Here is an 856,505-nt window from a genome sequence, read left to right on the forward strand (position 1 = left end):
CCCTCAAATGTTGCATAGTAAGGAACTTGTTCCTGTTACACGGTAACAAGGCGAGTGGTTCACCGGGCTCGACAAATGGCCCGATAATATCTGGTCTGCAGCCAGCCGTCGATAGAGCGGCAGCATGAGGGGCTCCTTGTTCTCAAGATCGCACGATGGGAATTCGAGTGTGCGAAGCACGCATATATATGTAGAGACGTCGAGGATACCGCTGAAGGTAAGACTGCTTCTATCTGCTCCGCGATCTCATGATACTTGCGAAAGACCATTCTACCTTGCCAAAATGCTGTCTTCCCAGGTGATACTTGCTCAAGTGCTTCTAACCATAGCCTCCGCCACACCACTCGCACTGCTCGCCGAACGCCAATCGCAGCAGGTGAACATTCAATTCTCCGTCTCAGAAGCACAATTTCGATCTTTCGAAAATGCAAATACCTTACGTTCCTACGTCCGGTCAAGAGGATTCAACTACGACTTGAACTACGGCCAGCTCTCTCAAGGAGTAGCAAGTGTTGACCGATATTTCTCTCAACGGGCAGCGCAGACGACAAGCGGAACCGACGACAATGGCTTTCCTACCTCTGGTGGCGAACCTCAAACGAACACCGATTCCACAACTTTGCAAGGCGGCCCAAGCTACACGAATAATACTATGAGTGCTGCAGCGAACTTGGTCGAGGTCATTAGTTTCAGTGACGGAAACGCCGCCACGTAAGATATCACAGAAGTAGACAACACCCAAAAACGCATTTAATGCTGACCTATGCATCTTAGAGCTGGTGGCGCCATCCAGAGAAGAAAGACCAGCTCATCGACAGCTTCATCCGGTCGATCCAACAGCACAGCCACAGTATCCGACTCACCAGTCTCAATTGACGTATCCTCAACCGTAGCGGGCGCCTCCGACCAACGCAGCGTGAGAGGAAACCCTCAGGACGCACTCACCGCAGGAAACTGCGCTGCAGGAGCAACAGGTGCATCAGCAACATCCAGCATCACCACAACCCTCACCATCCCAGTCAATGTCACTACGCCCGCTCAAAGCGTCAACAACGTCGCTCGCAGTTTCTGCGAAGCAGGTGTAAGTGCGCGCCGAGCTGGAACACCATTCGGATCCGGCACGAGTATTGGTTCCACTCAAGCAGCGTTAACAAACGGAGGTGTCGCGGCCGTGGTGAGCTGTAACGGTCGTCAGAGCAGAGGAACACCAAACGTAGTTTTCAACGTGCAGGTTCAAGGAAGCTATACATCTGCTCAAGGATTCAGAGGGACGTTCGTGGGAAGTAGAACTGCGAGCGTTAGCGCCAGCTGTTAGAGAGAACGATTATAGAAACCGAGCAGAAATCCTAGCCCGAGGTTCCTCAAGTCACGAGGGCGGGAGGTAGAGATCAGTACAAGAAGAAAACTCACCGGCAACTGAATCACACGCCTCAAGAAGCGTGCTTCATCATCCTCGAGACTGCATGCAGTCTGCACACTATGCATGCGTGCAGTCTGTTAAGTCAGACAACCCGCGACAAGAGATATGCAAAAACACGCGACCCGTCCCCGCCATCAAACAGATCATCCCCAATCCGAATCTCATCGGCACACCGAGTCATTCGCACTTTCCTCACACGGCCAGCAGAAACACCTTTCAACACTCAAATCATGCCGTGTGCCGCACTTCCGCTCTTCCCTTCGCCTCCGACTCCGACTCCACCTCCACCTCCGCCAAGGAGAAGAGCGCTCGCTGACACAATAAACTTTCCATCCGCATATAAACTTTCTCCTTGCCATGCGAGCTCGAACCCAAAGATAGCATCTCACAGCATTCGCGAAACATGCAGGGTCAACTTCCATGTCGAAGAAATCAGCCACATTATATACCAGGTATCCCTGACCCCGCGAAATCGGCTCAGTTCTGGACAAATTCAATAATTGGCAGGACAGGGCAAGAGCGAAGGGCAAAGAGCTGGGGTAAGATGTCAGATTCTCGGCTCTCGCCAAGTTGAGAATAAAATTGCAGGAAACATTGGCTCCAAGATATTATGCTTGGGAAAGATGACGATGACAGTGAGCCCAGACTCGCATCAAGCGACGTCTGTGAGGGAACAATTAGTTGTAGATACATCATCAACAGCAGAAAAGACTGACAAGAAAGGTAACGTAAGACTGGTAACTGATGAGATAAAATATGCACAAGATGATCTCTCTCTCACTCTACACACACTCTTGACACACGAAACGCACTTCACACAGTGCCATCGTTCAGCATCTCTTCTCTTTTCCACGCGGACACAAAAAGGAGCCAATTCCCACTAATTCTCTCTTGAACACAGGGGAAAATCTTCTTCTTCTTCGCCATGTCTGTAGATTTTTTCCACCTTTCCAGGCACTGTGCAGTCCAGGGAGTTGAAATGAGCGTGTGCCACAGAAAACTACTCTTTGGTAGTTGACATGCGCACAACAACTCGCAACAACTCGATCCAACCCTTCTGTCATCAAATAATTACCAGCGTCTTTCCAGTTCTCGAAACGCAATGCAGAGAGTACGGTTTATCAACAAATACGAAACTTCTTCATGCGGCTGGGCATTAGGTCTTAAAACTTAGACATCTAGTATTGCTTCGCGTATGCTGTCGCGGTGGGTTGCTGTGGTGCTGCTGTTGACTCCGTGCAAGGGCAGTACGTCACGTACTGCGTCGTGTAAACCGTGGTCGTGACTTCCTCCTCCTCAGGCGGCGATGGGTAGCTAGGAGGGTTCTGAGATGGTGGTGCAGTCGTCGCTGGCACTGGCGAATCCTCAGTCTTGCCTGGGTACGACGGCGCAGAAGAGGCGGATCCATAGCCGTGTGGAGCGTTGCTGTTGCCGTTACCACTGCCGCCTCCGATGATACCTCCGATGATACCACCAATGTTGTCACCGATGTCGCCGACAGCATCACTGAGAGCATCGCCAACACCGCCGAGCAGTCCCTCCACGGCCTCGGTAATACCACCAACCTTGTCCTTGGTAACATCGACTTGAGGCAAGAGGTTCGACCAGCTTGGCAGCTCACCATCAAGGATAGGAGAAAGGAGACCAGACAGGAAAGAGGCCTTGTAGCCGTTGAGAGACTCAGGGTTGACACGCTCGCCATCGTAGACGATGATCCAGTTGAGGTTCTTCTTCATGTACGGGAGGACAACATCCTCGCTCAAGGCAGAGATCTTGCCGGACATGTACAGCTTTTGCAAGTAGCGGGTGATCGGAACGGAGCCAGCGGAGACAACCTCGTGGGCCATATCGCCACCTGCAAGAACACCGATTTGACCGATGCAGTTCTTCTCGCCGAGCCACTCGCTTGTGTCGTTGGTGCCTGGCTGTCCATCGAAGACATAGACAGTGTACGAGCCATTGAGAGCGTAGCGAGGGGTCTCGATGTTGCATTGGTATTGGTAGACGCTGCCGTTTGGTGCAATGAAGGCGGGGTTCAATGGAGCACCGGTGCCGGTTGGGGCTGGGTAGCCGGCGGTCTTGGTACCATTCCATGCGCCAGTGACAGTTGGGTAAGGACCGCTACTAGCGCCTCCAGTGGGCTTGTTCCATGGCAGACCGATGGAGATGCTGATAGGACCAATTCCAATGCCAATGCCAGAGCCAGAGCCAGAGCCACCAGTCTGAGAGCTTGCAGGGCTGGAGGAGCTGGAAGACGAACCACCGTAACCTTGTGGTGCCTCAAGACCACGTCCTCCGTTACCGCCTTCGGTGTTGCTGCCGTTCACAGGCTCGGCACGAGCAGAGAGAGCGGAGGCGGTCAGAGATGGGCTGGAGCCGTAAAGCTGGTTGATGTAGTTGACGATCGTGTTACGCTGTCCGTCACCAACGATGAATTCAGGGTAGGTGTAGGCGAATGTAGCGGCGAAGTCGCGAACGTCGTTGGTGGTCCAGTACTGATCGGCGGCCTTGCGGAACGGCATCAAAGGAGAGTTGGCGTCTTGGTTCGAGCCCTGAGCAATGGTCCAAGTGGAGTGAGGAGCGACCTGGCTGGCTCCGTAGGTGCTCGGGTTGGCGGTCTGCCACAGAGTGAACAAACGGTCGACGTTGCAGTGGTGCAGAAAGAAAATTGGGTCGAAAGCAGCAAGTGGCAAGAAGGTCATGTGGCCACCAGACACACCGTTCGAGCCAGGACCTCCTACGTTGGTGTGGATGGTGTTGTGGATACCCTCCAGACTGTTGGCGCAGCGCTGGTCTCCAGAAGCGTCGGTGGCGAAACCAAGGTAGCTCTTGCACTGTGTCAAGAGCTGGTAGACCTGATCCTGCAGGTTGCCGTTGAGGTTGGAGAAAGCGTCAACGGCCTGTTGCTCTTGGCTGTGCGCGTCCTGGTTGTTTGAGTTGGGCCAGCGGAAAGTGTCTGGCCAGTCGACGAAAACAGAAAACTCCATGTCGGAGGAATCGGTGAAGTGATAGCTGTAGAGAGGGTTGTCGACGGTCTCTTGGCCATTGGGGCCCTCGATAGTCACCTGTTGGCCACTGATGAAAGGCGGCAGAGCGGTCGAGCCTTGGTCTGGGTTGGCTGCCCAATCCCAGAATGGAGCACGCAGTGCCTGTGCGGCGGCCTTCATGCGGTCTCCGAAAGCGCCATCGAAAGAGTTGGCAATCTCGAGGGCGTGCTTGATCAGCTCTTGCTCGAAAAGGGCCATGTACGCTCGGTGCCATGCGGGGAAGTGGACAGAGTCATGTGTGCAGTAGCCATCTGCGCCATCGCAGTCGTCACATTTCTGCACACCATCCCAGTCAATGCGAGGGACACCGTGAATCTTGGAGATGCCCCAGTAGCCGGTCCAGTCGTCCTTCGGGGCCTCTTTCCACTGGGCCATGGTGCGAATGTAAAGCGACCACATGTCGGGTCTGTTGTTGGCGAGTTCGTTGATCTCTAGTCGTACGTGCACACGGCCGTCTCCGAGCCCGCGGGCGCCCGTGGTGATGACCTGGCCCGCCTGGCGCTTGTCGAGCGGGGCGGCGAGGTCATAATTGTTGTTGTTGAGTTCATTGCCTGAAGCTGGCTTGGACACGGCGACGTTGACCAACGCCGCCGCGGTAAGGAGCGAGGAAAAGTGCATGTTCAAGCGAACACGCTTTCAGCAAGAAGAGGTAAGGAAAGAGTGTGGAAAGTGCTCAAACATGCGCAGTCGGCATGGGACGACGAAGGGGAAGAGGGATGTCAGAAGAAGCGAGAGTCGGCGGCCGGGGCCAGCAGGTGTATGCGAGGTGCGCGGTGTGGGCGTGGAGTGCGAGGTCGAGCGGACGGGCACGAGTGAGCAGGAGACGGGAGATTGAGATGTGCTTGTCCCGGGCGCGTGCTGGGGCCTGCCCGCCGCCGTCATCAATCAAACCGCACCGCGAGTGGCCGTTGCGCGCAAGTGCCGAACTTCCGTGCGAAACCACGTCGTTTCAGTGCTGCTGCGCCCTGGCCCACCGCGTCCCTGACACCGACGCACCTGGAAATGAAGCAACTCGCTAGCCGCACGTGACGGAGGCTCAAGTCGCGACGAGTTCCACCACTGCGCTCCTCACTGGTCGGCTGCGGCGCTGATCGTCAGGTACGCGTACGCCAAACGCGACGGGAAGCGCCCAAGGTTCGCCTGGTGCGACGCCGCCCGCTCCTCTAAAAGCAGCCCTCTCGCCGTGTCGTGTCGCTGTTCGCACTCGCGCTCCAGCAGTTTCAGCCGCAGGCGTGCAGCGACACGGCGAGTGGTGGCTGTCGCAGAAATGAAGCCACCAGCGCTCGTCGTGTCGCTGCACATGGCGCTCGCGAGACTGCGCAGTGTATCTATCCTCTACTGTACGACCGTACTGTACGAGAGAGGGCAGCCCGCGCCGGTGGAGACTGGCTTCGTGACATCCTGGCCCAGCAAACGTGCCCGGTTTCGTCCTTCACACGCGGTCGCCGGCCCACACGGCATCTGTTCGTATCGTTCTTCAATCACTCCCTATCCTCGCGACGCTACTCCTTCTATTGCTGCTCTCCTCGTGTGTTCGTCGACAAGCCGTCACTTGCCATGCTCGGGCTATGTTGCCGGAGGATCACACCCACGCGTCGTCCCTATGCAGTATCTCCTCCACTTCAACTTTCGGTACGTTCCGAGCCTTTCACGAGCTTTTCAGGAGAAATACACTTCGATGGAGTGGAGGTGTGGCCCCAAAAATGACGATGGCAACCTCGCATTCGTCAGCTTCTTCAATAGTGTCATGAATGATCACGCCGAGTCGTCAATTCTTGCTGGCCATGGGCGAAACGTCCCAACGGCATCGTGCTGCTCCTCCACTTCTACGAGCGCGCCGGGACCACCAAATGTTTGCTGCTGACAAATCGTGCCGTCTGCCGGACAGATGCAGCTGAGCCCTGACCAGCGACCGCATTGATAGCACAGCAGACACGTCGCGCCACCTATCACACCATGGCGGTGGCGGTCTTCATATCGTTCTGCAGCTCAATGATGATCTTGGCGTCGTTCGCTCACTGTCCGAGAATAGAGTTCATTCGACTAGGGCTGTTCTGTTCGGCCACCTCTGCCGATGTTTTCAATGGATCTGTAGCACATGCGATGCACAGCAGAGGTATCTGGCCGTTTCGCCTTCTGGAAGAGGTCCGTTCCTAGGAGGTATGCGATGATGGTCATGTAAAGCGCAATCGCGACACGTCTCTGGTTCCTTGCTCATTGAGGGCATGGCGGTCTGGGAAATTATTGTCGTACATGTCGACGCTCGATCTCGAGGAAAGAAAAGCCGTACACGCGTGTCTGCCCACATGGTGCTGACGACGACAGGTTCGCAGAATCGTGGACAAGCACTGAAAATAAGAAGCGAATACGGAATAAATTGAACTTTCGATTCTGAAGCTTTTGGGGCGCACGCCAGGCGTATGCGCCTTCCTTGGCAGGAATGTGCCTGCCAACGTAAAATCAACGACATCTGTTCTTGTCTACGGTATGCGCAACCACCCTAAAAGAAAGCCTTGTGTTTGGAGGCGCGAGTCCAGAATGTTGGAGGGTGCATATGCGCTTCTGGCAGGCTCACCAATGTGATACTGCAAAGCGTCGGATCGCCGTCCCTCGTAACTGCCTGGCGCTACACAACTCTCGGACACGACTGCCGTCCATCCCTTAGCACCTGCCGTATCGTCGCAAAGGCTTCGTTGCCGCAACATCCGCATGTTCATTGCCTCAAATGCTACATGATACGGGACATTGTCCTTGTCCTTGTATCGGATGTCAGTCCTGCCTCAGGCATCCCAAGCGGAGGCTGCCGTATGCGAAGACCGAGAGAACTGCGAGCACTCAGGTGAAGCGACGCAAAATATTGTTAAAAGGCGAGACTGTTGAGTTGTGCGGCTCGCTCACCTGGATGAGATGTGTTGAGGCGTCGGGCGTGTCATTCAGAAGCTGACTCCACAGGCGATACCAACCACGGACCAAAGTCCTTCATTGTGAAACCTGAAGAACCGAGAATTACTATATCGGTACACATCTGGACCAAGCCGATTTGGGCATCATATACATGAAACATTCGGGACATGGGCCACGCGATTGGTTCAAGTACGAGACGACACTTTGGGTCTGACCATCAGCGCTCAGAAAGCAATAATGTTTCTTTAATGTGATATGGCTGCGCGCAGCGGCGCAGGCTGAATGCCTTGTCGCGATGCACAGGCACCCAGTATGCATTTTCATTGGACTGTAGGAGGATGTACGCAGATACGGCCACCATCGCACACTCGCTGCGCCGATGCACTCGCCAATCTGGCGCGATCACCTTGAGCATTCGTCTTGGTCTCTTCACTCGTCCGAACACTGCGTGAAGTGCAGCGAAAGGGCCCGAAATATACGAGCTTCATCATGACGACAGAATTTAACTTCATGGCATGGAAGACACGCGGCGGGGAGTTGTGCTAACGGCGGCCGAACCAAATATCAGCAAATTTCGCGACTCGATCAGGAAGCGTACAACGGTTCATGACGCAGCTCCACGCGAGCCTGTTTGACGTGGAGCTGTGCTTCATAACGTTGGCAACGGAAACGAGACCAACCTCCTTGTCGTCCTTGACGAAGAACCAGACTTTGAAGCCGGTGATGTTGATGACGATGGCCACGTAAGGTGGCTTGCACCGTTGTCGGCAACATGATCATTAAGCTTTGAGGCCCAATGCTGGAGAAGAATAATGAAGCAGTAGAATACTCGTCGAAAGCAGAGACAGTCTTATCCTGGATGATGTCGCAGATGGTCACAAGGCCAACCTCAACAACCCCGACACCAGCGCGGAATTCAAGGAGCACTCCAGACAGGTACTCAAGAGTTTAAGTGGCGGAGAACACCGTTGTCCGCAGACGTGGCAAGGACCAAGGTAAAACCCCAAACAACGTGTGAGTTTCTTTTCTGTACTGCCCGAAATTCCAGCTTCAGACCGCTGGGGCCTCCAGCCACATCTCCATAGCCCCTCGACGACAACACACCCTCAGCAAACTCCCGCCCTGATATGGAGCCCAGATATGAAGCCCGCGGCCTGACTTTAGAACCAAGCGTGGCATGTAATTAGGAGAGCATGTTTCTTAGCAATCAATCATCCTAAGACAGCCCCTGCTCTGCCCGATGGACAGTCGCCGATGACTTCGTGCAAAGCTACAGGAGTGACGGCGACGAAATGATGCTCATAGAAGATGACAGGACAATGCACTGCGGTAAAGTTGAATTCATAAGGAAGTGAAAGTGAGTGAACGGCTCCACGTCGCCCCGCAGCAAACGTGCAGTCGCACAGGCTGGTACCTTCCTTGAATGTAGAAGCCCGTGCGTAACCATCGCCGCCATCAGCAAGACCTCTGCAGAGCCCCCAACTCGACCTGCGCAGCAACAACAACATCGACTTTAGCAGCAGCGGTCCATAACTACTACAACTGCCTGTGCCGCAGGGTGGCGACAGCACAGAATATCTCCGTTGCCTTTCTGTCGACAGGTCTCCAGTCGCGCGGACGAGTGAGGGCACTAACGAAGCCTCAACACACCACACCTCTTGTGACTCGCCTCACGGCGGCATGGCGTTCGAAGATGAGGTTCAGCAGGCCACAAATACCATTGAAGAACTCGCACGCACACAGCTGCGGAGTCAATTCCCGTACCTGAAGATTGAAGCTCTCGAGGAGTTATTAGCCGAAACTGCGAATGTTATCGTTTCGAGACTTGTCGAACAGTGAGCAGACTACCCGTGCGAGCGCTTTTCCCTCATTCTGACATTGATTTAGGAAGAAGGAAACCTGCGCCGCCCGGTCTCGCACAAGCTTCATGTCGTTGTCGGCAGAACTACGCAACATAATCTACGAGATGGCGCTCAAAGTCGAGGGGACAGTCAACGTGTCCCACCAGGACGTCGTTTGCCAGCACACGACACTGCTCCTAGCGAATCGACAAGTCTATGAGGAAGCACGCCCTATCTGGTACGGTATTAACATTTTCAAGTGCCGAATTGGTGACCCAGTGTTTTGGCGGCGTGCACAAGATCCCGAGACGGACTTTGACTCTCCAAGATCTGTCCGCAAGTGGCTGGAGAATCTCAGATCTGGTGCAGCTATGGTCAAGTCAATCACGATGCGCACTTGGGGGTCGGATACAATAGGGTCAGCTTTGTCGAAAATCCTGAGCTTTGGCGGTCGAGGTCTTGACTTCAATGGTTTGACTGTGCATCAAGGGGTGCTTAAGTCTTGTGGTTTGCTTGATAGAGGTGTCTCGCCCAAGATCTTTACATTCTTGATCCGCGACGGCCTGGAAGCAGGAGAGGATCTGTACGAAGCTGCAGGCGTGAGCGGGGAGGATCTTCTGACTGAAGAGCTGATCAAGCGGTTGAGATACAAGTAAGGGGAAAGTTCGTCACGAATTCGTTGGAGGGTGTGATGGGACCGCAAGGCTCGCGGCAAGCCCAATCATTGAATGTATCGAGAGCAGAATCAGGCTGGCATCTGCTCGCACGACGCAAGACTGGGCTGCGCTGCATCAAGTGAAGTGGATAAGTGGGTCAAAGCGGACATCGAGCAAACGCTTACTATTCCGAAGCGCCTGCCTGATTTGAAAGCAAACATCGACTCGCATGTTTTCCCTTCCGACTCATACAACGTATTTAGCCTTTCCTACTCGAGGTTGCGCTCTCTCGCGCAGACAGTAACAAGCCCTTCGATCGCAGCTGCAGACTCACCACCCCCTCCTCTACCTACCGCACGACAAGATGCCCTTCCACGATGAGGTTGACGAGCTTACATCGAGCATCCGCGAAGCGAACGCGCTCCAAGTGCGTACTCAGTTCCCCTATATGGGAACGGCTACTCTCGAGAAGCTTCTTGACGATTCTGTTGGTCGCCTGAAGCTCGGTATACTGCAACAGTACGACCTCGACAAGACATACTTGAACGGCTGTACTGACTTCGAATGACAGGGAATCGGAGGTGCGAGTCAAGCAATCACGCTCGAGCTTCATGTCCTTATCTGCAGAGCTGCGCAACATGATCTACGAGATGGCCCTATGTTCCAAAGATGGAGTCCATATTCGCTGGGATCGGACTCACATGACTGGCCGACACCCTTACGTATCGCTGGTATCCGTAAATCGGCAGATTCGTGAAGAAAGTCTCACGATCTGGTACGGCATGAATACATTCAAACACACCATCAGCTGGTTACCAGGAGAAAATGCAAACTCTCGAACGTGTCTTTCGCGCTTCGGCAGGCCGGAAAACCTGAGCGCGTGGCTCAAGGAAGTCGGAGCCAATGTGGCGCTGATCAAGACGATCGAGCTAACGTTGAGCCGCGGCCGCAGTTCAACCTGGTTGACAACACTGCTTAGAGCAAGCGACGACGGCCTTCTTGGTGCCGGCTTGACCGTGCACCAGACAGTACTGCACTTGTTTGGACTGTTAGATGCGGGTCTAGCAGCTGAAGTCTTCCAGATGAAGGTCGACGTTCGGGACGACTTTGGAGAACCCGAGACACTGGCAGACTTCTACGAAGTTGCAGGCATAGACGGTCAGGAGCTTTTCACGCGTGAGCTTCTGGATCGACTGGAGTGATATGAGAAGTGCGAATCACCACGGGTACCTTGGAGGGTCAACACGGCGGTACAGGTAATCTCAATCGCATGCTATGAGTTCATGAGACCATAAACGCTGACAATATCGTAGAAGACCGGGGACTCCCACAAAAGAACGCAACCTATGCAAAGTAGCTCTCCCGATGCTAGATCGGGGACGTATCGCACGAGCAAGTGCTGATTTCGTAGACCACTTGGGATCAAACGTGCAGAGCACTTTTAAGGGGTCGCGAAGGATCAAGAGCTTCAGCTCTCCTATACGCCTGTGCCCACAGCGGACGCACTTTGGGAGCAGCGGTGCCATGGATGACCCTCAATAGAGGTCACATGGAAACGATAGCTGTCCACTACACATGCCAGGTGACTGGAGATCGGACAAGGCGTGGTATATGTGCGTCGAGCCGTTGTCAGTCTCACCTCAATAGCTACGCACAATACCATGTTTTCAACACGTTTCACGGATCGCGCATTGACTCATCCTGCCTCTCACACCTGGCTCAGTTCCCACCGAAAGACTCCAAGCCCATTTTCGTTAGGCCGTCAGGCGTATCTCTGCACCTCTTGATGTGATGTAGAACTCACTCGACACAGGATTTGCAGTATGGTATCAGAAGCAATATACAATGTACGAGCTATGATAAGGCTCTGAACTGCCATACAAGATTGAAGAATGAGAAGATGGAAGCCATGCATGGGAAGAAAGATCTCGAACCCCATCAAGTTTAGGCATGCATTGTATCATAGTGTAAGTAGTAGCCAGCGAAGCCGCTTTAGCAAGCAGGCGCCGTCACGCATTGCAGAACTAACCTGAGTCAAGCAGCACTTGCTTCAGATTTCTCCCTATATCAGTTCGCCCTCTTCATCCTCATCAGGCCACTCATCTTCTTCGTCTTCCATTGCCTTGGCAGCCTCCTCTGCCTGCCTCTGCACCTCCGCCAGTCCACTGACTTCTTCCACGAAGCCCCGTTCATTCATTGCCCGCTTGACAAAAGCCCATCCGTCTCGCTCGTAAGCTCCTAGAATTTTGGGCGAACAGGCAGAACAGCAATCGTAGGCCTTGCCCTTGATCTGCAGCGTTTGCCAAGTCGACATGTACCCGCGAAGCTGGTGTGGAACTGTGCCGAGAGGATGTGAGTCCGGTGATTTGGGGTCCGTGGGAGGTGCTGATGCGATAGCTGTTGATGTGGGAGGCTGTGATGCCGGTGCAAAGCCTTTCAGTCTATGTTGTGTCAGCGAGACAAGAAGTTCGACTGCAAGTGCTGATGCGATCGGAGCTGCTCCAGGTCTCGTCACTGTACATTGCTGGTCGAGGGTCGCAGACTTCTGGCTATCCGCCGGTGCCACCACGTCAGAGCAGAAGTAGCAGCTGAGCTCATCTGTCTGGGTGGCAACAGCACTCGTGCCATTTGACGGTATGCCTGCAGCAGTCTTGAGTGGATCCGGATCGTCGGCAGCCTGTATTGTGACTGTGCTCTCGTCTCCACCTTCTGTTGAGGGTCGCTCCCGCATACCATGTCGCATGACCATATACGAGTCGAATCCGAGTGCTGCGTTGATGACAATCTTGCCTGCTGTCTTGCCCATGACGGTCGGTAACCATCTGGACTCGCGCGAGTCCATCAACAAAAAGATGGCATCGTGAGCATCGATTAGCTTCTTAAGCTGCTCGTACTGTCTCTCAATCTTGGTCTCATCGCCGATAATCGGATGCCCTGCCATGGGAACACTCAGCACCACGCCTTCCGCGTCGATGCCAGGATAAATCTCGTGCAACATGTCGGCGGCCCTCTGAGCTTTGTAAACTCCGCCACCTTGGCAATCTTTAAAGTCGTAGAGCGGCTGTCGCACAGGGTTCGAGTAGCTGACGCGACCGTTGTCGATGAAGGTAATCTTTCGCACGCCCCAGCCCATCAGGTTTCGTGCCACATACGCTCCCAAGGTTCCTGCCCCGAGCAGCAGACATCTGGTGCTCTTGATCGTGTCCAGATCGATAGACGGCGCTATCCGCCACTTGATGAGTTTGAGGTTGAGATCCACGGCTTGATCCGCAAGTCGTGAAGGGTCAAGATATGCCGCCAAGTCCACTGTTCGTGAAGCGACCTTGTTCTGCTCAGCACGTTCCCATCCTGTGACCTTGGGGAATTTGAGGGCTTTCTCCGGTGGAGGCCGTATTGGCAGCTCCTTCGAGTCCGCTTTCCGTTCGACTGGCTCCTCCACGATTAGTTCGCCAAATTGATCGACTTGACCGGGCAGTAGTGCGGACGAGCCACTCATCTCCGTCAACTTCTTGAGCTGGTCCTCAGCAGCAAAGTCGTAAACTGGCTCTGAGGTTTGCAAAGTCATGATTAATGATGTTGGCTTGTCTCGTCTCGCATGCGTGTCTCTGTAGCTCAAGATCTGGACTTTGTCGAGATGCCATCTCTGGCGCACCAAGACTAACAGATTTCGCAGCATCCACCCTGGGTTTGCTGGGAAGGTTGAAGGGTCCGCGAAGCAAACATAACAATCCTCTGGTCGAGCGTTCTTGAAGAATCCCGTCTCATAGCTGCTGAGCGGGCCAACCCACCACAAGAAGCCTAGCTCACTCAGACTGGAAGATCGTGTACTCTTCTTTCTCTTCGAGCATAGATTCCCGTCCTCTTCCTCTTCCTCCACCTCACCCCACCCTCTCTTCCACTCTTCCTCGAGCACTGCCTTTCGTAATCGCTTTGCCAGGAAGAAGCCGTGTTGTCTGGCATCCACGCTATACCTCCACGTCTGCACTGCATCCACAAGTAATGTGGTTTCTTTCGATTCGAGCTTCGTCATGGCAGCGTCTGGATTGTTGTTTGGCGCGACCATGCGCCATTGTGGGTCTGAGTGAAGGGCAGGATATGCGAAATGGTAGGTGAACTTGTACTTCTTGAGATCGGCGAAGCAGAGAGCTGTGAAGGAGCACAACAGCGATGGGCACTCGTAAATAGTTCCGTCTCGAATGGCGTCCCAGATCATCCGCCCAGCTCGCTCGATGTGTGCAGCCTTGTCGACCTCTCGGAACTCCTCCACAGTATTGAAGTTCTTTATCAGGCCCTCGGCGCGGTAAAGTCCGTTGGGTGTTCTGAGGCCCATCAGCATGTAACCCTGCTCTCCTTGTGTCTACTCCCACCACCTACTCATCATTTGTAAGCGCCGAGCCGTGTATCTGCATCCTCGTACTTCGCTCAGGCGCATCCGAGTGCTTGATCTCGTACAGGCCGAGCACCTTACGCGCGGAGGAGTCAAGTTTGTCATGGTTGATCTTCAGGGAGGCGAGGGCTGAGTAGAAAGCGAGTTCGACGTCGGTCGTCCATGGCGCATACTGCAGCGGTTGTAGCATGCTGGCGGTGGTCGTGAGGGGTCGTTCGGAGGATGTTGATGGTATTCGGTTCACGGAGGAAGGTCGTCGCTGGGTCAGTAATCAAGGAGGAAAGTCATCAGAGACGTATCACGCGATGGAGAGTGTCGAGATGCCGGTCACGAGACAGTGCCTGCTAATGAAGCCGGAGCTGTCGAGTGCTCCTGCCGCGTGAGCTGCTTCCCTGTGCCGTCGTTCCTGCAGAAGCGGGGCAGGCCCAGGCTAAGGAAGGCTCGAGTGATGAGTTGACTCGTGCATCCGAGTGTTGAACCCTGATGGAATGAGATCCGGCGACAAGAGACAGTGAACAAAGACAGCCTCCCACCTGATCTCGCAATTGTGAAGCTGTACAGCTGCTTGTCGAGCTCGTGAGCTGGTTCATCGCCGGACGTCACGAAGCCGATCCGTCTGCCCTGCAGCTTCCCGCTCTCCGCGTCGCGTCTCACAAAGACGCGCTAGTAAACTCAAAATCGACGTGCCATCTTCTGCTCCTGGAGATGTCAAGATGAACAAAGAAATCACAAAACATCCCAAGTCATATGTCGCGAGAGACCATTGCTGTGATAGCACTACATAGCTGACAATGCTCATCGGAATTTGCGGAGGTATACTTCACCTACACAGCACACAACGTTTACCGCCAGCTCACACTTATGCTTCAGGTATATGCTCAGGCAAGAATTCCGTTCTCGACTATCTTGTGCAACGTCACAACTTCCAAGTCCTCACACTGTCCCGAAGTACTACGACACCAAGTGTAGAAAAGTCTGCTTCAGAAGCACACGTCCCATCGAACCACCTCCATCCCGGCACAACTTTTACCAAAATCGAGGACCTTCTCGACTATGCCACAAAATACTGGCAAGAGAATTTCGTCACGACTTCAATACACGATGAGTCAGTCCTTGATGTCTTGACAAGGCGCCCGTTCTTCATTCTTGTCCACGTAGACGCACCAATTTCAACGCGCTGGGCACGTTTCACCAACAAATGCATCCAAGCGAGCTTGACTCCTCCGACGCTCGAACAATTCGTCATCCGCAACGATGCACATCTCTACGACACATCGACAAACCTCGCAACAGTAGCAAGCAGAGCCCAGATAAAACTCCTAAACTCAACTCCGTCATTACCAAAACTCTGGGCATCACTCGATGCCCTCAACCTCACAGACCCGAGCAGAATCCGTCCAGCATGGGACCACTACTTCATGACACTTGCATCTCTCGCCGCCCGAAGATCAAATTGCATGCGGCGACAAGTTGGCTGTGTCTTAGTCCGAAACAAACGAATCCTTGCCACAGGCTACAATGGCACGCCGAGGAACATCAAGAACTGTGCAGAAGGTGGGTGTCCCAGGTGTAACGGTACTGGAGCTACCGGACTGTCTGGAGGTGCAGATCTGAGTACTTGTCTCTGCATTCATGCAGAGGAGAACGCTTTGCTCGAGGCTGGGCGGGAACGTGTGGGCGATGGAGGAGTGTTATATTGCAATACATGCCCTTGCTTGACATGTACAATCAAGATCGTGCAGGTGGGCATCACGGAGGTCGTCTACAGTCAGAGCTACTACATGGACGCCGAAGCGGCCAAGATCTTTCAGGAGGCTGGCGTGAAGTTGAGGCAATTCAGTCCGCCGAAGGAGGGTTTGGTGGACTTGGATCGGCAGTGGGAGGACTTGGTAAAGACTGGCAGATCACCGAGACGGACAGGGAGGTTGGGCAATGTGGAAAGTTGGACGCATGGAGTATTCACTGTGGAAGATGGAGGGGAGGCTGCGGCTCCGAAAACGAATGGCGTAGCGCATGCACAACATGACTGATCGCATATAGGTCTATGGAACAATCGAAAACATTCCAAGACCTGCACGTGAGCCGCAAACCAGGATATTGAGTCCCACTGTTTCGCACAATATTGCGGCCCGCATGCCCGCCTGCCATTGCCCGGGGGCAAAGCATCGGGATCGGTATCGCTCGTCAGGCATTGGTCTCCGTGGCTGACCGCACACAACGGTACGCCTTACTCGCGCACGAACGCTTCTCCGAGGACATGTCTCTTCGCGGAAGAGACTTACCAAGCTCTACCAACGAAGGCGTCAGTATCAAGAAGAGACGAACTGTGCCATGTCTCGCGATGCCAGCTGTTATCGAAAAGACAATATAGCCAAACTTCGAAGGGGAGGCAATCTCGACGAGTCATTGAGTGCCAGAGGTAGCAAAACATCATCCACTACGTTGCCCTTCATCGAGAAATTACGGCTTGGAACAGAAACTCGCAAGTCCCCACCTCGCTTTGTCAGAACGACTACGACCTAACACAAAATCATAAGAGAATTGTCAGCTCTGGGACAAAACAATCGTTCTCGGCTTGCGTGAAAGACGCAAATTGGCATGATAACAGCCTATGCTAAGCTGTTTATCGGCAACCGTCATCCATCAATGCGTCAAACACTGACTTATTTGGCAAGCTGGCGATTTACTGACTTGACCACTTAGCCAGAGAAACGATCGTTAGGAGATCAGGGTTGAACACAACATATAAAGGTTATATTTATGTCCCTAAGAATGAAAAGAAGAACGGAACAATCAAGCAGGAATGGTGTTAGAAAGCAAAAAGCGATCGAGCCCCTGCGAAATGATTGCCGAGAGGTTGTCTGGCACCGAGAGCCTCTAATCTGGTCTTGAGTCATACATCCATTGCTCGGAGACATCAAATACCTGCCTTTTTCACAAGCTGGCGAATTACTGACTTGACCATCTAGCCAGGGAACGATCGTTGAAAGAGGTAGGAATGGATATTGTATATAAGCATTCAATGTCCAAACAGTCAGGCAGCAAAAGAAGTGAAGCATAGCAAGAACAAAAAAACGACCAGCCTCCAGCTAGACAGACCACGGGAGTCAAGACCATGTACAACGAAGCCACTGCAGTTGTCGAAGGTACGACACCATTAGGTCGGAGCATCAAACGCTAGCCTTGAAACCAGCGATTTACCGACTTGACCACCTAGCCAGAAACTGATTGTTAAGAAAACATGGTCCAAGATCGATTGTAAACACTGAGCGGCCATCTCGAGACCGCAAAAGAAGAACGCGAAAGTGGTTGACATGCAGCAAAAAACAAACCGTTTCCCAGTCAGGATAGCACACATCATTGGACTGTTCTGGAACCGTGGTCTATTTAAGACTCGAGGCAGCCAAGAAAGTTATACTGCAGCGTCAAACGCAAGCTTCTTCAATAAGCCGGCAATTTACTGACTTGACTATTCTGCCAGGTGAACGATCGTTAAAGAAGAAGCATTACAGCTCATACATAAAGATCTCCCAACGCCGTTCACATGCCACAAAGAGCCCATGAGTTGAGGTCAAACGAAAAATGTTGAAGTGAAGCAAAAGAAGTAAAAAACAACCGTTCCCCAGGGAGGAGAAAGGCCAAGTATGGGTGCACAATACGAGCTCGCAATGGACTTGTAGTTTGTGAAACCAAGTCTGCCAGAGCGTCAGACACCGGTACTCTTCGAAGTGAGACTGGTGATTTACTGACTTGGCCATCTAGCCAGGGAACGATCGTTGATCAACCGGCACACAGTTCGTATGTGAAGGTCACCTACTACCAGTCAGTAAGTAGCCTGAACAGCTGAGAAGACAAAACGGCCTGAAGTTACGCAAAAGTAAGCAAAAACAATCGTCCCCCAACAAGAGACTAATGGCCGCGCTCCACAAATTCAAACCCGCAACAGGCTTGAGACTTGCGAACCCAGTGAGCCATATGATCAAACACTAGCTAACCAGCGATTTACTGACTTCACCATCTAGCCGGAGGAACGATCGTTGAAAGGCCGGCGCGTTAGTAGGTATATGAAGATCTGCAGCCATGCCAAATAAAGCTATATGTAAAAGGTCCGACAGATGGGAAAAAGTCGAAGCGAGGCAAAAGGTGGCAAAAAACAACCGCTCCTAGACTGGAGAGTAGCCTTGGTAATCTCAGTGTCCAGCTCCTATGCGCTCGAGATGTGTAGACAAACAAGCTGAAGCGTCAAACACCAGGCAGCCTGGCGGTTTACTGACTTGACCATCTAGCCAGAGGAACGATCGTTGGAGCAGCATGGCTGGGAATGGCATATGAACGTTGATCTATCGCCTGTGAGACGGACTTGATCGCTCAGTTCGCGAGAAGAGAGGCGAAAAAAGAGATAGGAGCATTGTTGTGCACATCATCAATTGATTCCAACGGCGAGATGCCGTGTTCGTATTCGTACCTTGCTTTCCATCCCATCTTCTCTGATTCCACCCTAGCAGCATACCAAGGGTATATCCATCCCAGCGTTTGCTTCTGTCTTCATTCCCTCCCAAGAGCCGTTCATGACTTCGGGTTGCATTTCACAACTGCAAGCCTCTCCCGCCCTTTCCTTCCCCAAGCACGCCTTGACTTCCCTGCCTGACGTGCGCTTTACTCCCCGCAAACAGGCTTTTCCAGATGAAAGCCTCACTCAGCAGCAATTCCACATCCTTCTCTGTCCAGTCTTTCGTAGGCAAAGACTGTAGAAACATCATGATCTCCTGGAAATCCATTTGTTGTAGACGATCCGACCATTTGACCAGAAACGCTGCGCAGACGTATAAGTGGAACGCTGAGAAGCCTTGATCTTCGGCCTAAGCAGAAAAGAAAGTTTAGTCAGTAGTTGTTGGATGAGAAGGGAGGAAGGGAAGCTCTTACAAGATATGTATCCCACATCCGAATAGTATTCCTCACGGAAATTTCCCGCATGAGGAGGCAATTCATCCATCGAAAGGAGAATTGAATGAACTCCACTCCTTCATTCTCCATGTGTTTCGCTAACCCGCCATCGATGCGCGCTGTCAAATCTCGTAGTTGCGCGACTTGTCTTTGAATTCCAGGTTGGGCGTGAATATAATTATCTTGAATCCCATCAAGAAGTTTGGTCAGACACCAGAATGAATCAGCCTCGACTGCGTCCAGCACAGCTTTCGGTAATTGGCCAGGATCCATTCCCGAGTCGACTTCGGGATCTGTGATGTACTGTCCCAAAAAGACCTGCCAGAACGGCGTCACAAGATCGTTGATGCCTTGCACGTAACCGGATGCGGGATGTCGAATGGCCCATACATACAATATTCGTTCCAGTGATCGCTGTGTGGCCTCGTAGCTGTACAACTCTAAATGTGGATTCGTTCGAGGGACGTCGATACTGATCTGATGCCAGATGGCTTCATCAAGACCTCGCCCGCCCACCCGAGGAGATTTAGGTGAAGTAGGCATGTCTGCCGACCTGTCACCCCGCTCGAAAGCTTGCCTCACTCCATCGAGGTACTCTTTCCGCTTTCGTTCCAGTGTGGCGACACGACGCTCGGAGCTTGTGGGAAGATAGCCTAGCAGCAGCTGCCAGGTCATGGCTCGCACTTCAGGAGGTAGACCTGACCAGGCAGAGTCTCGCAATTCAGCCAGATTGACCGAGGATGCTTGCAGTATTCGCTTGAACTTGTTTATTCGCGTGATTCGTGCGGAGTGTGCCTCGGCCTCTTTTGCTGCCGCATTCGGCGGTAATGAAGGATGCGATATCAGGTGGAGTGAGTTGGCAGGATCTCGGAGGATTTCCTTGTATTGTGGTCGCAAGATCTTCTGTCCCTCCGTGCTCTTCTTTAATGACGGGTAGGCTGGTATCTGAGTGCGCATCTCTGCCATGTCGCCATTGTCCATTGCCCATGATGCGGAAGACAGCGAAGTCGCGCCCCCATTCCCAGTCAGTGCCCCGCCGAACTGCTTGCTGCTACTGCTGCTGCCTTTGCCTAGCCCTCCCCCTGGATCCTTGGCCTTCGCTTTTGATAATCGCTTGTTCTTCCTTCGCATAGACGCTATGCTGGGCAGGCCGAACTCATCTTCATCGTCCTCCTCCAGACCGAATGCGTCGCCATCGTCGTCATCGTCGTAGGCATTGCTCGACTCGGCCAGGAAGGAGGAGTATTTGGGTCGCGTTGGCGGTGATCGCGTGTTTCCAGGCGAGGGCGTGTTCTTACTGTTGCGGGGATCGGTGGGCGGTGTTCGTGGTCGATCGTTGCCAGAGAGGGATCTACCTACATGCATGAGCGCATTGTCGCGAGAAGTGGCTCGATGCAGCGTACAGTTGATTGAAGTTCAGGATATCGGCATGGCTGTAGGACGCTCCAATGACCTTGCGCGTTGTCGGCTCGGGCGTGTCCGCGTTTGGGGTGGTAGAGGGGTTATTCGCATTGTGGCTGCTGCTGCTGCGATTGCTGGTGGCCGACGTGGATCGCCAGAAGGGAGACGTAGTGCTGCTCCACATCAGTTACGATGTAGTCAGAGTGACTGAACAGACGCCAACTCACTCGGTGCGGTCTATGAAGGCCCAAATGTCCATGTCAGCGGCCGGTCTGGTAATAACGTGGGTGGCTGCGAGCGTTGGTCGGCGGGTGGATGAGGGCGCGACACGAACCGACCTGGACCATCTCCTGCTGCGACGCCGTTAGATTTGTCGGAATTGGAAGAGAGGAGTTGGTCAGAAGGGACACACCTGGTGGGAGGGCTTTCTGAAGTTCATGTTCATTGTGACAGCAGACAGCGACTAGCAGAAGACGTCGGCTTGAAATCGAGATGATCTTCCCAATGCAGCCAACATCTGCTTCCCCATCTCGTGACGCATTAGCGTGCAGGTGCTGCGTCCTCAGGCACCGCTCACCCGCCGCTGACACAAACTGCAGCTTCCGCTTTCTGCACCACCACCACTCCACCCACCGCACCCACCTCGTCCACTCTCTTTCATCGACACCACCCGCATTCCTCCTCGCATCTGCGACATCCTCTACCGCGCATCCTCACTCCGACCCGCCGCGACCATGGCCGAGCCGGGCATGGACGACGAGGATCTCTTCGCTGATCTGTGAGCCCGCCCGCCGACCTTCCACCTCCCGCGCGCGACACTGACTGCTATTAGCTACGACGGCGACGACACCGCAAACGACGCGCCCGCTGCGCCCACCAAGACCGAACCCGCACCACAAGCTGCTGCTGATGCCGATGCTGCGGCTGCGGCTGCCGCTGATGATTTCCTCAACCAACAGGCCGCAGCGCCGACAGTCGAGTCACACCAGGGCAACGGCGCCAGCGGTCATCAAGAGCAGCAGCCTTCGTACGATCAGAACATGGGCAATCAACATACCGAGTACAGAGATCCGACTCCGGACAATAGGCCCCTGATCGGAACCAAGGAGGATGGGTAAGTATATCTCCTTTCTTTCATCTGCCTTCTTCTGCGCGGCGTGAGCAGCGGTGAGCTTCATCTACTCAACACTGGTATCTCTGAGGCCTACGGCACGTGATTATTGAAATCGAGTGCGATGCGAGAAAGATGTCAAGCGTAACACAGTTGAGAGACAAAGCGCAACGTCATGCGACGAATCTCAGTCGCTTCCACTTGAGAACGGCAAATCGGCTCGTCCTCAAGAAGAGAGGCGACGAAGACTGCAAAGTTCAACTGGTGTTCTGTCAACTGGTGACGCACATGCACCGTGCATCATGTCCTCATCAGCCAAACATCAAATATTCCGGAAACACATTACCTGGAAAAACCATCGCGTCGACGACTGAACAATCTTATAATGGAGGGGTCGGATTCTGGGATGGACAAGGATGATTTCAGCCTCGCAGATATTGAGTCGCGTCAGATACTTGGTGCACATTGTTGCGTATCTTGGCAGACGAGGAAGCCGATATATACTGGATCATGATCACACTACCATACTACAGCCTTGATCGTGATTGCTCGAAGGGAGGAAAGAGGGGCCGAATCAGGATCGCAAGTACACAACACAGAACAGCGATGATAGCTTCAAGCCAATAACCTCGCCTCAAGCGACAAATAGCAGATCATGCAGACAGACAGGCAGTCATCATCATCATCGTCAGAGAGGAGATAGCCGATGTAGCTATGCAGCCGCGCCAATCTCTGCCACGCCTAGACGTGCGCACATGGCCGGCCTTGATAGCATGCGTTCAGCTTGAGAAATCGAAGACGCGCAAGAGCGAGAAGATATACTACTGCTGCATACCTCAATCGCCATCGTCGATGATGAAAAGGGAATTCTTTTCCTTTGGACAAAGTTCATGGTCGTCGGCTACCCCACATGGCTGGCTGGCATGCTGGCATGAGATGGCTTCCCGCACGCTCGTATCGTGCCTCCGCGGCACGTGCGACAGCCACAACCTCAATGCAATACACGCCGCTCTCGTCTTACGATGACATGACGGCCTGGTCTGCCGTCAGCAATGCAACGCACTCTGGTCCTGTCGCCCTACGTCCCTGAGAGATGCGGAAATCTTTGCTTGGCAAAATCTGTGGCGACTTGTTCCGGAGATCAACTGGGCATAGATGGTGTTGGGGGCCGGACGAACGCACTAACGCCAGCTCACGCTCACGCCGCGCTGTACTTTACCATTATATTCACGCTCAGATAGCTAACAATATGCCTGTAGAAAAATGTTCATCGGAGGCCTTAACTGGGAGACGACTGATCGTAAGCATCAATCCACGTCATGTGTCCAATCTACACAGCGTTTTAACAAATCATCACAGAGTCTCTTAAAGACTACTTTTCTCAATTTGGAGAAGTCGTGGAATGCACTGTCATGCGTGACGGCGCAACAGGCCGCTCTCGAGGTTTCGGTTTCCTCACCTTCAAGGACCCCAAGACGGTCAACACAGTCATGGTCAAAGAACATTCCCTCGACGGCAAACTTGTAAGATTATGCAACGATGTTCCCCTTTTTGCAACGACTTGTCGTGTCAAGCGCAAGACGAAAAGAAGTAAAAGAAAGAAGCCTAACACAACTTGTACATTACAGATCGATCCCAAGCGTGCTATCCCTCGCGACGAACAGGAACGTACGGCAAAGATCTTCGTTGGCGGTGTCTCACAGGATGCGACAGAGCAGGATTTCGAAGCCTTTTTCCAGAAGTTTGGTCGTGTGCTCGATGCCACGCTCATGATGGACAAGGATACCGGACGACCACGTGGTTTCGGATTTGTGACGTTCGACAACGAAATGGCTGTTGAGCGCACCCTCGAGGGTCCACTGGCCATCCTTGGTAAGCCCATCGAGGTTAAGCGCGCTCAGCCGCGTGGCAAGATGGGCGAAGAAGAAGGCTCTGGCGGCCGCGGCGGTTTCGGTGGGCGTGGAGGACGTGGCGGTGGCGGCTTTGGCGGCGCTGGTCGTGGAGGAGGCGACGGTGGATTCGGGGACAACAACCAGATGGCCGGAGGTCCAGCTCAATCCGATGGAAACGCGAACCAGATGACGCCTGCCATGATGGCACAATACTGGCAACGCATGCAGCAGTATTTTGCTCAGATGCAAGCTATGCAGCAAGGAGGTGGCATGAACCCCATGATGGGCGGCATGAACCCGATGATGATGCAGCAAATGCAAGCTATGCGTGCTGCTCAGCAAGGTGGCGGACAGATGAATCCGGCCATGATGCAGCAAATGGCTGCCATGCAGGGTGGTGGCGGCGGCGGCGGCTTTCCCAACTCACAGTCTCCCATGAACGGCGGTATGGGACGCGGCGGACCAGGCAGTGCCGGAGGAAACGGTAACGGCAACAACAACGGCGGTGGTCAGCAAGGTCAACAAGGTGGCTTCACCGCTCAAGATCAACTCATGTTCGAACAACAGAAATATGAACGCCAAACCATGGCCCGCATGCAAGGACAGAACTTCGGAGGCCAGAACACCTGGGATGGAATGTACGACGACGTCCCACCTCCGGACAACATGATGGGTCCCGGTGGCCACAACAACCGCGGCAACTTTGGCGGACGCGGAGGTCGCGGCGGAGGTCGTCAAGGTTCTGCTCAGCCTCCCAACGCTCCAGCCGGAGCTCCCACAGGTCCTAAGAACCCCGGAAAGCCCGGCGGAAACTACCGCGGCGGTGGTCGCGGAGGCCGCGGTGGAGGCTTTCATCCATATGCGCGAGGCGGGGCCTAGGAGGTTCCGATTTCTTTCGAGGAGGATGCGAGTGGGCGTAGAAAGCCTGCGATCACTACTCACGCTGCTGTCACTACTGACCGAGTCTTGCCTGGGTTGGTTTTCAGACCCAAGACGAACTTTGCCACGGGAGTGAATGCTATGCAGCAGCAGCAGAAGAAGATTGGGGTGTTGAAGGGTGGGGGCGGTATCTCCAAGCCCTATCGGCGCACTAAGAAATTCGATCTGGACAGACAGAAGAAAGGCGCTATGGAGGAGATGGTGGGGCTGGACTATGATGATGCGGATTCGGTCATGGAGGAATAGGGTCTTCGATTGCCCTATCACCTCTGCGAAATTGGTCAGGCGTTGCGGCTGCGGCGACTCGATCTGATCTGATCACCTGCAACAAATCCGCGGCTCTTTCTTCATCAATGCTTGATGGAAAGATGACTGGAGCAAGGTCCCGAAAAAGAAAAGAAAACTGGCGTTTCTTACTTCACATGGCATGACTCGGCTGGGGCGCTGGGTATATGATCAGCATCTGGTATGGTGTTCTTTCTGGCTGTTTCTGATACGTTAGCTGGCATGAAGGGATGCATGGACGGAACTCTGTCTTGCGTCCTCGGCTTGCGAAAGGGGATCACTGGCACTTGCTTTGCAGATCATAGGTAGAGCTTATGATGATCAGTGGTCGAAAATTAGAAAAAGTCTCATTTCACTCTCTCGGCTTTCGCCTTGTGCTGTCGAGCTTGGAGGGTCCTACTACTCTATGCGATTCTCTCAAAACGTGCGATGAAGTTGCCATGATGAACCCATTGATGTGTAGGCTCCCTGTACTACTCTTTCGGCAATGCGACTGATGTAGCAGAATTCAATCGCCTCCCTCGCTCCCATCCCCAATCCAATCTCATCTGCTTCAATTCCATCAATACCACAAGCCACTGCTCTCCAATCTCTCAAACGGATCCTCTCTCACGCAACCTCAAAAACATGCTCGCAACAAAATCCAAATCTCCCAACTTAAATCCACCCTTCCCTTCCCACTCCTCCTTGGGTCGTGCTGCAACCTGATTCATCGCCACGCTAATCTGTTGCCTGACCGGACCACGTGGCCAATTCAACCAGTCGTACTCGTAGCCCTCAAGCATCACCGCTGAAACTTCCACTTCATACAGACCTCCGATGCCATTTTTGACCCACTTCAGATACAGCACGCCCAATGTCCGGAAAGCAGTTCCGATCTCCATTTCAACTTTTGGGAGTTCCAGACCTACTCTGCCCGAGTCCAAAACCTCAAGCCGCATACGCACGTTGGGCGAAAGGATGAGTCTCCCGCAGTCGCTAAGACGTGGTTCGTCGTCGAAGAACTTCTTCTTAGAAGCATCGTAGTTGGACCAGACTTTGACGTTGAAGGTGTTGAGTTTGATGTACAGATCTAGCAGCTCGTCTTTGACGTCGGGGAAGTTTTTGGAGATGGGGGGGTAGCGGAGGGAGGAGAGAGGGATGGGTTGGTCCTCGAATAGATCTTGAGCAAAGGAGGATTGGTTCTTGAGACCGAAGGGCCGGAAGGCGAGTTCTGGTATTGGCTGTGCGATTGCTTCTAGCATTTCTTTCTCAGTGCCGTTGGGGCCGAACGGGTCGACGTATTTGAGTGCTGCTTGGGCGTTGGCGATGTATTCTTCATCGGAATCCGTGGCGGGTGGTGCTGAGGTGGCTGCGGGAGGGGTTGTTTCTTCGTCATTAGTGGTTTCCATGGGCATGTCTTCGGAGATCTGGTATCTGCGTTAGATGAGAACTCGAAAGACGCACGGGATGAAATACGAACATTTGACTCTTGGGGCTTGCCTGGCGAAGGAGGCGGCGGTGTCTGTTCGCTGAAATACGTGTAAAGACCGGCGAGGTTGTTGGCAATCTTGCGTGAGGCGCCGATGACATTGTCATTATCCCCATCGAGGGTGACAGTGCTGCCGCGCGAGAAGGAAGGCGATGTTAGCGGCGATATCGACTGCCGCTTCGCTGGTCTGTCGCCAGTCGCCATATCTGCAAACGGTCGCTTCAACTCCACCTTGGAAGGAGTGTTGTTGAGATCCATCTTTGTCGGAGGCGAGTGCGATGTTCGAGTCTAAGTGCCAGTGACAGCTGAAGGCTGATCAGCACAATTTTGGACCCGCTTGAAGTGAATTGCTGCTGAGGTGAATGGCAATAAGATGGATTAGGCAGCTCTGTGTCACACCAGTCACTGTCACTTCGACTCGACCCCATGCTCACACGCGGGGCAAATGTCTGCGCTCCGTCGCACAGGTACCATTACGCATCTTTCCATTCATCGCACTCAGCAGGCCCAATCTCCATATCTCCTCCTCGCCGCCCGAGTTCTGTCCATCTCCTCTCCAGGTCCACGCTCGTCTGCGCGCACATGATGAAGAGAGGAACGAGCCATGAATGCATTTGTCGTGATGAGGCATGACTGCCCTTTTCCGGTCCATAGGCCGGCCAGCAGGATCGGTATCAGAGAAAGAAATTCGCCGTTGTCATGTGGAGGAAGGATGGGGAGAGGGAAATGAGGAACGAGAAAGACAAATACAGAAATGAGGCATTCAGGCATCCGTGCATCCGAGCGACAAACATCTCCCTCTCCTAACCTCGTGATGGATCTGCCCACAACCTTGCGATCGCCCCTCCCTCGACAAGTCTATCAATTCCTGCCGCGATTCCATCGAACGGTATTTCCTCATTCGTGGTCTTGAACTTTCCTGCCGCGATCAGATCCATACATGCCTGAATTTCATCCGGCGAAGCGCCGGTCGTGCCCTTCAAGACAACATTCCTCAACACAAACTCAAATGTGTTCAGCGTGCACTCTTTGCTGCCGAGCCCCACTAACACGATAGTGCCTCCTTGTTCTGTGGACATCACAGCGTCGGACGTCGTTATTCCTGCACCTGCAAAGTCAAGTATCACATCAAACCTCTTTCCCGGAAGGCCAGCGAAGGACTTGGCGCATCGTCTCACTCCAAAGCTCAAAGCTGCGGCGAATCTCTTAGGATCCAAATCGATCGCTTGGACCTCTGCGCCGATGACACTCGCTGCAAGCTGCGCTGCACACAAGCCAAGCCCACCGAGGCCGACAATGGCGACTTTGTCCTGAGATTTGACCTGCCCCGCGGTGAAGACTGCGTGATAAGCTGTGCCCACAGCATCAGTTGCCACAGCTGCATCGGCGAAACTGAGACCTGGGGGAATGCGTAGCGCTTTGTGCTCCTCAAGAATGACATACTCCCCGAAACCGCCATCATAACCAAGGCCTGGCATGCTTGCCGCATCATGAAGCTTGAAAGGACGTTTTGCAGCGATAACAGCGACGACTACATCACCTGCTGTGAGCGTTGTCACACCGGAGCCCGTTTTTGTTACAACACCAGCGAGTTCGTGGCCAAGAGTAATGGGGCGCTTGAACATAAATGTCGTGTCGAGGCCCGATATGACGTTGTAGTCTGTGTGGCAGAGCCCGGCGGCTTTGACCTGGACGAGAACGTGGTTAGGTCCTGGCTCCGGGATCGGAACCGTCTTCAGTTCAAGACCATGCGAAGGATCTGTGAACTGCCACGCCTTCATTGTTGTTGCAGACATGTTTACGGACTAGGTGGCTTGTTGCTAAAGGCTTGCGATACCAACGGCTCTGCATGGCCATCATGCTTGAAAAGCGCATCTTTATGGATTTACCATTTACACGTCCGCAGTTTGTTCGTCAGGATTCCGGAGCGGAGCATACTGAAATTATGGTGATCAGCCGAGGCGGGTTGCTGCGTTGCACTGTAGGTCTATGATCACGTTGCGCTCACTAATCATGCGAAAACGCCAAGCTCCACATTCAGCCAACTTTGTCGGCGTCCTCGCAGATTTCACTCAATTTACTCTATGGTCGATGGCGCTCCGGAGCGGAGGAACTGAACATAGAGGTGCTCGTGATTTATAATCTCGGAGAAGAGGTTGTTCTGTTCAGAAAGCTGAGTGATTACCAGGAAGTTCCGAAAAGCCGGCGAAGATACAACGCAGCGATGGATGCTATAAAGACAAAACGTTTATGCTTGGACTGAGGCTCATAGACCCAGACGCTCTTGTTTCCTCAAACGAATCACCACAGGTCTACGCCATGTCGACCTACCAGACCGTTCCGACACAGTACACGACTGTCGATGGCATCAAAGTTGCCTATCGACGCCTCGGAAAAGGAGATGGCGTTCCTCTGGTGTACATCAATCACCTCAGAGGTTCCATGGACACAATCGATCCACTCTTTGTCAAATCGATTGCCAAGAATCGCGAGATCATCGTCTACGACAGCTTCGGCATTGGACACAGCGAAGGCACCGTCCCTAATTCAATCGAAGGAATGGCCGACATCGCTGTCAAGTTCTTGAAAGCTATTAACGTGAGCCTGGTTGACCTGATAGGCTTCTCCATGGGCGGAGGGATCGCTCAATATATTGCCTGAACCCATCCTAATCTCGTCCGCAAACTCGTACTCGCGGGAACCCAATCATCGATCGGAGAAGGTGTGGCCCTACCACCAAAAGAAGTCCTCGAAGGTGCAGGCGATAACGAAGCACCACCAAGTCTGGAACAAATGTTATTCCTCTTCTACTACCCCACCGAAACGAGCAAAACGCTTGGCGAGGCGTGGTGGAAGAGAGTTCATGAACGACAGCTCCCCGACGAGCCACGAAAGGACTACTTACTTGGTGCTGGAGTACGGAACCAGTTGGCTGCTATTTTCACTTTCACGGTGAATGAAAGTAATTTCGATCGTTTGAAGGATATCACAGCGCCGACCTTGGTCACGAATGGGCATACGGATGTTATGTCTCCTACGGTGAACAGTTATGTGCTTTATCAGAATATTCCGAATGCGAGTCTTGTGCTGTTCCCTGATTCGGGACATGGGCATCTATTTCAGGAGCCGGAGTTGTATGCGCAACATTTGGAGATTTTCTTGAGGAGGTGATGAGAGGTGTTGATAGGATAAGACGGGCTTAGAGGGCGTAGAGACGAGGCTCGGTCAAGTGTGCAAAGGGCGTAGGAGTGTAGTACCAACCATACCGTCACAGTCTCAATGACATGTTTAATATCTATTCTTCCTAGGGACACCAACTGCTTGTATACTAACAGATCCTGGCAAGTCTGTTGCCACAAAAAGAACATAATTTCCCTCCACACCACCAGGCCGTCGCATAAGTCTAGATGTAATCGTAGCTGTCAACAGCTCGCAAACAAAGTGCATAGCAGAAGGCGTGAACAACAAGCTCGCGAGAGGAGTTGACTCCAATGCAAATCAGCGACGAATGTATACAGTATCAACCCAAAGACATCTTACTGACAGGAGCAATCACATGCATCGATCAGAATAGTAACACATCCAGTATTTGTCGTGTCTGTTTCCATCTCAGCCCAACGGGTTATCGCTTGGTCTGACAAGCCATCACATTTTTCAATCAATGTGTCGTGAAATTTCATTGGGATAATTTGAACGCTTCAATTCAACAAAAACCTCCGTGGAGGCTGCTCTCGCTAGTTAGTCTTCGGATCGGCTGGGAATTTTTGGCAAACTGAACCTGCAGGGGGGCGAATCCTGCCAACTTTTGGCGACATTGGCAATCACTGTTCTGAACGGCACATGATCACCCGCCCGCTGAGGCATCGCTTCGACGCAAGAGCTGATCCTTACTCCAAGTCGCCTCCTGCAACATATAGCAAAACAGATCTTGAAGCCAATGACGGGATGTCATTGCAAGAGCCCATCATGTTTTGCTGGTTGCTCTACTTGTTCCATACTCGGAATCAAGTTCTATCTGTAAACCGAACTTGTAGACCAGGTGACAGAACCTGGTATGTAAACACATCCCGAATTTTCATGTTCGGCGTGACCAACTCCATATCGAAATTGCGGAAAAGGTAAGTGATGGCGAGTGTGACTTCAGCATGAGCGACACTACAATTTGATCAGTAAACGAGCTGAAAAAGAAAGACGGAGGTTACATACTTGATCCCAATACATTGCCTGGACCCCTTACTGAACGTGGCGAGCCCAGAGTCCAAAGTCTTCGCCTGCTCTCCAAGCCATCGTTCAGGCTTGAATTCCTTCGCGTCGGGGCCCCAGAGCTCCTCGGAGAAATTCATAGTATAGACTGACATGCCGACAACCGTGCCTGGAGGAACGACCTTGCCATCGACCATGAATGGCTGACTGCGTTCCGGAACCACCCTTGGAAGCATTCCTGGGACAGCCATAGCAAAGCGTAAGGACTCTTTCACTACAGCGAAGAGATATGCATTCTTCTCAAGCTCAATGAATGAAGGGAGCTTGTGAAGATCGGGCATAGCCTCATCGGCCGCAGCGACCACCTTCTGCTTCAGATGTGCATTGGAGAGCACAGCGTTCAAGCAGACGGTCAATGTGAAGGCAGTCGTGTCAGAGCCAGCAACAAGGATATCTATGCTCTCTGTGACTTGTTGGTCAATTGGAACGCCCATCAAGCGATCGAATATGATTGGGTGCGGCGATGATTGCTTTTCCTCATCGTTGCGTCGAATGAACCGGGCGTGTGAATCCTTGGCGTATCTTTGCAGCCTGGCTAATTCTCCTAGACCAGTGTCCAACTTTCCAAGCACGTCCAGCGGTACCAGACTGGAGGCGAACTTTTGTAGTGGGTTGTAATACATGCCGTAGATCGCGGCGCCGGCAACATCGAACGCTTGCAGGAACGCAGCCTCGAACGAATCCTTGGATTCCCCAATGAGACCTAGTGAACTGCCGAATGCCAATTGCGATATGATGTCCACCGTCATTGATCTTGACCCATTAGTTTCCTTGTGCAGCTAGTGATGGATTAACAGCCTCACCTTATCATGTTGTTCACTTCAATCGGACCATTTTCACTGATCCTTCGAACTTTTGTCCCAACTTGATGTAACTTCTCAGCCATTACCGGTTGGAATTGCTCCACGCCGGTGCGCGAGAACAATGGATTCAACGTCTTTCGTCGCTCTTTGTGTAATAATACATCGGTCTCCACGAACAACGTGTGTGGGGTGTTGAAACATTCGTAAAAGTAGTCATGCTTGGGGAAAGGGTTGGTCTGGCTGTATATCGTCTTGTAAAGCTTCACGTCGCTGATATGCAGTTCATTGGGGCCGATCCGAAGGGCTTGACTGTCTGCATAATCGAATCAGGGCCAGTGAAGGTAGCAAAAGACCTTGCAGAGTAGACCGACCGTATCGCTTGTGCAGTCGCTCGTACTCTTGTTCTGGAGCACCGGCCAGCACCACGCTCCCTTGCCAGCTTCGAGAGATGGCCGCATACTTGGGACCAGGGAAGCGCGCCAGTGGATGCACCAGCAATCGATACAAAGCGCGAAGCGTCAAGAAAACGCTGAAAAGTCCAGCGACGATCACAATGCGGTGAAGCGCAGAGTCCATGTTGGAGTCGTTCGATCCAACATCGTTCCTAAGGTCCAAGACGTTGGACTTGAACTAGAGACCGCGATATCCAGAGCCGCTCCGCTACAGTAGGAAAGATGTTTCGGTCGAATTACAAAACCCGAGTACGAAGGCACTTTGTGCTGCGTGCCCGGGTCGGAGCTTCAAAGTTGCGGTTGCACGAATACATCCAATGAATGTCTACGGATTAGCCAACCGAATTGTGACCGCTGTGGTCACTCTTCCGGAAAGAATGCTATCTCCGGAAACATGTGGGGGGAGCACTTACGGTCACAGTGCGCGGCAGTAACACTGCTACTTGCCATGCTCCATCACGCCCTGATACTTCCGAAAGCCGTGAGGACATGGTATCGCACGAGAATGGGTCTTGGTGTTTCACTGTAAGTCAGGCAGCAAGTTCATAATTTTGTCGACTGTCTCCTGTCGGAAGGTCTTAGGACAACGTCGAATTCTCGGAAGCAACAATGTGGTAGGTCCGACGATCTGCAGAGCCCGAGCTGTCGCGTCACGTCACACTGTTCTTCAATGGATTGGATCGGCTGCGGATGGTGCAGCTTGAACTGGGGACATGTTGCTAATCAAGCGCGCGTGTGCGGATGAATGTGGACAAGGCTTGGCTATTGGATGTCTTGGCAAGCTTACTGCAGTCTATGGTTCCCGCAAGAGCCTTGACCAGTGATAATTCTTGGAATGCCGAGTAATCTTAGGACAAGCTCTGCGGTGTTACAAAGGCCCCTGTCGGTTATTCGATCAAAATTGGTCTTGAGGTCTACCGTACACGACCTTCCGTGTCCCCAATTTGTCCCTGTCTCCTTCTCGGCCCGACTTGGCTTCCATTCACGTGCTGAATAGTCAATGTTGGTCAAATTTTGATGTGGCTCTTGGTGATCGGCTTGACGCGTCGGAAAAAGGGTGTCGGTGGATAAGGAAAGTAGGAAGATGGTTTTGGGGTGGAAGGTGGCGTGCGACTACCATATATATCGGCAGAGGTTAAAGCAGAAGTGACATGTCCGGAGCCGGCAACCCTTGTTCCGAAAGGGCAGATTTGTCCACCTCGTTTGTGCTCAGCGCCGACACATCATACAACGCCTCAGACTCACCCATCATCGAGGCAGGGCAGAAGTTTCTCTGGGACCGTGTCGCTACCGTCAGCGCAGTGTGGAGACCGATACTGGCAATAACACTGCAGGAGAAGTCGCTCAGCTGTACGTCCACATCCTGAGCGGCCTTGTGGAGCAGCTCCGCGAGTTGGAGAACTCCAAAGCAGAGATTTGTCGGAGTGAAATGTCATCGAGCAGACGTGGAGATTGCTAAACTAACAAACGGCAAATAAATCAAAGTAATCATCAGCCGTAACTCGAAGATTCGGACACCACCCAAGAGCTTGGCCCATGATGGCGCGGATGCCAAACGACTTTGCTGGAGAGTCCAGCAGCGTACAGGCTGCTCCAAGATGGCGGACCGACGAATCACTATCATTTACAACTCGCCGCCACACTCGACGTCTTCTTGACAGTCAAAGCACCCACGAACCCTTTGGCACGGGTGAACGTCCCCTTGATCTTGATAGTGTATACCACCTTGGACTTCTGCTGTGGCGCGGATATCCCATTGCAACTGACCACCGCCTTGACACCTCCTTCCGGCAAATAGTCCGGTGCTCCCTGCACCCGGCTCGTGCTCCTTCCCTCATAAAACGGCACGCGTCTATTCCGAGAGCTCACACCCGCCATGCAGGTCGAACAGCCGTCGTAACCAAAGGTTTTGTTGGCAGATGGGTTGTTGATCGGCCAGACCAATGTGGTCGAGAAAGTACTCGTGGCCTTTGCTCCAGTAGCCCCGGCAACACAATTGGCTAACAGTAACAGATCGTCAGGTCTCTGACCTGTGATACTGTACGAGCCATCTTCACCCCCGATACCTGAGCAGTCACGACAACCACAGGTCCAGTAGTGGGTTTGACAAATTCTTGATAATTGGCATCACAGTCAGCAGTTGTACTCCCGCCGAAACCGGGCGCCAAAATGGAGCCAAACACTTCTGCAGCGGCTTGTCGTCTAGGATCAGGATCAGTTCTGCCCGGTCCGAGATTGTTGCAGGCAGCTCCTCTGCGGAAGCGGGGTCCGTAGAGGACGCCGGCGGCACTAAGTGGGAATATGTCAGTACTATTGCACTGCCGCTCGGTGCCACTGGCTAAAATGCCACTCACAATGCAGCAAGACCATTGGCAAAGCCTCCCGCAGAAAGACTTGAATCATCAGCACCGTTAGGCCCAGCAGCTCCTGCCGCCGTGTGTTCGGAGTAAATTGATTCATCATCAGGGTTGTTGTTCACTGGACTCGTGCTTGGGACCTTGCCCTCTCCGGGGCCGCCTGAGAACGTCGCGCCTAGACGAGCCGCGGCGTCGGGACCTTCACTCAAGAATCGATCAATGACGAAGAGACCTTGGGCAAGTTGTTTGATGTCCAAATTGTTGTAGCTCTGGCCGCGATTCGATCCAGACTGGGTCTCCTTCCGGAGGTAATTGCTCAAGAAATTTCCATTGCTGAGAGCCGAGAAGATAGAGCCCGGGACAGAGAATTGCAAATTGATTGGTACGGCGGTATGTCGCTCTGCGAGCACGCTCCCTTCGACGGCTCGAATGGCCAGCAGAGAAGTGAGGATATGGATCGAGCAGAGCATGGTTGCCGATTTCGAATAGAGACGAGGGAAACATACTGGAACGTCTATTGAGGGCTCAGGCCAGCTTTCAGCAGGTGCTCTTCACGCCGCCGCCGCCCTCGTTGAATGTCGACACGACGGCATCGCCGTTGGCCGTAGGCAAACGGTCTAGACATCGCCAAGTGCCAAATGTTCTGCAATGCGGAAGCTTGTTGCATTGCCAGCTAATCGGGTAGGTGTGACAATCCGCATATTGTACAGCAGCGAAAACGTGGCTGGCTGACTACGCAAGTCGCGACCTCGACGGGTGCTGGTCAACCGAACTGTATGACAAATCGATTCGAAAGAGGAGTCGATGCTAGCCAAAGCTGGAAGGTCATTGGAGATTTTCTCCAGCTTGAACGAGTTTCCGTGATAGTGGCTTGAACAGCTGATGTTATTGAGCGCCACGTGATCTGCGCTGGCTCCACCGACCTTACACCTCTCAAGCCAAACCAGTTCCTCACACTGATCATCTAAATCATTAAAAGCGCCCGACAGGAATTCATACTGCGTCGCCACCTCTCCATTCGCCAAAAGCAGAGCCTTGTCACTTCCACCAAGCAACTAGCAACAAGCAGCCGCGACAAGATCTGAACCGGAGACAGGTACACTGAAACGAAGTTGTACAGTTTCCTGGGATACAGGCTTCGTCCTCGAGACCTGGAAAGCGTGAAGATGTTGAGGGATGTAGAAGCTAGATCATGTCCTTCGATCCATGCCGCTCTATATCCGTCCGACAGATTGTATTGACAGAATCAGTCAGACATGCTGTGAAGGACCCGGTCTGGCCAAGGGACACGCAAAATTCCCATCTCCTTAGTCTCGATGGGCAGTCGAGGAACAACGGTGGTCGCAGCAGGCGGGTGAGCTCCGCAAGAAGAGAACCACTGTAGACCTCAGCATATATGTATCATATGTTCGAGCAGTCCGCTTTCGCATGGCTGCGTCTCACATTTTTGATGTTGATCTTTCGACCCCTTTTTTCATCACAGGTCTTGGTTCCCCTCGTCGGCTGCTGGCACGCGTCGCGCGCTGGTTTGATGCGGATACGAGGAAGTCGATGTGGTATTCAAAGAGGTCGCCGCAGAGCTTTCTTCCGCGCTTTCCTGCTCTGGCAAGTCAGAAGTGCCAGCTGGAGACAGCGGACCATGGTCGAGCCGAACGAATCCTCAATTGTCTTTCTGATATTGGTTGAAAGTCGCCAAGAGTTCGGGATGCACCTGATTGTCTGGAGTTTTGGAAGGTCGACGACAGCTCGTCTCGTGGTAGGTATTGTCCGCGCATGTGCTGCAACGCAAAGCAGCTCGCGAGGCCGGAGATGACCTCCTCGTTCGTGAACGAATAAAGCTACGGAGTCATGTTGCATTGAAACGCTGCAGAGACTGTTGTCACAGAGGTAGTAAGGACTGTCCCGCGGAGTAGCGTGTTGACAGCAGGTACGGCTGGTCGGAAGCGGTTACTGAACTCCGGAGAGGCAATGCCTTTTCTGCACACCAGAGCAATGCGAGAAACTTCGCTGCAGTATATTGTGGACCCAGCTTCAGAGCGAATGTCTTGCGATCACTGGCCTGGAGCTCTCATCGATCGGTCGCCGACTTGCCCATCGGCTGTCCGCCAGACCTGGCCCAAGCCAATGCAAACCGCGATTGAGCCCTTGCTTATGACACGCGCATGTAGACGCGATTCCGCAGTCCTCACGCCTGTTCATCTTGCTGCCCACTTCAGGGAGGCTCCCGGGTCTCTATATGATCCTGCATCTTGCCGTGTTCCCTGCTTTTCTTCCTTCGATCCTCCTTGTCGCGTGCTCGTTACTATCGCAGCGCGGTTCGGCGTTCGCAGTGTCGCAGGTGCAGTTCGAGGATGGTGTTCCGGCATATGAGCCTGTAGAGCTCTTTCAACATGTCTGCTTGCCGAGCGGATCGCAAGGCGACACTGCTGGCGGCGTGGTGTCGCAGGTGGACGATTCCAAATCAGATCGCGTACTCGAACGCGTCTTGACCAGTGCCGATGCGCCGGCGGTGATGCGGATGGCGATTCTGAAGGCGCATCGGCGGCTGCGGAAGGGGATTCCATCTCTTCTCCAGGCCCACGCTCTGTAGCGCGCACATGATGAAAAGAAATCTCAACAATACTGTTGATGGTAGGTTGCCAAAAATTCCCAGCCGATCCGAAGACCAACTGGAGCAGTCAGTTGATAGTTTTCAACTAGCAAAAACGCAATCTCGGACGAATCCTCACTGATATGCGTAATGCCCTTGCACTCGGATGAAGAAGAAAAGAAGGAGGAAGCGGAGGTTGGACAACCTTTTTGTGCTGCGGATTCGTTAGCGCCGGCAGTGGCCGCATTAGCTAAGCAGAGTTCTGACTCATCACATGGCTGCCTGGCGAAGTGACGGGCTCGCCATCAATATGGCTGTCAAATATTGAACGGAACACGCTCGTCGCGAAACATCCGACGCGAACTTCACATGCGCGAACCAGCGCAGCAACCAGTCTCGTTCCGTTGCCTGCAATCTGTCCAGCGCACACTGTCGCGCATACCATCAAGATGCAGAACCCGTAAGTGCGACCGAGATCATCTAACGTATGCCTGCTAACAGCATCCAGCTCACAAGGAGTCGCTCCTCAACTGGCGCAACATGTCCACCTCATCTCCTCGCACCGATTCCCATACATCGCAACGTTAGGCGTCGAACAGGCCTATCGCTACCTTCTCGATGCGCCCACGATCGTCAAGCAGCTCGCGCCCATGTCATGGCATTACGTGACCCCACCGCAAGACGGCACCGTTTGGCTCGAATGGATACCGCAAGAGAAACTGGATCACCCATACCCTTCAGATGGCTACGTGTGGGGAGATGTCGAACATTCTTATCGTCATGACTTCAACGGATACACGCTCGAACTGCGCGTCCAGACAGTAGGCTATCGGCCCGGTCACGATAATATGGCGACGCACGCTCGAACACGCTACCACTTCATCGCGAAGAGCCCGACTGTCGCCGCTGCAAACCCCGATCCGAGTCTCTGGATTGTACACTATCACTCTGCCGACCACAATCAGATCATGCCAGCGAGTCAGGTTCCAGTCAGCCAGCACACTCAAACAATTGTCACACAGAGAAGATGGCTCGAAGGTCAAGGGAGACTAGAGAGAAGAGAGTTCATGCTACACGACCGCGAACACTGGCCCACACTGCACCTCCCAGGCCAAGCACAAATGATGCAAAATGCGCACCCACAACAACAAAGACCATACCCCGCGTACCCACAACAAGGCCCTCCTGCCAAGAAGCCACGCGTAGCAGGACCTCCCGGCCTGCCTGTGGCCGGCAGCTCGAGCGAAGCAGCAGGCATCCCCGATATGACCATTGAAGCCGAAGAAGACACCTCTCTTGGCGACTTCTTCGACCACCTCACGCAACGCGACATCAGCCTTGCACGCTACATGCAACACCACCGCTGGATGGAGGAAGTATTCTCCTCACCCTACGCTACCAGCCAAATCGTCCCACCAGATCTCGGCCTCGGCTTGATGGGCGAATTGAAAGGGCTAACAGATGGCATTCTTGCTCCGCCGAATGTCGACGTCCGAGCAGACAGTGACCCAACGACCAAGCCCCCGAAACCGAAAGAAGCAGATGCGTTCACGAATCTGACAAAAGAGCAACTTGAAGAGTTTAACCAGCGAGTCGCGAAGCATTTGGAAGAAGGACAGAAAGAAATCGAGAAGATGAAAGCTGACCACGCGGCAGCAATGGCAGAATGGAAGAAGAAGAGAGCACCGATGTTGAAGTTTCAACAGCAGCAACAAGGGGCAGCTACAGCTTCTGCGCAATGATGAAGATCGATGATGCGGCGAGAGAGGAACAGATTCTCGTCATTCTTGTGAGACTATTAGCGTGGGCGTTTACTTTTGCTCAAAAACAATGGAAAAATGAAATGACACTTTTGCCCCTTACCTACAGTTTGTCGAAAGCACCAGAGCCGTCGTGTCAATTCGACCAATTTGCAAGGCGATAGATACGAAACAAACCTTCAATTCGATGACGATTCACGAGCGTCGCCTCCTTACAAAGTACGAAGTAAAGCTCTGCTTTAATCTGGCTGGCATGAGCGTCGTGCGGGAGTAAGATAAACTGAACCGAGAATCTTCCTCACTTCGATCTTTTTTGCCAAGAGGATGCACTGAACCATTAAGATCCGCATAGCCCCTCTCACGATGACCGGAGGGGAGGAGACTGCGAAGGGGCGAGCACGGCAGAACTTCTGACATGACCTCAGGACGCCGCGACTTGCACGTTCTGCGGCAGGAAAGACCAAATATCGATCAGCAGAACCTCGGGACCAGTGCCTGACGTTTCCTTTGATGACTGGCAAGGCATGAATCATGAGGACAACCATGTCGCTGGAACTCAGAGTCAGCCCTACACGCCTGCCTCCGTACAATAACCTTCTGGAGACTGGACCCCGAAGCTGGAGGTTTGGTCATAGTTGATTAATTGCGTCGAAGCTGATTGGTAAAATAGGTCGGGGTTAGCTATGAGGAGTCGGGCATGGTAGTAGAGATCATCAAGGGAGAGGACTCCGCAACCCAGCGAGCCAAGAGATATCTGAATCGACCTTCGGTTCGAGATGCTAGAAAGAGGCAGTTCGCTCAGGGCAGGTCCTAGATGATGACGATCTTTGCGGAGAGAAGTGCGTAATCGTAAGTCTGACGTCTTGGTGTCTGGCATCCATCGCTGCTACAGCCTGCTACTGTTGCTGTTGTTGCTGTTGTTGGTTGTTGTCGGAAGAGGGCAGACAATGTGGGGTGCGACATGGGATCCCTATTTGTCGATGAGTGATCCACGAAGTTCGAGAACGGAAAATGCGGTCTCTAGGTTGGGCTGGGGTGGTTCTTGGTGTCAGCGATGCTGGTCGACCGGATGACGAGTGTAGATCGCCCGTGATGCATCGGACAGCAACGCGATTGCGCTCATTGTCGGGAGACCCTCCGATGTCATACTGCATCCATGCTATTACGTCGAATGAGAGCATGGTAGTGGTAAGAAAGTGTAGGAAGGGCTTCTCCAGAAGTTCGCGCCTCGCGTGAGACCAGTGCGGATTCCAATGAGGGATTGCATGTCTCGGGGGCTCCGGTTGCTACTACAATGTGGAGCGGAGGTCATTGGTCCAAGGGCATATCATTCGACATGATTTGTGGCTCCTTATCGCATGACAACGACCCGAAGTGAGGTGCAGCGTAAGTCTCTCGCGCAAATGACTGTGTACGGCTGGCGTAGTGTGGCCGACTAGGCTAAAGCTGTTGCTATCAGCAAAAATACCTCGCGCTGTGGTACTTCGCTAGGGATGATCTCTGGCCCAGAAGTCGTGACAAACGGCGCTCGCGTCTAGTACCAGTCGAGCCAGTTCAAGTTTGACGTCAAAGCCCGATTTGTGAGACTTGCCCTTGCGCAGGCTCTTGCGTCAGAATAGTCCTTGTCAGTCATGCTGTTGGAGGGCATGCCTTGCCATCGAGAAAGCTCTAGCGTCTAGCGCACGTGTCGATTCAGGCTGGGCGCCGTTTAAGGTGCCGCACATGGATGCGGACACGTCGTTGTGAGGACTTGATCAGTTCGCTGCGGTGATGACGAGAACTGCTGCAGGTTGTGCTCCATTACCTGTCAGCTCGTCAGGCTCGATGACGAGAATTGCATTGCGTGGGACACAGTAGCACCAGAATCAGCTCTTGACCTGCGTGGGTTGCTGCCAGCTCATACTCTGTATCGTATTAATCGGACGGCGGACTTGTCCGGACGCATCGTGCTCTGGAGTTGTCAGTGTCTGTGATCAGCAATTCTCCTTGTTGAGCAGCAGCAGCGTCTGGCCACCGCCTGACGTGCTACTGCCCCATTCTTCTGTGCGAGGATGAGGTGTGGTGCTATACAGTCACCAATGTCTTCATCAGGGCGCAGTCTGCAGCAGGCCGTGTGGGCGCGCGTTACACCCGCGCAGCAAGGAGAGCGCGGCCGTGGGGTGACGACGTCGGTCGCTGCTCTCAACCGGCGGAAGCACGTCTTTTATCCGAAACTGCACAATGGGTCAAATGCGATACATTATCGCGGCGATGCGGTTGAGCGAAGACGGTGTGACAGGGAGGCAGGAAGCAGCAGACTCCTCCACTGCTGGCGGATGTGCTGTCACAGCCCGGCGCGGAGCCCGAGAGTGGGGCACTGCCGACATCGTTCTTGCCAGATCGCCAGCAGCGCAGCCTCAACGAGCAGCTGCTCGATAACAACGTGGTTTTGATTGTTCCGACGATCTCTGGGACGTGACCCGGCAGCGCAACCTTGGCAGCTGAGGCGCTGCCATGATGCATCCCATCATAGTGGCTCTGGATCGCTTTGAGACAAGGCGTTGCGTCAAGTACCCGATGGCCTGGACGCGAACCCAAAGGGCATTGTCTTTGGTCGTACAACGATTTCGATCTGAGCTGTCGGTGTACCGTTCTTGTCTCGTGCCCACCCTATGCCATGCAAGATTCGCTGGAGCCGGATAGCATAGCACCAAGCACCTCATGAACCGGAATTGGGGTGGGTGGTATGTCGTCTGCCGGTGACTACTTCCGCAGCAATGCCGGTCTGCCTGGTCGAGTCAGAAGCACAGCGGTAAGCTGACGAGCAAAGCTGCACAAAATTGGCGTGCTAGTTCCATTGAGTCCAAGCAAGCACGACATATCGGCCCAGCTTTCTCGCGAAAGTGCGGTCAGTCTGTGTCGTTGTTCTTATTGTTTGGATCGCCTTTGATGCCGTGGCTCCGCACGGCACTGCAGACGAACCCGGGACTAGCCAGCGTTTCGATGCCGGCGGGAACCATTTCGCTCTTGTGTGCAAATCCCTTCCTTCACTGAACTTCGAGACCAGCACGAATCGTGCGGACTCAGAAAGGCCAGTGCCGCGAATCACGGTAGAAGAACGGCAACTCAGTGAATCCTTGTGCTCGGCAACGTGACGGCGCGCCTGGACATGCGGATTTGTGCATGGGCAGCCCTGCATTTGCATCTGCTGCCAGAGAGACCAGACCCCCTGCCTTTCACGGCTCGTCCACAGCAGCTTTGTGACTGCTAGTTCATCACAATGCAGAGATCGAAAATTGTGTATTGTGCAGCAGCTCTGCGATGGCTGAGTCGGTCGGTGAAACAGAGAGACGTGCCCCACGCCCACGCCGCCCCCATCGGTATTCTGCAATGCTTGGACTGGACTGGCGAGAGCCGAGCGCTGGTTCAAGGGGACCACGCTACGGGATGTGCTCCATACTGGTTGTCCGTGGGTTGAGAACAATGTCTCGGATGGCTTCCTATTCCACACGGTCGAGCCACTTCTCTGAGCGTAGGCATCGTGGCGATCCCATTTCGCCCGTCTGCCTCGGTACACTGCGCCATGCGTCCGCACACATTTGAAGCGACGCCATGGCGGAGGTGTGCGACGCGGTCTGCGGACGTGACAAGTCGCCTGCTGTGCGTGTGGTATGCATCCACGTCGCGCGAGGTGGTTGTCGGCGTGGTGAGGCACGACCTCTCGTCCTCGCGCTTAGCTGCTAAGGTTCATCGGACCGGATAACAGCTACCTCTTAGCTGGGAGAGCTACTGGGCACTAGGCAGGGTTTTGGTGCTTGTGATGAACAAGAGCAGAGCTCAACGAGAAATCGATCGTGGGCGGAAGTGATGCGTCTGCTCTCGATGGCCGCCGTGCGCGACAGAAAAGGGCAGCAGGTCGCGTCGAGCAGTCGAGCGATGAATGCAATGCAATCCATACGGACGCATGCAATCCATACGGACGCATGCACGCAGGCTGCAGCATGCACGCACGCTGGATGCAGACGCGCAGGCGTTTGAGATGGCTCGACTGCCGGCGCACGCTGCTCGCTTGTGGGGAAGACGGCGGCGCCACGAAAAGTTGTAGCGGAGCCTGCGAGCACGGCTGCGTCCAACAGCGGCGACGAGAAGACCCCATACACCAGATGCCACGGGCCATGGGTGCATGGCGCTGGCGGGACTGCTGCTTTAGAACGAAGCCCAGGCGGGCAGCTCTCTCAAAAATGTGAACACGGCTTCTGATCCCCGCCGGCATGCTCTTAGTCGTAACTCTGAATGCTAATTGTCTTGGAACTGCCCGCGACCCTTCTGCTGCGTGCGAGCGACTCTTTTCCTCCAACCCTCTCTGCAATCGTCGTCCTCCTTCCCACTCTGCACCAGATCACCGTCGCTCCAGACTGTGAGCCCGCCCCGCCCCTCCTCGCCAGCACGCGGGATCCTCGTCGTGTCGTGCCGCCCAGCGCCAGACCACGTTCACCACACGTGCTCGGGGGCATCGAAAATCGTTCCGGAAACAGAGCCCCCCTCCAGGATCCAATCCCAGCCTGTTACACCTCCACCTGCCGCCCTTCTTCCCTCTCCTCATCACGCCTACAGACCTCCCGGGCCCCCCAAGTTCTGCTGGCAGACTTTGACTTTGCAACCACCCAATTGCTCGCTGTCCGCCGTGCTAGCTAGAGCTGCTGGCGTACCAACATCCCACCTGCGCGCACTAGTCGCCCATCTGTCTTCCGGCCGCCGATCAACACCTTCTCCGCCGCTCCAGGAGAGGCATTGTGTGCGCAGCGCGCCCACAGAAGTCCTGTCCCCTCACCTCCTTCCGGACCCTAGCTGATCTCATCATTGTGCCCACACCGCGCCTGCCCGGCCGAGCCTGAGCAACACCATCGACATCGGCCTTTCTCCGCGACCTTCGGACTGCCAGCCCCCGATTCTCCCACCTTTACGGCGTCTTCTCGCTGCACCCTCCAGCTTCTGTCCCGGTCGGCGTCAAAAGACGTCAGCTGCAGCACCTCCCATCCCTACCGTCGCCATCCTTCGCGGCCTTCGTGCGGCCATTCGACTTCGCCAAGCACCTGCCATTGGACCACGGGCGAGCCCGTACCCGCCAGACACAGTAGCACTGCGGCCGGCGCGTGTGCAATTGGTTGCCGCCACGCTATCGCATGAGGGCAACGTGCCACGAGGCACGCAGCACAACGTCAACAGGAGTCGCCTGACGAGCGCGCGACGGAAGTACAGCCTTTATATCTCATCTTCGGGCACAGCTCGCACACGGGCGATAGAACGCCAACAGCCGCCATCATGTCGCACGGCAAAATGACGCTGTACAAGCTGGTGGTGCTTGGAGACGGAGGAGTGGGAAAGACCGCCTTGACGATTCAGGTGCGTGAGACGCATATCGCGTTGGTGTTGACATCCAAACTCCGCTGACCACGTCTTCCAGTTATGTTTGAACCACTTCGTAGAGACATACGACCCCACCATCGAAGATTCGTACCGCAAACAAGTGGGCATCGATGGACAATCCTGCATGCTAGAAGTGCTGGACACAGCAGGCCAAGAAGAATATACAGCATTGCGAGATCAGTGGATAAGAGATGGAGAAGGCTTCATCCTGGTCTACAGCATATCTTCGCGCTCCTCCTTCACGAGGATACAGAAATTCCACCACCAGATCCAACGAGTCAAGGAATCGACATCTGCAGGCTCGCCGACCTACCCTGGGTCGCCGCTTTCTCAAACCATGAGCTCATACGGGCCCGCTCCTATCATGCTGGTGGGCAACAAGTGTGATCGGGTGACCGAGCGGGAAGTGTCGACACAAGAAGGCCAAGCACTTGCTAAGCAGCTGGGCTGCGAGTTTGTCGAAGCATCCGCAAAGAACTGCGTCAATGTGGAAAAGGCATTCTACGACGTGGTCCGTCAACTACGAAGACAGAGAGCAGCAGCACCAGCGCGAAACAGCAAAGCCTCCCAGCACTCAGATCCAGGACTACGAGCAGCCCGGACGAACGGGAGCGAATACTACGCAGATCGAGGCGACAAGAAGCGATACCGAAGAGAGCGTGCCAAAGATCGAGGGGGCAGCAAATGTGTCATATTGTGATCGACTGAGATGTTGGATTCTACGCGAGAAATTGCTTGCCCGCCACGCTGCATTTGACGACGCGGCCAAGTCGAGGTTTTCTGTTGAGGATCTGCCATCCAGTCGCTACCATTGCGGCGAACCGACGGTATTCGAAGCGAGTTGCAAAATTCTGCACGCAACCCGAGACCTCGGCCATGGTGTGGCGGCGGCTTTATGATCCTACACGTGTGAGGCCACGATGTCGGGCAGCAGCGCACAACACCATTCATGTGTCGGCGAATGGGATTTCCAGCATCCAGCACATTACAAGTGATTGGCAGCGCAATCGTCTCCCTCTGTGTACTCCACCACCGTCGGTTACACACCGCAAAGGATGCGCGAAAGTCTGGATGCCGCGAATGTCGCACTTGGCAAGGAGCATACCCCGTGCGATGTGCCAGGGGTCCGGCATCCTTGGTTATCGGCTGAGTGGGCCACGTTCGCGGTCATGGAACCGACTCCGAGACCGCGCACCCACACGAGGCAAATGAGCAAGCGGCAGTTCTGCAGGATGAACCGGGATCTACAAACATTGCACCAATTCTTATTCCCGGGTGGGGTTATGTTCTGATGTGATCTATGGTCGGAATGTAGAAAGCGTGGGCAAGAGATAGAATTTAGGGTGGCGGCTTATCTTGAGCAATCCAGACGAGGCCAAGGAAGAAAGGCAGAAACGGAAAGACAAAAATCTAGGAACGTGTGTGGTGTTGCTTTTTCTTGGGAGAACAACATATTTTTGGTAGGAACAGACAGTGAGATAGGATACCCATGTACGCGCCACAAAACCCCAGAGGAAGGAACAAAAAAGGAAATTACTCAAAACACGTTCGACTTCTGACGATGCTATTCGCTTGCATAGGCGATACTTTTTCTTGTCTACTTTCTCGCGACGGACATGTCCGAGCGATGGCGCAAACGAAGTTTGCTGGGTGATGTTGGCAGAATCGCTGACTAAGTGATTAGCCAGACGAACCCTCTTGTAGAACACGGCTATCCAATTTATCCGGGCGAAACGATGCGATGTGTCAACGATTCTACGGAGAAGCGAGAAATGGAAAGCTCGTCTTGCATCATCCATTTTATCCTGTTCTGTTATTTCGGGGCCGACTGTCCAGCTTAGATCAGGTTGGTTGGTGGTCATCGTCAGAACTACATCATATGGTTAAAGGGCTCTCAAGACGAAGAAGGTTAGAATCGGGATCCGAATATGTTCCTATTTACCACTCGCTTCTGGTCCGAAGTCTTTCTGCTGGTGATGATGTCTGCTATCTTGGAAAAACAGTCGTTCGAAAAAGAGAGGGCGCTGCAGGAGAAAAGCTTTTGTGCTGTGCCTTCTCATGTGAAAGTTAGTATTCCCACTTGGGAAGGTGTTAGAACACCTAATTTTTGTTGGTGAATGAGTGGGCGGAATGTTCATTCGATAAGATCAAGAGAGTTTGGGAGGAGGTGGAATCTCGGTTCGAACAGGTGAGGTGCCGCTGGAGAAGGTCGACATGTGATCTAATGCTGGTCGTGGACAGGGAGTTGTTGCGACGAAGTTATCGGGTTGCTCTATCAGGTTGCATCTGTTCCATGCCTTTGGAATATGCCATGTAGTCTGCCCTTGGGGCCTTTTTATACTCGGACTCTTTGGGGTAGTTATGCCACACTTGCAGGTCTTTCTGGTCGCCACGTGGATGGTCGAGCTCGAGAGCTATGTGCTCGCTAAAGTTCGCGCTCTGCGATTTTACAAATCTGGAGGTCGCGATCCCGAGCATGTCCAGGGCGTTGCGTTCTAGTCGAGAGCTTTGTCGCGCTCATGACTGCGTGTTAGATGCCTGAACGACATCGTTCACAAGTAAAGCCGTTCGGAGGAAGGATGTCGGTCTTAGACAAATCTCTAGGGCATGATGTGGTCCCGGATCAAGCTGATGAGCAGTGAACTATCTCCCTTGGTAGAGAGAGAGCGCTGCTGATCGTGCTTTCGCCCAGAGGAATGCCCTGGATGACAGTCTTGCACTTCGTCAGGCTCATGAGCTGGGCCCTGCTCCAATTCTCGGAGAAGGATAAGGCTGTCCGCTTGCCGTGCACTTCTGACGGATATCGGGCACTTCATCGCGGAACCAGCATGTTTGTTCGGCTGCGGAAAGGCATGAAGCCGTGAACTGGTCTGTCGGGCAATGCTCGATAGCACACGTTTCGTCGTATGGCAATGTGCAGTCAGTAAGGAGTGGCAGTGTGCATCAATGCTCGGCTTGGCAGGTGCGTGGCACCCTTGCCGGAACGCTCGACCGTGCTTCCATTGTTTCCACTTTTACAGACCTCACCCATCAATCTCGAGGCAACTCGCCGCCTGAAACTCACCAGCTTTTGTAGTACAGAGCTGTCCTAGCCTGGAAGACGCCTCTCTTGTGCTCATGCTCGACCAGAGAGCAGGCGGCGCAGCAGCGTGACGCGGACAAATCATGCCACCTCGAACGGCCGCGTACGCGTCTACGGCGTGTCAGCATCGAGGAAAGGTCTCGTACACGTCTCCGGGTTGCCAGAGCAAGACTCTGCAGGACCTGATCTAGCCGGTTTGGAGCTCTATTATGCAGGTCGTTGCCACAGCCGCTGCGGTCATCAGAGCTGGTCGCCATGCCGAGGAGCCGCACAACAGAGTTTGTCGACGAGCAAACAGAACGACATGCCACTTTCATTGACGATAGCTGTACACACTTGACTCAAGATCTTGACCTATTGTGTTGGAGACCTTCTGTGGACTCGAGACTTGGTGTGAACACTGGCGCCGCACGCGACAATGGCTCTCACAACCCTACTCGCCACCGCGAGTGTCCTGCTGAGCTATGCTGGCCATGCGACAGCTCAGGATGTTGATACTATCGTGATCAAGGGCTCGAAATTCTTCTACAGCGGAAACGGTACCCAATTGTGCGTGACTAACCCCGGCTTGTGTTGGCGAATCCGGCTGACCATGTCCCAGCTATATCAAAGGCATTGCTTATCAGCAAGACTTTGTCGCAGGCCGCGGCGATGCTACAACAACAAACTACAATGATCCGCTCGCGGATGCCGATGGCTGTCGACGAGATATCCCGTACCTACAGCAGCTCTACACCAACACGATCCGCGTGTACGCTATTGATCCCGCACAAGACCACGACGAATGCATGGCACTCTTGGCCAATGCCGGAATCTATGTTGTCGCCGATCTTGGTGCTCCCTCCGAGTCCATCGAGTCCAATAATCCCGCTTGGAATACAGACATTTTCGCGAGATACACTAGCGTGGTCGACGTGATGGCGAAGTATTCCAATACTCTTGGATTCTTCGCCGGAAACGAAGTGGTTAATCAGCCAAATCAGACCATAGCCGCACCTTTCGTCAAGGCTGCAGTCCGAGACACCAAGGCATATATCAGGTCGAAGAACTATCGCGCGATTGGCGTGGGCTATGCGACCACCGACAACGTGGACATTCGAGAGCCACTCGCCAATTACATGGACTGTGGCAATCCCGATGATGGCGTGGACTTCTGGGGTTATAATGTGTACAGCTGGTGCGGAGACTCTTCGTTCGAGAACTCGGGATACGAGGCCAGGACTCAGGAGTTTGAGAGTTACAATGTTCCCGTTTTCTTTGCCGAGGTGAGAGGCGCCTCAGCCCACATGATGTTCAAAGCTGACAATTTCTAGTACGGATGCAACACAGTGCAGCCACGAACTTTCGGAGACACTCCCGTGCTCTATGGACCACAGATGGACTCTGTGTGGTCCGGAGGCATAGTTTACTTGTATTTCCAAGAAGCAAACGACTACGTAAGCTTTGTTGAAGGCTGACTGGATCATTTCTGCGAACTAACACCTTTCCCAGGGCCTTGTCTCAGTCGACGGCGACTCTGTCTCCACGCTGGATGACTTCAACAACCTCCGTTCTCAGATCGCGACAGTCTCGCCAAGCGGCGTCAACTCGAACGATTATAACCCCACCAACTCAGCTCAGGCCTGCCCAACTCAGGACGCCAGCTTCAGCGCCGTGCCAACAGTCTTGCCTCCTAGTCCGGACACAAGCGTCTGCGAATGCATGTACAACTCACTTTCATGCGTAGCCTCCGACGAGGCCGACAACTCCACCTACGCCGAGCTCTTCGACTACGTTTGCGGCATGGGCGGTGATCTCTGCAACGGCATCGCAGCCAACAGCACGACAGGCACTTATGGCGAATTTGGAATGTGCAGTCCCCAGCAGCAATTGGGCTATGTGCTGAATCAGTACTACAGCAGTCGTGACTCGGCGTCTACGGCTTGCGATTTCTCGGGATCTGCCACTCTCCAGCAGGCTACGAGCGCGACTGGAAGCTGTGCTGCTGCTTTATCTTCTGCAAGCTCTGCTGCTGGTAATGGCGGCGGCGGCGCATCTACGAGCGAGGGTGCAGCTGCTGGTGGTCATGCTGTGAGTGGTACTGTGGAGTACATCACGATGGCCGTTTTGGTGCAAGTTGCGCTCATCTCGGGCATTGGGATGATTGTGCTTTGAAGAAATGAGAGCAGATTTTCCAGATGGAAGAGCGGTTGGTGAAGGCATAATGGCGATGACGAGGAGCAGCCAACCTCCTCGAGAGATGATGATTGATGATATGCTGAATGACAGTCATTTTTGATAGGAACTGTTTAGATATAATGTATCATCGAGCCAGCAGGCCGCCCAGTCGCTCGCAGACATGTACGTTTGGTGGTTGCTCGTTGCTGACTCGTTCTTTCGCAGATCTCGCTTCGACAGACAGATTCTTTCGAGTATACCTTACAGTGGAGAAGCAGGAGGTGCCAGGAGCGTGCGCAATCCGAATTACTCTGGCGAACTATGCGGAGCCAAAGTCCTACTTTCTGTATTGCTTTCTGCTGATAGGCTGGGTCACAAGGAAGCCAACCTCACCCAATCATGTCAGCTACAAGATGAAAATAGTAAAGCGGATCTCACATTGTATCGAGAGAGCCAGCCAACAGCTTGACAGATTCAGTACTCGCTATCGAGAGCCGGAAGTATCTCCTTGTTAGCGATCGTGTCGGCGGCAGGACAGAGCAAGCAATGGCAGCAGAAAGCATGGCATGGAGCTCGCTACTTTTGTGGCTTGCAGTTGCAGCCATCCGCATCATGCTCCGCAGAACAACAATGCTGCTGCTGCATGGATGTGAGGCATCGGCCGACGGCAGGCACCGGCCACGTTGTTCGATTTCTGTGGGCTCGGCCTGTGGCATCTCTGCGAAAGGCATGTTGAGCTGTTGATCTGCTGGGAAGAGCAGCTCGTCCGACAGCGCCTTTCGTGCAAGCGAGACGCGCACAGCCAATGACACTCACGTGCACGCCGTTAGCGAGGCACATATCGAGTCTTGGCTTTAAAGATGACGTTCGTCGACTGCGATCCCTGATCATGATTCGGGAGGCTCCTCCTCATGTCGCTGTGCGGTGCGCGACGTGGAGCACGAAGGCAAGTAATGGGATCCATCTCTCTTCGGTATTCGCTCTCATTGTAACAACAACCACAATCGCATTGCTCTCACACCCGTCCCGTCCGCTGAGCTGCGGTACCAGCTTTCCAGGCACACAGCACACCGACCTGCAGCAGCAGCTGTTCGCCACACACGCGCCATCTCGCTTCTCACATATATCCCCCGGGTCAATATTTGCGGAGCAGTTTGCGCCGACGCATCGAGTGCGCTGGAGATCCGCAACGCGACACTGTCCTGGACGAACTGCTGGACATTTGTTGGTTTATGAACAACTCTTGAACCTCTGAAACCACTGGCGGCTCCTGCTTCCTCCGCCGAGGATAAGCTTCTCGTATTATTACTTGCAGCAGTGGGTGTGCTCCACCAAAATTAGCGCACGCCAGACTGGGGAATGGGACCTTCACCAAGGACTTCTGTTTTTCGTGAGCACCTGGATTTCGAACCTGCTTCATCACTGAATACCGGCAAGAAACGCTCACGGCCTACGCCGAGCGTGCGCTTCCGGAGCAAGGACGACGTGCGAGTCGTGGAGCAGTACGACGATGCTGTTTCCGAAATAGGTCGCGAGTCTCACCACAACACGGAACCGCGTAACGACAAGCAGGCACAACCTTTCTCGACACCGACCATTTCTCCAGCGCACATTCAGTCACCACTACCGGTGCGAAACACCTCTAGCATGTATCGCTTGGGCGTGTTTACCTTCTTGCTCGTCGCAGTCGTTCCGCTGCTGCAGAGCACCTCATTCTTTGGCCACGCCGCTGTCCTCCAGCCTGTCAGTGGCAGTGTATTGCCGGCGCGAAGCGAGCTTCAGACTCTTCAACGCAGAGCGGATAGCCCAACCAATGTCTGCTTCAGATGGGCTCAACAATCCGCGCTCGTCAATGGAACGCTGTATACGTATGGTGGCCAAGCAACGACAGAGCCCGGACAGGACAGCGATGCATGGAATAACTACTTCTTGTCATTGGACTTGACGAAGACATGGCAAATAGCGACTCCAGCATTGACTGGACGTGCACAACCCTCCGGACCTCCAAACGTCTCTCTGGGATACCTGTGGAGCTCTCGAGAAAGTCTTTTCTTGTATGGTGGCCAATACTCATGGAAACCACCCGTGGCGCCAACAGCATACTCAACCTGGGAATATGTCATTGCCGATGACGAATGGGTTGAGCACAACCAGCCTGTAACATCTTCAGGTCCAAGTGCGCCGAGTAATGATGATCCAGTACAGCGTGCTGCTGAAGGAGCGGGAGCAAATGTGCCTTCTCTTGGACGTGGATTCTACTTCGGCGGGCATCTGGACTCCTACACGACAGAGGGGTGGAGCAACGCTGTCCCTCGTGTCTACTTGCAGTCGCTTCTCGAGTTCACGTTCCCGGGAGCGACCAACAACCAAGTCGAGTCGTTGTCAAACGACCGTGCGGCGGGCTCAGATGGGGTCTACCGCAATGTCACGGAGGGCGGTCAACAGGCCCAGGTTGGCTTCACGCAGCGCGCTGATGGCCTGCTCATCTACGTGCCAGGCTTCGGTGAACAGGGAATCTTGCTTGCCATTGCAGGTGGAATCAACGACACCTTCACCCAAATGAACAACATCGACGTCTACGACATTGCGACCAGCTCGTGGTATATTCAATCGACATCTGGTCCGACCCCTGAGATTCGTGTCAACCCATGTGCGGTCATTGCTGCCGCACCGGATGGCACTTCGTACAACATCTACATGTTCGGAGGGCAGAATCTTATTCCATTCGGCAACCAAACCCAATTTAACGACATGTGGATCTTGACTTTACCGTCTTTCACCTGGATAAGAGTCGACACCGACGATCAGAGCGTGCCTCCTGGACGATCCGGACACACGTGCAACATCTGGGATGCACAAATGGTGATGGTAGGAGGATACACAGGAGATGGAACTTTGACTTGTGAAACGCCAGGCATTTACGTCTTCGACTTGAGTGCGCTACAATGGGTCAACCAATTCACTGCATTGTCAGCTGGGGTCGATGACGATTCGCGCACAGCTCAGAAGTCAGACGGCAGTGATTCGACTGGCTCTAACAATCCGTAAGTAAGTCCTGTGTTGCAAATTTGCATTGTACTGACATTGGCAGATTCAATCAACAGCCAGCACAGAAGTATAGCGCTGAATCTCCTGGTGGCCTCGAGGGCTCGTATGGATACAAAGTGCCCCAAGCTGTCATCGACGTCGTGGGTGGAAACGAGGATGGCGGCGCCACCGTGACAACACCTGTGAACACCGCCACCGCCGGTCCTCTCGCAACAGGAAGGCCGATTACTTACACGAATGCCGACGGCAGTACCTCAACTTCGAGTCCAGATTCCAGAGGTGGCTCCAACGGCGGCGGCAGTTCTGGACCCAATATTGGTGCTATCGTAGCAGGCGTTATTGCTGGCGTATTCTTCATCATTGCCTGCTACCTCGCTTTCTGTGCCTATGTGTACAGAAAACAGCTACAACTCTACAAACGCCACGTGGAAATGAGTCAAGCTGCTGCGCGAGGTGAGAAGACGCCAACGATTCCAGGACTGATTGGCACCAATGCCGATTATTCGACTGGGAAAAACACCCCATCAGATCCAAGCCGCTTTGGAGGCTCTGTCGCCAAATGGAACACCAACAGCGAAGCCGGACGAGTCAGCGGGAGTGGGCATAGTCGCAACGAAAGCGGTTCTAGTAGTCGTGGCGGGACAGGCGTCACTGCGGCTGGCTATAATGCTGTTAGGAGGAATAGCGATGCCAGTGATGGCGAAGAAGATTTGCTGGCAGGGCAGGAGCCTACGTTTGTGGGTGTCATGCTGAATCCGAGAAGGAGCTTGAGGGTTATCAATCGTGATTAGAGCGACAGGTCTACGACTTTGCCAGGTGTATTTGGAGCACAGGACAAGCGATTGTTTGTACAGATTATGTTGATGACAAGAAACGGCAACAGAGACAGATCGGTTAACAGCATCGAGCGTAGCATGGTAATGGATAATTCTGTATTATTGGGTCGACGACTCGTGTACCTGCTGCATTCTCGGCCTCATGCTACATCTCCTGTTCTGAGAACCTTGTGGTCGTGGCTGCCTTCAAGCTGGACGTGCGTGACCTTGGCATCTGGCAGCTTTGCGGAGGGAGGCTGCCGTCGGTTCTTCACGGGAACACACTTCTCTGCTCACAACACAACATACAATTGGACCACAGGATGCCTCTTTTGGAAGAACTGCACAGCTGAACAACAGGACTCTGACATCACGGGAGGAGTTGTTCGGACTTGCCGGACCACGCTGCGGCAGATCGGCTGGAAGCTTGAACGCCTCCGAAATTCAATTTTCGGCCACTTTCTGGCGCCCAACATCCCAATCGAGGGTCCGCCAATCGCTTTCAGATATCCCACTGACGGGACTCGAGCTTTCGTACCCCGATGGAGTGTCAGCTCGTGCTCCCTCAGAGCGGACTGCGGCTCCCGGACGAGCAGTGTTACACAGGTTCCAATAGCGGTCTTTCAGCATTTCAAATTGGGGCAATGCGGCTAACCTATCAGATATGTTGGAACGACGTATAGAAGCAACAGCACTAACGGCTTTTGCTTAATGCATTGCAGATCGGCAGAGATGGGCATAGAGCGTGAACCATAAAGATCAGCGAAGATTCCTTCGTTACTGCGGCTACCTTCGTTATCATCCACCTTGTTCTCTGTCAGTCGCAAGGATGAGCTTCAAAACTTTTGCTGCGTTCTTTCTTACGGCTCAGCTGGTTGCTGGCGGCCCAGTGTATAGTCGTGATGCGGAGGTCCTTGAGCAGAGGCAGGCGCCGCCGAATCACAATGATTTCAGCTGCCGGAGCGCCACGCATCCGAATCCTGTAAGTGGTTGGCAAAGTGGTTTCCTGTCGAATAGCTTGGGCTGACAAGTCAAATAGGTGATCATTATGCATGGTCTGGGCGCGACCTACTATGAGGACCTCAACTATCTCGAATCATACTTGAAAACTCAGGACTTCTGCACATTTTCCATCACTTACGGGGACTACCCAGGCTTTCCATTTGTGGGTGGACTGGAGTACATCAACAAATCTTCCGTGGAGCTCGCAGACTTTGTTCGAGAAGTGCAGACGAAGACTGGTGCCGCTAAAGTCGACTTCGTAGGCCACTCCGAAGGCGCCTTCCAGTCCTTGTATGTGCCGAAGTTCACAGGCGTCGCCAACATTGTGCAAAGAGTGGTCGCGATCGCACCTCCAACTCACGGAACCACCTTCGGAAACCTATACACCTTGAGCTACATTGGAGGCAACCTTACCAAGGGACTTGTCGATACTGTGCTTGCAAAGTTTGGCTGCAGAGCGTGCACTGATCTTGTGACTGATGGAGGCGCGGTTCAACGGCTTACGAATGGACCAATTGCTCAGCCTGGAATCAAATACACAATCTTGACGTCGAGGTACGATGAGTTGGTTACACCTGTGGAGACTGCATTTGTCAATGAGCCTGGAGTTGAGAATCTTTTCATTCAAGACTATTGCCCTAACGATCCAGTTGGGCACATTGGCGAAGCATACGACCGAAATGTGTGGGCGATTGTCCAGAATCGCCTCAGCGACAACCCGGCCGGTCCAACTGTCTGCGTGAAAGGCTCTCCCGGAAAATAGGTCGTCAATCGCTATATGTAGCTGGAATTGACCTATATGTCTATTGGCAACTCAAGGTGCAGCCTGTTTTGCAATCTCGCAACTTTCGGAACTTTCTCAGCTTTGCGCAACACCGTGCACGTTGCTCTTTGCATATTCGGCAATTCCTGTCGGTCTGTTCCATCCTTGTCAGTTCACTCGGAAGGGCCTCCCTTGGGAGCCGTACGGATGCCGTTGTCAGCGTAACTCGCCAACAGTTGTCACGGTTCGCCGAGGGATCCGTGATCAAAGCAAGACCGCATTTCCATGCGCTGTCACACTCTTAAATCCGCATCTTCTAATCAAGAGTTCGTAAACGATACAAATATCATGAAACCGATTCAACTCCCCACGATCTCCATGTCTCGGGTTTAAGAGTAGGGCTGGAGATGTATCACATGCTCCGTAAGCTGGCCCAAACGCGAAGTGTGCACCCAGGTCCGTTTCGAACAGATTATTTCTGTCTTTTTGGTCACACTGCATGCATGGCCGTTTGCCCTTCGGGCACCGCTGCCACAAGCAGAGATGCCCTGCAAATATTCGATCGATGATGGGATGTCAAGTCCGCGAGTCAGCACGTGCAGCATTTCAGCGCCATTGCGTCGTTGGATCATCCAGACCAGGACCCTGAGGCTCGAACATGCACCTGCATTACGTGCATAGAACAACCACACAACCACATTGCACTACTTCCTCTGCCTCTCCCTGCACACCTTTCCGCTTACCCCACGAGAACCTGAGACAATATGGGAGACATTGGAGTTTCGACAGGCAGTCCGACGACTTTGGACATTACTGCACCTCCGCCGGACGAATTATGCATGACATTTACTGCTGCAGCTTCAGCTAGCAATAGCTCCAAGAGCTTCGTAACACAAACGAAAGGACCAGATCTTCTTGCTCTGCCACTTTCAGCGGGTATTACAGTCTCAGGCGAACTGGTAGACGACCCCAGTACAATCACAGCTCCATTCCTGCCCGGCGATATCATCCTCGCATGTCTAATCCCACCAAAACCATGCCTCCTCTCCGCTCACGAAGGCTCGTTACGCCTACGAATACCAACAATTTCCGCTCTCGAATTACCAGGTAGCATGCTCCCCGAAACCGGTTGCGCCTACCTCACAGCCCTCATGACCGGCGCCGCAATCCTCAAAGAACAACTCCACATCCCCATCATCCGAACGCCTACAGCTTCACCTACGCCCGCAGAAGACGGCGGAGTAGAAAGCTACAATAACAAACGAATACTCATCGCAGGCGGCGAAACAGATCTCGGAGCTGCTTTTGTGCAACTTTTACATCGCGCTCTACCGGATGCGAAGATTTACATTACTTGCACAGAAACCGATTCTACTGCTCTATTATCTCAACGTTTGTTCCATATGAAAGGTCTCGGAGCTTCGAATTCTGCGGATGGTGATGCGAGGGATCTTACGGATCGGCTTTCACCGAGTTTTGATATTATTATCAACGCCGTGAAAGACCAGGAGATGCGAAAAGATGTTATGGAGCTTTTGGATGGGATGCAGAGATTTGTCGATTGTGGGACGTTGGATGTAGAGAAGGCTGTTGGGAACTTTTTGGAAGAGGAGCCGGATTGTGTTACTTCGCTGCATGAGATGTTGATGCAGGCTGCTGGGGTGTTTGAGATGGAGGGAGAGGAAGTTGTCGAGGGGGAGGTAGAAGCGAGAGATGTGGTTGTTGAAGAGGAGAAAAAGCTGGGGCTGGAGAGAGAGGATTCAGGGAAGGTTGTGGATTGAACTACTGGATATGTCAACATCTTTTGGCGTTTACGAGGTGGAATCGGTCATTGGCGTTTGAGCGGTTTGGTAACGATATGCTAATGGTTCCGATGATGATGAAGGAATGGACGGCTCGACAGCACGATACCCATAGCAATGAAATGACATGAAATATGGCAAATTGTTGAGGCTTTTCCCTTTGCAAATTATGTTCATGCCAGCTTGTCTTGATCACGCGAATCGCCCAGCAGGCTTTTCTCAACCCAGCGTAGTCGTCCTGATAGCCTTCGTATCAGAACGATTCCCTAAAAACCAGATACCCCCAATTCCACGCACAACACCCGTACTACAATTACTCTCTCGGCAGCCCTTACTCCAACCCACATCAACTAAATATCAAACAGCCTTCTCCTCAACCACATGTCCATACTGGTCCTCCATCGCCGCCAAAATTGCCCGATCTTTCGCCAGAATCGCCTCTTGAGCCGCGATTTTCTCTCTCAACATCATTAAGAGTGTCTTTTCTTTCTGTTTGATGTACACATTCTCTGCGGCTTTTTCTCTTCTTGTCCAGGAATCGCCTGCTGCTTCGCCGCCAGAGCGGACGCCGCCTGTGTCGCCGTCGCGGTAGAAGGGGCGCGAGGTGGTGAGTGGTCTGAGAATCGATGGTTTGATGGCTTTGTGAAGTATTGGGCGTTGGCGTGTGTGGGACAGGATGGCTCTTGTCAGAGACATGTTGTTGGGGTGCAAGTGGTTGTTATGTCAGTGGTATGTTGGATTCTTCTGATACGTTCTAGGAAGAGATCGCGGGCGACGCTGAGTGTGCGATGACTGAGAAAGGTGGTCTGCCTCTACCTACCGGCATGCTGAGCAACGAGGTCTTGCATTGGAGCGGTGTTGTCGTGCAACGGAACCCCTCACGTCTTGGATCCTGGAGCTGTTTACGTACTGGGTAGAGCTTCGAAGCTCACAGCGACCCCGGTACAGGTACGGGAAGTACATGCAAGGCTCTTCCACAAACCATGTGCATGGCTGTGTGTAGGTAAAAGTGCCTGGAGGACACCAGGACGCTTGCTTGTAATAAGGAAAGAGGCAACCATTTGTTGCTGTCAAATGCGTGCTCGCATAAACAATTCTTCTGTCTTACAGTAGGTGTAGTCTGCCGTTATCGTTCGTGATTCTCTCGTTCAGGTCAACTTTGTTGTAGATCCAGCCACCTCGGCCGTCGCCCAGTTCAGCTTCGAGACAGTTTCCATTGTCGGTCAGTCGTATATGCCTAGCACTGCCCGCAAAGTTTCCGCCTCTGGCCCAGTGCATCTTGCCATTGGTATTGGTGAATACGTCGTTGAGATCAATGGCGGTGCGCTGAAAATGACCGCGCACGTCAGCGGACTCTGCTACTAATGTTGACCGACTCTCGAGATACACATTCCGAGAGCTGGCATGGAAGTTTCCTGCTGGAGCGGACATACCCTTCTTCTTTTTCTTCCTGTCTTTGCTGGAGTCGGAGTCCGATGAGCTAGAAGAGCTCGAGCTGCTCGAGCTTCCACGTCGAGAATGATGTGGTTTGTGCTCCTTGTGCTTCTTGTCCTTCTTGCCTTTCTTCTTGTACGCATCTTCGAGCATGGATCCGGCGACTGCACCACCAATGGTTCCAAGAACGCCATGATTCATTTTGTGGCCACCGTAAGCGCCAGCAGCGCCTCCGGCTAATGCTCCCATAAGGCCACGATCTTGCTCACTTGCTCCAGGTGGGTAGGGGCCGGATTGGCTGTAGTGTCCAGATGCGTTAGGCTGGGCATAAGGCTGGTCAAATTGGGATCGGAAATTGTCGACCTGGCCGCTAGGCTGCTGCATGTGATGCGGAGGGTATTGCTGCTGTTGTCCGTACGGAGGAGGATAGTCCTGTGGTGGCGGTGGACCTCCGTACTGGTGGTTATACTGTCCGGGCGCAGGAGTGTAGCCTGACGCCGGACCAGACTGGTAGTTCTGATGTGGTGGCTGCTCTTGTGGTCTGTCGTGCGAATATTGCTGGTATGGCTGATCATTTCTGCCATAATACGATTGCGCGGAGCCTTGGTTGTCACCGTATCCTTGATTACTACCTGGGCCTGGGTATTGCTGATACTGTTGATTATATCCTTGGCCTTCTCCAGGGGGATAGCCGCCATATTCTTGTTGCTGCTGTCCATAAGCTGGCTGTGGAGGGTATCCGCCGTAGGGACTATTGCCTTGCGGCCCGTCGTAGGTATTTCTCGTCATGGTAAGTAAGATGCTGTGACACTTCAGTGCTCTGCGTCAACGTCAGAAAAGCTCAATCAAATGTTACAGATCCGAGGATGTCGTCTGAGCAAAGAGGAGGATGAGGTGGCATGATGGACTAAGTACTAGTTTGAGCTCGTTAGCGACAGCTGAGTAGCTGGAGCACAGCCTCAGCGGGCTGAACTCAACAGGTGAGGCAGCAGCAATCGCGGATAGAAAGTGCCGCCGAGTTCATTCACAGCGAATGAAGCTCCATGCTTCAGCTGTGTTCTCTGCGCACAGCGTATCGATGTTCTTGCGCCACGCATTCTGACAACAGAGCTGGTGAGATGACGATGACGGACGGCGGTGATGCGACGAGGCGAGTGGAGAGAAAAGTGGCACAGCATCCCGGCACGGATCAACCACAATGCCGAGAATGTGAGCAGCGACGAACCCCCTCCTACTCCAACTGCCTGCTTCTACCAGTATGACAACGTGCTCAGCTTGGACGCCTGCAGTGCCTATCGAGCCTGCCAGATGCTTCTCACTCTGAAACTGTTCACTGCTCTGAGGTAGCCAACGCTACAGCGCCAGGAACGAAAGCTTTCGCCCCGATCAAGGTCACGGATCAAGGAGTGCATCGAGGCATTGATGTATCAGAACAAAGCATTTACAGGAGGTTTAGCAAGACTACCAGTAGATCCACTGGGATGAGTCAAATCCTCGCATCAGATTGTGTCTCCGTCGGGGCACTGACGCTGATGATTTCCAGCAGCAGCGAGCATTGGTAGTACGAGCAGGCACGGTCACTCTCCCAGATCACACTCGAGAGACTTCTGTGGCGATTAAATGCCATCGGTCCAGTCTCAGGTTGCGTCCGCTACGATTTGATTATACTAGCACGTAATACCGGCTGCCAGCTCCACTTCAGAACTGCAACAGGCAAAAAATGTTTGGGGGGGGGGGGGGGGGGGGGGGGGGGGGGGGGGGGGGGGGGAACCACTGGAAGTCGTGAGAGGCCAAACGAAGGTCAGGTTAAGGGATCGTGCCCTTACCAGGCTTCAAGACTCTAGTGACAACCCACAATGGCCAATATCAAGTTCCGCACGAAAATGAGCACCTCCTAGTAGCATGCATCGACGATTGGTAAGAGAATGAGGCACTCTGAATGGTGTGTTGCCGAACGTATACAACTTCCAGAGGTTGCCGGCAGAAGGTACGCGTAGTTTTGTCTCAGACAGCTTGCTATGGCAGCACTGCCTCTCTTTGCCAAGCTAAGAGCAGAGAACTCCTGGGTTTTGCAGAGATAAGGCTGGGTGCGTGCGATTATTTGTCTTGGAGACGGTCCAATGCCAGACGCCTCCCTAAATTCTCATGAGCTAAGAAATTTCTTGCTCTGCAGAGGAAGCTGTATTTCTGGCAAATTTCAGTAGATTCTCAGTGCTCAACAGAACATATACGAGATCTGATATCGTGAAGAGTCGTGAAAAGCAGATCCCGCGCCGAGAGCTTCGCATCGAAACATTTGAACTTGATTAGCAGAAGCTCCATCAGTCCACTGCGTCTGCAAGTCGCTGCTCCTCGCACAGCAAGTGCCCAAAGCTGCACAAGTCGACCGCGACTGCAATTCAACTTACCATCATCCTCCTACGAGCCTTCAATTACTTTCTTCCATAATCAATTCCTTCAACATCTCCGATCACGATCGCAGCAAACGCCCTCGCGCCCACCTTCCTCCCCAAAAACGCCCCTCCACCGCCACCTTCCCCTCCTGTTCGGCACATTACTCAAGGTACCCCAGAATTCCAATCAAAACTCCCGTCCAAGCTCCCCAAGCCGCAATAAACTATCGAACACAAAAAGAACCGCCAGAGAGGAAACGCCGTACGGGTCCCAACTCGGCCGCGTCTACCAGTGCCGCTCGCGTAGACTTTTAAGACATTTGTCGACGGCGGTGCTAGTAGTAGCAAGCCACAGAACACGGCGTGTTAATGGGGCGTCGCTGCGCCGAGACATGACAACGTGGCGCGCACGTGCAATCTAGAACGCGGGACGCCACGTGAAGCTAGATTCGGGAGAACCGAATTTGGGTAATACAAACACTGCTGTTTGCGGGATTTCGTGATTTGAGATTTGTTTCTGGTCTGGAAGGTGTTATTTGAGACTAGATACAGGAGGTCTTGAGACATTGTCTGTGGCTCTGTTGATGTCTGCGTGGTAGCGACTGGCAGCGTATTCATGAAATGGAGTGGATGAGACATGCCGAGTACGATGCCAGTTCTCGGGACCTGTTGACGAGATAGTTCACGTTCCATCCATCGGCTCATCGAATTTCAATACTCCACAAAGCCTTCCATGACCTTGACAGCCGAACCGCCAAGTTCGACGTGCTCGATAGCTTTCAAATCCTCGGTCAGTGTTACGGTGACCTCGATGTCAGATTTCCTACCCATTTCCACTCCTTGCGTGATACTGAAGTGCGTGACTTTGCTGCTGGCTCTCTTTAGTGCAGCATAGCAAGCAAAGCCACAGCCCGCTGAACCTGTTGCAGGGTCTTCGAATAGACCTTCGATCATACGAGACTGCACTGTGATCTTCTCGATTCCATCAGATGATTTGGCAGGAGACGATGTGTAGACGTAGTAGTACGACCCAGAGAAACCAACGTTCCAGTCATCATCCAGCTTTGGAGTAGGCTTGAAAGATGTGCTGACTGCAGCAAGTGCTTTCAGATCAGGCAATTCGACTGCAACGAAGTTCATTCCCTTGACAGGACTGACGATCGCAATGTTCTGCTGCGAGAGCTTCACGGCCGTCTTCAGCGCAGGTTGCAGAGCATGTACCTCTTCCACTGTGAAAGGGTACTGCACATGCTCATGGAAATTGTGAGCGATGCCTGCTGTAGCCACACCTGTAGACGGATTGTACGTGAGTTCCATAGGTCCGGCGTTCGCCAATAATCGCCCTTTGCGCGAGACAGAAGATGAGTCGGCGGACAGGTTGCCCAGAGCGTAGACTGCGGCGCCGATTGTAGGATGACCTAATGTGGGGATTCTCCGATCAGCATGGGAGGTGTTACTAGTTCTAGAGGAGGCGGTGATCTGGTAGGGATGCACGTGCGATAGATGAAAGTCTCGTCGCGTCGCGTGGTAGATTTGTCGCACGTGAAAGAACGTACCGGCGAAAGGAATCTCGGCGTAAGTCAAGAAAATACGGACTCTCCATTCGGGCAGGCCATCTGCACCTGTCTTCGCATCGTGAATGATGATCGTTTCGCTCAGATTGAATTCCCTGTCAACGCATTAGACTCATCAAGTCATTGCGCTGTGAAAGCACGTCTTCACAACTCGTGGGGGAAGGCAAGTTGGTCCGTCACAGTCAATGAACCCCCACGTGCGTCTCCTCAAGTCGTGATGATCCTGGCTCGCCCCATTCTCTGAGCACCAGCAGGCACCGAACATGCCCGCAACGGCACAAAGTAGACATCAACTCGTTGGTGATAGAGAAGGAGGTAGTGAAGTCAAGCGCCACATATAGATCTTCTCCTCTTCGAGCTTGCGCGCAAAGAATCACGCCAGCTTCCAGAACGAGACTTTGCCATGCATAGTGTACACAGTACGTACCTCGCGATCTTTTGCATGACCTCTGTCGAGACCTCAACACCCTCCGGCACCTTCACCACAGCCAGCGGATTTCCCGCATATCTCTCCTTCGTGAAAACGTCCAAGGTCACGAATTCCAGCCGCGGCATCGTTGCAATTCTTCTCGTCGTCAGAGCAAAGCTGTCAAAAGCCGTATCGAGACTGACAAGCTATATCCAAAACTAGCAAGTAATATCAGATCAACACTAGAATTGTGATGACGACTCGCATGCGAGCTTCCCCGACAAGCGATAGACGTGATGAGTGGCTCCTTCTTCTTCGGGGGCGCGGCTGTGATGATTATGCGCGAGAGTCGTGACGGAACGTCCTTCCTTTGCAGCAAGACACTGCAGAACTTCAGATTGAGTTTCGCGTGGAGAGCTGGAAGAACCACACTGTCGGGTCGCTGACAAGCGCAGGGTAGATGTATGCCGAGTCAGCTGATGGGCGAAGGATGCGGGTTGGGGAATACGAAGGAGCGCTTGGTATTTTGCTTGTGAGATGGTGTTGTTGGTGGAGGCGGAGTGAAGGAAGTACTTTGAATTGATGTCTTGCCGATTGAATTTGGTCGGGAAGGAAGAAGAGGTGAAGGTGTTGGGAACTAACTTAGATGACTGTAAGCGGCAGAGATGGAGTCAGAGACGCGAGAAAGGCGCGCGCCCTGCATGCGACATTCTCATTCGAAGCTCGTCGCGTGTGCAGCACCGCGCGTGTTGCAAACGATATCAGTCCAAAGGCAAGCCTCCAGTCACCCGCTCATAGCAGATGAGCTGATGGCATGCTCCATTGCTGGTGCTGGCGCTGCTGCTGTTGGTGGTGTGTGGTGGTATTGCAGGTCAGAAAGAAGAGCAGGAACAGCCAAGGCTTTGACCTGCCAAAAGCCGAAGAACTCCCGACTCAGTTGACAGCAGCGACAGCTGACCACCTCACCTCACCTCGCTTCGAGGTATTGTGATCAGAAAGAAGGTTATGTTTCGTCAGCAGTAAATAAAGCAAAGAGATGAACCATCACTCTGTCTTCCAATTCCCCAAAATCCGCTTCATTCCCCCATCCGACCCTCCGGTCCTTGGTACAGTGGTACCTTTCCGCACAACTCAGATCACCGTACCATGCAATCCACAAATGCATCTCCCACTCTTCCCGCGAACAGGGGACCATCCATCCGGGTTCGCGGGACAACAAAACGATTCAAATCGCCAACTCTTACTGTACTACTAATTGAATCAAAATCAGCAATCGTAGCAGAGTGGTATAGGCAAGACATAGATTTTGTGCAGCCTTTAACGGTGTCTGACATTATCTGTCCGGCAAATAATCAACTTGTCAACTTGGAGAAGATTAGCCGCGAACGTTGAGTATTGACTGTTGTGGTGTGTAGGTCATGATGATTGATGACGATGCCATTGAAAGAGAGTTTATTGTGAACAGGAAGAGGAGAGCTTGTGGTAGTTCAATGCTTCGATTTGCAAAATCGTGATAAGCTACGTATCAGAAGACGTTGACGTTGACGATGCCTCGTCAATCGACCAACTACCAAAATTCTCAAGTGTCCATCTCATGGATCATATTTTCTGCTTTCCTCGCGTCAAGTGTTCATGAGCGCTCCAACTGTTTCCCAATGCTGGATCATCATCCTGTGATCAATCGGTAAACCTTTTTTCCGTTTTCCCGCTTTTGCCTGTTCTTTTTGGTCCGCGAGGACACTTCTTCTGCCGTTGCAGTTCTTCTTCTTAATTTTGAAATCCGGTCTCTTTGAGACCAATGCTCCACCCAACCCCAAACAAAAGGAAGGGTCTCAACTCCAAGCAGTACCACTGCTCCGTATGCTATGCGTTGAACTTTGCGGAAAAGGAAATCCAGAGCTGACCGGCTCTGTGTAATGCATGCTCATCGTGTTATCGTTACAGTGTCGTCAAAGGAAAAATGGGTCGAACAATACAAGGTGGCGAGCCATGTAGAAGTGAAGGTGAGAGCGTGCCGTTATATTTCATTGCCTCCAAGCTTGCCGGTCTTGCCTTGGGCCATTCGAGCTTCAATCAATGCTCGTTCCCGGCGCATGGCGTCGACGTCGAAGGCGGGAGTCTCTGAAAGTTGGCGGCTGCCAAGGCCAGATGTCTTGCGCTCACTGAGTGCGCCCAGGCTGCGCATCTTTCTCAGAAGAGGCCTGTCTTGTGCAGGAGCGGCGGCGGGTATCTCGTAATCCGCGATCATCTCGGTCGCCTCGGTCCTGCTGCGGCCAATGGATTTGAGTCCGCGCGCCAGTCGCTCCATGCCGGTTCCTCGTCGGTTGCCGCCCGAAGGTGTCTTCGGTCGTACAGAGTGTGAGGGTGAGGGAGGAGTTGCATTCGAGTCTCGTCCCGTGATACTTGACTCCGCGACGGAAGTAGCGCCGATACTTGTGGTCGAGTCGAGTCGTCTGCGCAGGTTTTCCGTGCTCGCAGCACTGCCGAAGCTGACGCCAGAGTCGGCCTTCTTACGGCCACGTTGCTCAGTTTCGGGGATGCTGTCGAAGCTCGCGCTGGAATCTGCTTTCCTAACGTGCTTTGTTGGAGTGCGGGGCACGTTAGAGGCGACCTTGACGCCAACATGGATGCACTCGTTGATCATGCTGTTGGCTACCTGAAGGTACACGCTGAGGTTGCGGACAACAGCTTCCCAGCCGTTGTTGTCGTGAGTTGCTTTGCCTTGTTGCATCAGGTTGGTGAGGATGCGAGGGCCGCTCTTCTCAACGGCTTGCACATATTTGAAGAAACCATCTCGTTGGGACTTGACTACAGCAGGCGTCAAGAGCGTCGTTGGTTGTGCTTGCTCGGTAATGCCAGCTGGGGGGTAGAGGGTGTTCAGCATCGCCACACAGTTGTGCTTGTGGAAGGGTTGCAGCGACAGTTCATTGATCAAGATCCATCGACGAAGGCCAATCCAGACTTGCGTGTAAAGGGTGTCAATCTTCTTCTCCTTGTCCTCGAGAGATCTGACCCACTGTAGGTTGCGGGGCGAGATCGATGCCACGTCTCGGTCCAGTGCATCGCGGTCAATGCCAAGACGACTCATTGCAGAAGCGGCTTCTCGCCGTCTGCGGGTTTCCAGGTCCTTGAGGTAGTCGAGTCCAGTGAGCGCCTGCGGGAAATCCACATGGGGAAGCTGAGGAGTAAAACACCTCTGGACGAAGGCAGTGATGAAAGAGGGAGGCAGCGTTTGCTGCTGGTTGCTCAGCTGTGATAGCTGCGACATGAGGCTTTCAGTGAGCGACGCGGTTGACTGAGTATCTGGCGTGAAGGATCCTTGTGAGAGGTTTGGCGACGTGCCATTGCTGGTCGGGGTGCTTGGGCTTGCCGCGTTCTTGGGCGCGCAGTTCAAGCTGTCTAGAGGTGGGTAGAGCATGTAAGTGTGTGTCATGAGATACAGCTGGAGACGAGTCCACTTACACATTGTCTTCAGAGGAATCTCATAGCTGCCCGGATATGTGAGGATGTGATCCAGGATGAGTTGATATGACGAGCCATTGGAGGAGACGGAAGAGCCCGAAGAGCGATTGGGTGTCGACATGGCGGGCAGAAAAGCACGGTCTTACGTCGTCGGCATAAGCAATAGCAGCGGCGACAATGAGTGCGGGCGAGATGAGAAGTCGAGGCTTGGGTTGCGAATGGCAAGTGAGTGGCGGGATAATGAAGGTGATGGCGGCTGTTTGTGTTGTCGGCGTCGTCGTTGTTGTGGTGAGCGACGGATCTCAATTTCCAGGGCCCAAGGTGTGCAAGGAACTGGTGTGGTTCGCGCGGACGGGGAAGTGAAGATGTTTTGAGGGGCTCTGGCTCTGGTCGGGTCGCGCAAATCTGGAGTTGAGGCGCGGGTCGTGTTTTTCTCGGCGCTGGCGTGCAAGCTGCCGGCGGATGGAAGAATCGTGCAGACGCGACAAAAGCACGAAAACAGCTGCAGGACTTGCGTGTGGGAGGGTTGAAGCAATATGACAGGATACAGTGAATTGAGCAACAAGATGCTGCCGAGGACGTGGGCACAAGATAACAGCGCCGTCGCCGTCTCCTCTTTTTTGCTCGTCGCTCCTCTTCACGAGCCTTCAACGGCCCTGGCTTTTGCGGCGTTGTTGTGGATGCGGAACCTCAAGCCGGGCGCGCGTAGCCGCGACCGCGGGTCCAACGCTACTGGGTCTAGTTTAGCGCAGAAAGGCCAAACTTAAACGCGTGAGCCGGCCGCCGCCTTCCAAGTTCCCACAGTCCCTCCTAGCGCGGACGCCCAATGCTAGCACCGGACACTGAGCTCGCGTGCTCTAGACGATCTGCGTACGAGGACAGGATAAGGCGAAGGCCGTCAAGAGCAGTGATGATGGACAGCAGCGACGAACGGCGAGCATCCCGCGATGAACACCCCCATCCGCTCCATCATACCCCCCTCCAACAGCGACCAAACCCGGCGAGCGGAATTGCGCATACCTGCAGCCCTTCTGCGCCATCTTGACACGCTTGACGTCTGTCCCGATCCAGCGCGTTCCAGGAGGGAGGTTCACGCGCGCCGACCGCGGGCCTGGTCTATGGGCTCGAGCTACGACGCCAGTCTCACTTCGTCCGCGATCGCCCCTCGGGACCTGCTGCTAGTACCATCTGGGCGGCGACGGCACAAACAGGAGACATCCAGAAAGAGCCCATGCGGTGCTTCTTCTACAGCTTCACCATCAGCGCCGATTGCCTGCAGCCAGGCAGCCAAGCGAACAGAGGCAGCCCACGCTAAACATCTAGCTGTGGCCTTGACGAAACGGGCCTCAGGCTAGGTCGTTCATCACACAACAGTGGACCGCGTTTGTGCTCGAGCTATGTTCCTGACCCTCCCGGAGTTCCCCACCATCATCGTAAACTCGTTTGTAGGCCCTCCCCGCTGAAACAGCACTGCAGGGCCAGAGCGGAACGGAGCGCGGCAAAGAGGCTCGCTATTGCGAATACAGCCTTTGCGTCCCAACGGGCAGGCGAGAGCAAGATGTGCTCTCGACCATGGTCCTCGATTATGACAATTCTCGCATCTGCAACGCCCATGCTGCGTTCTGCAATGCGATCTGCGGTAGCTGGACGCTGGAATCCGTGAGGCGGAAGCCCTTCCTATGCATTTACTCCTACTACCGTACAGCATCCGTGAACACTTATACTGCAGCACCCTGCATCCGCAATGCAGAAGAAGGCCGGGTCCTGGGAGGCTGCAGATCTTTTCTAGGAAGGCATCGACTTTCCCAGCTCGACCAATGCACTTTGACAGAATCTTACTTTTCGGGCTGACAGTTGGGCCATTTTCACGATTCCAGCAATGCTGTTGGCTGCTTGTTGAGTGACAGTTTTCGTGACAACGAATCACAGGATATCTGCAAAGACGGCAGCTAATGTCGTTCTAATGTTGTTGACCTGCATACTGACGGAGCCACAGGAGCCGTGGTGGGGCAGGAATGTCCAAAAGAAGGAACAAACGAGGCACATGAACGAACAATTCTGTTGTCTTATTGATGACACGTCACAAGAAAGGCTATCAACTATGCCGTTCGGCTCTTCACGAATGCAACATGGACTCCAGCCGCAGGTGCAAGCACGATATCCGTCTTTAGCCCCGGGTGCTCGCTCATTCGGCTCTCGACTTTTTCAAAGGATTGCAGTATTCTCACCACGGTATATGCCAGTTCCGTCAGAGCGAACTGCTGGCCGATACTTCAAAAAATGTTAGCAACGACACATGTCTCACATATGGGCAAGCTGCTACTTACCATATACGTGGGCCGCCGTTGAACGGAATATACGACCAAGATTTTGGAGTCCAGTTGTCCCTTTCGAAACGTTAGCAATGACACAGGTCTCACACACAGGCAAGCTGTTGCTTACCATCGTTCTGGCACGAATTTCATATGATCCGGGAAGCCACTTGATGCGGGAGGATAGATATCTGCGCGGCGCTGCATGATCAATGTGGAATAGCCGATGGGGGTGTCCTTTGTAATGCCAATTGGCTCTGTGCCGTCTGGCCCGCCACCTCGAGGTAAGGTACAGTCCTGGAGTGCCACCCGAACGTTGTATGGCACAACGGGGTACAGGCGCAGCGTTTCGTTGATGACATGATTGAGATAACGCATTGACTTGAGATCCTCGTATGTGGGCACTTTGTGTTCGCCGACACGACCGACGATCTCCTCACGCAGCTTCGCTACGATCTTCGGCTGCTGAGACAGCTCGTAAAAGAGCCATGAAAGGGTAACGGCCGTGGTGTCACGACCAGCGAGTAGGACTGCTACCAGCTGATCTCGCAACACTTGCCTGTCTCGGGTGTATGCAGCAATGGCGTGCAGGAAAGTATAGCCTTCGTCGGATTTGGTCTTCTTTTCGAGCTCCTCCTGTGGCAGTGCGAGTGCTTGGTCGATATACCGATCGGTGAATTTATTGAGGATCCTGAGGCCTTCGTGGAACTTCTTCTTCGGAATAAGACCTCGAATCGGGCCAGCTCTACAAGGTCAAACGATCAGCCACAATATCTTGCACTATGGCTTGCCAGAATCTGAGACTTACCTGGCAATCATGGCCTGGACATTCTGGACATCGTTGAAGGCTTGAGCGAATTCGGTCTCTCCATTGTCTAGACTTTCAACTGAGGCACCAAACAGGAAATCCGTTGCAGCGTCCAGCGTGTAACGGAAAACCAGATCGTCTACTCGTACTGTCGCGCCATCGGAGCTTCCAGCCAGCATGGGCAGCAACTTCTGAACATGGTGCTCAAACTTGTGGAGATCAGAAACTCGGTCCTTGATGAATTGTGGGCGCAGCAATTGTCTGGAATTGTGCCAGAGGTCACCATCCGTGGTGAAGATGCCTGGTCGAGATTGTCAGCCTGATAACCCTGGTTCAACAAAGGCAAGTACGATCGACAGGGTGTTTCCAGGTCCCTTCCCATTGCAAATGCGAACTGAGGAGCGCCATCTGCAAAGCATATTACCGCGAACTTGGAAGCGAACAGTTGGAGATGGCTACCGGCGGGCTGCAATCCGGATGGCATGCTCCCTGCAGCCGGATCTCATGGTACCTTCGCCACTTTTCCCTCGATCCAATCTTGCAGCGTGCAGCTCAACCGTTGCTGAAACTGATCAAGCCACGACCGGTATCGTCTTCCCCGGGTATGCCACAAAGCTTGCCCCCCAGGATTCCTGCGATGCTACCTTGTCCTTGTGGCGCAGATATAGCCGTTTTGCAGAACCTCGTCGTCGCTGTCCAAGACAAGGCATGGCAAAGTACGAAAGCAGAACGGGGAAGAGAACACTTACTCAGTCCCAAAAAGTCACGCCATTCCTTGCGAAATTGTTGGCCCTTACTTTCACTTGTCAGCTGGGATCACGAGGACGCCTGAGACAAGATCTTCGCCACGCTGGTCGAAGATGCATTCTCGCGACCACACTCACCCATAGTCCGCAAATTGTGTCGCCAAGATCGCCTTGACATTCTCTTCATCAGCCGTGAACACGATTCTTCCTCCCAGCGTCACCGACTCCACGGTGTATGGATAGGTCTTATCCTCCGTCCTCTTGAAGAATTTCAACCAAAACTCGTGATTGCGGTGCTTGCTGAAATAATACAGAGCTTGCGCGATCATGCCCAAGTTCATCGGAGTATGCGTGCGAATGGTAACAGCATGTTTACCCAATCGGCGGATGCGTCGCTCTTCGTCGAAGTGTGTAATGCATTTTGTCAACCATGTGCCGAGCACGGCGAACGTGAGGACGTTGCAGATAACTGGCGAGCCGTGGTGCGCGGGGAGGACGACGTAGGTGGTGTAGGCGATGCCGGCGCAGATGAGGGTGAGCCAGAAGAGGCGGTCGTACAGGTAGTAGACGAGGAACATGGTTGCTTCTTTGCGGTGGTCGCCGCGTCTTCGGCTGAACTGGACTGACTGGACAGTGACAATGGCGAAAGAAGAACGAGGAAGAACTTGACGAAGCGCTTCCCTTTGTCACATATACGGACACACCACGCAAGGTCAAGAAGAAGAACCAAGACGTCCCTCGCTTTCGCAGCAGCGTCTCTTATTATTACGCGTAGAAAGCAGCGTCACAAGCCCTCGTCTAGGTCTTGTCTTGTACATCGGTTGCGTGCCTGGCCACTTTTACCTTTTTTCCCCACTTGCACGTGAATGACACCCTCTATCGGCTGAACAATTGGTCCGGAAGGAATGCGAAGCAACCAATCATTTTGCTGGCATGTCAAATTTGACTTCGTGTACGAGATTCCCCACACTGTGCGACACCATGTTTGTGCAATCGGGACATCCTGACGCCGACGGCTTTGTCTCTGTATAAGGAATTGGATACTGTAGGGCTGTGTTTGGTTGTATACGACTGCGAGGGTTTTCACATGCACAACGTCCACTGGCTGGAGGGCACTTTGAAGGAAATGCGAGAACGAAGACGACGATGTTTAATTCTTGCCGCTGCCCCGCCGAATTTTTGCTGTTGATTAAACGCAGTCGACTCGAGTTCTCAGAGTCAGTCAGTTGGTGTGAGCATGCAACACAACATGAATCGATTTCATTCATGCAAGGTTGGGATTTGCCAAGGATGGTCCAGAATGAGATGAGGGCAGACGACCAGGTCGTGGTATTTTCGTCATACTGTACTTGCAGATTCACTACCATATTGCTCAACGATTGCTCCGCGACCGATCCAGTATTTCACGATGAGAACTCATCATCGCCACCGCAGCATACATTAGACACAAACACAAGGTCTGAGACCAAGCGCGGGGTAACAGGAAATCCTCACATCTACAAAATCTGACGAACCTAACTTCTATTTACGCATCAGAGACATGATCTTCACAAGCTGTATGCGATGTTAGCAGGGGTATCCTGGAGACCCACCGGTCTTATAGGGCACTTCACTACACTTCGCAGCCGCATTCGAGTATCTTTGCAACCTCCCATGAAGAGCAAGCATATTCAACAGCAGAGCACGTTTCGGATCCTTTGGCTTCCTTCTCCGACAGACTTCCGTGGCCTAGGAGGGATTATTGTTTGTTTCTTGTTAAGAAACTACTTCGATTCTGTGCGGTATTCGCATGTGTGGCTTCATCGAGAATGCTAGACATCGCTGCAAGTATAGTGATCATTCATGCCGAAAGCAGCATATAAAGCCGTGACAAGAGGCGACTTCTCGACTAGCGTGAGGCCTTTGCCATACGTTCACTGGCCGTTAGTCCAGAAGACACACAGGGCGACCCGTATTGCCTTGCGTTGAAGGCAGGCCGGAGGCAAGCCGATGCGGGATATGCCATGGCTGACAAGCTGAATTTGTCCTCAGAAGCATTGTCCCAGCTCTTCTTCTCGTCTGGCCACATACGGTTCTTCCGGTAGAGAGACACATGCATGATGAGCATGTTGCGTCTGGTGTCTGCCTCGCTCTGGAAGGTCTCTGCGTCTCACTTTACGACTGTAGGGCTGCGCTCGGTTCAAGGAATTATGTCAGCCAACATTTGCTTTTTGTGAAATGTGTATTGTTTCTTTAGAAAAATCGCGGAATGCCCTATCCTCGCCCACAGTACCCGTCGAAGGTAGTGGCAGGAAACCATGAAGGAAGACCACTACACCCAAGTCTGTCTTGAATTGCGGCATCGAATTGTTCGCGATATGACCTCGCACTGATTAGCAGGTCGTGAAAGTCGAAATCTGAGGCATATATCACATGCCAAGTATGCATCAAAAAGATATTCACAGATCAATATCCACAGGAACTAGCAAAGCACTAGCAACACTTCACCCTCCATCTCTCTTCATCTTCCCTGCCTCTTCTGAGCCCCCATCCGCTGCCGATGTCCCAGCCGTAGAAGGCAAATCTGTCCTATAATCCTCCAAATCCACGCAAAATGGTTGCTCTCTACAACAAGCATAAATGCAAACTTTCGATGACCCGGGTCCTCCACAGTCCGAGTTGCTAGAGCAGTCTTCGTAGACTTCAGGGCAGCCGGGGCCTGCAGACATGCAGTAGCCCGCTGTCGGGTCGTCTGTGTCTGGATGGCAGAAACAGGCTCCGGAAATTGGTGACTCCAGGCAATAGCTTGAGCTCGCACAGCGAGCGGGATTGGCGCAGTTTCGCTTTGGTTGACAGGTCAGAGTTCTTGGGTTGCAAGTTGAGGTCGAAGAGCATGATGTGGTGACGTAGGCTGTTTCGATGACGGGTTGTTCAGATGTGGTGGAGACTATGCATGCGCAGACAGTGTTGGCGATTCTGTGGGAGCGCCGAAGCTGTTGTAGTGCTGCAGTGGGTCCGGTCTCGTGGTCAATTTGTGTGTTGTCTTCTTCTTGCCTTGCTTTGATCTTCGCAGGCGGAGCAGTGGTGGGGTCCGGTCGGCATTGTGTGATCGTAGTCGTGATTGTTGCGTGGAGTTGTTGAGGTGGCACCAAGTTCGAGCAATAGGTTTGCGCTGGCGCATAGTTCTCCAGTAGAGCTACAAACTGGCCTACTTGCCCATATCGGCACTCGCTGTCATTAGCTGCGGCTGAGGTGGAGAGCAGCACCAGTGCCAGCGCCGTCGCGGCGCGCATCTCGCATGAAGAGTCGTGGCGGGTGAGCGAATCCAGTCGCGAGCCTCGCTGAGGCGTTTGCTCCAGGCAATGTCGTCTTCTCTAGAGTCTCAGACCCATGCGAGAATGAAGTGAGGTGCCTCCGGCAGCCTCTGTGAAGTGATTGCCCGCACTTGGCAGAGCGACCAAAGAGGAGTATAGTGTTGGTGGCTGCAGCTCCAAATCCAGAACAAGTACCACGTTCCTGGACTCAATAGTCCATCGTTCTTCTGCAAAGTACCCTGTCTCTCCCCTTCCTGGAAATGAATTCAGCTCCTGGCTGTAGTTGTCGCTACCTTCGTCCAAAGATGACCGGTGTCAACAGCGATGACGAAACGTCTGTGGAAAGAGCAAGGCTGAAGAGAAAACGCCATTGTTCGTAGTGTGCCCTTAGTGCCAGCTCGGCGCCCGTAACCTCGCTCTCACCACGCAAAAGCAGCCGAAGCGCAACGAAGATCTCCCAAGAAGGTTGAAGTGGGCTGTGTCGCGCCGAAGCAAGCTGACGAGGAGGGGCCGTTCTGGGCTGCGTCGCAACCTCACCAAATCCGATGAGACCTGCCCGTTTCTTCTGCTGAGAGTGCTGAGAATGCTGACAATTCGCGGCTGGGAAGAGCAACTTTAGGTTCAAAGTGCACCAATTGAGAACGTGCCGACGGCCCTTGCAGCTGCGGGTGCGGCCACGCGGTTTGCAGTCAATGAAAAGTCTACTGACCAAGTAGGAAAGTGGAGCGTTCGCATATGCTCGAAAGTGGTCTCGATGGATCAATGTTCACAAGCGAAGTATTGGATGGAATGTATAGAAGTCGGAATGGTGAAGTCGCCTGTATTCCTGCCTGAGGCTTCAAAACAGCTAAACATGTCCACGAAGAACCACGCGCCGTCTGAACTTCTCTCTTAGACAAATTCAACTTCGTCCCACTTTGCCCTTTGTGATTCGAGTCAACTTCTTGAAATTCTTCTTCATTGGGACGTCTTGATCACTCGCTGCCGGAGTGATTTCTGACAAAGTCACAACGACCTCAAGGTCAGAGACTTCTCCGGCAGGCACTGGTTCGCCATCGAGCTGTCTCCTCTGTCAACAAAAAGCAAAATAGGCGCACACCATGCGTGTCCACTTACTGTCGCTACCCTCCACTGCAGACTCTCCTCGAGATAACGCACAACATTGTCTTCTTCGAGCGAAAATAAATCACCCGAGCTAACCTTTTGGACAAGAATGTTCGTTAGCGGAATAGTCCCTCCTGTGACAAGTGATTTCCGCGCGACATCTCCGTTTGCTCGCAAGCTGCCAAACGTAGCATGAGTACCAGCCAGATTCGGTGACGTCGGCCAGCTGCCTGGATCAGAATCGTCGAAAGCGCCAACGAAGACATGAATGGCGTAGGAGCCATTGAGGGCGTGCTTATCTGAGAGCAAACTTGCCGCATAATGTCGTTGGCGGCCATCCACGAGAAAGCCCGCAGTCCCTCTCATTTTCCTGGCTGTCACAGGTGTGTCTCGCACGCCGATAAGGCCACCACCATTGTAGCCGCTGCCGTAGAGCCTGTTTACTGCAGCCCTCGCGTTTGCTTGATCGCCCTTTGAAGTCTCTGGGTAGGTATAGCCAAAGGTTCTGGTATCCTTGACAGTGTTTGAAGTCCATTTTGTGCCGTTTGTGTCCTTCGAGAAAGGCTCTAGTGCTATTTAGATACTAGTTAGCATCCATGATCGAGGGGAGAATAGCATTCATTTCTTACGAGAATCTGCATCCTGAATTGAACCCTTTACGATCGTGTATGTCGAAGATAGAGCAGCCATCGGCTCTACATAGCTGTTCGGATGTAAGATTTGCCAGATAGCGAAGAGACGGTCGAGATTGACATGATGCAGCCAAAAGATAGGGTCGTAAGCAGAGTAGTCCAGGTAAGTCATGTGTCCCTGCTGCCCGGTAATGGCATGAATGGTATCGTGCAGAGCTTCGATAGAATCGATATTCTGCTCCCTGCCGTACCACGCCTCGTTGGAAAATTGGGTAAAATTATCGTAGAAGGTCAGCAGGTTGTACACTCGGTTCGCAAACGAGGCAAGTTGGTTGTCAAGCATAGGCCCGATGAGGTTGTTCTGGCTTCTGGCCCTGCTAGTCCAGGCTGTCGGATATCGCTTGGTATCATTCCATGAGGCAAACTGTACACAATTGTCAGTCTGTGTTGTGGGTCGTTGTGATATTGCTGCTTACAGGATCGAACTCCATGTCTTTGTACGATACAGGATGAAATTTGTAAGAATACAGCGGATTGTCGATTGTGGTAGTTCCTTCGGACTTGACGACCGACACACGAGGCTGCTGAACAATGTCCGGATACACACTGCCGTTTGGCGATGCCACTGCCCAGTCCCAATAAGGTAACCGAACCTATAGCAAATAAGTGAGCCTGGTTTCCAAGATATTAGTAGTGTGCGATACCTGCGTTGCAGCCCGCGCATAGCGTTGACGAAGTGGTCCTGCTGGAAATTCTTCAGCACATGCTGTCATGTGATTGAAGAGCAGCTGCTCAAACAGAGCAAGATATGGACGATGCCAAGGCAGTAAGAGGTTGGAGACATGGACGCAATAGCCATTGTCTTCAGTGCCATTCGCTGGAGGCACATTGTCCCACATTCCATAAGGACGGCCGTGAATTGCTGCAGGGTTGTCAGCTAAGCAGGATCGATAAGTGTTCTCACCAATGTTCGAACGAACCGCACATCTGGTAATAAGAAAGCTTGTCATCTTGCGGTGTGACGTGGAATCTTGCAAGTCCAAGCAAAAAGATGTTGAACAGATCAGGACGCTGTTGCAGTTGCCGAATCTCGAGCCTTGGTGGCGTCCCAGCGTTCTGCACTCCAGTGATAGGGTAATGAGCCGAGCCAATGTCTTGTCTCTTTGGCAATGCTGACGGCGTTCTCGGAGTCAGCTCTTTGATCTCATGATTGTAAAGTGATGTCGCTCGAGTCAGGCATATAAGCCATAGGAGGCACAATTGTGGATTTGTGCGCATGCCGAACAGGTTGAATGATCGAATGTGGACTGTCTTTGGAATCGGCAGCCGTTCTTGGGAGACGGTCTGTTTGCAGGGCTGTAGTGTAGGAAAGGACTAGCAGGTATGAGAAGATGTGCAGAATTCCAGACGATTAACAGTGCAGACGCCCTTCATCAATTCGGTGCTGGAGATGCTCGGATCGAGAGTCTCGGACGCCACTTTCCAAGCAAGGAGAAGAACAGGTGCAGTCGAAGAGACGAATGTGCTGCGCTAATGCTGTTGACTCAATGATGTATGAGCTTGGAAACACCTCATGAGATGCGTGGGCTTCACAGCCAGTGCACAGTGGAACGCAAAGGCAACCGGAAGTCGAGCTGTGTTGTACCTCATGGCCTGCTGTAGCTCTCGCTCCGCAGACCACATGTGTCGCCATCGTGCGCGAGCGTGCCTGGCAGGTCGCACCTGTGCCTGAGTTGAGGCACTATTCCTCGTTATTCAGCAGCATGTCTCTGGAGTGCTGCGCGCAGTGCGTGGAAGAGTTCGTTGCTTTCGGAGACGCGCATGGAGTCGTTGTTTGCTCGCCCAAGCTGTCGGGTCCGCGTGATCATGTCTCGCGAACTCCGACTCCACTTCTGATCGAAATCTACTCGCCCTTGCGTTCTGTGAACTCCATCTCTTCGATGACTTCTCTGAGCGTGTTGTATGGCAAGTCGCATGGTTTCGTACCACATCCCCGACATGGTGCCGGATGCCGCTGCAATCACAGTACGATCTTCTGCTCGCGGGATTCGCGCATTCCACAGAAGCTTGAGTGCAACATATTCTGCCACCTCCTCCACCTTCGAAAGGGCTGCTGCAAAGGCACGAAATGTAGCTGCTTCGCGGTCCAGGAGTCAATTTTACAGAATGACAATTCACCACGAACCTGCTGCCGAACATCTGGCGAGTAACTTTGAAAGACCGGCTTCAACGAACAGTAGCTCGCCTCGCGTGCCATATGCGTCGAGAGATCCTCTTGTGTTTCGCGTTCCAATGCCTCGACGAATGGATACGGTGGCCGGAGCCGCATTTTAAGGCCGCATATTTGCACGAAGGCGATACTGGGGCAAATTCCATGATCCAATGCCACCAAAACCTACCAAAATTAAGTCATATGCTCACCTCCTCGTGGGTGTGTCTTCTCGCAGCCTGCAAAAGCTTGACCTGAGTCAGCACACTTGTGGCGAGGCGTAGCAGATGAGATACATCTCAACGAGACGGAATGTTGCAGCACTGCAGCCGAGTTTTGCCGGAGGCCTCGAGTCCTACGTTCCAACCCAGTCCGGCGAACCACGTAGGCACTCGCCTATTCCAAGTTGACGGCGGCCGGCCACAACGGATGTGTTTCAATGTGCTGGATCCTGAGAGCCATCCGCAAAGTCTTCCTGTATACATCGTGATGCCGCTGCAGTGTCTGTGATGTCCTCGCGGAGTTCCATAATAAGGAATTCTCGCTCGGGTTCTGGCGTCTTGTTGATGAGCAAGATTCGCCCAGGATGCCGATTGCTCCAGACCTCAGATTCGCGCAGCAAGCCGCAAGGTAGCTTTCGGCAGGGCCTCGTGGAAATCGCTTTGCAGAAAAGTTAAGCAAAGTCAAGTCGTCCTTGTCAGCAAACGATCGAGTAATGCTTACTCGATGAAAACAAAATTAACGTCGGCCGCATTGAGGTCGAGAACACGGAGGACGTCACCACCGCTCCGGCAGCAGCTATTGTGCACGCTCACCTCTTTCCATTGTTGTAGCTGTAAGCATGCCTCTTTCTCACGACAACATGGACATTTTGACAGCAGTTCAACAACATTGAAATCGACCCAGAAGATCGGGAAACCGAATCTGTTGCGCATAATATCTGGCGTGGAGATGGGTCGGAGATGACCGTGAAGAAGAAGTTGGCCGCGGCCAACCCAGCCAAGGACCTGCAGCCAGGGCTAGCGCCCTTCAACTTCAACCACATCCGCCTTATCATGTCCCATTCCTAAATGCGGATTGGCCTTATCTCCCGCCCGCGACGGCACCCAACACACAATGGCCGTCGTCTACAAGCACTAGCGCCCTATTCTGCAGTTTCCATCGAGTAATAATACGCTTTCCGCCTGTCCTCGACCACTCTCGTATACTACCAAACCCGCGGCTATTGTCGTCTGCGCCTGTCCGGAGAGTGCGCTTTGTTTCCATGCCGAATCGGACTCAGACCGCCCTACAATGCGCCACTCACATGCAAGAGCAGATACCCCGTCTAGGGGAATCCCTCATGGACTCTTATCTGCTGCAGTGTGCACCCCTCTCCCGATTCTCACTTGCATAGGTTGGTCGACTCGTCTACTCTTGCGTTTCCTACAAGCACTACACACCTTTCCTACTGTGCCTGCAACGCCATCATTGCTATCCAGAAGCCAGAGCATTATTTCATTGTTTCTGAAGCAGACCGGCACTTCCAGAACTCTTTGATCGATTACAGCAGACACAGCCAAGATGGCCCCTCATGCAACTGGACATGATACACCGCTCGAAGTATCCTCAATAGAAGGGTCGCCAATCTTGTCAGGCATTACAGATGCATCTGGAATCAGTGTCATTGCTTCGAACCGAGCAGTGATTGAAGGCCGCCTCTCGCCAGCCACAATCGTGATATCGGCCTCCACAGGCAAGATCGTGACCATATACGATCAAGTCCTCCCAGTTTCAGACTTTCCACCTGGGACACCCTACACCGACCACAGCCCACATGTACTCCTACCTGGTCTCGTAGACGCACATGTGCATCTCAATGAGCCCGGTCGAACAGAATGGGAAGGCTTCTGGACTGGCACTCGTGCAGCAGCATTTGGTGGTGTCACAACAGTCGTTGATATGCCACTCAACGCAATCCCACCCACAACCACGATGGAGGGCCTGAAAGAGAAGGTGGCTGCTGCTCAAGGGAAATGTTGGGTCGATGTTGGATTCTATGGCGGGGTAATACCTGGCAATGCCCACGAGCTGAAGCCGCTTGTCAAAGCTGGTGTGCGGGGCTTCAAAGGCTTTTTGATCGACAGTGGTGTCGAAGAATTTCCTGCAGTGTCTTCTCTCGACATTCGTAAGGTCTTTGAAGAGCTGGCAGACGAGCCGACGACAGTCATGTTCCACGCCGAGATGATACCTCCTGTGACAGAGTCTGTGGGAGACGATGTGCAAACATCATTGCCTCCTCTCCAGCCCTCAGGCCCTCTGGACAAATATCAAACTTTCCTGGACTCGCGGCCTTCGTCATTCGAGGTGTGCGCGATCCTGGAGATCCTCGATCTGGCACACCTTGCACCCAATCTGCCTTTACATATCGTACACCTTTCAGCTGCCGAGGCCATACCCATGCTTCGTGCCGCCGTAGCACGTGGAGTCAAAATCACAGCCGAGACGTGTTTCCATTATCTGAGCTTGGCAGCCGAGAAGATTCCAGATGGCGACACCAGACACAAATGCTGCCCTCCCATCAGATCAGAGTCGAACCAGGACAGTCTGTGGGCCGAGATGCTCAACGAGGAGAGTATCATCAAGACTGTGGTATCAGACCACTCGCCTTGCACACCGGATTTGAAACTCCTGCCATCTCACGTACCAGGCTCGCAGCCCAAGGCTGCCAAAGGCTGCTGCACATCCAAAACTGCAGAAGGCGACTTCTTCGAAGCCTGGGGCGGAATCAGCTCGGTCGGTCTTGGTCTCAGCATCCTATGGACAGAGGCTATGCGTAGAAACATGGACGTGAACGAGACCCTTCTCAACATCGTAACCTGGTGCTGCTCAAACACCGCAAAACAAGTCGGTCTCGAATGTCGCAAAGGCCAGCTCAAAGTAGGAATGGACGCAGATATTTGCGTTTTCGATGATGCGAGCACATTTGAAGTCGAGCCGAATACAATGCTTTTCCGGAATAAATGCTCGCCTTATGAGGGCAGGACGTTGAAGGGATTCGCGGCAGCGACGTATCTGCGAGGTCGAAAGATCCATACACGAGAAGCTGGATTCGCAAAAGCGTCGAAACCGGCTGGAGAACTATTACTAGAACCGCGGTCGCATTAGACGTCGATTGCGTGCTGTTTCTGCGTGAGCATTAGCGTAGCATTGGTAAATGCACATTTGAATTTCCATCTTCTTCGACATCCAACCCTCTCCTCGCACTCCACCTCTTTTACACATCCTGTTTTACCCAAACACAGAGTGTGTCCACATCTGCGACACAAGAACGCATGCAAATGACTCACGCACGACCCTGATGTTAGTCTATCAAATCTTGGTTCACACTCAAGATGTCAAGTCGGCCAAATCGCAAATCGTCAAAATTTCGATTGCCCCAGAAATATATCGAGATGTTATCGAGATAACCGGGTCTCATTGGCGAAGTTGCAGATATGCGTTCCAACAGCCGTTAGCAGCCGCAGGCATTGAGCGAATCGGCACACACGCATCCTCGAGTATGTGAGCAAAGGAGCGATGCGATCGGGACCGGACGCGTTCTGAACCACGATTTTGGAGCATTCGGTCTTGGATTGCTTGCGCAAATTGTTTCGTCGGGAGAAGAGAGAAGGAAATGTGGGAGATGGTTTTTGTGGTTCTGGGACGTTGTTGCTTTTTTGGGGGTGCCCTGCGTTTTTGCAGGCCTGCTTTGGACCCCTCTTGGTTTGCGGTGGTTGGTCGTGACTGGGGATGAAGGTGGGGCCATGTCGGTCGGCGTCCGCCGCAATGGACTGCTATTCTTCCGCTACATTGATGGGTGCTATAACGTTATCCCGCCAACGGGCTAGCCTATTCAGGACGAGCCGACCGACCTGTGCAGTCACTGCAATGTATGGCTTCGTCCCTACACGTGGATGACAACCGTAGCGGAGATTCTCTATTGAGGCTATTGTATGTGTAAGCAGGTCCCCATCCACGTCAGTCGCATGGCAAGTCTCAATTGGGATGTCCGCTCCCTACACAGCGCCATATGACATCTGTAAGCATCGATGAACAGGTCGTTATATATATGGCGTCGCTGGGAACGATGTGCTGCTCATCAGAACAATTTGAGCATCCTTGACTTGTAGACATCAAACGATCAAAGACAACATCAGCAACCAGAAAACAGAAACCAGGAACCGGGATCCGAAAACCAGAATCGAAAACCAGAATCCGAAAACCAGAATCCGAAAACCAGAATCCAAACATCAACAATCATGAGCATCGCATCAGCAAACCCATATTACTATCGCACCGAAGACAAGTCCCGAGCAATGGCATCATCAACAACCACAACCAAGCCCAAATCTGAGAGTGGAGCCAGCCCTTTGACTCCAAGCGATTGCCCTAAAGAGAGAGTAAACAGCACCACGAGCTCCACAAGCACAAGCACAAGCTCAACCACTTCACTGCTGAAGTCCCGCGGGAGCGAGTCCATGCACAAATGGGATGCGCGCGCGCAGAAGTTCCTGGAGAAAGTCGGACTTGCGCCCGCGAACCGACCTCAGCGTATGTCCCCGGCATATGAGAGACCAGGGCAGATTTCGCTTGGGTATTGAAGACAGACATGGGGGAATTTTGAGGTCTGATGAGCTTAGGAGCTAGCAGATCATGGTACATCGGATAGGCACGAGGATAATACAGAGGATGGTTTGGCGTGGGTCGGAGTTTGGTGGGTGTTGGGTATCGTTGCTGATGCGTTCTGCAAGAACATGGTATAGAGCGGGAGTGGAGCAAGATCAGGGAGTCCAGTCCCGGGTTGTCTTTGTTGTTTGGGAGATGCGATGACGAAGTGAGGTTGTATAGCAAGCCAGCTAGAGCAAGTATGTAGATAGAGGACCCTGAACTCAGTTGTACTGTAGCTATTGTATAGTACTCTCAGGATCCAGGTTGTGCATCCTTCGCCAGGGATCGTGCCTGTATATTGTTGAAGTAGCTGTCGAATGCAACCAGAATTGCGTATCGTTATACTGTATGTAGGTCGAAGATACGTACCTTTTCCCTTGTCCAGGCCAAAGTTTCACGCGATAGCGTCATGACGCCAGACAGTCGACAAAACATGAAAGTCGGTGCAGGGCAGAATGGAGGGATACCTCAATAGCATCGTGGTTGTTGATGGGACGACCTTGCCGAGCTAGAGACCCTGAATATGTGATGAGTGCGTTGTACAATCAGCTGTGCTGGTTAGCTTATTCACTGACGTTGTTCTCTCGGAGCGCATGCCGACAATATCACTTGAGACCCTCACAAGACCTTGACCCGATTGAGTCGGGCGTCTTCATCGTTGAGCGGGCGCTCTTCCTGTGCCTATGTTTATGAGTCATGATATGCTGACACTTCTTCATGCAACACGCAATTTTAGATTTCGGTTGCTCAGGTCGGCAAGCAACTCATATGTTCATCCACGGCCCATGGTGAAGAAGAGAGATTGTCGAGCTCGCCCCCACAGCGACTCCAGCGCGAGGTTCCCCAACCACAAGAAGCTTTGTTGGGGTAGTTACCAACAATACGTTACACGTACGTGGGAAGTGCATTGTGATTGATCGCTGTAGTCTTCCAGTAGCGGGACACCAACATCTTGGCTGTGGTCCATCTGACCTACCATTTTATTGATGTGCGGAACCCCACCCACATTCCCAAGAGAATGTGGCCACTGCGGGGAGGCTAATGCTTTGCACAAACACCTGCTGTCGTTGAGTCCTGGACGGCTTTTGTGCACGTGCAAATTAGTAAGCGGCGATCGTTGTCTGCAGGTCGTTGGCGAAGACATCCGGTGATCGCCATATGCCAGTCAGCCAGGTCCCTTAGCAGCCGAGGACCCTCTTACGAAAGTTGTCTGCTTGCAAGACTCATCATCAGTCTCTTCATGCAAGTTGGGATCCTGGCATCAGACAAGGATGCTGCTGATTGGCACGAGTGGATCGACAAGTGCATTATGATATGACATTTGCTCATCATCAGTCGAATCACTCCTTCAGTCGAAGCCGTTCTGATTTTCGACGTGTTGCAGATGCTGTATAGGAACGTGGCAGTTTTCGAAGCCTTCAGCATTGTCCAATCGGCGCCGAGGAGAAGTTCATCGCGAAGCGAGTCATTCCAGTCGGAGCCGCATTTTAGCGCCCACGAGCAAGTTGGTTGGCATTCGAGATGATCATAACCTGCACAGCGCTCGTATCAACGTTTTGCGACATCGGCAAAACTTTCCAGACTGTCTAGCAGGGTCGGTCCCCATCAAGCGATATCGTGGAGGTGACAGCGGCGTTTCTGTCCAATTTCGTCGTCCTTGGACCCAACGAAGCAACGGAAAGGGTAGGTTACACCTTGATCCAAGAGCCTTGATCAGGTTGCGAAGGGGATCGGTCGATGGCGTCTGGAATTTTAACCCGAGAGAGGCTGCAATGCCTGATGTCGTGGTGCGGTTCCCATTGCCCTCGGAGATTCTCTTCTGCTCGTCAGCGTCGGCCGCGAGAGCTCTGGCAGCATTGGAAGCAAATCGTATCCTGAGTATAGATCGCGCTTGAAGAAACGGTGTCAAGTTGCAATCGTGGTCGATGCGCAGGCTGCAGTCGAATTATGTCTTTTGTCGTGGGCATGCGGTTTCGCCGTGTGCGGCAGCAGCGTATTGCGGAGCGCGGCCGTGCAGTGTGCGAGGTGCTGCGATGGCAAAATCTCGGAATTCCGAGACTTGGCTGTGATGACATGGGATCCCGTAGAAGCTTTGCAGCGATCTTGGACTTCACTCTTCCACTCACGCTCTGTGCTGTGGAGTCAAGCGACACATTTTGCGTAGTGCGCGGGCGCTTCAGCTAGTCCATCAAATCACATCAATTCCACTCAATGTGGTGCTGTTTGCGAGGAGCCTGGGTGTGGTATCAGTCCCTATAGGGGCTATGCTGCAGTGCTGGGCAGCCGAAGGCCGAGTACGAATGGCGGCATCGTCTCCACGAGGACCAGTCGTAGTGGTAGGTGGCGAGTCCCCGTCATGCTTGACCGCCTACGCCATCAAGGTGTGTTCGGATCGCGCTAGCAATCGCTGGAAGTTGACGTCGATGTCTCATCCCATTCTGGCTGAACACAGGCCTAAACAAGAGGCCTGCATTCAAGCAGTTGGGCAGGGAAGGATGCACATTGGGGCACTTCCAACTCAGCAGCGTTCCAGCATCTACTCTTCCTGTGTTGATGAGACCGCGAGTGGCATTGGACGGCGACTGATGGCAGAGTTATTGCGATTTCCCTGTTCAGGGGCTATTGGAGGCTCCGGTCTATCACCTCGATGACGTAGGTTGTTCTAGTTCGCTTGCAACACGCCTGTCACCTGCCGCTGCTCTTCCTCTTAGTTCGCGATCCGCGCATGTGTGCTGACATCCACAGTGGTCGTCGTCGTGGAGTGAATGCGAACCGAGGATGGTCGCAGCCAGATGGATGGTGGCGATCGTCGTTGCCCTTGCCAAGGCATATTCGATGGTAAGGCTTGCATAGCCTGGAGCGACGTGTGCCGTTCTGAATGATGACGAAGCGGTGGCCTGATGCAACTCATGACTTATACACCTGGTTGGTGATTGACGTCCAGCCGTTAGTGCCCGCGATGAGTGAGGTTGGACCAGTGGATCAGTCAACGCCACAAGCTGTTTTTCGGACGCACCCCGCATGTCCCCGCCGGCGGCTGTTCCCCTTAGCTTGACGCCAAGAGCGGAAGCAAAAGGGAGGCGCGTAGATGGTTGTCATTGATTTGGACACCAAGACCAGTGGTGACATGGTGCTCATGGCACAGTCATTTGATATATGTACTTTTGCAAAAGGGTTGAAGTAGAAGCCAAAAGTCGCATCGTTACGGATGCGACGTGCACATATGCACAACAGTCTCGTAGACTCCGGCTCTTCGGCCGAATGGCGCTCTGACGCCTTGCACTCTCAGCGGTGAACGAGGCTCTCGCTGTGTGCCCAAATTGTAGCACCTCCAGCTTACTGCGCTGTGTTGGCTCTGCTGCGCCCTCGTATACGTCCCTCACAGTGCAAAGCTCCGAGCTTGCAAGTGCTCTTCAAGCCCGCCCAGAGCTCAACGGGTCTGGAAAGATTCGGTATCCAGCTGGCTTCAAGGCGAGAGCGGTCTCGGTCCATCCAGTGCATTTTCGCCTCCATGCGATACCGGCTGTCGAATTCGCGTCAACAATAGCCCCGTGCGCTCGATTTCCAACACGTTGGTGCTATCATCGCAAGCCCTCCAGATATGTGTGGCCTCTGTGCCTATTAAACATTATTCTAAGATGTCGGAGAGCTGATCCCGCACATGGACCGGCCATGGCTATCTGCAGACACGTCGATCAACGAACCACTGCCACGCCGAGAAGAGGTCGCCTGGCGGTCGAGTATGGTTTTTCGTGGTGCCGGATCAGGTGATAGAGCGTGTGAACAAGCCTATCTGCTCCCGATATTGTCTGTTCGCGTTTCAAATGCCGAGTTGGGAGTTTGGCGCCTTGTGGTGCTCGGTTCAAAAGCTCCGCGTCGTGTTCATGGCCAACAAGGCCGTGGGCATGCCCGCATGCTCAATCGAATGGAAGTCATCATGTCGTGGAGGGGTATGGTGCGAGATCGAGCGAATGACACAACGCAGAAGCCCAGACTATTGGTCGCGAACGGGATCCCAATATGGTCGCGAAGGGGCGAGAGGTTCTTGAGCTGTTGTCAGGGTCAGTCTGCATCTATGTCCTGCTAAGGAGAAGCTTGCCTGCTTGTGTGCTGCTCGCCGCTGTCGAGCTCGCGCTGCCTTTGCGAGAGCTACTGCTATCCGGTGGAGACAGTAAGTCGGACGAGTGCTCATCGTCCTCATCTCCGGAGGCAGGTTCGTTCATTTGGCGTTGCTGTTTGTTCCTGTAATCCCGATAGCGGAAAACATGCCACAGCATCCATCTGATGATCCAGTTGTCGGGAGCGTGCGGATCTGCGGTGTCATGTCCAAATTGATACACCGCACGGGTTTGGGGTTGAGCGTCATGGTAAATTCTCAATACTTCTCGCTGCCATGCGCTTTCATGAATCTGGGCAGTGCTCGTTGCCTGGCCTTCAAGCAATCGCTTGCGCCCCTCAGCGGCTTCCATCTGCGCGAGAGTCAGCCGAAAGGATGCATGCCATGCCATCAAAGCATGCCTTCATAAGATTGTACACTCGCCGGTGCGTGCCATTGGTAGGGTCGAGACCAAGACGCGCAAAGAATCGTGCTTTCGACTCTGACTGAGCTAATGCCTGGAAGAATGTTCAGAAGATGCAAGAGATGAGACCTCGCTGATCCACCTTACTGGCACTTGCGGAGCCATCGCATTGCCCGGGCCGTCTTTGTAATCACGCGATCCACTTGGCGTATAGGTTGTACGAACGATCCGAGGATCAGTCTTGCAGCTAATGTGAAAGTCAGCGACCTTCTGACTCAACCGAATGTAGTAGTCCAGCACTTTGCCACGGCTTTTTCAACGCTATCCCAACATCGGTAGTAGGCTTGTCCCGTGGACTCGGGCATGTTCCTTTGCACTTGCCGACACGACACGGTGGTTTCACGAGTTTTAAAGACGCATTACGAAGCCCAGCAGGCTTAGCTGGTAATTGGTCGACAGCACGGCGGTCGATGACGAAAGACCACCATCCCGTGTCAACGGAGACACAGTAACTGCTGGATATGGACCACAATTCATTTCTGGACAAAGGAGCTAGCAATGCCACAGATGACAGGGCCCTCACCGCAATGATCGTTGACCTCCACGTGGGTGACGTTTGGACAAAGCAGGAGACGACTTGAATTGCGCTGTGTGGCATGGGCCGCAACTCTGTCGGCATTGCCTGGGCTCTGTGACAGGATTGTAGCCCACAGACAATTTGCCTGTGTGGTGACTGGCGAGGATGATGGCACCGCGGACTCCGCCAGTACCCGTCCGCTCGCAAAGCTGCGAGGAGGGATACCCTCGTCTGCATATGCTTATTGTGCAAGCGCTGCCCACTGCTGGTAGGCGATCTTCACGAGTAAGCGCGCGCCCATTCGTGGCCGCGGCCACTTCAACCACGACTCATAGACTCAGTATGGCCGTCGGGTTGATGCCAAGTCGTCTGAATACATTGCTGGCATTGTCATTGTCCAGCAAACTCGTGGCAATAGCCTCTTTGCCGGCATCCTAGACATTTACACTCGCAGACTCTCTGCAAGCCTGGTGCCAGCAACAAATGAGCAGCTCCTGTAGCTTGCACTACGGTGTCGTCCATTCGCGAAGGCCCTGCTGCACTTGTGTCGTCATACGATGGATTGCCTCCTGTTTGCCTGGATGCGGTAAACGGTGCGAGCAGGGAGGATCTCACTGAACAGACTTGCATAGAGCGTATTGTCGGCTCACACGATTAGTCCTGATACTGCTTGCCGGTCCACAGGATCGGAAAGGGACAGTGCTGTGTAACGGTGAACGCTGAACCGCAAATGCCGATGCTAGGAAAAGAGTTTGATATACCGACCCCTCCGCATTTTGGTAGAGTCGTTGTGAGTGGTCGGTAGATGTTCGGCTGCCAAGGTACCTGGTTTACGGCAGCGATTGGATCTCCGGTTTTTGCCAATGCTCCCCTGGAGTCAGTGGCGTCGATATCGAGCTCCCTACACTTGGTCAGCGTGGTGTCTGTTGATCGGCCAATGCTTTCTTCACGATGCTACCGAAAGTGAGGTGCATGTCAGCGGGTCGACCAGGGGCGGGATGTTTCCGTCCTCAAGTTCAAACGTCCCAAGCGACAAGTGGTGAGGCCATGCGGTGTGCGTTACGAGGGCCTGGCAGAGATGAAGCCAGCGTACACAGCAATGTGTCCGGGCGAGGTGCGCAAGGGAGAAAAGAAGAACGCCGTAACCTAAGGTGTAGTAGCGAGCGGCAGCATGCGAGATCGAGCACTATCTGCTCTCACTGACGCATCACATCATGGCTAATGGACTGTCTGCAGAGTCCGTGCCGGCAGCAGCACTGGCTGTATCTGACTTTTGATGACGAAACAGGCTACCGGGGTTGAACACTGATGCCGCTTCCCACGCTGGACCAGGATACAGAATAAGCGTTCGAGACCAGAGAAGGGATCATGGGCCGCATTCGCGCAGGGATCAAGTGGTTATGATATCGCTTGCTCCAGAATCTTGGGCATCGCTGGTGACTTCAGCTCAAGACAGGTCGGGCAGCCCTTGCTGATGGCTGGAGCTCCGCGTGTTGTGGTCGCGCGGTTCCTGGGCAATGACGTTCGTCTTCAGGATTCATAGTTTTGGACCAGCGCATGCTTGCGGGAATATCAAGTCCTCACCTGCCAAAAATGCTGACGTCGCTGAGCCAGCCATGAAAAGTTATGTCCGAGTGAGAGTCGTGAACCAACCTGGCTTACAGCCCAACAACCACGACCAGAGTGTGCGGTGCTATGGATCCACTCGCTCGGTAGGGTCGCTCCAGATCCGGGAAAATGGCATGAATGCAATAAGATACAGTAGGGAGCTACCACGTCCCCGGGTCGTCAAAATTGCTCCACTTCTGGCTGATACCTGTGAGAGCCTGCCTGCCTCAGCGTTAAATACGAGCGTCGGCAGAGACTCCGAATACTCACTCCACGAGACACGGATCTCGACTCATTCTCTGCGGCCCAGGTGTTTGGTCGAAGTAGTGCGTAGCTTATTCACGCAAGGAATCCTCGTCCAACAAAATCTGATAAGCGCTTCATCCGTCAATCGGCGCTGTCGCTAACTTGGTCGCAAGGTTTCAGCTGAAACACCTGCAGAAATGGTGCTTGGCGGTCAACGACCTTGACTTGATGATGCTCGTCGATTCCCACCCTCTAAGCCGTCGGCTTTGTCACTCGCATCAACACACTTCCGAAAGAGACGTTGCCTGATATTCTCGCAGGTTCCATTTGGGAATTCAGTGAGTCCTGTATCCTGCAACATTTTCAAGAAAAATCCATACTCGCCTCAGGACTTCACGAGACGCGGGCTGCCTTCTTGTTACACAAGATGTCCCTGCTCGAATAGAGGCTCGCGCGAAGCTTGTATTCGTTCTTGGAGGTAATTCCAAGATAAGTATAAGCATCACATTTGTAATAGATGGGCTTCCCTTCGGCTGAGCAAAGACCGACATCTACCAGCGCCTTTAGCACTCGCTCGACGTCATCTCGGTCGGAGAAATCGTAGGTGTAGACGCAGATTAAGGTATCTGAGTTCCCAGGATTCAGCACGGCGGATTTGGAGGTCGGACCAAGCCTGCCCTCTACTGTCGCAGTAGCGACAGTACACCAATACTGCTCCAGGTTTGCGACACCGGGAAACAACATCCATTTGCCGTATGTGACGCCTGTCCCGATTGCTAGAGCACGCAGATCTCGCTCTAAATGGCTCGAGTTTGGCGGCCGTACTTCCAGTTCGGACTTCCGCTTGAATGCTTCCAGAAGAGCAGAGCCGCGTTGCTGCAAGGAGATAAGATCGGGACTTTTGTCGTCACGGACCTGAGAGATCGGCAGAGTTGGGCTACCGACCCATAGCCAGCCATCGTCTGTTGTAGTGAGAGGATTGACGGGCGGTTTCCTGACAAGGAAGGCATCGACGGACTCGTCACGCTGCCATGCGTTCTCACGTCCCAGCCAGCGATCGGACACCAGAATCCGATCAGGCGTACTCGCTGCGACGACCCCCGTCTCTTGAGAAATAGCCTTGGTCCGTTTCGAGGTGACAGCACGCATCGGGAGCTGGCAGGCAATATTCAGGCTGCGCTGCTTCTGTTCTTCGCATTCTGCCTGGATATCGGTATCGCCTACCTGCATCAGCTGTTCTGTGCCCTCCTTACCCTGCTTGCCACCATACCATAGAAGCTGCTGTCGTCGGAGATCCAGCCTTCGCCGTCGACCAGGTCTTCGGATCCCATTGTTGAAATGGCTCTATCGGCAGCGGCGCACCATGACCTTCTTTTGATCACATCAGGTTTGACTATGCCTCGTCTTGCAGTGTTAGTCCGCAACAGATGGATGAAGGTCTCGGTCTCTGTTTGCTCTTGCCAACCTGAACCTGATCGAAGCTTAGTCAGCTGGCCTCGGCTATCGGCCCGGCACTTCGGGCCGATTGGAGTGCTCAGCGGTAGCCTTGGCACCTGTTCCTGTCCCCAAAGTCAACCAACTTCCTGACATGCAAATGGCCAACAATCAGCTAAGGAGCACATTTCCAAGTGAACGGAAAAGAGAGCCATGTTCCAAAATGCACAATATCACATGCAATTTTCGCGCCACCTGACTGGATCCTTCGAACACCAGGTGGCGGATTGCTGGAGGTTTTCCGCAGCACCATCTACTCAAGTATCTGCCAAAGAACTTCCAACGACAAGTGATTGCAGGTCGACGGTTCGAGTCTTTCATCACCCTTTCGTCTGGGACAGCTGAGCCTAGGACTTCTGATAGGGCTAGAGATGACTCGCTGTTCAGGCGACCAGAGAAACCTTCAAGGCCCCAACTGATGGTCACTGACCGCCGGAGTAACGCAGAGTATCCTAGCCCACTGGTTCGTGATGGAGGTGTCAGCGTGGTAAAAGCACGAACTCAACTACCGGCAACACTCACGTAACGAGTGGCTATTCACCTTCCAAGATCAGGGATTCCATTTTTACCGCATTTGTTGGGCTGCGCAGCAGTTTCCTTGGAAAGCCAGGAGCGGAGCCCTCTTTGACTGAGGAATGATCTCGCCTTGCACACCTTCTCAATCCTACACAGTCATGCCATCTTCCAGGTACCGAGCGCCAGAATGTCATGCCAAAGCATCAGCTGTATTGTTGTGGTACCTGTGTAGCTCTTCGTGGTTCTGCTATTATCAGCTTCCAAGGAACCACAGCTCATCTCGATATAATTGGAGCTATGCATCTCAGCCTCACTAGACGTCGCACTCGCATATGCAGTGGACGTATTGTGGCGTTCCGTGGCGTTGAGTCCACTCGATTAAAGTCTGGCAAGAAACGCGGCAAACCCCATCCCACTAGACTAAGACTTGTCAGCGGGCTCCGGATGTTTGACGAGTGGCAGGACTGAGACGAATACAACAAAGACTTTTCGTACTGCAACCTCGTGCTCAATTCTGCCAAGAAATCTGGCGCAGCCTTTCATGGCATGAAGCCTGCAGGCTAGACTCCAGAATGGGTTGCGATATGCGTGCGCCTCACAGCCTTGCACAGCTCTACTGACACATCATTGGCGGAGCAAGGCATCGGCATGTCCTGCGCGGCGCAGCAACAACTACAAAGGATGCGTCGCTGCCGCTCCTCTTTTCGAGTCTTGTCGCGAACCCATCTCATCATAACTGAGCAGATAGACGAGTGGCACATTGGTGCTACTTTGCTCAGGTTGCCGATTCATGATACCAATCTAGCGATATCGTCGAACGGGCCCAAATGTCGTCCAAGCCTGCAATCGTACATCGCCCTGGGTATTCGAGGCTATGGACGGAGGATGGCAACGACAGACGCGCGCCAAATTGCTCTGAAGAATTACATATCCAACATGCTACAGATTTCGAAACTGCTGCCGCCGTGCCTGTCGCTACCATTATTGCAACTCCACTAAGCCAAACGCCCACGAAGGTGCCGATCTCGTCATCTGGAGACTTGTCCGACGCGTCGCACCACTGCAAGACTTCTGAGAGTATCAAACGTAAAACCCTAAACTCCCCGATCGCCATCGTCATAATCCTCCTCGCCGCATTCTCGACAGCCTTCTCTGCGATATTCCTGGTTGTTGGTCTACATGGCCCCAGCTATGGGAAATACATTGGAAAACATGGTGGGCTCAGTCCTTCAAAAGCCGCTTTCCTGACGACATTGGACGCCAAGCTAGTCGAGTTATCCTTTGCAACTATTTCTGTTGCATTCGTGGGGCAGGTGCTGGCTCGTCGGGCTGTGGAGCAGCAGAAGAAAACCGGAGCCGGCATCACTCTCGCTGAGATGAACATGCGGACATGGATCATGCAGCCTGGGACATTGTTGACTCAATGGCAGAGCACTCGATATGCTAGCCTATCCATGTTGGGCTTTGTGTCAGTTATAGCTGCTACCATGACGCTGCTTTACACGTCTGCAGCTACCGCACTGGTGCAACCGCAGCCGGTAATGCTCTGGACGCCTAAACAACTTCAGACCCTGGTCAGGACACAGTCGATCAACCCCGACTATCTTGCAGACGGCTGCAAGACCCCAATACGGCCCATATACGACAAAGAATTCAATGATTCGAAGCCCGATCTTTCCAAAGGAACATGCTTACAAGTGAATCTTGGGTCGGGCGCCTTGTACGATCTAGGAAAGTTCCTCGGCACATGGACAGATATAGTGGCGAGGTCCAGATCTGGCATCGTAAGCCCAGAAAATCGGCCTGCGGGCACCACATTACTCTATGATAATACGACCATCCAACCCGCATGGATCGAAATAGCGCCTGTGACACAGTCAGCATTCTCGGATTACAGGATCAACAATGCCACTATGGCTTTGCCCCATCCGGGAATCATACAGGCCGCTCAAGGTCCAGTGAACAATTTGCCGCCACACAGCGGTCCAGATGTGCAGCTCGAGATACGAGCCTCTTTACGCAGTCCAGTTTTGAATGTGATCTGCGTCACAATGAACACGACACAGGCACGACCGTTCGTATACAGCATGTGGGACGGTCGAAACAGAACTTCATGCAACGAGACGGACTGGTCATCCAGCGGACCTGGTGGGACATGGCCACGATGCTCAAGTTACCCAAATAACCTTAACCGTTACCTCAATGGAACGGAGTTTGATGACATCTTCCGCTGGGGTGAAAAGTACGGTGTACTTAGATACCCTCCCATATTTCCTATACTTCCCAAGGACTACAATACGATCCTCAACGATTCGGTAGGCTTTTTCGGTTGGGGCTCGACCTCTATATACATGTTGGGTAAGGGCGACCCTACCGATTCTAGGAACCGATCGACGAATGTAAACATGGAGGACACGAACTACGCTCTCTGTGGTATATCTGCTGCCATCACGCCCTTCTGCTCCACCCGCTACAACGTCACGGCAGGCGGCGCGAAATTGCAAGTAGTATGCGACGATGATGATCCTTATCAATACATCAAGAGTGCACGAAGTGCGCCTAGCGGCAATTCGACACTGTCGAAGGACTTCGTCAATATTGCCGGTGAATGGGCCAGAAGTGAGTATGCTGTTGGCCTTGTAAGTCCCTCGACTGTGAGAACTGACGTTGGATGGCAGGTACCACACTCAACGCTGGGCTACTACATGGTAACGCCAGTGTCGGTCGTCTACTCACACAATTGATCGTCACGTCAGAGCATCTGGCCTCGAACTTGCCTTGTGAGTCACGGCATTGATGTTGAGATGATGCGACCTGACAGAACCTAGCCACGGCAGAGTCACTCGCGGTCTTAGGTGCTAACCTGCTGATCCAAAGCTCGATGGATTCTCCAGCAACTATGTTCTGGAATTACACTGACACGCAAATCGACGGCTCGTACCAGTATTTTAACGCTTCAGTCCGAATGCAGCAGTATAAGAGTGGCGGTACTCAACCCTACGAAGAAGCATTTACTATTGTGTTGATCGTCGTATTTGCCATGAGCGTTCTCATCCTGGCATACTTCCTATTCCACCGCTACTGGTACACCGATTCCAGCGAACCCACGCACCTCTTCACGCTCGCATTACAGTCACCAGCGAGTGACAAGATTGCAGGCAGCTGTGCCACTGGACCGATTGGAGAGCAGTACAACATCAGGTGGCAAGTTGATACTGACGATGGACATTACTACGTTACTCCTCAGGATGAATCAATCTCAGGTCACGGCAGCGACATGAAGAAGAGGCGTGGTTGGAAAGAGGATGTCGAGCTTTTGCTGCGCAAGTAGTGTTGCATAATAAAGCCAAGCTACATGTCTCCCTCCAAAGTCTTGCTGGCCGGTTCGGTTGCGCATTGCCTTGCGTATTCGTCATGCGTGCTCGCCAACAAGACACATGAAGATGACATCGTAATAATATCTGTGAGAGTGGTGCAGAGTGTTGATGGAATTTCTTGCGGGTTCTGCTTTGCTGATTTTCGAAAGTGACTGCACTGCTCTGAGGAGGCTTACGTGTTATATATGCGAGGTCGACCCTCGTCGACTTTGACCCGTACAATGCATACTTCTGCAGAGGGGAGGTCAATTTCGACTGCCCATATGACTCCTTCCACCTAGCTATTGCCTCATAGGCTTAGCGAGTCCAGTCCACGTTTGCCAGCCGTCGCTCAGAATCAGTATGTTGGTCTTCGTGGAAAGTCAGCTTGAGCACGCGATCTTTGCGTCGTATAGACTGACGAATCTTTCTCTTTAGTGTCCTGAGGCACAAAATATATCAATCTGACAGTCCCCTTGAAGAGGAGACGGCCCAGTCTGCACCCAGGTCTGACATTTTCCACATATGGCGTCGTTGGTAGAGCCGGCGATGCTTGACTTGGTATCGATTGGACTAGCCATAGCTGAAGCGGCGAAGAGAGCCAAGAAGATGGAGAGAAACATCATGAAAGATCTGGGTTGGTGGTGAGGATGTCGATGGTATCGCTTCCTGTGAATCTTGCTCTGATGTTTATCAGAGACGGCTGCGCTGAGCTGAGCAGCTTGGGGGATTATATATGGACAGTCGACTCCGCAACGTCGACTCCGCATCAAGCTGACGTGTGCACCGCGGACTTTGGCTGACGAGAATATAGAAACCCAACGAAACCTATGGGGCCTTTTGCCCCATTCGTGAAGTGGACACGAAGCAGACCTTGTGGCCAATACGGGCGCAGAGATCAGCAGCAAACGATTGTCAAGCCAATGCAGCGCTGCTGGCTCGAACTTTCACACTGGTGACAATGCGGACTTCCCACCGTGGTCACCGCTATGGGTGAATACTGTATGATAGGTCCATGCCTTGTTGGAAGGACACAACCGCAGCATCGCTCGGTCATCCGTAATGAGGAATGTCTACCGGCAGAACCACAGGGGAAGCACGTTGGTTCAAAGGCCTTCAATGCGGGCACTACATTCGTTAGCAGAATCTTACCGACGGAGTGCATCGGCCTCCTGGATGAAATGAACTAAAATTATCACGAGGCCTCCTGGACGATGGATTCATCAACGCTTGATATGTTGCAGAATAAGCAATCAGCGATTGAAGGCCCTGTCATATCGCCAGGGGCCATGGCCACAAGGACAAAGGCTGGAGGATCTATAAGCACGTGCAGCGGCGCATTGTGAATCGCATGTTGAGTGACTATAGCCCGACCCTCGAAGCCCCACCTGTGCTTAAGGGCCTCTCTACCTCAGCCTGGACACGATGAGAGGATTCGTGCTACTCCGACACACGTGCTTCTCACGTGTGTGGTAAAGGGGTCTACTGGCCTTGTTTCCGCATTGGAACGTTCGCCGACTCTGTATTGACCTTCATAAAATACAGTTAGTCGAGGAACGCATAGTGCAGTCGGGGCAGGCAGCAGGCAGGGTGGCCAGATTGCATCCAAACCACCAACAGTCGAACGATACATCGGACAGGCGCAGCATGGCTTTGCCAAAGATCAATCTCACGAGAGCTCAAGCAGAGCTGCTGCTCTAGAGAAATTACCACTGCCTGCTGTCGGATGCTCTTCGGCAATCTCCCCTAAGCAGATTTGTGACCGTCCCTGCTGGTGAAAAGTAACAAGGCGCACAGTTCGATCGCATAGCAGTGTATTGGTCCAGATGTGAGGGTCGTGCTGACTGGCCTGAGGGTCTTCAATGTTGCTCCAGCACTTGCTACAACAAGTAGGTATATGCTTCGCGTAGTCAACAAATCCGTAGTCAGCGCATCCATGCTCCCAAGGGCCGCCTCGATCAGCGGAAAGCATATTTTCGTTCCGGCCAAATCTTGTGAAAATCAACTCACGTTCCAGACCTTCATGCATGTTGGCACATGGCATTACCACAACTATCCGCATGAAGATACCACTCATATGCGTGCAGGAGGAATTGAGCACCACGGATGCGAAATACGTCTTGCTCCGACTGCGTGTAAGATGAGCGCTGGTCCAGGTCTGGTGTTTGGCCAGCTTGAATATCGCCTTGCGGTGAAGTATCCGGGACATCATTCTTCTCGCACACAGAAGCGGGTATGGTCACTCCACTCTCCTCTGTTGCCAGTACTCTCGCGTCTCAAAGCGCCGCTCATCGTCCCGAAATGTGAGGTCGTGGTATAGTCTGGGCTTGTGCGATCTGCCTATCGATGTCACGGCGTGAGTTCACATGCTGACCCTCGTACGTCGCCGTCGTTCTTTCGTGAGTCCGGCATTCAGACCGAGGGCATTGCATACACGCAGGCTCGTTGTTTCTCGTCCGTTCCAGTCGCGGTCACGGTGAAGTGGTGGGAAAGCACGGGCCACCCGAGCACGCGAACGCGATACGACACGGACGCGTGCCTCCTCCCCTCATCTGCCATCTGTCGAAGACACTACTGTTAACAACAACAATACCCTCACGACGCCTGTACCAATCCGATTGAACCATGCCTCACGCCGTGTCGCCAGGGAACGAGCAGCCAGACAGCCAGGAAGATGTCCAGCTTCCCGACGCTCCTGTTGAAGCAGGCGCAGAGAACACCAATGACGGCGACGTGGACATGACCGACGATGCACCCAAAACCTCAACAGCATCGAACGGCCTTGAGAATATGTTCGACGACGACGATGATGACGATGACGAATTCTCTTCGAGTGCGACGAGACCAGACGCCAGCTCACAGCCACAACTCCCACCACAATCAGCTCCCAAATCGAAGTTCGCAGAGCCCGAAACGCTGAAACAATACTACTCACGATTATGCCCTTTCCGACCTCTTTTCCAATGGCTCAATCATGCCGCCACACCACAGCCTGATTTCCAGAACCGAGAGTTCTCGTTTTGGCTGCCAGAGAACAGAGTCATCCGATATCTCTCCTTCCCATCTGCAGATCTGCTGCGGAAACAATGTGTGCAAATGGCGCCGGAGCGGTTCGAAATTGGACCTCAATACAACATCAACCCTAAGGACCGCAAGTCTCTGAAAACTGCCTCGAAATTCAAACCCGTCATGAAAGAGCTAGTGTTCGATATCGATATGACAGATTACGATCCGATCCGTACATGCTGTACAGGCGCAAAAATCTGTCACAAGTGCTGGAGATTCATAGTCATGGCAATCAAAGTCATAGATACTGCTTTGCGGGAGGACTTTGGGTTCCAGCATATCATGTGGGTCTACTCTGGCCGAAGAGGAGCTCACGCGTGGGTGAGCGACAAGCGTGCACGGGAAATGGATGACAGCAAGCGCAAAGCCGTGGCTGGCTACCTGGAGGTTCTCAAAGGCAACGAAAACTCCAAGAGAACGCTGAGGCGGCGGCCACTGCATCCGCACGTGGAGCGGAGTTTGGATCTGCTCACGCCTTACTTCAAGGAGGACATTCTCGCAGAACAAGATCCTTGGCAGGAGGAGGAGCGAATAGCGAAGCTATTGAGCTTGATCCCGGACGAGAAGCTTACCACGGCACTGAAGAAGAAGTGGGACTCCTCTGCCGATCGGTCTTCATCGCAGAAGTGGTCAGACATCGATGCATTGGCTGAAGCCGGAAGCCTGAGCACATTGTCGACGAAGCAGCTTGTTGAGGCAAAGCAGGACATCAGGATCGAATATACTTATCCCCGTCTCGATGCTGAAGTGTCGAAGAAGCTCAACCACTTGCTCAAATCGCCTTTCGTCATCCATCCTGGGACAGGCCGAGTTTGCGTGCCTATCGATATGCGTCGCGTGGAAGAATTTGACCCCTTTAAGGTTCCACTTGTGACAGATCTGCTCGACGAGATTGACCAATGGGACAGAAACCAGGGCGCAAGCATGACGGAGGAGCAGAGAGCGAACGTGCAAGACTGGCAGAAGACAAGCCTGAAGCCCTACGTGGAATACTTCAGAGGGCATGTGGCGAGCTTACTCAAGGAGGAAAGTAAAGGGAAACGGGAACGCGAAGATGACAGTATGGAATTTTGATCAACCTGATGCATTATACAGCGTGTGTACAATTCAGCGCGGCTTCGCACCTGCACTTGCCTGTTCATGATGCTACTGCTCTTCACACGGCCTAGAATACCCACTACTCATTACTCGAATGCCAGCATTGCACATCTTCACATCTTCAACATGCGAGACCTTCTCGACCATTATGTAGCCTCCGGGCGCTGCCCATATACAAAGTACGCCCACTGGTATCCAAAGATCCTATCGCGAAACGCAGCCCGCAACCTTGCGCAAAAAACTTCGATCTCTTGGGCCGTGAACCCCATATGGTTCGTGAACCGTCTAGAGCAGAAATCCGCAATTCCCAAATCCAGGCGGAGCTGATTCCATTGTCCAACTTCTCTCTGATGCTCATCCTTCGACCAACCCCCGATTAGCCACGGCATCCGATACTCCGTCACATTCACAAACCCTGCTTCTTCCATCCACCCTTTCATCTCCGCGCCAATATCAAACCTCATCCCAGCCGCATTTCCGGCGGCGCACATCATCTCACCCCATTGCAGGAACGGATGGTCCGGCTCCAATTTGACGGCATCTGAGGTGAAGAACAACGACGGCTCATGTTGCTCCAACCAGCCTCCCGGTTTGAGAGCGGAGAAAGCTTGTTTGTAGACGCTTGGCCAGTCGGGCGCTGAACCTAGGAGCTCGCGAGCATGGATGAGGTCGTATTTGTTCTGGTCGAGCCAGTCTACGTTATAGTCGTCGATTTCGAAGAAGCAGTTTGGTGGGACCCAGGTTGGTTGGATGGGGCTGAGATCGATGCCGGTGACTTCGGCTTCGGGGAGGCTTTCGGCTACTTCTATGCACCAAATTCCAGTTCCTGTGCCGATGTCGAGGATTTGTTGGGGATCTTTGACTGGGCTGAGGTAGTGGCGACCTTTCAGCGCCAGAGTCCAGAGATGGTGGCTCAGGTCTTGCTGGTCTTGGGCTTTGTCGTCGTTGGGGCCCCAGTGCTCTGTGGAGCCGTATGAATGGTATGTTCTTCCATTTTCTTCACGATACCTTGCAATGGACGAGAGCAGTGAAGTTGTGTCGGTGGCGGTTGTCGAAGCTGCGTAGCCCGAGTCGGCGTCGCTGGGATCCAATCTCGGCAGAAACGACGATGCCGGCTCGTCGGCCACTTCGGCGGGCACCGAAGCGGCTACATCTTCTTCAGCTGCTTGCTGCACTTGTCTTTCTTCCATCGTGGGCCACGGGAGTCAACAATGACAATGTCATGCCGTCCAGTGGCATTCCAAGAAGATGTTTCAAAAGATCAGCATTGTCCCTTCGGCGCGCATTTCCCAGATCTCAGACGCCACAAGCGAATCAGCATCCATCCCGCCCTGCTTTTCCACCTCTGCGAATCATGGAATGCAGCGAGTCAGTCAGCGGGTGGATGAGCTCCTAGCTGCCGTCAACCTCTTCGACTGCAGGAGGAGTTGCAGACACTGCTGTGAGCTTGCAGCACTGCCTTCACGATCCGCTGCGCCAGTGGATCGCGGGCTGCAGACTGCAGCGGCGCGTCTGCAAGGCGTGTCCGCGATTACCTGATACGATTGCAAGACATGGAAAGAACCACGAAGGCAACAACACTCTGGTCTGCCAATTTAAAGTACAAAGTACAACACGGGGAAACGAACAACTCATCCACTCCCCTACACCACTCTCTACTACTCACATCTTTGTAGTGATGGGATACAGTATTTGGTGTTCGCGCGAAGATGAATGCTGAGTCCCTTGGGCCGAATGCACATGCAGCCCGGACATCAGCTTGATGCCCGAGCCCACATTATGCGTCAGTGAAGAATTCTTGCTCCATGCAGGTGTGTGTCGACAGCTGTCGTCCTAGCAGCAAGAACACAAGATAGCCAGAGAGACTCACTGGTTATTGGCCTTGCGGTGACCAACAATGCCCGAAGATCTCCGCGGGCTATCCTCAAAGCATGGTTCTCTTGATTTCTCATCAATACTTTAGAGACAGGCACAGCCCAGAAAACTTTCGACCTGGATTTTCTGAATACGCTCGAATACGACTTTAGAAGATTTGGGAGATGGTGTGCGCTACCACTCCGCTGGTAGTCACTATGCCCGGTAGCATTCCACTCCCTCGAGAGTCGGTGAGGATATCGCGTTGCAATGGGTGCCTGAGGCCCAATGTCCCTCCAATTCTTTTGCTATCCAGTTCTACCTCCAGATTGCGTCATGCCATGATAATCGAGCAATTGTCGGGCCACAAGCATGCGCATCTCGAAAAATACTCAGAAATGAGATTCTGATCGCTGTACAGGAGTGCCTCCGAGCTCAAATGGTGGTGAGATGCATTCAATCACTGACAACCAGACGAATCGATCCCGCTACCAGCGTGGTCCGGAGCAGTAGATGGGATCTGGCGAGAGGGGATCATCTCACTCAGCGTTTCACGATGCGCCCACTCCATCTCGGCCCTCCGATGGCCACTATGGGCGTCCTTCGAAGAAGCTGCGCGAGTACCCAATGATCACTGCCATATCATCACTTCAGGAGGCCTCAGAAAGTGCGTATTGGGGTAGGCCTCAGCCAACCCATCTCCGGCGCGAGACGGTATGGAATGACGACGATCGGCCAATGCTCGTACCCATCACTTCTACAGACTGACGTACTGTGGATCGAGCACGGTCTGCAGTGGGCAACGATATGCGCTCGTCGATAGCTACGGAACACGAGCAATACATCTATTCTGGAATAAGGAAGAAACTATGTTGGCAAAAACCTTCGATATCCCAGCACGTCAAGCAGCCGAGTACAACTTCGAAGTGCCTGCCTGCAGTCCGTCGAGCTCAGCATCGGCACTCGGTCGCAGCCACTTCTCCTGACATTGTATCTTCTTTCAGTGCTATGATCGTTCTGCATCTCTCGCTGCGAACAAAGTGGCTGAGGTCAGCATGTTGACGACTGGACCACACAATGCTTCCATGCGGATTCACTGATATCTATGCTGCGGTCTTGCGAGCCCAGCTTGCTTTCGACATCTATTTAGCATATCATTCTCGGCAATTTATATTGGATATGTCTTTGACTTTGGCAGAATGTCGCTGGTAGTGGGGCACACGGCACACCACTGTACCTATGTGAGCCAATAGCCTGCGCGCCCGCTTGGACTAGCACACTACGTCTCTCGAGTGCAGAAGAAGCAAGATAACAAGAAGCTTTCATTCGCGGAACAGGCTCTCCCGAAGGATCCATGGCGGCCGGCTACAGCTGCATTTCTGCGAGACGTAGCCACCCTCTATGCAGCTGTTCGTGACGGTCCCCGAAGCCGACAGCCAGTTCTACTGCACTTCACGCCACAACCAAAACTTGGTACACAGCTGAAGTGGTTTGGATTACGAATGAGGATTGAGCGGTACAGAGCATCTGACTAGAACGACAGTACTGGAGAAGACTCCGTTTCGATAACGCTACCATTCAAAGGAACAGCACAATGGGTGGCGACGAGCCAGTCGGCTCCAAACCCACAGTGCTGGTCATCGGCGCCGGTATGTCGTGCAGGTGTTCGGTTGCGTGCACAGTCACATCTGATAACCATGCTCCTCAGGATCGGCAGGGCTCTTGACCGCTCATGCTCTCCAGATGGTGGGTCGTACAGAGCACCAGAAGAGGCAAGCATGACAGCCAACTAACGACTGTCTGCTAGAAAGGTGCCAATGTAACGGTGTTTGAACAAGACGACTCTCTTGATGCCAGACCTCGAGACTGGAATTTTGGCATCTACTGGGCTCAAGTCCCACTCCAAGAATGTCTTCCAGAACATCTCGCCAAACAAGTAGAAAATGCCCAAGTCGACGACTACCGCGCCGGCGAAGACGAAGTAATGTCCATCTACAACGGCAAAACAGGTGAACTCCTCCGCGAACTTCCAGCTCCCTACAACATCCGGCTCGCACGCAAACGCTTCCTCCGCCTCATATCCCAAGACCTCAACATCCAATGGAACAAAAAGCTCACGCAAATCTCCTCCGACAACAAACACACCGCAACAGCAACCTTCTCCGATGGCACCACAGCCTCCGGAAACCTCCTCATCGGCGCCGAAGGCGCCCATTCCCTCGTCCGCGAATACCTCCTCAACTCCCCCTCCCGCGCAGCCCTCCAACCCTCTCCCCTCGTCGCAAGCGTCACAATGGCCAAACTCCCCTCCCCCGCCGCTGAAAAATTTAAATCCCTCTCCCGCCGTCAATGCATAAATTTCCATCCCTCAGGCTACTTCAACTGGATCGGGATCCACGACGCTTACGGCGATTCTCAACCAGGAGATTGGACTTTCATGATGATCATGTCTTGGATTCCATCCGACTCAAATTACGACGTAAAAGAATTAAAATCTAGTGAGGATATCTTGCAGGATTTGAAATCTCGCGCGGAAGAATTCAGCGAGGATTTCAAATTTTTGTGGAAGAGTATTCCCGAGGGGACGAGATGTTGGCATAATCGGTTGAGTTCTTGGAGTCCGGAGAAGTGGGATAATAGAAATGGGACTGTGACGCTTGTGGGGGATTCGGCGCATCCGATGACTTTTCGTAAGTCTGTTTCTCTTCTCTGCCGTTGAACTGAGTATTGCATCATGTGGGAGAGTTCATTGTGCTAATTCGTGATGCCCTTCATCATTAGATCGCGGCCAAGGTCTCAACAACGCTATTCTCGATGTCGGATTGTTGGCGCAACAAATTGGTGAGAAAGGTTTCACGGCCGAGGCCATTGAGGCTTATGAGCAGGAGATGATTCCTCGGGCGCAAGAGGCTGTGAAGACGAGTAATGAGAATAGTGAGGGGACACATGATTGGGAGAAATTGATGCAAAGTCCTCTGATGAAGATGGGGCTGAAGCAAAAGTGAAAGGTGATGTTAGTGGAACTGCGAATGTGTTCGCTGCTGATTGTGATTTGCTTGTGAGGTTGATGTCATGTTGTAGCATCTGATTGATGAATGATACCAATGAAGTTTGTTTGTGTCTTGTGCATGCCCATTCCGAAATTGGCGATCGCACTTGTGAATGTGGGAAAAAACATAGAAGACAAACATCTCAGACGAAGTTCGACTCTGTTGTATCGTCCGCTCTGGCCACGCACGATAGCGATCTGCTGTGCCGCTTCTGATGAGCTCGACTTAATGCACTCCACGAGAAGTGCAATCCCTATCTTTGGACCCGATAAACCCACAAGCTGGCGGGCTCCACTTGGATTCCCACTTTGGCGACCCGACGAAGGCCGACAATCGATCGAAAACGGAACGCCTCACGATAACTCCTCGCTAAATCGAAACCCAAAGGAAGGCCCAGTATGCGAAAATGGAAGAGTGAAGCATGGAGCTTAGGAGCATTCGTCCGGCTTGTCTGCAGTACCACCAGTATCTAGGACCAGATCAGGTGTGGGTAGACTGACTCTTCGACGACGTTGGCGTTCTGCAAGAATAAGGATGTCAGCAATTAGACGTTGATTCGAGGAGCGATGCTAAATTGCAAGACTTGAGAGATAGAGACAGCAGACAAGGAAGACTTACTCAGCTCCAATTCGGCATCCATCAATCTCGATTGGATCCATAATCTCATCTTCTGATCATTCCTCACTTGCTCGCAATTCAGCATTTCGGTCAAATTGGCCTTGATCGCAAGCGGGTCCTGATCCATTGTGGAAGAGCAACACGAATATTGAAGCTTAAAATCAGGAACTTCGTCTTCGGGTATGGCTTCAGGAATGTGCGATTGCGATGAGACTTTTCGTGGACGTGGAAGTGGTGTCGAAAGTGTTGATGATCCTCGCGCAGATGCTTCAAGCGTCGGTGATGCGCTGGCGGAGCTGGACGCCGATGATGACATGGTTCCTCTGGCTGCTGCAGACGGCGAGAGGGAAGGTGATGTCGGAGGCGTCGTAGAAGATGAAGACGAGGAAGCCGTGGATAATCTTCTTCTTCGCCGTGTCGGACTTGTTCGCATATCTCGTCCAGTGGAAGGAAGTATGAGGTCTTGTTGCAACATAGGAATCTAATAATTTCGCAGCGAAATGGTGTCAGAGTTCGGTTGCTGATAGGCAAAAAGTTGAGCTACTGCAATGTCGCCTCCTCGGATCACACGCAAGCGTCGAGCAACTAGCGTTCGGAATATCGCGTGGCTTTGACTATTGCTGTGGCTTGCGATAATGATGTAGAACTTGTTTGGGAATGTTCGCTCACCTTTTGAGAAGGACTTCTCGTGGCCGGCATAAGTATGATTGGAGGCTCCATGACGTGCGCTCCGTTTCAAAGGACCCGATACGCGTTTCTCTGGCGCACGGGCTTCTGCGTTGAATACAATGTGGAGCTCTCTGCTTCTCGATTCTTGAAATTTGGTGGACCTCGATGATGGCTGATTCACGCCAAACCACACAGCACAACGGCGGCGGGCGCTGCGTGCAGTCGTGTGTCAGTCGAGTCTCGATGGTGGGTGGATGTCTCGCATTGGTGAGGGGAAAGAAGGGAGGAAATGGCGATGTCGTTGCTTCTGTTGTTGCCGCAAACGTCGATGCCCAAATGCCTGCTGCGATTCAATAATTCTGTCGTCACGCCCACTACCTCGGAATTCGCGAAGCGACATTGGCGAGCGAACATCAAGCATCTTTATTTCCTGAAGCATTCGTCAAGAATTGCACAATTGACCAGTGTTCCAGAATCCCTGTGTCGAACGCTAACTTCGACTCTCCGGGTGATGATGCTGCCGCGAACGAGCCGTACCACGGCGCAACATTCGACGCAGCCAATCTCGATTATATTGCTGGACCCTTGAACTGCTGACGTCCGAACAAAGCGCACCTCCCAGTATCGTACGCAAGGAGAGAATTATCGCAAGACAATTCGTTCTCGACGCGCTCGAATCCGACTTCTGATGGCGCGGCCTGTGGACCAAGTGATCTCGGCCGCGCCCCGGCAAATGTGACATGGCCGGAGCGCCCCCATCACCTTTCATGCTCCCCACGTGGATGCTAGGTACTTTGACTCCAAATGCATCTCTGCTTCGAGAAGGTCAAAACCGGAAGCTTGCGACCTGGCGCTGCGCCAGAGGAAAGTGTATCCGTTTTGGGGCCATCTCGACGAACGCGTGAGGCACAGAAGCAAAGTCCAGCTCACCGAGATCACAATGCGGCCGCATCGGCATATCCAGATTGCAGCTTGAGCTGTGCACGACTGCTCATATATCCGGGACAGCTGAGCACCATGCCACCCGGAGCGACTTCCCACGCGCGAGAACCTGCTCATCCGAAGAAGTGCGTGCCAGTCAATGTATCAATCTGGATGCACCGCCTTATCGAGAGCCAGCGCTGAGCTCTGCAGTCCTGTGACTCCCGATAGCACGCAAGTCTCGCGCATATGGCATGACGACTGCTGCAGAAGACATACAACATAGTCAGTGGTTCTCGATGGCGTTACTCCTTATCCCACGCGTTTCGACGTCAATGCAGAACATCAGACTTCATCATCACCAGAGCAAAATCTCTCATCGGTTTCGCTCGTCCTTTGGGAAACCAGACCCTAACCAGACCCTTACCAACCACTCATCTCATCAATGCTCGAGCGCCAGCGTAGCAGTCCTAGCCATCTCATCATCTTTCCTAAACATTCCCAACAACTGACGTCCTTCCCAGAATCTACAGGACTTATCATCAGCGTAGATCTTTCCCCAAACATGATTTCAATAAGAAAGAAAACCACAACTCACCCCTTCCCATAACTAACCAACACCTCCTCCCCCTTCAAAATCCCCCTCCTCCTCTTCGCATTCCCAACTTTCCCCGCACTCAACACAAAAATCCCCACTCGTCTCTCCCACCTCACCCCATCCGCTCTCTTCTCCGACGGAACCTGTACATAACAATCTCTAAACTCTGCATTCGGCCTCTCCGCTACACCGCGATAATCGTTCGCGCAGCGGGACTCGTTTGCCATAGTCGAGGCATCAACACTCAGCCCAATCTCTCGATCTAGACTGAGATCATAATCGGAATGAGGATCTGTATCGGACAGACTATTCGTGTGTACCAGTCCGAGGTAGAGGAGGATGAAAGAATCTGGTGGGAGGTCTGAGGCTGCGAAGAGACCGCGTTGGCCACAGGCTGGGTGGGTGGGAGATGTGATTGTGGTGATTTGGATGTGTGGTGTTATGGGGTGGATGAGGTTTGATTGGACTTTGGTCCATGGGTCGGAACTGTTGTCGGAGGGCGCTCGCGAGAGTTTGGGTTGAAGTTCAAGAGCTGCGGGGGTGTAGGCGTGATCGGTGAGGAATTTGATATCTTGAGGCCAGTTCTCTGGTATTGTATCTTCGGTGCTTGTGGTTGTGGTTTTTGAAAGTAGGTCTTGCTTGATGGTATTGTTGGGCTTGGCGGATGGTTTGAATTTTGGTTTGCCGCCCATGGTGATAAGAGCTCGTCTTTCGTTGCTTGGTCAGTATGGTTATTTGTGATGTTCTCTTCGAGTGAGCTGATCAATTTTCCACGATTGTCATTGTGTTGGTGGAAAGCTGCAAGGCAAGTGCTGCAACAGACACGCACAAGAGGAGTAAGAAGCGGGGGCGTTGTCAGGCATCAGCCAGCAGCTTTCAGGCAGAGGTGAGCTCGAACATGTTGAACGATAACATGCTGCTACGCACGACTGCTTCACCATTCTTTCAATTTGTGCATTTAACGAGTCTCGGTGTTGGCTGTTTACCTTGAAAGTGACTAGCTCGTCATTCTGTCGCAGTCGACTATTCTGCCGATCCGCCAAGCCAGACACGACTGCCCAATGCAGCTACAACAGACAAGACATGACAAACGTGAGGAGAGCGCAATCTACAGCGAGTCGGTTTGTGCCTCAATTCCCAATAATGCGCCGCCGAGGTAACTGATTGAGATCAGATCAACACGATCAGGAACGAGGGAGACGTGTTCGTGGGATGCGAAATCTTCGATGCGTGTGATGAAGATCATCACTCTTTTCGATCCCGATCTCTGCCTCAATTCTTCGTTTCCTGCAACTTCAGCAATAACAACATCTCGCTTTGAGAAATTGACACGTTCAACGGGCTTGTGAGTGTTATGTTGTCTTGTGTTCGCTTGTGACGTACATGGAAAGCAATGGTTCGGCACGTTCTTGCCTTCTAGTCGCAACATCAACCACGAAGGGGACGATGTCTTCTGCGTTTTTAGAAGCGGTCTGGCACGCGCGGGTGCTATTTGTTCACTTTTATGCGGCAGTCACAATCGTCGCACTGAAAGCTCAGAATGAGCCTCGAGTGGAGTGCGATGTTCTAGACTCCAAGGCCACACGCTGCGCGTCCGGTTCGCGTCTGCAAGCTTCATTGTTGGGTAAAAAGTTGGTTCCTCTTACGCCTCACCTGGACATCCCAGTCAGCTTGCGTACGCTGCCCTAGACAATATTGGATGATGGTGTACAGGCCTTTCTGCGCGAAGTGAGTCACATATGGAGGTTTTGTTACTGTGCTTGTGCTTGTGCGATTTGCAAGCCAGTTGCGCCGTCCTCGTTGATCGAGGTCATAGTCATTGTGCACGTTGAATCCGCACGAGGCATCGGTACCTGCTGCCGTCAACAACGATGACCCGGCCAGCAACGGAATTCGGGAACCAATTTTTTTCTCCGATTCAGTTCCTTGTTGAGCTGTCAAAAAATGTGTTTGCAGCTTCAACCTGGTTGTGATCGCCAGCGCTGAGCAAGAGATGGTCTTCGCTTCTAGGTGACAGGTCCGTATACAGCTTCACCTGGACTTGACTCACCGAAACCAACGAAGCACGTCGCACAAAGCGGCAATGGCGATATTTCTCTTTAACGTCGAGACCTCGTCGCCTTCGCATGTTGAGTCACGGAGTGAAGTGATGGGGCAGCACTGAGGTCGGAGCTGGCCTTGACATAGCTGCAGGCTGACGCGGGCGCAGAGTATTGATGTTTACTCGACTCGAGATTGTTGTTGTTTTGCAGAGCTTTCAATGTTTACGTCTAGCCGTCGGACGTAAGGAAGTCATGCGATGCGATGCAGAGCAGCACTCCATCGAGATGCGCATCGGTTCTCTGCTCCAGCATGCCTCTTTCGCATCGTGTGACCATTTTGCAAGGGCACGATAAGCTGACGTCTAAGTTTTTCAAGCTCTTTCACCAGCTGTGCTGTGTTGCAGGCGCATGTTGTCGCTCGAAAGTACATGTAGCTGCCTGCTGCTGCCATGTTGGCCAAGGGATGTACGCGACGCATCGAAGTTGTACCGTTGTGGTCTGATGAAGCCGGTCTTCTACCTTCATGTGCGATTGAACCTAGAGAAGCTGTAGCAGCGTAGCTATAGCTATGGCGTGAGGATGTGCGGATGCACAGCAGGCAGTCAGCCGTGCAGCAATGCTCGGGGTACACACGCGACTTGCGTTCATTGTTTACTGTTTACGCGCCGCTTCGTATAGTCCGCGATGTGATGCAATGGCAATATGAGCAGGATCTGGGGCCGACCATGACGCTTGGTGTATGGCTTCGCCCATGCGACTCCAGATCAGATGATGTATGATGATGCCGTAGTCAGCCTCGCTGCAGGATCCTTTTCGCGATGTTCTCCCGAATCGCAGCGACAAGCGCGTGACAATCTGGCAATGGAAGCGATAGAAATGCCGCATCAACATTCCAGGATATGCGAGCGCATGACTTGGTGATGAACGGATTGATTCGGGCTGTCGTATGGCAACATGCAAAGCGGTCTGAGGAACGTCGCAGAGGTCGTTGTCGGTTCTACTGCTCCCAGTTGGGGTTGGGCGGATTAAGCTCTGGACACACGAGCAGCATGTTCCAGATTGTTTGCTTCACACAGCAACCGCCTGTGCAAGGTCTCCAAGGAGCGCATAGATACCCGCTGACCAGGCTGATCTGTTGGCAACTCCGGTGAGGGTAGCTCGCGTGCTAGAGTTGCTGCGCGAAGGGGTCTATATAGGCACGTCAGACATGCGAAATGAAGATGGGGGTGTCGGTGGTGTGCACACGCCCGCGGAGGGCTGAAAGTGCGAAGCCGTCGCAGAGTCAACACGTGCCATCGAGCAACAGCCGTGAAGCGAAGAGGATCCCGTCACGTACACAACGCGTATTCCGGCGTCACACAGAGCGACGACCAGACCAGCCCCGGCCAGCGTTGTCCACAGGGCTGTGCGCTCACTCTGCTCGCCCTGCCGCAGCCAGGATGGCATGATATCAGGGTTTGCGTCTTCCGCGTTATGGGCACGGATAGTGCGACGCCATCAGCATCAGGCTGGTCTGAAGTTGTCGTCGTCTGATAACCGTTCCTGGCGCAGCGCGGCTAGTCAGCGTCCCACAGCCAGCCAGCAGTCGTGCAGTCAGCGCCAGAGCACGGTACCCCTCTCGCAGCTCGGCATGGCCGTGATGAAGTGGGCGTCTCATGGCAACTGGCTGGCTCTAGCCCTGGGCCGCCCAACAAACGTGGGCGCGGGCGAGACTGGGGACCAGTTCGCAGCACGAGCTACCAAGATCTGCTCACGGCGACAGGTTGTTGTGCCTGTCTTCACGATGCTCTTCGGCGTTCGTCACAGCATAACATTGGCAGCGTGCCGTATATAGACCCACTGCGGGCGAGTGTCATCGTGAATGACGTACGGCATCGCGATGGCAGCAGGTGTTGCGGATCGAGAGTGCCGGCCTTGATCGGAGCAGGCGAAGCTTTCCACGCGACAGCAGCAAGCGGGCAGGCATTTCAAACGACCAGCAACGCCCATGCGCGTTCGGGCAGCGTCTGCGAACTGCAACTGGAAGGACGGCTAGCGATGGGGCGGACTCGCCCGCGTAGCGGCTCCATTGGGAGCGTGAGGACGGCATTGGCAACATCGTGAGCGATTCGACGCGGAGATTGGCTGCGTTTGGCTGTTGAGCGAGCGCAACGAGTGAGACCCTATGACGCCAGGCGGCTCGATATCTTGGGAGGAGGGCTCGCGTCGAAGCGTCGATTAGCATTCGTCGTTGTCGAGCGCCGGCGGCTGCACAGGATCGTAGGAACAGCGCAGCTGAAGAAGGCAGTGCACGGACGGGCGTTGAGCGTTAGTCGAACGGCATCAACAATGGGCGATAGTGTAGCGTAGCAGTCTATAGCAGCAGCAGGCAAGGCGTGCGTGTGTCGGCGCGGTGCATGGCGGGCGGCGTGCCTTGCGGGCAGCTCTCGCAGCTCGTTACCAGCCTGTCCCCAGCAGTTGGCCAGGTGAGCTGGCTGCGGTGAAACGGAGCGCAGCAAGAGGCATTCCTCGCCGACGCACGGCTTGGCAGTGAGAGGCTCTGCCCGGGGCCGTGGAGGCAGCTGCATCGACGATGTCGAACCAAGATTCTGCAGCGTACGGCCATGAATATCAAAAAGCAGCGAGCGTTGGCAGCTCTGCATGCCCTGCTGTTCGTCGATCTGGGATGCTGCAATACATCGCTGCCATCGCTCTCATTCGATCGCGCAAGCGCTCGCGCAGTCGCCTTATTCATTCTGGTTAACCGGAAGCGGGTAATACGCTTTGGCACCAGTCCTGTGCTGGGTGGTGAGCGCAGCGCGCACAGGCCCGAGGGCTGCATGTCGTGTGGGGCGAGTGCTGCTTGCCAGTCTATCGGCTGTCGTGAGTAGCAACGCGCTGCTGAAAGCCTTCTTCTTCTTCCCACCACCTGCCCGCCCAAGCCACACGCTCTTGATTCTCTCGTTTCGACAGAGCAGAGCAGCAGCAGCAGCAAGCAGGTCGGGCAGGTGCATTGCAGTCTTCCCCCGAGCAGGACTAGCCGTGCCGTGCCTATATCTCTACTCGGCGGCACGCACGCGGGAAAGGCTGCTCCCCCCAGGACGGTCGTAGGACCTCACCCTCCTCCACTACCACCACGAGACGCCTCTCTCCGCGAGCACTGTACCACGCCGGGCATGCAGACGGCCTGATCAGCGTCGACACACTCCCTCGCACCCGGCACCGACACTCTTTCCACCCGACTCGACCACTTGGCTCCGGCAGTCGCCCGATCATTCCAACATCACATACCCAGACCCATTGGAATAGCAGCAGCACTGGCAGCAGCCATTGACTTGGTCTACATCGCTCCTCCAGCCCGATAGCCAACATCCACCACGTATCCATCCTCCCACCAGCTGTGAGCTCCCGCCGAGCTACACACCACATCCACCAGACACAATTACACCACTCTCGACCGGCATACCACCACTATCTCACCACCCAGCATGGAATTCTCATCGCCTCTGGCGGCAATGCGTCCGATACCGGTTCCTACTTGGGGCGGTCGAAAAGATGTCCCCAACGGCCGTCCCACGTACCGTGGGTACCAGACGTTGGGCCCGAACAACAACTTCGACTTCAACAACATGAGCATGTACCACGAGAAGCCTCGTCGGGGCGACTACTTCACGTTGAAGCCCGTGCGTGGGTCATCTCCCACCGCGAGTCTGACTGCCGATCTAGACGCCAACTTCCACATCGATAAGAGGTAACCTGCACATTCCTCGCATACCGCGTGGTTGTCCCGCTGACAATGGCAAATCCAGTCCCCAGGCGCCCACCCCGCGACGCTCATTGTTCACGCAAGACCTCTTCAAGCCACAGCAGAATGCGTTGGGTCAGTGCCGACATGCAAATTCCTTGGGTCCGAGCGTTGGAACTCTGCTAACGAGGCAAGAACGAACAGACACTCCACCAATCGAAGTCGAACCTGCGCGAACTCCGCCCATCGTCCCCTCGTCATCGCCATACTACGAGTCCATGGACATCTCGCCCCTGCCACACAAGGCGCCATGCACTTTCCATCTGACCTTGCCGTCGCCAACGCCTGAAGCCACGCCCAGTCCAGATCTAGACCTGTCGCCAGACCTGTTGTCGCCCGATCAATTGCCTGCCCCCGCCGTACTTGAACGAACCATTGACCCAGCATCGCTCGAGGCGCCAGAGTAAGTCTACTGCAAAGCATGCCATATTCATTGAGATCGTCCTCGCTCACGTGCCTCGCCAGGCGTCGAAGACCCGCTAGTCGTCCAGGCCTGAGCCGAACCAAAGGTCTCTCCACAGGCCACATTCCTCAGCGCCCCACCACCGCTGAGACACAGCTACCACCCTTCCGCTTCGGCAATGTCGCCACCGCTGGCTTGTCATGCTCGTCGACGCCCTCGCTGCTAGAAAGCTTCACCGAATCACCCGTCGACGATCCGCGGCCGTCCGGCTTGGGCTCAATGCTGCCACCATCGCGAAGGACTTCTATCAGCAACGCGAATCGCTGCAATGGGTCACCGTCTGGCAGTCATGTTCGCAAGTCTTTGGCCGGACGGCCTGCGTTCGTACGACCACAGAGAAAGCTCATCCGGAGATCTCTCAGCATGTTTCAGCATCCCGACGATATCATGAAGGAGGAGCAAGAGACGTTTGACCCATCATCGAGTTTGTCTTCTGTCATGGATATTGAGCAGGAGCCTACTCACAAGCTGCCCTATTTTGTGCCCGATGACGAACCCGAAGGCCTGCCCAGGATCACCCAGGAAACGATGCTTGATGTTCTCGCCCAAAAGCATTCTGACAAATATGAACGCGTTCTCATTGTCGACTGTCGATTCGAATACGAATATGAAGGCGGACACATCGAGAGTGCTGTCAACTTCAACGACAAACAACACTTGGCCAGCGAGCTCTTCAGCCCGAATGTGCCCAGTGGTAATACCCTGCTCATCTTCCACTGTGAGTATTCTGTGCACCGTGCACCTCTCACCGCGAAGTTTATCCGAGGCCACGACCGGACTGTCAACGCCGCCAACTATCCCCACCTCACGTATCCAGAGATGTATATCCTAGATGGCGGCTACAGCAAATTCTTCGCAGAGAATCCCTCCAAATGCTTCCCACAAAACTATGTGGAAATGAACGATCATCGTCATGAAATGGCATGTGAACGTGGCATGGCAAAGGTCAAGCAACAACCACGCCAGAAGCTGTTTCGCAACCAGACCTTTGCCTTCGGCACGACATCTGATGACATGGACGACTCCCCGACCGCCCTTGGTCGTACATTAGGTCCTCGATCACAAAGCACCTTTGCAGTCGGCGCCGACATTGCAGAGGGCATTGGCATGTCGTATCAACGACGCATGGCCTCCTACTGATATACGAATACCCCTCCTGGCCTTGGTGCATTGCATAGCATGGCGTTCTAGGAGCGACTTCCCTTTCGCCTCGATTTTGCGAGGCATTTCTGCGGCGTTCAAGCGAGCCATTCCAGTGGCGATTTCCTTTCAGGTGCAACGTCGGCGGCGACCGACCCTCGGATTTCCTTTCTGGACGATCAACTTTTCATTGCGTTCCCTTCCTTTATGTCTTTTTACGATGAAGACCACGGCACATCAGTACAGTGACCGTCGGCAAAGTGCAACGATACCCAGCATCCCCACAATCCTCTCGGCCTTTTTCCACCCACAGGCGAACCTCTCTTAGCAACAACGAATTCCTCCTCAGCAGCCCGGAACAGAACGTCCTCCGGAGCTTCCACGCTACTTTTGACAGAGCGCAAATTTGTCACCTTCCCGATTTTACTCACCAACAACATTGAGCGGCATTGACACGCCATTCCACCGCCATTCATCAGCGCGGGACAATATCATGACCTTGTTCCGGCCCTGGCTTTACCGGCACGATTGCATCGCCGGTCCACAGCTTCGACTTTCGAATTGTACACCCAGAATAAAACAGCATCCATGAACACTTGGTAGCCAGGAGTTTCAGACTCACAACCAAACCCCCAGCTTCACCAATGAAACGAGCTTGCAGGATTGTACAGACTAGGAAAGAGAAGAGCGCGCAAGGCGCAATTGAACCCCAGCTTTGTACCACGATTTGGAACTCTGGCGCCCCAGATGACCTCGCTTTATGCAGGCAGCGCCAGGCCCAACTTTTGTACTACTACTGTTGTACTACGAAACCTTTGCCTGGTACCATGAAGATTTACCTGGGGTCAGAAAGCAGAACCAGGAAGCAGAAGAAGAGGCTGATGACATTGAATAACAACAGTGTCTCTCGTTCTCTGCCGTAATGTCTCAATGAAACGAATCATATTCAAAACAACTCTTTCCAGTGTTTTTGTTTTTCCTGATCAGAACATTCCCCCCATCTTCGGCGTTCGTGGTCATGCTCCACTGCCACGCGGTCCCGAACCATGTTCTCTCAATGCCTCCTTTGCGGACTGTGTTCCGACCGCGTCGTGCCGATTGTGTGATGCGGTGATGTCGCACTGCATGCAGCTGACCCACTCTTCGTACACGCGAGCACAAGTGGAGTGGGCGGGTGCTGCTGCCCCACTGTGACCGACTTTTTTTCCCTTCGACCTTGCAGTAGCAGAATTTTTTACCTTGTTCGTTCATCAACAAAGACGTGTCACTTTCCTATTTTGGTGCTTTACGAGATCCGGGAAGTCGGTTTTCTTTGGTGGATTGGTGGGGATCGTTTTGAGTGTCATGCAGGATGCAGGATGTATATGCAAGAGGTACGTATGCCGATGGTGATTGGGTGGGGACTGGTATAGTAGAGAGGGGTATTGTTGTTGTATCGTGCATGTGGTGAGTTGTTGTTTCTGTTTCTGATCCCTTCCTTACTTTTGTACTATGGCTGCAGTGCGATGCATGGGCGTCGTGTGCTCATGCTAGGTGGGAGCGGTGTAGCACATTTGTATTCTGAGGTGCATGAGCTGCAAGGTGATTGTGGCTGTAGCTTCTTGTGTGATGAGCGTGTATCAGGATTGAAAGTGTGTGTTTCTTTTCTGTTGCTTGGGAGATGGATCGCCTCTCAATTTTGAAAATCTAGTTTATGCTGCTACTGTACAATGAGTGGATGCGGGGTAGGTGCACGCCTACCCGCAAATGATCGAAACGATATGCCAAACCGCCGAAAAATGCAAAGGACTCCAGACAATGCGCTGCTCGTTTTACCCTTTGGCTGGCGGAGGTTGCTTAAATTCCGCAAGTGTATTTGCCCTCGCAATTGTAGTTGTCCCATAGACAGTAGATTTCTAAGAAAAGGGGAGAAGGTAAGTAAGTGTCTCAAAAAGGGTGACCAGACCGGAGGGGTGCATAGCACTCCCTTCCCTCAGTTCACTTACGATGTTTGATTCCGTCCTCGTTGTAGTACTCGAAATAATTCTTTTGCTCTAAAGGCAGTTTTGCTAGAGAACACAACACTGTCAGTCTGCGAAGGCGGGCCTGGTGAAGACAAAGAGACTCGATCTGATAGACTTACGATAACCCGGAGTCTTAGGGAAAGCGACCGACCCGCCAATTTGCTTTGCAAATGGTCCTTGATAGTAGTGCATGTATACATCGACGTCCCCGGTCTTTGAACGGAGGTATGGAAGAGCCTCGCGATTGTTCTCCTGGTTGATTCTGGATTTGTGGTCATTGATTGTGAGGGCCGGTTTGTCATCGTCCCAAGCCGTGTAGCTGGTGTACTTGTTATTAGGGTTGCTTTGGTCGCGCGACTGGTCGATGCGGACGCGAGTGCAAGCTTGAGTACAGCCGGCCAGGAGGGCGCCAGCGGCCCACATCTGTGGAATCTTCATCTTCTTGGTTGGAGTTTTGTTGTTCTGGAAAACTTGTTGACGATATTGCTTTTGCATGGAAGAATGGGTGATGCGATGGGATGGGAAGCTGGTGGTGAATGATGTTTTCGATTAGAGAAAACTCTCTTCGCTTTATACCTTTAGCATCAAGCAGGCCCTTCTCTGCTCTGCTGAGCAGTTGTTCTAGCCATGCCGACTCCTATCCTGTTGTGCATGTCAGCAACCTCGATTAGGTCGCTCCAGCCTCAGCTGTGTTCGGTGGACCGCACATTCTCAGGCATGCGGCTACAAAAGAGGGTCGTTTCGCTTGGCGTCATCTCGTATTGTTCATCTCTGCTGGTGGTGCTCTCACGAAGGATACAGATATGGACATTGTATCAGTCCGTCTTACTTGTCATGGTAGAGCAGAGTGCTGATTCGACTCTTGCGGAATCTAAGCACTGCGTGGATTTCATAGCTCTGTAGGGCTTCACAATCCTCCAGGCTTGGCACCGACGCCGTATAGTGATAGCCCCTGCGGTTCTGTTCAGCTGTTTGGCTTGATCGTTATTTTGAGTTGAACACGAGGCCGTGCTTCGAGCCTACGACAGCAGTCGACCAAGTACGGAGCCGAGACAGTGAGGCCTCCACGCAAGCACGCCTTTCCAGTGCATCGACTTGACGGATTGCGACCAGCGGACTCCAGCACTGCAACCAAGAGCAGCATAGCGTCAGCCTGCATTGCTAGTTCGTAAGGAGAGCAGGATGTGCTCCAGGAATCCATATGTTCTGTCGCCGTGGTCTAGCGTGAACGAACAATTGCCTAGACAGCGTTGTGATCACCACGGAACACCACACCGCGAAACATTACATTGCGAAACAGACCATCACTCCGCCACGCGACAAACGCTGATCAGAGGCGGAGACTGTGGCCTGAGCACCTTGACGCGGGGACTGATTCTAAATGGCTTCATGACCTTCGTTCACGAGTCGTGTCTGCAGATGTCGGAGAACTATGCGTATGCATAGTCATGTAGTCTCGTGGCAGCGTGCAGGTGTGGCGTCTTGCATGTTGCTCTGAAGACTCATGCTGTTTTTGTTTTGCGATTCTTGGGCAAAACGTTGTTTGCATGAGTTGTACCGCCGAGAGACAACAGGACGAATATAGAGGCGCTCTATAAGAGAGCCTCGATGTAGATCAGCATCGGATGACGTCGCGACACGACTAGTCGAGTCGTAAGTAATACTTCTGTCCGTTTTCTGCATACTCCCTCCAATGGCAGTCGAGAGCTGAGCATTGTTATTCGTTCTGCGATTGGTATGCTGTGTTAATGCAGTTTTGGGTACCGCACCTAAGACCTTACCTACTGCCAGATGGTGGAAGCTCAAAGAACCTCTGTTGCTTACAGCTGCGTTAAAGGATAGCCCGTTCGCTAACGATGCACACATCTCGATGTGAGCACGAGCTGATATGCATGTACAACAAGAACTTGTTGAGAAGACGATCTGCAGGCCACTTAGGAGTGGTCGTTATTGCTGTTTCACAGATCTCCGAAACTTGTCGCGCTGCTGGGAATTACCGGTTCTGCTGAGAGGCTTCGGAACGTTTGCCAGACCGTTCGCCAAACAACGTGTCGCGCGTAACACTTGATAGCGCAAACGTGAACTGCGCATCTCGCGACGACCAGTGACGCACTTTGGGTTCGTCGGTACTTCCAAGACTATTCGGTGCTTTCCATAGGCGACGTCCCATTCCAGCTCGCCCGTGGCATATATTTCAATGGAGTGAATCGAATGCCACTCTCGCATTCAAAGTCGGAGTTTGACAGTTCCGTGCGATGGACGTAACAGATTCTATACGATGGCCAAGGCGACCGGTGCTGCTGCACGCGACAACATTGATGCAGCTGACGCTTCGGTGGTTCGAACCCATGCTCAACGTATTCAAGCTCATGGTGACATGTCGACCGCCGCAACAATAGCCGTGCCTTCTTTGAACATGCTAGATGCTCGGAAAACTTGTGCGATGTTATGGAGTCCAGCATGTTTTTGAAAAGGACGTAGACTCGATCGTTGAGATTATGTTGCCGCAAAGGTCCATTCCCATTAGCTGGCACGTACTGAGAAAATACGATCCGTCCAAACTTCCAAGACTGTCCCGAAAGCTAGGATTATGTTGCGGAGTCGAGCGTCCATCCATGTGGTACAATGGGTTTGCTGTCACTGCCGGTAAGTATCGTAAATCATGGTCGGAGGAAGATCGATTCGGATGCCCATCAGCTAGCGAACTAAATCCTCCTTCACTCCGAGATAGTGCTCGTTCGCAGTTGTGGCGTCGTTCCAAATTAACGTGGTTCCTGGACTAAGTGATCATCATGGAAGAGTCTGGGATCCTGATGATACTCGATTGGGTCCGCTTGACAGCTTTTCTCTCACGGCAATGTACAGCAGTGTCGAATACATTGGCCTTCTAGGTCTTTCCCTGGGTATCCAGTCATCTTATACTCCTTGATGGGGAGGACCGAAACCGCCGAGGAGCTGACGCCGGCGTTCCAAGGACCAGGCGCGGCCAGGGCTCCATCGCAGCGTCAGGACAACTCTCGAGCCATCAAGATTCTTTTCAGCATCAGAGACGCTGGAAGGAGATATTCGCAACTGTCGGGCATAGATGCTGTCGTGTCTTGTACGGAGGTGAATTCTCGAAGAAGAGCCCGAGAGCCCTACTTGGAGACAGAAGACAGCCGCCGGCTCGGGCCGCTCGGTCATTCATCATCCAATACGCAAGCTTCTCCAGGAGAAGGAACGTCGACCGATCTCGTACAGTACCCACTCCCTATCACTTTCCATTGTGACATCCTTGACACCAAACTTCCAAAGAGCGTCAAACACCAAAGGGCCGCATCCGCTATGGCCGGTAAGCACTATTTGGCTTATCGCTGTAGAAGAAGATACCCAGAGGAGACCCGATATTAAGCACAAAGAACGAACCCGCACAAGACCAATGATGGCGGCCGACCACCCTGTCCGGCACCACGCAAGCACATGGACCCTCGTTGACGCTAAGACTATCGTGACTACGCATCGTGGATGGCCCGACGTCTCGCAATGCGCATACCTGCTTCCATGAAGACGAATTTGCAACGCGTTCAAGTCGAGCAACGACAGAAGGGTAAGCCACTTGACACTAGCACTTCTTTCCTATGTCTGCTCTTCATTTCTTCCATATGTCTGTTTAGCATTCCAGCAGCCGTTGTTTACGGCTGCTTTTTTCGATCATCTAGCATGAATCGGCCATATTCTATTTTCTTGGCTGCGGCAGTCCTCTCTGTTCTGCTTACCATTTTCTTCTTTACTTCTGAATCACATTTTCTTTGGAGAGAACATGTGCCGTCTTGGAAAGGCAATCCATCTCGTATCAACATCAATACCAGCAAAAACAGGCCCGTCGAGTCATTGAAAGATGTCGTCGAGCCTCCGATCACGACGACGACAACAACGCTGCATGCTCCACCTGCAACCACCCTAACTGGCACTCCAACCCACGAAACGGGAATCAAGGAAACTGTCACAGACCAGGCACCGAATCCTATCAATGCTATTGCAGATCAAACACTCACAGCATCCGACAATTTGGCAGACCAGGCACCGGAACTTGACAGCACCAATACAGATCAACCATCAAAGTCCAATGAGGTTGCCGAAGAGCAAATACCCCAAGCCGCTCTCGTCATAGCAACGGTGCGCAAAACGAACAACTCCTGGCTCGACAAAGAACTGAACGGCCTACTTGGACCCGGCGGGCGCTTCATGCCTTACATATACCTCAACGATGACCCAACCGCACCCCTCCACACGCCCAAAAACCGAGGCCACGAAGCCATGGTCTATCTCAGCTACATCATCGACAACTACGATTCTCTGCTGCCCATCAACATCTTCATTCACGGCCATCGCACAGCCTGGCACAACAATCTTATGCTAGGCTACAGCACTTCCCAAATGCTCCAACGTCTCCAATTCGACAAAGTTCAAAAGGACGGATATTTTAATCTCCGCTGCCATTTCAATCCAGGCTGTCCAGAACATCTATACCCTTTCACGGACGAATACAACGCAGACAAAGCCGAAGAACTTCTGATCAGGGACGCATGGCAAGAAGTCTTCGAAGTGCCCGAGTGGCAAGTCCCGAGAGTGCTTGCGCAGCCTTGCTGTGCGCAGTTCGCCGTAACAGCTGAACGGATTCGATTCGTGCCTCGAGAAAAGTATGTCCATTTCAGAGATTGGCTCACGTATACGCCGATGTCGGATTACATGACTGGGAGAGTTTTCGAATATTTCTGGCAATACATTTTCGACGGCTCACCCGTGTGGTGTCCCGATCCGAGGGTATGCTACTGTGAGGGTTATGGAGTCTGTTACGAAGATCCGCAAGATTATGATGAGTGGATGCATTTGAATCACAAATGGGGAAGGCTGGAGAAGAGGTTGAATAACTGGAAGAAGAAGCTAAGAGAGGGGCAACTGGAGAAGAGGGAGATCGAGGGAGGATATTTTGTGGAAGAAGCGGAAGCCGCTGGGAAGTTTTCTTTTGGCAGAATGGGGAGACGAGAGCTGGAGGAACAAGCTGAGCAGTGGATTCGGTCAGGATCCGATGGAGTTGCGAGGAGAAAAGCGAGAAGAGATGCGGCTCCTGTGGTACCTGCTGATCAGGGAGAATGGCTACTGCAAGAGATGGATAAAATCGAGGATGAACTCGGGAGACGAATACAGCAGGCTCTGGAGTGTGGAGCGAAACCAGCTTGCAAAGCTGCGGCTTTGAAGGCTACGGAGTGGCTGATAAACCCGCTCTCAGAAGATCCTGGCAGAGCGCAGAAGAGGAAGCGATCAATATAAACGTGACAGAAGAAATGAAAGGAAAAAAAAAAGAAAGGAAAAAAAAAAAGAAAGTAAAAGATTAAATGGCTCCCATCCGCCCCTCTGAGAACATCTCTAACAGATCACGGCGATACCCAGCTCCCGCATATCGACACGCTACGCCTTACTCTCCTTCCCCTCCCCCATCAAACTCTTACTAACAAACCCCTTCCCTCCATACGCCCCCCTCGTACTCTCCCCCACAATAACCTCTTTTAATAACTTCAACCCCTCCTCCGCAAACCTCACCATATTCCCCACCCGATCCCCTCCCAACCCCGTCTCCACCTCCCTCGTAAACGTCCCCCTCTCACAATCCACCGCAAGAGCCACATACCCGGGCGTCCGATTCCTCGTCTCACCCCCCGTAGGCCCCGCCGTCCCACTCTCACTTAACGTATAAGTACTCTCCAAATCTTTCCGCACATGTTGCGCGAGTCCCGAAACGATATCGGTTGTGGGGCCGCGGTAATCTTTTATTGTTTCTTGAGTCCAGCCTGCGTAGGCGATTCGCGAGGGGAGGGTGTAGAGGGTTAGACCGCCTTTGTAGAATTTTGAGGCGCCCGGGTAGGAGAGGAGGGAGGAGGAGAGGAGGCCTCCGGCGGCGGTTTCGGCGATGGAGATGCTTTCTTTACGGGTTGTGAGGAGGTGGGCGATTTCTTCGACGAGGGGTTTGAGAGATGGTGGGGGGAAAGTTGGTGGGGTGGAGTCGATGCCGGAGGTGGAGGTGGACATCTTGAGAGTTTCGCTTCGAAGTGATTTGTTTGGTAATTGGAGTGGCCGATGGGGTGGTCTTGTTGGCGTTGAGATTGTGGGAGGTGCTGCAGAATGATGTTGTCGAGGTTGAAGACTTGTTGTAGCTGCTTTGTGCAGGAAGTAGCAAGGTGGAAGTGAGATCTTGCTCGAAACGGGAGCTAAGTGAAGTCGAATTACACTCGTGGTTGACAACATGTAGTCCAGGACTCTACGCTATATCGGTTCGTTAGAAATGCACATAGCTCCCAGATGTTGCTGACATTAGCATTGACGTCGAAGCGGGGAGCTCATGACGTGCATTGAACGACGCCGAAGTCGGAGACTCAACAGAGAGAAGTACATTCACATGCAGGAAGAAGCAGTTCTGAGGTTTTCGCCTGTTCATTCTGCAACACTGAGGATAGTGAGATGAGGCCATGGCTGCTATGCTGATGCCGTGTATGAATTTCAAAGCACGTCGAAGGACGCCCCATGTCATCGATTATATCTTACATCCTTCAGCATTCTCCCTCGTGCTTGCACCTCATTACACATAGGCGTTTCACCATTCACCTCACTGCGCGCTCTCCATAAGCTCGCACACGGCATGAAAGACTGCTCTCGCGCGCTCGTCCTTCTGTAAGGCCTCATTTGGTCCCGGACGTCCACCGTTCCGTCTGCCCAGTCGATCCGAATGCCACCGAATCTTTTCCTTCTTCAAAATGTCCACTAGTTGCTGCAGCTGCGACGGCGTAGCTTGCGACTTGTCAAACCCAACTTCGACACGCCCAGAAGCTGGGTTCTCTGTGTACCTTGGGGAAAGCCCCACCACGCCGAGATAGAACGCCTGTGCATTAGCTTGCATAACGGTCTCTTCTGACCACGAAGCAACATGAGTGCTAATGTTGGGGGCCCACAGCGAGTCTCGTGCTGCTAAACCTCCTGCATGCAAACCACGAGCGGGATAGGGAACGCTCGGGCTGGATGGTGGGAGGGCTTTCCAACGCTCGTCGTAAATTGAGAACAATCTCTTTGCTTCTTCCGAGGTGAGAACTGTAGCTGGTGGCTTCGGCGCAGCGACAGGAGTCTGCCGTGGCGGTGGAGCAAATGAAGTACGATATGACGGGTGTGGTTGCTGGAAAGATGCTCGCGGGCCTCCTGGATTGAACGTCGCCCGCTTGCGTCGTGTATCGGTACCGGCTGGAAATGTATCACTAGGCATTGCGAAGAAGTGCATGTGTGCATCGTCCATGGCAAATCTGTCTGCTCCGAAAAAGTGGTGGAAGGGGTCGAAATGTATCCCAGTGTGTACGCCATGCAGATCCTCAAACGCTTGAAATATAGGATCCGGATGTGATGGATGATCGGGAAATCTTGTGAACTCGTCGACGGGAACGAAGCGATCTCGCATGTTATAACTCGACCGAGAATACCTTGGTCTTGACCGGGACCGCTCTTGAGAAGGCTGCCGGGGTGGCATCTGTGGAGGAGGTGGAGGCGGCATTTCAGCACGCGCTCGGGAACTTGGTCGACGTGGAAGGTGCGGTCGTTCGTTACGCACTTGGCGGGCTTTTGCTTCATTGAGATTGCTTGTCGCTGTTGCTAGTGTAGATTCGTGCTGTTTGAGCTCATCCACGATACGCTGCAAGTAGTTCGAGTTGATATTGCCTTGCCTCGAAGCCTGTGCCAGTTTCTGCTTACAAGCACGAACGTTGCGGCGTTCCAGCTCGACGGCATTCTCCAATGCCTCCACCATGTTGTTGCCTGCTGTACTGTATCGTTTGGAGCGAGGCCGTGATCTGCTGTGTATATATTCTGGTTCGGACTCCGTTTCGGATGCTGTATCGTCCTGGTAGTCTACTTCAATGAACTCTGGCGCTGGCTCACGAGGCGCATCTCGAGCCTGTTCTCTTTGTGTCGTCCATGCTGCTGGCGGCGGTCCAGTCTGTGCGAAGCGCGTGCTTGCCTTCCGTGACGGTATCCTTGCGTTTTCATCTTCTGAAGATCGTTCACGACTGCTTAAGCTACGCTGCCGCCGAATTTGGTTCGCATCGACAAGCCTGTCCTTTAATCGTGAAAATATAGATTTTGGTCGAGCTTTCCGGTTTGCAGCGAAATTGTGTTCTTCGTAAGCCAGGTCAGGGTCATAGGATTCGGCTGGAGGATCGACTTGTACTCGTCTCTGTGCTCCTTGGCCCAGACCACTCTCTCCAATGACGGTGTGCTGTGGACGCATTGTGAAAGCGTCTTCGAGTAGACCGAAAGCGTTCCCAAGAAGTCCAAATGGCGCAGGTCTCGTAGCAGACTCTCGATTTGATGTCATAAAAGGTTCGAAAGTGAAGGGTCCGTTCGCTGTTCCAGAAAAAGCCCCAAAGCTGAAACCTGGAGTTGAGTAGGTGGTGGAATCGACCGTATAATGAACGCCATTTGATGTCCAGGATCGAGTCGTGCGGTGCGGGTGGTTTAATGAGACTGGAGGTCGTCCTCGCGGAGCCTCAGCTGCGTCATGGCCCAGGTGCGCTGCCATGGCGGTTGTGTGTCGGTATGCACAGCGGAGATCCGGTCGAACCAAGATCGTCCAATTTTGTAGAGATTGTTGTTCTGCGCGGCTGGACGATGATCGTGACGTTGGGTTCTGCTTTGGTGTTTCGAAAGAGCCTTGACCCTGTCACTTTCCAGCGGTGGACGAAACGAAACTTGGATTTACAGGCATTTAGCCAGTCAACGAAGGCTGGCTTCAATGCACGTTTGCGATGGCTGCTGTTGCGCTGCGTGCAATCGCCAGGATGCCAGGTGAGCTTTCAGGCAGAAGTGAAGCAATGTAGTGGGTGTGGTAGATTCTAGCTGACCGAGATGTCTTTCGATACCCAGCCTCGTTTTGAAGCAAAGCAGCGATTGGCTGTGCACCGGATGGGGAGTTGTGTTTGCCTGCGGCCCAATCAAGGTTCCAGCTTCCCAGTCTGCAGAGTCAGGCGCATTTGGTGGCCAGTCGGTGCAACGTGCTCGTCAATTGCTGGTGCTCTCGGGATGGAGCTCGATGTGATGAGAACACAGGAAGTCAGGAAGTGAGGAAGAGTGTCATTCGAGGACAGCCATTGTTTCGTTAGCAGCGCGTCACGAGATCTGACGTGGAAACTGAAGTGGAAGGTTCGCTTTCGACGAAAGTGGGGCCATCCATGTTCGAGGAAGGAGCCACAGCTTGCGTCAGCCCGAGTCCAATGCATCAGGGCAATGCTGCAATGCAGCAGCACCCGTTTTCGTGCGTGTGTTGCGTCTATATGTACAAGTCTATCGCTCGCTCTCATCCCCCGACTTCTGGCCTGGCCGGAGTGGCGCGAGACGCACCGTTGGTGCTTCACCGACATGCTCAAGTCCTGTCGCGTCGCGAGAGAAGTTCTTGACTACCTCATGTGCGCTCCGCAAGCAATCGTTCACTCCCACGCCTGACATCCAGTTACCGGCCACCCGTAACCGACCCTTGTACTGGCGCCAGATATTGTTGTGGGCGTCTTTGAGTCGCTGTTCGTGACCGACCGTGTACTGCGGAATGCAGTCCTTCTGGAAGTTGACCTGCGAGGCCTCTGGTTCCTCCTTGATGCCGAGATGGCGTTCGAGTACCGAACGCGCAAGAGCTACGCCTTCCTCCTCGCTTGGAAATGCGGGCCAGTCATCCCACCAGTGCCCGCCGAGCATCACAGTGAGCTTGGTCCCTCTGGCCTCGACGTGATCCTGCATATTTGGAGGTTCCGGCATATTGTACCAAGAAAAATCGTTCACATTGATAATCTGGCCAGCCTCACGCGCAGCTCGCAGCTGATCGACCGACAGATCGTTCCAGTTCTTTACATCGACATCGCGAGGCGACGGAGAGTACGCAGTGTCGAATACGACGCCCAATGCACGCTCCGGATTTTGCTCGAAAGGCGTGGAGCGCGGTATTAAGTAGCCAAAGCCAGGCTCATGCAGGTCTGGCGAACGGAAGTAAAGGTTGACAGTCATCACGTTCACACTGGGGATGTGTCCGATCAGACTAGTGCCAGCTACTTTGTTCAAGTGGTCCGGCGAAAGCGCAGAGATGACATGGCTATGCTGTCGCGACTCTTGTGACCCTTGCGCGGTAACCTCTATGCCTGTGTTGCCATCCGACTGCTTCACGGCCTGCACAGCGGTGCCTGTTTTGAACTCCACGTGTCCGGATTCGAACAATTTCGAGTGCAGCCTGTCCGAAAGCATACCCAGACCGTCCTTGAATGTAAATACCGAATTGTCCTTCAATGTGCTTTTGAGTAGCGGGTCCCATGAGAAAGCTTTCATGTCCTGCAGGAAATCGGCCTCTCTCTTCGTCATCTCAATGCCTTCGGTTCTGGATTTAAGCATGGCGAGAAAGACACTGCCGTGGACAGCTTCTGCTCGCCATTGATTAGGGAACAAGCTCTTCGCCGACAATTTGTAGACATCGCCCGCATAAATGCCATGGATTACAGCACTCAGAATGTTGTCCACCATCGTCTTGCTGAATCGGCGCGAGAAGAAGTCGCCAATGCTTTCATCTTGCACGCTGGGATCTCTGCCATCTTTGAAAAACTCTCTGAACCCACTCAACACTGCGGTCTCGAAGACAGGTTCTCTGATCAGATTCCACAGGTTGTCCGCCAGCCCAAAGGAAGGGTGGGGCATGCGCACGATGTGGTCGGGATAGTAGAGGAAACGGCTACGCGCGGCGGGCGAGGTGTTTTGCGTGAAGATGGCGTCTTTGGTCAAGTCCAGCTCTTGCATCTACTACCCATCAGCTCCATCGACGTGCATTGGAGCTCGAAACTGTCATACCAATCTCGCCGCGAGTACGCCATTCGACTGTGGGCGCAATGTGCGAGGTCCAGCCTCAAAGAGAATGTTGCCATCCTTGACTGGCACTCGCTTCGATTCCAGCCATCCCCCAACCCGTTCTTTGGCTTCGTACAGCGTTACTTTGGCATTGGGGAATTGACGAGTCAGGAAGTAGGCGCTGGCCAGACCGGTGATGCCACCACCGAGGATTGCAACATCATGGGAGTGAGTGGGAGCTGAAGCTTCCGCGCTGTAACCTCGCGTTCCAAGCTGCAGGAGAGAGAGGCATGCTGGGCTAGGAGCGATGGCTCGCGCACGCCACGCTGAGGATGCTAGCGTAGGTGCACATGAGAGACGGGAACGGAGCATCGCCGCATCGCAGACACGCTGGCGAGAATGGAGAGGAGAGGAGAGGAGATGTGGTTGTGCTGCTCTCAAGGACGAAATTCATGACGAGCACTTGCTGGCCCCGGCGGATGGGTTGCTCCAGGGCCGAGGAGCCACAGCGGCGGGTCGGCTTGTTTGGGCGAGACCACGGCAGCGCACAGGCGGTGCACCGAGACATCAGCACGAGCCCAGGATGGATTGGGCGAGGCAGGATTCACATGGGCAGGCGGCGCTCGACTGCGGAACCGTGTCGAAGGCCAGATTGGTAATGGGCAGTGTGCCGTGGCCAGAGGTGGACCACGATCGCGCCGTGCTTACTACAGCAGTGACGAGCGAACGGGCGCGGCAGTGCAGCCGATGCCCGCCTTTTGTGGCAGCAGGCACAGGCGTGCACGGCGGACGTGGGCGTGTGAGGGACGGTGTGCGTGGGCTGCACCTGGCCATCCTTCAGCGCATCCTTCTGGCGACCTGCGCGGTGACAGCCGAGTCTGGTGGCCAGCCAGGCCGATCTGTGACGACGCTGCACTGCTCCGTTGCGGCTGAGAAATGTACGGTACGGTATCGCAGACATGTCGTCGTCGCCCGTCGCCCGTGGACGTGATGGAAGCCAGCAGAGCGAAACAGACTTCGACCCAGCACCAGGTCTGAGCTGTCATCCTCGTCCAACGTCCTCACCACGCCTTGCCTTGCACGCCCTGGCACCCTCCCTTCATTTGACTTTGGCGCGACACCTCGTCCGCAGTCTTCTTCTCCTCAACTCCCTACCCACCGTCGATGACCACCGCGCCGTTGTCGTAGAGTGCTTCTCTGTTCAGCCCCGCCAGCACCACTTCCTGACCGCACCGACCACCAACATATGAGAGCTCCCGAGCTGCGTGGCGCTGCGAGGCTTCGCTGAGTCGACCGCCCGTACTGCAAATCCGAGCCGTGGCCTGCCGCATCTGCGCCCTCCCGCGACACCTCAATGCGCTCGCCGCAGGGCATGTCCACCATGACCGTGCCCGCCGAGTCGAACGTCCGAGATAAAGAGGGGGACCATGCCTGGTACACAGGCGTGGACTTGCAATGGCGCTCACCCCCGCCAACGCATGTCAACGGGAACGGGATGAACAGCGGAAACGGAAGCGTCGGGACCAACGGCAGTGTTAGTTATGGAATGAGCGGTACCAATGGTGCACACGGCAGTCGCAAGAGAGCGTGGGAGGAAGTCGCCACGCCGGTGCACGAGACTGCCCAAAACGTGAACTGGAGCAATGGATTTGAATTCCAGCGTCCCGGCCCTCCTTTCGACGCTACAACGAACTACTCCTCGCAAAATGGAGCGTCAAGTACGACGCTGGACAACGCCGAAGACGATGTGGAGGAGATCCCGCGGACGAAGATGCAGACCGGCTGCATACCTTGCTTGTAGGTAGACGACAAGCACGTGGTGGTGAGAATTGCTGTCTAACATTGAACAGAATTAAAGGCATCAAATGCGACCCCAGCAATCCAGACTGCAGGAGCACCGCAATATCAGACGATTGGGCTATCAACGCTGGCACCCGGACGGGAGAAGACGAGGACGGCGTTTTCTATCCCGACTCGCTGACACTATTCCGACCAGATACCAAATGGCGGCGAAGCTGGCGCGAGCGACATTGCCTCAATTTCTTTGTCAATTTCAGCGCCCCCCAAATGGCTGGCTTCTTCGACTCGGCCTTCTGGCAGCGAATGGTGATTCAAACCTCATATCACGAACCTGCCATCAGGCATGCCATTACTGCCATTGGAGCCTTGCACGAATGCATCATGCAGCGCGCATTCGCTGATGACAAGCAAAAGGCGAAAGCCATGGAATTCGCCCTCAACCAATGCAACAAGGCCATTGCCTGCTTAACTGCGGAGGAAGGTTACGAACAGGACCCTAACAGACGACGTATTCCCAGTTCACGCCTCGCCTTGACCACATGCGTCCTATTCACTTGCTTCGAGGCTATGCAAGGTCGATGCGATAGTGCTGTCAATCATGCTTTACAAGGAAGGCGCCTCATGCAGTCAACGGGTCGAGCGGCAATCACGAGCATGTCTCCAGCTGAAGAGGACGACATCGAGCAGATGCGCCCGCTCGTGGAACGACTAGAAGTTCAAGCCACCGCACTCCTCGACAAGGGACGAAGGCCAGAAATCGACACATCTGGACAAACACCTCCTCTCCCGCCTATCGACTACATCTTCAGCTTGGAACATGCCCATAACACACTGCACACTGCACTGAATAGTGTCATGCGTTTCATGCAGGGCTTCCACCCTACAGCGCCGCGTGACCACATCGCAGTGACCATGGCTGAGAAATATCTCCGCTATGCGCCATGGTTCTCACAGTGGGAGCAGGCCTTTACCGCATTCTTATCGGACCAGCGCGATTACATGTCCAACATGGATCTCAAGCGTGCGATGGTGCTCAAAGCCAATCACCTCGTGGGCACCATGTTGGCATCAGTCGATCAATCCGCAGGCCCTGTCGCGTATGACGCATACGAAGCAGAATTCCGAGCGATCGTGGACCTGGCACGAGAAGTGTTGGCGTCTTTCTCATGCCCACCACTTCCGACACTATCAGGGCCGAACTCGGGCACGCCTTATTTGTCATTCTCCCTCTGGGTCACGGATCCGTTATGGATGGCCATTTCGCGTTGTCGCAATCCTACAATCCGTCAATCTGCTTTTACGTTGCTCTCACGCAATCCGCGTCAAGAAGGTATCTGGCATGCTGGACCGCAGTTGCCGAATTCGAGTCAGTATATGAGAAGAGTTGAGACTGGCTCATCAGGCAGACCAGCGGAATCTGTAAGAGGTCCCGATCCTCCATCAAACGGAGGAGACCGGCTAAAGATTGTCAGACACGAGCGGGATCAAGATGACCCTACGATTTCCCCAAATGACAACCGAAGTGGATCTGAATGGGTCAAGTTGCGCAATCAGGTTGATGAATGGACGGAAGGTGAGTGATTGTGTCAAAGTACGAAGTACGAAGGTGTATGACAACGCTGACCCGCCATCAGAAAGCAATCAACTCGTTCAAAGTGAATGGCTCGCTCGAGGGGTATGCTGATCTGTTCCGAACTGTATCACACTGGCGAACGTGACAGCTAACAGGCGCAGGGTAACAATCGCCCAACTGTGAGGTACGAAACGCACTGCAGAGGCAGGTGTTGCATTCCGACCCTCGAGGAAATCAGACCTGATAGACAGGACCCCGGTGATCTCCTCGTGATTGCTGAAGGTTTGTGCTACCGCGCCGCGCGAAATCGCTCGATTGCTGACCCTTGCAGACCCGCCAGCAAAGAGCGGCACAGCCTGGACAGTTGCGAGCTCGCAGCACTCAGCGTCTCCGTCAACAGGCACACAGCACGCGGAAAGTGGCAGCTGTATGTGCTCTCCCGCGTGCGCATGTCGCTCGTAACGAATGCGATACGCGGAAGCTGTGCAAGTGTTTGCGTGGACCAGTCCAACTTCGTGATCCAGTCGCACAGCAGACAAAACGTTGGTCCGCTTATCGCGACCGCTACTGCGACATGGTGACCTGCAAGCAAACCACTTCATTACCTCGACAAATGAGAGAAGAGGATATCAGGTCAGTATGGATCCATTATCCGGCATAGATGCCATGTTCAACGCCATGAACATGAACACGCCACCTTTCAGCTCGGCCACCTTCAGTAACCTGCCCTCGCGTCGAGCTTGGACGCGCCGACGTCCGCATCAGGGCAGAAGCTCTTACGAAACACTTCCACAGTGGGACGCTACTTTTCCGGACGCTATGCGTGATTACCACTACTTCGGGTCGGAACCATTTCTTGAGAACTCAAGAATCAAGGAGCTGGACGATTTCGAAAGCGGAGCAGTACCTCCGCCAACTGACTATACTCAGCCACGTACTCGCCTTTCTTCACCCTACCACCAGCAGACCACTCCTAGCTTGCGGGCTGCACGTAGCTTGACGTTTGCAGAAGCTGCACGCTGCATGCACGCCGCACTGGTATGTGCGAATCAGGAATGCCGCAGCATCGAGACGTCTTTCAATGCGCAGACTCGCCAAATCCAAGCGTGGCTGCCTGCTGCATACGTAAATTCGCTTTGGACCATCCGATTGAGCTGGACTGGTCGTACCGAACACAACTCTCCCGCCTCCGCAGCAACTTCCGAATTGGGCTCTAACGAGCTGGCTACGTACTTCGGGATTGTTCAGCGCTTCAACACTGCTTTGGCAGGTATCAGAACGTGTACGCCACCAGACAGGACTGGCGTTGGCAGAGGCACGTCTCTGCCTAACAGTTCCGGCAGACTTCCACTCGGGTGGGAGGTTCTTGGCAGTACGATGCGAAAATTACAGATTTCACTGGAAGCGATTGAAGAACTGTTTGTCCTGGTCAAGACTCAGCGTGACAGAATGCCACTTCTGTTACACGAAATCGGATCTGCGCAGCATCTGCTTGAGAGCGTGAGAGAAGTTTGGGAGACGGAGAAGAAGGCTGGAAAGAGGCCGGAAGGAATGGCGAGTTCTTCTTCCGCCGCTTCTTCGTCTTCGTCTTCGCAATTTTCACGACAGAGGGGGAATGAGTGGTCTGGCTTCAGTTCTGTGGGAAGTGACACCTTTGATGACATGGGAATTGAAATTTGAAGAGCTCAAACTACTTTTCAATATTGCCATGAAACTCGATATCGCTGGGGGTCTTCCCAGTATGGCTGGCTGGTTTGCTATGAGGTGGATGACAAGGTATTGAGACCTTCCCAATCTGTGTTTTCAGAAGAGATTAGCTTTGAAAAATCAAGAGCACTCAGATAGGATAGAAACGCAGCTCAATCAAAAAAACCGACTTCAATCAACAACCTTCGTACTAAACGAGAAAGAAATTCTGGGGAAAAAGAAAAAAGATTGATAACTTACCAAATTTCGTCCTCTCTTCCACCCTCTTACTAATCTCCACCTCATCCCCCTTCCTGATCACATTCCCCTCACTTTCCCCATCATTCAAAAAACTATACCGTCCGAAAATCGGACTATACTTCACGCCCGGATCAATTCTTCGATCTTTTTGTAATTTCTTCAACAATTCTCCTGCTTCGTTTGTTGCCGGTTCGCCGGTCGCATAATCAATATTGATGCTTTTGCAGCGGCCGCAGTTGTGGATGCAGTCGATTCTGGTCGGCTTGGCGGTGGCTTCGGAGGATGTGGAAGATTTGATGGTGATTTGACCCCAGTAGTCTTCATCCCAGGGGGCACTGGCGCCGGAGACGATGATGTTGGGGCGGAATTTTATTATGTCGAGTGAGGAGGGGTCGGTGGTTGATGGGAAGCGGGAATGGATGTCTTCCATTGATTTGGAGGAGGTTATGAGGTAGGGTGCTACGTCGGTGAAGGTGAGGAGTTGGGGGTCGGAGGTTGATGTTCCGGTTAAGAGATTGGTGGCCGTGGAGGTTATGGAGGAGAGCCAGCCGGAGGCGTTGTTGTTGGAGGAGCTGGAGTTGTTGTTGGGTTTGCGTTGGATGTTGTGGCTTGAGGACATGAGGACTGGACGGTATTGGGGGCCGAGGTAGGTGAGGATTACTTCGAAGCCGTAGCAGGAGGAGAGCCAGTCGTTGTATTGTTGTTGCATTTTGTAGGCTTTTGTTGGGGAGCCGTGGAGGTTTACGTCTACGACTTCTAGGTCGTCTGTGTGGGGTGAGAGAGGGAGGTCTAGGGATTTCTCTTCTTCGTTGGGAGGCTTGTAGGTGATAGTGAGGACTCCAGCTTCGGTGTCGATGCTAGGGAAGAATAGCACGCTCTTTGGGTAATATGCCACGGCCATGTTCTTGTATGTCGGTTTGCCGTCCTCGCCTTTTCGGACGTGCAGCATCATGAATCGCCTGTCGTGGTGGAAGCCATGTTTGGTCACTTGCGCCTCTTCGAGCTCGACCGCCCGAAGTGCCTTGACAGGATAAATGTATATTCCTTCAATCTTCATAGCGGCGGCGCTTCGGGTTGTTCGCTGGTCTGTTGTGTGCCAATGCCTGATGTCTCAGCTAGTGCATGTGCTAGGCCTAGATTTCGGCTGGTCGATGTTCGAACTTCGATGTACGGAGCCAGGTATCGTAGCGACCCTAGATAGTTTCTGACTGCGCCTTGCCCTTTGGTGCGAAATAGTCGAATGCACGACGATGGTGTCAATATCATGTGTCGTCAGACTGGACGACCGGACCTTTACCCCTCCATTGATTATCGGCTTACCAAAGAGCGGCACCGGACCGGTCGAAGGCATGGCTGCGGGGTCCCCTCAGGCACGCAATGCCATGAAACTGTGGAACTTCCAGAACAGTGCAGTTCGAATCAGAAAACGAACCGAGCAAGCCGAGGACATGGAGCAGGGTGACTCTGAGTTCACTATAATTCCCTGCTGACACTCTGTCTGTCTTGGTCAGCTTCTTTATTTTCATGCCATGTCCCTGAACAAAGTTCATCAACCCTCAGGCATGATTCCGTCCAAACATGTGATTGTGGACGTCCTGTGGACATCTTCAGGGCTATCAACTTGAATGTACAGAGCTTCAAAGAGAACCGCTTCGATAGCATTGAAAATACGTTTCCATGGCGCTTTCACCGGCTACTACTGATGCCGAAATGTCAATCACCTCCGAGTGATGTACTGCTTCAACGCACTGCTCGTCGCATCCAAAGCAAGCACAAAAGCTCTCGCCACAACTTGCGCGCCAGCAGGGGACGTGTGCAGAGCATCATTGGGGTAGTATGAGTTCACGGTGTCTGATCCCGCTTTGCGATAGAGCTCCGCAACGTAGATCTGATGGTCGACGAAAGTGGCCCCAACAGCAGCTGCTGCGTCTTTAGCATAACCAACGAAGCGGCTGGGAGTGTAGGCATAATTGCCACCTTCCCAGACGTTCCTGGTCGTTGGGCTGGCGATGATCACAATGGCACCTTTGCTTTGGAAAACTTTCGCCGCGTTGACAAGGTAGGTGTAGTAGGTCTGGACGGTTTCCTGGACGCCGCTACATTTTGTGTCAGTATCGGAGTGTGTAGGAAGATTGACCGATGTGTAGCTATGCGACTTACTTGTAAGTGGTCTGGCAAGTAGTGCTGTAATCGTTGTTGACAACACCGCAGACTGATCGTCCGTTGTCGGTACTCAGACCTCCACCATCATTGTGTCCAAACTCAATGACGACGAAATCGCCCTTGGCAACATTGTTGGCCATGGCCGTAAATCGTCCTTCGCGGGTGAAACTTCTGGTGGAACGTCCACCGATGGCATTGTTGACGACCTCCAGACTCACGCGATCTTTCAAGTAAGTTCCCCATCCTTGAGTTCCGTCAGCGCCAGCTATTGTCGCCGTTGTGGAATCTCCGGCCAGATATATCTTGGCGGCGAGAGCGCTGGTGGCTGCCAGGAGGCATGAACACAGCTTGCGTGGATGCATGTTGGTGGTCTTGCAGTTCCGTATAGTATCTTGAGATGTAGTGTCCGGTGTTGGAATCTTTCCGTCCTTGGGGTCCTGCGATGTTATAGTAGTCGCCTTGAGCAAGCCGGCGTTCAAGTCAACTGCCGCGGTTCGCGGAATTCTGGATGAACGTTAGATGCAAGTCATGGCGCTTGTCTCAGAACTATAGCTTATGCGGAAGAATTTCGTCCGTTCGCACTGAAATATGCTATCGACACAATATGCAAAGACCGAGTGCGACATCGTTTGCAGTCTTCCCTCTCGGGTAAGATGAGTCCGAAGCCAGGCGAGATGGTCGTCAAGCGTCTCGGCGCTAGCTTGAAACGTTTGAAGACACAGCCAAGACGGAATGATATATGGTGATTGCCGTGTTAGTGCTGCGCCGAGGAGCTATACGGGCGACCTTCTTGCATGGGCTGGCTCAGTATGCGAGAGGGCTGCTTGCATATGACTTTTAGGTATGGCTCTTACAAGCCCAAAGCCACGCAAGAGCGTCCCATAGTGAGGTGCTACGGGTACGATGGACCTGCAGTAGCGATCGTGCTTCATGTTGATGCGCTTCGCTTCCTTATCTGATCATGTGAATAATATGGACTTTCCTTGCCCGGCTGCCGCGTGGCTCGAAACCACCAAACCCATCTGAAGTGCGTCTCTGCAGCTTCCTGGATGCAGAGGCCATCTTCGCGAGGCAGAGTTACGGGCAGAGCAATCTGTGCCTGTGGAGCGTATTTGAAGATCATAGTCTGATCACCAACTTCGTGTATCCTGCCTTACCTCTCCACAACGCTTCACTCGAATGGTCGCCAGACATGTCTGGGGTGTCCATATCTGTGCAGTCGGCTTCGACCTAAGCATTCTCTTCATTGTCACGTTCGAGGTCGTAATATCTTCGCTAGCCGTTCCATCATCTCGTTCTGATGTGCTCGATTGCCAGCGGGCCTTGACAGATCTCGGAGCAGAGCAGAGGGCGATAAGTCGAGGTGGGACGCGTAGCAGCTGTCGACCGCGACGTTGCCTGCCATGGCAATATCTTCCCGTGCTGTGCGGCCTCGCAGGCCTGGCAAGGTGGTAGCTGTGGTCATGTCGCGTGTTTTGGGTGTGTGTAGACGCGTCGAAGTGGAGATGAAGGATGGCAGTTGCGATGTCGGCCAAGACTGAGAGACTTTAGGGACTTCATTTGACGTTAATTACTGTAGAAGCTACCACTTCTGCCGACTTGTCTCACATTACTTATATTTTGACAGTACGCACGAATTCTCGCTCACTGAACCGATAGTTTCAACCGATACGAGGTTACCACGATCTTCAACAGAGGACGGAACAAGAATGCACAAACCTGAAAGCCGAAACCCCGAAACCTGCGAAACATACCCGGCATACATATAAATGTCAAGAACATGACTGCGGCAACTGCGAGAAACCTGTTGACGCTCTGCGCCGGGCATTCAAATAGGTGTTTGTGTACCAGATCCTCGTCAAGACCTGCACTCTTCACTATCTATCGAAACTCAAGCAACTCCTTCCCTCATTCTCGCAAGACCTCAACTATGACACTTCAATCATTTCCCGCCAGCTTCGTTCGTGGCGGCACCTCCAACGGACTGGTCTTGAATCTAAAGGATCTTCCATCTTCAGATCCCACAAAATGGCAGCCGATTTTGTCCTCGGCCATGGGCTCTCCAGACTCGACAGGACGTCAACTCAACGGCGTTGGCTCCGGCGTGTCATCAACCAGCAAAGTCTGCATAGTTTCCGAGTCCGCTCGTGAAGACTGCGATGTGGACTTCACATTCGTCCAGGTCGGGATAAAAGACGGAAAGCTGGATCTTGCCGGCAACTGTGGCAACATGTCATCGATCGTTGGACCTTGGGCTCTGAACGAGGGTCTTCTCCGGACAGCCCTCCAGACGAGGAAAGATGAGAATGGTAATGAGGAAAATTTTGTGAATGTGAGAATCTTCAACACGAACACGAATAAAGTCATTCATGCCGAGTGCCCTGTGTTGGAAGATGGAACGTACAACCCATTTGGCGACTATGCAATTGATGGCGTGCCTGGGACGGGATCAAGAATCACTTTGAAATTTATCGACCCAGCTGGAGCCAAGACTGGAAAAGCTTTACCTACTGGGAACCCAATCGATACAATCCAACTCTCTGATGGAACAGAAGTAAGGGCCAGTCTGGTAGATGTGGCAAATCCTGGTGTATTCGTCCTTGCTTCAGATCTAGGCTTGCCAGGAGATATCGAACCGACGACTTTGGAAGCACACCAGAGCATTTTGACCCGTCTCGAAGAGATCAGACAAACAGGAGCGAAGATGATGGATATGGATCCTGAAGCGCAGACTGTGCCGAAGATCGTCCTCATCAGCAAGCCGGAGGCAGAAGCAGTCAGCTCGGGAATCCACATAGTCTGCCGTGCGCTGTCTATGCAGCAACCTCACAAGGCAGTGCCACTGACTCTGGCGCTCAATCTCGGGGCTGCTTGTCGTATGCCTGGGACTCTGCCGGCACTGACAGCAGTGAACGCTGAGGGCCGTGAGTCGCTAACAATCGCACATGCGAGCGGCAAACTTGAGGTGGGGAGCGTGTTTGAAGATGGTCAAATTGAGAGCGCACTGCTGCATCGTACAGCCAGAGTTCTGATGAAAGGGGATGTCTTCTATTCAGCACAATCCTGAGCAACTCATAAGAAGAAATCTCGATCTACTCAAGGGTGTAATATTCCGGCTGATCTCGGTGCGGAATTCAGTGAACAGTATGCCTCAGTATGCTACAGCTCGAACTCGTCACTGAACAGCGACGACGTTGTAATTGGTGCTCATTGAAAGCTTCCAGCTATCTTAGGCATTGTGGTCAATTATGCTTCAAATGGAAGCGACCGCACAGGGAAGGCCTGCTTGTACAAGGTTGACGTGGAGAGCAATTCCGGATGCCGGTTGTCCCGATGGTCTCAAGCACGCGCCTCTCAACACCGGCCTACATATGTTGTGAAAGAAGCCAATCCTTTGGAGACGGATTCATGTCGTCTCCAACGACGTCAGCATTGAAATCTCCTTGGGCCATCCATCGACCACGAAGAGCGTCTCGCAGGCTTACGCTGGGCCTTGGGCTCTGTGCCATCGCCATGGCATACAAATTCTTGCCCTTCCTTCTGGCTATATTCGACCACACTCAAGCGACCCGATATGGCAACAATCATGTCAGCGTCAGAAAGGATGAGCCACAAGTAGAGGCGAACTTTCCGGATCCTGGGGTAAAGCTGTTTTCACCAGCCTTTTTAGACGAACATAGCGTCCAATCTGGGTTCAAGAATGGCACTACGGGACCTACGAGCGATGAAACATTGACAGATTTCTTGTCACTGCTAGACGAAAGGAATGACTGGTTTCACTGGCAACCAGCCGAATATCTTTCGGAAGAAGGGAGATCAATCGACTTCGTCTATGTCTCTCAAGATCCCCAACCCCATACTTCGACCGACAGAGCTCGAATCTGGATCCAGGGTGGCGTGCACGGGGACGAGCCCGCCGGAGATCAAGCTGTGCTTGCACTGCTGGGTGAATTGGACTCGAACAAAACGTGGACTACCTCTATTTTGGAGAAAGTAGACCTACTACTTCTACCAAGATACAACCCAGACGGCGAGGCGTATTTCCAACGACTGCTGGCTTCGAACTTCGATCCAAATCGCGACCACATCAAACTTGCAAGGCAACAAACTCGAGATATCAAGAAGACTTTCAGCAAATTCGACCCACACGTCGCTGTGGACCTTCACGAGTATTCTGCGAGACTGCAGTTACTTTCCCATGGAGAAGTCTATGTCCCACAAGCAGATGCAAGATTCAGCGCGGCGAAGAATCTTAACATCCATCCCGACATAAGCGCCTTGTCTGAGAAGCTCTACGCGCCAGCTATAGCGTCGAATCTTGAAGCTAATGGCCTGAGATGGGAGCCGTATGCTGCAATAGGGCCTGGTCGGAAACCCAACGAAACGATATCATTTGTGGAGGCTGAAAGCGATGCAAAGATTGGGCGTAATGCGATGGGACTGATTCAGGTAAGTAATAACCTAGGAAGTGCACCTTCCCGGACACATTAACCGACTGGCTCCGTGCTTGCTGCAGGCAGTTTCATTCCTCTGCGAAACACGAGGAATCGGTATCGCTGACCAGGAGTTCGCGCGGCGCACCTACAGCGGACTGAGTATGCTGGAGAGCATCGTGCAGACCACAGCAGACCACGCCTCTGAAGTCCTAGAAACGATCACGAAGAGCGTCGAAGACTTCGTCCAAAGCAAGGAGCACATCGTGCTCACAGACCATGCAGTGAAAACACAAAACAACTGGACCTTCATAGAGCTCGATAGCGGAGATTTGGCTGAAGTCCTGATTGACTTTTCCTCAACTACACCTACACGAGCGAACCTCACAAGGCCGAGACCCGAAGCGTATCTCATTCCTCGAACATGGGCTGAACTTGCTGAGAAGCTGCGGGTATCCGGACTCGAAGTTGAGACGCTGCCGGACGCGTTTCACGGGACTGTTGAGGCTCTGACGATAGAGACGTCGAAGTTCGTGGAGCCAGTGTCGTACTATGAGGGTGCAATTCCAGTCAGAGTGACAACAAATTCCACTATGAGGGAAATTTCGCTTCCGAAGGGGAGCTTTCGAATTAGCACGAGGCAGAAGAATGCTGCCCTTGCGTTTGCTGCTCTGGAGCCAGAGGTCATTGATTCGTACGTCAGTGTCAACATCATACCGCTTGAAGAAGGAGACGAATATCCCATATTCAGAGTGCTGTGATCTAGAGAATCAATGCGCGAGGAAGTCCAGCGGCTCATCTGAGATGTGCTCTACTCAGCCAACTCCAATACATCGCACAGACTGAAGATCTTGCTCCAAAAAAGCAAGCAAAACCTTCGCTGTTGATAGTCACCATTGTTGGCTGGGGTAAAAGGCTCCTATGAGAAGTATGTCTCGGCATGCGGCAATTCGAAATCGTCGCTGAGTGGTATTGGCTTGCCGGAGTTGCCTTTTTTCACTGGCTTCACTGGGAGCAAGGGTTTCCGATCCGCGTCGTTCTCGCCAGAGGTGCCGAGAGCTCGATTCGTAGGCTTTGCGTCCTGGCTGGTTGGTAGAGGCGCCGCGGCTGGCTGCAGTTCTTCAGCCGGACTCCCAAGGAGAGGTGGCTTCACTCTGAAAGCCGCGGCAACGTCTTTGAGCTGCAGCATATAGAGACCCTGGTACTCCGGGTCCGATACCAGCTGTTCGAGAAACGAGCGGCCCGATTCGAAAACGTGCTCCACATGTTTGCTGTATTCGGAGCTTTTTCCACCTCCGACGTGTGTGGTGATGCGCACTGGGCGGCCATCTCGTACCTTAAGGAGGCTCAAGGTCAGCGTCATATTGATGTGATCCAGCGCAACGCAGTAAGGACAGGTCACCGTGGCTACCTCTGAATGCAACTACCTCTGTGTGCAAGCGCCTAACCGGATTGGTTCTCGATCAATGGAAAGCTTTTGTTTTTGGCTTAGCGACCTGCGCTTGCATTAAGAGGTAGGTGCATTCAGAGGTTGCCACGGTTAGAGATGCCCTCACGTTGCCCAAATGTATTGTGCGGGAACGATGAGAGACGTCATAACTTACCGAAAGCATTGCAAAACGATCGCTTCCAGTGCGATCTCGCTTTTCGACGGCACTCATCATACAGAAGTCGACGTTTTTGAGCCTGATCATCCTTGGAGAGCGTGTGGCGAGTAAACCAGTCACAACGGAACTCAGATCGAGATTGCCGAGACGCCTATAGCGAGTGTCTTTCTCGGAGATGTACTCAGCTCTCGTTCCATGAGAAGAGCAGAATGATATGCCCAGAAATGTCGATTTGACCTCTGCCACGAAAGTGTTGATAGCGAACCAGACTGGAAGTGACTCTTGTCGCAGCTGATTTGATGCTCTGGCAAGTGCTGGCGTTACAAAGTTGCGAAGGCGCTGGACGAAAGGTTCTCGAAGTGCATATTCGTAAACGCAAAGGCGCACCTCGGGAGGAAGGTCCAGAAAGGGAAAGGTTTTTGCAGCTGGCACTGTCCTCAACTCCTCACATCGAGTCGGAAACACTCTCTCGGGCGCTCGAAACCTTCGCTCCAGTCTGCGTAGTTCTTGGAATGTCGCCGTCCTGTGTCGTATTGACACACGTCAGCTCAGTGTCGGCAAGGCGGATCTTGCGGAGTCGAATCCGCCATTATGCATTTTAGCTGAATGATCAGCAAAAGAAGCAGACTTACGCTGCATCATCGTCCATCGAACTTCTGGCCCCAGCTTTCAGATAGGCTTCTGTGTGATATCCGCTTGTGTACTCGGCTTTCGTCCTCTTAAACCATTGTACCCGGTCTGGTGGCGAAGTTGTGAGGACAGGAGCAAGAACAACTGGCGCAATTGCCGATCCGGTTGCACAACACTTGCATGACTTGCATGGGATGGCCTGCGAGCAGAGAACCATGGCCGATCGGTGCGTTGTGATGTGCCGTGATGTAGTGGCGGAAGTGGAGGCGTTTGAAGTGAGACAGCGAGAGGTCCACGCGCAGAGTGGGGCCTTCCCCAACCTATACAACTGACTTGGACACGAGCCAGGTGCGCCAACACGTGACGCGCCTCCAAAGTGCAACCTTCCTCACTTCAGCGGCGCAATTTCTTTCGGACATCGATCGTACTTTCACTCACAAGACCACAAGACAGCATTTGGCAGCTGAGATGTACTCGTGCCAGAAAAATTTACAGAGTGCAGCGGTGCCTAGTAATCTCGTTCGCAACGCATAGCTCGCGGATAGCACTGCACGATCAGCTGGTCTATGACCAAACGTCTTCTGCCGGTATCGCATACTTCTTCCATTGAGACGACCGCACATAACCCAGATCAAACCCCAATCTTTCTAATATCCCTTCCATCACGCATCCGACTGCATTTTCTTCGTCCTCACGCCACTTCAATCGGCCCCATTCTTCGTCAGATTGATCGTCCTCCCTGAATTCACACACCGCGAAGTCAAGCATAACAACCCTCCGCTCGTGGCCGTCAGGAACTTGTTCATTGACCACAAAGTTCGAAGGCCGTACATCGCTGTTCAGGAACCCCAGGCTTGAATAAGCGCGCACGTTTTGTACAGCTTGCTCCACGATGCGCTGCCAGCTTTGCCGAGGAATGACGTCCGTCATAGTTGAGAGCGTTGGGCCAGGGATGTATTCGAGCGAAATCCCGGGAATACTTAGGAGGTCGCTGTCCTGCTCGAGGGGCTCGCCCAAATTGCTCTGTTCCAGAGGCAGAGAGACTGCAGAGTATAGTCTTGGTATCTGCTTGCCTTGAAGTGTTTTCATGACGTCGTAGGCTTTGGTCTCGTCGGAAAACAGGTCGGAGCACTTGTCATGGAGGTAGGCTTCGTTTTCTGCTGTGGACCAACCTTCTTCGGGTTCTTCGAAGTCGATGCTATCATCGTTCAATTTTCGAACGAACTCGGCTGCTTCTCCATTCTTGATTATGTCGATGTATGCCTCTTCTGTGGCCGCGGTCCAGGGTTCAATTTTCGACTCTTTACGGAGCTGACTTGCAAAGCGGCGGTCGTAAAGCTTTAATATCGCTTTCGCAGGTTCGATGGGCGAGTCTGTGATGCCCAAGTCGCTGGCATTGATCTCGACCGTAGCTACGCAGGATAGCGTGAAAGGTTCGTATAGCTGTATGATCTTAGCCTGGAGGGTGCGAGGAGCGTTGTCAAGGGAGTTGGTGTGCAGACTGAGGATGTCGCCGACGGCATACGACTTTCTGTTGATCTGAAGTCAGAACACAGCTTGCCTTACCATTGCAACTCACTTACTGATGCGTATCGGTAGCCATTGTGGGCGGGAGAAAGGTTCGTGTGCGCTGGCAACAAAGATGGCGTCGCGTTGCGACCGGACCTGCAGACAGTTTGGCACGACGTTCAGCTGATCGCGACTGCCATTTGTAATTGTAGGCATCCAGTGCTGCTGACATGACTCATCTGGTATCTTTTCCCTAGCAGGTGCCGGTTCCAGGCACGCAAAAAGAATGGAAGCAGCCTTCGAGCACCACACCGTACCACGGACGAGCAAAAGGCAAAACGAACAACACTGGGGATTCCCACGTGGTCACCCACCGTAGTACTAATCCAGCGATTACGTGCTTATATATGGCAGAGCGGACGGGATGCCTAGCTTTCACGTATCTGTGGTCGTTCGTGCTGGACATCAATCTTTTTGGGTCCATGTACCTTACCTACTGCCCGCTGCAGGTTCACACAGCGGGCGGGTGCCTCGGCCGCCCTTGTCCAAGCTCCTGGTGGTCGGTTTGCCGTCACTGCGGACGTGCATCGACAGAGGCCTCGCTGCAGCAGTATCGAAGTATTGGTTGAGCATGAGCTTGAACCGGAGCAGGATCACAAGTTTGCCGGCAAGTGATCAAGCTCTGACCTCACCCGGGCTTCGAAGTGAGCGGGTGTGTAGACTCACTCTTGGCGAGGCAGCTCAACTCCATGCTTGAGGAACCACTCCAGCCGCCAGTCTTCCAGATCGGCCAGTGATTGCACGCTGGAGGGTTCTGGAGAAGCGATGAGACTGGCAGACGGCCCTGAATCTCGAACAGCTACCAGACTTGCTTTCTTGCCCGGTTCTAAATAGAGATTGGGCGAAGTGCAATTGCAGATTAGAATCTCCAGTACCATCGAGGTAACTCATGTCGTTCAGATCGGGCAGTACTGTAATCGAGCAATTGAAGCCCGCCGGAATGCAGAACAGAGACTCAGACTTTAGTCTCCACATTCTTCATCAGAAATGTTCGGCTTTCTGCGCTCCTAGTATCTCCGTTGTGTCGAGCGTGCCCGGGAATTTCTGTCTCGATCAGCGTTGCAGGCGCGAAATCGAGGTCGCGTGGAGAATTAGCAAAGTGTGGACGTTCCAAAGTCCCCGATTTGCTGTTTCAAAGTAGGCGAGGCCGGAGTCCATCATATTTCAGCGCTACCTGATTGAAGCACACGCAACGCGGGACCGACCAAATGCTGACTGCCGGTAATGAGTGTCTGCATCCCTCTGCCATCCTGATTGCCCAGTACCTTTGCGCGTTCCATTGCTTTCTGAATGAAGGGCTCGTCCCAGATTTGTGTATCTGGCAGAATCTTGGTCCATACTTCGTGAAACAGGCCAGAATCCTCGGTGGTCGTCCTGCTCGTTGGCTCCTGTGACTCGGCATAGGTGCTGAATATCACATGGCTGATAGACGCACTCGAATCTCTCAGCGCGATCGCGAGGTTCTCCAGTAGTGCGGCCGTATCACGAAGCTCATTGATGTGGCTGAATATCAGGATGCGTACAGGGTCGGCGTCACTCTGCTGCATCCTCTGACCGGCGTCCGCGAACCACTGTGCTGCGATGGCCACACTCATGTCGTTATGCGCAGAGTCCAGAAACCATGTGCTGTCAGCATCACGAACGATCTGGAAGCGACCAGGCCACGCAAATTGCTCAATGCCAGCGGCAATGTCATTGGCAGTCAACCCTACCTCTGATCGGCCAGAGCCCAAACTTTTTTCTAGAAATTGTTCGGATATTGCAACCGCCAAAGATGCATTCTTTCTTCGAACAGAAGGCTCCAGCTTGAGCGAGTCTCTCGGTAAGCGAACATCGTCAATGCCCACGAATGTGATCTGCTGACCTTTTGCGGCAGCCCTTTCATCCAGAATCGCGGCAGGCTGGGGATCCTGCATGGTCGACAGAGCCACCGCTCCGGTCTTGTAGATTCCAGACTTGTGCCAGGCAATGTTCTCAATAGTAGGGCCCAGCATATCAATGTGGTCCATTCCGAGTGTCGTGACAGCTGTCACTAAAGGGCTCTTGATAACATTTGTAGCATCGTATTCGCCGCCGTTATGAGTCTCGAGAATGGTGACATCAACCTTTTCCCGAATGAAGACGTGAAAAGCGAGTAACGCCCAGAGTTGAAGCAATCGTGGCCCTCGATCGATGGGCAACTTTTGTGGATCGTACTCTGTCGCAAGTTGAGGGAGCAAGTCGTACACCTCGAAGAAGTATTTGGCAAGGACTGCTGGTGCTAGTGGCTCGGAGTTGATGCGTATCCGCTCCTCAGGTTTCATCAAATGTGGAGAGGTGTAAAGACCAGTTTTCTTTGGAAAGCCTGTGCGAGTGCCGTGCGATCGGAGAATGCATTCGGCAAATGCACACGTACTTCCTTTGCCTTTCGTGCCAGCCACATGGATGATGTTCAAGGAATTGATATTTTCGTCCTGTTCCACGAAGTATGAGCTGACAATTTCTGGGGCCGGCATCAGATCGGACATACACTGTGGCCAAGCATTCGCAGCCATTCAGACATGCCTACAATGCTCGGAGTTCCTCTGAGGTCGGGCGTGTCCTGCGGTTTTCCGATCACTGTTGCAATTGTCGTGTTGGAGGCTTGCGGTCTTGCATGTCTTTTGCGACTGGAAATGACTCTCAAAGCATCCTATACCGCTCTGTGAGCACAAAATTTTGTCCTGTGAGCGAATAAGCGTACTTCGTATGTTCGCTCCACGGCTTGATCAGAGCAATGGGGAGGAGCGGATCTCGCCATGGCCTCAGATGGCCCAGATCTACCGTTTGCAGATTTACTCAGCAGTCTGCGCCCCCTCACAGCGCTTCGTGATTGTTGAACGGCTCCGATGCAGCACGTCCTGTGGAATTGGAAGAGAGAGGCCGTCGCGAAGGCGCAGGATCGTGTCTTTGCACGACTTCGGACTACAGAGATGGCATTTGTAGCAGTCTTCCGACTCGCCATCAACAGGCTTCTCAGGGGTCGGAGCGATCCTGTGCGGAGCGGTTGGCAGGGATGGATGGAAACATTCACGATGTTGAGCTGGCAGCCACGTCCTCCGGGTACGAGGTGTTCTTGGCATCGGCTAGCTCGGATACAACCAGGACGAGCAATGCCTTGAGCATGACTGTAACGAGCGGGGAGTCACCGTGGATACCTATGAATGCAACGACCTCTGAGTGCAACCGCCTAACTAGATTGGCTCTCGATCCATGATAAGCTTTGAAGGTTGGCTTAGCGACCTGCGTTTGCACTCAGAGGTAGTTGCATTCAGAGACAGCCACGGTTATGCGAAGCAGCGACATCACACATGAAGTAGACGAACCGAGCTATCTCTCATGGTTGAGCTGAATCTTGAGTGAGTTTGTTCAACAATCAACCAACGATCCTCGGCCAGAACTATCTCCATCTCATACCCTTCGACTTCGGCAGCCACTTTTGCGACCGCGTTGTGACTACTACTTGACCGGTCATCGAGCAGGCAGGCAGGCATCTCGGGCATGGGTGGTGCCTCGTGATAGAGCTCTGTGCCTGTAACTCTGCCGGACGAGAGGTGGCCCCTCTGAAGATGGGAGTGAAGCTTAATGCAGATGTCCACGAGTTCATATTCTGACTCGGTCATGCTGATATACTCGCGAAAGGCGTTCTCGGCAGTGTTTGCAGTGAGGTCTCTACCTCATTTGTAGTGTTCATACCATACCAGTCTCCTTGGAACACACGAATCTGCAATTCTTGGGTTCTTCATTCAGCACGATTCCTCTTCCCTTTGGCCAACCCCGAACTCCAAAACTCCATCGCTATGACTTCAAGGCCCGCAGATGCCCGCAAATATCCCCTCACAATCCTTGTCGTAACCTCTCGCCCAACTTTTGCTTGCCGAATTGATATATCTTGAGCAACCCCTCTTCTGAAAGATCGATTCCTTGCATGTTTGGAATATCCTGGACCGGCGGTCTGCTGACTCGGCTGGCAATGATGACAGGATCGGTCTCGAGGATGATACCGTCATCTACGATCTCGTCGATCGCAAGGGAAGCAAGGTCATAGTTTTCGATCAACGTGCGCTTGTCGACAGAGTTCCTGCACAGATGTGTTACTATCTGCTGCCCAAAGACTTCCTACCAGTACTTACTTCAACAGAATGTTCAAGCTGTCCCGCAATGCCAGCACCACATTGTACAGCATGATCTCGTTCTCATCGCTGCCTCCCACAACGTACAGCATTACATCTGCCTCATTCTTGAATACCACCACTCGGTTGTCGTAGAGGATGACATCGCTAGTCTGCTTCGCCGTCTTCTCCAGCAATCCTTTCTCGAATGCTTTTTGATCTTTGAGTGTCTGATAAGGTTGCGCGCCGGGGTAGTTGTTGCCCTGAGCGTTGGAGGGGATATGCGGTGGGCTGTAGTATTTCGCCAGGATGCGGGACGAGTCGTCAGTCGAGAGCACGAGGATAGCGTTGACGCTGAACAGCGACATATTGGGCGACATCTTGGCGAGTTCAGTTTGCTGTCGGAATGGAAAATATGGTCGTCTGTATCGTGAGGCAGAATGCGGTGCTCGTCGGCATTGAACAGCTGGTGGTTGAAGTCGCAATATTTGCCTCAGGCCAACAAACGCGCTCCCAGAAAGTCTCACCTCCGCGGTGCTCAGACGCGACTGCATCCGTCTAAATGCTTTCATTCCAGCTCCGAAGGGGACAACTTGAGCTGCAAATCCATCGACATTGGCTGAGAACCTTTCAATTGACCCATGGCGAGCAAAGGCTGAGGCACTTCAGCGCTGTCCATCGGAATGGACGAGAAGAAAAACCTCGCTGGAGTCCCATAGCCCAGGCGAGGTTAAGAGCAGAGACAGAGAATAGAAGAGAGCGTGCGCAACAAAGACGGAATGCAGCTGAGACAGACCCAAATCTTTCCGATGCGCAGCAGCGCAAACGAGAAAGATGGGAGGGGAGGAGATCAAGCCCAGTGCAGACGGTTGAGTTGAAGGCGTTGGCTGTACGGCAAGATCTCCTGGACGCTGTCCAGGCAAACAATATATCTGCCGTGTTTCGCCTCTACAACGAACTGCCGGAGAAGAGGCCGTTGATTCAGGGCGATTTCAAATCCATTGCACTATGCACGCTTCGTGCCTGGAGGGCCGAAGCCCAGAGACCGATGGATGAGCAAAGTACGGATAAGAAGCAAGAAATGGTGTCGTTCGCCGAAACACTGGCCAAAGATATTCGGCAGGGCAATATCGTGCCCTCACGTTCGGCACATTCGTATCTGCTTTTGCTCTTCCTGGAGTCAGGCCACATACAATCTGGCGTGAAATTCTGGACTTGGTTGGAGACCCAGGACGATCAGCACAATGGCTATGAGACTTATACTATGGCGATCAAATTGCTCGGTAGCCATGGGCTTCCGCTACAAGAACTCGAATCTTTGTACAGTAGAGCTCTTGCTCGCTATCCAGGCACCTTCAATGCATATCATTTGTCGCCAAACGCTATACTTCCAGATCGTGAAGCGACCATGGATCTCAGGCTTCCTCTTGACCTGCTCCAAGAAATCACTACCCAGCGTCTTTTACGCGGCGATTCTCGCCAGGCATACCTTGCTCTAGACACCGCCTTTCGAGTGTATCCAACTCATGTGAGTCCACGTTTTATCAAGCCTTTCCTGGAAGAGCGACCGAATTCCGAAGCATATACAGTTTTCGCTATGGCATGTCGAGCGGGTGTGATTCTGCCATTTGCCTATGTACGGCTCCTGGTCTCGAGGCTACGAACGATGACAGCCGAAAACACGTCTATCCGAGATCGCATTGCCATACTACGCGCAATGCTGGCGACCGTGTACCTTCACGTCGGAGTTACTGGCAAAGCGCTCCCGAATATCCTGAGTGAGCTCATCATCGCCACGACCCTCTTGTTTCGGCTGCCGGGCATCGACAAGATGGAAGGAGTTGAGCGCAAGAAGCTGGTGGACGTGGTGCTTCTGTCGATCCGTGGAATGATGGAGACATTCGCTCGCTTCGGTGCATTGCCATCAACAGCGGCTTTCAATTCTATTATAGTCAATATTGCCGGCCACGGCCAGTCCACTGAGACGTTGAAGATTGTCCTCGACGACTTTCAAACGTTGAAGTTGGAACGAACTGACGTGACACGGCGGTCTTTGCTTTCCGTTGCAGGCCTCTGGGATAACAAGGACTTGGTAGAGGAGTTCTGGACGCAAATCGTTGAGGCAAGACAATTGAAAGGTGAAGCACCAGACCCGACTGATTTCTTCGTCCTCAGCAAAGCAGTCAAAACAACTGGGCAATTCTCCTTCGCTGAGCTACAATTCAACAAGCTAAAGGCGCTCATTCCACATTATCAGCACAGTTCTATCGAGTATGCTATCGCGAAAGCACAGGAGCCTGAAGATGTTCACGACACTTCGAGTGGTGCGAACGTCAATTTCGAGGAATTGCACGATGGTCTTCAGAAGCTGGCCGCCGATATTGCTGTGCTTGAAGCTGTATCGAGAGATGGTTCTGTAGTGCAGGATTACAGCGGCAAGAGACTTCCATTGAAACTCCTGCCCGCCGAAGGCGCACTAGATACCACTGAAGACGTCATGCGGAAAGTCTACGATGCGATGACCACCGAGCAGTCGACACCTAGCTCCGAGTCTAGAGATGTGGTCGAGAAAGATCCAGAGAACGCATCTCGACCGGCACCAAGAGTCGATCGCAGCATCACTAACCTCACACTGGGCGACCTTCGCTACGAAACATGGAAAGACATCAACTATCTCCTCCAACTGGCTGAGGAACATGACGAGCATTTCAATGAGGCTGTGGATCGGTCCATCGCCAACAGCGAAAGGCCGCCGAACAGAGAGATGGGGTTCACGAAGGAAGAATTGGAGGACATGCACGGCTTTGGACTCAGTGAAACACAGCAGGAGAAGAGAGGTGCGGACAGTCGAGTCGGTTTGATAGAGTACAGGAAGGAAGTAATGAGGTTGAGAGGAATAGCGGCGGCTCCGTGACGGAGTAGGGAGAGGGCTCAATCGCGGCAGCTGGTGGGGAGGTATTGACCGACAAGAGGTGGGTGCCACGACCTCTGCTGGTTGCTGAGCCATATTGTACTGAGAGACTGCTGACTGTAGGGACTCCGCTCCATTTTCGTCCTTACATGGCGCACACGTGAGATGTGAAGTTAGGGCAACCAGGCACCTACAGCTCGGAAATGTACATCACGATCGACTTCGAGACTTACAAGGCCACTGAACTGGACGCGAGCTTGGGAGATGCCTGTTCCCCTCTGCATATCTTGGTCCGTTGTGGTGCTGTGAGTGAACTGCAAAGTGAGTCTGATGGCAGCACGACTCCACCCTTCACTTGCTGCGCCAAGACTTGTTTGTCACATGGCTTCCAGTTCTAGCGTGCTGCCAGACTTCTTTAATTCCGCCAACAACTCGAGTCTTACTCTCGCGCAACACTCGTTGGTTGGCTAGTCTCTTTGCTTTACACTCTTTGGTCGCACCATTTCTTGTTCGCCCGCAATATGGCTTCGCCCGACAGACCTACCGGAAGCACGCTCAAGCGGTAGGCGCGGACTCGAATTAATTAGTCTTGATGTTGCTAACAGACCTCAAAGTATCTATCAGTCCGGCGAATGGTCGGACCTCACAATCTCCACCGCTACCAGAGACTTCCACGTACACAAGGCCATCGTCTGTCCGGCCTGTCCATTTTTCGAGGCAGCGTGCACTCGAGACTTCAGGGAGGCCCGAACTGGGGTAGTGACTCTTCCAGAGAGTGCAGAGGCAGTCGAAGGAATCTTGAAATTCATCTACGGCCTACCCCTCGGAGAGGTGACTGTCGAACATGCTACTTCCGAAAATATCAACCACTTGCGCCAGTTGGTCGACATGCATGTGGCTGCAGATAAGGTTCGTGTCAATTCTCGAGGCTAGCAGGAGAGGCAGCACAGCTCATACTGACGCTGATTAGTACGATTTGCCAGGACTGTGGAGGCTCACAAAACGATCCATCATTACATACATAGTCAGTACGACGAGGGTTGATAAGTTGGTGGACCAGGGGCAATACACATACCAGCAGGATTGCGGAACAGTCGACCAATCGATCATGAGATACCAAATCTGTGCTGTAGCTAAAAGTCTTCCCGCTATTCGTCAAGAAGATCATGTATGGCAGAAGCTCGTGGCCAATGCCGAATTCTTGGCCGCTGCCATAGACCAAGCTTTAGAGTGGGGAAAACCGGATGCTGGACGGGACGCATTGCATGAACGCGTGGCGATGGAAGAGGAAGAGCAGTTTGCTGACATTATGCGACTTTGGACCGAACTTCACCCAAAATAGACATTGATCAAGGAGCGGCAGCCCGTGGGGACTGCTTAGCGTCTTGCTCTTGGTCTACGAAGTTGGGCACATCGTCGGGACCGCAACAATGGTAGAATAATATTTGAAGAGGTATGAGAAGATGCACGAAAGAAGTACGAGACGTCCGCAGAGCAGGTGGTTGCGTTTGGTTTACCAAGGGCAAGTCACGACAGCGAGACACATGCAGATGCATGCTGCTTGCTTCAGCATTATATTTGCTATCACAAGCAGCTTCCTCCTCGAGCCTGCGGATTGATTGGACTCTGTGAATAAATTGATGGAATTCTCGAAGTATCTCAGTGTTCGTAGTTTGACCTGCGACGAAGCCTCAGTATCCTTGACCCCATACATGTGGAACACACTTTAACCGCCAACAGGCACAGCTAACATTTTGCTTCCGCACATACGACAGCATCACTCTCAGAATAAGGACAGAACGAAGCCCCCAAATGCCCAACTCTACTGTCGAGAACTCGAACTGATCTGGAGGAGGAAGCGATGTTCCCAACTCTCACACTCTCTCAAACGCGCTCCACGCGCCCACCATCATCTCTGCTGCCATGTGCCCAACCGCCGCACGCTCCAATCTTCATCGAAACCTAGAATTAAGCTCCGCAACAAGAATCCAGGCACAAACGCCGCCAACGTCTCAGATCTTCATGCAACATCATGGGAATATCCCAGTCCGAACACTACTTGACAACTGTGTTGCTGCGCAATGACAACATCACAAAAACCATCACCATGCAGTATGTGACGACAAAAGCCTCGCTGAAAGCAAACAGAAAGAAAATCTAGCAAGCAATTTCAACAGACTCTCTCAAGAGCCAAAAATCTTCACATTCATTCAAAGGTCATCTCTACCGAGAGTCTATCAAGTCTTCTTCCTTCCTCAGTTCATTGATATCCATCTCTGTATCATCTGTAGTAAGCTGTAGTAGCCGTAGTATATTCCCACCAAGCCCATGGCCCCAAAAAGCAAGATGAATAAAATTCACAGGGTATCGTCGCGCATCGCTTCCATACGTCGTTCAGAAACAGTAAGGCGCGCAAAATGATGACTTCCAAAAGTCATATTCAACAACAATGAAAAAACAATTCGCCCCAGTCTTCCGGAACGCCAATCCCTCTCTTCTATCGTGTCCACATAGAAAATTCCTCTTTGCCTTCGTCGTACATGACTTCGCTGTACGAACTGTCATCTTGCCTGGCGGACGAGGGTAGAGCCACGGAGGCGGAAGTGTCATCTGTTTGGTTTCCGCCAGGTAAGGTGCCGTCTTCGACATCCTCTTCCGGGTTCCCGAGCGCCAGTTTGCTGCCTCCGAGCCAATGTCGGACATCGCATTTGCCGCGCCGTTGACAGACTCTACTCCGTCCGAGGTTCTTGAATTTGGGTCCGGTGGGGCCGTTGACATAATGGTATTGGCCTGCGAAGCGGTATTGTCGAGGATCGGAGAGTTCGTAATATTTATCGCCCCAGTGGCCGGCGTAGTGCAGCCAGCTAACAGGTGATGTGGGGTTTAATGTCGATGCGCGCATAGTCCTATTCTTCGGATCGTAGGTGTAAGCTTGGAAGTTCTTGGCAGGATCCCATAGTGGCCCTCGGTCAGTCTCGTCGTGCAAAAGTCCGAAAGGGATGATATATGGATGGAGTCCAGGTGTGCCGTACATGGCGTGGGAGCCGATGGCGCTGTAGACGACAGGTCGCTTGGCCATGCGTCCGGCAGTCTCGTTACTCCAGCTGCCAATCATGGTACCTGAACCGTCATGACTTGGGATGTACTTCTCCATCGCTTTCCACGTGAACGCTTGACCAAAGTTATGCTCGGACAAGAATACTTCAATGGGCTTGCCATTCCTGAAGCGAACACATGTGTGCTCCCAGTCGCCAACATGGTTGCCGAAGCGGATGTTCAACACTGTCTGCCCGAGGTTGAACGAGTAGAAGAAGAACCAGAATGCATCAACGATTCCATTTTCTTTAGGCACAACAATGAGAATGGCCGGCGCTGAACTCTTGCCACCAGGCTGTGGTTTGTGCTTGTCGCCGTTCAAGTCCAGTGTGCTGCTGCGTTTACGCAGATCCACATGCGGACCTCGTGGTGGATTGTACGGGTCGTAGCAGTCTCCGGCAAGTGGGTCGCAAGGATCTCCGCAATATTCTTCAGAATTGCCACACCATCCGTAGATGGAGCAGCACCTACCCGCACGGCTGCCTTTGCAGGTGAAACCACTGCTCCCTCCACATCGTCCATCGGGACTCGACGACAGGCCGGTGGGAAGTTCTTCCGCAGATGGTGATGTTGCCGATGATTTGTAAGCGTCATCCAGCGCTTGCTGTTTAAGTGACTCCAGGTCATAATCTTTGAGATCGTCAAGATCTGGTGGAGCATCATCCCGAGGTGGTTCGTCGTCCAAGGGCACGGGCAACCTGGGGATATTCTTCGCGCCTACCAGCCATTCGGGCCTCTCCTCCGGGTTATCATTACTTTGCAGATACATGTACCTGCTATGCTCTCCACTCTCGTAGTCATTAAGTTCGTTGAGGTTCGTGAGGTTGCGTTCCTCCAGTACACCTTCCACTTTGGTGTAGTTTAAATATGTCGTTGTGTGCGTCAAATGCTCGCCAATATCGCAGGGCCAGAACTGCTCGCCCGAAAAGAGATGCACATAGGGTGCATGGTCGAGAACATACTGTGGTATCTCACGCCGTAATCTTTCCTCTTTCGACCACGAGTCGGGATTCTCGTCGCCCGACGTCCACCATTGCGACGGGTCATCGTGCGGTGGAGGGAGTGCGTCGCGGATATTTGACGACGTCCAGGCACTCTGCTTGAGCAGATGCATAGTGCCGCAGAGACCTATCCAGCGACAGGCCTGCCGGTCGAGCCAGCTCTTGCCTGTCTTGACCCATTGTGCGCTCTCGATCAGGTCGACGTCGCTGTTGGTCTTGTCGATCTGCACGCCGAGCAGACAGAAGAGGAGATAGATGAGGGCGACAGCGATGAACCAGCCAAAGCATCTTCGCCCCGATGGCCGCTTCACGGGCATGGTGGGATGTGCGGGTGAGGAAAAGAGAAGTGCTTTATCGCAACCGCGGTATCGGGTCTTATCGAATCATAGATAGTCGGCTGTGGCGGGGTATGGCGCAATGCCCTCAGGAACGGCCTCGTCTTTGTCGGCGAGAGTGGTGCGATGGATGCACAGGAGATGGGATGCGGTGGAAGGCTGCAGAGGAGACAATGGGCGGGCCAGGGTGGTGTGTGGTGTGTCGGTGTGAAGAGATCGGATGGCGTCTGCGATGGGAGGTGCAGGTGATGATACGACGGCCGCTGGGTGGGCAGACGGAAGCCGGGAGCGATCGTTCAGTCAAGCGCCGAAAGTGCGCCTGGGACCAGCAAGCGGAAGAAATGCAAGGCGATGGGGAATTTGGACAAAAGAAGAGTAGCAGACGCAGTAGCGGTGGTTGGTGTCGCTAGGAGCGTCGCGGAAGGAATTAAGAAAGCAGAAGCACTGGTGGTGAGCCTCGTGACGTCGAGTTGCCGGCGTGCGCGCTGTGCTGTCGTACGTTCCGGAGCTCAACCAGGATCCGCCCGCCGTGAGAAGTTATGCTCAGCGTTGTGGTTCTGCCTTGGTCAGCGACAACGCTGCACTATCACCGTTGCCGACCCACTTCTGACTGCTTGGGCGCCGGGGATGTGCTGCACGAGGCGACGTTGCACAGCAGCGATGCGGAAAGAGGGTTTTGTTGCAGTGTCAGTTCATTGTTGCGCGGTTATGTACTCTGCTGTAGCTTTGTCCGCCACAAACTGTATGCCAGATGGGCAGATGCTGCGATGCCGGCCATCGCCAATCGACACCGCTGCCGACGCCAACACGCAATGGATTGGAGCATGGCGGATCCTCGTGACAGCGATGGCGATGCAGGTGTCAGCCCGACCGCCCGCCGAGAAGCAATGGAAACTTTGCACCACCGGCCGTTCCCGTCCTCAGATGCAGATCCCGCCCTGCACCTCAGGCCCAATCACCGCTGCCGTATTTGCCATGCCGCGAGATCCATCAACAATAATAACGCGGCCTCAGTAACAGCAGCGTCTCGATCGGGTGTCGCGGATGCTAAATGCTTCACGACCTCAGCGGTGCCAAGAGTGCAGCATTCGGCGACGCGTGGTAGCGAGTGAGGTCTTGCAACCCTCGCACGTTCCGGTCACTCATCCACCCCAATCCCTCGCACATGGGCCAGCCTCAGCATCAGGCGGACACCGCACAGGTGCCTGCCATCCAGTATGAGGAAGACACAAGCGAGTGGGAATACGAGTATGATACCACCGAAACCGAGGAGCTATATTTCACCTTAGACTTGACCACACATGTGCCCGATGCTCTAGCGCGCAAGTACGACTCAGCTGCTCAGAATCACGGGATATCCAAATCTGGACAGAGCAATGGAGACGCACAGAATGATAACGTCGAAGAAGGGGATGGCAGCTCGAAGCAGCGTGCTGTGAACTCGAGACCACAAAGTAAACTCCAGATTCTTGACCTGCAGACACGGAATCCTCTTGTCAAGTTTGACGATGGAGTCTACAGTTGCTACTGGAGCACCGACCTGGGAACGCAGTTTCACATCGCTCAAGCGGGCGCGACAACACAACCACGTCGCGCGGGCACCGTTCTGGATGTGATTGGACTGTCACAAACCAGGCTCATTGGCAAACCTGTCACACTGACACAAAAAAACTTCAACGCGAATGGCAGGGCACAGAGCACTGTGCCCGAGAGTGATGCAGCCGATGCGCAAAGCAACGATGGCGATGGTCAGCAAGAAGATGCACCGGTGCCATTATCGAACGATCCTTCGCAGCCCTTGGTTATCCCACGAGAGCTTTGCAAGAATGCTACAGCCGAAGCTCAAGCATCATTCCTTGAGCGCCTATCTCAAATCAAGCTGAAGCGAGGAGAAACCGATCGAGTGCCAATGTACAGCATCCGAATCCATCCTGATCCGAAGAACAAGGATGAACTTAGGAAACGTGCTTTCGACGAAGAAGCCGCTCGGAAGAAAGACGAGGAAGATGCCACTGCAGAACGTCCTCGCAAACGGAGGAAGCGATTGACAGCCGCAGAGCGAGGTATTGTCCCGGATCCCGCGCACCTGGCAGCTGGCAGACAAAGCAGAGAGCAGATTGGCGCTCGTGTCGGATTCGGGGGCTCAGCTCCGGGCTCGCTGGCAACGACAAGGAGTCGTCGGAAAACCAAAGAGCCTTCCACAAAAGAGACTTCACTTGGAGCGGATGAGGAAACTATCATGGATGACGATGCAGAGGGAGCGGGCGCAGCACAGACAGTGGAGGAGTCCAATCCCGATGCTCAGACGGAAGAAAATCCGAGCTGAAAAAATCACGACATTGATTCTAACGAAGATGCAAGGAATGACATATCTTGCAAGAACATGGCTGCAGGAACACTGCATACACCAGGTCTACGTCCATGTGGACGTCAAGAATTCTTGGACAACGACTGGAGCTGTACAAGCAACACCCCTGTGTGGGCAGTCCGTCCCAGACCGCTGGGGCCTCCTTCTGCCTACTATGACTTCATCATCAACTACAAGCAAGCCACAAAATCACTCTCCAGTGTCTCCAACAGGCCCGGAGCAGTCGGGTTGTAGCCTAGCTTCTTCGCTGCGCGATCCGCCTTCGATCGCGAGTTCGCAGCGAACATGTAAGTTCCGAGATGTGGAAGGCCCCAATCACTCAGCATGCCATCGATTCGTTCGAGCGGCACTTGCTTCGGCTCAGGAGTGTCCAGGACACCATGCCTGTGCAAGATCTTTCCAGCTTCTCTGGCAAAATCGAGCGAGTTATGCTCCTGCGAAGCGGCAAAGTAGTAGCCCTAGTGCACAGGTTAGTCAGAGCGACCTTCTCTAGTCTAGCGCAACACGCAAAATCACACTGAAATAAGCCACAATCCAATAACGAGAGGACCACTGCAAGCTCACCTCAACGCCCCAATCTGCCTGTCCTCCGCCCGCGACAGCCTCCTCGACAAGCCTCAAATAGACCTTCGCCAAGTCATCAATGTGCACCCAACTCCTCGAGTTCTGCCCCTCTCCGCCATAGAACGCCGCACCAATCTTCTTCGCCTCCTTCAAGTATGCCGGCACAAGATAACTCTCTATTCTTCCGGTTCCGTGTCCTTTACCATAAATATCTGGTGGACACACAATCGCAATCTTCAGCTTCTCGCCGTGCGCTCTGGCAGTATCTTGGAGGAATTTGTCCGTATGCTGATGCAGTTCTCCTTCAGTACGAGAGGTAATGCCATCAATGTCGGAGATGTCAGACCATACTTGAGGATTCAAGCTTCCTGGCTTTCCGTCTGGGGAGCGCCAGTCGGCTATTATCCCCGTTCCGCTGAGATGGATGAGGAATTTGGGATCCCTCTCTGGCACCTGAGAATCTTTGAGAAGGCCAGAGCCAAGGGCTTGAAGACTTGCTAAATGATCGCTGCTTCCGCTATGGACAACGATGTCGGCGTCTTCTGCGGCGGCTCGCAGGATCTCCGTGTCATCGTAGGAACCTTTGATAACTTCGACGTTGGGATACCTCGATTTGAAGTCCGAAGGTGGAGCACTGCGCAGGATGGCAGTGTAAGCGTATTCTGGATGGGTTTTGTACAAAGTGTCCAGGACTGTACCGCCTACGTAGCCTGTTGTTCCTGTGAGGAGGACTTTGGGTGGGGCTGAGCACATGATTGAGGATGGTGGAGGAGCTGTTGTTGGATGATGAAGGGTTGATTTGAGGAGTTGAAGGAGAACGTTTCAGGACCAGCTTGTCGAGTATTGCTCTGCAACTCCTTTGGTAAGCAGCATGTTCGAGGGCCATGAAAGCAGTATGATTGTTAATCAGTCTGCAGGGTGTTCGAGAAGTGACGTTCTAGTGTATTTCCTCTTGCAGCATGTGGGGAGAGCTGTGGTGTGCGAGACGACTTCGACAACTCGACTTGTGCATATCTATCTGCATACTTGTCTTGCTATTCTTCTCGGTTTGTATTGATCACATTGAAAAACTCCAAACCCAGTGATTGTCGCGCTGATCGAAATACATGGGATCGTGCTCTGCTTTGCATGCGAAATGGTCCGCCAGAGCTAGTACCCAGCGACACTGGAGAAGCATTCCATCAGCCACCATTACCACGAACACCACTACCATCGGCAAAGCGAACGAGTCACAGAGACATACTTTCAAGTGAACCGATTCAAGATCGAATGAGGGTCATCAACTGAAAGGGTCATCGCATGCGCGTGTCAAACGCGTCGCGAACTAGGCAATGGTGACATCACCGCAGAGACGCGTTCAGTGGAAGGCGTTTACTTCATCATCATCATCACTACCATTGAGTATTGAAAGTCTCTCTTCCTTTTCTCTCATCGATCAATAACTCTTCTATCAATTCAGATTCGTCGCATTCATCATCGCAAATTCTATTGACGTTCAGCTTCGACATCACAGCATCGCATTCATCAAACATGGCTGACACACGCTCTAAGAATGGCAGCAGTCCACAGGCGAGCAATGGCACCAAGCGCAAAGCAGATGAGCAGACTAGTCCTACTCAGTCGAAGCGACCATCGAAGGACCAGAAAACCATCGACGAAAGCTTCAAGCCTGCTGACGATGGCGATGAGGGATTCGATGAGGAGATGAAGGATAGCGAGTCGAAGCCAGAGCAGAATGGCAAGTCGGAGGCCCAAGAGCAGGATGCGATTGAGGAGGTCAATGCTGGTGAGGATGTTGAAGAGCCGAAACAGAAGGAGAACGAGAAGAGCAATGAGAAGAATGCGCTTGATGAGGTCAAGGCAGATGAGAAGGACGAGGGAAAGACGAGCAAGGTGAGACGAGGATTACAAGATACGAGCATTGAACGCTGACAATTTTGCTAGGACGAGAGCCATGAGAATGGTACTGCCAACGGCGATGCAGAGGTCAAGGAGAAGGCAATCGAAGAGGACAAGGAGCGTGAACAAGCACAACCCTCAAACATCCTCGAGAAGGGTATAATATACTTCTTCGCACGAGGGCGAGTGGGTGTCGAGGATCCGGACAGTGTCCAGGATCTCGCTCGCAGCCATTTCGTCTTGCGACCTCTGCCAGCTGGTGCGAAGATTACCGACGGAGCTATTCAGGTATGTGTGCACCAGTGAGTCTTGCATTGATATCAACCGGGTCTGATGCATCGTAGGACGTTGGAAACAACCGCCTCGTCGCATTGCCGAAGAAGGTTTTTCCGAAGAGCGGCAAAGACCGCTTCATGGCATTCATCGAGAAGGAAAAAGCATCGATGGATACTTTGAAGGAGGAGTTCTTCTCTGGGTCATCATACAGCACAAAGACAGTGGGCACACGCCACACACCGGAAGTCACACCAATTGGCGAGGGAGTATATGCGATCACGACCACTGGCGGCGGGCAGGGTACGACTCATCTGGCATACATGCTCACCATCCCGAATGAGGTGGGCGAGGTGCAGAAGGACATGGGTATTGCTGAAAAGGGCAGCTTCGTGATGAGCTTGAAGAACCCAGAGTCTTCGGCACCGTCCTACGCTCTCCCCAACAACGCCGAATTCCCGAAGGAGTTCATTGAGGAGTTTGGGGGTCGTGGCTGGATGCCAGTCCAGCCGAAGCATCTTGACTATGTCAACGCGGCGTTCTTGCTAATTGGCGAGAATTTCGAGAGCAGGTGAGCAGATTCTTTCTTGGAAGAGGACGCAACAGATGACTAATTGAAGCAGCAACAACCTTGAGCCCGCGCCCAAAGACGAGAAGGACGACGAGAAGGAGACTCCCGCAGAGGAGCTCGAGAAGCTTGAGGAGGAAGACGAGCATCGCGTCGAGAACCTTCGTGGTGATGACACTGTTTTCGCTGACCTGGGCATCTCTTCTAAGGAGTATCCCAAGGTACTTACCACCTGGTAAGTGGCGGCACGCCCGCAGACGAGAGACAACAAATCTGTACAGTACTCCATCAGCAGCATGGATGAGACGCGCGAGAGGCCAACAGGACGAATTAAGACAACCAGTTGAGCGCAGCATGTTGCTACCTTTCGCTTTCACGGTTATGTATTCTATACGATTCACTATATCTAAGCGGGTTGAATGTCCGAAACGCACTGGACATTCAGTCAGCTACTATCAGAGGCAGCATGTCAACCAGCTTTGAGTCTGGTTCACCTGCAGTACTTACACAGAAGATCGAAGGATCATCGCGAGGAGCGGGCACACAAAATTCCTGACTGGTCGGTCTTCCTGCTGGATCTGGACACTTTTATTTGTGTTAGTATCGGGGCGGGGTGATCGAAGGGGGTTTAGGAGACACGCAAGCTTACAACAATGCATACTGGCTTATCTGAATGTGCGGCTGCACACATGGGGCAGTCTCGCACGATGGTGCAGCTCTGCTGAGCCGACACGGAGCTGATCAACAGAAAGCTGGCAGCAATGAGAGATAGAAGGAGCTGCATTGTCGTAGATGTAGTCGATGGTTGCGGAGTGCGAGGGTGAGAGAAGAGGAGATTTCGAAAGGAAATACTGTACTCCTTTGGTTGGATATATATTCAACCATCACTAATCCTACATCGCTTTGAGTACTAGTTAAGGAATACTATATCGCTTGAGTACTAGTTGAAGAAAATGCCGAAGATGTATCCAAGCTGACTATCTCCTATGGTATCCGGACAAGCCCGGACACGAGGTTATCTACGCTGTCTACGCCTGGTGGGAGACGACAATACAACTGTCGCCGTGAAAGCGGTACACGCAGTATGGAGGTTCGTCGCTGTCTCCTTCTCAGACTGCACCTTAGCTATAGAGGACGAAGTACTAGTAGCGGCAGCAACAGACGAGACAACAAGTTTGTATCGTACTTGGACCTTATTAGGAGCATAGATAAGTAAAAGGCGCGAGGGACCAACAGGACGAATAAGGAGACCAGTTCAGCCCGGCATGGATCTAGTTAGACGAGAAGTTGGCCTCTAAGTTCTGTCTGTAGCTATACCCCACGAGACCATGTATCAATAGAAAAAGTCACATAAAGATAGCGATTTTCTGCACGACGGTCTTCATCCTGCATCAGTGCACCACCACTCAGCGCCATCTGCTCAGGGTGAGGTGTCAAATAGGCCGCCAAGTCTCGACCGTAACTGGACCTGTAGCCGCTCAACATGAAACGCAGTCGCACTGTTCCTGCGCCTCGCACGAGGTTTCACGACGGTGGCTTGAGATGAAAGGATGGCCTTTTGCGCTCCCGACACCAATCAGCGGCGAGAGCAGGGGCTGATGGGGCCTGTTTCTGCTTGTTGTTCGCCGAATGGAGTCGTGGACCCGCACTGGCGCTCGAGACCCCGCCAAACCAGTGGAATGGCCACACATACACCCTGGGCCCGGCGCTATAACGAGCGCAGAGCTTGGGTACACATACGCACACGTCCTGGTCTTGTTTGTCTTGCGGGCCACTCTCTTGATATTGTATCGTCTTGGAATCCTTCAGCCTCGTCCTCAGCAGAGAATCGGCGCGAAGCTGCTTTTGCCCTACCCTTACGTTGGCGTGAGACTTGACTCGTACCGCTTGGAACTCTACGTCACGCTCAACGGCGCCTAAAAGAGAGGAGTCCTGTTCTGGTGAGTGGTGATCTGGTCATATAACCCTGGGAGCAGTACTTCGCGCCTTGTTCTGCAGGGACAAGCACCAGTTTTTGCGCGGGTTCCATCATCTGCTGAGCTTATTGTTGGCACTTCGCTAACAGCATTACCCACTTCAGCTTCAGCTCTTCGGTTACAGACTACACCGCTTGGACGACGGAATAGCTTGTCATAAGCTCGACTACAGTTGGAGAAGGGAGCATACGAATACAGCGAGGATAGGACAGCTGCAAGAGGTGAGTGAGAGGGATAACGGTGGCGGCATCGCGAAGACGAGGAGCAAGTCTGCGCTCCGCGCTCTGCGTGTACCGCACGTGGAAGAGGCGGTGGCTGCATTCCAGGCAGCGCTGGCGTTGCATTGTCTTTGTCTTTGTGGGCTCATTGATCGATTCCGGAAATGGGGCTGACGCTGTGTTACGCAAAAAGCAGGAACCAAACGCTTCGACTTCGCACCGCCTCACTCACCGATCGACAGCTGCCGTCAACACAAGGCCCACGACTGGACTTTCCGGTCATCGAGCAGCTATTTCCCTCTCTTCAAAGCCGACCGCGCGATAAGACCGCGGCGGAGCAACAACGACCGGCGACATGTCTCGCCAACAACAGCAGCCAGGCGGATCCCGCAAGATCTCCTTCAACGTGTCGGAGCAATATGACATTCAAGATGTGGTTGGAGAGGGCGCATACGGAGTCGTTTGTTCGGCACTGCACAAGCCGTCAGGACAAAAGGTGGCCATCAAGAAGATCACGCCCTTCGATCACTCCATGTTCTGTCTCAGAACGTTGCGAGAGATGAAGCTTCTGCGATACTTCAACCACGAGAACATCATTTCAATTCTGGACATTCAGAAGCCGCGCAACTATGAGAGCTTCTCCGAAGTCTACCTCATCCAGGAGCTCATGGAGACCGACATGCACAGAGTCATCCGCACGCAGGAGCTGTCCGACGACCACTGCCAGTACTTCATCTACCAGACCCTCCGCGCATTGAAAGCAATGCACTCAGCCAATGTCCTCCATCGCGATCTCAAGCCCTCAAACCTTCTGCTCAATGCAAACTGCGATCTGAAGGTCTGCGATTTCGGTCTCGCGCGTTCAGCTGCCAGCACAGAAGACAATCAGGGTTTCATGACGGAATACGTGGCCACGAGATGGTACCGTGCACCAGAAATCATGCTTACCTTCAAAGAATACACCAAAGCCATCGATGTGTGGTCAGTCGGCTGTATCTTGGCAGAGATGCTGAGCGGCAAGCCGTTGTTCCCGGGCAAGGATTACCACCACCAATTGACCTTGATCCTGGATGTGCTTGGAACGCCTACCATGGAGGACTACTACGGCATCAAGTCGAGGAGAGCACGCGAGTACATTCGCAGCTTGCCATTCAAGAAGAAGATCCCGTGGAAGGCCATGTTCCCAAAGACTTCGGACCTGGCACTCGACCTGCTTGAGAAGCTGCTCGCTTTCAACCCGGCGAAGCGTATCACTGTGGAGGAGGCGCTGAAGCACCCATACCTCGAGCCATATCACGACCCAGAAGACGAGCCTACGGCAGACCCCATTCCCGAGGAGTTTTTCGATTTCGACAAGAACAAGGACAATCTATCCAAGGAGCAGCTGAAGCGTAAGCATTCCCTCCCCGTTCCTCCGTGAAACGAATACTAACGAGTACCGACCAGGTCTGATTTACGAGGAGATCATGCGGTAACGTCTCATCTAACCCAAAAATATATCTTACGAATTATCTTTTATCAATCTCTTATTTCTATTTATCTTCCCCCATCTCCATGCAGAAATCTACAAAGTAATATGTCTCCGACCTTGCCCTATCGCCGTTACTAATCCTTTGCGTGCAGTGACCATCTCATCCCATCTCCTCAGAAATTCACTCGCGACCGGTCAGACAGCACATTGACTCCTTCGACTCCTGCTCTCACGACCTCTTCTCCTCCGAACAACTCACCTGGGCGACTTCAGCCTTCTCTGTACGATGGCAATAACGGCGACATTCCGATTGGTATCGAAGATCGATTGTGGAGGGGGAGGAGGTGCTTTACGATCTGAGAATACGCGGACATGGCAGATGGTGAAACGGCGAGAGTGGGTTCTACTGATGAGGAAGAAGAAGAGGAGATCGGTTGTGCGGCTTGGACGCCTTGGTATGAGACGTTAAGACGCTGGCTGGTTTGACCTTTCTTTCCTTTTTGGAAGTGGTGATCGCTATCTGAGTATTTCTGCTGTGTCCGCGGTTGGATGTTCGAATTGGGTGTGTGCTGGGTATGCTTTTGAGATGGCGCATTGTATTGCATCGCGCGGAGTTCTCTCTTCGTCTTCGTGCGGTTTTATTCAGCTGGGGGTTTTATCAGGGATTAGGGACGTGGGTGCGCATCAGGCTGACCCAGTGATGAAATGATCAAAACACGGCTGCCACGAAGAAGACATTTCACAAGAGCAAAAATGAAAAAAGAACGGACAGATTTCGTATGTTGGTTCGTACGAAAATGGAGAACAGTAGAGGACTTGTCTCTCTTGAAATTCCGATTATTGTTTGCACTCGCTATCATCATCTTTCTTCTTCTACTTTGGACGCTGTAACTGTGCACTGTTCTCATACCGATACAATCTCTAGGGTCTCTACCGTTCATTGGAAAGATCAGTCGCTAATGGTGTGAAGACCTTTCACCTCGCGCACACGCTGTGTCTGTTCATTATCATTCATCTCTGAACGAGATATTTTCTCTTCTCTCATGCATGCTTCTAGCAGGCACGATAAGTCAGTTATACATTACAAACCCTGCCAGAATACCATTCCCATCACTGCCCAGAAGAGCAGTGTCATATCGGGTATCGAAGCGAACACTGTTCCTGCACCCTCTACAGACCCATCCGCACTTCCATTCACCGGAGCATCATCCCCAACACCAAACGGCAAGCCTTGATATCCGAAGGTCAAATTTTGAGGAATTGAGTTGTTATAACAGTCTCCGCTAGCCAGATCGATCCCCTTCAAATCATCCGCATTAACGAAGAACATATACTTGTTCTGATCAATGTCTTTGAAGCCATCGGTATTATATGGAAAGTGATCAGAATCGTCTGTCGCGGAAGTATTCCTGAGGAAAATGCATTGCAATTGCTCCGGATGCTCTTTCGCCATTTCGGGGTAGGCTTTCATGACATCCGAATTCGAAGTATCAGCCACAAGAACAAACTTCCTCTGCGGGAAGGTTTCAAAAATGCGTTCGAGGAGGAATTTTCGGATTTGGAGGGTTGCGGAAACGTCGCTGAAATTGAGGGGACGGGTGTCGAAGGAGCCGGCGGGGTAGGTGGCGTAGATGAATTCTTCGTAGTTGCGGGTGACTTGTTCGGGGAGCGTGGTGAGGTAGTGGAAGTGGGCGTTGGGAAGGGCTTGCGACCAGTTGGCGTAGATTTCTGGCATGTTTTCCCAGGCGACGAAGGGACGGGCGAAGGAGTTGAGAAGGCCTTCTTTGGGGTCGTAGATTTTTGTTACGCGGAGGATGTCATCAATGTCGGAGATGATGGTGATGCCTTGGTTGGGGACGAGGTAGGCTGTTGCGTTGCCATTGGTGGTATTGCTCACCCAGGTATTGAGCTTCTGAATTGACTCGGTTTCGTTTCCGCGCTGGAGGCCTTCGCTGTTGATGGGGAGGAACACGTCGAAGTCGCCTTGTGCTGTGGTGTTGTATGGGAGAGTGATGTTTTGTGGTACTCCAACACCGCCATGGTCGCCATCGAAGGGTTCGATGGTGATGGGTGAGACTTCCACATCTCCTTGCTGGACCACGAAGATGGCTGCGGTCACATTGCGTGCCTGGTCTGCCTGGTTTTGTGGGAGCTCCTCTACGCTGGTGTCAATGAGGAAGATGTTGGCCAAGTCATTGAGCTTCTCTTGCGAAGTGTTGGGCTGTTTGTAGATATTCCCGTGGAAACGAACATTCCACCCCTGATCGGTATAGTTGGCATATGGCGGGATATTCAATGCCTGCGTCGGCAGAGCTGCTAGCTGAGAGTCATCCAACCCCAGTGAGCTGACCACAGAGTCTCCTGTCGGAAAGTCTTGGAAGAAGTTTGGTATCCCGCTAGCCACATATGAGGGGATATCCGATCCCAATCTGCTCAGCACTCCATCGACGTCTGACTTGACACTGTCGATGATATCCCTGCGGTCCTTGTATGTTTTTGTTGGATCCCAATGCACTGGAGTTCCTGGCGTAGGCGCCGGGGCGCGGGCCACAACATCATTTCTCGGGGTTGGTGCTGGCGACGCGTCGATGAGCGCTGGCAGAGCTGCCAGTACAAGAAGCCTCCACATGGCAACGAGATGTGACTTTCTGTCTTGGGTGCTCGAGGCCGGAGGTGCTGCAGGTCAGGCAAATGACAGGAGGGAGTGTAGACAAGAAGTGAAGAAAGGAAAGCGCGCTTCGGCAATCTGCACTGGCGCAGCAGCGGCTCGCGTGCGTGATGAGCTGGCGCGCTGCCGATGATGTGAAACTGGGAACAGACTTTGGTTCAAACCAGGATGTTGTTGATTGACATCATTGGGAACGCCTTTTGCGGGTCAAGCGAGGCCGACAAATGCATGTGAATGGTCTCCGCATTGCTTCTACTCACGGAATCCCGCGATACGTCTTGTATCTGTGCCATCGACGGCAGAGCTGACGACGGTGGTGTTCGGGAGTGGGAGCAGGGAGCAAGGAAGGCGTTCCTGCTTGCTGTTGACACCACCGCTCCGCCACGACTCGTCAACAAGTCTCGCGCAAGGTAGTCGCCAACTGTGAAGACGGATTGGATGATTCGAAACGGTGATATGAAATGCAAATGTGACCAGCACAAGAATGGACGTCAGACTGCCAATAATTTGCCAATGCCACCAGCGATGCTTGTCTGACTGCGGAGGTCCGCGCCTTGTCCATCTCAGCTTCGCATTTCTCGCATCTCCCCACTAGTTACCACGCACGCCCATCACTGCCATATGAGCAACATGCAGCCACTGCGATCGGCACGTCGCCATCAATACCGGTTGGCGAGCATCTTCGTGTGAACAAAAGCCATATTCGGGGGTTTTGGTCCCTGCGCCGTCTAAGCTGCTCTGCTGCTGGCACGACGCCGCCACATTCTTGGTTCGCAGCGCCGTAGAGATGGCACCGCTCACACTTTGCGCCGTCGTTCAAGACCACCTGCGCATAGTGCGCGGAGCCTAATAAGAATCTTTGGCCTCGTCATCTTCTGCTCTGCTAGGAACAAACCTATAGCTTGCATTCATCGCAGTCATGACTGACAACAACAGCTCCGACCTCCAGTTTGTCGTTGTTGAACGACCCTCCGACACCAAGCACGCCGGATACCGGCGGAAGGTCCGGTCTCATGTCACCAAGACCCAGCATCGACGCGCAAGAGAGGCCAGCAGCGCGAAAGCCTTGTTCCGTTTCGTACAAGGCAACGATGGCCGAAAGTCGAAGGAGAAGCTGAACAAGGGCAAGAGGAAGGAGGTCGAAGACCATGAGACTGAGAAGCTATCGCCGCAAGACGCTGCTAGGCAAGAACTCACACGAAGAGCAGTGGCAGAAACTGTGCACACCAGTGGACCGGGTGCTCTGTTCTCCACAGGAGCCATGTACCTGCGAACAATAGCCTTGGATGATGCGGACAATGATGTCGGAATGGTGCTCAGCAGCCTTCACTGCAATGTAACAGCAGTCTGGGTGTGTTTCACGCAGTAATGAATTTCTGGAGACCTATCAGCTGACCATGTCCTCCTAGACTCTCTACGAAAGCTACATGACATCGCAAACGGGATCGTTCCTAGGAGACAACCCAGGGATGCGTGACACAGACCATGCTGCTTGCTTACTATCATTCCTGTGGCAAGACTCCACCCTGCTCAACGTGGCGATGCTCTCCGGTACGCGCAGACTCCTGGACTCGCGAGGGCATGCCCTACACCCGAATGAACTCTACCATCTCACGCACCTTCGCGGCCGCATCATACACCGCCTCAACACAGCCATAGCTGACCCCGTACGTCGTAATTCGGACCAGATGATTTGTGCCGTCCTGCTCCTCGCCCTATATGAGCTTCGTTACACATCAGCTGATGCTTATAAAGCACATATGATGGGGCTTGTCCAAATTATCAATCTGCGAGGCGGCATCAATGAAGTGGTCTCATATGTTGCCAGTATGGTCGTCTGGTTGGACCGGGCTTGCAGCAGGATGATTGGCGTCGAGCCGTATGCCAATAAGATGCGCGACCGTGCCACGCCAGACATTCCTCGGCTCAGTGAGGTGACTTGAGAACGAGTCCTGGGCGCGAATCCGAAAGCATGGCAAGCAGGATATGTCTCGACCTTGCAGCTATACTCGCACAATGGACAACATTCAGCAGGCATCTTCCTAGCAATCTGGTAACGATGCATGTGCGTCGCATGGCGGCATGATCGAGCGACCGCATGCAATAAAAACCGCATGGCACCACAGATGAAGCGGGATGGAGTCCGAAGACTCATTCATAAATGGGAAGTCAACTCCTACGGCCCTCTTCTCAGATCCGTATTCCTGACTCAGCCTATCTTCCATACTTCGAAGGAATCGTCTTCATCTGCTCCTGCGGCGAGCCCTCCAGCCCGAATAAATCATAAATCCACTTCAGGATCACAAAAAAGCTCTCCGGTTCTCCCATATGTTTCCTCCCATCGATGAACCTCGCTTCCTTAGGAGCCCCATGCTGCAACGCCAAATAATAATCATCAATCGGGAAAATCTCATCATTCACACCATTGACGAGTAAAAGTCTCGCACAAACTGGTTTATCAAGCGTTCCATCTTTAAGCAACGAGAATTTCTTCATGGCTTCTTGCTTGAATTTCTCCAAATCATCGCCATAACCGAACTTATACGCCAATGTCGTCGCCAAATCAAAGGGATATTCGAGATGATTGACGTGGGAAAGCCACTCGGGGGAAAACATGTAATGGCAGCCTCCGCCGTGTGCTACGACGCCTTGGAGACGATCGTGGTGCGTGTGAGCGAGACGGATACCGTAGTAGCCGCCTGTGCTGAAGGACCAGAGGGCTTTACGAGTTTGATCGATTTCGGATTGAGATTCGATCCAGTCGAAGAGAGAGGACCATTCGCGGTCTGGAGACGTGGGGTCGCTGGGGTCGGCGGGGGAGTCTCCTGTTCCGGGGATTTCGAGAATCAGGGTTGCGATATTTTTGTGGGAGAAGCCTTCGATCCAGACGGCGAGTTCGGTGCGGTAGCCGTCGAGGCCTGTGAGGATTATGACGAGGGGGACAGGGGATTGGGCACTGCTTCCTGGTGGGAGGTGGTAGTAGAAGGTGATCTCTTTGCCTTCAGTGGCGAGGCCCTGGGTGTGAGGGATGGAGATCTCTTGGGTTGGGCGGTCGCGAAGAGCGAGGCCTTTCTTCGCGGCTTTCTTGCCTTCTTGCCAGGCGTGGCGTTGTTTTTCGGATCGTGGGGCTGGGAAGCGGGAGATTCGATAGACTGCTGATGCACGCCTGGAGATTGTTAGCATTTATGTCTCTGAAGTGGACGGTCTAGATGGAGTTACTCACATGAAATACTCCGACGCTTTGGCCTTGTCGCCATTCTTCTCAGCCTCTTCAGCGATATTCAAGAGCTCTTCGGCTTTGGGAAAGAATGCTTCTGCATACTTATCCCAATCATAAGGTTCCTTTTGACCTTCGGCGATCAGTCGCTCAGCAATTGGCTCGAAATCTTGATGAGCATTGAACATGAACCTGCAACGTATCAGTCCATTTTGCTGCGCTCATCACTCAACAAACGACTCACGGGTACACTCCCATCTTCGAAACCGGCTCCCACTTGGTCTTCCATAATTGCTCGAAACTTTCGTGATGCACGGCAGGCGTTTTGAGGGCGTCCTGAATGAAGAACTTGCCTCCTGCAGCGGCCATGACGGAAAACCGTACGCAAAGAGCGACTTGCACTGTTGCGAGAAAGCAAAGGGAAGTCCATCTCTCCAACAATCACCAGCTGTCCTCGCTGCCGAACTCCAATGTCGCACATCATGTCGTCGTGAAGACGGTTCGGAAGTGGAGTGCCGAAGCCCTTTGAAGCAATTTGATTGAACAAATTCAAGCGGGCAATGAAGATCGGCGGCATCCGGATCCGACGCAAAGACATCCGGACCTGCCTCTTTTGAGTTGCTATTTCCGTAACACAACCACAGGTCCTCCAAACCATCGTTATTGCCTGCCAAAAGACGCAGAATGGCAGCGAAAACCACCGCTGCCGCCGTATTCGAAGGCCTGAAAGGCTCATGGCGGCTCCGCAGATCGCTGAACAGCCAATTGGCAGGCTTCCCCTCAGGCATCTTCGAAGGCATAGCAAAATTCACACCACGCACTCCCACTGCCCACTCTGCTGCAGGCGAACTAGTATACTCAGAACAGGGAGAACTCAAAACCGATAATGGATTCACCTTGAAAGCCAACCGCAAATATGTCTACAGGTACGACGCCGACGAAGACAAAATTTCCGCGTGGTTCATCAAAGAAGACACCAAAGCCCAAGATGGCGCAGAAGAAGTTGACTACCTATTTCATGATCTCGAAATCGATGCCGAAGGCAATGGTGTTGCGGGTCGTGGCGAGCATCTGTGCGAACTTGATATGTATTGGGCGTACTATGAGTTTCGACTACCGAAAGTTGCTGAGGTGGGAGGTGATGAGAAGATGAATGTTTTTGGGGTGAGGTATAAGGTGAAGGGACCGCAGAAAGATTATACGAGTGATACGGCGTATACGAGGACGTTTTCTGGTGATGTTGCGGTGTTGTGAAGGATGGGTCGATGGCAAACAAGCCGGCTTGGGTTTTCGCATTCACGGAGAGATGGTATGCAATGGTGTCGCGCATTGGCACTCTTCACGACAGCAAGCTCCTACGACTTTCTTAATGAGCTCTGGACGGCGGAGCCTCCTTTTGAGTCCACACTGCAAACCCATCTGAGACGCCATGACTTCGAAACTTGAATCTACACTTCTTGAGGACGACAGGGACGATGGTAGCATCCGACGGACGCTCTTCGCGCATTTGAGTGAGGGAAACTCGTTGCCCAATCTGCGACTTTCATCGCATTTACTGCAAGGCCTTGTGGACCAGAGGAAGAGTCATCTATTCCGCCGGCTTCATGTTCATCTCCCACTGAGACGTCAGGGCAGCAGTCCCGAACTGGCTGCATTGAAGAGAATAGCTCCATTCTGTACCGCCCTGATGTTCATAATAACTCCCCGTCACACCCCGTCGGCCGACCCAACTAGGCAAGCAAAGGACGCATTTGAGTCTGGTCTCGATCCGCGCACCGAGCAGAAGCTTCGACACATCCTAAGTCATATTCAGCATGTTCGAGAAGTAAATATCCGCATCCATGGTGACTCCGATTGGCCTGGCCCCACACCGACCGATGACATTCTCGTCACTCTCCGCCTGGCACTGCAGCGCGCCAGTTTGCCAAAGTTACGTTCCCTGCGGGTGGACACATTGCATGCTGCTGGAGTGATGTACATGCGATGGGCCGGCTTTGGTGCTTTTACTTCACCGTTCGCTCCACGTCAAACTTCCTCACCACCGACGCAGATCTGGACGAGTTTAGCTGAACTTGACCTTCGCATACGCAATCCAGTAGCCAGCCGAAAGCTTAGCGACAACCAGATGATGATGTTCCTGCAAGTGCTGGAGGACTACCTTCGAAGCTTCCATCGGACTCTGCGCTGTCTGCGGTTCGTGTGGCTCGATGTCACAGGTCCCAGCCCACTGATCTTCGGTGATTTGCTCGAGAGGAAACATCTGATCTGGCAAAATCTTCGGGAATTCTCCTACGGGAATATAAATGGAGCCAATCATAGCCTAGAGGTTCTGTCTGTCCGCATGCCCCAAGTCAGAAGCGTCAAGGTACTGCGTACATCGAGCACGCCCTCGACTGACATATGGGATACGGTTCAATTACCGAAAGGCAAGAAGCCTCTGCAAGAGTACCCGCTGAGTGCTGAGAAACACCCAAAGGACTATGAGACCGAGATTTCCTTGATGCCAGCACCATTGGCCGTGGTAAATCGCAATAATACTGTACATCCTGCTTTGAGGTCTCGTCGGGCAAGCATTATCTCGACAATCAGCACTGTGTTCGACGCACCTGATATTGATCAAGCTATCAGAGATATTCGAGATACCACGGATCCTACGCCAGCTACCGGACTGTCGGAGCGTAAACTTGTACCCAAATTCCGTATGCCTGTTGCAAGCAGTGTCTATTCGTGCGATGAGGATGGAAACTACATTCCCGTCAGACAGAAGTGGAACAGGAATAGCCAATTGGTCAATGCAGCCGAACGAGGAAAGACGGCGCTGTTGGACTCTGGACGCCGTCTTTCGAAAAGTTTAACTATGGCGAATCTTCATGATCTTTCTCATTCAGAGGCCCCTCTTAGGGATGAGCATGATGCTTCAGGTGGCGACAAGCGTGAAGCACAGGTTGTCGAACAGGGCAAATCTATAGGTCATGAACCGCCAACGGTCCCACCTGCAACTTCAAAGCCGAGGAAGGCGCACATTGAGATTGGCAAGATGCCAGCTTACCGTGCTGCGCAGGACCAGCGCTTGAAAGAGCTCCAAGAGATTCAATTGGCTCAACCCGCACGGATTCGGCAATGGGCGAAAGACATCAAGAGTGGACGACCACCAAGCTTTGTCACGATGAGAAGTGTCAACACGGTCAGCACGACAGGCAGTAGGCCTTTCACGAAATTCATTGAACACCTACGAGAGACTGGTAGACCTTCGCGACGCTGAAGTGGCCGAGTTCGCACCGGGCTATACCGGCGTCGGACCGTTACTATTCAATCACAGATACATCGAAAGCGTAGCATCGTATCGATCAGCTTCCACATTGCATTCCTCTTGAAATGCTTCCACCGCTTCCTTCCAGGCCTTCTCCCATTCCGGAAGCTCACTGCCCGAGCCTTCATGACCTTCTGCTGCCTTGGTCTCGCTCATTCTACCTGAGGCATCACCAATGACCACCTCGCAATCAACGTCCATCTCAGCTGCAATTGCTGAATACTCTCTTCCGACATCATCACCCTCGACCTCTTCTCCGGCCTCGCCCTGCACGAAACATGTCTCAATCGGATCCGTCTCCGTCCCAACGTCCCGTCTCAAAGGCACCCATCCATCATCCTCCGCGCCCTCCATGGTATCGTCGACAACAACTGGAGAACACGAACGCATCACTCTCTTCCTCGGCTTAGCCAATATGCCTCTTCCACGCCCATTGACCCTCTTCGCGACCACACCCGGATTCTTGGCAGCGACTTCCTCGATGAGTCTTCTTGCTTCCTCTTCCCGCTTCATTCTCCGCTCGAGCTTTCTCTGTCGTCTGCGTTCAAAATCACGTTGCTGTTCGATGCGAGCTTCACGGCGAGCTTCGGACGCAACACGGCGGAACATTTCTTCTTCGGTTTCGCGGGGCATGGCTTGCGGCTGTGATGGTTCGAGACTTTTCATTGCAGGTCTTTGAAGAGGTGAAAAAAGTGAGAAATTCGTGCGAAAGGCTGGCATCTATTGTTGGGAACGGGAAGAATTGGGAACATGGCATTTCCGCTACGTGCAGTTTGCTGCTGTCTAGGACGTTTGTTTGCAAAAGTTTTACTTCTATGTTTGTTTGTCCATTCGTTTGCTGGGTCCAAATAAGAGCAGCGATGAACAGACGGATACCTCGGGCAGAATTACTTTGTCTGTTGTTTGCGCCGGTTAAGGGAAGTCGATTGAAAAAGAAAGGAAAAGGAAAATACTTGCTTGACACCAGCCGGCATTCGAACTCCTGACCTGCGCGAACTTCGCGTCAAAACAGCAAAACGACAAGTCGACGATCCTGTTTATGGGGATCTGCCGGAACTAAAGTCGGTGATGAGTCGCCAACTTGTCTGAGTAAGCATAATTGCTAGCAACATATGAATGCCAACGACAATGCCGACTGAACGCACGCGGGCAGAGAAGCCGTTAGAGACTGCAGTCACGTCAGTTATGCCTCGAGTTCAAAGGCACGAAGTCGAAACAAAAAGCAAGAACGAACGAATGTACTACGCACCAACCGACGTCGATTCGAACACCTGACCTAGGCGCGACCTGCGGATTCTCACGCTGAAAATGACAAAACAAAAACAAATCGACCGCGCTCTATACATGTGGTCTGCCGAATTTCTCGACGCTTCGCAAGCCGATTTGTTGACGAAGCATGTTTGCTTGGACTATATAAATGCCAATCAATGCCGCACAGACTTTTCCACCTTCGCGTAGGAGTTTGCTTTCTGAACAATGCCGCTGCGACATGGTCGTGGTTCAGCAACATTGGAGATCTATCTTGTTGGGTTCGATGCATGGCTGAATCGTATTGGGACTTTATTCTCGGCGAGAAAGGAAAACAAGGTAAAATTTGACCAGATGATACGGGTGTTCTTTCTGCTTACAGGACTTTAACTCATGAACATAATGAAAATGAATCTTGCTGACATGTCTGTAGTTCTGCTGTACGCTTCATTTGCCGATTTTAGTCCCCAATCAATGCAGCACTTCTCCTCGATCTCCTTCTCCTAGTCAATGTACCCTTCTCTCTTCTCAACCCCCTTGTCTCCAATCTGATCTAGAAAATCGCCATAGCAGCCATTCCAACAATCATTCCACCCGCAGCAACAACTGGGAACGAAGTCGCAGCAGCGCCTGCGTGCGAAGAAGAGGATGAGTGGCTGGAAGATTTCGCTGCGGCGGCAGTCCCGGTCGATGTGCTGTGGTGAGATGAAGACGACGCGTCTTTGATGCTTGTATGCTCGCTTGTCTTGGTCTCCGTCTTGGTGGCAGTATCGGTCTTAGTGGCGGTGTCGGTCTTGGTCATGTCTGATGAGGAAGTGCTATCGGCTGCGATGGCGAAGGCTGCGAAAGCCAGGGTGAAGACTGGAGTGAAACGCATTTTTGTGGAGTGTGTTGGTGGGTTTGGTTGGTTGGTTTATGAGATGATTTTGTGGTGGCTCGTGACTGATGAAGTCGACTCGAGTGAAAGACTTTGATTGTAATGAACGGTACTGATCTCTTGCAGGCTTGATTGTATTCCCTCGATCAGAAAGGCGCTTGAGCGACTTCTTATTCTTGCTCTTGCTCCTCGTACAAGCCAGCCACGAAGCACAAAACGGAGGTGCCACTCTCCCTGCATACGCTACACAAAATGAAGCCGCGCGTACAGCTCATTTGAGGGATATACCACAAGACAGCCTTTCGTACTGCCCACAAGTCAGGCGTCTCCAATCGTTGGACTCAGTATTAAGCTCAAGCAGCAGCACCAAGCTTTCGACCAAGCTCCTGGAGATGAGCGCTGGTACAGCTGGGCATTATACCGAGAACAGCTTAGCTTGTTGCCAATTGTATCACAATGCGAGGTTGCAAGCGCCGGAAGGAGGGACAGAGACGCGTGTACTCGAGACAAGAAGGTTCAGCCGCAAAGGCGCTGAGCCACAACGACGCATGCGGTTCTAGATCTTGTCTATCATGTCGTGAGTCCAGGTGAAGAGCGATTGATTTTTGCCATTCTTGCTGCCTCTCTTCTGGGAATGATGTTGGGAGGGTAAGTCGTACATAGCGGAGTTGCGTGTTACCCTCATCACTGAACAGCACAAGCAATCAACTGAGGCTGTGTTCTTACTACGTTGTGAGCCAATCTGAATGTAGTGGAAAGGAAGGATGACGAATACGAGTGTCAAAAGGTTTCGATCCTGAACCATTGAAATGAACGAGACGGCATGGGACTTTCAGGAAAAGGCTCTTGCATTCTTAACTTTCCTAGCCGCCCGCCTCTTCATCAACTGTCCAGACGCGACTGAGAGGTACGCTGATCAAGTGATGAGAACCGAGTCGTGGCGTTGACAGGATGGCTGTGCAACGCGTAGCTTCTGAACCAGTCGTATCGTGAGCATGTGAGCAGGTTTTAGCTTCTTACCCTGGCAGTCTGGCGCCGGCGGAAGCGTAGTACGAGCATTCTGCTCTCACACGATCACCAGCTCAATTGACCGGCCCCTCAACGTATAGCTCATTTCAGTCCACGAATAGAAAGGAACCCAAGTCGCCGAAGAAGAAAAAATCAACTTCCTCCCGAAGGCAAGCCCCAACACGTGTCTTTCCCCTCCTTGCCTCCCAACAATCTCTCAGCAAAGTCCATATCTTCCTTCGAAGGCGGTTTCCTCACGCTCGACTCCTGCACCTCGGCCTTCGCTCCAGCCTCAAAAGCAATCTTCTGCAAAGTCGCGGCCAAGCTTCGGAGCGTCATGTCGAAGTCTCCACTCGATTGTTCGACGTAGTCCACAATAGTTGGAGTGATGCTAGCCACGATTTCGATATCCGAGGCAGATTGATCAGCCGTGAGGCGGCAGGGACGGATGCTTCGTGGCAGCGCACTCTGTGGCGGAGCTGCGAGAAGGCTGAACGGTGCAGGCGTGGTAGTAGCTAGGGTGAGGACCTCCTTCGTTGTGGGATCCAGTTGTTTGGGAGATGTTTGATCTGGGGACACATGAGCGCGAGGCAGATGTGATTGCTTAGCTGGCTTGGTCGTGGAAGGTGTTGTGCATTGCAAGTCATCAGGAGGCAGCTCTGCAGTGAAACCCTTGTAGGTATCCTGCTCTGGTCTGCTCTTGTTGCTATCGCGCGCGAGTTCGCCGCCTTGGTCCTTGCCTGAAGGTGCCATATCGTGTTTGTGAGATGTAGCTGTAGTTGGGAGGTTCCGGAGTCGACTTTCCCCAGCTTATGAATGTCGCTGCGATGCTGTCATGGTGGTCTCAGGGCGTTGTGGAATGTCTCAATTTCCACTGGAGACATGCTGGAAGTATGGCGTTGTCAGTAGAACACATGTCTCGTGCATTTGCACTTCGGCAAGACTGGATGAGGGAAGACCTTTCGTGACTCTGGTAGCTGTTATATGTACATGACTCGTCGCTTCTTGATGCCTATCGTTCTATGTCTCCGGCCTGTAGCGCGTTAGTTGTGTGCAAGCTTAGCTTCTACAACACAGCACTCACCTGTTCATTCCATCTACTGCTTGCCGGAACCCTTCACAATGTCATCGGCCTCCTTCCTGTCCTTTGCCAATTGTGCCTCGGAGTCGGCAATCTTCTTCTTCAAGGCCTCCAACTTCTCCCTCTCGGCCTTCTTGATGAAGGCAGCCTCGTTGGCCTCTTCACGCTTGGTGAAGGAATCGCTCGCTGCTGCACCGCCGGAGCGAGTGGCGCCAGTGTCACCTCCGGCCATTCTGCGAGCTGCGACGGAGAAGCTGCGAGAAGTGACTGGGGTCTTTGGAAGAGCGCGGATGATGCGGATGGCGGACATGCTGCGAGCTACGTCAGCTCGCGGGTGGTGGGTTTGAGGGTGTTCGATGGCCTACTTGGGTGGAAGGTGTGATGGGAGAGGTGTTGTGAGTGATGGAGTGTGTTTCGGAGTCGCGAGATGAGTGAAGTGTTGTTGTTTTGTGAGTGTTCCAATGTGATGGTCAGCTCGACGACGTGAGAGCTCTCGCCAGGATCACCAGGCGAGTGCCAAGACCACGTCACTGTCGCTGCTCACGCCGGGATTGGGAACGTCATGGTCGGGGCAGAGCGACGACCGCTCAACCACCGAAGCCAGGCCGCTGGAGCATCATCACCACGCGAGCGGTAAGAAGATTTTGATGTTTCCTTTCTGTTCACATCTCTCTCCCATACATCAAACTCTTCCTGATTGATCCATTGCCCAGCGGTAAGTGATCAGCATTTTCTTGGCCATGCCAATGGCGCTCGTTGTGCCTGCAATCGGCGAGAGCAGCCGATGTTCTGGAGGGGTCTCTGGCCTGGTCTTCGGTGCCATAGCGGGGCATATGCATCAACAAAAATAATCCTCATGCACATACAACAAGTCAGCAGAAATAGCACTCCTATCCTTTGCTGAATCTCCTCCGATACCTCCTCCCTGTCACATACACCTTCTCTGTTGCACCTGCTTGGTCATTGCTTAGAAGCAGGAGCAGGAGCTGCACATCGACGTGGACCGCTACTGACGGAAGCTTGTCCAGCCAGCACCACAACCGCGTGAGCGACCAGATCTACGCACTTCTTCGGCCCCTCTGCTCTCGTACACTATCCGGGAGCTACTTCACGTCCGCCGTATCTATACACACCTACACACTGCCTTGGAGCACACCATCACCCATCGATCGTTGAGAAATCAGTCAATATGGTTGGCTTAGGTCCGAGACGGCAGCCCAGCCGTAGGGGCTCCATGGCAGATATGCCCAAGGACATGTTGGCCGAGATCAAGCGTCTGGAGGAGATCTTCACTGTCGACACCGCCAAGCTCAAGGCCATCACCGACCACTTCGTCAGTGAGCTCGAGAAGGGTCTGTCAAAAGAGGGTGGCAGCATTCCAATGAACCCAACATGGGTCATGGGCTTCCCTACTGGCCACGAGACCGGCACTTTCCTTGCTCTCGACATGGGAGGCACCAACCTGCGTGTTTGCGAGATCAACCTGCCAGAAGAGAAGGGAGAGTTCGACATCATCCAGTCCAAGTACCGCATGCCAGAAGAGCTCAAGACCGGCAACGCAGACGAGCTTTGGGGATACATTGCAGACTGTTTGCAGCAGTTCATCGAATACCACCACGAAGGTGAGAAGCTGGATAAGATTCCTCTTGGTTTCACCTTCTCCTACCCAGCGACGCAAGACTACATCGATCACGGTGTGCTGCAGCGATGGACCAAGGGCTTTGACATTGACGGTGTCGAGGGCAAGGATGTTGTCCCACCCTTCGAGAAGGCCTTGGAAGAGCGTGGAGTGCCCATCAAGCTCACTGCGCTCATCAACGACACCACCGGTACTCTGATTGCTAGTGCCTACACAGACACCGAGATGAGAATTGGCTGCATTTTCGGAACTGGCTGCAATGCTGCATACATGGAGCACGCCGGCGAGATTCCTAAGCTCGAGCACATGAAGCTGGATCCAAAGCAAGAGATTGCTATCAACTGCGAATGGGGTGCTTTCGACAACGAACACAAGATTCTTCCCAGGACGCAATACGACGTTATTATCGACAAAGACTCTCCACGTCCTGGTCAGCAGGCCTTTGAGAAGATGATCGCTGGTCTCTACCTCGGTGAGCTCTTCCGTCTTGTGCTGGTCGACCTTCACGAGCAGCCACACGTCCAGCTTTTCCAAGGCCAGGACATCTCTTCTCTCAAGAAGCCTTACTCGCTTGACGCCTCCTTCCTGTCCGACATTGAGAATGATCCATACGAGAACTTGCAGGAGACATATGATATCTTCTACGACAAGATGAAGATCAACTGTCAAAAGCCAGAGCTGGAATTGATAAGACGACTTGCTGAGCTGATTGGTACGAGATCTGCCAGACTTAGTGCGTGCGGTGTTGCAGCCATCAGCAAGAAGAAGGGCTACAAGGAATGCCACGTTGGAGCAGATGGTTCAGTGTTTAACAAGTACCCACACTTCAAGGTCAGCATCAGAACATTCCAAAAGATGAATCTTACTGACTATCCAACAGGCAAGAGGCGCACAAGCTCTCAAGGAGATCCTCGACTGGGACAAGGGCCGCAATGGCAAGTCTCTTGGAAAGGGCCATGACCCCATTGAGATCCTCCCAGCCGAAGATGGATCTGGTGTCGGCGCAGCATTGATCGCCGCTTTGACCTTGAAGCGTGTACAAGAAGGCAACCACGCCGGTATCCGCGATCCAAAGAGCATGTTGGCCGGCACTGCCGCTTCAAGCTCCAAGACGAACCAGGTATAGAATGCCGCGAAGCGTACAGAGCGAGAACGGAAGGCCGTCGAGGATCCGTTGCACAAGTTCCGGCAGGTCGATCACACTAATACCTGGATCAGAACCTGAAAGGGAAGAACTCCCAGGGTCCGAGACGATGTTCGCGCTATGACTTGTATATGCTGTGCAGGAGAAACCTAGGATGCAGTCATTGGGTCATCTGCCCTATGTTGATAGATATCATGAACAATTGCCACGCAGGCACAAACCTGAAAATCTACGTATCTCCATTGTTTTTCGTTTCGTTCGACCTGAACCAAGTCCGGAGTCAGCCTGTTGTTGCTCTTTCCTTCGCCATGGCATGTGCCTGCTGTCCCACCACTTTCTTCCGCGCGACCCACTTTCCGACCTCGCCTCTTGCCATTCACATTCACTTCAACTCCATCCACCAACGCACCGAAGGAACAAAGTAGCCATTTCGAGCCACCTTCAAGGAACAGCAAGCCATGGACGATCAAGAAGACTTCACCATCGACCCGGCCATCGCCGCGGCAATGGGTTTTGCTGGTTTCGGAACACAAAATAAACAAAAGCGGAAATTTAACTCTGATGGCGATGCGGATGGTTTTGTCGATCCTGGAGTCCATGCGAGGAAAACTGGAGCGAATAATGTTCCTGTGCGCGCGCGGAGTGAGCAGAAGGTTGCGACGGGGAACGACCAATCTACGTTTGCGGCAATGGGGCAGGAGGTGAAGACAGGAATTGAAAGCGCTGCTGCTTCTTCTTCTTCGAATGGGTTCGATGCGGGAGGATTGTATGATCCTAAGACGCAAGAGAGCCCGAGTTTGGAGGCGCTGAGGAGAGGCGTGAAGAATGTTAGGGGGGATTTTGTGTATTTTTCAAAGGGGTTTTTGGAGGATCCTTGGAGTGGGTTGAGGGAGCTGAAGTGAGTGGGATGAGATGAAATCGAATGGCTGGTAGGAGGTTCGGAATATGGGAAGACTGAAAGGCTCGATATGGCGTGATCTGGTGGTCATGGTACGCGGTACCGAAGTGCAGGACACCAACTCTACGTGGATGCGCTTCTCGCTGAAAGCTTCCCATTACTATCTGAGAGGCAACCCGGAGATATTTCGCGACTAGTTGGCTTCACTCGACGACGACGACTGGAAGCTTCAGCGTGTATACGACGACTCGTTCCGAATCGCAATTGATTGAGCATAAGCAACTATGTCGGAAGCGGCTCGCGGCATTGCATCGAGTCTACAGAGACACGACCCATGCATCAATACCTATAACACAGCCTCTCATTCTGCGTCGTCATGAAGTCACTCACCTTCACATCCCCACCCAAACCTCTTACACTCAGAACGTCACTCAACTCCGCTCTCGGAGACGATCCCTCCGCGCCACCATCTTCCTGCATCTTATTCCCTCCAAACTCAATATTCCTCTTCTTCGGATCCTTCTGCTGCCACAACCACCACAACCGATCAATCTGCGCATGATGCAAGAAGAAAATCGGATCATTCGGCGACGTCGCTGGACCAAGATCCCCTCCAACAGCAGAATGAATCGCCCCATGAGGTCCAGACTCCAACGTCCTCCGATACGAATCATAATCCTTCGAATTCTGAATCTCATTCACAACATCCGGCTTGTAAGCAGAAGCCAACATATCCCCAATCTGCTCTGTCCCGTCGTTGAAATTTCGAGTCAGACAATGTTCCTCTAAGCCAGGGCCAAAATACGAGACTTTGAGATTGTGGAATGGGCCGTCTGTGATGCAATTTCGCGTGAAACCGTCGCTGAGGGTGACGGGTTTGAGAGGATTCCCGTTGCCGCCTAGACCGGTTTTCGAGGACCAAATTGGGGATTGGGAGACGTTGTGGGGGCTGTCGAGGGTCCAGTCCCAGTAGGGTACGAGACCTTCGTAGGAGCATTGTTGTCGGAGGGCGGTTTCGTAGAGGGAGAGGAAGTAGCGATGCCAGGGGAGGAAGGAGGCGACGAAGTGGACTGTAGTTAGATGGTGGTGTTAGTGGTGATGATTTCGTAAGAAAGAGCGTGGACAGACTGAACCTTCTTTGTCAACTTGTTGGTGTACGTAGGGGAAATCATCGTAATAGAGATGTACTCAATCCAATGCGAGAGGGTTTTGTTTTCAAGCAGAGGACTGCGTCGGTGTAGGCTTTTCGTTCTTTGGCGTTGAGTTGTCGCCATTCTTTTCGTAATTCGGGAGATGTACATTTTTGAGGGTATGCTTGTGGTGCAATTGAGGAGGACGGCGTTGTTGTTTGTGGTAGAGCGTGGACACTGCTGGCGAGGAGACCAGGTAGTAGAATTGATGTGAAGAGCATGGTCACGGTTTTGTCGAACTGGGTGACAGTCGTACGGGAAGGGTGTAAACAGTCACTGCCTACCACGATGGATCGATGCTTCTACGTTTCTCTGCTACAAATATATATATAAGCTACTTTGCTCGTATTTTCGATCTGACCGAACGTCTGGCAAAGACCATGTTTGTCTGTAAATCTAAATATGGACCTATTAGCGTTCCATTCGTGGACAGGCTAAATGGATTTGTCGTAGCTCTCCGCCTACACAACGCGTCTGGAGGGTCTCGATATGCTTGGCATTCGTGTTCAATCACTGCAGTATGTTTGTCACCTCATCGACGCGTGGAAAATTGCCCTTCGAGCTCTCTTCAATACCTAAGGTATGACTTCTCGTTGTCATATGGAGTACCGACTCAGAGCGGCGATGAGATCCATTGCTTGCTGACAGGATCCAAGAGCTCCTTCGAAGCCTTCTCCCATTCCGCCTTCACAATCGCTGCTCGTTGTGGCGACCTTGGTGTGATCGTTGCAGGATACTCTTCAGGCATGCACACGAAGCCTTGCGTCAGCTTGTCTGGATTGGGTAGAATAGGCTTGCCATTCTTGTCCTTTGCCGGCGTTATATCGAATGCCCAGAGAATGCGCGACATTCCCAAATATAAACTTCGCTCCGCAACGTGCATACCTGGACAAATGCGGCGACCTGCACCAAACGTGAACATGTCTCTCTTCGTTCCGTCTGGGTTGGAGGCGGAGTCATAGAGTCCGAGAGTGTCGTCCTTGTAGCGGTTTGGATCGAATTGTCGCGGGTTCGGTGCTCTATTTGGATCCATGTTGATCGACCAGACATTGTTCATGACGCCGGCCCCTGCGGGAATGACGAATCCTTTGTACGTGTCTTCTTGAGTCGCAGCGTGTGGAACAGCGCCTAGGATGGTGGTGGGGCACCATCTCAAAGTCTCTTTCATTAGCATGCGAATATACGGGAGAGCAGGCTGGTCCTCCATCGTGGGTAGTCGTGAATCTCCGCAGACAGCGTCGATCTGTTGTTGTGCGTAGCGTTGAACATCCGGGTGGAGCAGCATAGCTTGCACGAAGGCATACAAAGTATTCGAGGTCGTATCAGAACCGGCTTCGAGGAGCGTGCCGGAGATATAAGCCGCCTGAGCGTCCGAGAATCCGTCCTTTTTCTGTGCTTCCGCCATACCGACGCCTTGAGCGAAAGTCAGTCTCAGATATGTGACCTCAACGAATAGCTTACTTACAGAAACAGTGATTGATTGTGCCTTCCTTGATCTCTTTCTTCGCGCGCAGCCAATGTTTCAAATAAAGCTCTCGTTCAACTTTGTGAAGGTCTTTTGCTTTCTTCTGCAGTGGAAGAATGAAGTCTGGCAGCTTTCGAATGATCGGGAATGCATCGAGCAGAGCTGCCACACCTGTCATATTGATATCTGGACAAGGTTAGCAAACGTGCACAGAAGAATAGGTGATCAGTACCTGCGAATTCCGAAAAGCCCTCGAACAGCTGTTGAATATCGGGATCATTGAACGTCGGCGTACGCCAGCCAAATACCATCGATGTTGTTAACGCATTTGAGTACCGACGAATATGCTGGAGGAAGTCGTTGGGAGATTCCAGAAGATCGTTCAGCATCTGCTTATTCTCCAGTGTCTGGTAGGGCACGAAGTCTCCAGCGACAGTTGCGTTGAGTAAGTGGTGGAACATTTTCCTCATGCTTCGCCATTTGGGAGAATAGCCCATCATGAGTACGCGCAAATCGTCCGAACACAGCGTTTGACCAATGTAAAGCTCTGGTCTGTCGGAATAGTTCGAGCTTCGCTTGTCCATCAAGTCCTTGATAGCAACGTCGCTTGAAAGCACGATCAAAGTCTGGGTGCCCAGCATCAAGCTGTAGATGTCGCCGTATTCTTCTGCCCATTTCTGGAATTGTAGGTGTGCATCTTTGGTCGGCATCTGGGTATGTGTTAGCTCGATTGTGCGGCAGTGGACGGAGAGCTTACCTGATGAATATTCCCTATAATTGGCAATGTAGGTGGTCCAGGTGGGTAGTCCTTGGGCCTCTTGCCGATAGAGAGCAACCGATACAGGCCGTAGACCAGTAGGCCTATCAGGCCAGCAGTAAACACTGATGATCGTTCCATGATGAATCGGGGGGATTCAAATTGCATCGTGCAAGTGGGCCGTGTGCTCTGCCTTTATAGACATGGCGATGACTGCCGCTTTCTAAGCCGTACCAAGACAGCGCTGCCATTTGCACCGTTCAGTCTGTTGGCATGTTCACGACCTGATGATCTTCTTCTCAGTCGGCCGCTATTGACCAATGAACTTTCGTGTGCGATCGACCAGTGACCAATAGCAACGCTCCAATTCCATGTTACGGTTTTGCGTTGCGGTGAGGGGGTGGGCGTTTTAGCGGAGGCCGATGTGGGAGAGAACCAATGTACCAAAGTACCGCCAAGACTTCCTCAGAGCATGACCTTCTGGAACTCTGCGATGAGACTGTTGACTTGTCGCATATCAGTATCATAATTCTCGAGGAGCTCGTCCTTGGGCTCGATCTTGACTTCAGGATCTTCGCGGGACTTGTCGATCACATCTTGTTCCGTCCGGTCGAGTCGTTGGACGAGCATGCTTGCTAGCATCCAGTACTCGGGTGCAAAACGTGAGAATCCCTCACGCTGCCAAAGTCTCGTTATGTCCAGAGTCAGCAATGCGACATCATGAGATCTCATGACCGCGTCGGCTTTGATATGCCTCTGCCACAAAAGATGCCAGTTCGCCAGGGCATTGTAGATCGGACCGAGCTGCAACTGGGGACTGAATGATTGCTGGGCCTGGAAGATCATGGAATGGATTGCTGCGAGTTCTAGTCAGTTGTGAAATCATTGTTACACAGCTAGCCTTACCCGAGGTAGCAACGAACAGATTGAGGGAACCAAGATGTCCGAAGCTGGCCAACTCGCCGTCCGTGATCGTTCCGTTGCAAATCATCTCACATGCTGACGAGAGCAAATGAGGCTCCTGGTGGCCGATCATGACCTGTTGCAAACAAATCTCGCTATTTGAGGCCTGGAAGCATGCATCGTTGCGGGCAAAGCTCATCTTCATTTCTTTTATGGCCATCCGAGGCGGCACATTGTTGAAGATCACGAAAGCTGTGTCGAGTAGAAAAATCCACAGAATGACTCGGATCAGTTCTTCTCGTAATATGAAATCTTGCCAGTCGAAAGTCGCAGCAGAGTAAATCTCGTGCCTTGCGTGTCCAACCCCGACGTCTCGTGCAACCTATCCGTGATTAGTGCCAGAACTCATCAGCGCAGTTGAGAGGACTCACGGCAACGACTGTGCTGTAACGAAACCGTCGAATGCGACCCTTGCTGGAAGTGCTGCCTTCCCAATTCTGGTACAACATAACGATATAGGCAGCCTGCAGAGACTGAATCTTGGCTTTGCTTGGGAACAATCTGCGGTCTTCCTCAGTACAGAATTGGTCGTCACAAAATACCGCTTCCTCCACACAATTGAAAAACTGTTTGGCTGCAAGACGGTCAGCCTCGCTGGAGGACACTGAAGCTCCGATCGTGACCATCGCCGCTATGAGTACAGGCTTGGCAATACTGGTCTCGAAGGTTGGTCGATGAAGAAGAGGCACATTTGGTGACCAAATAGCCCAATATAGCTCAAGGAAGAAATAGATGTTGGAGGCAGAAAAGAACTGTCGGCAATCATGCTCGGTGGCTTGGTCCCAGGAGATGTTGACAGCACTGTTCCGAGGCTTCACCTGGCATACTTCTGCTATCAGTAGCGAAATTTGGTCTGACACTTGTTGCAACTTCATCACGTCGGTTGCATCTATGAATGGCAGTTGACCTCGGACGTGGTCTTCAAGCAGCAAGCGCTCTTCTTCAGTACAACAGTCGAAGGAAGCCACAAGTCCTTGATCCCGTGTGAACCTTTCAAGGAAGTGTAGCGTAACTGGGATCCTTCCCTCCTCGGTGCCAACTGCCGAGCCGCCAAAGCTGAATATCCGATCAAGGATGTCTCCATCGCTTAATGATGAGTCGTCGTGCCACGGGATCCAAAACGATGTATCATGGCTAGTGTGTGTTTGTGCCTCTCCCTGGATGGCCTGTTCCAGTTGGCTGTAGGTACAAATAGCACCTCTCGTCACACATCCGCGACAAGGACGGGCGGCATCGCAAGCCCGCTTGCGTCGAGTGCACTGATCGCATGCTTTCTTGGTCAATGCAACCCTCTTCCTCGGACCGACACATGTCTGCTGATGGCGCTTGAGGACATCGGAGCGCTGAAAGGTGGCCTGACAGAGTGGGCAGCTGTACTGTTTGGCAGTACTGTGACTCTGCAAGTGGCGTTTCAGATGCTCGGGTCTTTTGTATGTTTTGTGGCACTGCGAGCAGCTATGCGATCCTTCTGGGAGTGTCTTGTCCTCAGTGTCGTCCATGTCGTCAATACTGACGGCATCGCTGGATGTTAGGTCCTTGGAAACTACCATCACGGCACAGGACAACTAGATCCAATGATGAAGGTCTCCAGAGCGGGGTCTGGCGCCGTACCTGCATCTGGACCAGGGAAGATCATCAACATTTTGACCACGCACCAAAGCTCTCCGTCTCTTCTGTCACATTTGACTGCTACGCGCATCCGGTGAACTGCACAACTGGCAAGTGAACCCAGCTTCACATCGAGTCCAGGATGACTACGCGCTGTCGGCCAAGAACGGGATTTTGAGTGGAACTAGCTCGAAGCGAAACGCAGGCAGAGGGCAACATAATCGAGTCCCTTCGGCCCCGACGTTGATGGCTAGATGGAAAGCGCATGTCGCAGATGGATTGTTGGTTGGTTATGAGGATGGGGAGATGAGATGGCAACCGTCTGTCGTCGCTCGGAGCATTCCGGGCCGATGACCTGAACACACGAAGACGCGTCGCGTCTTTGCAACAACCTCAGCAACAACACCAATACAGTACTTACAACGGCACAACGAGCCTCTTCCCTGATATCTGACCCTGCCGCATACGATCCAATGCCGCGTTGATCCCTTCGAGCCCGCCTGGCGCGCTTTCGACCACCGGCAGACTCAACACGCTGTGCTCCAAAGCCTGCTCGAGCCATGCCGTCAAGGACAGCCCGACATCTCGTACCTCATGAAATAACTTGACTGGGACACTGTGGTACACTATGCCGGGTATTCGCTCCTTGGGCAGAGCTGCCAAGCCGACGATGTGAGACTTCTTCTCGCCGTTAACCTGCAAGCTCTTCGCCAGAGCCTCTGCGGTTGGCTTGCCCACGGTATCCACGCCGAATCGGAGTTGGCCCTTGGTCAAATTGCGTATTATATCGCTCGCTCGGGCGGCATTGTGGCTATCAACCAGCACGAAGTCCTTGGACTCCATCATTCGGGCGCCGTGCTTGGCCACATCCACGACCAGGATCACTTTCAGTCCAGCCAAATGAGCGAGTTGCGACAAAATCAGAGCGCTTGTGGAAGAGCCACCCCATATGACTAAGCACTCTCCTGGTACAGGCCGCTCAAACTCAGGCATGCTTAGACACTCTGATACTGTGTCTGAAGGCAGGTCTCCCAAGGCGGTTCTGCGGACAATTTGCCGGATATCTGGGCCTTTCGACCCTTTCGCTTCAGCGATATCTGGAAGCTTTAATCCAAGGCAGACTCCGAGCGCGAGAGACGCAGCCACGAAGGCGACCCCCAGGGCTGAACCATGTGTGACTGGAATATGCTCCGGTAGTCGGCATACTGTGTGGTCACTTGCGATGGCGTATTCTTGGTACGCAGCTTTGCGAACATCGCGATAGTCGGTCGACCCGCATATAACCTTGAAGCAATCAGTGACTGGGCCAAACCCGACTTGGGTCTAACTTGACTTACAGTATCGCCCTCCCGGATGTGGCTATGTCTGGGTGCCTTGACAACGATTCCGGCGAAGTCTCGTCCAGCGATGTAAGGCAAGCTGGGAATGCCGAATCCATAATCGACGGACTTCCAATCAATCGGGTTTAGCCCGACTGAAACGATTTGTATCAGCAGCTCGTTCCCATTCTGGATTTCCGGCACAGTGTGTTGCCTCGTCAGCACATAAGGCGTTTTTACATCATGTAAGATGAGCGCTTTTTGTTGTTGCGGGATCCTAGCGGGCTCAAGCAGCTCACACTTGGAGATGATGTTTGCAAGTTTCCTGTCATCCAGCACATTCACCCGAGAAATCGGAGTGGCGGTTCCCCAGTCGATGTCCTCGCCAAGATCCAGATCATTCTCGTGATACTCGAATGACATGGGGTCGGCGGGCCTGACTGTCGCGATGCTCATTTTTGGATGCCGTAAAGTGTTTCTCTTTGATTCTGCTCCAAATTTTGTTGTACACTGACGTTAGGTCCTTCGGGAGGAAGATGCGGCGAGAACGCAGTATGGACTGCCTATCGATTGTGACAAATCACGATCAGGCTCTCTGGAAAGTGGTCCTGATCTCACTTGGGTCTTACACATGCACCACCTGCACAATCTTTCCAGTGGATGCTCTCCACTCTCACCAGCATTATTGCGTGGTCAACATCGCTGTCTCCGTTTGTTGGAGGTGCCCACGAGAACGCCGAAGATTATCCGAGCCAATGTTGCCTTTCGACCTAGGATTGCGCCATATCACGAGCACTCCAGCTTACCACAAGCGTTCGGAAAGCCACTTTCGTTGCTTGGGCGTTTCGATCACGACAAATGGCTTCATTGGGTAGGCGGATCACTCGTATCTCTTTCGTTGACTACAAGTGAAGGTTCATCGCTTCGGCTGATCGGCAAAAGCTTGGACGCTTCAGGCATTGCGAGTCAATATGGATGCTTTGATCGAAACAACACTTCGATATACTCAAGCTGTCAAGGGAACGGTACCTCGCACCTTGGCGCAAGATAGCAAAATGGGTTCCGTCGAAACAGCTTTGTCACCGGAAGGAGTTGCTGGCGATACAAAACTTGCCACCTCAACCATTGTTGAGTTGAAGACCGTGAGCGAACAAGAAGCGTCTGATTTGAAGAGCGATTGGACGTATCCGTGGCCTACAGATTTCAAGATTTCCGAGCACCCAGTCGATGAAGTCCGCAAGCTCAAAGTTGCTGTCGTCGGAGCTGGCTTGGCAGGCATCACTGCCGGAGCTCTGTTGCCAGCTAAAGTACCTGGCATTGATCTGACAATCCTGGAGAAGAATACCGACGTTGGTGGAACCTGGTTTGAAAACGTCTATCCAGGAGTCAGGTGTGATATACCAGCCCACGTGTACCAAAGCACTTTTACGCCGAACACCCAGTGGACGGAGGAATATGCTCAAGGCAAAGAAATCCTCGCATACTGGCAATCAGTTGCCCGCAAGCACAAAGTATATGACTACGTTCGGTTCAAGACAAAAGTCGTTGGGGCATATTGGGATGAACAGCGCGCTCAGTGGAAAATCGACAGTGTCAACGTCGAAACCGGCAGTTCAGTCTCAGAACACTACGACTTTTTCATAACTGCGATTGGTCACTTCAACGACTGGAAGCTTCCATCGTATCCCGGTATCGAGAGTTACAAAGGCCACTTGAGACACAGCTCGAATTGGGATGTGAACTTCGATCCGAAAGGAAAGAGAATCGCAACTATTGGCAATGGAGCTTCTGGTATTCAAGTCACGACAGAACTGCAGAAGCTTGCTGACCACGTTGTTCACTACGCACGGAACCGCACTTGGATCGCGGGTAGCTTCAATCCCGCTGTCAAGGACCGACAAAACACGCCCATGTATTTTTTAGAAGAGCAACTCGAGGATTTCAAGGACCCAGAACAATATTTGAAGTACAGGAAGAGTCTCGAGGACAAGTTTTTCAGAGGCTTCGATAGCCAGCTCGTCGACTCCGACACCTCCAAGAACTTACGTCAGAACTTTATTGAGGCGATGCGCGCTCGCACAAAAGATAAGCCAGAGCTGCTGGACAATCTGGTTCCCGACTTCCCTCCTAATTGCAGACGTTTGACGCCAGGTCCAGGATATCTTGAGGCGCTATGTGCTCCGAACTTGGAGTTCGTGCAAACACCTATCGAGCGGTGCGTCAATTCTCTCCTGCCATCTAAACTGAGGCACAGCTAATGATCAGCAGTTTCGTAGAGGATGGCATTGTGACCACTGACGGTGTCCATCGCCAAGTCGATGCCGTAATCTGCTCGACCGGGGCAAACGTCCATTACGCACCGCCCTTTCCCATCGTATCCGGCGATGCCGACCTGTCTCGAGATTGGCGTGCTGGTGGCAAGTTCGGCTGGCCGAGGTCGTACCTTGGAATGGCCACTGATGGCTTTCCAAACCTAGCCTATATTCTTGGTGCGTGGCACAATTCCATGACTGGTATACATTGGGTAGGCTGACCACCGTGCTATAGGACCAAACCCGGCTGGCCCTAGTGGGACCGTTCCGCACGCAGGTATGAGATCATGCTTTGCTCGCTGATGATCGAGCCTTCGTCTGTTTTGCGATTCGCTCGATCTGGCTCAAGGTAGTGCGAACGGTGAATAGTCGCGTACTGACATGTGGACAGCCGAGAACCAGATCACATACATTGCCAAGGTCTTGAGGAAGATCTCCTCTCAAGGCATACGAACTATGGCTCCGTCGAAGGCAGCGACGGACGACTTCGTTGCATACGCTGATGCCTTCTTTCCTCGCACAAACATGGCGTTGAAATGCAGTTCTTGGAGTAATGGAGGTCGTCCCGGTGCGCGTATTCATGGACATTGGTGGGTCCACCGTCACTTTTCCGATCATCGGTGCTCCGCTGACGGATTACTCCAGGCCCGGTTCCGGCGCGCACGCTACATACATCCGGCGGGAACCCCGGTGGGAAGACTTCGAGTATACTTACGTTCGGCCTGAGAACCGCTTCGCGTACTTTGGCAACGGCCAGACTGCGAAGGAACAGGATCCCGGGAGCGACATGACTCCTTATCTGAAGCTCGAACAAGCCAATGATCTGCGCAATCTGCATGAGTCCTGGTGGGATTTGTGAAGACATTTGCGAAGCCATTTCTTGTCAAGACTGTGCGGCTTTAACGGGTGTGAAACTGAAGTTGCAATAAGGTGCGACACTGGAAGGGGTATCCTGGATTTACAAGATTCTGGGTTGCTCGTTCTCACACAGACACGGTAACCAGAGAATATTCGAGTTCCAGCGGGCTGATGAATGTCTGGCCGGAGCATGAGGCACTGGGCTAGAACGAATCGCCACCTCGCTAAATCCACCACGTAAATCGCATAAAGGTGTTGCACACCCGCTATCACAACGAATCATTTCTTCGAAGACACCACACCAGGCAAGAAGCAACACTATTGGGAAGCGCAGTCGTACAGAGCAGTGGAGCGCAGCTATGGTGGCGTCGATTTATGCAGCCCCCATGTCACCCCGGCTCTTCCTTGGCATGCACCGTTGGCGTCTTGAAGTGGTTCAACGACTAGACATTTTTTACGTGTCGTTTGCTAATCTTACCATTGTTCAGTCACACGAGCAAAGAAGCCCCGGCAATCAGATTCCACCAATGTTATATCGACATTTGGCAAGCGACATGCTTTTTTCGCGTCAATGTAATGCACTTCGACACTGACGCAACGCAAAACCGAACAGCACTCGCCGCGGACAGTCTAGCTTTGGAAAGCCACACAGGACTACGAACGTACGCCAGCAGAATCGTTGCAAGAACCACGTGGAAAGAAAAGCCTCAATTCGGGAAAAGCCAAGAGTGAAATGCGCGTAGCCTTTTCACCAGTCCGCCGGTGGCTGCTAGAGTGGATCTGAATTGGTCGGCTGGTCGTCAAGGTTGCACGCTGCTTTACCACGTGCTGATAGCGTCTTGCTCTACAACGATCTCGCAAAGCAATATTGCAAACTAAATTTGGCAGGCAACCTCACCACACCCGACACCCGCTTCAACCTGCTGTTAGCAAACACTATAACATCCCAAGCCGAGCTATTGCGACGCCGCTCAAACTATGACAACACTCTCACAATAGCCTCTATGGAGGGACGGCAGCACACCAGACCACCAGACGATCTACGACTCGAAGTGCAGAGTACCATGCTACATGAACCACACCCAACCTGATCTTCGGGTCTGACCTGCTATGCACCTGCATCCCTCAAAACGCCAGCTCTGCCCGACAGTATGGACGCGAGATCCTTGACTGGGACCGCGTCAAAGTCCTATTCGTCAACAGGCGACCAAGCCACTCCATGAACTGCCTCGCCCTAGGCTTGCAGCCCCAACGTCACATCACAGTAGACCGCAGGCTACTGCTCTCATCTGCACACCGAAAGACCGGCATCCGAGCGGCGGTACGAGGCAAGTGACAGGACGTACATGCAGGAAGACATCGACAATCTCACTAGATGCCAACATCGCGGACTCGCATCTAGGCACTTCTATCTCGCCCTTGGCCGCAGATCTAGACGCCTCACCTACTTGGAGGGCTTGAAGTGAATTCTACTCGTCCGATTTGTACGTTACATGCGACTGCATTAGCAACAAATCCCAAGATCGACCTCGATGGCATTGCGTGGCAGGCCATGCAGCCTTCATGGAGCGTCGCACACATGTGCGCGCAGCCCACGAGCCAGTATTCACATGGCGTATGCAATTATATGTACTGGCTTGCATGTGCTCCGGCATCTGCTTGCTTCACTTCACCCTCTGCCTAACCTATACCCCAACTGTCATCGACTTTATTCCACTGCAGTTTCTTCCCATTACCTTCACTCTTAGACCACAAACCGTAGTCCTTATAGACCACGCTGGACAACCGAGAAGGCTAGACACCATCCACCATGAAGATCCTTTTCCTCTGCACGGCGCACAACTCCTTGTCGCAAAGGCTGTACCTGGTCTTGACACGTTCTCACGATGTGACGATCGAGTATGCGTTATCAGAGGAGGCGATGATCTCCGCTGCAGGACTCAGTGGACCTGATCTCATCATCTGTCCCTTCTTGACGACGCTGGTTCCCAAAGTATGTGACATGGACGACAACCTGATCTGCTACTAACATGCTTTCAGCAAATATACGAGCAATACATGACTCTGATTATAGTAAGCTGCACTCACCTCCTTCCAAAGAACCACGGTCGGCTAACGACAGGAAAGCATCCCGGTCCGCCTGGCGATGTCGGTCCAAGTGCACTGGACTGGGTCCTCCTGGGTGATGACGGATCTGTCGACGACTCCAGCGCTTTACTCAAGAAGCTTGATCAGGAAGATGTCAGTCCTGGTCGATCGCATTGGGGCCTAACGGTTCTCCAAGCTATTGAAGAGTTCGACGCAGGACCCGTGTGGGCATTCGAACAATTCAACATCGACATCGATCAGCCAGGATTGACCAAGTCCGAGCTGTATCGTGGCCTGATAACACAGTCCGCCATCACTGCAACGCTGGCTGCTATCAGTCGAATTCAAGCTGCGGCGAACTTAGTCGGAGCTGACGATGGCCTTGTCACTGGAAGCATTAGCCCGCTGCTTCGTGCCAGTGTCACATTTGGTATCGTATCGGTCACTGATGCGCTGCCCTTCCAAGGAGGCAAGCTTCACCACCGACCGCTGCTCAAGGCCGCCCAACGAGATTTCGATATCGCCAAGCACAACTCTCAACAGATCTCCCGCCGCATCCGATGCGGAGACTCACAGCCTGGAGTGCTGAGCAATGTCTTCGGCCAAAACCTCTACGTCTACGGCGGCATGATCGATGACAATGCCGAGTCCCGTACTCCAATCAAGCTGTCTGGACTAATCACTCCCATAATCGGTTTTCGCAACGAAGCAGTTTGTCTCTCCACTTGTGATGGCAAAGGCATTTGGATCACTCATGTTCGACGCATGAAAACGAAGGTGGATAAAGCGTTGTGGCCCAAGGTTCCGGCCATCTTTGGTCTTCTGCAGCTCGGGCTTATAGCGACTGAGGATGTCTTGTCATACACCTGGGCCCCGCCAGCGGACTGGCGTTTGTCGATAACGAAGACATTCCAAGAGGTGTAAGCAAACCTGTCCTATCAATCGAGTGAATTGGAGCACGAAACTGACTTGAACTTACAGGTGGGTCGACTTCGAGGTCGATGAAGATCTCCGAAGGACAGCATATGTCTACTTCAATTTCTACAATGGAGCCATGTCAACAGCCCAGTGCTCCCACCTTATTGAAGCTCTCGACTACATCCTGTCTCAAGCGTCGGCCACCGTCCCTATCACAGCAGTGGTCATGATGGGCGGATCTTATTTCTCGAATGGCATCGCTCTCAACGTCATCGAAGCTGCCACTGATCCAGCCCTCGAGTCCTGGCAAAACATCAACCGTATCGATGATGTTGTCTACTATCTTCTGCACGAGTTCCCAGCTCGGGGAATCGTCACTGTTGCCGCTGTGCGCGGTAATGCAGCCGCAGGGGGTGTAGCGCTAGCGACAGCGTGCGACATTGTCGTCGCTGGGCAAAGTGTCGTACTCAACCCTGCCTACCGCGGTGTCGGTCTGTTTGGTAGCGAATATCATACGCTATCATACTTCGGCCGGTGCGGCCAAGTCAACGCAAAGAAGATCCTCACTTCCATGACACCACTCAGTCCACTACAAGCACAGTCCATCGGACTGGTCGACTACGTCTTCCCAGGCAGTGGCGCTGTTCTCGACGACTACATCCGGAGCCACATCGCCTACCTTCTGCGACCAGGCATCATCAAGCGCGGACACTGGAAGAACAATGTCGACCTCTCGCCCGCATCGCTCGCTCAAGCTCGTGCCCACGAACTCGGCGAAATGAGTCTCGACTTCTGGTCCTCGCGATCAGCTCGATACCACGCCCGCCGCTTCGCCTTCGTCCGCAAACTCAAACCCACTCACACTCCACTACGCTTCGCCAAACATCGTCGCGCTCTAGATGAGAGTCGTCGTGATGAAGAAGAAACCGAGAATTTCGACAGCGTAGAGTACTACCGCAAACTAGCAGAGGAGAAACTCGTTGCTAGTCTTCGACAGGCTTTGACTATCGAAGTCGGGCATGCTCTGGCTCAACGGGAAGCACAACCTGTGCGACATGACTCTGTCGTCTCTTCGATCCCTGGAATCGAAATCATCGAGAGTGAGAAGGAGCGGAAGAAGATGGAACCGATCTTCTCGTGCTATTATAAAGCTCCATCTGAACAGCTTACTCCACCCGAGAGCCCGCTGAGTCCGGGACAGATTGTTGATAAAGTGACTTCTGCATTCTAGATTGATTGGACTGACGGAAGAAGAGTGATGTATGTGCTTGAATTTGGAGTTGGAGTTGGAGTCAAGATACCCACTTTTCATAACAATCGTTTAATTGATAAACTTAGCGAGTATAAGCATGAGCATATCTATGATTTCAAATTCCTATACTTCAAAGCCGGATGCCCTTCACGTACTCGTGCTCCCTTCCCATCTTGCAGATAATTCTCTCGCATTGAAGATCCAGCGTAAGATTCTTGTAAGACTCCTCGCTTTTTCAGCTCTGGCCATAGATACTTGATAATATCATCGAATGTATGAGGCGTAGTGGCGTAGCTGATATTGAAACCATCGACACCTGCTTGCTCGATCCAGTGCTCCATGATATCAGCAACAGTCTTCGCGCTTCCAATTGCTCGAGGGTGAGCGCCGGATATAGCTAGATGTTGAAGGACATGCTTTTTCGTCCACTTGACATTTTCGAGACCGGGTACGGTGGCAGTCCAAGCGCTGATCATGGATTGAATGCCGGGAGGGCCTTTGAAGGAGAAGTCTTCGTCGTCTGAGAATTGAGAGAGATCTGTGCCTGACCAGCCACCGAAGAGGGCAGCTGTGCCTTCTAGATCGGCATATCGTAGCAAGTCTTGGAATTTCGCTTCTGCTTTTGCGTCGGTCTCGTCTACGACGATGAAGATTCCAGCGATGAATTTAATGCTGTCCGCAGATCGTCCTTTCTCGATGAGAAGTTCTTTGACGGAATCGACGATGGCTCTGGTCTTTTCGGGAATCATGCCGGGAAGGAACATGGCTTCAGCGTGAGTGGCCGCGAAGTTCTTGCCGGCTTTACTGGCTCCAGCTTGAAGGAGAAATGGCGTCCGCTGTGGTGATGGATGTACGAGACTAGGTCCCCGACACCTGAAGTGCTCGCCAGCATGGTTGATCGGATGTACTTTGTCCGGATTCGCGTAGACTCCAGTCTTCTTGTTGGCTTCCACTGCATCGTCTTCCCAGCTGCCTTCGAGAAGCTTGTAAACGACTTCCATGTATTCTGAAGCCACGTCGTATCGATTGTCATGCTGAGTCATTTGATCCAAGCCATATGACTTCGCAGCACTTTCCAGGTAGCTTGTGACCTGTTTTCCAAATCAGTATCTCTCAAAACATAGAGTGATGCGGTATACTGCTTACGATATTCCATCCCACACGACCGTTCGTAGCATGATCCAGCGTAGCATACCGTCTCGCCAACTGATAAGGATGCTCATAACTCGTGCTCGCCGTAATCCCAAACGACAAATTCTTCGTCGCATATGCCATTGCTGACACAAGTAAAGAAACATCCGGATGCGGCACTTGCGCAGCAGCTTTCAACGCCGGGCCATTACTGCTCTGATAAACATCGTAAATCCCCAAGACATCAGCAAAGAATATCCCATGGAACTTGGCCGCATCGAGCTTCTTCGCGAGTTCGACCCAGTGTTCCAGAGTCTGTGGTTCTTGATCAGGATGTCTCCATAAGCCTAGACAGAGAGAGACAATGTAAGTGAATATGCAAGCAACATATTCCCAAATTTGGCAAATGACTGGGGTACATCTTTACTTACCAGGAGCCAGATGACCCGGCGCAGCCATCGCGAAAGCATTCATGACCCAGGGTTTCGGTCTTTGGCTGGATGCACTCTGCACAGTAGCCGCCGCTGCGATCTTCGACGCATTGTTCTCGACTTCTTCGCCATTGTCTGTCGCATTGCTTGAATTATATCCAGAATCAGCGGCAGAAGAGATCAAGTCTCGACGTCCATAGTATTTGCGCAGCTGATAATCCGTCAACAGCTCGTCCATTGTGTCAATTCTGCTGTTAGCCAGTGCGATAGTGCTTGCATCAGCTCGTCCGTAGCTACTACGTCTCGTCACCAGCGGGTTCTCTCGTTCATCAGCGTTTGAGTGAATGATGTGCTTTTCGGATTTCCCACTCAAGACGCGGTCCAAGCGCATCCGTCGGCCTGTCGCTTCTGCTGATCGAATATCTCTGGGCGCCGTTGGCCGACGGCCTCTGTCTGCCCATGGAGTCGGTGCATGGATGGAGATTCAGCTTGTGTTCGAACCAAGTGGGGCATTTCGAGCACGTCTTCCGACCCTGTCGTTATGCGATCCTCACCAGTTTACAGCCAACACTTGCAACCTCGAACAAGAAACGCGGAAACACATCTCAACCAAGTAATTCAAGCCCTAGGTCTACGCGCGCCATCGGCTCTCGTGGAAACCACATGGCACATGCGTCAAAATTTGATAGCTTTGCACCAGAAGACAGGGCACTGGGCTTCGGCAATGTTAGATATGACAGAGCAGCAGCCTATAATATTCTTGTCACAACGCCACTCGACTTCTGATGGCATTCTTCTGGTGATGGCGTGCGCGAAAGAATCTGCTCCATTGCATATGCGTGAGCACTAGTCTGGCGATCTCATATCAATAAACGCGAAGCTTGGTCTCAGACAGGATTCTGGACTTTGTGTGACTTCAACCCTTCCACTTTCAAGCCTTCGCTGCAGCTTAGATATTGCTTCTGTCTTATCATTCGCTATGGCAGACGACAAGAAAGCGACTTATTCGCACGCGACAAGTGAAGCGCCATCGGAGAATAGCCAGCCAGAGACAAAGCGACCTGTAAAGTGGTACCGGTCGACACTTTACAATGCAATCATTCTGGGTATTTGCAACTTCTGCGCCCCGGGAATCTGGGGCGCGATGAACTCGCTAGGAGGAGGTGGACAGCAAGATCCATGGCTTGTTAATGCCGCCAACGCGCTCACTTTTTGCCTCATGGTGGTAACTTGTGCGCTGAGCGGTGTCTTCGTCAAGTACCTTGGCATTCGATGGACCTTGATTCTAGGCGCGGCCGGATACTGTCCCTATGCAGCAGGACTCTATTGCAACAACAGATTCGGGAGCGAATGGTTCGTGCTCTTCGGTGCCGCTACCTGTGGCCTGGGTGCTGGTCTCTTCTGGATGGCTGAGGCTGCGATCGCTCTATCCTATCCGGAACCTTACAACCAGGGCAAGCTCTTGGGCATCTGGCTGAGCTTCCGAGTTGGAGGACAAATCCTCGGCGGTGCCGTCAACCTTGGACTGAACGCCGATCGCAACGAGGCGGGCTCTGTCTCATACTCTGTCTTCCAGGTCTTCATTGCATTGCAAGCCGTTGCACCATTCGCTGGTCTCCTTTTGACCGCGCCATCGAAAGTCGAGCGTACGGATGGGCAGACAGTTTCGTGCTCGATCTCCAGGGACGAGAGTTCGTGGAAGGAATTCGTCTCCACGGCCAAGTTGTTCGCCGGCAAGAGGTTCCTTTTGATAGTGCCTCTCATCTCTCAGGCGGTCTTTGCTGAAGCAGTCTTCTTCACCTACCAAGGCCTTTGGTTCTCTGTGCGATCTCGTGCGCTAGGTTCCTTCTTGAGCGGTATTGTTGCAATCATTGCTGGCAACCTTCTCGGTCTTTACCTGGACAACGAGAAACTGCTGATCAGACTACGGGCTCGCGGATCATTCGCAGTTATCATGACTCTGCAGGGCGCGTGGTGGATTTGGGGCACAATCCTCGTGACTGACTATCATCGAACACAGCCGACATTCGATTGGGTCGATGCCGGATTTGGGCGAGGATTTGCGTGGTTCCTATTCATGGTCATGGGATTTCAGCTGAACTACATGTACCTGTACTTCGTGATCGGACAGCTCGCCAAGAGCGATGCTGAGATCATTCGCTACTCCGGTCTGCTGCGAGGAACAGAAAGTGCAGCACAAGCAGTCTCCTACGGGCTGATCTCTGTGGGCACCATGGGCCAGTTCGGATGTGTATATCTGAACTTTGCACTCTGGGCAATCTCTATCGTGCCTGCGTGGTTCGTGATCAAAGAGATCGGCGTGAATATTGGTCGAAAGCGGGATGACAAACCAGAGAGCAGCCAGCCGTAGATGCATAGATAAGCAAGACCAATATCTGATTCAGCGCAACGCGTCCTCGGTGTTGTCACGCAAAAGCAGGTTCGTGACCAGGTCATCATGCTCCATCAGTACCTCGCGAAGACATGATTGCTGTAAGAGCAAGCTGATATGTCTTGCTTCGTAATCGTGCGATCCATTAGTCTTCCAACTGAGACCACAGCCCTAAGTGCGGATCTGTCGCAGCCTCGTTCCACCCGCCATCGTACACGCAGGTCGTCGTTGGCAAAGGCTCACCATAAAGATATGGAGGAAAGTAAGAGGACCAGGTCTCGAAATGTAGCTCGAAGTTGATGCCCATCTTCATCATGCCTCGCGCAGCAGCCTCGATTTGACCTTTCATTGCGGTCGTCAACTCCTGAATGTGTCCAATGATGCGCAATGTTGTGAGTGATGGCGGCACGGAACTCGATGGGGCTCGAATAAATGGGATCGTGGCAAGTGGCGCATCGGCTGAGCTGTCCATATAGGGTGGCCAAAACATTTGATCAATTTGATATGTCAAGACCTTGAGGTTTGGTGGTGCACGAGAAGACAACACAGCTCGCTCGAAGTTGGGGCATCTGCCGTGCAGTGTGACATTCTCCAAGAGATGGAAACCGGCAAAGCCAGCATCAACGGCGGAGCGTTTGGGCATCTTTCGTCGCCAGCCGTTGAAGAGCTCAGGTGTCACGTAGACGAGCGTTTTCAGACTATGGCTCTGCTGACTGATGGCTTCGAGAGTTGCTGCAGGGTCATTGTTGAAAAGGTTGTTCGCAGCGGGATCGATGATGTCTTCGAAGTGATGGCAGTTGTGACAATTCTCTCCTATCACATGTTAGCGTTGTCTTGCAACTCAGAGATCATTTACCGACCCAGATGTAGTGTTTCGAGCCCTCTTGGCAGCGACAAAAGTACTCGTAGGCCTTGATGCGTGATGTTCGATTCTTCTAATGTCATATGTTTTAGAGAAACGAAGGATGCGGCCTGAATGTGCTCCGCGAGGTGGTCTCCAATGTTGACACACGAAAGCGTCAGACTGTTGAGTAAAGGTAGCTGTAAAATGCAAAGAGTGTTCTGATCGAGTGTCCAGTAAGGTGATTCGGCCCCGTTGAGATGCAACATCACTACAGAAACAACGTGGTTAGTGCCAATTCTGTCCTGATATGCTTACCACGATTTGAGATCTCAAGTGTTCGAACTGGGGAACTGAGAGGGTCGTGACGCTCGATTAGGCTTACGGTGTTGCAGCTTCTGGAGTGGCTTCGAGTCGGCATCCGATATTGCTGCTTGAAATGGGCGCAGTAAGGCAGATGTCATCTGCTCGTATGGCTCCTCATCTTCGAACTCGCCATTGTTGACCTGCGGCATTTCAAGCATCAAGCGCTTTAGATTGATCGTAGTCTCTAGAAGTCTGGCCAAGCCTTCAAACCACGTCGCCGACCGACAGTCGCAGGGGATGTCGAGTTCGTGTATGGCCTTGGCCCGTGCGGGCTGATGTTCGACGGAGCGCAACAGGTCGCGCGTGCGGTCGCCATCTCGGATCAGCGCGTAGCGGTACAGCACGGGCTCGGTGAGCTGCTGCACTCTCTTGCACGTTCTGCTGAGTTTCCGCAGTGTCTTGCGGCTGTCGACGTGCTCAATCACGTTCGCAATCAGCTCGTTGGGCAGGTCGAGAAGTGGGAACTGAAATGCGGTATTCATGGCGGCGATCTTCCCCGAGGCCTTGAGTATCATCAACTTGAGTCGCATACTTTTTCGTGTCGACCAAAGATGCTGGAGAATTAGTGGTAGTCGCTGCCTGGGAAGCGCACATGCACGGTGGATTGGCCGCGGTGGCGGTTGCCGCAAAGCCGATGCCATAAGTCGAAGCTACATGGAATTTTGTCACCATTTCCCCAAATCTCCTACTGCAACTACACCTTCTGCTTCTACATCGTGTTCCTGCGCAAATTGAGTCCTGTCATTACAGTACACCTTCGGCGGTCAGGAACATGCTCGCTCTTACTGCATGAATAGGCACTACGCGACTCCGCTGGCGATGGGCCGCCAAAGCTACACTGAGCCAACTTCTAAACAGACTTGTAATGCTCCACGACATGGCGAGCGTACAAGACCGTAACAAAATCATAGTCGACTGTTTGACAGGAGCAGCAACGAAGCAGTGATCAATACAGATGACCCCGATCCGGGCTCTGAGAACCAATGAGCACATGCCGGAGAAGTGCAAAGAAACTTGTGCTTAGGATGCAGGTCACTGATTTCTACGGGAGTGAATTCTTGCACATTCACTTGTGCATGTGAACATGTGCTCGCTTGGTGCTTAAAACTCTTTGCACTTTCATTACATCTATACTACTGACCTCTCCTTCCAAGATCGACTTGAGCAGATCCACCGGCCCATTGCATCGCACCTCAGACCTATGCCCATTCAGGAACCACTCCATGGCGCCTTCCTCCGAATACATCACGATCAAGCTTCCCGAGTTATTCGTCGGCTTCCTCGCCGACGAGCCTGTCCTACATCCTCGGTTGGAGGAAATATGCCGAGAGAGCGATGAGGCCGTGTGTAGAGCATGCAAATACGATTCCCGGGTCTGCAAGATAGTGCAGCGTGGTGACTTCTGTCGCTTCGTAGCCATTGCAGCTCCTCACGCCTATGAGTCTCAGTTCCGAACCTACTGCGACTGGGTGAATTAGGTGTTCCCATACGACGACCTGTTCGACAATGGCTACCTGAGAGCTGATCTCGACAATGCGAAGGCCAAGATGGTCGCACTTTTCGCAGGCACAAATGACAGTATTGCCCACAGAGCACAGCACGACGTGTGCGATCTCGTCGAGTTTCACAATGACATCTGGAGACGACTACAGGCTACCGCACCTTCTGGCGTACAGAAGCGTTTCTTGAAGACTCTGCGAGACTTCTGCAACGCCGTGCTAGACCAAGTCGGCAACTGTAGCACAGATCGAATTCCGACCATCGAGGAAATCTTAGCCACCAGAAGACAATCTGCAGGAGTCGCGCCGCTCTTTCCATTGTTCGAATTCGCCAACTTACTTCATCTTCCGGACACTTTCTTTGAGGCCTCAGCAACCATCGAGATGCAGAACGCGGCCATGGACGCCGCACTTCTGTAAGTCGCCGGTCCATTGTGTTCCTAGCAACCTCTGCTTACATTACTACAGACAAAACGACATGCTCTCATACCAAAAAGAAGAGGTAAATTCAGTAACAAAAATTCGCGTTGGTTCCACTGACATACTTGAACCAGTCTGAAGGCGTACCGCACAACGTCGTCGCGGTGAGTCGCATGCGAGGCATGTCGGCACAGGCAGCGTTCGACTACGTTGGCCAAATGCTCGAGGAGCGTCTGGAACTCATGGCGAGCTGCATCGATCGATTGCCGGAGTACGACGACGCCAGAATCACCAGAGAAATCAGTTGCTACGTTGAAGGGGTCAAGAACACGATCAAAGCCAATCTCTACTGGAGCTTTACCAGTAAGCGATACTTCGGCGAGGGCCAAGAGTTGGTGAAGAAGACACGACAGCTGAAAGTCATGCGCCACCCACCCTTCATGAGTCCGCAGATGATGTCGGAGGAGGCATCTGGTATGCGACGAGCATAATAAGGATGGTGGATGGGCGACAAAGTGGCTGACAGTATCATGTGCCACATCATCCTCATCCTCCACCGGTCAGTACCGCGCCACTTCAGATGGCTTCAAAATCATGAGATTACTTCAAGTTGACACAAAGTGGGTTCCTTCTTGATCTCATGATAGTGCTCAAGAGATAGCTTGGCGTGCGACAAAGACAAAGTCAAGTATGGAAGCGATCAAGTATTCTATACCCGAGGTTGTACTCCAGCTAAACCTGCATGTATCCCGTTTCGACTCGTCCCCACGGTATCACCGAACAAGTCGTTGCGAATAGAACAATCCAGCAATGAGGACAAATCCCACACGACTCGAAGGCCCTCATTCATAGCCCTTGACTTGACGATGATTCACTAATCCCAATCAGCCTCTAGTATTCCAACAGCAATTCAAAACCGCAACAACAACAACAGAGAAAAACATGCATATGGTCGTACATACCCTGCAAATATTTTCCTCGGAGTAGATTGTAACAGTTCTGCTGAAAGGGTCGTGGAGATCATAAGGGCCATGGAAAACCGGCACATTATCACACCACAAATATCTCCTAGTCATATCCTCTTGAATACATTCCGTCGGTTGGCCGCCTATAGCTGTACAATCGCCCTTTAGAATATTTGCTAGGGATAACGTGCAGCCGGGGTCGATATGCGTGTCGGTGTAGATTTGGCCGCAGAAGGCGTGGGTGAGTGGGGGGATTCCGGAAAGGGCGAGGAGGTGCCACAGGGAGAAGGATTGCATTCTTGGAACTGGGGTTGGAGGTCGGTGGAGAGGTTGAGGAAGTGGTTATGGTAGTATGTCTGTTTGACGGCGATTGCTGGCTTGTGACGAGATTCGAGATAGGTGTTGATGGCAGCGCGCTGTAGCGGTGGGTGAATCGATCGCTCTCATAGAAATGTCGTTCTGGAATTGGGCTTTCTAGGAGAATGTTTACTAGAAGAGTAATTTGAAACTCACAACTCAATTATATGAAATGCATCTAGTCTAGTTTCTGCTATATAGATCGCCGTCAAGGAATCTCTTCTCCTAGACGCGCTGACTACAGTTAAGATGACTTGGATACGAATGAATTGAAGCGCGAATGGAGCCGGCAACGGCTTGATAGAAGGACGCGAACTCCCTGTCGAATGTCATCGCGTCCAGGTCGCATGGAAATGCTCAAAGACCGTCTTCACCACAAGACACAAAGCTCGGTCCGTATACCTATATGAAATCTATTCTATACATCCTAATGAATGTTGCGCAATGATTCTATCCAGCAACGCTCACACACTAAAAACCACAAACGAAAATCCTAGACCTTCGAGAGTCTCTCCCTCCTCTCCACAACCGTCGCTCCTCTCACCCCAGCATCAGACCCAATCGTCCCCAATGTATTCTTCCAGTAACAATCATTTCCTCTATACGCCACGCTCTTACACGTACTCTCCATCGCACAAGCATTCAAACAATCCTCAAACGTCCTCGCCTCCCACCTTCCCGCCGACCCTCCAGCGCGATCCATACCACACTGAATCTCAAATTTCGCGGTCCCATTGTATGAGTTCCACATGGTGCTGTTGTCTGTCGGACATTCCAGCGGTAGACGATACATTTGTAATGCCGCCGCACCTCCGCACCAGGTTGTGCTATTACCGGGACAGGTCATGTCGCATTTTGTTTGGTTCAAAGGAGTGGAATCGAATGTTTTGCCGTGGAAGCATTCGTCGGCGTACTCGAGGCCGAACCAGGTTGAATTTTGCTTTTTGGCTTCGGCGGCGCAGACGGGAATGGTCATGTTGGAGGTCAGGAACATTTCGGACAGGGCTCGGCCTTGCGATTTTTCGCTGAAGCAGCCTTGGGCTATGTAACCGTTTGAGGAGGGGACGACGATCGGAGAAGAGGGTGCAGAGGAGTCGAGATTGGGAAGGGAGTAGAGTGTTAGACCATCTGGACCGCCGCAGATTTGGGAACTGTCTCCGGCGCATTTCATGTTGCAGCGATTGTCTGTTGCTGGACGGGAGTCGGTGTGGAGGTTTCGACCGCAGAAGCATTCGTTGGCATATTCGGTGGCGAAGTATTGATAGCCTTGACAGGTCTTTTGACAAAGTTCGTTGGTCATGTTTGCGTTTGTAGTTGTGCCCTGCTTCAGAGCACGTCCGCCAACTTCGGTGTAGCAGCCCATGTATTTGTAGTCTTCAATTGTGGTTGGGGCCGCGGGAGGCATAGACGAGGAAGTGCTACGTCTGCTAGTGAGCGAAGATGTAGTTGACCGCGCTGTGGTCGTCACCAACCTTGTCGTCGTTGTTCCTGAAGATGCACTCGTCGAAGATGGCCGCGTCGTTGTCGTCGAGGAGGAAGTGCTACGACTGGTGGTAAGCGAAGATGTAGCTGGTCGCGATGTGGTTGTCACCAACCTTGCTGTTGTTGTCATGCTCGCTGTTGTCTGAAATGAACTCAAAGATGTAGTCGTGCTGCTGCTGCTGCTCCTAGGCGTAGAAGTCGTAGAGGTCGTAGAAGTCGTTGTCGACGACTGTGTGCTGATGAATCTCGCTCCAGCGACTCCATTGTAGACAGGTTGGTTGATCTTGTTCTTCATGTAACAAGCCGCACCGGACAGTGCAATATTGATGCAACCAGGGCTTGCGGCACAAGCGTCAATACAAGCAGTAAGGTTATTCGCACCTACGCTGCCCATGTCTCCGCCCATATAGTCAATTCCACATTCCACGAGGAACGCACGGCCGTTCGATATGTACATTGTGCTGTTGTTCTCTGGACATGCTACAGCAGTAGCAGTCGGAAGTGAAGATGTCGTTGTTGAAGAAGTCGTGCTCCTCAACGTGGTCGAGCTCGGTGTGGCAGTCGATGAGCTAAGTGTACCACTAGTCGATGAGCTCAGTGTACCGGTCGTCGAGCTCAGTGTACCGGTTGACGAGCTCGATTTACCAATCGACGAGCTCGTTGTACTGGTCGCAGTTCGGCTACTTGTGCTACTGCTGCTTCGCGATGTCGTCGTTGTTGTTCTGCTCCCGGGGCAATCCTGAACTGGTGGAAGTAGTCTCGCGCCCAAGACTCCAGCATTCTGTACTGGAGGACCGAGTGCAGACTTCAGGTAGCATGCCACGCCAGACAAGCTAACATCTACACACTTTGCATTCCTCGAGCAAGCATCAACGCATTCTGCGAAGGAGTTCACTTGAGTTGATGCCAAATCGCCTCCGGTATGGTCAATGCCGCATTCGATGACAAAATTTTGTCCGAATGATGCTACCGTCGTACCATTTGAGTCAGGACATTTGATCCCGGTCGGCGCAGGAGTGTTCGGTATAGTTGTTGGGGTGCAAGTCGGGGTCGTAGATGTCGTGGACATCGTGGACGTTGAAGACAAGGTACCACCAAGTCGATACACCTGCATGCGGCTTCCGGCTCCGCAATACTGACTGTTGTCACCTTTGCAGGACATGTTGCAGTCCGTGTCGCTGGTAAGCGACGCTGATGCAGCAATGGTGCTGCCACAGAAGCACTCTTCGCTCCATTGCACGCCGAACAACGTGGACCCCTCGCAAAATTTCCTGCACGAGTCTACGGTCAACGTCTTGGAGTTTGTCATCTTCTGATCGAAGGTCTTGCCAGTGGTCTCCCTATAGCAGCCTGCGTACGTGTATTCACCAGACCTCTGCGGAATAGTCAAGGGTGTGGTAGTAGTGTTGCCGTCGAACTTCTGCTTGTCAGCAAAAAGGGACAGCATGCTCTTATCATGGAAGACCCCATCTCCACCACATGTCTGGTTCCCTGCTCCTGAACAGCGAAAGTTGCAATCATCGTTGCCATCCTTCGTGAGCGGGAGTGCGTTTCCACACCAGCATTCTTCTCTGTACGACGTGCCAGCAAATTTCCAGTCCCCTGCTGCGCAAAGCTCCATGCACTGTCCATTGGTATTTTGGGCGCCGCCATAAGGCATCGTCGCAAGTTGCCTATTTGGGTTCAAGTCGCGGAAGCAACCTACATATCCGAACTGTGAAGTTCCATTGGCGAGTTTCGGACCTAGCTGCTGCGATACGGCAGTGCAGTCGAAGTGCAGCTCAAATTTACCGCCATCAGTGTTCGTGTTGAAAGTCCATTTGGCAGATCCCTTGAAATTTGGAACGTTCACCTGCGACTCCGGGACAGCACAGAAGAGAGTGGCGTTCCTGCTCTGACCTGCTGGGATATTTGTGCCCTCGGCCAGATCAATGTTATTCGCCGCACCCACAATGCCTGGGACACCAAAGGGTGGCTTGGATATTGTCAAACCCAATGGAGAAGCTGTGTCTGAGCCGTTGTTGGTAATGCGAAGGACCAAGTTACGGGTCGTGCCTTGGAGCACTTCGCCAAAAGAAAAGTTCTGACCAGGTGTGTACGGCATCCATGTCGAGTTGGTTGGAGACTGAAACTCCACGACTGCCACAGGCGCACTGCCAGCAGTGCCAAAGACATCCAGAATTTTGTCTCCACCATCGGAGAATGCTTTGATGTAAACAGCATGATTGCCGGCCTGGGTAGCGTTGTACGTGATGCCCACTACTACCTGCCCGTTCGCTGCAATAGTTGTCGGAACGTTGCTGAAAGTGAAAGGCCCGACTTGTGCTTTGCCATCACGTGTGACATTTGGTGAGATCCAGGGACCGCTCTCAGATTTGATCGAATAGCTTACGTTCTTGAAGGTCAGCAAACTGTCGCCGTTATTCCGAAAGAAGGCCGAGTTGGAACTTGGTCCGGATCCTACCATGCTGGTAAAGCTGACTGTTCCAGGCGATATAGCTAGCAGTGGTGTTGCTGACGTTGCATTTCCACGAAGCGTGATCGGCGTGCTGGTGGAGAAGCCAGCAACAGCATTGCTCGTGTTCGCGAGTACATCGCTGGACAGAAGTCCAACTGTCTTGGGCGCAAAAAACGCATTGAAAGAGAATGTATCGCCAGTATTGAGTGAGAGCGGCGTAGTTGGCAGGCCATCGATACGGAAATTTGGGTTGCCAGAGATGCTCAATTGACTCAAGCTTGTCTTGATATTCGCTTTGCAGGAAACTTTCAGCGCAGTTGAAGTGTTCCCAATCGGCGTTCGCGGAAAGTCATATGGCGAAGAGCAATTTAATGGCAAGGTCACTGGTGAGCCATATGCATGGAGCACACCGTTTGTGGTAGGGATATAGGCGATCCCATCTCCAAAGGACATTTTGGCGAACTTCGTGACATCGGGAAAATTGAAGGCTTTGATCAACTTGAGATCGCCTCCTTCAGCAGGCGGCATGGCCTCGTAGATCCGCAAGTTTTGCCCTTCTCGATCGGTCGTCCACAGCAGCCCTGATCCTTCACGTCCGTCAAGCGTAGTGACGGTACCGTGTCCTGTCCCAAGAATGCCTGCGTTGTTCTCCGGGGTGGCAGAAACGTGCGTGAATACACCCCGCCCTGCTGAATTGCAGCTGAACTTGAAGACTTTGGTCTGGTAACCTGTAATCGTCACGTAGACATAGCCACCGCCGAGAGGCAATACGCCGGCACCCGCGAATACCGAGTTCTCGTTCTGAGTGACCTGAATAGCATCATCTAGTCGATCCGGGCCCATTTGATAGCCACCAAGATTATCGAGATTCAACCAATAAGATTTTCCAGACTTTCCTGTCACCATCCCGATCCTGCGGTCGTTTGGACAAGAGAAAGTGTCTTGCGGCAATAGCTGGAATGGGGTAGTACCCAGATCCTTGTCGGCGCCATCTAGCTGCACCTTCTCCCAGGGCATGAAGAAGTCGACTGGTTTCAACGAGCCATCATCGCCCACACGAAGATTGACGACAGCTTCCTCGAGCGCAGACGGAGGATTCCGCCCTTGCACGGGTCTACCGTTCTCGGGGAGCTGTCCGGCATAGCCATTTCCAGTTGAGAAGTACATGCTTCCAGCTCCATCATAGGCGAGCCCGCCACCACTCATCCAGACACCTCCACCTTCGACTGTAATCGGTTCCGGCCCGCCCTGTGTCGCAAACGCTTCCACAACTTTGCCTGTGGTCCGGTGGAAGCCAATCACAGCTCCCGTGAAGTTGTACTGCACACAGTGTGAAGCCCAACCGGTGTAGATATAATCTCCAACTTGAAGAAGACCTGGACGTTGATGGGTATCTCCACCCAAGAACATACGGCGCTCGTTGTTACGAAAGATGGTGCCATCGATCAGTGTGGGAAACCCTGTAGCTTCAGATAGATCCGCTGTATTGATCGCATGAAAATAATATCGCCCATTGCGTCGTCCAGGTCGATTGGTTGGGCTGAAGTTGCCATCTTGAAATTGATCTGCATATGTTTTGGCAGTGAAATACCACAAGCCGGTATCGGGATCAATGACACCAGTGCCAGTAACTCCGATAGTGGGATTAATGTCTACGCAGCCATCTAGCTCTGCGGTCAGGAAGGGCACATGGAGATTGCGTCGAGCAACGATTTCTCCGGTCTTCGCGTTCAACTTGTAGATGTTGTTCTGGGTCGTGGCGATGAAGACATATTGCGTGGAACCAATCGTGTATACCAGAGGAGAAGCGAAGATCTGTTCTCGTCCTAATCCATTGAAGTTGCCCGGCAGACTCGCAGTCCAGATGCGACCAAAGTCGGCACTGCCGACTATGGCCGGGTCCTGATTGACGATCAGTATTGGCACCCCAAAACTCGGACTGAACTTCGCACCATGTTGTGATTCGTCTCATAGCCCGTCCTCGAATTACCACCTCCCCAAGTAATTGTATCGGTCTTTCCCAAAGCGTGTACTGACGAAGAGAAGAGAAGCTGTAAGGCTGCCAGCCATATGAGCAGAAACGAGGCCATGCTGTTGGTCTCGGACAACAGCACGATACAGCAGGTCTTGCGTTGCCTGGAATTGTTATGGCAGGTATCACCTTTCAGACATGCTGAAGATGTGCGCTGCAAACTGCGAAATTCTGGTCAAAAGAGCGGAAGAATTTTATTCAAGGAAAGCTGCTGCAAGTCGCTGGTATTCTGCACTTCGCATCACATCACAATGTACGAGCAGAACTTGGACTGTGGCTGCTGCAGCATCCCTATCGCCGGGAGCACCGAAAGTCTCGATGGCCACTGACAGTACTGAAAGGCGCTCCGAGGGCTCTAGGCCGCATCTTGACTGGAGCCATAGCCATAGCGACATGTTTTTTCGCCGAAAAGGGCATAAATCCTTTGCCACGAGGCAGTGTTGAAACGCCTTGCTCGAAACAAGTTCAATCGTACATGTGCTTGTCCTATTCTGGTAGAGGTCTCATCTTGTTTGGGGCGAATGCCTAGAAGAGGCGCTCTGGCCTGAAGCATAAGCCCGACCGAGCGCGATCGAGCAAAGTTATCTCAGCCGTGCCAAGAAGGCACCAGGTCATCGCAGGCGCTGCAATATCGTCGTGGAGACGCAGGCAGTCGCCCGGTTGGTACTAGATGCTCGAATTGATCGCAGAAATTGATAGGTGGTATAGTTTCAATGTTCCTGTCGTGCATGCGGCTCGAATCAGCCAGTATCTAATGTCCATTTCGAGCGGTGTCGTTCAGGATGAGATTAAAAGCCGCCACTGAATCATGGGCGACCGCCATCTGCCGTCGGTCGTCGGCACCTCTGAAAGTCAAATCAGCTCCGACCACCAATCGAAAGGGGTTCCAAGAGTCCAGATTCTGCTAGCAAGATCGAATAGCGACCAGTGCATCGGATCCCGCTCCTGCTGCACGAAATGATCGACCATCATGCCGACTTACGCAGAATACCGGGAACCTCACTCCGTAATCTGCTGCCTACCATGACTTCTCCAATTGCACGGCCTGCACGATAGGCAAGGCTCATGGACCTGATAGAAGTCAAGCTTCGAGCTGCATGGACAGAGCCTTTGCTAACGAATGCAAAAATATTGGAACTTAGACAAGCCGTCCAGCTTACTTGGCGAAACCTGCCAGAAGCCAACGCACCTTCTTCTCAGCAGCTAGCACGTGGCAGCAAATTTTCAGGCACGATCGTGCAGAATCTCGATGCAGTGCGCAAGACTGCTCTTCTAGTGAAGGCATAATCAGCCATAGTCGTATCGCTCCCACGACTCTGACAAGCAGCCAAATGGATTGTCGTGTCATTGCAGAGCCACTTGCAGGCCGTACTCGTAATCATCTTCTTAGCACAGTCTGGGTCCCAGATTTCGACCACGTCTCGAAAACCTGTGGAGGACCATATACAGCAGCAGCCGTTTTGCCAGCTACGCATATGGGCTGCAATTCCGTCAGGCTTTGCCCAAAAAACGTCTGTTCCTCGGCGACGGATATTTCGCAATCGTGTGCAGAGCGAGATAGGACCTAGCGTGGCAGGCGGAAATCGCCCTCCCAATATGGCCAGCGCCGCTCATCAATCAACATCCTCCGCGCCACTTTCATCGCTCTCCTTCTTCGCCTTCGCCTTCTTCCCAAAATTCAGCTTACTCTGCTTCTTACCATCCTTCTCTTTCTTCCTCTCCGCCTGATCCATTATCCTCTTTCTTTCTGGCTCGCCCTGCCTCTGCAGCTTTTGATCCATTTGCAGGAACTCATCGCTTTCTACGTCCATCCCAACAAGGTTCTCCAGCATCTTGATCTCTCGCGCCCAGATCGCTTTGTCTTCTTTTTCTTTTCCCTTCTCGTCTTTCACGAGGTTGCCATTCTCGTCGCGCACTTCAATGGGTGTTTCCAATACGAGCGGCAGGCCTACGAAACGCTCATCGTTGACTAAGTTGTGGAACGCTCGTAGGCCAAGGAAACCAGTTCCGATGTTTGCGTGTAGATCACGATGAGAGTCAAAAGGCGCTTTGCTGTCGTTAATATGCATCGCTCGAAGATACTTGAAGCCGACGATCTCGTCGAAATCCTCAAATGTCTTTTTGAAAGCTTCGGGGGTCCTTAGATCGTAGCCACCAGCAAATGCATGGCAAGTGTCTATGCAGACTCCAATGCGATCCTTGTTCTCAACTTTGGCAATGATGTCTCTCAGATCCTCGAAAGTGCTCCCAATCACGTTTCCGCCCGCAGCCATATTCTCGAGCAAAGTAATGACAGTGGAGGTCTCGGCATGAGCGCGGTTGATGTTCTTCGCCAGCTGCGCAATGGCTTTCGGACGATCGTTGCACTGGTTGTTACCTGGATGGATGTTGTACAATGTGATCCCCAGCTTTTCGCATCGTTTGAGGTCGTCCAGATACGATTCGTAGGCTTGGTCGATTCGTGCTTTCTCTGTATGTGCAAGGTTGACCAGATAGGAGCCATGAGGCACGACGTGTTTACCTTGATCATACTTGTGCTCTTTACAATTCGCGTGAAAGGAGTCGCGATGCTCATCAATCAGGTCCGGATTCACCCATTTTCGCTGAGACTTCAAGAAAAGGGCGAACGCATTGGCTCCAATATGTACACTGTTCAGGATCGAATTGTGGACGCCTATCTACTTTTAGCATATATGATACCTTGAAGTTGGCAGACTGACCTCCTGAAGCGCTGACGTGGGCCCCAATGAACAGCTTGTGTCCAATGGTTCTGGCACTCAGAGGATTGGCGACCATCTCTGCCTCCTTGTCCGCTTTGCTCTGCCTCTTCTTCTTGACAGTCTTAGTGTCGCCGTTCTCTTCGGTCTCCTCTTTCACCTGCACCTCTTTCTTGACGGCAGCCCTGCCTTTTGCTTTCGCTTTGGGTGTCTTCTCGGCGCCTGCAGCAACGTCGTCGTTGTCGTCGTCCTCTGCCTCAGCTTCCACTTTGACCTTGGTCTTTCTTGCGCGCACGAGCTTCTTCGGGCTTTTCTCAACAATCTCCTGCTCAGTGTCCTCGACCTTCGTCTTCACCTTGCGTTTCTTGCTAGGCGTCAGGCCATTTACGGCGCCATTGGATTCCTCAGGCTTCGTGTCAAGCAACCCGTCAGGCGGCGGTGTTAGGTCTGAGTCTTTTCTCTCTAGCTGCTTGACCGCCTTGCGTTTTGGCATTGTGCGCTGCCAGTACGTAAGAGCGTGGCAAGGTGAAAGGAGAAACTTGGGATGACGCGTAGAAGTCGCGGTCGCGCTCAACGCCAAGACGTTTCGTTTCTCCAGCGCGTATGACTCGACATCACGCTATGAGCACAATGGCAGCTCACATAAATGTTCTCTCGCTCGTATGATATGAGGTTTCTGAATATAAGCACAGGATCAGTATACATCAATGACCATGGATGAAGACTTCCTCACCCAACCTCCAATCCAAACAATATGGACCGAACGACTGCAACTCAAGACAATCACGATGGCTGATCTAGACGATGTCATGTCCTTTATTGTGCTACCAGATGTGATGAAGTGGACGTGAGTGATATGTATTGATCCGCAGCAGCTATATACTAAAACCTGTTCAGCTCCGTAGGCGCCGTTACCACCAAAACCCAAGGCCACAAGTGGCTCTCTGCACGAGCCCTTGGCCCAGAAGCCTACAACTTCTCAGTCCGTGAGCGTGACCTCTCGTCTTCAGATCCAGAAGCAGTGCATCCCCGTGTCATCGGCCTTTTTGGATCATTCCACTGGCCTTCTTGCGGCTACATGCTCCATCCCAATTTCTTCGGGAAAGGCTATGCGACTGAAGGCATGAAAGCATTCATCCCGGCGTATTTTGATCGAGTACCTCCTGCTTCAGAAGGCGGGACGGGTCATGATTTGATCGATGCATATGCTGATACGGAGAATCGGGCCAGCATGAAGGTGCTGGAGAAGTTGGGATTCACGAAGTGCGAGACACTGTTTAATGAGTTCGAAGGGCCAATGGGCGTGAGGGATTCAGTCGTGTACAGGATGGCGAGGCCAGGAAAGACGCTCGATCAATTAGGATTTGGGAAGTCGCAAGCAGAAGACGACGGGCCGCCAGAGCCGCCTGTGCAATGAAGCTTATCTTTTCATGTCAATGGAGTGCGAGATCTAGACGTCGTCCTCAAATCTCCTAACCATCAACCCAGTCTTGCCCAACTCCTCTTTTACTTGTTTGACAGTCCACTCATTCCTGTGGAACATCCCTGCACCAAGCGCGGCATCTACATTCGTCTTCTCGAAGACTTCTTGAAAGTGTGCTGCATTTCCGGCGCCGGAGCTAGCAATCACCGGAATCTTGATCGCGGCCTTGACGCTCCTGATCAGCTCGAGATCAAAGCCGGAGTTCGTCCCATCCTTGTCGATACAATTGAGCAAGATCTCTCCTGCTCCCATGGCTTCAACTGCGGTCACCAGTTGGATCACATCAAAGTCTCGCGTTTCCCGTCCACCCTTGATTGTGCACGCGTACCAGCAGTGTTTCTCTCCATTGGGACCCGGGAAAGATGTCTCTATTGTATTGTGAGTCGTGGTGCTGGGATCGGCCACATAGACTCGCTTAGGGTCGACAGATACCACTACTGCCTGAGCGCCGTATGCTTCACTGATTGTTTCGATCGCAGTCTTGCCAGATAGCTGCTTGTTATTGGCATAGTATTCTTCTGCCGCCGTTACTGCATCAGAGCCAATGGAGACCTTGTCGGCTCCGCTTTTGAAGTATATTGTCGCAACTTCCAGTGCTGGTGCGACGCGGCCAGTTTCAGGATCTGTCGTATCTCGAATGCCACCTCCTATAGTGAGTGGCACGAACACTGTTGCCGATGTCTGACGCAAGACTTCCAGCATGGGCAAGTCCTTCAGAGGTGTGTCACGGAACGATGTAATGTTGAGGAAAGTGACTTCGTCAGCGCCTTGCTCATAGTACTGCTGTGCTTTCTCGACTGGCTTGCCGAGGTTCCGTACGGCATTATCGCCAGACTTTTCTCGTACATCGTATTGGTCGCCCTTCGTCACGACAAGATCGCCCTGATCGTTACTGCGGACATCGAGACAGGCAATGATTCGTCTGGTCAGTCCTTCCTTCGTAGAGTGCGGCTCTTTAGGTAGTGGGGCAGATTTTTCGCCTTCCAGAAAGGCTTTGAGGACGCGCAGCCCAGCAGCACCGCTCTTCTCGGGGTGAAACTGCGTAGCCAGAACATTGTCTCTTGCGATGGCACCCACGAACTCTTCGTCACCATAGCGAGCCTTGGCAACAGTCCATCCATCCTTCTCGAATTGGCCTTCCCGATAAGGCACAGCATATGAGTGCACATAGTAGTACTTGCTGTCTGGACTCATGCCGTAAATGCTCTGGTCGCTGGCAGAAGTGTTGGCAGAGTTCCATCCAATTTGAGGAACGCTCTTGTCGTGATCCTTGAATCTTTCAAGTCGTCCATTGATTACACCAAGACCAGAGACTTTCTCATTCTCGGCGGATCCTTTGAATAAGGCTTGAAGACCAACGCATATGCCCATGAACGGTTTGCCAGATTGAACGTGTTGACGAACAGGATCGACAAATCCAGCATTGGAGAACTGTGTCAGGCAATGACCAAAGTGTCCAACTCCTGGAAGTATCAATTTCTACATCAACCAAATACCTGTCAGCCATCAGCTTATGCAATGATCGGCAACTCGTCCGCTACACACCTCTGCCTTTTCGATGTCCTTCGGTTCTTTGATCCATTCGACCTGCCAGCCGAGCTTCTCGATGGCGTTGACCAGCGACCGGACATTACCGGCCGCATAGTCAAGCATATGCACGACAGGCATTCTGTGTGATTATTGCTGGCGTCTGCACACAATGTCGTGTCGGTTGTGACGGGTTCTGAATTTTGGTAAAGTAGTGACGAGTGACTCAGGCAACAAGGTTTCTCGGCGCGCGGTTCCACTTTCCGCCGATCCTTCGCTGGAGCCTCGAAATCTCAACTTCGACCGTGAACTTGATTCATTGCGACGACGTCCACAGCTCGCCACAACACTGTCGCAAACATGGTGCGCAAGCTGAAACATCATGAGCAGAAGCTCCTCCGCAAAGTTGACTTCATCAACTACAAATCCGACGACAATCACCGCCAGGCCGAGATCATCAGACGATACTCGATCAGCCAGCCTTCAGACTACTCCAGCTACAATCGTCTCTGCGGCAAACTGCGACATCTTGCCCACCGAATCTCTCTTCTTCCGCCAGAATCACCTTTTCGACGGAAACAGGAAGACTTGCTGCTTGAAAAGCTACACGATATGGGGCTGCTAGGTGTGGGGGGAGGTGGTACAGGCAAGCTCTCGGACGTGGAGCGCAAGATCACAGTGTCTGCACTTTGCCGGAGACGACTAGGCGTGGTCATGACGAGACTGCGGATGGTGAGCGGCGGCCAGCGGACAATTCTTGAGAGATGGTACTGATCCCCAATTCAGGCAGAGACAGTAAGCGCAGCCAACAAGTTCATCGAGCAAGGACACGTGAGTCGGCCAATCTACAGTTATGCGACGACAAGATCGTGCTAACAGGACTTACAGGTGAGAGTGGGAACAGAAGTCATCACTGATTCTGCATTTCTTGTCACGAGGTATTCAGCAACCCCGAACGCCATGAAAGAGAGCACGTGCTAATATTCATCAGAAACATGGAAGACTTCGTGACCTGGGTCGACTCATCAAAGATCAAGCGGAACATCATGAAGTACCGGGACAAACTTGACGACTTCGATCTCCTCTGAGCGACGGCAGCAGCAACCTGTCACGTGCACTAAAGATGATCCGAGGGACACGGCATTGCTCGACCAAGCTCATCTGGCTGCCCAGAGGTGTAGGCCAGCCCTGACTAGACTTGGACTGGACGCCTGCCTACTGTGCCGCGACTTTGCAGATTCAGCATTGGCAGGATGGAGGTGGTCTGTGCGCTTTGCTCATGCAAGCTCACATATATGGGGTCCTGTGCACACCCCACCATTCCTCGTCCTTTCTCCTACCTCTCCTCCTGGCTCGCTGTATTACGACGTTTCATGGACAGTTTGGTTCCGGCTTTCGTCTTCCTTTGAAGCAGTGTTAGCCACCACAGGACGAAGGACATCTGTATCTCCTGTTTACTACTCGGAGATTTGCTGGCCATGAGGAGGCACTACACCTTATCATCGCAACATCAGCAGTGCTCTCAGAGATTGGATGAAAACTTGAAGGCCAAGCTGCCACCAGGTGGTTCCATGCCGACTAAGGTGCACACGCCACCGCCGCCACCGCTCTACAAGACACAGTTTCTATCAGATCCAATCATGACTGTCCCGTCGTACAAGCATCGTCGACGTGGAGACTGCGAATCGCTGTCCTTCTTTCAGGACCTCGATGAACTGAGTAGCATGAAGTACGTGTCGCGAGACGCATCGGGTGATGACATGCTCGAAGTAAGTGCGCATTGTTGCCCCTCCTTGGCTGCGCCTCTCACGGGTACTTGCAGCGTGCGTTGCTGCAGATGCGCAAAGACCAAACGGCCTTCTTAGCTGCCGACGAAATTCGGAACGCACAGCAATCAGCATCCTCAAGACAACAATCTTGTCGTCGCAAGCCTTCACACAAGCCTTCACAAAAGAAAGTGCCGTCACGTGACACAGTCAGACCAAGCTTGGCGGCGACACATCCAGCACTTTACACTCGCATTCCATCTCAGAAGAATTCTCGAGCAGATCAAAGCGCGTTTGATCCGGGCATGATGCAGCGCACTCACGCCGGCGCCGGCGCTGCTCACGGCAAACCTGTCCAGCCGGCCACTCGACAAGACAGTGCTCGAGCAACCACTTGCGAATCAGCCGATCTTCACGGCCCACGCATCGGGAACACACCAGAGCACTCCGTTAGAGTCGTTACCCAGACCGTAAATTTCGCCGTCTCCATGAGAAGCCCTTCTGCCGACACGGCGCACTTGCCGCTCATCAACTTCCAGGATCCGAGTCTGTCGAACCCGCAGCCCAGACATCTACGCTGTGACTTTGAGTCCGAGTTTGCGGGCCTGGTCAGTCCCGTCCTTCTGACAGCTCTGCCATTCGGATCTGTCATCGAGACGGCGAACTTATACCCTGATGAGAAGTGCGAGAAGTGCCAGATGTACGCAAAGGGTGACAGAACTAAGTGCCCAGATCACATTGGCGATGCTGGTACGCAGGGATTCACACCTTGGGCGAGCTTGCACGAGGACTGATGCTTCGTTGACGTTGTCATACTTTGGCGTTGATCAATCGACTCTGTACTGCCATGCTATTGATTACAAAACGCTCATGAGCCTACACCCACTTCAAGTCTGCCTGGCATTTGCATATGAGTTTGTTTAGTGAACGATCAGACCCGCTTGAATCGGAGACATCTTGAGGTGCTGCGCACAATATAAGTGCCACTCAGCTACCCTATGCGACATCAAGCTACAAAGTGCACGCAATCGAGTGTTATAAGCGCGGCAGGTGCGGCTCCAAGGGGGTAGGCTGCTCTGAAGATTGCGGTCGCAACTTGCAGTGACATGTTAATCATTGCGCCAGTGCTCCGGTCCAGTATAGACATAGCTGCCACGTCTTCACAGCAGCTGCAATCAAACGACTGCTACTCGATCACGGAACCTCCACAAACCATCAAGATACCTACCATTCCATATTTCCATATTTCGATACATAGCCGCACCAGCTCGAGCCCGAGTCTGCGTCGATTCACAAGTGCTTCAACGTGTTTGCTCACGAGCCCACGCAAAGACAACAGCAGCCGTTTGTCAATGCAACCGTCTTCACCAAAGTGTCGAGTGCGATTAGGTTTACTAGATAAGGCATCACATTCTGACCTCAGGGCTAACCCATCATTACAACATTTTCAGTTGCTCGACCGCTCGTCTATCAACATGTTCTATTTCTCCAAGTCTCGGGCAACAAGCCCTCTCCGCCAGTCGTCGCCCAAACATACCAAAGCTGATGTCGAATGGATTATGGTCGACGAAGACACTCCTTCCGAACAGCAGAATGGCGTCCAGCCAGGCAAAAGTGTCGAAACTTCGAAACACCATCATTCGTCGACAGACGATCAGAAGTCCAACGCCAAAACAAAAGAACCCGCTTCAACAAGTGCATCTAGTCAACGCCAGACCAAACAGCTCAAGAGCGGCGGTGCCGAGACTTCATCAGAACAGACCGATCTGGCCACCATCCTATCAAGTCTTTCCAGTCAGCGCTCTGAGATCTCAACAATGCAAACATCTCTTCTGGAAGCCCAGGCACAGATTCAAGAAGAGCGTGATCTCTTCCAAGCACAATACTACGCTCTCCGTAATCAACAAGAAGAACGCGATGCCAGGCAGGCAGAAGAGAAGAAGCAAGAATGGAAGGATGATTTGGAGACTTTGCGCCTCGAGATGACAGTAAGAGCCATGAGTGAGGAGGAAAGAGTGGAGAAATTGATGTTGCAGATGGAGACCGTGGTGAAGAAAGTCGATGACATGCAGAGCTCAGGAGAAAAGAAAGTTAAGGAGAGCGAGAAAACATTGGAAATGTTGGGAAACTCGATTGAGCAACTTGCGATGGGGATGCAGCACCTTGGAGAGACTGTATCGAAAATCCAAGCGATGTATGCCGAGAAATTTGAGGCGGCAGAGAAAGATCGGAAAGACTTGCAAGCTCAATTTCTGCGTTTGGAGAAAGATGTCAAAGCTATTCGGCAAGATAAAAGCCTTGCCACTCAAAACCAGCTCAACATCGATACTCCATCGCATACCAACTTCCAGCAACCGCTCAACCCCTCCGCAGAGCCCTACCTAGGACCCAGACCCTTCCCCAAAGGACCAACCTCCTCCACCTCCTCACCATCAGCCTCAAACCCTCCACGTCGCCGCCATCACCGAACGTCGCATCCGGACCACACATTCAACGCAAACATTCGCCCTCGAGGCAGACTCGATTGTGAGTGGTTCTTCCATCACCTTGATCCATGGTAGAACGCGACTTGCTTACCAACAGTACGCTTGAAGCTCAAGATCAGCTAACAGGGACCAATAGTAGCTGACCAGTTCTCGCAGATGGGTTTGGGACGATAGCGGTTGCTGCTAGTACAGTAGGGGTTGTGATTGGGGGCGTGGTGTATTGGCAGGTGTGGTGGCGTGGGGAGAATTGAGAAATTGGCAGTCTTGCTTTCTTTGGGTATGTTTTGATTTTGTATTCTTGGGTCGTGCTAGTCGTACACAGATTGTGCTGTTGAAATGCATTGTACATGAATTTTGGCTATCCTTCTTGTTCCAATTTTGTGTTCTTTCTTTCGATCAAACTTTGACAGGTCGTGGACGACTCTCCGGTGAGATTTTGATCTTGCCATCGCTTGTTCGGGCGCCTTGGCCTGTCGAGATGGGTGCTCTGACTGGTGCTGGGCGAGAGGAAGCTGTCGGTGCAGGTGCTCTTACAGGCCCGCTGTTGGCTGGCGCAGCTTTGACAGGCTGTGGGCGGCTGACTGGCGAGATCTTGACCTTACCATCAGGTGTTCGCTCGCTTTGTGCGGTAGATATAGCTGGTCGTGGGGCCGTCTTCGCGCCGGGCGCACTAGATCTATTGGGAGCGGTTTGGGCTGGCGATGTTCTAGTCGTCGCTGTCGGAGGGACCGGTTTTTTCGTTGGAAGAACGCGGTTCGTGGCGGTCGGTGGTTTCGAAGGAGGTTTAGCAGCAGGAAGTGCCTTTGATGTACTCGGCACGTTTTCCTTCACACCTCCAATGGCAGAGCTCGCAGCTTTCGTTGTCCCATTCGCGGTCCTCTTGACAGCAGTGCTCGGCTGTACAGCCGTCTTCTTCGCACCCGCTCCTCCCGCACTGACTGGTCCATCAGCTGCCATGGAATTCCTGACAGAGTCGCCATAGCCATTGATGTAGTTGCCAACGCCGGAAACAGCGCCTGAAATATCTAAAGTCAGATATCAGTAGCCAGAACTCGCGATAGGGAAACGGACCATTCGCACTCTGCCCCACCGAACGGCCGGAGTTCTCAATCAAAGTCCCTACGCCGCCGACAGCGTTGCCGGCCAAATTTCCTCCAGCTTGTATACCGGTTGCTGCATAGCCAGCAAGCTTATCAGTGACCCAGTTCTTTGCCCATTCCATGATCTCGAAGCGTTAAGTTTAAGCAGTTCAGAATAATCTCTAGCAATGAATTGATGTGGTAGAGACATTCGAAGTGCACAACATTTGACCAGCAATGACCTACCTTTGCCACAGCGATTACCGGGTTTCGTGATCCATGAACCGACGTGCGGTTATCCTTCGATCACGGGTGCCATAGTGTAACATCAAGTCAGGTTTCACGCGACGACTTGCATTGAGATGACGTATTTCTTGTGGTCGTTTGTGGGAATGCTTGTGGAACGCACCGCCACATCTCGATCATCATGATCCTTGCGAATGCACACGGCGAATCCTTCAAGTTCATTGCCACCGGTTGCATACGAATGGCATGCGACTCTTCAGCATGCGTGACTCCGTGCTTTTGAGTTTGATGGTCGCTTTTGCCAAGGTGAAGCTGAACCTCAGCTTGCAATACCTCCTACTGGCAACTTTGGCGCCGAATCGCCGGCAATAGAAATACATACTTGATCAATTTACCTTGCGTCAGAGTCCCAATAGCTACGTGGCTACAGCTTTGCCGTTCACATACTTCTGCGTACCGATAGGTTTGTGCTTCTTCGATGCTGCTTGCTTTCTCATCGCCGCAGCAATGGCGGCATTTGATGTGGACGGACGTCTCTCGACGACTTTCGGGGCTCCCTGGACTGAGGCCGCCTTCTTAGGGGCTGACGCATTCGTTACTGGGAGCTTTGCCAGAGCAGCAGTCGCGGAAGCTGCCTTTGTCGGGCCTCCAGGTTTCGTCGCGGCAACAGGCGCTTTGCTAGTACCGTTCGGGGTCTTGGTCGCAGTCTTGGGAAGAGCGGCAGCAGCTTGCCCTGGCAAAGCAGCTCCTTTGGATTTCGCTCGCTGTGCAGCCATATTCTTCAGCTGATTGCCAGCAGCGTGCACAGCCATAGTTGTAACGGGTCGGGTGATAGCACTCTGCATGTTTACCAGTGGCATGTCTTTTCTCAGCGCCTCGTTGGGTGTGCTATTCTGCTGTGCTGTCGTTGCTATTGTCTTCTTTTGCGTGTCTGATAAGGCGCTGTTTGCCACAGGTGCTTTGCCAGCTTTCTTTGCGATTTCTGGAGAACCAGACTGCTTTAGCGTCTGTGTCATTTCTGCTTGGGTCTTTGGCGGTGATTTCAGCAATCTGTCAAGCACGGCATTTGGCAGTGGGTTGTTTTTGTTGGCAGCAAGCAGCGCCTTTCGAATCGCCTCCTGCTGCGCTGGTCCTTTTGGAGCTTTGCCAATGCTCAGCAAGTTGAATTGTTGTGACTGTGCCACTTTTCTCATCATCTCATCGAAGTTGAGGGGATCGGTCATATCTATGCTCGACATGGCACCGGCAGCAGTTGTGATAGGACCGAATATGCTCAAAAATTCGTCCCAGCCTCCGCCCTTCACCGAGGTTGAGATTGACTTCGCTGGATTTGGTTTCCGCTTGCCTTCGACTGCGAGCATAGCCTTTGCCGGATCTTCAGCTGGAAAGTTGCCGAACTTGTAGAAGTAGTCAAGCATGTAATCTTTCTCGCGCCATCGATTGACAAGCCATCTCGAGAAAGCCTCGTCGTCCTGGTACGGTATATCGGCAATCTTGAACCGGCGAAAGTACATGTTGACTGACTTTGGTGGCCGACCCTCAAACAGCGACGATTTCAGCGTGTATATGTCCTGTCCATACATGCCTTTTGGAACGCCTTCGTAGGCTATTGTGCAATCGTACAACCAGTTCGTTGAACTACGAAGTTCTTGCAAGCAGAATTGAAGTCCAGTAGATCGAGGCAAGAGCTGATGTTTCATGTCCGGTACTCCAGTCTTTTCTGCCCACTTTGCTGACTTTTGTCGCGTTACATCCGACAGGTTCGTGCCTTCCGGAAAGATGAGTAGCCACATTGGGTCCTTGGGATTCTTGAGGTGGTCGAGATGCTGCTTGAACTTGTATCGATCCTGTTCCCACTTTCGACTCAAGAAGATGAAGTTGTAGAATTGCATGCCCCAGCCGATGATAGGGACATGCTTGAGACTTTCCTTCAAGATGATGTATATGCGGCCATGCATTTTATTCGTGTACGCTATCCACCACAAGTACAGCCAGTCGGTGTACAACTGATGATTGCCCATGAGAATGAGTCTATGCGGGAAGTTGCATTTCAGCGTCCCATCGTCCATCTGAAAGAGCTGCCCTTTCATGCTCGCATCTCCACTGACTCTCACCACAGTAGGAGCCCACCATTGTGTGATGGTTGTCATCAGCACGGCGAAAGACTCTTTCGTCCACGCCATGTAAGCTTCGTAGAATTTGGCATCGATCAACTTGAGCGGTGCACCAATGAATTGAGATGCAGATATGGCCATGACGCCAGACATGAAAGTTGAGGCTGCTGAGAAGGCACGCTCTGCCTGGCCCATACTGCCATGGCGTATTGGATTTGGGTTGGCATCTCCAGATCGCAGACTGAGGCCAGCCTGGGTGACCTCTTTCGTCTTATTCGATGCCATGGTGAGGTGTAGTCTGGCTCAGTCCATTTTCGTGAAGCTCTTGAACAAGTCGTATTGCCGCACAGCGCCGGTCACTGCTACGCGCCACAGATGTCCTAAGCGATGCAGTCGCCATGCTGTGCAACAACCATGCAGAACCACAGCTTCTAGCCACAAGGGACGACCATTTGCAGTGTGCTGCGCTGCCATCCCTGTTTCATGCACCGGTTTTCCTTTGGAGAGCTGCTCCGCTCTGACGTACACTTCCAGTGGCGTTTATGGAGCAATAATCCTGGCATGCCAGCCGCGCCTTGAAGCAGTGGCTAGATGGGCGACACAGATCGTATTGACTCTCCTGCTGCATCATTGTTGCGATAGTCGCGTGCCTGGAATCGTTCGTCAACTTCGGATATCTTCAAAGGTCTAGATCAAGCAGTTAGCGGCTCCAGACTCGATTGTCAGTAGTACCATCATCGACAAAATGGCGACCCAAGTGCAGACGACCACCAAGACACAGCTCAACGGCGCGCCTCGAAAACCCGCCGCCCCTCGTGCTGCGCCAGTGAAGAAGAGCACAACGGCCACAGCAGCCAAGAGAGCGCCGCCCAGCAGCGCCCACAAGCCCGCAGCTCATACGCAGAACAAGGCAGCATCTGTAGCGGGCGAGAATCCAGCGAGCGGGGGAGGCGTGACTTCAGCATACGCCATCATGGCCAGCAGGATCGCAAACCGTGTCGCAGAGATGGCCGAGAGCATCACGTTTGTCGAGAGGTGAGTTGCAAGTCAAAGTGTAGAAGGCACAGTGGCGCCTGCTCAATAGAGTTCCAACTAATATTTGAACCAGACCTAAACCTTCCGAAGCAGACCCGGAACCCGTCGAGCAGGAGAAGAGGAGGCCACGGAAGCTGGAGATGAGACTCAACAACAGCGCCGCCGACTCTGTGGCCTTCTCAGCCCCCTTCCTCGACAACACACTGCAGAAGATGCTGCAGCTGCAGAACAGAATGCTCAAGACTACGGCGGATCTGTCGAAGAGCGAGGGCGTTGACGAGAAGATGGTGAAAGAGCACGCGGCGCAGAGTGCGGAGTTGAGCCGGATTATTGCGCTGATATGTGCTGAGAAGGCAAGACAAGGCGCGTAGACGCTGGAGAAGCAAAAAGAAAAGGATCACGAGGGCGCACGGAGTTGGGATGTAGACATACTCGCAGCAACGACAAACATTTACAGCTTAATTGGGCACAGCAGGCCGGACACGTAGGATATGAACGACACAGCATTTTCGATGTCAGAACTATCACGCCGCGAGCACTGCGAAGCCTTTATTGCGCAGAGCATTAGATCCTGTCTCGGGTCGAGGTTGACACGGGATGTACAGCATCAGAATACTCACCTCCGCAGTTGCTCAAGATTGGCTCAGTCTTCCTTCTATCGCACATTTTGCACTTTCCGCCGAAACAATGCAAGTTTCTTTGCAATTCCCATGTCACTGACCATCACAGGAGATGGCCAGTCAGCTGTGGGTGCTATCCTCCCCTTTGAGAGAAAGCACAGAAGCTTGGCAACGAACAAGGTCCTGCCTGATACACACCAGCACAAGAACAAGGCAGTTCGCTGCGCGGAGTACAGAAAATCTCATCAAAGTCTAAATTCGCGCTCAAATGGACGTACCCGTGGCCTCTGGCAGTTCAGTCTTCCCTGCACCTTAGCAGACAAACAACAATGTCAAGATCAAGACTATACAAGCGGTACTATGCAGGAAGGCCACTGCACCTCTTCTCCGTTCCACTATGGCAGTTCAGACATGCATCGATCCAAGCCGGGCATACAAGGAACAGCTTCTTCGCATTGGTAGAAGATCGACATACGCCGGGGGCAGTTCACAATTGGCGACTTTATGCTTCTGCTGTGGTAGCATCGTTTGCTGCGCTCGTTGTTGGATATGATTCGGCGTTCATTGGTGAGTATACTCGCTCAATAATCTTCTTACCTTACTTGATCTACGGGATAACACATGTAAATTCCAGGGACATCATTCGCGACGCCATCATTCACGCGAGAATTCGACTTTGACAAAATGACAGAATCACATCTGGCTTTCGTCGAAGAGAACATCGTCACAGCCTTTCAAGTCGGAGCGATGGTAGGGTCGCTCGCAGCCTATCCAGCAGCTCATTATCTCGGCCGTAGATTGAGCTTAGTCTGGTTTTCCATCCTCCTCATGCTGGGCTCTGGACTCACGCTTGGGGCAAATCATGCTCGAGGCTTGACCCTCATTTTCGCGGGACGCACGTTCACTGGGATTGGGGCCGGAGCATGCTCCATGGTCACTCCGATTTACCTTTCAGAGATTTCTCCTCCAGCTATTCGAGGTCGGATCTGTGGAATGTTTGAATTATTCTGGCAGATTGGCAGTGTTGCTGGATTCTGGTACGCTTCACTAAAACTTCGTCTGCAAGCAAGAGCTAACCGTTGTGCTTGCGAAGGATCAACTACGCAGTGTCTCAGACGCTGCAGCCCTCTCACAAGCAATGGCTGGTACCATTCGGAGTGCAACTCATCCCAGCAGTCCTTCTCTTCCTCGGCGCATTTTTCTGGCTAGAAGAGTCACCACGATGGCTTTTCAGCAAGACAGGATGCAGAGAACATGCGATCAGGAACCTCGAAGGGTTCCGACAGCTCCCTGTGGATGATTCATATATGCTGGAGGAGGTTGCCATGATAGAGTACGCAATTATTCGCGAGGGCCTCGCTGAGAGTTTCTGGCATCCCTTCAGAGCAGTCGCCATGCACAAATCGCTGCAGTGGAGATTGCTGCTTGGGGCGCTTCTTTTTATGCTGCAACATGGAACTGGCGCGAACGCCATTGCTTACTACTCGCCCAAGTTGTTCCAGGCTATTGGTATTACAGGATCCGAGAATGCATTGTTGGCGACAGGCACCTTTGGCATTGTCAAAGTGATCGCTGCCCTCCTTTGGATGGCTTTCCTGGTTGATCGTCTTGGTCGACGGCTGCTGTTACTGCTCGGTGCAGCTGGCTGCAGCATATCAATGTGGATCATCGGTGTCCACATCTTCACGCAGAAACACTCTTCAGCTGACAGTACAACCGGGGCCCACAACACTGGAAGCATCATGGCCATCTGCTTCTTCTACATCTGGACTGTCCTCTTCTCGTTATCATGGAGCGGTACACCCTGGATCATCAACTCCGAAATCTTCAGCATGAACACCCGTCCACTCGGCCAAACCAATGCAGCCTTCCAGTATTGGTTCTGGAGCTTCTTGTTGTCCCGTTTCACACCAAACATGTTTTCACATATGGGTAAAAGCGGATATGGTGTCTTTTTCTTCTTTGCGTCTGTCATGCTAATCAGCATCGGATTCGCCTGGCTTGTCATTCCTGAGACAAAGTCGGTTCCACTCGAGTCGATGGACAGACTGTTCGAGCTGAAGCCGCCGAAAGATGCAAACGATATGTTTTATCTCGAGAATGCAGTTCTGGGGCAGTCGGAGGTGCAGGAAGTTGAGATTGTTGAGACCATTGTGGAATGTGTAGGGAAGGAAACTATAGGAGAGGCTATGTGAGGTGTGTAACTGATGGCAAGAATTCTGAGCAGAAAACTGTCAGTTTGTCACTTTTCCACTTTGCATAATTTTTCGTCGGGATACTCTGCTGCTGTCAAATCTGCCTGAAATTCACAGAGCCACGGAAAGATCTCAAAGAACGTCTTCGACGGCCCGTATGTGGTGCTGCTGGTTGAACATAAAGTGGGGATCGTCTGAGTCCCTCGAAGGATTCCATGGAGTCCAGAAGAACAATAGCAAGCCCAGACGGTGAACATTCCTAGCCGCATCCGTGTATTCGCATTTCAAGAATTGATCGTCATATTGTTTACCAAATTTTACCCCTGCATGCCACACAGCTATCCAGTGCTCAGCACTGCCACTCTCGATAGCTCAGCTGGAAGAGCGCAAGACTGTAATGGACAACAACCTGTCATCTTGAGGCCCGCGGTTCGATCCCGCGTCGGGAGACAATATTCTTTTGCTTTTGCTGTTCTTTTTGTGCTTGGTGATTTGTGTTGGTCGTTCGGGGTGGTTCGAAGGTGAGGTGGTGAGGTGAAACTTTTCCCCTCACTTTTTTGGCTTTGGCGGTATGCTTTTTGGTTTCCCCCATCACAACAGCTGCTCAGCATTCCACTCATGTTCTTCTTGTGCGGATGAAGTGTCTCATGCCTGCAAGTGACATGTTGTGTGCAGAGGAGTTCGTCTTTTTGGTGTCATGGGCCAAAATCTCAGAATGCCTGGCGGCGGCGAAAGCATCCGTTTGAACGATGTGTTGTCGCATATGCATTCTGACTATATTATCCAATGAATTGAACGCGTTTCTTGAGATCGAAGTGCGACAATCACACACGCCGTTATCATCGTTCTCATAACAAGGCCATAAGTCTAAACTGATATTTGTCCTCGACTTATGGCATACTGGGAACTGACTCGTCCGCAGTTTCGTACAGGCGCTGTTCAATCTAAGACCAGGACATCGGACATACGATCGAGATCAAATGACAGAATCATTTTCTGAATAAAACTACTGGGTGCTGCTGACAAGCTAATCCTTCCCAGCACCCTCCGTATCCTCAATCTTGAAGATATACTTCACAGCACTCGCAGTTCCATCTTTGAGTTGCTCAAGTGCCTTCTGAACACCTCCCAAACCACCAGGAATGACCTCTTGCGGCTGAGCCTTAATCCAACCCTCTTCAAGTCCTCTTGTGATCAACCTCGAATACACGAAACCCAAATCCTTCAAGCTGCTGTGGACGTCACCGACGCTTGTCGTGCTCTGTTTCACAGTGTCCGGAATCTCAGGATATTCCTTACCAGGCAACACCAAGGTGATCTTTCCATGTGGCTCGAGCACCTTGCAAATGTTCTGGTAGCTGTTCTTCTCCGACACCGCATCATAGGCGTACTCCAGCTTCGCTCCCTTCAACGCATCTTTGATACCTTGCGATACAGCCTCGTCACCTTTGCGGTAGTCGATGATTGTATCACCCTTCGAGCGATCGATCAACTTTTCTACGTGCTCTTGCGCTCGACCAGCTACCACGATCAATGGGTGAATGTTGGCTTTCTGGGCGAACTGGAGGACGTAGGAGCCAACTGCAGAAGAGCCTCCGTAGACGACGAGTGGAATGGGCTGGGTCGCGGGAGCGGTAGGTTGTGGGAGATTGAGTCTGTCGTTGGCGAACAATCCAACAGCTGCGGTCAAAGCTGCGAGAGGAATGGCAGCGCCCTCTGTTTCCGCAAGTCAGCTGGTAATGCAACAGACATATGTATCCTGCCATACCTTCAAAGCTGGTCTTCTCTGGCAAGAAAAATGTGGTATGGTCCCAGCTCATTCCGTACTCTGCATAGCTGCCGCCGGGTTGTAGCATCTGGTGGAATGCGGCCACTCTGTCACCTTTTCGGAATTCTGTCACTCCTTCTCCTACTTCGTGTACAATGCCACTAATGTCATCTCCCTGGTTCATCGCCGGGACATCTTTGAGCCATTCTGGCACCTTCCTGATCGGAGGATTAGTAAAGAAGCATATCGTATAGCGGAGGACTTTCAACCTACCAGTCCTTAGGATTGCTACCACTGTAGATGATCTTCGTCACAACTTGGTGTGGCCCCGGCTTTGGAATTGGCGAGTCCTTGATCTCGACCTTTGGGCCTGCGTGGATAATTGCTTCCTTCATCTTCAACAATATTTCGTTTAATGCTGTGTTGTTAGAAGATAGTCCCGAAGCAGCTAATATGAGGAGTAGAATGAGAACGCTGACAAATGTACTTATCCTTTGCCCACTTCATAGATTCTGACAGAAGCTCCTCGAGTCGAAGATGCAAGCACTAGACAGAGCTGCTATGATGCTATGCAGGCCCACATCTACGCGTTTCGTCTTGCCTCGGGAATCGGACGGCCGACAAATCACGATCTGTACTGTGAAATTGTGCGGCAGCGTGAACAGGAGGCTCTGTTGAATGGGCGACGTTGATGTCGTGATGTCGCGCATGCCGGCATGTTGACCTCGCTACAGCGGATGATGGTTGACCGTGTTCGCAGAGTCGCACTTCTGATCATGGTCACCGTGCTTTTTGGCAGGAAACGGGGGGAAGGTTCGCCCCGTCTCACGTTCCGCTCACGTGGTGAATCCGAGCTTGGACGGAGAGCGTGGCTTCAGACTTGAACTCTCTCCTCAATCTGGACCTATACTAGACGGACGATTCGCGAGACTAACTGAAAGAAGATGCTGAAGAGTCGGTCATGAGATTAGGAGGCGTATGCGACCAAACCTTCGCGGCGACGACGAAGACACCAGAAAGGCAACATGGATTCCCGGTCGCTGTCCTGCAAGAGCAACCAAGCAGTCTACACCAGCACCCATGCCTGGAGAGCTCTGCACACATGCACAGTATGAAGACTCGGAGCGTCACCTAGCTCACCATCTACCTATGTCACGAGTCAGCTTGTGAAAGTCCATCGAGCATCTAGAAATGCGCCAACGTGCCGTGTGCCAAACTTCGGCCTGATTGCCTAGCGCTCGTGAAGGCTGAAGGCGAGACTCTCTCAAGACGCAAGTACACATTGCCTGCTTGCGGTGCAGACAACAAGAACACCAATCTTACATGCTATCTGCTTCGATTGTGTCTTGCGCTTCAATGTAGGCTATTGGGCACTCCTTCGCGTGCAGGGACTGTCATCAGGACATTCAGGAACATGCAGTAGCAACCGAGTCAATCCCAAGGCGGCATGTCTCTGGAGAACAAGCACGGAACTCTCTCGATCAGCTGAGCTCTGTGGCTTGATACTAATGAACAGGAAGCGAATGTGGCTGGCTGACGAGACAGGACGCGTGGTGGTATACATATTTCGGTTCCACTGACTCCCTGCAGATTTCACTGGGCCTTTCGCAGTACACCGTCCATCCCCAGAACTGAACCTTAGGCAACATGCTGTGGTCACAAGTCACTATTGTGGGACTTCTGTCCTCGACGACCTTTGCGGCCGTCCAGCCGAAGCAGCTCGCAAAGCGTGGTGATTGTCGGGCCCAGGTATTGAAGATAGGTGGTCAAGAGTTCACCATTCAGTGCGACGCAGACCGAGCCGGTGGGTTTCCTCGCAGGAACTTGTCGCACTGCAGCTTTACATACTGATAGCAACGCTAGGAAACAACATTGGTTCTCCTTTGCGAATCAGTGCCCCAGAGTGTGGCAAAGCTTGTGCCAACGACAAGTCTTGTGTCACCGCTCAGTACTCTAATGGTTACTGCTATAAGAAGAAATCGCAGAACCAACTGAGCGTAGTCAAGGGCACCACTACCTACGACAAAGGCAAAGGCTGTACCTCTAATCTCAAGGTCGGCGGCTGCAACGTAAAGTGCAACACCGATAGCCCAGGCAACAATCTCGACAATGGACAATACGTCGGCAGCTATGCCGCCTGCGCTGCTCTCTGTGCTGCGAACTCCAAATGTGCCACTGCGCAGTACAAGACCACGAACGGCTATTGTTATCAGAAGAGTAAGATCAATGGGCGCGGCTTCAGCCCGTGTGACTACACCATCAGTCTTGTCTGTCCGAACAACGGATACCCCGGGAGGTCGAGCTCAAGCACTACGTCAACGACGACAACTTCAAGCAGCACGACTACCACGACCTCCACAGGGAGTATCCACGAACGTTCGTTTTGATAGTCTTTAACCAGATACAGACCACCTCAACCACAACAACCACAACCGCCACTCCTCCTACTACTACCACGACAACAACCACAACTGTATGTGCATCAGACCATTCTTAAGCAAACACTGGCTTCTTACTAACTTGTTCTACACCTCGAGCACTACCACTTCCGCTCCACCTCCAGCAGAAACTTGCTCACGTGGAAACAGTCAAGGCCAGCCCTGTAATCCGCGAGAGGACAATGTGGGCCCAACAGGAGACTGTGGACGGGCTTGCGAGCTCAACAGCAATTTTGGCCAGGGGTGCACTAGTTCGTATGTCAACGGCAACGGCCAATGTATCCTCGTGATCAAATGCTGCAGGGGTTAGTGATGTGCCGGACAGGTATGAGAAGCCCATGAAAGCGAGCGAGAGGCACTAATACTGCTGGAAGACACAACAACGACAACTACAACGACAACGACGACAACTGTGAGCACATAAATTCAATCGTAACCAGAAAAATTGCTTAATACTGACTACTTCTAGACAACAACCACCACCACTATTGCTCCACCTCCGGTGGAAACTTGTGCTCTCGAAGGCGCCGCAGATCAAGGCACGCCTTGCCGTCCACGAGAGGAGAACGTTGGTTTGTTTGGAAATTGCGCAAGCAAATGCGAAACGGAGTCTCAGTTTGGTTACGGGTGTACAAGTTCGTACGTGGCTGCCAATGGCGATTGCATTCTCCGGATCAGGTGCTGTACATACTAAACAATACGCGGTCGAACATATTGAATTTCGCTCGTGATGGAATACTGTATTGGTTGTAGTAGGCAGTGCATCATTGCTATTAAAGTCAACCCTCCTAGAGACTAGTTACTATGCCGATGATCGAATTTCATGTTCGCATTCAGGTCCTATATGGCGATGTCGAGCTGTGTGTCTCAGGTTTTCCTCAACGGATGTGCTCGATGATTGCGTTACACGTAGGATGTGCTTTTAGTCATGTTGTGCCGCTCACACCGAAAGAAGCGCACCGTTGGTGGAGCTCTTTCCAAAGAAGCGCAATTCATCTATGCTAGATTTGCCTTAAGCACAAGCACGTGCTTGGCGGCTTGTTTATCGACATGTGCATTTGCATATGTAGTACTTCGATCCGTCTCGAAAGTGGGACTGATATGTGGACACTGCCTCCACCAAGCATTCTCACACGTGGAATGCCTGCTACAGTAGCTGCTAGTACTGTGGTGCCTCCCAGGGAGTGGAGAGGAAAGATTCGTGGTTGATATGTTGAGGGCTGATAGATCTGCTGAGCACATTATTATTTTCAAAGAGCGTGCACTTTGCCACTCGCATCGTTATCTCTGAGATGAAGTGTGGGACAGCAGCAATCGACCGCGGACTTCACACTGCATCCGTCGCGATCAATCGCTTGGCGCTCGGTTTTACGAGTTCAAAGGATGGAAGGAATAGCGGTCGTGGATTGCAGTCTTGGCCCTCCCGAATCATGCCTTTGTATCACGCTCCTTCGCGCCTTTGCAAAACCAACACAGGTGAAGTCCAAGGTACTCCATCGCAGAAGCACGAAAGAGGAAGGTGATAAAAAGTCGTGGCGTGAGGAAGAGAGTGCCCACAATGCTTGACTCTACGCTATGAGCGCACTGGCGCAAAGCGTGGCGCGACTCTTCCTTGCCAGTTCCGCAGCCAAGTGTTTCTTCGAACTCTTCTTGCATGTGACCAAGAGTGCCTCTTTCTCAAGCAAGGCTGCGCATCTTGTTCGAGGACTAAGAAGTAGGAGCAAGACTTGCCAAAGACTGCGCTTGAAGATAGCCTTGGAGATAGCTCTGGGGTTTGGTGTCTGAGATAAGATCCATCGCTCGTAAATGGAAACTCTCTGATACGTAAGGGAATGGCATTGCTGGCTAGCCAAGACCGACAGTGCCTGTTGATACTTCCTCTGTGCCGCATAGGATTTGCTGCAAGTCTCGGCAGGGTGTAGGAGATCGCCGCGGCGCCACAGTTGCGCTGTTCTGTGCTGCTGCAGTGTGTTGTGTTCTGGTTGAGGTGTTACTGGACGAACACGTTGTCATTTGAGACCATGCCAGAACAACCAGCGTTCTCAACAGGCTGGGGGCTGGACACTGAAACCATGTTGATTCCATTCCCCTGCCTTCCAAGAGCCAATTGGGGGAAGTATTCGCGATAAACACGAGAGACATTGAACAGACGATCGCGGGTAAGTTGTCGGTACCTCGGAGAGTGGTCTTGCTGCCAAGCCTGCGAACCGGCTTCGAGAAGGAGAAGGATTTCCCATCGCGACTTCACCTTCAACCACGATCCTCCCACGACTCCTGAACCTCGATGGCATGCAGATAACGCGCTCTTGAGCCGCGCTCATGCGTGCCTGATTACCCCGGACCGTTCGTCGAAGCCCGTTGCGAAGCGCAGAATCCGAGTCGCTATCTCTCATACTTTCGGACTTGCATAGAGCCAAGGGCCTAGGGGCTAGGCAAAGACTGGGCGGGCGGTTCTCAATGAGCTTGTGGTGCTATCGAAAAACATCTCCTTCCCTTGTTGGCGTGAGCGCCGTCTTGGCCCTGTTCGTGCAAGGTGGCAATCGATACTACGGTAGCATGCAGGAGATCCTGTGCCCGTAGCAGAGATTCTCTGGCCGCCCCGAAATGGAGCTGCACACCATGGGCCCAATGAGGTCTGATGCGATAAGGTCGCGTGCCACGCGCGTGCTGGAAGTGTCCATGAATTGCTATCCTGGGCGCTGATCGCTGAAGTGTAGCCGAGCAAGTGGGTGTTGGTGTGGAGCTATATGAATGTCGTGAGCGCGCGCCTGCAGCACGTCTTTGGTGATTTTTTTCCTACACACTCTAGCTTCGGTGGTTTGCCAACGACAAAAGCCTGTGTGGCGCCGAGGCTGATATAACAGGGATACAATTTCGACTTCCTGTACCTCCTCCGGTGAGGACATCAGCAACCATGAGTGCCCCTCTGGATCAGGACATGCATGTGATGGCACAGGCTCGCCAGCCTAGTGTCGTCTCGGCGACTCAGAAGGAAGCTCTGTACGGCATGAAGGAGTACGATTCGCACTCGGCGTCCGATGACGACCGCGTTACTCCAGATGGCGAGGAGCCCACGATGGCGGAGATGAAGACGCTGCGCCGTGTCAGTGGCAGCATTCCGTGGACGGCATGGACAGTGACATTCGTGGAATTCTGCGAGTAGGTCTTTTGGGCGACTTTCCTGGAAATGCATTTACTAACTTTCAATTAGGCGTTTCTCGTACTATGGTACCACGGCAGTCTTCGTCAACTTCATTCAACAGCCACGTCCGTTCGGCTCGCGAACCGGAGCTGTCGTTGAGAGCCCGCTCTGCTACAATGCGCCAGGCTGGAGTGTCGATGCATGCAAGCAAGCTGGTGGACTTGGACAAGATCAGCGTGCTGCGACTGGTTTGACGACCTTCAACCAGTTCTGGGCCTACTTTATGCCTCTCGTTGGTGGCTACATTGCCGATACCTATCTCGGACGCTACATGACCATCCAGTGGTCCATCCTCGCTGCAATCATCGGACACACCATTCTCATCGTCTCCTCGATCCCAACTGTCATGGACAACCCAAGTGGAGCTCTCGGTTGTTTTGCAATCGGTCTGGTGATCATGGGAATTGGAACAGGAGGTTTCAAGTCCAACATCTCGCCTCTCTTGGCTGAGCAGATTCCACAGACCCGACCAATCGTCAAGACCATCGAAAAGACTGGAGAACGCGTTGTTGTTGACCCCCAGGTCACTTACTCCCGCGTCTTCCTGTACTTCTACATGATGATCAACGCTGGATCCCTCGTTGGTGGTATTGGAATGGTCTACGCTGAGAAATACGTCGGATTCTGGCTTTCCTACGCACTGCCAACCTTCATGTTCTTCTTCGCCCCGATCGTTCTGATCTTCTGCAAGAAACACTATGTTCTGAGCCCACCTACCGAGTCTGTGCTGTCCAAGGCTTTCAAGGCTCTACGTCTCGCTAGCAAGGGCTGCTGGTCTGCCAACCCAGCTCAGACCTACCGCAACTTCCAAAAGGACGATTTCTGGGAGAAGATCAAGCCCAGCAAGCTCGGAGACAGCGCACCAGCTTTCCTTCAGGGTGTCGACGACGTCTGGATTGACCAAGTCGCTCGTGGTTTCAACGCCTGCAAGGTCTTCTTCTGGTTGCCACTCTATTGGCTCGCCTACAACCAAATGGTGAATAACCTGACCTCTCAATCCGCAACTCTCCAGCTCAACGGCGTTCCAAACGATTTGATCAACAACCTGAACCCATTGACTCTGGTCATCTTCATCCCAATCATCGACAACTTCGTCTACCCAGCTCTCCGCAAGGCAAACATCCGCTTCACCCCGCTCAAGCGTATCACATGGGGTTTCTTCGTGGCCTCCGCCGCCATGGTCAGCTCCGCCGTGCTCCAGTACTACATCTACAAGCTCTCGCCTTGCCCAGATAGCGAAGTCAACAGCAGCGCCGACTGCAAAGCCCCCATCAACGTCTGGGTCCAGGCAGTACCATACTGCTTGATCGCCTTCTCCGAAGTCTTCGCCTCCATCACCGGTCTCGAGTACGCCTTCAGCAAAGCCCCCGAGAACATGCGAGGTCTCGTCATGGGTGTCAATCTCCTGCAAAACGCTTTCTCCGCTGCTCTTGGTCAGGCTTTGGTCGGTTTGGCGGAAGATCCTCTGCTTATCTGGAACTACACTGTCGTCGCTATCCTTGCTTTTATCGGTGGTGTGGGTTTCTGGTTCACATGGCGTGATCTGGACAAGAAGGAGGATGAGCTCAACATGATCACTTCGACCAAGTACAAGGGTCGCGGTCAGACTGTAGAGGCTGAGAATGCTGTTGAGCAGCAGACCGATCAGAAGATCTAGATGATCTTCTTGTTTGCAAGGACGTGAAAAGTTGATACCCTATCGTTGATAATGAGTTACGTAGTCATGTCGAAAGAACAGCCTTACGATCTCAACATACATGTATTCATCCCATCTGAGTTCCCAGCCCTGCATGAATTGATATCACCTCGTATGATCCCCCCTCTCCTCCCACGCAATCTCCTCAAACGGCACAACCCTCTTAACCCTCACCTCACAAATTTCCGCAACCCTCAACGCCAAATCCTGCGTCCATTGCGCCTGCTCCCTCGTCCCTCCCTGTCTCACAATCCCTCTAACATGCCACATTGCCTGCTCCGCATTATTCGAACAAAACATCGTAGCAGAATTCAACATACAAGTTTCCGCAAAAGAGAAAATTGTATCTTCGGCTACGATCCAGGCGAGGTTTAAGGAGACAAGGAAATGTAAATCGGGATGGAATTTGAGGTTGAAGGCTTGATTGGCGGAGCTTGAGGAAGGGGAGCCCCAGAGTTGGGTGAAGAAGGTTTGGCCGAGTTCGTGGCGGTGGGGAGGGATGAGGGGGGTGGAGGGTGAGGTGAGGTCTCCATTTATGGATTCATGCCTAGAGGATTCATCTTTTGTAAGATTTATCTTCTGTTTGTGGCTACGCTTTGGGAGTATCAAAGCTAGAGGAGCAGAAACGCACCTCGGACCATAGTGATCGATTTCCTCGTCTTTCAAGTCTTTGAAGAGTGGGAAGAGGGCTTGGAGCATTTTCGGGGAGCCGTACATGGGACCAGTCTTGAGGATTGCTTCTTTCATGCGGCGTTGGACGAGTTTCTGTTTTTCTAGTGGGAGGTCTTTGCAGACGTGGCGGTAGAGTTTGACGACTTGGTGGCCTTCGGATGCGGCGGCGAGGCTGGCGGCCTAGGGAATTCTGCTGCGTTAGTCTCGAAGTAATAGCATGAGAAACATTGCAATGTGCTTGTTAAAGAACGACTTGCATATCAGCTCACCACAACGTTGGCCGCCATTGATTGTGTGACATCTTCTACGCCTTCACGCTTTTGGAATTCCGTCAAGAGATCAATCACTTCTTGACTCGCCATGACTGAGTCTCAACAGATAATTCAGATGTATGAGTGGAAGATGGTGCATATTGGATGTGCGAAGCTGAGGTCTCGCTTCCCGAGGATCGGTGAGAGGCTTGCAGATGCAGATGTGATGTCGTCGGGCATTGCCAGGATCATGGACAACAGAATGTAGATCCGTGCAGAAGCGATACCACCTACCGCGATCGTGTCGGAGCTTCGAACGAAACGTGAGCTTCCCAGCTCTAGATGTACCTTTAGCTTGTTATAGAAACTGGCGCATCGGGTATCAGTAAGCCTCTCTCGGCAGAGGAATTCGTAAGTAATCAACTCATTCTCATCACCTCCATCATACTTCCTTCTTCGGTCCTAAGCATCATCAACAATGGATTGGTCTCATTCCTTGAGAATCTTCTCGTCAGGCGCACGACCTCATCATACAACTCCTCCATCGCGACTGCTTCATCCTCTCGCTCCTCTCTCACCTTGTCCAAATTCTTCCACAACCGATCTATCACCTCAAACAATCTCGGCCACAGCATCGACTTCCTCCCACACATAAGAAAATACAGCTGATCCGGTAAATCACGATCGTAATCCTCTCTCATCTTCTGCAGAATCGCCACTTCATCAGGCATTCCGTATATTGAAATCGAGCTCTCCAGCTTCTCGAATTGATTCCAGATCTCATTCATCGCCACGTCACGAAAGACCACTTTCAGACCTTCGAGCACAATCGATGTTCCGCGCAACTCGAATTGTCCCATGCCGGTACAAACCAACTCGCGATGCAACCGCAACGTTTCGAGCTTCGCGTTTCTGCGCATCACATCTTTGACGTACCCAAATTCGCCAACATGATTGTGATAATCGATGACCACGGACTTCAGCTTCGGGAAAGCATATCCCGAGGTCAGAACTTGCAGGAAGCCTGTTGCGGTAGGCTGACAGACTTCACAGCATCCGGCGAGGAACATGTTGTTCCCGCCCGAGTACGAGGAGCATTTGATAGATTGAGAAAAGTTCTTGACTAACAGATTTTGAATCTGATCTTTCCGATGGAGAGGGGTTTGGAGGTCTTCGGAATCGGTGTGTTGGCAGAAGTCATTGCGAGAGCAGAGGATGGTATTGCAGCTGTAGAACACGGGCAGAGCTTCGGAGTAGATCTGAGAGCTGGTGCGGAGGATGGAGGTATTGGGACTTCCGGCTACGATTTGGCGGAGTTTGAGGGGGCGAGAGAAGGTGAGGATGTGGGAGTAGATGAGAGAGCGGAGTTCGCCTGGGAGGCGCGTGAGGAAGAAGCATTCGTGGTTGCCGTCCGTAGTCATTTTGATTGCAATGCTGGAAGGAAGTGTCAATGTTTCGCACGACGACGAGATGCACGAGCGACAGAGTTCTGACTTCTGGTCGAGCTCGGGTGGTGGAAGCTGCAGGGCGTTATCGGCGACGAGGTGCATGCGGATGCCCACGCGAGCCCGTCGCCGAGACACGCTGATGGGGGATTTGTCTCATCTCAACGCCCGAGCCTCCATCCTCACGTCCATTGTTTGTGTGTTTTGAGCGTTGGCGCCATGTTCGTGTTGTTGTTGTCGCCGTCTGTGCCCGTTGCCGCCCACGATTGGGCAAAGGCGGGGCGCGACGCGATTCATTGATCACGCCTCATGGCCTCGCCTCACACCCACCACCGCAAACTGCAGGAGGAATCGACACGTCGGACCTTGCAGTAGCGCGGCCGACATGCTGCACTGCGCTGGAATGACAGCACTCTAGTCCGACAGTGACAGCTCAGGCAATCCCTCGAACAACACCACCGCCTCCTCGTCCTCCTCAGCACACCGCTCCGCGGGCAGGAGAGGGACAGCATGGCCTTCCTCTTTGGCCGCAATCGCCAGCGGTCGGCGCTGGACATGGTCAAGACCGTCAAGGACCTGCTCCAGAAGCTGCCCAAGGAAGATGGACAACAACAGCAGCAACAGACAACAAAAGTACAGCCTTCCCCTCGACCACAACAAACATACCCCTCCGACTAACAAGCCATATGCAGCTGGAGGAGGACATCGCCCGAAACCTTGCCCAAATGAAAGTCACTCTCCAAGGCACCCCCGAACTCGAAACCTCACCCGACCAAATTTACCAACTCGTCATGGCCACCCTCTCCGAACAACTCCTCCCCATCCTCGTCTCCTCGATCCCACGCCTCCCCTTCGAAGCTCGCAAAGACACCCAAACCATCATCTCCAACATCTTCCGCTTCCGCCAACCCGGCAATATACCCTCACCAAACAACAACTCTGAACCTGACGCCCTCCGCGAAGTAATCCGCAAACAACCCGAGATAATAATCGCCCTCTGCAACGGCTACTCCCGCCGCGAAAGCGCCAGCGCCTGCGGCGGAATCCTCAAAGAAGCATTAAAACACGACGCCGTAGCAGCCGTGATCCTCTACGACGAACCCCGCTCCGACGGCACAGTCCTCGACATCTACTCCGACGTCGACGTCTCGCACCCGGCAAGCGGAAAAGGCACATTTTGGAAATTCTTCACATGGATCGATCAATCCAGCTTCGAAGTCTCCGCCGACGCATTCGATTGTTTTCGATTGATTTTGACAAAACACAAGAGTCTCGTGGCACAGTACATTAATACGAATTTCGACATGTTCTTTTCGCGGTATAACGAAACGTTGATCAAGAGCGAGAGTTATGTGACAAAGAGACAGAGTATCAAATTGTTGGGCGAGGTGTTGTTAGATCGGAGTTTCTACGAATGCATGTGTCGATATGTGGAGAGCGGGGAGAACTTGAAGCTCATAATGTGGCAGCTCAAGGATGACAGGAGGATGGTGCAGTATGAAGCCTTTCACGTTTTCAAGGTGAGTTCAAAACCCCTCGGCACCCGCTGCTGCATTATGTTTGGATTATACTGATCAATGGTGATCCGTAGATCTTCGCAGCAAACCCTCACAAATCACCAGAGGTCCAAAAATTCCTCATCATGAATAAATCGAAACTTCTGAAATTCTTACCGAAATTCTTGGAAGATCGCACAGATGACGATCAGTTCAATGATGAAAAGGCGTGGTTGATCAAGAGTATCAGTAATTTGCCAGACACGACTGCAGGGATACGGAGTCCAAATACTGGAAGCGGGAACGGAACGCCGACGAGCACGACGAGTCCTTCGCACGGCGGAGGGGCACAAGGTGTGAGATCGTGAGGGAATTCGAAAGTCCCCATTCTTGAGAGCGATAGTGGATAGAGCAGAGTGAGGTGGGACGACGGCGTTGACTGGTTTGATTCTGGATGTTGCTTTTGAGGAACAGCCAAAAGAGCGCACAATTGCTTTGGCCGAAGACCTGGAATGTTAAGCAGCGAGGCTCGTTGCATGAGATATGTTTGAATGGCATGAATTGATGTGGCGTTTGTTTGATGTGGCAGTCTAAATGGTCTCTCTTCCGCGACGGGGAGGGAAAGGCTGAGATGTAGCATTCGTGCAGCGCGCGGATCTCTTTGAGACCATGCAAAGGAAGGGTAAATGCATTTGGAGCTCTTGCAAGACGAAAGAGGAAAATGAGAACGTATGCAATGACCTACATCTTGTGTTCAGAAATTCATCCGTGTCTCTGGGAAATTTGGCCAGTACAGGCAGGTGAGCGCAGCATCGCTGGCCGCGAAGATGGGAATTGATGGCCGTGGTATCAGCCTGATTAGGTCGAAAGTGCAGAACAGTACGCAGGCAGCCGCTTAGAACGTCGAGGACCGCGGTATCATTGTTGCTGCATCTCACCTCTTTGAGCCAACTCGTACATGCAAGCTCCTCGTGCTACCTGCGCCTGTCCTCGTTCGCCTACGTAGGTAGCTTCGGCACTCTTGTTTCGCCTAGTGCTGGAGCACCTATTGCATTTCGGAGCCGAAGCAGCTATGCGCGTACGCTGACCACACTTCCGCCAGTATCGATTTAATGTTCTGGTTGTAAGTTGCTGTCTTCCGGCCTATCTGATCATTGACCAGAAAGTGGTAAGCCTCTGGTGGTCTTGTGCTACTCGTGGATGGAAGGAGCAAGGCGAGAAGACCGGCGCGAGAGAACGATTGGAGCTTATTGTTCCTGTTTGATGCTGCCGAGCAAGGTCGTGAATGCACCACGAGCAGGAGCTATTGTGTGACAGCTGTAGTGTCCAGTGCTGCAGCATAGATTGCTTCGCAGGTCGCTCCGGAGGGGCATGATCCTCGAGGAGGATTTGAAGTGTTCGCATGCGATTCGTGCCGCGGCTAGTCACGTCAGTGTGAGATTGCTTCGTGTCAGGCGCTTGAGTGGAAGAAGAAGGCCCTTGAACTGGATGGGTGCTGGGAGGAGTAGCTAATATGAACTCGGACAAGAACCTTGAACTACTCTGAGTCAGCAATAATTCGATACGACTTGCGAGAAATCTCCCGACGTCATCGTGAGAGGTCATTGCTATACACGCTTTGCTTCGCATAGGCATTCATGCACCACGACGAGCGTATCTCGGAGTGTCTACCGCCTTTTAGCGCTGTCAGTCGCTTGGCCACTTCGTGTCACACGGCAGTCACTGGGCAAAAGCACGAGCAAAAGTCTCTCATGGCGATATGTTGGGTGAGCATGCTGGATTCGTGCTGCAGTGAAACCATGTCTTGGCTTGTGCAGAACCCACATGCCTCGGGAGATATCGTCGACCCTTGCCAGACGGGGCGTTGAGTAGCTGGGGCTCTGCCAATGGATACGATTGTCTGTTGATTGCTTGCAGAGTCGGTGGAGGTGCGCTGGCAGATGCGCTCGCGTGCAGCAGGTACCGCATCACTAGGAGGTACGGAGCAGGTCGTGTTCTGCTGGGCTGAAGCAGGTGCGACAGACACGAGCATATAACGGATCTCTTGTGACACGCTGCGTGATGCTCCCTCTTGTCGGCGACGGCGTCCGGACTTCGAGATGTGAGGCCCAAGAGACAGGTTTTGCAATCGGCACATTCGCCAGCAGGTTCGGCAGTGTGCGGTGTGCAGCCATCACAGGCAGGCGGGAGGGTGTGACATGCGCCGACAATGGCAGGGCGAGCAGGTCGGGAGGGCGTGTTCAGCACCGAGATCCATCGATGTCCAAGTACTTGTGTACATGAGAGCGGCTCCTCCGGCGTGCAATCTGCACCAACCTGGCACATGAAAGTGTCGTCTGTTCGAGGCTTGGCTTCACATGCGATAGTGGATACGGTTGAGAGGTCCGCCCCTGGTGATGCATGATGCGGGTTGTGGTCGGAGCGTCTCATTGGGAGAAGTGCAAGAGCAACGGCGATGCATTATCTCTCGCCCCAATCAGACGGGCGGATGGAGGGCGTGCCACGGGGAGAGGATCGAGATGAAGGCAGACCACGGAACAGCTGGGCCAGCTCTATCGTGAGTGTCGCGGAACAGGTTTGCTGTGTGATATGAAGCTTCGAGACGCGTCCCAGGCGTGCGCCCCAGGTCGAAGCATGGACGGCGTGCCGAGAAGCGAACGCGCGCTGACTGGCTCGCTTGCCGGTTGTTGGGAGGGCAGGTACGTCAGGGCACATTTCCGCCATGGCGAACGACTTTCACATGCAAAACCGCGTGTGGCTGCTCGCTGAAGAAACCGCGCTGGGCGATGGATAGCCAGCAGGTTGCTGGAAGACACCGTGTGAGTCGTCAAGTACCCGCTTTGCGCCTGCTTGCTCAACGCCTTCCTCCTGCCTCCATATCTCTGCGCCCGTCTGCACATTCCTCACACCCTCTCCCATCCCCAACTCCCAGCACGCCGCAGTTGAACCTATCCGACGTCCAGTCAGCCCACCGATAGCAGCCACGAGCTCCCATTAGCTTGTCCGGTATGTCGCACATGAAGCTGATAGCATTGCATCGCAACCCACAAGCGGCCCAATGACTGACGGAGCTCGCAGCGACCAAGAACTGCCCTCTTCAGGTTTCAGAAAAAAAGGTAAGAGCCAACTCGTCTCATCCTGCTCTTTCTCCACAAACCTTCCCCTCCAAAGGTTCAGGATCGCAACAACGACAGACTTTGTGACATTTGCACTACATTCCAACACCCCTCGACCCCGCGCCGACTCCACGCCTGGCATTGCATTGCATCTCCTCGCGCCGCTGTTCTGACCAACACGCCGCAGCTTCTCATCATGCCTCACGCAACCGAGACCCTCACCAACGGCGACAAGCCACAGTCCAAGTTCCTGTCCCACATCACCTCCTACCCAGCCGTGCACGACGGCATCGAGACCTACAAGACCAACCCGTACGGCAAGAAGTCAATCGAGATTGCTGATGGTGTCTACACTCGCTTCGGCAAGCCAGTCGAGCCATACCTGCAGAGACCAGCAGGATACGCAGCTCCTTACCTTCAGAAGGCTGATGAGCTGGCCGACTCTGGCCTCACACAAGTCGAGACTCGCTTTCCCATCGTGAAGGAGGACACCGACAAGGTCGTTGAAGCTGCCAAGAGTTCCATCCTCGCTCCTGTCGTCTACTTGTACGGCACATGGCAGGGTGAGTACAGTGGAAGTGGAGAAGCCGTTGCCAGTCGCTGACGAGACCATCAGACGAGTACACCAAGACTGCTCGACACAACGACCGCGGTGCTGGTCTTACCACTCTCATCCTGGCACTCGTCAGCACCAACCTCAAGATTGCTTCCGACGTCTTCCAGGTCATCGCCGACACATTAGGCCCAAAGTGAGATTGTCACGGACGTTGTTTGTGAGCAAAATACGTACTGACTGAGTCAATCAGGTACGAAGAGAGCAAGAAGAAGTCTGCCGACTACGTCAACAATGCCCAGGACCATCTTAACAACTTGAAGAACAACGCCTCCGGCAAGTTCAACGACGCTCAAAAATATGGCCAGGACAAGTACAACGAGGCTCAAAAGTACGGCCAGGAGAAGTACGATGAGGCTCAAAAGTACGGCAATGAGAAGAAGGACCAAGCCAAGCAGACCAAGGACGAGGCAAAGGACCAGGCAAAGCAGACCAAGGACGAGGCCAAGAAGCAGGCGAACAAGTAGACGCCACCCTCCCTCCTCCAGAACTGCCGACTTACGGGCTGTAATGTCTTTTGTTTTGCGTTGATGGCTGATGCGGTGTTCATCATATGTACAGGACGAATCCGCGGCCCACTCGGATCCGCATCAAGCCAAAGAATGGAACGAGGAGCAAGCAGCAGAATGCAGGATTAGTAGAAGCTCCTCATGTTGGCGCGGGTTTAGACGAAATATGGTGGGGACCTCGTCCTTAGAACGGGAGCGAGAGCATGCGATTCTTGTCTGTTGCGAGCATGTTTTTCCAGCTGTCCGTTCTCGGTGCTACTGTTGTTGTCGATGATATGAAAGAAGCGATACCACATGTATTTATGCATAGACTTTATTACCTTAGCGAGGAACGCTCAGATTGCACTTGCATTGCCATGGTCGATACTGTTACTTTCATATTGCTCCGCTGCTTGCCTGTCCCACTACTCATAAGCCTTCAATCCTGCTGGCTGACTTTGCTTTGATATGCGACCTCACTTCGCATGACGCTGGGCACAATCGAGAACCATTGTCACTGGATCTTTGAATCGCTAGAATCTCTGGAAGTTTAAGGAAATGTGTCTTGGTATACCAAAAATACAGAGAGAAATACTCGTCTCACTTCCCCAAAAAAGACCGCTGGACTCCGCTGCGAGCGTTTTCGTATCTTCTCGCGCCTGTGTATGGTATGCAGCAGCTGTCGCAATTGCTGGAAACAAGTCTATCAGTGGCTCTGCTCTCCTCTTCCAGCTGCCCGATCTTTCGGTGATGGTAAAAGCTGAACCCGCGATCTCATCCCACGAAAATGCTCCTCGTATCGCCCACTGTCTGTCATGCTCCGTTGTATGCGCCTCTTCCTTGATAACCTTCATTATTGCCCTTGCTTGCAGCTGTATGAAATTGTCTCTAGAACTTCTTCTCTTCTCTTTTCTGCCGCTCTCATCTCATCCCATCTTTCATGACCCGTTCGTCTTGCCGGCCCAGCCCTTAGCAAAGCGATCTGATGCGGCGCCCGCGAGCGTGCCTGGGTTGTATTCGGCTGGGACGTAGCCGCTTTGGGAGATTCCGCCGAGGAGGACGAAGATGGTGATGAGGACGAGGCCGAAGACGATGAGTTTGCGGAGGGCGGGGTGGCGGGCTCCGTAGTCGGCCCAGGCGCGTTGGGCGCCGCCGAAGTGTTCCTGAAGAATGGTGTTAGATGGGGATTTGGGGAGGGTAAGGGTTGGGGCAGATTGGACATACCTTGAGCTTGTCTGAGCCGAGCTTGTAGTAGACGAGACCTCCGAGGGCGATGGAGTAGCCGAAGGCTTGGAGGCCGGAGACTGGGTCGTGGAAGATCATCATGGAGGCTACGACGAGGAGGATATCCTTGAGGACACCGGAGAGGGTCATGACGAGGGATGAGGTCTTGCCGATCTGGAAATCTGGTTAGTAGGCTGTCTGACTTCTGCTTGAAAAGCGCACATACCAGGAACACGACAGAGACGTTCAAGAGGAACGCGATCATGGCATTGATGATCAATGTCAGGTATCCGACTTTCTCCACATCTGCCAGAGTCATCTTTGGCACCTCAATGAAGAGCGCAGTGAGACCGTTCATGATGGCGCAAGCTGGGGCGAAGTAGTAGAGTGAGACCAATGGGTCCATCTTGAACTCGGCGCTGCTCAGCAGACGCTGTACCATGACGAGACGAGTGGCTTCGAAGACGATTCCTCCGACCTGGTAGAGGAAACCGGTCATGTTGAATTGGATCTCGCCGTACGAGGCAATAACGACACCAATGACGATGAAGGAGACATTGCCGAGCGTCTTGAAGTTGACTGGAGCAACTCCGAAGATCCAAGATGCGATAAGGACAGCGACTGGAGTCGTGGCCTGGAAAATGTCAGCTCACTCTGCCATCCCTCCCGTGCAATTCCGCCCTGTCTCACCTTGAGCATCTGAATAAAGGACACGGAGAGGTACAAGTATGTCAAGTTACCGCAAATCAGCGACAGCGAGAACATCAGTCCAATGGGCACAATGGCACGAAGATAGATCTTGCCCGTCATGGGCACCTTCTTCCGCGAGTCCAGGACTGAGGTGCATCGGGCCAGTATTTGGGTCATGAAGGTCGCAAAGGCCAAATGCCATGTTGTGAGCACAATGGGATACCGGAACCCAGCGGTATCGAGGATCCATTTGTTGAAGATGATGACGCTGGATGAGAGCGAAATCCAGGTTGCGATGTAGACTGCTGGGTGCAGACTGGCCTTGGGCGGCTGGCTCTTCTCTGCGTCGGGGTTGACTGTGGGCAGCACCTCTGCAGGGCGCTCCTGCTCGCCTGATTGCCGTTCTTTCTCAGCCATTGTGTATGTACGTGTGTGTGGGGTGTGCGGGTGGTGGTAGGCGCGGTGGTGGTGTCGCGAAGGATGGACAAAAATGTGGTCCCTGGGGAGAGGTGTTCGCGCGCGTTGAATCTAGTTAGTTCCGGGGGCGCGATCGTCTAGTTATCGATTGGGAGATTTTCCCGACAATGCCGTAGCGGAGGTCGTGAGCGGGCAGGGAAAGATCACAGCACAACTGCAAAAGTGCAATTGAAAGACGCAGTAAGAAAAGAAGAAAGGGAGTGGCAGAAGAGGACGTGTCGTTGGTGTGGTATGCAGTTGCGGCTGCACGAACGTGTAGATTTTTGGGGAAACGACCCAAAAAACGTCGCAGGCCGCGCAAAGCAACAGGGTTCATGTGTACAACTAGTTAGCCTCTGGCCTATCCCTTGTCCTCTCACCCAATAGCCTTAGTCGCTAGCTCCGCTCGGCTACTGAGTGGTGATGGCGACAACGCGCGTATGTTGAGAATGATCGCCCCCAAAAGAAGCTGTCGCAAGAAACTACTGAGCGTGCTTGTTATTGCGATGCTGCAGCATGTCTGTGATCGTTTCTGCTGCAACTACGCGTCCGGAATGCTGACAATAGTCTCACGGATATGTGCACAGTAGGTGTACCACGGCTTCCGTCCTGCAAATGGGAGTTCGTTTGAACACTCAGCAATTTTCCGTCCCATCTCAGCTGAGCAGTTGACGCCACAGGGCTGGGCAGGGCGCACGTGTGGACGAGGAGGACGCTGGCTTGCGAGTTGCTGTGCTGCCCCTGAGCCAGCGCCGCACATCGCTACTGCGAACAACGATTGATGACCGGGCAATCCAATCACTCGGCCGGTGCGTCATCGGGCCATGTCGCCCATAATTTCTCCTGGTTTGCCCGTGGGTGATCGTGTGTGCTGCTGGCCCTATCGTGTCAAGGGCAGGCCGACGTCGACGACTTGCCGCTTGTATCAGAATTGCTCGAGTCGCACCAGTCCGCTTCCGGGCCTCCGTTTCACACCACGGACCCACACGACCCTTGCTCGCTTTGGAGAAAAGTCAAGCTATGGCCTCAGCTAAATATCGGCCTTGGTGGCGGTGTGGTGGGATGTTTATTGGAGTCGACGACGACATTTTGTCTACTCCTTCTCCTTTCCTGCCGCTTTTACATACACCTTCTGTCGTCGACATTCGCCTGCGCACTCTCGCACGTCGAATTCCTTCAGCAGATTCCCACCGCAAACATGGCGCAGACTCACAAGAGGCAGATTAGCAAGGCGAATGGCAAGGAGATGTGAGTGTCTGAATCGCGTGCTCAACAAAAAGTCTTGTTTGCACTGCACTGCACGCATGCTGCTGCTGTACGTGAGAGACATTGGAACTGACAACGCATTCGCAGCGACATCGATGTCCTCGTTATCGGCGCTGGTCCAACGGGTCTCGGTGCCGCAAAGCGCCTGCAACAGATTGTGAGTGAGCCGGAGGTGATTGCAGCGCGCCATTGAAGCTGACACAATACAGGACGGCCCCTCGTGGTTGATTGTTGACAGCAACGAGACTGCTGGCGGTCTTGCCTCCACAGATGTCACCCCAGAGGGCTTCGTACGTTTCCCCTCCATCTCCCTCCGAACCACCCACTGACGGACTTAGCTCTACGATGTCGGCGGCCACGTCATCTTCTCTCACTACAAGTACTTCGACGACTGCATCAACGAGGCGCTGCCAAAAGAGGAGGACTGGTACACTCACCAGCGTATCTCATATGTCCGCTACAAGGGCGTGTGGGTGGCATACCCATTCCAGAACAACCTGTCTGCTCTTCCCAAGGAGGACCAGGTGAAGGCCATGGAGGGCCTGATCGACGCCACAGTCGAGTCAAGAGTCGCACGCGATAAGCCAAAGAACTTCGATGAGTGGATTCTGAGGACAATGGGTTCGGGCATTGCGGACATCTTCATGAGACCATACAACTACAAGGTGTGGGCTGTGCCCACGACAGACGTGAGTGACGGAACACTGCCCTGGGGCAGCGCAAGAGATCGTACAACAATGACTGACATGTGGACAGATGCAATGCTCGTGGCTCGGTGAGCGTGTCGCTGCACCAAACCTCAAGCTGATCACCACCAACGTGATCCTCAACAAGACCGCAGGAAACTGGGGTCCAAACGCCACATTCCGCTTCCCAGCACACGGAGGCACTGGCAACATCTGGATCAAGGTTGCTGACACCATTCCCAAGGAGAAGAAGCTCTTCGGCAAGCACGGCGAGGTCCAGCTCGTGGATGCTGAGAACAAGAGAGTGCTGCTCGGCGATGGCACAACTGTCAACTACCAGAAGCTCGTTTCCACCATGTCTGTCGACTACCTCGCTCAGGCCATGAAGAATGAGGAGCTCGTGAACTTGAGCAAGGGCCTGTTCTACTCCAGCACCCACGTTATCGGTGTTGGTGTTCGTGGAACTCGTCCAGAGCGCATTGGTGACAAGTGCTGGCTCTACTTCCCAGAGGACAACTGCCCATTCTACCGCGCCACCATCTTCTCCAACTACTCGCCTAACAACCAGCCAGAGGCCTCGAAGAAGCTGCCAACCCTGCAGCTCGGAGATGGCAGCAAGCCAAGCGACACATCCGCCAGGGAGGGTCCATACTGGAGCATCATGTTGGAGGTCTCCGAGTCCAGCAAGAAGCCGGTGAACCAGGAGACCATGCTCGCAGACTGCATTCAGGGTCTTGTCAACACTGAGATGCTTAAGCCAGACGACGAGATCGTCTCCACATACCACCGCCGCTTCGACCACGGTTACCCAACCCCATCCCTCGAGCGTGAGGGTGTCCTCACTCAGCTCCTCCCCAAGCTCGAGAAGCTCGACATCTGGTCTCGCGGACGCTTCGGCAGCTGGAGATACGAAGTCGGCAACCAGGACCACTCTTTCATGCTCGGTGTCGAGGCCGTTGACAATATCGTCAACGGCGCTGTCGAGCTTACCCTCAACTACCCAGATTTCGTCAACACTCGCCAGAACACCGAGAGACGGTTGGTCGATGGCGCACAGGGACTCAAGGCCAAGAACGCACAGCAGAACATTGTCAGCTCAAGGTAGATGGATTACTAGAAGCTGGGAGATGTGGAAGAGCACGGCGTTACAATATTGCATTGTAGGTGCATGTCATTTGGTTTCGACATGAGACGGGCATGATATAGAGGGCAACGCTGCTGTTGCTGCAGGATAAAGCATGATTGAGATACCATACAGCCGAAGCAGAGGCGAGGAATAGATGCGAATTGCACATGTCCAGTTGGGATTGTGTCCCACAAAAATATTCCAACTTTCGTGCAATTCAGGAATGGTGAGTCTAGCTCTCTCGTCGAGCGAACGCTGACTCTCAGGTGCTGCTTCCATGTAAAGCTCTCTAACATGGGTAGCTTTTGACTTGCGGCCACAAAGGTACCAAAAGGACACCACCTTCACTTCTTGGCATGGCTGTACTCGACGAGACAGACGCTATGCACACAAGCCTTGCCATGGACTGAGAGACGACATGCAACTTGGCGAATACCCCCGATGTGCTCATCGTGCAGAGAATGGAGGTGCAAAGTGAAGTCAAAGGACGTTGGCTTAACTTCCTCCAGCTCCCCTTGCAATCGGTATGCTGGAAAGTTTATTTTTGCGTCCTTACCTTTGCGATGACTGTGACGGGCAGGAGCTTTAGATTGGAGGTGCAGATGTGAGGACGCAAAATTCACGGTGCGTGGTATAAGACTCACGTCTAACCTCACACATCTACGACACAACACAAGACCAGACGATCGCAAGCACAGTACACAACATGGCGCGCCAAAAACCAGCCTCTCGTGCCGACAAGCCTCCGTCCATGGTGTGGACCTACCCAATGCAAGTCACGCTCCATCTGCTCAGCACGGAGTTCAATTTGGCTGGTCAAAATCGAGCCGATGCATTCAACACGGTCTTTGCGAAAGAGCTGGCAGCCAGTGGCGTGGTTGGTGGAGCTCGACCGCATGTCCTCTACGCGCAATACTACATGCGCACCAAGCCGGACAAAGCCAAATGCTGGTTGACCATATGCGCAGAGCCTACGACGCAAGAGGAATTTGATCAGAGAGAGGGCCTCAGGGGAAGGATTCGTCAAGCTATGCAGAATGGAAGTCAAGCTGTTCAGAAGGGAGGTCAACCTAAAGTCAGCAAGGCGACTCCTCGTATGGTCCGCGTTGCCTCGTCTGCGCCTGTCCATGAAGAGACCAGCGTCGAGGTGACCTTTAGACAACTCCCGTTGACACCTCCTTCAAAAGTTGCTCGACCTGCTCCTGTTCAGCGCGACGCTCCGTCGGTTGCATCTCCTCCGCAGAAGAAGCGCCGCGTGCTGCCAGAACAAGAAGCTCATCAGCTCGCTACTCCTGTCACGCCTGCTGTTCAACAGCCAGAATTTGCAGTCTCGCGTGCAAGAAGCAAGACAACGAGCGCCCTAGTCCCGGTGATCAATCGATCGGAAACATTGCAGCAAGCACTGCTACCGTCACCAACGACTGTGTCCCGCAAATTCCGAAAGCAAAGCGCTATTTCGAAGCCGCGGACTCCGACCAAGAAATTTGAGTATTGGAGGAACGATGGGTCCAAGCCTCGTATGTCAGAGAGAAGACTTGAAGGTCTTCAACAACAAGTGGTTCCTATTCCACGAGATGCCGCGCATCCTCCGGCAACAGGCCTTCTGTTCAGGTAAAGCACTTCCGCCCGACCCTGTGACAAGTCGCAATTCTAACACTCTCCAGATACTGGGTCGAATCCGACCAGCCCACCCACAACTCCGAGGAGGGCTTTATCGCACGCAAATATTTCCAGTCCAATGTGGTCCATTTCAGACCCCCAAAGAGCAGTGATGTCGATCTCACTGATGTGTTCAATCAGTAAGCCTTGTCCGAGCAAGTGTACTAAGGCCTGTACCTAACGCGGAACAGCATGGATAGAAAGCTTAAAGACACGCCTTTCGTGTCCACTTGTAATCGCTTAGTCTGGAGTCTCAGACTCGCCCTCTCTGAGATGCGGAAAGGCGTTAGGAACGGCCGGATCACTCTCATCGACCCGAGCAAGCTGGATAAGAGAGCCGTGTTCTGGGCACGGTAAGTAGTTCCACGGTTGACGTGTGAAGCATTTAGCTAATAGCATCCGCAGACCTTTCCACGATGAATTGACGCAGAAGATGGCTCCCTGGAGCAACGGTGCCCAGAGGTATTGCGGCACGTATGAGTTCCTGGTCTGGGGCGCCATCCACAAGGAGGCCATCGTCCATACAATCAAGGTCAAAGATCTCCTCCGCCTGTCAAAGACCTCGCCAGCTATCGACCACGTTCTGAGGGCTGACATACTGAGCGAAAAATCGGCCTTGTTCAGAAAGGAGAGCGATTTCATCAGGCAAAAGGTACCACTCAACACCTTCTCAGTGAAGGCCATTGCCGAGATTGCAAGATTTTTGGGCTTGGACCGCACTTCACCCCTCGACCACATATCTCATATCGTTGCCGATATCGTCCAAGGATGGCATTTACAAGTCGTGCCGCGCGATCAACAGGAATGGCGCGCCCTCGCGACCCTGTTCGCACGCAATTATCTCAGCACTCCGGCAGGCCTGGTACAGGAGCAGACAGTACGCATGGCCTTTCTTGATGGCGTCCGATTCGGCCAGGGCCAGTTCAACGCTCGGCATAAGCCAGAGACTGTCGCCGCCATGACCAAGCGCGCAAAAATGGTTGGCCTGGAGTGTCCGGCAAGGATCATCACCGACGAGCTTGATGCTATCAAAGTGATGGCATGGAGCCAAGAGCAACGTGTTGGCAAGCTCTTGAAAAGCCGAAAGGAGCAACTCATGCTCGAAGAAGGCTTCGTTGAGTCCAGCGAAGAGGAAGAAGATCAGGAGGAGGAAGATGATCCAATGATGCTTGACGATGAGCCACCAACTGCAGGACCTTCGCGGCCACGACTAGCACCGCCGCAACCCAATTGGAGCTGGACCCGTCAAATGATCAGACAGGACGAGGACGATGCCCATTCCGATCTTGGCGGCGCCTTCGAGTTTGATGCCGCTGGTCGCGTTGTTTAGAGGCACTTTCCGCTTCTGACTATTCATTCGAGAGTTCTGTTCAACTGACATTGCTATGCTGGCGGCAAAGAAACTTTTGTCTGCAAATTACTGTCTCGTTGCAGCTGAGACTTTTGCACGATGACGGAGTTCTATGGGTTTCCCTCGTTGCCAGCTTCGAGTGCTCGACGAGGTGCTGGAAAAAGGATAGAAGAATTGTTAGCACATTGTTTCAGCATTACATAGCCCAGGAGATCAGAATCTTGGGCTGCAAAAGTTTGTATCGATCATCGTAATAGCTTCCCCAAAACCACCACCGCAATGCTTTCACGCCGTGCTGCAACTTGTATGTCGAAATCCTCTCGATCTCAAAAGTCAATCTCACCATCAAAGCCTGTTCGCCAAAATCAACCATGACCTCTGATCAGCTCACTCAATTCTCCCAAGTACCTCACAACAACACAAAATCACCCACCTCTACCCCCCTCCTCAATCCTCATCTGCGCCGCCTGCCTCTCAATCAAATCCTCGCTCCCCAACATAGCCTTCGTCGGATCCTCTCCACTTCCATACAACGCCCCCTCCGCAGAATTCGGCCCATAATCCATAGGCGGAAAAGTCGGCTGATATGGAATCCCATCCTTCAAATATAAGATCAACCTATAAGCCGTGTTGCCGTTCAGATAGTATCGGTGAAGGCGTTTCGATCTGATGAAGCCGAGTTTTTCGTAGATTTTTAGGGAGGGGAGGTTGTGGGTTTCGGTTTCGAGGGCGATCTTGGACTTGTTAGATTGGCGAAGCTGGAGAATTGGATGAGGGAGGGAAGAGGTGACTGACTTCATCTGCATTCTCTTCAATCATAGCTTCGCATGCCATGCGAACGAGTTTACTTGCTATGCCTTTTCCGCGTTGGTCTTCTCGCGTGGCGAGCATTGCGATGTAGCCGCGGAGAGGTCCTCCGCGGTGGGGTTCGAGTTTGCAGACGATGACTCCGATGAGTTCATCTTGGGGATTAAGTGCCTGGAAAATTCATCAGAAAAGGGTTCCTTCTTCTGTTGTTCAGAGATGGTTATACTAAGAAGCATAACTTCCCCCATTGGTAGAGAAAGTAGCGGTAGACGTAAATACTATAAGGCTCGGAAAGGTCTTTGGAGATAAGCTGTTTGATGGCGGGAAGCCATGGTGATTCTTTCTCGGAGCCGTAGCAGATGTAGCGAATTTCGTCAGCAGAATCTGAGTCTGAGGTCGTCTTCTTCTTGCTGCTGGTTGCTTCGGTCTTGGCAGTATCGGCCTCGGACTCGGCGGAGTTGTTCATTAGATTGAGTTTTCGGTCGGGATGGTCTTGAAGCGGGCATCGGATGTGAGTCTCGGCCGCTTGTGTGACATGTGAAGAGTGTTGAGAGAAGCCAAGATCCACGATATGAGATTCGATTGTCTGGCATGTGAAAGTCTTCAACGGCTGCTTGCATGTGAAGGTGAACGGACAATCCCGGTTGCCTACTGAGGCGGGCATGTGACGTACTTGTTTGAATAAAGTTTGGCTGACAGGCACAAAGTTGTCGCGTGGGCCAACTTTCGCTCTTTGTTCCTCTTCCGCCAGATTCCGCCAGACGCTGCCATGTCTGAATCGTGGACGTCTCTGCGGAGACGCATCTTTGGCGGCAGCGGAAGCAGCGACAGCACACCTGCAGAGTCGCGAGACTCAAGTCCGGCCCCAGCACCTCACGAAGCTTTGAAACGACCCGGCGCGTATCGTGTGCTGACGAACGAGAAATTCGATGAGTTGAAGAAGGCCGTGAAGAGCAGCAAGGGTAAGAAGAGGAGGAACGCGTGGGTATTTGGCCTTGGACTGCTGGGAGGGCTGTCGGCAGCGGGTTTCTTTGCGAGCAAAGATGGCGCCCTGGATCAGTTGGTGTCGATGGCTGGGCTAGAGGATATGAACTTGGACAGCTTAATGGATGTATTGCCTACAGGGCTCATACGGGATGTGCAGGACATTCAGGTAAGCCATTTCTGCCACAAGTCGAGACCCGGAGCTGATCAGTTGACAAAGGTAATTTTATATAGTCTCGAGAGAAACAAGCTATTGATTACGACTCCTTCGCAATCGGTCTCCACGCTCGCAATGAGGGCATTCGTGCGAAATATCCCGTGATTATGGTTCCTGGTGTGATATCGACAGGTTTGGAAAGCTGGGGTACAGAAGACTCGTCAAGACAATACTTCAGAAAGAGACTATGGGGCTCGTGGAGTATGATGAGAGCGCTGATACTGGACAAGGCAAGTTGGAAGAGGCACGTTATGCTGGACAAGAAGACTGGTCTTGATCCGCCCGGCATCAAGCTAAGAGCGGCGCAAGGCTTCGATGCGGCCGACTTCTTCATTACAGGATACTGGATATGGAACAAGATCCTTGAGAATCTGGCGACGATTGGATATGACCCTACGAATGCTTTCACGGCTGCGTACGACTGGCGCATGAGCTATCTCAATTATGAGATTCGAGATCAGTACTTTACACGCCTGAAGAATCACATTGAGATCGCAAAGCACGTGTCCGGCAAGAAGGCTGTTATGCTGTCTCATTCGATGGGCTCGCAGGTACTGTTCTACTTCTTCCGCTGGGTAGAGGCAGAGGGATACGGCAACGGAGGACCATCATGGGTCAACGACCATATTGAGTCGTGGATCAACATCTCTGGCTGCATGCTTGGTGCCCTCAAGGATGTACCAGCCGTGCTAAGTGGCGAAATGAGAGACACTGTTCAGCTGAATGCCTTTGCAGTCTATGGCCTCGAGAAGTTCCTGTCGCGAATAGAACGCGCCGAGATCTTCCGCGCCATGCCTGGTATCTCCTCTATGCTTCCTATCGGCGGGACAGCAGTCTGGGGAGACGAAAACGGCGCGCCAGATGATGCTTGGAACCAGACTACCACTTATGGAAAGTTCTTGAACTTCAGAGAGATTAACAATACTTTGACCCCAGGGAACATGTCTGTCCCAGGAGCCATCGACTACCTCTTCAAGAATACTGAAAAGTGGTATGTAGACCAGATTAAGAGCAGCTACAGTCGTGGTGTTGCACACACCAAGGATGAAGTCGAAGCCAACATGGACACGCCAGCCAAATGGATGAACCCGCTTGAGATTCGCCTTCCCATCGCGCCGGACATGAAGATCTTCTGTTTCTATGGTATCGGCAAGCCGACCGAAAGAGCTTACTACTACCGCGAAGAGCAAGATGCTAACAATGATACTGCTGTCATGATCGGTAAGGTTGAAATTTCTCCTGCACACATCCACATGCTTACGACTAACTCTCATGCCCGCAGACTCTACAGTCACCACCCCAGATGGCCTGGTTGACCACGGCGTCGTAATGGGTGAAGGCGACGGAACAGTAAACATCCTCAGCACAGGCTACATGTGCAACAAAGGCTGGAAAATCAAACGCTACAACCCCGCCAACATCCCTGTCGTCGCATACGAAATGCCTCACGAACCCGATCGTTTCAATCCTCGCGGTGGACCCAACACCGCAGATCACGTCGATATTTTGGGCAGAAGCTCGTTGAACGATTTGATACTGCGAGTTGCTGGAGGAAAAGGACATTTTATTCAGGATAATATTGTGAGTAATATTCTGGAGTATGCGGAGAAGGTGAAGATTGGTCCGGATTATGAGGGTGAGGAGAGAGTTGGCGATGCGAAGCCGCTCAAGAAGGGGGAGGCGGATGCTGTGAGTTTGCATCCGGAGGATGAAATTCCGCCTGGTGGGGAAGAAGAGAAGGATGGCGATGAGAAGAAGGGTGGAGAGGAGACGAATACCCGTGAAGAGGCCAGTAAGCAGAGTATTGATGATGATGATAAGAAAGGTGGTGCGGGGACGAACACGGATGGTGAGGCGAGCGGGATGGAGAAGACGGGAGAGAAAACTACGGAGACGACGGAGGAAGATGCGAAGGGGAAAGGTGGCAGCGCAGAGAAGGACGAGCTGTAGGACAGCGTGTTCTTTGTCGGCGCTGTGCTTGATGGCGTGGTCGCGGGCGTGAGAGAGTTGTGAGACATGATACCACTTTTACAGATATACCCAGAATGCACATACATTGTCTCGCATTTGCTCGCATTGCTCCAATGGCATATTCAAGGATAGAACAACGGAAGTAGACAGTAGTGAATGCTAAGCAAATTTTGGTTGGAACCAGCACCATGTTACACCATACCTCTATTCTGCGTAATCTGCTCTTTCGCAACCAGCACAGGACTCTCGTCGTCAATTCGTAGCACACTTTCCTGCTCGATATCCGTCTGCACATGGATATGCCCATCACTCACCTGCCGCTCCTCCGAACTCGACTTGTTCAAGCGCGGCCCCAGCTCAATATCTTCTGAGCTCTCCAGTAGCATATCCTGCCGGCCTGTCCAGGACCTCTTTGCTTTATGGGTTTTGAAACTGGCGCTTTGGCTCGTAACATGCGTGTAACAGCGACTCTTCGACCGCGAATGTGTACTTTCGGGCGTCCAGCCGTCTGACGTGTTTGGTGCGTCGGGTTTGACGAATGAAGGGCCAGAACTGGAGTGCGTGCCGTATTTCGATGCGCCTTTGAGCCATGTAGGGAAGAGACAGCGGAGGGTCGGGAGGCATGAGCAGATGATGCCGGTATTCATCTCAATAGATGACCAGATGCATGCCATAGCATTCTCGTAAGTGATATCTTTGGACGACATCAAGTGGTACAGAGATGGCAGTCGTAAGATAGACACAATAACGACCAGTCCTCCGATCGCAAAGACTCCGACCAGGGCCCACTTCTGGCGCCGAGGCAATTGAAGCTTGTTGAGGAATGGCAATGGCAGTACAGTGATCAAGATGTCGGTGATCATGTTGAGTGACGTACTCGCAAGTGAAAGTGCCAGTCTGTCTTGACATGTTTTGTGCTTGATAGAGTGGTCCCAGAATGCTGCCGGCGGAGTGCAGGTGAGTATAGCTGATATGATTCTCCATATCGCATAGCATGAGACAATTGCCATGAGTGTGTATGTGGCGATGCGGATACCCCTTTGCGGAAACATGCGAAGGTACTGGAACATGATCGAAAACTTGGTGCAGAATAGCGAGCAGTTGTATACGATGATCATCAGCCAGTACTGCAGTCCGCATTGTCAGTGCTATGGTCGGGCTGTCTTTGGGCATCACTGACCGCTCTGAGGTTCAACATGGCCTCGTGAGGTCCTAGTGTCCATTCGTGGCTGCCGAGGCCGGTCTTCACCTACTTCCCAAGTCAGGTCCGTATTCTTCGCTGAGAGCTGTGTCGAATTGGTTTATGAGAGGGGTAAAGCATTACCTGTGCGATCATAGTCGCTGTCGTAGCCCACGCAAAGGACTTTTCCGAGTCAGCGACGCTGCTTGGGCACGTTCGAACAATAACGACTGCTCACCACTGATCCAAATATGCAGGCATCGTCTCGGCCAGCAGTTCTCGAGACGATAAATCGAGCGTAAAGGCGGAGAACTACCGCGACCGTGGCCAGAGATGTCATGACCACGGTCCAGGCCACAATCGCGGGTTTGCTTGCACTTCCATACAGCATCGTCTCAGTCGTGTGCCGCGACCAGCTATGCGTCTATGCGATCACCGGTGTCGAGCATATGTTTCCGGCCTCATGCTGCACATCAATGCAGGTGGTTGGGAGGTGATGTCGGGCGGAGACATTGTCCGCCGCCATCATCCGGTAAGCTGTTCTCCAGGAAGGCCGCTGCAGTATTCTCCATGACCTTGTCTCCTTTGTCGGCACAAGCATCCTGAGCCAGCTTTTTTAAGTATCTGAGCTTAATTTCGTCGCATAGTATCGAGAGCGTGCTTGCCTATGATCCTGGGCATACTGGATTCTCGACCATATAATGACCGCGCAGTATCGCAGAACAGCCTGTGCCCGGGGTCGGATTCACACAGCGTCGTTCGAGAAGGCAATCTCCATGTGGAACTCTCGTGCAAGTCTGCGACGGGCAACAAGCCTTGCTCAAGCGGGAGGAAGCTCTGCTGGGATCACTGAACTTTATGGAGGTCCGACGTCTCCGCAGTTTCGAGTGGTTATCTAGCGGGTAACCAACGCATCCAGACGATCGGATGCGGACGTTCGTGAGATCCAGGCCAAAGTCAACATGTCTCTTCCATTGATGGAGTGTCAACGCATCCGAGGATATGTCCACTCGACTGTCGATCCGATCAAGACCTCTCAATCTCGCCCTGCTCCCGAGGACTCAGTAATCCAGACGATGAGCGCCAAGGGTGGAATTCTGTAATCGGGCCTGAGGTGATCAGGAAGAACTTCGTGCCTTTCTGTGAAGAAGGAGCCATACGCGCTAGCGACACGCCAAGAGAATTAGTCTCGCTTGGGGAGCGGTGCCTTGTCTTCAACACGCGTTCATCGCCTCTATTTCTACAAAACGATGCATCGGCAGGGCAGGATGCAGACGACACACGCAGCCATTCTTGAGGGTTACCGCAGCCTCGCCTCCAATTCCCGCACAGCTTCGTCGCGTGCTTTGCCGTTGTCAAAGTCCAGGATGAAATCCCACCGCTGTGGCAATCTGCCCTTGAGACCGGCATGATCCATTGTGTATTCCGGATCGTTTCCCGTGAATATCAGACCCGTCTCCCGACTGGAGTCAACAATCTTCTGTGTGCGGGGCCGGCGTGCTTCATCGTACACCTGCAGTGCTACTGATGCCTGCTTCGGCGTGGTTATCCGACCCAACAGCGACGAGAGCACGAGAGCGTCTTCCATGGACATGCCGCCTCCCGACGACTGCCACGGAGTAGTTGCATGTGCTGCATCACCCATCACGGCTATCGGACCATCCGCGTATGTTCGTGCATGGGCGTGTTCCCACGTGCACCAGCACTGCACTGTTTTCTGGTCACCAATCACCTGTTGCAAAGTTAGCATGGTTTCGACCAACATCAGAAGGCCAACTAACAGCTGATAGGGCATTCCGTAGATGGGACGGCCAGCCCTCGAAATAGCCCTTGAACTCTTGAGCGTCTACTTCCTTCATCCAGGCATCGCCGGTGTCGATCTTCACTGTCGCAATGAACTGGATCAGTTCGCCTTCATTGAGCACATTGTGCATCATAAAGGTCCCCTTGCCAACCCAACCCCACTCCCGAGGGTCTTTGGTGTCCACGTAGTCAGCGCCAAGGATAGGTTTCAATTTCTCGTACGGCTGCAGCGTGGGTATTGCCATCATGTCGGCAGACACAGGCACTGCTGCTGGATCAGACTCGCCGAGAACAATCTTCCTGACAAAGCTGTGAATGCCATCTGCACCGATGAGGATGTCGGTCTCATGTGTGGAGCCATCTCCAAAATGCAGCACGAGAGGTCCATCGCCGCTACGATCGACTGTCTTCAGCTTCTTGGATGCATGCATTCGTTCGCTCGGAACGCTTGCCAGGAGTTCTTTCAGCAATGCAGCGCGATGCACGATACTGGTCAATCTCTTGCCTTCTTTCCTCGCATCGATTTCGTCGATCATCGTTCCTGCCCCAGGTCCCAGCGCCAGCATCAATCTGGCGCCATAATGCGGCACAGAACCTGCCCGTTCGAGTGCTTCTCTTGCCGAAGGGCCGATGAGTTCTAACGCTTGGAAGGCATTGCGGGTCATGCCAACAGCCATTCCAGCTTCACGAAACTCGGTGGCAGACTCGAATATGTGGACGTCAAGATGGTCGTGTTTGATCAGAGCGTGCATCAGCGTGGCGCCTGCCATGCCTCCACCTGAGATGGCAATCCGGACTTTAGACTGAGCCATGTTTGCAAAGGTGGTGTTGGTTGCAAGCTGAGAATGCTGACGGACGTCTCACATCCACGAGAGTTTGTGCACCGAACGAGAACGAGTGTTGGCAGGTGAGGACAATTCTCACTTCACATGTCGCGATAACTGATTTGGTGTGGAAGACGTGCCAACGGCCGCGCAAGTCACGTCACACGCGGACCTGCAGAGCAGCTTCCTCCTCAGCTCGGTGCCTGGTCAGATCAGCAGCGACAATGCCACCATGCACCCGCAGCGGCGCACGGGCAGCTGCGAGCAGAGTGTGATCCACGTGCTCGGTTCACAAATCGCGCAGTGCAGTGTGTCCGGCCGGAACAATGAAGACCTGAAAGCAGCTGACATTGATCGACATTACCGAACGAGGGTCCAATTGCCCCACCAAGCCACCACTTCGACCCTCAATACAACCTGCTCTATCCTTGCGAGCGTGGGTCGCACACCTATCCTACAGATGAGGGCATGGATGGAACACTCATAGCGTGAAGAAAAGATCACTCCTTGTAGAAGGCATCTGCATCTGTGGAAGATCAGAATCGCATTCATCGGGACATGCCCTACTAACTCACCGAATTCAGTCGTGCCATCCCGAGCCGTGACTACAATACCAGCGAGTGCGTCGTCGTCTCGCCTGCCCTTGTACCAGGCATCTGCGTCTGCGGGATATCAGAATCGCGCTCAATCAGTCATGTTTTATGCACTCACCAAATTCAGTCGTGCCATCCCGCGCTTCGAGTGCTGCATCGTTTCGCCTGTCCTTGTAGAAGGCATCCGCGTCTGGGAAAGTCAGTATCGAACTCACCAACATGTGCATCTACACTCACCGAATTCAGTTGTACCGTCTCGAGCTGAGACTATGCCAGCGAGCGCATCATCTTCCCTTCTATTCACTGCTATTGACCGAGCTTGTCTGTTCCTGTGTGCAATATCGAAGCTGGACTTGACAGCCTCATCTCGACTTGAGACAGCATTCGGCGACGACGCTTGACCTTCTGCAACTCAACTCGTTAGTGCAAAGCGCGCATGGAACTGATTTGACAACCAGGCTTACGAGGCTCAATGATTACAGGTGCGGCAAATGCCAATGCAATGTATGCCAAGGCGACGATGAACGACTTCATGGCTACTAGCTTCGGTGGATTTGTTCTGGTTGATGGTGCAAGAAGTCGACGACTCATGGAAAGGGAAAGATCAAGATATGAAAACACGCCGAGACCACACATCTATACCGCCACGAATGCTTGCTACGAAACCTTGCTCAAAGTTGCATCGATTGTGACACAACAGCAGCAAGCTCGCGGACCCGTTGCCTGACAAGGCAACTGACGCGTATCTAATAAAGGGTCGAGCAACTGGCGTACGTGAGTCCGTAGTAGGGTATGAGCCGGCCTCAAACTCGCATCACATGCTTTAGTTGCTTCGTTGGCCGGAAAAGAGAGGCAACTATCGGGACTCACGGATTGAGACGCGGAGCACTGGGGAGCCGTCTCAGAATTCGTGAAGCCAGTGTGGTTGATCACTGCATGTGTATCAGCGAGCCATGAACAGCTGCCAATTCCGGTGTAGCACTTGCACACGAGGTGGTGCACAAAGAATCATCGAATGACCCGATCACCGAAAACCCCACATGCTGATGATCATTCACTGCAGATCATTCCTGCAACGCGCTAGACCCGGGCAGTTTCATGCCAAGCGAGTATGTCTATCACAGCACTAAAGCTATTCGCTCTGCGAGAGCTGAAGACGTACCCTGCACGGCACACAAATCCTTCCAATTGCTTTGCATGTACGAACAAGCTCATGTGGCTGACAGCAGGATTACGCCAGCGGAATGCACCTGCAGCGTGGCGTGAAGGTAGCTGATCCATCATGGCTGGAGGCCTGACGTGAAGCTGTGACATTCTGCAGGCCCGCGAGACATTTCCTGACATGCGTCGATACTGACCAGAGCAGTCGCTTCAGCACCAGCACCAGCACTGAACATGGAACGCGAAGAAGAGCGGCCGTTTCTAGAGCAGAAGCTGGAAGACAGCGAGTGGCAGCAATATGTTCAACGGCGAAACTACAGACAACCTCCACGAATGTGGCTATGGCTATCTACAATCCTCAACATCGTCTTGTTCGCCGTATCTCTTTTTCTAGTATTCTTGCTAGCCTTCAAGCAGCAAGACACGACGATCCCTGAGCCATACTGTAAGCAATGACCAGAAAACCGATTCGTCCAAAATCAATCCTAAATCAATACAGCACCAGCCAATGAAGCCATTTCATACGAATATCGAAACATGACCGGGAACGAGAAAATCATGGTTGGCGACCCCACGCCCGCCTGGGAAGAAGCCATGCACAATCTCCTCGAAGGAACTCTCATTCGCGTCTCCCAAGAAGAACTCGATATCCTTGGCGAAGACTCCGTACCTCTCAAAGACGGAGGTTTCGCAGCCGGATTAGGCGTGGCGCATAACATCCACTGCGTGAAGAGGATCAAGCAATTCATGTACTTTGATTACTTCTATCCTGATGTCGAAGTTGGGAGCGGGCATTATAAGTATTTGCAACATCATGCCGGTAAGACCTGAATTTCGAATGACTAGAACATTATTTTCGAGCTGACATTGGATTTTGTTCCAGATCATTGCCTTAATTTCCTTCGTCAGAGTGTGATGTGCCATATGGATACTTCGTTATACACGCTCGTTTGGACGCCAGGAGAAGATGGCAAGGATGTGATTAAGCATAGGGCACCTGGGGAACAGAAATGTGTGAGTTGGGATAAGATGCAGGAGTGGATGCAAGCGAGGAGTACCAGTACGACTGTGTTGGTTCATAACTCGGAACACTAGTCTCGAATGCCATGAGCCAATTACTGAACCATCGATTCTTATGCCCAAGAGAAGTTGACTAGATTTGGAGACCTGTCTGCTACGGACCGAAACTCCCCTCCTCAGCTTCATCCAGTACGTGGTCTTGCAACGGCGCGGGTATTGCTTTCTTATCCACCCACTCCTTGAATGGCTCCCACTTGATACACTTCCTTTCATGATGACTGTAGCCTTTGAGCCCATGTGGAGCTTGCGAGTCGAAGTGCACTGTATGGACAGTCAAATCTGGTTGACACATCAACGCCGACCGAATGACTTCAATGCAATGATCGTAGTGCTCGGCCGTCAGCCGTCCATCATCGATCACATCTTGATACGATTCTTTGTGTGTCCATTGATATAGTCGTTTCTGCGATTGATTACCATTAGTCGCTCGTCTGCCATTGAGATTCCTCTGTCGTTCTACTCACCAGACAGTGTAATTGATGGAATACTGCATAGTATCCTACGTAACCTCCTGTGCCTTTCACTGCTACTGATGACTTGTTCATCTTCTTCATTTCGGCCGGAGGCATATCGAGCATGGCTGGTCTTAGAAGATCTGACCAGGCTTCATCGAGCTCGGGGCGTGGTAGGCCGACGAATGGGCCTTTGGGTTCGACGTTTGGGATGCGGATTTCATGCTCTATGACATTGCGAGCAGGAGCTGTAGGAGAGTCTGGTTTAGTTTTCTGTCGAATCGGTCGTCCAATTGTACTCACAATAAATTTCTTGGACATCATCTGGTCGTTTCGAGATTCCTTTTGACGAGCTTGTCGAGTATGTGTGGTTTGCTGACATGTTGAATACCATGAAGCCAACATTGGCGGCGAGAAATGCCGCATGAAGAACGAAGAGGAGGTAGTGGATTCTTGTCCATGATGGTTTCTTCTTGATCGTTTCATTGCTGGGTAAGGTACCATCTTCGGTCGTTCTCAGGAAAGGCTTCTCTTCGTCATATTCATTGAACGCCATGGCGGTGCCTGCCAAAACGAAGTCCGTCTCTCTTGCTAGAACGTGAGCAGCCCAACGCGTTTGTTGCAGTCACTCTCGACATTCTTTCTCACGACCAGCTCACACTCGTTCGAGGATGTCGCACGCGAACGGGCACCCGATCCTACTAGCTCGCACAGAGTCCAGCTGCGCACACGAGCTGAATGCCGTGGGGGCCGTCTGACAGTCCCTCCGCATGACGCACGCCAACTTGTACAACCTTGTGGTATATTGCAGCCGGCAGACCTCTTCTTACCTGTGATCCTTCGGGCATTGCTCCACCTTCATTCCTCCAGTGACAACCAAGCCTGGCTCCTTCCAAGGACCCCTCAAGCCACCAAGGATCCGAAGATCTACGCTATGCAAAGCTAAGCACAAGTATGCATATTTCTCGACTACCGAAACGAATCACAGCCTGTGTCACTCGCACATGTGGCGTGTACTCTGTGTGTATAACCGTAGATCTCTTTCTGCTTTACCCGCCTGCTTATCGGGCAATAACCCGAGGCGCCTTTCATATCGGAAAGTTGGAAATGCGGGACGTTTCTGCGCAGATCTTTTCCACTTTGTCTGCTCTACCAAAGGTGATCGTCAGCTTCGGTCGCCGGGCCTGCGAATCTGTACCATTGGTCGCAGATCATAAGAATAGTACGGTTACGCTGCGAATACGTACCACAAACTATTGCTGCACAGAAGGTAGTATTTCGACTAGCGATGCTTTCGAGTGGATGGTTTACTCAGCTTTCCGCCGCATGTAGTACCTTGGTTTTTTGCCACGCAATGCTCATGTGCTGTTCGCGTGCCGGAGAGCTCAAACCAGATGCGTGTGCCGGGTTTGTGCTCCTGCGAGTGTTGTTAGTCTGGTCACAGTATTATCATCAGCCGTAGCTGCTGCGCGTATTTGCGCTCGTGTCCACCCTCAGGCAGACGAATCCTCAGCTCTTGAGGAACCCAACAATTTACCAACAGGGTTCGGTATTCCAAGTCGTTGCTGATGAGCTGTCTCTCATTTGATCAACATGGGAAGTTATCATTATGTTAATTTCGCCTCGGTCACGGCTATTGGCATCATCTTTCCCGTGCTTGGTCTCATCGCTCTTGGGATACGAATCTATGGGCGAGTCAAGTATACGAGATCGTTAGACATTGATGATGTTCTCATCGTCCCAGCTGCGGTGAGTCAAGCGCAAAGAGGGCTCCATTCTCAGTCAACGAAGCTGATCGCAGTGTCAAGATCCTTATGGTCGCCGCAGGAGTGGGCATGGTCATCGCTGCGCAGATGGGATTCGTCGGAGGCCATGCGCCATACAGGACATTCGAAGAACTCATGTTCGGGAAGCCAGAGCGTCAGCTTATGCTCGAAAAGGTTGGTCGGACTCGTGCGTTTCTGTGTTGAATTTCATCGCTCATTCGCCTTGCACAGCTCGAATACGCATACTGGATTGGCCATGTCCTCGTCATCGGCTTCACCAAGTTGACCTTCCTCTTCTTTTCCCGAAGAATATTCCGAGGACGTGGAGCTCAAACGAAATTTGACTACGTGAACTGGCTCATGATTGGAGTAGTGACAGTGTGGATGGTGGCATATGTATTCCTGGAAATTTTCAGTATGTCTTGCTCCATTCTCCAGGCTTCTTGTTGCTTACAATTCTAGTGTGTGGCTTGAACTTCTGGGCTGCCTGGGACACAGTCTACGCGCTGAGGACCTACTGCATGGATACCTTTGCGTTGTTGACATCCTGCGCGATCACGAACTGGGTCATCGACTTGGCGATCTTCGCCATTCCTCTTGTTATGGTGAGCATTCTTCGCGCTCGCAGGATCAATACCATCGTGCTGACCATGAAACAGATCAACAGCCTGCAAATGACAGCAAGACGGAAGGTCCAGGCCTCACTTGTCTTTGCCCTCGGTCTCTTGTAAGTAGTCCCAGAGTTGTGCTGGCTCGGAGCTAATGTGTACAAAGTACGGTAATCGCTGGATTGCTGCGCATGATCATCGTCTGTCAAGTCGTCGAAAATGGCCTCATGAGCCCAACGATAACTCTGCTCGGCACAACCTTCGAAACCACCGACAATGAAGGTACAATATCCCTCATACTGTTCTGGACGTACGTCGAAATCGGAGTTGGTTTCCTCGTGGTATGCCTGGTCGCATGCGGGAGGGTGTTCGACGAAGCGTCCGCACCGGTTCTTCGAAAGCTCAAATCGATGGTATCAGCGGCGACCAGCGTGGCGTCAAGGGCGTCGAGCAGGTCCTCGTTGTTTTCAGAAAATTCTAAAGACGAGAAGGATGATCACAGAATTAGTGTTTCGACAAAGGTTGAAGTGGTGTCAAAGGATGAAGAGAAAGGTATGCCAGCAGTCCCTGAATGGTTGCAAGCTAGCCGGAGAGGGACATTAGACCTAGATTAGCAGTATGTCGGTCTGAAAGGAATTGTCTGTGCTTGCATGGTGTCTTCAAAGTCACCGATACCTCTACAGACTCACCGCAAACGCCCGCGCTATGCATTTTCCGCTCATTTGTCCAGATGCAATGTTGTACACACTTTCAAGCCGCTCACCAGCCTCTTCTTGCGCTTCTCGCCTCGTGACCCTTCTCCTTCTTCCTGCTCTTCTTGCTTTCATACTTTCTCTGCTTACTCTTCTGCCATCGTTCTGGCTCGGTGACGGCTTCGATTCTTCTCTTCTGTCTCCGCTCCTCCCTTCTGAGTTTCGCTTCGCTACGAGTGACGGCCAACGCAGCCAAGAACTTCTCCTGACCAAGCTTCTGTTGGATCAAATTCAGAAGCTCTGCAGCGTTGTCCTGCAACTTTTGGTGCCGGTCGCCCGGGGCTTTGGGCACAGTCGGGTCCGTGAGTGCATAAAGTGGGCGAAGAATGGGCTGAAGACTCGTGCCAGGGATGCTACCCAAGTGCTTGATAGTCTTTGCGAGGGTATCCAGGGCAGCTGTGCGAGAGACAATGGAGAATTTATCAGCCATCAGCATTGACGACAGCCGGCGGAGCAGATGAGCGATTGCCAGCTCGGAGACGCGTTCATCCTCATCCTGCTCTTCATCATCTTCAGAGGCTTCGGAACTCAGTACGGCCTGATCGTTCCATGGCATCTCGTTGGCCGCGAAGAAACGACCAAGATCGGCAAGATTGCGCACAATGTGGGCTGTGAGACTGTCCTCAGTGCTGAGAGCTACAGCGCGTAGCGCTCGCAAAGAGACAAGACAAAGGCGTCGCATGTCCTCTGCGCCGAGCTCGAGACCTCCAGAGCCTCTCAAAGGCAGACCAGCAAGGCCTGTTGCAGTTTTGGAGCTGGTGCTTGCAAAGTCCGCGAAATAGTCCCCTTGGAGCGAAGCAACCATTGTCTGCACTCGTGCATCGTCAGTGGCCGGGAGCTTATGAACGGCTTGCCATACGTCTTCAGAAGACTCTGCGAGTCCAACTTCAGGAAAGCGCTGGACTAGGACAGCAAGGACCTGCAACGCATCATGGACCACTTGCGGTTGAGAGAACTCTCCATCCTGCTCCGTGAGGATGTCCTCCACTTTACTACGCAACCCGGCAAGCTGCTTCTGCGATAGCTGACGGTTCTGGAGTAGGATTCTCCAGCACTGCAATGATCCGGCCTTGAGCAGTGGCTTATCTTTCCTCAGCCACGTCTCCATGGTGCTGAGCAGTTGCGCCATCAATTTATCATCTTCTGCTCGTTCGAAGATCTTGGCAATGAGCAGCTCGGCCGAATCACGACACTTGGCATCAGGATCAGCAATTAGCAACGGCACCAGAGTCAAGAAAATCTCGAGTGCTCGATCTTGTATCACATCGTCGCCGACCTTGTCCAGCATTGAGTACAAGAATGTCATCACGCTTTGTCGTCCTGCAGCATGTTTGTACTTCAGGTTCGTGACGAGGAAGGACGTCTGCTTCTCCCATCGATCTTTGCCTTGTGGGAAGTCCATGACGAAAGTGAAATATGCACTTCTCGCGCTGTCTCTAATCGACTGATCCGGGTTGGTAACCATAGCCTTGCCCACCTCATCCATGACTTCGTAGACTTCTGCAATAACAATCTTTCGTCCAAGGATTGCCCGTAAGAATTTGTAGATGACGCCCTGACGATCTGGCTCATCGACATCGTTCTTGACACGCTTCAGTAGCAGCGCGATATCCTTTTCTTTGATCTGCACGGAGCGTCTCTCGCGTAACACGGACGTGATGAGCTCAAGCGCTGCTTGAGAAGCATCAGTAGTACTGCTGGAAGCGCTTTTGATCATCGCAACGGCCTCTTTGACATAGACAGGTGCATCCTCCTCCAGCTGCTTGATGGGAACGCGCATGATGGTTGACAAAAACCGGACTGCGGCAAGCTTGACTTCTTCTTGGCCTTGTATCAGAGCATCTCCTGCCATAGGTAAAAATTCTGCCATGTTTGCAGGTGTTTGCAAGTCTTCATGGCGCCGGACTACCTTTCTGAGCAGACTGAGCGCAAATGCGATGAGCTTGTACCTGTAGGACGCAGTACCGCCTTTAGGGCCAAGTTTCTTCTTCTCCGGTTCTGGCTGGATCTCATAACGCTTGCGGCGCTCATCAATCGCGGGTTTCGATGTCTGAGCATTCTCTCCAGCATAGACCTGGCTAACTATCTCCCAGCAAAACTTGAGCATGTCTCGGCTGTCAGCCTCAGGGTTCTGGTCCAGTCCTTTGCGAAGCCGTAGGAGTAGATCATCGATCTTCTTGACCGATTTGTTGTCCAGCATTTCAGAGAGCATGCTATGGAGCGGTCGTACCAGAGCTCCTAATTGACGTACTGGGGTCACTCGCGAGAGAAGTTCCATCGTGTCGTAGCTTTTGCTACTCTTGACTTCCTTCATTCCACTCTTGTACTCCTCGGCATCCTTTTCTTGGCCAGTAACGCCAAAGATATCATCCATGATCACGTCCATGAGATGTGGTAGACATTCATCGAGATCACCCGGCTTAAAACTGTCGAGACTGCCGACTAGCAGAGAGTGCACAGTAAAGGACAAGACGTGCAATTGATAGCCGCGTTTCAAGGATCCCTTGAGCTCCTTCAGGATAAAGCTGAAATAAGTAGGCCCGACGAACTCCAGTATCTGTGCAAGGGCCTTTCTCGTTTGGTCACGAGCTTCTTGGCTTCTACTGCGTAGAACGTGGCAAATGTCCGTAAGCACTCCAGGCAGTCGCGAGGCAAATTCCTCTTGCGGCAAAGATGACATGAGCTTGACAATCGTCACGGCTATAGAAATGCGTCGGTCGACAGTAGACTCATCTTTCTGCTGCAGGTATGCCAGCAGGGGAGTGAGCTGCTCTCTGATGATAGCTTCGCTGATTGGTCTTTGATCTTGAGGCAGGGCGATGATGCCCTCGACCATCTCACGAAGAAGCTGGAGGACTCGCTTCTCGATAGTCTCGTGATCATCTTTCTCCTTGTTCTTGAGATAGCCGATGTACCGCTGGAATGTGGAACGGAAACTGTTTTTATTGAGGGCTTTGCCAAGCGCACCAATGGCTTTCCTGGTCTGATTAGCAAGATTGAGTCCAGCCTCTCCCTCAGCCGCGTCGAAGACGAAATGTTCTAGGAGTGGCAGAAGTATGCGAAAGGCACTATTCGAACCCACATTTGCGGCCTCGCTTTCAAGCACTTGCACTGCAGCCATCCTGCGCCGGAGTTGAATATGTAGCACGTTGAGAAAGAAAGACGTCTCCTCATCCTCGTGCCCCCGGAGGCGTAAACCACTGATCTTCTGCCATTCCGGAAATGTTCCAATGATGTGATTCAGGACCTGGCAGTACTCGGCCCGTACCAGCTCGGACTTCTCATGCATACCACGCTCGATGCCGGCGAGCACGGCATGTTCGAGCAGCGACATCCATCGCTGCTGATCGGCGTGCTTTGATGCAGCAGACACGAACAGCTGGAGGCCATACGAAGCATCAGTGCGGTTCACGCGGTCTTCCGGATCGCGGATGTAGAAGAGCAAGTTGTGTACCAGTGGTAACCATTGCTCAATGGTGAAATCTGAGCTGGAGGACTTCACCTTGTTGAAAGCGCTGTCGCGCCGCTGGAAATCCGGTTCATCCAGTCGTGTTCCCCGGGCATTCATGTCTTCGCAAACATGAGCGATGTCACTCAGTGATGGGTCATCACGTACAAGTGCAGCGAGGACCTTAGAAAGTAGCACTCGGCTCTCTGCATGGGACAGACGGGAATACAGTACGCAAACCGCATCGTACAAATCATCTCTGCTCTCTACACCGAAGTTCTCGATGAGAGGCAAGATCGTCCGCAGCAGACCAGACTTGGTTGGAGGAGAAACCTCCCTGTTGGGTTTCTTGAGAAGTTCCGTGCATGTCCTGGTAACGTGCGCAGCTTCAGACTCTGATTGAATCCGCCCAGCAAGCTGTGAGAAAGAGTGCACACAGGCATCTAGAGCATCCTTGGACGGCTGCTGCTCAATGACTGCTCCGATGGCTTTGACGAAGCTTGACACATGAGGCTGCAGAATTGTTGGCTCGATGTCAATCGTAACAAGGTTGTCCAAGACTTGCTGGAGCACAAATAATTGTACTTCTTTCTTTGTGTGCTTGCCTTGAAGTAGGTCTGCCACCTGCGCCAATATCGCGTGTCCAGGTCCAATGAACAAGGAAGCAGTATCATTGCGTTCGCTCCAGGCAGAGAAGAGACGTAAGGTACCTGACACGGATTGCGCAGTTTCGATTGCAAACGAGCTCAAGCGAGGCAAGATCAGCTTTTCAGTGACTATGAGACCATATTGTTGTGTGTCAAAAGCTGTCATCGTGGCAAAAATCTTGACCAGACACTGTATGCCAGTCTGTCGAATGGAGCGGGCCAAGGCCGGATCGGAGCCGTTCTCTTGTTCCAGCTTGTGCGCTGCACTGATGGTACATGCAAGGATGACTCGCGCGAGCTTTGGCGCGAATGTCTCGAGACCATCACCAAGCGTTCGCAGCATGTCGTCCAACATGTTGACCAGACCAAGTTGCTGACGTAGCGACGTCCTGGGCATCGGGATCTCATCAGTGCTCTTCTCAAATTCTTCACCAGCGAGGGGCTTGCACGCAATGTCGAGAAATGCTCCCAATGTATCTTCGCCAAATCTTGACAAAGCAACAAATATCGCCTTGCGGCGGCCGGATTGGCCTTCCTTACCGCCTGCTACCGCGCGGCCGTACAACAAGCGCAGAAGAACTGGCATTAGAGTTGCATGATCTTCCGGACGGATGCCGTCCTCGCCTTCCCCAGATTCAGCTGCATCGTGCAAAAAGACCGACAGCTCTTCACGGAACCGGTTTTCGTCAAGAAGATTATTGAGGTGTTCTTGATATCGGGTGAGCGACTTGTCTTTCCAAGCGAGCACAGCTTTGAGCGCGGACTTCTGAATCTCAAGATCACCGTTTCCACATAGCGCCAGTAGTGCGCTAAACACGGCTTCCGCCTTGTACAGCACTCTCGGGTTGTTGAATTGAGCAAAGATTCCCAGCAAGGCCTTCTGGTCCTTCCGCGCCCAACGATCCGAGCCCGATGCTTCATCGTCGCCTTCCTGCACCGATCCTGCCCATCTTAGCAGAGTGGGAACAAGCAAACGCGAACGTTTCTCTGCGATCTGTGGAATCTTGCTCAAGACCCGCAGTGCTTGAGATCGCGCACTTTGCGAGATCAATGGCATTTTTCGCGTGTCTAAGCTTAGTTGTTCTTCGGGGGAAGGCAGACCGCTGTATGGGACCTCGAAAACTTGCTTAGAAATTGCTTGCATCTTGGCGAAATTTGGGCATTCGAAGCTCGAAAAGACTTTGAAGCCGTCAGTGTCGACGTCCATCAGCTGAGGTGTCTGTGGCAGCGGCTCGTCATCCGATTTTCCATCGATCCATTTCTGAGCTAGGCTTATGACAACTTCTTCTCCGACCTTGTTCTGACTGATAGCGGCAAGCGCTTCGCTAGCGTCCTCCCACGCCTGGGAAAGATTCAAGTGGAGCAAGCCGAAGAGGAAGGTTGGGATGGCTCTTTGCATGACGTCGCCGCTGGACAAGGTGGTGTATTGTGGTGGAATGCGTCGAATGTTCATGGACATTGACCTGGCGGCTTCTAGGGAGATGGGTATCGACTCCACGAGGATCGCAGTCGCAAGGATCGTTGGCTCTTCCAATCCTCGCAACCTGTACAGTTCTTGGAGGATGTCCAGAACATCCTGCCTGATTGAGTGCGACGCCGAACACAGAGAAGACACAAGCACATCTTCAAGTACGCGAATATGCTCGCCCTGAACGTCCGTCGGCTTGTACTCCTTGATGAAGGTCAGCAGATTGGTCCAGAAGGCTGGCAGAGGTGCCATTTCCGGACTTCTTTGGCAAAGTGCCGGCCATGAGCCAGAGAGAAATGTCGTTGCAGGTCTCATGACAAGCAATTGGCGCAGGACGGAGCCGTATATGAGCGATTTTGTCTCAAGTGGAGTGGCATCTTCGGCATGAAGTACTGCTTCTACCAAGTTCAGTGATGCCTCGCGGAAGCTATCAACAGTGCTGTCGTCGATCGCAAGATGCGGCAATGCACGAAGTAGCAAATTCGAATGCGCAAGAGCTTGAGTGCTATCAGCTTGGACGCTGTTGATTTCTGCGATACAGGCCAGCATATGTTGTATGGCAGTTCTCGAGCATTTCAGCTTCAGATCCGGCCTCGTTCCACCTACGCGAACGACCAGTGAGAGAAGGTGGGGGTCGTTGAGTTCAGCTCGCTCAGCAACAAAATTTCGCAGATATGGTAGCAAAATCTCGTTGAAACGATCCGCGCCAAGTCTGTGCACCATATCGCAGAATTGTGCGAAATAAGGAGCCCAGGTGCCGTTGCGGAAAATGTCTAGCGTCTTGACCATCTTCTGGACAGCTCCGATGGGCGCCGACTGCAGTACCAGGGCGTATAGACTGAGTACAGCGTGTGCGAGCTTTGCGTCTTGTTCCTGTAGCCTCTGAGCTGCGGTGGCAAGGTCCTCAGTGACTTGCACAACAGTTTTCCATTCTGTGATACGAGAGCCTTTGCGTACGGACACGGCTGTGGAAAGCAGGGAAGTGCAGAATTGGATGCTAGTGGCACTAGCTGCACCTACGCTCTGTTGTATGTGCAAGACAATCGTGTCTAAGACAGGCTTGAAACCCTCCTGGTTGCTGAAGTGGATAAAGTCGGTTAGCAACCCACAAACGATGCGCTCGGCACTGGCCGATTCATCCTGCATGATCCTCTCAGCCGTCGGGAAAGTTGTCTGCAGTATAGCGGCACCGCCGTTGGCGAGCCCTTGCTGAACGCCTCGAATCGATTCACTAAGCACAGCCATGACACCTTGCTGATGGAGATCCGCGGTAGTCTCCGTGGTCGTCTGAGCACAGTCGTTCAGTATGCGTTCTACGACGGTAGTCAGGGGCTTGGAATCCCGTTCATAGACAATGGCTGCTTTTCGCACCAGGAACGCGAACGCTTCAGCGGCGTATCGGACGATGAATGGCTTCTGTTTCTCTTTGCCCATATAAGGAGCCAGCAGGTCATACAAAGGTCGGAGGTCCGGCACGAGCAATCGCGAGAGATGCTTGAACAACCATGCCAAACAGTCAAAACCGGCGTTTATCACTGCCAGGTCTTCGTGCTTTGCGGCGACAGCCAGGACGGAAGCCACGGCGCGTTGGAAGTGCTTCTCGAAGCGGGTGTCCAGATCTCGGGCCAAGTTCCATAGCAAATTGAACAGCGGGTCCATAGCCAGCGCATCGCCTCTTCCAATGTATTCCATCAGCAAGTCCACAATCTTGTTCTCGTTGTGCAGGACCACGGGCAGGTTGTCGCATAGCGGGGCGGCATCTTTGGCGAATGCGCTGAAGGTTGTCGACAGATTTGTATCCCTCCATTCTGACAGAGCCTCCCCAAAGTATGTGTGCGAAGTCTCTACCTCCTTCTCTTCCTGCTCAACATGTCGCCTCCGTCGAATCGGGTCGATCTTGAGCGTTGCGATGCGCTCGTTGAAGGACTGGAAGCGGTAATTTTTGGTGTGTGCCGTCGTTCGTTTCGTGTCCTTCTTCGGCTTGACGACCTTACTGGCCTTGACGCCTCGTCCTCTAGCCATGGACGACATGCTGTCTACATGTCGCTGTCTTGCAGACGGTCGCCAAAAAAGTTCAAAAGTTCTCGAGAGCTTCCAGCGGACTTCTTAAACTAGCCGAAAGCTTATCTTGCATCGCGCTTTCCCCCTTTGGGAGCAGCATGAAAAGACATCGCGAGCGGAGAGGAAGTCGCGTAACACATGTGCATCACCGAGAGAAGCCACCCGCCTCCAATAGCCAGACCTTTTGTGCATTCCAAAGGGCTCATGGGCAGGAATCGCATATGTTCGTCGATGCTCAATTGAGATCAGCCGTCGTCACATGAGTGCTTCCAGCTTCCTCTCACAAGCTCATCACTGAATTCACCTCACGCGTCGGCAACTGACGACAATCGCACGTCGAGCATAAAACATGGCTTCTAAGATGTAAGTTCCATGCCACATCCACAGCAAGACTTCCTATGGCTGCCAATATGGACGTTGACATGGTGATTTCCGCCAATTCAGCCTTCGACCAGGGCCTCGATGTGCCTATCGACATGGACGACCACATGGGCCTCCATGTCGGACTCAGCGATGCCACTGCTAACACCATACGCAGTGCCATAATCGGCGATGTCAACGGGAAGTTCTCTACTGTCTTCGGACAGAAACTCGCCACCATGCAGAAGAAGCAGAACTTCGCCTTTGCGATTGTCGCCGGCAATCTTTTTGCAGAGCCCGATACGATCACTGAGGAGGAGAAAGTAGAGCAAGAAAAGCTTCTCGCCGGCCAGATTGAGATTCCTGTCACGACATATTTCACGATCAGCACGCGCGCACTCCCATCGCCAGTCCTTGAGAGACTACGAAACAACAATGGCGAGCTTTGCCCGAATCTCAGTGTTCTTGCCCGTAAATCTCTCTTCAAGACGTCAGAAGCATTTAAGATCGTCACTCTGGGTGGCAACTACGCCGATGTGTTGCCCGACGACGCCGACGAGTACACTGCCAAGTATACTGACAAGGACATCGGCGAAGCTGCTGCGTTCGGCGAGGTGGACATCCTGATCACCAGCGACTGGCCTGCAGAAATCAGGATCGGGTCTAAGAATCAGTACGAAGGACGCTCACCGCCCGGAATCCGAGGCTTGGGCGACTTGGTCAGCGCACTAAAGCCTCGATATCACTTCTCCACTTCGCAGCGATTCTTCGAGCGCGAGCCCTTCTTCCATAATGCGGAGCCTCCACGACCGATCACTCGCTTCGTTAGTGTTGCACCGTTTGGTACTGTCAAGTCAAGCGGCGCGGGTGCCGAGAAATGGATCGCTGCATACAATCTGGAGCCATCAGCGCCTGCTCCGCAGGTCCCACCTGAGGGAACCACGGCGACTCCTTTTGTGCAGACGAGAAAGCGCAAATCTATTGATGCAAATGGTGGAGCTCAGAATGGGTTCCGCTTCGCCAGCGGCGGAGGACGCTCATACAACGACTGGGATGGAGATCAGGGCCGACCGTACAAGCGCGGCAAGCGGCAACATCAGCGCAACCAGCGACAAGAACCACAGGAATGCTACTTCTGTCTTGGCAAGAACAACGCCGAAGTGCACATGATTACTTCGATCGGAGACAATGCGTACATGACCATCGCCAAAGGCCCTCTGGCAACCCGGCAGACCTTTCCAAAGCTTGGCATTCCTTGCCACATGCTGATAATTCCGGTGGAACACGCGCCAACCATCCAGGCGCTGAACGAAGAAACTCGTGAAGCGACACACAAAGAGATGAGTCGGTACCGCGATGCCCTTCACAACATGATTTCGAGTAAATCTACCTCTGGTGCAGACGGAGAAGCCGAACTCGGTGCAGTGACCTGGGAGATCAGCAGAGGCGGCGGTGTGCATTTGCACTGGCAATTCCTCCCTGTACCCGTCGCGATGGTCAAAGACGGCCGTATAGAGGCTGCATTCGATGTGGAGGCCGAAAACCAGCACTATCCGAGATTCGCCAAGACAGATGGAGAGAAAGCCGCTGCACAGGAGGGTCACTACTTCAAAGCTATGATCTGGTCGGAAGGAAGCGAGAAGGAAATAGTGTTGCCTCTCGACGAGACTTTCCGATTCGATCTACAGTTTGGGAGAAGAGTACTCGGGAAATTGATGGGCCTTGAGGAGCGAAGCCACTGGCGCGATGTGGCACAGAGCCAAGCAGAGGAGGATGCGGACGCTTCCGCTTTCAAAGAGGCTTTCAAGCAATACGACTTCACGTTGACGGACGATGACTGAATCGAGGCATGCTGAAAATGGAGCGCCTGGCACGACGAATTGCGATCTGCATGAGTGTAAATTCGAGTTCCAGAGGCCCTCCCATGCATCGCGACATTTGGATTCGGGCAAGTGCATCAGACATCCAAGGCTGGCGGGATGTGCAACAAAAGCTGCACAGTGAGCACCGGAAAGCATGGTCCCACCTCGAGTCTGCTGGAAGTTTGGAATAGATCTGCAGTCAATCTATTCGCAGACATCGATTTGATCTGGTCAATGTTCATACTATTCCTGCTTCTTCAGTTCCAGATTTGGATTCTTTGCAATTGCTCCGACCTCTGCTGGGAGCAATGCACCCTTTGGTGGAGTACTCTTGGCCTTAAAGTCATCGCATATGCTCTCCATCGTCACCCATTCGATACCCTCGTGCTTGTTTATTCTCTCGATGATTCTACTCAAAGCATTAGAGACTGTTAACAGCATGACAACTTGTGTTTTCTCACCTTTCAAGCATAAGCAATCCATGAGGATGTCCGCACACATCAGGATGCACAGTCACAGGGAACACAAACTCATCGTACTCGCGATAGAAATAGTCAAACTGATCCATCCACAGCTCTTCGACATCGCGCGGGTTGACCCAGCCATGACTATTCGGTGCCTTTTTGATGAACATCATCGGAGGCAGATCGTCCAGATACCAAGAAGCAGGGATTTCGACAAGTCCTGTCATCGGTCCACCTTCGAGAGGCTATGTCACACAATTCAGATCAGCTACACCGCTTTCCGCACCAGGCTTCAAAGCTCTTACCTTCATCCAATGCTCCGGATGTTTCTTGAAATCAATCGGAGTCCACTTATCTCCAGTCCGCAACCAATAGCATTGACAATCGTGGTGACTGAAACTGTGATCATACTCCAGCCCATACTTCAACATCAATTCCGCTCCTTCTTGACTACTCTCCCACCAGGGCGCCACAATGCCTCTCGGCGGCTTACCCTGGAACTCTGTAATCAGTTTGTAACACTTATCCATCACAGCTGTCTGCTGCTCGAGTGTCATGGCAATGGGATTCTCGTGACTGTAGCCATGCAGACCGATTTCATGGCCAGCATCTGCAATCATGCGGCATTCTTCCGGGAAAGTCTCAAGACTGTGGCCCGGAATGAACCAAGTTGTGGTGATGTTGTATTTCTCGAAGAGCTTGAGGAGACGTCGTACGCCGATGGTGCCGGCGAAGAGACCGCGAGATATGTCGGAGGTTGAGTCTTCGCCGCCATAGCTACCAAGCCAACCGGCGACAGCGTCGATGTCAACGCTGATGCAGCATTGTACTCCTAGAGATTGTGAGTGTTGTTGATGAAGAGTTGACAAGGTAATTTTGAGATATACTCTTGTTGCCCATGTTTATTGCACTTGCTTACGAGCTTTCTCTTTTCTTCAATCGCTGCTGCACTGCTATCCAGTTACCTTGATGGAGAGCAAGAGGCCACATGTCAGTATATAAGCAATTCCATCCCGCTTGGGCCTACGCCCACTCATTTCTTCTCCTCGCGTTGGCGAAGGCATTGGTAGTGGGGCTGTTGCCCGTGGGCCGGCGGCCAACATCCCAAGCAAGCTCTGTGTCTTGATGACGTCGCAGATGACCTACAAACCCATGCAGCCATGCTTTGTTCGAACTCTTATCGCAGCCAATACGAGACGGCTGTGCTACAGCTTTCGGCTGCTAGGACGTGAGGAAGGTGAGTGTACAAGGTCATGAGCAGGTGGAAAGAGGGGAAGCCTGTGCTCGTGTGTCACCATTCGGGATCGCATTTCGCGCCTCGACGCCGAGATACATCCTCACTCAAGGCAGCCGCCACCACGCGCTAGAGAATATAGTGCAATCCGCCATCATCAAGATAAATACTGGAGGTGTCAAACGATGGAAATATGCCTGAATCATCACCCAAGTCTTTCACTTCTCTCTGGCCATCAACACCACCAAGACCATTCCAAACACTTTCACCAAAAATTCCAACAATAACCGCCACCCAAAAAGTCCTAACAACCTACGAACTCCTCGAACCCATCCTCCTCCACCTCCCCTTCAACCAGCTTCTCACCAGCCAACGCGTCTCCAAAACCTGGCACACCCTCATAACCCGCTCTATCCACATCCAAGAAAAACTATTCCTCTTCTCTCCCCACAAACCCATAAAACCCATCAAACCCATCCACCGCGAAAGCCTCCACGGCGCCTACAGAGTCCTCTATCGCGCCAAAAACTTCCAACTATGTCCCGCCACCCCAGCAGCCGAACCTCGACCCCAAGCATTTACATATGGCATGTACAACCACCCAGTCCCACCGCTTCCGAGACAATACAGGAAAGCCAGCGTTTTAGCGAGATGGAACCTTACGGATTCTGGAGATATATTGCATTTTTCGATAGGGATGGGAGGACTTCTTGATCCGAACTTCCCGCCAGAAGAAGAAATTGCATCCTGGAAGAATATGCATATTGCATCGCCGCCTTTGGAGGCTGTGGATTTGGATTTCTTACCTGATGTGCCAGAGTATAGTTATACTTTGACGATTTGGAATCCGAAAGGCGTGACGTTAGGAGAACTGTATGAATGGACGTTCAAGTTGGGAAGATTGTTTGAGAAGTCGGGTGGTTTTAGGCTGACTGAGAGGATCACAGTGGCGAGTTTCTGGGTTTATGCATCTGAGTGAAGCTGTGACAAGGAAAGAGAAGGAACGTTACTGGAACATTTTCGCCGTGCTGGAGCACGCATTGATCTCTCACAGGAACGAGTTGTTAGCTGCTGCGGGTATCACTCATCGCAAGGGCATCGAAAGTCGCGAATAGGAACATCGATTGCATTACTGTTGTTCTCGACGTATTGATGCTCAAGGAAATGCTTGGCGGCAATGGTAAAGTGAAGCGGGCGAATAGAATGTTGAGCGTTTTGGCCAACTCGTTTTACTGCAATACCACCTTGCAGCCACGTTATGCTCCGCGATTTCTCCCACTCAGCTCTCAGTGAGGAAGCTGGACCGCAGGTCTTCCTCGTCCTGATGACCTCAGGACTAACCACGAGCTTTCCACTGCGCTCACTTCTCCCGAGGTCTTACAGACAAGTTCATACTCATCGCAGTGACGCCCACGCTCATCTGTGGAAGAGCGAAGAACCACGTCGTGACAGACTAGCATCGGCCGCATTGGCAGTCGTTCGTTGGTCAGATACATCTAACGAAGTGGCCTCGTAAGTCCGAGGTCCGATGGTAGAAGGATACGCGTCGGGCTCCAGAGTGAAGCGTCGAATTGGATTGGGGTTCCTTTGATTCTCTTTTTCCATGCGGTAGGCGTTATCACGCTGACGTTGGAGCTCATTGTTCGAGCGAGTGGCAGCATCGAGCTTTTCTTGCAGCTCTCTGTTCAACAGCTGAGCGTGAACGAGTTCATTCTGTGTATCTCTGCAACGCCCCTTCGCATCTTCAACCTGCTCAGATCGGCCGTCGAGGCGGCCTTGCAATCGACCGATTCGCTCTGCGAACTCTAGGCGGACGGCGGCCTCGACGCCGTTTGCTGCTTTCAGTTGTGTTTCGAGCGACGTAATCCGCGAACGGTAGTGCTCGATAACAGTCTCTTGAGCCGTGTTGAGTCGCAGTGACGCCTGGCCCTCGACGAGCACAGAACCGGTGCACTTCTGTTTGAGCACATCTTCTGCGATCAAGAGCTCGTTCTCGCGCTGGGCTAAGGCGTTCTCCCGGGTTCTTACTCGTGACTCTCGTCTGGCAAGTGCAACCCCCTCACGAGCGAGAAGCGCGGCGATGGTGGCCTTGTCTTTGTGGACCCTGTGGGCGACATACATGACTTCGGCTGTGCGGCGCCTCCTCTTCACGATCTGGAGGAGACGGCTTTGCGTAGGTGCAGGCCGAGAATGAGTGCGGCGCTCGTCTTTCGTGGGTGGCGAAGGCCAGCTCGCAAACGCGTCGGTTGTTGCGTTACCAATTTCCTGGCCATGAACTCGGCTCTCACGTGTGTGCGATGTAGCCGGCAGAAGTTTTGACCCAGTAGTCGTGTTGTGGAAGCCATTCGTACGCCGCTGGAACGGCGGCGGCGGCGGCGGCAGCGACGGCAGCAATGGTCTCGACATTCTGAAGTCGCTGTTGACATGCGAATGTGATGAGGTTGGAGCAGTCTGGAAGGGAGGTGGAATATGGACTTTGTTCGGCACGCACCTTCCACGTCCACCGTTGCACGCGACGTGACTTCCATGCAGCTCGCAGGCTGACCAAGCTGCAATGCTCCGCCATCACTTTTTTGACGTACTTCCGCTCTTCTGCGCTTCACTTCACTTCGGTCGAAGAAGCCCATGGCTGTCGGAAACACGCATCGGCCTCCTTCAGCGCTCTCATATAGGATGCACCCGACTACTCTTCATCTCTCCCGGCTCATTGAACAACTCCTCAATCGGATTCTTGTTCAAAGCCTCATACCACTGCAAAAAGCTCCCAATAAAATAACACGCAGAACCCCACATAGTCGCAAGATCACCTATGAATCAAAAGTCAGCAAACATTCCACCCCCAAAATCCGCCTCACTCAATCGCCTGTTCAACTCACTTTGATACTCCGCCCAATGCGCCTCCTCCCCACTCGCAAGCGCTTTAATCCCAAAACAAGCAATCAACTCAAACCCCACCGACCCAGCCGTCGACCAAACTCCAATCCACCAGCCCAAAATCCCCGGCTCAGGTTTCCACCACTTCTCCTGCGTCTCCAACATAAACATCAAACTCGCAATCAAAAAGCACAAAGCAGCCACGACCTGCGGGATCCAAAATGCAGCCAACTCCTGCCAAGGTTTCAAAGATGTCAGAATTCCGGGTAAAATGACCACGGCCGTGACACCATATAGCGTGACACCGAAAAGTTGAATTGCACAAGCCAAGTATCCGATCTCGTAGACGTGATGTGATCGAAGGGCTTTCCATGTCGGCCACCACCGCCAGGTTGAGTACCATACACTGCCTTGAAGACTTTCATCGCCACCGAGATCCACGCCTCCGCGTCGAGGAGCAGGAGATTTGCCTTGAGGGTAGATCGACCCGGGTCGACGAAGACAGTCTTCTTTCGTCTTCCATCCTGCCTCAGGATCAACGTCACCATCTGCGTCTGGCATCTTCGTGTCCGGGTTTCGATGCGGACGTCGAGGCTTCACGTGTCCGAAAAAGTCTTTGACTTTCTCGTCTAATAGCTTCTTGGAATCTTCCTCGTGCCCGTCTAGTAATCTCCTCATCGCTGCTCCATGAAATGACCCGTCGTTCACCGCTTCGAGATAGGCCGCCACAGCTCCAACTTGGTAAAACAGAGCTCCGATGAAGAAGCACAAGGGACCACCCAGCTTGTCCGCAGATGCAGTCTCAAACCCTACGCCAAAAGCCACAGGACCCCAGGCGAGCGCGCCGTCTGCAACGAAGAGCGCAGAGCCGATGGTATAGGACGCGCCACTCCAGAAAGACATATCCCAGTAGGGGAAAGTGGTGGCCATGCGATAGAGGTTATGTGCGATGTCGGTGATCTTCGAGCTCATGCGAGGAGTGTAGCGCAATGGCAGAAAGGACCCGTTTCCATCGTCCTCGACTGGTAATCGAGGGACGGCAATAGAATTCCTGCCCTTGCGATTATCTCTGGCGCGCCAGAGCAGAGACGTTTCTTCTTGTGGCGTAGCAGAATCCGAGTCATCCTGGTACCGCACTTTCATGCGGATCGTGGTGGGATTAAGGAAGCGAGAGACGCCATGTGCGTGGACGCTGTCGAAGTGCAGCTTGTGTCCGAATGTTCTGACTTTGTCGACCACGCCGGCTTGAACATCATCGACAGCGGTCTTGAATTTGTCAAGATGAGGGTGTTCACCGCTGATCGAGGTGGTACTTTGTGCGCGTTTACTGGATTTACGGGTTGAACGGCTTGTGCTTCTGCCGCCAGATTTGTCGGCCGTGACTGAAGGTGAGGTCGCGTAGTCCAGCCGACTGGTGCGAGGTGCTTCGGCAGTCTGAGCTTGTGATTGCTGCTCCAATTCGTCCTTCACGAACGGGTCGGGGTTGTCAAAGTTTTCCATAGTTTGACATATCTCAGCAAGATCTGAAACGTGCAATGAGTTCTGTAAGCAGCAACAAGATTGACGCGCAAGCTTTGCTCAAGCTCGACACGGCTTGGAGGGCAGAGCTTGAGTTGTGCTTTTGGCGCAATAGTCGAAGGATCACAGGATGAGACTCCGAGAAGGACTGTGGTGATGACATGCTGAATAACAAGGTTCACGATAAATGGCGGATGACCAGAAAAGAGAGCGGTGCAATTGGAGCGCAGTGCGACTTCTCAGATCTGCTCCACTCACGATGAGCCAGAGAGTGCCAGAGACCTGGTATCCTTGTTTGTTGAGCATGACTTGTATGCAGCGACGACGGAGTGGCTTGCCGTTGGCATTTCGACGATCGTGATCTGCGTGCAGCTTCTGCGAAACCGACGCAACGACCGACTTTCACGTAAGTACTTTCGCTGAGTGGGATTATCAGATGTCTGTGAGGCCCCAGTCGTGCACTCACAAATCATCAATGGAATTCGAATGGAGGAAATTACTGTATTAATTTCCGTCTGTAGCGATGGTACGAGGATAGTCCTGGATATGTTCGTTGGCGGGGTGACCGCCGGTGCATTGGAGGGGACATCGTTGCCACTCCGAGCACATTGTGCTATTGATCTGGACGAAATTCTCCTCGTGCGGGCGAAGCAAAGGACCGTCGTATTGCATGATTGTCAACATGTGCTGCTAAGGATCGCTACGATGCATGCGAAGTCTTCAGGATATCTGTGGTGGTCGTTCCTTGCCTGCGGCAGTCAGCTACACGTGTTCGGCAGCTTCCAGTCGTCTTTCTCGTTGAAGCATTGCATACGCCGTGGAGTGGATTTTTGCAGTCATGTAGGAATGGGCATGTTCGTGGTGCCCGACAAGCAGAGACAGGCACAGCAGACTGACGAATGCCGGCCATTGATAGCCGCTGACTCGAGCACAGATGCGCAATGTGCGATTTGATAGCACAATTTTTCTCCTGTCAGACGTTCTTAACATGCATATAGCGTTCTTAATATTGATTGTCGTGTGTCTTTGTGGAAGAGATGAGACGGAGTCTTGCATCAAAGCTGCTGGAAGAATACCTTGCCCTTCTTCACAAGTCAGCAGTCAGCCCAGACTGAAAGCATCAGGCAACAGAGCTGACTTGTGCCTCATCAACACAGACAAAGATGCAGGAACAGGCACATGTGAAGAAAGGGCATCCACGGAGTTGCGGGACCAACCATTCCGCAGGTGGTGATTAGAAAAGTGGAGACCGGTTCCGGCCAGGAATATTGAGCTGGGGTGGAATATATTGACCAAGGAACCATGGAGACTGCCCTGGTGCTGGACTTCCACTTCCAGTCATGTCACGGGCTGAAGGAACCCATCACCCATCACGCCCGCTTGAGTTGAGGACATGCTCAGCGGTATCGGTACTCTCGCCTGCTCGTATCTTTGATGAGAGTGTGATTGACCTCTGGCCGGCTGGTCTTGGCGATCGGTTTTCGAAGTCATGTCGGATGTCGGAGGGCGAGACACATCGTACGGCCACGCCGCAAGCCACAGACGGTGCTGCGTCACCAGCGGATGATAGTTGAGATGACTCTGCAAACCGTGTCTGCCACGGCGCACCAGAGAGTGAAGTAAGGTGACACAAGCTTTGGGGGCAAGGAGATCCGCTGAACAAAGTTCTCGCCCACTTTCCACGTTGTGAGGGAGCTTAGCGACGCCATCTCATTTCCCGAACTCATGCCACGCGTTGCAAAGTTTCCTCATGCGGCAACAACGCCTGGCGAGGATTCTGGATATGCTTGCCGATCTTCAGCCCGAGGCGTGATCGCAGACACTTTGGCGTTCAACGTCGCGTGGACATGCTGAGGATGCGCGGCAAGCTTTGTGGCGCGCAGTTTCCCAACGCCGGTGGTAGCAGTGGTGTGGGCATGGCGGACAGTGCAGGTGGTGGATGCTGCTGTCGGCCATGGAACAGAGCGGCGGTGCGGTGAGAAAATATTGATTTCCAGCGTTGCGCGAGCAAGAGCAAGGTCTAGACACTGCAAACAGGACGTCGGACAGGGCCATACACCAGCAAGCCTGGACGCCACTTCCGCGCATGCTGCAAGGGCAGCCGCTGCACCACTTCCGCTGGGATTGGCAGGCACTCGCAGTGATTGGATCCATTCGCCTCTGACAACGTCCCTTCCTGGTCTCATTTGTGTTGCAGCGCGGCGGCAGGTACTTGATCGATTTCCTCCCCTCTTCCCTTCCCTTCCTCATCGCATCCATCACCCACTCTCGTTTCTACGCAGGCAAACACACTCCGGTCTCGACCGCATTCACTCGCTACCACCCGCGCAAGAAACCAACAAGAATCACCATTTCCATCAAGATGCAGTTCGCTATCGCAGCTCTCGGCCTCGCTGCCGTCGTCTCGGCCTCGTACGCTCCATCGTACGGCCCTCCCAAGAACGCCACCACCACCCACGGCCCAAGCTACACCACCGAGGTCGTGACCAGCTACGAGACCTTCTGCCCATCGGCCACGTCGATCGAGCACAACGGCGTCACCTACACCGTCACCGAGGCCACCACCTTGACCATCACCAACTGCCCATGCACCGTGACCAAGCCCGTCTACACGTCAGTCGTCACTGCCTGCAGCACATGGTAAAACAGCACCCGTGCCGCGGTATTTAGCGATTTCATTTTCGATCGTACTGACTTCTCCCGCAGTGCTCCTCCTCCAGCTGAGACTCCAAAGACTCCAGAGACTCCAAACAGCCCAGTGCAGCCACCAGTGCAGCCACCGGCTCCTCACTACCCATCCAACAACACTACTCCAGCTCCTCCATCTTACCAGCCACCAGCTGGAACTGCTCCTGGTGCTTACGTTCCTCCAGCTAGCACCAGCCCAATTGCTCCAGCTTACACCGGTGCCGCTTCCAAGGCCTCGTTCGGTGTTGCCGGTATCATGGCCGCTGCTGGTCTCATTGCCGCTCTCTAAACGCATCTCTCGAACGTGAGATGGTGCGCACGGAGCTGAGAGGCAGTGATGTATAAACGGCAGTCACGATAGAGCGGCATCGACATTGGCTGGAAAATCCCCCCCTTGCAGCTGGTCATGACGATCCGCATGACAATCGACAAGCGCATTTTGAATTACCATTGTATTCGACACATGCACATTTTGTCAATTTAATGAAACGCCGGACACGGCGGCTACGTTGGGTGTTTTTATCGACTTCTGATGGCGGTGGCGTTTCTGGAGGCGTAGCATGGCCCTCCACCAATTGACCTCGACGACGAGAAAGATATGCTACGACGGAAAGAACCTGTACTTAATGCCGTCACTAGAAGACGAGTTTTAACCCACCTTTCACTTCTCTCTCACTTTCTTGTCTCCTGTCGCGTCACATGGACCACGCTGACCAATAGTCGTCGACCTTGTGCTATCACAGTACCACGCCTTGCATCGCTTGCGACAGCCACATGACTCGGTGCTACCTACCACGTCTCAGCCACGCGAGGTCGAGCACATGTACCACCATCAACGAATCGTAAGCAGCATGCGAGAACTCGAGCCAGAGAATCCATCTTCCACACTAATGAACCTGTTGGAAAACACCACATCAAGCGCCACAGGACCAGTTTCGCACTCGTTGCCGGTCTTGACACCAGGTCTGGCCTTTGATCGCGGTGCCCGAGCTTCTCCTCAAGGCCCCCAATGGAGTACGTTCGGAAATTCAAAACACAACTTTGTGCTGTACAGCCACTAATATAGCTCCTACTCCTCGCATTCAAAGACGCTTTTCAATGCCGCGGAGATACCAAACCACGTTAAGTCATCGATACTGCCTCGAGACCGAATCTCCTGCATCACTATGTAAAATCGTTGCACTTCGGCTGGCCCATATTCTGCCCACGATCCAGTTTCTATAATACGCTGTCAGCATAAGTCCGCCTTGGCTCAGTTGTAAATGATGAATTCACTCACCAGACGATTCATCATCATTCAAACGCCTGCGATTCTTGAAGGTCAAGAGGACAACAGCGATATCGAGATAGTTGAAGCCTTCGAAGCAGGTTGCCGCCACCTGCATCGCCGAACTAATCTCATCCCGTGTAGTCTTATTACTGGCCGCCCAGTCCGAGCGAAGATCTTGTACTCGCTTGGTCCATTTCTCACTTCCGGTTTGGTCTTTGAACTCCGGGTATAAATCATACAAGCCACTAAAAAGCAGATTCGCAAGAGAAATCGCGCAGGAGCGATTCCTGATATCCACCATTCCTTGGGAGAGGTATTCGCCATTGTCGTAGCCTTTGGCTCTCAAAGTCATGAGACTCCATTCCCAGGAAGTAGCGGGAACGTCGTCGCCCAATTTCTTCAACAGCCATTTATCACTCGCAAATTGTCCTCGCGGGAATTCAGTTGTATCGACGGCATAGATCATGACTTGATCGAGGGGCCGTCTGCCTTTCCGAGCTCTCCAAAGAGCATATTGGACCACAAAGAGTAAAGAAGAACTCCACGACGATAAGTTATCAGTGATGTCTTGATCATCAAAACATTGTTTCCTGAGATGATTATGCAGCCGCTGAGCCGCTGTGCTTCTTGTTCGCGGCGAGAGAAGATCTATTTTGCTGAGGCCAGGGCTGACAATGCTTGCAGCAGATGCAATGAAGTCTACATTGTTTTGTCCCGAACTGCTGTCGTCGGCCGTGCGAAATAAATATTTGGGAGGCTCTGGCATTTCGCCACAGCCATCATGTTCGTCCAAAGGCCAGAATAGCGTCGGCCCATTCTGATAGCGGTAGGGGTGATCTTGCCAGAACCGGACCGCAGTAGCAGATGATGAAACAGCGCTGGCAACTTCTTCTAGTCTCCTGTGGAGATAACTCAACCTCGCTGTATCCTGGGCAATGTCGTTTTCATACCACGCGAGGGAGGCTTGCAGTACTCGCACACTGTGCACAAAGTCCATGCAGGCTTTCAGTACTCGTTGGTTCAACTTCTGGAGCTCTGCTTTGCTGACGTCGTGGTCTACCATGCTCAACGTTTGGAAAGAATCAAAGACATCGTCAGCGTCAGGCTCGGGGCTATGTTGCACCATCGTAGACGATGCAGGCGAGGCCTCGGACTGCTGAGATCGGATCAAGTCTTGTTCAGAAATCGAATGAGAGGCTGTTTTTCTGTTTTCTAACAGCAAACTAGGTTTCGATGCAGGAGAGGACATTATTTCACAACGAGAAGAAGAATTGCTGGCGACTGATGACGATGGTGCAAGTTCCCCACTATCGGCAGGGACATGGCACAGCTACCAGGGCTATTCGCTTACTCTGCCGCTCTTGATTTGTCGAATCTTGACCGGTTCCAGGTCAATAAGACAGCATTGGAGATGAGGGTGAATGCTGTGTCCATGCAGTGGCCAACGAAAACCCGTCAATGCTGTTGCACAAACTGTTCTTCATGGGATAATGGAACGATCGAACATGTGCCGCTCTTCGTGGCACTCAATAGGGCTTGTTTCGTGGTAATGATCGTAGCATATGGGTGTTGTTCGTACAAGTCGCTGAAGCCAGCATCTCTAGTCAAGTGGTGGTAGCATCAGTTGCGTAAAGAACAGATACAGCTCCAACATGTTTCTGTACATTCCTTACCCAGACCATCATACAAAAGCACGCCAAATGCTCCACCCAAAATCGTGCTTTGCATCGAAAGCCCCAGGCGTCGCTCTCCTCCCGCTCCTAACAGAATCTCACTTCCCGCCCTTCACGTCCCCATACAGAAAGATGGGTTGCTTATTACTAAAGTTCTTCACATCTTCCATAATTCCCGCAGCTTCCGGCCCCGTGAAAGCATCACTGAGCTTGTCTTTGCTTGTCCAGAACGTTTCTGAACCGAATGCATAGGGCGGTTTGGAGCCATCGGGTCCAGGAGCAAATTCTCGGACGTTCCATCCTGTTACTCCGTACTTGGCCCATTCCTCTGCAATTCTCGGCATGTGCTTCTGAACGTAGTATTCGATGTCGTATTGAGCATCCTCGTCATTGGGGAAGAGGACGCTGATGATGAAGGACATCGTGCTGTTGTCGGCCTTTGAGAGTTTGAATGGTGTGATTAATGTGGTGGTATTGTCCGGATTGGATGCGAGGTCGGCGTATATTAATCGCAGAGGCTCTGGATATATACGTCTTGTGTACGTGCTTCTACTTCTTCATCGCTGCTCGCATAGATTCCGAAGACTTGTTGTGCATTTGTAAGCACTAAGCAGGGTGAGCTCCGGGACTTACGACGACGTGAGCCGTTGTGAGTTGTCCAAAACATCGAGATTCATCATCCAGTCTGCTAAAGCTTGCATTCGAGTAATTCCACATATACAAGTCCGGAGTTCTCTATCTCCAGCTGTCAGCTTTGTAATGACTCTTGCAGTCATGCCACCTCGTTCAGCTTCACCGCAGAAGCTCAAATTGGATGTGCCTTCCAAGCAGCGACATAGAGAAGCCTAAATACGTACCCAGCGCACACATCGCTCCCTCCAACCCTTCACTACCCTCAGTCGACCACAGTCTCTCACGATGCCTCGTCCTAAGCTGCTTGTTGTTCTCTCCTCGCAGGACAACGTACCAGCAACGGGCAACCTAACGGGCTGGTATCTACCAGAATTCGACCGTCGCAGTTGGCTATCACCGGTCAGCGCATCTAAAGTGAAAGTTCGCCCGTATTTAGCAGCATCCGATTGACGACTACGGCAGCAGATGTGGTGTCACGGGCCAGCGCACCCGGTCGATTCAAGCAACTTGGCTGCGAGCTTAGGATGCTTCTTCTTGATACCCTGGCAAATCGTCGACTCTATACGATCCAGCAATGGTGATGGATCGCCTGCCATTCGCGGTCTCGGCCTTGGCCGTCAGCGAGGGCCACGTCGCACGTCGCTCATCAAGTCGCTCGAACGAGTGGGCTGACGCCCATGACCAACCTAGACATCTTGCACTGTGGTACTGTATGTCGCCCACATGGTGGCATTGGCAGTATCCGACGTCTCACCAAAGCTCGTAACGATGACCAGCAAGTATAGTGTGGCCTGCAGCGGTGTAGTCTCGAGTGTGGAGGCCGCCCGATGTGCTGGGGAAGTTACAACTTGGAAGTTGCAGGCGCTCGCAATTCAGCTGCGGAATGAGATAGTTCTAGATGCCTGAGGCATACTGTCCAGGTTTGTGCGATCCAGCCACTCACACTTGTCCATGTCTTGGCTTTCTGCTTAGCTCCTGAGCTGAACATACCATTTCCCAATACTTCGCCGAGGCAAGCCGCGCGACCAGAACAAGATTCACCACCCCGCAAACTACAAGTTATAGCAGCATGCCAAGCAGCAATGGCGGAGAGCCGTCAGCAACGCTATAGAATCCTGCTTGCCGTGTTCCTGAGCGTCCCGAACCCTCTTCCGGACTTCTCTGCGCCAGAGCTCGCTAATAGCTGTCTATAGGTGGTAGTGATCACACTTCAGTTGCCACAAACAGTTAGAGCCTTGTTCAGATCGACATCACTTCAGCTTCTTCTAGGTTCAAGTGACATCTCATCACACGCTTGAAGCATACCGGCTCTCACAGCTCCAAGCTCAAGCTTCCGCATGGTCGACATGCATTATTGACAGAAAGCATGAATATTAGCTGTTTTCTTGGCTCGAGTACCGATGCAGTATACAATGCGCACTCTTCTTGTCTCGCAGGCATTCAGCTTCACGGAGAAGGTGCGATCGAACAATGATGCAGCATCTGCTCAAGGGTCTTCTCCTATGCCTGGCCAGAGAGCGGAGTAGATATGCCACCTTCGCCATGTGTGAGCAATTGGCAATCTTTGTGCCCCAGGCACACGACTGAGCGGTGCCTGTACAGCGAGGGAACACGACTGTGGCGTGCTAGATTGTACACTGGTTAGAAGAGTGCCTGATGTGCGATCGTACGAACAATTGTTCCCAAGCGTACCAACAGCAAACCAAGCATGGTCCGAAGTATATTGAAGCTGCTCTTCATCCTGCGGTGCTGAATACCGTAGCAATTGCGCCATATTGTGATATGGCAGTGATCTACACTTCCTTGATCAAGGTTCACTGAGAGTTCATGCCTGTCCCCCCTCCAACATCACCTCTACAAGCTCGAATCGCTCCCATTTCCCTCACCTCCAGGGCCCCGCTAGACTGACAAGAGAAGGATTTGCATACCATATGGTCACGAGGATTGCACATTTCCCGAGACAATGGATCGACAGCATAGTCCAAGCAACTTTTCTCAATGCCAACGCCACGCTGACCCACGTTCTGCCTCGGAATACTACCTTGTAGGCCTTCGCGTTGACAATCGTCCAGTAGACATCGAAATACTGGATGCGAAGCCTCGGTTTGAAGATCAGGAGAATGTATCCGCCGCGGAGATGGGATGGACTTTGGAGAAGTGTCTATGGAAGCAGATGCCAGTAGAATAGTAACAGTGGAGGCGGTCGAGGAATATAAGAAGAGCCCTCTTCTCCTCCAAACGAACGAGCATCAATCAGCTTCACCAAACGCTTCCAGACCAACACACAAGGCTTCCATCACTTCTCACAAAAGGCCCACAAGCTTCATTTCCAACCTTCAAAATGTTCTCTGTCAAGAACCTCCTCTTCCTCATCACCACCGCCTCGGCCCTCGTCGTTACCAAACGCGACGCAGCCCAAATCCGCTCCGACCTCCAACTCATCAACACCGACACCAACGCCCTCAAATCGGCCGCAGACCGCTACAGCGGCGGCCTCTTCGGCGCCATCCCCGTACAAAACGCCGCCGACAAGCTCGAAGACGACATCAACACCGCCACCGACAACGCCAATGCGTCGGCTCCAGTCTCTGACTCCGAAGCCGCTGATATCATCAGCTACATCAACAACACTCTCCAGCCATCTGTTGATGCTGCTTTGACCAGCATTGAGAACAAGCGCAGCCAGTTCACTTCTGCTGGTTTGAAGGGAAGTGTTCAGGATACTTTGGCTACTTTGAGGAAGGACACAAATGAGTATGGTCAGGCTTTGCTTGCTAAGGCTCCGGCTTCGCAGCAGGCCTCTGGTAACGCGGCTTTGACCAGGATTGATAACGATTTTGCGGCTACTCAGGCTTTCTATGCTTAGATTTGTAAATTGATCTAACGAGAAATGATGACGAAAATGGGAGCTCCGAGAATGCTGGGATGAGCATGGAGATGAAGTCGATTCGAGGCGGCATGGGTCAAAAATAAATGGACACTCGGGCTAGAATCCAGAACAGGAAACAGTAACGCAAAAGTAGCAATCAATTTGAAATGAATTGGTCTCGTACCACATGTTGCTTAGAATCGTGAATTTCCTCAGCGCTCGCAGCTACAACTTTGTTTCATTTGCCTCGCCGTGCTTTGGCCGAGAAGCAGATCCCACATCCGTCTCGGTGCGGTGAGAGTCATTAAGAACGACCGCGACATCCATGTCCACTTCTGTGACCTCAACTTCCAAGGCGATCTCTCCGCCTTCTGGGACTTCGTGAGACGCCACAGAATGACCATCAATGTATACGTTCCATGTGCCGCCTGCCAGGTTTTTGAAGACCGGAGCGATCTTATGCTTGTGGCCATCCCAGCTCTTGACAGTCAATAGTGCGAACCTTTCGACTTCATCATAAATTGCACGAACAAAATCGGCACCTTGCCCGAAATGAAGTCCATCGATACAAGGTCTCTGCTGCAACGTCTGAGTAGTCCAGGGCTCATCCCACATAATCTTCTGGCCATTGGGAACGTTCAGTCTTGCGTATCCAATTGCAGCATTGCCAGTGAAAGGATCCATATGAGACCATCTTGAATCATCACCAAATTGTTCATCGCGGCGTGGATAGTACAAGCCTCCCTTTTCCCACGTTGGATGTAAGTGCTGATCAGCAAAATTGAGCAACTGGTGCAATTCTGGTCGCCCGAGCTCGGACAACCATTGAGCAACGTAGCCGAGTGTTGGCGCCGTGTAGGGGATCGGTGACGCCGGAGCAGCTTTAGCTCTTTCTTTGGCATCTTTCAAAGTATTCTTGTCCGGTGGCACCTGTTCTTCAGTCACCATTGTCCTGAACGCATCTGCGACTGCTGTTGGATTCAACTGAAGCTCGTTGTCGAAATTTGTGATGTAGCCCAAAGCTTGCGCTTCATAGAGGCCTTCCACGAATTCTGGTCTCCAGGCATGCATGAAAGCATTTGCCCATGCTGTGAATGCCAGGCCACGTGCTGGCACTGTGGTGTCTTGTTTCTCGAGCCAAGCATCGGGATACAAAGATCCAGCTCCTACCATACCCTTCTGCTCCCACGCTGCCAAGTATTTGGGAAGAAGCTCCTCAGTCACACGTGTGCCATGACGAACATCGTTGTAACGCATAGCGATGATGGGGAATTGATTGCACACGACGAAGACCATGTTCGGCTCACAGCATACCCCCACATATCGGTTACGCTCCATTTCCCGCAGAATGGCTTGTTGCAAACTTGTGGTGTCGTAGCTGAAGCGCTCCGGGCCCAGACCGAAGAACAGAGGATTCCAGTCAAACACCAAGGATTCTGGTTTCTCGTATTCGTCGTCATCGAAGAGCATCGCATACATACTGATCATAAGCAGTAGGTGTCCCGAGTACCTGAACTGCTGTCAGCTAGAAGACACATCACCACCTTGTATTGACATACATGATGTTTTCTCGCACGACAGGGTCAGCCCATGGTTTGCGGAGCTCTTTGAGGTCCGGATCCGTGACAGTCCCACCAAGACTTGTATTGAACCAGTAGCCCCAAACCGCACGATTCAGCATCTTATGAATCAATTGTCGAAAGAGGGCTTTGTACGGACTTCGCAGTATCGGCTGGTGATGGAAATGGGCCGCTCCTGCAGCATATGCCATTGTCGCAATCTGGAATCGGTATGCATCAAGAAACTCCTGCAAGGGTTCTTGACTGCCCATGTGGTTCCAGTCTCCATCGAGCTGCGATGCGAGGTTATGGAAATGCCGTATGTGCCCAAGTTGCTCCCGATTGAGCTTCGGGTATTTGGTGAGATCGAGCTTCAACATGGTCATGATCAGTCTTACTCCTAGTCACAGGGATATGCTCATGTGTAAGAACGACACAGAGAGGTAGGACCTTATATGATGAGATCGCTAGCTTCGTTCCCTCGCGGACGTAGTGTCCTTCCGGCCATGAGGAACTTCAAACCCGGCCGGAGAACCGGACTTTCATGAAGCAGGGCTCCGGTGATGCAGCCATACTTCAGAAGCCTCCCCAGAAGAGTGTTGAAGAAGAGCCCGTCGCGGCAGACCCTGGAGAGAAGTGACCAGGGGAGCGTAAGATGCCGTGCCAAGACCAGGGCTTTGTGGTACGCGTCCGAGTTATATGCTCTTCATTCGTGAACATGCTGGAGTGGCCGCCTACTTCGTGCAGGCTAAGGCATCTCACGGCAATTCCAGTGCCGTCGCCGGTTCTCGAACGTGCATGAGGCGCTCCTTGATGCCCGCTGTACGTACTATCGTGACTTACGGACTTCCGGGAAGACGACAACTCGTTCCGCTGCAGGTGACACAATCTGATTCGGAATCAGTGATGGACTCTGACTCCCGATGGGCGCCGGAAAGTCTGCAATGCTCGGCATACGGGCGTGTGTGTGATGATGGAGGATGCTGGACTCTAGACGCGTGAAGTCAGACAGCAACGCTCTGATGTCTTGGCACTCAAAGCTTCGCCACCTCTCCTTCTCCTTCCTCGGCCTTTCGTACTTGATCATCAATCATGCTGCCACTTCTTTCTTTGAATCAACAGATCGCATGATGCAGTGGACCTCTGTAAAGAGAGCACTGATAGTGCAGGCCACAGTTGGCCCACAGCGTCCGAAAGTCGTCTTGCGGAGCATCGACGACCAGGTTTTTCTGCGAAGAACAAAGGGGCAGAAGCGACCTTGACAGTGGGGAAGTCAAAGAGATTTGTTTTTGGAGCCACAGAACGACTTCTACTGCACGCATTTTCTACATTGCTTGTCTCTGTTGCCATTCGGTGACGTGCACAAGACGCTCACTGCTTCGGAAAGCCTCGACTGAGTGCCACCAGTGTCAGACGAGCAGTAACAGATCCCGAACGAACAAAGAATGACCTGGCTGCACATTTGACCAACCAGCCACAACGCGGTCCCTCTACGAAGCTCACGACTCTCGGCTCAGGCGTTGAGGTTGAAAGCCAAGACGTATATTCAACCTACACAAAATGCATCAAATGTAGGCGTTGAAGAGTCCTTAACCATGTCGCTGATGGCTGGCTTGTAGTGAACAGAAATGCGCACTTCGTCATCAAAGATATGCTGTCTCGGCAAATGCTCTTTCGAAACGACTGACGACCTTGTGAATCGATCGAACTGGGACATCGATCTGAAGGAAGATATCCTGCACTACTTCCACGACTCCAGTTTCTCCAATTGCCCCGCCAGAGATGCATTGCGGCGGATGCCTCGATGGCAGCTGGGAATTACGCTACGATCAAAGACAATGTTATTGTTCAACGGCATCGACACAAAGAATGTGGGCCTGAAGCACAAAGCTCTTGATGGCTAGGCAAAGTGAACAATGGCATGTAACGTGTCGAGCATTCACTTCTCGTCTTCGTTGCCAGATACAAATACTTCTCTACCCTTTGCACATTCAGCTCGCCAGACAAATCTTCGACTTCAATCTCCCAGCTCACTCATCTCGGCCAAACACACCATCCTCGTCTCAAGATGGACAACATCCCTATCACGAACACACCGCCAAACACTCCGATGTCAGACTCGGGACCCACCCTCTTCGAGTGCGTTGTTTGCACCGACGAATGCCAATGGCCATCAACTCTCGAGATCTTCGGGCACTGCATGTGCAAAGAATGTTTCGACAGGGGCATGAAGCCTCAATTCGAAAACCATCTCAAGAACGAGTTTTGCGCACCCAAGTGGGAAGGCGATCTGATCAATCTCGATTCCGTCAAAGCTAACTTTACACCAGAATTTATTCGAGAGTACAAACTGAAGATGGACGAATATGCTGTGTTCCCCAACCGCCGAATCTACTGCGCTGGTCGCAATGGTGAGCACTGTGGAGCTTTCATCGGATCGAAAGATGAGATGCCTGCAGCTGCGGCATGCCTAAAGTGCGGCGCACTGACTTGTGCTGAATGCAGTTCGAGCCTCAATCCACGTGCTTTATACAAGCATCACTGCCAAGAGCAGAAGGAGAATACATCGGCCATGGATGGTCTGCAGAGGGGCAAAGATTTCCAAACCTGCCCAGAATGCGCTACACCATGTGAACTGATGGATGGCTGCAACCATATGACATGCGAATTGACAGCATGCGGTTGCGAATTCTGCTTCATCTGCGGCGAACACGCCATGGAAGGTCAAGGGCATTGGGACGTCGGCAAGCCATGTCCGAAGTACAATCACCCGGACGATGGCAATGCAATGTTCGAGCCCCCTGGGCTAGCTGGGATACCGCTGGGCGGTGACCCCAATGAGTGGCCCGTTCACCCTGACGATGGCAATGCAATGTTCATGCCTCCTGCGATACAGTGGGACCGCTGGCCCAATCACCCTGATGGGCTACCGGCCGATCCCTTCCTTGACTGGCCTGAGACTCAAGACATTCAGCAAGCTGATGCCGACATGGACATTCTGATGACCGAAGTCACCCGCGACGAGAACGATCGACGCGTGTTGAACGACCCTGGGCAGCCAGAAGCGATCCTGCGACGTGTTGATCGCCAGAAGTTGGACGAGATCCAATCTGCTGTACTCAGCGTTCTTCAAGTCACAGCACACCAGGGGCAGGTGCAACCTTGGATGCCCATGCTTGTGGACTTCATCTCAATTCTGTCGCCTCTGCTCCAGATATACACTCTGCAGAGCTCACCAGAAGAGGTGCGACAAGCGTGGACAAGATACCGGCAGGCTATAGCAGCTGACCTAGACCGCACCGTCACGATTAGGAATATTCCTGAAGTAATGCGCCGCTTTCCAGATCTTTTGCCCATCATCAACAGATGGCAGCTCACAGATTCCGGCGCAGAAGGATGGCAAGAGCAGTTCCGACTCCAACTGATTGAGAAGCAGCGGGTTCAAGCTATCCAACAGGAAGTCGACGGGCTACTCTTCGCAATGCAGAATCGTTGAACAACTCTCTGACGCTTTCCTAGGATACAGAATGAAGCCGTAGCTAACAACATGACAGCGCATCCTGCTCGGAATTTTGTCTCTTGGTCGTAAGTAATGCAGTCTAAACAACATCAAATATCAGAAACACACTGCACCTCAATCTCAAACAACGTCTCTTTACTCCACAAACTATCCACTCCCAACAAAGAATCCGGCGGCGGAAGAGCGTTCTCTCCCTCTGTACTCCTCCACCACTTCAGAAAGATTTCATCTTTCGCTTTAATCTCCTCTTCACTCCGACTCGTCAATTTCACAACATAGCTACCAAAAATCAGTGCTTCGCACAAACGAAAGTAGAACAAATTCACACTCACGGTCTAATCATAACAATATCCCCCTTCTTCGCGCCCGTAGCAGCGAGTAATTTGTCGACTTTCTCCAATGCGAGCTGGATTTGCTCTGCGAAAGATAATTTTGCATTTGCGGTTTGGTCTTTGCCTGTTCCGGTCTGGCCAGCGAAGGAGATGAGGCGTTTGGTGGAGGAGATTGGGACTATGCTGACTTGGGAGTAGGTTTCTGCTAAGGAGGGGTTGTCTGGTGGGTTGGAGATTTGGACTTGAGAGGTCATTATGGCGAAGTTTTCTTCGGGACAGGGTTTCTTTCTTCTTGTTCTGTGTTTGTTGGATAATCAGAGGGGTGGGCGATTGTCTGGAAAGTAGGAATAATGGATTGCTCGATCTCTGTTGAGAGGTGAGGGGACGTCCATTTGTAACAAGAGGCAGACCAATGACGTCCTCAGCGAGGGTCGCTCTCTTGGCGGCCGTCACGACACATCTGTTTTACTCTTCCAAGGAGCGGTTCAGCAAACATTGGTCAGCAGGAATATATCACCGTATGCTAGAATATGACGACTAGTTGTGAAGAGACTGGGACTTTTCGTAACTGTCGTATGAATGCTAGTCAAACAAAAACTATGGTGTTCTTCCGCCCACATATGGCGTCTGGTCTCGCACAATATATACCTCTCCAATCAATACTGACAGCCCCACAACCATCGTTGCAGCGATGATAGGTAGATTGACTCTCGCAAAATCCAGACTCCGGACGCGAATGTGCTTCCTCGCCAAGATGTCTCGCCACAGGAGCCCTGCAAGCGAAGCAGAGAAGGCAGTCGAGAACGCGCCATAATTCACGCCAATCGCCATGCTGTATACAGTAGCCCAGAAAGTCCGCTGAGTGATGATCGTGCCATTGTTCCGGTGTATTTGTACCCAAGCCTGGACAACGCGACAAAGTAGGATCGTAGTGCCGATGTTCGTTCCGGCGAAGTTGGACATGACCACGGAGAGGAAGCCCATGCCGCCGATAGCGCCGACTGTGCCTGTCTTGTTGACCCAATGGTCCCAGCCGTGTGCAAAGACGGGCACCCATCTAAGGGAACGGTTAGTGGACATTCGTATTTCTTGCTGTTGACTGGTTTCGCTCACCCTTTCGTCACAAGTGCTTGCACTAACACGAACATGCAGAATGCAAATGGAACGAGTTTCCAAGGTAGGTGTGTTGCAACTGTTGTCGCAGTCGGAAATGTGACCTGGCACCAATGGTACGCTCCGACGGCGAGAGACTGAAGACTAGCAGGGCCAGGTTGGTTTTCGATAGAGTCCGGGAATGTTGCCGCAATCTCCTCCTTCTCTGCAACTTTTTCCTGGGGCGTGCTCGTTGCACTTGCTGTTTGGCTGTCAGAAGTCTTCTTGCCTTCCATGATCTCATCTGGGGACTTCGTGAGGCTCAAAGGCTCTCCGCTCACATCGAGTGGCGTCTGGATTCCAGCGGCCGGGGACGCGGTTGCTCTCTGCATCTTGGCGAGTTCGATTTGCTCCTTGCCCTCGCGTGCCAATTTGCGAGTATCATGTCTATTGAGCCAGCCAAATGTCAAGTCCCAGCAAAACATGATGAACGCAGCAGGGAGCGTGATCCAGAATATTGGGTGCTCATGGCCGCTCTGACTTGATGCGTTGAGAGCTAAGATGGTGACCAGAGTCGCTGCCATGATGACCGCGCCGAACCAAGCTCCACCTTTGTCCAGGAATGGATTCATGATTTCTTCGAGCGATAATTGCTGTGCATGCTCACTGTCGTCGTTCTCTTCATCCTCTGTAGTCCCACGCGCGTTCGGAATGTTAGGGTTGACTGGCGGCTTGTGCTTGACCTCCTCAGGTAGCTGGTGGAGCTCAATCTTTGACGGAATCAATGCCTCGTATGGAAATACGATGTATAGCAGAAATGGTAGCAATAGAATCGCCGTTGCTATCACCGGAACTACGACGTTCGCGGTGTAGTGCAAAAATTTGATTTCGAACGCCCCTGCTAGAACCAGATTCGTGGGATTCGAGGACACCAGAACTGCTGACCCGATATTTGCCACGGCGAATTGCATGTGTATCCATGCTCGAGGATGCTTGATATTGCTTGAGACCCTGCAAAAATATGCCAAGAAGCTCGTTCCACTCAGAACAATCGGGTCGTTTCCAACAAAGCATGTGAGCAGAAAGAAAAACGAGTAGAGGTAGACGAACAGTCGACGGCCGTGCTCTCCGCCAAGTTGAAGGACTTTGAACGCCAGCCAGCGGATGAGGCCTGATGCATCGATGGAGATAGCGATATAGGCCAGCGTGAGGAAGAATACCATAATATCGATGGGATTGATGTTCTCCGCTCCGACAGTTCCATCCTATCGAGAACGTCAGTGAGACTCGAACGCGCGATACGCCAGAATTCAAGCACTGTATCTGGCAGGGCTACAGATCATGGCGCGTTGGCATTCTCTGTCTCGAGGGAGGAGTTTGCTTACATGAACTTCCTGTCGTCCAATAGCCAGAATCGCGAGAAGGAAGAGGTCGGCTATCAGAGGCGCCGTGACCATACCCATATGGAATTGGAGTCGGACCCAACGCGATGTGTCGGCGTCATCGTAGGGATGGCGGTCGCTTTTCGAAAGGATGCGGAGAGTCTTCAACGCACGAATTGTCGCATTGTACAATGATCTTGGCACGTATATTGGTACGTAGAATGGGAAGAGCACAATGATATCTATGGCCTTGTCAGATTCAAGTTTGATGAACAACCTCTGCATATTCCCTCGGAGTGACTGTGCGCGTACACTTGCAAGATCGGGTACTGATCGCTCAGTACTCTGACCAAGTCTTGGGAGCAAATTGCAGAAAAGTGCTGAATTATCAAGGGTTACCCGAACGTAGCACTTACTTGTAACAATGAACACGATCAGTGTGACAATAGATCGCCAGTTCCTAATCTCGCTCGTGTCGAGGTTTGTGGTGTCACTTGTGGCCATGGTGGCACATTCAGCTCCTCAGCTTGTCAGCCAGCACTGCGCAGGGTCGGGTTTCGAAGGTGGCCGCCTTGATGTCCAGGCATTTCGCAGAGAAGTGCTGTGTATATCCTCCTCTCGGGTCGAGTTTTGACGATGTGAGTGAAGAAAGTCAGAATGCTCCGCCTCCTGCTGCTGCACGCGCTCCGCTGCTTTGGGATGGACAGCGCCAAGCCGAGGCCAGCGCGACTCGTTCCGAAGCTTCCAAAATCCTTCGAGAAGCTTTGACGACAGAGAGCACAAAGACGGTGGCGCAGTGCAGCTCCCGCTCCACGCTTGACCGGTCGCTGAGCCGACACCAATGGCCGATCGGCGCCGTAATCCAGCTCGCCGCACATGACCAGCGGAAGACACCCGGCAAACCTCCTCGCCAGGCCGCACTGCAACGCTTACCTAGGCAAGTGCTCGTGTGAGCAGTGAAGAGGCTCCACCGGGGCACTTGGCCTGCAGCAGAAACATGGAGTAAGGCCATTGCCTACCACTCTTTGCCATCTGCCCAGGCATTCTTGACTCGTCCACCTCCCGACTTCTTCTCTCCCACCGAACATCGTCCTCTTCCACCCCATACTATGTCCTTAGCTGTCCCAGTCAGCGTCCTTGTCCCTACCGCCCCCTCAGCCATCCCGCATCTCGAGCCTCCATAGGCAGGCCGATCATCTCCGTCACTGGAAGACTTGCGGCGAAGCACGCCAGATATGCCGGCGTTGGAATCTACTTCAACGTTCAGCGAATTGCCGGCCAACACATCATCACCACAACTCGCAGCAGGCGCGGGGATTGATGTGATCTGCGCATGGCCAGTGTCTGGACAGTACGGTCCAGGCTCTCGGGTTCTGTAAGTATACAAAGCCACAGATGTGATATCTGCTAACACCTCCAGGTACTACGTCTTGGTAGCGGCATGCATCTTCGCCCGCAAGGTGGAATGGCTGAGGAATGCTTGTTTGGCCGCAGCATTGCTGTTTCCCGTTGTGGCTGCCATTCACGCCATTGTCCTCGTCTCGGAACACATCGATGAAGCTGTGGACATGGATGTGTATGGCGCATTCCAATTCTGCGCTATAGGTGCGCTGGTTGGTCCAGTCACAGTCAGAATATCGGGGACCTACAATAACGAAGCAGGAAGGAATAGCATCTTCGTATGGGCAATGCTCATCCTTGCCGGACTGTTGAGCTTGACTGTCGAATTCTACCGGATCAATGGCTTTCGATGCCTGGAGGACGATGCCGGAAACCCATTGTCATCCAATCCAAACCTCTTCCCCTACGAGAAAGCTTCTTGTGGCGTCATCTGCAACGAGGACCAAGGCCCGTTCTCTCCTTTGCGTGGAGGCAGTGCAAAAAACATCTACCTCATACCTGCCCCCACGAAACTGAACTTCAATGCCGCAACATTGCTCTCCGCAGCATGTTGCCTTCCGGCAATCCTTCTTTGCGTCTCAACGTGGCTCAACATCCTCGAGATTAATTACAAGAGAATTTTCGGAGACGCAGAGCCGCTGGGTGAGGTACGTGGACACTTCATAGTGAAGTTGATTCGCAGGTACGCGATAACGGTGATATTCGGCGGCGCAGTCCTAACGATCCTGGTTCTTGGCGAGCGCAACCTTTTTAGCAAGGAAGTTGATTACCAGACGGAACCTCTGGCCAACGTAGGACAGTGGGCCCCAATCGCAGGTACAGGTCTTGCGGTTCTTGGATCAGTATACGTCCTTCTCGCAGAAGCAATGACCCGCGAACGCGAACGACGAGAAATGGAAGACTTCAATCCTGGGTCAGGAGCACCCGAGGATAAGGGAGTTCTGCATCAGATTGCCAAAGTCCTAATCAGTTTCAGCGACCATATCAGTCACCCCAAGCGGCATCGTTTCGACACATCGGACTTCAGAAGAGGCAGTGCCATGAACTTTCCCGAGATTCCAGGCGAATCTTTGCGAAACCGCGAGCTGTCGCGAACGAGATCTACTTACAACGAGTACGCGCACTCCTCCCGAGGCTCCAGTGAAAGCGTCCGATCCGGTATATCTCGACTCAGCAGAGCACGTTCAAACACAATGAGCAATTCAAAAGATGGGCTTGAACGTACATCGACAGAAATGGAACAAGTCGCAGGGGCACCCGATCCCCTCGCAAGGAAAAGAACACGTCGAGACACATTAGAAGTCCCGACTTCGCCTATGTTCCGCAATTCCAGGGAGAACAGCCTTCCAGTGGCGCCCCGCGTGGATTCAGAACAGCCGGCTCCGCCTAGCAGTCCTGCGGCACCAGCTATCGTCGTTTCTTCGGATACTATTTCAGATGAAGATACCGCGAAAAGATGATACAACGACATATCATTCATCATTACTTTTCAACTACGTCGTAGATGCTATAGAGCACTCTCGGGTGCGTGGGCCTCATTAGGTCATCATATTCCTGCCAGGAACGTCACCCGTTCCATTTTGGATCACTCCACAGTCGGGAAGCTGAACGGTCAGCCACGTGGGATCGACTTTGGGTTGCTGAGATTGTGCGAGATGGATGGCATCGGGCACCGTCGCACGGAGCGTCGTGCTCGGAGCCAATGTAGCGCCATTCCGAAGCAATTGCAAGAGAGCACTTCCTTCTCCGAGGAAGGCGGGACATCTCCGCTCTTGAACGTGGCCAAGAGGTATGGCAGCGCCGTAAAGGGCCGTCTGAGACTCGCGACCACATATTTCTTCAGAATAAACCCCCGGGGGAAGGCGAGGTCACCGTTAGCACCAGCGGGCGGAGCGAAGGAGCGGCGTTGTATCACCGCATCGGCCGGGAGGAATGACGAGGCGCAGTCTCATCCAGGAAAATCCAAAGTCTTTCCTCTTGAATCCACGGACGCCTTGCCTCTACTCGTGGTCGACTCTATCGAGAAGCCTCCCAAGCTGTGCGACTTTCTCGACTGTACGGATCCAGCTCTATGCCTCTTCCATCCAGAATACCATCTCTTCGTCTTGGGCCTCTCCGAGATCGCATCCGGTTGTGCGCCTAGGATTAAGAGTGTTCTGACTGGAGTTGTCGACATCGAAGTGGCTTGGATCGTCGTCACGGGCGTCAGTAATAAAGCAGTCGCTACCAGTGTCGAAGCCGACATAACATCCATGGTGTTTTCTGGGTCTGTTTGCATTCGATCTGCGGACAATCAATTTGTCAGCCGCATTCGACATTCGATAACGGACACCTCGATCGACTTACGTTTAAGCGGATCGCGACAAATCGGCGTCGTACAAGAACAAGTCGGTGGCCACTCGTCCGGTCGTGCCAGGGGCTGGGTAGCTTCATATGGCGTCGCCAATTGATGAGTTCGTGAGCGACGCATCGCGTGTTTATCCGTTGCTCGATTTGGTCGACGGGTATGAAGCTACCAATTGCTCGAGGCGTCGTCCAGATGATTAACGTGAGCGTTTACCCAAAATAGAGAACGTCGTGCGAGGGTATAGAGAGGTGATCCAGAATAGAGATGACCTAGAACCAGACAATCGGCGACCAGTCATCAAAGAATTAATACAACCAGTTTCAAAAATCTCAATCATCAAAAGTATTTCCAGAATGGCGGGTGCGAGCATGGCTAGAACTACTTATTAACAAACCTCCTGGCTTTCTGCTGCCTGCCTGCCTGCCTGGTTGTACGAAAATAGATCTTATCACAAATCGATGCAGTCGACGAATGTTCTCCACGAGTTGAAGTTTGAAACAAGATTGAAGCTCATTTCACACTTGCCGTACCCATGCGTGGCCATGATGGCGTTTGTGTTTCGCAATTGTCGCGCAACGGTCTGTGGTAATAATAGGTCCTGTGCACTTTTGACTTTTACAACGTTCTGGGAGCGATGAGTCGTCTGTGCTGTGGTTGAAGGGTCATTTCAGTGAGACTTGGCGATTGTGAAGGGCCGGCATAGGATTTGGAATTTGTTGTTCTGACCTCTTCTGCGATCAAATCGTGTTGATGATGTTGACAATGATGGGATGTGCACTGTGGCGATGACAGTTGCGTTTGAGTATGGCGGCAGGACGCAATAGGCACTTCCGCTTCAGATCGGCGAAATGTGACGTTTTGGGAAGGTGAAGCCGCTCTCAGCGCGGCCGCGTCGTGGTCCTCAATGCCACTTGGCGACTGACGTTGGATGCGGTGAAAATCGAACATACACGCGTCTCTTCTTCTCTTTTCTTTGACTCTACTGAGAAACGAAACTGCGAACGATATCAACGTGCAGGAACGAAGCACAGCGAAGCAACGAACCGGACAGAAAGCCAACGCCCGTGCAGTAGTTCTATTCTATTCTCCGGCACCGTTACTTCCCAACAGACTCTTGAAACAAGAAGAAAGAATAAGAGCTTGAATCGTGCTTCTAGCGCACTATTCACGACCAACGGCTTTTACTGTTTAGAGAAGCAACTCCCAAAAGCAGAGGACAGACCGACGCGTGGAACCAGTAAGGCAAAATCATGGCAAGTCAGCAGAAAGACGAAACGCAAATCGCCCTAGCGAAGAAATTGAATCATGTTCCCTGGTGTGAGCAATACGAGCGAATGATTTCTGGAATGCTGTGAGTCTTCTTCCCACGTTCTCAACGCTATCGACTCCATCTGTCCCAGCGCCTCAATTCACACAACCCGTTCGCTTCCTAACAAATTTGTCTCAGCTACGATTCTTTCACACCCGAACTCTCCAAAGCAAGACACAAAGTTCGCAAATTCTGCCACAACTACAACACGACTTTCCCCTCAGGTGATGATGACACCCCCGAAACTCTGGCCAAGAACCGCTATGAAGGTCTTCATTCCGTGCTCGGTCGTGTAGGCAAAGGAGCATATCTGGAACCTCCTTTCTATCTCGACTATGGCTGCAATACGGTCATCGGAGATCGATTCTATTCGGGGTTCAATTTCACGATCCTTGACTGTGGTTTAGTCACAATTGGTGACCGAGTGATGATTGGACCGAATGTTTCGATTTTTGCCGCTACGCACGAGACAGAAGTGCAGAGTCGGCGAGACGATGTTGAGTATGCGAAGCCGGTGGTCATTGGCAGTGACTGTTGGATTGGCGGACATGTGGTGATTCTGCCTGGTGTGACGATTGGCGAAGGTTGCACTATCGCAGCTTCCTCGGTTGTGTCGAAAGATATTCCGCCTTGGAGTGTGGCGATGGGCTCGCCAGCTAAGGTCGTGAAGAAGGTGACGCCATTGGATCCGATCAATTCAGAGACGCCACGAGCTTGATGAGACCGTTGTGCCAGTTTAGGGAGACCCTCATAGGGTAACAAGCTCAAAATAGTGGCCATTTCGGCCAGTAGATTCACTGAACGCTCAGTGTAGCAGAGCGACCTTTCAGTTGCAGCTCCAAGCTAGATAGATACGAGACGTAGATCAACGAAAGCCCGGCCATCCGTGGAAGAATGTAAAGCATTGCTCAGCAGAGCGTGAGGCTACCATGATCAAGCATCGTGCTCCTCCCTAAGTCTGCTGGTGGATGGGGCAGGTACAGGTGCAATCCCGTCGTGTCTCGGTGCTATTGCCGCTGCCATGTTCTCACGATGCTGATTTAGTGCGTCGCTAGCAGCTTGAGACGTTCGAGATATAGCTGCTTGTGCTTCGTGCTGTTGTCGAGCAATTGAGTCGCTGGCGGCGTTTGAAGTGTCTGTGACAGCACCCCGAGCTGCGTCACGTTGCGCCGAGAGTGCATCGGAAGCATACTGCTGTTGTTGAGCAATGGTCCCGCGAGCTGCGTCACGTTGGGCCGAGAGAGCATCGGTAGCGTATTGCTGCTGTTGGGCAACAGTGGCTCGAGCGGCATCCGTGGAGCTGGCAATCGCACTGCCGATATGCTGTTGCTTGTCGACTGCGACATCTGTCGCCTTTGTCTCAAGCTCCTTCCCAAGGTGTGCGATCTCTTTCACAGCGTGCTCCACCTGAGCTGCAATGCCTTGTTTCTTCTCCGCAACCATATTTCTGCCATCTGATTCAATCTCTTTCTCCATCTGACCAAGATCGTGGATCTTGTTCTCGAGCATCTCTTTAATGCCGCGAGCCTTGCCAAACAACCCTTGAGCTTGGTCGTGTGCCTTGTTCATTGCAGAATTTGCTTCCGCTTGCTTCTCATCAAATGCGTCAAGGTACTGCTTTTCCATGGACTGCATGCTTGCCACTGCAGCAGGTCGCTGGAGTTGTGATGCCGCAAACGCACTTTGAGTGCCCTTCGATGCCGGATTGCCAACGAATCGTTCGGGAGTATTGTTGGCGATATCGGCTCGGACGTTGTCGTACATCTCTCTGACCGTCTCCACCTCGGCGAGAACATGCTGGTGACCAAGCAGCCCAAAGCTGAAATCTCTCTCACGCTGTTCGATGTACTCTCTCACTTTCGCCCACTCATGTTGGTAATACTTCAATCGATTGGGCAGCCCAGAGCCTTTAAGGTATGTGAGGAATCCTGCAATGACGGTATTAATGGCTCCAAAGACCGTGACCTGCAATCACGAATTAGACAGACAGCTGAGCAAGAGGTCCGCTTTACTCACTGCAGCCCTACTCCCGTCAGCAGCTCCTAACGCAGTCAAGGCTGCTGCAACGACCAATTGCAAGCCCAAGCAAACATTGATCAGACGACTTTGCGACTTGTATTGTCTTTTTGATTTGATCTCCGCATCGCAGACAGTGCTATATATGCCGAGATTGGGCGAGGGGCGGTGTTCTATGGAGAGCTGTGGCCGTCTGTTCGCCAGGAAGCCATGGGGCGGGCTGAAAGACTTATCCTGGTGGACTGTTGTAACGCGTCAGTATTTGAGCGCCATCAGGCCGCTTACATATATTATCCACATACTACCAACCAGCAGCCTGTAGTTTTCAAGTGCAGTTCTCTCGTTAGGATTATTCAGACTGGGATCTGGGCGCCAGTGATTGCCATTGCCATGCTGGTCTTCAGGATGGCCTGGCTGCTGTCCATTTGGAGCATTGGGCTGTCTGAACTCCGACCACGCGTGTCGAGCTCGACGCACAAAAACCAGAGTAGCGTCCATGGAGTGTCGGGCCTTCTCTGTCGATCGGCAATGCTATACTGTACACGCTGACACTGGTGGTGGAGAGAACACAGCTCGCGTGCATGGGCTTCATGGCTTCATGTAAGTGATGAGCAGCATAGTTCATCGGCTAGCACATGAACTCTAGAATCAGCTCGCGCGCACCGGCGGCTCGCGTACGGCGTAGGACCGGCTCGCTGATGAGCATCACGGCCATTTGCTTGAGCTCCTATTGGCATCTGGAGGGAGCTCGATGCTGCTTTGGGCGTCATGTGGTCTTGATTGCGGAACTGGCGTTGAAGAAGGTGCAGGTGGCTTGCGCCAAACACGGTGGGAGGCTCTGGCGGGGGACGTGCTGGCTCGGACTCGCCGATGGCGATTGGTGGCTCTCTCTCCGCCGGACCAGCTCATATCACGACGACAGACGTGCATCAGCCAGAAACGGCAAGCGCAGTAGAGAATTCAGCGCTGATCGGCCATCGAATGGCGGATGCGTGAGAAACGTCACAGCGGTCGCCTGTGTCGTGCAGATCAGCAGTGTTGACAACAGTCACAGCTGCACGAGCTGGAGAGCGGACATTGTGAGACGGAGGGACGCTGGCTTGCGCCTTCGCTGCAGCTACGAGGGTCGTGGTGCAAGAGGCTTGATTCCAGAACCACGTGGCAGAAAGCTTCAGGTGAAACAAAGACTCGGCTCGAGCAAATGACAATGTCTTTGAAGGTGGTGAAGATGAAAGTGCGTGGAGCAATCAACGTGAGACTGGGTTGTGTCGGCCTGAGGCAGCATCCAGGCAACAGCCACAAGTGGCGTTCGCGCTTTCATGACGCGGGGTCATGTTTGCGCTGGAAAACAAGACGTGACGAGCTCCAGTCCGCTTTCACTACTCGTCACTCCTACTTCAACGACCGACCGTCTCGTGATGCTGCTGCTGCTACTCGCATGACGACATGTTCGCTATTAAGTCGCTGACGGGCTACTTGTTTGGAAAAGGCGACAAGGAAAACGTAGCGGACATCAGCCAGGGACAGCTCTTCATCGTCCGCCCGCGATCGCCCAAGGGATATTCGGAGCTCATCTTCAGAGACGCCGCCGCCTACATTCGCAGAACCGGCCAGGAATTCCACTATCAACTCGTCATCCAACGCGCATACGAAGAGGGCGAGGAAGATTTGCTGGAAGAAGAAGGCGGGGAAGACGGCGCCGTTGCAACGCTCGATAACAAGGACGAGAAGATCTTCCTGCTTGACGAGCACATTCACTTCCGCACAGACCTCAAGGACAACGGTGAGATCGTTCTTGCCTGGCGAGACCTTTCTGGAGACGAGGGCGACTTGTTCGAATTTGTCTGCGACGAGAGCGTCCGCCCCGAGACTGTGACTGCGTTCGGTATTGTTGCAGCCCAGTGCCAATTCGAGCGCAAGTACCGCCGTGGTCACCAGTACGCCACCGAAGGTGATCTCAAGGAGTTTGCATTCGACGACGAGCCTGAAGTTCCGACTGCGAGTCCCAGAGCAAGCCCACTCGGTGGCTCGCAAATACTCTCGCCCAGCACACAAGCACTGAACGAGCTGCGCGACGCCACGCCGAGCAAGACGCCCACGAAAGCTATCATGGCTCGCGAATCGACGAAGAAGCCTGCAACGCCAGCCAAAGCTGTGCAGCAAACGCCGACCAAAGCACCTGCCCCACGATCCGTGCCCACTGCGACCGAGACACTGGCAAATGAAGAGGCGGAGCTGCACTTGTTCGATTTTGCTTCAGGCACCTTCAGGCTGCAGGACGAGGGCGTCCAAGCTATTGTCACTGAGACTGGCAACTGGACATACTGGCTGCAGATCACTGGTGACAAGCAGCAATGGCTAGGGCAAGAGGTCACGCCAGACATCAACCCAGTCTTCAACTTTGAGTACTTGAGCTTCATCTTCAACCACTACGCAGAAGATGGCTCGGCATACTCGTGGCTACTCAAGTTCAAGGATCGAGAGACCGAGGAGAAATTTCAGGAGGGCTTGATGCAAGCACTTTGGGAACATCTGAACCAGGCAAAGTGGGGCAAGGTAGTCAAGGATGCCGAGCACGACTACGTTTTGGACGCATTCAACGACCTGGTCATCGAGGATCCAGCCGATGACGCCAGAGAGCGCGAAGCTGCGGAGGAAGATGACGAGGAGGATGAGTTTGAGGATGCTCAAGATGGCACGTCGGAGCCCGACTTCGACTCCGATGAGGACGAGGACGAACCTGTGAACGTGGACAAGGACGGAAATGTCAACAGCCAACTTGCCGTGGGAGCCAACGTGGACCGATCTTTCGTGGTGCGAGGCAACAAGATCGGAGTGTTCAAGCACACTGAGGACAACAAGCTTGAATTCAATACCTCGATCAATAACGTTGCCAATCTCAAGGGCAAGAAATTCGCGCCATCGAAGGTCATGCTTCACGCGCAGGATCGCAACATGGTCCTGCAAAACCCAGACGACCCCAACAGTGTCTACAGAATGGATCTCGAAGTCGGCAAAGTAGTGGATGAGTGGAAGGTCTCCGACGACATCCCGATCAATATCTTCGCGCCCGAGAGTAAATTTGCTCAAACCACAGGCGAGCAGACATTCCTTGGTCTGTCCAAGAACGCACTCTACCGAGTTGACCCTCGACTGAGCGGTAATAAGCTGGTGGATTCGGAGCTAAAGCAGTACGTGAGCAAGAACGACTTTTCCGCTGCAGCGACCACCGAGCAAGGCTACATTGCCGTGGCCTCGAACAAGGGAGATATTCGCCTGTTCGACCGGTTGGGCATCAACGCGAAGACTGCGCTGCCGGCGCTCGGTGACCCTGTCATTGGCATCGATACGAGCGCCGACGGCAGATGGGTGCTCGCAACAACACGAACCTATCTGCTCCTCATCGACGCGGAGCAAAAAGAAGGCAGCAAATATGCTGGCAAACTCGGCTTCGAGAAACCATTTTCCAAGGATCACAAGCCGCAACCACGACGTCTTGGACTCACTCCTCAGCACATTGCGCAGTTCCAGCACGAGACTGGTGCCGCGCTTTCTTTCACTCCAGCTCGCTTCAATACTGGAGAAGGCAAGGAAGAGACTACGATCATCACGGCAACTGGTCCTTTCATCGTCACTTGGTCCATGAAAAAGGTGCTCGCCGGCAGAAAGGACCCTTACCACATCAAGCGCTACGCGGAAGAGGTCAAGGCCGATAACTTCCGCTTCAACAGCGACAAGAACATTGTCGTCGCGCTTCCCAACGAAGTCGACATGGTTCGTCGCGCAGCTCTGCAGAGACCGACGCGCGAGAGTATCATGGCTACGCCGAAGAGACCAAAGGGACGAGGCAGCTACCTCAGTAGGAATGAGATTGTCAACTCACCTTACTGATCTGGCTGGAGACTGAAGCTTGCGTTGTGCCGGCGAGCACTTTTCCCGATTCTGATATACCCTTCCAGCGACCTGTTTCCTCGCTGGACCATTCAGCTTCCAGAGGCACTTCTGTAGCCCTGTGCTGCGAGGCTGGCTGTTCGATTCTAGATAGCTCGTTTTGCTTTCACGGCCGCGTGCGTGATGTAGATTCGCTTCGTAACGAGGAGAAGAATTGACGAAGAATGACAAAATTACGTAGATATTGTTATCAATATGAGAACTTTGAGTTCCATGGAAACAGTCTCACTTTGACATGCACTGCTCCCGTGCCTGAACCGGTTCTCTCGAGCAGTTCGGCCGTCCGTGGCGTTCGTCTCATGATGCGCTGCGTTGTGCTGTCGTCAAGATGAACCATTTCATGATGCGCCAGGCTATTGTTTCGGATACACGAGGGGTCCCTTGCTTGAGGCGGAGTGAAGGAACGAGGATCAGTGGGGTGTGGGTGTCGTTTGATGAAACGCAAGATCTGGGATGATCGACATGCCACGATATAATATGCGAACGTGAACGAATCTGGTCTGGTGAGCGAAGGATGTGGAATTTTGGAGTGGAAGCAATGCAATGCGAAGTCATGTGCTGCATTTTTGGACGTATCTAAGCGAGCGTGGAGGTTGATGCCGGATTTGTACTTTTGTGTTTTCAATCTGTTGCTTTCATCGGCATCATATCATGTCAATAATCGTCCACCAAGGCCGTTCCACATCAGTGGCAGAGCATTCGAGGAAATCCTCAGTGCTTGCCATTGATCCTGTTGAATGACTTGTCGGCACGCTCCTCCCTCCTGACATCAAACACCTTCAGAGCTTCTTCAGCGGCTTTGACACCACTCAAAGCCATCGCACCGAAAGTAGGACCCATACGGTTGGCGCCATCTACCTCACTCAACTCCATGCCGCCAATGATGAGACCTGGTACGATCTCACGAGTACCCTTGACGATGGCGTCTTCAGCGGAATTCATATCCAAGCCACGCATTCCGCCCAACGCGGGGAGGTTCTCGTGTTTCATCGAAACGAGGCGCTTCGCGGAGAAAGCACCAAACGGTCCGTCGTGGCCAGTAGTGGAGATGATGACAGGGGCGTTGATGGTGTTTGGGTCCATGCATGATTGGTCGTCGTGGTGCATGCTGACGAGGGTCCAATTGGTGACGACACCTGCGATGTGGAGTTGACCATCTTCTCCCTTGCGAGTGATCAAGTCCTCGACTGTGGTGGCGTTGAAGAGTTTGACGTTGTTGAATTGTAAGACCTTGCTGAGGACTGTGCTGGTGAAGAGGGCAGCGTGTTTGACTACAACGTAGTTTTCTCCTTCTTCTTCGTAAGGGACTCCAACTTCACGAAGAAAGGCATCGGCGGGCTTGCGCATCACCATTGCGCTGAAGAGCTGTCCGCCAAGCCAGGCTCCACCTCCGGGAGCGACACCAGCTTCGATAATGGCGATCTTGAGATCTGGTCGGGCTTTGGCGAGACAGTAGGCTGCCGAAAGTCCGCACGAGCCAGCACCGACAATCACGATATCGGACTCGGCATAGTGGTCCAAGTCCGCGAAGTAGCGACGCGTCATGGCGCGAGAGACCTGCGATTCGCGGATGGGGGCGAAGGTGAAGTTGGACCAGTTGTCTTCAGCCATGGACTCCAAGGACGTGACCTTGTTGGTAGTTGGAATGGCGGCTCCATGTGGAAGGGTGGCAAGCTTGCTTGGGTAGCCGTCCACGACGGGAGCGTGCTGCTCTTCAAAGCTCATTGCTGGTGGGGCCATCTTGCTGGGTGCAGGTGGCGGGGGTGGTAGTTCACTACTGAAGTCAGTCTCGCTCCTCCACTCGAAAGGGGAGTCGCGATGAAAGCATGATTCTTTCGCTGGTATTATCCAGATAATCAAGTTCTGCCGTATAATCTCAGACTGTGAGCGTCATGTGCCAGGTCCTCTCCACGGTCGCAAGCACAAGCAGTTGTGTTCACGTCGCGGTTGGAGGACTTGGTCGCAGTTTGCTACACAGACACCGGCTCAAGCTTTCTATCGTATCGAACGACGGTACCTTGATCATTCTGGATCTTGTGTTGCGAAGAATTGCCCTCATGGCGGCTTTGATGGCAGGTTGGCCATACCGGTGATGGTTTGGCGTCTGTGATGTTAGTCAGCTGTTGCATTATTCTACACATCATGCAAGAATACTTTGTGGTGTGATTCGGTCACGGCACAATTTTCACAATGTGGTTGTAGAAGCTATGGAGCAGCGGAAAAAATGATCGTGCTCATATAGCACCCCGCACAAGGCGGGAGAGCTAGGGGAAGCTCAACGGGCTGTACCTGCCGTGAACGCAACGACGGTGTCACCCAGCCCACAGAACGACTGCAAACACGGCTGGATTAGTCCAATGCTCTTGCGCTGCTGCTTCCGCTCCTGCTGCCACTACTGCTGCCACTCCTGTGCAATTTCTGCTGTTGGCGATGGCGCCTCGGAGCGACCTCCACGTGACGCACTCCGGACATGGCATGCTGCTATACGACATCGGATCTCATTCCTGCCCTCAGAGCTGTAACCATGACGGGTTCATTTGCTCGGCACCAATATCCGACGATAAGCTCATGGGCATTGCTTTCGGATGATTCGCACAGCGCAAGGCTCGAGAATTGCACACCGCAGAGGAGATTGATCAGGAATATCCACTCTTGTTCGGGTCTTGGCTGCTGGTCTGCTGTCTAGACATCTGGTATCGAAGGGATGAGCAAGGGTGTTGATTCCAAGGTTCATACTTCGTGGAGGTCATCCGGATGGAGAATTGCAACTTTATCGCTGGCGCGATGCTGATTGCGATGTCGGCTGCCACATTGGCCCATCTCCGGCTCTCCAGCTGCTGATACCGACGGTCGGTGTTGGGATATCAGTCAGCGGTCACTGCTGCTGTTGCTGCTGTTGAGGGTTTGGTGCATGGCTCTCGAACGTGCTCAGTCAGATCACGCCAGCCACGAGAGAGTCTGCGACAAGCAAATCAGGGTTCCGTCGCGAGCGGTGGCTGCTCGCAGAGCCGGGCGCTCGTTAAGGGCACAGATAATGGCAGCGGATGCATGCTATTTTGGTTCCATGCCGGTCGGACGCCAAGGCAGCAAGGAATGTGCATCTGCTGTCCCGCGCTTTCATCTCAGACATATCGTGGTTGCCAGACGTGCGCCGATGTGCAGTGCGTGACAGCGATACACGGCCGCCGCCGCCTCGTCCCCAGCGGTGGGCATCATTGCGCATGGTTGGTGCGATGCGCGGTGGAGATGAAGTCATTCGCGATGCGGTCCTGCTGTCCCTCGCGGAGGCGCCGTATCGCGCAAGGTCAGCACTCCTCAGCAACGCCCGCTCCGGCTGATGGCAGAGGCGCCGCAGCAGCAGCAGCAGCAGCGTGGGCAGCCTCGTGCAGGAATCAATAGATCCAACGGGGCCCGATTGAGCAAGGCCATGCACCTGGCAGGCGCCTCTACCGTGGACCAAGCATTTGTGTCCATCGGACTTTTGCAGGATGGACGGCCTACCCGTGCCTAAGTGCGGCTCCTCGGCACTGCTGCAATCTGCATGCAACCAGGACCCATGCGACAGGCACTCGACCTCATCATCATCGTGCGAGCGAGCCTCTGTGTGCTGCTGCTTGCTGGCTTGTCCGCCGCCGCTCGAGCTGAGACTGCGCGAGGTCAGACCCAGCCGGCTGTCTGGCGGGCGTAGCAGCTGGCTGGTGCGGGCTGGCTGTCCACAATCGTCGGTGCACTGGTCATCCGTCATACATACTACCACCCTGCCCTCCAACCTCGACCCGATGCTGCTACTACTGACTCTCACATGTCCAGCCTTGTAACTGACCTTCATGCCACCCGACTCTCTCTCTCTGTACATGACTTGAGACACTCGCCCTGTTGCTGCCACAGCACCCACGATAACAATGCAGAGCACTACTACCGCCACGACCCAGTACCTACAAGTGCCCAAGTTCCTGGCAACCAAGAAGGCTCGCTCGAGGTCGAGATCAAGAGGTCCGATGGAAGTGCAAAGTCAAGTCTCGTCGCCAACGCAGGTCATCGTCTCTCCACAGAAGCTTAGCTTCCGATCTTCGTCCCCTCCTAAACCGTTTCGTCCGGAGCCATACCGAAGGCCATCTTCAAGTAGTGTATACTCCAACAAGATGGCAATTGATTCAACGCCATACTTGCTAAGCAATCCACCTTCTCCGACCACATCCGAACGAAGAGACTCCCTAATGAGTGATGCCACTGGTACGAATTACGACGATCTGAACGAAGGACTATACTTCCGAGAGCCCACTCCCACACCACCGCCCGAGCTCCCTCTTCGACAGAAGCTAATTGGAGCCTGGAAGCTCGAATCATATATTGCATACCCAACGCCAAATTCATCTAACCAAAGACCAACATATCCTATGACGAAGAACGTCACCGGCTTCATCATGTACACACCGGATGGGTACATGGCAGCACAGATGCTCATACCCGGTCAACAAAGCTTCAAGCGAGGAGAAGGAGAAGAGCCACAGTGGGCAGAGGCAGGCAAGCGGTGTTTTGCCTACTGTGGTCCGTATTACATCACGAATGAAGGTCGAGGTCGCGAAGAGGTCCTGCGTCACACCTTCCAATGTTGTAGCTTACCAGGTTGGATCGGAGACATTCAAATCCGAACCCATCGCTTCGAGGAAGACGGACAGGTCCTCGTCCTCGGCAGCGAGGAGCCTACAGAAGTCAAGGTGAGCGAGACTATCACTCTCCATTCCACTATGCACATTGCTAACTCTCCGTAGGGTGATAAACGTATCCCTGTCCTCAAATGGCGGCGAGCAGCCAACAATGAAAATGGTACCCCGCCGCCGCCGATGCCACAGATCAAGGTTAGCGGACCTGGTGAGCCGTGAAGGAATTATCACAAAATCAGAGGTAACCTTCAAGCACACACAGACTCAAGCTCCGATCGGCTATCGAGTTGAGCGACACCACTAGTAGTGTCTCCTCACACGTCCGACATACGCGCAAAGTCCTATCTGGCATTGCTTTTTGTCTTTGAGCAACCTTTTTTCCACAAACGGCATAGCAAGCGGCGGGAGTTATCTGACTTTCAAGGAGTCCTTTTTGGCGTTTTGGGCTGTGAGATTGGGAAATACCACGATCTTCGCCAACAAAGCACAATGAAGCGTTACAAGCAAAGCACAGAAACCATCAGAACGTTGTTGTATTGTGGGCAAATCCTGGCTGAGCCGGAAGTGTTGCAGCCTCACGACAATGACTCGCGCGAATTGACTAGTTATCTCTGTTCTCTAGGATACTGTCTAAAGTTAATGAATCAATCAAAAGGCCAAGGGACCGACAAGATTAGAATCATCTTCTGCCCTTCAACACAACTTTTCCTACTGCGGTTCTTTCAACGTCTCCCCATCAATCTGCCACAAACACAATAACTTGTCATAGAAGCTCGTGCTGACGATCGTTGTCGTCTGCAGCGGGTTCTCAACATCGCTTCTGGGTTGCACATCGCTTCCATAATTCATAGACTTGTGCTCTTCGAACCGGGCTATCACAGAGAAAGTCCAGTCATCGTCTTCGTCTTTTCTGCTGCTACGCTGCAGCCTGACTATGCGAGTGCCGGCGTGCATGCAGCTACAGAGTAGGACAAAATGGGAACTGGATCGCCCCAAATCAATGTCAGATTGCGTCATATGCATGAAAGATGTGCGAGAATAGCGAAGGAGTCATTTAGGGGACTGAAGAGCAAGAAAAGCTTAGCTGCTGGCCTCACGGCCAGGAGCTTTCAGGATGAGTAGGGCAGTTTACGCGACGGGGATTGATCTCCTTCCCGAATTACTTTTTCAGGGCAGTCAATTCGGGAGGATTTTGGGTGGTGGTAGTGATGATGATGATGCTGATGATGATGCGAGTGGGAAGCGAGGCGAGGCGAAGCGAAGCGAAGAATCCGTACCTTGTTGTCTGGTTCTGATCCTGATGATCCTGTAAGGCTGACATAGGTGGTGTCAATGTGTGTTGGCCTGATGCATGATCGGCATCGGCTGTGCTGGTGCTGCTGCTGTGGATGCCGCCGCCGCTTTCGATGTGGCTCGGCTGTGCTACATGCGAAGATGGAGGTGTGAGGAGTTTCAGTCGCCAAACTCCTCCTCCGAGGTTGAGTTCTGCGAGGACTTTTCGTCTGCCGACTGCGGGGAGAGATAGCAGGCGGATGTGGTCATCGTAGCTGCCGGTTACGACTAATGTATCGGATAGAGGAAGGATTGCAGTGACTCCCGCTTGATGGAGTTTGCGGTCTTGCCATTGCATTGCATACTCTTGCTCTTCGGCGGGATCACTTTGCGCAGAAGCGATATCCTGCGAGCACAGCAGCATCATGTCATCGCCACCAGATAGCACCTTTGCATCATTCTCTGGCGTGAAGTTCATGATCCAGGCTTCGAGCTCGTGCTCGTGCACATCGTGCATAGAGAGCACAGCATTCGGGTCCCAGCAGGCCACAACAGCAGCATCTGCATGCTCGTCTCTGCTCTCACTCATGCACAGCACAACCCGCCCATCGGATAGAGTCAATCCGAGAACATTCGGCCGGACGGGATGCCACGTGAGTGACAGCACCAGAGTCGTGTCATCGGTAACTTGCTTCACACATGATAAGACGAGCTCAGTCTGACTCTGCTGTTGTGCTGCGGTATCAGAAGCGGTAGGACGAGTCTTGAGGCGATAGAATGCAAGTAACCCTGTGGATCCTGCGACAGCGAGTAGAGGATCGTTGCTACCGACCAGTTTGTCGGGATGTGGTGCCCACTGCAAGTCGAGAATCGCAAAGTCCGTGGCCAAGCTAAACACCTCGGTGCTGTCCAGAAGCAGAATATCAACAGGGGTTCGAGGTGTCATAGTCCTCCTCGTTCGGGTCGGATGGAGTCATGACGGAAGCTTCAATTATTCTTACCTACATGTTTTTATCGTGAGAGATCTCGTACAGGATCAGGCTGCCTGTGCGCTTCTGCGGTATGGCTGTTGCTGCATTCTCTGCCGAGCTTGGGTTTGAGTTTGTGGTGGGTAGAGCACTTTCAGAATTCTCTTGTGACGAGTCTCGATCCTCGTTCCGATGTAGGAAGTAGGTGCCTACCGCGAAAATATCTGGTCTTGCCGGGCAGAACTGGATGCAGCTTGGCGGCAGGTCCAGCGTCAAGGATCGAATAGAACTCAACAGCGCCATCAGCGTGGGTCGTTGATGGCACCAATTTGCGACACGGGTCGACAAGATGTCATGCACAGTTTGTCATCGTGAGCAATAGGAAGAAGATTTGATTCACATGTGAGGTCGTGACGCTAAAACTCGTGCCGTGCGGATCGCCGAACTCTAAGCGACGGAATATCCATAATCATTTATCCAGACGCTCATCCAAACAAGACAATTCTCCATCCTCCTTGCAATCTCGATGACTTGGTGCGTCCTTGGTTGGAAATCGCAGTGCCGGCCATATCCTATCGCGCTTTCGTCGTACAATATGCGGCGACACACAAGTGCTGCTGGTGATCGGCCCACAAGCATCAGAATGTCACAACATTCATATGCATCTAGCATGTGTTGCCGCCGTTGCTGACCACTCCTGCTCCATCTGCGCGACCTTTGATTTCGTCAAAAATTTGCAAAAACGCTCCCGGCTCCTCGGCTCCTTGCACTTCATACTGTCCGTTGATTGTGAAGTTGGGCACTCCGCTGATGAATCCTGACTGTGCCTTTGCAACTTCCTTGTCGACCTCATGACCACCCTTATCGGATTCTAGCCAGTCTCGGACCTCCTGTTCTGGTAGTCCGGCCTTCACACCCCGCGCGATTAAGACTTCTCGATCGCTTATGTCCTCTTCGTTCTCGAAATAACAGTTGAACAGTTGCTCGACCACTTTTGTTTGCTGCTCTTGCCCCTTGGTCAGACCAAAATGGATTAAGCGATGACTGTCGCGAGTATTTCCGGTCTTGCCGCCGAACTTGAAGTCAATAGAGACTGCCTTGCCCAACCTTGCAAGATGGCCTTGCATCATCTTCGTCCTTTCGGCGCCGAACCGCTTCTCGTAGAATGCCTGCTTCTCCACGTGTTTCGCCGCGTCAGGGTTGAGGTAGAACGGGTGCCATGTCGTGGAGAAGGTATCGTTCGGGTTCGACTGCTTGTGCTGCTTGATCGCGAGGTCCAGTCGATTCTTGCCGACATAGCACCTGCACGCTGTCAGACTACGCACGTTACGTTAAAGTTCCTCGGTCGGACCAACTTACCACGGACATACGGTGTCGCTCACGATGTCGATGTTGTAGTTCGTCATCCTGCGGACTGTCGCTCGAAAAGCCACGTTGGGTGTTCAGGTAAGTGGTAGCACTATCAACCTGCTATGAATACCGATTTTGGCTCGAAAAGGAAAGGAAATTCGTACGAATACTTAACTCCTGTTCTTACGACACTGTCCTGTATAACTAGTTCGCCTTCGCGGCTCACGGCCGCAAGCTCTTTGTATGATTAGAAATCAGCTTTTTTGCCTCCGAGGCGCCGTAGTACCGACAAGAAGGTAATCCACTTGTGCAACTTCTTGATGGGTAATGCTGGACGGAGCAAAGCCTTTACACATGGGCCGAGTCACGAATGTTCTATGTCGAATGTTGTGAAAGCAAGTCCGAGAGTTGCTGGAGCGCCACGCGATGGGGAAGTGAAGATGGCTTGGCGCGCGTAACTTCCGCGCTGCTTCGCCTGCAACACCCATCCATGCACAAAGATTATGATCACCAACAAGAACATGACTACACGCACTTTCGAAAAACCCGTCCCGTAGTGTGGGACCGTGTGAATTCATCGCAAGCTCTGCAGTTCGCAACCGTCGTGAAGATCACGCAAAATGGCGGACCCCGGCTCGGACGCGCCACCTGAAGTGCTCTTCAAATCGAACAAGCGAAGAAAAGTAATCAGGAAACGACACACTGCGGACACAGAGGATTTACCCGAAGCAAGCCCTGAAGGATACGAGCCCAGCGACATGGACTTCACGAGTCAGATACCTGCAGTCAGGCGTCCTATTGCGCGAAAACATGGGATTGCATTCTCGAACTCTGCTGGCGTACAGCCCGCGGAGAACGTGTCAGCCGCGGAGACTGCACTGGTGCCCGTGAAGACAGACGAGAGTGTTTCAGCGTCGATTGATCGTTTCACGAAGCCCACAGGAAAGACGGAGGTCGTGGAGGACAAGCACCTGTATGAGATCTCTCCTTCTACTCCTGATGCTTTGAAGAGTCAGTGCTAACAGTGCAGGACGGCATATATAGATTCCAAGCTGGCTGAGTTGCGTTCCTCAACGGCGCCAGTACCAACAACACAAGAGGACGTCGGTGATAATGCACAGCAAGATCATCGTGATCCAGACGCGAGCGAATCTCAAGACACTGCCAGGAATACATCGGTAGACGATGGGCCACGTAATCGACAACCTCGTCTCAACACTCGAAGAGCAACCAATCGACCGCCTCGTCGTGTTCGACAGAAAGATCCGAGCGAGCTTGCTCGCGAAGCCATGATCGAGCAAATCCTAGGCGAAAGCCAAGTACCCATGTATGATCAGACTTCATCTACGCCAGGTCCGTCTGCAGAAGACGACGGCATCGACCGTGATGAAGCTGTAGCAGAAGCATTCAAAGCGGAATTTCTGGCCAGTTTGCAGGAACGGAAGAGAAGAAGAACCGCGGTAGAGAAATCTTCCGCTTCCGGTAAGGGTGCAGCTTCGGTGCCCAGTGGACCGAAATTGGGTGGTAGTCGAAGTCAAAGGGAGAAGATGCGACAGCTGGAGGAGGCAAAGGGCGCAAGTGGTGGTCCTGCTAAAAGGTAGAGCAGCGTGCTTGATTAGTATCGAATTCGTAGAACTATCTTGGCTAGATGGGCTTCAGCGCGTTCGGAGGCTGCTGTTAGCATGCAAATATGGCACAGTTCGGACTCTGAAGTCACATCTCTCAGGTGCCTATCGTGGTGAACGTTGTGTCTCGTGCAAGGACTGGAAAACCACAAATGCACGCCTTCACTGAGCTCCTGAAGTGCTGCAGCTGACATACTCCACGCTTCCGTTAGGGCAACGGACCGTACCCCAGGAGTGAGCAGCCAGGCGATGCTGGACGACCAGCGGCCAGCACACCGACGCACCGCCACAGCCAACTGCAGCTATCTCAGGGTGCTCCGAGACACCATGGCACGCGGAGTGAGCGTTTTCTTGCAATGAGGTTGGCCTTGTCTTCACGATGACACGGCAGAACTGCGCGACCTGACAGACTTCTCGGTTAGCCAGGCTAGAAGTTAAGGTCAAGCAGAAGCGAGGATGCTGTTCGACCAAAATTGCGGATGTAGCGATGGAAAAGCGACACCCGCTAGTTGCCGCTGTCGCGTGAGCCAATAGCAGAGCTAACGCCAAGCCTGGCTAAAATCCACACGCACCTGCCTCGACTTCAAGTTCAGAACTTCGTGTTTGAACGACAGCACCCAGCGACATCACACAACACCGCCGCCATGCCTACCCGTCTCACCAAGACCCGCAAGCAGTACGTTCGCACTCCCACCGTCTACATCGCCATCGACGCGCAACCGGCGGACCTTCAATGGCGATGTGGAAATGGATCAAGACATCCTGTACTGACAATTCTTCCTCTACAGCCGCGGTCACGTCTCTGCCGGTCACGGTCGTGTCGGCAAGCACCGAAAGCACCCAGGTGGTCGTGGTCTTGCTGGTGGTCAGCACCACCACCGTACCAACATGGATAAATACCATCCTGGGTAAGAGAATCCCGCGATTATGAAATTTGCGCGCCCGCTAATTTTGTCCTCAGTTACTTCGGTAAGGTTGGTATGCGATACTTCCACAAGCTCCAGAACCAGTTCTGGAAGCCTGTGATCAACCTCGACAAGGTGAGAATTGCAACCAAATGCCGCAGAGCGGAACGGCATGCTGACGATATACGTACAGCTCTGGTCGCTCGTCCCACAAGAGCAGCGCGAGAAGGCTCTTGCTGGCGGCAAGTCCGACACTGCCCCAGTCCTCGACCTCCTCCCTCTCGGCTACAGCAAGGTCCTCGGAAAGGGTCGCATCCCAGAGGTCCCACTCATCGTCCGCGCTCGTTACTTCTCCAAGGACGCCGAGCGCAAGATCAAGGAGGCTGGTGGTGTTGTCCAGCTCGTCGCATAAGCGTTTCACGATCAACGCTAGAAAAAGCATGGATGATGGGATGACTTGTTCTGCATGAGAAGCTGGGAAGAGAAAAACCTGGCGTTCAGGAAAGATGCCTGCACTGGAGCGGCAATGTGATACCCACACCTTCAGCGTGGTCGGCTGAGAGATGTTTCTGCGTACAGTCAAACATAGACAAATGCAATTCATCTCTGAACAAACCTTCTGACGTCCTCGTTCGAGGATGAGCTGTATCTTGCACTCCCCCCTCAGTGCTTCACTCTGTCAAAGGGCGGCGATGCGTGGCGTTCTGGCACATTCTGCCGCGAGTCGCTCTCATCATCCACCCGGCGCACATTTCCGTGACATCCACTGCCTGCTTTGGGGCCTGTGCAGTGCTCAATGTCGACTAAATCATGCAGACGTTCATTTGCTAACCCATGCAGCTCCCTCACAGTTATAGGGCTGTCTCACCTGGGACACCTCGGCTGGCGAACCGATATCGTTGCCATCATCAGCTTACTTGCTCCAACGCAAGTGAATGGGGATGGTGCGAGATCGCGTTGGCCACAGGCGAGAGCCGGCCGTCACGCAAGCAAAGCCATCGCGACTTCCCGCTCCCAAACTTGGTCGGCGCATCAAGCAGGAATTGGTCGTTGCCATAAGAGCCATGAGGAAGCACCGACCTCGACTGTGCGAGACGACCTGCTTGACTTGACTGCAACAATTCTCCGCTAGGATCTGAATAGCTCCGCCTCCCTCACATCCTGATCCTCAAGATCCTCGAAACATGCTATTTCTCTTACTCCCGAGCCCTCTTTTTCCAATAGGTCTAGCGCTCCTTGTCGCAGCCATCCTATACGAAAGAGAGAAGAAGCGCAAAGCAGCAATGGGAGCTGGGCGGTCACACCTGGTACCCGAGCCTCCATACACAGGACCTGTCTATCAACCTGAGCGAACCTACGACATCACCTGCACGGACTATCAAGGTCTAGCCGGCGCCTACGACATTCGACAAAATGGTGCGCTTCGCTATCATTCAAAGTTGACAAGGGCCAAACATCGAATCGACGTAATTACCGTACATCGCGTGTCGAACGACGGCCGAATTGAGGAAGTCCTGGCTGCCTGCCGAAGTGGAGGGCACTTCTCCGACAGATTTGGTTTGAAGCAAGGCGACCCTTTTGTGCCTGGCACTACGGTCATCAAGAAAGGCAGGGAAATTCCTGAAGTATGCGACAAGAAATACTGGCCGAGGATCAAGCCATTTGGGAAATATGGTACAACGGATGAAAGCTACGCATTTGAGGTTGGAGCCAGAAAGTTTCGTTGGCAACGGTATGGTTTTCATAAATGCAGATGGGCCTTCGATGACATGCTGCTGACACTTTGCGACCAGGACCGAAGCTCGCTACTTCATAGGCCATGCCGACAGGGTGTGGGCTCACTGGCTACTACTCGACATGACAGAGCCGAGCCGTCGAGTATCTGCAGCGTACATACACAGCTTGGACAACGACAGCGCCGGGCATGTGCGTGTGGCACAAATGAAGCTCTACAACAACATCGATCCTCTCGCTGAGGCCATGGCACTGGCTGTCATTATAGGCCTTGAGATTCGTCGCGGACCTCTGCGATCCTCCCCAGCAAAGTCGTCATGTAAGTCATGCTTTACTGCTGCTGAAACACAGCGTATGCTGACCGCGCAAACTCAGCTGGTAGCGGCGGCGGAGGAGGTGATTTCGTGGGCGGATTCTCAGGCGGAGACGCAGGCGGGGCCGGAGGCGGCGATGGGGGCTGCGGAGGCGGTGATGGAGGGTGCGGAGGGGGAGCGGGAGGATGCGGAGGCGGGCGTGAGTGCTCACTCGACTTCGAACGATGCAACACAGCTGACCTGCATTTACAGCTTGAAATCATGGCCTACTCAGAGTCTTGCTTTTTCGGTGCTCAGCTCCGGATCCAGTTCAGTCGTGCACAGAATGCACGTATCCCGCAGCGCCGGCAATCTCGACTCGTGGTTCACCTTCTGGTAGTCTTCACTCGCCAGCATATCGGTAAAATGGCGGATACCTAAATCGACAAGTCAGCCTTCTACACCAAGCACAGCATCATAGACCAATTCAGAGATACTTACTCGGATAATGTGCCAAAGCAATCTCATCCCATCCATACCTATCCTCACCATGCGTCTTCTGATCCGGCACAACTTTCCCCACAATCTTCGCATTCCCACCTCTCTTCTTCCCGATACTCTCCCCAAACGCCTTTCCATACTTCAAATAACTCTCATGCGCTTCCCGTCCTGGCTTGAACGACAACAAATTCATCATGCTCACAGCACCATTCTGTCCCAATTCAAATGACTGACTCCAAGACAACACATCATCATTCAACTCCAACCCTTGACTCGAATTCGCCATTTTGGGCTTCGATAGCGAGCCTGTGAGTTCGGGTACATCGCCTTGCTGAGGATGAAGTAATTTGTCGTTCTTCTGAGGGAAATCTTTCAGGATTGCGGATGGGACGCCGGCTGTAATGCTCCAGTGTTGGTTGACCCAGTCATCGCCGAGGTATGTGTCTGGAATCTGTGAGGAAGCGGGTAGTATGATGAGTAGATCCCAGTGTGTATTGAGAAGATGCGTGGAGAGCTTTTCGGGCTTGATGATCCAGCGGACGACTTTGGATGTGACGAGTGGTTTGAGAGAGTATGATTTGAGAGCGCGGAGGTATTGAGGGATTGTGGCGTTGGGTGCCAATGCGATGAGGTGGAGGGTTGTGAGTGGCATGTTTGAAGAAGTGCTCGATTCCGGTGCTGGAGGAATTGAGAATGATTTGGTTTGAAGGAAAAGTGTCTTACACTTTACAAAGACGTACTCTAGTTGTTATTGCGAGCCGTGATGAGGAGGCACTTGTCAAGGTGACGTTGTTGATCTCTCATCAGCTTCTTCCGCTTGGCCTCGGCAAAACAGTGACAAGACCCCTGCAAGTCGCGTCCTTCTTCACGACTTCATGTTCAGCTTTGGAAATAAACTCTTTCATGGTATCAATTGAGACGTCGCGCCAACCGCTGAATCCAGTCTCATAAGCAGGTAAATCACAGAAAGATAAGCTCACGTTGACGACGCCCAGCAGATATCATCATCATCGCGTCTCAAGCCTTTCCACCTCACGTCCAGCTTCCACGTCTGATCGGTGTTCCTCTGCCACGTCCTCTGCCACCACCCCTTCCGCGTCTCGATGGCTCCCGATCTTGTCGTGGCATTCTGTCACCTCGCCCAGAGTATCCAGCCCGTCGAATGTCCGCTGCACGCTGTGCCTCAAGTTCATCATGCGCTTGACGCAGCTGCTCTGCTCTAGCAACTCTCACATCATCCTCAACGCCAGCGAGACCCGTATCTGCAGAACCGGCACGACTGGCATAGACCTGCGGCTCATATGCGTCCATCTCGATATGACCCTCTGGAGATCTCCCTTCTTCGAGTCCCTCCTCTTCGCATGTCTCTAGAGGAGACCCAATGACCGACAGGGACGATGGTCTACGACTACGCACCGGATTCGGGGGTCTCGTTCTTTGCCCTTGTCCGTTGACAAGACCGGCCCGCACCAAGGCTGGATTGTGACCTGGGCGCAAGCTATTGGCGTGGCTGAGCACAGGACGGCCCAAGACCTCTCTGCCCGGTATGGCCATATCCGGTGTTATTGCCGGTCGTTTGCCAAAGCCACCGGTGCTCATTCTTCGAGAACGTTTGGCTACTTCACTCGGCTTTGCTAGCCGACCAAGCTTGAAGGGTGCTAGGAGTCGCTCAATTACACTCTTCGTCCTTGACCTAAGTCCAACAGGGTCTGTTCGCTGCCTTTTGACGCGGTCCATCGGCGCATGGGACGACGACGTTCCGTCGAGACTGGGAGTAAACCACGGTATTGGCGTGGTATTTTGGTGCTGATCGAATGCAGTTCTGACCGCATCACTGATCAAGGTCCGGATGTCTTCTGCACTTGCAGAGGTGCCGATTCTCCGCGAAGACCTTCTATTCACGCTTGGTGCTGTCTCCGCAATGCTCGCAGTCTCCTCAGGCGCTGGCGTTGGCATTTGGACTCTAGGTGGGTTAAAAGCCTGCTCCACTTGATTCTCCCACCAATCTACACCATGCCATTCCATCTCATATTCTTCAGATCGAGCATCCGTATTTATGTTCGCAGGACCCTCCAGCTGTGGGCCGGTTGCATCGTGAGAATTCTGGTCTGCGCTCGCGGCGCCTTCGACGTCTCCACCAGAGTCCTGGCGCAGCCTGTCAATGCTGCTGACGCCATTCACTGGCCCCCGATCACCACCCGAGGCTCCCTCCATAGTCAAGTCGAAGTCTTCGCCAACATTCTCGATTCTCGGCCCCAGCAAGGACGACCGTGGAGTATTCAGATCGCCATTGAGCAGCTCGCGAGGCGATGCCTGCAAATCGGCGTTAAACCCAGGAATTTGTCCTCTGCCCTTCGCAGAAGAAGCTATTGTCCCATGTTGCGACAAGCGCTGCCATATAGGAGTTTGCGACTCTGTTGGGCGACGCACAGTAGAGTTCGGAAATCTTTCTGTGACGTTGTCCGCAGGCGCACGGCGACGAGGACCAGGAGAAGGAGGATCGCTTGACTCTCCCGGCCGCCTGGTCGTGATCAGTGGCTGGACAAAGTTGCGCGTGATGGTCTCCCTCTTTGGTGCGAAAGGATCCGGTCGCGCTAGCCTAGGGAAGGTGGACTCCCTCGCTTTTGGACGATTCGCGCTCCCCCGTGACTCGGGATGCACTCGACTGCCAGCAGCAACTCCTGACTGCTGGAGGTTGTCGTATAGCGGACCTGGTGGCAGCTGAGCATCCCCTGTTGATGTGGTATAACCATTCACTTTGTGCGAGTCGCTTGCGACTGATGCGCTCTGCAGACCGTTTGTCGCACGTTGCGCGGAGCGGTCTGCAGCGCCATTGCGTCCCGTCGGTATTTGCCTGCTCTCGCGAGCCATGCTCGCGGAGAGATCACGTCTCGTTGTCGCAGTGTAAGTATCGATGTAATGCTCAAATGAATATACTAATGATGCAATAGCCGTAAAGCAGCAGAAAGAGCAAGATGTGTCGCCAGGGTGGAAGCACACATTTATGGGTGGAGCATCCCATAGTGATTGTCTGGCCGCACCGTACCATAGAGCTATGGGAAAATCGCGAATTCGATTGAGCTGGTTGGTCCTGCACGGGAAGCATCGCAATCTACCTGCGGCACTCATTCTTGATCAAGTACACCGCGCAGCGAGTGCGCACGGATGAGATGGCAACAATTTTCATGATATCAACTACTTACGAGGTGTGAGGCGATGCCAGATCGCACCTGCATTCAATGCGTCTTCTCAACAGTCAGGCCGTGCAGCACAAAACGTTTGACCGCTTACGCCCTCTTGTTACTCTGACATGTGGTCAACCCGGTGACTGAGCACTCCGGCTTTACCGGAAGCTCTGTATTCTTGGGCTTGAACTTGCTATTCGGCCCACCGCGTTTTTGACTCACATACTGTTTTGTCGAGTCTTGCCTGCATCACACGAGCTATCTGCCCAGCGCGCTTTGATGTCGTCGGCAAAGAATGTACGAGGCTCAGAACCGCGAACTGCGCGCATGCGTATGCCGCTGAGGTTGCGAAAAGTCTCGGGGAATTCCACGGTCGTCAGTTGGCAGTTGCGGTAGCTCTCGCACGCTGGCAGAGTGAAGTTCTTGGAGTATGTCGGCACGTCGTCCTTGACCGTGCTGTTCCATGTATAGCCTGTGACTTCCATGGTGCAAGGCGCAGTCTGGCTGTCACAACCCAAAGCAGCACTGTGAGCGTCGAAAAAGAAGGCTGGGTTGCCTTCGTGATACGGCCCATCAGCGATCTCCCCAGGCTCTAAATCGTTCGAGATTGGTGGAGCAGGTCCCGCTTTCAGGCCGGTGCCATTCGCGAGAAAAACGGCGACATTCGGTGGACTGGCTGGGGCGAAGGGCTCGATCGGTGGAGGTGCATAGACATAGCCGCCACTGAAAAGCATGTGCTTGTATGGCCTAAGGCTGAGTGGAGGTTGTTGTGTGATGTCAGAAGTGCCGTTGCCACTGTTTGGTGAGCTCGTGGCGTTCCACGACGTCGTCTGGCGTTTGATCAGTCGAGCACTACCAGGACGGAACATCGGCAAGTCGTCGAAGTTCATCGTGAAGTTGCCTTGCTCGCCACAAGTCGAAGCAGGACTGATAGCTGACGAGGTTATCGTGCCGGTAGCGCTAGCGTTGAGCGAGCGCTGCGACGACGTGCTTGCAAATGTGCTGGTGGTAAAGCTAGTGCTGCTGGAGACACTCGATGGTGTTGCCATTCCGCTGCTGGAAGTTCCAGTAGAGGAGCCAGGAGCAGTCGTCACTGCATCAGATTGGGTGGCCGAGGGGACTGCTGTCGTCGTCCACGTGGACGCTGTAGCAGTAGCAGTAGCAGCGGAAATACGGACGGTAGAGAAAGATCCGCGATTGGCAGCGGAATCCGTTGAAGAGAGCGTGCTACCCGAGATGGGCGTAGCAGTAGAAGACAGGCTGGAGGCCACCGAAGCGGGCCCGGTGCTTGTCAATCCTTGGACAGCGGGCGTTGTAGCCGAAATGCCAAGTCCCGTCGATGTAGACGATGCTGGATTTGTAGCTGTGCTCCCAGACGATATGAGTACAGAGAAGAATCCAAGAGTAGACATCACAGTGCTGCTCGGTGAAGTGCTGTTAGCCTTCGTGATGGAAGTCGTACTTGCTGAAGCAGCAGATGTGGAGGCTGGCTGGCCTGTATTCTCGCCCGTAGCAGCGGTTGTGGACATTGCGGAGGAGCTGTGCGCTGTGTACGCAAGTAGAGTGGTGGAAGCTGATCGAGATGCGGCTCCGATAGTCTGATGAAATTCATCTGAGGCTGAGCTGGTGGCGCGATTCGTCCCAGTGTTGCCAGAGATAGACGTGGCCGCGGTAGTACCATGGGTCACCGTCATACTCATGGCGGTGGCTCGAGAAGCGGAAGAGCTCGATAGTCCCGACATTGTCGGGAATGCAATGCTTGTGCTGTACGAGACAGCGGAGGTGCCCAAGGTGTAGGTCATGGTAATCGGTTGCTGATCACCGCTCATCGTAGATGCGGAGCCGTTGACTGCAGGCGAGATGGTCTGCAAGATCACCTCGCCAAGGGTGGCAGTCACTAACTGGGTGCTGGTCGACGTTGTGATATCGTCATGACCAAAGTAGACCACGCGTGTGAACTTGGTGAAGCGCGGCGGCGGTGTGCTAGCGACTTCCGTTGTTGAAGCAGCGGTCTGCGTGCTGGAGGTATTCCAGCCGACGCTGTTGATGCCAGTAAAGCCAGTGCGAGAAGACGGTGGTGGAGAGACCCTCGACAACGAGCGGGTGATATAGTTGGTGCTGGTCAACGTGGTGGTCAATGCCGAGCTCAAGACACTAAAGGCCGTAGAGCTGTAGGCTGGTGGTGTGAAGGTTGTGAGTAGCTTGGTTCGAGAATCTTCGCTGGCAGCAGAGATCTGTGGTGGACTGGCCGACGCCAAAGGCACTGGGACGACAGTCACGAAAGAAGTGGCTATGTTGAGGGAAGCGCCACTGGAAGGAGATGCCCCGCTCTGCCACACTGTACTGCCGCCGACGACCTGGAAGGTGTACGAAGCGGCTTTAGAAGATAGACTCGAGGCTGCTGTCGAGCCTTGAGCTGCTTGGATCGTGGTAAACACGGTAGCAGTGACGGTGATCGCTCCCGAACGTAATCCTGGTGGAGTTGAGGGGCTCTCCTCCACAGTGATGGTTGTGGTGCGAGACACGATAGTCGTGATAGTCGAGACGGTGGTGTAAGATGTCGACGAAGAAGAGCTGGAAACGATGGCGGCACCTTCAACTGATTTCGCTGGAGGGTATGCGGTGGCGGTAATGGTTTCCGTGTAAGGGATGAAGACTGTCGAAGTGCTGGCAGAGCATTCGGCAGACACCCTAGTCGCATTGAGTAAGCTATCAAGCACAAACCAGAGAGAACCAAAACAAAGCGTGAAGCAGATGAGGGTCACGATCATCGGCTCTATTCCGCGGTGTGCAAATCGTTTCCACCAGTAGGTCGATGTGATCCATTGTACTGTGAGAGCGAATGTTCCGTGGACAGCTTGCGCCCAAGTCCCGGCCCTCGCAGCCAGTTTTTGCGTCGCCGTCTGCACGTATTGCACACTTTGCTCCGGGAACTGCTCCAGGACCGAATCCTTGCGGCCATGAATGTCGTACAGAGGGTCTTGCAGGTTGATTGCCGGCCACGTCTGTAGTGACACGGTTTGTGATGTCTCGCTAGACTTGGCTGCGCTCTTCCGCTTGTTCTGCGCTCTCTTCCCTCTGGCCATATTGAAAGGAGGCGAACATATGCTGTTCAAGATGCTTGGGGAGGGTGTGCTCGTGTAACGAAAATTCGAGATGCTGTCCATGCTGGAGACGGAGACGGGTGCGGTGTCTGACCGAGTGCCCTGGGTGATTCGAGAGGACCAGGAGATCCAGACGTGAGGCAAGAGGAGGCGGGAGTCGAGTGCAGGGCAACAAGAGATGTACTTACCCAGCAGTGCTGTTCGCAACGATTGTCGCGTTCCAGTTCCTGCCTTCAGCGACCGCAAATGCGGCCGCAAGGAGGGCGACGAGCTTTGGCTTCATGGCGAGGAAGTGCCTCCGGTCTGAATGAGTGACTGCGGTGAGTGGCGATGAACGAGTGCGGTCCGCGAAAGAGACAGTAAAGAGCGTGAGGTGGTGGTAAGGAGAGAAGCAAAGATGGACGTGTTGTTGTTGACGCGGTCGCGACAGTGCGGTAGGTGCAGTGCAGTCGCGTCCAGCTTCACCTGCAGCTAGTGCAAACGTCTTGACTTGTCGAGGCAGGAACGGGTTGTGGCAACGGCATCACGACTGAGGCATCTATATACCTGTCAACTTGATGTGGACCTACATGTCTTCTCCAGTGTGCTGCCATCTCAGCGCCTCACAAGTCCTAGCATGTGCAATGCCTAGCGCGACTTCATATTTCACATGGTATCGCCGGACCCATCTTCGGTGCCACGGTGCGCACATGAAGGGCAACACGTCGCCGGCACAGAGCGAAGTCGCACGTCGCGAAGAAGATGAGTAGCTCGGGCTCATTCGCAATCTGCTGCATCGTTGTACGGGATGTGCGTATGCAGTCGAGGAGTGCTTGGTTGTGCTGACGCCAAGGCACTGGTTGTTCTTGAACACTTCCATCAGGCTGAAGCAGATCAGCATCTCGAGAGGGCCATGTCGCCCGCCCAGCATGGTCGAACTCGTTTCCCGGTCGTCACGTTGTGACACGTCGATGCTGCTGCTGTGAGACCTGGAGCCAGGGGCTTCGTGCGCAATCGTTCTGTCACTCCAGGCGCGCACCAAAGAGTCGTCCACGCGTCAGCAATGCCGAACAGAACTCATCAAAGTCACCGGATACCCCATTGATCACCTTCCGATGTCCATGCCGCCTTTTACAATATGCAAGTGTATGGAGAAGATGTCTTTCCATCAGTCAGCTTATCCTCATCATTATCGCCCTGCCTTATCCCATCAAGGTCACATGGCACCTGACCATGCGCATCCTGCCTCTTTCCAGTATCTCCTCCATCCCACGCGGGCCTTCTGTGCGAGAGGGAGTACCTGAGACATTTGTCCGATGATAGCCCTGTGAGCTTCGAGAGCTCGTCAGGTGGCTATGACAGCACTACATCTCACCGCATCCGATGTGTATTAGTAGGGCCAGCTGCCGTCGCTGCCTCTGCTCGATGTCGTCCAGGCTTTCACGCGTCGAGACTGGGAGTTGAGAGCATCCGAAACACTGAAGGGTCAGTCCTCAGCCGCCTTGAAGCGACGCCGAGATTAGCAAATCTACGCTGGCGGTCACGCAAAGGGTCTGTCCGCCGAGTCAGAGCGGGCTGTCAATTGATTCTGAGGCGCGATAGGCATGCTATAATATCATGATGCATGCAGCTGCCACGTTCCCCCTCTAATCAGTAGCAGAGGGCGCGTGTACAAATACGAATTCTCCGGTCCTCTTTGCATCGCCGAGCACAAGACTTTGAATTGTCTCGCGAACTGGTCAACGGTCGACGCGGAAGATTGGGACTGAGGCCGGCCGGCGCCAGCCACGCCACACCACACCCCGCATGCGCATGTGAAGCACGAGTCAAATCGGCTTTCAAAATGAGCAGCTTCGCACCACACCTCCAACCCACCTCGCGCACGCCTGCCCCCACGAGCACGACCTCGAATCGTCGCCCGCAGCCTCGAACGCGCCGTTCGATCGACGTCATCGCCAGTCCGAGCCAACGCGCCAGGATGCAGGCGGAGCGAAATGGCTTACCGATAGGGAATGGCGGCGGACAGCGCGGTTTCGGTATGCCTCAGCGCATGGCCGCCAGTCCGCCCAAGAACAAGAGTATGTCGAGATGGAATACACAGTCGGCGCTGGATATTGGCTAACCGGCCAGCAGATACTCAGCATGTTCCGTGCAAGTTCTATCTGCAAGGACAGTGCCAAGCGGGGCCGATGTGCCCATTCTCACACGACATCGAGTCCACCACGAGACCAGCGCCCTGCAAGTATTTCGCGAAAGGTGGTTGTAAATTTGGGAGGAAATGCATGCTGTTACACGTCACACCAGACGGCACGATCGTCAACCAGCGATATCCTCCTCCTCAGTATCTCGCCGGCCCCGCGCAGCCACCGCCCGCCGCGTACGGCCCTCCACCGCCTGGACTTTTGTCGCTTCAAGCACAAGGGCTCGAGCAACGATCACAAGGGGAGATTCCGCCCGAATTCGAACACTATCGTTACGGTCCGCAGAATGGCTTCGATATGCAGCATCCTGACGTGACTTACACATCGGCATCACCGAAATTTGGCTCGCCGCCTGCGAATGAGCACTTCGCTACTTCGCCGAAGCAGAAGGGCTTGTCTGTGCTGGACGCGCCTCTGCCTAATAGCTTCGACAGCAACGGTATCTCATGGGCAGCCATCCATGGACCTTCCGGCGCATTAGCTGCCTCGGTGCCCTCTCGCTTCGGCGTAGACTCACCACCGTCTTCGCTGCCTCGAAAGTCACAGCTGGGTAATCTGGCGTTGCGGGAATTACAAAACTCAGCATATGGAGGCATGGACAATGTGATCGCAAGCATGGGTTCGTCGCCTCCCAGCGGTCCGGATGAACCGCTGTCATTCGCAAAGAGGCCGCTGCACTCGACTCGTCTACGTGCATCCAGAGGAGGCATGGTTGCAACGAGCTACGGAGGGTTCGCACCTCCACCGTTTGATGATTGGGAAGGAGATGATGATGGGCATTCCGACAGAGAGGAGGAGTTGTTGCCATCCAGTCTACACGATCTCATTCCAGAGGATCGACAACGCAGAGTCTCGCGCAATGTGGAAGATTCGTCCGGGTTACGGCGCACTCCTTCCGGACATGGCACTTCCTCGGACAGCAAAGTGGGCAGCCCACACTCCTCGAGTCCCTCGCGATACAACAGCGTCTTCGCTCGTGCAGCGATGCAAAACGGCCTGGGTCACGTTGGATCGCCGCTCCGAGATTCCTCTATTCCAACGTCTCATCCCATTGGTGTCGGCGCGAATGGCGAGCTGAGTCCAAGCATCAGTAGTCCAGGACGACATGCGCAAGCGAGCATGAGTATGCTTACCCAAGGATTGGCCAGAACCAAGCTCGAGGCTGCAAGATCAGCATCCAACGCCGCTCAAGCACAGGCTCCAACGCCGTCCAGGACTTTGTCAAATGGGTCGACCTCTGCCCGGGCCAGCATGGATCGCAACCTCAGCAGCAATAGTATCAGCCAGCGAATCGATGAAGAGCAAGAACTGTTCGACATGGATATCGGCTCCGAAGCCAAGACGAGCAGCTCGAATGCGAACTTCGGGGCTATCGGCGGCGGAAGGACGACGAAGTAGTACTACTCGCCCACCCGCATGCAATTTCTGCCATATCTAATCGGCGCTGACTGCAGTGTTCGCACTGCTCGAGAGACGGCGCTGGAACAATTCGATCCTCTCTGGCACGGAAGATATTGTACCAATTGCATTTCACGTGCAACTGCGTACATCAGAGGTTGAGCTGCGTAACGAACGTGCGTTGCGTTTTGTATGATTTGGAGCTATGTTTCGAACTTCGACTGAGGTCAATCTGACCAATCGTTATCGCACAGAATCTGGAAGCTGGAGATGCAACTGCTCCCATTTTACTGGTGCTAATTGCGCTGCGACTGGCATTGTCTGCGCCAACGACTGGACGAAGACGATGCACGAAGGTCAGAGACATTGGGTTTGCAACACTTCAGTTCTGACTTCGCTTGGGATGAAATCAGTCGGCGATGCGCCGGAAAAAGGCGAAAAGAAAAGGAGTGCAAAAAATACTTGGGGAAATGATGAGTAAAATTCAGCGAAGGCGCTGGCGGTTTCTACAACGACGCTCGGAAAAGAGCTTACATTTGCTTTCGGGAGAGAGGGCATTGGAGAGATACATTGGCGTTCTTGTCTCTTATGGTCTTTTGGTTTACGTTTATTCGGAAAGGGCGGGGCTGCATATACGCCGACCTCGAGGTTCGGCAGGTTTGGGAAGCGGGGAGTACTTCGAAATTTTTGCGATGATCCGTAGCATTATTGTGTGAATGACCTTTGATGTAATGCGAATCTTGGTATGCTCTATCATCTTGATTCTTTCTGGCCGTGCTTTGCAGTGGGCTTCGGAAGCCACGCACGGAAATGTTCACACTGCTTGTCCTTTGGCGTAAGTGATGCGCTGATCGAGGTCATAGCTTAACGGACGAGGTCGGTCGCTCGTTCACAGACAGAACTCGGCGCCAGGTTCCTCAGCCTATATAGCCTTGAAGTTCGAAAAGATGTCAAGGCGCCGCCGCGGTGCTGCCTGCCATGAGAGCCAAACCCGCGTGGAGGACACAACCCGCCAGCCATATAAGCCTCTCCTGAAACTCGACACATGACTTCTTCGGCACAGGTATGTTACGTAGTGGCCGAAACGATCGGCAGCTTCATGTTGTACAATGGACAAGGGCGTGCGGTTCGTTGTGTCGCACAGATAGAGTAGTCGATGGAGCAAAGCGCCTACAAGCGAGATGAAACTCGGGCTTCATGCGCGTGTTTCTCGGCATAGATGGCGTAGAATGTGGTCTGGGACTTCTTGGAGGCCAGGATGTTACCAGGTCTGCAGTTCCACGGCATGCCGACAAAGACATTCATCACCTAGATAAGACAATTCGAATGACCACCTCACTGCAGGATCCTTGGCCGTGGAGCACCTCCTCCTTGGGAAGGTGGCACGGCTATGCAGTGAGTGCGTGCGTGCATGCGTTGCGTTGCGTGTGCAGACGGAAGATCTCCTGATCTGATGATATCAAGAGGAAACGGCCACCCATTGTGTTTGCCGACCGTTGCTGCCATCCGTTGAACTGAAAGAACCCAATCGCTCAACTTACTTCACGTCAGAAACGCGAAACAAGACCACATCGAAATCAGACACAACACCACACTACCACCATGGACTACGAAACCGCAGACGGCTCCCAGTTCTCCCTCCGCGAAATCTGGACACCATCAGAAGAGCCAGAAGAAAACGAAGAAGAGGAATCCGAAGAAGATACCACCAGCAACACCAGCAGCAGCAGCACACCCACCTTCGAATGCACCCTAATAACCGCCTTCGTCGACGGCCGCGCCTACGCCGGAAAATCCCCCCAACGAATCTCACAGATGGACGACGTCGACGTAATCCAATACCTCGAACCCGTCCCGGACACGAACATCTTCCCCCTCATGCCCCCAGACTTCACTCGCGCTCCAGCCTTCTCCATGTCAGACCACTACCTCAAAGCGCCCCAATTCACCTACTCCGACACCCGTCCAGGTACAACTTTCGTCGCCGACCAACTCCGCTCCGAAGCCGCGATCCTGGAACTTTTATCAAAACATCCCCATCCCAGTATTGTAGAATACTACGGCTGTGTTTTACAAGAAAACTCACAACGTATAACGCATCTATGCCTCAAACGGTGTTATTGCAATTTGGCAGAATATGCTTCTGTCGGCCTCTCGGATGACGAAAAGGATTCTCTACTGGAGCAGATCCAATCAGGACTCAAACATTTGCATTCACTAGGATTGGCGCATAATGATATCAATCCGGGAAATGTCTGCGTCGATGCGAGCGGGAATGCCAAAATTGTGGACTTCGATTCTTGTGCACCTTTTGGAAAGAGGTTGGGGAAAGGGGTCGGGTGTGTGAGGGATGCGAATGGAAGGCCTGTGTCGGATAAAAAGAATGATTACGAGGGGTTTAAGGATGTGGTCGAGTTTTTGAGGAAAGAGAGGAAGAGGGTTTCGGCTTGCTATCCGCAAGATTGAGGTCTACTGCACCAGCGGCATTCGACACGAATGCTTCGCTACACGATTCATCGCAGGATGTTGGCGTGCCATGGACTACAAATGTTGAAGAAACATCGCTAGCTCTGAATGAGCGCTCGATATGCTCAACTACACCTTGCCTCATTAGTACGACTGGAATATTGGAACTCCGACCCGGGCTTACCAGTTTGCTGCGTGTCGACGTTCTATTCGAGGCACCTCTATGAGCTTGATGCATCGCATTATGGCTGCAAAGATCGCTTCGGATTGAAAAGACTCGTTGCGATTCCGGGGATGGGGGAGAGAAGAGTGTGCGTAGTGATGATGTAGTAGTATGGTTTGTACGATTTGATGATCGGCCAAGTCTAAGGCATGGCCATGATCTCTTGTAATGGATAAGACGACTGCACGCTGTCTTCAGATCAACCGTATGTATATGCGTGTAGATGGTGCGTGATATCGCCTGGAATTCCTGAAGAGCTCGCCTGACTCCTCTTCCGACAACACTCAATCCCAAGTGTTCCCCGCTGACGCTCTCGTTCATGATCCGCTCGTTTCGTCACCGCGGTGCTTCGACCCTCGTCCATCTGACACGCTGTAGCGCACTCTATGCACTAATCCCTGACGTGCCACCTTTGATCGCCAAAACCTTTTCCCCAAACGCTGTGCTCCATGAATTCCATCACGTCCTCTATATTTACATGATTCTAGCTCCCAGCACTTGGAAAGCCTAAGCAATGTGCCTCTCGCTTGCGCAAAGATATTCTTGTTGTTGTGAAGATGATATAAGTCTCACCAAAGCGATGTGATTCTGTCAGCCCTGCCATTTGATACTGCAACCACTCATGCTCTTCCTAAACTTTTCGATTCGGCCTTGTATCCAGCCGCAGTTCCAGTGTTGCTCTTCTCGCTCGTCACTCTTTCCGAAGCGGATGTCGCGACCCAGGTGACATCGACCAGGCGCCCACATCCACTGGATACATTCGCCATCTCCCTCGCGGATGCACGCTTCAGCGCACAACTCTTCTGACTCAACTGCTCTCTGCTGAAAGTCTTTGAGCTTGTAGAAGTCTGTGTCATCTTTCTCTGCGAGATGTGCGGCTACGAACTTCTTGTCTTTGGACAGATTGTTCCACGAAGTTCGGTTTACGGAGACGTGCTGTGCGACGAAATGGTCGAAGATGTTGCCGTGCAGGTACTCATGCTGCCAACCGTGCTCTTCGGCCCAGTCGAGCTGAAACTGCCAATACTGGTCGACTTCGATAGGGGTGACGTGATGCCATGTTATGGCAGGTGTACACCAGTGGTGATGTGTGAAGTCGATCGTGCTTATCGTCTCGCCCTGAATGAGCGGCCATGCGGGTGTGAGCGGGATCTCAACCGCGAGGAATGCTCTCGCCAGAATCTCGTCACCACAACAAGCCACCGCAGTCTCCCGTTCCCACGATTCGTCATATCGCTCTTTTCCTGCATTCTGGCGTGCTGCTGCGATCGTGTCGGCCGCTTTCCTAGAAACGACGACACCACTTCCTCCATGCGCAAACGTTGTGTCCCCAATGACATTCTGCGCGCCCAGATAGTATGGCTTCTTGGGATCCATCTTTTGCAGCCAGAGCAGCAAGTTCAGCCACGACAAGCTCGTGTCCGCCTCAATCATGACGAACCAGTCGATCTTGTCATCGGCAGTCTCAAAGACTTGATGAAACATGGGCAGAAACTTCCACTTGTCCAGATTCCACCCATTCCCGCCTTGTAATTTGCTCATATCCTGGCCCTCCCGCTGCCATTTCTCGATCGCCCTGTACAGCTTGAAGTCCTCATGCTCTTCCCGGATCTTCTGGCTGACTGGAGCAATTGCATCGTGGATTTGTACATCGGCGAAGGTCTGGTTTAGATCGGAGAAGATCATAAAATTGGGCACGCACTTGAAAGTGGTGACGAAGTGGGTTGGCAGCTTCTGATACAGCTCGGTAGCTCCAGTTTTGAGTATTACCATGACTCTATCGGCGCCGGGCAAAGACTTGCAGTCCACATCTGCATTGCTCGCCGGCGGCAGTGGGGGAGGCGGGCTCGTATCGATCTCGATGAGCGGCTTGCCATCTTCTTGTGGAGCAAGAGGTGCCGGCTGCTTGTAGGCGGTCGTGTATTCGCGGGCCGTGGGCAACCATGTATCCCGGAAGAGGATGACGGCGACCAGCAGGATGGAGATGATGGCGATTCGAGGCAGGGTGAAGCTGCGGGCAGCCGGCCAGAGGGAAGCGACGCTCATGATGGCCTATTACCGTGCAATGCTCGAGTGCAGAGAGTAGCAGGCGTCGCGGGTCATTGAAGCGGACGACGGTGCACTTGGTAGGTCGCGGGTAGCAAGCAGGTGCATACAAGCAGTGTCATGGGCATGCAATGAAGAGGAGAGCGCGTAAAGTCAGTCCAGCATCAGCTGCACGAGGAGTGTTTGGCAGATACGAGCAGATGCGTCGTCATCAGCGGACCGAAGACATGGCGTGAGTTGGAACCGTTGCTCGCCTGTCCGTGATCATGCAGGAGCACGTCTGCACGTTGCTGTCCAGCTCCTCTCCCTCGTCGCCAGCTCCGCGCGTACGAAGCGCCGGAGGTTTTGCATGTGATAGAGCGATCTGCACGGAGCTCTGAATCGAGTGCAACGGCCTTCAGCTGCTTGTGTCGAGGCTTGGCCGAGCCAAGTTCGAACGAAGTCCGCTCCCACGTGCTGTGTCACCAGCACAAATACGACCTCTTCTTGGTGAGCAGGAACTACGGCCAGTGCTCCCATCAAGTCCACGCTGTACTCAGCCCTATCGCCCTCAACCTTCACATTGATTCCTGATCTCGACTGAGCATGCTATTGCCGTCCAGGAACCAGTTACCGTCTTACTCAACCAGACATGGTTTGGGCGGATCGGATCGGTGCGCCTCCTTGCGCCATTGTCAGGGACGACTCTGCTCAAACTCAATGTGGTCGACATCGGTCTCGTGATGAGCGCAGCGTGATACTGATCAACCCGTCTGACTTGCGATGGATGCTTCGACATAGGCTCGCGAGCCTGCGACATGGCCTGCGATGCTCAAACCGCTCACCACTCCGGCATGGCGCATCTGCGTGATCTTCAGTGTCATTGCTGCCGGTCTCCTGGTTTTCGCCTCCATAGCTCGCCTGTCCGGACCATTCCTGGGCTTACCGAGCGGGCTTCCTACCTTCTACAGTGCACCTGAAGAGCATTACCTCTCATCTTTGGCACTGGACAAAGTGTTACAGGATGCCTCGCCCATCTTCGGACACGCCTCGAGCCTATTATTACCCAACACCGTGGAACCGGCGACAGCCACGTGGATGAAAGCGTACCACGATGAGACGAGAATTGTGCACCTAAACTTGCCCGGAGCACATGATGCTGCCACTTGGAATTACAGCCGTGCTACACAAAAGGCGCTGAAATATGTCAACGACCTTGCACATATCTCGGCTGTGGACCCGGCCAATTACAAATGCCAGTCTAGGTCGCTTTCACAAATGCTCAACGCTGGAATCCGTGTGTTTGACCTTCGGTACGCATTCGATGTGACGAGGACGACAATGGTCTTTTGGCATGGCAATGCTCTGCAGTCCGAAACTGCAACCGTGGAAGACGTGATGTACGCCTTCTATGCTTGGCTGGATCTCCATCCCAGTGAGGCTCTATTTCTATCCTTTCAGCATGAAGGTGGAGGCGACGACATGCAGACACAACTGTCTCTGTATGAAACTCTAAGCTCTCCCGCCGCGAAGAGATATATCGTGCAAGCAAAGGGAGAGCTGGGCACTCTTGCGAAAGCCAGAGGCAAGATCACTCTCCTCAAACGCTTCGATCTTGACCTCATTCAGAAGCAGTACGAGAGTGCTCTTCCAGGATTGCACTTCTCACCCAAGAAATGGACTGTCAACGGCGCGGACATTGAGCTCGTGTACAACGAGACTACAGAGGAAACGGCATACATCCAGGACTATTTCTATCCGATGGCTGAAGTTGGCTCGCCAGCCACGACTACCATCAGCATGAAGATGAATGCTACAGAGGCTCACCTTCAACGAGCAGCCTCAGACTACCATCCTGACAGTTTGTTCTGGGGCTTTGCATCGAGCACGAACACGGGTAACAAGCCTCCTGACACTCCTGAAATCCAGGCCCTCGGCAATGGCACTCTAACGCCGGATGGAGGGGTAAACCAACAGCTAATTCCTATTCTCAACAGCATGAAGGGCAGGAGGCTGGGCATCATGATGTTCGACTTCTTCGAGGAGCCGGAAGACCTCGTTTCACTGTACCTGAATCTACTGAGCCCAGAAGAGGCGTTGAACTATGGGGCGTGAGCTGCGAAGCTGTTTAGAATATAGATATAAACCAGCAGATGTTCACTATCCACTTTTCACGTGCATTTAATCCCCCTGCATTATTGATACGCAGCCCTGTTCAACGGCCATTGACCAGTGGCTTGGCGCATGTGGCATGTGAAAGTGGATCCTTGCGGCTTTGAGCACGTCGCGACACACGACACGCGACTTCTTTTACCTCTACCAACAACGTCGCCAGCATGTTTTCACAATTCCAGGCCAGCTATCAGCGCATAGACGCTAGCTTACAGAAGCTCACCGACTCCATCGCGGCCTACAACCCCTCCCTCGCCGCGGCAGATGAGCTTGTTGCGGCAGAAGAAGCTGTGAAGCAGAACTTGGACGACTGTAGGCTCGCACTACAGCATGAATACCATCAAGATACTGAATCGTGAGCGCAGTGGTCAGACATCAGCAGAATTACCTCCGAATCCAGGAGCTCCGTGCGACGACCGAGTCGCTCGACGAGACGATCAAAACCACGCTCCGCCTGCTCGCTGAAGCGCGCAAAGACATCGCCTCAATTCCCGCAATCGACACGAGACCGAAAGACCGGAAACCACAGATCGACATTCACGAACTCCTCACATACGCGAAATACATTGCGCCGACTACCGTACCACCCACATACCGCAAACCGCTCAAAGATGACGCGCAAGCGCAGTCGAAGTCTACGGACCCCAACTCTATAACGGCAGCCGAGACAACAGGCGACAATAATGCTCAAATCTCCAACGGCCTCTCCACACCTCAAGCCGAAGACCAAGGCCCCGCCTTCACCAAAGCCGAAGGCAACGTCGGCCACAAGTCATTGCAAGAGCAGGATCTGGCATGGCTGAACCCGGACCTCGACGCGGACTTCCAGCCTTGGCCGAACCAATATGTCATGAACAGAGGAGCACTGGCAGATGTTCAAAAGATGGTAGAGCGGGGAGAAGATCCGAAGATGAAGTTGAGTAAAGAGGAGCAGGAGATTGAGGATCAGAGACGGGCGAAGGAGGAGGAAGAAGCAAAGGCGCGAAAGGCGGAGGAGGAGAGGAGGGCGAAAGAGATGTTTGGCGGACATGTGCAGAGGAGAGGAACGGTCGTCGAGGGCTTCAACCCGGATGATCTGTAGAGGCCATCAGGTCCGGCCTGGCATGCGCGTGAAGTACTTTGCATATTTGAGAGGACTGCGTCGGACTTTGGCTGATGATCTGGAAACTATCAAGACGCCTGCGCTGACAGCCTTGCATAAGTCACATCAATACACACAGCGGAAACATCTCTGTGGCAAGGGCAAGCAACAAGTTGCTATTCATGAACATCCTATGCCTGCGATCTGCACACATACCAATTCGGGAGCTCGCATTCGCGATGTGCTAAAGCTGCAGATTCATACCGCATACAGCACAGCTGAGCTACCGCCACACCCGCCCTCAAGGCCACGCCAAGGCAGGGCTGAGCGACTAGCAACCTCCAACCATCCGAGAGTACTGCTCTTGTCCTTCATGTGTCAAAGTAGTGCCACATTATGGATCCGCTGTCCATCGCAGTTGCTGTGTCAAGTCTCGCCATCGCGACTGCCCGCGTGAGCAATTCAATCCACGACATAGCAGGCAAAGCCAATCGAGCGAACACTACATTGACCGCAATATCTGCAGAATGCGCCATCATCTCGTCGACGCTCGGCCAGGTCGAACACCTTGTGAAAGCGGATCCGACGGCATTCTCGAGCAAACTAACAGATGCAGCACATAACGATGCTGGCGTGCCCTCTCTAGGAGACAATTTGCGCAATGCGCTGGAGAGCTGCGATGTTACCATCGTGGCTCTGTCCGATACAGTGGGCAGGTGCGCCTCGAAGACCGGGCGTACTCTGCTAGGGAAAGCAAAATTTCTGTGGAATGAAGCAGAGCTCACAGAAAGGCTGCAAACGCTGCGAGGATTGAATCAAGCACTCACTGGGCTGCTATCGGCCACACAGGCGTATGCGGCCTCTTCACCATTATGAGAATATTGCTGACAACGTGTCCCAGAGACTCTTTGACCAACGTACGGCGCATCCTGAGTGACAACACGGCTGCCCTCGAGACTATGGTGAGAAGATCTCGTACATACCGCAAGAAGTACGTTCCGAGCATTCTCAGTGGCGCTGAAGTTACTCTGTTTGAGTTCGACGATCAAGTCGTGGATAGCCCAGCTTATCGGAGAGCCTTTAATTCTTTTCAGGCGTCGACGGGATCTCGTACTCTTGTCAACGATAACGAGACACGCCGGGAGGATGCCTCCTTCGTTGTGGTAGACCACCATAAACCTGAGAAGAAAATAGAACCTCAGAGTCCATCTTCTGTGCCCTCTTCACTGCCGATCCGAGAAGTTGCCACACCACAGGCTGCGCCGGATCTTTCGAATCCGGATCAGAAAGCACTAAGTGAGAAGCTGTTCGCTGCTGTGCGCGATGTCAAGGTCGACCAGGTCAAGTCGTTCTGCTCACAAGGAGCTGATCTATCCGCGCGAAATGCCCAGGGCTTGCAACCACTACATCTGGCTGCAAACAACGGCAGTCTAGAGGTGGTCAAAGTGCTAGTGTCGTATGGTGCAAACATAGAGGCTACCACGAACGACAATGATGGGATGGTACCACTACATCTCGCATGCAGAGAGCAGAAGACTCCAGTCGCGCTGTACCTTATTCGAACTGCTGGAGCGAATATACATGTGCAAGACAAGCATGGGAACTGGCCGCTGAATCGGGCCGCTATCAAGGGCGATTTGCAGGTCATCAAAGCACTTCTGACAGCTGGAGCTGACCTCGAGTGTGTTGGGTATCTCGGCTGGCATCCACTGCACCATGCGGCTGGGAACTTGCATGTGATAGCGACACAGCTACTGCTGAGCAAAGGAGCCGATATAGCAGCGGAAGCAGAGAACGGAGACAGCCCGTTGCACGTTGCGGCAGAGTTCAACGCTGCTGCTGTTGCCGATCTGCTGATTTCTCGAGGCGCGGAACTGGATGCCATCAATCACGCTGGCGATCAACCTCTTCACAAAGCTGTATTCAAAGGCATGACGGTCACTATCGATCTGCTGCTCAACAAAGGCGCAGATATCGAGGCTTTCGAGAGCAAAGGTGGGACCGCACTACATGTCGCCGCTGAACAAGGCACTACTGCGGCGGCAGAGTTATTATTGGCTCGAGGTGCTCGTCTAGACGCCATAAACAAGTCAAGCAACCAGCCTCTGAACGTAGCGGTGGCCTTCGGCCACTTTGCGATCGCGCAAGCCATGATAGAGAAGGGCGCCGACATAGAAGCCAGAGGAGCCGGCGGCTGGAGTGCGATACATCAGGCAGCCCGCAACAACAGACCTGAAATACTGAAGTACATAATCTCCAAAGGCGCCGTCCTGGACCCTCGCGCGGACGAGGGCGACAGGCCCATCCATCTCTCACTCCGCTGGCATCACTTACCATGCGTGAAAATCCTCGTCGAAGCCGGAGCAGACATTGAAGCGAAAGGCCAATACAACCAAGCACCACTCCACATCGCCGCCGAGATCTCCAACACCTTGACAGTCGAATACCTGGTCAGCAAAGGAGCAAGCGTCACATCCTACATGGACAACGACCAACCTCTCCACCGCTCCGCACGAGTCGACAAAGCCGAAAACGCCCGCATCCTCATCCGCGCCGGTGCGAATCCCACCGCAGTAAACAAAGTCGACGTCCAACCTATGCATCTCGCCGCAGGCCTCGGCCACATTAACGTCGTCAAACTCCTCCTCGAATACGGCGTCCCCATCGACATCGAAGACGTCCCCGTCCCTTCCACCTCCGATTCTCCTCAACCGCCTCTCGTCCGCTGCGCAGGAAACGGTCATCCGAAATGCTTGGAATTCATGTTATCGCAAAAATGTAATATTGAACTTGCTTCAGCGAATGGTGATACGGCGTTGATTGTTGCGTGCTGGAATGTGAAGGTTGAATGTGTGAAACTTATGTTGAAGGCGGGGGCGAATGTGAATTCGAAGAGTGATAATGGGTATTCGCCGATGCATTGTGCGGTTAAGAAGGGGAGTGTGGAGATTGCGAGGTTGTTGTTGGAGACGGGGAGGTGCGATTTGGGGTTGAGAAATGCGGATGGGAAGACGGCGGCGGAGTATGCGGATGTGGAAGGGAAGGGGGAGATTGGGGAGTTGTTGAAGGGGTGGAAGGGGAGTGAGAACGGGGCTGGGTTGATTGACTTGTGATTGGAGGTGTGAAAGGTGAAGACTTCACTTCTCACGTTGAAGTGATTGAACTTTCTGGAACGAGCGGAATGTGGCTTGGCTTCTGAAACACGGATAAGTGACGGCAAGCAGCAAACACAACAAGCTGATGGCTTAAAACAGTCACTGCGGCTTTCCCTTGTCCGCTCTTTAAGATCTTTGTACGAACACCCTCAATATGGCAGCAGACAAGACAGGACTGAGCACGATGATGGAAAGGTAAGCACTTTTGACGCGCTTCATTCATCGACTACCCTCATTGACCACATCTAGCCTCTTCGACAACGGCGAATTTGCCGACCTCATCGTGCGTGCCGGAGACACTGAGTTCAAAGTGCACAGGAGTATCGTCTGCACCGCATCGTCTTGGTTCAGGGCTGCTTGCACCAGGGATTTCCAAGAATCCAAGACGAGGATGATCTTCCTACAAGAGAGCGCTGCGGTGGTGAAAAGCCTTCTCCTCTTCCTGTATGGCTTGCAACACAGAATTCGAGAGCAGCTGGTGGGAAGCTTCGGAGAGCGCATCAAGCTCGCTGTCTGCATCCACATGGCTGGCGATAAAGTAGGAAGCCCTTTGTTTTTACAAATGAATGAGAATGTGACTAACTGCTCATCATAGTACGTGTGTCCAGCACTCTCAGCGTACATGGCTGAAGAGCTCAGATTCCAGCTTCGGTTCACCGGTGATGTGAACGAACAAGAACTTGTTGACGTCGCAGCATGGGCGTATTCGCAGACTGAGGGCCAAATCACAGACCAAATCTATCAGTCCCTCACCAGAGCAACGACGCAACGCTTGCATTCGCTGGTTGCTAAAGATGAATCGTGGCAGCGCATAGTCTCCTGCGAAGCGTACGTGAGCGACGTCATGCGATGCGTCGCTACAAGTCGAGGCTTTTTCCAGCTGAGCGACATTGTGAGGAAGACTCTCTAAGCGAGCGTTGCGTTGCTTCACGGCGATAGCAGTAGCATCAGCAATACGTGCTGGCATTGGCGAAGCTGCTATAGCAGCTTGTATCACGCTGTCAAGAGACAGCGTTGCTACAGCCCGACAATGCTAGCTCTTGTTTGAGTTGGAACAGGACCAATACGAAGCATCGATGAAAGCTTGCAAGTTTGTTCAGAAATCCAAAAATTGACTTCATTGCGTCGCACATCGTCCATGCCACTCACTGTTTGTAGCCCGAGTTGTTCGATATATCTCGAGAACACGTCAGTGTACGGACCTTTCTTCTAGAAGCTGGTGTAAGCCTTCGTGGTCTCGACTAAGCATTGCTGTAGAGGAACAGACGTACTGAATCGAGTCTTGGAACAGCACCAGCGAACTCGAAAGTTGACAAGGAGGGGTCTCTGAGAGTATCACCGTGCTCGATTATCCGGGTTGCGGTGATTAGGAGCAGGCCGAAATCTTGGCAATGGAAGGGGTATTTTGTTGAAGAGCGCCTTGCAATTTGACCTTCTCTAGAGTCATTGGATCTCGTTCGACTATACCAGCGCCATGGCGATTAGCCCTCTCTACGCCTTATTGCATTTCGCCCTACTCCACTTTCTTCCCCAAATCCAAAAAGCCCTGCCGATACGTCATAAGACCGTCTCCCGAACGCTCGTAATACTCAACCTGCACCGGCTCCCTCCACGTCGGTTCGCTCTTGGGCCACAGCGTCTTGTAGTAGTCTTTTGTGAATTGTTCCTTTTCGAACCATTCGCGGTCCTTGGACCAAACTTCGATGAAGCGGAACGTTCCGGGGTCATTGGGATCTTCAAAGAGGTCGAAGAAAAGTTGTTCGGGCTCTGCGGCGGTCGCGGCCCATACCTAGAGAAGGGTTTAGTGTTGACATGAAGGAGAGAAATTTTAGACGAAGAGATCGTACTGGTCTGTGAGCTGCTTTCCATTCTTCGATTCTGTCGGGTTTGATCTTCATTGTTATGAAGAGGGTCAGTTGTTTTCCTGAGCCTGAGGAGGACATGTTTTCTGGCTTTCCGAAATCTCGACATGCGGGACAATTTCGAGACTTGATGTCGTGATTCAGAGAGGACTTAGAGGAGAAAAACCTGGACCTAAGCTGCTTTTGCTTCCACTGCTTCACTGACGGCGTCTAGCAAGCTATCGACCTCGCAGGCCGAAGTCTATCGACATTTCGGGCTTGGTACGTGTAAGCTCGGTCCGAGCACTGAGGAAGGTGAAAAGCAGTGCTTTGCACCATCTTTCTGATTATCTCCGACGCTGCGGGATACCATGAATTTGCTCTGTGTTCACACAGGAAGTCATCTGAGGATGTATGTTGATGAGGAGAAGTGATGGAAGTGATGTGGGCGAGACAGAACGGGAAATGCCACTGAGCGGCGACAAAAACGGAAATGCCGACTCCCATCATCTTCGTTTCCACGAGTCGAACTTTCCTCTGCCGAAAACACGACAACACCTCCTCATCCGCTGAAATATGCTACTGATGACACTGGAATAAACAGCTTTGGGGTCCGGAACGGCATGTCGCTCACAAGAACATCCACGCGAAGCTCTTACGTTGGTTGCTTGGGAAGCAGTTTCTGGCAGAAATACCCACTTGCCCAGGACTGCAGCCATGAATCAAGAACTGATTTTGTAGCCTACAAACTTTGGCCTGCGTGGCCTGCGAGCACCAGTCTCGAAGCTTCCTGAGTGACCATCAGTGGCATATCGGCCGGCAGCTTAGCTGCCAATTGAGCCCGGTCGCCGCCAGTATCTCTGCTCCACGAGACAGAGGTCTGGGACGCTGAACGGAACAGCACTCAGGATTCATGGCACATAGCCCACATGGCTTGCAACAATATGCGATTTTTCATGATGCAAGGTCAGTACATCAGACCTCCCTGCGCAGTCCTGGACGTCATGCAGTCAAGAGAAGCATTTTTTGAGTCATGGCTCGCAAGCTACACTCTAGTTGCGACATTTCTCAGTTGCCTGCTGAAACACGTTGATGACACTCTCATCATTCCTCACTGATACTGCGGACTCCATGCGCACAATACTCTTCTTGTCACTCATCAAGCGAGGCCTGCGGAGGATGAAAGGCTTCGAGCTCATGAACATGCAGCGGCTCTTCTCAGTCCCGATCTAGGCATAAGTCATGTCTTGACACTTCGATATCAAACTCAAGTAGTGCATGTCTACTCGAAGGGATGTGAAAGGCTTGTTCAGCGTGCCCAAATGTGCGCTGCGCTGGTCATCAACGATCTACGCATTGTGTCTCATCTTCGCACCGTCGCACAGTGATCTCGATGTTCAACAACAGCAGCGAGATCAGATAGCGCAATGATCCTTGTCCAGGCACCCTAGTCGAAAGTAAAACACGACAACACATTATGCGGCATTAACCTTTTGGAGCTGCCGGACTCGGGCCCAAGACCGGCCGATAGCTTGAGGTACCCACGGCAATTGGCCACTTCAACAATAGATGATAGGCTAGTCACTTCGCTTTGCAACCCCGAGGTTCGAGAAGCATATGCCATCGCTTGGAGATGTGAGGAGTAACTAGCTTGATAGTTTGCATACAAAACTCTTCTGTATTCTGATACCCTAGTACGACACAGTCATCCCTGCCTCAGTGCCTCGTAAGCATCAACATTCTTGATTCTAAGCAGAGGCGCTTTCTCACGACTTCCTACGATACAAGTGTCATAAGGTATTCAAAATGGGCAGTATTGAAAGGCCAGCAGGACAGCCAGAGTACGATGTGCTCGTCATTGGTTGTGGTTTGAGCGGCATCTATACCCTGTATCGAATGCAGCAGCTGGGGTTAAAAGTTAAAGCTTTGGACGAAGCCACGGGCGAAGGTGGTACATGGCACTGGTGAGTGTAGGAGCAGTATCTCCTCGTACATAACTGACTTTCGTTCAGGAACCGCTACCCGGGTTGTCGTTTTGACTCAGAGAGCGTCAGCTATGGCTTCTCATTTTCAAAAGAAGTACTGGACGAGTGGAACTGGACAGAGACCTTTGCACCTCAGCCAGAGACACTGAAATATGCACAGTACTTAACGGAGAAGTTTGACCTCCGACAATACATGCAATTCAGCACCAAAGTGCTGTCTGCTCACTGGCAGCAAGATAGTCGAACATGGCTCTTGACAGATAGCCACGGCCTGACATACACCTCTCGCTTCCTCATCACAGCAATGGGTATCGTCAGCGCTCCAACACTACCACTAATCCCAGGCGTCGACCAATTCAAAGGCCCAGCCTTCCATCCCTCCCGCTGGCCAGCAGACGGAAACCAACAACTAGTAGGAAAACGCGTCGGAATCATCGGAACAGGCGCAACAGGAATTCAGATCATCCAAACAATTGTAAAACCCGACTTCGACCTCAAATCCCTCACGGTCTTCCAGCGTACACCAAATTGGTCCGCTCCCCTCCGCAACGAACCCATCTCCCCCGAAGAAATGGCAGAATACAGAAGAAAATACCCCGAGATCTTCGAACGCTGCTCGAATTCCTGGTCCGGCTTTATCCACATGTCTGACACCCGCAAAACTCTCGAAGTCCCCGAAGAAGAACGGCACGCCATTTGGGAAGACTTGTACTCCAAACCCGGCTTTGGAAAATGGCTAGGGAACTTCGCTGATATCAATTTTGATCGTGAAGCCAATGCGGCTTATAGTGCTTGGATCGCCGACAAAATCCGCCAACGAGTAAACGATCCTAAAATTGCAGAGAAATTAATTCCGAAGAACCATGGATTGGGTACGAGACGTTTGCCGCTTGAGACGAATTATTTCGAAGCGTACAACGATCCACGAGTAAGACTGGTTGATATTGCGAATGAGGAGCCGATTGAAAAGATTACGGAGACAGGAATTCAATTGAAGACTGGAGAGCATATTGAAGTTGATGTTTTGATTTATGCTACAGGGTTTGATGCTGTGACAGGACCGTTCACGAGTATGGATATCCGAGGAGTTGATGGATTGAGGATTCAAGATGCTTGGGAGAATGGAGTGAGGACTTATCTTGGGTTGTTCATCAAAGGATTTCCGAATATGAATACTGTTCTGGGACCTCATCAGGCTTTTGGGAATATTCCGAGGTCGATTGAATTTGCTGTGAATTGGGTCGGGGATTTTATCCAGTTTTGTTTTGAGAAGGGGGTTACGTATGCGGAGGCGAAGGAGGAGAAGGTGCAGGAGTGGACGGAGCATGTGCATGAGTGCTCGAAGGGAAGTTTGGTGCTGGAGGTCGATTCTTGGATGAGTGGTGTTAATCGGAATGTTCCTGGGAAGACTAAGAGGACGATTGTGAGATATGCTGGGTCCGGACCAGGTTATAGACAGAGGTGTACGGAGGTCAAGGACCGAGGGTACACTGATCTGAACTTAGAATAGACGGGCATGATAGAGTATGCGGAAGAAGGGACGGCACGCACGACATGAAATTTGTTTGTGCACTGCACAGCACGTGATGGTTATCTGTTGTCTTCGTACTTTCTCATCATGATTCGGGTCTCAGTCCAGCGGCCTCGATGTATTCGCGTATCCTCGAGCCGCTTCCTTTGCATTCTGATTGGCCTTTTCGCTCGTGTTTGGGTCGTCAATGGTAGCCTTCGAACCACCAGCCTTACACCTTGGACGTCGTTCGCCATGGCCGTTTGTCATCGTCATGCCCGTTGCCTGGAAATCCAGGAGGACTCAGAGTTCTGGCTGACGGTGAGCCCACTGGAGAACAGCGGAACTACTGAAGCTGTGGGTCTGCGTCAGCTCACTTATTTACTTCATTCGATGCAGCGCGACCCCAGCTCCCGCCGTGCAAGCAAAGACTGTTTCATACCTGCTCTCGATGTGCCGCAAAGATGCAACTTGAGGTTGAGAATGACCTTTCCCTCAGCCCACTGCCGACTATGAGGCACATCTTAGTAGTAATTCTTGTTCCTTAGAATTTTGCTCCAAAGCTCATCTGTGAGCAGCTCATTGCCGTCTACGTCTGCAGCCTGGTACAAGTCCTGGGCTGAATCATACATTGATTCGCCTCGGTACGCCATTGTGAAAACCTTGGGGTCCATATCTCCATCAAGTAAGTCCGCGGACTTGAGCACTGCGTGATGCAGAGTCAGGCCGGTAAACTCAAGATCAGAGAAGGTCAGTAGGTCCCAGAGGTTCTTAGCTGGATTCTGGTCGGGAAGGTCCACTTCGAGTGAGATGGACGTGATCCAAGCTGCATTGGTTCCGATGCTCCTGAGCCACTTGCTGACATCTTGTGGTGCAGGGCTCCTGTCTTCGGGTTCCATCTGCGAATGCGGCCAGTAATACGGATCACCAATATCGAACTTGAAAATGTTGACGGCGTACCAGATTGAGATTGCTTCCTCGTAAACTTGTCGACTCACGAAGAGCAGTCCCGTATGCTGACGGATGACGATCTTTCGGGAGACATCGATGCCATCCTCGACCTTCAAAGCTATCTCGTAAATTGTATTGCGCAGCTCTGCAGACAGCGAGAAAAAGCTTGTGCGGGACTGAACTGCACGCATTTCCTGCTCCCTAAACATTCTATTAGCAACATAGAAGGACTTGTTTGTGCAAAATATTCTCTTACTTTTGTTCAAGCCCCGATATGAGCTGTTTCGTGGTCTTCGTTAACAACTCCTCAATGCCCTCGGTCTTCATATACGGAAACTGCGACCTAAGCTGCATGTGTGCGAAATCCTTGATGGCTTTGGTGGAGTCTTTGACCTCATTTGCGAACGACATATCGCCGTGCGGCGATTGTTGAGATGATTGTTGAGGTTTTGGCAATGCTCTTGGGCGTGCGCGGGCGATTTTTGCTCGTGTCGCGAAGGTGTTGGAAGTGTCTATGTGTTGACTGATGTTGTCGCGGAGTTCGCAAACGAGCTTGTGCGTTGAAGTACCTCCTAGGTAAGGCACTACTTGCTTGACTGCACGTTCACTGCGGGGCCGCTTCGGCCCTTCATTCACTTCAGTTCACTTCTTGAGGTTACGCCGCACGTGTTTCTGCTCCTGCACACCAATACATCTTTTCTATAGGTACCTTACGAATGCCGGGCTTGTGACAACCTTGTCGCCACTCCACTCCCGGGCAACGAAATACACAGCTCTTTCCTCTCCCGCATTGCCCTCGAACTCAACTTCACCGCTCACTTCAAGTGGCAGCTGCAGATCTGGCACAAGCTCAGCAGAGACGAAGAGCTCAGCTCCTCCTTTGATTTCAATACGCTTGCAACCAGGATGAAGAAGCTTTTCTACGTCGGCGTTCATGCTGAAAGTTGGCTGTGGCTTATGGAGATTGCCAGCAAGCGCATCGCCGACTTTGACATATCCGCCGATACTACCAGAGACTGTGACCGAGCTCGGCAGATTTCCCGCGAAGGACATGTGCACTCCGTCGGTGTCACCGCTGGTTCGGCTGGCGAAAAGGACTGACTGCGATCCATCCTGTTTGATCTCGTCTTCAGGATTGTAGCTCAGGCCACCGAATGCAGTCGTCCCATTGATCGTCACATCATCGCTGAGATCTATTCGTCCGTCCCAGACAGCTTCGCGATAGCGATCGTAAAGCCTCGCGCCTCCCCACGAGACCCGCAGTATGGTGCAATCCTTGCCTGACTCCTGCCACATGTCACGCTTCCAGACCCGACCCGTCGCGTCAAACGCTTCGATGGAAGAGAAGCCTTCGATACCGAAGAACTCGTAGTGCAAATTTACCTTCCCAGAAGCCTCAATCTCATCTCCCTGGACCTGTCCCCCATCCGTAGTCACAAGTCCCACCAACCGCGGCCCCGTAGTAGCAAACGTGTGCCTCGCACGCAGAGCGTCCGCAATCGACTGTCGGTCCAACGAAGAGGCCAGAATACCCGTCAAACCACCTTTGGTACCAAACACCGCAGTACCAGGTACACCTCCACCACACCTCCCTCGATGCTCATCCGAATTGGCGCAAACTCCTAGCTTCCAGCCTCTCCGCACAGCGTCCTGTAACAACCATTCGAAATGTCCCCAAGCGCTTCCGATTTCCACAAGGCGCTCCAGTTTCGGATGATGCCAGGCTAGATTGCAGCGCCGACCTCCCACATGAGGGATCAAGAGGTGGTCTTCGCTGTCAGCAGCATATGTTGCGTAGACCTCGTCGAGTGGCCAAGCTCCAGGAACAAGGTCCACGGGTCCGTCTTCAGACCATTCGAACGAACGTGCTACGTTACCATGCTTGTCGAATGGGAACTGTGGTGGATGGGTATCGGGATCCGCGAGGAAGACGACGTTATGATCGCCGCCAGCAGCTGAGTTGCCGCACCATTCTGTACCAGGGAAGAGCACGAATGAGCCGGGCTTGTTAAGTGTTTTGATCAATGACAATGTCGATTCCCATCTCTGCTTGGTAATTTGGAAGTCGTTGGCGGTATAGCCAAGAACGTCGAGGCCAGCGATATCTCGGCCATATGTGAAGTTGTAGGTCGAATCTTCTGTGCCTACTGTGTCGTCCGAGTGGACGTGGAGATCGCCAAAGAGGATCCTCGGTACGCCCAGCGCCTGTGAAGCAGTTATGGGAGTTGTGCTTCTCAGCAGCACTTCTCCGTTACTTCCCCGTGCTTCCGCTTCAATAGTATACCGTCCATCACGAGGCAGCGTGAGATCCTCAAACACAACATTGCTCCATCCAGAATCCGGCACCTTCGAACTTCGCCTCAACACCACCTCATCCCCTTCCCTCACAACCAACCCAAACACCAACCCCTCCACATCCCTCACCACATTCCCCCAAACATCCTCCACATGCACAAACACCTTAAACCCCACCCCCGGCCTCACCAACCTCGAACTCCCCACACTCAACTTCTCCATCTCCCCCGCCCCAATCTCCCACTCAAGATCCGGCCGAATAGGCGCAAACCTCGAAGTCCCCACAGGATCAATATAAAATCTCCACCTAAACTTCCTCTCAACAAAAGTCTGAACTCGAGTCCCTTTTCCTCCATAGCGTCTATCGCCTAAGCGAATGAGGATTTTATCTCCGGGGTTGAGATAACCGTCGACGATGTCGATTATGATGGCTTTTTGGAATGGGCGTTCGTGGCCTTTTTGGTCGAAGCGGATGTTGAGGGATTGGACTGTTGCTGGAGTTTGGTTGGGGTGGAGGTCGCGCGGGATGTATTCTGCTGAGATGTAGTTTGGTTTTGTGCGGTCGGAAGTTTGGAAGAGGGCCCAGTCCTATTGATATTTAGTTTTAGATACTTCCCGGATGTCTGAAGGCTCTTTTAGTTCGAGGAGATGACGGGTGATCAAACTTACAGAGTAGAATTTGAAAGTCGCTTTGATCCATGCACCATCTGCTAAGCCAGCAGCCCCGACTTCATATGTTAGTAGGATTTCTGTCCATTGCCCTGCAATTAGTTTCGTGACGTTGCTTTTGACAGTTCCGAGGAATGGTAGCGTCTTGGTATAGTCATAGAGTCCTTCTGGGGCATGGTATGGACCTATAATGTCGGCGCGCTCGAAGGCGGATAGTTGCTTCATGATAATTTCTTTTACTTTTTCGCTGTTCTTGGAAGATGTTGAACTTGAGCTTGCTGAGATCCATACTGATAACGTCTTCTCGTCGTAACCTCGGCGATATGCGTTCGAGCTATCACGCCATCGTGGTTCGTAAGGCGAACAGTGTATGCTCTAATGTGATGTGGAGACATCGCGTGGCATGGGAATGTTGCTGTCCCTTGTTAACAAGCAAACCGAGAAGGATGAACATGAGCAATTCTTCTGCTTGACTCGATCATAGCAGTACTCTGTTATCAGTATTGCTTTGGCATATCCCCAGCCGACAGGTATTGGTCCCATGCTGGCACGGAGACATGTATGCCTCACAGCTACCATCTCTCTTGAAAACACAATTGAGACCTTGAACTGCGCGATCACTCGCGCAGCCATGAAGGTGTACGTGCTCGTTCATATCAGCTACTGTCATAGAATATGCTATTCATCAAGTCATGCGCTCATAAGGAACAACCCTCCAGCAAGCGGTTATTGCAGCGCCGCGTGATCCTGTGCACCAATACGTGCATCCTCCAAGCTGTCTTGTCCCCAAGTTGTCGAAGGACTTGGTCTCCGACTGTCATCGTCTGCGATACTTGAATTTGGCGACGTCTCGGGCGAGACAATATAGAGGTTGTCATATCCTCCCAAGATCAAGCGACTCCAATATGCCATCGCAGGTATTTTGATTGATGCAAGATTTGAATCGTAGTTCGGTGTGTTGCGGTATTCGACCTGCTCGTTCGGTAGGAAGAGATCGTGGCGCTTCACTTCGACGTATGATGATAATCGAGGAATCTCCTTCTTTGTGACGCGGAAGTTTTCATCTTCTGGAGGGATGTGTTAGAATGTGAAGGGCTGCTCAGCTCCAATCAAGTGTTGTTCGATCGCTACTTACTGTCTAACCAAGCACACAAGTCCTTTTGCGACGAGGTCTGCAATCCGCCGCGATACTTGTACAGCAAGATCGGACTCGTATCTTCCTCGTCCAAGTCGTATCGGGAGGCAGTAGTCGAAGTGCTGCTATGCGTTGAATCTGTCAATCCTGTCGCGTTTCTCGTTGCGCCGGTGTCTATTTGCGTCGCCATGATGGTGTGCGTGACCTGTTTACTGGCGGCCTCCAGGCACGAGTTGAGAGAGTGAGTCACGAAAGAAGACCCGAGCGCTACGAGGTTAGGAGAGTCTTTGTGTTGTTTGCTGGACGTCTTGTGGCCAACAGACCGACTGCCTGAGACAGATTGCGAAAGTGGTGGTAGAATGGAGAAGACGGGCGTGCGCCTCTTGCGCTATGTAGCGACTCGCTTTTCGGCGTCAGGCGAAGAGTCAGGCAAGCAGCAAGGCACTGCCGGTGTGCGTTGGTGATCGAGACTGGCCGGACGTCGCTGCCGTGTGCACCTGATGTGTCGTGTTCGGGGAGGAACGCGCCTTCGTCATTTGGACTTGGCAACTGCACAGGCCACTCCGTGAATGCTGCGCCACACACCTTCCGATCGCTTCTCACACATGATTTTGTGCGACACCATCACCTCTTCTGATTGCACCCCATGGCCTACTGTCCGAAGTACCCAAGTACTGTTACGACGATGCGATCCGCGCCTCTGACCGTGGTCGGCGGTCAGGCCTGAGTCACCGGCATTGCTAAGAATGCTCACATCTTTGTGCTCGGAGGATCAGGAGGATCAGGCACAGCCCGCCTGCCGCCTTCTGATTGCACCGAGAGTGCACTGTGAAACGGGCATCCGCTCGCTTGGGAGAATCGCATTCGCTTTGGGCGAAATCACTGCTTCGCCGAATCGCCATGCTGCAGATGCGGGTTACTGTACTGCATGCAGCAGCCCTTTCTGCCTGAGCCACACCCGCTATACCGGGCGGAGAATAGAACGAATCCTACGGCGCGGGTCGTGGAAGATCTCCCATGGAGCCGTCACGAGGCTGAAGGTGAGTAGTGTGCCTGTGGGGACCTCTGTCCTCGCTCGCGCATGTTTGCTCGACTTGTCCTCTGTAGGAAAGTCTCAATAAATCGCTCGTGTCTTGCATAGCGTCCTAGCGTAGCATTTGCAATCCCAGACTGCTACGACTTCACTCACACCCACAGTGCAGAAGGCAGATCACAAGACCAGAAGACTCAAGAAGGGCGGCCTTATTTGAAAGAAGCACCCGGCACCTCCTACATTCCGAGACCTCGACTTTCATGTGACTTTCCCATCGGACCTGTGTGCCAGACTACTGCGCGTCACTTTCGACACGATCATTCTCTCAGCTAACATATTCAAAACCCACCGCGATCCCAAGTAGCACAGCCCACCGCCCTTCGCTCGACCACCGGATCCCAGCGATACACATACACCTAGAAAGAGCCAGGCAGCCATCGCTTAGTCAATTCAATACCAGCTTCGCGTCAGCTTTCCCAGCCCATTGGAATAGTAGCGCAGCTGTCAACAGAGGTCCATTGCCCATAGTGGCGTCGACAAAGTGGATGCGATACCGTTGAAGCCGTGGGATTTCCTGCGGTCTACGCCCGCTATGGATCACAGTACATCATCACTGTCGGTGGCGGCTGCAGGTGGAAATGGCTCGCAAACGAGAGGCTCATCGCGAGCACCGAGTGTCCCGAGGAGAGAAGAGACGGGAGACTCAGAAAAGGCAGGGAGGGTATGGGCACGAGGCGTTGGAGATCCATGGGACCCCTGTATATTAACGTGCGATGGGGGTGGCATACGCGGATACAGCAGCTTGCTCATCCTTAAGGCACTGATGGTAAGTGGCCATCTCCCCACAAGTGCCCAAGCGCATCCGCACGTCAAGCGGACAACAGGTCACCTGAGAGCGATGCTGACGATACCTGCAGCACGAGATCTGGGTATGGGAACAGTACTACGATGGACACTCGACAGTAAAGATACGGACAGACAGCCCAACAGAAATGCGCACCGACAGCCCGACATCCTTTCGCGAAATGAACGACATCGAACAAGCGCAGTCGGGAGCCGCACGAGGACGACGTGGCTCGCACAATCAGTCAAGCAAAGACTCTTATCAAACCGCACAATCCCACGGCGTCGACGTCGATCTTCCCGAGAGCAAAATTGCGCCACAGAGAGCTGCTACAGCAATAGCCGAAGACGAGCTCACCAGTGATCTGTCGGCAAAGAAAGCCATTTCAGAGGAAGAGCTTCTTCCATGTCACTACTTCGATTTCATGTACGGAACATCGACGGGTGGCCTGATCGCGACTATCCTCGGGCGACTACGCATGTCAGTAACCGAAGCCCTCGAGCTGTATCGCAAAGTTGGCAACGACCTTTTCGGCACGAAACGCAGCTCGATACCCCTGAGGACCAAATACCACCACGAGCCGCTTGAGCAGGCAGTGAGAGATATCGTGAGTAGTCGTTGCCACGAGCACGAGAATTGTGACGGGAATGACCTTCATCCTTTGGAGTTAAATTCAGTCGATGCTATGGGCAAGCCTGTCCCATTTGATGTTGATAAGCCTCGTGTCTGCCAATCATGCTGCCTAGCGGCCACCCACAACGAGAACATCAATGAAGCCTACCTCCTGCGATCGTACCCTCAATTCTACGGAGAGTCCACACCGAATTGGATCACTAGATACAACGAAGGAGCGGATGCGATACCTATCTGGCAAGTGACTCGCGCCACATCCGCCGCACCATTCTACTTCCAAATGGTCAAAGCCATAGTAGACGACATTGGCGTCGAGCGTGAAGTCCACTTCAAAGACGGTGGCATCCGAGAGAACAACCCTAGCGCAGCAGCTTTAAGCGAATTCCACGCCTTGTACGAAGGTAAAGCCAAGCAGCCAGCACTCATGCTCAGCGTCGGTACAGGACGACCAAACCAGGCACGAGACGGCTTCGCAACAAACTGGCCTTCTTGGTTCGGCCGCATGAAAGTCGTCAACGATTTCATGGAGAAGCGAGCGGTCTTACAGAATCTTCTGATCAAGTACACGGAAGGTGAACGCCAACACCAGCATATGCGCGAGTACGCACAAGGCGAACACACTTGGTACAAGCGCTTGAATGTCTCGCACGGTCTGGAGAATATGCCGCTGGACTCTTGGGATCGAGGGCTGTGGACGGATCCCAAGACCGGAGAAGAGCGCACTGTGCCAGGCGGAGCAAGCTTGACGATGATGGAAGAGGTGACGGAGGAGTATCTGAGCCGGCCATATGATAAGAACATCGACACGTATGCGCCGCCGAGTACGATGTTGAGACAGGCTGCGCAGAAGTTGGTTTTGCAGCGTCGTGCGCGAGAGGAACTTGGTGGACCCAGGTGGGATACTTTCGTGGGTAAAGGACTCCATGGACGCAAGGTAGAAGCGACTCGTGTCAATGGGCATGCGGGCTGAGAGATGACTCTGGAGAACCGTCGACCCCCCAGCCGAGCGAAATGCAGACTGGTGCTGCGATAGCTCTGGCTCTCTCCTCGAGACCGATTGCGAGGATGCAGCCTCAAAACTAAGAGGCCTGCGGTGTCTGCGCGAAGAAGACGCTTCGAATCCTCAGTGCCGAGAGAGGTCACGGAGTACCAAGCAAGACACAGAGAGTCGGAGGCCAACCACGTGCTCATACTGGGCCAGACTCCAACTGATGAGCTTGGGGATGAGATACAGACTACAGCGCGACCTGAACGCGAGCTTCAGGGCTAATACGACAAGAGCAGGCTGTTCACAAAGAAAGATGTAATGGGTATGAGGACATACTGTCAACACAGGCGGCCTGCATGTAAATATATCGATGTCTAGCTCATATGAGGACGCTGTGAACACAAGCTTCAGTATTCGTTGTCGGTCTTCACAACGACTGGAACGTCAGCAATGCTAATGTCGAATCTCGTGCTTGAGTGTGCCGTGGCAGAGATCCGGCTGTAAGCGCTCCACTTCCATCACATGCCTAGCCGTCCATGAAAGGTGCCGGAGACCGGTTCGAGCTCTTTGTAGCTCTCTGCCAAGCGTACGTCAGGGAGCGGGAGCGCATGTGAAAAGCACAAACTCGCAGAGCTGAGCTGCTGTGTCCAAGCTCACTTTGCCCATGTGAGCCGGTCATTTGGATGGAAGTGGAGTATAGGTCTCGCATCAAATAGCAATAACAGTCGGACGAGATTCGGAAGCACGGCGAAACGGGCTTTGTCGCAATCCAGGAACGTGTGAACCTTGTTGACCTCGGCACAAAGTTGAGCTCCCAAGCAAATGCACGCTATCCGGCTAGCAACAGCGACGTGTGCCTAGCTACGGACCAAGTAGAAATATCTTGAGTGCGCGTTCTGCCTCCTCTTTGATAAGCGAGTGTGTAGGTTCAGATCCTGCTCAGCGTTCCCGTCGTCCCATTGTCCCTCCAGCCTCTTCCTCAGCAGCAGAACATCCTAAGCACCGAAGACGACCGAACAGCAGCATCCCGATACCGGACACTTCGCTGGCGTAGCCCAGTATGACTTCTTCCACGGCAGACAATGTCAAGGAGTCTGCAAAGGACAAGGCGGCTGAGTTGAAGCAAAGGATCCCGTCCGCCGATCAGATCAAAGACACGGCACAACAGACTCTCCAAGATGCCAAACAGGCAGTTCCCACATCGAAGGAAGAGCTCAAGGAAATAGCAGAGGAGACAGGGAAACGTGCATACCAGAGCTTGCGAGACCTGATAGCAGGAGGAGTAGGAGGAGTCTGTGCAGTCGTTGTCGGGCATCCTTTCGATCTGGTCAAGGTGCGATTACAGACAGCTGAGAAGGGCGTCTACAATGGAGCAATGGACGTGGTGCGGAAGACAATTGCACGAGAAGGTCCCGTGCGAGGGCTCTACGCCGGTGTCTCTGCACCGCTCGTAGGTGTAACACCCATGTGTAAGTTGTTCTCACCTTCAACCATCCCACACGACAACTGAAAGCACATATCCTAACTTCTCCTCCCCACCACAGTCGCCGTAAACTTCTGGGCCTACGGCGTAGGAAAACAACTCGTCGACCGCTTCTCCACAGTCGAAAATGGCCAATACTCCGTCGGCCAAGTCTGCGCCGCAGGTTTCTTCTCCGCCATCCCCATGACAGCCATCACCGCGCCCTTCGAACGCGTAAAAATCATCCTCCAAATCCAAGGCCAAAAAGAGCTCAAACCAGGCGAGAAACCGCGCTACAGCGGCGGCGGAGACGTCGTCAGACAATTATACAAAGAAGGTGGAATCCGCTCTGTTTACCGCGGTAGCGTCATGACTCTCGCTCGTGATGGACCGGGTTCGGCGGCATATTTCGCGACGTATGAGATTTTGAAGAAGAATTTGACGCCTAAGGATCCGGTTACGGGGAAGCCCGGGCAGATGAGTTTGACGGCTATTATGGCTGCTGGTGGAGCTGCTGGCGTGGCTATGTGGACGGCTGTGTTTCCTGTTGATACGATCAAGTCGAAATTGCAGAGTGCGGATAAGGCGCAGACGATTACGGCGTGCGTGAAGGAGATTTATGGGAAAGGTGGTGTGAAGGCTTTCTTCCCTGGGTTGGGTCCTGCGATGGCGAGAGCGGTGCCTGCGAATGCGGCGACGTTTTTGGGTGTGGAATTGGCACATGCAGCCATGAATAAGGTCTTCTAGGGAAGAGACGCACGATGCGGGAGAAGGCGTGGTTGGCATAAGAATGGGTCTGGGAGGATGGCTTGCGTTTGCTACGCGTGGCTCGACGCCTCTTCTTCACGCGAGATGGCAATGGATCGAAGGAAATCTTCCTGTGTGACACAGCGTCAACGTGGCCGAGGCGACTGTCCGCCGTTCCGGTCGGCAAGCAAGCGTCTCCGGGGAACGGCATTTGTCCTCATCTGCAGCTATGCGCAACATGCGATAGATCAATGCCAGGGACGAAAGATGAATCATAGACTCTGGCGTCGACATGGCTCGACACGTGATAGAGAAGAAATGAATGCACGAGATGAAGTGGAAATTATTCATTCCTCGACGTCTGAACTATTTCTTTTTTGTTTCATTGCACTCAGTCATGTCATCGTTTCGCTGCCGCGTACTGTCGCCCACTTCCGCTTCTGTTACCGTTGTCCTTGCTGATCTCATCACCGTCATTATTAACATCCATCCTGACCACTATTGACTCCGTCCGAGACTGCCTGTCTCGCATCATCTGCCCTTGTCTGCTCATACGCTCGTTCGCATAGCATTCAAACTCATCCGGCGTCGTGACAACAGGCGAAGGCGACCGAGATCTCATCACCGCATCGTAGCGCATCGCATCATCTGTCCCGGGCCTTCTTGACACTCTCCGCTCATACGCACTCTCATCCAGTATCACAGGCGGAGGATACTGAACGCCATGTACACCCGACTCCAGCGGTCTCAACTCTTGATACACCCTTCCATTATGATCCTCCGTCAAAGCCTGAGAATTCTTATGAAAAGACTCTCCCGTCCCAGTAGCATAATGCGAAACTCCGCTCCCAAAAGACCTCTTCAACGTATCGCGAACGTATCTTCGGAAGAAAGCTCGGAGCGAGGGTGCACAAGCGCACATGATAGCCAATTGACATTCGACAATCGACCATGCGAAGAAAGTGTGTCCGACCCAGGTTGAGTCCATTGTTGTTCGGATTTTCCAGAGGTAATATGTCCGAGCGACTCCCGCTCCAGTAGCGACTAATCCGAGTGCGAAGGTCAAGTTCAAAACGATCTTTTGGCGGAAGGAGATGGCGAGGTTGTAGTGGTTGAGTAGTAAGCAGGGGACAGCGACTGCGATGAGATCGCTGATGACGCTGAGGACGCCGGCCCAGACGGCAACTTTTGTAGTTGCGATGCAGGTATATTCTTTCTTGTAGGTAGGGCTGAAAGCATTCCATATCGCGTCTGTTGGTCGGCATGCTAAGATGTAGGCGAGTAAAACGCCAACGCCATAGCAGCAGGTGAAAATGAAAGCGGCTCGAAGTGTCCAGACCCATCGGCGGTTGAGCGTCTCTTTTATCATGCGGCGGTGGAATAGGAGGATCGAGAGTTTGGTGCAGACGGTTGCTGCTACGAAGAGGACTTGAGCTATCCAGCCGGTCTGAATTCTGGTCAGCCTTGAGCATCATAGTCACGGCGTTGTTCAGTGACATACCAAAGCTGCAGGGACCGCCCAATCGATTTTGTTATCCCAAGCATGTCTATCGAGGCCATATTCTGTTGTGAGTATCCAAGTCGCCACAGTCATGCCGATGGCGAATAACTAGTGGCGGGTCAGAAAGATCTGTTGTATCTTGACCATCTCGCATACTCACGTATCCGAGGAAGACGAGCACATCGTCAAGACCAAATGTTCCAGCCAACTTTCTTGCCCTTAGGTAGAACCTCCCCGATAGCATGATCGTCACTGCTATTTGCCATACTAGCAGAAAAGCTGGCATCCATGTTCGCCGCACAGGATTGATCTAGAGTGTCAGAACAATGGTCAGCGTCTGTTTTGGAACAGTGTGGAGGGTCATATTACTTACATAGTTAGGAGTAGGCCATTTGGAAATCTCTTCGAGGTCGATGTCTTTGAAGCCGCCACCTGAGAGAGACATTTCGGCAACCATATGGAGGAACAATCGAGCTCACGGAAAGTAGGAGCAAGTCCAAATGCCAGACGAAGACGCCGATCGAATACCTTGCTCAAGAATCAAGCCACATTAGTTCAACAAGTAAAGCAATAGTGATATAAGACCTGCTCAGCGCGAAAGGCAAGAACTCGTGCCACAAAGCAGCAGACGACGCACACAAATATACCCTTCCGCAATCGAATGCGTGTCATCGAATTCCAGAACCATCACTCAAGCAATCTACAAAGATCCTGAACACCGGCGTCCTGCATCATGTAGAAGACGCAGCGGGCCTGCGTGGGATTTCGACAAGCTCACTCTACCAGATCTGCCACAACGTGCAGCAAAGAACCATGTGAGCGGAGACGGTGAAGATCTACACACCCATGTGGCGAGTCGGCGCGCTGGCTGCGCCCGTCAACGTGCTCCAGTGTGGCGGGTATAATGTGCAGCGTGCAGAAGGGGGATTGCGGAAGTTTGGAGCTAAAGATCGATCTGGCCGTGCAGGGAAATCGCTCTTTTCTTCACGGAGCACAAAATCTCGTGAGCGGTGGAGGTTGACAGGGGTGCGTTCTACATGCTGGCGCGGGAATCTTCAGCTCCACTGCGTTAAGGCTTCTGACTGGTAATATTCGCATTGAGTCCGCGCGTGCTTCGAGCACTGGTTCGTCTTCGATCTTCGAGTCGTTGTCGTGTACCGTCAGGTGTTCTGTTTGATGAGTGGTATCGTAATTTGTCCCGGACGCAAGACGCCTGATCAAGCGAAGCCAGATCACGCCACAGATTCCAATTCGTCGAATGGACTCGTCAGCACAGAAACGATCAGTTCACGTCTGGGGTACCGATGCTTCGGCACTGGGTCGATTGCATCTACCACATCGGGTGGGAGTGGAAGTAGTGCGCTGCATGCATGATGCTGTCAAGAGTAACGGTGTTCAGGTGTCAAGGGAAGATGCCGGTTCGCGGGACGGCATGCTTTACTGGTCGTACACATATTGCTTGCTTCGCCAGTGGCTTGTTCCCATCTCAGCGGCATCACGGATTTCGAGACCAAGGAGTCGGAGACGACTACATGCGGTCTGTCGGCTGCTGCATGCTCGGGTTGCCGTGCTGTCCGATGTTCTCTGATAGACGTGAAAGGGAATGCTGAAGGCCGGCCTCAGCTCACTCTCCTCAACAACAAGTCATAGCTTTCAATCTTCGCTTAGGTGCGTTAGCCTCCGGATCTGCGGACGAGGTCCTCTATGTTGGAGGAGTGTCCGCCGCGCCAGAAATCAACCACGCACGGAGTTGCTCGAAGGCTTCCGAGGTCCAGCTCTTCAACTCTAATCAGCGTACGCAATGCATCTGAAATGATTTGCGACGACCCTCGAAGGCGCTCTGAGGCGGATCACCGGAAAGTGGAGTCGCGCTTCATCCTAGCCAGACCGATCGTGCTTTTGCAAGGATAAAGGCCAGGGTCGTCACGCCAGCAGCAACGATTGTGCAGACAGCTGCAGTGGTAACATCCTGCGCTACAGTCAGCTCTCCCGACACTCAGAGTACAAATTAGCCGTAGGCACACAAGATCGTGATAATCATACGGACAGGTCAATCGCACATCGCGCCGGTGGCATGTTCGAAGTTGAACTACGGATATGTATACAGCAATACCGTACAATGTTCGCGTTAGTAAGGCTCCCCAGACTACGACCAGCGATAGGCGAAAAAATGGCCGTCTTAGCGTGATGAACCCACGCGCATTCATGATCCAGCGCGAGGTCGGCAATGTTCGTGATGGATCGCAAAAGTACATTATGCTTCAGTGTGCTTTGCTTCGACGCTTCTCCGCCTTCACTCTGTCCCTCTTACCGTAGCCGATCGACTTGCGCTTGCTGCTGCCGCCACTGGATTTGAGCTTGTCCATGAAAGCTGAGGGGGCCATGTTGGGGCTGCCTTTCAAGCTTTCTGCGTCGCTTGTGACGAACCCAGTGTCCTCGAACTGGGTATCAGGCACCTGCTGCGTGACTTCTGAAGGATCTTCGTCTTCCTCCGAGGCACTGTGTCCAGCCTCCTGGGCCCGATGATCATCCTTGACATCGTCGTCGCTTTCATGAGTATCGTCCTCGTCATCCAGAACCTCAGCAGGTATGCGTGCAACATCCTCCATGTCGTCTTCACTTTCCGATTCAGTAACATAGTCTCTTGATTTGCCGTTGTTCTTCCGAGGTCCTTGCCCAAACCTCTCCTTGCGAGACTTCCTGATAGTATCAATCTCCTCTTTCGTCTTACCGATCAATTCCGTCCTAAAGGTACGGGTGATGGCGTCGAGATTTCCTGCATTGTGTTTTTCAACCCATCTCGCCAGCACCAAGGCTTTGGCAGGTATAGTGTCCACTTTCTCGAGCCTCCGCTTGATTTTTGCGCTGTTGGTTGGCCAGTTTGCGATTGCATGCTCAAGAGCCACCCTACGCAAAGGACTCGCGTATGAGAATAGACTGAATCGGCTGTGCATATTCTTAGAGGACACGATGGACCAGACCACGTTCTTCTCGTCACGGAAGTGCTGATGGGGATTATCAAAAGAAGAATGGATCTCGACGAATACATCGTAGTAGTCGCCAATTTCAAATTCTTTGAGCGCACGCTTGGCTTGAGCAACTTTGGAGGGATTGTCGTCGTCGCGGGCTCGTTGTGTAGTGCTCCATGAGACATCGTTGTTCTTGGCCTTTGCCTGTGAAGCCCGCAACTTGAGATACTTTTCACGACACCGCTTCGTGGTGCGCTTGCCTTCGAGCTTATCGGAAACCACTTTCCAATTGATCAAAGCCTCCAGACGTTCGCGATCTCGGAGAAGCGCACGATCGTCTCGCTGCTCATTCTTGATCACGTCGATGCATTCTTCAACGGCGGCCAGAAGTTGCTCTTCTTCCTCGATCGTCCACGGACCCAAGACTTTGTGTGCAAATTCGAAATGGTTCCTCCAGCGATCTTTGCAGTCCTGCGCAGTTCTGCCCACAAGGTCACTGATGGCTGTCCACTTGAGTGGGTACCTCGCATAAGCGGACCGAAGTGCCTCGTCGTCCTCTGGAGTCCAAGGACCGCGCTGTTGTCCGTGATAACGACGCTGGCAAAACTTGCGAACGGACTCCACTGAGCGATCAGAGAAGGCGGCGAACATGTCAGTCTTGAAGCAGCCGCAAGTCTTCCAGTTCTGCACCTGCGCCATGAGCTGAGCTTCGCTGAGTCCTTCCTTCTGCATGGCGCTTTCGAAGATTTTGTCTGCGAGCTCCTTCTCTTCCTGAGTAAAGGGGCCGCTCATTGTCACTCGGCGTTTGGGTTTGGCCGGCTTTTCGGGTCCGTCGTCATTGGACTTGCGCTTCTTGGGTTTCGATCCTGACGCCATAACCTCATGCTCACGTCGTCGCTTGTTTTTGCTACGCGTTGCTTCTTGTGCCGCGGCGCTGCTGACGGTGCCCATCGAATCGGAGTCTTCAGTCGCGACCTCGTTTGGTGGCACCTCGAAGTCTGCTTCCCCAGAATTTCGCTTCCGCTTCCGAGAAATCTTGGCGTCAGGCACAGACTGCTCGAGTTCCTCAGGCGGAACAGGAGGTTCTTGACTTTGACCGGCGAGCCATTCATCGACATTCGACGTTTGCGTTGCAGTGTTGAGAAGATGGGCGCCTTGATCAGATGTTGGAGGCGTGGGGATCACGGCAGGGACGGCTAGTGCAGGATTGACGCGTACGCGTGGTGGTCTTGCCACTTTCCGCTGTTTCCTCACGACCGGATCTGGAGATTTCGCTGCGGTGGACGTGTCGACGACGGCAGAAGGTGGTTCTTTGGCACTGATTGCTGCTTTTTTGCCCTTGCTCCTTGTTGTCTTCCGAGGCTTGTCGACCGCATCGGGGGCTGTCGCGTCGTAGTCGGCCTGCGCTCCAGCTTCGGTGTCCTTTGCGGCATCAGCGTGCATCACTTCCGCCTGCACCTCGTCCGCCTTCTGCCCGAGTGCTGCTTTGTTGACCTCTATTTCTTCAGCCTCAGGATCACCATCCTCTGTTCCCGCGACATCCTCTTGAGCCGCGTCCACAACACTGTGAGCTTCCACATCGTCGTCGTCCTCTTGAAGCGACACAGAGTCTTCGGGCTGGTCGTGATCGTCTTCTTGGGTCTCCGGTCGATCTTGCTCTTCGTCTTCGGCTTGAATCTCCATAGGGTCTTCAGAATGCTCCTGTTGGCCCAGTGATTCCTTGCCCGAATCCGGCGATTGTGCAGTTGGGACAGTCACAGACACATGCTCAACGCCTTGGGGCGCTGCACTGTTGGCAGCCCTTTGTTCTGCCATCATGCGTAGCTCTAGATCACGCTGGGCAATTGACTCGTGTAAGAAGTGCTTAGTGCTCTTCATGCCTTCTTTCTTGGCCTTGGCCTCTCTTTTCTCTGATTTCGTGTGTTTTGCGATTGGAAACTTCTCCCCACGGGCAGCGTACACAACAGACGTCTCGCCTTCCTCGTTGATGACATACTTTGCCAGTCCCTTGTAGAGCTCACGTTCCAGGCTGCATTCGACAATGTATTCGCGTAATGCATTCCGAGCTGCTCTGCGCTTGTTCTCGCGCGTCTCCCATTCGCCTTGTGGATTCGCAATGGGCTCCTCGGTCTCCAGGTCATCGGCAGTGAGCTTGCGCTGCCGCATATACTCTGTTACTTGGTCCTCGGTAGGCTCGGGCCAGGCTTGTTCTTCGCCTGCGTCGTCGTCCATACTGTCGTCTTCCAGTCCTTCTTCACTTTCCTCAGCCTGCTCGATTTCTGTTCCCGGCGTGCCTTGGTCGTCCTCTATTTCTTCGGAGGAAGCCTTCATCTCACTGACAATTGAACGACCCTGGACAGGGTCTGCAGTGGTAGATGGCACTGTGGAACCCGATGAAGCAGGTCCCTCAGCCTGATCTGGGGCTGCACCTCTCTCTTCCGCTTCACTGATCTGGCCTACAGCCAACTGCACCTGATCCGCGTCTTTCGATCTGCTTTGTGCCGCTTCCACTTCAGCAACAGCCTCGTCGATCTTGGAAAACCAATCGCTTCCCTGATTGTTATTCTGCAGCTCTGCTAGCACGCTCTTCCCAGTTGCGCTCAGAGCATCTGGGCCATTCTGTGAATGCTTGTGTTTGTCAGGAGATTGTAGCTGACTCTGCGCCCTCGACAACTGCCCTTGCAACTCTTCGACGTGATTGAGCAGCGCCTGCGCCTGCGTGGCTTCCAATATCTCACTCGAAGGAATGACGACTTGCGGCGGTGGCGGTACTGGCGAATGATACGGTGTAGGACTTCGGCGCGCGGTTGTGCGCGGTTTGTTTTGGCGAAGTGGACTGAAGCGCCGATCTGCCTTCACTTGTCCAGAGCGTGCTGGCGCGGCGTCTTCCTCGCTTCTCGCTGCTTTTGGGAGAGCCTTGCGTTTCTTCTGCTGCGGCTGCACCTCCTCGTCGCTACCTTCCACCGATGGTACCACTTTGACAACGCGAGGGCTTAGAAGGCGACGCTGCGAGCTTTGGCTGACCCGCTTCTTGGGAACTTTCGCTGGGGCTGAGGATGTAGGTTGGGATGACGGAATGGTTTGCGACAGAGGCGGCGCGTCTGCAGTGTTCGGTCGCGGCACATTGATGGGGCTCCAATGTATCGTCGTGGTGTGGTCGTGGTCGGATAGGGTTTCCATCACGTTGCTCTCGTTCGGCTGCCCGCGTGCTGCTTCTCGATCAACGTCGCTGAGTTCTGGCGTGGGCGTTCTTGCGATCACGATTTGTTGTGATTGTTGCGTGATCTGGCTGGAGGACTGGCCCATGGTGAAGCTCCTGCCTCGACAACATGTCGGTGAGAGTTCTACATCCTCCTTCACGCTGCTTGCTGCCCATGTTCATCATTCAACTTTAAAGCTGCGGGACATTGGAATCCCTGCACACGCTGCACGAAAGCACACTAGCGCGCTTTCGGCGTTCGGCTGATCGCTTATTACGCGCGCCCCAGCCGTGCTGGGTCAGCCTAACATCAGCAGATACAACTTCCTGCGCGCATTCAACTACCTACTTCCAAGCGAAGAACACGCGAAAACAGCGGCTGGCCGCCTGTACGGACCGATAGAACGCCAACTGTACCAGCAAGAACCACTGCGAACACCTATCTAGCGCGCATTCCGGAGACCATATCCTTGGAACTGGCCACTACCTCCCAGGACTTCAGGTCCTGCCTGCTCTGCCCAATATGACCACAGTCGAACAAGCCCAAATGTTCCATCGAGACCACCCCGATGAATACGGACCTGCGCCTGGCGAGACGGCGGAAGAGCACGCTGCTCACAAATACTTTGAACCCATCCGGCACTGGGGACTGGGCCGAAAACAAGAATCCGTCCTCTTCTATTGCTTCACAATACCTTCCTGGTGTTTCTGCATAGCATCCGCTGTGCTGGGCAGTTACCGAAGGACCGAAGCGAAATCCTTCATTGCCTGTGCGACAATCTGGCTTGTGCTGTGGGGAACCGCGTGGTTGCAAACGGCGACGCTCATGGTGCAGAGGGCAAGTTGGACCAGAGATGAGGCCAATCTGAAAGACAGGAAGCAGTATCTGTACCTCGCAGTGAGACTTCAGCGTCTGATGATCGTAAGTGATTTCGCGTCTTCTTTCACTTCGCTGGTATTGACAATTTTCAGGTGACAGCGACAATCTGTCTTCCGACTTTTATCCAGGCATATGTGCGACGTGACAGCTTCAAAGACACGCCGTATTGGCTGGTCTTCTTGCTGTTCTTCATCTTCAACACGGTCGGCTGCGTCATGAACGCGTACAACAACATCACCTGGGAGTGTGATCGCTTGCACTACGAAGAAGGAGAGCCGCCAATGCGATACACGGCACTGGCGATCCTCGGCATCCCGTCATGAGATTCATGAGACTGTTCACGATCTGGTTTCTAGCAGAACAGTATAGAGAAAATGTATAGATGGGTAAATGCGGGACTATGCGATGTGCAGAGAATTTTGCTTCGCTACAGGCGAAAGAGTGAGAAATTGAGCAGACAATGAAATTGACCACGGTCGTTGTCCCCGGCCACTAATCACCGAAAGATTGTACGCTGTAAGTGGCATTGAGGTTGGGTTAGCGATCAATGGTAGCATTTAGAGCGATGCAATACTAAAGAACATTTACTAGTGCTGACACGGCGGCTACGCATGTACAGTATCTACCTTTGGGACAGGAGTGGTATGGCAACCGATAAATAAATCGAACGAGCACGAGCACACGTCCAGACGCCGAACGAGCAGCGATTGTTGAACTCACAGCTGCGTAAACCAAACGTCCTTGAAAGGATCTTGCCTGCCGTCTCACGCCTTTATGAGTCGAGAAGTGGCTCAATTGACCATGAACAACGAAACTTCAAAGGTACGTCCCAAAGGCGCTTAGCGAGTACGAGCTCATGTACCGATGTCTCAGCAGCAATTTATCCGAAGCACCACCAAAACACTCGACAATCTACTTGTACCACACGGCATGAACATTAGGTTGCCTCACAATAAAAATGAATCTTCCGTCATAGAGATGGCAATATATGCAAACTTGGCAGCTCAAGCATTTGGCGACACGCTCAAGCATGCTAAGGTATATTAGATGTTCTTCGCCTACTCCCCACCGCCTTCGCACCGCACCTACATTCGTTACACAAACCTTACTTCACTCATTCATCATGTCTTCCCTTAAGGTCTTGCTTGCTCTCGCCTCAACAACATCTGCCACTATCCTCTGGGACGGCCGTCTCAACAACTACACAGACGCCTCATTTCTAGAGTCCTGGTCCTGGTCCAACCAAGTCGGACCCTATCAATACTACATCCACGGTTCCGAAAATGTCTCCGACTACATCACTCTCTGCCCAAACGCCAAAAACCCAGCAGACACATCTTCAGAACAAGGAATCATAATCTCCATCGATGAAACCTCAAGCTGGAACGGCCAGAATATGATGCGAACCGAACTCATCCCATCAACCAAAGCCCCCATCAATAAGGGCAAAGTCTTCTACCACTTCTCTATTACTCACTCCGAAACGAACCCTCCAACCAAAAACGAAGAACACCAACTTTGTTTCTTCGAGAGCCATTTTACTGAACTCAAGTACGGAGAGAACAACGGCTCAGTAAACCTTCTCCGCTGGCTCGTTGATGGACAGACTCAGTGGAATGCAACCCTTGAGGCAGGCGTTTGGCACAATGTTGCTTATGGAATCGACTTCGATGCCAAGACTGTTGCATTCTATCACTCTACGGGAGAAGGGGCGTTGGAGCTGATCAAGGGCCCTGTTGCGGCGAATACGTTCTCTGATGGAGCGGATTGGCATTTGGGTGTTTTGAGGTTGCCTGGAGCTGATGGACCGAGTCTTGCGAGGGAGAGCTGGCATTTCTCGGGGGTGTATATCGAGGATGGGGAGTTGACGACGACGTTTGGAGCAGCGATCTAGATCTGTGAGAGTTGAAATTTATGGCTGAGGCAATCCTGTTCATGTATAGATACTTTGCGAGCTTGAGTTGAGTAGCTCAATTTGGACAGGAAAGTGCTCCTGTATCTACTCATTTGGACCTACACCTGCCCTCGAGCAGTGTTGATATGTTCGATACGTTTCGGAAACGTTTTAGAAACATTTGACAACGTTCAACGACTAGCGTCGCTTGACTATGATTGGTCAGTTCAATCTCGTCTTGATCTATGTCGACTGATCCTCAAGCAGCGCAACAATGTTCAGAACGTTTCTCATACGTTTCGGAAACGTTTGGCAATGTACATCAACTAGCGCCGCTTCATTTTGATTGGATAGATCGAATTGCTGCCTTTCATTCACACCACTCTGTTCATCGAGCACTTGCAGAAATGTCCAAAACGTTTGGGATACGTATGAGAAATGTTCAGCAACGTACATCCACTAGCGCCGCTTTATTGTGATTGGTCATAACACGCTGCCATACTACCAGTCTTGCCGCGTGCGGTGCACGCTTGGGCAGCACTGTTTAAACATCAAGCTTCTCCTCACGACGGCGTCTCGATCCCTTGGATTCGAACCAGCGTTCCCTTGTCTCTTTCGGCATTAAAAGATCGCCCACCTCTCCCCCTCGCTTCCATTCCCAGGCCCTCAAGAAGCCCTGCCCCTTGTAATCCTCAAGCTTTTGATAGAAGGTCGCGCCATAGAGAGTCTTGAGCAGAAAACATCTCTCATCCATCGTTCTTGCCAGGCGGACCCTAGCAAGCGCTAGTTCACTCGGTGGCAAATTTTCATCATCGCCTTCAAAGCCCCATACCATCTCGAACTCGGCCACCCACAACCCCCCAGTGCTGGGCCAGCCTACACATATCCAACGACTTTCCCTTTCTGTCGGCGGAGATAAGCCTTCTCCATTCTCACGTTTCCCAAGCCCGTTCTCAACCGCAAATTTGACTTGACCCACATATCTGTAGCGTTCCTCGCTGTCATACCACTTTGCTCCAAGAAGCAGGAGTTGTTGGCAGAACTCGTCCTCCCTCGTTTGATTTGTATCGCGCCTGAGAGGCGGATCCAGTGCATTCATGTCCAAGAATTCGAAATCAACGACAGTAGCGTCGTCAAGAGCAATCACTCCTCCTCGAGATGGCCAGCCGCGAATGCCGATAAACTCATCTCCAATCGAGGTACGGGTCCAGGGTTCGTATGGAGGTGTTGGGCCAGAAATGACGGGTGGCCGGCGTTCTTCCACTCCTGCAGTGATTTCGGTTGTTGATCGAGGAACTGGGTTGCTACTCCACGAGGAGGACACCATGTCGAATGCCTTATTGATGAGTTCCATGATGGTCAAGTAAGTAGCTTAGCGAGATGAGATATAATAGAGCTGGGTGCACACAGCAGCATACTTGACCTCAAAGGGCGTAATGATCCGAGCTTGCACTTTGCTGACAGATTTTGGAGCGGTAGGCGCGCGCTTACACTTTTAGCACTGGCAGCATAATCGATCATAGAGGTCTCCTAGTGTACACCTGTAGGAGGTAGCCGCGGCCGTATTGGACCTGGCGCCAAGTTTTCTTGGCAAAAGTACGAGACGTCATCTTCCCTTTCCAACATGAAGGTGACCATCGGGCTACCCATTTCATTGCAGGATGGCCTACGCACGCCTCAAATTGTCACTTTGCATCGTTGCATCCGCCCCACGAGTTCCAGCAGCGGATATCACGCTGCAAATACGATGTCGCCACTTTCCCAGGTCACAATTATAGCTCACGCGGCACAGTCAAGCGCCCGCAGTGGCACAGAGGATGTACCTCGCCGCGGCAAAGCATGAGGCTCAGAAATAAAACGCAGGCAAATATGACGGAAGTTATGGCGGTTGCAGAAAAGCCAACAAGGACAGCTTTCCATAAATCCGCACTGTGACTGGACTGTGCTGCGTTGGCCCAGTGCAAAATAGGGCTGATTGTACGTAGAGTCGATGATCTCCGAGACTAAAGGCCAATAGATCATACATATGTTGGATTTGCTCAAGTGAAAGCCAACACGCGGCTATGCATAAAGGAGTGTTACAGGACCATTTCTGCGTCCGATGCAGCGACGTGAGAAGCGGCAACCTGACCAAAGAAGGAGCATATAAAGCACTGGGTATATGGTATCATGCTCTACTTCTCACAGTCCTATCAGACCGAATGCTCAAGTATCGCTCCTGACTCTACGATATTCGACCATGACCCTCTTGCATATTTTCATTTGCATCTCGTACAACATCCTCGTCATATCAGCAACTCCGATAACGGCTGGCTCCTGGCAGCTACACCAGCACTCAGAACTTTACGCTGGCTCACGTCGGGCCGAAGGATCCTCGGCATCGTCTGGGAGCCAGCTTCATCCATTAGACTACGCGCCAGACTTCAGCAAAGACCCCTTCCCGCCGTACCCACCGGTACATCAGCTAGATGGCAGTAATTATACGGCGGATAACTGGCGAAATACCAGGTTATTCGGGTTCCGAGGCTGTGGGGAAGATGAACAGTTCGCCATCATCGAGGCGTGGGACGACTTCTACACTCTTGCACAACAAAAGGGATTGTACCAGAACACAGACTGGAACTCACAAGCAGCCCGGGAGATTTGGGGACACTCTAGCGCCACACCCATATCTGACGAGATCAAGAATCAAATCCAGCACATATATCAATCAGCGCAACAAATGTACGATGGCTGGTTTTGGCCTCCAGATTACCCTAGACCTGGATTTGGCTGGCAGTACCTATGGATTAGAGTCGCATGCTCCCCAGCAGGGGACGACGCAGGGATATGTCGTGACAAGCCGAAACCACCCCAGGATTGTATCGGCGGGGAACCTCCGGCGGAAGACGAAGGGGGTGAAATGGAAGCGTATACTGATAACTCAGATTCTGGGGACTGGCCCACAATTATCTTTTGCAATCAATTCTTCACCTACAAATCGCTTGAGGAGGTGAAGACCCAGATAAAGCAAGGGAGCTTGAATCCCCAAGATCTAGAAGCCTATCAAAACCGGGTCCGAGTTATGTTCCATGAGGTGACTCACATGGACTATTTCATGGGTTCGCCAAAGAAGGTTCCATTCGTGGATGATCTGAGAATCGACTTGCGGTACAAAGGTTTCAAGAAAGAAGATAAGAACATTCCATGCTACGGGCCACAGTATACCAAGACTTTGGCCAACTATGATCGTGGCAAGCCTGGCTTCTTTACTCAACGGAACGCAGACTCTTATGCTTGGTTTGCCATGGCCAAGTGGGCCGAGCAAGAATTTGGCAGGTAAGGTCTCCTCTGCTTGGAATTTGTCCCTGCTGCTGACACCATCCAAAAGCTACCCCACTCAACCTGTCGTGACTGCCGCGCCCTTACGAGCGCCGAAACCCAGTAGAGGCAAAAAACTACAGGATGTCTCAGACGCCACCGATGTCACAGCTTCTGTCACCGGTGATCAACCCGAGAAGCCAAAGTTTCCCATTCCGAGCTGCCCAGGTGTCATCCGACCTGAGACCACGTCCATCGATATAGCAAGGACTGGAAATGCGACATGCAGCAATAAGGACGTCATTAGTGGCATACCGTTCAATGTGTTTTCGAGCACAGACACCAATGTCTACGGTCAATTCTGCTTCAGGGCGAATCTGAAATCGCCAGTATCCTGGACAGTCGACGCTCATGGGTCTCAAAAGCTAACGCAACACGCTCTTGAGAAGCGCACTCCACCACCGAACCCTAGAGCATATGAACCGTACAGCTTCGATCTTGAATGGCATCCCGAATCCAACGTGGACGGCTGCAGACAAACAATCGCAAGTTGCCTCCACGCCTTCGCAGCGCTGGCAGACTCTCCGTGCGGTCATCAAGGCGGACAGCAGAATGTCATGACTTCCAAAGGAGAATTTTTGATACCGCAGTGCGGCAAGTACTCTTATACCATTCGAGGCAAGGATGAGGTCTCAGCGCTTCCACCGAAGCCACCATCCTCAGCTCCACCAGCAGTCCCTTCTGTAGGTGCGCAGCAATGCCACGCAGCTTTCAGTGGACATGGGAATATTGACGGCGCAAGCCAAGCAGCTTTCGCCGAGGAGGCTTGTGCCAAAGCTAAGGGACGAACGATCAGATCTGGAGATCCGGAATCAAACATCCATCACAACCCTGTAGAGTTCCCAGAGTACATCTACGACGTTTACTGGACCGAGGGTTGCAAAAGCGATGATGGTAACGGCATGGATGCGGGAGGTTCAGGCGATCAAAGCTGTGCATCATTACTGACCAACAATTACAAAAACTGTAAGTCTCTCCCCACCTGGACGCTGATGGCGACCGACGGCTAAAATAGATGTGTGCAGGCAACAATGGAGGTGTCGGAGGCAAGATACAGATTGGTTGTCTCACTTATGACTTCAACGTCAAAAGATAGAATGTCTTCGAATAAGCCACGGATACGGAGAAAGGATTTGTCGCTGTCTCATAGATGTGTTTTGCAGTTGTCCTGTATGATTTCTTCAATGACGTTGCATCGAGTACAGTTGCAAGTCCCATGCCGTCCAGAACTCCGCCGAACAACAGCCTCTCGTCGCACGTAGTCTAGTCTGCCATTTCCACATCCTCCTCCACCTCCTCCACAGCACCATTAACCTGCATCTCTTCATCTTCGTCATCGCTCTCCCTCTCAGTATTCCTGACTGGCATGAAAACATCACAACCACCCGTCCCCATACGATTGATATTGCCCACCACAATCTTCGCGCTCGGGCCCTCAAGATCATCTTCATCGCCATTCATAACAGCCTCCTTCAAGAAACCCAATGTAGTCTCGAAACTCATCTTCATGAAAGGACTGACATTGGTCCTGTAGCCCATTCGCGAGAAAGCTTGATAGCCACCACCTCGGGTCATGTAATCTGCGATCAACATCAGATGTCGCGGATCGACACTGATACCGTGACCACCGAAAACGCCCTGCAGTTCCCGGACGATCGCTGCACGTCCAGCTTCCACTCCGTAGTTCTCAAAGATGTCGAAACAAGAGTTTGTGTAGATGTAATGAGGGTTCAAGATGTGCTGGTAGTCCCACATGGCTCGGACATTGACACCACTTGTGAGAACCACTGGCGGCTCCGCCTCGCTGCCGGGTTTCTTGTCGGAAGATTCATCCACAGCAGCGTTCTTGATGCCCTTGACGCTCTGAATGGGAGCTTCGTGCAAGCCTTGTTCCACAAGCGCAAGCATAAGAATCTTGGCTGTGGATGAGTCGTATTCAAGGGTGAAGGTGCAGAAGGAGCCGTTCTTGTCATCGAAGTTGAAATGAGTGATGTCTGAGGTCAGCTCGTTGCTCTTGATTCGTGCTTCGCGAGCTGCCGCCGTGACCTTTCGTGACCGTTTGGCGTTACTCTTCGCGTCATCCTCGGAATCTGGAGATGACGACCTTGAAGACCGGTAGCCTTCATCGTCATCTTGATCCTCGGGCTCTGGAGATGCGTTGCGATTCCTGATGGCAGCTTCCTCATCATCTTCTTGGTCGTCGTAGCCGCCTTGCTGCTTGTTGCTCTTAGCCTTGTCGCGCGTAGCGTCATCGTCGCCTTCGCCGTCTGAATCGTCGTCTCCGCCTTGGCGATCGGCCTGTGGCTGCGCGCGTTCCTGTTCGATAGGACCGGCAGATTCTCCTACCTCAGCAGCCATGGCCTTTTCGACCGCCTTGATGGAACTCAGGTCACCAGCTTTCTTCAGCTCTTTCCTGACCTTGGCTTGCAGCCATTCCAGAAGATGCCGTTCGATAGTGTGAACGACATCGCCAATCGTGATGGCATATTCCTTTTTGTACTCCTCGCTGGGGAAGAAGTCGAGTCGGATCTCGTACTTCTTGGCTTCACTGTACGCAACTCCTGTGCCGATCGCTTCCGACACGGTAACCTTGTCGATAATTTCGGCCAACGTGAGCTTGGAAATACCCTTTGCAAACTTCTTTGCCTCTTCCAGTGAAGTGCCATTGCCCATTCGCAAAGTCATTTGCGGTGTCGAGATCTTCGTCGCTGCGGTCATGACGATTTCTCGTAGACGCGGAATACCAAGTGTGACGTTCTTGGCGGAGTGCCCAGCCAAATGGAAAGTGTTCAATGTCATTTGCGTCGATGGCTCACCAACAGACTGCCCCGCAACAACGCCGACAGCTTCTCCAGCTTCCACGACGGATTTCATGTAGCGAACGTCGAGGATGTGCTGGAAGTTCTTCTTGGAAACGGTGCCCTCGATGTTCTTCTTCTTATCTTTTATGAGGCGCATCTCATTCTTGTCTACCCACTCCCGTGAGTCGGCGAGAATCTTCTCACTGACACTGCCAATGTGTCTTGCAGGTGGATATAGAGCCAATGCGGGATCGGACGCTCCAAGATCTCCGGTCTTGCGGAATTTCTTCTCGGCTGCCTTGTTGGCGTCTTTGGCGTCATCGCTGACCAGAGTGCCGAAAGCTTCTCCCATGTTCATGGAATGGAAGAGAGACAGGTAGTTCTCGGCCGTGAACTTGAAGTCGTTCATGTATTTCGCCTTACCAATGTCGAGGCCATCCTCTCCGTACAGGAATTGAACAACGCTACCATCTTCGGTATTGCGAACAGAGCTATCGTATTCGACGCGTAGTCCCTCCATACCTTTGATCAGACATCGCTGCAAGTATCCGGAACGAGAGGTCTTGACTGCTGTATCAATCAGACCTTCTCGACCAGCCATAGCGTGGAAGAAGTATTCTTGAGGCCGAATACCAGTCAAGAAGCGATCGACAATGTAGCCTCCCGCGCGTACACTCGTCTCGAAGGGCTTGAAGCACGGCAGAGTCTTGCCGCTAACCATGACAGGCACACGGCGACCTTCGAGGACTTGCTGACCTAGGTTGCAGGAAATGAGATTGGCGTTGACCTTGGATCCTTTAGCGCCAGAAGTGGTCATGGTCTGCATTTGATTTTTCGGGAAGGGTTTCGCAAGACCATCAGGCATGCATGCTTTGGACACTTCACCACTGAGCTTCGCGGTCTCACCGTTCATGAGCGAATCGAGAGTGTGAAGCTTTGCATCGTCGCGCGTAACATCTTCAAGTCGTCTGCGCAGCTCCTTATCGTCGCTCTTCGGCTTCTGCGCATCCAACGTGACATATTTGGAAGCCACAGCAAGACCTACAGTCTCAGCGTCAGCCAGCGCCTTGCGTCGATTGACTTCTCCATTCCTGGTGAAGATGACATCCTCAACACCGCAAGAGAACGCCCGCATGTGCTCTAGCTTCGTCAGTAGCCGTCCGAGGACACTGAGCAATCGTCCGGCGATCGTGTGGCCATAGGCCTCGTATACAGCATTGACGAAACCACCGGATGATGGACCGATTTGCTTCTTATCCAGGATACCTTGGATCAGCTCGCCATCTTTGAAGGTCACATCCGCTTCACCTTTACCGCCTGGTCCCCACATACTCTCATTAGTTGTACTCTTGCTGTTAAGCGTCAAGCCTTGAGCACCGTGGGGCGTGAGGTTCTTCAAAACGGTACTGATGACTTGTTTTCCAGTCCAGAGTGGCTTAGGCTTGATGATCGCCGGAGGCAGTGTCTCCATTCTCCCATTGACGCAATGCCCGTTTTCAGGCCGCAGCGCTGCATACAGCAAGTTCATATAGTCGCCTCTTTCGAAGAACATGTCTCGACTACAGAGCCAAACAGACATGGAAATGTGATCTTGAATCAAACCTCGTAGTGGGTTGCCGGCAGTCGCTGAGATGTACTGGTGATCCGTGTCTGCTATCGACAATGCTTCCGCTCGCGCGAGCTCATTTTGTGGGAAGTGCATGTTCATCTCATCTCCGTCAAAATCGGCATTGTAGGTGTTGCAATTGGCATAGTGCATTCGCAAAGTCTTTTCTCCGGGCAGGACTCTTGCTCTATGACACATCATGGACGGTTTGTGCAATGTGGGTTGACGATTCATGATGACAATATCGCCGTTGTTCAAATGCCTATGCACTTTTTTCGGCCGTATTCCCTGGATGTTGACAGAGCTTGATGGGGCCAGCAGAGAGTTTGCCAGTGCTGTTCGTTCTTCGGCGTTCTTTCGTTCCAGTTTTACGACTGACCCATTCTCGCTCTCGATCGCCACAGCGCCAGGCCAGATGTGAGGTCCATTCCGTACCGCCAGCTGAAGCTCTTCAATGTTGTATTGTGTCACAGGCTCAGGATATGTGAGTTTCACGGCAAAAACCGGAGGTACGCCAATCTCGTTCGTTTCGATGTTTGGGTCGGGAGAGATGACAGTACGCGCAGCGAAGTTGACACGCTTGCCCATCATATACTTTCGGAACATACCCTCCTTCTTTTCAAGCTTCTGCTTGACACCGTCCGGGACTTGTGTTGCTGCTCGACCTGACACAGGAGCAAGGTTCTTATCGACCAAACTGTTGACGCACTCTTGCAATGCTATCCACCGTGTTTCGAGGTCCAGGTATGTGCGTTCGCGGTATCTTGGCTCTGCTGGTTTGTGCCCTGTCAGCTCCCTCTGCACTTCTGAGATCTGATCGCACTCGGTCAAAATGTCTCGATAATGTCTGTTCTCGTTGGCCTCGGCGATGGAGTTGCTGTCAGTCTTCGCCTCTGGTCTGTATTGGTTCGGTGGAACAAGAATGGCCTTCACGAAGAACATATCGGCCGAGAGAGGGCCATCCTTTCTCCGATCACGTCCATACACCAGGCTCAGCACCTCGCCATCGCAGTCAAAGAGCTGCTGGATGTGCGCGTGCACTCGCTGCGGATTCAAATACTCCTGCTCAGCGCCTTTCGATTTCTTGTTGGCGGGAGTTTCCATGGCATCGTCCATCACAACACCACCCACAATCTCTGGCTCGCCTTCCGACTCGTCCGTATTCACGTCGTCACCATCCTCTTCAGAGGAGTTGTCCATATCTGCCACGCCTTCATCTTCGTCTCGCTTTCGCTTCCGATTTTGCTCCAGCCGCAATTTCCGCCGAAGCTCTACCATTGGATCTTTTGCTTTGAGACCAGCCTGCACCATAGCGATCGCATCTTTCTCACTGAGAGGTGCCTTGAATATCTTGACGGCACGGTCTTTGCGGTACTTGTGCCCAATACCACCACAGCTTCCACACTTTTTGCTCTTGGTGATTTCGTTCATGAACTCTGCAATGATCACTCTCCGCTCCTGGTTGACCGCCTCGCTCTTCTGCTCGGAAATTCGGCCCTCCTTCCTCGCCTGTTTGAGTGTCCTGTTGGTCCATTGCTCTAGCTGCGCTTGGATGGCCTTGGTATCAGAGTCTCCATCCGACGCATCGTCGTCTGAAGCCACATTCGCTTCCAACGGACTCTTAGCAACCTGGTGCTCGATCTCGTCCAGTTGCTTCAGCTCCCTTAACAAGCCGTGTCTGACCAGACGCAGCTTGCAAATGTATCTGGTGATCTGAATGCGCTTCATGCGCAGTTTCCCGCAGTACGTGCATGAGGCTCGCAGCAGCTTCAGAACCTGGTCGATAAAAGTCGGATGGTAGCACGGTACGGGCAATTCGATGTGTCCCGGGTGCCCAGGACACTGCGGACTCTTCAAACCACACGTCGCGCAAGCATTATCGCCAAAGGGACCCAGCTCTGGGGTATACAGGCCGCCAGGAATGGGATTCAGCAGCGTGTCGAAGGTGGTGGTCGAGGTAATGCGGCGACACGACAGCGCGCGAATGTCGTCAGCCGACAAGTAGCCAAAAGACACGGCGCGCAGCTGCGACGATACGGGCTGCGAGGGATTCATCGCGCCTGTCCGACGCTCTCATCTAGACGTCGGTGGATCAGTGGATTGCAATAGCTTCCTCGAACTTTTTTCCTAGAGCTGCATCACCGGCGTCGGATCAATGTTTCACCGAAGTCTGCATGCCCTCCTCCACACGACCATCGCGACTTCTCCTCCGCGCTCCACAACTTTCACAGACGACTCACTCGGTCCTTCCACCACTCGTATCATGACGGGCAAGCGACCACACGAGACCAACGGCGAGGGCAGCGATGTCAAGCGACAACGTGCGGGCGATGGATCGCCTCTGCCCGTCCGGCAATTGGACGGCGAGAGCGACCTGGAGCGCAGGAAGAGAGAAACCGCGGAGAAGATCGCTGCGATGAAAGCAAGAATTGCTGCCAACAAGCCAAATGGAGGCGCGAGTGCACCTCCAGCACCGGCACCAGCGGCGGCACCTCCTGCTTCAGCGGACGATCAGGCAGCGAAAAAGGCAGAGGTCGCTGCAAAAATTGCTGCCATGAAAGCGAAGATGGCAGCAAAGAAACCTACACCTGTGAATGGTGCTGCTGCTCCACCTCCGCCAGCACAGAAGGAGCCCAAAGAATCTGCACCCTGGATGCAAGAAGCAAGGCGCCGCGCAGAGGGAATTGCTGCATCCAGGCGAGCCGCTCCTGTCATACCCACCCCTCCACCCAGGAACGAAGGACGAGGTGCAACAGGTGGTCTGGGAGTAGGAATACACCCCTCGTTACTAGGAGATACTGGTGGTGATAGAGGCAAGCCCGGACAGCAGGGACCCAAATTCAGCACTACCAAGGGCAATCGTCAACCAGAAAAGCCTAAAATCAACCCATATCTCGATGCGCAGCCCGATGAAGAAGAGGGCGTGGAGGACTCGACTTTTGCGCCAACCGCACGCAAATACGCCGAGCGTAAGAGCAGACAGATTCAGTTCAGCGAGAAGGGCAAGTATATGGCCCAGGCGAATGCGTTCCGTCAGCAAGCCAAGCTGGAGGAGATGAAGCGGAGAATTGCTGCAGAGACGCGGAAGACGCAAATAGAGGAGGCATCCGATAAAGCATACCTCGTGCCTGAGCCGCCCGAAGTGGAGTGGTGGGATGAAGGTCTTCTGCCTGAAGGCCAAAACAGCTATGAAAACTGGGAGCAAGAAGGACGGAACAAAATCGAAGTTGAGGACAGTATTATCACAGCTCTGATCCAGCGACCGGTCTTACTCGCCGCGCCACAGGACAAGTTCGCGCCCGCGCCCAAACCCCTCATGCTTACCACGAAAGAGCAGAAGAAATTGCGGAGGCAGCGAAGAATGGCGGACATGAAGGAAGAACAGGCTAAGATTCGTCTCGGTTTGGTTGAGCCACCTCCACCAAAAGTCAAAAAGTCAAACATGATGCGCGTTCTGGGAGAACAGGCTGTGAAGGATCCTACTGCAGTCGAAGCTCGTGTGAACCGTGAAATTGCTCAAAGAGCTCACGACCACGAGGTTGCAAACGAAGAGCGCAAGCTGACCCCGCAACAACGTGCGGAGAAGTTGAAGCAACAGCAAGCTGGAGATGAAGCAAAGGGCATCAAGATTGCTGTCTTTCGCGTGGATGACCTCAGCTCCGGGAAACATCGATATCAGCTTGACATCAACGCAAAACAAAATGGCATTACTGGCATGGTCATTCTGAATCCCACGCTTAACCTGGTCATTGTGGAAGGTGGCGTGCACAGCATAAAGAACTACAAGAAGCTCGTCTTGAACCGCATTAAATGGACCGAGAACACCGCACCTCCCCCGGATAGTGCGCCAACCACGTTCACTGGAGCCACTGATGGCTCTGTCGCAAATGTGACAGACGGCACACGGGGCAAAGGCAGCAAAGCTGCTGATTGGTGTAACCCGCTGGACGAAGACGGCAACCTTAAGGATCTTAGCTCAAACGTATGCGAGCTCATCTGGGAGGGAGAAGAAGCGACTAGAAGCTTCAAGCGCTGGGGCAGTAGAGCTTGCGAGACTGACGGCGAGGCCAAAGATGTCTTGACGAAGACCAAAATGGAGAACATGTGGACACTGGCAAGGAGCAAACAAGGTCAAAAGCCGGCCTGGTAAGCAGTATGCAGAGACGAGCCCATGAGGTGCGTAGTGCACGTCCTCAAAGACGAAGCACCAAATGAACTGATGCGGCACAAATGCACATGCGCTGGGATGAGATGATGTGCAGTTCGAAGTTAAGTCTCACCATACATACCCTGATCGTTCGACCTCTGCTAAACCGCATCGCCATATGTACAGATCGTGCAAACTAGGTCCGACGTCTGTTCATAGCGTTAGTGAACCTTGTAGTGCTATGGAAGCAGACATCTCACCTTTCACGTTGTTGTCCTTCTAGTTCTAGTCCTTCATCTTACGCTTGTGACATATCATGGCACCACCGTCGCCGCCCAAAGAGTCTAACATGTCAACTCATCCACTTGGAAGCTGAGTGTCAACCACAGCCAGAAGTTTGCAACATTCCGAACATGGCGAGCATGGGTATCGCTAGTCACGAGCTACTTTCCCAAGCTGGAAGCTCCGCGATGACGGCAGTTCAGAAAAGGTGGAGCAACGCCAAAACTTGCATTAGGTGCATATATATACCCCCGGCATTCACACAACAAAATCCAGAACAGCCCTGTCCTCGTCCCTCAAAAACTTCAACAGTGGACTTCAGGAGACAACAAGACCCAAGGCAACAATGTCAGCCACAAAATCCAAATGGCCCAAAGGAGCCAAAGCCGCCATCGTCGTCACTCTCGACAATATGGGCGAAGCAGCCGACCTAGACCGAAACCTCTGGCCTCAAGATCAACCCATCGGAAATCACTATTCCGTCAAACAAGTCCTACCGCAACTCCTCTCAATCTTGAAGAAGCACGATGTGAAAATCACCTACTTTGTCGAATCCTGGAACTTCACAGTCTACCCCTCCGCTATCTCCGACCAACTCGCCTCCGCCGGCCACGAAATCGGTTGGCACGCATGGCGTCACGAAGCATGGAGTAGACTCACCGACCCCGAAGCCGAGCGCGCAAACATTGCGCGAAGTTTCGGAGATGAGGGGTTGAAAGGTTTTATGCAGAAAGGCGGACCCGGAGAGGAGATCAAAGATATCTATAAAGGTTTTCGACCTCCGGGGGGGATTGTGCATGGAGAAAGGACGCTGAAGTTGTTGAGAGAGTATGGGTTGCGGTATATTAGTCCTGCGGGACATCATGCTGCGAGGGTGGGGATTGAAGGAGGGAAAGATAGCATTGTGGTGTTGCCGTTTCGGTGGAGTACAGTTGATGCGTATTATTATATGGAGACGTTTGCGAAGTTGAGGACTCTCAAGGGGGTTCTTCCGGAGGAAGTGCAGAGCGCGGAGGTTTTGAAGGAGTGGTATATTCGACAGGTTGATGAGGCGATTGAGGAGGGAGGGTATTTGTCGTTTTTGTTTCATCCGTTTTTGACGAATGCGGAGGATCTAGTGAGGGTTTTTGAGGAGGTGGTGGAGTATTTGGTGAAGAAGAGAGATGCTGGAGAGATTTGGTTGGCGAGGTGTTGTGAGGTTGCGGACTGGATTGCGGGGCATCCGGATGTTGTTGGTGAGGATCCCGTGTTGGATGAGACGACGTGGAGGTAGTTTGAGCAAATGGTATCAAGCGTTCGGGCCGTGAACGATTTGTGATCTTGTTCCATCGATATGTCTGCCTTTGAGGATTATCCGTGAGGCCGTTCATCTTGCATACAACTGCCGAAATCGCGGATGCCCCACAATTCCGTGATGCCCCTCAGCTTACCCTGCGAACTTTCCAGGATGCACGCCCGCACTCGTGCGAGGACGCGGGTGTAGGAATTGATATGGTCATCATCAATGGCATTGCAGTCGTAGTAAGCAAACAAATTCATTTGTCCTGCATCTGTCCATCACCTACCCGAATCTAGAGAGGATAGAAGCTGCATCCCATCACCGAACTTGCCAAAATGAGCGATAATCCAGACTTCAACGCCACTCGCAATGCCGCCCAAAACGGAGACAAGAAGGCACCAGCCAGCTCAAGATTACGGCCAATCCCCAAAGAAATACCTCCGATGAAAGACCTCACAACAGACAATATCACAGAAAATGTCGTAGCCCTCAACAACCTCTGCTCAGACCCTCGAACCAGATTCATCTTCGAACGCCTCGTCCACCACCTCCACGACTTCGCCCGCGAGACCCAACTTACCTCCGAAGAATGGATGAAAGGGATCCAATTCCTCACAGCAGTCGGACAAATCAGCGACGACCTTCGAGCAGAAATGATCCTCCTCTCTGACACCCTCGGCCTGAGTCTCCTCATCGACGCCATCGACCACCCACGCATAGGAACCGCCACCGAAGGCACCGTCCTCGGACCCTTCCACACAGCCGACGCACCTGTAACATCAAACGGCTACACCCTCCACTCAGACCCAGACGCCGAACGCCTCTTCGTTCTCTGCACAGTAAAGAACACCAAAGGGGAGCCAATTCCCGATGTAAAATGTGACGTCTGGGAAGGCGACGCATACGGTTTCTACGATGTGCAAAACCCTAATCGAGACCACCCAGATGGTCGCGCAGTTCTACGATCCGACGAGAAAGGAATCTTCTACTTCGTCGCCGTCGTACCAGTTCCATATCCAATTCCGAACGACGGACCAGTAGGGAAAATGCTCGATCTGCTGAATCGACATCCTAATCGTCCCGGACATGTACATTTTATGCTCGAGGCTCCGGGGTACGATAAGTTGGTGACGGCGCTGTACCCGAGAGGGGATCCATATGAGACGAGTGATCCGGTGTTTGGAGTAAAAGATTCATTGATTGTGGATTTGGGGATTGTGGATAAGCAGATTGCGGAGCAATATGATGTGAAAGAGGGAACTAGATTGTTGAAGTACGATTTTGTTTTGGCGTCTGATGCGGAGGCTGATGCTTTGAGGAAGCAGAAGAGAGAAGAGGCGGCGAAGAAGTTGGGTTTGGATTTGGAGAGGCTCAGTTTGGGGTGAAAAGATGAAGGTATCTGTGACGAGGCTGTGGTCGTGCTGTGCTTCGTTAGCACGATCCAAGAAACTTAATGGAAGAGGCAAATAATTTGCGTTGACTCTTTTTCAATCTCGTGTTCCGTTTCCTGTATACATTGATATCGTACATGAGCTTGCATGTGTGACAATTGGGTATCTCGACGCACTCGCTGATCCCGTTAGCTCCGGGCTATCGCTATCCTTCTTCCTAACAGAGTAAAAACAATGTAATGATCGTGTCTTCTTGTGGGTGCCTCTACTACTCTTTCAACGCAACCTCCATCCGCGGCTTGCCGCTTGCAGTCCATCATGGCCAGGTCTCGTCCGAGGATCCCTGAGTAGATTTGTACTGTGCCGACTGAGGGGTCAAAGACTGCTGTCCGTCTTCCTTCGAAGTAATACATTCGATTAGCGAAACCTCAAATAGTGAATGTCTTCATAGCATCCAGATCCGTCCTGTTTGCAATTTGTTGATGGTCAGGCCATAGCGCTTGCGAACTCAGCATTATTCTCTATTTGCTGAACCCGCCAGCTGTAGAAAACTCCTCGGTCATTCTTAGTGCTGTTGACGTGTGGATACGGCCGTGATCCGCGTAGTAATGTGCTGGTGCGCTTCCAAGTGAAGTCGTTCCTTTAAGCGAAGAGCCTCGTTGATCTTCGTCCTTTTCCATTGGCCGGGACATAATCGTTTCCGAAGCTGTTGGCAGAAGTTGAGCTTGATCCAGTGTTCTGGTTGTACACGTATTCGCCATCCACGTATTGCGCGTTGGCGTAAAATGTGGTGCGTTTTTCTCTCTTGGTATAGCGTTGCTCGAGGCGTCGGAGCTCCATCTTTGCTCTGATCTTGTCGATGAGACCCATGGTGGAGAAGATTCGACTTGTAGATATAATTGCAATGACTTTAGAAGACCTAGAGCAAGAACGAGAAACCTGAAGGTCCTGGCGAGGGAAATTCGAGAAGCTCAAACTGCACTATAGAATGCTGACACGAGGTGACACGCCCAACGCGCGTGCAGTAGAGCGTGGCAGAGAGTAAGATCGTCCGGGATCGCGAATCGTGTCGTGTGCCACCACTCTTTGACTGGTGTGCTGAGTTTATGCTCGTGCGATGGAAGCGCAGAGCACTGAGCAGCTAATATGTCCAAGCACTTCGCTGCGATTCCGTGGGATCGTCGTGTCGAACGACTTCTCGTGTGTGTAAGCGAAGAAGGTTTGCGAAACCGATGGTCCTCGCTTCTGGTTGACTTCGTCTGAAGAGCTCCGGTTACCAGAGGATGTGAGTTTTGTCGCTGTGTAGACGGCGCTGTGGGATATCAATGAGGGGCAGAAAGGGAACGTGGTCAGCGAAGGTGGTGGAAGCGTAGTCGCGGCGCAGCTGCTGCTCGGGCAAGGTGAAGGGTAGTAATAAGGTAGAGCATCGGGATCGTGGTGCTGGTCCACTGGCGTCGCTCCAATGCCCACCCCGGTAAACTTTGATACCGCCTAATCTCGAGGCCCGTGTTTGGTGGTTTTTGCACCTCAAATGCCGTCGCAGCAGTTTCAGACGTGATGGATTAATACGCGCAGGTATGAGAGCTGCCGCAGATATGCCATTGCAGACGTCATGACAGCAGGGAAGCACTGGGGAACGCGCTCCAAAATCATCATTGTTGCTGGAGAAATTCCGCGTGTTGACATTCGGTTGGGGTCTTTGTCAGGAGATGAGCCGACGCGAGGTCGCGCAAGCCGCGCCGTCTCGCGTGGCAGCTGCAGACTAGCGCCTGGACCGTTCGCAACCGTATGAAGTTCGTGTCCGTTGGCACTCCACAACCCTTTGCTATAAGCGATGAGAATGCTGAGAACGACCAGCGCCGTCTTCAGCACGACAACAGCTCAGTCCCTGCAGCGTCGTGGATCGCCCTGTGTCTGCGATGCAGTCACGAAGTCACCATGCAGGAAACCGCCAGCCTAAACGGCCCCAAGGGGTCCCGTAAGGCCAGGAAGTCATGTCCACGAGGTCACGACAAGGCGACAATTTCGTCAACGGACGTGGGGATCGGAGGCTTCTCTCATCTCTCCGCCCTCGAGGGTCCAGCTTGAAGAGCGTGTTGCACGCCCTCAGTCTCAGGTCTTGAGATCATGGTCTGGCTCGCGAGCAAGTTGCGCAATCTGCACTCTTTCCTGGGCAAAGGCTTGGACGCCCGGCACTCGTCTGCAAGACTTCCACAGACCAGAAGATCGCTTTGAGGATGACGGAGTGGCACAGCAAAGGCTTGCCTCAGGTTCAACGTACTCCACGAGCAGGTTAGTCGGTTGTTGTTAGTCGAGTCTGTTTCGCAATCTGTTTTCGATCGCGCCTGGGACTCTGGTGGCAACTGGTGTGGCAATAGCAGCGCAACAAGGTCGTTGCAACATAGTTCCGTGAAGGCATTTACTTGATGAACATCTGCAAGCCAGTCTCGCGCGGACTATGGCTGAGGGAGGAACGAGATGTCACAAGAGAAGGCACTTCTGATTCTTGGGTGTCGAGTACGCTCCACGTTCTGCTGCAGAGTGTGCCTTTTGGAAGACTTGTACAAACCTGAAGGCTACGTGCAAGTCCAAAACTCCCGCAGTATGACGCTAGACATTGTCTTGCGCATTAGATTTGGTCGTATGCCTAGACCTCGCAGCAAGAAGAACTTGTCCACAGCAAATAGCCCTGCACACACCTGTTATCTCTCTCTCTTCTTGTAGCACGGATAGACCAAGCCCACATTGGAGAAAACGTTCGTGCCGGTTTTCGTGTATATACAGTATTTGTAACACTTTGCGACATAGAAAACTGCATACGGCATCGCTCTGGGCCTTCACTTCTGCCCGCGCTCATGACTGCTCTCGACCCCATTCCGCATCCGCCGGCTCCTCCTATCTGTATGGAGCATCAGCCCTCGCCACCGCAGCCAACTCCGGCTCCCACTTGTCTCCGTTTGAAAGCAACTTCTCCTTGTTGTACAACAGCTCCTCCCTCGTCTCCGTGGCATATTCCGCATTCGGGCTCTCCACAATCGCATCCACAGGGCAAGATTCTTGGCAGAAGCCGCAGTAGATACACTTGGTCATGTCAATGTCATAGCGCGTCGTCCTCCTGCTGCCGTCTTCACGTTCTTCGGCCTCGATGGTGATTGCTTGAGCGGGGCAGATGGCTTCGCATAGTTTGCAGGCGATACATCGCTCTTCACCAGTCGGGTATCGTCTCAGCGCGTGTTCGCCACGGAAGCGAGGGGAGATCGGGCCCTTCTCGAAAGGGTAGTATATCGTGTATCTGTGAGACGATAATGAGTATTTGACTCTTGATTCCTTGTTCCGTTGCACCCATTGGCAGTGAAGGACTTACGGAGGTCGGAAGTACTGCTCAAGCAATACGTACATTCCTCTCGCCATCTCGGTGAGGAGGAAGTACTTGCCCGCCGAGTCCCATATGCTCTCCTTGTTCTCGTTCCATTTCCTTGGTGTAGGTATCCTGAAACCTGCCGGTGGCGGTCCTTCCACTGGTCTTTGCCTCGCTGCTCCGGTCGAGAATGCCGCCGAGCGCGCGACGGTGGCGTTGAGGAGGAAGGTGGTGGGCCGCGAGCGCGCCAGCGCGGTCAGGGCTCGCGGCGACGACATTGTGGGTGGGTGATGGCGGCGTGGTCGTGCTGTTTGTCGGTCGTACAGTCGGAAGTTTGGAGCTCTTGTCTGCCCTCAGTGGCCAGTGGCCAATGGGCAGTGACGATTTGATAATGCACTGACGAGGAAGGAGCAAGCGGGATCACGTGCAAGGAGCTTTTGAAGGCACTTCAACTTCCAGCCTCACACAACGCCAACCTCATCACACCCGCTTGGACGAGCATCAGCTCATTAACAAGCAGCGACAACTACGAAAATGGTTCGTACCTTGTCGTGTATGTGCTCGTCAGCGAGACCACTCCGCTTCGCCGCACCTGAGACTACACCGTGAACAGCAACCTCGCTGCATGTACATCTGGCAGCCCCAGTTAATGCTGCACCGTACCTGGGCATTGCCGTTCCGGGCTGGTCACTGCTGCCACACGTTGCGACTGATCAAGTGAGTACGCACCAAGGGCACAGCATGTGCTGCTCATGCGTTGAGCAACGATGAGAGGTTACTTGGGCGCGGTATCCCCGTCTCAGACACAAGCACTACGCTTTGAGGACATCTCAGTACTCGCCGTCCCATGCAGTGCCTCCATACCAAGAGTTGTCTCAGGAAGATCTGGCTGAGCACAGTCTTTGTGGCCCGGATGCAGGGTGTCAACCCACGGCTTCCCGCAGATCTCAATACCGCTCGGTGACACCGCAACGCTCCGCCATGGCCTTCGTGACCCTCTGAATTGCTGCAGACCTCGACATATATACAATACTGTGCTCCCGATCGTACATCGGGCTACGACCCTCGAAAATCACTACAATCGACGATCTATAGTAGAAAGTCTCAATGTCTCTGTCAAGGATCTTGACCACGATCGTGCTGGCCATGGCAGCAAAAGCTGCGCCACAAGCAGAGCCCTCTGAGGAGGCGAGAGATGTAAGTTGTCTTCTCACTGAAGTGCCTCAAGCATCGACTGACCCATACCCTCCAGCCTGACCTGACGATGTCCCGATGCAGCGATTACTGCTCCGGCACCAAAGGATCCAGCGAGCGCTCTCTCTTCGTCTGCGGCGACCGCCGTCTCGGACCTGTCACAATCCCCACAGGTCTCCCACTCTCCGGAATCGCCGGCTCAGACAGCACCTACCACCGCTTCGGCGGCCTCTGTCCAGGCGAATTCCTCGCACGCTGGACCGACCCTTCAGGCTCCTACGTCTATCCCGCCTTCGACGGCTACCAACTCACAGCAATGGGCGAACCAGCCATGTCAGACTTCACTCTCCCCGTCGGAACCTTCCTAGATCGTTTCGGGAGCGAGTATGGCAAATACATGAGTCCTGCTGGCACGCCTTATGCTCAAAGATCTCTGCCGCCGACGAATCTGGCAGCGGATCCTGGTGCCGAGTATCCATACAACTATCACGTGTACATAGTTAGCCGCAGCTTGTCAGTCCAAGGCGGGCCAATTGCGACGTGGTTCGAGCAGCAAGGGCTGGGCGTGCAATTTTTGATGCCGAGTACTGTGATGGAATTGGTCGACCAAGGATTTCTGAGCAGGGTCAATTTGACCGCTGATCCGAACTGGAAGAAGAAATGAAGATTTGCCGTAGCTAGTGGTGTGTTGAGACAACAAGAAAGAGGCAGTTATGTGGAGAATTTGCTGGCACGTGAGAAACATGTGTCAAAACATCAACTATTTCGTATCAGGGGCGAGAGAACCAACCAATAAAAAGCTACTTTGTTGTCTGTGGAACAACAGCTGTCTGAGCTCCTTCTCAACGAAACTCGATCGGCCCTTGAAACGTCTGCCGTTGAAAGAAGTAGTAGTAGATAGCCCCCAGCATCGTCCAGCCGCCAAGCACAAGAGAAGCATAATTCATATTCTGCGCGTTGACTGGTTGCACGCTGGGAAACATGCTGAACAACATGGCAACGGATCCCCATAGCAAGGCGATAATGTTGACAGTCGAGCCTGGAGAGCGTTAGCCAAGGAGTCAAGACCGAGACATCAACGAGAACGTTTTCTTACCCCAACGACCGAGACTGAAGTATCCTGACGGATGCGACGTCTCGGCTCTGCGGCCATATACCAGCATGAATGCAATGGGAAGCACATATGACAAATACATGCCGAGGACCGCCATGGAGATCACGGCATTGAAGGCTGTGGTGTTGCCGATGTATACCAGTCCAAGAAGGAATTGGAGAATTGTAAGAAGAATGCACATTCTTACTGGAAGCCCACTTCTCCTGTCTAGGTGGGCAAAGAATGGTGAAAAGGGAAAGGCTCTGTCTCTGGCGAATGCCCATGCCGTCCGGCTCGTGGATGTAAGGCCAGAAGAATTTGCTGCCAGGGCGATGAAGGCGTGAATCAGCGTCAGGAACGTCGCTCCCACATGGCTCGAGGTGATGTTGTAGTAGAGCTGGACAAAGGGAAAGCCGGTGGGTGATGTGAGAAGTTCTGACAGGTCTCCTAGGCAGAAGAGGATAATGATGCAGTAGACCAGACCCATAATGCCGTTCACTACGATAGAGCCTAGCATTGCGATGGGGACGTATTTCGAGGGATGCGGGAGTTCTTCGGAAAGATGTGCAGCGGCATCGTATCTGTAAGTGATCAGAGTGTGCGGTATACATCGAGATCAAGGCGACTTACCCGAGAAAAGGATAGATGGTCGAGAGAAGACCGACAAGCCAGCTCACACCATCACTGCTCCAGCCACTGGTGTTGGAGAAGTCAGTGAAGACATACGAGGCGTCATGCATGTCCTTTGTCATCAATCCCATGACAATAACGACGACAACGAAGCCAGACAGATGCAGGACACCTGCTGCGTTGTTGCTGTGTGCCAGAAATCTTTCTCCATACACATTGACCACCAGTGAGTATGCCAACACAAGCCAATAGAACATGACTCCGTGCCATCGCTGAGGTGTGTAGCTTGGGTTGTTGAGTATGAGCAGCGCTTGGAAGAGCAGACCTGCTGAGAGCGCGGCCGAGGCTGTGAGAGCGAGCTGTCCTCCAATATTGATCCATCCGGTAAGCCACGATGAGAGCGGTCGAATTTTAGATGGTGCTAGCAAGGCCACCCACACGTATTGAGCGCCAGCCTGGTCGACGTCAGCAATCAGCTTCAGGTCAAGAAAAGATTTAACACACTGTTGGGTACATCGAAGCCATCTCAGCCATGGATGCTGCAAGAGCGAGCGTTCCGAGAAACGAGATTATGCTGGCGGCGGACACATCAGCACAGGCATCCTGCTGTGGGACACTTGCTATGCCATCGAATGCTCACTAGTTGTAGAAGAGGCACGGAGGTCCGCCATTGTTCAACGCGGAGGCCACGACTGTCGCAAGGGCTTCCCATGTTGCCATGAGGCACACCAGCAATGCGCCCAACGACCAGACATTGAAACCCTCTTGCAGGTGTTCCACCTCTCCGGTCTTGACGATGGACTCGATACGCTCCAGAGGTATCTCATTATCTTTCGCGATGTCTGCGCTCTTTCGAGTTGGATATTCCGAAGACATTGTTGTGCAAGATTCAAGTCTTGGTATTTTGCTTGCAGTCGAACGAACTGCTGAGGCAAGCTGCCTTTTCATACATTGTATCTGGACATCTGGGCCTCTGGTATCTAGACCTTTGATGAACGCCTCGCCAGGGATTCGTCAGTATCTTGTGGGGTAGTGACACTAGTTGCGAAGCCATAGGAGGATGATATCGCGGAATTCAGCGCTCGAGGAACTTGGGCCGCTGTACCTTTGTACAATAGGCTAGACTTGATTTCGGGGTGCCTCAGGCTTCCATTTCTCAGCTTGAGGGCTGCACGCGAGCTGTGGGCAGCGCGGCTGCGGCTTGAGCTTGGGCAATAGGGCAGACGCAGTGGGCGTATTTTAGATGCAAGTGGTCCATGCCGCCAGATATAAAGGCACTGATGTTGCCCAGCGTCCGACTTTCTTGCGCCTTGGCGGCGCAGTGAACTGCCATCGGGCCTTGTCATCTTCGCAATAGGGTCTTCCAGGCAAGCAGAAGCTGAAAAGTGCCTCTCATTGATATGCCGGAAGCAGGATCCACTGCCGCCCGAGGTGTATAGTGATCGCTCCATGGGCAAGGCATATGGCTGATGCTGATGGTCGGGGTTGATCGCCAACCAGCAGCTGGTAATCCTCACCCCATACTTGACTTGCTTCGATCCGAATGCCGTATTGCATTGCTAGTCATGGTCATGCCAGCTTGAACTCCGAGGACAAGCATTGTGTTGCGGGCGGCAGTCTGGTGATGATTGTTGTACTTGCTAGAAGTGTGCCCTACGTGACCCACAGCACCTCGTAAACCTACAATTCCAGCATGTCTTTGAGGTAGTGTTTCTTAACTATTACTATATGGATTGTTATAATTCAAACTGTATTGTAATCGCTATATATTAAGCTTGCTAAACTAAAGGTTTAGTACTATCTTCCTACTTAGTTATCGTATTCTTAATAGTTTAGCTAGATTAGCTTATATACTTACTACTAGCTTTATAAGCTCTATAAATATAGGCTATAGAGGTAGTGCCTTTAACTCTACTTATTTTAATCGCTTTAGAGCTTTAATTAATTAATTAAAGTATTACTAGAGCTATCTATTAGCTACTTTATTTTCTTTAATACGTTATACTTCTACCTTTACTTTAGTAGCTTATTCTTGCTTAGTTATATACTAATTAAGCCTTTCTAACTTCCGCTATTCCTTTATAATTAATTCCTATATATTAGCTAGTTTCTTAGCTTATTTCTAAGCCTCCTTCTTAGCTTATTCTACTTCTTTATTTAGCTATTATTAAGCTATAAAGTCCTTAGCTTCCTTTATTTTCTAAGAGCTATATATTATAGTACTACCTATATTTAGTTTATACTAGTTATTAATTAGGCTCTTACTTTTAGTTTTATATTTCTTCTTATTAGTAATAGCCTACTTTAAGCTATTATTTTTAGCTTTAAGTACCTAGTTCTAAGCTTATATAGTAAATAGCTTATTATAGAAGCTTTAGAGTTATTTATAATACTTAAAATTAAATACTTTAGAAAGTATCTATCTAAATATACTACGTATAAAGTAGAGACTTAATTCTAAGTAAGTTAAAGTATAGCTTAAAGCCTTTAAGCTAGTAGTAACTAGCTTTAATTCTAGCTACTATATACTAAGTATTACTAATAGATCTAGTAGATAAATACTAGTTTTACTAAAGAAGCTAAGGATATTCTTTATAGTAAAAGCCTAAGTAAATATAAACTAAAATAACTTAAGGAAGTCCTACTTTCTTACTATAGATAGCTCTTAGTACTCTATATTAAGCTTATTAAGCTCCTAGCTATATCTAATAGATAAGAGCCTAAATAATAATATATCTAGTAGCTATAGATAGTAGGTACTATATAGTAGAAATACTATAATTAGAATCTTTTTTTCTAAAGTAAAGTTAATAAACTTTATAGCCTACGAAGTTCTATTATATATCTCTACGTAGTCGTAGGTAGAAATAAATAGCTTCGGCTATACTAGCAAAGTATAGGGCGGCTAGATACCTATAGAAGTAAAAAGAAGGTAATAAAAAAAAAAGTCTAGAATTTCGACTTAGAGAGATTAGAGAGCTTCTAAGAATATAAAGACGACGCTAGCGCGATATAACTACTATAAGATTCTAATACTCGACTATAGGATAGCTCTTCTAGATAGTAAATACTACTATAGGTCTAGAGGCTAGAGTAGTAACCTAGGCTCTAAATAGGCTAAAAAGAAGGAACTAAATATACCTAAAAGAAGACTTTAATAAGAAAGAGTAAGAATAGCTAAAATAGAAGAAAGGAATAGTAGTACCTCTATAGATACTAGGATAATTAGCTACTAGGAGCCTTTTATCTAAATAGAAGACTCTAAAGTAGACTAGTCTCTCTACTTTAGAGCTCTTTAGAAACTTTAAGTCTAAAGGTAGAGTATCTAATATAAGCTATCTAACTCTATACTATACTTAGAGCTACCTATAAAGATATCTACTATTCTAGATATTCTATAAAAATATAAGAGTAGAATATAGTAATATATTAAGCGCCTCTAGACTTCCTATCTAGAGATATTAAGAATAATTCTTACCTTTTTCGTTTATATATATTCTATATACTTTTATCCTACGCTAAGTATAAGTAGTACTAGCCGTTATACTTTAACGCCTAATAAGCTACGCCTCTCGAGCTATATACCTCTAGCTCTTATAACTATCTCCTCTTTCTAATAGAGCTACTTTAGCTCGTAGAGGAGACTATATATTTCCGTCGTCTTAGTATAGTATCTAGTACGTTCGTACTACTTCTTACGTATATAAATATTAAGTCGAGCCTTAGTTTATAGCTAGTTACTATATAGTAACTCTCCGTAGTAATAGGCTTATTAATAGTACGTACTGTCGGCGCTTACGCTATAAGGCGCTAGTATACTATAAATTCGTCGTATACTCTTCGCGTGTTTTCTCTATTAACTATCTATATTTAGTAAGCTCTTCGTATCCGACTTATACTATATACTTAACTATCTAGTACTACTCTCGTACGCGACCTATAAGTAATATACCTCTAAGGAGAGCTACTACCGCTCCCGCTACTCTAGCTACTAACTATCTCTCTTATATAGTAGACGACCTACTAAAGATAGAGAATAACGACTACTAGTATTACCTTCTATACCTCGTAGACTATAAGTCGCGTAGTTCGTATATATATCGTATACTTCGAGTCTACTAACTCCTTATACCTAGCCGTCGAGCTACGCTATAATAGCGATATAAAGCTCGGCTAGTAGCTAAACTATATTCGCTATAGTAAGTCTAACTATAAGTATATCTATATTACTAATCTAGACTTTATAAAGCAGGCGTAGCGCGCGCGCTACTACCGCCGCATACTATATATAAGTAGGCGCTCTATATAGTACTAGTAGCTCTGCTGCTATCTTAATAACGTAGGCGAGGCTATCGCCTATACTCTTAAGCGCTTATAGAGTAACTCGGGTAAGTCCGCCGGCTTCTTCTCTATACTAAAGAAGACTAGCGAGGTACTAGCTACTAGTATACTCTCCGCTAACGAGCTCGTAGCGACGAGTATAGGCCTTACTATCTAGCGCAGTATATTCGAGCTAGAGTACGAAGTATATCTTATATCCTACTAGTCGCTTACTCCTCTTATATAGTACTAATTCGTATAATAGAAGCTCCGCCTACTTAGTACTTCTAGCGAAGCTCTAAACCTTACTATTGCCTCTATCTACTCCGGCTAGTCTACTTAGGACGAGAGAGAGCTCTCTAAGCTCGAGAAGGATAATAAGAAGGAGAGTAAGAAGAAGAGTAATAAGGCTATAGACGTAGGTAGCGAGTAGCCTATAGGCTTCGCGCTCTTCCTCTACTAGACTCTTATAGTACTCTCGCGTCTTGCCGGCCCTAGGCTATATACTTCTATTACGCGTAGTATACGCTATACCTATAGATACTATAAATAAATATCTTCTCTTCTTTTATAATATCTTAGTTTTCTAAGTTCTTATATCTTAGTAGTTCTTATATCTTAGCGATACTTAGCGTTTAGAATTCTTAGAATTTTCTGCTATTCTACTAACTACTAGTATTATTAGAAAGTATAGTCTAGTTAGATATTCTAAGAGATACTTTAGGGATTAGAGTTAGGTAATATAGGTTATATAATACTAGGTTATATAACCTAGCTAATACCTATCTTAGGAGTAAGATATAACCTATAACTAACTAATATAATTAACTCGGTTAGTTCCTACTTATTATCTCTACTTCTACTATATTATATCTATCCGACGAGTGCCTACGAGAATATAATCTAATAGGTTATAAGCTCGAGTTTATAGAGAGGCTCTAAGTAGAAAGAGTTAGCCTTCTTATCCTTAAAGTAATACGTATTACCTCTTATAGGACCTATAGTATTAACTAGATAGAGAAGTAGGAAAAGAGTATAAGAGAGACTAGAGGTATATTCTATCTATACTACCTTAAAGCTTTAGAAGATCCTAGTTATAAGCTAGAAGTCTCTAAAGAGTAAGTAAGATAGAGAAAAGCCTAGTAAAGTATACTCTACTTTAAAAGAAAAGTATACTAAAGAAGTATAAAAAGGAAAGGATTAGCTTTAGACTATAGTACCTAAGTAGATAAGACTAGGTATAAGTACTAAGTACTACTAATACTTTAGAACTAGCTAGTAGTACTCTTCTAAGAAGGTAGATCTTTTAGAGGTTCTCTACCTAAGAACCTAACTAACTCCTATAAAAGAGAAGAGTCCTTAAATATCTTAGCTAAGAGAGAAGAGTCTTAGTAACTAGGGAAGGTAGAAATCTAGAAGCTTCTAATTAGATTAAAAGAGCTTATATTTCTAGAGTTTAGATTTGTTTATTTAATTTTATAGAAATAGATTTAATAAGTAAATTAGATAGGAGGAGAATACTAATCCTAATAAAGGAGAACTAGAGACTATAGTTTAAGCTATAGGAGAATATACTTAGAGGAAAAGAAATCTTCTAGATAATCTTAGACTTAAAGGGATTATTAGTACCTACTCTAGCTAAATCTAAAGTATCTAAAGCTTTATTAAGTAAAGAGAAAAGTACTATATTTTTAGAGTTTAGCCTAAAATAGTAGAAGGATAATATAAAGGCAATCTATATCCTAATAGAAAGTCTTTATATAGATAACTAAAATAAGGTAATAGATAAGATAAAAGTATATAATATCTAGATAAAGCTATATAGGAAATATAGCAAAGTCTAATAGGTATATATAATAGCTATTATCTAAGAATTTATAACCTTTAAAATAGAACTAGAGGATATAATTAGGAAATTATAGGTCTATCTTAGTAATCTTAGAAGGAGAATTATAGAGATTAACTAGAGAGAGTTATACTATAAAACTCCTAATATAAGGATTAAGTATCTACTCTTTATACTCCTAGCTAAGTATAAGAGTATAAGGCAGACTATCTAAGCTTAGAAGGACTTAGACTCTAAAGAAATCCTCTAACTTCTTAAAGTAGAGGAGTTAATATAGTATAGATACTAGTTATAAGAAATAGCAATATTTGCTAAAAGAAGAGAGATTTAAAGTATAAAGCTAAAATACTATCTCTATAAGGAAGAGCATTTTAGAAATATTACTAAGTATCTATACTTTAATAAAGCTAAGAGAACTATTAACTTAAAATAGGCTAGTAGAATAGAGAAGAGAAGAATACTACCTAGAGAGAGTATATTTAGGAGGAGATCTTTACTAAATAAAGAAGTATTAAAAGAAATAGTAAAGAAACTTAACTTAAAAGTCTAATCTCTTAAGAAGAGATAAACTTTAAGGAAGTTTTCTAAGAAAGTATATACTACCTAAGAAGATATAGAGCCTTCTATAGTATCTAAAGTATCTTAATCTCTATTAGAGGATAATAATATTAATAAAGCTATATACTTAACTATAGAAGCAAAAGGCAAGTATATACTATTAAGATAGCTACTTAACTCCTATACTTTATTATATATAACTAACTAAGAATTACTTTTTAGAGAACTAAAACCTCTTTAGAGGAAAAAGTAGATTAAGGTTAGAGGTAGCTATCTAATAGCTATATATATAGGAAATATAGTAATAGGTAGGAAAAGAGGAAAATAGATTATTCTTAAGAATATTCTCTTTATACCTAGTCTAGGAGTAAATCTTGTTTCTTAGAACTAATTTAGCTAGTAGTATAGTATTTAACTACTAAAATTTATACTTATTTTATTATCTAGGAAACTAGTTATCTAGATAAAACTATTAGGAGGAGTACTATTTATTAAGAAGATTAATAATATATTATAGGAGCTTATAATATTATACTTTTATAAGGGTAGAATATAGCAATATATTAAGCGCCTCTAGACTCTCCGTCTAGAGATATTAAGAATAATTCTTGCTTCGTTAGTTTTTATACGTTCTGCGTACTTTTATCCTACGCTAAGTATAAGCGGTACTAGCCGTTATACCTTAACGCCTAACAAGCTACGCCTCTCGAGCTATATACCTCTAGCTCTTATAACTATCTCCTCTCTCTAATAGAGCTACCTTAGCTCGTAGAGGAGACTATATATTTCCGTCGTCTTAGTATAGTATCTAGTACGTTCGTACTGCTTCTTACGTACGTAAATATTAAGTCGAGCCTTAGTTTATAGCTAGTTGCTATATAGCAACCCTCCGTAGCAATAAGCTTATTAATAGTACGTACTATCGGCGCTTGCGCTATAAGGCGCCGGCGTACTATAAATTCGTCGTATACCCTTCGCGTATTTTCTCTATTAACTATCTATATTTAGTAAGCTTTCTATATCCGACTCGTACTATATACTTAACTATCTAGTACTACTCTCGTACGCGACCCGCAAGCAATATGCCTCTAAGAAGAGCTACCGCCGCTCTCGCTACTCCGGCCGCTAACTATCTCCCTCGTACGGTAGAAGACCTACCGAAGGTAGAGGACGATAACTACTAGCGCTGCCTCCTATACCTCGTAGACCGTAAGTCGCGCGGTTCGTATACGTATCGTATACTTCGAGTCTACTAACTTCTTATACCTAGCCGTCGAGCCGCGCTATAATAGCGATATAAAGCTCGGCTAGTAGCTAAACTATATTCGCTATAGTAGGTCTAACTATAAGTATATCTATATTACCTATCCCGACCTTATAAAGTAGGCGTAGCGCGCGCGCTACTACCGCTGCCTACTACGTACGAGCACGCGCGCCGTACGCCTCTAGTAGCTCTGCCGACGCCTCGATAACGTAGGCGAGGCTATCGCCGCTATTCTTAAGCGCCTATAGAGCAACTCGGGCAAGTCCGCCGGCATCTTCTCTACGCTAAAGAAGGCTAGCGAGGCGCTAGCTACTAGTATACCCTCCGCTAACGAGCTCGCGGCGACGAGTATAGGCCTCGCTATCTAGCGCGGTATATTCGAGCTAGAGTACGAGGTATGTCTTATGTCCTACTAGTCGCTTGCTTATACTATACGGTACTAATTCGTATAATAGAAGCTCTACCTACTTAGCGCCTCTAGCGAGGCTCTAGACCTTACTATCGCCTCTACCTACCCCGGCTAGTCTACTTAGGACGAAGGAGAGCTCTCTAAGCTCGAGGCGGATAATAAGAAGGAGAGTAAGAAGGAGGATAATAATATAGACTTAGGCGTAGGCGGCGAGTAGCCTACGGGCCTCGCGCTCTTCTTCTACTAGGCCCTCGTAGTACTTTTACGTCTCGCCGGCCCTAGGCTATATACTTCTATTACGTATAGTATACGCTATACCTATAGGTACTATAAATAAATACTTTCTCTTCTTTCGTAACGTCTTAGTTTCCTAAATTCTCGTATTTTAGCAGTTCTCGTATTTTAGCGATACTTAGCGTTTAGAATTCTTAGAATTTTCCGCTATTCTACTAACTACTAGTATTACTATTTCTTCCGCGGTTTCGCTTTACGTATAGGCTACTTAGTTTCGCGTTGCACCTCGAATATATTAAGTGCCTTATAATCCCCGATATATTCTACCGGCTTCTAAGTATCGTATTCCTCCGGCTACTCGCACTATCGAACTAGGTACTTCCTTATATCTTTCTCTATATAGCTTTCTAGTATCCTCTCGACCTCCTATTCGCCTTACTCGTCTACGAGTAGTAGGCTAGTATCCTGCGTATCGCCGCCTTGCTAGAGTTCTAAGAGGGATATATAGAAGATATTATAAATCCGTAAGCCGGTTAGTAGAGCTAGGCGGTACGCCTGCTTTCCGACTACGTTAATAACCTTAAATAGTCTAGCGAATTTGTCCGCTAGCTTCTTCGATAGTACCTTTAACCGGAGGTTCTTTATAGATAATAGGACTAAGTCGCTAACCTTAAATTCTATCGGCTAGTACTTCTAATTAAAGTACTTAGCCTAAGATTCGCTTACTTATTACTAGCGCTTAGTTAGCTCTTCGTAGTTCCGCTTTAACCTCTCTATAGTATTCTTCGCTACTAGTACCTCTCCTCGAAGAAGCGCGTCCTAAGCTTCGCCTACGTCCCTCTTACGCGTTTCTATAAAAAGGTCTAGATTAAACTCGTATACTACTCGAAATAGCGATATCTTAAGCGTAGTATTCGCGCTATTATTATACGCGAATTCCGCTAACGATAGGATAGACGCCTAGTCGTCCTATCGCTCGCTATAATAGATACGTAGGTACTACTTAAGCGTCTAGTTTACGCGCTCGGTTTAACCGTTAGTCTACGAGTAGAATATAGTACTTAGCCTACGTTTAATATACGTCTCGTAGCAGAAGTCTAACTAGAACTAGCTAGTAAAGACTAAGCCTCTATCGCTTACGATACTAGCTAGTACGCTACGTAGTTATATTACCTCGTTAAGTAGGATATCTATAAGCTCTACGCTAGTATAGCGCTTTGTCGTTCGGACGAAAGTTACTATCTTTAAGTAACGATCTACGATTATAAGGATTGCGTCGAAGATACGGCCGTTCTACTTACTAAGTAGAAGATCCGTAATAAAGTCTATAGATAAATCCTTCTAAGGACGGTTAGGTAGTAGGAGTATAGCTATCTCGCTATAGGGGCGATAGCGCCTCGCCTTTGCCTTCTAATAGCTGCTATACTACTCGACGTACTACTTTACGTCGTTACTAACCTCCGGCTACTAGTACTTCCGCTTAACTAACTCTACCGTCTTATCCTTACTAAAATAGCCCGCTAGGATATCGTCGTAGTATATACGGATTACCTGCGTCCGTAATACTAGGTCGTTCGGTAGGTATAGAGCCTCTTCCTAGTATATATAGCCGTCCTTAACGGTATATTTCTCGCTTACTACGCCTTCGCGTTCGGCCTACTCGTATAGTGCTTTTGCTTTCGGATCGAGCTATACTAATATAGCGGTATACCTAATAATTATATCCGAGACGTTAGTATACGGCTGCTCTTATATAGTAATAGCGCTAGCGACTCGTAAGGGTAGAGCAAAGCTAAACGGACGAACCGAACGGTTAGCCGCCGCCGTAATATACCTACTATTAGGCAGCGCTACCCCGCTGCTCTTAGCCGCTGCCGTAACTACCTTTAGAGTGTCTAACTAAGCCTAGTAAGTAGCTTTTATATAGGTAATAACTAGGCCGCTTATAGGTATAGTACTCTATACCTAGAGTTTCTACTATAGTAATAGTAGGAGGTTACTTATCTCCTTCGCCTCTCGTACGTAGTCGCTACGTCTAGATAGTATATCGGCTAGGTTAAGCTTACTAGCTCGATAGCTAATAGTAAAATTAAAGGAGGCGAGGAATATCGCCTACTTTACTTGTCTACCCGTTAGCTACTTAACGCCTATAAATCCCTTAAGGTTAGCGTAATTAATAAGTACCTTAACCTTATACGTAGCGCCTTCGAGGTATAGTCGCTATACCTTAAATACCTTAACTACTACGAGTAGTTCCTTATCGTAAACCTCGTAGTTATATTTAGCGTTAGTTATCTTCTATAAGAAGAAGGTAATTAGATACTATTCCGCTTCGAATAGTTAGCTTAGGATACCGGCTACTACGAAGTCGGAAGCGTCGGTTTCGACTCGTAAGCGTAGCGTAGAGTTAAAGTATCTTAGTAGCGGTATAGTCTAAAATCGATTCTTTAGCTTACAGAACGCCTACTCCTTAGCTACTTCCTACTTAATTAGCCCTAGCTTCTTTCTATCCTTTATACTCTTTAATAGCGCTATTAAAGGTACTATAACTCTCGAATATCCGAAGATAAATCGACGGTAGAAGTTCGCGAATCTAAGGAAGGATTAAACTTCTATTAGCGTAGTTAGAGTTAGCTACGAAGCGATTGCGGCTACTCTACTTAGGTCTATCGCTACGCTACTAGTAGTTACTACGAATCTAAGGAAGTCGACCTTTTTCTAGAAGAACTTATACTTAGAACGCTATACGTAGAGTCTAAACTTACGGAGCCTCTTAAGTATAGCGTATACGTCTCGCACGTGTTCCTTACGTATTCTACTATAGATTAGGATATTGTCTAGGTATACTATATAGCTTATATCGACTAGCTCTACTAGCGTACGGTTAATATATACTTAGAACGTCGCTAGTACGTTTGTTAAGCCGAAGGGTATTACCTTATACTAGAAATAGCCGTAGCGCGTACGGAATATAGTCTTCTAGCGGTTACTTAGCTTAATCCGAATACGGTAGTACGTATCGGCTAAGTCTAAGGACGTAAACTATACGGCTCCTATAAGCCTATCTAGCGTCTTACTAATTAGAGGTAGTAGATACCGGTTCTTAATAGTAATCTCGTTTAGCCTACGGTAGTCGATATATAACCGTAGCTTGCTATTCTTCTTTAGTACGAATAGGATAGGCGCACCCGCCTCGCTATCGGAACGCTCGATCTAATTATACTCGAGTTCTGTCTTTAGGTACTCCTTAAGCTCGTCTAATTCTCGCCCCGACTAGTAATATAGTAGACGGAATAGTAGTATAGTTCTAGGCCGTAGGTTAATCGTATACTCTGCGCTATTAACTAGCTTACTTCTTATTTCCTCTATCGGATTAAGAATATCGTTAAAACGATAGAACTCCTTAGAGATAGGCTTAACCTTATCGCCTATCTTACTTAGGCTTACCGCAAACACTACTAGTGCCTTCTAAAGATCCTTAAAGAACTTATAGGCTTCTCGGACTTCGAACTTACTAAAACGATCGTTACTATATAGCTATTTATCTATAGCGCTACTAGCTAGTACGCGCTAAGTACGTCGCTATAGATAGCCTAAGATTACGTTAGGAGTTAGTATATTATATATATAGAAGATACTACCTATAGATCGCTCCTTACTACTAGAGTCTACGATCCGTATATATATATAGTGCGTACTATAATAGTGCCCTAATTTACCTATAAAGGTAGTAACTAGTAGTAGGGCCGTATTCGGCCTTATTAGTAGGTTATACTATAGCATAAAGGCCCTTAATATTATATTAATATCTATAGTATCGTCGAGAAGGAAAGCGGCCGGCTTACTACCTAACTACGTTTCGACTTCTCCTTCTATACGCGTCGCTAGTATACTCTAAACCGGTAGAGGGTTATCGCTATCTAGTTTAGCGCCGGTAACTCGCGCGTTGTCTCCGGCGCCTTAGCTTTTTTCGCTCTAAACCGCTCCTTTGCTATAGTTACTCTACGAATAGCCGGCTTATTACCGTCTTTCCTAGAGTTCGAGCAGTTAGGACTAATATAGCTAACCTCGTTATATACGAAGTACGTAGGTTGCTAACTCTTGCCCTTGCCTTTGCCTCTACGTTTACCCTTCGGCTTACTACTATAAGTGTCGCGTTAGCCGCTAGTCGAACTAGAGGCTCTTTTATAAGGAGCGTCGCTATCGGTACGCTTGCGCTTAGCCTACTTATTCTCGGTATTACTACGATACGGCTTACGAGGCATAGCTTTCTTAGCTTACTCGAGGTACCTTACTAGGGCGATAAGGTCGGTACGCTTATTAGGGACGATATAGTTCTTAATAATATCCTTACGTAGCGATAGCTTTAGTTTTGCGAGGAACTAGCGTACTAGCTACGCCTTAGTATAATTACCTAACTAAGACTCTAGGTTACTAAGGTCTATTACGAACTATCGTACGCTCTAGCTCTTACTCTAGCGTATGTTCTCGTATTCTATAGTTATAAGAAGTATATAGTTCGCTTAATCTCCGACGATATCGTATAGGAATTAATAGAACCGAGACTAGGTATATCCTATAGGTAGAACGCCTAGGTGTTTATTATACTATACCTCTTGCGCTTCGCCTACGAGGTATATAATACTCGTAATTACCTTCTAGTAATCTATCGGAAACCTCTTTAGTATAGCTATAAAGTTTACCTCGAGAGTATAGATAAATTCGCGTACCTCCTTTATAGTCTTACTCTTGAAGGGCTTAGGCGTACGTAGCTTAATAGACTCGTATAAGCTATACTCGTCGCTTTCGGAACGTACGCCGCTCGTATAACTTGCGGACGCGTCTCCTTGCTAAAGTATTAGCTGTCCGAGGTCTAGCGCTATCGCGCTTAGCTATACTAGTAATTTAATTATCTATACCTCTCTTAGTAAGCGTTCGTTCTTAGCTTTAAGAGTACAGATCTCTAGCTATTCGCGTAACGTATTATTTTTAGCTTAGAGGCGCCTACGTATTATATACGCGTTACTAGCGTCGTCGGTATTATCTATATCCTCGTCCTATTCCTCTTTAGCTTATACTATTCCGGATTCTAATATCTCTTCGATATAGCCTAATAGCTATCTATCGTTCGGTACGTCGTCGTCGCGATTAGTTCGCTAGGTAGATACGTTTCGCGTAAGTATAGTAGGCCTTAATAGATCGCTACTCTCGATAAGGTAGAAGAATTATAATTATAAGAGTAGAATATAGCAATATATTAAGCGCCTCTAGACTCCCTATCTAGAGATATTAAGAATAATTCTTACCTCGTTAGTTTTTATACGTTCTGCGTACTTTTATCCTACGCTAAGTATAAGTAGTACTAGCCGTTATACCTTAACGTCTAATAAGCTACGCCTCTCGAGCTATATACCTCTAGCTCTTATAACTTTAATTAAAAATAAGAGAATAAAGCCTATACCTTTAAAGCCTAAGAAAAGACCTAAGAATAGTAGGAGCTTTAGTATAGAAGACTTATATATTTTAGAAAGAGTCTTTTTAGAAACCTATATAAAGTATCTAACTTAAAAGCTTAGATTCCTATTCTAAAGGAATACTAACCTTATAGAGTATATTCCTTAGTAAAGATAAAGAAATATAGTATAATAGCGAAATCCTAGAGCTTTGTTTCGTTACCTCTCGGCTAAAAAGGCATAATATCCGAGCTTAGTAAGCACGGACAGCTCTAGGTTATAAATCTTTAGTATATTACTACGTAACCTAGGCATTACGTAACTACCTACGTAACTCCGCTCTTATAACTATCCCCTTCTCTCGGAAGGCGACGCCTCGGCGCTAAGCTCGGATTACGTACTTAGAGGCCGTAGTATATTATATAACTAAGAGTACTTACTAAGTTATATTAACTCTAAAGCGATAGGTAAGGGACTATAGAAGTATATAGGTTATACGCGTACGAAACCTAGTTACGTAATACGAGCACGTAATAAGGCAAATCTATAAACGTCGCCTAGTACTAAGGTATTTAGCCTTAGTACGTATACCGACGTAATTTTAACTCCGCTTTTTAGCTCTAAGCGAGGATCGAACTAAAGACCTCGGATATACCGAGCTACCGACTTCGGCCGAACCTATATTAGAACCGTTAAGCTCGGATATTCTTATAATAGCGAAATCCTAGAGCTTTGTTTCGTTGCCTCTCGGCTAAAAAGGCATAATGTCCGAGCTTAGTAAGTACGGACAGCTCTAGGTTATAAATCTTTAGCATGTTACTACGTGACCTAGGCATCACGTGACCACCCACGTGACCCCGCTCTTATATATAGAAAGAAAGAAACTAAGAGGAAACTCTAAAGGTTATCTCTAGTTTCTATTAATATCTATAGTCCTTTATCTATTTTAAGATTAGAATATAAATAGTAGCTTAAGATTATTAATAACTTCTTAAGAAAGAAATAGACTTTCCTAATAAAGTCTAGAGAAGATATACTAAGTATCTTTAAAGACTAGAAGGTAAAAGCTAAGCTATAATTAGGAAACTCTCTCTAGATTATAAGAAGTAATAGAGTAAGAGAGCTTCTTACTATACTAAAGTAGTAGGAGAAGGAATATAGAATTTCCTTCTATATAACTAAAGTATATAACTCTATCTAGAATAGAGTAGTTAAGAGGTTAATCTAAACCTCTAAAGACTATATAAGAGTAATACTAGAAGATGCCTATATACCTATTAAATTCTAGCTAGAAGCCTTAGTAGCCTATATAGTTATTAGAAATTCTCTTCCTAATAGCCTAGAAATTAATAGATTTAAAGTATTACCTAAGGAAGCCTTTTTAGGCATTTAACTCTTAGTATTATACTTTAGAGTTTAGAGTTATAAAATAGTAGTCTATATAGATCCTAAGTCCTAGCTAGTAGAAATAAGATTAGATAAACTAATAAATAGAAGCAAAGATACTATATTTATTAGGTATATTCCTAATACTACTAAAATATAGCTCTTCTAGGAGCCTAATATAAGGGCTATTAAAGCCTATAATACTACTACTTAGTTTAAGTATAAGAAAGGAGGAGATATAGAGCTAAATATTCCTAAGCTTAATTAAGTAAGTAGTATATCTATTAGAAACCTAGTTAGTAGACCTCTAAAGAAGCTAATAGTAGTTATACCTTCTATAGCTACTATACCTATAGCTATAGTAACTAAACCTATAAGTCCTAGCTAAATACTCTTTATATAGTTACTACCTCTACTAAAGGATAAAGAGAAGTACTAGAGAATAGAGAATCTAGAAGAAGAAAACTCTAGGGAACTATAACTCTAGTAGAAGAAAAGTAGAACTACTAAACTACCTAAGCTAAGCTAGGAAGTTAATAAATAAGCTAGTCCTAGTACTAGTAGGAGACTATATTCTAAAGCAAAAGGATTAAATATTATATAGTAGGACCTATAAGGAAATAGAAATTAGGAGGGGAACTAAGACTAAACTTATAGCTAAAAGAGAAGGAGATCTATTTTAGATAAAGGACTAGGCCTAGAGCTAAAAGCTTATAGTATAGTAATAAAATAAGTACTTTAGAAGAAATAGAGAGAATATAGATAGAAGAAGGAGCCTAGTACTAAGTATTATAAAGCATTCCTAAGCTAAGTCTAAAGCTAAGAATAGGAGTAGATTTAGGAAGCTCTATTAGAGGTTTAGGAGTATATATTTATAGCAATTACTCCTTAAGTCTCTATATAGAGATAAGAGGTACCTATTCTAAAGTTCTATAAAGAGGCAATTTAGGATCCTAAATAGAGATATATATAGAAGGATATAGTCTAAAAGGAACTAACTATATTAAGAAGCAATAATACCTAAGTAAAGGTTATTCTATCTAAAGGAGCAAACCTTATTATATCTAAGTAGGTATTTAATATAAAGAGATTAATTAGTAGAGCTATTAAGAAGTTTAAAGTAAGACTAGTTATAAAAGGTTTCTCTTAGAAGTTTAGAGTTAATTTCTAAGAGACCTTTATACTAATAGTTAGATATAATACCTTAAAGGTATTTATAGCTATAGTTTATAAGAAGAATCTAGAACTCTACTAAGTAGATATAAATAATATATTTACTAAGAGCAAACTTTAAGAAGAAATCTTTATAATTCTACTACTAGGAGTTAAGATTCTACTTAATATAGTCCTATAAATCCTAAGAAGCTTATATAGACTAAAGCAAGTAGCAAGAGACTAGAATAAACTCTATATCTTAAAGTTAAAACAGATTAGGTTTATATAATTAGAAGTAGACCTATACCTTCTTATCTACTAGGAAAGGAATATTCTAATTCTAACCTATATAGATAATATTCTAATTATAGTACTAAAGCTAGAAGATATACTTTAGTTTAAGGAATAGCTAGGCAAGGTATTTAAGATTAAAGATCTTAGAGAACTAGAGAAAATCCTTAGAATAAAGGTAATAAGAGATAGATAAGCTAGAACTTTAAAGCTTAATTAAGAATACTTTATCTAGAAGAACCTTATAAAGCTAGAAATAACTAAGGAGATAGCTAACCTAACTCTTTTACTAATAGATAGTTATAATAGCCTAAGACTAATAGGCTTATATAATAAGAGAGAGAACAAAATAGAGTACTAAAGCTAAACTAGTACCTAGATATAGCCTATAGTTATAATAAGACTAGATATTGCTTTCTCTCTTAGAAAGTTAAGCTTATATATCTTAGACCTAACTAAAAGGTATATATAAGCTCTAAAGAAACTAGTAAGATACCTAAAGTTATCCTAAGACTTAGAACTAATATTTAGAAGAAATAGAGGAAGTCTAATAGAATATTTAGACTCTAACTATATAATAGATAAAGTAAATAGAGTCTTAATTCTTAGAAGTATTTTCTTTCTTTATAGAGCTCTAGTTTCTTAGATAAGTAGGAAGCAAAAGTCTATTATAATATTAATAATAGAAGCTAAGTATATAGCTATAAATATATATATAAAGTAATCTTAGTTCCTAGTAGTACTCTTAAGAGAGATAGACTATATAGAGTTAGTAGAAGAATACCTATTCTAACTAACTATAAAAGTATATCCTAATATAGTAAGAGAACTAAAGCTAGTATAAATTATAGGAGACAATTAGGCAGCTTTAACTCTTATTAAGGATATATATACCTATAAGAGATCTAAATATATTAATATTATATATAACTATATTAGATATCTCTAGTAGTAGAGGAAGGTTATAATAGAATATATTCTAATAAAAAAGATAGTTGCTAATAGCCTAACTAAACTAAAGAATAGGCTATAGTTTTAGGAGTTTATAAGACAACTCTAGCTTATATAGAAAAAGGCAAAAGATTTATACTCTAACTATAGATTAAACTCTAGACCTTAGGATAATTAATAAAAGATATACTCTATAGTATTAAAGATATTATAGAACGTATAAAACTAAGCCTAGGAGTTATACTATAGGAGAAGTAGCTTGCTATATATAATAAGTAATTAGGATCTAGGAATCTATATATAGTCTAAAAGGGAAAAGCCTAGAGGAGAAATAAAAGGTATATACTCTAGTAATAACGTTACTATAGGATATACGATACTAGGCTAAGGAGTTAAACTAAGATAGATTAGGTATATAGCTCTAACTATATAACTATAGCACCTAATAACTTATTATAATTTAGAGATAGATATAAATATAGGAATATAGGCAGAAGACTATCTAGCCTAAGTAGGAGTATTAGAAAGTATAGTCTAGTTAGATATTCTAAGAGACACTTTAGGGATTAGAGTTAGGTAATATAGGTTATATAATACTAGGTTATATAACCTAGCTAATACCTATCTTAGGAGTAAGATGCAACCTATAACTAACTAATATAATTAACTCGGTTAGTTCCTACTTATTATCTCTACTTCTACTATATTATACCTATCCGACGAGTACCTACGAGAATATAATCTAATAAGTATTACTATTTCTTCTATAGTTTCGCTTTATATATAGGCGGCTTAGTTTCGCGTTACGCCTCGAATACGTTAAGTACCTTATAATCTCCGATATATTCTATTAGCTTCTAGGTATTATATTCCTCTAGCTACTCGCGCTATCGAACTAGGTACTTCTTTACGCCTTTCTCTATATAGCTTTCTAGTATCCTTTCGACTTCCTATTCGCTTTACTTATCTATAAGTAGTAGGCTAGTATCCTATATATTGCCGCTTTACTAGAGTTCTAAAAGAGATATATAGAAGATATTATAAATCTACGAGCCGGTTAGTAGAGCTAGGCAGTACGCCTACTTCCCGACTATATTAATAACTTTAAATAGTCTAGCGAATTTGTCTACTAGCTTCTTCGATAGTACTTTTAACTAGAGGTTCTTTATAGATAATAGGACTAAGTCGCTAACTTTAAATTCTATCGGCTAGTACTTCTAATTAAAGTACTTAGCCTAAGATTCGCTTACTTATTACTAGCGCTTAGTTAGCTCTTCGTAGTTCCGCTTTAATCTCTCTATAGTATCCTTCGCTATTAGTATCTCTTCTCGAAGAAGCGTATCCTAAGCTTCGCTTACGTCTCTTTTATACGTTTCTATAGAAAGGTCTAGGTTAAACCTATATACTACTCGAAATAGCGATATTTTAAGTATAGTATTCGCGCTATTATTATATACGAATTCTGCTAACGATAGGATAGACGCCTAGTCGTCTTATCGCTCGCTATAATAGATACGTAGGTATTACTTAAGCGTCTAGTTTATACGCTTAGTTTAACTATTAGTCTATAGATAGAATATAGTACTTAGCCTACGTTTTATATACGTCTCGTAGTAGAAGTCTAACTAGAACTAGCTAGTAAAGACTAAGCCTCTATCGCTTATAATACTAGCTAGTACGCTACGTAGTCGTATTATCTCGTTAATTATAATATCTATAAGCTCTACGCTAGTATAGTACTTTATCGTTCGGACGAAAGTTACTATCTTCGAGTAATAATCTACGATTATAAGGATCGCGTCGAAGATATAGCCGTTCTACTTACTAGGTAGAAGATCTATAATAAAGTCTATAAATAAATCCTTTTAAGGATAGTTAGATAGCGAGAGCGTAGCTATCTCGCTATAGAGATAATAGCGCCTTACTTTCGCCTTCTAATAGCTACTATACTACTCGACGTACTACTTTATATCGTTACTAACCTCCGGCTACTAGTACTTCCGCTTAACTAACTCTACTATCTTATCCTTACTAAAATAGCTCGCTAGGATATCGTCGTAGTATATACGGATTATCTACGTCTATAATACTAGGTCGTTCGGTAGGTATAGAGCCTCTTCCCGGTATATATAGCTATCCTTAATAGTATATTTCTCGCTCGCTATACCTTTACGTTCGGCCTACTCGTATAGTACTTTTGCTTTCGGATCGAGCTATACTAATATAGCGGTATACCTAATAATTATATCCGAGACGTTAGCGTACGGCTACTTTTACGTAGTAATAGCGCTAGCGACTTATAAGAGTAGAGTAAAGCTAAACGGACGAACCGAATAGTTAACCGCTACTATAATATATCTACTATTAAGTAGCGCTACCTCTCTGCTCTTAACTACTACTATAACTACCTTTAGAGTATCTAACTAAGCCTAGTAAGTAGCTTTTATATAGGTAATAACTAGGCCGCTTATAGATATAGTACTCTATACCTAGAGTTTCTACTATAGTAATAATAGGAAGTTGCTTATCTCCTTCGCCTTTTATATATAGTCGCTACGTCTAGATAGCGTATTAGCTAGGTTAAGCTTACTAGCTCGATAGCTAATAGAAAAATTAAAGAGAGCGAGGAATATCGCCTACTTTGCTTATCTACCTATTAACTACTTAACGCCTATAAATTCCTTAAAGTTAGCGTAATTAATAAGTACCTTAACTTTATATATAGCGCTTTCGAGATATAGTCGCTATACCTTAAATACCTTAACTACTACGAGTAGTTCCTTATTATAAACTTCGTAGTTATATTTAGCGTTAATTATCTTCTATAAGAAGAAGGTAATTAGATACTATTCCGCTTCGAATAGTTAGCTTAGAATACTAGCTACTACGAAGTCGGAAGCGTCGGTTTCGACTCGTAGACATAGTATAGAGTTAAAGTACCTTAGTAGTAGTATAGTCTAAAATCGATTTTTTAGCTTATAGAACGCCTACTCCTTAGCTACTTCCTACTTAATTAGCTCTAGCTTCTTTCTATCCTTTATACCCTTTAATAGCGCTATTAAAGATACTATAACTCTCGAATATCCGAAGATAAATCGATAGTAGAAGTTCGCGAATCTAAAGAAGAATTAAACTTCTATTAGTATAGTTAGAGTTAGCTACGAGGCGATTACGGCTACCCTACTTAGGTCTATCGTAACGCTACTAGTAGTTACTACGAATCTAAGGAAGTCGACCTTTTTCTAGAAGAACTTATACTTAGAACGCTATACGTAGAGTCTAAACTTATAGAGCCTTTTAAGTATAGCGTATATGTCTCGTATATATTCCTCGCGTATCCTACTATAGATTAGGATATCGTCTAGGTATACTATATAGCTTATATCGACTAGCTCTACTAGTATATAGTTAATATATACTTAGAACGTCGCTAGTACGTTCGTTAAGCCGAAGAGTATTACTTTATACTAGAAATAGCCGTAGCGCGTACGAAACGTAGTCTTCTAGTAGTTACTTAGCTTAATCCGAATATAGTAGTACGTATTAGCTAAGTTTAAGGACGTAAACTATACGGCTCCTATAAGCCTATCTAGTATCTTACTAATTAGAGGTAGTAGATACTAGTTCTTAATAGTAATCTCGTTTAGCCTATAGTAGTCGATATATAACTATAGCTTGCTATTCTTCTTTAGTACGAATAGAATAGGCGTACCTACCTCGCTATCGGAACGCTCGATCTAATCGTACTCGAGTCCTATCTTTAAGTACTCCTTAAGCTCGTCTAATTCTCGCTCCGACTAGTAATATAGTAGACGGAATAGTAGTATAGTTCTAGGCTATAGGTTAATCGTATACTCTATACTATTAACTAGCTTGCTTCTTATTTCCTCTATCGGATTAAGAATATTATTAAAACGATAGAACTCCTTAGAGATAGGCTTAACCTTATCGCCTATTTTGCTTAGGCTTACTATAAATACTACTAGTACCTTCTAAAGATCCTTAAAGAACTTATAGGCTTCTCGGACTTCGAACTTACTAAAACGATCGTTACTATATAGCTATTTATCTATAGCGCTACTAGCTAGTACGCGCTAAGTACGTCGCTATAGATAGCCTAAGATTACGTTAGGAGTTAGTATATTATATATATAGAAGATACTACCTATAGATCGCTCCTTACTACTAGAGTTTATAATCCGTATACGTATATAGTACGTACTATAATAGTACTCTAATTTACCTATAAAGGTAGTAACTAGCGGTAGGGCTATATTCGGCCTTATTAGTAGATTATACTATAGTATAAAGGCTCTTAATATTATATTAATATCTATAGTATCGTCGAGAAGGAAAGTAGCCGGCTTGCTACCTAACTATATTTCGACTTCTCTTTCTACGCGCGTCGCTAGTATACTCTAAACCGGTAGAGAGTTATCGCTATCTAGTTTAGCGCTAGTAACTCGCGCGTTATCTCTAGTACCTTAGCTTTTTTCGCTCTCTACTCCTTTACTATAGTTACTCTACGAATAGCTAGCTTACTACTATCTTTCTTAGAGTTCGAGTAGTTAGGACTAATATAGCTAACCTCGTTATATACGAAGTATATAGGTTACTAGCTCTTACTCTTACCTTTACCTCTACGTTTACCCTTCGGCTTACTACTATAGATATCGCGTTAGCCGCTAGTCGAACCGGAGGCCCCTTTATAAAGAGTATCGCTATTAGTACGCTTACGCTTAGCCTACTTATTCTTAGTATTACTATAATATAGCTTACGAGATATAGCCTTCTTAGCTTACTCGAGGCGCCTCGCTAGAGCAATAAAGTTAGTACGCTTATTAGAGATAGTATAGTTCTTAATAATATCCTTACGTAGTAATAGCTTTAGTTTTATAAGGAACTAGCGTACTAGCTATGCCTTAGTATAGTTACCTAACTAAGACTTTAGGTTACTAAGGTCTATTACGAACTATCGTACGCTCTAGCTCTTACTCTAGTATATATTCTTATATTCTATAGTTACGAGAAGTATATAGTTCGCTTAATCTCCGACGATATTATATAGGAATTAATAGAACCGAGACTAGGTATATCCTATAGGTAGAACGCCTAGGTATTTATTATACTATATCTCTTATACTTCGCCTATAAGGTATATAATACCTATAATTACTTTCTAGTAATCTGTCGGGAACCTCTTTAGTATAGCTATAAAGTTTATCTCGAGAGTATAGATAAATTCGTATATCTCCTTTATAGTCTTACTTTTAAAGAGTTTAGGTATATATAGCTTAATAGACTCGTATAAGCTATACTTGTCGCTTTCGGAACGTACGCTACTCGTATAACTTATAGACGCGCTACTTTACTAAAGTATTAGCTATCTAAGGCCTAGCGCTATTACGCTTAGCTATACTAGTAATTTAATTATCTATACCTCTCTTAGTAAGCGTTCGTTCTTAGCTTTAAGAGTATAGATCTCTAGCTATTTGCGTAACGTATTATTTTTAGCTTAGAGGCGCCTACGTATTATATATACGTTACTAGCGTCGTCGGTATTATTTATATCCTCGTCCTATTCCTTTTTAGCTTATACTATTCCGGATTCTAATATCTCTTCGATATAGTCTAATAGCTATCTATCGTTTAGTATATTATTATCGCAATTAGTCTACTAGGCGGATACGTTTCGCGTAAGTATAATAGGCCTTAATAGATCGCTACTCTTAATAAGATAGAAGAATTATAATTATAAGAGTAGAATATAGTAATATATTAAGTGCCTCTAAACTCTCTATCTAGAGATATTAAGAATAATTCTTACCTTCTTCGTTTATATATATTCTACGTACTTTTATCCTATACTAAGTATAAGCGGCACTAGCCGTTATACCTTAACGCCTAATAAGCTACGCCTCTTAAGCTATATACCTCTAGCTCTTATAAAAAACTAGAATTTCTCTAGATATAGATTATATAACTAAGTACTAAGGAAAGTTAAAATCTAAGTAGGATTTATATAGAGAGATACCTACTCTAGGAACTAGTAAGAAAGAGTTAGATATAGGATTAATATAGATACTAGCGTAGGGACTAAAACTATATATATAGGCTTAAGTCTCTAAGCTAGCTAGTAGATAAAAGGATCGAGCTCTTAAGTACTAATAATATAAGAAATAACTAAGGAGAACTACTATAAGAGATCTAAACTATTAAGATAATATAAATTATCCTAAGGAGAACTAGAAACTATAGAAGTAGTAGGCTATATAGAGCTTACTATAAAATATAAAGATATAAGGAAGTTTTTCTACTAGAGTACTAGTATAAAGGCTTTTCTACTTACGAAAAATATAGAGCGTACTACTTACTCTAGTTAAAAGAGGTAGACTAGCGTATAAGAATTATCTATCTATCTAATAAACTTTATAGTTATATAAGAGCTATAGCTATCTAGAATTAAAAGCTTCTACTTTAGCTATATCTTAGCCTTTATATATCTATTAAATACGTCTCTAAGCTATATAAAACTAAAGTTATTATTAGTCTATCTAGTCTTAAAGGTTTACTAGTAAACCTTATAGATCTTAGAGTTAAAATTCTATACCTAGCTATCTTAAATATTACTTTCTTAAGCCTTATAAATTATTATTAGAAGTAGCTATAAACTATTAGCGTAGATACTAGCTAAGATAGTAATCTATTTATAGTTACTAGAGTAAATATTTCTAAGTACTTTCTTTATTTCTAAAGTATATTTTATATAAATATACTTTATTTTATTTATAAAGCTAATTATAAACTCTTTCTTATTTATATTATATATATTCTTAGGCTTAATCTTATATTAAGTAACTTTAGCCTTTAGAAGCTTAAAGTACTAATTAAATAACTACTTAGAATTAGCTTTAAAGTATAAATACTCGATTAGTATAAAATACTTAGAAGTAATCTAATTAGACTACCTTTTTACGAATCTTAGTATCTAGTTATTTCTAGGCCTATAACTACTAATCTTATATATAAAATTAAGAACTATTAATAGAGTTAGAAGTATTCTATAGTAGATATATCTATTAATATATATAATAAGAGATAACTTTTAAGAGTAGTTAAGAATACGTTATGATTTAGCTTTATTTACTCTACTACTAGTCTTACTATTCTAGCGGTTACTAAGAGTACTATAGTCTACTTTAAACTTCCTTAAGGCCGTAGAAATATTCGGCTTATCTTATTTACTAAGCTAGTCTAGTACCTATAGTATAGTATCTATAATAGTAGTATAATTAATAATTGAATATGTTGAGAAACGCTGAAACTGTAGGTTTACGCGGGGTTGTGGGTCACGTGGGGCACACTTCTATTGCTGGCCTTGGCTGTGCATCGGAAACGGAAGGCGCTAGACCTTCTCGGGCATCTGCAGCCGACGAACGACGACGGCAGCCGCGGAATCTGGGCGTACCTCTGACATTCCGTGCTATCTAGCGGACTCCTCACCAATACGGCCATGATTCACGAATCAGCTTGTGTCGCATCCCGAACGCTGAGTATATGTAGCTGTACCAACATCAGTGGCTTTCAGCTTCCGTAAGTCGTCTCTTTACATTCTCTCTACCATGGCTCCTCATCCCCTGCAACAACTCTCTTTCACTGAGGCCCAGCTGGCCAAAGACCTCCTACTTGCATCTCATGGCAAGAACGAGGTCTTGTTGGTTCGCGAGATTTTCCTTCACGAGCCCAAGAAGGTGGAGCTGCAGGAGTATCTCGAGCTTGAACATTCTGGCCAGCTCACATCTACATCCCCACGTCCAGCACGCGAGGCCTTCGTGCAATACGATGTGCTTGGCTCCGACAAGCAGCCATACCACAACGAAGCCGTGATCAATCTCGATACACAAACTCGGACGAGTCACGAAGTCATTGGCAAAGATCTACATGCACCAGTGAAATTGTAAGTGCCGCCTTTCGATCGACGACTTGGGTGAAGGCTAATGGTGACGAAGTTCCGAATTCAATGCGCTGGTCGATGCCGTCAAAGAGTCCAAAGAATTCCAGAATGCTATCGGCGAGTTTGAAATCCCAGAAGGATTTGAAATCGTTGTTGAACCATGGCCATACGGTGGACCCGATCTCGAGGAAGAGAACCGCAGATACTTCCAGGGTTTAATCTTCGCACAAGACACAAGGAACAAGAATCCAGACAGCAACTTCTACGCATGGCCACTCCCTCTGATTCCAGTCATGGACGCGGAGACGAAGAAAGTGGTTCGAATCGACAGACTAGCCACCGGCGGTAAAGGCGACGGTCTTACTGGTAAGACGCACAGCAAGAAGATCCTTGACCACTGCACAACTGCCGAATACGTTCCCGAATTGCTTCCAAATGGCACGCGCAAGGATGTGAAGCCTTTGAACGTGCAGCAGCCAGAGGGTCCATCCTTTACTGTCACTGACGAGTCTCTTGTTGAGTGGCAAAAGTGGAGATTCCGAGTGAGCTTCAATCCGCGTGAGGGTGCAGTCATCCACGATGTCTGGTACGATGGCAGAAGCATGTTCTACCGGCTCTCAGTCAGTGAGATGACAGTGCCCTACGCTGATGCTCGACCGCCATTCCAACGTAAGCAAGCTTTTGACTTCGGCGATGGAGGTGCAGGAAACTGCGCAAATAATTTGGCCCTGGGATGCGACTGTCTTGGAGTGATCAAGTACTTTGACTCCGTATTGCTCACTGGCGACAGCGAGGTCACAAATAGCCCCAATGTCGTGTGTTTGCACGAACAAGATAATGGTATCGGATGGAAGCACACGAACTGGAGAACAGGGCGTGCAGTCGTCACTCGGCGACGCGAGCTGGTTGTTCAGTTCATCATTACATTGGCCAACTACGAATACATATTCGCATACAAGTTCGACCAATCAGGCGGCATCGACATCGAGACTCGCGCAACGGGTATCGTGAGCTGCGTCAACATCGACCCTGGCAAGGTGTCCGACTACGGCAACGTTGTGGCGCCAGGCGTGCTAGCACAAAACCACCAACACATTTTTGCTTTCCGCATTGATCCCGCCATTGATGGGCACAGCAACACGGTCGTTCAAGAAGAATCACTACCAGTCCCTATGAACCCAGAAACCAACCCACGAGGCAATTACTATCAAGTCGTGAAGACTCCGATCACAAAATCATCCTTTGCCAACGCAGAGCCCCGCAATAATCGCGTGTTCAAGATCGTCAACGAATCGAAAAAGAACCGCATCTCACAAAAGCCAGTCGGCTTCAAACTGATCCCGCCAGCTACACAACTCCTTCTCGCCGACCCAAACAGTATCCAAGCCAAGCGCGCTCTATTCGCCCAACACCACCTCTGGGTAACGAAATACAAAGACCACGAACTCTACGCAGGTGGTCGTTACACACTTCAGTCGCAGTCAGAGATCGGTGGTGTGGCAGATGCTGTTGCGCGAAATGAGAACGTGCAGAACGAAGATGTTGTAGTGTGGTCAGTCTTCGGTCTTACACACAACCCTCGAATCGAAGATTGGCCTGTCATGCCTGTGGAGATTCATCAGATCAATCTCAGACCTTCGGATTTCTTTGAGGCGAACCCGAGTATTGATGTGCCTAGTAATAAGAATATTGCTTCGCAGCTTGTGACCAACGGACAGAGCAATGAGACTGCGAGGACGAATGGTGTAAACGGAACGCATGGGACAAATGGCGTCAATGGTACGCATGGTACGAATGGAGTTAACGGGACGAATGGATGCTGTGGCGAGCACGAAGTTGCTGTGCGATAGTTTACCAAAGTGGTCAGGACATATGTCGACGTGGCTTTGATGAGTGAGTCGCATAGCGATATCTTTTCAAGATTGAACATGAGGTATGAAAGACTGTAAATATGATGAAAGTCAAGCGCCATGATAGAAACTGTCTCTGATACTTCTACGGGACCGCTCACCGAAGCACCGGCATGAAAGCTCATCGATGGGTCGGTATCGAGTACCAGTCCTCTGCCGCTGTATCCAATGCTTGCTCACAGAATATCTGTGGCATCGAATGGAGATTCAGATTGTCGCCTTGCCATCTCTTTCCCCGTCGTCAGTATTCGCTGGCACTCACTCGGATCACCTTGCAGATATAAGCGATAACTGATACTTGTGCCCCATGGAAGACCAAGAATGTTGCTCTGGATGCCGTCGTACAGGTCGCCGAATGTTATGCCTGTTGGGTTGAAGAGCGTCCGTAAGCATGGATCTCGAGGAGTGTGTGGAATGGGATAGCGCCCATAGGTAGGTCGACGGGTTGGTACGGGAGGGAATAGGGCCGACTCCCTTTCGATAACCTCAACAGTGCGGACTGGTGGGCTTGTGAGCAGCATTGAGCGCCAAGAAGCAAGACTCGGAGCGGAGCGTCGGATTTGAAATGGTCGAGATTGGAAAATCAGGAAGTGCGGACGCGTGCGTAGCATTTCGAAAACGAGCAGGACGTCAACGCTAGCAAAGCAGGTATATTCCATCATCGCGGGACCAAAAACTTCCGTCTCGATCTTCAAGCATGGATTTATGGACATCCCTGCCACGCTGTATTCCTGAAGGTCGCGCGTTGTTGTCGAGGGAGGCATCGGTGTCAGTTGCATTGCGGTATCTGAACGCCACATCGCCTGCTTCATCGATTTCGAGGCCAAGGTGACGTCTCGCCACAAAGTCGAAACTCGTTGAAATCTATGCAGATCTCGCGGATGGCATAATAGCAGTATCTATTCTAGAAGCTCACAGGTTCCAAGCACCTTTTCGGCGGCTTCCGTCTTTCGTGCAGGTTGCGAGGATTTGTCTTCAAGAATATTTCGGTCTGCTGTTGTCCACTGGAATGCTTCTTCGAGTTTTGATCCGGATTCCAATCGTCGCCATTGACTATCCTTGCTGCGGCTGTCGCGCCAGATTTGTAAAGCATCCTCTGAAGTCATGTCGAGAGCACTCTCAACAGATCGCCGGTAGCTTCAAGAGCAGATAATGTGCGAAGCAAGTGGATGATGTCGATTGAGAAATGAAGTAAATCTCTGATGTATTTTGTATTTTGATGTTGCAAACTTTGCTCGCACAAAGGAGTCTAAGATCGAAATTGCTTGAAACAACTCAAGAAGAATTGCCTCTCCGAGACAAGCCTGACACATAATCAGTCATTACCAATCAGACGCAGCGGAGGGCTGACTTACACAAGTAAGGCAAACATGCCACCAATGCCACCCACGTGAATGAGCTCACCGAGCATGCCATAGCGTGCAAGAAAGCCGCTAGTCCTTGCGATCAGACTTGGTACCACGGCTGCACAGGCGGTCGCGTAGTAGTTTGGCAGTATGTCCGTGACGTTGAATTCTACGCTGTGTCGCAAGAAGTAAGATCGCACGAAATTCAGGTTGAAGACGATCCTCATGGCCATATTCACACAATTTGCCAGGACCAGACCTTTGGCTCCCAAAGCCAGTACTCGTAGGAACACGTAAGCGCTTCCAGCGAATCCCAGCGAGAAGAATCCCATCCAGATGCTTTGCCTGTGGAGATCCTTGGTAGATGCGGTTGCAGAGACGAATGCTTCGCTGACACCGTTGATCGCCAACAATGGTATGCAGATGCTGTACGTTCCAAGTACGTCGCCAGCACCAGATTCAGACCAGCGTGAGCCAGCGACCAGACGCAGAAGAAGTGGTGCGGCGGAAGGTCCCACTGCGAAGCATATGATCGAGACGATTGAGTAGACGCGCAGTATGAGTTGGAGGGTCTGTCTGGCCTGAGTGATGTTCGTAGTCGTCTTCTTACCGTCATTCTTCTTCGTAGCTTCGGTCTTATCGAGCCCAGGTGAGCACAGCTTAGCGAACATGTTCCGACTGGCATCTTCGACTGGTCTGAAGACCATTCGTGCGATCAGGCCACCGTAATTAGCTGACAGCGCGTACATGCCCTGGTCCTCCAGAGTGGCAAGCGTAGTGCTGACAATGACATCGCCTTCTGTCAAGAGGTATTTGATGCCTTGCTGTAAGTAGAGAGATATACTCAAATTGAATAGTGATTTGGAGAAGAGAGACATGATGAAGTCACTTGCGGGACTGGAAAGAAAATCAGAGATGGCAGCTTACATTTGAGAGGTGGTTTGACACACCTCGATTTGATTGATTTTGGAAGAAGAGAGAAATTTTGGCGCCGAGCGACCGGGATGGTCTGCCAAAGGTACACGACTGTCAAAGCTGAACAGTAGAAAAGTTCTCCAGCGGCGAATGGCAGCACTCCGAGATCAAAATTTTGTCTCTGGCTCCAGAACACTGCTCCTGCAGTAGCAAAGGTCTTCAACACAACGGCTGAAGCCTCTGCTGCTGCCCGTGTCTTGTACAACATGTTCTGCTGCACTGTGACAAAAGCAGGCTCGCTGAATAGCTCGATGATGGCTGCCACTTGATAGACTCGCAGCGCCTCCACAAAGTATGGTACATCCGGAACAGCTGTAGTGAGATACCATTGAGCCAGCCCGAGGACGATTGGTATGCCGCCAGCGATCGCCAGATAAGACAGATTTATGGCGGCTTGAATGCCACCATCTGGCTGTCGCTGGCATGCTACTCGCAGGCTTTCCCGTGCGAAGTGGTGGGCCGAGATGACGAAGAGTTCCAATTGCACCGATGCTCCTAGCAAGGCCGGAGAGAGGAATCGGAGCAGTACTTGGTTGAGAGCGAAGGTGAGAGCGCGGGAGGAAATCTGCAAGAGGATGAGAAAGCCGGCGCCTCTGGCGGAGGACGACACAGCATCTCCGGCCATGATGAGGTGAACGATGTGGTGATGCACAGCACAAGTTGAAACAGGAGACGTTGAAGTGTAGACGTTTTCAGGCATGCGTTCAGGCACCCAATGGCGTGGACCGCGGTCCATCGGAGCTCACAGCTGACGATGAGATTCGCTCGCATGTCCAGCCCACTTCGCTTTGCATTCATCATGTGTACATAGCATTTCTGATTTCTGGCCGCCCGCCATGCTCGAGTTCCGAACCCAGGGTTTCAACCCGTACAGCGTCAAGTACTCGCCCTTCTTCGACTCCCGCCTCGCCGTCTCCGCCGGCGCCAACTTTGGCCTGGTGGGCAATGGCCGCCTGTATATCCTCCAGCTCGGCGCACAAGGAATCGCATGCGAGAAGTTCTTCGAAACGCAAGACTGCCTCTTCGACCTCACGTGGTCCGAACAGCACGAGAATCAGCTGTTGACAGCGGGCGGCGACGGCAGCATCAAGCTTTTCGATATCGGCGTTGGAGAGTTTCCCGTGGCAGGATGGCAGGAGCACGCCAGAGAGGTCTTCAGTGTGCACTGGAACTTGATTGAGAAGTCGACCTTTCTGAGCTCGAGTTGGGACGGGACGGTCAAGATATGGACACCAGAGCGGAAAGAGAGCATCACAACTCTGCCTGTGCATAGTTGTGTCTATTCTGCACAATACAGCCCGCATCATCCTCAGATTGTGACATGCGTGTCGCGCGACAGTCACTTAAGAGTGTACGATCTGAGGCAGAAGCCGAGCGCACAGAATCATCTCACGTTGGCAATTCCTATACATGCCCCGCCCAAGGTAACCCCGCCAGGCTACATGCAGAGAAGCCCAGGACCTACAGAGTGCTTGACGCATGATTGGAACAAGTACAGAGACTCTGTTTTGGCCGCCGCAGGTGTGGATGGAGTGATCAGGACTTTCGACTTGCGAACGCCTTCTGGGCCGGTGAATATGCTTACTGGACACGAATACGCTGTCCGAAAGTTGAGCTGGAGTCCACACCTCAGTGATGTTCTGCTAAGCGCCAGCTATGACATGACCTGTAGGGTATGGACGGACGGCAGCAATATCGATCAAGGCGGCCATGGCGTAGGCATTGGACGTGAAATGGGACGTATGGATCGCCACACCGAGTTCGCCATGGGTGTGGACTGGTGTCTCTTTGGTGCAGAGGGCTGGTGTACGACTTGCGCGTGGGATGAACGTGTGCTTGTGTGGGACGTGCGCGAATACATGCGGCCGGGTATATGATGAAACTAACACAAAGAAAATTCGCTACAGCACAAAAATGGAGAAATCTCCATGACAACGGGACATCGCTCGTCCTTCGCAACTGCGTATGGTCCAAATTCGCACGTCTCGAACACGCTCACATTCTGACAAAGTGGGAAAGCATATACCGAAGCTGAAAAGGTCTTCTGCAGTCTGTCAAACGATCTGCTGCACACGATCCACGGGAGGAGCTTTCGACTGCCGTCTCTCGTCAAGATAGCCGCGGAACATCATCGATATCGATGTTCGGGGTCTCTTCCTTGCCCTACGTTGAGCGCTTCGAGGAGACTTGTCCCTGTAACATTGTTAGATCGCAAACCGCTTTGTAACGTACAGCCTCAACGTTGACATACCTCTGGGTACAGCACACCAGAGTGACAAAGGCTGTCACGACTGCAGCGGCGATCCCGATGGAGAGACCTATCATGAGTTTGCTCTGGCCCGAGAGTCCGTGATTTCCGCTGTTTGGATTTGCAGTCGATGTCAAGACGGAATTGTCGTTCACACCCACATTTGCAACGCCGAGTGGGAGGCTGTCAGCGACACAGCCATCACAAAGGTTGTCCCCATCTCCTTTCTGCAACCTGAAATGGAAGGGCGGTGCGAAATTCATATTGTCGAGGGGCTTGGCTTTCCACGCATACGTGGTAGTATCCTGCGATGCATTCTCTGTTACACATCAGCATGATGGACTTCACCTTTTCCATTGGCGCGGAACCACATACTAAGAAGCGACTCCACCGCGAAGCTACCATCTGCTCGAGGACCTTGCCATATCTCCAAATTGGTATTCTCGAATGGCGTTGTCCATGCGACCTCGACCTTGCTATTCAACGCGTGCTGCGAAGGATCAAGTTTGACCGGCTTCGTAAAGGCCAAATCCTGTCCTGTCACAAGGCTTGTCCACGCCCATATCGCCATCCACCTTGTCACCAGACGCATCTCTTCCGGCGGTACGCTGAATGCCAATAGCTACCAGCTGAGTTCTTCGCTTCGTGGCAAGGAGTGTCGCTGTCGCTCATCAAGTTGCATGACATGCGAGATGGTGTGACACTCAGGATACTGATCCGTCCTCGGCTTGCTGTGGCCTGCAATGTTACAACAACGTCGAATCGTAATTCGGAGGGCACTCTGTGCAGAACAGAGACTGTTCTCGAAGGGCCCCGGGCGAATGGGCGCGACAATCGCTCGTCTTCCGCTTCAATGAGTCTTCAATCGATCACTCTGTCCCGCTGTGGCTGTTGCTTCCATCAGGCTACATGGAAACTCGTCATTGGCGCGGCGACGGACTCCACTATACGCGAACAGCGTTTGGAGAAGAAGTGAGAAGAACCCATCATCTTCCCCTCTCCACGCGTCCGGGCGGATACAACAACCATTGGCGTCCCAATGTGGACGCTGCAGGAGTGAATCTGGGTTTATGGTACTTGAAGCTTGGCCTGACGGGAATGACAGGCATGGATATCCATGTACACCAACGCTGTCCAATACTTTATTGAGATGACTGAACACATGCCCAGCACGCTTTCACCAGGGACCAGTTGTGTTTTTATGTTGATCCAGACCAGACATCGCACCGTTTGCAGTACAGGGCTTGAGATTGTCGAAATTCTCCTGCTCAAAAACAGTTGCTACTTGGTGTTGGATGCAATTACTCGCATGGCACTAGCCGTCAGACTTCGGCCCTTGCGGATTGCCAACCACATTGCTCGTCAAGCAGGTGGTCAAAGCAAAAAGGCTGCCGCGCTGAATACAGCACCTTCGACCAGAGCAAGACTTCGCAGTTGACGAGAACTTGTTCATGTTGCTCGACAGCTTGGACCCACGAAGAAACACTGCAGCAGAAATATCCGTCTCTTTCGGCCGGAATGGTCCAATACACTGACGACCGGCGACCACCGATCTCAACAACTTGGACTCTTTCTCCGTCATTTCCAGGTCATTTGTCGCGCTTCTCTTCCTCTCACTCTCATTGTTGTGCCAGAAAACATTGGAGGTCTCGTCGTATGCGCGAACATGTTTCATGATGTACATAAGATCCACTTGAGAGTCAGCGAACTCATAGGCTTGCGTGCATTTGAATGCGCTCAATCCCATATCATGTCTTGGAAGAATGATGCCCAGTATCCATCAATGTCCATGTCGTACGCGCTGCCCTATCGCCCGCTTGTCCTTGGCCGAAATTGATACGACAGCTAGAGTGACCGGCCCGGTGCCCTGCATATTGCTACGAATTCGTGTATGCCTTACAACTAAAGCCATTGTACTATAGCTTCACCCTTCGTGCTATCGAAACAAGCTTGACGAAAATCACAAAACAAGACATACCAAGCAAGAAAATCGAAGACGAGAAGAGAGATTCATTCGCGAAACTCGAATACCAGAACAAGTCAAAAAATGCCCACCAAAAACGTCGTCTTCGACATAGTCGGAACCCTCGTCTCCTTCGATGCCTTCTATGCCCGCATCGACGAAGTCATAGGCGATAAACTCCGAAGCAAAGGCATCTCCCCGCAGCTCTTCGGCTTCAGCTGGCAAACTTCCGCCGAAGTAGATTTCACCTTCCTCTCCATCAGTGGCCGCCATACATCCTATTCCGAATTGATGAAAGCTGTCTTCTACCGCACCCTCTGGTTCGCCGGAATACAAAATCCTCGAGAGTTCGCAACCGATGACGAACGTGATCGATGTCAAGAAGGCTACTCCCTCCTCGGCCTCCGCGAAGGCGCGAAAGAATGTATTGAGATTTTACGAAATGGGGGATTTGAAGTTTGGTGTCTGACCACTGCTGATATTCCGCGTGTGCAAGGGTATTTCAGACGAGGGGGAGTGGAAATGCCAGCGGAGAATTTTGTTTCTTGTGATACGCAGGGAGTGGCGAAGCCGGCTTTGGCGGCGTATAAGCCTGTGTTTGAAAGGTTTGCTGAAGAAGATCAGAAGTGGTTTGCAGCAGCTCATATGTGGGATGTTTCTTCGGCGAGGTTAGTGGGGTTTAAGGGTGCTTATTGTAGGGCTTATGAGAAGGAGGATTGTTTGGAGATTTTTGGTGGGGAAATGGAGGTTATGGCGGATGATCTGAAACAGATGGCGGAGAGGATTGTGGAGGCTGCTCGATGAGACGGTGGAGCTTGAATTAGCTTGCTGTGATCTGCACATTGATAGGTGTCGGATGGGCAGAGCTTTCTCTTCTGTTACAGCAACAGCAGTTAAGTTAGAGCAGTCTCGAAACCTGTTCACGCAGCTCCCGTTGATCATTAGTAGAGTGCGTGCACCGGCTCTCTTAAAACAGAGAAAAGTTTAGCAAGACCTTGGTCACTGCCTATACCTCGCTGAAGTCAAGTACTTGGGTGCACAGTCCTTGCATTATCGTCTTCGTGAAAGCTATCCTGGTGCGGGACAAGATTGGGTACAATTTTAAGACCAATGTTCTGGACGTTCGCGAATCCCAGAATAACAGACATCGTCTAGGCAAACCGTAAACGCAGACCTCGTGATGAGATAATATCATTGAGGAGTTCTGGGACTGAGAACCATCAAGCTGATGCACAGGGCTGCAGCTGTAGTCTCCAGGATGCGCGTATGTGGAGTTCATGCACCCAGGCAAATTAATGGTCGCTCCGCATCTTGGGTACCAGTTCTGTCGCATTCCAAATGCACAACCAAGAATACACGATGCGACCACAGTATGTATCTCGTCAACGCCGAACGGGGCTTGTAGCCAAATGCCCCTGGGAAAAGCATAGCCGCGAACCATTTCCTCACCTATATCGTCTCAGGAACAGAGACACCGTGGTTCCATTGTGACAAACACCTTGAACTGCATCGGTATACACATCCGGAGTGTATGAGTGCAGTATACCAGTACTGAGGGATGATGTTGTAGTGAAGGGAGCTTGGCATATTGATCTTCCAAGAAGGCTCATCATACAGTGTCTAGTAGGATGCAACCCCAGATATCCCGCATCGTTGTCATGGCCGGTTCCTTCGACGGGCTGAGTGATATCGGACATTTCTCCGATCCGTGGTAATGATGTCTCAAAGCTCGAAGCAGCCACAGGCGGGACAGTGGTGCCCGATTACGAGATCTGGGAGACAGCGGCACACGTTACTGATGAAATCCTCAGTCAGTTTGCGAAAATCGCCACTGCGACATTGCTGATGAAATGTTCATCAAGCGGGAGTTTTGTTTAGTTGAACTGTCTAGTCAGACATCGTGGTACTCGTTGATGCAAACTGCGGAAGCGAACTGGATGCCACAGACCATTGTGTCATCCTCGCTCGATAAATCTGGACTCCATGCTCGGCTGTTGAGGCTTGCAGTAGTGCGATAGTGGCGGCATGTCCAGGTTGTTGGTATTTGAATGCCTTCTCGGCGCCATGCCCTGGGGCTCCGTCGAATGGTAGCCTGCTCTCGCGAGATGCAGCTGCACGGGTCCATGTACGCTTCCCCGAGCACGCGACAATCGACAGCCTACGTGTAGCAGAGAGAGAAGCTTCGACAGGAGTGAGTAGATATTGCGTCGTGCTTCTGCGATCATCACAGCAAAATTCGCGACTTGTAGCTGGTGTAGCCCTTTGTGCCCTGATTGCCCACGACTCGCGCATGTAAGCCCACAACGTGGCCGCCTCGCACGCGACAGGAGGTGCCGTTGCAGAGATCTGCGAGTCCCGAGCAGTGCACGATCGTTAATTGTCAATTGGTCGTTGTCGTCGGGTGGACATCATTCTTCGGGTCGGATATTTCGAGGTTCTGTCGATCCCAAATACAGGTTTTGAACGAGGGTCTGGTCGGGGCCGATCACGGCGACCGCACGTTGCATTAATCAGCGCAATTGCGAGAGTATGCTGGTCTGCTCCGCTTGGGCATCGACCTACGACAGTCGCGATATTTTCGAATATTGTGAAATTGTGATCTTGCATACTGCTTCGGCAGAGTCGGAGCAATGTGGGATGAGTGAAGACGGAACCGATCGCGTGGAGAGTCTGCAGTAGCTCAGTATCGTCCCAGAGCCTCGGGCGGTGCGATTGATGCTTGTTTTCAGGGGAAGCGGAACCGCTTCCCATGGACCAGACTGCGGGAGCGTCAGAGGAGCGCGCGCACTCTTGCTCTCCCACACGTCTTTGTCAACACCGGCAAACGCGGTAATTTGTCTCACACGCACAACCAAGGGCAGTGGAGGCGTGCCGGATGTGCGAGCATGGAGAGAGGGCGGCCCGTGATTTGAGGGTTTCCTTCGTCATGGCCTGGCCATTGCGGTGCCATGAGTGGCTCACTGATTGGGTGCATCGGCTTTGCTCTTCACGCTTGCTCACCGCCAAGAAGCACGAGCTCGTGTCGTCGCAGAACAAAGCACCCTCTTCTCAAATAGCTGGCGACGTCGGTCCTACCTCCTACAAGTGCGACACTTCGGGACTTCTCGAAATCGGACTACTGTCCAGGCCGTCCCAAGCACACGGATAAGAGCTATGTCGACGCCCATGCCCTGTGACGCTGTCATCTCCTCTACAACTGCTCCTGTGACCATGCTGGTGGGCTCCGTCGACTGCTAGGCAGATCGGATCTGGAGTCTTGTGCCCCGTGGGTCCACTCTTAACGGCCCTGTCTTTGCAGCAGACAGACACTGGATGACGCACCCGCTGTGTCCTGCAGGATAATCTCTTTTGGGAAAGCATATACTCGAAGGAGATCTGGTTGGAACTCCCGGCGAGACGCTGCCACGACCGGGAAATCTCGTTGTGACGAGGACCGACCGAACGGCTTCCGACCAACAACCTCTATTTGACAGCAAGTCTACACGTCACGCAGCTCGCGTCTCAAAAAGGCCCTGTGGTGCCAGCCGCCAGAACACTTCTACTACCACAATCAGCCAACAATCGTCCACACTGTTCCTGGCCGCAGTCTGAAGTCTCCCGATTCGACGCACAACATGTGCCAACACGTTCGTGTCAAGTATGCCTGTGGGCATATTCGGTACTGCGTGTTGTGTTGGTGTAAGTGCCTGCCCTCTGTTTGACTCTTCCACCACTGACTCGCTGGAGGTTCGCGATATACGGATCTACAAAAGTGTTGTCCTCTCCAAGTCCGTCGTCATGAGACGCTATCTGTGCAACGATGTGGTTAGTATGACGCACCTTGCTGTGCGTGCCTTTTCTAAGATTCTCTCTGCAGGCCATTGTCGAGACACGAACTCGCTCACCCGTCGAGCGTGTATGGACAAGAACACATTGCCGACCGACCGGATCATGAAGAGGCCCAGCTCCAACAAGAGCAATGGGACGATGGCTCGTCCAAAGCCTTTCAGGGTGTCCTGACAGCCACAGCCATCTCGGGACTCCAAATTTTGCTCTACTGCCACAGCATGAGCATCCATTGCACCGGCTCTGCACTTTCCTGATGGTACCAGTACCCTCGCCAAGTTCGCGAAGGCATTGAATCAAGCCCGGGCCGCGACCTCTGTCGAATGTCGCTACTGGCAAGACGTGACGTGCGGGGGCGTGACAAATGTCCCACGCGATCCCGCCCGCCATATTGTCGCCATCACAAGCTACAACGTCTCACCGCCAACAGCCATCTGGTCATCCGCGGCGAAGTATCTACTGTACGCTCAATACGATTCACTCAGTCGAGCGAATCTGGCGCGCTAGACGCGAGCATGTGGCCGCGAAGGCACCGCCACGGATCCGCCTTCTTCAGACTTCTCATGCACGCCTTCGAGCTGCAGGACATGGCGGTCTCTGGCGAACTTGAGCAGAAATATCGACTGGAGGGGGGCCGATGCCTGCCATTGATGGCTCCCCAGGGATCGCGACCTTCTCCGGCGTTGCCAGGGAGATGGAGCTGAGGATGAGGCACCGGCCCGGCTGTAGGCGGTCTGCTGTTGAGCCTTGAGCGTGGGTGGTGGCTGCTTCATTGAACGCCGCTAAAGTGAACCTGGCGACTCTGTATTGGTGTTGCAATCTAATAGTGGCGAAGCTTATGATAGGTCATTTTGCGAAACACGATCCTGGTATAGATGTCACTCTGCGCTCTCGATTAGACAGATCCCAGCAAAGTGGGTGGGGGCTGTGTCGATGTTGCTAGTCTTTTCGCTGAATGGCCACGACTGCTCCAAAGCGATACCAATAGAGCGATCTCTCCGTGGGCAAATCGTGGTACTGGGGTACCCACTGCCGTCTACAGTATCGCCTGTGGCGTCAACTCTGCAATTCATTTCAGCACGATCTCAAAACGCTCGTGGAAGGATTGCAGAGACTACTGCACGCATTTGCAATCCGCGTAACGCGGGATGCTGCTCCCGGCCGGATCTGACATGCACATCACCTCTCTGCACATGCACGCCAAGTAATCCAACCAGGCATGTTTGAGATCGCGGGCACCGTTGACAGGTTGTCGGCGCAGCCGAGCACTCCGCATGACAGCCTGTGGCCGCCAGCTGTGCCAGGATCATGGTTGGCGGTTCAACCGGAGCATTTGCCGACTGCTTCTGTGAGAACGGAGCCCTATCCGTTATAAAGTGCGCACGAGCGGAGCGATTGCCTGGATCTGAAGAAGACCCAGCTTCGGGATGACAGGAATAGAGGCGAGCAAAATCGTTGGTGAGCATCTGCCAGATGAGGAAGTTGGAGAATGAGGCGATGGAGAAGGATGAATCTTCACAGGCGGTGTTCCGAGGGCTTAAGCGAGGGCAGTTCTAGCCGCTGACCTCACACCTTCCCTTCGCTTCTCACAGCAATGCTTCGCTTCTTCATTCGCTTCAACATCGATTTGGAACATGTCTTCGTACTTCTTGGCTACTGACTTGAAGATCGAGAAGACGAAATTGCCTTACAAGCATCGCCTCACCGCCAGCGCCAGTGCGTACTTCATTACGGAGAGACATTGGCAGTGCACAGCCCAATGAAAGAGAGAATAGCATGTTTCGGGTGAAAAGAGAAGCAGAATCGTCTCAAGAAGCCAGTATCTACTTGCGGCTTACGCCATTGACATCTGGGAGGATTTGCTAGTACCGAAGTTGAGACAAGAATGTCTCGACCTGGTTCTCATCTGGCTCCCAAAACCCGGACATCGGTCTTTCAATTCCAGTCTAAGCTGTATCTTTTCTATACACTCTGGTGTACATATTTCTGCTGTTCTTACGGACGTGGCCTATCCCGCTCGTACCACAACTTAAGTGAAGAAACCGTCACCCGCTGATGTAGAGAAGTAGAGTCCAACGCGGTGCGGTGTAGTTCAAGGCGGCGTGCGGCGTGCGGAGTCCCAGCTGCCCACAGACGGAGCATAACAACTGCATAATGCTCCTCCAGCAGGTGACTGCATCCAGATCTCTTGCTCAACTCCCAGGAAATCAAGTCAACGGCAACTTAGACCCGCCGGTATTCAAATCTTATGCAAGCGCAGCAAGCCACGACTCAAGTCGTGCATCGCACTCAAGTCTCCTTGCGCTCCTCCTTGATTCCCACACCTTGAACAACCATCAACGCCTGCTCGCCCATATCCACTTTCTGCTTCACAACCGCGAAATCCCGCACCTTAACCCCATGCTCTTCGCCCCCTTGGCAGAAAACGTCCGCCGCCTTCTTATCCCTGGGTGCCTTACCACGAACAGCTTCGACCTCATCGCGAATGAATGCCTGCGGAACAATACCAGCGATCAGACATTGCTCTATCTCAGTGAGGTTGTGACTCGGAAGGACTTCGCGTACGGCGGGATCAGCGGCCCAGCGCTCCGATGCCGATGCCATGGCTTCGAGTGTGTTGCTTCTCTGAAGTGATTGTGTCGGGAGTAGTGTGTTGTGCGCGAAGATTCCAGGCTCGAGGAAACTGAGTAGTTGGCGATGGAATTGGCCTTTCCGATTGGGGAGAGTGTATTTGCGCTCTGTGTTTAGCGATGTATGCGGTGTTGATGTGAAGGTTGGGATTGAGTTTGTGTGTTGCTTGGGGTCGTTTGAGGAGGGCGATGAGGCCATTTGATGGTCGCGCGTCGAGTCATGCGGGACTGTTGTAAAGTGAACGAATTGGGACGATCGACTTTTGAGGAAGGCGAACAATAGGTGAACAGGTGAATTGATGGTCGAAGTGCTGCTTCGTTAGTATCGACCGATCAAGACAAGAGATTGTTCTGCACACTATGTGCATATCAAAGAGGTCGAATACGGCGCTCTATCATTCTTCTATTCTCTATTTGCCTTATCTCAACGTCATTCGTACCGTCCGCCTGCTTTTCTCTGCGGTGTTCACTTACACCAATGCCCAATTTACCTTCTTGATCATGCTCGTGAGGCACCGTGCCCTCAGATCTCTTGCCTTGGGCGCTGGCCTTCCATAGCGAAATCGCCAGCATTGTCCTCTGCTTTCATTCCCGAAGTGTTACGTTCTTTTCGTGGAGTGAACAAGCCAGCGAAGATGTAGAAGCACAACACAATGGCCTCCATGGCAAACATCATGGTCGCTTGTACTGGCACACTTGGTGTCGGGTACGCGAATATCGAGCCCGCAGAGCTGAAGCTAACGGCCAGGGTGTAGACTATGCGAACCAGCAGGAACGGCAGGACACAGATGCTGGCCAAGACCAACTTGCTCTCGGATGAGGTAGCATGCGCCTTTCTGCAGAAAGTGTATATGGCAATCGCGGATAGTGCCACCCAAATCAAGAAGAAGAGCACGGATCCCACTTTGAGGAGTGTGCGTCCGAGATCGTAGCTATCCTTGTCGCCTTGCGCAGTCTTGGTACCACCGATGATGGAAAGAATTACATAGTGCAGCCAGAGAGATGAGATGTATTGGTCGGAACACATTCCGGGAGAGGTCTTCAAGTCGCATGCTCTCATTGATGCGAGAAACAAAGCCCAGAAGCGCCAGAAGAAGTGGTGCGGTCCCAACAGCACTTGTGATAGCTGCCGTCCCCTGAATTCCAGATGAGTAGTCGTTTTGTGTTTCCATATAGAGGACGCTGGAGGCGCCCACTATGCGTAGGATCGAGATGAGGACCATGTAGAACCACCCAGAGTTGCGAGTGAAGTTTTGCTTGAGGCATATTCCAACGCAGACGACCAATGCTGGAGCGAAGAAGGCAATCTCAACAGCAGCGAGGATGCCATGAGATGTAAGAGAGACCATGATTATCCGAGGGAAGAGCGGGGCAGTGATGAAGAAGTGTTGGGCAGGAAGCGCTCAGTTGCTTGTGTGTATGCTTGGTATTGCTTGTGTTCCGGAGATACTAGGGGCAGGTCAACCTGTCTTATTATACTTACGCTGATGCCTGGACGCGCAACACATTCTCAATGCATTCGCGGTAACCGAGCCTCTCACAATGGCATATGGCTGAAGCGACCATGATCAGCGACTTCAGCGCATTGCAGACCCATTACACTCGGTCGGACCGATGTCGTGCGATGGCTGCCTTGGGACATAGCCCTCAGCTGAACTGCTGCTGTAGCGATACAGCCTCGTAATGATGGGGACTTTCAGGAGCTTGATGAGCGAAGGTCGCAAAGCTCGCTTCGAAAGGAAGAGGCTCTGAGCTCTGGCGCAACGCTTTCGGAAGGCACGGCGCCGACGCTAGACTGTTTGAGGGATGGTGTTGCGCTGAGCATGGGCGTATGCGCCAGCACGGCGGGCCTCACATTCAGACGGCACGCCTGACGGTGTATGTCCTGTCGACCTTTGTGTTATCCTTCGTAACGATTGGGTATTGCAGTGAGAAATGATTCGAACACAACGTGGTGGCAATGGCTGTAGAGCTATCATTGCGAGAGTCTACATCCTGTAGCTCCGCTCATTGTCTACACAAGTATGGCTTTGGCCTCCGGAAGAACTGCTTTTGTATCTATAACATTGACCAATAATTCAACCAAAACCCTGAACGCCTTCGCTAATCGCTCAAACGCAGCACGCATGTCGCATCGTAGAGCATCGTCTCGTGTCGTAACTCGTTCCATCACTCGTCCCGCGTATAGCTACTCTTCTGCCTCCACCTCTGTCCATAGCGCATGAGGAAGATAGGTATGGGCGCCAGACACAGACTTATCCCCCCGAGAGCTGTAAAAGCCAAACCGTAGCCAGTTCGTTCGACCAGTGGTTCCGCCAGTAACGGCAGGAATGTTCCCATTAGGCATCTTGTGACAATGACTGCGGTCATAGCAGAAGCAGAATACATGCCAAAAGCGTCCACCAGGTAGGCCGTCAACGGCAGGTATCCAAACATGAGAGCTGCGCCCAGAAGCGCTACAGAGATGAGCATCACCGGGAGAGGAAGTGCAGCTTGTGCAACCCAGCCATACATCGTCACAACAATAGATAGGAAGAATCCGCCCAAGATCACAAGAGGGAGACGATATTCCGGATGGCCCACTCCCTTGCCTCGCGTTTCTCGAAGGCGAATGTATATCCTGTCGAGAGTTTGGTTGCAAAGTGTTACACTGACTAAAGAGCCAGCACTGAAGGAGATGAACGCAAGGCCTGTCGCGGCAGGTGAGAGGTCGTAGACTGTTTCCAAGATGTCCGGGAGTGTTGTAGAAAGAATGTAGAAGAAGGAATAGCTGACGCTGCCAACTATCGAAACCGCTTGGAGAACGCCTGAGCCCCAGAACACGACCGCAGGGCGCATGATTTGCTGCCACAGACCTGTCCCATTGGCTTCGCCTTGAATTTCGTAAACAGTGCGCCAGGCCGTGTCACCGGTCTCTTTCCTCAGCTTAGCTGCTCGAGTATTGAGAATTTTGACTTTAAAGGTCTCACGAAACAGCAGCAAGAAGGTAATTTCACAGAAAGTGGCCAGTCCAGCAGATGCCCACAGAATTGATCGCCATCCAAGCTTCTCGGCGATTAGACCGGCAGTCGCTGGGCCTATTGCGCCGCCCAGCAGAGGCGCCAGCATAATCAAGCTCATGGCCGCGCCCCGCTGCTCTGAAATGAACATGTCGCCCACAATGGCTGGATTAAGCACGTTCGATGCGACAGCCAGTCCAGTGAAGAAGCGGCTCGCAATGAGCAGGTTCGCACTAGGTGCCAATGCTGCTACAACAGTTGCTGTGATGAAGAGAGTGTTTGTTACGTTCATGACTGGATATCGTCCGAAGACCTCCGACAGCGGCGCGATGAATAATGGGCCAGCTGCTTCGCCCAGCTCCCAGATTGTGACGAGAAGCACGCTGGCAGACTTGTTCTTGTGCCCATCCAGGTCCACTACTATGCGACCGGCGACCGGTACGAGTGAGATGCAGGTGAAGGTCACGCTGAACGCTGTCAACGCCAGGAGGGCTACAGCACTCCACTTGTATGCATCACTCCATGTGTAGGGATTCTCAGGGTCGCCATTGGGATCGAAGTCAACAATGTTCTTGGTCTTTGCGTCATCGTAGTCTGGGGAACCTCGGTGTTCGTTTGCTAGAAGCGGTGAGCTTTCGTCCATGGTCGTGGAATGTGCTCCAGGCAGTTCGCTATCGTGTTCATCGACACCGTTCGTCATGTCGCACAATGTGAAGAAGGATAGTGAAGAGGGAATGCAATAGAAAAAGTGCAGCAGAAGACCCGCAGTAATCCGTTGACGCAGTGGGCTGGCCAGCGCCCTGCATGCGGCTGGTCTAAATAGAGTTTGCGTTAGCGCCTAGGTATGCTATCCTTTCCTCTTTTCCGACCGTCATGCAATAGTGCTTCCATCCAGTCCGCGCACAAGGGTCGTATATGTTGAAGATATGCTATGTGGCGAGAGACGTCGTGAGAGCTATGTGCATTGTCGGAACTCGGGCAACGTCGTGCAGTACAAAGCGGATGGTGTGCTCGTGTCGGATGCTGCCAAGATTCACGGAAGCACGCAAGCACGCTTCGAGCTGTGCCCCAGAAATTTCTCTTTCTTCCGGACTGCCGTCTTGCTCTAAAATTCAACCACGGCTAGCGTCGGTGATTGCTGTGAGCGGCATCTGGCCATAGACCTTTCAGAAATGCGATGAGGCGCTATGCTAGGATTGCCTGACGATCTGAGTAAGTCCAGATGCTGGAAGGCCTGGAAAGCATGGGAAGCAGTCAGATTGCCGGCAATGGGTAACATCTTGCTTGGCAGCGTGATCTTATCGGCATGTGAAGTGCCCTTGAGCTCTTGCGGTGAGGCTACGGATTGCGAGAGGCCTCTAAGCATCCAGGCAGGTCATGCTTCAGCGAGAGTCCAGTGAATATGCAGTCCATGCTGAATGGTAGGCCAGGAACGCGAGGATGCTGTCGAGGTAACCAAACCTGGATGCATTCAGCAGATATTCGATGCTTCCGCACCGCGTACAGCATCGTCGCGTTGTCGAGTCGTGCACTATCGCTGGCTTTCCTGAGCAAAGGGAGTAGTCGGTGAGGCGGCTAGTTTGACCAAAGCAGGACAGGTCATCGCTGCGCATTCATCCTCTGGGCTGCCAGACTGAAGATAGCTACGGAGGACATGAATAACACCAGGTTGTAGAAGGCATTGCGCGAATATGCGCTCTCCTCTGCTTCGGTCCGTGCCTCGACGAACAGTCGGCGAAGGTTGGGCAAGTTGGACGGCTGTATGGGAATGAGCCGCTGTTCATGATCAGATGCCATGTTTTCCGTACCATTTCTATGATGCGCGATGTGATACCACCCTCCGCACCGAACGATACAGTGTGCTTTCGATGCAAGTGATGTCGAGGTAAGATTTGTGCTTTAGGGGTGTTCGACGGCAGTCGCTCTTGGCTAGAACGCTGTGACATCTGCACCACAGCGTAGCAGCAGCCCACTTCCCGTGACTTTTGGCCTGAACAGCAAACACCAACCGACCTCACGCCGCCACCAGACACTCCCGCTCCGCCAGCCACGATTTCGAGCGACCTTTGGTCCCTTTCCTTCCAGCGATTTCCTTTCCTGCTATTGGGGACCGCTGCGGCGGAGCGCGTACCGAAGAGGCCACGTCAATAGCTGTACTTGCGGTCTGGCTTTGTATGGAGTAAAAGGGAGCGATCACGCGCGTCACCAGCTGCATCACGACAGAAAGGACACAACATGGCAGTCAACAGGCTGCGGAGTGCGCTGGGCACAGCGCGGAAGGGCGAGACGTTTGAGCTGCGAGCAGGCCTGGTGTCTCAATATGCCTGGGAGCGGAAGGAATCGATACAGAAGACCATCATGTCCATGACATTAGGGAAAGACGTCTCCGCACTATTTCCCGATGTGTTAAAGAACATTGCAACGCCGGACCTGGATCAGAAGAAGCTGGTGTATCTATATCTCATGAACTACGCCAAATCACATCCCGACCTGTGTATTCTCGCCGTAAACACATTCGTCCAGGACTCCGAGGACCCAAACCCGTTAGTGCGAGCGCTCGCAATACGAACGATGGGATGCATCAGGGTAGACAAGATGGTGGATTATATGGAAGAACCTCTGCGAAAGACACTTAAGGACGAGTCACCATATGTGCGGAAAACAGCGGCGCTCTGCGTGGCCAAGTTGTTTGACTTGAACCCCTCGCTGTGCATCGAAAATGGCTTCTTGGAGACTTTGCAAGAGATGATCGCTGACAGCAACCCGATGGTCGTGGCAAATTCAGTGACTGCTCTTGCAGAGATCACAGAAGCGGCGCCAGAGACGAATGCCCTTGTGGTAACGGCTCAGACCTTGAAGAAGCTCCTATTGGCACTGAATGAATGCACAGAATGGGGGCGGATTACAATTTTGGAAACTCTGGCCGACTACAAGCCACAAGATGCAAAAGAAGCGGAGCACGTCTGCGAACGGGTCGTGCCACAATTTCAGCATGTCAACCCTTCTGTGGTTCTGGCAGCTGTTAAAGCGGTCTTCTTGCACATGCAGTACATTGAAAACGCTTCTCTACATGCCACCTACCTCAAGAAGATGTCGCCACCTCTAGTCACACTCATCTCAAGCCAGCCTGAAGTACAGTACGTGGCACTGCGGAATATTGATCTCCTGCTTCAAAAGCAGCCAGGATTACTCGAGAAAGAAATGCGCGTCTTCTTCTGCAAGTACAATGATCCGCCATACCTGAAATTGCAAAAGCTCGAAGTAATGGTACGAATCGCAAACTCAACCAACGTGGATCAACTACTGGCCGAATTGAAAGAGTATGCAGTTGAGGTCGATGTTGACTTCGTTCGGAAAGCAGTACGTGCAATTGGGCAGGTTGCAATCAAGATCGAGGAGTGCACGGAAAAGGCTGTCAATGTTCTGCTGGAGCTCATCAACACAAAGGTCGGCTATGTTGTGCAAGAGGTGATCGTTGTCATCAAAGATATCTTCCGGAAGTACCCCGGCTACGAAGGGATAATACCTACACTTTGCCAGTGCATCGACGATTTGGATGATCCCAAGGCGCGTGGGAGTTTGATCTGGATCGTGGGCGAATATGCCGAGAAGATCTCGAACGCTGGTGACATCCTCGAAGGCTTTGTCGACGACTTCAACGAAGAATTCACACAGGTAATTACGTTCTTCCAATCAGTGACGACAGCACGCTAACATTGCGTAGACCCAGCTTCAGATCCTCACCGCTGTCGTCAAGCTCTTCCTGAAGAAGCCAGATCAAGCACAAGGGCTCGTACAGAAGGTCCTGCAGGCAGCAACAGCCGAGAACGACAACCCAGATGTTCGAGACAGGGCATACGTCTACTGGCGCCTGCTCTCTTCAGATCCTCAGATTGCCAAGAACATTGTACTCGCACAACGGCCGCAAATTACGTCCACGATACCCGCTCTGCCACCGCCACTCCTGGATCAGCTCTTGCCCAACCTATCTACCTTGGCATCGGTCTACCACAAGCCGGCGAAGACATTCCTGGGGGCTGGCCGCAGCTCCGCGCTGCAAGAAGAAGCCATCGAGGAAGCCAAGCAAAACGCGAAGGAGAACCCGATCGCTGCTGCTGCAGTTTCGGCTGCAATCGCAGGAACAAGTGCACCACCTGCACAGAACAACGCCGAAAATTTGCTCGACATCGACTTCGACGGTGCAGCCCCAGCATCGATGCAGAAAGCCCCCGGTGCTGGCGCTTCAGGACTAGAAGGGCTTGCTGGTACACCTCAACGTGTCGCAAGTCCAGCGCTGAATTCACCAGCAATTGGTGGTGGACTCGAAGACTTGATGGGTCTTGGCGGTGATCCAACGCCTGCAAACGCCAACGGCGGAGGAAGCAATGATCTTATGAATGGGGTTTCCGGGATGAGCATGGATGATCAGCCACCTCCACCGCAGACGCAGATGAATGGCGGAGGCAAGAAGACGAACGAAGATCTTTTAGGTCTGTTCTGAACATAGGATGAGTTGCAGAGCAATACACTGCCAACATGACACTGAGCCGTCATGCCCAGAAGCCAGCTCCAGTGCTAGTCCCGCCTCACACCAGCTTGCCCAACGATGACGACGAGCAACCAGTCAACCGTTGCCCACGAATGTTGTATACGATGTTCGTCGCATAAGGAAACCGGAACACGCCAGTCACAACATGAAGCTTGAAGCCCGGCGTAGCCTCGTGCCTGATGTGCGAGCTCGCGGCCACATCATTGCCAATGACGTGAAAGTCGCAGAACAGCGGCACGAATGCACCCAGGACAGCTCAGCAAGCGTCATACAATTCTTACAGGGGGCCGCACTGGCTCGCGCGATGCAACATACTGTACGGCTTGATGCCAGAGATGCTACGAACACAACAAACAGGCGTATGTAACGATACGACGTAGACAAAAGCATGCCCAAGCGTGTGCCGAGCACAAAATCCAGTAATCACAAAAGCTATGCTCGCTGCACGACATATATTCCACTTCAGCCCGTATCACAACACAATCACCCACAAAATGATTGCAGCCCTTGGCCTGCCCCCTTGAGGTCGGACTTATGGCGTGAACAGTATTGCCAGAGGTTTCAATTGCATTGTTCTGCTCGCTTTCCACGATCCCATCTTCACACCGCTCACAACTCATATTTAAAGCACACAATTGATCAGCACAATAGTGATCCAGTGCATCTGCGAGACACTGCGCGACATTCTGTCTTTACTGGCATCTTTTGATGCAAGCCAACTCGGAACGGCTCTTCTCGAGACACCATAAGCAACATGAACGAGGGCTGTTGTGGAACATGCAAAAGCCCATGCAGCCACAGCGGCGATGTCAAATATGATGAATTGAGAAGTTATGCATCAATGCTCTACAGATTCACAACCCGAGACTTGCGTATACGCTCACCATAGAAGTAAAAAAGGAACGGCACCGGCGTCATTCCCAACGCAATGAACGCGATCAGACTATTGCCCCAGCCAAGCCCTAGCTTGTCGTACATGCTCAGCCCTGCCAGAGGTAGGAGACCCCCAACGATTGATCTCAGGACTGTGATTGCGGCAGTGGCGGAAGCTGCGTAAAGTGAATAGGCATCGATGACATATTGCTGCGATAGCTCGTCAGTGAGCTTTCTTCAATAATCTGTAAAGAACTCACCTGAATGCAGATCAAGGCGGCAATGATGCCAATACCGAAAAGTAGGGTTCCGAAGAGTGGGACGGCCCATTGGATCTGGTAGTTTGCCGTCCAGCCGTAAATGAAGAGCCCAACAGGTATAAGCCAGCCCGTGTACATGAGGATAAGGAGTCGATACTCTGGTTTCAGGTCGCCATCGTTCTTCGCAGCTTTGGACTTCAAAAGCTTGTCTGAGGCGCCACCGATCAAGAAGAGCCCGATGAACATTCCGATACCAGATCCCAGGTATGTCAATCCCACAGTGGAGGATGAAAAGCCGTAGTATTCCATGAAGACGAAGGTAAACGTCGTGTAGAGCAGGTATAAGACTCCGTACACGAACGCGCCGTAGATTGCCATTAGGCTGACAATTGGTGAGAGGAAAAGCATCTTGAATGGCCGAATGAGAGCTCGGGAAAGGCGAGCTTTGGGCGTGAGGCCATCATCCTGAATAGAGCGGAGGGAGACATTGCCTGTCTCCTTTCGCAAGCGTTTTGCTTTGCGATCGAGGAGCGTGACGGAGAACGTCTCGCGACAGAACAGAGCGTGAGCGACTGTGCATACGCCATAGGCGATGGTGATGACCCAGAAAGTCCATCTCCAGCCCGCGTCCGCTGCAAGGTAAGCGCCGGCTATGGGGCCAATGACCTTTCACCGTGGTTAGCTTGTATAGCCGCAACACGAAGGAACTCATGAACTTACTGGTCCGAGAAGGGGTCCCATACCAAACAAGGCCATGCTCAGCCCTCGCTTTTCCTGGGAAACAAGATCCGCAATCGACGCACCACCCAGCGTAACAGGACACACACCAAAGCATCCAGCGAAGAATCTGAAGACGATGAGCTGCGGCATACTGCTCGCCACCGCGCAGGCAATCGTGAAGATGATGAAGAAGATATTCGAGATCAAATACACCGGGTATCGCCCATACATCTCTGACAGCGGGGATATCAACAGAGGACCGACAGCGAAGCCCAGAATGTATATCGAAACCACGAGTTCGGGAATCGTTGCGGCGTTGGTCTGGAACTCTCGCAGGACATCTGGGACGGCGGGCGCGAACATGCTTGATGCAAGCGGAGTCAAGAAGCAGAGGACGATGACCAGAGCGGTGTTGATCAATTTCGCCTTCGTTGTCCAATTTCGAGGGTTCGCTGGATCATTGGGGCCATCCCAATCGACAATATTGGGATCTTGACTGGAAGTATTCTGGCCATCTTCTTGTCGTATGGCTGCTTTTTCCACGTCGTCAATTGACGGGCTGTCCTGTCTCGATATATTGTCTCTTTCATGGTCCTTTCGATCTTCTAGTGAGGTCCTCGGCGGCGTTCGTTGCGCGTCGGCCATTCTTGTGGAGGGATGAGCTTAAGCTCTGGTCTGTCCCGATGATGTTGTGCCACCGCTGGAAGGCGGAGCTGTGTTGATCACTTTGAGATAATTTTTGAGGACAGAGATAAGTCAAGACATCATCACGAAGAATCAAGCAATAGCAAAGCACGACCACGTGGTGTCGGTGGTCGGTGGTGACATTGCGATCGGGAGGTTCATTGCACGGGATCTACGTTTCCTGGAGTAGATTGTGCAGTGTCGAAGCCATCGGCGTATCTGTGCCGAGCCAAGGAGGCGGTAGGATTCGAGGCCATAGAGATGTGGCGTCCAGTCAAAGTGCTTTACCGAGCAGATGTGGCGGCTAAAGGGGTTTGGAGCGTTCGCATAACTTGCACAATTTAGCCTTTGCACCCAACCTCGCAAACCTCGTATTTTCGCATTCGGGTGTAACAATGGTATGCAGTCGCTTTCGCAGTGCAGCATTCCGATGGCCTTGCCTGGTGAATGTGCAGCGTGCACAACTTTTCGTGCAGCTTGTCAAACGTCTTATCCTCTAGTCCAATGACCATAACATGTCCTGTAGGAAACATGTCGCGTAGACTATCACGCTGCGGCGCCAAAATTCTTCGATGTGCTGTTCAATAAACCGCTTAAGGGGCCTGATATGAAAGCGAGCATGCGCTTGAAGGCCCTATGAGCAAGAAGAAGTTCTTGATAAGCTGTCAATTGCTTTCGTTCGTGCCAGATCCAGGTACCCCAAAACTTAGGGTCGCAAGTCGTCAAGAGTAGCCAGCTAGAATGGTTGCCAATCACTCCCGCTTGATTATTTCTTGGTCCATCTCTTTCATGAATTTTGAGATTTCACCCATCAACATATCTGCCGTGAAGAACATCCAGACCTCTATTGGGTAGATACTGGCTCTTTGATATAGTCCAGGCGTGGGCCCTTTATCGCCAACGGTAATAAAGGCAACAAAACTAACCAGTCCGATGATACCAGAGACCAGCGACACAACTTTATGCAGTCCCCAGCGCTCAGCAGCAATACCAGTGAGCAATGAGTTCACATTTCCGGAACCAATTGCTAGAACTGCGCCGAGAATGTGAAAGGGAGCAAGACCGGCTTCTTCTTCCTTGTCTCCAGCTGGGATTGCCGCGAGCAGAGTGCTACCAATCATGTAACCGACCGCAGCGATCGTTCTTGCTTTGGCCAATTTTGGTGCCTTGAAGCTACTGAGGAGAAGTCTTTGACCGAGCAAATAGAGGATTCCATGCGAAAAGAACATGAGATTCATCAAATTACCTCGCGGTGAGACTGCCAGGCGTCCTGTCTTCTTGTCGACATATTCTTCGGAGACAGCAAGCTGTGAGGTGTAGTGTTCCTTGTAACTATAAGATGGGGAGTGTTCCTGAGATACGTAAAACTCTGTGCCATAGTAGAGGGCTGGGGTAACAAAATAGATGATGCAGGCGAACACCGCTGGGAGAGTGTTGAGTGTCGATGAGGGAACTGCGTCGCCCGTGGGCTTATTCGGAGGGCTTCCAGTTGAGGCCATGGCGTCGATGTATGAGCACGAAGAGATGAAATAAGAGATAAGGGCCGTCTGCAGCTGGTCTTGTGCCAGAACAAATCAATGTTTCTGCCCGGCGGTAGCCTGTTGCACGTGGTGGAGGTGTTATTGGTCCGTGACGGCCGGGGAAACGACTGTCGCAAGGTCTTGGCTTTGCCGACGCTCCGAGAAAGTGCTCCTGGGTCAAGTACGTTCCACCACACGCGATCAGGCAAAGCATCATCACCATCATGAGCCAACACGCCTTGCGGATCCCGCTACGGAATGTAGCATCGAAGTCCTTGAAGCCTCAATGGATATGTCAGCGATGTCTTGCAACGCAGGCGCAGCCTTCTACCGTTTATCAAAAGCTTCCGACTGCAGACCTTCTATCGCGCCAACTCCCACAAAGAAAGCTGCCAGACCAGTATTTATCACATGTTAATGCAGAGACACTGCCGATATCAGAGCAGGAGCAATGGGAGAAAGTGGCGCCTCACAAGAAGATCGTGGGAGTTGTGGTGAGCCATGGCAAGATGGACAAGACCGTGAGGGTGCGCGTTGCAGGTCAGAGATGGAACAACAAAATCAAGAAGGTAGGGTGACGCGCTGCTAAGGGACATGATTGCAGCATTAACACATCTACAGTACTACCGCGCTGATCAAAACCACCTGGTGCACGATCCCAACAACTCTCTTGTCACAGGCGATGTGGTTGAGCTGCACCGACTCAAAGTCAGCACTCAGGTCGAACACGTTGTCTCGAAGATCGTGTCTCCCTTCGGAAATCCCATTGAATCACGGCCACCTGTACCTAGTCCGGAGGACCGACTGGCAGCGTATAAGGCAAAACGATTCGTGAAATTGGAGCGAAGGGAGCTGCGTAGACAAGCTGCCGATGGAGTAGAAGATGCGATTCAGCAATTGAGAAGTATGGGTCTCGATCCAGGAGCGGGCGCGAAGCCTGGAGTGGGCAAGACGGAGAATGTGCCGAAAATAATCCGGGAAGAAAGGACGCCCAAGAGCGGTGCTTTGCTAGGCGAGAAAGGTCAGAAGTTGCCGAAGGGAGTGTTGCCAGTCGGCAAACACGAGGTGGGTGAAATCAATGACCGTTCATTACACAACTCCCGGAAGAGAACAAAGCTAGAGGGAAAGACGGAGGAGAATCTGCTCGAAGCTCAGGAAAAGGGTGAGAAGCTCGCTCAAGAAGGACTCGCGTCCGACTCCGCACTGAGATAGGTTGCGGCCAATTGGGACCTCTGCGGGTAACAGGAACGAACTATGTACAACCACCACAATGTACACCACCAGTCAACAGTACCCTTTCCCGAACCTCACCTAGCACTAGACGTCTAGATCACAAAGTCGCGGGCCCAACAGAAAAGAGTTGATGAAGAGAAGCAAACATAGCCGTGGGAAGATTGCGACGAATCATCGCAAATCACCGACGAGACCCAAATCAATGCCTAGATCGTATACACATGACCGAGCCACTGACTAGCAAACCTGACCAGGTCAAAGTGCGAGAAGTTCCAACGGACACGAGAGTGCCGTATGAAGACCAAGCATCACATCAGAAAGAGGAGATAGTGTGTAAACTGGTACGATTTTTCCACGATTCTTCCAGAGAGTTCGTATGAAGAAAATCCCTTGTCTACGAGAACCCAAAATGTTGGATCCAACTTAACGACTGCAAGAGCAAATCTGCGAAATAGTAATAGAAAAGGAAACAGTAACCAAGCCGCAAACGAAACGACCATCGAAACCGTTAATACCTTTCTCTCCACAATGAAAATAAAGCTTAGGATACTGACTATCAGACTTTCATCCCCCCCATCCGTTCCGCATTACATACATACATATGCAAGTCATATTCGAAACAATGACAGACCGGCACACTAGTCCTGACACGCGTACTCAAAGTCAAGGTAGAAAGGAAAACAACACGTCTCGACTCTCCAGGCTAGGGCAGAAGACTTAGACTTTTGTTTCGAGTCGAGCGTGAAGAAAAAAGGTAGTTTTTGACAAAGATGAAACGACTCACAGGTTCTGGCGAGTAAGGGTGGTTTCGAATCCCTCCCTTGCTGGGAAAACGAAAGCGATCAACGAAGAGCCTTGGAGGTTGTTATGTTTTCTGGTGACTTGGGGTTTTGGTGCATGGCCCTGCCTGCTTGTGGGTGTGTGTGCCTACTACGTTGTATCATGTGCTGCTACGACTCATGTATTTGATGCTTGAAGTCAGACCTTGTGGACGCGGTCCACTTACTACCTAATATGGGAAGTGAGGTCAAGGAAGCACAATGGACACCGTAGAGGTGGGAATGATTTTCCGATCCTTCGGTCTGATGTTGCAAGGGCGGATAGAACTAGTGAAGCCTGCGGACGATCAATTGTGTGCTCGTGGAGAGTGGACCTTTCGCCAGATATAGAAAAAGCACAAGCAATACCAAACATCGAATCAGATTCTCCGAATTGTTGTGCACCACCATCAGCAAAGACTTAACACGGCCAAAAACCCGCATCACTTTCATAAATCCTACCCTTGGCTCAAGCCCGAGGGCTCAATGCTCTGCGTGTGACCATATCGAAAGAAAAGCACACATCAGCCAGATTGTAAGATCCAATAAATGCGCCACATCACCGAATCTCACATGCACAAAAGCGAGCAAAGCAAGGAGCCAGATTGCGTCGTGTAACGTGGAGAAAGCCTCGAAACGAACCACGGCTCCGAGCCACCCAGCACCAAAAAGAAGCCCCCGTCGTTGCTGTGTCGACCGGGACCCAGCTTTCTCATTCCCCGGATGATGATGTTTATGTCGACAAACAACCAGATCTGTAGCTCGTGCGCCGCGGATTCGCTTTTGCGCAGTTTGCACATGGCGTGGAGGTGGGAAAGTCTTGCCGTCCGGTTGGGGGAAAGTTGTTGGGCACTGTGATGGAGGTGTGGGCTAGCTGGTGGCTGCCCGGCTCGGGCGTGGGCGAGAGCGAAGAGAGGAGAAGCTCTTCCGTTTGGTGAGTGGTGAGAGCTGGCCGGGCTGGGTGGCACGAATTTGGTTCAGCATGCAGCTTGTGCGAGATGCCGCGATTGGGCAGAGAACGATGAATTGGTTCTCGACGTGGTGTTGCGATGGCCGAACGAGGACGAGTGACCTGGCCCTGCTTCTCGTTAGGATTGTGATGAGTTGTGCCTGACGGCGATATTGTTTGTGCAGGCGTCCATGCTGAACTTTGGACAGCGCAACGATGAGCACGAGAGCTGCAGGTCCTCCGTGACCGCCTCATCACAGGCCAGCCTGCAGCGTGCATGTCCTGTCTTAGGAGATATTTTCGGATCTCGGCGGCGCGATTACATGTGAGCCTGGGCTCTGGAAGCCACCACAGTGGAGAGCTTTGCGATGATCTTGCACTTCGGTGTACAGAGCTTTCCGGAGGATTTCGGTATGGTCTTCTTGTTGCTGCGTCACGAGCGATGATCGACTTCGGTCACCAGAAGCCTGCGTGCAAAGCACCATGGTCGTCTTGACAGACGCCGCATTGGCTACTCTGGTTGTGAATGCATGCGCATGTGTGGCCAATGCTGTGCATGCCACCCTACAGTTCTGGTGCTTTTGAGGGGAAACGACCAGGAGGGTGGTCTATCCCGTGGACTTGCATAGTACGACGCAGCCGTCCGCGGCAGCTTCTGTAGTGGACCAATGTTTTACGCACTTTGGCTCGGTGATGTTCATGGTGGTGTGCGGTACAGCTCGCGCTATCACATTGCTGCATACGGAGGTCAGCTTGTATCTTGCAGCGCATCTACAGTATCGACAGCACAATAGCTGCAGTGTGAGAGGCATTGCAGAAGACGAGGTCGTCCAATAAGGCACGGATGTCCAATAGGAAGACAGCCTTCCAAGCATGGTCCCAGACGGGAAATGCCATTGAGAATCTAGCTTTTCCACTGCAACCAGAGGATTGGAGCTTAAAGTGAAAAGGCGTCGTGGAAACCGGGGAGGAGCCCGCGACGATCTTGAAGGCATGGATTCCGTGGACAGCGCAGACGTTTCGTAGCTGCAGCCCAGTTTGAAGAGTTCGGAGCCATTGGCAACGCCAACGACGCGCGCCCACCATTGCGAGCTCGAAACGCACCTGTGCTCGCGGTGGATGGTTTCACGGCGAGGAGATTACTGGCTTTGCACCTTGCACATCGCCCTCCAGGCCTCGCTCGAGCGGTGGTGATGGTTTTGCGCAAGGCAGGTCAGGCCTGCTCCTGCGCCCAACGTCGCAGGTTCCGTGCAGAGGGCTGCCCTGTCGTCGCAGCGAACTGCGAGTACGGGCAGGCGGTACATGTCGTGTCGCAGGTGTCTCGGCACTTCCACGAGCACCACGGTGCAAGCATCCGCTGCGCGTGCGCGCCAGGAACTCGTTGATCAACGACGAAGGCTGCGCTGCAGCGCCTCTGCCGCAGATTGCTCGCACGTCCGCCCTGACGTCGGGCCACTCGTCATGATCATGATGAAATCGCCGAAATAAGCTCTTCATCAGCGGCGTGATTGCACTGGGGCCAAAAAGCAGTTGCACATCGAACGATGCCGCTCGCCGAGCAGTGCATCTCGCGATGCTGCCTCGTGGTGCGCGTTGATCGTGATGGCAGTTGTCAGATGGAGTGCGCCGCTGAGATGAAGCGTGCACGCGCTCCGAGAGCGGTCACAGCGGCGAGCATATGCTTGCATCTGGGCCCAGCCTCTTCCGATGCACTGTGTCGAGGATGCTGACGAATGGCTCAGCGCACGAAGAAGCTCCGAGTGCCAGCAGCACGGCGTCGCAATCGGCAGAACTCACGACGCTCGCCTGCCGGCGGTCGGCGTGCGAAGGAGGCCTGGGAGTGAGATGAGCGTGCACGCTGGTCTCGCACCCTGCGTCGTCAAGCGTCCATGTGAGATGCAGTAGTGAGAAGTAGTCGCGACGCATTGGCTCTAGCGCCGACGCGAAAAATGGAAAGCGACGCGTCGAAGCGCGTCGAGCAGAGAGTCACCGAGTAGTAGTCACCTGCCCAACCTCCAGCACACAGCACACAGCTGGGCAGCTCGTGAGTGGTGAGCTTCATGGACAGCAAAGTGCAGCGCTGAGCCAGTAGCGAGCTGTGCTGGCCAGAAATTCAGCAACGTGGGCCAGTCACGAGCGAGTGCATTCTGCTACTGCAGCACTATACAGGCGTTGAAGCCCTTCGCGGGCCTGGCTGCAGGCCGCTCCACCCCAGCATGCACTGGCACAGGAGCCGGGCTGCTGCGCGAAGGGGAACAGCACAGAGGCGCCGTCTGACCGCTGCAGTGGTTCGTGACGAGAAGCGGCAGCAACAGCAGCAGCAGCAGCAGCAGCACGAGAACGAGGCTGTCTGCTGCGCTGCGCTGCGAGCTGCCGTGAGACGCGCGAGCTGCCCGTTCCAAGGCCGTTCGGCGGGCCTGCGCGACCGGCTGCTGCTTGCTCGCCGTGTCGCAGCGACGTCGACGCGCGCAAAAGTCAATCGTCGACTGCGAAATGCGACGCGACGAGCTGTGCCGTCAACCAAGGCACTGCGGGCAGGCTGACACTGCGATCGCAAGGGCCGCGCGCGATTCCCAGAGGATGTTGGATGCGAATCTTGGGTGTGGGCTTGTGCGCTGCGTAGGTTTTAGCGTGCCCATCACCGATGGCAAGCGCCATCCAGCACGCCCCCGGCCCCAGTCTCGCTTGCTTCCTTTTGGCTGCGCTTCCCGTCTCGCCCGGCCCTGCGCTCCCACACAACGTCGCTTTCTCTCGCTGCGCGCATCATCCACCACACCCACCCGAGTCCCCAGGCCGCCTCTCTTTCTACTTCTCGCACGCCGCCCACCAGTTTCCTTGCCCGACCACCGCTCTGCCACTGCGCGCGCGCTCCTCCGCCAGCGACAGCGACGACATGCACTCGACCTAGCGCCCACGCGAAGCGGATCCCAGCGCCTGTCGCGACAGCGCATCGCGAACAGCGTTTGCAGCCAGCGGCCCACCGCCCGCCCGCCGACAGCACCGCAGTCACACCCGCGCACGCCCGCCAAACCCATCTGTTTACCCAGCAGTCGCAGTCGCCATGTCGCCCACGCGCCCTTCGCTTTCCATCCAACTTCCGCCCGTCCACGAATTTCCCTACTCTCCCACCACCATGCCCAAGACGCCCGAGGCACAGCAGCACGAGGCCGAGCTGGCAGTAGACCCGCCGCCGCCTCCTCGTCCGCAGACATTCAAGGTCAAGAGGAAGCGCCCCAGCGCGCCCTTCCAGGAGCCCGCCATGCTCGACACCTCCATCATCCCGACCATTGAGATGTCCGAAGTCGAGACGCAAATGTCCAGTCCGACTCTGCAGCCCACGTCAGCACACCTACTTTTGCCTTTGCCGCTCTCCTCTGTTCGCGCTTTCACGCCTCCCAAGACTCCCGCGCCCCGGTTATGCACGCCCTTCAGCCAGTTGGACGCCGCCGCAGACGAGTGGGACTTGATTGCAAACGCCAAACCAACATACCAGCGTGCCAATTCCGTCTGTTCCTCTTTCTCCGACTCTTCCATCTCTTCATGCGGCAGCTCCGCATTCTCCATGCCGACGGGAGGCTATGACAGCCCGTCTTCCGAGACGACCGACCCGTTCATGGACGACGATTTGACGAAACAGCAAGACAAATCAAACGTCTCGCCCACAATCCCAGCAGATGCGCCGCAAACGAAGCGCATCAAGACCCGACGCCACGTTCAGTGGACGCCACAAATGGACGACCACCTGTGGATGACGTTCATGGCCTATCTCTCCGATCCCACCCTCACCCCGTTCAAAATGCTACCAGGCAGTACCCCGCCAATGGGCGTATGCGACCAGGTTGCGACCAAGGCCAGACGAACGTGGAAATCTCGCAAGGTTCTTCCGGCAAACGCAGGCTCGATCGACGCCGCATTGAGCTTGGACAGTCGCCAGCGAGAAGGTTCTCCCGACACCATCCGTCCGAGCTCGTTTCAGTCCACGCAATGCAGGTGGCCAAAGGCTGCCGCGACCAGACGTCGACTGCGAGAGCTCTGTTCGAAGCGGCCATCCATATCGGCTCACTATGCACGCATGCTGCGCACTCGTTCCCCATCACCATTTGATACATCGAGCCCACCTGCGCAGCCCGTCCAACCGGTGTCCCTTTCTTCTTCTTTCTTTGACATGCACAAGTCACTCATGACTTCAACCGCGCCATCCATGCAACCAGGTGGCGTTCTCGCACAGCTGGCCAGTGATGAGCCTCCACCAGCTCCGAGGCAGGTACGGCAGCCACGACCAGAGGGATGGTTCGATCGCATCCCCAGGTCCAAAGCTCATCAAAAGAGCGCTTCGCTGCAGTCCGAACTGCAAATCCACGTCCAAGACATGGAGAGTCGGACATCCAACGTCCTTGCGTCACCCTTCGCTGCCGACTCCGCCACTAGTCGAAGTCAATTGCTTCACAGCATGGCGACCACCAGATCACTTGGTCGTACAGAATTCAACGGCCGATCCCTGGACTCACCTTTCGACTTCAAAGTGGGAGCGCCGACAGACCGACGGTCCCGCAAACGCCGTTTCCGCTCTGACGAAGAGAAGCCTCGCCGCGGGGCACTGGAAGATGTCTTCGGTCCACCCGTTGAGCAACGGCCTATCCTTCGCAATCGTGGTTTCAGCGTCGGCACTGCTCTGAGCGGAGAACACCTTACCAATCTCTTCACGCCATCATCATCAAACGGAGTTGATCATGTCATGCTCGATGCAGCTGGGCCAGGTGACGATGCGCCCATGGGCAGTCGCTCCGCCCCGCGTCGCATGATTGAGCCGGTGCCACGTCTTCTGTCTCCATTCGTAGAGACTCCACCACCTAGTCGGCAGAGTAACACCTTCCCTCGCGTCAACCTGTTACCCACCATCACCAACCAGGCACCTTTCCACCAGCAGTTGCTTCAACTTCAGCACGAGCACGCCAGCAACATGGCCAAACGATCTTGAGATCTGCTTGGGACTTGCTCGACCTATCCAGCCATATCAGCATTGCATAAGCGCGGCGCACTCGACAACATTGCATAACCCTAGCATTACCTGTACTCTGAACACTGCATCACGCAAAGATAGCCGACACATTCTCGGCCACGACCATAACGATACAATGACATGACCATGCCCGACTCCCGATCAGCAGTCCGGAGTGAGATGACGGCAACAGCATAACTCCTCTTCTCGACATGCCTACCCCGGTTGTCCATCAATGCCTCATGACGGCAGGCATCTTGATCCTCTTCTCTTTCTTTTTCACTTTTCTTCAATTCTACACAGGAATTGGAAACGACATAATTGGCGGCGTATGTGAAGAGGAGCAGGTGAGGCCAGATCTATCTTGTTGAACGGCAATATGAGAAGAAGATTTTCGGCGGAGCTCTTCGGATGAAGCTGTTGCGGAGGTTGTCACATACTGGCGTTTTTCCGTCTTTTCCTGTTTGCTTGTATGTACTTGCCTCTTTTGGATTTCTCTTTTGTTGGGAATGCGGACACGATATGAGGATGACGAGCTCCGAGATCATGAAAGCGGTGTTCGGAGTCTTGTTTCTCTTCCTCAAAACCGATGGCCACGAAGTAGATGAAAAAGGAAAGAATCGTCCCACAGCGGGCAAAGGAGATAGCTCCCCAATCAATAAAAAGAGCTTTGACAATTCTGAATCTTCCCGGTCTTATTTTGTCCAGTACTCGAGTACCTGTTTAGCCAGCGTGACGAACCTAACGGAAGGAATCCTTTTTCTGCGTTTCATATCGATATCGGAAGGGCGGCCTGTTGGTCTCACCCCAGATTTCCGACGTCACCTGTCTGGAAACGCGTCCACCTTCCACGTTTACTTCCTTTCCACACTTCTCACGCGTCACATTTCACGCTATAAACAATGACCTCCTCTCCAGAAGAAGAAGACCTCCCCTCCACCATCCGCATCATCTCCCTCAACTGCTGGGGCCTAAAATTCATCTCCAAATTTCGCCACGAACGCCTCCTCGAAATCGGCCACCAAATCGCCACCGCCTCTCCCCAACCCCAAATCGTCGGACTCCAAGAATGCTGGACTCAAGAAGACTTTCTCGCCATTCAGTCCCAAACTCAACACATCCTCCCATATTCCAAATTCTACTGGTCCGGAATCTTCGGCGGCGGTTTAGCAATTTTATCGCGATGGCCTATTGAAGAAACTTCTATGGTGAGGTATCCTTTAAATGGAAGACCTGCTGCTTTTTGGAGAGGGGATTGGTATGTTGGAAAGGGAGTAGCTTGTGCGAGGGTGAGGTTTGGGAAACATGAAAAGGAGGTGGTGGAGGTTTTTGGAACGCATTTACATGCTCCTTATGAGAAAGAGCCGAATGATAGTTATATTTGTCATCGGACGGCGCAGGCTTGGGAAATTGCGAAGTTGATGCGTCATGCGAGGGAACGGGGACATGTGGTGGTGGGGTTGGGGGATTTTAATATGGTGCCGGGGAGTTTGGCGTGGAGGATTGTGGAGGGGTTTGGTGGCGGGGTTAGGGATGTTTGGAGGGTTGTGTGGCCGGAGAGTTTGGAGGGGAGTGCGGAGCTTGCGGGGAATGGGAGGGTGCCGAGTGCGAAGGAGTGTTTGGATGTTCATGGGGCGACTTGTGATTCTAAGTTTAATACTTGGAGGTGGAGTGAGCAGATGCGGAAGGATTTGCATCGGGGGAAAGAGGTTAAGGAGACGGATCCTGAGGAGGAGGATTTGAAGGCGAAGAGGTTGGATTATATTTTCTTTGCGGATAATGCTGCTCAGACGGGGTATGGATGGGAGATTCAGGACGTGGAAGTTGGGATGAGGATGCGACATCCGACCTTGAAGTGTTCGCTGAGTGATCACTTTTCGATTGAAACGACGTTGGTTCGGAAACAGCAATCCACAACAACGACAACGGCGAAACCGACACCGCTTGTCAAGCACCTCCCTCAAGCAACATACGCTTTGATCCAAGACATGATCGCCTCGTACGACCTCCGGGAACGCAAACAACGCAAATGGCGAATTGCACACTTCTTCGCCTCTTTCTCCATTTCCATCGGCTGTCTCATCGCTGTCTGGTGGTCGCCGCGAAATTACGTCGCTTTCCTCCTCATGCTTCTCAGCACATTAGGTCTCAGCACAGGAGTCATCGATGGACTAATGGGTTTCTTGTTCGTGGGAAGTGAGCTCCGCGCTTTACGTGAATTCAAATACGAGATCGATCTTGCAGCCGAACAAGCGCGAGAGCGAGAGGAGACATCATCAACGAGGGGGGATAGTAATGTCGATGGAGGAGTAAGAACGGAGAGCAGTGCGCAACTTCTAGAGAGTGAAGTCACAGATAGGGAAGAGATACAAAAAGAAACAGGCATCGAGAGGAGACGATAGGCGACAACAAAAATGGAGAGAGAGACATTCAATCGTCATCGTTATATAGATGCAACTAGCTAATTCTATGCAACATGTCCTGATACTATCCTATACTGTCTAATCTTCTTAGTCATTGCAGACAAGTCTGATTGATTAAATAGTCGATATTTCCTGGTTGATAGGGTATTTTCGCAGTTGGGTATCGCAGGGTGCAAGAAACGAGACGTAGAAAGTCGAAATCGTGGTCGTTAAATCATTTCGTCATCATGAGATTTCGTGGTAGTAGCCAAGTGAGAGCAGGCAGATCACAAAAATCTAACATGGCCCACGCGAGTCGAGAATCTCGTTGTGAGCTGCGGATGAGGGCCATAGACTCCTCGAATGCTGTATCGCTTGAGGTTATCGAGGTCATCATCGTCACCATGAGGCCTTCGATAGCCGTTTGGCTTCGTAGTTGTTGTGATGGGCGTTGCAGGCGTCGCATGGACGGGAAGATCGCGAGCCTTCGTGACAGGGGCTTTCCCTTTCGCTGGTCGCTTTGGGTCGGCTAGTCAATCTTTCTCCAGGTTCATGCTCCGAACTTGGATCTCGCTATCTTCCAGTGCGGCGATCCAGAGGCATCGGCTGAGGGCTTCCGGTTCTGGATGGAAAGTGTATCTTGAACTAGCTTCGATCAAGCGCAGGAGATTCTTCACAATCGCGGCTGCCGTTTGATATCTTTCAAAGTTGACAAGTGATTCTTTGCCCGGTGCTGGTGGATCGATGCGAGCCGACTTGAGCGCGTTGAACATCAAGTCATGGGTGTACAGACCGATGAATGGAATGATACCGTTGCCCGGCATGGCTGTTTCCATCTCTGCGCGGAGGTGATGAAAGTTTCGCAGAGGGCGACAGAGCTGTTCGAGCTGCTCCAGCATGTGTTTCTCACGAAGAGCCACAAGAGACCAGGTCATGGTGAGACGGCTGATCTCGTTCGACAGGAGAGCGAGTGTAATTTGGTACAGCGACGCGTAATTCCGGAGGCGATGGCAATGACTTGCAATGTGGATATACTTCGTGATCGCCCTCGCTCGCTCGCTTGGAGCCTCAGTTAGCACGATCTCCGAGATGCACCATTTCACAACCAGGTTGAAGCGTGCAATGACGATGTCGATGCCATTGGACGTCTCCTTGTTGAGATAGTCGACCCAGTTGCGAATCTGAGGCGGACTTTGCTGCCAATTGAGACTGATCAGGTCTTTCCAGTCCACTTCGTCCAGTGCATCCTTCTCAATGATTGTGAGTTGCTCAGCGATGACTTCAGACTCGTAGGCCAGCACGAAAGGGATATGATTCTCATGAGCTGTGGTAGAGTTGTCTTCCACCGAAGGGCTTGGAGTAGTGTGAGCACGGTTAAATGTGTCTCCTGGGCGTCGAGGGAAAGGTTGATTAGAGGCAAGCTCTTGGAGCTTTGGATTGCTGATCTTCTGCTTCAGTGTCTGACCAGGCCGCGCTGGCACAGCTCGAGGCAATAATTGTCTCCTGTCAGGGGACTCAAAGGTGGGCTCTGCAATTGTAGATGGCGGCGTAGCAGCTATGGTCTCTAATGGCCGCGAGGAAAAGTGTCGCCTGTTACTGGTCTCATCGAAGAAATGTCCGTGAACAACAGTGCCATTCTGATATTCGATGTCCGCAATTTCAGTTGAGATATCACTGATACTGCGGTTATCGTCAAGTAGGAACGACCTCTGATGTTCCCAAGGCCCGGGCCTGAAACTTGGGATCGCAGAAGAGGCTACCGAGGGAAGGCGAAATCCTGCGGAATTGGTGTTGATGCTGAGCGGTGACTGTACGTACGCGATAGAATCTGGTGTCGAAGCAGATGTATATGGATCAGTGATTGGATATCGACTGAATCTGGCAGTCGTTGGCACTACTGAATTGGAGGGGCTGGACTCGGTCGTAGCAAGATGTCTGCCCGGCTCCTCACGTGGCTCTGCTTCGAACGCGAATGGAAATCCAGTATTGATTCCAGAGGCATGGAAGATGCTGGCGCCCTGTGTCTCAGTCACCGGCGTGCCCATGTTAGGGTGACTGCTCTGAATAGATGGCGAGATTTTCATCGGAATATCACCATAGACGGGCTTCACGTCGCTGGCAGGTAGCTCTCTTAGTGCTGGAGGGCCTGGACGAGGTGACCTGGAGTCATCCCGCCCCGTTACTGAGGTAGGCTGTGTAGTCGCGGGTTGAGACTTTCTCGATTCGTCTGAAGCTTCAGAAGCGGATCCGGAGCCTGCAAATCCACTCATAGATGGGCTTGGGATCTTGCCTTCTAGTTTCAGCAGGGCATCTTCTATACCTCCAGCACCCTCAAACTCCAAGTCTGGAATTCCTTTCAGCTTTCTGGCCTCTGATTCGAACGAAGGTCTCAACACTGGCTGCGAGGAGTGCGTTGCCAGCAGGACTACCGAATTCTTCTTGAGCTCATCCAGATCTGGAAGGGGAACGCCGCCGTCCTCGGTTGTTCGCTTCGAAGCTGTCAACGCGCGGGAGAAGGTAGTCGCCAGCGAGCCCTCGGATCGTGGTCGGGGCTGAACCATCTCCAGCGACCGAACATGGTTAACATCGCGCAGGTTACCACCAGGTACTCTTCGTAGCTGCTGTGGCAGTGCTTGCAGATCCAGTCCCGATGTCACGATGGATGACTTGCGGGCTTGACCAGAATCAGTGTACATAGCACTGTGACCTTGACGACTGCTATCTTCGGCGCTCCATCTGTCGGAAGAGCTAAGGAGATCATGCATACGAGCATCGGAAGAGCGCCAGTGGTACCCTGGTTCGACAGATGCTGTGCGAGGCGGCCCATGAGGAATGTGTGGCGTGCTCGATGACCTTCTCAAAGTCGCGCGATTGCGGAAAAGAGGTACCGGAACCATCTCCGGAGTCATGCTGTGAAGCGAAGGTAGAGCGCCCGACATCATGGGTAACTCTGGCGCACCAGTGGCATCCACGATGACTATTGATCTGCTTCCATTCGTGACATGTGTGTCTGGACGACTAAAGTCTCTGACCTGGAACGATTTGGCCTGGCCGCTCGATGGCTCACCACTCGACGGTTGAGTAGGTAGCGATTTGTCCTTGGTCGCGGTTTGTGGCCGAGATGTCTGTGAGGCTTTCACTTCTCCCGAGGGTACTTCTGCAGAGGGCACTTCCTGAATGGGAGTCACATCAGTGCGTGCGAACTCGTCCCATGCACCTTGGTACGACTTTTCGATGGCAAGACCGAGCACATCCAACCGCGCCGCTCCCTGCAGTTGTTGCCAATCAGGCGAGCGCCGCTTGTCTGGCCTGTGCCTCTCAGTGCCATCTCGTGAGCCTTGTGAACCCTTAGAGCTCGCACTTCGGGCTGGTGATCTGCTGCTGCTTGTCTTACGAGTGCTGAGCGCACGTTTCACTTCCACAACAAACTTTCTGACCCCAAGATTGTGATTGTGTGCATCGCTGTCCAGATCATTGCCGGGGAATCGCCCTTCGTTTAGTTCTGGTCCAGGCGTGACCGGCACAGTAGTATCCACATTGGGAGGGGATGGCTGGAGCAAAAGCCCGCGCACTAGACCGCCTGTCACGGCAAACGAAGAAAGATCTTTCAGCTCAATCTTATCCGCCTTGGGCGAAGCAGCTAATGGCGTACGCTTGTCACGTAACGCATCTGAGAAGCTGCCGCTCCGTTTGTGCTGCCTCGGTCTCGATGCCTTTCTTGATTTAGGAGGAGCGCCTGCAATTCGCGGCTCCGGCTTTTCCCTAGCTCTTGCCGATGGACGAATGTACCTTAGGAATGGAACCGAACACGAAAGCACTTCGAGGCTCTCCGCGCTTTGGGGTGATGCAGGAATGCTGGCTGTCCGATTTGTCGTTACAGTCGAACGTCGACCAGGCTCGTTGCCGTTCGTCAGCGCCATATGCCGGGGTGGCGGCTGGTCGGGCAGCTGGATGGTGGTCATCTCGAAGATCGAACCGCGATATGTAGTCGGGCGAATCGAGAGCGGGAGGCTGAGCGCGGAAGCCGCAGCTGGGGTCCCGTTTTGCAGGCGAAGGCCACCGGGATAGATGTCTGCGTCTGTAGACGTCTCTAGCGCGTCAGTTGATGACCAGTACAAGGCACACGTTCGTCGCCAGCACTTCTTCAACTCCGAGACGATGTTTATGTCACCGCCGCCCCGATCGGGACGCTGTCGAAGAACTGCGGTGAGCTCATTGACATAGTCACAGAAGTTTTGTCTGAACGGGGCATCGTCCAGGAAGTCATCGGCAAAGTAGTTTAGGATCCAATGACGCAGAGCTACAAAAGTCCTCACTCTCGCAATGCGGCCACCATCGTTGCCGCTGGTCAAGGCCCATCTCAATCTTGCGAACAAGTAGTCCAGCAGCTCTTCTGATTGCATGAAACAGCGAAAGGTCAAGAAAAAGTCCGCCAGAAGCTCATAGTCCAGGAAGTCGGGCGAGGTGATTTGAGCAATCAGACGTGCTGGGGTTGCCGCAACAATTTGTCCTGTTGTAGGATGATAATGAACAAACGCCGGATTGTCCAGATTTGATTCGATCTTGTCGAACGAGGAAGGCGTAATCAGGCCCACTGTCGAAGGCCTGTGGGAGCCGTAGGGATTCCCAGCGATGCTTCCTGAGTATGCATTGGAAGGATGGACATAGAGCTGGCCATTTGATTGAGTTGCGATCAAGCTGAGACCTCGTCCCGGCGGAATTGGGAAGATCTTCTCATACTCTGCTTGAGAAAGCACCGAGGACGGGATTGTTGACGTGGTGTAAATAGAGCTATGCAAGGTCGCTCTTCCCCCATTGCTGAATCGTGGCGTCCCGAGACGATAATGCGGTATGCGCACGCCCAGTTCGCCTCGGTCTGTATCCGCAGAACTTCGACGCCGCCGCCTCGGTCTTTCGTTCTTTTTCGTGGGAAGCTGAAACTCGTGCGCATCCAGCCTGGGCTCTCTTTCATTCACGGTCGAGCAAGAGGCAGACCGGGTCATTCGTCGCTCCTGTAAGCCTTGCAAGGTGATGGGCGGTATTGAGGATCGCGTTTCGAGGTGCGCAGTGGTTCGCGAACGTGAAAGACGAGGAGTCCGGATACCAGAGTAGACGGAGGAGTGGAGTGAGCCATGATCTGCGCGTAGCAGGGGCTGTTCGCCTTGGTCTGCATAGACGTAATATGAATCCCCGCTATCCGCCGTCGCCGGCGGTGTTGCTGGAGCATAGTTCGGATTGGCATGTGCTGCGCGACTGGGCTTCAAGTACAGCACTCCACCAGCGCCCACGTTCACTACAGTGAAATGCTGGGAGTTCTCGTCGTCGTAGACGCTCGACTTGCCCAGCGTCGGCACGGTGTCGCTGCGCTTGTGCGCGCCCTCGAAGAAGCCGTCTTCATTCCTCCGGATTCTTGCCGAGATAGGAGACTTGGGGGATTCGGCGCGTGGTGTGGTAGAGTCGCTCTGCGTCCTAATATGCTGTCGGAGTCGCACCGGTGGCCGGCCAAGCTGGGCGGTGTCCTTCTGGCGCTTTCTCGCGAGCGTGCCTCTGTCCATGATATTGTGAAGCCATTGACTTTTGCGGTGCTCGAGACTCTCTCGAGTCCTTCTGTAGAGGCTCTCCAGCTTGGCTACGTCAGCGCGCCTCGCTCCCTCCACAGCGTCGAGATGGTCATGCACGGTCGAGTCAGTGGTTGTAGGTTTGATTGTCGGGCGTCATCATCATCAGTTTTGGCGGCGACGCGTCCAGCTCTCATCACACCACGATGCTGTTCTGTGGGCACAGGTCATGTCACTGCCGTCAACGCGAATGAGCGACAGTGGGAGACGCGAATACACCGCACGAGGCATCTGGCAGCAGCGTCTGGAGGCATTTCCCGGGCACGGTGCGAGCACGAGTGTAGCTCGCCTAACTTAGCTCTCAGCCATTGTCACCTTGACGCAGGGATCACGGTGCTGCGACCATGACGGACCACTCTTCCGCCGACTCACGCGGCCAATCGTGTGCCCCTCCTCGCTCAGCCATTGACGTGATGCGCACGCACACTGCGCTCTGCTATCGCTGTGCTATGGCCGTCAACACACCCAAGCCTGCCATTCTGTCTGATACCGCGATCTGGTCCTCCAACGCCGGCGCGCACCTGCCCTGCACAGCTGATCTGCTCGGCGAGGCAGTCGTGATTTAGCAGAGGCAGCCACCACCAGATCTGGCAACAGCGTAGGAGGCAAGGGCGAGCTCTGACCTCGGTCACTGGAGCTGCTTTCAGTCCCGTTCAGGCTCCCGTGCATCTACCAGCAATAATTCGGCATCACTGCCTTGGGCGAGCAGATCTACATGTCGTGCGACACAGTCTTCACCCTCAAGTCACAGCTGTGACAGCCTTAAGATACACTTGGGCACGCAAAAGGGTCCGCGATATTGAACTCAGTCTCATATGTCGTGCATATCGGCTGCGGTGCACTTGCCGAGCAAGATCAATCCCGGTGTGGCGCCACGTCTCTGGTTGTTCGCTGCCCAAGCATCCAGACTTCCACCTCGGTCACGCGTCCGTCTTTCTCGTTCCCACCATTAGGGCGCCGTCGAGTATCAGGCACGCAGAGTTGGGTCCAGCTCACCCGACTGAAGGCCTGACGCCCTTACATCGAAACATCACTGTCACGCGACACACTTTCGACAGGCTTTGGTCAAGCACCGCCAGCACATCTGATCAGTGGCACAATAACTTGTTTGCAGGATGCGGAAATAGACACAATGCCCGCCTGTTGCCGTACCGAGCCACGGAAGCTGTCAGGAATGTGAAGCCGCCACCTGTTTCTTGATCAAGCAATATCGCAGATGCGGTAGCGAGACCACCACCGCGCCAGGAGCCACCGAATATAGCAAGTGCTCTCATGAGTGGTCGGGCGACGCGGATTTTGACAGCTGCCTCGCACGTATGATAATGCTGGACTCTTCTCAATCTTGGTTGCCCAAAGGGCCACAATTCCATTCTCGTCCTGCACGACTTTTGAAGAGCAGCATTCGGAACAGCGTCAGGAACCTTCTTTCACGACGACAACGCAGAACGTTAGCGATGCTCAGCCCAACAGTTGGAGAACAGCTTCTGCGAAATGTAACCTCGAGCTAACCAAGAGCACGGCCGACTGTCACAATCACAACTCTCACATACAGGTATTCACATCGAACTCGGTAACAGAGATCACGGCATGAGTATCTGTGGTTTCTCATACCACAAAAGATCTTCGATTATGCTTCTCAGCTCATGCTTCGAGCCACTGCGTAACAAATCTGCTTCAATATGTGAGTATCCCTTCTCCTAGTACAGTTGCTTTGATGCTCAAGAACACAGCGTTTGCCCAGCGATATGCAAAATCCAGGCCCCTTCCTTCCAAACATCCGCATGGCAACGCGATAGCCCGCCCACTCCCTCGCCTCTCTCCACGACAGTCGCGCAGTCCAGCGTTCGCCGTGCTAATTGTACCCGTAGGTTGGTAGGCGTGGTCCACACTTCCCAGCGTATGACACTCCGTTGGGCCATGGCGACCCGCAAGTTCCGCATTTGTATTGTGCGCATGAATCGATCAAGCTGCCCTCAATGCATGTTATATCATAGCATTTGCCCTCAAATAGTTGTCTTTTCTGTAGCGCGCGTCCGTGAGTCGTTGTACTTTGGGAAGGCTAACGATGGGATCGGAGAGGAGTACTTACGAAGATCTCGCTAGGAGGCAACGCAACGGCGAGCTGAAAGAGGCAGAGCATCGCCCAGAATATCGTCGCCATGGATGTCCGCATCTTCGTTTTGCTTTGCTGATTCTTGCAATATGCTCCGAGTTTGTCTGGCTTGCTGGCTTCCTTTTCTGGACGGGAGCAACTCAAAAGAAGAACAAAACAAGCTCGCTCACGGAACTGCTTTGTCCGAAAATGCGACTCCAACACGCGGCCGCGCACTCTCCAACCATGGATGTCTTATATTCCAAGCAAGGTGGCACAGGTGGTGTCTGACGGCAGAGGAACGGCGGCGATCGATAGCGTGGCTGACAGAGCTGGGGTTGAGGCCAGTTCTATGCAGGACCGGCAAGCACAAATCTTGGTCGGCATTTAGCAATCCCTCTGAACGAGGATATACGGTCTTGCCGACTTACCGTTCCCAGCCTGTGTGGCTTATCTTTAGGTCCGGATGCGTTTCAGATGGCTTGAAGATTGGACACGTTCTGGAGCTTGAGCCTTAGGGTTGTTGCTTATATTGTCCGAGCACTTCCTCTTGGTCTGGCTGCGGGATGATAATCACTAGCGAGGATGGTGTGCGGAACGATTACTGAACCTCCCTTTCGGAACTCGCGACGTTTGAAAGATGTAGGTCGATCAAGGTCGTGTTGTTGTTCGTGAACAAGATTTACCAGAAAAGAGGTCTGGAACGCACGGTGGCTTCGACTGTTCTGGGAATCGCGAACTCTGCCTTCATCGTCACCAGCATGATAGCCTTGCGAATGTTGTCCCGCTACCGACAAGCTTCAAGGCCTTAATCAAAACCCCGGCCACAACGCACGTTGTTCTTGCTAGGGCTGGCGAACTCTGACCAGGAAGGCCCTGGTTTCCTCCACGCGGCTGGAAATACATCAACTCAAACTTCACGCTGCACAACGGCATATCGCACAAATGTGTCGCCGACCAAATACTAACACGAGGAAGTTTTCGACTTCAGTAAACAAAAGCTGACAGACAACATACAAGTCCTGCGAAGCTGAGATTTCTTAATCTCATCAATCAATCAATCAACCTCCCCCTTCAAATTCTTCACCCTCTTAACACCACCCTTTCCATCCATCTTATACAACCCATCAACCATCGTCTCCCTCCCCACCTTCCCCTCCACCGGCAACTCATTAACAAAATGCCAATGCATTTTCTCCTTATACCCTTTCGTTTTCCAATCATTAATCGTGCCGCCCTCAGGAAAAAAAGGTAAAACATCCAAAGGTGCAGCATCATGAGCAATTATGACCAAAATATTTGGGTCTGCGTCGATTTCCCAGAGTTTTTGAATCGATTCCATTGCGGTTGCCGGGTCGTCGTACCAGCTTTGGGTTTTGTCGCTGGAGCATTTGTAGAAGGGGGTGGTGCGGGATTGCGTTGGGGAGGGGTGGCAGGCGGTGAAGGTGAGACAGGGGCAGGGGGTGGGGAGGCGGGCGTCGAGGACTGTGGTGGTGGGGAAGGGGTCGGGCATGGGGAGGTATTCGGTGGGGCGGATTACACCTGCAAGATTATTGTTCCGTCAGTCGGGTTGCGGAACAATGCAACACACAATGTGAGGAAGACGTGGACTTACCAGTAAAATGACAAACATCCCCACCCATGAAGATGGCAGTATCCTCCGTCGTCCTCACCAAAGCCGAAATATGTCCCGTCGTATGTCCCGGTACATTCAAAATATAAACCGATCCATCACCGAAATAATCATGAGCTTGGTATTTCCCAATCATGAAATCATCGCTAAAAGGCGGTTCGATGACATTCCTATCTTTGAAATCTTCTTCATAGAAAACTGAAGTACTTTGTGGAAATCCGGGTAAGAACGCTGCTGTGAAACCTGGACCAACGATGAGATCTGTTGAAGGATCGAGACGAGAAATGTTGCCGGAGTGGTCGAAGTGCCAGTGGCTGAGGATTAGGGCTTTGAGAGAGGGGACGTGGATGCCTCCCTGGGTGAGGATGTCGGGGACTTCTTTTGTGACGCGGAGACCGGGGACGCGTTGGGCTACGACTTGGCTGACGGCTGGGACGACTATTGAAGAGCGAGAAGTGAAAATGTCAGTATGTGTGTCTCAGTATTAATGGCGTGAAATTGTATGCAAGGACTTCTTTTGCTTACGATTCTCCCAGTCGGCTCTACAGCCCAGGTCAAAGAGGAGCTGGGCACCAGAAGGGTGGGTGATGAGAAAGGCATAAGTTGGTAAATTCAGCCATTCGTGACCATCGATGTGAGGTTCAATCAACGTCGCGGGCGGAACGACCAAGTCGCACGTGCAATTGATGATCGACACTTCACATGATGTGGAGCCTTTCGGTAAACCGATCGGGGTCGCTTGTTTCGGCTTTGGGTCGCTGGACATAGTTGTGGTAGTATGTTATGGTATGACTTCGTTGGAGTACCTTGATGGTGTAACAGAGATCCATGCTGCCTTCGCAACAGTTTTCATTGCCTCTTCATCCATTCGAACGAGACCCCTCACCCCCTCTATTTGCTGATCAGACCCTCTCACCCCGCAGCAATGCTGTGGTATGCGGTCGCAGGAGCTAGCTCTGTCGGATAAGATACTCCGATGTATCTTGAAGGGACCGTATGCGAGATCGAACCGATTCATGGTACGTGATACATGCAATGACTTGGCACGGTCTGTCTTGGGAGGTGAGGATGGAGGTCAGCTATCACCGCTGCATTCCCGACGCATAGGCGAACATTGGAGCTCCAATGTGCCACAACGCTCCCATCGACAACCAAATGCAGATCTTAGTATCTCGGTAAATGGGGAAATCATTCGCTGATGCATCGATTCCAATGTGCTGTCATTTGTCGCTGAGAAGAGTGCACTGCCACCGTCTTTCGTGCAGAAACCAACTCGCGAAATCAATATCCACTCCTCGCCAGGAAGTCATGCGCGGCCCTGATACTTCCAGGTGTACTATAGTGGAGCGTCGTAGCATGGCTCGTGTTGGGCGCGAGGTCGTATTCGAAGTTGGCGTTTGGAAAGAAGGACTTGCTTCTCGCGGGTACACTGTTGTCACCTTCACCACAGGTCTGAGGTCCGAGCGCGCGTGACCCAGTTGGTCCGCAGAAGAATGCATCTTCTTGTCCGGTGAGAGCGAGGACATCGCCTCGGAACGCATCTGCTCGCTGTAGTCCAGAGAAAGCTGACACTATCTGGCCCAAGGTGATTGTGTCCTGATGTTCAAAGTCCCATTGCTCGAGCGCTGAGCTGAATGTGCCATCTTCTGCATAGTAGGCGTCGCGCTTCCCTTGACGAGATCCGAAGGCCAGATATCCTGGAGGGAAAGAACCAAACTTTGCAGGATTCTGGAGTTGTGCTGGTGTGACCAGAGTTAAGAGAAGACCCAAGCCGGCTTGGACAAGATTATAACTCCATCCCGTCAGTATCAAGGCGTCGAGGTCTGCGGGGAATTTCGTTGCAATGGCATTGCCAATAACCGAAGCCAGAGAATGACCAACAAAGATGACTTTGGAGGCTTTTGGTGCGAAGCTCAGCTCTCCTGCGCGGAGCTGCTGTACGATGCGATGGACTATTGCAGTTTGCAGTGGCTGTTGCACCTCAGTCAACGGGTTGGCTTTCTGTGAGTCTCCAGCACCAAGATTGTCGATTGCGAGGACCGGGTAGCCAAGGCTGGTGGCGTATCTGCTCCAGGTCAGCTTCGATAATATACGCCGTAGGCAGACCATCATACTCGACCCAATCATATTCAGCAGTGCCGTCGGGGTTTCCAGGTAGGCCGAACCAGTAGCTCTGTGTTACGTTAGCGGTTGCGCCTCGTGGATGCTACAGAGACTGACGGAATTGTACGGAACTCCATGAAGCAGTAGCTGAACTTCGGTTGCACGCTCTGCTGGAGCCTGTGGGTTCTGTTGTGGTTGACAGAACTTTGCAGCAATATCGTATGTGCCAGAAACGGGAATGAATCCAGTCAGTTGGCCGAGCAAGCCCGCACCTGATCCAAGAATGGAGAGCACGCCTGAGGGCGAGTTGAGATCAGTGGTGGGCGCGAATATGACGCGATTGCTCGCTCTTGCAGTCACTTTGATTGTGTGAGAAGTGCAGGTCGCTCCGGCTGCCAACGACGGAGCCGTGGCCAATCCACCAAGAACCAAGCTGGATGCGCGCATGATTTCTAGCAGTGGCCGTGCTTAGTGATGTGTTGCACGACTTGTATTTTGGTGCGGCGCACACGTAGCCTTCATTAGTACTCATCGAGCTGTGAAAGATCAGCGCCGCTATTCAAAACTCCCTCACCCAACGTGCTCGATGCAGTGCAGCGAACTAGTGATTGATGTCGATGTGCAGATGACCTAACTTGTAACCTATCACTTGTTCATGTTTCTTCTACTGATGTCTTGATCGCTGTGCCGAAAGCTCATCCAGTGTGTGCATCCTATCGATGCAAGGCGTAATTTACGCTTCGCATGTCAAGCCGTCGCAGCGAGCGATGCGCTGAACGCTCCAGGCTACAAGTAGCGCCTCCGGTGGAGGCCGACCGTCGTTTGCGCTGGAATACAGATGTCGTGCACTCGTGATCCCGATGCGACATGTCCGAGTCTGATTATCGAGGATTGAGACACGCGAGCTCGCGGCCTCTCGACGTGAAACACGGCTGCGGTCGACCGTGTTTGCTTCTCAATGGATTCAATGCGTAGCGAGCATTTTCGGAGTGGGGAGAAGAGGTGCCCCAGCACCGCATTGATACTTGTATTCTGCAGGGCTGGTCTCAAGTTGTAGTCATCAAGTGTCCGGATTTGATCAGCGCAAGCACAAGCTGGTACCTGGACAACTTTCGCATTGCCAGAAATAGAACATGCGAGAACTCATGTCGTGCATCGTGTTGTGCATTGGTCCAGCGGGTGATGGTCATGCCCACGGCCTCGACCATTGCCATTGCCACGCTGAAGATCAATATCGCCAACAGGCGTGTAGCCTGCGCAGATCGCTGTTGATGGAGTTGGCTGGTCGGCGATATTGGTATGGCAACGGCCGACCGCGGGGCTGCGCTGGAGTGAAGATGGTCCAAGACCAGGCCGGGTGCTGGCCAATGGCAGGCGGACGTTGGTGGGTGCTGTGGGTGCAAGAAGAGCTGCCCCTGCGCTGACGAGGCTGCTCGAAACGGCCGCACGCCAGCTCTCACTGGACCACGAGCGCCGCCGAGATTGAGCACACCACGATGTCCTGGGCACGCGCTGCTGATGATGTGAACTGCACTGCTGCGATGTGCAGCGAGCAGTCGCACCGCGGCCAGTGTGATGGACGAGCACCTCGTGGCCGCGCTGGCGGATCGTCATGATCAATCTTCTCGACGTCGCGATCAGTGGGCGAGCGGGCAAAGTCAAAACGCGGCGTCGACGCGCGCGCGCGGCGAGTGATTCGGTGGCAGAGTGTTCTGTTTGGGTCAAAGCGGGTGCGCTAAATTGCCTTTAGCGAGATTGCAATGGGATGGATTCCTGGGCTGCACCACGGCCTCCTCCTCGTCGCCCCAAAGCTGCTGTTCGCTGCGCGACTCGCATCTTCACCTCGCCGTCGACCACCTCCCTCCCCGGGGCCTCACATTCCTTCTCCGCCAGCGGCGTCACAGTGTCGTCGCCCTTCGTTTGGCGACCTGTTCACCGCAGTCACTCTTTCACAGGCGTCGCCATTGACTGACGACGACCCTTTTCCCCACCCTTGCGATTGTATACATTCCTTGCGCTGCGACAGGCCTTTCTAGACAGCCTCTCGCATTCCACCACATCTGCCGAACATCACTTGTCTTCTCGCTTTCTGGACCATTTCTCTTGACCAACGCGGCGACTCGCGCTCGCGCGAACATCCACCATGGGCCTTCACCAGCGACACACCCACGGACGCGTCTTTCGCGGCGAAGATGCGCGCGAGCAACTCATGATCCGCAAGCGCGACCTCCACGACGACAGGATCAGAATGCACGTGCCTGATGGGTTCGACGACGAGCAGGGTTCGGACAGCGGCGGAGCGTCAGTTGTCTACGTGACGCTGCCACAGACCTTCGATGGACCAGCAGTCTACTCTACCTTGACTGGCGAGTACGATCCGGAGGCGACCGTCCCTGCGAGGACGACAGATGCTGTGGGCGGTGGGCCCAACTTCTACACCGGACCTGCATCGACTTCGAGTGCCACCAGAACGAAGGCCAGTGACGATGACGATGATGATGCCGCTCCCACCTCGACCATCGTCCCAATTAGCAGCAAGCAGCAGACTACCTTCGCGACTGCAACATCTACCGGTGGCAGGTATGTTGGTGGCACGCCTATCCAGGCCACTAGTGCTGCTACTTCTGCTCCGGCGACTGCCGACTCCTCGAGTGAAGGAATGACAGGGGGCGCCAAAGCCGGTCTCGCATTCGGCATCATCGCCATCATTGCCTGCGCTGCCGGTCTTGTTTACTTCTGCTGGAGAAGGAAGAAGCCTGCCAAACCTGATGCCATGAACGAGAAACACGGTAGCTTTGCCGATGTGGGGGCACGAAGGGCTGAGGCGAACGGTGGCCTTTCTGGTGGCATGTCTGGTGGTATGAACCCTGTCGCATTTGCTCCAGGCGCCGGTATGGCTGCTGGTGGCGCATCTGCCGGCATGGCAGCTGCTGCCGCCAACAAGCGCAGCTCGACCAGCACCGAACATTCGACCCGCACTGCCTCCACCGCACCACGTCTAAGCCTGCGTCCTGTCACTCAATTCTTGCCCATGCTTGGCGACAACAAGAACAATGGACTCGCCAACTCTAACGAAAAGCGCAACTCGTCATGGGAACGAACTCCATCGAACAACGGATCAGATCCATTTGCCGACGCCACTGTGATGTCCGAAAAGCAAGCTCGTGCCGACAGCCCTCCAGCCAACCCCTTCGATGAACAACGACGCTCCAACGAGTCCGGCAATGGAGCAGCTGCCGCCGTAGGTGCTGTAGCTGCTGCGGGTGCCATTGCTGCCCACGGCCACCGCGACAGCGAACCGTCAACGCCTAGATCAGCTCACGCCGGCCCGCCAGGAGGTGCCCGAGGTCCACCACCACCAGGACAGCCAAACAATGTGCATCGTGTGCAACTCGATTTCAAACCTAGCATGGACGATGAGCTCGAGCTCATTTCCGGTGCCCTGGTCCGCTTACTGCACGAATATGATGATGGATGGGTAAGTTCCGCTCGCTTTTAGCTCTGAGTAGCACTTCCATACTGACCTGCTCCCAGGCGCTCTGTATCACGATGGACCGCAGCAAGCAAGGCGTGGCCCCACGCACATGCCTGTCTAAGCTCCCCGTGAAACCACGACCACAAGGTCCGCCACCGCCAGGAGGCTGGCGCCCAGGTACTCCAAATGGTCAGCAGCGTGGCCCGCCTCCTCCACATGGCCCACCACGAGGCCCAATGGGCCCTCCTGGTGCCATGCAACCACGTCCGCTAACACCATCATCTGCTCGCTCTGCATCCCCAACTGAGCAGAGACCAATGACAGCACGATCGAATGGATCGAATGGTCCTACGTCTCCACCGACCGGCTCCCAAGTGCCAACAAGGAAGCCGGTTCCTGGTCAGGCGATGTAGTCTCCAGTCAGCACTACTTAGAGCGATCAATTTTGGATCCTTCTTGCATTGATGAATAACGTCCTGCTGTCCACGATTGCTTTGTCACATATATTACCGCGGCAACAGTTTGCTGCATTCCTGCGTCCGAGGATATCAGAGATGTCCCATCAAACAAACAATCACGGACGAACCCATCCTCTCACGAGGACGACCACCGGTAGCGTTCGGATTCAGCCTCTTTCACGTTCAAGCCGCAAAAGTTCCCCTTTTGCACCGCTGAGCGTTGCACAAATATGTCAAACTTTTGTTCTATGCTCGGTCGAAGGGGAGTCAACAGATAGTGAAGGAAGGGAACCGCCCAGGATGTTTGATGTGTCTTTCTGCTTTCTACGGTATGGGCAAGATTGCTGTGTCTTATTTTCTGTTCCTTGAGAATACCCAACTTTGTGCGAATGGGGTTTCCTCTATGTAGAATATTTACGGAAAAGAGCAACCAATAAGTTATCACAAATGTATCGTCGAACAGTAATGCGCATCGCTCCCTTCTCGTTACCGCGCTACTGCATAGTTCCGGGAAGAGCGTGGTGGTGGCTCAACAATGAGACAATAGACAAAGGATGTTTCTCTGCATTGGGCGTGGTGCCTGTCGCGTTTGCACCGTCTCGTCGGCGATTGCTGTCTCGTTATACCACTGCTGTTGCTACACGAAGTGCTTCGAAAATGGCCTGGGGTGAGGCTTCGTCAGAGCAACCCAATCAGAATGGAACGGAGCCGCTTCCGGTATGTCGCCCTTCACTTTCAATCTCCACTTCTCTTCTAGGACAGACAGTCACTCACTTTTGTACAGCGCAAAAAATTGGTTCCTAAGGTTCCCGGCGCAGCGAAGTACAAGCGTTGGCGCGACGAGCCCCCGACGACAGCACCTATATTCACCCGGCAATGGCTTAGTAACTATCTGGAATTCACTGCACCATCGCTGGCTCGCGCCTCCTTCAACTCCGAACTCGAGGCTCAAGACATTGCCTCGCTGCTAAAACACGCCAACCATCGATTTCGCGACAAATTCGGCAGTGGTCTTGCAGATTTACTGAACGAGGTTCAGCAGTGGCTGTCAGGCGCATTACTGCAGTACTTCGCGCGTCCAAACATCGCGAACGCGGCAGATTCCAACGCTGGTCCTAGGCTAGGGGCGCGGAACAGCAGCTGCAAGAGCGCGCCGCCTACTATGGCGCCCCAGGTCGCGATGACCCCAATGCTGGGCCAGTGTTTGACCGCTATCAACGGCTACGTGCAAGCACAAAACGAAGCACAGCTCACAAGCATCTTGACCTTCGAACCACCCTTTCCAGATGACCACAGAAAGATGATCGAGGAGCTGCGAAGAGCCTTTCCCAGCGGCGATGAAGATTCGCTCGAGCAGAAGTGCACTTCGTCACTAGTAGCTGCTCGAGAAGGGTTTGGCGGCAATGGAACGTGGACTCCTTTCATATCTTTTGTCACGACCTATCTCACTTACCTTCGTGACGTCGACCTCGAGCGGAATGGATACCTGGAGACCTACAATGCTCTGATCGCGCTGCAAGAGAAAGCACAGAGCGCTTTGGTGCATCCAGCTTACGGCCACTTAATGCTGTTGCCAGTTGTGAATTGCGCCAAATTGGTCTGTCGCCTCGCCATTGGACTCGACAAACAACCCGAGTTGATCGCTCATCTCAAATCCGACACCAACGCGAATGACGATGGAGATGGCGGTCCCAGAGATACACTCCCCGAGCGGGCAGCGGACACTCTGCGAAAGGCTTTCACAACCTGCCTCAATGACCGTACCTCTGGCCTTGGCAAAGACGGAAGACCCACTGGCAAGAAGAGGGGAATCTACAAGATCGCGAACATATGTTTGAAGATCTTGTTCCAATGCCGAAAGACACGCAACGCGACGATGATCTTCATCAACATCGGAAATCAGTCACCTCCTCTTTCAGCATACCCGCGAAGCGAGCAAGTCACGTACTTGTACTACCTCGGACGATTCCTGTTTCAGACGAATCACTTTTACCGAGCGCAAGAAGCCTTGCAACATGCCTATGATCTTAGTCCAGCAGATCCGTCATGCGTCAGACAACGAAGGTACATCCTGGTCTTTCTCACGACATGCAACCTCATTCTCGGCCGCTTCCCGTCTCAAGCTCTACTGGAACGACCCGAGGCATTACACTTTCAACAACACTTTGGACCGATCATGCATGCCATGCGAACAGGAAATCTTGCTCTATTCCGAAAGCATCTGGATTATGACTCGCCTTCAGCAGATTGGCTCCTTCACTTCCGTGTGCTATTGCAGTTACGCAACAGGTGTGAAGTGCATGTCTGGCGTGCTCTGATCATTGGAACTTGGCGCATATCCGGAGCCAAGGGTCGGCCAGAACACGCGGGTAACACGCTCGTCGACATCAATAAGCTCACGCAAGCCTTCTCCCTTGCGGAAAAGCTATCAGCAGATCCTCAAGCAGGAACGTATGTGGACCCAGATTTCGATGGTGCAGATGGCATTGGAGGAGGAGAAGAAGAAGAGGACGGCACAACTGTCTCGACGACCTCGGTGGAGTCTAAATTGTCATCACTGATCAGTCAAGGGTTCGTTGTCGGCAACGTAGTGCACGCGCAGCTCAAGCTTGTGATGCTGGGTATGAAGACGGGGAATGTGGTTGCTGCAGGATTTCCGCCGCCTTGGAGTGTGGTCAAGCAGAGGGCGAGCGCGGATGTTCCTGGATGGAGGAAGCTACCTCAACTGGCTAGCGGTGGAGGACAAATCATCAGTCTGAGCAGTGCTCGTCCTGCGGGATCTGGCTAAGGAATTGTACAAGAGCATGTGCAGTGTTGATACAGCGACGCATTTTATTTCCCTCCTTTCGTTGCAGATTGTAAGGCATCATCTTTCATGCCGTCCAGCTCGGCCTTGAGTCTTGCCAGACCTGCGTCCGTTCCAGTACTTGCATCCTCTTCTCTTCTCGGCAACGAAGTGAAGTTCCACTGCGGTTGTGTCGTCGTAGACCTCTCTCCGTCAAAAGCACTTTCAGCACCCAATCTCTCCCTGTTCACCTTCAAATCAAAGACATCAAATCTCTGATACCCACCCACCACATCATGGAACTGCTTCGGTTCAACACACTCATTCAGATCCAGATCCGCATAAGCAATTCCTTCCTCCCCTTGCACCTGCTCTCCCACCTGCGCCCCAGTAGGGTCCAAAAACAAACTCGCACCCTGCGTCAAAGAGTCCAACGTCTCCGCCGCCGAAGGCGTAAACTTCACGATCTCATCCCTCATCTCCCGGTCCATAAACCCACTACACAAAACCCCAAAACACTTCGCTTCAAAACAATGCGCCGCCGTCCGAGTCCTATTAGCAGCCACATTATCGTACTGTTTCCCCATCACGCCCTCATCTCCAACCTCAGCAGCATTCCCATTCCCATCACCATCACCATTATTAGCATTCAACGTCCCCTTCGGCCTCCTAGTCGGCCACACAGCAGGCCAAGTACTAACATGCAACTGCTCCCCCTGCGCCATCAACGTCCACCTCGCTAGAGGATTCGTATTCTCTCCACAAATCAACCCTCCAACCCTCCCAATCCTCTCACTCTCCACAACCCTCAACCCCGCTCCATCACCACCCGCCCACGTCAACTTCTCAAACCAAGTCGGACATAATTTTCGATGATGATTCAGAATTTCTCCTTGATCGGAAATTAAAATCGAAGAATTCCATAAACAACCTAAACTAGCTTCAGATCGTTCATTGAATCCTATATGCGCGAAGATTTTGGAAGACGCGCAGGTGCGGCGGAGGAGATGGATTTCTTTGGAGGAGATGTGGAGGGATTGGGACGCAAGGCGTTGGAAGAAGTGGTGGTTGTCGATGGGGGCTGAGAGGGCGGACCAGAGGGGGAAGGCGGGGATGTGGGTTTCGGGGAAGACGACGAGGTCGGCTTTGTTGTGGGCGGCTTCTTGGATGAGGGTTATGGTTTTTTGGACGGTGGCGGGGGTGTTGAGGAAAATGGGGGAGACGTTGCAGGCTGTTGGGTGGGTGAGTATATTTTGTTTATGGCTAATGGGTTGGAAATGGGTTGGATTTTGTGATTGTGAGTGTTGACTTACCAGCGACGCGTACTTTTGGAAGCCAATTCGTCATCTTGATGAGGATGGGCAGAATTGATACTTTTGTTTACGTCGTGTCACCAGAAGTCGCGTCTCGGATCCTAGACTTCACCAGATCAATGCTTGCTTGGCGCGGGGTAGTTGGTTCTTCCGTTCACGGAATACGGAGAAGGCTTGATATTTCTTAATATGTCTATGCAAGTCGTTGCATGATATTACATTATTCTCCGCTTGTGCATCTCAGCCACAGGCCAGCTGAGCTGAGCTCTGGCAGGTTCAGCCGATGTCCAAGCGACCTGCCCTACTACATCTCCACGGACTTCCAAATCTGCTATCTGCAAGACTGCGACTAAGCCTGCATCACAGGTCTAGACTGTTCCTCGAACTCATAATATCGTTAGCATCATCTGCGAATGCTACGAAGCTGATCGGTAACCGAGCAACCCTGCTCCTGCACAGTTTCTCCGCCCGTATTAGTTCTACTGCTCATGCGAAGCGATAGCTATCCAACACCCTCCAACTGTCACGCCTTCCGGCAAAGACATGTCATCTGAGTCATCATCACCGCTACTCTCACTATCGCACTCATCGCTTTGTGGAAGTGATGTCAGCACTAGGGCTGGATTCTTCAGCTCTGTAGGGCTGCTGAAAGGACTTGGCATTTCCAGACCGCCATGCTCTATCGTCACATCCAGTGTCCTGGGGCTGTACGCAAGAGCATTCTTACTCGATCCGATGTCCCAGATAGGCTCGCTTGATGTTCGGTCTCCAGTGGTTGAGGATATGCGCTCGTCGAGAGGATGATCTGGAAGGAGTCCACTGTGTTTGATCTGTTTGAGATGAACCGATGCGCGTTTTGCCCACGACAGAGGCCGGAGAGTCGCGAGCATTTTCGACAGTCGATCCGATGCCAGTCGTGGCCTCGGTCTGATGGGTGGCTCCGCCGTGAAGGATGGAATCATAGGAGTGCTCGGCGTGTTGGCAGAATGCCCAGTATCATCTTGTATTGGCGATGCGTCGAGTTCTGCCATAGGACTCCCGTCGAGATTTCGCGGCAGCATGATGTCGTTAAGCTGGCCCTTGACTTTGGCATTTTCATACACCTCGCATTCTTCCGAATTCACCTCCGGCTGCAATAGTGGAGAGACATTTTCTAGGGCATGTCGTCGGTTGCTGCTGGCACGAGAACTCCGTATAGAAGTCTGAGCGCTGACTGGAGAGTGACATGACCAGTGCGCCTCGTACACATGCTCCAGGGGGAATTCCTTGAAACAAGCCTCGAAATCGGTACGGAATTTTAGTTCGCCATTTCTATGGCCTTTGATCTGCCTACCGATCATGAGCAGATGCATGTCTTCAATCTCGCCTCGATGTCGTTCAAAGCGGTTTAACCTGAGTGAAGTGCCTGCTGAGCGGGTTCTAGAAGTCGCGCTTTCCTGAGAGTTCCTCAATGTCGAAGTGTCGAGTTCAATGCAGTCCAGTCGTGGGTCGCCCTGTGATATATCGATGCACGAAGCATTGTCAACATCGGAACTCTCGTCACGACTTGGGTTGTGACCATGGAATACAGGCATCTCGAATTCTGGCTCGTTTGGCTCCCATGCTTCCGGTGCGCTGCCGCAAAGCCAAGCGCTAGGTGTCAATTGCTGGTGGATCAATACTTGCTGTCTTATGACGTTCTCGCCCGCGTGTTCTTCTTGTCTCAGCGCGTCAGCGAGAGTCATGCCGTGAAACAGATTAATCAAAAAAGGGAGCACAAATCGCTGGGCCACGTTATTGATAGATGATAGTAGCTGCAGTGTCCGGTACAGTACGAAAATCATGCTCGTGAAAGGAGGCGAAGGGAATGGACATGTTTGTGAAGCTTACAGAGTGATGTAGGACGGCAGCAAAGATACTGGACCTATGCACATGAGTGTCCTCATGATCATGGACGATCAACCATAATCAGCGGCATGTGGCGGTGCTCCAGCTGTATAGTCGCGGGGCCGAAGTGCGTTGAGGGTGTGGTCGCAATGGTGAGAAATGTCATGGTTGCTGATGACTTGCATGCAGATGCATCGACCCCTGTCATGGAGGAGTTGTCTCGGTCCGAGTATCGGCGCCCGTACGCAGGCGTGCTATAATCGTGAGCATGCGGTTTGCACCATGTCTTGCCAGCTTCGTGCGGAGTAGGTTCGCCTGGGACGGGCCCTGAGAAGTGGCAATGCTCTTCATTCATGCTATCAGCGGAAGGCCAAACGCTAAACCAATTACCTCGCTGTCAAAAGCAATAATGAGAACGTCCTGTAGACCGTTTTGATTGCATAAAAAGCTCTCAGCCCCTCAACGTGTCATCGAGGTTCCCTCGCCTTCGCTTGAGAGGGCTGAACTGAAAGCCACTGCCATCCTGCGCAGTCATCAATATGGACGATCCGATCTTGCTTGCGCCGAGGAAACCACCAGCCTTCTTCGTTCCAGCCCCGAGAGCGCCAAAGCCACGGCCTCCGAGCACCATCCTGCCAGGAAGCGCTTTGGCGGGCGCAGTAGCTTCCTCTTCTTCATCAAACAAAGTCTTGCCTAGTCCTCCCAGCTTGCGGTTTTTCTTGCTCTGTACTTTCTTTGCAGCCTCAGGCTTATTGAAGGTCTCAAAATCCACGAGCGACTTGCGCTTCTTTTGTTTCTTTTTCGTCGCCGCATCTGTTGGGTTTTCGGGATCGTCGCCGTCGTGTGTTTTGGTTTTGATCGTCTTCGCTGCAGCAGTTTTCGAGGCAGCGTCGTTTTCTTGACCCTGGCTGTGCACGTCTTCCGGCTCTTCTGTGACAATGTCAAGCATTGGTGCCGCTGCTTTTTGTTTGCGTTGTCGAGGCGCAGCTTTCTTCACTTTCATGTTGCTATCAGCTTGCGCGAGCGGCAACTTCTTTTGTTTTGTGGTGGCTGCAAGGGCAGTAGGTGAAGCTGTCGGAACGTCGATTTCCTTGGCATTGGGAGCATCGCCATCAGAATCTTCCTCCTCATGGTCGCTCTCGGGAGCAATGCTAGCAGTCCTATTAAGGAAAGGAGTAATGCTGAACGAGGACTTCTCGCCCACCGCAGGCGCTCTGCGGCCACGTTTTGCTGTAGGTCCGTCGCCTGGTGTGCCCAGAGTAGTAGCATCGACATCCAGGGCCGCCGCGTTTCGTTTCCTGTTGTTGGCCGCCGTCTTCCTTACTTGTGGAGCGGTCGCAGCAGAAGCGGCCCTCTCACGCGCAGCCTCTAACTCTGCTTCCGTTTCTTTGAGCTTCTCTTTGGTCGATCTCAGTTTCGTTCGAAATTGGCCAAGCTTCTCGTCAAGCGTGGTTCTCTGAGCCTCGATCTCAGCAAGCTGCTTCTCTGCTGCTTTCTCGGCCTTTGCACGCTCCTTCTTCTCCTTTGCAAGTGCTGTCCGAAGTTCCTCAAGTTGCTCGTCGTTCTCAGCTGTTGCCGTTGCTGTGGCTCCAGCCTGTTTGAGTGCTTTGGCCGATCGCTTCTTTTCGTTGGCAAGCTCTTCCTGCAAACTCTCCAGTTGCTCCTCAAGTTTGTTCTTGGCCTTCTTCTCTTTCAGCAAGTCTTTCCGCACGTCTTCCACCTGCGTGTTCTCGTGTGCCGCCTCCAATTCCTCTTCAGCCTTTTGTCGTGCGCGTTTCTCACGAGCCAACTCTTTTCGCACCTCGTCAACATTAACATCTGACTGAGAGGGCTCAGTGGCCTCTTCTGCGCGTTGTCGAGCGCGCTTCTCCTTGGCGAGCTCCCTCTTGAGCTGTTCGACCTGCTCTTCCTGAGCGATCTCGACACCAGTGTTTCGTCGCTTTGCCATGGCGCGCTTCACGTCGCGTTTGGCATTCTCCAGTTCGCATTGAAGCTCGGTTAGCTGCCGTTGCAACTCCAACTTCTCAGTCATCAAAGCCTCGGTGTTGCTCGCCTGTGTTTTCAAGTGCTCTAGTTGTGGTCGGAGGACGGAAAGTTCTCGTGTCAGCGCCAGCTTTTCTGTCAAGAAAGCTTCGGAATCTGCGGCTGTGGTCTCTAATGCTTTCGCCTCTGCCCGCAAGGTGCCAACCTCCTGCTCCCGCATCCGCAACTCGTCCTCCAGGTCTGACAGACGCGCTTCGGCCGCTTCGGCACGCGCGAGGTTCTCGTTGACGAGGCGCTCGAATTGATCGGATCGCGCCTCTTCCTGACCAAGCAACTCACGGAGTTCGTCATTGTCGTCTTCCAGGATATGTATATCGAAACGCAGTCGTCGAATGTCTTCGTCTTTGCCGATCACGTCGACGAGATGTGTGCTGTTTGCGTATTTGAGCTCGGCAGCAGCAGTGTTGAGCGAGTGTTGATGCATCGCGCCATTCTGCTGTGGTATGGGTGCCATAATGGCTGCTTTGGTAGAGTGTGCGGGCATAAGAGGATATGCTGCTGTAGGCGTACTCGCAGTGGTGGAGTGTGCGTCGGTTGCGCTGTTGACAGGTCAAAACAATGGTCACATAATTAGGGCTTCTGGCTCCACAATGCCGACTGCCGAAGCCACGTCTACGTTCCTGCCAAGACTCACAAGCTGTCCTTTGGCTGCTGGATGAAGGGAAGCACTTCCCATTGAATCGCATTGTCTTGCACCAATCGCCAAAATGAGGTTACTCCAGCTGCTTACTGCGGCAATTCTGCCATTGTCTTCTCTCGCTGCCAAATCGAAATCATCCGCCGACCGATTCGCTGTGCAGAGCGCGAAGCCGCAGCCTGTGAAGCTCGACGACAGTTCCTACGAGAAGCTCACCAAAGCTCCGCGCGATTACTCGGTGGCGGTCTTGTTGACTGCGCTGGACGCACGCTTTGGATGCCAGCTCTGTCACGAATTTCAGCCAGAGTGGGATTTGCTTGCAAAGAGTTGGAACAATGGAGACAAGAAGAAGGAGTCGAGGCTGGTCTTCGGCACCCTGGACTTTATGGACGGCAAGGCCACTTTCCAGTCGGTACGGAACAATGGAGTAACACTATAAGTTAACGGGAGGTATTGACGGATGAAATAGATGATGCTCCAAACAGCGCCAGTTCTGCTCTTCTTCCACCCTACCACCGGGCCCAACGCAAAGCCAGACAAGCCTATGGAGCGACTCGACTTCAATACTGGGTAAGACATTAGCTGCCAATGCGTGTACTTGACTAACATCAATCTAGCATCAACAAAGCTGAGCCTGTGCACAGCTGGATCGCTCGTCAGATGCCAGGTCGCCCGCACCCTCCAGTCGTTCGCCCTATCAACTACATCAAGATCGTGACCACTGTTGTCGCCATCCTTGGAGGCATCACCTTCGTCTCAGTTGCTGCACCATATATCTTGCCTGTCATCCAGAGCCGCAGCTTGTGGACAGCCGTCAGCTTGGTTGCTGTGTTGCTCTTCACCTCAGGTCACATGTTTAATCACATCAGGAAAGTGCCATATGTGGCTTCTGACGGCAAGGGAGGCGTGAGCTACTTCGCTGGCGGGTTTCAAAACCAATTTGGTATGGAAACGCAGATCATCGCTGCAATCTGTAAGTCCTTTGGCCTCTTGAGAGCAAACAGAACATATACTGACCGATTCCAGATGGCGTGCTCTCATTCGCGACTATCAGCCTGGCGCTGAAGACTCCACGCATTGCAGACCCGCGCCAACAGAAGATCGCAGTTCTAGTGTGGGGCGGTATCATCCTTGCCGTGTACTCGTTCTTGCTCAGCATATTCCGCGTGAAGAACGGAGGATACCCATTCTGGCTGCCACCATTCTAGGGGCCGTAACGCCGCCACTGAATAATGGCAATTTCACCAGCTGGCCAAGTTGACCGTCTTGGTCGGTCTGTAAAATACAGCATAGCATATTCAACTGCAAAATGATCATTCCGTCAGACGACCTCTCCCAAGACTGCTTCCTAGTATTGCACAGTGAGTGCCAAGTCGTAGCCTTCGTTTCGAAGGTGTCCACTAAATACATGAAACATTCCGGAGCTTCGTAGTACTGTCAGACGCCGAGCTGTGCCGGGCCGTACGTGAACCACGGCAGTCACATCGCTGACGATCGTCTTCCTCTCAGATACGGACACCGACGGTCACATGCTCGCACGTATTGCATATCCATCACGTAAGTAGCACTTGCGATGCTTCCAGGCAGCACACGTAGCCTTCGGCATCACGACAGCCACCGAACGGCTTCCAACCTTGACATCGAACAGCGACACCAAATGGCAAGTACCAGTACTTGCACACTCAGTACTGCACCACGAAATGAAACCGGACCAAGCACGAGCGCAAGCGATCAACCTTCGAGAAGGAAAACGCCATCCAACGACATTGAGTCTCTCTGTTTCCAAACCGTCGTAAGAAAACAGCTTGCATGTTATAAAAAAAATAGCTTCCATATCGCACTACATAAATCTCATTCGAGTGTCCTGACACTACTACAGCTTCCATCATAAAACCCGTTACATCACTCCAGATCACGAAGGATACGCGCATTGCGTTCCATTCTGGGTACAGAAAGGCATGTGGACAGGTTCCGCTTTCATGCCCCTTGCAACAAGACGTTCGCGCATCTCCGCCAAACGCGGCGAAGCTTCAATTTGCGAGCGATTTTGGCCTTGGGCGTCTTTGGCGCCGCTCCATAGGACCTCTGCTGCAGCAGAAGTGCGTGGCCAGACCTGTGGGAAGTGTCAGTGGTGATCGTATCTTTGTGTGAACATGTATACTGGAGGTATTGATTTTCACTCACCATTTGCTGGAAGTTAACAGCGTCAGTCTGCTCGCTCCAAATGTGCGTTTCGCCGCCGAGTACGAGATGTGTGGAGTTCTCAGGTACACCGTGTAGTGGGTCGTAGCTGTATACGGCACGCCAATTGTGGTAGGGAGCGCAGTAATCCAGGAATGGCCAGAAGCCTGCTGCGTTGGAAGGCGCGAAGTCGATCCATTGTCCTTTACCGCAGTCGAGGTACCAGTAGTTGTAGTTTCCTGTTATGACTCTGTATCCTTGAGCTGTAATCTTGGCGACGGCTTCGTCGGATTGCCATGCTTGGATGATGGTGTCCTTGGGGAGAGTGAGATTCCAGTCCAAGAGCATTTCTTCCCAGACAAGAGGTGTGAAACCGTAGGATTTGGTTTGGTTCATGTTGCGATCCATGTATTTTTGCATCAATGGCTGAAGGACCGACGACTCGTTAGATTTGACAGTGTCGTCTAGAAGGTACGTGTTCTTGTTGACTTCATCTCCGCCAAGGTGGAAATACGATGTCAAAGGCTTCAGGCGTGGCAGAAGGTCGTCGAGAAGAGTCTCAAGGAAGTCGTACACCTTGGTGGAATTGAGCTTGAGAGATCCGCAAGGAGGCTCTGCGCAGTATGTCGTCCAGTCGGGCTGCTTATTGAATGCTGCGATGAGGTCTGGGTCCGAGAACCAGATCGAAGAAGTGTGACCTGGATTGTCAATTTCCATGGCGACCTCGACACCAAGAAGCGAGCCATATTCTTGCAGCTTTCGCACATCATCAACAGTATACTTCTGAGATGGCTCGTAGACACCCTTTGGCATAAGGTCCGGCAGTGCTGGAACTTCGAGTGGCCATGACTGCGCATCTGTAACGTGCCAGTGAAGTCTGTTCATCTTGTTGTAAGACAAAGCATCAATCATAGCGTAGAGATCTGACAGAGGCTTAAAGGTGCGCGATGTGTCGACGTTGAGCCCACGCCATTTGAACTTTGGCTCATCCTTGATAGAAACAGGTGCGAGGTCTGTGTAGACTCCGCCGTTTGAGTGCTGGAAGAAGAGTTGCGTGAAGGTGGTGAGACCCCAGAGAATGCCAATTGAAGTTTTGGCAGTAACGGTGACTTTGCCATCAGTAGTGACCTCCAGACTATAGGACTCGTCGATCTCAGTGTCGGGTTTCTTCACATCGTCTGGATCCGCCCCGGTCTGCTGAATGGTGATGGTGGTGATGTACGTGCCGCTAGAGTTGGTGTCCGGTTCATAGTTTGAAAGCCTAGGCCTCAACATCCATGGCACGAAGTTCTTGCTGAAGAGAGTATCATATGTTCTCTGAACAGCATTCTGAACAATCTTGCTGGCAGATCCGGTGCCCTCTTCACGCTTAGTGTTCTGTTCCGAGTGGGTTAGAAGGTATTCCTCAGGCGGGTATTCAGGTAAGCTCACAGATCCCGATTGGTGGTATTCGACGTCAACTTTGTCTTTATTGATCCATAGGACGTCTTTGCCGTGCTGATACTCTTTTGGCAACGGCCAGATCGCACTGACGCTGCTCACTAGCAACGCGACAGATAGTACGCCGCGCATTTTGGATAAGCTGACGGAGGCCAGAAGGTATTGGACAGAGGCCGGTGGGACGTTCAAAGACGGTGGCGAGCGAGGCGTTGGATATAGCCAGACCAAGAAATACGAGTTCGCTCCACACAAGCCGGTGTTCCTAGTCTAGTTAGTGAGAGCCAGCCATTGTTACATCGAAAGGATGGTCCTAGTTCTTGGGAGGTCGGCTGGAGTCTCAGAACTTGGACCAGGGGAGGCTACAACCTTAAAACGCGGGCCTGAAGCTTCTGCAACCAATTCAGGATGGAAACATCCTGGCTCATGCGTGGCAGGTCTCATTCGCCGTCCACGATATGGATATGAATGGACGCTTTTTGCAAGGGACAACCTCGGTAGCCGATTGGCATCCAGACGCGCGCGACTTAGTGCTTGCTAAGGCTGAGCATAAGAGTCGCCGTACCACATCCTCTGCTTGGCCGATCTGCGGGCGGAATTCCAAGGGAACAGGAGGTGTTCCTGGTGACGTTGGACGGGAGGGGGACGAACTCTACCGCGGGATCCAGTGCTTGCACGCGCGCAGCTCGACTGGAAGCTGCAGGGTTGGCAACAGCTGCGACGAATGAACGGAGCTCAGAGGCGTGTTGTCCAGGCACACCAGCAACCTGGTCGCGAACACCTTGTCGACGGCGCCTCGCAGTGCGAAGTGCTCCTCTTCGTCGCGCCTGCAGTGGACGCGATGAAGTCAAGACAGCCGAGATCCCTTCACAGCAGAACCCACATTCGTGTCACCGGTTCGCTGCAGCTCACATTTCACAAAAAGAGATGCACAGATTGCTTCAAGCAGGGATAATTGGCTGAAGACGCGGGATATGTGATTACATTCTTGTGCTGCGTTTCTCGCGCGTCACTCATTTGGTACCTAGCAAGAAGAGGGATACCAAAAGATCGCATGACTGCACGGCACGGTGGTATGAGCACGACGTGATGGAAGATATCGAAACTACACCGACAAGCTCCGAGGTCTCGGGAAGCGGGCAGCTGCAGCGCACAAACAAGAGCATTGTATCGCGTAGCGAAACCTCGTGCGGGCGACTGCGGTCAGCTGCATACACCGTGTATGTTGTGCTCGAAAGAGCTGTGAAGGCATCGGCCAAGGTACTGTTGCCAAGGTTCATGCGAAGAGGAGACGGCAGCGTGCACAATTCGTACACAGAGAGGTAAGAGGCTTGAGTATTTCTTCTTCTCTTTGATCACGGTGGGCACAACAACGTAGAAGGCGGCCCTACAGCTTGATTGCGAGCATATGGAGACTCGTGAGGCAATTGTGCCCTCGAAGCCACGGTATGCAACATCACGATTGTGGGAGCATGAACTTTGGAATGTGGGCGCCGAGTTATTGGCATGCTATCTCTAGCTGTCTGCGAGGTCCATCTTGCAATTTCTACTGCGGTATTCCTGCTGGGTAACGAGACACAGCCAAGTTTCGACCTGCAGATTCGATTTCCGCCTGCCCTCAAAACATCTTCATGCTCACGTTCTGCCCACTTGGAACTTCATACGGTCCATATCCTGGTCTTGGGAATTTCGGACTGCCGTCTTCGTTCCAGCCGAACTTCTGGGCTCGGATCGTCCTTGCAGACCACCCAGAAAAGGGATTCTCCATCCCGTGGTACACGATCCAGTCTTCCGTCCCATCTGGGCTCTTGGTGAAACTCGCGTGTCCAACGCCATAGGCCTTCTCTTTCGGATTCTGGTAGAAGACGCAACCGTCGTTGTTCTTGCGCCAGTCTTGAGGATTCATTGGATCGTCACCGATGAGCTCGAGCTGACCAAGGCAGTAATTTCTAGTGTCACTTCTTGCGGCAGAGTAGATTACGAATTGTTGACCAGTCTCAGGGTTGGTGAGTTGTTCTGGGCCTTCGTTTGAAGATAGTCGGATGTTCTCCATTCTTCCATATGGTGTTTTCTCCCAAGGATTACTAGGCACTGAGATTGTTTGTCGCTCCGTAACGTTAGTCACGACAGTCCATGGGTCGGACATCTTCGAAATGCACAGATTGGCTGGCCAAGATTGGTACTTGTCAAACCAGCAAGAATATATGTGATAGAGCCCAGACGAGTGCTGGAAGTATGTTCCATCGATGGCAAATTGATCGTAAGTATCCAGCTCACCCTTCAAGGTGTAATTTGAAGTCCATGGATCAGAGCCGCTCGATTCCAACACGTACATGCGATGGTTTACAGCAGGGCAGTTCCAATTGCACAGGGCTTCTATCTCAGGTGGAGGCGAGTCGTTATTTGGGTCAGCCGTGAAGATGATATACCACTTGTCATTGATGTTGTGCAGTTCGGGAGCCCATAGATTTGTGCTATAGTTCTGACCAGGCTGCTATTCATTAGATCTGAATCGTCGATACTTAGGACTCAAGAAGCTTCGCTTACCGCAGGGTCGAAGGCGAGCTTGACCTCTGCCTCAGACCAATCGGTGAGTATTGGGCTTCTCAGGATGGTGATGTTGTCGACAGTAGTGGATGTCATGTAATAGAGACCCTCATGCCGGATCACCCATGGATCGGCACCCCCATCTTGACCTCCAGGATGCACGATTGGGTTTGTGTAAGTGTTCGAGGTGTTGTTCTGAGCATTCGCTGAAGCAGTGATGCTCACGAGCGCAGTCAGCACAAAGAGCAGCATGGTGATCGAGAGCTGTGTAAATCAATGTGACTGAGAGAGTCTCGCCTCCCACAAGTAGCCTCGAACGCATTTATAAAATGTCCGAACCTACGAGGAGTGTGCCGGGAGGCCTGGTGAATACAGCAATAGATCATCTCAGTAGAGTGGAGTATCCCCGCGCCCACACATGTTGAGCTCATGGCACAGCACTGTTTCACAGGTCGGATAATGTGTATCGGTGAAAGGCGTTGCTGCGCTGTTTTGCCGCGTATTGTTAACGTCGCAATACTTTCTAAGCGACTGCTATAAAGCAGTTGAAGTCAAGTTGCTGTCATCGGCTGCTTCCCTCTCACGCGCTCCACGATCCTAACGTGTTTGATAAGCAACCTGATCAGACAGCCATCCTGATCAGGCCAAATCAGGCCGAAATCTGAGATTCTGAAAATGCAACAACACGACAACGCCGGCAGATATAGTGTTTAAACAAAAGCTAAGAGAGATATTAGGAGTCCTAGGTCTAGGTTTATAGGACAAAGTAATAGCTCGTCTCTGCAACTCCCTCGTTATAGCAGTCCTACTGCTTTTTTAAGGCCTATATCTTGATTTTAAGCCCTATAGTACTATAGCAAGTCCTAGACTCTAGGAAATTTATATTATAATACTCCTCGAGCTACAATCAAAGTACTAAGGCTATAGCTATCTGCGTTGTCGTGTTATCGCATTTCAAAAATCTTAGATTTCGGCCTGATTTGGCCTGATCAGGATGGCTGTCTGATCAGATTGCTTATCAAACACGTTAGTGGTGTGGAGTTTGACCTGGCCTTTGGCGGCCTTTGACGCGGGATTTGATGGACCGGAAACACGCGCACGGGAGCGTCGGGTCGCTGCCGATGTGGGTGACTAAGGCCACGAAAGTCTACATGACCTAACCATCCTCATGACAGCGAATTCTTGCCCGGACCGAATCATGCGAGCGCCCTCTTGTGCACGATCCCGCCGGTAGTCGACCCGACGCGCAAGATGAACAACGACGCCTTTCGCAAACTGGTGTCCAGCACACCCGCTCGACAGGATGATGCGACCAAGCCCTCGAAGCCAGCCGCGCTGGGCGCGAAGAGGAACGCATTTGTACCCATGACTCCAAGCCCTGGGAAGGCAGCAAGCAACGATGATTTCGCTCGCCAAGTTCGCGAACAGCACGCGCAAATGAGACCTCCCAAAAAGTACAAATCCTCTGCTCCCAAGGGAAGCAAATTTGGCGCGGGATACGTGGACAGAGCAAAGGCGAGACAGGAAGCTTCAGATGATCAAGACGACAAGGCAGAGCGTATCAAGGCTCTGGAGGAGCAGGCGAAGCTAGGCACAATCTCATGGGGGACATTCGAGGCGCTGAGAGATCAGATCACAGGAGGTGATGTCTCGAGTACGCATCTGGTCAAAGGTCTTGACAGGCAGTTGCTGGAGCGCGTGAGACGTGGCGAGGACGTGCTGGGACTCGGAAAGAAATCTGGCGCGGACGATGCGCCGGTCGATGTGGACGATGAACTGGAGAAACTAGGAGAGAAGGAAATCGCATTGGTGAAGAAGGAGCAGGCAGAGAAAAAAGGAGTGAAGGCCGTCGAACCCATAGCAGGGAAGAAGCGAACACGAGACGAGTTGCTTGCAGAGCTCAAGGCCCAACGCAAGGCGGCGGCCGAAGCCAAAGCGGCCAGCGCTCCCAAGCTGGATGGTCGATGGAAGAAGATTGGCGAGCAATCCAAACCAAAGGTGGAGATCGACCACAAGGGCCGTGAAGTCGTCACAGTTGTTCAGGAAGACGGGACTGTGAAGAAAATGGTTAAGAAGGTTGCGTCGAACGGAACTACAGCGGACATGCCTGACATCAGTAAGCATGTGCTTGGTGCGGACGTTGCTGTTCCAGTGCAAAAACCCGCGGACGCGGACGAGGAGAGCGATGAGGATATTTTCGCAGGAGCAGGAACAGAGTACGACCCGCTTGGACAGGAAGACGAGGACGAGGACGAGGACAGCGATGACGAAGGCGATAGCGAAGGCGTTGCAGAGCCCGCGCGTAAAAACGATGCCCCGAAAGAGTCTGACGACGAAGGTGAAGTCTCAGAAGAGCCTGTGGACGAGCAACAACCGAAGACGCAATCTGTTGTATCAACGACCGCGAAGGCTACCAGGAACTATTTTGGCGACAGCTCCAAGCAAACTGAAGAGGAAGCTGCGAAAGACCGCTTCAAAGGCATCGAGAATGTGCTCAAGAAAGCGGCAAATCTTGCGGCCGATAAGACTGGCTCTGATGACGAAGACGATGATCCAGCCACTCGTGAAGAGCGCGAAGCACGGAAAGCAAAGCGGGCTCGCATGCTGGCACAGCAGGATCGCGATCTCGAGGATATGGACCTCGGCTTTGGAGGCAGTCGTGGCGAAGACGAAGAGGACGCTCTCGATGCCAAGGTGAAACTGGCAGAGTGGAAGGGTGGTAAGGCAGCTGGCGATGACGGCTGGGAAGAAGACGATGGGAAGCGTGGCGACAAGAAGAAGCGCAAGCCGAAGAAGAGGAAGGGTGATGTCAACAACGCCGCGGACATCTTCAGGGTGATTGAAGGCAGAAAGGCGAAGGAGAACAAATGAGCTATGCTTACCCACGACATAAGGAACGAATCTGACCTTCTCATAGGCCAAGAATGTCGACCATTCTACACTCGACACAAAGTCACGTGCTCCATCACTTTGTCACTGCAAGACTGCAACGAGCACGTTCGCAGTCTCTGTTGTGGCCAGCCATTTTGCGACAACGGTCAAGTCCTTCACAAGCGTTTCAGCTCGTTCGAACAATGTTTCGCGCTTGCAGCAGCACTGTGTGATCCATTGGGCGTTAAGCGCCGAGCTGGATGTCGAAAGCGGATTGCCGGAGCTCCACATCAAGCCCACAACCACACTTGCGCGCTTCGCTCTGCGGTTCCTCTATCCTGACCGTCGTTCAAAGCGAACATGAAACAGCATGCTGCATGATTGCCAAAAATGTAGTCTTGTCGTTGCTGTATTAAGCAACAGCAACGCCGCACACTTGCAGCCCACGCGTCTAACGCTGCAGTGCCGCACAGCGCAGAGGTTTGGTCCTGTATATACTTCAGAGAGTACATCTCACGGTAAGTCGACTCTTCATTGCGACTCATCACTGTCTTTCCTTATCATTGTCGGCTGTCATTCCCGCTGCAAAACATCCAAAATATTGGCGCTGGCGCTGTAATTGTAATCACATCACATAAAAGCATTTCCACTTCTCGAGAAACATGACAGAAGAACACCGCGGTCTCGACCTCACCTACCTCGAACACGCCATTCGCACACGAAGGATGGACGTCATACGACACGCTGCAGACTCTACGCGTAATACTGGAACGCTAGCAGCCAGATCTGCTCCAGCTTGCTACGAATTACAAAATCACGAAATCGTCATCTCACGCGCGACGCTCATTGCGGTCGTCGTACTCTGTTCGATTCTCACAATTTCCAGCATCGTGCTCTTCTCGGTGCTGCTTTGTCGAAAATGGCGTCGAAGCCGAGAAAGTCGGAATGCCGAAGTCTGGGGTCGACAGTCTTTTTATCGTCATCAGGACAATAGACGCGTGTCTCTGGCGAGGAAGGATGTGGATGATGAGTTCAGTCGGCAATACCGTGGAGTGTTGGGGACTGTGGTTGAGACCCAGGAGCTAGGTGCTGAATCCGTGGCGATAGAACGGGGAACGAGGGTAGAGGCTTGGGACGATGAGAAGGAGAAATTGAGACCCAAGTTTGTCGATGTGGAGCTTGATCTGGAGAGCGGATATGATGAGGGCGTGACGAGAAAGTTTGAGGTCGTGGCTGGGAAGGTGAGACCCAAGGGGTCGGACGGTGGTGCTCGGGCATCGACAATGAGCAGAGTCAGTCTGTTCTGGTCTGAAGCGGTTGGTGTTTGGATGCCGAAGAGATTGGACAAGTGAGGCGGTGAGCATGACAGGAAGTCTATCGCAAGAGGACGAGCTGGCAGTCGCTCCCTTTGACATGCTTTACGAGAGCCCTGTGTGTATCCTGGGTATTCCAGATCACTGATCAACTCCCGTCCGCGGAAGTGTCACGTAGGAGGCTTATCAGCCATGCAGAACAACGCTACCAGTCAACATACTTTCCCATTCCCAGCTGAGCATATGGCATGCCAAGTTTCTTGACAGCCTCATCTCCAGCGTCAGAACGACCTTCCGTAGCGTGCTATCTGATAAGAGCAAGTTTTCTTTTGCCAGCGCATCACGGGGAGCTTCGCTATCAGTGCTCGCACGACTCTTGTCTTCGCTCCGCCAATTGAATTTGATGCTTCCGTCGAGCTATCAGCCAGTTTGTGTTGTGACTCTCCTCGACCCCATCGTCTAAGCAAGTTATCTGCATAACGACCCTGCATGCTTTCGTGGCGTTGTGTTGACAGCTCACGGGCAGTCGACGTGGCGGTGGCACTGCACCTTGTCACTCGGCAGTCCAACGACTTCTTCCGTCTCCACGCTGCTGAGTGACATTTCGAATGAGTTTAAACTTTCCTGTGGCTCTCCCGGTGCGCATGTTCCCGGTGCGCATGCATGCTTTTCTTCACCTCACCTCAAGGCTGCATTGTACCTATCTTTGAAGACATCGGCAAGGTGACCGAACATCTCCACATTTCAGAGCCATGTCTGCTCCCGTCTCATTGGGAGATGCGACAGCGCACGTCAGCTTCGGCAGCTGTGATAATCAGCACTACACCCGCGCTCTGCATGGGATGCGGCGTCAACTCAATCAATTTCAGACGATGGACCTGTAAATACCCATGCTCTTTTGCTCTGACCGCTTCTTTGAACACTGTCGCAATCGTACGCTCACGTGAGAATGGCAAGAAGATGAATTTGTTCACGCTGAACAACATCTCTGCGCGCTGAACATACCGTGTGGATGAATACCACGTGGCGCAGTAGCGTATGTACGCGAGTTCGGGCAAGCAATTGCCTGTTCGAGTACGGTGCGCTACCTAGATGCCAGAAATACGAGATGAGATTCGGATTGCCCGAATCGTACTTGCTGAGACTTGCCGAGAGCTCTGATGTTCATGAAAAGCTGCGCTGAGAAATCTGACCCCTGTCAGCGATCATCCTTTCGACTTGGCCCTGAACACAATCAATATATGCGAAGGGCATGGTTCTCTGATGAACTGGACTTGGCGTTCGACAGATATCAAAGAAATCCATGTCGAGGGCCGAAGCGATGCATATCATCGGATCCGCCGATCCACTTGCAAAAAAGGTCCGATCGTACCTCCATTTTTCTGCGCGATGCCTCGCAATCTCATCAGGATCGTGGTCCACAGTCCCTGATGATGATGAATGGAGCTGCTGGTAGCTCTCAATTTGGTCGGCGGGACAAATATTGAATGTCCGTTCGTTCGGTGCTGCCCTGCCCCAGACGCCCCGATCTTTAGGCTAGTTCCGGAACCCCCTTGCAATCAATCACAAAGGCGCAAGGATGTTTTGACGTCGTCGACTTCACCTTCCCTCTTCGCGTTACCTACCGAGACCTACTTCACACCCTGTAAAGTGATGGTGAGCCAAGCCTAGCAAATGGGACAGCTGCGTTCTTGTGCGGCAGGTCTCGGCTTTGAAAGGCATGGATGAGGCTGTATATTGGTGTTCAGCTTGAAGATAGGGCGCATCCGCGTGACCGAAAGACTTTATAGAAGCTCATTTCGTACAGCGGTGACACGGACTCATACCCCGCTGGTGACGGAAAGTCGAACGAGACTTTGTCAGCTTGTGATGGATGTCAAGTGTGCTGAGCCAAATCTTGCTCAAACGCTCGTGCGGACTGCGGACGCGAGGCTTTGATGCCGGCTTCCATGAGCAAGGACAAGGAGTGCGCCTGCTCTGCGGATCGATCGCAGCACTTCCGCTCAATAGGTTGCCAGGCTCGAGTGAAAATACGAAAGTAAAGACCATTTGCATGCCTCTGACTGGCACGAATATGATGTAGAAATGCAAGGCCTACGAATCTGTCAGTCAATGATGCTTTCTCAAGTCGCATCGGTACCTGCATGACGCGCACGCTCGTGCAGGCAGCTCTTGCTGCACAAGTGAAGACATCACAGTGGTGTACTCAATAACACTAGCGTCACAGAAAGGGCTCCGTTTAACATCGCAGACTGGACTTCACCGAGTTCCCGTGCCATACACGGGCTTTTCCAGGATCTTCATCCTCGCTCACAATACGAGGACGAGCAGATGTGAGTTGTCAAAAGCCACAAATGCTGATGATGATGCAGACGACAACACCCCAAACAACAAACCCCCACGAGAAGAGCTGAAGTCCAAACGAGCTTTTCCAGTCCCACGCTCTCGGTTTCAAACCAACCAAACCTTCCTGCTCTTAGTCGAGCACGGGATATGCACAAGACGAGATGCTCGACATAATAGGTCACCACCCGTCTGTGCACGCTAACACCGGATCGGAGGAATCCTTTGCCGCTTCTCATCAGTGCAGTACGATCACGTTGAAAACACGTAGAAGACGCATATATAGGAAGATAATAGCAAGCGGTCGGTGATGGAAGAAAACCCACCCTCGCGAGCGTCCGCGAGATATCTAAGCACCCAAAACCCCGAACACTTCACAACAACTATTAAGCGAATCCACAGCCCGGATAAGACCAAAGCGCAACGCGACGGTCCCAAACTCAAAACCACTAAACCGCACTCGCCAAACCAGACCACCAAAGCCGAAGCAGCAATCAAGACTTGCGAAACCACATGATGCACATCTTGTTGCTGCCCAACTCCAAGCTGGCGGACCAACTAGCGAGATAGATTAAACATTAGCTGGCGAGTGCCAAAAGCATTATCCCCATCAAGCAAAGACGAGAACTCTGATAAATCAAAAGTGGCACACCGGCTGTAAAGCTCCCCGAGAAAGTTGGATTTTGTGGCGTCGTTCTTAGTGCTCGTGCCGTGAGGGGACCAACAAGTGTGCCCGCTGCCGCGACGACAATCATCACCAGACTGCTTTTTACCGTGCCGTGGCAGCAATGAGCCTATGTTCAGGCCCGCGCTGTTGGGTCGTATGGTGTAGCGAAGGAAGGCGAGAGGCGAGGACGGCAGAGCGTGGTTCCCGTAGCTCTTGGTGATCAAGCCTAGGGCTTATGATTACACTATCAATGGAGAGAACTCCAATGACGAGGTGCCTGTAGAAAAGAAGGAAGCAGGAGCATGAGACGAACATTGACGTGAGCATTGTTTGTTATATTCGCCTATGCGGAACAGGAACAGAGGCTTGGGAATACTGTACACGTCTTCTTCTTCTCGTAACTGTACAATAAACGGGCTGCTGCTTACTTCTAAGTCGCGTTTGCAACAATTCAACCACCCCTGTGATAGATAGCCTAAAAGACAAAGACTGCCTCTCCCCGGACATTGGCGATGAGCCTGGTATACGCAAGAACCAATGCTGCAAAAAAAAAGTCGAACAACAACGCTAGCCTCCCAGAATGCATGTATGTGTTGACAGAGATCGATCGGTGGAATAATTGCTGCTGCAATGCGTCGCGATGAGTCGGCAGTGATGGTGCTGGACAAATGTGACGCCAGATCATCGTGTGAGTGGATTAGACCGCCAATGGCTGATATGCCGCCACGCGGTTCAAAGATGCGATTATCGGCTCGGAGTCGCTGTCCTGTACGTTACAAGCCATCGGAGCGCCTGGACGACTACGGGCTACAAGCGGATGTGTAGTATCGCAATCAGCCTAGTCTCATCTGGTTGTATTGATGAGACTGTCCTGGAAGGAGTTCTCGGCGCTTGTCGGGTCCAACATATTATACTCGATCCCCTCGTTTCGATAGTGAGGCTTCATATCTTCTTCAAGAGGGAACAAAGTCCTGTTGAACTTCTCAAGGATCCCACAATCGGCGGCGCAGGTGGGCGAGATTGGCGCCAGATGGCGTAGAAACCTGATGGTACGCTCCAAGAGTGACTTGAATCTATCGCGAGGCACGAGTGGATCAATGTATTTGCTGTTGAATGCTGCAGAGAGCACCAACATGTTTCCGAATTGTCTAAGAATAGTCAGTTTGGCGGGTAAGCTGATGAAAGCATGGATACGTACGCATGTGCTGTGCCGTGAATGTTCGTTACAATCAGGCGAGTGTGCTTGGTAATGCCATCGAACGCGATTGTGCTTTGCATGGCAGCATCAATGCAACGCTTCGCTGCTATCCAGATTTCGCGATCTCCCAGCTGCTGGATCGCCCGGAACAGGTGAATGTCAGCCTTGTCACGAGGGTTGCCATAGCCATCCTTCGCGGCCTCCTCAATCGAGAGGTGATCCTTCAACAGTGGCATCACATGCAAACAATAGTCCAGGAACGGCCTGTTGATGACATATCGTGCTCCCCAATATTTTGCGCGTAGACGCGCAGACAGAATGTCTGATGGCGGAGGATCGTCGTCGTTCCATTTCAAAGGATCCGGGAGGCCTTCCCTCCAATGCTCCAGGATCGATTCGTGGCTCTTCAGCATCTCCTGCACCTCCGCGAGTGGTTGATCGAGCGAAGCTTTGCCGTACATCTCTCGGTGCACTTGGTTCAACCTGCGTCGCAAGAAGAGTTGGGCTGAGTAGTAGATCAGCATGTTGTCGTGATCCTCCATGCGTCCGTCAGGATCAAGCCCAACATATGTCTCGTCGTCATTGACTTTGTGCGGCATTAAGAGCAGGTGCTCAATCGCTTGGATTCCACTGGCGGGCAGTCGTAGCTCAGCAAGAATATCACTCTCGAGCTGCAGGCACGTCCAAGACGCAAGCACAATCAGACTTTGTCGCGTATCCTTAATGCGCGCTTGCGACCGAATGTACTGAGATCGAACACCACCATAATCCTCCCAGTAGTTGTCATTGTATAGCTTGTACCGGTCCAGAAGGATCAGAATTGCGCGGCCTGCCATTGTGATCCAGCTCATGCTCTCTTTGACTCGCGCAAGCTGTCCTTTGTACAGACCAGCGAGAAGAAACATTTGAGCGTGTACCAGGTCGTTGCCATCGCCTTGATCGCCCAGTATTTCGGCTGCTCGGGCATAGTAGGCGAGACCTGGAATGACATCCAGATTGCGAGGGCCGGGGGCGCTCGGAGATCCGTCTACGGAGGAGCGTCTGCTGCGAGAGTCTTGCACGCGCATGTTGGCCTCAGATGGTGGCGTTGGTTGAGTCGTGGGGGTTGACTTCGGAGACATGGGGGAAGGTTTGATGTTCGCCGACACTGGTGAGCTGGCAGAGAATCCTCGCGACCCAGAGATTTGGTGGGAGACGACCGTGTTTGCCTGCAGCTTACTGTTAGGAACTGGAGATGGCAAAGGCTCCTTGTGCAGGCATATTTTGCCTAGCGCCAGAACGAGGTAGATGATGGCATTTCCGGGCGATCTCTCGGTCGCAACATCTCGTGCCACGTCCGAGTCGGCACCTGTAGTGACACCAACGTTGTTTGGACCAGACCCGTTTGATCGTTGTCGTTTGAGCGGACGCTCGTGGGGATAGTTGTCGTTTCCAACGGCAAAGGTCGCTCGCGGCCGTCCGCTGCTGTACTTCTTGATAAATGCATCAAACATCTTGCGAAGTCGTCGCTTGTCCAGGAAAGGATGCATGATGTGGATGTTCTTCATGTAGCTATCATAGAGCTGGTTGATTGTTGCTGCATCCAGATCGACGTGACCGTTGGCTTTCAGACCACCGGCACCGTAGGGTTCCGAACGCCCACCAGTGCTTCCAGGCGTCGTAGGGAAACCTGTACCCCAGACACCTTCCGATGGAGTAGAAACTAGGACAAGGTCGCCGCTCTCGTCGCTTCGGGCTGGGCTCGCAGGACCGCCAGCTTGAGTGCCGTCATATTCGTCAATGCCTTCACCTCGAGTCCACAGTCGCAGGACTCCACGATCCTCAGCTTCCATGACATATCCGTCGTTGTGCTCAACGCCAGCTGTCTTGAGAAGCGGACGAACGCTCGGCCACAACAGCAGCAACTTATGCGGAGCTGTGCGGTGGTCCTCGAGGTCAGGTTTGCGCGATCGCGGTGCGTTTTCGTCGTCCGGAAGCGGTTCTTGTTCTGCACCAGCGATCGTATGACCGACATGGTTGGACTGCGAATTGTTTTGCGTGTTCTGTTCCACGCGACGCAGCCTCGCCTCGAATTGATCGATTTTCGTCGTCAATTCGGCGAGTCCTTGTGAATGTGTTTCCATGTAGCTAAGAAGCTTCTCCATGTTCTTATCCGTCCTGCATGAGCCGTTAGCATTAGTGAAAAGGAAAGCGCCACCAAAACAACGACTTACTTTGCGGGCGGGGTATCGCGATATTGACATGAAAGATTGTTCTCCTTGCAAAAAGAGCACGGATTGCCTTCGTCGCACTTTTGTTTCCGCTGCCGGCATTGCTCACATGCCTGTCGCGAGTCAGCAAAGTCAACACAACAAAACGCGTTTTTGAATCGACAAGGAACGCACCTGAGTGGCACGCATCTGTTTGCGCTTGGGACCATAATTCATGTTTGCTGTAGGCCCATAGCTAGGTGGCCCATTGTACATGGGCTGACCAGGTGGTGGGTATGAGTGGTGCTGGTCCACCATTGGGGTCATCGCGTATTGAGGGTGCTGTTCATGATGTCCGTGGGACGGTGGTGGAGCAGGCAAGCCATGATGGGGCACGCCATTCGTGGGCGGATACCCATGATGCGCTCCATGATCCATGGGTTGTGGTGCTGGCGGTGGCGGTTGCGCACCGTCGTGCCCCGATGGGTGAGGGAAATGCGCGGGGCCTGTGGGCGTAGCAGGCGTGCGCTGCTGGCCCGAATCGTGCGAGTATGATCTGTTCACGTTGGTCGGCGCCGGAGTGGCATGGCCGGAACGATTGTAGGTGTGGTCTGGCTGATACTGCACTTGTCCTTCGCGTTGCTGCTCGTGTGGGGGCTGCGAAGAGCTGTGACGAAAGGGCGGGAGACTCGACGACTGCTCGGAGCTTGGGGGTGGAGGCGCGTAGGCCGTGGGCTGAATGGGAGGGAGCTGCTGCGGGTGCTGTTGCTGCTGCTGCTGCGGAGGATAGGACTGCGGCGGAGGGGCTCCAGGTTGCGCAGGCGGTGGAGGATATGGCTGTTGTTGCTGTTGTTGCGGCGGTGGAGGCGGCGGCGGTTGATGCTGCTGCTGCTGGGCAGGATGAGGGTGGTGCTGCTGCGAGGGAGGGCCAGGCTGCGCGTAGTGCGGCGGTGGGCGAGAGTCGTGACTAGGAGGAGGGTGTTGGCCGTAAGGCGTCGGTCCTCTCCTGTATGGATCCATAACACGCAAGGTCTCGAGCCATGCGTCGGTTGGCTCGCGGGCACGGGGATGAGCGTGCGCAGAGAGGCTCAGAGCGACATGGCCGAGCCAAGGTGATTATTCTGCGCGCAAGGGTGCTGCGATGGCAGAGTGAGCATGAACCTAACGGTCGTCCTTCCCGAGGACAGTGCCACCCGGGCTTAGTGTCTGATGGAGTTGTGAGTTTAGTCCCGACTCAGATGCGCCCAGCAAAGTCAAATTGGAAGTCAAAAGCGCCCCAGGTGATGATAGGACGAAAGGCTCTCGCGCCAACCCGGCTCTCGTGCTGCTAGTGTGCTGTGCCTGGGAGGCGGCGGCGGCGGCGACGGAGACTGACAGATGGACGGCAGGCAGACAGGAGACGGTGAGGATGCTGCTTGCTCGGGTGTGCGACCACGCGCCAGGTCAGCGCAGCAACACGCAGCAGCCCGCAGTGGCACGGCAAAACAGCGCTGGCGTGAGGTGTGAAAATGCCATGCATGCAGATGCGATCTGACCTGGGGGGCTTCCCGCAGCAGCAGCACCAGCGGGTCCGCATCGCTGCCACAGAAAGTGGAGTAGCCCTCGCAGGCGATAAACAGCACCCAGCGCCTCCGAACGAAGCTCCTCCGTGCCGTCGTCACCTGCAAACCACAAACCAGGCCAAACCGACAATCGCCATGACCCTACGTCAGAACGGATCGCAGGGGCTGCTACGTGGCCGTGCTCGACATGCCCTGTCTATTCGTGATTGATATCGGGCTTGAACAACGTCCATACCGCGAGGCAGCAAAGCAAAGGCGAAGTTGACCGCAGTGTTGACCGCAAGTGACCACGCGCGCATGAATCAGGAAGCTTTCCTTCACCGGGCGATCGCAAAAGGTACCCCCATCCTACTCAGATCTGGCCGAAACGCACGATGAATCTGCCGACGATGCACGCAACACCATTGTCATTTCATCGCCCTGCAATACTCGTCTGTCGCCGGATGCCGTCGGTACACCGCAACCTCGCCTTAACCTCGCCCAATATTTCGCACTCAGGATAGCTGGTTGACAGCTATCGGCAAGCCGATCCTGCTGGGAACTTGCTGGTGACAATGCGCAGTGCAGGGTTCCGCGTCGAATGCCAAGCTACGGCATCTTCTCAAAGAGCGTGAAGACCGTTCATACAGTATTATCTCCTATCATTCCGTGCGGTGCTGCCTCTGCTTTGCCACTGTCAGCCTCGAGTCTCGACATACCGGCCGAAGCGAGGCGAGCGTGCTTGGAAGCGCGCTCCAAATCGGAACCTGGTAGTGAGGCGAGCACTGCAGTCCGTCTCCACTGCGACCGCCTTCGAGATGAGCGCAGCGCAGTACAACAATCATCATTGTTCCGTCTGACCCTGAACCGATCGTCACACCAAAAGATCCGACCCGCATTGTCGTCGAATGCAACCTTCGACTTTGGGACATGATGCGCGCGCTTGCTGCCGTGTTGACAGGCCTCATACCACTAAACATTCCCACGACCTGGAAACTGGTCGTTAGCCTCTTTCGGCGTGTCTAACATGGGAGGCGCCGCCCACGTGGTTCGCAAATGCATTGATGATGTTCATTTGGCTGCCAGCCGTGGTGCCCGTGTTGGGCGGCAGAATTGATTTGATCAAAGCCTTGCCACGGGGCAACGGCCATGTGTCGATTAGCCTTGATTCTAGAAGCAGCTTGTTGTTGTTCTCCCGCGCTCTTGGCCACGCTGGGAGTGTCCCTTTCCCTCTGAGATTCCCCTCACCAGATGCAGCAGCAGCAGCAGCTGCGCTACGACGTGCGGTCATGGCGATAGCCCACTTCGGTGTGCAACCCGACGTACACCGCATGTTATTCAACGTCGCGAGATGCGCGTGACACCAGTAACGCAAGCCGCGCTGGCGCTGTCATTATTGACCTCAACGTCCTTTGGTCGCACTGCACCAGCCCAATGACACCGACATGCCACTGACATGCCAGCGCTTGCACCTGCACCTGCACATCCTCATTTTGCCAAATACGAAGCCTGATTAGGGAGCTGCGATGGAGCGCATCATTGCGTGATTAGCCACTGATGAGCACCTGGCTGGCGCTCATGTTGCTGCCCAACCCACCCCCGTACTGCAAGTATTTGCGGAAGCGCATCATTACAAGAGCACTGTGCGAACGAGATTAACGGTGACAAGCACGTTCACAATAGACGCGGCATGCCCCTTTGCGGTCTGCGAAGTGCGAAGGACGTCTTTGCGCCACCAGACGCCCACATCCCACATGCGCCCTGATGGCCGGGTCGAGCCACGTGCGAAGGCGTTCCATCGTTCGCAACGGCGTCTTTGCAAGCGGTCACCGGGCAGTCTACACCGCATCGTCGTATGCGCGCTCTTCTTGCGACTGCGCAGCGCAACTTGACGACGCACTCGCGGCCCAGACTCTTCTCTCGGCGTAGCATCGTGGCTCTGTCGGCAGCCGTGGTCTCGAACTCAAAGCAACAGCTGTTTTAACGAGCTTACCTTCGAGGCTTCGACGAGAGTGCGTGCGGAACAAGCTCGATGCAAGTCAAACGGGATCGCATGCTATCAACGCCCTCACATGATCGTAAAGTCATGCGGTCGTGCTCTAACTTTCGCGTACATGCACCGAAAATGGATTCCATGGAGTCAGCCTTATGGAATACTCAGCGACTTATCACCTGGACGCACCGTTCTTTGCGTGGCGACTGAAACGCATACGGTGCTATCGGAGTGTCAAAGTTCAAGAACAACCTGCTTGAACGTGACCTCGACCGAGTAATGGACCACGATATCCTCAACTTTAAGGTCACGCGCATTCTGCTAGGTTCAATTCTTGGCCATCTTTGGATAGCATTGAGTCGGGCGGCCTCGAAATCTCGTTATGCCTAGGACCACTTCTCTGTTAGGGCGCGCCGCCTCATCACCTTGCGCGTGCTGCTGCTTCGACGAGATGGATTCGACCAACCGCGGGTTGCGAGGATAGAGAGCAAGGCCATGGATCTGGGACTGTATGTCTCTGTCCTGGCCACAACCGGCACAGCTAAAACTTGCTAGCCCGCGATCAAGAACGGCATCATATCGGACTTCTCTCCTTAACATCGGAAGCAAGCCGTTTTCGATGTTGCCCCATGGGCAATACACGGCCGAACGTGGCTGTTGCTCTCGAGCTGATCCTAGAAATGATCAATTCGAGTTCCGGCGACTGCAAATTTGAGATGCTTGACTGATGACACCGCGTCTTGCCCCTCATCTCGCGCAGCGACTGATCACCATGATGAGCACCGCCCACTGGATTAGCGGCCTATATGTGGCGAGTCCATCGACAGCCTCGCGTTACATCTGCTCACACACACTTCCGACAATGCGAGCGAGCGGTCCAATGTTTATCTTCATAATTACAGATTCAGGTCCAAAGAGGCCGCGGCCATGTTGCGAAGCCAAGTTTTTCTGCTGCTGATCCCGAATGCTAATAAACGTTATCAGACTAGAGTTGCACTGTGAGGAAAGAACATCCGACCCGACGCGGTTCGGCAAGTAGCACGTTGTCGACTTGCCACGCATTTGGCCGAGCGGCGTGCCGGTCCTTGTGCCGTGCAAGCGTGCGACAGCGCGATGCGGCACCGCAAAGGTCGGCGATCATCAATTCAATCAGCAACACGACGGTATCGAAAGTACAGCAACAACATGCATGGTAGTGCTGATGAGAAACTGGAATTCCAAGCTGCCAGCCAATGGAAGAATTTCTCGCCAGAAGTTGGCTGGACGTCCCTAGTTCTCAAGCATGCGACTGCAGGCCTTGTACTTTGCTATGCAGAGTTGAACTCTCGCATGCCGTTGCTCCGAGACTACTCTGTGCTCCTCTCGCCGCAGTGTCAACCAAGGTCACAACCTGGTGTATTGAGCAAGACCTGTCAAGCTCACATGCCTTCCACGGGGTTGAGGCAAAGCTTGAACGCGTCTTACAGAGTTCCCCGCAACGCGACATGTCGCACACTCGCTTGGTTCCAAAAGGTCTTCATTTTATCGCCACGCAGGACCTGCGATGGAAATGTTACGGAAACAAATCACACGGTCACGCGGTCCGAGCACGACACTCTAGACCACTGCAGTCGGTGAACGGAACACCGATGGCAGGATTTCATCACAATCTGCGCCTCCAGGATGCATTCATGTCCTCCGCCACCAACAGTAGTAGGAGGTAGGTAAGGGCCCAAAATACATCGCTCTGAATGGCGCGGCCAGCTTCCCCAAAACAGTCATTGCGAGTTGGATTTGTCGCTACCAAGATTTCCAGAAATCCATCCCGCCGCACAGGAACGTCAGCATGATCTATAATATCTCGCTAACAGACTTCGGAACGCCGCAAAACAATTACAATTGTAGTAGACTTCGAATGACTTGCAGCATCTTATATTGCGAAAGGAAGCCGTTAATAATGAGCAGGATCTTCCGTGCAGTAGTAGCACGATACTGACGAAGATGCACGCCACTAGGAAGTAGTTTGTGGTCCTTGACTCTTCTCACTTTACGGCTCCTTGGGCAGCAGTACAGCAGAAGGCGTGTGCATCATGGGGAGAACAACCACGTAGCCGCGCTGCAGTGGGGAAAGAGGCGCGTTTGCAAGCGCCCAACCAGGGAATTACCAACGTCTCCTATCATTAACAGCACCGCAAACATGAAACGCAGATGTTCCCTTCTCTCCTTTCCCCGCGAATATCACTGTTTGTTTCTTACCCCTCATCACGACACATGTCATGGGTTTGCACACCTGATCACAATGCCATGGCACCGCCTCGGCTTCGCGAGAACAATGCGGCGAGACGATGAGAGAGTGAGGAGAAGGGCGGTCAGAGGCACGCTATACCCTAGATGGCATGTGTGCCTGACGATCGTGTATGGCTGGACCAATACCCAATTGCCCACCACACCACTTCGTGCTTTAATACGTATGGCCACGCAACTTTGACATTCAGTGCCTTGCCCAAGTGGGCATAGCAAAAGAAAAGATGTAATCGAGTACGAACGAACGAAATACGTGATTGCCAGTGGGATGATCACATGACGATTGTTTGCATGTGTAGGCAGAATCGAGAAGGCTTGCTTGCTGCTCACCGCATGTATGACAACGACGAACTATGATCGACTAACTACTCATGTGGCATGATGAGGTGCTTGCTTGCCACGGCTTGCTGGCGTTGATAACGAGCATACCTCCTACCACGACCGCATTGAAGCCCAAGCGTCTCCCTGTTGGCGCAGGGCTGAGCTGAGTCCTGCTTGCTGCGCTGTCAAAACGGACATGCGCGATAGAGTAGAGCCTCACGATGACTTGCCTCAACGCGCTTGCGCCTACGCCTGCGCTTGTATGCACGATGGACGTGGCACAAGGTGGTTGGTGTCCTGCAGTGAAAGCATACCGCTACGCCGTAAGTCCTAATTTGCCACACAAGAACTATTTCAAGATTTCTTGTTTGCGGCTTGCGGCTGGATTTGAATTTGTTCGTTCTGGTTTGTGGTGGCGTTTTCTACCAATTGTAGTGCGATGCATGCGGTCCATCATCATCCCTCGTGGCCGCCGTCGCCGCTTTGCAGGGACTTTCGAGCTGTGGACTGCAGCAACTCATTGATCCTCTTAAACCCTCCGATTCGAATTGATTGGAGATCGTGTTCAGACAGGCTCAGTGCCATCTTGACGCTCCTGTTGTCGATGGGCGAATCATTCAGACTTGTCCATGTTTTGCCGCTGCTATACGTCGCCTCACCGGCCGGTGCTGCAGCCTCATCATATTCATCCGGCAGTGATGTTGGCGTTGCCGAGATACCCGTTCGGTCGGAGTCGAATTCGGCATGGTCTCCTTCGGCATCTACAAGCCCTGCAGGTGGCATACCGACCGCTGACTCGTCAATAAGGACTGGAACCTTGACTATGTCAACAGGCGGTGACTTTAGCCACGAATCTCGAACGGCGAGCCCGAGTACCAGCGCAACCTTCCTGTCGACGCTGTTGCCAACAATTTTCATGCGTTCCGTCGATAAGCCTACTAGGACTTCGTGATCTGGGTAGCCTTGTGCTCTACGGCATTCCATAATAGTAAGGACGCGGTGTTGATTCCAGTGTACAGCTTGTCCATTCATGCCGTCTCCGACCGACAACTTTGTAAGTATGGTCGGGAATGGTCTGTCGGGAAACACACGACGGAATGACTTGCTCCCGGGTCCACACTTGATCTGGTTCTTACCGTATGAAAAGTTTAAGGGCTCGCCTCGAACTAGACCAGCCTGGGCTGCTTGTACAAGAGACATGCCGAATGGTCGCTGAGGCACAACAGCCATACGAGTCCTGTTGGTGGCCGTCTCTTCAGTAGCGGTACGGTGGTCAGGGTGGCTCGGACAAAGAAATGGCTGCCCGTCATGGATTATAGGTAGATCCATGACCGAGTCTTCCGCGCTGACCTGAGCGAAAGGTGTATACGCATCCTCTCGCCGGGAGCCAAAGGGCTTTCCATTCGAGCACCGCCCTAAGTTTCCTCGTCGCTCCAGGTGTGCTGGTCGCCGGTGTGTGTATTCAGGTTGTTCTAGTACAGCACAGGTCGGTGCTGTAGCAATTATGAACACCCGTGATCGAGCCTGTGAACTGCCATAGTAATATGCGTCCATCAAGAATTGTTGCACTTGGTACCCAAGTCCGACCAGAGCCGCAATCATCTGCGAGAACACATTCTGCTCCCCTAGGCCCTTTACATTGTTCGTCATTGCTACAACGTTTTCAAGCACAAGGTACCGAGGCGCGTAGAGGTCCACGTACGATATAACTGAGGCAACCATCGATGCATTCTGTCTCGAACGGTCACTTTGCTGGTCCCGTTGCATTCTTGAAAAGCCTTGACACGGCGAACCAGCCGATATAATGTCGACTGTGCCGGGCTGTGCCACGAGGTCACATTTTCTCGACATCATTGCGAGCTCGAGGTACTCGTTGACCGAGCCGAGATAGTATGCAGTCCTGTCCGGTTCTGGGTCGTTCGCTCGATAGCTATACAACGCCTTCTCGGCCAGATCCACTGCGTAGCGGAACTGCACTGCACCACCCTCTTCTAACCCACGGTCGAACGTTCCGCCGCCACAGAAGATCCCGAGGCCGGTAAGCTTCGTCTTGGAGCTGCTGTTCTGAGGGCCCCAGGATTCATTGAGCAACGGCAACTCCGCGGTACTCGAGTCTCTTGCGATGAAGAAGTAGTCGCCAGTGCCGTCTCGATCGTAGGGCGTAGGTACATTATCACGATCGAATATCCTGATATGGCATGGACGCACAATGTCATCTTTCGGTCTCAGAAATTCCTCGTCGGTAACAATCAATTCGTTCGGTCGCGCTTTCGCATCCTGTTCCGCTCTGACAGCGTATCCTAGCCTTCGCAATAGCACGCGGTCTCGGCCTCCCTCGCTCGAAAGGTCGACAATAATAGCTGGCTCGCAGTTCCGTCCAAGATTGTCTTGCTCTTTGTCGACGAGAACAGCGTCGCCAATCTTGTACTGTACTACGGATCTGTCGATGTAGTCATCCTGGTGACAGCAGCAAAAGTGGTGTCTTTCTAGCGTAACGAAATCATACTGGTTCAGCTCCGGTACAGTGCGGAACGTTCGCCTTACGAAGAAGCCACTCTGAACCGAGTTTGGATCTGCAACAAACCAAGAGACTTCTGCTTTGCCCACGACATCTTCAATATCGTCGAGGTATAGAGCCTCTTGCTTCCCGCATCCACAATTGTCCGAGAGGAAAAGTTCCTGTTTGTAGGGATAGAAAGCATTTCCAATCGTGGTGTCTTCTGGCTGGTACAGCCAGATAACATCGAGTCGTCTGCTGTCTTTGCGATCCTTCCAGATGCGTTGCACATACGCATACCAGAAGTCAGCGTTCGACAGCTTCCAATCGCCGGTCTTGTCAGCAGGTACTGCTACGACATCCCCAGCTCGCACGTCTGTAACCTTTCTCAAGGGCTGCGCCTCGATTAGCTCTTGAGCAGGGAAACTCTCGCTGCAAAGAGGAGACAAGCCAAGACTGGCCTTGCGGGTATTCACGCGCTCGCGCAAGCCGTCCTCGGCGATTCTGGGCACACCCAGCATATCCGCGAAATACATCTTTTGGAAGCATGCGTATGCAAACGGCGTGACGACAGTCTTCCCTGTGTAATTCACGGGCTGCGTGGGTATCGCTCTAAGTCTTTCAGGATGAACTTCTCCCCACAATGGATTGTTACATAGTGCTGTTCGCTCCGAGGTATTCGCTGACTGGCGGTCGATATCCCAGCATTCTTTCCAGAGAAATTCGACATTGACTGCAAGCAAGGTTCGGAAATCCAGAAGCTGTATGCGCTTGTGCCAAGCTTGAAAGACTGCGTTGTCGCTGTGCGCGGCTTGTAGCCACGACCAAAAGTCGGAGCGGAAATGCGCGATTGTCACATCCTCGTGGTCGCACATATAGTCGATGAAATAGTCGGTAAATTGCGCAAGCATAAGGAAAGGCGTGTAGAAGCGCCGATACTCTACAGCAGGCCGACCAAGCTTGTAGTAGAATTGTTGATCCTTGGCGATCCTCGACTGTATGCATATACGGTCCGTCCATGACCGCGAATCGTCGCCATACTCGAGAGTGAGGACATCGAAGGGGATGTCTTTTACGAATATTCTCATGTTGCCGAAGGACAAGGTACCGGCGAAATGAAACTCGCTCTTCCGCGCCATCGTGAGTTTCTCCAACGTAACAAGCTCATTCGCGTGCCATGCGATACTTGGTAGCTGATAAACCGTGAAGTCGTCCAGCGTGAAGTAGGTATACTCCGGTCGCACATCTCGTGTAGGAGGATATGCTTCGTGGAATGCGATCTGCAAAGACCTTACAGCTCTGTGTTCTGGACTCGCCTCCAGCTCGGAACCTCGATACATCCAATGAGGGTAAGCTGAAGTGCTCGGATGCATAAAAAGCTTTCTGGCTTCCGCTCTGGCTGCTTCATCGTCGCTCACTTCACACTTCAACTTCTTGGGTTGAGCTGGCGCGATCCAATTCGTGTCCTCGTCACTAGACGTAGCAGCACTGTCCTGGTAGCTCCCGGTCCTACCTTCATTGTCGGTGACTGGCGTTAAGGTGCCATTCACGATGCGCACAGCTTCCTTCCGAAGCTCTTCTGAATGCCATTGCGTCAAACGCCTCCTCTTCTTCGGTCGTATCGGCACTCCAAGTGCGATTTCATCCTCGTCATCCTCCTCTTCCATCTCGAGGATCAGGCTTGTATTGCGCCTCTGTGTCGTGGCTGTCGACTCTGGGTCATCGCGCTCGTACTGCGTCGCATGCTCTTGCGAATGCGCTCCAGATCGCGTGTTGTTCGGCATTTTCCATCTGATTTACGTGCGTGCGCGCGTGTAGTAGCTGTTATTGATGGGAATAGAAATCTGTCTGTGAGTTCTGCTTGGTAATATGTGTTCGAGGTGCAACTGAGGTGCATGAAGTAAAATAATCAGCCCTCACCTTGGGGCGCGGCGACAGTCAAGTGCGGTGGTGGTGCGGAGTCGGAGTCGAGTCTAAACGCGAACCAGCCACCAGATTGACACGCCATTGTCAGCCCTATTGTTGCGCCAGTAATGCGATGCCAGACCACCTGCCACTGTTGAAGTCGAGATGAAGCAATCGCGTCCAGTGTGCGTGAGAGTGCTCAGTTGCAATGGCTTTGAGATGATGGAGGCAGAAGGGAAGAACGTGAACGTTGTGGGTTGGGAGCATGACGTTTCATTTCACGTTCCATGCTCTTAGCGTGGTTGCCGGCACGTGCACTGCTTTCGCTCACTTGACTTTTTGCCTTGCCTTCACATTTCGCACTTCAAGTTCCAATGCTGGTGTAAGTTTTCGTGAGCTTATTCAATTGCTTCAGGAATGAGACCTTTGACGTGAAGATTCTGTTCGGAAGCCACTCTCGACATGAAAGGTGCCGTTTTGAGTCGCAATGACCGGAGAAAGAACCTTGGATGTAGCTTCTCAGCCATAGCCAATGAATATGGCAAGCAAGACGCTTTGCCCCAGTTCTACAGCATACAATACACATCCCATACACCATCATCCGTAATATCGTCGGTACAGTTGATCCGTTCTTGCCAGCGTTTCAATTGATCAATCATCCACCCACTTCCCATCTCGATGCAAGAAGTCAGACCCAAACGCCTCGCTGAAACCACGCGAATGCGAACAAGCTCAATGATACTCGTCTCATTGATCCACATCCCAACCTTTCCTTTCCTTCGTGTTGCTTTCTGCGATCACTCGCGGCACACTCTCGCTGCTGATGGCGATTCTGATCGGACTCCTCAAGGGAACTCCAAAATCATCTTCGCCATCGTCGCTCAGATCCTCTGCTTCTGTGTCGAAGTCATGCTCAATATCACTGTCATCTAGGTCAAAGGATCCTGGCACATGCTTAGGCATGCCAGCTGGACTTTCAAATAACAATGCCTTGGGGAAAGCGCCTTTCGCAAATCGGGCTGCAATCTTGAGCATAATAGCGACAAGATTCACAGGAGGTCCAAGAAACGTTGAAGCTGCTCTCCGCACAAGGGCAGTAGCCATTGCCTGCTCTTTCTCAGACTTAGTCTGTGAGCGGCGTGACAGCGAACGTAGCGAACTGCTCGACGCTGAGGAAATCGCAGACAGCCTTGTCGTCTCTCTTTGAATTGGTACGAAACCTGTGGTACCCCCAATGTCTCTCCGCGCCTGAATCCTAGCCTGTATCGCCGCGTATGGGTCCGATTCCGACGATGCAACGCGAGTCAAGTGAGTTCCCATAGGGATGCTCTCCAAGACTTCGACAGGAGCATCCGTTGCACTCAATGTCTGCTCGCTAGACGACACAGAAGTGCCAGATACATCCGGAGCACATGCCTCTTGCGCTAGAGGCGCGTGGAGATCATCCATTGTGCCGTGCAGAAGGCTGTCGCCATCGTGTGATAGCTCTGGTAGCGAGACGATGTTCCCAGATCCTGTAGCGACCGGTACCTCAGCCTCATCTTTGCCGAACGAACCATCTCCATGAGCGGTGACAAATGCTGCGTCACCTGCCGCGTCTTCGAGAACCGCTGAGTCGGATGGAGTTGAGGTGCCATCCGGGTGTACGGTGTCGTCGTCGAGGCCGAGCTTTGTTTCTGATTGGTCGGGGTCAGCGGCGTTGCTTTCCGAGCCCTGAAGTTTTTGGAATCCTTCTTGAAGAACGACGGGTTTGCCCGCGACATCGTTATCGGTGAGCGTAGGATGATGTATAATAGATTGCGACGTAGCAGAATTTGGAAGAGATTCTCGAAGGATCGTCCCACGTGAGGGCTCAAAATCAAAACTCACATTGGAGTCTGGAGGAGAAGGGGGCATGTCCGTGGGAATTGATTGGAAGGACCGGCGATCATTAGCATCGTCCTCTTCCAATCCTCCTTGTGACTGGGATATAGGTATTGGCGATGCTTGGGTATTTGACATACCGCCCACGGACGGGTCGTGGAGAAGCACTGGCGAGCGCGCGGGGGCAGCTCCTGGTCGAGTGGGAGACGTACCAGCCCCTCGAGGCGATGTCTCTCGCGATGCTGGTCCTTGCGAAGGTGTTGGAAATCCATTTTTCGTTGGCGTGGAGCGCAGTCTCGAGGGCGGTGTAGATTGCAGTGAGAGCATTTGGGCTGGAGCGGTGACAGACCGCAGTTCAATTCCTCTGGCTCGATCTTTGACTGTTGGTTTTCTCTCGAAGGGCTTTGTGACTGGGAGAGCCCTGACCGTATCTGCGCCCTCGTCTGTGTGTTCTGTAGACGAGCCTGAGCTGCCTTCCTCATCCGAGGCCGTGACGCTCCCCGATCCTGACCCTTCACTTGGGCGGTCCTGTTCAGGTGTCCAGCCCTCAGGTTTCCAGCTGTATGCCTTGTCGAGTCTCCATTTCTTCGCCGGGCCATCGGTCCTTCGCCTTCGCCTTCTCGGCCTAGGCTCTTCCTCCTCTGGTATGTCTACGCTGAAAGTCCTCGCGAATGGGCACGCCGTCCTTTCATAGAATAGCACCTTCTGCAATGTAATTTTGAACTCCTCCACCCTTTCGAGGTCCTCAGGTGTGTCTCCAGGTAGTTCGATGCGGTAATAGGTATCTGGCAGTACGCGCATAGCGAATTTGCTCACTCCGTCCACGCACCAGCAATTGCTCCTCGGGAGAATGGCATGCAATAGGGAACCCGAATGTAGAAATGATACAGAGCCTGGAACGCGGTATATCTCGAGAGGTCCCGCCGCCATTGTCTTCTCTGTCGATGTTGCCCATGGCAGTGTGCCATTTCGATTGCTGCCCGGACTGTATGTCCCAGAGCTACTCGGCCGCCCTGTTGTACTGCTCGTGAACTTGACAATCTTGCTCGTCGGATGTGTGAACAGCGTTTCGACACCCTCCGTGGCGCCGATGTCTGCCGCGGTCGAGGGGCGTTTCGAGGCGCTGGCGGAGAAGGATCGGTTCAGCGCTGCCTTGCGCGTGGGCTGCTCAGGCGTTCTCGGGACAGTCGTCGACATTCTGGCGGCACTCCAGGCATCGGGGTCGTCGTTGGCGTTAGGAGCAGTTGCCGTTGCACCCTCCCTCTCGCGAGAGGAGCCCTGCGGGTTGAGACGCGATTCTTGGTAGCGGGCGACGTTGGGCGATGATCATTTGGCGCGCTCCAGAAGTGTCGACCCGTCCGTCCTTCAGTCGGCCTCTATACACGCTGCACGTTGCGATGCTCGCACGACAGGAGCATGTTGATGCATGGATAGTGCAGTGCATCCGCAGCCTGCACTCGGGCCTGTTCACATGCGCGACGCGGGAATGGTCGATCCCTGCGTCGGCGTGCGTCATTGGTCTACAGGCCATGCACGAAGAGATTGGACTTCTTTGATCACACACGATGCTATTCTTGCTGCTGACAACCACGAGGAACTCGAGGCAGAGCCCTTATCGCCATCTCTACTCGCCCTGGCAACTCGGGTAGGCCGAGTACGTGATACAATCCCCACAAGCAGTGGAGACTGCCTTCCATCGACCAGCTCCTCGACGCCGTGCTCGTTGCAAAGATCTGGTCTGTGCTGGGCCGCGGACAACCTGCACAGCTCAAAATAGCCAACAGACCTGGGAAGGCAGCGTGGACTTGAGGAAAACACTTACTTGTATAGCGAAGAGCGAGATCAGGAACCAGGCACATCGCGTCAGATTGTTACGCAGCACCACGACGCGCAGCAAACACGTCATCGTTCCAGCTCCAGCTTCCTCAAAACTTGTCGCATGCTCACCTCCACAGCTCTTCCAACACCGACTCATGAAATTAGCGACACGATGAGCAACTCCGGCTCATTCGGCAGCTTCGAGCTGAACAGCATCGTGCGAGGCGCCCAATTGACCGTGGTCGGCGCCAACAGAGCTCTCCAGAACCCAAGCTTGTTCACCAGCGAGCTCTACAAACAGGCGGCTTTGGCTGTGGTAGCTGGGCTGGCAATCAGGCTACTCGTGGCCATACCAGTATGAACGTTGCTGTCAAGGTCAAAGGAGCAGCGCTGATATTGCTCAGACGATCGGCATCCGCGTGCTTCTCCAATTCCTCGGCCTCTTCATCGACCTCTCCGAAACGACCTGGGATGCGGATATCATCGATGGCATCTCCTTCATCGAGAACTCCGTTCTACAGATCCCGTTCTTCCTCATGACCTTCATCCGTCAGCTGAGCCCAGCAATGGACCACTTGTTCATGGAGAGTCTGCAATGGGTTGACCAGACGTACATTCAAAAGCACAAAACCGATGACCCATCGCAGCTAAGAGCTATGTACTATCCGAACTTGAGGATATATAACCAACAAGCCCCTTCGGCGCAAAAGAAGGAACCATACCAGGCACTAAAAGCATTCTGCTTCAGATTCGGCAAGAAGGCGGCTGTGTCGTTGGGAGTGTACCTGCTTTCTCTCCTACCTTACGTGGGAAGATTTGTACTTCCAGCGGCGTCTTTCTATACTTTCAACAAGGCTGTAGGACTGCCGCCTGCTTTGCTAATTTTTGGAAGTTCAATCTTTTTGCCGAAGCGCTACCTGGTCATGTTCTTGCAGAGCTACTTCTCCAGCAGAACGCTCATGCGCGAATTGGTAAGCCTCCCTCCTCGCAGCTCGCTACACGTGGTTCACTGATAGTTCCCCCAGCTCGACCCATATTTCTCACGAGTTCGCTACACGCCTGAGCAGAAGAAGCAGTGGTTCCGCGACCGAGAAGGTGTGCTCTTCGGCTTCGCGTTCGCCTTTGTCTCTTTCCTCAAGATCCCACTTCTTGGTGTGCTCATTTATGGCATCGCCGAAGCTTCTACAGCATACCTCGTTACCAAAATCACCGAGCCACCGCCAGAGCCACAGCGAATTGAAGAGTTCAAGAAGGAGGACATCCACTGGAAGAACAAGCATGAGTTTGTCAGCCTGCCGCTCGACGCAATCGACAAACTAAACACGACACTGAAAGAGAAGAGACACAGTGCAACAGAATCGGAGGTAAAGGCAGGACGTCAGTTTTCGTGAGAACGAGTCGCTGTATGCATCACGAACTCCAGGACCTTATAACAAACGAGCAATCGCGATGAACTCCTGTCACCAATCTCTAAGGTTGTGGTGCAAGCTTCGTGAACGCTGGCTATACACAGCGAAAGTGACTCAGCAATGACTCCCTCGAAAGCCAAATTACGCAAAGACACGAAGCAGCACAGCATAGCCATGCCTTGGCCCAAAATGTTCGCTCCAATCCCAATGGCGGGTTTACTTCGGCTCTCGCCATGTGTTCATCGTGACCGAGTTTGGCAGCTGGCTAAGCTCGCAGCTCCATATGCGCCCCGCAAGCAAGAGCTCTTGATGACAGCACAATTGCCAACTGATGAACTGAGCACCCTATTAATGGAGCTCTTATCAGCCATCTTGTCAGGAAGGCCAGCCGCGGCCATGAGAGAGGCGCGGCCGTGTTCCCGGCGGACAGGCATCTTATCTGTCGATGGTCTTGTTGTCCAATGCCGCGACCCCGCTCCAGATCTTGGGAGACGAGCACAGTGCAAATAGGTGGATTGATAAACGACGTTGCTGCTCCCCAATTCTTTTCATCGTCTTGTCTCCACTATCCAGCTCTTTTTCAACCCCGATAAATACACATTAACAAGTTTGCCCGAAAGCAATAGTCATCATGGGCAGGGAAGGCTTGAGATACGCAGCAAAGGTAGAGCTCGACAAAGATGCGGGCACGCTTCCTTATTTGCATGTAAGTCAACTAGGGTAACACCAGTGACCGTGATGTCCACAGCTAATCCGGAGCTGTTGTAGAACCGATGGCATCCTGACAGTACGTAAGCCACGAAAATCATAACTCCACCTCACTTCGCCTAACAAACATCTACCAGTCCCAACCATTGGCGACATCAAAGATGGAGAAACCGTCAAAATCGAATGCGTCGACTGGACTGGAGGACAAATCGGAAACAACGATTCGGCCGATGACATGCGAGATGTCGATTTGACCAAGATTCATTATTTGACTGGACCTTTCAATGTTGAGAATGCTGAGCCGGGTGATATTCTCGTGGTGGATATTCAGGATGTGCAGCCTTTGGAGCATCAGCCTTGGGGGTTTACTGGGGTTTTTGCGAAGGAGAATGGTGGAGTGAGTATTCCATACATCATACCATGACAATGGTTGGGTGGTATGGTGATGAGAATGATCGTACTGACATGGAAGTGCAGGGTTTCCTCGATGAGATTTATCCCAAGCCCGCTAAAGCGATCTGGGATTTCGAAGGCATTAATTGTTCTTCTAGACACATTCCCGGAGTCCGTTTCGCTGGCCTGATCCATCCTGGCATTCTGGGTTGCGCTCCATCGCAAGAGGTCCTCGAGCTGTGGAATAAGCGTGAGGGCGAGTTGATCTCTGCTTGCAGCCACATGAACCGCGATGTCGCCAAGCCTCCCGAGCCGGTCAATGTCCATGTCGGCACAGGAGACGACAAAATTAAAGAGAAGGTCGGCAGGGAAGGAGCGCGAACCATCCCAGGTAGACCCGAACATGGAGGAAATTGTGATATCAAGAACTTGAGTCGAGGATCGAAAGTTTACCTTCCTGTGCATGTCAAGGGAGCTAAATTCTCGGTCGGTGATTTGCATTTCTCTCAGGGTGATGGGGAGATCAGCTTTTGCGGGTAAGAAGACCTCTTTGAGCATTCAGACCATCGACGAATCCGATCGATAGAACTAACATCCCTTCCCAGAGCCATCGAAATGGCCGGCGTAATAACCATAAAATTCTCCGTCATGAAAAACGGCCTCTCACGCCTCGGCACCAAATCCCCAATCTACATCCCCGGTCCCGTCGAACCACAATTCGGTCCCGGACGATACATCTACTTCGAAGGGTTTTCCGTCGACGAAAATGGCAAACAACACTATTTAGATGCCACAGTCGCCTATCGTCAAACTTGTCTGCGAGTGATCGAATATCTTCGAAGATACGGATATGATGATTATCAGATTTATTTGTTGTTGTCTTGTGCTCCTGTACAAGGACATATTGCGGGGATTGTGGATATTCCGAATGCGTGTACGACGTTGGGGCTGCCGATTGATATTTTTGATTTTGATATTCGGCCGGAGGCGGAGGTTGTGAAGAGGGATTTGGGGGCTTGTGCAAAGGCCAGTTCTTGAGGTGGGGAGTGCAGAGTAATTGTGCGAATGACGGGGCAAGTACTTGTGAAGGATTCCATTTTTGCAGTACGTTTGAACTTCGAGGATGGGTACGCAGCTATGCAATGTATTGGATGGGCGAACAGCAGTGCTCTGTCCTTTTCGTCAACATCGAGCCTTCATGTCCAATTCAGTTGTCGAGTCAGATATCAACTCTTCTTCTAAATTCAGAAAGGCTTTACTGCCTGACAGGAATGAATGTATATTCTGGCGAGCGTCCCTAGCTGATACGCGGTTGAACTACAACAGGATGGCACATCGTCCGTCATTTCGTTCTTCCTTGTGATACATACCAACTGAAAGGCTGTGTTGAAGGACTAAACTAGGAAGTCGAAACGAGCGAGCCGTGAGCTGATCACATTTCCAGCACCGCGTGACGCGAAGCCTTCATTTGAAACCGAGTCAGAGCTCTTTCGTGGCGATCGCTCGCTCGAGTATTTTGCCCGCAGCCCACTTGTAGTGGACGCAGCGTTGACAATCAGCCATATAGTCTTCTGGATCTCGACATGACTTCGGGCAAGCACGACCTGATTGCCACTGGACAATGTTGAGAAGAGCCGGGACCACAAATGAGACCATCTCAGAGGCAATAAACTGGCATTGTATCTGCCTTTACGTATATCTGCCAATACCCATCGATGTATGGATCAAAATGGCAGGCGAGCAAGGCTACCAAAAAGTAACATCCCTTATACTTCATTCGCCCTTTGCGCTCCAGATCACTCCTGACAATCTGCATGCTTCATCTGCTCGTGTTTGTGTGTAGTACCATCGTTCCAGTTCCTTGCTTCGCGCGTTCGTGAAGTCTTCTGTCTATCATAGCAGTAATCATGTTCTCCGCTCGTTTGAGCTTCGATCGTTGTCGCCTGTTCTAGTGTCTGCTCCAGCGCAGCTCTCGTCTGGACAAACCCAAACATGCATGGCTGTGTTCCATACAAGTCGATACAGCACTCTATCTTGGCGAGGCTCGGGCATGGGAGGACCTTTTCGCTCGCGCATTTTCTTCGTATTTCCTCGGCGACCAAAAGAATGCTGTATGCCTGGCAAGGAGGCTCCATGAGCCCGACCGAGCACCCGACCGCGTCTCAGGTTTTCGAATTCTCCAATCTTCTTCGTATTAACTCTTGCAAAATCAGTAGTTCCTTGCGTTGTTCAGCAGAGAGCTCGGTAGTCTGCTCGCTTGCTGGTGGTGACGGTGGCGCCACCGAAGGTGCAGACTTGGTCTTCTCGGCGTCCTCGGCCGCCATGATTTCCTCAACCACGGCAGAGGGGGCTTCAGCCTGTGAGGAATTTATTAGTTGCTGCTGACGTCATGTAGGAAGGCTGAAGAGTCAGTTGGTGAGGACTTACGATCAGAGCACCAACGAGATTCTGCACCTGGTCTTCACCCAGTCCCAGATCTTTATTCTCTCTCGCGAGTTGTGCGAGGTTGAGTGCGACTTGCTGTTCGTTGAAGGGGCGCTTCGCGAAATTGGCTTGTGCCAGCGTGCTGGGCGTGTCGTTAGGGATGTTGGCTCTGCGCCGCTTGTATGCCCGCTCGTCGCGAAGTTCTTGTACGCGCGTACTATGCCAATGTCAGTCATGATTCAATTATCTGGATGTGGGTACCTTACTCCTTGACTTTGTCGATGAAATCAAGCTTGATGCCATGGGCAGGCAGCTTGTACACCATCGGCCCATCGTCGTGGTCGTAGAAATCCGAGTCAGATGCATCGGACTCATCCTCAAGCACCTCAATAATGCCGTTATTGCGATGTCCGCGAGTAAGAGCGGTGTCAGCGACGACCGGATTTTTCGGCTTTCGGACATGGATTCTGCGACGGTTGGAAGTTTGGGCGTCCACCTCTCTGCGTCGCTGCAGCGACGAGACGTCGACTTTGCGCAGCTCCTGGTCGACATGTAGTGGGCACATCCAGTCATGCACCTTCTTCCCATTCTGATTGAGCGCAGGGGGGTTCGCAAGAGGTGGATTCAGACAGTCCAAATGCCAGTGCTGTTGGCAGTGATCGCAGGTCACGATGGCGCGCTTCGTGCCGGCAATCTGTTGAGAAGAGTGCCCGCATTGGTAGCACAGTACAAGATTGCCTTTGCTGTCGCGCAGTCTGTGATAATCAGGCTGATCATCAGAGTACCCAGGTCGATTACTGTGAGAATGATGTCAGCCGCATCCTAAGACGATAATTTGACAAGGTGGACTTACCGTGTCGGCTTGCCACTCAAGGCATCTGCAAAAGCGCCATTGCGATCTGCACTGACACCCTCGAAATAGTTCTTGATGGGCTCCGGCAAGTCGAAGGTCTTGGGATTGGACTTCTTGAGGCCAGCAAGCAGTGGCGCAAACAGGCCGGTTGGGGCTTTCTTCTCTGGGTAATCGGCAGAAATCGGTTTTCTCGCAACGCAGATGTAGCAGTACCATGGCTCGTCGAGTTCCTTTGCTTCCTCGCTGAGCGGCGGATCTAGACAGGTGAAGTGGAACGACCGGTCGCACCCATCGCAGCAAAGGAGAAAGCCGGAACCGCCACAGGCTGAGCAGAAGTCGTTGTTCTCGGATCGCTGCGGTTCAGATGTCAGATTCAACTTCTTGTCGAATGCAGGAAGCATATAAAGTAGCGGCGACGATGAGAGGTGACGTTGCGGGAGATGCATGGAGTGTTTCGGTGATGTGCAGGAGAGAGTTGTGTGGAAGCGAGAGTAAAGGGTTTAGCGCATCGCCTTGCGCGTTGTCTTACCATTTCGTTGTCATCATCCCCGATTGGACTGTTTCTCCCTGCGCCACCAGCGCCAGAAATGCCACTGTGGGCTGCCAACTGTCGCTTCTCTGGTCTGTACATAGATTGTTGAGTCAGTATGTGTGCTCGTGCAATAATGACTGAAGTGGTGCTGCTGTTTGCATGCCCCACTCTGCAGATTTGAAATTTTGACTGGGACGAAGATGGGAGAGACTGCCCGATCAGTCGCGTCGCATTCTTCAACGCATGCGGGTAGTGCAGCAGTCGTTGAGCCACGCTTCCGTTGGTGTGGGCAAAAAAGGAGATGATAGTGACTTACGACTGCTTGGTCTTCGCTCTCTTCCCTGTGAGCTTCGGCACCGGCTTGTTAAACCTGGGTGTACTTTGCCTGGAGTTTACTGGTGACAAGTCAGACAATGGCGAGTCAATGTCGTTGGACACTGCTCGGCTTCCTCGAGCACTTGCTGCGCGGTTGCCGTGTAACTCCAACCGGAGCGATGGTGGTGCGAGAGCCCCATCTTTTACACGGTGCAAGCGTGACCGTGGTTGCGACAGAGCAGGGCGGATACTGCTTTCTTGGTACTCGAAATCGCGTTCGATGCCCTCCCTGAGCCTCTGCTTTTTGGCGGCCAGAGCACGCTCGCCCTCATCATCGAAGGCGTCCGCAGAGGACCGTTTGACGGCATTACTGGGGGCTGCCAAAGAGCCACGCTCTGCAGCATGGTCCTTACCTTGGAGGCCGTTGACTCTCGACGAGGGTCCGGCAAAGCTGCTGGTCGGCCGAGCTGGCGAGTTGACCTCTTCCTCGCCGTCATCTTCATTCGAGGTAAGCGATGTGAGCGACGAGTCACTACCAACGCTACCCGAGCGCTTCCTCGGTGAGATTGACATCTTGCCGTTGCCTGAACGACGCCGGCTGGGATCTTTCATGGGCGACTTGACTTTGAGAGAGATTTTGGGCTTCATTGGTTCGAGGTATTCGGTAGATGGCACTGCAGTAGAAGCTTCAGGTGCTGTCGAGGAGTGTGCAGGCTGCAGAGTGAGACTTTTGGCGGGTGAATAGGCGGCCGCTCGAGCCTGCTGTGTTTCGGTTGGTTTTGCTGCGGCTTGCCGTGCCTTGTTCTTGGCGTCCTTCAGCTTCTTTTTGGCAGCGCGTACATAATCCTGGAACTCGGTATTTTGAGCTTGCGTGGCATTTTGTGTCAAGATAGCCTCAAGTAGGACGCGAAGATTCTTGTCCAGTTGGCTTTGTTCGTAAATTTCGTTGACAGCATCCGCGAGGTCGGGCTTGCCGACCTCGATTGCACGTGCTTTGGCGGCTTCAACCACTCGCTTGAGCTTATCGACATCGTACGCATATTGTGGTACTCGATGAGTCGTAGCGGCAGCGGCCTTCTTCCTGGTCGCGCCAGCAGAGGGGGGCGCTGGGGCAGGAGTAGCAGATTCTGAGGGTTCACTCTTTCGCTTCACAGCTCGCGGTCGCGCAGATCGCTCTTTCTTCTTGCCATGCTTCCCAGGCGCGTAGTCATCGTCCTTTTCGTCATCAACCACGATCGGACGCGAAGGCGCCGGGTCCGTAGGCTGCGGTGTGCTGGCTCCTGGTGCTGGTGTCCCTTCAGGAGTGCTCTGCACGTCTCCGCCTACAGCGGCAGAGCTTCGCCCCAGTACAGATTTACGTGCCCCTTCTCCTTTCACTCTCTGCTTGACCTTTGTATTGGGCAACTCGCCTAGTGGTTGCATGTGCTCCAGCACGCCGTATGGCGCCGCGCCATGATCTTCGTACGAGGCCTTGGGCGCAGCGAGCGACGGCTCTACCCAGCGGTCCATAAAGGTCTTCTCCTTCGCCCTGTCATGGGGCGCGACCTTGCTTGAATTACTGCCGCTGCGTTGTGTGGAGGGGTTGCGCTCGACTTGAGGTGTGGCAGATGCCGTGCTGGGCATTGTTTTCAGATCGGACTGCTCGGCCACGGCCAGTGGTATGCACTCGTCACTGCAAGCATGTTAGCGACGTGCACCAGATCAAATACACGAATCTGCATTCGCAAGTACCCTGGACGATGCGGCCGTTGCGAGGTGTTGCAAGACACACGCTACGCGATTCTTCGCGTGAACTAGGAGTCGAAGTTCGATAACCAAGGAGAGTTGCACGGCCGCTCGGGCCACCTTGCACGCGTTTGACCGAACACACACGACACAATACGAAGTATGTAACGTGCTCAAATGATCACTTGATAGTGCTCAGTAGAGGGACAGAGAATGCGATGCAAAACTTTGTGCAGTCGCGTGTGACAATAGCAGCTGTTGTAATGCCGACTCCGTTACCCAAAATCACACAGGGTGGATTCGAAGCACCCTCGGGATGAGACATTACATCAGACGGACTACGCATCACTTTATTGCAGGCTCTCGCCACCACGATGCAGCTAAGTCTGGGTTTTCCATTTGTTTTCTGTACAGGCAGGCCGAGATGACTGTATGTCTGCTATCTCACGAGCACTGCTTGGAGTTGCCTCGCCCCCCTTGGTGGCGATTTGTCATCTTATCTCAAGTGCTCGGTGACTCGACCATCGCTGCAGCGTCTGCCTAGTCGGCATACCTCACGGTCTCCGGTTCCACCCATCAACGCAAAGATGGCTGCAGACGAGCGCTTACTCTTCATCATCGCTGCTCTCCTCCTCCGACTCCTCTTCCTCCTCTTCGGCCTTTGGTGCAGCCGCCTTCTTGGCCATCTTCTTCTTCTTGCTCTTTGGCTTCTTAGCCTTGGTGCTGTTCTTGTTCAGGGGCAGCTCCAAGATCTTCAGAACTTCCTCATCCGTGATCTTTTTATCAGATTGCCACTGCGAGATATCCACAGCTGGAGGTGCTGACAGCTTCTGCACACCATTCTTGGTGATGGCTACATTAAAGTCAGCAAATGCACTTTGACAATGATTTGTACCTCGGACCGTCCAGACGTCAGTCCTTTTTACTCACCGACAGTCTCGAATAGACGGCTCACTGGCTCGCCATCCGTAGAGCCTGCAGGCTCGTATGCGCGAACAACACCACCGCGGACGCACTCAATCACACCGACCTTGGCGTCCTTCTCACTGTCAAGCTGGCGCAAGCTGAATGGGAATGTGCCGAATTTCTTCTGGATCTCCGAAAGAGTGGCCCTCGAGCTGGGTCGCTTCAGTCCGTAGGTGGTAGCAGTCCTGCGATGCAGTGTCGTCCTCTTTGGCAAGCTCTTGACTTTGCCGTTTCCAGTGCTCACGCCGATCTCCAGGCCCCAGACTTCACCGACCTCCGCAAGGCCCTCTCCCTTCACGCCCTCGCCCGGTGCCAGGATGATCTTCTTCTTGCCCTCAATCTCGTTGCGATCGAAGAGCCAGCATGTCGTGTTCTCCACCAGATTGCAGTCATAGCTCTTGACAACCTTCTCGAGCAGCTGTGTGATCTTTGCCTGACTGTATGGCTTCTGCGATTGTGCCTTCTTTTGCTCTTCCTCCGTGCCTGTAGCGACCAGTCCGGGTGGAGCAACGAGACGAAGCAGCAGCTCGTTCGCGTAGTGAGTTGCCAGTGCGAGGTCGGCTTGCCGTCCGGATAGAGTCTTCTCGGAATCTCCCTTGGCTCGTGCAAAGACTGTGTCGCAGACAATGGCACCGAAGCCGTCGATTTGAGCACCAAGCTGAATCTTGACCGGCTCGCCCGCCTTCAGTGTGGTTTCGGCCTCCTCGGCGTCTGAGACAAGGGGCGTGTATGGAGTGACATAGTCGCTGGGCGAGACGGTGACTGGGTGCGAGATGCCTTTTGCGATCTTTTTGCCCTTGTAGACCTTTGCGATCTCCTCGTCCAGAAGTTTGTCACCTCGTTGACAGAGCTCAACGACCTTGGCACCCTCCGTGATCCATCCTGCAGCATGTCAGCTCGAAGTACTCGAGGCAGCTGCTGGCAGTACTGACCCGAAACAGCCTCGAGGACTTTCTGGCCGATCTGCGCCGCAGTTTTATACTTGGTGAGCCTGTGATTCGGTCAGTGGCTGTCGATTGGCAGAGTTCCATTGGGCACGCGCTCACGTGTCGGGGTTGTTGAGCGAGTAGTCTGCAAAGTGTGTCAGTCATGGATAGACGAGATTGGTGCCATGTGCTTCGGCATTGCGCGACTCACCAACAGCAGCCGCTTCCGCCATTGTAAAGACCGTGCGTTGCTTGATTTGTGATTGGGAGAGAAATTGTTATCGGCTACACGAAACGTAGAAGAGCAGAGCAATATCAGCTTCGAAGTGGGAGTCAGTCCGTGCCCCGCCAAATGAGCAAGCCAAGAAACTGAAAGTCCCCACCATGCTGTGCATGCGAGCATCAACTACGCACGCACACTCTCCGCGCTGTGGACTCGAACTGCAGCATGAGCGGTCAAGGGGTGAACTGCGGGACTTTAGCACAGCTGGGAGATGGCTGCTGCGCTGCCTACAATGCAGCAAGTGAAGCTCGCTCAACGATGTGGATCATCCAACTCTTCAATTGACTTTGGACACCAAACAGACAGGGGCAGTCCAGCAGCACGTCGATGCGCCGCTGCGTGTGCTGCGGCGATTGGGGAGAAGCAGGAAACGGAAAGCACCGAGACGTGCTCACGCGTTGAGTGTCAATGGTCTCAGGCAGCCCGGACGGCATCGTAGCAACCAGCAGCAGCAGGAGAGTGTGAGGTGCGATGCAGAACTATTCTCGCGCAAAACAATCGGTCGGCACTGTCGCAGGGCAGGATCAGAGTCTCGATGCTGGTAGACTCTTCTCGACAGAAAAGGCACACGCGCGCGCTCATGCGTCTGTTGCGTGTTCGCGGCTTGTCTGCGGGCCGCGTGAAACTCTCGCCCGCGCTCTTTCTTGTGACATGCTGTGACTTCATCTTGCCAGCGCCAGCGCCAGTGCGATGCCAACATAACCGCGCGAACACTGCCTGCGCGGATGCCATTGCGCGTGCTTCTTCTCTCGTTCGCGGCAAACCTGCTTGTTCCTGCTTGACATTTCTCCTGCGGCTCGTCGCTTTTTTTTTTCTTGTTTGTGTAACCACCACCTGCGTGCTGCAGCAGCCCTCCCGCGCAAATCGCCGTTTCGAGCCTTCACTTCACTTTCGCGCATAGCAAACAACTTGAGCTCCAAGCGCCAGGCAACCAAATCGCCAGGCAGCAACGCGTGAGTCGACTGTTTTTCATCAACATCAATTTTGTGCCGCCAGCACCTAGACACTGCCAACACCCATTCCCGGACCACGCGAGCACCCGAACCACGTCCACACCTGGACCACGCCGGACCTACCACTTGCCATTCGCCATTCGCCGTTCGACAGTTGCCAATTGCCAGTTGCCAACTGCCACTGCCGTGTCGTGTCGGCCGCCATCCCGCGGCCGACTGCTGGAGTTTCGAGTTTTGTGCTGTTCACGTCTAAGAACGACTGCTGACTCGAGCCATGCAGCAGTGGGAGCAATTCGAGCGCGAGCTCGTGAAACGCGGCTGGCGAATGTCGCCCATCACTCGTCCAACCGCCGAGAGGCAGGACAGCACGCTGCCTGCCCACCTCCGTGAAGACGTCACGAGCATTCCAGTCACTCCAACTGTCAGCAACGAGGCCTACGTACCCCCAAGCACAGGCTCGGCACTCACGCGCGACCCGCCCACCCACGTCCTCGAAGCCATTGGCGCTGCCGGACAACAAGAGTATTTCTCGGATCGACCGGGGCCATCGACGGACCCGAACTCAGCTCAACGAGCCACCGATGGAGCCAAGAATGGAGAAGACATTCTCCGCCGTCTGAGTCTCACTGGACCGACTTCCACGACCGACTATGATAGTATCGACCCTCGCACCGCTCACCCTAGCTTGGGCCTGACTGGCAACATCATCAGCGCAAATTTTGCCGTGCCCTACAAGGTCGGCTACACCACTTCAGGGGAATGGGTGAGACACGTAGTCGAGGTCTGTCGTGAGATTATGACTGACATCAAAGCAGGAGCTCCAGCAGAGAAGAGGTACATCCGCTCTCTTCGACTCGTTCTCGTGGCTCGCGTCCGAGAAGTCTCCTTGGAAGCACACCCTAGTCGGCTGGACTGGAGAAATTGATCGAGTGATCCGCCGTAAGGATGACGATCATTCTGCAGGGACCAATGGAATCACTTCGATGGACTCGGTCCCACTCAGCAAGCAGTCCGCTCCCATACCAGTCAACAAGGGCGAGAAATCTCCGCAGCCAACCGAACTCTCGGAATTGCATGTGCCCTTGGCCGACAGACGCAAGCTCGAGAGGAAGCTCGCGGCGGAATCTGGCGGCCATGTCTCTCCTGTCTGGTTGTGGGACGACATTGACGACAACGAAGTAGCAACCTTCCGGAACCAAGCTCGATGGAGGCGGTACGCAGAACACGAGCTATTCACGTTGTTCCACTACAAGCAGAATGAGCCCAGCGACGGTCGAGCTCTTCGGAAGACTTGGGCGGACTATTGCCTGCTCAACAAGACTTTCGCAGATCACATTGTCAGCATCTACACTCCTGGCGACATCATCCTGATTCACGACTATCACCTGCTGCTTCTGCCAAGCTTGTTGAGGCAACGCCTGCCAAACGTCTACATTGGCTTCTTCCTACACGTACCGTTCCCCAGTAGTGAATACTACAGGTGCCTGACTCGCCGCAAGGAAATACTTGAGGGAGTTCTTGGCTCCAACATGATTGGCTTCCAGGCATACAGTTATGCTCGCCACTTCTCCTCTTGCTGCACGCGCATCCTTTCATTTGCATCTTCATCTGCCGGCGTGGATGCATACGGAGCTCATGTGCCAGTGGATGTGTTCCCCATCGGAATCAACGCGGAAGCCACGATCAAGGCTGCGTTCGAGTCTCCCGGGGTCGAAACCAAAATACAATCGCTTCGCGAACAGTACCACGGGAAGCAGATCATCGTCGGGCGCGATCGTCTTGACACAGTCCGAGGTGTTGCACAAAAGCTGCAAGCGTTCGAGATATTTCTTGAACGCCATCCGGACATGCACGACAAGGTTGTCCTCATCCAGGTCACGAGCCCCACTAGCATTGAGGATCGCGATGACAAAGGTGACAAGACTGCCAACAAGATCTCTGAGTTGGTCGCGAGAATCAACGGAACGTATGGATCGTTGAGTTTCACGCCAGTTCAGCACTATCCCCAGTATCTCTCAGAGGAAGAGTATTTCGCATTGCTTCGTATTGCCGACCTGGGCTTGATCACGAGTGTCCGCGATGGCATGAACACGACAGCTCTCGAATACGTTGCTTGTCAGCGCGACAACCACGGTCCTCTGATAATCTCTGAGTTCTCTGGTACGGCTGGCAGTCTGGCTGATGCCATTCACATCAACCCATGGGATCTTGGAGGCACGGCGGACGAGATTTACGCCGCGTTGCAAATGGGTCGAGAGGAGCGAGAGCAGAAGCACCAACTGCTGAATCAGCATGTGACAACCAACACGGTGCAATACTGGACCTCGAGCTACATCAAGCGTCTGCTGACGAACCTTGCTTCTTACGATCAATCATTCGTAACCCCAGTTCTCGACCGCGCAAAGCTGTTGCAACGGTATCGCAATTCATCAAGACGTCTGTTCATGTTCGATTATGACGGTACCCTGACACCAATCGTCAATGACCCGAACTCAGCGATCCCATCAGATAGAGTCATCCGATCGCTGAAGACACTTGCTTCGGACCCTAAGAATCAGGTCTGGATTATCAGCGGCCGCGACCAACAATTTCTCGACGAATGGATGGGACACATTCCCGAGCTCGGTCTGTCTGCTGAGCACGGAGCATTCATGCGACCACCGAACTCGAACAATTGGGAGAACTTGACCAAAACGCTGGACATGTCGTGGCAGGAAGATGTTATGAAGGTCTTCACTCGCTACTCGGAACAGACACAGGGAAGTTTCATCGAACGCAAGAAGATCGCGGTGACCTGGCACTACCGGCGTGCGGATCCAGAGCTTGGACCGTATCGCGCTCGGGAGTGCCAGAGGTATCTGCAGCAAACAGTGGCGAGGGAATACGAGGTCGAAGTCATGACCGGAAAAGCGAACTTGGAAGTGCGGCCTCGCTTTGTCAACAAGGGCGAGATTGCGAGGCGTCTGGTTATAGAGTACGGCATGGAACCATCAAAGGCTCCGGACTTCGTACTCTGTGCTGGGGACGACTTCACTGATGAAGGTAAGACATTCATCGTGATGCACACATGCAACAAGCGCAACTAACCTCATCCTAGATATGTTCCGCTCGCTCGGCCAGTCTCATTTGCCGCAAGATCATCGCTTCGCAGTCACCGTAGGTGCAAAGACCAAGCAGACGCTCGCATCATGGCATCTGCTCGAGCCTGCAGATGTCATCTCGTGCATCGCGTTGCTCAATGGCAGTGCCGACGGCGGAAATGTGGGAGCAGTGGCCGCTCTGGATGGTACGGTGCCGGAGTCCAGGCCTGTGCTATAGTGCGTATACGAGTCACAGGCGTTGATCGGTGGCATTCGTGGATGCATAGCAAGGCGTTCGAGGTGGTGCATCAAGCAGCGCAAACGGTTTACATGGGCTGAAAGGTTTTGGTGCTGTAATCACAGCGCCCAGATAGAGCTCGCTGGAGTGTAGCATAGTCCGCAGGCATAATGTGGTTGCGTTTCTCCAACACTTTCGCGAGTACTGTTTGATACGGTTTGCCAAGACGGGAGCTCTGCCCCGTCTCGTGGCTTCGGCATTGCAGGTGAAGCTCGTTGCTGTGAGCAAGCACGAAGCTTCACAATAGTCCACAGCTTCCATCACCTCCATGCAATGCCATCGACTGGCACTGCGCGCCGTTTGCCGTGCGAGTAACGCTTACGACCCATCGCGAGCACTTCGCTCTGCTTTTGGAACCGCCACGCCACGAAGAGAACACAATGATCGCATTCCGTCTGCATGGGAGCCAACTGAATGGGAAGAATTGCCAGATACTGTGCGGCAGCAGGAAACTGCAGGTGTGAAAGATGCAGAGCCCAACACTGAACACGAAGACTCGCCGACAGCCTCCGCCGAGGCTACAAAGACGACATCGAAACAAGATGCGCGGGCAACAAGTGGGGAGCGCAAACACATGCAAATAGTGCGACGCATAAAGACGCGAGCACAGGGCAATGAAGCAGCAAAAACGGAGGTGACCTCTCTCCAACAATACGTGCGAGGGATATTGCGGCGCCAAGTTGCTCGAGCAGAGGCATTCCCGCCAAGCGGGCGAGGTGATGTACCATCCGCAGCCATGTCCGATGAACGGCTCTGGCTTCCACACCTGAACGGGAAATTGTTTGTTGGGGCGGATAAGTGGCAGCCCGAAATAGTCAATTTGGCCTTGCTTAATCGACGACTGCACGAGGACAAGCGTTACACAGAGGAATGGTCTCCTCACGAAAAAGGGCAAATTGGAGCCGCATTCGACTATCGGCCGAGGGTTGTGCAGCCTCGCACGCCTGTCATAGGAGAAGACGTATCACCTCCCGCGCCATGGGAGACAGCTCCAAAAGGGAGGCGAGAAGGGAATCTTCGTGGTATTGCGTATGCTGAACACGAGTTCGAGAAAGCGATCGCGCGGTTTGTCAACTATATGAAGCCCACTCCACTAGAAACATTCGCACGGAAGACTGCCGCCAAGGAGGTCATGTCTTTTATCCAGGAGACATTGCGCGGACACCAAAACATTGCAGCTGAGCTTCAAGGCTCCGAGAAAACCGGGTTGGCCATGCCAACCTCAGACATTGACATCCGAGTTTGGGAGCAGTCAGACGAAGAAGTCCCCTATAGGGCGAAACCATATGTCCTGGGCAAAAGGATATTGAAATCTATGAGACCACTCGAATACGCTTTGAGAAAACACCCAGAAAGATTCGTGCTGGTGACATTCCGTGACGGCCTCCACCCGATCATCAATTTCCAGCATCGACCATCTGGCCTCGATTTCCAGATTGTAGCAGGCAGGCCTTCATATCTCCAAGAAGATGCCGTCGCAAAGTATCTTTCAGAGATACCTCAGCTGCGTGCTCTATTTACTGTCGTCCGTACCTTTTTCGACGTCAGAGGCCTGCTGCCCGTGTATTCCGGCGGTATTGGCTCATACGGCTGTTTCGTCATGCTCATACCACCAATATTGCGCGCAAAAAAGACACTGTCGGCTCCTGTCCTCGGTTTACTGCGCCGCGTCTTCGCTTTTTACCGTCCGTGCAACGTGGTCGATCCCACCAATTACGGAGTATCCTGCTTTCCACGCCAGATCTTCAAGAAGCATGACCCGGACCATGTATACGACCTATTCGCGCGTTACGCCGAGCGAAGAGGGGATCCAATCCGAGCTGGACAATGGCGGATAGGCCAACGTAGAAAATACCTGCCATACCTGCTTACGTTGCAGGACCCAGCGAACCCAAATAATGATTTGGGTGCCCGCACGTATGCCATCAAACACATCCTAGCCACGTTCATGAGAGCGCGAAGGGATTTGCGGCGTTGGAAAGTGAGGATGGCACGCGATCCTCAGACACCATATGAGCCGTTCCTTGAACAGCTTGTTGGACGTCCGGATCTCCTGTATCGGGAGCAGCGGCAGGCACTCGAAGAGTATGGACGAGCGGTTAAGGATGGCAAAGAGCCCTCCTACTTGACTGAAGATGAGGCCGCCCAGCTTCTGCACGGTCACGGGTTTGGCGATGGTCATAAGGGCGCACTGATTAGGAAAGTGTGGGAGTGAAATTCAAATCGATACGGATGCAGCAGTGGGCGCCATTCTCAGGAGCAGGATCATACATTCTATGAGAAGAGCGGCATCAGATATAAGTAGCTTGGGATGTTTGCCCCGGGGAGCAGGCACGCAACAAGTCAGTCGGTCGAACACAAGACCGTGAAGTTTGGTCCTGTTTCGTTACTCCACAATTCGTCTGCCAGCCACCGTGTTTAGCCACGACGGACCAACCCCAAACTCCACCCAAACCTTTTATCTTCAAACGTCTGTCTGTCCCTTGAATGCCTGTGACACCAGAGGCTCACAGCACTCGGCCATCACCAAACTGTTCTGTCTGCATGACCAAGTACGACAATGGCACTAATTCCGGCCCTTCATGCCGCAGAGCATCTCCACGCAATCGTGGACATGGGCTCAAATGGGATTCGATTCAGTCTATCAAGTCTGCAACCACCGACACAACGCATAATGCCAACTCTATACCAGCACCGAGTAGGCATCTCACTTTACGATGCACAATATTCACAAACAGGCGAAAGAATCCCGATAGACGACAAGACCATCAAGGCCGTCACAGCAGCTTTCAAGCAATTCAAACGCACTTGTCAAGATTTCGGAGTACCAGAGCAGAATACTACAGTATTGGCAACAGAAGCTACGCGAACTGCTATTAATTCGGAACTTTTTCGCGCGGAGATCAAGAAGGCAGTTGGGTGGGAAGTGACGATGCTTGCTAAGGAAGAGGAAGGTAGGGTGGGTGCTATGGGTGTGGCATCTTCTTTACCTTCGTTGAGTGGGCTTGTTATGGATCTTGGAGGTGGGAGTACGCAGTTGAGTTGGATTGTGAAGAATGGGGCTAGTGATGGGGTGCGATTGCCGCCTTCTGGAGCTGTTAGTATGCCTTATGGCGCTGCTGCGATGGCGAGGCGGCTTGCTGAGGCGGAGAAGACTGGGACGACTGCGAAGCTGCGAGAGGAAGTCTACAGCGCAGTGAGAAATGCTTACGAGACTTTGCAAGTGCCGAAGGAATTGGAGAGAGCTGCGACAGAAGCGGGTGGATTCACGTTGTATCTTTCTGGAGGCGGGTTTCGTGGCTGGGGTTATGTGCTGATGAGCCAGCATCGTATTCAGCCATACCCGATACCTGTGATCAACGGCTTTCGTGTCAGCAGAAATGCTTTCCTGGAAATCGATCAAGTCAAGGCTGCAGCTGCGGATTCACTCGAACCCACTGGAGAAGGCGAGCTGTTCAGGATATCGGAACGTCGTGCTGGACAAGTACCAGCTGTTGCATTCCTTGTCAACGTCCTTGCTGAAGCGCTGCCACAAGTCAAGGAGGTTCGTTTTTGTCAAGGTGGTGTCCGGGAAGGTCATCTATTCTCATCGTTTCCAACGGAACTCAAAGCAGAGCTGCCTCTGGTTGTGGCTACCCGACCCTTCGCAAACACAGAATCTTCGAAGAAACTTGTCGCAATTCTCGAATCTGCATTTCCTGCAGGCTCAACATCTGGTGCTGCGGATGACTACAAGAGCATCTTTATCCCGGACTTGCTCGAAGCGTTCGCGAATCTGATATACTACCACTCCAGCCATTCCAAAGACCTCCAGGCTTCAGCAGCACTCCGTAGCACCACAGCAGGCGTCCTCGCCAGCGTTCACGGCATCACTCACGAAGCCAGAACGCTCATAGCATTACTGCTTTGTGCAAGATGGGGAGGAAGCATACCTCCAAGCGACCAAGTCTTTAAGCGCAACCTTGAACAACTGATCGAATCACCTTGGACACTATGGTGGATCAACTATCTCGGCGCAGTGGCTTCCTTGATCGCAAGTATCTACCCTGCAGGGCCACTGGTAGGACATGAGCGACTCCGCCTCAAAGCCGCATGGGACAGAGATGAAAAGCAGCGAGCGCTTTTGGTCTTGGAAGTCGGTGTCTCCGGCGATGTGGATGAAGAAGTTGTCGAACACGAGGCGCACGAGGTAGAGAAGGTTGGTAAGCGGAAACGCTGGATTGGTGGGCGAGACGGCATCGGTCATCGATTATCTGTCAAGGTCCATTCTATCAGATCTTGATACAATAATGACATGAAGCAGACTGTCATCAAGATGTCGTGTTTGGTCGAATTCGTGCGGCTAAGGCTAAGAATCCTTCTGGCTTCAAGCGGCATTTGAAATCTGCTTCGATCCCAAGGAGGCTAAGTTAGCTGTGGACAGCAAAACGTAAAGTCGCATTTAACGACAATCGTTGCTCTCTTGTCGCAGCCCCAATAATGCGCCCAGCTCGCTTCGCAAGACCTAGTGCCTTGAGCACGCTCCAGGAAACGGAGGTATGAGGAGTAATGAAGTACTTGAGTCCGTGAAAGAAGTACACAATTTTTATCATGGGCTTCCGTTTTGCTTTCCGGCAGGAGGGAGGATGTCGGCCACTATATTGTCCAGGTCTTGCCTTCAGATCATCGAAGTGTGGTGCATAGGAGGGAGACAGGCTTAATTCGGAGAGCATGTGTGGGCCGTATGGCAGTGTGCGACGCATACCGACCACGCGATTGTTGGCTCTTACTGTCGCTCGGGTCGGCAGTAGACCACTTTCGGTACCGTTGAAGGGGTTTTGATATTGAGGTCTGCCGATAGTGCTTCAGACGTGATGAACAACGCCCTTGAATTGGCAATCAGTGCATTCGAACCGCACCATATTGCAGACTGACTCCAAAGATCTGTGCACGTGCAGCGGTCAGAGTCCGATGCCTCGGACGCGTAGATGGGTAGTTCACAGTTAGAAGCAGCAGCCCAGGTAGCCGACCAACCAGATGCCGATAGCATGTTCAGCAGAAGCCGATGTATAGCCTGCGATATTGCACAGTCGCTTATGAAAATAAGTTCACGCCTCTGCACTTGGAAATGTCTTGGACTTTGGACTTGTGATGGAAAGAGGATGCCGCCAACTTCACTTCGCAGGGATACCAGACAGATCCCGTCAAATGCCGATTCCCCATGCGAGGAGTTCGCGCATGCCGATCTGCCAAGAAACGCGGAGAGTGTGTCGCATCTGCAGATCAGTGATGTGATGCGCGGTGTTGGAGTGGCGGCCGACGACTTCATCTACCGCTCGCGCCTCCCATCTCTTCTAGACCGGTTCCAAAAGCCGGACATCTCAGGAGTTCTGGTATATAGTCCTCGTCGAGGCACCATCGGCAGGGATCCATCATCCCAGCAGCTTTGACCGAGAACATGGCTGATACCAAGACTGCCGTTGACATGATTGAGGACCACGAGCCGCGAAAGGGTAGCATCACAGTGAATGCAGATGCTGCTCTACATGGAGACAGAGCGCTGGCGATGATTGGTGATGAAAGAGTTAGATTGACAGAAGAGGATGTATGTGACTCTGATGGAAGGAACTCCCCTTCACGCACGGACCAAGCTGATACAGAACCGCAGAACAAACGCATACGACGGAAGACGAACAAAGTCATCTTGACTATCCTGATCTGGGTGTACTTTCTTCAAATCGTAAGTCCCAACGCTTACCTCGACTCTGAAAATCAACGCTCACCACCTACCTTTCCAGCTGGACAAATCAGTGCTTGGATATGGAGCGACTTTCGGAATGAAAGAATCTACTGGCCTCGTGGGTAACCAATACTCTCTGGTCGGCAGTATCGCACCTATCGCACAGCTCGCTTGGCAGCCATTCTCATCCTATTTGATCGTCCGAGTTCCCCACCGGATTCTGATGCCCGCTCTGGTTCTGGGTTGGGGCATTGCTCAGACGTGTATGGCATTCGCCTTCAACTACGAAGGACTACTTGCTGCACGCTTCTTTCTGGGACTCTTCGAGGGTGGCTGCTTGCCCCTCTTCAGCATCATTACCTCGCAATGGTACCGCCGAGCAGAGCAACCCATCATCGTAGCTGCATGGTACAGCACGAATGGTCTTGCAACGATCGCTGCTAGTGCATTGAGCTTTGGTCTTGGTCATATCAACTCTTCTGTGCTGGAGAGCTGGCAAATCATCTTCCTGTTCGTCGGTCTGGTGACGGTCATTACAGCACCTGTTGTATATTGGAAGCTTGACAACGACATTCCATCAGCACGATTCTTAATTGAGGAGGAGAAACCGCAAGCTATTGAGCGTCTGAGAGCCAATCAAACCGGTACCGGAAGCCGCGAATTCAAGTGGGGCCATATAACGGAGCTGGCCCTCGATACCAAGACATACCTATGGATTGCTCTATCATTACTCCTCAACGTTGGCGCAAGCGTGACAAACGTATTTGGACCGACGATCATCAGTGGCTTTGGATACGACAAGTTTATCACTTCACTTTTGAATATGCCGTTCGGGGCGCTGCAATTTATCATGATTCTGTTCGCTTCATGGGCTGCACAGAAGTTCAAAATCAAGTCACTTATCCTCGTGGCACTTGTTTTACCTGTTGTCGCTGGTCTGGCCATGCTGTACACCATCTCACATACGGATTCGAACCAAGGAGCTCTGATGGCAGGCTATTACCTTTTGGCCTTCTTATTCGGTGGCAATCCCTTGATCGTGTCCTGGGTCGTCGGAAACACCGCAGGCACAACCAAAAAGAGCGCCGTGATGTCCGTATACAACGCTGCTTCGAGCAGCGGAAATATCATCGGGCCATTATTGTTCAATTCTCGAGACGCTCCGACATATCGACCAGGTCTGAGAGCCGTGCTCGGTATCTTTGTGGCCTTTGGAGCGTGTGTGCTACTTCAGGGCGCTAATTTGATGTTCATGAACAAACTCCAAGAGCGCAAGAGAGTCGCAAATGGCAAGCCAGCGAAGATCAAGGATCTTAGTATGTCGAATGAATACCAGGATGTGGACGATGCCGTGGACTCGGAAGCGGGAGAACAGCACGCGAGAATCGGAGACCAGGCGTTCCTTGATTTGACAGATTTGAAGAACGATGAGTTTGTGTTCATTTATTGAAGCGGATCCTTCGAACAGAAGCGTGATAGCATTTAGCAGTGAATTTGACGAACTTGGCAAAACAAGCCCCATGAACAGCGAAATCTCTCCGCAACGCCGAAAAGCAGAACAGAGACTAGAATTGAGACTCCGTGAAACTCGAGTGCTCTTTCGATACTCGTATCTCAACCTTACACAGTGCAGCGAAGGCGCTTTGGCTCCACAAGCGAGGCGAGCTCAGGATCAAGTCCGTGAGAGCGATCGCAAAACTGTCCATTCTCACATTGTAAACGGCGAACCCATCACCAGGATTACCTTTGAACGCAATTACCTCCGAGTGCAAGCGCCTCACTGGATGGACTCTCGATTCATGAATTGCTTCGCTGATCGGCTTAGCGACCTGCGCTTGCACCCAGAGGTAGTTGCTCCCAGAGATAGTCGCATTCACAGGTAGCCACGACCAAACCAGCCACAAAGCAGAACCTCTTATCACCAAGCGAAGCACATGAATGAAGAAGCTCTCTATCTCTGACCGCTTCGCTCGCATCCATCTCGGCCGCCAAGTCGGCAACCCCATCCCAACCACGGCATTCCGGCAAACAGCAGCAGGATTCCGGACCCGATTTTGTCTCGGCTGCACAATATCTGCAAGAACAGTCACAAACCGGGGGACCGAATTACTGGTACAAGCTCCCGACTGGAAGATTGTCCTTGTCGACCTAGTGGGAGACTGCATTGGTCGGCATTGGCGGATATTATAGACTCGGCTTGGTTTCAGGCATGCGCATTGTGCTGGTATGTATGCTATCTCCCCGCGGGACTGTACGCGAGAAGGAGAGGAAAGGGTGTGGATGCTTGGTGGAGGATTGGGGATGTATTGCGTGTTTTCGATTGATACTGCAGTGTTACTGTCTTCTTTCTGCCAGGTGAATCAAGCGATGACTGTGTGCATTGCAGTGTAAGAGACACCGACGACAGGATGCAGTGACGCGATCACGGAGAGATTCAGTATGTTTTTGTATCCATGCACGACAGATGGCATGTACCACAAGACTGCTGGGCAGGGTCGTCGGGCATGTGGAAAGTTCGCTCTCTGACAACGTAATGCATGCTGTTCCAAACTGATTCAAGCTGTGTGACTCTGTGCTATAAGTACAATAGGTATTTCCCGATGCCTTGACGCCTCGCTGAAAGCAGATCCCTCATTTTCTTCAACCTGAACCGTGATTACAAATGCCAAAGCGACATCTGCACCTTGATGAAATATTGATGATAGCACGAATGCATGTTGTCTAAGGATCTCTTCCTCCCATGACCTTCGCTGCTTGCACAGCCTGCATCTTGTTCTGCCACGCAGCTGCAGGCTGGAACTTCTTGACTGTTCTAGCCTCCTCCAAACTGTAGCCTGGAATACGGATCCCATACTTGCGCTCGAGCACGATTTGAATATCACGAATGTCGAGTGTCTGGTTGGGTCGCATCTTTGCGAGCTTGCAAGCGTCTCCGAGCACACTATCCGTGAAGTCGTCGGCGAGCTCCAGCATGACCTCCTCCACCTCGGGGCTAAGAACGTTGGATGATTCGCTATCCGAGGCTGCTGGCGCAGCGCCAGTCACTTGCCGCACGAGCTCGTCCAGTTTGCGCTTGCTCAGCACACGGTCGCCTTCGCCCTCCAGAGTGAAGGGCGGCGGGCGCTGTATGCCAGGTTGCTGCATCATGCCGGCATTGTTGTATGTTGGGCGCGCAGGCGGGCCAGGCACGGGCTGCTGAGTCTGTGGTCCGAGTTGAAGGGTTTTCGGGATCGGGAACTTGGTGTTGGCGCTGCTTTGCTGTGTTGTCTGCAGATTTGGGTAGGTGGGCGTATTCTGCTGCGACGTATTGTTCGGCTGCGTGCTGAATGGGAGCCCGTTGGGCATCTGAGGAGCCTGCGGCCCCTGTTGCTGAGGCTGGTTTTCGCGATGATAGGACTCGGCAGCGGACGCCATAGCAGCTTGATGAGTAAGAGGCTGTGGCTGCCGACCATTCTGTCCCGCACTGTTGGGCATCGCCGTCTGCGGCGCGCCGGACTGCTGACCAGTGGCAGCCTGGTTCGGGATGCTCGTGTTGATCTGCGGTGGCCGTTGCTGCTGCATCTGCGAGCCCATGTTATTCTGCTGTGGAAAATTTTGCTGCTGCTGCGGTTGCTGCTGCGGTTGACCCGAGCTCTGCGCCATCTGCTGTTGATTTGCGGCTTGCGGCGGTTGCGCGTTCTGTTGGTTTTGAGAAGCGCCTTGTTGATTCTGCTGGAAGCCAGCTTGTGGCTGTGGGGGAGAAGGCAATCCATTTGTAGGCTTGGCGTCCGGCTGTTGCTGTTGCGACGTAGCATTCACTGCGCCCTGCTGAGTTGCGGGACGGGCTTGCTGAGCACCATCGGCTCTGCCTTCGCCACGTGCCTTCCAATTGTTCCAGTTCTGGTTCACAGTAGCGACCGCCTGCTTTGCGGCCTCAAAATTCTTCCGCATGTTTTCCGGTACTGGCTGTTGTGATTGCTGATATCTACTGAGCTGGCTCTGTACGCTGCGCGCCTGGTTCAAAATCTGATCGCGCTTGGCGAGGATGGAGTGGGCTTGGTTGCGCCAGGCTTGCTGTTGCTCTGCAGGAATCGTCAATACGACATTGTCGAGATCTTCTTGCGATTTTGGCATGAGCTGAGGAAGTTGTTGTTGGTTTCCCATCGCATTGCCGCCCTGTCCTCCTTGACCTTGCTGTCGCGCGCGAGCAGCCGCTTGAGCCTGCGCCATTTGCTGCTGGGTCATTTGACCAGCCTGCTGGCCGGGCTGTTGTCCCTGCTGTTGCTGCGACATCTGCTGTGGCTGCCCGCCCTGCTGTGCCGGTCGCGGCTGCTGGTTCTGTTGCCCAGGCTGGCCCTGCGCTGAGTTTGGGCGATTCCTGTTCGCAAGCTGAGCCATGAGTCGACTGCTTGCGGTACGAATCTTTGTCTCTGCCTCTTTGCGCTGGTCACTGCCTTCCGGGCTGTTGTTGAACTGATTCCATATCTGCGTCAATCCTTGCTTATACTGGAGCTTCGAGGGAGCGTCAAGGAATGGCAGCTGGTCGATCTGCTCTGGCCGAATCATGACCGGGTTCCCAGAGCTCGGAGGTTGCGCCATGGTCACGTCGGCTGAGCTGATATGGATGGTCGGCGAGGGTGTGTGATCGCTCTATGGCGTAACGGTTGGTGGGACGGACGGAAGATGGGCGGGCGACAGCGCGGTCACGATTGAGAAGGCCAGTCGCACCGATCGCCGGGCGCACAAGCACAGCTCCGTGAACGATAGACGACCGATTTCGAGGAATGTTCGATCAGTTGCAGATCGTGGCGTCGTGAAGAAAGCGGCAGACTGTTCCTTCTGTGAAAGCGGTCGCGTGTTTGATGCACGGCTACGTGAGGTCTGAAGTGAGGCCTTGATCCACGCCAAGATGCACCGTCACGAGGCTCACATCGCGGCTCACGCCTACGAGTGTCAACGACACATGCGACTTCACGGTCGCTGAATCTTGTGAAAATCGTGCCGAATGTGCTAGTGGAGGCAGTGACATGAAATGAGTTCGGCGGGCTTGGGGATACAATTCACATTTTGAAAAGTCAATGAAAGTCATGTTTCGAAGAAGGACAAAGCACTTGCTGCTCATCACACGCTATTAGAACAGCGGCTTGCTGTATTAGACGAATTGTTGCAATGGTCTATTCTCTGTTGGTACATTCGGACGCCTCTGCCGATGCCAAATCTCGGACAGACGCCTGGCTCCAACGTTACAGTAGCTCTGACCCATCTGCGTAGCTGCGTGCCGCATAGAATTGCAAAATAAGCCATAAAGAGCCTTTAACCCCAATGGAAATCAATTTCGATCGAGTTTCCTGCTGGTGCTGAGCGAGCTCGTAATATGCAGCAGTAGATGTATTGCTTGCCCTGTACCACGGAATACTGCCAACCTTAATTACTGATCGTGGCAGTCCTTTCAAGACGGCGAGTTCCAGCAGGAGTCGACTGCGGCAAAGCAAAACAGAAACCAGGACTGAGACTCCGTGCTCCTCTGCCATGGAACTCGAGTGGCCTTTCGATCCTCGTATCTCTCCCTAGTGCAGCGTAGCTAAGGCGCTCTGTCTCGACAAGCACGGCAGCTGCGGAGCCCAATTCGCGAGAGAGATCGCGAAGTAAGCGTATTTCACAATTTACGGTTTGCCGTCCGCATCCAGGGAGCGCCGCTTTTTGCACCTTTGGCAGTCAAATGTTCTGATTGTGCGCCAAGTGATAGCTAGTCGACTCTCGTGTTTGAAGGTGTGACATCAGGAGAAATCGCAAAGACTTCATCCTCCAGCCATTCTCGTACTTCGTCCCATGGAGCCTTTCTCATCCAGAAATCGATCAGTTTTGTGCTTGCATGTACAGCATCAGTGCACCCATCCATGTCTTCGTACACTGAGATATCAGAGACGTTGACATTGTCGAACTCTTTGTCTCCAAAATCGTACTTCTGATGCTCCTCCGCATTCTGGCCTCGAAAAGAGTGGAAATTCACGATCCTTCCATAACGTCTAGGGATGCTGTCAGAGAGCAATTCGCGATGGCAATGGCCGCGAGCATATGAGTCCTGAATGAGGTGCAAGCAACTCCCCAATGCACGGCGATCATGCATCACTTTTCGATACGTGCCGTTCGTTGTGAGCAGCGTGTTGACCGTGTCATTCTCATTCGGTATTGTTCCCTCATCAAAAAGGTCGCGTAGCGGGTACGTCGTCTCAGTTCCATCACCTATGGTCTTGATGTCGCGAAGCTTCACTTCGTTGGTGATCTCGCCCAGAGCAACCCGATACATGATCTGGAGCCACATCATGATCTTCCGTTTCGTCTCTTCGGGGGCTTCTCCTGGAGCATCGGCCATGCTGTGTAGGAATTGCAAATCCCCGAAATGTGATCGCGCGATGAGATTCTTGTGCCCTAGCCATCCATCCTTCGTGCAGTCGGCATCAAAGATAGCGCCATCGGCGAACTGCACTGCCCAGTCTTTCCCGATGCCACGACTGTAGTTCTCATTGCTCGGATTGAACCACCCTTGGTTGTTGAACAGCAGATTTGAAGGATCATCGTTCCAAACAATCCCGCGCAGGAACTCCAAAATATCGGCTTGTTTTTCAAGAATCAGATTGAGGTATGTTGTCGCTGGATCGAGCTTGAACTCGGAGTGTATCAATGCTGCCAGCGTGATTGTCTCATGGACAGGAGGATGCCTGAACGGCCCCAGGCCGCCGCCAATGTACATTGTGCTCAAGACAAGTCTCGAGGCTGATCAACGTATGGTGACGAGCTCATAGCGAATGACGAAAGTTTTGTGAAATTGTTTCGGGAACGTCCGGCTAGGATATTGCTGGGCTGAAGTCGGGTAACAGATCCATGATAAGGAGATTTGGCTTCGACCCAGTGGCCCTAGATGGGTGAGTCAACGAGGGCTATATACTTCTCAATAGTTTGCAATCGCTTCACTGCCAATCAATATCGATTATCCTACCATGTGCGCCAAGGTTGCCAGCCGCGCTCTGAGTACGCTGCGTCTGTCCATCTACGCTGGCACAAAACACAGCGGACCTCAGTAGAGGAGGTGATAAAGCTTCTTGCAGAGTCTGGTGCTTGTCGAAACGCCTGTGCCAGACTGTAGACATGGCTTGTGACATGCGGCGTTCCGAGACTGCTCGCGCGTGTTTGACCATCGTGAATACAGGTAGGAGAAGCAACACCTGGCGCATGCGCACAAGTAGCGTGACCGTGACTCTGACACTGGCGCAGAGCACGCCCTCGCCAATACTCCTAGCTGTTGGCGCGAGCCCACATGATGATGCAGTGAGAACGTGTTGGTGTTGGTCGCGGTAGCGGCAGTCACGTTTTCGGCGAGCGGAGATCGGCGCTAGTGGGCCCGGTCCGCCGGCTTTGTCAGTTCTCCGCAAGCGCTCCTTCTTCACTGCGCCTCCATCCTCGCTTCTTCCACCTCCTCTCCACCGACCACCATTACCGACAACTTCTCTTCTTCATCAAAACCTCCGTCGCCATCATCCGACAGCCACCGCGCTGCGGCGACACACCAACTCGCACATCAGCGACCGCAAGACTGCAAGCACTGAGATCCACCGGACGCCGCGGCTGTCTGACGCATCAGGCGCTGATTCATCAGGGTAAGCTAGCGAGACATATTGGCGAGCGGCAGGCAGAGGAATATCAGAAAGACGTTGGGTTCGAGTTTGAGACAACACTGTCGACCACAGACAGCCTCCTTTTTGCTTTCGCATACTCGTGCGGTGCACTCGAGGTCGCACTGCGCCCCGGGTGTCATTCAGCCGTTTTTCAAAAGACAGCCAGCGCGCCTGGTGTACCTGTCGCAGGCAGTTGCTATTGAATACAAATCCACCTTCCACGGTCGTGCATTTCTGAGCTAGTCGGCAAAGCCTTCTGTTCACTTGTACACCACAATTCCCTCAGTTCTGCTGCATCGTGTAAATTGCGCCCGCGCAAGGAACTACTTTTCTCACACAAAACCGACAGCGCGAAATCTTCGCTTCTGGCCCTTTGGCTCTGGTCATCGCACCTCATCAAATCGCCACCATGTCTTCGTCCATCTTCTTCAAGTTCCGCAATCAGAAGGACCTCACGCCAATCGCTTTCGATGGCAGTAGTCTTTCTGTGTTCGAAGTGAAGCGCGAGATCATGAAGATTGCTCGACTCGGTGATGGCAAAGACTTTGACCTGGACATCTCGACTTCTGACACCAACGAGCGTGAGTCTCTATACCGCCATCCTATCTCACGTGACTTTTCACTGACTTTGTACACAGTTTATGATGATGATACGACCCAAATCCCGCGGTCGACCACAGTCATCGCGAGACGTATGCCCGCAGCTAAGAATGGTGCTGGCCGGGCAGCTCGATACGTGACTGGCTCCATGCCCCTTCACGCGAAGAACTCACATCGCACCGAGTCGAACTTGAGAGGTGGCGTTGGCAAGAATGCTTCTGCAGCGAATGGTGTCAAGGACATGAGCTCGATGACGGAGGAGGAGAAGTTGGCAGCTGTAATGAATGCTAGCAATACCCAGTTCCAAGCAGATCTTCAGTCATCTGCGAGTATACCAACGAAGCGCAATGCTTTCAAGCCAGCTGCTGTACCCGACAAGCCGCTGCCTCCGGGATATGTCTGCTATCGCTGTCGCAAGAAGGGACATTGGATCCAAGCATGTCCTACTAACAATGATCCCACCTTCGATGGCAAGAAGCCAAAGCGCACCACAGGTATTCCGCGTTCTATGCTTGAAAAGGTCGAGGAGCCCGACACCGACAAGGAGCTTCCTCAAGGTGTCTTCATGAATCAGGATGGTGATTACGTCCGCGTCAAGACCGACGACGCCACCTGGCAGAAGATTCAGGAACAGCAGAAGGCTGCTGCTGAGAAGGCCAAAGAAGCGGCGGCAGTTGATCAGGAATTGATCGACCGTGGTCTTCTTTGCACTCTGGACAACCGTCCGTTCACTGTACCCGTGAAGACGCCGTGCTGTGGCACCACATACTGCAATGATTGCATCGAGAACGCACTGGCCGACAACGACCTCATCTGCCCAAATTGTGGTGAACAGGCACTGCTTGACGACCTCAAACCAGACGAGGAAGCGCTCAACAAGCTTACAGAGTACGACGCTGAGAAGAAAGCTGGCAAGTTGCAGAAGGAGAAGGAAGCGTCCAAGAGTCCCAAGCCTGAGGATGCTGCAGCACCAGGATCACCAGATGCCAAATCGCCAGCGTCTGCGGCTTCAGCCTCAAAGAAGCGAAAGGCAGATGACGAGCTCGACAACACGCGTCGCCCAAGCAACCCAGCCAACACGACTACGAGCTCGTCCCAGCAAGGCACGCCTGCGACCGCTGCTCAGACGAATCCGACACAGCCACAGCCGCCAACGGCACCAAAGAACATGACCGAGTTCGTCAACCAAATGAACGCCATCTCCGGTACTATGGGAGGTGGCCAAAATGGTATGAACTCATTTGTCAACCCAATGATGAACCAAATGATGCCAATGAATGGCATGGGCTTTGGCATGGGAATACCTCCGATGATGAATCCGATGGCTATGATGAATGGCTTCAACCCTATGAACATGAATGGAATGCCATTCAATGCCATGAACGGCATGGGAGGCTTCAATAACGGCATGAACGGCGGCATGAATGGAGGCATGAACGGTGGCATGAATGGCATGAACAACGCTCAGCAGCCATGGATGAATGGACCTAACCGCAACGGAGGAGTACCCACGGGACCCGCTGCTGACAATGGCGGAGCCTACTTCCGCCAGCCTGTCAACCCGCATCGCCACAACAACCGCAATCGAAGACAGAGGAGCGTAGACTATAGAGAGATGTAAAGCGGTCAGCTTACACCTCGATCGACACGAAGGACGAGGACAGCGTGCGAGAGAACAGATGATATCTGTCCGCAGGAACGAACATCGTGTTACACTCGGACCTAGTCAGCACACAAACCCCCTTGCGGTCTGAACGCAGACGGAGACAAGGAAAGCCGGCGGCTTACCACAACCACTGGCCTGAACAAATCATAACGACAAGGATTGAATCGAAAAGGAGAGAAAAAAACATTTCTGATTGCGTTTTAGCGAAGGCGTTGGGGGACAACTCAGAAGCTCAGCAATGGCTAGGAGCTTTTTGCATGAATGATATGATGGGCACCACAAACGAATGGGTTAACAGCACGACTCTCTACTACGACAGCTCAAGGGCGGACTGCATGGTCGTGCACTTGGTGCGCGAAGAATGCAGGTCGCTACCTGCTAGAAGGCGGCTTAGCTAGCTGCTGAAGCAGGTAATTTCACATATATCCTGCTCAATGAACAAAATCACATAAATGCATTTCCCTCTTCATTTTCCTCGCCCGTGTGATCGTCTGCCGCCTTGTCTGCTACTGAATGCCGTCGGCGGGATGTGTTCAAGTTCAGCATGCTTTGTACGTGTCTCACGTGTGGTTTGCTGGAAACGTTCATGCTATCACAAACCGTTGGTCTGTATCGCTGTTCATGTCATGCTCTTGATATCGGGCGAATGCAATTTATCATCACAAGCCCAGTATAAGTACAAACGTACGCATCTCATGCGTACATCACCACGAGTGCCTGTCCTCCCTCCACGCCTCCGTCTAGTCCAAGTTCGCCGTAACGTTGGAGAACTCGCCCTTCTCCAACTTCGTCTTCCAGAAAATGGGGTTCGTGTCCATGAAACCGTGCTTCACCCAGCCCTCTTCCTTGACATGGTACAAATTGATGAAACCACCAGAGAAAGCATCTCTGTGCGTCGCAGCCAAAATACTTCTCTTGCCCAATTCCAACGCCTCCTCATCTTCGAGATCGTACTTGTACTCTGCGTCTAGCACACCGTAGGCGAATGTCTGACCGGATCCCACACAGAACAGGTTTCCTGCTAATCGTGTTCCGTCGCTGTCGATGTAGTAGAGCGCGGGACCTTCGCTGGGTGTTACGCCGGCGCACATGGTTCCCATGCTCAGACCCATGCCTTTGTAGCTGTAGACGAGGTTGGCGAGGATTTTCGATGCGGCGGCGACGGAGATGCGACGCTTGTGGCGGAGCTCGTGGAGTCGACATTGCATTCCGAGGTAGGCGAGCCAGTATTGACAGTCCTGTGTGCGGTTTGTGTTAGCAGCTAGCTTCTTGGTGTCTGTCACGTTGAGCTGGGTCTTACAGCAGCTCCTCCTGCCATGGTTCCCAACAGCACGGGGTTGATCTCGATGACCTTCTTCACGGTCTGACTGGCGATCCAGTTTCCTGCTGTTGCTCTCGAATCTGTGGCGACGATGATGCCGCCCTTGAAGCGGAAGGCAAGTGTCGTTGTTCCGTGGGCGATCTTAATGGGGCATTGTGGATTGGTGTGGTCGTCGGTCATGGCACGCAGCCAGGCGGCATTGTTTGCGACGGGCGGCAGGGCGAAGTTCAGCGATAGTTGCGGTTGAAGATCGAGTGCAAGCTGTTGCTGGTCTTCCTCGCTGTAACCCTCGTTCTGGAATGCCGGCCGGCTGTACTGAGCCACCAGCGCGTCCATGGTGGAGTGTGTGGGTGTGATGGGGCAGTAGAGCTGGTGATTTGTTTGCGGTGGTCAAGCTCCAGCTGTGGTGTCTGATGGAAGAGGCGGACGTTGATGTCAAGGTGTTCGCTGCGATTGTCCAGCGCTGGAGCTCTCAAGGCCGCAGGCGCGACGCATCACCGCGCTTGTGCACGGGCCATGCCATGTCTTGAGCACCAGCCAATAGCCACTTCTGGCGGCCAATCTTTCACTGCAAAACATGATGTTTCTGCTGTTGTCAATAATGCTGACTGCTTCAAAAGCGTCTACAGGGTGTTTGGTGGATGCAAGAAACGGCCAGCAACATGGCTGAAGACTGGCGCAAGACCATCTCCTTCAGCGATCGACTGCAGTGCACTACTGAAATGCAAGTGAGTATCCTTCCGACTGGGGCGGTAGACAGAGGCTGACTTGCTTTAGTACATCCGCATACAAGACAGCAAATCCAGGATGTCATCAGTCGGAGGCTTCAACCCAAGCTAAGGCGCGAGAGGAACTTGCTCGAAGAACAGCACGATCGCTGGTACGTTGTGCTGTTCCTTTGATCAAAACTGTACAAAGTTGACCTGCTCTAGGAGGAGTACCACCAATTGATTTCTCGTAGTGTACAAGAGTTGCTGGTCTCCGGCGCACCTACTCCAGCAGGAGATCTCCACCTCAACGAGCATCATTTTCCAAACCTGCCAGCAAGTGGTGCCACAATTGGAAGATACACGAACGCCGAGCACTTCAGCGATGGACTGTTCTCAGAAGTCTACCGCGCTCTGGATCCAGACCTGCCCTCAGAGAGTGGAAAATTGAGGATGGTGGCGCTCAAGGTCACCAATCCGTCGGCCATGCAACCACCGCACGACTCCATCCGTGAAGCTCGTATCCTGGAGAAGGCCACCAGCGAACACATCATTCTGCTCATCGAGACGTTTCGCCAGTCAGACGGTACCTTCGTTCTCGCCTTCCCGTACATGCCTTTCAGCTTGGACACACTGTTGCGCGAAAGGCGTCTCGATCCCCGGAGTTGCAAGACTATCATGCGAGATGTCTTCTCTGGCCTTGCTTACGTACATGGTATGGATATCATTCACCGCGATGTCAAGCCTTCCAACATTCTGTTGGCTACACCGAATGGCCCAGCGTATCTAGCAGACTTTGGAATAGCTTGGTCCGCCAACGACAGCGCATCAGAGCGCTCGTCCGAAAAGATTCTGGATGTCGGGACTACTTGCTACAGGCCGCCCGAGCTTCTGTTCGGTCACTCGGCTTATGGGACGAAGCTTGACATATGGGCCGCTGGATGTGTCGCAGCGCAAGTCTTTTGTTTGCAAGACAAAACTCTGTTTGATGCTGGAGATCTTGGGAGCGAACTTGCATTGATCAAGAGCATGTTCCAGGCTTTAGGCACGCCAGACCTCACTACATGGCCTGGAGCAGAAGAAATGCCAGATTGGGGCAAGATGAACTTCACCAAGTATCCAGCCAAGTCTTGGGATGAAATACTGCCAGGCGCGGATGCACAGGCCAGAGATCTCGTCAAGCAGCTGGTCCAGTTCGAGACCACATGGCGACCGACCGCTGATGAGGTGGGCTCAAAACACAATTAAGTCTCACCTTTGCATAGCTAACTGGTTGCAGACGCTACAGCATGCGGCACTGACCTGAACAAGCTGTATTCATGCACCTCTTTCACGTGGTTCCTGTGCCGCAAGTCATCACACCCCGATCAGCAGAAACGATGGACATCGCTCAGCGGCATATACCCTCCGCCTCCGGGCATCGTCGATCAATACTCTCTGCTACAGCTCCTGGTATTCTTCCGTACGCTGATCCACGCCACTTCTTCCTTCAAGGTCCCCAAAAGGCACCCTATACTGTCTTGGCACAGGCATCGCCTTGAACTCAAATTCGAAGCCAAGCTACAGTAAGCTATAAGAAGCGAATCTGCATGAAGCAGAGCTCGTACTTCATGTCGGTCTCCGAACGACAGATGCGACGATGTATCATCACATACAAGCAAGTAGCTTAGAATGAATATAATAACTGAACTGAGTTGCCATCCCATCGCTGCTTGCAAAGCAGCTACCCTTTCAGACTACTGACTCGCCCGACGAAAGATCACGGAACAAAATGCTCTTCACCACTCTCTTCCTGCTTACCCTTCCATGGCTCTCTCAGACCCTTCCCGTCGACGACCCCTCTTCGGTTGAGATCCGAGCAGCGGGAGGTTGTGGTGAAGGCATGCATGCTTGTGGTGGAGGCTGTATTCCTTATTTCGTCAAATGCGGACAGCAGTAAGTCGTTGTCTGCGTTTCGATTTCAGTCTACTTGGACTCAGAAAATCGTGCTCATGCGAGTTTTGGCAGTATCTCCGACGAGAAACGCTCTACCTACGCAGCTGAAGAGGAACTCGCCCCTAGAGATGCTGCGGGAGGATGTGGAGAGGGGATGCATGCTTGCAATGGAGGTTGTCTTCCGTATTTTGTTGGTTGCAAGTAAGTCTCTTTTCAATGCTCTTCGTCTCTGATATCAGCATATACACTACAATATCGGCCGTTCATCTTGTCAGTTCTGTTCAGTAAACTCTATCTGACAAGCGTGTCTACAGCTCCTCCGGGAAAAGAGACATCTCTGAAAGCGAGACTGAAGAACTTGCACCAAGGGCTACTGGAGGTGGCGGCGGTTGCGGAGAGGGGATGCATCCGTGCAATGGAGGATGTATTCCTTACTTTGTGGGTTGTGGTTGAGGGGAATCGTGAAAATCGCTGAGGGACTTGAGTGAGACTGTGCCAAACAAAATCATCGTGGAATCGACGTAAACCGATTAAAAAGAACCAGAACACATCATCTACTTCTCGAGCCAAAGATTAAGTCATCTATGCAGGACTGCCACCTTTGTCTGTCGTCGTCACAAATCAAAAGACACCTACGTCGCTAGAAGAAGCTGGATTCCTCCACAATCATCGTCTCATGAACGGCGCTCCGAAACGCCTCACCATTAGCCCGTACCCGTACAAAGCCCTGTTGAAAAGGCTGATCCGTCATCAATTACAATCTGATAAGTTGCTCAATCGTCTTCGTCCAGTTCTCCTCTCTGCCCATCTTACCAACCAAAGCGACAAGCTCATCAAGTGCTGTTTCGGCTTCACGCAAGCTCAAATGCTCGGCATCCCAGCTGAAGCTCAGTGCCACGCTGCGCTTGTCGTCAAGCAGGAAACCAGTAATCGTGAGACCGTTGTCCATGCGTGTCAACATCTGCTGAAACTGCAGTCCTTTTGGATTCTGCGCAGTGGGAGCAGTAGGCAGCCAGTTGAAACTTTGGCGGCGAATCAAAGGTAGTAATGATTCGGCGTCGCGTTCGCGCTCGGCGAATGTTCGAGTATCATCTTCGGAAAGATGGTCTCGTAGACGGTCCACAATGCGGAAGAAGGGAGTGTGGGCGTATGCGCTGTTTCGTTCCTCATCCTTGGTGACTTGTTGCATGAAGGACAAAACAGACTTGGAGCGTCCGACTGGGATACGGTCGAGGACGTACTCAGTGGTGCAACCGGAAACGTCAAGAGGATTCCCAGTGTATGCCTCTCGCTCAAGCGCGCTGTAGTCGGAGCTGAAAGGCCAGGTGCGGGCCGCGTTGATTGTGCCAAAGATGGCTTCTTTACCTTGTGTCTTCGCCACATTCATCACGGCGATCGCAGCCTTGACGAGCATGAACACGGGGACGTTGTGCTCTGCCTTCAGACGAGTAATGTCTTCGACCTTGACCATTCGGCGGACACCCTGTTGCGCTCGCACTTTGTCCGCTTGACTGACAGAACGCTCTCCTTTGCGCGCTTTTGTCCCGTTCCATCGAGTCCAGCCCAAGTCACTGCCCTTGAACCACTCGGGTGCACGCTGGGGAGGCCATAGAGATGATTCAGGAGTCGTTGAGATGCCTTGATGCTTCTCCGACCAGTACTTGATCCCACTGTCGGCCTCTGCGCCGTCGCGATGGTCGAAAAAAGCAGTTGCGTAGTCTTTGAACTGTGCATGGGGGACGATCTCGCCTTCGTTGGTAAGCAGAGTGACCACATCCTCCAACCAGAGCTTGGTCATGCTCATGTCATTGACAGCATGCGAGACGACCATCACTAGACCGGAAGTGCCATCGCTTCGTATCTTCGCAATGTGGAACTTGACTAGTGGACCTGGCGCACTGGCGTTGTCATGGACTGGATGATCCAGCAAGAGTTTGTTCAAATCATCCTTGGTATCGACTTCCCAGCCAGTAGTCATTGATGCTTTCAGCCACTCTTCGGTAGGTCGAACAGTGGCCAACAGCATGTCTTCTCCCAATGGAAAACCCATCGATCGCATAGTTGGATGGACTTCAAGAGAGGTCTTGATTGCGCGTTCCAGCGTGATCGCGTCAACCGGGGCAAAGTAGCTGAATCGCAAGTTCCATGAGCATGGCCGAGCCCGGTTGAGGAAAATGGCATCCCAATCAGGAAGTGGTATCACGTCTTCTACATCAGCCCACCTCATGCCATGAGGCGCAAGGACACATTCGGCTGCGTAGACGGTTCCCCAGAAGACATCCTCGTCTTCCCGGCAATGTGGCATATCGTGTATTGATGGCGGCCCCTCGCGCTTGGGCTGCACGGCCACGGCACTCTTCAGTGGCCGCGTGTCGATCAGATTGGCTTGATCCTGAATGGACTCACAGTTCTTGAAGTCTTCGACAGTGATATCCCGGCCGAGTTCCTTCTTGACAAGGCTGGACAGCTGCATCATCATCAATGAGTCCGCGAAAGCATCAATGAGCGTCGATGGCATCAACCCATCAGTGCCGCTGATCATTTTCCAGATGTTGATCAACTGGTCGACAGTCGAGCCAGACTTGTCGACGCCCTTTTCTGCCTCTGCCTTGAGATAATCGCGGACTACCTTGGCGAGTTCCACTTTTCTGATCTTGCCTGATGCCGTGGTCGGCCAAGCGCTCAAGCCAATATCACTCAAGCGCAGAACAAGCTTCGGCGCAAAAGCTGCACCGAGATCACGTTGCGTGTCATTCTTCAGCTCTGCCAAGTTGGCTTTCTCACCCTCGGGTTCGATGAGTACCGCAATGGGAACCTCGCCAGCCATGTCGTCGGGAGCGCCGACAACTTGGACTTGGAATACGCCTGGCTTTTTGCTGAGGTAGTCTTCGATGCTAGCTGGGGAAATGTTCTCGCCGCCGCGGATAATCATATCCTTGTACCGGCCAGTGATTCGAACAGCGCCATCTTCATCCATGATAGCTTGATCGCCAGTGATGATCCATCTGGTTCCTTCCTCATCCACATAGAAGTCCTTCTTTGAGACACGCGGGTCCATGTAGTGCGGAATGACCTGAGGGCCGCCGTTGTGTAACTCTCCGTATTGACCTCGAGGAAGAATGTCCCGAGTGCCTGGTTCACAGACCTTGACACAGGTCGCCCGCACAGGTCGTCCAGACATCACCTCGTTGTTTCGCAGCACTGAGCCTTCATCGACCGACCAGGCCATCGTTCCAGGAGATTCAGTCATACCATAGCTTGTACTTGACGGGACTTTAAGTGTCGACGCACAGGCCTCAATTAGGCTTGGCAGCACGCCAGCTCCACTGATATCGATGCTAACCAACGTACTGAGATCGGTCTGAGAGAAAGCAGGATGTGAGAGAATCGCCTGGGCAGTCGTTGGTACCAGACCCATGTGCGTTGCTTGGAATTGGTCGAAACACTCGAGTGTGGCTTGTGCTTCGAAAGAATCAGAGGGATAAATGACCATGGCTCCGCGAAGCCAGAACCCAAGAGACCAGCCAATGCCATACGAGTGGAATCCTGGAAGGTGTTGCACAAAACGATGGCCACTCTCAACCTTCTGAGCATCCATGTAGCCCAAGGCTGCATTGAGGCATTGGAAACTGGTCAATGCGCAAGGTTTCGGCAGAGAAGTCGTGCCGCTGGTGAAGAGAATGACGATCGTGTCATTTGCTCCGATGACATCTGGAGTGTGTGGGGGCGTCAGCTCTCCCGACATCACGTCTGAGAGCAAACGCCATTCTCGCTGAGTTGCGCCGACAGGATTGGACAAAGTGATGCGTGTGCCGATGGAGGACATCAACTTCTCGGTGAGATTGTGCTCAAGCTGATTCGCAATGATGAGGTCAGCAGTGACTATCACCACAGGCGCCACCAGCTCGAGCATGTGATTGATCTCATCCGTTCGTGTTGCCGTTTTCGGGTTGATAGGCACGAAGGGAGAATGCAGGTAGGCGCAAGCCCAATAGAATAGGGCCCATTCTGCTTGATTGTTGATGAGCGCCGCAATGGGTCTTCGTTCAATCGGGGTGATGCTGTTCAATGTTGTCGCCAATCGCCTGGCTCCGCGGTCAAGGTCGGCGAAGGTCCATTGAATGTAGTTCTTGTCGGTGTTCTGGCTGCCAACCCAGCGGAATGTGGTGGGCGTTTGATGCTTCGCGATCAGTGCCGTTGCATGAGGCCTTGCGCTAACTGTCTCTTGAAAGAGCTGCAAATGAGAGACGGATTGATCATCGACGCGCGGGCCATACTCGAGTGAAAGTGGTGTCCCGCCCATGGTTGCTCAAGCACACGAATTGCGTTTCACACCGCGACAGTAGCAGGCGATTTTGGGCTCGAAGTGCAGAAGGGAAAGGAGGACAGAATATGTACCTTGCGGGTTACTGCTCATGACCGCTGTCAGTCTCCGCCCACACGTGCGCCGCGGCCGTGCTGGGAGGAAGGGCCGTCATGATGCATATTAGCCTCGCCCGACTAGCGAAAGGGCTAAACATAGAGGTATCTCATAGATACGTACGCGACGCGGCCAGGAGGCGCTGTTCGAAAGAGAATCCTCAAAACTCGCCAAGGCGCTCGTTCCGGCAGCCATTCCATGTCCGTTGCACAAAGAGCCACAGGACATTCAAGGGCTGAATTCCGACGATCCAGCACGCGGACTAGCCGCTTCAGAGCTACGCTGCATCTCCTTCTGGAATGTCGCCAGGTTCTGTCTGCACCCTTCAAGCAATTTTTCAATCAGAAACTGCTGCAATGCGGCCGATAGGCCTGTCGTTTGGGTGTTCGTCTACTTGGTGGAGCAAACGAGACCCGCAATATGGCAGGCCCCTTAATAATAGTGCCGTCCATGCTGCTCGGAGCTGTTTGCTACGGATATCTGCGCCACCTCGGCGATTGCGTACAGTCGGACGCAGTGATGCTTGCGATTGCTTGTTCAGGCAGCTGCCTGGCAGAGGGTGTATTGAGATCTCGGAGAGATGCAAAGGCGCTGTCAGATGTCATGTGTGGTAACCGAGAAAAACAGAACACGAGGTTGAGAATGGCATGATAAGGTGATGGTCCGCACGTTCCGGCGGCGCGGACCGAAGCCAACCAACAGACTTCGATTTGTGATGTGTCCTGCACCTCGTCAGAACACCTCTGCTCTCGTCAATTCTCACGTCTGTCTTCAAAATCATCATGTATCTGCGACCGAACCCCTTGCACAGCTCGCGTACCTCCAAAATGCAACCCCAGAACGCAAGATACTTTGTGCAACGAGCGTACAGAGCGTGGAGGGTGCGACGAGGGCGACAGGGGCCTGGGTGTCTCCAATAGATTTCTTGCTGTTTGGCCCACCCTCATATTGACGCTATCGTTTATCATGTATCACATCTCGCGCTAGAAGACGAGTTGCCCACGATGTTGCTAAATGTGTCTTCCAGTGGTGGGCTCTCTGCACGCGCTCGTGTATTGCGCCTTGCAATCCCAGGCTCCGACAGGCTCTTCAAGAAAAGCTCGCACTTCGCAAACACGGCATGTTGCAGATCTTTCGCCATGTGGGCAGAAGTCCACAAGCGTGCCTTTCTCGTCCTGCTTGACCTGGCATGACGATCCTTTGGCCTCAACTTATTCCTCATCCCCGTCCGATAATTGCCCATCTCAAGTGCTGAAGTCGTTCGTCCAGCATATACTGGCCCATCACACCATTTCAAAGATCCTTCGCCTCCTCAGCGACTTCTCATCCTCGGTAGGCCCTGCAGTTGAACGGGTCTATCGGGTCGTATTTCAACCCGAGAGCTTGACGTTTGTGCAAAACTGGGCACGGTTGGTGCAGTCCACGTGTCGATCGCACCCACTGTTCGAATTCGTTAAGCCGCAGGCAGAATTTAGAAAGAAACGGGACCTTGCTTTGCGCAGGTGCACGCTTCCACTCCATCGGTGCTCGGGGCGTTTCGTCTGCGAACCGGCGGAGCTTTGCGCAAACAGCAACTCGTTTGTCTGATACCTCTGCTCACTGGAAGCATTGGCCTTGCTTCCGAGCTGTCAGGTAGAAAGACATTGTAGCAGAGAGTCCTCACATCATTGGACTTCTGCTTTACCATGGCACATGCACGCGATGACTCCTTTCATTCCCCTACGCGGGGGACGCCTTTCCATTCGCGAGGTCCGTCGACAGCATCTGATTGGAATGGAAATTTCGAACGACCGACTACCTCAGATACGAACAGACCTTACAATGTATCAGACTTTGCAGAGTCCAGGCGAGGGCTAATTCTGCCTGGCGTCAACGAGGGCTATCGACCTGCCGCGACGAGGCGGTATGACGACGAATGGCGACCCAGCCCGACGCAAGGCTCTTTCAGCAACTTGGTTTCTCCCACACGGCAAGCATTCCTACCAGATGGCACCACACCTCCGGCATCCCCAGGTTTTCACCCCGGATTCCCGCGGCCAGAGACACCGGGCTCGCCGTACGACCCTCCCTCACAAGGATCACTGGGCTCGCCACTCGCGGTGCCAGCCAATGTTGCTCACTCTCGGAATCAGAGCGATTTCAATGACAAAACGTCTTACGATGAGCGCTTCAGAGCAATTCCGCAAGACGAAGGTTCATTGCCACCTAAAGCAATGGCCAAACCACCTGGTCCTCCTGGCGGCCCACCTCCTGATGGCGGCACAACAGCATGGCTTCAAGTCCTGGGTGGCTATTTCCTCTTCTTCAACACGTGGGGTCTCATCAACGCCTTTGGTGTAAGCATGTGGTTCATCAGCCAAGTTATCAAGTCCCAACTGACACTCGGCACAGGTCTTCCAAACGTACTACAAAGGCACACTTCTCACATCAAACTCAAACTCCTCAATTTCATGGATCGGAACGCTGACTTCCTTTTTCCTCTGTGCGTCACCAATAAGCTGGGGACCAGTCTTTGACGTTGGCAATCCTCGAGTATTGGTTCTGTTTGGCTCATGCTCTGTCGTCTTCGGCATCATGATGACCTCGCTGTGTACAGAGTACTGGCAGCTCATTCTCGCCCAAGGTATTTGCTGCGGTATAGGCGGAGGCTGTCTATTTATCACAGCAACCTCGATCCTGCCCAGCTACTTCTCATCCAAAAGAGCGCTCGTCATGGGCATCTCCGCGTCTGGCTCATCACTGGGAGGAGTGGTCTACCCAATCATTTTCACCTACGTTCAACCTACTAGCCTAGGATTTGGATGGGCAGTACGAATCATCGGCTTCATCGCAATCATAACTCTAGCGATTCCCTGCATCGTCATCAAACCCCGCGTACGACCTCCTGGACGCCGCAAAATCTTCGATGCCTCAATCCTCAAAGAAGTGCCCTTCCAAATCATGAACCTAGCAACTTTCTTCGGCTTCGTAGGACAATACATCCCCTACTTCTTCATCGAACAATTCGCCGCAACGCACGATCTCGGACTGGAGTTCTGGATGCTCATCTTCCTCAACATCGGTTCCATCCCCGGCCGGATCGTCCCATCTTACATTGGAGACAAATATTTCCATCCATTGAAGGTCCTAGCCACGACGACAGCTTCAGCTACAATTCTCGCTTTCTGCTGGATAGCGATCAAAGATAGCACAGCGGGCTTGATCGTCTGGTGTTTCTTGTATGGCTTCTTTTCTGGTGCTTTTGTGTCGCTTCAGGGCGCGGCTGTGGCTAGTATGACCAAAGACCTTCGCACGATAGGGACTCGATTCGGGATCAATATGTTCGCGGGAGCATTGGGAATCCTCATAGGAAGTCCTGTTGGCGGAGCAATCTTTCCAAGCTCGTGGCCAGGCGCACAGAGTTTCTGTGGTGCGACGCTGGCCTGTGCGACAGCTTGTATCGTTGCATGCTGGTTTGCGTGGCAGGCGCAGCTGAAGAGTGAAGCTGCGACGGGTGAAAAGCTTGAGATGCGGTAATGTATCTCGAAAGAGATAATGTTTCTGTTTTAATGTTTGAGTTGTTGGTGTTCCTGAGCTTCCATCAGGAGGTGGTGTCAGCTCTGCAATCGGCAGGATCATCAAGCTTTTCTGGTTCCTGAATATCATATTTTCGGTTCAGCTGTGCAGAGAGCGTTTCGGAGGACATGTTTGGGACGGTTATGAATAATTTGGAAAGAACGACAAACGGCTCGTATCCGAAAGTGGAAGGCGCAGTGCGAGAGACAGCCCCACTACTCTGCATTTGATACAGTACTTGTAGTATACGCGTGCGGCTCTGGCATTCAATGCCGATGCCTAATATTAGAAAACTGCAAAAACACGATGACAGGGATATCTTTATAACTCTGCTGCTCCTCAAATTCCGCGAGTATGATCATCGCAGTGGAATGACTAGCGCAGCCTTTGACTGCTGTAAGAGCAGCCTACAGTTGAAGCAAGATCATGGCAGCTGGAGTTCGGCTAGACAGGCTAGTAATAAGCAGGTACGGAAGCTTTCATCCTGGGTGGCAGCGACTGTTTTCTTTTCGTTGACTACTACATAAGACTATCCCGCATGGACCCGCAAACGAAAATCAACAAAATCAACAACAGGTATGTAGTGCCTTCCGACCCAATCTGGCGTTGCCTTTCGACACGATCCTTCATGAACTACTTTTCCCTTGCACTATTTTTTAGTAAGTATATACCAAATGATAACAGTAGTCTGATAATATAATCTCTCGAAGCGCAATTGCGGGGGTTTATTGTGATGGGCCGTGCGAATCGGCGTGTGGTGGAGGGCGTAGCGATTGGTTTTAGAGTAGTATAGAGTATCACCAAAGCCCGGATAGAAGGTCCACTTGACTTCGGGCCCAGTTCGCCGATTGTGATCTGGGACCGTCTCCGCGATACTATAGAGGAATTCAGTTTCCGCAGGTGTAAACGCGATTTCTCCGACCCAGTGTGTAACTCCGCCTGCCACATAAGACTCGGAAGTCCCTTGTACAACGTCGCACGACGCGAAGGTGCCAGGTCTAATACCAAAGAAATTGAACGCATTGAATTCGTGACATTCGGTTCGTCGAGGGCAAACAGTGTTCCTTTGGACATGGTAAACTCCCGTTCGTCCTCCCTCAGTCCATCTAGGTGGCCCATATTCGTTTGGAAGTCTGCAGAAGTATTTGATCCTGTTACCACGCAGGCAAGTAGCGCTCGCGGCGCGGTAGAATGAGATGTAGCCTGAAGTATTTACGATGTGAGGACTGTGATCCGGCTGCGGCACTTGTCGAGCGCACATATCATGTAGAAAGAGGATACGATTGTTCGTTTCCTCGTCGTTGCGATCTTCGCGCCGGAAAGGAGGGGCAGGGTATGGCAAATCATCTCGTCGATGAATTGCAGAGCTTGTGTTCTTGTCGGGATCGACCTCGGATTGGACCATAGGTATTTCTGGTTCCGTGGTAATCCTTATAGCCTGGACCTGCGACCGGATGTCGTCCGTTGATACCTGGTGTATTTCGGCAATGGATTGGACCCATTGTTGCATCTTCTCGGACTCTAGTCCTTGTTGGAGCTCCTCGTTACTAAGGGCTTGTTGTTCGCCGTGCGTGTGATAGACCAGAATCAGAAACGCCCATACTGATCGCATACTGTGCTTGAATCTCGTAGTGTTTTCAATTGTCAGAAGTACTTGCTGTTACTTGCTGCTTCATATTCTTGAAAGACCGTAGGACGTAGTAGGCTATCTTATACAAAGGCGTTCAGCGGCACTTGGCGAGTTCCAGAGACCGATAGCATAGCAGAAAGTCTAACGGTGCAGTGAGAACGGCTTCGTATTGGTGGTGGTGGTGGTGTTGGTGTTGGTCATGGTCACAAAAGAGGCAAATGCTCAGAAGTCGATATATTTCCTGCGATCCGTTTCCCGGATGCATAGGACAAAGTGTAGTCGTCGATGTAATCATCGCTTTCCGATGAAGCTCGGACCCTTCCCTAGCGCTCTCTCGTGCACGACAAAATGGGGCGTACAGGACAGGATATGAAGTCAAAGAAACTTCGAAAAGCCCAATGCCCAGGTTCCGCGCTGTACAACGCCATGATCCGGCAGTTGACACTTCTCATGCGGGGTCGAGTTCGTCAGGAAACAAAAGGCCCGGTCTGGGAAATACAAGAAGGACATTGTCGCGTGCTTGTGTGCTCATTACGAGGCCAATCCTTGCTGGTCGCTCGACTCCGCCACCCTATCGACCATTTAGGCGAGTCATGTGGGGAAAAAGTTGTGTAGGTGATTGGTGATCCAACAATTGCTCAGCTCTGTCTCGCGTTGCTTGAACACGGGAAAGGATGGCTCGACGACTGACTTCCAACAGGCGTGGCAGCTGTCCCGCCTACGGCTGATCTGACGAAGGAGAGTGACTAATTCCAGCTAGGGAGAGTGACTTGGATCAATGCTGGATCAATGCTGTGTCAAAGTACATCGAGGTGTACTGCCGCCTCTCCCGATACTCGCCTTCGGCTTGGTCTCGTTCGTTGCCTAATAGAAATAATGCTATCCTTTTTAGGGGCCTATGCCTTACGCGCTCGGCTATCGTACGTCGTGCTCGCCTCGCTTGTCCAAAGTACATTCGGGAGTATCGTCAAAGTGCCGTCAAATTGCCTTCGAAGTTGACTCTCCGCAGCTTAGATTAGTCATCCTCCTGACCCAGGTCGGCCTGCGGCCGGTATGGCACGCATAATGTAGACGCAGGCGACCGAATTATTTGAACCTACTAGGCGAACTGCGGATGGAGCTCGTGTTGGTCTTGATCTTCGCCGTTGCTTGAGCCGTACGCCACACCTATGTGCTCCGAAAACTTCTGGATCCAGGCATTCGACCATGTGAAACTCGGAGCGAGTCTTGAGCACTGGCATATCGTGAGCTGCTGGAAAAATGGCCAACCCTCTCGCGAGGTTCCTGTTGTACTGACACATCCTCAGAGCTAGCTGAGGTGTCTCTACTCCCATGCCCCGTTTAGGACAGGAGGGAATCCTACTCGAATGACTTTCGCGGCATCTGACGCACTGTTGCACATTTCCGCAGAAAAGGAAAACATACCTGCGCTCTGCATCGTGAGTGCATGATTCTCATCGAGAGTCATCCAGTGACGATCGAACACATGACCCTAGCTGCAGCGCGGCTGCCCATTGTCCTCTCTGTGCGTGATGTATTCCATCCCTCATGCCCAGTCGCTTCCCCATGCTAACAAAAACGCCGTCACTGTGTCCTGTCCATGATCCCGTCAATCTGTGCACATTATGCTCGAATCGATCGATGACTGCAACCTAGATGTCGGAATAATCTCCTCGCCTGTGGTGCAGAGCGTAAGCGAATGATCGTTGGTCGGGAATTCCTCTCCTTCGCAGCCACTGCGATCATCTGCGGAGATGCTGCATCAGTGCCTGCTGCAGTGTGGTGATTCTGACAGTCTCATGGCGCAGCCTCCTTCCAGGCTTGACAACGGGGATGATCTTCTGCTCAAAGGTCTCGGGTTCGGCTAGGAGTAAACTGACCTGTAGCCTTGACTGCCTCGTCTGGTCTTCCGCCTGGGAGGCGGCACACCGATGCTCGAATGCTCTTCGATAACCTCCACGATATCGTCGCCTTCGACTCTTCGCTCTGGCATGAGGCCCTCGTCCACAATGACAGTCTCTCTCATGCGACTCGGCTCTCGGGGAGGCGGGATGTCGCGCACTATCCGCTCCTGTCGGATCACTCGTTCCCTCCTCGGCGATCTGCTGGTCATCTCGGTGCGCCGACTTCGTCTCGTTCCTCTGCTTCGACTCCTCCGTCGGACCACCACATCTTCTTCGTTTAGTGTCGTTGCGCGAATGAAGCCGGAGCCACTGCTGGCCACCCATAGCAGCCAGATTAAGAGGAGAAAGCCGGCCACGCTGCCGAGGACAATGCCGGCGACGGCACCGGGCGCTGGGCCGGAGTTGAGGCCCTCATATTGGGCGGGTATGGCAATCACAACGCCATTGGCGTTTTGTCGGGTCCGCAGCGAGCGTTTGACGTGGTCCACGGCCTGGATGACGGTGCGCGCGTAGGTGTACGCGGCGTCGCGTATCTGTGGAGGAAAGCGAGCGTCGGTGGTGGACAGTGGGATGACGGGCATGATTGCGCTGGGACGAGGTCGAGTCCCGAAGGCCCGGCGCTCTGTTGGCGTGTACAGTCGCTCCTCTTGTACGGTGCGTGGAGTTGGGCAGTGCGGGTTGGGCGGGCAGCGGAGAGATGCGGCGCGGCGGAGTGGAGTGGAGTCGGGGTGTGGTGTTTGCGACAGTGAGTGATGGTTTACAACTAACAATGCATTGCTCCGCACGTCGAATATGGTAGGCTACACAACGAGCGACAGAAGAGCGCTCCAGAAGCAGAGACAGAGACGGCGTGTGGAGGGTGTGATGTGCGAGGTGAGCTGAGGCGTCGATCGCTCCCGCCATTCGGATTTTGCAACCGCCAGCCACTTCCGTTGCATCAAAACAAGGCTATCGTAACGTCGCCGTCACCACCCATCCCGGCATCAATAATAACAACAACTGCTCGCTACCGTCGCGACCTTGGCCGTTGCGCTGTTCGGCGTCGGCGACATGCCGTTGCCGCTGCCACCACCGCTCCTCGCACTGCCCGCTGAACTACGCATCGCGGTGTACGACATGGTCGTCGCCGATGATCTCCGCCACTTCGCCCACTCCTTCTCTCTGCCCGCCCTCCTTCGAACGTGCCGGCAAGTCCGGAACGAGTATGTCGATGTCTTCTGCAGCGACGCGCATCTCACCATCAACGCCTACTACAGTGAGACAGGCATGTGGTCCGCCGTCACTGGTGCAACGGCAAAGCTGGCTGTCATCGTCCGCTGCTCTGCCACCCATCTCGTCCGCTACAGCTCGTTAGCAAGTGCTCAGAGAGACTGCGAGCGAGTATGCTACAGCAAACCCGAGAGGCAGCGCGGAATACTTACAATTCTGGTTGAGGACGATGTCCTGCACTCGACCTCAGCCACTCGATGGTGGCAGTGGTCCATCGGCCGTTGACAGCGCAAGTGGTACGCTCCCAGCGAGACACGTCTGCTCGAGTTCCCATTCAAGTCAGGTCCGGTTTATCCCTTTGCCCCATTGCATGCCGCGCCATCAGCGAGATACTTGCTTGCCAAGTCGCCTACTGTTCCCGGGCCTGCTCAGCCCGACTCCGTCGTGGCGTCTCATCCTAGAGCGCTTCGGTAGCATGAGTTGCTCTTGATGCCGTTGCAGCACTCTCGTGTTCCAGACTTGATGACAAGGATTGTGCCTTCTTTGCGGGACTTGCTTCGACTCCCGCTGGAGATTGTGCTGACGCTCTGGTTTGAGTATTGCACTTCGCAGCAATCGCTGAAGTGGCAACAATCCGACATGGCGATGGTCGAATTCTTCTGGCTTTTGAGAGAAACAGCAGGCAGGATACCTAGTCCGGCCACCTGGACTGGATCATCCGTGTCCTCGCCCTTGGATGCCCAAGTCACCGCTGCGTCGAGCATATCCATTGAAACCATTCGATCACTTGTTGGAGCAGTTGTGGACAAAGTGAAGTCGTGTGTGATTGCTATGCAATCCATAGCATGAGCGTGTCGAAGGTGGACCTAGATCATTCTAATAACAAGAGCGCGACAGCTTCGTACTCTGGCGTAATTTCGCACAGGTACCCAGCATGGTCAAGGTAAACCGACCACCGTGGAGGAGCGTGAACCCCGGGTATAGAGCAACCTGTGACGATTTGATCCCCTGCAAAGGCCTGCTTGTTCCGAGAGCACTCGTGGACCTGGCCAGCACTTGCATTTTCGAAACCTTCCAAATCTCCTGCTGCTGGTATCTCATACCCTCGCACACGACGATCCCGCGGCTCGCAGGCCCCCGTTCCCGATCGAGCGAATGTGGTGTGCAAGATATCACGTGCAGAGGACCTGAAGTCCGCAACCAGCCGAGTACCGGACAGGTGTGTCGCTTCCCGCTACCAGAAAGATATCAAGGCTATCCAATGTTGGAGACCATGCGGAACGCTCATCCGATCACGATGCAAAAGCACCTCAATTGTTGATATCCGGGTTCTGGTAATCGCGAGCTGGATATAAGTAGGCTCGGACGAAAGCTTCCTCTTTGGGACGGATGGTGCGAACGTGGGAGCACAAGACCTGCGGCTCCGAAGCGGCTCATCCCCAGCTTTTATCCGGAGATATGCGATGCGGATAGTAGACCTGGTCACTTGGCTTCTCGGTAACCGGTGGTGTATGCTATTGATCCACGTTCGAGGTCAACGCGCCGAGTAACAATGCCAATGCAATGGACATGGGGAATCGTTTTAGGGGCGCTCCAATACGCCCAGATGCTACACAAGAGTCGATCACGACGTTCATGGTACAGGCGCAAAGCCCACAAATTCCTATTGAAGGCCATGGGAGTTGTCAATTGATGCACAAATAGCCGGCTACGTTTGCTGCATGTGGGATTCGTTCAGTACGGGTGTGGTCTCTACACCGCGTGCCAATACCACCGACCTGGGCCCCGAAGTAGCACGCAACATCACCCACGAGATCTGTCTCACGACGACGAATCCGAGCCATTCGGTACCCGACAGTAGCAAGGTTGCAGACTCAAGCTTCTTCTGCTGCATCACTTTCCCCCTTCTGGAAGCTGATGCTGTACCAGGGCCAAGTCGTTTGCGCAGGCGTTTGGAAAGACTTCGCGAAGGGAGCATCCATGGCAGGCATATAGGCTCGCACTCTAATGACGCGTGCCAATACTGTCAACCAAACCAACCAGATTGTCCCGGCCCGGTGCTGTGCAAGCTCAATCTCGGTCTTGGTCATTTGCAGGCTGTCATGCGGACTGGTCTAGTCCTCCAGTCCCCCAGAGACACATCTCATTCTCACCGCCTGTGATGAGGGCCTCAGACACTGTGCAGAGCTCAACCTCGACGTTTTCACAATGCTGTACTTTACAGAGCTGCCTGGCAAGTGAAGAGCGTCCAGCTTCGCTCGAAACAGCAGTTCCGGAGTGTCAACTCCGAATTTTACGGCACTCGTTCCGATGTGTATGGAAGCGACATCTTCATAGGGCTGAACGTGCGACAGACATCTGGCATTGACCACGGCAAGCCGAGACATGGGCTTTGAACTCTAATTCAAAGTCCCACCAACATCGTAGGGCACATGCCGCGGGCACTCGAATGTCAGCATGACAACTTTGCAGCAACACTGCCCGATATCACGATAAAGGATCAGCATCGCTCGCGCGGGACAGTATCCAAGTAGCCGGCCTTGTCTTGACCTGTCGATTGTCATTCTCAAGCTCTTGTGACGACTCGAACGGATGAGGCTTGACAACTTGCACACGACGCAGAGTCCGTCGATCTGATTTTGAGTTCTGACCATGTTGAGAAGCGTGGTTCATGAGCAGGGAGTCAAGGACAGCGCTGGTTCCTCCACCTCAGGGTCCCCCATGACTGTCAAACGATCCATGTCAGCACGCCGTGAAAAGTCAAAAACCGACAAGCCTCACTAGGATCTAATGTCCCTGGAGCCTGCTCAATGCACGCAATGCCAGACCCTCGTGGGTATTCCTTCACCCTGGGATTCTGACCATGCTGCTCGCTTCACCTTGTCCTCATGCCCCAGCATGGCTGACCAGGCCTCCTGGCTACGTCTCAGAGTCGCACAGAAAGCGTCCAGCGTCGAGTGCAGACTCGGGCACTTCTGAGTTACCCCCGGTCCTCAATTCGCGCCCTCATAGATCTGTGGATCTCGAATGCCAAAACCCTCCCTACCAAGGGATCGACCTTCCAGGGATAAGCGACCATGATCTCGCAAATGCGACGCTAGTTTACGAGGCGATCTCTTGAGTGTACGGAATTGGAAAATTGGAATTTGTCGAATTTCTGAATGTCGAACCTCTGACTGTCGAATCTCTTCATAATATGTCCATTGATATGGCTCTGGTAGAAGCGGTCACCTACAAAGGAAATCGGGGCGCAATTGGATTCTGTCGGACGATCCGATGCTTGAGATATTACAGGTCCGACTCTTGAACATGGCCCCGCTAAAGTACCATCAGGTACACGAGAAGCGCGGATAGCGGTGTGGTATCCTACAGATCTCACAACACCTGCACTGGCGTTGCTGTTCCCAGCAAAACGGAAGTAGTCCACCAAACAGTTGATCGGTCTCTTGCCCTCCCTCTTGTTTCGGAGCCGAAATCTTGTGCATGTTCCCAGGATGAATCTGTATGTTCTTGTCAACATGGATTTTATGGGCACCCTGCTCAGAAACGCGGTTGGTCTGGTGTTTGCCCAGAACGTAATGACATAAACAAAACATCCTGGAGCTTGTCGTTGTCCAAGTGACAGGTCTCGGCAGACGTTTGCAGTACCGGGGAGTGCTGACTACGATCTCCACGGAGAGACGTCATGACAAGACTTCAGGAGAGTCTCTGATACTAATGAAAGAAGTAGTAAAACGCTTTTCACGAGCTGCACAACGCTCTTCCCTCCGAGTATGATGACATGTCGCCACTTCGACGAGGTAAAAATGCCGCAGCAGCGTCATCAGTGACATTGAAATAGATCCGCGCAGAGGCGACTCGCCTATGATTACTGAGGACGGTCGTTTAGACCAGAAAATGACGTTTGGTGCGGAAAAGGGCTGGTATAGCGAGCGCTACCACTGCCGCACGCTCTCGTCATCAAATTCTTCACTGTGCAGGGGAGTAGCGGCAAAGGTCACGAAAAGGCAAGTGATCTTCAGTATCCGCTCAGTGATGAAGTCTTGCAGGTATAGTGAGACTTGCTCGCTGCGGGTTTGCACAGGTGTAGGCTAAACCGGACTTCTGAAGCTGACGACGCAGGTGTTGCACTTTGTGATGAGAACAACAACGAAACAACACATGGTTCCAGCATCTACTCCCAAGAGTACAATTCAAGACAAAACTGCGTACAACTTCTGCGGCAATGACGAGTCTCACATACTGTACCTTTTCCGCCAGTGGCTGAACGAGCTTCATGCTTGAGGAAGAACGCTGTCAGCAACACAAAACAAGACCTTCCACCTCAAAAAGCCAAAACTCAACAGACGATAGGAGTTCGCTCCGCACGTAATCGAACGAGAAGACATTCATGCTTTTGCTATCCTGCAAACACAATTCTCTCCGCGCCCGCATCTCCCACGGCTCCCACTTCTTCCACCTCTTACGCACGACTAGTGCACACGCCTCATTAGGCCAAACACATGACTTCATCAAGTGGCAACACACGATCCTCGATCCTCGCAAGAACAGCGGCCGGGCACAAGCAACATCCCGTGAAGAAAGAGCCGTAGTACAGCAATAATTGCCGTGAAGAAAAATCCACCGGCATGGAGTCCGTTGTCGGGCCATTTGTGATGAAGAATGAACAGCACACCACGCAAAGAACTCAGAAAAGTCCACAAATACAAATCTCCTTTTTCCCCCTTTCGTCCGAATATTGTATTGACGACGAGAACTTCGGCTTCTTGTCCCATTCTGAACCGGAGTAGCCCTCAGTCACATGTAGCGTCTGGGAACAAGCTTTTCGATAGAAGGGAGTTGGATCCGAGACAGAGAGAGAGTGAGAGAAAGATTAGGCGAATTTGCCGTTTGTGGTATGGAGTACGTATTGTAGTTAGGTACAGAGGTACAACAACAACATCCACAAGGAAAGACAGGGGTTGCGCAACGCGTCGTATCGCGATGTTTTGCAACTGGCTGGGAACAAGACCAAATTTCCCGTGGGATGATTAGATGTCTTGCTTGAGTCGCGCGATCTTTGGGAAGGGATAAGAATGATTCGTGTTGGATCTTGCGATTCTCGCGATTACTGAACATTGCGGCTTCGAAGTCATGAAAGTCATGTGTTCAATTATCCTTGACAACAACAAGCTTGGACAATGACCAAGGAAATAATTCGAGAGATAACATCAAAATCACAGAAGTCAAGAATGCCAATCTAAAATGTGTCGTTCTCGTATGCATGTCTGCCTAGAAAAAGAAAGGAAAAAATCCGTCCGTGTCCGTGACTCCATGCGCTCAACGGAAAGTGAAAATCTACATCTTTGCCCGCCCGCGCGCCCATTCCAATAACTCATTTGCACCGATTTCATGCCTGTGGTCGTAAAGGTATTCCGTAAAAACTCCGCATTGCTGCAATCCTGTGCAGCAGCCTATTCTATCGAGTAGGCCTCCGAGTGGACCTTCGAATATGCCATCCTGCTGCCCAGCCATATCTCGACTTTCTGGAGGGTCCTCGCTCGATTCTACGAGACAGTCGTCATGCTATATATCAACTGAGAATTCCCAGTTTCCTGAAAACTAGTCAGCAAAGGCACGGAGAAAAGGTTGAAAGGGCAATAGGTTACTCACCATCCTTCAAGTTCTTGGCAGTGTCGTCCAGCAGCACAATACGACGTTGGTTGCAATAACTCGTCTTGTCCATCATATCCACCTTCAGCTCCGAAAGCTGCTCCGTGGGCTTCTCGAACATCTCCGAAAGATTCTCGACAGCCATTTCCAAATCCTTTTGATTGTCCTCGAAAATCTCCGTTTGGTTGTTACGCTTGAGATAGTACGCGAAAGCATATGTCCACTTCAGGGTCTGTCGGCACATCTGAAGAGCGTGCGAAGCGTTCTCGAGAAATTGGACCTCGATCCATGACAAGCCGGATTGGTTCTGCAGAAGTTGCATCTTCTTCTCGGTCTTCTCGAAGATATTCTTGTCCAGCTTGGCAGACTGCTCGTGGTTGGCGTATCGATTGTAGTAGTGGAGATAGCGCTCGAGCGATTGTCGACTCTTGGCTTGAGCATCACGAGCGTCTAATCCAGACTTCTCTTCGTATCGATTGCAGTTGTACCAACTCGTGCCATGCTCGGACCAAACACCCATGCACATCCAGCAAAACTCATTCCGGCATTTGCGACAAGTCATGTGGTTGCAACCTCCATTCTTTTCGATCGTCGACTGGCACTTCGGACACTCCTTCGTGTTTGCGTTGATCCAGTTCGCGGTCTCGCTGTCGTCTTCGCATTTCTTGAGCCACAGTTTCACCAGCTTGCAAGGGCATGGTTGGTGATCCGCCAATGTGCAGCCGAAGCAAAAGCTGTGCTTGCGATCACAGATGACAGTCGGCACAATTCGATGCAAGTCTCGCTTCTTCACCCCGCACTCAATGGCGTAGATGCACTCGGGCGCAGGGCACCACTTCAGATTCTCTTTGTCATCCACATACGTTCGCATCAGCAGTTCATGGTACCGGTCTTTGAGCTCGGTTGGCACTAGTACTTCCAGCGATTTGGAATCCACAATCTTATTGCATCCATCGCCAGGGCACTTGATCCGCGCGGCCTCACCCTCATCTCTGATCTTTTGAACCAAGTAATGTCGATAGCAGTCGACGCAGTACCGATGTGCGCACTTCATGGCGAAGCTCTGCAGGCCTGGCTCGTCCTCGCAGCAGATGTCGCAAGCGAAACCATCTATCGTTTCGATCCGAGGTGGGTCTCTTTGTAGATCTTGACCAAGGCCTGCCTTCTCCAATGTCCCCTCCTGATCATCCATGTACTGCTCAATGACTCGCTCCTTGTTCCATCTGGCATATCGAAGTAGTATTGCTGTCGATTCGTGGGGCTGTTCGAGTAACGTGGCGACCTCGTTGATCTGTTGGTCCTGCTGTGCCTGGATGTCTGTGGGGCTGTAGGCCTTGAAGTCGACCTCGAACGCCTTCTTTTGCGGCTTCATAAGCTTGTCCTGCGATTGAAACATGGCTCCCTCGTCGTCGTCGTTGAAGTCGTCCATATCGCCGTCGGAGTCTATAAGTTTCAAAATGAGCATGTTTCCTTGACAAAACGTAGTTGCACCCTCTTCGCAGAGCAGGCTTCATGTGTTTGGCAAACAGCTTACCATCTGCACCGAAATCGACGCTGCTATCCTCATCGTCCATCATGCCGATATCCCCGCTGCTAGCCAAGCTCTGCACCTCATCGTCGCTATCCATGATGTCCTTGTCGCTCGCTAGCGTCTGCGGTGTAGCAGGCAGCGCCGCGTCCACGACAGGAACCTTGCAGTGTGCGGTCTTGGTAGCCTTTCGAGCCGCTGTTTCGAGGATAGGAGCGTTGCTAGCAATATTCTCTCGCTTTCTCTTGACGGAAGGCGTGGTGGGCCACCGAGTCGCAGCCGTCTCGCTTGGACGAGACAGCAGCGAAGTATTGAGGCCTGAGGAGTCCGAGGTGCTGACTGCTGCGGGTAAGTGGCGTTTATCTCCGTTCGCAGTCCGAATGCTCGAGTGAGGCTGAGTGGATGCTCGAGCGTGGAGGACAGAGGCGAGACCTCAAAGACGCATGCCTGTGCCTAGGCGGCGAGGGTGAAGGAGCGGTGCGAAGTGAAGGTGACGGCGGAAACGGGTTTGTCAGGTGCAAGTAGAAGGAATGACGCTGCTGGCAGCAGGCACGAGAGGCTCCTGCCGGAAGCGGGAGCGGCAAAGCACGTGCCTTCTAGAAGGCTACCAACACAAAGGATTGTCTGAGACCAGGTCCAAGAATCTCCGGAATCATCGATGTCATGAGCAGCGATCGTGCTGGTCGTCCTATCTATCTGGAAAGCGATACAAAGTTGTGTGCAAACGCAGGCGTCGAACGGAACTTCGCAGCGGAACTCGAAACACGAAGCGATAGTAGTCAATTGAGGGGTGGCGTGGAGGATCACCCGCTTATGGTCATTCGTACATATTGTCTGGTAACGTCTAGTCCTCATCACTGTCCTCCTCCTCGCTATCTTCGTCGTCGCTAGCACACAAAACCTCCACCAATTTCTCCGTGTCTTTGCGAACAGCCACCAATTCAGCTGAAGCTGAGCTCCTTGCATCATTCCACCACTTTTCAAACCCTTCTGGCTCAATGATATCCTGATGGGCCAAAGCATTGGACAGGAATAGCAAAATCTTGTCGCCTTGACCACGGTGTACCAGATCCGTTTGAAGGTAGAGCAACCAGGATGCTTGCTCCTCTTCCGAAGCAACGTAGGCAGTGATGATCTCCTTGTATGCAGGAATGAGCTCGTCGACTGCCTCCTTTGGCGACCTTCCACTGTCCACAATCTGTGCTGCGCGTTTCGAGAAGGCAGTCGCTGTGACCCGCACAATCTGTTGATCCTCTGCATTGACTCCAAGAATGAGCGCCTTGAACTCGGTCTTGATGTCGTCAGGTGTGTTGCCCTTCGCCATATCATCGACCATCGAGTTCACTGCTTCTTGGTGGAAGTCCTTCGCCTTCTGCCTCGACTCGCCGTCTTCTTCGGAGCCGGCTGATGCGAAGCTATCACTTCGGCCCGTGTCTCGCCTAGTGTGGTGCACTTCCATGTCCTCATCGTCGTCTTCTTCAGAGTCGAGGTTGCTGATCGCATCATCTTCGACTATGAGGTCGACGTCTTGTAGGCCGGAAAGTAGGCTGTCCAAAGCTTCCTCTTCATCATCGTCCAGTTCCAAATGGAAGCCTTCGCCTTCGGGACCAACCACTTTGGGGTCAGCAGCCACCTCCACGATCTCATCGTGCTCGTACCCTCGCTTTCGCTTCAGTCGAGATATTCGCTGTTTCCCGCTTACTGTCACTCCATCGGACACCTTGACACCATACGAGATCAGTGCGCCGTTCTCGATTGTACAGCCGTTGCCGATAACTGCGTCGTTAGCAATAACAGCATTGCCTATCACCGCATCGTCGCCAATCTTAGCGTCATCCCAGATGTATGCTCCATCGATCTTTGCCCGTGCTCCGATCACGCACCGCCTGCCAATTACACTGTTCGTGATGACGGTGCCATCCCCAACGCTAGTTGCTTTCCCAAGGATCACTCTCCGATTTACTCGACTGGATCGTGCCAACTGGACGCCCTCCTCGCGATAGACGTTGCCTTTGTAGAGTTGAAATGACTGGCCGGCGACCATGTTTGTATCGGGCGTCAGAGGGTAGCTCCATCGGGAGATGACATCCTTGCTGATAGAATCGAATGACCTCAGATTGAGAACCCTAGCTGCGTACCCCTCGCGAGCAATGTGCGTGTGTACAGTGTATTGGAAAGTTTCGAAGTCCTTCAGAGTGCCATGCAGGAAGCCGCGCCTCGGGAGTTGCCAGTCGAAATTGTCTGTATATTGGGCCAGTACTTCCGGTGTGCAAATATCAATGCCGCAATCAATAAGATCTTCGTGCACGTCAATCTCATCGTGGTCTTTGAAAACCTCGCCTGGAATTTCCACCATAGTGCTCTGTCCGGGCCTCAGCTGTTCATAGTGCACGCAGCGATGTGAGTTCGGGTCAATGACAAAGATGCGTCGCTGCTGCTGAGACTTCGTCCTATGTGAGCCTCCAGCTTCACGGAGCACCATGGTCATGAGAGCTTTCTTGTCTTTCTCGCGTCGAGCTTTGTGAGCAGCCAGTGCTGTATCAAGTGAGATGTTGGCAACGACATCAGCGTATACGGCGATAAAATCACCGACAATCAGTTGCTTCGCGTCCAGGTCTCTCATGCAGTCGCCTACAGATCTTGATGCCGACTTGATGACTTCAAGGGCGAAAGGCGAGGTGTCTTTGACCCATTTTGAGTGGCTGTTGCAATATCAGCTTCATCTTCGTGCGCTCGGCCAGAGGTGTAGCGCATCCTGCAATCGGGTTCATCGCGGTAGTGGTCGCCGCCTGGAGCAAGGGCTCTTACCTAAGATACTCTTCCACCGCATCAGTGTGATTGCCGCAGTACAGATAGACCTCTTCCACACCGGCACCAGCTAGGAACTCGAGCGTATACTCAATCAAGGGCGTGTTGGCCAGTGGAAGGAGGCATCTCGGCCGCTCGAGTGTGAAGGGATTAAATCTGGTTTCGAAAGAGTCCGCGAAGACGACAGCTTGCAAAGGTTCCTCGCGCTTCTCCTCGCCGCCTTTGTTGTCTTTCGTCGCACCTTTCTTCCCTTTGGGAGGCATGTCGCTGATATCTTGCTGTGGGGAGGATTGTCAGATATCGTTGGTGTTGACATGGCAAGACCGAAGGTCTGGAATTCTTTCATGACTCAGCGTTTGGGATGCGCCAAGACTCCCTCCAACCTCGCCTGCGGCCATGGTTCTGTTGTGGGTTGCAACGAGATCAGAACTACCACCTCGCGATTGCAAGTCGTTAGAGGTCTGAGAAGGAGATAGGAATATGCCCCCCGTATATTTATGTTTCAAGACGAGAATGCCCGAATGAGCGAAGTAGACGCTAAGAATTGCATATGATCGATCAGATCTGCCTTGGTATTGGCACGCAGCTACCTAAAGATAAGAATAATTCTCATTCACACTCTCTCCTCGTCGAACTCGGGACACTTCGCCATGCCCAGCGACGGCACTTCCTTTCCTAGCGGCTCCTTGAGCATCATTACCTGGAACAAATTTCCCTGTCCAGTGCCAACAAGCAAGCAACCAAGCGAGCAAGCAACAAGTCCAATTGCAACTGATGTCGCCTTTTCCAACGTCAAAGTTCCCCTCGGTTCACCACCAGAACCGCAGCCAGACTTCAAACCAAATCCTTTCTCCAGTGCTCCGCGCCGAGCCACATAACTTCCCCAGAGGCAAATCAGCAATGTCGCTGAACGTATCTACATATGTACAGGGTATCAGGCCAATCAGGACGCTGCGCGACCAGGATCACCGTGGCGGCCGTTGTTGCATCATGTGAGGTGCAGGTATTTGTCCCATGGAAGGATTAAACATCTGCTGGCGTTTCGCATCTATGCCCATGTCAGGCCCACCAGTGATGCTATCGATGGGTCTTCTTTGTGCCACTTGGTGCGGCAGCATTCCACTCGCTGCAGGCGCATACATCTGAGTCGATGGGGCGTGAAGTACGGGCTGCGCATACGGCGTGGACATGTTGTATGCATCGTCACCAAGATTGCTTCCAGATGGTGAGCCCGCTGTCAACTGGTTTGGCGAGTTCCAATTGCTATTCGTTGCGGGAGACGTGGCTGGCGACTCTTCGCTCTTCAGACTGCGGTTGGTGGCTTTCAAAGGAGGTGCCATCGGCTCCAGACCTTGGTTGTTCTTCTTTAGATGAGACAAGTGTTTCTCCAGCATCGCGAGCAGACCCTCCTTCGTGAAAGGCTTCGGAAGGACATCGTTCATCCCTGGAAAGATACTGTTAGCGCTGCATTCTGCTCCATTAGGGACGCATTCCACTTACCATGCTGGAAGTACATCGAGATATCGTCGCTTCTGATATTCGAAGTCATGGCGATGATTGGCGTCGCGTTATCGAACTGGCGAACCAAGTGCGTAGCAGAGACTCCGTCCAGGTTAGGCATAATGATATCCATCAAGACAAGGTCAAACTTCGCGCCGGAGTTGAGCCTATTGACTGCTTCCAGTCCATCGAGCGCAGTGTCAACTTTGCAGGCGAAAGAGTACAAGAACTTTCCACCAATGCGTCTGCACGTTCCATCGTCTTCAACCAGGAGAATGTGAGGCGTGCGCGTCCAACCTGGATCGAATTGGGCGCTCTTCTTGCGAATGTCAGGCTGCTGCGCTGGTTGGTGATAATTACCATCAGGCCCCTTCGCCGGCAGCGGATATGGAATGTTATTGACGTGGTCGCCGTACATTGGATCAATCCCTTGAGGATTTTGCCCGATTGGATATACCAGCGTGTCCAAATCATAGCCGTGGGAGCTCGATGAGGCTGCAGAGTGTGGTTGTGCGCCGCGACTGGATGAACGTGTGCCGCCATTTCGTGACAGATGGTCCGGAGGTGGTGTGGTGAGCGTTGCATTCATTCGTATCGCCGCCTCGTTCATCTGTTCCAGGTTCCGGGTATTCAGCATGTGGTCGGCATTCACCTGCTCGAGCAGTTTCGAGGCATGCTGTAACGGCGAAGCAGGCACGTCGTCTTCTGGAGGTGGTAGCGAATTGCTCGTGCTCCCAGGAGTGCCCCCGTTGACACCGTTTGCGTTCGCAAAAGGATTTGGATTGACGATCCGGCTTTCCCTCCGTCTTTGCGCATCGACAGTATTCAGAAAGTTCATGACATATTGCATCACGTGCTCGTGGTTGACGACAGTTTTCTGCACTCCAATTAATTCCTGCATCATGATCGTATGGTTCATGTTGAGGTCGTTGTATCTCTCCTGCAATTGTTGCAGTTGCTGCTGGGTCGCCACTAGTTGTGTGTTGATCATATCAACTTGCTGAGTGGGCAGCAGTTCACCATCATTACCCGTATTTGCTTTTCGTGGTGCTGGAGCTTTTCGCCGGATGTTGTCCAGCGCATCTTTATTGTTCATTTTGAAATCGGGATGCTTGAATTCCCATGCCTGCTTATATTTGAGCTCAACTCAATTCTTTTCTTTTGCTGCAACCTTACCCCAGGACCGTATGGCGATGCGCCGCCTTCTTCGTTGTTATGCCGTACTTTGTGGAAGTCATATTTGTTCAACTGCCGCACAAAACTGGCAAAGTTGCTGTGCTTGAAGTGTTTAGGCAGGATATGCTTGGTGAACTTCTCGTTCTGCGCGCGTTGTTAGCGCGTATTATGTCTGATTTTTCTTGTCCTTCCATACCTCCAATACCACGAAGCTGTCACCTTCATTGCCCCATCGAACGACGCTTTCATCCTGTGGTCTCTCAAGCATTCTGAAGAGTTCTTGTCAGTATAAGGTGCGGTGAAGCGGGTAGCGGTCGTGCCTACTTGTAAAGCTTGCGAACCTGCACTTCATGGTCAGCACGCTCGCCATTACACCCAAATGTCTCCTTTCTAGCCCCAACATACAAAGTCGCTGCTGTTGCTGGCCCCTTGGCCCGATTGACTGTCCATGATGGCGGTCTGTCTCTACGGCGGTCCGGTCGCAGCGCACAAAAGGGTCCTCCACATGCGCCCGCACGGCGTCGGTGGCCTCGTGGCAGAGAAAGCACAGCGTCGTCCGAATCCGGGCGGCTGCGTGCGTGCACTGCGCGACACCTCGGCCCTATGTCATTTGCGTCTGTCGCAACTCCAATCGCCCTGCGCCGGGTGTGGTGTGTGCAAGCGGAAGCGCGCAGAAGGCTCGCCCGGCGAGCTGGTACTCAGGAATGTGGAAAGGGTACAAAATCGGATGGTATGCTATGCAGAGGGCCAGACTCTGCGCAATAACGGAAGAGACTCGAGGGAGAGGCGGGCGCGCGCGGCGGTGGTAGCGACAAACGGAGATGCGCTTCTTGGAGACGAGGAAGAATCGAGCCGACTGCTCGTAGATTGGTGGCCGGGGACGGTGTCGATCAGCACACGGAAAGAGAAGCGCCTTCGGTGTGAACGGGTACGTCACCAATACACGGCGCAGCTGGTCAAGACAGCTCTGTGGGAAGAAGTACCAACGACTGCACAAGGCGGTCACAAAGGGTAGGTCATCAGAGTTGTACAGGGGCCAGTAGTATAGACTATAGGGCGAGTGGTGGAAGGTGGAGCACGTTGAAACAGGCCAGCAGTGCCTACAGCAGACCATTTCCGACCCCTCAATCTTCTGCTTCCGGCGCAGACAGCAGAGCAGCCGTGGGAGAAGGGTTTGTTGGTCTGCTGCTGGCAAGGCGGCAGGCTCTCGCGCTGCCACGATCCACGAACTGCCAGCTCTGCAAGTGGGCGCGCTTCGCTTCCTGCGTCCATTCGTGGCCATGGTCGACACATCTGATCTGCGCCTCCCGTCTGCCCGCCGCGCAGGTGATCTGGGAACAGTCGAACCCTGCAAATTACGGATGTCACGACCATGTGCCTGGGAGAGCAGCAATAATACCGCTGCCGTCGAGCGCTGCTGGAAGGATGGAGGGCGTTCTTGCGCACTCATGCCGCCACCGCAGCGCCCTGTCACGCCTGATGAGCCTCCGGCGTCAAAAGCAGTGCGAGATGATGAGGGCATGGCGTCTTTGGTCGGCTATCTTGACAGCAATAGGATGAAAGTCGTCCCGAGCGAGTGGTAGTCGAAGTCAATTGTGCTCGTGGTGGACGACTTCAGCTCATCTTCAGCTCACATCAATGGCGGCATTGTAGACCACATTGTGAGACGTTCTCCCATGGTGGATGATAGTAAAATGCTGTCTGCCTCCCGCAATCCTTGCCGCTCATGCACACAGCCCACGGCGAAAAGCAGCCGATGTGGACATTCGGCATCGTGGACCTCCAACGCGGGCGGGTTGACGTTGCTGCCAAAGTCAATCGAACCTCGGGTCTGCAAGAGCTTCGAGAGAGCTTCTACCTTCCCTCTGCACACTCACAGCAGCAGTAGCTATGTTCGCGGCCCGCCACTTCGCCTCTGCATCCTTCAAACAATTCTCCAAACCACTTCTCTCATCAACACGTCAATTCCACGCAACAGCCGCAATCATGGTCAAAGCCGGAGACTCCATCCCAAACGTCGAGCTCGTCGAGGGCGCTCCCGACAAGAAGGTCAACATCGCTAATGAGCTCTCTTCCGGAAAGGGTCTCATCATTGGCGTTCCTGCTGCCTTCAGTGAGTAGCGACACTCCACCTGCATTTGCTGCCGCATGTCTTGGCCGCGGGGGGCGTCTGCCACAGTGACAAGTGGTCTACTAATGATGCTGATCTTCACATCCACCCAGGCCCTACGTGCACAGCGAGGCACATTCCCGAGTATCTGAGCCACAAGAGCCTCAAAGGTATGGATGGTACACTAACTCCCTGTACTGTACTGGCAACGGTTATGCTGACGGGCCGGACAGATGCCGGCAAGGTCTTTGTCGTTGCCGTCAATGACCCATTCGTGTAAGCTGCTGCTTGCTGTCCCCGTACTGCCCAGCTTCGGCATACTCGTCGGCGACCTCTGCAGGTTCGAGACTAACACGATCTGGTGCAGCATGAAAGCATGGGCAGAGTCATTGGACCCAAGTGCAAAGTCTGGCGTAAGTAGCTGATCCATCCTCCTGGATCCGGGGATATTGGTGTCCAGATACTTCCGACCCGGATCATCACAGACGTTGTGCCGGCCGTTATGCTCACATGTGGCGCTGCAGATCCGCTTTTTGGGAGACCCTCACTCTGAACTTACCAAGGCCTGGGACCTGGAATTCGACTCCGCTAAGGTCTTTGGCCAGAACAGAGGCAAGCGTTGTGCCATCACCACCGAAAATGGAAAGGTGAAGTCGGTTCACATCGAGCCTGACAACACGGTATGCCTCGAATGATGTGTTCTTCACGCTATTTGATTTGCTGATTTGGTTCGCACCTCTAGGGCGTGAGCGAGTCTGCCGCCGAGAAGGTTCTGGCCGCACTCTAAGCCAACGCACATCACGAAATCATGGGGCACAACCTCCACAAGGCAAGTCTCATGCCAAGCATAGAGAAAGGAAAAATAGACGAGTACAACACGAGAAAATGACAATTGATCATGCATGCTTCGTATCAACCTATTTACAGAATCTCTGTCCAGTGCAAATGCTCAGCAAACTCCGATTCATGCAGACCCTGTCGCCCTGTATGGGGGACCCAACTCCGACATGACTAAAACAGTCTGATGCAGCCGTCGCCGCGGCCTTGCTTTCACAACCCCCCCTTTTCCCCCTTGAGCGCCGGCATGATGTTCACCGGGGTATCGAGCTATCGAATCACAACATAGCACATCGTACAACTTAATTCAGCAAAGCGGAATTCATGACAAACCAAGTAGTCCACCCTGTTGGGCGAATTTAAGCTGGTACTCCCGCAGGTCCGCCCAGGTTCGGAGTTCGGTGTCCTCGTCATCTGGGTTGCTGCTGCCATCAGCTTCGCTGTTGGCGGGGCTGGTACGCTCCAGCTTCATGAGAATCTTTAGGAATGCACTCAAGTATTCTTGAGCTTGCATGGCCAAAGGACCTTTACGCTGGTCAGGCGTTTCGAGAAGAGTGCTGGCAATTGAGCGGATCTTCATTGTCTGCGGGAATGTCAGTGACTTGCTCGGGGCACAACGGTCAGTGATAATAACTTACAAATGAGTCGGCGTTTGGCTCCATGTTGACCTGATCAATACTGCCAAGGACGGTGAGGAGGTCCTTCACGATGCTCTCACGCTCATCGTGCATCTCGTGTTCAATCATGTCGTAGTGACTGGTTGGCACTTGGGGCACCATGTTGTCGATGCCGGCAGCGGTGATGCCCGCACCAGGTGAGCTCGGCAGGGAGTGGGGCGATTGTCGGGATCGCTGATGTGCTTCGCAGAGGTTCCAGTATTTCTCCACCAAGTAGGACCTGGTCGCTAAGCTGGACGCGTAGATGTTGGCCTTCTGGATCTCATGTTGAGTGCGGCGTCGCTCTTCCGCGGTCTGCTCGGTCATCGTTCGGGATGAGGGGCTCATCAGTGACTGGGCTGGATCCCGACCAAGCTGAGGCTGTGCGGCGAAGGCTGGGTAGAAGCCTCCGTTCTGCTGGCTCGGCGTGCCGACATCCGTCCGGACAGTAAGCTCCGAGGGAAGGTTGCTCATCGATTCTTTGCAGCGACGCAGAGATTCGTATAAGACACGTTTCTGTCGATCCCAGTCGACGATGGCGTCAATGCCCCATGCCATTTCCATGGTGGCTACGGCGTTGTAGGAACAGTACACGCGGACGTTGGCATTGAAGCCAGCGATCGACGGAATCAAGCCCGCTGGCTGTTGCTCCGTGTGTGTTGGGTAGATGCAGAAGTCGTCTACCTCGGCTGGCAATGGAGGATATGGTTCAGTGTGGGTTGGAGGAGGGATGACCAGTTCGCCGAAGCTGGCGCCCAGCTGCTCCATTGACTTGACACTGACGAACATAGTCCAGAAAATGCGGCGACCCATCTCCAGTGTGATGTTGTCGACGCTCTTTTCGCTGCCGTGATCGATGCCATTTGTGCGACTGCCCATGGCCGCTGGGAGCGAGCCCAGCTGTGCGTAGCTTTGGGCCTTTGCCTTGTGCAAGCCAAGGGTCCGGAGGATGGTCAAGCATTCGCCGAAGTATAGCCGACCCAGACGCCATCTGAACGTGTAGACTCCCGTCAACGCCAGGAAGTAGCTGGTGGCAGCATCGTACACATTCAAATTGTCGCTCTCCAGATATCCAGGTCCACGCGCCGCAGCGCACACTTTTTGGCATCGTTGCACCAGACTCATGTGGTTGGGAAACATATTCTCGCGCTTCTGAGCTTTCAGGTGCAATCGTGGTTTTCGCGGAAACGACGCGACCAATGCGCCAATCATGGACGCAAGCAGTGCCAAGAAGGACTTGTTCGTAAGATCTTCTCTGCGCTTCCATGCCTCGCGGAAACTGGGCTCGTGAGGGAATGGACACAGCGGGTGGATGTAGGTGAAGAAGTCGTCGATGAGCAGATCCAGCGTCTCCACGGGACAAATCGACTCTGCTGACAGCGGCGATGATGAGAGCCCGACCAGAGCGTGCGCGGCGTTCGTGGGCGAAGCTGGCGATGAAATTCCTGAGCCCGGCGTGCTTGCATTGGCTTGCTCTTCGAGCCGCCTCCTCTTGATGGCCTCAGCATGGCGATTGGGAGGACCTCGTCGCCGGCTCGGTCGGTCGAATGTGCATGGGATGTCGAGTGCAGCACAAGCTCGGCAGGGGGGACCCGTCTCGTCGCACTGTTTCCATTAGAATTGCTCGACCTCAGGCATTGCCCGGACTGTCTCTCACATACCTTAACTTTGCGAATGGAGCACGAATCGCATGCTTTCCGTAATCGGTTCGTCTTCTGTGGCTGCTCTGGAGTGTTCGTCTGCGTTGGGGGAAGTGACAGGCCGGCTGCACTCGTCGGGTGGCTCGTCACCGGCGTGGGCTGCTGCAGCTGGTGCGAGACATGTGGCATATAGTGTCGTGACTGGTCGTCGGGCCCCGAATGGTGCTGGAGCTCGTGCGCGAGACTCTGGATGTGCTGGCTCGCGGGGCTGTTGTGGCCTGTGCCGGGCAGCGCCTCGACTTTGGGATAGATGGGCTGGTTCAGACTGCTGAACTGCAGCTGCTCCTGCTGGGCCGGTTCGAGCAGCTGCTGGGCGCCGCCGGGAGGTGGGTAGAGGGCGTTGCCGTAGTGCTGGTCCTGCTGCTGCTGTTGCTGCTGCTGCGGCGGCGGGGGCGGCGGCGGGTAGCCATTGGCGGCGGTGTTGCCGTTGTTCATTTGCGCCAGCATCCAGTTGTGCACCTGGAGCTGCGATGAGTAATAATTCGACATCACGGCGGCAGACATTCGGGACAATGGTGGGCGAGCTTTGGGTAGAGACCCAGAAGTGTAGCGCGAATCCGCGCGAAAGTGGGCGCGGTGTCGCCGGTAAATAGGTCGCTGGCAATGATACACAGAAGCGGTACTTACGGTGACGAGCAGTTCGATCGATGGGATGGACGCCAGACGCGACTGATAACTAACTGCACGGCGGCAAGTGGCGGCCGTCGACTGGGATCCCTCACTAGAGTCGCACGAGGGCCTGCTCCGACCAATTTGGCGAGGTCAGGTCACGCACACGCGCGAAGGCAGCATGGGCGAGCGAGAGTGCGTGCGTGCGTGCGCGAGCGTAGTCCGAAGACGACAACGCCAGACGTCGACGCAGGTGCGCTGCCAGAGCGGGCAGCGAAAAACACCAGGGCCTGCCGCAAGCTCAAACTCTATCTGCGCTGCGCAAGTCGCAACAAGGACCGGGCTAGCGCTGCACGCCCAGCCCAGCAGCAGCAGCGACCGGGGCAGGGCAGGCCAGGGCAGGGCGTGGGTGGCAGCAGGCGCAGGCATGGCTGGCATACTCACCTGCTCCACCGCGACGGTGTGTCGCAATCAAACGCTCGACTCGACCAGCCCGCTCCCAGCAGCGCGTGAGGTAATGCGCCGCCGGCCTCTCCCTGTCCGCGACGGAGAGCGATGCGTGCGCACGGGCGGCAGCAAGGTCGCATGGTATGGGAGCAGCATGTCTGCAGATAGCCACCAGAGCGACCAGACTGCTCCCGTCAGCAGCAGCAGTACAGGCACCGTGGTGGTACGGCCAGCGCGCAGTACCCTCATCAACCACGACGACACTACGTTTCCTAGCGCCCTTCACTGGCCCTACCCGTGCAGTAGCTGACCGCAGCCGCTCGAGAACGGGCGCTGCTGAAGACACTGCTGCTCTGCGCGGCCAGGGCTCCCAGACGAGCTTACCGCGCCCTCCAGGACCGTCGTCCGTCAAGCCTCTGCCTGCACCCGCCCATGCCATGCCTCGCCATGCCACCAGCCCGGGCGGTACAGTACCTCCAGACGTGAGGCTTGTACGGAGGTACCTGCCGCCCACCGTAATGCAATGGCTGCTTCCGCACACCCAGGAGCCGCATCACGCAGCAACATGCCTCCACGACACGAGCGTCATCGCCCAGCGTGCTTGCTCGCGGCCTATGGGTCTGGCAACCAGACCGTACCCACCGGCTTTCCGAAATCGCACGTCCAACACCCCTCTGCACCACTGAGACGAGGCGAGGCCCACACGCAAATTTCTCTAGACGCATGAGCTGCTGTCCTCCTGAGAGCCTAGCGCCTCTCGGCTGCTGGTAGGCGAGCGCTGCGTCGCCATCACAATCATCATCGCACAGATGGCCTCCAGGACCGGGTGTCAGGGCGCAAGTACCACCTCTTACTCAGGCGCCATGCTCTGCCTACTCGGGCCCGACTTCACCTTTTGGGAAATCCCTAGGATTGTGCGTCAGTCCGCGGGGGTTGCGCGCGAGCATCCCCACGTTCCAACAACACATCTACCTCTGTACTTGTGTCTGCCGCAACGAGCTATGTGCATTGCAGGACGATAGTGCTAGCGCTGGTGCTGGCGACTGAGTCGGTCATAGAGCTTGGCGAGCTTGAAATTCGTCGTGTTAGTGGTCGTTACCTGCAACGACTTGCTGCGGGAATCAGCCTGATTCGAAACAAGGTGCACTGTCACCCCGACACGTTCACAGCTACATGACGCACAGAGATACGACAAACTCAAAACCACACACCACATCCAATGGCGTTTCGACTCTTTCCCGCTCTTCTCTGACACTAAGCAGTGAGCATCCATCAACATCAGCGCGCTCTCGCAGCCTCATCCTCGCACAGCGAACGTCACCTTCACCGACTGTCGTTGCTTCGATCACAAGGCCAGAACGGTAAGGATGAAGAAGTCCGAGCTAACGCTACCCCCATGATTCCAGCAACGTTCACGCAAGATGACGAAAAAAAAATCGTGATTGCCACCTTTCGGAATTGCCTCGCGGACGACTCGTTGTCAATTGATTCAACGTCCCGTCCACTGAATCTTCTGAGGATATCCAAGTCAGGTCGACGGGCCTAGCGCCACAGAGCTTCTGCGCCTCGAAGCACAACCGGACGAAGTTCGGCAGCTCAAAGAGGGAATGCGGCAGAAGGAGAGAACCTTCGACGCTGAGGAAGAAAATCTCTACGCAAACCTTATTTCAGGGCAGGCGGGTCGGCCTCGAACCTTAATAGGAACGCCCAAATCTGCGAGCGTGCCTTATTGCCAATCATGCCAACAGTGACCGTCTTTTGCCTCGTTCAACAATCGCTGGCGGGCGGCAACATGGCGGAACGTTGAACACGATGCGGCCAACGGAATACATGATACATTGGATGAGGCGATGAATTAGAGGAGAGTCTTGACTCTCCGTTTCACACAGGCGGTAACAGGCGGGCCAGCACTCCAATTCTGAACTTCTGATACCGGATGGGTGCGGCGAGCGCACCGCTCTAGATTGAGAACAGACGCCACGTCCTGGTTGTCGACCCGCTTTCTGCACATTCGAGTCATGCGTCGAGACGGCAACGACTGGCCAGGCAATGCCGTGACCAGCGCACTGCGTTGGCTGAACTTTGGGCAGTTCCGATGTTTGTAGCCGACTCAGGAAATGGTGTTCCGTGAAAGCAATGAGCCGCAATCGACCCTTCCCCACGATGTTTGAACGACTCGCGATTGCTGAGGTACCTTTTGTTGCAGCTCATGTAACTTTCTATGTGGCATCCGCGGATAACCAGAGGTCAGATGAGCGGGCAGATGCAGCCATACCAGGCGCGTCGTCTGTTTCTACTTGATTGCGCGACGTGGGGTCGGTCAGAATGCTGAGATGTTCGACATCAGACAGGCTTGGTTGTTTCCAAGAGTGTTGAAACACCGGGCCGGCGCCATGGCTGATTCGTCCACGATAACGGCTGTGCAAACTTCATATGAAGTACACACGGCTGACAACGGCATGGCGATATGCAGCAGTGCTGAGCGGTGAAGAAGGCGAGGGATGTAGTGGGATATCGTCTAGAAGATGAGGCTACATCCAGCGTGCCATGAAGTTGGGAGACTGGGGACGATTGCAGTTTTCATAGCGGTATGCACGTAGTGTCGTCAGGTGCTTTGCCTTGTGATCATGCAAGCTTCGTTTTGACTTCTCGATCGATCACGGGTCTCTTTGCTACGTGGAATGATGGGAACTGGGCAATCCTGTTCACGTGGAGAACAATTGTAGGAGCAGGAAGCACTCAGGCTGTGTGCAAGTCACGAAGTGAAGTCGCTGTCGCCAGATCGAGCGCAAAGAAGGTTTCGCCCCACCACAACAGTGGCGACCGCAGAGCCGCAAAACTTCATCTTGGCGTGCCAACCATCGCTCCTACCCTTACAGACGCCGCTTCACGTACCGGACATAGTTGCGCTTCCAAGCGCCAGACGCGATAGCGCATCGGCAGCCTTGCAAATCCGTCGTCAGGAAGAGCGTCGCGGCCATTCATCGCTTCAAAGCCTGGCGACTGGTACCAGCAAACAACTGCCGACGAGCAAGGGTGGTCAGCCGAACCGCAAGAACGCATGCAATCGAATTCACAAGCAAAGGACTGCCCAGAACCCCAGTCTTGTGCGCCGCAGCGCGGTGAATATGGTCCTGCAGTGTCAGTAATGGCAAAGTCGCGAGCCAGAGGCGGTCTACGAAGACAACGACGGCACGACCAGTCCACTTTGCAACCAGCGCCAAGATGCCCTCTACTGGAACTTCCCGCAGAACTTCGGGAGATGATCTGGGTGCACGCAGTGACAGAGTGGGAGCCAGCTCCGAGCGGGTCAGGAAGCGACAATAGGAAAGCACTGATGAAGCGGCCGATCAGGATGGATCGCTTCAATCGACCTTGCCCTGCACCACTGACCCTGGTATGCCACCAGATACGCACGGAGACTCTGAAGTTGTACTACCAGCAGAACATCTGGGAGTGTTGGAGGCCTCTATTTTGGCTAAAGGACTGGAGCGAGAGCACACTCATCGACTGGCTTTGCAGCATTGGCCCCGAGCGAACGAAATGGCTTCGGGATATTGTCTTACTTTACAAACACGAAAACGAGCTGGAGCACGACATCAAGCAAGCACTCTGTGAAGCAGACTTCGAGCTGAGAGACTGCGATTTTCACGACAAGCAAGAGTTGAGCGAGTATGAAATGTGCTTCGAGTCCATGGGCTTACCGCGTCATTTTGGCCGGAAGCGAAGATGGGATCGCTGGATGGCCGGAAGTGTAGCGACTGCAGGTGGCAGCGGTTGAGAAGCAACTCAAGATGCTGACCGACAGTCGTGCGGCAGCAACACCCCTTGCCAACGATGCACGCACAATTTTCGACTTGATTGCACCTTACATTGCAATTTCTCTTACGTTGATAGGATGAGAATGAGGAGCAGCAAAAGCGCATCCCTTAGTGCACTGCCATCCTGTATCTAGTCTAGGCCGAATAGCTGGAGGATCGCCAGCTGGGTTGGGTACGATGCGCTCTGGTGGCGGACTACCAACCGGAGTATTCCGCGTCCAGCTTACTGCTCGTAAGTCGAGGACTTGACATGGCACCTCGCCAGCGCTAGTTCGAGATCAAAGCGCATCCGAGACCAGGAACCCGAACCATGGAGACTATGATCGACTCGTCGCCATGTCCCGCCATTTGCCTTTGCTTCCCTGATCAACAAAAGTAGCAACAGGCTCAAGCGAAGTGGTGTCCACATCCCACTCTACTTCGTGATGTGAAGCACAGGTCTTTCGGCCTGACTTCCGATAGCGGCGTATTTTTCATTCGCTCTTGCATGCAGAGACAACGCGAGACTGCAATGCAATGGACTTTGGTGCTGGAGAGCACACCTCCGGCAACATATCAGAAGCTGGGAACGAGGCCATCTCGGGCAAGCAATATTCGGTTATGCGGGAGAGTCCCATTGTGTCGAAAGATCTCAACACCGTTCAGCCAATGCTCTCTTCGCTGTTGTGTTGTTGTTGTCATCAACAAGCTTACTCTCCGCTGCTATTGGCCTGGGCGACTCGTGATCCCAGCATAGCAAGGTTCGGATACCATGGCAGGTTCCGACACGCGCCCCTCTCTGTCCAGACGTAATGCCAATGTTACAGCAGGATGCCGTCGCAAATCCCACGCTTCTGTCTACTGGCGCGAATACGTGGATGCAAAGAACCAGGAAGCAGTCAACCTGCCACTTCTTGGCCACATCAGTTCTACGCTCTGGCGGTGGGCCTCACCAGATGTCCTGGTAATCTCCTGCGTTTGACTTCATGGGGCATGCACAAATCGGTCTTGCAGATTTCATGAAACCTGTCAAGGTACGGTTCCGCGAGCAGTGGCACGATGGCTCTGCGAATGCGCTGGAGAGGAGTTCACCATAGAACATCCGCTTCCGTCGACGGAACCTCCCTTACTTCCGTCTCAGCGATTTGGGCACTCCTCTGTACAGACCGCACAAGTGAGCGCTCTTGCGTTGAGTCTCACGCTAATGAGAATCCCTTCTTGTCGCAATATGCAGCCCATTCCAAGTACGGTGCGTGGCTCCACGCAAGCTCGCTGCTCGTCCTAGAGAACATGCATCGTGCGTCTGGTTGGCATCGACAGCAAGTCGCGATACGATGGGGTATCCGATAAGCGGGAACGATGTCATCAATGTGTCACAGAAAGTCTGCGGCGTAGGAGCCACCGAACTGCAAACAGCCAAGCAGCTCCGGCTCGCAAAGCTGGCCCGATCTGGACATAATCACCCGAGTGGCGGACTAAGTCTTTGCACATATTCTCGCAGTTACATTCTATGTGACTACTGGCTAGTTGTGCTTTTGTCGGCCGTATTGCTGATGCGGAGAGCGGCTCTTGGGCTCGGTCTGCCGTGGTGTGCGGCAGCTGCCCTCATTCTGCCTCTGCTCTGAACATGGTTTACCTAGACGCAGCCCTTAGCCTGGAATTTTCCGGGCAGATTGCAAGACACTCCTTTGATACGGCATCATAGCTACCCGGTAGTGTCAGTATGCAACCAATTGCGCTTACTGCTTTTGTTGCCAGCATCGAGAAGAAATCCGACAAGCGCATGAGCATGGCCACCCCAGCCAGAACGCTTCCACGCCAAGAAGATTATCCTAGACCAACCACATTAGCGTCGACAAACCTCGTGCAGAACACGCTTGCAATTTGGTCATTTAGCCACGGATTACGCTGCGTCAGGAACTAACGGTCAGTTGCGTGCCCTACGATCGGCAGCCTGAGACGAAAAGTTCTCCATAGAGTCCATAGGGCACAGTATTGGGCCTGTCTGCTAGTGAGATCTGTAAGTCTATCTCCGTACCTCGACACGTTATTGCCGCGAATGGCTCCTCGTTCATTGATGATTGCGGTACGAGACGCACCGACCTTCTCTCTGCCTTTAGGCTATTCAAACACATCACTTGATGCGGTCACTACTAGTGTGAGACGCTCATGTTTCTCATCAGAAGAGCGGGAAAAGAACAATGAAACGGTGTTTGATCGCGCAGGTTGTTGCTTCCTCTGCGAAGCCTTTGCTACTAATCAGACGCGACCTTGATGACGTTCACCTACTGTAGGCATGTTTGTTGGCTTCTCATGTGCCTATCCCTGATACAAGCCTGTGCTTACGGATAAACCTGCCCGAAAGGCTGCTGCTCAATGAGGCAGTCTGGACGACAATGGCGATGAACTCTCCTGACTCGACACAAGAGGAGACATTTTGATTGATGAAGTACAGTATCATAACACAGGACTGGCGTGGTATATTCCCCACAACCAAACAAGAACTGCTTCAGCGACTTTCATTGTCAGGACTACCTTGTGGAACTTTAGTAGGTTCCTGCGTGATTTGCTAGGAAACCTCCATCGATGACCATGACATTTCCATTACAGTAGCCTCCAGCTCTGCTGACCAAGTACAGTAGGGTACCAGCGAACTCTTCTTCAACACCCATTCTTTGTCTCGGAACCAGAGCCCTAGGCAACACGCCATTCGTATGCTCCCACGATTTTACAACGCTGGTTGTCATATCTGTTGGGAACCAACCTGGCGCGATGACATTCGTTCGAATATCATGAGGCACGAGAAAATTGCCCAAGTTCTTCATCAAATGATGAACTGCCGCCTTGCTGGCGTTGTAGATGAAAGAGTCTGTGGCTCTGGTCAAGCCACCAACACTTCCGATGGCGATCACTTGACTGGTGGGCTTCGAAGCATCTCGACGCTTGTTGCCAGCGTCGAGCAATTCTAGGAATGCCATTGTTGTGGTGAATACTGCAGCGACATTCGTCTCCAAGGTATCTCGCCAAAGCTCTTGTGGTCGATAATTGAAGTAGTAGTCGCGAATTTCCTGGACGGAAGACTCTCCAGTGGGCTTTGGCCTCGCATCCGGACTGGAGTCAAAGGTTGTTTGACCTGCATTGCAGACCAGAAGATCGATGTATCCAGTCTCCTTGGTCACGAAATTCACTGCTCGTTGCACATCTTCACGGGACGTAGTACTCCCTTGTATCGGTATGATACCACCATGAGTCTGCGCATGGTGAGTCAAGATTTGCTCAACTTCTGTCAACACTGCCACTTACAGCTTGTTTTGCGGCTTCATCGAGTTTCTCCTGTCTGCGACCGGTGATGTAGACCTTTGCGCCTTGGCTCTCAAGAGTTTTGGCGATGATCAAACCTGTAATGGGAAATTATGTCATCAGAACTGAGACTCGCAATGGTTACTCGAAACGAATCCTACTCACCGAGACCAGTACCTCCTGCAAATACGCGTCAGCTACAACACTCTAGAGCACGGATGGGATCGGATCATTCTCACCCCCGGTGACTACGGCAACAAGTCCGGAAACGTCATTGAGAGACTTTGGATCATATGGCGAGGACTCGGTGTCGGCCATGTTGACTACAGTTTCGGACAGTCACTCTGTCGTTCTGTTTGCGAAGTCTGATCATACACTGTATGGATCTTCGGGATATAGAGAACATGTCGGGTTTCCGCTCGGGGACCATAGACGTCAACGGGAAACAGAAGTCCGGCTCTCCACAGAACCGGATCGCCACAATGCCAAGCCGTTCTAACATCACCTACTGGACTTGCGCTGCCAAGAATGATTCGACTGTCTGTTACTTCTCATTACAAACAATCGCACTTCGTGAATCGGCTCGATGTCACAAGACGAGGCTGAGCAAAGTGATCGAGAATCATGGAGCAGAGTGTCCTTGGCTTTCTCGATGTCGATCGCGGACGCCGTCCATCTGAACTGGCCGGACAACGTAACGTAAGACCGGAATGATCATTCCGCAATGCTCACGCTGCAGCATCATCGCATGTCAGAGTGTATACCTAGTTTGGCTTAGGTCTGGTACCAATTCCCGACTAGAAGTTCTTTGGAAAAAGGCAAAGCATGCAAGCAGACCAGGATAACCCCACCACGCGAGTCTCAGAAAGACACGGGGTATGTCCTCACACGTTCCAAAGTATAAATCGCCCACCCTCGTTGGAAAAAGTTACAAGGTCCACGCCAGTCTCTTCCATCCCTGGAAAGACGTTATTCAGGGAACGCCTTCTAGAAAACTTCGAGAAGAAGCTTCAGACGACACATGCCAGGGGGGAATGGACAAACTCTGTGGCAGAAAACGGCTACGATTGCAACTTCTGAGAGACGCGGAAGTGGTATCTGCTCATGCAGCCAACTACACACCGCTCAGTCAAGCCAATGACTGCTGCGACAAATCTTTCAACCCCGCCAAAGTCAGGACCGCCCATGCCGGTCGTCTGTCGCATCTCGATCTGTTTGCTCTGTGCACATGCGAGAGCATAGATCATCGAGTGCGGTCGTTCTGCCCCAGAACCCTATGAGCCAAATGGCTCTGTCTTGGCAATATCCACTGGCCAGTTTGCACAGCAAATGCCTGCCTTGGATATTTCTCGCCCGAGCGGCTCGGACTTGGCGACCGCCACGACAACCAGCAGAATCCGACCAACAACTCTCTCCATACAATGAAGCTTTGTCTCACACCTGATCGCCCCCGCCCAAAACGGTTCCTGCAGCGAAACGACATGCCATTCCATTCAGGAGAGGTCTAGACCATGGGTACAAGAGTATTGGGTTCTAGACAATGGGATTGAGCCGTTGCAATGCCGATCTTCACGCTGTTGCTCGCTCACTCGCTCACCATGCTGAAGGATGTTTTGAACGATATCGTGCTCCAACCTGATCCAGCAATGAAGTACCTCCCTCTGTCACGGACACAAAAGCCTTGCCCTAGACTGCTCGGCCGAAAGTCATTTTAGGATCTTCCCGCTCCTGCGAAGCTTTTCAAACGAGACATGGACCTGTGCAGGACAACCTGTTGGCGAAAGCTTCGTGTTTCCGGTAAACACACGCAACAGTCCTGTGAGTTACACTCTCTCTTGTTTCATCCTTTGGAGTCGCCAAAAGAAACAATTCCGAGGAGGAAAAGCCGTGCGTTCCGCTCACGGCTCGGAAATTCCGCAAAATATGCTCAAAACAACGGCTGATCGGGAAGCCGAGAGCAGCGACTCGTAGAAGTGAGGACCCCGAGCGGTGAAAGCTGAAACGTACATCAACTGCATGTCATGAAAGAACGTCTCTTTTTTTCCTGTACCCCAGTCCATGTTCAAATGCTGCTCGATGTCCCTCGCTGAGAAAAGGCTAATAATGAGAACTCGACGAGTCGCGAGTGAACCATATGTGCGTGAACGTTAAGAGTCAGACAGAAGTAACATGACACAAGAGACTCCCGTCGCAGAACGAGACCAAAGCATTCGAACGACAAAGAGTCAGGTGGAAAAAGAGGGACCAAAAACATGAAACGAAACCATTCCGACTTCCGTGAAGAAAAAGCCACAAGGAAATGCGGTTGAGAATCTGTTTCATCGGCGCGGACGACACTTGACACTGCTTGAGCGCGCTTTAGCGCTCCAAACGTTTGGAAGTACCGGTTCAAGCGATCCAGTGTGTTCTGTCAGGTCTGTCACTGTGCCAGAACTGCAACTCTCGAGGAGAAATCACAGGAAAGGCGGCTGAAAGATGTTTCAAGTGGACTGCACGTTCGGAGCGCATTTTAGTGTTCCAACAAGTTGGGTCCGCATTGTAAAGTGCCCTATGTGGTGTTTCGGCGTTCTCAATCTGTACACGAGTCCGATGTTCTGGACTCTCTTTTCGACAGAGGCGTGATGAGGCTGTAACACTTGAAGTTTGCTTGAGCGGCTGAGGGCTTCAACTTCACTCTGTTTGCCACTGAAGCAAGGGTCGTCTGGTTGGCAAGAACTCGACCATCCAAGACATCATGGTCCTCCTGGTGTTGATGTGAGAGCCCGGCATCCGCTTTCAAGTGTTGTGTATGCCGTGGTGAACCTGGATACTTCAGAAATGCAAAGTGAAGTGAATCATTTCCAGAGTGTGATGGCTCTCGCCGCAGCGTGTATCAGACATTGAAGCCATTGAGCCCCCGTTCTCCAAGGAAACACAATCGATGGCTTTCTTGCACGTCATTCTGGCGTCCCTGGAATTGGACGGAGAATCGCACAGTCACTGAAAATGCAGCGAATCAACTTCTCTTCTATGGAGAACGTGCTGTTTAGTCAACATGTTGATTCCTAGAAACAGGTCAGTATCATTTGCAGAAAATCCTCGAAATTCACATCACCAGGTCGTTAATATTCGCCAGTCGACTGAGCCTTGAATCCGTAAAACAAAATTTTGATAGCAGTGCACATGCAATCTAGGCCTTGGGTCAAGGTTGGAATTCATGTTTTCTGGTGTCATATCTGGCGTTGAAGTGATGTGGAGGTCGTGACCTCACCTCTTCTTACTCCCCTTGCCACCACGTCCACCCTTCCCACCTCTCGCAGGCCCGCCTTTACTCTTTCCTGCATCCGCGGCGTTCGACATCATGACCCTCACGCTCTTCACGGGAATGATGCCAATAACCTCAGCTTCCCTCCAGCCTTTCACGAGCTCGGCCTCCCGGGGCCAAATTCTCTCCGTGTCCTTCGAGCTACGGTCGAGCTTCCTCTCATCAGCAGCATCTCTCGACCATTTGGTCAGAATTTCCCGCGTAGCTTTTCCCTTCTTTTGCTGGCCAGGTTGCATTTTCACCTTGTACTTGTACCGTGCCAGTGCAGCCCAAGGAGCAACAGTGGGAATGGCTTCTAGTAGTTCATCCCCAGGCAGAGGTTGTCCAATGAGAGACTCAAGAAGTCCCGCAGTCTCAGCTTCAACACCAGCATCGTCTTCGATGCCTTCGTCAAGATTAAGCTTCCTCATCTCCTCGGCTTCGAGACCTTTCTGCTGTGCTCGTTCATGCTGGGCCTTTCGTCGCGCCCGAGCTTCTTCCTCGGTCTCCTTTTTCTTTGCGCTGGTTGCAGCTTCTGCTGCTCGCCGTTCATCAGCCGCTTTGCTGCCGAGGATCTGCATGGCCAGAGCGCGATCTTCCTCATCTTGATTAGCGTATTTGGTGGCGATCTTCTTCTTCTTTCCCCTTTGCCCACGCATAGGCTTCTGACTGGGGAGAGAAGGTTGCGCAGGCTTGCCTTTCTGGATCCTCGCCAATTCCTTGCGCTGCTTATTGGACAGTTGTGGCTCCGACGCTTCATCTTCCTTCTCAGACGAAGCTCCCTCTTCGTTGATCGAAGCGGCCACGTCCTGGTCTGGCCCTCGTGATACCTGTGGTCCGGCCACATCATCTTTGCTAGGGTCGGTCTCCGATTCATCTCCATCGCTGTCGCTTCCCGCATCAGATTGCTTTTGAGTTGTATCAGGCGCAAGACTTGGCCCTCCGGATTGCAGAGGATTACCAGCATGTGCGCGTGCTCCCTGCTCGCGCTCTTCATCCTCTTCGTCGTCTTCGTCATGCGCACCGTACGTTCGTCTCCGCTGTTCGTTGTGAGTCTCGTCATCTGAGCTGTCGTTGCCGTTATGAGAAACATCCGGGAACTCGTCGTCATCATCCTCCTCAATTCTAGGCTCGGGTGCTGCGGCATCTGGAAAGTCGTCATCGTCAGAGGCTGAGCCGCCTGCAGCAGAAGAATCCGCAGCAGTCTCGGCTTCTGTCAACTCAGGCGTCGCTAGATAGCTGTTCTGACGAGGCAGCTCCAGGCGATGTTTGACGTGTTGTGCTTTGCTGTCCTCGCTAATTTGAAACGTGACACCGAAGCCCAGTAGCAGCTTGGCAGGAGGCAGGAAGTTCTTCTTGCCACGAACCACAAAGCCTCCAGAAGCGAGATATTCTCCCGTTGGGGCAGTCTTCGAGACTTGATCGGCGTTGACCCACCAAGCAGACATGACAGCCTTGCTGTCCCAGGCGCTTGATGTGCACACTGCAAGATCGCCTGCTTGCGCCAGGGTAGAAGGTGGAATTGGGTCTTCCGGACTCAGCTTGTTCTTGACGATGACACTTGCAGCGCCGTCGAGGTCAGCATGAATGTAGACATCACCCTTCTTCAGATAGCGTCGGTATAGAATCTCGTTCTGCTGGGCATCTTTTCCGGCAAGCACAAGATAGCCGTCTGAGGACACGAACCAAACGAACTTTTCAAACCAGAACTGCTTCCGTACAGGCCTCAGCACATCCTTTTCTTGCTTGAGGTCTTTCTTGAGCTGCGCCTGGACTTTTTGCTCTGTTGACTTGATGGCCTTCTTGGATGCTTGTATGGTCTTCTCCTGCTTGACAGCTGCCGTGCGCTTCTGGTCGTAGTATTGTCGTGCATTCACCCACGCGGATTGAGCGAGATCAATGTCGATAGTGAGTCTCTTGTCCTCAGATTTAGATACCGTCTCCTTCTTGCCCTCGTCTTCACTATCGGAAAGCTCGCTGTCAGTCTCATCGGCATCGTCGTCCTCGTCTTCCGCGCCCAGCTCGGAAAGCAGCAGCGTCATGGTATTCTCATGCAGTTTTAGAGGTAGCTTGATCAGCTCAGCAACAGGATTGTGCCTCTTCTGTTCCTGTTCGATCAAACGTCCGATGTCCTCCCAGTCCATTCCTTGAGCTATCAGACCGTTCACTGCCGCTGCAGCCTCTTCGACCCGTTCCACATTGGCTTCAATGGCCTGAGCTCTGCGCACATGCAACTCAGCCGTCTGCTGAAGGCCATTGATACGCTGCTCTTGCTCCTTCTTCGCATGTTCTATCCGCTGCTTCGCATTCTCCTCCTTCTCAGCCAATTTCGACTCCAACTTCTGACCTTCGATCGAGGAGAAAAATTCGTCTACAGCTGCATTGAAACCATCGTGCTCAAGGAAGACGTTGGAAGGATCTTCGACAAGCTGAGCTGGCTTGAAGGGATGAAAATCCTCATACATAAGGCCTCTCGTGCTGTCTGCATTATCGTCACCCTCTTTCTCCTGCGCCGGGGTCTTTCTTTGAGCGAGAATGTAGCCTTTCGCCACAGGCTGGCTCGTGATATCTTGGATGACACTTTCAGCAACTTTCAGAGCTTGCATCACTTGATCGAGCAGCTCATCACTGTCCACAACCAGCTGCGGCTCTAGCTCACGATCAACCTTCGACACATGGATAGCATGATCGAGTAGTACAGGCGGGAATTGAGTTGTAGTCACAGCCAATGCCTTTCTCAGCGCATCCCCTGCCTTCTTCTTGATCTTCTTGCCCGGCTTGCTGGCCTGCTCTGCTTGCTTCTGCGCCGTCTTCTGCAGAGCTTCCTTCAGCCATTCTTTCGTCAAATCTGGAATTCCGTCCGCATTCTGCCTTAGCGACAAATTGTATTTCAAGCCCGCACGATATTGCTCATGCTCCGCGCCCTCGCTGACACTCCTCAGCAGAGCCAGTGTGGTGTACTCGTTGTCAGTAAGGATGACGTTGCCGCCAGCGTAGAATTCCAGAAACAGCCGGTAGACGCCATCAGCGTGGCCAAAGGTGAGCTCGATGACTCGATCGGTGCCGATCTGCCTGACACCTGTACATCGCCGAGTCCGGAGATACTTGCGGAGTCGCGATACAAAGGGCGAAGGAGCGGTGGCAGTGGCGCGAGAATAGTTGGACAAGTGACAGCGGAATCCAGAGTCGACGATCAGCTGTTGGCGCTGCTCCGGCTTGTGGAATTTGAGAAGGAAGATGCGGGATGATAGATCGTAGACATTGGCCAGGCGAAGGGAGGTCAAGCTGTTGTTGAGCTCGTGAGCAATGACTCGCACGTCCAATGACGAGAATCGCTGCTTCATCTTGAGCCGATACAAGTTCCAGAGAAGTTGAAGTGAGAATTGTGAAGACGATGAAATGCCACTCAAACAATGCCGTCATGGCTGCTTCAATGTCGCGACACGAGCCCAGAGAAGCCTCGATGCGGGGCAACGTTCACTATGGTCTTTCTCTACTGCCCTCGCCCCTGTTCCAATCACTGTCTATGGACATTCCACCCACGAGTCCGTTGCCATCATAGGATGATATCACTGGTGGTGTTCCGTCAACGACGACATTGTGCGCCAGTATGGGTATCCGCCTGTGGCGGTCAGGAGACGATCCTGCTGTCGGGACATCAGACACAATTGTTCGGTCTTGCAGATCATTTATGCTCCTGTGTGCTGTGGGAAAAGTTCGAAGCTCGAAAAAGTCCTAGGCCAGCGACTGAGCACGATTGGTATCAAAGAGGCAATATTAACAGAAGCTCATTCAACGTTTGCAAACAGTCAGCATGTTCTGCCCTTTGCGCCTGCACGAACACTTTTGTAGTCACACTCCATATTCGAGGCACTTTTCCTGGTTCCTTGCAGTGAACCACGCCCTAGCAAAGGGAAGGGCAAGGCCATCAAGGAAGTGTCATTCAAGGAGCCAGTCGATAATGGTGACAGCCAATCAGAAATCCGACTCTGATGATGACAGCCAATCTGATCGTACCACCGACAGCAACAGCGGCAGCGACCGCGACGATGAGAAATTTGCCTTTGCTAGCAGCAAGGAGATAGGCCGAGCATGTGCTGTACACGAGACCTTGTCCACTCTTGTACGAATGGTCACGAGCTTCGATGATCGGATCGAAATATCGAAGGCACGTTTTGCTCGACATTGGTGACAATGGCCCTGTGCAGCCAGTGCGTCAAGCTCGATCAGAGGAAAAGAGTCGTCAACATTAAGTGTCCTCGTTTCTACAGTCAAAAGTAGTGAGCAGTGTGCTTGAGAGCTGTTCTAGCAAGGTTTACCTTGCAAGGGTTGTGATTGCACAAAACTTTGCTTCTACTCAACACGTTCTTAAAGAGCAGCTCTGTACATCCCATATCAAGCTCCTGCGCGCTTATTATTGTTGTACTTCTGCAATCATCGACGAGACGAAGCTCACGGCCGTGGACGCAGTTGTCGTGTGTCGAGCGTTTTCGGCGAAGGAAGGCACAACACGACCATAGATGAGGACGACATAAAATGCCGATAGACCGGGCCATTTCGCTTCCTCGATCTGGCACGCGAGCTGCGCAACATGGTCTACTGTAAGCTGCTATGTATCCCGGTAGCATCGAGCAGCTACGAGCTGATGCACAAAACTTGCTGCTATCCCGCAATACTAAGGACTAATAAGCAAATCGAGGTTGAAGGCAAGGGGATCTTGTATGGAGAGACTACGAGAGAAATCGCCATCTATTGCTCAAACACTTACAAGCAAAAGTGCCGGAAGAAGAGGGTCGTAATAAACAACGTAGGCGAGAACTATGTACGTTAGGACAGGGCGACCAAGCTGCACACCTGGGCGCTGCTTTAGGAGGTTGACAAGCAGATCGCCATGTTTAAGAAAGTTCGAGTTCATCTCACACTAGACAACTCTGTAGTCTCAAGATTCGAAACTCGAATAGAACGCTTTAAGAGAGTTTGTGTAGCTGTGAATTAGCATCTCTACTACATAGTGTCCAACCTCGCTAACAGCTTAGGTTTAAAGGCTATAGAAGTTATCGTGGACGCGTCGGAGTTCAGAACCCCGGATAACATGTCCGCGTCTACCGCCGAAAGTATATTGCAGCGAGCGCTGTAGCCATTAACGTTTCTCGGAGAGCGCAGGTTACTTCGCCTTACTAAGGTTCCTTCGAATGTCGAGCGGTATATTACATTTAACCTCGAGACAATACTAATCCTATAGAGCGGAGGTCTGTTCAGTACAGGAAACCACGCTATCGCTAAGTGCAAGAAAATCCAAAAGTATATAAAGATCTTCGAGCACTAAGTATCGTTTAAGCATAAAGGACTCGCGCGCTATACAGCAATCTGGAGATATCCGGCGCGCTTGCTTTACGGGCACTCTACGTTTATCGATTATAGCTTCGTAGACGGCTTAGCGCAGGGGGTCCGCGATATAGAAGCGTACCTTAATAACCCTAGTATTATTAAATTAAATCGCAGATGGACTAAGTAGATAAGCTCGCGTCAAACTCGCGGATGTAAGAACGCGGCAGTAGAGGGCAAGTTAAGGTAGTAGAGACCAGTAGTTATCGTCGACGAGCTCTGATCGGCTGCCTGTCGCAAGGCTATCTAATAAATAGATGCCATTAGGTTTGGAGCCTCCGAGCAGCTAGGGATAGGCTAGGTATAGCTTAAATATCTCTGCGGTTCGAGGCGTTTGCGAGCCACGAGATGTCGCAGCAGTCCAATACGCCGTCTTAAACACATTCCAGAAGCATTGCGATAATACGTTTTATGCTTCCATGAGATGGCTGCCAAGAATGCCACTGCTTCCGCAGACCAGTCTGTCTACCAGAAGTAGGGCTCGATGGTCAACTACTCGCCCGGGAAGTTCACTTGCTGCTGCGATTTACAAGCGGCAGGTTCTGTCATTCTAGATGATCGAAGTTGTCGAGCGCTTGGAACTCCGGTATCCAGGTAGGACTACTCAAACGACATTCGAGGTACTTCGGACTATGGTCAGTTATTGAGAGCTGTTTGGTCACAGCACTGATGCAAATGGACAATTCCGATCGACATAATGCAGAACAACATTCTGCACAAAGCTATGCTTGTTGAAGGAAGGAAAGCCCGAAGACTGCATGAGGTCGAAGTGGCCGCTTGGCGGGGAATCCGGAGACAATTGCGCATTCATTTTCTCCGAAAGCATCAGTTTCCTTGCCGCTCCAGATGGTTGTGCTATTGTACGCCGCCTCAATCGATCAATTTATTAGGAGTGCCTTGTTGTCGTGCTGTGAAGACAAGTCTCGGCGCCGTCGGCCTCGCGGGCCAACTGCCCAGACGACGCGTCGGCAGCACCTTCCCAAAGCAGGAAAGTCGGCGCGTGTGCGGGGTCCTCGCTGGCTGAGACGAAGATGCACTCTTCCTTCTGGTACTACGCAACGCGGCGGCGGACTGACGGCGAAGATAGCTGTCTCAATGGAGCAGTTGGATACTACGCTCGAGATTTATCCTTTGAAAAGCTGTGCCGCCCTCAGACGTAGCGACTGTCAGACGGGCAAGACCGCGCCAACTTGTTCACCCGAGCCCCACTCCAGGCCTTCGAGGCACTCTACTCGGCAATCTTTATATGGTCCGCTAGCTTTGTAGTCTGTTCTTATCTCGACGACCTTTTGCACTTTCCTCTTAACTATCCTCTCTTCTCTTCATCCTCGCCCATTCTCTTCCAACACCTGCTCAGAGTGCTGGAGAAAAAGTAAAAGTGACAGACTCGGAAGCCCAAGGGTTATTTTCAGCGGCCCATCATGGCTACCCAATCGGTGGCGAACTCACTTCCTGTGAGAACTGCCAAGCAGAACAACCTTCATCCATTGGCCCCTCTCGATCGCAACGAGATCAACAACGCTGTATCGCTCGTACGAGCACAATGGCCAGAAGGAACAGACCTCCACTTCAAGACTATCATGCTACAAGAACCGGCCAAGGCAGAGATGGTGCCATACTTCGAAGCTGAATCCCAGGGATCTCACCTACCGACTATCGATCGAAGGGCGTTCGTCACCTACTATTTACGCATGACGGTAGGCACTGGCGGAAGATTTTGAACTGGTACATATGCTGACATCGACATAGAACAAGTTCCACGAGGCTGTGGCAAATCTTAGCACACAGACCATCGAGTTCAACGCCCGTCTTGGACCTAACATGCATGCCCCCGGCGATGGTGAAGAAATTCTCGCCCTTGAACGAATTGCTCTTGAGGATGAGGGCGTTCAAGCTGAGCTGGCTAAACTCCAATTACCAGAAGGCGCGAAAATTGTGGTCGACCCCTGGATCTACGGCTCAGATGGTGTCGACGATGACGAGAGAATGTGGCAATGCTGGCTCTACATGCGTGACCCCAACAACTCCGATGAGGCCGATTCCTGCCACTACGCCTTCCCTCTTACACCGGCTCCTGTCATTTCCACAGTCACCATGAAGGTCATTCGGATCGATATAATGCCAACTGGCAAGGACGCTACTCCGACCGGACCGAAGCCTTACAAGCCCGTGCCACCGAATGAGTATCTTCCAGAATACCAGAAGCTGAGGACAGACCTCAAGCCTCTCCAGGTCGTCCAGCCTGAAGGTGCTAGCTTTTCAGTCGAGGAGCATGGCACGAGCAGCATCGTCCGGTGGCAGAAATGGGAGATGCGGGTCGGTTTCAATCAGCGTGAAGGCATGGTGGTGCACAACGTTCAGTACGAAGGCCGCCAGCTATTTTATCGCCTTGCACTTTCGGATATGAACATCCCTTACGCGGATCCTCGAGCGCCGTTCCACCGAAAGTCGGCATTTGATCTTGGAGACGCAGGAGCTGGTATCATGGCCAACGATCTTAAGCTTGGCTGCGACTGTCTTGGAAGCATCCACTACCTGTCAGCAGTACTCGCGGACGACAAGGGCAACCCACTCGATATGCCAAACGTGGTCTGCATCCATGAGCAAGATGGTGGAATTGGCTGGAAGCACACCAACTACCGAACTGGCCGTGCTGCCATCGTGCGTAACAGAGAGCTTGTCCTGCAATCGATCATCACAGTCGCCAACTATGAATACATCATGGCATTCATGTTCAACCAAGCTGGCGAAATGAGCTACGAAGTCCGTGCAACCGGCATTCTGTCAACGCAGCCGATCGACGAAGGCATCGAAGTGCCATGGGGAACAGTCGTTCACCCGGGCGTACTTGCAGCTCACCACCAACACATCTTCTCCCTCCGCGTAGACCCCATGATCGACGGCCACCGCAACCGCCTCGTCTACGACGAAGCCCACCCCCTCCCCCGCAGCGACCTCAACCCACACGGAACAGGCTACATCTCCACCGAAACCATCGTCGAAGCCAGCGGAGGCTACGACGTAGACTACACCTCCAACCGAATCTTCAAAATCCAAAACGCCAACAAACGTAACCCCATCAATGGTAAACCCTTGGCCTACAAAATCCACGCCCCACCATTCCAGAAGATCCTGGCCGATACCGAGTCTTTCAATTACAAGCGTGCAGAGTTCTCCGATCATGATATCTATGCTACCAAGTACCGTGACGATGAACTCTATGCGGGCGGAAAGTATACGAATCAAAGTCGCGGCGGCACCGGTGTGAGATCTTGGGCTAATCGAAAGGATAATATTGTGGATGAGGATCTTGTGGTTTTTGTGCAGTTTGGTATTAACCATGTGAGTTCTGACTTCCCCGCCTTCTTTCCATATCTCTTTGACATATCACTAACGGGAGATGTTATTAGATACCTCGCATTGAAGACTTCCCTGTCATGCCTTGCGAAGTCATTAAAGTGGCGTTCAAGCCTGTGAACTTCTTCGATAAGAACCCGGCTTTGGACGTGCCTCCCAGCACGCAGGACACTAACAAGAGTGTCCTGTTGAGTGGGAATGCAAGCAAGACCGAGGCGCAATCGAATGCTTGCTGCGCCGTTGACGGGAAGAGTAGTAGCAAGTTGTAACGCACATGATATGCATATGTATGACCAAAGTATGAGAAAGCCACAGATTTCAGAATGCGTGCCTTTCTCCGGAGTGATGGAATCTTCTTTGCCTGATAACTCATCAGCACCGCACGAAGTCGAGCTGCGGAGATTTGTGTGAGATACTACTGCCTTGCGTTGAAGCGCACGTGAGATAGTGGCTGTCTTCGATGAAAGAGTGCAGCCTCTGCTACTCAGCCCAAGGAAGGAAGAAAGAAAAAGGCAAAACGGCGCTGCAGAGCACCGCCTGAGAAATGGCCACATGCACCTCCCGGCGACGGAATGCCCTCTTTCAGCAATCCGTGAACTTCCTACAATATATCCCACGTCCTCTATCAATCGACCTTGACTGCCGGAAGCTTGATGCCATTGTGACGTGCGGGAAGGGAAGCATGCGGTGCTATGTATGCACGCCATCGGCTTACACACGAGAGTTTCAATAACAACCCATTCGATATGCATACTGCGCAGGTACGTACAACGCAGCAAGCAAGAAAGGCACGGGATAGGAGTCTCCACGCTGGGTGCCGCATGATGATGTTGAGAGGCGGACCTGAGAGCAGTATGTCCACGTGAAAGCAACATAGTTGGCCACACCAAAAAGCGGTAAGCGTAACATAGCCAAGTTATTGGACGCCACCGAGCTGCACGATCTTGACCTTTTGCATTGTTTAGCTTTAACTTTACCGCACACCTTGAGAAAGGTGAATGATCGCCCCGAGGCTTCGTTAGGTATTGGATATCACTCGCTCGGTTCACGGCTACGAGCTACGAACTCGTGGGGAGGAGGGTGATCGCGGAGCCTCTGGCTCAATTCGCTTCTGTTTCGGAGAATTCTACCGACTGGTTCGTTTATTGCTATATGGACGACCATAGGTCGCACTACTTTGATGATCGCCAAGGGCAGTTCGTCTTTCCTTTGCCGGCCGGTGCTTCTTGCTTTTCGATGACCAGGTGGTCGGTAAGTTTGCATCTGCCGTCTGTTCTAAGGCATAATGACAGACGCGGTGAGGTTCAGGACACGTTGGTTTGCTTGGGCGAAGTATGCTCATGGTATCGGGTTTCGAAGGCATCCTCTTTTCACTTCGTAGTTTCGATGTCGGTAGTGTGCTCGATGCCGAAAGTCGAGTCAGTCAAGCGCGGTGCCCTCGTTTCCTCCCGTTCTGAACGATGCGTATACTTTCTGTCAGGCAGCTCTCGGAGAAAGGCGTTTGAGCGAAAGTGGTAATAATGCGTGGGATAGATGGTGGTTTGCGAGTCATTGACCACGCGCTTGAAATCGGCTGAGATGGCGAGCCCCGGCTGATGCGAGCAATCCTGCTTATATTTGAAAGTGCTTGCGAGAAGCAGGAATTGGGCTGACACACTTCGCACTCCAAATGAGTGGCGCACCAGCTCACATGATGGGCAATGTGGTCAGTCGCGATGACGGTTCCTGCAGGGCTGTGAGTGTCTGTGATCTGCGGAATCTCGATGCCATTCGCCTCCTCCAGCGATGGACCTGGTTGTGGTGCCTCGCAGTTGGGCTTCCGCGTGGCCTGGCCAATCGTGGCTGCCCTTCGCGTGCCCTCCGTCCCTTGGAGTGTCTCACTGACCTGCCCATATTTTGTGCTTAGCCTGGAGTACTTGATACAGATCGTTTCAGAATTTGGACCGCGCCTGGCCGCTCGGTTGTTGATATCCGTATCATGAGGGCTCGAAGTGCGGATTGATCACGTCGCATCATGGCGACGCGTCGGTGATGGGCTGAGGTCGAGCGGCAGTGGACCTGCATGTTATTGTACGAACCGAGCGCGCTGCATGTCCCGCCGAATGTGTATCGATCGGACGCGTTAGCGTCACCGGTGGTGTTCATGTCACTGCACCTGCCGTCCGTCAAGCATGCTGTGGCACGTGTAACATTTGGCGCTGCATTGGCTGTGTCTACGCGATGCCGACAATGAGCCTCCAGCAGCAGTCGGGCGGCCTGGAGGCGTTTCAAGAAGTGCTGGAGGGCATGTTGGCTGCGGCCAGTCGCGAGGTGGTGCGCATCATGAGGGCCAAAGGTTATGCACGACATCGCCCTGTCACAGCGGAGCGTGATTACTGAGCACGAATCGGGCTTAGGGCTGCTCGGCGACCACCAAGAGGAGAACGTGAACCTTGCGCGGAGCATCGAACCAGGACACTGTGGGGACGAAAGCGTGGGATGTCTGCTGGCGGCTTCTCTCATCACCACCAGCAGCAGCAACTGGCGCATCGCATCGGCGCTCAGCCCGCGAGCGCGAGAGCTGCGAGCTGCGCTGGCCGAGTCCATCGGCATCATGCCGCCTGATGACATGCCGCAGATGCCGAAACCGATGGCCAGGTCGAGCTCGCCGCCGCGATGATGGCCAGCAGCAGCAGCGGCGCGGCGGCGTGCAGCTGTCTGTCGCCTGCTCGACGATCCACCACCCATTGAGCGACGAGCCTCCAACGTTCGTCTGCATTCGCAGGGGTGCTGCACCGGGTCATGGCCTCAGAGTTGTGCTTCTCTCCCAAGCAGTACGACCCCGGCACGCGGAGCAACATGTGCTGACCACACACCACAACAGCAACCACCGCGACCATCAGCGCCACCCGTCTAAGCGGGAGGAAGAACGAAGCACGCGCACGGCACCATTGCGGCCTGCCACCGCCATAGGGTTGCCATTCCTCCACGACTTCACCGTCGTTCTTAGCGGCCTGGCGAGCACTGGCGATCGCCCATTGCTCTGCTTCCCATTCTGAGCTCAGCCTTGACTCGCGAAACGACCCCGGTCGACGATTCTCCACTTCCAGCTCCATGTGGTACATGCTCTATTTCCCACATTCGTGCTAACGCCTGTGCCTCTTCTTATTGCCTGCAACCGTGGACCCTGCGAGCGATACCTGCGCGTTTCGCACTCTCTCTTCGACTGCAGACCTCGCTCCGACAGCTCTTCCCATCGTAGCCGTCTAGGAGTTGGCGCCGCTCAGCACGGGATACATGCTCGGTCTCATTGGCGCCTCCATGCTTCACCTTTGCCGTCATCTTGCCTCCCGCCCACGATCTACCTCGCAAAGTCTAATCCTCGCCGTATAGAGTGTCGTCTCGAGGCCGTCGGTGGGAGGGCAGGATTCTGCATGGGACCAGTATCATATCTACGATCTGGGAGGAACCCGCCGCGAATTCATCCAGTTCCTGTCGCTACCCATATACCCATACCATCCGCCCTCCGGCATTCAACCTTCGCCTAAGCCATGGCCGTAACCGCATTCACACCACCGCCGGAGCCGCCAGTCACCTTCACATCGAATCGTGAAGCCAAGGGAAGCATTGTGTCCTGTTCAGACAGGTCAACATATTCGACATCCAGCTCGTGGCCGGAGCTCACCAGTCCAATTTTCTCAACTTCCGCCAAGGCCTTCATCGTTACACCCGAAAGCCTCAACGACTCACCATGTGCCATTGTACCCAAGGTGGAAGAGCTCGATGACGGCGCGAGTTCATTGAACAAAGTCCAGGATATCGTCGAGGCTAAACTCTATCACGCGGAGGAAGGTCCTCGAAAGCGCGGACGGCCGCGAAAATATCCTGTTGTCGAGCAAAAGAAGTCGACGCACATTAGATCGAAAACAGGATGCAAGACTTGCAGAAGAAGGAAGAAGAAATGCGACGAAGGGCGACCTTCTTGCCAGAATTGCGAGAAGAACAATGTTCTCTGCGAAGGCTACGAAGATAAGAAGGCTTGGCGGAGTGGCAAGCAGAAGGCTCTGGAGCAGGATCCTTCGGTCGAGCAGAAAGCTCAGGTGCAATCAGCGTCCTTGGACCCGGCCGTTGTGAAGCAAAATTCCCCGGTCGAAATGAGGACAGTCGTCGCTCGCCCCATGCCCGTCCAACAGGCCTGGGCTTCTGAGGATGACTATATGACCCAGCGTTTTTGGTGGCACTATAAGGAGACACTCAGTGGAGTGCTATCTGTCAACGACCACTACAACCCATTCTACAAGCTGGTACTACCCATGGCAATTCAGCATGAAGGCGTCAGGGCCAGTGTGCTCTATCTATCAGCAAGCTCGCTGATGGCAAATGCGACAACCGTGGACGAGTTAATGTTGGCGCGGCAAGCAGACGCTTGCACCAACGCGGTCACCTCGCTCAATGAACAAATCAGCAACCTTAGACTCGGCGACGCTGGCAGTAACGAGCACGCCGCGGCATCTGTGAGTGACCCTCTCATTGCACAGACGCTATTGCTCTGTTTGCAAACAATATGCAGCGGCGACCTGGAGGGGAAATGGCAGGGCCACATTCAAGCCTTGAAGTACATGCTCTCACAGACGCCGCTAGCATGTGCCGATACGCAATTCCGGCAATTTGTCTTGGAATTCCTGGTATACCACGACTACTCCAGCGCGATCACCTCATTCGAGAATCCGCTCAACGATCAAAGCTCGCAACTAATGGAGAGTTTTGGATTGCCAGCCATTGCGCAATCTCACGCTGCCACATTACTCGGTGTCACGGATGGCTTGTTTGGATATATCGCACGGATCCGAAAACTAAGAGACGAGCTTCGATACGAAAGCAATCACGGAGTCATACCAGCGACCAGTTACGCGGAAGCGCATAGCTTGCACGAGGAGCTTGCAAATTGGGTCTGCCCCTACGCAGAAGACACACCACGATATTGGGCCAGTCTGCTATACCGACAATGCGTCTGCCTTTACCTCCACCGCACCACGATGCCATCGAAACCATGCACCGCCTTCAAAGTGGGCGTTGACGACGGACTGGAGTACCTGCGCCGCCTCCCTCGCGAAGGAGACGACAGCGCGACTCAGAGCATCCTTCTCATGCCGCTTTTCCTGCTCGGCTGCTCTGCCTTTGAGCTTGCACAACGCCTGGAGATCGCCGAGGCTTTCGACCGACTACAAAACTGGAGCTCGCTGGGAAATATCAAGTACGCGCGGGAGATCGTGCAGGAGATTTGGCAGATGATGGACGATGGAAGAGCAGAAGAGACGTGGTACTGGGAAGGTGTTATCCAAAGACGAGGCTGGAATTTTCTGATCACATGAGCAAGGATTTTTACACTGCTCTCACCGGAGCCCGCTTCTCCTTCGACAAAGCCACGGCCGGCCTGTCAGTAACACGGACGACACTTGACGACATGCCGTGCGGTCAATACTGGACAACAGTACCAGGTACCTTCACCACTGGATACGCAGGCGCAGCTGAAAACGAACAACATTTTAACATGTCTATTTCTCGGATTTGTTTCACGGTTTGGGGACAGGAGGACTTCTGGCATCACGAAATTTTCGATTCATGAAAAGTACGACAGTGCCAACAACGCTCACGAGAGACCAAGACGAACAGAGCCGGATCTCAGAGTAGGAGGGCGCACTACGACGGAAAACAGAAGTCGGCGCAAAAAAGAGTGCGCAACAACAGGAGCATATGCGACGCAGAGGAAGGGACGGGCATGACTTGATGGAAGCATTTGGTATGGAGTTGTTTCTTTGGGACGAATTCCTCTTGGGTTTTTGTATTGATATGACTTATGTTTGCATTGGATTGGTTAACGAGATGGGAGGGAATGGGACTGATCTAGAAATTTGAGCGTGGGAGGAGGTGTGGCTTCGAGAGTCCTCTATTGCACCAGCTCGAAAGGCTTCTGAGCACGGGGTGGCAGCGCTGTTTCGGCAGCAGGAGGAGGCTGATTTCGGTATTCTTTCGTGTATAAAGCTATTCATTTATGAAAGAGCAATGAGCTCTGATATGCTTACTTCAATGGTACTTACCACTCTCACATCCAAACACTTAGCTTTTAGCAGCTCACGTTTAGGAGCCACTTGTCTGACTGTGCAGAGAAGGTGCTGTTCGGTGATGGTCGCTGTCAGTGCCACGTACGGCAAGTGTCATGTACGATACCAGGCACTCCCTGACTCGAAAGACACACTACGAGATGAATTCTGTCTGCCATTGGGCTGCAGAGCAACACCAACTTACGCCTTTGGCATCATCGGGCAGCAAGCAGCGCGACGGAGTTTGAAAAATTGCATGCAGGATTTGCCTTGTCTCTACAGAAGCTCGAGAGAAGGTCGCAAATGTTTCGAGTTGTTAGCGAGGCAACATCTACCTCCTACGCTTTTGTACGACATTGCGGGTGAGGATAGTCCGGAGATGATGGGAATTTCTCCGGAGAATGGGGCGTATGCAGTTGCTGCTGTTGTGTCTCTCGTCATCGTCGCATATTTGAATCTGTGTGTGCGAGCCGACTGCAGACAGGCATGCTTTCCTTGCTTGATGTCTGCGCAGATCCGGTTGTTTGCATGTTCGCCCGAGTGCAGCCGGTGGATCCTGGTGTAGCAAGGATGATGGCTTGCTGCAGTTTTGTTCCTCGGAGCTCCAGGCCCGGCCGGGGACAGATTTGTTGAGAGGTGCAGTAGATGAGCAATGAGAGTGTGGTTTGGGGAGGGAGCAAAATGAGTGAGGGATAAGGTGAAGATCTAGATGAGTCGACTGAGGCCTTGACTCGAGTTTGGTGTTCGACTGGCTTCGACGAGCGTGCAGTAGAAATGTGATGGCGGCTGGGGTGGTGAGGATGATGATGGAAGGTCGCGCTGCGGAGATGACGTAGGTTGCAGATTGCACATGGACGGCTGGGAAGGTCCCCCTCAGCTGCACTCTGCAGTGACTCTCTGCATTGCGACTGCACTCTTTGGCTCTTGGACCGACCTCAGCGACGGCAGCTGCGAACCACAAGCAACCGCGGTGCGTGTGCGATCACATTCACCCACACCGGCGACCTCTTCTTCGCGAGCAACTCATCATCGCTCGCTCCATCTCGCAGCCACACGCTGCAGCTTGCTGGGTCAGCTGAGGCGCAGTGCAGAGTCCGGTGTGTGTTTGTCGCACCCTCCATCGCAGCCTGATCCGCCCTATACTGCGCGCGACCGACGCAGAGAAACGCTTCGCTCCGACTACGACAACGACCTGAGAACGACCATCGTATCCCCTTCCGCGGCCTAGCAGGGCCCGAAAACCTGCCATCATGTCCGTCCGTGGTACTCGCACAGTCTACCGCGAGACCGACGTCGAGCGCGAGAACGAACCCAGAGGCTCCTATACCACCATCAAGCGCTACAAGGTCCCCGAGTCAATCACTCGCTCCGTCTACGACAATCAAGATGAGACCGTGGACAAGAAGATTGTGATCCGGCGCACCGAACGTCGCGACTCCTCTCCCTCTTCGCACTCGACCCACACCCACAGGACTCACCGTACCCACCACGATCACCACCATGATCACTACGATGATACGGAGTGGAAGATCAAGGAGACCGTCCGCGAGACCCGAGCGCCGAGCACTCACAGTCATCACACTCATCGCACCCACCACCACGAGCACGAGCACGACGATGTGGACATTCGCTTCACAAAGACAACCACTGAGCGTGAGCGGGATCCATCGCCGCGCAGAGTGACGAGAGTCGTCTACCGCGACTATTCTCCTGAACGCGAGCGATCGCGGAGTGAATTCAAGGTGGTAGAACGTGAGACTGAAGTGACACGTGCTCCTTCACCACCATCTCCAGAGCGCACGCAGACACGAACTTGGCGCTTCGAGCGTGAGCGCTCCTTCTCCCCACCTCAGCGTGAACGTGAGCGGCCATACGACATTGAGCGTTACAGCAAGAGCACTGAATACTTTCAACCAGCGCCGCAACCAATCGTCATTCGAGAGTCGACCCCGCAACCACCAGTGATCATTCGCGAAGAGCGCCGGGATCCCGCACCTATCATTATTCGCGAGGAGCGGCGGGAACCGCAGAGAATTATAATTAAGCGAGAGGAGCCGCAGTATGAGTTCGTGGAGCGTGAAGAAGTGCGTGACGAGACCAAATCCCTGGTCAAGACCGAGGAGCCACCACCGCCAGCTGTGATACCGGAGCCAGAACCTGAGAAGAAGCCTGAGGAAGATTACTTCTATGAACGCAGAGTCATTGAGCGTAGGAGACGGAGCGACAGCTATGACCGTAAGTCGGAAATTCGGCCTCGCGACAGTGCATCCCAAGGATATCACAGTGACGACAGCTACGAATACGTCCGACACGAGACGAGATATGAGTCCGATGATGACAAAGGCAGTCGGAGACGCAACCTCGCAGGAGGAGCCATTGCAGGCATTGGCGCCGCAGAGATCCTCCGGCACCATCGAAAGCGCCAGGGTGAAGAAGTAGGTGGCAGACTTGGCAACGTTGCTGGCGGTGCCGCGCTCGGTGCTGTAGGTGCTGAGGCTATCAAACGGTTCCGCAGCAAGTCGCGGCGCCGACATTCTGGAAGTCGGTCGCGAAGTGGAGAGCGTCATCACGGAGAGCGACGACACAGAAGGCATCGATCGAGGTCGCGATCTGAGGACCGTGGCTTTTCGTTTGACAACTTGTCCAATGGCCAGAAGGCATTGGGTGGTTTGGCTGCGATAGCTGCTGCCGCTGCTGCAGGATATGCCATCAAGAATCGCAACAAGGAGACTGTCATTGTAAACGATCGCATCCACCACCGCAGTAGGTCGCGGAGACGCCGTCATAGTGCTGACGAGTATATTGGCGACGACATTGCTGAGCATCGGGACCCTGGCCACCGAAATCGACGCATTGCGCAAGCTGGTCTGGCTTCCGCTGCAGCTGCTGGCATTCTGGAAAAGGTCCGATCCCGTAGCAAGGGCGGCCGCGAACGTAGCAAGTCGCGAATCCGAACTGGTGTACCAATTGCTGCAGCTGGTCTCGGTGGAGCAGCCTTAGCTGGCCTCTACGAAAAGAACAAAGCCAACAAGGAGGCCAAGAAGGAGGCGGTCATTGAGGACGAACTGAACAGAGGCAGACACAGAAGCCGCTCTAGGAGTCGTTCTGTGCGCCACCCGGACATGATAGCATATGGCCACGAACCGATTCATCCTGAAGATCGTCCTTACTACAGCGATGAGGAGCCTGGCAGATACCGACGTCGCGGTGGCAGCCACAGCAGCAGCCCTGATACGCGACGCCGCAGTAAGAGTCGGAGACGCCATCTTGCTGAAACTGGAGCTGCTGCTGGTGTCGCTGCTGTTGCGGCGCATGAGATTGGCAAGAGACGGGAACGTAACAGGTCGCGTGACAGTCGATCCAGGAGTCGCTCCCGATCGAGACCCGGTGCCAGGCGTACGTGAAGACCTCCACATAACCGAGTGTGCATTGCTAACATGGAGCCGCAGGAGATGACGATTACTACGATGACAGGCGCGATGACCCATACGGGCCACCACCTATGGGACAATCTGACTACCCACCCTACCAGAACAACAATCCTTACCCACAAGGAGGACAAGCATATCCTTCGAGTCATTACTTCCCTCCTCCACCGAATGCCGACTATAATCACCCTCGTGGTAATATCGAGCCTCAACCAGAGTATGCGCACGCACCGTACAACCCCGCCGAGTATGCTGGTCAGCCAGCCACACAACAACCCTACGATAATCAGTATGCTGGTTACGGCGAGCAATACCCTGCAGATGCATATGCGGGCGATCAACGATATGCTCGCGACCCTCACCCCGACAGTGGGCGGAGAGGCAGAGATCCTGAGAATGTGAGTGCGCCACCGCCTAGCGTCGAAGAATATCAGCAAAACCCGCAAAATCAGCAAAATCAGCAACATGTACAATACGAGCGCGAATCTCAGGACGGCGGAGGAGGTGCGTCCTGAGAACCCGCCAATTTGGTTTTGTGTCTGACTTTAGCATAACTGACGAATTTCTTGTCACAGATGGTGTAAAGACTCCGCGTCCTCGCTCCACAAGTCGAGTGAGATTTGATCTCGAATCGAACATCGCCCATTCTCCCGATTCTTCCCGTCGTAAAGACGATGCGAAGCGTGACGATCCTTCCGAGCAGCGACACAGTGATACCGAGACCAGCGACGATCGCAAACACCGCCGTCGACATCGTCGAAAGGGCAAAGAACGCGAGCGCGATGACGATCGAGACCGGCATCGGCGCCACGATGGGGACGATGGTCGCGGCAGTCGTAAGCGTGACAGCACGGGTTTGATGCATGACAAGTATGATCGCGACCCAACGGACTCTGATAGTGTCATCGAACTTCCTGAGCGCTTCGACAAGCATGGCAATCCCAAGCCGGAAGACCCTCTCGCTGCTAAGATTAATGATCTGCTTAGTGGTCGTGGCGGCGGAGGGGATCTGTTCAAGACGCTGGCGGAGGGCTTTTTAGGTCGTGGTGGTGGTAGTGAGTCGCATGATGGCGGGGATGAAGAAGAAGGCCGTAGGAGGCGGAGACGTTCGGATCGGTGATCGGATTGATGTTGTTGCTGATGATGATGCTGATTGAATTGAAAAGAATGGGGAATTTGATTTGGGGTGCGGAGAAGATGGAAACGACAGCTCAGTGCTGATATTGGCTTGCTCGTTGCTTGGTGATTGGGTTTAGAGGTCCCCCTTTTTCCCTTCTTGATAACGATGCTACGACACGATTGACGATTCTTGTTATGAGAATGCTTTTATGAGAAAACATATGTATAGATGAGAACTTCGGGTCAATGACGAGAACAATTTTCCTACCAAATTTTCCGAGTCACTGTACTCACCGAGCGGTGCTGTTTCGTTCGGCTGTTACTCTCTTCCTTATAAGCATGGTGACACTGCCGGCATTGGGCGTAGACTTATTGTGCCAGCGGTTGCCTTTTGTGACGACCGCGATGGGGATATGGCTCCATGAAGGCTAGATTCGACGAAGCGAAGTGTTGAAACGGGATGGATGGGCTGTTAGCAGTTTCGAATGGCGGAATGCAAAGCTTGGTCAAAGCCCTCGGTTGCGCGCAGAAACAAGGAGAAGAGACAGGGAAGAGTGATAGCTGTCGACAGAGAAGAGTGTGCATATGTTCATGATCGTCTGTCTGGAGTTTCTCCGTCCTTTCGCTAGTTCTGTCGATCTGACTGTTTGCGATCGTTCTGAATTCGTTTCGTTCCGCATACATATGCAGGTTTTTGTTTTCTGTTTGCTTCCGTCGTAAAAGGAAAATAGCCACACCTGTTCGTGGCCTTGCCAAATATACAAAAGTTGTGTAAGAAGTGAAAAAGTGAAGTAGAATGTTAAAGCAGCGCAACAAGCATCCGGACATCGTAATCGAAAGTTCTTTCGCAAATGTAGCAAGAATCGATCGACTGGAAATGATGTGGATTGCTGTGAGCACACAGACTCACATCAAGCATCGCAAGCCATATTCCTGACCAACTCCCCATCGACTCCCGCAGCTTCCAGCCTCTGCACATCCAATTTCTCGCACAGCTTCTGCTTATATCCCTTCGCATTGCTCGAATGCACCAGGACATTTGCGAAACTCATACTCGTATACTTCTTGATCTGCTCCTTCCCATCTTCAACAGAAAGAGGTTCCCGAATCGAGCAAATCGTCTGGCTCACACAATCGGCATCGAAGAAAAGATCTCTATAATTTTGTCTATTCTTCTTGGATTTGGATGCTTGACAGAGGTCGCTGAGTTGCTCGGGAGAACTGGCTTGAGCGGCGTAGAGGTATGCGTAGAGTTTGGATTGCGCATCGTTGTATGCTGCGACGGCGGCTTTGTCAGGTTCGGCTCCGTCGGCGCTTTCGAAAGGTTTGGGAGAGAGTTCTTGGGTTGAGAGGTTGCAGGTTGCGTTGATGATGAGCATGTCGTTGAGAGAGAAGCCGGAGACTTGTTCGTAGCGGAGGTTTTCGCAGAGGTAGCCGTATGTTTCGGAATCGCCTGCAGAGAAGGCGTTCTCGAAGAGAGTCTTGACGGTATCGGTGTTTGCTGTTATGACTCGTGGAAGAGCATCGGAGGCTTTGGGGTTGATGGCGTTGCAGACTGGGGTCTGGAGTCGTTCGAGGGAGAGACCGATTTCTCCCCATTTCGATGCTTGATCGTTCGCGATCTTGCCGCAAGTTTCGTCAAGTGATGAGGCGTCGGAGGAGGTGCCGACCAATTGCCATCCAAAGGCAGTGGACTGGCCCTGCTTGATGGTAGTGGATGCACACGGGGGTGCTGGGTTTGTAGAGGCTATGAGGGTCTCGGTCAGACGGTAAGGTCAGGAGCGTAGAGTAGGATATCGGGTACCTGGAACAGGCACGGCGGCAGCAGTGAGGGCCATCGAGGCCGTAACGAAGAGACCGACGAAATGCATGTTTGCTGCAGCTGCGTCGTCCGAACCAGGCAAAGATTGCTGCTGCTGTGCAGTCGGGTCGAGACGGCCGGCGCTTAGAAGGAGAGACTGTACAGGCAACGAGCGACAGTGGTTAAACGAGTGACAAACAAACGAATGTAGAAGTGGTGGTGTGGTGAGAGCTGTACACCTGTCAAAGGTGCGATGGAGTTGCACGGCAACTGAGGAAAGTGCGCAGGGAGCGGTGGTGTAAAGATAGACAGACTCTGCACTGCACAAGTCAGGCGAGTGATGAGGATAGGCACGAACATGGTACTTAGCTTTCGCTGGTATGCATCAGTGTGGTTGTCCGAGCGCGAGAATTGAGTTCTGGTTAGGGGAAAGCGGCTTGGTTTCAGGACGAATTTCGCGTCCAACTCCTACCCGTTCCTTGGTGGCGCTTGCATGAAACTCCCATCTGGCGAATGGCGTCGCGACCTGCGCACTTCAGCAGTCACAACAGCACAGTGAGACCGCCTCTTGATCGAGAAGCTAACAGCTAAATGCAACGGACAGGCGAGCCGAGCTGCTGATTCGGAACTGAAATCTCTGGTCGGCTTCCCCATTGGTCCTCACATGTGGCTGACATGCTTGCTCCTCGTGTCCATGCATGCACTCCGGAAGTACTGTCGTGTGTGTGCAACAGGGCTTGCGTTCTTATACATATTTACATCGCTTCTAGAGCGCGCCATCCTTCCTCATTATCGTCTCGATGGCGGGTGGCTCCTCCAGTAGATTCGTTCGGCCTGCCGAGTTCTCACATGAAATGCGCTCGCTCAGAGGTCCAGGTGCCGGAATCTTTACGCCTTGGGCGGCGTAGCCGAGACCGCCCTGCTTGACTTGGTAGCCTGTTGTCTCGCCTGACACTTTGTCCTTGCCTGCATCGCCTGCGAGGCCTGGCGCCCAGCCGCTTGCGCCCGTCTTCTCTGCGGCCTCCCTCAAAGCTCGGAGGAGATCCTTGGTCTTCTCGGGAGTCAGGTCCTCGTAGTAATCGTCGTTAATCTGAACCATTGGTGCGTTTGCGCACGCACCCAAGCACTCGACCTCTGTGAAGGTGAAGAGCTTGTCTGGGGTTGTCTCGCCATGGTGAATGCCGAGTTCCTCCTCGATCGCCTTCATGATCACATCGCTGCCGACGCCACCGAGCTGGCATGGTGTCTGTCCCTAGTCAGCAATCTCAAGCTGCAGCTCATCGCTTGTATCCCACTCACAGTTGTGCAGCATTGAACATGGAATTTGCCCACAGGGTTCCTGTTGTACATGGTATAGAAAGTGGCCACCTCGTAGACACGCATTGGAGGCATCTCCAGTATCCGCGCAACCTCGTTCATCACGCTGATGCTGGTGAATCCGTGCTGTCGCTGGCCGAGATCGAGAAGGGGCATGACTGCGGCCTTCTTGTATTGTGAAGGGTATCGCGAGAGGACCTCCTTGATCAACTCCTCGTTGACCTTGTTGAACTTGAAGGGAATATCGGGGTTGTTCTCAGGCGTGTTGCGGTGCTGCGCGTACCATTAGTCCACTATGCCCTCTCCTCGCCCTTCCACCGGCCCTGTGCATACCACATTGAGAGATGCGCTCTGTGCTATCCGCGTTGTCTGGAATGTCCTCCTCTGCTCTTTCACCGCGCTTTGGAAAGCCCTCCGGCTCCCTCGGAGGAGCATTGGCGCGAGTTTGGAGGCCATGATGTGCTGTGTGTCGTGCGTCGCTGCGCAGTCGCAGGTGGATGTTCAAGCTGCTCTTGCCATTGCCTCTCAGTAAGCCTCGATCGGGATTGGTGGGTCCTTCCGCTGCTGCACGGACATCTCCTTCGTTGACGACATGGGCTTTGCTTTCGCTCCAACATGCTTCCAGCATACTCCAGCACGATTCCCAGATCTTCAACTGCCCGTCATGAGATCGGCCCTTCTATCGGAGCCTACTTGGAGGTTCCCAGAGCATTGGGACTATTGTGCCGAAGCTTCAACAGACCTATGTCCATTGCTAATAGAACAGCTCAATGCAAATTGCTTCAAGGACATATTCATGGCGATCGACTCACATTCCTCGAATAGACGCGACAGGACGCATAACTTTACATTGCAGTTGTCTCCTACTATAGAGTAGTGCTCTTCGCGCGGATACAGTGACCAGCTGCACTGCCAACAGCCGAGCTATCGCGTTGAGCGTAGCACTGCGAGTCTCCATGGAGCAGGTCCACTTCGCCGTACACTTCGTGCTTCCTACACCCTACGACCCATCTCAACAGTCAAGCACTGCCGCAAGTGTTGCGCATGTAGAATCTTGCTCTGTTCTTGATCAAGTGCTGAGTCTCATGTTCGGCGAAGGCTCGGTATGCTATGTGGCCTCGAGAATTTGCTCCTTCAAAGAGCATTGACAAGCATATAAATTGCTATCAACGCTTGTCGAGACGGTTCTCAGATCTGCTGTCCATTGGGTATCTTAAGCAAGTAAGTCGGGGACAACGCTTGGCTGCATGGCCGAGGAGCCGTGACAAGCAGCGTGCTACAGATTGCCATGAACGATTGGTTGCCATGAACGTAGAAAGCGCTGCCATGGAAGTCCGCTATTTCTGTATACCAGTTCTCGCTGTGTCAGGTTTCGCGAAAGCCAGTCTGTCCAACATCCTTGAGTGCACGCCAGCAAGTGGTTGTATCGCTCGTAGTGATCGTGGTGTGCCGATGAACGCCACAAGTGGCTGGCTTTTGCACGCATGAATAATCAGCAGCCACGACTAGCCACGACTACCCTGGAAACAGATAATCCGGCGAACATACGTTCATGCAAGGCAAACCAGTTCCTTCTGCGCCAGATCTGTCGCATTCATGGCGATGGCGTCTCACACATGACAATAATGTCGTGTCTCAAGAGGCGCAGCATTGGCACCTGGGCAGAGTTTCTTGCCGAGCCTCCACGTAATCACAAGACCCGGTCAACCGTCTTCACATCATTGAAGCTCTGTCCCTCCTGCACTTTGTTTGCTTCTGTTCCAAACATTCAAGGTCATCATCACTACTGATATCGCAAGCACATCAGAGCACAGGCCCATCCACATCGACATCCGACGCGCAAACACATACAGCACATAATGTCCAAATACGTAAGTGGCGCCATCAACCACAATCGCGACTCGCAAGGCATCAACTGATGATCGGTACGCGCATAGGATGGACCTCCGCCTCCGCCAGGCTACCCACAGCAACCTCAACAGGTGCATTACGATGCTGGCCCAGCGCCGATGGGCGGACCCTACGGACAGCCGCCGCAGGGTTACAACCAGGGATACGATCCGAACTACAATCAAGGCTACCCGCCTCAGGGAGGGATGCAGTATCAACAAGGGCCGCCGCCGATGGGATATCAACAATACCCACCCGGACAGTATCCGCCCGGTGGCTATCACGAAGAGCGCGGTGGCGGCAAAGGAGGAGGAATCTGCGCAGGTATTCTAGGTGCACTGGCGTGTTGCTGCTGTTTGGTAAGTTGCTGGTACTTGACATCCGATTCGCCCAGGAATGGTTACTGACGTGGGAATGCGCAGGACATACTCTTCTAAGCGAACGTAAACGGCATCGCCAGCGCGAACAACTTAAGATATGAGCATGGTGTAAGGGGGAAGAGACAGCACTGCGCGAGAAGCAGGCGGCTATGAACAGGGCAGGAAAGTCTCCCTACGGCAGAAACAATTTTTCTTCCCTTTATATGATACACGGCGCATCGGCAAGCATTCGCAGTGCAAGAGCGTGGAGCAGTCGTGACATTTGGGGTTTTGCGTAATGTCTTCTTACAAAGCTATGCATTTCGAATACCTTCAGAGTTTCTAGTGGACTTGCAGCTTCCTCGTACATGCGCTAGCCGCCGCCTGCGCAGACGTTGCCCGTGAAAGCGATATCGTTTCGAGCCTCCGGACATTCAAAACATGTACTGGACAGAGCGCCCTTGTCCGGCCGTACTGAGGGGATGATGATCAAATTGTCCGAGTCGTCGAAGCATCAGTGTACTAAGGAACTCGCACGGTCTGCTGGTCATTAACTACATGTACTGCTGTGAGAGTTACGAAGCTGCCTACTCTCAACTCGACAAGAGTACTACCGATGATTCGCCTTGCGCTTGCATGTAGTGTACACGTATTGTAAGAGAACACTGCGGGCCACCTTGCGCATGTCCCATGTGATGCCATTGAGAACGTTCCTATAACTCCCAGGCCCTGGTCGTTGATGGGATGAGGAACAACTCTACCCGTCATTCGTAAGCGAAGTCACATAGCCTGACATCGCGCATCTAGGATCTCCAAATCGGCGCCGATTGGCTTCAGGGTCCAGACGAGTTGCTCGTCAGCTGTACCAAGCAATGTAATGTGAAGTTTCGGACTGCTTCACTTCGGTGGCTCTCTGCTTGGACTTCGGTCGACACCTCGAAATTCGATGTGCCAGGGACCTATTCAACACATGGACCTAGCATGGATGAAGCTGATCCTGCGATTTTGACAGCTCCTAGCATGTGTTTGACTAATCGGCCTGTAGATGAGTATATGGTCAAGCTGATAGGCGTTCTTACCTGGCAGCGACCGCTGATTTCCAAGATGCTGACATCGACTGCCGGCATCGATAACGGGCGGCATGGTGACGCTGCTGCCTTACCTCTCTGAGCCCGTCATCCACTCCGATCCGCTTTGTAAAGCGATGCAAAGGGTCTCGCAGCTTGAATCGTGCGCAACGGCAATCGACAGTGCCACGGTGGCGTGTCTGCCCATGGTTTCAGCAACCGTCAACTGTTGGAGCCAGACCAGACCTGTCGTAGGTTACAAATGTGCCGCCTATGTCATCCGAGATATTGCACCTGGTCGCTGAGGCTGAGCTGGCTTTATCGCGCTGCTCAACACTCACAGTGTCTCTGTTCTACTCACGGAGAACAGAGGCTAGTAGGTGGATAGCGTGGCGCCGATGTTGGTGGATTCCCAGTATGCGAGGGTAGCGATCGTGCTTCGTGGGCGCAATCAGACTCCTGGATCCTGTCCATCGTGGTTGCTGCCTCGCGAGCCCCGCTACGCAAATGCTATGGGGCGCTCCTGTCGTACACATGCGAACTCGTACGGACAGCGGAAACGTGCAGTGCTCCAATGCACGCGTGGCACGGTCGAGTACATTGGAAAGAACTGTTCAACAAGAGAGATGTCGCTTCAACAGTGGATAGGCATCCCTTGGGACTAGTGCAATGTCGGAGGGTGGCCCGATCCACGATGCTTTCCGGAGTACTGAGCGATTGTTGATGCAGCACACGACTACGCCTGATAGGCAGTCTGTAAGTCGAGGCGCCTTCACCTTGCTGCTTGCGCTGGATGGAGGTAGGGAAACCGCGATGACAGCATTCGAACGTCCCTGCAGGCTTCCTGTTCACGCGCGCATCCCCGATGGCACGCATATGCCCACATTGTTCACTGTTCATGCAAACCAAATATTGCAGGATCGCAGTACTGCAGCGCTCGGCCAGGTGAATCTAGAGAGCTTCCCGCGGACGGGGCTTTCTGCGAAGCGAGGTCATTCCCAAAGAATATAACTGACGCCGGCGACGGACAACGTGGCCGCCGATCCAGGTGAGACACCATGAGCACGCGAGAGCATCCGAACCAGTGAATGGGGATGAGATGCATTTTGACGTCGCCATCGCGGTGGGAATCGAAAGTCAGCGTGAGGTCGGTCGTACCTGCAGAGCCGCATCGGCGATGGTTCACACAGTGACGGCAACGTGCCGCCCGTCAACCTCCTTTGTACGCCGGGAACAGGCTTGTGTATCGCATTCCTAGGGTCGAATCGAGCTTCGCTTTTTCTGAAGATGTTGCGGCTTTGGAGCTCATCGCTCGATCGAGGCCGCACTGGCAACACGGTGGGCTACTCCGCTGCTCGAGGAGCGGCCGTGAGTGGTTTGTCTGTGGAGATGGGGATGCGTTGCGACGACAGTAGGAATAGCACGCTGCTGCGCCTAACTAGTGCGTCTCTGCTGTCGGGAGGTGAGTGCAGCGTGCAGAGAACAGCACGGGAGTTCCAGGCAGGGCGTTATCGACGATGCCGCTGACGGTATTTCTGGCGGAGGTCTGGCCCGCCGTTGGCAGGCGCGCGTATTTGGTTCGGCAAGCACCTAAATTTCGACGCAGGAGCAGCTCTGGGCCTTGCACGTTTCCATGATCGTCACGACCTTCCAGTGTCTCTTGGCATCGACAGCACGCCTGGACGCATCGCTGCAGAAGTGCGGTTTCGCCGCGATCCGCTCGTCTCATCGCGATGGAAGAATCGCTGCGTCGGCCGTCGAGGTGCTGCGTCCCACGACGGCCGCCACCGATGTCCGATGTCCTACCAGACCTGAGATGCGCTCTGTGACGGCGCGGCCATGACAGAGGCGCTCTGATGGACAGTCGCCAGGCCTTTGCATTCGTCTGACCATCCAACCATCTGACGCATCGTGAATCGAGATCTCGCAGTGGATTGTGCTGCCCTCGAGTATCCACCGCACACCCTCCTGTACACCCACCTGGTTCCCTCGATAGCCCGCCCACTTGCACACCTCTGACACCGGCATACCTCCGGCACACAAAGGACCACACTACTGTCGACGACGAGAGCGAGCAATACACAAGTGCGTCGCTGTACTCATGGACACCAACATCACATAGGCTGCCATCACGACGATATCAATGGCGCCTAACCTACCGAATCCGAAGATCGTCATGACACCACCCACGCAACCTGGAGCCGCGACCTCGACGAACCCCCGACGACCGCCAGCACACCGATCGGTGTCATTGCGACACTCCCAGAGCCGGAAAAGTCCCAAGGAGAGCGATACTTCGAGCGATAATAGTGCCCCGGGAGCAACGGACGGGAAGAAGACCAACAGCAGTGGCTCGAAGAACAGTAATGGGTCTCCCTCGAGTTTGCAGCCGCTAGGTCGAGACAGCTCTGGAGAGAGTAGCAATGCTGAGCAGTGGTTTCAAAAGTCGAACAACGATGTGCACGGCAATAGTGCCTCGTTCGCTGATAATGATCCTCCATTCTTCATGCGGAATTCATCGTCGTCCGAGACACCGCCAGAAGCACATGCTCAACACATGAGAAATCTCCTCAACCCAAATGACGGCTCACACTCCTTGTCACTGCGGACAGGCCTACTTCACCTGGGAACCGATGGAAGCAGCACCGAAGATTTCCGCAGTGTCATCGACGACCTGACCATCGAGAACAAAACGTTGAAGAGACGGCTGAAGAAATATGAGAAATTGCACGATGCGCATTTGAAAGATGAGAAGCTGTTTGAAGTCCGGATACATGGACTCCCACCTCACAAGAAGCGCGAGCTGGAAGAGACGCTGAGGAAATTTGCGTCTAGCTTGGGCGCAGGTGGCTTCCCGGCTGCTGGCTATGAAGCCGTCGTACCCACGCTCAACGCCCAAAAAACTGCATCGTCTCAGACACAAGCATCAGACTCCGCGTATGCCTCCCTTTCGGCTTCGGGTCAGGGATCTTCAGCGCAATCTGGCGCGGAGAGTCGGCACAAGCAGATGGGATCAACATCAGCACTCCGCAAACAGAACATCCACACCTACCTGCATCATATTACAGAAGGTCTCTTGCCACAGGCTACCCCAACAAATATGTCGGAGCGCGCGAAGAAGAAGCTCGTTGTTCGGAGGTTGGAGCAAATCTTCGCGGGAAAGGGCGCCGTCGCCGGTCTGCATTCACATCCTATGCAGCAGCAGGAGGTCTCGCAGTCGGCAGCGCGTGCAGATCGAGCTGCGAATGAGGAACAAGGCTTACTTGCACGGCAAGAGGGTACTCGAGAAGCTCGTATTATGGTCCGGGATGGCAAGGGCGCGACGGCCGACAAAACCGATGCATCAACGGACACGTCTTCTACTAGCGACAAAAACACCAAAAGGAAAGCGTCAAGGCCTGCGCCCCCCACCCTCCCATCGGGAGACAGTGAACAAAGACCTACACGTCCACTTGATCTTGACCCACACCGTGCGCAAGTGCCCACCGAGAACATTCGGTACATGCGGCATCTGGGCTTTTCGCCACCTAACCCTGAAACGGAAGAGGCGCAGGACGGACATGGCTGGGTGTACCTAAACCTGTTGATCAACATGGCGCAGCTTCACACCATTAGCGTTACATCGGACTTTGTCCGCAAGGCGCTGGGTGAGTACAGCTCCAAGTTCGAGATCTCCAATGACGGCCGCAAAGTGCGCTGGAAAGGAGGAGCTTCTGTGACCCATACGAGCAGCAGTGGTGGTGGCTCGTCAATTGGTGTGGATACCCCGGACGGGCAAAGTCCACGCAAACGTCCCAAGCTCGTGCACCGCGAAAGCGACCGGTCGATAACCTCTGGTGCGCAACAAACTGGCTCCACATCGCGACGAGTACCGGACAGTAAGCTTGTCTACACGCCATTGTTCTTTCACAAGGACAGTACAGATGGCGATAGCTCGTCTGAGGAAGAAGATGACGATAATTCATCGCCTTTCCCCATGCCTCTGGCTGGGGACTCTTCCGGCATGACAAGCTCAGGAAGGCAGACCACCGCCACGAAGAAGCAGAAGAAGCGCGAAGATGGTCCAATCATCTTCTACAACAACGCGCGGTTTTGCACAGACTTGAGTGGTGATCGCAAAGCGAACGGCAATGCGAATGCACCGCCATACACCCCAGCAACGACCGAGCCGGTTGGCAAACCTTACTTGCCATCGGAGATGATGGCTTCTGAGAAGAGAGGCCCCCTGGCTGAGGCATCTGAGCTACCGGAGCCCATGGACCTTGGCGACAATCCAATTCCAGAGTCACTTGAACTTTCCTTCCCTCCAAGAAGTCCGGCGTATTCAGTCAAAAGCGAGCCCCTTCAACCCATCGACATGGCTGTCACTGGCATTGGCGGCGTCTGGCCATTCGATAACTTTGCTATCGAGGTGGAGAGTCGTCATGCACGACTGGAGGAGCCCCAAGCTTCGTCAGCTGTCCAAGGACATCAGTCCAGGTGTCTGCCCCCTAAGTTCGCGCGTATCTTCGATGAGGCCCACAAGAAACGTGAACCTGGAGCAGTGGTCGAGAAGAAGGTGATCGCAACCAAACGCAGAGATCTAATCCCCTCGCAATTGCCTGCTGCCCTGTGCTATATGCCCTATGGTGAAGACTCGACTGGAGACGATGCATCTGACATGGACGACGAAATGTCCGTTGCACCGGACTCTCCTGGCGCGTTTCCACCTGCAACAGCACCCCAGCCCGTGGAGCTGCACTACGCAACTACCGACTATGAGGAGGAAGGCGATGATGATGACAGCGAGGCAGAGTCGGATAGCTCGCTTGATTTGCTGGCTGCTGCACGACAAATTGATCCTGAAGCAATCAGGCAACAGGAGAGGGAGTACGATGCCCAATACGCAGAGCGTCTCGCGGAGGAGATCCCTGCTGGAAGTAGTGCAGCAACCGCAGGCGGTGGCAGTGGCTTCGCAAGCCCCAATGAAGAGATGAGCCGTGAGGACTATGAGAAAGCTGTAAGAGCCTCACGCAGGCGGCAGGCGGCCACCGCGTTGACGCGAAGGGAAACGTCAGACAGCATGCGAGCCCTTGATCCTCGCGAATCTTCGGAAGCAAAGGATGAAGACGAGGAGATGGGCGAAGATTAGGGTCCAATGATCTTGTACAGTCATGCAGCAGCGTAGATACTCCACAGAGCTCATCTTGATTCGAATATGTATTATTGAACACTGTTTCTGCTGATGCTGTGCTGTGCTGTGCTCCGCTAGTTCGATGCCTGGCGCAAGCTTGGCAAGAACCTTAAACGCTCGCGGCAGACTAACTTTGTACGACCGCACCGCACCTCGCAACTTCCACGCGCGACCGTCCATACAGTGCACACGAATCTTGCGTTCTCCGGAGCATTCGATGACTGTTCTGCACTGCGAAACTTGCAGCAGAATTCTGTCTTTACCTGGTACTGCCCCACCCGCGACCGTCCGGAGGAAGCAACTCCGCGTGGCGTGACGACGACCATTTGTCGGATATATCTCGTGGCCGAAACCCTCCACTCCACGAGACGATGGATCCGCAGCTCACAGGCGTGACGGGACTTGAGCAATATCCTGAACCTGTGCCCCCGCAGCAGGTGAGTCTCTCCCTGTGGATGATCGCTGAGCTTTGGAGCGACCGGACGCTGACGTTGAGCAGGAGGTCGACGAATTCCTGCGAAAGAAGCGCAAGGCGCGAGAGCACAAAGCCTGCTACCCATGCAGGCAGCGCAAAGTCAAGTAGGTCTCATCAGATTGCGAAACCTGGTGTACTGGGTCGAGCTCCTCGCGGATCTCAGAACGCTTTCCCCTCAAATCTTCACGAGCGCTCCACTGATAATTCAGATGTGACCTTTCGCGACCATGCCAAACATGCCGCGACCGAGATCATCCCGAATTGTGCTCATATCACCCTCCAAACAAGAGGCAGAATGTCGAGCCACATCCTCCCGCGGCAATCATGGGTGACGGCCATGCAGCACCATATCCACCGCAAGCACCAGCACCAGGCTATGTGAATGTTGCAACAAGTCAGCTTGATATGCTCTTCCGGCAACTGCACAATCTCGAGAATTCCATCGCGGAGCTTAGACGTGAGGTGCGACGAAATGCTGGCGATAATAACGGAACGCACGAAAGTGACGGCACCGAAAGCAGCAATGGCCATCGAGTGCAGACTCATACTGATATCCATGGGTTGCACACCAAAAATGAATCGGTAAGGCGGAGAAAGCACTGGTGATTCCTCGGTCCTCGTTAATGTATATCAAGGGCGAGATCGTGCATCTCGGAGGCGGTTCTGTTCCAGCCATGCTTTACGCCTTGAGTTCGGGGCAGACGCCCGGCGCCAAAGAGCAACAAGAATTACAAGAGTTCCTGGGGAAATCTGTCTTGCCAATGTTCGGACTGGATAACGAGTCTGCAACATACCCTTTCGTCGATCTCTGGGGCTTACCTCATGGGTCGCTGCAGCGTGCCCGAGAGCTTGCGCGAGCCTTACCAGGAGATAATCAGCTTATGAGTTTATTTGCTGGCTACCGCGACCTGGGATATATCATCTATCCCGGCATCGCAGACATCAAGCAACTCGAAGCAGATCTCACTGGTTTCTTGATCAGTCGATCATCCTATCAGAACCCGGACGAAGGAGTCACCGAAAACATGGTGTACGGCAAAAGTTTCTACTGGCTCGGCATGCTCTTTGCCGTGCTTGCGAGCGGTGCCCAGTGCAGTGCTCTAACTCGCAAAGAGCGAGAGCTCACGTCGCAAGTATACGGTGAGACATTAAGTAAGCTGTCACGCCACGACCAAGCTAACGATGTTAGTATGCTGCGCTTTCGAATGCTTACGATTCACAAACTTCTTATCACAACCACATGCAGAAAGCATACAAGCACTTTTGATCATTGGCAACGTTATGACCAATAACATGGTAGGCCTTCTCCTAGCTGCGCCATCCCATCAGCAGCAAAGTCCTAATCTTGTGCAGAACGCGGGCACTGCGTGGTCACTGCTTGGTCTGACCATTCGGCTTGCGCAAGGGCTTGGTCTGCATCAAGCATGTCCACCTCACATTGCGCACGATGTTGTTCTTCCTAGATCACGGATCTGGTGGGCCATCGTGTGGCAAGACAGTCTTCTGTCCATAACATACGACCGCAACGCGTCGCTGGATGTCAACACGATGCCGATGCCTCAGAACTTTGGAGCAGTCAGCTCTTATCACGCTTCTATGTATCGCATGTGCAAGGTCGGCCTGGACATTGTACGTGACCGTGCTAAAGCAGCGAGCTCCCGGGAGCATGTCGCACGTATCAATCAGCACCGCGAAGAGATTGCAAACATTATGAGAGATGCAATGGAACATCTGCGAGACTCCCGCCAGTGCAAATCTAGCCAGGAGACTCTGGAACACTGGGCTCTCTACTTGCATACCAGCTATGCCATGTCAGAGCTTTGCCGGCCCGCAATCAGCCCTCGAACATCAAGCGAGCTTGTCAAGGGGTTTAAGCAAGTCTGTGTTGAGAACCTGATCAATACCGTGGAAGCATTTCTGGGCCTGAACAACATCACGTTCTTTGCGCGCCAATCGTGGGCTGCTGTTCATCGAGCGCTGAGTTCAGCCCTGCTCATTGGCATCCTCGGCGAACATCGGTCTAACGAACGGGCTCGAAAGTTGATTGCCCGCTTTATCTCGTTGATGAGTGACATAACCTCGACTGTCGACCCTAGTGAGATATCTGCACCGGTGCAGCGAGGTGTCACTGCACTTCGCAAGCTCAATATCGAAGGGTCGCGAAGCGGTGGATATGGCGACTCTATCGCCTCGGGTTCGCCTGCCGATACTGGTGGCACTATCGTCGGAAGTGATGGCAGTTTGAAGATCGACCACAGCCAAATCTTCACCCCAGCAAATTCCGAGACTGCCGGCACGATCGAGGAAGAGAACTCTCCGTACTCAGTCTTGAACACGATACTGTGGGGCAACAATAGTGGCATGTTGGGTGAGAATCAGCCCGTCTAAGAAGCCACATGCGCCACCAGGGCCTGTGTTCAACACTTTCAATTCTCTGAGTACGCGACGAGGCCCAAGCTTGTTATTCACGACCCGCGGGTGCAGAACGATATCTGACATTCCGAACCTTCGCAATGACCACCCGAAGTCGAGATGCTGACACTCGACAATCGCTGAGGACCTGTTCACTACTTGATCACTTGGACATGAGTGCCGTCAGTCCAAGAACAAGTGTCGAGTAAGCAATATCGGTTTTGGCGGCAACGACTTCTGTGCAAGTACTTTAGCAGGGCTAAGTTCGAACATCGGCGCAACTCCGACTTGCATCAAGCATCTTCGGGCTTGGGTCTTGGCATGGAGCTACCTCGAACCCGGCTCACCGGCTCGCCCCCTATGGCCAGACCACATTATTGTCTCGTATGGCTAAACTTAGCCCAGTCTCTCTGCACTTCATCGGGTCAACCCAGAATTCAGGCGGATCATCTTCGTCGTAACGCGTGCAAGACTAGGTTACGAGCCATGGTTAAATAACAATTTCCGGATACGACCAAGATGGTTCCTGTAACAGCGCTATCGACCTTGTTGCCCCTACAGTGCCAGTGGTCAAGTTTTGGCTGAGCACGACAAAAGCAGGTCGTATCAGCATGGGGCCATTTCGCAAGACCAATCACAGAACGATGCACTACCGTACTGTGACTACTTCGCACATTAGATCTCCTGGTTGTCAATGCTGACGATCAATGCTGCCGGAGGCGGGAAGACTATAAGTAATCCAGTCGAGGCCACTGTGTTTCTCTCAACTTACTACAAGTCACTCTTTACACGTCAACACAGCGAATTCTCGTTGCCACACTCGTTCGACGCAATCACAATGAAGGCCACATTTTTTGCTGTCGCCGTCGCTGGCCTCGCTGCCGCACACGAGGGCCACGACGAGGCACCGCCAGCCTACAATGCACCACCGGCTTACGATGCGCCACAGCCCTCTGTCTCGCTCGGAGAGCCAAAGGTCTTTACTGCGACTCCAAGCGTTTCCCTAGGAGAACCTCTCACCTTCACTGCGACTCCAAGCGTTTCCCTAGGAGAACCTCTCACCTTCACTGCGACTCCAAGCGTTTCCCTAGGAGAACCTCTCACCTTCACTGCGACTCCAAGCGTTTCCCTAGGAGAACCTCTCACCTTCACTGCGACGCCGTCTGTCGCATTGGGTCCCCCAAAATATTTTACCGAGTCTGCTCCAACTGCTTCCAGCACTGCCTCGTCTTGCCCAGCCCCAGGCGACAAGGACGCATCAGGCCGCTACAGCTGCAAGTGAGTTCTGTCCCAGCTCAACCTGCCTTTTGTTTGTCAGCCGAAGCTAACATCATGTCTAGCCCAGCACACAGTTACCCAGACGGACAGTACTGCACACTGGTCGACGGTTGTTATTTCCTCCGCACCGTTGGACCAGGTGTCTCCGCCTCCGCCAGCGTTCCAGTTTCGTACGAGACCAAGACGGTGTCTGAGTTCACCACTTTCTGTCCATCCCCAACGACCTTCGTCCACAGCGCCACAACCTACGCTGTCACTGCCGCCACCACAATTGTCATTCCATGCCCAGGTGGATGCGCCGTTACCAAGCCAGTCACCACTGCTCCTGGTACCGCTCCAGCTCCTCAGCCAACTCTGAGCTCTGCAGTTCCATCTATCCCAGTCTCTCGCAACGGCACCACTTCCGCACCACCAGCCACTTACACTGGTGCTGCTAACAAGATGCTTGCTGGCGGTGCTCCATTGGCTGCTGCTGCTCTTGGTGCTTTCTTCTTGTAAAAGGAAAAAATGGAGGAAGTAATGGACTGCGATCTCAATTGCAGAAATCATGGACTACGGGAAAAGCAAGAGACGACCACCACAGCAGATACCTTTTGTGCGCGCGTGGATTCCGATTGGGAGCCAAATGATAGCTGTAATAGAATCTCATCACCTAGTCTGAAGACCTACCAATGTCTAATATCCAGTGGTGCTCGATAGCAAGCTGCTACTTATCCGCTGCTCTGAATGTCCTTATTATCTCGGCTTGCAGTCTCTCAAACGTGCCTGCCTAGAAAGTGTTTGACTTCGGGTGTTCTCGCGCTGCAAGAGAGTCTGAGCTGAGCGCGCACGAGCACAAGACTAAAGATCGTGTACATAGACACGAGAGCGTGCGAACTCGGTCCGCTTCCGATGATCGGAACGTGGGTGAGGAGGTCCGGGTAAGGACTCTGCCGACACGAGGGACGTGCTGTGGCCATGGATGTCGTGTGTTGTTGGAAATGCAGCTGGTCAACAGCGCTGAAATGATAGTAGATCTGCATTGCACAGTACATTGTAGACAACTGGAAGACCGCCAGAGGCCGGAGTGAAGGGTGGCAGTAGTTGGAAAGGAAGCGACGTCGGATCCGATGCTGTTGATGAGCGCGGAACTCAGCCGCTCTGTCACTGCAGCTCGCTCCAAATTCTTGGGGTGACGCGAGCTCTCATCACGAAGCTGTGCACGATCGTGTGACACATGAACGCTCCAACGATGGAGCAGAACCATCACACGAGCCCTCATCACGTCCTCTCTTCACCTCTTTCCGTTCGCAGCATGCTGCGGAACGTGTGGGGGAAGGGCAATGGCAATAGGCTCGTCCGCTTGGGACAGGGTAGTCTCGGGTCAGAACACGTCCCGCGTGCAATGCCGAAGCATACACAACCACCACCCGGCAACCATAATACTCATCCTCTTAAGTGAACGCCCACGGCTTGAACCTGTTCTCCGCCCTCTTCCCTTGAATCTCTTCCCTCTTTTGCTTCCGAAGAACATTGACCCTCACCAACAGCCAGCATAGCAGAAAGGTTGCAAAGATGGTGTCCTCCGCAACGCTGTGCTTGCGAACAGCAAGGAATCTGAACAAAACCACACCTTCAGTGCGTTGTTGGGCTTGAAATCGCAGTCGCGTCGTGTTCCTAATTGAACTACCAGTCTCGTCTCATCGCTCGCACATTCGCCTCTTCCTCGCGCCGACATGCGATCAACAAAGTCGTCTCCTCGCCCGAAGAGGCCCTCAAAGACATGAAACCCAATTCGACGCTTCTCTGCGGAGGTTTCGGTCTCAGTGGTGTGCCTGACACGCTCATCAACACTGTAGAGAAAATGCCGCACATCACAGGCTTGACGGCAGTTTCGAATAATGCTGGAGTACCAGGCAGTGGATTGGGGAAGTTGCTCGCAACGAAGCAGGTTAAGAAGATGATTGCGAGTTATGTGGGAGAGAACAAAGTTTTTGAAAAGATGTATTTGACGGGAGAAATTGAACTGGAGTTGACACCACAAGGGACATTGGCTGAGAGGTGTAGTGCTGGAGGAAGAGGCGTGCCGGCTTTCTACACTCCTGCGGCTTTTGGAACGATTGTTCAGTCTGGTGAGCTGCCGTTGAAGCATACTGCCGATGGCGACGTGGCAGAATTCTCAACAGCCAAGGACGTGAAAGTCTTCGACGGAAAGCCATACGTGATGGAGGAGTCGATCAAGGGCGACTACGCATTCGTCAAGGCCTGGAAAGCAGACCGTCTGGGTAATGTCATGTTCCGTTTCTCCGCAGCCAACTTCAACGGAGCCATGGCCCGCAACGCAAAGCAAACCATCGTCGAAGCAGAACACATCGTTGAACCCGGCGAGATCGACCCAGCCGCAGTCCACGTTCCAGGAATCTACGTCCAGAAAGTCATCCAGTCCACGACCCCCAAAGAAATCGAAAAAGTCGTCAACGCAAAGTCCCCCGAAGAACTCAAAGCCGGCGCCCTCGGATCCGGCGACAGCGCCAGCAAACGCGAGCGTATCGTCCGCCGCGCCGCCAAAGAATTCAAAAACGGAATGTACGCCAACCTAGGCATCGGCATGCCCATGCTGGCCCCAACCTTCGTAGACGACAGCATCGAAGTCCAACTGCAATCCGAAAACGGCATCCTCGGCCTCGGCCCCTACCCCCAGAAAGGCGAAGAAGACCCCGACCTCATCAACGCCGGCAAAGAAACCGTCACCCTCCGCCCCGGCGCGGCAGTCTTCGGCTCAGATGAATCTTTCGGCATGATCCGCGCCGGACGCATCAATCTCACCATCCTCGGCGCAATGCAAGTCTCCGCCAAAGGCGATTTGGCCAACTGGGCCATCCCAGGCGTGAAAATTAAGGGCATGGGAGGAGCGATGGATCTGGTCTCGAACCCGGAAAAGACGAAAGTTGTGGTAACGATGGAACATTGTGATAAGAAGGGCCGTTCGAAGATTTTGAATTCTTGTACTTTCCCGCTTACGGGGCCGAAGTGTGTGAGCTTGATTATTACGGAATTGGCTGTTTTTGAGGTTGATTTTACGCATGGGTTGACGTTGATTGAGCATGCGGAGGGGGTTACGGTGGAGGAGATTAAGAGTAAGACGGAGGCGCCGTTCAAGGTGTCGGAGAGCTTGAGGGCGATGCAGCAGTAGAGGAGGATAGGATCTGTGGTCTTATCTCGAGGATTGTGTTTTCGATCGATCTAGCATGGCGTTGGTGGGATGTTAGCATATTGTGAAATCTGTATAGTTCAAAAGTTCAAAATCAAATTGTGCAGCTCACGAGCCATGATTGATTGCTGGATCTATCTTCTGCCGAATCTGCCTCTTCCTTTGGCTTTTGAGTTCTTGTTCTTGATGTTCAGGCGTCTGTAATTTGCATGTGCGTCCGGGTTGACTTTGCGCGGCTTCTTCTTGGAATCGTCTTTATCTGTCTCTTTCGTCGTTGATTTCTTCGACTTTGTGCTCTTTCGCGCAGCTCGATCAGTACCCGAATGGTCATCCACATCCTCGAAGTCACCCTCTTCTGGAGCCTGTAGCTGTGATTCGGCGAGCGTTTCTTGCTCGTCATCGCTAGGATCTTGGTCGACGTCGCCTTCCTTGCGTGCTTTGTGAAACACGGGCTTCATGTTTGTCCGCCTCGTTTGCCTTTTCAAACCCTTCTTCTTCCATGGCTTTCGTGTGGGCTCGTTGTTCTCTGGAGCGCTGTCTTCTTCGCTCGACTGTGGAGCCTCATCCGGACCTAATGGCATCTCTATAGCCTGACTGTCCTCGACCTGCAGTTCTGGTACCTTCTTCTTCTGCACCCTCTCGCCCCTTGACTCTGCGTCTATCTCGTCCATGATATCCCATTCTTCATCCATGTCCTTCTCTTGCTGCTTTTTCAGATTCTGAATGATGGTACTCAAGCTCCTCACTAGTCCACGCTTTTGGAATGGTGGCCTGCTAACAGGCATATGCGAATCCTCATCTTCATCGATTTTGGCAAGTGGATTGCATCGCCGGAGGAATGAGGGTGTCGCGAACATTCGCTTCGAAGAGCTCGTCGTGCCGATGTCGTTGTTTTCTCGTTTTCGCTTCAGAGGTGTACCAGCGAAAGCAGCCAGCATGAATCGCTTGCCATTGGAGGACTCTGGCGACTTCATGTGTACATGCTCCGCTGAGCTTGTCCCTTTGCTCGGAGTTGCTGCCACGAGATCTGCCACAGTACCACCTTGTCCATTCTTCATCGGCGTCTCGTGTACATCGTCTTCGATATCGAACAGGCCTAGCACATGTCCATCCCGTTGCGGTGTCGGACCAAGACCAGCACGAATCCATTGTGGTGTGGGCTCCGGCTCTACTTCCTTTACCGGCGACAGTACGGTCTGAGCATGGTGCCCGGCAGATTTGAGGCGAATTGGCGTCTTTCGAGGTGTCGCTGCAGGTGCACGAGATTGAGGTTTCGCGGGCGAGACTTTCGTGGCAGCTGGTCGCGTGCTCTTTCGCGGAGTGGTTGCAACCGTGGGAGGCTTGGGAAGCCTCGTCAAGTCGTTGTACAATTTGTATTTCGCACCTGCTCGAGCTCGTCAACACGGAGCCAATGTTCCCAGCAAGCCTCAATCATACTTATGGCTGTATCCTTCTTGATATCCTCGCGTCCCGCCTTTCGACCATGCTTTTCCTTAAATGCATTTTCCCACGCTTTAAGCTCTGCTCGTAGCGCGATCGTGTCGACTTGATGCTCCTCCTCTTTGACAGACATTCTTCCGTTATTGCTGCAAACAAACAATCATCTTGGTCGGGAGTCGTACAGTGGTTCGCGTCCAACAGAGTCGCGACTTAAGCGCGGTGCACGTGCGCGAAGTGGGGCTACCATGACGATTCATCCAAACACCAAAAGTCTACTCGCACTTCGCGTCCTGTACAGCAGACTACTACCAGCTCGTGTTCGCTAGTCCATTGGCTTACGAAAGAGATGTACGCCCTGTTTCAGCTGAGCGATACGACAGACTTGTACAACGGAAGCATAGCTTAGCAAGCATGAGTTGCGCCATCCGGAATCGCCCCGTCGTGCTCGTCGCGCCGATGCCTTGACTTAGTATCGATGTCGGCAGATACTCCGCTTTGCATTGAGCATAGTAGTGGAACAAAGCATAAGTATACAACTCAAAAGCTTTTCCGTACTATCTCAACATCGCCCTCCTCTCACTCCAAGACTTCCACGAAGAGACAAATCCAGGAACCATAACAAAATGGCAGACCCCTCGCTGTACACCTACCCAGATCCTCTGGAGGGCTACGAGAACCGCGAACCACTCTCAGAGTAAGATACCTCATATCCAATTCTCCTAAACCAACAACACAAAGTTCTCATTACAAACTTCCTCCAGCGACCGCAACCCCGACGGAAAATCCCTCCTCAACCCAACCCCCACAACAAAAAGAAGCCCCGCCTACACAACCTTCCCCCCTCCCCTCTCCAACACCACCCGCGGCGGTTTCGACATCCACATCTACTACCTCCCCTCCTCCCCCTTCCAAACCACCTTCGCCCGCAACCTGCACTCCCGAATCCGCTACGAATTCCCCGAACTACGCATCTATCCCATTTTCGACCGACCCATAGGACCTCATACAACTGCAATGTTCGAAGTAAATTTATTCACGCCGGAGCAATTTGGAGCTTTTGTGCCTTGGTTGGTAATCAATAGGGGTCCGTTGAGTGCGCTTTTGCATCCTAATACGGGGGAAGGGTTGGAGCAGGAGAGGGATCATACGCAGAGGGCGACGTGGTTGGGGCAGGCTTGGCCGTTGGAGGCTTGGGTTTTGAGACGGGTGGATGAGGAGAGGAGGAGGAAGAAATTGGAGGAGGAGGAGGGGAATGGGGTGAAGGGGAAGGAGGAAGTGTAGGGTTGAGATGAGTTGCACGGAGCTGGGAGATGTGTGAGAGAAGACAACTTGTTGCGATCTGGAAGCATCAAACAGTTTGCATGTCTGGCGAGTAATAATTATGCATTCCGAGAGCGCTAGTATACTTCTACAAAATTATGATGGTGTAAATGCCAATCGTCCTGGTTTTTCCAAAGGTCCATTTATTCTTCTTCGGCCCACGTGCCATATATCTTGTCTGACACACCCTTGGCCCTTGTTTCCTTGCATCGTGGGGGTATCTTTCCTCCTTCCCTGGGTATAATGACCTGCTATTCCCCTGTGAGCCCACACCGTCACACTCGCTAAAAAGCCGTAAAATCATAACACCATCAGTTCGCCGTAAACATCGTAAATCAGATCAAAAGTACAAAATATGCTTCGATAGCATTCCTCTTCCTCTGACAAGTCGCTGTCAATGCTGTTGCGGCACGCATCCCGCAATGCCGATACTAACAAGCATGTACGCCGCGGCGCAAACGCACCATTCGCGATTCGACATGCAGTCCCCGATTTTGGTCGTAGCAGCGACCAGCACTGCTGCCGTTGTGATGAGGATCGTCGCGAAAAGGCGACCTGAGAATGTCGGGATCATGTTGAAGAGGAGGAGTGGTAGTATGGGCAAGAAAGCCAAAGCCAGTAGAGGTTGTCGTTCTGCTTGAGCTGGGAATTCACTTTCTTGTGTTGCTGCAGATGACCTCCTGCTCCTTCTTCCTAATGATGCGGACAACAATGGAGGTGGCGTTACAGGCACGATCAAATCTTTCTCGTGTTCATCAGAGAGAAACCTGGACTCTACTTCGTGAATAGGAGTTTTCGCGGCCAGCCAATCTCGGTATGTTGCGATCTCTTCCTTTTCCGCCGGCGCTGAATCTTTAGTGAGATTGGCGAAGCTCGCAACGGCGGCGTTGTAGTCTTTGGTCTTGAGAAAAATTCGTCCGAGTAGTTCGGTGCGCTGATGGTGCCATTGACTGCCGTAGTTCTTATCGCTTCGTCGAGATGCAGGCGGAGGCGACGGAGATTGTCCACCTTCGCCCGCTGGAACAGGAGGCTCCAGAGTGGCGATGATCTCGTCGACTCGCCGTAGTTGTTCTTCCATTTCTTGCAATTCGTCTTGCATGTGAAGTAGAATCCGGTGGTTGAGATATTCGAATCTACGATAGATAGGCTTGACGGCCGATTGTTCATTTGATAGCTCTCGGGCGAGCATCTCGTAGCCGGCAATGGTCTGCTGAGCATTGTCCGGTGCATCAGGAGCTGGAGGTGGTGCAGCTTGTGCTACATACCCGTTCACTCCATGCTGAGGCACGGGGTACGCCATCGGTATCGCCGGGGACGCATACTGATACTGCTGCATTTGCATGTCGTGCATATACTGCGCCCAGGCTCGCTGCGAGTCCGTCGATCGCATTGATGAAGATGAATAAGATCGATGTTGGCTGTAAGCAGAGTCCACTCGGTGGTGTGCAGATGGATGATGCTCTTGTGCGACATGTTGTCGCAGAGCATCTTGTTGCACCTTCAACCGGTCCTCATGGCTCTCTGGAGGTGTTGGAAGCCGCGCAGCATATGATAATAACGCATTCCGTTGTCGGCCTTCGCGAACAGCGTCTTCAACTATAGCTGAGGTATAAGACTCATGTTCATCGCTTTCTGCAACATCTCGTAGCTGTGGCAATTTCTTACCATTCCTCGGCGATGGTCGCTCAGCTTCAGGGCTTCGACTCCCACTCCTTCGGCTGTCGAGGGAAGCAGCATATTGAGGATCGTACTTTCGTCGTAGCTCTGCCACAGAACCACTGATGCTTCCATTGCGCGTTGCGGTAGGTGAAGGGAATGTCGAGTGGCTGGATGGTGTGTCTGGCAGCTCACTGGACCCGGCATCTGAGTGTTGATAATGCGACGCCGCCGACGACGATGTAGACGAGTGAATTGAATGACTATCTCCGAATTCATCCATTGTGGCGTCCAAGTAGTCGAAAACGTTTGGGATGTCGACTGGTCTGGTATCTATCTCGCTCACCGAAGCTTGGCTAGCTTCCCTTTGCGGTCTCTCGCGGCTACCCCTTTGAGACTGTCGATCGTAGGATTCTTGGGTAATGGTCGTGCCACTCCCAGATGAATGATCCGAAATACGCGTAAGACTAGAGAGTACCGAGAGAAGTGAAGGGTTGAGCCGGGGAAAGGTTTCGCTACGTCTATGCAGGGACCCAACACGATGCTGCTTGACAGACGACCGTTTGTGATTGCTGCTGTCACTACGTTCGTGATGGGATCTTCTGGATTGAGTAGATTTGCTCTCACGGCGGTGCCGCGATTGTTGCCCTCTTGTCTCGGCTCTGCGAGTGAGGTTGGATTCGCCGGATTCCAAGATCCTGGCTAGCTTGGGGAAGAACGAGCTCTCTGTATTACTCCGGCTTCTGCCCTTGGACGACGAACTCTTGCTTTGTACTGCACGTTTCTTGCGTCGAGGAGATGTTTGCCCGCTGTCGACATCGATCCATTCTTTCTTCCCAGTCTTGCTCTCGCTGCCCACTGTCTTGCGCCGCGGTCTCGCCAGCGTGGACCCGCTGCTGACCTCGTCGCGAGGACTCGTGACCACCAACGTGGGAGGCAGAGGGTGCGAGGCTCGTCCTGGATGTCGGAGGGACTCTGGCTAGAGGGCCATATCTGCATCAGCGTGGGGTGAAGGGAGGAAGGCACAACCAGGAAGACGGCAGCAACGGAAAGGCCCTGAAACTTGTACTTACCATCCTCTTGCGTGGCCCGCCCAGGGTGGCCTATACGTACTGACTCAGTGTGGTGGAAAGCATGAGAGGCAAGTGCGGTCACGCATCGTGCTCATGCAACCTGCTCGGAAGTGGAGGGTGAAACAGAGGGCGCGAGACGTGGGCGACGGCGATTGCGCACAGCATGCTCCGGACAAACGACACACGGTAGACAAGACGTGCGAAGAGGGTGTCTCACCGCAGGCCGGGAAGGGCTTGTGTGACTTCCAGGCTGAAGATAGGCTCGGGTTCAGGGGCTATAAGATGGGCGCAGGCATAACAAGGAACCGCCAGTTACGCTTGTGAGCGTTGGAAGAGTCGCCTGCATGCGCTGGCGCCGTCTGCCAGGAGCGACGCGCTGCAGAAACGCATGCGCGCAGACAGTGCCAACTGGTGTTTCGTCGTTGGCCAGACGGCCCAGACGCTGCACGTCGAACTGCATGATGGCTTGCGTGTGAAGAGAGACGGTGGTGAGAACGACAGAGGATGATGATGCAAGTCCGGAAGCCGTTACATTCCTCAGCTCGAGCTAGTCGTCGTGGAGGGAGTGCTTTTGCCCGCCATGATTGGTCTCCAGAACGGCTTAGTGACACAGCGCTCACGCGGTGAAGGCGTGCCCAGAAAGAGGGCACCCAAATTAGGTTTAGCTGCCGTACGAGAAGGTGCTCACTTGATGTCTGGCTGCTGATATGCGGCCGCCGTGAATATCCTCGTCCAGCCATTGCCGACACCATGGCACGCAAAGCCATCCAGAATGACCAGATCGTGAAGCTCATTGTCGGCGCAGGCCAGGCATCGCCCTCGCCGCCCGTCGGTCCTGCCCTCGGTTCCAAAGGTGTCAAGTCCATGGACTTTTGCAAGGTTAGCACTACCACCCAGCTCTCGACACCCACCTGGCGCATCATCTGACAATGGCTTGACCAGGAATTCAATGCGCGAACGGCAAACTATGTCCCAGGCACACCAGTCCCCGCGCGAGTGACAGTCCGACCCGACCGATCCTTCCATTTCGAGATCCGAACACCTCCTACTGCGCAATTACTCCTTTCCGCTGCGGGCGTGAGTCCCATCAAGAACAAGCTGAAAGGCGCGGGCAATACAGCAGGGCCGAAGTCGAAGTCAGGAGTGCTGGGTGCGGGCAAAGCATCGTTTCATGGCGGCACGGCGCCCGGGAATGCTGGAATGGGTCACGTTGGAAAAGTGAGCCTGAAGCACGTGTACGAAATTGCGAAGATCAAGCAGAGCGAGACACGGCTGTCTGGCATAAGTTTGGAGTCACTGGCCAAGAGTGTGATTGCACAGGCCGGGAGTATAGGAGTGGTTGTCGAGCCCTGAGGGAGCAGAACTGGAATTCGGGCAATTGCATAGCGCTGGCTGAAAATGTACAAAGAAGTCACGAGGCATGGCGTTTAGGGGCGGCAATACCCAGCCTGGGAGGGCATGTAAGATATGGGAAATAAATCGCGACTATGGCTTCACGTACGCGCCAAGATATGGCTGATCACTTCAAGCAAGAGGCGATGTACCGAGACCAGATGTCTTTTGACGTAAAATCCGCGTGTCATTGCACTCTGGATTATGCATTAAAAGTATATACAGATCCCATCTGCTGCGATGGGAAGTTGCACAGCGTTAGGTCATGACCATCTGATGTTCCACCTCCTGCGAAGCTGCTCTCAGCTTCGCTCCTCGCCATTAACTCCCGAAGTCTATGCATCTGTCTATGCACATCTACCGCCAAACTCCTTCGCTGCGGATGCACCTCTCTAGGCTGTTGAGCGAATGTGGCTGTACAAATACACAAAAAGCGAATGTAGGGTATCTCGAACCGCGAGCCATCGGTTGAAGGTCAACCACGCTCAAAACAGACATTGCGCCACGCTTGCTTCCTGCTGCAAGCTCAAAAGGGTTCGTTGTCGGGTTGATGAAGCGCTGAAATGCTCGTCATAATGCTGAAATAAATGCGCCATGCAATGCAGTCGTGAATTCATTGCCGCCAGTCAAGTGGCGAATGCCGAAATACGGTCTTTCTCGTGTTCTTCCAAGTCTCCAGCAGCTTCATTACGCTTTTTGATATTCGTTATCGGAGGATGAAGCTAGTGTGTCGCCTTCCCAGGAATCGTCGGTCACTGGTGATCGCATGCCAGTCGATGGCTCGCGGCTGCTGCTGGAGAAGCTGGAAGAAGATCCGATTGTCCATTCGTCGCTGTCGCCGTGGAGTGCCAATTCGTACTCGTCAATGTCCGCAATACCGTATGCGTACATTTCCTTCTCCTCGCCATGCTCCACGTAGTCGTAGTCCCATCGGAACATCTTGCCAGGCTGCAGGCGAGGCAAGAAGCTGCCTTTTGCGATGAAGTAGGCAATTGCTGCGATGATGCTACCGCCGACCAAATCAATGGCGTAGTGGTGGCTCAAGTACATTGTAGCATACCACATCCAGAGTGTGTAGATGACAAACAATGGTCGGAGCTTTGGAAATGTGTGCGACATGAACAGCGCCTCGATGGTGGCGTTTCCGGAGTGCAGCGATGGGAAAGCTCCGAAGACCAGTGGAGATGCCGTAAACGTTGATGTGTAGAGATCAATCCCAAACAGCTTGTCGATTGCGGCCAGACCAGCAGGAGAGCCAGGAATCGAGTAGTTAGCTGGTGCCAATCCGTACAGGTTCTCGTACCAGGGTGCACTGCATGGGAAGAGAATCTGGATCATGACACCCGCCATGTTCATGTAGCCAAAGGCTCTCGCGAATGTGGGGGTTGTGCCTGGTGGTCCGAAGATGAACATCAGCCCAGAGCAGACAAAGGGTGCTCCGAAGTGCGTGATGCCGTATGGTAACCACGCGAGCACATCGAGAAACGAGTTCTTGTGTGCTGAGAGGATGTTGCTCAGATTTGCACCATAAAGAATATTCTCCATTGCAGGAAGCACTCGCACCCAGATCCCGGGTCTGTACTCGCCGGGGATGAATTGACAGGCGTAGAAGAGTACGAGCCATCCTGCGATTGGGAGAAAGGGCAGGAAAAACTGCCTTGTGATAGGTATCACCAAGCTCGTCATGAGCGCAGTCGCCACCGCCGTCTTGAACAGAGGGCTCTTGCCATCTATCATGCACAAGCTGAATATGCCGACCACAGCCAAGAAGAGATATTGCGCGTCATAGTAGCTCCATTGATGCGTCCGAAGGGCTCGAATGGTGTCTGCGGGGTTGAAAGAGGTTTCGATGGAGGCTATTGAGGAGGTCGGTGTCGCTCGTGATCGGATTTTTGAACGCGTTGATCTGAACTTCCGTCGGATGCGATGTGGTATGTAGACGGGGATGGCGGGCAGCGATATGCGAGGCATGGTGAAGAAGCGGGTGGGCGAGCCTTCTCCAAAGGAGAAGTACTGCGTCCGCATGGTTCGAGGCTCGGTGGTCGATAGAAGAGCGGGCGCTCCTGGAGGTTGTTGTTGACACCGGGCTGTTCCACCGAGACCCACTGGTGCTGTGCTGCTGCGGCTGTGTTGAGACTCGGTGCAGCTGGCGACGGGCGTTGCTGCGGTGCTCGCGTGACACGACACTGGGGATGTGCAAAAGGCAAACTCTGCGCGCAGCAGATCCAGCACACAAAGAGCGTCTCCACTGGCAGAGGCGTTGGGTTATAGTGTGAAATTTGGTCCGCAGATCGTTGTCGCTAGGGAGGGCGATTAAGATGAGGTGGACTGCTCGCGGCGGCGCACGGATGCTCGCCAGACGACACAAATCCGGCAGAACAGCGCGCGCTCAGCTGGCCACAGGATGCGATGCGACGCGGAGGGCGGAAGAGGAGCGTTGTTGCACTGTCAATTTGGGCGAAACGCGTTGAAATGAGGTTTGTGGGCGAGGGCAAAAGCAGGTGTGCGAGTTGGACAAGCACATGCACGGCATCATGTAATGCGACAAGCGATTGCACGGAGCCGGCAACATCATGACAGCGACTGCTCCAAAGTTTCCTTGGCTTCTGATGTCTGCCGTTGACTGGTCGGCCGCAGCATATTCGATGGCGCTTACGGACGCCCACGCGCGCTCGATGATCTCACCGCATGCCGAACAGCATGTCATCCTTCGAGAGCCTACATGTGCGGTGGTATGGTGCTGTGCAACTGCCATGTCTCCTCCTGCCGTGCCTGTATAATGAATTGCCACACGACGGTGCATTGGACAATATTGCCCCTCTACACCGGGCCATCCCCGTTGGCGATCGAGAAGTCGTTCTTCGGCGGCATCGGTCCACCCGGCCCATAAAACGACCGGAGCGAAAGCTCGTCGTAAAGCCCGATGTGCAGGCATGCACAAAGCTGCGCTGTGCTGTGCTGTGCTGCACGGCTTCCGCAAGCATCCGCAAGGGCTGCAGGATTCCTCCCATCACTCAGCCTCCAGCTGCTCGGTCATCCAGCTCAGCCGCGATCCAGCTCCTCTGCCCAGCAAATCCTTGCAGGCAGCCGCTTTCGACGTTTCGACTTCCCATTGTTCCTGCTCTCCCACGACCACGCTGGCACACCAAAGCCATTGGCGAAGATATTGCGCTGGGTTCCCTGTACTATCAACTGTTTTCGGCGACAAAAAAATCTCGGAATACTGGGACTTGCTTTTGACCCAACGCTGTGCCAAGCGGTCTGATACTGTAAGCCGGCAGGGGAAGACTGTCTGTAGCATCCTCCTCCATCCCATTGGTGGTAAGCCCTCCATCATTTGTTTGAGCCTCAAATCCAAGCTCTGCTCGCCAAACGCGGACTGCGTTGCAGAAGCCGGTGGGGTTGGGAAGCCATGGCGATTACTGAACTTGCAAAGCGTTATATCCGGTCTTCGTCGGTAGAGTATTGAGATGGCCCTTTGATTAGTTGCGCGCGTCTAATCAACTCCTTCGATTCCAGACATGCAACAGCAACTGAACCTCTGGGAGCGGATGCCAAGACCCACCTCCAATGGTCACAGCAGGCATGCACTCCCATTGTTGAAGACCTCAATGCTTACATACACCTCGTGCTCGACAGCACGTGGTAGTCATGGTTAACTCCAGCTTGTGGCACAAGCGCGATGATACCTGAGGACTCTCCTGTCTGAGGCATCGAAAGATCGTCCTTGACAACCATGAACGCTCGTCTGAACCGGCATCGGCGAGTGTCTGGCTTCTGGGATTGCTCGTCGATACACTTCTCGATGAGGCTCAGTTGCAACACCGAGCGTTGCTAACCTGCTGCCTTGTCACAGCACCGTAACATTGTTTCTGCGCCTGATTGCTCTCGAAAACACACGTTTATCGACAAATCAGCTCGACATTGACACGATTCTTAGAGACACATCTCATAGCGAGCAACCTCGAAAACTGAAGCGCACGAACAATGACCACCTGTGCAACGCCAGCAAACCAAGCATATATGCAAACACACACTGCAGTGGCGGAAGAAGAACAAAGCTACATCCTGACAACCGGAACCGTCAGACGCAAGACACGTCCGCCACAAATCGATACATCCGACCACCACCACATCATGCACATGTCTCCGAGCCCAAGACTCCGAGTCGCCTTCAATCGCCCGACGAGCTTCCTACTCGAACCACAAACCCATTCATCCCGAGAACAGCAAGATCAGCAACCGCTCCACCCCGAGCATGTTCCAAATATACTCAAAGCAGAATCTACAAAGAATCACTCGACTGAAATGTCACTTGACCACGAACACGAATACGATCACGAACCTGAGACGCCCAGCCCAAAAACAACACATTTTGACCTCGAGTACACGAAACCAGGTCTTCATCGCGAAACTAGTGGTTTCGATGACGAGACTTCGCAAGCGAGACACTTTGCACGTCTAATATCGAGAGATGAGAGCAGTCCGCAACGTCGACGTACACCTCAGAAAGTGGAGATGCAGCCAGATCAGCAGCGAGAGGGAGGAGGGAACCATAGCTCACCGTCTACGTTGACTTTGCCCAAGAGGTATGGGAGCGAGGAGCTGGAAGATGATCGGAGAGGACGGCGGAGAAGGCGGATTGGGAGTGAGATCGGGCTTGATCATGAGATGGCCGATGCTTGATGTTAATATAATTTGCTTGTGCCAGTCTCAATGACTTGCAGCTACCAAACGCAGCACCCTCAGCGGATCATCGTATCGGCTTCCAACAATTTCTTTTCTCCCTCTTATTCTTACAGTATGTACACATATACATGATGGGGGGTATCTCTCGTTCCGCCATAAAATGCTCCCTCTCGCTGTTGACCAGCAAATGCACCGCACACGTGCGCCGGCCCCAAAAACACCCTGTATCATGCACTCATTCTTGCTCCATTGTTGCCTGACCTCCAACACGTTCCTAGTCATCATCATGCTTTTGGTGCGAGTCCATCGCTACTATTCGTCTCTCCATCGTCCGACTCGAGTCTCAACCACGGATGCTCAAGAGCCTCTGCAGCAGTCATCCGCTTGCCAGGGTCGAGCTCGAGACACTCTTTCATGAACGCAATGGCTTCATGCTCGTCATCTGAGATGAGTTCTTCGGATTCCTTCTTAGAACGTCCTGTACACCACAAGATGATTTTCTCCCAGCTGTGGCCATTCTCGCTGACTGTGGGGATGTTCGTTTCCAAGACTTGGCCGTGTAAGAGTGCGGCTTCTTTCATTCTTCTCCGCCCGAAGATTGTGCAGAGCTCGATGAAGGCGTCGATGTCGTCTGCGGAATGGAAGAAGGGGAAGCGCTTGGTTAGGAAGGTGAGGAGGATGATGCCGACGCTCCAGACGTCGATTACTGTGAGTTGAGCTGTGCATTTCAACAGGACTTCGGGAGCACGGAAGCCTCGAGTGCCTGCTCTGTTTGCTCGTCTTGAGTGGCGGTTGTCGTCTTTCGGGTATGAGGGCTTTGGGGCTTGTTGGCCCGCTGCTTGTGCTGCTGCAATTGTGCTTGCGTAGACAGAGTTTTCGTATCTGTGTTGACGCTTTGTGTGATCCCATTCGCACGCACAAGGCAAATGGTCTGTGCCTTCTCGCTCCGCCAGACCAAAGTCGACGAGCACGCCACGTTGTGCTGAAGGCGAGTAGAGGAAATTCGTCGGCTTAATATCCCGATGAATGATCTCGCACGCGTGCACCGATTTGAGCGCAGTGAAGAGGCTGTGGAAATATATCCGCATGTCTGAAAAGCTCATGTCTCGATAGTAGTCCCGGAAGTCCTTGTGCTGAAAGTAAGGGAGAACGGCAATGACCTGATCTGTGTCTCGGAAGGCGGTGATGAGTGGGCAGACATTTTCTGAGTCTCGAAGGTCGTGCAATAGCTCCAGCTCGTTTAGAATGCGTTGCGGCGAGGAAGTGACATAAATCTTTTTGATCGCCACATATCGTGCTTTCGGCCGTCCGTTGGTCAAAGACTTCGAGTCGCCGTTGCGGTTTTCCTTGTCGGCATCCAGATCCCAGTCATTGCGGTACTCGTCGTACAACAGATCTTCGGCTTTGTAGACTGTCGAGAAAGTGCCTTCGCCAATGCGGTTGATCAGTCGATAGCGTTTGGTGATGTTTTTGAAGCTCGCTTCGAACTTCTCAATGTCGTCGAGCACGACATCTTCCACGTCCTCGTCCTCGTCGTCGGTGATGGTAGCCCCACTTTCCTCTAAAGGACCTCTGCTCTCGTCCATTTCTTCTTCCATGGCGTCCTCTGTAGTTTCGTCGTGGTAATCTGGCTCGTCTTGATGTACGACGACAGGCTCCTGTAGACGCCTGCTCGTGGTTGCCATGTTGCTGCCTGCCTCGACTCGATCGGCAGGTGCTGTTTTGGGCGCGAGCAAGTGTCCCACGGTTAAGTAGTATGGAAGGTGGTGGTGGGACGCGCTGGCCCGCAGAAGCGCGTGTGCGTGTGTTGTCGGCAAAACACAGGGTCCGATGATTTGTTTACGCTGACAACCACACAACACCGACTGACTTTCTCCCACATTCACTGCACCACGCGGTGCTCACTCGTCGCATCATGGCAGACTTTGTGGTCAGTGAAGCGCTGACTGCGTATCTGGACGATGCGCACGCGATTCCCACTCCCGAGGCGGCACCCGAACTGGTCGAATGCGAAAATGATCCCGACGCCTTCTCGCCCGGTCTAATCAATGGCGTGCTGAACGACATCAGCGCGGCCGTGGGCGAGAACCCGGAGGCGATCCTGCAAAAGAGCCATTTGGACAGTCTACAGTTCTTGCTCAAGTGCGCGCCCACCATTTCTTCTATCCAGCGTTCTCAGTTGTCAACAAAGACGAATCACCGCACTAACAGTGAGCTTTTCGCTCTTTCCAGGCAGACGTCGTATATTCCGCCGCAGTCGCTCGCTCGAGTCCTCGATCTGGTCATAAGTGGTTTGGGTGCAGAGGCCGAAATTGTGCATCAAGAGGATCAGGAAGAGCAAGATGAGGGCGCAGAACCAGCACAACACAAACACATTCTCGAGATATTCGCGTTTTTACTGCAGTGGTGCGTCGCAGCCGTCGAAGCCAAAAGCGCAGAGAAACCAGCTGGTCCAGCGCGGGGCAAGTATACGAAAGGCGCGAAGGGTAAGGCAGCACAGAAAGATGGCAACTGGGATCCCTCGAACCAGCTGCAAACCGCCCTGGACACCATGGCCAAAGTGATGAAATTGAAACTGGCCAAAATCTTTGTGACAACCAGCGACCGCGACAACTTCATTGGTCTGCTCACGAGACCGACTTACCAGATTCTGGAGAGCGAGACGAGGGTCAAGAGTACAGCTATTCGCATGCATGCTTTCAAAGTGCTTTGCGTTGCGATCAAGCACCATGGGCATGCATATGGTGCCCAGACGAGTATCATTCAGAACCTGACATACTTCGAGCACCTGTCCGAGCCTATGGCCGAGTTCTTGAACATTCTCGCGGAGCAGTACGATTACCCACAATTAGCAGAGGAGGTTCTGAAGGAGCTCTCCAACAAAGAGTTCAGCGAGAGCGACACCAAAGGACCAAAATCTGTCTCCACATTCGTGGCAAGATTGTCAGAGCTCGCACCAAGAGTTGTACAACGACAAGTCACGTACGTGGCGAAGCTACTTGAGAGCAACAATTACACTCTTCGATGCGCCATCATCGAAGTGTGTGGTAACTTGATCATTTCACTCTCCAAAATGGACGAAAGTGAGAGGAAAGAGGAGCACAAGGGACAGATCAATGCATTCTTCGAGGTTCTTGAAGAGCGCTTCTTGGACATCAATCCGTACTGCCGATGCAGAGCGATCCAGGTCTATGTCAAATTGTGCGATCTGGAAACCAAATATCCGAAGCGCAGGCAAAAGGCTACTGAGCTTGCTACACAGAGCTTGGAGGACAAGTCATCGAACGTGCGCAAGAACGCGATTAAGTTGCTTGCGAAGCTCCTTGGGACACATCCTTTTGCAGTCCTCCATGGAGGTCAGCTCAGCCATACAGAATGGAGTGAGCGACTTGAGAACGTGGACAAGGAACTTGCTGCTCTCAAATTGCCCGAAGCGACTGGATTAGGAGAACGTGATCCCAATGAGCAGACTGTGGACCAGAGCCTGCTCGACGATGTGACTAGGATCGATCAGACCGAGAAGCCGCAGACCGAAGAGGAGATTGAAGCAGCGTATCGGAAGGCGCAAGAAGAGGCGGCCACGGCTGAAGCAATGAACAAATTGCAGCTCACGAGGCGCTACTACATCGAGGCGCTGCGGTTTATCGAAACACTGCACGAAGCATCGCCACATGTGGTTCGCTTGCTTTCTTCCAAGAACAAAAGCGAAGTGATTGAGGCAATGGACTTCTTCGTCACTGCAGATGCGTATAGAATGGAGACGGCCAAGGCGGGCATCAGGCGCATGCTGAAGCTGATCTGGACCAAAGGAAACAGCGACGAAGGCAAGGGCGTCCAAACGCATCTTGTGGAGTGCTACAAGGGACTCTTTTTCGCTGCGCCTGGCAACTTCACTCCCAATGAGGCAGCCAATTATGTTGCACGAAACATGATCAGTTTGACCTTTGGCGCGACACCTGCCGAATTGACGAGTCTCGAGCAACTTCTGGCGACCATGATGAAGGAGAAGGCCATCAACGAATTGGTCATCCAGAAGTTGTGGCAAGTCTACGGAGTGCAGAAGCGAGACATTTCCAAGTCGCAGCGTCGAGGAGCAATCATTGTGCTCGGCATGCTGGCACTGGCAGACCCCGAAATTGTGGTCCGCGAAATGGAGACCTGTCTTCGGATTGGCCTTGGGGCGATCGGACGTCGCGACTTAGTGCTTGCTCGGTATACCTGCGTAGCTCTGATGCGGATGACCAACAACAAACCCACGAAAGGCACCGAAGGCAAACCAAGCGTGCGATTGCCTAACGATCACGCTGTGCTCATTCGACTTGCCGACCTGCTTGCCATCGAGAGCGACAGCAAGGACTGGTACGGTCTAGCAGAGCAAGCCATTGGTGCAATCTACGCACTGTCGAAGCACCCTGATGTGCTTTGCTCGGAGGTTGTAAAGAGGAAGACGAGGACTGTGTTCACACCGCGAAGGACACCCACCCCAGCACCAAAACAAGAACCCCAGGAAGACAACAGCCAAATCGACAACGATGGCGACGTCGAGATGAGCGAAGTACAAGAAGAGGAGCCGATGCAAGTAGACCAGGAAGCGGAAGCAGAGCCTTCGACAAACAGCTACAACCAGGCACTTGGACTCTCACAGCTGCTCTTTGCGGTTGGACATATCGCATTGAAACAGATTGTTCATCTGGAGCTATGTGAACAAGACTTCAAGCGACGCAAGGCGGAGAAGGAGAAGACGAACCCCACACCGGCCAAGAAGACTCCTGGAGGCCGTGCATCTTCTGGCAAGAAGAGCGACGCAAAGAGCAAAGAGGAGCAAGAAGCAGAAGATGAGCTTGATCTTATGGCCGGCACGAACGAGGATGATTTTGCAGACGCCATTGCTCATATTCGCGAGCGAGAATTGCTCTATGGCGAGCAGTCGTTGCTCGCTCACTTCGGCCCTCTGGTAAAGGAGATCTGCAGCAACAACACGTCCTACCCGAACGCCGAACTACAAGCCCACGCCGCATTGTGCATGGCGAAGCTCATGTGCGTCAGCTCCGAGTACTGCGAAGCCAATCTCGGTCTCCTCATCACCATCCTCGAGCGCTCCCCATCCTCCATCACCCGAAGCAACCTCGTCGTCGCGCTCGGGGACATGGCAGTCTGCTTCAACCACCTCATCGACGAAAACACCGACTTCCTCTACCGCCGCCTCTCGGACCCCGCCCTCCAAGTCAAACGTACCTGCCTCATGACCCTCACCTTCCTCATCCTCGCCGGGCAAGTCAAAGTCAAAGGGCAACTGGGCGAAATGGCCAAATGCGTCGAAGACAGCGATCAAGGCATCCGCGAAATGTCTCGCATGTTTTTCTCTGAACTCGCAGGGAAAGACAATGCGATTTATAACCATTTTGTCGATATGTTCTCTTTGCTTTCTGCGGATGAGGAATTGGAAGAGGAGAGGTTTAGGAGAATTATTAAATTTTTGGCGGGTTTTATTGAGAAGGATAAACATGCTAAGCAGTTGGCTAGTAAACTTGCGCCCAGGTTGCAGAGGGCGGAGAGTGAGAGGCAGTGGGGGGATGTTGCTTTTGCGTTGGGGTTGTTGCCGCATAAGAATGAGGAGATTACGAAGGTTGTGCAGGAGGGGTGTAAGGTTGTTGGGGGGCAGCAGGCTTAGGCTTAGGCTTGATGAGGGTGTTGTTATGATGTTGATGTTGATGGGACTGGACGAGATGGATACCCATGAGGCGTTTTTGGAGGAGGGTTTTGAAGGGAGTGCTTACGAGCGCTTCATGTTTTTGGGTGGATCGTCTCGATATTTCGTAACCTCTGTACAGAAGAATGAGTCTGATGAACACTTGTACTGTCTTCGATATTGCTTGACAGATTGTCTAGCTGAGACTGATGACATTATTTGTCGCTGTCGATTATATCCCTGGTCTTCTCTCGACCTATGCTATGCTATGCCATGCTGCCACCATTGCTATGCAGATAATCTCGCAGAGACACCTGGCAGTAGTCCTGTCTGTTGAGACTCCCGCCTTCAAACTACCCAACACTAACACCGTTTTTCGCTATGCAAGATTTTTCCGATGTCCCCATTGTAGGACCCCCACCCCCCAACGCCGCGCTCGCTGAACAACAACAATTGTCAGATATACGCTAAAAATGCCTTGAAGAAACGAATCTCCCTTCTCTCCGAACATAATGAGTGAACTCACTCGCTCACTGAACTCAAAACTCCAACCCCGCAAGTCCATTCCTCATATTCTCCACCGTTTTGACTCCCACACCCTTCAATTTCCCCAACTGTCCCAAATCCGTAACGCTATCCTCGAGATCACAGAGACAATTCACGATGGATTCTGCTTTTTTCGCTCCGACGCCTTTGAGGAGTTTGATGCGGCTGACATCTTTGGTGTTGATTATACTGAGGAGTTGTTTTGTTCGAGGGGTTTGGGAGAGGAGAGAGGTGGCGAGTTCGTCGTCGGAGTCGTCGTTTTCTGGTAAGGGGGAATGTTTGATTCCTTCGGCTGGTTCAGATTCTGCTGATGTGGATGGGGGGATTAGGGAGCGGGAGGTTGGTTTTGTGGAACGGGGGCGGGGTTTGGATTTTAGTCTGTAGGAGAAGGAGTCCTCGTCGGAGTCGTCATGTTTTTCGGCGACGTCTTCATGGTAGCTTTCGTCTTCTTCAACTTGGCGGCTTTGTCGAGTGATGGGTTCTGGGCTGAAGCGCTGGGCGTGCTTCTCGGCGAGCTTTGCGGCGATTTTATCTTGCAGCGCGGCTACTTTGCGCACTAGTTTCTGGTTGCCAGGGAAGTATGGCAGAGCAAGCTGGTACATTTTCAAAGCACTGGCATCCTCGCCTCGCACTTGATGCTGCTTGGCCATAAGCAAGTACTGGAGTCCTTCAGCTCGTTCTGTCTCTTGCCCCTCTACTCGCTTTTCGAGAGCGTCTAGTCTCTTCTGTACTTCATCTGAGATGGGATCCTGACTTGGCACAGCAGCTTGGTCTTTCCGTCCCGCGAGCGCTTCTGCAACCTTGCGCTCAATAAGCGCTTCGATGCTGTCACTAGTCATTGCCGATTGTAATGCTCGCGAGGCACTGTTTGGTTTGATGGACTTAGACGGTCTGCTCAGAGCACCTATCGCCTCGCTACTAGCGACTCTTTTGGGCGATTTGACTCCGGCAACAGCGGTCCTGGCCGAGGCAATATTTGGGAGATTGGTAGGTTTTGTCTTTGGAGGCTTGTCCGCAAAGACAGCGAATTGCTTGACAGGCTTTGGTACATTGGTCAGATCCTTGAGAGCGCTGTTCTGAGATAGTAGCTTCGGTCGCAATGGCTGTCTGTTCATCCCAGGGCCGGCAGCGGCGGATGGCTTCTCGTCCTTGGATTTGCCTTCGCGGAAGAATGGCTGATTCTCAATCTCATTGACCTCGATCTTTTTCGTTCGGTTGGCGAAATTGAGACTGCTGAGGGTGTCGAGATGGTAGCTCCTTACTGGCGCGAGGTTTAGAATCATGACTGTGAGACCGTTGTTCTGCCCAAGTGCTAAGATGCGCGTCATCTTGGACTCCCGATATGGTATACGCGACTTCTTCTGCGAGATGGCTTCAACGCATGACGCGAGCACGAACAAACTCTTGTTGATCGCTGAGCTCTCCACCAGACGCTCTTTGTTGTTGTCTGTCCGCCTGTTGTCCTCTGAACCTGCAAGATCTATACATGATGCCGTGCTCACTTGAAACTCTTCGCCTGTGAATTGGGTAACCTTAACGCAGAGGATGGCGTGCGATCGCGAAGAGTGTGCATTGAGCTTTGTGGCAGATGTTGACCGGTTGACGTTCGCCTCGTCGTATGCTTGCTCAAAGTCCTTTAAACTCGTGCATGGCCTTTCGGTGAGGCCCACGACAACGGCCTTTCCCTTGGAGGTGTCTCGAATGGGCAGGCCAGCTGGAGTGCGCTTCTCGGGAGGCTCAAACAGGTCGAAGACGCGATCATTGTAGATCTCGTAGTATGACATGGAGACCTCCACATGCGTGTTTCCTTCGCTATCCTTCTCGGTCTTTCGCGCTCGCCGGTATATGCTCGACAACAGTCGCGGTATTACTCCTCGGTCCGCCAAAGTCTTGCCTCCTCTCATGGTGTGTGTCTTGCCCGTCCCTGTGACTCCATACGCGAATAGTGTCACGTCGAACCCTTTGAAGAGATGCTTCACGGTGGGCGAGACTTCCTGCTCGAAGATTTCCTGCTGTGTAGCATTCTGGCCGTAGACGCTGCTGAACTCGAAGGTGTACAGCTCGGACTCCTTCTTGGGGTTGGGTATGCGCACGACCGTGTCGCGCTCGCCCGCTTGAGCTGGAGCTCTGGCGGCGTCGACGATGACATCCTTCTCGATCTCGTCCTTCAGCAGCGGCCTGATGCGGGCCACGACGCGTACGGACATGGCGCTGGGTGATGTTTGAGAAGTATGCCGGGCTAGGAGACGCGTGGAGGAGGAGTCGCCGGACACAGTTCGATCATGAAGGCGGTCAAGCCGTCTGGTCGAATGGAGTCCAAGCTTCCTGGTCAATGTGATGCACGAAACACGTGAAGTTGGCCTCTCTCTCTCGCAGTGATCGGGCTTGTTAATTTCGGCACGCCGCTATTTACTGGCTGTCGACCGAGCAACCGTGCTCATTCTACCCGATGCTCAATAATTGCTGACTGGCACTCTACTCCAACACTCTTCTTTTCTCGCACACTGTAGACACGTCTTCTACATCTCCTGAGACCGATTCCCATGCAGCCGACATGTCCTGCGCGTACCGAAAGTCGTCTGCCAACGGACGGACTCCCCGTGTAGCCTCAGTAGGATCGGCGGCAGGCCAGCCAACCGGATCCCACGTTCCTCTGCCGAGAGCCAGATTGTGAGACTGCGCAACAGCAGCACTCAACCTCTCGACGCGCTCGATATACCACGACTTCGCACAGTCCAGAAAGCGGTCCTGCACGTCGCTGTCCGTCAAGTTCACGATGATGATGCCGACTGTGCAGCCAGCAATTGCAGCAGCGCGTAGACATCCACAACCATGTCGCAAGTTCTCACTATTGTTCCTGTTTCGTCACCTTTCTCACTGCAACACGCGTTTGTTTCTATTGACGCTGAAGCTGGTCTTCGCGCAGATTAATCACTAATATTCTCGTCCATCATCTATCAAGACGAGCACCGCAGACTTCGCAGATGCCCCAAAGAAACCATCTCATCCTTCTGCTCTTGAGCAGAATCACGACAAGCCATGCGGATCTCCTCGCCCCGAGATATGCAAATACCTCAGGCAGTGTGCAGGCGACCATCACCACATTTCCACTGCCAGTCGTCGTCACTGCAGATCCAGGCATATCGACAGACACTTCCTCCGCGAGCACTTCGAATACTGCGGTAACGCATGGGGAAACACAGGCGACTTCAGATTCGGCATCAGCGACCACTGAACAACCATCTGCTTCGTCCATCCACTTCAGCTATGTGCCAGGAAGTGTATCGAACACGCCGTCGATTACTGGCTCTTCTTCGAGCGTGACAATTTCGAGCAACGAGCCAACCATCACGTCCAGTGCACCCGCGAGCGCTGAGTCAGGCGCATCCTCAATAGCCTCGTTGTCGTTCAGTTACGTCCCAGCCAACTCAAGTCAGAGCTCAGTACGGACATCAAGCACATCTTTATCAAGCTCTACGAGCTCAGCGGTGCCTATGCCACGCAGTACGACTTTCCTGACACTCTACACCACCATATATCGAAGCGCCAAAAGCGGGGAGGCGGCGACTGCAGGAGATCAGCCTTCAGAGAGCACTGCAACCAATGGCGTGGTTTCCGATATAGGAAAGGATACCACGACTACCACGACGATCTTTACCACTATATATGCTCCGGCAAGTGGAGGCCAGAGCTCGCTGCCAGGAAGTGCATCCACGATTGCAGTACCAAGTCTTGGCACTGAATCGTCACTAGCGCCAGTAGAGAGTCAACCTCCTGCCACGTCTCACGCCCCACCGGCTTCACCGACCAGTACCAGTACAACATCGGAGAAGTCCGGTTCCAGTTCGGAGCAGATTCCATCGACTATAGCGTTCTCATACGTTCCTGGATCAACTTTCGTTACCAGCACGAAATCACATACGAACAGCCCTAGCACTGTAGACATTTCAACCATACAATTCTCCTACGTCCCGGGACCAGCTTCTCCTTCGGCTCCTTCAGGCTCAAACCCACCCGAAAGTCCGCCTCCTTATATGGGAACATTAGCATCCTCTAGTACAGCGGAGCCATCGTCGTCGACCACTCCTTCAAAACCAGGCGGGATAACGATCATTCCCGTCGATCCAAACGCCACAACCATCACGATTACCAAAACAGACCCAGGGGCAACCCAGACCGTAACAGAAACAGTAGCAGAGAGGACAGTAACTGTGACCGCTTGAATCATGGTGCTGGAACATCGTGGCAGCGCAGAAAGCTCAAGATTCTGTAGATATACCGCTTGCAATAAGACTGATAACAATTGTGCACATGCTTCTTTAGGTTTGGTTGCATGTCTTTGCCTTTGACACTGTCGACTGACGCGTGCCCCTCACTCTTCATGCACTAGCCTGACTGAGCTTTTGAAGTGTAAGGTCCACATCATTCCGGCGAAAAGATCAAACTGCCGATGGCATATGACGATCATGAGGTTGAGACTGGAGGCGACTGACGATCAAGCGTCGAAGAATAGAAAATGTCAACCAAAACTTCACCACTCCCCGTGACATATTGATGCGATTTCGGAGTCGCAGGACCCGAATCAAACAAAGAATTCGAAAAACGAAAATCATTCCTCAGCCATGAAGCCTGAAAATTCCAGCGCCATGATATGGATAAAATCTATTCCTCCTCCTTCTCCCAATCCAATTCCAATCTCCCCACAGCTTTCTTATAATTCGCCAATTTCGCCATAACCTCTTCAGCCGTCGTCGCCTCCGCCATAATCGTAGCATTCCCTTCCGCAACAAAACCCGACCCCACAGCTTTCTTTACCCATTGTAATAACCCATCCCAATACCCATCAACATTATACACCACGACGGGTTTGTCGTGAATTCCGAGTTGGTTCCATGTTGCGATCTAGACAGATCACATCAAAAGTCAGCAAAAATCTCACACACGAACTTCGTTTCCAACCAAATCAATCATTTCAAGAATGACTGGATAGGTAGGTAGTTTTGGTAAGTACTCACCTCCATCAACTCCTCCAAAGTCCCATACCCCCCACTAATAGCCACAAACCCACTTCCTTTCCCTCCAGCCAAAACTTCCTCGACCATTTTCTTCTTCCGTGTATGCATATCCGGTACAATTGTCGTTTTCCCGAATTTTTCGTCATCTTTTTGTTTTTGTTCCGACATGCCGTTTTCTTTGCAATCTTCTTCGTTGGTGTATTTTCGTTCAAAGGCCATGAGAGCGTTGGGGATTATGCCGTGGGCGGAGGAGGGACCGGAGAGGGTTACGAGGTGGGAGGCGACTTCGCCCACTGTGGAGAAACAAAGAGGAGTTAGTTGGAGGGGCGGGGATTTTTGGAATTTTTGGGGGATTGGGACGCACTGAGGCCGGATGTTCCGCCGCCGAAGATGAGTTTTGCGCCATTCTTATGGAGGGATTGGGCGAGGGAGCGGGCGGCTTCGAGATGGGAGGGATCTTTGCCTGCTGAGGTGCCGCAGCTGGGAGGTGGTGTTAGAGGGGGTTTTGATTGTTGGAAGATCTGAAGTTGAGACATAGTCTTACAATACGCATACGACTGGAGGTTTGTTGTTCTCTTCTTCGATAGAACCCATGATGGCGACGACGGGGATGAGGGTGACGATGTTGGCTTCTGGTCAATATTCACCACTTTGTGAGCAAGGTCAATGAAGAAAATCCAAGAGGAAAAAGAAGAGGAAAAAGAAGAAGCAGAAAGAGTTCCCAGAATTTCTCCAAACAACAGAGAAACTCTCACAACAAGTGCGAATGTTAACAGTTTTGGCCCTGCTGAACCTCAGCCCTTACAGTAACCTGAACCATAAAGCTTCCGATCGTTCACCAGAAAGAAACTCAACGAGCGAACCACATGCCAACACGTTCTTTTTCTCCCTAGTTCAGACATTGCAGCATCCAGAACCAAACAAGCGGTAAAGGGAAACCATAAGCAACAACGCGTCACACGCAAGCCAATGAAACGTAAAAAGCATATGCGAGTATGGTAGGTTTTGAGACGTTGTTGCGATTTGCATACGCGGATATGTAGATCACGACACGGCGGTGGCGCAAACAGCAAATCCGTCATACGCTCGCCCTGCGTTCTGGAAATGCCGTTTTGGGAAAGGGAGCTCCAGAGAGAAGTTTAAGCTGCTGAGGGTTTGTGCTAGGGCATAATTATGATATCACGAGTTCCACTTGAGTTTTGTCGTTGTGGACAGCGCATACGCGGGGCAGGCGTGATTCTCCGAGAGGAGAGAAGGGAGGTAGGTGTATTGCAGTGTGAAGGGGTTGTGGTGTCGTGGAAGATGTAATTTTGTCCAGCGGGAAAACAATGATGTCGCGGAGGTCGTGGAGGTGGTCTCATTTGGCGGAGGCATTTGGCAGTGTGGAGTTGCGGAGAAAGAAGGTGGAGCATGTGTGGCCGGCCGCCGACGGCGTTGAACATCACTTTCGGCTTTCTTTTCGAGTTCTGCTGGTGAGCCGCTAACTAGAGAGCACGTAGATGGCTTGTCGATGCGACAGGACGTGTTATGGCGATCTTTCTGGGCAACGTCCACAAGCGTAAAGAGCAGTCTACACATTTCTTCGGTCTCTTTCTGGGCGGAAAGATTTGCTTTGCTCCCTTCCATTGACCAAAGTCTTCGAGACAGTTGCCTTGGTGTCTTCGCAATCTGCATGCATGATATTCAGCCCACCCTCAGCCAGTGCTACGGTTCCCTTGAGTTACCGATTGCCATGACAGCGCAGACGTTGTCGAGAGATTTGAAGGATGACCGAGCCAATGAGGATGAAAACTCGCACGAGAATAAGTCCTTGTCAGAGAAGAGCGACAACGCAGAAGACAGCCGACCAAATCATGGATCCTTCGATGAAGAGCAGGGCTCCAGTCACCACAACGAAAGTGCTCAAGACCCTTCAGTATCCAAAGACGATGAAGGGAACGTCTATCCCGAAGGTGGGCTTCAAGCCTGGCTTGTCGTTGCCGGTGGTTTCTTCGGAATGATGGCTGCGTTCGGCTACATGAACACTGTAGGAACATATCAGGCGTACCTCGCTACGAACCAACTAGCCTCGTACTCCGAATCTTCCATCAGCTGGATCTTCTCGGTCTACATCTTTCTCGCTTTCGGCGCTGGTGTTCAAGTCGGTCCGATCTTCGACAAACATGGCCCCTTCTGGTTGACAGTTGCCGGAGCTGTATGTCTGCTGCTGAGCGTTTTCTTGCTTGGGGTGTGCACACAGTATTGGCATTTCATGATCGTGTTTGGTATCCTGGGAGGTCTTGGCAATGCGTTCATTTTCACGCCTGCGGTGTCTTCCGTTGGGCATTGGTTCTACAAGGGAAGAGGAAATGCAACTGGTATTGCGACTTGTGGTGGTGCGCTTGGAGGTGTCATCTTTCCGCTCATGTTGCAAGAACTGTTTCCCAAGGTTGGATGGGCTTGGGCAACCAGGATACAGGGTTTCATTTTTGTGCTTCTGTTGGCAATCGCGGTTCTGTTGACTCGTTCGAGACTGCCGCCGAGAAAAGGAGGAAGTGCGCTGCCTGATGTGAGGGTGTTCGCTGATCCGGCATTTGCCTTGGTCACGGCTGGCTCTTTCTTCTTGGAATTGTCGCTTTTCATTCCGATCGCGTACATCACATCTTACGCATTGGAGACCGATGGAGCCATTTCGGAAACTTTTGCGTACCAGCTTTTGGCCATTTTCAACGCAGGCTCTTTCCTCGGACGATGGGCGCCTGGCTACATCGCGGACAAGCTTGGCCGATACAACACTCAAGTTTCTGCAGTCTTCCTCTGCGCTGCCTCAGCTCTTGGACTATGGCTTCCAGCTACGGTCCTGGCCAAGGAAGCGGCATCGACGACCATTCTTGGCCTCACTGTTGCTTTTGCGGCATTGATGGGCTTCGCATCCGGTAGCAATATTTCACTGACGCCGGTCTGCGTAGGCATGCTATGTCCGACGAAGGAGTATGGTCGCTATGTGGCCACGACGTACACCGTGGTCTCAATTGGCTGCTTGATTGGCTTGCCAATAGCAGGTGCTATTTTATCAGCAACTGGTGGCTCATACTGGGGAGTGGCCTTATTCACTGGTCTGGGTTACATCTGTGGCCTCGCCTGTTTCGCGACTGTCAGAGTCATGAAAGCTGGTTGGAAGCTCAACGTCCTGTACTAGCTTGGTCCGCCTGCGAAGTCCTATTATACACCTCTACGCGGTCGCAGGTAGAAACAGATAGCTTCGGCTATACTAGCAAAGTGTAGGGCGGCTAGACACCTATAGAGGCAGGAAGAAGGCGACAAAAAAAGTCTAGAATTTCGACCTAGAGAGATTAGAGAGCTCCTAAAAACACGAAGACGACGCTAGCGCGATATAACTACTATAAGATTCTAATACTCGACTACGGGACAGCCCTTCTAGGTAGTAAATACTACTATAGGTCTAGAGGCTAGAGTAGTAACTTAAGCTCTAAATAGGCTAAAAAGGAGGAACTAAGTATACCTAAGGGAAGGCTTTAATAAGAAAGAGTAAGAATAGCTAAAATAGAAGAAAGGAATAGTAGTACCTCTATAGATACTAGAATAATTAGCTACTAGGAGCCTTTTATCTAAATAGGAGACTCTAAAGTAGACTAGTCTCTCTATTCTAAAGCCTTCTAGAAACTTTAAGTCTAAAGGTAGAGTATCTAATATAAGCTATCTAACTCTATACTATACTTAGAGCTACCTATAAAGATACCTACTATTCTAGATATTCTATAAAAACTAGAATTTCTCTAGATATAGGTTATATAACTAAGTACTAAAGAAAGTTAAAATCTAAGTAGATATTAAATTATATTCTCGTAGGCACTCGTCGGATAGGTATAATATAGTAGAAGTAGAGATAATAAGTAGGAACTAACCGAGTTAATTATATTAGTTAGTTATAGGTTATATCTTACTCCTAAGATAGGTATTAGCTAGGTTATATAACCTAGTATTATATAATCTATATTACCTAACTCTAATCCCTAAAGTATCTCTTAGAATATCTAACTAGACTATACTTTCTAATACTTCTACTTAGGCTAGATAGTCTTCTACTTATATTCCTATATTTAAATCTATCCCTAAATTATAATAAGTTATTAGGTACTATAGTTATATAGTTAGAGCTATATACCTAATCTATCTTAGTTTAACTCTTTAGCCTAGTATTATATATCCTATAGTAACGTTATTACTAGAGTATATACCTTTTGTTTCTTCCTTAGGCTTTTCCTTTTTAGACTATATATAGATTCCTAGATCCTAATTACTTATTATATATAGCAAGCTACTTCTTCTATAGTATAACTCCTAGGCTTAGTTTTATACGTCCTATAATATCTCTAATACTATAAGGTATATCTTTTATTAATTATCCTAAGGTCTAGAGTTTAATCTATAGTTAGAGTATAAATCTTTTGCCTTTCTCTATATAAGCTAGAGTTGTCTTATAAACTCCTAAAACTATAGCCTATTCTTTAGTTTAGTTAGGCTATTAGTAACTATCTCTTTTATTAGAATATATTCTACTATAACCTTCCTCTACTACTAGAGATATCTAATATAGTTATATATAATATTAATATATTTAGATCTCTTATAGGTATATATATCCTTAATAAGAGTTAAAGCTACCTAATTGTCTCCTATAATTTATACTAGCTTTAGTTCTCTTACTATATTAGGATATACTTTTATAGTTAGTTAGAATAGGTATTCTCCTACTAACTCTATATAGTCTATTTCTCTTAAGAGTACTACTAGGAACTAAGATTACTTTATATATATATTTATAGCTATATACTTAGCTTCTATTATTAATATTATAATAGACTTTTGCTTCCTACTTATCTAAGAAACTAGAGCTCTATAAAGAAAGAAGATACTCCTAAGAATTAAGACTCTATCTACTTTATCTATTATATAGTTAGAGTCTAAATATCCTATTAGGCTTCCTCTATTTCTTCTAAATATTAGTTCTAAGTCTTAGGATAACTTTAGGTATCTTACTAGTTTCTTTAGAGCTTATATATACCTCTTAGTTAGGTCTAAGATATATAAGCTTAATCTTCTAAGAAAGAAAGCAATATCTAGTCTTATTATAACTATAGGCTATATCTAGGTACTAGTTTAGCTTTAGTACTCTATCTTATTTCTTCTCTTATTATGTAAGCCTATTAGTTTTAGGCTATTATAACTATCTATTAGTAAGAGAGTTAGGTTAGCTATCTCCTTAGTTATTCCTAGCTTTATAAAGTTCTTCTAGATAAAGTATTCTTAATTAAGCTTTAAAGTTCTAGCTTATCTATCTCTTATTAACTTTATTCTAAGAATTTTCTCTAGTTCTCTAAGATCTTTAATCTTAAATACTTTGCCTAGCTATTCCTTAAACTAAAGTATATCTTCTAGCTTTAGTACTATAATTAGAATATTATTTCTATAGGTTAGGATTAGAATATTCCTTTCCTAGTAAATAAGAAGATATAGGTCTACTTCTAATTATATAAACCTAATCTATTTTAACTTTAAGATATAGAGTTTGTTCTAGTCTCTTACTACTTACTTTAGTCTATATAAGCTTCTTAGGATTTATAGAACTATATTAGGTAGAATCTTAACTCCTAGTAGTAGAATTATAAAGATTTCTTCTTAAAGTTTGCTCTTAGTAAATATATTATTTATATCTACTTAGTAGAGTTCTAGATTCTTCTTATAAACTATAGCTATAAATACTCTTAAGGTATTATACCTAACTATTAGTATAAAGGTCTCTTAGAAATTAACTCTAAACTTCTAAGAGAAACCTCTTATAACTAGTCTTACTTTAAACTTCTTAATAGCTCTACTAATTAATCTCTTTATATTAAATATCTACTTAGATATAATAAGATTTGCTCTTTTAGATAGAATAACCTTTACCTAGGTATTATTACTTCTTAATATAGTTAGTTCCTTTTAGACTATATCCTTCTATATATATCTCTATTTAGGATTCTAAATTGCCTCTTTATAGGACTTTAGAATAGGTACCTCTTATCTCTATATAGAGACTTAAGGAGTAATTACTATAAATATAGACTCCTAAACTTCTAATAGAGCTTCCTAAATCTACTTCTATTCTTAGTCTTAGACTTAGCTTAGGAATGCCTTATAATACTTAGTACTAGGCTCCTCCTTCTATCTATATTCTCTCTATTTCTTCTAAAGTACTTATTTTATTACTATACTATAAGCTTTTAGCTCTAGGCCTAGTCCTTTATCTAAGATAGATCTCCTTCTTTTTTAGCTATAGGTTTAGTTTTAGTTCCTCTCCTAATCTCTATTTCCTTATAGGTCCTACTATATAATATTTAATCCTTTTACTTTAGAATATAGTCTTCTACTAGTACTAGGACTAGCTTGTCTATTAACTTCCTAGCTTAGCTTAGGTAGTTTAGTAGTTCTACTTTTCTCCTACTAGAGTTATAGTTCTCTAGAGTTTTCTTCTTCTAGATCCTCTATTCTCTAGTACTCCTTTTTATCCTTTAGTAGAGATAGTAACTATATAAAGAGTATTTAGCTAGGACCTATAGGTTTAGTTACTATAGCTATAAGTATAGTAGCTATAGAAAGTATAACTACTATTAGCTTCTTTAGAGGTCTACTAACTAGGTTTCTAATAGGTATACTATTTACTTAATTAAGCTTAGGAATATTTAGCTCTATATCTCCTCCTTTCTTATACTTAAACTAAGTAGTAGTATTATAGGCTTTAATAGCTTTTATATTAGGCTCCTAGAAGAGCTATATTTTAGTAGTATTAGGAATATACCTAATAAATATAGTATCTTTGCTTCTATTTATTAGTTTATCTAATCTTATTCCTACTAGCTAGGACTTAGGATCTATATAGACTACTGCTTTATAACTCTAAACTCTAAAGTATAATACTAAGAGTTAAATATCTTAAAAGGCTTCCTTAGGTAATACTTTAAATCTATTAATTTCTAAGCTATTAGAAAGGGAATTTCTAATAACTATATAGGCTACTAAGGCTTCTAGTTAGAATTTAATAGGTATATAGGTATCTTCTAGTATTGCTCTTATATAGTTTTTAGAGGTTTAGATTAATCTCTTAACTACTCTATTCTAGATAGAGTTATATACTTTAGTTATATAGAAGGAAATTCTATATTCCTTCTCCTACTACTTTAGTATAGTAAGAAGCTCTCTTACTCTATTACTCCTTATAATCTAGAGAGAGTTTCCTAATTATAGCTTAGCTTTTACTTTCTAGTCTTTAAGGATACTTAGTATATCTTCTCTAGACTTTATTAGGAAAGTCTATTTCTTTCTTAAGAAGTTATTAACAATCTTAAGCTACTATTTATATCCTAATCTTAAGATAGGTAAAGGACTATAGATATTAATAGAAACTAGAGATAACTTTTAGAGTTTCCTCTTAGTTTCTTTCCTTCTATATTTCTTTATTTTTGCTAAGGAATATACTCTATAAAATTAGTATTCCTTTAGAATAGGAATCTAAGCCTTTAAGTTAGATACCTTATATAGGTTTCTAAGAAGACTCTCTCTAAAATATATAAGTTTCCTATACTAAAGCTTCTACTATTCTTAGGTCTTTTCTTAGGCTTTAAAGATATAGGCTTTATTTTCTTATTTTTAATTAAAGTATAATATTATAAGCTCCTATAATATATTATTAATCTTCTTAATAAATAGTATTCCTCCTAATAGTTTTATCTAGATAACTAGTTTTCTAAATAATAAAATAAGTATAAATTTTAGTAGTTAAATACTATACTACTAGCTAAATTAGTTCTAAGAAACAAGATTTACTCCTAGACTAGATATAAAGAGAATATTCTTAAGAATAATTTGTTTTCCTCTTTTCCTATCTATTACTATATTTTCTATATATATAGCTATTAGATAGCTATCTCTAACCTTAATCTACTTTTTCCTCTAAAGAGGGTTTAGTTCCCTAAAAAGTAATTCTTAGTTAGTTATATATAATAAAGTATAGGAGTTAAGTAGCTATCTTAATAGTATATACTTGCCTTTTGCTTCTATAGTTAAGTATATAACTTTATTAATATTATTATTCTCTAATAGAGATTAAGATACTTTAGATACTATAGAAAGCTCTATATCTTCTTAGGTAGTATATACCTTCTTAGAAAACTTCCTTAAAGTTTATCTCTTCTTAAGAGATTAGACTTTTAAGTTAAGTTTCTTTACTATTTCTTTTAATACTTCTTTATTTAGTAAAGATCTCCTTCTAAATATACTTTCTCTAGGTAGTATTCTTCTCTTCTCTACTCTACTAGCCTATCTTAAGTTAATAGTTCTCTTAGTTTTATTAAAATATAGATACTTAGTAATACTTCTAAAATGCTTCTCTTTATAGAAGTAGTATTTTAGCTTTATATCTTAGATCTCTCTTCTTTTAGCAAATATTACTATTTCTTATAACTAGTATCTATACTATATTAACTCCTCTACTTTAAGGAGTTAGAGGATTTCTTTAGAGTCTAAGTCCTTCTAAGCTTAGATAGTCTGCCTTATACTCTTATACTTAGCTAGGAGTATAAAGAGTAGATACTTAATTCTTATATTAGAAGTTTTATAGTATAACTCTCTCTAGTTAATCTCTATAATCCTTCTTCTAAGATTACTAAAGTAGACCTATAATTTCCTAATTATATTCTCTAGTTCTATTTTAAAGGTTATAAATTCTTAGATAATAGCTATTATATATACCTATTAGACTTTGCTATATTTCCTATATAGCTTTATCTAGATATTATATACTCTTATCTTATCTATTACTTTATTTTAGTTATTTATATAAAGACTTTCTATTAGAATATAGATTGCCTTTATATTATTCTTCTACTATTTTAGGCTAAACTCTAAAAATGTAGTACCTTTCCCTTTGCTTAATAAAGCTTTAGACGCTTTAGATTTAGCTAGAGTAAGTACTAACAATCCCTTTAAGTCTAAGATTATCTAGAAGATTTCTTTTCCTCTAAGTATATTCTCCTATAGCTTAAACTATAGTTTTTAGTTCTTCTTTATTAGGATTAGTATTCTCCTCCTATCTAATTTACTTATTAAATCTATTTCTATAAAATTAAATAAACAAATCTAAACTCTAGAAATATAAGCTCTTTTAATCTAATTAGTAGCTTCTAGATTTCTGCTTTCTCTAGTTACTAAGACTCTTCTTTTTTAGCTAAGATATCTAAGGACTCTTCTCTCTTATAAGAGTTAGTTAGGTTCTTAGATAGAGAACCTCTAAAAAATCTACTTTCTTAGAAGAGTACTACTAGCTAGTTCTAAAGTATTAGTAGTACTTAGTACTTAGGCCTAGTCTTATCTACTTAGGTACTATAGTCTAAAGCTAATCCTTTCCTCTTTATACTCCTTTAGTATACTTTACTAGGCTTTTCTCTATCTTACTTACTTTTTAGAGACTTCTAGCTTATAACTAGGATCTTCTAAAGCTTTAAGATAGTATAGATAGGATATGCCTCTAGTCTCTCTTATACTCTTTTCCTACTTCTTTACCTAATTAATACTATAGGTCCTATAAGAGATAATATATATTACTTTAAGGATAAGAAGGCTAACTCTTACTACTTAGAGCCTCTCTATAAACTCGGGCTTATAACCTATTAAATTATATTCTCGTAGGCACTTATCGGATAGATATAATATAGTAGAAGTAGAGATAATAAGTAGGAACTAACCGAGTTAATTATATTAGTTAGTTATAGGTTATATCTTACTCCTAAGATAGGTATTAGCTAGGTTATATAACCTAGTATTATATAACCTATATTACCTAACTCTAATCTCTAAAGTATCTCTTAGAATATCTAACTAGACTATACTTTCTAATAGTAGAATTTATATAGAGAGATACCTACTCTAAGAATAAGTAAGAAAGAGTTAGATATAGGATTAATATAGATACTAGCGTAGAAACTAAGACTATATATATAGGCTTAAGTCTCTAAGCTAGCTAGTAGGTAAGAGGATCGGGCTCCTAAGTACTAATAATATAAGAAATAACTAAGGAGAACTACTATAAAGGATCTAAACTATTAAAATAACGCAAATTGTCCTAAGGAGAACTAGAAACTACGGAAGCGGCAGGCTATATAGAGCTTACTATAAAACATAAAGATATAAAGAGGTTTTTCTACCGGAGTACTAGTACGAGAGCTTTTCCACCTACGAAAAATATAGAGCGTGCTGCTTACTCTAGTTAAAAGAGGTAGACCAGCGTATAAGAATTATCTATCTATCTACTAGCTTGGTCCAAATTATGACAACTGGCTTGTTTGGACATCATCAGCTTGTTGCTGAAAGGGTTGCTGTCTCAGTCGAATCTCATCGCATCAGGAGCGAGAGGTTCTTTGTCGCTTTCCACCTTCTCGCCTTCGGCTTCTTGGAGATTGTTGCCATCACTGTGCAATCATCAGCGGAGATCTGAACAACGAAAGGATGCGAACTTACCCCAACTTGTTGTTCGGCATCAGCAGCGCAAGAATCACGACAGGAGCTGCTACCCATAGGGCAACGACTGTCATATATCCCATGACATCCGAATACTGCCCACAATATTAGCATGTCGAACAGACTTTTCGGCCAATTACTCACCGCAGCTGCAACAGCCTGCCGGTCTTGAGATCCCCATGCCGGCAAAGTCCCCGTGATCGAATCGTAAAGGCTGTCAATTTCTCCTGGTTTGGCATTTGCACCCAGACGAGAGCTCAATCGTTCTTTCATGGACGTCGTATAGATACCACCTGCGGTTGCAGAACCGATTCCGCTGCCCATATGTCCCGACATAGCGATGAGAGCCGTCACTCCAGCAAGCTCTCCGTGGGAGACGGGGATTTGAGCGGCTACAAACATTGTGGTCTCGAGGCAGCCGCTTCCGAGGCCTTGAAGCATCTGCACTGCGAAAAGCTCGAGCGTCGTGCTGTCGTTCGTGCGGATCCGGACCATCAAGCCGTAGCCAACAAGTCGGATTACTGAGCCAATCACACATACCCACTTGTATGATCTCGTGCGGTAGACAAGCCACCCGACGCAGATGCCTGTGAGAAGCGTGGTCACGCTGTGAATAGAAGAAAGATACATCGCGTTGCGAGCTGAGAAGTTGTGGGCTGCGATGGACCATGGAACCAGATACGTGTGCGTAATTTTGTAGCCGCAACCGTCGATGGCATAGCCGACAAATGCAATGGTGATTGGGCTGATTCGCAAGTATCTCAGTGGCAAGACAGGATGTCGTGCTACCAGCGCTTCGTATGGCACAACCAGCACCAGGAGTACGATGCCAGTAATGATCAGAATCTTGACCCAAGCTGAGTTCCAGTGATCAGCGCTTTGCGCGGCCAGAGTGACAGGAAGCAGAACAAGAGCGGCTCCAGTCGATATTAGCAATGAGCCTCCGACGTCGATTCGAGAGCAGAATTCTGAGAAGGACATTTTCCTTGAAGTTGCATATCCAGCTCGTCTGGCCTTACGCTGCAAAGATAGCAAAATCGCTACAAGCAAGCTTCCGCCGATGGGGGTGATGAAGACAAACATGCCGTAGCCCCAGCGCCAACCAATTCCATTTTTGACTTGATCGACGATGATTCCGGATGCCCAGGTGACGACCACAAAAGGGCTGTAAAGCAAATTTATCGCGAGAGTCCTGCTTCGCATCGATGTGACATCCGAGACAACGATCATGTTCGTCAACGCAATTCCGGCCTGGCCAACTGTGAAGAAAATGGACCCGATCAGATATGTGTTGAATCCTGGAGCGGAGGCGTGTAGGACATATGATGCCACTAGGAAGAGCAGCATTAGCATATAGGTTTCACTTCTTCCAATCACGTCAGAAATCTTTGCGATCGGGATCTTGACGCCTGCTGAGATTATGGCTCCGATCACATCCTGATGATGGGTGCACAGTCAGCAAGTATTAAGGCAGCTTGGTAAACTGTACTTTCACGTACCAGTGTGCCCTGCATGGACAGATCCATGAAGTCAGAGAGCGCATAGGTCTCGTAAGAAGAAGTTATGGACATGTCGAACTCACTGCTGGATGTTAGGGTTTTGTACGGCACGAGGCAGTTCAGATGGAAAGACTTGCAATGTCAAGACCAGTAATGCAAGTCCAGCGACAAACAAATACTTGTCCCATTTGCGCCACACAGCGACCACGCCTTCCATCATGGCGGCTCCGCCATAATCATCGTCGAGCTTGTCATATCGGGACTTGTCGTTGACGAGCCGGCTCGAGGCTCCAGCATACTCGTCTTCGTCCAGGCTCAAGTCCACGCTTTCAGCTCCATCGGCGTTGAGCGGATCGAGCTCAACATCTGCTGCCGCATCTCTACTGCCTCATCATTAGCCCCTATGACTGAGAAACAGCAGTATTCACTTGCGGGAGAGGTTTATATCTCGCATCCCGATGCGTTTCGCTGGCCTTGTTGACCATTCTGTGCTTCCGCCGCTCCCCAAAAGTATGGGAGTATCGTGTACAGACATAGCCCAGCAAGATGACAGCAGGTCATTTCTCCAGGCTCGCATTGACCGCGCTGTCCTTGTTCGAGATCCCGGGGTATTGATAGCAACTTTAATTCTCAAAATCCCGGTTGTAGCGCCAGCCTGGACGCTTTCGGCAGCACATCGGACAAAGACCAACAACATGCAGCGCAAAGCCAACATCAATCAATACATTCGTAACTCTTTATCTCACTGAATAGAACTTGCTCTACCGCCGCCACTACTCTATACACATTATCCGGGAGAATCTCAGTTGCGTCCACGGCCAAAGTTGTTGAATTGTGGCTGAATGCATTCTCCTTGACTGCCAGTGCTGCTTGCGAAACAGGTTGGCTCGCCGCAATAGTTCCAGTCCTGAGGCTGAGGGGGGCCGAATCTGTTGAATCTGCCTCCACCACCTCCGCAGAATTGCTGGGAGTCAAATGTTAGCTACTCAGCAGGTCTTGAAAGATTCGGGTGCCACTCACGAGTGTGCGATAGTCAGGACTGCAGATGTAGCCGAAGCCCTTGACTTGTTCGCATGAAGTGGGGCCACGGGCTCGGTTGGCTGGGTTGTATTGTCGGCCATAGTAGCAGGACAATTCATTCGGGTCGTTCTTGACTCCCTGGCCTTGGGACTGCCAGCAATCGTTGAAGCCGCAGTATTCGCTTGTGACCTGGACGGGGCTTGAATTGAAGTCGCAGTATTGTACTTCAGAGCCGTCGCGGTTACAGATCTGTTGCCGCCAGGTTAGATACACTTCGACACTACGTGTGCCATGTGCTTCATACATAGCCAGAGTTGCCGAAGATCTCATTGCAAGAGCGGGGAATGTATTGGGCCATGCTGCTGGCCGCCATGGACGCAACAACGAGAGCGAGTTGTGTGAACTGCATGATTGCTGATTGTGGCTTTGCCTGAGAAAAGATAACGAGTGACTGTTGGTGAGTATGAGATGCGAGGCGAAGAGAGAGGAGGACCAGACCGCAGGCGTTCCACTTCCTATGTGCCAACTGTGGAGAGGTCCTTGCCCTACACACTCATCACATCCCCAGCATGCATGCCATGAGCTTGCCGTTGCTGCATTGGAGCGGGACCTCCGGCACTGCCTCTTGCAGGAAAGACGAAATTGCCACAGCCAAATATACCAGGCCCATACAGCCCGTGACTGCTTTCAGGAGCGCGTAGAAACCAAGGCTCTGCGCAATCTTCAGGGCAAACTTCAGAGCTTATTGGCGAAGCTTGGAGCTGAAGTTAAAGTAAAGTATGCTGTCGTATCATCCCTGCTCTTGGCTTCTGGACCGCTCCAGTTCGTTGTCATGCGACTGTCTTTGCTGGGTAGTCGATCTAAATTGAAAGAGGTCTCCGCAGATTCCATGCGGCTTCGCAAATGGGACGGGACGCAGTGACTGGGATAGCCGGCAGACTTCGACAGAATGTCGTCTCGACTTGTCAATGATTACTCTCGGATTTGTTTGTCAGTCCTGTCGTCGTGCTTCTCTGATCGTCGGACGGAAAACAGCGATGGATGCTCACTTGATGTCGACATCTATCGAACGCTGCACGGTGATAGATCGGGAGCCAGCGCTGATCTGTCGATTGCCAGTGATGTGTTCCGACGAGATGTTCGATTCTATTCGGCTCGTAGCTCCGTCCCATACTCCTCCGTAGGAGCTCTGGCGTCTTTTGCTCTGCGAAGAGCTTGATGCTTTCGACTTGCGCAGAGTGCGCCAGCTTCTTGGAGACGCCACGGATGAGTGTCTGGTATATGCCTCCGGATCCATCTCTTTTAAGGTTGTATTCATGAAGCTCGTATTCCAGCCCTTCAGGAAGATTCGGAGACAAGGGATAGTTGCCGCAACAACATTGCAGTGCATCTCCGATAGTCCAAGTATGATTGTCACGACACAAGAGAACGATAAATCGTCGAAGTCCATGTTGCCGATGTAGGCGATTCGTAGGCCGGCGAAGACGAGAACTGGAAAGCGCGAGGCGAATCCGAGGAAGACTGCGATCTTTGTGCTCCGGCTCATCTTCAGGCCGCGCACCAAAACAGCTGGGTATACGATCATGACCACATCTAGCACCATGCCCAGTGCCTCCACTGTAGCCCATCTTGCGAGAAAAGAGTCGCGCGATGTGCTCCCAATTTTCCAAGGTTCGGCCATGTTTCGATCGACAGCAACGATCAAGATGCCAGCAACGCCATATATGACGATGGCGTGGATAATTGCTTTCGCAGCTGCTCGCGATGATAGACGATTGAAGAGAAAGCCCACTGCAAGCTTACTCAAGCATAAAGCCAGCACGAAGAGGATACTCGACGTGTACACAAGCTGCAAAACATTTTAGCATTGGTAGATTGTCGCCACCGAAGCCACTGAACTCACCTTGTCAACAACATCCAACTCTCGTGGTGTTAGAAGTCGCGATCTTTCTCCGAGACCCCAAGCCACCGCACTGAGTAGTGTCCCCGTCTGTGCCGTGGCCACCAGCTTCGAATGTCAGCTATGAAGCTTGCCATCACAATGCGAGATACCTGTGCGTACCGTCGCCGCCACACAGACGAAATCGTCCACACCAAACCGCTCCTTCCAAGGCCATCGCAGTAGTAGTCGGTTGGCCAACACACCTACGCTCGCTATAAGCCCGAGTATCGCCACAATCACGATCTGAGCTCCGTGGTCGTCTTCCGTAACGGCGGAACTGACCTCCAGAGTCGCCGGTGAGGTGTCTGCCATCGCATCCTGTGTTGATCTTCAGACGGCATTGTCGAGACGCTATGTTAATCAAGTACAAGAGATTTGAGGTTGCGACGCATTCCGATGCTGTGGTCCCACACCACTACACGCGGCTGGGCTGGTTGCAACCTTCGGAGAAGGCGATTGAGGTCCATTTCGTCACAGTTTTCAAATTGAAGCACACTCCTTGCGGGGTGCTACGCATCTGCAATCGAACCATTCGAAGCAATTAGGCACAATTCATGCAGTGGCTCTTCTGGGAGGTACGGTGCATTAGCGAGCGAAAAGGTGTTGCACTGATATCCTCGGTCGGCTTTCCGTTCGTAGGTGTCTAATGCAGCACCGAAGCAAGGAGTTTTAAGTCCGGAATTTCTCGTTGCCGCAGTAGCGGCCTGAGTTACACAACATGAACAGAGGTGCGATTTGCAAGCGACGTGGCGTTCAAGCTGTAACGTGGGCGGGACACCACGTTGTTGTGATCGTTAAAAGCTTCTCCCGCACCATGGCACAAGTCCGTCCTTCGAGGCCCAGTTTCCAGGAATTCGATTATCTGCAAGACCTGCCGGTGCACCAAGTGAGCACAGGTCACGCATCATGGAGCACGAGAAGGCTATACAGCAAGAAGGCTTCGTCGATTGCGATTTCGGCAATGGGAATAACAGCAAGATCGGTGTTCATCAGGATGTCTCTGATATGCGACGACTCGGACGGGATCAGGAGCTTCGCAGATCGTTCACATCATTCTCTATCCTCGGCCTCGCCACTGTGACGATGGGCACTTGGGTCGCCATGACCACAAATTCCACCTTCTCGCTTATCAATGGCGGCCTAGCTGGAACGATCTGGGTGTACTTTGGATGCTGGATGTTCACCATCACCTTGGTGTGCAGCTTGGCAGAAATGGCCTCCATGAGCCCTACCAGTGGCGGCCAATACCACTGTAAGTCTGAGCTTGACATCTGCTCGTCCAGATCACTGAGAATTGTAGGGGTTTCCGAATTCGCGCCACCCTCTCAGCAAAAGTTCTTGAGCTACTGCGTTGGCTGGCTGAGCGCCTTGGGCTGGCAAGCTGCGATAGCGGGAACGGTGTATGTGAGCAGCGTTCTCATGCTGGAGCTTGTGGCTTTCAACACCGGATTCGTATACACTCGATGGCAAGTGACCTTGCTCATGATCGGACTCGGACTTTTCGGAACTTTCTTCAATACGTTTGGCGCCAAGCGGTTGCCATTGCTGGAGGGCATCGTGCTCTGCCTCACGATATTTGGATTCTTCAGCGTTTACGTGCCATTATGGGTGCTTGCACCAAAGGCATCAACAAAGGAAGCCTTCACACAATTCTCCAACTTCGGTGGCTGGCCTTCAGTCGGAACGGCCTGTATCGTTGGCCAGCTCACGGCGGGCGCGGCGTTCGTTGGCAGTGATGCACCCGTCCATCTCGCGGAAGAAGTCAAGAATGCCTCGCTCGCCGTGCCAAGGATGATGCTGACCACGATCCTGCTCAACGGGGCCTTTGGATTCGTCGCCATCATTTCTTTCGTCCTCTGCATTACGGACGTGGAGTCGGTGGTCGGGTCCACTTCCATATTCCCGTTCGTCGATGTCTTCTATGCAGGGACAGGCAGCAGAGCTGGAGCGACAGCAATGGCATGCATACCACTCGTGCTTACGATTTGCACATCGCTCAATGCTATGGCGGCAGCATCTCGACAAGCCTGGGCACTGTCGAGAGATGGAGGCCTTCCATTTTCGGGATGGTTCCGCAAAGTTGTGACAATCGGCACGCCAATCCCATTGAACGCGATCTTGTTCTCCCTTTCGATCCTGGTCATCCTGGCCCTGATCAACATTGGAAGCAGCACTGCGTTCAACAGCATTGTGGGCTTGCTAACTTCGGCCACAAGCTTCTCATATGCGGTGTCGATCGGATCGATTCTGAGCAAGAGGCTTCGGCGTGAGCCACTTCCGCATGCCAGGTGGTGGCTGGGAATTTTCGGACTGCCCATTAATGTGATCGCGTTTCTTTACGTCTGCTTCACTGCAATCATGAGCTTCTTCCCGGTCTTCGCAGAGGTCACAGCTACCACAATGAACTGGTCTGTGGTCATGTTCGCGGGAGTATTCGCGATTGCGGCGATAGATTACGCCTTGCGCGGAAGAAAGAAATACAAGGGACCTGTAGTAAATATTAGAAGGGACGAGTAGACATGTCGTGGCTGTGAATAATTGTATTGTACAGTATGCATCTCTGTGGTCGCGCCACTCTCTGAGGCGACTGACCTCGAGTCAACGCAGAAGTATGGTGGGGTGTAGTTAGAGTGGTGACGTGGCTCCATGCAACCGGAAGGATAGACCATTCCCGCGATATGCGACAGTTGAACATAGTGGACATTGTTGACAGACCGGTACTGCTGGTCATCGGATTCGGTCGCGCCGTCATTGTCGAATTTCTCGCTCACTTAAAGCACTCCAAAGTCGATGCCGCCTTCCTGTCGATTTGCAGGACTCACAACACCAGCATTGGAGCGAGCATCGCGCCTCATGCATGTGCCCGTTACTTCACCTGTGAATTGATCAGTGGGTGGCCTTGCGCGAACATTCGAGGTTTACAATACCTTTATGTGTGAGCTGCTGTTGATCGTAAAAGCCAAACCTCTTATACAAGAAATTGCCTTCAGCACTGGCCTCAATCCAGGCCGGTATGAACAGTAGATCGGCCAGCTCACAACCCCATCGCATCATCATGCTCCCGATGCCGCGGCGAACGTGTTCCGGCGATGTAAACAGAATGTGGAGATCTGTCCCTCGTGTCAGATTACTTCGCTCGGAATCTTAGCCCACATACGAATGAACGGCTCTGCGTTGTTCTCGATTCTCGTTTTGTTCATTGGTTCCATGATCTCTTTGGCCTCAGCAGCAAGCTCGCCGTCAACCCATGGCATCGGCTCATCTATTCCGCGAGGCTGCACGTTCGATGATGCAAGAGATAGCCTCCAATTGCTTGCTGCCACAATTTCCCCAGTGGTCAAATCAGTGACCTTGATCCAGAGATCGGTTGGATCCTGGGCCATGTCCTCGGCATACTTTTTCGCAAGTTTTGGTAGATCATCGGTGTCTCTGCAGCCCATGAATAGCTCTCGAACGTATTTGGGCTTGAACGCCTCATACTGCACCTGAACCAGTTCCGCCATGTCGTTGGGCGTAGCCCTCGCAAGGACGAATTGTGCCATACTGATTGAACGAAAGGTCAGTGGCACGCGGTGGCGGCAGTCATAAACCCTCAACGCGTGTACACGCTGTCCCGGCTGTGTTCAAGACCGTCTCAGGCATATTACACCCTTGCAGACAATAGCGTTGTACAGCTGCATGCTTTTTGTTGAGCGAAAGCGCGTAGCCGCCTTGCTTCCGTGTTACTCTCGCTTGACGCGCAGTTGCCACCCGTCCGGGAGCAGAATTGCTCGAGTGAATAAGATCGTGCATGCTTAGGCACGCCTGTTTTCGTGTCTGCGAAATAGCCCATCAGTGGTGATGAGAGGAAAGAGACTGAGGTGAAGAGTGAAATGTCAAGCGGATGATGACGTGTTTCCCAGGGGCTGGAACTTCCGTGTTCCGACCACCGACGATGATGGATCCTGCCTGCATCGCCAGCGACAACATGAACAACACTTCTTATTATCACACGGCCAGCAGATTATGGGCGACGAGTACGATGACTGGGGCAATCCAAAACGGCCGCGCCGTGAGATGCCGCGGGAGAAAGGGCTTCTTGGCGCCTTGAAGTTCTATGGCAATCGGGCATTCAGGCAATATCGGACGCTGCTCTCGGCAGCATTGTTTCTGGTCTGCCTGCTATACTACTTCTTGGGAACGACTGGTGAACCTGCCCCAAAGCCCATTGATTGGAGCAGATATGCATATGTGCAGTAAGCCGGCAAGCAGATCGCTGGATGACCAATATTCCGACTAACACCACCCTAGATACGTGACAGACAATCACAGCCTCTGCAATGGTACTAACACCTTTGATATCCTGAGATCGGAACTGACGCTGTGCAGCCTACATGGTCTTTGATGCTCTGAAGCGGCATGGCAGCAAAGCAGATCGAATTCTGATGTATCCGAAGCAATGGGACAAAGTCGACGACTCGCCTCAAGACCGCAACAGTCAACTCCTCATTCGGGCGGAGAAGATATTCAAAGCCAAATTGAAGCCTATCTCAGTACTGGATGTCGACGGTGAATCTTCTCCCGGAACATTGAACGCTCCGAGTACGTGGGACTCATCGATCACGAAGTTGCGGGCCTTCGATCTTGTTGAGTACGATCGCGTGCTGCATATTGACAGTGACAGCACACTTTTGCAGAACTTGGACGAGCTATTCCTCCTCCCAAGCACTCCAGTTGCCATGCCTAGGGCTTATTGGTCTGAGGGCAGACCCAATCACTGGCAGTTGACCAGCTTGCTAATGCTGATCGAGCCGAACCCTTTCGAGCTCAAAAACTTTATTGACATTCTCATGTCATGGAAATTGAAGCCGGGCTTTCAGACTGGTAGGAATTATGACATGGATCTTCTCAATCACCGTTTTGGAGGCAGTGCAATGGTTCTTCCGCACCGCCCATACGCCATGCTTTCTGCCGAGTTCAGGAACCACGATCATTCAGCTTATCTGGGCACTATCAACGCTCCACGAGACTCATATCCCTCCAAATATGGATGGGATGCGGATCGGGCATATCAAGAGGCGAAGCTCATACATTTCAGCGACTGGCCACTGCCGAAACCATGGGTCATGTGGCCGCATGAGGGCGTCAGCGAAATGCAGCCTGACTGCGGCGGCAAAAACCAGGGCACTTGCCGAGAACGCGAAATCTGGAAGGAGTTGTATAACGACTTCAGGAAGAGACGAAAGGATCTCTGCAGAATCTTGAGCGTACCGGCACCGAAGTGGTCAGACCTGAAGAATGCGACGCAACCGAAACCCTGGGCTGAGATCATGGAACCCTGAAAGAGCAACGCTACCACAATTCTCTCGAAGCCCGACGTATACTATCTGCCGGAGCTCGGTACTCTTTCCTCCCGCGGTAATGATACCAGGATATTGCAATGATCACTGTGCCTGCAAAGACCACGACGGCCCAGTTGGAGTATGCTGCTGTCGGGTGTGGAGTGCTTGGAAAGAAGATAAAGACAATCTGTACAGCCAAATACCCGACAGACATCACATTCACAGCCAAGCTTGCTTTGCCGAGACTGAATCGCGTTGGTGGTAGCTCTCCACCAGTTACCCTCCTGTGGATTATGCATCCAATCACGATCATGTAGCTGGTAAAAAGTGCAGACTGACAGAGTGTTCCAAGCGTCCGGAATGCGGCTGGCGAGCCGAGAACGATGAAGATGGACAAGATCTTGCGCACAAAATCAGTTCTGCAAAATGTCCATAGCCTAAGGAGCAGCTTACTGAGAATCCTAGTGTGACAGTTACGGCATTGAGAGGAATGTCCCAGCCCGGCCGCACGTGCGAAAGGAACGCGCTGAAGGGCAGCCCTCGATCGCGAGCAAAGGCGTAGAGTTGGCGAGAAGTGGTGGTGACCATGTTGATGATGCCAAACAGCAGGAGGATGAAGACTATCGTAGTAAGTGTCGTTGCCCCTCCTCTCGATTGCGTGGCGTTCATAAAGATTTCTACGTAGGCAGGATGGCCGGCATTCAACAGTTCGTGGGTCGTCTCACCCCTGACAGTCAGATATGCTGGAGCAAAGTCAGCTCTCCTCACTTCCGGAAATTCGCAGGTCAGACATACTGATGACCATGAATAAGCAGGAGACATAGTTGAACACCGCAGTGGCCACCATGCTTCGCGGCAGAACCCAGGCAGCATCTTGCAGTTCCTCTGCGAGATGGGCTGCGCTGTCCTACGATCTGGCATGAGCCGGGAAGAATCTTTGGTATTGTAGCAGCAGCGAACCTACCGAGCCGAGGAAAGCACCACTCGCTCCACTCGTGCCAATCCACATTGCAACGCCGTCACTACCCCAGCCGGAGTAGTCGGTGAACTCAGTGAAGGTTGCTCGAGCCGGTGCTCTATCACCCATTACCCTGGAAACCATCAGCATATTGTCTACAAGTGGCGCAGCCTCTCGCCATGATCTCGAGGCTGATTTCGACTGCTAGACTGACCACAACACTGTCAAGACAGCGATATACGCAAAGACGTAAATGACAAACATGGCGCCTTCGAAACTTGGCAATTTCCGAAGCAGCACTGTATCTGCATGGTGCGGTCAGCGACTGCAAGCGATCTTCGCTGAAATCAAATCTTACTGAAAGCGAGTGTGCTCAGTACGATCGCAATCGTGAGAAGCACTCCTTGCCAGAGTTGCTGGACGTAAGTCGGGACCTCGAGGCTGATGATGCCCTGCACTGCCAGCGCACCACTGTATGCCGTCGAACATAAGGCCATCTGCCAGCCCAGGACCTGGACACGGGCTGGAGTCAGCGAAGCAAGCTACCAAGATGGCAAATACATACACAAAGCCAACCAGTAAGATACGACAGGAACTTCTGACAGTGCTTCGGCGCGAACTCGGACACCCCTGCAATTTTCAGTGATCCGGGCAGGCAGAAGTCCAATCTGTACTTACAATGGTACTGTCCGCCAGCACAAGGCGCCATGGACGCCATCTCAGCCATCGATAGCGTAGTCAACGACATGCCGAAGATGACGATAACGTAACCCCAAATACCGCCGGCACTGCCTCCATTCGTCAAAATGGAAGATGCACCCGGGAGAGCAAGAACCCATCCATTCACCAATATCAAGGAGTACCCAAATATGGAGAGGAATCGAAAATTGCGGCGGAGCTCCTGCTTCTTGTTCATACGATGCATGTCGCGGTTGTCATGATAAGTGTTCTTGAATCTCGTTGACCCGAGGATTGGCGGCAAAGGGTCAAGACCTTCCAGAATTCCCACAGGCTGGATGATATCTGGATCACTTCCACTGGCAGCGGCTTCCTGGCTGGCATGCGACTGTGTCGCCATCTCTCGCCTGCGAACACTCGGTATCCGAGGCCACCAGCGAAGTTTTGCAGCACAGCGATTATATGTCGGGAACTGAAGGGTTACTCCCCTCTGCCGTAACGTCAGTCGAAGTTTTCGTGCTGAGTAGAGACGGGTCGGCCCCGAGGATTCGCAGAGAGCGGAGCAATACATCCGCTCACACGTGTTACCGTGGTCGGCAGCAGACATCGATTCCATGGTGCTCACCTTCACACCCCTGTGCTCTCGGTTCGTCGCACGCAGCCGGACCACCGGACCTCGTCCGATCTCATGTGCCCTATGGCTTACGATCCAGCACCCCAGGCCTCGGGCAGAACCTTAACATGACCTTTGCTGAGATGTTTCCAGTTGATGGACAACGGAAGAAAGTCGGCACGTCAGCCTTCATGGGTGTTGACGATGTGATTAGAGTTTGTGAATACGAACCCGTTGTCAATGCATCATCAACGTCGAAACACATCTGGTTGAGAATTGCTTCCATCTGTCCTGCAGCCTTCACCATGAACGAGGAGCATTCGAAGACACTGACGCCTGCTGAATAGGGAAGAGAGATCGGAGTGCAATGCAGCCACCGAGAAAGGCAGGCGTAAAATGACCCGGTTTGCGGTCAACACAGCATCGGACAGAAGTGCGTCGGTCTGGGTTCTGACAATTCTCGCCATCATCTACTCCTGCCTCACCTTAGGAACACGCGTATATTTCAGGATCGCCTCATGGGCTATCGAGGACAATATGATTCTGGCAGCCACGATACTGGCCTGCGGAGAGTACACCGTGACCATGTACGCCGCGCGACATGGCGTTGGCTCCAGCCTGGGACTTCTCAGTGAGTCAGATCAGGATGCAGTAAATACGGCAAGTCGTAATTCGGCGACTGTGGTCAACGCGCACTGACAGCGCAACAGGCATACAGAGCGAGTCAGGTCATTTTCCTCATCGCACTCACGCTATCCAAGCTATCGATCACACTCTTGATCCTACGGATCTTTTCGAATCTGCAAAGTCGGCTCGCATCTATGGCCTGCACTTCCGTAACAGTGGCGGTGGTAGCCTGGGGTGTGGCATCTACACTGGCCACTTCTATACGCTGCGAGCCAGCACGAGTTCAGATGGAGCAAGGCGAACAGGTGTGCCCAGGTCATGAGGGGCGCTGGCTGACAATTACTGTTGCTGCGTGCCTAATCGAAACTTGGATCGCTGCTCTTCCCGCGATATTGTGTATCAATCTTCGCATGGACCTTGGAAAGAAAATAAAGGTGTTTTTGGCTTTCAGTTTCCGACTTGGGTATGCATCATCGTCATCTGCCAACGAGCCTGGCTGATTTGAAGTACAGCTGCATCGTTTTCGCCGTCATGCACTATCTTGCGTACAACCGAGCATACAAAGGCAAGGTCGAAGAGGCACCTTTACTTGCAGACGTCGTCGTTTGGCAGCAGGCCGGCCTCTGCTATTCACTGCTCTCAGCCACGATCCCGGTCAGCTTGAACTTCATAGGCCAGTTTACCACAGGCGCCAGTGTGGCACTGTCATCTGGTCGGAAGTCCTCTGCTTGGAGTTCATCCGGACCATTTGGGAACCTATCTTTTAGCGGAAAGAGCAAACTCTCTGGCTCCATAGTTTCGGGACAGCGAGGCACTCTCCCCAGACAGTCGAACCAAGTCAGACAACCACCAGGTGTGTCTCACCCAGCGGCAGCAAAGCAGAAGTACAATGCCTCACACAGCATGGGAATGTTCCGAGACTACGCTTTTCAGCTCCCTCACGTGAATGTCCCAGGTGTGATCCCGGACCTTCCGGACTGAATTTCGATTATCCTGTGCTAGATACCTCTTCACAGCACTATGCCTCAGCAAGGTCCCGCAAGATCTTACACTGCGCTCCCAGTCCGCACGTTGCCACACCGCTCCAACACGCAACCCTCACAGCTTGTCATGGCAAGTGCCATTTCTCACACCCGTGGGTTTCGGCATCCAATTCGTCCTGATAGGGGATCTGGTCCGATGCGGCTTGGAGTGAGAAGTACTGGTGGGCGAAGCCGACAGCCTGGAAGAGGAACTTGTTGCATCGGCACAAGTATTCTTTCTGGGCGCACAGAATCCGCAACCTTCTCGTACGCATTGAGCGTCGCCGACAGGACCAGCATTGCATGTAATGACATAGCATTGGAATCTTCCAGCTTGACGATCCTGCGAAGGTGTGAGAAGACGAACAGAGGCTCCCAGTCGTAAGGACACCGCATAAGGCACAGACTCACGAAGATTTGGTTCGGTGGCGTGGCTGTGACCAATACGAGCATAGATGCAATAACCATTGCAATGAGACTTTGGGTCCTCATTTTGGCTGGACCTTTCAAGCCTTGCTTGCCGCCAGAAGTGTTTTTCAGGAAACGAAGAAATGGTCCGTACTTTGATCAGCTTGATAGCTGAGATCGCAAAATGTCGGGAACTGATGAGAGAAACGACGAACAAGCAGCAAGGGAAATCCATTGTTATTTTCCAATCTCGACGCCCAAGCATGCTCAAGTTACGCAGACGCGTTTTGGGTCTCGTCGAGGAATGCACACATCTCGGCTTCGGCATTCGACCTCGTTTGTCACACAGCATGCTTCAGCAGAAAGACCCGACATCTAAACCACGCTGTTTCCTGGATGTCCCAAAAAGCATCGACGTTGATCACTGCCGACAAAGAGCTTCATTGATCAGTATTCCGGGTCTCAATTTTATTACGCTATTCTCTGCGGCTTTCGACAGTTGACTAGAACAGCGGGAGCTGTATACTTGTCCAGAGAAGATACTGTTGGACCGACCAGACGGGTGGCTGAGGGCACTACTTGTGCCAAGATCTCAATCTGAGTGCATTTGCGGCAGTTTTGATACCCTATATTAACGATCAGCATCGCCCTTTGCAAACATAGCACCCCTCTGCGATCCTCACTGCCACCAATGCCACTCTACAGCTTGCTCCCCCGCGTGCTGCAAGGCGGACAGGCTTTTGAAGGGGTGCAGCCCGGGCCTGGAGCATTCGAAACGACCAAGAGTAGCCCGTCTACCGATGGAAATCAATAGCCCGTATGTCGCCTCGCTGGAGCGTCGGTGCGTCCGAAGCTGAACTCAAGCATGCGATGACTACATCGGGGAGCTGAAACGCCGTCTCATCGCCTATTGAAGAGCACACTGCAGACGGGGAAACCGGCGACGAACCGGTTCCCGTACAAAGTATAGCGTTTCTGCAGTGTACGCCTTCAGCTCCATCTGACAACTTCCATGACCGGTAGCACCGAGAGCACAGCTCTTGTGCCCAGATCGCAAAGGAGAGGTCCACGTGGGAGCTGCAGTGCAGTAGCTCGACAGCCACACCCCACTTCTCACCATTGACCAGCTCTCCAGTTCCGCAAGTTGCAGTCGACAACACTTCGAGACTTCATCCACGGAACACACAAATATCGATATTCAGGCTCCTGTATGACCGCAACTCGGATTGTGTCACGCACAACCCTGACCTACCTTTGGGGCCTGCAGCGCCCCGCACGACTTTAAGTCTGCGGAGAGCTGAGACGAGTGGCGCAAAACCTGCATCGTAGACTTTCCACGTACGCCCATGGAGAACAATCATGGCTGGCTGAAATGCAAGACTCTTGTTCTCGATCGCGAGGATGGCGCTGTGGTACCGACGACGCTCGCGTGGCCTGACACCACAGGCTGTACTCGCGTGCAGCAGAGCAATGGTGACACCACGGTCTTGTCTTAGGCCAATCGCTATAAGAATCTGTTCCGCAGACTTTACATCTTAGCATTGCTGTACGCTTCGTTTGCTCAGCATTGACATTCACAAGACTAAGATCGATCATCATGGCTGAGTGGAAGGATGTTCTTGGCTCAGGCATTCCAAAGACTGCTAGCCGTGCGTATGTCATATTTATGGTACAGATTATCGACTGACGAGCCATAGCAAATGTTGCGCCACGAAAGGAACTGCGTGACTTGACAAGCGAAGAACGATATCTGTTTGCGGAAGGTCTTGCCAGATTTCAGCAGAAAGATCTCGCCAAGGAAAAGCAGCCTGCAGACAGCTACTATGAGATAGCAGGTGTGTACAGAGACCTTCACTCCATGCAAGCTACCTCTGACTGTAGAAGGTATCCACGGTCTGCCTTATCGCCGATGGCCCGATGAGGGCTGGAATGAGGACATGTCTGCAGACCCTGTGGAAGGCGCTCCGGGATTTTGCACTCACACTTCTATATTGTTCCTCACCTGGCATCGTCCATTCCTTGCCCTGTTCGAGGTATGTGGATTCGATGAATGCTACTTGTCCGCGAGCTCACTTTCAGTAGTCGAAACTCTGGGAGAACGTTCAAATCATTGCCAAGGGAATCAGTCCTTCAGACGGCCAAGATCGCTACGTTGCTGCCGCGGGAACGTTTCGGCTTCCTTACTGGGATTGGGCGAGAGTCGACAGGTTCATCTTCCCCACTGAGGCCCTGGATCAAAAGCAGATTTGGTGGTCGGGCCCAAACTCCAAAAATTCTGTATGGCCAAGCTCGGGAAAGTACAACCCTTTGCATCAAGCTCCATTGCCAGCTACTGCAGACAAAGGGATTCTCTACTACGGCAACCCTACAAGGCGCCAGAACAAAGGAGAATCCCAACTTTCAGACAAAGACCGCGATGACAGTATGTGGGAGCGGGTCAAGAAAGTACAGACGCAACATTCTGGCGCTACCATCTACGCACGAGATGTGGTAGCTGCCCGGAACCTGTCTGAGCGGGTGGCTAATCTGCTTGGTGGCTATCAACGCTTCGCACCCATCTCATCAAATGGATTCTCTTTTGATCAAACCAAGGCACAGCGCACTGCTCGCAAAGAGGTATGGGGAAGTCTGGAAGGTAAGTGTGCATCCTAGATTCGCGGGAAACCGTCTCAGGCACTCTCGTTACTCTCACTGACTGCTTTCGGCAGATGTCCACAACGCAATACACGATCTGGTCGGTAACGGGGGGCACATGGGACAGATCTCGGCATCAGCGTTTGATCCCATCTTCTGGTTACACCATTGGTATTATGAGCGTGCGAACAGAACTTACAATGTCTCAGCTAATCCCTGCACAGTAACATTGATCGACTTTTCGCTCTGTGGCAAGGTCTGCGAGAAGACAAGAGCAAGCCCGACACCTGGGTTACCGACCATGAGTTCACTGAAAGGTCGACAACGTATCTCAAGACGACCGACACAGGACCGGATGGAGACCAGACGGAACTCTACCCATTCAAATACCTCGATGAGAACAACAACCTCCAATGGTACACATCGGCGCAGACTCACAATGTTGAAGATTTCAACTATACCTATCCCGAGCTCCAGGGCCTTCATGGGGTGCCATTAGATCAGAGACGAAGCAAAATCATTCCTGCCATTGGGAAGCTATACCCACAGCCTGCCGACGATATTGCAGCAAGTTTCCTCAAGAACCCTCGAGCCGGCGAGCGCATGGTTCCCGTGGCCAGGATGATGAGGACGTTGAAAGAAGAAAACATTTCCGCGACTGCGGAAAGTGCCTTTGAACTCGTTGCTGATCTCCCCGAGCCAGCAAAACTCCTGGAAGAATCTCTGCAGCCTGAGAAGCCTTTTCTGCGCGATCTGGCTCCGGATGGAAAGTACTTGGACTGGATCGTCAACATTAAGGGCGAGAAGCACGCCCTTGATGGCAAGTATGCTGTTTATGTCTTCCTGGATGCTGTACAAGAGAATGATGTCAGCTTGTGGCCTCTCTCTCCTCACTTCGTCGGTGTCTTCGCTCCGCTGGGCCAAGATGGAAACACAGGTTGCAGTAAATGCAAGTCAGGCCAGGCAGACAAGCTCGAGGTCACGGGCCAGATTCCACTCACGATCGCATTGATGGAAAGATACCTGGCGCAGATCATCCCTGATATCACTGTCGACACAGTTGTGCCTTATCTGCAGAAGAATCTGCACTGGAGAGTCGCGGTGGTGAGTAATATTCATTCTCTGACAGATCAACATGACAACAATACTGACTCACTGACAACAGGACAAGCAAGCTTTGGACGATAGATCGCAAGTACCAGGCCTGACTGTATTCGTCATCTCGAACGAAGTCACTGTGACTGAGCCGGTGGATGAGCTGCCGGTGTTTGCGGACGATGTGACCATCCATGCAGAGGCGACAACGAACCGTGATGGCTCGGGCAGAGGCAACGGTACTGGTTTGGCCGTGGGCGAGGATGGCACCGAGAGGACCACAACTGGATAGGGCGAACCAGATATGTGATATATCGTCTATAGCGGCTAGCTACGATTCTAAAAGACTTTCTTCCTCATCCAAAGCGCTGGTCGCGAAGCAGACGTTTCTCGGGAATGTCGAAGCCTGTCAAAGCCTCCTCGCTTCAGTCACAGGATCATCGCCACCACGCGAGTCGAAAATGATCATACGTCACGATGCTCCTCTCTCATATTAGAATATGTCTTTGTCGCGCTTCTATCTTCCACATATACATATATTAAATTCCCTCTACATAGAGACATCGTCAAAATTTACAGCGTCCACATTGCCAATATGCCACATCACGACCGTCGTAAAAGGTTCCTGACTCCATCCAATCTACGGTGGTGGTGGCCTGCGACCAGGTGCCTTATCGTAAATCTTCCCAAAGTCCGACAAAGCACTACCCGACACCAAATTTCCAGGGAAAACGCCCGGAGCACCAGCCATGTACCACGCATACTTCTCCACAAAGGTCGCCTGAGTATCCATCTCATACATAGTATCGAACATGAACTTCTCCACGACGTCAGCCGTTCCGCTTGTAAGACCATACTCGGTGACCCAAATCGGGTATTGCTCAGCGACAACTCCATAGTAGAATTCGTAGAGGTACGAAAAGAACTCGCCGTACTGCGCAGGACTGCCATACCAATGGATAGGGATAAAATCGATATTACAGCCTGTACATTGCTGCAAGAAAGAGCGAATCCAGGCTTTTCCAGTGTCGCTGCTCGTGACGGCTGGGCCTCCGAGACGGAAACCTTGAGCTTTCAAGGGGGAGATGTATGTTCTGTAGGCTTCGACCGCTTCTTCGACTGTCATGCAGCTTGCTCCTGCGCCTTCGACGCAGAGGTCGGGTTCGTTGAAGGCGAGGATTTCGGTCCAGCCTTGCTCTTTGGCGGCTGCGACGTTGTCGAACCAGACGCTGGTGAGATCGGGATGGGCGGACCAGAGCATGGGGACGAATTGCACGAAGGGGTTCAGGTCGCGAGGGGTTTCCTGGAGTCTGGGATCTTGTGGGGCGCTGTACCAGTTGTAGGTCCAGGTGACCTTGGATGTGCCAGATGTTGCTGGGCAGGTTGTGGTAGCGAAGAGATCTGTCACGGCGGCATAGTTGTATGCGAGACCTCGCTTGCCGACGCCTGCTGTAGGAATGGCCTTGCAAGCCGCGGTAGTTGTGGTCGATGAGGTTATCGAGGTAGAGGAGCTCGTTGTGATTGAAGAGGATGTGGTTGTGGTTATCGATGCCGTGGTGGAGGAGGAGGTGGAGAAAGAGGCCGAGGAGGTAGTTGAGACTGTGCTCGTTGATGAAGTGGTACTGACACTGTAAGTGCTGCTGACAGTAGAAGTGCTGCTGGCACTAGAAGTGCTGCCGACACTGGAAGTGGTGCTCGATGCTGTGGATGTGGTCACATCGGAGCTCGTGGCAGATGTGCTCGTCTCGCTCGAAGTCGAAGTCGAAGACGCCGATTTCGTGGTCGAGGTCGAAGTTTCATCCGGGTAAACAGCCTTGGAAGTAGAAGTGGTCAAGGTAGTGATGCTAGTCTTATCGCCATAGTACTGAGCATTCGAAGAAGTGGTCGTCGTCTTTGGTAGATATCCGCCAGCCTTCGAAGGTGTGGTCGATGACTTTGGAGCATATCCGCCGGCTTTAGAAGTGCTTGTTGACTTTGGATGATAGCCTCCAGCCTTGGAAGAAGTGGTCGCGGACTTGGTGTGATACCCTCCGGCTTTGGGAACAGAAGAAGTTGTGGATTTGTACTTCTTCACAGATGCGGTGGTGGAGCATTTCGTCGTTGTCGAACGAGTGGTAGTCGTTCTCAGCTTAGTAGTACATGTGGTAGTCGTAGTCGAGCTACTGCTAGAAACATAAGGCCGGGCTGCGGAAAAGCCCAGCAGAAGCAAGAATGCAAAAAGAGTGGACAGGATCTCCATATTGAGTATCCCGGTAACGAGTGAGGTCAATCAATCAAAAAGAAAGGCACGCGCAAAACGTGAAGGGCAAGTTGTACGAAGATCGTAGCTGGCGACATACCGTATATAACGGGGGGCTAACAACACGCAATCGGCATCGCCGGCAAGACCTGACGACTTCACCTCAGGCTAGACGCAGGAGTGGACTTCTTGGATGCAGGTTTTCTCAGCGCTTCCGCTGTATAAGGAATGCTGAGGCTTGTGCAGTATACCGAAATGGGGTCTTCAGCCAGCCATAGGCTTCGTGGCGTTGAATAAGGCTGGAATCGGAGGCTACGGTTGGTCGGTTGACTCGCTTCTCACGTTGATGTCGCGTGGTGGAAATGACGTTCCGAGAGTTGAGAGCCACCATTTGCTTGGAATCTCGACCTGATCTTCCACCCAGGTAATGCACTTTGTGTGCGACGCCATGTCTGATGTCCATGATTTCCAAAAGTCGCATCGGGTTTCCAGTGAGGGAATCAATGTCTGTCAGCAATTGCCAGTATCTTGTACTGTACGATGAGTGAAGGAGTGAAGACTAGTGTCAGGAGTGGCTGCAAGCCACATCTCGGCAAGGCACGACCGAACCTTGGCCCTCAGGAGGACCGAACTTCGTAAGCGCCGCACGTGAACTCTTCCAACGGTACGGTCTGAGGCTTAGCAATGTCCGAGCTGCAAAAACCAAGCGATGGTCTTCTATCCTCTATCGAAACAGATGGCAGACGGTGAAGAGCTATGGTTGGGAGATCTGTCGCCACGAATCGCGGCCATGCTTGCCGGACAGCCTTGATTTCATGCAGGCATTTGTGTGTCGCTCTGCGCCCCCGAAGAAAAGTAGCGAATGCTATCAGGCCCAGGTTGCATGTATGCATCTATTTATCTTGGTTTAGGTGGAGTCTCTGCCCAAAGCAGTATCCGAGTTCGAGACATCGTGCCCGCGGGTTTCGGAGACACGTCGCGGCTGCTATCTCCAGCTAGTAGAGATTCCACTCGTGCATCTGGGAATGAATGGTTGGGGTTCCATGCGTTCATACGCGTTCCCTGCTTCTCGGGCTGGCTGTCGAAGGCCTCAATAGCTGTAGCCTTCGAATTTGGCTGTTTGAGCTCGAATTCAGCTTCAGATGCTCCTGGTTCACTATTGCGAAACTTCAGTGGTGCCTGAATATCGACTGTCAAAACGTGACATTCGTTGTCTACCACTCTCCTCACCCACGTAGTCACCTTCCACATCAAGACTTCATGGCTTTTGATCGGAATCTCAATCGACATGCCTGCGATTTGCAAGTTGGGCCGCTTAGCTCGCAGATATCTCTTGATGGCCATAATATGGGATTCTGTCGCTGGCAGTCCCGAAACATATTCCACATCAGGCATCTCTCTCATTAAATCGGGCAGGTAATGGGCGTTGTAACCTACTGTGACGTGGCCGAGACTGCCACATTCAATGACAAATTCGTTTGATGTTCTCAAATGACGGAGCACGCTGCACATTTGATCGGATAACGTCTTGCGGTCGATGTCACCAAAGAAGTGCGTGTAAGGACCCGAGGTCAGACAGACCACCCCAAAATCTGCCATCCAGGGGATTGGTAGCTCGAATTTGATCTTTGGATGCCAAGACACTGCATCTCCTGTCGATACCCGAGCCTCAATATCCTGCCAGACGAGACACGGTGTTGCAGTTGCCTCCTCTGGCAGCGCGGAAGGAAGTTTGCTGCACAGAATACGCACGAATCGAGTGCCACCCATTCGTTGAAGATATATAGCTGATCTGCTTTCATTTTCGGCATTCTGGCGTTCCAGCAAAGCGAGATATATTGTGTCTGTGACAATCGACTTTAGTTGCAGCTCGATGCTGAGACCCACGTTGGTCATGGCGTAGGGCGTTGTTGCAGTCAAGTCTCTGCCGTATCGCTTCGCCAGTCGAGCATCGTGAACGGTATAGCGCGCGAAATCCGCGGGTGAGTCACTGAGTAGTCCATGCCGCATTGTATCGCTGGATTTCTTGGTCCACGAAAACAAACTAAGGTCGTCAGACTGCTTCATGATTTCTTCTTGCAGTCTCCGAAAAGCTTTCTTGCCTTCGCCATACAGAAGAGGCATGGAAATGTCAAACAAGCCTAGGAGACAGTACGCGATATCTTCGGTGCGTGCAGTTGCTCGTCCAGATGCCCAGCGCATACGAGTCGCTACATTTGCTCGGGTCAATTGGCGGCCCGCGAGAAGGTGATACCTGGCAATGCCCGTTGTTCGAGAGACCATTTTCTGCAGCGCTTCGTCATCAGGCCCTCGAAGATTGCCAAGCTCTTGCCATGATTCAGTATAGAAGAAGACATCTCGGGGAGCTAACAGTTCCTGTAAAGTCCAGCCTCTAGTGAACCACCTGCTGTTTGAGAACGCCGCCTCAAACTCTGGCTGGTGGCGCTGACACGTCACGTCCGATAGATACGCATAGCATGTCCCGGCTTGCGCGTACCAGGTAAACATAGAATTGATCGCTTCCTGCAGCTCTGCGCTGCTGTTCTTGTCAATACAGCACGTATCGATCCAGATATAGCAATATCCGTGAACTCGTGCCTGAGTTGCGGCCAGTTTCAGCTTTTGATAGCCCGCTCGGTCTGTACTGGTACCTAGGACCACGTCTCGATAGAGGACCTCGTCTAGCTGCCAAGTATGTGATAGGATGGCGTATTGAGGAATTTCTCGTCCAGAGAACTCAACGAGCTCGAGGGTCCACTCTGCAGACCACACCGTCTCCCATGAGAGCTCCACTTCTGACTCAGAGGAGGATGTCGTTGAGGCAACATATTCGTCGTCGCTCTCACTCTCGCTCTCGCTCTCTGGGAGAGATACTCTGCGTGCGAGTGGTACGTCGAAGCTGAGTTCTCGGGCTTGGGGACTCACATTTCGCTGACGCAATTGGCCGCTCGGAAAATCGATGTCAGAGAACTATAACGTGCTCGCCCGACTGAGGGTATCATCATGTGGCCGACCGCGGAGACTCTCTGCTGCAGAGGCCACGGACGCGGCGTCAGAGTGGGAATCTTTGGCATACTTGACCGCTTCGGCATCAAAGAGAGGCGTCTTCAAGAGTCTCATATCTCTCGGCGGAAAGAAATTCGCGGGAGAAGCCAAGTCGCCATCCAAGCCATGTATTTTGAGTGTTGATTGTGATAAAGCCACTGCGAGCCTCAATGATCAGTCGCCATAGTGCAGACACGCATGCTCAGAGCTTGAGCTTGTTGATCCTCCACCAAGAAGGTGCAGCCGCGAAGAGACGTATCTCAGCGGCGGAATCATCGGCAAATCGCGACATGGGCAGAGCCAAATCATAGCTTGGCAAGGAGTAGGGTGATAGATGTTCGAAAGGAATTTCCTGATGTCGGATGGTGTTGACCGTGACATTGCTGTTGTGTTGTGTTTGGCAGCGGAGAACGGGCAAAGCTCGGAAAGCCGAGATATGCCCGTAAAGCTCTCAAGTCCACTCACTTGCAGCTCTTTGATCTTCATGTGAAAGCAACTGCTCTGACATCTGCTGATCCTAGGGAGGAGACCAAGTACACAACAATGCGGATGGGATAGCAGCGCGCCATGTTCACCTTCACGCCGCTGCTGGGCGCGCAAACCGACTCGCCGGCGTCGCAGTCGCTATTGGAACTCGATGGCGGCATCAAGATTCTCGTCGACGTGGGCTGGGACGAGACATTCGATGCTGAGAAGCTGCATACACTAGAAAAGCACGTGTCGACACTGTCGCTCGTCTTGCTGACCCATGCGACCGTCGACCATATCGGCGCATACGCGCACTGCTGCAAACACATTCCGCAGTTCAGTCAAGTGCCCGTGTACGCGACTACGCCAGTCATCAACCTGGGACGAACGCTGCTGGTTGATCTCTACGCCTCGTCTCCTCTCGCCGCCTCCGTTATCCCCGTCAGCGCCATCGCCCCAAGCGCGCTTCAGCCAGAAACAGCACCGAATCTCCTCTACGCGTCTCCTTCTGCAGACGAGATCGCGGCATATTTTGGCGCAATCCATCCTCTTCGCTACAGCCAGCCACACCAGCCAGTACCCGCGTCTTTCTCGCCTCCTGTAGGCAACCTCACAATCACTGCGTACAGTGCTGGACACACACCTGGAGGGACAATATGGCACATTCAGCATGGCCTAGAGAGCATTGTCTATGCCGCAGACTGGAATCAAGGCCGTGAGAATCTGCTATCGGGAGCGGCATGGCTCTCTGGAGGTTCGAACATCACAGAAGGCCTACAGCGGCCGACTGCCCTGATATGCAGCTCGAAGGGTGTTGAGAAAACAGAGGTTCTGCCGAGAAAGAAGAGGGATGAACTTCTTGTCAGCTTGATACGGGAGACTATTGCTCAGGGTGGTAAGGTCTTGATTCCGACGGACTCTTCGGCAAGAGTGCTGGAGCTCGCATTCATTCTCAATCATACATGGCGAGAGAATGTCAGTGGTCCGCATGCAGACACGTACCGCAACACCAGGATATACATGGCGAGCAAGACGAGCAAAAGCACGGTACGCCAGCTGTCGAGCATGTTGGAATGGATGGACGAAGCCATCATCAGGGACGCCGAGGCTGCCATGAGCAAAACGCAGGCAGATGAGGGAAGAGTGCCGAATTTACTGGACTGGCAGTTCGTGAAGCAGATTGAAAGCAGAAACAAGCTGGATCAAGCATTGCGGCGGAAGAGGCCATGTATCATACTAGCCAGCGACACCTCGCTTGAATGGGGATTTGCACGACAAGCAATGGAGAAGATGGCCCAAGACCCTCAGAATCTAGTCATTCTCACTGAAAACACGCCACAGAACGACGTGACGCGGCCAAGTCTTGCACAGCAACTGGCGAACGTATGGCGATCTAGCAACAAATCTTCTTCCCAAGCCGGCGCGAAAGTCGTTGGCGCTGATGGGCAGAGTGTGCAACTGCGACAAGTCACGGCCGAGCCGCTCACTGGAGAGGAGGATATGCTGTATCAACAATATGCTGCGCGTCAACGACAGCTTCATAGCAATCTGCAAGGTGACAATGCTGCCAATGACACGGCCACTGCAGAGATTGCAGACGACCAGGCGGAAGAATCTTCAGACGACGAAGATGAAGATCAGGATCCTGAGCAGCAGGGACGAGCGCTCAATTTGTCTGCGCAAATGACGCAGAGCAACAAGCGCAAAGCTGGTCTATCGGATGCGGAGCTGGGCATCAACGTCCTTATCAGGGGCAAGAATGTTCACGACTTTGACGTACGAAACAGGAAGGGGCGCGACAAAGTCTTTCCTTTCGTACAGCGCAAGCCCAAGAGCGACGATTATGGCGACATCATCAAACCTGAGGACTACTTGCGCGCGGAAGAACGTGATACTGTCGATGGCGTGGACATGCGCGCTGATGCGAAACAAGATGTTACTACTGTCGGTCAGAAGCGCAAATGGGGCGATGCGAATGCGAAAAATAAGAAAGATCGCAAGCCGCAGCCCGATGAGCGACAGAAGGTGGAAGAGAAGCGGGAACCAGACGACATCGATGCGCTCATCGCGAAGGCTACAGGGGTTGCGGGTGACGGCGATGCAGCAAACGGGGTCGAGTCGGAATCAGAAGACGACGAGAGTGACTACGAGCCTGATGAGGGCGAGGACAAGCCACCACAAAAGGCTGTCTTTACCACTGTGGAGATCACAGTACAGCTTCGCATAGCGCACATCGATTTTTCTGGACTGCACGAAAAGCGAGACTTGCAAATGCTGATACCACTCATCAGACCACGGAAGCTCATTCTCATCTCCGGAAGTGTTTCTGAGACACAGGCTTTGGCCACCGAATGTCGGCAACTTCTATCGGAAGGCGGCGAGCAAAAGTCGGATGTCTTCGCCCCACTCGCTGGCGAGGTGATCGATGCCAGCGTTGACACGAACGCTTGGACAATCAAGCTAAGTCGACAGCTGGTCAAGAAGCTCACGTGGCAGAATGTGCGCGGCCTCGGTGTCGTTGCACTTACAGGACGAGTAGATGCCGAGCCAGTCGAGGGTGGCGGCGAGTCAGCGGAGGATGAGAACGTCAAGAAGAAGCTCAAGATGATCAAAGGAGAGGCTGAGGACGCAGATTCGGACAGTAAAGCTGCCCGGCCTGGCGTCCCAGCAGTACCAGTCCTTGATCTCGTACAGACTGCAGCATCAACAGCCCACCAGCGAGCGACACAGCCTGTCCATGTTGGTGATTTGAAGTTGACCGATATGCGGAAGCTGATGCTTGCTTCTGGCCATTCCGCTGAGTTCCGAGGAGAGGGCACACTACTGATTGATCACACTGTGGTCATCAGAAAGAGTCCATCGGGCAGAATCGAAGTAGAAGCTGGACCGGGCGGGTTGCAGCAGCCGCAGTACAGGACCAAAGACAACGAGGCCAGCTTTTACGCTGTCAGGAAGTTGATATATGGCGGCCTGGCAGTTGTTGCCGGTGTATGATATGCTAGAGATGATGAGAATTATGAGAGTATGTGGCCGGAGTGCCTCTTTCTTACGGCACTGGGCTGACACCTATATCACTTAATTCACAGCACTGACTATCTCCGACTCTTGCAACAACTGACCAATGTAGCGTAACCCCAGATCTCACGACTACGACAGTTTCGCAACACCTCTCCGGAACGCGAGCAAAAGTCAGTCGCTCAAAGCAACGAGTGGCAGAGCTCGTGCGATGTATCCCGTGCTCAAACTGGCCCCGTGCTGTACCAATCCCAGCATGACGGCAACAGCGATACTACGACTCCAGATAGTCACCAGCACCTGACAGACCAAATGATGCGTTCACGACTGTTTGCTACAGGACTGGCACGCTTCATGGTATACTGCGTGCCCCTGATCTGTCGGCTGATCATACGCGCTGCGATTGCACAAATACCACCCTCCATCCTGTCTCAAGCTTGTCTCATCTTGCACAACAACCATCCACTCCACGACCAACACAGCCACTCGACCTCCACTTTAACCAATCATCACAGCTCACAGGTTCAGTTCATCAACACCATCTCCTTCAAAGACAGCTGAGGTACCAACTTTCTTTAGCTTTGTTCTCATCCATGCCATTCGCACCTTACCAGTGGCGTGCAGGTAAAGGTTACCTTCCTCCACCTGACGCGGTCCCAGTCCCACTCAACATGGCGGTCTATGCATACCCATACGGCATGCCTGTGCAGCCTCAATACGCCCATCAAATCGCTTACGCACCAGGAGCCATTGGTGTGCAGGCTGTCATCGCAGCCGAGCCAGCTCCAGCAAAGAAGAAGTCCAAGAAGGCCGAGTCCGCACCTCCCTCTCCACCACCAGCTCCTTCTGAAGCAAGCTCTGCTGCGAAGACGCTCTGCAAAGGCAAGGGCTGGAAGGTTGTGGGCAAAGGCGACAAGGACAAGACGTACACAATTGAGGTCCCACCTCCTCCACCAAAGTCATGCCCACCAAAGAAAATCAAGATCACCGTCCCACCACCTCCTCCAGCAGCTTCTGCTCCCAAGAAGATCAAGATCAGAATCCCTCCACCACCACCCTGCTCCACAATCTGCCCCAGTGACTCCATCTCCTCACACTCCAGCGGCAGCGGCAGCGGCACCAGTTCTGGCAGCTCCTCCAAGAAGACCGAAATCACAGTCTGCAGCAAAGCCCCCTCTGGTCTCAAACTCCGCGGCGGTGGAGGAGAAGACTCCACAGTCGCAGCAAGCTCAGCACCACCCGCCACCAAAGCCGGCGGCTGCCCGACCCTCGCTCCAGGCGTGAATTATATGTTTCCTTCCAAGAAATCTCACACGAAATTGCACGTTTTCAATAAGTGCAGTCCTATCTGGGAGGACAAGTACAAGGGCAAACAGCTGGCGTTCAAGATTTTCAAGGTCTCGACTGGGTTTTCGGTGAGGAATGTTATTGAGAGGGTGTTGGGGAAGGATGAGGGGGATAAGGAGGGGTGTGGGAAGTGGGCTGCTACGGAGTGTCATGAGGTTGGTGAGGGGGCGTGGAAGAAGGTGAGTTTGAATCCAAGTTCGGCTTTTGTTTACTATCTTACTGACTTTAGTAGGGCACTACGATTCCATATTCGGATGACAAGGCAGCTGGTTCATTGGCGAGTATGGGATGGGATCAGAAGCGTGGACATGAGCGTCCACCGGTTTGGTTGGTTGTACACAAGGCTTGATGTTGACAACAAGGGTGACGATGATAGTACTGAGGAAGAGCTGAAGACTGTTTGGAAAATTGGGCAATGACCCTGTGTCTGGAAAAGTGTTCCTGGATTTCTGTGTGGTAATTGATGATCACAATCACTGGAGACACAACTGTTGCAGCAAGTCGAGGGTGAGCAAGTGTTTCCAGACGTGGTGCGGTTCATGTTGTCGAGCAAGCATAATACAGCACGTCGTGCCAGGATGGCTGGAAGACTTTTGCGATATGTGCTCCATCTTGCTCGGGAGAAGTACTACACAGAATAGATTACTGTTCCTGAATGGACTTCTCAAAAATCTCAAAAGCACCTTCTCTGATTTAAGTTCCCCATTACTTCTCAGAATATCCCACAATGGACACTCGACCTATCGTCGTTAGTCATTGCATCGTATGCGACTTACAATGCTGCTGCCCCACAAGAACAATGCAGCGCAGCAAACATTCCACGATACCATCGAGCTTTTCGCGGCCGAATCATAGTCTTCCATCTTCCCCTCTTTTCACAAGCAAAACCAGCCCTCACGTCCACGTTGCCACTACTATCTACCAGACATTGAACTATCCCAATACCAAGAACAACTTCGCATATACTCGGTACCGAGCCCCAAGTTAAACGAACAAGCTTAAAAGCCATAAACGAAACGCTATCGCGATGAGCTCTACTTTGGCGCAGCAGCGCAAAGCATATAGAACGCCATGGCTGTCAGCTAACAGAGAAGGCGTTGCTTGGAATTTTCAGCCACCACGGCGACTCCGAGAAGGTTAAAGTTGTTTTATCTGATGTGAGGTTGATTGTGCGGTAAGATCCATACCACGTGCTGGGAACGAACCGAGGGCGATCGTAGATGGAGTGGGTGGGCCCGGCGGCGTTTTGCGGGTTCGAGTTCTTGGCGGGAATATACTGCTGCTGATGATGGTGGTGATGACTTGGGGTTTGTCTCGTGATTACGCGACGCGTGGGTGGTGATTCTGTGTGTTGGTGAGAGACGTGTGAGAAGTGCGTAGACGCGTGAAAATGCTTCACATGAGTTACTGTCATGTAGCAGAAAGAGCGTTCGCAGCAGAGTCACATGCATTTTGGTTGGGAGGAGGGTCCGCGAAATTCAGGGTCCACTGCTTTCCAGGTTGTGGAGCTCGTTTGGACCTTTCATCAACTCGCCGGGCTGTAACAACCAGCAACAGCGAAAGCCACGCGCCGACATCCTATCTGTTTGCGACGAACAAACATATCCACCTCCACACTCTCGCTCCCATCTGCCCAACTCGCACAACAGAACCTCACCTCGCGCCGGCGCAAACGAGAATACCTTAACAGCAACAACCATGGCGAAAGGCGTCAGCTTAATCCCGTTGGTAATCCTCTTCATAGTCGTCGGAGCCCTCGCCTTCATCGGCTACCAAATCTTCCTCTGGTCCGGCGAACTCTCCGAACGCGGTAAAAAGAAGATGGAAAAGAAACATATGACGTTCAAGGATGGAGGGTTACAAGTTGGGGTGAAAGATCGTTCGGCGGAGAATGCGGCGGATAAGACACAACGGTAAGCAGGAAGACATCCCAGTATTTACACAACCGCGCGCAGTTGCACTGCTAGAGGGGTCGCTCTGTCGTTTGCTGACCTTGATGGGAATACAGTGTCCTAGTAAGCGCATGGCAGAATTCGGAATTACCTGCGTATAAATCACGATTGGGATGGAATAGCACGTACCAGGATCCTAACAAGAAGGGAGCTTCGTCGCCTTCTTCTTCGCATTCGAGTGCTACGTCACCGGTATCTGGTGTGCCAGGTTCGAGAGCAGAGCATAGGCCTGGAGCGAGCAGGATTCCGAGCACGCCTGGATCGTTCTAAGGGAATCAAAGCTGGCGGAGTATGGGAGTTCGGATATCAGTTAAATTTTCCAAAGAGGAACATGTCATACGGACGGAAGAAAAGCGACAATGGCGTGGAATGACTTGTTCTTTGAGTTTTCCAAGATATGATATGATATGACATCGCCCGGAAACCGGCCATTGAACATTGGGAATGGGACAAGGCAGAAAAACCTGCCACTGTCTCGGCGTTTCACAAGGAGAATCCGATCAGTAATACGACAGACAGACCAACCAACACAAACAAGAAGAACAACAAAAGCAGCTTGGCCCCGACATGTCCAAGAAAAATCCCAACAGCCCTTCCCCGGATCCCCAAGACCGTCAGCAAGATCGCGAAGAATTCCCACGAGGATTGAGCGCCACCTTCCTTGTCACCAGCTTCCTTGTCACCCAAGACCAAAGATATCTCTCCGACTCCGCCAAAACCGGCTCTTACTATAGCACAATTGCATAGCCTCAATACGACGTCACGACCATAAACAATCTCTGTATGCTGTAGCGTTGCATACCTACCGACGAGTAGTTACATACAATACCACTTCACAACAGACAAACAAACCATCTCCAAATCACCCATGTTACATCCGGCACAATCCCATTGCGTTGTCGTTGAAGGTTGAGCTTTAAGCTTAACAAGTACGCAGTAGTTAGTCTCGTGCAGCTCAATCCTCAACAAGCGTACTTCGCACCTTCCCCATCAGTGCAAGCTGTGAAAAAGTGATCGACATAACCCAGAACTGCTATACGCAAAGCTGAAGAAGGTCGTCCATTAGCGTCACGTATGGAGTGAGCAAATGAGAAAATAGACAGAAGATGTGACCGTGGTAGTGTGAAGAACGAGTTCTGCGGATTCATTTCGACTATAGACTCCGCGGAGATCTGATGCTCCTGCTTTGCAATGCTAAAACCTTGGCGACAATTCCATTTCATGATGAGCAAAAGAAGCTGTCGTCGCTTGTGCCTGTGCTCCAAGCTGTTCAAACCGACAGTCAATGTAAAAGAGATTACTCCTCCAGCGCCTATCGCTAATCAAACAGCAAACACTTTTCAAAGCAGTAGCAAATCCTCGTCTAGACAAAGTTCTGCTTGAACGTCGTCTTGTCGAGGTTGCGAATCGTCTGCATGTCCCGACTGGCCTCGAAGCCGAGCTTAGAAGTTGGGATGTCATGCAGAGCAGCACGCGCTGTGCCGCCTGGACTCCTGCTGTTGGCACGAACCGGTGGCGGCCCTCCTTCGTTGAGCATTGCTGATATGCTTGGGATGGTCTGACCAGAAGAGGCTGCTGGTGGGGAAGCGCCGGTTGTAGCTTGAGTCTCGCTGGTGGGCTTTGACTCCGATTGCGAGTTGCTGTCGGTCGCTTGCGCACTTTCCGAAGCAGCTGGAGTCGGTTGTTGCTGCTGTGGCTGCTGCTCGGGTTGTTGTGTTTGGCTGTAGGATGATGATTGTGCGGCCGCTGGATACGGTGGTGCCTGGAGTGGCGGCGGCTGATACCCAGCGTAACCGGAGTGGTATGTCGCTGGCGGCGGTGGGTAGCTGCTTGGATAGCCACCGTGCGACTGGCCATAGGGTCCTCCAGGAGCTGGGGGAGGCAGACCAGTGTTGCCCATTGGTGGCGGAGGCCTGTCAAATGCCGTCATACCAGGAGGCGCAGGGTAAGAGCCCGGCGGAGGTGGGTAGTGCATGCCGTGTCCGTAAGGTGCATGGGGATGGTGGTAATATGGCGAGTAAGCGTGATGCGGAGGCGGAGTATGCATCGGGCTTGGTGGTGCCCAGCCCGGGTGATGGTAGTAAGGTCGGCCATACTGAGGTGCCTGATGGGGCGCATGCGTGTAGCCTGGAGAGCCCATGGGACCACGCGTCACGGCTGGGATGGTGCTCTGCTCGTGCACTGTCGAGTCGGGATACATGCCCTTCTCTGGGCGAATGTGGCGAAGCTGAGGGTCGGCGGTTGGCAGCATCAGATTGTTGGCAGCAGTTGTCGATCGTGAGAAATAGCTGATGAGATGCAGATGCTGGCCCTGGTTCGTGGTGATGCTGAAAGATTGCTTCATGAGACCATCTGGCTTGTACCGATAGCCGTCAGGACCGCCGTCGGAGTCGTTTTCCTGGTTCATCATGCCGTCGCGGTTGGAATTCTTGTCGTAACTCGAGCCGCCACGCTTACCCTCCATTTCGCGGTAGGTAAGGAAGCTTCCAGAGACGCGACTCGCACTCCACGATTTGCCGTCGGTCCATCGTCGCATGCCAGCTTCGCGCTCGTCCCAGACGAAAACGGAGCCCGATTTGATCGACTGTCGCTCCTTTTCGGAGAGACGTCGTTGCACGCGTGGGAGGAGGCCGATGCGACATGCTTCGAAGAGAATGATGGCATCGGCCGGGGTTCGCACATGACCGTGGTAGGTCTCCATGCCGTTCATTGTTTGGTCAAGTCAAGATCAGGGTGACTTGGCCCTCTGCAGGCAATCTGCGGAAAAGATCAGCGGCGAACGTGGAACGACAGAAGTGGGCAGTGACGCACGGGTGGTATTCGTGAATAAATGCCAGTCGCGAGTGACTCAATATGCAAACGCTGCGAGTAGAGGCAGTCGCGGTGCAGAGATGTAGGTGCGAGGGCCAGGTGCGAGCGATGGGGTGAGAGGAGGGAAAGAACGACTCGCAGGGAGAAGCGAGCAGTTTGTGCACTGATGCGAGAGAATGCAGGAATGGACCAAGGATCGCGAAAGTAAGCTTAAAGATTACACTTTAGAGTCGACCCGGGAAAATTGGCGCCGCTGGACGCTCAGCGCCAAGCGAAGGCTGTGCACGATGCCGTCCAAGCCCGGAGAGCCATGTTCGCATTCCGCTTGCCGTGCTCTGCTCTCTTTTCGCTGCTCGTGTCACTGTCGTACTCGTCTTCTCTGACTCCCTGAGCGGCAATCGGTCAGCCCAGGTCAGCGCAGACAGGCAGCGACAGCGCAAAAGTGTACGCGAGGCGAGCGACGATCGCAGTTGGGTAAGCGGGACGAATGGGCGCGGTGACGTCCAGCCCCGGCTCGAAGTGGACAGGTGGACATGCAGAGCGCGACACAAGTCTTGTGCAGTCTTGCGCACTCTTGGCTCGCTCCAAGCCTCTCCAATGAGGTGGAGCCCACGACACGTTTTGCGGCGTGCATGGCGTTCTTGTGCAGCGCGAGGCGTGCATCGTGCTGTCTAGGCGCCCGAGGAGCGAGCATGACGGCATCTTCCTCGTACAGAGTGCGATCTCACCACCAAACCGCCAGCCAGCCAGCCCACTCCCACCGGCGGGCAACACTAAGCGACCGCTGCAGACTGCTCCGCTGCCCTGGTCAGAGGGCGTTGCTGATGAGTGCCTTCCGCCGTCCAGGATCACTGATCACTGCTGGACAGCTCCACGGCGGTGCGCACGCCATCCGTGTTTCCGAGCGTATTATTATTGTAGGGCACAACAGCTCGCCGAGCGACGGCGAGACAGCGGGCGATCAGCAATCGAGCGTGACCCTCGATTGCTAAGACTTTTAACCTTATACTCTATACAGCACGCCCAGCCGCCAAGGTGTAAGCACTGGGCCCGCGTGTCTCAGCAAATAAGCCTCTGCTGACTGCCTGCAACGAGCGGCCGCGTAGGCTCGAATTGCTTCTCCAACACCCGGGCCTGCAACAACCTCCAAGTCTCGCGTTGCTTCTCGCACTTCTCCGCATCACTGTCTTCCTGCGCTCCTGCAGATGGACGGCTTCTAGCGATACCAGCACGCCACACTTTCTGCTGGCTGGCTGCCATGCTCGGAGGATGTGCTTAGCGCCATCGACACCCAAGAGTGCCATGGCTCGCTTCGTACCCCCTGCTCTTGTCGTGCAGTGCACAAGACGAGCCCTTGGACAGCTGCGACGACCTTCATAATAATCACTTGCCCATTGGGCGCACTTGGCCGCGTCAGCATACCCACTTCCACTGTCTCATCGCCTTGCGAGAACATGAGCACGATTGTCGAGCAGACGAAGCGCGTGGAGGAGGACCACTTCGCACTCGTCGACAAAACCGGAAGTCGGGAAACCAACCATGCTCGCCGGCGGCCGGACAGCCTGGCCTACGGAACGATCCCTCTCGCGCTGCACTGCAGCTCTCTCGTCTAGACATCTCATGAGAGCAAATCTTTCACCGCAAGCAGCGAATCCTTCGACTTCCCGCCTGTGCAGCGTGCACAAGAACTCTGGGACCTACGGAATCGAGCGTGTTCCGTCGTGCCCGTACACGTGGATCGAAGGCGTGCCGTGCGCTTTAGCTCCTCGGCTTGACTTGGCCTGTAAACGATTCGCCGAGATAAGCTTGAAAATAGCTTTCGAGCTAAAATGCTCACAAACTCCAGACCCCTCCTGGCCTGACAAAGCTTGTATTCACGACGATCGCGGCGTCCACTGAGAGAGCAACAACGCCAACGACGGTGAGCCAGGCCTATCCCAACTGCAGCCACCTCGCGTGCGCTGCCTCTCGAGGCAAACAACACTGGTCCGAGACAGTTCTTCGCCGCTGCTCTTTACCGAGTCGAGAAATGCGACTCTCGTCTGTGGATTGTCTTGACCATCTTGGCAATCTTGGCTTCCGATTCTGCTCACGTTTTGCAAACAGTGCTCCGGCACTGCTGCGACATTTACTGCTCTAGCGATCACTTGCATTACCAAAGAGGCGCCCGCGAACACGCTGTCTAGATACTGTACATCTGTACACACGTATGCCCCAATCATGTGAGATTTCACTGGACAAGCCGCAAGGCTCTGCGACGATCGAAGGATGTTGGCCAGAATCCGCCACCCTGCACTGAGCCGCTCCTTCGCTACACACGAACCTTGGTGACAATATTGCAAGCCACGAATGTTCTCGCCACTTGGTGCACGCGCGTTCCAGTCTTCCTTCTGCTCACATGCTATGTGGTCGCCGGTCGGCGGGTCCATCATTGCGCGATAGTACAGGTGGGGTGGACACCTACTGCAAGTGTAGCGTGTCAACGTGGCAGCCACGACCAGACTGACGCTCACCCAATGCACTCATGCGGTCAACATTGCGAGCTTCGAAAGTGCAGGCTTTGGGAGCAGCGCCACTATCTGTCTTGGTGCTGGCACACCCAAGGATACAGCATTCAGCCGCAAATGGTTCAAGCCTTGGACCGAATCCGGCCTACTTTGTCGGAAGCTATGATAGATGCTGATCTTGCAATACTCCTGGTGACCTGCATCAGATACTTGCAGATGTGTAGAGCTCTCGGCATTGTCGGCGAATCCTTTAAGCAACGTTGCAATCGCTGGCCTACATCACGCCGGCTCTTGCGCCCGTAGACAGCAATACCACGCTTTGTCTGATACAAGCATGATCTTCGCTCCAGCACATAACGAATCGCTGGCTCAAGTCTCGCCACATTTATTATCGCCAACAGAATGTTCGTCGCGGCTTCCTCTCCATTAGACAACTGTCTATTGCGGTAACGGATCGGTTGTAGGAAGAGGAAACACCCGACGCCCTTTGTGGGTCTGGATTACTGATACTTTCGCTTCAGGCTTGGCTTGTCTTGCAACTTCTTGCCATGTCTTCGACAGTGGATCTGCCAAGTTTTACCAAGACGCGTCTTGCTCATCTTTATCCCGCGCGTGCAGCATCTCCAACTCCCAAACCGGCGAGGTGACAGTTTGTGGACTGGCAGCTTCGAGAGCTGCTCACGGCGGATTCCGGTGTCGGTTGCTGGTCGTTGTACCGCGACAACGAATATCGTGTGTATGGCCTTTTCATCCCTCACGAAGTGCACGACGTCGACTGGAGACATGGAGTCTCTGCGATCCCCACTGACGTAGGACATATTCTGCTCCGCGGACTGGATTGATGAACCAAGATTTGTACTACCGTATGATCAAGCAGTGTGACGGCATCACCACTCGGCAACACGACTTTTCTCGTTCCAAGCGACGAGCAGAACCCCCCAAGGCCCTTTGCGGCTCTTGTGGCCGCGGAGCTGGACGTTGCGACACAGCATTCTCCATTTTGAGAGCGGATCAACATCGACGAGTGAACAAATTTTCCCGCTCCCTAACAGGCTCCTCGGCATGCAAGGACGCCGCACCAAGCAATAGGATCGCAAAGTTCGTATAGCTAGGTGCTACACACGCGAGTACGAACTACGCCGCAGTGCTTGGATGCTTTCAGAGTTTGGGACTTTCGAAGCTGCCTAGAAATGTCCGTTCAACGCGTGGCTTCCACTGCATGCGACGCGGCAAGTCTTGTTCTGCTTGACATGAGAAAGTCAAGATCTTGTCTTGCGACATACGTGTAGTCCGCGGGACGCATGATACGAAGTCTTGGTGCCAATCGCCAAGTGTGATGCGCAAGTAACCCTCGTCTGGGGATTCCAGTATGATTACTGGTCTCATGACGTGAGACGAGCGGTCACGACTGGGAAGTACTGTAGAGCCAAGGTAGGGTGTTATGCTGCTCTCCAGAATAGCAGCTGAGCAGACCGCGCCCAATCGAGGGCTATCGCTACGCGATCCGCGACACAAGACAAGCGAAAGGAAATATGTTCTAAACCAGCACGGAGCACAAACAATGTCGTAAAACAAGGAAAGGAGAATGCTCTCTGGCTTCAGCACCAATATTTCTCTCTTTCTCTCTCTTATATTCCTATCAACACAAAATCCCAAGAAGCTGCAAAATTCGCTCCTCAACGGATCGCTGATTCCCTTTTCAAAAAACAACACCCATTTTCCTCAAAGCCCCTTTGCCCATGCCGACTCCATTATAACGCCATGCCCGGAATGCATGTTATCGCTAACACCAAATAACGACTGCTGCCGCCTCGCGGCCACCCTTCAAAACGAAGCTAGAATAATCTTTGAAACAATGACGGCTGCAAAAAGCACAAGAAACAAGAACGCTCAGAGCTGCTAACAAAGTAAATAGAACAGAGAACGACCGTTGATCGTGATGACGATGACGATGATGCCTGCCTGGCTGGCTGCTGCCCCCAAAACAACCTTTTCCGCGCCAGGCTTTTCGTGACAGGAACGCTCAAAATTCCAAATGCAAACACACGCGGGTTTTAATTCTCAGACAACGTGGCAACTCCATCGTCCTAAGGCCTCCACTTCGGTCGCGAAGCCCCTTGCGAAGCATCCCGTTCTCCTAATCGGCTGCGCATCATACTACTGCGTCTGCCAGCTTGGCTTTGTCTCCCATTGACAGCTAATGCGCTCGGAGACCGTCTATTGTGGTGTGCCGGGGCTTCACTATCAGCTTCGTTCCCGCTGACGGGATCTTCCGTCCTCGCGGGCATCATGCTTGATCGTCGACCACTTGCTAATCGACTTCCAGGTCTCAGGTTCGGCGCTGAAGCTTTGGCTGACAAGCCATTTCTTGTGCTAGAGCCAGGAGCTGGGACGGATGCAGCGAGTTTCGATGGCGTTTCGCTTCGGACTGGGAGACTGGATTTGCGGGCTCGACCGGTAGCTAGACTTGTTGCTGGTCGTGGGAGGGTTGAGGCTGGGCCGCTTACTGTCCTTGAACTGCTCGCGGAAGCAGGAGTTCGAAGGAGAGCTGGGACAGGAGGAACATAGGTGCCAGACCGAAGGTAGTTGACCTTGGGGGTTACGGGTGTTTTTGCATATTTGCTAGGCTCGTATGCACTGAGAGGCGCAAAGCCTTTGTCTTCGAGCTTCGCTGCAGCCACGAATCGGGGCTTGTTACTCGAGGGGGTATGGTCAGGTCTGCTCGGCCAGGCGACCTTCTTCGATGGCGTTCCAAGAGGTAAGGACGATGCCCGCTGCGATGAGTGCATGTCCGATAAGGATTTCTTGGGAAGCAGGCTTCTTCGAGGGAGCGATGATGGCGTCAGTGTGAGCCTGCTAACCGACTCTTTACTGCTGCTGCCGCTTCGGACTTTGATGTTTGTCAACGACGTGGGCGTTCGTGACCCAAAGCTCCCTTTCCGGCTGTTGCCAACGACACTGCTTGCGGGTGAGCTGCCAGGTGTGGCAACACCAAGACTGCTCCCCAAAGAGCGCTCCGTGGAGATGACGGTCAAGACAGAGTCTCGCAATTGTTGATCCTGTTGTTCAACATTTGCCAAGTCATCCTTGACTTCGAGTACTACAGCATCCATATCCTTGACTGCATCTTGCAAAGACGCCCATCTTTGCTTCATGTCACTCTGAAGGCGAAGAATTTCGCCATTGACTGTGAGTCGATCTGTTACGCCTCGGTCGATGATGGCGAGCACCCGCTCAATAGCAGGACCATAGTGCCTCTTCTTCTGGTCATAATTATCAATCTTCGTCTTCATTGCTGAAGGGTTGATATGCTGCTCGTCCATTTCGATAGCAGTGCCGAGTTTTTGCAGACTTCGACTGATGGACTCGCACATCTTGAGAGCTTGCCGACCGGCGTTGCGGAAAACGATCACCCAGCGATCTTCTCCAAGCTCGCGACGTAGCGACTCTGCATCAGCTTCGAGTTGCTGCCATTGAGATTCTAATTGCTCTCGTCGTTGATCAATGTCCATGCAAGCGCTGGGGAAGACTGTGTTGCCTCGCGCACTGAATGACGATAGTCGCATTGGGAGGAAGTCCAGGTTGGCTCGTAGTGGTTGCATTCTTGCAAATAGCGCGAGAAGACTGGAGTCCTCTTTGTCTACCACATGAGCGGGCTGTGAAGGTGGTGTCAGGGGCATGCCGTCCGCGAATGGCGCTGTCAGGCTGAACCTGTTCTGCTGCATGCGACTGCCTCCAGGTTGCTCTTCCACGATGGTCTCCAGCTCGCTGATATCGATGCTGTCCTTCGAAGATAGAACACTCTCGGATCCCTGGTGGCGCTTTTCTTCCATCTCGAACACCAGTCGTTGGAGGTCTTGCATTTCTTCCGAGATCTCTCCCAGCACTCTGTCCCAAATATCTTGCCATTCCATCGCAAGTTTGACTTGGTCTTTGATGCCTTTCAGAGTAACCTTAATCTGTTTCCAACGGGTGACAATGTGCTCCATTTGTTCAACGCTCGTCTCAATGTCCTTGGCTGTAAGCTGATGCACATCTTCTCGTGTCTGCAGTCGCTCGATCGAGAGGATGTACACCTCGACCAGATGTTGAAATCTGCCAATTGCTTTATCAACATCGTCGATGCCTTCCCTGCCGCCTGCTGCTGCCCATTCCACATCATCTTCTGCGTTCAGCCCTTCCAGTGCATCATTCGCTTTCGCAATCCAAAGCCGAATCTGCTCATACGCATCCGACAAGGCTTTGGCAGCTTCTGTAGCCGATGGAAGTGCAGATATCCTCTTTGCGAGTGAGTCGGCATCCGGCAGTCGCATAGACGTCAGCTGCGCAAGTTGTCCCGTGAAGCTATTGCGTCCCAGCGTATAGACCGAGCCTGCCCTCGAAAGACTCGGCCTGGATAATGATCCATTGCTGGCCCTTCTCTCTGGTGTGTCCGCACTTCCAGCGCCTGCCTGCCAGTTTCCAAAGTCCAAGTTCCCGCTCGTGATCGGACTGGCAGTATTTCCATTCGTGTCCAATGCTTCTCGCGAAGCCATCCTACTCGGTGTGCTCGGCGGCTCAGGAAGCGGTTTATCTGTGTTCGGCGCCATCTCTCCACCATTCGCACCACTCGCAGACGCGCCCGTCGTTCTCGGACCAGGACTTAGCGGCTCTTTCGTCCTAGAACACAGCCTCGCCTTTCCCACATCCGGCATGCGATACTTGTGATTATCCACCAAGCTCGCCTCCAACCGTAAATGTTCGTCGATGCCCGCTTCGTCGTCGTCGGTCGTGTTTTCGGCCACAAGGGCGTCTGAGATGTCGATTACAGAGCTCGCGTAAGCTGAGGTCGCGTATGCACTCGGCGCATCCAGGTCCGCGTTCCCATTGGCATCGGACTCGATGGCACTGAGCTCGCTCGCCTCATTGTCTGTCAGCACCGGACCACCGCTGAGCCGCACTCCACCTCCCACGGGCATGTTACTGCTGCGACTCCACTCCGTCCCCCGTCGTCGGATGTCGACGTCTCGTTCGCGTGCGCGGTGCAGGCGTTCGAGTTCCTCGAGCTGAGCTTCGGGGATCCTTCCAATGCTCGATTTGCTGCTGCGACGAGAGGTTATGCTTTCGCCGCTGCGACTCCGGTGCAGGCGCTGTAGTCGTGCTTCCAGGCCTGGCGAGAGGCGTTTCCCAGCGCGATGGGCCTTGATCTCCAGCCAGCGATGGCGTTGTTCTTCCTTGAGGATCTGGCGGCCGATCTGCTGGCGGTGCTCATCGGCGGGATCCAGGTGAGCGGCCTCCGTCCGGCTGGGGTCCGTTGCGATGGCGGTGGCGGGCGCTGACGTCGACCAGTGCGGTGGACGAGTAGGGTGATGCCTGTCGTGGGCGGCCATTATGCGCTGGCTGTATACCGCCCCGCGCTAGGAGCTGGACTGGCTGCGTCTGGTCGGGCAAACGCGACGGGAGCTGCAGTAGTCGCGTTTGACGTGCATGTAAACAATCGACCACAACACTGGCCGACTGCGCTAGTTTGCTCGTGTTCACTGCTTGTGACACCAAGAGGAGGAGGGCGACGAGGTGGCCAGCAGCTCTGCTCTACGCCATGATCCACGTCGACCAACGTCTGTCCCGTCTGCTGTCCCTCCCTACCTCTCTTCTCTGGCCGTCTCCGCAGCCGCTGTGTGTCTCTGACGCCGGTTCCAGGAGAGTCGCGCAGTCATCCAGCCATCGGCCATGCACGCGTCGCACCAGCTCCGTCGCTCCTCCAGACATCCGACAGCTGCGCGTATATGGCTGGGTGAAGGCAGGCCAGGAACAACGGGCGAGAGTCCAGTAGTGTGGCGTTCTGCGGCTCTCCGTGCCTGTCGCTGTCTCACCTCATTCGCCAAAACATGCCCGCCAGTGCGTCAAAGCCTCAGGGATTCCAGATCGGTTCACGAGCCTAATGGATCATCCCAGCAGCATTCCCGACCTTTGCTATGTTCAAATTCGCCGATCGTTTAGGGAAACCCGGCTTCTATTCACTAAAAATTCACAATATGCAATACTCAGACTGATGAACAATTACACAAGTGTTCAACATCGATCGCGTGGAATCTTTCAATCACCTTTCCAACTCCAACTCAAGCAGAACGGAACCCACCCCAACATCTTTTTTAACCTTTCTCCATCCGACCACAAAACCTAGCACGCCGGAACAACACTTCCACACATCCTTCCCAAGGTCCCTCAATCCGACCTTACGACGCGGACTAAATATATTAAACTCTCCGTCCCATCACGGAACTGCTGACCGATGGTATAAAGTATCGTATAGTTTGCGTTCTCCTTGCTGCCCAAAAGCACTAGATCTCTTTCTTCGCAGGACATGTTCACGGTTTGTTCCTACCAAACATTCATCGTGGCAGTTGTTGCTAGCCACTGGCTTTTTGCAACGTCCTGCAACTGCGTTGAATTGCTTGCAGGTAAATTGACCGTTTTGTCGCGTGGCGGGAACTTCGGAGGCGTTGACGATATACTCTCGGAGTTTATGAGTCTATTGGCGGGATCTGCTGGTTTCTTGTGAAGTCAGGAGTGTGTCAGTGAGATATGCTCTCGAACCTACGAAGCTTGCCAGGATTTCACGATGCTGTTCACGAAGTAATTCGCAGCTTGTGGCAAGGATATGAGAACTGGACTGCACTGTTTCACAAGCTGCCTCGGACTCTCGTAGCAAGCTCGAGGAGCACGTGAAGCCACTGCACTATACAAAAAAGGCAAAATAAAGTAGCACGCAAAGATGGTCATCTCAGTAGAACGCAGCCTTCATATGAAAAATGACTATCTTCTACGAAAAGAGGAAAAGGCTAAGAGGAAATAAAAGAAACCCAAAGGCCGTCGTAGGCGCTTCGCAAAATTCCCCAAAAGTTCCAATGCTGCTTGCAGCTTTCGCGCACACTTTCATCTCACTATGCTCTTTGCCCATCAATTACAAGGAAATGTTCTTCTTGGCTGCAGCTGCTCTCTGCCCATTACGGGTCTTATGAAAAAGGGGGTATCAATCTTCTCTTCTCCAGCCAAAACCATTCAATCACCGGCCGTCCAAGCCAAACAAATGCTACGACATAGCTTCCTTCCGTTCGCTCTCCGTCCGCCATCCCGCGGCTGCCCATGTCGGGTATGTACAATGCTCTCTTCTTCTTCTTCTTCTCCTGAAAGGACTGTCTCTCACAACACAGGGCACTCAACTTCACTGAAGCGATTCCTATCTCTCCAGAATGGTGCCCAAGCGTCGACGTCCAAAGGTGTCAGACATGGTCGAAGAAGGGCGGATGACGACGGCCTCGCGTCGCTTCTTCCGCTTCCAACTCGGATCGGACTCGCCGCGCCTGTGATTCCAAGATGTATTCTCCGTGCTGACTTCCTACGTCGGCACAGCATTCTCTTTATCATCCTCGCCACCCAGTACTTGCTTCGACACTGATGCCATCTTCTCGCGCAGGTCCATTGTTGACAGCAGGTCCTTTGCGGGAGCTGGAGGCTGGACTTCAGATCGGTCAAAAGAGTCCTTGATTCCAGAATCGACGGGCCCGGGTTTGGGAAGGTCACCGCTAGCATCGACATCATCGCTGGCAACGTCGATTCTGAGCTCTGGCGGTTTCGTCTCCCGGTGCTTTTGATTCCTGGCCTCTTCCCTCCACTCCTCTGTCAACTCTGTCCGCACCCCTTGACACCACTTGAAGATGGCTGCGTCGAAGATCCGCCACGTCTCTTCGTCTTTCTCCTGCGCAATGTCCAGAGCCGGAATCTCTATTTTTGTCTCCCATCGGATTTCACCCGCTTTGGCCCAAAATTTTAGGTTTTCTGCGACTCGGTACGGCTTGCTCACATCCGTGTGGAATGTCTTGATCACATCAAATTTCCGTTTTGATTTCGCCACGCACGCATTGTGGAGTTTCACCAGGCGAACGCCATCTTGGAAGGCTTTCAGGAACTCGGTCGGCATTTTCTGATCGGGCGACGATTCGGGCCATTCAGGCAATGCCGGTTCGTCCTTATCGAAAGATTTGATGAACAGCCACTCTCGTTGCCTCTCTTTGCCTGTCCAGTCACCTTCTCGCCAGACCATGGCTTCACGCTCTGCAGCTTCTTCTTGCTCTGCAGTTTCTTCGGCCTTGATCAGCTTGTCGATGGACTCAATCCAGCAAATGATTTCCAGTAGCTCCAACTCGCGAATGCCGCCTCTGAAATTGCGACTGGCCATGCGCTTTAGAGTGTCCAGAGTATTATAAAGATCCTTTCGTAATTCACGCTCCGGTTTGAGGGCGAAAAGCTTTTGCGGGTTGACATGTGAAGTGTAGTAGTTCTTTGCGGCTCGTATAGCCAATGTGATGATGTCGAGAATGTGCAGACCTTGAATCTCGTGATAGGCACTGCTAGCAGTGGCAGCAGCAGTGTCCGCCGAAGCTGGCTTGTTTTGCGATTCCTCTAACGCTTTGCATGCGTCCTGTAAAGCCTCCTTCAATTCGCGGCGCAAAACAGGCATGTCTGGGAGTGGCTCGGTGACTTCGGGCTTGACTTTGTAGGTGCTGACTGTGGGTGGCAGCATCGTTGGGTCACTCGGATCCCAGAGCTCTCCAAATTCGGCTTCAGTCGGACTTTCGGAAATCGAAAGATCCAAGCCAGAGTCCGAGGCGGCATACGACGATGCATAGCTATCGTCGAGATACACGTTGGCGCGATCCAACTCGCTGCCGCTCATCGATCTCATGCTGGCCTCGATATTTGAGGGCTCATTAAGCCCACCCATCTCTCGACCCTTCCGCAAGAATCCCTTCTTCTTTCGATCATCCTCTCTGGCCAATTGAGCTCCCTTGCCGTCCAGCAAGCCAGTTCGGGCGAAGTAGTACTGCATGTGAGCAATGCTACCCAGGCTCATGACACTGTCCCGATTCTTCGCGCTGTCGGCAGACACGGTGCCCTGTGGGCGGATGTAGCCCCTCCTCCGCACCACTGTGGCACTGCCATCACTCAGGCGGGAATTTCTTGATCGACTGGAGATGGAGAGCTGTGACTCGCAGCCCTCGCCGCCGCTGATGGAGCTGGCCGGCGTGGACACGGATCGCTCCGACTTGGGCACAGCATCGATGCTTAGTGAGGCATCGACGGAGGGCGAAGGTGACGACGAGCGGGAGGCAGGCGAAGTGGCATTCGAGACGGGCGATGTCTCAGCAGCAGTGGCTGCCATTGTCGCCGTTGGGGGAGGTCAGGTGGTGGGACAGCGTGGCCAGCCTCGTCGACGTGTCCAGTCAATGGCGAGAGTGGGTGTTGTGCAGAGGACGTGGATGCGGCAGTGAATCGGCGCAGGGCTATCCCCGTGCTGCCAGGCCCCTGTCGACGCCTATTCTTGGTGTACGTACGGAAGATTCTGCTGCTGTCAGCTGGTGGTCCCGTCACGACAAGTCACTCGGACAGCGCAGAGCAGCGGCATGTCACACGCCCGGCGGTCGTTTGGGCGTTGGTTGCTGTGCAGCGGCGGAAGGGGGGATCGACATGAACTCTACTTCTGAAACTTTGTCGTGATGCTAGCCTCGGCGCGTTGCGCTGCTCGAGCACGCGTGCCCGCCAGGGTCTGCCTCTTTCGCGAACCGCACGCGTTGTCACCTTCTGTCTTCCTCGTCCTGCTCTTCCAACGTCTCGAGCAGGGCAACATCTCACAGTGCACTCACAGTCGACAGCGACACCTCCATTGCGTCGCCGACAAAGCCACAAATAGCAGCTGGCAATAGTCCGTCGCCATCCCGGACAGCCCTATGAGACGCATGGCCGAAATGGCCGACATTTGGAAAAAGTCCAGAAGCCTACACCCCTGCGCCTGAGAAATGAGACGGGAAAGTGACCTCACTCGTCGATCGGAGCATGACACGCTCGCAGCACTCGTGCCAGTGAATTACTCGCACCGTCGACATCATCTTCACGCACCCCACGCCTGCCTTCCACCGCTCATGAGTCGCTCCTGGCCAGACACGACGACGATGCACCAGCCTCAACCGTCATCCTCACATACTGCGCAGAGTGGCTTTCGCGAAGCCCAAAAACAGCGATTCGTGTACTAACGTTTCGCAAAGCAATGAAGGGGAGCCAGCCCACATGCATATTGCAGACGGTCAGCTTGGTGGCTCCACAGCCCGTTTCTTCTTCAGAAAGACGTAAGGTTATGCGGAATGCGGATCACTTCATGTCGTTGGAGTCTCCACTTTTCTTCGATGGGTCAAATGAAGCTTAGACGAGTGCGAACGGCAAAACGGCGACCGTTCTCACCTTTGCGCCACATCGCGATACACGCTTGGATCGGACGCATCATCTTCAACAACGTCTGTGGCGGTGTCAACGGCCCCAGCGCACATGGCAACGTCCTCTCGACAACCAGCAGCATTCGTCAGCTGTTCGCTTCATGTTAAACGCTCACACAGCCATTTTCTGTCCTCTCCAGCACTCAATGGCTAACAACACGAGCTGATGGCTGCCACGCAGAGCACTGTAGACATTAAAACAACACATGTAGGTTGTCAACAATCTTCTCATCAGCACCAAAACACGAGCCTTGTCTACCACAGGAGCAACTGTACAGTCTGGCACCATGAAGTTCTCCACTTACATTCTCCCTGCTTGCATTGCACTTCTCTCCTCCGCACAAGAATTAAAGACCGTCCAAGCAGAAACTCTGCCCACCAGCGCCGTTCACAGAAAGGCAACATCGACAGCAAAAGCGCAACCAGAAGTCTTGGAAGAGACCGCCTCGACAAGCACAATAGCAAAAGCTCCCGCTCAGACCAGTTCAAAAAGCAGTCCTTCGTCCTCTCCGCCCAGCCCAGCCAAGAACAACCTCAAAGATGATCCATACACCCGCTGCGCCACTCAACCTGATGCAAACCAACGCACTCTCCTCGACAGAGTACCATCCCAGCGAAACTACACATACAAAGCCGAGCGCCAAATCGACGTATACATCCATGTAGTGACCACCGAATCCAAACGCGACACTTACACCGAAAGCATGATCGAGGACCAACTGACTGTCATGAACGACGCCTACTCTTCAATGGGCTTCACCTTCAACCTCGCTGGCTCTGACTTCACCGTTCAAGATGACTGGGCCGCAGCATCAGCCGGAGGCGACGAAGAAAGCCAAATGAAAGAAGCCCTCCACATGGGCTCCTACGCCGATCTAAACTTGTACTTCCTCTCCGATTTGGGCGACGGGCTCTTAGGTTTTTGTTACTTCCCAACAGAATCTCCTTCGCGACAAACGAGAGTTCTTGATGGATGCATCAATCTTGCAGCTTCGCTGCCAGGAGCTGAAGCGACGAATTATAATATGGGACTTACAGCTGTGCATGAAGTGGGACATGTAAGTTTTTCTTTCTTTCCCTCCCAACAAACACCACTTCCTCCTACCTTGATGTTCGAAGCTCACAAGAAACTAACACATCCTGCAACAGTGGTTCGGCCTCTACCACGTCTTCGACGGCAACTCCTGCACCGGAAGCGGGGACTTCGTCTCTGACACTCCCGTCCAAAGTCAAGCTACATTCGGATGTCCCAGCAAACAAGATAGTTGTCCAGATCGTAAGTTCACTCTCCCTCCACCTCTCTCTTTCCCTCCCAAGAAAGACACCGGATCATTCTAACACAACTCCTCCAGAACCCGGCGACGATTCCATTCACAATTACATGGATTACAGCTACGATCAATGTTTGTACGAATTCACTGATGGGCAGGCACAACGGGCGCGGGCTTTATATGATGAGTATAGAGCGGGGAATTGATCGATACCAGTAAAGAGCGGGAATGGATTGCGAGGATTCAAGATAGAGGTGACGAGGTTTACGAGTTTATGATGAGACGATGCAACATGAGGTTTAATGGTTGGTGGCATTGGTGGTGGGTACGGTCGTTTGAACATTTATCGGAGTTTCAGAATATACATATTGATGTATTAACATTATTTGGTTGTTTTTTGCTCTTGTTCTGCCGCGGTCTCCTGAACGAGTACTGCGCTTCCGCGCGCGCGCTGCTCATATCATAAGGAAAAGAGTGATTCGTGAAACTGACAGCTCAGTAAATCCGCTTCCGCTCGGCACTTTCGCAGCTCATTCGAGAACGATTCCGGTGAAGCCAGTCCACCCGGCAGAACGCGACGAGTTCTCTGCTTTCGGCTCCCGGTACAGGTGAGTTTGCCTCTCACTTATCGCAAACCTTTTCAAACGCCTTGAGAAGAGTCTGCAAGGTACTGTCAGCCTGGGTCTGGTCTACAATAGCTCAGTCAAAATGATGCACATACCATAAAATCATGATCCTCCATCGAGCCAAAAGCGGCGTGGTTCCCCAATTTTGCCGCCGTGACTCTCGGACTCTTGATACCAAACGCTATCCGCGCGAGATATCTCGCATCGTCCCGATCAGGGGTCGCTGCCAGCACTGCATAAAACGCCTTCGAGTCCCATGCCCTCTTTGGCGGTGCAACTGACTTCACTGTATCATGCGTTTGACACCACGTACAATTCCCGCATTCTTGAGCATTATTGGGCAGTGTGTCGCCGAAATGTGAAGCGAGAACACGTGCGAAACATGCTTTCCCTGTTATGAGATCCATGACTTGTTGCATGCGAGCAAGTTCCTGTTGTTCTCGGAGCACGAGGTCCTTGTAGAGTGCTTCAGTAAGGCGTTCGGCTTCCGAGGGAGGCGGAGGCCACTTTTCGGTCAAGATGCGAAACACGTTCATGACGCCTCCGGGTTGCAATTCGATGAGTCGGCTGTCCTGCCACTCATTGAGCTTAGTGACAAGTGCAGTTCGATCGACGCGGCTTTGGTATGCAGCGGTATCCACATCGACATGTGTCCATACTTTCGAAGCTCGGGCATGAGCACGAAGAGCTCTTGCTGCTGGAGTCTGGTCATGATTTGTGGACTTCAGCGCCTTGTATTGGTACTTGGTATACTTCGGCGTGATCGCTCTGAAAAGTTTGAAGCGTAACTCCAGAGCGGCGAAGAGAGTTCCGACAGTGTTTGGTTTGATGTCGAAGTCTTTGGACATGGCGTACGAGTTGACTTCGATGACTCCATCGCTCTCCTTGTGCGAGAAGAGACTTTGCAGGAAGCCAAAGACAGATTGGCGACTTGGGAGATCACCTCGTGCGAAGCTCTCTCGAAGGTGTAGATCTTCTGCGCACAGGAATACCACGCATTGTGAGTCAAGGCCATCTCTTCCAGCTCTGCCAATCTCTTGACTATATCCTTCGAGGCTCCTTGGAATATCATAATGGACTACGTTCCGGATATCGGCCTTGTCGATGCCCATGCCGAACGCAATAGTGGCGCAAATGATGTGATCCTTGGATGCCATGAACTTGTCCTGTATCCTCATCTTCTCTTCAGTCTTCATTCCTGCATGAAAATGATCAGCTTTGAACTTGCGCTTTCGCAACTGCTCTGCAAGATCCTCGGCTTGCTTGTGAGTTGTCACGTAGATGATCGTGGAACCGGGATATTTCCGCAGAAACGCGTCCAGTTGAGGCCATGACTCTTTCTTTGTTTGATATGATCGAGCTTTCAGTTTGAGGTTCGGCCTGTAAGTGGCAGTTCTGAAGAGCCCGTCTTCGTCAATGTCAAATGCCCTGCACACGTCTTTGGCTACCGCTGGGGTAGCTGTTGCCGTTAGGCAAATCACCCTCTCTGCCCCGATCTCTTGAGCAAAGCGAGCAACTTTCAAATAATCGGGCCGAAAACTGTGTCCCCACTCAGAGATACAGTGAGCCTCGTCCACGGCGAGGAGCCTTACTCCGCCCTTGACGTTGGCCATTGACGCAACAAAACCTTCGTTATTGAGTCGCTCCGGTGCGCAGTACAGAATGTCGAGTGTTCCATTCCGCATCGCCTCTACAGTTTGCAGGTATTCCTCCTTGGTCTTGGTGGAATCCAGGACTGCTGCACTGATATTCCTGCGTTGGAGAGCGTCGACTTGATCCTTCATCAGAGCAATTAGTGGTGAAACCACGAGAGTGATGCCGCTCTCTGCATAGCCTTGTCTCACACCGGCAAGGCGATCCATTTCTTTGAAACAGAGAGCTGGTACTTGATAACAGAGGGACTTTCCGCCGCCTGTAGGAAATACCACAACAGCGCTGCCGCCATCACTGTCGAGCAGTCTTGCTATCGCTTGTTCCTGCTTCAGGCGGAAGGATGTCATTCCGAAATTCTGCTTCAAGACCTTGTTGGCAACTTCAATGGCGCGCAAAGACGTGGATGTGGTCCGAGGCTTCTTTGCCACTTGAAGGTCTTCGTCCTCATGCTTGCGCTTGGTCGTGGGCGGGACATTCTCGTCCAGACCGAGCAAATCCGCTTCATCGCCAGATGAGAGGCCGAACTCGTCATCAATTGAAGGCATTGCACTTGGATTGTGAGGGTAAAGAGCGTATTCGAGTCTCCTTGTGTTGCAACACGATCGGACTTGTACCAATGCAACTGTGAGACCGAGATCAAGGCTCTGTTAGCGTCTGCGAGCACTGATCAGCTCACTTGCGTGTTCAGTCAATCGTCGCTTGTGCTTGCGGTCAGCGCAATGCATCGATACTCTCCAAAGTGTACAAGACACAATGGTGACATAGTGTTGGTCGACATCTGGCTTCGCGACGCGGCAGGCAGAAGGGACGGGTTAAAGTTCAACAGGGGTCAAATTACGCTACTTCGCGCGTGCACGTGAGTCGACTCGAGGCAAGCACAATTCGATGTAAAACTCGTTGCTGCTCAAGAGGTCGCAATGGGCTCTTGATTTCTATCTGATACGACGCGGAGGTCTGATACTCGATGACCCCTCGTGCTTATACCGTGATCCATTGATCACTGCCGTAGCTCTACGATATTCTCAACAGTGAGAATCAGACTTGTTGTCTTCTCGAGTAGTAAACTGGTTGTCATTCGTTAGCTTGGCCGTTACACTCTGTAGACTATACTTCTCATCGAAGCCATGGTCTCCGCGGCCAATCACCATATCTGAGTGGCCGACCTCCACCGAAGTGATCGTCACGTCCACCGCACGTGAACACATTATTGCCCGCAAATTCTTTATCGGGCAGTTTTGAGGATGCTGGTTTCCTGCACGCACCCGATAGAGGAGAAGGCTGGTAACGACGATTACGGTGACCAGAGACTGGTACCCTTGTGGGCCTCTTCCTTCTCATTCGGACATCAACGCTGCTGTCACTCGATTCGTGCTCGATGGTTGCCACGGATTGTGGCGCTTTTGATAGCCTTCGCCAGCCTGTTGCAATAACAGTGTCGGTATTACTTGAGCGGTCTTCGCTAGATGCGGGTAAACGCGGTGATAATGACGATCCTGGCGGAGAGCGCGGCGTGGGCACTGCTTTCTTTCTTGCAGTTTTGACGACGACATGGCGGTCGTGCGACACAGTCTCAAGTGGAGCGTCACTAGCGGACGCATGTGCTGACTGCACTACTTCTCGTCCGCTTCCCTTATGCGCTGTGCGAAGCTGCTTCTGCGGCAATGTCCTGGTCGCCAGAGGACCATCCTCACCGGAACTCATATCCGATGATTTCGAGATAGCTTCCTCCTAGGCCATTTCGGTATCTCCATCAGGAGTCTTCGGCCTTGACGGCGCTGCAGAGGCCGGAGCTGAATCCAGTGCAAGTGTGTCGGGCACGTTGTGAGGTTCATGTCCGTTGGTGAGCAATTCTGGCGCGAGAGCCTGGCGCCTCCACACCTTGATAGTCTTGTCAACTCCGCAGGTTATAATAGTCTCTTTGTCAGGAGCACAGTCTACTCCTAGGACCGCTCCTTCGTGGCCAGCCAATTCTTGCATGATCTCCTTGGAATTGACGTCCCAGACGATGGCTTTGCCGTCTTCGCTACCACTCATAGCAAATGGCCACTTCTGTTCGTGCCGATACGTTCCAGCCTCAGCATCGCCGTTTTGTGCATCGGAGAGGGGTGTTACAGTATATGTGCCAAAAGCAGCGTGCATGCAGAACTTCTCGTTCTTGTGGCCTTGATATGTTTTCTTGCAGTCTCCAGTCACGTAGTCCCATAGACGTACAGAGTTGTCGAGCGAGCTTGCTAGGATGTACTTGCCATTCGGCGAAAATTTGATGTTGGTCACAGGCGCATTATCTTCGTGAATGAGCGTCTTCAGGCATTGTCCAGTGGCAGTGTCCCATATTCGGATCAGGCCGTCACTGGAGCAGGAGGCGATCAATGTACCGTCTCTCACAAAGTCGACACTTCTGACTGGATCTGAGTGTGCGGGCAAACTCCTCATCAGTCGTGCTGTCCGCACATCCCACAAGAACACAGCTTCGTCATATGACCCGGATACCAGCATGTTGCCCTTCGGCGAGAACGCTATGCTAAAAACATAGTTGTGGTGTCCGATAAGTGATTGGTGAAGGCATTTGCCAGTAGTAATATCCCAGAGCCGGATGATCTTGTCGTCTGATCCAGATGCGATCACTTTCGAATCGGGGCTCCATGCGATCGTTGATATACCAGCCATGTGCCCCTCCAACGTCTGCAAAATCGCTCCCGTTTCTGCATTCCAAATCTTGATGGTGCTGTCGGCCGCTACACCAACAGATCAGCTCGCGTTCTTGTCACTTCGGATTGCGAATGCGCCTACAGCAACTTGCTATCCACTTGCCGTCCGGAGAGAACTTGGCGGCTGCGACCCCTCGCTTGTGGCCTCGCAGAGTCATATGCAAGACATAGTTCAACCTCCGTGGTCGTTCGACAGGTTGTGGTTTTGTGTCCAACCCCTCCTCCTCGCTGTCCTGCTTCGGCGTATGGAATGCATCGCTGGTAACATCATCATCGTATGCGTAGTTGAGTTGCGGATCGCCTGCTGCGTCGTATTGCGGCGTACTGATATCCTGTGATGACAGCCGTCGTCGCTTGGGCGAGCGCCGGTGTGGCTCCTGTGACGAATCTCGAGACATTTCTGTACTGCTCGACGTGAGCGTCCCAAAGTTGAACGCGACGCGAGCCAAATGGAGCTCGTTCGCTAGCGTCACGTCGGCACTTTTTGCCTCGAAGCGCCGACTCCACGTGATTGGCCGCTTTCTCCTTCGCTTGGCATGCGCACGCTTGTGGAAAGGACATCTCGAAATCTGCTACGACGACTGGACTTTGCGACAAGGAACTGCCCGTACTAACAACACAGCAGCCAGAATGAAGTGTGAGTGCACGCAAAGATGGCGAGTGATATGAACGATGTGCTGACATTTCTGCAGTCCTCAAGGTCGGCCGAGTGGTACGTTCGAACACCCATCGCACGCGAAACATTTCCTTCCGCAGCAGAGACCGCACCACAGCGCAATGAGCACCGCAAAACTAACGTACCGCTCCCTCTACAGGCCATCATCTCCCGTGGACGCTACGCCGGAAAGAAGGTGGTGATCATCCAGCCACAGGACAATGGCAGCAAGAAGCACCCATTCCCTCACGCAATCGTTGCCGGTATCGAGCGCTACCCACAACAAATCACTCGCCGCATGTCCAAGACCCGCCAGACGAAGCGCAGCAAGGTGAAGCCATTCATCAAGGTCATCAACTACAACCACTTGATGCCAACCCGCTACACTCTGGAGTTGGAGGGATTGAAGGGCGCCGTGACCAACGAGACTTTCACTGAGGTCACTCAGCGTGAGGAGGCAAAGAAGACCGTGAAGAAGGCATTGGAGGAGCGCTACTCGAGCGGCAAGAACAGATGGTTCTTCACTCCTCTCCGTATGTGATACCCTAGGGACGAAGTGGTGAAAGAATTGGGACAGTGGTGCTAACACTCGGACAGGTTTCTAGATACGAATCGCCTTGCGCGTGGGAACGGGAGATGGTTGTGCATTGAGCATCGGGCGTTATGGACTGCCGAAAATGCAGCCGGGCGGGAATGACCACGACCTAGGCAGCTTAGATACCTGCTGCAATTGACACTCGAAACAGCGATCCTGTTCAACGCTTCCGATAATCGCTTCACGGATTGTGCGGAGAGACTGCAGAAGGAAACTCTGGATCATGCGAGCAGAGAAAGGAATGCCAAATGCATGCGAATTGGGAGATTGAGTGCAGATTCGAAGTCGACTTCTGTCGTTTCATGGACTACTTCATGCCTCTAAGTTCGACCTGTATCACTGACAGACGCTGATAGCGACAATCCCAAATGGACGTCGTCCCAACGAGTCAATGAGGTACGACGCGGCAATCGTCTTGCGGCGGCGCTCCCCGTACTCTTTCTCATGCACAAAACGCAGCGTCTGCACTCTTCGCCGCTCGCGCCGTCGCTCAAATCTCGTCCTTCGAAATCATGATACCATAAGGATCACGATCAACCTCGCTGACATGAATCTCGCTGCTCGAATCATTCAGCACTTCCAAGTAATCTTCACTGAGATTTCCCTTGCCGCGCTCCTCATTGCGAATCTTCTCCCACTAGACCAACGTTAGCCACCAGCATTCTGATCATCACAAGGGAAGTCAAACTAACCTCTTCACCCACAGCCTTCTCCAGCTGTACCTTCAGCACACTGTGCAGGAACCCTCTCTCCGTATTCGAATGGAACAGCATGACAACGCACTTCCCCTTCTCAATAGCCGCAAGCGCTTCGTGATGCGACAATTCGCCCGTGAAATAGAGATCGACGTCTTCGCCGTTCTTCTCTGCTTGCGAGAAGAGGCTATCTCCGGAACCTGCGCACAGTGCAATGCTGCTGATCGTCATGTCTGAGGCCTGCTTGCCTTGTGGGACAGCAAGGGCAAAGCCTTTGGGGCTACCCATTCCTAGACCTATGCGATCGATGATTTCGAGAAGAGGCACGGGTTCTGCGAAACGAATGATGCGGCCCATGCCTGCGCCGGCATGGCCTTCTACTTGAGACTTCACGATCGGGTAGCGCTTATGTCCAGAGTCGCCCATTTTCAATGCGCGATCGTTCAGGTCAAGTTGAGATGGGTGGTGCTGCAGTGTGTAAGTGGGCCGCTTCAGGGACGAAGGCTTTTCCTCTCCATCGATCGCTGGCGGCTGTTCCTTCGTTGGTGACTTCTGGGGCGAGGCATCGCCTTCATCCTCGATATCTGACAGTCCAGTAGGAGTGCCAGTGACAATGTCCGCAAGCCAATCTCCAAGACCCCCACGAGCGCAATCAACTGCTGTGTGTGGACTGTAGACGCTAATGCCTTCGGCTGCTAGTCGAAGTAGGGTCTGTTGTTGAGTGTCGCCCAATGTCAAGCTCTTGAGTCCTCTGAAGATGATGGGATCTACGCTTCAGCTCCAGTCAGGCTGATATGTGGTTTTAATCGAGTTCACGGAACATACGATATGCGATGATGATGGAGTCTTGTCGCTCAATGGCTTCGTCTGCGACGGCTTTCGTAAGATCGACTGTGAGTAGTACAGAGTTCATCTGTCGGCGGATGGGATCGAAGGGCGATTCGAGGAGTACTAGGAAATATGAGCTACAGCATGCTAGGCATAGGTGTTGAATGCTACGCACAGCCAGTGTTATCGAAGCTCTTGTCGGCCAGTGCTTCTGGGTACAGCTTTCGCATGGCATTGACGACTGCCCAGCTGTAGGGCGAAGCCATCGTAGATTGTGCCATCCTGCTGTAAGCTCTCTGTGCTGTCGTCGCAAACATACAGAGGATTTGCTGATGATGCAGGAACAGCTTCGAGACACGAGTGAGAGCGCGCAACAATCCTGGCAGTCGAGGCACACCAGAGCCGCGCAACCGGTTTAGCTTTGACTTTCGGCAATCAATCAGATAAGATAATCTCGCATGACATCTTCAATTTCACGTCACCATGTCCCTCCATCAACATCCACTAAAGCGTAGACGAGCTTCGACGAGAACGACTGGACAACGCGAGAAAGACTTCGTCATGAGTGCCAGGACCGATGCTGAGGCTGAGCAGAACCAGCTGAACTCAGGGGTGACGCCAGAGACGTTGCGGGCAACGCTGCAAGAGAAGCTGGAAGCTGTGCATGTTGATATTGCAGATCTCTCAGGTACGGTGATGGCTTGAGCAATTGGTATAGTGAAGATACTGAAGGTCGTAGGCGGCTGCGGACAAATGTTCGAAGCCATAATCGTATCACCGCAATTCGCAAAGAAGACGACATTAGCACGGCACCGACTCGTTAATAATACGCTGAAAGCCGAGATCGCTGCCATACATGCCTGGACGCCCAAGTGTTTTACACCTGAAGAGTGGGAGAAAAAGCAAGCGGGTGGATAAGCTTGCAGCAGACAAGAGGCTGAAGAAGCTCATCATCGAGGCAGCGACGTTGGACTGAGCGGTAATCTGGCACTGGATACCATTGGAAGGCGGAACAGCCACGATAGCTGGATCTTTGACCACTTGGACTCATCAGAGCTGATAATGAACGTCTTGACGCAGTCGCGATGAGGCACATCAACAACCTCATCAGAAGCGCACATCTGCCGAGAACATGATGTTGCGACCTCCTAGCCAGACCGCGCTCGCCGCCTCACATCGAGATGTTGTCTCCCAGCACTCAAGGTGGTGAGCCTCAGCACGCAAATTTATTTACCAAGACGCTTGAAGATAGTGCATCTCGCACATTGCGTCTTTTTCCTTCAGGCCCTCCGCGTTATGTTGGTTGCCGACTCCGTCGCTCGTTGGCGGAATGACACTGGTGTCAAAGCCCCGCACTCTCTGTAAAACCGTCTTTCAAGCATCTTCAGCTCGTCGATGACCTGGCCAAGACGTACGCCTTTCGCGTTCGTGATGGAAGTCTCGAAGTGCTCCAGTAATTCACCAATCGTGAGCGTTACTTTGTATGGTGCACGCTGAGAGACGAGCATGTTGCGCCATGATGGAGTGATCTTTGGGTTTGAGCTTGGAGGAAATTCTCTTGTGTCAATCTGGCCTCTGCGCACGAAGGGATTGCGCAACATTGGAGAAGGCGCCGGGTTAGAACTCATGTAACAGCCGACGAGCATCATGTACATATCTTTCCAGCGTCAGTCAAAAGTAAGTGCCCAATGATGTGCTGACAGACATGCCAGCGTACAGAACGATGTTTGCCGCTTGGACTACTTTGATCGGACGTAGAAACAGCTCTTCTTGCAGTCCACGAGAAGCTGCTATGGCGAGCTTCCATGTCTTGCTGACACGCTGCGACAGAAGGAGGTCCTTGGGTTCGAGCTCCGAGAGAATAGCCTCGAGCAGTTCGGCGGTGTCGAAGACTGCGTCTACAGCCGTAGCCATGGCTGGGAGATGCGTTTGATGTCTGGCAACAAGTTGACAGTGAAAAGCTGTGCGAGGTCGAGCGAGTGCTTGAAGTAGTTGCCTGAACGTGACTGCGCAAGGACTGTTCCCAATCCTACCTGTCAAGCGCGACTTTGCTGCACTTTCCTATCAAGCCTGACCAGGAACTTTACGAATGGCAGCTGCCAAACTCGACAGCGGCCTTCTCAAAATGCTAACAAGTTCTACTTTCAATGTCTTCGATTCCTCAAGCCCAATGACGAGATGCCGTGTCTGACAGGAATGGCAGCTCAATACTCATCTACTCTGATGCGAGCGACAGAACGTCTTGCTCACTGTTTGGCGGATTATGTCGAAGTCACCGAAACACTGGCGGAGTCGATAGTCTCGGGAGGCTCTGCTGCCAGTGCTGTGCGGTGCGAGACTACGATTGTGAGCTCTGTGTGGCCAGAATGCCGTGAACAGTATGACCCGAAGCTGCATGCGAAATGCCAATGTTGACCACTCACATTGTCAGTGAGAAATCGTTGACATGCAACAGCAGCAGCCGGACGTGATGCCGGTTTATAGCCGAAATTCAGGCAGTAGCCGGCGCTATGCCCCTCTCTCCAACCACAGCACCTCCAGGACAAGCTTCCCAAGCTCACTGCAGCTGAACCAAATGACGATGCGAGCTCTGCCGGCGCAGATGACCTGCGGACTTACGGGCGGTCAGGCAATCATGTGCTCGTTGAATCACCCGATCTGTCCGCATATCGCAGCACTGCGCGGCTGTGGGAAAGGGCGGATCAAAACCTCGCTCACCTTCTCAATTACCTTGCAGGTTGCCAGCAGGGCAAAGCATCGTATACCGGCCTGACTCACAGCACCACAGACACTCCGATATCCCTACGTCCGCGACAGATTCCCTACAGCAGCAGCAAGACTATGGTCTGGTAGAAGCTCATCCTAGACTGGCTCGCGGCATATCTGTCGCACAATCTACCACTCCTCGCGCTCATCTTCTTCGCACTTCACCTAGGTCGACACGGCGATATGCCATTCTCGTCGATTGCCTCCGCCCCCGCGCTGTTTCCTACTTACCTCGTCCCATCGCTACCGTTCCGGAAACGGAAATCGAGCACCGATAGCAATGCTTCCATCAGCTCCAATCTAACTACCAGCTCCACATCCACCGCAGACGACACATATCTAGCCGGTCATGCTTCACACCTCCGCTGTGCCCGTTGTCTCTCCGATCTCGCGCTCAGCAGCCAGATCATCTCCAAAGGCTTCACCGGCAGACATGGACGCGCCTATCTCGTAGCTCCTTCAACAAGCGCCATATCGGCCAGCTCAATTCCCACATCCTCTCACATGACTGCCAAAGCGCGCAACGATGCTCTCCCCAACTTACCAAACACCTACACCCACAAGCCCGTTCCTCGACAGCTCGTCACAGGCGCTCACACCGTCGGAGATATCTCCTGTTCGCAATGCGGTTCAGTGCTCGGATGGAAGTACATTCACGCCGAAGACGAATCGCAAAAGTACAAGATCGGAAAGTTCATCCTCGAAACTAAGCGTGTTTGCCGATCAAGTACGTGGGAGACTACCGATACGGTTGACGAGCAGGGCTTGCTGGATGATGTGAGAAGGGACAGTCTGAGAAGGCGAAGTAGTGCCGCGGCTTGTCCACCGACAGAGTTGACGATGCCGAAAGAGGAGCTGGAATTTGATAGTGAGGACGAGGATGAGAGAGAGGCGCTATTCTTGGGTATGTGGACTCCGCAACTTGCAGGGAGGATCAGAAGAGAGAAGGCGAGGGATTTCGCACATAATGTTGTCTGGGAGGAGGAGTAATGGCACATCATGACGAGATGCTGCACGATTGTAACGATCTGTGATTTGCTAATGACTGGTTGGATACCCTTGGGCTGAGCGTTATTGGGCGTAAACAGGACTCGGAGAGCGGGCGTTGGTTTGAACCATATCATTGCTAATATTCACACACGATACCCTCTTATGTTTGGAGAAACGACTATGCAGTCAATATGAAACTGCCAATATACACAACATCTCTCTTCTTCTCCCGCCCTATAACAACAACCTCAATGTCCCCAAACCTGGACTAACACTCTCCTTACTCTTCAACGTCAACACCGCCGCCCTCTGCGCAACATCAATAAAATCCTCCACTCTCGCACTTGTCTTTCCCTTCTCCGCAGCCCCAGCCAAACCTGCCACAATCGTCCCTGCAAACGTATCTCCCACGCCGTTCACACTCACCACATCCTCCGTCTTCACCTCCTCCACCGCGGGAAACAACCGCATATAAACTCCCCCAACACCCACACTCTCCTCCGTCCCATTCGCGCATCTCGACAAAATATACGGCGCATAAGCCCCATCACTCAACCTCTCATCTCCAGCCGGCAGAAGCTGCGTCAACAGCACTCCTTCCGCACCAAGTTTACAGCAAACAGTAGGAATAAACGGTAATAACTGAATCGTCTGCTGCGGAATCCCTTCATCGACCAGACGACGATTCGTAGCGAATGTCATCTGTGCTCGAGCGCCGCTGTGAGGAATTCCGAGGGCGTCGATGATGGACCACCAGGATTTGGAATCGAAGGTTCCGGTTGAGCGGCCGGCGGTGTACATTGCGTTTAGTTCGTAGGCGTTGGGGGTTGTGAGGTCGATGGAGTTGTTGGGGAAGGTGGAGAGGGTGTGGAGTTTTGGGGGGAGGTGGAAGAGGTTTGTGCTTTTGCTTGTGCTGACGGGTTCGAAGGTTATGTGGGGTTTATCCTGGGAGGATGGTGTTTTGGTGGAAGAGAGCCAGTGGGCGAGGCATTCGGGCCTCCAGTTTCCGTCTAGGACGAGGTGGGAGGGGTTGTGGGAGTGGAGTTGAGGGAGCCAGAAGTTTTGGAATGTGTCGTTTAAAATGGAGGTTTTGGTTGAGGGGGTTTCGAGGATGCTCATGTCTGCCATTGCGAGGACGAGGTCTTTGTTCTTGTCGTTTACGGCGATGTATTGTGCTGTTCGGGTTTCGCTGGAGGATGGCAAGGTCTTGATGCCTTCGGTGGACATTTCGGCTGCTGAGAGGGCTTCTAATGCGGCTTTGCCTGTGAGATCGTCGCCGATGGCGCTGCAGAGGCGGACATTTGCGCCCATGAGATGAGCCGCGCGCGCGACGTTGTGGCCAACTCCGCCGAGCGATTGCATGATCTCGGCTGGGTTCGATGTGTTCAACTCTGGTGACTGCAAGGAGGAGCCGTTTTTCGGATTAAAGTCGCAGGCGAGATCGACTGCAAGACTGCCAGCAACGAACACAGATGCTTTGGTCTCGGGTGGCGTGGATTCTGTAGGCTCTGGGTGTGGTGATACTGCTCCGCCAAATGCCAGTCGGTTCGGAGAGTCTCGTACAGCCTCAATGACGCTTGCGATGTGTTGCTCGGCGTTGAACTTCGCGGCAATCTCCTGATAAGAGGAGCCTCTCTTCCGCATGCCCTTCATCGTATTCTTCTCGTGCTGTGAGAAAGAGCGAGCATCGCCGGGAGAACTTGAAGCCACGCCAACGGACACTCCATTACTGGTGTAATTGCTAGCGGCGGGGCCAGTCACCTGCGCCGCGTTCGAATGAGAGGCACTGAGTACGATGTTACTACATGCTCTTCTACGAGCTACCCAGACCCACTCACTCTGCTCCGCTCAATTCTCCAGCCTCCAGCCTCTGCAGCGCTGCAGCTACCTTCGCCGCCCTTACCACATTGGCTTCCACCAGGGCCCTGTTGGCCTCTACGCTCTTGCTACCAGTGATCTCTTTGATCTTGTCCAGAATGAAGGGCGTGATTGCAGCTCCCTTGGCTCCAGCGCCCGAAGCATCCTGTAAAGCTTGGTGGATCGCATCCTCCATTTGTTGAAACGGAACTGAATATTGCTCTGGGATGGGATTCGCAAAGTGTAAGCCAGACTGCAGGCCGAGTGCTTGCTGTGCCAAAATGATCCGCGCAGCATCTTCCTCAGTCTGCAGCACCTGTGGCGACTTCACACCAGAGTCGCGAGTATAGAATGCAGGAAAGTCGACCTTTCCGGCCCGACCATCTGCAAACGTCGCTACTGCAACGCCTTGCGTTTCCAGGTACTCTAGCGTCTTCGGGATGTCAAGGAATGACTTGCAACCGGAACTGATGACCGCGACAGGAGTTCTACCGAGCTCTGTGAGGTCGGCAGAAACGTCCATGGTCTGCTCAGCACCTCTGTGCACGCCGCCAAGACCTCCTGTGCCGAAGACTCTGATGCCAGCCATATGCGCAAGGATCATGGTACCGGAGACAGTCGTGCCGCCGTTCAGTGCTTTGCCCTCAGCATCTTTGAGGCCTAAGACGAAGCCAAAGTCGCGTCTTGAGATTTTGGCGGCTGGGGCAGACACAAGTCGCACGAGTTCATCTGCACCAAGGCCTACTCTGGCCACGCCCTCGAGGATGCCAATGGTTGCCGGAACGCCGCCATTGAGTCTTACAAGTGATTCCAGTTTTGATGCGAGAGCAAGATTGTCCGGATACGGGAAGCCATGGGTGTAGATGGTGCTTTCCAATGCCACGACGGGCTTCTTCTCGGCAATTGCTTGCTGGACTTCTTCAGATACGCGAAAGTACTTGCTGTTGGTTGACAGATGCCGGCGTGAGGTAATTTGTATGCTCTGGCTTCTGACTGGGCCAAGGCCATTGCGGCAGGCTCTACAGATCCATGATGTAAACATTGTTGAGTTGGAGGCTTTCTAGAAGACTGGAGACTGAGAAGGTGAGAAGTCAACACCAAATACTTGCCATATCAGCCTCACTATTAGTACTGGACGCGTGTAATTGTCGGAGTTGGTGAATGTGGACACCGCTGCGAAGGGGAGATAACGCGGAATCACACGTTGGAGTGAAAGTGGAGCAGCGCGAAGACGAATGCCAAGACTTTCAGCTTGTCAGGACAGGACAGCTAGCTTGACTATTCTATGGGGGAGGAAGGGACGAGCGACGACGATCGATCAATGCCACCCACCACAACATCACCACGATGAGGTTATTACAATGGGCCGCATTCGGCCTGGCCAGCGTCGTCGCCGCTGATTCGAATCTGACATACGAGTCTCGCAACATCCTGTCCTCGACATTCGCGCCGCCGAAGCACTTCCGCAATGTGAACCTCGTGCGGAATATCAACCTGGAGAAGAGCTACCCGCGCGAGACCATCAACGTGGTCATTGAGAATATCGATGCCAAGGCTCAGTCCGAGTACTTTCTGCCTGTCGAACAAGGCTTATTGGGCCGAGTGGGCGGATTGGAGGTCAAGGACAAGAAGGATGCCGCCAACACCGGCTTCGCTGTCGAAGTAGTGGGCATTGACCCCTCGAGGTATGCCATTGAGCAACGAAGGAGCTGTAGAATATTTGCTGATCATCTCACAGCACGACCGAATACTACAAAATCACATTGCCCAAGGCACTCCAGCCCAACGAGCAACAGACACTGTCCATCACTTATTTCGTCCTCGCCGCCCTCGAGCCTCTCCCGGCGCAGATCGAGCAGAACGACAAGCAGTATGTGCTGCACAAGTTCTCCGCCTACGCACCGAGCGCATACACGACCCTCAAGCAGAAGACGAAGCTCAAGCTTCCGACCACCGATGTGCCTGATGCTGTTACATTGCCAGCTTCGTTGAACGCGGATGGCAAGGAGGACCCTCAAAAGCAAGGATCGAGCTTCACATACGGGCCATACGATGAGCGCGAGGCAGGTGCGACGCAGGAAGTCAGCGTGCGCTACGAGTTCACCAAGCCATTGACCCATGGTCTGTCTTTGGAAAGAGATATCGAGGTCAGCCACTGGGGCGGCAACATTGCTACTGAGGAGCGATACATCTTGACGAACCGCGCTGCCACGCTCAAGAAGAACTTCGATCGTGTCAAGTTCGCTCAGCAGAACTACTACAACCCATCATCGAGCGCCTTGAAGGAGCTCAAATTCCCTCTTCTCGTTGGAAGTGCCGACCCATACTACACAGACGACATTGGAAATGTTTCGACATCTCGATGGAGATCAAACCCCAAGGAGGCGCACTTGGAACTCAAGCCTCGATACCCGCTGTTTGGCGGTTGGCAGTACAAGTTCCGTGTCGGCTGGAACAACCAGATCAAGAAGTTCTTGAGGACCTCTGGCGACCGATACGTGCTGAAGGTGCCCTTCCTTGAGGGACCAAAGCAACAGGAGGGCGTGGAGTATGAGCGTGTTGTGACGCGCGTCATTCTGCCCGAAGGTGCTACGTAAGTGCATACTCCTTCTGGCACAGTCATGTTGGTCACTGACAAATTTACAGCAACGTCCAATTCGAGACAAACGTCCCTCTCATTTCCAACACGACAGGCCTCCACAGGACATTTATGGACACGATCGGCCGCACAGAGCTCACGCTCACCGCAATCAACCTCGTTGACGAGTTCCGAGACCGCGATCTCCTAGTCTCGTACGACTATACGACTTCCGCAATGCTGCGCAAGCCATTGGTCATTTTTGCTGGCCTGGTTGCCACGTTTGTTGCGGTCTACGTTGTCGCCACTTTGGACGTCAGCATCGGGAAGAAGCAGAAGTCGAGCTAGATTGCAGCTGACATATAGACAAAATGTATCATTTTAGCGACATCACTGGTCTCAGGCCCACACAAACGATCCGCTCCGGCTGAGTGGAAATGCAGGAACGACGCCGGTGTGATATCATTTTGATGACCTGTGAGCTTCACAGGCAGCCTGGATGTGGTGTCTTGATCGATCGGTCGATCAGAACACCAACTGTATGCCATCAGCAAACGGTGGCATTGAATGCGCGGGGTTTGGGTGTCTGGATTTCCTGATCGCACTGACTAGAGCCCGCAGATCTGCATGCTGACATTTAGCAGACGCCCCTTTGCGACAACAGACATCGCAGGCGGTCAAACTGTTCTTTCGGAGCTGGAACGGCCAGTGAGCTCAGGCATTGGAGCATTGCTGCACGAGCCCGAAATTGCCGTTTCGGGTTCGTTTGCAAAGCCGCCATGGATGATCACTCTCAGAATTTCAGATCTCTGCGGTCCGCAAAAATACATCCACGATATCATAGGGCCGCAGGCAACCAGATTCTGCTCTGACAGGACGACACGATCAGGATTCGCGTTCGATTTTCTGCTGCACGTGGCGGAGATTGCAGATTGGAGTGGTTTGCTGTTGCGGAACTCCTTGCTGAGAAGGCGTCAATGCAGAGTCTCAGAATGTCAAACCCACATCGCGGCGGCTATCGCGAACTGCTTCTATTACATGCGGATACCTGCATGGGAGCGACATTGGTGTCCCTTTTTGGTCATAGGCAGCGATTCCAGTACTTCTGGAGGCACTGTTTGCATTACGGGAAACAGCAGCAGCGGCTATCCATGAGACAGTACCAAGCGGTGGAAGTTCTGGCATCATCAATCGCCAATGGAGAGCCTTTCCGCAAGCCACACCTCAAAGTCAGGCCTCAAAGTCGTTTACAGGACCAACAGACTAACCTTACACATCCTGAAAAGCGAAATTGCTGGTCTTGCTTCTGCTGCGGCAAGCAGCAGAATTGCCCAGCCTCGTTGCAGCTAGAGACACATGAGGTCACGCCGAGTACTCAGGAGTATGAGCCAGCTGTCTTTGCGGCTTTGCTGCAGAGGAGTATTTAAACACACACTTGCTCTCCTCAGGACTGACCTTCTTTACCATTCAGAATCTGGCTTTCACATCACTGCTCAGCTTACATCCCACGCCATTCCAATTCACCTCCACCTTTGACGACCACCCAAGCACAATGCCAATGCCACTTCACGACGACTTCTCCAGCGGCGGTTGGCTCACCAACCCAGCACAGATCGTAACTGAACCACGGGTCGAAGCTTCCGAGGTCATTGCAACTCTTTCCCACTGGTTGACTCATGGTACGAAGCCAGATGACAAGATGCTCGCGCTTGCGTGGTACCAGGATGAGAAGCAGGAGCAAGCAGTCAAGCAGCTCTTCAAGTGGCTGGGCTGCGCTGCGGTGGTAGCCGGCAGCCCTGATGGAGAGGTGACTGAAGAAGATTTCGTTCACTTGATCAAGTTTGCTCTGCTCGGGGCTGGCTTCTTCATCATGCGTGTAGAGTTTCACGAGAAGAACATACGAGACCGCTACATGTCCATCACGCGGTGAGTATATCCTTTGCAAGTGTCAATTCCAGTCTCTAATCCGACAAACAGGGACCGTTCCGTGAACACGAACATCAAGACCAAGGATAAGGACCATCACAAGCAGCAACACGCACTCGATTCCTTGTTGAGGGACAGATTCAAGTCACTGATTGATCGACCGATTACCTCGAGGTCAGAGCTCGCAAGCCTGACCAAGTTCGAGAACGCCAATCACGAGCTTGTTGCCAGTCTCCTCAAAGACACAGAGAGTTGTCTTCAGGACCTCGACAAGGTGTTGCAAACGGAGACAGCGGCTTTGCGGAGATCTTTGATGCTGGCGGAACAGGACACTGCACCTGACGGACATCGTGCGACCCCTCAGCTTCTTTTGGGGCCATGTGTGGAGAAGTCTGCGGCAGAGAGCAAGATCAAGTCCTCGCCAGAGGTTCAGCGTGTGCAGCAGGCTCCTGTGGTCGCCGACGCGAAGCCGAAGACCAAGTCGACGGGACTGAGCAGTGGGAGTGTACTTATGATGATGTTGTTGTTGGTCGCCGTTCTGGTCTTCCTGGCCTGAGGCGCACACTGGACAAGCTGTTCATTTGATGCAGAGAAAGTGTTTATTGTATTTGGGATACGGTAGATGGAATGGGTAATCTTTGTTCGAGGCATACACTTCACCTTTACATGGGTCTCTATCGCGTTAGGGGTCCACAAGGCATTCACAAGATTCAGTGGCGGTCCCAAAGAACGCTATGGTTGATCTTTGGCCGTGCTGAATATGTCGAGTGGGAACAGAAGTTGGGATCGGAACAGCTTGAACTGAGAGTGGGAGTGAAAAGGGCAGAAGGTACAGACACTGATCTTCCGCAGGGTAGTCTAGTGGCAAAAACACCACAGATAGGCACAACCAGCAAGCTTTGGCTCATGGAGACTGTTACACATCACTCGGGTTGAGTTCCAGCATCGGCCACTGCCCACCATGTCATGAACCTGTTCACGCAAGGACTGATGCCAGCTCAGCGCTGTTGCAAGAACCCGCCACGCCTGAAGGGATTGGTCCAGTAAAGTAGTGGTGATAGTGATGAAACCAGTAGCTGCTTTAAAAGGCCCGCTTGTCAACCCCCACGGCCCCTCCACCGACGGGAAACTGCATAGAGGCCACTTCAATGGCATTTCTCGGCCTTGGCAGTGGGTATGGTCGCACAGAGCAACATGGTAACGACACGGAAAGCAGCATAAGCGTTCAACCATGATGGGAACAGGAAGCGGTCAATAGACTAACAGCATCACAGTGGAGCTCCGACGGGATGAACTTCTACACTCTGGCCAGCACCTTGCTTCCATTGCTGCAAGAAGCAGTATGGTCTGACCATCTTACAACACGAGGCAGCATTAGGCCACAATGTCCTGCGAGAAGTGGCGGTTGCTCGTCGAGATGAGGCGTATTTATACACGGCGTTTGTTCACTCTACGACAGCATTCCTACTTCTTCCATCGGTCTGCCTTCGTGTCTACGCTAGGTTGTAAGACAACACCAACCTTCGAGCATACTTCTGCCGAACGATACTGCAAGCTTCCATCTGTTTCGGGAACTCCACGACACTCCAGGTACAATGCCAGTACCACTTCACCCATTCTTCTCTAGCAGTGCTCTCATTGCAACACTCTACCCGGTTCCGGTGCCCATCGGGGTTGAAGAAGGCGAATGCATCGCTGTATTCACAAATTGGATCTTCCTTGGCCATGAACCGGACTACAAGGAACTGGCATTGAAGTGGTACAACGTTCACGGTTGCGAGGAGACCGTCGAACAACTTTTCGGCTGGATCGGTTTGGGCGCAACAGCTGCAGGCGCCTCAAGCGGACCTATGGCTTATGAATCATACATGCTCTTGATGAGGCTGGCTGTACTCGGAACGGGTTTTCACGTCGATCGTGTTGCAATGGCCAGCAAATCTATGGACAAATTGTTCGTCGGCACGTGAGTTTTGCCCTCCCATGCATCGGACGATTCATTTCTAATGTTACAACCAGGAACAACACGTTGGATGCTTCACGTTCGGAACTCTATTCCGACCACTTCACGCTTACAAGAATCCTTGAGCCACTGTGTGAGAATCGGACAGCCGCGTCCGTGTTGACGGCTCTCATCAAGGACAAGCAAGACCGTGGAAATGCGACTCAGGCAACGGAAAGGGGGCTCAAGGGCGCGCAAGAGGTGTTCATTAAGCCCGAAGTGACAACGGAAGCTCAACAGCGCTCCAAATAATGCGTTGCGCTCGCTATGGATCTCGGTCTTGTCAAGTCTGTCGCTATAGCGTTCATCTCGACTATGAAATTTGCAGCATTTCTTAGCTACAGCTCTCGTGTGGCAAGGACGGAGTCAAAAAAAAAAAGATCAGCCCTGCGACCACTCAATACTCTTTCAACGCTGTCCTGTATGGCAATAGCAACGGCGATGCGCAGGGACATCGTGGTTAGCTTTGAGAATGCTGACGTGTGGGAAGTAGTGACATGACTGCTTGCATCCTCTGTCCTGACTTTCTTGATACTGCTCCCAGTGTCTCCTAAATTTGCTCCTTCGCCGTCTTCCGCTTCGTGCCAGCAGTTCGCATGGGTTACCGGGAAAGATGTGAGACTGATCAGTGCCCATCGCTATCAGCTGCCGCCTCAGCTTCAAGCGTAGCAAGTCGACGAGCGATTCGCTCGGCCTCCGCCTTATTTGCCATCAACTTCTGCTCAATCTCCTGGTCGGTGAGTTTGATCATGTCAGGATCCGGCTTCACAGCACTCTGCTGCATTGGCGTCCTCATCGCTTTTGGCCCGGCTGGCGCACCAGGTACTGGAGTTCTGAGAGCAGTGTTGGGTGCTGGTGGCAAGGAGTGTGCTGGCCGCTTCCTCAACGAGCGTGGTCCGGTTGGAACTCCTGCAAATGATGCTCGATTGCCGGACTGATCATTCTTCGTCGCGAGAGGCTGTGTCGTTGGCTTGGTTGGTTCCTTTGCTGGCTGAGCACCAGGCTTGCTGTTGCTTGGTCCGTTCATGTTGGCAATGATGAAGTGGTAGCCTGTATTGGTTCTCGAAACTCGCTAACCTGATGCCCCCGACTTTTTGTGTGGACCGGATTTGCGGGAGTGCCTTGTCGTAGGTTTTCGAGTCGATGATATATAGATACCGGCAACTATCTCATAGGGTGTCAGCGGTATGTCTCGAGTCTCACATTCAGCAAACGAACCTGTACGACAGCGCAGACCGCGAGACACCAGGTCCCAGTTGGAAGTGCTAATTTCAAGGCTTGCAAATCGGCGACCACCTTCGAGTCCTGGAACTTGGAAATTCAGAGCAGATGGGTGGTCAGAAGGTACACAAGCACGAGTATTGTTGCGGCGAAGGCTGTTGATTGAGGTTCGTTCGTCGGTTCGTGCTGCGTTTTTCGATGAAGTGGTAGAAGAAGTGAAAGTTGGAACCACTCGATTGGCCGACAATATCTTACGCTCTGTACATTCACCCGTGAGTTGAGGTGAATGAGCGTGACGTCGGGTGGCTTGTGCTACTGCGCATGCAGCAGCATATGCCGTGAGAACAGCGTCGAAACAGAGCTGTGCTCCATAGCCGCAGCCCGAGATCTTGGGAATTGCTGTTCGGCGAGAGGCAGCGAATGGCATGTGCCGTATCGAAGGGGCTGAAAGCAAGGAATAGCTGATGTGTCCGAGCGATTGTATTCCTCTCCAAAGTTGCACGGCGGCGTGTAGTAGTAGCCACTTCCCACGAACGTAGTGTCGCTCGAACTGCGTTCGGGGTTATATCGTTTCAAAGCATATTATATTGCCAAAGCGCACCTGTTCTGAGTGCACTGTTCGCTAGAATTTGGGGTCACATCAGCAGCAGTGCACGATTTACGTTGATGGAGCAAACCGGTTGCCCAACCACAAGCATTGCGTCGTGCAAACGTTTTTGTCTCTTGCCTGTACACAGATCATGTACGGGTGCAGGTCGGACGGGAAGTTTTCGCTCTCAGGCATATCTCAGCGACGTATTTTCGTTCCGGGGCCCAAGCTAAGTAGCTGAGATCTCTCATGATTGCTGGAGAGAAATGTGTCAGTATCCACATCTCCACTGTGTCTTTGCGGCATGATTTCGCTCCGAAGCCGAGCTCAGTGGCAGAGACCTCTCAAGCTATCCAGAGAAAGACAACCCTGCCACCGCTTCTCCAATGACACTCTGCGGCAATGTTGTGCCTGGGCTCAAGCACAGTGCCAGAGACCCTCCGATTCTTTCAGAGAAACCGCTGCGGCTTGTACTGTTTTACCAAATTTTGTCTAATCATCCTCTTCATCCCCATCGTCTCTTGCCGTCCTCGCCATCAGTCTCTCGTCTCTTAGAGCCTCAACAGCATATTCTATGCCCTGCCTGATCACTTTCCTCTCCTTCGAATTGAAAGGGGCTTTAGATTCTGGAACAACATTTTCTAGGAACCAGTCCAAACCCTTCACCATATCTGGTACAGCGTGCGCTCTGCCAAAACATTCCTCAGTTTGTTTCCCAAACGCCTCCTTTCCGTGTTTCTTGCGCAAGAGAACCAAGAGCGTGGCGAGCATGACTTCCGCGAACACCTTCGCTTTTACAGAGAGCGTCATAAACGGAAGAGGTTTTAGAAGTGTAATCCGTAGGTGGCCCTCGGACACCAGGGTAGCATAGAGTTTCGCGATGTTGTAAACGCTTTTTATCTCCAATTTTCCTTCTCCCGAGTCTTCATCGTCGTCGTCAGCGTCAATGCGTCGGTAGACATCGTACAGCGCGAATTGCCATGCTTTAGCCATCTTGTGGCCATAGCAGAAATGTAGTCCGACCAGTGTATAGAAGTGATTGTATATTGGCTCCGCTGCTGCGAAGTGCAGCACCACACGAGGAATCTCGAGCTGCTGCTTGTTCTTCAAATTGAGCTTCTGGATCCGTAGTTGGGCATGCGTCGGGTCCACAGCGCCAATGATCGAGACGAAAATAGCGCGACGGACGTCGGTATTCATGCCCTGGGCCTTGGCAAGTGCATAGAAATCAACCTCTTCCGGTTCAGAGTCTGCCGCTGCATCATCCTCTCTGGCAGGAGGGGCAGTCGCGACAATGGGTTGCTCAGATGCACCATTGACCATCTTTGCAGGATCTCGCCAGGAAGCACCCACTAGCCACCATTTACCTTTCTTTTCAGAGTCTCGTATATCGGCAAGACTGATTCGGAGAGGCTCGGTCGTCTTCGTGCTCTTAATCTGGCCCAACGTCTTCTTCATGCGAGTGGTGTGTTCGATGCTGCTCACTGAGCCGGCACCCCCAGCCTTGGTGCGGTTGTTTTTGAGGTTGTGTATCGTCTCGATCATGAACTTTGTCCTTACGCTCACTTTCTCTGCACCACCTGCTGCAGTGATAGCGCGTTGAAGCAGTAACACAATGTCTTTCAGCGAGGAAGGATCATCTTGTCGCAGCTGCGTTCCGGAAATGCGAATAACTCGCAATAACAGCTCAGTATTGGCCTCCGAGAAGTTGTCGAGAAGCATGCGAATATAGTCGAAAATGACTTCACAGCCAAGCGTTTGCAGAGTGTAACTGTTCGATAGGAATGCCAGAATATTGAGCGTCTGCTTCTCGTCGGAGTCCTGGGCGTGGTAACGATCAAAAGCTTCAACCATCCCTTCCAGAAGAGGCGCGCCAAAGTCCGGGCCTGAGGTACGATACACTGCTGCAGCAAAACCGGCAAGCAGAATCATCTCGTTGTCAGTGAGGGCCGACCGGTCACAAACGCGATTCTTAAAGAGTTCAATCAGAACTGAAGTAACATGACCGCGAGCGTTCTTTGCGTAAATTTCTTGCACGGCAGAGAGAATGGACAACATATTCGACTCGGATAGCTTGTTCATTTGCCCGTTGAGTTGTCTCTGAAGTTGTCTCAACATTTCTTCATCGTTGGACGCCGCTTTGCGCAGCGAGGGCGGAACGAATTTGCCGGAAGGAGCTGTGTGAACTGCGGGCGCGACGTACGGATTCTCGCGTTGTTTCTGCACGAATGGAGCCTTCTCTGCATCTGCATCATCGGATGCCAGGTCGCCGTCTGACAGCTCGTCGTCAGAGAAAGGATTCTCGATATCCTCCTCCTCATCATCCTCCTCTTCTCCATCAATCACGTCTGCGTCGTCGCCGCTTTCGAAGTCCGCAAAGCCATCACTGCCGTCCTGCTCATCCTCGCTCCCAGGGTCCGGCACCTTCGCCGCTTTCTCCGCCGCTTTCCTTCTCTTGTTCTGCAGCCAGTCTTCATCCTCGGCGGCAGGGCGCTTTCTTGCTGACAGAGCGAATCCATCTTCATCCTCACTGCTCAGACCGCCACCTATTAGCCAGTCTAGCTCATCGTCTCCGACCTTCTTCTTGCTCTTTCGTATGCCCAGCTTCTTCTCCAAGGCCCGAATCTCTGCGTCATCCTCCTCCAATCTAGCTTTCACAGCCTTAGGAACCACCTGGGCCGCAGGATAATCGTCCTCATTGTCGCTGCTATTATCGCTTTGCGTATCGTCATCGCCGCCAAAGTCTTCGAAATCGTCTCCATCCTCCTCATCGTCTTCCTTTGCAGGCTGCTGCTGGGGCGCCGGTTTTGGCTTTTTGAGAGCGGGTTTGAGCGGCTTCGCAATGGATTTTGTCGGCTGCGGTCTCTTCTGCGCCCTCTCCGCTTTCCGTCTCTCTTTTCTCGTCTGCTGATGGTTGCGCTTGTTGACTCGGCCATTGGACACCTGGTCGAGTAACTCCCGTGGCAGCTTGGGCCCTCGGAAGGCAGATCTACTCATTGCGAAGCCTTTCTCCGCGAGTCACAGTGCATCAGTGCACGCGACTGTGGAGATCGTGTTGCGAACAAAAAGTTGAACCCTCGGAAGCATCAAGCTTTCTTCGGCGCCGATCTGCCGATCTGTGCGGCCCCACATTGCGATATGGACGTGGACATCACCTCTTCGCATCCCACCACCACACCCTAGAATCAGCGATAACCATGGCGAAACCTCACTTGAGCAATGAAGAGGTTTGTGATACTGAGCGCACAATGAAAAGCCAAAGCTGACAAAGCCGCCTCCAGTTCTTCATAAACCTCACTTCCCTCGTCTCCAAGGTGCAGGAAAAGGGCCACGGCTCAGTATACCTGACTCAGAAACGATGTAAATATTTTTCATATGCTTTGAAATCGCATGTTACTCATAACTCATAGTATCATACGATCCGTCGACGACAGCCGAAGATGAATCAAAAAAGGTAGCGGACGACCCGCTCTGGGACCTTCATCCTCCAAACCCGCTGCCACTCATTGTGCGAGCAACGGATGGGAAGTCACAGAGTAAAGACAGGAAGAAAAACAAAGACAAGATCAAGCTCAGCACGATAGTCCAGCCCGACGATTTGGAGGCCTTCTTTACCAGATACGCCGAAGTCTGCAAAGCAGGGATGCAGAGTCTCAAGAAGCGAGACCGCAGCAAGCGGAAGAAGGTCAAGGGAAAGGGAAAAAAGGAGGGAGAAAAGAAGTGAAGCAGGGTCTTCGGTGAGTGAAATCATTTGTTCCAGGCGTCGACACTCGTCTGAGCCTGGGATAATCTTCGAGACATGTCTTGTTTACAGTCAGCATTGCTGTGCTCGCGCATGGACTTCGGACACGGGAAGGAAACTGATCGACATTTCAGTAGGCATAGAATACACTCGAGCATTCTTGTGCTAGAAGTCATCTGCTCGATCGCATGCTCGCCGCGATGCTTCTATAGAAGAACATGGCTCCAAAGTCAGCCTCTGGCAGCACATTCCCTCCCGAAAATCGGTGGACCTGCGATGGATCCGTCCCGACTCGCTCTGCGTATCATCAAGCAGGTGGGCGGAATGCGATCCATTGCAATCATGCACATATTGTGGCTGGCGCTTTTGGTATTGTCAATGCTGAATGCCATTGTCGCTATTGACCCAGGACAGCACTTCTCCATAGTGTAGCATTGTCCGATTTCGCACTAGCGATAGATGTGGGGCGAGTTAACGGCTGTTGCGTACGGTCATTGGAGGAACTACCCTGCCAGTGAACAGCGCAATGGGCACAGCGCGTGAAGGGCCCGCCGACGATGGCAGATACTCTTTTCTCAATCGAAGCACTGCCGACTCTCTACTCTTACCTCAGTACCACTTTCATACCGGCTTGTTTCAGCAACATTGACAGCACTCGACACACAACGAGTACACAGCGAACTACATACAGCACTTTCCCGCGCACAGCACACCCTCCTTGCACTTCTTCTGCGCGGCTCGACCCACGACACTACTCGACGACGAACCTCCCAGCTCTCTCTCGCAGCGACTTACGCACGATTCGACCACACGAGTCGGCAGTCAGTTCAAGCGTCCTCCCATCCATCTCGCTTTCTAGTCTTTTTAAGCGCCTTCTCGAGTATTCACGATGTCTACATCCACTGTCCTCAGCATTAAGCGCGTCACCATTGTCGATCTCGGAAGACAGACCGGCATCAGCCCGATCACGGCAGAGCTCTTCGTGGGACTCCATGCCCTGCCAGATGACGAAGAAGAGGAATCGGATTGTGACGACGAGGAGCTCAACTACAGTACCAACAAGAACGACAGACCTATCTCTTACACTCTGAAGATCAGCGGCTTCGCACTCGACGCCCCTTACAGTCAAGAGTTTAACTCTCGTGTCGAACTGGTCGCCGAGAAGCTCAGACAAGAGAAGGTTGGCAGTGATCTACCACGCAACATCGTTGATGGGATGGTCGACGAATTGGGTGTTCTCGATCCCAATGCCGAGCTCTTTGGAGTCAACGCTGAAATCTACGGCTTGCAGGTGGAGAGCGTCTTTGCTGGACTCGAAGCTCCTAAGGCGGCCATCACTCGTTACGAGAATGGTTACATGGAGATTGAAGCGTCCGATGTTGAGATTGCTGGCGACATCCCTGGGTTCATCAACAGCGCCAAGGAGTCGTTGGCCGGCATGCTGGATACTCTCGAAGATCCCAGTCACAGCAGCGATTGGACAGCGGCTTCCGCGGCTTTCATCAACTTGAAGAAGAGAGAGAAGAACCGTGAGGCCCGAGAGAGGAAAGCGGCCAAGGCGGGCAAGACTCAGAACGCCGTTGAGGGTGGCACCAAGAAGAAAGTGGGCACACAAGCGAAACAGGGGCCTGCTCAGAGCGGTCCAAGGCAGACTGCCAACAAGACTCAAGCTCGTCAACAGGTACACCACCTCCAGCATGAGAAGCAGGCGACGCCTGAGGCTACCGATCGTGGCGCTAAGCTTCTTCACGACGATGCTACTTCCAACAAAGAAGACGAGGATGAGCTGGAGCGTCTGGTACGGCACGCACTCGAGGAGGCGGAGACTGATAGCCTGTTTGAGGGTGATTTTGACCTTGATGAGGAGCCACTTAAGGAAACCAGAGATGCTCGAACCACGCCTGAAGAGGTCATGCCACAAGTCATGGCGCCGACAAACCCCAGAAAGCGTGGTGCAGACGGAGGAATTACAGACGCCGAGACTGCACGTCCAGCCAAGATGGCGAAGACTGCACAGCAATCGACAGCACTGGTACCTGTCGCAACGAGCGAGCCCCCCTTACAAGCACCATGGTCACTAGCACTACCTTCAACGGTTCCGGTGAGAAGGGCGACGCCGGCAATGAAAGCCGACGAGCAGGCTATTATCAACGAACCCTCTACGACGCAGCCACCAGCCACGGCGAGCAGTGGGAATAATGCCAGCAAGAGGGTTGCCAAGAGATTCAATGAAAAGCGTGATGAAGTCCCTCACAACAATGAGATCAAGAAAGCCTGTCGCTCCGGATTTGATGATCTGAAGAAGAATCAGATCACAGCCTGGTGCAGAATCTACGGTATCCCGATAAGTGGCACAAAAGACGATATCGAGAGGAGGGTTGAGGAGTTCATCACGGAACATGGCGAAAAGCTCGATGGTTTTTATGGCACGATACCAGGTGCAGAAGCCTTGCAAAGAAGAGGTCCTAATGCACCACCGAGACGAGAGGCTCAAGTCAACGAGCCCACCTGTGCTGATCAGGGTACACCGCAGCCGTCCGCGCAGCCTGCAAATGTTCCCTCTTCACTCCAAACTTTTGTGAACACGACTCCAACGCAGCAGACGGCGGCAGCTCAAGTGAACTCTGTTCTACCCAATTCCCAGGCACCTCGCCCGCATGCTTCTGCTCCGCAGCCCGCTGCGATGCCTTTCCAGCAATCCGGGATGGCGACTGCTGCACAAGCATCATCGACAGAGCCACAAATGCCGGCGGTCAGCACGGGTACGCAAGATGAACCCACTACCGCAAAGTCTAAGCCGGCTCCAAGCGTTCAGACCAAGGTCGTCCATCCTGGCTTGCCGTATCCTGTCTACCAAAAAACTGGGAACAACGTCTGGAGCTTTAGTGGGGACAGAAAGCACAGAACGCCAGCCGCACTGGAGATAATTAAACAGTGCAACAGATACTCTGCTCAGCCACAGCTGGGAGCGGATCTGAGCAACTACTCTGCCGCTGAGCTGCGAAACTTTCTGAGGTCCATTGGCTGCCAAGATGTGCGTTCCGCATCTTCGAAGAAACGTCTGCAGCAATTCGCTCGCAACTGGTTCCAAACGTACATGAAGGGCAATGCTGGGCCGATCGCTGGTGTTGAGCTAGTCGTTGACGAGCAGGAGCTGGAAGATGCAGCTGAACCGGATGCTGCTGTGGAGGAACAAGGCGGCGAGATACAGCAACAGAACGCGATATCTTTGGGCGCACCACTCGCTGCGACATCGCCTGAGCCATCTTTGAGCGGCCAGCGAGCTCGAAAAGCAAAGGTTGGGCAACCTAGCCAAGTGATGCTGCAAGCTCACGCTGCACACGAACGCGTCATGCATGGACAATGGGCCGATGGCGATTTTCGATCCCTAGCTCTAGGATCTGCGAGCGGTATCGCGGGCGGGATCCCTCTGAACAAGAATTTCCCTGTTCCTGCAGCACCAAGCCGCGATCGCACAGCCGGTGGTCGCATCAACTCTCACCAGAATCGACCACAGAAGAGCAAGGTCTCCCGAAACGAACAGACACTGGCCAAACTGCAGGAGATGGCGGGCGACAAGATCATCACGATTTTGGAGGATGATGAAGAGTTACAGCAGCCTATGATGAAAGAGCAGACTCCTGTGGGTGAGGACATCATCATGATGGACGATGTTGAGAACGCACAGCAGCCAGAGACCCAGGCGCAGACTCAAATGCCAGATGCTCCACGTCCGGTGTTGAAGCCTCGTCCGTCTGGCGACTTGTCCATGAACATGCCAGCTTTGGATCGTGTCAGCAACTCTGGACGTATCACGAAGAACGCTCGGCCACAACAGCCCTTGAGTGAGCGTGAGTTGGCAAAGCTACAAACGTACGTCCGAAATCATCCGGAAAATGCTGCTCGCCGACAAATGCAGCAGTCGTCGCACCCATCGCAGCCTGGTGTTGTACCTCCAGCTGGCTACCACAACACACAAGCCAGCGCAGTATCACCACAGGGCTATTACACCCCGCAATCTCCTGATCTACCTGCGGCCAATCTTGCTTATCAGCAAGAGACCTGGAACGAGGCTTCGGGCATGAACGAGGGCATTTTCATGCCTCCACAAGGTTATCGCGCTCTACAACAGCCCGAACAGCAGCAATGGCAGCAGCAACACGCAGGCCAGCAATACCAGCAGCCTGGGCAATTCTACCACCCTCTGCAGCAGCCTGGGCCACAGCAGTGGCAGCAGCAGTACGGGGTTTCCCGATATCAGCAGCCGGGCCAGCCCTACCATCCACCAAATCAAGGCCCTTACAATTCGCAGTATGGTTACGACCCGAACCAGCAATATCGACAGTAGTTCATTCATACACAAGAAGACGTTACAGGATACACAGGACTGGCATAACATCATCATCACCACCACGAGCGAGGCATAGATTGCATATTCGCTGAGCTTTCTTTCTTTTCTACCTCTGGGAATGGGGCATACATTTGGCATGAGATGGGTACAAAATTGGGGACGCTTAGTATTTTGGCTATGGAAGAGATTGTTTGCATTGTATGAAGGGTTGTGCTTGATGACCTCACGAATCACGATGAACGATGAACGAGAGACGAGAGACGAGAGATGAGAAACGAAAATGAGAACATAAATGTAGAATTAATGAGTATCGGCATTCTCGTGGAATCCACAATGATAAATTCAAAAAGCTCTTGCAGACTTCACATTGAAACCTTTCCATGTCCCATGCTGCGCCTCGACGAGCTGACGAGCGCTCATCTTTGTATTACATCAGCTTTCCACGTTCGCAGAGAACCTCCGCAGTGCATAGCAACCACCACTATGATCTTGTCCTATTTGCGAAACATTCTAGACCAACATGGGCGTAGATTCAATCCATGAAGTCGAAGCGACCGACTCGTTCGAAAGCGTCGGTAAGAATTCCCATCAACTGTTCAAGGATCGGCTTCGAAGTCATGAATTCGGGGATCCTCTTCAGGGTTTTGGCTGGAAGTTCAGATCCTGCAGACATGTTGCACGAATGATAGGCGGTAGCAGCCGCCATGCAGCGCCAGCCAAGCTTACTCATCTGCATGAGGTTCACCGGTACCACTTCTCCCAAGCGATCCGATATTCGAGATTATGATCAACCAGAGTTCGACAGTCATCATATTGGCCGAAGTTCGCCGAAAATGTGGTGCTTGGATACAATCAGTGTCGCAGTATCCGAAGAACACATTGTTGATTTCGTTGTTCAGCTTATATCTCGGCATGGATGAAATGGCGATGCAAGAAGCAAGAACTCTTCGGGTACAATTGCTTGCGGTTTTCTTTTCTGCGTATGCAACTGCAGCCCGACGTCATTTGTGCAGCTCTCGAAGGAGCCGATTGGGAGTGGCCTGATCAATGAACGCCATTGTCCAAGTATTGCAATGCGAATGCGATCCCTTTACCTGATGCAGCACCAGGATTGTGATTCAGGATACAGACGTGGCGGTTCTGGTCCTTTGATCAGTGGAGATTGCGAGGTGTGTCGCGACAGTATATGACCAGAGTTGTGGTATCCCATCTGATGTATTCTCATCGCCCCTTCTCACAACTCCATCGCCCCTGACACCGCGAAACGGCAATTCGCAGCTATGAAGGCCACCTTCTTCGGCATTGTCGCGCTTTTAGCATTGGGTAGGTCTCGTCTTATCGCGATGTGTCGACCGTTCTCTGACATAAACTCCAGGTATCGATGCAGGAAAACCTCGAACTCGCTATGTGAAGGCGAGACAGTCCATTCAAAAGGCCATCGATGCTGCATCACCAGGAGACTGTATCCATGTGGCCAAGGGCACCTATAATGAGCAGCTCCTCATCAAGAAAGATGGCATAACTTTGATCGGACACGACGCCCAGCTTGCACCCCCATCGTCTTTCAAGACCAATCCCTGCACCGGCGTGATGGGACCCGACTCGCAAGCAGGAATCTGTATCGCAGGCAAGGGAATTGTCCTCGACGAGTTCATCGGTATCGAGCATCGGAAGGTCCGTTCCGTGCAGAAACCTGTCAAGGGTGTCTCGGTGTCAGGCTTCAAAGTCCGTGACTTTATCGGCGCAAATATCCTCGTCCTCGGCGCAGAAAAGACCCGTATCGATGCAAACAAGCTCGAAAATGGTGGCATCTACGGCTTCTTAGCGGCTGGGTCCAAGAAGACGACCATCACAAACAACAAGATCAAGATGCCATCAACTTTGGGCTTCATCGCACTCTGTGTCGACGACTTCCGAGACGCCCAAGCCACCGGCAACCATCTATCGACATACGGCATCGGTCTCTGCGTTCAGACCAATGGTGCACAGCTCCGTAAGAATTTCATCACGAACAGTTGTGCCGGTGCCTTCGTCGACCCATTCACAGACGGTGCGGTGCTCAGCGAAAACACGATCGAAAAACCCTTTCCAAATTGTCCAAATGGTACGGTTGGAATTATCATCGACGGGGCTACCAACACAAAAGTCACCAAGAATATCATCAAAGATCAGGTTGCGGCCGCGGGTCTTGTCATCGTGGATGACCCTTGCACAGGGGGCGGTCTTGCTTGCAGTACTAGGCCTGGACAGGCCGCTATTGCGTCGAACAATGTGGTCAAAGAGAACGTTTTCCAGAACAATGCATTTGATATCTTCATCAATTCTACTGGAACTGGTAACGTTGCAGTCAGGAACCAGTGCACGTCGCCGCCGGATCTTTGTGCAGCGAATTGATCAACTCGAGATGCTGCGGTTGGCTGAGCTCCTGGCTTCGTAATCTTTGGTCGCATAGGATTAAAGAGCTCGGGAGTAGTCATCAGGATACGCAGCGGAGGGAGGAGGCACAAGAAGCGAGCGAATGTTCAAGTATAATGCTTTCATGGGCCCGTTCCTGCAGCATGACCGTGTATGCGCTAGACTGTTGACTTCATTACTACTGTACCATCGGAGAAGGCTATTGTTGGCGACGGCTTTTGCTTGCATTGTTTCTCCCTCGAATGTCTGGCAAATGGCAATTCTCTTTTCTTCTCATGATACTCTTTGTAACTCTCAAAAAGTCGGTGGTTGAGCGGTCGCTATCAAGCGTTGCTGCTCATCTTGTTACGGGATTTCGGCCCAGTGAGGTGTGAGATGCTCTGTGGTCTCGTGCTCCTGTCATCGATGCAGCTGCAATTCCAGACGCGCTCCAAGCTCCTATCATGAAATCATAACCTCTTTACAGAAATTATATTCGCTTCTTTCCCAACTCACACAAGGCCCTGCTCTTTCTGCGCTGCCAGCCGATCCTGCACAGTCTTCTTCGGATTCAATAACTGCGGAATTCCAAACCAGGGCTGATTCACCGGACTAGGTCCTGTGTAAATTGCAACATCATACAACGCACCCCCAAACAAACATCCCGCAAACGGCGCCACCATTGGGATCCAGAAATAATATCCGCCTGCGGACCACACTTCATGTCCATAGCCCACAGCATAACTCATTAACCTTGGACCAAAGTCCCTGGCAAGATTAATCGCGTATCCGGTGTTCCAGCCGAAGCAAGCTCCAAGTCCAAAAATGAGGAAGAATAGCGTCAAAGGGAAGAAGTTCCCGCTGGCGTGGAAAGAACCGGAATTTGAATCGTCCCGGAGTGCGAAGATCGTAAACATGAGGATCGCGGAAGCGATGAATTCGGAGAAAAATTGACTCGCTTTTGTCAAATCGGCCTGCGGATAAGTGCAAAAGATCGCAGCAGTAGCATTAGTTGCTGGAGGAACAGTCCGAATTCCAGGCCCTCCTTCAAAAGTATTGATCCCGTTGATATAGTTCGAATAGACGATTCCAGCTCCGACGAAACCTCCAAGAAACTGCGCAAGGAGATAAATCGGGAATCGTCGAAGCGGAACTTTTCGTAAAAGGCAATTCGTAAGAGTAATAGCTGGGTTGAGATAAGCGCCTGAATCGCCTGCGATGTATATTCCCAACATGACGCCTAATCCCCAGCCCCATGAGATACTCTGATATTCGCCGAAACCATTGCCGCCAGGAGCGCTGGTCTGGCCGGCGGAGAGAAGGACTTGGGCGACGGAGCCGTTGCCGAAGCAGACCATTATCATGACGCCGAAGAATTCGGCGAGAGGTTCTTTGAGGACTAGGCGGATTTTTGTCCAGAGGAGGGTGGAGTGGGAGGCTGTGTCGTGCTCTTCAATTATGGGGGCGGAAGGATGAAGGCCGAGGACTCGTCGGGCTTTGTGGATTGTGGAGGACGTGCGGTTTGTGTCTATCGTGTCGGTTTCGTGCATTTTCTCCCCTGCTGGGAGAGTTTGTTCGTGCGCATGCTCGCGGTGGGAGACGGAGCCGGGTTCTGTAGGTAGATTGTGAAGTGCTGAGGATGTGTTCAGTTTATCTTTTTCTTCAGAGCTGCCGCTTGAGTAATCGTATGAAGTCGTGTGTCCTGTTGCCGCCATACTGTTTACTGGCTGCGGAAAGTCATCAACTGTGAGAGAGTGTTCGAAGAACCGGTCAGCGAAGACGCGACGGCAATAAAGAAGTCGCACAAAGGGAGCTCCGCTCGCATCCTATGCTTGGTCGCGTGGCAGCCATGCGCCAATGCTCAAAGTCGTACATATCGGCGATGCTATGAAGATCAGAGGTGTCAGCTGCTTCGTCTGCTTGAGCGAAACAATCTGATGACGCAGAGCCGACGAGGAGGCTGCGAGCTATTGGACTGGTAGCGAGATAGTTCATCCTACGCTGCACTACGCGTGAGCGAGAGAGCTTGTCGATGCGGCTCTGCGCTTGTGATTGAACTCTATGTCGTCCGTGGATCGCCGTGTGCGTGGTCTTCGGGATCCGCAATTCGCGCGGAGACCCCACGGGCAGAAACCTCGGCAAAGTGTCGGCTAAATGCACGTGAATAAATTCGTCCAGCTTTTCAGGATCGAGCGCAACGATTATATCAGCCTTCGTCTTCATTGAGATACATCTCGACTGCCATCTTTTGCACCTTGTGTGGCAGCGTTTCCATTTGATGAATGGAGAGCAGCAGGCTCGTGAATAGTATCAATCACAATTCTGTCGATTTTCCGACTGCATATTACCAATATGGGCTTCCTCGTGAGACGTAAAATCGTACAATGTTGCTTGCATTTTTGTCATCCAGACACTCACAACGCAATACCGAATGCCAACAAGCCCGCGAGAATCATGGCAGGAAGGGCTCCAGACGCGTAAGAACTGGCTGCACTAGCAGGAGAATCCGATCCACCTTCAGAACCGGTTCCATTTCCTCCAGATCCACCATCGCTTGGTGCAGTGCCATTCACGATAGCAATTCTACCTTCTGTTTGGATATTGACAGGAGATTGAGATCGAATGTATCGAACAAGGATCTCGTCTTGCGTTTCCAGCGTGACAATGTTCGGAAATTCCAACGTTCCAAAGAAGTTGTCACCGCCGCCTGCGAGGAAATCGAGAGTAACGACTTTGTACGTCTCCGCGCGGTCCAGACTGGAGTTGCCGATATTCACTGCGACGAGCCTGCTGCCATTGTTGTTCTCCGGATTGTATTCAATCTGGATCCCACGACTGACTTGCACAAAACTGGTGACTTCTTCATCGTTGAATTCGCTGACGCCAGAAACGATTCCTTCGAGTACCCTCCAGAGGTCGTCGCCAGACATGGTGATTTCCACGAGCGAGTTACCGAACGGGAAGCTGGTGAGCACTTCGCCCCTTGTGATGTCGCCTTGGTCGATAGTAGCTCGAATGCCGCCTGCATTGATGAGTGCAAAGTCAACGGTGTCACTCTCGTTCTGTCGATAAGAAAGCATGGCATCGGCCATGAAGTTGCCGAGCAGACATTCCTCCTGCTGGCAGTTTTCTTGCTCGAGGACAACGTCAGATTGACCGATGACTTCGGCAGCAAATGCTTCGAAGGGACCTCGCCACTCCTCAATCTGAGCTTGGAGCGTCTCGTTTTGAGCAGTGGAGTTAGTGAGGTGGATGGGACCACCGTGATATGCCAATATCTTTCCCTCAGCATCGTAAGTGACATCGATGTAGCCCAGGTATTCTCCCCAGCCTGTTTGATGTGTTAGCTGTGGTATAGCACAGTATATCTCGATACTCACGATAAGCGGTAACAACGAAGACCTCCTCATCATCGAGATTCTGAACAATAGTTGGGTAAGGACCCTCCTCGCCCTCACCCGTGCCAAGTGGGGTATGTGAGTGGCCTCCCATAATCAGGTGAAGGCCAGTGGTATTCTGCGCCAAAGCTTGATCATTATCGTAGCCAATGTGTGTCAAAGCTGCAATTCTTGTGACGTTTGTAGTTTCGCGGATCAAGTTGATAGTATTCTGAACCGCTTCGATAGGGTCTAAGAACGTGGTGTTCTCGCCCGGGCTAGAAATGTCCGGTGTAGTCTCAGTTGTAACTCCAATCACTGCAAGCTGGTACTGCTCGTATATATGAAATGGCTTGATAGTCCTGTTGAGTACGGGGTGACCAGATTGAATGTTCGCAGAAATGATTGGGAAAGTCAAGTTCTCCAAGAACTCTCCCAACATGTCATCACCGCCATCGAACCTATGCACGAATTAATCACAGCTATCGCTCGCAGTCTTCGGGGTTGTACAGACTCGTGATTCCCAAGCGTCATTCCATCGAATCCCAGCTGGTTGATTGTCTCGGCGATCTTCTCGCCACCGTAGTATGAGTAGAACAGGGTTCCTTGAAATTCGTCTCCGGCATTCAGGAACAAGCTGCTGTTCAGAACTGGACGTCGCTCGTTGACCACTGTCGATACTCTAGCATAGCCACCAAAGCACCCACGAGTAGGATCTGTGCAATCTGTTCCTGAGCTTCGGAATTCGTCAAGGTGGGCGTGCACATCGTTGATGTGGAAGAACGACTGATTCCAGTTGCCGTCCGCATCAATATATCGCTTCGAAAGGCGCTTGCTGTACAGCACATCTTCTGCGGAGACCACAAGGGCTGAGGCCAACGCGGCCAGCGTGAGCGCGCTGCGAACGTTGCTTGGGGCCATGATGAGGGCGTCAATACAATTCAATTCCCTGCGAGAAGTGCAGAAGAAGTGCAGCGAAGGCCACAGGCATGGTTTTCAGTGTCTCACAAGGCGCTTGGTACCTGCAGAGAAGGGTTTAGTTTGGCAGCGAAGCACTTTCGCGTGGCTCAAACCCCATCTTGGCATGATAGCAAACCGGCCATTGATCTTCTGGCACTGGAGCGCATGGCCATTGAAATCTCTGGGCGCGCGGCTGATCTTGCTTGGCCCGGTTCGCCACAACGGCGAGATGCGAAGGGCCACGATACGGAGCCCACGCGAATGTGTCTCTTTGGCCCTAATGCGCTGGCTGAGGCATCTTGATGGGGCCAGGCAAGAGGCATGATTGATATGTGAAAGAGAAGAAGTCGCAGCTGCGGAGCTGGCAATCACGAAGCCTGCGAAAATGCCAAGCTTTTTCGACCGGAGATAAGTTCTGCCTGGGGCATCCTCGGCTGAAGTGAATTGATACAATTTGATAGGAGCAAACGAGACGCACAACACCACCTCCATACATCTTAGTATCCGGATTACTGCTATGTCCTGCCCCGGAAACCACATGGTCACGCCGTTGCAACAACACAATTGCATTTTCGGGGGAAATACTGAGAAGTCGGATGCACGCTGACAGGCGCAAGTATGGCGTCAACGAGACTAGCTGGCGATTGTCGCTCGTCATTTGTCAGCTTAGCCGGATGGACGTACTGCAGCTTCAAGACCGCATTCCATTTCTTGTCGCTCTGAAATATCTCAAGAAACGGTGAAGGAGCGCGTCTACTATCAGCCTAAGAGCAAACCCGTCATGGCCGAACGGAAGCAACTTCACCTGACGGCGTTTATGCGGCCGACCAGCCTCCACACTGGCGCATGGCGGTTCGGATATCAGCAGTTTGGAGTGTCACTAGCACGTACTGACTAGAGCAATGTAGATACCCAGGAGCATATCCTGATTCAAACTTCAATCTTGCCCATCTGAAGTCTTTCATCAAGAAGCTTGAAGATGCAAAATTTGATGCATTCTTCATGGCTGACCATCTCGCGGTCTTGAATATGCCCATAGAAGCTTTGAAGCGCAGCCACACCACAACATCATTCGAGCCCTTCACGCTACTGTCAGCGCTCTCTCAGGTAACATCCAAGATTGGCCTGGCAGCGACGGCGTCGACGACATATGATGAAGCATATCACATTGCTCGGAGGTTCGCCTCCCTGGACCACATATCCGAGGGTCGTGCTGCGTGGAACATTGTCACTACAGGAAACCCAGAGTCTGCGAAGAACTTCGGACAGGATGAGCACATGCAGCACTCTGATCGCTACAAGCGAGCTCGCGAGTTCTACGATGTAGTGACTGGTCTCTGGGATAGTTTCGCGGACGATGCATTTGTGCGAGACCGCGAAACTGGAACTTTCTTGGATCCTGAGAAAATGCATGTGCTCAATCATAAGGGCCCAGAGTTGAGCGTACGAGGCCCGCTCAACATTGCAAGGCCAGTGCAGGGATGGCCCGTCATCGTGCAAGCCGGACAGTCCGAGCCCGGAAGGCAATTGGCCGCTGAGACTGCTGAAGCTGTTTTCTGCTCGCCAAAAGACATCAATGGCGGGAAAGCTCTATACGCAGATATCAAAGGCAGGGCTGAAAAGGCAGGTCGCAACAGGAACCACATTAAAATTCTGCCGGCGGCCATGATTATCGTGGGAGATACTGTGGATGATGCTCAACAGAAACGACTAAAGCTGGACTCGTTCGTACACTATGATAGTGCGATTGCTTCGTTGTCTATTGCCCTGGGCTGCGACGCTGCTGGATTCGATCCTGATGGGCCACTTCCGAAGGATCTGCCTCCCACCAATGCTTCACACACAGCTCGACAAAGTGTCGTCGACCTTGCCGAGCGAGAAGGCCTTACTGTTCGACAGCTTGCGCAGAGATATGGAGGCTACACTGGCCTCACTTTCGTGGGTACTTCAGCAACAATTGCAGAAGACATGGGGAAATGGCTGGACTCAGATGCATGCGATGGCTTCACATGCGTAATGCCCTACCTACCGCAAGGTTTAGACGATATCACGCAGCGTCTTGTTCCCGAACTCCAGCGTAGAGGGCTGTTCCGGCAGGATTATACTGGTAACACACTCCGGGAACACCTTGGCCTTCCACGGCCTCCCAATCGCTTCTTCTCTCAGAAGACACCTGATCAGATCAAGGCCCTGGGAGATTATGGCTATACCAACAGCAACCAAGGAGCACAGCTGACTGCTGCCGAGACTCATGGGTATCCAAATGGCGCCAAGCAAGTCCCACCTCGGCCGGCGGAGCCGGCTAAGCTGAGTGCTGCTGAACTTGAAGCTATCTTGGAAGCCTCTAGGTAGTGGATCCAAATGATGTTGCTGAGATCTCAGCATTAATATGTCGCAAGATGTAGAATACTCTTCAAGGCCAGTGCTCACATATTCGAGGAGCGATCAGAAAGCAGCGAATGGCACCCGGCACAATTTCCACGCCGTTCCTTTGTTGTCTCGGGGCGTTCATTTCTCCGCCAAACGACGTGATATGGCGCTACGCATTCCCTGAGGATTTTGTGCAACTCAACTACGGAGCCGGCTCCACAATTCGCGTACATGCTGACAAAACTGGAGACTGCGGCTGAATCGCAATGTATGCGACGCTTGATAAATAAATGTTAACGTTATGGCCTTCAACATGATAACACAGCGAAGGATACCTCCAGTCCTAGTTCTGCGATTTCATCTACCTCATTCATCATGGCCAGGAACGTTCTCATCACCGGCGGCAATCGAGGTAAAGCTGAATCGTGGTTGGATCCTTATAGCCTCATCGCTGACATCTCACTAGGCCTTGGACGTGGACTCGTAGAGTCGTACCTCAACTTTCCCAACATTCACGTCTTCGCGACTGTTCGCAACCCGTCCGATGCATCATCGGAATCTCTCAACTCGATTCCAAAAGCCGAGAACTCGTCTCTCACACTTCTCAAGCTGGAAGCTGCCAACGAACAAGACTATCCCGCGCTTGCTCAATCCCTCTCCCAAGACCACAATGTCAAAGAACTCCACCTTGTCATCGCGAACGCAGCGATCGGAAAGGTGGCTAGCGCTGTGAAGGATGCCAAAACCTCCGACTTTCTCGAGAATTTTCAAATAAATACCCTCGGACCCCTACTTCTTTTCCAGCACCTCCGTCCTCTGCTTTCTTCAGGAGCGAAATTCGTACCTATCAGCTCCAAGGGTGGCTCAATCAAGTATCTTGACGAGTTCAGTGTCCCAAACGCAGAATACGGAACAAGCAAGATTGCTTTGAATTATCTCACCAGGAAGATTTCTTTGGAGAATGAGGATTTGGTTGCTTTTCCTTTGGATCCTGGATTTGTACAGACTGATATGGGTTTGGCTGGAGCGAAAGCTTTTGGGATGAGTGAGAAGCAGATTGAGGAGATGTTGATTACCACGCAGGAGAGTGTTGATGGCATGGTGAAAGTCATTGAGGGAGCTACACGGGAGAAGAATGGTGGCAAGTTTATGAGATATAATGGGGAGGAGACGGAGTGGTGATTGCGACAGTAGCCTTCCCACGCACGCATCAGGCTCTCTGAAGATTATATAGACATGGATGGGCTCCTCTTGTGGAATTTCATTCCCGACATCGAGAAATTTTTCATTGAGCTTTCCTTTGCTTTCCTTGCCCGAGAGCTTAGCCCCTCGTCGTCGCGACTCTGCTGGCTCCTTTGTGGTTCAGGCGCTCTGTCGTAATGATACACTCCACGAAACGATGAACAGAGAATGGAGCCTTGGACCTGCTGCCGACGACTAAGCTCTCTCCGCGTCGAGAAGTTCCCGCACTTGAGGGGAATTCTTCGCTGCTTGAGCGCATTGCGACTACCTCAATACAGAATTCCTCTCATGTCTGAGTAATCCCTCGAGAACCCACTCTTGTACTTCTTAGCTTTGTTGGCCGAACTTGTTCTAAGCTGACGTGGCTGAGTGGGCTTCTGTAAGGAGCTCGTGGAAGCCACCATTCTCGTAGATCGATATTGATTCAGTGCCTCTAAAGCGCCGATTGCTTTGACCAGCAGAACTTCTTGTCGGCTATGATGTCCAGAACCTCGGCATATACCGTGTACTTGTTCGTCTTGCCTGCCCGATTCTTGGTCGCTTCGACCATGTCTCGCAAGCTGCCTTCCTTCGGCCATCGCTCTGACGGAAAGTTGAGCTGGTTTTCTTGTTCCAGATCACGTTGAGTCTGATCATCAGAATGTAATAAGGGAAGTAGAGTACGGGCGATCATTGCCTTTTCCACTGTAGATGCTGCGGCGAGATGGGCATTCTCGACGAACACAGGGCAAGAGAACTCGCGCAGTATGGACAGTCGTTTTTGCATCCATTGGACGTCGTGATGCTCGAATTTTGGCTCTTCTCTGATCCGAGTACGACAAATAATGGCCCGCTTGTGGAACTCCTCTCGCAGGTTTGCCATTGTGAACAATGGTATTCCAGGAATGCGGACGTCGTTCCAGACCTTTGATGTGAGCTCCGATTCGTTCATCTGCGTCAGTTGACCCCTACCACTGAATGTCTTTATCCAGCTGCGGATATTCTCATGACACGGAATGTCCAGGGCATGGCATACAGTGCGCTGATTGTATCTAGTGGACCGCCATGTCCCGCCTGAGGAAGTAGGTACAGCAGCCTAGGCATGCGACCATGTCCGTTCCATTCCCGAGTGTGCCTGGTCCTAACAGGTATCGAGTGCGAAGATTCAGTGAAGTAGAATCATCGACGTCCACGACAATAGATCGAGATGGGATAGCATGTGATATACGGTTGGTAGCGTTCCGCATTTTGAGAGGCAGAGGAAGCAGACCAGATGTCGTTCGGATTGGAGGTATAGCAGTTACAGATACTGTCGATGTCGCCGCATGAGTAAGAAGATGTGGCCGCATGGAGTCTTGGCCAATTGACCCATCTGCAATCACTATCTCGAAGCATCCGATGACCGGGCATATACCTACGCCAGCGTCTTGATGCAATTCTTCGCATGGCGCGCATGTATCCCCTCTCACTGGTCGCTGAACAGAAGCTGACTCCAGGCAGCGGGCGAGGTTTTCCATCTCGGACAGAAGCAAACCACTACAGTAGAGTTCTGGGTGCTCGTATTTGTGCTCCGCGTACTTCTGATGCAGATATGTTACGGGCATCGTCTTCTTAGTCATGAGAACTGGGGCCTGTTGTTTCACGATGTCTGACAGCAAGCCGCGGCGAATGTAAACGACTTTGATCTCAGCGCCTTCGTACAATTGAACCGCGCATGCGGCGTACTCGTCGCAGTGGGTCCTCGTCTGCTCCAAGTCGTTGCTATACTGGTAAGACTTGTTGCTGTATTCGTAAAGTGGTGCATTGGGTATTCGGCTTCGCGAGCGAGGTTATATAATCCGGAGTAGTCATCTTTCACCAATGTCACCAATTGCTCGTCTGCGTCTTTACCACCCTCGGTCTGTGCATTAAGGTCGTGTGCTAGGGCGGGCGTGCCGCTTGCGAAAGCAACGTTCAGTACAAGCTGTGTTCGCAGTTCCAATATGGCCGCCGCGGACCATCCTACAGTTACCTGTAGCTCAGATGTGTAGACTCGCAGCAGTGCTCGTGCACTGGCCAGATTTACATCGTCTGCTAATGCTAGCACCCCTATGATCTGATCAGATAGCCAGCTCGCCGGGAGGTCGACGTGATGTCCTTGCGTCTCGTTGATCGCATGTACATGCTTTTGCAATGTTCGCAGAAGATGCTTTTGCAGTGGGCTCAGATTTCGTTTTGATTTCCCAAGACCAGATAATAGAGAGGCTTCGTGCTCAGGCTTCTGCTAGATCTTGTCTAGCGACCTGTCCACACCTGCAATGATGCGAGCGAAATCCGTATGATGAGTGGACCACGAGTCACCAGGTCTGGCGTTGTTCTCCGGAAGTCGAACAAATTTCCGGTTTGACATCGATGTGCTCTCGACCCATGCTTCAAGAGCGTTCTCCTCTGCACGGTGGTACGCAAAATGTTCAGCAATCCACCTGATGATCTCCACAGAAGTAAGTATGGCCCGACCAGACTTTCCTCGCTACAAAAAGGCCCAGCATAGCGGTATCTCGCGACTGCATGGTTATTTCCTGTTGTTCAGTGAATATTCGGACGGGAGTTGCATCAAGTCAGGACATTCGGTCGAAGCATCAGCCACGGTGTATGAGGGAGCTGAATGATAAGTCATGGGCCACGATAGGCGTTGACCGAAAACATGTACCGTGATCCGTGCTCAAAAATATGTCGCCTTCTACTCCAACAATTGTCGACGCTCCTTTACAAACCTCCTGCTGCTTGTCGTACTGTATTGACCAGCCAGGAGATTCGTGTTTCCACGAGTGGAGCACCTACAAAAAAGTGAAACTCGCTGTCGACAGAATGGCTGTTATTCCGGCAAAAGCCATGTCCAATCGGGACCTATGGAATGCTAAGCGGTCGGTGATCCAGTCGCGCATTTCTGCTGGCTGAAGTATGCGGTTTACGGACTGCATGATCGCCCGTTGTATGAGCTGCATGGTGGAGTACGATGGCCTCTTGTCGCTATCGGCTGACCACCCAGTCATGAGTGGTGTGATGTTGGGCAATTGAAGAGGTTGGAAGTTCACAGGACATTGCTCGCTTCAAGGTAGAGCCGAGCATGTTTTGGGTTGTTTTGAAGCTGGACGGCATCCTGGCGGCGTCCTCCTCGACTCTTAAATGCTGATGATGTTGCTGCGGGGCAAGATCTGGCGAAGGCGCGGCGCGGTCGCTTGGTGCTTCGCAGAAAGTGGACGTGGTGAAGTCGGTGAAGTGGTTCCTGCATTGACCCAATCTGGCAGTCGTACGCTGTTGCACAACGTTCTTTCTTGGCGTGATTTCAGCCAGCCTCGTTGCGCCACGCCTGGAGGCTAACTAATCACTTTAAAATGAAGGCACGACGCACTCTATTCCGACAACACTTCCCTCGTCACGACAGTCGCAGCGCATCGCATTCGTGCGAAGACCAGGACGTTGCTGCGACACGAAACCGCGGCCGGCAAGTGAAGCACGTCTTCTTCGACCCACCCGAACAACCGGCCGAGCTCTCAGCCGCGACGAATTGATCCGGTCAGCTCCGGCTCGAAACTTTGACCGGGTTGTGCAATGGCCGCTCTGGACCTGGCCTTCTCTGCTGGACTCTTCTGCCAACAGTCCTGCTCACTGCGCACTTTCGGTACTTGTGTCGAACAATACAGCAAGAGGAAGGCCTTTTCGACCTGGCGCACTGGCTGCAGCTGTCAGTGTAGACGGATGGAGCGCTAACATACCACATCGGAGTCCGAGCATCCGTCGCCCCCAGGCCAGCGATGTCCCCGGTCCTGTCAGTGATACAGTACTGTGGAAGCTATGGCACCACGACGTTGTGTACTGATGGATGCCGATGCGCTATTTCGTGCCTGCAAACAATAGTGCCTGTCGCAGACTTCTGCTGCAAGTCTCACTGTCTCATCAGCAGTCAGCACCTCAACGCGCCATGGATCTCGAGCAGTCCACGACAAGGATATTTACACCCAACCTCATGGTGCCAAAAGCAAAACATGCCGCCTTGCGAAGCTACTCGCAGAAGCCTGATGAGCAGAGCAGAGCAGCACATGCGGGATGTTGTAACCCTGACGAGTCAGCCAATATTGGATCCCGGTGCGCACAGTGTGCCGACAAGATGTAATATTCAGCATTGACATCAGGTGCCATGCTCCGCTTGACGGGCCAGATACCAGCAACAAAGGAACAAACTATTGGAAGCATAATTTTGAACGGCCAATCTTCGTGCGCCAGCTACGCAACCCTGGTGCTTGTACCAGTTCCAACTCGTATTTGAAAAGGAAAAACGCAGCGTCCGTTGTTCAATTGGCATCCGCGATAGGTTGTTTCGAGATCATGTCGCTGAGAACGCTGCGAACCGAGCCTGGGAGGATATTGCCCATACGAGTACTGCAAAGCTGCCTTCAGTGCCTGAAGTACCTCTGGTAGGCCTAAAACAGCCGACAACAGTTTGATGATCCTGCACAGTTTGACAGGACATGCAACCACGGGCGTACGCAAAATTGTGTCCTTCTCTCGTTAAAGATGGATTATTCAATGAACCACTCTGCTACATGTTGAGAAGCAGGTCTTCATTGTGCCTGCTGGTGAAATAATGAACAGCGCAAATCAACGCTGATTGACTTCATCAATTTTGCTTTATCATTTGGAAGTGGGCCACCGTCACCGGATCTTGGATCGGGACGTTGCTCCGCGGTCGTCCTGACAATGACATTGTCGCATGTCATCGTTGGGATGCAAAATGCAACACGAGAATTCAATAGCACATGGCATGCCGCTCGGTGGGTCTCGAGACACGAACGGCTCGAAGCTTGGTCTCCGTATGCACAGCAGGAGCACAGCAGGAGGCAGGAGACAGCCTCTCCGCATTATCACGAGACAGCTCTTGCTATGCTCGCTTGTCTTGCAGATGTCTGCCAGGGTGTGCTGCAGCCTCACGAGGAGCGTTGTGGGTGCGCTCCAGAGTTGTCCTCGTGCGCGCCTCCAGCAAGCGAGAGTCACGGTGCGCTGGAACGTCGAAGTCTTGATCCTCCAGATAGAAACTTCGTGTTCCGGGGGTTCGCATGGTAGTACCAAGCGAGCTTGGCTAGCCTTTCGTAGGATCTTGCGGCTAACCGACTAGCGAACACGAATGTCGCCACTGTCGACGCATGATTGGCGCGTTGAAGGCCAAGCCGTCCGGGCTATGCCCGAATAAGGTCAGAACTCAGCGCCCTGGGATCTAGAAATAGCATCCGCCGCCGCTGACATCAGGCTACTCTCTAGTCTGCAGACGACGTGCCAGCATTCTTGCATGTTCCTGCATGATTTCAGGGGTGTGACTGGACGGTTCATCGACGACCGTGAAACGATAGCTTCGCCCGACGTGTCTCCGTGCCCATCACCTTGAATGTCTCGGTACTGCAAGTACGAGGAGGCTGGAGCGCAAACACTGTCGACTGTGTCTCACCAGCAAAGCATCACGATAGATGTCGGTGTGCATGTGAAGCCGACGTTGCCGGACGTTATTGCTTGTCGACACGATGGGGACCGTTGAATAACGACAATGCGACGATGACCCAAAGGCAATGCCCCATCTGCGAACTGTCACAGTTCGCACATTTGACATCTGCACTTCAAATGCTCAACGTACCAAGTTTGCTCGATTGACAACGGGGAGGCAGGAACACTTCCTGGCAGTAGCTCCTCAGCCACGCAGAAGATCGAGCAGCGGAATACCCACTCCAGTCCGCAAAAATATCACGCTGTAGTATCGCTACTGGTCGGCTAGCCTTTGTGCCTTACACTTACGAAAGTCAAAATCGCGAACCGGCTCATGATCCCACTTCTCGTGTTCTATAGCGGCCCGTATTCTTCCCACGAATGCCCCTTCAGGATGTCCCGTGCCTGAGCCCGCCCTATCAGGTCGTATCGTCGTGTACCAAGATAGCAAGCACCAGTGGGAACGAACCGAATTCTCCTACCGTCCACAGACACTTCACCATGCATGACATCAGCCCTGCACAGTGCTGCAGTCGTGGAACTGGGATAAATATGCATGCCTCCATCCCCCAGAAGTCCTTTCTCCATCAGCTCACCACAGCCTCATTGGACTCATACCACAGTCGTTCCGACAACACCTTCGTTCAGAAACAATGAAGTCCTTCGCCACTCTCGCTTTCGTTGGCGCTGTTGCCGCTCAGGCAAACTACGCTCAACCAAAGGGCTATGAGCCATCGCCGCCGACTTATGACGCTCCTCCTAGCTACGATGAGCCTGAACACTACACGACTACTTCCAAGGTCGTCGTTCCACCTACCTATGGCCAGACTACGACCAAGACGGCGCCCGTGTACCCAACCACGACGTCCAAGCCGTCTCCTCCTGTGTATGGAACGACCAGCACTGAGTCTATCCCAAGCTATCCAACCTCCACTTGCCCTGCTCCAGGCTCGTACGACAGCCAGGGTCGCTACAGCTGCAACCCAGCTCACGCCTATCCAACTGGCCAGACTTGCAAGTTGATTGACGGCTGTTACTACCTGGAATACCCAAAGACCTCTTCGGTTCCTTCTTACCCAACCAAGAGCGAGACACACCCGGCTCCTTACCCGACTCCATCTTGCCCTGCTCCAGGCGACTACGACAACAAGGGCCGCTACAGCTGCAACCCAGCTCACGCTTATCCAACTGGCCAGACCTGCAAGTTGATTGACGGCTGCTACTACTTGGAGTACCCAAAGACATCGTCGGTTCCTTCTTACCCAACCAAGAGCGAGACACACCCGGCTCCTTACCCGACTCCATCTTGCCCGGCTCCTGGAGACTACGACAACAAGGGCCGCTACAGCTGCAACCCAGCTCACGCTTATCCAACTGGCCAGACCTGCAAGCTGATTGATGGATGCTATTACCTTGAGTACCCTAAGACCACCAGCTCTCCACCAAAATACCCAACTCAGCCACCTGTCTATACCACGGAGGTCGTGACTACTGATTACACGACTTACTGCCCACAGCCCACAACTTTCACACACGGCCCATCGACCTACACCGTCACCAGCGCTACCACCATTACTCTGCCATGCAAGGGAGGATGCACAGTGACCAAGCCAGTCTATCCACACCCAACCACTGTTTACAAGAACACCACTGTCCCAGTGTACCCACACCCAACAACTGTCACTGAGACCCAGCCACCTAAGTATACCACCAAGGTTGAGACTCAGCTCACTACATACTGCCCGGAGCCAACGACCATTACCGTCTCCAAGAGCACTTACACGGTCACTTCCGCAACCACCCTGACCATCCCATGCGAGCACGGCTGCACCGTCACCAAGGAGATTCCTCAGCCACCAAAGACCTACGTGACCACTGTTTCCAAGCCACAGCAGCCAACAACTGTCACTCACCCAGCTCCCCCAGCTGAGACTCATCCAGCTCCACCAGCTGAGACTCATCCAGCTCCCCCAGCTGAGACTCATCCAGCTCCACCAGCTGAGACTCATCCAGCTCCACCAGCTGAGACTCATCCAGCTCCACCAGCTGAGACTCATCCAGCTCCACCAGCTGAGACTCATCCAGCTCCACCAGCTGAGACTCACCCAGTCGCCCCACCAAAGTCTCCAGAGCAGCCACAGCAGCCTCCAGTCTACCCAACTGCACCAAAGCCAAGCACCCCTGTTGTCGCTCCATCGGCCACCACTAGCCGCCCACCAATCGCGACTTACACCGGTGCCGCTGCCCAGAAGGTTGCCAGCGGTATGGTCGCCGTCGCCGCTGCCGCTGCTTTCTTCTTGTAAGAAGCTTGCGTGCTCAGCAGCATCGTCAATTTACTCCTTGACATCTCGTACAAGGTCCATTTAACTCTCTCGTAATGAGTGCGGCGAATCAAGAAACGAAAATGTTAGAAATGAAATAGGGAACATCGGGAAGCGCGAAATTGTCATTACTACTGGATTGTACAGCACCAGAACTGGGAAATTCGGAACATGGTAATCAAAACAATCACGGAAATATCACCTTCGGAGGAGATGGAAATTGAATGTCATGGAACGAAGTTGATGACTGTATCCCGTAATTTATTTACTCCAATAGAGATTAGAGAAAGGTTTCGAGACCTCACTATTGCTCACTTCCTCACTTTCATCGTCCTCAGTCGTTTACAGTCTACAGTGTGCCCTTCGATAGTGTCTACTGCATTGTTTACTCGCGAAAATCTTGGCCTCCGTCAGAACCCGCTCAAAATCCAGCTGTGCCGCTTGTCACTCGTATCTCTGCAGCAGGATTTCCGCACTATTGAATTTGGCAAAAGGACCTTGCTAGTTTCTGCACTGCTGTCCACTTCACTATCGACATGGTTCCTGACGAGAGTGGGTTGTGACCGAAGCATAAACTGTGGGTTGAAGTTGGCCACGATCGAAGATTGCCAGCCACAAAGTTTGCTCCGTTCTCCGTGACTTTTGCCGGTTTTCCATTCTGCCAAGACTTAGAATACGAGCGTGAGAATAGAATGATGATGGCAGGTAAAAGAAAGCAATGTTGCTGGGGAGACGTAGCGAGACGTCATGTTCTGTCTATACGGGCGCGCACGACATGAGCATGAATCATCGCTTAGGCACAACATGAACATCTCATGGTCGTCAAGTAGTGTTGCTTCGTTTCTTGAAACACGGCGTACCAGTTCTGTGATGTCTTGGCTAAAAGCACTGAGTTGAACGCCGGTGCATGCAGACGCCAGGGATGAGAATCGCATGTGCGAATTGGCAGTGGCCAGCCTGCTGCGCGTGTGCCAGAACAAATCGCTGATGTTGAATGTTTGTTCACAGTAAAGTCGATGCACATGGCTCAAAAATCCGCTTGCTGCTCCGCAAATAGAGAAGATGGTGAAGAATCAACACATCCCCCTCCATATTCGCTCAATATCCATTCATTCTCCAGAGGCATCAATGTCCTGCTCGGTTACGATGAAGACATGACCGCTGAACTGGATCAACATTGCAGTCGCTCACGAAAAGTCGAATGCCACAATAACTTCACATCCACGCGCAAAATGGCCTGTATTGTGAGTCGGTACGATACCAGTTTGCTGCGCTTCGCGCACAATCCGGTACTCCTGAGCCTACGTCTCGAAGAATTTTGTCTCTCCATATGGTCATGCGCTGCGGCGTTAAACTGCAACCCTACACTCTGTTGGCTTCTGTCGACGTGAAGCCTCGATATGGCTTGCGCAATCTAAGATCATGGCCATTGTCTGCGTACGTAGGCCAGCATTGAGAAGGCTTCGCTGCCTACTCCGACACATATACCAGTTTTGCCGCATCTACCAGATGCACGTACCTTTTTCTCAGTTTTGCTGTTGAGAGGAAATGTCGCCGGCATTTGCTACAACTCCAGAATCGGAAGGATCTCGCAAGGAGAGTGACTCCCACATCTCGTACAATACCAGCAAAGAGGCAGGATTTGCTCATGGCGCGAGCATGAGAAGGCACGAACCTTTGCGCATTAGATCGTCCTGTCTTGCTAAAGTCCAGATAATGCACGTATGGTTGTGAAAGTGCAAGTAATGTCGTGCTGTTGAGCGATTTTGACATCTGATTCCGGTGAAAAGTAGCGTAGCTACCATATCGTCTGGTCCTTTTCAAATACTACGATATATTGCGCAGTGGTAAGATCTTGGTGTAAGACTGTCCTCATCCAGTTTGCTTTTGGTATGAGCCTGCGTACCTTCTCATTGTGAGTCCAATCGTCCATGATCTTGCGCGTATTGTGAGCACGCCACCAACATCCGATGATCGAGCATACCTACAGTCAGGATACTGTTACTTGACGGAGTGGACAGAGTTCGAGAAGGTCGAGAGGTGATGTGGGGCCATAACTGCCAATCGGCAGTGCCCGAAAGTTCGCCAAGCATGAATTCTTCTTCCCACTCGCAAGCGTGGATCTCGTTTGAACTTCTTCTCCCAGGGTCGAGTACCAGCAAGTCGCCAACACAACAGTCAAAATGGGTGTCGGTATGTCAATTGAAGAGCATGGGCGGCGTTGGAAGGATCAGATTGGGAGGTTCGGCGGCGTTCGAAGGAGCGCGACCCGGAGAGGTCATGAAAAACGCTGGCACACCTTCGCGATATGGCCGACAACGCCCTCTCATCATTCTGCTAGCACCAGGACGATTGCGCTGACTTTGATACAGATTTGGACAAGCACCACGTCAAGTCGGGTCACCGAAAGGTCCGTGAACCTTTTCCATGAGCACTCATGCCTCAGATCATGTCTGAGGATGTCTGCAAGTCTTGTGTTAACACAAAGGCGCAATCTAGGCCCCGAAGTCGAACAACCCATACAAGAACCTGTTGCACAAGTTGTACACGTTCCTTGACCGCCGCACAGACAGCAAGTTCAATGCTACCGTGCTGAGGAGGTGCGTAAAAAGGATATGAGAAATCGGGACAATTTCAGGTCAGTAACTGACCTTGGAGCAGACTGCGCATGTCGCGCATCAACAACCCACCGATCTCGCTGTCCAAGATCGTGGCCGTCACCGCCAACAAGCACAGCGGCGCTGCTCACGAGGGCAAGATCCGCGCTGTCGTTGGAACCGTCACCGACGACAACCGTCTCCTCGAGGTCCCAAAGCTCAGCATCTGCGCTCTTCGCTTCACTGCCCCAGCGCGTGCCCGCATCGAGAAGGCCGGTGGCGAGTGCCTCACCTTCGACCAGCTCGCCCTCCGCGCCCCAACCGGCTCCAACGTTGTCCTCCTCCGTGGTCCAAAGAACGCCCGTGAGGCCGTCAAGCACTTTGGCTTCGGTCCTCACACCGACAAGGTACGGCTTTCACATCGCAATAAGTGGACGCTCACATATCTAACAATTTCTACAGAAGCCATACGTCGAGAGCAAGGGCCGCAAGTTCGAGCGTGCTCGTGGTCGCAGACGGTCGCGTGGTTTCAAGGTCTAAGCCAGTCGCTAGAGTGCTTCTGGTTTTGGTGGGTGCAGGGAACGGTACAGGCGTTATAATCACAAATGGCGTCTTCAAAAAGAGCATGAGAGGAGCCCTACATCAGGCGTCTCCTCCGCGTTGCATGGTACAAAGAGGTGCCTCAGGCTACGCAGTTCATGAAATGACAACGAATCGATCTTGAACACCCATCACTTATTAGCTCACGTGTATGATTGTTTCTGTGAAACGGACGGACGGCTTCCGGATCTTTCGAGATCCGGACTCCATGGTTCTGGTCGAGTGTGACTGTAAACCTTGATTGGGACCCGATGGTGCCCTCATTAGATGCGGCCGTGTCTCATTAATGATCGCTTGGACGTGGAGAAAACCTGGAGTAGTTGTCGAACATGCAATTTTGTCCCAATCGCCACTGCCTCACTCGTTGTCCCAATGCGGCAAGAATCAAACTTTCTCAGTCTAACCAAAATTTCACGAGTCACCAGCACTCGCCGTAAACTTTTCCGACACAGCCGCGCAGAGACAACATCCTCACGTCCTACATCTGAACAGATTACTCTGACTTCAGACCTTGTCGACATGGTAAGTCTAGCGATCACCCAAAGGAAGAAAATTTGTCTGCGCGCCCTCAGTCTCTCCACCACTCATGTGATTTGTGGTCCATCAGCGCGGCTTCACGAGCACAGACAATCTGAACGATTGCCAGAGACAGTAGCTCATACTCAAGCTAGGCATCAGACAAGGTCGTTGGCGTCCTCGGCGGCGGCCAACTGGGTCGCATGTTGGCAGAGGCCGCCAATCTGCTCGAGATCAAGGTCAATTTTCTGGACGCCGCCGGATCAAGTGCCAAGCAGGTCTCTGGACATGACGGACACGTCGAAGGATCCTTCAAAGACAAGGATGCGATCCAGAAACTGGCTGAGAAGTCCGATGTGATCACAGTCGAGATTGAGCATGTCGACACTGAAATGCTCAAGGAAGTCGCAGACACTGTCGATGTGCAGCCTTCTTGGCAGACAATCCGCACTATCCAGGACAAGTACGTTCAAAAATTGCACCTGGAGAAGAATGGCGTGGCAGCAGCGCAATTTCAGGCTCTGTCGGCTCCTACGCTTCAAGAAATGGATCGCGTAGGTACCGAACTTGGCCTGCCGTTCATGTTGAAGTGTAGGAGAGATGCCTACGATGGGCGCGGAAACTTTGCCGTCAAGACGAAAACCGACTTCAGAGAGGCTCTGGACGTACTCTCCAAGAACAAGGACCTATATGCCGAGAAATGGTGCAACTTCAAGATGGAGCTCGCAGTCATGGTCGTCAAGACCAAAGACAATGTTCTGTCTTTCCCTACAGTCGAGACGATCCACGAGGACAGCATTTGCAAATTGACCTATTGCCCAGCTCGTGGCGTTAGTCCTGAAATTGACAAGAAGGCTCAGGCATTGGCACGGCAGGCAGTTGGGTGCTTTTGGGGCAAAGGCGTCTTCGGCGTGGAGATGTTCCTGACGAGAAATAACGACCTTCTGATCAACGAGATCGCACCTCGTCCTCACAATTCTGGTCACTATACCATCGAAGGCTGCCCGGTGTCCCAATATGAAGCCCACCTTCGTGCGATCCTGGATTTGCCACTTCAGCAGGAAGACTTGCAGCTTCGAGAGCCAAGCATAATGCTCAACATTCTTGGTGGAGAGTCGCCAGATTCACATCTCTTGATAGCACGCGCAGCTCTGCGCCACCGCCGCACTAAAATCCATCTCTACGGAAAAGGTATGTGCAGTATCAATCGTCCTGCAGCTTTTCGCGGCACTGACAAAACCACAGGTCAAGCACGCAAAGGCCGCAAAATGGGTCACATTACAGTCTGCGCACCCACAATGCAAGAAGCCGAGCAAATCATCCAACCCATGATCGACCTAGTCGACGAAGGCAAACCCCAAATCAACCGCCGAGGCTCCGTAATGTACAGCACACCACAAGAGAAACCAACAGAGAAACCCCTCGTAGCAATCGTAATGGGCTCCGATTCCGACCTCCCCGTCCTGCAACCCGGCCTCGCAATCCTCAACAAATTCTCCATCCCGTACACAACCCGCATAACCTCCGCCCACCGCACTCCATCCTGGATGGCCGAGTTTGCCTCTGGCGCCGCAGCTTCTGGCCTCAAAGTCATCATCGCAGCTGCAGGTGGTGCGGCTCATTTACCAGGCATGACAGCGGCTTATACTTCGCTGCCCGTCATTGGTGTTCCGGTGAAGCCTACTATTGGCGATGGCATGGATTCTCTGCTGAGTATCTGTAACATGCCGAGAGGAGTTCCGGTGGCTACTGTCTCGATCAACAACTCGGTCAATGCGGCTCTACTTGCCGCTCGCATCATTGGTTCAGCGGATTTGAAGGTCAGAGACGTGGTGGAGAAGTACATGAAAGATTCGGAAAAGGAGGTTCGGGAGAAGGATCTCAAGTTGGTGGAAATCGGGGCAGAGAAGTATGCCACTGAGATTCTGAAGAAGTGAGCAGTCGAGAAGTATGGGTAATTAATCATTGCAATGGAATTGGGTATCATCGGGCGACGTCTCTCTCTGACTCGGCCGATCACTGTAAGCTCAATCTTCACCAGAATGTCAGGTTCTGAAAGGCAGTTCAACCAATCTCGTTGCCCATACCATTTCAGTGGGACAACGAATGTTGAGCCAACGTCTGCAGACAGTCTTGACGAAGCCCACCGCCCTCTCCTCTACAAGCCTTCCAAATTCTCCCACTCACTTCAACCCACATCCCCTGAACTCCAGAAAAGCTGCTGATGTCCGAATCATGCTCCATTCTCCCCCGAACATCTTCCTCCAACCCGTCCGCTGACCTCAGGCATCGAAGAATAAAACCCTACCAAGCCCTAAAGATCCCAACATCAGAGAACAAGTAACCCTAGCACGTCCATCACAGTCCAAGATCTACACAGGCCCATTTGACCGACTTCGTTCGGGCACCTTCAACGTAGTCAGCCCACATGCATAGCCAAGACATAGCACATCATAGCTCCTGCTATTCCGCATAAGTTCCGCAATTGCATGTGAAGAATCAAACTGGCTGCCGTGCAAGCTGACCAAGAAGAGGAAGAGTTGAGGCACATCAACAGATGGTTTGGCTTCGCAAGCCGAACCGATAGAGATAATATGTGTGTGTGTTCATCTATCACCCATACCCATATCCTCAATCATAGCATCAGATGGTATCGTTATGCATTTCGAACACTCAGAATAGCACAACAGAATAGCAAACAAATGTGTGTGTGTGTGTGTGTGTGTGTGTGTGTGTGTGTGTGTGTGTGTATGTCAAACATGAAAAAATTTGTCGCTTCCATAAGAACGCTCGCTCAAGAGAGAAAAATTGTTGTCATGTATCGCGATACAGAAATGGCAAAAGTGTGAGCAAAGCAGAGTGCGGATAGAGTCGCTGTTTCAGTCCTCTCAATACGGGTATTCTAGATCCGAAGTGGAAAATGGTGCCTGGTCATGGCCGTCCTTGGTTGTGGAATGTCAACGCTCAAACTTCTCCCCAAGCGCCCAGCGCAGAAGACAAAGCCTGGCCGCTGTGGATGCTGCCTGCGCTCCCACCAATATCCCAATAATGTCTTGAGCTTCCGCTCTTGGTATGTCGACTTCGCTTCGTGCTTTGGCTCGCACAGCTGCTGTCTCCTGTTCGCTTCCTGGCGAGCTGCTCCATGTGGCGTTTCTTGAGCATAGACTCTCGTCGTCGGGCATGCACTGCTTGGAGTTGTGCTCGTTCGAGAGCTCGCTCGGCGGCTTTTGACACGAGTGGATGTTGTTGTCGGATAATTTCCTTGCGACGCTCGCTTTCGGGTGATGTGCCCATGGCAGTGTTTACTGTGCCTGTCGTGGCCCAGGACGCTGGCAAAGGACCAATACTGTCAGCGGCACTGGGTTGAGGCCCCGGTTGCGCATTTGAGAAGCGGTTCTTCAGATATGAGAAAACCATCTTCACGTCGACATCTCGCTCCCAGTACTCTCGTTCCTTCTGAAGCTTGCCGTGCTCTTCCTCATCTGTGAGCTCATCGGGTTCTTCTTCGATCCCCCATAATGATGTATCGGCAGGTTCTGTGACTGCTGTGAGTGGCGATTGCGGGACAGTTGGTGCAAAGGCGTTGTCGATGGGAGCTTTGCCTTTTCGTGCTTTCTCCTCCCGTCGGCGTTGTCGCAATGATGGCTGGCGCGGGATATTTCGTGGAAGTCCAGCGTACTCGATTTCCTGTTCCTGTGCATTCTTGTATGTGCTGAATGCTGAGCCATCAGCTTCGGCGAGTGTGTTCACGAGGATACCGAGCTCGCGTGCAATGCGGTCGAGAAGTTTGACCTCCCATGCTGGGTCTGAGTCATGAAAGGACACGCGAGATTCTTTTCGAGCTCTCGTGGCAAGAGGTGACGAGTCCCTCGGTGTTGGTGAGGCATCATCGGCCAGTTGTTCGCCAAATATGACGGACAGAGTGGCATCATCGAGGCCGATGAGGTCTTGTATCACCTTGCGTGTGATTCTTCGCCACCAAGACTCGCTCTGTGGTGCGGGTTCTGTCTTTGTGCTCCCTGCTGCGTCGGTCATGACTGAGTCTTGTCGAGAGAAGACTCTTGATAAGGCCTCGTCCTGCAGTTGTGAATGCACTTCACCAGCGCTCGTGGCGGTCGTCATTCGACTGAGCCGTCTCCTCCTCCGTCTTGTCTCGCGCTCAATCTCCTCCAATACCGCCTTGCTCTGGTCTAATCGCCACTTCTCGATGCGAGCTGTGCGATCATCCTCGGCGCTGATTTCCTGCTCCACCTCCAGCTCATCTAATTTCCGCTGCACACTGCTTCGCCGTCGAACATGTTTACTACTCCGTCGGTGAGGGTTATATCGTTCAAACTGCCAGAGGTGCTCCTGTAGATCGACACCGGAGGGGAAGGTGCCAAAGCCGTCGTGCGTGGGCAATACGGTCCCGCCACTGTGATCGAGGTTGGACGGCCCTGCGAACGGGTTGTGGAAGGCATGAAGGCCGTCGTCGAGACTGTCCAGTTCGTCGGCTTCTGTACCGAGACATGTGCCACTATCGTCGGGATTATTTTCCGACTTGATATGTGTTTCTAATGACGCGATGTCGGACAGGGTTCGGTGTGTTGCTGTGCGTGGCGTTCGCGATGTGCCCGTGGCGCTCTGTTGGTCGGATTGAGGTTGGAAGAGGATCCATTCTTGCGAGTCTTCGATGGTTCGCCGTGTCGCTGGCGATGTCGGGGCGGGAATGCGTTGCTGTGGGGTGTAGTCGATGGAGAGCTGGCGTGCTGGTCGCGGTCGCTGCTGGGGCTGCTGGAACGCCATGGCAGCTGATAAGCGCGATAAGGCGCGCGACGGGGTGGTGTTGGGTGTCGGCGTCGTTGTGCGGTGTTGCAATGGCAGCAACGACGGTCAGAGTGGGCAAAAAATGATCTCGTGGGTTGGGCGCAAGTCACGCGCCGCTCGAAGGGAGAAGTAGCGGCATGCGGCAGTGGTGAGGTGCTTGCAAGCTTGGTGAGTATAAGAGCCCAGCTGGGTCAGGATCGACCGATAGCAGGTGATGGGCAGAAGCAAGACCGCAGCCCCGCCGGTAGTGTACCGCCGCGTGCGATGTCGTCTTCGTGGACTTCCGTAGCAATAGCACTCGCTGTCGCGCGAGGGCTAGGTGCAATGATATGATGGTATGGCGCTAGAAGGACAAGAATGATGTGCTCCCAGGACAGGCGGTGGGATGGCGGCCGGGTTTGGTCGCTGGACGAAGATAGCGCTAAGACGTCTATCGTGTTTCGTGGACAGACAGCACCAGAGGGCAGAGCTGCCGGATATGCTTTGCTGTCGCCGTCCAGCCTATCGTGAGCTCGCCCGATGTTCCTTGTTTCACGACAACTCTGCAGCTGTTCCCGTTGCCCCTTGCGGACTCGTCAACAAAGAAGTGTACGGGATGATTCAGGCTGATGCTGCGGCGGATATTAAGAAAAGGAGGCTCGCAAGCCCGACTTTCATCATTACACATCACCGCTCTATCGCGCGTGCATCACTGCTTCGGCGGCGGCAGTGTTGCGGCTCGTTGTGTACACCACGCCGCCAGCAGTCATCGCGTGTCTGTGAGGACCACATCGTGCAGCTGGCCATCAGCCTCTTCCTTGCTCCCGCCAAAGCTGCCAGGTTCATACCATTTTTCCGCCGCCGACGCCTATCTCAGTTTTTCTTCCATGACGCATTACATTCGACATTGCACCACGCACTCTGCACTCCATTGCATGGCGCACCATCGGCGCATTGATCGTGCAATACGTGCATGCTATCCGCCGTGCACCTCAACCTCACCTGTAGGCTTGGCTGGCACTGCAGGCGTGGGGCGCCACCACGAAACGCTTTGCGATTGAGCGATTCATCCCGTCCGGCGACCGAAGAACGCGGCAGTCCAGAGGTACAAAGGTACATCGAGCAGCCCTGCTCGCTCTCGCGCCGTGAACCATTCCCACAGCAAGCCAGGCAACTGCTTCGTGGCGTGCTCTGCTGACGGCGCATGTCTTCCGGCGCCACGTAGGAGCATCTTCGTCAGCGCTCACCAACAGGACACGATACCAGAAATACCACCGGAATCATGCCAGGAACTGCATCTCATCGCTGCAACTTTCCTACTGGACCCCTTCTTGTGTCTCGAGACCGAGTCACGAGGCGTGCGCAGCCCGTGCGATGAGCTGCCACAATACACCCGCTTCGTCGCGCCGTCCCCCGAAACACTTGCACCTCTTATCTTCGCAACAATTATCCCAAGAGATGCAAGCGGCAGCCCAGCAAGATAGCCTTCGATCCTTCCCCGCCTACACCCGATCCTGTCACGGACCGCGCTTTAACTGCAGACATCTATTTCAGACAACAGCCACAAGACCCGGACAGCGACCTCACCTCGTGATGACCAACACCGCCCCATCTCATCACAGCGCCTACGCATCCTCACTCCCAGGCACCGTCTCGCGCCCTTCGCCACATGATGCAACACGTTTCATATATGATCTCACTTCCCAGCATTTCCACGAGATGCCAGGATGTCCCATGTACCGCCAGCGAAGAACACCTGACCGAAGTCCTCCCAGACCTCTTCTGCACGGAATTTTTTCATTCACCTAGTGGAGCGAGACAACATCGGCTGTTGTTGCGTCTTCGGCGGCCATATGACAAACAAAACAAATTTCTTTCTGTTGATGCGGTTGCGATATCGGAAATTCTAGGACTCAGATTACGACTGCGACCATGCTCAACCGAGTAACAATGATGGACAAGACGTTGATGGACCGGTACATCCTACTCATCGGCTCGCTGGATGTGGTATTCCAGTGGTGTCATTGTTCTTCGTCTTGACGCCACTGTCCATTGCGCTCATATTGGAGTCACTTTACGTGACAGCGGGCGGGAGAGGCCAGATCGTAGATATGCTCCCGCATTGCAGCCGCCGCCTGTACATTCCTCGGGAACTGCTCACGGGTCTGCCCGTATTGCGTGTTCGTTCGCTGGAAATTACTCGAACGGTCACGAAGCAGAATCTTCACATGCTTCCGCATTGTTCAGCGTTAGAGCCGCATACTTCTGAGAAAGACTGATGCTGCCCTCGCATCGTTCGTACTGTAAGTCATTTCGCCGGAGATAACTGGAGCTGAAGATTAAATCGCTGGTATGACCCGGAAAAGGTAATGAGCTTTGGTCCAGCTATGCTGAAGCATAGCAAGTAACTCTACAGGCGTCCGTCAACAACAAGCTATCGATCCCCTACAATAGATTCCTTTCGCTACATCGCTTCCCTGCACGAGCAACCTCCTAGCTCTAGGATACAGCTAGCAACCCATTGCCAGGAGATGCCGATCCAGACCATCACATCTCATCGTCATCCTTCAGCTCGAATAGGCAATTGACAGAGTACACAGGAAGCGACACATGAACTCTTTGATGCACGGAAACGAGAAGTATGGTCGGCTGTGCTTTACATTCTGGGACTGCACCGAGGTACAACTGAACCCCAACACGACCTTTTCGCCGCTTCCCCGATATGGCAGGAATGCATTCAAGCCTGAAACAGCGGACGGTCTATCAGCAACGAGAAGAATTTAAGAGTTGGGGCCAATTGTTATGCTCTTCCAAAGTTCCAACGCCCTATCGCTTTGCATCAATGAACCATTATCGCGCACTCCTATTCCTGCTCAACTGCTGATCTATGGTACTGTGCCCAATACAACGTCAAAAAAGATTAAACACTATGCCAGTTTTGGCATCTCTTTGCACAGCTCTACGGAAATGCATACACTTCACTTCAACACCTCGCCAGCAGATCAATGCCGATACTCACGCTTTGCTTCTCGATGCTCGACATGAAGTCGTAGGAGTTGGGAACATCTCGGTTTCCGGATACACGACTGCTGCGACTCTGCTTTTGTCTATTCGTGTCTGAGCTTCTAGGGACTAGGACCATTCGTGCAAAATCCAGGCACTGCATACAAACGCTTCGCTTCCAGGCTTGAAGACGCCAGTCTGAATACATCCGGGTTGCTCTGCAGGCAGATGTATTTATAACGTGGCGTGAATCGAGTGCGGGCACTCTAATTGACTGTGCATGCCAACATCGTTCTGCAATGGTTGGCAGAATCCTCTGGGTGCCGTCTACAAGAATCCAGGTGCCACCCTTGAGAACGAGAGGCTTCCTTTCTAACACTTGTCAAAGCGGAAGTGTTTGTGCATCGACTCCTGCAGGCAAACTTCACGCCAAGGCTGTAAGTGAATGGCATAGGTCTGGCCTGTGCTGCACCAGCATCAAGTCTATAACTTGGAGCTTGAACTTTCGAGTTCCACCCGACAAATCAAAATATCCAGAAAATCTACGCCGAAAAATATGGACTGGACTCGCCCTGAAAACGAAGACGCCTGCGAACTGTTGCGGCAGGGCAGAGACGCTTGTCTTCGACTGTGCCAACTGCTGTTCGACTTCATACTCGTTCTCACCGATCTGTTTCTCATCTGCTCCCTCCTGGTTGGCAAGTCTGTGTAAGTTCCAGCATTAGCCTTCGAGTTCCATTCGAGATACGTACTGATCTTAAACAGTGTCGCCTGTGGCCCGCTGATCCTCGGCGTCGTCGTAACCTGCTTCTACTTTTCTCGACAGAACGATGCCTCGAGTCATGTTGTCGACAATCTTGTCAGAAGCTTCTGTTCCAACACGTTTTTTGGCGCGTACATGTCTAGCCTCGTCATGATGATGTTTGGCGGCTGGCTCATCACCAGTACGTGTGCTGCCATTGATTGGGCTGTGCGCGCAGCGGTGAATTACGGTTTGACCTGCTTCGATACCGAAGAGGAATGGGACCAATTCCTGAAGCGATGCTGGCAGGCGGTCGTTCGGACACACCCTGGATTTTTCCCACAACAGAGTGGGATGTGGGACTTGAAGGAGCCAGTTGATGGACACAACTTCCAGGACGAAACGCGACAGACTCTCAATTCAGAGCCGGCCATCGACTCTGGCGACCATGATGCGCCGGACAGCACATCTTCCGCCGAGAAGAAGTCCAGCAATGCGTCGGAGACCTGTTGAATGCAACGCGGCTAGCAGCTCCACTTCAAGACAAATTTGCAGCTGCCTAGGAGAAGATACAAGGAGATGCGAAGACGGATCGGGGCAACTGGACACCCCGCTATGGAGAGAGGGAAATCCAGATGTTCACACAAAGCATAATCAGAAACGCCAGAAAGGCGGCATTGGGTATCTTCTGAAGGAGATGCTTTGAAAGACAACCCTCCTTGTCTGGTGCCTCTGATTGACAGTGGCGCCATACCGAGTTTCACTCATCAAACGATCGTCATGCTTTGGCAACGATCAATTTGCATAGATCGCTCAATGATAACACTCTAGTCCCTCAAATTACGTGCTCTCCACTGTCAACTTCCCTCATCTTCTCTACCATAAACAAAACCAATTATGGCTCATCCTGCCAATAGCTTCTGTGTTCAGAGCTGAACACTTTCACGTGCTCGCCGACCATAGTAGACACTCTCCGAATCAATCCCAGTCACCGTGTCTCCATTCAACAACTAATACCATAATAATACGCCCTCGTCACTCTTCCCGGCGTAAACTTTGGGATAGTAGAGCAGCAGTCTGCATCACAATCCTTTCTGACGGCATCGCTGCAGTAAAGTGCATCACCGTTCTAGTCGTTGTGTCAGTATATGAGTCGAGGGCAGAGATATGTGTCATTGGCGAACGAACGTGTTTATCCCTAGCGACGTTGTCTTTGAAGCAGCAGTTATCTTTGGAGCAGAAAGCCATCTGTGTGTGGGTGTGCGTGTTAGAATGGCATAGCTAAAGCTAGATAGATGTCGTTGGTAGTGAGTATGTGATACGTACGGCGAGACCAAGAATGGCGGAGAGAGCGAAGATGATCTTCATTTTTGCGGGTTTTCGTTGGAAGATTGGGAGAACGATAGTGTGGGTAGGCTCCTCTGCAGAGGGTATTCGATCAAGTGTCAAAGTCGGTATAATAAAGATGTCTGATTCTATGGAAAGTAGCGAACGAGCTGGCTCTATATACCACTGCCGGAACGGAAGAACCGGCAGTTAGGGCTGATTCCGGTTCATGCGAGGTGGCCACTATGCCATGCCAATCCGACACTAGCAATCTCTCTTTTCTCGCATAAACTCGCCTAAAAACGCAATAAAACAATGCCTCTAATAGTTAATAGCCTTTCTCTAGCTTGTAATTAGCCGGTAGCTACTTCTCTATTCTAAATCGTCTTTAATTTACCGAATTCGAATCGCCTTACCGAGTTAATTTATCTCTTAACCTATCCTTAGATACTATACGTTATAGTTCCTTAATTAATAAGAGTTATTAAGGCCTTATTCGGTATTATCTTAGTTATAGTATCGGTAGAGTTTATAGTTCTATTAATCTAGCGTACTTTATAAATCTCTCTAGCTTTATATATCTGCCTTAGTACTATAATATCGATTATTAAGCGTTTCTCCTTAGTAGTACCGAGCTTAACTATATATTCGTAAAGCGAGAGTAAGTTAGTATAGACAATTAATAGTAAGGCCGGTTTATCTAGTCGCTATAAGATTATAGATAGAGTAGTATTAATACTAAATACTATATTAATACTATAGCTAATAGTATATATCTCTAATATAAGGACTAAGCGTATTATATATTTACTTTTAGTATATTATTAAATTCTTAAAAAAGTAGAATAAACGCGCTCTAGTAGGCGACGACGACGACGGCGGGAGGCCTCGAGGCCTCCTAATACGCGATAATACTCTCTAACTAATACTACGATACTATAAGTAGAGGAGAGAGCCTAGAAGGAGGAGGTTGCGACTCTAACTCCTAGGCGGCCTAAATCTACTTATAACTATCTCCCTCTAGCTAATAAGGCTAGAAAATAACTACTAATACTAATACTCTAAAACTAATAATCTAAAAGAACCTAAAAACACTTATAGAATAGATCTAGAGTTACCTCGATATCTAGATAACTCTTTCTCTCTCTCTAACTCTCCTTCTTCTCTAATAGGCCTAATAGGCCCTCCTCTACTTCGCCCTCTACTAGGAAGAGTCCTAGACTCTTTAAGCTATCTAGAAAACCCTCTAGAGCCGCCTAATACCTACTACTACTACCTCTAAAATATAGGCCTAGATAGCCTAAATTAGATATATAATACTAAGGCTCTAGCTTTAGGTATCTATAACTATCTTAGTAAAGATAGGAAACTAAGAAGAAAGGGAGATAGTAAAGAAAATAAGCTATAAAGAGCTTAGAAGGAAACTAGGAGTATAGTAGTTTAAGGCTATATAAAAGCTCCTAAGTAGAGACCTTAAAGTTATCCTCTATAGAGAAGGAGAGAAAAGTAGGCTAGAGAAGGACTAGTCTTAGCTTAAAGCTATATACCTAGAAGCCTAGGTAGAGATACTAAGTACCTAGGTAATTATATATAGTATTAGGATATCCTAGAAGCTAGAGGATATAAATAGCTAGGTCTAACTCGACTAAGATAACTTTACCTAGTTCCTAGAGAAGCTTAAAATTAGGAAGGCCTTTTAGCTTAAGAATTAGAGAGTAAGGGAAGAGACTAACTTCTTATTAGTAGTTATAGTAGTATAGGATAGACAAACTATAAGGGAAATATATAGGAGAGGTATTACTATTAGGTTAATATAGTATATAGTAGAACTATACTACTTATAGTAGAGGATTATATAATACCTTAAGTATAATAGCTTTAGGTATATTACTACCTACTATAAAGCTATAGAAGATATATATAGAAACTATATAGAGAAGTATAGGACAGATAGCTATAAAGAGAAGAAAATTAAATACTATAACTATAAGGGAGACTATAAGATATACTCTCTCTAATATAGCTATAAAGCTACTATAAAGGCTAAAGTAAGAGCATTCTTAGAGTAGTTTAAAAAGTAATAGGAGATAGCCTTAGGCCTAATATAAGGAGATAGTAATATAGAACTCCTAATCCTTAAGAGGAAAGCTCTACTAGCTAAGCCTCTATAGAGGGATATTAGATATAAAGGCAGGCTTCTAGGTACTATAGTAGTAGTAATAGCTAGTAGGAGGCAAGCAAGCAAGCTCTATTTCCCTCTTATATAGAAGAATAAGGACACCTAAGAGGTAATAAGCACCTACTAGGAAGATATAGATATTAACCTAATTAAGCTCCTCTCCTAAGAATTCTATAAATCCTATAAGTAGCTAAACTCTAATAATCTACTAATATAATATTAATAGGTTAAATACTACCTAAACTCTACTACTAGATAGCTAAGCTATAGAAGAGGCTATAGTAATAGTACTATAAGAACTATAGCTTAATACTATAAATAGTAGGACTAAAGCTATAAAAGGATACTCTATAGTCCTCCTACCCTAGTAGAACTTAAGAGTAGCAATACTTATATTAGATAAAGTTAGAACTAATAGCTAGAAACTACTCTTCTATAATATAGGTAACTTAGTAACTATCTAAGTCTAGATACCTATAGGAACTATCTCTATCTATAACTACTATAACTTCTTAGAGCTAATAAGCTATAGACAAGAAGGGACTATCTCTATACTTTAAGAAGTACTATTATAAACTCTAGAGGATATAAAAGCAAGCTATATAGTAGTAGGAGACTTTAACCTCTACTACCTAAAATAGAGAGGAAATATAACCTAAACCTAATATACTATAGTAGATAAGCTTATTAAAACAATTATAGAGGCCTAACTATAGCTAGCTCTAGAGCTAGGGATAATTATATAGGAAAGATATATAGCTAGCTACTAAATACTAGACCTAGTCTTTATTAGCCTCTCCCTCTAAAACCTAATCTAAGAATATAAAGCTCTCCTAGAAGAGATATATAGCTCTAACTATATCCCCTTTAGGACAACTCTCTATATTAACCTCTAAGAGCTAAGAGGAAGAAGCTAGAGAAAGTAGTAGAAAGCTGCTAACTAGAACAGAATCTAAGACCTTATAGCCTAAGATACTAACTAACTTAACTAACTCCTACTTAATATAAGGGAATACCTAGATATACTAGCCTATAGAATATAATCCTCTATTTAGAGGATTATAGAGGAGACAGTTCTAATAGCTAGACTATTAAGCTATATAAAAATAGTATAGACCTAGGAATATAAGGAGGCTATAAAGCTAGTAAGAAGGAGAAGAAGAGAATAGAGGAACTATAAGATAGAATAGAGCTATAAGCTATACCTTAAAGTATTATATATAAGAAGTAAAGCTATAAGGAGAGAGCAGAACCTAGCTTAGAGGAAACTAATAAAAGAAGTTATAGAGGACTCTAAGAAAATCTAGAAAATAGCTAAATAGGCTAGAGAGAGAGCTAACTAAAAGTACTAGCTACTATACTTCCTAAGCCTAGCCGATATAGAGTATAATAGAGATACTAATAAGAGGAAGACTATAATCCTAGTAAGATACTTCTTTCTAGACCTAAGGAAGGCAGACTTAAGTAATATCTAATATACCTAACTACTACTCTAATTCTAGATAGAGGTTAAGGTTTAACTAAAGGAAGTAGAAGGAGTCCTTAGGAAACTACCTAGCAATAAGGCTCTAGGACCTAACTAAATACTAAACCTCTTACTAAAAAAGTATAGGGAACAACTTTCTCTAATCCTAGCTAAACTCTTTACTATATACCTAAGGATAGTATACTACTCTAAAGCCTTTAAGTATTCTATAATAGTAGTACTTAGGAAACTATAGAAGCTAGACTACTTAAAGCTAGGAGTATATAGACCTATTGCTCTACTTAATATAATAGATAGATAATTCTTATACGCCGGTCTACCTCTTTTAACTAGAGTAAGTACTTAATATAATAGTAAAGGTCCTAGAAGCTATAGTTACTAAGAGGATATCTAAGAAGACTAAAGAAAGGAAGCTCCTCCTAGAAGAACAAATAAGTACTAGGCCTAGTAGGTCTACTACCTTAGTATTAGACCTTATTACTAAGCAAGTAAAAACTATCTAGGAAACTAAGCTAGGAGCTATAGTATCTATACTCTGCCTCGATATCTTAGAGGCATTTAATAAGGTCTTCTACTAGAGGCTACTTTATAATATTAGAATAAAAGGCTTCCTAGACTATACTATTAGATTTATCTAATTATTCCTCTAAGATAGGACTACTTGCCTAAGGCTTAGAGACTTTATAGACTAACTAAGGCTCTAAAATATAGGAATTCCCTAAGGCTCTACTCTGTCCCTAATCCTCTTCCTCTTCTTTACTTCTACTCTGCTCCTAATACTCTATAAAGAGACTACTTTAGCAATAGAGTTTATAGATAACTCTAATATCCTTATATATAGTATATTAATAGAGAATAACTATAGGCAACTTAAGAAAGTCTACTAGAAATATAAAGAATAGGTAAGGAGATATAGAGCAGAATTTATACTATAGAAATATTAGCTAATCTACTTTACTAGAAGCAGGAAGTATAACTTTAAGGCTATAGTCTAAATCTAGAGATTTAATAGAGAACTACTACTATTACTTAGACTCCTCGGAGTATAGGTAGATACTAAACTTAAATAGGGCCTATATATTAAATAAATAGCAGAAAAGAGAGCCTACTAAATACAATTACTTTAGAGACTATATAAGTCTATATAGAGAGTATCCTTCTAAAAAGCAAGGCACCTCTATATAGTAGTAGTAAGACTAGCTATTACCTTTAGCTACTAAGTCTAGTCTAACCTAGAGAGTATATAAAGCTACTATAGGAACCTTACTAAACCTATTAAGAAGATCTAGAGAGAGGCCCTAAGAAACATTATAGGAGTATATAAGTTAGTTATAACTATAGTTCTAGAGAGAGAAGCAAATATTACTCCTCTCTATTTATATATCTAGAACCTAGCTAGGCAAGTATCTAAAAAGCAAGATACCTAACCTATATACTAGTATATTAAAGACAGGTATAGGGAGATTAAAAGATAAGTATAAGTAGGAAAGAGAGCTAGGCAACCTATACTACTAACCTAAACTAGATAGGAGGAAATCCTCTAAATAGTATAAGGCTAAGAAATAACGATATAGGTATACCTAGGCAGTAAGGTATAGTAGGCTAAATACTAGTAGGATAGAAGATAGAAAAGAAATAAGAAAGAGAGAAGAGTAAGAGTAGGAGAGGAATAACTACTAGTATAGAAAACTACTACCTTCTCTGCTATTAGACTAACTCTATATAAAGGACTTACTAGACTAGAGAGTATAATAGTTATACTCCTAAGGATAGAGTATATTAGGATAAGGTAATACTTTACTAGAAGGAGAGTCCTAGGTTTTATACTAGACTACGAATATAGGCAGAGTTATAAGACACTAAAATATATATATATATTCTGCCTAAAATAGAAAAAGAGAAGATACTAGCTATTCTAGGTAGAGGCATCTATAAACTAGAAGGATCTAGCTAATATAAAGAGAGAGCTATATATAATAGTAAGATAGCTTATCTAAGAAGAGGTCCTAGACTAATTCTTACTTATAAGAGAAGAGATATAGGAGGAAAAGAGGAGAGAGAAAGGGAAGGATAGAGCCTAGTAAGAGGAGGACTTACTAGATACCTAGTATTATCTAAAGGAAAATAGAAGCGAAGGAAGCGGCTACGTAGGCTATAAACAAAGAGATATACGAGGGTTTTTCGAAGGCTTTTCCCTTAACCGAAATCTATAGAGCGTGCTGCTTACTCTAGTTAAAAGAGGTAGACCGGCGTATAAGAATTATCTATCTATTATCGTACTAATACTATTCGGAGATATTTAGTTCGAGGCTATTCTAACTAATATACTATTCCTCTAGTATATATAAGATATAGATAAGCTTAATATTATACTTAATAACCGGAAGAACCTACTAATCTAAAGCGAATATAAAGTTACTATACCTATCGTTCGTAAATAGAGTTACTCTTAGCTATTACTCGACGAATATATCTATCTAGCTATATATAACTTCTCTAAGAGCGAGTTAAGAACGCTATACTACCGATTCGGCTACCTCTCTATTAATAAGCTAGCTACTATACTAGACCGAATTAGTACTAAATATAATAAGTATACTCTCTAGCGTATTACTAAGTACTATAAGTTATATTAATTCTATAGATAAGTACCTAGGCGATTTAAATTTACTCTCTATAATAATAATATTAACTTTAATACGGAGGTTATCGTTAATATTATATACCTCGGATAGCCTAAACGACTAGTTCTATACGTCGTTAATATAGCTACTACTTTCTAAGCTATACGATTCCTATCTAATATAACTACTAAAGTAGTTTAGAATACCTTACGTACCTACTAGATTAACGTCTATTAAGAGCTACTAGAATATATTATCTACGACGCTAGTACTAACTTCTATATAGATAAATTCTAGTAGTATATAGCGGCTATAAATATTACTACTAAAGAGGTACTTATAGAGGTATATAATAGTATTAGTAAGGTCGAACGATACTATATACTACTACGACAAGCGTTCGATATTATTAAAATAGAAACTAACCTTCCGAATAATATAGTATTATAAATAGCTATTAAGGCTATTAATAATACTACTAGACTCCGAGGTTTAGTACTAACTTTACTAGTATTTAGTACCTATCTATAACTACTATTAATAAGTATACTAACGCTAGATATTAAATAACGAGCTCTCGCTATCTATAAAGCTATAGCTAAACTTAAATACTTTTAATTAAAACGATTAATACGCGACGCTCTAAATACTTATAATAGCTCTAATTTACTCGTAGTAAAGAAACTACTACTAGGAGATAAAGTACTTATTTAGTATAAACTAGGTTAATAGACTAGCTCTTACCTACTAAACTATATTAAGGACGAAGACTATACTATAGAACTACCTAGTAGACCGATACGATTTAGAATTACTTTAGTTAAGCTATACTTAAGTAATAATAACGAGATAGAGGCAGAGGCTTATAACTCCGAATATAATTAACTAGAACCTAATAATAACGATAGCGATTACGAGCTAGAACCGCTAGTAGTACTATAGAAATATAGAAAGCTAAAAAAGTTAAAGAATAAGCTAAAATAGCTAGCAGAGGCTATAGTTAATACTAAGGAATAGCGTACTATAGACGAATTAATTAGATTAAGAACTACTAAGGTTATTACTAAACTAGATTATCTATTTAAGATATTAACTAAAGTAGAGATTAAAAGCCTAATTAATAGAGTTATTATATTTAAACTTTACGACTACTAGAGATATAGTAACTACCGACTATTTAAATTACGTATAGTCTATAAGATTAAGAAGTAGAGTAATAGACAACTCTATAAGAAATTAAAGCTTATTATTTAAGAATATAACGACTATAATAAGGAAACGATTCTAATATAGTTACCGATAATCTAGCGAGTATTATAGCGAGTAATTATTAGCCTAGCTATAAGTCTAATTAAGTAAGGTTTTACGCTAGAATTACGCAATATTAGCTAAGTATATATCTAGTTAACTACCGAACTAAACCGAGTCGTTTTAGCGTTATTACTTAAAGAACTAGAACGCGACTACTATAGAATAATTATAAGAGTTATTCTACTACTCTATAGACTAGTAGAGTTAAGTACGTATTAGTTTAATACGTATAGTAACTACTATAAGGATAAACTCTATATAGTAAATAGGTCGTTTAATCTATACTTACTAATTACTACCTCCGAATTATCTAGAACTAGAATCGTTAGAATATAAACCGATAATATACTAATCCTTACTAACTAAGAGTTCTAGTAAGTAGAGGCTAACTACCTTATATTTATAAGTAAACCTAAGGAATAACTAATAGCTAATACGCTCTTAATCTTTAATAGATATACTATATTACTAGATAACGATAATATCTATATTATACTAAAAGGATAAGGTAAATAACTTAGCTTTATTTATAACGTCGATAGCTATATAGTATAACGAGTATAAGGTACTTACCTAGTATCTATATATTAACTAGAAGCTACTTTTAACTTCTTAGTAGTAGCTTAATTAAAGATACTAACCTCTAATAATATTAAGGCTCTTAATAAGCGAATCTAATAGTAAATAAATAACCTTAACTATAGTTTAATATACTAACTACTAAACCTTAATTCGATAGTATTATATATCTTTATTAATAGCTTATTCGTAAATAATAAGGACTTCTTATTATAAATCGGTTACCTAATCGTTATTAGTACCGAATTAACTACTACTAGCTTATTTACTATAACTAGTAATATCGTTTATTAGAGCTTAACTAAAAGTAAATAGATAGATAGATAATTCTTATACGCCGGTCTACCTCTTTTAACTAGAGTAAGTAGTACGCTCTATAGATTTCGGTTAAGGGAAAAGCTTACGAAAAACCCTCGTATATCTCTTTATTTATAGCCTATATAGCCGCTTCCTTTACTTCTATTTTCCTTCGGATAATACTAGATATCTAGTAAGTCCTCCTTTTACTAGGCTCTATCCTTCCTCTTCTCTCTTCTCTTTTCCTTCTATATCTCTTCTCTTATAAGTAAGAATTAGTCTAGGACCCCTTCTTAGATAAGCTACTTTGCTATTATATATAGCCCTCTCTTTATATTAGCTAGATCCTTCTAGTTTATAAATACCTCTACCTAGAATAGTTAGTATCTTCTCTCGTTCTATTTTAGGCAGAATATATATATATGTTTTAGTGTCTTATAACTCTGCCTATATTCGTAGTCTAGTATAAAACCTAGAACTCTCCTTCTAGTAAGGTATTGCTTTATTCTAATATACTCTATCCTTAAGAGTATAACTATTATACTCTCTAGTCTAGTAAGTCCTTTATATAGAGTTAGTCTAATAGCAGAGAAGGTAGTAGTTTTCTATACTAGTAGTTATTCCTCTCCTACTCTTACTCTTCTCTCTTTCTTATTTCTTTTCTATCTTCTATCCTACTAGTATTTAGCCTACTATACCTTACTGCCTAGGTATACCTATATCGTTATTTCTTAGCCTTATACTATTTAGAGGATTTCCTCCTATCTAGTTTAGGTTAGTAGTATAGGTTGCCTAGCTCTCTTTCCTACTTATACTTATCTTTTAATCTCCCTATACCTGTCTTTAATATACTAGTATATAGGTTAGGTATCTTGCTTTTTAGATACTTGCCTAGCTAGGTTCTAGATATATAAATAGAGAGGAGTAATATTTGCTTCTCTCTCTAGAACTATAGTTATAACTAACTTATATACTCCTATAATGTTTCTTAGGGCCTCTCTCTAGATCTTCTTAATAGGTTTAGTAAGGTTCCTATAGTAGCTTTATATACTCTCTAGGTTAGACTAGACTTAGTAGCTAAAGGTAATAGCTAGTCTTACTACTACTATATAGAGGTGCCTTGCTTTTTAGAAGGATACTCTCTATATAGACTTATATAGTCTCTAAAGTAATTGTATTTAGTAGGCTCTCTTTTCTGCTATTTATTTAATATATAGGCCCTATTTAAGTTTAGTATCTACCTATACTCCGAGGAGTCTAAGTAATAGTAGTAGTTCTCTATTAAATCTCTAGATTTAGACTATAGCCTTAAAGTTATACTTCCTGCTTCTAGTAAAGTAGATTAGCTAATATTTCTATAGTATAAATTCTGCTCTATATCTCCTTACCTATTCTTTATATTTCTAGTAGACTTTCTTAAGTTGCCTATAGTTATTCTCTATTAATATACTATATATAAGGATATTAGAGTTATCTATAAACTCTATTACTAAAGTAGTCTCTTTATAGAGTATTAGGAGTAGAGTAGAGGTAAAGAAAAGGAAGAGGATTAAGAATAGAGTAGAGCCTTAGGGAATTCCTATATTTTAGAGCCTTAGTTAGTCTATAAAGTCTCTAAGCCTTAGGTAGGTAGTCCTATCTTAGAGGAATAATTAGATAAAGCTAATAGTATAGTCTAGGAAGCCTTTTATTCTAATATTATAAAGTAGCCTCTAGTAGGAGACCTTATTAAATACCTCTAAGATATCGAGGCAGAGTATAGATACTATAGCTCCTAGCTTAGTTTCCTAGATAGTTTTTACTTACTTAGTAATAAGGTCTAATACTAAGGTAGTAGACCTACTAGGCTTAGTACCTATTTATTCTTCTAGGAGGAGCTTCCTTTCTTTAGTCTCTTTAGATATCCTCTTAGTAACTATAGCTTCTAGGACCTTTACTATTATATTAAGTAGAGCAATAGGTCTATATACTCCTAGCTTTAAGTAGTCTAGCTTCTATAGTTTCCTAAGTACTACTATTATAGAGTGCTTAAAGGCTTTAGAGTAGTATACTATCCTTAGGTATATAGTAAAGAGTTTAGCTAGGATTAGGGAAAGTTGTTCTCTATACTCTTTTAGTAGGAGGTTTAGTATTTAGTTAGGTCCTAGGGCCTTATTACTAGGCAGTTTTCTAAGGACTTCTTCTACTTCCTTTAGTTAAACCTTAACCTCTATCTAGAATTAAGGTAGTAGTTAGGTATATTAGATATTACTTAAGTCTGCCTCTCTTAGGTCTAGGAAGAAGTATCTTACTAGGATTATAGCCTTCCCCTTATTAGTGTCTCTATTATACTCTATATCGGCTAGGCTTAGGAAGTATAGTAGCTAGTGCTCTTAGTTAGCTCCCTCTCTAGTCTATTTAGCTATTTTCTAGATTTTCTTAGAGTCCTCTATAACTTCTTTTATTAGTCTCCTCTAAGCTAGGTTCTACTTTCTCCTTATAGCCTTACTTCTTATATATAATACTTTAAGGTATAGCTTATAGCTCTATTCTATTTTATAGTTCCTCTATTCTCTTCTCCTTCTCCTTACTAGCTTTATAGCCTCCTTATATTCCTAGGTTTATACTATCTTTATATAGCTTAATAGTCTAGCTATTAGAACTATCTCCTCTATAATCCTCTAGATAGAGGATTATATTCTATAGGCTAGTATATCTAGGTATTCCCTTATATTAAGTAGGAGTTAGTTAAGTTAGTTAGTATCTTAGGCTATAAGGTCCTAGATTCTATCCTAGTTAGTAGCTTTCTACTACTTTCTCTAGCTTCTTCCTCTTAGCTCTTAGAGGTTAATATAGAGAGTTGTCCTAAGAGGGATATAGTTAGAGCTATATATCTCTTCTAGGAGGGCTTTATATTCTTAGATTAGGTTTTAGAGGGAGAGGCTAACAAAGACTAGGTCTAGTATTTAGTAGCTAGCTATATATCTTTCCTATATAATTGTCCCTAGCTCTAGAGCTAGCTATAGTTAGGCCTCTATAATTGTTTTAATAAGCTTATCTACTATAGTATATTAGGTTTAGGTTATATTTCCTCTCTATTTTAGGTAGTAGAGGTTAAAGTCTCCTACTACTATATAGCTTGCTTTTATATCCTCTAGAGTTTATAATAGTACTTCTTATAGTATAGAGATAGTCTCTTCTTATCTATAGCTTATTAGCTCTAAGAAGTTATAGTAGTTATAGATAGAGATAGTTCCTATAGGTATCTAGACTTAGATAGTTACTAAGTTACCTATATTATAGAAGAGTAGTTTCTAGCTATTAGTTCTAACTTTATCTAATATAAGTATTGCTACTCTTAAGTTCTACTAGGGTAGGAGGACTATAGAGTATCCTTTCTTAGCCTTAGTCCTACTATTTATAGTATTAAGCTATAGTTCTTATAGTACTATTACTATAGCCTCTTCTATAGCTTAGCTATCTAGTAGTAGAGTTTAGGTAGTATTTAACCTATTAATATTATATTAGTAGATTATTAGGGTTTAGCTACTTATAAGATTTATAGAATTCTTAGAAGAGGAGCTTAATTAGGTTAATATCTATATCTTCCTAGTTAGTACTTATTACCTCTTAGATGTCCTTATTCTCCTATATAAGAGGGAAATAGAGCTTGCTTACTTGCCTCCTACTAGCTATTACTGCTACTATAGTACCTAGAGGCCTGCCTTTATATCTAATATCCCTCTATAGAGGCTTAGCTAGTAGGGCTTTCCTTTTAAGGATTAGAGGTTCTATATTACTATCTCCTTATATTAGGCCTAAGGCTGTCTTCTATTACTTTTTAAACTACTCTAAGAATGCTCTTACTTTAGCCTTTATAGTAGCTTTATAGCTATATTAGAGGGAGTATGCCTTATAGTCTCTCTTATAGTTATAGTATTTAATTTTCTTCTCCTTATAGCTATCTATTCTATACTTCCCTATATAGTTTCTATATATATCTTCTATAGCTTTATAGTAGGTAGTAATATACCTAAAGCTATTATACTTAAGGTATTATATAATCCTCTACTATAGGTAGTATAGTTCTACTATATACTATATTAACCTAATAGTAATACCTCTCCTATATATTTCTCTTATAGTTTGTCTATCCTATACTACTATAACTACTAATAAGAAGTTAGTCTTTTCTCTTGCTCTCTAATTCTTAAGCTAAAAGGCCTTCCTAATTTTAAGCCTCTTTAGGAACTAGATAAGGTTGTCTTAGTCGAGTTAGACCTAGCTATTTATATCCTCTAGCTTCTAGGATGTCCTAATACTATATATAATTACCTAGGTGCTTAGTATTACTACCTAGGCCTCTAGGTATATAGCTTTAAGCTAAGACTAGTCCTTCTCTAGCCTACTTTTCTCTTCTTCTCTATAGAGGATAACTTTAAGGTCTCTACTTAGGAGCTTTTATATAGCCTTAAACTACTATACTCCTAGTTTCCTTCTAAGCTCTTTATAGCTTATCTTCTTTGCTATCTCCCTTTCTTCTTAGTTTCCTATCCTTACTAAGATAGTTATAGATACCTAAGGCTAGGACCTTAGTATTATATTTCTAATTTAGGCTATCTAGGCCTATATTTTAGAGGTAGTAGTAGTAGGTATTAGGCGGCTCTAGAGGGTTTTCTAGATAGCTTAAAGAGTCTAGGACTCTTCCTAGCAGAGGGCGAGGTAGAGGAGAGCCTATTAGGCCTATTAGAGAAGGAGGAGAGTTAGAGAGAGAGAAAGAGTTATCTAGATATCGAGGTAACTCTAGATTTGTTCTATAAGTGTTTTTAGGTTCTTTTAGATTATTAGTTTTAGAGTATTAGTATTAGTAGTTGTTTTCTAGCCTTATTAGCTAGAGAGAAGTAGTTGCGGGCGGATTTAGGCCGCCTAGGAGTTAGAGTCGTAACCTCCTCCTCCTAGGCTCTCTCCTCTACTCGTAGCGTTATAGTATCGGTCGGGAGGTATTATCGCGTATTAGGAGGCCTCGAGGCCTCCCGCCGTCGTCGTCGTCGCCTGCTAGGGCGCGTTTATTTTTCTTAGTATAATAATAGATCCTAAGGAGAAGGCGTTACTAGCTCCGAATTTAATATAGTAAGTACTTTATATCGACTAGTTAAGCTTAATTTTAGGCCTTAATTACTATAGAGCCTTAACTTAATTAATTCTAGTAGTAGATACCTCGGAGGCTCTAGTATTAGGTAAGATACCTTAGAATATAGCGCTTAAATAATAGATAGATAGATAGTTCTTATACGCCGGTCTACCTCTTTAAACTAGAGTAAGTAGTACGCTCTATAGATATCGGTCGAAGGAAAAGCCTTCGAAAAACTCTCGTATATCCCTTTATTTATAGCCTATATAGCCGCTTTCTTCGCTTCTATTCTCCTTCGGATAATACTAGGTATCTAGTAAGTCCTCCTCTTACTAGGCTCTATTCTTCCCTTTCTCTCTTCTCTTATCCTTCTATACCTCTTCTCTTATAAGTAAGAATTAGTCTAGGACCCCTTCTTAGATAAGCTACTTTGCTATTATATATAGCTCTCTCTTTATATTAGCTAGATCCTTCTAGTTTATAGATCCTTCTACTTAGAATAGTAGGTATCTTCTCTTGTTCTATTTTAGGTAGAATATATATATATATTTTAGTAGCCTACGAAGTCCTATTATATACCTCTACGCGGTCGTAGGTAGAAACAGATAGCTTCGGCTATACTAGCAAAGTGTAGGGCGGCTAGATACCTATAAAGATAGGAAGAAAGCGATAAAAAAAAAAGAAAGTCTAGAAATCTATAGAAGCGTATACCGGGCGAACTCTAACGAATACTATAAACTAGAGCTAGCGCGGCTAGAACTAATATAAGACTTAGTACTAAGAGACTAGACTAGAATCTCTAGATAGTAAATTCTATCCTAGGCTTAGGAGCTAGAGTAGTAACCTAGTACTAAAATAAGCTAAAGAGAAGGAAGGAGTATACTATAATTAAAGCTTTAAAGTAAAGCAGGAAGAGCAGAGAGGAGTATAGGACAAAGTAGCTAAAACTATAAAGGAAAACGTCCTAGTCTAGGTAGAAGGCAGGATAATAAGCTAAATAAGAGGCCTAGAAACCTCTTAGAAAGTACTCTAGAGAGAAAGGAGGACATACCTCTATATACTAGTATATACCTCTAGCACTACTAGGTTTAACTACTTATTCTAAGGGATTAGGAACCCCGTCTATAGGGCCTATTAGCTTACTAGGTCCTATAGCAGAATTATATAATAACTAGTAGAACTATAGGAACAGAGATATTTATCTAAGGTCTAGCTCTTCTAGATACCTTATAACTAACCCTAAAGGTAGAGTATCTAATAAAAGCAACTCTTATTCTATATTTAAGGCTACCTATAACGGAAGGGCTAGTTTAGAATACTACTACTTAATACAATTTCTATAAATATAGGTTATATAACTTAGATACTAAGTAAGGTAGAAAGTTTAGAGTAGGATCTTAATATTAGAGAGAGCTCCTACTATAGACTAGCAAGAAAGAGTTAGATATAAGATTAATATAGATACTAGCGTAGAGACTAAGACTATATATATAGGCTTAAGTCCCTAAGCTAGTAGGTAAGAGGATTAGGCTCCTAAGTACTAATAATATAAGAAATAACTAAGGAGAACTATATTACAAAGGAACTAAACTATTAAGATAACATAAATTGTCCTAAGGAGAACTAGGAACTATAGAAGCGGCAGGCTATATAGAGCTTACTATAAAATATAAGGATATAAGGAGGTTTTTCTGCCGGAGTACTAGTACGAGAGCTTTTCTACCTACGAAATATATAGAGCGTGCTACTTACTCTATTTAAAAGAGGTAGACTAGCGTATAAGAGTTATCTATCTATATATTTTAGTATCTTATATCCCTATCTATATTCGTAGTCTAGTATAAATCCTAGGACTCTTCTTTTAGTAAAGTATTGCCTTATCCTAATATACTCTATTCTTAAGAGTATAACTATTATACTCTCTAGTCTAGTAAGTCCTTTATATAGAGTTAGTCTAATAGTAGAGGAGGTAGTAGTTTTCTATACTAGTAGTTATTCCTCTCCTATTATAAGAGCTAGGAGTATATAGCTCGAGAGGCGTAGCTTATTAGGCGTTAAGGTATAACGGCTAGTACCGCTTATACTTAGCGTAGAATAAAAGTACGCAGAACGTATATAAACTAACGAGGCAAGAATTATTCTTAATATCTCTAGATAGGGAGTCTAGAGGCGCTTAATATATTGCTATATTCTACTCTTATACCTATCCTTACTCTTCTCTTTTTTTTTTTTCTTTCCTATCTTCTATTCTAGTAATATTTAGCCTACTATACCTTATAGCCTAGGTATACTTATATTATTATTTTATAGCCTTATACTATCTAGAGGATTTCTTCCTATCTAGTTTAAGTTAGTAGTATAGGTTACCTAGCTCCTCTTCCTATTTATACTTACCTTTTAATCTCTCTATACTTATCTTTAATATACTAATATATAGGTTAGGTATCTTGCTTCTTAGATACTTGCCTAGCTAGGTCCTAGGTATATAAATAGAGAGAAGTAATATTTGCTTCTCTCTCTAGAATAGCTATTATAACTAACTTATATACTTCTATAATACTCCTTAGAGCCTCTCTCTAGATCTTCTTAATAGGTTTAGTAAGGTTCCTATAGTAGCTTTATATACTCTCTAGGTTAGACTAGACTTAGTAGCTAAAGGTAATAGCTAGTCTTACTACTACTATATAGAGATACTTTACTTTTTAGAAGGATACTCCCTATATAGACTTATATAGTCTCTAAAGTAATTATATTTAGTAGGCTCTCTTTTCTACTACTTATTTAATATATAGGCTCTATTTAAGTTTAGTATCTACCTAAACTCTAAGGAGTCTAAATAATAGTAGTAGTTCTCTATTAAATCTCTAGATTTAGACTATAGCTTTAAGGTTATACTTCCTACTCCTAGTAAAGTAGATTAGCTAGTATTTCTATAGTATAAATTCTGCTCTATATCTCCTTACCTATTCTTTATATTTCTAGTAGGCTTTCTTAAGTTGCCTATAGTTGTCCTCTATTAATATACTATATATAAGGATATTAGAGTTATCTATAAACCCTATTACTAAAGTAGTTTCTTTATATAGTATTAGGAGTAGAGTAGAGGTAAAGAAAAGGAAGAGGATTAGAGATAGAATAGAGCCTTAGGGAATTCCTATATTTTAGAGCCTTAGTTAGTCTATAAATTCTCTAAGCCTTAGGCAGGTAGTCCTATCTTAGAGGAATAATTAGATAAAGCTAATAGTATAGTCTAGAAAGCCTTTTATTCTAATATTATAAAGTAGCTTCTAGTAGGAGACCTTATTAAATACTTCTAAGATATTAAGGTAGAGTATAGATACTATAGCTCCTAGCTTAGTTTTCTAGATAGTTTTTACTTACTTAGTAATAAGGTCTAATACTAAGGTAGTAGACCTACTAGGCCTAGTACCTATTTATTCTTCTAGGAGGAGCTTCCTTTCTTTAGTCTCTTTAGATATTCTTTTAGTAACTATAGCTTCTAGGACCTTTACTATTATATTAAGTAGAGTAATAGGTCTATATACTCCTAGCTTTAAGTAGTCTAGCTTCTATAGTTTCCTAAGTACTACTATTATAGAGTACTTAAAGGCTTTAGAGTAGTATACTATTCTTAGGTATATAGTAAAGAGTTTAGCTAAGATTAGAGAAAGTTATTCCCTATACTCTTTAAGTAAGAGGTTTAGTATTTAGTTAGGTCCTAGAGCCTTATTACTAAGTAGTTTCCTAAGAACTTCTTCTATCTTCTTTAGTTAAATCTTAACTTCTATCTAGAATTAGAGTAGTAGTTAGGTATATTAGATATTACTTAGGTCTACTTCTCTTAGGTCTAGGAAGAAGTGTCTTACTAGAATTATAGCCTTCCTCTTATTAGTATCTCTATTATACTCTATATTAGCTAGGCTTAGGAAGTATAGTAGCTAGTACTCTTAGTTAGCTCTCTTTCTAGCCTATTTAGCTATTTTCTAGATTTTCTTAGAGTCCTCTATAACTTCTTTTATTAGTCTTCTCTAAGCTAGGTTCTACTTTCTCCTTATAGCCTTACTTCTTATATATATTACCTCTAGGTATAGCTTATAGCTCTATTCTATCTTATAGTTCCTCTATTCTTTTCTTCTCCTTCTTACTAGCTTTATAGCCTCCTTATATTCCTAGGTCTATACTATCTTTATATAGCTTAATAGTCTAGCTATTAGAACTATTTTCTCTATAATCCTCTAGATAGAGGATTATATTCTATAGGCTAGTATATCTAGGTATTCTTTTATATTAAGTAGGAGTTAGTTAAGTTAGTTAGTATTTTAGGCTATAAGGTCTTAGATTCTATCCTAGTTAGTAGCTTTCTACTACTTTCTCTAGCTTCTTTCTTTTAGTTCTTAGAGGTTAATATAGAGAGTTATCCTAAGAGGGATATAGTTAGAGCTATATATCTCTTCTAGAAGAGCTTTATATTCTTAGATTAGGTTTTAGAGAGAGAGGCTAATAAAGACTAGGTCTAGTATTTAGTAGCTAGCTATATATCTTTCCTATATAATTATCTCTAGCTCTAGAGCTAGCTATAGTTAGGCCTCTATAATTGTTTTAATAAGCTTATCTACTATAGTATATTAGGTTTAAGTTATATTTCCTTTCTATTTTAGGTAGTAGAGGTTAAAGTCTCCTACTACTATATAGCTTACTTTTATGTCCTCTAGAATTTATAATAGTACTTCTTAGAGTATAGAGATAGTCTCTTCTTATTTATAGCTTATAGACTCTAAGAGGTTATAGTAGTTATAGATAGAGATAGTTCCTACGAGTATCTAGACTTAGATAGTTACTAGGTCGCCTATATTATAGAAGATTAGTTTCTAGCTATTAGTTCTAACTTTGTCTAATATAAGTATTACTACTCTTAGGTTCTACTAGAGTAGAAGGACTATAGAGTATCCTTTCTTAGCCTTAGTCCTACTATTTATAGTATTAAGCTATAGTTCTTATAGTACTATTACTATAGCCTCTTCTATAGCTTAGCTATCTAGTAGTAGGGTTTAGGTAGTATTTAACCTATTAATATTATATTAGTAGATTATTAGAGTTTAGCTACTTATAGGATTTATAGGATTCTTAGAGGAGGAGCTTAATTAGATTAATATCTATATCTTCCTAGTTAGTACTTATTACCTCTTAGGTATCCTTATTCTCCTATATAAGAGGGAAATAGAGCTTGCTTACTTGCCTCCTACTAGCTATTGCTGCTACTATAGTACCTAGGGGCCTGCCTTTATATCTAATATCCCTCTATAGAGGCTTAGCTAGTAGGGCTTTCCTCTTAAGGATTAGAGGTTCTATATTACTATCTCCTTATATTAGGCCTAAAGCTATCTCCTATTGCTTTTTAAACTACTTTAAGAATGCTTTTACTTTAGCCTTTATAGTAGCTTTATAGCTATATTAGAGGGAGTATACCTTATAGTCTCCTTTATAGTTATAGTATTTAATTTTCTTCTCCTTATAGCTATCTGTCCTATACTTCCTTATATAGTTTCTATATATATCTTCTATAGCCTTATAGTAGGTAGTAATATACCTAAAGCTATTATACTTAAGGTATTATATAATCTTCTACTATAGGTAGTATAGTTCTACTATATACTATATTAACCTAATAGTAATGCCTCTCCTATATATTTCCCTTATAGTTTGTCTATCCTATACTACTATAACTACTAATAAGAAGTTAGTCTCTTCCCTTGCTCTCTAATTCTTAAGCTAAAAGGCTTTCCTAATTTTAAGCTCCTCTAGGAACTAGGTAAAGTTATCTTAGTCGAGTTAGACCTAGCTATTTATATCCTCTAGCTTCTAGGATGTCCTAATACTATATATAATTACCTAGGTGCTTAGTATCTCTACCTAGGCCTCTAGGTATATAGCCTTAAGCTAAGACTAGTCCTTCTCTAGCCTACTTTTCTCTCCTTCTCTATAGAGGATAACTTTAAGGTCTCTACTTAGGAGCTTTTATATAGCCTTAAACTACTATACTCCTAGTTTCCTTCTAAGCTCTTTATAGCTTATCTTCTTTACTATCTCTCTTTCTTCTTAGTTTCCTATCCTTACTAAGATAGTTATAGATACCTAAGGCTAGGGCCTTAGTATTATATATCTAATTTAGGCTATCTAGGCCTATATTTTAGAGGTAGTAGCAGTAGGTATTAGGCGGCTCTAGAGAGTTTTCTAGATAGCTTAAAGAGTCTAGGACTCTTCCTAGTAGAGGGCGAAGTAGAGAAGAGCCTATTAGGCCTATTAGAGAAGAAGGAGAGTTAGAGAGAGAGAAAGAGTTATCTAGATATCGAGGTAACTCTAGATCTGTTCTATAAGTGTTTTTAGGTTCTTTTAGATTATTAGTTTTAGAGTATTAGTATTAGTAGTTATTTTCTAGCCTTATTAGCTAGAGAGAGGTAGTTATAGGCAGATTTAGGCCGCCTAGGAGTTAGAGTTACAACCTCCTTCTTCTAGGCTCCCTTCTCTACTTATAGTATTATAGTATTAGTTAGAGAGTATTATTGCGTATTAGGAGGCCTCGAGGCCTTCTACCGTCGTCGTCGTCGCCTACTAGAGCGCGCTTATATTTTTTTCCTTACGAATTATTAATAATACTAAAGAATAGTTTCTACGCTTAAATAATAGTTAGCTATAAAGATTTACTTAATTAGAACTTATAAGAGCTAGAAGTATATAGCTCGAGAGGCGTAGCTTATTAGACGTTAAGGTATAACGGCTAGTACTACTTATACTTAGCGTAGGATAAAAGCACGTAGAACGTATATAAACTAACGAGGCAAGAATTATTCTTAATATCTCTAGATAAGGAGTCTAGAGGCGCTTAATATATTGCTATATTCTACTCTTATAATTATAATTCTTCTACTTTATCGAGAGTAGCAATCTATTAAGGCCTATTATACTTACGCGAAACGTATCCGCCTAGCGGACTAACTATAACGACGACGTACCGAACGACAGATAGCTATTAGACTATATCGAAGAGATATTAGAATCCGGAATAGTATAAGCTAAAGAGGAATAAGACGAGGATATAAGTAATACCGACGACGCTAGTAACGCGGATATAATATATAGGCGCCTCTAAGCTAAAAATAATACGTTACGCGAATAGCTAGAGATCTATACTCTTAAGGCTAAGAACGAACGCTTACTAAGAGAGGTATAGATAATTAAATTACTAGTACGGCTAAGCGCGATAGCGCTAGGCCTTAGATAGCTAATACTTTAGTAAGACGGCGCGTCCGTAAGTTATACGAGTAGCGTACGTTCCGAAAGCGACGAGTATAGCTTATACGAGTCTATTAAGCTACGTGCGCCTAAGCTCTTTAAGAGTAAGACTATAAAGGAGGTATATAAATTTATCTATACTCTCGAAGTAAACTTTATAGCTATACTAAAGAGGTTTCCGATAGATTACTAGAAGGTAATTATAGGTATTATATACCTCGTAGGCGAAGCGTAAGAGGTATAGTATAATAAATACCTAGGCGTTCTACCTATAGGATATACCTAGTCTCGGTTCTATTAATTCCTATACGATATCGTCGGGGATTAAGCGAACTATATACTTCTTATAACTATAGAGTACGAGAATATACGCTAGAGTAAGAGCTAGAGCGTACGATAGTTCGTAATAGACCTTAGTAACCTAGAGTCTTAGTTAGGTAACTATACTAAGGCGTAGCTAGTATACTAGTTCCTCGCAAAACTAAAGCTATTACTACGTAAGGATATTATTAAGAACTATACTATCTCTAATAAGCGTACCGACCTTATTGCTCTAGTAAGGCGCCTCGAGTAAGCTAAGAAGGCTATACCTTATAAGCCGTATCGTAGTAATACCGAGAATAAGTAGACTAAGCGTAAGTATACCGATAGTAATACTCCTTATAAAGAGGCCTCCGGTTCGACTAGTAGCTAATATAATACTAATAGTAGTAAGCCGAGAGGTAAACGTAAAGGTAAGAGCAAGAGCTAGCAACTAACGTACTACGTATATAACGAGGTTAGCTATATTAGTCCTAACTACCCGAACTCTAAGAAAGATAGTAATAAGCTAGCTATTCGTAGAGTAACTATAGTAAAGAAGTAGAGAGCGAAAAAAGCTAAGGTACCGGAGATAACGCGCGAGTTACCGGCGCTAAGCTAGATAGCGATAACTCTCTACTAGTTTAGAGCGTACTAGCGACGCGCGTAGAAGAAGAAGTCGAAACGTAGTTAGGTAGCAAGCTAGCCGCTTTCCTTCTCGACGATACTATAGATATTAATATAATATTAAGAGCCTTTGTTCTATAGTATAACCTACTAATAAGGCCGAATACGGCCCTACTACTAGTTACTACCTTTATAGGTAAATTAGGGCACTATTATAGTACGTACTATATATATATATAGATCGTAGACTCTAGTAGTAAAGAGCGATCTATAGATAGTATCTTCTATATATATAATATACTAACTCCTAACGTAATCTTAAGCTATCTATAGCGATATACTTAGCGCGTACTAGCTAGTAGCGCTATAGATAAATAGCTATATAGTAACGATCGTTTTAGTAAGTTCGAAGTCCGAGAAGCCTATAAGTTCTTTAAGGATCTTTAGAAGGTACTAGTAGTATTTATAGTAAGCCTAAGTAAAATAGGCGATAAGGTTAAGCCTATCTCTAAGGAGTTCTATCGTTTCGACGATATTTTTAATCCGATAGAGGAAATAAGAAGTAAGCTAGTTAATAGTATAGAGTATACGATTAACTTATAGCCTAGAACTATACTACTATTCCGTCTACTATATTACTAGTCGGAGCGAGAATTAGATAAGCTTAAGGAGTACCTAAAGATAGGACTCGAGTACGATTAGATCGAGCGTTCTAATAGCGAGGTAGGTATACCTATCCTATTCGTACTAAAGAAGAATAGTAAGCTATAGCTATATATCGACTACTATAGGCTAAACAAGATTACTATTAAGAACTAGTATCTACTACCTCTAATTAGTAAGACGCTAGATAGGCTTATAGGAGCTATATAGTTTACGTCCTTAGACTTAGCTAATACGTACTACTATATTCGGATTAAGCTAAGTAACCGCTAGAAGACTACGTTCTATACGTACTATAGCTATTTCTAGTATAAAGTAATACCCTTCGGCTTAACGAACGTACTAGCGACGTTCTAAGTATATATTAATATAAGAGCGGGGTCACGTGGGTGGTCACGTGATGCCTAGGTCACGTGGTAATATGCTAAAGATTTATAACCTAGAGCTGTCCGTGCTTACTAAGCTCGGATATTATACCTTTTAGCCGAGAGGTAACGAAACAAAGCTCTAGGATTTCGCTATTATAAGAATATCCGAGCTTAACGGTTCTACTATAGGTTCGGCCGAAGTCGGTAGCTCGGTATATCCGAGGTCTTCGGTTCGATCCTCGCTTAGAGCTAAAAAGCAGAGTTAAAATTGCGTCGGTATACGTACTAAGGGCACTAGGCGACGTTTGTAGATTTTGCCTTATTACGTGCTCGTATTACGTAACTAGGTTCCGTACGCGTGCGACCTGTACACTTCCGTAGTCCCTTACCTATCGCTTTAGGGTTAATATAACTTAGTAAGCACTCTTAGTTACGTAACATACTACTGCGGCCTCTAAGTACGTAATCCGGGCTTAGCGCCGGGGCGTCGCCTTCCGAGAGAAGGGGATAGTTATAAGAGCGGGGTTACGTAGGTAGTTACGTAATACCTAGGTTACGTAGTAATATACTAAAGATTTATAACCTAGAGCTGTCCGTACTTACTAAGCTCGGACATTATACCTTTTAGCCGAGGGGTAACGAAACAAAGCTCTAGGATTTCGCTATTATAATTAACTATACGCTAGTAGAGCTAGTCGATATAAGCTATATAGTATACCTAGACGATATCCTAATCTATAGTAGGATATATAAGGAATACGTACGAGACGTATACGCTATACTTAAGAGGCTCTATAAGTTTAGACTCTATATATAGCGTTCTAAGTATAAGTTCTTCTAGAAAAAGGTCGACTTTCTTAGATTTATAGTAACTACTAGTAGCGTAGTAATAGACCTAAGTAGAGTAGCTATAGTCGCCTCGTAGCCGACTCTAACTATACTAATAGAAGTTTAATTCTTCCTTAGATTCGCGAACTTCTACTATCGATTTATCTTTAGATATTCGAGAGTTATAGTACTCTTAATAGCGCTATTAAAGAGTATAAAGGATAGAAAGAAGCTAGAGCTAATTAAGTAGGAAGTAGCTAAGGAGTAGGCGTTCTATAAGCTAAAGAATCGATTTTAGACTATACTACTACTAAGATACTTTAACTCTACGCTATACTTACGAGTCGAAACTAACGCTTCCGACTTCGTAGTAGCTAGTATCCTAAGCTAACTATTCGAAGCGGAATAGTATCTAATTGCCTTCTTCTTATAGAAGATAATTAACGCTAAATATAACTATAAGATTTACGATAAGGAACTACTCGTAGTAGTTAAGGTATTTAAGGCGTAGCGACTATACCTCGAAGGCGCTACGTATAAAGTTAAGGTACTTATTAATTACGCTAACCTTAAGGGATTTACAGGCGTTAAGTAGTTAATAGGTAGATAAGTAAGGTAGGCGACATTCCTCGCTTTCTTTAATTTTACTATTAGCTATCGAGCTAGTAAGCTTAACCTAGCCGATATACTATCTAGATATAGCGACTATATATAAGAAGCGAAGGAGATAAGTAACCTCCTACTATTACTATAGTAGAAACTCTAGGTATAGAGTACTATACTCGTAAGCGGCCTAGTTATTACCTATATAAAAGCTACTTACTAGGCTTAGTTAGATACCCTAAAGGTAGTTATAGTAGTAGTTAAGAGTAGGGAGGTAGCGCTGCCTAATAGTAAGTATATTATAGTAGCGGTTAACTATTCGGTTCGTCCGTTTAGCTTTGCTCTGCCCTTACGAGTCGCTAGCGCTATTACTACGTAAGAGTAGCTATACGCTAACGTCTCGGATATAATTATTAGGTATACTACTATATTAGTATAGCTCGATCCGAAAGTAAAAGTACTATACGAGTAGGCCGAATACGAAGGCGTAGCGAGCGAGAAATATACTATTAAGAATAGCTATATATACTAGGAAGAGGCTCTATATCTACCGAACGACCTAGTATTATAGATGTAGGTAATCCGTATATACTACGACGATATCCTAGTAGACTATTTTAGTAAGGACAAGACAGTAGAGTTAGTTAAGTAGAAGTACTAGTAGCTAGAGGTTAGTAACGACGTAAGGTAGTACGTCGAGTAGTATAGTAGCTATTAGAAAGCAAAAGCGAGGCGCTATCGCCTCTATAGCGAGATAGCTACGCTCCCGCTATCTAACTATTCTTAGAAGGATTTATCTATAGACTTTATTACGGATCTTCTACCTAGTAAGTAGAATAGCTATATCTTCGACGCGATCCTTATAATCGTAGATCGTTACTCGAAGATAGTAACTTTCGTCCGAATAATAAAGTACTATACTAGTATAGAGCTTACGGATATCCTAATTAATAAGATAATACGACTATATAGCGTACTAGCTAGTATTATAAGCGATAGAGGCTTAGTCTTTACTAGCTAGTTCTAGTTAAACTTCTACTACGAGACGTATATTAAACGTAGGCTAAGTACTATATTCTACTCGTAGACTAATAGTTAAACCGAGCGCGTAAACTAGACGCTTAAGTAGTATCTACGTATCTATTATAGCGAGCGATAGGACAACTAGGCGTCTATCCTATCGTTAGCGGAATTCGTATATAATAATAGCGCGAATACTACGCTTAAGATATCGCTATTTCGAGTAGTATACGAGTTTAATCTAGACCTTTCTACGGAAACGTATAAGAGAGACGTAAGCGAAGCTTAGGATACGCTTCTTTAGAGAAAGGTACTAGTAGCGAAGAATACTATAAAGAGGTTAAAGCGGAACTACGAAGAGCTAACTAAGCGCTAGTAATAAGCAAGCGAATCTTAGGCTAAGTACTTTAATTAGAAGTACTAGCTAATAGAATTTAAGGTTAGCGACTTAGTCCTATTATCTATAAAGAACCTCTAGTTAAAAGTACTATCGAAGAAGCTAGCGGACAAATTTACTAGACTATTTAAAGTTATTAATATAGTTAGAAAGTAGGCGTACTACCTAGCTCTACTAACTAGCTCGCGGATTTATAATATCTTCTATATATTTCTTTTAGAACTCTAGCGAGGCGGCGATACGTAGGATACTAGCCTACTACTTATAGATAAGTAAGGCGAATAGGAAGTCGAGAGGGTACTAGAAAGCTATATAGAGAAAGGCGTAAAGAAGTACCTAGTTCGATAGCGTAAGTAGCCGGAGGAATACGATATCTAGGAGCTAGTAGAATATATCGGAGATTACGAGGCACTTAACGTATTCGAGGCGCAACGCAAAACTAAGTAGCCTATATATAAGGCGAAACTACGGAAGAAATAGTAATACTAGTAGTTAGTAGAATAGCAGAAAATTCTAAGAATTCTAAACGCTAAGTATTACTAAGATATAAGAACTACTAAGATATAAGAATTTAGAAAACTAAGACGTTACGAGAGGAAAGAAAGCATTTATTTATAGTACTCGTAAATATAGCGTATACTACGCGTAATAGAAGTATATAGCCTAGAGCCGGCGAGACGTAAGAGTACTATAAGAGCCTAGTAGAAGAAGAGCGCGAGGCCTATAGGCTACTCGCCGCCTACGCCTAAGTCTATATTATTATCCTTCTTCTTACTCTCCTTCTTATTATCTACTTCGAGCTTAGAGAGCTCTCCTTCGTTCTAAGTAGACTAGCTAGAGTAGGTAGAGGCGATAGTAAGGTCTAGAGCCTCGCTAGAGGCGCTAAGTAGGCAGAGCTTCTATTATACGAATTAGTACTATATATTACGATTTAAGATTCTATAGATACTATATCTCTCTATCTAATAGTTAGGCTTTAGGCAAGTAGTGCCTTAGGCTTTAGGAATTCTTAGTAGAGGGTATTTCTTTATAGGCTTACGGTGGATAGCAACCTAAGCCTCTCTAACTACTTACTATAGGGGGTTTTACTTTGCCTTATTCCGCTATACCTAGATAGGTTAGACCCCTATATTTAATAGGTTATAAGCCCGGGTTTATATCGTAGCCGGAAAGCTAGGAGCTAGAGGATATAATAGTAAGTACTCCCGGTAGGAGTTAAGGCACTCTAGTAAGAGACTTAAAGGTAATAGTAGGATCTAAAGCTATAAAAGAGTTAGAAGCAAGAGGAGTAGTCTTATAGGCATAAACTAGATAGCAGAAAGAATAGTATATATAGGTAGATAGGATATCTAATATATATTAGTCCTAAGCAGAAGGACATACTATATAGCTATATAAAGATAGAGAATAAACTCTATAAGGCACCTAGGCTAGGTGCTTAGTAAACAAAAGTTATAGTCTAATAATACTAGGAGTTAGTCTAGTATTTCCCTACTACTAGAAAATAGAAGAGGATAAAGTTAGAAGAGTAGTTAGGCTATTAGAGGGAGTCTCCTAAAGATAGAGGGAGTCTCCTAAAGATAGCTATATAGATAGAACTTACTACCTATTTAAAGGAAGATCTTATAAGGCTAGAGGATTAGTTTATACTAGGCAGGTTATATTTAGAGAGGATAGTTATAAGGCAGGTTCTAGAGAGACCTACTATTAGCTAATAATACTTTAGAGACTAACTAAACCTCTTACTATCTCTAGAATCTAAAGGAGGATTAGACAATTAGGCCTTAGGGGCCTAGTTAGACAAACTAATATACCTAAGATTAAGAGGAGTTATAAACCTACCTTTGTTATAAATATAGTAGTACTAGGAGGTTCCTATACTAGAGGGTACTAGAGAGGTATACTCCTTTAGCTATTAATATATATACTATATATAAGGCCTAGAGTATAATGCCTACCCTAGAGCTACCTAGAAGATAGAGTCCTATAAGCTCTAGCTAAGAGAGAGGAGTCTTAGTATAGTTAATCCCCTACTAGATAGTCTAGTATAAGGGAATTTCTACCTATATATATACTAAGAACCAAATGCTAAGATATATAGGTCCTTTACTATATAAAACAAATTTATTTCTTAGCTATAGTTAGAAGAACTTAGCAATATATATACCTAAAGTTAACCCTTTAGAAGACAAGATAGGAATAAGATAAGATAAATAGCACTTTAGTAAAGAGACTATATCTAGTACTCTCTAAGGAGAACTTAGAATAGTAGTTTAGAAAGATAGCTATATTCCTTAAGAGAGAAAACCTATACTTAACTATTAAGACCTTAATATCTATCCTAATAACTAATAAGGCAAACTATAAAGCAATCTACTAGATTTAGCTTTATATTAGTAAAGAGGATAAAGAGGTAGTATTAGAGAAAGAGATAGCAAAGGCTATCTAGTAAGAGCTAAAGAAGAAGTATAAGGATAATAAAGCATTAGGAAGGAAACTAGTATAGTAGTACTTTACCTTTTAAATAACAAGTTTATAGAGTATATTATAAGCGTAGTTAAGCTTACTATTACTTAGGAAGAAGATAAGGGAGGCCTAGCTAGTAATAGTAGAGGCAGTTAAACCTAAGAATAGAATCTAAGTTCTACTTAGTAGCCTACCTAAATCTTAGTTATCTATTAGAGATACTATAGATATCTAACTATACTTGTTACCTAATAATATCCTTTCTATTCTAGAAGAGAAAGAAGTAGGGATGCCTAGGCAACCTAAACTAGAGGGAGGATTAGAGTATTTAGCTTATACTATAAGAGCTATATAGAGATAATAATAAGGGAGAAAGAGGATAGACAATTTAGAGTTATTTAAAGCTAGGTAGTGCACTCTATATTAAGAGAAGGGACACTTGCTATTAAGCTATTAGTATCTAGAACCTATAAGAAGTATAGTCTTAGCTTTTAGAGATATAGGCAAGGCAAGGGCCTTTGCTATAATAGAGAATAAGACTAAGGAAGGTTACTAGCTATTAAGAGATAGGCTATTAGAGGGAGTATTACGATTTAAGATTCTATAGACACTATATCTCTCTATCTAATAGTTAGGCTTTAGGCAAGTAGTGCCTTAGGCTTTAGGAATTCTTAGTAGAGGGTATTTCTTTATAGGCTTACGGTAGATAGCAACCTAAGCCTCTCTAACTACTTACTATAGGGAGTTTTACTTTGCCTTATTCTGCTATACCTAGATAGGTTAGACCCCTATATTTAACACTATATAGTATAAGTAAGCGACTAGTAGGATATAAGATATACCTCGTACTCTAGCTCGAATATACCGTACTAGATAGCGAGGCCTATACTCGTCGCTACAAGCTCGTTAGCGGAGGGTATACTAGTAGCTAGCGCCTCGCTAGCCTTCTTCGGCGTAGAGAAGATACTAGCGGACTTGCCCGAGTTGCTCTATAAGCGCTTAAGAGTAGTAGCGATAGCCTTGCCTATATTATCGAAGCGTTAGTAGAGCTACTAGTAGCGTATAGCGCGCGTGCTCGTACGTAGTAGGCGGCGGTAGTAGCGCGCGCGCTACGCCTACTTTATAAAGTCGGAATTAGTAATATAGATATACTTATAGTTAGACCTAGCGTAGCGAATATAGTTTAGCTACTAGCCGAGCTTTATATCGCTATTATAGCGCGGCTCGATAGCTAGGTATAAGAAGTTAGTAGACTCGAAGTATACGATATATATACGAACTGCGCGACTTACGGTCTACGAGGTATAGGAGGTAACGCTAGTAGTCGTCGTCCTCTACCTTCGGTAGGTCGTCTACTATATAAGAGTTATAGTTAGTAGCCGAAGCGGTAGGAGTAGCGGGAGCTCTTCTTAGAGGTATATTACTATAAGAGTAGAATATAGCAATATATTAAGCGCCCCTAGACTCCCCGTCTAGAGATATTAAGAATAATTCTTGCCTCGTTAGTTTATATACGTTCTATATACTTTTATCCTACGCTAAGTATAAGTAGCACTAGCCGTTATACCTTAACGCCTAACAAGCTACGCCTAATAAGCTATACCTCTCGAGCTATATACCTCTAGCTCTTATAACTATTTTCTTTCTCTAATAGAGCTACCTTAGCTCGTAGAGGAGACTATATATTTCCGTCGTCTTAGTATAGTATCCGGTACGTTCGTACTACTTCTTACGTATATAAATATTAAGTCGAGCCTTAGTTCGTAGCTAGTTGCTATATAGCAACTCTCCGTAGTAACGGGCTTATTAATAGTACGTACTATCGGCGCTCGCGCTATAAGGCGCCGGTATACTATAAATTCGTCGTATACTCTTCGCGTATTTTCTCTATTAACTATCTATATTTAGTAAGCTCTACGTATCCGACTCGTACTATATACTTAACTATCTAGCACTTCTCTCGTACGCGACCTATAAGTAATATACCTCTAAGAAGAGCTCCCGCCGCTCCCGCTACCCTAGCTACTAACTACGACTCTCGTATAGTAGAAGACCTACCGAAGGTAGAGGATAACGACTACTAGCGCTACCTCCTATATCTCGTAGATCGTAAGTCGCGCAGTTCGTATACGTATCGTATACTTCGAGTCTACTAACTCCTCGTACCTAGCTATCGAGCCGCGCTATAATAGCGATATAAAGCTCGGCTAGTAGCTAAACTATATTCGCTACGCTAGGTCTAACTATAAGTGTGTCCGTATTACTAATTCCGACCTTATAAAGTAGGCGTAGCGCGCGCGCTACTACCGCCGCCTACTTTATACGAGTACGCGCGCTATATATATCTAGTAGCTCCGACGCCGCTTCGAGAACGTAGGCGAGGCTATCGCCGCTACTCTTAAGCGCCTATAGAGTAACTCGGGCAAGTCCGCCGATATCTTCTCTACGCCGAAGAAGGCTAGTAAGGCGCTAGCTACTAGTATACCCTCCGCTAACGAGCTTGCGGCGACGAGTATAGGCCTCGCTATCTAGCGCGGTATATTCGAGCTAGAGTACGAGGTATATCTTATGTCCTACTAGTCGCTTACTCCTCTCGTATAGTACTAATTCGTATAATAGAAGCTCCGCCTACTTAGCGCCTCTAGCGAGGCTCTAGACCTTGCCGTCGCCTCCGCCTACTCCGGCTAGTCTACTTAGGACAAGAGAGAGCTCTCCGAGCTCGAGGCGGATAATAAGAAGAAGAATAAGGAGGATAAGAAGGAGGATAATACTATAGTCGTAGGTAGCGAGTAGCCTACGGGCCTCGCGCTCTTCTTCTACTAGGCCCTTACGGTACTCTTACGTCTCGCCGGCCCTAGGCTATATACTTCTATTACGCGTAGTATATGCTATACCTGCGGGTACTATAAATAAATACTTTCTCTCCTCTCGTAACGTCTTAGTTTTCTAAATTCTCGTATCTTAGTAGTTCTTAGCGTTTAGAATTCTTAGAATTTTCTACTATTCTACTAACTACTAGTATTACTATTTCTTCCGTAGTTTCGCCTTACGTACGGGCTACTTAGTTTCGCGTTGCGCCTCGAATACGTTAAGTGCCTTATAATCTCCGATATATTCTACTAGCTCCTAGATATCGTATTCCTCCGGCTACTTACGCTATCGAACTAGGTACTTCCTTACGCCTTTCTCGACGCGGCTTTCTAGTACTCTCTCGAGTTCCTATTCGCCTTACTCGTCTACGAGTAGTAGGCTAGTATCCTACGTATCGCCGCCTCGCTAGAGTTCTAAGAGAGATACGTAGAAGATATTATAAATCTACGAGCCGGTTAGTAGAGCTAGGCGGTACGCCTGCTTTCCGACTACGTTAATAACCTTAAATAGTCTAGCGAATTTGTCCGCTAGCTTCTTCGATAGTACCTTTAACCGGAGGTTCTTTATAGATAATAGGACTAAGTCGCTAACCTTAAATTCTATCGGCTAGTACTTCTAATTAAAGTACTTAGCTTAAGATTCGCTTGCTTATTACTAGCGCTTAGTTAGCTCTTTATAGTTCCGCTTTAACTTCTCTATAGCATCCTTCGCTACTAGTATCTCTCTCCGAAGAAGCGCGTCCCGAGCTTCGCCTATATCCCTCTTACGCGTTTCTATAGAAAGGTCTAGATTAAACCTATATACTACTCGAAATAGCGATATCTTAAGCGTAGTATTCGCGCTATTATTATACGCGAATTCTACTAACGATAGGATAGACGCCTAGTCGTCCTATCGCTCGCTATAATAGATACGTAGGTACTACTTAAGCGTCTAGTTTACGCGCTCGGTTTAACTATTAGTCTATAGGTAGAATATAGTACTTAGCCTACGTTTAATATACGTCTCGTAGTAGAAGTCTAACTAGAACTAGCTAGTAAAGACTAAGCTTCTATCGCTTACGATACTAGCTAGTACGCTATATAGTCGTATTACTTCGTTAATTAGAATATCTATAAGCTCTACGCTAGTATAGCGCTTTGTCGTTCGGACGAAAGTTACTATCTTCGAGTAACGATCTACGATTACGAGGATCGCGTCGAAGATATAGCTATTCTACTTACTAGGTAGAAGATCCGTAATAAAGTCTATAGATAAATCCTTCTAAGAATAGTTAGATAGCGGGAGCGTAGCTATCTCGCTATAGAGGCAATAGCGCCTCGCTTTTGCTTTCTAATAGCTACTATACTACTCGACGTACTACCTTACGTCGTTACTAACCTCTAGCTACTAGTACTTCTACTTAACTAACTCTACTATCTTGTTCTTACTAAAATAGCCTACTAGGATATCGTCGTAGTATATATAGATTACCTACGTCCGTAATACTAGGTCGTTCGGTAGGTATAGAGCCTCTTCCTAGTATATATAGCTATTCTTAACGGTATATTTCTCGCTCGCTACGCCTTCGTATTCGGCCTACTTATATAGTACTTTTACTTTCGGATCGAGCTATACTAATATAGTAGTATATCTAATAATTATGTCCGAGACGTTAGCGTACGGCTGCTCTTATATAGTAATAGCGCTAGCGACTCGTAAGGGCAGAGCAAAGCTAAACGGACGAACCGAATAGTTAACTGCCGCTATAATATACCTACTATTAGGCAGCGCTACCCCCTCGCTCTTAGCTACTACTATAACTACCTTTAGAGTATCTAACTAAGCCTAGTAAGTAGCTTTTATATAGGTAATAACTAGACCGCTTACGGGTATAGTACTCTATACCTAGAGTTTCTACTATAGTAATAGTAGGAGGTTGCTTATCTCCTTCGCCTCTTATACGTAGTCGCTACGTCTAGATAGCGCATCGGCTAGGTTAAGCTTGCTAGCTCGATAGCTAATAGTAAAATTAAAGAAAGCGAGGAATGTCGCCTACCTTACTTATCTACCTATTAACTACTTAACGCCTGTAAATCCCTTAAGGTTAGCGTAATTAATAAGTACCTTAACTTTATACGTAGCGCCTTCGAGGTATAGTCGCTACGCCTTAAATACCTTAACTACCGCGAGTAGTTCCTTATCGTAAACCTCGTAGTTATATTTAGCGTTAATTATCTTCTACAAGAAGAAGGCAATTAGATACTATTCCGCTTCGAATAGTTAGCTTAGGATACCGGCTACTACGAAGTCGGAAGCGTCGGTTTCGACTCGTAGGTATAGTATAGAGTTAAAGTATCTTAGTAGCGGTATAGTCTAAAATCGATTCTTTAGCTTATAGAACGCCTACTCCTTAGCTACTTCCTACTTAATTAGCTCTAGCTTCTTTCTATCCTTTATACTCTTTAATAGCGCTATTAAAGGTACTATAACTCTCGAATATCCGAAGATAAATCGACGGTAGAAGTTCGCGAATCTAAGGAAGGATTAAACCTCTATTAGTATAGTTAGAGTTAGCTACGAGGCGATTGTAGATACTCTACTTAGGTCTATCGCTACGCTACTAGTAGTTACTACGAATCTAAGGAAGTCGACCTTTTTCTAGAAGAACTTATACTTAGAACGCTATACGTAGAGTCTAAACTTACGGAGCCTCTTAAGTATAGCGTATACGTCTCGCACGTGTTCCTCGCGTATCCTACTATAGATTAGGATATCGTCTAGGTATACTATATAGCTTATATCGACTAGCTCTACTAGCGTATAGTTAATATATACTTAGAACGTCGCTAGTACGTTCGTTAAGCCGAAGGGCATTACCTTATACTAGAAATAGTCGTAGCGCGTATAGAACGTAGTCTTCTAGTAGTTACTTAGCTTAATCCGAATACGGTAGTATATATTAGCTAAGTCTAAGAACGTAAACTATACGGCTCCTATAAGCCTATCTAGCGTCTTACTAATTAGAGGTAGTAGATACCGGTTCTTAATAGTAATCTCGTTTAGCCTATAGTAGTCGATATATAACCGTAGCTTGCTATTCTTCTTTAGTACGAACAGGATAGGCGTACCCGCCTCGCTATCGGAACGCTCGATCTAATCGTACTCGAGTCCTATCTTAAGGTACTCCTTAAGCTCGTCTAATTCTCGCTCCGACTAGTAATATAGTAGACGGAATAGTAGTATAGTTCTAGGCCGTAGGTTAATCGTATACTCTACGCTATTAACTAGCTTGCTTCTTATTTCCTCTATCGGATTAAGAATATCGTTAAAATAACGGAACTCCTTAGAGATAGGCTTAACCTTATCGCCTATTTTGCTTAGACTTACTACAAAAACTACTAGTGCCTTCTAAAGATCCTTAAAGAACTTATAGGCTTCTCGGACTTCGAACTTACTAAAACGATCGTTACCGTATAGCTATTTATCTATAGCGCTACTAGCTAGTACGCGCTAAGTACGTTGCTATAGACGGCCTAAGATTACGTTAGAAGTTAGTATATTATATATATAGAAGATACTACCTATAGATCGCTCCTTACTACTAGAGTCTGCGATCTATATATATATATAGTACGTACTATAATAGTGCCCTAATTTACCCGTAAAGGTAGTAACTAGCAGTAGGGCCGTATTCGGCCTTATTAGTAGGTTATACTATAGTATAAAGGCCCTTAATATTATATTAATATCTATAGTATCGTCGAGAAGGAAAGCGGCCGGCTTGCTACCTAACTACGTTTCGACTTCTCCTTCTATACGCGTCGCTAGTACGCTCTAAACCGGCAGAGGGTTATTGCTATCTAGTTTAGCGCTAGTAACTCGCGCGTTATCTCCGGCGCCTTAGCTTTTTTCGCTCTAAACCGCTCCTTTGCTATAGTTACTCTACGAATAGCCGGCTTATTACTATCTTTCCTAGAGTTCGAGCAGTTAGGACTTATATAGCTAACCTCGTTATATACGAAGTACGTAGGTTGCTAACCCTTACTCTTGCCTTTGCCTCTACGTTTACTCTTCGGCTTGCCGCTATAAGTATTGCGTTAGCTACTAGCCGAACTAGAGGCTCCTTTATAAGGAGCGTCGCTATTAGTACGCTTACGCTTAGCCTACTTGTTCTCGGTATTACTATAATACGGCTTACGAGGCATCGCTTTCTTAGCTTACTCGAGGCGCCTTACTAGAGCGATAAGGTCGGTACGCTTATTAGGGACGATATAGTTCTTAATAATATCTTTACGTAGCAATAGCTTTAGTTTTACGAGGAACTAGCGTACTAGCTACGCCTTAGTATAGTTACCTAACTAAGACTCTAGGTTACTAAGGTCTATTACGAACTGTCGTACGCTCTAGCTCTCGCTCTAGCGTATATTCTCGTACTCTATAGTTACGAGAAGTATATAGTTCGCTTAATCCCCGACGATATCGTATAGGAATTAATAGAACCGAGACTAGGTATATCCTATAAGCAGAACGCCTAGGTATTTATTATACTATACCTCTTACGCTTCGCCTACGAGGTATATAATACCCGTAATTACCTTCTAGTAATCCGTTAGAAACTTCTTCGGTATAGCTATAAAGTTTACCTCGAGGGTATAGATAAATTCGCGTACCTCCTTTATAGTCTTACCTTTAAAGAGCTTAGGCGCACGTAGCTTAATAGACTTATATAAGCTATACTCGTCGCTTTCGGAACGTATACCGCTCGTATAACTTACGGACGCGTCGCCTTACTAAGGTATTAGCTATCCGAGGCCTAGCGCTATCGCGCTTAGCTATACTAGTAATTTAATTATCTATACCTCTCTTAGTAAGCGTTCGTTCTTAGCCTTAAAGGTACGGATCTCTAGCTATTTGCGTAACGTATTATTTTTAGCTTAGAGGCGCCTACGTATTATATATACGTTACTAGCGTCGTCGGCATTATCTATATCCTCGTCTTATTCCTCTTTAGCTTATACTATTCCGGATTCTAATATCTCTTCGATATAGCCTAATAGCTATCTATCGTTCGGTATATCGTCGTCGCGATTAGTCCGCTAGGCGGATACGTTTCGCGTAAGTATAATAGGCCTTAATAGATCGCTACTCTCGATAAGGTAGAAGAATTATAATTATAAGAGTAGAATATAGCAATATATTAAGCGCCCCTAGACTCCTTATCTAGAGATATTAAGAATAATTCTTGCCTCGTTAGTTTATATACGTTCTGCGTGCTTTTATCCTATACTAAGTATAAGCGGCACTAGCCGTTATACCTTAACGCCTAATAAGCTATACCTCTCGAGCTATATACCTCTAGCTCTTATAATTACTTACGAGTCGTATACGAGAGAAGTGCTAGATAGTTAAGTATATAGTACGAGTCGGATACGAAGAGCTTACTAAATATAAATAGTTAATAGAGAAAATACGCGAGAGGTATACGACGAATTTATAGTATACTAGCGCCTTATAGCGCGAGCGCTAATAGTACGTACTATTAATAAGCCCGTTACTATAGAAGGTTACTATATAGCAACTAGCTACGAACTAAGACTCGACTTAATATTTACGTATATAAGAAGTAGTACGAATATACTAGATACTATACTAAGACGATAGAAATATATAGTCTCCTCTACGAGCTAAGGTAGCTCTATTAGAGAGAGGAGATAGTTATAAGAGCTAGGAGTATATAGCTCGAGAGGCGTAGCTTATTAGGCGTTAAGGTATAATAGCTAGTACTGCTTATACTTAGTATAGAATAAAAGTACGTAGAACGTATATAAACTAACGAGGCAAGAATTATTCTTAATATCTCTAGATAGAGAGTCTAGAGGCGCTTAATATATTGCTATATTCTACTCTTATAGAACTATAGCGATTATAGTAAATAGATCGTATAGAGTAAAGGTATAGTAAGTAGAATTATCTAATAGCGCTAAAAGTATTATTTTCGCTATCTCTAGTATAATAGTACTAAACTCTATAAGAAATTATTAGCTATCTAATTAGTTAGAATCGTCGTCGCTATTAAGTAATTCTTCGTCTTTATAATTAAGAAGGTACTAGTAGTATACTTAATTACTCTTAGTAAACTATTCTCGTACCTTATTATATTCTTAGCGTATATAATTACTTAACTAATAACTTAGTTTATTATAGATAAAGTACTTCTTCTATAGTTATTATTACTAGTAGTTATTCTATTATCTATTAGAAAGTATAGTCTAGTTAGATATTCTAAGGGATACTTTAGAGGTTAGAATTAGATAATATAGGTTATATAATACTAGGTTATATAGATAGATAGATAGATAATTCTTATACGCCGGTCTACTTCTTTTAACTAGAGTAAGTAGTACGCTCTATAGATTTCGGTTAAGGGAAAAGCCTTCGAAAAACTCTCGTATATCTCTTTATTTATAGCCTATATAGCCGCTTCCTTCGCTTCTATTTTCCTTCGGACAATACTAGGTATCTAGTAAGTCCTCCTCTTACTAGGCTCTATCCTTCCCCTTCTCTCTCCTCTTTTCCTCCTATATCTCTTCTCTTATAAGTAAGAATTAGTCTAGGACCTCTTCTTAGATAAGCTACTTTGCTATTATATATAGCTCTCTCTTTATATTAGCTAGATCCTTCTAGTTTATAGATACCTCTGCCTAGAATAGCTAGTGTCTTCTCTCGTTCTATTTTAGGCAGAATATATATATATATTTTAGTATCTTATAACTCTGCCTATATTCGTAGTCTAGTATAAAACCTAGGACTCTCCTTCTAGTAAGGTATTATCTTATCCTAATATACTCTATCCTTAGGAGTATAACTATTATACTCTCTAGTCTAGTAAGTTCTTTATATAGAGTTAGTCTAATAGTAGAGGAGGTAGTAGTTTTCTATACTAGTAGTTATTCCTCTCCTACTCTTACTCTTCTCTCTTCCTTATTCCTTTCCTACCTTCTATCCTACTAGTATTTAGCCTACTATACCTTACTACCTAGGTATACCTATATCGTTATTTCTTAGCCTTATACTATTTAGAGGATTTCCTCCTATCTAGTTTAGGTTAGTAGTATAGGTTGCCTAGCTCTCTTTCCTACTTATACTTATCTTTTAATCTCCCTATACCTGTCTTTAATATACTAGTATATAGGTTAGGTATCTTGCTTTTTAGATACTTACTTAGCTAGGTTCTAGATATATAAATAAAGAGGAGCAATATTTGCTTCTCTCTCTAGAACTATAGTTATAACTAACTTATATACTCCTATAATATTCCTTAGAGCTTCCCTCTAGATCTTCTTAATAGGTTTAGTAAGGTTCCTATAGTAGCTTTATATACTCTCTAGGTTAGACTAGACTTAGTAGCTAAAAGTAATAGCTAGTCTTACTACTACTATATAGAGGTGCTTTACTTTTTAGAAGGATGCTCTCTATATAGACTTATATAGTCTCTAAAGTAATTATATTTAGTAAGCTCCCTTTTCTGCTACTTGTTTAATATATAGGCCCTATTTAAGTTTAGTATCTACCTATACTCCGAGGAGTCTAAGTAATAGTAGTAGTTCTCTATTAAATCTCTAGATTTAGACTATAGCTTTAAAGTTATACTTCCTACTTCTAGTAAAGTAGATTAGCTAATATTTCTATAGTACAAATTCTGCTCTATATCTCCTTACCTATTCTTTATATTTCTAGTAGGCTTTCTTAAGTTGCTTATAGTTATCCTCTATTAATATACTATATATAAGGATATTAGAGTTATCTATAAATCCTATTACTAAAGTAGTCCCTTTATAGAGTATTAGAAGTAGAGTAGAGGCAAAGAAGAGGAAGAGGATTAGAGATAGAGTAGAGCCTTAGGGAATTCCTATATTTTAGGGCCTTAGTTAGTCTATAAAGTCTCTAAGCCTTAGGTAGATAGTCCTATCTTAGAGGAATAATTAGATAAAGCTAATAGTATAGTCTAGGAAGCCTTTTATTCTAATATTATAAAGTAGCCTCTAGTAGGAGACCTTATTAAATGCCTCTAAGATATCGAGGTAGAGTATAGATACTATAGCTCCTAGCTTAGTTTCCTAGATAGTTTTTACTTACTTAGTAATAAGGTCTAATATTAAGGTAGTAGACCTACTAGGCCTAGTACCTATTTATTCTTCTAGGAGGAGCTTCCTTTCTTTAGTCTTTTTAGATATCCTCTTAGTAACTATAGCTTCTAGGACTTTTACTATTATATTAAGTAGAGCAATAGGTCTATATACTCCTAGCTTTAAGTAGTCTAGCTTCTATAGTTTCCTAAGTACTACTATTATAGAGTACTTAAAGACTTTAGAGTAGTATACTATTCTTAGGTATATAGTAAAGAGTTTAGCTAGGATTAGAGAAAGTTGTTCCCTATACTCTTTTAGTAAGAAGTTTAGTATTTAGTTAGGTCCTAGAGCTTTATTACTAGGTAGTTTCCTAAGGACTCCTTCTACTTCCTTTAGTTAAACCTTAACTTCTATCTAGAATTAGAGTAGTAGTTAGATATATTAGATATTACTTAAGTCTACCTCTCTTAGGTCTAGGAAGAAGTATCTTACTAGGATTATAGCCTTCCTCTTATTAGTATCTCTATTATACTCTATATCGGCTAGGCTTAGAAAGTATAGTAGCTAGTACTTTTAGTTAGCTCTCTTTCTAGCCTATTTAGCTATTTTCTAGATTTTCTTAGAGTCCTCTATAACTTCTTTTATTAGTCTCCTCTAAGCTAAGTTCTACTCTCTCCTTATAGCCTTACTTCTTATATATAATACTTTAAGGTATAGCTTATAGCTCTATTCTATTTTATAGTTCCTCTATTCTCTTCTCCTTCTCCTTACTAGCTTTATAGCCTCCTTATATTCCTAGGTCTATACTATTTTTATATAGCTTAATAGTCTAGCTATTAGAACTATCTTCTCTATAATCCTCTAGATAGAGGATTATATTCTATAGGCTAGTATATCTAGGTATTCCCTTATATTAAGTAGGAGTTAGTTAAGTTAGTTAGTATCTTAGGCTATAAGGTCTTAGATTCTGTTCTAGTTAGCAGCTTTCTACTACTTTCTCTAGCTTCTTCCTCTTAGCTCTTAGAGGTTAATATAGAGAGTTGTCCTAAAGGGGATATAGTTAGAGCTATATATCTCTTCTAGGAGAGCTTTATATTCTTAGATTAGGTTTTAGAGGGAGAGGCTAATAAAGACTAGGTCTAGTATTTAGTAGCTAGCTATATATCTTTCCTATATAATTATCCCTAGCTCTAGAGCTAGCTATAGTTAGGCCTCTATAATTGTTTTAATAAGCTTATCTACTATAGTATATTAGGTTTAGGTTATATTTCCTCTCTATTTTAGGTAGTAGAGGTTAAAGTCTCCTACTACTATATAGCTTACTTTTATATCCTCTAGAGTTTATAATAGTACTTCTTAAAGTATAGAGATAGTCCCTTCTTATCTATAGCTTATTAGCTCTAAGAAGTTATAGTAGTTATAGATAGAGATAGTTCCTATAGGTATCTAGACTTAGATAGTTACTAAGTTACCTATATTATAGAAGAGTAGTTTCTAGCTATTAGTTCTAACTTTATCTAATATAAGTATTACTACTCTTAAGTTCTACTAGGGTAGGAGGACTATAGAGTATCCTTTTATAGCTTTAGTCCTACTATTTATAGTATTAAGCTATAGTTCTTATAGTGCTATTACTATAGCCTCTTCTATAGCTTAGCTATCTAGTAGTAGAGTTTAGGTAGTATTTAACCTATTAATATTATATTAGTAGATTATTAGAGTTTAGCTACTTATAGGATTTATAGAATTCTTAGGAGAGGAGCTTAATTAGGTTAATATCTATATCTTCCTAGTAGGTGCTTATTACCTCTTAGGTGTCCTTATTCTTCTATATAAGAGGGAAATAGAGCTTGCTTGCTTGCCTCCTACTAGCTATTACTACTACTATAGTACCTAGAAGCCTGCCTTTATATCTAATATCCCTCTATAGAGGCTTAGCTAGTAGAGCTTTCCTCTTAAGGATTAGGAGTTCTATATTACTATCTCCTTATATTAGGCCTAAGGCTATCTCCTATTACTTTTTAAACTACTCTAAGAATGCTCTTACTTTAGCCTTTATAGTAGCTTTATAGCTATATTAGAGAGAGTATATCTTATAGTCTCCCTTATAGTTATAGTATTTAATTTTCTTCTCTTTATAGCTATCTGTCCTATACTTCTCTATATAGTTTCTATATATATCTTCTATAGCTTTATAGTAGGTAGTAATATACCTAAAGCTATTATACTTAAGGTATTATATAATCCTCTACTATAGGTAGTATAGTTCTACTATATACTATATTAACCTAATAGTAATACTTCTCCTATATATTTCCCTTATAGTTTATCTATCCTATACTACTATAACTACTAATAAGAAGTTAGTCTCTTCCCTTACTCTCTAATTCTTAAGCTAAAAGGCCTTCCTAATTTTAAGCTCCTCTAGGAACTAGGTAAAGTTATCTTAGTCGAGTTAGACCTAGCTATTTATATCCTCTAGCTTCTAGGATATCCTAATACTATATATAATTACCTAGGTACTTAGTATCTCTACCTAGGCTTCTAGGTATATAGCTTTAAGCTAAGACTAGTCCTTCTCTAGCCTACTTTTCTCTTCTTCTCTATAGAGGATAACTTTAAGGTCTCTACTTAGGAGCTTTTATATAGCTTTAAACTGCTATACTTCTAGTTTCCTTCTAAGCTCTTTATAGCTTATCTTCTTTGCTATCTCCCTTTCTTCTTAGTTTCCTATCCTTACTAAGATAGTTATAGATATCTAAAGCTAGAGCCTTAGTATTATATATCTAATTTAGGCTATCTAAGCCTATATTTTAGAAGTAGTAGTAGTAGGTATTAGGCGGCTCTAGAGAGTTTTCTAGATAGCTTAAAAAGTCTAGGACTCTTCCTAGTAGAGGGCGAGGTAGAGGAGAGCCTATTAGGCCTATTAGAGAAGGAGGAGAGTTAGGGAGAGAGAAAGAGTTATCTAGATATCGAGGTAACTCTAGATCTGTTCTATAAGTATTTTTAGGTTCTTTTAGATTATTAGTTTTAGAGTATTAGTATTAGTAGTTATTTTCTAGCCTTATTAGCTAGAGAGAGGTAGTTATAGGCGGATTTAGGCCGCCTAGGAGTTAGAGTCGTAACCTCCTCCTCCTAGGCTTCCTCCTCTACTTATAGCGTCGTAGTATCGGTCGGAGAGTATTATCGTATATTAGGAGGCCTCGAGGCCTCCCGCCGTCGTTATCGTCGCCTACTAGGGCGCGTTTATTTTTTCTTAAACTATAAAATTACTAGGTTATATAACTTAGCTAATACTTATCTTAGGAGTAAGATATAACCTATAACTAACTAATATAATTAATACGGTTAGTTCCTACTTATTATCTCTACTTCTACTACGTTATACCTATCTAACAAGTGCCTACGAGAATATAATTTAAAAGGTTATAAGCCTAGGTTTATAGAGAGGCTCTAAGTAGAAAGAGTTAGCCTTCTTATCCTTAAAGTAATATATATTACCTCTTATAGGACCTATAGTATTAACTAGATAGAGAAGTAGGAAAAGAGTATAAGGGAGACTAGAGGTATATCCTATCTATACTACCTTAAAGCTTTAGAAGATCCTAGTTATAAGCTAGAAGTCTCTAAAAAGTAAGTAAGATAGAGAAAAGCCTAGTAAAGCATACTCTGCTTTAAAAGAGAGGTATACTAAAGGAGTATAAAGAGGAAAGGATTAGCCTTAGACTATAGTACCTAAGTAGATAAGACTAGGCCTAAGTACTAAGTACTACTAATACCTTAGAACTAGCTAGTAGTACTCTTCTAAGAAGGTAGATCTTTTAGAGGTTCTCTACCTAAGAACCTAACTAACTCCTCTAAGAGAGAAGAGTTCTTAGATACCTTAGCTAAGAGAGAAGAGTCTTAGTAACTAGGGAAGGCAGAAATCTAGAAGCTACTAATTAAATTAAAAGAGCTTATATTTCTAGAGTTTAGATTTATTTATTTAATTTTGTAAAAATAGATTTAATAAGTAGAATTAGAAAGAAAAGAGCTATACTAGTACTAAGTAAGGAGAATTAGAGATAATAGTTTAGCCTACTATAGGACTACTTTAAGTTAAAGAATATATTTTAGGTTATCTTAGAACTAATACCTAACTTATCTATTAAGTTATTACTATCTATCTTTAGCCTAAGACATTTAAGAAATAACCTAATATAGGTTAAGGCTAATATAACTACTAGGTATAAGATAATAATCTGCCTATTAGAAGATAACTAGAAAGAGGTCCTTAAGGAGAGATAAGCCTTAAAGATATAGAAGAAGATAAGAGCTAAGTATAGTAAGGTATATACTATATATATAATAGTATATATCTAGAAGTTTATAAACTTTTAGATAACTAAGGATATAATAATTAGAAAAGTATAGGTATAGCTAGCTAGTATAGTAAGAAGGATTATAGAGATAGACTCTTAGGAAGTATACTATAAGGAACTAGAGAGGAGACTTAAGTATCTCCTTAATAGCTTACCTAAGGTATACTAAAGTATAAAGAATATAATCCTTACCTAGTAGTCTATAGTATATAAAAGTATACTATAGCTACTAGAATCCTATAAGGCTAGACTAAACTAGTCCTAAGAAATAGCAATATTCGCTAAGAGTAGAGGCATATAATATATAAAGCTAAAATACTACTTTTATAGAGAAGAGTATTTTAGAGGTATTACTAAGTATCTATACCTTAATAAAGCTAAGAGAACTATTAACTTAAGATAGGCTAATAGAGTAGAGAAGAGAAGATTACTACCTAGAGAGAGTACTTTTAGAAGGAGATCTTTACTAGATAGAGAAGTATTAAAAGAAATAGTAAAGAAACTTAACCTAAAAGTCTAATTCTTTAAGAAGAGATAAAGCTTAAGGAAGTTTTCTAAGAAGGTATATACTACCTAAGAAGATATAGAACCTTCTATAGTATCTAAAGTATCCTAATCTCTATTAGAGGATAATAATATTAATAAAGTTATATACTTAACTATAGAAGCAAAAGGTAAGTATATACTATTAAGATAGCTACTTAACTCCTATACTTTATTATATATAACTAACTAAGAATTACTTTTTAGAGAACTAAAACCTCTTTAGAGGAAAAAGTAGATTAAGGTTAGAGAGAGCTATCTAATAGCTATATATATAGGAAATATAGTAATAGGTAGGAAAAGAGGAAAATAGATTATTCTTAAGAATATTCTCTTCGTACCTAGCCTAGGAGTAAATCTTGTTTCTTAGAGCTAATTTAGCTAGTAGTATAGTATTTAACTACTAAAATTTATACTTATTTTATTATCTAGGAAACTAGTTATCTAGACAAAACTATTAGGAGGAGTACTATTTATTAAGGAGATTAATAATATATTATAGGAGCTTATAATATTATACCTTAATTAAAATTAAGAGAATAAAGCCTATATCTTTAAAGCCTAAGAGAAGCTCTAAGAATAGTAGGAGCTCTAGTATAGAAGACTTATATACTTTAGAGAGAGTCTTCTTAGAAACCTATATAAGGTATCTAACTTAAAGGCTTAGATTCCTATTCTAAAGGAGTACTAACCTTATAGAGTATACTTCTTAGTAAAGATAAAGAAATATAGAGAGAAGGAAACTAAGAGAAAACTCTAGAGGTTATTACTTATTTCTATCGATATCTATAGACCTTTGCCTATCTTAAGATTAGGATATAAATAGTAGCTTAAGATTATTAATAACTTCTTAAGAAAGAAATAGACTTTCCTAATAAAGTCTAGAGAAGATATACTAAGTATTCTTAGAGACTAGAAAGTAAAAGCTAAGCTATAATTAGGAAACCCCCTCTAGATTATAAGGAGTAATAGAGCAAGGGAGCTTCTTACTATACTAAAGTAGTAGGAGAAGGAATATAGAATTTCCTTCTATATAACTAAAGTATATAACTCTATCTAGAATAGAGTAGTTAAGAGGTTAATCTAAACCTCTAAAGACTATATAAGAGTAATACTAGAAGATGCCTATATACCTATTAAATTCTAGCTAGAAGTATTAGTAGCCTATATAGTTATTAGAAATTCTCTTTCTAATAGCCTAGAAATTAATAGATTTAAAGTATTACCTAAGGAAGCCTTCTTAGGTATTTAACTCTTAGTATCGTACTTTAGAGTTTAGAGTTATAAAGCAGTAGTCTATATAGATCCTAAGTCCTAGCTAGCTAGAATAAGATTAGATAAACTAATAAATAGAAGTAAAGATACTATATTTATTAGGTATATTCCTAATACTACTAAAATATAGCTCTTCTAGGAGCCTAATATAAGAGCTATTAAAGCCTATAGTACTACTACTTAGTTTAAGTATAAGAAAGGAGGAGATATAGAGCTAAATATTCCTAAGCTTAATTAAGTAAGTAGTATACCTATTAGAAACCTAGTTAGTAGACCTCTAAAGAAGCTAATAGTAGTTATACCTTCTATAGCTACTATACCTATAGCTATAGTAACTAAACCTATAGATCCTAGCTAAATACTCTTTATATAGTTACTACCTCTACTAAAGAATAAGAAGGAGTACTAGAGGATAGAGGATCTAGAAGAAGAAAACTCTAGAGAACTATAACCCTAGTAGGAGAAAAGTAGAACTACTAAACTACCTAAGTTAAGCTAGGAAATTAATAGATAAGCTAGTCCTAGTACTAGTAGGAGACTATATTTAAAAGTAAAAGAATTAACTATTATATAGTAGGACCTATAAGGATATAAGGATTAGGAGGGGAACTAAGACTAAACCTATAGCTAAAAGAGAAGGAGATCTATCTTAGATAAAGAACTAGGCCTAGAGCTAAAAGCTTATAGTATAGTAATAAAATAAGTACTTTAGAAGAGATAGAGAGAATATAGATAGGAGGAGGAGCCTAGTACTAAGTATTATAAGGCATTCCTAAGCTAAGTCTAAGGCTAAGAATAGGAGTAGATTTAGGAAGCCCTATTAGAGGTTTAGGAGTCTATATTTATAGCAATTACTCCTTAAGTCTCTATATAGAAACAAGAAGTGCCTATCCTAAAGTTCTATAAAGAGGCAATTTAGGATCCTAAATAGAGATATATATAGGAGAATATAGTCTAAAAGGAACTAACTATATTAAGAAGTAATAATACCTAGATAGAGGTTATTCTACCTAAAGAAGTAAACCTTATTATATCTAAGTAGGTATTTAATATAAAGAGATTAATTAGTAGAGCTATTAAGAAGTTTAAGGCAAGACTAGTTATAAGAGGTTTCTTTTAGAAGTTTAGAGTTAATTTCTAAGAGACCTTTATACTAATAGTTAGGTATAATACCTTAAGGGTATTTATAGCTATAGTTTATAAGAAGGATCTAGAACTTTACTAAGTAGATATAAACAATATATTTACTAAGAGTAAGCTTTAGGAAGAAATCTTTATAATTCTACCTCTAGGAGTTAAGATTCTACCTAATACGGTCCTATAAATCCTAAGAAGCCTATATAGACTAAAGTAAGTAGCAAGAGACTAGAACAAACTCTATATCTTAAAGTTAAAACAGATTAGGTTTATATAATTAGAAGTAGACCTATACCTTCTTATCTACTAGGAAAGGAATATTCTAATCCTAACCTATATAGATAATATTCTAATTATAGTACTAAAGCTAGAAGATATACTTTAGTTTAAGGAATAGCTAGGCAAAGTATTTAAGATTAAGGATCTTAGAGAACTAGAGAAAATCCTTAGGATAAAGTTAATAAGAGATAGATAAGCTAGGATTCTAAAGCTTAATTAGGAATACTTTATCTAGGAGAACTTTATAAAGCTAGGAATAACTAAGGAGATAGCTAACCTAACTCTCTTACTAATAGACAGTTATAATAGCCTAAAACTAATAGGCTTATATAATAAGAAAAAGAATAAGATAGAGTACTAAAGCTAAACTAGTACCTAGATATAGCCTATAGTTATAATAAGACTAGATATTACTTTCTCTCTTAGAAGGTTAAGCTTATATATCTTAGACCCGACTAAGAGGTATATATAAGCTCTAAAGAAACTAGCAAGATACCTAAAATTATCCTAAGACTTAGGATTAATATTTAGGAGAAATAGAGGAAGCCTAATAGGATATTTAGACTCTAACTATATAATAGACAAAGCAGATAGAGTCTTAATTCTTAGGAGCATCTTCTTTCTTTATAGAGCTCTAGTTTCTTAGATAAGTAGAAAGCAAAAGTCTATTATAATATTAATAATAGAAGCTAAGTATATAGCTATAAATATATATATAAAGCAATCTTAGTTCCTAGTAGTACTCTTAAGAGAGATAGACTATATAGAGTTAGTAGGAGAATACCTATTCTAACTAACTATAAAAGTATATCCTAATATAGTAAAAGAGCTAAGGCTAGTATAAATTATAGGAGATAACTAAGTAGCTTTAACTCTTATTAAGGATATATATACCTATAAGAGATCTAAATATATTAATATTATATATAACTATAGATTAGCTAAGTTAATAAAAAAATAAATACGCTCTAGTAGGCGACGACGACGACGGCGAGAGGCCTCGAGGCCTCCTAATACGCGACAATACCCCCCGACTAATACTATAACGCTATAAGTAGAGGAGGGAGCCTAGAAGGAGGAGGTTATAACTCTAACTCCTAGGCGGCCTAAATCTGCTTATAACTACCTCTCTCTAGCTAATAAGGCTAGAAAATAACTACTAATACTAACACTCTAAAACTAATAATCTAAAAGAACCTAAAAATACTTATAGAATAGATCTAGAGTTACCTCGATATCTAGATAACCCTTTCTCTCTCCCTAACTCTCCTCCTTCTCTAATAGGCCTAATAGGCCCTCCTCTACTTCGCCCTCTACTAGAAAGAGTCCTAGACTCTTTAAGCTATCTAGAAAACTCTCTAGAGCCGCCTAATACCTACTGCTACTACCTCTAAAATATAGGCCTAGATAGCCTAAATTAGATATATAATACTAAGGCCCTAGCCTTAGGTATCTATAACTATCTTAGTAAGGATAGGAAACTAAGAAGAAAGGGAGATAGTAAAGAAGATAAGCTATAAAGAGCTTAGAAGGAAACTAGGAGTATAGTAGTTTAAGGCTATATAAAAGCTCCTAAGTAGAAACCTTAAAGTTATCCTCTATAGAGAAGAAGAGAAAAGTAGGCTAGAGAAGGACTAGTCTTAGCTTAAGGCTATATACCTAGAGGCCTAGGTAGTAATACTAAGTACCTAGGTAATTATATATAGTATTAGGACATCCTAGAAGCTAGAGGATATAAATAGCTAGGTCTAACTCGACTAAGATAACCTTACCTAGTTCCTAGAGAGGCTTAAAATTAGGAAGGCCTTTTAGCTTAAGAATTAGAGAGTAAGAGAAGAGACTAACTTCTTATTAGTAGTTATAGTAGTATAGAATAGATAAACTATAAGGGAAATATATACGAGAGGTATTACTATTAGATTAATATAGTATATAGTAGAACTATACTACTTATAGTAGAGGATTATATAATACCTTAAGTATAATAGCTTTAGGTATATTACTACCTACTATAAAGCTATAGAAGATATATATAGAAACTATATAAGGAAGTATAGGATAGATAGCTATAAGGAGAAGAAAATTAAATACTATAACTATAAGAGAGACTATAAGGTATACTCTCTCTAATATAGCTATAAAGCTACTATAAAGGCTAAAGTAAGAGCATTCTTAGAGTAGTTTAAAAAGCAATAGGAGACAGCCTTAGGCCTAATATAAGGAGATAGTAATATAGAACCTCTAATCCTTAAAAGGAAAGCCCTACTAGCTAAGCCTCTATAGAGGGATATTAGATATAAAGGCAGGCTTCTAGGTACTATAGTAGCAGCAATAGCTAGTAGGAGGCAAGTAAGCAAGCTCTATTTCCCTCTTATATAGGAGAATAAGGATACCTAAGAGGTAATAAGCACCTACTAGGAAGATATAGATATTAACCTAATTAAGCTCCTCTCCTAAGAATTCTATAAATCCTATAAGTAGCTAAACTCTAATAATCTACTAATATAATATTAATAGGTTAAATACTACCTAAACTCTACTACTAGATAGCTAAGCTATAGAAGAGGCTATAGTAATAGTACTATAAGAACTATAGCTTAATACTATAAATAGTAGGACTAAAGCTATAAAAGGATACTCTATAGTCCTCCTACCCTAGTAGAACTTAAGAGTAGCAATACTTATATTAGATAAAGTTAGAACTAATAGCTAGAAACTACTCTTCTATAATATAGGTAACTTAGTAACTATCTAAGTCTAGATACCTATAGGAACTATCTCTATCTATAACTACTATAACTTCTTAGAGCTAATAAGCTATAGATAAGAAGAGACTATCTCTATACTATAAGAAGTACTATTATAAACTCTAGAGGATATAAAAGCAAGCTATATAGTAGTAGGAGACTTTAACCTCTACTACCTAAAATAGAGAGGAAATATAACCTAAACCTAATATACTATAGTAGATAAGCTTATTAAAACAATTATAGAGGCCTAACTATAGCTAGCTCTAGAGCTAGGGATAATTATATAGGAAAGATATATAGCTAGCTACTAAATACTAGACCTAGTCTTTATTAGCCTCTCCCTCTAAAACCTAATCTAAGAATATAAAGCTCTCCTAGAAGAGATATATAGCTCTAACTATATCCTCTTTAGGACAACTCTCTATATTAACCTCTAAAAGCTAAGAGGAAGAAGCTAGAGAAAGTAGTAGAAAGCTGCTAACTAGAACAGAATCTAAGACCTTATAGCCTAAGATACTAACTAACTTAACTAACTCCTACTTAATATAAGGGAATACCTAGATATACTAGCCTATAGAATATAATCCTCTATCTAGAGGATTATAGAGGAGACAGTTCTAATAGCTAGACTATTAAGCTATATAAAAATAGTATAGACCTAGGAATATAAGGAGGCTATAAAGCTAGTAAGAAGGAGAAGAAGAGAATAGAGGAACTATAAGATAGAATAGAGCTATAAGCTATACCTTAAAGTATTATATATAAGAAGTAAAGCTATAAGGAGAGAGCAGAACCTAGCTTAGAGGAAACTAATAAAAGAAGTTATAGAGGACTCTAAGAAAATCTAGAAAATAGCTAAATAGGCTAGAGAGAGAGCTAACTAAAAGTACTAGCTACTATACTTCCTAAGCCTAGCCGATATAGAGTATAATAGAGATACTAATAAGAGGAAGACTATAATCCTAGTAAGATACTTCTTTCTAGACCTAAGGAAGGCAGACTTAAGTAATATCTAATATACCTAACTACTACTCTAATTCTAGATAGAGGTTAAGGTTTAACTAAAGGAAGTAGAAGGAGTCCTTAGGAAACTACCTAGCAATAAGGCTCTAGGACCTAACTAAATACTAAACCTCTTACTAAAAAAGTATAGGGAACAACTTTCTCTAATCCTAGCTAAACTCTTTACTATATACCTAAGGATAGTATACTACTCTAAAGCCTTTAAGTATTCTATAATAGTAGTACTTAGGAAACTATAGAAGCTAGACTACTTAAAGCTAGGAGTATATAGACCTATTGCTCTACTTAATATAATAGATAGATAATTCTTATACGCCGGTCTACCTCTTTTAACTAGAGTAAGTACTTAATATAATAGTAAAGGTCCTAGAAGCTATAGTTACTAAGAGGATATCTAAGAAGACTAAAGAAAGGAAGCTCCTCCTAGAAGAACAAATAAGTACTAGGCCTAGTAGGTCTACTACCTTAGTATTAGACCTTATTACTAAGCAAGTAAAAACTATCTAGGAAACTAAGCTAGGAGCTATAGTATCTATACTCTGCCTCGATATCTTAGAGGCATTTAATAAGGTCTTCTACTAGAGGCTACTTTATAATATTAGAATAAAAGGCTTCCTAGACTATACTATTAGATTTATCTAATTATTCCTCTAAGATAGGACTACTTGCCTAAGGCTTAGAGACTTTATAGACTAACTAAGGCTCTAAAACATAGGAATTCCCTAAGGCTCTACTCTATCCCTAATCCTCTTCCTTTTCTTTACTTCTACTCTGCTCCTAATACTCTATAAAAAGACTACTTTAGTAATAGGATTTATAGATAACTCTAATATCCTTATATATAGTATATTAATAGAGGATAACTATAAGCAACTTAAGAAAGCCTACTAGAAATATAAAGAATAGGTAAGGAGATATAGAGCAGAATTTGTACTATAGAAATATTAGCTAATCTACTTTACTAGAAGTAGGAAGTATAACTTTAAAGCTATAGTCTAAATCTAGAGATTTAATAGAGAACTACTACTATTACTTAGACTCCTCGGAGTATAGGTAGATACTAAACTTAAATAGGGCCTATATATTAAACAAGTAGCAGAAAAGGGAGCTTACTAAATATAATTACTTTAGAGACTATATAAGTCTATATAGAGAGCATCCTTCTAAAAAGTAAAGCACCTCTATATAGTAGTAGTAAGACTAGCTATTACTTTTAGCTACTAAGTCTAGTCTAACCTAGAGGGTATATAAAGCTACTATAGGAACCTTACTAAACCTATTAAGAAGATCTAGAGGGAAGCTCTAAGGAATATTATAGGAGTATATAAGTTAGTTATAACTATAGTTCTAGAGAGAGAAGCAAATATTGCTCCTCTTTATTTATATATCTAGAACCTAGCTAGGTAAGTATCTAAAAAGCAAGACACCTAACTTGTATACTAGTATATTAAAGACAAGTATAGGGAGATTAAAAGGTAAGTATAAGTAGGAAAGAGAGCTAGGCAACCTATACTACTAACCTAAACTAGATAGGAGGAAATCCTCTAAATAGTATAAGGCTAAGAAATAACGATATAGGTATACCTAGGTAGTAAGGTATAGTAGGCTAAATACTAGTAGGATAGAAGGTAGGAAAGGAATAAGGAAGAGAGAAGAGTAAGAGCAGGAGAGGAATAACTACTAGTATAGAAAACTACTACCTCCTCTACTATTAGACTAACTCTATATAAAGAACTTACTAGACTAGAGAGTATAATAGTTATACTCCTAAGGATAGAGTATATTAGGATAAGATAATACCTTACTAGAAGGAGAGTCCTAGGTTTTATACTAGACTACGAATATAGACAGAGTTATAAGACACTAAAACATATATATATATTCTACCTAAAATAGAACGAGAGAAGATACTAACTATTCTAGGTAGAGGTATTTATAAACTAGAAGGATCTAGCTAATATAAAGAGAGGGCTATATATAATAGCAAGGTAGCTTATCTAAGAAGGGGTCCTAGACTAATTCTTACTTATAAGAGAAGAGATATAGGAGGAAAAGAGGAGAGAGAAGAGGAAGGATAGAGCCTAGTAAAAGGAGGACTTACTAGATATCTAGTATTATCCGAAGGAAAATAGAAGTAAAGGAAGCGGCTACGTAGGCTATAAATAAAGAGATATACGAGGGTTTTTCGAAGGCTTTTCCCTTAACCGAAATCTATAGAGCGTGCTACTTACTCTAGTTAAAAGAGATAGACCGGCGTATAAGAATTATCTATCTATCTATATATAACTATATTAGATATCTCTAGCGGCAGAGGAAGGTTATAGTAGAATATATTCTAATAAAAGAGATAGTTACTAATAGCCTAACTAAACTAAAGAATAGGCTATAGTTTTAGGAGTTTATAAGACAACTCTAACTTATATAAGAAAAAGCAAAAGATTCTAGCTCTAAAGAAGATTAGTTCTAAGCAGAGGAATAAGATATATAAATAGAAGAAAGTAACTAGAAAACCTACCGCTAGGGTTTTTAGTTAGAAACTCTATCGATAGAGGTTTTAGTCGTTTTAATCTAATTCGTATAGCTATATATAGAGATAGACTTAAATATAAGAAGGCAAGCAGAAGACTACCTAGCCTAAGTAGGAGTATTAGAAAGTATAGTCTAGTTAGATATTCTAAGAGATACTTTAGGAGTTAGAATTAGATAATATAGGTTATATAATACTAGGTTATATAACTTAGCTAATACTTATCTTAGGAGTAAGATACAACCTATAACTAACTAATATAATTAATAGATAGATAACTCTTATACGCTAGTCTACCTCTTTTAACTAGAGTAAGCAGCACGCCCTATATTTTTCGTAGGTAGAAAAGCCCTCGTACTAGTACTCCGGCAGAAAAACTCTCTCGTATCTTTATGTTTTATAGTAAGCTCTATATAGCCTGCCGCTTCTATAGTTTCTAGTTCTCCTTAGGATAATTTATATTATCTTAATAGTTTATTAGATCTTTTATAGTATAGTTTTCCTTAGTTGTTTCTTATATTACTAAGTACTTAGGAGCCTAATCCTCTTGCCTACTAGCTTAGAGACTCTAGCCTATATATATAGTCTTTGTCCCTATACTAGTATCTATATTAATCCTATATCTAACTCTTTCTTACTAGTTCCTAGGGTAGGTGTCTCCCTATATAAATCCTACTTAGATTTTAACTTTCCTTAGTATCTAGTTATATAATCTATATCTAGAGAAATTCTAGTTTTTATAGAATATCTAGAATAGTAGTAGGTATCTTTATAGGTAGCTCTAAGTGTAGTATAGAGTTAGATAGCTTATATTAGATGCTCTGCCTTTAGACTTAAGGTTTCTAGAGGGCTCTAGAGTAGGGGACTAGTCTGCCCTAGAGTCTCCTATTTAGACAAAAGGCTCCTAGTAGCTAATTGTCCTAGTATCCGTAGAGGTACTACTATTCCTTTCTTCTATTTCTACTATCCTTACTCTTTCTTATTAAAGCCTTCCCTTAGATATACTTAGTTCCTCCTTTTTAGCCTATTTAGAGCCTAGGTTACTACTCTAGCCTCTAGACCTATAGTAGTATTTACTACCTAGAAGAGCTATCCTATAGTCGAGTATTAGAATCTTATAGTAGTTATGCTACGCTAGCGTCGTCTTCGTATTCTTAGGAGCTCTCTAGTCTCTCTAGGTCGAAATTCTAGACTTTTTGTCGCCTTCTTCCTACCTCTATAAGTGCCTAGCCGCCCTACACTTTGCTAGTATAGCCGAAGCTATCTGTTTCTACCTACGACTGCGTAGAGGTATATAATAGGACTTCGTAGGCTAATATAATTAATACGGTTAGTTCCTACTTATTATCTCTACTTCTACTACGTTATACCTATCCGACGAGTACCTACGAGAATATAATTCAAAATTATCTTTAGTTACTATAAAAGTTACTAGTATTCCTTCTATATTACTTATTAGTAATAAACTAGTTAGAGGTTTCCGATTATACTTTATTAATATTTAACTAGGTAGTAATAGACGTTCGTATAGTAGTAATTAGAGCCTCTAATAACTCGTAGTTACCTAGTAGTACTACTTAATATTCTGCCCTATCTTAGTAAGTAAGAATAAGCTAGTTTATTATATTAGTATTATACTAGAGTAAGATTAGTAGTCTAGGCTTAATAGTTATTAGGTTATTATATATAGTTTAGAAATATTAAATTAGCGTCTCGTCGGAGTTATTATAGTAAACCTTAGTTAGAGTAGTATTACGCTATTCTAATTAGTATTCTAGCTTTAAGTTATACGTTTCGAAGGTATCTTAGATTAGTTAGTATACTTAATTAAAAGTTATAGAGATAGGTATAATCTGTCGCTCCTATAGTTCCTCTACTTTTCTAGTAAGTATAGTATATATAATATCCTTATAGCTTAATAGTAGTATACGTAGCTAGTTATAGCGCTTATTAAACTAAATTAGGTAGGTTACTAGTATCTTATATTTAGCCTCGGAATACTTCTTCTAATTAGTATAAAGCTTATTAAAGTTTGTCGTAGCCTTACTTTTATTAAACTCTAGAATTATAGTAGTTTATCTTAGATTACTAGTAGAGTTTTAGTTCTAGCTAGAGTATTCGTTCTAAGGAGTATAGGTAGAGTTACTAGTCGGTAGTAGAATTAGTTCTTAGCTTCTAAGAACTAGTTATTCCGGTAGATTCTTAGAGTTAATTATATCGCTACTTACTAGTAGTACTAGTATCGCTATCGTTACTAGCTTTAGTACTAGTAAACTAGTCGCTTATCTCGAGGCTAATCGCTCCTTATATTAGTAAGACTATTATAGTTTAGTAGCTCGCTAAGAGCTATAAATTAATCGTTTATAAAAGCTAAGAGTATTATATTATCGCTTTACCTTGTCTTCTAGCTAGAGTTAGTATTCTTCTAGTTCTAGCACTTATCTAATATATATTACTAGAGTTTATTTAGTAATTAAAACGAGAACTCCTTAGTAGCGTAGTATATTAATTAGTTCGTAGAGTAATCGCCTATTAGTTACCTCCTATTACTTGCTAGTAAGGTAGCTAAAAGTATCTATAGCTTCTTTAAATAGCGCTCTATTATAATAAAAGGTAAGGTTATTAAGGAAACGTACGATCTAATTATAGATAACTTCTAGCGTTACTTAATTATCTAGTTCGGTATACTTCTAGTTATTAGTATTAATAAGGCTACTAAACTTCTATAGCTTCTCTAGTAGTACTAATATTATTATAGTATCGTTATTACTATATATATATATATATAGTATAGTATTATAGCTACTCGGAGGTCCTAATAATACTATATATAGGTAATTCTCTTTCGTATAGTTAATAGTTCGTACTATAGATATTAAATTAACTAAAGGACGTAGGTTTTAGTATCCCTATTAGTAGCTATATATCTAAGATACTATACTAGACATAGTTTCGCTAAGAATTAGCCGTAATTAGAAGTTAATTAAGGTCCTAACGATACTATATATAGGTTTAATCTCGTTCTAATTACGCTCTTCTAGCTAGCTAATTTACGTAAGAATTAATAAAGAACTTATACTAATTAGTATAGGTAGGCTCCTCTATAGAGAGTATTCGATTAAGTGTTAAAGTCGGTATAATAAAGATGTCTAATTCTATAGAAGGTAGCGAACGAGCTGGCTCTATATACTACTGCCGGAACGGAAGAACCGGCAGTTAGGGCTAATTCCGGTTCATGCGAGGTGGCTACTATGCCATGCCAATCCGACAGATGGAAATTCTACTGGAATGAGAGTGAGTGATGGTGGTAGAATCTGTTTGGAAAAGAGAAAGTGTTGTTGAGCAATATATATCGCAGAAGAAGAGGGAGTTCTTTATACTCCTCCCTGATTATTAGATCTCCTGACTGACCAGCGAATACACTACGACGGTGGTATACGAGTTCTTGTCGGCCCGGCATAGCTTCATGTTGTCCATTCATGCTCACATCGAGCTACATTGCTCGCTCGGACCCCAGTTGCAAATCCATTTGCCTTGAATATATCGGCTGCTCAATGGTAGGCGATCACTCGCAATGTTGCCGTGTCGATCCTTTAGGACATCACATCGTTCAGAGAGAGATCTCTTTCTCATTGCCCAGCTTTTGAAGTTGCTCAAGCCCAGCGTTTGAAGTCGCTCAATTGCAGAGGATGTATTCAAAACTCCCCAAATCATCTATAGAAAAGCCTTAAGGGTATGCTGCGGTACATTGCGCAGAAGCCAATAAACTCCGGCACGAAGGTGATGATCGTGCAATACAGTACAGTTGTTAGTTAGTCTAGCCCGTCGGATCATTGAAAGATACGACACCTGATCACTATGTGGTCTGTCCTTTTCTTCTTCCTCTTTCTCTGTTCATGCAGTCTGTTGCATGCTTACGGATAAGCATTCGTGATCTGACCCCGCTCAACGAGTCGAATGTGATGCTTCCTCATGCAATTCTCATCTGCCACACGTCAATGTGCAACCTCTTCCTGATATGCACATAAGCTGAGGTCGTAGAAGACATAGACGGGACCAGTCTAGAACCGCTATATCCCCGGGACAGGTCCTCGGCCCGATTCCTCTACGACACGATAGTCACGATATAATGTTCGCGCGTCGCGCGAACCACGCTTTTGGCGCTTTTACGGTCCGGTATAAGAGTTCTCGCATCGTACACGATGTCCATTGGGAAACTTATTTGATATCTGTTTGTTGCGGCATCGAAGCATGAAAGCAGCTCCAGACTACGATGAATGAGAAACTGCTTTCAATTGTTACAATGTTGAGGTGCTCGTTCGGTGGATGTTTTCGTTCAGGTCCTAAATGTGCTATATCCTGACTCTGAGGTCTTTGGTGGTCAATTTACCCTTAATTCCTTAGTTTGATATAGCAGAGCGACGGGCGGCCGGGTTAGGGGTAGCGTTCTGGAATGAAATGGATGAGGCCTCGAAGATCACGCTTGCTTGAGGATCAGAACATGCAATCTCGTAGACAAAATGAGAGCAGTATCTCCGGTAACTTGCACAGCATCAGATCGACGTTGTTGCGAGGCGGTAGCTGTGGACAGAGAGATTGCCCACTCACGATGAAGTTAGATGCCAAGAAATGCCGAGAAATATGCTCAAACGTCAGTATTGCGATCTTCCTCAAAACGCTGTGATCGTTCTCTACTGGATATACCTATATCCTTGGGAAGCTGTCAATATGGTCGCTACTGCTCTCCCACAAGGCTCCTCTTCTTCAGCCACTGATGAGTCTGCTCGACCAGATCCGTCTTCCTCTGCTTCTCATCCCATAGCCTCTTAGTCAGATACTTGTACAGCCAAGCATTCGCTCCGTTGTACACGATACTGTGATCGCTGTCTGTGAAGGCCATCATTTGGAATTTCTCTGGGCTGACACCTTCGCTGACGAGGAGGTCGACGAGAGCTGCGGCGTTTTGATACTATAAGTCACAAACAAATCAGCAACTTTCATAGATTCGGTTGAGGGGCGTGGAGAGACTTGCATGTACATTGTCGTCACCTTTGATCGTAGTTAGCAGATCATCCAAGAACATTAGAGATAATTTGAGGAAAACTTACCCAATCCATGAAGTAATCCAAACCCTCCCCGAGCATTTTTGAATCCATCGGCCTTCCTGACTGCAGTCTCATTGTACCCAGCCGGATTCTGCTCATAGGTCTTCATATACCGTTCCGTGTACATCGAATCGTAGAATCGCCAATCACTGACAGGCGCAACGATCAAGCCGAAAGAGAAGACATCGGAATCGGCCTCGAGGACCTTGGCTGTCAAATACCCACCAAACGACCACCCAAACATTCCGATACGTTCCGCATCAATGAACGAATTTTGAGCGATCAACTGCTGAGCTGCCCAGATCTGATCCTGAGGTTCAAGACGTCCGAGGTGGTTAGTGACTGTGCTACGGAAAGCTCGACCTTTGTAGCCTGTTCCGCGGTTGTCGATTGTGTAGGTGATGTATTCCAGTTCTGGGTCCGAAGAAATGTAAGCGCGCCAGGCGAGAGTTTGGAAGCGCTTGGAGACTTCTTGGGCACCAGGGCCGCCGTAGGGGGTGAAGAGGACTGGGTATTTCTTGCTTGGGTCGAAGTTGGGTGGGAGGCGTTGCATGACGTTGAGGGTGAAGCCTTCGGGGTGGGAGAGTTCGAAGTAGGTGATGTTTGGGAGGTGAAGTTGAGAGATGTTGCGGACTAGAGCTTCGTTGCTGACGAGGGTGGAAAGTGGTTCGGAGGTGTTCGTGGCGTAGACCTCTTGGTATGGGACGTCTGGGCCTTGGTAGGAGAGGATATAGTAGTCGCCGCCGCTCGAGAACGATGCAGACCAGTATGCGTCCACAGTGTCATCAACGATAGCCTTCTTCTCCCGAGTAGCATAGTTGATCGAGTAAACGTGGCGTTCAGTGCTGTGGTGCTCGGTAGAAGTATAGTAAATCAGATTCCGAGCAGTGTCAACCTTGAGGATCGCAACAACTTCCCACTCGCCAGAAGTCAATTGCACAGGCTCGCCGCCAGACGTCGAATGCAGATAGATGTGCATCCAGCCGCTCTCATCGGACAGATCGATGTAGTACGAATCGCTGCTGGAGTTGCTGTAAGTGCCAGTGCTGTTGCCTCCGCTGATTGAGCCAATGTACTGAATGGCCTGGCTGTTGTCCAACCAGCCGTCTGTGCCATCTCGCTCTCGAACGACTTCAGATGTCTTCGCCACGGGGTCGACCACGACGTGTTTGTCTTGGTCTTGCACGCGATTGAAAGCTCGGTAGACGACTGCGGAATGCTCATCAGTGATCCAGGCAACTTCGCCAACGACAGTGTCGTTAGCTGAGAAAGCAGTAATTGGCACTTCGGAGTACTCCTTGGTGGCCACATCGAGAATGTTGAACTGCACAGTGGGATTCGTTGTGCCGACCTTGGGATATCTGAGATCCAGCTCTCGTGGGTACGGAGGAGCCACATCTTGATTGTCCATGTAGTAGGGAATTGTGAAAGTCCCCACTCCAGTCTCGTTGAAGCTCAAGAACGCAACGAAGGCACTATCTGGCGAGAACCAGAATGTCTTGCGTGCTCCAAATATCTCTTCCTCGTACACCCAGTCTGGGATACCATTGAATTGATCTGGACCACCATTCTCTGTGATCCTGCTGACCTCGCCGTTGTCATGAATGTAGAGGTCGTTGCCACGCACGAATGCAATGGCACTGCCAGTTGGCGCGAACTCTGCATAGATGATGTCCCCCACTTGGTCTGCAACAAGTGGTGTTGTCTCTCCACTGGCCACGTCCTGTACGAGATAATCGGCGAAGTACGAGTATCTGTATTGCTTCGTGTAGTTCACTGCCCATAATACGCGCTCTTGATCTGGACTGATCCAGTACTCGTGATAGTCCTCAGGCACACGATCTGCTGCGACAAACACGCTGGAGTTGCCTGTTACGATGTTCTCAAGGACGAGCGAGCCATTCGCAACAGTGACGAATGAGCCATCCTGCTCGCCTGAAATCCAGCTCACGGTTTGCGAGGTCGCGCGATTGAGGGCGGTCGGCGTGGTCTCGTTGTAGGTAAGCCGTCTCTCGCCGTTTCCTAGCGGTTGTCTCGGCTGTCGGGGTGGATCGATGGCAGCTGTGAGTGAGAGCAGCGCGCCGAACGACAGGAGCTTTGTCAATGCCATCGTTGGCTGCTTTAGAAGAAGACAGCAACAGAGAGAATATGAAGCAACAAACCTCTATTACCTACTCTCCCGGGGCGTCCTGTGGCTCCCCATCATATAAAGGTTACCTTTTGGCGATCTGCACGACAGTACCACGATGCCGTCACGCGAGGAGCAATCAGTTTTGCGTATCCCGCTCTGCGATGGACCCATATCTCTTTCTGCCACCAACCAGCTTCAGAAGATAGAAGATGGACTATCTCTGCAAAGTCTTGTTCGTGCTCTTGGCCCTCGTCTTTGCGATGTTACCTTCTTGATTAAGCCACAAAAAGTCTTGGTAGGGATGATCCGCGACCCGCGCACAGGCTTGGCCGCGTGCGGAGCTCGGCTTGCTTGCTCGAAGAGTATACGAAGAGACGGACATGCTTGGCTGCACGCGGATACTGGACGCTTGTTCGCGGTTGTATGATGTGGCGGAGATTTTGTTCATCGCATAGTCAGCTTCCTGTTACGATGATGATGTTGTGCTTATCCATGGAGCGATCGCCCGTGACAGCGTGCATGGGAAGCCTGGTAAAGCACGGACCCTCGCCAGTGTTGGATCTGTGAGGATGAGTTCCACAGAGTTGAAGGCAATGGAGAATATGTTCGATACTTCTCCTGTATTCTCAAATGCACTCTTCCATACTGCCTCATTTGAACAGCTGTGCCAAATATCAGACGTGGGAGCAGAAAGTACTGTGGTTCAGACAAGCTCAAAGAGCTCGCTGAATCCAGCGCCTCTGACTTGGTGGCTGCAAAATGGGTACCGTACGTATATAAGGATTGACGAAAGAGAACCAGAGACGTCGACTTCCATCTGCTCAGGTCGAAGACAGCACGTCGACCCAACGGGCAGGTCCTCAAACCAAAATTCGACATGGCAAATGTCCTGTCGATGGAGAGCCTTTCCTCATGCCTCTTAATCGATAGTCAACACTGCAGGAGCGCCTCGCTGTCCGATGTGATTGCAAGTACGACCATCACAGCTGATCTCCTTACCTTGTGAACTTCCAGCTGGCTTTAACTCTTGATTTGCAGGACCGACATCTGCGAAGCCTGGTATATCCGGCTCAACGATGTGCCTGAAGCATTTATCGTCCTTGCTGCTGCTGGCTACTCGCCCGAACACCGACCGCCCTTTCCTTTGCGTGCCAGCGAAATGCCTCAGGCCCACGGCAGATCTGGGCTCGCTCTTCTCACCGAGATCCACGTCGGACTTCAGCTCGCAGGGACCACCTCAGGAGATATAGCCGGAATTCCGGAAATCAATTTGGCATGAACATCACCCCATTCTTGGGCACAACAGTACACCAGAAATGCGGAAGCAAATTGATGAGATGTGTCTGATGGGGTTTGGGTGACCGCAAAACCAGCCAATTGGCTCATGAACTATCTGTCCAAAGTCTGGCCAGCTCAGAAGAGAAGTGGAATGACGGTATGCGCCGGTATGGGCAGTCGACAATGCGGGATATATACGACCGTTGGCCATGGAACCGGTTCCTGATGCTCCGGTCGGGTACTAATTGCTCTTTACGCACCGACTTCGTGTGTTCTAGCCCGCTAGATGCACTTAAGCGAATGCAGGCCGAGGCAGATTGACGACGTGGTCTGCGGACACAAGACCGAGATGCTTCAATTAGGGTCCTGGCCTGGATGGAACGGAGGGTTCCTTGCGCGATCTGTCTCGCTCTTCACTTTCGCTCAAGTGATTCAACATACCAAGTCGTTGGACGACACATCACATAGTGGAGGGAATCAGCTGGAACTGATCTGAGGAGCCACGATGCCGGCAACCAATATCTTCTCGCTTCCCGGAGAACTCAGGAACAAGATTTGGCGCGAACTGGTGCTCTCCGGTGGCGACCTTGCTGTCGAAGCTCTTTGCAGATCTGAAGTGCAGAAGCTGCATCAGCCTGCTGTAGCGTTCGTGTGCAAGCAGATTCGGAACGAGGCCCTCAGCATCTACTACTCTGAGAATAGCTGGTTCCTTGGCAAGATAGGATACCATCATCCCAAGCATGTAAAGATGTACGATTTCGACATTCGCATCTCTCGATGGAACGAACTGCTCGGACCCTACGTCAGATATCTTGCCCGCCTGAGTATGGGAGTCGATGGGCGATGCTATGCGTGGAACGACCAGGGCCTAGCAGATGATGCCAGATATGAGATATGTGTTGTTCGCAAGGGACAACTGCACTTCGAGAGGAATGGCGAACCGAGATGTACTTGCCGTTTGAAGAGTGGTGTGGAAATGCAGGCCACAAGAGATGGTGCTGTGCTCCTCGAACTGGTGAAAGAGTACAGTGATTCGTATCGCGATAATGTACATGAATGCTTCTGTCGCCAATGTGGCAAGAGCAGGCTGGAGAAATTCGGCCGCTCAGACGCCACGCACCTACCTCTGTGGGAGGATATCGCGACCTGCTAGAGTGGCAATTTGCAAGCAGACCTTTGGTCTCCCGAGAGGTCCATCGGAGCTGGCCCATTAAGTCAGATCATATCCGCCGCTCATCTTTGCCAATGGTGTGCTCTAGGCCACTGTGACGGTTGATTGCAATCGCGCTCGCGATGCATTGTCCATCCAGCGCCCTGCGCGTACAGCAATTGAACGAGCTCCGGCTGAGGCGCTGTCGAAATCCTGCAGTGTGGACGCCCGTGCCTGTAGCCATTGTCATTCAGCATGGCTACAAACCTCTTGTTTCCCTAGGATCGGCAAGCTGGACATCCATGAGTAGCGTCCTTCGCTACTTTATCCTCGAAACTATTGCCGCTCCTTCAGTAGCGAAGAGGATCATGCCGAACAGTCGCGAATCGCTTGACACGACTTGAGCCAAGCACCTTGTCCCCAGGCGGAAGCGAACATTGTAAGCATACATCCAAGCCCTTCTACCGCGCGAGACCTCCCTTCCTGTTCATCGCTGCTCCGACTTTAAAGCCGGTATTGTGACCGGTTCACCGTCCAGAGGGAGTGCCGGAAAACTCCAATCCGACTCGAACACTCCGGCTTCATCATGCCTCTCGAACCATAGGACACGCTTGGTGCCTTGATGCTCAGACAGGACTACAGATCTACGATACTTCAGAGACATGAATCCATGCAACAGTCTTTCTGACTATGAGATCCTGTCCGCAGCTCATCCGTTGAACTCTGCTTGGAACTAGGTCGCGTCGAATTTTCCGAGCATTTACTTGGCCTACAGCTTTCTCCAAGCGCAATGCCAGATCAATGCTATGTGGGCTGGCCGAGGGCGAGGGCATGTCTTTGCGGCCTGTCAGAGAGATGAATTATTGCTGATGCTTCTTTGATTCCTGAAGAAGACATCCGGCCAAGCTGCTTCAACACAGTCACGATGGCCAGCTGACAATCAATTGGAGACATATGAATCTCAACAGGAGCTCTCCAGTTGTAGGAGCAGATACAAAGCCAAAAAAAAAACCCCCCTGGATATTGGTGTCATGGCATATAGATGGAAGGTCTGAGACACCTACATCTCCTGCTGATGTCTCCATATGCAAAACGTGGCACAATGCTGAGCTAAACATTGGCGTGATGGTCGGCAGGCAACAGGTTGAGGAGAGCTAGATCTTTTGCCAGTGTCTCCGCTTGGAGAATGTGATACAAATCCGGGTTGGCTGACTATACTCGAGGAGATACCCTGGGCGCTCGACACGAAGGCCGATCATCTCTGACGCTACACCGACTGTACGAGCCATTATACTGCTCCAGTGCGTGGCTACTGACAGGATGCCATTGCGGCGGGTCGGGTGAGATGTCCAGCGGCCTCTCCTTCAGTTTTCCTACGTGATGGATCATATGAGGTTGCAAGTGAGCACTGGTGGGCCCCATGCCGACATCGATGCCAAGACGCTAACCCAGCCACTTCCGGTCGCTGCCTATTCACGTATCAGTTTGTTTGGTACTTTGTGCCTGACTAACAACTTGTTTACATTGGATCTCGTATATTCGAAGCCGCCATCTCATTGTCGCAAGGTCGAAACAGCTCCGCCAATCGAAACATAGACTCATCTCGAGTCGCCAGCCCTCAGCTTCACGATGGAAGCTGAGAACGAAGAAGACCAACTGAAGTGTCTCTTTCTGGAACTACCTGGAGAGCTTCGAAACCGCATTTATCGCCTTTGTCTCATGGCACCTGAGTCGGTCATTACAATCAAGGTCGATGCCCAAAAAGTTCCTGACACAAGCAAAGGAGGCTCCTGCACTGTCTGGACTGCGAGTCTGCCACGCGAACCCCAACTCTTGAGCGTCTGCAAAACCATCCGCAACGAAGCACTATCCATCTACTACGGCGAGAACACTCTTCATCTGCGTTTACCGACCGCGGCAGAGATAATGTCGCATTGGCCTCGAGTTGGGGCCGAATATGCCGTTCGCTCTCTGGCGAAGAAGCTCAGTGCTGCCCAAATGAAGGCGATTGGGATGTGGAGAGTAGGCAAGACATTGCAAACGTACGATGATCAACGTATTGTCTTCGCCTCTGCTGCCTGGCTCACGTGTCAGTTGACGTCTCAGAACAAGATCGAGGTCACTTTGGAACAACATGCGAACGACGAACACGGGGAACTCAAACGCGTTCTGTGCGCTTGTAGCTTGCGCAAAATGGCAGGTTCGCGTCGATCTCAGAAAAACAAAGAATCGGTGCTGTTCGACATTGTCAGGAAATTCACGGATGACTATCTGAACGAGATTTCTGACTACACTTGCAAATCGTGCGGGAATGCGATGTTGTATCGCTTGGTTGATTGAAGTTTCCGCTCCGATTGCAAGGGGCTTCAGCCTGATTGGATGGGGCTATGAGAATGGCGCGATAAGGCAAAGTACCACACACATTGGATCTCAAGCTAGGAACGTGTCATAGGCGGCCCCCCACCCCCAGACTCAGCTACGAAGCAAATGATGAAGACGAACACTACAAAGCTACCCCCTATATTTGTACCCGTAATCTGCAGATTGCGGCGGACTCGGGCACGTTTGAATTGAGTGCAGAGCTCGTCCTGAGCAGGGTCGTTAACGAATCGCTGAGCGATATCTGGGCGAACTTGGAAAAGACACTCGTGGAACATGCGAACGTCCGATAGCGAGCTAGAAGCCTGATTGCTTGTTTCACCACAACAAAGAAAACAGGTACAGAAGAAGTCTCTCGCTAAATCACTGCAGATCGCGAGACATCGTGCAAATCTTACAACAGGAGCTTCTTCCCATTGAGACAACGGTGCAGAGTTGCTGAGAGTCTGAACACTGGAGCCATCAGAAACTGTGGTGCTGGAATCGACAAACCAATCAATCAGCACCTCTAGCACATTCCCATCACCTCCCACCGGGCCCAACCCCGCCACCACCGCCAACTGGGAATCCCTTCTCCCTCGCCACCCTCTCCAACTGCTCCGCCGACTCAACAACCTTATCCAACAACTTCCTCCTGTCCTCCTCCCCAAACCCTCCCGCCTTTCTCAACATCCTCTGGATACCCTCCACAAACTCCTGATCCGGCATCTCCACCGGCGGCTGCATACTGTTATAATAATTCTCCATTGTACTCCTCACATCCCTCATTCTCTCTACGGCTTTCATAATTTGAATCTCCAACTTCGCCTGCTCGATGGAATACTGCCAAGCTTCGGTTTTGGCTTTTTGGACGGTTTCTGTCCAAGTTTGGGCGTTCCCCCAGCCTATGAAGTTGATCTCTGGCATGACGTCGAGGATGTAGGAGACGTTTTTGTCGGCTTTTGCGACGGCGAGGAGTTCGTTTCGTTGTTTGTAGAGGACACTTAGATCGGACATGGCGAGGGCTAAGTCTGTTTGGGCATCGAGGCGTGAGAGAGGAGAGGAGGACATTTTTGGCTTGGGAAAGGGTTGTTGATGGTGGTCGTCTGAAGATCACAACGGACTGCATGGCAGAAAATTGGGTATGGAGAGACATTATATGGCCTCCTGAGAAGGAAAAGACAAATATCATGATTGCGTACAAACCAAACAGAAGACTCAGTGCAATGGAGTGTAGCAAATTGCCAGACTATTCCATTCACGACGACACGGTATCCGATAGTAGCAAAAGAGACGTCGTCAAGCAATGCACATATCTTCAGTACTGTTCTACCATTCTGTTTGTCTGTCTCTTCCAAGCAATTGTATCTTGCTCATGGTATTCTATATTCATCCAAGACTCCCAGGCCCGTTTCTCCTCAGAAGAATTTGTCTATACTTGCTTGCTGTAGTTGCTCCCAACCAGTAAACGCCTCGCTTCCGATCCCGAATATTCTTGTACACAATTCCAACTCAGCAGAAGAATGAAAGCGCACCCTATTCCGTCCATTCCCCTCCCACTTCATCCATACCCTTTACACACACTCGGCCAGAAATTGTTGTACCTCAGACAATACCATACACCTTCCGGGCAACAAAATAACAAACCAGACCAAAAGCGATTAAACCAGCGGTAATACAGAAAAACCACGTCAAATCGCCCTCGTATTCTTGTCCAGGAACCCAGACGTTCATACCCCACATTCCGGTAATGATATTCATCGGAAGGACAATCGTTCCGAGGACAGTGAGTTTTCCGAGGACATCGGCGTTCGATTCGGCGCGTTCGTTCATTCGAATATTGATTTGGGCGACGTAATTGCTGTGAGCTCTGGAGAGGAGACTAGCAGACAATATCAGTAAAACTGTTTAGCGGCAAGGCTAAGTAGATGAGCAAGACATACCTCTCGTAATGCGACAAGTTTTGCGTCATGGTCACAATATGATCCTGGATATCACCAAGATAGAGACCAATCTCCGAACGAGGTGCAACCTCCCAATGCTCATTGCAACGCTTCGCAAAGCCTTTGATGACATCGGCCTTGTTTCCGAGCAAACGATAGAGGCCCATGACTTTCTTGCGGCAACCCCCAACACGTCGAAGCATGTCGCCTCCTTTCATCTTCTCTTCTCCATCTCCTTTCTGGCTGCTGGCATCGCTGTTCCTTCTGCCATCTTTTGGAGTCTTTGCTTTCCCGATCATTGCTGCCTTCTTGTCCTCTGTGGCTTCGGGATCTGCTTCTCTATGCATGTATAGAATTGCCTCGTCGATGTCGTCAACCTCTTCCTCGATTTCGGTAACCAGAGGCGCGTACACATCCGTAACATCGTCAATAATGGCGTACGAAATCCAGTCCGCAGTAGGGTTCATGTAGTCGTTCAATTGTCGAATTCGTCGTCGAACATTGGCCGGGTGTGGACTCATCGAGTGATGGAAGGTGAGTACGCCGTCTCGGAAAACAATCACGTACATGTTGATCGGTTCCATGTAGTCGTCGCTGTCTTTGTCCTGTTCGAATGTTCGGTAATTCACAAAGTAATAGGACGGGAACAGCTCCACCTTCTCACGCGGCTCATCCATGAGAATGTCTTCCGATGTCAGTTGGTGGATTCCAAAAGTGCGAGACAAGACCTTCATCTCGCTTTCAGTCGGCGATAGGACATCCAGCCACCAAGTTGGGCGCGGCCCATAGCGCTTCTTCGGCGGTCTGGGAGTCGCGTGGCCAGAAGCTGGCGCTGACTCGGCGGCATTCTTGCTGGCAGCAACACTGTCAATGGTCGAATTTCGCGCCACTGATGGCGCCCTGCTGTCGCCACGTTGGCTAAATGCGTCGACATTCTTCACGGCACTATCGCTTGAAGCGCGATGATGCCTCTGCAGTGAAGGACGTTCCGCCACGTTCTCTTCCTCGTCCTCATCGCTGCTGCTGTCACTGAGCTCAATCGGGTCTGGAAGGAAGAGATCTTGGAACGTAGCGCCATCTTCTTGCAGATCGCTGATGTTTCTAGCATGGATCGTGCCGTCCAGAGTGTCGTTGAAGTAGGTATATCTGAAAGGCCGTTCATCGACCTCGGGATGCCACACTGTCTTTGCTGGGCGAAGACGACCGCCGACCATGACCGGCTCGGCTATCTTCTTTGCACGAAGCACGACTTGTTGCGTACGCTCTTCCTTCTCTTCTCGACTCCACTCTTCGAGTACCTCCAGATCTGGAAACCTCCTTCCTCGTCGCCTCCTAGGCTTGACAGAGTTTTCATGGTGTGGTTGAGGTGACCCATCGCCGTGTTCGTCGTCATCTCCTGGGAAGCAAACATCACGCTCAGCCAATTGTGCGAGAGTAGCTCGTCGCCGCATGCTCTCTGGAGATCGGCTGTCGAAACGCCCTTCGTCCTCGTCGATGGAAATGACTGCATCCCTACCTCGGTCGGACATGCTAGAGCCAAGTGCATGCATATACACATCATCCATGCCTCCCATAGTAGGCGATCCAGGAACGGAAGGCGGGTTGTTGACATCGTGCTCGCCATCGATATTGTTGCGAGCAGAAGTCAGGATCTCCACTGGAGGTAATCTCCGCGAGGAAGCCTTCGAGTGTGTAGATCCATGACGGGCTCGAGCTCCATTCGGTGCGCTGCCAACAACTTGTGTGCTGTTGTTGCGAGAGAGATGCGGCTTGCGAGATCTGTTTACTCCCAGCAATGGCGACCGTTCATTGTTTCCTTCACCATCCTCGTCCTCGTCTTCGCTAATGGCCACTCCTTCGGCGTGTGCCAACCGTGACCGAGATGTAGCAGGCTTTGCGGAGGCATCAGAAGAGCGGTGCGAATGCCGTGTAAAGGGCTGGACAGCTCGCGAGAAGCCTTGCTTGATCGTGTCCCTCCTCCGACTCAACGGTGCGTGCTCGCGGTGGTCGAGCAGCGCCTCGCTCTCCAAGCTCGTGTCGCTCGTCCTCCTCGCTGATTTCTGCAGACGATAGAAGCTATCTTTCTGCGACGCCTGATGGGAGGCATCGAGCAGGCTTGGCCGATCGCCCATGTCGGTGGTGTCTTCGGTGGCAGCTTCGGACGGGGCAATGAAACTCTGTCTTCGATTCTTTCTGTGCTTCTTGCCCGCTCGATGGCGCTTCTTCTTGGGTACAGGCGCTGCGCCGGCACCAGATGAGGCATTGGCTTCTTCTGCGGCCGATCCTGGTTTCGCCATTGCAGCCGGTCCTGCGATGGCGGAGATGCCGTTGCGTGGCTGCTGAGATGCCATTGTGCCGGTCGTGCAACAGCTGAACGCGCGGCGGAGTGTTCGGCAGGATGATGGACCGCTATGAAGACATGGACAGGAGAAGAAAGGCAAGCGGGCAGCAGAAATAGATGATCGCGCTCGTCCCCGATCGGCTCGAATCCACCTTCGAACTTTGGCAGAGCCGCTTGGCCCGTGGCGTGTCCAATGCCGTCACTGCGCTCGGCAAGAACCTTCGACGCGCCTGTCAGACGCGAGACGCGATAAGAGAGTTGGCTGTTGCAACAGCGATGATTCCTCAATCACGATGCCAGCACTTCACTTCCCATTCGCACGCTGACAGCACACCCGGGACTCGAGGCCGACGATGATGTTCGCGGCAGCCAATGGAGCGGTGGCACGTTCTCGACCAAACAGGCAATGGAGCACACGACACAGCGCAAACCTTGTCCTCCATCCCCGCTGCCGAGCGAGGAGAAGAGCAGAGCTCTTTGCCGCTTACTTCTCCTTCTTGCAACTCCATCGCAGCTTCATCTGCAGCCCGACTGTCACATTGATGCCACCATAGTCGGCATTGCACCGGCCATGCCACGCTAGAGACGTCAGGCGAGCGCTTGCGGCAGACATGCGGGTCTCTGCCAGCAGAGCTGCATTGACGAAATCGGTACATACCACAGGTTCGCACGCGCCAAAGTAGGAGATAGCGCACCGGCATTGGAGCTCCACAGGCACGCATGGACAGTGTTCTTGACCGAACAACAGGGATATCACGTGTTTGGACAACAGAAGCTCTTCAGCATTGTAGTTTCAAATGGTAAGGAATATACAGACCGCTAACAATACATGTGTAGAAAATGGCACGCGACTTCGCCCTCATCAAAATCAACACTGTCGTCTCCTCGCCAACTTCTAGGTCGAGCGACTTATTTCAGCCCCTGACCTGTCTGGGTCAGATCAAGACAGATCTTTAACGCCATCAGAAGCTCCGTGTCACCAGAGATCAAATGAGTCTCCGAACAATTTTCGACATGAGTAACACACAAGATTTATAATTCCTCGACTAAGCTGATGCGGCGGTTTCCTGGCACTGTGCTGTGACGACCTATCGCGTATCTGTCTCCTCGTAGTGTCAACTCGGTCGCCTCGGATCTTGGCATGGGCTGAGACGGATTCGATCTTGGATGCCAGAGAAAGAATTGGTTGACATTCATGCCAGCATGATAGATGTACGTGGCGTGTAAGGCTCGATCGTGTACTGGCAGCACGGGCTCGATCGCACGTGGGCGACGGAAAGTCCCTGCTTTCGGTCAGAACAAGACCCACAGCGCTCACGAAATCGCAACCTTCTCACGTACTTTTGACCTTGTCCCATTTGACGACAATCAGGATCAAGGATATTACCACGGTCAGAAGGCCGAAGAAGAGTTGAAAGAAGTCTCCAAGATCCATCTCGTGAGAGGGTATGCAATCGGTCTCCACAATTTCTTCCGAATTGAAAAGACGGATTACAGAGCCGATCGCCGTATCTGTAGCTGGTCAAGGGTCGGCTTGCAATCTTGTCTGTACAGCAGCGGACGAAATCGTTCCTTCCAACTCATGAGCTGTTGACATCAAGACTTGACATTAACAGAAAGTCCAGGCACGATATATATCATTTTCAACCTGCCGAGCCTGCAGAGATGTCGTTGTCGAACTGGCACCCATGAATGTGGAGCTATGCAGCTCCTTGCATGGACCCACGTTTGATGGACCCATGGACCATCTCGCTCGCATTACCTCCTAGCGGCTCTACCTGTGCACGCATTATGGGCAACATCCCGACTGTGCGTCGAACAGTTGATCTGGACACAGAGGCGATAGAATCCGCTCTGACCTATTGATGGTCCAGCTGTGTTCATAGTCTCTCGCGAAACTTTCGAGCGCGACAAGAAAGGATGTTCAGCAGGCAGTCGCTGAGGTGTAGGATGTATCGGCACAATGCAGGACTGCATCCTACACGCAGCGGTCGGCGACGATGCAATGCGTGTAAGAGGCTTGCGTACAGCTCCAAGGCGAAGGCAATGAGGTGCATCTCTCTTCTGCCCAATTTCTGGTGCTTCTCGTTTCTGATCGCTTGGGGGCTGATTGGGCGATGCGAAGGATCATGCATGCGGCGAGCATGGCGGCTGCTCCTCAAACGCCATGCTGCTGGAGGCACTGTGGCTGCGCAGCTGCTGAAATTCCGGCTAAAGACAAATTGGCTAATCATCCTTGCAGTCATGGGAAAATAATATGTGACGAGACGCCCACTGCGCTAGGAAGAGTTCGCTGGCTCCCATACGGATGCCAAACACGTCTGCCTCAGGATACTCAGCCCGGCGTATTTGGCCTGCCTGAAAGTTGGAACCCAAGCTCACATGATAATATGGACGATGAATACAACCCAAACGGCATATCACAATACACTCCAGTAGCGCAACACACGAAGTCGAGCGGGAACCATCGGAATCCATACTGGAAATCTTAGACGTCGAAATCGTCTACGATACAGAACAGATTGTCTGTTCATGGACCTCGTGGCCTCAGGCAGAATTCGTGATGGAGAATCGAAATGGTTGAGTTCCAAGTCATACGAATCTGGTGCTTCCAGATCGGACTTTCCGGATTCATCATCCAGTCTGGTCTACTGAAGGACCTCAATGGCTACTTAGAGGATCATTCTTGCGATTCCAGCGTTGCATGAAGTCAAACGGCTGTCCCGGGCCTACGGCAGCTTTCGAAGTTTCGCGGGCTAAGGCACAGCTTGACATGGTAAGACGATGTGCTGATCACATCCTTTTAGCACTAGTCTCTTCACTAACAGCCAGTCCCCCAAACCTTACTCGAACCTGTGCCACTTGGATGCATAGATTACATTATGGACAACCAACTCACGCAAGGAAAGCATTGATTCGGGTGCTCATCAGCTCTTGGCTTGCCGAGATAATCTGGCCCGAATGTGGATACACCAGCAGTGTGACGTTGCGCCGAGGCTATGAATACAGATGGATGGACTCTCCTCCGCAGCAGATGACCTGCAATGTTAGCTTCGCCGCTCACTCTCACGGTCACTGAAGAGAGCCTTCTCCCGCCTCGAAAAAGTCGTACAGAAGACCTGCGTGGTACAAGTACTTCAACATCCACAAACTTGTGACTGAGAATCAGCGATATCCCACCATGGAGTCTTCCCCGAGCACGACGCCTGCATTAACCTCAACGACCGCTTCATACACTGTCTCAACAACATCACGACCTGCACTCGACTGCTCGATCTCCAGTGTCCGAACTCCTGGCGTCTCCGGCAGCTACTGTCTTGCAGGCCAAGGGTCAGTAGCCAGCACGCCACCATCCCTCTGCACAGACTAAATCCATCTGCAGACACCCACGAATGAGACCCTGCTGCGAATGGTATGGTTTCAGCGACGATGTCTAAGTTCAAGACCAATGCCACACGTGGTGCAGGGTCAACGATGATGCGTTCTCGGACGATGAGACCTTGGAGAACGGCATGAGGCATGGAGAGCGACTGCGAGCTTTTCAGGAGTGCTTGTGGTATGGGCCAGATGGAGGAGGAGATTTTGTTCAAGGCCCTCCGTTGCTGGATTGCACGTTCAATGATATTTCTGGGAGAGGATCTGCTACTCCATCGGGATCGAATAACGAGACGAGTACTGGAAGCAGCGCTGCTGTAATCACCCTTGGCGGCGGTGTAGTGCCCATTCTGGTCATGGTTGCATTGATCTTGGCTGGATTGAGGTAAAGGAGTGATGAGGCTACCCATTGATTGTATTGCAGTGAACAAGAACCGATTGTAATTTATTCGCTGCACGTGCTGGCTCCACTATGTATCTCTTCTGCCTGGTTCAGGTAAAGATCGACAGATATCTCGACGGCTGGCTCTTCGAACGAATGATCGACGACACGACATTTCAATCCTCTCCCTCTTCCGCCATAAGACGAAGTCTCTGATCACCCAGCTCCATGTCTTGGCCATTTGTCCCATTATCGATTTGCAATGGTTGGGAGACTGCTGCCTCGAATCTCCTCATCGATGTGCCGATCCACTGTGCCTGCCCTGCGAAGAATTGATTGATGTTGTGTCCGACATGAAAGATGTATGTTGTGTTGGGCGTGGTGTAGTGTGTGGGAAGAAGCGGTCGAACGCTTTGACGGCTAGGGAATAATGCTCCTCCCTAGTCAGCGATGACTAAGACGACGGTCTCTGATGGTCATGCCTTTGATCTTACTCCATTTCAGAACGAGCAAGACGAGTGATATGAGGACTGTCAAGAGGCCGAACAACAGTTGGAAGAAGTCTCCGGTGTCCATAGGCATAGAGATCTGTCCTTGGCGTGGCTATGTGGTATGCAAGTGATGGACGTGGATGGGTGGGTTCTGTGCCAACAAAGCTTCAAGCGTCGTACAAGATGGGGAAACTAGATTTATGAAGAGCCTGTGGCCAGGTCTCTAGGTCTGTCTGAGTCGTCTCAAGATGTGCGAGCATGAGTGCTTTCCTCTGTCCGTTATATAGAACATAAATTTCTGAAGGTACGTCCTATGAGCATGGCACCAAGGTACAAGCTGGAGGCCAAGACCGGCGTGTGGCGCAGTGTCCTCTTTTGAATCCTTCGCGATTCGGAGACACTTTCTCGAAAGCTGCACCAACGAGCTGTTTCGCTCTTGCACCTACTTCACAACGCAGAGGCCCTCCTGCTCTGACTTTGAAATTTGGGCGCTCGAAATCGAGCTCTTGCTGTGCAACAGGCGTGTGTTGAGTACGCCAAGGCTAACACGTGATTTTACCCACGTGATGCGAGACACGACGACAACGATACGCTTCTCGCGCAATAAAAATTCGATCTGAGGCGCACAAATCCAGAGGCGACTGGAGCGCAGGCTTTGAAAACAAATTCCGCGCTTGCATATCGAACTCGGTCTGTTTCTGAGAAGTCATTTCTTGAACAGCGAATTATGGAAGGCGCGAGCTGCCTCCTCTGAGAAGGCTGCTTTCCATATCAGGAATAGTCAACCCCACCACCACTTTGCAGTACATGCTACATATGTACGATCGGCAGGCTCTCACTTATTAAGGCTCAGACCTTGACATGGCCGGTGGATGGAATCTATCTCTCAGAAATCGCTATGTCCTTGCGTGTGGATTTTCGCACTGTCCTGGACAGGGCTCGCGAAAGGGACTTTTGCGCCAATTGATGCACCGTCCTGCTACGATGTTACGAGAGATGGACATTTCAAGCTTGGCTTGGGTGAATCTGCTAAGGTGAAGCTGACAGCGTGGTGCTGCTGAAGGCGCTGTACGTCTGCTTGGCTTATACACCTGTACACTGATCTCGGAACCATGCAACGCAGCCTCGAGCAATACTCGCGCCTGGACCTGGTCAAGCTGGCAAAATGGCTAGTTAAAAAAGCTCGTACATGGGAACTAAATGCTCGTCAAGTCGAGACAACTACGCGCGCGTAAGCCAACGCTCCCGGCTTGCTCCAACAGCCAGCCGGACTGTCGAAAGTGCGTGGTGTATCGACCTTCTGCGCACGAGGCTATACGTCCGGCTTGGTCGCACGCGTGGTATCGGTTGACCGTCTGGAAGCGTTCTTCCGTCGTTCTGTGCATATCTTGGCACCGCGAAATCTGACTTCCAACCTATGAGCATGCGATTGAAACGATTCAGATGGAGGTCAACCCTTGGGCCTCCTGACAATACAGAGCCGACAATTCATGGTGGCATATTGAATCAGGAAGATGTCATAGGAGTCTCTTTGGTGGCGAGAAGGCCGCCTGCAACAGATCCGAGATAGAGGCTTCGACGGCATCGTAAAAGCGGCAGCGTAGAATATCGCATCGTCGTGTATGAGGAGTCTGCATCATGAAATGTGAGTTCTGTACTCCAATAGAAAAGCCGCTTTGGACCTGATTATAGCATGCTCCCGCTCCCATGTCCGGAGTCTGCATGCGGCGCCTTTGATAGTTCACCAAACGTGGGAATATCTGTGAAGTCTTCCCACTGGAAGCCAGGCATTTCTATTGCTGTTGACACGATGTTGCTCACCATACTCTGTGGCTGGGACACTGAATCAATCGTCGCTGTGCTGAGCACATTGGGTGCATGCCGTCTGACTAAACGCCACAAAGCACCTTCCGATCGGGCCTCTTGGCTACCAGAGCGACATAAACCCTCCCAAAGATTTGCAACGACCGTTTCCAGGTCTTCTTCTCGTTGAGTCGGTCGAGAAGCCGTTCGTTGTTCAAGAATCTGCAGCTCTTGCCGGAGCAACTGCACCTCGTTCATCAGGGTTTCTGTGTGGGCAGCAAACGATGCAGCTGTAATTTCTTCGCTTTGCAAGGCTCCAGATAGGCTGACACGTTCTGTGCTTGATTGCGATTCAGCATGAGCAGAATTCGTGCGTTCAAGATTATTATCTTGCATTGGCTGAGTCGGAGAATGCTCACCGTCCTGAGCTAGGCCGGCAGCAATACCTTCAGTGGGCCGATAACGGTGACTTGGATACTGTAGGTGGTACAGATGTTGCCACTGCTGCTCCGCGGTAGTGACACAAACGCACGCGGATGGCTGTGGGTCTGTTATGGAGACCTTCCTCCTGCACGAGGAGTTGGGACATCTTTTGACACAAATGTGTTGCTCTTTGGCGGATTTAGTGTCAAACTTTTGAAGGCAGAATTGGCACGCGTGGAAACCATGAGGACATGCTCTCAGATGACGGCTTCGATCTGTCAGTTGCATCCTTGGGGACGTTGATCGAGCCAACTCACAGGAGCTCCGCAATGTGTTCGTACTTCTGAGTATGGTCGAAGTAGATCTCCGGCTCGCCAACGGAAAAGATGCAGCGGAGCCTTGCTTCCGAGGCTCTCTTTCCTGGTTGTAATGAAGACCGCGGACGCTTCGCTGGTGGACTTGAGTCTCTACTTGGCGCACCAATACCGCTGGCCGGAATGCTCGTTCGTCCACTGGCACCAGGGGCAGTGGATGAAGCATCTGAGACTTGCCAATGAGAATTTGTAGTCGATCCTGAGTTACCAGGAACCCCGTTTGGAACCTCTCTGAGGCGCTGCTCATGGTCGTCGATTCTCCTCAGTCCGCCCTCGCCGCGAAGCGAAGCAGGTAGACTATGTCGTCGTCGAATTGTACGATTCTGTACGACACTACTGCTCGAGCCAACTCGGGCACGATCGCGAGCATGTGTCTGGCATAAGAGGTCTCTCGCACGCCTTCGAAGCCCCCGAACTGTATGCATCAACGCACGGCGGTTGCTTGCCTCTTCACCTTCGAGCATCGAAACTGGACCAGTCGGTGGGACATAGCTTCCTGTGGACGATCTTCTCGACTTGGTATGTGGGCTTGTGACAGAGCTATCATTATAGTGACGACCGCTCGATGCGCCCTCAGGTGTGCTGATCGCATAGTTGTCGTAGTCCTGAGGGTGCAGAACGGGGCCAGTAGGAGATGCCCGCGCCTTAGAGCTTGCAAGCAAATCTGATGTGGCCGACGGAGTGCATGGCGGCCCCGCTCTCGAGGATGGAGGCAAAGCATCTGCGAAGCCTTCGTCGAACACTGGTGGTACACTTTCGCAACTGGATAGACCATTGCTAGCGTCATGTGTGGCATTAGTGTTTTGACTGCGGTCCAGCCCTAGCTTGTCCAACCCTTCACTGTCATCGACAGAATCCGGCGACGAAACTTTCACGTAACCCTTTGGGTTCCGCTCTGATTCCAGGCACTCGTTGCAGATCTCCGGCTCATCTTTGTGCTTTTGACTTGAATACTTGTTGCCAGTCTCCATTGCCGCTACTGGTATGGCCTGTGTTTGTCCTCTGACCCCGCTCGTTGCTCCGATGACGGGAGTATCAGTCAAGTACACCACAGGCTGTGGAACTCTATAGGCATCTATACCTCGACCTTGCCCCTCATGATAGGAGCGTTCTGTTTCAGGGCCGGCCTGAATTTTCCGCGAAGCATCAACTTCGACCTCTATTTCTTCGACGCGATCCAGCGCCTCTCCGAGTAATGAATGAACGACTGGGCGCTGTTCTGTGCCAAATAAGTCACTTGTCGATGAGGGCCTGAAAACGTGGTCTTCGAGCGCTCCACTATCTAAGGCCGACGAATAGGATTGTGTTTGAGTCTTGTACGCAGCCACGGATTGGCTCTCGCGGCGGTCTCGATCTACTTCCTGTGCTTCATCATTTCTTGTTTCTCTAAATTCACTGCTCTCGCCACTGATCTTACAATTCCCGTTTGCATTGTCCGGCTCCTTGAAAGTGCGCTCGGGTTGTACGAGGTCGATGTTGTTTTTCATGGTGGAGTGATGATGACATGGCTCTTCTGGGTCTCCGAAAGATTTGTCGCAAGCCTTGCGAACGCGTTTGAAAGAAAGGGGTGACGGTCTGTGGGCTGATGCGGCCGCAAAGGCTCCTCTTGCTGGGCGATCGACACGTTCAACATTGTATATTGGGTTATTGGATCGATAGTCCAGATCATGCTCGAATCCATCCGAGGGGCGCTTCGTATTACCAACATTCTGGTATTTGCGATCCTTCTCGGCTTGTGCAGCTGTAATCTCCCTTTCGAGCACTTCGATATCCTCCGTGGCCTTCTGTATAGAGGCGTGGAAGCGTTGCGGTTCTTCAAGCCAACGCTCCCGATCAGATAGAGCTCTTTCTCTTTTACGAAGCTTTGTTTCAATCTTCTCGCAGAAAGTGCACTTGTTAGGCAGATCGATGGTACAATACAAAAGCTTCATGTCACATGTCTCTCCTAGCCGCCACTCTCGGTTACAGTGTTGCCTGAAATTGCCCCATCTCCAATCGCGACAAGAGTATTTGTAGCATTCGAAGAAACACATGTCGCAGTATGTTACGTCTCAAAGCGATGTGACCAGGTTCAAAGGTCGAAGTATGGCGTGGAGAGGCAAAGGGCGATAGCACTGCAACCATCATCTGTAGAAACAGGGCAAAAGCGCAAAACATGTGGTTCTGCACATGCCTTGCATGCAAGCGAGATCCTGCATGCACCTGAACCAAACGAGCATAGCGTGCAAGCAGTTCACTCTTCGTTGTGCACTCTTGACGCATCGCACGGGGAAGCCTTTCCGTTCCACCTCGACAGAAGCGAGTCGTCGTTGCCCAATCACAGATCTGTCAGTTCCAGAGCAAATCAAATTTGATATCGTGCTGACCTCATGCTGTAATGCACATCAGGCTGTTTCAGCACTATGCTCTCCGAATAGAATTTGTGTAGTGGAGTGTGCCATGGTCGTACCTCGCTGAGATACCCTTCGGCGACTTGTCTTGAAGGGAACCACGCATCTGGGTCATCGACAGTTGAATCCAATTATGAGCCGCGATCCACAATCTTGACAGCACGGCAGCTCCATGAAGCATATGGATTGACTTTACGCCCTGAAACTCTCCAGAGATGTACGCTTGGGCTTTCCCCAATGGAACAATTCAATTCCCGCAACCGTATGGATGCCAGCAGCAGCGAGACGTTCACTCTTGTGCTTAGCATCATCTTCTTTCCCAGGCGGAAATGACACAGCATGGTCTCAAAGCCCGAGAACATCCATTCTCAGTCGCATTTTCCGCAGCAGTCGACCGATGAAAGTGGATTCGAAGTCCAAGTGGCACTTCTTTGGTTCCGAAGCTGGGAGAATTCCGACATATTGGAACACGCTCGCTGCACTGTTGAAACCTCCGGTGATGCCCTTGAACGTATTCAGACCGTGGCCATGGAGGTGTCGAAATAGAATTAGCGCCGTGGGTGCACATACAGCAAGGAGGCGTGAAGCCGCTGTGCAGTGGGTTTAGAACGAGTGGTCGGGAAAGCACTCGGATGGCAGTATGCGAGAAAATCGTAGGATACCGTCCAACTGCAGCTTCGTCCCTGTCACATTTCCTTGTTCAGAACATTTACCTGTTCCGAAGCATCTCCGACCTGATCGCACGTTGAGCGTGCGTATGGTCTTCAATGAGGCGGGAGCGACCGGTGGTCTCTGAATAACGCATGTCGAGCACTCGAATTACCGCTTGCCCATTCAACTTGTCCCTGTTTGTATCCGTCACCTTGCATACCTTGAAGTAAGTGGGCAGTCTGTTGCGACCAATCGAGAGAATTCGCCGAGCATCGCGCTTTCTTCCCATGCTGTGAAGGCCTTGGGCGGTGCGCACCATGGCTGACATGATTGATGCATTGAAAGGACCGTCTCCTGTCTTGAAGAAGTCTGCCCGATTGGCATCGACATCTAAGAACAGATCCAGAGCGGCTGCGGGCCGAGGACCGCTAGGATAATTGAGCATCAGTCTCGCCGTTACCCATGAATGCCTCATGGTCCCTGGCGGGGCCCACAGCATCATCATCCGCATGAACTGCTTGAGCTCCGACACATCGACTTTGCTTGTGTCGAAGTTTGAAAGATATGAGTCCATTGTCGTCCCAGCGCCAAAAATGGGAATCCGATTTGTTTCGCTTGGATTTTTGGTAATGTGATTAAAAAACTTCAGCCCAACGTTGATACCTGCGCTGATTTCGTTGGCCCAGAACACCATCGAGTCGATGGCCAGTCGGAATATTGTACTTCGCCATCGATTACATTCCCTTGCATCCCATACCGCCGCGTACTCGGGAGTTTGATTCATTGTTAGCCAGTGGTGTAGAAGCTTATGAGTATCATCTTCAGCGACTAGACAGTGTGCTAGAAGCTCTGGCCAGGTAACATCTAGCGCAATGTCTACCGTTTCGAAAGCATGGTCGAGGAACCAGAGCAGCGCTCGGGACTACGCAGGCACGAAAGTCAACATAATGCTTTCGCACACGCTTCGGGAACAACTAGACTCACGCCAATCTTGGTAGACTTGTACAGCTCTCGTGCTTCTGGGCCATTGCCGTGGTCCCGATGTGCCCGTGCGACGAACGTCTGTAGACATAGCTTCACAAGATTCAAGTCGGCTCCAGTATCGTCAAAAATTCTTAGGAGGTTTTGATCCAGCTCTGTAGGAAGTGACTTGGGATGGGGATCGAGAGATAGAATCCATGGCGATAGGATGGGTGGCTTTGAGATTTTTCTTTTCTGCAGGAAATACTCGTAGAAATCGTGTTTTCGTCCATGTTGGTAAACGAAGTAGTCTTTGGTTGAACTGGTACGCGTATCTTCGCTTCTGGATTGTGTCTGCCGTAATGTCGAAGTTTGTGCCGTTCGCAACGACTGAGCTTCCGAAGTGTCTCTCAACGGCGTCTGCTCGCTGAGGCCGGGCACGCGACGGAAGTACGTCAACGGTCGCGACGTCTGTTTGTGCACCAGTCTCAAGCTGGAACCTTTGACATCGCAGCCAGGTCTTGCTGTTCTGAACAGTCGTGAGGGTATTGACATAACGAAAGGAAAGTGGCGTTGTGGAGAGAAGGATAGGGAAGGAATCGGCAAAACAATCCTCCAAACTTTCCGGGCCCCATCCTCACGCCAAGACAATCAATCATCAGAATGTTACACAGAAGTGGATCACACACAGGCAGCATTCATTCAGCCGATACATCAGTCTACCTATCACGACCCTCCACCTAAATCTTCGGCATCTTCCTATCAACCCCCAAACCCTCCACCTCCTTATTCTTATAATAATGCGGCGCAACCTCCATCAACCACTCCGGCTGCAACGGCATAACACTCCTCATAAACTCCTTACTCGTCAAAACCAGCTCATAAAAGATAACCCACTTCGGCCTAACATCCATCAATACCGAAGAAGGATGAATATGCACCGTCATATTATTCTTCACAGTTCGATAACTATCGCCCGAACGCTGTAATCTCGCCGCATTGGGGAAGAAACCAGCTGTGATGGCGCGTTGAATAGGTTGGAGGTTGGAGCTGCCGCAGGAGGAGACTGTGACTTCGACGCGGTCGCAGAGTTTGGCGAGTTGGTCGCGGACGTCGCGGGCGCGGGTGAGACTGCGTTGCTGGAGGAAATTTTCTTTGGCCCAGACATAGCTGAAGTCGGCGTCGACCCATTGGTTCCAGATGTTGAGGTAGGTCAAGTGGTCGCCGCCTTCTTTGACTGTGAAGCGAGCACGAGCAGCATCGGCTTGGAGTTTCTTGTCTTTGGGTCGGTAGAAGAGTGCTGCGGCTTCACCGAGCATGGCGATGATCGACAGGACTTCATCAACACAGCCTTCTTTGTCGGCTTGCAGGACAGCCTTGGCCAGCATAGGATCGGTAGGGAATTCAGCCATTTGACGACCGACTTTGGTGAGTTCGCCTTTGTCATTGAGGGCACCGAGAGCGTAGAGTTGTTCGAGCGAGCGAATCAGCATATCGGGTGATGGTGGATCCATGAAGTCGAAGTTGATGAGATCGTTGATGCCGAGGGACTTGAGCAGTAGCACGATCGAATTGAGGTTGGTACGTTGAATCTCAGGGGTGGTCGACTCGGGGAGGTCGTTGTAGTATGCCCATTTGGTGTACAAGCGAAAGCACTTGCCAGGCTGGTTTCGTCCGGCTCTGCCAGCACGCTGGTTCGCCGAAGCACGAGAGATCGGAACCGACACGAGCGACTCCATATTCGTTGCTGGTGTGTATCGATTCTCTTTGACGTAGCCAGGATCGATAACATAGACGATACCATCGATCGTCAGAGAGGTTTCGGCAATGTTTGTGGCAAGCACGACCTTGCGACATTTCGGAGGTGTCGGGTCGAAAATCTTTTGCTGAAGATCTGTTGGCAAATTGGCATAGATGGGACAAATGAGCAGTTCCGGTGCTGCTTTCCCTAGCTTCCGTGCTGTTTCTTGGAGCGACTGTTCAGCTTGCTCAATCTCATCCTGACCAGTCAGGAAGACCAGAATATCGCCAGGCATGGGCTGCGAGAGGTGGATTTGAAAGACAGTCGTGATGGCGGCAGAAAGGTAGTTGGCTTCCGGCTGCAGCGAGTAATTCATCTCGACATCATAGGTACGTCCAGGGATGTTCAGAATCGGTGCATCGTCGAAGAATTCACTGAACTTCTGCGCATCAAGCGTTGCCGACGAGATCAGCAACTTGAGATCTGGTCGGCCTCTTGCGATATCCTTCACCAGGCCGAACAGGATATCCGTGTGTAATGTTCTCTCGTGAGCCTCGTCAATCATCAAAGCACTATACCCTCCAAGATCCGGCTCTGTCAAGAACTCACGCAGCAACATACCATCGGTCATGTACTTGAGTGCTGTCTTGTCTGATGTGTTGTCTTCGAATCGAATGGCATATCCGACCTCGTTTCCGAGCTTGACGCCAACCTCTTCTGCCACACGTGCGGCAACACTCATGGCTGCAACACGACGCGGCTGAGTGCAGCCCACTTTCATGCCATTCTTGCAGTAGCCGTCTTCGTATAGAAACTGCGGAAGTTGTGTAGTTTTGCCACTACCGGTTTCTCCAACAATAATGAGAATTTGGTACTCTCGCACAGCATCCAGGAACTGTTGTCGGTATTGATAGACAGGTAGAGTCTTCCGCTTCTCCTCCATAGTCTTGGCCTTCCTCTCCGCTGCCAGCATTTGTTGCGCAAGAAGCTGCTCTTGCGGCGATTTCATACTGCTCATACCGCCCTTGAGCACGGCATCTGTCACCCATCGAAGCTGCTGTTCTTCGTCAAACACATACTCGTAGTCCCCAACCTCCGGTTGATCGGCAACCACAATTTGCGCTTTCGTCTTGGCCAGCTGCTCCCGCTCCCATTCCTCGTGTTCCGTCACATACTTCTCGCGGCCTTGGTCGTCACGTTCGACATACCGGCTGTATAAAGCCTGTTCTTTCCGTTTCGTATCCAGTTTGCCTTTTTCCGTAATATAGTCGTCCGGCATAGCGTAGCCATCGATATGATCGTCGATGCCCTCTCGCTCCTCGGCGAGCCGCAGAGCTTCTCGATTCCGAGCAAATTCATCCTTTTCCGCCTGGGTCAGATCGGGGTTGTTCCGCTCTTCCTCTTCTTCATCGGCAACCTGTCTTCGCAGCAAAGCCAGTTCCTGGGTAGATCGCTTCTTGAGGTAGTCCTGCCGCGATCGCAACCTCAACGCCTTCATCTCTGCTTCTGACAATTTCCCCGCCTGTGCTCGTCTTTCTGCGTCCGCAGCATCTCGTTTTGATGACCGGTCTTCTGTCAACTTCTTCGTACTATCCTTCTCCTTCTTCTTCAACCTCTCCTCAAACTCTTTGCGCTCTCTGCGGTCACGCTCCTCTTCGTCTTCCTCGGGCTCCTCTTTCGCAGGACTTCGATCGCGAGGTGACGCTGAGCCGTCGTCGAACCGGGTGCGTTTTGCAGGTGGCGAGGGAAAATCCTCCTCCTCTTCCTCCTCATCACCCCATCGATCGTCAAAATCTCCATCTCGCCGCCGCAGCTTCTTGCTGTGCCGATCTCTGCTTCGCGAACGCCTTCGTTCCCTGTCTGATCGATGTCTTGATTTTCGCTCTCCGTTCTCCTCCCTCTTGCGCTCTGGTTTGGGGGGCGGCGGAGCTTCCTCTTCGACCTCCATATCAACCAAAGCATACTTTTTCTTCACTTCCTTGGGTTTCTCTCGTTTCTGCGCAGAAGCCCCGTTCGAGGCTGGCTTTGCGACTTGAGCATACAGACCGTCGGTAAAGCGTCGCAAGTCATCATCACCCGAATCTAGCATGGTCGACAGCTTGTCCAGCAGCTGTGCGGGCGACTTTGCGCGTTTCGCTTCGGAAACGACAAAATCTACAATCATGTCCTCGCTCGCTCCGACCAGCTTGAGCAAGTGGTCGGAGACATATGTGCGGAGGTCCATGGCGGGCGAGGTGGCGTGCAGTGCTGGACTGCGCGAATGTCAATGTTTCTCGCGAATGTCGAGCTTCATGGACGTCGGTTCAGAGAATGCGCCAAGAGTGCGGCCGCCTGAGTCAGGTGGAGATGCGGTCGTGTCGACCTGCCCGTGGCACTCCCGCAAGTTTGATCACCTCCACCTGCGGCATCTCTGACACACTCCCGAGTGATGAGAGATGCAGGACTGCGAGCAGATGTCATGCGCTGGCTACGGGCCTCGTTGGCAGGGGTCGAGGAATGAAGTTGGCAGACAATGTGCACCACTTCCAGCAACGGCACGTGCTGTCGACCGGGATGAGCGAGTGTTTGTGTGGAGAGGGCGCTTTAGTCGCGACGGGCGGTGGTCGCAATCTCTCCCAGTGCATGCCCCGTCGTCTCGTCTCCTTTTCAGCAGCTTATCGATTGTCCGACTCTGTATTTACCAGTTGCTGCTCTCTCCCTCGCCGCTCCTCCGATCGCCGTTGGGGACGTCCATATTGCCAACGTGCTGCGATTATAACGAGCACTGCCCGCCTGCGTGACGCCTATTCTTAGAGTTGGATGGATGCTTAAGCTGGCCGACGAGGTCATCAAAACTTAGTTCGCCCGCGCCGACCGCCAATCCATCGCCGCTGCTGCTTTCACGCCGCCAACCCCAACAACGCCCGCCTGTGCGCCGACCATGTCCAGCAGCACGCCCACCACCAAGAAACCACCCATCCCCGCTGCTGCTCGCCGCACCCCCGCCGCTGCCACCAACAATTCGGCTGCCGCAGCCGGCTCCAGCGCTGGTCGAGACTCGCCCTCCAAAATGTCGTCCAGCGCGACCAACAGTGCGGCTGGTGCGGGCGCAACGGCCTCCCTCAATCGCACGCGTTCAACACGAAACGGCGCTCCCATGTCTGCGAGAGCAGCGGTGAGAGGCAAATCAGCCACCGACAACGCTGCCGACGAAGATGCTAAAGCAGAACTCCTCGCCAAAATGGAGGACCTGCAACAGAAACTCCAAGAAGCCGAGCGCGCTTGCGAAGAGTCACACAAGCAGGCTGCAGTACTTCAGGTGAAACTTGACGAGGCTCATAAGGAGCAAGGCATGCTGGAGGAGACCGTCCACGAGCACACTGAGCGCATCAACGACCTCGAGAACGAGAAGAAGGAGAGCTTACGAGCACGACGAGAGATTGAACAGATCTACGAAAGCGAAAAGGAGGCCGCGATGAAGGAGAAGGAGGAGGCTCTGAAGCGGGAAGAGGAGATGCAGACTGCCCTCCAGCGTATGAAGGAGACCCTTGCTCAGCGGGAAATGCGTGCCGGCCTGGATGATGACCGGAGGCCCGTTCTCTCTAGGCACTCGAGCAATGCGCGAAGTGCAAATGGCTCGCCAGGTCCAGATGGTTCTGATCGCCAATTCGCTCCTCCCTCCGTTTCCCGAAGCGATTCGATGTCACGAATGAACTCCAAGCTGGTCAACCAGAAAGACAAGATCATTGAAGGGTTACGTCTCGAGCTCGCCGAAGCACAGATCAAGCTCGTCGAGGTGGAGAACATGGGTGGTGGCCGCATGCAGGAGATTCAGAAGCAGCTGTACGACGTCAAGATGCACAACGCCCGTCTCATGGAAGAGAACGAATCCTTCCAGCTCCTGCTCAGCGAAAAGACACTGCAAGGAGACTTCATGCGAGGACCCGCACACAGCGAGTCTCGTCCACCTTCCCGACACGCTGAAGGCACAAGCGGTACAACTCTCGCAGACGAGCTCGACTCTCACGCCGACGAAAGCGAGATTGAAGGAGACACGCGACGCCTGCAAGCCGAGATCAACGGCCTCAAGGACGCGAACAAGGCTCTGACGTTGTATATTAATAATATCATCTCCCGCCTGCTGCAACATGACCAATTCGAAGCGATCCTCGATAAGACGCCGGATCTCATGGGAGGCTCTGACGCCGCCCGGAGGCGAAGAGCAGCAAACACGGATAAAGACCTGCCGCCACCACCAGGAGGCGAAAATGAGCAGCCCAGTCTTTTGCAGAGAGCGAAGAGTGTCATGGGAGGATCCGCCAAGCCTCGACCGCGACCATTATCGCAAACGCTCACCCCATCTGAACTGAGCGAGCCTGTAGCGAAGGGACCGGCATTGCATGAGGATCCTACGACAGCTCCAAGTGTACCAATAGCACGAGCTAGGTCGACCAGAGCACCCAGTGGGCACCGCCGAGCCAACTCAGAGTGGCCCGCTGCAAGCGTGGTGACGAACATGTATCGCGGACCTTCACCAAATTCGGGTCCTCTGAGCCCAGGTCTCACATCTCCGATCAACCGCAACTCATTCTTCGGACGAGCTCCATCATCAGGATCACAAGTCCCAACCATTTCTGAAAATCATGGTGACAAGGACAATGCGAGAGACAGCAAGATGGGCAGCAATGCCAGCAACCGCAACAGTGTCATCTCTAACCCTGGCAACATTGGCATTGACGAGGACAATGTGCTCAATATCAACAACGAAAGGTCCAACCCTTCATCACACCCATCGTCACCGCCGCGCAGTACAACCAGCTCAGGCGACAGGGATAAGCCCAGTGGCGCCATCATGATGGGCTCCAAACCTCGTCCTCTCCGGCTGGTCCAGGAAGCTGCCGACGAAGACGCGGCGAAGAAGCAAGCCAATCGTGGAAGCTGGTTCGGCTGGATGAACAAGGGAGGCGCTGCACCACCTGCCACGAACAATCGCGACTCTGTGCACTCCCCGCCACTGGGTAGTGCTGGCGGCGTTGGACAAGGTCTTACTGAGAAACTCGGAGGTGTCTTTGGCCAACGCAAGAGCGAGAGCGAAGCATCCGGCAGCCAGGCGCAATAGAATTCGCCATCTTTGCGGGAGAGAAACGCTGATGAGTATCTTCATCTGCGCGAGGAGTGGAATATCAGGGATCGAACTGACGCTGCTACCGGATCTCCTGGGAGAGGCCATGGAAGACGGACGAGGGAGAACATTCGGCCTGCACTCAACGCTCCTGCTCCTGCTCTCTCGCTCACGCGAGTCGCCGCTACAACGGGTAAAGAGAACATCCGACCTTCCCACACCTCTCTACCACCCATGTCGCCAGCTGCACCTCTCCCGCCACCTCCTGCGCCCGCTTTCGTCGCCAGCAACCCGCTCGCATCGAGACGAAGCCTAAGATGGAGCGATCCCAACGCTTAGGAGAGATGGCTTGCTCCGCATATTTGATCTTGGCTATCGGCAGCTTATACCTTGGCATGTTGAGGGAAGAACGAAGGAAGAAACGAAACTTGCATGGCAAAGAAGCATATATTTTATCCTTTTGTTTGTTCGGCGTGCTACGGGGCGGATGGGGAATCTTCATATACCCTCTTTTGTACTTAACAATTATAGAAACCAGGAGGCGGCGAGAAGGCGTTGTTGGCGGCGAAGCATATAGCATTGAAGAGGAGGAATGGGTGCATTCTCGGCTTTCGAGCTCGAATGGGAGGGGCGCAGGTTAGTGGTACGAACTGTTGTTTGGCCTCGATTGAAGAGGCGGGCGTTGGATTACCGTCGCAGCCACCGATACCAAATGGGTAGATAGAACACTTTCCCTGAAACCAGGAAGAGTGGAATGACAATGAAAGAAACTTCAAAGAGAAGTAAATAGGATACCAGTTCCACCACTACTCATAAGTCATCATGCATACCATAAGTACATTTATTGGACTGAATTCTCTATCAGTGCTGCTTCACTTCAGTGAGGAACGTATTGCTGCCAGGTTCCTGCCTGTTTGTAGTTCTCGCCCTCGCAAGCCTCTATGACCCATCTACCATCAACGCCGAAACCTTCTCCCTCGCTAATGCCGCCGAAACTCGTGTTGTGCGCACTATTGTTGACGTACCAAGATCACCCCAGTCGTATTCGCGAAGACAGACTATTGAGGACTCTTCGGCTTGACCCTCATCACCAGACCCTCATCGTCTTCATCCTCATACTCATCCCTATGCAGAAGGAAAAAGAGGCACAGGTCAGTCATCGTTAAGCCAGCAGGGCACTTGATGAATTCAAGGATGGGAAAGGGCCAGCACACTAGAGTGGGACAGGATAGATGGTGATGGGGGTGGAAGATTCTTACTTAGTCTCCTTCTCGGTCGCGTTCACAGTCTGGCTCTCACCAGGCGAGTCCGCAATCGCAGGCTGACTAGAATCATCCTTCTTGGCTCCGTCCGGGAGGTCGTGGTCGTTGGCCGTTCCTGCAGGATCCAGAGTACTAGTGCGGCGGACCCGGAGTTTCTTCTCAGCTTGCTCTGAGATGCGAGTGAGTTCTGTCACAAAGCTCTCGCCCCACCAGGCCGAGGTGTATTTGTTGACATATTTGGCCAGTTTCTGGTAGTTCATCGTGCGCTGCTCATCGCCCATGGTGACGGCATCGTGGATGGCATCGGCGAGCTCCTCGGTGTTCCATGGGTTGACAACCAGGGCGCCATTGAGGCTCTGTGCGGCACCAGTAAATTCCGACAGGATCAATGAGCCGTGGCGTTGCTGCTGACAGGCGATATACTCGTAGGAGACCAGGTTCATGCCGTCACGAGTGGAGCTGACCAGACATACGTCGCTGATTGAGTAGAGTGCCGTGAGCTCGTCGAAGCTGACGGACTTGTGCATGAAGTGGATTGGCATGAACTCGATGGTGCCAAACTTGCCGTTGATGCGACCGACAAGCTCATTGACCACCGCACGGAGGTTCTGGTACTCTTCGACGTCTTGTCTTGATGGCACAGCGACCTGTACAAGTACCACCTTGCCGATCCACTCCGGGTGCTCCGTCAGGAAGACTTCGAGAGCATGCAACTTCTGAGGGACACCCTTGATGTAGTCGAGACGATCAACTCCAACAATAATCTTGACACCATCGAACTTCTTCTTGAGTGTCTCTATCCGCCGAATGACATTGTCTTTCTGCAGACCCTGTACGAACTTGTCTGGATCGATACCGATCGGGAAGGCGCCGACAGTGATTAGCTTTCCTCCGAACTCGACACCGTTTGGAGTGGTGGCGAGTCCCAGGATGCGTGCACATGATGACAAGAAGTGCCTAGCGTAGTCGTATGTGTGAAAGCCGATCAGATCGCAGTGCAGAACGCCTTGAAGAATTTCGTTGCGGACAGGCAAGATGCGGTAGATTTCGGAGGATGGGAATGGAGTGTGGAGGAAGAAGCCGAACTTGACGTTTTTCTTCTTGTTTGGTCCCCCCTTGTTGATCTCCTCCCGCAGCATTGCGGGAAGAAGCATCAGGTGGTAATCATGAACCCAGACCAAGTCATTATCCTGGACATCTTTCGCGATCTCCTTGGCGAAAATGCGGTTGGCTTCCACGTAGCCATCCCATGCAGACTCGTCGAAGGTGATCTCACCTGGGTGGTAGTGGAAAAGTGGCCAGAGGATGCTGTTTGAGAAGCCGTTGTAGTGGCGATCAGAAAGTTCGTCATCCATGAAAATAGGCACCGCACTGTACTCGTCGAACAGTCGCTGCTTCACATGGCCGAGTTCATTCTCCGGCACTTGGACACCGGGCCAGCCATACCATTGGAACTTGGTGCTCTTGGAAAGACCTGACAGACCAGCTACCAGACCGCCGGAAGACATTGAGAAATCGTAGTGGCCCTCATCGGAACGCTTGATCGTGATGGGCAAACGATTCGAGACGAGAAGAAGCCTGCCCTTGGGCGAAGGAGTCTCGTCGAAACTCGGCATTTTGCTAGGTTCTGCCTCTGCTAAAGGATTATCTGTTAGCTGATGTCGAATATTGAGACTCGAAAGGGTAGGTGTGCTCTGGGAGTGATTGCCGCCATTGCTCAACATGGTAGCAATTGTTGCATTCAGACAAGCAGTCTTTTGCAGACTCAGGCGCCTGCCTGTTAGATAACTTGGCCATGGCGCCATGCGGGTCTCGAAGTCCGAGTCGAAAAAAGCTGTACTTACAGTGAAGCTGCGGGCTGCAGTCGCTTTGAATAGTGTTTCCGTTGATGCTTATAGAAGATGTCGGAAGTTGTAGGTGGCGCGAGTGTTGGAGAAGCAGGAGCTGAGGCGCGGCTGCTCAGTT

At 51.0% G+C, this 856,505-nt stretch overlaps 297 protein-coding genes and 1 non-coding gene across 298 annotated transcripts; 148 read left to right on the forward strand and 150 right to left on the reverse strand.

Annotated features, from left to right (window-relative positions):
* Positions 1-283: 283 nt before the first annotated feature.
* On the forward strand, positions 284-1,315 carry RHO25_011748 (uncharacterized protein; the record flags this gene model as incomplete). Its single annotated transcript, XM_065603450.1, has 2 exons — positions 284-711; positions 775-1,315. 2 exons carry the CDS (start codon positions 284-286, stop codon positions 1,313-1,315), a joined length of 969 nt encoding a protein of 322 aa, XP_065459522.1.
* A 1,283-nt stretch (positions 1,316-2,598) lies between these two features.
* On the reverse strand, positions 2,599-5,085 carry RHO25_011749 (uncharacterized protein; the record flags this gene model as incomplete). Its single annotated transcript, XM_023603168.2, has 1 exon — positions 2,599-5,085. The coding sequence occupies one exon, from the start codon at positions 5,083-5,085 to the stop codon at positions 2,599-2,601; it is 2,487 nt and encodes an 828-aa protein (XP_023454394.1).
* Positions 5,086-9,051: 3,966 nt separating this feature from the next.
* RHO25_011750 (uncharacterized protein) lies at positions 9,052-9,868 on the forward strand (the record flags this gene model as incomplete). The annotated part of the gene is made up of 2 exons (XM_023603169.2): positions 9,052-9,206; positions 9,259-9,868. 2 exons carry the CDS (start codon positions 9,052-9,054, stop codon positions 9,866-9,868), a joined length of 765 nt encoding a protein of 254 aa, XP_023454395.2.
* A 364-nt stretch (positions 9,869-10,232) lies between these two features.
* Positions 10,233-11,070, forward strand: RHO25_011751 (uncharacterized protein; the record flags this gene model as incomplete). The annotated part of the gene is made up of 2 exons (XM_065603451.1): positions 10,233-10,387; positions 10,440-11,070. 2 exons carry the CDS (start codon positions 10,233-10,235, stop codon positions 11,068-11,070), a joined length of 786 nt encoding a protein of 261 aa, XP_065459523.1.
* An 860-nt stretch (positions 11,071-11,930) lies between these two features.
* Positions 11,931-14,445, reverse strand: RHO25_011752 (uncharacterized protein; the record flags this gene model as incomplete). Its single annotated transcript, XM_023603170.2, has 2 exons — positions 11,931-14,187; positions 14,243-14,445. 2 exons carry the CDS (start codon positions 14,443-14,445, stop codon positions 11,931-11,933), a joined length of 2,460 nt encoding a protein of 819 aa, XP_023454392.1.
* A 601-nt stretch (positions 14,446-15,046) lies between these two features.
* On the forward strand, positions 15,047-16,285 carry RHO25_011753 (uncharacterized protein; the record flags this gene model as incomplete). Its single annotated transcript, XM_023603171.1, has 2 exons — positions 15,047-15,068; positions 15,126-16,285. The coding sequence occupies 2 exons, from the start codon at positions 15,047-15,049 to the stop codon at positions 16,283-16,285; spliced, it is 1,182 nt and encodes a 393-aa protein (XP_023454393.1).
* A 2,556-nt stretch (positions 16,286-18,841) lies between these two features.
* Positions 18,842-20,859, reverse strand: RHO25_011754 (uncharacterized protein; the record flags this gene model as incomplete). Its single annotated transcript, XM_023603172.2, has 4 exons — positions 18,842-19,114; positions 19,179-20,550; positions 20,603-20,773; positions 20,828-20,859. The coding sequence occupies 4 exons, from the start codon at positions 20,857-20,859 to the stop codon at positions 18,842-18,844; spliced, it is 1,848 nt and encodes a 615-aa protein (XP_023454391.1).
* Positions 20,860-21,334: 475 nt separating this feature from the next.
* On the forward strand, positions 21,335-21,718 carry RHO25_011755 (uncharacterized protein; the record flags this gene model as incomplete). Its single annotated transcript, XM_023603173.2, has 2 exons — positions 21,335-21,378; positions 21,433-21,718. The coding sequence occupies 2 exons, from the start codon at positions 21,335-21,337 to the stop codon at positions 21,716-21,718; spliced, it is 330 nt and encodes a 109-aa protein (XP_023454831.2).
* A 1,256-nt stretch (positions 21,719-22,974) lies between these two features.
* On the forward strand, positions 22,975-24,482 carry RHO25_011756 (uncharacterized protein; the record flags this gene model as incomplete). The annotated part of the gene is made up of 3 exons (XM_023603174.2): positions 22,975-23,011; positions 23,071-23,234; positions 23,340-24,482. The coding sequence occupies 3 exons, from the start codon at positions 22,975-22,977 to the stop codon at positions 24,480-24,482; spliced, it is 1,344 nt and encodes a 447-aa protein (XP_023454821.1).
* Positions 24,483-24,623: 141 nt separating this feature from the next.
* On the forward strand, positions 24,624-24,788 carry RHO25_011757 (uncharacterized protein; the record flags this gene model as incomplete). Its single annotated transcript, XM_065603452.1, has 1 exon — positions 24,624-24,788. One exon carries the CDS (start codon positions 24,624-24,626, stop codon positions 24,786-24,788), a length of 165 nt encoding a protein of 54 aa, XP_065459524.1.
* Positions 24,789-25,420: 632 nt separating this feature from the next.
* RHO25_011758 (uncharacterized protein) lies at positions 25,421-26,556 on the reverse strand (the record flags this gene model as incomplete). Its single annotated transcript, XM_023603175.1, has 2 exons — positions 25,421-26,236; positions 26,290-26,556. 2 exons carry the CDS (start codon positions 26,554-26,556, stop codon positions 25,421-25,423), a joined length of 1,083 nt encoding a protein of 360 aa, XP_023454820.1.
* Positions 26,557-27,101: 545 nt separating this feature from the next.
* Positions 27,102-28,079, reverse strand: RHO25_011759 (uncharacterized protein; the record flags this gene model as incomplete). The annotated part of the gene is made up of 1 exon (XM_023603176.1): positions 27,102-28,079. The coding sequence occupies one exon, from the start codon at positions 28,077-28,079 to the stop codon at positions 27,102-27,104; it is 978 nt and encodes a 325-aa protein (XP_023454819.1).
* A 538-nt stretch (positions 28,080-28,617) lies between these two features.
* Positions 28,618-28,959, forward strand: RHO25_011760 (uncharacterized protein; the record flags this gene model as incomplete). Its single annotated transcript, XM_023603177.2, has 1 exon — positions 28,618-28,959. One exon carries the CDS (start codon positions 28,618-28,620, stop codon positions 28,957-28,959), a length of 342 nt encoding a protein of 113 aa, XP_023454818.2.
* Positions 28,960-29,091: 132 nt separating this feature from the next.
* Positions 29,092-29,469, forward strand: RHO25_011761 (uncharacterized protein; the record flags this gene model as incomplete). The annotated part of the gene is made up of 1 exon (XM_023603178.2): positions 29,092-29,469. The coding sequence occupies one exon, from the start codon at positions 29,092-29,094 to the stop codon at positions 29,467-29,469; it is 378 nt and encodes a 125-aa protein (XP_023454825.1).
* An 833-nt stretch (positions 29,470-30,302) lies between these two features.
* On the reverse strand, positions 30,303-31,940 carry RHO25_011762 (uncharacterized protein; the record flags this gene model as incomplete). Its single annotated transcript, XM_023603179.2, has 4 exons — positions 30,303-30,453; positions 30,505-31,314; positions 31,365-31,677; positions 31,736-31,940. The coding sequence occupies 4 exons, from the start codon at positions 31,938-31,940 to the stop codon at positions 30,303-30,305; spliced, it is 1,479 nt and encodes a 492-aa protein (XP_023454824.1).
* A 1,496-nt stretch (positions 31,941-33,436) lies between these two features.
* On the reverse strand, positions 33,437-34,643 carry RHO25_011763 (uncharacterized protein; the record flags this gene model as incomplete). The annotated part of the gene is made up of 3 exons (XM_023603180.2): positions 33,437-33,784; positions 33,847-34,105; positions 34,171-34,643. 3 exons carry the CDS (start codon positions 34,641-34,643, stop codon positions 33,437-33,439), a joined length of 1,080 nt encoding a protein of 359 aa, XP_023454823.1.
* A 2,569-nt stretch (positions 34,644-37,212) lies between these two features.
* Positions 37,213-38,505, forward strand: RHO25_011764 (uncharacterized protein; the record flags this gene model as incomplete). Its single annotated transcript, XM_023603181.2, has 2 exons — positions 37,213-37,223; positions 37,272-38,505. 2 exons carry the CDS (start codon positions 37,213-37,215, stop codon positions 38,503-38,505), a joined length of 1,245 nt encoding a protein of 414 aa, XP_023454822.1.
* A 5,319-nt stretch (positions 38,506-43,824) lies between these two features.
* On the forward strand, positions 43,825-44,629 carry RAS1 (Ras GTPase; the record flags this gene model as incomplete). The annotated part of the gene is made up of 2 exons (XM_023603182.2): positions 43,825-43,905; positions 43,967-44,629. The coding sequence occupies 2 exons, from the start codon at positions 43,825-43,827 to the stop codon at positions 44,627-44,629; spliced, it is 744 nt and encodes a 247-aa protein (XP_023454827.1).
* Positions 44,630-47,429: 2,800 nt separating this feature from the next.
* On the forward strand, positions 47,430-49,165 carry RHO25_011766 (uncharacterized protein; the record flags this gene model as incomplete). Its single annotated transcript, XM_023603183.1, has 4 exons — positions 47,430-47,560; positions 47,613-48,276; positions 48,325-48,447; positions 48,503-49,165. The coding sequence occupies 4 exons, from the start codon at positions 47,430-47,432 to the stop codon at positions 49,163-49,165; spliced, it is 1,581 nt and encodes a 526-aa protein (XP_023454826.1).
* A 1,362-nt stretch (positions 49,166-50,527) lies between these two features.
* Positions 50,528-53,007, forward strand: RHO25_011767 (uncharacterized protein; the record flags this gene model as incomplete). The annotated part of the gene is made up of 2 exons (XM_023603184.2): positions 50,528-52,212; positions 52,260-53,007. 2 exons carry the CDS (start codon positions 50,528-50,530, stop codon positions 53,005-53,007), a joined length of 2,433 nt encoding a protein of 810 aa, XP_023454411.1.
* Positions 53,008-53,860: 853 nt separating this feature from the next.
* RHO25_011768 (uncharacterized protein) lies at positions 53,861-54,796 on the forward strand (the record flags this gene model as incomplete). Its single annotated transcript, XM_023603185.1, has 2 exons — positions 53,861-54,013; positions 54,071-54,796. The coding sequence occupies 2 exons, from the start codon at positions 53,861-53,863 to the stop codon at positions 54,794-54,796; spliced, it is 879 nt and encodes a 292-aa protein (XP_023454169.1).
* A 764-nt stretch (positions 54,797-55,560) lies between these two features.
* On the forward strand, positions 55,561-56,577 carry RHO25_011769 (uncharacterized protein; the record flags this gene model as incomplete). Its single annotated transcript, XM_023603186.2, has 1 exon — positions 55,561-56,577. The coding sequence occupies one exon, from the start codon at positions 55,561-55,563 to the stop codon at positions 56,575-56,577; it is 1,017 nt and encodes a 338-aa protein (XP_023454412.1).
* A 378-nt stretch (positions 56,578-56,955) lies between these two features.
* Positions 56,956-57,294, reverse strand: RHO25_011770 (uncharacterized protein; the record flags this gene model as incomplete). The annotated part of the gene is made up of 1 exon (XM_023603187.1): positions 56,956-57,294. One exon carries the CDS (start codon positions 57,292-57,294, stop codon positions 56,956-56,958), a length of 339 nt encoding a protein of 112 aa, XP_023454413.1.
* Positions 57,295-57,702: 408 nt separating this feature from the next.
* On the reverse strand, positions 57,703-58,821 carry RHO25_011771 (uncharacterized protein; the record flags this gene model as incomplete). Its single annotated transcript, XM_023603188.2, has 1 exon — positions 57,703-58,821. The coding sequence occupies one exon, from the start codon at positions 58,819-58,821 to the stop codon at positions 57,703-57,705; it is 1,119 nt and encodes a 372-aa protein (XP_023454414.1).
* Positions 58,822-61,136: 2,315 nt separating this feature from the next.
* On the reverse strand, positions 61,137-62,554 carry RHO25_011772 (uncharacterized protein; the record flags this gene model as incomplete). The annotated part of the gene is made up of 3 exons (XM_023603189.2): positions 61,137-61,843; positions 61,982-62,094; positions 62,427-62,554. The coding sequence occupies 3 exons, from the start codon at positions 62,552-62,554 to the stop codon at positions 61,137-61,139; spliced, it is 948 nt and encodes a 315-aa protein (XP_023454415.1).
* A 1,871-nt stretch (positions 62,555-64,425) lies between these two features.
* RHO25_011773 (uncharacterized protein) lies at positions 64,426-65,991 on the reverse strand (the record flags this gene model as incomplete). The annotated part of the gene is made up of 2 exons (XM_023603190.2): positions 64,426-65,807; positions 65,871-65,991. 2 exons carry the CDS (start codon positions 65,989-65,991, stop codon positions 64,426-64,428), a joined length of 1,503 nt encoding a protein of 500 aa, XP_023454416.1.
* Positions 65,992-67,969: 1,978 nt separating this feature from the next.
* Positions 67,970-70,314, reverse strand: RHO25_011774 (uncharacterized protein; the record flags this gene model as incomplete). The annotated part of the gene is made up of 6 exons (XM_023603191.2): positions 67,970-68,141; positions 68,198-68,257; positions 68,313-68,927; positions 68,991-69,291; positions 69,740-69,786; positions 69,875-70,314. The coding sequence occupies 6 exons, from the start codon at positions 70,312-70,314 to the stop codon at positions 67,970-67,972; spliced, it is 1,635 nt and encodes a 544-aa protein (XP_023454170.1).
* Positions 70,315-73,930: 3,616 nt separating this feature from the next.
* On the reverse strand, positions 73,931-76,043 carry RHO25_011775 (uncharacterized protein; the record flags this gene model as incomplete). Its single annotated transcript, XM_023603192.1, has 6 exons — positions 73,931-74,089; positions 74,146-74,705; positions 74,763-75,189; positions 75,242-75,418; positions 75,470-75,687; positions 75,746-76,043. The coding sequence occupies 6 exons, from the start codon at positions 76,041-76,043 to the stop codon at positions 73,931-73,933; spliced, it is 1,839 nt and encodes a 612-aa protein (XP_023454417.1).
* A 2,494-nt stretch (positions 76,044-78,537) lies between these two features.
* RHO25_011776 (uncharacterized protein) lies at positions 78,538-80,121 on the forward strand (the record flags this gene model as incomplete). The annotated part of the gene is made up of 1 exon (XM_023603193.2): positions 78,538-80,121. One exon carries the CDS (start codon positions 78,538-78,540, stop codon positions 80,119-80,121), a length of 1,584 nt encoding a protein of 527 aa, XP_023454418.1.
* A 5,536-nt stretch (positions 80,122-85,657) lies between these two features.
* Positions 85,658-86,187, reverse strand: RHO25_011777 (uncharacterized protein; the record flags this gene model as incomplete). The annotated part of the gene is made up of 3 exons (XM_023603194.2): positions 85,658-85,713; positions 85,763-86,132; positions 86,182-86,187. 3 exons carry the CDS (start codon positions 86,185-86,187, stop codon positions 85,658-85,660), a joined length of 432 nt encoding a protein of 143 aa, XP_023454998.1.
* Positions 86,188-89,007: 2,820 nt separating this feature from the next.
* On the reverse strand, positions 89,008-89,945 carry RHO25_011778 (uncharacterized protein; the record flags this gene model as incomplete). The annotated part of the gene is made up of 2 exons (XM_023603195.2): positions 89,008-89,834; positions 89,885-89,945. The coding sequence occupies 2 exons, from the start codon at positions 89,943-89,945 to the stop codon at positions 89,008-89,010; spliced, it is 888 nt and encodes a 295-aa protein (XP_023454999.1).
* Positions 89,946-91,451: 1,506 nt separating this feature from the next.
* On the forward strand, positions 91,452-93,955 carry RHO25_011779 (uncharacterized protein; the record flags this gene model as incomplete). Its single annotated transcript, XM_023603196.1, has 3 exons — positions 91,452-93,243; positions 93,303-93,404; positions 93,453-93,955. The coding sequence occupies 3 exons, from the start codon at positions 91,452-91,454 to the stop codon at positions 93,953-93,955; spliced, it is 2,397 nt and encodes a 798-aa protein (XP_023455000.1).
* Positions 93,956-96,605: 2,650 nt separating this feature from the next.
* On the forward strand, positions 96,606-98,120 carry RHO25_011780 (uncharacterized protein; the record flags this gene model as incomplete). Its single annotated transcript, XM_023603197.1, has 1 exon — positions 96,606-98,120. The coding sequence occupies one exon, from the start codon at positions 96,606-96,608 to the stop codon at positions 98,118-98,120; it is 1,515 nt and encodes a 504-aa protein (XP_023455001.1).
* Positions 98,121-98,290: 170 nt separating this feature from the next.
* RHO25_011781 (uncharacterized protein) lies at positions 98,291-99,334 on the reverse strand (the record flags this gene model as incomplete). The annotated part of the gene is made up of 1 exon (XM_023603198.1): positions 98,291-99,334. The coding sequence occupies one exon, from the start codon at positions 99,332-99,334 to the stop codon at positions 98,291-98,293; it is 1,044 nt and encodes a 347-aa protein (XP_023454994.1).
* A 2,065-nt stretch (positions 99,335-101,399) lies between these two features.
* On the forward strand, positions 101,400-103,003 carry RHO25_011782 (uncharacterized protein; the record flags this gene model as incomplete). Its single annotated transcript, XM_023603199.2, has 5 exons — positions 101,400-101,471; positions 101,542-101,647; positions 101,707-101,744; positions 101,806-102,688; positions 102,780-103,003. The coding sequence occupies 5 exons, from the start codon at positions 101,400-101,402 to the stop codon at positions 103,001-103,003; spliced, it is 1,323 nt and encodes a 440-aa protein (XP_023454995.1).
* Positions 103,004-103,476: 473 nt separating this feature from the next.
* On the reverse strand, positions 103,477-103,793 carry RHO25_011783 (uncharacterized protein; the record flags this gene model as incomplete). The annotated part of the gene is made up of 2 exons (XM_023603200.2): positions 103,477-103,568; positions 103,667-103,793. 2 exons carry the CDS (start codon positions 103,791-103,793, stop codon positions 103,477-103,479), a joined length of 219 nt encoding a protein of 72 aa, XP_023454996.2.
* A 1,905-nt stretch (positions 103,794-105,698) lies between these two features.
* Positions 105,699-106,546, reverse strand: RHO25_011784 (uncharacterized protein; the record flags this gene model as incomplete). The annotated part of the gene is made up of 2 exons (XM_023603201.1): positions 105,699-105,783; positions 105,855-106,546. The coding sequence occupies 2 exons, from the start codon at positions 106,544-106,546 to the stop codon at positions 105,699-105,701; spliced, it is 777 nt and encodes a 258-aa protein (XP_023454997.1).
* A 4,817-nt stretch (positions 106,547-111,363) lies between these two features.
* Positions 111,364-113,283, forward strand: RHO25_011785 (uncharacterized protein; the record flags this gene model as incomplete). The annotated part of the gene is made up of 4 exons (XM_023603202.2): positions 111,364-111,626; positions 111,685-111,755; positions 111,825-112,083; positions 112,146-113,283. 4 exons carry the CDS (start codon positions 111,364-111,366, stop codon positions 113,281-113,283), a joined length of 1,731 nt encoding a protein of 576 aa, XP_023455002.1.
* A 1,836-nt stretch (positions 113,284-115,119) lies between these two features.
* RHO25_011786 (uncharacterized protein) lies at positions 115,120-115,781 on the reverse strand (the record flags this gene model as incomplete). The annotated part of the gene is made up of 3 exons (XM_023603203.2): positions 115,120-115,178; positions 115,269-115,331; positions 115,406-115,781. 3 exons carry the CDS (start codon positions 115,779-115,781, stop codon positions 115,120-115,122), a joined length of 498 nt encoding a protein of 165 aa, XP_023455003.1.
* Positions 115,782-118,985: 3,204 nt separating this feature from the next.
* RHO25_011787 (uncharacterized protein) lies at positions 118,986-120,596 on the forward strand (the record flags this gene model as incomplete). The annotated part of the gene is made up of 1 exon (XM_023603204.2): positions 118,986-120,596. The coding sequence occupies one exon, from the start codon at positions 118,986-118,988 to the stop codon at positions 120,594-120,596; it is 1,611 nt and encodes a 536-aa protein (XP_023454546.2).
* A 138-nt stretch (positions 120,597-120,734) lies between these two features.
* On the reverse strand, positions 120,735-121,352 carry RHO25_011788 (uncharacterized protein; the record flags this gene model as incomplete). The annotated part of the gene is made up of 1 exon (XM_023603205.2): positions 120,735-121,352. One exon carries the CDS (start codon positions 121,350-121,352, stop codon positions 120,735-120,737), a length of 618 nt encoding a protein of 205 aa, XP_023454545.2.
* Positions 121,353-121,926: 574 nt separating this feature from the next.
* RHO25_011789 (uncharacterized protein) lies at positions 121,927-123,879 on the reverse strand (the record flags this gene model as incomplete). The annotated part of the gene is made up of 1 exon (XM_023603206.1): positions 121,927-123,879. One exon carries the CDS (start codon positions 123,877-123,879, stop codon positions 121,927-121,929), a length of 1,953 nt encoding a protein of 650 aa, XP_023454544.1.
* Positions 123,880-124,640: 761 nt separating this feature from the next.
* RHO25_011790 (uncharacterized protein) lies at positions 124,641-126,548 on the reverse strand (the record flags this gene model as incomplete). Its single annotated transcript, XM_023603207.1, has 2 exons — positions 124,641-126,128; positions 126,180-126,548. The coding sequence occupies 2 exons, from the start codon at positions 126,546-126,548 to the stop codon at positions 124,641-124,643; spliced, it is 1,857 nt and encodes a 618-aa protein (XP_023454543.1).
* A 1,009-nt stretch (positions 126,549-127,557) lies between these two features.
* RHO25_011791 (uncharacterized protein) lies at positions 127,558-129,557 on the forward strand (the record flags this gene model as incomplete). Its single annotated transcript, XM_023603208.2, has 2 exons — positions 127,558-127,973; positions 128,027-129,557. 2 exons carry the CDS (start codon positions 127,558-127,560, stop codon positions 129,555-129,557), a joined length of 1,947 nt encoding a protein of 648 aa, XP_023454542.2.
* Positions 129,558-130,188: 631 nt separating this feature from the next.
* Positions 130,189-131,229, forward strand: RHO25_011792 (uncharacterized protein; the record flags this gene model as incomplete). Its single annotated transcript, XM_023603209.2, has 1 exon — positions 130,189-131,229. One exon carries the CDS (start codon positions 130,189-130,191, stop codon positions 131,227-131,229), a length of 1,041 nt encoding a protein of 346 aa, XP_023454541.1.
* Positions 131,230-131,306: 77 nt separating this feature from the next.
* On the reverse strand, positions 131,307-132,553 carry RHO25_011793 (uncharacterized protein; the record flags this gene model as incomplete). The annotated part of the gene is made up of 2 exons (XM_065603453.1): positions 131,307-131,344; positions 131,497-132,553. 2 exons carry the CDS (start codon positions 132,551-132,553, stop codon positions 131,307-131,309), a joined length of 1,095 nt encoding a protein of 364 aa, XP_065459525.1.
* A 660-nt stretch (positions 132,554-133,213) lies between these two features.
* Positions 133,214-134,021, reverse strand: RHO25_011794 (uncharacterized protein; the record flags this gene model as incomplete). The annotated part of the gene is made up of 2 exons (XM_023603211.1): positions 133,214-133,592; positions 133,657-134,021. 2 exons carry the CDS (start codon positions 134,019-134,021, stop codon positions 133,214-133,216), a joined length of 744 nt encoding a protein of 247 aa, XP_023454539.1.
* A 1,568-nt stretch (positions 134,022-135,589) lies between these two features.
* Positions 135,590-136,726, forward strand: RHO25_011795 (uncharacterized protein; the record flags this gene model as incomplete). The annotated part of the gene is made up of 1 exon (XM_023603212.2): positions 135,590-136,726. One exon carries the CDS (start codon positions 135,590-135,592, stop codon positions 136,724-136,726), a length of 1,137 nt encoding a protein of 378 aa, XP_023454548.2.
* Positions 136,727-137,172: 446 nt separating this feature from the next.
* On the forward strand, positions 137,173-138,853 carry RHO25_011796 (uncharacterized protein; the record flags this gene model as incomplete). The annotated part of the gene is made up of 2 exons (XM_023603213.2): positions 137,173-138,108; positions 138,176-138,853. The coding sequence occupies 2 exons, from the start codon at positions 137,173-137,175 to the stop codon at positions 138,851-138,853; spliced, it is 1,614 nt and encodes a 537-aa protein (XP_023454547.2).
* Positions 138,854-139,011: 158 nt separating this feature from the next.
* Positions 139,012-140,546, reverse strand: RHO25_011797 (uncharacterized protein; the record flags this gene model as incomplete). The annotated part of the gene is made up of 3 exons (XM_023603214.2): positions 139,012-139,428; positions 139,697-140,222; positions 140,332-140,546. 3 exons carry the CDS (start codon positions 140,544-140,546, stop codon positions 139,012-139,014), a joined length of 1,158 nt encoding a protein of 385 aa, XP_023454273.1.
* A 347-nt stretch (positions 140,547-140,893) lies between these two features.
* On the reverse strand, positions 140,894-141,932 carry RHO25_011798 (uncharacterized protein; the record flags this gene model as incomplete). The annotated part of the gene is made up of 2 exons (XM_023603215.1): positions 140,894-141,860; positions 141,913-141,932. The coding sequence occupies 2 exons, from the start codon at positions 141,930-141,932 to the stop codon at positions 140,894-140,896; spliced, it is 987 nt and encodes a 328-aa protein (XP_023454274.1).
* A 1,123-nt stretch (positions 141,933-143,055) lies between these two features.
* RHO25_011799 (uncharacterized protein) lies at positions 143,056-144,393 on the reverse strand (the record flags this gene model as incomplete). Its single annotated transcript, XM_023603216.2, has 1 exon — positions 143,056-144,393. The coding sequence occupies one exon, from the start codon at positions 144,391-144,393 to the stop codon at positions 143,056-143,058; it is 1,338 nt and encodes a 445-aa protein (XP_023454704.2).
* Positions 144,394-145,753: 1,360 nt separating this feature from the next.
* On the reverse strand, positions 145,754-146,396 carry RHO25_011800 (uncharacterized protein; the record flags this gene model as incomplete). The annotated part of the gene is made up of 2 exons (XM_023603217.2): positions 145,754-145,997; positions 146,050-146,396. The coding sequence occupies 2 exons, from the start codon at positions 146,394-146,396 to the stop codon at positions 145,754-145,756; spliced, it is 591 nt and encodes a 196-aa protein (XP_023454705.2).
* Positions 146,397-146,590: 194 nt separating this feature from the next.
* On the forward strand, positions 146,591-148,942 carry RHO25_011801 (uncharacterized protein; the record flags this gene model as incomplete). The annotated part of the gene is made up of 1 exon (XM_023603218.1): positions 146,591-148,942. The coding sequence occupies one exon, from the start codon at positions 146,591-146,593 to the stop codon at positions 148,940-148,942; it is 2,352 nt and encodes a 783-aa protein (XP_023454272.1).
* A 518-nt stretch (positions 148,943-149,460) lies between these two features.
* RHO25_011802 (uncharacterized protein) lies at positions 149,461-150,281 on the forward strand (the record flags this gene model as incomplete). Its single annotated transcript, XM_023603219.2, has 3 exons — positions 149,461-149,501; positions 149,554-149,848; positions 149,910-150,281. The coding sequence occupies 3 exons, from the start codon at positions 149,461-149,463 to the stop codon at positions 150,279-150,281; spliced, it is 708 nt and encodes a 235-aa protein (XP_023454703.1).
* A 1,155-nt stretch (positions 150,282-151,436) lies between these two features.
* RHO25_011803 (uncharacterized protein) lies at positions 151,437-153,353 on the reverse strand (the record flags this gene model as incomplete). The annotated part of the gene is made up of 1 exon (XM_023603220.2): positions 151,437-153,353. The coding sequence occupies one exon, from the start codon at positions 153,351-153,353 to the stop codon at positions 151,437-151,439; it is 1,917 nt and encodes a 638-aa protein (XP_023454270.1).
* Positions 153,354-154,536: 1,183 nt separating this feature from the next.
* Positions 154,537-155,697, forward strand: RHO25_011804 (uncharacterized protein; the record flags this gene model as incomplete). Its single annotated transcript, XM_023603221.2, has 1 exon — positions 154,537-155,697. The coding sequence occupies one exon, from the start codon at positions 154,537-154,539 to the stop codon at positions 155,695-155,697; it is 1,161 nt and encodes a 386-aa protein (XP_023454271.1).
* Positions 155,698-155,909: 212 nt separating this feature from the next.
* Positions 155,910-157,056, reverse strand: RHO25_011805 (uncharacterized protein; the record flags this gene model as incomplete). Its single annotated transcript, XM_065603454.1, has 2 exons — positions 155,910-156,197; positions 156,304-157,056. 2 exons carry the CDS (start codon positions 157,054-157,056, stop codon positions 155,910-155,912), a joined length of 1,041 nt encoding a protein of 346 aa, XP_065459526.1.
* A 777-nt stretch (positions 157,057-157,833) lies between these two features.
* On the forward strand, positions 157,834-159,282 carry RHO25_011806 (uncharacterized protein; the record flags this gene model as incomplete). Its single annotated transcript, XM_023603223.2, has 4 exons — positions 157,834-158,196; positions 158,248-158,490; positions 158,547-159,046; positions 159,099-159,282. 4 exons carry the CDS (start codon positions 157,834-157,836, stop codon positions 159,280-159,282), a joined length of 1,290 nt encoding a protein of 429 aa, XP_023454168.1.
* Positions 159,283-161,592: 2,310 nt separating this feature from the next.
* Positions 161,593-162,712, forward strand: RHO25_011807 (uncharacterized protein; the record flags this gene model as incomplete). Its single annotated transcript, XM_023603224.2, has 2 exons — positions 161,593-162,628; positions 162,684-162,712. 2 exons carry the CDS (start codon positions 161,593-161,595, stop codon positions 162,710-162,712), a joined length of 1,065 nt encoding a protein of 354 aa, XP_023454564.1.
* Positions 162,713-163,789: 1,077 nt separating this feature from the next.
* On the reverse strand, positions 163,790-165,337 carry RHO25_011808 (uncharacterized protein; the record flags this gene model as incomplete). Its single annotated transcript, XM_023603225.2, has 1 exon — positions 163,790-165,337. The coding sequence occupies one exon, from the start codon at positions 165,335-165,337 to the stop codon at positions 163,790-163,792; it is 1,548 nt and encodes a 515-aa protein (XP_023454563.1).
* A 958-nt stretch (positions 165,338-166,295) lies between these two features.
* RHO25_011809 (uncharacterized protein) lies at positions 166,296-167,319 on the forward strand (the record flags this gene model as incomplete). The annotated part of the gene is made up of 2 exons (XM_023603226.2): positions 166,296-166,727; positions 166,786-167,319. 2 exons carry the CDS (start codon positions 166,296-166,298, stop codon positions 167,317-167,319), a joined length of 966 nt encoding a protein of 321 aa, XP_023454566.1.
* A 271-nt stretch (positions 167,320-167,590) lies between these two features.
* Positions 167,591-168,962, reverse strand: RHO25_011810 (uncharacterized protein; the record flags this gene model as incomplete). The annotated part of the gene is made up of 3 exons (XM_023603227.2): positions 167,591-168,542; positions 168,600-168,785; positions 168,838-168,962. 3 exons carry the CDS (start codon positions 168,960-168,962, stop codon positions 167,591-167,593), a joined length of 1,263 nt encoding a protein of 420 aa, XP_023454565.1.
* Positions 168,963-169,277: 315 nt separating this feature from the next.
* On the forward strand, positions 169,278-169,847 carry RHO25_011811 (uncharacterized protein; the record flags this gene model as incomplete). Its single annotated transcript, XM_023603228.2, has 1 exon — positions 169,278-169,847. One exon carries the CDS (start codon positions 169,278-169,280, stop codon positions 169,845-169,847), a length of 570 nt encoding a protein of 189 aa, XP_023454199.1.
* Positions 169,848-170,022: 175 nt separating this feature from the next.
* RHO25_011812 (uncharacterized protein) lies at positions 170,023-171,855 on the forward strand (the record flags this gene model as incomplete). Its single annotated transcript, XM_023603229.1, has 1 exon — positions 170,023-171,855. The coding sequence occupies one exon, from the start codon at positions 170,023-170,025 to the stop codon at positions 171,853-171,855; it is 1,833 nt and encodes a 610-aa protein (XP_023454567.1).
* A 51-nt stretch (positions 171,856-171,906) lies between these two features.
* Positions 171,907-172,536, reverse strand: RHO25_011813 (uncharacterized protein; the record flags this gene model as incomplete). The annotated part of the gene is made up of 1 exon (XM_023603230.2): positions 171,907-172,536. One exon carries the CDS (start codon positions 172,534-172,536, stop codon positions 171,907-171,909), a length of 630 nt encoding a protein of 209 aa, XP_023454569.2.
* Positions 172,537-173,704: 1,168 nt separating this feature from the next.
* RHO25_011814 (uncharacterized protein) lies at positions 173,705-174,028 on the reverse strand (the record flags this gene model as incomplete). The annotated part of the gene is made up of 1 exon (XM_065603455.1): positions 173,705-174,028. The coding sequence occupies one exon, from the start codon at positions 174,026-174,028 to the stop codon at positions 173,705-173,707; it is 324 nt and encodes a 107-aa protein (XP_065459527.1).
* Positions 174,029-175,189: 1,161 nt separating this feature from the next.
* On the reverse strand, positions 175,190-175,789 carry RHO25_011815 (uncharacterized protein; the record flags this gene model as incomplete). The annotated part of the gene is made up of 1 exon (XM_023603231.1): positions 175,190-175,789. One exon carries the CDS (start codon positions 175,787-175,789, stop codon positions 175,190-175,192), a length of 600 nt encoding a protein of 199 aa, XP_023454568.1.
* Positions 175,790-176,133: 344 nt separating this feature from the next.
* On the reverse strand, positions 176,134-176,427 carry RHO25_011816 (uncharacterized protein; the record flags this gene model as incomplete). The annotated part of the gene is made up of 1 exon (XM_023603232.2): positions 176,134-176,427. The coding sequence occupies one exon, from the start codon at positions 176,425-176,427 to the stop codon at positions 176,134-176,136; it is 294 nt and encodes a 97-aa protein (XP_023454193.1).
* Positions 176,428-177,306: 879 nt separating this feature from the next.
* RHO25_011817 (uncharacterized protein) lies at positions 177,307-178,882 on the forward strand (the record flags this gene model as incomplete). Its single annotated transcript, XM_023603233.2, has 2 exons — positions 177,307-178,587; positions 178,637-178,882. The coding sequence occupies 2 exons, from the start codon at positions 177,307-177,309 to the stop codon at positions 178,880-178,882; spliced, it is 1,527 nt and encodes a 508-aa protein (XP_023454562.1).
* Positions 178,883-179,358: 476 nt separating this feature from the next.
* Positions 179,359-179,802, forward strand: RHO25_011818 (uncharacterized protein; the record flags this gene model as incomplete). Its single annotated transcript, XM_023603234.1, has 1 exon — positions 179,359-179,802. One exon carries the CDS (start codon positions 179,359-179,361, stop codon positions 179,800-179,802), a length of 444 nt encoding a protein of 147 aa, XP_023454903.1.
* A 335-nt stretch (positions 179,803-180,137) lies between these two features.
* RHO25_011819 (uncharacterized protein) lies at positions 180,138-181,209 on the reverse strand (the record flags this gene model as incomplete). The annotated part of the gene is made up of 2 exons (XM_023603235.1): positions 180,138-180,868; positions 180,987-181,209. 2 exons carry the CDS (start codon positions 181,207-181,209, stop codon positions 180,138-180,140), a joined length of 954 nt encoding a protein of 317 aa, XP_023454904.1.
* A 392-nt stretch (positions 181,210-181,601) lies between these two features.
* Positions 181,602-183,351, reverse strand: RHO25_011820 (uncharacterized protein; the record flags this gene model as incomplete). Its single annotated transcript, XM_023603236.1, has 4 exons — positions 181,602-182,401; positions 182,454-182,639; positions 182,686-183,163; positions 183,211-183,351. The coding sequence occupies 4 exons, from the start codon at positions 183,349-183,351 to the stop codon at positions 181,602-181,604; spliced, it is 1,605 nt and encodes a 534-aa protein (XP_023454905.1).
* Positions 183,352-183,675: 324 nt separating this feature from the next.
* On the reverse strand, positions 183,676-185,048 carry RHO25_011821 (uncharacterized protein; the record flags this gene model as incomplete). Its single annotated transcript, XM_023603237.2, has 3 exons — positions 183,676-184,067; positions 184,117-184,495; positions 184,545-185,048. 3 exons carry the CDS (start codon positions 185,046-185,048, stop codon positions 183,676-183,678), a joined length of 1,275 nt encoding a protein of 424 aa, XP_023454906.2.
* A 1,150-nt stretch (positions 185,049-186,198) lies between these two features.
* RHO25_011822 (uncharacterized protein) lies at positions 186,199-187,556 on the reverse strand (the record flags this gene model as incomplete). Its single annotated transcript, XM_023603238.1, has 2 exons — positions 186,199-187,065; positions 187,119-187,556. The coding sequence occupies 2 exons, from the start codon at positions 187,554-187,556 to the stop codon at positions 186,199-186,201; spliced, it is 1,305 nt and encodes a 434-aa protein (XP_023454828.1).
* Positions 187,557-188,071: 515 nt separating this feature from the next.
* On the forward strand, positions 188,072-190,271 carry RHO25_011823 (uncharacterized protein; the record flags this gene model as incomplete). Its single annotated transcript, XM_023603239.2, has 5 exons — positions 188,072-189,315; positions 189,369-189,589; positions 189,648-189,689; positions 189,804-190,002; positions 190,058-190,271. The coding sequence occupies 5 exons, from the start codon at positions 188,072-188,074 to the stop codon at positions 190,269-190,271; spliced, it is 1,920 nt and encodes a 639-aa protein (XP_023454907.1).
* A 1,809-nt stretch (positions 190,272-192,080) lies between these two features.
* Positions 192,081-194,507, forward strand: RHO25_011824 (uncharacterized protein; the record flags this gene model as incomplete). The annotated part of the gene is made up of 3 exons (XM_023603240.2): positions 192,081-192,263; positions 192,311-193,278; positions 193,340-194,507. 3 exons carry the CDS (start codon positions 192,081-192,083, stop codon positions 194,505-194,507), a joined length of 2,319 nt encoding a protein of 772 aa, XP_023454908.2.
* Positions 194,508-194,635: 128 nt separating this feature from the next.
* Positions 194,636-196,481, reverse strand: RHO25_011825 (uncharacterized protein; the record flags this gene model as incomplete). The annotated part of the gene is made up of 3 exons (XM_023603241.1): positions 194,636-195,619; positions 195,675-196,006; positions 196,091-196,481. The coding sequence occupies 3 exons, from the start codon at positions 196,479-196,481 to the stop codon at positions 194,636-194,638; spliced, it is 1,707 nt and encodes a 568-aa protein (XP_023454909.1).
* Positions 196,482-197,069: 588 nt separating this feature from the next.
* RHO25_011826 (uncharacterized protein) lies at positions 197,070-198,461 on the forward strand (the record flags this gene model as incomplete). The annotated part of the gene is made up of 1 exon (XM_023603242.1): positions 197,070-198,461. The coding sequence occupies one exon, from the start codon at positions 197,070-197,072 to the stop codon at positions 198,459-198,461; it is 1,392 nt and encodes a 463-aa protein (XP_023454901.1).
* A 166-nt stretch (positions 198,462-198,627) lies between these two features.
* Positions 198,628-200,219, reverse strand: RHO25_011827 (uncharacterized protein; the record flags this gene model as incomplete). Its single annotated transcript, XM_023603243.2, has 3 exons — positions 198,628-199,295; positions 199,343-199,594; positions 199,709-200,219. 3 exons carry the CDS (start codon positions 200,217-200,219, stop codon positions 198,628-198,630), a joined length of 1,431 nt encoding a protein of 476 aa, XP_023454902.1.
* A 693-nt stretch (positions 200,220-200,912) lies between these two features.
* Positions 200,913-202,099, forward strand: RHO25_011828 (uncharacterized protein; the record flags this gene model as incomplete). The annotated part of the gene is made up of 4 exons (XM_023603244.1): positions 200,913-201,032; positions 201,168-201,604; positions 201,657-201,690; positions 201,743-202,099. 4 exons carry the CDS (start codon positions 200,913-200,915, stop codon positions 202,097-202,099), a joined length of 948 nt encoding a protein of 315 aa, XP_023454460.1.
* Positions 202,100-203,423: 1,324 nt separating this feature from the next.
* On the reverse strand, positions 203,424-208,960 carry RHO25_011829 (uncharacterized protein; the record flags this gene model as incomplete). Its single annotated transcript, XM_023603245.1, has 2 exons — positions 203,424-208,772; positions 208,823-208,960. The coding sequence occupies 2 exons, from the start codon at positions 208,958-208,960 to the stop codon at positions 203,424-203,426; spliced, it is 5,487 nt and encodes a 1,828-aa protein (XP_023454459.1).
* Positions 208,961-210,515: 1,555 nt separating this feature from the next.
* On the reverse strand, positions 210,516-212,112 carry RHO25_011830 (uncharacterized protein; the record flags this gene model as incomplete). The annotated part of the gene is made up of 2 exons (XM_023603246.2): positions 210,516-211,576; positions 211,623-212,112. The coding sequence occupies 2 exons, from the start codon at positions 212,110-212,112 to the stop codon at positions 210,516-210,518; spliced, it is 1,551 nt and encodes a 516-aa protein (XP_023454458.1).
* Positions 212,113-212,326: 214 nt separating this feature from the next.
* RHO25_011831 (uncharacterized protein) lies at positions 212,327-213,036 on the forward strand (the record flags this gene model as incomplete). Its single annotated transcript, XM_023603247.2, has 2 exons — positions 212,327-212,466; positions 212,517-213,036. The coding sequence occupies 2 exons, from the start codon at positions 212,327-212,329 to the stop codon at positions 213,034-213,036; spliced, it is 660 nt and encodes a 219-aa protein (XP_023454457.1).
* A 33-nt stretch (positions 213,037-213,069) lies between these two features.
* Positions 213,070-214,770, reverse strand: RHO25_011832 (uncharacterized protein; the record flags this gene model as incomplete). Its single annotated transcript, XM_023603248.2, has 2 exons — positions 213,070-214,581; positions 214,648-214,770. 2 exons carry the CDS (start codon positions 214,768-214,770, stop codon positions 213,070-213,072), a joined length of 1,635 nt encoding a protein of 544 aa, XP_023454464.1.
* Positions 214,771-214,989: 219 nt separating this feature from the next.
* IMP3 (Small subunit (SSU) processome component) lies at positions 214,990-215,717 on the forward strand (the record flags this gene model as incomplete). Its single annotated transcript, XM_023603249.1, has 4 exons — positions 214,990-215,361; positions 215,416-215,460; positions 215,518-215,567; positions 215,621-215,717. 4 exons carry the CDS (start codon positions 214,990-214,992, stop codon positions 215,715-215,717), a joined length of 564 nt encoding a protein of 187 aa, XP_023454463.1.
* Positions 215,718-216,107: 390 nt separating this feature from the next.
* RHO25_011834 (uncharacterized protein) lies at positions 216,108-217,189 on the forward strand (the record flags this gene model as incomplete). The annotated part of the gene is made up of 2 exons (XM_023603250.1): positions 216,108-216,398; positions 216,452-217,189. The coding sequence occupies 2 exons, from the start codon at positions 216,108-216,110 to the stop codon at positions 217,187-217,189; spliced, it is 1,029 nt and encodes a 342-aa protein (XP_023454462.1).
* Positions 217,190-217,870: 681 nt separating this feature from the next.
* On the forward strand, positions 217,871-219,055 carry RHO25_011835 (uncharacterized protein; the record flags this gene model as incomplete). Its single annotated transcript, XM_023603251.1, has 2 exons — positions 217,871-218,921; positions 219,018-219,055. The coding sequence occupies 2 exons, from the start codon at positions 217,871-217,873 to the stop codon at positions 219,053-219,055; spliced, it is 1,089 nt and encodes a 362-aa protein (XP_023454461.1).
* A 222-nt stretch (positions 219,056-219,277) lies between these two features.
* RHO25_011836 (uncharacterized protein) lies at positions 219,278-220,103 on the reverse strand (the record flags this gene model as incomplete). The annotated part of the gene is made up of 2 exons (XM_023603252.2): positions 219,278-219,897; positions 219,953-220,103. The coding sequence occupies 2 exons, from the start codon at positions 220,101-220,103 to the stop codon at positions 219,278-219,280; spliced, it is 771 nt and encodes a 256-aa protein (XP_023454480.1).
* A 519-nt stretch (positions 220,104-220,622) lies between these two features.
* Positions 220,623-222,605, reverse strand: RHO25_011837 (uncharacterized protein; the record flags this gene model as incomplete). The annotated part of the gene is made up of 1 exon (XM_023603253.2): positions 220,623-222,605. One exon carries the CDS (start codon positions 222,603-222,605, stop codon positions 220,623-220,625), a length of 1,983 nt encoding a protein of 660 aa, XP_023454456.1.
* A 460-nt stretch (positions 222,606-223,065) lies between these two features.
* RHO25_011838 (uncharacterized protein) lies at positions 223,066-223,726 on the forward strand (the record flags this gene model as incomplete). Its single annotated transcript, XM_023603254.2, has 2 exons — positions 223,066-223,355; positions 223,429-223,726. 2 exons carry the CDS (start codon positions 223,066-223,068, stop codon positions 223,724-223,726), a joined length of 588 nt encoding a protein of 195 aa, XP_023454937.1.
* A 933-nt stretch (positions 223,727-224,659) lies between these two features.
* On the forward strand, positions 224,660-226,170 carry RHO25_011839 (uncharacterized protein; the record flags this gene model as incomplete). The annotated part of the gene is made up of 2 exons (XM_023603255.1): positions 224,660-225,012; positions 225,069-226,170. The coding sequence occupies 2 exons, from the start codon at positions 224,660-224,662 to the stop codon at positions 226,168-226,170; spliced, it is 1,455 nt and encodes a 484-aa protein (XP_023454938.1).
* A 361-nt stretch (positions 226,171-226,531) lies between these two features.
* On the forward strand, positions 226,532-226,620 carry RHO25_011840. Its single transcript has one exon. It is a non-coding gene; the product is annotated as a tRNA-Tyr (tRNA).
* A 577-nt stretch (positions 226,621-227,197) lies between these two features.
* FSR4 (fusarubin cluster-oxidoreductase) lies at positions 227,198-228,333 on the reverse strand (the record flags this gene model as incomplete). The annotated part of the gene is made up of 3 exons (XM_023603256.2): positions 227,198-227,886; positions 227,939-228,156; positions 228,212-228,333. 3 exons carry the CDS (start codon positions 228,331-228,333, stop codon positions 227,198-227,200), a joined length of 1,029 nt encoding a protein of 342 aa, XP_023454936.1.
* A 1,252-nt stretch (positions 228,334-229,585) lies between these two features.
* Positions 229,586-230,325, forward strand: RHO25_011842 (uncharacterized protein; the record flags this gene model as incomplete). Its single annotated transcript, XM_023603257.1, has 2 exons — positions 229,586-229,742; positions 229,802-230,325. 2 exons carry the CDS (start codon positions 229,586-229,588, stop codon positions 230,323-230,325), a joined length of 681 nt encoding a protein of 226 aa, XP_023454771.1.
* A 2,965-nt stretch (positions 230,326-233,290) lies between these two features.
* On the forward strand, positions 233,291-235,235 carry RHO25_011843 (uncharacterized protein; the record flags this gene model as incomplete). Its single annotated transcript, XM_023603258.2, has 2 exons — positions 233,291-233,535; positions 233,588-235,235. The coding sequence occupies 2 exons, from the start codon at positions 233,291-233,293 to the stop codon at positions 235,233-235,235; spliced, it is 1,893 nt and encodes a 630-aa protein (XP_023454941.1).
* Positions 235,236-235,379: 144 nt separating this feature from the next.
* Positions 235,380-237,747, reverse strand: RHO25_011844 (uncharacterized protein; the record flags this gene model as incomplete). Its single annotated transcript, XM_023603259.2, has 4 exons — positions 235,380-235,863; positions 235,906-236,126; positions 236,216-236,310; positions 236,646-237,747. 4 exons carry the CDS (start codon positions 237,745-237,747, stop codon positions 235,380-235,382), a joined length of 1,902 nt encoding a protein of 633 aa, XP_023454743.2.
* Positions 237,748-238,152: 405 nt separating this feature from the next.
* On the forward strand, positions 238,153-239,506 carry RHO25_011845 (uncharacterized protein; the record flags this gene model as incomplete). The annotated part of the gene is made up of 3 exons (XM_023603260.2): positions 238,153-238,275; positions 238,335-239,162; positions 239,234-239,506. 3 exons carry the CDS (start codon positions 238,153-238,155, stop codon positions 239,504-239,506), a joined length of 1,224 nt encoding a protein of 407 aa, XP_023454939.1.
* A 2,944-nt stretch (positions 239,507-242,450) lies between these two features.
* On the forward strand, positions 242,451-243,334 carry RHO25_011846 (uncharacterized protein; the record flags this gene model as incomplete). Its single annotated transcript, XM_023603261.2, has 3 exons — positions 242,451-242,817; positions 242,871-243,003; positions 243,061-243,334. The coding sequence occupies 3 exons, from the start codon at positions 242,451-242,453 to the stop codon at positions 243,332-243,334; spliced, it is 774 nt and encodes a 257-aa protein (XP_023454742.1).
* Positions 243,335-244,293: 959 nt separating this feature from the next.
* Positions 244,294-245,686, reverse strand: RHO25_011847 (uncharacterized protein; the record flags this gene model as incomplete). Its single annotated transcript, XM_023603262.2, has 4 exons — positions 244,294-244,518; positions 244,580-244,753; positions 244,806-245,213; positions 245,270-245,686. 4 exons carry the CDS (start codon positions 245,684-245,686, stop codon positions 244,294-244,296), a joined length of 1,224 nt encoding a protein of 407 aa, XP_023454942.1.
* Positions 245,687-246,923: 1,237 nt separating this feature from the next.
* RHO25_011848 (uncharacterized protein) lies at positions 246,924-248,782 on the forward strand (the record flags this gene model as incomplete). The annotated part of the gene is made up of 5 exons (XM_023603263.1): positions 246,924-246,973; positions 247,079-247,148; positions 247,201-247,281; positions 247,330-247,680; positions 247,748-248,782. The coding sequence occupies 5 exons, from the start codon at positions 246,924-246,926 to the stop codon at positions 248,780-248,782; spliced, it is 1,587 nt and encodes a 528-aa protein (XP_023454744.1).
* Positions 248,783-249,509: 727 nt separating this feature from the next.
* RHO25_011849 (uncharacterized protein) lies at positions 249,510-251,792 on the forward strand (the record flags this gene model as incomplete). Its single annotated transcript, XM_023603264.1, has 4 exons — positions 249,510-250,414; positions 250,468-250,602; positions 250,654-250,815; positions 250,868-251,792. The coding sequence occupies 4 exons, from the start codon at positions 249,510-249,512 to the stop codon at positions 251,790-251,792; spliced, it is 2,127 nt and encodes a 708-aa protein (XP_023454498.1).
* A 446-nt stretch (positions 251,793-252,238) lies between these two features.
* Positions 252,239-253,086, reverse strand: RHO25_011850 (uncharacterized protein; the record flags this gene model as incomplete). Its single annotated transcript, XM_023603265.2, has 3 exons — positions 252,239-252,547; positions 252,609-252,791; positions 252,847-253,086. 3 exons carry the CDS (start codon positions 253,084-253,086, stop codon positions 252,239-252,241), a joined length of 732 nt encoding a protein of 243 aa, XP_023454497.1.
* Positions 253,087-253,389: 303 nt separating this feature from the next.
* Positions 253,390-255,771, forward strand: RHO25_011851 (uncharacterized protein; the record flags this gene model as incomplete). The annotated part of the gene is made up of 3 exons (XM_023603266.2): positions 253,390-253,773; positions 253,839-255,042; positions 255,104-255,771. The coding sequence occupies 3 exons, from the start codon at positions 253,390-253,392 to the stop codon at positions 255,769-255,771; spliced, it is 2,256 nt and encodes a 751-aa protein (XP_023454500.1).
* A 212-nt stretch (positions 255,772-255,983) lies between these two features.
* RHO25_011852 (uncharacterized protein) lies at positions 255,984-257,363 on the reverse strand (the record flags this gene model as incomplete). The annotated part of the gene is made up of 4 exons (XM_023603267.2): positions 255,984-256,919; positions 256,973-257,041; positions 257,117-257,155; positions 257,211-257,363. 4 exons carry the CDS (start codon positions 257,361-257,363, stop codon positions 255,984-255,986), a joined length of 1,197 nt encoding a protein of 398 aa, XP_023454499.2.
* Positions 257,364-258,272: 909 nt separating this feature from the next.
* On the reverse strand, positions 258,273-259,587 carry RHO25_011853 (uncharacterized protein; the record flags this gene model as incomplete). Its single annotated transcript, XM_023603268.1, has 2 exons — positions 258,273-258,704; positions 258,754-259,587. 2 exons carry the CDS (start codon positions 259,585-259,587, stop codon positions 258,273-258,275), a joined length of 1,266 nt encoding a protein of 421 aa, XP_023454494.1.
* A 512-nt stretch (positions 259,588-260,099) lies between these two features.
* Positions 260,100-260,726, reverse strand: RHO25_011854 (uncharacterized protein; the record flags this gene model as incomplete). Its single annotated transcript, XM_023603269.2, has 5 exons — positions 260,100-260,125; positions 260,175-260,261; positions 260,311-260,382; positions 260,430-260,597; positions 260,657-260,726. The coding sequence occupies 5 exons, from the start codon at positions 260,724-260,726 to the stop codon at positions 260,100-260,102; spliced, it is 423 nt and encodes a 140-aa protein (XP_023454493.1).
* Positions 260,727-261,587: 861 nt separating this feature from the next.
* RHO25_011855 (uncharacterized protein) lies at positions 261,588-262,448 on the forward strand (the record flags this gene model as incomplete). Its single annotated transcript, XM_023603270.1, has 3 exons — positions 261,588-261,798; positions 261,853-262,173; positions 262,237-262,448. The coding sequence occupies 3 exons, from the start codon at positions 261,588-261,590 to the stop codon at positions 262,446-262,448; spliced, it is 744 nt and encodes a 247-aa protein (XP_023454496.1).
* Positions 262,449-262,527: 79 nt separating this feature from the next.
* On the reverse strand, positions 262,528-263,441 carry RHO25_011856 (uncharacterized protein; the record flags this gene model as incomplete). Its single annotated transcript, XM_023603271.1, has 3 exons — positions 262,528-262,836; positions 262,898-263,133; positions 263,189-263,441. The coding sequence occupies 3 exons, from the start codon at positions 263,439-263,441 to the stop codon at positions 262,528-262,530; spliced, it is 798 nt and encodes a 265-aa protein (XP_023454495.1).
* A 1,037-nt stretch (positions 263,442-264,478) lies between these two features.
* On the forward strand, positions 264,479-265,873 carry RHO25_011857 (uncharacterized protein; the record flags this gene model as incomplete). The annotated part of the gene is made up of 6 exons (XM_023603272.1): positions 264,479-264,634; positions 264,694-264,825; positions 264,883-265,066; positions 265,114-265,256; positions 265,311-265,378; positions 265,426-265,873. 6 exons carry the CDS (start codon positions 264,479-264,481, stop codon positions 265,871-265,873), a joined length of 1,131 nt encoding a protein of 376 aa, XP_023454492.1.
* A 145-nt stretch (positions 265,874-266,018) lies between these two features.
* On the reverse strand, positions 266,019-273,605 carry RHO25_011858 (uncharacterized protein; the record flags this gene model as incomplete). The annotated part of the gene is made up of 1 exon (XM_023603273.2): positions 266,019-273,605. The coding sequence occupies one exon, from the start codon at positions 273,603-273,605 to the stop codon at positions 266,019-266,021; it is 7,587 nt and encodes a 2,528-aa protein (XP_023454491.1).
* Positions 273,606-274,045: 440 nt separating this feature from the next.
* Positions 274,046-275,836, forward strand: RHO25_011859 (uncharacterized protein; the record flags this gene model as incomplete). Its single annotated transcript, XM_023603274.2, has 1 exon — positions 274,046-275,836. One exon carries the CDS (start codon positions 274,046-274,048, stop codon positions 275,834-275,836), a length of 1,791 nt encoding a protein of 596 aa, XP_023454607.2.
* A 264-nt stretch (positions 275,837-276,100) lies between these two features.
* Positions 276,101-277,221, reverse strand: RHO25_011860 (uncharacterized protein; the record flags this gene model as incomplete). Its single annotated transcript, XM_023603275.2, has 4 exons — positions 276,101-276,266; positions 276,319-276,566; positions 276,627-277,153; positions 277,209-277,221. 4 exons carry the CDS (start codon positions 277,219-277,221, stop codon positions 276,101-276,103), a joined length of 954 nt encoding a protein of 317 aa, XP_023454410.1.
* A 1,750-nt stretch (positions 277,222-278,971) lies between these two features.
* On the reverse strand, positions 278,972-279,961 carry RHO25_011861 (uncharacterized protein; the record flags this gene model as incomplete). Its single annotated transcript, XM_023603277.1, has 1 exon — positions 278,972-279,961. One exon carries the CDS (start codon positions 279,959-279,961, stop codon positions 278,972-278,974), a length of 990 nt encoding a protein of 329 aa, XP_023454789.1.
* Positions 279,962-280,219: 258 nt separating this feature from the next.
* RHO25_011862 (uncharacterized protein) lies at positions 280,220-281,929 on the reverse strand (the record flags this gene model as incomplete). The annotated part of the gene is made up of 2 exons (XM_023603278.1): positions 280,220-280,362; positions 280,432-281,929. 2 exons carry the CDS (start codon positions 281,927-281,929, stop codon positions 280,220-280,222), a joined length of 1,641 nt encoding a protein of 546 aa, XP_023454783.1.
* A 2,380-nt stretch (positions 281,930-284,309) lies between these two features.
* Positions 284,310-284,924, forward strand: RHO25_011863 (uncharacterized protein; the record flags this gene model as incomplete). Its single annotated transcript, XM_065603456.1, has 2 exons — positions 284,310-284,560; positions 284,654-284,924. 2 exons carry the CDS (start codon positions 284,310-284,312, stop codon positions 284,922-284,924), a joined length of 522 nt encoding a protein of 173 aa, XP_065459528.1.
* A 982-nt stretch (positions 284,925-285,906) lies between these two features.
* On the reverse strand, positions 285,907-287,031 carry RHO25_011864 (uncharacterized protein; the record flags this gene model as incomplete). Its single annotated transcript, XM_065603457.1, has 1 exon — positions 285,907-287,031. One exon carries the CDS (start codon positions 287,029-287,031, stop codon positions 285,907-285,909), a length of 1,125 nt encoding a protein of 374 aa, XP_065459529.1.
* A 645-nt stretch (positions 287,032-287,676) lies between these two features.
* RHO25_011865 (uncharacterized protein) lies at positions 287,677-288,000 on the reverse strand (the record flags this gene model as incomplete). The annotated part of the gene is made up of 1 exon (XM_023603280.1): positions 287,677-288,000. The coding sequence occupies one exon, from the start codon at positions 287,998-288,000 to the stop codon at positions 287,677-287,679; it is 324 nt and encodes a 107-aa protein (XP_023454786.1).
* A 2,552-nt stretch (positions 288,001-290,552) lies between these two features.
* On the forward strand, positions 290,553-291,077 carry RHO25_011866 (uncharacterized protein; the record flags this gene model as incomplete). The annotated part of the gene is made up of 1 exon (XM_023603281.2): positions 290,553-291,077. One exon carries the CDS (start codon positions 290,553-290,555, stop codon positions 291,075-291,077), a length of 525 nt encoding a protein of 174 aa, XP_023454787.1.
* Positions 291,078-291,305: 228 nt separating this feature from the next.
* On the reverse strand, positions 291,306-293,025 carry RHO25_011867 (uncharacterized protein; the record flags this gene model as incomplete). The annotated part of the gene is made up of 2 exons (XM_023603282.1): positions 291,306-292,590; positions 292,640-293,025. 2 exons carry the CDS (start codon positions 293,023-293,025, stop codon positions 291,306-291,308), a joined length of 1,671 nt encoding a protein of 556 aa, XP_023454257.1.
* Positions 293,026-294,707: 1,682 nt separating this feature from the next.
* On the forward strand, positions 294,708-296,135 carry RHO25_011868 (uncharacterized protein; the record flags this gene model as incomplete). The annotated part of the gene is made up of 1 exon (XM_023603283.1): positions 294,708-296,135. The coding sequence occupies one exon, from the start codon at positions 294,708-294,710 to the stop codon at positions 296,133-296,135; it is 1,428 nt and encodes a 475-aa protein (XP_023454258.1).
* A 113-nt stretch (positions 296,136-296,248) lies between these two features.
* RHO25_011869 (uncharacterized protein) lies at positions 296,249-296,745 on the reverse strand (the record flags this gene model as incomplete). Its single annotated transcript, XM_023603284.2, has 2 exons — positions 296,249-296,438; positions 296,492-296,745. 2 exons carry the CDS (start codon positions 296,743-296,745, stop codon positions 296,249-296,251), a joined length of 444 nt encoding a protein of 147 aa, XP_023454692.1.
* Positions 296,746-297,088: 343 nt separating this feature from the next.
* On the reverse strand, positions 297,089-299,469 carry RHO25_011870 (uncharacterized protein; the record flags this gene model as incomplete). Its single annotated transcript, XM_023603285.2, has 4 exons — positions 297,089-297,548; positions 297,605-298,848; positions 298,969-299,207; positions 299,382-299,469. 4 exons carry the CDS (start codon positions 299,467-299,469, stop codon positions 297,089-297,091), a joined length of 2,031 nt encoding a protein of 676 aa, XP_023454691.1.
* Positions 299,470-300,200: 731 nt separating this feature from the next.
* On the forward strand, positions 300,201-301,826 carry RHO25_011871 (uncharacterized protein; the record flags this gene model as incomplete). Its single annotated transcript, XM_023603286.2, has 2 exons — positions 300,201-300,340; positions 300,386-301,826. The coding sequence occupies 2 exons, from the start codon at positions 300,201-300,203 to the stop codon at positions 301,824-301,826; spliced, it is 1,581 nt and encodes a 526-aa protein (XP_023454690.1).
* Positions 301,827-302,021: 195 nt separating this feature from the next.
* On the forward strand, positions 302,022-302,816 carry RHO25_011872 (uncharacterized protein; the record flags this gene model as incomplete). The annotated part of the gene is made up of 1 exon (XM_065603458.1): positions 302,022-302,816. The coding sequence occupies one exon, from the start codon at positions 302,022-302,024 to the stop codon at positions 302,814-302,816; it is 795 nt and encodes a 264-aa protein (XP_065459530.1).
* A 1,147-nt stretch (positions 302,817-303,963) lies between these two features.
* Positions 303,964-304,740, forward strand: RHO25_011873 (uncharacterized protein; the record flags this gene model as incomplete). The annotated part of the gene is made up of 2 exons (XM_023603287.2): positions 303,964-304,064; positions 304,161-304,740. The coding sequence occupies 2 exons, from the start codon at positions 303,964-303,966 to the stop codon at positions 304,738-304,740; spliced, it is 681 nt and encodes a 226-aa protein (XP_023454689.1).
* A 215-nt stretch (positions 304,741-304,955) lies between these two features.
* Positions 304,956-306,536, reverse strand: RHO25_011874 (uncharacterized protein; the record flags this gene model as incomplete). Its single annotated transcript, XM_023603288.1, has 3 exons — positions 304,956-305,987; positions 306,039-306,280; positions 306,341-306,536. 3 exons carry the CDS (start codon positions 306,534-306,536, stop codon positions 304,956-304,958), a joined length of 1,470 nt encoding a protein of 489 aa, XP_023454688.1.
* Positions 306,537-307,484: 948 nt separating this feature from the next.
* RHO25_011875 (uncharacterized protein) lies at positions 307,485-309,929 on the forward strand (the record flags this gene model as incomplete). The annotated part of the gene is made up of 1 exon (XM_023603289.2): positions 307,485-309,929. One exon carries the CDS (start codon positions 307,485-307,487, stop codon positions 309,927-309,929), a length of 2,445 nt encoding a protein of 814 aa, XP_023454213.1.
* A 771-nt stretch (positions 309,930-310,700) lies between these two features.
* Positions 310,701-311,729, reverse strand: RHO25_011876 (uncharacterized protein; the record flags this gene model as incomplete). Its single annotated transcript, XM_023603290.2, has 1 exon — positions 310,701-311,729. One exon carries the CDS (start codon positions 311,727-311,729, stop codon positions 310,701-310,703), a length of 1,029 nt encoding a protein of 342 aa, XP_023454678.1.
* Positions 311,730-313,891: 2,162 nt separating this feature from the next.
* Positions 313,892-314,872, forward strand: RHO25_011877 (uncharacterized protein; the record flags this gene model as incomplete). The annotated part of the gene is made up of 2 exons (XM_023603291.2): positions 313,892-314,707; positions 314,762-314,872. 2 exons carry the CDS (start codon positions 313,892-313,894, stop codon positions 314,870-314,872), a joined length of 927 nt encoding a protein of 308 aa, XP_023454675.1.
* Positions 314,873-315,361: 489 nt separating this feature from the next.
* Positions 315,362-317,196, reverse strand: RHO25_011878 (uncharacterized protein; the record flags this gene model as incomplete). The annotated part of the gene is made up of 3 exons (XM_023603292.1): positions 315,362-315,635; positions 315,931-316,830; positions 316,931-317,196. 3 exons carry the CDS (start codon positions 317,194-317,196, stop codon positions 315,362-315,364), a joined length of 1,440 nt encoding a protein of 479 aa, XP_023454640.1.
* A 362-nt stretch (positions 317,197-317,558) lies between these two features.
* On the reverse strand, positions 317,559-318,299 carry RHO25_011879 (uncharacterized protein; the record flags this gene model as incomplete). The annotated part of the gene is made up of 2 exons (XM_023603293.2): positions 317,559-318,195; positions 318,253-318,299. 2 exons carry the CDS (start codon positions 318,297-318,299, stop codon positions 317,559-317,561), a joined length of 684 nt encoding a protein of 227 aa, XP_023454639.1.
* Positions 318,300-318,863: 564 nt separating this feature from the next.
* Positions 318,864-319,844, forward strand: RHO25_011880 (uncharacterized protein; the record flags this gene model as incomplete). The annotated part of the gene is made up of 2 exons (XM_023603294.1): positions 318,864-319,216; positions 319,274-319,844. The coding sequence occupies 2 exons, from the start codon at positions 318,864-318,866 to the stop codon at positions 319,842-319,844; spliced, it is 924 nt and encodes a 307-aa protein (XP_023454762.1).
* A 668-nt stretch (positions 319,845-320,512) lies between these two features.
* 60S_3 (60S ribosomal protein uL15) lies at positions 320,513-321,185 on the forward strand (the record flags this gene model as incomplete). The annotated part of the gene is made up of 4 exons (XM_023603295.2): positions 320,513-320,544; positions 320,657-320,776; positions 320,830-320,908; positions 320,967-321,185. The coding sequence occupies 4 exons, from the start codon at positions 320,513-320,515 to the stop codon at positions 321,183-321,185; spliced, it is 450 nt and encodes a 149-aa protein (XP_023454761.1).
* Positions 321,186-322,056: 871 nt separating this feature from the next.
* On the forward strand, positions 322,057-322,889 carry RHO25_011882 (uncharacterized protein; the record flags this gene model as incomplete). Its single annotated transcript, XM_065603459.1, has 3 exons — positions 322,057-322,505; positions 322,567-322,830; positions 322,883-322,889. The coding sequence occupies 3 exons, from the start codon at positions 322,057-322,059 to the stop codon at positions 322,887-322,889; spliced, it is 720 nt and encodes a 239-aa protein (XP_065459531.1).
* A 202-nt stretch (positions 322,890-323,091) lies between these two features.
* On the reverse strand, positions 323,092-323,953 carry RHO25_011883 (uncharacterized protein; the record flags this gene model as incomplete). Its single annotated transcript, XM_065603460.1, has 2 exons — positions 323,092-323,237; positions 323,302-323,953. The coding sequence occupies 2 exons, from the start codon at positions 323,951-323,953 to the stop codon at positions 323,092-323,094; spliced, it is 798 nt and encodes a 265-aa protein (XP_065459532.1).
* A 380-nt stretch (positions 323,954-324,333) lies between these two features.
* Positions 324,334-326,172, reverse strand: RHO25_011884 (uncharacterized protein; the record flags this gene model as incomplete). The annotated part of the gene is made up of 1 exon (XM_023603297.1): positions 324,334-326,172. The coding sequence occupies one exon, from the start codon at positions 326,170-326,172 to the stop codon at positions 324,334-324,336; it is 1,839 nt and encodes a 612-aa protein (XP_023454763.1).
* Positions 326,173-326,704: 532 nt separating this feature from the next.
* RHO25_011885 (uncharacterized protein) lies at positions 326,705-329,572 on the reverse strand (the record flags this gene model as incomplete). The annotated part of the gene is made up of 1 exon (XM_023603298.1): positions 326,705-329,572. The coding sequence occupies one exon, from the start codon at positions 329,570-329,572 to the stop codon at positions 326,705-326,707; it is 2,868 nt and encodes a 955-aa protein (XP_023454758.1).
* Positions 329,573-331,547: 1,975 nt separating this feature from the next.
* On the forward strand, positions 331,548-333,168 carry RHO25_011886 (uncharacterized protein; the record flags this gene model as incomplete). Its single annotated transcript, XM_023603299.2, has 2 exons — positions 331,548-331,647; positions 331,703-333,168. The coding sequence occupies 2 exons, from the start codon at positions 331,548-331,550 to the stop codon at positions 333,166-333,168; spliced, it is 1,566 nt and encodes a 521-aa protein (XP_023454757.2).
* A 1,602-nt stretch (positions 333,169-334,770) lies between these two features.
* On the forward strand, positions 334,771-335,634 carry RHO25_011887 (uncharacterized protein; the record flags this gene model as incomplete). Its single annotated transcript, XM_023603300.2, has 1 exon — positions 334,771-335,634. One exon carries the CDS (start codon positions 334,771-334,773, stop codon positions 335,632-335,634), a length of 864 nt encoding a protein of 287 aa, XP_023454760.1.
* An 814-nt stretch (positions 335,635-336,448) lies between these two features.
* RHO25_011888 (uncharacterized protein) lies at positions 336,449-337,903 on the reverse strand (the record flags this gene model as incomplete). Its single annotated transcript, XM_023603301.2, has 1 exon — positions 336,449-337,903. The coding sequence occupies one exon, from the start codon at positions 337,901-337,903 to the stop codon at positions 336,449-336,451; it is 1,455 nt and encodes a 484-aa protein (XP_023454759.1).
* Positions 337,904-338,710: 807 nt separating this feature from the next.
* On the forward strand, positions 338,711-339,997 carry RHO25_011889 (uncharacterized protein; the record flags this gene model as incomplete). The annotated part of the gene is made up of 1 exon (XM_023603302.2): positions 338,711-339,997. The coding sequence occupies one exon, from the start codon at positions 338,711-338,713 to the stop codon at positions 339,995-339,997; it is 1,287 nt and encodes a 428-aa protein (XP_023454756.1).
* Positions 339,998-340,218: 221 nt separating this feature from the next.
* RHO25_011890 (uncharacterized protein) lies at positions 340,219-341,135 on the forward strand (the record flags this gene model as incomplete). The annotated part of the gene is made up of 2 exons (XM_023603303.1): positions 340,219-340,366; positions 340,420-341,135. The coding sequence occupies 2 exons, from the start codon at positions 340,219-340,221 to the stop codon at positions 341,133-341,135; spliced, it is 864 nt and encodes a 287-aa protein (XP_023454755.1).
* A 396-nt stretch (positions 341,136-341,531) lies between these two features.
* Positions 341,532-344,248, forward strand: RHO25_011891 (uncharacterized protein; the record flags this gene model as incomplete). The annotated part of the gene is made up of 2 exons (XM_023603304.1): positions 341,532-341,986; positions 342,037-344,248. 2 exons carry the CDS (start codon positions 341,532-341,534, stop codon positions 344,246-344,248), a joined length of 2,667 nt encoding a protein of 888 aa, XP_023454362.1.
* A 196-nt stretch (positions 344,249-344,444) lies between these two features.
* Positions 344,445-345,200, forward strand: RHO25_011892 (uncharacterized protein; the record flags this gene model as incomplete). Its single annotated transcript, XM_023603305.1, has 3 exons — positions 344,445-344,485; positions 344,540-344,828; positions 344,886-345,200. The coding sequence occupies 3 exons, from the start codon at positions 344,445-344,447 to the stop codon at positions 345,198-345,200; spliced, it is 645 nt and encodes a 214-aa protein (XP_023454363.1).
* A 603-nt stretch (positions 345,201-345,803) lies between these two features.
* On the reverse strand, positions 345,804-346,233 carry RHO25_011893 (uncharacterized protein; the record flags this gene model as incomplete). The annotated part of the gene is made up of 2 exons (XM_023603306.2): positions 345,804-346,079; positions 346,138-346,233. 2 exons carry the CDS (start codon positions 346,231-346,233, stop codon positions 345,804-345,806), a joined length of 372 nt encoding a protein of 123 aa, XP_023454360.1.
* A 1,704-nt stretch (positions 346,234-347,937) lies between these two features.
* RHO25_011894 (uncharacterized protein) lies at positions 347,938-349,626 on the forward strand (the record flags this gene model as incomplete). Its single annotated transcript, XM_023603307.2, has 2 exons — positions 347,938-348,095; positions 348,144-349,626. 2 exons carry the CDS (start codon positions 347,938-347,940, stop codon positions 349,624-349,626), a joined length of 1,641 nt encoding a protein of 546 aa, XP_023454361.1.
* Positions 349,627-350,150: 524 nt separating this feature from the next.
* On the reverse strand, positions 350,151-350,988 carry RHO25_011895 (uncharacterized protein; the record flags this gene model as incomplete). The annotated part of the gene is made up of 2 exons (XM_023603308.1): positions 350,151-350,778; positions 350,834-350,988. The coding sequence occupies 2 exons, from the start codon at positions 350,986-350,988 to the stop codon at positions 350,151-350,153; spliced, it is 783 nt and encodes a 260-aa protein (XP_023454366.1).
* A 288-nt stretch (positions 350,989-351,276) lies between these two features.
* Positions 351,277-353,766, reverse strand: RHO25_011896 (uncharacterized protein; the record flags this gene model as incomplete). The annotated part of the gene is made up of 2 exons (XM_023603309.2): positions 351,277-353,460; positions 353,542-353,766. The coding sequence occupies 2 exons, from the start codon at positions 353,764-353,766 to the stop codon at positions 351,277-351,279; spliced, it is 2,409 nt and encodes an 802-aa protein (XP_023454670.1).
* A 501-nt stretch (positions 353,767-354,267) lies between these two features.
* RHO25_011897 (uncharacterized protein) lies at positions 354,268-354,866 on the reverse strand (the record flags this gene model as incomplete). The annotated part of the gene is made up of 2 exons (XM_023603310.2): positions 354,268-354,608; positions 354,677-354,866. The coding sequence occupies 2 exons, from the start codon at positions 354,864-354,866 to the stop codon at positions 354,268-354,270; spliced, it is 531 nt and encodes a 176-aa protein (XP_023454364.1).
* A 1,435-nt stretch (positions 354,867-356,301) lies between these two features.
* On the forward strand, positions 356,302-358,156 carry RHO25_011898 (uncharacterized protein; the record flags this gene model as incomplete). Its single annotated transcript, XM_023603311.2, has 2 exons — positions 356,302-356,535; positions 356,627-358,156. The coding sequence occupies 2 exons, from the start codon at positions 356,302-356,304 to the stop codon at positions 358,154-358,156; spliced, it is 1,764 nt and encodes a 587-aa protein (XP_023454365.1).
* A 1,078-nt stretch (positions 358,157-359,234) lies between these two features.
* On the forward strand, positions 359,235-360,383 carry RHO25_011899 (uncharacterized protein; the record flags this gene model as incomplete). The annotated part of the gene is made up of 2 exons (XM_023603312.2): positions 359,235-359,643; positions 359,719-360,383. The coding sequence occupies 2 exons, from the start codon at positions 359,235-359,237 to the stop codon at positions 360,381-360,383; spliced, it is 1,074 nt and encodes a 357-aa protein (XP_023454367.1).
* Positions 360,384-360,783: 400 nt separating this feature from the next.
* Positions 360,784-362,329, reverse strand: RHO25_011900 (uncharacterized protein; the record flags this gene model as incomplete). The annotated part of the gene is made up of 4 exons (XM_023603313.2): positions 360,784-361,830; positions 361,885-361,992; positions 362,045-362,194; positions 362,258-362,329. 4 exons carry the CDS (start codon positions 362,327-362,329, stop codon positions 360,784-360,786), a joined length of 1,377 nt encoding a protein of 458 aa, XP_023454368.2.
* Positions 362,330-364,145: 1,816 nt separating this feature from the next.
* RHO25_011901 (uncharacterized protein) lies at positions 364,146-368,159 on the reverse strand (the record flags this gene model as incomplete). Its single annotated transcript, XM_023603314.2, has 1 exon — positions 364,146-368,159. The coding sequence occupies one exon, from the start codon at positions 368,157-368,159 to the stop codon at positions 364,146-364,148; it is 4,014 nt and encodes a 1,337-aa protein (XP_023454731.1).
* A 416-nt stretch (positions 368,160-368,575) lies between these two features.
* On the forward strand, positions 368,576-369,255 carry RHO25_011902 (uncharacterized protein; the record flags this gene model as incomplete). Its single annotated transcript, XM_023603315.2, has 2 exons — positions 368,576-368,974; positions 369,025-369,255. 2 exons carry the CDS (start codon positions 368,576-368,578, stop codon positions 369,253-369,255), a joined length of 630 nt encoding a protein of 209 aa, XP_023454730.1.
* Positions 369,256-370,055: 800 nt separating this feature from the next.
* On the forward strand, positions 370,056-370,826 carry RHO25_011903 (uncharacterized protein; the record flags this gene model as incomplete). The annotated part of the gene is made up of 1 exon (XM_023603316.1): positions 370,056-370,826. The coding sequence occupies one exon, from the start codon at positions 370,056-370,058 to the stop codon at positions 370,824-370,826; it is 771 nt and encodes a 256-aa protein (XP_023454729.1).
* Positions 370,827-371,370: 544 nt separating this feature from the next.
* Positions 371,371-372,180, reverse strand: RHO25_011904 (uncharacterized protein; the record flags this gene model as incomplete). Its single annotated transcript, XM_023603317.2, has 1 exon — positions 371,371-372,180. The coding sequence occupies one exon, from the start codon at positions 372,178-372,180 to the stop codon at positions 371,371-371,373; it is 810 nt and encodes a 269-aa protein (XP_023454728.1).
* An 885-nt stretch (positions 372,181-373,065) lies between these two features.
* Positions 373,066-375,282, forward strand: RHO25_011905 (uncharacterized protein; the record flags this gene model as incomplete). Its single annotated transcript, XM_023603318.2, has 3 exons — positions 373,066-374,144; positions 374,197-375,152; positions 375,212-375,282. 3 exons carry the CDS (start codon positions 373,066-373,068, stop codon positions 375,280-375,282), a joined length of 2,106 nt encoding a protein of 701 aa, XP_023454735.2.
* A 167-nt stretch (positions 375,283-375,449) lies between these two features.
* On the reverse strand, positions 375,450-380,648 carry RHO25_011906 (uncharacterized protein; the record flags this gene model as incomplete). The annotated part of the gene is made up of 1 exon (XM_023603319.2): positions 375,450-380,648. The coding sequence occupies one exon, from the start codon at positions 380,646-380,648 to the stop codon at positions 375,450-375,452; it is 5,199 nt and encodes a 1,732-aa protein (XP_023454734.1).
* A 208-nt stretch (positions 380,649-380,856) lies between these two features.
* Positions 380,857-382,743, forward strand: RHO25_011907 (uncharacterized protein; the record flags this gene model as incomplete). Its single annotated transcript, XM_023603320.2, has 1 exon — positions 380,857-382,743. One exon carries the CDS (start codon positions 380,857-380,859, stop codon positions 382,741-382,743), a length of 1,887 nt encoding a protein of 628 aa, XP_023454733.1.
* A 625-nt stretch (positions 382,744-383,368) lies between these two features.
* Positions 383,369-384,295, forward strand: RHO25_011908 (uncharacterized protein; the record flags this gene model as incomplete). The annotated part of the gene is made up of 1 exon (XM_023603321.2): positions 383,369-384,295. The coding sequence occupies one exon, from the start codon at positions 383,369-383,371 to the stop codon at positions 384,293-384,295; it is 927 nt and encodes a 308-aa protein (XP_023454732.1).
* Positions 384,296-384,636: 341 nt separating this feature from the next.
* Positions 384,637-385,686, forward strand: RHO25_011909 (uncharacterized protein; the record flags this gene model as incomplete). Its single annotated transcript, XM_023603322.2, has 1 exon — positions 384,637-385,686. One exon carries the CDS (start codon positions 384,637-384,639, stop codon positions 385,684-385,686), a length of 1,050 nt encoding a protein of 349 aa, XP_023454727.1.
* A 648-nt stretch (positions 385,687-386,334) lies between these two features.
* On the reverse strand, positions 386,335-386,562 carry RHO25_011910 (uncharacterized protein; the record flags this gene model as incomplete). Its single annotated transcript, XM_065603461.1, has 1 exon — positions 386,335-386,562. One exon carries the CDS (start codon positions 386,560-386,562, stop codon positions 386,335-386,337), a length of 228 nt encoding a protein of 75 aa, XP_065459533.1.
* A 2,025-nt stretch (positions 386,563-388,587) lies between these two features.
* RHO25_011911 (uncharacterized protein) lies at positions 388,588-389,328 on the reverse strand (the record flags this gene model as incomplete). Its single annotated transcript, XM_023603323.2, has 2 exons — positions 388,588-388,984; positions 389,057-389,328. The coding sequence occupies 2 exons, from the start codon at positions 389,326-389,328 to the stop codon at positions 388,588-388,590; spliced, it is 669 nt and encodes a 222-aa protein (XP_023454726.1).
* Positions 389,329-390,157: 829 nt separating this feature from the next.
* On the forward strand, positions 390,158-390,908 carry RHO25_011912 (uncharacterized protein; the record flags this gene model as incomplete). Its single annotated transcript, XM_023603324.2, has 2 exons — positions 390,158-390,247; positions 390,303-390,908. 2 exons carry the CDS (start codon positions 390,158-390,160, stop codon positions 390,906-390,908), a joined length of 696 nt encoding a protein of 231 aa, XP_023454334.2.
* Positions 390,909-391,086: 178 nt separating this feature from the next.
* On the reverse strand, positions 391,087-392,843 carry RHO25_011913 (uncharacterized protein; the record flags this gene model as incomplete). Its single annotated transcript, XM_023603325.1, has 5 exons — positions 391,087-391,283; positions 391,341-391,918; positions 391,968-392,422; positions 392,472-392,541; positions 392,608-392,843. The coding sequence occupies 5 exons, from the start codon at positions 392,841-392,843 to the stop codon at positions 391,087-391,089; spliced, it is 1,536 nt and encodes a 511-aa protein (XP_023454335.1).
* Positions 392,844-417,456: 24,613 nt separating this feature from the next.
* Positions 417,457-419,638, forward strand: RHO25_011914 (uncharacterized protein; the record flags this gene model as incomplete). The annotated part of the gene is made up of 2 exons (XM_023603326.2): positions 417,457-417,791; positions 417,844-419,638. 2 exons carry the CDS (start codon positions 417,457-417,459, stop codon positions 419,636-419,638), a joined length of 2,130 nt encoding a protein of 709 aa, XP_023454336.1.
* Positions 419,639-420,947: 1,309 nt separating this feature from the next.
* On the reverse strand, positions 420,948-422,644 carry RHO25_011915 (uncharacterized protein; the record flags this gene model as incomplete). The annotated part of the gene is made up of 3 exons (XM_023603327.2): positions 420,948-421,002; positions 421,054-421,941; positions 421,995-422,644. 3 exons carry the CDS (start codon positions 422,642-422,644, stop codon positions 420,948-420,950), a joined length of 1,593 nt encoding a protein of 530 aa, XP_023454337.1.
* Positions 422,645-422,855: 211 nt separating this feature from the next.
* RHO25_011916 (uncharacterized protein) lies at positions 422,856-423,896 on the forward strand (the record flags this gene model as incomplete). Its single annotated transcript, XM_023603328.1, has 1 exon — positions 422,856-423,896. The coding sequence occupies one exon, from the start codon at positions 422,856-422,858 to the stop codon at positions 423,894-423,896; it is 1,041 nt and encodes a 346-aa protein (XP_023454338.1).
* A 177-nt stretch (positions 423,897-424,073) lies between these two features.
* On the reverse strand, positions 424,074-424,530 carry RHO25_011917 (uncharacterized protein; the record flags this gene model as incomplete). Its single annotated transcript, XM_065603462.1, has 2 exons — positions 424,074-424,212; positions 424,271-424,530. The coding sequence occupies 2 exons, from the start codon at positions 424,528-424,530 to the stop codon at positions 424,074-424,076; spliced, it is 399 nt and encodes a 132-aa protein (XP_065459534.1).
* A 1,784-nt stretch (positions 424,531-426,314) lies between these two features.
* Positions 426,315-427,034, forward strand: RHO25_011918 (uncharacterized protein; the record flags this gene model as incomplete). The annotated part of the gene is made up of 1 exon (XM_023603330.2): positions 426,315-427,034. One exon carries the CDS (start codon positions 426,315-426,317, stop codon positions 427,032-427,034), a length of 720 nt encoding a protein of 239 aa, XP_023454340.1.
* A 5,310-nt stretch (positions 427,035-432,344) lies between these two features.
* On the reverse strand, positions 432,345-432,884 carry RHO25_011919 (uncharacterized protein; the record flags this gene model as incomplete). Its single annotated transcript, XM_065603463.1, has 1 exon — positions 432,345-432,884. One exon carries the CDS (start codon positions 432,882-432,884, stop codon positions 432,345-432,347), a length of 540 nt encoding a protein of 179 aa, XP_065459535.1.
* A 324-nt stretch (positions 432,885-433,208) lies between these two features.
* Positions 433,209-433,745, reverse strand: RHO25_011920 (uncharacterized protein; the record flags this gene model as incomplete). Its single annotated transcript, XM_023603331.2, has 1 exon — positions 433,209-433,745. The coding sequence occupies one exon, from the start codon at positions 433,743-433,745 to the stop codon at positions 433,209-433,211; it is 537 nt and encodes a 178-aa protein (XP_023454332.1).
* Positions 433,746-434,854: 1,109 nt separating this feature from the next.
* Positions 434,855-436,327, reverse strand: RHO25_011921 (uncharacterized protein; the record flags this gene model as incomplete). Its single annotated transcript, XM_023603332.2, has 1 exon — positions 434,855-436,327. The coding sequence occupies one exon, from the start codon at positions 436,325-436,327 to the stop codon at positions 434,855-434,857; it is 1,473 nt and encodes a 490-aa protein (XP_023454333.2).
* A 1,592-nt stretch (positions 436,328-437,919) lies between these two features.
* On the forward strand, positions 437,920-440,185 carry AP1B1 (AP-1 complex subunit beta-1; the record flags this gene model as incomplete). Its single annotated transcript, XM_023603333.2, has 2 exons — positions 437,920-439,359; positions 439,409-440,185. The coding sequence occupies 2 exons, from the start codon at positions 437,920-437,922 to the stop codon at positions 440,183-440,185; spliced, it is 2,217 nt and encodes a 738-aa protein (XP_023454840.1).
* Positions 440,186-441,079: 894 nt separating this feature from the next.
* On the reverse strand, positions 441,080-442,731 carry RHO25_011923 (uncharacterized protein; the record flags this gene model as incomplete). Its single annotated transcript, XM_023603334.2, has 3 exons — positions 441,080-441,316; positions 441,367-442,032; positions 442,087-442,731. The coding sequence occupies 3 exons, from the start codon at positions 442,729-442,731 to the stop codon at positions 441,080-441,082; spliced, it is 1,548 nt and encodes a 515-aa protein (XP_023454839.1).
* Positions 442,732-443,522: 791 nt separating this feature from the next.
* On the reverse strand, positions 443,523-444,269 carry RHO25_011924 (uncharacterized protein; the record flags this gene model as incomplete). Its single annotated transcript, XM_023603335.2, has 1 exon — positions 443,523-444,269. One exon carries the CDS (start codon positions 444,267-444,269, stop codon positions 443,523-443,525), a length of 747 nt encoding a protein of 248 aa, XP_023454842.1.
* Positions 444,270-444,514: 245 nt separating this feature from the next.
* RHO25_011925 (mitochondrial 37S ribosomal protein uS17m) lies at positions 444,515-445,502 on the forward strand (the record flags this gene model as incomplete). Its single annotated transcript, XM_023603336.2, has 2 exons — positions 444,515-444,859; positions 444,912-445,502. 2 exons carry the CDS (start codon positions 444,515-444,517, stop codon positions 445,500-445,502), a joined length of 936 nt encoding a protein of 311 aa, XP_023454841.1.
* A 4,921-nt stretch (positions 445,503-450,423) lies between these two features.
* RHO25_011926 (uncharacterized protein) lies at positions 450,424-452,268 on the forward strand (the record flags this gene model as incomplete). Its single annotated transcript, XM_023603337.2, has 1 exon — positions 450,424-452,268. The coding sequence occupies one exon, from the start codon at positions 450,424-450,426 to the stop codon at positions 452,266-452,268; it is 1,845 nt and encodes a 614-aa protein (XP_023454844.2).
* A 923-nt stretch (positions 452,269-453,191) lies between these two features.
* On the forward strand, positions 453,192-454,691 carry RHO25_011927 (uncharacterized protein; the record flags this gene model as incomplete). Its single annotated transcript, XM_023603338.1, has 1 exon — positions 453,192-454,691. One exon carries the CDS (start codon positions 453,192-453,194, stop codon positions 454,689-454,691), a length of 1,500 nt encoding a protein of 499 aa, XP_023454843.1.
* Positions 454,692-455,224: 533 nt separating this feature from the next.
* On the reverse strand, positions 455,225-460,246 carry RHO25_011928 (uncharacterized protein; the record flags this gene model as incomplete). Its single annotated transcript, XM_023603339.2, has 1 exon — positions 455,225-460,246. The coding sequence occupies one exon, from the start codon at positions 460,244-460,246 to the stop codon at positions 455,225-455,227; it is 5,022 nt and encodes a 1,673-aa protein (XP_023454846.1).
* Positions 460,247-463,458: 3,212 nt separating this feature from the next.
* On the reverse strand, positions 463,459-464,800 carry RHO25_011929 (uncharacterized protein; the record flags this gene model as incomplete). The annotated part of the gene is made up of 3 exons (XM_065603464.1): positions 463,459-463,943; positions 464,017-464,472; positions 464,560-464,800. 3 exons carry the CDS (start codon positions 464,798-464,800, stop codon positions 463,459-463,461), a joined length of 1,182 nt encoding a protein of 393 aa, XP_065459536.1.
* A 515-nt stretch (positions 464,801-465,315) lies between these two features.
* On the reverse strand, positions 465,316-466,584 carry RHO25_011930 (uncharacterized protein; the record flags this gene model as incomplete). Its single annotated transcript, XM_023603341.1, has 3 exons — positions 465,316-466,099; positions 466,149-466,207; positions 466,255-466,584. The coding sequence occupies 3 exons, from the start codon at positions 466,582-466,584 to the stop codon at positions 465,316-465,318; spliced, it is 1,173 nt and encodes a 390-aa protein (XP_023454836.1).
* Positions 466,585-468,280: 1,696 nt separating this feature from the next.
* On the forward strand, positions 468,281-470,025 carry RHO25_011931 (uncharacterized protein; the record flags this gene model as incomplete). Its single annotated transcript, XM_023603342.1, has 2 exons — positions 468,281-469,615; positions 469,672-470,025. The coding sequence occupies 2 exons, from the start codon at positions 468,281-468,283 to the stop codon at positions 470,023-470,025; spliced, it is 1,689 nt and encodes a 562-aa protein (XP_023454835.1).
* Positions 470,026-470,727: 702 nt separating this feature from the next.
* RHO25_011932 (uncharacterized protein) lies at positions 470,728-472,858 on the forward strand (the record flags this gene model as incomplete). Its single annotated transcript, XM_023603343.2, has 2 exons — positions 470,728-470,787; positions 470,855-472,858. The coding sequence occupies 2 exons, from the start codon at positions 470,728-470,730 to the stop codon at positions 472,856-472,858; spliced, it is 2,064 nt and encodes a 687-aa protein (XP_023454286.2).
* Positions 472,859-472,902: 44 nt separating this feature from the next.
* On the reverse strand, positions 472,903-473,334 carry RHO25_011933 (uncharacterized protein; the record flags this gene model as incomplete). The annotated part of the gene is made up of 1 exon (XM_065603465.1): positions 472,903-473,334. The coding sequence occupies one exon, from the start codon at positions 473,332-473,334 to the stop codon at positions 472,903-472,905; it is 432 nt and encodes a 143-aa protein (XP_065459537.1).
* A 1,313-nt stretch (positions 473,335-474,647) lies between these two features.
* On the reverse strand, positions 474,648-475,892 carry RHO25_011934 (uncharacterized protein; the record flags this gene model as incomplete). The annotated part of the gene is made up of 1 exon (XM_023603344.2): positions 474,648-475,892. One exon carries the CDS (start codon positions 475,890-475,892, stop codon positions 474,648-474,650), a length of 1,245 nt encoding a protein of 414 aa, XP_023454287.2.
* A 593-nt stretch (positions 475,893-476,485) lies between these two features.
* On the reverse strand, positions 476,486-478,531 carry RHO25_011935 (uncharacterized protein; the record flags this gene model as incomplete). Its single annotated transcript, XM_023603345.2, has 1 exon — positions 476,486-478,531. One exon carries the CDS (start codon positions 478,529-478,531, stop codon positions 476,486-476,488), a length of 2,046 nt encoding a protein of 681 aa, XP_023454230.2.
* Positions 478,532-478,784: 253 nt separating this feature from the next.
* Positions 478,785-479,922, forward strand: RHO25_011936 (uncharacterized protein; the record flags this gene model as incomplete). The annotated part of the gene is made up of 4 exons (XM_023603346.2): positions 478,785-479,126; positions 479,184-479,284; positions 479,332-479,687; positions 479,741-479,922. 4 exons carry the CDS (start codon positions 478,785-478,787, stop codon positions 479,920-479,922), a joined length of 981 nt encoding a protein of 326 aa, XP_023454231.1.
* Positions 479,923-480,626: 704 nt separating this feature from the next.
* RHO25_011937 (uncharacterized protein) lies at positions 480,627-482,467 on the reverse strand (the record flags this gene model as incomplete). Its single annotated transcript, XM_023603347.2, has 3 exons — positions 480,627-480,827; positions 480,899-482,272; positions 482,327-482,467. The coding sequence occupies 3 exons, from the start codon at positions 482,465-482,467 to the stop codon at positions 480,627-480,629; spliced, it is 1,716 nt and encodes a 571-aa protein (XP_023454228.1).
* Positions 482,468-483,950: 1,483 nt separating this feature from the next.
* Positions 483,951-485,131, reverse strand: RHO25_011938 (uncharacterized protein; the record flags this gene model as incomplete). Its single annotated transcript, XM_023603348.2, has 2 exons — positions 483,951-484,823; positions 484,880-485,131. 2 exons carry the CDS (start codon positions 485,129-485,131, stop codon positions 483,951-483,953), a joined length of 1,125 nt encoding a protein of 374 aa, XP_023454229.1.
* A 999-nt stretch (positions 485,132-486,130) lies between these two features.
* Positions 486,131-487,750, forward strand: RHO25_011939 (uncharacterized protein; the record flags this gene model as incomplete). Its single annotated transcript, XM_023603349.2, has 1 exon — positions 486,131-487,750. One exon carries the CDS (start codon positions 486,131-486,133, stop codon positions 487,748-487,750), a length of 1,620 nt encoding a protein of 539 aa, XP_023454225.1.
* Positions 487,751-488,412: 662 nt separating this feature from the next.
* On the forward strand, positions 488,413-489,102 carry RHO25_011940 (uncharacterized protein; the record flags this gene model as incomplete). The annotated part of the gene is made up of 1 exon (XM_023603350.1): positions 488,413-489,102. The coding sequence occupies one exon, from the start codon at positions 488,413-488,415 to the stop codon at positions 489,100-489,102; it is 690 nt and encodes a 229-aa protein (XP_023454227.1).
* Positions 489,103-492,917: 3,815 nt separating this feature from the next.
* Positions 492,918-496,480, reverse strand: RHO25_011941 (uncharacterized protein; the record flags this gene model as incomplete). Its single annotated transcript, XM_023603351.2, has 4 exons — positions 492,918-493,221; positions 493,272-495,428; positions 495,485-495,594; positions 495,656-496,480. 4 exons carry the CDS (start codon positions 496,478-496,480, stop codon positions 492,918-492,920), a joined length of 3,396 nt encoding a protein of 1,131 aa, XP_023454421.1.
* A 5,574-nt stretch (positions 496,481-502,054) lies between these two features.
* RHO25_011942 (uncharacterized protein) lies at positions 502,055-505,879 on the reverse strand (the record flags this gene model as incomplete). Its single annotated transcript, XM_023603352.2, has 1 exon — positions 502,055-505,879. One exon carries the CDS (start codon positions 505,877-505,879, stop codon positions 502,055-502,057), a length of 3,825 nt encoding a protein of 1,274 aa, XP_023454422.1.
* Positions 505,880-506,747: 868 nt separating this feature from the next.
* On the reverse strand, positions 506,748-509,060 carry RHO25_011943 (uncharacterized protein; the record flags this gene model as incomplete). Its single annotated transcript, XM_023603353.2, has 1 exon — positions 506,748-509,060. One exon carries the CDS (start codon positions 509,058-509,060, stop codon positions 506,748-506,750), a length of 2,313 nt encoding a protein of 770 aa, XP_023454797.1.
* A 793-nt stretch (positions 509,061-509,853) lies between these two features.
* Positions 509,854-511,072, forward strand: RHO25_011944 (uncharacterized protein; the record flags this gene model as incomplete). Its single annotated transcript, XM_023603354.2, has 3 exons — positions 509,854-510,036; positions 510,086-510,652; positions 510,707-511,072. 3 exons carry the CDS (start codon positions 509,854-509,856, stop codon positions 511,070-511,072), a joined length of 1,116 nt encoding a protein of 371 aa, XP_023454796.2.
* Positions 511,073-511,721: 649 nt separating this feature from the next.
* RHO25_011945 (uncharacterized protein) lies at positions 511,722-513,229 on the forward strand (the record flags this gene model as incomplete). The annotated part of the gene is made up of 5 exons (XM_023603355.2): positions 511,722-511,796; positions 511,859-511,877; positions 511,936-512,195; positions 512,276-512,727; positions 512,797-513,229. 5 exons carry the CDS (start codon positions 511,722-511,724, stop codon positions 513,227-513,229), a joined length of 1,239 nt encoding a protein of 412 aa, XP_023454795.1.
* A 1,124-nt stretch (positions 513,230-514,353) lies between these two features.
* Positions 514,354-520,165, reverse strand: RHO25_011946 (uncharacterized protein; the record flags this gene model as incomplete). Its single annotated transcript, XM_023603356.1, has 11 exons — positions 514,354-514,548; positions 514,619-514,832; positions 514,882-515,412; positions 515,469-515,821; positions 515,998-516,091; positions 516,317-517,987; positions 518,650-518,893; positions 518,971-519,888; positions 519,939-519,997; positions 520,053-520,077; positions 520,144-520,165. The coding sequence occupies 11 exons, from the start codon at positions 520,163-520,165 to the stop codon at positions 514,354-514,356; spliced, it is 4,326 nt and encodes a 1,441-aa protein (XP_023454794.1).
* A 1,277-nt stretch (positions 520,166-521,442) lies between these two features.
* On the forward strand, positions 521,443-526,761 carry RHO25_011947 (uncharacterized protein; the record flags this gene model as incomplete). The annotated part of the gene is made up of 4 exons (XM_023603357.2): positions 521,443-521,931; positions 521,984-524,210; positions 524,266-524,454; positions 524,801-526,761. 4 exons carry the CDS (start codon positions 521,443-521,445, stop codon positions 526,759-526,761), a joined length of 4,866 nt encoding a protein of 1,621 aa, XP_023454793.2.
* A 345-nt stretch (positions 526,762-527,106) lies between these two features.
* RHO25_011948 (uncharacterized protein) lies at positions 527,107-528,828 on the forward strand (the record flags this gene model as incomplete). The annotated part of the gene is made up of 1 exon (XM_023603358.2): positions 527,107-528,828. One exon carries the CDS (start codon positions 527,107-527,109, stop codon positions 528,826-528,828), a length of 1,722 nt encoding a protein of 573 aa, XP_023454792.1.
* A 1,155-nt stretch (positions 528,829-529,983) lies between these two features.
* RHO25_011949 (uncharacterized protein) lies at positions 529,984-531,715 on the forward strand (the record flags this gene model as incomplete). Its single annotated transcript, XM_023603359.1, has 3 exons — positions 529,984-530,130; positions 530,194-530,265; positions 530,324-531,715. 3 exons carry the CDS (start codon positions 529,984-529,986, stop codon positions 531,713-531,715), a joined length of 1,611 nt encoding a protein of 536 aa, XP_023454791.1.
* Positions 531,716-532,986: 1,271 nt separating this feature from the next.
* On the reverse strand, positions 532,987-534,843 carry RHO25_011950 (uncharacterized protein; the record flags this gene model as incomplete). The annotated part of the gene is made up of 1 exon (XM_023603360.2): positions 532,987-534,843. One exon carries the CDS (start codon positions 534,841-534,843, stop codon positions 532,987-532,989), a length of 1,857 nt encoding a protein of 618 aa, XP_023454790.1.
* A 1,147-nt stretch (positions 534,844-535,990) lies between these two features.
* RHO25_011951 (uncharacterized protein) lies at positions 535,991-536,995 on the reverse strand (the record flags this gene model as incomplete). Its single annotated transcript, XM_023603361.1, has 1 exon — positions 535,991-536,995. The coding sequence occupies one exon, from the start codon at positions 536,993-536,995 to the stop codon at positions 535,991-535,993; it is 1,005 nt and encodes a 334-aa protein (XP_023454799.1).
* A 1,331-nt stretch (positions 536,996-538,326) lies between these two features.
* Positions 538,327-540,138, forward strand: RHO25_011952 (uncharacterized protein; the record flags this gene model as incomplete). The annotated part of the gene is made up of 2 exons (XM_023603362.2): positions 538,327-538,498; positions 538,556-540,138. The coding sequence occupies 2 exons, from the start codon at positions 538,327-538,329 to the stop codon at positions 540,136-540,138; spliced, it is 1,755 nt and encodes a 584-aa protein (XP_023454798.1).
* Positions 540,139-540,923: 785 nt separating this feature from the next.
* On the reverse strand, positions 540,924-541,840 carry PRE2 (Proteasome subunit beta type-5; the record flags this gene model as incomplete). The annotated part of the gene is made up of 2 exons (XM_023603363.2): positions 540,924-541,421; positions 541,484-541,840. The coding sequence occupies 2 exons, from the start codon at positions 541,838-541,840 to the stop codon at positions 540,924-540,926; spliced, it is 855 nt and encodes a 284-aa protein (XP_023454876.1).
* A 326-nt stretch (positions 541,841-542,166) lies between these two features.
* Positions 542,167-543,517, forward strand: RHO25_011954 (uncharacterized protein; the record flags this gene model as incomplete). Its single annotated transcript, XM_023603364.2, has 4 exons — positions 542,167-542,228; positions 542,282-542,384; positions 542,437-543,438; positions 543,491-543,517. The coding sequence occupies 4 exons, from the start codon at positions 542,167-542,169 to the stop codon at positions 543,515-543,517; spliced, it is 1,194 nt and encodes a 397-aa protein (XP_023454877.2).
* A 1,383-nt stretch (positions 543,518-544,900) lies between these two features.
* On the reverse strand, positions 544,901-548,449 carry RHO25_011955 (uncharacterized protein; the record flags this gene model as incomplete). The annotated part of the gene is made up of 1 exon (XM_023603365.2): positions 544,901-548,449. The coding sequence occupies one exon, from the start codon at positions 548,447-548,449 to the stop codon at positions 544,901-544,903; it is 3,549 nt and encodes a 1,182-aa protein (XP_023454878.1).
* A 1,802-nt stretch (positions 548,450-550,251) lies between these two features.
* Positions 550,252-552,082, forward strand: RHO25_011956 (uncharacterized protein; the record flags this gene model as incomplete). The annotated part of the gene is made up of 2 exons (XM_023603366.2): positions 550,252-550,902; positions 550,958-552,082. The coding sequence occupies 2 exons, from the start codon at positions 550,252-550,254 to the stop codon at positions 552,080-552,082; spliced, it is 1,776 nt and encodes a 591-aa protein (XP_023454879.1).
* Positions 552,083-552,770: 688 nt separating this feature from the next.
* Positions 552,771-553,733, reverse strand: RHO25_011957 (uncharacterized protein; the record flags this gene model as incomplete). The annotated part of the gene is made up of 1 exon (XM_023603367.1): positions 552,771-553,733. The coding sequence occupies one exon, from the start codon at positions 553,731-553,733 to the stop codon at positions 552,771-552,773; it is 963 nt and encodes a 320-aa protein (XP_023454872.1).
* A 1,670-nt stretch (positions 553,734-555,403) lies between these two features.
* RHO25_011958 (uncharacterized protein) lies at positions 555,404-556,236 on the reverse strand (the record flags this gene model as incomplete). Its single annotated transcript, XM_023603369.1, has 2 exons — positions 555,404-555,428; positions 555,632-556,236. The coding sequence occupies 2 exons, from the start codon at positions 556,234-556,236 to the stop codon at positions 555,404-555,406; spliced, it is 630 nt and encodes a 209-aa protein (XP_023454874.1).
* Positions 556,237-558,585: 2,349 nt separating this feature from the next.
* RHO25_011959 (uncharacterized protein) lies at positions 558,586-558,859 on the forward strand (the record flags this gene model as incomplete). Its single annotated transcript, XM_023603370.1, has 2 exons — positions 558,586-558,729; positions 558,794-558,859. 2 exons carry the CDS (start codon positions 558,586-558,588, stop codon positions 558,857-558,859), a joined length of 210 nt encoding a protein of 69 aa, XP_023454875.1.
* Positions 558,860-562,429: 3,570 nt separating this feature from the next.
* On the reverse strand, positions 562,430-564,709 carry RHO25_011960 (uncharacterized protein; the record flags this gene model as incomplete). Its single annotated transcript, XM_023603371.2, has 4 exons — positions 562,430-562,458; positions 562,517-563,959; positions 564,051-564,438; positions 564,653-564,709. 4 exons carry the CDS (start codon positions 564,707-564,709, stop codon positions 562,430-562,432), a joined length of 1,917 nt encoding a protein of 638 aa, XP_023454404.2.
* A 179-nt stretch (positions 564,710-564,888) lies between these two features.
* On the reverse strand, positions 564,889-567,115 carry RHO25_011961 (uncharacterized protein; the record flags this gene model as incomplete). Its single annotated transcript, XM_023603372.2, has 2 exons — positions 564,889-566,746; positions 566,853-567,115. The coding sequence occupies 2 exons, from the start codon at positions 567,113-567,115 to the stop codon at positions 564,889-564,891; spliced, it is 2,121 nt and encodes a 706-aa protein (XP_023454405.1).
* A 702-nt stretch (positions 567,116-567,817) lies between these two features.
* Positions 567,818-569,978, reverse strand: RHO25_011962 (uncharacterized protein; the record flags this gene model as incomplete). The annotated part of the gene is made up of 6 exons (XM_023603373.2): positions 567,818-568,296; positions 568,353-569,478; positions 569,529-569,672; positions 569,725-569,797; positions 569,853-569,869; positions 569,934-569,978. The coding sequence occupies 6 exons, from the start codon at positions 569,976-569,978 to the stop codon at positions 567,818-567,820; spliced, it is 1,884 nt and encodes a 627-aa protein (XP_023454645.1).
* A 1-nt stretch (position 569,979) lies between these two features.
* On the forward strand, positions 569,980-570,543 carry RHO25_011963 (uncharacterized protein; the record flags this gene model as incomplete). Its single annotated transcript, XM_065603466.1, has 1 exon — positions 569,980-570,543. The coding sequence occupies one exon, from the start codon at positions 569,980-569,982 to the stop codon at positions 570,541-570,543; it is 564 nt and encodes a 187-aa protein (XP_065459538.1).
* A 971-nt stretch (positions 570,544-571,514) lies between these two features.
* On the forward strand, positions 571,515-572,425 carry RHO25_011964 (uncharacterized protein; the record flags this gene model as incomplete). The annotated part of the gene is made up of 6 exons (XM_023603374.1): positions 571,515-571,641; positions 571,752-571,808; positions 571,872-571,914; positions 572,006-572,051; positions 572,163-572,318; positions 572,381-572,425. The coding sequence occupies 6 exons, from the start codon at positions 571,515-571,517 to the stop codon at positions 572,423-572,425; spliced, it is 474 nt and encodes a 157-aa protein (XP_023454644.1).
* Positions 572,426-572,797: 372 nt separating this feature from the next.
* RHO25_011965 (uncharacterized protein) lies at positions 572,798-575,320 on the reverse strand (the record flags this gene model as incomplete). The annotated part of the gene is made up of 3 exons (XM_023603375.1): positions 572,798-573,058; positions 573,114-574,736; positions 574,793-575,320. The coding sequence occupies 3 exons, from the start codon at positions 575,318-575,320 to the stop codon at positions 572,798-572,800; spliced, it is 2,412 nt and encodes an 803-aa protein (XP_023454647.1).
* Positions 575,321-579,242: 3,922 nt separating this feature from the next.
* On the forward strand, positions 579,243-579,668 carry RHO25_011966 (uncharacterized protein; the record flags this gene model as incomplete). The annotated part of the gene is made up of 1 exon (XM_065603467.1): positions 579,243-579,668. One exon carries the CDS (start codon positions 579,243-579,245, stop codon positions 579,666-579,668), a length of 426 nt encoding a protein of 141 aa, XP_065459539.1.
* Positions 579,669-582,233: 2,565 nt separating this feature from the next.
* RHO25_011967 (uncharacterized protein) lies at positions 582,234-583,305 on the reverse strand (the record flags this gene model as incomplete). Its single annotated transcript, XM_023603376.2, has 4 exons — positions 582,234-582,938; positions 582,991-583,085; positions 583,153-583,167; positions 583,227-583,305. 4 exons carry the CDS (start codon positions 583,303-583,305, stop codon positions 582,234-582,236), a joined length of 894 nt encoding a protein of 297 aa, XP_023454646.1.
* Positions 583,306-586,233: 2,928 nt separating this feature from the next.
* RHO25_011968 (uncharacterized protein) lies at positions 586,234-589,614 on the reverse strand (the record flags this gene model as incomplete). The annotated part of the gene is made up of 1 exon (XM_023603377.2): positions 586,234-589,614. One exon carries the CDS (start codon positions 589,612-589,614, stop codon positions 586,234-586,236), a length of 3,381 nt encoding a protein of 1,126 aa, XP_023454212.1.
* A 3,462-nt stretch (positions 589,615-593,076) lies between these two features.
* Positions 593,077-595,281, forward strand: RHO25_011969 (uncharacterized protein; the record flags this gene model as incomplete). Its single annotated transcript, XM_023603378.2, has 3 exons — positions 593,077-593,352; positions 593,405-594,997; positions 595,066-595,281. The coding sequence occupies 3 exons, from the start codon at positions 593,077-593,079 to the stop codon at positions 595,279-595,281; spliced, it is 2,085 nt and encodes a 694-aa protein (XP_023454641.1).
* Positions 595,282-598,542: 3,261 nt separating this feature from the next.
* On the forward strand, positions 598,543-600,363 carry RHO25_011970 (uncharacterized protein; the record flags this gene model as incomplete). Its single annotated transcript, XM_023603379.2, has 1 exon — positions 598,543-600,363. The coding sequence occupies one exon, from the start codon at positions 598,543-598,545 to the stop codon at positions 600,361-600,363; it is 1,821 nt and encodes a 606-aa protein (XP_023454218.1).
* Positions 600,364-602,342: 1,979 nt separating this feature from the next.
* RHO25_011971 (uncharacterized protein) lies at positions 602,343-605,640 on the forward strand (the record flags this gene model as incomplete). The annotated part of the gene is made up of 4 exons (XM_065603468.1): positions 602,343-604,488; positions 604,542-604,918; positions 605,000-605,024; positions 605,096-605,640. 4 exons carry the CDS (start codon positions 602,343-602,345, stop codon positions 605,638-605,640), a joined length of 3,093 nt encoding a protein of 1,030 aa, XP_065459540.1.
* A 910-nt stretch (positions 605,641-606,550) lies between these two features.
* RHO25_011972 (uncharacterized protein) lies at positions 606,551-607,510 on the reverse strand (the record flags this gene model as incomplete). Its single annotated transcript, XM_023603381.2, has 2 exons — positions 606,551-607,386; positions 607,444-607,510. 2 exons carry the CDS (start codon positions 607,508-607,510, stop codon positions 606,551-606,553), a joined length of 903 nt encoding a protein of 300 aa, XP_023454884.1.
* Positions 607,511-608,206: 696 nt separating this feature from the next.
* On the reverse strand, positions 608,207-609,213 carry RHO25_011973 (uncharacterized protein; the record flags this gene model as incomplete). The annotated part of the gene is made up of 3 exons (XM_023603382.2): positions 608,207-608,686; positions 608,740-609,030; positions 609,091-609,213. 3 exons carry the CDS (start codon positions 609,211-609,213, stop codon positions 608,207-608,209), a joined length of 894 nt encoding a protein of 297 aa, XP_023454883.1.
* Positions 609,214-610,616: 1,403 nt separating this feature from the next.
* RHO25_011974 (uncharacterized protein) lies at positions 610,617-611,084 on the forward strand (the record flags this gene model as incomplete). The annotated part of the gene is made up of 3 exons (XM_023603383.2): positions 610,617-610,628; positions 610,695-611,006; positions 611,070-611,084. 3 exons carry the CDS (start codon positions 610,617-610,619, stop codon positions 611,082-611,084), a joined length of 339 nt encoding a protein of 112 aa, XP_023454476.2.
* A 3,132-nt stretch (positions 611,085-614,216) lies between these two features.
* Positions 614,217-617,204, forward strand: RHO25_011975 (uncharacterized protein; the record flags this gene model as incomplete). Its single annotated transcript, XM_023603384.2, has 1 exon — positions 614,217-617,204. One exon carries the CDS (start codon positions 614,217-614,219, stop codon positions 617,202-617,204), a length of 2,988 nt encoding a protein of 995 aa, XP_023454234.1.
* Positions 617,205-617,617: 413 nt separating this feature from the next.
* On the forward strand, positions 617,618-620,109 carry RHO25_011976 (uncharacterized protein; the record flags this gene model as incomplete). Its single annotated transcript, XM_023603385.2, has 6 exons — positions 617,618-617,683; positions 617,746-617,825; positions 617,931-618,303; positions 618,357-618,861; positions 618,911-619,017; positions 619,075-620,109. 6 exons carry the CDS (start codon positions 617,618-617,620, stop codon positions 620,107-620,109), a joined length of 2,166 nt encoding a protein of 721 aa, XP_023454474.1.
* An 862-nt stretch (positions 620,110-620,971) lies between these two features.
* RHO25_011977 (uncharacterized protein) lies at positions 620,972-621,909 on the forward strand (the record flags this gene model as incomplete). The annotated part of the gene is made up of 2 exons (XM_065603469.1): positions 620,972-621,411; positions 621,474-621,909. 2 exons carry the CDS (start codon positions 620,972-620,974, stop codon positions 621,907-621,909), a joined length of 876 nt encoding a protein of 291 aa, XP_065459541.1.
* Positions 621,910-622,965: 1,056 nt separating this feature from the next.
* On the forward strand, positions 622,966-624,583 carry RHO25_011978 (uncharacterized protein; the record flags this gene model as incomplete). Its single annotated transcript, XM_023603387.2, has 2 exons — positions 622,966-623,028; positions 623,084-624,583. 2 exons carry the CDS (start codon positions 622,966-622,968, stop codon positions 624,581-624,583), a joined length of 1,563 nt encoding a protein of 520 aa, XP_023454478.1.
* Positions 624,584-624,735: 152 nt separating this feature from the next.
* Positions 624,736-626,174, reverse strand: RHO25_011979 (uncharacterized protein; the record flags this gene model as incomplete). The annotated part of the gene is made up of 2 exons (XM_023603388.2): positions 624,736-625,985; positions 626,039-626,174. 2 exons carry the CDS (start codon positions 626,172-626,174, stop codon positions 624,736-624,738), a joined length of 1,386 nt encoding a protein of 461 aa, XP_023454479.1.
* Positions 626,175-626,664: 490 nt separating this feature from the next.
* Positions 626,665-627,322, forward strand: RHO25_011980 (uncharacterized protein; the record flags this gene model as incomplete). Its single annotated transcript, XM_023603389.2, has 2 exons — positions 626,665-626,735; positions 626,803-627,322. 2 exons carry the CDS (start codon positions 626,665-626,667, stop codon positions 627,320-627,322), a joined length of 591 nt encoding a protein of 196 aa, XP_023454477.1.
* A 433-nt stretch (positions 627,323-627,755) lies between these two features.
* Positions 627,756-629,300, reverse strand: RHO25_011981 (uncharacterized protein; the record flags this gene model as incomplete). The annotated part of the gene is made up of 1 exon (XM_065603470.1): positions 627,756-629,300. One exon carries the CDS (start codon positions 629,298-629,300, stop codon positions 627,756-627,758), a length of 1,545 nt encoding a protein of 514 aa, XP_065459542.1.
* A 1,540-nt stretch (positions 629,301-630,840) lies between these two features.
* On the forward strand, positions 630,841-631,443 carry RHO25_011982 (mitochondrial 54S ribosomal protein uL11m; the record flags this gene model as incomplete). Its single annotated transcript, XM_023603391.2, has 2 exons — positions 630,841-630,969; positions 631,033-631,443. 2 exons carry the CDS (start codon positions 630,841-630,843, stop codon positions 631,441-631,443), a joined length of 540 nt encoding a protein of 179 aa, XP_023454472.1.
* A 726-nt stretch (positions 631,444-632,169) lies between these two features.
* Positions 632,170-633,507, reverse strand: RHO25_011983 (uncharacterized protein; the record flags this gene model as incomplete). Its single annotated transcript, XM_023603392.1, has 1 exon — positions 632,170-633,507. The coding sequence occupies one exon, from the start codon at positions 633,505-633,507 to the stop codon at positions 632,170-632,172; it is 1,338 nt and encodes a 445-aa protein (XP_023454473.1).
* A 2,112-nt stretch (positions 633,508-635,619) lies between these two features.
* Positions 635,620-636,168, forward strand: RHO25_011984 (uncharacterized protein; the record flags this gene model as incomplete). Its single annotated transcript, XM_023603393.2, has 1 exon — positions 635,620-636,168. The coding sequence occupies one exon, from the start codon at positions 635,620-635,622 to the stop codon at positions 636,166-636,168; it is 549 nt and encodes a 182-aa protein (XP_023455005.2).
* A 287-nt stretch (positions 636,169-636,455) lies between these two features.
* RHO25_011985 (uncharacterized protein) lies at positions 636,456-637,856 on the reverse strand (the record flags this gene model as incomplete). The annotated part of the gene is made up of 1 exon (XM_023603394.1): positions 636,456-637,856. The coding sequence occupies one exon, from the start codon at positions 637,854-637,856 to the stop codon at positions 636,456-636,458; it is 1,401 nt and encodes a 466-aa protein (XP_023455006.1).
* A 230-nt stretch (positions 637,857-638,086) lies between these two features.
* RHO25_011986 (uncharacterized protein) lies at positions 638,087-641,842 on the forward strand (the record flags this gene model as incomplete). The annotated part of the gene is made up of 1 exon (XM_065603471.1): positions 638,087-641,842. The coding sequence occupies one exon, from the start codon at positions 638,087-638,089 to the stop codon at positions 641,840-641,842; it is 3,756 nt and encodes a 1,251-aa protein (XP_065459543.1).
* Positions 641,843-642,399: 557 nt separating this feature from the next.
* On the reverse strand, positions 642,400-644,613 carry RHO25_011987 (uncharacterized protein; the record flags this gene model as incomplete). Its single annotated transcript, XM_023603396.1, has 1 exon — positions 642,400-644,613. The coding sequence occupies one exon, from the start codon at positions 644,611-644,613 to the stop codon at positions 642,400-642,402; it is 2,214 nt and encodes a 737-aa protein (XP_023454850.1).
* A 777-nt stretch (positions 644,614-645,390) lies between these two features.
* On the forward strand, positions 645,391-646,629 carry RHO25_011988 (uncharacterized protein; the record flags this gene model as incomplete). The annotated part of the gene is made up of 1 exon (XM_065603472.1): positions 645,391-646,629. One exon carries the CDS (start codon positions 645,391-645,393, stop codon positions 646,627-646,629), a length of 1,239 nt encoding a protein of 412 aa, XP_065459544.1.
* A 439-nt stretch (positions 646,630-647,068) lies between these two features.
* Positions 647,069-648,015, reverse strand: RHO25_011989 (uncharacterized protein; the record flags this gene model as incomplete). The annotated part of the gene is made up of 4 exons (XM_023603397.2): positions 647,069-647,308; positions 647,422-647,714; positions 647,786-647,901; positions 647,966-648,015. 4 exons carry the CDS (start codon positions 648,013-648,015, stop codon positions 647,069-647,071), a joined length of 699 nt encoding a protein of 232 aa, XP_023454847.1.
* A 1,138-nt stretch (positions 648,016-649,153) lies between these two features.
* RHO25_011990 (uncharacterized protein) lies at positions 649,154-650,599 on the forward strand (the record flags this gene model as incomplete). The annotated part of the gene is made up of 1 exon (XM_023603398.2): positions 649,154-650,599. The coding sequence occupies one exon, from the start codon at positions 649,154-649,156 to the stop codon at positions 650,597-650,599; it is 1,446 nt and encodes a 481-aa protein (XP_023454848.2).
* Positions 650,600-657,838: 7,239 nt separating this feature from the next.
* RHO25_011991 (uncharacterized protein) lies at positions 657,839-659,959 on the reverse strand (the record flags this gene model as incomplete). The annotated part of the gene is made up of 6 exons (XM_065603473.1): positions 657,839-657,926; positions 657,976-658,070; positions 658,120-659,412; positions 659,475-659,556; positions 659,648-659,857; positions 659,907-659,959. The coding sequence occupies 6 exons, from the start codon at positions 659,957-659,959 to the stop codon at positions 657,839-657,841; spliced, it is 1,821 nt and encodes a 606-aa protein (XP_065459545.1).
* A 317-nt stretch (positions 659,960-660,276) lies between these two features.
* On the reverse strand, positions 660,277-660,903 carry RHO25_011992 (uncharacterized protein; the record flags this gene model as incomplete). Its single annotated transcript, XM_023603400.1, has 3 exons — positions 660,277-660,438; positions 660,495-660,743; positions 660,799-660,903. 3 exons carry the CDS (start codon positions 660,901-660,903, stop codon positions 660,277-660,279), a joined length of 516 nt encoding a protein of 171 aa, XP_023454420.1.
* A 636-nt stretch (positions 660,904-661,539) lies between these two features.
* Positions 661,540-662,748, reverse strand: RHO25_011993 (uncharacterized protein; the record flags this gene model as incomplete). The annotated part of the gene is made up of 3 exons (XM_023603401.1): positions 661,540-662,343; positions 662,398-662,502; positions 662,557-662,748. 3 exons carry the CDS (start codon positions 662,746-662,748, stop codon positions 661,540-661,542), a joined length of 1,101 nt encoding a protein of 366 aa, XP_023454423.1.
* A 594-nt stretch (positions 662,749-663,342) lies between these two features.
* On the forward strand, positions 663,343-664,953 carry RHO25_011994 (uncharacterized protein; the record flags this gene model as incomplete). The annotated part of the gene is made up of 2 exons (XM_023603402.2): positions 663,343-663,688; positions 663,737-664,953. 2 exons carry the CDS (start codon positions 663,343-663,345, stop codon positions 664,951-664,953), a joined length of 1,563 nt encoding a protein of 520 aa, XP_023454285.2.
* A 254-nt stretch (positions 664,954-665,207) lies between these two features.
* RHO25_011995 (uncharacterized protein) lies at positions 665,208-665,978 on the reverse strand (the record flags this gene model as incomplete). The annotated part of the gene is made up of 3 exons (XM_023603403.2): positions 665,208-665,311; positions 665,364-665,546; positions 665,594-665,978. 3 exons carry the CDS (start codon positions 665,976-665,978, stop codon positions 665,208-665,210), a joined length of 672 nt encoding a protein of 223 aa, XP_023454881.1.
* A 463-nt stretch (positions 665,979-666,441) lies between these two features.
* RHO25_011996 (uncharacterized protein) lies at positions 666,442-667,757 on the forward strand (the record flags this gene model as incomplete). The annotated part of the gene is made up of 3 exons (XM_023603404.2): positions 666,442-666,671; positions 666,727-666,758; positions 666,805-667,757. 3 exons carry the CDS (start codon positions 666,442-666,444, stop codon positions 667,755-667,757), a joined length of 1,215 nt encoding a protein of 404 aa, XP_023454880.1.
* A 309-nt stretch (positions 667,758-668,066) lies between these two features.
* On the reverse strand, positions 668,067-669,793 carry RHO25_011997 (uncharacterized protein; the record flags this gene model as incomplete). Its single annotated transcript, XM_023603405.1, has 7 exons — positions 668,067-668,500; positions 668,553-668,664; positions 668,722-668,848; positions 668,930-669,020; positions 669,074-669,227; positions 669,281-669,345; positions 669,394-669,793. The coding sequence occupies 7 exons, from the start codon at positions 669,791-669,793 to the stop codon at positions 668,067-668,069; spliced, it is 1,383 nt and encodes a 460-aa protein (XP_023454702.1).
* Positions 669,794-670,543: 750 nt separating this feature from the next.
* Positions 670,544-671,614, forward strand: RHO25_011998 (uncharacterized protein; the record flags this gene model as incomplete). Its single annotated transcript, XM_065603474.1, has 3 exons — positions 670,544-670,666; positions 670,717-671,096; positions 671,146-671,614. The coding sequence occupies 3 exons, from the start codon at positions 670,544-670,546 to the stop codon at positions 671,612-671,614; spliced, it is 972 nt and encodes a 323-aa protein (XP_065459546.1).
* Positions 671,615-673,660: 2,046 nt separating this feature from the next.
* Positions 673,661-676,084, forward strand: RHO25_011999 (uncharacterized protein; the record flags this gene model as incomplete). The annotated part of the gene is made up of 7 exons (XM_023603406.1): positions 673,661-673,712; positions 673,761-673,898; positions 673,945-674,096; positions 674,146-674,698; positions 674,772-674,868; positions 674,922-675,801; positions 675,863-676,084. 7 exons carry the CDS (start codon positions 673,661-673,663, stop codon positions 676,082-676,084), a joined length of 2,094 nt encoding a protein of 697 aa, XP_023454859.1.
* Positions 676,085-676,432: 348 nt separating this feature from the next.
* Positions 676,433-678,031, reverse strand: RHO25_012000 (uncharacterized protein; the record flags this gene model as incomplete). The annotated part of the gene is made up of 1 exon (XM_023603407.2): positions 676,433-678,031. One exon carries the CDS (start codon positions 678,029-678,031, stop codon positions 676,433-676,435), a length of 1,599 nt encoding a protein of 532 aa, XP_023454407.1.
* Positions 678,032-678,928: 897 nt separating this feature from the next.
* RHO25_012001 (uncharacterized protein) lies at positions 678,929-681,151 on the reverse strand (the record flags this gene model as incomplete). Its single annotated transcript, XM_065603475.1, has 2 exons — positions 678,929-680,978; positions 681,078-681,151. 2 exons carry the CDS (start codon positions 681,149-681,151, stop codon positions 678,929-678,931), a joined length of 2,124 nt encoding a protein of 707 aa, XP_065459547.1.
* Positions 681,152-681,643: 492 nt separating this feature from the next.
* On the forward strand, positions 681,644-684,538 carry RHO25_012002 (uncharacterized protein; the record flags this gene model as incomplete). The annotated part of the gene is made up of 1 exon (XM_023603408.2): positions 681,644-684,538. The coding sequence occupies one exon, from the start codon at positions 681,644-681,646 to the stop codon at positions 684,536-684,538; it is 2,895 nt and encodes a 964-aa protein (XP_023454406.1).
* Positions 684,539-685,230: 692 nt separating this feature from the next.
* Positions 685,231-686,255, forward strand: RHO25_012003 (uncharacterized protein; the record flags this gene model as incomplete). Its single annotated transcript, XM_023603409.1, has 2 exons — positions 685,231-686,085; positions 686,139-686,255. 2 exons carry the CDS (start codon positions 685,231-685,233, stop codon positions 686,253-686,255), a joined length of 972 nt encoding a protein of 323 aa, XP_023454409.1.
* Positions 686,256-687,604: 1,349 nt separating this feature from the next.
* On the forward strand, positions 687,605-688,128 carry RHO25_012004 (uncharacterized protein; the record flags this gene model as incomplete). Its single annotated transcript, XM_023603410.1, has 2 exons — positions 687,605-687,819; positions 687,915-688,128. 2 exons carry the CDS (start codon positions 687,605-687,607, stop codon positions 688,126-688,128), a joined length of 429 nt encoding a protein of 142 aa, XP_023454408.1.
* A 1,093-nt stretch (positions 688,129-689,221) lies between these two features.
* RHO25_012005 (uncharacterized protein) lies at positions 689,222-690,568 on the reverse strand (the record flags this gene model as incomplete). The annotated part of the gene is made up of 1 exon (XM_023603412.2): positions 689,222-690,568. The coding sequence occupies one exon, from the start codon at positions 690,566-690,568 to the stop codon at positions 689,222-689,224; it is 1,347 nt and encodes a 448-aa protein (XP_023454860.1).
* Positions 690,569-695,263: 4,695 nt separating this feature from the next.
* RHO25_012006 (uncharacterized protein) lies at positions 695,264-698,545 on the reverse strand (the record flags this gene model as incomplete). Its single annotated transcript, XM_023603413.2, has 1 exon — positions 695,264-698,545. The coding sequence occupies one exon, from the start codon at positions 698,543-698,545 to the stop codon at positions 695,264-695,266; it is 3,282 nt and encodes a 1,093-aa protein (XP_023454805.1).
* A 2,009-nt stretch (positions 698,546-700,554) lies between these two features.
* Positions 700,555-702,378, reverse strand: RHO25_012007 (uncharacterized protein; the record flags this gene model as incomplete). The annotated part of the gene is made up of 1 exon (XM_023603414.2): positions 700,555-702,378. The coding sequence occupies one exon, from the start codon at positions 702,376-702,378 to the stop codon at positions 700,555-700,557; it is 1,824 nt and encodes a 607-aa protein (XP_023454806.1).
* A 1,392-nt stretch (positions 702,379-703,770) lies between these two features.
* RHO25_012008 (uncharacterized protein) lies at positions 703,771-704,960 on the forward strand (the record flags this gene model as incomplete). The annotated part of the gene is made up of 3 exons (XM_023603415.2): positions 703,771-704,541; positions 704,633-704,759; positions 704,836-704,960. The coding sequence occupies 3 exons, from the start codon at positions 703,771-703,773 to the stop codon at positions 704,958-704,960; spliced, it is 1,023 nt and encodes a 340-aa protein (XP_023454807.2).
* A 3,801-nt stretch (positions 704,961-708,761) lies between these two features.
* Positions 708,762-710,139, reverse strand: RHO25_012009 (uncharacterized protein; the record flags this gene model as incomplete). The annotated part of the gene is made up of 2 exons (XM_023603417.2): positions 708,762-709,768; positions 709,824-710,139. 2 exons carry the CDS (start codon positions 710,137-710,139, stop codon positions 708,762-708,764), a joined length of 1,323 nt encoding a protein of 440 aa, XP_023454802.1.
* A 232-nt stretch (positions 710,140-710,371) lies between these two features.
* Positions 710,372-711,001, forward strand: RPL27B (60S ribosomal protein eL27; the record flags this gene model as incomplete). The annotated part of the gene is made up of 4 exons (XM_023603418.2): positions 710,372-710,378; positions 710,434-710,453; positions 710,557-710,929; positions 710,994-711,001. 4 exons carry the CDS (start codon positions 710,372-710,374, stop codon positions 710,999-711,001), a joined length of 408 nt encoding a protein of 135 aa, XP_023454772.2.
* Positions 711,002-711,481: 480 nt separating this feature from the next.
* Positions 711,482-712,795, reverse strand: RHO25_012011 (uncharacterized protein; the record flags this gene model as incomplete). Its single annotated transcript, XM_023603419.2, has 4 exons — positions 711,482-711,628; positions 711,684-712,453; positions 712,512-712,637; positions 712,690-712,795. The coding sequence occupies 4 exons, from the start codon at positions 712,793-712,795 to the stop codon at positions 711,482-711,484; spliced, it is 1,149 nt and encodes a 382-aa protein (XP_023454803.2).
* Positions 712,796-712,997: 202 nt separating this feature from the next.
* RHO25_012012 (uncharacterized protein) lies at positions 712,998-713,432 on the forward strand (the record flags this gene model as incomplete). The annotated part of the gene is made up of 2 exons (XM_023603420.2): positions 712,998-713,202; positions 713,254-713,432. The coding sequence occupies 2 exons, from the start codon at positions 712,998-713,000 to the stop codon at positions 713,430-713,432; spliced, it is 384 nt and encodes a 127-aa protein (XP_023454804.1).
* A 362-nt stretch (positions 713,433-713,794) lies between these two features.
* Positions 713,795-714,428, reverse strand: RHO25_012013 (uncharacterized protein; the record flags this gene model as incomplete). Its single annotated transcript, XM_065603476.1, has 2 exons — positions 713,795-714,089; positions 714,232-714,428. 2 exons carry the CDS (start codon positions 714,426-714,428, stop codon positions 713,795-713,797), a joined length of 492 nt encoding a protein of 163 aa, XP_065459548.1.
* Positions 714,429-714,984: 556 nt separating this feature from the next.
* On the forward strand, positions 714,985-715,367 carry RHO25_012014 (uncharacterized protein; the record flags this gene model as incomplete). The annotated part of the gene is made up of 2 exons (XM_065603477.1): positions 714,985-714,990; positions 715,047-715,367. The coding sequence occupies 2 exons, from the start codon at positions 714,985-714,987 to the stop codon at positions 715,365-715,367; spliced, it is 327 nt and encodes a 108-aa protein (XP_065459549.1).
* A 96-nt stretch (positions 715,368-715,463) lies between these two features.
* Positions 715,464-716,270, forward strand: RHO25_012015 (uncharacterized protein; the record flags this gene model as incomplete). Its single annotated transcript, XM_023603422.1, has 1 exon — positions 715,464-716,270. One exon carries the CDS (start codon positions 715,464-715,466, stop codon positions 716,268-716,270), a length of 807 nt encoding a protein of 268 aa, XP_023454801.1.
* A 234-nt stretch (positions 716,271-716,504) lies between these two features.
* Positions 716,505-719,169, reverse strand: RHO25_012016 (uncharacterized protein; the record flags this gene model as incomplete). The annotated part of the gene is made up of 2 exons (XM_023603421.2): positions 716,505-718,056; positions 718,109-719,169. The coding sequence occupies 2 exons, from the start codon at positions 719,167-719,169 to the stop codon at positions 716,505-716,507; spliced, it is 2,613 nt and encodes an 870-aa protein (XP_023454800.1).
* A 305-nt stretch (positions 719,170-719,474) lies between these two features.
* On the forward strand, positions 719,475-721,053 carry RHO25_012017 (uncharacterized protein; the record flags this gene model as incomplete). Its single annotated transcript, XM_023603423.2, has 3 exons — positions 719,475-719,812; positions 719,866-720,720; positions 720,774-721,053. The coding sequence occupies 3 exons, from the start codon at positions 719,475-719,477 to the stop codon at positions 721,051-721,053; spliced, it is 1,473 nt and encodes a 490-aa protein (XP_023454374.1).
* Positions 721,054-722,257: 1,204 nt separating this feature from the next.
* Positions 722,258-723,187, forward strand: RHO25_012018 (uncharacterized protein; the record flags this gene model as incomplete). Its single annotated transcript, XM_023603424.1, has 2 exons — positions 722,258-722,631; positions 722,683-723,187. 2 exons carry the CDS (start codon positions 722,258-722,260, stop codon positions 723,185-723,187), a joined length of 879 nt encoding a protein of 292 aa, XP_023454373.1.
* Positions 723,188-724,226: 1,039 nt separating this feature from the next.
* RHO25_012019 (uncharacterized protein) lies at positions 724,227-724,882 on the forward strand (the record flags this gene model as incomplete). The annotated part of the gene is made up of 2 exons (XM_023603425.1): positions 724,227-724,594; positions 724,648-724,882. The coding sequence occupies 2 exons, from the start codon at positions 724,227-724,229 to the stop codon at positions 724,880-724,882; spliced, it is 603 nt and encodes a 200-aa protein (XP_023454674.1).
* A 373-nt stretch (positions 724,883-725,255) lies between these two features.
* RHO25_012020 (uncharacterized protein) lies at positions 725,256-725,657 on the reverse strand (the record flags this gene model as incomplete). The annotated part of the gene is made up of 1 exon (XM_023603426.1): positions 725,256-725,657. One exon carries the CDS (start codon positions 725,655-725,657, stop codon positions 725,256-725,258), a length of 402 nt encoding a protein of 133 aa, XP_023454673.1.
* A 1,275-nt stretch (positions 725,658-726,932) lies between these two features.
* Positions 726,933-729,437, reverse strand: RHO25_012021 (uncharacterized protein; the record flags this gene model as incomplete). Its single annotated transcript, XM_023603427.1, has 1 exon — positions 726,933-729,437. The coding sequence occupies one exon, from the start codon at positions 729,435-729,437 to the stop codon at positions 726,933-726,935; it is 2,505 nt and encodes an 834-aa protein (XP_023454372.1).
* Positions 729,438-729,637: 200 nt separating this feature from the next.
* Positions 729,638-730,164, forward strand: RHO25_012022 (uncharacterized protein; the record flags this gene model as incomplete). The annotated part of the gene is made up of 3 exons (XM_023603428.2): positions 729,638-729,667; positions 729,722-729,800; positions 729,851-730,164. The coding sequence occupies 3 exons, from the start codon at positions 729,638-729,640 to the stop codon at positions 730,162-730,164; spliced, it is 423 nt and encodes a 140-aa protein (XP_023454371.1).
* A 907-nt stretch (positions 730,165-731,071) lies between these two features.
* RHO25_012023 (uncharacterized protein) lies at positions 731,072-734,530 on the forward strand (the record flags this gene model as incomplete). The annotated part of the gene is made up of 1 exon (XM_023603429.1): positions 731,072-734,530. The coding sequence occupies one exon, from the start codon at positions 731,072-731,074 to the stop codon at positions 734,528-734,530; it is 3,459 nt and encodes a 1,152-aa protein (XP_023454370.1).
* A 1,283-nt stretch (positions 734,531-735,813) lies between these two features.
* RHO25_012024 (uncharacterized protein) lies at positions 735,814-736,927 on the forward strand (the record flags this gene model as incomplete). The annotated part of the gene is made up of 2 exons (XM_023603430.1): positions 735,814-735,856; positions 735,909-736,927. The coding sequence occupies 2 exons, from the start codon at positions 735,814-735,816 to the stop codon at positions 736,925-736,927; spliced, it is 1,062 nt and encodes a 353-aa protein (XP_023454369.1).
* Positions 736,928-737,439: 512 nt separating this feature from the next.
* On the reverse strand, positions 737,440-738,642 carry RHO25_012025 (uncharacterized protein; the record flags this gene model as incomplete). Its single annotated transcript, XM_023603431.1, has 1 exon — positions 737,440-738,642. The coding sequence occupies one exon, from the start codon at positions 738,640-738,642 to the stop codon at positions 737,440-737,442; it is 1,203 nt and encodes a 400-aa protein (XP_023454672.1).
* Positions 738,643-739,341: 699 nt separating this feature from the next.
* Positions 739,342-741,225, reverse strand: RHO25_012026 (uncharacterized protein; the record flags this gene model as incomplete). Its single annotated transcript, XM_023603432.2, has 3 exons — positions 739,342-740,258; positions 740,308-740,765; positions 740,819-741,225. The coding sequence occupies 3 exons, from the start codon at positions 741,223-741,225 to the stop codon at positions 739,342-739,344; spliced, it is 1,782 nt and encodes a 593-aa protein (XP_023454671.1).
* Positions 741,226-742,045: 820 nt separating this feature from the next.
* On the forward strand, positions 742,046-743,616 carry RHO25_012027 (uncharacterized protein; the record flags this gene model as incomplete). The annotated part of the gene is made up of 2 exons (XM_023603433.2): positions 742,046-742,116; positions 742,173-743,616. 2 exons carry the CDS (start codon positions 742,046-742,048, stop codon positions 743,614-743,616), a joined length of 1,515 nt encoding a protein of 504 aa, XP_023454765.1.
* Positions 743,617-744,009: 393 nt separating this feature from the next.
* Positions 744,010-744,816, forward strand: RHO25_012028 (uncharacterized protein; the record flags this gene model as incomplete). The annotated part of the gene is made up of 2 exons (XM_023603434.2): positions 744,010-744,046; positions 744,101-744,816. The coding sequence occupies 2 exons, from the start codon at positions 744,010-744,012 to the stop codon at positions 744,814-744,816; spliced, it is 753 nt and encodes a 250-aa protein (XP_023454766.1).
* A 493-nt stretch (positions 744,817-745,309) lies between these two features.
* Positions 745,310-745,738, reverse strand: RHO25_012029 (uncharacterized protein; the record flags this gene model as incomplete). Its single annotated transcript, XM_065603478.1, has 1 exon — positions 745,310-745,738. The coding sequence occupies one exon, from the start codon at positions 745,736-745,738 to the stop codon at positions 745,310-745,312; it is 429 nt and encodes a 142-aa protein (XP_065459550.1).
* A 5,281-nt stretch (positions 745,739-751,019) lies between these two features.
* On the forward strand, positions 751,020-752,669 carry RHO25_012030 (uncharacterized protein; the record flags this gene model as incomplete). The annotated part of the gene is made up of 1 exon (XM_065603479.1): positions 751,020-752,669. One exon carries the CDS (start codon positions 751,020-751,022, stop codon positions 752,667-752,669), a length of 1,650 nt encoding a protein of 549 aa, XP_065459551.1.
* Positions 752,670-754,870: 2,201 nt separating this feature from the next.
* Positions 754,871-755,824, forward strand: RHO25_012031 (60S ribosomal protein eL18; the record flags this gene model as incomplete). The annotated part of the gene is made up of 5 exons (XM_023603436.2): positions 754,871-754,880; positions 755,060-755,097; positions 755,187-755,287; positions 755,349-755,691; positions 755,747-755,824. The coding sequence occupies 5 exons, from the start codon at positions 754,871-754,873 to the stop codon at positions 755,822-755,824; spliced, it is 570 nt and encodes a 189-aa protein (XP_023454619.1).
* Positions 755,825-756,403: 579 nt separating this feature from the next.
* RHO25_012032 (uncharacterized protein) lies at positions 756,404-758,337 on the forward strand (the record flags this gene model as incomplete). Its single annotated transcript, XM_023605095.2, has 3 exons — positions 756,404-756,406; positions 756,556-757,591; positions 757,646-758,337. 3 exons carry the CDS (start codon positions 756,404-756,406, stop codon positions 758,335-758,337), a joined length of 1,731 nt encoding a protein of 576 aa, XP_023454769.2.
* A 1,027-nt stretch (positions 758,338-759,364) lies between these two features.
* On the reverse strand, positions 759,365-761,185 carry RHO25_012033 (uncharacterized protein; the record flags this gene model as incomplete). The annotated part of the gene is made up of 1 exon (XM_023603437.2): positions 759,365-761,185. The coding sequence occupies one exon, from the start codon at positions 761,183-761,185 to the stop codon at positions 759,365-759,367; it is 1,821 nt and encodes a 606-aa protein (XP_023454620.1).
* Positions 761,186-764,744: 3,559 nt separating this feature from the next.
* Positions 764,745-765,443, forward strand: RHO25_012034 (uncharacterized protein; the record flags this gene model as incomplete). Its single annotated transcript, XM_065603480.1, has 2 exons — positions 764,745-764,896; positions 764,954-765,443. The coding sequence occupies 2 exons, from the start codon at positions 764,745-764,747 to the stop codon at positions 765,441-765,443; spliced, it is 642 nt and encodes a 213-aa protein (XP_065459552.1).
* Positions 765,444-765,933: 490 nt separating this feature from the next.
* RHO25_012035 (uncharacterized protein) lies at positions 765,934-766,298 on the reverse strand (the record flags this gene model as incomplete). Its single annotated transcript, XM_023603438.2, has 3 exons — positions 765,934-766,059; positions 766,119-766,178; positions 766,257-766,298. 3 exons carry the CDS (start codon positions 766,296-766,298, stop codon positions 765,934-765,936), a joined length of 228 nt encoding a protein of 75 aa, XP_023454767.1.
* A 57,718-nt stretch (positions 766,299-824,016) lies between these two features.
* On the reverse strand, positions 824,017-826,496 carry RHO25_012036 (uncharacterized protein; the record flags this gene model as incomplete). Its single annotated transcript, XM_023603439.2, has 3 exons — positions 824,017-824,250; positions 824,314-824,330; positions 824,390-826,496. 3 exons carry the CDS (start codon positions 826,494-826,496, stop codon positions 824,017-824,019), a joined length of 2,358 nt encoding a protein of 785 aa, XP_023454768.1.
* A 1,804-nt stretch (positions 826,497-828,300) lies between these two features.
* On the forward strand, positions 828,301-828,948 carry RHO25_012037 (uncharacterized protein; the record flags this gene model as incomplete). The annotated part of the gene is made up of 1 exon (XM_023603440.2): positions 828,301-828,948. The coding sequence occupies one exon, from the start codon at positions 828,301-828,303 to the stop codon at positions 828,946-828,948; it is 648 nt and encodes a 215-aa protein (XP_023454616.1).
* A 1,626-nt stretch (positions 828,949-830,574) lies between these two features.
* On the forward strand, positions 830,575-831,285 carry RHO25_012038 (uncharacterized protein; the record flags this gene model as incomplete). The annotated part of the gene is made up of 1 exon (XM_023603441.2): positions 830,575-831,285. One exon carries the CDS (start codon positions 830,575-830,577, stop codon positions 831,283-831,285), a length of 711 nt encoding a protein of 236 aa, XP_023454617.1.
* Positions 831,286-831,846: 561 nt separating this feature from the next.
* Positions 831,847-832,320, reverse strand: RHO25_012039 (uncharacterized protein; the record flags this gene model as incomplete). Its single annotated transcript, XM_023603442.2, has 1 exon — positions 831,847-832,320. One exon carries the CDS (start codon positions 832,318-832,320, stop codon positions 831,847-831,849), a length of 474 nt encoding a protein of 157 aa, XP_023454536.2.
* Positions 832,321-832,908: 588 nt separating this feature from the next.
* RHO25_012040 (uncharacterized protein) lies at positions 832,909-835,597 on the reverse strand (the record flags this gene model as incomplete). Its single annotated transcript, XM_023603443.2, has 2 exons — positions 832,909-833,185; positions 833,247-835,597. 2 exons carry the CDS (start codon positions 835,595-835,597, stop codon positions 832,909-832,911), a joined length of 2,628 nt encoding a protein of 875 aa, XP_023454535.1.
* A 6,781-nt stretch (positions 835,598-842,378) lies between these two features.
* On the reverse strand, positions 842,379-844,366 carry RHO25_012041 (uncharacterized protein; the record flags this gene model as incomplete). Its single annotated transcript, XM_065603481.1, has 1 exon — positions 842,379-844,366. A coding segment is annotated over one exon (1,988 nt), but the record flags the coding sequence as incomplete, so codon positions are not given.
* A 1,168-nt stretch (positions 844,367-845,534) lies between these two features.
* Positions 845,535-846,991, reverse strand: RHO25_012042 (uncharacterized protein; the record flags this gene model as incomplete). Its single annotated transcript, XM_023603445.2, has 2 exons — positions 845,535-846,398; positions 846,461-846,991. The coding sequence occupies 2 exons, from the start codon at positions 846,989-846,991 to the stop codon at positions 845,535-845,537; spliced, it is 1,395 nt and encodes a 464-aa protein (XP_023454345.1).
* Positions 846,992-847,176: 185 nt separating this feature from the next.
* Positions 847,177-850,401, reverse strand: RHO25_012043 (uncharacterized protein; the record flags this gene model as incomplete). Its single annotated transcript, XM_023603446.2, has 1 exon — positions 847,177-850,401. One exon carries the CDS (start codon positions 850,399-850,401, stop codon positions 847,177-847,179), a length of 3,225 nt encoding a protein of 1,074 aa, XP_023454342.1.
* A 696-nt stretch (positions 850,402-851,097) lies between these two features.
* On the forward strand, positions 851,098-853,275 carry RHO25_012044 (uncharacterized protein; the record flags this gene model as incomplete). The annotated part of the gene is made up of 1 exon (XM_023603447.2): positions 851,098-853,275. One exon carries the CDS (start codon positions 851,098-851,100, stop codon positions 853,273-853,275), a length of 2,178 nt encoding a protein of 725 aa, XP_023454341.1.
* Positions 853,276-854,533: 1,258 nt separating this feature from the next.
* On the reverse strand, positions 854,534-856,264 carry RHO25_012045 (uncharacterized protein; the record flags this gene model as incomplete). Its single annotated transcript, XM_023603449.2, has 1 exon — positions 854,534-856,264. The coding sequence occupies one exon, from the start codon at positions 856,262-856,264 to the stop codon at positions 854,534-854,536; it is 1,731 nt and encodes a 576-aa protein (XP_023454343.2).
* Between the last annotated feature and the right edge of the window lie 241 nt (positions 856,265-856,505).

This window comes from Cercospora beticola, chromosome 8 (genome assembly GCF_033473495.1).
Source record: "Cercospora beticola chromosome 8, complete sequence".
NCBI classification, from domain to species: Eukaryota; Fungi; Ascomycota; class Dothideomycetes; order Mycosphaerellales; family Mycosphaerellaceae; genus Cercospora; species Cercospora beticola.